The sequence below is a fragment of the Sus scrofa genome, chromosome 2 (assembly GCF_054392235.1).
Source record: "Sus scrofa isolate SSC_HxYL_T2T_F1_AM1 chromosome 2, Sscrofa_HxYL_maternal_Yorkshire_Landrace_v2.0, whole genome shotgun sequence".
Taxonomy (NCBI): domain Eukaryota; kingdom Metazoa; phylum Chordata; class Mammalia; order Artiodactyla; family Suidae; genus Sus; species Sus scrofa.
Genome location: NC_139384.1, coordinates 119,223,412 through 120,376,844, shown reverse-complemented (window position 1 = coordinate 120,376,844; position 1,153,433 = coordinate 119,223,412). Strand labels below are relative to the sequence as shown.

Genomic DNA, 1,153,433 nt, shown 5'->3' with positions numbered 1-1,153,433 from the left:
ATCAATACCAATATCTTTGGAAATATACATTGAGGGGGAAGAATGAACAAAATTAATAATTTATCAATAACAAATTATGTCTTTTAATACTTAAATTTTCCATTCTGTAATAAGTTTTTAAGTTATTAGGATTTTAATTCACCTTGGTGTAAAACTTTTCAATGTTATTTTGTGCTAAAATACTTTTGTGCTAATAAGTATTTGCAGTGGTATTAGCCCCAGTAAATAGTTATTCAGGAAATTTTTTTTATTGTGAGGGAGTATTTCATGCATAGAAGGATATTCACTATCTCTAGACAACTGCCAGTGGTACCCTACAGTTATTGTGATAGCCAGCTAAAAGTGTCCATAAATTTCTATAAAGCTTACTGGCAGGTGTTAGCTGCCTTTTGAGAATGGTGGAGCTAGAGTCTATAAGGGGAGGTGTAACTGAATCCCAGAGGCAACCTACCATCCACTGAACCACACACATTTTTTCATACCAAGTTTCAGCAATGGGAAGAGAGGGCACTGCCATGCAGGTACACAGGTGAGGGAGGAGATAAGATCTAAATCAATTTTGAGTTTAGCATTTTAAACCATATTGACTATCATAACTGAACATGTAAACATATGAAACCTATTAAAATAAGAAATTCCACAAAGCACAATTAAAAGAAATGACTGAAGTATGTTTGTGTGTATGTGTGTGTAATTGCTCACTATATTGAAACTGCTCAAAATTAGTTATACTAGTATAAGCTTAATTATTAAAATAATAGTTTAATAAGAGATTACATGGGAATAGAACTAGATTCATTAGAGTCATTTTAGGCTCTTAATCTTGGGTTACAATAAAATTTTGTATTTTAATCAATTACAGAGAGGACTACTACCAGTATTGAGTTTATCAGGAGTTATAGGTATTTTATCTACTTATCACGCAGCAATTTCAATGAACTCTATCAAGCAGTCTTTACTATTGCTACATTGTAGATTAAAAACTTAGACCTGGAGAGGACATGTACTGTGCTCAGGATGGCATAACTAATAAAAAATTGATTAAGTTTGACATTGAAATTATTGTCTACTTGTCTAAAATGCCTGTCAAGTTGTTTCTCATGGTCAATTCCAAAATTTAAAGATACTTTTGTGTCTCTGAGGGAAATTACTCACATGACTAAAGAAGACTTGACAAAGTATTTCCTTTTTATTTTTATTTATTTTTTTGTCTTTTTGCCTTTTCTGGGGCCGCTTCCCACAGTATATGGAAGTTCCCAGGCTAGGGGTCTAATCAGAGCTATTGCTGCCAGTCTACACCAGAGCCACAGTAACGCAGGATCTGAGCCGTGTCTGTGTGCTACACCACAGCTCACAGCAACACTGGATCCTTAACCCACTGAGCAAGGCCAGGGATTGAACCCTCAAACTCATGGCTCCTAGTCGGATTCATTAACCACTGAGCCACGACGGGAACTCCAACAAAATATTTCCTTTCCTTGTACGCTTTCAACATCTAATTTCAAAAATATAAAGACTAGTCCTAAACTGTTGGTTTGGGGGCCAAAGTTTAAATTTATTCCACTAAGCAATATGTAAATCCCATGTTAAAGCAGCCTACTGAAACAAAATCAGTCTACATGGAAGTAGATGTTGTTAAGAAAAAAATAACCAATACAATAAAGACAATTATGATTCAATCAAGGTGAAATATAATTCAGACACAACATTAATTCATTTTAATTGCCCCACGTGCTCCACGTTAAATGGGTTCAGAGAAGACTATACTCCTACCAGAGGTGAAAGAAACGTATAAAGGCATATGCAATCTTTTATGTGCAAAAATGATTATACAGCATAAATTATTTAATCAGTTTATCTACATAATTAAGGGAGAAGTTATGGCCATGGATATAAAGAGACTTGACTTTAGCACTTACCATATTATTAGATGGCTTTCCATTGAAATAGAAATGTTTTCCTAAAGAAATTACCAATAGTTTTATATGGTACTCTATAAGGAAATTGCATTTGAAGAATGAGAGCACATGAAAAATAAATATAAAATAAATGTGTTTTTTTTCTTGAATAGTAACATTTTTTTCTCATTGGTATTAATGAAGTATTTACTATGGGAAGAAGAAATTCCTACTACATGACTCAAATATTTGTTTTTATTTCAGTCTTCCTATAGTAAGAGAAAATTTCTCTCATCTTTTCAAGCTACAGTTTTCAAAAATTTTCCCTCTAGCTAAGCACAGTGGACCATAAATTTCACAGTAAACTTTTGATGATTTAAAGATGAAGACATGTATTCATGAATGAATTCTGAAACTCAGTGGAGTTTCAAGATACAAAATTAATACACAGAAATCTGTTGCATTCATATACACTAACAATAAAAGATCAAAAAGAGAAATTAAGGAAATAATCCCATTTGCCGTCACATCAGAAAGAAAAAAAATACCTCGGAATAAAGAGACCTAAATAGGTAAAAGAACTATACTCTGAAAACTATGAAATGCCAATAAAAAAATCTATCGAACTATCAAACACCAATAAAAAAAATAGATGGAAAGATTTTCCATGCTCTTGGATTAGAAGGATCAATATTGTCAAAATGACAATACTAGCCAAACCAATCTACATATTCAATGCAGTCTCTATTAAATTACCAAAGGTATTTTTCACAGAACTAGAGCAAAAAAAAAAATTTTTAATTTGTATAGAAACACAAAATATCCCAAATAACCAAAGCAATCATTAGAAAGAAAAACAGTTGAGGAATCAGGCTCCCCTACATCAGGCTACACCAAAAGTCACAGTCATCAAAACAATATGATACTGGCACAAAAACAGAAATACAGATCAGTGGAACAGGCTAGAAAGCCCAGAAGTAAACCCACACACCTATGGTCAAATATTCTATGACAAAGAAAGCAAGAACATACAATGGAGGAAAGACAGTCTCTTCAATAAATAGTACTGGGAAAACGACAGCTACATGCAAAAGAATGAAATTGGAACACTCTAACACCATACACAAAAATAAATTCAAAATGGATTAAAGACATAAATATGTGACTAGACACTATAAAACTCCTAGAAGAAAGAAAACATATGCAAAATACTCTCTGCCATAAATCATAGCATTACCTTTTTATATCCACTACCAAGAGTAATGAAAATAAATTAAAAAATAAACAAATGGAACCTAATTAAACCTAAAAGGAAACCATTAAAAAGAAAAGGAAGCCATTAATAAAAAGATAACCCATAGGATTATCAAAGGATAACCTTTGAAAATGAAGAAAACTGATGAATGATATACATCCAAATATACAAAATGACATACCTCCAAAATATACAAACACCTCATGCAGCTTTATAAAATCAAAAACTAATAACCCAATTTTTTTAAATGGGCAGAATGGAGTTTCCATGGTGGCTCAGAAGTTTAAGAACACAATTTTCTCTTGATGAGGATGCAGGTTCAATCCCTGGACTTGCTCAGTGGGTTAAAGTTCCATCATTGCCACAACTGTTGCAGTTTACAGATGTGCCTCAGATCTGATGTTGCCATCGCTGGAGTGTAGGACCAGGCTGCAGCTCCAATTCAGTTCCTAGCCTAGGAACATTCATATCCAATGGTGCAGCCTTAACAAAATGGGGAGGCAGAATGCCAGATCTAAAGAAGACATATAGGTGGCCAAGAGGCAAATGAAAAATCCTCAGCATCACTATTAGAGAAATGCAAATCAAAACTATCACCTTACACCAGTCAGAATGGCCATCATCAAAAAGCCTACAAACAATAAATGCTGTAGAGGGAGTGGAGAAAAGGGAACCCAATTTCACTGTTGGTGGGAATATAAATTGGTGCATCCACTATGGATAATAGTCTGGAATTTCCTTCAAAAATTAAATATAAGAGGTTGGATTAAGATGGCAGAGGAGTAAGATATGGTGCTCACCTCCCACAAACACATTAAAAAAAAAATCATCTACATTTAGAATGATTTGCAGAGAACATCTATTAAATGTTGGCAGGAGACCTTAACTCTCCAAAAAGGGCAAGAAATATTCCAATAACTGGGTAGAAAAAAGGGGGGAGAAAGAGAGAGAGAGAGAGGAATTAGGTTAGGACTAGCACTCCTGAGAGGGAGCTGAGAAAGAGGAAAGGAACTCACACCATGGGAAGCCACCTAACTGACAGGGAGAGGAACCAAAATGGAGGGACATCAAAGCCTCAGAGAAAAGTGAAGCAGATGGACTGAGGAGAGCAAAGCAGACAGAGAACCACACAGACCATAGGTACAAACTCCCAGGACACCACACATAGCCTGAGACACTCAGAAGGGGGGTTGGGCACTGAGACTCAGGCTCTGGAGGTCAGATCCAGGGAGAGGACTAGGGTTGGCTATGTGGACACAGTCTGAAGGTTTAGGGATCACTGCACCATGGGCTGGGGAGTGGAGCACAATAGGAGGAGATCTGGGCCATAGGAGAAGCAAGCCACTATTGTTTGGGAAGGCAAGAGAAGACTGTCATAGGAATATCTTTCTCTTCACATTCATGGACTCGCCAATGGCAAGGATATGGGTGACAAGGCACTTCTTGCACAGGCTATGGGTAACAGGCCCCATTTGTGCAGGCTATGGGTGTTGACACCTCTTGCACAGGCTAAGCATGACAGCACACCTCTTGCACAGTCTACAGGCAGCAGGGACAAAACACCTCTGTCATCTCAGACTCCAGAGGTGGCAATAGCCTGCCACCACTAGGGTTCCATGAATAGGCACCACCTGTGTCCCAGTCACCTCAGAGGTGGGCACATAGGAGGCCACTGCAACCAAGAACCACCCACTGTTGCCCTCACTCCCCTGGGAATGCACAGTCCCTGCTGCTGCCACTGCCAAACAATCCAGGCACTTCCTACACCTGCCTGAAGGTCACTGATACTTCCCAGGGCCCTGCTACTAGGAGCAGCCTGCGCCATCTTCATGTAGATCCTTGCCACTGTCAGGGTCCCAGTAATCAGCCACTGGCTACTAGACCCACCCATTCCCTCTACCTCCCTGGAAGCACACACAGCACCTTATCAAGGGGATAACAGCCTGCACACCCTGAGGAAAGAGAGAGAAAGCCTTCAAATCAAAATGAGCCCTCATGCCAAAAAAAAACAGTAAGCCTTCACAAAATACCCAGGTGTGTTCTTGCATATAAATAGCCCTCTCAGACTACAGTAGTTGTTTTCCCTAAATTCACAGAATAAGAAAAATATAAGCAAAATCAAGCAGCTCAGGAACCATTCCCAGTTAAAAGAACAGGAGGATTCACCTGAAGGAGCAAACAATGAAACAGAACTCTTCAGTCTAACAGGCACCAAGTTCTAAAAGAAGATAGTGAAAATACTGAAGGAATTAAGAGCAAAAATAAAGAATTAAGAGTAGATATGAACAGTAATGCAGATGACTTTAGAAAACAACTAGAAAATATAAGGAGGAACCAAGAAAAATTAGAAAATTCATTTGCAGAGACATAAGCTGAGTTAAAGGCACTGAAGAGCAGAATGCATAAAGCAGAGGAAGGAATTACTGACTTGGAAGATAGAATAATGAAAATCACAGAAAACCAAATGAAAATAACAAAAAAGCAATATAAAAGACTTATGAGATAACATAAAGTGGGCCAACCTATGCACAATAGGGAGTACAGACGGAAAAGAAAAAGAAAAGGAGATTAAAAATATATTTGAAGAAATTATGGCTGAAAAATTTCCAAATAAAAAGGAAACAGATATCAAGATATAGGAAGCATAGAGGGCCTCAAACAAGTTGAAACCAAACAGGACCACACCAAGACAGACTATAATAAAAATAGCAAAAGTTAAAGAGAGGGTTCTAAAGCCAGCAAGAGAAAAACAAAGAGTTAATCTTAAGGGAACGCCCCATAAGTTTATCAACTGGTTTCTCTACAGAAACACTACAGGCCAGAAGAGAGTAGCACGATATATTCAAAATTCTAAAAGGGAAAAATTTGAAGGCTTGAATACTCTACTCAACAAGGATATCATTTAAAATAGAAGGAGAAACAAAGTTTCTCCAAAAAACAAAAACTAAAAGAATACAGCAATACTAAACCCATTCTAAAAGAAATACTGAAAGGGCCGCTCTAAATAAAAAAAAAGGAAGAAGAAATAGGATGGAATAAATCACAACTGGAAAGTATTCACTTAAATAAGCCAATGTACGGATCTAAAAGGAACAACAACAACAACAACAACAAACTACTGTAAAAGCAACAATAAACACAAGGAACAGCTAAATGATAAAAATGAAGATGATCAAAAGGGACATCAAATCATAAAATGCAGAGAAGGAAAGTAAGAAAATCTAGACTTTTTTTTAAGAATGTGTTTGAGCATATACGACTATCAGGCTAAAGCATGAAGGTATAGGAAGGGCTTAACATACTCGAAAAACAAGGCAACCACAAATAAAAAACAAACAATATATTCACAAAAACTAAAAAGAAGAGGACACAGCATAAAATAAAAGGAAATCATCCAACCAAAAAAGAAAGGAACAAAGGAGAAACATACAATCAACTGAAAAACAAGATTTAAAATGGCAACAAATACATATTTATCAATAATTACCTTAAATGTCACGAGACTGAATGCTCCAATCAAACGACATAAAGTGGCAGACTGGATAAAATAAAAAAAGAGTCTAAATTAAAACATGCTGACTACAAGAGACGCACCTTAGGGCAAAGGACGCATGTAAATTGAAAGTGAGAGGGTGGAAAAAGATATTTCATGTGAATGGTAAAGACAGGAAAGCAGGAGTTGCTATACTCATGTCAGACTAAATAGACTTTATTTTAATAACCCATATGGGGAAATAATCTGAAAAGGAATGGATATATGTATGTATAACTAATTCACTTTGTTGTATACCTGAGACTAGCATAACATTCTAAGTCAACTGTATTCCAGTAAAATAATAAAATACAGATGAAGAGATACTAAATAACTATAGATACTGAATATTAAAATAATTACCATTTCAAAGTTAAGTGATGACAGTCATAACACAGACTATTGAAGAGAAAGTTATCAAAAGAACAATATTCCCAAATAATCATATTTCAAGGGTTAGGCTCATCCATTCCTCCTTTTTTCTACTTTACAATTTTATTCTTCCAATTGTGTCCCTCATTTGCCTCACTGCAGCCCACCTATCTCTCATATTCCCCACTTTAGAATTAAGGCATATTTTGAAGTTAGAAACAGTATCAATGTAAGTTTAATCATCACTGTAAGTTTAATCATCACTGTTTATTTTATGCTCTATAAGGATTGGAGTATCACAGATTTAAAATAGCACGGTTTGAGAAACCCTGATGATGGTTCCTTGATGATCATTTGAAAAAAGAGTTAGAAAAGTCCTCCTCATAGTTATTTAGGCACTGCAAGTACTGGAAAAATATAAAACTACACATTAAACGAGACAAAAGAAAACAGAACAATCAGAAGTGTAGAACTCACAAAGAAAGAGCTCTCTGAGGGAACAATTAGTAAGAAAACAATCCAATTAAAAATTGATTCAAAGACCTTAGAACATGCCTCATCAAAGAAGACATACAGACGACCAATAAGCATGTGAAAAGATGTAACACATCATATATCATCAAACAAATGCAAATTAAAATAACATTGAGATACTACTATATGCTTATTAGAATGGTGTGAAAACTCCAGAACACAGCTAAGACCAAATGTTAGCTAGGATATGTAGCAAAAAAGAAATCTCATTCGTTGCTGGTGGAAATGGAAAATGGTACAGTTGCACTGGAAGACAATTTGGTAGTTACTTACAAAACTAAACAGATTTTTATTATAAGATTCAGCAACTGTTCCCCTTAGTATTTACCCCAAGTAGTTGAAAATATATGGCTAAAAAAAAACCTATGCAAAGTTGTTTATAGTAGCTTTATTCATAATTGCCAAAACTTGTAAGTAACCAAGAGGTACTTCAGTAGGTGAATGGGTAAATAAACTGGACTCCATCCAGACAATGGAATATCATCCAATGCTAAAAAGGAATGATCTATCAAGCCATAAAAAGACAGGAAGGAAGCTTAAGTGCATATTACTAAGTAAAAGAGGATAATCTGAAAAGGCTAACTACTATATGAATTCCACTATATGGCATTCTAGAAAAGCAAAACTATGGAGACAGTTTGCCAAGATTCGGGAGAATGAAAAGAATAGGTGGAAAACAGGATTTTTAGGGTAGTGAAAATATGCTTTATGATAACACAATGATAGATACACATCTTTTCATTTGTCCAAACCCATAAAATTTGCAATACCATGTGTGAACCTTAATGTGAACTATGGATTTTGGGTGATCGTGATGGCTGCAGGTTTATCAGTTGTAGCAAAAATATCACAATAGGGGGGATGTGGATAACGAGGAAGGCTATATATGTGTGGGGGTGTAGAGTATATGGGAAGTGTTTATGTATTACTCTTAATTTTGCTGTGAATTTAAAGCTTCTCTAAAAATTAAGGTCTTAATTAAAAGTATAAATATATGGGAAATATAAAAGAACACTTGTAAAAATATTAAGAAGGAAGAGGAAGCAGAGGAAGAGAAAATGAGGATTAAGAGAAGAAGAGGAGAAGAGTAAGACAGGGGAGGAAGAAAAGAAGGCAAGGAGAAAATGATTAATAAGAAAAGATATTTAATTTCAAAGTTATTAGAAGAAAAACATTAATAAAAATATAGTGCCATAAAAAGGAGAAAGTAAAATGAACAAAGCAATGTTGAGGGGAAAAAAGGCAAAGGACAACTTTGGTTTATCTAATAGAAACAATATTTAGCAGTTCCCATTGTGATTCAGTGGAAACAAACCCAGTTAGTATCCATGAGGATGCAGGTTCAATCCCTGAACTTGCTAAGTGGGTTAAGGATCTGGCATTGCCATGGGCTGTGGTGTGGTTCACAGATGCGTGGGTTGGATCTGGTATTGCTGTGGCTGTGGCTTAGGGTGGCAACTGCAGCTCCAATTCAACCCCTAGCATGGGAAATTTCATATGCCATGGATGGGGCTCTAAAAAATAAAAGAGACAATATTTAAATCCTCTCAAATATAAAAAATTAAATATTGATTTAACCAAACACTAATATAACCCTTATCTTCAGGATACTGAGTGCATAACTGTTCTTTTTCTTTTTGCTAACCTCCTCCCACAAAAGGAAACCACTGCCTCCCATCATCTGCCATCCATTTACCTGATTACTGAAATCCAGTTAAATGTATTGTGAATTGATCAGAATTCATGCCTACAAGTTTTTCACCCTCAGGCTATCCTAAGCCTCCAACAGTTCATCAAAAGTAGCATATAAGTGTTCCTACTAGTTTACAGTTCATTTGGTTTCTGCTTCAGGTAAGTGTCAGATCTCACTGTTTGGATTCAATTTGCACACTAGAATTCAGGGTGGTAGTTTGACTTGTTACTTCAATTCTCTGATGAAAAGTCACCAACTTTCACTTTGCCTAGATTTCTTACGTTAAGGATTGCAGTGATATCCTCCATTGAAGCTTAAACAGGCAGTCCCTTTATTTCTTTTTTTATTCATGAATTAGCTGAGAGTTCCACTATAAAATGTAAATATCTTTCCAATATAAAAATTTATTTTTTGTAAATCAGGTGGATATTTTTATGATAATGTTCTATGAAAACTAACCAAAAAAAACATTAATATTATATTGTTTTGGAGATTAAAAACATTTACTTTTTCTTTCCTTTTCCAATTTTAAAAAACTCAAAGAGAATTTGGGGGTTAAGATGTAGATAGATTTTTTTCTCTCTCTCCCCCATTGTCCTCTTTTTCCTACTATCAGATGCCTCATGAGGCTCACAGAATAATTCATTGCGCTGTTTCTGAACATTCCCTCTTCTCTTCCCTTATGTATTAATCTGTTTTTCTCTGATTTAGAATTGTTTCTTTCTAATTTTTATCTTAGAGTTCTGCCAGAAATCTGTGGATATTCTTAGACCTGCTGTTATTAACAATGGAAATATTTTTATTTGTCAGGTAAAACTTCAACTAGGATAAATGTTAGATGAGTTAAGGAGAACACAGAGAAATAGCAAGATAAGCTAGTGTAGTAAATCCTAAAACATGTAACGTTAGAACTGGATGGAACCTTAGAGATAGTCCAATTCTCTCAGCTTAAATATGAGCCTAGGAAGAATAAATGACTCACTGTTCCCATCATTACATTAAAAACACTTACTTGATCTGTAACTTAACATTCATCATTTTCCTATGAATTTGCATCTGTCTTGAAAATGTTTTTCTTCATCCAAAATAAAAATCATGCAATACAGCTTTAAAAGTATTCCGCATACAGGATAGCTTGAAACAATCTAGTAGGTGTGTTTGGTTGCTTTTGTAGTTCTGCTTGTGAAAATTTAAATATAAAATTGTTGTCAAATAAGATAAGCTGGGTTGCAATTATAAAATACATGTAAGCTATTTTGTTTTTATTTTCACTTCAATGTTTGTTTCCTTTGCATTATTTCCTTAAAAAAAAAAAAGAAGGTGATAAAAGCATATGTGTTGGATTACTTTATCTGAAGTAATGAGACATGTAGCAAGCTTAATAATCAAACATAATCAACGTAAAAAAAAACCTTCTGTTTTCATTTAATGAATTAAAATGGGTATGTTTTACCTAAACTGAAATTAAATTAGATTCTGATCATTCTGTTGTTTATACTTTAATCAAATCATGAAAATTGTTGTTTTTATTCTGTCTATTGAAAGTAAAAAAATATATCGTGGGTCTATTTGAATCTATGGAAATATTTAGATATTGTTTTTGTTGTTCCTCTGTTATTTCAGCTAGAGAAGATCATCCGTTCAAGAATTACAAAACACTCTTGTGTCTAATTATACACATGCTCTCCTGTCCATTAGATCATATTCCACAATGACAGAACCTTACTTTATCCTTTTCTCTTGTAAATGTGTCAGAAACTGCAAAAATAGAGTAATGGTAAATATAAATCACTCAAATGGCTACATTCAATGGGTACCTTTTGAGAGAATTACCAAAACTTCAGACATTTTTTTCCTTACAAGGACAGGGTCTGTGTCTTACCTGTTTTTCACAGGACCTATACACAATGCCATTGAAAGGAGATGTCAAGAAATAATTCCAGAACACATGGGCAAGTAAAGAAACTGGACTATTCTTCAGACTTGAACTAAATAAAAATTGACTCATTACTAGCCATTCCCTAAATATTTCTAATCCCTATGTTAGTAAAGATTATAAAAATTAAAATCAATATACAAAAATCAGTTTTATCATTTGCTTTTTATTTTCTTTTTGGAAAATTTCAGTAATTAGCATAACTTCTAAAGCACAGGTTCACACCTGTGTTAAAAAAAAAAAGGAAAATAAAGAAAAAAAGAAGGAATTTGACTCCTGAACGATCTTCCTGTTTATTTCCAACTTTAAAACTTGAAAATTAATTTCAGTGATTATGCATTCTTTATGTTTTCTAGTCCATGCATTACTATAATTTAATTATCTGATTAAAAATATTTTATACAATTAAAAATTTTACTTACCAAAATAGAGAAGGGGTAAAGAAATGTAGTCTACATTTTTACCCTTGAGAAATAAAAGCACTGAGATAAATATTTTAAAGCAAAAAAAAAGGGTATCATATTTAAATAGCTGTCACAATTTAGGACTTAAGAGGTGCAAGCACCACATGAAGTGGAAATTTGTAAATTGTGGAAATAACTGTGTCTTTTGCCCTAGGATTTTTTGAAAAGGTATATAATAAAAATGTTACACTGTCCTGACCTTTCATTACTAAGATCTGGTTGTATTTCCTCTTCAGTCTCAGGAATGGGACATAAATCACTCTCCATGGTATTTTGCATGGTCTGCCATGCAGGCAGCCAACTTTTACAGATGCCCTTCCTGGCTTCAAAAAGCAGAAGCCTGCGGGTAGCAGAAAATGCCAGGTTTCTTCTCACGCCTGAGAAGGTTCTGTTTGCTGTAGAAGAAACCTGTGCACTGTGATAAATGCCACTGTGCCGAGTCAGCATGGTGGACAGTTTAACTCCATGACCTTCTGCAGGTAGACAGCCTCCCCCGTAGATTGTCTTTGACACAACCTATAACATGGAATGTCAACACCAGTCTAGTAAGTGGGATCTGTATTCATTTTGCTGTGAAACAACAGCTTCTCAGTGTGGCGCTCAGGTGCCACACATTCTCCAAGATTATTTCTTATACTTCATTCTTTCTTTGTTAGTCATGTACGCATGAAAACTTCATCAATGAGTTCTCATTGGCTTAACTTTATTCTGCCATTTACATTTCATATGGGTCAAGATCTAGGACTCAGTTTCTACAATCAGTTTATGAAAAAATATAACTAAGTTTTGTCATTATATTTCCTATCTTCATAGCCACTGGAACAGCTCCTGATCCCATTACTGTGACTTATTTGGTTGGAATAACTTAATCCTACTTATCCAACTCAACTGACATGTGAAGACAAAAAAGAGAAGTCACCCTGTGGGAAGTTATGGGTCAAATTTAGCCCTTGTAAAAAACAGTTTATATTATTTTTCCCTAAGAAACAAATCTACTTGTCTTTGAAGCATTTTTTTTCTTTTTATTTATTTTGCCTGACTTTTTGCTCTTTGAAATGTTCTAGAACATTTTTTTTTCTTAAAATTACAGAAGGTTCTATTCATTTCAGAAAGTTTTAGTATGCAAGGTATTATATTACAAAACACTATTCCCTTTTAATTACTGACTTACATAAGATTGTGGATTTATATACAAAAGCCTAGTCTAAACAAGAAAAATATGTGTTTCAGAATGACCACACAAGAAGCCAATACAGAACCATAAATGTGGAGTTCCCAGTGTGGCTCAGCAGATTAAGAACCCTTTTGTCCCCATGAGGATGAGGGTTTGCTCACTGGCCTCGCTCAGTAGATTAAGGATCCAGCATTGCCATGAGCTGCAGCATAGGTTGCAGATGCAGCTGGGATTCTGTCTTGCTATGTCTGTGGCATAGGGTGGCAGCTGCAACTCCAACTCAACTCCTAGCCTGGGAACTTCCATATGCTGCAGGTGCAGCTGTAAAAAAAAAAAACACACACACACACAAAAAAAAAAAAAAACAAAAAAAACCCACAGAACTAACTAACATGCCACATTTTCTTATCTTACTTTCCTCATTTCTTGCCTTTCACTTACTACATCCCCAGCCCTCTTTATTGTCATCTATAAAGCAAGTTATTGTCTGCATAACAGAGAGGTTACTAGCTCTATGTCCAGTGCTGTGTGGTAGGGGTTGGCAAACTACATTCTATGGTCCAAATTTAATGTGCCACTAATTTAATTAAAGAAAGTGTTACTAGAACAGAGCCATGTTCATTCATTGACAGACTGTCTTTGATTTCTTTAAATCTACAGATTCTTTTCACCTGTTGAATAAATGCAAGAGAGTCTATCCAACCCACAAAACCTAAAAAATGTATTGTCTGGTCCTTCACAGACAAAATCTGCCCATCTTTGATCTAAAGTTCTGCTCTCAATCACTAAGTAGCTGGGTATCCTTGGTGAGCCATTTAGTGTTTCTTGTGCTTTAAAAATAAGAAAGTTGAGGAGTTCTTGCTGTGGCACAACACCATCACTGTCCTCTCTGGAGGGCTAGGACCAGGTTCAATCCCTGGTCCCATACAACATGTTAAGGATCTGGTGTTGCCACTGCTGTGGCATAGGTCACAACTGCCGCTGGGATCTAATCCCTGGTCCAGGAACTCCACATGCCATGGGGCAGCAAAAAAGAAAAAAAAAATAATAATAAGTTTGAACTAACCAGTTTCTCCAAACTAATAGGATTTATTCAAGTTTGCACAATTGGCAAGTACTGTAGTCCAGACTAAATCCAGTCCTGTTTTGTGCTTCTGAGTTGTCTCCAGCATATTGTACACTTATTTATATGTTACAACTTACTTTGTATAATTAATTCCATTGCATTAATTTAGCTCACGGTCATTATCTAGGAATTTGAGATGCTTGGAAGAAAGATAGTTAAGCTGTAGCATGAAGGATAAATAAGAACTAAATATGAAATGATTATGAGGAGAAAAGGGACATGAGCAAAGTCTTTTTCCAGAAAAAAAACATTTTTACCAATTCTGCAAGTGCCTTATCTTTCAAGATGTCTCACGATTTTATGAAATATTAACAAAGATAAAATATAATAATTCAATTGGATAAACCCTTATTGTAAAATGCATGCTGATTTCAGAATCTTGAAAACAGTAATCTGGAAAAAAAAACACTATTAGTGAAATATAATGTTACAGTATATCTGGGAAAACCAATGTGGTTATAGAATAAGGACTAAAAGTATCCTTAATATAGGAAGAGATAAGATGGAGCTCACTTTTTGCAAAATTTTTCTAAGTTTAGGTGATTACAGCAGAGGGACTTATAAGAACATAAACAGAAAAATTGGCTTTAGGTAGGAAGACATTCTTTCTCTTTCCTAATAGGAGTGTTGGAAGAGAGAATATGTTTATGTGTTGGTATGGGTTGAGGGTCAGAGTATGGGCTGGAAGAGAAATTGCTTCCTTATAGTGTATATTTTCTCTGAAGTATGGTGTAATAATATAACGAAAAATTTGATAAAACTGGAAAAGATTTAGAATCTTGTGGCACAGAGTTGGAAATCAAGACAACTAGGGCATTTTATTAGGATATGTGAAGTATTATGGTATCTAGGTGAATTTGGTAATCTGGGAATCTCTTGGTCTAGATATGCTGTGTTGAGTACATGGTACATACACAATGTAACATAACTGCAACACAGGTAGTCTCAATGATTTTTATATCTAAGGATGTTAAATGTGACACTTTCTTTTTCTTAAGGTCTGAGGAATAAAATTTATTACCATGCAGTTCCAGACTCTAGAGACAAACCATGAAGATCTTACAAAAACTGATACAAATTTATTTTAGTAGCATTAGTTCATCAAACAACACTAAAAATAACTACATGAACTTTAAAAAGTAAAAGAAAGAAGAGAAGGAGAGAAAGAAGGAAGGAAGGAAAAAGAAAAGAATGGAAATGAAGAGGAAAAGAGAAAGAAAGAAAAAGGATTTCATTGGGAAATATGGAGATTGAAGGTAATGTCTTCTGTAAGTAAAATGATCAGTGTTTTGCACCCTCCCTCAGGGAGGAGAGGAAAGGACAGTCACTGTCTCTGAAATACAGTCAAGCTGCTTCATGTTAGCTTTTGGAAGCTTTCCATGTACTTTTGTGCTTACAGTGAACCAGATCTCTGGAAAATAGATAAATAAATAGGCCCTGATTTATAGTGTTTGATAATATTTAGTGACAAACCCACCATAAACAATTTCAGGAGACCAACAGGTTGATAATGGGATCACAAAATTCCTAATTATTTAACAACCTCCTCAAGATCCAGTGAGCTGATTCTAGCATACTGCTGCATGTATCCACAATGGTTTGAGAAATAATGGACTACAGTGCCAGGTAATTTGTGTAATACATGAGAATGATCAAGAAAACCTTAGGAGTTACCTGAGATATGATCCAGAGAGGCTATCAGATCACACCAGAAGAACTGGCTCATTTTGCATCCAACTGAGTCCAACTTATTTATTAAAATTATTTACTAACACAACAATTACATTTATTTTGTATAATCAAACTAAATCTCCCATTTACCTAACCCATCACGATCATCAGCAAATTAAATCACAGTCATTGTCATACTTCTCCCCTTCATATTGGTGACACAACATGAGAAAGGCTTTAACTGGTGTGGGTTTTGAGATAAACTGATCAAAGAACTAAGGCCAAGAACTAAGACCATCATTAAAATACTTGGATAACAGAAGTGTATTTTTTCCTAAAGTTGAAATACATCTGGGGCACTGCAAAAATTTATCATTTTCTCCATTGGTATAGTTTATGAAACCATGCTGGCTCTCCATTACTGCCTGGTGGCATCATCGAATAAAATATTCCCTGGAATGTAAGGTGGAGAAGGTAGCTTTTATGAGTTGATATCATATCTTGTCACTGAAGCTTGCTGATTCTATTGCTGTATTTGTACTTTCTTGACCCTAGAGAGGAGTTAGGATTAGATGGGTGAAGAGATTAATATGGAGTATTTTATCTTCACTATTTCTCTTGATTTTCACCCTATTATCAGTGCTTTTATCTAAATTATTTCTTCATTTTTCCAAGAAACAGGAGAAATGAAACAAATAATGGTATTTCTTTTAAGATAATACTTTAAAGATAATGCGGACATTGAATATCACTATGGCTTAGAAGTCAAGAGCCTGGGTTGGGGATATTTAAAGTAACCTTGGTTCAGAATATCCTTATTTAGTTGGCAATTGTCTGTATTACTCAAAATAGTTAAACTCAAGTGAACTAGTCAGTTTCTTCTCTGAAATGTGAAATTGCAAGACCATTGATTAGTTTCTCAGTGTTGCTACATCTATAATACATGAAATGAGAAGTGATACTTCTGTGCATCCATGTAGACTGAGTAGGAGAGAAACTTAATCCAATAAGAAAAAAACCTTATGAAATCTGATAGGAAGAAAAAGGCAACAATATTGAGAGATAATACTCCAGGTTCTCTTTCTCTGTGAAGCTGGCTCTTAATTCTGCTCTTGTCAAACACCTTTCAAACCATATATAAATGTGATGTTTAATTAAAAGAACATCTATCTAAAGTTAAATATAATATTCTACAGCCTCACCACTATATAACAAAGTAAAATTCCTAAATGAATATGAAAGAAACCAAGATCTATCTTATATAAGTATTTATTTCATAATTCATGAACCTGTTTGATTTATTACTTAAGTTTCAAAAATATAGACCCAATACACACCCAGAAATGGTCATAAGGACTTATCTATTAAATTATTACTATTTATATCAGAATTACAAAACTAATTATTATAATAATTAACCATAGTTATGAATCTTCCTGGATGGTGTCCTGAACTTAAAGCAATTCTCAAGTAGGTTTTGAACAATGAAAAATGCATAAAAGTTAAAAAATTTCCTGATTTATTGCAATATATTGGTCCTAAACTTCCCTTCATGTTATTAAAGTATAAACTCAAGAGAACTCTTTCAAGAAAGCATCAATGGAAAAATGGAACTTTGGATTAAAAATAAGGTAATTTAGGAAATCTATGAAATAGAAGAGGGAAGAGATGCTAATTGGGAAAGCAATGGAGGTGAAATAATTTATTTCCCATGAAACTCTTTTCTCTCCCATTTATAAGAAGGTAGAACATTGAGGGCCAAGTACAATCAGAGTAAACGTATGGACAAAGAAGGCTGCTGGGTACCTAGTGTGTTCTAAAGTTTAGGTTCTACAGTATAGTCGTAAAGTGAATTTTTCGAAGAAGACATGAGGATTTTAGAGTAGAAGACTTAACCAACAGTCTTTCAACAAATATTTATGGAGTTAATATTCTAAAGTGGATAGATAAAAATGTTAGAAATGATAAATGTTATGAATGAATAGAAAATGGAAAGTTAGTTTTTTAAGGGAAAAATAGAACTAAGACTGGGTTATACACAGTGGGAAATATCCTCTCATAGGCGATATTCAAGCTAAGACTTAAAGAAAATAAAAGAGATTCTCATGCAGAAAGATAAGAGTTGAATAATAATGTATTAGAGTGAAGTGTAAAGAATAGAAAAGGTATATTTAGAATGGAGCTGCTATAATCAGTGATTTGGGGAGTGCATAAAACATCTTAGACTTCAATAAAGACAAACTATAATGTTTTTATTAGATTATTGTTTCTTTCGAATGTGAAATCATGTTTGAAATCATATTTGACTTGGCCCAGCTTTATTTCTGCTATGTACCAAGTTTCCTAAAACAGATTTTGGCAGATCTATCACAGACTTCTGCACCCCTGCTCTTATCCATTATCACCTTTTACCTGTTTTGATATTTTTTGTTTGTTAAAGTATAGGTATTTGTACTTATCTCAATTAAACTTCATCTTAAGAGATGAAAAGGATGTAATTTCAGTTGATAAAATTCCTTTGATTCTGGTTCCATCATCCAAATTATCAACTAAAAATCATTTTTCATATCCTGTGCAAATTCAATAACATGAAATATAGCTTCTTTCTCCCTAAAAAATTAATGCAATTTTGAATAGATCAAATTATATACATAGCCAGAAGATATATTTCCCTCAAAACTCACTTTCAGAGTGAAATGAAACTAATTATCAGATCACTAGTAAACTACTTCAAATTATTATGAATGTCAGTCACTCATTTTCCCATTTTAATCACAAGAGGATTATATGAAGAGTTAACCAAATGAGTTATAGAGTTCTGAGTATGTTTTTGATGAGGAAAGTCTGTAAAAACTACTGTTACTGAATCCATGATGGCTCCCACTGAGCAGTGTCTCTTTCTGTTTTGAATGTTCCAAAAATAAAACAAGTCCAAATACGTTCTAGCACTGGGGCCAAGAGAGTGGTCTATATTTTAATATATCAATAGTATATCAGCTTTTTTCTTCCCTGAATTTATTTATCTTCCTCATTTTTCTAAGACTTAGCAAATTTGACTAGATGATTTATCAGGGTCTTCTATAAAACTGCGTAATAATACAAGATGAGATTTATCTAATATTTATTTGAGGCACTTAAAAGCTAACTTTAAAAAATGACTTACTTATCTTAGGCATATTTTTGAGTTTTGCATGTTTTAATCTGAAAATCACCTTGAGAGAAAACAGAAGGAAATAGAAAATAGGTATGACTACAAAATAAAAGGTTTAACATTTACAAATACATAATAGATCATTACTGACATAAGTATATAATCTCAGGACATATAGATTCAAAAGGACTGCTTACATTTTATATTATACTATGCTGTCCTATATTATAATATTCAGTGGGAAGCAAAGTGAGAGGTGAGAGTGATCTACTGAGCTATGAATAACAACAGTACAATTCAGGGCATGAAGAAGTACCTAACAAAATGTCTGATCAGAGAAATTTCCTATCTTGCTGGCAAAACATGATTTATAAGGTTATTATTTTCTTTACATTCTGTGAGATAACAAGTATTTCAAGACAAGTTGTATAACAAGTATTTAAATACTTAAGTTGTATATATTATATGCTGGAAAATATGATTTATATCTAAATATCTAAGATATCTATAACTATTGATGCAGAGCAAATTTAATCATAAACATTCTGATTAATGACCTCTTTCAGAAGTCATTATTTGATGCATCTAAAAAATTAAAAATGAAAATTTTTGAATGTTCTTCAGCTGAGCATAAGCATTTTAAAATATCCCACCTTTATGTTGGAAAATCACTTGTACATAAAATGAAACGTGTTTCCCCGAAAGCTACCCTTGCCGTGGGCTTTTCACATAATTGCACTTCTCTTTCCAGCCACGCATCCCTACTCTTGAAGTTCAACAGATAACATACAGGTTGGTGGAAAAAGGAGAGTGGTGATGAAAAAACTAGGTCCTATAGTGCTTCGTGAGACTTCACAGTCATGTGAAAATCAAAGTTCCAAACTGTCTTAGCCTATCTTTGATCTTTAAATAGGCACACTTATCTCGTGTCCTCATGGGACTATAAGATTGTCTATTTTGACTAAATTGGTGATGTTTTGTACCAATTTTTTTTAACTTAGTTGTCTCCACTGGACAGAAAGTGTTGGCTAAAATTACTGTTCTTATTTTTAATGCTTTATTGACATTGCCAGAAAACATAAAAATTTCATACTTTACAACAGTTTTTTAATGCTTTTGTCACTGCTTTTTATTAAGGCAAGCTTTATTTACAATTGCTATAAAACTTCCATTCCAATAAACAAAATTTATATTTAACTGATGATTTTTACTTTCCTTAATAAAATAAATACATAACTCCTTTTGAAAATTTAATTTTGTAAATAGACATTAAATAATTTTTAAGAAGATTCCTGCTTACCAAAATACTTTCAGGTTTAGACTTTTGCAGGTAAAGGCAAAGGGAGATATTAGTCAAGGTATTTTTTCCAAAAAGTTCTTGAATGGAAACATTGTTAGCTTCCTCCTCATCCCATCATAAAAAAAAAAAAAAAAAAAAAAAAAAAAGATCAAAGGATTTTTGGAGCTAAGAATAATGCAACTCACATTTAAGATAACTACTGGTCAGAGGTAGCCTGAAATCCATCTCTGCAGTCTGGAAAATGCTCCATTGTGCATGCACCCAAGGACAGTGATTTGCTTTCATCATACTGGCAGAAAATCATAGTGAAGAGATTAAAGTATGACTATTAAAAAAATAGTTCTGCTTTTTACAGCATATTTTATATATTTTTATGTAGTCATTTACAAATATATAAAGTTTGAGTAATGTGGTAATTTAATCCTCAAAGGAGATAAACACACGAACCCACATCTTTTACAAAGTTCCTTATATTCATCAGTAACTTTATATTCCTTTCCTAAAGGGAATTTAATATTTCTTCTGACATAATTTAAAAACTAAATTTTTTATATTAAACATTTAGTGTATATAATTTAGAAATTACTGATACATAAAAAGAAAAATCTCCCATAAAATCCTAACTTCACCATCCAGAGATGAATAACATTACTATGGTTTAGTTTTTCAAAATGTATACATATAATATATATTATTTTTTAAAAGAAAATTACTATTTTTAACATTATTTGTATATAAAATATATCATGAATATTGTTCTATGTCATCAGATATTATTTTACAATTTTATATGCAGGATTTTGATGTACTTTACAAAGAAGCTTTAACAAATCATTAAGCTTTAAACTTTTGAATAAAATTTATTGTCTGTGAATTAAATCCATAAGATGATATTATAGGGAAGTGATAAAAAGTAAAGCAGTTAGATTTTAATAAATACTATTGTTTCTAATTTTTTCCTAAATACATTAGAATGGTTGATTTAAGAAATATTTTAAAAAGACCAAACTTATAAGCACTTAGGAAATTTACTTTTCATTATAAATATATAATTCTCTTTTGATATAAGTGGTGAAGAGCTTAGAGATATAAAACAAAAGTTTTGGAAATGGAAAACAGCACAATTATTTCAAAAAAAAAAAAGTAGAATAAACTCAGCCTGTTTTTATTTACTGCCTATGTGGGAACTAAATCTGATATCCTTCCTAAAGTATATGTATCTGCTTTAAATAGCTTTTCTTGATTATAACACTATCTGATATCCTGAGAAACTCAGACTCTTCCATTCAAAGTTACTGCCCATTTCATCCAAGAATCTCAAAGTTCAATGAAAGCACTCTCTTGCTTTTTCCCATGGGTTCTTCCAATCCTGTGCAAGTTAAGAATACTGTCAGCAACTATGACATCACTGATACTTTCTCCAGTTTTAGAAGTCAGAGGATCCCCTGGTTAACCTCTTCTATTTTTTCCTGCATTGTCTTTTTCAGTGGTTCCTTTGGAATTTAGCCATGGGCAGACTCTGATCTTTTATCTGTTTATTCTTTATTTCTCCCTCTCTCTTTCACTCTTTGTTCTGTCCACGTCTCTTTTCTCTGTTTTACTTGGATCACAGGCGAAAATATCCTCCTTGGTGTTTCTGCCCAGCCATCTTTTAAGTTCAACTTATTTTAGACACATATAACACTTCTGATGTCCTTATCAAAACTTAGCAGTACTCATTATCTATTTTTCTTTTCTTTCTTCCTTTATTTATTTATTTATTTGTTTCACAGCCATACCCATGCCATATGGAAGTTCCCAGTTCCCAGGTTAGGGGTTGAATTGGAGGTGCAGATACAGGCCTACACCGTAGCCACAGCAACACCAGTTCCATAATCCACTGAGCAAGGCCAGGTATTTAACCAGCATCTTCATGGACTCTATGATGGGTTCTTAACCCTCTCAGCCACTACAGGATCTACTCATTACCTATTTTTTTAAGTTCACACTTCTTTTAGTAGGTATCTTTATAAAAACACAAAATAGAATGCCTCTATGAAAGTTTCCTTTTTTTATAGCTAGTTTTACTTTTTACTTTGTAACTTTTGCTATAAACTGCAGAGAATAATGAATGCTTTATATATTCTTAGATTTAATTTGGCCTGCATTAAATCTAAACCTGCAGACTTTGAACTCTGTTCCTAACTTCAATTGGCTAGAATTCAGGTATTAAAGCTCTTTTACTTTTTGCACAGAGCAACCAAAGGACAGATAAAAATGTTTAAAAAACAGTAAAATTTGGGTTTTCTTGTCACTACTGTTTCACCCTTCAGAATTATAGTTATGGAAACTGACCATTAGTTCTAGCATGATTCTGAATTCTTGCATTACAAATAATTCTCATATAAAACTATATTATTATCCAGATAGGCAAATATCAAATAATATTTTATATTTTCCACAAGGGTGGAAACAAAATGCTATGCATTTTTCAATGGCTATCTTACTTCTGCAAGGGTATGCATCAGGGAAGCCATCTGTATCTCTGGGCTAGATATAAGGTAGGATCACTGCAAATACACACAGAAAAGAAGAGAAGGGAGTCAATTCCTTCTCCTTCATGTCAGATCCAGGCCTTGGCTATCTGATCATAGTGCAGCTTACTGAGATCCCTTATCATATAAAACAGAGTTTGCTATATGGTCTAAAATGTGGGCTCTGAAGTCACACTGGGCTGGATGGACTTACTGACAGCTTCACAAACTTATCCACATCATTGGCCCTCTCTGTGCTTCAGTTTCCATTTTGCTCTGCAAAACTGGAAAAATAATAGCACTCACTTCTTAGCATTGCTCTAAGTAAGAAAGTAAATCTGTGAAATATGCCTACCAAAAACTACTCATGGATGTCAGTATTATTTGCCAGTTCCAAGCAGAGAATGTTTTTCTTAGTCATCTGAATACATAAAACACCAAGTGCTAGAATGGAGGTGATTTTTGTTCCCTTCCTGGGCTTAGCTGCCTCTTTAGTGATCTAAATGTCATCATTTTATTTTGTTTTTCACTTATAAAGTTGAAACTTTGCCATAACTTTTATACATTTTACATTATATAAAATATTTCATATAATAGTAGTCAACTGTATTTTGCTGGTTGCTCATCTCTCTCCATTTCAATCTGTTCCCAAATGTCAGCAAACCTTATGCCTTTCTTCCTCAGGAAATCCCATTTTACTGTCAATATGGTCACACACAATGATATAAATTTAATTTTTTTATCTTTTCTTGTTGTAGTAGGGCCTTACTTAGTTATAGTTAAGATTTCTCCCTGTGTATCAGAACTACCTTGGGAGACTATAAAAACACCTCTACCCTGACCCACTCCCAGACCAATTAAATCAGAATCTATAGGGATGGTGTCTGAAAATTGTTCTTATTTTTATCTCCACAGTTAATCCAAATGTGCTGCCAGAGTTGAGAGTTGCTGATGAAGGGACAGTCAAAAGATTGCCTCTCATTCCAAGGAATGGTCAAAAACCTTCAGCAATTGTTCATTATGCAGAAGTTTTGAGCTTACCAAGATAGACTTTGGGATACTGAAGATTTTGAACAGTCTGGATAACTTTAAAATAAATCAATCCAAAAGATAGACTTTCGAGGTTATTAGAAATTTTAAAAGATTAATACGATTCTACATATTTACTTCACCCATATAACAAATAAAGCAGAAATAGTAAGACAATCTTTTAGTACAGTAAAAAAGAAAAAGAAAAAAAAAAAAACATGCTGCAGAGCACATTCCAGCTTATTCCTCTTTCATGTTTTGCACTGCATTTGGAGCAGGTTCCAATCATATATGTTGCATTTGCATTGTGCATGGTGTATGCCTGGTGTACAACTGCACATCATAAATAATGGAAAAAGGACAAATTGACTTTATAGATAACATAATTACCTACTTTAGGATCAATTAAAGCAGTAAAGATGTTAAATTTACCTGATGTTCCCATTAATTTGGTACGTGGTCCCACACAACTTAATGCCACTGTACAAAAAGATTCAATTTACCATATGTCGCAATTCTAATGTAATTGCCATTGATCACTAAGTCACATTCTCTTTGTTGGATGATTAACAAGTGAAATAACACTCTGTTATTATCCATTCGCTACTGGTTATGTACTCATTTATAAGGTGAGTGGCAATATTTATATATTGCTGAATAAAAAGCATATAACAAATCATTCATTCTGTTGATGATGACTACAAAGTGCATTTTAAAATTGATCCATTTATCTATTAATTTGTTTTCTTTACCAAGAATTCTTTATTCCTATTTCTTTTGCTTAGTAGAAAACAGAATGATATTTCTTGGAATTTTAAGAATCGCTTCTCGGTACAGGTTTAAAAGATATCAGACGTCTTCTCAGAAAAAAGTATTTCATGTCACAGCAATAATAAAATGAAACAACTCATATCCAACTAAATAGTACTCTACTGCATCAAATATACATAGACTGCTAATATGCAGCTAAGCCAATTTAATGGACCTACTGCAGTGTTTGAAAGGTGTGATTCCCTCCAGCCCCCATGTTTCTATAAAGCAGATAGTCTAGGATCAGTTCATACATTTTACAAAGCTTAAAACTGAAACTCAGGAAGTGCTAATACTGTATATACCCTTCCCCTGAAGATTTTTATGCCAGATTGTTGCCATCTGTACAAAACCAGTTAGGAAGACGATCCATCATCTCGAGTGGAAGAAGGGGGAACTAGCAATAGCATGTGCATGTGATCAGGGACACCTTTTGAGCAAGTTCATTCTTTATGTGCTCAATTGAGAATTCTGCAGCTTTCTGTTATTAGAGGTGAAGGAGTCCAAAGAGGCCTGCATCAGGGCAGCTGGCTTCACTCGATCACCCTGTGAAGGTACCATCAGCTAGAAAAAAGAATCCCTGACTTCACCTCTGTTCTGTAGCATTAAAAAGAGTCAGTTTGGATTTTAAAAGTAAAGAAGCAAAGAAATCCAGGAGGCTATTCAGTATCTAACAGGGTGGGGTCACTGAATCCCAGAGTTTGTATCTGCATTTTCAGGTAATGAAACCCAGGTTAGTCATTTCACCCAAGGATGATTCGGAGTTTCAATTCCTTCATTACATGTGGGACCTCAGTTTCAAAATCCTGAGCTATGATAACTCTAATCCTGGCACCCATAATCTTTGACTGAAATTACTGCAATACTTTTTAAACACTGGAACAAGTTCTGTGGTTCCATGTATGTCTCCTCTCCATCTATTTCATACCCCATAATCAGATTCAGCAATCTGAGTTTTAAATCTAATCATGCCATTTGACTTGTTAAAGATTTATGGCCACCAATTTGCCTTTGGTTAAAAGCAAAAGGCATTCTGAAGTTTTATAGTGTTCTCTTAGCCCTTCCCTACACACACCTGTTTGATCTAGAGATACAAACTTTTTCCTGTTCTCTGTGGACACCACATTCTCCCTTTGTGGGCCCTCATGAGTGTTCTCTTTCCTAGTCCTGCTCTCTTTTTTATCTGTAACTCCTACTAATCCCTCTTACCTTCTCAACTGGGAATGGATCTCTTCTCTGGATCAATGTGGTTCTCTTTGTTCCATCTATGCAGTCCCACTGTTCCTTGTGATCTTATTGCAAGGTACATCCCACTTTGATGTAATGATATATTGGCATATTTATCTTTATCAATAATTATAAGCTCTTAGAAGACTGTGTTTCTCAGTAGCATATCCTCATGATCTAGAACAGCCTATAAGTACATAGCAGGTGTTCAGATCTTTGTTGAAAACTCGAAAGAATGAATGAGCAACATGTACTTGATAAGTCAAATGTATAAATGACTCATAAGTTATATTTTTTAAAATTCATACCATTTTAGGCAATTGAAGTTCCAGTTATGTTCTTTAAACCATATATTCTCAAACCAGATATTTCTATAACCAACAAAATATTTTATTCTAATGAATTGTTAAATATAAAATATATTTTATCAAAACAGTTATCATATTGAATATATTCTGCATTTTTAAACTAACATGTACTAATTTTTATTTCAAGCAATTATTTTTGAAAAATAACATAATTAATGCATTCATAATATACTAAAGTGGATATTCCAAATATTATTTTACTCTTTGTCTGTTATTAAAATTTTAGGTCATTTAAAATTTTGTATTAAATATAGTGTCTGGATATTTATTTCTTACTTTAGTAAACAATACCTTTAAAATAATCTAAGCTTTTCTAGAAGATGACATGACCTTTAACTTCAATTACTGTGTAAGGCTGTAGTACACACATTCTGCTTTTAGTCAACAATTGTTTAGCTTTCTAAAATTATACTTTTTGATCAAGAATTTATTCATCTCTATTATGATTTTTTTATGGTTTGACTCCATACATGTTATATGTCATATCACTTCATGTTTCCCTATGTGCCTTCCTACAATTTTTAATTCATTGCTTCTAATCTGCTGAAAATTTAGAAGCCAGAACTCCAGGCTTTCTATCCACAGAGTAAGATACGTGTATTATTTGATTAAAGTACTGGTATGATGCTTAAACTTTTACTCATTACTTTGTGTGTGTGTGTATACCCATATGCATATATTACACAAATACACATTCTCAGAGGTATTTGCATCAATTTTATACATTTCTAAGCATTTCCTTTGAGTTAATTGGAAAAGTTTACAATCGCCATTTAAATGTGCATTAATTATAATTCATGTTTTAGAGCTATAGGCTCCTATAAATATCTGCCTAGTAATTTTAAGAGGGCTTAATAATTTCCCAATTGTAAAGATCTTGTTTTGGAAAGGGTATGGATTACTTCATGACTACTGTTGTATAGCCCTAGAAACACACTTGATATTACTCAAGTAGAATCTGAAAGTTATTCAAAAATCAAATTGTGTTAGATCAACTGAGTTATATTTAAGTCATTTATGAAATCAACATGTCAGTATAGAACCCTGTAGTTGTTAAGAAATCAGGTACGAATTTTCCGTCTTATTTTTAACATCTTGCATCCTTGGGCTTTCATAATGACAAAAGAAAGAAATTGCAGATGAGTAAAGCTTGTGAAAATGTTCTGAGGTAGTCACAGTTCTCAATAGCAACAATCATCTTAATCTGTTCAACTAAACTGCTGTAACATGTAGCATATACTTGAATGGGTAAAATGTACATCTTAAAAAATGCCCTCCCCCCCAAAAAAGTGCCATATATCCTACTAAAGCACTAGACTTTGTTTTCATATAGATCTGAAATGAGAAACATCACCACTTTGTCTTTAGCTTCTATTATTACAAAAAATGCTTGCATTTAATTTTAGTTCAGGATATAGCAGATGAATGTTATACTATCAGATGCTTTGTGTGCCTTTGCTGCCCCCTTAAGACAAATAAACAAAAATAAAAATCTAGTTAGCACCTAACATTTTCTGAATTAGTTCCTTCAAAATTCTGCTTATATACCCTTAAGTGCACACACACACACACACACACACACACACCACAGTCCTACCTAAGTGGAGAATTTGATTGCTTACAGATTATTAGACAATCAAATCAATGTTTTGTTTGACTCTGTTCCATAATCAATGAATATAACAGTTTTGTGTAAGGTCTGAGAAAAACCATATATATTTGTAGTTCTATAAAGCATTAGATTGAGTACCTGCATTTATCGGGTGTATTTTAATGATTTTTCTTGCATTAGGTCACTGAGGAGAATGGCATTTTTTCATTTTTTATGCCTTAATTATAAAATTGAACTCAAGGAGTTCCCCTTGTGGCCCAACTAGTATCCATGAGGATGCAGGTTTGATCCCTGGCCTCTCTTGGTGTGTTAACAATGTGCTGTTGCCATGAGCTGTGGAGTAGGTTGCAGATGTAGCTCAGATCTTACATTGCTGTGGCTGTGGTATAGCCTGGCGGCTGCAGCTCCAATTTGACCCCTAGCCTGGAAATTTCCACATGCCATGGGTACAGCCCTAAAAAGCAAAAAATAAAAAATAAACTAAAAATGAACTCAAAACTTTAATATAAAGTTAGGCCTTACTCAACTAAATAAAAATATATGGTTCATAAGTGTCTTTATAGTATTATATGAAGGAAAGAGACATCATATTTAAGATGATGATGAAATAATAAATTCTTAAGTTAAAAGTACAATTCTGTTAACTGCTTATAAAATTTGAAAGGGCAGATTATAATGTGATGTTTGCTGTTGGCTTTATTCTAATACAACAGACATTAATAATTCTGGATACAATTTATCCTTTAAACTAGGTTTTTCTTTGTAGAATGCATTAATTTTTAATGAGAGCAATATTTTAGTTTTATTTAAGAGAAATCAAAAAATTGCAACTAATAAATGAACAGTGAGGAAAGCATTATGCCCAAAATGAGTTACTGCAATGCATCCTTGTTTTTTATCAGAAACATGAAGTAATTTTGAAGAGAGGCACTCTATAAACACTAGTAAGAGATACTGAAATTTTCCAAACTCTGAAATACATTATTATTATATTGATTAAAAATAAGAAACATTAGTCTCATCTTTTCCTTCAAGATTTTAACCCATTGATCTAAATGGCAGTATTAAATAGCCACCAAAATTCCTTTTTAAAAATTTTTTGATGTGTGTATAGATTAAATATTAATACAATTGAGAAATATTTATTAGAAATCTGTATTACATTATGCTGAGGACTAAATAATGTTCTAAAAATGCATGTTTTATAAATTTGTTTTTTAATTGCAGCAGCAAAATTTAAGCATAAAGGCTACTGCAACTTATGTCTGACAAAACATCTCCTTAGTCATTTCTGTTTTGTTATATAAATAATTTTATCACAAATAAAGAAACCTATGTTTACCAAAGGGGACAGGTAGTGGGGTAGGGGTGGGTGGGAGGGAGGGATGAACTGGCAGTTTGGGATTGTTATATACACACTGAGGTAGATGGAACAGTTGGCCAGTCAGGATCTACTGTATAGCAGAGATAACTCTACCCAGTATTTGGTGAAAATCTATGTGGGAAAACAATCTGACAGAGGATGGATATGTGTGTATGATTCAGTCACTTTGTTGTACAGCAGAAATTATCAGAGCCTTGTAAACTAACTATAATAAAACTTTTAAAAAAGAAATATCCATTATTCATATTTATTATTGAAGCAGAAATGTTTTAAAAATAATTTTCTTTATAATTCCATGCTGAAAACAAATATAGTGGTTTACAAGAAAGGGGTGTTTGTGTGTGCACGTGTATGCGTAGGCATAAGCATCTTGAGGAGTTAGTATAATGAGCAGGGCTGAAAAAAGTAGAGTGAAAGTCCTCAGAATGGAACATGTCATCCTGAAGGAAGACCCTTTCATTCATCAGAGGGATTGGAAGTGAAGGGTCCTAGAAAGCCAGAACAAGCCTGATTCATAGTAGTGATAGGGGTTGATGGTGGAAGTAAAACCAACTTGAATTACATTTGTCCTAAGTTTTTTGACTTTTAGGTTTAGTCCCTGTGGTGAAATCTCTATCTCCTTACTGCTGCCATTGCCTCTCTCTTATCATGTGCAGAAGATTAAAAACACTGTCAGAGCTGGGCATGTCCAATAACCACAGGCAGGCTTTGACTGCAAGCAAAAAGCTATATCAATTCCCCTTTGCATCTGCATCAACTACCAGGGAGCAATCAGATGTATCAGCAGGAAGCCTCTCTTCACTGTGAATAGACTGACCAGTTCAAGCAGGATGATTCCTAGAATGCCTTGCCAGGGTAGAATGTTCAGGGCAACCAACAGGCTTCTCAGTTCTGCTACCAAGCTGACATCCCTCAAAATGACTTGTCAGTCCTTTCAATGGATATGTTTATCCTCTACAAACAAAATTTTAATGATTCAACCATGAAATCAATGTATTATCATGTAAAAAACTAGTATTTTTGACCTACTATTATTCTTATCACTATTAAAATGTATATTCAGGATTGTGGAATATAAAGAGAATTTTAAATACTATCTCATTTATCATTATACTGATCTTATGTATCATGAAGGAAGTTATTATCATTGTTCCAATATTATGAAGAAGAAAGAGCACAAAAGGTTCTAACAATGGAAAAAGAAAATTTATTATAAAAGTCTGAGCTGACAGCCTCCAGAATGAAAACAGCCCCCAGAATGAAAACTGCCTCCAGAATGAAAACTTTAAAACTGCCTCCCTTGGGCTTGACCACTGTATTGGTCAGATTAAGATAAGTTATGCTGTGGTAACAAATGATCCTAAAAACTTTAGTGGGATTTAATAACATAATTTTGCTTTCTCCGTCGTGTAACATATTTATCATCAGTCAGCTGCTTATTTTTCACTCTGGGACCAAGAGCTTTAACATGATCTTAGCTACATCATCGTTGAAAGAAACAAAAATGATGAAAGGAATTGATGACTCTTAAATACCCTGTTCATAAGTGGTACATATGCCTTCTATTCATATTGTACTGGTATAAGCAAGTCACATGGACAACACTGATTATCACTGGAGTGGCCAAGCATTATCCTCACAGGGAAGGGCACCAAAAGCCACATGGTGACATGGCCAGACATGGCCTTAACAGGGTGGAGAGGTAAAATTCTTTTACAGGAGTAACAGAAATATTTGAGAAGAACATTGCAATCTTTCAAAATCATGAAGGTATCAAGATAGCTAGCAAGTAATACCTGTTTAGTACACATGAGGGTAAAATCCTAGATGTGAAGGTAGGCTTAGATTTGGACAGAATCCGAGGAAGAGAACTCCTAAGTTCCTGTCACAGCTCCAAGTTTATCATAGAAATCTTTGATCTCTAAGTTGAATTTGGGTAGCCTTTACATATCTAGGGAACAAGAGGGATATGGTAAGTTACTGTAGTATCTCTATTTTATATATATTTGATTTGTGTCTAGCTTATTTTTTCTTTGCTGTCTTTAATAAAGTCCTCCAGAAGTTTTGGATACCTCCTACTAAACAAAGAGATTGGGGGGTACTACTGGGACAGACGGTTAAAGGGTAAGTCGTGGGTCCCAGGCAAGTATGATTGTTTATGGCAGAGAAAACAAATGAAAAGGTTTCAAGGGAAGATAAAATTCAGAGTGACAGAGATAATGACACTTGTTCTTGCTACTTGGTTTCTAGAAATTCTCCTCCAGTGTTAAACATCTGAAAACATAGGTTTTATTTTATTAGTAGAGGCAGGATCCCCTTCTGTAACCTGAGGGATTAAAATTGACCCTATAAGCATGGGGAGAAATAATTTTAGTTAAAGCTTATTAGGAGATTGTGCATATAATTATGATTATAGACTTAATAAAATGCATTTATATATTGTATTTAAAATACTTATTAGAAATACTAGGATCCTTATAGCATCTTTAATATCTCCTTTCTTTGTATGTAAAACAAAAACTGGGAAGGCAAATGATAAGTATAAATTTAACTGGCCAAATTAAAGCAAATTCAAATAGAAAAGTCCCTTTTTGTAATCTCATCTTTTTTTCCAATTAGAAGTAAACTCAGGTTTTCATCACTTCCAGGCTCAAGGTTTCTAGAAAATCTGATAATCACTTTTATCAGGGCCAAATATTCTCAAGTGTTAAGTGCTCTGAGAGCTCCCTCAGCACAGGTCTGTTCCACTCTTAGTATCTTTCAGTTTTTAATCCTCTTTTGATACAGTAGCTGAACAGAATGGAGCTCATGAAAATGAAACCTGGGAAGGTCTGCATATAACTCACACTGAGGAGTATAATTGAGCTTAGCTTTTCACACTGTTCTAATTATATGTATTCAGTGTTCTTGCTGCTTGGAAAGCTTGGAACTCTGAATTGAAGTTATTTTGCCAGAAAGATGGATATTTCTCAGACATACATATCATGATAAACAACTATATATGAGATATTTGGAAGGACAACAATGTGACCTTTAAAACAAATACAGATATTTCGTATAGGAATGCACTGATCAAATCAGACTTTTAATGACAGAATATGCAAATTTTGTCAAATACGATCAATACCACTTCATAGCACTAAAGAGAATGTTAAAATGTTATTAATTTCGTGTTTGTACTTTCAACTCTTTTGTTCATCTGAGTGTGAACTTGTGATTTTAAAGAGAGATAAATGTCAAGAATTGACAAAAGTGTTATGATTTAAAATTTCCTATCGATTTTGTGGTCAGGGTTTCCTAGCATAAAATGCTAATGTATATTGCACAAGAAAATATTATTGTCAAATTCACTTAGGAAAAAAATGTGTTAAAAGGATATTTTGGAAATACATCTTATAGCATTTATTTTATTAATGCACATCATATTTTCCAAAATGAAGACATTATATGCAGTGTTTCCCAAATTTCTCAAACTTTTTCCTCCAAAGATCTTTTTCTACAGAACAATGTTTGGTAGACACTATTCTGAGAACATACTGTAACATATATTTCACATCTGAGGGTCCTCCACAGCCAGGTCTAGCCTCAGCTCAGAATCTGGAATGATGGAGAGTCTGTGACAAGCCCCCTACCCCAAGGAGCCATGGAGCATTAGAATTGGTTTAAGAATACTGAGAAAGTTTGGATTTCAACCAGAAGGGGATGAATTGGATACCAGACTCTATTCTGAGATAAAGTAATTTCAAACTTTTTTTTTCTTAACCAACCTGCTTATTTCTCTAGAAGCCAACTTGAGCCTTCAGATTCAATGTAATCTTGGCCTAACTGGTCAGAGCTTCAGGATGGAAATAACCTGAAAATAGTGTCAATGAGCAGTCATCCCTCCTTTCCTTTATTTCTGCTGTACCCACTGAGGTCTCCTGTATTTACTCATTTGGACATTTCATATGTAAACTTGTACTAGAATTATATTACTGCAGTCAGGTAGGAGTGTTCTCTAGGTTCACACAGTCTGACCAAGAATCTTAGTTCCATCACTTAACAACTGTTGGTAGATAAATTAACCTCTCTAACCTCAATTTACTCATCTGTGAAACAGATAGGGTGATTCCAATAGAAAGACAAAAAAAAAAAAAAAAGCACAATAGTGCTTATATAGCTCTGGGTTCAAGAACATCTGTAGATATAATAATACAGCTTACATATTTAGAAATAATAAGATAGAATAAAGAAAGCTTCCTTCAGAAATTTGGTTATGCAAAGAGTTGTATTATTAGGTGTTAAAAGGGTAAGATATATTCAGCGAAATAAAACCCAACTTGAACTGACTTAAGCTAAAAAGTACATACATACATATATACCTTATTGGCCAATTAATGTAAACTATAACTCACTGGCAATTCTGGGTTCAAGCATGGTTTGATTTAGGTCTCAATTTGCCCATCTCCATCTCTCAGATCTGCTTTGTCTAGATAGGCAGTGTTCTGTGCTTTTGTGCCACTGCATTCATCCTTAGCTTCAGGTTTTCATGCTTACAACACTACTGTAGTAGAAAAATCAATTCTTCTAGAATATATCCCACCCATATTCTAGGACTCACTCTTTCTTACTGGAACAAATTAGTTCACACTCTTATTAATAAAGAATTACTTACTTCCTTAGACCTGGTCTCATGGCCAGTGAGAACTGAATTTAAATTCACAGAGAGAGGGAGAAAACTGATACCTCCTAAAGAGAAGAAAGAATGTAGATAAGACAGTAAAAACATCCACTCTAGATATGGATAATTCAAACAGTGCAGTTTGCCATCAGAACATTTAATTCTTATTTTTGGCATGATTAGATATTCTCCTATATCTTTTTTTGGGGGGGGCACACCCATGGCACATGGAAGTTAAGAGGATAAGGGGTCTAACAGGAGCTGCAGCTGCCAGCCTACCCTACAGCAACAGCAATGCCAGATCCAAGTGATGTCTAAAACCTACACCAGAGCTCACACCAACACCAGATCCTTAACCCACTAATTGGGGCCAGGGATTAAACCTGCATCCTCACAGATACTAGTTGGGTTCGTTAACCGCTGAGCCATAACAGGAACTCCCAGACAGTATTTTTTTAATGTGAATAAATGACAAGAAAAATGTTTGTTCAGGGTCCTTTTGGAACTAATAAGAGAAGCACTTGAACAATGAAATGATTCCATCATTTCCTGATGAAACTGAGTCATAATGAATAGAGAAAAGGAAACCTTCTTACACCATTGACAGGAATGTTAACTGGGGCAACCATTATGGAAAACTGTATAGAGGTATCTCAAAAAACTGAAGTTGGAACTATCATATGACCTAGCAAATCCATTCCTAGGTATACACCTGAAAAAAAAAGAAAAAAAATAATTCCAAAAGATACATGCACCTCCATGTTCATAGCTCGCTATTTACAACTGCCAAGATATGGAATCAACCAAAGTATCCATCAGCAGATGAACATATAAAGAAAATATGGTATATATTTACAATGGAATGCTTCTCAACCATAAAAAAGAATGAAATTTTGCCATTTGCAACAACATGGATGGACTTGAAGCATATAATGCTAAGTGAAATAAGTCAGACCAAGGGAGACAAAAACTGTAAGATATCACTTACATGTGAAATTTAAAAAAAACATAACACACTAGTGAATATAACAAAAAAGCAGAATCCCAGATATAGAGAACATACTAGTGGTTATCAAAAGGGAGAAAGAAGGGAGGAGGGGAAATATAAATGTAGGAGATTGAGAGGTATAAACTATTAAGTATAGAATGACCTACAAGGATATATTGTACTACACTGGAATATAGCCAAAATTTTACAAATATAAATGGAGTATTACCTTTAAAAATTGTGGATCACTATACTGTATACCTGTAAGTTATATAATACTGTATATCACCTATATGTCAACTTAAAAAAAAAGAATGAATATGAATTCTATAGGACACAAAAAAGGATAAATTAAGTACTAGGGGTAATACAAAGGACAAGGAGCCATATAGTAGCTCACATTATTAGGCAATCTTCAAATGTTTAATATGGCTGAGTCATGAAATGCAAAGAAAAGCATTGAGAGAGGCATGACTGACTGATATAAACAGGAATCAAACCATGAAAATCCTCCTAGCCACTCAAAGGGTTTTATGTTGAAGCTAAAGTAGGCCATTGAGGTTTTTTGGCTGAAGATCATTTATATATGTGAAAGACCATGGTGACAATGGCTTAGTGGCTAAATTAAAAATGAGAGAGTAAAACTAGAGATATGGTTATTTATTATAAAGGTACATAAGTTATTTGAGTGATACATAATTACAGCAGGAACGAAGCCAGTAAATGGAAAATGGGGGGAAAAGAAGGAAAAAAAAATCAAGAAATACTCATAAACAAGAGTTGAATTGTAGGCTAGGAAATAGGGAATGGTTATTTCTAGTCCTCCAATATGACAGAGATCATTTATTCCCTTGTATGGCAATTAAAGAGCAAAAAGTGGGGAGTTCCCATCGTGGTACAGTGGAAACAACTCTGACTAGTATCCATGAGGAGGTGGGTTTGATCCCTGGCTTTGCTCAGTGGGTCGGGGATCTGGCATTGTCGAGAGATATGATGTAGGTTAGACGTGGTTTGGATCCATTGTTGCTGTGGCTGTGGCATTGCAAGCAGCTGTAGCTCCGATTCGACCCTGAGCCTGGAACTTCCATTATGCCATGGGTGCAGCCCTAAAAAGCATTTAAAAAAAATTTTTTTAAGAGCAGAAAGTGTCTTGCATGTAGGAGCTAGGTAGGAACTTAGAGAATATGCATTATTTATGAAAGAACAAGGTTTACTAGTGACCAATTACACTTGAAAGTTTTCTGCCTTCTGACTTAATATTTTGTTAGAAGTATTCACTCATGGCATATTTTTTACTTTTTAAGTGTGATGATCAAAGGTATGACTTTGATAAGTTAAATTCCACAAAATAGTATTAAACAATTTAATATATTTAATCAAAACTAAGTGACCTTGTCCAAGGTGTCTTTCCTTTCATTGATCTATTTAATGTTTAGTTCTTTGCCTTGAAGTCATGCTTCAGATGTGCATACAGGTACTTTGCTTTTTCCTCTGTGGCAATGACAACATTAGGACATGAAAGAAGACAGGTAATAGTTTAAAGCCAATTTTATTTTCAAGTCCTCATTTAGTAGTCATTCTCCCTGACTGTTCCTGAAGCACGGGAAAATGCCCAGGTGTGAGACAGCACCTGTGAAAAATCAAGTGAGGATGAATGAGGGTGTGCTAAGTAGCTATGGAATGCATCTATCCTCAAGTCTGTAGTCAGGGCCATATTAGCAAAATATGAGCTAAGGCTGGTCAGAGGCGCAACAAACATTTTACTTTTAATCTCCAAGACAAGTAATTCTATGTTGAGATTGTTTAAATATGTAGGTTCTCTTCGTGATATTGAGGAAAGATTACAAATTCCATAATAAGTCTGGGTGAAGGTTATTGGATAAGAAAGCACGGTAATACAACTTTACTCTGTTCATTATCCACTGACTATTGAATGAGTGTGCTGATTTCAAAATCAAATACTTGAATAAAACTCTGAGGATCAACTGATTAGTTAGGTAGTTGTGGCAGAATAAGGTTACATCATAGGTCAATCAAGGAAGCAAGCACGAAAACATGGGTATGTGGTGCCAAAGCCATTCTTGGTCATAACAACACACTTATTCAGAGGGTTGTGCTAGAAGTAAGGGAGATGAAGGAAGGTATATGAGAAAAAAAATTAAATATATCAGTAGTTGATCTGTAGTTGATCTGTATCTGTTGTTCATATTAAGAATGTTCCTGGCAGACATGCTTGGTTTGATCAGCTAATGTAGTACTTTGACAAGTGGTAGAAATTTGATTAAGTTAAAGAATTCTGGAGGTGACCCAAAAGACATAAGAATCTGTGTTAAAACAAACTTCGTATGATATCACTTACATGTGGAAACTAAAAAAAAAAAGATACAAATGAACTTATTTGCAGAGCTGAAACAGATTCACAGACTTTGAAAACCTTGTGGTTACCAAAGGGGACAGGTTGGGGGAGTGATGGATTGGGGATTGGGATTGACATAGTCACACCTTGGTGTATGGAATGGTTAGCCAACAGGGACATGCTGTATAGCCCATAGTACTCTACCCAATATTCTGTGATAATCTAAAGGGGAAAATAATCTGAAAGAGAGTTGGATGTGTGTCTATGTATAACTGAATCACTTTGATGCGCAGCAGAAATTGCCCCAACATTGTAAATCAAATATACTTCAATAAAACTTTTTTAAAAAGGAAAAAAAAATTAAAAGAATCTGTGTTAAATGTTGCCTTTGCTCGAAGGAAATATAATATTCAAACTTTTTAGCTCAGTAAATGCCCCATTTATTTTTTTGTATTTAAAGATACTAAATTCTGTAATGACTAATGAGGATTTCTTATTTCTTCCATTCATGAAACTATGCTTATTATTTACACCATACTTGGAGTAGCAAGTTTAATATGATCACATCAGTATGAGTTCTAGATAACATTAATTTTCAGCTGTGAATATGGTTAGATTGCCTACAGCTTCACATCCAGAAAATGTTGCCTCTTGTCTTCTGTAATTAATCTGCTCCATAAGTGGCTGCTCTCAAAGTTCATGATAAGGGGACTCTTTCTTGGATTATATTACCATTTTTCTTAAGAAGAAAGGTATTTAATATTTTTATGTTTTACTCAATAAATAATTGGTAAATAGGACTGCATTTCCAAAAAAAGTTGAATTTGTAATATTTGATATCTAATAAAACTTAAATTTAATTACATAAGACCTTGAATCAAGCTGGGTTTGTGGCTTACCCTATTTTAGTGTTATAAATATATAAGCATCTTTTTCTCATTCAAGAAAACTTTTCATGCTATTGGTACTTTCTGTTATAGAGTTTCACTGTTTCAAATTTAATTTCAATCATGCCATTAAAATGATGGCTAGACACTGGGAAATATTTTTAATGACAAGATAAAAATTTTTCAATAAAACATATTTAGACAAAACAAGATAATTGTTCACACTTTGGATAAACTTACCCTCAGAGAATCCGGCTTTCTATAAAATGTAGTTGTTTATAGACAGAATGAAACAGTTGGTCTCTTTGTTTAACATGTTCAATGACATTATCATGTTTACCATTTTAAGTTATTTAATAGATATCACTGTTCACTTACCAATCGGTAGCCTGTAGTATTTCTGTGATTGTAGCTATTTTGCCTTTTGAAACGTTCCCGACTATCCACATATACACAAAGAATAATTGATTAATCAAAAAAAGAAATGTTCTGAGTAAATAACAGATAATTCCCTTAAATTTCTCATTCACATTTTTTTGATTTTTTTATTACCTTTAAAGGCTTAGACAGGCTCCCTCACTTTGTTTATGTTTTAGGGCTTACTGATGTATTATTCAAATATGAATGAGATAATTGATATTGATCTCTGTGCCTTGCAGATTATCATTGTCTAGGAGGAAGTTATTCTAAGGATGGTATATCTGGAATAAATAGCATTCTTGGCAGAAAAAAAAATCAATATCTAAACCTTAAAAAAAAGCTTTATTTTTGTCTTGTTATTCTTTTAATGGTTAGACTGAGGAGAGCATAAATGGGCTAGTTACAGTATATGAAACTTTCTAAAGAAGTGAAAGTACTTTGGACATGAGACACACTGAAGAGGAAAAATACTTAACTAAATAAATAGTCGTCATTTCAGCAGGTAAGTACTTGACATGGAAAAGAGCTAACCTGAAGTAGCCAGAGACTGAGTAGATCTTCAGAATCATGTTCAGTGAAGAAAGTGGCAAAGGGATTTTACACTTTAGGGATACGAATGAGAACTCTTTTTTCAAAATTTATTGCACATCTGTTTGCTTCAAAGCGTGCCTCTTTATCAGAAAATAATTATTTCTAGATTCTAAATAATTTGTTCATGTTTTTTCTTCCTCCACATACAATGAAGAAAATATTCGCTCAAAAACAAAACATAGTCAAATGTTAAGTAATACTTCTACTTTTATATTTGGACATGGGAAATAAATAGACAACTTAGATAAACAAATAAAAGAGTTAGCCATGCAGTTCTAGGACATGCCAAGTTTGCTGTGAATATAAATATCATGTCATAACCTATAGTAATTGCTGCCAAGATACCACAGATAACCTACATTTCAGATAATTACAACATTTTGGTATGCAAGGGGGTTTAAAAATGTATCTCCCAGTCTTTCCAATTAAACCTTATCAAGGACTGTTTCTTATCACTTGTGTGTGACACATGTTGAGTGCCCTTTGGCAGTTTCCACTCTATTTGGAAAACCACATGATTTGAGAGGTAATACAAGAAGCTAACTTAGAAAGTCACAGCATTTAGATTTCAAAGGGGTGATAGAGATCACCTACCCCCATTTGTTCCAAGAAGGAATCATTTAGGCCTGGATGATGTTCTAATGGTCAAATAGTGTTATAGAAATGCCAGGAGTTACATTTTAATATTAAAAATTAATTTATAATACAGATAGATCATGGAAATATTAACTTTTTCATTTTTCTTGCCCTGGATTCATAGCAGAACAAGAAAAAAATGGAAGTAATATTGTTATTTATATGCACACAAAACCCCCGAAATATACACTGATCTAAGAAATGATACCAAAATACTAACCTGAGGATGGCGTGATGTACGTTAAAGCTATATGTAAATGAAAATAGAAAATAGGAGATCCCAAACTAGTAATAAGACTATCAGGCTTATTATAATATACTACACTCTCCCAACAAACAAAGTATATTTTGACTATAAACTAACTTGACTTCCAAAATTAATTCAATATTTACCTAAACATTTTATACACATAGTAATTTTAATAGTTGATATTATTTTAGTGATTTCTATTATAGAATATTCTCAAAGTGATAAAACGCTAAATTGTCACTGTATATAATAAATTCACAATATTTAGTTCAAATTTTTATTTTGAGATAGTTGCAAATCCACACAAAGTTGTAAAAATATAAAGAGAGATCCCCTTTATCCTTTACTCAGTTTTCCATAATGGCAGTGTCTCACAAAATTAGAGGACATTATCAGTGCCAGGACTTTTATATTATAGTCAAGGTACAGAGGTTCCATCACCACCCAGATTTCGTCTACTGTCCTTTTGTAGCCATACCCATTTTACTGCTCTTTAGCATGGCTCTAATCCCTGGCAAGCACCAATCTCTTCTTCATTTCCATAATTTTTAAAGCCAATTTTAACAAAAGTCACAAGGATAAAAATATGTGCAAGAAAAGCTAAGTTTCTAAAGTAGCATATTGTATTGTAAATCATTATTCTCTAAATTTTATCCTTAAGTTAGTTTTTAGAATATCTATCAATATATATTTATCAATTGGTATTCCATATTTAATAAAACTTCCTTATTGATTATATATTTTGCCTTTTTTTGGCTGCACCCACTAGCATATGGAAGTTCCTGGGCCATGGATTAAATTCGAGCTGCAGTTTCAACCTATGCCACAGCTGCATCAATGTTTGTATTCTTAACCCACTGCCCTGAGCCAGAGATCAAACCTGTAACATCTCAGAGTCAACACTAGATCCTTTACCTGTTGCACCACCAGGGAACTCCTATTGTTTACCTTTTTTTGATAATTTCAATAATTTAAGGGAAAATATGAAGTTAAAAAGCAATAAATTGGAATTTTGAAACTGGATCATGTTATTTCTTAGTGATGTGTCCTTGGAAAAATAAATTATCCTTGAGGCCTATATTTTTTCATGTAAAAAAGTTCAGATGTTCCAATGGTCCTTAAAGCTCACAAAATGCCTGATTCTATTTATAGTAAGACAAAATAGTTTTGGAGAAGGTACTTTAACATTTGCCTCTACAAAGGCAGTGTTCCCCTTTTTTAATATAAAGCAGTGGAGTCATAAAGTACAGCAAAAAAGTAACTATTAAATGTGGTTGAAATGCAGCAGATTTGGTTCACACTCACTAGTCACCACCACTGGAAGTGAGACACATGCCCACACTACCTGGAAGTCCTTTTGGTGTTACCAACACTACTGGTAACCATAGTATGTCACCTTGGATCATATCTGACTTTAGCTAAAGATGCAGTGAATAAGTCCTGAGGTGGTAGACACCCTTTCCACTCTCAGATTTCTGCCTCAGGGTCTTTAGGCTCCTGGAAGATTGCCCAGCCTATTCCTAGAATTTTCAAAGTGTTAACATCCCCAATGCACTCTCTAATCAATGATGGACATGAGTCCATGGATAAATGTCCCAGCCTTGCAGCTTTCAGAAAAACCATTCTGAAGTGCATTCTACATGGCACCTAAGAGGTTTCTCATCATAATAGATTCCTAGTTGCCCAGAGGGGGAGTCAGTTAATAAAGTATCCTCTTCCCTATTTAATCCTTGTTTCCTATCTAGTTCTCCCATTCCTTCATGTTAACTTCCTGAAATTAACTTGTAAAAAATGCTATTGGTTCTATGGAAGGTTAGAATTTCTCCTTAGGGGTAAAGAAAGAGTCAATTAGATACTAGTAGCACATAGATCTATGGAGTATACCCTGAGTCTATCAATGTTCTAGTTTCAAACCATAACAATTTAGAAATCCAAAGAAGTGGTAAAGCAATACTTCTGCTCTTATCAACTTTCAAAGAAGAAAAGACATGTAAACCAGGGGTAAATAAGCAATTATAAAGCAAGGTTGGTAATACTATAGTTAATGAGATCATACTTTTCTCTATAAGTTAGTTATATAACATTTACTGTTGTTCATTAGGTCATATGTTCAACTAACAAAAGTTGCAAATGTTGCCTGAATTTGGAACTGATTGTAAATCATTTGGAATTCACTGAGCATATTTTTATTAAGTAGAGCTTATGTACTAAGAACTAGAAGGAGATAGAAAGTAGTATGATTCCTGTATTTCAGAGATAAAAAATACATGTGAAAATATCAATAAGTAAGCAGTAATATATCATACAAAGTATATAACTAGACACTTGGAGTCAAAATGGGAAAGTTCAGTTCTAATGTTCAAAGAAGGTATGATGAAGAAGGAATCATCTGTGTTGGATGTGTGTTCCTGGAGAGAATAGTGACATGCAAAGTTGCTATAGGCAAGGGAAGTGGTATGAATGAAAGTGCCAAGTTACAACAAATCCTCAGGAAATGCTGAATCAATCAGATTAACTGGAATAATGTAGTTGTTTGGAAATGATTAGAAAAGTGGTCTGGGGAGAAATTGTGAAAATCCCTTAAAAAATATGGATGTTGTGTAACTTTTATCCATAAGCAATGCAAAATCATTAAATAAATGTTGATTAGATTTATTTACCTTTAGATGTGATCTCCACATAGTTAGCTGTAGGGTCAAAAGACAAAATAGTTTGAGATTGGAGGGAATTTATAGTTTTAGAAATCACTGGAGAAACAGTACTGTGTAAAAGCAGGAAATAATGAAAGCCTAGCCTTGGACGGAAATAGAAAAGTACAAAGTAGACCTGTATACGAGTATAGGAGAAAAGACCCACTGTGGAGCCCTGGCAACTTTGCACATTTTCACATAAGCCAGATATGGGCAAGTCTTAACTATAGGCTGATTCGATTCTTGATATATTGTTCCATGACCATTCTTGGAACATGGTGGGAGCAATGTACAATTCACCTTCCTATCCTGCAGAGGCTCTCTATCTTGCGGAAGGCTGCCACATGGCTGTTTCACTTTGACTTCCCTTCCCTTTCTGTCCCATCCCTCTTTGGATATAAAACTGCTTGTCTGGAATCTAAAGTTAACTACTCAATGATAAAATGATCCACTGCTCATGTCATCTGTCATTTTGTCCATATGTCCCCATGTCATCTGTGGGACCAGGAATGCAGAGAGCTGAAAACATGGTGGCCTTGCTTTTTGTATTTGTTTCTTTTGTTATGATTTTTCTTTTTTTCCATTATAGCTGGTTTACAGTGTTCTGTCAATTTTCTACTGTACAGCATAGTGACCTGGTTACACACACATGTATACATTCTTTTTTCTCACATTATCATGCTCCATCATAAGTGACCAGACATAGTTTCCAGTGCTACAAAGCACAATCTCATTGCTAATCAATTCCCAAGGCAATAGTCTGCATCTATTAACCCCAAGCACCCTATCCATTCCACTCCCTCTCCCTCCCCCTCCCCCTCGGCAACCACAAGTCTATTCTCCAAGTCCATGATTTTCTTTTCCATGCAAAGGTTCATTCGTGCCATATATTAGATTCAACATATAAGTGATATCACATTGTATTTGTCTTTCTCTTTCTGACTTACTTCACTCAGTATGAGAGTCTCTGGTTCCATCCATGTTGCTGCAAATGGGATTACTTTGTTCTTTTTATGTCTGAGTGATATTCCATTGTGTATATATACCACCTCTTCCTAATCCAATTATCTGTCGATGGACATTTGGGTTGTTTCATACTGTTTTATTCCATTTTTTTAAAGGAGGTAAGAAAGTCATTTCCAAAGAAATATAAATGATTTAAGAGGAAGAATGCAAAAAGTTGATTCCAGAAATGACTCAAGATTGAGGATTTTCAAACTGTAAAGTACTGAACAATTTAATTTTTGGAGTTATCTGAATGGAACTCCAAAAATATCTACTTATGTCTCCCACTTGGAAAACTGACGTGAAAATCCTTCAGTGTATAGATGTCTAAAAGACTGAATACTGGGGGAGGGGAATCAAATTACTAAAGATTATCTTGGAGATCAAGAAAAATGTAATCACAGTGACAAAGAGGAGAACTTAAATAAAGGAGGTTGGGTATGAACACCCCGAGATGAGAAAAACTAAATGATGAGAAAAACTAAATGATGAGATCCAAGATCCTACTGAACATCTTAATTATCATTTTATCATTTTATCCTGCTGCAAGCTGCAAAGTAGCTGATCAATATATAACTGAGAAATCATATCACAGGCTTTATGAGTCTTTTTTAGTTTATATATTCAAATACTTTCTTAATCCTTGTTTACATTTTATCACCCTATTTCCTAAAACGCAGAAAATTATTGCCTTTTCTGTTATAACAAGTTTTGTGTATTTTGATAGATTCATTAAAAACCTCAGCATGGAAAAATATATGTAATATTATCATGAAATTTTATTCTATTAAAATAAATGCAATGTATAGTAAGTATCTATAATGACCACTATAGGCAGGGATCTTTATGTGATCTTTATTCCTTGTTATTAGTAATATTTTTAATGAGGTTTAGGAAAAATTTTAAACCTATTATTTCAACATTGGTAGATACTGTATGTTCATGAGCACTGCCAATCATTTGCTGAGCAATATTCATTCTTACTACTAGCAAGAGAATATAAACTCTTCAATAGATCTCAGTTACTTTTATGACTCTTTCTTGTTGGTAATTAAAAATTAATGTTTCATAACAAATGTTGATAAGGACGTGGAGAAAAAGGAACCCCTGTATACTGTTGGTGGGCTTGTAAATTAGTGCAACAACTGGGGAAAATCATATAGAAGGTTCTCAAAAATCAAAAAATAGAACTACCATATGACCCAGCAATCTACTCCTGGGTACACATCCAGAAAAAAGAAAGCCAAAAGGAATAACTCAAAAAGATACATTCACCCCAATGTTAAGAGTAACATTATTTGAAATAGCCAAGATATGGAAGCAACCTAAGTGTACGATAGAGGAATGAATAAAGATGGACATATATATATATATATATATATATATATACACACACATATATGTACACACACATATATATACTACAATGGAATTCTACTCAGCCATAAAAAGAATAAAATTTAATTGTTTGTCGATGTTCCTGCTGTGGCTCCGCAGTAACAAACCCCAGTAGGATCCATGAGGGTACAGGTTCAATCCCTGGCCTCACTCAGTGGGTTAAGGATCCAACATTGATGTGAACTGACATCAATGTGTAGGTCACAGACAGACTCAGATCTTGCATTCCTGTGGTTGTGGTGTAGGCTGGCAGCTGCAGCTCCGATTAGACCCCTAGCCTGGGAAGCACTATATGCTGTAGTTGTGGCCCTAAAAAGCAAAAAAAAAAAAAAAAAAAAAAAAAAAAACAAGTCATCATTTGTACAACAGGGATGGACTTGGAAGGTATTATGCTAAGTGAAATAGTCAGATGGAGAAAGACAAAAGCTGTATGATATCACTTATATGTGGGAGCTAAAATAAAATAAATAAAAAACTAGTGAGTATAACAAAAGAGAACCACACAGAGATATAGTGGACAAACTAGTGTTACCGATGGGGAATCAGAAGGGATGATAGGGAAAGAGGGCCTCAGGATTAAGAGGTACAAATACTGTAATAATAAAATAAATAAGCTAAAGTCTATACTACACGACATGGAATATAGCCAGTATTTTATAATAGCTATAAATGGGGTATAACCTTCAACAATCGTGAATCACTGTTATACACCTGAAACTTATATAATATTGTACATCAACTATATCTCAATTTATTAAAAAAAATGTTTCAAATTTCATTTTCATTAAAATATTTAATACATGTTAATTATTACCTTTTAACTTCCAAACATAATACCCTGTATCTAGGCAGCTGATGTCTTTCCAAAGAAGTTTTACATTCAAGTGCTAAAGTGAAAACAAAGACATCAGTAACAATGCCTGAAATGTGATAGTACACTCTGGTGTATGAGAGGATTTCCGAGAAAATAGCACTTCATTCTTTAAATAAGGCAAAATTCGAAAATCAGTTATTCTCACTTGACGGTAGAGCAGTATAATCAATGTAAAGTCCTCTTTGAAGAGTTGTAAGCATGATAAAAAACAAAGTCATATATTTACCATGCTGTAATAGAATATTTTGTAATAATACTCATTTTGAAGCATTGCCAAGGCTTTTGTAAGAAGTAATGGAAAGGCTACATTAGTATGAATAAGAAACAATGATTCTCTCCATGAGTAAAATGAATGATAGCATTCTTTATTACTGTTGCCAGAAAATTTATACTGACAAGTATACCCATATAATTCATGGCATGACATAGAACATTGTACTGTCTTGTCAAATAAGGAAGCATTTTAATTTAAGATAAATTGTACTTTACAAGCTGGTACAGTCTTCATAGATCATTGATCAAAGTTCTAATCATTAAGATTGATTTTTTTAAAAGTTAAAAATGAGTTTTCAAGTACTCTGATTATGAAAAAGAAAGTTTTAACTGTAGCCATGTTGTAAGATTATCATCTGGAGAATTTAAAAACTGAGATTCTTTACAAAAGTTTTCTTTGGTATTGTTAGTTTCTGAAGATTAAGGATGCTCCATGCTTTGCTTAGTTAAAGGAAAAAAAATAATTTTGACATGCTCTGCTTAGCAAGAATTGTACATAAAATTATGGTGTTCATGGAGATGTTTTAATCACTTTTTTTTTTGCCTGAATCATATAATGGATGCTATTACAAATAACTTTTTCAGTGGACTCACTCTGACTCAGTAGGTTTGAATAAGCAAAGTGTGAATTAAAATAATCATAAACCAAAATGGACCAATTTTAATTTTTTCTATTTTTTTAAAAATGGCTTTTATTTTTCCATCATAGCTGGCTTACAGTGTTCTGTCAGTTTTCTACTGTACAGCAAGGTGTCCCAATCACACATACATATATACATTGTTTTTCTAACATTATCATGCTCCATCATAAGTGACCAGATATAGCTCCCAGTGCTATACAGAAGGATCTTATTGCTTATCCATTCCAAAAGCAATAGTTTGCATTGATTAACCCCCAATTCCCAGTCCATCCCACTCCCTCCCTCTCCCCCTTGGCAATCACAAGTCTGTTCTTAAGGTCCATGATTTTCTTTTCTGTAGAAAGGCTTTGTGTATTTTTTTCTGTAAGAACATTTCATTGTCCATGATAAACAGAATTTTACAACTAGCTACGTCTTTGTAGTAAGTTTCATTTTAACATTAAGATATTTTAAATAGGTAGGAGTCAGGAACAAAAATAGCTTAAAGCTTTAAAAACTAAACTTGACAATTGTCCTTATGTCAATGAAAAAAGGGAAAAAATTGATAATATTTTACCTGTTAGGCTACCCATCTTTTACATTAAAATAGAGCAATAGTTTACTTTTAAATTAAAGTTATTAACAAATGTTTATTTTTATAACTTATGTGCACATTTTTTTTTTCCTTTTTGGGCTGACCCACAGCATGTAGAATTCCTGGGCTAGGGATCAAATCCAAGCCAGAGCTGGGACCTATGCCACTGGTGTAGCAAGGCAGGCTTCTTAATCCACTGCTCTGGGCAGTGAATCGAATCTTCTGCAGACACCACTGATCTCATTGCACCGCAGCAGGAAACTCCTTGCTGCCAAAATTTAATGAGACAAATATATATTCAAGATATTAAATAATGAGTTTATGAATTAGAAGACTCAGAATTGTTGAGTGTTGATATTTTGATTCAATACAATCTCAAAGACTCATTAAACTATTCTATAGCTAGATAAAATTAATTTTAAAGCTTTTATGAAAGGCATAATATGTAGCACAGCCAACACAATACTGAAAAAGAAAAAAATTAGAGTTCTAATCCAATTTAAAGTGTAAATATAAAGGTACAGTAATCAGGACAGTGTGATATGTCTAAAAAAGAGACACATAGATCAATGGAGAATATGCAGAAGCTCAGAAAATCATCCACACTAATGTAGTCAACTGATTTTCAACATAGGTGCAAAGGAGAAATGGTAATCTGTACAATGAATTGTGGGGGAATAACTCAACATTCACACATTAAAAAAAAAGAACAAAGATTTTACATGTCTAACAAAAAGTCAATAGATTATAGGCTTGTACGTTAAATGCGAAACAAAAACTTATAGAATAAAACAAGGGAAAGTTGACACAACCTTGTGTTTGGTAGTGAGTTTTAGATACAATAACAAAAGCACAATCATGGTAAAATTATTGACAAGTTTGGACCTTATTAATTTTACTTTCATATTTTTACCTCAGATATGTATTCCTAATCATATTTATTCTCAGTAGGCATAATATAAATTTTATACAGTAGTATCCTTTGTTTCTGCTAATAGTATCTATTTTGCTATATTATTACATAGTTTTTATGGTCATGATGCCATTTTTAAAATGTGTTTACATAATTTAATTACTTTTAAATAAAAATGTAGAAAAATATTTAACAACTTCTAGACCAAAATATGATTAATACACTACATGTAAGTAAGTAAGACTTGGGAGAATTGTAATCATAAAATTGTAGTAATTTTGATATTACTTCCACTAGAAAATTTACAACACATCCCACTCTAATGTTTATAATTAGTTCAAAATTAATGACTGAAAATTCTCTCCTTACTTATCAAATAATGATTAGAAGTACACTTTTCTAAGACAAAGATGACTGAAAAATGTTTCCTTAGAGAACTAAGGTAACTGTGAAATCACAGATGTAAATACAAAAGTGGTTAGATTTTATGCTACTCCGAAGTTTTATCCCAAGAGAAAAATGATGAGACTCCAAACAGTGGTTGGATTTTAGGAATGATTCCAAACATTTCTCCAGTAAGACATTCATTTGAGATAGAGTGGCAGTGGCAGTGACATTCTTTCTGTGCCTCGATTTCCTCATCTTCAAAAAAGGACCTATTATAGTACCTTTTTTCAGTATGATGCTTGAGACAAAAAAAAAAATGTGTGTTTTGTAGATAATAAATATTAATTACTAATTATTAATTATAGCATCTTTATTATCAGAAATATATTATATATGTCTAATACATAATACACACCCAAAGTGCAAATACCTAAATGTAAATTTAAAATAGCCAAATTTTTTTAGTTAATAGTACTAATTTCACACACACACACACACACACACACACACACACACCATTAAAAAGCAAAATATCCTTCACCGTGGAAAACAGTACAGAGATTCCACAGAAAACTAAAAATAGAACTACCATTTGATCCAGCAATCCCACTCCTGGGCATCTATCTATCCAGAGAAAATCATGACTCAAAAAGACACATGTACGCCAATGTTCATTGCAGCACTATATACAATAGCCAAGACATGGAAACAACCTAAATGCCCATTAACAGAGATGTGGATGAAGACGAAGTAGTACATATACACTGTGGAATATTACTCAACCATTATAAGGAAAGAAATAACAGCATTTGCAGCAACATGGATGGACCTAGAAATTATCATGCTAAGTGAAGTCAGTCAGACAATGAGACACCAACATCAAATGCTATCGCTTACATGTGGAATCTAAAAAAAAGGACAGAATTAACTTCTTTTCAGAACAGATACTGACTCACAGACTTTGAAAAAGGGGTGGGGAGATGAAATGAGGGTTTGGGATGGAAATGCTATAAAATTTGGTTGTTATGTTTTTGTTGTACACCTATAAATGTACTAAAATTCATTAATTATAAAAGAGCAAAGTATCCTCAATATGATGTGATTCTAAATAAAATAGCACTTTCCATTACAATTTAATATCTACATACACTATTGATAAAGCTATGTACATAAATTGGCAGATAAGAAGAATAAAGTATTCTCCAGGAATCAATACAATTTTCTAAGATTCTTAGGTTATATTAGCATGTTAGAATTATGGTGACACACTATCTACCACAGAAGAAAATAATTTAAAAAATTTTAAATACTTTAAAAATATATGCATATCCTAATTGTGATAATCATAACTTAAAAAAAATTTAAGACTTCATATTTTTAGTGCAGTTTAAGGTTCATGGCAAAATTGAAACCCTGTCCTCGCATATGCAGAGCATCCTCCATTATCAGTATCCCCCACTAAAGCATAAATTTGTTACAGTTGATGAACCTACACTGACACAAGGTAATGACCCAATGTTCATAGTTTACATTATGGGTCATTTTTGGTTTTGTACATTCTGAGTTTGGACAATGTATATGACATGTATCCATTGTTATGGTATCACAGAGAGTATTTTCACAGCCCTAAAAATCCTCTATATTCTACCTACTCACCCTCTTTTCTCCAATAGAATCTCTAGGAACACCTGATATATATATATATATATATATATTTTTTTTTTTTACTATCTTTACTATCTCTAAATTGTTTTGCCTTCTCCAGAATGTCATATAGCTGGAATCTTACAGTATGTAGTCTTTTCACATTAATTTCTTTCACTTAGTAGTATGTATTTAAGGTTCCTCCAAGCATTTTCATGGCTTTATAGCATATTCATTTTTAATCTGAATAATAGTCTACTGTCTGGATGCACCACAGTTTAACTTCACATACTAAGGTACATTTTGGTAGCTTCTAGGACTTGGCAATTAAAATAAAAATGCTACAAACATCCACGTGGAAATTTTTATGTGGACATAGGTTTTAAACTCCTGTGGGTAAATCTGAAGGAGTATGATGGCTGGATCAGATGGTAAGAGTACCCTTAATTTTGTAAGAAACAACAAACCTTCCAAAGTGGCTCTGTCAGTATATATTTCCCACTAGCCATGAAAGAGTTTCTGTTGCTCTATATCAAAACCAGCCTGTGTGTTTTCAGTGTACAGTTGGTTTTTCTGGGTCTTCTGCCCACAAATAATTTTAAATGTATTATTTACGAAAATATTTCCAGATGAAATATGCAATTATACCACTGCAATAATTTTACACATTATAGCAAAAAAAAAAAAAAATGACAACCCGTTTCAATAGAAATGAACTGCATAGTTACTTATTCTCTCTCTTTTCCTCTGACTTTCACTCTAGTTCTCACTGTAATGCATACCCTCTTTCCCTCCCAGTGGTTTAGGCCCAAGCCGATTTATTAAAACAGGTCAAATAAGGAATTTTTTTTTTTTTTGCCCTTAAATTTAATGCCTAACACTTATCAGAAATGCTGAAACAAGTAAATATTTCTCTGCAGAAAAAGACTAGCTCTCTAGGTGTGTATGTGTGCTCACATACATGTTCACAGTCTGCAAGAAAGGTAGCTCTGTACTTTGCAGATCTCAGTCCAATGCTTGTGTTATGATATTGAGCAACTGAGAAAAAGAGATAAACTCTATCTTAATGTCTGCTCTCTCTCTTTCAATATCTATCTCTCTCTAAAATAGATAGCACATTTTCTCCTTTGTCAGAATGCTTATCAGAGTGTGATTTCATTTAATCACCAAAGATGTTAAATATTATGCAATATTGTATGTTTATGAATGATTAGATAAAGTTATGAGGCAGTAAGGTAATCATATTTTGATAGTGGTTCATCCCGCCTTTACATGACCACTATGTTTTCAAAAATATAACAGTCCTACAAGGTCAAGTCTGAGTTTTAAAGACAAATAAGCCCCATATCAACACAAACGTTGCAAACATTTAATCATGATTTGCTCCTTTATAGTATGCCAAAGATGATATGTAGACTAAAAAACAAATCAAATAGCTTAAATTTCACTTGAGATTTTTATTTTGAGTAAGGCTAATCACCTTTACACAGATTTAAATTGCTTAGAGAAAATCTTGAAATTCTGACTTGACAAAGAGATATTGCCCCAAGAGGTGTGGAGATTAATTCATGTTGCTCATAGAACATTTATGTAACAGATGCCATAGCAGTTTCCAAGGCAGAAGAAAACTTCCAAAAATAATAGACAACTACATATAAAGAGGATAATTAAGAGGGACTTATAGACCTTCAAAATAATGTGGGAATATAAAACTGTCGTGAAAATGTAAATTAAGAAAGAATACAATGTGTCTTTAATGAGCAACATTTTCCTGCCATAAAATGTAGGATTAGTTCCAATAATTGACTAAAATCTCCTTCTGGTAACTACAATTTCCAGGTTGATTTGATTTAACTGTTTACAGGAGGTAAGGAGGGGAAAAGAAATCATTTTTTTTTTCCCATGACAAGGAACCACTAAATAATTTATTGAAAGAAAAAATACGTTATCTGGAAATGCAATTATATTTTTTGTTTTAAAAGAATCTATATAGAATAAAATAGAGAAAGTCCTATAAATTTAAAGCATAGTAATTTTTCCCCAATTGTAAGTGCAGGCATTAAAAATAATTTCTCAGTAACAAAACACTTTATTTTAAAATTCAACTGCAATGGAAATTATTCTAGTCTACATTTTAAATTATGTTCCCACTTTGCTTTAGATGGCCAGTTGTGTTAGAGATAAGATTATCTGCTGTGAAATTTGACTTAGAAGTTATTTTTAAAACCAGGCATTTTTAAATATTATCATGAAAGATTTAAAAACTAATTTAAACAAATGAAAATGTCCTTGCAACTGTTATTACTGCTTCTCAGAGGCCTAATGCATTCTCCTTTCCCTGTATCTGCTCTCCTGTCTTAGCTTTAGGGAATATTCTGTAGGTAACTCAAGTTGATGAGAGATTTGGCTTAAATTTTCACCCAGTGTTTTCTGTGTGCTTGCTGTAAATAATTGATGGGTCTAAGTGATTCTAGATAGGCAACAAGCAATGTGATAGTCACTACCTTAATCTCTTTAGATTAAGAAAAGGACGCCCCATAGGGCATCTGGCCCACAGACACTAAACATAATAATGCACATGAAAATTGCTTAGTCAGTAGTCTCAGAGAGGACTGTGAAAGTTAGCAGCATAATAGACTTAAGAAGTAGGTTATTATTATGACTTTGTTAGAGAGATGACTGACCAAATTTTTAGGGTTATAAAGCAAAATAGAAATTGGAAAGTGAGAGTCTGTTTTCCTTGTATTAATGATGGAGTAAAAATTAAATGTGCAACTGTCATGTCTTTAGAGTTTTTTATTCTGACAGTGGTGAAAGCATAATGTCCTAAGGGATTATTTATGATATTTAGATTTCTTTAAGACTGTCTTAATCCTGCAAATAACAAAAGGGAATAAAGTGAATGCAGTGGAGGAAGAGAATTGAAACTAATGATAGTCTACTGAATAATTGGTCCTGCCCCAACATCATGGAGAGAGCCAGGTGTATTGAAACTACACACTCTACCCCCACACTCTCTGTGTGTGAAGACAGGCGATTTCTGTAAAACATGTTCCTCCTTTGAGCCAGTGCAAAGACTTCTAGAGAGACTATCACAGAGAAGGCTAACATATTAGTGAAAAGTTCAAATGACAGGTTACTTAGAATGAAAGATAATATATTGAGTTTATTTGAAATTATGAATCCTTAATCATGTAAAAGAGAATGCTGAATGGTAAGGGCCACATGGTAGATTGTTTCACATCATTTTACCAGGAGAGGATAGAAGGAAAATTTTTTACTCAGAAATGCAAGAGAAATGAAACATGTAAGAATGCTTCTGGTGGAAACATTTATATAATTGAGGCAGTGATGTAATAATAAGATTTTAGGATATATTAACTATATTTTTAATATTTAATATGATCACACTGAAATGGTATCTATAGAATATTTTGTTTAAACATAGCTTTGTAAAACTGATAACTTATTTATAAACTAAATATACTCTATTACTGTTTGACATGCTTTCAGAAAAATCCATTTTGCTTGAATTGACAAATCCTAAAGACTGTCCTGACCCAAAGTTCAGATATTAAAGAGTTATTAAAGATACTTAGCACCTAGTTGAGTTTTTCTTTCTGATATATCATGAAAATGTAAATACCAATGGAAATGGAAGAATAGTGGATAAAATATTACTTTTAAGTGTCAAAAATTACTACATATTTTTCTATTTAACCCTCCATAGACATTTTCTCTACTAAATATAAAGGGTAACTGGTACCTAAATATTGAGCTAGATTTGTTTTGGAAAATATAGAGTTAAGTAAGATTAGAGTGTGTTAATATCAGTTTTGACCTAGTTTCACATTTGGGTTATTCCACTTATCATAAGCATAGCAAGTTACACCAAAAAAAAAAAAAAAAAAAAAAAAAAAACAAAAAAAACATTTTCCACTACATAAGTATATTGAGAAGTTTCCACATAACAACCATTTCATCAAATAATTTCAACATGTAAATCACTATTGTATATAATCCAGAAAACTTGTGAATGCCCCTCTAAAATAAAGTTTTCACAAATATGAGGTTTCCCAAGGGCACCAGAAAAAATCTGGGGCCATCTGTGGATAACAGAAAATTATCCAGGCAAGCTAAGCTTGCTTGAACTTGCACTGGGAAGCTTTTCCAGTGATAACAACTAAAGTGTAGATCAAAGAAAAGAGATTAATAACCCAAAGCCATGTGAATTATGTTAATCACTTTTTATGCTCTTCTAAAAAAAAAAGGACTGAAATAAATAAATAGGGAAATCATATTTTGCACACAGTAATTATGCATATATCCTGTCCTTACCCATCCCACCTTTCAATTCACGAACACTTAGTAGAGTGTAATTCTAGGTATGCAGTAGAAAAGACTGAATAAATAATTAAAACTGTCATGATAGACTTGATAATTCCATCCTATGGGGGGAAAAAAATGGGCAAACATTTCCACCAGTGAAATAAATACAGAGATGAACTCTTTAAAGAACAAAATTTTTCACATTTGTTTTAAACTCATATATAACTAAACATTAGAGAAACTGAATAGCACCTAGGTTAACTAAGTTTGCTACTGAGAAATAATTCATCTATTTTCTTATCTCCAAGAAAATTTATTTCTACATTATAGGTTTTCATCTGTAAAATTTCATTCCAAAAATTAGAAGAACCAAGGGAAAAAAATAATGATATTTTAAATGAAAGTATTAGCTTCCATTTCTTCCAAATTTGGTGCATGAGACTAAACCCACTTGCTTACAGTCAATTTGGAATATAAATAAAGATTTCCCCTTTCTTTTGCCAAAGTCTGTCATGGTAATTCAGACGCCTTATCACACACTGATGGCCTTCAGTGCACTTCATTACAAATATTTACTTGCTGACATGATTTTAGCTTTCTGGAATAAATGATTTGGTGGTAAGAGGGGTGAAGACTGTTAAAATGAAAAACAGGAGTTCCCGTCGTGGCGCAGTGGTTAACGAATCCGACTAGGAACCATGAGGTTGCGGGTTCCGTCCCTGCCCTTGCTCAGTGGGTCGACGATCCAGCGTTGCCGTGAGCTGTGGTGTAGGTTGCAGACGCGGCTTGGATCCTGCGTTGCTGTGGCTCTGGCGTAGGCCGGTGGCTACAGCTCCGATTCAACCCCTAGCCTGGGAACCTCCATATGCCGCGGGAGCGGCCCAAGAAATAGCAACAACAACAACAACAAAAGACAAAAAAAAAAAAAAAAAAAAAAAGAAAAACAAAAGAAATCATTAACCATTGATTGCAACCATAAATGAATAGATCTTAAAGCTCAAGTTTTAAATCAATGATATATTTTCTTTCTCCTTACAGTTCAGTTGCATTATTCCCACACTCCAGTGGAAAAAAAAAAAAAAAAACCCAACAACCAGTGAAAAGAAAGGAATTTTAAGGGAAACTATTGGAATGCTGAAGACAAGTATTGGCTGAAATGGTATATGTTTGGACAGTCATAACTATGATATTAAAGTAGACAGGCCATGCCTGACCTACTATTGATATAACCATAGGCTGGCAACACATTACTTAAGAGCTGCACAACCTTCCATCATTCAAGATTCTTGGAGAACAGATGTGTTCCATCAGAGTGATAGTATTTTTACACTGTTTTCATTAAACTGTCATTTCTTAAACTGCTTCAATTTCAGGTCCCTTTTATCGCTTTGTTAGTTTTAATGCATCTCTCTGTACCTTGGATGACAAGGAGGTAGCCCTGACTTTAATTGCGTGTATACTTGCCAAAGATTGGGCCCTCCTCACTCCCAGTAGCCCTCTCTGGAATTGTACCTAATTGTGAAGTGAAAGAAATTTTGGAATAAGAAGCAGCATAAAGATCACTAGTTATTCATGGCATGGAGACTGAGAAGTATTATGTATGTATTAAAATGCTTTGAAGTGAAACATTTATGCAACTCACTTTGAAAGAATCAATAACCATGATATATTAGTGCAGTTGAAAATATTGTTCATTTAACACAAAATGGATGTAAGACAGAAATAAAATGGATGTTCAAAAACCCAACAGCTATCTGGCAAACTCAGAAATCATCCTCAGAACAACTGAACTAAATGATCCTTTCTAAACATTCCTCCTTCAATGCTAAACATTAAAGGTATAAGATGACCACCATTTTTATCCTCAATACCAATATTTACTTGAATTTCTTCATTTAGGTGTTTCTTATTTTATGTATTTAAAATTAAAAAAATTATTTTTTATTTGCATGCCTTGTGGGAGACAACAATTAGGACCTTAGTTCAAAGATAAGCTTAAAAGGGTTGATTTATTCTTAAAATATAATTATTAGAAAATTGAGACTGTATCAATGTATAAGAGCCTATTGATGAGAGACACTGTAACACATCAGCCCATTCTAATTCTGTGTTGATTTTCCTCCACACGTGAGAAAGTATTAGGAATAAAGATGCTGAGAGCACTGTTTTAGAATAAAGTGAAAAATTCCCCAAATTTGTGATCTGGCTGTACATATTTTAAAGAATCATAAAAGATCAAAATTAAGAGAAGACAATGCTTAAATGTTAAGAGTTCTGAAATTAATGTAAAGATACTAAATTACACTCTTGAACACTGTGAAGAGTCATTATCCTGGACTTTTTCCTACCGTCATTCCACTTTTCCTTGCAAATCACATTTTCAGGTTATTATCACAAAAATGAGTGTAGTTGTTAATATGGTCTCTGATCTTTCAGTAATAAATTTGTATTCCATTAAAAGGAACAGACGGTAAATTAGAGGTCAGTTAGATATTATCACAGTATGCACTGGGATCTTTGATAGAAATTCATTTCTAGGTTATATTGTGGTTGTATTGCATGTTTGTTTCTGAAAGCAAACAAAATTTTGTGATGTTTGTGTATTTTCTAAATAGGCACTAAACAAATAATCAAGAAATTATCTCTATGAAAAAAGGAGATGCATTGTCTTCCATACATACTAATATACACCTCATAAAATGAAATTTAATTAGCCAAATTCAATAATTCACAAAGCTGGTGAAAGAATGATAATAGACAATCACGGTCTAAGTACAGGGACATGATGTACTGATATATTTCATTAATGGAGTTAATGTAGAATTGTAATTAAATAGATTACTTACTAGCCCACCCCATAATTTCATTAAACTAAATGATAATGGTTCATCACAGAGTATCTAGGAAAGACCCCTCCCAATTGTGGCATACGTTATACAGTTTCACATATTTAAAATAAACCAAGTTTAAAAAAAGTTGATCCTTCTTTTAAACTATGCTTAGCATGTTTTTATGCCAGACAGTTAATAAATCTAAAATAAAAAGTTTCACACAAGAGTATTATTAAAATTGCTCAAAAAATTTTTTTTCCTTTTTAGTCCACACCTGTAGCATATGGAGGTTCTCAGGTTAGGGGTCAAAACAGAGCTGTAGCCCCTGGTCTACACCACAGCCACAGCAGTGTAGGATCTAAGCCCTGTCTGTGTCCTACACCACAATTCAGAGCAATGCCAGATCCTTAACCCACTGAGCGAGGCCAGGGATTGAACCTGCGTCCTCATGGATGCTAGTCAGGTTAGTCTCCACTAAGCTACAACGGGAACTCCAAAATTGCTCCAAATTTTATTCTACAAGTACGTGAAGATTTCAAAAATTATTCTCCTGTGTACTCTCTATCTAAACTTAAAACCATTTTATGTGTGCATTTGAACAAAGACTAGAAAAGCTGATTCCTGCTTTGTGTATTTCCTTCATTTATTATCAAATATTTACTGAGTATCTAATATGCGTCAAGTCTTGCTCTAGATTTAATAAGGGGAATTTACTAAGTAATTAGAAGACAGATAAAATGCTCACTCTCATAGATTTTACTATTTAGGATTCCTAGAAAATTTGAGAAGATCACCAAGTATGTGTGAAATATTACGGTCATGTATTAATTTTATTTTTTCTTTATATTAACTTTGTTGCATTTTCACTCAACTTTACTTCAAAATTTTTATTTTATGCAACTTGCATATATACTTTATGCTCTGGTAATAAATTATACAATCATTTGTGTTGTAAATGCACCTGTTAAAACACACAATACTATACTTCCATAGAACCAAAAATTTTATGCAAAAACTGAGCAATTTTTATGTAATAGACATGTAAAAGTTTAAGTATATATTCTATGTAATATATTCTAGTTACTCATTAATTTAATTTGGTATTGGTCATGAAAATGTAGGGGTCATTTTCTTCAGACACTGTTATTTTGAAATTTTATATCTGAACCATGTAACCTAAGGTAATGGAATTATCCACATAATAAAAATCTATTGCAGTTATCTATTATTTTCTCCTTATAGATATAGCCACTAATAGATATGAAGGCAGATGGAGTGAAAATACAATACAAATGGAACACAAATATTAATAAGTAAAGTAATGAACTATACTATATTTTGACAGTCATAAACATTATGAAAGTTAAATATAAAAATTGGGGATGTAAAAACTAATACTTAATGATTTCTCACAGAAATTAGAGTAATTATATTTAAGGAGTGTTTTAAAATAGTTTCTAAAACTAATAATGGAAAACTGTATTAGTCCTTCTTTACTTTTACTGTGTAGTGATATCAAAATTTAAAAATGCGTAAGAATAATGTAAAGAAAAAATGGGGACTAAAAAGTCAAACAATTAGTTAAGTCTTAACTAGATGTTTTTTCCTTTATTTTCATGTCCCTTTTCTTTATGATAACTATCTACAATTTCACTTTTAAAGCTAAAATAAATAGCTTTAGATAAATGAAAATTTTCATCACTGAGTTCTCTTCTATTTCAAGTGAATTAAAATATGCTTAATAAATTCTAAGAAATTAAATAAATCAATGGATAAATGCTGATTTCCTTCACATAAGCATCAAAATATCAAAATAAATTTTATTACCATTCTTTCAGTTGTAACATAGAAACAAAATACTAGTTTAATTTTCTTAAAAAACTGTCAAAGAAAGGACTATAAAACATTAACATTTTGTGGTTTGCCTTCACGTTTTATAAATAAAATAAGTACATCTTTAAAAATAATTTTATTCTATTCCCTAGGCCTCTCCTTCCTTCTTAGGGATATCTACATCATTATTTTGTATTCATCATTTAATATGTGGTTTCACATATTCACTACATATATAAGCATCAAATATTATATAGCATTGCTTTGTGTTTTGTTTTACATAGATGCTACCTAATTGTCCATATTTTTCTCTCATTTATTGTTGCATAGTATTTCATTTTGATAGAAGCTAATTATTTACTGGACATTTGCAGGCTAATAATCTAGGTATCAACCACTGTGTTGAATACTTCATATGTATTAATTGGTTGTACCCTCACAACAACCCTAAAAAGGAGACTTTGAACTTATATTTTATAATGCATTTTATGTAAAATACAATATACATATTTTATAATATATTTATTTTACAGATGACCCAAAAGGAACACAGAGTAGTTAAGTAACTTTCATAACACTATGTAGATGGTACGCGGTAGAGCTGACATTTGCACTCTGGCTGTCTGAATCCAGAGCCCACATATAAACCACACTTCCCTTGCTCAAAGTCAAAGAATAGACCATCTGCTTATATTTATTTTCCTACTGATGGACAAATTAGCTACTACCACTTTTTACCATTGTGAACAGTGTTGCAATAAATGTCCTTTTATATGTCTTCTGGTTACCATAAAAGATTTTTCAGAGCAGAAGCTCAGGTGGGTTATGTGGAAGTCTCAGGGTACACATGCATCTGACAGTAACCATGCTTGCACTTGCCTCTCTAGATAAATATTGGGGATTTAAAAAACCAAGCTATAAGTGACACTATTTCCTTCTAGCTAAGGACCTGGTTTTTGGTTTTCTATTCTTGGTTCTATCTGGTATTCTTTGCTTACCTTGTGTTAATGCATGCTTCTGCAATAGGAGAAAATCCATGCCTATTTAAGAGACTTCTAATATTCTAATAAGGAATTGCTAGATAAAATACAGGATATTCAGTTAAATTAGAATTTCTGATAAATGATGAAAGTCAGTATATTGTATGGGATATACTGTATCTAAAATTACCTTTCACCTGAACTTCAAATTTAACTCAGTATCCTTATTTTTATTTGCTAAATTTGGTGACTTTACAAATAAGACATTCACTGGATCGCTAATAAACAAAAGAACTACCCCTACTTAGTGGTAGGCCTGTTGAGAGGAGGTCATTGATTCACCACTACATAATCTAGGTCCACATTCAATGAGGCTAGTGTCTCTGTCTTTCAGAAATCATTAGATTTTACAGAAGTAGAGAAAAGATGTATTCATTTTACCCATAATTTTCTTATAAAAAGAATTATCAAAAATCAGAGTTCCCATCATGGCTCAGTGGTTAACGAACCCAACTAGCATCCATGAGGATACAGGTTTCATCCCTGGCCTCACTCAGTGGTTTAAGGATCCAGCATAGCTGCGAGCTGTGGTGTAAGTCGCAGACGCGGCTCGGATTTCGCATTGCTGTGGTGTAGGCAGGCAGCTACAGCTCTGATTCGACCCCTAGCCTGGCAACAGCCATATGCCATGGGTGCAGCCCTATAAAAGACAAAAAGACAAAAAAAAAAAAAAAAAAAAAATCTTCCCACTGTTGTTGAATTATTAAGTGTTGCAAAGCCTTCCTCAACCAGTAATATCTTTCCTCACTTTTTTCCCTTGTATAGTGACATATTAAAGTACATTTTTTAAAATATATTTTTCCTAAGGATATAACTAGAAGGATCATTACCATATGCCAAACTTGTCTATTTTGCCTCTTCAACACCATGCCCACATTCACTTCCTCTCTGTTCTATGCTGTAAAAATACACTCTGGAAGAATAAAACTGGGCGGCAGAACACAAAGGTGCTGTCACTAAGCTAAACTGACATTACATTTAATAATGGGGAATTTGCAAGTGGGAGAACCCTATATGATCCACCTAAGACCTCATTCTGTAATTTAAAAAAAAAGAAGAGGAATTTAATCCAAATTGAATCATCCTTTCTAGAAAATGAGACTCTCTGAATAGGCAGGAACAAAGGACAGCCAGTGGGTCTTAGGTACTGCAGCTGCCAAAGATGAAATTTCTGCTCCAGGGCATATTCATTTCACTAGTTAAGTGCTACTTGAACTAATAGCAATTTCTTAGGTGAAAAGAATTTTGATCCTTTTCTTATTTTTCCATTATGGAGCTTTGGCATTTCATCAATTGGCATATCCTACCACATTGTGCTGAAATGTTTCAAGGGTTTTGCAGAGAATATGGAGGAATGCTTTTGTCTATAAAATAAACCATCAGTTCAGACTGGGACTTTTTTTTCCAAAAGAAGTCAAGTTGATTACTTGGCATTAGTCCTTCATCACAGATACTACTGAAGGAAAAAGGAGTGTAAGAAAAAAAAAAAAAAAAAAAAAAGGACATGAAGCCCATGGGCCCATGGGGAAATAACAAAGTATAAGTGCTGCAGAGAGAAGCCAGAAATGGAAAAACATTTCTTCTGTGAGGACCTCACTAAAAACAACTCATGAGTGATGAGATTTATTGCAAATGGCCAGAGTTCTGTGTGAGAAAAAAAAAAAAAAAAAAAAACCTACACTATGAAGGATAATGTTTCACATGCCCTATCTCCTTCTCTTTCTTCACAGATCATTTTGAGTTCTCTTTTTCATTACTCCTTTTTCCAAACAATGATAAATATTCAGAGAGGGCCAAATATGTGCTGGGGACTAAAACGCAGAGCTATGAAAAAGACATAATGTCTGATCTTAGGAAGATCCAAATTTGATGTGAAAATAAGTAATAAACAACTATGAAGCAAATATATAAACACCAATAATGTTGATATGTGAGGGATCCATAAAAGAGGAGGAAGCAATTTTAACCATGGAGTTGGCTAGGGACACACTCACATAGGAAGTGACATTTATGTATACTGTAATACAGGAGTAGGGTTTTGTCAGGATAGACGTGGGGAAAGGAAATTCCAAATAAATAGGTCAGCCAAGTAATAAATAACACATAATCTGATTGTTAAAAGGATTTGCTGTTTGTAATGCTGAAACTGGAAAAATATATTGTGGAAAGATTCTGGGTAGCCTTGCAGATCTTTCAGAGAATTGTGGATGTTATATGAATATAGGGAGTAAGGAGTAAGCAAATGTGGGCGTATAAGAAGGAAATGCACTGTGAGTCAGTGTGTATTTTCAGTTGGCACTATGAAGAATTGGTAAGAAGGAAAAGAAAAGTTAGAGGTTATTATATCAATAAGTTATTATAATTATTTCCAGGTGAAAGACATGATGAAAATTTAAATAAGACAGTAATATAGACAGAGGATGGAAGGTAGACTCATTTGGGAAGTAGAATTGACAGCATTTGGTGACAGGTTGTTTGAGGCAGGCAATAGAGACTAAGAGTCTGCTCTTGCATGAATGAATATATTCTGATTCCTTAGCAAGAGATTTTGTCAGATGGAGTGGAGATGAATGTTAACTTTTGAATCTAGAAGTGAAGCTTCCAGAATCACATCCAGAATTCTTTACTCCATATATGTTTACCACAAATTAGATCCATAACCTTCATAGAAAGAGGAAAATGAGCTATGACTCAGAAAGACAATTAAGTGGAGTTATCATAGATGTTTTTCTTTCTGTGTTTATAATTTTAGGTTTAAAATCTAGATAGCTTGAAAATGTTTAAATAGTTTCAGATCATAGTTACTGGACCTATGCAGCTAATTAACAGACTTTAGTGCACCAGCTTATCAGTTCTGAACATAACTCAAAAGAGTAGAACATTTAGGGGACAGAATGGATTCTGTCCTTGAATGACTTATTAAACTTTATTAATGACTGAAAACAGCATATGTTACAAAATTTCAAGTCAATTTCAATTAACAAATTGTTAAAGAAATATGTTTCATTATACAAAAAAGAAAACCTAATTCATTTGAATACTTACACAATTTTACATTCAAGTGAGCATAACAGTAATTGACACTTTGAAATTTGTAATATGAAAGTGCTTTTTAAAACATTATTTATTTTAAAATTATTTAATCTCACATGAACCTGGCAGTGTTCTTGCACATAAAGAAACTGAAAATTAAAAATGTTACAGTCTTAGAAGGGTGACTCGGTTTTATCAAAAGTCATATTGCTTTAGGTAATGGACTTAAGACACAACCAAATTCTCTGACTCCAATCCAGTAAATAAGTCTAATAGCAGTTTAAGACAATTCAAAGCTGACACATATTTGTTGAATTCCTATGCTGGTGCTTCTTGCAATGCCACGCGAAGAAATCATATTTTATAAAAATATGATGACTATGGAAGATATTCCTGGCAGAAGAAATAGAATAAAAGCAAGAAATAATGACCATGAAGAAGGAATAGGAAATATGGATTGTATTTATGATATGTATTTCCATTAATCAGAGATTCTATCTATATTCTGTAGTGATAATGAAGAAAAAGTTTTAATATCAGCTTAAGGTGTAGCTAAATTAATACAAGGAGTCAGAGTTTTATTTTATTTTTTTCAGTGTTTATAAAGATAAATCCTACTTTCAAACAAAGTCTTATATGGAGCCTCAAAATATAAGATACATTAAATTAGAAAGACACCTCAGTGGAAGTTGGAGCTACATTAAAACAGATTTTTTATGCTATAAAAATCTCCATAAAGTAAAAATGCTCTCTTAAGGTAAGAAACAAAATTCCAGCAAATATGAGAGATATAGACCCATTTTTAAAAAATATAAAAATGATAAGAATTTATAAGAGAGAAAGAACAACTACCAAAAACATAAATAAAGCACATAACGGGAATTTGTACAGAAAATATACATGTATGAAAAAGCATTCAATATAATTAATGATCTTCAAATTATAGCCATGTTAGAATAAGATTTTCCCTATCAGATGAACAACTACTAAAGAGTTATAATGCACAGTAAAGGCATGAAGAAACAGGTGTTAGCATACACCATAGGAGAGAGAATAAGTCTCTGGCTTGACAGGGCAACTGAGCAAGTAATTAAATTTAAAAGGCATCTGACCTTTGACCTAGTAATTCTTTTTTAAATATTTATCACCATATATGCTTTTATTGATGTAAATATATATGTACAAGTTTAATCATTACATCTTTGTTTACTACTGTAAAATCCTGGAAACGGCGTAACAGGAATTATTTTTATTTAATTATATACATCAAACAATGAAATTGAAGGTTGTCTTTCAAAAGCTAAACTGGTAAGTGCTCCATTTTGGAAAACTCTCAATAACATACATAACCTGAAAAAAAGTAACCACTGTGCATACTCTTACATTTGATTGTTTACCTTTAATTATATAAAAAGCATAAAACACTGCTTATTGCTGTTGCAGTTTTTATACATTGGCTATCAGAACACAGTGAATTTTTATAAACTTACATATTATGTTATACAGAAATAATGAGTTTTAAATAAATAAGTAGAAGCAGAATGGATAGGACATAAAGGATATCGGCTGTTCTCAATTAAGAACAAAAACCCCACAATTGAAATGCAGATGAACTGACTTTAAAACCAAGAAGACTACAGATCTTACCCAGATCTTACGATACAGATCAGAATCTAAAGATTTCCTCTAGTCAAAGTTTCCAGAGCTGGGGGCAGGATGGGTGGAGAGGAGGTAGCAAAGGAGGCAAGTGAGAACCAGAAGAGGGTTTTATGGTTAGAGGATTTTTTGTTTTGCTTTGTTATTTGGTCCCCAACAGTGTTGATCTAAGAAATCACTGAACATGGGAAAAGGCCAAGATCAGTATCTAGGATAGTTCATCATCTTGAATAAATACATAGATTTTTAGCTTTGGGCCCTTGAAGTCTTCCCAGAAATTAGAACAGCAATAGTTTGCTTGTAAATTGACACACACTGTGAAGTACCCTTCAGCTTGCCTAGAATGTTTATAAAGAATTCCATGTATTCCAACAATAATTTCCATTCACCAAGGACTTACTAATAACATCATACTTCAGTGAATACCTGAAGTATTCATTGAATGTGGCCTCAGGCTATGTTGGAAAGAAGCTATAGAAAATTTTATGCTCCCTTTAAAACATTATCTGCCAGAAGAAAGCCAGCCAGAAAAGAAATTAATTTATGTTCTCATTCTTTTCCTTCATTCTCATTGTCTCATCCTCCACCCTCCCACCATCTCTCTTTCTCTCTCATCTCCCTATCAGGTTCTTTTTCTGAAGTGGGGATTCCTATTTCCTTCTCCCAGCTGCTCTCCCTGGCTGGTTACACTGGCATAAGTTCCATCCTTAAAAGGAGTCATAAAACAATTTTGTAAATCAGGAAACTAATTCAGTTCCCCAGATCTTTTTCTGTTCTGAAGTCCATGTGGTTAAAATGGAAAGAAACAGCAGGCTTCCTCCTGGTATAGTAAAGATAAGACGACCTACCCTTGGTTGCATATAAGCTGATATAATCAACTGCTGTATGTGAAATCACTGTATAAATATTAAAGCATTCCCAATGTAATATAGAATTATTTGGCTGCAATGCAGTGACACAGCCTTGTCCTTAGCTCTTCATTCCTTTTTGCACTATGCTGCCCAAATCAAGCCTTGGCTTTATTCCTCCATGGATATGACTTTAACTTTTCTAAACTTCCATCTTTTCTCCAGAAAATGCAGCCAGAACAGCTCAGAGCAGCTAACTTGGGGAAATTAGCTATTAATAAGAGATTAAACTCCACCAGCTCCCTCTCTAATCATTCAAATTTATTTTTATAGTTTCTTTATGGTAGTTTTGGTAATCAAAAAACCTGGAATAACTTCATGTTCAGCAAAAATTTGAAGAACCTCAATCTACTACATGTTCCAGAAAGCAGGGGTAAGTCAATAAGTGAGACCAGCTCATTATGCAGGTGCTAAGAATATCAGACAATGGTTTTCATTTAATTCTCATTTTCCCCCAATCTTACATGTTCAAGATTAATCAAATTATCAAAACTTAGCCCATACTTGAATCTTCTTCCAAAAGGTGCCATTAAGGCAATTAAATTCCATTTTTTTTTCCAAGGACAAAGGCACAAAGATAAAAGGATATAGCCCCCTTTAATAGCACCTTGGAGACTTAGCAAAAGTTATTTAGTTTCATGAACTCCATTGTGTTGAAGAGTTCCCATTGATTACTGGCATAACTAATTCCCAGCATAAGATTGCCAAGCCAACAGGGCTGTCTAAGATCCCCAGCTCAAAAAATGGAGTATTTTTTTTTTTCAAGACAGAAGTTTTGTCCATTTGATGGTTTTACACTACATTGTGTTTATTTTGGAGACAGACATGTGAATTTTCAGACTATTCAAGGAAAATATCCCATGAATCCAACTGATTTTGATAAGTTGACACTCCATCTAGTAACATGAAAAAAAACTAAGGATAAGTTAGAAAAAAAAAAGTAAAACAAAACAGAAATATAAGGTTTAGTTAGAAAAAGAAAATTCCCAGATGCCAAAAAAAAAACCCCCAAAACCCAAAACCCAAAAACCAAAAACTGAGAAAGCAAAATCAGAGCACTCAGGGAAAGGTGACATTTGGGGCCAGTAAAGTTTTCAAATGAAAATGGTGCTAAAGTTTGAGTCCAGTGCCCATTAGGGACAAAAATAATGTTTTAGTCTACATATGTTAGGCACAATCATCCTTCATAGCACCTTAACATCCAGAGATCTTATGCAAAATCCAGAGATACAGCATTAAACATTAGTCTCTTTGGACATTTTGGTGGGAAAAAAAGCACTCGCAGCAGAGAAAACTTTCAACCCTGTGTTCACTGTGAGTGTATGGTCCACATTTATTCTACTTGCATGCTCCAGGAATTGAAATGTGAGATGCTAAATTCATGATTCAGATACCATTAACACAGGAAGTTGATTGAAAAAAGATACAGATGAGAACCTAGTCAGTGAAAATTAAGCTTCCTAAGATTTTTTTTTTCTTTTCTCATGAAGCTTAAACTCCCACAGCCATGACCCAATTATGTCCCCAATTAATCCATTTATACTTGATCCATCTCAAGAGTTTCTCGTCTTTGGAAAGGGCTTGAAATCTCCTGGAATTCAAAATAAATAATCTGTAAAGTCTTTTTTATCCTACTTCCATATTTTTAAAATGTATTCAGGTTACAAATAAGAGAATCAACTCTGAGTACAAGTAAGTATAAAGGAAGTAGTAAATATGTAAAAATCTTTGTGAAACTGAAGGACAGGAATGTGAGCATCCCTTAGAAAAGAATCAATCTTTTAAGTTTATAAGACATTTGAGAAGTACCCTCTCTGTCCATCTGGCTATCTCTCTGTACCTATGCCCTATTTATCGTTTATGCTGTATACACCTTTATTTCCCCCTACCAAACCAGTTCATATGAGAGAAAACCGAGCTAGAACGGAGTTTATAAAATTTTATATCATTTCTACCCCCAAAACAAGCTGGGAGATTCTGGTTTCTTGGCAGCATAAACTCATGATGATTCAAAGGAAAACTGGATAAATTACAAAACCAAAACCCAAAATTACTAATGAAGGACTCTTAAGAGTAAATAACCTGTGGAAGAGAATTCAATGTTGGAAGAGTGAGACAGAGAGGGGCAGAGATTCCTATTTTATTTTTTTCCTTCTTGTGGTTTTACTTTGAATGTAGTCCTAGTCACAGACCATCATGTCTCGTTACAGGGGTAATAGGGACCCTGCGGGCTGTAGAATATACACAGTCACAGAGGGGAGATAACCCAAGAAAGCATTCCCGTAATTTTGCGTATGAACCCTCAGGCCTTAACCACACATGCCCATAAAAGATGGAAAACAAAGTAGCAAAAGCTAAATGTTGTGAATTCTTTAAACCACTATCAAAAACCCACATCTGACAGATACCTAAGAAAGACTCCTACAAGTATGGTAAAGACCTAGAGAATGAAACTCAGATTTGAACCAATGCCTACAGCAGGTGAGCTACAAATTTAAATTCATGATCCAAATCAACGCTCTCCGCGATCCAGAGAAATCATATGACAGTTTTCATAATCCATTCACAGTCCCACACTTCTACTTTCTCCTCTCAGTTCAAATCTCCAACACCTCCTCCCTCACCTCAGTCAATTTGTAGCCTTACTCCATAACTCACGGAGAATATAGAGAAAACCAGAAGAAATTCCACAAGCTCCCAGAGCAGAATTGCTTCCATAACCTATTTGTGTCACCTGCAAAGCTCATTAAAGACTGCCAGGAAATAAAAATTGAACCTGGATAATAAAATAAAGTCTAACCTTTTTTCTTTTCCTTCGTGCTTGGTTGGGTTTCACCTGCTCCTAGGGTGCTATGTGCAGAGGCCTTGCACTGGTGGCTTCAGACCAGAGCTCCTTCTGCGAAATGGATGCCAACACCCAGCTCTGTGGGGCGGGGCTCTGTGCAGAGATGCAGCACCTGGAACTTCAATCTTGCTAGGAGAGCAGCAAATCTATGCCAAGAACTACCTCCATTCCCCTTTCCCCAGGTGAGAACCCTATAAAGCAGCCTCACCTGAGGCCTTTCAGGGAGCACGTGTACTCTGTGAACTTGTGCCTCTCTGTTCTTTGATCTAAGAATAAAGCATTCCTTTGCTTTTTTTTAAAAAAAAATTGTAGTTGATTTACACTGTTGTGTTAATTTCTGCCACATGGCAAAGAGATTCAGTTATACATACATATACTTTTTAAAAATACTTTTCCCAGATTTCCCCCCTGGCTCAGCAGTTAACGAACCTGACTAGCATCCATGAGGATGCGAGTTCGATCCCTGGCCTTGCTCAGTGGGTTAAGGATCTGTCATTTCCATTAGCTGTGGTGTAGGTCGCAGATGCGGCTCAGATTCCTCATTGCTGTGGCTGTGGCCAGGCTGGCAGCTACAGTTCTGATTGGACCCCTAGCCTGAGAACCTCCATATGCCGTGGGTGCAGCCCCCCAAAATAGCAAAAATAAATAAATAAATGAATAAATAAAACAAAAATCCTTTCCCATTATGGTTTATCATAAGACATTGAATATAGTTCTCTGTGCAGACAGTAGGACCTTGTTATTTATCCCATTCAGGTATAATAGCTTACATTTGCTGACCCCACCTGCCACTCCATTACTCCCCCAACTTTCCTTGGCAACAAGTCTGTTCTTGTTCATGAGTCTGTTTCTGTTTTGTAGATAGGTTTATTTGTGTCATATTTTAGACTCCACATATAAGTAATATCATATGGTATTTATCCTTCTCTTTCTGACTCACTTTACATAGTTTGAGGATCTCAAGTTGCATCCGTGTTTTTGGGAATGGCATTATTTTGTTCTTTTTATGACTGAGTAGTATTTCATTGTATATATGTACCAGATCTTCTTTATCCATTCACTTGTTGATGGACATTTAGTTTGTTTCCTTCTCTTGGCTATTGTGAATAATTCTGACAGGAACATAGGGGTGCATGTATCTTTCTAAATTATAGCTTTGTCTAGATATATTCCCAGGAATGGGATTGCTAGATCATGTGGTAAATCTATCCTTAGTTTTCTAAGAAATCTCCATATTTCTCTCTATCTATAGCAGCTGTACCAACTTATATTCCCACCAACAGTGTTGGAGGGTTCCCTTTTCTCCACATTCTCTAGCATTTGTTATTTGTAGATTTTTTATTTCTTTTTAATTTTTAAAGTTTTGTTGAACTATAGTTAATTAATGTTAGATTAGATAATTTCTGCTGTCCATCAAAGTGATTCAGTTATACATGTACACACATCCATTCACTTACAGAAATTTTTCCTACATAGATGATCACAGAATATTGGGTAGAGTTTTCTGCATTACACAGCAGATCCCTGTTGGCTAATCATTTCATATACCTCAATGAGTACATGCCAATCCCAACAACCAAGTCCGTCCCTCTCCAATGCCCACCTGTTACCCTTGGTAACCAAAAGTTTTTTGAAGTCTGTGAACCTATTTCTGTTTTGCAAATAACTTCATTTGTATTCCTTTTTAGATTCTACATATAAGTAATTTCATGTTTGTCAACTGTCTGATTAATTTCACTTAGTATGATAATCTCTGGGTCCATCCATGTCACTACAAATGGCATTATTTCATTCTTCTTTATGGCTGAGTAACATTCCATTTTATATAGGTACCACATCTTCTTTATCTACTCCTCTTTTGATGGACATTTAGGTTGCTTCTATGTCTTGGATATTATAAATAAAATGGAATAAAATCCTAAATATAAAACAGGATACTATAAAACTCTTAGAGGAAAACAGGCTGAATGCTCTCTAACAAACTACAACAAAATTTTTGAATTCACCTTCTAGAGTAATGGTAATAAAAATAAACAAATGGGACCTAATCAAACTTAAATGTTTTTGTAGGTAAAGTAAACAATAAACAAAAATGAGAAGACAACCCACAGAATGGGAGAAAATACTTGCAAATGAAGTGAATAACAAAGGATTAATCTCCAAAATATATAGACACTTCCAGCAGCTCAATACAAAAAATAAATAAATAAAAAATGGGCAGAAAATCTATTGCTTTTGGAATGGACTAACAATGAGATCCCATTGTGTAGCACTGAGAACTATCTCTAGATACTTACAAAGCAGCACGAAAATGGAAGAAAAAATTATGTATACATGTATGTGTAAGTAGGTCCCCATGCTATATAGTGGAAAGGAAAAAAAAAGTGTGTTGGAGGAAATAACAATAAAAAATAAATTTAAAAAATGGGCAGAAAATCTAAATAGACATTTTTCCAAAGAAAACATAGAGATGGCTAAAAAACACATGAAAAGTTGCACAACATTGTTAATTATTAGAGAAACGTAAATTAAAACTATGAGTTACCACCTTATACCAGCCAGAATGGCCATCATCAAAATGTCTATTCTTCTTTCTCTTTATAGTCAGGTCAACATCTTATTTCTCTTAGATGCCAGGAATATTTCTACCTCATGCACTCACCAACTTACACATGATTCATCTTTGTGCATTCTTTTCTCTCCACTGTAGAATGTAAGCTGAATAAGGACAGAGAATTTTGTTTGCTTCATTAACTGTTGTAATCTAGGACCTGGCACATTGCCTGCCTCATAGTACTAAATAAATAGTAGTTGAATGGGGGGTAAGCTCCTTCTCTGATGATTTAATCATCTGTGATGATGGGGATGAACCACAGTGTATTCAGAAAAGCACTCAACCCACAATCAGTGGGCCTTGGTCAACCTGTACTACTCTCAATTTAGGTCACTTATTCTTTCTTAGCCTCAATGTTCTCATGTGCACAGTGCTTTGTTTTGTTTTCTCTCTCTCTCTTTTTTTTTTTTTTTTTTTTGGTCTTTTAGGACCACACCTGTGGTATGGAGGTTCCCAGGCTAGGGGTCCAATTGGAGCTGCAGCTGCCAACCTATGTCACAGCCACGGCAACAGAAGATCTGGGCCTTGTCTGCAACCTACACCACAGCTCAGGGAAATGCCAGATCCTTAACCCACTGAGTGAGGCCAGGAATCAAACCCACAGCCTCACAGGTACTAGTCACATTCTTTCACCTCTGAGCCATGACGGGAACTCCCCTCATGTGTACAGTATTATTTAGTGTGGTTTTGGTTTGTGAGTGTGTGTGTGTGTGTGTGTGTGTGTGTGTGTGTGTGTAACAATTAAGGAAAATGTTATAGAACCTCATCAGTGGATAAAGTATTATATACAAGTAAGCTTATCATTATTTCATCCCCATATTATGATTCCTAATATGTGTTAGGTATAAAAATAATATTGTCATCATTACCCTATATCTAAATGTCTACTTAAAAATATATATTCTATCTACTAAAATATGGGAAATTGAGTCCCACAGTTATTAATCAATAACCCCAATACCTCAGAGTCCTTACCAGAGTGTTTAAAGCAGTATTTATCAAATGCTATTCTTGGACCACTTGGATCAATTTCCATTATTAAAATATATGCTCCTGAGCCCTACTCTAGACTGGTATTTGGAATCTCAGAGATTGAAGACAAAGGACATACATCTTGAACAAACACCTTATGTCAGTCATATATATCCATGTTTAAGAACAACTGGATTAAAGAAAACAAAACAAAACAAAACAAAGGCAGCACTTTTTGAGTAGCACGTCAGACCTTAGGGATGCCAATAATATTAAAAATGTTTGTGCATAGGGGAAATTAGCCATTATATTTTATCTGTAAAAATTATTGTTTCATATGAAGCCTTGAGCAATAACTGTCTTTCATTGCCTATTCCCAAAAAACATGTTTACCTGATTTGGAGATCTATTTTTTAAATCTGTATACTTCTAATTAGCATTCTGTATACTTCTAATTAGCATTCTTTTCCAGTGCTCAAGGAATTTAATCGCAGTTACCAAAATTTATAAATCGGGGTAAGATATCTCTATTGCAGTATTTTAGTGATTCTTACCCCACTTTGTATTCTTCTAGACACTGAAAAAAAAAGCTTAAAATAAGGTGAGTATCTCTTATAGGAGGACTTTGAGGACTAGGCATGTGATGTCATTAAAGTATCACACATATGGTAATTTCCCTTTTTAATATTTACAATTATTCTTTGCAAAGTACATGATTTTAGTATAAGTATTATGTATATTTTCCCTTTGGAAATCAATTCAAATGTGAAATTTTATTATTAATGTCCCCAAAGCTCAGGCATAGAAATGAAAAATCAGTGTAGTTTTAAAAACTGTGTTATATTCAGTGAATGAACCAGAAGGCAATCCTCTCATGTCAAAAGTAATAGCTGCAGTGTTGACTTGCTAACTTATGACATAAGTTTAGAAAACTATTCCAGGGAGCAATAAAATTGTGAATTGGACCATTTTATGTTTATTTGCTCTGTTATTGGCCACTTTCTATTAAGTATTTAGTGTTCAAATTCCAATTTCCATGGCTTTTATGCCTCTCAAAAATTCTGAGGGCTCTAATTTAAGGTTCATTAGACTCATGAGATTTTGTGCCTAGAACTCTACAGAATTTTCACAGTAAGCAATCAATTATTTTATATAAAAATTAAAAAGATACAAATGAAAGTGCACCTCCATGTCAGATGAACAGGAAGTATGTAATAGGACACCCCTGTATATCAAAAATGACACAAAGAGTCTCCAATACTGATTCCTGTATCCTGCTAGGATCACTGACTATGCTGCAATATTGTAAAATACAAGACCTGAACAGAATGTTTGATTTTATCCTATCATCTATTCTAAAATACACTGTTGATGTATTCGTACTTACAGTATGTTTGTATCATAATTTTGTAAAGCAAAAAAAGAAAGGCCACCTAAAATAATAAATCAATGAAGGGATGGATTATTCTAATACAACGTGAAGAAGGGATCATGCTGGGTCATTGGAAGCTGACCCACATGTATATGAAGTATTTTGCCCACAGAGAACATGCAGGTGCAGAGCCAGAAAAAGGCTTTTGGCAGTGTTCCTTATAATTCCTATGGGGGAATTAAAGTAAAAACTGTTATGACAAAGTCTGATTCTGTAAGAAGAACTGAACCTATTTCTGCTTGACAGGGAATGAGGCAGGTGAACCAAAAGATACCCTCAAGATACAGAAGGAACTTCCCTTGTTTGATTGTGATTGTGATTCAGGGTAAAACAGCTAATCTTGCCCTTTCCAGATGAATGAAAAAGAAAATCCATTCACCAAGACAATTTGCAATTCCAGTCATGACCTAGAAGCTGGTATCAGGCTTACTGCCTCAATGTAAAGCAGCAACAACAACAACAGAAAAAAAAAAAAAAAAAAAAAAAAAAAAGGAAAGAAAAAGAAAAACATTTTTCTAAAACTGAGAAAATACATAAAGGAACTCTTCCAATTTAGGGCCACAATCTATGAGAAAAATTAAACTTAGACAGTAAGGCCAACATTCCCACATCTTCTTGAAAGAACTGTTCAAATCATAGTAGTATTGGGAAAGAGAGCCCAAGAAGAGAAAGGAGCTCTCAATGGGCAGAGGAAACAGATCTCAAAAAGAAGCTGCATTTGAAGGGATAGAGTCCTAGAGAGGAGAAGTCCTCAGAGGAACAGGCCCTAGTATCTGCATGCCTTGGAGAACACAGCCACTTGGAAGCCAGAGAAATGCACAATGATTTTAGAGGATATAGAAAGCCAATGGATGAAGTTTGGAATTCAAGCCGAGCCACATGGAGTGACACCTTAATGAAGGTCCTGGACCCTTGGTTGAAATTCCAGGAATACTATGACCTATGAATAAAAGCACACTCAAGGAGTGATATTTTCAACTTAGGGATAAAGAAAAACCTGAAATTATCTTGCCCTGAAAATATTTAATACAGCCTTTAAAGAAAGGTAATCTTTGAGAAATTTTAATTGCATGATAGAAGACAATTTAATATTTTTGGAAAAAATAACAAATCTAGGATTCTATAACATGCAATACATAAATCTTCTAGCCTTAAAGGACTAAATTGCCTTTGTTTGATTCTGTTTCTGAGCTCACAAAAATGACATATTCAAAAGATACTAAAATGCCAAAATCTTTTAAAAAGTTAATAGTTATGCTTATTAGTTAATAGCAGCAGAACCAGAGATGATTCATGTATTGGATGCAGCAGGCAAAGAATTCCAAATAATTTTGGCTAATACATTAACTAAAATGGAATAAATGGGAAAAAACTGAAAGGAGAAATAATTTTAAAATATATTTAGAATCAATAAAAATAAGAATCAAATTTCCATTCTATAAATGAAACATAAAAGTACTTAAGTTAAGGACTTGAGGGATGAGTTCAACAAAAGCCTGTAATCAACATAAGATAGAATTCATGATTTAAAAAGGAGATTAATAGTAAACATCCAAACTGAAGCTTATAAAAAAATGGAAAAAGAGGAAGAACAGAAGATACAGGTGAAACAGCTCAAAATATTTCAAATATATATAATTGGGTTACAACAAGAAGACAAAGAGAATGTTGAAATAAATATTGAGAAAAAATGACAAAAAATTTTCTAAATCTGATGAAAGATCAAAACTCACAGGTTCAAGCAGTTCAGTTAACATGTAGCTGGATAACTACATGGAAAATGACAGATAAATGAATTACAGTAAAATTTCCGAAAAACCAAATTCAGACAGAAAATATGTAAGAGCAGCTGAAGGAATAAAAAGACAAATTACTTTAAAAACTCCACTGAAAGCTGTTTTTTCAAGAAACAATATAAAAGGCAAAATACAATAGAACTATGGGTTTAAGATGTTGAAAGATATAAATGCCAACAAAATATTATTCAAAAACAAAGGAAAAATACAGATTTTACTTAAAAAGAGAAATAAAAGCTGAAACAATTTGTCTTCAGCAGATCTAGTGTTTCTATGAGAAACACTAATAGCAATTATTTGTGCTAAAAGTAAATGATCCCAGATAAAACCATAAAACCCAAAGAAAGACCAAAAATTTCCCCAAATAGTAAATGAATTTATTTATAAATAAATTGATAAATATAATCAATATTGACATTTAAAATAACAATAAGAGGGAGTTCCCTGGTGGTCTAGTGATTAAGGATTTGGCATTGTCAATAATGTGGCTGGAATTACTGCTTTTGCTTGATGCTGATCCCTGGCCTGGGAACGTTTATGATGTAGTCATAAAAAAACAAAATAATAAACAAAATAAAACAAAAACAAAACAAAAAACAAAACAAAAAACCTCCAAGAAAAAATAAAAATTTATTATGTATTTATAAAATATATAAAAGTAAAACATAAAGTAATAGAACAAATGACACATGAAGGATAAACAGAGTCTATCTGTGGCATCAATATAAATTGGCTCAGATATTGGCTTAATGCAATTTTTATTTTTTATTAGTTTTTAAATTTTTTTTGTCTTTTTAGGGCTGCACCTGTGGCATATGGAGTTTCCCAGGCTAGGGATGGAATGGGAGCTGTAGGCACCAGCCTATGTCACAGCCACAGCAATGCCAGATCCAAGCCACACCTGAGACCTGCACCACAGCTTGTTGCAACGCCAGATCCTCAAGCCACGGAGCAAGGCCTGGGATCCAACCCGCATCCTCGTGGATACTTGTTGGGTTCTTAAACCACTGAGCCACAATGGGAAATCCTAATGCAGTTTTTAATAAGTGAAAAAATGAATATTACAATCCCTAGAGTAACAATAAATAGAACAATAAAATAGGTTCAATCAAAAGGTAAAAATGATAAAACATTACGTGATTTTAAAAATGATTAAATAATATAAAAACAAGATTGACAGATCTTCAGATTGGATAAAATTTTATTACTATGTACTATTATAATATGATATATAATTGTAATTTGTATTATACATTATGCCATGTGATAAAGTATATACTATTTCATCCAACACACATACACACATACACACACACACCACCCTGAATGGAGGGCACAATTAAGCTGAAAGCAAATGGATGAAGAAATTATTGACCATGTGAACACTGGAAACAAAAATGGCTGCTACTAATGTTAATATCACTAAAATAAACCTTAAAGCAAGAAGTTCATTGGCTATAAAGAAAATAGTTCATAGCGATAAATGGCTTAATTCAACATAAAGACTTAAAAATACAATTTTGATATGTTCCAGAACATACAGTTTTCAAAACACATAAAGAAAAGAGAGAGAAAGAGATTGATAATCCTGCCTGGATATTTTTAACAAACACCTATCTCTCAGTACCAGAAATGATGCAAATTAAAAAAATCAGTAAGATTGATTTGAACAATATAATTCAAAGCTCACTGATCGATGTTTATAGAACATTACAACTACATTTGTAGAAAAAAAACCTTTTTTTAAAGTACATGTAGAACATACACCAAAGCAGATGTTAACTTCAGCCACAAAGAAACTTGAAGCTAAAAGAAATAATACCATATAATAAAGAATGCACTATTAGAATAACCACTATATCTTTTGATAGGTGTTTGGAAATTAAGGAAACTATTTTCAATGAACCAAAAAAATTAAACAATAGAATTTAGTAAGAAATACTTTGAGACAAAAATAGTGAAAATTCAACATATCAAAACTTGTATAGTGTACCTAGAGCAGTGTTCATATGGACATTTATAACTGCAAAAGCATATATTATAAAAGAAGAAAGGTTAAAAAGAAACTTAACCTAGCTTCCAGATCAAGCAGTTAGAAAAGGAACAGCAAATAAAAGCCAAAGTAAAAAACAGGAAAGAATAATTTTTAACAATGAGGAAATATCAAAGAACAAAAATTGACCTACAATAGATAAAATCAACATAGTCAAATGGTGGGTCCTTGAAAAGAACAATAAAATAGATAAACATCTAGCAGAATATATCAAGAAATGTATGAGAACATACAAATTACCAAGTATTAAGAGTGAAATTAGGGAGTTCCCGTCGTGGCGCAGTGGTTAACGAATCCGACTAGGAACCATGAGGTCGCGGGTTCGGTCCCTGCGCTTGCTCAGTGGGTTAACGATCCGGCACTGCCATGAGCTGTGGTGTAGGTTGCAGACGCGGCTTGGATCCCGCGTTGCTGTGGCTCTGGTGTAGGCCGGTGGCTACAGCTCCGATTTGACCCCTAGCCTGGGAACCTCCATATGCCGCGGGAGCGGCCCAAGAAATAACTAAAAAGACAAAAAAAAAAAAAAAAAAAAAAAAAAAAAAAAAAAAAAAGAGTGAAATTAGGAGTTCCTCCTATGGTTCAGTGGGTTAAGAATCTGACTGCAGCAGTGACTTAGGTCACTTTGGAGTTGCAGGTTTGATACCTGGCCCAGCACAGTGAGTTAAGGATCCATAGTTGCTTCAGCTGTGGCGTAGATCACAACTGTGGCTCAGACTTGATCCATGACCTAAAGTTCTTAGTTCCACAAGCTGTGGGTACAGCGAAAGAAAGAAAGAAAGAAAGAAGGAAGGAAGGAAGGAAGGAAGGAGAAAGAAAGAAAGAAAGAAAGAAAGAAAGAAAGGAAAGGAAGGAAGGAAAAGAAAGAAAATAGAAACATAATATTTATTATAAATACTAAAAACATAATAACATACTACTTATATAGATTATGCCAGTGACTTAAGAATTTTTAATGAAATAGACAAATATCTCACAAATTCAATTTACCAATACAAAATGAATATAAATTCTGAATAATTCTTTATATGTAAATAAAATTTAATTCATATATAAAATCCTTGTTAAAAAAGAAAAGCACTAGGTCAGATGGTTCCACTGATGCATTCTTCAAACTATTTAAGGAACAAATAACATGAATTATTAATATGAACAAATGAACAAATAATATGAAATATTCCCCCAAATGTCCCACAGAATAGAAAATGACCAACACTTCTATCTCATTCTACATAATCAGCATAACGCTTATACTAAAACCTGACAAGGAAACTTCATAAAAAAACAGATGTCCAGCAAAGCCCTGAGCTTCTCCAGTCACCTGCTGTTCCAGCCCCACTCACCATCTGACAACAATTTCAAAGGAGACCTGAAGCCAGACTACTCGGCTAGTGCATCCCCAAATTCCTGACCCTAGACACCATGCTGTGAGAAATCATAAAATGATTATTGTTGCTTTAAACTCTTACATTTTGGAGTCAATTTTTATGCAGCAATAATAGCTAGGCTAGTACTCATCAAAAAAAACACTCAAAGAAATTTTCCACATATTTTTATCATATTCAAGACTTATTTTGGTCCGTATAACATACTAAATGAAAAAATTAAGAAAAACAGATATAATATAAATCCATATGTATGCAGGTGCATGTACATTAGTGTAAAATTTCTATGTAATCTCTAACAATAATTTCTACTCTATGCCTATATTTTAAATTAAAAATTTAAATATATTATCTGTATAATTTAAAATAAACCTATTTTAATAAGAATACCTGTTGGTGCAAACTACCACATAAAGGCTATATAGGAACACCTATGGCAACAAAGAAGGCTCTACAAGGAGAAGCTAAAATGAAATTCCCAACTTAAAGATGTTTCTTCATTGTATGATGGAAGTCAAATAATGAGATATTCAGTTTATTGTTATGACTTTTTCGCTTATAATCAGTATAAATTAGCTAGTTCACATATTTAAGCTAAGCAATAATTTAGGCAATCACAAATAAAATTTTTTCTCTAATTCTCTCATTGATTCTCAGTTCAAAAGCACATGAATAAAAAATTAAAACATTAGTTTATTAGTAAAACTCTATTTTCTTTAGAAATGATCAACAATCTTCAAACTAAAGAAATGTTTAAAAGTTGAAAATAAAAATATAGTATACAGTGGGTTTTGAAGTGCATACCTGCAAGATCTTTTTCCATAAATATTAATTATAGTAATTTACATAATTCATTGTTTTACATTTAATGCATTAATATCACAGTGCTTCAGCATTGTTTTAATAACATTTACACTTTACAAATATTCTTAAAACATAATTTTATAGTGTTTCAATAAAATGTCTATGTTGGTACAGAAACAAAATACAAGGATATTGCCTCCACATGTTGACCAAACCCTGGATTTTTTCTTCATCATTGCTTCTTGCTTTCAGGAAAGAATATAGCAGAGTGGCAGCTCTGGGGGGAAAGGACTTGTAGGAAAATGAGGAGGTAATCCAACAATGGTTCCTCCACTATTAAAAGACAATTTGGGACTGAAGAGGACCTTGACTACCTAAAAGGAAGAAGTAATAAAGATAACAATGAAAATACAAAGCTTTGGAAACATTTTAGGTATGCATCAAAAATACTAGTCACTTGTGGAGCATGATAATGTGAGAAAAAAGACTGTATACACATATGTGTGACTGGATCACCTTGCTATACAGTAGAAAACTGGCAGAACACTGTAAACCAGCTAAAATGGAAAAAATAAAAATCATTATAAAAAATGAGATCAGCTGAATAAACTACCAACATTAGTCATAGTTTGATATCCTCCTCTTTGGACAAATTCCAAACTGTACAAATCAAGATGGAAAACAATAAAATGTCACTTCAAGTTAATTTATGTTCACCTAAATATTTTAATTATTTTATGTCTAACGAGGAATGTCCAGGCTCCCCACTCATAACATCATAGATTTACATTCTCTAGGACAGGGTATTATAAATTTAATCATCATACTCACCACTGCCCTCTCTCCTTCATTCCATTTCATTGGTGGTGCTGACTCTGAAATAGAGTGGACTTCCACTGAATCTGGAAGAGAAAGAAAATTACTTAATAACTGAAGAGAAATCACTACTGAATGGAAAAAAAAAATCCTTTCATTATCCCAAAGGTATTTAAAAGCAAATAAATGAACATATTGTATTATTGTTTGCACATTTTCTCTATATGCAATACACATTTGTGTTGTTAATAAATATTTTCTTAATTTATCAATTAATCAACTTTAAAACAAGGTTCTAGAAAAAGAATGTTCAACACAGTTCTAAAAAGAAAACTTTGATGACAACTAGTAGAAATATACTTAAAAGTGTTATTCAGAACAATTACCTTAAACCTACTCAGCCACCAAAATCAATTTATATTTTACTAATAAGAAAAAAAAGGAGACAAAACAGAAGCACTTTGTTATACCCCTGGCTTTACAAAAGAACTTGAAAACAACTGGGGACTGAAATAAAAGTAATTCCTCTTGATTATTTTTAAAAGTGTGGCTCACCTCCATCCTACTGAGACTTTCTCTTCCCTAACTCTAGTTTTAGTCCCCATGCTTATTTTCTTATATTTTATAAAGCATTACATGAAGTGTCAGAGCTATTAGGACTCAGGACTAGTTTTGAAGACAGGCTCTGCTTGTAAGAAACAACTGTCAGAAGTGACAGGGTACAATTGTGAAAATGTCTGAAATAAAGGCTAAATAAATGCCTACGTATAAAGTGGTATTTTCCTGTTATGTCTAAGCAAAGCACTCTCTCTATATTCATGTTGCTGGACTCATCGTGTCACCTGTCCCATTCTTATTAAAAACGAAGTATTAGTACAATACTGCACATTATCAACAAAATCCTGGGGAAATTATCTATACTACATAAGACCCAGAGCATAATTATTTTATGACTTTAGCACTGCTAAAGAAAAACATAGCAATCATTTTATTGGCTGAACATACTCGGTTTTTTTTAAGGGTAGTGTACTACAATATATTTTCAATAGTTTTGATTCATATTCTTATTTAGTATTTAGGTCTAGTTTAGAGATTTAATATCCCAGTTTGAATACAGAAATGCCAAAATAACATAAGTCGGAAAACGGTTTTCTTTCTTAGAGCCCAAGTGTTAGCAGATTAGGTCCCTGAGAAACATCACTGTAATCATGAAAACAATTACGGATGGAGGACCATCACCAAATTAAAATGAGAGGCAGATTGACAAACCTATCCACATTTCCAGACCAGAGAACAGAGACTGTGTTTCTCAGGGAACACAGCTTCCACACTACAGTTGACAATCATGGTTTCCAAGGAGTATCTAGAGCTGGAGACAACTCCTTCCATTTTCAGTGATGGGAGGGGATGTACCCAGGGTCTTTGTGGGATGGGGCAATGGTTCCTTATGCAGAAGAAATGCAGAAGCGACCAGAGTGACTTCAAGAGTAAGAGGCTCAGTGGTTGACAAACCCGACTAGGATCCATGAGGACATGGGTTTGATCTCTGGCTTTGTTCAGTGGGTTAAGGATTAGGCGTTGCTGTGAGCTGTGGTGTAGGTCACAGACACGGCTCAGATCCTGCGTTGCCGTGGCTGTGACTGTGGCTGTGGTGTAGGTCGGCTGCTATAGCTTCAATTTGACCCCTAGCCTGAGAACTTCCATATCCTGCAGGTACGACCCTAAAAATACAAAAGACAAAAGACAAAAAATAATAATAATAATAGTAATAAAAGAGTAAGAGGTCCTTGAGAAATTGGATGGAAAATTCTCAACACTACCTAGTTAACAACCTCATCATCTTACATCATATCTGTATACTAAGACTGATGAAGTTTGGAGGGATAAGCTACATTCCAAATCTAATTGTGTTTATTTAAACTTCTATTCACTAGCTGAATACTGAATACCATTTTATTTTTCCTTAGAATATTACCTTTTTTTCCCATTCCCTACATGTACAACAATAATTATGCTATAATAAAAACCTTCCATTTTCCATTTTTTGTATATATCAGAAATGGCTATTTTTTACCTTCTAATAAGATGTATAGTTATTTGATTCTTCTATCAATATATTCTGAAAAAAGACTTTACCTGAGCAGTAAAATTTGGAGGAGCCCACGTTGAATGGGACATTTTGATAATGGCACATATATTGGAATTGTACAAGCATTCTTTTTAAAGCAATCCCATGGTATACTACTTAGTAAAACTAATTTTTGAGATAACTTTGACTCACATTTTTTTGAAAACGTGTGTTTCCATGTAGAACAGTGCATTAAATTGGAACATACCTATAGCTAAGTGTATAAAAGGTGGGAACAATGGAAAAAGTACAGAGAAGAGGCTCCTCTTTCTGGGATCATATCCTGGTGCTTTTGCCCCCTGCACCTTCCTACAATATTCCACCTACCATATGAATCTGTGCTTATGATGTTTGTTCTTTAAAAGCTTTCTATGAACAGCTCTTCCTTTTCGTGTTTCATGATAGGACCTTTTACAACCTTTCCAGGAACAGCTAAATAAATGAAAAGTTTTTCATTTCTTCTTTGGTCTACAAAAATAGCTTTTGTTGATGATGAAAAGTGCAACCTCCCAAATTTCTCATTTTTCCATGAAGCAAAGGTTTACTTTCTGAAGGTTTCACAAGTACTATGAATCACTATATTTATCTTCCCTCTGAATGCAGAAAAATGGGTGGCAATTTAAGCCCAGGCCTGGCATATTTCTCAAAATATGGAGCCATGACCACATCTAGATTTACTTATTTTGACCAAGACTCTAATGTTATTTTTATTTTAAAAAAAGCACTCTTAATTGTAGTTACAGCTACATATTCTTCTTGTTAAAGAGTAGAAGACAGGGTTTAGCAAGTCATCCAAAACTAATCTCCAGATATGAAAAACCTAACAGCTGCAACTAAACATGAATCTATTTTTTAAATATGCTAACTATACCTTTGACTTGTTAAAATACTATCTTTTATGTTTAAGACAACTGATGTTCAATAATGTATTCTCAACCAGTGATATAATTACATAATTAACTATAGTTTTTCAAACAGATATTCCCTTTTAAAGTTTCAGGAAAATACCACAAAATAGGTTTGTGTTCCAATTTCACTGATGTACTCAAAATTTTCTGAAATGTCTTTGGAGGTACAGAGCCTCAAAGAGGGAAAATAACAGAGTTAATGTGACTTTTCATTTTGTTACAATAATAAAAACTTTTAAAAGTATTTAATAATATTCTCATTCATTATTAGCTCCTATTATATATCTTTAAAATGATGGGCTATTGTTTAAATTATTGAAATTATCACTTGTTTGTAATAAGCCCTGTACCTATGGAAAAAAGTTTATAATTATTATAAAGTATATATATATTCATAAATCTATTCATAATGGATGTTTTATCACAAGTGCTAAACAAGTATTTTAAAAGTCCATTCTATGTACAAATACATGCACCCTCATAAGTAAGAATAATTAGCACATTAATTCACTACATTGTTTATACTTCAATTATAAAGGCAAATAAAAAGCTGTTCATGTTCTGCTTGAACAGATTTGCAGCTCTATGCAACTACTGTCTGACCTTAGTTTCCTTTTATAAACTGAGAATATTTAAAACTAAAACATTTTGAAAGGCAATTATAAATTCAATTCATTAAGTGGCTAAAGTGAAGAAACTATACATTAGGTAAACTATTAAAAAAAGTTGGTAGAGGGAGTTCACACTGTGGCTCAGTAGTAACAAACCCAACTAGTATCCAGGAGGATGCGGGATCGATCCCTGGCCTCCTTCAGTGGGTTAAGGATCTGGTGTTGCCATGAGCTGTGGTGTACATCATCGATGTGGCTCAGATCCCATGTTGCTGTGGCTGTGGTGTAAGCCAACAGCTGCAGTCCCAATTCAACCCCTAGCTCAGGAACTTCTGTATGTTACAGGTGCGGCCATTAAAAGCAAAGCAAAAAACAATAAAAAAGAGTTAGTCTAAACCCAAAATGTGGATATTAGACCACTTATGTTTGCTAGTGGAAATGAGTCACAATAAGGTTAATTGTAATTAACACACAAATACACAGGTTAGCTGTATATACAAATGTAGTAAGATCTGTGGTCACACAATTACTGCTTTATATTAGGCTAAATATAACATGTTATTCATTTTAAAACAAGATTTTTAAATTAAAGTTATTGGATAACAAATGGGTTATTCATGAATACGTGAATTCAATAACAAGTTCCACTTTCTTTAGCATCCTACTTCCTAAAACAGTTTTGCCCTCAGGGTCTACTTGAAGAGTGAACATCCATATTTGTTGTAATTCACCATGTTAGTGAAGGTGTCAGGCTCCAATATTTTAAGGCACATTAAAATAGTTACTGATTTTAACATGACACCCCAGTGGAGCCAGGCATTATAGTTTCAGGCTTTCAGTCCTTTGTCAAACACACACTCACACACACACACACAAATTAATTCTGTATGATTTTCAGTTCTAGTTAGAGCCTTTGTCCCGAGGGCTTGTTAATCTTGTATCCCATTCGTGCCCTGTTACAATTTAAAGATTGTCACAAGAAGGATAAATTTCATGCCATTTTCTGTTCTCATTACAATCTTCAGATTGTTATGAGAACGGATTAATTTTGCTCAATTTTCTGCCCTCGTTACAGACTGTTATGAGAATGGATTAATTTTATGACATTTTCTTCTTTCATTATAATCTTTGTTATGGGAATGAGAATATGTAATGAGAATGAGAGCATATCAAGCATTAAAAGGTCTGTGAGAGCTCATGACAAAGATTGTAACAAGAAGAGAAAACGGCACCCAATCCATTCTTGTGACAATTTTAAGATTGCCAAGCGAACCCAGAGTGACACTGCATTTATCCACTCTGAAGACAAAGATTGTTGAGAAAATGGGAATGAGAGCAAAATTAATCAGTTCTCCTGACAATCCTGAGATTGTACTTAAGCTTGCAGTACCTTTTTTGCTGTTACATACAATACTTACATGAAAACACGTGCATTGCCATTAAATGTTATTTATTGGAAAATGTCATTTTCATATTTTATTTTTCTACCTCTTCCTCTTTTACCTTCAATTTCTTTCTCTCTCCTTTCTTGCGTTCTCTCTCTCCTTCCTTCTATCCTTTCTTCCTTCCCTTCCTTCTTCTATTTTATCTTCAATGGATAACAAGACCTGAATTTTTAAAATATTATTAAATTTAAATGGAAATAGGTATATTCTAAAATGTCAAGAAAAACAACAGAAAGCAATACCAAAGTATGGAGTTCCTGTCATCGCTCAGCAGAAGCGAATCTGACGCGTATCCATGAGGACACAGGTTTGATTCCTGGCCTTGCTCAATGGGTTATGGAGTGTTGCTGTGAGCTGTGGTGTAGATCGCAGACACAGCTTGGATCTGGCATTGTTATGGCTGTGGTGTAACCTGGAGGCTACAGCTCCGATTCAACACCTAGCCTGGGAACCTCCATATGTTGCGGGTGCTGCCCTAAAATTACAGAAAAAGAAAAAAGAAAACAATACCAAAATAAAGCCACAATAAAATAAGATGCAGGATCTCCATCAATTTCAAGTTATTTATTTGAATCAATTGTCTCCACATGGCCAGAAAGAAACACTAACTTTGCTTTTGTAGAAGTTAGTAGTCAATATAATAAGATCATCCTAGATATACAGATGTATACTATTAAATAGTTTTAATTGTTAGTAAATACTTTATGGCTTTCTAATATGTTTCTCCTAAACTTGAGGGAGGAATATCTATCACTGAATCTGAATAACATCAGTGTTTCCATTTCACAAGGAACAATCCAGTAGGTTAAACAATCTTTTCTTTCCTCTTTATTCTATGAGAAAAGCATCAGATAAATCTTTCTTTTCAAGAAATCGTTGTTCCCACTGTGGCACAGTGGGTTAAGAACCTGACTTCAGCAGCTCTAGTCACTGTGGAGGCTCAGGTTTAATCCCTGGTCTGGCACAGTGGGATAAGGATCCAGGGTTACCACAGCTGTGGCGTAGGTCACTACTGTGGCTTGGATTTCATCCTTGGCCCAGGAATTTCCATATACATAGGCATCACCATAAAAAAAAAAATTGATGTTTACAGAATATCCTTATTTGAAAATACCTACTATTTGAAAAAAACTGCCAAAATCTTGAATATGAATATGTATATATGAGTATACAAACATGTAAGGATAAATGTACATATATTGAGCATGCAAAAATTATTCAGTATGTATCTAGGCATGTGTATATATTTTTCTTGGTATGTATGTCATGTAACATCTTTTTCAATATGGTATATCAGATAAATGACTCTGGAAAAAATTAGCTTGGTATAATCAAATAACTGCCACAAATGATGCCTGCAGTATTACTGAATATTAATTGGATAAAATATTCAAGAATATCACATAATTCACTCTGACACTATTCTGAGATTGTAGGCTTTTTTTTTTTGTTTTGGGGAGCAGTTTTTTTTTTTTTTTTTGTCATGGAGAAGTTTCCAGGCCAGGGACTGAACATACGCCACAGCAATGACCCAAGCCACTGCAGTGACAAAGTTGGTTCCTTAACCCCCTGAGCAACATGGGAACTTCTATGCTTAAATTTAGATATATATATTTCATGTCTTAACTTTTGTGTTAAAACCAGGAGGTAAAGTTGTTAAAGAATCCTAAGATCATTAAGCTATGTCTACTTATTGCAGACCACTCTGCATTGTTACACATCACAAACATCACTTGAAACTAATGCATAGTGAGTGGCTGAAAAAAATGTTTAGCACTGATCAAAATTTGATATCATACCCATGAAAGCTTCCTGACCACATGTTAAAATGACTTATGTTTTTTTGATGAATCTCATTTTCAATATCAGTGCAACATTAATGACTTCCATTAACAACTCACTCCACCCTAATTTTTTTATTCTTTTTTTTTCTAATGACACAAAATTCTTATTCTCTTTCTTCTCCAGTTGAAATATTCATTATTTACAAATGCTTATTTATGTTTGTGTTCATATGTAACATGACTGTAAGCAATGTTCTCTCGAATTCTGAGCAGAGATAGATTCCTGGGGTATATAAAACTGGGAGGGGCTAGAGAGAGACAGTTATTACATAAAGGCCAACCTGGCTCAAATGAAGCATGAGGAGCATCAGCAGGAGATGGTGGACAAAAGCGCTGCAGAAAGGCAGCCAAGGACCCCCCAAAGCAGGGACCACAAAAGTTATACTGAACTGTGTTGTGGAGCTTCCCCCGACCCTCCAGGAGAGCAGACTCCTCAGATGTATCTATTGTGCAGACCACACGAACCTGGCTAGCTAGTCATGCACATCTAAGTGTATATCATCAGTGCCACAATAAATACTATTTTAGGAGTTCCTGTTGTGGCATAGTAGGTGAAGAATCTGAGAGCAGTGGCTCCAGGTGCTGAGGAAGCTCGGGTTCGATCCCCAGCCTGGTGCAGTGGGTAAAGGATCCAGCATTGCTACAGCTGTGGAGGGGGTCACAGCTGCCACCTGGATTCAATTCCTGGCCCAGAAACTTCCACACACTGGGAGCGTGGCCATTAAACAAAGAAAATAAAAATACTATTTCACACACACACCCCTCAGCATCCCCCTGCCCCCGAAAAAAAGAGAAAAATATGGCTTCCATCTTTCTGACTTGAAATTCCCTCATTAAATCAAACATTACCTTGTTAACATTAGTTCACATTTTAGCAGATGTTTCCACATAGTTAACATTCCACTGATTGGCTCTGGTTTTTGCCTCTTCTACATAAACCTTGCTTTTATCTCCTAAATCTGATTTGTAACCAACTGGAGAAAATTAAACATTCTTATCTTCTTTTATTCTTAACATATGCTCCTGAAACCAGCTGTGGCTGCAAAGGATTCAATTTCTGTAATAGTGGAGACAGCGGAAACCCTCCCCATTCTGGAAGTAGTTGTCTTTAACTGCAGCATAGTCCTCCAGCCCAGGCGATTCAGGAATAAATACAGCAATACCAATACACTTCAAGAGACTCAGAAAATTTTTCAAAAGCTCAATTTTCTTGCAGTGGCAATCAATGCATGAAATCCTGGAGGCAGTATGAGGTGAGGTAGTAAAAGCACCTGATGGGTAGGAAAGATCATATGTGCTGTGAGAGAAGGGGTACCTGTAACAGCTCCCTCCAAATCACAGTCCTAACATACTAATTTAACATCTTTATTCCACTCAGGTTCTTGACCTAAATTATCTTCTGCTACAAAGATGAAGGACCTGGCCTAAAATGGTCCCAGAGGCCCATGTAAATGTACCTACTCCACTGTTGCTTAGAATGGTCTATTTAAAATGCAAAGTGTGACTACATCTCTCTGTGTCTTACCAGCCATCTAGCATCCAGAAAACAATGTCGGAGCATTTTAACAGGACATTTAAGGTTCTCAGTGACTGGCCCTTGTGTATCTCTCCAACTCTCATCCTTTGCAGTCTCTGTTTTATGCTATCGGTTGCAGCCCCCACTCTGCCATTTCTCATCTTTGTGCATTTGATCATGCTAATATCCTGTCTTGAACGTACTTCCAAGTCAGAGACCCTGATCCATACCCAACCCCTCAGCCTCTGTGACAGAGCTTGTCATTATTTGTAGAGGAGGGGCTAGGGGCCCAGGTCACTTTGGGTGTGATGTTGCCACAATACCTAATGAAGCTCTCTACTGCTGCATGTGTGTGTACATCACTGTTTACTTTATTGCAAACTTCTTCTTCTACCATGTCTTAATTTAGTCTGTAAACTAAGCACCCAGCACATTGCTGACTCATAGTAGGCATCCAAGAAAATATTTATAAATGAGTGAATAAGGATTAGTTCCTACAGAGAAGTAACATTTAAAGATATTATTTCTTATAAATTATACTTGAACTGCTAGCCTAACAATCACTAATATTTATTGTTCTCCTATTATTGGCTCAAGTAAAGTGATTCACATGCATTATCTAATTATATCCTCACAACAACCCTGTGAGCTAAGTATTATTATAATCCCCATCTGCAGTTAAGGCAATTGAAGATTAACAAGATTATGTATACTTCCTGAAATTATCAGACTTGAAGGTGGACCCAGCTATTGAAGCCATATCTGCTCGATCACTGCATTACCCTTATTTTTAAAGTACATTACCCTTTTTGTTTTTTCAAAGGGAATTTTCATGTAAAGAAGAATATATATTTCAATGCAAAATTCTAGGAAGGGTTTACTATAAACTGTACTTTTCTCTAACATTTTTAAAATTATGAAAACAACAAAAAAAGGAGTTTTTAACTTTTTGAGTTTCTGTTTCCAAAATAATGTTGGAATAATACTGAGACATATATTAACCTTAAGATAGATAATTTGGCAGCTGAAGTAAAAGAATAATTTTGAGGGTTTTAGGGGAAAGCTGGAGGATTTTAACTAGTACAGATTAGTTTACATATATAATTGGTCACATATTCACTTGGTTCCGTAATTCACATTATATGCACATTCACTGTATGTAACTAAATTTCAATATGTGATGACTAATTTGTAGAGGTACCAGTATTAGGGGACAATTTTGTATGAAGAAAAATATGTATTCTGGATTCTGGATGGACTCATTTAACTTCATTTTCAGATATGCAGGGCCATTGAGGAATATCTTAAGGGAAAAATTTAGGTTGTTGGTAATTGTGAGAAAGAGGATGCTACTCCAAAATGGTGGCTGGAGAAAATCTTTGCTGAAATTTTAGTCTCATCATTAGGAGACTATCTAATATAAATGATGTCTTCCTTTTTTTGAAAAAAATCAGTTGACTTAATGAAGCGCTCTGAATTTCTCTGACATGCCTTGAACTATTGATAAATAACACACATAGGCACATACAGGCAAAACACATTCTGTTTTGGGATGGGGGGCAGGCATAGTAACAACAACAAAAAAGACCCATTTCAACAAGCCCTGGCAAAAAGATAAAACTTATTCTGTTTTCTCTCGATCTGATGTCAGATGTAAAATGAATAGGTCTGCTCTGAGGTCAGAATGAGAAGAAAAAGATCAACGTGACCTCTGGGAAATAAAGGTTATTTGACATTTTTGGGATTATCTGCTAAAGGCATTGACCACCTATCAGAGTAAAGGCTTGACAGGCAGGGTAAGACTTCATTTTCCCTGAAGTTAAGTATAAAGCCAGAGGCTAAGCCCACACCTCCCTCGGCTAGAGCTGTTGCTGAAATCAGTAGCCTTGATCGATGATGCATTTTCAAAATCAAAACAAGCATCGGTGTCTACAATCTAATCACATCTCCTAAAGCGGCCGCTTCCTGTGGGAATTTAATTGCTGTGACATTAGATTCCAGACAACAGGCACTTCTCAAGGCTACCCATCAGGGCAGGCACAAAAATCAGTGGGATAGTGTCAAAGCTGTTAGACACAAAACCTGTTAAAGACCCCATGTGTGTAATTTTCTTCCCTCAATTTCAGCAGTAAAATTTAATGGATTCTCTATAACAAGTTTAAAAATGCCCTAGTATTGTACTAACCATAAAAAAGATAAAAAATATTTTCTCCTTGTAAAAACTCAGCTTTATTTTTTCCATGCTCTCAAATGTATTCTGACACGTGAAGTATTATGGCTTTCTTTTTTTTTTTTTTTTTTTTTTGGTGATTTGTTTTTAATTACCATTTCTATAGGAAGACCTGGAAGGAGAAGGTTACTTTTTTTAAACTTTTCAAGATTTGCTTTTTCTGCATATTAACCAGAGTAAGAATCTTCATCACAAAAAAAAAAAAAAGACAAAACCAAAAAAACAAAACCAAATGATTTCAGATCTCATGTTCATTAAATCCTTTTAATACACAGCATTTCCTTTTCCATAATATTCTCAAGGACCCTTCTGGCAAGGAAGTCACTTTTTTTCCTGTGTCATCACAGGAGCTAGAATCCATGTGTTACTTTCTGAGTTATCCTCTTTATGCTACCCTCACTGATAAAATGAACAACAACAACAAAGCGGGAAAACTAAGGCAAATTTAATGGTAGGAGTAAAGCAAACTTTGAAACTTTAAAATAGTAAAATGAAAGCTCCACAATGAAATATAATATGGAGGAGTCTCATAAGGTCTAAAATAATTTTATGGGTTTTCAGTGAACATGAAAGGATATTTCTTGAAATTTTGCAAAGTACTCTAGTGGGCATGGTGAAGCTAGAAGTAGGATTTGTTGCTTTTCTTCCCTATTGGGATAGAAGTCATGGAAACCAGCTGCAACTATCATTTCACTTCTATCTAAACTTCCTCTCCTTAGTAAGTTTCATACTCTAAACAAGCATATTGTTATATTTAAAGTTCAATAACAAGGATAACTGATCTGTTCACTTATGATTGATACAATAACACATTCGTGTATTTCATGTAGTACTTTATGTTCTAAAGATTTTTTTCATATGTATTATCTTTGACAATTCCCCAAATTTATAAGGTACTGGAATTTCCAGTTTATTGATAAGGAAATAAGAATAAGTGATTTGTTAAAAATCCTTCAGCTAGCAAATAAGGATCTAGGGCTTAAAACCAGAATAGTGATTGCAAATCCAATACTTTTTCTACCACACGAAGTACTTAATTTTTTAGACATTTACTTCTGAATACATGCTGACCTTTTGTCATTCATTGCCTCAATTATCTACTGCTACATAATAAATCATCCTGAAACTTGGAGAATTAAAACAGTAACCACCACTAATTCTCTCTCATGATTCTGTGGGTGGACCAAGCTGTTGTTTTTACTTAATGTGGTGTCAGTGAGGGTACAGTAATGGCTGAAATTTCCAAAATGGCCTCATTTACAAGACTGTCAATCTAGAGTAGCTACAGGTAGGGAGATCAGCTGAGACTTTTGGGCTAGAGCCTTTGTTCCCTTTCAAGTGGGCTTCCTAATATGGCTTTTTTAATATTCTTACAGCATGGTGATGAGGACTAAGAAAGAGTGGAGACAGACCTTTTAAAGCCTAGCTTCAGAAGTTACAGATACTTATGCTCTATTCCATTGGTCAAAACATCACAGTGATGGCTAGGGTCATCAACCACTTCTCTTTGCCTGGGACCAAGGTGTTTCCTGGAACAAAGAACTTTCAGTGATAAAACCAGAGCATTCCTGGGCCATTCTGGAAGGCAGATCAACCTAGATAGCTCAAATTCAAATGGAAATAGATTCCACCGTTGATAGGGAAAAAAAAATACACATTACAGAAAAACAGAGATAGTAGATATTGTTGCCTTAGGAAATACAATATTTTGAAATAAAATCTACTACAATCATTGAGCTTTGGGGTAATTTCATTCTTATTAGTTACAATTAGGTTAGTAAATAAATGCATACATACAATCCGACTGAATTGTATATTGAATTATTTACTGCTTCATTGTATAATAGCTTTAAATTTCGAGATTTGCCTGTGAGGATATACAGTCTCACTCCTTTTTATAAACTTCTGCCAAGAAAACCTACAAGCCCAGAGAGACTTCAGAGGGTTAACTTTAGTAGTTAAGAGTTTGATGACTATTAGAGTTAAGTAGACTTTGTGGATTAGATTAAGAATGTAACATACTTCTGTAAACTTTGCTTTTGTCTTTGTAAAAATTTATTCTATATTTTCAGGCATCAGTGTAACTTCCCTTAATATGTGTTGCTTCTTTATTGGAAAATAACCATAAAAATATAAACTAGTGTTTAGGAATGATCAAAGAGCTTAACATAGGAGTGCTTTCAGCTTAAAACTTTCTGCAATAATATTGTCTTACAGAACTTTCTAGAGTGATGGAAATGTTCTATAGTACAGCCTCTAGCCAAATGGGGCTATTGAGCACTTGGAAATTTGGTTATTGTGACTGAGGAAGTGAATTTTTAAACGTATCTAATTTTAATCATTTTAAATTTAAAAAGCCAGATGTTATTAGTGGTCACCATATTGGGTTGTACAGTTTTGACATCATGATTCTCTTTAGTGAAAAATAAAAGGAGAAAATGGCACATATGTAAGATTGTTAAATCGTGTATCAGGATGATCTAAAGCTTAACGACTTTTTTTTTTAGATGTGACAACGTAAAGTCAGTACCTGGATTACTAACTCAACATTTTCTCTATGACTAGGACAACAAGGAGTGTTTTGAAGACAGGTGAACATATATTTACATATATATGTATATACACATATATATATATACACACACACACACACATAAAGAGAGAGAGAATAAAAGAGATTGCTTCATGACTAAGTTTATCCCTAAGTAGCAATATATTGGCTTCTCCCTGACTTCATCTATTTTGGTCTACGTTACATAAAATTTGGAAGTCTCATGTGGTAAACTGAAAGTGATAATAAGGAGTAATTTAGCATAGCAAACTCAGATCCCCATAGATATTTGCCAGGAAAATCATTCCCTAATTCCCCAATAGACTGTGCATTTGTAAAATTCATTTTGTTTTGACAATGTTAAGGTTTTTATTCCTTATCTCTTTGTTTCAGAATCTTCAGTCTCACAGTAACTAAATCCTTAGAATTGACTTTTCAACCAAATAATCAATTATCCACCTAGGTAATTAGGTATTTACATTCCTGAACTTTATTTATTTTGAGGAAAATTAAATAAATTTCTACACAATATTTGCCACCTGAAGCTGCTGAATGCAAACACTTATCTTCTAACTTCCTGTCCTTCTAAAGGAGATAAAAATCATTTATCCTGGCAAGGGACCTCTCCTGAAGAACACTGAACAGACTGAGATTAAAATGTTATCTATTTAAACCCATCTTACCTATTTGTCAAAAGCAAGATTGGCTAGGTGGTGAAATAGCCCCCATGTACTTTTGATACAGAATATAGCAATGATACTTTTAAAATCTGTGGGTCACAAAATACCTTTGCCAGTTGAATTTTTTGAACAGATAATAAGATAATAAACTTAGGAGTTCTCATCATGGCGCAGCGGAAATGAATCCAACTAAGAACCATGAGGTTGCGAATTTGATCCCTGGCCTCTCTCAGTGGGTTAAGGATCTGACGTTGCTGTGAGCTGTAGTGTAGGTTGCAGTTGCAGCTTGGATCTTGGCATTGCTGTGGCTCTGGCGCAGGCCGGCAGCTGTAGCTCTGATTAGACTCCTAGCCTGGGAACCTCCATATACCACGGGTGTGGCCCTAAAAAGACAAAAAAACAAAACAAACAAACAAACAAAAAAAATAATAAACATGAATTTTCTTACTGTATAAATAAAAATAAGTCTACGGTTGATCAAAACAAGAAAGCCCCTTATACATATATTTTTTTTCTTTTAGCTCTAGATTAAGAGAAAAGTGGAGATATTTGTAATATCTGTGCATCACAGAACATGCTGGAATTTGTATTTACCCTAAGAAAGCAATTTCTGTATTAAAATAGTTCTCCACTTGCTCTCAAACTATTGGTCTAAATGTCAAATGAGCCCGAGGAAAGATTTAGACACTTGTCCTTTCTCACATACTTTATTTTTTGGACGTGCTAACCCAGTATTCCATGAATCCACTTCTCAATTTTGCTGTTTAGAAATTAACAATAAGCAAGGCCTATTTTGCACCAAGTTATTTCCACGAAATTTAGTTATATGCATAGCACCAGTACAGTTCTCTGTAGGTGCTGACACAGGATCATACATCTACTCTCATTAAAAAAAAAAAAAAAAAAAAAAAAAAAAATTAAACACACACTAACTTAGAGGAACAACAATACTTCCTCCAAACCCCTGGTTCAAATACTATTGACTTGGGAGAACATTTAATTCATTTCTCTACTTCCTCCTGCCTCCACTTCCTTGACCATCGAGTTTAGATCACATGATCCATCTCTTCAAACACTATTGTATGAACAGCCTAAGTTTCCTAGCCTTTTGGAGAACAAAATCCTCAGAAATGAATTCTTTACTAAAACAATTACTTCCCTACAAATAAGACATTCAAAACCCTAAATAAATTATTTCACATCTTGGAGATATATGTAATCATTTCATGGAGAAGGAAACTGACATCCCCATCTTACTCCTTATTTCCATTTGTCACTGGACACCTTCACATGGATATCACACAAGCATCTCAGATTCTTCACAGTTTAAGACTATTTCCCCTAAACCACTACTTTTATCTTAATTCTCTAAGCACCTAAGAATCCTCCTTGATACCACTACCTCCCACATTTATCATGCCTAATCAATAAATAACATCTATCATGTCTTTAAACTAACCAGCACATAAATATACCCATATTTCTGAAAAAAGAAAACAAAACAAAACTCCTGCTATATTATTAGTCTGCAGCACCATTTGATCTCAGCTAGATGAATTTTACAGTGTTTTAAATCATCTCTTCTACTGAATTTAGCCCATCAAAGCTGTCTTCCACTGAGCAGCCAGCATAATTTTTCTGAAATGCAATTTGATTATGTAAGTATTGAATCTTTTGTTTAGATCATTTCAATGTGTCCTAACTGTCTTACAAACCCTTAGGACCTGGTCATCTTCAATGAGTAATGGAGAACATTTTCCTCTATATTCTCTCACATTCAATCCTTCATATTTTCTGTCCTCTCTGTAATCTTGCACTAAAAGCACCGCCAAACCTCTTTGTCTGCCAAACTCTTTCATTCATTCATCATTTATCCTTGTAAGTTGTTTTGACTTCCTACTATGTGTCAGTTATGTAGTACAATAGGTGCTGAGATATGATAACAATAAAATAAACATCATTTTTTAAATCATAATGGTGATTTTCTACTCTATTTTAAGTCTCAGGTGAAAAAATTAAATGTCCTGTAGACCAGATGAGTTACAGCTATGTTTTCTGATAACACTGTCCTTTTGCCATCATAACACTTATTATTCTTTACGTATGTAATTGTTTATTCCATGCCTTTCTTAAGAATTACAAATCAACTCTATAAAAGTAGAAACTAGAGCTGCATTTTTCATGACTACACGCATAGCATCTGTCACAATTTTCCGGCACATAGTTGGCATTGGGAAATATTTTTTTTAAAATAATAAAATGAAAAGACATATGGATTCCATTGAACAAATGATTCCACAATACATCTATGAGTGATCTGCTCATAACATTGCACCCATCATTACTAACAGTCATAGAAACACTGAACATGCATTAGAAAAACTTCTCCAGGAGTTCCCGTCATGGCGCAGTGGTTAACGAATCCGACTAGGAACTATGAGGTTGCAGGTTCGGTCCCTGCCCTTGCTCAGTGGGTTAAGGATCCAGCGTTGCCATGAGCTGTGATGTAGGTTGCAGACGCGGCTGGGATTCCTCGTTGCTGTGGCTCTGGTGTAGTCCGGTGGCTACGGCTCCGATTAGACCTGGGAATCTCCATATGCCACGGGAGTGGCCCTAGAAAAGACAAAAAAAAAACCTTAGATGTTTCACATATTCACAGAATACAAAAATACAATCTAAGCTTTAAAATAAGTCATTCATATATTTAAATACACTGTGAAAATGGATAGAACAATTTAGCAATTAATGGAAATAATTAAATTTTGGACATGAAATTCTATGCAAATATAAGGTCTTCATCATCTTCGTGAGTACATGCAATTTTCACTGTGAAAATGGGACTAGAAAACATACTTGGTTGAGAGAGAAGAAAAAACTATTCTAGAAAACAATTCAAAGAGATTCTCTGTATCTTTCATTTAAAGTAAATTTACATTTTCACACTGTCTATGTGTGCATGGCTCTGATTTTACATTACAGGTATGAGGTATGAGACTAGATTTACTAGAATTGTTTTTTTACCACATACTTCCAACAATTTAAATCATATATTCTGGAAAAAATTCCAAGGGAGAGATCTGGTGATGCATTCTCTCTTCAATCTACCCAGGAGGTCACTTAAATCTGAAAGACTATACTCTTATAGGATAAAGTGGAAAAGCTCTAGGGAAACAGTGTGGGGAAAAGGAACATAGGAATCCATTCCTGGATAATAACAGGGCATCAGCACCATATTTATTGCACTGTACATAGTGTTATCAGAAAATATACAGTAACTCACTTAGTCTACAGGTCACTTTAAACTTCTTAAACTTTATGAGGTTTTAGGCTGAGACCTAAAGTATGCTATAGTATAATTATTATGTTTAAAGAGTAATATGTGTGATTCAATTTAAAACTCAATTATCCACAGTTCAATATCAAAAAAACAAACACCCCAATCAAAAAATGGGCAGAAGAACTAAAAAGGTATTTCTCTAAAGAAGACATAGAGATGGCCAAAAAGCATATGAAAAGATGCTCAAAATCACTAATTATGAGAGAAATGCAATATAAAAACTACAATGAAATATCACCTCACACTGGTCAGAAGGGCCATCAACAAAAAAGTATACAAATCATAAATGCTAAAAGGTGTGGAAAAAAGGGAATCCTCCTACACTGTTGGTGGAAATGTAAATTGGTACAACCACTATAGCAAATAGTATGGAGGTTCCTTAAAAATTAAAAAAAGAACTACTTCTGGCAATCCCACTCCTGGGCACACGTCTTCAGAAAACCATAATTTGAAAAGATAGATACTGAGTTACCGCATGGTACAGTGGGTTAAGAATCCAACTGCAGCAGGTGGGATCACTGAGGAGGTGCAGGTTCAAACCCCAATCCAGCACAGAGGTTTAAAGAATCCAGCATTGGTGGTGCAGATTCAATCCCTGGCCCTGGATGCAGCCTTAAAAAAATAAAAATAAAAAAATAAATAGGAGTTCCCGTCGTGGCGCAGTGGTTAACGAATCCGACTAGGAACCATGAGGTTGCGGGTTCGGTCCCTGCCCTTGCTCAGTGGGTTAACGATCCGGCGTTGCTGTGAGCTGTGGTGTAGGTTGCAGACACGGCTCGGATCCTGCGTTGCTGTGCCTCTGGCGTAGGTGGCTACAGCTCCGATTCAACCCCTAGCCTGGTAACCTCCATATGCCGCAGGAGCGGCCCAAGAAATAGCAACAACAACAACAACAACAACAACAAAAGACAAAAAGACAAAAGACAAAAAAAATAAATAAATAAAAAATAAAAAGAAAACAATGTTTTCTGCAGTACTATCTATGATACCAAAATAAGGATGCAACCTAAATGTACATTGACAGAGGAATGGATAATGAAAATGTGGTGATATTTTCACTATTGGAATGAAATATTACTCTGCCATAAAAAAGAATGAAATAATGCCATTTGCAGCAACATGGATGGACATAGAGATTATTATACTAAGTGAAGTAAGTCAGACAAAGACAAATACCATATGATATTGTTCTTATGTGGAATCTAAAAAAATGATATTAGTGAACTCATTTACAAAACAGAAACAGACTCACAAACTTCAATTAGAAACTTATCATTACTAAAGGAGAAAGGTGGGGGTAATAACTTCATAGTCTGGGATAAGATATACACACTGCTATATATAAAATAGATAAGTAAAAAGGACATACTCTATAGCACATGCAACTTCACTTAGCATTCTGCAGTAACCTATTTATGGGAAAAGAATCTGATAGAATGGATATACGTATAACTGATTCACTTTGTTATACACCTGAAACTAACACTACACTATACTCCTATGTAAAACAAAAATTAAATTAAAAAACTCAAATATCCAACTTAATGATTGGTTAAAATTAGTTTAGTATATAGATAATTTTTGATTTAGGGAAATAACATTATTTTTGCTCTTAAGAAAGATATTTTCCCACTGTAGATAATTTTACATTGTAAATATAATTCTCATAGTTTTTTTATTATTAGGTTTTAAATTTCTCCACTGCCTAGTCACCACCTAGAGACAGTATTTTGTTGGGTATTTAGAGCATCATTAATTTCCTAACATTAATTTCCATTCTACTACTGTATATTCAATTTTCTCAGTGCGCTATCAGAAGATAACACCTGACACTGGAAAATCAAAGTTATTGTAAAAAGAACAACAGAAATTTGACTTGTGAATGAACTTCTGAAAATGTTTGGATGGATTGAACTCAAGCATTTCTAAGGGCAATTTATCCCAGAACTAGTATTTTAGTTGATTAAAAGAAAGAAGATGGCTGACCAGTGTTTGAAAGTGTGCTTTAACTTAAACATAGTAAGTCAGATTGGTCTTTACAATCCTGAAGACGACTTGTTTTGATTCTTTTTATCCTTTGTTTAACCAATCACCTATGACTATTATTATGCAAGCTGTATCAAGAACCGATTTTCTCTTCCACTAATCATATTTTCATATTGAAAATAAAAAATATTTCAAGCTGTCAAATTCCTAAGAAAAGTTTCATTGTTCAGAAACTATGTTTAAAGGTTCTGTTATGCTTCTATTGGATAAGAGAGATACCTGGCCATCAGCGTCTCAAATGAAGTAAGAAAATAGGAATCAGTGGTTACTAGCTACTCCAATGATATAAGGATGTTCAGACTGTCTATACCCACCGGCCCATTATTTCCACCCTAAGTGAAGTAATAAAGTAATCAGAACAACCCTCTCCATTGGAAGTCTCTATGTCATCCATTTGTCTTAGCAATTCAAGATAAATCAAAGATTCAGTAACTACTCAGACATTATTTTCTAATTCACTTTTCATTAGAGTATAGCTGGTTTACAATGTTGTGTCAATTTCTGCTGTACAGCAAAGTGACCCAGGCATACATACATAAACATTTTTTTTCTCATATTATCTTCCAATATATTCTATCAAAGAGGCTGGATATAGTGCTCTATGCTATGGTAGGACCTCCTGCTTATCCAATCTAAATGTAATAGTTTACATCTACTCACCCCAAATTTCCTATTTGTTATTAATACATCACTACTTCCTTAGCACTTACCTTGTACTCATACTGTTTAAGGCACTAAAGATATATCAGTGAATGGAACAGACAAAACTATCTGCTTTCAAGAGTTCTAAGCAGATCACGGGGATTCTGTGAGCCATTATAAAGATTTTGGCACTTAATCTAAGAAAAAAATGTAAGGCACTATAAGGTCTTGAACAAAAGGCATGATCTAACTTATGTGACAGTTAATGATCTGGTTTTCTGTGTGGAGGAAAAAATGAGAGCAGGGAGACTAGTTAAGAGGGTATGATAACAATCCCAGTGAGAAAACAATAGGAAGATTAGCAGTAAGGAATAAAGATCATAAGGGGTAAATTCTGAAGACATAGCCAACAGTAATTTCTAACACACTACATGAAAGGTGTGTGGGAAGAAAAGAGAGAGGGAGGGAAAGAGAGACAGAAACAGAGAACAAATAAAGTCCTGTGGGTGATATTTAAATGTGGCAGAGCATAGGAAGAAAACGAAAACAATGGAGGAATCAAAATCCTTTGAACTAGTCTTTCTCAGGACTTTAAAATTCTGACTTCATTTTATTTAGAAAAATCAAAGCAAGTCCCAGTGCAGAAACAAGGTTCACTCAAAATCTGTTCAATTTAAAATAAATCATCTCCATAATCACCACAGAGAGCACACTTAAAACCTGAAAGAGAACTATTAGCAACCTTTAGACAGATACTGTACTGGCAGCAAAGTGAAAATGATTGGGTATTTTCATTTCGATTAAGGGAGCTCTTTTGTATTTTGTCTACAAATTCTGAGGTTTCCCAGCATGGACAAACAATTCTCAGGAACCCAACTGGGTGTCCTATAATTTAACTAAATTCCAACACTATTTATTCAGAGATAGCATCAGATTGCACAGGTTAAGGGTTCATTCGTACTAGACTGTTCCCCACCACTGCCATTTCACCTGTGCTTTTGACTGGGTACAGATCCAAGGTTCCCTTGACTCCCTTCTTGGGCTCAACTAATTTGCTAGAGAAGCTCACAGAATTCAGAAAAACAGTTTGCTTACTAGATCACTGGTTTATTATAAAAGGATATAGAAGAGATGCATCTCAGAAATTCCAAGAAAATTATTCTGACACTGCATTTATGTAGCATGTACACTGAATCGATGTTTCCCTACTTCTGTTTAAGTATATCAGTCTCTCCATTTCCAGAATCATAAGAATGCACTATGTTACTTTTGAAATATAGCTTATGCTTAAAAATCTATCATTATTTCTGTGTATAATTACCCAGTGTATAGTCAGTCTGGTCATTTCAACTATAACTTTTGAATAAATTCTGATTATTACTGTAAAACTGTATACACTGATGACTCTCCAGTCATTTAGATAATTCAAAAGTACTTGATACAAGAAGCCAATAAAAATCCAAATATCTTAACTATGTGGCCTCTTTTTAAATAATCTGAGCTAAAGTTTGATTAACTCTGGAAAATGGTGGAACTAAGAGGGGGGTTAGGGAAAATTTATAATCCTACTTTGTCATATAAGTGATAAGTGAATTGAAACCAAAAGTGTTTTGGTATAGACCTGTAGACACTGAATAATTAATAAAATCACAATTACTTGAACTCAGAACTATGTACTCACTGCTAACTTGGAATAATACTTATAAATGTACATGACTGTTTAGCAGAAAGGAAACATATTACCCTGCCCAGCTCATGAAAACACTACAGAAAAATATATGCAGGAGGACCTAAGAGAACCATTCTTCTTTTTCAGTTTCTCTATTTCTTCCCTCACCCCTCCCAATACCTCTCCTTGTCTCAAGAAATGAAGGCACTACTCTGAATGTGAATACAGAAAATGTTAGCTACAGTTAGCCCAATCTCTCTATTTTGATACTCTGATTTCCTCATTCCTAATTACTAAGAAGGTATTAAATACCAGTTTGAATTCAAAGACCTTTTCCTAGCAACTGAGCTTTGATTATGAAGGGACATGTTACCATTACTTCAACCATTCTTCTGTCTCAGGTGGATGATAGTAATAGGGAAACCAAACTCAAAAACATTGTGATTAAAAGAAGTGCTAATCCCTTTTCAAGGCTGCCCATTTGAAAGAAATATTAATGTAATAGATACAAGGTACAATACACTGGGTAATAATCAAATAGCTGATATGCCAGGCCCATGAGAAATGAATAAATGAATTTAAAACTATGCCAGTGTAGGTAAGTCATAAATGTCTGAGATGAATGACTCACAGCACAAGCCTATATTCTTTTGAGTGCTGACAGCCAAAGGCCCCCAGCTAGTGACCCAGGGATGGAGAAAAGTGGAAGAAAACTCCCCATTCCAGTTACACCAGTGTGTGATGTGCAGTTACTTCTTGCAGACCCCTCCACTGCCATTTCACCCACATCAATGGGTGGCCTCATTCTTTCTCATAATATGCCTACTTAACACCCATCAAAAACCCAGATCTTACTCAGCAAAATGACTTTTACTGTCAATGGAAATCAGAATCTTTTTACTGGTTACAGGCCATTGATATCATTTTATACAGCACTTTTTGATTTTAAGATTAAATTTACGATTAAATTTAATCTTAAGATTAAATTTACTTTCTATGCATAGAAATGATTACTTGGATCAAAATGAAAAATATGACTGTTAAGCAAAACCTGGATCATACAGAACCTTGGATAATATGTGATAACAAACAGGCTTGAATACAGTGACTACTAATTCTATATGTTTGTCATTAAATTTATAACCTAATACTATAAATAAATGTGAAATATTATAAAAATAATCATTTCGTTTTGACTCTTGAATTTAGGAGAAGGGGTTGAATAACTAATTCTGAAGTTGCATTGGAAGAGAAAAAAGCCACTTATCCAATATTCAACAAGTTTCCAGTTTTTAATTTGTTCAAATTATTTTTAAATGACATTGTAGAATGCCCATTATACACAGTAAAATATTTTCTATAACTGTGAAATATGGGGAAATAATTATTCACATGTATTAGTATCAGTACAAATCAAATTTGATTACTCTGACCCCTTGGTGTTGTGACTGGGTTAAAGGGTTTATCAGCTCCATTAGTCAGCTATTTCTGAAATAATGTTTAATAAACATTAAACATTAAACAAAGCTAAACTTTCAGTAGCTTTATGACAGCATATAGTTTCTACCCTTTCTCTTGTGCGGTCTGAGCTGACTCATTTTCAAGGTATACATTGGGTTGAGGTCTTCTCTGAATAGATCTCATTCTGAGACCAGGGACTATTTCTTAAGGTAGGTAGCAGAAGCATAATAAGGGTGGTCAAAAACATAAGGTCTTGGAGAAAGAGATTAAAATTCCCGCAGAGTGAAAAAAAAGAAAAAAAATTCACAAAAAAAGAGTATTGATTAATATTTAATCTGATCATAAAGAATAAATATAATAACATTCCAGAAAGAGAGGAAAAGTAATTTAAACCTTTGAGTATATGAAATATCTCACATGGTTAGTTTCTCCTTAACTTTTCAAACAGACATCCAATTTCAACTTCGAGTCACTCATTAATGTATTCTTTCAATTAAGCATGATTTGTTGACAATTGCATGGCAGGTTGTGTGCTAATGACATGAATTATATGGAGAAAAGTAAATAGACGTGGTCCTTATTCTATCGGACAAGAGAGGGAGTAATCAAATAATCACATCAAGGAAGAGCCAATTATAGCCACAGAAAAGCTTCTGAAGGAAATTATCACAGTTCTACGGATGTACGCAATGGACAGTTTGGTGTAGTCTGGGGTCAGCAAGCACAACTTCCCCAAGGAAGTGATACTTCAGACAAGAATATGAAAGAGTTAACCAGAGGAGGAGAGTTTAAAGCTGTTAGGAAATATGTGCAAAAGCCAGGGGACTGAGAAATAACTGGAAATGGCACAAGGGAATAAAGAAAAAGGGGGTTTCTGTTTTATGTTATTTTATACGTTTTATTTCTTTTTTTTCTGTCTTCTCAGTGGTATGCACATGGTCTCTCAACTGGTCAACACAGATGAAGAGTTTAGACAAATCATATGCTGATTAAGCAGGTATTGCCTTTATTTCATAGTTTTCATTAACAACTGATTCTGGAGGATAGCAGAATATAGAATCCTGATTTATTTAGGGTCTTGACACATGCAAATATTTATTATATTTGTGTTTTTCCTTCGCCATAAACATCATGATGTGAATATAATTAATGTCTGAAAAGGAGAGCATTTATTCTTTTGAGCAAGCAGGTGATAGCACTTTTTGTTTTCTGTGCATGATGTTCTTTATTATGTTCCATTTACATGCAATTCATATAAATGAATAATGATGTACTATAATAGACAATATTTAGACCAACAAATGAACAAATGATGAAGTATCATACCTTTGTGAATAATCTTTTCCACAATAAAATGAACTTTCTCAAAATCCTCTACCTTATTTAACTTAGAATTCTGAAATAGAAAACAAGAAATTGCCCTGGGCCATATTAAGAAACCATCTCTGTGTCTGTTACAAAGAACATCTTAATCGTGTGTCTCAATACATATGGCATCTGACATCTGTAGTAGTGAAAATAATATAGCTATATGTATTAATTATATAGGTTCTACCCATGTTATATATAGTAAATATTGTTCATGAATAAACAGTGCTATACAAACATAATGTTGATTCAAATTATTTTTATGTCAATTTTGTTACAGCTATTGTTCAGATATAGTTACCGAACCATGCTGTTTTAAAATTGATTTTTCTAATGTCTAATAATTTAACACATGATTCAGAGGCACTGGTGGGCTTATCTAAAGTTAAGTAGAACTTCAGTGAAAAAAAGAAAAGAAAAGAATCCTGCATAATATAAGTACAACACCCTTAATATTCAAAAATTATTAAATACTTGATTAGAACTTATTTTGATACCAGTCCAAGTCTCCTTAATGAGCCTAGAGCCCAAATTCTAGAATACAGGAGGTTTTAGAAGCCTTTCTGCTCCAATGAGCCCTGAAAGTTAGAATTAAAATTGCAAAGCTACCAGAAAAGCAGGATGGCAAAACAGCTTTGGGAGCAGAAAAACCTTGTTCAAATCCCTGCTCTTCAGCTGGTGCAGCACCTCCTGCGTGGGCTAAGCAGGACATAGTGCTTCTTGCATGGTATGCAGCTGGTGGGGGCAAACCACCACAGTTAACTCTGACTCCAGAGGTAGGAGTGGCCCACCACCACAAAGGGTCCATCAACAGGCACTGTAAGCAGTCCCAATTGCCTGAAGGGTACCATAGAGGAGGGCAATGTGACTGAACACCACTCGTTGTTCCACCTCTGGGAGCACACCGGCACTGTTACTGCCACTGCCAAATGCTCTGGGCAGTGCCCACACACTTGACCTGTCACTTCCCAGGATCATCCAACTAGGAGCAGCTAGTGCTGCACCTCCCATGTGGGCTAAGTGAGACAGGGTGCTTCTCGTGTGGTCTGCAGGTGGCAGGGGCAAACATCTGCAGTTACCACTGACTCCAGAGGTGGTCGTGGTCTGCTACCATTAGGGGTCCCTGAACAGGTACCACTTGCAGGCTCCAATCACCTCAGAGGAGAGAGTGCAGTCAAACACTACCTGTTGTTGCTCTCATCCCTGGGAACTCACACACCCTGCTGCTGCCACGGCCAAATGCTCTAGGCATGTTGTAAATCTGCCTAGGCTCATTACAACTTCTCAGGGCCCTGCAACTAGGAGTAGCCTATACCACCATCATGCAGGTCCTTGGTGCTGTTAAGAATCCAGCATCAGGCACTGACTCCTAGCCCTACCCATTGCCTCCTTCTCCCTGGAAACACACTCAGCACCCTGGGGATAACAGCCTGCTCACACCAAAGAAAGAGACAGCAAATACTCAAACTGCCCTGCCAAAAATAAATAGGAACCACACAACAAAATACAAAGGGGTGCTCTTGCATAAAAGTAGCCCTAAGACTACAGTTTGGCTTCCCTAAACTCACAGAAAAAGAAAAACATAAGAGAGAAGAAGCTCAGGAGCCATTCCAAGTTGAAAGAACAGAATTCACATGAAGCAGCAAACAATGCAACAGACTTCAGCAGTCTGACAGACACTGAATTCAAAAAGGAGGTAGTGAAAATACTGAAGGAATTAAGGCTTCATATCAAGGAATTAAGAGTGGATATGAACAGTAATGCAGATTCCTTTAGAAAGGAACTAGAAAATACAAGGAGGAAAGTATAAAAATTAGAAAATTCATTTGCAGACACACAAACTGAGCTAAAGTCACTAAAAAGCAGAATGAATAATGAAGAGGAATGAATTAGGGATGTGGAAGATAGACTAATGGAAATCACCCAATCAGGACAGCACACAGAAAACCAAATGAAAAAACATGAAATCAATATAAGAGATCTATGGGATAATATAAAGCAGGGCAATCTACACGTAATAGGAATTCCAGAAGGAGAAGAAAAAGAAAAGGGGATTGAAAATATAATTGAAGAAATTATGGCTGAAAACTTTCCAAACCTAAAGGTAACTGATACCCAGATATAGGAAGTACAGAAGGCCCCAAACAAGTTGAACCCAAATAGGACCACACCAAGACATATTATAATAAAAACGGCAAAAGTTAAAGATAAAGAGAGGATTCTAAGGGCAGCAAGAGAAAAGAAAAGCATTAATTATAAGGGAACCCCCATAAGGCTATGAGCTAATTTCTCTACAGAAACACTACAGGCCAGAAGGGAGTGGCAGATATATCTAAAGTGCTGAAGAAAAAAATGTGCAACCTAGAATACTCTATCTGGCAAGAATATCATCTACATATCTTTTTTTTTTTTTTTTTTTTTTTTTGCCATTTCGTGGGCCACTTCCACGACATATGGAGGTTCCCAGGCTAAGGGTCAAATCGGAGCTGTAGCCGTCAGCCTACACCACAGCCACAGCAACTCGGGATCTGAGCCGCGTCTGTGACCTACACCACAGCTCACGGCAACACTGGATCCTTAACCCACTTAGCAAGGCCAGGGATTGAACCCGCAACCTCATGGTTCCTAGTTGGATTCGTTAACCACCGAGCCATGACGGGAACTCCAAGAATATCATTTAAAATAGAAGGAAAATAAATAAGTTCTCCAACAAACAAAAGCTAAAAGAGTACAGCAATACTAAATCCATTCTAAAATAAATACTAAAAGGGCTTCTCTAAATTAAAAAAAAAAAAAGAAGTAAGAAGAAATAGGATGGAAGAAACCACAATCAGAAAGCCATCACTTAAATAAGCTAGCATATGGATCTAAACATGAAGATGTTAAAAAAAATACATCAAAATCATAGAATGTGGGGAAGTAAAGTAAGAAAATATAGATTCTTTTTTGAAATTTTAATGATGTGTTTAAGCCTATATGACTATCAGGCTAAAGCAAGAAGATACAGAGGGGTTTACATATTTAAAAACAGGGCAACCACAAATCGAAACAAAACATTACATTCATAAAAACTGAAAAGAAAAGTACTCAAGCATAAAATAAATGGAAATCATCCAACAAAAAAAAAAAAAAAAAAAGAAAGGAAGAAAAGAGAAACGTAAAATCAACTAGAAAACAAGGTTTAAAATGGCAATAAATACATATCTATCAATAGTTACCTTAAATGTCAATGGACTGAATGCTCCAATCAAAAGGCACAGAGTGGCATATTGGATTAAAAAAAACAAAAAATTATAATCTGCTGTCTAAAAGAGACTCACCTTGGGGCAAAGGACATATATAGATTGAAAGTGAGGGGATGGGAAGAGATATTTCATGCCTATAGACAAGACAGGAAAGCAGGAGTTGCAATTCTCATATCAGGCAAAATAGACTTTAAAATGAAGGCCATAAAGAAAGACAAAGAAGGACACTATTTAATGGTTATAGGATCCATTCAAGAAGAGGATATTACAATCGTCAATATATATGCCCCTAATATAGAAGCACCCAGATACCTCCAACAAATACTAACAGACATAAAAGGAGAAACTGATGGGAATACAATCATAGTAGGGGATTTTAACACCCCACTCACATCAATGGACAGATCCTCTAGACAGAAAATCAATAAGGCAACAGAGATCCTAAAAAACACAATAGAAAAGTTAGACTTAATTAACATTTTCAGGACATTGCATCCAAAAAAAATTAGAATGTACATTCTTCTCAAGTACACATGGAACATTTTAATGAATTGCTCACATACTGGGGCACAAAGCTAACCTCAAAAAATTTAAGAGGAGAGAAATTATTTCAAGTATTTTCTCTGACCACAATGGCATGAAAGAAGAAATCAATCACAGGAAAAAAAAATGAGAAAAAACTAACTACATGGAGACTAAACAACATGCTACTAAAAAACCAATGGGTCAATGAGGAAATCAAGAAGGAAATTAAAAAATACCTCAAGACAAATGATAATGAAGACACAACTACTCAAATCTATGGGATGCTGCAAAGGCAGTGCTCAGAGGGAAATTCATAGCAATACAGGCCTTTCTTCAAAAAGAATAAAAATCTCAAATCGACAACTTAACCCACCACCTAAATAAATTATAAAAAGAAGAACAAACAAAACCTAAAGTCAGCAGAAGGAAGGAAATCATAAAGATCAAAGAGGAAATCAATAAAATAGATTTAAAAAAATAGAAAAAAATCAATCAAACCAAGAGCTGGTTCTGTGAAAAGGTAAACAAAATTGACAAACCTCTGGCCAGACTCACCCAGAAGAAGACTGTACATAGAACTATAATATGACCCAGCAATCCCACTTTCAGGCATATGTCCAGACAGAACTTTCCTTGAAAAAGACACATGCACCCACGTGTTCACTGCAGCACTATTCACAATAGCTAAGACATGGAAACAACCTAAATGTCCACTGACAAGATGATTAGATTAGAAGATGTGGTATATATACACAATGGAATACTACTCAGCCATAAAAAAAGAAAAAAATAATGCCATTTGCAGCAACATGCATGGAACTAGAGACTCTCATACTGAGTGAAGTAAGTCAGAAAGGGAAAGACAAATACCATATGATATCACATATCTGGAATCTAATATAATATATTCATTATAGGCACAAATGAATCTTTCCACAGAGAAGAAAATTGTGGACATGGAGAATAGACTTGTGGTTGTCAAGGGGGAGGGGGAGGGAGTGGGATGGATTGGGAATTTGGGGTTAACAGATGCAAACTATTGCCTTTGGAATGGATAGGCAAAGAGATCCTGCTGTATAGCCCTGGGAACTATGTCTAGTCACTTTTGATGGAGTATGATAATGTGCAAAAAAAGAATGTATACACATTGCTGTACAGCAGAAAAATAACAGAACACTGTAAACCAGCTATAAGGGAAATAATAAAAATCATTATAAAAAAAAATACCCTGCTCTCGTACCTACTAACCTTGACAAAGTACATATCTTAACTTGTCTTAGTGTTAATTTCACAACTTTTACATTGACTATGGTATCACCCTACATAGGAAGTTGTTGTAAAGAATACAAAATGTAATATGTAAAGCATATAACACAGTGTCTGACATTTTATACATGTTCAATAGTAGTAGTTAATATTATAGAGCTACAACAGCAATTCATGTGTCCTCTAGTGTAGGACTAGACTATCCTCAATCTTAATCTTGAGTACTTTGATTTCTCTGGGGAACTTCTGGCTATTGAGGACCCATACATTATGTAAAGTTTACTTTTCAGTAAGAAGATATTTCAAATGCAAATATTATAGATTTTCCTAAAATATCTCTGCAATTACAGCTTAATAGCAACTGCTAGATTCTGGCAAACACAATTGTCAGCCTGGCAACTGACTTCCTTGCCTACAGCCTTCTGGGAGTCTTCTGGCCCTCCTACAATCCACGATACCTGCCTAGACAGGAACATACTGTCACCAGTGGAATCCTGGACTTTCTGGCATGGCAGATGCTCAACAATTACTCCTGCAGTGCCCAAGGCTGTGGCTCCCAAAGCTCCATAAACTGGGAGGGTCTTTTGCCAAGAGCTTGAAAGTTATGGCAGACAGTGAGCCCTGCCTATCAAGAGGCATCTTTAAGGGGCTGTGTGCTGAAGCCTGGCAGGCAGCCACTTCGGAAGTGAGGCCTGATTGTTCTATTACTCCAGAATTAAATAACTATGCATATACTCACTGTTTGAAAACCATTTTATCAGTCATGTTCTTTTTCAAAATATGCTTTGTCATATGGGTTTAGTGATACAAATACCTGAGGCCTAAAAATTGTTTGGTTTTTATAAAGAAAGAGATAGAGAAAAGAAAGGGGGAAAAAAAGAAAAAGAAAAAAAACTAACCTAGTTCTAAATTCAGCTTTCTTTGAGTAAGAAAGAGGAATAAGAACAGAGCCAGAAATATAATTCCTATCTACAAAAATAGCAGTGAAATACTGACACATAACTGTGGACTGAATCAGGGTTATACACCAGATATTTGGCTTTATGTTTCTTTTAAAATAGCATTCCTGTCCATTCTTATTAAGTTTGGATTGCTCCCAAGAGTTCTTTTGTGGCTAATTTAACACCTGTGAAGTCATGATGATATTAAGTGTAAATTCACTGCCTACTGCATGGATAATTTTATTTCACTCCAAAGTTATTGCAATAATTAGTGAAATTTCATAAAAGTTCATATTGGTTTAAATCATGATACTCATTTTTTCCATCAATTAATTAGAGAATAATTTTATGACTTAAAAAAAAACCTCTTTGATTTCATATATTAAAAAGCTAGGTAGGAAACAGAACTTTTAACCATATAACCTAAAAATAATGTCTTGAAGTCAATGAATTCAAATTAAAACATTCTGTGAAGTCAATCAGAAACCTAATGCCTTCTGCCAGGCTTCCTTTTCTACCTTTCACCTTCTTTTACCTTATCAAATGTATTCTGTGAAAAATTGTTAGGATGGTTATTGTAAACATTATATCTTATTAGTTGGATAAACCCATCAGGACACATGAAGCTATGACGATATGGCCTAAAACATATAGACCTGGGTTTTGGTTTTTGTTTTTTGTTGTTTTTGTTTTGTTTTTTTGTAGGCTCTTTTCCATATGTAATATTTTAGCCTTAGAGTAGAAATCAGCAAGACAGAACCTGGTTATAGCCTAATGGAGTAAAATAAAGTTGGGAAAAGCTAAATGCAATAGTTGTTGAAAATGTAAGTTATTCTATTTCATGGAATTTTAAGTACATTCAAAGGATTTAAAAATATGCTCTTATTAAAAGCAAACTAGAGTTAATAACACATTTCTAATGCATATTTAATATGCTGAAGTCTTTAACTGGTAGTAATATTCAGATAAATTAGAAATTATAGTTCAAAAATAAAGTATGTCAAGCACTAAGAATTGTACACTATGGCATAAGCTGTTGTAAATTAAACACACATATCTCTATGCATCTAGAATTCAAGCAGTATTATATTCTACTAGAGCTTATTTAAAAAAATAAATAAAATGTTATTTAGAATTAATACTTTCTTTTTTGGCTTTTTAGGGATGCACCCTCAGCATATGGAAGTTCCCAGGCTACAGGTCAAATTGGAGCTGTAACTGCTGGTCTATGCCACAGCCAAGTGGGATCCGAGCTGTGTCTATGACCTACACCAACACTCACAGCAACCCCGGATCCCTGACTCACTGAATGGGGCCAGGGATCAAACCTGCATCCTCATGGATACTAGTCAGATTTATTTCTGCTGCACCACAACAGCAACTCCCAGAATTAATACTTCTTTTCTGTGCATTTTGTTTCATATATTCTTCTCAGGCCAAAAATATGTATCATCTAAACTGAAATTATTTGATTATATCAAGAATCTCAAACTCTCATATCTACAAGGGCCATAGAAGTAGTGCAAATGAAAGAAGCAGTACTGACATTAAAAAAGTATAAGGACTGGATAGAACTTGTGAGAGTATATTTTCATCTAAAAAAATTAAACCTTGGGAGTTCCCATCGTGGCTCAGTGGTTAACAAATCTGAATAGGAACCATGAGGTTGTGGGTTCGATCCCTGGCCTTGCTCAGTGGGTTAAGGATCTGGCGTTGCTGTGAGCTGTGGTGTAGGTCACAGACGCGGCTCAGATCCCGCATTGCTGTGGCTGTGGCGTAGGCGGGCGGCTACAGCTCTGATTAGACCCCTAGCCTGGGAACCTCCATATACTGTGGGAAGCGGCCCCAGAAAAGGCAAAAAGACAAAAAAGACAAAAAAAAAAAAAAAAATTAAACCTTATAAAAAATATAAATATTGAGTTGATTAAGATCAAAATACTTGAGGCCTACTTTGGTTAAAATGATAGGAAAGAGCTTCTTTTCAGCATTCAAGAAGTAAATTATATGGTTATCATTGCTAATTTGGAAAAGAAAATATAATCATTCATGAAAAATCATTTGCAAGATATGAGGCCAAACTTAGAAATAAAGCAGGGATAACAGATTTAAACATCCTATGTATTTATTCAAAATAACTTTGAGTGACTTCTACTGGCTAGACATGGGACAGAAACAACATATATATGGAAATTCTCAGGCCAGGGACTGAATCTGAGCCACAGCTGTGACCTATGCTGCAACACTGGATCCTTTAACCCACTGTGCTGGGCCAGGGATTGAACCTTTGCCTCCTCAGCTACCAGAACTGCTGCAGTTAGAATCTTAGCCCACTGTGCCAGAGCAGAACTTCTGGCCCTTAATATTTAAAAAAAATACATATTTTTTTGCTTTTTTTTAGGGCTGCACCCATGGCATATGGAAGTTTACAGGCTAGGGGTCAAATCGTAGCTACGGCTGCCAGTCTATACCACAGCCACAGCAATGCCAGATCCAAACTGCAACTGCAACCTATACCAGAGCTCACAGCAACCCCGGATCCTTTAATCCACTGATCGAGGCCAGGGATCAAACCTGCATCCTCATGGATATTAGTGAGCTCATTAATGAGCTGAGCCACAAAAGGAAATTCTGCCCTTAATATTTTAAAGGTAATAGTTAATTGACATGAATGCAAAACAGTGCATGGCATCCTTAAGTAGGGAAATACCTTCCAATGACTCCATGCCATTTCCATGAGCTGAATCAATGGATTAACCATATCCATGCACCAGTGGTTTTCACCTGGGAGGTACCTCAGAAGAGCTTTGGAAATATGTTACTTAGTTATGGTAATGGAAGGACGCATATGGCTCTTAGTATGGAAAGGCCAGGGAAGGTAAATGTTTTTATAATGCACTGGTAAATTAAACACAATGGAGAATTTTCCACCCCAAAATACCAGTGGTGTCCCATTTGAGGATCACTGTTCCAAACCTTGTTATCTCTAATAGAAGTACCATATCCAAAATGTTTATTACAATTCTCCTACTTGATTACAGCTTCCTATTTTTTAGATCATTTTAGCTTATATCCCATCTTTGACCACATCATTAACTAAAGATACCATAATTTTTCCTTTGTCCAGCTTTTCCTGCATGTTCTTATTTCCTCCTTATCTTGATTACTTTCATTTCAATCTTTCCTTTAGATAGACACTTCACTGTCATACCTCTCTTTCTCAAATGCACTCTGTTAGCAAAGGTAATTCTGGTCTAACCAGATTTTTCTGATTCCCTGCCTATACCATAGAGGAGAACATGTAAATAAGATGACTATTTTTACTTTATTTTATGCTTCCCCATCTCAAATTGGTCCTCAAAACTAGCTGGCAATACTAGCAGAGTTTCCCTGGAAATGTTGCATCTAACCAAAATATTTAAAAAATTTCTTTTCACTAAGCTTTCAATACTTCTGTCTACTTGGTCCTCTCAAATGATAACTGTTTCCTAAGTATCTAAGAAAACGAAGGTGATGAAAATATATATACCTTATTTTCCTACCAGGAAGTGTACAACTATGTCCTTCCTTATAATGAATTTTGCTCTGGTTAAAACTCACCAATGGTCCCTCCTAACTCTGTGTCTAAACTCTAACTTGTATGCCGGATTTCACTCCTATTATTCTGAACACAAGGCTCTTTGTTCTAATGATAACTTTTTCCAACTACTAACAATATTCTTACTCTGATGGATCATTTCTATTAACACTGGAGTTCCCATCGTGGCTCATCGGAAACCAATCTGACTAGTATCCATGAGGATGCAGGTTCAATCCCTGGACTCACTCAGTGGGTTAAGGATCTGGCATTGCCATGAGCTGAACTGTAGATCACAGATGTTGCTCGGATCTGGCATTGCTGTTGTTGTGGTGTAGGCCAGCAGATACAGCTCTGATTTGACCCCTAGCCTGGGGAACCTCCACATGCTGCAGGTCTGGCCCTAAAACAAAACAAAACCAAAACAGAACAAAACAAAACAAAACATATACATATAATACTAGTGTTGTCCTCAGTTGTCAACTCAGTTCTCTGCAGCCCTTTACAGCTAATGGAATATATAATACATAATGCTTTCTCAGTCTCACCTCCTATTTTCTCTAAAACACATTCCAATTAGGTATTTTTCTTCAGGATTCTCAAAACAAAACCACTCTGCAAGTTCACCAATACTCAATTTGCCAAGGTCAATGATTCTTGGCCTTCATTTTAAATTTTTAGCTACTTGGCATTGATTGTTATCTTTCTCCTACTTAAAACATGTTTCTTAGTTGTCTTTCAGCATATCACAATCTCTTGGTTTTTCTCATATTTTAAATATTGGAGTGAGTCAGGACTTAGTCTTTGGTCCTCCTTTCTTGTTTATTCCCAAACTCTGCTTGGTTAATTTTATCCAGTCCCTTTGCTCATGACACTCAAATTAATAACTTCAGATCAGAATTCTCCCTTGAGCTTCAGAGACATATATCTAATTTCTTATTGCAGTCTCCTTTCCTATGATAGTTAGGTATCCCAAACTTAATGTCAAATAACTTGCAATCCCTATATCAACCCCACCTTCCAAACCTGTTCCTATTTAACTTACTCATTTCAATTAATAATCTTACCACCTACTCTATTACTCAATCCCGAACCCAAGGATTAGCTTTGATTTCACTTTCACGTCCATATTTGATCCATCAGAGAGCTTTGCAACTCTCCTTTAATTCTCACCTTTTCCATCCTTCATTTAGATCATTTTAAGTATCTCACATACAAATTATTTAAATCTTTGCTCAGAAGTCATTACTTAAAATGACTGTTCACTGTCCTCCCTATTCAATGTATTTCCTGCCATAAGTACTCTGTTTAATTGTCTTTTAATATTTAATACTATTTGAAATTATATTAAACATTTTTTTCACTTATTTGTATATTTTAACCTCTTCTGGTTTAAAGATCCATGAAAAAAAAAAAAATAGCAAAGACCTCGTCTTCTGGCATTAGCAATAAACGAGTAAAGAGCTTTAAATTACCATAAAGGACTAGTTAGAAAATGACTGCAACATGAATCAGAGATCTTAACTACTTTCAAGCTTTATCAATACTTTAAAGGACATAAGCTATCAAGAGACTCATACAAGTGGAAAGGCCTACAATATTCATGGCAGCTCCCCAGATTCTCCATCTCTGCACTGGACATGCACTTTTGGCCCAGTATAGATAAAGTCACTAAAAGAGTTACATAGGTTATTAACCTACATCATGGAGAGAGATTAGTTAAGAAAAAGCTTCATTTTATATTCTAGCTTATATGGCCTTTTCCAGGGAGCATGTATCTTAAAACCATAGATGCTGAGTATTTTAATGACTATAAGCAATGTTTAAACAAGGACATCTTGCTAAGAGCATTTCATGGATAAAAGACCTCTTTCTAAATATTATTTGACCATTTACCTGGAGGTCCAGTAACCATGATGACAAGAAGATTAGACTAGTTTGTCTGTCTTCTTGACCTCCTACTGGCTTTGTACCCTGGGAGAACTAGATCAGAATCCAGCTGCTTTAACTTCCTCTTCAGAATGCACAGCTGGTTTACAGGGGATGACGGTTTAATTAGAGGGTCAAGAGAGGTAAATAATTACCAGATACTGAAGGGCCTTGTATCGCAGGCTAAGGAGCTTAACTTTTATCCACTAAAAGGTTTTGAATAAGGAAATTATTTAATCACATTAGGATTTTATTTTTTCTAAAAAAGATCACTCTTAGAGCCTCCTTGTCTGTTGTTTAGCCTTTAATCTCATCCCTCTGTGTAATGTTACCAAGGTCTCCAGAGCATGCTCAATAAAATTGGGGTCTAAGTGCATTCTCGTCTCAATTGTAATCTCAGGGGAAGATCAGAGAGTAGAATTCTATAAATAATGGTATAGGTATTCTATTATATTCAGAAAATTTTCTTTTACTTCTAGGTTTCTAGGTGCTTTGTTTTATCATAAATGAATATTGAATATTATGAAATGAATTTTCTGTATCTAAAAAATTACATGATTTTTCATCTTAATTTTGTAAATGTTAAGAAAGAATTTTTCAAATGGTAAACTAATATTGTTTTTCAGTAATAAATCTAATTTCATTTGAGGCACTTTTCCAATATCATTGAATTCAAATGGCTATTATTTTCTAAGGCATTTTACACTTGCTTCTTGAAAGAGATTGGCCTATAATCTTTTATTCTTATATATTATTTTTAAAATTCAGGATTAAGGTTATGCTGGACTTAAGAAATTAATTATTAAAAGGTTCCTCTTTTTAAAAAATAAGTATTATTTTTATATGTGACTATATCTGAATTCACTGAAAAATCCATCTGGGTTTAGGCTTATATGCTGGAAACACACCAGTGAAAATCTCATCTTTATTTATGTTAATGTTTTCTATTATGTATTCCATAGCTTTAGTAAGTATATGACTAAATTTTCTATTCCTGATTTTTGTCTGTTTGGGGAAGCAGTGTCTGTCTAAGAGTTTTCTATCTCATCTAAATTTTAGTTAATTGTTAAAATTTTTTTCACAATATCTATTTTTCCTTTATCTATGAGCTCTACAGTGATATCCCCTTTCTCATTCTAGGAGACCTTATTAATTTTTCCAAAAAATACAGCTTTAGGCATTACAGATCTTTCCACATTGTGCATTTGTTTTCTGTTTCATTTATTTCCACACTTATTTTTAATGTTTCCTTCTATTTTGGAGGAAGGTGATGTATTAGCTTTTTTTAAACATATTAAGAAATAAACTTAGATCACTGATTTTCAGCATTTGTTTCCAATAAATCAACTTAACAATACATTTTCTTGAAGTATGGTAGGAATTCATTTTACTAGTTTTGATGTGTTATAATATGTGAATACTACGTTAAACATATATATATATATATACACATACACATATATATATATATAATTCTTATTATTATACATGTTTAGTTCCCATAATTTCTACATTGACTCAGGTTATTTGCAAGTGTATTATTTAATATCTAAATATTTGTGAATTTTCCTCATACCTAGACCTTCTCATGTCTCAGTATCAATGGTTTTTTAGATTTTATTAAGTAGCATACTGTTTTTTTAGATGCCTAACAATATTTGCCTTTGTATTGGTATATTTACATTCGTTGTAATTACAGATTTTACTGTTATCAGTTTACTATTTGCTTCTTGTTTACTCTAGCTATCCTGGGTTCTGTATTATTATATTCTGGCTTCTTTTGGATTTAAAAGAAAATCTTCTCAATCTATTAGAATTTAGTTATATGAAGTTTATTATTCTTTCACTGGTTAGCAAAGAGATTATAACTTACATCCTTTACATATTAACATCTATTCTAAATTAGAACTTTTACCATTTTTAAAACATTGCAAAATTCTTAGATCTATTTTTTTCTTTCTTTTTTTTGTTTTTTGTTTTTTGTTTTTTGCTTTTTAGGGCTGCACTTGTATCACATGGAAGAAGTTCCCAGGCTAGAGGTCAAATCAGAGCTACAACTGCTGGCCTACATGATGGCCACAACAATGTGGGATCTGAGCCTCATCTGCAACCTATACCACAGCTCAACGAAACACCGGATCTCTGACCCACTGAGTGAGGCTGGGGATCAAACCTGCATCCTTGTTGATACTAGTTGGATTTGTTTCAGCTGAGCCACAACAGGAATTCCCTGTTTCAAATTTTTCTTATCTTCCTCTCTTGTTTTTTCAGTCATGTCTTTCCACCTCCTGGTATGTCAGATACTTTTATTTGAATGTTAGACATTGTATATAAAATACTGCAGAAGCTCTGCAGTATTATACCCTCTTCCAGAAAGGAAATGATTTTATTCTATAAGGAAGGTAGAAGACTGATATTGTGATCAGTATTTTCCAGTTCCTCACCTAGAGTCAAGCTTTACCAATATTTTCAAGGGCACACACAATCAAGAGGCTCAATGAAACAGAGAGGTCTGGGATATTGAGGGTGACTCCCTAGACTCTGTCCTCACACTGGCATGCACACTCTGTTTAAATTAATTTTTTTTTAAATTATTGTCTTTTTCCAGAAAAGTTTCTTTTGAGCTACCTAGAAAAGGTCTTCTCTTAAATAGCAGAATTTTTAGCATCGCATTCATTACAACTCTAATGTAACAGATATTTTTTACAATCATTTGTCTTTTCTGCTAGACCTTAAACATCTTTATGGCATGTAGGATTCATTCCTTCCTTAAAGGAGAATTCAACATTATAAATTATATGCAAAATCCATCTGTAAGTAAGATATTCAACGATATTAGCATTTAGAATATAGATATTCAACTACTGGTCTGGATGTCAGCACCAATTAAGACTTTTCCCAGAACTGGAAATTACTTTGAAGCAAGAGAAGATGGACAGACATTGGCAGTAAAAAATGCTCCTGAACAGAAATTTCTCTAGTGAGCAGAAGGCCAAGGATATAAAGGAGAGTATTTAAATGCATGTTGTCTTCACAAAGCTGCGGTGTGGGCAGACAGCTTATTGCTGTCTTAATGGCACCTTGCAGAGATGAAATTAACATTTGATTTACATGAGTGTCCTTGGGCAGAGGCATTGTGACTACTCCTATCCACTGATAGGAGCTGAATTAGTTTTAACCTCTCAAAGAAATAATCTAGAAGTCATAACGAAAAGCTAAATGCAGATGTCCACTTAATACACAGTGGTACTTCAAGCAGTAAGAAAGAGATTGAGGCGTAATACTATTTTATACCTATTAAATAGCTGTCCTTTAAGGAGTCAAATGAATTTATAACATTTTCAAAGGTAATAAGCTAGTTACAAAATGTGAGAGTAATCATGACACAGGAATCACGACACTATAAGACAGAAAACTCTAGGTCCAGAAACTCATATGCCTTCAGGGATCACTAGGTTGTAAATATGAAGTAGTCATTATGACATTTTAAGAAAGCATAAGGACTGTGATTAATTGGAGAGTAAAAATCTTGCATAAAGGCAACCATATTCATTGTTTTAAATTATTCTGCTGGTCATATAAAGATATGAAAATAGATCAATTGACCATAGGCCACTGGTTTTTAATCTGTGACTCTAGTTCAAACTCTTTACTTTATGTATGAATCACACAGTCATTAGGCATGCAGGTGACTTGCTCAAGGTCACACAACAGATTACTAGCAGACTTGAGAATTGTTCTTATGCTTATGATATTATTAAGTTACTGAACATCATTAGTCATTCATTAGTCCAAAATACATTTTTGTATTCCATGACCTTAAGACCTTCAATGTATATGGAAATTATTATCCTCCATGTTAACAAATAGAAACACTAATGCTCTAAAATTAAGTAAATTAACTGGTATATGCCAAGATATAGAGTTAATTAATTAGTTACGCACCACATTTCTTGTGGATTATACCAGCAATAGAGAAAGAACTCTGATAGAAAGCCTGAGTGGGTTGAATAGTGTCCCCTCAAACTTTATGTCTACTCAGAACCTCCGAATGTGATCTTATTTGAAAGTAAGACTGTTGCAAATGTAGTCAATTAAGATGAAGTCCTATTGGATTAGAACAGGCTCTAAATCCAAGGACTAGTGTCCTTATAAGTAGAAGATTGACACATGGAGACAACAGAGAAGGCCATGTGACAATGGAGGCAGAAATTGGAGTGATGGAAGCCAAGAAATGTCAAGGATTGACAGTAGCCCCCAAAAACTAGGAAAGAGTCATGGAACAAATTTTCCTTGAGAGCTTCTAGATTGAACCAACACTGGTGACATCATGATTTCATATTTATGGCCTCCTGGATCATGAAAGAAAACATTTCTATTATTCTAAACCACCAGTTTGTAGTACCTTGTTAGGGTAGTCCAAGGAAAATAATATACTGTAGAAAATTACATTTTATTTCACTGAGAAATACTGAATAAAAATGTTATAACAAATCCCTTACCTAATTCAGGAATCTCAGGAAAACATGTTAGAATGGAAAAGTAACATGACCTAAAGACCACTAATTAATTTTTTCACCATATTAATATTTTTCTCTATATTAAAAGGGATATGTTTTACACTGCTTTCAAACCAGTTTAATTAGCTTTAAGTCTAAAGTATGAATACTATTTTGGGGGGAGTATTTACTAAAATAAAAGAAATATTTGCACTTTAAGCATCTTAAAAATGCTTGCAGTCATGGTCTCAATCCACTGGTATGCAAGCACTGATAAGCTACCAAAAGCAGAACCACATTTTTCCTATACTTTCAAACACTCTAGAGTTACTCTAGTAGGAAGATGAAGATTTCAATGTGAATGACAGCTAATATGGAGTCTTTATCAAGTCAAGTAACAGGATCTTTGATTTTGGAAACTCAGGAATACAAGTTCTGGATGAGCTGGCATTCTTCCTATGTGCATGTCACCTGAAAACTGGGACGTCTGTATGTAAAAACTGAAGTGATCCAGCAAAGGACAACCTGTATTTAAAAATATGTGTAAAAACATTTTCAGTGAAAGAGAAAAGGAAAATAGTTAAACACATATTACAGTGACTGTATACTGAATTTGAATATAAGAAGGGAAAGCTTGATAAATGATCTTATAAATATATCAATTAAAAAGGGAAAAACTACCATTAAATATGTGATTATAATATTAGTATATAAAGTAAATATTAAATTATTAATTATAGTTAGTGGACAAATAGGCCTATTAGGTTTTGTAAATCTACAAACAACTATATAGTATTTGCCAAACCCACATATATAGTATTTTGATTACCATCTATACTATGAAATCACATCTACTCATTTATTAATCTTCACCTTATTTATATTGAAATAATTGATTAAAAATTGAATTTGAAAACTGGATTAATTTTATTTCAGTGATGTGAAATTCCTAATTTAGATGCATATTATCTAGTTTTATAACAAACTTGGATTATAATTTTATGAATTCCTTGAGAGAGGGCTAAATTTTATATATAAAATTATTGCTATCTATTACTGTTAATACTCCAAATATGGAAAGGCTCCACCCCAAGAACAGATTCAAAACATGATTTGTAACTCACTTGGAATTACAAGCATTATTCATAAGACCCATCTTAATCCACAATGTTGCCACACTGCAGAACACAAATGGCATAAAAACTATTCTATTCCAATACCACTTTCTCAGGAAAAAACTACTTTGCATTTTTAGTTGACAAACTTATTTGTTGCCCCAAATTTTGTCCATAGTAGGTACTGCCCCTGGAGGACTTCCTTTCCCATTCTCACTCAAGATAAAATAGCCTCAAGTCTCCTGCTATGGGCAGGGTCTGAGAAAAACTAGAAGTAGGGCTGCTATCAGAATGTGGAATTTGGAGATTTGCTTAATAATAATTACTGTTAATAATAATGGTGATTATTAAACAAATAATTCTCCACACAAATTCTTTTACAGTAAGTTATAATCTGATATTACCAAAGCATTAACCATCAGGGACATTTATATTTTGGCTTTGGCCTAATGCTAGTACTTTCTATAAGATAAAATTCTAATTCTTATATCATGCATCATTACTAGGTGACACTTGAAATGAACATATTGGTTTGTCTACTTTCAGACATGTCCAATAATCCATGTACAAATTCCCTAAATAATCATGTGTTCTATGGGTTTATTCAGGATTTCAACTGGATGTAAAAGGTTCAGTTAGTTGACTGGTAGAGATATTCAAAGAGCTATCTTAGCTAAGAGGACTATTTCAGGGAAAAAAAAAAGTGACTACTTTGTACATATACGTATTTTACAGCTTCCAAGACTTTGCTGTTATCATTTAGCCAAGTCTTGGAAGCTGTAAAATGTGATGATCCAGAATGGAGTACAGTGATCCCCTGCTCATCTGCAGTTTCTTTTTTTTTTTTTCATATAATTTTTTATTTTATCATTGTCTCAGCTTTTACTATTATTATTTTTAGTAGTTATTTCCCCAATACACCTTATTTCTACTGTACAGCATGGTGACCCAGTTACACATACATGTACACATTCTATTTTTGCACATTATCATGCTTCATCATAAGTGACTAGACATAGTTCTCAGTGCTACACAGCAGGATCCTAATTGCTAATCCATTCCAAAGGCAATAGTTTGTATCTATTAACCCCAAGCTCCCCAATCACCCCACTCCCTCCGCCTTCCCCTTGGCAACCACAAGTCTATTCTGCAGTTTCTTTTTTCATAGTTTCCCAGTTATCTGAGGTCAAATGGAGTCTGACAATATTAAATGGAAAATTCTAGAAATAAACAACTCATGTGTTTTAAATTAGATGCCTTAGCATTGTGATGAAATCAAGATTCTTCCAGGCCCAAGATCCCCAACCATCAACATTGTCTGCTTCTGACATCCAACCATCAACATTGTTCTGGCATCATGATCCAGGATCATTGGAAGCAGGCAATTCTCCTTCTGATGTACTATTAGAAGGTTAATAGTAGCCTAATGGTATGTCAGAATGCCTAGTCATTCACCTAACTTTATCTCATTATGTAGGCTTTTAATCATCTCATCTCATCACAAGAAGAATGTTAATTATAGTACCAGAAGATATTTTGAGAGATGATATTCATATAACTTTTATTACAATAAAATGTTATAACTGTTCTATTTTATTATGAACTATCATTATTAGTCTCTTACTGTGCCTTTTTTTTTTTTTTTTTTTTTTTTTGTTGTTGTTGTTGTTGTTGCTATTTCTTGGGCCGCTCCCGCGGCATATGGAGGTTCCCAGGCTAGGGGTTGAATCCGAGCTGTAGCCACCGGCCTACGCCAGAGCCACAGCAACGCGGGATCCGAGCCGCGTCTGCAACCTACACCACAGCTCACGGCAACGCTGGATCCTTAACCCACAACCGAACCCGCAACCTCATGGTTCCTAGTCGGATTCGTTAACCACTGCGCCACGACAGGAACTCCTTACTGTGCCATTTTAATAGATATGTATGTTTAGGAAAAAATTGTATAAAGGGCTCAGGACTATCTGAGGTTTTAGACATCCACTGAAGCTATTGGCACACATCCCTTGTGGGTAAGAGGGGGCTATTGTACATCTTGTTAGTAAAATCCGCATGTATTTAACTTTACTAGTTTAAATTTGAGATAGCCAGGTTTAAAAAAATGCAACCCACTTCTTTGCTCTTCTATCATTCTGAACACATTGCTGTTAAAATCAACTGTCTCTTTTTTCTAAATGTCTTTTTCAGCCATCTTCCTCCATAGACATCCGATACACAATTGAGGGATCAAGTGATTAGAGCAGAATGAAAGGGAGTGAAAATTTTGGTGAAATCTCTAGTGGGGCAATTATTATAGTGTCCTGGGAGAGAACTGTGACATCATGTGATCTCAAATGAATTCTAGGTTAAACTAATAACCAACTGTGACTCTAAGCAAAATCATTATCTAAAATCATTTCCCCCTTTTAGCAGGAAGAATAACACTATCTACTTAGAGATTTGTATGAGAAACAATCAGATGATGCAGGTAAAATATTTAGAACTGTTTCTACTATATATTGCTAACTATTAAAATCATTGATGGGGAGTTCCCGTCGTGGCACAGTGGTTAACAAATCCGACTAGGAACCATGAGGTGGTGGGTTCAGTCCCTGCCCTTGCTCAGTGGGTTAACGATCCAGTGTTGCCGTGAGCTGTGGTGTAGTAGGCTGCAGACACGGCTCGGATCCCGCACTGCTGTGGCTCTGGCGTAGGCCAGTGGCTACAGCTCCAATTAGACCCCTAGCCTGGGAACCTCCATATGTCGCGGGAGCGGCCCAAGAAATAGCAAAAAAAAAAGACCAAAAAAAAAAAAAAAAAATCATTGATGGGGAGTTCCTATTGCTGCGCAATGGAAATGAATCCAACTAGTAGCCATGAGGATGCAGGTTTGATCGATAGCCTTGCTCAGTGAGTCAGGGATCCAGTGTTGCCTCCCTCAGTGAGTCAGGGATCCAGGTGTAGGTTGCAGATGTGGCTCAGATCCCACATTGCTGTGGCTGTGGTGTAGGCCAGCAGCTACAGCTCTGATTCAACCCCTAGCCTAGAACTTCCATATGCCACGGGTGCGGTCCTAAAAGGCAAAAAAAGAAAAAAAAAATTCATTGACGAATGATTTTATACAAGTGGTAAGTAAAAGGTTATTTCAATATTTCAAGCCTTAGAGCCATTAACACAGATATGTAAGTGTAAGAAGATTAGTTTTTTATGTTCTTAATGTATGTTAACAGTGGAGCATGAAAGAAGAATCTATTGAGATACCATTGGGAATTGAAGATTAAAGCTTTGCTGCAAATACAGAAAATCAAGGTTAGCTGAAAATATAGTACAATATTAAACACTTGAGGATAGAAGACTGAGAACTTTACTAGAAATGAGACAATTGCTCTGGTCATATTGGTCATTTATCATTCTTGAACCACAATTTGTTTTCCACTGAAAAAGAAAGTTTATAGACTATATAATCTCTGAGATTTTTCCAAGCTTTAAAATTCTTTGGCAATGTAGATCTCTATGGCCATGTATGAACAATATTCTGTGTTTTGTAGAAATCTTTAAGCTTTTTAATAACTCAGTGAACTATTTTACTTGGCCTAATGGCATAAAATTAACTTTAATATAATAATAGCATAGGTGTGGTTCATTGCAATTATATCTATGAAATTATTGCTTGGGGGATCAAATATTCAAAAAATTAATCTCTGCCAAGAGGGTTAGAATTCAGTTCAAATTATTATTGTTGAACCAAACTCTGTAGAGGCATTATCAAAATTAACTTAATTAAAGAAAAGAAAAAAGATAGTTGGAACAAGTTTTGAGAAATAAATTACATCTGAATTTTAGTATTTTAAATGCAGAGTTATTGATATATTTTGGAAAGTAATTCATTCACATTATTTCATCTTTAATGGGTCCAGGGCCTTGTAAGAAGGTAGCTGCTATCAAAGAAACTACTAGGACAAAGAAACTACCTCAAATTTCTCATACTTAAAATAAAACATAAATTTGTATCTCATCTCACTATGAAGAGGAAATCTTTTTCCTTGTGTTATATAACTTTTTCTTAAAAAGTAAATTATATTATTTATAGTTATAAAAGCTCAAAAATAAAAATGGAGAACAAATCACTTGAGACTATAACTCTTTAATGTGCTATAATAGTAACAACTAGATAATTCAAAGCGAATGTAGATTTAAAGATAATTTATTCAATTTTAGATTTTTTTTTTCTTTTTAGGGTCACAGTTGTGGCATATGGAAGTTCCCAGGCTAGGGGTCAAATCTGAGCTGCAGCTGCTGGCCTACGCCAAGCCATAGCCATACCAGATCCAAGCCGCATCTGCAACCTATGCTGTAGCTTGTGGCAATGCTGGATCCTTGACCCATTGAGAGAGGCCAGGATTGAACCTGCATCCTCACAGACACTATGTCAGGTTTTTAACTAAGCCACAACAGGAACACATAATTTTATATTTTTAAATTCATTTCATCATTTATTCTTAAAATGATTAACTCAATTAATATCAGAGTTCACATACCTTGTGCAATATTTATACTAAGGTTTAGTACAGAGGTGAAGAATCATTGAAAATAAGTGCAAATACTTATAAAATTAAACAATCTTCCAGAACTCCCATCCTGACTCATTGGAAACAAATCTGACTAGCATCCATTAGGACCCAGGTTCAATCCCTGGCCTTGCTTAGCTGGTTAAGGATTCAGCATTACCTTGAGCTGTGGTGTAGGTTGCAGTTTGGATTCCGAGTTGCTATGGCAGCTGCAGCTCCAACTTAACCCCTAGCCTAGGAACTTTCATATGCTGTGGGTGCAGCCCTAAAAAGACAAAATAAAAACAAAAACAAAAAAACAAAAAAACCTTTCGCCATTGTTAAAATATTGTGTATAATGTTCTAAAATCATTTTTAGCAGTCAGGAATAATTTTTATTGTATCCACATACTGCTAGACAGTTGTATAAGACCTCACATCCTTATACATTCATTCACTAACAATTTTGTGAATATGATTTCAAACTCTGGCAAGAAAATTTACATTTAAAATATGTTACTCCAATCATCTGTCGATGCACATTTGGGCTGTTTCCATGTTTTGGCTATTGTGAATAGTGCCGTAATGAACATGCGGGTGCATGTGTCTTTTTTAAGGAAAGTTTTGTCCGGGTATATGCCCAAGAGTGGGATTGCTAGATGTGGTATATATACACAATGGAATACTACTCAGCCATAAAAAAGAACAAAATAATGCCATTTGCAGCAACATGCATGGAACTAGAGACTCTCATACCGAGTGAAGTAAGTCAGAAAGAGAAAGACAAATACCATATGATATCACTTATATCTGGACTCTAATATAGGGCACAAATGAACCTTTGCATGGAAAAGAAAATCATGGACTTGGAGAATAGACTTGCGGGTACCAAGGGGAAGGGGGAGGGAGTGGGGTGGATTGGGAGCCTGGAGTTAATAGATGCAAACTATTGCCTTTGGAATGGATTAGCAATGAGATCCTGCTGTGTAGCACTGGGAACTATGTCTAGTCAATGATGGAGCGTGATAATGTGAGAAAAAAGAATGTATACAAATATGTATAACTGGGTCACCATGCTGTACAGTAGAAAAAAAAATGGATTGGGGAAATAACAATTAATTACAATAGAAATAAATACAATAAAATATAAGCTACTGTGTACAAAAGGCCAGTGGATTTCTGAATCTACTATGAAAGCCTCTGCTCTCTGATTAAGATCATATGATGTATAAAACTGTCTAATTTTTAAATGGTCCTATGCTTCTTTGTTTTCGGCTTATTTTTGTTTTTCCTGTTCATTACAAATACAAACATTCGGAATAAGGAGTCACAGCATCATCACACAATACACACAAAAGGTCAAAAACTCTTTCCTTCCATTTATAATACAGTGAACGGTTTTTACTACCGCCAGTTTAAATCTACTTTTCATATGTTCTAAATAAAAACAAATTGAAAAACATAGCAAAAAAAACAGAGCATAATTTTTCAGAAGAAACAATTCTAATGAAAAAAAGGTAAAAGACATTAAAATTTACATACATATGCCCTTGTTTTAATAAACACTAATATATTTACATGTTGAATTCATTCTATAAATATTTAATGAGTGCTCAGGCGCTGTGATTGGGATTGGGAATATGCGATGTTGAATAGGAGGTGAAACCTGCCTTGTGTAAACTAATACCCTAGCAGGGAAGACAGATGAATAAATTAGACATTATTGACCATTGTGATAAACTCTATGATAAAATCAGACATACAATTAATTGAAGGAAGTCTTTTGGGAGAATAGTTTTAAATTGTCACAATTTATTTTACATTTTCAATGTGGTTAGAACATTTTTACTATGTATTTTTTAAGGTCATTTATAAAAGATATAAAACTCTTGTTTGTTTTTCTTATTGCAATTTCTTTCCTTCCTTCCTCCTTCCCTCCCTCCCCCTCTCTCTCTTTCTGGAAACTATCCTCAGAGAATCCCTTAAAAGATTGCCATGGGAATAAACTCAACATAGCTAAGTCCCCTCCTTCTCATGCTGCTATCATTGTCATGGATCTGTAGGCCACATATTTCATCTCAAGAAAGTCACAAAAATCTCTTTAATAACAAGTTCATCCCATATCTGAGGATTACAGAGTTATAGAAGTTATGAAATATACACAGAAAAATACAAGAATACAACACGTACATCAATTATTTGATCTTATCTGTTGTCATTTTGGATAGTTAGTGATATGACAATGTGATCTCAAAAGATTATTGCATATTCCTACTGAGGTTTTTTTGTTTTGTTTTGTTTTGTTTTCTATGACAAATTCATTTTATAGCTTTTTAATAATAAGGAAGATGAATGTTTAACATATTGTCTAAAAAAAAATGACTACCTTTTTATTAAAATGTGCTGATTTAGAATTTATGGTAATTTAGGTAGAATCTGAAATGTAGGCATTCTATAACTCTTGAAGAAACAATAAGTTTGTATTATTTTAGTGCATATTAAATACTTCTTTTAAGCACAAAACATGTTGATTATTTTGCTTTCAAAATTTAAGTCAACATAAAGAACCTTGAAATAAGTCCACTTTATTAAATAATTTAATAATACCTAATATGAGGTAATAGATCCATTTAGAACTCCTGGCAGAAAGTCTTTATTGACAAAATTTTGCTAGTATTTTGATTAAACCAAGTGATAATGATGCCAGAAAGATGGTACCAGAATCTGGGGTCTTATTCATGGCGGTTGAAGAATGAACTCCGCACACACGGCAGCAAGCAAAGTTTTCATTAAAGGAAAGCAGATAGCTCCCAGGGTTACTGGGAGTGGGGAGAAGAGCCCCCATTTCTCTATTGTCCTATAGGGGTTTTTATTCCTTAAAGTTGGGTGGGGGTACCAATGTGAGGTCCAGAGAGACGTGGTCTTCTCCCACTGGCCTTATTCAGTTACCCATATCAGTCCTTGTCCAATGGGGTCCTAGGGGTAGAAATGTCCTATAAATCTCATAGTTTCTTTGACCTTTTCCTCCTGTAAACTGAGTTACAGGGGATTAGGGATTAATGTCCATCTGGGTGTAGGTACCCTCCCTATAGTAAACAAGGCCTGTGGGGATGTTGGATGTGATTCTCTGGAGCCCTTAAGCCACAAATGTTAATCAATGGCCATATCAAAGAATGCATCAAAGCCCATGCTCCTACACTGACCACCTGAGTTAATATTCTGCCTCAATAGTACTGTTTTTGTAGGTTAAAAATAGTAAAAAAAAATAGTAGCTTTTTGCCTAACATATTGGTAAAACTATCTGATATTTATACTGGATGCTAAAAATGTATGTTTACTGTATATTTATTTAATAAGGACATATGCTGTTTTGATCTGGTATATTCTTTATGTAATATAAGAGATTTTAATATCTGAATATTCTATTGACATCTTAAAAAAATAAAGGATTTAATGTTTGGAGTTCCTGGTATTTGCTTTATTAATAGTAACTCTTGGATGTTTATTCATGGGCTATGACAAGTACAAAATCATATATCTCTAAACCAAAACGTATTTTGACTGTACTGTGAATTATCACATTACATTTAAACAACTATTGTCAACAGTTCAAAGGCATCAAAATTGGATTAACCATTGAACTCCTCACTAATCTCCAATAGCAAGGACAGTATTTCACATTTTATTTAAGAAAATTTATTCAGAGGTCATACAACTGAGAACCTCAGGAGACTGAGGTTGAAAATTATTTTCAAAAGGACAGTCCTCATGCTAACTGCTAAACCTGATGCACAGAGACTATTCAGTCCCCTCATCTAAAGGGAAGAGCACATTATTTCATTGATAGTGGTGATTTAGAAATCTGTTAACAACACAGAAGAAGAAGGTTCTTTCCAGGAGTGGAAGGAAGCTACATCAACAAAATCTGCATTCTGAGAAAGAAAGCACCTTTAAGTAGTTTTAGAGAATCACTAGGGGGATCAAAACAAAGTTACTGAGGAGGAGCCCAGAGGTCTAAGGACAAATGCTCTTGTAGCACCTTCTTTGTTTAACAAAGATACAGTAGCTTGAGAGGTGCTCCATCGCCATTGTCTATGCATCTGCCATCAAACTGCAATGAAAAGTACTTTTTTTTTCAGACACATATCCAGACTGTGATTGCTTGATGCTCTCCAATTTTGATGAAAAGAAGAAATGGAATTTACACAGGATACTAGATGTACTGTACGTTCACTCCTTTATATCAGTCTCCAACACAGAAGACATACTCAAGATGGGAGAGGAGGAAAATGTCAGAATGTCTATTATTTCTATCTTACACTGTTTATTTTATATTCCTGTGCATGAATAATAATGTAAAAACAATTGGTAGAATGATAGATGCATAACAGCTTCTTAAGTTTAACATAAAGTTTAGATAAGGGCTCCACTCTTACCAAAAGAGATAATAGTATAAAAAGAGCTTGAAATCATCTGTTTTAGTACTCTAAAATCTAACCATGGTTTAAACTAGGCAGTTGGGTACTTGAGTATCTGCCAATCCCATTATTTTGTTAATGGACTTTGCTTCTGGGTAATATTTACTATTCATTTATTATTATGAAGAATGCTATATATAAGCATAGCATCTCAGCTCCTAGTGTACTAACTGTGTCCCAGTTTTTTTCCAGAGAGTTTACCCGCCCCCTCAACCCCCACCCCACTGCCCCACCAGAGAGAATTGGTGGGATTGTCCTTCAAATTTCCTTGACTTCTCCTGGCTAAATGGTAGGCACATGACAAATATTAACCAGACTCTCTCTTCCTAGAGGTTATAAATCTAATAATGCCCAAAGATAGCTGCAGTGACCCATCCAGAGAGAAACCTGTTGAAGAGCTTCAACCACTAGTTCTTTCTTTCAATGGATTTGCTCTATATACATGATAAGCTCATTTTACCGATATTTGATAACAAAATTATTTCTATCTGACTTAAGACAGAAAATCAGAATTAAATAGATGCCAATGTTTAAGAAATATATATCACTTCTGTCCACTTGGGCTAAAGGGTGTTTATTTCCATAAATGAGAAAATTGTTGAATTTCTTAGAAGACAGAAATTTCTCAGAAGTATAGATATCCAAATATTTATTATCACTTTGTCAACTAAATAAGTTGACAAACCAATAATCAATAGTAGTGTATATATAGGGCTCTTTCAAATGACATAAGTGTGTATCAGCATTTGGTTAATAATAAAACACACTGACATCTATCACATTATTGCTACCTGTCAAACACAATTTGAAGTTTTCTATGTATAGTAATTTAACTGATCCCTGTAATAAATCTGTGAATTAGTTATAATAATTCCTCATTGAAATTGAAGCAACTAATTATGCTACTTATAAATACCATAAATCTGTGAATTAGTTATAATAATATCCTCATGAAATTGAAGCAACTTTTTATGCTATTTATAAAATAGTTTTATAAATATGCATATATATGTATGTATAAACATACGTGAGGATGATAGTAGAGCATATATATAAACCTAGACACTGTCTATCCAGGATCCGTCCTCTTTTTCCTTCATATTGCCTCTCATATACTACTGAAAGTTACTCCTTTTGGATTTTGTTTACTGGTACAAACAATCTAACTTTGAGTGTATTTTCCTTGTTATTCATCCATCTCTTTGTGGTAAAACAAGTCAAATAAATCAAGATTTACATTGTGTGCAAGAAAGGGCTAAATCAGGAAGCCTGGGTTGTCCAAAACCTGAGTGTTCAAAGGAAAGCTTTGGCCCTTGCCCAGCTCTTGGGCGATCACCTTGAGCTCTTGGAACGCCCTGTGTAAAAAGAGTATTTTTGTTTACCTGAGGCCTTAGGTCTAGTCTATTATAACAATGTGCTTTATCATGGAAACCACAGGCCACAAAACATCAGTTTGAAGTTTGGAGGGGCTGGGAGTTAACTAAAGTCAGCCAGATGGTCAGTTGTGTCTACTGATCAATGCCCAGTAAAGAACCTGGACACTAAGGTTTTAGGTTGACAGGTTGAGCTTTCTGGGTTGGCAATACTTCATGTGTGTTGACACACACTGTTACAGGAGGATTAACCACTGACTACAAAACGCCACTGAGAGAAGACAGGAAGCCTCACCTTCTCTCCTGGACTCTGCCCTATATGCCTTCTACTTCTGCTGATCTCAATCTGACCCTTGCACTGAAATAAACCATATCTATGAGCTTAACAGCTTTCCTGAGTTGGGTGAGTCCTTCTTCCAAGTCACTGAAACTGAGGGTGGTCTTGGGGACTGCCTTCCCCAAATACAACACGACATCCTTTTTTGCTTTTGAAACATAACATTCAAACATGGAAAGAAAAATAAGCACTTTTAAAGGAGATAATGAAGTACTGATAAAAACTTAAAACTAGAATTCTTTGCATCCTCTAGATGATTTAATTAATTCTTGTTTAAAATATTTATCTTTCTTAATCTGATAATATAAACAAGATAGTCATGTTGTTCTGGCTGAAAATGTAGGAAAAAACGAAAAAAAATATGATAAAAACAAAAATCACCTATAATACTGCAATCAGGGAAAAGCAGTATTTAAATATGAGGTACACACTCCTTTCTTCCCTCTTCCCCTTTATGTACTTTATTTAGTACTCATTTTCTACTGGAGCTGAGCTGAAATGAAGTATGCTGGGAGAGGTATGGTAACATGTTCTAGGAGAAGAACAAAAGGAGACAAAAACCACTGTTGCTCTTTTTCTTTTGGGACAGCTCCACCAGGCAAACACACTGATTAGAGTTTTAAGGTCTTTAAATCTTCAAAACACAGCTCCATTGGAGAAGACAGGCTGCCCAGGTTGTAATCTACAAATCCAAAGGTTTTGGAGGAGATGAGTGAAGGAGAGCGTGCTGAGGGCAGTCAATCAGTCAGCGAGGTTTTACTGCAGCAGGTGGCTATGCTGTGCTAATGTCCTTGTGAAGCAGGTGATCACTATTACCAGGAAAAATCAGATTTTTTTTTTCTTTTTATTTTCCCACTGTACAGCAAGGGGGTCAGGTTATCCTTACATGTATACATTACAATTACATTTTTCCCCCCACCCTTTCTTCTGTTGCAACATGAGTATCTAGACATAGTTCTCAATGCTATTCAGCAGGATCTCCTTGTAAATCTATTCTAAGTTATGTCTGATAAGCCCAAGCTCCCCATCCCTCCCACTCCCTCCCCCTCCCATCAGGCAGCCACAAGTCTCTTCTCCAAGTCCATGATTTTCTTTTCTGAGGAGATGTTCATTTGTGCTGGATATTAGATTCCAGTTATAAGTGATATCATATGGTACTTGTCTTTGTCTTTCTGGCTCATTTCACTCAGGATGAGATTCTCTAGTTCCATCCATGTTGCTGCAAATGGCATTATGTCAGTCTTTTTGATGGCTGAGTAGTATTCCATTGTGTATATATACCCCATCTTCCGAATCCAATCATCTGTCGATGGACATTTGGATTGTTTTCATGTCCTGGCTATTGTGAATAGTGCTGCAATGAATATGCGGGTGCATGTGTCTCTTTTAAGTAGAGTTTTGTCCGGATAGATGCCCAAGAGTGGGATTGCAGGGTCATATGGAAGTTCTATGTATAGATTTCTAAGGTATCTCCAAACTGTTCTCCATAGTGGCTGTACCAGTTGACATTCCCACCAACAGTGCAGGAGGGTTCCCTTTTCTCCACAGCCCCTCCAGCACTTGTTATTTGTGGATTTATTAATGATGGCCATTCTGACTGGTGTGAGGTGGTATCTCATGGTAGTTTTGATTTGCATTTCTCTTATAACCAGCGATGTTGAGCATTTTTTCATGTGTTTGTTGGCCATCTAAAAATCAGATTTTAAAATCATTCCTGCAATTAGATCCTCTGGCCAAACTCCACCTCAGGCTTCAGAATCTGTCCCCTCTCCTGTATACAAACTCACACACATACACACACAACTGTTCAAGGCAGCATTCGGATTTGCCAGAGGTTTCTCACAGACAGGTTTGGTTTGGTTTAGTGCTTCAAATCCATGTTTTCTATTGCTATATATTCTCTAATAATGATCATGAGGAAGGCAGTCAGGATTTAAAACTAAATTTAGTTCTCAACATTGTCAGGGACCAGAAATAGCATACAATTTGTAAATATAAATATATTTTTATGTGTATATACATATATATATTTATGACTAGAACTGTGATAATTTTGTACTTTGCTTTTCCTCCAATTAACAATATGTGAAAATTTCTTTATATATCTTTAGCCATTCTAAAATAAAGATTTCTCAGATTCATAACACTGTATGGAATAACTATGATGAACAATTTCCTGTTTTTGGACATTTTTATATTCTCCTTTTTAATAGTTACAAAAATGCTCCAATGAGCATTTCTTCAATTATATATTGAAGCCATTGTTTGCATAAATATTTGGAGTAAATTCCTACAATTAGAATTATGACTGAGTGAATGTGAATAGTTTGTTCTTTCATCAAGTACTTATACGAAATTTTTAGTAGCTTCAAAAGAGTACATTCCATATGCTATTTAACTTTTATAAATGATACTTTCAGAATAGCACTTTACAGAGTCCTTTTTAAGGCATCCATGTAGCTTAATATAAACAAACTTAGAGTAAATTCCTAAAAGTTATATGTTATAAAACCATTAGATATTTCTCAACTTACCCACCAGAAATAATGAATTTGCAATCTCATCAACAAAAATCCAATTCATTCTTAAAGTCTGGTTGACTTGGAAAAGTTGAGAATGGTAATACTTATTCTGTATTGAGCACTTACTTTTTTAGGTCCTGCCACATTTGATCCTTACAACTCTCCAAAGAAATAGGTATTAATTATTCTCATTTTGGAGGTAAGAAAACTGGTTTAGGAGTATTATTTAACTTTCTCAAATTCCCACAGCTAGAAAATAGAATAATATAATAAATTACATTCTGACTTTTCATTTCTTCTGGAGTTTTCTGAATCACTAACAAGATAATATGAGCATATTCGATAACCTAACATTAACACTGTAGGAAAAATAAGTTCAAGTCTAAAATTATCTTTAAAATTGTGGTAAGTATGGGTATACTTATCAAATCACCCTTGGAATCCACTAAGGTAATAATAAAAGGATATAAATTCTGTTTTAAAAGTAGTGCTAGGAGTTCCCATTGTGGCTCAGCAGGTTACAAACACCACTAGTATCCACGAGGATGCAGGTTCGATCCCTGGCCTTGCTCAGTGTGTTAAGGATCTGGTGTTGCTGTGATCCTGCATTGCTATGGCTGCGGGGTAGGCTGGCACCCGACCCCTGACCCCTAGTCTGGGAACTTCCATATGTCACAGGCGTAGCCCTAAAAAGACAAAAAAAATTAGTAATATTTATAAGGAAGTTACTGTAAATAAATAATATTGCAGAACAATTATAAAATATACATTTGCATACAAAAATAAATATAGATTTGACATTTTTCTAACTTTTTTTTTTTTTTTTTCTTGCCTTTTATGGCCACACCCACAGCACGGGGAAGTTCCCAGGCTAGGGGTCAAATTGGAGATGCAGTCTCAGGCCTACACCACAGCCACAGCAACTCAGGATCTGAGCTGGGTCTGAGACCTACACCACAGCTCATGGAAATGCTGAATCAATCCCTGACCCACTGAATGAGGCCAAGGATCGAACCCGCACCCTCATGAATACTAGTTGGATTTATTTCTGCTGCACCAGAATGGGAACTTCCAACATTTTTTGGAACTCTTAATGCTATGTGTTTTAGCCTAGTAACTTTTACTAGTCCTGTATTTATAAACAAAAAAATAATAGTTTTATATTTCCCATTTCACTTTTGCAAGAATTTGTGATTTTTTTAAATTACGTAAAAATTCAAGCATATACAAAAGTAAAGAAAACAGTATAATGAAGTTATGGCCTCTCTTGCTTCATCCATTTTCCTTACCCCTCTACCACTTCCACTAGGCTTTTATGAAGCAAATCCAAGATATCATATTTTTCTATTTTTCTTCTTTCCATGACCACTCCATGACATATGGAAGTTCCCAGGCTAGGGGTTGAATCCAAGCTGCAGCTTTAGGCCTATGCCACAGCCAGGACAACACCAGATCCGAGCCACATCTGCAACCTACACTGTAGTTTGTGGCTGCACCAGATCCTCAATCCACTGTGCGAAGCCAGGGATCAAAGCCACATCCTCATGGACACTATGTTGGGTTCTTAACCTGCTGAGCCTAAACAAGAACTCCAAGAATCTGTTTTGATGATAATGTGGTGTATTTTCTATTATAAATTATTTCTTTTGATTGACAAAAGCAGATTGAGAAAAAAAGAAAAAGTGCTTTGATGTGAAATACTGCTAGTTGGTTCTAGGATGATGAAGTACATTTATACAGATATAGGCCATTAGAAAAACTACAGTAAAAACTGCCCAAAATACCATATAACAACTTTTATTTTATTCGTTTTACATCATGCTGTCTTCCTTCTCACATGAAAGAATTTATAATTCATATGCTTTTTTCAAGTAATACACTTTGAGTTTTACTATGGAAAGGGTATAAAACTAACTTAGAAAACTAATTATAGGCTTATTTCTGCTACTTATTACCTGTGTCATATTAGGGAAACAAATTAGCCTCTTCAGCTTTTGTTCTCCCAAACATAAAGCAAAGTGACGGTTACATTATCTAAATTCCATGTGGTCTTCCCAGGTTCAAAATATCCATGAATATATTACTCAGCTAGTGATTTATCTCTTCTAAATTTTCACTTGATTTTTCTGACTGAGTTGTGAAAAGTTGTGGCAAGAATCAGGCACTTTCAATATAACTTAAACACAAGTAATTGGGGGAATTAACGGCCTTTGGAGTTTGTGGACTAAAAAACCATGACAGTGTTTTGAATCCTCTGCAATCTGCAATTCTACTCAACAGTATTTGTCCTTCATTGTATCACTTCTTTGAGCCTTACAAATGAGCTAATTTAAGACATGTTTAAATCACCACAGGTTAAAAGGTAGAAGAAAGATCATATTTTTGTTTCAGAATGTAATCATACAAATATTTTAAAAAATCATTTTAGAGGTTACCCAGCCTTATAATCCTATTCATCCTGGATACATCAAAATAATCTTTTTCTTAGTGCCCTTCTATGGTTTGATTTTAGACTGGATTTTTTTTTTTTTAATCATGCTGATAGCTATTTATCAAATGCATAAATGAGCAGACACTGGCCTAAATTGTCTCCATGAAATATTTCACTGCTTTTATATCAATCCTAAGAGGTATACAATTTTTTTTCATTCCTATTTCACAAAAAATATAGCAGAGATTTAGAAAACAAAAAGCCAAACTGCCTTATCTAAAGTCACAAAACTAATAAAGAATATAACCAAATCCAAGTCAGTTGGGCCCAAAGCCTAAGCTCTAAAACAGTACATTTTATGTCCTTTGAAAGAATGAAAAAACAAAACAAAACACAGCATGTATCTTAAGAGGTATAAGCTGACCACTTGGTCTTCTCCAGCTTTTAACCCATGCCAGTGTGTTTAGATTCACAGTTGTGACCCTTATAGAAAATAAAAAATAATGTTAAGAACAAAGCAATACTAAAGGTGAGAGTTTTCTTAACATAAGCATTAGACTTGATTTACCCTGAAGTTACCCTGAATGAAATTCCTGGGGCAAATGTGTCAGAACTGGAATTCGCTGAAATTTCAGAAATGTAATAAGGTATGTATACTATTTAGTACATAATACCTTAATGTTTCATCAGCAAAAGTTAGAAACATTCATATTAAGCATGATAAACACAGATGCTAAATAGTTTGTTTTGGTTCAGGTCAGGATTTATAAGTTATGAAAGAGCTTTCCTTTAGAGATCTATACATTTTAGAATCATGGATAAGAAATCATGAGGCTACACTTCTTTTACGTCTTTAAATAAAAAAAAATACAATATGACCTTGAGTTACTAATACTTACTCTATTTTCATTTTGCTTTTTATTTAGTTTTACTCTATTTTGTATGCTGCAATGTGTAGGTTCTCCTCTTGACCATATCCTATGAAAGTAGAAAAAAAGAGAAGTAAAGCCAATAATTTCATAGAAAAAATTATACCAATAAATGCCTTACTTTATATAATTTGGGGTTTTTCTAAAAATTCTGACTTTATATTTATTCTGAGTTTAAGTTGTGTCAATTCTTCCACTAATTTAGATTTTTCCCTCTTTATAGATTCCCAAAGGCCTTATGTCAATTTATATTGTTCCGGATTTGTATTTTCTTATAAGGCCTCCTAAAACTTAAAAAAAAGTCTTAAGAAATGGAAGTATGTTCATTTATTTTATCGCAAAAGGCCCTAAAAAACGTTCGGTATGTTGGAATCCCTTTGCGAAATCACTTATTAGCAAGTTAAAAGGCTTTAAACCTTATGATTGCTTCAGATAATTTAAAACTTTGTATGCAGTCATCTTTATTTTGATGAATTATTTTAAAATGTTATCTAAAAAAATCATTTTTTAAACTTATATTGATCCATAGTTTAAGCAGCATAGAATAACTAAAAAGTAAGGTTGAATTTGAAGACGTATAATTGTTTTCTCCTGAAATTACCTGAATTACCATTTTTTGAACTGTGGCCAAATAATCAAATAACTTTCTTTCAAATCCATTTATAATTATGAAGAAAAATTTGAAATAGAATTCTGCCATATAGTAATTATTACTAATTTACTTGTAGGAAAAAGTTAAGGATGTTTGGTTTAGCTAATAGAGAGGGGATTTTAAGAAAATCTCCAAGTTTATGGTTAATCATCAAACTCTCCCAACATAAATCACATCCACATGCTGTCAAATAATACAAAGTCAAATTCTGCTCCAAGAAGGCAAAAGAATAAGAGAAAGAGGAAATACACCATTTCAGTGGACTCAACCACATAATGCTGGTATTTTAGGTCAATGGATCAGGCCAGCTCCTCATTATGACATATCATACATCAACATTACAAGACAGAAGGAGAGAGCAATATTAGCAAAGCCATTTGATGCTATTTAGGGCTATTGAATAGTTTAAGATCTCATTTTTGACATTTCATAGCTAAAGACATTTCCTTATGCCCCCCCTTTTCAATTTTATTTATTTCAACAGATCTGTAATCCAAAATAGCCACTAAAATCTCAAGAAGGCACTAACATTTCTAGGAGCATCAAAGCCCTAAGACAAAACTGAAGACATCATTTTCTTTAATATCCAAGATAGGTAATTAAACTAGGCTTAAAATTGGCAAAAGGGTAAACAAACACCTCTCAAACATCCATCTATTTAATGGAACTAAAAGGTGACATAATATATTGAAGAAATGCCCCATAAATTTACTTAAGGTATTTAACTGTTGCCCAGAAAATATAAAATATTTAAATATGAAAAAAAATGACAAGTGGATACAAACACATTTTGTGGGATTGTTTGCTATTTGAAGAAGAACTTATGGAAATAGTGTCACCTCAAATAATTACCATAGACAAAAGAAACTACAAATGTGGTTTCTATAAAGAATAAACCTGTGTACTCGGCAAAGACCAGTTTAAGTATTTTTAAATGGTTCACTGTCAGAGCTTAGTTTAACTAATATGAAAACTATATTTACATATCGCCTAAATGTCTTTTAAAAATCTGCAGGATGGTTTTCATAATTGGTATTAAATTTCTTGTAAATAAGAAAGCAATGGTATGAAAATTACAGAAAGAGTCATCATATTACAGGTTCATAAATAATACTGTTCCACACGAGAAATAAGCTTCCCACAGCATTGATTCTATCCCAGCACAAATAACTCATCACAAAATACTACACACTTGCCAGGCCTGTTTTCATAGCCTTTGGAAATAGAGTGCTTAATAACTAGACTCATTAATGCTAATGGTAAATCAGTGAGATTAAATATTTCTATAAATCATTTCATTAATAAAACAGAGGGCCCATTAAAGAACTATTGAACTGTTAAGCTGCAATATTTCAGAATCAGCATTTTATAAACATTTCAATTACCACAGGTTGATAACATGCATAAAAGGTACAGCACACCAATACCACTAGATAGGAAAGTGTGCACTAGCTAAGCAAATTATGAAGAATGGAATTTTCTTTAGAATATTATAATGTACAACAGAAATATATATAAATGTAATGGTGAAGTACTTCAAATATAATGAATTATACATATATGCATATATATATAATTATTCTATATTTCTATATTCTCTCATGCAGCTTTCAACAACCCTTTGAAGGATGGTATGCTATGATATTCACTAGCACACTCTATCATTTTATTATTACTCTTCGATGGATCGTGGATAATATGAATGATATTTGAACAGTTGAGACTGAAGGAGTGAATACTTAAACACAAAAAGAATAATGATAGCTTACTACAGCCCTCAGTAAAAATATTCAACATATATAAGAGCTGAAAAATGAGAACAGAAAGTATGCATTTCAAATAGCACTACAAAGGCACAGTGTGGGAATGACCACAGACCAAGTGATGCATAAAAGTAGGGAATTTTTAGGGTTTCTCACACACAAAAATTTTAGGTTTTATTTAGATTTATTTCCTTTTAAACTAACAGACACACACACACATTTTTTTAAGCCTCCAACTGCACATTTTAGTGAACAGGGGGGACTACTCTGTTGGAAGAGTTAATTTTACCCTCAAGCCACAATCTCTGCTCTAGTCCAGAATGTTTCTAATTTGCCAGGAAGTACATATTCACTTATGGGAGGTGGGAGCCAAAGTTTAAAAAAAAAAAACAACAGAACCCTGGCAGAGGACTGAGGCAAAAAAGAGCCCAGGCTTCAGAGAAGCTGGGTAAATATCTAAATTCAAATCCCTTGTTTACTATAATGTTTTCTGTGTTGGGAAAACAAGTCCATGCAGCTTAGGTCCTGTGTATCAAAGAGAGGAATTCAGGTGACATTTTGCCAGACTAGTGTTTGTACTGGCATTTGAGAATTGAGCTTTTTGAAGCTTTCTCATTAGAGAGTGTATAAGTGAGCCATATGTTAACCAATGCAGCACTGGTTTGAAATAGAGAAAGCAAAACTAAGAAATAAAAAATATTTAAAAAGTGTCTTTTTGGGTGGGGGGATCTGCTTGGGCTGTGGGATGGAAATCCTGTGAAATCAGACTGTTATGATCATTATACAACTACAGATGTGATAAATTCATTTGAGTAATAAAAAAAAATGAAAAAAAAAGTGTCTTTTTAACAACATAGATCTCAAATTAAAGATTACCACAAATCCTTTGATTCCTACAAAGACAGTGGGGGTCTATTTTTCCTTCTCCTCTTAAGTCTGTGCTGGATTGAGACTTCACTGACCAGTGGAATGTGGCATCAGGGACACAATGCCATATGCTGTTTTAGGAATTCAGAGGACTGGCAGATTTTACTTTGGTATCTTGGGGCCTTGAGCCACACTCTAAGAAATCCAAATATTGGATTTCTTAAATCTCAAACCTTGAAGTCTTAGAGGATAATTTAGCTTGCCAAAAATGAGAGAAAAAGACGCTTTAAAGTCAGTTCTTTAGGATCAGACATCTCAATTGAGCTAAAGCATCCAAACAAACCTTTCCAAAGTTTTTGACCCATTAAGTCATTAGCAATGAAATAGTTGTTTTAAATCATGTGGTTTCAGGGAACTTGTTACAAGGCAAAAAAGAGCCAAAACATGATGTGAGCATGAAAATCCTCAGATTTCTACAAATCTGAATTTATAAATAAAATCCAAGGCAATCTTCAGATTCAGTACAATCCTTATCAAACTACAAGTGGAATTTTTGACAGAACTGGAACAAAAAATTTAAAAAATCTGTATGGAAATACAAATGGCCCTGAATAGCTGACACAATCCTGAGAAATAGAAATGGATCTAGAGAAATCCAGCTCCATGACCTCAGACTATCATACAAAGCTACAGTCATCAAAACAGTATGGTTTTGGCACAAAAATAGACATACAGATCAGTGAATAGAATCGAAAGCCCAGAAACAAACCCATGCACCTATGGTCAACTATTCTATAACAAAAGACACAAGAATATACAATGGAGAAAAGACAGTCTCTTCAATAAGTGCTTCTGGAAAAACCAGACAGGTACATGTAAAAGAATGAAATTAGAACACTCTATAATACCACACATAAAAATAAACTTGAAATTGGAGTTCCCGTCGTGGCGCAGTGGTTAACGAATCCGACTAGGAACCATGAGGTTGCGGGTTCGATCCCTGCCCTTGCTCAGTGGGTTAACGATCCGGCATTGCCGTGAGCTGTGGTGTAGGTTGCAGACGCGGCTCGGATCCCACGTTGCTGTGGCTCTGGCGTAGGCCAGCGGCTACAGCTCCGATTCAACCCCTAGCCTGGGAACCTCCATATGCCGCGGGAGCGGCCCAAGAAATAGCAACAACAACAACAACGACAAAAGACAAAAAGAAAATAAATAAATAAAATAAACTTGAAATGTACTAAAGACCTAAATATGAGACTGGATACTTCAAAACTCTTAGAAGAAAACATAGGTAGGACACTCTTTGACATAAACCACAGCAATATCTTTTCTAATCCTCCCTCTAGAGTAATAAAAATAAGAACAAAAAGAAACAAGTGGGGCTTAATAAAACTTAAAAGCAAAGGAAAGGAAGCCATAAACAAAACAAACTTAAAACTTAAAGGCACAGCAAAGCAAACCATAAACAAAACAGAAGATGACCCATAGAATGGGAAAGAACGCACATCATCAAAAAACCTACAAAAAAAATAAATGCTGTAGAGGGAGTGGAGAAAAGGGAATCTTCCTACACTGCTGGTGGGAATATAAATTGGTACAACCACTGTGGAAAACAGTATGGAGGTTCCTCAGAAAACTGAAAATAGAATGAGATTCAGGAGTAGATGCAGCAATCCCACTCGGATACATACACCCCAATGTTCACTGCAGCATTATTTACAATAAGACATGGAAGCACCCTAAATGGCCATTAACAGAGGATTCAATAAAGAAGATGCGATACATACATACAATGGAATATTACTCAGCTATAAAAAGAACAAAATAATGACATTTGCAACAGCATGGATGGTCCAAGAGATGATCACACTAAGTGAAGTCAGACAGAGAAATATCATTTGAGATCACTAATATGTGGAATCTAATAAACATGATAGGAAATTATTCACAAAAGAGAAACAGACCCAAAGATTTTGAAACAAAACTTATGGTTAACAAAGGAGAAGTGTTGGGGGATTAGAATGGGAGGTTGGGATTGGCATATACACACTAGTATAAACAAAATTGATCAGTAATATATTATGTAGCTCAGGGAAATCTATTCAATACTCTGTGATAGCCTACGTGGGGAAAGAATCTGAAAAAGAATGGATATATATGTTCATGTTTGACTGATTCTCTTTGTTGTACACCTGAAACTAACACATTTTAAGTCACCTACACTCCAAAAAAACTTTATAAAAAAAGAAAGAAAACCAATGTATTAAAGTTCTTTTTTTCCCTCCAGACTGATATGTTCTCTTGTTTTTAATAAGAATCATTAATTGTAGCAAGACATCCAAATAGTTTGGTAAACCAAGCAATATTGGCAATTATGTTAGTAAAATATTCCTGGGTGATTAATTTTACCAGCTAGGAAAAATTACTTTGTATATACCTACCTAAGCTTAGAAACATAAGCCTAAAAAATGTGTATCTCAGGAAAGACTTGAAAAAAATATAGTTCTTCTTTAGCTTAGTTTTTTTTTTTTTCTCCATCTATTATAGTGAGTTAATATTTGATGGAGTGGGCTATGTTTAATTGTAACAATTATTTTGTGAAGGGTTATGTTTTGTTCAGTATGGGTATAGGTTTCTTTAAGGATGTTATGAGCATAGGTGATTTTTGGAATATTTATACTCAATGAAATATTTTTTGAAAGGATTGCCCAGTGATGAATTCTTAGTTTGTTACCACACTGATTAATTGTGGATATACTGTATTTATAAATGGATTTAAACATTAGATAAAAAGAAATAAAACTATGGAATAGATCAAGAAGTGTTTTTGTGTTAAGGATTTGCTACCTGAAAATATTAGAGATTTTTTAATTACTGTATGAAAAGAAGAAAAAATGTTTTAGTTGTTTTAGAGGGACATTTGTAAAATTTTAAGTAAAACAGATATAAAAAGATAAAAAGATGAAATGTGTACATGTAATCTTTTTATTTGTAAATCTATATACCTACATTAATCCACTCAATAAATTCTACTAAGGTGTGACCAAGTATAGCAATTTTTCAACTATTATTCATTATTAAAGTTTAATTTTATAAGTTTATTACATATACAATCTCAAAGACAACTAGCAAATATTATTTAAATATTTTATGCAAAAATATGGATGAACAATGGTACATTTTAATCAACACAATGATCTGGATTATTTCATTAAAAAGAGATACTGAGCGATATAAAGATACCATTATTTTAATTAAATTTTCTTGGCTAAGATAGGAAGTACTGAAGTCAGGCTTCCTGGGTTCAAAGACTAATCCTATTACTTCTTGCTTTACGACTGTGAGGAGGTTACTTTACTCAATTGTTCAATAATTTTAATAGTACTTCTTCATAGAGTTACTGTGGGGATTAAACAAGAACCTTCAAAGAACATAAAACAGTTTCTGGAAAAAATAAGACTTCTCTAAATACTACATTATCATCATCTTATAATTACTATTATGATTATGCAAATTACAGTGAGGGCCACTCTTACCCATGGGCAGAGTTGCCACTTGTCTCAGAAGCCTAATTGAAGTAGTCCCACGAAATCTTCTGTTTTAATTCACATTTTTGCCTGAAATTCCATAAGTAACAGTAAATAAGATTTTTGAAGAGATGTTTTCTGATATCTTAGCATTTTAGCTCTAGCCCCCAAAGCTGAAAACAACAGGTGCCAAGTATGTCCCCACATTCAAAAGAAAAAAGGAAGAAAGGTAGGGTTCTGCAAGAGGTGATTCAACTCACTGTAATGACATCAACAGACCCACCCCACACTCTGTATGAGTAGATACTTAGGAAACATGAAGAAGTGTTAGGGCATTCATACACCGTGAGTTCTGACTAAGGGTTTTCTCTCTTGTCTTTTGAGATCTACACAAAATACTGACCCAAAGGGATGAAGTACCTACAGGCAGTGGAGTTAAGCACCTGATAGGGGAAAAAACCTGGGAGAGGGGAATCCCATCAGAAACACTTGTAGAAATTGGGCCTACCTGATAGCAAAAGAGGCCAGTATTGTTTATCTTGTTTTATAGTTAAACCTTGCTGTTATAACCCCTATTCTTACTTGAGCAGGGAGAAGTGAATGAAAGAGAAGTAAACAGTGTTTAGACTGAAAGAACAGTCAGTCTGTAGTGGGGTAGACTTTTCTCTCCCTTGGCTTGGTAAGGCTGTCTGATTTCCCATGGGCCCAGTGGATACTATAAATGACCACTGAAAATGGCTTGCCAGTGGCCTACCAGCACCACTACTGAGTAGGCAAGAAGAACCCGGGTGAAGAGGCTTTGGAACTCCAGAAGAATTTGACGAAAAGGCTTCTAAATGACTCAAAAGTGTGGCACACAATAAAGGCTACCTGTGGATGTCTGAAACTCAAGAAATTTCTCTGAAAGCAGGGGCACAGAAGCAATTAAATAAGGGGTTGGTGTTTATTATTTTTTTCTCCATTAAGTTCAGATAGTTTAATAGATTAGTTAAATTTTATATTTTTAGATGGACTGTATATGAAGCACTTTTACAAAAAGTCTCTTAAAAACACTCCAAACAAATCTAGAGAATTTATACTCTATTTTGCAGAACCAAAAAAAAAAAAAAAAAAAAAAAAAGAGGCTTTATATTTCTTTAAGGAATGAAGGTAAGTTAATGTTACAAATGGATCTTAGGTTTTTAAAGCCATGCTCAGCCACTGATATTTACTAGTTGGTAAATAATGGTGTAGGCCATGGGTAACTTAGATCACCGGGGCAGAAGTTGGGGGGGTTTAGGTCAGATCAGTATTAACAAGAAGAGCAAAACTACTACAGGAACAGAAAACCATTTCCTGAAGGGTGGGAAATTAAGAGTAAAAAGAAGAGCAATAGTCTCCTGAAACATTTACATAAAGGGGTGCTAAATAAGTATGAGATTGGGCAACAAAGATAAAATTAATTCTCCTCCACTTTAATTTGCCTGGGTCCTGGGGTGGTCCTTACCTGTTTCAATACATGAGAATACCTTACTTTTCAATTTCAAATGTACAATTGCTGAAATTAAGGATGCTAAAAATAAGAGCAGTAATTAATGGAGAATTCAAGGAATTCTGGTCCATACTTCTTATTTAACAGCGTAGGAGTGCCTGTGTGGTGCTATTTTATTATAGTTGTAAAAATATAGGATAAAGAAATTACACAGTCTTTGATTCTTGTGGAAAGATGGAAAGATGGGCAATTATGTTCCACGTTTTTAGTTGTTACTTGAGCAACATAAATTAGTCTTGTAAAAATAATCTATGATTTTTATTCTGTCTGTTGTCCATTTGCATATCAATCTTTAAAGGGAAAAAAAGAGAGTCCTAGAAATGTAGTAAGGAAAAATGCAAAGTCAAATAACACACTGACACTGAAATTGATACTATTTACTGTGAAAGGCCAATCTAAAACAGAAAAAATAAATCTCACAAAAAATACTTTTCTTTAACCTATGTTAAATCATATATTATTTATGGGAGAAAGCAATACAAGAGAAAACTGCCATAAAATATAGTAAAAATTCTTATGGATCAGAGAGGGACTAGGGGAAGGCTTTTAAATTCAGAATCTAGAAAAAATTAAGCATCAAAACTAATATAAAATCTAGGTGTTGAAATCGTAGGGGTGGAACTTGCCAATATGGAGGCAAAAAAAAAAAAATGATTCCTTTGAATTTTAATGTACATATTCATGTGAACAGATGAAAACAAGTATTTTCCAATAAGGCTGCTTTCTCAAGGGAATTATATAAAAGGAAGCTTTGGGCTTTTGGCATCCAAATGACAAATGCAATTGAGAAGATGGCAGTTTCAACTTATAAAATGTGCCATTAAACATTCAGTATGAAACCATTAAAATGCATGATGTTATTTAAGAGGAACAGACTAGTCAACTGCAACTGAGTTCTGCTATCACATTCCAAATGCCACATCAGCTGCCACCTGGCTTTAATTCCTTCCCAGCTCTGGGTAGTTGTATCTGATAGTTTTTGTCCTGTAGATTCAGTTTTTCTGCTGACCCACATTTTCTATTCTATCCCTGGGCTCCCTATCCTCATCCTTCCTTTCTAGTCATTCAGTATCCATTAAAATTCTCCATCCAATGTCAACAATATATACTTGCCAACACACAGAATGCAGGTGAACAACTTCAAATGGCTAAATATTCATTAACTGAATGCTCAGGAAATAGGGTACCATCATTGACTGAATGGTATTGTTAGAAAATACTTAAAAAGTGCTTATTATGTGTCAGATATAACTGCAAGGGCTTACTTTAACTTATTAGATCTTAGCAACTACCCTATGAGTTGAGGACAATTATCTAATTTTGTGGATAAAGAAAATGAGACAGAGAAATTAATAATCTATCCAAGGTCATATTCAGTAGAAGGAAGAGGCAGGATGTAAACACAGACAATCTGGATGCAGAAGTTGGGCTCCCCAAGACACAAATTCCACTACCTCTAGTCTCACTAAATGTTGTTCTCAAGTATTTATTTGTTGCTATAGTGACTCAATGAACTGTTTAATTCTATTTAGCTACCTTGATAATCATGCTGTATTTTGAGATCATTATGCTGACAATGAATTCTCATTATAGAATTCAATAAATGCTGGAAAGAAAATATATGCTATTGAACAAACACTTCTTCATGTTCTCAATAAACTTTCAGTTATATCACGTAGGATGATAGGATACAAAATAATAAAAATGAAGTCACTGCCCCTGAAATACATATTTTGTGAATACATACATGTAAATATACCTCTACAATATTAGGATGCAAATGGTGATATAGCATTAAAAAATAAGAGAAAACCAAGAATAAAGCAACAGAATATTAGGGAGCCAATGAGGGAAGGCTCCACAGGAGAGGCATATCTGAGCTCACTATAAAATGATAAATATCTTCAAAAGCTGGCAGAACATATAGGAAAATTTAAAATGAAATCCCAATAAGTTAATCAATAAATAGATATCTGTTAAGAGTCTGCTACTGCAAAGAAATCAAAGGATACCAATAAAGAATGTAAGTATGGAGTTCCCATTGTGGCTCATTGGGTCAAGAACCTGACTAGTATTCATGAGCATGTGGGTTCGATCCCTGGCCTTGCTCAGTGAGTTGAGTATTTGAGGTTTGCCATGAGCTAAGGCATAGGTGGCAGGCATGGCTTAGATATGGTGGCATTGCCATGCTGTGGCATAGGCCAGCAGCTCCAGCTTTTATTTGACCCCTAGCATGGGAATGTCCATATGCTACAGTTATGGCCCTAAAAAGGGGGAAAAAAAAAAGAACATAAGTAATTGTCCCTGGTCTGTAAATGTAGTTTCTTATATTACAAATCATATTGCTGAATCAAAGAAAACTTCTGAAAAGCTAAGCAATATTGTAGGTGCCAAACACATCTTTTTTCTCCTAAAATGCTGAAGATAATTAAACAAATACATATAAAATAACTACTATGACAGCAAAGCTTTACTAGTAAATTTTGGATGGAGAAATAAAGCTTGCTCCATAAGCGCTCATAACCTCATAAAGTAACGGATACAAACACAACTACCGTGATAAAAAAGCAGACTCTGATAAATCCCTTAACAGAGATATGGCAAAAGCATTATGTAAGATTGGGTAAGGAAGAAATTAATTCTACATGGAGATATATATGCGGTGAATTAGGGTGAGATAATTCTAGGCAGAGGGCATAATAATAGCTAAGACTTATAAAGCGATCAAGTTCTAAGAACTTATTTACTGTCCTTAGCAATGCTATGATGTCCAGACTACTGACATACTACTGAAGTCTATATTTTACAGGTGAGGAAACTGAAACACAAAGAAGTTTCAGTAACCTATTCAAACTCCACAAGGCATGGGGGGTGGGGGCACGCACGGATGTTTTCCTATACTGCCTTACTCCTAATTAATTACTAGCTCACTAGTGCAATGAAAACAAAACTAAGAAAATACAGAACAAGTTTGCATTCAGCAGAAACAAAATGACTACACGGTATTTGGTAATAAAGATCAGAAAAGAAATATATAATAGATTATATTTATATTACCACAGTCCATCAATAAACACTGAGTACATTAAATACATTTTCTCAGAAAATTTGTTACTTTATAATAATGTGGGTCTGTGTACTATTCATTCTGTTGGTAAAAATGAAGTGATATTGGGAGGTACAAGCATACTAAAGAGAAAGAGGCTGCTGACAGTTTTTAATTTTTTTTTCTTTTTGGCAGAGGGAGGGAATTTGACCTCTCCAAGTTTTTATTCCTATGATCAGAAGAATGAGGTGAGCTAAGATCTCAGTTGGAATCAGGAGTCTCATCTTTATGTTAATAAGAGCTACACAGTAATGAAGTAACTACTAATTAAGGCCAGACTAGAACTATATTCATCTCAGGTTACTCCCTCTGACCATGAATTCTCAAGTAGAATTTCTGAAGGATTTAGGTGGAGGACATCACTAAAATCATGTGAGGAATGATTGCATGGGGAAGAAAAGGATGAACCAATACTGAACTCTTGAGACATCCCCGGTTCTGCAAATATGTTCTATTTCCTGAAGCTATGGTTAAAAATAATTTCATCTGCTCTATTAGGCAACTTGGAAAGAAACCTTGGACAAAAAAGAAGTTAAATTTTTATGAATGACTGGATTACAGAAAGATTGACCATTCCTATTTGGTTTGATCTTTCATGCCCTCCAGGAAAACTGTCTCAACCCAAAGAAGTTAAAATGACATGGAGTCAAGAAAAGAAAATAGATATGGTACATTGTGTTGGAGTTGTATGTTTCTCACCCCAGGACGCATTCTCTCTTTCATTAACAGTCATCGATTTTCAGTGTCATCCATGCACAGTTGGGAAGACTAAATTTCTGTTTCCTTTCAGTTAGGAATGTTCTTATGCCTGAAGCCTAGCTAATGGAATGGAAGCAGAAATGTCACATGATGGTATGTTATCTTTCATTCTTTCTTCCTTCCCCTGTATTCTACTTAGAACCTAGATACCAATTCTTCAGCTTCATTTTGGAATATGAGGATGAAGGCCACACTTCAGAGATGTCAAAGCCCAGAGCTGGAAAGAGCTCAAGTCCCTAAGGACTCTGTGTAGCAAAGCTGCTACACCATCACCTGATTGCTTGCCTCGAGAATTGTACGTGAAAAATAAGTACAACTTAGTCTTCATCACTATTATTTTGGGTCTCGTTTTCCTTAAATAAGATCTAGCCTTAACTAATATGGTTTTTATATTATGGAAATGTTGGAAAGGTTTATCACTGCCACAGCAGAAAAACCTTTGACAACTAAACTTATGTTTCCATTATTTATGTCCTGGAGAATCATTTCAAAGTCAACCAATAAATGTTTTAGGGTTAATGGTGAGGATCAAGTGGCCAGCCAAGAGGGTACTGAAATAGACCAGGAATAATATAATAAGCATCTAAACTATGATAATGAAATACAAAGAGTGTTGTTTTAAAAATCTCTCTACTCCACATCTACCCCACTCCATGAGCCTTGATTTTAGTTTATTTACTTAAATCATTTTCTTAATCAGTCCAAATATCTAGAAATACTTTCTGAAAAGTAATGAATACATTTTTTTTTTCAAGTAGTAGAATTTTCTCCAGCTTTCTCTTAGACTTTGAATCTCATCCTTTTTTACTCCAAAAACAACCCTAACTCGATCAGATTGCCGGACTGAAGAAGACTGATGAAGATAGTTGTATATTTATGAGCATGATTAGTAAACCTTGGGCAAGCTTAAGGGCTTAATACCCTATTTAAAATTCAAGGTTGGTTTATGTAAGAATAGCTCACAAAGTATAAACAACTAGAGGTTTTGTTTTATTACAACATGTCCCTACAGAACTGTAGTCTTGTTAGTTTATGTTATTTTGAGAATTTCTAAGAGATACCATTATTTAAGAAATCTTTTTCCCCAATTTTTTTCCTTTAAATAATGTCCCTATAACAGGAACATTGTGATTTCCTAAATAGTTAACACATTGCAGATTTTTTTTTAAATTAGGTGACCAAATAAAAATGATTCCAAAAATTTTAGGTGGAACCAAAACATTTTTTCAACTTATAAAGTGCACACATTCTGTGATATCATATCTGTTTTAACCTAATGACTTAACATATATTGGAATACTTAATATGTTTTATATAATTCTATTAAAAGGTACGTTATTGCCCTTTTAACTGAAGTATAGTTGATGTACAATATTATTTAAGTTATAAGTATAAAATACAGTGATTCACAATTCTTAAAGGTTATACTACATTTATAGTTACTATAAAATATTGGCTATATTCCCATGTTGTATAATAAATACTTATAACTTACTGCTTACATAATAGTTCATATTCTTTTTTTTTTTTTTTTTTTTTTTGCTTTTTAGGACCATACCCACAGCATGTGGAAGTTCCCAGGCTAGGGGTCAAATCAGAGCTCTAGCTGCTGGCCTATACTATAGCCACAACAACGCAAGATCTGAGGCACATCTGCGACCTACACCGCAGTTCATGGCAACACCAGATCCTTAATGCACTGAGTGAGGCCAGGGGTTGAACCCGCATCCTCACAGATCCTAGTCAGGTTCATTAACTGCTGAACCATGAAAGGAACTCCAATAGGTTGTACTTATTACTTCTCTACCTATATAATGCCCCTTCCCACTGGTAACCACTATATAGGTAGAGAATTATCTGTAACTGTGAGTCTTATTTTTTGTTTTGTTTTCTTTTTAATGCATGGTATCCACTAGTTGTTGTATTTTTTAGATTTCACATATAAATTGTATCATACAGTATTTGTCTTTCTCTGACTTATTTTACTTAGCATAATGCCCTCTAAGTCCATCTATGTTGCTGTGAATGACAAAACTTCATTCCTTTTTATGGCTGAGTAGTGTTCCATCATATATATACCAAATCTTCTTAATACAATCATGTGTTGATGAGCACTGAGGTTGGCTCCATATCTTAAGTATTGTAAATAATGTTGCTATAAACATTTGGGTGCATCTATCTTTAAAATTAGTGTTTTTGTTTTTGTTTTTTTCTCCAGATATATATCCAAGAGTAGAATTGCTGGGTCATATGGTAGTTCTATGGTAGTTTATTTTTTTATATTAAAATTGTTCCTTCATAGTTTCAGATAAGGAAAGGTCAGTCTTGCACACCAAACTTAGTATTTAAATAATGTACTTTCTTGGCTCTTTAGCAAATGCTTTACTCTGTGCAAGGCCCTGTGTTATGAATCATGAAAAAGGATTAATAAGATGTACCTTCTTCTTCCTAAGGTTTCATAATGTAGAAAGAGAGATCACATAATGGAAGTAGGAATGCTGGGTCAAGTCTTAAGACAGAAGAGAGGGAAATTCTAGGAAAAATTCATAGTTGCTTGCTGATGCCTGAAGCAGAAGTTGTTTTGAAAGTAGAAGAGAAGTTGTTTTGGGAATAGAAAATAAAGCTCAGCATGGCAAGAGTTTTGCCTCAAACTTTTGACTTGTAAAAGAAAGAGAAAGCAAGAAAAATGGCTGCAGTGCGGAGAATGTACTGATAGAGGAGGAGTTAAAAATGAGAGAGAAGAGTCAAGAAGTTATTCCAGCTCTCCATGTGAAAATGATGATCTCCTGAACAAGGGGAGTGGAAGAGTTTGTTTGGGATGAGACAGATGTACAAGATATGAAGGACATAAAATCAAAAGAACTTAAGCTTATCTGAATGTATATGTTGTATACACCAGGAACTGGAGAAATAAACAATACTAAGATTTGTACTTGTGATAAAAGAACAGAAGTTATGTCTTTAATGGAAATGTAAAATTAAAGAAAGGAAGCAATTTTGAAGATTAGTTGGAGGATGGAAATTTAATGAGTTTTTTGATACTCTGAGTTTGAGTTACATGCAAAATATCCACATTTAGATATCTGGTAGGCTGGTGGATATATATGAATCTAAAACTGGAAAAAAAGCTTGTCCTGAGGATATACACATTATGATAGCTTAAAATACTATGGTTCTCCTTCCTAGCTTTGCATGATATTCATTCTATAGCTCTAACTTCTCAGAAACATAAAATTTTATTTCATTATATACTCCCTTAAATATTTGTATGATTTAATATTCTATCCTAGGTTGGAAGTTGGTTCTCTTAGCCACATATTTTTTCTTCAAAACATTTATCATTTTAAAATTATCATCAGAGATAACATCAGCTTGAACTTGCCAATATTCACTATTGTGACCTACAAAAATGGCAATTACACATAGCAGTAATATGTATATAATATATATGCATATTACAGTACTAAACTAGTTATAAACTACATAAATTAGAAACTACAATTATTCATAATCTCACTGATTCAAGATTACAATATTAAGTGTATGGTGATATATTTCAGGGTTTGTCTATTAATACAAATATTTACAAAAATATTTACAAAGTATAATAATACAAAATATATGAACTTACTTTTTCATGTCATATATTATAGCCATATTCTCTCATTAATACCTAGCTTTTAATGTTTGTAAATAATTCCAGTATTTTCTTCCTTCACTGTTATAAAAGTACATCAATGTTATTTTATACATTTATATTTTATGTATCTGTCCAGTTATTTCTCAGGATAAACTCCATTCTCTTAATGAACTTCAGGCAAATTCATCTGCTTTCCAAGCTTCTTAGGTCACTGATTTTCAAATATTTTAACTTTCACACTGAACTGTAAGCATAATAAAATGTGTTTCCTTTCCTTAAACAACTTTAGCCATTAAGAGAGAACACTAAAACAGAAGTAAAAAGAAAAAATAAATCAACACCTTTTTCATCGTTTTTCTGTTTTGGTCTTCTTTCCAGCAATAGATAAAAGTTTCATTTTGAAATTCCTTAACAGCTTCAATTTGGTGATCACTGTCATGCTGAGGGGATAAGGTAATTTTTTCTACAGTTCTCTTATTTCTGTTTATACCTTGACTTAGACATCATTGCCATTCTGATTACAACATTGCAGAAAATCCACCTTTGCTGCTTCTTAGTTTCTACTTCTCCTTCTCTCTCTTTCCTAACATAAACAAATCAATACTAAAAAAAATATAGAACTAGTGGTAGTTAAAGGATTGATGTAGGGAGGGAATAAGGGGGCACATTCTCATATATTTTTTCCACCTCCTGAATGCATGACCTGAGATTCAGTGTCCAGGTTTAAAAATTTAGATAAAAAGCAACTGGCGCTGATAAACAATACAAGTTTCCTACATAATCTTTTCAAATTCAATTTATAGTACTTCTTTAATAGGCTTTTTAATCATAGACTCTTGTTTTTAGATACCAGGCTCAGTAATTCTGATCTGGAAATCTTGCTTAAGTGCATGAATAATATTTAAACTTCCAAAGATACAGTGAAAATAAGAGTTACCAGGAACCATGTTACTTTCATTTTTCATTCTCTCAATATCAGCCATCCTTTTCGTTCTCAGCTACTGTATTTTGACTTAAAAAAAAGAATGTTTCAAAACATAAAGTTCAGAACATGCCAGTTTTTTGCAAATTATTTTGTAAAGAAGCTAATATGTTAATCCAGTCTAAGACACTGCAGGGATTTCTTAGATCTCTTGAAAACCATGACTGACTCAGATCCAAAGGCTTGGGAGCTCACTCATTTGTAGAGGAACTGTTGCTTAGGGTCACTCTGCCTGTAGCATTTTAGTATGGTTTAAAGATCTGGGGGGGAACATTTGATTTTAAATCTGTCCAAGAGAGTTCTACTTGATGATTTAGGTATTTTGAATCTAGTACTGAGTTGATTAGTCACAGATATGGTGAAAAGGAAGGAAGTGAAGAAAAGAGGAACAGAGGAAGGAAAGGAGAAAATTGATTTCTACTGTGTCTCTATTTTACATCTGGTAATAACTATGAGGCAAGTAATCTTTGTCTACATATACAGAGAGACTAAAGCTTCTAAAAACCTCTGAATGGCAGTCTGCTATCCCATCAAAATTTACAGGGCAGGAGAACAGGAACAATCAGATTTCATATCTGGGTGATTACGAACTAGGTCTCTTAAGTAAAACACAGAACAAACTCTTTTTTATAGGACACTGCAGATATTTCTACAATAAACTTTAAAACCTGAAATCCCTCCGCTTTGCCATAGAGTATAACCCTCTCATTGACCCTGATTTCTAATCTACAAAAGAGAGCAATGAGTAAAATCAGCACAAAACAACAGCATCAAAACTCTTTTTTTCTAAAGTGTATTGGTCATCACTTGTACTTTGTCCCAGTTTCTCTCCTCTCACTTTTACCCTAATGATTTAAAATGAAAAAGGCCAAGTCCTCACCTTCAGCTTTTTGAACCATATGCTAAAAATCACAATGTTTCGCAAGATTTATTTTGGTGTGAAAATTTTTATTATGTTGCTCTATGGAGTAAATAAGCCTATTAGTTCCTCAAAAAGAAGGAAAGTCAACTCTGCTACAATAAAAGCTGTGGCAGCTTTTTAAAATTTATTTTGTAAACATTACTGATTATGATTGTTTAGGGCATGTGACATCACGTTGCCCAATCATACTGCAACAGAGAGAATTTGGGAGTCCTTCAAATACTCTTATCCTTTTGCTTTGTTATGTGTGGAATAAATCTTTAAGCAATAGTTTTTCACAGCAGCCCAGTGAAAAATATCCTTTGCTCACAGTACTCTGGGGAAATAACAGAAACTGTCTATTGAACCTAATTAAACTATATACTCATACGCTACTGACATTCAGAAAGGGGTTATATATAAGGCTTTAATTTGATTTTTTTTTATTTCTTTATATAAACAGTTTGTGGAAAATTGTTTTATGTACTGCAATTTAAACCTTGTGTGATCATTTATTCTAGCTTTTAGTTTCTACACATTGGGCTAATTTGCAAACTTTAGGAATAAAACTGTGCCATAGCTATTTTGTTTTTATTCCCATAATCTTATCTAACAGGAAAAATAAGTCTATATTTCAGTATTTTTCTCAGTGTTTATATGTCAGTAGCACTCTGACAAAAGAAGTAAAATAGTAACAAACAGGAATCAGTACTGAGAAGAGACTTATATAAGATACCCTGTGGATAGAAACATTTTTATTTATGCAGAAAATATTCTTTATTAAACTCATGGACAGAGACACAGAAACAATTTAACACTTGATTCAAAATGTATTACATTAAATATGACACATCCTATATTTTATGTTTATCATACAAAGGAGAAATTATGAAAGCAATTCAAATATATGCAGAATTATGAGATAAAATCATTAGTAAACTAATATAATCATTAATATGCTGATACATATCCTTCTATTATTACTTCAGTACTCATAAATTTGTTAACAAAGTTGAAAAACTGAATTTATGTGTATTAAGTTTCTATTTTCAATATCCCAAAATATTCTTCAAAGATCGCCATTTTCATAACTGCATAAGATTCTGTGACAAAGATGTGTCATAATGTATTTACCCATTTGCTTTCTTTTTTTTTTGGCCATATTTTTTATTTATAACTATTATAACTCACATGAAAAGAAATATATATTTAGGTAAATCTGTGCCTCTCTTTCTTCCTTGTTCACTCCCTTGTGGTATTTGTGTTTTATTTGTAGAAATTTAAAGAAAATTGTTCCTGGGATCTTCAAGATTATAAGCTCTTATTTCTAGTTTTCAGTGGCACTGCAGTCTGAAAATATCCTACGTAATTTTCTTTTTCTTTCTTTTCCTTCCTTCCTCTCTCTCTCTTTTTGTCTGTCTGTGGGCATCTGTGACCTACACTGCAGCTTAAGGCAATGCAAGATCCTTAACCCACTTAGCAAGGCCAGGGATTGAACCTGCTTCCTCATGGCTACTAGTCAGGTTCTTAACCTGCTGTGTCACAACAGGAAATCCTCTCTTACATTATTTCATTATGAATATTTCAATAGGAACATGAGAGAGTGAAAACCAGGGGCAGCTAGCCAATGTTCTCATTGGAAATTTGTCTCTGTAAAATCAAACGACCTGTGCTTATTGACTTTGTTCTAGTTATCACCTTTTTCTTGAAGCATATGCCACAAATTCCTACAAAGAGGATGACATACGTATAATTTATAAAATGCTCTCTTGCAGTTTCTAACAGTTGGCGGTCTTTGATACTAGTAACTTTGATAAATGTGACACTGACAATATTAATGCAATAATGTCATCCATATCAGTCATATCTAGCTTGAAGGATCACTTTCAAAGTTAATCACTTAAGGCAAAAAAGACACCAACTATTAATGCTCATAAACAGTAACCATTCAGAAAACTGTGGACTTTCTGTCCGCATACATGACAGTCTACAAACTGTCATGTTTAATCATATTTCAAGTAGTTCTGGAAAATATTTAATACCAGTGTTCCAAAATATTTCCCAAATGAATAAATATGTTTGCACATGCACTTATTACTATTAATTATATGTACTCCAATTCTGAATGTTAATTTGAATCTCTTTAAAAATGTATTACTATGTCTAAAAGTAAAAATAAACATCCTCTTTATATGTAACATACTATAATTTCTGAATAATTGTCAATTTTCAAATAGTAAGTGGTAACTGAAACAAGCTGATATAACTCAGCAGTGCAATAAAAAGCAGTTATACGAAAGACTCATTTTAAAATACAAAGCACCAAAATACTATGGAGAGACCCCCGTCATTGCAACTTATATTCTGTGGAATTAAACTAGTTTTAAGGGTTACTGGTAGGGTTCTATAAACTGGTTTTTACTAAAGCTTTTGGATGAGAATCTGAACATTAGAAATGTGAATGATAGTTTAAAAAAGAAAGCATGAAAATGTGGAAACCAAATTAAATCTACTTAGAAAAATGTTGAAATCCAAGTAATTTGGATCCCAAAATATCAGTGGTTCATATCCTGTTCCAAATGAAAAGTCCTCTTTTCAGCCAATTGCTGCTGCAACATTCAATGAGCTCAGTGTCAGGCCAGCTCTGTGTATTTTTGCCACAACTTAAATAGGTTTAGCTTTCAAGCAAAGATTGAGAAAAAAAAAATCATATGGGGAAAAAAACTTATGAACAACTTCAAAGCATTACAACTCTTATTTTATAGCATAATGATAAAAACTGCCTGGGGCAAAATCCCACACTGCTACTTATTAGCTCTGGGACCTTGCAAAAATTACTTAAATCCTCTGTGCCTCAGGTTTTTCATATGTAAAATGGTGATAACAATAATCATTCAGGGTTGTTAAGATAATTAAATGTCATAATATACAGGAAGTATTTCGAACAGTGTGTGGCACAGAGTGAGTGCTATATTAGTGTTACATGATTATTAGCATGTAGATGGCTTTCCATTATGCTCCATCTACAATCTACTGCCACGTGCCAATTATATCCGACAGGACAGGAGAAAAAATATATGCACCTGAAGCTTATATTATTCACAGTGTCTACCACTGATGTCAATGGGAAAGAAAACAATTGTGAAACTCTCAAGAAGTTGCTGGCATGGAAGAGAAATTTATCATTTTTTGTTCATAATCATTATTTTACTCCTCATTTACTTCCTCTTGTCATGCACTCTTTTGCACCAATTCCCATCCAGAAAATTTCTTATGATGATACTTTCAGAAATGTATGTGCCAAGGTGCTCTGCTTTTATTTACTAAGTACTTTGGTTTTCATTTGCTCTTTTTCTAGTTTCTTAAGGTACAGGTTTACATTATTGGTTTGAGACCCTTCTTCTCTTATAAAAACACTTAATACTACCCTTTTCACTCTCAGCAGTGCTCTCGCTGCTTTCCACAAATTTTGAAATTCTTTATCTTTCATTTCAGTTCAAAATATTTTAAAAATTTTCTTGAGACTTTTTATTTGGCCAATGGGATATTTGCAATTATGCTGTCTAATTTCCCAATACTTAGGGATTTTCTAAATTTATGTTACTGATTTCTAGTTTAATTCTGTTATCTGGGGATATATTTTGAATGATTTCTATTCTTTTAGATTTTTCAATGTTTGCTTTGTTGCCTGGAATATTATACATATAACATATATTATTAAATACCCCATATTTGCTATTCTTAAAGAAGTGTTATATAAACTCAGTTTGGCCTACTTGGTGGGTAATGTTGGCCAATTATTCTATAACATTACTGATTTACCCTTCACTTTCTGAGAGAGCACTATTTAGGTCTCTAACATTTTAGTTTCTATTTTCCTTTGCAATTCTTTTTTCATGTATTTTGAAGCTCACATTAGGACTTCTTAGTGGACTAACACCTTTTTATCATTGTGAAAAGTTCCTTTCTATTACTAGTATTAACTTATTTAAATTAAGAAATCTAGTTTGTCTAATATAAACATAGACACTCTATGAATTACGTAGGTGATCTGGATTCTCCTTGTTAATTTTGGAGCAATACACCTTGTGATCTTTTATATCCTATGTGGAAAAAGAACTTCGAATATTAACTGCTTTTATTAAAGCAGAGTATCTGAAATTGCATTTTCTGGAGAGTCCTCCCAGATTTGGACAATTATCTTATTTTGATGCTGTGAAGCATAATCTTTTCCTGGGTATCCACAAGACTTTTAGTGGATAATGAAGAATTGAATTAGGAGCTATCTCACTTTAAAACAGAAGCCTGACAATTGACTTTTATTCTCATTAGAACCTGATTTTGATGACATAGCTCCATTTCATGAAGCATATTGCCATTTTACATAAGGGATAATGTGAGTCACAAAAGACTGAACATATTAGAATGACCTTTCACACTCAGTTGCACATGAGTACAGCCTTTAAAAAATAAAGGTTATCAAACAGTCTGGCTTTAGATGCTTACAACACTTTAAGCCTACTTAAGTCACAAAATAACATAAACGAAAGAGCATAGAGTAAGAAATGAGAAGACTTATATTTGAGACCTGCTTTCACAACTTACTGATAATCTTAGGCAAGATGTTTAGTTGCAAAAAGCCCCAGCTTCTAAGCAATAAAAGTGGATACTATAAGACCCTCTGACTTAACTACTAAGAGATTTATTATGAGGCACAAATTAAGTATCTAGACTGAGAGGACTATAAAGTGTTACAAAATTATTTGCTTCAACTATTAAGTTGATTTAGTTTTAGGTTCTTTGACAAGGTATAAAGTATCAATTTCACCCATTTAGGCACTAGAGTTTAGAAATCACAATCACATATTGAGGTACATAATTATACCTTAGTTATAGTAATAAGAAGTGTTGGCAATCTCTATTTCTGAATCCATGAATTTAGAAATGTGTTACTTGTTTTCACTTATGAGGATAACATCAAATTCAAGTGTTGATAGAGATTTTCCAAATATCTTCATTTTAATATTTTATAATCCCCTTGTCTCCCTTAGGATGCTATAAATTATAATTTGACATTGATGAGTAGTACTAAGATCAGGAAATAGCATGGTTAGTTTTCTGGCAGCTCCATGCTGTCAGTCTCATCAGTTAATCTCTTTTCTCACATGCCAGCTTAGCACTGAACAGTCATTCGAAAGCTCTATTCAAGAGTCTCCAACCTTCTTTTATTATAAGGAAGTTCCCTAAGTTTCTCTGTTATTACATATTCTTCAATCTGTTCGAAAGTAGCATGACCCACTGCATGGTTTTCCCTTTATTAATGCAAATGTTTCAGACAGTATCTTTAAATGTCGAGAGTTAAATATTTTCTGTCAATTTCAGAAGATGGGGTTCTGTTCTAAAAATGAGAACACTATTACAATCCTTGCTTTAATTGCTGCATTATAATCTCCAGACCTGAAAAGCCCTGGAGACTCTGATATATAAAATGCCTTCCAGCTATGCAGGTGTGGAATTCATTACAAGTGTGTTTTAGGTTGGGAATACATCTTGAACTCACTGAAAGAATATCAATGCCCTTGGAGTATTTGATAACTTGAACTATTATTTAATGAGTAACAATGGTGATATACTTTAAAAAATAAAAACAATAAGAAAAAAATGTAATTGTAATGATGAGGACACACATACAACTTTAAGAGAAATAAACATTATTATCAGATCTTCTTGCAATGAGTGGGGAAAAAATGAAATTTCTCTGGAGGACAAAAATCATTACCAGGAAAATAACGCTATTTTAACATGGTTGATTAATTATAAGGATAAAAGTGAAATCTCTGCTTAGTATAACATTAGTGGTCTGCTTCATTATACACTTAGCGTTTTAAATACATTTTTTAAAATGGGAAAATATAAATGTTGTTTTATAATTCAATCCTACAATATAAGTGAAACTCACTTACATATCAAACATTAAGAAAATTTTCTCCTCAAATTATCTTTGTCACAAACATAAAATTTAACCTTTGTTTTGAAGTATTTATGCATCAAAAAGGATGCATAGAGTGGACATCCTGCATCAATCAACAGATTACAGAAAAAAGTTCACGCATCTCAACAATAACAATAGTCAACATGCAGTATGGTTTTTCTCATCCCACTGAACCATGCTGAAAATAATTTCTGAGGCCAATGCACAGGAAGTCTTAGATTAGGAGATTTCTCTATCCCTTTTTTTCCTAGTCACATATTAAATACTTGTCCTCCAAATTAATTGCATAGGTCAGGATTAAAGAATGAAGAGGGAGCATAATCCATGTCAGTGAGTATATTAATTGGCCTCTGTGCATTTTTTTTTCTTTGATGACTTAATTTAAAACCATTTTTGCTGAGAAATCTTTTGAAAGGGAACATGCAAGTTTCAAAGAAAAGTTGTGAGACAAGCTGATCAAAGTGCCCATCAGCTGAATAACATTTAACTGTGGGTGACCTGAAAATCCTCATAATGGAGCTTAATCACATAAAACGGAAAAACAAAATGAACAGCAAGCTTGAACATGGTGCAAAAGTCCTACATTGCCAATCAAGCAAACAGTGTCTTAATGGTTCAGAGAACGGACACTAATCAGAGTTCTGATGTGATATCCAACTTGGTACTAGCGTTGACCTCCTTATTTCCTGCAGAGAAGAGGTTTGAGAACAAAGTGTAGCCACTAAAATAAAATAACAGTAGATACAGTATCACCAAGATCTCCTTAATGCTTACATTTATGTTGACATACGAGGGCACAAAAAAATAAAAAGATTACATGGAGTATGATTTATAAGTAGAAAGTGGCAAAAGCACACATAACTATTTGAAATGTACAAAAATGGTTATCACTTTAATTTATTTTTACATTACAGAATTTCTAGGAGTTATATTTTAAAATTTACAACTGCAAGATTTTATTCCAGGTGTTCCGCCCTTTGCTTTGTGTTTCTATAGAGGAAGTTTTAACTACAATTATTCTCTATAGAAAATTATTTTGTTTACTTCTGAAGAAGGCACCCAAATAGAAATCCCCATCACAATTATGAAAAAAATATTACTAAGACAAGTCCCTAAACACAGCAAGAGAAGGAATACGTATGTTCCCCTTGGTATGTGCTACACTTACTTGGAAGGCATTAAACGGCTTCTTTGAGAAAACCCTATTAGTATTTTTTTGTCTCAGTGGCAGAATATTGATGGAAAAAACACAGTCACAATACATCTTCCTGACTCAATATGTTCTACATAATGGATCATGCAGAAATTGCATGGAATTCTTTGCTCAAACAAAACATCTCAAGGTTTTTTGTAAACCAAATTTAATAATACTATTTGATTTCTATATAAACAATATTATACAGGCAAGTTGATTTCTGCCTAAAAGTCAGATTTTTTTTTTTTTTTTTTTAAATCAAGAGAAGGTTTTTAACATTTTCCATAGACTCGGATCCACAGGATTCAAGGGACTTGATTAGTTTCCTGAGCAGACACAGGTTTCCTGCCAGGTCATTGCTATGTCTTAGTCAGAGGGCCATGTTAATCACACTGACTGGGTTAGCATAGTCTAGCAGAGAATCAACACCATTACAGATATGGAGATTCAGTAGGTAGAGATTCTAATTAAAACTTTTACTCTATAACAGAACCATAACATAAAGTTAGAAAAAAGAAATACTACTTTCAGTAGTATGATGGTGACTGAGAGTTTCAATTAACTGAGATTTAAGATAACTGAGGTGTTCATATAGGTAAAATAATCCCCTCAGTTTTTATTAATGAATCATCTTAAATTGAGGATATGTTGTAGGATAGGATTTATTTTAAACAGAGTTGAAGTAAGTTAGGATCTCCATACGTTTGCAAAATGGATTTTTTTTTATATAGTTCAAGAAAATATGATCAATAGGAGTAATATTTAAATGCCTCCTCAACAAATGAAAATTTTACTCCTATTCTTTAAGATAAAAAGTATGAACGTACAGAAACAAGTATTGATTGGAGGCATTGTTTGGGGGAAAAGTGGCCTTCTTGCATGTGGCTGCGGGATAGGAGAAGTAAAGTTTCCAAGCCACAATGACTTTTTTAAAGCTGGTTTCCTCTTTTATGAAAAGAGCCTGTTTCATATTTTATCCTCACACACTAGAGAAAGCATGCTTGTGGTAAAGCCATAGCAATGGGAAGTAGTTTATGTTCTGCGCTTACGTGGGAACAACAAATCAAAACCAGACATATGTTTAGTTTCAAAAGTATGGTTTTGTTACAGAAGATTTACTTAACGTTTGAAATATTGAAGTGCTATTAGCCTGGGGTTTGGATAGGAATAAAGAAAAGTTAACAGGTTATATTTTTGCCAAACTATTGATTTACATTCCACTGAAAGCCTCTTGCTTGTTTTATATTTTTTTCTATATTCATGGAAACAGAAATCTGTGCTCAGTATAAATATCAAGATATAGTACAAATGATTAATATAGGGCATTGAAAGTCTGAATTTCTAAGAAAACTTGAACTAGTTCAGCTCTGAAACTAAGATACTTGTAAAACATGTCATATAGGCTCATTCTAGGCATAATTAAAATTGGCAACATCCAGCTTAGTAGTTCTCTCATATCCTCTAGACTAAAATCAAAATGGTGTGGATCCACAGAGTTTCAGAACTAATGTTACTGGATGCCAAGTAAAGCTAAATGCCAGAATAATATTAATTGCTTTGTTTAAAAATAGCGAGAAAGGAGTTTTGGTTGTGGCTCAGTGTAATAAAATCTGACTAGCATCCATGAGAACGCAGGTTCAATCCCTGGCCATGCTCATTGGGTTAAGGATCTGGCGTTGCCATGAGTTGTAGTGTGGGTCACAGACGAGGCTTGGATAGTGCATTGCACTGGCTGTGGCGTAGGCTAGCAGCTACAGTGCCAATTCGATCCCTAGCCTGGGAACCTCCATATGCCATGGGTGCAGCCCTAAAATGACAAAAAAAAAAAAAAAAAATTAAAAAATAGCAAGAAAGGCATAATCCACAGAAAATTCTTTATTCTGTCCTCCTGATGTTAACATCTGCATTATAGATTAGAATTAGTAAAATACCTCTCTCTTTTGCTTGATATTTTACCATTTTTAAATACCTAAATGAATTAAGAATAGCAACAATTTTTAAATTAGTACAAATTCACTATTTTGCTTTCTTTCTGGTGTAAATCCTTCAAATATATTCCACATTTTTCATATATGAAAAACATGTAAGAATCACTTCTCCCTATACTCGTCACTGCATTGTCCATAGTGATATCTGTTGAATACAATATTTATTTTATTTTGATTCAATGAGAAATGTCATAATCATATTTTTTTCCTTGTATGAACAATTTACTGATATGCCACCAGCTTGATTTCATTTTAAAAAAATTAATTGTAATTATTTACAATGTTCTGTCAATTTCTGCTGTACAACAGTGACTCAGTCATACATGTGTATACATTCTTTTTTCACATTATCCTCCATCATGTTCCATCACAAGTGATTAGATACATTGTTCCCTGTACTAAGAGAAGGATCTCATTGCCCATCTACTCCAAATGCAACAGTTTTCATCTACTAACCCCAGACTCCCAATCCATCCCATTCCCGTCCTCCTTGCAAACACAAGTCTGTCCTACATGGCCATGATCTTCTCTGTTTTGGAGCTAGAACATTTGTGACATACTTTAGATTCTACATATAAGTGATAGTGACTGGTGTCTGCGATTCTCTTTCTGACTTACTTCACTCAGTATAAGAGTCTCTAGCTCCATCCATGTTGCTGCAAATGGCATTATTTTGTTCTTTTTTTATGGCTTAGTAGTATCCACTGTGTATATGTACCATATCTTTAGAATCCATTCATCTTTCAATGGGCATTTAGGTTGTTTCCATGTCTTGGCTATTGTGAATAGTGTTGCAGTGAACATATGTGTACATGTATCTTTTCAATGGAAAGTTTTGTCCAGATAAATGCCCAGGAGTGGGATTGCTGGGTCATATGGTAGTGCCATATTTAGTTTTCTGAGGTATTTCCATACTGTTTTCCATAGTGGTTGTACCAATTTACATTCCCGCCAACAGTGAAGGAGGGATCCCTTTTCTCCACATCCTCTCTAGCATTTGTTGTTTGTTGAGTTGTTAATGATGGCCACTCTAAGTGGTGTGAGGTGGTACCTCATGTTTTTTTTGATTTGCATTTCTTTAATTATCAATGATGTGGAGCATTTTTTCATGTGCCTGCTGGCCATCTGCATGTCTTCTTTGGAGAAATGTCTACTTAGATCTTCTACCCATTTTTCAGTTGGGTTGTCTTTTGTTGTTGAGTTATATGAGTTGTTTGTATATTTTGGAGATTAAACTTTTGGTGGTTGAGTAATTTGTAAAAATTTTGTCCCATTCTGTGGGTTGTTTTTTCAATTTTCTAATGGTTTTCTTTGTGGTGCAGAAGTTTTTGAGTTTAATCAGTTTCAATTGGTTTATTTGTGCCTTTACTGTCTTTATTCTAGGAGGTGGATCAAACAAGATATTGCTATGATTTATGTCAAAGAGCATTCTGCCTATGTTTTCCTCTAGGAATTTTATAGTATCTGGCCTTACATTCAGGTATTTAATCTATTTTTAGTTTATTTTTGTGTATGTTGTTAGAAAATGTTCTAATTTCTTTCTCTTACATGCAGTGGTCCAGTTTTCCCAGCACCATTTTTTGGAGACTATCTTTCTTCCACTGTATGTTCTTGCCTCCTTTGTCATAGATTAATTGACCAGAGATGTTTGGGGTCTCATATTGTTGAACTGAAAAAAATAATTTGGAAATGGTTCTTCTCGATCTCCAATTTATTGTGTTTTTCCAATACACTCATCCATCGGTACAGACTCCTTGTGGTACAACTAATTCCCTTTAAATGGATTTTTATGTGGAAATCACCAGATCTATTCTTTAAATGTCTCACCATCCAGACTTTCAATCCTGAGGTGACTCAAAGTCAGCTAATTTGTGATTCATCTTTATTACCATCAGACAGTGCTAATAAATTCGAACTAAAGATAATTGAAACACACTAAATTTTCATTCAACAAATCTTTAAAAGAGAAACAGTTATTTTTAATAATGTACTATAAAAGGAAAAGGCAATTAGATATGAAAATTATGTGGAACTTGAAAATGTTAAGGATAATTAAAATATCTGGAAATATAAAGTCCTTCTTATATATAAAGGTAAAGTGTAGTACAAACAAAAGAATTCTTATAGGCTTTTCTCATATAAAAACTGTACAGACTGAGTTACATTAAATGGGAGAAAAAAATTATTAGGTTTGTTGTGCCAATTCAAAAGAATGCTGCTATTTTGAATGTTTTTAAGGAAATGATTGGCTAGCAAAATGGATTGACAATTTGTGGATTCTGAATTGGCTTATCTTAACTCACTCCTACATAAGTTGCTCAGGATAGTTTGTAAATTATAAGGATTGATACTGTCTCTTCAATAATCAAGTTTACCTCTGGTTATAGGGGAAACATTCAGATTTTATAGCTTCTACTTGCTTTTTTCGTAAGACGTGAATAGTAAACAATGCCAAGAAATATAAAATTAAAAATGGATAATAAAACTTAATATTACTTTAATATATTTTAAGGAAAAAATACAAGGGTAAAACTTAGAAATTAACAGCAGAGGAGAACGTTTACTCAGCCATAACTCAAGTTTTAATTAAAGCCATGATTGATGACAAATGCCATCTTGCAATGTGACCTCTAGAAAGATATACAGCTGTTGAACCAATTGAGAAGATGGTCTCCACTCTTTTCAAAGTAAAACACAAAGAAGATAAAAAATATTTAGAATTATTAATCACATGAACATTATATTAATGATTTGGAAATATGATGACAGGCAAAAAAGTAGTCCTATAAACTGAAGTAAAGGAGCTTTGGGGATGCCTTATTTGGGAAGACATAATTTCCAGATTATTAACCTAATCATTTAAAAAGAACTTTTCACTGCATTAATTCCATTTAAATTTAGGATGGAAACAGTGAATAGAGATGAAGCTCTATTAGCTGCAAAATGTGAATCAAATGGGACTACAGACAGGGCTGGAGATTAAAAAAAAAATTAAAAAAACAGCCTGTAAGTAGACTTACAAAAGACATCATTAGTCAATAAATATTCAGCTAGGAGGGTGTTCGAATTGAAGAACCCCCTTACCCACCAAGAGTGGCTTTATCCATACTCATATTTGATTAAATCTTTAAAAGAAGCAAGTAATTGGATGAGAATCACAAAAAGAAAATAGATTCAAGATAATCGTAGTTTTGACATAGCTGATGAAAACCACAGGGCAGCTGTGGAATTTTTAAAAAGGGATTTAAACAAAAGTCTAGAAAGCCAGCAAAACCAAGGTCAAACTTCTCTAGAATACCTTTATCTGAGCTCATAAATAAAAGAACTCTTATGTTGAGAAGAAAAATAAAAGACAACTATTGTTGAAAATGTGTTTTTAATAAAAGTTAAATGCACATGAATTATATAGCTTGAAGAAGAGACATTTTTAGTGTCCATCTTTAAGTGAGGGAAATTCTGTTATTTAGACATCACTGTGTTCTCAAGAAGCAGAGCAAAAGGCAACAAGCTTAAATAGCATTGAGTGGGATTTATGCTATAAAAAAAAGATGAGATTTCCTGCACTAGGAGTTGTTAAATCCAGGAATAAGAGACAGAAGGAAGCTGTACTTTCTTTTGAAGGGGTGGAGAATTAAGGTAGCTCCTCATCTGTCAGGAAAGTTTAAGGCAGGGTGAATGGATTAGGTGACCTTTCAAAATTACTTCCATCCCAGGATTTATGATGTCAATATAAACCAGCAGCCCCAAATGGAAACCTGGGCAGGAACCACTGACTCCTGTGCTTGTTTGTGATTCTCCTTGAACAGGCATAGTCAGGTAACTTGTGAGAGGAACTTTCAGTCAATAGTGCAAGCTTGGAGTCAGAAAGCCTGGGTTCAAAGACTGTGAGTTTCAGTTTTTCAGCCACAAAGGGAGGGGGTACTATTATACTTGTTTCATTAGATTGCTGAGGAGATTGCATAAAGCAGAGACTATGAAGTAGGAATACAATAAAAATAAGTGTTCTCATTGTACCCTATTCTGCCACTTCCACGAGCCATTATGGTACAAAATGATGCTACTCTGGTGACAGCTCCACCTTTCGTTCTTGTCTATTTCCCCTTATAGCTCCTGATCCTCCACACATCTACTCTCAATAGAAAAGCCCTGTGTCTATAAAGAAAAACTTTTAACTATAAATTTTCAGCACTAAAAATAGGCAACACTGCTGATACATGAGGGGTAGATGAAGTGAACAGCTATACAAATCACTGAAACATTTGAAAATGTGCCAAACACCAATCTATGGCTTATTTTGAATAAAATTTTACATATCTACAAAAATACTTCATAAAAAACATTTAACAGGGGAAACTGTTGTAATATAATAAAAGCAAAGACAATAGAATAAGATATAAAAAATAATATAAAACAGAGAAATCCACATAAAAAACTTCAGATCAAGTACTCCAAAATACCACACTTTATACCTTATATACCTCTTTTTTAAGCCAGCAACTTAAGTTTTCTCCTTTAATTTTTTTCCCCTAGATTTCAGCTTTTATTATTAGAAAAAAGTATATTTTTTGGTTTATTTTGTTTTATAAAGTATGGCTTTTATGCTTCCTCGTTTTTACATTTTACAGTTTTCTCAAAAAGTCATCAGCTATTAGTTCTGATTGTTCTTTTAGAAAAGAATTGGCCCTTGCATTTTATTTTTTACATGTAATTTATTTATTTATTTATTTATTTATTTTGTATTTTTAAGGCCTCACCTGTAGCATATGGAGGTTCCCAGGCTAGGGGTTGAATCAGAGCTATAGCCGCCAGTCTCCTCCACAGCCACAGCAATGCCAGATCCAAGTTGCATGGGTGATGTACACCATAGCTCACAGCAACATTGAATCCTTAACCCATTGAGCAAGGCCAGGGATCAAACCTGTGTCCTCATGGATGCTAGTCAGATTCATTTCCACTGAGCCATGATGGAAACTCCTATTTTTTGTTTTGTTTTGTTTTGTTTTTTCTAGGGCGGCACTTGTGGCACATGGAGGTTCCCAGGCTAGGGGTCTAATTGGAGCTGTAGCCGCTGGCCTATACCAGAGCCACAGCAACACGGGATCTGAGCCATGTCTGCGACCTACACACAGCTCATGGCAAAGCCAGTCCCCAACCCACTGAGCGAGGCTAGGGATCGAACCCTCAACCTCATGGTTCCTAGTCGGATTCATTAACTACTGAGCCACAACAAGAACTCTGGAAACTCCTATTTTTGACATGACTTGTAAGTATACATATTTAATAATTTCTAAATGTTTACAAATATATCTATCCATACATATGCAAGTATCATTTGCAGATGCTAAGATTTTAGTGGTGAAATACACATAATCTGAATTTGATTCTCTTTATCAGGCTTTTAGAATAGCTCCACATAAAAAACAAAACTTCATTTTCTTCTTCATTTTTCTTTTTGATGCGATGTTAGAATTCATTCAGGATTTGCATATAAGTGATATTTTAATAAATTAATCAAATAAATGCATGAATTTATATATAAATCATATATGAAAATTCTGCAATGTTTTGATGGCAATTTTTTCTGAAATGAATAATTGGGAGGCAATTATTCTGAATAAGTTAATTAATTTCCTGTTTATATGTACATTTTCCCCAAAGAATCAACATTTATTTATTGCTTAATATGTAACCCCTTTAAGAATATTGTCTTCTTTGTGTCCACTGAATGTTTTAATAGTGAGTCATAGAAGTTTCTCTATGACCATTTTCTACTGATATCCAGGAATCTTAGAAAAATATAGTCATAATGATAGAATATGAGCAATGATAAGAAAAAGAAAGCAGCAAGCAACACTAAGGGTCTTTTCTCCTTTTTCTTCACCTTGAATACAATACTACTAAATTTATTCACTGCTTTCTTCATTTCGGTACCATGCTGAGGACACAAAGCACAGTACACTGTACTTTTTTTGAAGTATTTCAATATTCTATTATATATAATTACAAATAGAGTATAAGCTACTGGATGGCAAAAGCTTTATTGACTTTTTAATATTTGTATTTCTAGTACCTCACTAGGGACTCACTGAGTGACTTAAGTCAATGAATGGACATTGAACTAAAGAAGTCTATTCCCACAAGAATTGTTTCCTATTTTCATAATAGACATCAAAAGTCTTCAATAAAAACACCGATTTTTTTTATTCCCTATAGGAGTATCAGACCTAATTTTTCTTTAGTCATTGCCTCTAACTATAAAAATTTAGGTAAACATAAAGGAGAGGAACACAATTACCACTTGCTTAGCTTTCATTTATAAGTTAATCATATCTTTTTGGTATTAAGTAACTTTGGAACAAACATCACTTCATTTAAGTTGTCCATAAATTATTTTATTCTTTCTAGTGTTGTGTTTGTTTCCTTGTATAAAAAAAAAAATCCAAGTAAATACCATTCAATCACATACCCATATCTATTGGTCGCTCATTTGTAAAAACACGTTTTTTAATGGAAACAGACAACTCATCAAGTAAATCCTATAGTGGCCCTCTGCTTGTTAATAAATTCCCCAGTTAATTATATCACAAGGAGACATAACATTGTGGAGGAAGGAAGACACATGAATACAACTAACTGATAATAAAAGAACTGATAAAACAAAACAATTCTGTCAGTCACCTTAAGAAATGTCACCCCCAGGAAAATAAAATTGAGCACATAGCGTGAACTGCATATATCTGCTTACATCCCTTGGGCCAAAAAAAAAAGTCTTATTTATGTCTTTCACGGCTCTGGCTTACTGATCTTCTCTGGACCTCTTGACAGTCAATATTTTTGTTTGGGGGGAATATGTTTTCTCTTTCGAAACTGAAAGAAAAATACAAGTTTGTTTTCTCCTTCCCTCTAGGATATAAAAGAAGAAAAACAGCAGTTAAGAAGAAACTCTTTTAAAAAACAACTGACATAAAAATAGGAAGCAGACTCATGGCCTGGGAAGAATTTAAATGCTATTTATTTCATAAAAAAAGTTAATGCCTCAAAATGCTGCCTGCCTCACCAAACCACTTTGCTATATTTGCATAAAAATGAATCCTGTCTGATTAAAAAGGTAAAGGAAACCCCAAGATCTTAAGAGACCGTATTAAATAGAACTATCTCACATATATGTAAGGACTTGTGTCCAGTCTTCAGAAAGATGACAGCAATTTTGATGAGGACTGCTCTAAGAACATCTGTTGATTGACTAGCTATTATCTCCCTTCTCTCCCCTCCAATAATCCAAACCAATTAAGGCTGTGAAATCACCAGTATAATATCTTCAGCAACTGTAAATGCATCACTATATTACAGATTCAGATTCCACATACCAATTCATCTCTAGTTTACACATATGTATATTACTGTAAAATCTCTATCCATTCTACTAATATTCAACTAGCCAAGTTATAAAAATAGAATTTCTGATCATGTTTTTACTCATTTCAAATATGCGAAGTTGGAAAAAATTCCAAATAAATATACATGAATCTGCCACGACAAAAAATAACTGCCTCCATGCTTCCACTGTTTGAAACTGGCATGCTCTGCTAATCAACCAGAATTCCCTGTGTTATACATTTATATATAATATAATTTAGACACCGCTAGATTCAAAATGTTTTTTTTTTCCACTAGTTTCAAAACATCACAAAGCTAGAGAGAAGTTCTGTGATTAAGAACTGAAAAGGTCTGTGAGTGTGCCTTTTCCCTTAATCTGTTGTATTATACGGAATCTTACATATTTCTTACAAGTACCTAAAATGTACAAATAAAGCCAGTTGCATTTGAGGACATTTCCAGCTGATGCACATGTGAACTACTATGAATTAAAAACAAATTACACACTTTAAATTTGAAAACCACACCAGGAAAGATTTTTTAAAATTCTATTTTTTTTTAATCTCACAGTGTACTTGCTAACAAAAGTTAGTCTAAATTCTCATGATAGAAAACATACATGAAAAAGAAAACAAGGAAAGTACAGTAGCACTTTACTGAATATTTTGGTTTTAATGAAGCAAACACAAATATCCTACATTTAGCTCTCCACATCTATTCAAATACTGACTTGGAATTTTTACAGAAAAGTTCAAATCACAGAGGAACGATTACAACTGAATGAACTAGGCTAAAGCTGGAGCCCTGTACCTGCTGAAATTATTGTAGAGTTTAATGGACTGGCAAGAGAAACAGCTTTCATGGTTTAAAAAAAAAAAAAAAATTTGGTCAGGAGTTTAATGAGCTCAATGAGATTCTTACATGCCCAAAAAAGCACACCGAACATCTGGCACTGGCTGTTAAAATGATAATTCAAGGGTTGTTCTGAATGTTATGTAAAAAAAGGAGCAACCTAATAGCGTGTACTTAAACAGATAAGTATATGAGATATTAGAGGTGTGTAGTGAATATAGCCCCAATTTAGGGTCCAGATAATACTCATGCTTTCATTATCTGAAAAAAAAAATATTACTTCTAAACTCTCCAGTTAAGTTCTTTATAGTAATCACAAAAAAAAAAAAAAAAGAAAAAGAAAAAGAAAAAAAGAAAAAGAAAGAGGAAAAGAAAAAAAATGGTAGACAAACCAATCTGATGCTACTTAGCCTCTGGTGACTTACATTTAAATAGACTAGTCATTTAAATAATCATTTATTTAAAAATATCAAGCATGACATTATGAAGCAAGACAATAAAGGTGAAAACATACATGAACAAAATTAGTATTTACTGGTAAATACAAAACACATTTTTAGCACAAATGCAAAATCCATTGGACAAGTAGCCTATATTTAGACTACTTAGTTGTAAAACTGAATAAGGAAAAATAATGTTTCCTCTTGCCATCAGCACTATCATTTTGGCTTTTCTGAATTGGCTGCTAGGTTTACATCTCATTAACCTACTTAGAATCATTAGAACTGATGCTACTGTCTCACAATACTTATTAGAGCAGTCAATACAGCTTTAATGTGCTATAACTTTCAATTGCTATTTAAGGTCAGCCTTTTGACACTGCAATCATAAGTGATGTTGTCAAGTACCAGCTAGTGAGTACGAGTCCAGAAGACCTGTCTGTCTTCTCAAGTTTAGGAGTGTGCTGCAGAGGCCATCGCTATACTTTCCCTTGTTCTTTCAGAAAATATATTTGTAAATATCTCACAATAATAACATGTCATATATAGCACTAATATAAATATATGTCAATATAATGGATTTTTCTATCCAGTGCCTCCATTTCTATAGCCTTGAAGACTGAAAAGCCATTCAGTATTTTTATTGGTATAGTAAATTATTTAATTTTGGGGGAAATGTAGAAGAAAAATTGCTGCTGTATCAGACAAATTTCTTATAGAATATTCGGTGTATTTTAGTTAATAATGTATACTGATGCATCTTTCTATAAAAGTAGGTAAATAAAAGAAGCAAAAATGATGGTGATATCTCATGTACATGGTTGACTATTCAAGCTGAATGATTTAAAACATACCCTTCTTACTGTCAATCTTTGCAAATACAGTGTTAAAATACCTCTAATTTCTTGAAAAATAATTATTAGAAAATTATATTTAGAAGTCAAGCAAAAAATGAATGATATAAACATGTAAAATAATGAAAAATATGTATATGATGTTTGTGAAAAGTTTGTGGTTATGATCATCTATAAAAAGGCTATCAAAGGCCAAAATTTGAAATAAGATTCTGGAATATAGTCAATAATTTTATGGTGAGCAGTAATTTACCTTATTTACTTTACCTTATTTAACTGCAAAATAACTAAAATTATCTTATTATAACGTCTTGTGGTAAATGACAGCATATTTGTGATAATAAACCATAGCCAAGGTACCATACCTTGCATGTACTTATTTATATTTTTTTCCTGTAGCAACACTTAACTTGATCAACAAAATTAGTTTTATACATTTATGTTCATCATGTACATACTCTATTTTTCCAGCAAAAGTTGGGAATTCTCTTTTTGAGAGTCTTATTTTTTGCAGTAATGGGAGTTTCTCATAGTGTTGTTTTTAAAATCTCAGATAAAGTTGCATTTAGTAGATAACGTAAAAACTAAAATAATTAAAATTTCATGGAAAACTTTTGGACAATTTTATTTTTGTTCTAAATGTGAACAAACTGGTTACACTGTAATATCAATAATTCTATGCTCTTTGCTAGTAAACATTTGTAAATTTCAGGGCTGCACCATTAAAACACTGAAACATATTGTTTAACTAAAGCATTTATCAAAACGTACATTTAAATAATATTTATATGGAAAGAGCAATATTGTCTACATAGCTTGAATGAATAGGAAAATCAAGGTAAGTTACTACGATAAATTCAAAACTAAATATTCCAGACAGACATATCCACACAATATAAAGAAACGCCCTTTATATTCCATAAGTACAGACTAAGCAATTATTTTACTCAATGTGTGAAAATAGTTCTATGTTTAAAAGGAGCCCCTGTCTTTGGTCAAAATTACATTTTATATGCAAAGTAGTAAGTAAAACAGTTTGAAAGTTACAGGTTTCCAAGGCTCTGAGTAAATGATGACTAAAACAAAACAAAACAACCTGCTTTAACTTATACACTGGTTCTGGTTCATGATTATCTTATGTTAATACCACCCACCATATCCAGAAAACAAAACAAAACAATATTTATAACAATTCCATGGTATGTAATTCCACTGTATCCTAAGTGAACCAAAAATCATGAAGAACCACTGAAAGATCAAGGGTAGAAAGAATTGGATTATAAAAGGAAGGCTTAGTTCAAACAGAAGCAAGAGAACATTTCTGAAATATGGCAGAGAATGCAAAGGGGGCTCTCTTATCTCTTGCAATAACCATGTTTATCAATCTACAAAATGGTTTACTTTAATATGCATCATGTAAAAAACCTTGATTGAGCACTGATGGGTAGTAGCAGAAGAAAAGGGAGCAGGAAATGCAAGTAAGATATTGAGGGAGGCTTAATATCTTAATTGACACTAGTTATTGATTGAAAAAATTAAATATTGAAAATTACAATTTTTTTAAAATGGCTGCACCCATGGCATATGGAAGTTCCTGGGCCAGTGACTGAATCTGAGCTGCAGCTGTTACCTAGGCTATACCTGTGGCAATGCCAGATCCTTTAACCCACTGTGCTGGGCAGGTGATTGATTCCATGCCTCCACAGTGACCTGAGGTGCTGCAGTTGGAGTCTTAACCCACTGTGCCACAATGGGAACTCCTAATATGTGTTAAAATATAATAATATGAACAATTTTGAACAAAGTTGGAGTAATGGGCTAGTGATTCAGAATAATCATTCCTTAAAAACAAATAGAATATCTTTGTATCATTCATATGTATACACACACACACACACACACACACACATATATCCAAATGTGTGTATGCACTTATACATATATGTAAAGCACATATGTGTGTGCACATACATATGTGAATATACAGGTGAAGGCAATGGACATCTTTAAGGAAGTAAGGAATTATGAGGCAAAGATCTATGAGAGTAAGGAGGTACATATATATACCCAGGATTTGGTACTTCTTTTCCCCAAGAGATATTTGGCCACACATAGCAGGTAGCTGGCATCTTAATAAGCCAAAAATACTTTTGAAGAAAATACAGGGCATTAAGTAGAGGGAGAGATGTGAAAAAAGCCTAACTCATTTTGTAGTCTTTGGCTGGGATGCTGAAATGCTAAATCCTAGGGGTATGGTTAAACAAGAAATAAACTGTTCTTCCCCAAAATAAAAATCCAGCTTCAATTTACCTCAGTCTTTTATTGGACTAAAGTGATCTGGGATTTCTAGTGGCCAATCTCAGCCATGTTCAGAGGAGGATAACTAAGAATCTCAAACTTTAAATTTTTAACTTAAAATTCTGATCATAAGGAAATTAAACTCTGACTGTAAATCATGAAACAAATAAGAACACATAAAGAAACTATGCTGATATAGATAATGAAGATTTTAGCCACAGACTTTAAAATAACATTATATATATTTTAGAAATTTAAGATTGCATTAAGAACTTCATCAGAGCACTATAAATATAAAAAAGAAAGATGAAAATTTGATAAGTGAAAGTATAGTAAATGAACTTGAGAATACACACTGTTTATAGAAGATTAGACACAACTGAAAAGAAATTGGAATTAAAAGGTAAATCAAGAAAAAATATCATCCAAAATTATATACAGAGAAACAACAGGATGAAAAATAAATACAATGACAGAAATACAGGATCAGTGAGAAGTATAAATAGCATTCTGAGAGATAAGAAAGAGAATGAAGAAAAAGCATGCTTGAAAAGATAATAGCAGGGAGAATGGCAAAACCTATCAAAAGTATCAATCCATATATTCAAGTTTTAAAAGTCACAAGAGAAAAACTATAGAACAAAAACCATACCTAAGTCTAAGATAAAGAAAATATAAAGGTTGTGAGAGGGAAGAAAAAGCTTGTCAAAAAAACAACTCAATTGAAAAATGGGCAGAAGACCTAAAAAGACATTTCTCCAAGAAGACATATGGATCACCAGTAGGTACATGAAAAGATGCTCAACATCACTAATTATTAGAGAAAAGCAAATCAAAACTACCATGATTCAGAATGCCCATCATTAGTAAGTATATAAGTAACAAACGCTGAAGAGGGTGTGGAATTCCCTTCACTGTTGGTGGAAATATAAATTGGTACAACCACTATGTAAAATAGTATGGAGGTTCCTCAGAAAACTAAATATAGAACTAGCATATGACCCAGCAATCCCACTCTTGGGCATATATCTGGACAAAACTTTCATTCAAAAAGATACATACACTCGTATGTTCAATGCAGCACTATTCATAACAGCCAAGACATGAAAACAACCTAAATGTCCATCGACAGATGAATGGATTAAAAATATGTGGTACATATACACAATGGAATACTACTCATCCATAAAAGAACAAAATAACGACATCTGCACTAACATGGATGGAAAGAGAAACCATCATACTCAATGAAGTAAGTCAGAAAGAGAAAGACAAATACCATATGATATAACTTGCATGTGAAATCTGAAATATGTCTCAAATGTACAAAACAGAAACAGATTCATGGAATGGAGAACAGACTTGTGGTTGCCAAGAGAGGAGGGAGTGGGAGGGGCCCGGAGTTTAGGGTTAGTAGATATAAACTATTACATTTAGAATAGATAAAAAACAAGTTCCTACTGAATAGCACAGTGAACTATAGCCAATCTCCTAGGATAGACCATAATGAAAAATAATATTAAAAAAGAATGTGTCTATGATACATACATACACACACACGTATATGAATGACTGAGCAACTCTGCTGTACAGAAGAAATTGGGACATTGTAAATGCAATACATTTTAATAAAATATAAAATAAAAACAAAAAAAAGAGCAATAAGACTGAAAGTTGAATTCTCAACAGAACAATAGAAGGCAGAGGATAAGAAAACGACATACTCAATGTGACAAAATAAAGGAATTTACAATGTGAAATTCTATGTCCAATAAGTTGCCAATTTAGAATTCTATATACAGCAAAAATGCCATTCATTCAAAAAAGAAGCTGAAAGTAATTTCAGAAGACTAAAAACTAAGATAATGTATCACCAGCATAACAGCACTAAATACAGCTTTAAAGAGTTTTTCTAAAACAAAACATGAAAGATCTCCAATAGAAACCTGTAGATGCAAGAAGAAATAAAGAGTAACATAAAAATGGAAAGCTATAAAATATTAACTGTCTGAAAGAAAAATGTATTTTTGACCTAGATTGAAAGAGCATGAGAAGTGTACGCTGCAGATATATTAACAAAGGAAAATTTGTTGCCACTATGTGAACATTAGCAAAAGTAAATATTATGGTCCAATGTTTTACTAGAGAAAAACAGGAAAATTAATGAGAAAGATTGAATTAAAAGAAGCAGAATTCAAAGAAGAAAAGACAAATTCAAATCAACTCAAGAAATGTTAGCATATATATATATTTAATAATAAGATAACCAGACCGAAAAATGCACAGTCCTTTCAAGGATACACAAAATTACAATTACCCACACTGTGAGACACAGAGGCAATCTCCCCAAATTCCAAAAGTTTGAATCATAAAATACTACAGAGAAGTTAAGCTATAACTCAGTAAAAAAAAAATTACTCATAAATCACTTCATGCTTGGAAATCAGGAAATCACTGCTTTATTATTCATGGCTCAGAGTATAAGTCAAATGAAAATGGAAAATAATTAGCCAAATACTAACTGTAGTATGATGTATCAAAACTTGTAAGATGCAGCTACAATTGTATTAGGATAAAAATTGATCTAAATGCTTTTAATTAGACAAAAAGTTTCCATTTAATGATATAAGCATATACCTCTATCAGATTAAAAAATGTATATTTTTTAAAACTTTCAAAAGAGACTGTCAATACAAATTATTTTTTGTTTTAGTGTCTTTGTAAAGATCAAAAAGATTGCTAAAACTTTGATGAGGCTAATTTTTTAAAAAAGAATTTGCATACCAATTTCGAAAGGAAACAGTAAAAGGGAACATCATTAAAAAATATATGGCTATTAAAAGAATCTAAGAAGATATTAACTATTTTATACAATACATTTGAAAATTTTAGGTGATATTTTTAAAAATAGCAGAAAAGCTCAATTTCCAAATTACCCAAGATGGAATAGAAAATCTAAATAATGCTTTAAAGTACAAGAGTTGGTAATTAAAATATTCCCCATATAGTAGACTGTACCAGATGTTAAAGCAAAAGATAAGGCAGATACTACACAAACTCTTCCAGAGAAAGGAATAAACGCAGGTATGTCTCTGATGGCCTTGGAGAATTACTCCCAATGAGGAAAATATATATACATAGTTGGATGTACATTGTCTAGTAAAGTAGTATGCAGTCACAAGTGGTTATTTAGGTTTAAATTAACATTAAATTAAATTAAAACAACAATTTATCAGTCATACTAGTCATGTTTCAAGCACTCAATAGTCACTGGAACTATCAGGTACCATACTGGGCAACGAGAATACAGAATATTTCCATTATCACAAAAAGTTCTACTGGACAGGGTTAAATTTTCAAAATGCAGTTTTTAAAATATTTTTCTATATTTATGAGCATTCCAGACAGGCTACTTATTTTTCTGATTTAAAACAACCAATTTTATAAGCCTAACACTTTATAGGAACAATTATATCTTCCTTAGATATGCTTTGAGGTAGGGATTATCACTGTCATTATGATGATGATGATGATTGTTACTATACAGATAAAAATACTGAAGATAAATCCACAGAATCAGTGACATATCTTGGCTGCCTGAGAGTAAGTTGCATATTTTCATTCTACTTTGCAGACTTTCATACAGTAAAGCAAAGATATACACCTACCAAAACCTGATGCTTGCTTTGCAAAATAAAGTTCAAATTGGCACTAATTCTGTTGTACACAAAACAATATTCTCATGTATTTTTTGGAAAAGGACTATTCCATGCAGATATTTGGTGGCCTTATTCAGGGCAAATACTGCTTTCACCTCTCTCCTTCCCCTTCCTATCAGTTTAAAATGTATAACTTAGATAGCTATTATAAATTTCTTACATAGCTGGGAGTTCCTGTAGAGACTGATAGTCCCAGGTAAATGGAAAAAAAAGGAGTTTAGAAACATGCAAATCCAAGGACTTCATCATGGATGTTGGCAACTCACTTAAAATGCATCAAGTTCCCAAGGCCATTCTTGAAAGAACTGATGATGTGTTCAAAGTCAGTGTTACCAATTCTGAGGTCGCATTTTCATAAGGTATCCAGTTAAATATTCCAAGGTGTTCTTTTTAAAGTTCATCTGAGAGTTCTTTTTAAAATGTTCAAATACTGGAAGTATTTTTATCTTCTCCAGGTTAGCGGTTCATCAAAAACACCTTTGTTATTTTCATTTTTATATTTGATTATATAAAGCCCATGAACTCGTTTTGAGTATTCTCCTATGTGTGTGTACAGAACATACAATATATTTTATGTAAGTAATCCTTAGGCCTAGGAGTATGTTGGTAAAAATGAGTAGATTAATAGATGCAACATATGTACATTAGTGTATCACAAATAAAATAATCTGTGGGAATTTAGTAAAATAGTTTATTCTTGGGAGAAAATATTTTTTCAAAAATATTCTTTGTATATCAGAATACTAATATAAAAGATCGTTGTTTATCAAGAAAAAGCAAATTTGATTAGGATCCTCAAAAAGATAAAAGTTAATTGATCTGTGCTTTCTTACAAAGTACTTTAGAAGTAAAGATTTAAAACATTCTAATTACAAAAACATTTTTAGAAAAATGTCCTTTTGAACATTTTCCCAGATATCATTATAGGGGAAAATACCTAGCTGCTTTTGCCACTTGCTATGAAAATTTCAGCTTAAATATAATAAGGACCAAAATAATTATTAAATTATAACTGGTTATGGCAGATGATGAATTTCCATTGACTGTGTGTAACACATAGAAATATAAGAATTGGAATAATATTTAACAGAACTATAAGAATTGGAATAACACTGGGGTCTACAAGGAAAAGTCTGGTTCTTAGGTACATAATAAATACTACTCGAATAAATGGATAATTGAAGGAGCAGTCATTTGACGATCAACAAACTCCTGTAAAAATCTTCTATTTTGATAATTTACAAATAAATTACTAAATAGGTTTATTATTACCACCTTTTAGGACAGAAGTAAATTTGACAGAAAATCATAAAAGTGATAAAAAAAACAGTTTAATTGCTTCTATATTAGGAAATGCAGGGAAAGACGAGAGATTATATATTAAGAGAAATAAAATAAATGACATTTTAAATGTTTTCATTGCAACTTACACTAAGGAAAGTTTAATAAAGTGCGATCATTGCTAGAAAAAAACACTTAATAAAAAGTACTTAATATTTACAATTTAACTACTGGAATAAGGATGTCCTGTCTTCAGATATTTATTTGTCAGTCATAGAAAAGAATAGTCAAGCATGCCATGAAATGAGCAATAATTATTTCAAATTTATCCCTTATATTTTCCTTTTGGAAGCTAAAACAGCAAACTGTTTCAAATAAGAGTATATTCAATAACTTTAAGCAATGCTATTTAAAGTGTTTAAGTGTGGGTTGAAAATATTTTCTCTCTTTTCCTTCTTCGTATTTTGATTTTTTTTTAACGTGGAATTCAAATTCCACATTTTTTTTAATGTGGAATTTTTTAATGAGAAAATACAAATGGAAAACTGCAAATACACAAAATGACTTTAGATATTTTGTTTCCTCTGACATAATTTTCCATTAGTAAAAGCACATTACCTAGTGACTTTTTTTTTTTTTTTTACATTTTATCAATTCTTACTGTAACATCCATTAACGCTTTTGTAATAAGTCCAGGTGTTAAAATTGAATAATGAGTTTAAAGAATGTGTAATCTTTCTACCACACAAAATCTTTTAAATAGAGTTTCAAGTCATCTACAAAATATCAAATCAAAAAGCTAAAGACTTTTTACCAAGGTTAGCATAAGGGAGTTCTAGATATCTAGGGACAGCAAAGTCAAAGAACAGAAAAGTACTAATCTTCCACTTCCCTACTGAAACTGCTCTCTGACCTCTAAGGGGGAGTGGGGCCAGAAGTCCTCTCCACCTACCCTGAATTAGTCCTCTTTGCTTCTGGTTTTTCATTTTTTTCCCCAACCTAACAGAATCGATGTTTACTTACAAGCTGTTTGGCATTTTTTTCCCCCCCGAATTCAGCTAACTTCTGACTGACAGCAGTTTATTCAGTATCTGAACTTGAATGGCACTGAACGCTTCAGATACTCTTTTCTCTTGCCAGGTCTTTTCTCTAAAGAAGACAAGAATCTTTGACTGTTGAGTCTAAGGGAAGTGCTTTCTATGCACATGTGATTTTTACTTATTGAAATGCATGACAAATGTTGAATAAATAATATCCACAGATACAATGTGTGCATTTGTTCAATGTATACAACACTCTGAAACTTCTAATATCGTTATGGTTCTTGAGCATGTTTATGTACAAATGAAGCACACTCAAGTCAATCTCGGAAAACTGTTTATTTAACCTCAAAAGCTTGACTGCAGCCAATAAAGGCAAGATAATTCACAACAAATAGTGAATCTCCATTCTGACACTTCTATTCTTTCTATGGTATTAAACTTTCCTTTTTCATTTTACTTTTTAAAGAAGAGTTATAGAAAGGTTTGCACATTTAAAATTCCCCACAGACAAGAGCTCTGAAATAGTCACAATGCAATAAACAGTCAGGAGGTTTAGGCATACTTCCCTGTAGTGCAGGTAAGTCAGCAAGTAAAAGATAAACATTTAATGTGACAGATCCATATCTGTTTACTGTGCTTTAGAGCAATGGTAGGTTAAATTAGGATTATTTTTTTAGAGCACTTTATGCAGAAACGCCTATGGAATTCACATATTTTAACAAGAAGTAAAAACAGTAACATAGGTTGATATGAAACTTTCTGCCAATTGTGTGCATTTCTTAGAGCACATGGCATCGTGAATATTCACAAAGAACATTAAAGAACATTTTGTGTGCAGCATTCACCAAAATGATCTGAAAAAGGAATAACTTTTGAAAGGAATCAATGGACACTATTATTCGCCCAAACATACTTGGTGAAACAGTGGACTAAGAAATGAAATAAAGGGATTTCATATTGGTCTCCATATGCTTTCCATGTTTTACTTCCAGATTTTAATGCTCCTTCTCTAAGTTTCAATTTCTTGACTAGCGTCACGGAGACGTAGGGGGTAAAAAGGTCTCTGAGATGTCATGCTTGTATTTTTATATTGTGACTTTTAAGTAGTAGTTTGTATTTCTGAATGGATGATTACAAGTATAGCATGTAAAGACTGAACTGTGTTCCCTCAAATCCATATGCTGAAGCTCTGATCCTGAATGTATCTGTATTTGGAGATGTGACCATTAAAGAGGTAATAAAGGAGACCATAAAGGTAGGAACCCAATCCAACAGGTCTTATATTCCAGAAGTGCATTCTCACAGAGAAAAGGCCATGTGAGGACACAGCAGGAAGGTAACTGTCTGAAAGCTAAGAGGCCTCAATAGAAACCAAGGCTGCCAGCCCCTTGATCTCAGAACTTCCAGCATCCAAAACCATGAGAAAATAAATTTGTTATTTAAATCATGCAGTCTTTGGTATTTTGTTATGGCAACCCTACTGAATAATATAACTCCCAAATGGAAAGTAAAGTATATATTAAACATTTTTGCTTCTCTGAATTTGTTTTTAACATTTCGGCTATAGTTGCTCAATTTCATTTATTCCATGAAACTAAATGCTAGAAAGTGCATCCAAACAATACAGAAATTGAGACGATTTTTCAAATGGGAGAAAGGGAGATAAAATTTTTACCCTATTACACTACTTTCTCTAATTTGCTAGTAATGCCCATCCCAGAGTCTCAGAGGTGGTAAACTGCGTTTTTTCCTTCTACTTATAAAACAGTTGTTACTTACATAGCTATTAGGGCTTTAAAAACATCTTGAAAAGAAAATAAAAATCCTTTACTCAATAGCTTTTCCATTTCAGTAACATCTTTAACCTAAATCCATTCTGATAAATTTTACATAATTACTTCATTCAGTTCTTGGTAAAGACAGAGAACAATAGTTCACTAAATTGTATTAAGTTAATCAGCTCTCACCAGATGAAACATTTCCACAAATGCAAATTGCTACAACTCCCCATATATACGTCTGGTGCATACATTAATGGCCTTGGAGGGTGGAGAAGAGACTCCAATTCAATTTGAATTATTTCCAAAACAGAGCAGTTTTCTAACAGTTTACTTAATGGTAGGTCAAACAGTTATTTTCTGATATTTTGAATTTTAATTATTTAAAATTAGCATGTATCTATTGACTTTCAGACGCATACAGGACGTGGGTATCTCTTAGTGAATAAAATAAAAGTACCCCTCCCACCCTCCCATTCTTGATTTTTTCTTTTTCTTTTCTTTTTTCCTTTTCTTTTCAGTGCTGTACTTGCGGCATATGGAAATTCCCAGGCTAGGGGTTGAATCAGAGCTGCAAATGCCTGCCACAGCCACAGCCACAGCAATGGCAGATCTGAGCCACGTCTGTGACCTACACCACAGCTCTTGGCAATGCTGGATCCTTAAACCACTGAACAAGGCCAGGAATCAAACCCACATCCTCATGGATACTAGTCGGGTTTGTAACCCACTGAGCCACAATAGTAACTCCCCCATTCTGGATTTTAGACATATGATTAGCATATACCAAGGAAGCAACTTTCAATGTCAGACTCAGAGATGGGGTGAGGGTGTGGTCTCCCTGATACTTAAAGAAAAATCAACTAGTAAGAAGAAGACTGACACCTGAAAAGACATGAAAGCTGAGGGAAATTCATGCTTGAAAACCCTAACATGGGGAAGAGCTGGTCCTGTTTGAGGAATAGAAAGAATATAGCTGGGCAGCAGCGGACAAAGGGAATAATATTTAACATAAAGAGAGTGATGAGAACAGTCTCAACATGCGGTTCAAAGACTATACAAACAGCTTGGCTATTAACGAGAGGACAAATTTTAAGAACCACATCATCACTGTGGGATGGGGAATGGAAATCTTTTATCTAGAATGTAATAGTGAGAATATCAATAAAAGAGAGGCTAATAAACTATTTTAGTAACTGTTACATATTCTAATATTTTTTAAACAATTGATAGACAATTAGACTTACTATTATTTAGTTTCAGTTGTCCCACATCAGTTGCCCATATGATAAGAAGAGGAGGAAGACGACGAAGAGGAAGGAGAAGGAAAAAGAGGAGGTAAAAGAAGAAATGAAAATAACTGAAGGATTATTTTGTTTCTTAAATTAACCTATCACAAAGCATTAAAGGCAGAGATGATGCCACCATTTTTAAAGACTTCATGCTAGTAAAAACAGCTTTTGCTTTACAGTTTCTATAGTGTAAAAGATCTCTCTAAAATAAATTGCAATTTTCCTAGGAGAGGAAAAGAAATCCTAATGCATGTGCACTGTAGCTTAACATAAAGCACACCATCTGGAGCTTGCTTTTTATTTGGCAATGATCTATAATGACATATTATAACAGATTTTATCTGTTAATTACTAAGTAGCAAAAGTGATTCAGTTCTCAAATTCAACAGAGCAAAATAAAACAGTTATAGTAATGGGAAAATGTTCCTTAAGAACTGAAAAATTACTTCAGAATTCAGAAGTCTATTTTGTACTATATTACTATTACTCACTGGTATACAGATTTATAGCAGAGGTTTAGAAGATTTTTTACTGCCTGCGTTTCCATTTTCTAATTTGTAGACATTTCATGGTGGCAAAGTCCTTACTATGCATTATGGATAAAACACTAAGACACATATATAGCAAAAGAACTAAAAGTTGCTTTATTTTTTAAGTTGATGCAAATCCAATTGCTTAATTAGGATGCATTTCTATACTGAGAACATGGAAAAAAATTGTAAATTTATTTGAGAGTGTGTTTTTCACTCAGATATACCAAGATGTGAAAGAATGTGAAGAATCAAATTAGAAATGGGTAACAGGTGATATCAAGACAGATGATCCAAATGGCCCCTCCTCAGGAACATCTTTAAAGAACTATTTTGATCAAGTAAACCTTCCAGAGCCCTGAAGGTTTTCTGTTTTATCAGAAATAATATATAGTTGGAAATATATTTTCTTCACATGAGGCTGGATGGCTGGAGGAACATTCATAGGAACACAGGTCAACATTTTCACTCTTTTAAAAGACATCGGTGACACTGATGGGTACCCTATCTGCTAAAAGTTGTCACTTGCAGGTTCAAGGAAAAGTAATTTTGTCCCCTTAAACCTTTAAGTTTAAAAGACTGAAAGAGAAATCATAAACTTATATAGACAAGTAGAAGGAGTTTTCAAAGATTATATGTCCAATAAAGCTTAATTTAACACTGGACCTACACTGAATTGTAACAGTAGACTGTACAACACAATTTTAAAATCTTCTAGAGCTGAAAAAGATGAGCACTTTCACTGGACTGTAAAACAAATGGGAAATTCGGTATGATGCTGTTGCTTGTTCTGGAGTTACACAGATACACTTTTAACCTAAATTAACCAAAGCTATCAGATGGTACTTCTACATTATTTGACTCTATTAGCTATTTTATCCTTCGTCACTGAACTCCCAATGATCAGCTTGAATCAAAAATGCTTAGAATGAAAACAGCATTGACTGTTCTCCCTGGGAGCTAGGTGTAGCCATGACATTAAGTCCTACTCGATGCAAAAGAAGCTGGCCCACTTAAGTTACAGAATACAAAATCCTTTCATTCACATTCAGAATATGTCTTATGGGAGTTCTCCTGTGGCACAGTGAAATAAGGATCTGGTATTGTCAATGATGTGATGTGGGTTCGATCCTGGACAGGGAACTTTCACATGCTGCACGGAGAAAAGATAAAGAATATGTCGTGATAAAGAAATAATACAGTACTATAAATATTTTTTTAAATATTGTAAAACCAGTTGACTTAAGTCAAGATGAAGCATAACCACCATTATTTTGATATAAACAATATCATAAATGCACTTTTAAAAATCTGTTGCATTCCCCTAACAAAAGCAAGAGCAATCTAATGTCTGGAATTAGTATACTAGTTCAATTTCATTTCTTAATAAGTAATCAATCATCAAATATTTTAATCACAGGAAAATTGATATTCTATCCTGAGGAAGAGAGCTATGTGATAGACATCCCAATATCTATTCTCCACATATCAATTTTAAAAATACAATCTTTTCAGCTAGGTGTGACCATTACAACACTGGCCTCCAAGACCTAAGTAGAAATAATGTGTCAGCTTGCCCTAAAAACAAACTGCTTTTCCATCCATATCAACCTGCTTCTTCCTGCTACCTGAAAAATGGTAACAACAGAAGCAGCATCTTAAAGATGATATGGAAGCCACATGTTAAACCTGGCAGAACCACTTCACCAACCCTTGACCTTCAATCAGAGGTCAGGAACATAAATTAAATTTTTTTCAAGCCACTGAATTTGTTATACCAATGTCTCTGCACTCTTAAGAAAAGAAGAAAAAAAAAGTAGAAAGAGATAATTTGAAGTCAAACACCTTCTTATTGTAATTTTGTTATTTCAGTTTTTTAGTAACTCTGGAGGAATGCATTCAGGTTGACTTTAGAATTAATTCCAGAACTTCTCCAAACTGCCATAGTCTATTTTTTATACCTGTTCTCCACTGCAAAATTCTTAAGCCAACCAAATAATTAAACATCTGCTGATCTTTAACAGTAAATAATAAATATCAATTAATATTTGAATTATGGAGTAATCTTTTAGTTAATCTTTGATGAAGGTGATATCTTGTTGAATTATATTTGATACTTACTAAAATCTATTTGGATGTAAGAAAATAGTGCACATTAAATTATTCTGAATTTTTATTTCATTTAAATGTATATCGCAGATTAAAGGAAAACAACATAAATCCAATTTGAAAGCCATACCTGCCAAGGCATATAAATGTAAATAAAACAAGAACAAATTAAAAAATCTGTATAGACTATTAGTAGTAGTTATTACTAACAATTAGTATTAATTATTCCTAAAACTAATTATTAAAAACAAGTTTACATATCAACTTTTAACTTCTATTTGATTTTACGTGTCTTACATGTAAGACGCTGTATCCAAAAATTAAATAGAAATATGATCCTGAAGAGAAAGTATTTTTAACATTTTAATAATATATATATATTGACATTTGCAATAGTCACTGGCATTATCAGACACTTCTGGTATATTTCTTTTTTCTTTTCCAATGCTTATTTTCTCCTTGTCATTACCCATTTTGCATATATGTGCTTTCTTTCATGTTGGACTGTATTATCTCCTAAGTTTACCTTTTTTTTTTTTTTTGGCTTTTTAGGACCACACCTGCAACATATGGAGGTTCTGAGGCTAGGGGTCAAATCGGAGCTGAACACTGGCCTATGTCACAGCCATAGCAACATGGGATCCGAGCCACATCTGTTGACTACACCACAGCTCACGGCAATGCTTGATCCTTAACCCACTGAGTGAGGCCAGGGATCAAAACCACAACCTTGTGGTTACTAGTTGGATTCATTTCCGCTGTGCCACAATGGGAACTTATTCTTTATTTCTTAATACTGCTTTTTCATTTAATTTTTCTTAGCTTTGTGAATTAGGAGTAAAACGTATTTTCAGTTTAAAGTGTTTTTTTTGATAAAAGGTCTTAGTATTATGCATTTGCCTGAAATCATATCTTTATTTCCACAATTTCTTATATGTGGTATTTCAGTTATTATTTCTTAGAAATTTTTCATTTTGGTCTTGTACTTCCCCTGACACTAAGAGTTGTTTCAAAGGAGATATTTAATTTCTAGATAAAAACTACTTTTATTGTTTTTTATATTCTGTTGTGTTTTGATCAATGCATTATTTATGTGAAATATTTCTACTCTATGATGCTAAACAATATTTTTTATATAACTTACCATATGACCAAGTTTTTCTAAAGGTCCCATGTGCACTTGAGAAAAACCTGCATTCTATATTATCTGGGTATGAGATATATATAGACAATGAATTATATTAATACAAATTAAATCTGCTCCATTGTTTTGTCTTCTTTAAAAACTCCTATCAGATGTGATTTCTTCTTTTTCATTCATTCTAAGAAATTTCCCTCTGAGTTTATTTCCTTTATATAATTTGAATTAACTTGTTTTTAAATCCTTAATTCTATTCAATAGTTCTTATTTTTTAAGAAGGGACATTTTTGTTTTATAAAAGTTATTAATGGGGAGTTCCCATTGTGGTGCAAGGAAACAAATCCAACTAGTATCCATGAGGATGCGGGTTTGATCCCTAGACTTGCTCAGTGGGTTGGGGATCCAGGGTTGCCATGAGCTGTGGTGTAGGTCGCAGATGTGGCTCGGATCCCGCACTTGCTGTGGCTGTGGTCTAGGCTGGCAATGGCAGCTCTGATTTGTTTTTAGCCTGGGAACTTCCATATGCCACAGGCATGGCCCTAAAAAGCAAAAATAAATAAATAAATAAATAAAGAAAGAAAGAAAGAAAGAAAGAAATAAAAATTATTTACAAATCAGTGAGAAACACAAAAGTTAACCCAACAATAAGATGAAAGAATATATTAACGAATAATTCAAAAAGGAGAAAGGAACTCTTTAAAAATAAAAGTATCAATGGCTTTATATTCTTGAGGAGTATGTCCTATGTAAGACTATTTTACAGCTATGTGAAAGAATACTGTTAAGAGAAGAGAACTTATGACTGGTTAAAGATGGTTAAAGAGTGATATTTAAGAATTAAAAATTTTATGTTTAAAGTTTTCTGTGACTCATAGCTCTTTGATTATCAGTTCTAAAGGACAGTACCCTATGACCTTTTTGTAATATGTATATTTGTATTTTATAATAATTTCACATTTTTGGTAGTAATTTCAAATGTCAAATAATTTTGCAATGACTTTGTATTAGATAATAATTTCAGTTTTGAAAATCACAAAAACAAAAATAGTACAGATAACAACCATGTACCCTGTACCCAGAGTCACCTGTTAACATTTTCCCCTTCTTCTTGATTCCTTTATTTCATTTTTCCTGTTTGTTTCTTTCTTGCCTTTTCTTTGTTCTCTCCTTCTCTCCCTCCTTTCCTTCCTTCTTTCTTTCCTTCCTTCGTCCCTCCCTTCACCCCTCCCTTTCTTTCTTTTCATCTGTCATATATATCTATGGGTCAGCTTATAGTCTCATCCTCCTTTCTGATCAGATTTTATCAATTACTTCATTACTTTCCTTTATTGAATAAATTTTGTTTCTTCCTTTTTTAAATTTTAATTTTTGGGGGGAGGGGGAACATGCCGGAGACTTAACCTACTCCCACATCAGTGACAACACTGGATCCTTACCATACGGAGCCACCAGGGAACTCCTACTGCTTTTATTTTTTAACATTATGTTTTAGATTTAGAATTTATGATTTAAGATTACTTGTTCAATTTCAAGGTTGTTTCCTTTAAGATAAGTAATTCAATTTGGAATGTCATGTTGCTGCTAACCACTAGTTCATTCTCTACATCAGGGTGTCTGTTTCTGTTTTGTTATATGCACTTATGTTATGTTTTAGATTCTACATGTGAATGATAACAGAGTATTTGTCTTTTCTGTATCACAAATTCCACTAAGCAAAAATAACTTGATCCATCCACAATGTTGCATATGATAGAATTTCATTCTTTTTATAGCTAATATTTCATTGCCTATATATATATATATCACATCATTTTTATCCTCTCATCTGTTGATGGACACATGGGTTGCCTCCATTATCTTGGCTACTGTAAATAATGCTGCTATGAACACTGGGATGAATGTTTCTTCTTGAATTAGTGTTTTTGTTTTTATTTGTTTGTTTATGCAAGAATGGAATTGCTGGATAATATGGTAGTTTTTTTTTAAGTTTTATTGAAGTTTAGTTGATTTAAAATAATTTTTGCTATACAACAAAGTGATTCAGTTATATACATATATATATATACACACACACACTCTCATTCTTTTTCAGATTCTTTTCCCATATAGATTATCACTACAGTTCCTTGTGCTGTACAGTAGATCTCCACTGGCCAGTCATTCCATATAGCAGAGTATGCATATGTCAATCCCACTCCCTAGTCCATCCTTCTACCTCACCTTTCTCCTTTGTTAACCATGAGTTTGTTTTCAAAGTCTGTGAGTCAATTTTTACTTTGCAAAAAACTTCACTAGTATTCCTTTCTTAGATTCCATATAAAAGTGAAATCACATGATTTTTGTTTTCTGCTGCCTGAGTGACTTCACTTAGCATGAAAATCTCTGAGTTCCTGTCATGGCTGAGCTGGTTAAGGACCTAATGTTGTCACTATAAGGATGCATGTTTGATTGTTGGCCTTGCTCAGTGGGTTAAGGATCCAGCATTGCTGCAAGCTGTAGCATAGGTTGCAGATAAGGCTCAGATCTGGGGTTGCCATGGCTGTGGTGCAGGCAGGCAGCTGCAGCTCCAATTTGACCCCTAGCAGGAGAATTTCCATATATTGCAGGTTTTTCCATAAAAAGAAAAAAAAAATATGATAATCTCTAGGTCCATCCCAAATGCTGCAATGACATTATTTCATTCTTTTTTATGGCTGAGTAGGATTTTGTTATATATACCACAGCTTGTTTATCCATTACCTCTGTCAATGGACATTTAGGTTGCTTTCATGTGCTGGCTACTGTAAATAGCATTTCAATGAACACTGCAAAGCATGTATCTTTTCAAATTATGCTTTTATCGGATAGATGACCAGGAATGGATTGTGAATCTATGGTAGTTCTATATTTAGCATTTTGAAGAACCTCCCCAAGTGTGTGGGTTTATTTTGGGCTTTCTATCCAATTATATTTATCTATATTTCTGTTGTTGTTCCAGTACTGTACTATTCTGATAACTGTAGCTTTGAAGTATAGTCTGAAGTCCAGGAGCCTGATTCCTTCAGTTCCATTTTTATTTTTCATTGTTGCTTGCCTATTCAGGGTCTTCTGTGTTTCCATATGACTTTTAAAATATTTTATTTTAGTTCTGGAAAGAATGTCTTTGGTAATTGGATAGGGATTGCATTCATTCTGTAGAGTACCTTGGGTAGTATAGTCATTTTGACAATATTGATTCTTCCAATCCAACAGCATGGTACATCTTTCCATCTGTTTTTGTCATCTTTTATTTCTTTCATCAGCATCTTATAGCTTTCACAGTACAGGTCTTTTGTCTTTTTAGGTAGGTTTATTCTTAGGTATTTTATTATTTTTGATGAGTGGAGACACAGGTTGAGAAGTTATAAGAAATGTTTAAAAAGAGCTAGAGAATTTAAAGAATAAGCAAACTAAGATGAATAGCACAATATGATAAATGAAAAATCATTAGAAAGGATCAATATCAGGATAACAAAGACAAAAGAACAAATAAATGAGGTGGAAGACAGAGTGGTGGAAATCACTGCCACAGAAAAGAATAAAGAAAAAATGAAAATAATTTAAGAGAGTCTAAAGATACCTCTGGGAGAGCATTGTAAGTACTGACATTCTCATCATAGGGGTTCCAGAAGGAGAAGACAGAGAGAAAGGGCCAGAGAAAATATTTGAAGAGATTACAGCTGAAAATTTCCCTAATATGGGAAAAGAAACACTTACTCAAGTTGAAAAAGCACAGAGAAAACCATACAGGATAAATCCACGAAAAAGCAAAGAAAAACATATATTAATAAAACTAACAAAAATTAATTACAAAAAAAGCATTAAAAACCACAATAAAAAAGCAGCAAACAACTTATAAGAGAACCCCTATAAGGATCTCAGCACTGCTTTGGCTATTCAGGGTCTTCTGTATTTTCATACAAATTTAATATTTTTTGTTCTGGTTCTGTGAATAATGCCATTGGCAATTTGATAGGGACTGCATTGTATCTGTAGATTGCCTTGTGTTGTATACTCATTTTGACAATACTTATTCTTTCAATCCAAGAGGATGGTATATCTTTACATCTGTTTGTGTCATCTTTATTTCTTTCATTAGCCTCTTACAGTTTTCAGAGTACATGTCTTTTGTCTCTTTAGTTAGGTTTACTCTTAGGCATTTTATTCTTTTTGATGTGATGGTAAATGAGATTTTTTTCCCTCTAATTTTTCCTTCTGATCTTTCATTGTTAGTATATAGAAATTCAATCAATTTCTCTGTATTACTTTGGTATCCTGCAACTTTACCAAATTCACTGATGATCTCTAATGGTTCTCTGGCAGCATCTTTAGGATTTTGTGTGTAATTTCAAGTCAATTGCAAACAGTGATAGTTTTACTTCTGCATTTCCAATACTGATTCCTTTTATTTCTTTTTCTTCTCTGACATAGCTAGGACTTCCATAGCTATATCAAATAAAAGTGGCAAGAGTGAACACTGTTGTCTTGTTCCTGACCTTGATGGGAATTTTTTCAGCTTTTCACTGTTGAGAGTGATGTTAGCTGTGAGTTTTTCACATATGTTCTTTATTATGTTGAGGTAGGTCTCTTCTATACCCACTTTTTAGATGGTTTTCATTATAAATGGATGCTGGATTTTGTCAAAAGCTTTTTGTGCATCTATGAGATGATCATGTGATTTTTATTCTTCAATTTGATAATGTCAAGTAACACACTTATCTGTTGATACTGAAAAATCCTTGGTTTTCCTGGGTAAATCCAAATTGATCATGTTGTATGATTTTTGAGAATAGGTGTTAACTCTTCTTTAAATGTTTGATAGAATTCACCTGTGAGCCATTTGAAATTGGACTTTTGTTTGATGAAAGATTTTTAATCAGAGTTTCAATTTCAGTACTTGTGATGGGTCCATTCATCTTTTCTATTTCTTCTTGGTTCAGTCTTGGAAAATTGTACCTTTCTAAGAATTTGTCTATTTCTTCTAGGTTGTCCATTTTATTGGCTTATGGTTGTTTATAGTAGTCTCTTATAATCCTATTTCTGTGATGTTCATCATAACTATTCCTTTTTCATTCTAATCTTGTTGATTTGAGCCATTTTCTTTTTTTCTTGATGAATCTAAGGGTTCATCAATGTTTTTGATCTTTTCAAAGAACCAGCTTTTAATTTCACTGATATTTCCATTTTCTTTGCTCCTATTTCATTTATTTCTGCCCTGATCTTTATGATTTCTTTCCTTCTTCTCACTTTTGGTTTTCTTTGTTATTTCTCTAGTTGCTTCAGGTGTAAAGTTAGGTTGTTTATTTGAGAATTTCCTTAGGTTTGTATTACTACATACTTCCTACTTAGAACTAATTTTGCTGAATCTCATAGGTTTTGGATCATTATGTTTTCATTTTCATTTGTCTCTAGATATTGTTTAATTTCCTCTTTGATCTCTTCAGTGATCCACTAGTCAGTAGCATATCGTTTAGTCTCTAGGTATTTGTATTTTATGCAGTGTTTTTTTTTTTCTTGTTAATGATTTTTAGTCTTACAACATTGTAGTTAGAAAAGGTGCTTGATATAGTTTCCATTTTTAAAAAAATTACCAAGGCTCAATTTGCAGGCCAAAATCTGATCTATACTAAAGAATGTTGTATGTGCACTTGAGAATAATGTGTATTCTGCTGCTTTTAGATACAATGATCTATGAATATCTATTAAGTCCTTCTGGTATAATGCATCATTTAAGGCCTGTGTTTCCTTGTTGATTTGCAGTCTGGATGATCTGTCCATTGTCGTAAGTGTGGTGTTAGAGTACCCTACTATTACTGTGTTATTGTCAATTTCTCCTTTTATGGCTGTCAGCAGTTGCCTTATATATTGAGGTGCTCCTATGTTGGGTGCACATATATGTACAATTTTTTATATCTTCTTGGATTAATCCTTTTTTTTCTCTCTCTCTCTTTGCTATGGCTGCACTTGCAGCACATGGAGGTTCCCAGGCTAAGGGTCCAATCGGAGCTGTAGCTGCCGGCCTATGTCAGAGCCACAGCAACGTGGGATCTGAGCCATGTCTGCAACCCACACCACAGCTCATGGCAACACCAGATCTTTAACCCACTGAGCAAGGCCGGGGATTGAACCCACAACCTCATGGTTCCTAGTCGGATTCATTAACCACTGAGTCATGATGAGAACTCCATAAGTATCTTGGTTTTAAAATCTTTTTTTGCATTATATGAGTATTGCTGTTCCAGCATTCTTTTGATTCCCATTTGCATGAAATAACTTCCATCCTCTCACTTTCAGTTTGTATGTATCCCTAAAACTGAAGTGGGTCTCTTGTAGACAGCATATATATGGATATTGCTTTTGTGTCTGTTTAGCCAGTCTATGTCTTTTGGTTGGAGCACTAAGTCCATTTACATTTAAGGTAATTTTGATATATATGTTCTTACTGCCTTTTTGTTACATGTTTTGGATATTTGTTATTGTTGTTGTCTTTTTTTTTGGCTCCTTCTTTAGTTTTCCTCTCTCGTGTTTTGATGGCTATTTTTAGTGTTGTGTTTCTAGTGCAGATTTTTGGTTTGTGGTTACCATATGTTTTGAGATATGTGTGTGTGTGTGTGTGTGTGTGTGTGTGTGTGTGTGTGTGTGTGTGTGTGTGTGTGTATGCATGTATACACACACACGGATTGTTTTAAGATGCTTATCTCTTAACTGCAAAAGCATTTCCAGTACCCTGCTTTTGTACCCTCCTCTTTTCATGATTGCTGGTTGATACCATATTTGTGTGTGGATGATTTCCAACCTTAACAATATGTTTGCTTTTACCCATGAGTTTTCTCATTTGTAATTTTATCGTTTCTAGTTGTGGCCCTTTCAGGCTAGAGAAGTTCTTTTAGACTTTTTTGTAAAGCTGGTTTGGTGATGCTGACTTCTCTTAGCATTCATTTGTCTGTAAAGCTTTTGATTTCTCCTTCAAATCTGAAACATAGCCTTGATAGGTATAGTATTCTTGACTAAAGTTTTTCTTTTTTTCTTTCATCACTTTAACTCCCTTCTGGTCTGAAGAGTTTCTTCTGAAAAATCTGTTGATAACCTAATTGGGGTTTCTTTATATGTTATGTTTTGCTTTCTCCTAGGTGTTTTAAATATCTTTTCTTTGTCTTTTATTTTGGTTGATTCATATGTGTCTCAGGGTATTCCTCTTTGGCTTTATTATATATGGAATTTGTTGTGCTTTCTGGATTTAAGTGAGCAGTTCCTTTCCCATGTTAGGGAAATTTTCAATTAACATTTGTTCAAATATTTTCTCTGGCCCTTTCTCTTCTCCTTTTGGCACCCCGATAGAATATTTGTGCCTTTAACATTTTCCCAGAGTTCTCTTAGGCTGTCCTCATTTCTTTTCATTCTTTTACCTTTATTCTGTTCACCATGAGTGATTTCCACCAGTGTGTATTTCACCACCCTCATTCCATCTTCTGTCTCTTCTATTCTGCTATTGACTCCTTCTAGTGAATTTCTCATTTTTGTTATTGTTTCTCATCTCTGCTTATTTAATATGTAAAACTTTTTTCTTTTTAAAATGTTTATTTTAATTTATTGATCTTTACCTCCAATTTTTGTGGTTTTTTTCCCTGAGTTCTTGGATCATCTTTACCGTCATTATGCTAAAGTCCTTTTCATGTAGGTTGCTTATCTCCACTTAGCTCTTCTTCTGAGATTTTGTCTTGTTTCTTCATCTGGCACATATTTCTCTGCCATTTAATTTTGTCTAGCTTTTTGTGTGGTCTTTTTGCAGCCTACAAGGTTGTAGCCTCTCTTGCTTCTGTTGTCTGCCACCTTATGGGTAAAGTTGATACAGGGGCTTGTGGCAGGCTTCCTAATGGGAGAAACTGGTAGCTGCCCACTGATAAGTGGAGCTGAGTTATTTCCTTCTACTAGGTAGGGCTTTGTCTCTGAGTGTGATGAGAAGTGGCTCTGTGCCTGGTAGGACTTTAAGCATACTATTTGCCCATGAGTAGGGCTGTGTACCCACTCTGTTTGTTGTCTGACTTGCGGCTTCTCAGCCCTTATGGGTGTGGGCAGATATTTCCAAAATGGTGGTCTCCATGGAGCTCATGCTTATAGTTATTTCCTGGGACACCACCTCAAATGTCATGCCCCCACAGTGAGCCACAGCTTACCCCTGCTTTCCCAAGAGATCCTCCAAGACCCACAAGTAGATCTGACCTAGATTCTTAAGAAGTCCCTGCTTTGTCTGGGACCCAGAACACATGAAACCCTATCTTATCTCCCTAAGCATGGCGTCTCTGTTTCTCCCAGTCCTTTGGAACTCCTGTGCACAAGCCTCTCTGGCCTTCAACATCAAGTGTTCTGGGGATTCCTCCTTCCAATGCCAGATCCCCTGGCTAGGGAACCAGACATGGCATTCAGAACTCTCACTCCTGTGAGAGAGCCTCTGCAATACAGTTAGTTTCCAGTTTGTAAGTCGCCCACCTAGTGGATATGAGATAGCTTATTTCACAAAGGGACTCCTCCTACCATCTCAATATGGTTTCAGCTTTGTCTCTGAGTGTGGGACATCTTTTTTCATTGCTTCCACTTTACTTTGTGGATGTTTGTTCAGAGGTTAGTTCTCATTTTGGTGTTTTCATGAGAAGGGGGTTAGCTTCAGTCCTTTTACTCCTCTATCTTGTCTCTCCAGGATCCATTTTTTGTTTTGTAAGAACCCCCATGCTGTTTTCCACACTGGCTACACTTTTGGGGGTTTACATTAGTTTAGTTTCAGATTTTTAGAATCCCTGCTACCTGCCCTCTTTCTTTCAGGCAGTTTTTGTCTTCCTCCATTTCCCCTGCATTTCTCAAAGGTTCACTCTAGTGAATCTGTTTGCTTACATACTTGTTTCATTTTTTTCAACCTGTAGACAATCTGAAATTTAGATTACCCTTTAGATATAGATTCATATCCTCATCATAGCTAAAAGGTAATCCAAATTTCAGATTGTATCAGGTATCCTGTCTTTGTTTTTTTTTAATTATTGTGTTATAATGAGAATTTATAATTATTGGTATGTTGTAATTAATATCTATCACTGCCTCAACTACTTCTGCTCCTTGCTACATGTTGTACCTGTGTAAGAAAAACTCTGAAAGCTGGACTTGGAAGCTAGAAAGTGTAAAGATAGACTTAATTTCTTGTCTTTAATTTTTCTTCTCAAATATTCTTTTTGAACTCTAGTGCTTAGATCTAAGGAGATGGATTTTTTCTGACACTGGATTAGGTGTACTTTGGTTCTAGATAGGGGCTTTGTAGTCCAAAAATATGAAAAAGTAAAATATAAATATCTCAACTGATATTAAGCTACAGAAATTATTTCATATATACACATACACACACATTCGTGGGTATATATGAAATATATGCTATTTTAGCTCTCTAGGTCCCACCCTCTATAGTTTATTTTTGAAATATTCTAAAAACAAAAGAAATACTCTTCATAATTCATTTCTTAGATGAAATGTTAAAATAGCTTATAGAATGATTTTAAGTACCCTACTAATGCTTCAAGTCCATAAATAACTTTATTTAGAAGCACATGGCCATTTTCCTTACTCAATGTAAAAATCAAGTAATCACCAGGCAAGAAACATGGCACTTCATAACCAGATGTTTTGAGGAGTTTAAATAGAGACCTATTCATCCATAGGGAGGGATAAGGAGATCTACAAAGGATAATGTAGTACTCTAGGGGATAAGAACAGAAAGTCTTCAAAATATCTAGGCGAATAAGATAGTTTTATGGGGTAAGCTACCTGATACAAACTATAGGTACTTGTAGCAGAGGGAAAAAGCAAAAAACAAAACTAGATAAATCAAAAAATAAAAATAAAGAAACACAAGAAATAAATATCAGCTGTCAGGTAGAGAAACAGGAAGATAATTACTCCAGATCCAGTCTTCTTCCTTCTTTCCTGTCTCCCATCTCCTGCCAGGTCTTCTGATTTGTCAAACCAAACAAGAAACTGGAGGGCCGAATAGTCTATTTATGTAATTAATACAATCAACATCCTGGGGATAAGTAGATTTCAGGTACAAAGGGAAGAGTTACAGTATATTCACACAAGTCTGTATTTTGAAAAGGTTTATATGAATATCACGACAGCAAAGTAAAGGCTCTGGTCAGAAGAAAACTTTGCAATAATGTAAGCATAATGTTTTCACGTTGTACCAATGAATATTGCCATAAGATTTATTTTACACCTTCATTCTTTTCTGTTTTGCAGAACTTCTACCCAATATTCCTTTAAATTTATGACTGAAGACAGCATACTCATTTGCAAGCTAATAGGGCTGGTGATAGGCAATATATGATTAGAACTGGAAAATGAAACTGTACAATAACAGTATACCAAAACCAGTACAAAATTTTCCTTTTCATCTTGAAAAGACTAACTTCCAAAGCATACATATATTTTAAATTTTATTTTGCCAGTCCCTTCACTGTAAAAAGCTTTGATAGTTTCTCAAACAATATTTTATCCACTTTTTAACATATTTTTACACTGAAGATGGAGAACAAGGCATTTTATGACAAGGAATACCCACATAAAAATTCTATGTGATCTGTATCATATGATTTCCAAGTATTTAGAGTAATTTTTAATTCAGCAATGATGAAGTGAAGAATAGAGAAAAAGTTATATTAAGTCTTGGAAAGCTGGTAACAAAAAAAAATGGCTGTTATAACCTAGATTTTGGATACTGTACTTTCTTAATGAATTATCAATCCTAACAATAAATGAACTTACTATATATGCTATAGTTATATCTTGTTCTATTACGTTATTATTGTTTTACTTTATTTCCATCTCTCTCATATTCAGATATGTAAAACTGATTTGCACCAGACAAGTGTGAACCATTTGTCCTCTGCTACACATTCCAAGTTGATAGGTAGATGTTTGACATAGCAAAAATAACTGGACTGACTATGATGACAATGTGCTAATTCAGGAGTTGATAAATAAGAGATAATGCTTTCTATGAAGGTGTAATATAGAGGATACCTAACAGTGCCTATACAAAGAAGTAAAGGCAGATGGCAGGCACATAACAAAATAGTACTGTCCCATCTCCAATCTTCATTGATAAGACATGGGAAAAAAATTTCCATCCATTACTGTGTTTTTGTAGATAACAGAAGCTAGTCAAAGGGTAATTTCAGGGTAAGGCTAGTGGTTCCTATTCTCCGATGCTGTTCTACACTACATTCCATTCAGTAAATCATGTGTGCCTCTTCTATATCACTTAATGAATATTTCATATGAAGAATAAATACAAAAGTCATGGATTATAATGAAGAAGCAGAAGTATAGGTTATTATTTGTCTAGTGAATCCATTTCAACTGTATCATGTCATGAATAATTGTTAAATTATATCAAACAACTGATAGAATTATCTAAGGATAAAAATCCCAGATGTTACTCCATTTAGGTAGTACTTCAGATATATAAATGCTCAAAGACTTTTTATATTAACAGCATAATGCATCCTTTGCAGTGTGTGTGTGTGTGTGTATGTGTGTGTGTGTGTGCACGTGTGAAGTGCACTACTCATAAGGATTTATGAAAACTTCAATTTCCTTTGGAGACTTTAATATACAAAAATAAAGCCATTTACCATTTTACCTTTTATATTTCATTGCAGATATTTATGTCCTTATGGGTTATACAGAGAAACATCTTGACATAACAAAAGTTTCTCTAAGATTTTTTTCCTGTAATTTGGCTATATAATAAAAGAGTAGAAAATGTACTTTTCCCATTTACATAAAAGACAATTATATATATAGATATATATATATATTTTTTTTCCACATACACACAAACACAGACAAGGAGACTAGGAAGAGGAAATCAGATATAATTTTTAGCTAAAAGCAAGACTCAACTACAGTGACCTGAAGGGTTTCTAAAGCATACACTGGCCCAACTATATTTATATTAAAACATGGAAATATGGTCCAGGTGGGACATATGTGTAGTGATGCTCATGGACAGTATGTCGGTGGGGAAATCCATATCTCTGCCTGCTAGCTATCACCATATATCTCATTTGCAGTTCATTTTGGTGCCCAGTGGCTTAGGAATCCTTTTAAGTTTTACATACCATGTCGAAACTTTGATGGGAGGAAAATTCGCTCACCTCAACCAAGCTGGATGAATGAAAGCTGACAGAAAGTATAAGTGAGGCTACAGATGCCCAGTGGATAATTTTTAGTGGCTCTCCAACGCACTACTGGATATATCAGGGCCTGCTGGTGGTGCCATATCAAGATTTGACTTTGCCAAAAGGACGAGAAAAGGAAGATAGAATGAATGACAGGGAAAACAAAATTTGTTTGGCTTATGTTTATAGGACATAGAGGGATGTTGTATAAACAAAAATTTGAACTTTTTAAAAATGTCTGAGGATTGCCTGGTAGTAAAAGGCTGGCATAGCACTTTATAAGCATGGAAGAGAAAGTAAATGCTGTGTGAGATACAGGGATTTTAAGTTTGTTTGTTTGTTTGTTTTCCCCAAAGTATAAAGAGTAAAAATGCAACAGGGCTGAAAATGTGTGGCCTCTGGAGTGGTTGTGTTCAAAAGTAAAGGAATATACATACACAATTTGAAAGGGCAGGATTGGTGAATCCCACAGACCAAGTATGTTAGCCTCTGCCTTTCTTTCTCTCTGTAGGAAGGGATTCAGAACTCCTGTCAAAACCTGTGCAAGATGTTCTGACTAGTGGGAAATGTGAGACATCTAAACTTCAACACATGTCTTCAGGGTTTGAGGAAGGAACAGAGTGAATGGAGGAAAAAGAACTACCTCCTGATTTCTCAATGGATAGCAGCCCCAGAGAGATCATCAGTCAGGTGAAGGAGTTTTTTTGAGGAACCCTGAAACTTCAGTGTCAAATAGTGTTAATTAGGAATTTAAAGAACTGGTAGTTCCCGTCATGGCTCAGCAGAAACAAATCTTACTAGTATCCATGAGAAGGCAGGTTCAATCCCTGGCCTCACTCAGTGGGTTAAGGATCCAGCTTTGCTGTGAGTTTTGGTGTAGGTTGCAGATGCAGCTCAGATTTCACAGTGCTGTGGCTCTGGTGTAGGTGAGGGGCTATACCTCTGATTCGATCCCTAGCCTGGGAACCTCCATATGCCACGAGTGCATCCCTAAAAGACAAAAAAAAAAAAGGAATTTAAAGAACTAATTATTGGTTATGGATTCTACTGGATCTGGGACATGGTCAGTTCAGGGATGCTGACACCATTCAGGAGTCTCAGTCAGTAGAATGTAGCAGTATAAAGTATCAGTAGAATATAAGAGCACCACAGAAATCATGAAAGACTAAAGAAAGGTTACCTATATAAACAAATAGGGGAACTTTTTCACAACAAGAAACAGTGTAATAACAGTTTGAAGACAGTCCCTAATTAACGAGTTTATAAGAATTAATAGGTGGAGAGAATAAGAAAACAGAATTTAAAATCTTTTAAAGTTTGACTAAATAAAAAGAGTAAGGATTTATTCTCGAGGAGAAATAATTCAAGGAAAATTTTAATTTATTATTATTTTTTTCTCTGCACTTTATTATATTTCAATTTAAGAATTAGTCATGATTGAGCATTTCTATGTGAAGAAATGAAAGTTTAACAGAGAGAGAAAAGATACATCCTGATGCCAATATTCTAAATCCTAAATTGCTCATTTAAAGTACTTCTTTCTGGAACACTTCTACACTGTTGGTGTGAATGAATGCAAATTGGTACAACCACTATGGAAAACAGTATGGACGTTCCTCAGAAAAATGAAATCAGAACTACTATATGATCCAGCAAGCCCATTCCTGGGCATATATCCAGAGAAAACCATAATTTGGAAAGATACATACATCACAATGTTCACTGCAGCACTATTTACAATAGCCAAGACATGGAATAAATTAAATGTCCATTGACAGAGAAATGGATAAAGAAGATGGAGTACATATATACAATGGAATATTATTCAGTCATAAAAAAGAATGAAATAATGCCATTTATAGCAATACTGGATGGACATAGAGATTATTATATTAATTCACTAAGGTAGAGAAAGTTAAACATCATATGATATCACTTATATGTGGAATCTAAAAAAAATGATATAAATGAAGTTATTTGCAAAATAGAAACAGGCTCACAGACTTTGAAACAAATTTATGGTTACCAAAGTGGACAAGTGGGAGGGAGGGATGGACAGGGGGTTTGGAATTGGGATATGAACACTGAGGTATATGGAATGACTGGCCAATGAGAGAGGGATCTCTACCCAATAGAGTATATAGCACAGGGTACTCTACCCAATAGTCTGATAACCTATATGAGAAAGAATCTGAAAAAGAATGGATTTGTGTATATATATAACTGAATCAACTCTGTAGCACAGTAGAAATTTATCACAACATTGTAAATCAACTACACTTCAATAAAATGTTAAGAAATAAAAAATTGGAGTTCCCGCCATGGCTCAGTGGTTAACGAATCTGACTAGGAACCATGAGGTTGCGGGTTCGATCCCTGGCCTTGCTCAGTGGGTTAAGGATCCAGCGTTGCCGTGAGCTGTGGTGTAGGTTGCAGACGCGGATCAGATCCCGCATTGCTGTGGCTCTGGCGTAGGCCAGTGGCTACAGCTCCAATTCGACCCCTAGCCTGGGAATCTCCATATGCCAAGGGAGCGGTCCAAGAAATGGCAAAAAGACAAAAAAAATAAAATAGAAAGAAAGAAAGAAAGAAAAAAAAAGAAGGAAAGAAAGAAAGAAAGGAAGAAAGAAAATAATTATGGCTAGAAACAATTAAAAATAAAATAAAATATTTCTTTTTCACTTTGAACATATATGTAGACTCACATTCATTTTCCCAATTCAAACCTCTTATCTAAATGTGGACATTTTTTCTGGTGTGTGGCTTGGGGTGGCAAATGACAGGGGATTTGGGCCTGTGCACTGCTGCTGTGGGCCCATCTCTCCCTGCCACTGAGAGCTGCAGATGCTTAGGAACAAGCATCTGTCCCCAATGGACAGGGTCCTTAGGGGGCAAAATAATCTTTTCTAATTTGCTGTTGCTCAGGAGGGCCCAAATGTTAGGGTCAGCTTCTTCACTCTAATTTCTGGAAAAGTTCACTTAGACCTCACTGAATTGAGATCATTTAAGTCTAAGTCTAGAGGGAAATTTGACAATACTTTTATTTGAGGGAACTGATGATGGTGTAGATAATATATAATATTCATATATGTTGATGTTCACACGTTGAAAATATAAAAGAAAAAATATGTGAATATGGGACACAAGGAGAGATGAGAATTATCTAGTAAATTCAGAGATGTCTAAGAGTGAGGAGTATTTATTCTGCAACAGAAAATGGAAATCAAGTCTGAATTTTCTTAATCAAATTATGAGTCATCAAATTGTCTTTTAAATTTTTTATTTCTCTCTCTATGAAACTATTAAGTATCAGAAAACACTGGAGGAATGCTTGCTGTGGTTCAGTGGGTTAAAGATCTGACTGCAGTGGGCTGAGTCATTGTGGAAGTGAGGGTTTGATTCCTGGCCCAGGGCAGTGAGTGGGTTAAAAGGATCCGGAGTTGCACCAACTGGAGTGCAGGTTATTGTTGCAGTTCAGATCCAATCCTTGGCCTGGGAACATCCATATGACATGGGTGAGGCCATAAAATTTTAAAAAAAGGAAATAAAATAAAACAATGGAGATCAGATGGATTAAAGAATTAAATTTTTTAAAAAAGATCGTGACTGTTTTTGTGACTATGGAATACGAAATCAATTCTTATACTGAATTGAACACTATCCTGCAAAAGTTCATGTCCATCCAGAACCTGTGCATGTGACTTTATTTGGAAATGGTGCCTCTGCAAATGTACTCAATTTAAGATGAGGTCATAGCGGCTTATGATAGGCCTTAAATCCAATATGATTGTTGTTATAAGAAGAGGGAAATCTGAATGAATAGAGAAGGTCATCTAAGAAGGAGTAATAGACTGGAGAGATGCCAAGGAATGTACAAGCCAAGAAATGTCAAGCACTGCTTGCAATCAAAAGAAGCTAGGAGAGATGCAAGGAAACAGAAGTAACCAATTTCCAATACCCTGTTTTGGACTTCTAGTCACCACACCTGTGAGTGATGTATTTGTTATTTATTTATTTATTTAGGCCATGCCCGAGACATGCGGATGTTCCTGGGCCAGGGACTGAACCCATGCCAAAGCAGCAATCCAAGCCGCTGCAGTGACAATGCTGGATCCTTAACCTGCTGTGTCACAGGAGAACTCCACTTCTGTTATTTTAAACTTCCTGCTTTATGGTGATTTGTTACAGTGGTAACAGGCAACTAAATCATTTCCTTTGAAAAGAAAAAGAAAAAGGAAAGGAAAAATACAAACAAAAAGACTGGGTCATTTGACTCAATAAAAATGATAAACATTTGCTTATAAAAAGCCAAAAGTACTGATGGAAATATTTGAAATATTTAGTACAGATACAGGGTTAACAGCCTTATGAAATAATGAGTACATAAAAATAAACAGAATGAACAAACACACATTAGGAAGCTGTACTAAGAAAATAGACAACTTACCAAAGAAGAAACACAGATATACAATATGAAAATGGAACCACCTCTTTAAAAATTGAATGAAAAATGAGAAATTATTTTTACCTAATAGAGATGCAAATAATAGAAAAAATGTAGATGGCATTGCTTTTGATACATTGCATATTACTAACTCTTTTACCCAGCTTTATATGGTAGCATTATTGTAAGGTAATATTATTATCTTCATTCTGTGAATGAGGAAACTGGGCAAAAAAACCTGGCAAGGGTCTATTGAAACAGCCATTATGAAATATACCACAGATTGCAGGGTGATTTGGAAAAAAATGTTTCAAGAATTTTGAAAATAATCACTTCTTTGATGCAAGAATTCCACTTTGAGGAATTTCTTTTAAAAAATGAAACTAGAAAAGCAAAGGAAAAATAGAAAGTAATTTCAAACAGAACTATAAAGAACAGGATGAAAAATTAAACAGAATCATGTATTAGTGACTGTTTAAGCAAATACAATTTTATAAACATAAACTCATCAAAACTGGTTAAAATATTGGCTGCTACTCTAAAATGAAAAAAATATATTTACATGATAATACAACACACACCTACATATATGCACACACACACAAGGAAGAAAAACATCTAATACATTAGGCTCTGAATTTATTTTTGGAAGTATCTAAATCAAATGTTAAAAAGTGCCATCCTATTGTGTAATACATCCCATAGTTGTTGACGTAAACAATGCACAACCTGAATGTTGAGAGTTAAGATTTATTTGGGGTAAAATTAGAATTTAAGCTTGGGAACGGCATTTCAGGTGAGCCCTGAGAAATCTTTCTGAGAGGTGAGAGGGGAGCTAGGCTGTATGAATTTTTGCAACAAAGGGAAGGTAATGGGAACAAAAGACTTACGGAGAAAAATTTACAGAAAACCAGTTTCTAGGAAAGGTGTAAAGGTCTGGGCTTACTGGAATCACTCCTTTGATATTACCTCAGCTGTGGGCCAGTATTCTTTGTTTCTTTTCTGAGTTCCCTCAGGGCTCACCAGCCTACCCCTGGGAGTGAGTGCACTGATTGATGGCCATGACATCTTTCGTTTTGTCCACTTGACTATAGCCCAGGAGGCAGTATTTAAGATAGCTCTGAAATAATGCCCTAAAGAGAAAAGGGGAAATAGCAAGATGTACGTGATAAAGGTGAAGGGGGAGGTGTGTGCAGCCAAGCACACATTTTATAAAGTTTGCTGCTGGTCTCATGAAGGTTTCTCCTAGTCATTGCCATGAAGGGTTTTAGTGTTTTTCTAGACATGAGGAGATGCAAGAAGTGGGCCCATAAAGTATTCTCCTGAAAATATCTAACTATCTGAAGATCTGCTCTTCCACTTTTCCCAGAGCAGAGTGCCTCACACCTGGTCTCTACCTTGAGCTCTGCTCAAGACGTGCTGCAGGTCAGCAGCTGCACTGGCTCACAATTTAATGAATATAGAGGCAGATGACAAGTTCTAAACTCCAGTTCACATAGTTTTTTATTTGGCAAACTTAGTTGGAAATACTTGAGAATTTAAATATAATTAGACTGAGTATGAAATCTCAAGTTATTCATAGGCCCTAACCATTTATCTTGTCTTAGTATATACCCAATTTAAATTGCATCAGCAGGTCCATACAGTTTAGATACTAATATGTAATAAAAATACATTACATTTTAAAATAAATTATTAAAAAATAAGAACTTAATCAGCACAGCAACAGATTAGAAGGATATCTTAAAATGAGATAAATTATTCTAGTTATTTCAAAAGAAACATTAAGATATGAGTATTGGAAAATCAAGGGTATTTAAAAGTGTTCATAAAGTATGAGTCCGGATTTTTCTTTTTCTGAAAATTATTTAGACATTATTAGTAGTAGATCATGAAAATAAACTGAAAATGAATGAATTGTGCAATGTGAAAAATAACTCCACCAAAAAATTCTGTTTTGAGAATATCACCTTTTAAAAGTAAAAGAAGGAATGAATTCAGCTAATGGGAGTGACATACCTAGACTTCAAGCAAGGTTTCCATGCCAATTCTAGTGTAATCCAAGGGACTTCAATAGCTAAATGTCAAAGGCTCCTGAAAGCTCTTCCAGGATTGATATGCCATGAGTTGGCTGCCTCACTCCACCGGTTCTTTGGAGAGAGGTGTTTAACTCATGAAAACCATATCCAGAATGCCATACCAATATCACTTAGAAAAGGTATAGTCTCTTCGTTTAACAATCACATAATAGCATGTATTTAAATGTAATCAATCATAATTGACTAAAAGGTTTGCACTGCTTTTATAAATGAGGAAAAAAATCAAATTATGTACTGGATAAATGACAAATAAAATCAAGAATAACATTTTTATTCTGTTCAGGGACTTTGGCTTATCTCTCTTTGAAAGATCCTTTTCTTTTCCCCAATACTAACTCAGTCTATCTAAACATGGGCCACATGGTAATTACTGTTAAACATGTTATCTGACTGTATGTTGGATGTTGGGTTCAAGACTTTGCCAAGAATATATGAAATGTGTCAGTATTTTATTAGTTATCCCAAATGATGAATAAAATCAGTGAAATAGTAGATACTGGTCAAGAAACTAAAAGAGATTTTCTAAAGTAGAGTTTCTCTGTGATGATGGCAGACTGGTGTCAATTCTGCCACGATATCAAGAAAAAAACTGAAAAGACAACCTATGAAATGGGAGAAAAGAGTCACAAACAATACAACAAAGGAGAGCTTAATATCCAAAATATACAAACAATTCAACAACAACAGTAACAAAATAAAAACCCAACTGAAAAATGGGCAGAAGACCTAAATAGACATTTCTCCAAAGAAGACATAGGGATGACCAGGAGGCATATGAAAAGATGCTCAACATCACTAGTTATTAGAGAAATGCAAATCAAAACTACAATAAAGTACCACCTCATACCAGTCAGAATGGCTGTCTATCATTAATAAGTCTACAAATACCAAATACTAGAGAAAAAAGAACCCTCCTACACTGTTGGTAGAAATGTAAATCAGTACAACCACTATGGAAAACAGATTGGAGGTTCCTCCAAATATTAATATAGAACTACCATATGATCCACCAATCCCACTCCTGATCATCTATCCAGACAACACTTTAATTCAAATAGATACATGTACTCCTATGTTCACTGCAGCACTATTCACAACAGTCAAGACATGGAAACAACCTAAATGTCCATTGACAGATGAATGCATTAAAGAGATGTGGTACATATAAACAATGGAATACTACTCAGCCATGAAAAAGAACAAAATAATGCCATTTGCAGCAACATGGATTCAACCTGAGATTATCATAGGGGGTGAGGTAAAACAGAAAGACAGAGAGAAATACCATATGATATCACTTGTATGTGGAATCTATAATATGGCACAAATGAACCTATCTACAAAACAGAAACAGACTCAGGGACATAGAGAATACACTTGTGGTTGCCAATGGGGACAGGGAGGGATTGGGATGGACTGGGAGTTTGGGATTAGTAGATGCATATTATTACATTTAGAATGAATAAGCAATGAGGTCCTATTGTTTAGCACAGGGCACTGTATCCAATTTCTTGTTATAGATTATGATGGAAGATAATATAAGAAAAGGATGAATGGGTCCCTTTTTTATTATGCAGAAATTGGCAGAACATTGTAAATCAACTACACTTAAATGTTTAAACAGTCTATAATTAAAAAAATTCTTTTTGCATGGCATGTCTAAATAAGTACTCCCTCCAAACACAGGCCGCATGTTTGCTCATTTTCTATACTGCCAGTAAGGTCACTTAATTATTTGATCTATCTTTAGGGTAAATATGGGTAGATATTTTTTCCTCCTTCTCTCTTGAGAGCATAACTGCATAAAAAAGGAATCTACCTGCAATTTATTGCCATAAATTCACGCTGCATGAATTCTAATATTGTGACTATAAACTCCAACTTAAAAATTCAGATGGGGGATTTTAAACTCAATGATTGTTTAGCCCAGCTTCTGGTAACTGCCACTATATTTAAGAAATAATTCAGAAAGTAAGATAGGTTGAAACTATTCTTCTCTGCAACAGTAACAACGAAATATAATAGAAAGTTGCAAGCATACTACCTTCAAGCACATGCCTAAATGTTGAGTCCAATATGAGTACATATTTGCCCTGCAGAGACACTGTTTAAATGATATAGTCACCTGCTTCAAACATCACTGCCTTGCAGACCTTCAAACCTTCTCCAAGGCTGTATACTATTTGTGAAATTATATCTTCCCATCTATTTTTACGTCCTCTCTGTAAATAACCTATAATCATAGATTAATGACCTACTGGATAGATTTCCTAAAACCTACCCCTTAACCCTGAATCTGCTGAGGTACTACAGGTTAGGTAAAATCTAGAAAGCTCGAAAGTTCAATTATTATTAGCATGAAAAAAGTTCTGGTCACAACTACTATTTTTATTTTGTTGGTTTAGACACTGTAGATGAAAATCAAAAGTGTTCTTTGGGAAGAAAATAATATACACACATACTCACTATGAAAACAGAAAAAGAAAACCAATCCTAAATGAACTAGAAAGGCAATGAAATTCCATCTAGTAGTGGCTGATTCTGTCTTCTGTAGTATGTTAGCAAAGTATTCGTATAATTTATACTCCATAGTCTTGGAGACTGGTAGAGAGCTATAAGATTTTAATTAATTGTTTACAAAAATTTGGATATTTTAATTGAATACTTCAAAAAAAGGACTTGTATATACAAAATTAAAATTTAATTCTAGAAGAAGTATATATTTAGTAGGTGTTATGATGCTTAACCAAGAGAATTCTGCATGCCCTAACACTTATGTGTGCTTTCAAATATAATCTGGACCAAAATTTAGCATCAGAAGCCTATATTTTGGAACATAATGAAAAAATCAATTCCGAAATATATTGTCCTACAAATAGGTGGAGAATTAGCTTTCCTATTTGTGCTAAAACTGTTTTTTTTGGGGGGGGTGTTTCTTTTTTTTTTTTTTTTTTTTTTTTGCTTTTTAGGGCCATACCCTCGGTATATGGAAGTTCCCAGGCTCAGTGTTGAATTGGAGCTACAGCTGCCGGCCTACGCCACAGCCACAGCAACGCCAGATCCAAGCCACATATGCAACCTACACCACAGCTTAGGGTAATGACAGATCCTTAATCCTCTGAGCAAGGCCAGGGATTGAACCCGTAACATCATGCTTCCTAGTCAGATTTGTTTCTGCTGTGCCACGAGGGGAATTCCTAAAACTGGTTTTATATTGGTATTAGAAGAACAAATAATAATTTTAAAAAATCTTTGGATTATCTTTATAGACATCTGACTCTCATTTATCTAAGAAGTCCTCTCCTTCATTATGTTTCTCTACTCTTATTCAGAACCACACCAATTAGAAAATTCTTACCAGATGCAGTCAAACTAAATTCAATCTTATTTATTCCTTAACTATCTAAAAGTATCTGTTGCCAAATACTTTGAGTTCTCAGCAAATGAAAATTAAAAGGACAGTCCACCAACAAATTATCCAGAGGAGTGGAAATAAAAATACAAGGAATAGTCATTATAATGTAATAAAATCCATAACAAAATAGGAGTAGGGGAGAAATGTTATTGCTTGGTTTGCAGGTTTTCTCCAACAGAATTGCAAGTGGCATTTGGGTGGGATGATTCTTCCTTATACTCTTTAGATAATGTTCCCTAGACATTGTAAAATTTAGACTGCAGGTAGCATTCTATAATCATTATGATATTCATCTTAATAACTCAAAAAGCCTCACTCAAATTTCCAAATACCACCAGAGAGAGTAGGGCCACCCTCTTTAAGAACCACTGTTACTAGATAGTGTCTACTGACACTGTCAAACATAGCAGTATCAGTTCTGCGAAAGGAAAGAATCTGAAATCCACTTAGGTTTATCTAGATATATATTTATGTATTCATGTGAGGCTATACTGCTTATGGGCATCTGTCTTAAAAGGTAAAGAGTACTGTTGGGATATCTGTAATTCACTTTAAAATATTTCAGCACAGGAGTTCCCGTCGTGGCGCAGTGGTTAACGAATCCGACTAGGAACCATGAGGTTGTGGGTTCGGTCCCTGCCCTTGTTCAGTGGGTTAACGATCCGGCGTTGCCGTGAGCTGTGGTGTAGGTTGCAGACGCGGCTCGGATCCCGCGTTGCTGTGGCTCTGGCGTAGGCCGGTGGCTATAGCTCCGATTCAACCCCTAGCCTGGGAACCTCCATATGCCGCGGGAGCGGCCCAAGAAATAGCAACAACAACAACAACAACAACAACAAAAGACAAAAAAATAAAAAAATAAATAAAATAAAATAAAATAAAATAAAATAAAATAAAATAAAATAAAATATTTCAGCACAGGCCATGTGCTATACATATAAAAACACATAAATGATTTACACTTAATTTTTTTTTTTTTTTTTTTGGTCTTTTTAGGGCTGCATCCATGGCATATAGAGATTCCCAAGCTAGGGGTTGAATCAGAACTATAGCCACTGGCTTACACCACAACCACAGCAATGCAAATCTGAGCTCATTCTGCAGCCTACACCACAGTTCACAGCAACGCCCGATCCTTTACCTACTAAGCTAGGCCAGGGATCAAACCTGGGTCCTCACGGATGCTCATCAGATTCATTTCCACTGAGCCATGACGGCAAGTCTATGATTTAGACTCAAATTAAATCCTAGGTGTAGTCATTTGCATTAATCAAGAATTCATGCAACAAGTTTTTTAAGCTTTATTGAAGTATAGTTAATTTACAAGGTTGTGATAACCTCTGCTGTGCAACAAAGTGATCCTGTCATACATAAACACATATCCATTCTCTCTCAGATTATTTTCCCACATAGATTACCACAGAATACTGGGTAGAGTTCTCTGTGCTATACAACAGGTCCCAGTTGACCAATCATTCCATATATGTCAGTATGCATATGAAATCCCAAACCCCCAGTCCATCCCTCTTATCCACCAACCTGTCCCCTTTGGTAACCATAAGTTTTTCAAAGTCTGTGTCTGTTCTACAAATAAGTTCATTTGTATCCCTTTTTTTAGATTTGATATATTGGTAATAACATTTGATGTTTACCTTTCACTGTCTAACTTCATTTAGTATGATAGTTTCTAGGTCCATCTACGTTGCTGCAAATGGCATTATTCCATTCATTTTTATGGCTAATATTCCTTGTATATATGTACCACATCTTCTTTAACCATTTCTCTGTTGATGGACATTTAGGTTGCTTCCATGTCTTGGCTATGGTAAATACTGCTGCAAAATAGGAATGATCTCTACACCAAACTGAACTGTGCTAATCAGGTCATGCCTCATAAAGACATGGAAGAACTTTAAAGAGGGCAAAGATTTAACTATTTCACCACAACTTCCCAAATGTGCTGTAATGAAAGTATGCTTCAAAGCAAATTCTATCACACATGCAAACATTTGTGAAATGACCACTCCTTGGCAAGCAGACACAAACCATTTATATTTCATCAGATATATTACTTTCCTGTCTCTATCTTTTTTATGTTCTCTGATCAACTCTTTTCATGAAGGATTCTCTAGAGTCAGGTATGACAAGATTCTTTAGGAAGAATTCTATTACATTTTATAGGAAGCATCAAGAAGCCAGAAATTTTTCCACCCCAATAGCAGCATATGCACATATGGGAATCAAACTTTAGGTACTCGATGCTACAAGGTGTGCATAACTTGGTTCTGTGAGGTGGAGGAGTAGTCAATGCACATATCTTGAGTACTCCCTACTTATTCCAACTTACCATGTTAGTCAACAGTCTCACACTCTATGTGATTGTTAAGTGGCCACTATTGGCAACAGGGAAAACCATTTTCTGACATACACCATTTCGTATAAAAAGCACAAAATATTGATAGAGGTAACAAAGGTTCTGAAAATTCCCTCTTATAAAACACAGTACCTGAATAGTACCTGACCATGCATGGAATGTGGGTTAGAAAAACTATATGTATTTATATATATATATATATACACATATATATATATATATATATATGTGTATATATATATATACACACACACATATACTTGTCTGTGTTTAAAGTAAATTACTGAGAGCACAGAAACACTTTAGAATTAATCCGTAATATTCCTGTGCCCACTCATACATGTGAGCAATTCATCTGTCTGATCTGAACTAAAAGAATGCTGATTTTAGAACATTTTTGCATACGTCTTCAGTGAACCTTACATACAAATTGTAATTTAACAGCTTATAAAACAGATAGTTGAAAATTCGCCAAATTTACCAAATAGTTTGGATGACTTTTTTTGTCTAAGCTCACTAATAAATGTTTATATGTGTGGCAGAATGTGATCTTGTTCTTAATAACTTGAGAGTAAGATGGTGGAGAAATAGCTGTCACTTAAATATCTAATTATTGGTACCAACTGCTATCTAACTAAAATAATTTAGATATGCATAATAAATCCTTTAATATTAACCTTCCTATTTTTTTACGTTGACTTAGATTTTCACATCAAAATTTTTTTCCCATGTTCTTGGTCTCTACCTCCATACTCCTTTTCTTAATCTTATAAACAAGACTGAATTTTACTACTGAATAAACTCAGTCTAAATCCTCTATTAAACAATCTGTATTATTTATTTTATTCACATCCAAAATTTGAAAGAGAAGTTTTTACCACTAATCTCCATTCTTTGTCTTCCCTCAAACTTTCCTATGTATCTTAAATAAACAATTCTATTGAAATTTCTCACCAAGTTCTAACTATTAGATTTGATGACCTCCTCTGCGTCTTTATGCAAAAATCTCTCTTCACCTTCCCACACTATTTACCACTCTAGTCTTGAAATGTTAGCCTTTCCCATCTTCCTTTACACAATCTTGTTAATCTCTTCTACAATTCAGGCTAGCATTTTTCATTTTAATTTTTTTTTAACCTTAGAATGTGAGAATTCAAACCTTCTTTTATGTGCTTATTTATTTATGCATTTTTATTGAGGTAACATAGGTTTATAACATTACATAAGTTTCATACGCACATTATAGTTCTACCTCTGCATACACTGCATTGTGCTCACCACAGAAAATTAAGTTTCCATCTCACCTGTTTTTCAATTTTATTCCCCAATTTGTCTTCCTTTTTCCATCCCAAAATCTTAGCATTCCCAAATGCTTTTAAACTCATCAAAATTCTCTATATTTATCTCCTCTTATCTTACCAACAAAATATCAACTAAAATGGTTTTTAACTCTGAACATTACAATGCCTTTTAAAATATCTTCTGCCTCTTGAATTCCAGACGGCATTGTCTCTACTACCAAGTTTTCAAAACTCAAATAAACCAAAGAAAATATATTATTTCTTCACCATATCAGGCTCAGCAGTTGCCCAGAAGCCCATCCCCAATTAATAGGGGAAGTCAAATATCACTGTAAACATAACAAAGATGAGTGTTTCCAGAATTGTATATGATTGGAGGGGATAACGGCTTAAAATGTTTAGGGATTGAGGTAAGACTGCTATTAACGATGCATTTTCAGTCATAGCTGATCTTTGTTAAGTGCCTTCTGAGGTGGATGTGTCCAGTTAACTACAAAATTCATTTTACTCATGTGTAAGCTAAGGCCATACCAGAAGGAATCTTCCCTCTTGACCCTGTCCCAAGACAACACTCAAGGTCTTCTCTAGTTAAAAAGTGTAAAAAAAATTAAAGAATATCCATTTGAAAGGCTACCGAATTAGAATTTTCAGAGTTTTCAGATCTTGCTCTGCTCTTTCCTTTGCCACAAAGCTTTTTTATTTTCTGTTTTAGAAAATGTCATCATATCATTACCACCCGCCAAATCCACCAATATAGAAAACTGCCTTGTCTTCAGCTCTCACTTTCATCATCCCCAATATAATTGTTCAACAACTTTGTTAATTGCACTTAAAATAATTCAAATTTCTTTCCATTTTAATGGGAATTTCCTAAATACTTATCATTGTAATATGATTCACTGTTCTTCCTTCATAGCCTCCTCCCATAGCTACCTGTCATATTTTCATAAATTTTATCCTATTAAAAACATGTGGAATATCTCTACTAAAATGTGCCAATTACAAATTATCTAAAGAACTACATACAAATGTCTTAGCTATTCTCTGTAGCTCCTAACTCCTTGTGTGCAAATAATACCCTTTGTCAAATCTCAGTTTAGGAAGTACTTCCTGGAGTTCCTGTCAGGCTCAGCAGAAATGAATCTGACTAGTATCTGTGAGGACACAGGTTCCATCCCTGGCCTAATTCAGTGGGTTAAGGATCCAGCATTGCTAGGAGCTGTGGTGCAGAGGGCAGATGCAGCTGGCATCTGGCGTTGCTGTGGCTATGGCATAGGCCAGCAGCTGTAGCGCAGATTCGACCTCAGGCCTGGGAACCTCCATATGCTGTGGGTACTGCCCTAAAAGAAAGAAAGAAAGAAAGAAAGAAAGAAAGAAAGAAAGAAAGAAAGAAAGAAAGAAAGAAAGAAAGGAAGGAAGGAAGGAAGGAAGGAAGGAAGGAGGAAGGAAGAAAGAGAAAGAAAGAAAGAAAGAGAAAGAAAGAAAGAAAGAGAAAGAAAGAAAGAAAGAAAAAGAAAGAAAGAAAGAAAGAAAAAGAAAGAAAGTATTTTGTACTTCCTCTACAGACTTATATATGTAGATATCCCAAGCAGATGTTAGGAAATAATCACTCCCTCTTCTAAACTCCTTAGAATTAACTTTTACTTTTCTCATCATGCTTTTCACTTTTAAACTTGTAGTATAACTATTTAGTACTATTCCCATAAGTCAAAATGGTGAGCACCTTTAAGGACTATGTTTTTATTTTCTTTTTTCTGCTTTTTAGGGCCACATCTGCAGTATATAGAAGTTCCCAGTCTAGGGGTCCAATCAGAGCTGCAATTGCGGGCCTACACCACAGCCATAGCAATGTGGGATCCAAACCTTGTCTGCGACCTACACCACAGCTCACAGCAATATCAGATCCCCAACCCACTGAGCAAGGCCAGGGATCAAACCCGCATCCTCATGGATACTAGTCGGATTCATTTCTGCTGCCCCATGATGGGAACACCCTGATTTTCTTTACGTATGTAATAATTTATTGAATGAATAAATCAATGTTTAATTCTTCATTTAGGATATATGTATATAGACTTAGAAACATTACTCTGAGATCAAATTAAGAGGTTTACATGATAAGTAGAAAATTCAGACACAGAGACCAGTTGAGGGGGCTACTAAAACACCTCTGGCAAAAGGTCATGAACAAACATATTGAAAAAAAGTATGAATTGCATCTCATCATCCATATTTTACTGTTCAGCTGCTTAAAAAGAAATATCCTTATCATAAATTGCATCATAAATTCAAAGAACTGAAATCATTATGCTTGGAAAGTTGACTCTAGTAAATTACATAGGTCCTGGCTGTCATTCTAAGATAGGGGTAGGTTCTGAAGAAATACTGTATTTTCTGATGTTATATATCTTGGTAACCAAATGAGGACTGTAGTAGGAAATCATCATCCCTATCTCAAACTCTCTCTGTGAAGCCTGGCTCATCTTTTTTTCATTGCAGAGCAGGTAAGAAAACTGGAAAGCTGGGTTGATAACTATTATATCACACACATTAAGAGGAAATAAGGCAAATTATTCATCAAAGGAATGATAACAGCAACAAAAAAAGAAATTGTTGAGTTTCAAAATGTCTAAAACCAATAGTCCTAGTAGCACAGTCATTCTCTAGTAGCCTCCTCTTAAAATTTCACTTTATATTAAATAGAAAGACCAAGCAGATGGCCACTGGATTGGCAAGAAACCATCTTGTAAGTTGCATGAGCGTGATGTTTCTGAGTTGCATATTTTATATACTCACATGTTTTCATATGAACAGTGTATGACCAGGTCATTCAAGGTGGCTGTTCTCTTGCTCTCTGACATCACCTGCCTGAACAGTGTCTGTTTCACCTACACCTTACTTAAATGACTGACCTTTCTACATACTTGCCTCAGGTCCCAGGTAATGACAGGTCTAAATTTAGCCACCAAGATAGCTTATCAAAGAGGCTGTGAGAGGCATGACCCTCAGCTGGTTTCCATAAAGACCAATGAGCCAGCCAGCATCAATTCTCCTGTAACTGGTAACCTCCCCTGTCCTCGGAAGCAAAGGCTGCTATCATGTCCTGCCTCCCTTCTGTAGAACATGGTGGGTAGGGTGTCACTCCAGGACCTTGCTTCAGGCATGTAAGCTCCTCTTGCCATTAACCATGGATGTCTCTGTGGATGTCTCCAGGCTCTTTCTGGGTTTGAAGGTGGCAAAGTACAAGCCTTATAGATCTGCATGGCACAGCCTAAAAGATAGCATATGTGCATTAAACACCTCTGTTATAATAGTGAAGGCAGCTGGCTCTACTGAACTAGATATACCATACTTAAAATGTTATACAAAAGCATAGATGCAAATAAAAGCTGCCTGAGTACCTAAATAAAACAGTAAACTAGAATCATAAATTTTTATATAAATACTTCCTACTATACATATAGCAATTACTAGTCCAGAGCCAAATATAAAATTTTTCAAGTATCCATTTTAAAATTACACTATATTATATAGTAGATAGTTCTAAAATGTCTGTCAAGTACCTATACCAACTCTATATTTCTCGTATTTCACTGGAATTAAGGAGAGTGTAGAACTATGACCAGACAGAGTAATTTCTCTCTCCCTAATTCCTTCTGCAAAAAAAACTCATACCTTCTGGTTTCAAAGACTGAGCCAGGCTTCCATTAAAAGCTAAAATAGTGCTATGTCATTTTCATATATCCCATTTCAGGATCTTTCTTTTCCCTTTTTCCATGACCTTAATATTTACTGCTATAATTCTGTTTCAACCACCACCCCCCAGGAAACATTCTGCTCGTTGAACCATTTCCTCACTTTTCCTATCAAAATATGGCTACTTATGTTTTGCTTTCTTACCTACAGTGGGGGTCTATTAAATAGATGTAGAAGCTGAAATAATGACCTCTTAAAGGTATAAGATCCCTATCCCTAGGACTTGTAAATCTTATTTTGTAAAGAAAAGCATCTTTGCAGATGGGATTAAAAGAAAGCTCGTGAGATGGGAAGATTATCCTAGTTTTACCTGATGAAAGGCCTTCAACATGCTTAAATTCAAGACCACACACAAATGAAGGCAGAATTTAGAGTGATTCAGCTTAGAGAAAGCAACACCAGCAGCCACCAGAAGCTGAAGAGGCAAAGAATGGATTCTCTTATGTAGCCTCCAACGGATGAAGCCCTGCCAACATCTTGATTTCAGACTTCTAGGGCCTCCGGAACTGTGAAAAAGTAAATTTCTGCTGTTTTACACCCCTGGGCTGTGGTAATTATTACAGCAAGCTCAGGAAATTAATACACTAGCCTAATAAGTAAGTTTCCACTAAAATGGTCAGGACATAGTATGACATAGTATGACAGAGACTTCTTGAGAAAAGTCTTTAACTTAATGGTATATATTTCATATTGTTGGAAGTTTGACTACGTTACTCATCAATGTAAGAATGTTTCTGAACAGGAAGAACTTTACAGATTGAACAAGTAGGTATCACATACTTCTTTATAGAATCAAGTCTGGTGACAGTCCATCTTATAACTGCATCTTAAAATATCTCTACCATTTCAAATGGTTTATCTTTTTTCCCCTGTTATTTACTCTCCCAAACTTTAGATAGAAAACTAAGTTAAAAGGTAACAACTGGAGAAAATATCTTCAACTATTTTAAGGCACAAGATCACTCCAGCAGCATTTAAATAGTCACACACATCAGCTAAATCCTACTTGGTATTAACTCAGAGTGGGTGATGTTTTTTCCAATAAATGGGCAATCTAGCAGAATGAAATCAAGTTTATTAGAACTACCTGGATGTCATAAGAGTTACAGTTACTAAAAATGATTAGTTCTAAGTAAGAGAAAGGAGATGGAAAAGATACTTTGAGGGTATTTTCTTCCAGGAAGCACATTTTTTTTGAAGAGTGAGATACTTTCCATATGCATATTTTTAAATAAGAAAGAAACTTTTTTAACCCTCCTTTCCCTCCCTATTATTCTTTTTCCTAACTATAACTGCCATGCCTTGAATACTTGGCCTTTTATTCCTAATTTTCTAGACCTGTGTTTCTTTGAAAAACCTTCTTTTACCTATTCACTTTCAAAAGGACAACATATAAGAAAAGCAACATTCATTTTACATGTGCTGTTACCAGAATAATAATTTAGTAAGAAGAAAATTAGAAATGTTATAAATCATAATTTTGGTTGCTATTTTATTAACACTTTTTGAAGTATTGTGTTCACTCAGAAAGGTGGACAGGAAATAAAAACTGAGCCCACTTATGACCACAAAGCACATAAATCTGTGTAGCTACCAGCTAAGTCAATCAATAAAATTTGCTCTCTGTTCTGCATCTTATTTCTTTTCTTCTCTGTAAAAATATACTTTCCTGATTTCTAACACCCTAAGGTAGTTCTGTCTGTTTTACACTTTACATAAATGAGATCAGCAAAGTATGTGCTACTTTTACTCCTCTGATGCAACCTTATGGTTATACTAATTCACAATATTGTTGCAGATACAGTTGTTCAATTTTGGTGTTATACAGTATGCCACTGAATGAATTCACCACAATTTATATATCCATTGTATTGCTCATTGGGATTTGGTATCATTATATTTTATAGTTTTATGTTATGAACTTCATTGTGCATGTATGTTGATATATTGCCTGACATTTTGTTGGGTGTATGTCTACCCTGATAACGTGGCTTGGTTCAATGGGTCATAGAGAACGCGTATCATTTTAGTAGATAATATTAACTACTATGCCAAATGTACACTCCCACTCTAAGTCTGATTTTGTTTTGTGAATTTTATATATCATGACAAATGCTATTCACTTATATTAATTTTCAATTGATGAAAAAGCTGAGAAATTTCTCATGTATTTATTAGCCATTAGCCATATGGATATCTCTGTTTGTTATGGTCCTGTTCAAACTGGAAGGCAACAATTTCCTTCAGTTATCTATGTTTTCCTATTGTAGTAATTCTTTATATGTTTGTTGAATAAACTCTCTTGGTAACAAGTATTCCAAATAACCAATCAATGGCTAGCTATTCACTCTTTTAACAGTGTCTTGTTGACAAACAGAGTTCTTACATTTAATGGGGAATAATATTAAGTTTTTCCTTTATATTTATTGTTTTGTATCATGTTCAAGAAAACTTTGCTCACCCAAAGATCATGAGGATAGTCTTTTAGAATACTTTCTGGAAACATGCTATTTTTTACCTTTTAGACCTCACTTTATAACTGCAATCTGCATGACATTTATTTGGAGAATGACATAAGGAAGGCATTGTTTCTTTCTATTAATTGCCATATGGGAATCCACTAATCATAATGTATTTGATTGAGTAAACTAAGTTTTACTCATTGCTCTGTAATGCTACCTTGTCCAAAATCATGAGTGAGTTATACTCTGAACTCTCTCAATTGTGTTTCATTCTCATATGTGTCTGTCCTATGCCATTATACCCTCTTAAGTATTATAGCTTTATAATACATCAAGATATATGGTAGTGTATGTAAACTAATTTTATTCTTCTATTTTTATTATTATTCTTTTCTTTTCATAGCCACACCTGTGATATATAGAAGTTCCCAGGCTAGGGGCTGAATTGGAACTTCAGCTGCTGGCCTATGCCACAGCCATAGCAATGCCAGAGCCAAGCCAAATCTGTGACTTATGCTGCAGCTTGTGACAACACCAGATCCTTAACCCACTGAGCAAGGCCAGGGATCGAAACCATATCCTCATGGACACTATGCCAGGTTCTTAACCCACTAAGCCACAATGGGAACTCCCTATTTTTCTTCTTAAAGAGTGATTCTTGATTCTTTGCATTTCCTTTAATTTAGTCAGTTTGCCAGTTTACACACAGCTAGCTGCACGTTGCTGAGACTTTGATTACATTTAACCTGTAGACAAATTCAAAGAAAACTGACCATGTAACCCACAGGTATATCAGATCCTTTCATTTATTAAGATTTCTGTACAGAATTTTTGCACATATTTAATTAGACATATTTCCACATACTTTATATAACAAATGCTATTGCAAATTATAGAACTTTGAAAAGTTGTATTTCCTATTATATCTGATTATAAATATAAAACTGTCATGTATAATGACTGTAAAATAGCATAGCTGAATTCACATATTCTAATAATTTATAGATTCTCAATTTTCAACATACAGAATTATACTTGCTGAGAATAAGGACAGTTATAATCATTCATTTTAACTGTTATAATATTTCCTTTTATTGTCTTTTATCCCACCTAGATCCTACAGTAAGATATCTAATAGAAAAAGTTGAAATGGGAATTCTGTTTTCTTCTTTAGGAGAGAGAGAGCTTTCAAGATTCTACAAACAAGTACAATGTTTGGCTGCATATTGTTTAACTATGGTTGTTTTTTATAATTAATTTTTATCAGATTAATTTCTATTTCTAGTTTGGTAAATATAAAATTTTTATCATTCTAAAATTATTTTCAGCAATCTCTGAGAGCTTATTAATAACTTCTCAATATTTTATTTTTGGATAAATATATGATTCCACCTTTTAATTTTTTTAAGATTAAATTCATCCTTTTTTAGGCTTTTTTCCTGATTTCTTATATACTCTGACTTTTTCCAAATGACATCCTTACCATATATAGAAATTTTTAATGATAGATTTTAACCCTCAAAAACATCTATAAAAGTTGCTCAATTATCTCCAGGCTTTAATAATTGGGACAGAAAATCTGATGACATTCTTATTTGTGTTTCTAAATAAGAATACTGTCTTTTTTTTTAAACTTCGTGAAACAATTTGCTACTGTTTTGTGGTTTCATTTTGTTCATTTACTTGGTTATATGACTCTGGTGATTTGAATCGTTTACATTTTTTCTTATAGTTAATTTTTGCATGGAAATGAGAAAACTAGTATTTCCTATTTTTTCTGCTATTGTTTTCCCTTCTCATTATTCTAACTCCAACACAGTTGTATTACTGTTTATGATACTCACCCCAGAGATAAAGAAGAAGAATCTCTAATAGTGGACTGAGAACATCATAAAGGAGATGATAAAGTTTCTAAATTTCTAAGATAATACAAGATGAAGGGCATGCCACCTGAACATTACTGGATCTCTGGCACAGAGACAGCCGAAGAGTCAGATGAATTATCTTTTTACTATTCATCCTGACTCATTTACCCTTACTCAATACTTTCAAATAGAGTAAGAAATCTGTGTTTCACTGAGAGAGGCAGGAAATGGGATTAAGAGAAAACAGTAAAACATTCTCTAGTAGACTAGTAGTCATTTTCTAGTAGCATGACCATGTAATTTTACTTAACTTCTCCTTTTAACTGAGGTTACTGATATTATCATCCTATTCCTGTCATACAGTGAATAATAAATAAATATTGGCCATTATTTTTATTACTGTTACTATTCTATTATTATTATTATTCTTTTTATTGTTGTCATCAGCATCAGGACCACTATTTTAAATTTAGGTCTACTACTGAATTTAGCCAAGACATGACTGATAAATTGGTTGTTAAACCCTGTTTTTGTTATGAGTTATTATGAATGGTCTTATTTTATTAGTTTGGAGGTTATTTTTATACTTAGACAAGTCATACTTTCCTAAAATAGAAACTAATTAATATGAAGTTTTTTCTCCAAATTTTTATTATGTTTTTAATCTTATAGCCAGTAGTTTAAACAAATGTCAGTGTCTTTTCCTATAAATATAAAAAGTGAGGTTCACCCTTTGTATCTTCCACTGAGATTGTTTAGAGCCTCATTTTAACTTCAGACACTGTTATATTTCCAGAAGTGTCCTGCAATACCATAAAAACATCACTCATAGACTTACCTATGTAATTTTGAGGGTAGCACAGGGTGACTTTTACCCTTCCAATAACCTTCATCTAGATGAACAGTGGAAAACTGCCTAACCTAGGCTTTCAGCTTCAATTTTCCCCTCTGATTTACAAAGTTATTCCCCCCTCCATCAGCTGCCATCATTCACATCACCACATTTACCTAATTCCAGAACTATGCTGTAACATCCAGTCTGGTCTCCCTACTTCCAGTGTCACTTTATGCAAAGCATTTTTTGTAGTTATACCTCTGTACTTTTCTACAGCAATCTAGATCTTGACTCCCTATATTCTGCAGAGCAAACAATGCCTATCAGGTACATAAAATGCTGTAGATGGCTTACATGCACAGTTTCCTGTATGCATTGCCAGTTAAGTATTATTTTGCACAGAGAAGCAAAAAGAGACAAAATTTGCACAGCTGGTGAGAAAAAAAAAACCAAAAATGAAATCTGGTTCTAACTTCAAAGACAGTACTTTCTTCCATGTTATGAACTTCAAAGACAGTACTTTCTTCCATGTTATGAAGCCATTTCTCATTAAAATTCGGGATACTGAAAGCCCTGAATAGGTTGGCTGCAACCGTTTTTTTTGTTGTTTTTTTTTAGACTTTAATTTCTTTACTTCATATTTTTATCTTTAAGTTGAAATGCATGTTAATCTTGCACAAGCCTTCTTACTTCTTCCTCCATTACTCTACTATCATTATTTAATTCAGCTTTTATTGTCCCTCTTCAGGATGCTTAACTTTTGGAATCTTTCCCACAAGGGGCATTTCAAATACTGTTTCTTCCTTGAAGGAATGACAGCTTCTTCCTTGAAGTAAGTTCTAATGTAATGAGCAATCCGTCATTTTTATCATTCTTTAGTATATTGTGTTAGAGTAATGAATTTATTTATATGCAATTTTCCTTTATCTGTAAAACAACCTATACGTTCATCTAAAGATATAATTGTATGGATGCCTAACTTTTGTAAATAAGAGTGACTTACATGGTACAGGTACTCAATAGGTTAAGTTTTCTTGAAGTACCCAAAGTAAATTATCACATTAGTGCTCTCTGGTACTCCATTTCAGAACTTTTCATGCCAGAGTTTCTTCCCTTTTATGTGACCTGCCTTGAAAATTTATTATTAAATTTTTCTATAAATTTGATGTGAGTAATGTTAAAGACAATTAGTAAAATTGACAAATCTGATGAAATAAACACCATATCACAAAATGTACTTTCCACCTTCATTATTTATCACAGTACTATATTACCTTTTATCTATCTTCAAAAGATAGACAGTAAATACTTGATTATTTGAGAATTAATTATACAGTTTGTAAATTATCCAGGCCATTGACTTCTCCCCCCCTTCTGCTGAATGCCTTTAGCCTATTTTTCCCTTCATTAACACAGTGAAATTCAGAAGAACTAAAAACATGCAATTCAAGCCATTTAATTTTGCTTTTTGCAGTGGAATAAATAATAAAGAACAAATTTCAATTATTTGTCAAAATAATGCTGGGAATTTTAATGTTCCCTTTCTGACATTAATATAGTTAATTGACAGTTGACTCTTAAATATTTGGTATTAAAAAATAAATCAGCATTCTTTTTCACCCCTCCAGTGAATTATTGTTTGTTTTGATGAGTGGCTATTTGCAAGACTAATCCACATGCATGTGCCAAAGACTCCATAAATTACTGTGACATTATTAACTAAATAAAAACTATAAATATGGAAGTTGTATCCAACCACAATACCCTCAGTTACAGTGTTTCACCTTAATAGCTAAAGAGGCTGTCTTACCAGGCATATCTCATAGTAAAATAAATATCACTTAAACCAACATCTCATTGTATTTGCAAGTTTCATTAAGTATGTACTGTGAGTTATATCCTGAGTATCCTAAAGAATATGAAGTGAGCACTGGTAGAGAATGAGAAAATTAATCAGGAGCAATTGAAAGGGCCTCTCAGGTAAGCATTTTATTGTTCACCCATAGGACTTTCAATAGTATATAACGTCAATCCACTGTTCACTAAATAAAGAATGAAAGAAAGAAAAAAGAAGAAACTAAAAGATCTGACATGAAGTGGGCATGGAGACAACTTGAAAGAAGCGCTGTCAGTGGCACCATATCAAGAGAATAAAAAAAATAAATAAAAGAAATAAACTGAAGGATAGACATTTGTCCCTACTATCTGTAGGATCCATTTGATTTTAATAAAAGTAATTCCCCACCAAAAAAAAAAAAAAAAATGGCATTTCTAACCAGTGTTATTATCATAGTGATTCTACTGGAATGTAGGTACCTAATCAATATGCAAAGAAGTAAATAAGATATGGAGAAATGAGCCATTTGGCAAAATATAAATACATAAAAATGAAGAAAGAAAAAGTCTATCAGCAATTAGAATTAAATATAATTTAAACGATATGCAAAAACTGTGGCATAAGTTGGATAGAAAAGGGAAAAAAATGATTTAGTCAAGGAATAAATTGGGGGTAAAATTCAGAATATTCATATACTGGAATATGGCAGCTGTATTTTTGCCTGAACTTCTAACTTTCTTGTCATGTTGACCTACCCCTCCTTCTGGCAGGGTTGCTGATTAAGACTTGTCCTTTTCTGCCAGAGAGAAGTCACCTGACTCATTTTGGCAAATCCAAATACTTCATTTGTGTGACCCCACAAAACCAATCAAAATCCTTTACCTGGAACTGATAATGCATACATTTTTATAGGTATTTTTGAGATGCAGTTGACAAAACATTGTATAAGTTTAAGGTATACAACATGTTGATTTAAAATATATCATATATATTATATAATTATATATATGTTATATATAAATATATTGCAAAATGATTACTACATTAGCTTTAGAACTAATACCTCCCTCATATCACATAATTAAAATTTCTTTTTTATGGTGGGAATATTTAAGATCTACTCTCTTAGCAACTTTCAAGTATATAATACAATATTATTAACTATAGTCATCATGTTGGACATTAGGTCCCCAAACTTATTCATCTTATAACTGGAAATTTGTACTCTGACCAATATATCTCCATCTCCCCCTCCACCACCACCACCATCCTCCTCACCCCCTTGTAACCAGTATTCTATTCTCTGAATGTTTAGCTTCTTTAAAAATTCCAAATATATGTTATATCTTACTGTACTTGCCTTTCTCTGTCTAACTTATTTCACTTAGCATAATGCCCTCAAGATCTATTTGTTGCTGCAAATGGCAGGATTTCCTTCTTTCTCATGGTTGAATAACGTACCATTGTACAATATCCCTTCACCTGTTGACAGACATTTAGGTTGCTCCCATATCTCACATCTTGGCTATTGAAGTACTGCTTCAGTGAACATGGAAGTGCAGATATTCCTTTGAGATTCTATTTTCATTTCCTTTGGACAATACCCAGAAGGGGGACTGCTGGATTCATATGGTGGTCCTATTTTATATTTTTTGAGGAACCACCATCCTATTTTCCATATTGTTTGCACCAATTTACATTACCATCAACAGGGCAAAAGGGCTCCCTTTTCTCTAGATCCTCACCAACATTTGTTATATATATATATTTATATAATAGCTTTCCTAACACATGTGCTGTGGTATCTCATTGTGGCTTTGATTTATATTTCTCTGATGATTAGTGATGTTGTACAATTTTTTTATGTGCCTATTGGCCACTAAAATATTCTTTTTGGGAAAATCCAGCTCCTCTGTCCAGTTTTGAATTGGAATGTTTTATTCCTGTTGTTGTTTGTATTGAGTCATAGGAGTTCTTTATATATTTTATATATTAATCACTTATCAGATCTATAATTGGCAGATATTTTTTACCATTCCACAGGCTACCTTTTAATTTTGTTAACTGTTTCTTTTTCTGTACAGAAACTTCTTAATTTGATGTAGTCCCACTAATTTTTGCTTTTGTTGTCTTTGCTTTTGGTGTCATATGCAAAGAAGTAGTGTCAAGACCAACATCAAAGACTTTTTCCCCCCTCATTTTCTTCCAGGAGCTTTACAGTTTCAAGTCTTATGTTTAAGTCTTAAATCCATATCAAGTGAATTTTGTGACAGGTATAAGGCAGAGGTCCAGTCATTCTTCTGCTTCTGGTTATCTAGTTTTATCAGCATCATTTATTGAAGAGACTATCCTTTCTCCATTCAGTTTTCTTGGATCTCTTATCAAATATTAGTTGAGAGAATTTATTTCTGGGCTCTCTTCTTCATTCCACTGGTCTACTTCTCTGGTTTTATGCCAATATCAGTATTGAAGTATATCTTGAAATCCGGAAGTGTGGTATCTCCTACCTTAATCTGTCTCAGTATTGGTTTGGCTATTTGGAGTCTTTTGTAGTTCCAGACAAATTTTAAGATCTTTTTTTTTTCTTTTTCTGTGAATGCCACTGGAATTTTGATAGAGATTGTACTGAATGTAGTGATGAATATGATCATTTCAACAATATTAATTCTTCCAATCCATGAACGTGGGTATCTTTCCACTTTTTTGTGTCATCATCAAATTCGTTCATTGAAGTCTTACAGTTTTTAATGCACAGATCTTTCACCTTCTTGGTTAAATTTATTCCTAAGTATTTTATTGCTTTTGATATGGCTTTAAATTGGATTATTTTGTTTCTTTTTCAGATATTGCATTTTTAGTGTATAGAAATATAACCAATTTTTACATGTTTTTTTTTTAATCCTGCAGCTTTAACTGAATTTTTTTTTAGTTCTTAACAGTTTTTTTGTTGTTGTTGAGTCTATAGGATTTTCTATATATAAGATCATATTATCTGCAAATGAAGACAATTTTACTTTCCTATCCTATTTGAATGATGTTTATTCTCTTTATCGGCTGATTTCTCTGACTAGGATTTCCAGTACAATGTTGAATAGAAATGGTGAGAGTGGGGACCCTTATCTTGTTCCTAACCTTAAAGGAAGAGTGTTCTACATTTCATGTTTGAATATGATGTTAACTGTAGGCTTGTAATATTGGCCTTTCTTATTTTGAGATATTTTACTTCTATACACAATTCGTTCAGTGTTTTTATCATGAAAAAGTGTTGTGTTTTGTCAAAGGATTTTGTATCTATTAAGATTATCCCATTTTTCCATCTTTCATTCTATTAATGTGACATTTTATTGCTGTGCATCTGTTGAACCATTCTGCATCCATTTATGAGACAAATTCTTCTTGACCATGATGTAAGCTCCTTGTATTCTCTTACTAAATTTGGTTTGTTAATATATATATATTTTTCTTTTTAGGGATGCACCTTAGGCATATGAAGTTCCTGGGCTAGGGCTTGAATTGGAGCTGCAGCTGCTGGCCTATGCCACAGACATAGCAAAGCTGCATCTGACCTGCATCTGTAACCTATGCTGAATCTCGAGGCAATGCAGGATCCTTAACCCACTGAGTGAGGCCAGGGATGGAACCTGAATCCTCAAGGACACTATGTGGGATTCTTAACCTATTGAGCCACAATGGGAGCTCCTGGTTTATTAGTCTTTTGTTGAGAACTTTTGCATATAACTTCATCAGAAATATTTGTCTGTCGTTCTCTTTTCGTGTAAAAAGTGTTCATATCTGGCTTTGGTATCAAGGGAATGCTGGCCTCGTAAAATTATTTCTGATGTGCTACCTCTTTTTAAATTCTTGAAAAGAATGTGAGGAGAAATGACACTAATTCTTTATTAAATGTTTGGTAGAATTCACCAGTGAAATCATTTGGTCTTGGGCTTTTATCTGTTGGGAAGTTTTTGATTACTGATTCAAGCTACATGTTATTGGTCTATTCAGATTTTCTATTTCTTCATAATTCAGCCTTGCTAGGTTGCATGGCTCTAGGATTTTATCTATCACTCTAGGTTACAAAATTTGTTAGCATATAATTGTCATAGGATTTTCTTATGAAACTTGGCACTGCTGTGGTATCAGTTATAATATTTCCTCTCTCATTTCTAGTTTTATTTTATTTGAGTGTCATCTCTCTCTCCCTTTCACCTAGCTAAAGGTTTTTCAATTTTGCTTATCTTTTAAACCCCCCTACTCTTAGTTCTATTGATCTCTTCTATTTTTTTTCCATTCTCTCTTTCATTTTTGTCTAAAAATGCACACAATTTTAACAAAACCTCTTCTTTGGATTTTGAGCCATTAATGCTCATGTGAAAGCCTGAACTTTCAGTGTAATCTTTGCTAGAAAATGGAAAAGACATGCCTACGAATCCAAAGGTATAATTTTCAATATTAGTCTAATTATACTTGAAGAGGTACCATGCCTGTGCTTCAACTTAAAAATTACGAGAGCCCATATCTTTCCTCATTGATTAACCTGCTTTGAGGTGAATATGGTCCTTCTGCAACCAAAGTATAATCATGCACATGCATGCATGAAGAGAAATGGCAAAGTTAGCTAAAGCTGGTAGAATAGCTTATATAAATTAGTGTGTAAAAAAAGCATAACTTACGATCAGATAATCTAAGCAAAAAGCTCTTCAAGAATGAACAGAAAGATTTGGAGAAAATTATGTAGAAGCTGGTAATAAACTGAGTAAAAGTACAACAGACATACTGTTACATATGTTTTTAAAAACATAAGCACATTAAAAAAAAAACCTATAATCTCATTACCTAATGAAACCACTGCTGTCATTCAATATTATATATCCATATTTATCCATTCATATAATTAATTGCATTCCTATCTTAAGGCATTTTCAAACGGTTAAATATAGTTACATATTTACTGGATTATTATCCCCTTTATCATCAGACCTTTTCTTTCTTCTAGATTGTATTTTTTTAACTTGTTTGAAAAATCTCTTAATATACTAGGAGCATTGACTTTTAGCCTATTATATTTTCTACACAGCAATATTTTCACTAAGGTTTCATTTGCCTTCTTATTTATAATTAGTTTTTATGAAGAAGAATTTAAAATTTTGACTTTTCGTATGAGAGTGCATGAGTAAAACTCAGGGCTATAAAGATAAAAATGAAAGAACAAATCTGAACAACCAGAGTGGGGGAGGAAAAAAGGAAGATCCTGTAATGCCTAAAGAGAAAGGGAAAAGTGACTTGAAATAATACCAAGTTAGCTTTGGGCACTAGGTATTGCGACAGGCAGTAGTGGGTGATGAGAAGAAAAAATAAATAAAGCAGCAGATGGCAGTCATAACTATTCTGAAGTAATTATGACTTTGTTTTAATGTGCAGAGATAATAACAAATAAGAGAATATAACTGAATTATTCTTGCAGAAGAAAATGTTCTCTATTCCTTTCCTCTCTACCCCCATACCTCCTCCTTCCTTCTTTCCCTCCCCTACTTCCTCTCATTTCCCTGACTTCTTGCATTCCCTTTCTCCCTCCCTTTTCCTTTTCTATCCCTCCTTCCTCCTATGGGCTTTGTTTGGTATATTATGCATTGCCAGCTTTGAGAATAGGTACTGTATATTAAGATTTTATAAATATGTTTGTTTATGTTCTATCATCTATGCATCTTATATCTGAACTCTTTAACTTCTAAAATACATGAAGGGGAAAACTGAAAAAACAAAACAAAACAAAACTGAGTTTTCTTATACAGGTTCATTTAGATCCATGGCAGCTTTTCTCTTAATTCACTGCTACTATTAAAGACTTGGTCATTCCACCTTCATTCTATTTCAACATTCATTCTTATTTTCTAATTGTCCCAGGCCACTCTAGCAGAAACTTTAAGAATTTATACATTTATAGAAATTCATTCTTTTAATGTCTTTTCTATGAAGAAAAAAATGATTTAAAGATAACATATCTAATTTGATTCTGACATGATTTTAAACATTGCTCACAGGAGGTGAAAGCTTTGGTATGGTTCCAAAGTAAATGTATTAAACACTTCCCTGAAAATTTATATTCCCCTGATTTTGCACACTTCAATTTAGGTCATTTAGAATTGCTCTATATATTTCATTAGTGATACTAATTGATCTCAACACATTATTTATAGAAAACACCTTTAGCCTACCAAGTTTCATTGTAATGACTTACTAAGATGTCGTTTGCATTGTTCATAGCACCTTAGCTGGTATAAACTAAAACAGATATCTAATTTACTTTTCCTCCTAAATCTTTTTTTAACCTCACTTAATTTTTACAAGAGTATTTTAATTCTCCAGGACAGAGATAACTTCCTATACTATTACATACATTCTAGGAATGTTATCTCTAGAGTATTTTAATTCTCCAAGACAGAGACAACTTCCTAGAATATTACGTATATTCTAGGAATGTTATCTCTAAATTATAATAGAAAAGGAGTATTCCTTTTATTCCTTTTCTGTTTTTGTAAATGTTGGGTTGATAGCATTTCTGTCACTATCATTTAAAAACCCTTCAGAGTATAAATGATTTTACTGTCAAAAAATGTTTTTATGGCAACTGACACAAAATGTCTCATTGTCAAAAGAATTGATATACTCTTTCAAAAATCAGGATTTGGCACTAGTCATAAAGACATTTAGATGTAAGCTGTCTGATTCATGATGCGATTGCAGAACTTATTTAGTTCTAAGTTTTCCTGCCAGTAAAAGTTGGAAAGGTGAAGAATAGAATGGTATTCACTGGGAGGAGTAAACAGTTTTAATCCAAAATTAATTCTCAGAGACATAGACACTGGAACTAAGTTTGAATATAGTTCTGCCACTTAATGGTTGTATAACTTTTACAAACTCGTTTTGTGATCTAAGTTCAAGTTTTATTTTTTATAAAATAGCAATAGTGCCTTATATGTCTTAAAGGGAGGTGTTGAGTGCTAAGTATACAATATCCTTTTTCAGTAAGCTCTTTCCCTCTGTAAATTCATTAGCACAAAGTATGGCATACTATAAATTTACAATTTGTTAACAGCTATAATTATTACTTTCATTCTATATCACTTCACTTATAAATGTGAAAAAAATGACAATATCATCAACTACTTTTGTCTGTACTCCTTTAAATAGGAAGTTATTAATGGATAATTGTAACATAATCCAAGCTGTTACTATATCTTTAAGAGCTGTTTAAGATAATAACAAATTCTAAACAGTATAAAAGTAGATTATATTCTGGTATCTCTCTTTTCAAATTCCATGTCATCAACTTAATAAATGATTATTTTATTTGATTACTTGCATTTTATAGAAGCTAAGAACATAAATGTTCTTCTTTACACTTATGTGATTTTATTACCCTAACCTAAACGCAGAATTAAGCAGAAGATAAAACTTGCTGGCTATAGGAACAGTTTATGATGGTTACGTGTAAAACAAAAAATATCAATTTATTTCCTACAGTTAAGTTCATTTAAACACAGTACTCAAGAGAACATTTTAAAGTTCATTCATTTTGGTGGGGACTTCAGGTTGTACCATGCTTAAAAATCACATATTTCTCAGCTAAGTATTAAATTTCTCTAAAACCTAGGTAGACTGCCCAACTTTTAAAATCAAATAGTCTCTTTTGTACTAGACAACACTACTTATTAGGATCTCAAATCATATAAGTTCACAAGCAATTATGAAGTCATTACTAGAAGAAAATATCAAGCCTAATTTTGGATGATCTTAAGGTCACCTCTTTCTTAAAAAAAAAAAAAAAAAAATAGACAATTTGCATGAAGGAAAGACAGAAACCGGATTCCTAAACTTGCACAAGTATCAAGTGGGCCTTCAGTATACATACAACCTGCTTAATCAATGACACACTGAATAATAGCAACACGCTGTTGCCAGTAACTGAACTCAGTCTCAGAATCCTGAGCTGTCTGCTTAAAACATTTGGTTAATAGATAGAGCTACAAATATGTGAACTATTTCCTCTTCCTTTTTCAGTAAGCTCTTTCCCTATGTACATAAGATCCTCAGAAGCAATATTCTTGAAAAATACATATTATTAAAATTCTGATTTTTTATAAAGTGGCATTATTAATAATAAAGCAGGAAAAGGGCACAAAAGTTTTTTAAGTATTCCCTATAAGGAGTTTCTCTGTTGGGCACTGCTATAGACTGAATGTTTGTGCCTCCTCCAAATTCTTACGTTGAAGCCTAATACCCATTGTGACAATATTTGGAGGTGGGGCCTTTGGAAGATGATTGGGCCATGAATGGGACCCTCTTAAATAGTATTAGTGCTTGTATAAAAGGAATTGGAAATCAGCTCCCTCTCCCCTTCCACCAGGTGAGAAGAGAACAGAGGAAAAAGATGGCCACCAGTGAACCAGGAAGTGAGCCAGCATTAGACAAATTGCTGAATCTGCTAGTACTTTAATCTTGAGCTTTCCAGCTCCAGAACTAAGAGAATAAATTTGTATGGTTTAGAAGCCACCCAGTCAGTTTGAGATATTTTGTTAGAGCAGCCTGAAAGGCACCTTTTTGCATAATCTCTCCCTTAACACAACAGCCTGATACCCTGAGGCAGGCATCATTACATTCCTGGTATCATTAAAAGCACTAAGATAGAGACTAATAACTAGCTCAGAGTGAGGTTCTAAGTACTCAGTTTTTTTATCCCTTATCCTGTGATTTTTTAATATATATAATAATATTTTAAGAATCCTTCAAAAGGCTCTTATGAATGTCAATGAGATAGATTGAAATGGGTATAAATATAGAATATTAGTTGTCAAAGGTTTTTTACATATCTATATAAGAACTTTCATAATTTTGCATGTCTCAAAGATTAATTCTACATTTTATAGGTGTTACAGGGAGATTCTTACAAAAATATCATGTGTGCCTTTGACACATTTACATACATATATATGTGAACATTCCAAACATATTTTGAAAATACTGCCAATGTATGTTATGCCTACTGTATCAATCCAAGTCCCAGTAACTAAGACTGAATTTCAGTGTAGTAATCCACTTTTTTTTTTTTTTTTTTCATTTTCAAGGACCTTCTGTTTTCTAGCAAAGTTATTCTCTCAGTTCTCGGTCTTCTCCTGGATGCTCACCATTCACAGTGATTTCTCCATGGTCTGCTTAGACTCCGAGGAATGAAATATTTCCCTTGGCTGTGTTTACCTTCTCTCAGAGGTGACATTTTATAGACTAGGCCATTCCTCTAACTTGGACTTGTAACAGCAGCTGCTAATCAAACACAGTGGAATCAACCTGGAATCAGAATGTGCTCTCCTACATATACTGTGCCTTTTTACATCAGCTTCTAAAATAATGGAGAAAACCAAAAGTGATTATTATTTGATAACTATTTCAAAAGCAATTATTTTCCATTTAATCAAACAATTTTGAAAATAGCTGGAATTATATCCTTGTTGTGAATTTGAAAATTACTGCTTCTCTTTAATCCATTTGCACAGAAATCTCAAGTGTATAGGTATATAACATCTTACTCTAATAAGAATCTCCTACCACATCCAGATAAAAGGCATTTTCTAAAAGTTCCTGCGTTGCATTGCTACAGGTCTACTAAAGAGCAGGAGCACTGTGATTACTTCTACAAGGAAGGAGGTTTTTTCACCACCTAGATACACATGCTAGGAGTATGTTTATAGAACCTTTCCTCTGTAGCCTTTCTTATTTGGATGCAAAAGATTTCCCTACTTCTTACAATAGCTTGGAATAGAATGCAGAGAATAGATCGCTTTACTTATTAGAGAAGCTTTTTTTTTCTGAAAATTAACTAGTTAGGAAAACTGTACTATTCAAGAGACCCTGTGGATATCATTCTTAACATCACCTTTTCTCTGGAAGTTATTCTAGCTCATGAAGGACAGAAAAAGTTCACAACAGTGTAATTTATCATAGAGATATCAGGACTGAAAAATTTTATATGGTTTAGGAAGGTAGTGCTTAAAATCTCAGTTATTCATGACAGACTTCAGTTATACAATTTATTATCAGGTATGAGACAGTAGAGAAGTGTTAAAATTAAGAACCACCACCTAGATGACTAGTAGAGAAATAGGGCAGCATGACTGTACATCAGCAACAACTTTCTTGCCTTCCTGACCCCAATGCTCTCATACAGGTGAGGATAAATCAAGCGATAGTTTCACTCAGGATGGAGAGCATATCACAAAGGATTTCATTGCTGAGGGACTGTCCTTTTTATTTAGCCTTTTTTTTTTTTTTTTGGTATGACAAATGGAGAGTTAGATATGTCCCCAGTTTTACTGTCCTCCTTATTGTTAATTGTTCTTCCTTCTAATTAACAAAATTTTATTGAAGGAAATCACTATAATAGAAAACCACTATATTAAGTGTTCTCTATATAATGGCAAACTAAACATACAGGGCTCTTGGACTTACAAACATTAGAGGATACTCAATTAAAACTACTCAACTGCAATTTACAGTAAGTATAACAAAGAAGGAAAATGAGGCCAACAATAGGGAAAGGGGAAAAGATGCTAATATCAGTCTAAGATGGCCTCTCAAAGAGGGCACATTTCAGCTAAGTCCTGAAGAATAAGAAGGTCCCAGCCAAACCTCATCTGAGACAGTTCACTAGGACCTGTCCCTAAAAGCAGTATGAGCAGTATAAGGCTCTCCAAGCCTGGACTCCCATTTGTTTTACTCAGTTTGGAGCAGCCAAGCTTAACTATTCAACTAACTTATAATTATCTCTATTGAATTTCTCTTTCCTTGGGGTATATAGTATAACACCATGTGCCAAAAGATTAATTCCTTTTGACTTGGGTCTGGGCAAATCTAGACAGTGAGAAGACTTAATAGAGACATTCAGGATCCAGCTCTCTAGGATAGATGATGAATTACTGAATGTGCCAAAGAGTCTTACCACGAATCTTCCTGTCTTTAGTAGTTCAGATTATGTAATTTACTTTGAAACAATCCATTCTCCCCTACTGCAATCTTCCCTTGTCCTCCTTCTCTATATTTTATCATATTCATAAAGGAATATAAAGCTCCTGTCGTAATCTGTTCTTATTTATTCAATCTTCTCTCTTTTGGCCATGATCATGATCAGGGGGATGGCAGCTAATATTTATTGAATATTGACTATATCCCAGGCAGAGATAATGATTTAATAGGTATCTCAATATTCCTCATATAAATCTTATGAAGTTCATCTTGTTATTCCATCTATTTAACAGATGAGGATGCATACTGGGCACTTACACAAAGTGTCAAAGTTACCAAGTAAACAGTGCAAGAATAAGAAGTGTCTATCTGATTCCAGAAGATGCACACTGAAAGGAGAATTGTGACAGATATTCAGGTAATGTTTTCTAATGTTAATTTTAAGTAGGACTGAATGGAATTCTAATCTTCTCATAGGTTATTTTATATTACAGAGAAAAATAATATCATATTGGTAAACTAATTAAGATATCACAACAAAGCTCTCTATCAAGGAAAAAATGAGAAACATTTACTCTTAAAAATTATATAGATAGATAGATAGATATAGATACATCTTACTAGCTCTTAACAATAACAAAAAACAAACAAATAAATAAACAAAAATGATCTGACCAATGGGTTACCTTCTTGGAATAGACAGAGATGGTTTGAGCTTCTTAGGGAATTGATAGTTGATGAAGCAAAAAAGCTCTGAAACCTCTGCCAATCCTGGCACTGAATTCTAGTCTGACAACCCATAAAACGGAGGAGTTACAAGTTGTCTCTTGTTGCAATATTTTGCCAATGTCGAAACAGTCCATTCTGCAAGGCTGCCAATCTTACACAAAGCTTGCCATTCAGTTTAAGAGAAGAACATAGGAACATAGATGGTAATCAAATGTCTTTGATTCAAATGGCATTACAGCTGACACATGAAAAGATTCAGAAGAAAGAAAAAAAATAAACTGATTTTACAAATTACATAGTCTTAACAAGAAAGACCTTTCACTCAAACAAATAAGCATTTCCTATGCCTTGACAGCCAGAATTTGAAATATTCACTTAGAATTTTTGCACAGCCTATTAAAATAAAGGTTCTCTTGCATGCAACTAAAAATGTGAATGTAGGTTCAGTTTTATAGTATTAATCAATAAAGTGCAAAGTATACCATCATAAAAGGCCTCAGCAGACATAAGAAGTCATCCAGAGAGGTTGTACAGCATGGTGGTGAAGGATGTGAATTCTAGAGTCAACTATTTGATTTAAATCCCAGCTGGTTAGGTCTTAATCTCCTGGGACTGCTCAATGATGGGTTTATTTTTAGTATGATACATATTTTTCTCTAATAACACCATGTTCCTGATACATGATCTAACTGAAAGGACTCCATTCTGTGACCAAACTGTCACTTTTTTCCCTCTGAACCTCTTAGATGAATAGAGGGAGATGCAGTAGATTCTGAATAAAAAAGTGTAATTTAGATAGATAGAATATGATACAGAAGATTAGAATTTGGTGCCAATGTGGAGACATAAAAATTTAAAAGTAGAAGCTCTTATTAGTATAGACACTGTTCTATCCTTTCCTCTGGCCTTGTCTCCAGATATATTTTTGAAATACAGATGAATTTTATGATGAAAAAAAAAAAGCTGAATTTCTATGCATTAGCCAGATTCTTATCAATGAACAACCTCCAATAATAAACCTGTTTATGTGTTATAAAATTATCCTTTTTGTGTACAACAAACCATCTGTGACATACATAACTTTAATAATTTTCCAAAAATCTATGATGAAATTACTACTGAAATATTTATCTTTTCTCATGTGAAGTCCTCAGCATTGGCTAAGGAAAGATATTTTATCTAACATTACTTGAATAATCCCATTTTAGCTGAACTAATTTAAAATGAGGCCTTCATTTATATCAGCAGAGAAAGAACTGTGCTGAGAATCTAATGTTATTGATCTATGTGAAAATTACACTGTGAGACTCTCCTTAATTGTGTGTCAAAATCTAGTTGGCTACAGAGGATATTTATTGTCAACTTCCACTACAAGATCATGTTTTATTGCAAACATTAAATTCAAGCTAAATACAGAAGTATATAGCTGTTTTAAAAATGGGCCAATCATAAATAGCAAATATTAATTTATATTTGAATGAATGAAAACATAAAAATTACTTTGACACAGTGTTCACTTTTGAGCCTCTTAGAGACCATTACAATAATTACTTCTGCCACAAAATAATGCAGTTTACTATGTTAACTACAATAACATATGAGGAATAAATATTCCTTTTTATCACAACAAACTTACTGGTGGTGGTATCTAAAGATTCTGTAGTGCTTCTTTAAATAATCCCTAACTCACCCTTAAATTAAAACTTAAATATAAATTTTATCTAACACATATTATAATTTGTCATTTAATTTGAAATATAAATTTATAAAAGTTTCCTATATAAGTTTCTTTTCTAAATGTCATTACTCTCACTTTTTTTGTTATTTATTACTGCCCCCAAGTAGGGCAAGTTTTACATTATTGTGAAACATCCTGCGGTGTTAGCATGACATCACTAAAATGCAATATATGTTATCTCTCTCTATCTGGCACTGTAGTAAGGCTGCTTTAAGAAATGGTATTCAGATATGGCTGTATTCCTTCAGCGATATTTTTCTTAAAATATTAATTACTGAATAAAGCTTTTGAAAAGAAAAATGTAGCACTATATATATTTCCAAACGATCTCATTTGAAAAGAACATCTTTATAATGATAGGTAGGCAACAGATCATATTTCTTAAATAAGTCAGAGACAGTCTCTGTATGTTTTAATTTCTGATGTATATATGACTTGAAACTTTAAACACATGTTTCAGGGATTTTTTATTCTAGCTACTAATTACTTGTTAGTTTTAGATTGAAAACTAAGAAAAAAGGAGAGTCATTTCTGCAACAATTGTAGAAATATTGTAGTGTGCTAAAGGACATGGCAGCAGTATGAAATCAGAATATCTAGAGTCAGACAGGTTCTGAATTCAGTTACTTTTTCCCAAGCTTATTTATCTTTATAATTTATTGGGCACTGGGTATTATTCAGATACATTCTTAAAACTTTAAGAATATAGCAGAGAAATATTTCTGAAAGCTACCCTTTGATACAATACATAATTTTACTAATATTTTTACTTTATAGAGAACATAATACAATTAATGTTGCAGCATCATTCACATTTCAATTGAATTGACATTCACATTTCAACTGAACTGACATAACTTACTTCAGTATTGATCACAACACCTTTCCTCGTTTCCTTCCCTATGCACACTATAATTGGCATTTGAACCAAAACCCAATAGGAGACAAAAGTTAACTGTAGGTGTCTTAGATTGATTTGAGCATCTTAAGTGGCAATAGCCCCATTACTACATGACTCTTTTTTTTCCCTTCAATTCTTTCCAGGATGCATGTTTCAGATGAATAATATATACTTTTATCAATATAGAAGTTTTATTTGTCTTTTTAGGGCTGCACCTGCAGCATATGGAGGTTCCCAGGCTAGGGATCCAATCCAAGCTGTAGCCACTGACCTATGCCAGAGCACCACCAATGCTGGATTCGAGCCACATCTATGACCTACACCATACCTCATGGCAACTCCGGATCCTTAACCCACTGAGCAAGGCCAGGGATGAAACCTCTGTCCTCATCGACGCTAGTCAGTTTTGTTAACCGCTGAGCCACGATGGGAACACCTCAATATGGACTTTTTATATGAATATTGTCAGAGGAGAAGTAATATAGTATAATTTAATCATATGATAACAAAAATGTGAAAGGATACTTAATGGCTTTCAAGTCAGCAGCTTTTGACTATTAGACTCTTCCAATTTCTCACAAAATAATCAAGATATAAATAAGGGATTAAAAACATCAATGACATGAAATTTTTTTAAATTTTAAATTTATTTTTTAATTTTTTATTTTGTATTTTTATATAATGATTTTTATTTTTTTTCCATTATAGCTGGCTTCCAGTGTTCTGTCAACAATGACATAAAATTTAATGCTGACAGACAAGCCACAATTTTGGAGGAACTGAAAAAACTGTTAAGGTTTATTAAGTTTTATTAGAGGAAAAACAACAACAAAACTACTCAAACTTAAAGTCCATGAATCCATGATATCCTCAGTCAACAGAACTAAACTAGCTTATCTAAAAAAAAAAATTGTAAGACATGCCTTCAACCCTTACCTGTTCTCTGATTCAAGAACTACATAAATCAAAAAAAAAAAAAAAAAAAAAAAAAAAAGAACTACATAAATCAAAAATGTAGTCAGCAGTTCTCCTCCCTTGGCAGGCAGCTATTCCATATTTCCATTCCAAGCTATACCCCCAACACATGCATGTGCTAATCCTCACACATATACACACATCATTTTCCTCAAAACATAAAATTAAATTACAGATTATAACGTCATGTAATTAATAGTGGTAGAGTGTTAGTCATCACACTTTACTTTCTGGGAGTGAATTTCTTCATACAAATCCACAATAATATAAGAAAAAGGTAGAAGTTCTAATTTTTCATGTTACTCTATAACTCAGTGCAAGGTATGAGGTGGAGAACAGATAAAAGGTCTAAGAAAAAAGTCTGTTTAAAAACTACACTTGCCTCGGACTGGAGCACATCGATTTGCTTTCCAAATATACACCAAGACATCAATAGTAAGGCCAAAGGCAATCTACTCACTCTTACCTTTGTCAAATACTTGGCCTAGTATTATATCATATTGAATCATGAGGGCCAGGGGGAAAAAACAACATGGAATCAAGACAACACTGAAAAACTAATCATCAAAATAATATGAGGACTATCAAAGGAGGAGCACATTTCAAAAGATGACCTATTGTGACACGCAGAAGAAAATACTCAAGATTATATTATATTCTAAGGATTGTAATAAATTACAGTCTTCATGTATCAAAGTTTTCAACTTAATAAAGCAAAAAAGGAGTGGATGAAAAGTAAGTAAATTAAATAGGAAGAATGAGATAAATACCAAAAAAAAAAAAAAAAAAAAAAATCTCCAATGCTGTTAGTGGGAGGGTAAAATTTAAGAGGAAAAAGAATTTAAAAAATTTTGAAAAACTAGTAGAATTCAAAATGAAACTTACAATTCCCAAAACACTAAAAAATTTAGAAGCATAAAACTATCTTTGAAGCAAGAGAAAGCAAAGAAATAAAGAAAAGAAATATAAATAAAAGAGAACATATTTGAGATAATACTTTCAATTTATGTTTTATTGTAAACTTACACAGTACTTGTAATTTTTTTGTCTTCTTGTTGTTTATCCCACCTAGTCTAAGGAAAAGATAACAGAGCAGAATAAAAACAAACTGGAGTTCTCAGCTTTTGAGGATCAAAATACACTTTTGAATTAAATAAAAGAAAGGGTTTTTGAAACTCAAATGTGAACGTTAATGCCAAAAAATCTATATATATGGAAAAATAGAAAGAAATAAAACAGTCAGTTTTACAGGGAAGGCCTTCCTGCCTCTGAATGAGAAGGGAGAACCAAAGAGAAACATGGTCCTCATATAGCGTTTAATGATGGGTTTCTCTACCACTTCTACTCCCAGGATTGGCTTCAAAAGACAAGGGTGGGAGACAACTCTTCCTCAGAGAAGTTAAGCAAATCTGAAATTAAATAAGATTTTCATTGTTTATCCAGGGTACTGGTGAAATATCCTTATCATCCAAGTGTGGGAATAGCAGAGGAGATGGCTAGATTTGGAGCCAGGAACAAAGACAGCTGATGTCATCCCACCTCCTGTCTCCTGGCTCTGAACTACTATGGGTCAGCTGCATTAGGGAAGAGATTGAAGGCAGACATGTTGGCTGCAGGTAGCTGAAATGATAAGATATTACACCAGTAATAATGATCAAAAAAACAAATTGGCTGGTTTGTAAGAAGCAGTGGAAGGCAACAATTGAGTCCTGAAAAACAAGAAATTATAGTTTTGAAAGAGGCAATTCATTCTAAACCCTAACCAGTTAAAAGATTAAACTGAGAAGTCCTAAGGAAGACAAAAGGTAAAGTCAAAGTAAAATCACAAGCTTTCCTAAAGATCAAATCAAGTCTGTGTTTATCTACACTATCTGAGGCAGACAGGTTGTAAGATAAAGACAAATAATTTCTGTCTCTTGGTACTTACACCTTATGTAATCCCCTTCCCTTGTGTCTGGACAGTGCCTGTGATTTGTATCTAAACAACTGAAAAGGTGATGAGGTGTTACTCAAAAGGTTAGATTACATAAAATAGTAACTACCATCTTCCAGGCTTTATAAGGCAAAGTACCCTGTTTGAAATGCCCATAAGGAGATGAGGATATCCTCTAGCCAAGAGTCTGCAGAGAAATGGGGCCTGTAGTCAAACAGCCCTTAAGAAGCTGAATCCTTTCAGAAACCATGCAAATGAATGTAGAAGTGGATTATTTCCCCGGTCAAGTAGTCAGATGAGACTTCACCACTGGCTGACAACTTGATTTCAGTTTTTATAAAAGACCCTGACACAAGGGACCAACTAAACCAGATTCCTGACACAAAGAAATTGTGAGGCAGTAAAGCAAATGTGTATGGTTTTAATCCACTAAGTTTTGGAGTTAATGAATCTATTTTTCTAATACAAGACTCTCCATTAAAACATGTGAATGAATAAAAGTGTCTTAAAACACTACTAAGGTTATGCTACTTATCATTTCAACTGACAAAAAGCTCAGAAAAAAGAAGATAAATACTCTCCAAGAAAAGTATTAACCTGAGGTAACTGCAAATAAGTGGTTAAATGTGAAAAATGTAGGCTAGACAAATTTGAGAATGCTCATTATTACTATTCTTCATTGAACTGACTAAAATTAAATGGATATGGGGGGGGGGGCGGATATGCCTGTGGCATGCAGAATTTCCCCAGACAGGGATTAAAACCTCCCCACAGCTGTAACCAGTGCCACAACACCAGATCCTTAACCCACTGAGCCACCAGGGAACCCCTCAAGCATACTATATTTTAAGAGAGTTAAATTTCTAAAGAATGAGTTTAGACTCAAAAAGTCTATGATTCTTTGAATATGAAAATGATCCTTAGGTACCAAGTTTATACAGGTAGGAATCAAGCTCAGAAAGACCCAAGGAGGGTCTGTTTTCCAGTGCCCAATTCACATGTGGCCCAAAAAGATAATAAAAGGAAAAATCAAAACAAAATCCCCAGAGATCACAGTAAAGAGACTGGATATCCCTAGAATGGAGAAAAATTCAGTCCCACTTAAGGTACTTTCCTTTTCCTCAATATAGGGGTTCCCATAATCTCTGTCAAGCAGGATTTCACAATTGTAGGACCAGTGACTGCCAGTGTTTCCCATTCTCTCCCTTCAAAATAAGACTATTCAGTCTGGGAGTTCCCATCGTGGCACAGTGGTTAATGAATCCGACTAGGAACCATGAGGTTGCGGGTTCGGTCCCTGCCCCTCTTAGTGGGTTAACGATCCGGCATTGCCGTGAGCAGTGGTGTAGGTTGCAGACACGGCTCGAATCCCGCGTTGCTGTGGCTGTGGCTCTGTGGCTGTGGCTCTGCCGTAGGCCTGTGGCTACAGCTCTGATTCAACCCCTAGCCTGGGAACCTCCATATGCCGCGGTAGCAGCCCAAGAAATAGCAAAAAGACAAAAAAAAAAAAAAAAAAAAGACTATTCAGTCTGGTTTATCATGTTCTGCTACCATTATTTAGACAGGGGTTGGGAGGGGGCAAAGAACTTTCTTTTTAAGTTCACAAGACTTCCTATCAAGGGGATCTACATCAAACCTGACATTGGGGCTACTGTGTATCATACAAAGATACTAAATATTGAGATGAAGCTGTGAATGAATGGGATATTTTGGCTCTGTCTCACAAAAATGAGTGTATTTTGCCTATGGAAAGGTCAGTTGAAAATATTTGCTGTCTATAAGATAAAAGTGGTCATTTATGATCACACCAAATAGTTTTATTCTCCCCTCTTCAGGAATTGGGTACGATTAGACTTTATTAACCCCTGTGAAATTATACATGACTTTCGTCAGCCAATGAAATGTGAAAAAATGGCATGTATTATTCCTAACTAAAGTTCTAAGAATCAGTGAACATTTTATCACACCTCTTCCCACTTCTGTGGTGATCATGGAAGATTATGTAGGAAGGAAGCTTTAAGTCTGGATCTCTTTGTAAATATAGAGAACTCATCTTTCAGGCAACATATTTTGGAGTCTCATGAGCTAATAGGTCAAATCAGTATGATTACTGTATAATGTTTTCACACAGTAAAACCCAGTCTATCCTGAAACATGAAAGCATCCTTGATTTCTTGATCAAATTTGAAGAGCATGATTCCAATTTCTTAGGTCTAATGGGAAAAGTCAGAAGAAAGAGTTTGGACTTTATGATTGAACATACCCCAGCTTTAGTTCTGGCTTAATCATATTCTCTAATTTTCAGAAAACTGTTAAAGCTCTCTGAATTTTCATGTTCTTTTACAAAAGTGATATACAAATACTAACTGAATAAAGTTATTTTAAGGATGAAGTGAAAGAGCTCTGAAAAGGTAGGACCATGAATCATATGCAAACAAGGCATGTGCCCTATAACATCACTTCCCTTCCTGTGAGTCCTACTTACCCCACTATTTATCTGCTCTAAAAATGAAGATTAAATTGAATTAAGGGACAAAATGCCATATGTGTATGTTTGGAAGAAAACTTCTTTAGAGTTTAATGTCTGCATTATAGAAAGATAAATAGAAACTTGGAATTTATTTACCATGATTAAGCCAATTTTGACAGAGTATTACAGGGCATGATTGATAATGATTGATAATAACTCATTAGGATGTCATTCACTGATTCATTATAAACACCAACTTTTATTCACATACAGCTCATGAAAGTTTCTATATCTACTAAATTTTAAATTCCTACAAAATTCATAATTTTAATTATGAGGTCTAAACATTAACCCATAAATTGCTAGCTTTATTATATTGAATACTCTTGGTGATTACTATCCTACCTAGGATTCTATTAAGAAATTATGCTATTTTACTGCTATGCAGTTTTTTAAAAAATTCAGATTCTTCCAAATTTATTTATCAGATACCATGTGTAAACTCTACATCATAAACTGGAGAATTCTATGTCATTTAACAGTTCTACAACAAAAAAAGGAAAAAAGAAAAAAGAAAACAACATAGAGAGAACCTAAAAAATATGCATAAAATATTACAGGATGAAAAAACCCCTCAAATTTATAGCATATTCCTACAGTCATATAAAAGTTTGTCATAAAACTTTTTATTTATTTACTTTGCTCCCCTGGTGCAAATTAAAGTATTACTAAATTGATAACACTTGCTGTCATGTGCTTTTCTTATCAATTAATGTTTATGACTAAACAATTAACTTACACTACATGGGAATCATTAAAAGGGCCCCACAATTTTGAAAGGGCTAGGAACCATGGAACTACTGTGGTGGACTAAAGGGCTTGGCCATGAGAGTCATCATCAAACTTTTTTTTTTTTTTTTTTTTGTCTTTTGTCTTTTGTCTTTTTGTTGCTGTTGTTGTTGTTGTTGTTGCTATTTCTTGGGCCGCTCCCGCGGCATATGGAGGTTCCCAGGCTAGGGGTTGAATCAGAGCTGTAGCCACAGGCCTACGCCAGAGCCACAGCAACATGGGATCCGAGCCGTGTCTGTAACCTACACCACAGCTCACAGCAACGCCGGATCGTTAACCCACTGAGCAAGGGCAGGGACCGAACCCGCAACCTCATGGTTCCTAGTCGGATTCGTTAACCACTGTGCCACGACGGGAACTCCATCATCAAACTTTTTACATGGCAACCATTCTTTTGGAAATATCATACAATTCTTGCCAAGTAGGCAATGAAAATCATTTATTGTTAATGTCAATTCCAAATGATTGTCATATATAGCTGATAACTTATTTATTTGATTTAAAGGATTTTACAAAAATCACAAATAAAAATAAAATATAGCCAAATTTGAAGTAATTCTAAAATTCTCTGTTCAGAGAATGATTTAGGTGTAACGCTTGCCTGACATCACTTTAATTACATACTCTCTTCTGCACACAAGGTGGATCATTTTGAGGGCTAAAATAGTACTTTAGTTTTTATCTTATTTTATTAGTTTCAGCTTTTTTTTCCCAATTTCATATGATTTTTCCCCTAAAGATTTCTACCACGATGAGGTATTATAAGATTTTACAAAAAATAAAAAAATCACCAGCTTCAAATGTTAAAGGATATTCTTAGAATCAAAATATTATACGCTAAATTTGGAAGCAAAAACATGTAAATTCTTAGCCTAGAAAATAGATCAGCCTACCTATATTTGTGTGTTTTCAAACATAAGGCCTATTTGTAAATTTTTTTGGAATTATTCAATACTTCATATGGATAACTTTCTGCCTTCAGATTTAAAGCCACTTACTTATTAAAGAATAAAAAGACATATTAATGATTTGTTATTTCTGAACATATGTTCCTAAAAGGGATGGTACAAATGGATATCACATACTCCCTAGCGGAAAGATGTGTGGCCTGAGTCATCTTATGAGAGTTTTCCTAAACATGTTGAAAGATGTCCTGTAGGAATAAAAATGATTCTAAAACACTAATGGAAAAATAAACTCGGGTAATATAAATTTTAAGGTGCTGAAACTTATAATGTCAAGATTCCCTAATTTCATAAAAATAATGATTTGTGTCTCTGCTTATTTCTTAGAAGATATGTTTTATCTATTATGTTATATATAATATAGCAATATCTTATACAAGATGTCATATACAAAATGTATATCATCTAATATATATATATATATATACACACACACACATATGCACACATACATACATACAAAAGCCATGTTCATATACATAGAAAATACTAGTGGGTTTAGAAATTACGAAAAATGAATACTTAATACAGAGATCTCATGCTTACTATTTTTCTTTCTTTTTATCCACTGCATAACAGAAATACTCTTAGCCAATATTTGAGGACTGACAGAGCATCAAGCCTATGAAACAAAGTCCAACCCAAAGAGGCATAAATGTTTCATAGAAAACTTTTAAAATACTTTATCAACAGTTCTGTGAGTTCCTCTTGTGGCTCAGTGGAAACAAACCTCACAAAGATACATAAGGATGCAGGTTCAATACCTAGCCTTGTTCAGTGGGTTAAGGGTCTGGCATTGCCATGAGCTGTGGTGTAGGTCACAGAAGAGGCTCTAATCCTACATTGCTGTGGCTATGGTTCAAACTGGCAATTACAGCTCTAATTTGACCCCTAGCCTGGGAACTTCCATATGTTGTAGGTGTGGTCCTAAAAAAGCAAAAATCAAAACAACCAAGAACAGTTCTAACCACATTTTATCTTTTTCTTTCCTGCATATAGATTATGTATGCATTTATATCAAGACAAATAATGTGATTCTGAAGCTTATGCAAGTGAGGTTTTTGGATCAGATAGCAATACTAACATCCAACACAACACTACAGAGTTAATCCCCCATGCCCAGCAACCCAACAGAGAAATGAAATGAGAACCAGATGGAAAATATGCCCCACATGAGTTGGAGGTTGACTCTATAGACAACAGATGGAGAAATAGGATTTCCTCCATCTACAGGGCAAAGAGACCATTTTCTCTGCTCCTTTCTAAGAAAGTCTTGGACACTGGATGGAAGCATACTTACTACAATAGGCTAAATAATGGCCTCTCCAAAACATATCCATGACTTAATCTCTGGAACCTGGAAATGTTAACTCCTATGGTAAAATGTGATTTTTGCAGATGTGTTTAAGAATATTTAGACATTTAAATAGGGGAAATATCTGGATTATCTGGGTGGAATCTAAATGCAATCACAAGTGTCCTGACAAGAATGAAATAGATGGTATGACACAGAGAAAAAGTCATGTGAAGGAAGCAAAGGGAAGCAGCATCAGAGAAGATACTACATCAACAGATTTGAAGGTAGAGGGAGAGACCATAAACCAAAGGATGCTCCCCTAGAAGCTGGAAAAGAAGAGGAAACACATTGTCCTCTAGACCTTCCAGTGAAACACAGCTCTAAATAAAACATTTTGGGTTTTTGGCTTCAGGAACCATTGTCATTTGCAGCAAAACAAGGAGGAATTCAAGCCTAGATACACACTCAAAAAGCTGGAAGTCGTGGTTAAAGGCAATTCAAAGGTGTTTCAAGATGCAGGTTAAATGGTATGCCTGAAGTTTGTATGAAAGAACTGGAGAATAAGTCAGCTAAGAGGAACTCAGCTTGGATGAAAACAAATATCAAATACTAACCTCAGACACTATTCCTTCAAAAGACCTATGATTTTATTGGAATAGTCTACAGAGCAGGTTATACTCTAGAGCACTGTTGAAATCCACTAAGCCAATTGGTGGTGCTAGCAATATGGGTGTGGTTGGGTAGGAAAGGAAGAGAGCTCTACCAAAACCACTGCCTGCCTAGGATGATTGTGGGCATAACCAAGGCTGAGCCTCCCTATGGGGTGATTATAGGCTTCAATAAAATAATCCAGCCAATTACTAAACAAATAAAAAAGAAAAGAAAATAACACTAACAAGCAGTAGATACCATGAAGAAACTGTAAAGATAACCCACAGGTTGAAAGAATACATTTGCAAGTCATGAATCTGACAAAGGATTTTTAGCCAGAATGTATAAAGCTCTTATAACTTGATATTAAAAAGTCACCTAATTCAATTTAAAATGGGCAAAGGAGGTGAAGAAACATTTCTTCAAAGAAATATAAATGGCCAGTAAATATTTAAAAAAGATCAACATCATTAGTCACTGTGGAAATACAAATCAAAACCACAAGGAGACAGAGCTTCACACTCATTGGGATGGTAAGAATCAAAAAATCACAGAATATCAAGTGTTGCTGAGGATATGGAGAAATTTGAACCCTCTTACACTATTGTCAGGAATGTAAAATGGTGCAGCCACTTTGGAAAACAGTCTGGCTGTGACCATTTCATACAACAACTCCACTCCTAGGTACATATCCAAGAAAAATGAAAACATATGCCCACACAGAAATTTCTACATGAATGTTTATGGCAGCATTATTTATAATAGCTAAAAGATAGAAATAATCTAAATGTCTACCAGCTGAAAATGAATAAACAAAATGTGCTAAACCCACGTAATGGAATATATTCAGTCATAAAAGTAAATAAAGTATTGATACATTTTTCAATATGGATGAAAATTTTAAACATTATACTAAGTGAAAAAAGCCAGTAACAGAGATCACACAGTCTATGACTCTATTTATTGACATATCCAGAACAGAAAAAATCTGTAAAAACTGGAAGCAGATGAGTGGTTATCTAGGGCTGGGGCTAGGGTGGTGAAATAGGGAGTAGCTGTTAATTGATACAGAGTTTGTTTTTGGAGTGACAAAAAAGTTCTAAATTTGATGGTGGTGATAGGTGAGCATGTCTATGGTTGTACTAAAAGCCACTGAACTGTTGACCTTAAAAGGGCGAATTGCATGTTATGTGAATTATCAATATGCCCATTAATAATTTTATAAGAAATTCAAGAAACTTATTTATTTTTATAATGATTTTTATTTTTCCATTATAGCTGTTTTAGAGTGTTCTGTCAATTTTCTACTGCACAACAAGGTGACCCAGTCACCCATACATGTATACATTCTTTTTTTCTCACATTATCATGCTTCATCACAAGTGACCGCACATAGTTCCCAGTGCTATACAGCAGGATCCCAATGCTTATCCATTCCAAAGGCAATACTTTGCATCTATTAACCCCAAATTCCCAGTCCCTCCCCCTCCCTCTTGGCAACCACAAGTCTATTCTCCATGTCCATGATTTTCTTTTCTGTGGAAAGGTTCATTTGTGCCATATATTAGATTCCAGATATAAGTGAAATCATACTTTATATATGAGTGGGATAAGGATGAATGATGAGGAATTTATACAGGAGATTTCAGAGTAATTGAGAATGTTGTATTTCCAGCTTTGGTGGTAGGCACGTAATTTTTTAAAACTATTTGTTTTACTTTACTCTCATGTTTTATGTACCTATATATTTTTGCAAGTATCAGAGAAAGACAGATACAGAGATAGGTATGTAAAAATCAGTGATTATCAAGAAATTCAAAATTAACAAAAGAACAAATAAATTGGGCACACTAACTTTATTTCTGTTCTTACCAATATTTTCACCATGATTTCTATTGTACCAGACACTACTTCTGAAGTTGTATGTGCCTGGTTTTGGATTAAAGTTGTGGTGTAGGTCACAGACACAGCTTGGATTCAGCATTGTGGTGGCTGTGCTGCAGGCCAGCAGCTGGAGCTCTGATTTGACCCCCTAGCCTGGGAAATTCCACATGCTGCAAGTGCAGCCCTAAAAAAAAAAAAAGTTGTAGTTGATAAGTCATTAATACAAATTTGGCACTGGCTTGTGGTGCAAGCAACATTTCCTCTAACTCAAAATGCAAAACTATTATTGTTTTTAAATGAAGTTTATTTAGGTAGTATATGCAGCATATTATAAATAAATTGTGCAAAAACAAAAAATGTTATGCCTTAAAATGATTCTCAAAATAGTTTATATCAGCTATGAAAAGTTCTTTCCCAAAGTTTACAGGCTTTTCTATATAACTTCATGTAATCAAATAAATTGTTCTAAATTGTGAATTAAACCTTTCTAGTTACATTTATTGTGTTGATGTATGCCAATACAACCATGTAATCTAATAATCACTTACATAATAATAATTCCCTTTGCCTTAGAAATGGGATTAAAGTTGGATGGAAAAAAATTAGAAAAAAACAAAAACCATTGATTTCACAATGTGAGTCTATCTGCATATTCCAACATGGCTGGTGATTCACTTTGCAGAATTATGTGAGAGCAGGGCACAGGTGCATTTGCACAACTGTTTTTAGTCCCATCAAGATCACTTTTCAGCAAGCAAAACATATCTATTGTCACTAGGGGGTGTATGCGTTGGGGGGGAGTGAATAAGCAGATTAGGGAACTAGCACCCATGGGTAGTATAAAGGAGCATGGTTCACATTGTCTGAAATTGCTCATGCCCTGGTTCATCCAGCTGGTAATGAAGCAGTCAGCATCCCATCTCTGGAGTGGAATAGGCAATTATTCTAGCTTGAAACTCTGCCCTTGCAAATTGAGGGTGGCAACAATTCACAGTGGCTGTCATTATAAAGTCCCTCAAAACAGGGTAGCTATCTGTACCAGTTCAGAAAGAAAAAATCAGAGATGTCTAAAAAGTTTACCTTAACTCCATATAGATTATTGTGCGTTGATGATAACAGATATTTAAACTGCTTTCTGGGAAACATTTTTGCTTACTTTTACTCTTCAATCTTACTCCAAATTGTTTCAAACAAATCTAAAATTCTAGTCACATAGAATATTTCTGTAGATTCTCATTAACCAACCTTCTATCTTGCAATACATTTAGAGAATGGAAACATTTCTCATTCTCCTTCTAGTTACATTTTAATGCTGTTACAAGAAATCAACAAGAGAAAAAACTCCCTAGGGAATTTGACTCTTGGATGTACAGGTAAAATACTTTGTAGCTATAGCTCTCAAACAGGTCATGTCTGTATTTTCTGGGGAACTTTCAAAATAATACCTGTACCTGTATTAATTAAATCAGAATTTCTGGGGGTGGGATCTACAATTGGCTAGTTTTAAAAGCAACTCAGATGATTCCAGCATGTTCAAACACTACAAAAATTTATAGGCATACAACTCACATTGAAAAGTATTTAACCTGCAGGTTCCACCTCAGGTGTTCTATGATTGGTACTAAAAATCTGGATTTCTATACATTCCCAGGTAGTGTGGATGTTGCAGATTTATGGACTGCACTGTTAGGTAGCTAGAATCTAGATCAAAGCTTCTGTAGCTTAATCTTGGAGTTTCCAATGGAGTTTTTTAAAATTCCTGTACCCATGATATACTTAAAACTACATCAAAATCTCAAAGGGCGCAATTTAGCCATCAGTTTTTCTATTATTATTTTTTTTTTCCCACTGTACAGCAAGGGGATCAAGTTATCCTTACATGTATACATTACAATTACATTTGTCCAGATACTCATGTTGCAACAGAACAAAGGGTGGGGAAAAAAATGTAATTGTAGTCATCAGTTTTTAAAGCGCCCCAGATGATTCAAATGTGCGGGAAATGTTGAGAACCTCAGTGATCTATGTGTTCTCATCATACACTATTATGTGACCATTTTCCCCTATCTTTTCTCCTTGACTCAATGATATCAAAAATCTTCCATTAAGCAAGTCTTACAAATTTTGATTTCTCCCTTTGCTTCATCCACATATCAGTTGCCATGTTTTAGTCATTAAATAATTGAAATATCTGCTGACATTCATCTTTGCTTTGCATTAGCCAGAACATATTTAAGGCTTTCATTACCCTTTGCCCACAATGACATATAACATTTGTTTCCAATAATTTCTAACTTGAATTATTTAAAAACCTACTGAATATATTTTACCCAAAGTTGTGAAACTAATCTTTTTAAACCATTACTAAAATAGCATCAGTCCCTTGTTTAGAATCTTCATATTTCTCTTTTGTCTATAAAGTCTAAGCAAAACCTCTCAATATAACATTCAGTATTCTCCATGTTCAGATCTCTTCTTAATTTTCACTCAAATTTTCAGTCTAATCTCTCAATATTTATAGAGCTCTCCTGGGGATTTTATTCATGTCTTTTCCCACCTACAACTTGTTCCTCAAACACAGCCTTACTTTCTTGTCTATGACTATCTGTACTGTTTCTTTAGCCCAGAATACTGAACTACATCTTTGCATCTTAAAAGTTTACTCAATCTTAAAAGTTACCTCTAAATATCTTCATAATATACCAAATAAAATAAGAAGTCCCTGCTTGTGCCCCCCTACATTTTGTTATACACTGTAAACAGAAAAATTATGTTGAACTTTTACGCAATGCTTGCCTAATCTCTTTCCCCAGTTTCTCTAGACCTTAGGGTCCTGGAGCACAGAAACAGAGCCTTAATAATATCCCAAAAAATCCTCCCTCAAATAAATGATCAATTAATATTTACTAAATTGAAATGTATAAATATTTTCCTTTTAAGTATTATGTGCTAATTAATTTAAAACATGATTTCTCACCATAAACTTATAGTATATGTAATTTAAATATGTAAAACAAATACCACATAAGTAAGCAGAGTTAATTCTCCAAGTAATCAATGAGATCCAAGGTGAGACTGAATAGTTTGAAACTATAGCACCTACAACTGGTACACAATACTTGATACATAATAGGTTCAAAAAATGGATTCTCATAATTCAAAGAGAGGAATTCTTCTGTCAATATAGGTTTTCAAGAGAAATCCTGCTGTTTGTGAGGTCCATGAAAGAAGCTAAAAAAGGCATGTTAAAAACAAAGCAAGCAGGAAGGCTGAGGGGAGGAAATACAATGGCAGGTTGAAGGGAGAATTACAGGACTGGTGTGATTATGCAGGTGTGTGCTGGTTACTAAACGTTTTGAGATTGATAATGTCTAATAAACAAAAATTTAGAAAAATTTTCATTAATTAGTCTCATGATGGAGAAAAAGACACAACCAATTAAAAAATATTTCAAAAACCATCTAACCATAAGGAAGAACATGGGTGAAAAACAAGTACAGTTTTACTATTTACCTAGAATAATTTAGGACTTGTGTAAAGTGAAACAATTTGTTTACTGGTTGCAGGATTTCTTGCATGGCTGTGCTAGGGTGAAACAATTCAAAACCTTCTGGTTTTATAATTAAATAAATGTTTAATTATACTAATACATTTAGAATTTGTACATATAAAATTATATTATTTAAAATCATGGGAATTATGTTATAAACATAACATCACAATATTTCAAAAAAATAATGGTGATATATAGATCTCTTAACTGCTACCAAAATATATTAGTCTAGTTTTAAAGTTACAAAATTATAAAACTTTCCAGTTCTTTGAGATATAATTCACCATTAGTTTGACATTCCTCAGTCTTCTATTCTTACGCTGGAATTTGTAAATGCAGAATTTTTCTAGTGTCTCTCTTACCAAGTATTTTTTGAATGTTTACTGTTTGCTAGATTCCTTGAGCTCTTAATTTTTCTCTCTCTTGTATCGCTTTCCTTAATTCAGTTATTTTCAAATATTTTCTTTCTATAGTATGTTAGTATGAGGATTCCCTTAAAGACTCATGAATTACCCAAAAAAGATGAAAGTAATTTCAATACTTTTTGATTTCTCACACTTTATCTTTAAATTTCATATAAATTTTAGTATATATACAACATACTGATTTTTAATATAAAATACTGTTCTAAATTGTTTATCCTTGGGTGAAACATTCACTTTAATTACATATGCTATGTTTAAGCTTGATAAATATTACCACATACCTTTGTAGGGAAAGCTTCCTTATCTAATTTTGAAAGAAATAATTTCATTCAAATCCCATCTAATTATGTGTATGCATCATCCTTTTGTTTTCAAATAAGTATGCCATAATTGTCTCTGACAAAGCTTGTACCATTCAATACACTGCCTTTTAAATAGAATACAAATACAACAGATAATTCTGCCTTCAAGAAATCTGAAATTAAAGATGTAAGAAGACATAAATGAGAGAAGCAACATTTCAAAAGCATTTTGTACAATGAATAATAAAGCATTTAAGGTGGGATAAGACCAAACTTTAAAATGAGGACAGACTTAATGGAGTGGCAATATTTAAGCTGGACATTACAAATGAATGAAGTTTTGGCACATAGTTTGGAAACAATAGAGTCTGGAAAGAAGAAAACATTCGAGCAAGACAGAAAATAAAAATGTGCAAGGTCTTTTTCAAAAATAAAATAATAAATTAATTTTAATTGACATAAAGAATATATATAATAGGAGTTAAAAAAAGAAAAGTAGAGACTAGGGTCATAGTACAAAACACCATGGGTTTGAAAGATGTTATTTAGAAAGTTATTCTGATTATGAAATGTGAGGTGTATGACATATGCAATGTAGGAAAGTCACCAAAGAATGTAATAGCTTAAACTGATATATTATGCATTTTTCAATATAGTATGGCTTAAAAATTATTGGCAAAGAGAATTGGGAGGATGTACTTTTTTAAAAAATCTCTTCATGTACCTTTCTAACTATAGAATCAGTTTGATTCATAGCTCTTTCTCAAATGTGTCAGAACACAAATAAACTCAAAGGTAATAAAGTGCAAAGAAAAATCACATTTTTGCTTCTGGTATTGACTATTTATTCAGATTAACCATTCAACTATGAACAACTAACAAAGCAAGAAAAAAATTAATTTTTAAATGTGTCAAATAACAACATAGATAGGAATTACAGAACATATTTCTGGGATGAGAGCGAAATGAGCTCCGGTATTCAAGGATTTTTTTAATGAAATGTGTCTATGGACACATTCCATACTATGATAAGGATGACTATGGGGCTTAAAAAGTTGGGCAGAGCTTTCCAAAGACTCACAGGAGTAAGAAAAAAACATATGTAGTATGAGAGAAATATGTAATCCATTTTGGCAGAAGATAACATGCTCGCATGTCTCAAGTCACCTCTATAAATTTCATGTCATAAAATGTTTGTAATTCATGAATTCACAACCTAATTTGATCAAGAATAGTCAGGAATGGGTGATAACAAAAGCACATTATTCAATATTATAAAAAAGTAACAAAGAGAATATAAACAGCTGACAGCATATTAAATAATGAAGATATAACAGACATAAATTTTACTATTATTATGCCAATAAACTGAAGAAAATAAAAGATTGAAAATTTCAAAAAGACTAAAATAAAAATATTCAAATGTAAATTCTAGAATGAAAGATACAAAAACAAATAAATAATTCAATAGAGAGTTTTAATAGTACATTAGATTCATTTTTGAAAAACAAGTGACTTGGAAAATAGGTAAAAATAAAAGTTCTACAATGAAATGCAGAAAAAGATGGAATATTCACAAAAGATCTTCATAGTTATATAGTAAAAATTTCTAATATACATGTAATTTCTGTATCAGAAATAAAGAGAAAGAATGCACATTTAAACATATTTTTTTCTAAAACTGATGAAAGACATCAAGCTGCAGATTCAAAAGGCACTACAAATCTCAAAGGAGAAAACACACTCATGTAAGTTTTAGTAAAACTATTGAAAACCAAAGACAAAAATTCTTAAAAGTGAAAGAGAAAAAGGGGGTGTAGTAAGAAGACTTAGAGCTCAAAAGGAGCAATATAAGTCAGAAATCAATGAAATTTATATTTCAGTAATGAGTAGAGGCTGTATCTATCATTCTATAGTCCATAGCTCTGAAAATATCTTTCTAAATAAAACTGAGTATTTTATTTTTAACAACCAACATTATCAAATAAGCAAACAAATAAATGAATCAGAAATAATCAGAAAAACTTAAAAACTGGATTTCATATTAGGGAATTGTCATTAATTATGTTAAATATCATAGGATTAGTGGTCATATTTTTTAAAAGAATCCATAAATACACAGAAATATAGATTGCATTTGTTTCCAATTTCTAAAATGATTTAATATACTTCCTGATATAAGTGATTAATAGTTTCTTGGGTGAGAATTCATTACAAGACCCTCTCTTCTAAGTGTTTATATATTTACTCAGTTAATTTAGTAATAATTACTTGTATGCTTAATACTTACTGAGAACTATGTCACACAGTAGAGATTAGAAAAATAAATGAAACAATTCCTTTTCTCCTAGAAGTTACACTTTATCTCAGGGAGACAGTGAGTTAAGCTAAGCATTATGTAACAATATAATGACACAAACTTTGACACAAACTGACTAGTGTCTGATCACTAAAAGGATATGATAAACATATATACAAAATGCTATGAGAATCATGTTGAGAATCATTTAATCACAAAAGGGCTGAAAGGGGGGATTAGGCAATATCTTCTTGATTTCAAAAAATATTTACATATATCACAGCTATTAGTACTAGAAGGGAGATTCAAGAAAATCCTCTAGGTATTTCTATTCACCTTCCTCTTAAACCTAATCAAACTAGTATGTAATCGAAGGGAATTCTACATTTGATAAAATTAGAAAATGGGGAAAACTGAAAATCAAAACTATAAAAAATAGCTGTCAAATATAATGTGTTGGATAAAACTAAACAGAAATTACACAAATAATTCACAAAGCCCCCAGATTTTTTGAACTACCTATATATTTATTCTCATGTACAGTCTCAGATGGCCTAATCAGTGGCCTCAGGCTTGACACTGGACATTCTTGTTACATGAAATCTACAGGAGCACATGTTAGCCTGTGTCACATGATATTGTGTCAAGGCAGGTACACTGAGTAAGAAAACTGAGGATTCTCTGCATGCACTAGATGCAGGGAGCAATAGGAAGTCTGGAGGAGAGTTGGCAGATGGCAGCATTTGCAACTGGTACAAAGAACATGATAATGAAATATCCTAATCCTAAATCATCATGAAAACACATACCCAGAAACATACATACATACACTGAATTCACAAAATGCTGAGTTCACTATGAGTCATGAAAGGGACATCATTAAATGTTTTTACTGGTGTGAGAAATTTCCAGGACAGAAAATACAGTAGATGTGAGAAATGTGAGAAAAAGTTGGTGAGAGTTGGCTCTGCATTAATATCACGGGAGCGTACAAGGAGATAGAACCAGAGCTGAGTCTAGGGGTTCAAATAATCACATCAGGATACTAATCCTTTCTCCACCTCTACACTTTGCTTTCCTCTATACTGTCTTCATTCTTAGGCATAATCTACCTCATAACCGCAAAGGTGGGTACAGATACACTCATTATTCACAATCTCTGCAAAGAGAGCACATGGTTCCTCATGATATCAATAAATATTCAGTGAATAATTCTCACTCTATCTTGGTTCATGCCCCTTATTGAATCAAGTATTGCAGCTAACAAGATAGGGTCATCTATTTGGTCACAAGTGAGTTTTAACTGGAGCTGGAGGTTAAAGTTGGCCTCACCCAAACCATAAGAACTAAATGCAGGGAAGGTTGATTTCCAAAAGGAGAAAAACCAAGTGCAAACAAAAAATGTAAGGTAAGCAAAAAACAGCAATGTCTCTTAAGATTCCTGCTCAGAAAAATTTTAGATGATAAAGTCAATTAAGTTACAAATGTTATGAATAAGCTATGTTGAATGAACTGGTACTGGATGCCAAAGATAACCAAAAACTCAAGAATACATTTAACTATGTTAAAATATGGGAATTACAGTCATTTAAAGAATTTTTATATTATAAATCCTAACAATATGAAATTAGCATGGCAAAATTGGAAAATAAAGTGTAGGACAGAGGGGCAAATTAGGGGAAAAAAATGAAGAAACACAAGCAAAGTGATTTTACCATCTTTCCCTGTAGGGTGCTGAAAGATTAAAAATAGGAAATCAAATTCATTTAGAAAAAAACACATAGCCTTAATAGATTAATTAAGCATTCATCTGAAGAATCTAGAAAAAAAATAAATGTAGGAAAAGCAGGGATAACTTAATTTTAAAAATATTAACAATTGGAGTATAAGAGAAGAGTAAATTGGAAAAAAAAAATAGAGAAACATTTTGAAAAAAAAATTTGCCAGGTAACCTACACATGTTACAGTGCAAAAGAAACAAATATGCTAATTTAAAAGTGAAAAGTGGAAAAATGAGTACACTGGAAATAAAAGAATGATTTAAAAATCCTTGGTTGTTGGGAGTTCCAATCATGGCTCAGTGGTTAATGAATCCGACTAAGAACCATGAGGTTTGGGGTTCAATCCCTGGCCTTGCCCAGTGGGTTAAGGATGTGATGTTGCCATGAGCTGTGGTGTAGGTTGCAGACGCGGCTCAGATCCCACGTTGCTGTGGCTGTGGCGTAGGCCGGTGGCTACAGTTGCAATTCGACCCCTAGCCTGGGAACCTCCATGTGCTGCAGATGTGGCCCAAAAAATGGCAAAAAGACAAAAAAATAAAATAAAAATCCTTGGTTGAAATGTTCTATTAGGTTGCAAATATAGATAAAATAGATTTTTAGGAAAATATAAATTGCCTAAATTAACTCAAAAAACAATTCTAAAATTTAAAAAAAAAAAAAAAACAGACTGGCAACCTCTATGGAGGAAAGTAATGAAATACTTAACAAAATTTTAATTTCACCTATTATGATAATACAAATTCCACTTATACGATTTTATTATAGAAATATAGTCTTATGGTTTATTCAAAAGATATTATATACAAGGATAAACACTGAAACATTTTATGTAATAGCTAAAGGTCAGAATCAACATAAATATTCATCTATAAGGCCTAGGTATGTTCAATTATTATATACTCACTCAAAAGAATTCTAGTTACTGCTTAACTATATATGTGTTGAGATGGCTAGATCTCTGAGTTAACAGTACTTTTTTTTTTTTTTTTTTTTTTTTTTTAGGGCCGTACCTGCAGCATATGGAAGTTCCCAGGCTAGGGGTCCAATTGGAGCTGCAGCTGCCTGCCTACCCAAAGCCACAGCAAGGCTGGAACTGAGTCAGGTCTGCAACCTACAACACAGCTCACTGCAACGCCAGATCCTTAACCCACTGAGCAGGGCCAGGGGTGGAACTGGAATCCTCATGGATACTAGTTGGGTGAGTTTCTGCTGAGCCACGAAGGGAACTCCCCCAGTTATATAATACAAAATTCAGATGAAAAAATATTATAAAGGGAGATACATATCCTCTTTGTAATATATTATTTGTACCTTACATGTACTAAATATGCATAGATTTTTATTTTATTGTCAAAATAATTACAAGTATATATGCATATTTATGTATGAAAACTTTCTTCAAAGACACAAAATATTACTAATGGCTACTATTACTAGTCAGTAGAATGGGACAAGGTGATTACAAGAGTAAAATTTCACTCTTCACTGTCTTTCTATAATATCTATGTTATTTTTTACTTTTATAATAGTAATAATCATAAATAAAAAGTTAATGTTCTCTGCTTAAGATTTTATTTAACACGACTCAGGAAGAAAATTCATTGTACATTTACATTTTTTTCTGATAAGCAATTTTGGGAAAGATAAAAAGAGACAAAACAGTGAGAGTTTTGTAAACTTTTAAGATAATACTGAATTAAAAATTGTGTTATACATCAATACCACGAATAAGCTTTTTTATCTAGTTCATTATGCTAAGTTTTGTGATCAATATAAAAAGAGACACATTTTAAGGTGCCTATTCTCACGTAGGTTAGAATACAGGATGATGTTTTTAAAGTAAATAATTGTACAAGGTAAACTCTAAGTGTCAAATCAACAGATGAAGACTTACTGAAATATTGTATCAAGTTGGTTTTATTTAACTGCTACTTCCTCTATTCACCCTCCTACCACTTTTGATTTTACTAAGTAACCTATTTTCACTTTATTAATTGCATTAAATATATAATACATTTGCATCAAAATATTTTAAAGAATTTTTTTGCTTCAGCCCCACAAAATAAATAACCCATAAATCCTCACATCGAACCCTGAAAATAGGAACTATTTCCCAGAATCTTTACATACATGGAATTATTCCCAGAATGACTTTTGTTATGAAAATAAAGAACTAGTTTAGCCAAACCTGTGAATATTTCACTCAAAGATCAAATGCAAATGTTACACAATAAGTTTTGGCACTGCAAAGTGCAGATAATTAAGGATGATACTTTTATTTCTAAAAAATGAAAAATTCTGCATGGAAATATTTAACCACAAAATAGAGTACTATTGCTAAGTGTTTTGGCTTAAGGTTTTGTGGGAAAGACAAGAGATGGTAGTTTTCATGTCCAAGAGAAATGCTATAACTGAATTCTGATGATTGGAAATGAAGTAACAAACCCTGCAGTAAGATGAGGCACATCCTTCATGATAGCCTTTAGTATTTTACAGTTTTTAGAACTAATCAGAATCAGTCTCAAATATACATTTCTTCATCTTAGTCTTAAAAATGAGAACAGAGTCAGCTTTTTGAGCTCTGGCCAGATGTGATTTTATTGCCTTAACCATATAGGCTAAATGCTAACAGCTCAGGATCTGAGCCTTTCAAAGTTATTTTTAGGACAAATGAGTTAATGAGCAGGTACAAACTTAAACATAAATGAGCAGTAGGGCAGAGGCAGCCAAATGTCAGCGAAAGTCTCAGATGGTAGGAGAAATTGTAATTATTTAATCCAGTTAGTAGACAATGGTGAATAAAAATGAACCATTGCCAACTGCTACCCAGTCAAAGGTTTAATTTTTTATGCATATAAATAGAAAAAGCAGAGAAAATATGAACACACAATGCATGTCAAAGTAACTTACTCCTATTGTCTTTCATGCAAACAGAAAACAGTTTTCCTTTCTAGAACTTCCCTCATACTACCATATTAGCTGTAATACTTGCATTATGTCTGTAATGAATATTACGTCTTTGTTTTGAACCAGCTTATTTGTGATGACAAGGCTTCATGTAATCCTTCAACATGCTGTAGAAAGCTCCAAGAAATCAGCACAGTCATAATTCATTCCCTCCACTACCATCGCACCACCAACTTCGGGGTCTGGCCTCCACCAAAAATTAACAGTCAGCATCAGGAGAGGGCTCAAATAAATCAGTTCATTTGCACTGAGGAAATCACATCAAGTTACCAGCATCTAGAGAATAACTATATCTAAGAACAGAAAAGGCTATTTTTCCAGATATGGTACTGAAGAGCCTAGAAACTTTTTGCTGCTACTCTGGTTTTCAATGAGAAGTGTAAAAACAAGCAGAGGGCCAAAAATCAAGGGGTCAGATGAACTAATTTTATCATTTTTTTTCAAGCATGCCTTACTGCTTACAGATTACTGACCTAGGAAAAGTGATACTGGCCAATAACTTCTTCTAAAAATACTTTTCTTAAAATGTTGTTCCTAATATTAAGTAAATAATGTTCATTAAAATTATGTTCTTCACTGGAGGTGGATCAAGATAGCAGAGGAGTAAGATGCCATACTCACCTTCTCCCACAAACACATCAAAAAATAACACATCTACATGTAAAATGACTTGCACAGAATATTTATTGAATGCTGGCAGAACTTAAACCTCCAAAAAGGGCAAGAAACTCTTGACATAACTGGGTAGAACAAAAAAAAAAAAAAAAAGAAGAGAGAGAGAGAAAGGCAATCAGGACAGGACTAGCATTCCTGAGAGGGAGCTGTGAGGAGAAAAGGAACCCACACCCTGGGAAGCCACCTAACCATCCTGGAGATCAGCCCAAGAGAGAGGGACCTCAAAGTCACTGAGAAAAGGCCAGCAGTTGGACAGAGGAGGGCAAAATAGAGTGAGAGCCACACAGATCATCTGTACCACTGCTCTGAGGGGGCTGGGTGCTGAACTTAGGGTTGGCTGTGTGGGGACAGCCTTAGGGGCTAAGGAGCATGGTGCCACAGGCGGGGGAGTGGAATGCCATGGCAGAGAGAACATGGGAGAAGATCTGGGCCCACAGGAGAAGCAAGGTGCCATTTGTTGGAGAGGGCAAGAGGAGGAGGGGTGGAGCACCATAGGAATCTCCCTGTGCACATGCGTGTAAGCTCTTGGTGGGTAGGGCACCTCTGGTGAAGGCTACTGATGGTGAGAAGCCACTTGTTCTGGCTATGGGAGACCAGGTGCTTCTTGTGCAGGTTATAGGTGGCCAGGAAACTCTTGCATGGGCTAAGGGCAGCAGGGGCTAAGTGCAGTGTGGTGCTTCTTGCATGATCTACAGGCGGCAGGGATTGAGCATGGCAGTTATCTCAGAGGCCAGAGTGAGGCATGGCCTGCCACCACTGGGAGCCTGTGAGTGGGCTCCACCATGGCCCCAAACACCTCAGGGGTGGGAAAAAAAAAAGGGCACTGCAAACTGCACGTTATTGCTCTCACCCCCTGGGAACATACCTGCCCTGCAGCTGCCACTGGGCAGTGCCCAGATGATTCATCACTGTCCCTTTCCAAGACACTACAACTAGGAGCAGCAGGTGTAGCACCTCCTACGTGGGCTAAGTGGGACAGGGTGCTTCCTGCATGGTCTGCAGGGGATGGGAGGAAACCACCACAGTTATCTCTGACAATAGAAGTGGGCATGGCCCACTGACATGTGGGATCCCTGAACAAGAAACACTTGCAGCCCCAACCACCTCAGTGGGCACCATAAAGGAGGACATTGTGTCAGAACACAAACTACTGTTGCTCTCACTCCCCTGGGAGTACATCCGCTCTGCTGCTGCCACAGCAAAATGCTCTGGGCAGTGCCCAGACACTTGATCACTGTCCCTTCCCAAGAACCTACAACTAGGAGCAGCTGGTGCAGAACCTGTTATGGGGGCTAAGCAGGATGAGGTGCTTCTTGCATGGTCTACAGGTGGTGAGGACAAACCACCAGCAGTTATCTCTGACTACAGAGGTGGGCATGGCCGGCCACCACTAGGGGTCTGTGAACAGGAACCACCTGCAGCCCCAGTCACCTCAAGGGTACCACAGAGGAGGTCATTGTGACCAAACACCACTTGTTGTTGCTCCTGCACCCCTGGGAGCACACTGGCCCTGTTGGTGCCGCTGCAGAATGCTCTGGGCAGTGCCCACATACTTCATCTCTGCCACTTCCCAGGATCCTGCAACTAAGACAGCCTATGCAGCACATCCTGTGTTGGCTAAGTGAGACAGTGTGCTTCCTCCATGGTCTGCAGGTGGCAAGGGCAAACCACCATAGTTATGACTGATTCCAGAGGTGGCTGCGGCCAGATACCACTAGGGGTACCTGAATAACATTAGAGGATAGCAGTGCAATCGAACACCTCTTGCTATTGCTCTCACTGCCCTGGGAACTCATACACCCTGCTGCTGCCACTGCCAAATAGTCTGGGCACCTCCTAAATCTTTCTAAGGCTCATTACCACTTCCCAGGGCCCTGCAACAAGGAGTAGCCTATGCCACCTTCCTGCAGGTCCTTGCTACCGTCAAGAGCCCAGCAATCAAGCTCTGACTCCTAGCCCTACCCATTGCCTCCTTCTCCATGGAAACATACTCCGTACCTTCAGGATAACAGCCTGTTCAAGAAAAAAAAAAAAAAAAAAAAAAAAAAAAAACTACTGTAAAAGTGATGATAAACACAAGGAACAGCAAAAGGATGAACAGGAAGATGCTAAAAAGACTTTAAAATCATAGGATGTGAGGAAGGAAAGTAAGAAAACACACATTTTTTTTTTTTTTTTTGTAAATAATGTGTTTGAGCCTATCTATCAGGTTAAAGCAAAAAGCAAGAAGATACAGAAGAGGTTAACATACTTTAAAAACAGGGCAAATAAAAACCAAACATTACATTCACAAAAGCTAAAAAGAAAAGGACTCAAGCATAAAATAAATGGAAATCATCCAACCAAAAAAAAAAAATAAAGATAGAAATAGAGAATCAACTGGAAAACAAGATTTAAAATAGCAATAAATACATATCTATCAATAACTACTTTAAATGTCAATGGACTGAATGCTCCAATCAAAAAACACAGAGTGGCAGAGTAGATGAAAAACACAAAAATCTACAATCTGCTGTCTACAAGAGACTCACCTTAGGGCAAAGGACACATATAGACTGAAAGTGAGGGGACGGGAAAAGATATTTCATGCCAATGGACAAGACAATGGAGAAAAGATGAAAGCCTTCCCACTAAAATCTGGAACAGCACAAGGATGCCCACTCACACCACTTTTATTCAACATAGTATTGGAAGTCCTAGCCACAGCAATGAGACAAACAAAAGAAATAAATCTATCCAAATTAGAAGAGAAGAGGTAAAACTGTCACTGTATGCAGATGACATGATACTATAAATAGAAAATCCTAAGGACTCAACCCAAAAACTACCTGAATTGATCAACAATTTCATCAAAGTAGCAAGATATAAGATTATCATGCAGAAGAGAGTCACATTTCTGTGTACTAAACAATGAAATATTAGAAAAGGAAACAAAAATACAATACCTTTTAAAATCATCCCTCAAAAAATCAAATACATGAGAATAAACCTGACCAAGGAGGAGAAGGACTTATATGGTGAAACATTCAACAAGGAAATTAAAGAAGATGTAAAGAAATGGAAAGATATTCCATGATCCTGGGTTGAAAAAATAATATTCTAAAAATGGCCATACTAGCCAAAGAAATACACAGATTCAATGCAATCCCTATCAAATTACCCATGACATATTTCACAGAACTAGAACAAACAATGCAAAAATTTATATGGAACCATAAAAGACCCAGAATTGCCAAAGCAATCCTGAGGAACAAAAACAAACCAGGAAGCATAACTCTGCCAAACTTCAGGCAATATTACAGATTCACAGTTATCAAGACAGTGTGGTATGGGTACCAAAACAGACAGACAGACCAATGAAACAGAATAGAGAACCCCGACATAAACCCAGACACCTACAGTCAATTAATCTTTGAAAAAGAGGTAAGAATATAAAATAGGAAAAAAGACAGTCCTTTCAGCAAGAGGTGCTAGGAAAACTGAACAGCTGCCTATAAATCAATGAACCTGGAACACACCCTCACACCATGCACAAAAATAAACTCAATATGGCTTAAAGAATTAAATGCAAGACAAGATACCGTCAAACTCCTAGAAGAGAACATAGGCAAAATATTCTCTCATATCACCCTTACAAATGTTTGCTCAGGTCAGTCTCCCAAAACAACAGAAACAAAAGCAAAAATAAAGCAATGGTACCTAATCAAGCTGACAAGATTTGCACAGCAAAGGAAAACATAAAAAAAAAAAAAAGACAACTCACAGAATGGGAGAAAACAGTTTCAGATGATGCAGCTGACAAGGGCTTAGTCTCTAAACCACTTATACAACTCAACAGTAAAAAAGCCAACAACCCATTTGAAACAATGGGCAAAAGACCTGAATAGGCATTTTTGCAAGGAAGATGTACAGATGGCCAACAAGCACATGAAAAACTGCTCCACATCACTGATTATTAGAGAAATGCAAATCAAAACTACCATGAGGTACCACCTCAAGCCAGTCAGAACTGCCATCATTTGTAAGTCCACAAATAACAAATGCTGGAGAGGATGTGGTGATAAGGGGACCCTCCTGCACTGTTGGTGGGAATATAAATTGGTACAGCTACTAAGGAAAACAGTATGGAGGTACCTTAGAATACTATACATAGAACTACCATACGACCCAGCAATCCCGGGCATATATCTGGACAAAACTTTCCTTGAAAAAGACACATATACCTGCATGTTCATTGCAGCACTATTCACAACAGCCAGGACATGGAAACAACCCAAATGTCCATCAACAGACAATGGGATTAGGAAGATGTGGTATATGTACACAATGCAATACTACTCAGCCATAAAAAAGAACAAAATAATGCCATTTGCAGCAACATGGATGGAACTAGAGACTCTCATACTGAGTGGAATAAGTCAGAAAAATAAAGACAAACACCATATGTTATCACTTATATCTGTAACCTAATATATGGCACAAATGAACCTTTCCACAGAAAAGAAAATCATGGACATGGAGAACAGACTTGTGGTTGCCAGGAGGGAGGAGGAGGGAGTGGGATAGCCTGGGAATTGGGGATTAATAGATGCAAATTATTGCCTTTGGAATGGATAAGCAATGAGATCCTGCTGTATAGCACTGGGAACTATATTAGTCACTTATGATGGAGCATGATAATGTGAGAAAAAAGAATATATACATGTATGTGTGACTGGGTCACCTTGCTGTACAGTAGAAAATTGACAGAACACTGTAAACTAGCTATACTGGAAAAAATAAAAATCATTACAGAGATGGAAAAAAGTGAATGCATAAACACTTATAAATAATAAAAAATTTATGTTCTTCAAACAGTTCACCTTCATATAGTCAATGCAATTGATTACATGTATTTTTGTTTTGGTTTGGTTTTGGGTTATCAAGCAACCACTATCACTGTCCTTAACTGCACTCTGTATCTTGGGGAGAAAATTTCTCTCCTATTCTGAACAGTCTCAGGGAGTATTAAAATACATTGCTATGCTCTACCACCAAGGGAAAAAAAAAAATGCAATAAACCCTCTTCCATCAGAACTAGATCAATTTTTTTTTTTTTTTTTTTTTTTTTAAGGGCCACACTTGAGACATATGGAAGTTCCCTGGGCCAGGGGTCGAACTGGAACTACAGCTGCTGGCCTATGACCCAGCCGAAGCAATGGTCAGATTTGAGCTGCAAATGTGATCTATGTGGCAGCTGCGGCTGTGCCAGATCCTTAACCCACTCAGCCAGCAAGGCCAGGATTGAACCTGCATCCTCATGGATACTAGTTGGGCTCTTAACCTGCTGAGACACAATGGAACTCTTAGTTTAATTCTTTTCACTTTCGAGATATAGTAAATGTGGTTAAGTAACCAAACTAAGTTTAGCCAATTAACACTCTCAGAATCTGAATCATGAGAGGAGTGACAACAAAGTTAAAAGACAACCTGTACAGAAGCCTTTTAATTTGACATAGTCCCCATTATTTATTTTTTACTTTGCTGCTTGTGTGTTAGGTGTAATATCCAAAAAATTATTACCAAGACCCTATGTTAAAAATATTTATTCTAATGTTCTCTTTTAGGAGTCTCATGGATTCAAGTCTTCCATTCAAGTCTTTAATCTATTTTCAAGTTAGTTTTTGTGAGTGGCATAAGATAGCATACAGTTGCATTCTTTTACATGTGACCATCCATTATCCCTGGGAGCCATTTATTGAAGAGACTGTATTTTCTCTACTGAATATTCTTGGTTCCCTTGTCAAATATTAGTTGACCATATATGCTTGGGTGTATTTCTGGGCCCTCAATTCTATTCCATTGGTCTTTTCTTTTTATGCCAGTATTATACAGTTTTGACAACTTTATGGTAGAGCCTGAAATGAGGAAGAATGAAGACTCCTGATTTGTTCTTCTTTCTCAGGATCTCTTTACCTACTTGTGGTCTTTTGTGGTTCCACATAAATTTTAAAGAGTGTTTTTTTCTACTTCTGTAAAAACTTCCTTTGGAATCTTCATAGGAATTGCATTGAATCTATAGATGGCTTTGGCAGTTTGAACATTTTAACAATATGTATTCTTCCAATCCATGAACATGATATATCTTTCCATTTATTTATATCTTCTTTGATTTCTTTTATCCTTGTAACAGTTTTTTTGGTTCTTAGGATTTACTACATATAAACCACGTTATCTACAAATAATTTCTATGGATTATTGACTGTTGACAGGTCAATTAACCGACTGTGCTTATCAATCCAAATTTTTCATAAATATAAATGCCACTGACGAAAATGGTGGAGGTGGTTAATAATGGCAACTAATATGTCAAAAGATACAACTCTAGTAATAAAAATGCCAATTTATATATCCCATTGGTACTTTAAAATGTATCCAGTGGGGCCATTGGATGAAAACTTTAAAAAGATCCATTATTTCTTCTAGTAGATAATAAACAATCCTATGTGACCTGGAGTCATAAAACCCATCACAAATGAGACTTTCGGAGGACCAATATAATGCATCAATCAAAACTGTGAGTATGATGACAGTTAAGTCTTCTTCCCTTCCCTGTCTATGGCCAACTTTCAGCAGACTACTTTCTGTTTGGAAGGTTGGTATTATAATCTCTTTTCACAAAGTCTGCTAACAGCTTTGTTGTCTCAGTCATTAGTGTTTTCTGATATTTCTAGCTTTCCACCTGAATGCACATGGTACAACTACATTTCTTGTAATTGAGCGGAAGTGTATCTATAGGTTTGGCCGATAAGCTGCAAGCAGGAAATGGCATGAGATATTTACATGACAGATTATTTAATGGTTGATGCAAAACCTTCCAAGATGTTTCTATCCTTTGGATACCATGAAAGGCCCATTTAAGATGAGTTTCATCTGAGCAGACATGTCTTTCTCACACTCTCATCCCACTAACTAATAAGGAAAATGTAATGGGAGAAAGAAAGAACTCTTCTAAACTACTGAGATTTGGGAGTTAATGGTATACAAGGAAAACCTAACCTCTTCTGACCAGAAATGAAGTGCTGCAATAAGAAAGCACACATAATACACACACGTATCTAAAATATGTGTCTTTGGTTTAGGAGCTAGGTGACAAGCAATACAGAAAAGGATATTTGTCACGAGACATGTTTCTACAATATTTTCTTAGCCTCCTTGCTGAAAGCTCTATCTTGTCTGCTTTACTTTACCCATCTCCCTGCTTGAAAAACAGTCACAGTGCTGGTGAATGACTTAAGCTTAAGCACAAAGACCTAAAGGCATAAATTATTCATAGGGTCAGCTGAATGAGGACATAATGCATTGGTCTAGGCACACGGGACCTGTGCAGATTGGCAAGCCGTTTGCACAGCAAGATATGTCCTCATAAGAATAAAAGAAAGAGGAGCCTCATGGCCCCAAGGGGTTTATGAGGGGTCGTTAGCAGGATACGCATTAGCAAGGAGAACCAAGGTGCAAACCTAGGCAGGCCAGGTTGCCATCTACAGAAGCTCAATGGTGATTCTCTAGATGCTATGCATAGATAGATGACAGCCAAGCTTCCTCAAATGCTAATGATTGTTAAATGCCTAAAGGTCAGAATAAAAGCTTAATCAGCAACCAGCTATGTGACGTTTAAAATAACTTAAAAAAACCTATATCCTGCACTTACAACCCCCTCCTCACTTGACATAATCCTCAAGAGCACAATAAAAGCAGTGTGGTTTCTTGAGGCAGTGCTCTTGGTCCCTGAGACCTTGAGTCCCCCGGTTCCTACTTTTACTTAAGATAAATGTCTCTGTGTCTTGTTTTATGTTAACTTTTTTCCCAAGTTTCACAGCACCTGTTCTTCAGCCCCATCCTGCTGAGCTGGTCTCAGCAGTACTGTACCCTGGAAAATGGCAATTAAGTCAATAACAACTAAAAGGATATTTACTTAATGAATTTGTAGTTTGAAAAGAAGAGATTCAATACTGGAAAATTATCAGTATGTGTTAGTTGCTGATGGGTAGTTTTGGCAAGTTACTATAAGAAAGACGTTTGACAGGAAAGAATTAGTTGGTTTTCAAAAATAAATAGAAGGAATTAAGAGGGTCCTAAATTTGAGAACTTCTAGAGTTGAAAGACACAACTTCTTTTCATCACCCACTAGTAAAAAATTAAACTAAGAAGACTTAGGATTAAAAAAAAAAAAAGTTGATTCAAATTTAGCCTTGTAGCAAGAATAAAATCAAGAGAATAGTCTACATATGCAATGCTAAAACCTCCAGACAAATTTAAATAGTCTTAGAGCAAATACCCAGGTAAAACTGCAGTGCTCAGTTACTATGAATTGGACAACATGGCTCAAAGCTATGTGACCAATGATGTGATATTCCCACAGATGTGTGAAAAGCTTAAGGTACCTGCAAGTAATTCTGGAGAGAGAACAAATAAAGGGTGAGAGAAAGCATAGAAATACAGCAAATCTAAGAGATCTATTTAGAATAGAATGTAAGATGTGCCTATTGCAACATAGCGATTCAAACATTACATTCTCATCTCTATGAGTACATTAAGTTATTCAGAGAATGCTACAGCCTAAAGAACCTTGTCTTAAAAAAAACGTGAATGTACAACACTTTGTCCCCCATTCCTGCACCACCACCGCCACACATGAGTAAGAAGCATGCTGAGAAATCTGTTTAACTCAAATAACATTTTCCATTGCCTATTTCAGTTAGTGTGAAAGGTTAATGGAAAAGGAATAGAGAAAAGATCTAAGAACCAGAGAGCAACAGAGGTACTTGGTCAGGAGGCAGAGGGGACAGAATCAGGGCCTAATACATTCCCCATCATCAGGATAAGAAGGCTTTATAATATCTGCTTTTAAATTTGCCATAGAACATATCTTTTCCAAATGAGATTACATACCACAGTTATTCTATCCATTTTACTTTTGTATTTTGGCAATATGGATAGCAAAGAACTTATCATTTTAGTTCATTGGTCCCCAAGTCAAGAGGAAATACATCAGACCTAAAACAGAGACTATTAGTCATCACCCAGGAATCTTAGACTTGGAATTAAACTCTAAGAATGGATAAGACTTTGGTGTTCTATCTGTTGAGAAGGAGGCAGTATATTTTGACCATGAAACCAAGAATATGTACATTTTTATTTCCAGCTAGAAAGGCAGATTATGGCAGCTGTTAGTGATGCTGATTGAATATTTCTCCCTCTCGGTTTTCAATATATGCAATAGTATGCTCTTTCTGGCATATTGCAATCAGGTAAGCCACCCAATCTAGTTATGGATGAGCTGTGAGTTCAAGTATTGGCCTTTACTTGTTGACATGCAACCCTCCTGAGTTATTTTCTGTACAATTTGCAATATTTGCAAAAGCAAATAGTCCATCAACCTGGTCCATCCTGGTCTCGGCGTTTTCCTAGATGTGGCCCTCCCGGGTGAGCAACTCCACTTCCTTATTCCATTCATGCCTTGCACACTCATTTGCACACTTTAACACCTTGGCAGTAAATTCCTGCTCTTTCCCCAAGTCTTTCCCCTTAACAACTGTGCACAGCAGGCATTTTTGTGAACCGCACGTGAGGCACTCTCGCTCTTTGCCTAACGCTCCTCTGTACACACTCTCCGTGCCCCACTGAGAGTGTTAGCACAGGCGCTTCCAGAGTTGCACGTGACCTGACTGACTACAATAGGCAGTGACTTCCTGCCAACTTGCAAAGAACATGTAATGTAAATGAGAATTTAAATTTTTTGTTTTAAGCCAATGAGATTTAGAATTTGTTAGTTATTGCAATATAAACTTACCTATTCTGATACACACAGTTTCTGACTCCTTGAAACTGGAACAGAGAAAGGGAAGAGAGAAAGGTATATGTGAAGTCTTTACGTGACTATTATCAAACAGGATTCTCTATCATCTGGGAATGGCTAGTATTTAAGAATTTTTTCTCTTGGAAGCATTTTAGTAGATTATTAAGAAATTCTCCTGAAGGATTCCTCTTATCCTAACCCTCTGCTTTTGGTGGCTGCTCTTATACTCACATAAGCTTCAGGTTTTCTCTAGGTCCACCCTTCATGAACTCTCCCTTTTAGGGACTCCTAACAACTCTGGCAGAGGCTATTTTAAACAAAGTTCTTTCTAATACATTCCAACATTTTCACTGTGTGTTGCACAAGTGATTCCAGAGATACTGCACTTTTATACACCATTAATAGTCTGGTCACTTGCTTCTTCATGCAGCAGTAGCTCTCTCTAAACTATGGCTTCAGACTGTGTCAACCTTTAGAAAGTACGTGTTTCAGACAACCCACCCACTGTACCCTCACGTTTCCTGGGGCGCATATCAAGCTTTCAGAGTTGACTTCTTCAAATGAGCACAAACAGGATTAAAATTAGAAGGCTGCACCTCAACCTAGCCCTTAAGGAAGTATGGGTGAGACTCAAAGCTCTGCAGCACTATATCCAAAAACAATCTCCTTTTCCTTGGCCCTTTTATCTTATCCTTGGGAATTTCAGAACTGTCCGAGGACTATTTCCTTATATACTTTGAAAATGGACATTTCAACCCGGTACTTCTTTATGGGATTTTAATCTATTATAATTTGATGTCTAAGTTGAAACTTAAAACTTTTAACATGCTCTCAGATAATGACAGCATATATCATTTATTAATCAACTGGAATGTGCTGACAACTGCACCAAACACTTGAACTTTACATCCACTCTCTTTTTTAAGCTTCACAGGATTTTTATGAAGCTGGCTTATTGTTCCAAATTTTATATGAAGACCCTCAGGCTTGGAGAGGCTTAATATTCAATTATTGAGTGTTTTGTTTTGTTCCCTTTGTTTAAACCAGTACGCTACATTAACTGCCATTAAAATGGTATGCATATTAGCTACCGGAAAGAAGTATAGGAAAACGATATGGCTCATTTCAGTATGGTTTCCTATACATTCTGGCACACTTTGGATATGACTTTAGAGAGAAAAAAATAAGCTTTGCTTTAAATTGTCTAAAGTATTAAGTTTATTTTATAAAATTTTAAACATGAATGCCTTTCAGATGTAGATCTATCTGTATATTTCACCTCCTCCTTTACTTGTAATGCTGCAAAATGGAAGGTATGACATTTATATTGAGGAATATCTATTTCCATAGAAAATGTATCATCTTATTCATAATTTTCTGGCAATAGATATTTTAAAGTTTATCCCAGTATTCTTTATGCTTTCTCAATTATAAGAACAGCTTGAAGTTTCACATTTCAAGAGGGAGTTCTCCTCAGTTTTTTCTCTGACACCATCATCCTTCCCTGGCCTTCTGTCATTCCTTTTGAGTTTGTTCTGTTCATTCTCTTGTTACATTCCTTTGCTGTTAGTCAAGAGGCTGACTTATGGCATCTGTCACCTCAAATCACACTTGAGAGCAGCACAATTAGGAATTTCACAGGATTAAAGTTCTCTCTTGAATGTCTAAATATATCCTCTTCAGTATTAATTGTTTATTTTGCAGTTAGTATGACTGTAGGCTAGCTGGCTTCCTCGCTGAGCTTCTTCATCAAGCAATGCCAACTGACACTTGAAAATGCTCTAAACTTCATAAATGTGAGGCCTTAAGACTTTAGCTGCCACTTATCCCTGCAATAAGGAAACACATCCATTTTTTTATACACATGACTTCAGATGAACCAAGCTGCAGCAGCAAGCACTCTGTTTTTAAGCTAAGAGATAACTGATAAATACGCAGAGTAATAAATATCTTCCATGATCCTTCTTAAAGTTGCTTCAAAATGAGTTTGGTGGGATCTACTGCCCTTTAAATAGAGCTCTTTTTTGTTTAGCTTTTTTAAAATTGATTTTAAGCATTTTAAGAAGAGGAGATTTTTCTGTTCTTTCCTGTGTTATACTTATGATCTATACACTCCAATAACTCACCTTAAAAGAATTTGGTATATTCAAAAACAATGCCTATATTTATTCCATTATAAAAAGTTGAGTTCAGTTAAATGACATTTTTTGGAAAGATCCATGGATATGTGGCATAAAAATCACAAATCACATTTGCATTTCATTTTTAAATTAGTTGTTTCATTTTTTGAAGAGACATTCAAGGTCATAGCCCTAGGAAATGTTTTCAATATGTGATTATGCTTCCATCTGTGCCTTTGAGACCACAGAAAAGGATCTTATCTTAGAATTCAATTTAAATAATATTTTGAGCACCCCACCCTTTCTTGCCTTCACACCAAATACACCTGCCAGTGATGCTAAGGGATGAGTATTTCTCATTAAATTTTAAGTAGATTGCTTTCAAGTTTATAGATGAACTGAGAAAAATTTTAATTCAAATCTCAAAAAAAAAAAAAAAAACCCACAAGGGCAATGTGCAGAATGAGTATGCAAAACACATTCTTAAAATTTATGGTTTTCCATAATGAAAGAAAGGAACTTTTATAGGGTATGTAGAAAGAAACAATTCAAAACTAGAGAGGGCTGATGGACGCTACTGCCAGGAAAAGTCAAATTGAACAAGAAAAAAAAAATTCAGAGCTTCCTTCCCATCCTCAGAGAAGGATGTTATGCATAAAAAATCATTATGAACACTATTTTTGTTATCAAAGCAGGTTGGCTCAACTTAAAAACATGAGCATTTCATGACCTACTAACCTCATTATGTTGTTAAAAGGAACCAATTTTTGTCCTAAAAAAAGAGTTGTTTTTTTCCCTATATGATTACCACATTACCTAGATGGTTTTCTGGATTTCACTGAAATTTTTAAATCTTTGTAAACTTTAAGCCAAGAAATTAACTTAAAAGCTATAGATGCTGCTCCCTCTGTGTTTCTAATTCAGATTCCCTTCCCGCAATAAAGAACACACTCTCTTGGAAAAACTGAATGCTTGTAGAGACATGCCATGAGAGACTTATAAGGATCTATGTTTTAAAGGCAGTGACTCTAAAACATGACAGTGATTTGTATTAGAATAAAAAAGACAAAAGGCCAATGAGAACTCTGGGAGGAAGGAAAAATAGCAGTGATCATTAGCTATAAAATCAGTATAATAATCTAGGCTCCAAAACCCTGGCAAAGTATAGGGATATTTCAAATCATCAACTCCTGTAGGCTTTTGCTAATAACATATTTACCTAGGATCCATCCTTTCAGATCTACAAAGAGAACAGCAATAAAAATAGCATTATTTTTTCTTTATGTTTTATACATGGAGTTGACAGCACAATTTGGTGGTACTGGCTGTTTACATTTTCCTCTTCCAAAAGAAATGTGTGCTGAAGTGCAATGTTTGTCCCTGACCAAATTTTTCAAAACAGTTTTGAACAGAACAATAAGTACCATCTGTCATCACTTCTTACATTTAAAGAACACAGTTTAGCACACTGGATAGGGTAGACTGAAAAGAAAGATGGACCAAAGACAAAACGGCTCTCCAAAGAGTATACAAAATACTTTGAATTTGCATTGTCTATTATTAAGAAATGTTGTGGGCTTATCAGAAAGATACCACATGTGGGATTCATGCATATACTTGGATTTTAGGGATTCTGTGTTCATTACAATAAGTTATTAAGCATCAGCTATAACAAAGCATTCTGTCCCATTGAATCTCTTCCTAAGAGAAAATTGTGATGGTATAAATATTAGCCTAAAAAAAAAAACACTTGCAGTTACTAGAGAAGATTAAGTTCATAAAACATAAAAACATAAATTATGAAAATACAAAATATTATTTATTTATTCAACATATATGCATTGGAGCCTACTCTCAAGGACTATTTCTACGCACTGGGAGGTCAGCAGTGAACAAAGCAGGCAAACGCCTGTTCCCTGAAGGGCTTACAGGTGACTGAAGGAGGGAGACATTAATAGGATAAGTAGGCAAAATACATAAATTTTAAGATAGTGATAAACACTAAGGAGAAGCAGAATAGGAAATGCATTTGGAGAAAAAAATGTTTAAAATGTCAGACAGAGTGGTCTGAGGAGATCTTACTGAGTAAAGACCTGAATGAAGGGAGAATGTGAGTCATGCACTTAAGTAAAGAGGCCAGGTTGGCTGGAACAGAGTGAATAAAGGAGGAGTACTAGGAGGTAAGGTATGAACTTAGAGGTCCTTGTGAGAACATATTTATCAGGCACGATTTTTTTTTTTTTTTTGGTCTTTTTGCTATTTCTTGCGCCGCTCCCACGGCATATGGAGGTCCCCAGGCTAGGGGTCGAATCAGAGCTGTAGCCGCCAGCCTACACCACAGCCACAGCAACGCGGGATCCGAATTGAGTCTGCGACCTACACCACAGCTCACGGCAACGCCGGATCGCTAACCCACTGAGCAAGGGCAGGGATCAAACCCACAATCTCATGGTCCCTAGTTGGATTTGTTAACCACAGCACCACAACGGGAACCCCAGGCACGAATATTTTAAGCAGAGGAGTGACAACTCTGGCTGCAGTGCTAAAACGTAGGTAGTGGGAGGGGAAAGGAAGATGAAAGGGAGACTAGTTGAAAAATGTCCCAAAGAGCTTGCTTTTGTCCTTCTAGTTGTACTCTCCATCCTCTTCACCCTTTCTCTGCCCTAGGAAGCTGACCTGTGTGTACTATATCAGCAGAATTGCCAGGAAAGCCTGGGAGGAGATCAGAGGGAGGAAGAAGAGTGAGGTCACATACACTCTACGCTATGAGTTTACCTATGGCTGGTTATTATTCAATGAAAGGTTGCTGATCCTTTCAAATCTACAAAACTTGCTTAAACTCTAAACTTCTGGGTTCTTACCATTCTCCTCATTTGTATTAGTTTCCTAGAGTTGCCATAAGAAAATACCACAAACTCAGTGTCTTAAATAACAGAATCCATTGTCTCACAGTTCTGAGGCCAAAAGTCTAAAATCAGGGTGCTGTGAAGGAAAACAATGTTTCATAACTTCTCTCTTCATTTCCAGTACACTCAGGTGTTTCTTGGTTTATAGGTGATATTCCCCCATGTATTTACATTATTTTCCTTCTGTACATGTCGACTCTGTGTCCAAATATCGTCTTTTATAAGGTTACCAGTCATATAGGAGTACAGCCCCCCCTAATAATTTCAAGTTAACTTACTAATCTTCAAAGATCCTATTCCCAAATAAGATCACATGCATAGGTACTGGTGTTACAACTTCTATCTTTTGTGGGGAGACACAACTCAAGCCATAACATTATACTTCCAGGCTCAAGAATGAAAATAACCTAGCTGCCACTAGCTCCAGTTTTGGTTAACACTCACACTCTTACAAATGTTTGTTAATTGTAATATTTGAGTATATCATCTGTTAACTGCTGGGAACTTAATTACTTAAAAGTCTATAATAAGAGAAAAAAGGGTAGCTTGCACCAGAATGTTGGCAATAGCAACAATAAAGATGACCTCACCAATCTGGACATAATTTTAAAGATGAGGTGACCAGGTTTGCTAAATAAATGAATATGGGGTATGACAGAATCAGCTAAGTCATTCTTCAGCTAAGTCTGAGTAACTGGAAGAATGGTATTGCCATTTATTGCAATGGAGTAGTAGGATGTGAGAAAAGCAGGTTGGGAGAAGTGAGATCAGAAACTCAGTATAGAATATGTGAAGTCTGAGATTCCCATTAGACAAATAACAGGGTCTCTTGGATATATGTGTTTGGAGTTTAGAAAGAGGTCTATCAGTACACATCTGGGAATCATCAGTGTATGGATAGCGAATTTAAAGCCATCAGGCTTATTGAAAAAATCAGAAAAGGAGTAAATACAGATCAAAAAAAAAAAAAAAAAAAAAGAAAAAGATATCCAAAGGTCTAACTCTTAGAACTCCAAAGTTTATAGAGAAAAGAGTAGCAACCAACCAATAAAGTTGACTAAGAATGAATAGCCATAAAAACAGAAGAAAATCAGGCATTTGGGGGTCAGAAGGGAAAAGGAAAGTTTTTTTAGAGAAGACAGTGTTCAACTGTATCAAATACTGCTGCTAGTAGGTAAGGTGAGTTCTGAGACTGATCAATGGATTAAATTAAAATTTATGGAAATACTTAGGAACTAGAGATAGGATAGTACAGGTATAGTCTTGTGCACTGCTTGGAGCCAAGTTAGACTAGTGGACAATCAAGGAATTAATGTGAGAAATGTGGAAATAACTGTGTCACATGCCATTTGCAGGGATATGTGCTTATTTTAAAACTTAATTATTAACTTTAACTTAGCAGTGGTTTACCCTAAGGAGTGGAATTGGTAGGGAGGGAATTTAATTTTATTTCTTTTTTGAAACTTAATTTTATTGGAGTATAGTTGACTTACAATGTTCTATTATTTGCAGGTGTACAGCAAAATGAATCAGTCATACATAAAAATATATCCATTCTTTTCCCCATATAGATTATTACAAACTATTGAATAGATTTTCCTGTGCTCTACAGTACTTATTTATAATTTTATTTCTTTATAAAGGCCTTTTTGAGATGTTGTATAAGGAATATGTGCTATTTTTGTAATCAAAAATAAAAAGAACACATAACAATGATCAACTTTCAGTATGATAGTATGAGGAGTTCTGCTGACTCATCCCCCAGGGGCACTGGTGAAAATTATTTTTTAAAAACCACCACTTAAAGCCTCTTTGGAAATGGTTCTAAGGGCAAATAGGAAATAAAGAATCATCTTATCAAGGGAATCTGTGAAAATGTGGAAAGAAAGGTGAGACATAGTATTTGAAACAAGACATCTCCCTCCTACCACTCTCCCAACACAGCGAGGCAGGGGCTCCACTCCAAACTGACCACAGCCAAGAATACAGGGCCTCCACTCTCTCAGCTCCCAGTCTACAGAAGAATGAGGCCTCCAGCTTTTCTCACTTTGCTCCCAGATACCTGCTGTTGAGGCTAACTCTAGAGCAACTAGGTAGGAAATAGGATGTTCAAACACATCTTTCTTATGAAAAACAATCAATTTCATTTTAGGGTTATGAAAAAATAATTTTTTTTCTCTGCTCCTTTTTCCAAAAGATAGACTGCTGCATTCTAATAATGGAATTCCTAAGTATAATAGGCTCAGTTAGTAGATGACTTGAACAAGAACATGGTCTCATGTATGAATAATGTACAATTAATGTGGTTCAGAAGCATATATGTTCTACATGAAAATGTTACTATAACTACTTCAGGAATAGTGTAAATGTGAAATCGATTTTTAAAAACACAAAACAGCTTTCCTCCAGAAAATCAATCAGTATAACAGATTTAAGACAAAATTCAAACTACATCTCTGAGCCTTTTTTCCTGTCCTCAAAATACTGCCTAGGCTCTATTATAATCCTCCTATCTGATCCTGATTACTTTTGTCAATATTACAGTATATCAGTAAGGCCTTTCTCTTCAGAATTTTCTTCAGCTTTCATTCACATCTTTCCTCACTGCCTATCTCTTCTTAGCACTTTCCCACTTCACTAAAACATTTACTTTTTATTGTCACATTATTCTTTAAAGATTTTTAATTAATCAAATTTTCAATTCTTTATGGAAATATAGTTGGATAATCAGTGCTAACTATCCTGATTTAAGTAATAAGTGCATTCTTTAGGGTATTTCAATGTGAAAGGGACATACTGGCATATACAGACTACAAGATTGTCACTTAAATATTTCATATTACTTAGAAATATATTATGCCGTGCCTATGAGGTAGATAGAAGATACTAACTCAACAAATACTTATTGAGCATCTACTGTGTTAGGCTATAGGCATATATATTTGAGTAAGATAGGTGTGGTTTCTGCTCTCTTAAATCAGAGTATTGAAAATATTTAATCATTCACATGTATTCAAGTGGGAGGATCAGAGACGATAAATGCATTGTTTATTCAAGGTACTCCATTACTGGCAGTTGAGCTTATACAATTTGACTCACTCCAAATAAGTTTTCAAAGAATTTTTCATGTTACCCAATCCTATTGAATTATATTCTGCACAGACAGATAAACCAGAACAATTTGAAACTAGGAGCTATTGTTCTTAGGGTATGTTAAAAAAAAAAATCAAATAAGGTTAATTACTAACTTGAAGAAATCAAGGATTTGGACTAAAAAAATATATATATATGTATATAGTTTCTGTATGTTTCCCACCAAAAAGCTTTGTAGCATTAAATTATTTACTAACCCTCTCAACTCTGTTTCTTACTCTATATAAAACAGAAGCAATAATACACACTCAACAGATTGCTGTGGGCAACAATATACTGAAAAACTTAAGAGTAAATGTTTAAGGAATATTAGTAAATAAAAATATTAATGGAAGGCTTCAGTCATTTTGTTTTCTCATAATCTAGTTTAATGGAATTGTGGTAAGGAGAGAAACAGACTTACAAAAATGTCCATATCCCAGTCCCTGAAATCTGTGAACATGCTACATTAAATGGCCCAAAGGACTTTGTAGATGTGATTAAGAACCTAGAGGTGCGGAAATTATCCTGGGTGGATTATCCAGATGGGTTTAGTGTAATCCCAAGGGTCCTTATAAGAAGCAGACAAGTCAGAATAAAGGAGTGGATAATGAAAGCTGATGCCTGTTGGAAAATTTGACATGAGCCAAGAAACATGAATCCAGTTTCAGACTTCTGATGACAGAACTGTAAGATAGATAGGAAATCTGTGTTGTTTTAAACCATAGAGTTTATGGTAATTTGTTATAGCACCAAAAGGAAACTAGTATAGGAACCTGTTATTAAAACAAACCAATTCCTGAATATAATCAAAGCCATTTATGATAAACCCACAGCAAATATAATACTCAATGGGGAAAAACGGAAAGCCTTCTCACTCAAATCTGGAACAAGACAGGGATGCCCACTCTCACCACTGCTCTTCAACATCGTTTTGGAAGTCCTAGCCACAGCAATTGGACAAACAAAAGAAATAAAAGGCATCCATATAGGAAGAGAAGAGATAAAACTGTCACTGTATGCAGACAACATGATACTATACATAGAAAACCCTAAGGACTCAACCCCAAAACTCCTTGAACTGATTAATAAATTCAGCAAAGTGGCAGGATATAAGATTAACATTCAGAAGTCAGTGGCATTTCTGTATACCAGCAATGAAATATTAGAAAAGGAATACAGGAGTTCCCGTCGTGGCGCAATGGTTAACAAATCCGACTAGGAACCATGAGGTTGCGGGTTTGGTTCCTGGCCTTGCTCAGTGGGTTAACGATCCGGCGTTGCCGTGAGCTGTGGTGTAGGTTGCAGACGCGGCTCGGATCCCGTGTTGTAGGCCGTGTTGTAGGCCGTGGCGTAGGCCGGTGGCTACGGCTCCGATTCAACCCCTAGCCTAGGGACCTCCATATGCTGCGGGAGCAGCCCAAGAAATAGCAAAAAGACAAAAAAAAAAAAGAAAAAGAAAAAGAAAAGGAATATAAAAATACGATACCTTTTAAAACTGCACCTCACAAAAATCAAATACCTCAGAATACACCTGACCAAGGAGGTAAAGGACCTATATGCCGAGAACTATAAAACTTTAATCAAAGACATCAAAGAAGATGTAAAGAAATGGAAAGATATTCCATGTTCCTGGATTGGGAAAATCAATATTGGAAAAATGGCCATACTACCCAAAGCAATCTACAGATTCAATGCAATCCCTCTCAAATTACCCATGACATTTTTCACAGAACTAGAACAAACAATCCAAACATCTATATGGAACAACAAAAGACCCAGAATCGCCAAAGCAATCCTGAGAAACAAAAACCAAGCAGGAGGCATAACTCTCCCAGACTTCAAGAAATACTACAAAGCCACAGTCATCAAAACAGCATGGTACTTGTATCAAAACAGACAGACAGACCAATGAAACAGAAGAGAGAACCCAGATATAAACCCTGACACCTATGGTCAACTAATCTTTGACAAGGGAGGCAAGAACATAAAATGGGAAAAAGAAAGTCTATTCAGCAAGCATTGCTGGGAAACCTGGACAGCAACATGCAAAGCAATGAAACTAGAACACACCCTCACACCATGCACAAAAATCAACTCCAAATGGCTGAAAGACTTAAATATACGACAGGACACCATCAAACTCCTAGAAGAAAACATAGGCAAAACACTCTCTGACATCAACCTCATGAATATTTTCTCAGGTCAGTCTCCCAAAGCAACAGAAATTAGAGCAAAAATAAACCCATGGGACCTCATCAAACTGAAAAGCTTTTGCACAGCAAAGGAAACCAAAAAGAAAACAAAAAGACAACTTACAGAATGGGAGAAAATAGTTTCAAATGATGCAACTGACAAGGGCTTAATCTCTAGAATATATAAACAACTTATACAACCCAACAGCAAAAAAAGCCAATAACCCAATGGAAAAATGGGCAAAGGACCTGAATAGACTGTTCTCCAAAGAAGATATAGAGATGGCCAGCCAACACATGAAAAAATGCTCAACATCGCTGATTATTAGAGAAATGCAAATCAAAACTACCATGAGATACCACCTCACACCAGTCAGAATGGCCATCATTAATAAATCCACAAATAACTAGTGCTGGAGGGGCTGTGGAGAAAAGGGAACCCTCCTGCACTGTTGGTGGGAATGTCAACTGGTACAGCCACTATGGAGAACAGTTTGGAGATACCTTAGAAATCTATACATAGAACTTCCATATGACCCCACAATCCCACTCTTGGGCATCTATCCGGACAAAACTCTACTTAAAAGAGACATGTGCACCCGCATGTTCATTGCAGCACTATTCACAATAGCCAGGACATGGAAACAACCCAAATGTCCATCAACAGATGATTGGATTCGGAAGAAGTGGTATATATACACAATGGAATACTACTCAGCCATAAAAAAGGATGACATAATGCCATTTGCAGCAACATGGATGGAACTAGAGAATCTCATACTGAGTGAAATGAGCCAGAAAGACAAAGATAAGTACCATATAATATCACTTACAACTGGAATCTAACATCTAGCACAAATGAACATCTCCTCAGAAAAGAAAATCATGGACTTGGAGAAGAGACTTGTGGCTGCCTGATGGGAAGGGGAGGGAGTGGGAGGCATCAGGAGCTTGTGCTTATCAGACACAACCTAGAATAGATTTACAAGGAGATCCTGCTGAATAGCATTGAGAACTTTGTCTAGATACTCATGTTGCAACAGAAGAAAGGGTGGGGGGAAAAATGTAATTGTAATGTATACATGTAAGGATAACTTGATCCCCTTGCTATACAGTAGGAAAATAAAATAAATAAATAAATAAATAAATAAATAAGCGTGTAAACTAAAAAAAAAAAAAAAACAAACAAACCAAATGAAGCTTTAAGAAGAGCAGAGAAAGCAAAAAATGCTATGAAAATGTGAATGGAGCTACTTCCAGGCAAAAATAATCTGAGTTTGTTAACTCTTGATCAAAATTTCTTTTAGCAATCCTCTTAACTTTCATTCCATTGTGCTTGGGTATAGTGAGATCTTACAAATTAAAGGCTTTTTGATAGTTAAAGTTTATATTTAGTGATAGCCTATTTTTGGCACAGGCCTAAATGCAATGACAAATTATATCATTAATTATTACCAATGAGATAAGGCAGTATGAAGCAGATATTATTATTATTATTATTTGATATTTACAGAGGTATAAATTCAGGCAAGAAAAATACCCAATATCATGCAACTAATAAATGACACAGAGAGGATTCAAGCTAATGGATAACCAGACTGGTAAGACATCCTTCTTATACTTAACACTGCAAAACTAAATATAAATCATAACTTAGTGAGAATCAGTGTGTCTAATTACTTTTTAGTTAGCAGCTCCTAGAATAGGATTTTAGCACAGGAAAAATAAATATATTTGATGTGCATAGAGTATGTTAGCTTTGTGTTACTCATAATTTACATGGCTAAGGATGTTGAGTATTTGTGAAAACAGACTTTAAGAAGCAGTTAAAATGGAGCAACTAAACTGAAGGTAAGTATACATTTAAAACGGACTTTCATTTTCCTTTTAAAGTTTCCCAAGATTGGCCAAGCACCCACAAATAGGACACGAAATTCCTCTTTTAAGTCAAATCCAACCTGTTTACTAGCCTCAAATCCCAAGCCTTTATCACCATTACTGTAGATCAGCCACAATTTTATTTTTAGAAAATTGTGACCTGGTCTGAAACCAAGTGATATAACATTTTTTATTAAAAAAAAAAAACTATTCCAAGTTCCAAATAGCCAAGTAAAAAATGAGCTTTTGAATGACAACTAGTTAAGGGCTTCAGGGACTGCATGTGGGATAATTTGCCAAGTGGAACAGAACAAAAAGTTAATCAGATAAAAATACTACTGACTTGGTAAGCCTTGAGCGTTTTCTTTTTTTTTTTTAATTGTCTTAGCCACAATCCTAGGATGAAGCTTAAGCACTTTGTATAACTTCAATCTCAAAATTTGACATACCATTTTTGAATACAGAACTACTGAAATTTTCACAACAGTATGATTCTTTTCTAGACATTCCACAATGAATCACATGGTGGAAAATTTTAACTGAGCCATTTAAACTTAAGTTTACCTTGTAGTGCAAAAAACATGTTTATTAGATATGCTACAATAAGCACTTCATAAAAGCAATTTTCTCTTTTGAATTACTCCAAATTTCAGCTCTACTCCTAAATTTTCTAGGCAGCTACTTCATGTTTTCTTTAAATATATTTTCTCAGAGTTCCCATCATGGCGCAGTGGTTAACAAATCTGACTAGGAATCATGAGGTTGGGGTTCGATCCCGGGCCTCACTCATGGGTTAAGGAGCTGGCATTGCCATGAGCTGTGGTGTAGGTCACAGACTCAACATGGATCCTGCATTGATTAGACCCCTAGCCTGCGAACCCCATATGCCATGGGTATGGCCCCAGAAAAGACAAAATAAATAAATAAATAAAAATAAACTTTCTAGACCACCAGTTTTGATTTTCTTGATACTATCTAAAGATACCAAACTTCTATTTACCAAGTGAGAAATTTTAATTACTAAATATAGAGCAATCATTATCTATAGAACTCAACCCCTATCTTTTGCTTTATGTTTTTTTTTTTTGTCTTTTCAGGGCTGTACCCATGGCACGTGGAGGTTCCCAGGCTAGGGGTCCAATCAGAGCTGTGGCTGCAGGCCTTTGCCACAGCCACAGCAATAGCAACTCTGGATGGAGCCACATCTTTGACCTATACTGCAGCTCACAGCAACACCAGACCCTTAACCCATGAGTGGAGCCAGGGATCAAACCCGTGTCCTCATGGATACTAGTTGGGTTCATTACCACTGAGCCACAATGGGAACTGCAATCCATATCTTTAAAAAAAAACGATTTTACATTTGAACTACTTCCAAGACCACAAAGGTAGCAAATATGTCACACTTTAAAGTAAGATGATAAATGCATTCTTATCATACTTCAGTGTATGTACAGCAGTGTACAGTCTGGTTTGTAACAATGTCTTAGGGCCCATACTTTCCTAATTAATGTTGATTTTCTGAATTATTTATATGTTATATCCAATTATAAGTTATTATGAGACTATGCTCATGTTTCATAGACATTTACTTTGATTGTTTTTATCTCATAATGCTGATGGAGCCCTGCTGTAAAAATTGTTAAACCAATTACACTGTCAGGAATGATGATAGTTAACATTGATCTGGGTCCTATTTGTGCATGGTCCCTCTTGCTGAAAACCAGTTTGACACAAAGCATAATTAAAACCTGTTACTGCATCATAAAGAGAGAAATAAAGTTAATTTTCAAGTAAATATGTTCTCAAGAGAATCAGATGACAATAGTGAAAACAGTAGAGCAAGAGGCTCCAGAAATTCTCTTCTACAAATAACTAATTAGAAATCTATTTTTAAAAAAATGTCAGAATCAATATTTTCAGAACTCCAGAAATCAGCCAAAACTTGCAGTAGTTCCAGGACTGTTTATTCAAGAAAAACAGATTAATCTCAGTAAGAACAGTGGGCTTTGTGACATCTGAACCTATCCTGGTCACAATCCCAACTCTTCATCTTTGTGGTAGCCTTAAAAACTACCAGTTTGAAATCACAATGAAAGCTAACAGTGTGGCAGCTAGCAGAGTTAGCAGAACAGTGTTAGGGCTCCTCCAAAGTTCCATTTCCAGAGAAATGTCAGTATTTGACCCAGCCAGTAATTCTCTAGAAGACCTCACTTGCAAAACTGTCATTATTTGACCTTACTCTGAGCTCACCCAATGCTAAAAGCCTTTCCCCTGGGGTATGTGTGGAAAAAATTATATGTAATTATTTAACTTTGCAGCTCCCTGGTGTAGTGGACAGGAATTGGGGCAAGTAAAATATTAACCAAAAATCTTAAAAGGGAAAAATTATAGAATGATATGTCCACAGGGTCTTTGAAAAGTTATAACAAATTCTTGGGAATCTAGAAAACCATGTGTGTCATAGGCTTGTATACATGCCAAGAATTCTGCACATGCTCAGGAAAGACCTGAGAAGGCCCTAAAGCTTCACCTCTGAATGACCTTGAGGCTATGTTCAAGCAACTGAAGGCTAAGGTGGATACTTTAACTATGTTGAAGACATGCCTCAGTACACATAAGAGTCACTCTTGGCAAAGAGAGACAATTACTGGTTCCAGGTGTTTTATTAAATCTCTTTCTCCAAACTTTAGCTGACTATTAAGCTAAATGATTACAGACTCCAGTGGCTGCAATGGATAAAGAATGCAGACTTTACAGAATTAACTCAGAAAAGTCACTGGAAAACCAGCAAAAACAAAAAACTCTGGCAGCAGGGGTTAACTAGGGGTTTAAATTCCAGAGTTGCCACATTATATTATTTAAAATGTATATTTCCTCAGCTAAAAATTAAATATTGAACAGAAACAAAAAAGATACATTCATTATGCAGCAAGAAAAAAGTAATTATGAGAAATTGTCCCTGAGGAAGCCTGGACATTGTATTTACTAGACAAAGAATATAAATTAACTACTTTACTTTCAAAAAGTAAAGGAAGCCATGTCTAAAGAAATAAAAGACAGTATAATGGCAATGTTTCACAAAAATATCAGTACAGAACTAAAAATTAGAAAAAAAAAGGAATCACATAGAAATTTTGGAGTTAAAAATAAGCTAATTAAAATGAAATAGTCACTGGGTAGGGAGCTAAAAAGAGTCTTAAATTCAGAGAAGAAAAAATCAGCAAACTTGAAGATAGGTCAGATTAGATTATCTGGACTGATGACGAGAAACAAAAAAGAACAAAGAAAAATGAACTGACTCTGAAAGACCTATGAGACAATCAAGCATGCCAATACATGTATAATGGGAGTACCAGAGGAAAGGAGAGGGAAAAAGAAGAAACAAGAATATTTGAAGAAATAATGTCACTAAAGTCCCTAAAACTTAATAAAAACATGAAACCATTAAACAGAAACCAAAACGTTTCTAGTAAGAAAAACCCAGAGAACCATCATGTCAAAAGCCAAAAACAATCAGGGAATCTTGAAGAAAGACAAGACATGTACACCAGATCCTCAGTGAGATTAACAGCTAATCTCTCATCAAAAACCATGGATACCTGAAGGCAATGAGAAGACACACTGAATTGAAAGTGCTGCAGAAAAATAAAAAAACCTGTCAAGAATTATGCATCCAGAAAAGTAATGATTTAAACCTGAATAAAAAATTGAAAATTACAAAATATGTGAAAACTAAGATTTTTTTAAACTATCAGATCAGCACAACAAGAAATTTTAAAGTCCACACTGAAATGAAAGGACACTAGGAGTTCCCTTGTGACACAGTGGGTTAAGGATCTGAGGTTGTCACTGCTGTTGCTGTAGCACTGGTGTGGTGCAAATTTGATCCCTGGCTCCAGAACTTCCACATGTTATGTGCACAGCCAAGAAAAAAAAAGGACACTAGAGAGTAATGCAACTGAAAATGGACTTCTACCTCTCGTTATATACTAAAATTACTCAAAATTATCAAATACCAAGATGTAATACCTAAAATGATCAAACTCTTAGAAGAGGTGCAAGTATCCATGAACTTGGAGTACTCAATAATTTCTTAGACATGTTACCTAAAACACAAGCAGCCAAAATAAACGTTAATTAAACTTTACCAAAATATAAAAGATACCATCAAGAAAATGAAAAGATACAGAAAATGAGAAAATGTTTACAAATCATATATATCAGTAGCTATATCTAGATAAGATATCTAAATGTTATATTTAACTACCTATCATATATCTAATATCACGAATATTTAAAGATTGGGAGATCCTTTCATGGCTCAGAGGTAATGAATCCAATCAGTAACCATGAGGATGTGGGTTTGATCCCTGGCCTTGCTCAGTGCGTTAAGGATCTGGTGTTGCCATGATCTGTGGTGTAGGTCACAGATGTAGCTCAGATCCCACGTTGCTGTGGCTGTGATGTAGGCCAGCGGCTTCAGCTCCAATTAGACCCCTAGCCTGGGAACCTCCATATGCCATGAGTGTGGCCCTCAAAAAGATAAAAAAAAAAAAAGAAGAAGAAGAAGAAGCCTCTTCTGAAAGTTTCCTTTGTAAACAGGTTTTAAGGAGAGTGACGAACAACTTTTGATCATCTCTAAGGCAAAACAAATATCACAGTTTTTTTAAACCTTTTTTTGAATTGAAGTATAGTTCAATTTACAATGTCAAGTTAATTTTAGGTGTACAGCAAAGTAATTCAGTTATATACATACATATACATACATATTCTTTTTCAAATTCTTTTCCCTTATAGGTTATTACTAAATATTAAGTGTAGTTCCCTATGCTATGCAGTAGGTCCTAGTTGTTTATCTATTTATACATATATATATATATATATATATATATATATCCTGAGATATTCTACAGTCATTGTAAAATGATATTTACAATTTTCTTCAAATGGGTCTTAAATAACAATATAATTTAACATTACAGTCAGCTTCTATGGATGTTACCTGAAATTTTACTCCTTTTAAAAGGAAACCTTGAGTGACAGGAAATAATAAATATTGTTTAATTGCTATAGCAGTTATTGCATTTTCTAATAAAAACGATAATGATATTTAAAAGGTGATATGCAAATACTTAAAGTGTCCCCACCCATTTAATATTCACTGGAGAAAAAAAAATGCTCACACCTGGACTTGTGTTTCTTTTCAGGCCATTCTGTGCCTCTAATCAGCTCCTTCCTATCCTCATGATGGATAGGAAAAAAAAATCTAAGTGGTCTGGATAATCTGGAAGGACATGTTTTAACTTATTTATTTGGTTTGTGCGCATACATATACTTTCATTTGTTGCCTCAAAAAAGGAAAAAAGCAATACTTTTCAAATCTACAGTATGTACACTACATTAAGTACTAAAAGTAACTACATCACCTAACATTTACATTGCATGCTTACCATGTGCCAGGATTGCTCTAACTAGGATTAACTCACTTCAATTTCACAATGACCATATGAGTGAAATATTATTGAAATATTATTTTCCCCTTTTTACACCTGCACAATTCTCTTCTGTACTACAAAACCAATTTTCCTCTAGTTATTCTAAAACTTTCTCCTCAGTGACTTTGGTTTCTGCACAACACCTGTAGAAAGTGTGGTATTTCCAGTCAGTTAAATTCTCAGATTATCTCTTTTCACTTATCTATCTCTCTCCTCTCTCCTTCCTGTTTGGTAGAAGAAGCAATGCACTCAGGAAGGAGTAAATCCTGAATATATTTAGATTATTGGCCTATTCATGACAAAGAAGTAACTAAAGACAGATATGGGATTTTTATTCAATAAAAGGAATAACACTTAATTTTAAGTAATTATTAAGAAGTAAGAGAGATGAAGCTGCATTTATACAACAAGCTAGTGAAAATATTCTTTGGTCATCTGAGTTACTTAAAAGTGAAGAGTCAATTGGAAGAGGGGCCAATCCTCCACATGAAGTTAAGACATTGCATGGTCTTCAACCACTGGAGATCTCATTTGTAAAATTAGCTATGGATAGAGTACCACAAACCTCAGAGATGTGGCATTAAAGAGCCATTTCTTTAGGCAAGGCATGGTTAATTAATATATAAGTAGCATTTACTGATTGACAATACTGATGAAATAGTAATCATTTTGGTACTAATTTCACACTAACAGAGACTGTCAATTCATTTAACCTAAAGTCATAAATATTATGAAAAGTTCCACAAGTATGGCAGAGCTAGGAGCATGGGATAGGGAAAGTGGTCAAGAATTTTTAGTACTCAAAACTCACACAATTTATGTTCTATGTTTATTTTAATTATAAAGCAGGTATAGCTTTCAGACTGTTTAAACTACAAAATTACAATTTTGTTCTAATCTTTGCTTGTTGGTCCTCATATATTTCAGCTTATAGTCTGTAGGTAATATTCTGACTTTGTTATCTTGTCAGTTTCCAGCCTCTCGTGTCTATTTTACTTTCAATCTTCATCATGGTGTTCAAAATCATTCAATGTGTGTTTATTCAAGGATAAATTCTCACCCTTATCTGAACCTTTCACTTTTTTCTTTTTTTGCTCATCTATCCCTGTGATCTCAGAAAGGCAAACTCCTTATATCTACAATTCACTCCTCTACTAGAGTGCTTTATTATAGTCTCTTCTAATTCTAAGGAATATTATTTCTAAATAGCTCTTCTTTATCATTTAAGTGGCAATTCTGTATCATTTTCTTCCAATTTTTTCTCATTTTCTTCTATTTCAGATAAGAAGACTTTTTTTAATATTATAAAACATTATATCAAAACACACATGTAAACAAACAATTCTTTGCTGTCATTACTTCATTATTTGTCCTTTCTTTCCCAGTTAAAATTCTTATGTAACAGTATCTAATTGTTGCCCCAGATTTTCCATTTATCTTTTCAAACTTTCATCTACTACTCCACTGAAATTGCTATGTCAACAGAAATCGTCTTGTCACAAAGTTTACTGTCTTCCAGTTCTTCTCTTTCCTTTAGCCCTTCAACAGTTATCAACCTCCTTGACCTTTGTGCTAAAGTCCTGTCTATGACGTCCTTTTCCTGAAGAGTGTTTTCTCCTTTGCCTGTAAAAACAAAGTATTCCTGTATTCGTCCTTTCTTTTCTTATTCCTCCTAGACATTTTCAGTTTCTTTTACCATATTTCCTTTGTGTGTTCATCTCCTTTAACTTAGATTAAGAATTTCTAGAGTTGTTTACCTACATCGATGTTATAGAAATATTCATTTCTTGATTCTAAAGAATCAGAAAGTCAAGGCACAGCCCCTAACAAGAAGTCTACTTCTTTATTTCTTCCAGTGACTACTTCAGAAGCACTCATTTCTTAAAGTCCCTCTAACTTCCTCAGCCCACAAGGTCCTTCTTTAAATCCCTTTGCATCTACAGACTGTCTCATATAGAGCAACACCTGATTCAACAGGTATCTACTCTCTGTTTTGTTATACCTTGTCTGGTTTCACTGCAAATTTTTTTCTGTAAAATTTTTTTTTAAGATACCCCCTTTGTTTTACAGCCACATCCATGGCATGTGGAATTTCCCGGAACAGGGATCAAATATAAACCACAATTTCAACCTATGCCACAGCTCCAGCAACATCACATCCTTTACCCCACTGCACTGGGCCAGAGATTGAACTCATGCCTCTGCAGCAACCTGAGCTGCTGCAGTCAGATTCTTAACTGACCACACTATAGCAGGAACTCTAGGATATCCTTTGTAAATGCCTAAGAAAACATTTAAATTTTATTTCGCTTAAAGCCTCATTAAAAATAAAATAATGTGGTATTTTTTGCTTGTTCTATGTTAACTCATGAAAAGCCTAGAGTAACCTAAAAATTCCATTTAAGGAATCAAAAAAGCACCAAAATTTTCAAATTCAAGAAAATTATTAACTTTTCTTTCAAATACCATCAGTACATTTTTTTTTTAAATTTGGGGATTCTTATCCTATTTTTCCCTTGATAATAAAAGTCAAAAATCTTTTGACCAATTGCTAAATTTCTTCCTAAAACAGTAAAGAGAGAAAATAATTTATTTCAATTCTTTGTGTGAAAGTAATAGTTTTTGTACCATGAGGAGGCTACCATTTTTCCAGTAAGTAAAGATGACCTACACTATGAAGGGTTGCCATTTAAAGAACAACCAGGACGCAATTCAGTGAAGAGGAATTGTTAAGGATAGGTTCCTTGCTGCATTCCAATCATGTTCTTTTCAAAACCAGGCTTCATGGATTTTAAAGAAATCCTGAGGGGGCACTCTTTTCCTTTTGTCCCACTGAAATATCATCATTAAACTCCTCTAAAAATGGTTTCTGATATGATTCTGCTTTCCAGCTGAGGCAACATTTTCTATAAGTAATAACAAAACAGCTGAACTGAGTAAAAGCAAACTGGGCAGATAGGAATATCAATCCTGATGGGACCAAAGGGAGCCCTGTGTTAACTTCTGAAGTACCTGAACTTTTCTGAACCAGTTGGTTTTGACTGAAATTGGAAATGCTCTTTTACTTTCGAATCCCTGCCAGAGGGGGCTGCTATGGTAGACTTCTCTAGCTATTTTTCTTCTTTTTCAGAGGAATTCAAGACGGGAGATGTCAATGTGTGTGCTTAAGCGTAAAAGTGATCATTTTTTAACCACTGGTGGGAAAGTAGTTTGCCAGTAGGGAGCTAAGTGTTGAAATCTGGCATTAATCCAGCAGAGTTGAACCAATAGATCACAGATAACTATACAGTATATGATGGTGAGTTCTCTTGCTTAAATGAAAAAAAAAAAAATGGAGAGTATTGAGAAGTGAGACAGGAAATTTTTCAAAAGGTGCACTACACTGCTCTATTGACTTAAGCCAGCCACAGAGAAATTTAAAAACAATTTAGAGAATGGAGTGCAACTACCTCTATGAAGATCACTCTTCATAACATAGGCGGATAGGGAATATTCCAGTATGAAATACTGTCTGGCATGTGTGTTTACCTTAAGGCTTCAGCAGATACTAAATTGCATTCTAAAAGTTTGCTGAATTTAAGCTGAACAGGCAGTTTACGTCACCCAGAAGCAATAATAATGACACCCTCCCAAAAGTAGAAATGGAAGTAAATAGCCAAGAGTCTGTCTCTTGAGGAAAAGTTAATTCAAACAGAAATGCAATCCCTACACCAGAGTTATGGTGAGCTAGGCTTCTACGTAAATGTGGCTAAAATCTCCAGCTCTCATGCTTTTCATGTCAGGTCACAAATGTAAGCTGCTTGTTATTTAAAAATGATCATCAAAAGTTTTGATTTGAGGAATCATTTTCAAATAAGAAATCTGAAAGGGATTCTGAAATAAATTTTTCCTCATTTCTCAAAATACCACTAAATTAAATTCCACTTCCATACCCTACACATTTCAATTTAGAATAAATTTTTCCCCAAAATATGGTTAATTAAACTTAATATTTAATTAAAGTAGGTAAGAAACCAAAAAGTAACACAATAACTATTTCATGTAAAAGATACATTTCCAAAAGGTCTCTTCAAATAAAAAGAGTAAGAATTATAATTTCTAAAGCCTTATATGACAGGGGCCAAATATTTTCTCCTTCCTATCTCTATAAGATGAAGTCAGATTGTATTTACCTATAAACATTGCTTCTCTTAAGTTTTTATCATATTTTGTTTTGATCCAGGCTTTCTTCTCAAGTATTCAATTATTCACTCAGCATTTGGTCACTACTGTACATGATGTTGAACTTGGTCCTGAGACAAAAAGCACTAACTAGATTACTGTCTATGATCTGGTTTTCAAGAAATCTTGACCATGCAACTACAGGAAATATAAGTATTGTGTAGAGCAATCATGATGTTTTATAGTCTCTCACTAAGAGATTGAGTTTAGAATTTAAAGCCCTGAGCTTATAATTTTCTTTCTCCAATTTTCCAGTGCATTCAGAAGCAGCCAACCACTTCCTTTACATCCCTTATTTCCTAACATTGCTAAGACAGCTACCTCTTGGATACCTAAAACTTCCCTTCTATAGGTGACTACATGTGATTGTTTATTACTTCTCTGTCACAGCATCCCATGAACTAGCAGTGCCACCGTGGCTCACAGATGCCTTTAAATCTAATGAGATAAGAGACCTACTTAACAAATTACCATTTTTGAGGCTCTATTTCCATGGAACCATTTCTGGGGCCAATTTCCATTTTGATTAACTCTACAAAAGCTACCCCAAAACAGTTTAAAACAACTGTTTGAGGAGTTCTCTTGGGGCTCAGCAGGTTAAGGATCCAGCATTGTCACTGCAGTGGCTTGAGTCACTGCTGTGGCATGGGTCTCATCACTGGCCTGGGAACTTTCATATGCTATGAGTGCAGCCAAAAAAAATAAAACTGTTTGACCACCTCTGACAATATGGTGAGTTGAGTAGATTGAACTAAATAACTGTGCTGCTCTTACTTTGAGAATCCCATGTAGTTTCAGTCAGACGGCAGCTAAGATTGGAATTAGATATATATTCAACTAATAGGCTAGCAGAGCTAGGCCTGCTTTCTGTCCATGCAGTCTCAGGGCTTCTCCTAGTGACATGGCCTCTACATGCAGTCTCTAAAGGCAGGTAATCAGCCTTCATCCATGGGGACTTATTAAAATGAGTCTTTCAAAGGCAAAGAAATGAATATTGCCCATCCTTTTAAAGACATGGCCCAGAGCTGGCAGGTTACAATTTCTTCCATATTCTATCAGCTAATACAAATGACAGGATATCAGAGATTTAGAAAGGGAGGGTAATACAAGAGAGTATATGAGATATGGTTCATTATGAACCACTTTTGGAGACCAGGTACCAGAGACAGTTAGGAATTTCTATCTGTAGTTGTCTGGTTAAAGAATTATTTTCTGGGCCTGTAATACATAGCCCATATTTTGAAGATTAATATTTGAGTTGCATCTGAATTATAGGCTCATTTACTGTGTCAATCTTGATAGTTTTGCCTATTATGTGTATTTTGTCATTTATTCTGAAAATTGGAATTGACTGAAAATTAGAGGGATAACTAAATATGGTGTTTATGGTCTGAATAGGTCAGGGATTGAAGACTGTTTTTTATATTGTAGGAAATAAGATAATACATGGTACAAAGAAGATAAAGCTTGCAAATGTGGTAAGTTTGTTAGCTACCACAGGGTCTAATATTTATTTTCAATGATAATGACTATTATCATTAAGTCTTTGCATTTAACTCCATATTATCAGAATATATGAATATAAGATATGCTACAGAAATAGTTTTTTTTCCCTTAATGGACTTGTTTATTCCTGCCTAAAATTTGATAGTTAAGAATTTCAAATTGTGTATTCATTTTTTATGGTCTTACAAATATCATATGTAAATACACTGCTATCTCTAAATGCCTCAATTCTAAAGATCTCAAATAGATTCCTAACTAAAGAGACTGTATTTAAATTTTAGAATTACTGTGACCTTCCATTCCCATGTTTTTGAACAAAAGCTCTACTTTTTGACTTACCAGAATTTCCTTTTATGAAAGATAAAGTACACATCTGACTATATTAAAATTCCTATCCATTTATATTGCCTTCTAATGTTCCCAATGCATTCATTATTATAAGGTAAATCTTTAACAGAAGGCAAAACTGTATCCAGACATTTTAATTAGTTTTGTTTCCCCTTAAAAGAAAAATGTACTAAGCCAAGAGGCAAAATAAAGTTTTATCAAATTAAATTTATGCCTTTAGCAAAAGGACAGTTCTATCTGGTAATCAAATAGTTTAATGCCTGCTTCCGCCCTCCCTCCCTCTCTATCATGTTTTCCCCTAAAACTTTTTCCTTTTCTTTTTCTGTTTTATATAATGAAAGGAGAGCAACAGGAAGGCAAATCCACTATTAATTCATTCTCTCATTCAAAATGACCCTTACTTATCTGTCTATATTGCAATTAAGGTATACCAGCTATGTTAGGTACCTAAAGTAAATTATTTCCAAATGAAATAAATGGTACCCAGAAAGAATTACTTTGGTTTAAAAGCGTGAGGGCTTAATCCCACAGTTTATTTACTCTTATTGGAGTTTCAACTGTTTCAACTGCCCTTCTTATTGGCAAAGAACTTTTTATAATCTTTTTCATTAGTTTTTCTTTACCACAAAATTTCCAGTGAAAAGCTGATTTTACTTTTCCATGTAGATTTTCTTCTACTCTATCTCAGCAAATTCCATTTTGAAATTCATCTCATTAATGAACTGCTAATGTTTAAAACCTAGTAGGGTTTTGGTTTTGGTTGAAGCTAGGAGAAGGAGGACAAGTGGCACAATGGGGAAAATTTTATCAATAAAATATAAATAACTTTATTGTTGGAAAAGAAAGTAAAGTGGATACTCAAAATGCATACCATCACCACAAAATCCAAGGACTCATAACTCCTACAGCCAAGACAGGAGGAAGGATGAGAAAAATAAGTTGAGCAAGTTTTGAAGAGTATAATTTAGAGTCCTGATGATATAAAATAGCTACAATCATTTTCAAAACATGCATAGACAAACACTGCAGCCAGGGATTGTAGTCAGGGTTGCATTTTTCCAGAAACCACAGGGAGGTAATACAAGGGTGATAATGAATTCTTGTATTAAAAAAAAAAAAACTATTCCCTGCTGTTTCTCTACAGGAAGAGGGCAAGAGGAACAAAGGCTGGTTTTAAAAGAAAAAAGAAAAAGTAAAATGTTTTCAATTCAGTAAAGCAATTATTTTTTTTCCTGTTTGGTAACCAACTGAAAATTATTTTTCAAAGTGTGCTCACCAAATTCAACTTGTTTAAGTATTACTTTTTCTTCCCTTAAGAGTGAACAGACATGCCAACATAGGAGAAGAAAATAAAGGATTAGAGAAAAAAGTTTTTCAAAAAGAGAGAATATTTATAATGAGAGCTATTTATCAGTTAAAAATAATTTAGCTGTTTAGGGACCCCAAAACAACCAAAACATTTTATTTAGAACATGTTTTATTGATCAGTTAATTTGTTGTTTAATTGATTTCTACTAACTATATGTTCAGCTTAAATGCTTCTTTAAATGTGACCCCTTTCAAGTTCCCCACAGATATACTACAGACATTTCAACTTTAACATGTCATGAATTATCCTTATGATAAATCCACATTTGTTCATCCTTCTATAGACCCATCAAACCTATAAATCTCTCTATGGATCTGAGAAAAGTGGTCAGCTCCTGTCTCTAATAGAGCCTGCAACCTGTAACTGTGTCCTAGCAACTTCTTTCTATAATAGCTCTTAAATATTCCCATTTTTCTATTCTTTGCACCCCCTCTATTGCCATATCTTAGATATTATTACATCTCTCATAGAATTTAAAAAATCCAAATCACCTTAAATTCTATTACCTCTAAAGAACCTTAACATGTTGCATATTTTTAAATAATGTGTGCATATAAAAATATGCAATATAGAAAATTCTGGAGGCTCAATCAGATTTAGGTTTTGTTTGTTTGCTTGTTTGACAAGAATTCTTTATAAGGTGGTACCTGCATCACATTAAATTTTGAAAGAAGCTGGATAGCCAATAATTCACAGTTCTGCCCTCCAACCAAATCCCCAGAGTGCCAATATTCTGTACTAAAAATGAAGAGCAAGTCAACATCTCATTTACAAAAAGGCAGATGGCACAATTAGGGTCTTTAATACCAATTGAATAGCTGACTGGATCAATCACTTTTCAAATATGTTTATGTGGGAATGAAAATGATATGGTTATATTATCAAACTAAAAGCATATCAGATCTTTTGAGTGTTATAGTGTGCCAGAGACTATGCTAAGTGTATCCAAGCTTTATCTCATTTAACTCTTAACCCAACTCTATAAGATGTGTACTATATCATCATTATCCATTTTGTGAATAAGGAACCTGAAACTTAGAGACGTTAAATCATAGATGAATCAACTGGTAATGTTAAAAACAAAAAATATTTGTTTTTCTTTATAGTCCAGAGCTTTATCATTTAATGGCATTGCCTCTTCATTATCAATAATCTGATTTTGGGGGAGTTCCCTTCATGGCTCAGTGGTTAATGAACCCAGCTAGTATCCATGAAGATGCAGGTACGATCTCTGGCCTCGCTCAGCAGGTTAAGAATCCGGCATTGCTGTGAGCTGGGGTGTACGTCACAGACGTAGCCTGGATCCTGCATCACTGTGGCTGTGGTGTAGGCCAGCAGATACAGCTCTGATTTGACCCCTAGCCTGGGATTTTCCATGTGCCATAGGTACAGCCCTAAAAATACAAAATAATAATAATAATAATAATAATCTGATTTTATTTAATAATTACAAAAATAACAAAATATGTATTTTAACAAATGTATAAAGTTGTGTCCTCTTACAATATTCACTCACTCACTTGACAAATGGAGACAAAATTCTGAACTGTCTTCACTGGGGTAATCAGAAAGTAAAACAACACTCAAAGCTCAATGAAAATTAAAAAAAAAAAAAGTGCAATTATAGTTGTTTCATTCCCAGATTTAATTGTTTCTCTTCTACCATGAGGAATGTATCTGCTCTTTGATGAACCGTTGACAAGTTTGCCACACTGTGGGAGAGCACATATGCTATACTGCAGTGTTGTAAAATGAAAATGTGAGATGGAATTCTGTTGCCTACAGCTGTTAACTTTTTAAAGAGCATTAGAAAATTTTGTCAAATTAATTCTATATGTATTAGAGTAAATAAAAAGAAAAACTTTCTTAAGTTTCCATTAAAAATAATTATATAATGAAAGAGAGAACAAGTAGGACATAAAACCACCATTCCTAAAAAGACTCACATTAGATTTTTATAGAGCATTTCACTTTCAAGTAGCTGAACAGAATGTGAGAGTAAACAAACTGACAATAAATAATTAGGTAGTTAAAATCAGAAGTGTCTCTAATATACATACTTTCCTAAAAGGCACTTAACATTAGATGAGGAAAGTAAAGCTCCGACTTTATGATCTTCAGAAAACCTAAGGGCTTTTCAGTACTACAGCAAAGATACCAAGATTTGTTTTATGACTCCAAAATCTTTCTTTTGTATCTTGCTACCCTATGTTACAAGGTATAAAATGAAATAGATAAAAATCAAAAAAAACTACGAGAAAGTGTTTGATTATTTATTCCTGTTGCTGCATGTTAGCATTAAAAGCTTAAATTGGTGAGAAAGAAAGAAAGAAACTAAGAAAGAAAGAAACAAACAAATCTGTCTAGAAGTTCTGGGCATCTGAGAAGAGGAAGCAACATTCACTACTTTCAAGAATTTTCAAGACAACTGAGTGGCTTTGAAGGCAGAGACTGAGAGATACAGTCCTTCAAAGCCATCTTGTAGCTTAAAGCAGATATATTTGAAAGAAAACAAGTGGGATACAATCCTGTGGGCAATTTCTATTCAGCTGCCACCTTTGCCACACCTGCCACTTGTACCCTCCAACCGTCAGGAGCAATATTCTATCATGTCAGCATACTGCTCTCACTTAGACACTGAAACCTAATGTGCAGGAACAGTGCTGTCGAACCAGAAGTTTTTTTTTGTTTTTTTTTTTAATTTTGTCAGAATCCCTCTCTTCTGATAAAAGCCCAATTTCCCAGATTCAAAGCAAATGTGACCTTTTCTGATCTTTCCTTTTCTTTTTATTCATTATATAAAAAATAATCAATGACATATCTTGAAAGAAAAGGCTCAAGGTAGGAGTTTTCACATGAATTCACTCCTTCGGTATTTCCCAAGAAAGATTCATAAGTCAAACATCAGTTGACCCTCTGACCCATATCCTTATAAGTTCTTTATATCTATGAAATTTCTTTCAGTCACTGATGGCAGTTTGTCTTCCACTATTTTGTAAAACCTTCTGGAGGTACACATGGATAGACAAACACAGTAACTCTCATTGCTTCATTCAAAACTATCAAGAAGTGTAGAAGCTTGACTTTCAGGATGGATAGACACTGATTTCTATCTAAGGAGAAATGTAAATGGAAATCTAAATTAAACACAGTGTAAGAACAAACCAGTGTCTACAGGGCTAAGGATATGAGCCAATATAGCAAGTATGTATTGGTCCAGACCTTACAAAGTTTGTGACCTCTAAAACCATAATAATTCAGATTGTGGTAAATGCTTTTCTTCCACTGATTTATATATTTATTACTTTGGTGGTATAAATCTTTTTCAAATTATAGCTATAGTGACAACTGAATTAAATCCAGCAATTAGAATGTGTTCTCCAGCTTTGGAATTAAATACTTTGGCTTCCCTTCAATGTCCATGTTCTCTGACAACACCAATAATGCTTTGGCACTGAAGCGTCTATGAAGGACCATTTATTCCATTTGCAGGGCTTAACTTCCATTGCTGGGGCCCAAACTTTGCCAATCAGATTGCTGGATGACTGGAGTTCCCGTCATGGCTCAGTGGTTAATGAATCTTACTAACATCCATGAGGACATCCCTGGCCTTGCTCAGAGGCTTAAGGATCCAGTGTTGCCATGAGCTGTTTGGTGTAGGTTGCAGACGCAGCTCATATCCTGTATTGCTGTGGCTGTGGGGTAGGCCAACAACTACAGCTCCAATTTGACCCCTAGCCTAGGAAACTCTCATGTACTGTGGGTGCAACCCTAAAAAGAAAAGAAAAAAAAAAAAAGATTGCTGGATGACTAATCATGTTTATGATGTCAACATTAGATTTCAATTTTTTTTTTTAATCTTCAAAGTATGAATCAGGATGTTTTGAGGATTGACTGGGATTATAAACAAAAAAATCAGAATATTGGTTTCTGAGAATACACACAGGTGCAAACATCGCTTTAACTATCTAAATTTAGTAAGAGTAATTACTTTATTGGAAGTAATAACTAAATGTGCCCATTTTTTGACCATTCACAATTTTTGGCATTTCTTGATATGAGAAGAGATATTTTGCACTAAAATCTGTTAGTGACACAACTGAAGATATCTAATCATGTTTGCTCACATATATTATTTCATTTATGCATCATTTCAACCTGGTCAGGTGGAAAGGAAAGGTATTATAGGCCATTTTACAGGTGAATGAGTTAAGGTGCTACAAACCTAAAAGATTCTTCCAAAGTTACAAAGCTTACAGTAAATAGGTTCCAGAAACAGGACGTGCTGGGGCCAGACTTGAGCACAGTCTTCCAATTTCAATTCTTCCACTAAATGAAATGCCAGAGGCCTGGGTTCCTTCTCCCACACTTGTTAAGGGCTTCCGGAAAGGACAGATGAATTACCTAATTTTCATAGCTTCCACTTCTCAAATGGAAATATTTCAGGTACTTTTATTTATGTAGTGAGAGAGTTATAGTGAAGAGAGGATGGGGGAAAGAAAAGGAAATGTTTATAATGAAACTGCTAATGGTTTTATGACTGGTATAACCTTTGCAGAATTTGTTTTATTTAGTTTGCTTTGATTTTCTTTGTTGTTATTGTGCCTCATTAGAAAGTCCACAAGACTTGAGTACGCAATCTGATTTAGTTATCTAAGTTCCTCTTGACTATAAGTATGGCTGCATTAGAAACTCCATTTTCTTTGTTGTGCACCTCAGAGTTCCACAAGGTGACTGGAACAGAGCGAGGACTCATTAAATTTCCATTGGACTGAACTGAACATTTTCTTCTGCTTCTGAACAAAGAATCAAAATGGTAAAAGCATTCTCATAGGTCTGACTCAGTCCAGCAATTCTGTCATTACAACAAAGAGGATAAAGTCAGGTCAATTTACTAACATAAAACTTTATTCAAATGCTATGTAACTTGTAAAATTATCATCCTCCACAGGTACTGTGTTTACTGTCTGCTCTTTAATTTATGAATCCATGGTACTTGTGTAGGTAATTGAAACTGATTAATAGTTGCTCATTTTTCATAATGGAATTTTATGGCAAAATATATTTCACTCACTTCCAATATTTTACCTTCACTCTGAGATATACATAACTTTCCACATTTTCAAAGCAGGTCAGCACAAATGACAGTTGGAGATATCATAATAAGTGGTAAACGACTACCCCAAACACGACATTTAAAAAATGGGGGTAAATTTCATGCTAAACTCCAAAGCAGTCTGCATTCTGACAGGGTGAGTTTCTGTCAGAAACTCATATTTTCAACCCCTAAGGGATTCTCTAGGTTAAAAACATAAGCTACAGAGCCTACATTCTGGAATCAGCACCACAGAAAAGCACTGCAGTTGATCTATGACATTATTAAAACCCCATGGAAATCTTAATTTTTTTAGTGTCTGGAGCTTTCAAGTTTAGATTTTTTTTTTTTTCTTTTCCCCTCACATTACAATTATTAGTTTTACTAAGGGTGATGAAGTCCTCTGAAACTGGGAAATGAAATTTAACTTGGGAGTATTTTCACTTATTACCTATTAAGAATAGTTACATAATTCTTAAAATATTTGGCTTTGCCTGTCAAACATGAAAAATTGAGAAGTGTGGTTAATGACATCTGTTTCACAGGTATCACACTCTTACGGGAGAAGCAGTTTATGCTTCTGGACATTGTTCTCAGAGTGCCTCTCAACCCTAAATTATAAGCACTATGGACCTTGAGAGGAATAAGAAAGCAATTTATTCTTTTTTACATGCAGCCTAGACTGGTATTCAAAATTAAGGCTGCCAACATAGTGACTGTGTGGTGTTTCTTTAATGAGGGTGTTGCTGGACCAGAAATGCAATTGAGATATTTAGATTTATTTTATGGAAATCCTGAGAAATGGTCTATTCCTAATCAGAATAATTTGCCCAAAAATGACTTCTGACAGAGCTCCACAAAAAAAAAAAAAAAAAAATCTAAAAGTCCCAATCTCTCCAAAGTTTTAAATCTCAAGAAGAGACACATTACCACTGTTCAGTAAGTTTGTAAATAGAAACAAATATTACATAGGTTTAAAGACAATACATTAAACCTTCTCCCTAAAACAATAAATAAAACTGTAATCAGCTTTTGAGTTTGATCTCCTAGTATTAAAGACTTTAATTTTAATTAATGTCCAGAGGTCCAAAAGATGAACATTGTTCAGTCTCTCCAACTAAATTTAAACTATATTTTCTCAGGGCAGAACCTACATTACAAAACTGTTTACATGCCATAAAATTTTAAAATAACTGCAAAGTTAACAAAAATAATTTATTTACTCTGAAAACTTCTGGTAGTCTCTCTGATGTTTGAGCACCCCTTTTGTCAAATTAAAATTGAAGTATTAACTTGTATAACTCAAGAATTCTAGTTTCACATGATTTTGCATTACAGATCAGAAAAACCTGACGGAGAGAGGGGTCTTATGATACCAAAATATACAAGAAAAAGAAATCTCTTTCCCAGAAGGTATGAATTGGGTGGAAAGTGACAAATAGTACATTTTTTTTTCAGTAATTTCTGTTTTTTTTTTTTATTTTTTTTTTTATTTTCCCACTGTACAGCAAGGGGGTCAGGTTATCCTTAGATGTATACATTGCAGTTACAGTTTTTTCAGTAATTTCTAACAGTAAATATTATGATAATAATTATTTACTAGAGTTCTCTAGCTATGAAATTGTTGTCTATGACAGTCTTGTGTCATTTAATTAATTTTCTTTTTAAATAGCATTCTTTTTAAATTTTTCTTTTCATATATTCTATATATGGCATTTTTAAAAATTTGAAAACAAAATTAATTTTAGGTGATCATTTCTCTACCTTTTCTTCAGTAAGAGAAGACTAATCAACAATTTTAGCACATGACCAGACAATGCAATTTTCAACAGACATAATGAACAATGCTATTTTTTTTTTTTTAAAGCGAGAGTTTTTCCAAGGCAGCACTTCACAAAGAACTGACATTTGGCAATGAAGAACCTTTCTAAAGTTCAGGAACTGCATTAAAAAGAGAATTATAAAGGGCATCATTAAAATTTAGGTAGAAAACTGTTACTGAGCACTTCATTTACAGAGCTACATGACTGTCAGTAAGAAATAATAGGCACATATTAGAACTATTGACTATTTCTTTAACATCTATTCAGTTGGCCTGAGGTGTGACTGCCTTGGATACTATCATAAATTCTGTAATGTTCAAATATCTTACTTGTCTGCTCATCACTGCTTTCTCACTATGACCCTTCTAAAGAACTGTTGGTAATGCAAAAATTATTGACCCAAAACATTCACCTTATTAGCCTGATTGCCGTTCTATTTAGCATTTTATCCACATTTTTCTCCACTGGAGATACACATACTTTACTTAAATTTTACACAGTAGTTAGAAGCCAAGAAAATAAGGAATGCTCATTCCATAAAATGTGATACCTCTAATTAGTCTGCTGAGAGTTTTGGAATAAACATAAAACTGTAGATGTATTAAATCACATTTTTATTACTTAGAAATTAATGTTTACCATGTGTATGAAAAGGTGTTAAGGTTTTAAAGTGTAAATTTCAAAAAATATTAATAGTTATTTGTTTCAACAAAATAATTCACAAGTATACTTTTTTCTTTAAAAATCTTATTTTCTATTTTCTTTACAGTGATTTTTAAATTTAATTTACTATTTGTTCCATTACTCAAAAAAATATATACTCTGCTAGTATCTAAATATATATTCTAGTTGAGTAGAGTCTTTCCAGTTTCTTCAAGCAGTTTTAATGAGCTGAGGAAAAAAAAAAAGAAGAGCCTCTGAAAAACCAAGAGGGCCTCACTGAGGCCAACATTGTGTTTAGTTCAGTAACCATAATATAACTTTATGGACTTAAATAGTATTTGGCTGTCACATTTACTCATAAGAACTGACAAATCTGTAATGACTGACAGACAGGAACTGATTTATGAAATTGTGAGAATGGAAGAAAACCAATGGAAATGCTCTTATTAAAAATCTGCAATTTTTTACTCGGACCAGGTTGCCATAATAAATGTGAGAATAGGCTTGATTCCTTGAGAATTAATATAGTTTGAAATTGAAATGAGACTTACTTCCTGCCTCCAGGAGGTCTGCTGACACTTCTAGAATTGTTTCAGAACCTACATGATAAATACAATTCATGTGCATAAATGTGTACCTATGTAAATATTGCATCTTCCAAAAGGACAATAATAAGGTCATGTTTTGTCCCAAGCAGAGAATATTAATTGCAGATTTTTTATGTTAAAAAAACATAAAACTTACAAAATGTCCATTTGGTAAGATTCTGAATAAGCATAGAATATTAATAGCTATTAGTTCTACTTTAGTTGATGAACATAGTTAAGAAGAAATATTTAATAACCAAATAATCTTAAGAGTTCTCTCTTGCACTTCCTCCACCCTCTAAAATCCACTTCTCTCAACACTGAACTTGTTCCTACTTCATAAACTGCCAACATATCATTCATGTTGAAGAGAAAATCAACTCTATTCTACAACAGGGATCACAAAATTTAACAGAATCAAATCTAGTATTACCAATAATATTATAGTCAGGTTCAAACAACTTTAACTTCACCGAGAAAACTCAAACCAAAGGAAGATGTGAAGTTTAGCCCTCTTCAGGTGGGTTTCACTTGGAGAATAAATGTCATCATGCAATTTTGAGAAACATATCTTTGCTAAAGTGAAGTTCCAAAAGTCTCCAAACAATAAGTGCTGGAGAGGGTGTGGAGAAAAAGGAACACTAGTAAACTGTTGGTGGGATTGTAAATTGGTACAACCACTGTGGAAAGCAGCATAGAGATTACTCAAAAAACTAAATATAGAACTACCATTTGATCCAGCAATCCCACTCCTGGGCATCTATCCAGAGAAAACCATGACTCGCAAAGACACATGTACTCCGATGTTCATTGCAGCACTATTTACAATAGCCAAGACATGGAAACAACCTCAATGTCCATTGACAGAGGAGTGGATCCAGACGATGTGGTACATATACACAATGGAATATTAATCAGCCATTAAAAAGAACAAAATATGGCATTTTTAGCAATATGGATGGACCTAGAAATTATCATGCTAAGTGAAGTCAGCCGTACAATGAGACACCAACATCAAATGCTTTCACTGACATGTGGAATCTGAAAAAAGGACAGATAGAACTTCTTTGCAGAACAGATGCTGACTCACAGACATTGAAAAACGTATGGTCTTTGGAGGAGACAGTTTGAGGGGTGGAGGGATGTGCCTGGGCTGTGGGATGGAAATCCTGTGAAATCAGATTGTTATGATCATTATACAACTAGAGATGTGATAAATTCATTTGAGTAATAAAAAAAATGGAAAAAAAAAAAACCAATAAATAAATAAATAAATAAATAAATAAACAAACTGAAGTTCCCTGGCATACATTCTAGAAAGACCAAATCAATCTGAAATGCTATACTTAAAGCAGCTAAAATCAGCCATTATATATAATGTGGCAGTTGAAGTTCTACACTACTTTCTTTTTATTCCCTACCTGCAGTGTCCACGAGGCTTTTATAAAGGTCACTTGGTTTGAATTAAGTCAAATTTCAATTGATAGTCCATTCCAATGACAGATCTTTCAGCAGAAAAAACTTTGGTAACCAATCCATATGGTGACACACATAAATGGCTGAATTCAGGACAACAAGTGTTTACTCTCTGGTGGGAATCATGTTTATGTATGAGATGGATATGGACTATATCTCTTTGATACCTAGATAAGTCAAATTTTAATTGCCTGATAGCCCTTTTATTAGCACTGACTGCCACAAATACAAGAGAAACATGGAGTATATAATACTCTAATGAATGCCCCAAAATTTTGAGGCACCAAAGAGAGCCTAAAATAAAACACTGACACTGTTTAGTAACTAAATAAAGGTATACAATGAAATTGTTTAAGAGAATTTAAGGAAGCATAACAGTATTTTCAAAAACTATGTATTTCTGGTCTCAAAGTGAATTCCAAGGACAATGACTTAAAAAGGAACAGGAAAAAAAAAAGGAAGGAAAAACAAGGCATTTTGAATTAATAATGGTCATCTATAGTGAATGGAGGACATAGAAATTATTCACACAAAATAATAATCAAAGTAATGATTACCTTTTCATGTGGCAAATTAAGGAATTCTCTTGCAGTGAGGTAATTTATGTGATAATTTCTAACAATATGAAAGAAAGCATATGATATTTAATTTAGTATAACGGTGGTCAATTTCTATCAATTATGTGGTTCCATTATTTACAACTATACTTTAGCAAATAATCCACTTTTTAAAAATACTTCTTTGCCATGCAGTTTAGAAGAAAATTCTTTTGGGACCCTAATTACTACGGAAAAAACTGACCCACAAGCAGCAGCTACATGAGTGTTTGACTGAATAACTACTACAAAGAGATGTACAAGAAGGGCCAGAAATCTTGGGGGCCATCTTAAAAATCTGCCTAATATTGTATGTCCTTTGAACCCCAAAGATTCATTTCCCTCCCAAATGCAAAATACATTCACATTTCTAAGCTTCCAAAAAAACTCATCTCATTCAAGTATTGGCAAAAGTCTAAAATTTCATCATCTAAATCTCAATTTCATTATCTAAGTGATCTAAATTAGGGCTGACAAGATTTCTAGTTACAATTCATCCTGAGTAACAATTATTTCCCAGCTGTGAGTAAAGCTAAAGATCAAGTTATGTGCCTAAATTATGTGCACTCACAACTCATAATGGTGAAACTAGCATAGGATAAAATAATGGACATTTTATTTCAAAACAGAGAAAAACTGCAAGGTAAAAAAGGATTCATCGAGCCAAAGCAATTTTGAAATCCAGTCATGCAAAGTCCATTGAAACTGTTTCATCAGGTGTTAAAGCCTGAGAATAATCCTTCTTGGCCCTCAGGTCCACTATCTGGGCTCTTTGTTTCACCTTCAGAATCATCCTTCCAGCCACATAGTTTCATCAACTTATTTCCAACAGTAGAATCTGGGGCATATGACAGCCTTTCTTCATTTAATTTTCTCTCTGCCTACTGCAATCCCAACTGGAAGTCTTTCTGTTAATTTTTTCAAGAAACATCTTCTGTATATCACACCAGGTTTCACTCCATTAGACAAAAAGCCCCCTTTTTTTTTCTCCCCGCTGAGCTTCCTAGAGGTACCCTGGTTTGTTTGAGAAAATCTGTGAGGCACACTCTTAATTGCTTAAAAGATCTTTCTAAGGTTTTAGCAAAAGATTGTATAGCCACGCCCTTGGCTTTTGGAAATAGTATCTTAATTTTATAACCTTTTGCCATATGGATAAGGTCATAATTTTTCAAATAATTAAGTTTTTATTTATTTTTGTTTAACCATTTTTTCCCCTAAATTGTCTTCCCCTCTCATATTATACTTTAAGCAGCAAGAAGAAATCAGGCAGAACCTTTGTTATTTTGCTTGCAAATTCCTTAGCTATACATCTAAGTTCACTACTTTAAAGTTCGAGTTTCTACATAGCTGTGGAATACTATTTTGCTAAGCATACTTGTACTACATTACAAGAATGCCTCTATCTCCAACTTTCAGTGATATTTCATCACTTCCTTCTGAGCCCTCATTATCAATGTCCTTAAAGTTCATATTTTTATTCACAATCCATTCAAGGTTCAATTGTTTAGGCTTTCTCTATCATGCTCTTCATTTTCTTCTAAATCTTCACCATCAATGTCTTTAACATCCATATTTCTTCTAATAGTCTAGGCTTCTTCTACCATACTCCTCAAAATTCTTCTATCGTCTCCCACTGCCCAGATCCAAGTGTGCACTCCCCACATTTTTAGGTATTTATTGTAACAGGACATTACTTCTGATACCAAAATCTGTATTAGTTTTCTATTACTGCAAAACAAATTACCACAGGTTTTGTGGACTAAAGTAAAACATCTATTACCTCATACTTTCTGGAGGTCAGGAGTCAAGGTACAGTTTTGTTAGATCCTCTGCTTAAGGTCTTATAAGGCCAGAATCATGGTTTCAGCTGGGGCTCTGATTCCCATATGAGGTAGAGATTTCCATCTGAGGCTTAGGGTGCTCTTCCAAGCTAACAAGTTGTGGGCAGAATTCATTTCATTGTGACTATATGAATGAGTTTCACAATTTCTGCTAGCTGTCAACCTGTGTACTTCTAGCTACTAGAGACCAACTGTATCCCTTACCAAATGGCCTCCTTCACCACCAAACCAGCAAGGCTACACTGAATCCTCTCATGCTTCAAAGCTCTGATTTTATCTTTCTCTGCCCTCTTGATCCACATTTAAAACTCTCATGTGACTAGGTCAGGCCTATCCAACAATATTCTCATCTTAAGGTCAACTTATTTTGACCTTAGTTATATCTCTCAAATTCTTTTATAGACATGTCTAGATATTACTTTACTAAATAATTGGGAGAAGATAGCTAAATACCAGGGGCTGGAATCTTGAGGGCCAACTTAAAGAATTCTGCTTACCACCGTCCCTACGAGGCTGATGAAACTGTATTTGAGCAAGATTTTCTTTCTTATGCATTTGACCCTTGAACAATGCAGGGGGTACCAATCCTCCACATAACTGAAAATCTGCATACAACTTATAGTCAATGCACAGTATATGCAGTTGCTCTGTATCCATGGTTGTGCATCTACATATTCAACTAACCTCAAATCACATAATACTATACCATGCATTTAGTGAAAGAAATACTCAGATAAGCACACCCAAGCAATTCAAACCCATGTGGTTCAAGGGTCAACTTACATTCTTCCCACTGACATCTGAATATACCCAGTCTCAATCCCTGTACTTGTCATTATTTAGGTGTGTAACCTGGGAGAGTTCCATTAACATCTGTGATAATTTCTTCTTCAAAAATAATACAATAAGATTATTATAACATTTAAATGAATATTCTACCACATAGGGGGTATTCAGTAAAACTTTATTCTTTTATTACTTCCCCTTGAAAGTTTGGCTGAAAATTATTCCCCCAAGGTAGCTTCCAATAAAAAAGAACTCTTTTTTTACATCCTGAATATATTTTTTATAAATGTATTACATAGTGATTCTCAAACTGGGATGCACATGAGAATTATCTTGAGGGCATCAGAACACAGATTTCTTTGCCCTAAGTTCCAGTATATGAATTAGAGTTAACCCTTGAACAACATGGGTTTGAACTATATGGGCACAATTATACATGATTTTTTTCCAATAAATATACTGAAAAATATCTTGGAGATTTGTGGCAATTTGTAATGATTTTTATTTTTTTCCATTATAGCTGGTTTACAGTGTTCTGTCAGTTTTCTATTGTATAACATGGTGACCCAGTTACACACAAATGTATACATTTTTTTTCTAACATTATTATGCTCTAACATAAGTGACCAGACATAGTTCCCAGTGCTACAGAGCAGGATCTCATTGCTAATCCATTCCAAAGGCAATAGTCTGCATCTATTACTGAAAGAACCCCATCCATCCCACTCCCTCCCCCTCCCCCTTGGCAACCACGAGTCTGTTCTCCAAGTCCATGATTTTCTTTTCTGTGGAAGGGGTCATTTGTGCCATATATTAGATTCCACATATAAGTGATATCATATGGTATTTGTCTTTCTCTTTCTGACTTAATTCACTCAGTATGAGAGTCTGTAGTTCCATCCATGTTGCTGCAAATGGCATTTTTTTGCTCTTTACGGCTGAGTAGTATTCCATTGTGTGTGTGTATATATACCACATCTTCCTAACCTACTCATCTGTCAATGGACATGTGGGTTGTTTCCATGTCTTGGCTATTGGGAATAGTGCTGCAATGAATATGTGGGTTGCATGTGTCTATTTTAAGGAAAGTTTTGTTCAGATATATGCCCAAGAGTGGGATTGCTGGGTCATATGGTAGTTCTATATTTAGTTTTCTACAGTACCTTCATACTGTTTTCTGTAGTGGCTGTACCAGCTTACATTCCCACCAACAGTGCAGGAGAGTTCCCTCTTTTTTTAAAAATTACTTTTATTTTTTTCCAGTGTGGCAATTTGAAAAATAACTTGCAAACCATATAGCTTAGAAATATCAAAGAAAATAAACGTTGGGTGTGTTATGAATGCATAAAATATATGCAGACACTAGTCTAGTTAATCATTTACTATCATAAAATATATACAAATCTATTTAAAAGGTTAAATTTATCAAAACTTATACATACACTTACAGACTATAAATGACACCATGGGAAGCTGAAAGGTAAAGAAACGTGAAGATGCAGCATTAAATCATAACGGAATAAAAATAACTACAATACATACTGTATTACTATACTGTTATTTATTAGCCACCTCCTATTACTACTCAGTGAGCTCAAGTGTTGTATCAGCTTAAAATGCCATGTAATACTAATCATCCCCATGTGAGCAGTTTTGTCCAATAAACTGTGCATACAGTAAAAAGTGACCTTTCATGGATCTTGTGAGTCTTCCTCATATTCGGTGATACATTGTAAACTGAATAACACTATGGAACCCACACAAAGTGCCACTAGTGATGCTGGAAGTCTGTCAAGAAGCAAAGTCATGACATTACAAGAAAAGGGTATATTCCTTGATGTGTATGGTAGATTGAGGTTGACAGCTATGGTCACCCACCATTTCAAGATAAATGAATCCAGGATAAATACCAGCGTAAAAAAGGAAAGGAAATTCTTGAAGCTGTGGATGCAATTGGGCCAACAATTGCAAAAATCTTGTACTTTTTGGAAATAACATATTTTTTAAAAAGTACGTTTATATGCATGCAAGATTTCTATAAGAAAGGCATACCTATAGACTTGAATATGATTTGAGAAACAGCAAAGTCATTATATTAAAACTTAAAGCAAAAGGAATAGGATGTAAAGCTGGAGAAATCTTATTGCCATCAAAGGATGTTTTGATAATTTTAGAAAGAGGTTTGACTTAAAACATGTCAAGATAACTTCAGAAGCAGCTTCCGCCGACCAACATACAGCAGACAAGCTTAGAGAAGCCATTAAGAAAATCACCGAGAAAAGATATCTACCTGAACAGGTTTTTAACAGTGATAAGAGTGCCTTGAAGAGAAAAAAGAAACATTAGCTGCCAGTTTTTCAATTGTAAAAGAATGCTTAAACAATGAGAACTCTTTTTCTGGATTGGTTCCACTGATTCAGAAGTCAGGAAGTACCTTGCCAGTAAGAGGCTACCTTCTTTTGATATTGGACAATAACCCTGGTCACCCAGAAATCCAACTCAAAAGGAGTTGAAATGGTCTACTTATGTACAAACACAATGTATCTAATTCAACCTCTAGATGAGGTAGTTATTATAAGGACCCTTAAGGCTCATTATACAGGATAGCCCATGGAGAGGACTGCCAACACTATGGGAAAAAAATTCTTGACAGAACATTGTGAAAGTCTGGAAGCATTATACCATTGAAGATGCCAACACTGTTACAGAAAAAGTTGTGAAAGCCATCAAGCCCAATATAATAAATTGCTACTAGAGAAAACGTGACCAGATGTTGTACATGATTCAAAGGTTTAGTACAGAGCCAAACAAGGAAACCATGAAAAACATTGTGGATACGTTACACGCACATAAAAAAAAAGTGGATGTACCAGCTTACATTCCCACCAACAGCGCAGGACGGTTCCCTCTTCTCTAACCCCCTCCAGCATTTGTTATTTGTGGACTTACTAATGACGGCCATTCTGACTGGTGTGAGGTGGTATCTCATGGTAGTTTTGACTTGCATTTCTCTAATAATCAGTGATGTAGAGCATTTTTTTCATGTGCTTGTTGGCCATCTGTATATCTTCCTTGGAGAAATGTCTATTCAGGTCTTTTGCCCATTTTTCAATTGGGTTGCTGGCTTTTTTGCTGTTGAGTTGTATAAGTTGCTTGTATATTCTAGAGATTAAGCCCTTGTCAGTTGCATCATTTGAGACTATTTTCTCCCATTATGTAAGTTGTCTTTTTGGGTTTCCATTGCTGTGCAAAAGCTTGTCAGTTTGATTAGGTCCCACTGGTTTATTTTTGCTTTTATTTCTGTTGCTTTTGGAGACTGACCTGAGAATATATTCATAAGGTTTATGTCAGAGAATGTTTTGCATATATTCTCTTCTAGGAGTTTGATTGTGTCTTGTCTTATATTTAAGTTCTTAAGCTATTTTGAGTTTATTTTTGTGCACGGTGTGAGGATGTGTTCTAGTTTCACTGATTTGCATGCAGTTGTCCAAGTTTCCCAGCAATACTTGCTGAAAAGAGTGTCTTTTTCCCATTTTATGTTCTTGCTTCCTTTGTCAAAGATTAATTGACCATGGGTGTCTAGGTTTATTTCTGGGTTCTCTGTTCTGTTCCATTGGTCTGCATGTCTGTTTTGGTACCAGTACCACACCGTATGGAGAACAGCATAGAGGTACCTTAGAAATCTATACATAGAACTACCATATGACCCAGCAGTCCCACTCTTGGGCATATATCTGGACAAAACTCTCCTTGAAAAAGACACATGCACCTGCATACTCATTGTAGCACTATCCATAATAGCCAAGACATGGAAACAACCCAAATGTCCATTGACAGATGAGTAGGTTAAGAAGATGTTGTATATATACACAATGGAATACTATGTGGCCATAAAAAAGAACAAAATAATGCCATTTGCAGCAACATGGATGGAACTACAGACTCTCATACTGAGTGAATTAAGTCAGAAAGAAAAAGACAAATTCCATATGATATCACTTATATGTGGAATCTAATATATGGCACAAATGACCCTTTCCACAGAAAATAAAAGTATGGACTTGGAGAACAGACTTGTGGTTGTCAAAGGGGTGGGAGAAGAAGTGGGGTGGACTGGAGGCTTGGGGTTAATAGATGCAAACTATTGCATTTGGAATGAATTGGCAAAGAAATCCTGCTATGTGGCACCAGGAACTATGTCTAGTCACTTATGATGGAGCATGATAACATGGGAAAATAGAATGTGTACATGTTTGTGTAACTGGATCACCATGCTATACAGTAGAAAAAAAAAATGTATTGGAGAAATAACAATTAAAAAAGTTTTAAAATACAAATCTTGGAAAAATTCAGGAGCTAATGGACACCACACTAGAGGAATTGATAAAAGCTAATTTGCTAGAGATGAGTGCTGCCAAACCAATGCCAGATGATAAGGAATAAGACATAGAAGAAGCAGTGTTAGAAAACAAATTGATATTAGACAATCTATCAAAAGTCTTGTGATTTTTTAAGACTACTTTTGATTTCTTTTATGAGCTGGATCCTTCTTTGATAGGGCACTCAAACTAAAGCAAATAGTGGAAGAAGAATTGATACCTCACAGAAACATTTTTAGAGAAATGAAAAACCAAAAAAAGTCAGAAGGAAACTACAATGAATGTCTTTAAAATTACACTGAGTGTGCTTGTCTCTCTTGCCTCCCCTCCAACCTTCTCCAACTCTTCCACCTGGGCCACCTCTGAGATAGCAAGACCAAGCCTTACTCTTCCTCCTCCTCAGCCCAATGAACATGAAGAGAACAAGGATGAAGACTTTTATGATGACCTATTCCCACTTAACGAATAGTAAATAATCATGATGCACAGTTGATATTCTCACCTGGTGTGTGTGTGTTTGAGGTTCTTCATGTGAAAATCTTAAAACTACGGCAGGAACTATCTGAGATGCTACTGTGTCATCATCATCATCATCATCACTGAAGTATTCCCTGCATAGAGCATCTTGTGCAAGACTTGAAGTGAATCGCCTATACTTACATAGGCATAAGATGAGTTATATTTAATATGAAATTAACAATATATTAGTTTCCTTACTGTTTTATAACTTTGCTTTCAAAGAATTACATTGTTGTATAGTATGCCTCTCATGACTGGAAAAAAACTGTATATCAGCCTACCAATAGGTTAAGTGGTTTTTTAAAAATGTAACACTGTTTCCAAAACTATTATGACTAGGACTATAATACTGTATATCACAAGATTTTAAAAGGTTTAATTCATTAGTATAGGCCAAGCAACTGTGAAGCAATTGTATTGATTACACTAGGCTACCATTAAGCAATCATACTGCTGCTTCTTTATTATCAATGCAATAATACCTGTAAATAAATATGAATTTATTTTCACATAATCTCTTCATTTTTGGTATCTAGTGTTAGTAACAGGTATAATACATACAGTGTGTTATATCAAAGAAGATAACATTAATGTAAATACCGACAGATGATTCATCTTATAAAGAGATGATCTAAACTTCTGGTATTGATAAACATAATATATTATTATAGTATTTTTCTCTTCCTTGTGGTTTTCTTCACCACATTTTCTTTGTTCTAGCTTAATTTACTGTAATAATACAGTATATAATATATATACCATACAAAAGACGTGGTAATCAACTGTTTATGTTACAGGTAAGGCTTCCAGTCAACAGTAGGATTATTAGTAAAGTTTTGGGGGCGTCGAAGTCGTATGTGAATTTTTGACTGAGTAGGAGGTTGGTATCCTTAACTCCCATGCTGTTTAAGGATCAACTGTAGTAGGTTTGAGGTGCAACTTGAGAATGTGCATTTCTAATAAGCCCCAAGTGATGCTGACGCTGCTGATCCAAGAAATAAATTTTGAGAACATTTGTATTGCTGGACCTAAACTACTTGCCTTTAAATATGAATGTAAGTATGTACATATTATTTTCCTTAACCACACTGTATTATAAATTTCTAGAGTGCAGGGCTGATTCTTATCCACCATCTTAAATCTCAGTATGTGTAGAAAAGGATTTACATGGAGTAGATGCCTGAATGTTATTAACCAAAACTGAATGATTACCACTGTATTACATGGCTTAATTTAAGGGATACAGTTTTAAACTGACACAAAAGAGTTCTTTTCCAAGCATTTTAAAATGAGTATGTGTTGAATGACTCTGAATTTTTTTCTTATGAACTGGATGACTTTCATCAAATCTATTTAGCTAAATACATTATTTATTTTTTAAATTTTTATATGAGGGATATTTGATAGGTAAAAACTTTCTCATTAAACTTACCAGATAATGTGAAATAGTGGGTAAGAGGCAAATAATGATAAAATAAATAAACCCTATCATGATTATAACAACTAATATCCAAAAAAGTCTTACATGTGTACAGGTACAGCAAAAATGCTCAGGTACAGCATAAATGCTGTACATAAATTTGTACAGGTATAGCATAAATGCTCAGGTGCTGTACATAAATTTGTACAGGTATAGCATAAATGCTCAGGTACAGCATAAAGCTCTGGCATCTGCAATCAAAGGGCAATGGTGCCCTCTGATACAAGCATCCCCATAACATCATCTCAGGTGCTGTGTACGCTCTGCACACACCAAGGGGGAAGTTACAACTGGGATTCATAAGCAGGAGTGATTTATTCTGTTAATTTTATTTGACAGTAGGTACATGGTCTGTATTTCAGCCATTACACATTTTTTTTTCCTTGCTCCTGAACAAGGCTGAATAGCTAAAAACTGAGCACAGCACCTGCACCTGCGAAAGTAATGAAATCAGGGGAATAAATGTCCAAAATTTAGGAAAGCATTAAAATAAAAGGAAAAATCCTTTTAGAGTGTAGCCAAAATAGCCAGGTAGGTATGGTGTTAGTTTTTAATAGATCAAAAGAATGATATATGTAGTTTTTTTTTTTTTTTTTTGCCTTTTTTTTGTCTTTTTGCCATTTCTTGAGCCGCTCCCGTGGCACATGGAGATTCCTAGGCTAGGGGTTGAATCGGAGCTGTAGCCGCCAGCCTATACCACAGCCACAGCAACACTGGATCCTTAACCCACCGAGCAAGGCCGGGGATCGAACCCGCAATCTCATGGTTCCTAGTCAGATTCATTAACCACTGAGCCATGACAGGAACTCCAATTAACAGAAAATTTTTAATAAACCATATGAAGAATCCCTTTACTAAAACCAAGGTGAGTTTTTCAGGATCAAGACAAAGTTTTTAACTACACTCAAGTTATGTCCTAAATATCTTTCTTACATTTCTTTTTTTAAAGGCATACACATGAAAATGTTATTTTCCAAAAAAAAAAAAGAAAAAATTCACAAACCATATTCTCCTATTTAGAGTTTTAGACTCTTTCAGGATCATTAAAATAAGAACCATTCAATTTTATCCTTTAAAAGAAAACCTAAATACTGATTGTTATCTTTTTTTAACACACTTGTAGTCAAACTCATGTTTTCTTTTCTAGTTTGTATAATTTTCTACTGGAGGCAAGCTTCTAAAGACTTTCTATAATTTGAGACAGGCTGGAGATTCAAATTTAGATTTTTTTTCCCCATTCTAAATCCCACCCAAGACCATTCTAACGGTTCCAGCTGTGACAGGATAGTTTCACTTTTAACCACATACAGCTCATGCTCATAGTCAGAGACAAGTGAATCCTTTTATAGCACACATTAATATTGCTGCTCTTTTTGATGTCCTGCTTCTATGGAAGCTATAACCCTTTATAGCCCACAGTCCTTTTCTCTATGCCTTGACTAGTCAAGACTTTTGACAACTTCAAGTGTTTCTATCCTTTCAGCCTAGAGATACTAAAAACAGATGTGATCTCCACTGTTTTAATTATATCTTCCATTCTTTTATGTAATCCAGTTTCTAATACCTATCAACATCCCACGAGTTAATACTGTCTTACTATTAGCCTTCTGAAAGAAAATCCCCATCTTACTCTATTCCATCTCAAACCCTGATGTTGCATTGATTGGATTTTTTACTCTTTATTAAACTGATATGTCGATTTCTAATATTTCCAGAAGTGTAGCTCTAATAGAGGTGTCAAATTCATGTCTCTCTCTCTGCGAAGGCTTTAAAAAAACTGAGAGTTGTAAATTGATTTTGGATAAAGTCCAATCTTCCCAAACTATTTTTTCAACCACATAAACAGCTAAGGCTTAAACCTAGGATGAGTATGATGGCTTGTGACTTCCTATTATATCACTTCTAGCCACATGATGTATGCCCGGCTCCTCACTGCCAGTCTCTCCACACACACTCCAGCCATTAAACTTATGTACTTTGGAGTTCATAGGCTGCCTCCAAATAAATGCTGCTCAGTCCAGTGATGAACAAGGTTAGGAATCAAAAGGAATAAATGTCCCAAGTTATGAGCACTGTTTCAACATGTGTCTCTAGGCAAAAAAAAAAAAAAATGTCCTTTTGCAAAAAAGACAGACATGGCTTTTAGAATCACATAAAACCTAATTCCTATTCCAAAAGGTAAAAGACACTTTCATCATTCAAACCAAAGTAAACCTGACTTGTGGTTCAATTGATTTTTATTTTTTTCTCATGTGATTTTGCATACCAAAAATTAATAAGTGATCTTTAAAAGCTTTTAAAAAGTGTGAGGCTGAAAAAACAAGATGTCAAACTGTATCCAACTTCATTGTATTTATAATCTTCTGCAAACCTCACTCACACTGCAAAGTGTGGATTTGCCTAAGATTAGATTAATCCCTGTTTACACATATCACATAATTCTACCTCTTTTATCCCAAAGGACGACAAAGAGAATTTTTGAGGCATGAGTGAGCATGCTAATTTCAGACAAAATGAAGTGTAAGGAACTAAGAAATGTTCTTTTATCATGATAATAAAATATAGAAAGAACTGAAATACCACTCACCAATTACCTCCTGTTTTCCATCAGACATTCAATTCTACTGAGACTTGGTTTCAGATGTATAGTCTGAGGTAATTTTAATAAGGACATTTTCACCCCATGAGTTCTTGATTATAAAAATATGTGCTTAAATTTATCAGAATTTATAGCACCCCTTCAAGCAAGTAATTTCACTGATGCATGGCAAGTAATAAAATAATACCCCTCAATATAAAGACTTCATATAAATATTGTTAACATTTTCTCTAAATTTAAAATAATAATTAATAAAATATTTAAGAACAATTCAGCAAAAGATAGTTGAGTCCTCTATGAGAGAACTAGAAAGGGAAAGAAGTTAACACCCTAGGTAGTATATTACATTCATAACACAATACTACCATGTTGTTATGCTGTATTTATAACAGATTAAAAAGTATACATTCATAAAGGTAGATACGTTTCATACACAAAAGAGCATGTTGCAAGAAAGATCTAGAAACATGGTTTAAAACCATGTGCCTATGAATCCAATGCTAGTTTTTCTTTTATCATATTTTCCTGTTGTACTTCCTGGAGAATGACAATAACTATAAAGATCTTATATATCTATAGTTTAGATATTGATTAAAGTACAGCTTTTTTCATTAAATTATTTGTGCATGTGAAATAAATATCAAACTGAGAAACTGTTATGTTGGTGTGTATTCACCTAAGTGCAGGTGAATCTAGCTGTAGATTTTTGTTTGTTTGTTTGAGGAAAATATCATTGTTATTGTCTCACGGGATAAAAAAAGAAAAAGAAAAATGGTCCTGAGTTATCACTTGAAAATACCACAAATGACACTAATAGGATTGTACTTGTTTTCTTACATAGAAGATTCACTCAGTGATGATTATTGACGAGCTCATCTACCCTTTACATCTCTTCTCCTTATTGGATATTTGAGACATACATGGAAGTTTTGGAAGGTGGGAGATATTTGACCCTAAACTCTTGTCCATCATATACCATAATATTACATTTTAATCCTTAGAATATTCCTATGCATTTCTAGATATCTGTATAAGCTGTGAGCATTCAGGTAAATTGTCTAGTCACAGCTGTTATTCAGGCAGACAGGAAGTTGACATGTGGCTATTTGATAAAGTATTTGGAAAAGGAATTGAAGAGCATAGCAAACACAACTTTTCCTCCTTTCTACCATATACACAAATCAATACTAGAAACAAAGGAAGGGTAAAGCTCACTAACATGGATGACTTCTACATGCTTAACAAATGTGGAAAAGGAGAGTTGCATATTTCAGGGCCAGTCAGGTTAATGCTACTTTATTGATCAAGGGTATTTTGTATGGTTCAGAGAAATTCTTCAAAGAGTCTTAGGGAAGAGTTCCAGTCGTGGCTCAGTGGTTAACAAATCCGACTAGGAACCATGAGGTTTCAGGTTTGATCCCTGGCCTCGCTCACCAGGTTAAGGATCCGGCGTTGCTGTGAGCTGTGATGTAGGTCACAGAGGCGCCTCAGATCTGGAGTTGCTGTGGCTCTGGCATAGACTGGCAGCTACAGCTCCGATTCAACCTCTAGCCTGACAACCTCCATATGCCATGGGTGCAGCCCTGAAAAAAGACAAAGAGTCTTAGGAAAATCAAGATTTTATTCAAAACTGAACATAGTAGCAAAATTCAGCAGAGTAAAACTGTATGACTCTAGCTTCAGTCCCAAGAGGTAAAATTATTTGTTAACCAAGGAAATTTAACATATAATTTGTCTTTAGGCTTTGATTCTCACATACATATGTTCAATAGCCTCTATGCCACCTAAAGTGAAGAATTACACTGAATTGCTGAGAAGACGGCAATCATTTAAATGCCATAACCATGATTATTTCAGATAGATAGACAGACAGAGACAGACAGACAGACATAAAGGTTTAGGTCTATAAACCTCTCTCCTTTACCATTTTGTCTTCTCTGAACCATACATATCATTTCCAAGGCATTTTTAAGAAGAAAATTCAGTGTTCATATCTGTAAAATTCTCATTTTAGAAATTAAAAACAAATAAGACTCAGAATGTAGGTGACTTATCCAAAGCCTATGAGTATGAAGGAACTAATCCAGAATCTAGGACCTCTACTCTGATTTCTGTGCAATAAATATCCCACACCACAACACAGCTTTCAAATCCAAGCTCTATTTTGTATCTGTTAAAATGTTTACACAGAAGTATACTTAGTAATCCATATTTATACACACTACAGTAAATCTTCTGTTAAACATAATGGAATGCATTATCTGTTGTTTTTTGGCCACCTGATATGTTTCTTCACCCTTCTATTCCTGATTATAAACCTATTCCACAATTCCCTAGTTTCAGGGTACACACTTTGAGGCAAGGATGACCAATAGGAATCAGCACATTTCTCCTGAACACAGGATTGGTATGGGAGAAGATGACACTAATCAGAATTCAGGGTTGATTTAAAGTGATTGGGGAAGAGACAGTGTCTTTTCTGAGAAAATTACTAAGCTGGGAATGGCTAATAATTTGGAGGAAACTGTTCACAAAGTAAAGTTGAGAATAGACACGTAGAAATAAGAAATGGACAGGGAGGAAAGTCCTGGTGAGCTTAAGGTTCCTACACCTCAAGGTGAGCTTGAGGTTCGTACACTTCATGGCAACTTATGCCATGGTGTGGGGAGCCGAGGAGATGCAAGGACTCAAAAAAAGAACCTTGCCTGATGGCAGAAAAACCTGAAGGCAGGTTCCTAACCAAGGAAGGGAGCTCACCTGAACGGTGCATGCCAAAGGTGGGATTCTGGTCAGAATGAAAGCCTGCCTGTATGGTACAAGCCGAGGGCAGGCCTCAGGTTATACAGCTCTCATTTTGATGTTTATGGGGAAGAATTGGGGCTTTCCTGGGAAAACAATTTCTATGTTTGCACTGGAGAACATGGATTGTTTCTTGGGTGACCTAGTCTTTCCTGCTGTTTTATTTGTTATTCAGTTTTTCTCAGTCTTTCCTGATTATTTGCTTATTATTCTCATTTCCCATTCTTATTTTCCTGTGGTGATTTGTGACTTAACAAAATTACATAATAAGAACTTCATTCTAAGGGACTTTCCCCTATTTAAATCCAACTTAATTAAACATAGTGTTTATCTACTAACTAGTTATACAGTAAACTTTAGAGTTAGGATTTTAATGAGGTCTATAGAAGTTAGACATATATTATTCTTGATCAAAAGAAACCCAGCTGTGAGTTTTGTCCTTGACTTTAGAAACTTTTAACAGTAGCTAGCTAAGTTGATTTGTATTTTCTCACACTGTTTCTCTGCCAAGGACACTTTAAAGATAGACACTTTTAAAGATAGGATTTTTTGTGTTTGTAACTTCTTCAGCTTGTGGGAATTAGATGGCCATGAGATGGTTTATGCTGGGTTTCCTCTTTCCCACATGATATGCTGTGTCTGTTTGTCCTTGAATTGTACTCACTAAATCTAGTTAGACTAAAGATTTTAAAACATGACGTATTGCTACTACACCATGAGATCAAAAAACAAAGTCTAATAGTTAACCAATGTACTTTTAACACTGTGATGTAATCTGTAGTGAAAAACTGTCTATATAATTAACCACTTATGCCAATAAAGTTTGAGCAGTCCAGCACCCTGAAAGAAGGGATAAAGAGGCTGTCTCGGTTCTTTCACCTACGCTGTCCATCTCCGATTGGGATGCATACTCCCTGGCCACCAGAGCTGGCCTCCGGGACCATGGTTCCTACACTTTCCATAGACCTTGAATTTTTAAGTGTTCTTGACTTTTTGCTAAAACTAATCAAAATTAAAATAACATTATGACAATGTTTTCCAGATTGTTTCACATATTTTTCCTGATGATAAATAGAATATGATTAGCTTTTTGTACTAAAAGAATACAATACTGTTTAGGAAACAATCTAAAAGAAAATATCATTTCATCTTTTGTCTTACTAGAAAAATCAAATCCCTAATTCTAATTTTGTAAGCAAAATTAATTGCTTAAAGTAAATTACATATTCTTATTTTAACTAAAATTAATGTAATTTTCTGTCCACTTAAAAATTCATGACATCCTTATACAAATGATTTCTGTAATATCCCTTTTCATTTTTTTCTTTAAGATTTTTTGTTTTGTTTATTTCAAACTTAAAGACTTGAATATATAAAGCCTACTCCATGACACCTTACCTAAACATGTACAGCTGTAAAACTTCGATCTAAAATCATTAATATAATTCACTATTGAAGCTTAGCTAGGAGTCTCCAGGAGATAAACAGATATAGACTGACAGATCATCATAGTGTATATATATTTATAGAAGTCAGGGTTCTCCAGAGAAATAGAACCAAGAGGATATATAATACACATTTTATAGATATATCATATATATTATATTACATATATTATATAAGTAGAATTAGAACCACTTTATTGTTTACTTTTGACATTCTTCAATTCTATATAAATCAAGGGAGTAGAACACATGAGGGAATACAGAGTGCTGACAAGTCAAAATTGGGAACAAACACATCAAATTAAGAACAAGTACCACAAAGACAGAAATTAGATCAGTGGAACAGGATAGAAAGCCCAGAATTAAACCCACACACCTGCAGCCAACTAATCTATGACAAAGGAGGCAAGAATATACAATGGAGAAAGGATAGCTTATTCAATAAGTGGTGCTGGGAAAACTGAACAGCCACATGGAAAAGAATGAAATTAGAACACTCCCTAACACCATACAGAAAAATAAACTCAAAATAGATTAAAGACCAAAATATAAGACCAGACACTATAAAACTCTTAGAGGAAAACATAGGCCAAACACTCTCTGACATAAACAACAACATTTTCTCAGATCCACCTCCTAGAGTAATGATAATAAGAACAAAAATAAACAAGTGGGACTTAATTAAACTTAAAATTTTCTGCACAGCAAAGGAAAACCTAAACAACACAAAAAGACAACCCACAGAATGGGAGAAAATCTTTGCAAATGAATCGACTGACAAGGGATTAATTTCCAACATTCACAAACACCTCCTTCAGCTCAATACCAAAAACACAAACAACCCCATCGAAAAATAGGCAGAAGATCTAAACAGACAATTCTCCAAAGAAGACATAAAGATGGCCAAAAAACACATGAAAAGATGTTCAACATCACTCATAATTAGAAAAATGCAAATCAAAACCACTATGAGATACCACCTTACACTGGCGAGAACGGCCATCGTCACAAAGTCTACAAATGATAAAGGCTGGATAGGGTGTAGAGAAAAAGTAATCCTATTACACTGTTGGTGGGAATGTAAATTGGTGCAGCCACTGTGGAAAACAGTATGGATATTCCTTAGAAGACTAAAAATAGAATTACTATTTGATCCAGCAATCCCACTCCTGCGCATAAATCCAGAGGAAACCATGAATCAAAAAGATACATGTACTCTAATGTTCATTGCAGCACTATTTTCAATAGCCAAGACATGGAAACAACCTAAATGTCCATCAACAGAGAAGTGGATAAAGAAGATGTGGTACACATGCACAGTGGAGTATTACTCAGCCATTCAAAGGAAAGAAATAACAATATTAGCAGCAACATGGATGGATCTAGAAATTATCATGGTAAGTGAAGTCAGACATTGAGACACCAATGTCAAATGCTATCACTTACATTTGGAATCTAAAAAAAGAACACAATGAACTTCTCTGCAGAACAGATGCTGACTCACAGACTCTGAAAAATTTATGGTTTCCAAATGAGACAGGCTGGGAGGTAGGGGAATGCACTGGGGGTTTGGGATAAAAATGCTATATAATTGGGTTGTGAAGATTGTTGTATAACTATAAATGTAATAAAATTTATTGAGTAATTTAAAAAATTCAAAAAAAAGTGAGAATAAGTACAATTTACTTTCTAATCTTGCAGAAGGTATGTGATATTCTTTTAAATGCAGAGAATTTTACACTCATTGTGGGGTACTAAAATTGTATACTATTGCAGACATTATAAACACTAACTTCAAACATTACATGAAGGAATGTATAGATAGTTTTCACCCTTTCTATTAATATTTCATTAATGTTCTATTTAATACTTATGTAATCACAACAGCAAACATAGATTTTTGGTTTTATTCTTCCTGTAATAAATGCAACAACCAAGATAAACATATTTTTCCTTAAGTCACCTAAGTATTTTTTATTCTACAGTTCTTGATAGCTAAATAAATATGCACTCTAAAGCACCTCTCCATACCATGTTCCTAATGATGATGGTTCCTAATGACATGCTTAAAACCTACAAATTTTCTTTAATGAGTTTTTCAGATAAGATAAAGACAAATTTTTTAACTACTTCATTTGATTTAACCTAGTTCTATTAGATTACTTTTTATGGTGCCATTTAAAAGCACCTTTTTTATTCATCAAAATTACTTTTTAAAAATGAATTGGAGATAGTCTTAAAAATTTTTTTGAACTAGTACCATTAAGTGAAACATACTTTCCATAAGGAAATGACATTTAATGATATGCCACTAAGATGATAGCTATTAAATTTGTGATACTTATTAAAACTACATAACATATGTTTTCATTGATGTTTAAAAATTGATTCTGCCAGGTGTACCTGCAAAGTAATTAAACTTTTAAATTACATATGTGTTTTTATTAATGTCCTCTATTTGAAGGTTGGAAAAAACAAAGGCCGATCTATAATAAATGAAAAATGACTAGAAGCAAAATTAAGAGTTACTGTTAAAGAAAATTTTGAATAATTGGATTTTTAAAACAATGGACTAGGTTACCCTGCAATATATTGAGCTTTCCACCCCTAAAAGTGCTCAAACATAGAGTGGATGCCCTTTGCCAGACTACTCCATATGCTTCTCATGAATGAGTTAGGAAGGTGTAATAAACTTGAATTTCTCTTTTATAGTGTCAACATTAATATTCTATGATCTATTAAGCAAAAAAAATATATATATATATACACACATACACACACATATATATAGCATAAGGATGGATGTGAAAACATCAGCAGCTTTGAAAAACAGTATGGTTTTGAGTAATAGTGACTTCACACCTTAAGGAACAAGGACCAAGGACCATCAGGGCTTAAGATTTTGTGTTGGGAAGCCCAGAACGCTTAGGACTCCCTCCCTTGTTCTTTCATAGCACATATCACACTGCTCTTTATTTAACTGCTTATGTATCAATCTCTCACTTTATTGTGAAATTCTTCAAGTCAGGGCATATACTTACCTTATTTACTTTTGAATATCAAATATAGTCACCAGTGTTTGAAATAGGTTTTCAGTAGGATTAATGCCTAAAAAAATGGTAAAGTCGGTACAAAATTTCTACCTATTCTGTAGACATAAAGCCCTTAATTATTGGGAAGTACTCAGACTGTAGCAAGTGAATAAACTGTGCTTGCAAATCAAATTTTAGGTAAACAATATAATGAAAGCTTAAAATCTCAAAAGACAAATTTATGGAATCTCAAGTTTCCTGGATTTTATTCATATAAAATTTGCTCTTATTCACTGTCATGTATTTTATTTATTCCTTTCTTATACAGTATATTAGCCACATTTCCTACTTGACATTTTTGATAAACTTACTCTTTCAGAAGAGAATAGATTTACAGAAAAGTTACAAAGATATTACAGATAGCTCCCACATACCCTACTTCTAGTTTCTGTTAATATTTCACATTAGTATAGTACATTTTTGACATTTAGTGAACCATGATTATTAAATATTATCAAATAAAACTCATATTTTATTCAGATTTCCTTAGTTTTCAGCTAATATTCTTTTCTTTTCCAGAATCCCATTCAGGGCATCACAGTACACTTAGTCCTCATGTTTCATTAGGTAGCTCTAGGCTGTGACACTTTCTCAAACTTTCCCTTCTTTTTAATGACGTTGACAACTTTGAAGAGCAACTGGTCAGTAACTACAGAGATGATCTACCAATTTGGATCAATCTGATGTTTCTTCTTATGATTAGACTAGGGTGGTATGTTTGGGTGAAGATGAACACAGAGCTAAAGTGCCACTGTACCATATCATTATAAGGGTACCTTCCCTCAACATGAATTAACACTGTTGATGTTAACCTTGATCATCTGGTTAGTCAAATTCTGTCAGGTTTCTCCACTGTAAAGTCATCCTTCTCTTCCCTCCCATACTATACTCTTTCAGAAGAAAATCACCATGGGCAGCCCATACTTAACCTGGGAAGTTACTGCTCCACCTGTTTGAAACTATTAGAGACTTTTTAAATCTAGCTCCTTCCCCCTAACATTTCAATTAGCAGTAACCTCAGATTAGAAGAATTTGATAAATAATATAGATCTTTTTTGAGTTTATATAAGGAAACTCTGGGGAATCCCTTTAATATCTCCTAAAGGGTTTATATATTAAAGAGAAGTGCTCATTGTACAGACTCTTGAATAAAACTGAACAGGACTGCTATAGGATAGGGACTACTATGACTATTTAAGTCAAGAGCTCACAAGAACATGAGGTGAGATCTATTTCATACAGGTCTTCAAGTTTCCTATTATTATTGTATTTATACAATAAATTTGTTTCATATTACTAGTGTGGGTGTCTGCATGTTTGTGGTGTGTCTATATCTGCTGTCCCAATGTGAAATCCTTTTCTTCTCTGTATATTTTTTCTCTCTTTTTTGACTGTTTGACATGTAGAAACATAGTGTGTGTGTGTTTGGGTATAAAACTTCTAGATTTAATTAATAGCAATTCAAAATACTGATCTAAAAATGTGTTTAAGCCATAATATACATGTAGGTGTATAAATGGGTATGCATGTGTAAAATATTTAATATTTTCTACAAAATGGATTTTGGTTTTCTTTTACTTGCCTAATAAAAGTATTTTCAATTACTTTGAGTCAGTAAATTAATAAAATGTAAAGTTCACAATTTCTGATTCTCTTTAAATGTTAATTCATTCACTTAAGACATATTTGTTGAACCTTATCACATGCCAGACACTGTGATCAATATTGGAGATAAAATAATGATGAAGAATGTTTTGGGTTTTGTTCTCTCCAATACACATATATTAGGCAATTTGTAGTCCCACAGGTGTCTTATGCTTAGTTCTTTCTATTTTTTGTTCCTTTTTCCAACTGAAATTCATTTTGGACAGTCTCTATTACTATGTCTTCAAGTTTACTAACTTTTTTTTCTTCCATATCTAAAATACCATTAAACCAATCCAGTATTTTTCACTCATGTATTTTTTAACCTTGTGTAGCTACATAAAATGTCCAATCTTTCCTGTATCTTTTTGAACATATGGAATAGAGTTATAACTGCTTTAGTCCTTGTAAGCTATTTCTAACACCTGTGTTAGTTTGGGGTAATTTTGCACTGATTTTTTTTTCTCTTCATAATCACATATTCCTGTTTCCTTTTTGCATGTAAATTTTTTTTCATTAAATGATAGATGTTGTGAATTTTTATCTCATTGGATTTTGGCTAAGATATATACACCATTTACCTGTTTCTCTTGCTTCCTCTCTCCATACATATATATAAATACAATGTCTATAAAGATTCTCAGGCTTTATTTTAAGGCACACTTAAATTACTGGAAAATCTGTTAAGTGGGACCACAGCAGTTTTCAGTCTAAGGCTAATTAGTGTTAAGAGACAAGACTTTTCTTCATATTCTTCAGTGCCCTATGAATTACGATGATCAGAGTCGGACTTAGAAACAGGCACTCCTCTTGGCCCCATGTAAGCTCTGAATATTATTTCCTCTGTTGTTTTCAGGTGGTCCTTTCCCTGACTTAGTGTAGTTTTAGCACATGCACTTGTTGATGCATCCACTGAATACTCAAACACTGCAAATGCCAGAGCTGTCTTTCTCTGTTCCTTTCTCTGCCTAGATACTCTGCTCTGAGGATTTTAGCTGTCTTGTTCTTTCCAGAACGCACACTCTGTTTCCTCAAATAAAGGAGTCTGCTGAACTCCACATAAGTTCCCCACCCTGCCCTGACCCAGCACTGTAACCTGAAAATTGTTTTAAGGCAGTAAACTGGGCAATCACAAGTTCACTTCATTAGTTTCCCATCTCTCAAATAACACTGTACAGGTTTGTCTGATATCCAAAGGTTTCATAATTTCATGTATTTAATTCAGTTTTTTACTGTTTCAGTAAGGATTTGGAAACATCATTAACCAGTTTAACAGTTACAAAACAATATACTGAACTCAACAAGTTATCTACTCCTGCAAAACAAATTACACGCTCACAGGCTTAAAACAACACATATATATTATTGCACAGTTTCTGTGTATTCAAAACCTGGGTGCAGCTAAACTGGGTCCTCTGTTTCCAGGACTCTTATAAGGAATAATCAAGGTGCTAATCCTCATTCTGGTATCATGTGAAGGCTCGACTCTTGAGTAATCTGTTTCTAAACTCATGATGTGGTTTTTTTCAGTTCCTTATTGACTATTAGCCAGAGGCTACCCCAGACTCTTATCAAGTGGCAGCTTCCTTCATCAAAGTACGTAAAACAAGGCATTAAAGATAGAATGCCAAAAAGAAAAAAAAGTATCAGTCTTTTAACCTAATCACAGACGTGCCATCACATCATCTGTGTCACATACCATATACTATCGATTATAAGCAAATTACTAGGTTCAGTTCACGCTTCACTAAAGCGGGTTATATAAGTGCATGAATACCATGAAAAAAATCCAAAGTTCCAACAAGAGGAGAATAACTTACAAATTTTACTGTACTTATAGAATCAAATACACAGAAAATGAGAAGAAAAAGAGTACACACCAAAGCATGGATTTTACAAATACTGAGACGAAAAGAAATTTAACACAAAATAGAATTTACTATACAAGTCAATATATATTAATTATTTTTTCTTTTTGGCTGCACCCATGGCATATTGAAGTTCCTGGCCCAGGGATTGAAACTACACTGTAAGAGTGAACAGAGGAGTTCCCGTCGTGGCGCAGTGGTTAACGAATCCGACTAGGAACCATGAGGTTGCGGGTTCGGTCCCTGCCCTTGCTCAGTGGGTTAACGATCCGGTGTTGCCGTGAGCTGGGGTGTAGGTTGCAGACGCGGCTCGGATCCCACGCTGCTGTGGCTCTGGCGTAGGCCGGTGGCTATAGCTCCGATTCGACCCCTAGCCTGGGAACCTCCATATGCCGCGGGAGCGGCCCAAGAAATAGCAACAACAACAACAACAACAACAACAACAACAACAAAAGACAAAAAAAAAAAAAAAAAAAAAAAAGAGTGAACAGAGCCACAGCAGTGACAAAGCCAAAACCATAACCTTCTGAGGTACAAGGGAACTCCTATACATATTAATTTTAAGAATAGGAAAAACTACCTGTTGATGAAAAATATTAATAATAGTAATTGCTTGGGAGGAGTTGATTATTGATTTGAAGACTCACAGGGTGCAAAAATCTTCAATAAAATATTAGCAATCCAAACTCAAGTATACATAAAAAGGATCATAAACTATGATCAAGTGGAATTTATTCTAGGGATACAGCAATGATTCAATACCTGCATATCAATCAGTATGATACACCACATTAACAAAAGAAGGATGAAAATAACATGATCATCTCAATATACGAAGAAAAGCATTTGGTAAAACCAACATCCATATATCTCAACATAATAAAGGCCATTTATGGCAAACCAGCAACTAACATCATACTCAACAGTGGAAATCTAAAAGCCTTTCCTCTAAAATCAGGAGTAAGACAAGGAGGCTGACTCTCACCACTTCTATTAAACATAGTTTTGGAAGTAAGTCTTAGATACAACAATTAGGCAAGAAAAAGAAATAAAAGTTATCCAAATTGGAAGGGAAGAAGTAAAACTCACTATTTGCAAATACCATGATTAATACAGAAAATCCTAAAGTCTCTATCAAAAAAATTAGAATAAATAAATTCAGTAGAGCTGCAGGATACAAGATTAATATACAGAAATCTGTGGCCTTTCTATACACTGGTAATGAACTATCAGAAAGAAAAATCAAGAAAACAATATCATTTAAAATGTAGCATCAAAAAAATAAAATACCTAGGAATAAACTTAACCAAGGAGGTAAAAGACCTATTTGTGAAAACTATAAAACACTGATAAATAACTGAAAATGATATAAAAAAATGGAAAGATATCCCATGTTAATGGATTGGAAAAATTAATATTGTTAAAATGTCCATACTACTAAAGCTACATACAGATTTAATGCAATTGCTATCAAGATACACATAACATTTTTTCACAGAATAAGAACAAATGATTCTAAAATTCATATGGAACCACAAAAGATCCCAAATTATCAAAGTGATCTTTTTTTTAACTCAGTGAGTTTTATTACATTTATAGCTGCACAGCGATCATCACAACCCAATTTTACAGCATTTCCATCCCAAACCCCCAGCTCATCTCTCCTCCCCTAAATCTGTCTCCTTTGGAAACCTTAAGTTTTTCAAAGTCTGTGAGTTAGTATTTGTTCTGCAAAGATGTTAATTGTATCCTTTTTTTAAGAGTCCACACATAAGTGGTAGCATATGACACTGGTGTGTCAGCCAAAGTGATCTTGAGGGGGAAAAAATAAAGCTGGAAGTATCATGCTCCCTGACTTCAGACTATACAATAACATCACATTAATCAAAACAGCACAGTACTGGCACATATACAGACACATAAGACCAATGGAACAGAGAGCCCAGAAATGAACTTACGCCTCTATGGTAAATTAATCTACATTAAAGAAGGCAAGAATATATGATGGAGAAAGGGCAGTTTCTTCAGTAAGTGGCACTGGGAAATAGGAAAGCTACATGTAAAACAATGAGATTAGAACATTTCTTCATACTATATACTAAATAAACTTAAAATGGATTAAAGACCTAAATGTAAGACCTGAAATCATAAACCTCCTAGAAGAGACACAGGCATAGAACACTCTTTGACATAAGTCAGAGTAATATTTTTTTGGATCTGTTTCTCAAGGTAAAAGAAACAGAAGTGAAAATAAACAATGGAACTATTTAAACTTAAAAGCTTTTTGCACAGCAAAGACTACTGAAGGAGCTCCTGTTGTGGCTCAATGGTAATGAACCTGACTAGTATCCATGAAGTTGCGGGTTTACTCCCTGGCCCCTCTTGGTGGGTTAAGGATCCAGCATTGCCACACGCTGTGGTGTAGGTCGCCAATTCAGCTCAAATCTGGCATTGCTGTTTCTGTGGCATAGCCTGGCAGCTGTAGCTCTGATTCAACTCTAGCTTGGGAATCTACATATGCCACAGGTACAGCCCTAAATTAAAAAAAAAAGAACAAAACTACTGAGAAAATGAAGACAACCTACTGGATGGGAAAATATTTACAAATGACTCATAATAATGGGTTAACATTCAAACTATATGAACAGGTCATACGACTCAATATCAAAACAAACAACCTGATTAAAAAAATAAGCAAAAGATCTGAATAGACAATTTTCCACAGAAGATATACGGATGGCCAAAAGACATGAAAATATCCTCAATATCACTAATCATCAGAGAAATGCAAATCAAAACCACAGTGTGACATCAACTCACACCTGTCAAAATGGTTATCAAAAAAATCTACAGTTTCTTGGTGGCCTAGTGGTTAAGGATTCAGCCTTGTCACTGCTATGGTTTGGGTTTGTTCGGTCCCTGATCTGGGAACTTCAACATGCCATGGGCATAGACAAAAAAAACAAAAAAAAAAACTGGAGTTCTTGCTGTGGTGTAGCAGCTTGAGTTGATGCAGAGCAACAGGTTCAATCCCCAGCCTGGCACAGTGGGTAAAGGATCCACTGTTGCCATAACTGTGGCATGAATTGCAATTGCAGCTCAGATGCAATCCCTGGCCTGGGAACTTCATAAGCTGCAGATGCAGACAAAAAAAAAAAAAAAAAAAAAAAACTGCAAATAACAAATTTTGGTGAGGATGTAGAGAAAAGGGTACCCCCAGTATACTGTTTGTGGGACTATCAATTGGTGCAACCACAATATTAAACACTGTAGAAGTTCTTTAAAAAACCAAAAATGGAACTACCACATGATCCAGCAATTCCACTCTTGAAAACACTTATTCGAAAAGGTATATGCATGCCAATGTTGACTGCAGCATGATCTAAAATAGACAAGATATGGAAGAAAGCTAATAGTCCATCAAAAGATGAATGGATAAAGAATATGGGAGACAGATATATATAATGGAATATTACTCAACCATGAAAAAGAAAATCTGCCATTTGCAACAACAGGGGTTGCAATATTAATACTATTTCACTAAGCATAATACCTAAAGGGTATTATGGTTAGTGAAATATGTCAGATATGCTCAGTGAAATAAGTCAGACAGAGAAAGACAAATACTCTATGTTGTCACTTATATGTGGAATCAAAAAAATTAAATGAATGTATATAACAAAACAGAAACAGACTCACAGATATAAATAACAAATTAGTGGGAGTTCCCGTTGTGGCACAGTGGAAATGAATCCAACCAGGAACAATGAGGTTGCGGGTTCGATCCCTGGCCTCACTCAGTGGGTTAAAAGATCCAGCATTTCCATGAGCTGTAGTGTAGATCACAGACATGGCTCGGATCTGGTGTTGCTGTGGCTGTGGCACAGGCCAGCAGCTGTAGCTCCAATTGGACCCCCAGCCTGGGAACCTTCATATGCCATGGGTGCGGCCCTAAAAAGAAAAACAAAAAACAAAAACCAAAAAAGAACAAATTAGTGGCTACCAATAACAAGAGGAAAAGAGGAAGGGGCAAGATGGAGTAGGGGATTAAGAAGTCCAAATTACTATATATAAAATAAACAAGATATATTGTACAGCATGGGAAAATACATCCATTATTTTGTAATAAATTTAAATGGAGTATACTTTATAGAAATACTGAATCATATGTTATACACCTAAAACAAACAGAATATCATAAATCAACTATACTTTAATTTTTAAAAAAGAAGAATCACAAGGAACATTCTGGACTAGAGAAAAAATAATGATTCAACTTAGTATGCAAAAATATATACACAAAATTCATTCAAGATTAGTGCAGTTTCATGTTTATATATCTCAATAAGTACTTATATTAATTGAGTTAATAATAAATTAAAATAAAGCTCCCAAGTGAATATTATAGTTGTTCACAAAATTAAGAACCACTACTTTAAATATACGGCTCTCAAATGCAAATCAAAACTACAATCAGGTGCCACCTCACACTGGTCAGAACGTCCAACATTAATAAGTCTATAAATAACAATGCTGGAGAGGGTATGGAGAAAAGGGAACCCTCCTACACTGTTGGGAATGTAAACTGGTACGACCATATGGAAAACAGTATGGAGGTTCCTCAGAAAACTGAATATAGAACTATCGTATGATCCAGCAATCCTACTCCTAGACATATCTGGACAAAACTAAAATTCAAAGATACATACACCCCTATGTTCATTGAAGCACTATTCACAATAGCCAAGACATGAAAGGAACTTAAATGTTTATCAAAAGATGAATGGATTATGAAGATGTGGTACATAGATACAATAGAATACTACTCATCCATAAAAAAGAACAAAATAATGCCATTTGCAGCAACATGGATGCAACTAGAGATTCTCATACTAAGTAAGTCAGAAAAATAGACAAATACCATATGATATCACTTATATGTGAAGTCTAAAATGTGGCACAAATGAGCCTATCTACCAAAGAGAAACAGACTCACAGACATGAAGAACAGGCTTGTGGTTGCCAATGTGGAGGGAGAGGGAGTGCCATGAATTGGAAGTTAGCAGTTAGTAGAGGCAAACAATTACATTTAGAATGGATAGGAAATGAGGTCCTACTATATCCAATCTCTTATGACAGACTATGATGGAGGATAATATGAGAAAAACAATGTGTGACTGATCACTTTGCTGTAAAGTGTGACTATGTAGGCTTGGATTAGAGCTACTGCAAACTCAAGAACGATTAACAGGATAAGGATAATAAATGTATCAGAAATTGACACATTGTAAATCAACTATACTTTAATAAAAAATTAATATGAAAAATAAAGATATTCTAATAAATAAATAAATGGCTCTCAAGCACAGCTACATATTGGAATTGCCATGTGGAGGTTTTAGAAACATCTGAGCTTCACACAAATCAATTTAATCAGAATCCCAGGGTACAGAGCCCAGGCACTGGAATTTTATAAACATTCCCATATGACTCTAAGTGGGGCCAGGACTGAAAACCATTTCACTTAATAGATAACCACCAGTGCCCAACAGTATTCTTGGCTTATAGTATTCATAGAATAACTATTTGTTGGGGAAACAAATGTCTTAACAAGTCAATAATTAAATGATTTTGGTTACTTTGACTATGTAATCAATAAGCAATCTTTTTTTTTTTTGTATAGGCATTGTTTTGGCAGAAAGAAATACAACCTTTAGTTAAATTTCTGAAGTTAGGGTAAGTTTCACAGGCTTGGCAGGATTTAATACTAAATTTGAATTCATTCTAAATAAATTCAAAACAAAACTGAACAGTAGGAGAATCTACATGAAACAAATTGAGGAAAATATATTACTAGATTTTAATATGGATATATATTAATAGATAACTTCAGTAGAATATAAAACTTCTTTATGTAAGTTATCAGTTTTCTACACATTTCTATAAACATGCTCTCCGATAAGCCAACACAAAAATAACATGTACCATTTAATGACATTCCAGACACAGTGATAAGTGTTTTCTAGACATTATTTCATTTAATCCTCACATATATTCAAAAAATCTACAATGTAAAATTAATATCAAGGTTTTAGGATGAGAGAATGAAAGCTTCATAGTATTTAAGGCATTTTGTCAAGGTCGCCCACCTATAAGGTGTCCAAGATAGGATCATCCAGTTCAACCTAACTCTGAAAGCCTGCTTAACTTGGTTAAGCAAGAGTTCTTGCCTCTGTTTAAACCAAGTCCCTGCACTCCTGTGATATTACTGTTATGATGCATTTGTCTCTTTTAAAAAGTATCTTTACAAGTGCCCTCAAATTCTTCAAGTTTAACCAAAAAACAGATGAACTCAGTGTGACACTGCTAATTTGGAAAATTTTCTTACATATTAAAATATGTAACTGCCAATTCTTATAGCTAGCTTACTCCTGTTAACACATCAATACCACTTCCTTCTTGCTCTTTAGTTTGCAAAATATCATTTCAATTAAAAATAGTGGCTAGCTGCCAGATTCAAACACAGTAATTGCTTGTCTTGCAAATTGAATACATATATCAAGAAAGATCTGAGAAGACATTTAGCCTCCTTTAATCTTTGTTTTATAAGAATAACTTCGCCCCCACCAAACTGAAATTCAGTGGCTTTCATAGCCAACAAATAAATTCCTTGAAATTAATCAAATCATACATTGCAAAATTTAATAAATAAAATACATAAATTTTTCTTAATTCCAGGCTGTTTTTTTCCTAATTAAAAGTTCTAGATAAATATAGAGTTAGTGCAGAATTTTATATAATTTTTAAATTATGTACTTTTGTAAGAGGGAAGAACAATCTAACTCCATACTGGATCTGTTCCTTTTACTTTAAACTTTGTATTTCATTGCTTTCAATAAAAGCTAATCACTAAAGGGATACTGCCTACAGTTTATACTGTACATAATGGCTTATCACCTGGAATCTTGCCTCGCTTAGCATTCAGCTAAAACACCTTCATTTAAGCTCACAGAAAACATCTTGACCAGGCCCACTTATGAATAACTGGAGGAAGGAAGAAATTAACACATCCCCTCCAGAGGCTAGCTGGATCCAGGAAATATCTGCAACAACTTATTGTCTTTTTACCTACCTCCCCCAGCATGCTCTATAAAAGAAACTCTATCCTAAGAAAACCATAATTCAAAAAAAATACATGTACCACAAGGCACCACAATGTTCACTGCCACACTGTTTACAATTGTCAAGACATGGAAGCAACCTAAATGTTCATTGACAGTGGAATGGATAAAGAAGATGTGGTACATTTATACAATGGATTATTACTCAGCCATAAAGAAGAATGAAATAATGCCATTTGCAACAACATGGATGGACCCAGAGATTATCAAACTAAGTGAAGTTAGTCAGACAGTGAAAGACAAATAATCATATGATATCACTTATATATATGGAATCTAAAAACAGGATACAAATGAACTTACCTGCAGAACAAAAACAGACTCAAAGTCTTTAAAAACAAACTTATGGTTACTAAAGGAGACAGGTAGGGGGAAAGATGGACTTGGGGTTTGGCGCTGGCATATGCACACTGTGGTACATGGAACACCTGGCCCACAGGGACCTGCTTTATAGCACAAGGAACTCTATCCAATGTTCTGTGATGGGAAAAGAATCTGAAAAAGAATGGATGTCTATATATGTATAACTGAATCACTTTGTTATCTGGCAGAAAAAAAACATAACACTGTAAATCAACTTTATACATCAATAAAACTCTTAAAAATGAAAAATAAAAATAAAAAGAGAAACTAGCATCCAAATTCAAGCAAGATAGATGGTGGGACAGTAGTTCAACATCTTCTGGATCTGCTGGCTTTCTAAATGACGTAATTATTCCTTGTTCTGACACCTTGACTCTCGTCTGATAAGCCTGTTGTGAAGCAAGTGGTACTCTGGACTCAGTAACCCTTTCAGTATCATTTCTTGGATGTAATCAGTGAGTATATATAATCATAGCTAAACTTAGACAATAGCCTATTTTCAATTTGGTTGTGAAGCATGGGAATCAGGGAAAAGGGCCAAATTTTGTCAAGATCATTAAAAAACAGAAGATATTTGAGGTTGATGATTGAAGGTTTACTCCATCAGATTAGGTTTATCTCTGCATCTCAGCACAAAAGAAAGAACATTAGAGTAACTACTAATTCAATATTAATTAATTATAGTTAATTAATGGATAAACAAATGTATGGAGTTACTGAGGGTCAAATCCTCAGCTATACAAGCTGAGATCATCAAGATAATTTGTTGGCTGTTTCTTTGTTTTAATTTTGTTCTTTTTTTAGGTTTTTCAATTCCTGAATATTAAATTTCTTGGGAAGTGTAACACATAAGAAAACTTTAAAAAGATATATTAAAGCTAAACTTAAATTTAATATCTACATGCATTTGTACACAACACTTCCTCCTGGTATGTAGGTTCATCATAAAAACCAAATTATATAAGAGAAGCTGCCCATTAATCAAAAAATAATAAGAAATTTTGCTATTGCTTGAAAGATAGTTCCATCAGCTTAGTATTTTATTCTTTATATCTTCAGAGACACATATACCTAGACTATAATCAATATGTGTCACTGGAAGCTTGCAGATGTCTTCTTTCAGCACTGCTAGAAAGATATTGATAACATTTTTGGTACCAAGTGCTTCTTTTTCAACATCCCTAAGTAGGCAGTAAAGGATTTTTCTAATCACAGTATTTTCTTAACAATTGCTATATTATAATCATCTAGACAACAGTTCATATGGTATCAGTTACAATTTCAGTTAAGATTTTAGAAACAAGAGGCATATTTACAAATCCTCTCCCAGGATGAAGCCCATCTGTCAGTTCAGTAATTAATTCAAGAAATATTTTATAGTGGACGGTTGTGATTCCTTCCATAGTTGAAATTCCTGGGTTTCTAATAGTCCTCAGTTTCCATACTAGGAGCCATATGGTTCTAGAAAACCTTACTATAGTGGTGAGCCACACACATGAGCTAGGCAGCAAATCAAGTAGCCTATCACCTAGGAATATGACTATGTAAGCCACGCCTGACTAACTGGTAAGAATTTTTTTGCTATAGAGTATGTATTATATGGTAAAAGACATGGAACTCCTGTAGCTATTTGCTTTCATGTAAGACAGTCAAAGGATGGAAGCAATGCATGAAGGAAGACAGAGTGAAAACACAGAGAAAATCGCAGGAAAGTAAAACAAGACCATGACATTATAAACCTCTGGATCTAAGGGCACCTAAACTTAAACCACTTCTGAGATTACAACTGCTCCATGGTCACACCATTGCACAGTTGCACAGGATCCCATTCTCAAAAGGGACGCTTTACCTTTGGTGTAATACTCTTTGGTTTGCCTTCTTGAAATCTGTAATAATTTGGAGTTCCCATCATGGCGCAGTGGAAACAAATCCAACTTGGAACCATGAGGTTTCAGGTTCGATCCCTTGCCTCGCTCAGTGGGTTAAGGATCCAGCGTTGCCATGAGCTGCAGTGTAGGTCGCAGACATAGCTTGGATCTGGCATTGCTGTTGCTGTGGTGTAGCTGCAGCTGTAGCTCTGATTAGACCCCTAGACTGGGAACTTCTATGTGTTGCAGGTACGGCCCTGAAAAGCAAAAAAAAAAAAAAATTGTAATAATTTTATCTTAAGACTCATGTTCTTAAATGAAGTCCTATGAAATAATGGAGTGGACCTACAAGAAAAGAAGATATACATAGCAATAACTAGCATGTGTGGGGCAGTCCAGGGCTCCTGGGACTCTGAGAGAAAACCACAGCCAGGACCTGATACAGATCTGGAGAAGCAACAGCCAGGGCAACATTGGCTATGGCCCAGCAGAGAGGAGAGACTCCTGGCAGAAGGTCCATGGGGGCTGGCTTGCCTGTCCTTATACCCATCCCACTGGTATCAACACCACTATCAACTCTGGGAAACGTCAGAACTGCTGACACAAAGTTACAAATAAATAAAAGAATATACTTGAACATTACAACAAAACATATTAAGGAATTACTAAAAATCCTTCAAAGAGTTTAGAAATTCTGGTTTTCAAAAGTACTGCAACATTGCTAATCAAGTATCCACAGGCTTAGAAATTAAAAGATAATCATGTCACTGTACCATTAAGTGTCAGTAGTTGTTTCCACATGGTGGTTAAGAAACAAGGCGTTTTTCCATCCTGTGCTCCACTGTTTTCCCAAGTCCTCTTCCGGATGGTCTGCAACTACATGAGAGAATAGGGAAGAAAAGGACATGGAAGATTTCATGAGATTTTAGAGGCCATATCTGGCAGTGCTGCTCATAATTTCTGGTCAAATTTTGCAGATCAGAACCCAGTAATATAGCCCCAACAAAGGCAAGGTAATGGGGAATGCAGGACAATAGCGCTGTAAGTTAAAAGAAAGGAATTCAGATAATGGTGAGCACCACCACTTTCCTTGCAAGATGCTTATGCAAAATTAAACTTTTCCCTTTTCCGGGAGGGTGCAGATGGTGGATCATTATCATCCCCATTACTATCAGTCTGATCTGGTGACTATCTCCTATTCCTCTTTCTTTATACCTGTAGTCTCTATTCATCCCCCTGTAATTTGACTTCTATTTCTACTATTTTAATGAAAACATTTTACCAAAATCACAAACAACAATTTTTTATTTCTTTTTTAACACATCTTTTCTCCCACCAGCTGGCCCAAATCCTCTGGACTGGACTCTGGACTTTTCCCAGCCACTGGCCAGCGTTTCTCAAGACAAAAGACTCCTGCCTTCATTTCCATACTCTCCGGGCTTCCCTGCCTCACACCGGCTAGGAAGGCCCCTCGGCCTAAGAACACCGCCCTCAGCCTAAGACCACCGCCCTCTAAAGGTCCTCTCACAAGCCTCTGACGCTGCGGGCCCCATCTCCTCAGCTCCCTGCCTGCATATCCCCAAGCCGACTCCTTTGACTCGGCTTTGGCCCTTCGGTTTTGTCCCCAAAACACCAACCCAAGATGTCCCTCAGGCAGCCTTCGTGCGTCTCCCGTCACCTTTCGGCGTCCCGCACCCAGTCTACTCCTCTGGAGAAGCGTGGCTCAGCCGCTGCAGCTGGGCCTCCGGCGGGAGCAGGCGGATTTCCGGGCGGAGAACAGCGCCGCCTGGTGTCCAAGCCTCCGGGCTCGCGCTGGGGTCTCAAGCAGCCTACCCACCAGAAGGTGCTGCTGCTATGTCACAAATGACCTCTTAATTACGGTCATTAAGTTGCAACTTTCAGCATTTAATTGAAATGACAGTACGTTTTAGCTGACATTCCCCGTTAAATTCAGTTGCATTTTCATCTGTGGTACTTCTACCTCTTTTAGTCATCACCGTTATGGAACTTAACACAATGTGTTTTAAATATATATATGTGTAGATAAAATTGACAGTACTATGTTTTAAATATATATATATATGTGTAGATAAAATTGACAGTACTATATATACATACATATATATGTATATAATCTTATGTAGACTTCTAAAGGGCAATTCATTTTCAATTGTGTAATTCTGATCCCTATTGCATTGTCTGGAATATAGTGCCTCAGTAAATCCTGATTCACAAACAAATAAGTGAACCATTAGCCATGTTTACTGCAAAGTATATATATGACATCCAGCTGAGGATGTCTATAGATTGTTGGTTATGTAAATAGGAGATAATCTAGGAGATATGTCTCCCATAATGATAGCCACAAATATGCAAAGTTAAAATGCACATGTATATGTCTGGGGTCTACTTTGCTCTTGGAATTTGTGAGTTACAAAGGGGACAGATGGAATGGGGGTTGGGACTGGCATATGCACACTGAGGTACATGGAATAACTGGCCAATGGGAACCTGTGGTATAGCACAAAGAACTCTACCCAATATTCTCTGATAATATATTTGGGAAAAGAATCTGAAAGAAAAAAATAATAATTTGTGAGTTAATGATTTTCATTGTATTAGGAACTTTTTTGGTGATAATTTCTATAAATAAATTTTCTATTTTTCACTCTCTTTTAAGAATTCCAGTTAAACATATAATGAGCCACTTGAAGAGTTGTTTCACAGGTGTACACATTTTTGTTTTTAGTTTTTTTCTCCCTTTTTTAATTTTGGAGCTTTTTATCGCTTCAAATTTATCAATATTAGCCTCTGTAATACTTAATCTATTAATTCTTTCAGTGATTTTTCTTTCTCAGATATTGTGGTTTTCATAATTCTAGAAGTTCCATTTGGATCTTGTTTATATTTTCCATTTATCTACTCAACATAGTCAGTGTCTCTTCTACCTCTTATAATACATGGAATACAGTTAACATAAGAAATTGGAAGCTGTGTCAGAGTGGTACAAAGGACATTCACATCTAAAAGAGCTAGCTGACTAGCTAGCTCTACTGTGTGACCTTAGGTGTGGGTTACTGCTGAGGTGGAATGGAGATGCTTTCACTATGAAAATCACATTGCAATGAGGCTGGCTTCATCAAGCAAATAGCCTTAGAGTTTTGTAGTAAAAGTTGAGAGGCCCGATGTAATGAGGAAGACTGTGGGTTATTTGCCAAATTTTGAAAAGAATTTATGGAAAGTGTTGGCTAGAGTGGGTTGGATGTGCCAAAACAATATCCTGAGCATGCAAGGAGGAGGTCTTTAGGTCACCAGTGGAAGATTTATTCCTATCCTCACTCTTAGTATGAACTCTGAGGGGGATGAGACAATAAGCGGATTTCTCTAAAAAGGAAAGTTATAGAAACCACAATCTTGAGATCTTTCCACTTAATTTAACATATTTTATATGTATTCCTAATTGTTTCAATTTCAGAAAGTACTCTCTGACTTTGTCTCTGAATTCCAGGGAGCACCTTATTTAATTAAATCACACAGAGAACCCTAATGGGCTATCTACAGAAACAGGAGGAAAAACATTTAGTCACACTGGTCAATGAGAAAGTGGGAAAGCAGTCAGGAAAATCAGCCAGCAACAAACATAAATCTCCTATGGGTAGATACGAAAAGCAGCATTAAACTGGCCAGGAAGCCAGGTCATTATCAAGCCAGCATACAGCTCCAAAGAGGGTCTATCCTAAAGGATCCTCATTCAGAAGATACTACCTGATTCATAAATAAAATTAAAAAAAAAAAAAACAGGAATACCATCATCCCAACACTTCCTGGGAGGCACATCCTAAACACTAGAAATAATCTGCTCAGATGCCCAAGAGTACAGGTTTTACTCCCCAAGCCCTTTGGGCCAGTGCTGTCTTCATCAGCTTCCGACGGGAGCAGGTGCAGAGGGTTCTGCAGCGAACCAAGTCCTGGTACTCACAGTTTAATGTGACTTGGGTTTCTGTCTTGAAATTCTTAATAGTTTTATCTTTGAATGTGTCTTACACCAGAGACACAGAACCTCTGCTCACTGCTGTCCCATCTCCCTCTGCCTCCTCTGGACCAATTCTCGGCCTTGCTTTCCCCTCCCCTACCCAGCAGCTGCTTCTGCCCTCCATCACCAGTCAGGGACTGGTCATGAGTTCCCAGAAGGTGAAGCTCATTCCTGATAAGACCCAGTGATGATTATTCCTCTCCAGATGGGCAGTGAGAGTCAGGCATATTACGCTGGAGACACATAGGAGCATACCTCTCATCTACCCCATCTACCCAGCTGATGCCTCCTAGGGCAGAGGTCACAATGCCCTTGGGGTTGTCAGTTCACTTTGGTTTGAACCTGCTTGACTTCCTTGTTCTTTATGAGCTTCAGCATGTTGGCCTGGTGCCTGATTGGAGGTGGGGCTCAGCAGCTGATGGGCCATGCAAGCACAAGCAGTCTCAGAGACAGAGCCCCCAGGGGCCTCTGAATGTCTGCAATGGCCCTCCAGATAGCCCACTCCCAAAGAGCAGACCATTAAATAGTAAATTTTAAATATACATATTCCAGGTTGAGAAAGAGGGAGAAGGACCACAGAAAGAAAGGAATTTTAAATACCTTTACTAGCACTTGTCTCCTGCTAGTTGAATAAAGGGGTCCTATATTTTCATTTTGCATTGAGCCTGGAAAATTATTTAGCTGATCTTGCTCCTAGCTCTCAGCAACAGGAGATGATATGAAGAGGTAAAACCCCTCACATGTATTTGACAGATTCTGCAGAAGATTCATAAGAACATTCCAGTTTTCTTCCATAGACAAATGTCCCTTTCCTTCTCTTCCCATGGATATAGTTCTATGTCTCTGCCTATCTATGACATCATAAGTGCTGAATCTGGAAACGACATAAGATGCAATGCTTATGAACAGAGTAACTTTTCCTAACTACCCTAACTTCATAGTTTTCATAGTTTATTTCATAGTTTGTTTCAAAATCTTATAAAATTAGTCCTAGGCAAATAATTCTCATAGGCACATAAAATCCCCCTTCCCTTAATCTGAGTTTCAATCCAGCAATACAACTCAACAAACACCACTGTAAATGATGAGTTCACTATTTCCTTGAAATTTCCTATTGATAAGCTTATGTTGATAAGATAAATGTTTATTTCAGATTCTGTGCTCTAATGCACAATCTCTTTTAGCCATAAAAATCCATTTAGGGTAGGAATTATCATTATTCCTATTCTACACATGAGGAAACTGCCTGGATAGGGTTATGTAATGTCACCAGCAACACAGTGGGGTATAGTTGGCAACTGCATCATGGCTGATATATGGCGAAATAACAATATACAGACTGGAATGTTAGATTTGTCCTAAAACACAGAAAAAATTTGCAAATCATACTGAAATTTAAAACTCCTATATGATTTTTAGTTCATAAATGCGACTTCAAAAATAATAAAAAAAAAATGATCTTAAAAAAAAACACTTTAACCAGTTTAAATCAGAAGACTTCTCTTGCCACTCCATTATTAATTAATAGAACGTATTCTGATATACTGGATAAAGCTTTTACACCTCTCTATTTTAATTATCAACTAACTTTCAAAGAATTCAGATTTTTAAATAACAGGATATTGCAACACAAATTGTATTATAAAGGGATTTTTGCTTACACTAGATGTAAAGAATTGCATTTTAGATATTCTTTCCTCTCATACAGTGTTCTGTGTTATCATATTGTGAAAATCTATGAAATGCAAAATATATTTTAAATAATGAATTTCGGAGTTCCCGTCGTGGCGCAGTGGTTAACGAATCTGACTAGGAACCATGAGGTTGTGGGTTCGGTCCCTGCCCTTGCTCAGTGGGTTAACGATCCGGCGTTGCCGTGAGCTGTGGTGTAGGTTGCAGACGCGGCTTGGATCCCGCGTTGCTGTGGCTCTGGCGTAGGCCGGTGGCTACAGCTCCGATTCGACCCCTAGCCTGAGAACCTCCATATGCCGCGGGAGCGGCCCAAGAAATAGCAACAACAACAAAAAAGACAAAAGACAAAAAAAAAAAAAAAAAAAAAAAAAAAAGAATGTCTTTAAAAATATTATATTTAAAATTCATTCATTAAACCTTACCACAAAATATTTTTCAAAACAAAAAATATAGCTTTTTTTATTCACAGATTATCAAAAATTACATTAATTTTTCAATAAATTGAATTTTTATTATTATTTTGGGTTTGGGGAAATGTAATTGTTTTCTTGATATTTTCATCACAAATCCTCAATATTTCATGCAGATGAAAGAAACAACCCTACTGTGTTATCAGTAAGTATGGTGAAACAGAAGAAAAATAAACTTCTATAGATTTAAGAGAAAAAATAATTCATATATCTTTGAAAGAGAATTTTGTTTCTAGAATTACTATTGGTTCAGACTAGAATGTAGGTTCCCAAGACAAGAAATGAGAAAAACTTAAGAGGTAATTGCTGATGCAGAGAGCCCATTTAGATCAAAGAGATATTGTTTAAAGGACTAAAGATAAAATATGTTTTTATTGTAGCTTTTAGCTTGCTTCAAGATCTATTGCCTTCAAGGTTGAAAAAACACTCCAAAGGGGGCAATAATGATTCCAGATACAGACATTATACTCTACTGATGATGTCCTTCCCTATCCTCCTGTAAGTGGTTTTCTATTACTGATGTATGCCAGAGCAAATTGTGTACCTTGCTCTATAAATAATGAAAGCAAGCATAAGCACAAGAAATATAAGGGGACTGCTGTAAACAGATACTTCTGTTTCATTACCACTGTTTTATTAACAAATTACTGCCATTAAAGAGATTATGAGGTTGCAAAAAGCAATCCAAAATGAAATAGTCCAGACCTAACTCTCATTTTGTTATGAATTGAAGAGATTTGCCTGCAGTTGGTTTAGTTCCTTATTGTTTCTGTGACTGCACTACTCTATTTTGTATCTTGAATTGTGAATGTGCTCTCCCTAGCCAGGCTTTTTGAATCATCTTTTCTAAGTGAAAAAGATGTTTCCAATTAAGTCAAGATATACACCTCTCAGCTCCTAATGCAAAGGGTGATAGGTTACATATAATATAGCTCACAATGGAACAATATACTCAAAAAAGTCCCATATTTCTTACTGTAGTTATTCTATAAACCAACAGGTTATGACAAACTATAAGATTTTTAAGCAGTAATGACGCCAACCTTTACTATTAGTATATTTTTTATGTTAAACCAGTATTTCACTTTGGAATACTGAAATTTTAACCCTCTAACTTTCTGGGGAGATTCTTAAAGTGTCCTATTTTGAACTTTTTTCAGTGATGGAAACCAAATGTGGAAAATTGCTCTTGTCTCTCAGAGCCTACAGTTATTTGGGATTATTCAGGCATATATAGTAATTCATTTAAGAAGATGAAAAGAGATATTACTCATACCTTTGTTTTACTTTTTGGAGACTGAGAAACCAAAATGGTAGGAATATTCTGCCAGTTCCAAAACTGATTAGAAATGGGCCTCATCGTTGGAAACCAGCAGTCTGGTCATCACAGTTGCTAAAGAAAACTAGCCAGCAGTATCCTCAAGTATGGAGATTCAGGAAATAAGGGGATTAATTAGAATTGGTTTCCTATGGAATGAGTGCTAGATAAAGAATAAATTTTGATTTTATAAAACTTTGAGGTTAAACTTTCCTCTGTCCCTCAAAATTTCCCACATCAGCATACTCTTGTGTTTAAACTTTCTTTATATCATATATTAATAAACTGCATAAACAAATCAGTCATATTTTACATGCAAACTTAAAACAATATGGCAAATGCAAATAACTATTTTTTTTAATCCTTATATGATTGAGGGTTTTTTGTGTGTTTCAAAAACAATGCAGGTTTTTTGTTGTGCAAAGCAGCAACTATTCTAAAAAAGACATATAAAAAATAGAGAAAATTTTAAAACTAATATAACCATTAAAGCCCATTAATTTACACATTAATTGAGTTCCCATCATGGTGCAGTGGTAACGAACCCAACTAGTATCAGTGAGGACGCAGGTTTGATCCCTGGCCCAGCTCAGTGGATTAAGGATCCGGCATTACCATGAGCTGTGGTGTAGGTCGTAGACGCAGATCAGATCCCACATTGCTGTGGCTGTGGTGCAGGCAGGCGACTGCAGCTCGATTCGGCCTCTAGCCTGGGAACTTCCACATACTGTAGGTGTGACCCTAAAAAGAAAAAAATAGTAATAATTAATTTACAATTATTTTCTAAGCATTTATTTGCTTTAGAAAATGGGGATTTTACCATTTAGATGGTTGTCTGTCTTTTCCCCAGAAATGTATCATTTCAGAAAAAGAATTCTAAGTAACAAAGCAGGATTCCAAAATATAGATCTCTCAGTACTAGATAAAATGGAAAAGACAGAACTAACCAAACAGAAATCTCAACAGCTACAAGCAAACCAAGTTACATGTAAAATTTCATACCATAATCTTTGAAAAATCTTGACAAAGGAAAGAATTCTGCTGCAGTTAAAACACCTAGAAGTCATTTCAGGAAAGAACATAAATCAAGAAACTCTCCAAAACTCTCACCAGAACCCACCAATTGAAAGACAGATAAATGTGATGAATAGGCCATCTAGAAAACAACAGGTTCAAACCCTAAGACTAAAGGCCCCTCACCTTTTTCAAGTGCTGCATAATGAACAGGAAGGAATGGTTTGAGGCACCCACATCTGCTGCCAAGGGACTAAGATATCCCTGGTAGCTAAGTAGTGGGTACCCTGCTTCACACCATTTCATGTAAGCTAAAAAATGTAAAAAATGTCCAGGATACCCAGGAAAAGCTACATATAGTTCCAAAAAAGCTCTTTCTCCAAAATGGACCAAAGTGTTATATTTCAAGTTACGAATATATTTGGAGAGGAGAAGGAAGATAGGTTTCTGATAGAGTATTCATGGAGCCAAAGAGAATTAATTCATATGATATAATGAAAAATAAAGATTTTGGCCAAGCAAGATGACAAGGAAATGCATGGCAAGTAAGCAAGCATACCATAGAAACAGATAAAAGAAATGTGTAGCATATTTTTTAAAATGTCAAAGCACCCAGTCTAAAAGGGAAACCAATGCAAGAAAAGTAAAGAAAAAAAGTTCACAACAATTTTTGAGAATGCCTCATGATCAAGAAATTTCAGGAATATTATAGTCAGAAAGACCAAAATAAATCTTATAGAAATATAAAATAAATTTAAAATATTGTAGAATAGACTAGCCATGCCTAAAAATCATAGTGTTGATGTAAATGAGGATTCCACTGGGAAATAAGCAGATAATCCAACAAATGAAACAAACATTGAAATAAATAAGTCAATAATAAAAATATTAAAATAGAAAACTATAATTAAACATAATAAAGATTAAAAAGAAAATAAAATAGAACACTGTATTTTTAAAAACCTAGCATAGAATAAGAAACAGTGACATACATTGTAATCACATCATTGAACTTGAAAAACAAAAATTCTTTAGAATTCTTTAAGAAAATAAGTCACCAATGAGAGTTAAGGGTGGATGTAATCATACTGGTTCCAGATTTTTCCAAAACAAATTTCAGACACCAGGAAACAAATTATCTATAGATCTGAGAGGACTACATTGTGACATAGAATACTATAAACAGCCATGTTTTGTTGTTTATATGTAATGGCAATACAGAAATATTCCTGAAAGTTAAAAAACTCAAGGAATCTCTATATGTATAATATACATGTATAAAATATATAACCAATACTCATTTATGTAAATAAATGTATATACACATATATAGAGAAAAATACAGACAAATGATATTTTCCTAATGTGTGATTTCTGGATAGAGAAATATTTTTGCTGTTTTTCTTGATTCTGGTGCTTGATTCTTAAAATATTTTTAGCTATGTTTGCATAAAATAATTAAATGATTATTCTAAAAAGTTTAAAACATAATTTTAATTATTGCCTAATATCCATTTTATGTATATCCTGTAATTTACTGAATTTATAATAGCTTTTATTCCCTTTATTTCTAATTTTTACTACTGTCTATATATTATGACATATTTTATCCATAAAACTTTGTATCACTGATTATTTCTAGGCACCGATTCTAAGAATTACCACTTCAAAGAATGACAACGGTTTTACAATTTCTTTAGATATTAATAAATTGCTTTTCAGGGATACTGTCTTCATTTTTACCCTTTCATCAAAAGTGAAAATAATGTTTATCTAATTATACCTTTTGCTCAACTTAGCCTTTAAATTTTTTGGTCATTTTATTTATTTATTTAAATTTTTTTCAGAAGTATTGTTTACTGAATTTAAAAAAAATTATTATAGTTCATTGGCAATGTTCTGTCAATTTTTGCTGTACAGCAAAGTGACACAGTTTTATATGTGTATATATATATATATATATATATATTTAATTTCTCACATTATCCTCCATCATGTTCCATCACAAGTGATTATGGTTCCCTGTGCTGCATAGTTAGAAATCATTGTTTATCTACTCCAAAGGCAATAGTTTGCATCTACTAATCCCAAACTCCCAGTCCAACACAATTCCATCCCCTTCCCCCTTGGCAACCACATGTCTGATCTCCATGTCCTTGAGTTTGTTTCTTTTCTGTAGATAGGTTCATTTGTGCCATATATTAGATTCTAGATATAAGCTATACATGGTATTTGTCTTTCTCTTTCTGAGTTACTTCACTTACTATTAGAGTCTCTATTTCCAACCATGTTGCTGCAAATGGCATTATTTCTTTCTTTTTTATGGCTGAGTAGTATTCCACTGTGTATATGTACCACATCTTCTTAATCCATCCATCCGTTGATGGACATTTAGGTTGTTTCTATGTCTTAGCTATTGTGAATCGTGCTACAATGAACATAGGGGTGTGGGTGCATGTATTTTTTTGAATGAAAGTTTTGTTTGGACATATGCTGAGAAGTGGGAGTCTAAATATTTTTAATTTTTATTTTCTAGTAATGTTTCCTATGTTACTTGTCTTCACATTCACTATTACCGGAAAGCCTTCTTGTGTATTGAAGATATTAGTTCACATTTCCTTTTTTTGAACTTCACATAAAAGTCATCATATTGCATGTGGTTTCCATTCAATACTATCATAATGAGATCACCTATGTTATTGCTACAGCTATAATTAATTTTTACTGATGCAAAATATTCCATTTTGTGATTTAATAAAATTTCCTATTTATCTTATTTATAGGATTTATAATGTTTCAGTTTTTGCCCATTACAAAACACGATTTTTGAACCTTAATGTACATGTTTTCTGATGCACTTTTGAAAGAGTTTCTCTTGGATAAACAATTAGGATTTGAACTGTTGATTATAGGGGAAACAAAAATTCACTTTTACAAGACAATGCCAAATTGTTTTCTATACTTATTATCCATGTTATGCTCCTGCCAGCATAACTGAACCCACTGATCCACATCATCTGTAAAACTCAGTATAGTCATTAACTTCTGCCTAATGAATGAGTCTAATACAGTGTCTCATAGCTATCTTGATTTGTATTTTTGTGATTACTAATGAAGTTCAGCACATCTTCACACCTTTTTCAGTCATTTATATTGCTGTTCTTGCAAAACATCTATTTGTGACTGAATAATTTTTCAATTCTCTTGTTTATTGAGTCTTCTGTAAGAGTTCTCATATATTTGAAAATTAATATTTTATTGTCCACATATATTACAAATATCTAATGTCAGTTTGTGTTCTATGTTTTTGCTTTCTCTGAAACATTTTCACAAGCTAAAGTTCTTAATTTGTATACAATCAAATTTGACAGCTTTTTACATATCATTGTTTTTTGTTCAGGAAATCTATATTTTCCAAGCTCACTTATGTAACAGTCACTCCTTTGCTCAAAAACCTGCCATGCCTCATCTGTCATAAAGCAAAATTTCTCTTAAGGGTCTTTTTTTTAACAATCCTCTACTCTCTTTTATTTGCAATTATTTATCCCTGAACCACCCACACAAAGTCCTAATATTTTCATTTTATACTCAGCTTTCAATCTGCTTCCCTTTTTAATTTTCTTTTACTGGTAAGGCTTGACTATTTTTGGTCCTTTGTACTTTTATATAAGTTTTAGAACCAATTTATTCACTTAAGAAGCTTATTTGAGCAACGCTGAATCTAGATGTAGGTAGCATTGATACATTTAAAATATCAACTGCTCCTATACATGAACATTATTTAAATATCTCTTCAATTATGTCTTCATGTAAGAGTTACTCCCCATGATAATTTTTTGCTTGCTAAAGGATATCCTTGTTTAAAGTTTTTATTAGTTCACAGGGGTTTTCTTTGGCTACACCTACAGCAAGTAAAAGTTCCCGGGCCAGGGATCAAACCAAAGCCACAGCAGCAACACAGGCTGCTGCAGTGACAATGCTGGAATCTGCCGTCCACAAGGGAACCCCTACAGTTATTTTTAACGTGTTTAAAACAAACATATTATATTTAAATTTTGGAATTTACTGATATTTTATCTATGCCATTTTTGATGACATGCAGATTTTTTCCTTTAAAATGTATCTCTACAGGTATTTGTAATACATGATATATAGTTTTATGCTATATATGAATATAAAACAACGTTTAAATATATTATGAGAAGGCATATATCCACAAAATATATATAAATTTACATATCCCAAAATTACATATATTACTCAAATAATGAATATGTGTCCTCATTTTTAATTCATTTAATTTTCAAACATTGCTAATGTTGTTTCAAAGAATGTCAGTATTCTTTGTTCATATTTCATTTTGTCCCTAACATCTTTATGTGTCACAAACCTATCTTGTTTAGAGGAAAATGTTAATATTTGTTGAGCTTTACCAAATATTGTAGTCAGTTTTACTGATACAAAGTAAAAATTTTTGTATGTTTGTTTAACACTTTTCTGCTTTGAATTTTTCTTCAAGAATATTATCACCACTCTGCTTTCCAATTTTTCTTGTGGTAACTCTTTATCTCTGAGTAGATTTTTATTTATTTTTATTATTATTATTTTTTAGGGCTACACTCACAGCATATGGAAGTTCCTGAGTTAAGGGTAAAATCAGAGCTGCAGCTGCCAGCCTACACCACAGTCACAGCAACCCCAGATCTGAGCAGCATCTGTGATCTACACCACAGCTCCAGGCAATGCCAGATCTTTAATCCACTGAGAGAGGCCAAGGATCGAACCTGCATCCTCAGGGATACAATCTGATGAGCTTTTTATTTTAACTATTTCAGATGTATCTCAGCAAACAGCATGTAATTAGGTTATTATTAATTACATATTTTAGGTTTATATCTGTATTGTTATTTTCTTGGGAGGAAGAACTGGGCCTTACAAGTCTTTATACCCCATGAGCAGTCTTCACATTGTACTGGACATGAGAGAAGCCCTAAGGGAATCTGATCTATTCATTTTTAAGTAATGCTGTTTAGTAACTGTCAATATGAATGGCTATAGTTGAAAAATCTGAAGACCCTTTGTCTTAGATATTAGTTTGCTATCATGATGTCATTTAGCCTCTCTTAACTACAGAAAATTATGTTTATTCTTCGGAAAAACTGTTAGAAATGTCCAGAATAAAAGGCTCTTAGAGAAAAGCTTGGTAACTTTATCATGTCGTTTATAAAAATCAGCCCAGGTGCTACTGGTTTTTCACAGAGTAAATTCCCAGAGCCTAGACACTACTTATTCACCGTAAAGTTCACAGTTTAAACTTCTGCTGAGATGCCATGAAAGCTCCCTATGATTCAAGTCTAGCCAGGAACCAAAGAACTGAACTAATTGGTTAAGTCTGCTCAAGGTGACAAGCTGCCGGCTGGCAGACAAAACATTTAGAAACCAAGCTGAAAATGCTACATCTAATTTTACTTAGGATGTAAGAAGAGATCCAGAAGACTAGTCTGTTTACTGGCAATGAAACATTATCCCCACGCTATTCTCAGATCACCTGGAAGGAAGTGTGCTCTTGGAGAAAGAGGGTAGTTTGTCTCCATGGGTCTTTACCTAACTATTATAAAAATATGTTTATGGCAGATCATAATGTTTGACACAGAATGATCATGTTTTTGTTATAAATGTAGTTTGTGATTTAAAGGCTCTACTTATCCTAATATAAAAATTAATATAATATAAAAACAAAGCAAGTAAATATTCAGCATTCTATAATACAATTTTTTCTCTATTCAATTTTCTAATAGATAATTCAGAAGGTTCAAAAGTATATTTCTTTCAAGATTCTGTGTGCTGTGGACACATATATTCTCTCTGTGTGTATGTGTGTGTGTAAGGGGTGTGCAACATTATAATATGCTGCAGTTAGAGGAAATAAAAAGTGCACAAGTGTCAATGGCTTCACAAGGGCCATAGAAACCCTTTGAAGGAAAATTTCTGAAGATAAAATCATGGCGTGAAGACAGTGGTAATCTTTCCACTTAACTTTCTATTTTCTTTGATGCTATGATTAGCAGATCAGGTAATCATTCATTTATTTTTGGAGTTGTGTGGCCTCTAGTGGTGTCTGGAAAAAATATACAATGAAAACATTTCAAGACTTAACACATCTATATATCTACCAAAACTGAAAACTCTAAAAGGAATGCTGAATATTACTCCAATTTAAGAAAATTACATATCTATTACTTTGACTTATACAATGCTTTTATGTGAAACTTTCAGATTTTGGTTCCACTTGTTTCAAAGCTACTGTTTTTAGATATATATTCATAGGAAAATGATATGGAAATAATAATTCTATTTTTCATCAAGTTGTTTCTTATATTTTCCCCTGAAGTATGTTTCAACATTTATAATTTATAAGAAAATATTTCCCCAAATTAATAACAATTTTTTCAAATAATCTAATAATCTTTTTCAATATAATCAAATGCTAATATTTTGCTTAGGAATGTTATAGGCATTTTACCTTTAACTCAAAATTAATTTTTAATTAATTTAAAATGTGTATTTTTTAGATTACCATGTTTTTTCTAAAATTCTGAAACATTTATAAACCATAACACTATATCAGGGAGAATCAATAAGCTGATAGAGAGATAGCAAAATGAATGTCACTATCCTTCATTAAGTATGAAAAACTACCGTTTGCATCTTGGTGAGAGTCACTGTATGTTGAAAAATCTTAAATGAAAACAGTAATTAAGCTTATGAATCCATTTACTAATGTGCTCTTCAAGAAATACTGAACTTAATTAGTTCATATTTTCAAAACATAATACCATTTCAATTACATTCTACATTTTAATCAATTGGACAAAGAAAAGACAGTACTGATTTGAAAGGGACCCCAAGGGAAAAAAAATGTACAACCTGCCACAACAGGCAATTTGGCATTAGTGTCTTTCTACAGAGGGTACTATATGCAGATCAGAAATTACCTTTAGGATTGCCAGATTTCTTCTAATACATTCCTTTTTCTATTTTAAAACTTTACAATTCACAAGCTTACAGCTGAAAGCAGAAGGTAATATGCTCCAGAAAGTATTTACAAATTTATTACAAAGTATGTGCCTGTTGCTGGAATTATTTACCAGACTTCAGATTTTAAAGAATTTTCCAACTCATCATGTTTACCAGCACAATTCCCTCAGATTATAATGAAAGAGTTTATACCTATAGATTAGAAGATAAAGACAATGCTGTACTTAGTGAGAAAGAGTGATAAGGAAATACAAACTAGGTGTCTACTGATGCCCTTTGCAAAAGAAGATTATTCTGCAACTTTATCACATTTACACTTTATAGGATAGCTGAAGAAAATGAAGCATAGGAATATGTGAGCTATGTACTGGCAGTTATTGGAAATGGGTTTTTGATTTAGTTGCCAACTGAGAATTCAGAAACAAAATAAAAACCTTTCATGGCCATCAGAAAATATGACTTTCTAAATAAGAATAATGAATATTGTCTACATAAATGATTCCCATGTTAATTCATCCAACATCTTTCAGAGCCAGAATAGCACTATTTAATAGAATTCTGATGGTGAATGTCTACCACTGAAAAGTCACTTGCATACACACAGAGAATCATATTATATAAAACTCTGAGAAACACTATTCCCATGATGACATTGACAAGGCAAAAGTAAATACCCTTTGAAAGAGCAAAATTCTTGACAGTTGCTAGTCTCCCTTAATGCTATTCCACGGTGTTTACTGGGAGATGAAATTCAGCTCTGGTTGGCTGGAGTAAGTTTCTGGGTCCAAGCAAGTGGTAAGAAGGCTGTGCATTGAGGAAATGTTTATGTTTGCAGCATATATTTGGGGTATATTTTTAAATCAGTAGAATCAGATGGCATGTTTGAGTTCCTACTTACTTTTACTCTGGTGTCAATCAATATTTATTAACCATGTTAATGTCTTACTTTTTTAATGTTTTATTATCGATATTTTCAAATATGGGTAAAGTACATAAATTACTATAATGAATACTCATATATGTAAGATCCAGCTTCACTCATGTCAATGCTTTGTTTTCTCTATGTTTTCTTTATTAGGATTAAGTTGCAACAAGTTTGGTTAAATAGATGCAATATGAGACCAGCATTCAAAATATTTAAGCCTTGTGGAGTTCCCGTCGTGGCGCAGTGGTTAACGAATCCGACTAGGAACCATGAGGTTGCAGGTTCGGTCCCTGCACTTGCTCAGTGGGTTAATGATCCGGTGTTGCCGTGAGCTGTGGTGTAGGTTGCAGACGCGGCTCGGATCCCGCGTTGCTGTGGCTCTGGCTTAGGCTGGTGGCTACAGCTCCGATTCGACCCCTAGCCTGGGAACCTCCATATGCCACGGGAGTGGCCCAAAGAAATAGCAAAAAGACAAAAAAAAAAAAAAAATTTAAGCCTTGTAAGGAGAGTGTTTAGCAGTCACCCTTCTCTTTCCCTGAACTAAAACTGATAAAACACTCAAATATTGATCCTAATCTTTTCATTTGGGTGTGTTAAAACTGAAAGGCTGGATAATTAACAACTTACTAAAAATTAGGTACCAGAAATGTTGTCCTGATTTGACTGCTGCTATATACCATCACTTATGCTTTTTTTGCACATTTAAAAAATGTGTAAATCACAAGTGACATGCATATATACACACACGTGTGTGTTGATAAGGTGAATTTACACACATATAAATGCCAACTATATATTGTCTATTTACATGGATACAAGTATCATACAGTTGGTAAAATTTTTGAAAATAAAATCTTCTGAATAACAGACAATTTTCATTTAGGTTTCAAGCACCATAGCTGAATTTCCAACCAGCCACTACCCTCCTAAGAAGTCCTGAAACTCATGACTGTACTCAAAGGCCTTTAGAAAAGAGAAAAAAGGACTACCAATGCTAAGAGGTTCCCTCTGAAGCTGAGATAAATGGTTTAAATTTAATAAATAGTCTAGGTCAATACCTCCTCAAAGATATTTATGTATTAAGTAAATTGAAATAAATTCAATTAAAAGTGACCTGAAATAACTACCAAGTTGGAGGTAATGTTGCTAAGAATTTAGAGAAATGTTTTCCCCATTTCAACATACGGGCATCACAAGTAGATCTGATTTTCTTATTAAGAGCTCAGGTATCATTATGTTTCCTCCAAAGAATGAGGAATAACATGAGGAAGAATAAAGGACAAGACCTTCATTACAATTGGCCTAATCTGCTACCTCTCCCATAGGAGAAATTAGAAGATGAAACTTGAACTTGGTGCTTTTGGTACTATGTAGAACCTTGAAGTTAATTTCTTTTTTCCCCTAGATCTTTCTTCTTTGACAAACTTCAGCTTGACTTTCTAAATAAGATTAATGCTTATGGTCGACACAGATTATTCTAATGTCAGTCAAGGCACCGCTCTTTCCTGGGTTACTAAAACAATATTGGTACTGGCAGGTATAAAACATGCTTTCCAGCATAGGCAGACAAGTGAGTTCAGTTTGGAATCTAAATCCAAATTAGTTCCCATATTAATTGCAAATGGTAAAAACCTTTGCTTTAGTTTTCTAATTAAGATTAATGATAGTGGTTTGAAGAGCTGATACCAAGACCCTGGCATTAACAGCAATCATTTTTCAACTGTGGCAAACATGCTTTTCTTTTGAAGTACTTTCTAGTCCAAAATAAGTGTTGGCAAGAAGGTCGTGTTGAGAGAGGCAGAGGACTCAATAGAAGCATTTCTTAAGACTAAACCACAAATATATTGAACCAACAAAAACTCAGGAAAAAACTTTGTTTGAGGCAGCACATACCCTTCCAAAACCTGCTCTCCAGAAAAAGAGCCCAGCTTTATGAAAAACGAAGGGCTCCACATTCTTGAATGAGATTCCATTGAAAGTTATAAATAACTGTTAAAATAAATGTTTCCAATTAAAGTGCTTCTGGATATCTGTTGATTGTGAGTGAGATGATTTACAAAGAGAGCACAGCCAGAGCACAGGCACACCATCTGGAATTACTAACCGAGAAACCCATAAACTCATCGATGTATTACATGACTTACTGTCAGGCCTCCATGGAGTAGGTATCATCAGATTCTAAAACTTTGAATTTATACCACATTAGAAATCGCTTAAGACAGAGCATGTTTCATTCAGAAAAAGTCTCCCTTTTTGGATTGTGTTATGTATGTTCTGAACGCAAATTCCTCAGAGAGAGAGAGATGAAAGAAAATCTGGGGAAATAGCAACCAGAAGTTTTTCTCTCCCAGCTGTTTTGTCAGTTTTAGATAACCACAGAAATTATGCAGTGGATTTTGTTCCACAATCAGTAATGCATGTAATGTCTGAAAATACAGACCTCTTTGGAAGGATGACTGCTTGGTGCCCTTAGGATTTTGAAGTGGGTTTTTAACTTTTTTTACAATTACATGAACACAAGAGAGCTTTTGTGTACCAAGACATACATGTTCTTTAAGTAAACAAAAGTAGAAAATTTTAGCACATTCTGCATTAATAGAAACAAAATTGAATTTGCCCGAGTTCTGTTTATGAGTGGCATTATTTATACAGCTGTGAATTGTATTGAAACACGACAATGTGGGAAAAAATCTACATTCACTGAATTATCCAGCTGACTTCTGTTTTTCAATGCATGCTGATCATAAAATCTAAAGCATAATTTTTTGAAAACATTGTATGCTTTTAGAAGTTTTAAAATTATTTTTCTTCTAGTACAACTGCTTTTCAAATTGAGTTATGACCTGTTGAAATGAATTATACACGGGAATATATTTTATTAACATATCTTTTCCTTTCCTTACTTCAAATGTGAAGACCTTCTTGTTCTCTGGCCCTAAAAGAAGGAAAAAAATCCCATCCTCTAATGTTATAGTTATAGTCTCTCCTGAAATTGATAGGCTATAGAGAACCTATGGGTCACCATCTGACAATCAATTCCTAGAGGATATCAAGATTCTAGCAGTTGTTCCTTCTGACATGGGTAAACAAGGTGTTGGAAAATTTTATTTCTTTTCAAAAGTAGAAGTAAATTCATGATATTTTTTGAGAAATCAAAAATGGTAGGATCAAATGGTGTGATCAAAATCAAAATGTTCATAATCATTGCCAATACTAACTTCAGTTTCATTTCTGGGAATGGTAGACCAAATGGGACTGTTTGCTCCTAGCAATGGCAATTAAGAAATGTATACAGGTATGCTATGCAATAGTTAAGAAGAACACTTAGAGGGAGCATGAGAGGGTGTCTTTTGAGTGATTTCATGTGGCAGCAGTGAGCTTTGCTGAGCTGTAAACTTTAAGTTCTTTCTCTCTTATCTCCATCACTGTTATATCTCACAGAAGCCAAAAATATAGGTATTCTTGAGACTCTGAATAATAAACAAACTTTCTATGCATATGCTATTGACTTTTGATGTAGTAACTAATTGGCAGAACTGACCATTAACCTATTGACTTGCTTTTTTTTTTTTTCCAGTTTTTTTTTTTTTTTTTTTTTCTACCAGTATAGAGTCTTTCTTGACAGGCACTTGCCCTTATCAACTTTGTTCCAAGACAGCTGGGATTTTCTGTTGTATTTTATTTCTTTATTCAAAACTTCCAATTTCATGTTCTCTAAATCCATCTTGGTATAAGCTTTCTGTTGCATTTTTAACATTTTCCCACAAACTTCTAAACTTAAAATATAAATTTATCATCTATGATTCCATAAGTCTAACATGGGTCTTACCAAGCTAAAGTCAAGATTTTGGCAGGATTGTATTTTCTTCTATTGGCTCTAGAAAAGAATCTATTCCCTTGCCTTTTCCAATTTCTAGATGCATCCCACATTCCTTGGCTGGTGGTCATACTTCTCCATCATCAAACCAGAAGTCTCATGTGTCTTCTACATTTTCTTTTTTTGTCTCATCCCTTTCTCCAAAGCCAGGTAAGTTTTTCTGTTTTTAAGAGACTCATGTGAATACAAGATAATCTAGATAATCTCCCAATCTCAAGTTTCTAAGCTTAAATCAAAACTGCAAAGTCCCTTTGCTATGTAAAGCAGCATATTCATAGGTTTGGGGGATTACCATATAGACATTTTTGGAGATTACCATTCTTCTTATCATATCACCTGAATAGTTCTCCTGAACCTCATTTGCTATAACATTCTTATCCTCAGATTATCATTACAAAATTAAGGATTCAGACTTAGTTGAAAAACTGGAAGATATTTGGGGGAAGATCAGCATATATACTTCTAAAACTCATTACCTTTAAAGGACAGAGAAATTCAATGTTTTCATCTGCCAATAAAAGGAAGATGTTGCTTTATCTTCAATACCCCATTATCTCAGTTTAGCTATGTGCTTCTGATCAACAGCTCTATTTAATAGCATAAAAAATTTAATGCTAATAATTACTTAAAAGCACAGTTTCTGTGTGACTCAGCAGGTTACAAACCCGACTAACATCCATGCAGATACAGGTTCAATCCCTGGCCTACTCACTGGGTTACGGATCCAGTGCTGCCCTGAGCTGAAGTGTAGGTCACAGACATGGCTTGGATCCCACGTTGCTGCGGCTGTGGCACAGGCTGGCTGCTGCAGCTCTGATTCAACCCCTAGCCTGGGAAAATCCATATGCTGCAGGTGGGGCCCTAAAAAGCAAAGAAATAAATACTTAAAAGCAACTATTTAGCATATAGTTATGAATATATAAATATTGTCTCCATTCCTACAATTATTCAGGTAAATGGGGAATAAAGTAACTGCCTTTCCTATGAAGTTCCTCCTATTCATTGATGCCATGTCTGCTTTACTTCATGTTTTGCCCTGATCTTTTAATTCTTATTTTCTGATGGTTTCCTAGAATATTACTTCTGCTTATTTTCTCTAATCTTTAATTTCTGTTCTCCAAGGAACTGTTGCTCTGCCTAGCTGAGTGTTCTCAACTTTAATATCTGAATATTGTCCTCCAGGAAATATCCAGGATGCACCCTCCACTTAATACTGCATATATTGCTACAGCCTCCAGCTCTATTATTGTTCCCTAAATTAGTGTTCCCAAAAGGAAACATATGTCATTCTCATATGAGTGTTTACTAAAGAGACTGTTTACAAAGTTTCAGAACATCATAAGAGACTGTAGGATAAGGATAAGCTACGAAAAATCGTAATTGCTATAAGCCCTAGAAGAGCCAAAGGAACAAAAGAGAGAAATGGTCACCAGAATACATAAGGCGAAAGTCAGTGGAAAAGGCTGTTATTGAAGAGTAGTGAACTTCCTGGAGGGATCTAGACACCATAAGGTAATCTTGCAAAAAGGAAGTCAGGAGAAGAAGTAGTCTTTCCATAGGCTGAACCCCACTGGAATCCAGAAAGCCCACTGTTGTGATCCACATGGATGGGACACTGGCTTTGAGAGCAGAGTGATAAAACTGAGAGGGACAAATGGAAACTATCTAACAATCCCTCCTTCCCCACAAATTTGAATTATGACCCATCTATTCCCATTCTAATAACATGAGATATATTGATTGACATGTCTTAATACCTATCTCTTTTAATTTTGTGTTTCCATTACTATTATGGTAGACTAAAGACAAAAAGTATTCCAGCCTATGAATCAGGAGTAATGTATTCATGAATTTTTCTTAGGTTTATGCATTAGATTTAGAGGTGGATTGTTTATATACTTAAATATAATTTAAGTCTTATGAGAACTCTGATCATACAATTTTGAATGGAGTTGATTGTCTCCTATAAAAATGAAAGAGTGAAGTAACAGTGAAAATTAGAAACAACTGAGTATAATAAAAGACATCCTTACCTTGCCATCAGTATGGAAACATTAAGCTTAAAATAATTAGATTCCAGAAACATCAAGAGAAGATACATATTAATGTACTGATTATTGTCATTTGCCATAGCAATAACTATGTTTCATTCACCTTTGAATCTCTAATATCCAAGCTGGTCAGTGCCTGGCATATAGAAAATATTCTATAAATTTATTCGACGAGCAAGTTTTGTCTTGCTCATGTAGCATATACATATGTAAAAGTTATTTTTTCTATTAGCCATATACATTAATTTCATATGTCTGTTAATGTATATGTGCTTCCATATTTAACCAAACTCTATATGTGCTTCCATATTTAACCAAACTCATTTATTATACAGTTATCACAATCTCTGTTTTCTAATCCATAAAATACACTGTCTTCTTATACTAAGTAAAGCTCTATGATCTACTCTTCTAACTGTTTTCACCACTCCCATCTTCTCCCATTCCAATCGCTCCAAGATCTGATTTACAGCTCCAAACATGGCACCATCTCTGCTGAAAAACACTCTTTGATTAGTTGCGCACTGTCTCCTGAATTAGGAATAGTTTCCTTCCAGGAACATTCAAGATCCTCTATATGTGGCCTTAATTTATCTTTCTAGATCAGTTCCCCATTACCTTCTTATAGAAAACCACCCTAGCCTTTGGACACATCTGTGCAAATATAAAGACAGGAGGTCTGGGAAGATGAAAGTCTGAAGGTACAAATTTAGGCTAGAGTACATGATTGCCTTTGTGAGAAGAAAAATCTTTTTATTTGGACAAGCACACTGCACATACCAGGGCACATGCCTCCTCTAGAAGAGCATGATAGGACATCATAAAGTTCAACACCCCTGGGTCTGCACACTTAAAATGGATCATTTGTTATTTTCCAGAGTAATCCCTATTATTCCCTACTTTGGGTTCTGACTCATGTTCCTCCTCTCCATTTATACATTTGGATGCTTTCTTAAATTTTCCTAAACTTCTACCACATTTGGTCAGGCACTCAACTTTTATTTTGTGTTTGCCTACATAACAGGTCCTATGACTGATATTGGGGATGCACAAAAATGCAGATTTCTTATTCATGAGACTTCCTCTCATCGCCAGAACTCAATATTATTATTCCTTTCCCTAACCACCTCACTGCCCAATACATACAATACTTTATCTGCACTTCTCTTGGGAATTTGCATTTGCTGCTGTCTCTAGAAATGTTTTGATAAATACATCTTTTCTTTGCCATTACATTCAATGCCACAGATTTACAAATCTTGGTAGCCAGAACAGTGCCTAGCTTTGTAACTTGAGGAAAAGAATTAAACAAATTATTCATCACCTACACTGTAACTGCCACATTATGACTGTAACTCAGCCCATGTCTAACAGGTCAGTAAAGCAGAGTGCATTTTCTGTTACATTGCACCATGAGTTACTTAAAAATTACATTCTTTTGCTAGAGTTCTCAACCAGCATTTAGTGGCATCTTTCAGACATGCAGCACTTGTACAGCTGGAGACAGAATGGTAGAATCACATAGCTCTTTAAAATTTTTTTATTCTTTTTTTTTTTTTGGCAGCTTTTCACCTAATAGTGAAGACTATTTTTTACACACTCTAGCTTTCTTCTTCTGCTAAATTCTCCATCAACACATGACCCAGATAGATATAGCTGTCAACATCTTCAACTTCTTCTTTCCATTTATCTTGACAGATCCCTTGGTGCAGTATTAATTTTATCTGCTTTACCAAGGAGGTGATTATTTCAACTCATTTTTATGCTACTTTTCTATATTCACTACAAACCCAGATATGATTGGTGTGTGGAAATTGAAGTTATACTCTTAATGAACATAAAATTTACTTATTTAATGATGCTTATTTAAGTATTTTTAAATAAACTATTTTTATGCTTAAATATCTGGAACTCCCAGAGAAAAGCATTGAATTTTCCCAGTTCAAATGTAAAATAACTCAACCTTCCATGAATGGTACAGTAAGGACATAAACTAGATTAGAACTGGTTGAGGAGAAAATAAAAAATAAAAACACAAAAGTAATAATTTTAACAGTTCTTTTGATAAATTTTTCTGGAAAAAAGAAGGAAAATAATGAGTTAGTTACAAGACATGGGTGTGAGATGAAGAAAGGACTTAATGGGAACCAATAGAGTATATTTTATGCGGATGAGGGTTATTAATAACAATGTGGATACATGTAGAACTAATTTTGAAAGAAAGCTGGGATGAAATTCAAAGAACAATTCTCTGTCCTTATCTCATCTGACCTATCAGTGCATTCCATAGTTTTGACTTCTACTTCCCGCATTCATTTCCTCTCTTGATATTTCTGATACCACCTGTTCCAAGTTGTTTTATCTATTTCAATCATTATACCATTCCTGTCTTCTTTGTTTATTATGACACAACGTTTTACAGTAGAACTTCTTATAGAAACTCAGATTAAAATACCCAAGTCTGGAAATTCTGTAATTCTAGTAAGATTCCAAATGATTCTGATACAGTAGGTCCATGGAGCACAGTTTGAGTAACAAGGATTCACAGAATCTTTAAATGCTAGTGTGTTTCATGGCCTAGGTCTGATATATTCTTCTTTCCACTCCTAGATATTCTCATATTGTTCTGTGGCTATAAATAACACAGATCTCCAGTAGAGTTAACTACTAGAAAATCTGGACCAAACAAAAGAACAACTTGACATTTTTTTGGATGTCAAATTTCAAAATAGTGGTTATAACTCCCAAATCTATTTTTCTTCTAGGTGTTTCTATCTTAGAAGATGATACTACTATCTATCCATTGCTTAAGCCAAATGTCTATGGAACATCTCTTACTTTAAATATTTTTCTTATACAAGCAGCCCACCAGTACTTGCCCAGGTCTCTTCATATTCACTGCTTTACATCTCCACCTCTAATACCATCTTCCTAGTACTGGCCACAATAATGCCACCCAGATTTCTGCTAGAACATCACATCCTTCGCTATGGTCTTCATAGATTCCATTTTTCCCATAAGACCCAGAGCTTACCTTTATAAAGGTAAATTAGACCATGTAAATTTACTATATAACAGCTTTTCATGGGCCATACTTTGAGTAGCAAGATCTAAGTAAGGTTCCTGCCTATGTCTACAGACTCCTTTTATAGCAGTTCACTATCTAGCAGTTCACAATAAACTGACTCCCCTTTCTCATCCTCAAACTTAGGATGCCAGCCTCTTTCCCATTTGAGGTCCTTTGCATTTGGGCCTAACAGCCACCACTCTACCCTCCACCCTAGGATGTTCTTCCTCCACTTTTAACATCTCTAATTCCTTCCTTATCCCTCTAGAGTCAATTCAAATTTAAAGTCCTCAAAGAAATTGTCTTAGGCAACTGGAATAAAAAAAGCCATCCACCTCCTCCTTCACCTTAGTTACTCCATAATACCCCATGTTGTTTTCTTTGTAATACTTATTACAGTTTAAAATGACCATATTTATATTTTAATGTGTGTGATGTCTGGCTCCATGTGATTGAATATAGCTTCCATGAAGTTAAGGATGCTTACTGCCAGTGAATCTCCATTGCCTAAACCAAAGTAACCAAGAAAATAATCCATGATTTTTTTTTACATAATGTTTTTTATTTTTTTCATTATAGCTGGTTTGCTATTTTAAAATAGTCAAGAAACTATGTAGGGAGTTCCCATCGTGGCTCAGCAGTAATGAACTGACTAGTATCCATGAGGGAGCAGGTTCAATCCCTGGCCCTGCTCAGTGGGTTAAGGATCCAGCATTGCTGTGAGCTGTGGTGTAGGTCACAGCTGCAGCTCCAATTCAACTCCTAGCCTAAGAATTTCCATATTCCATGAATGCAGCCCTAAAAAAAAAAAAGAAAGAGAGAGAGAGAGAGAGAAACTATTTGTAACATTTTAATAGAACCAAATGTAGTGTTTACAATTCAGTAAATCTTTATTCTTTTGTTGTGCAGTGACTACTCCCACTTAAAACTTTGTTTACCAGAAAAATGAGTAACCGAATTCTCCCACCTAATTTGATCTCAGGATGATAAGCTCTTTACTAACCTAATTTTAGAACTTGCTCTAGGACAAGCAATGAGATCCTGCTATATAGCACAGGGAACTATATCTAATCATTTGTGATGGAACATGATGCAGTATAATATGAAAAAAAAGAATGTTTTATATATATATATGTATAACTGGGTCACTTTGATGTACAGCAGAAATGGGCAGAATATTCTAAATCAACTATAGTATAAAGAAACTTTTTAAAAAAGAAATTGCTCTCAGGAGGTTCCCTCAAATTATTTATACTATATACTTGAAGCCTAGATTCTCCAGAGTTCAGAAAGTTGTTACTTCTCATAACTTCTCTTATTCTGAAGTTACTTTCCATTGGTGTCTTCTACAGTGCACTGGCACATTGCGTTCTAGATTTCTGAGAGACTTAGTGGGTTTTGAAATTGTAAGGGAACACAGTTTTCTCTCTGAACCAGTCATTGCTCCACTCTAGGATCAAGATCCACTCAAACGAAACATTTCATTACTTTCTTCTTTCATTCATCCAATCACTTTCATGAAATTTTTACTGGGCATATTACTATATATATGCCAACCTCTATGGCATGTACCAGAGATAGAGGCAGAGGTAAAAAAATTGACAGATGGTTACTATCCTCATGGAGTCCATTGTGGGAGACAGATATTAAGGATGTAATTATCCAAATGATTATTTAATCATGTGGAATGTGCATGTGGAGTAAACCTCTATTTAATTCGAGATCCTGAAAAAATCTAAATATTAAGATAAAAATAATGGTGTACATAAATAGTGTATATTATATATGTTGTATAAATATATAATATATATGAGAATACATTCAGTGTATAGTATAAATATGTTACATAAATATGTATTATATCATAAATATATATTTTATATAAGGAGAGGAAGTGAGCGAATACAAGCAGATGGGGATGAAGATTAAGGGGAGAAAAAGGATGGAAAGATGAGAGTTCTCTTGCTAAAGATATAATAAATATGAATTCTCAATCAACTCTTTCCTTAGTCCATTTACAAATTCATTACCAGAGTATAATCAGACCAACAGAACAATAATCCCTCATTAGGAATCTATGCAATTTTTTTCCTAGTGTCTGTTCTCATTCTTTTTCTTGCAGTAACACCTTTGGGAAGAAGAGGGCTCCCAATTCTCCAGTTTCAAATCCTTTTGGGAAGTTACTAGGATAGAAGCTATAAATAAATCATAGCAACTTAATCCCTCTTTTTTTTTTCAATCACCTTCTTAGCTTAACTACTCCCACTGTGGCTTTTCCATATTCAATTGGCTTAAATGAGCCCTGCTTCCCTCACCCATCTCTGCTTCTCTACACATCAGTTTTGATCCTTGGTATTATTTATAGAGCCTGTAGAAAAGTGCTACATATTGACCTGGGATTGCAGAAAATTATTTAACATCTGTGCTTCATTTTCTACTTCCCCATCTGTAAAACTTGATGTCATAATATTTATCCAATACCGCACAGAAGTGATATGAGAATTTATTCATGTTAGTAAGGAACATTGAGACATAGGGCACAGCAGAAGTATAAAATGCTGTTATTATTCTCTGACAGGCTGGTCAAGCTCTATAAATAATATGATCAGGCCTTGAGAAACATTTTGGTCCATAATGACTTGCAGGTGGGCCACAGTCAGAAGACTTGAAGCTCTCATTCTAAAGTGTCATGTCATTGAAGCTGTGTAAATGTCATCATGCACACTTTGTGGTGGTGGCCTTTCAACTCCATAACTCTAAAAATTAAGATTTTACTTTTCCAATGCCAATGTGAAAGTACTGTGGTAAGGATATACACTCCATTTTATAGGTAAGATCTGATTCAGTGGTTTTAGAGGTTACAGTTTAAACTATTTTCTAGTGTGCTATCATTAGAAAAGGAAGAAAGCAACCACATAGGAAGGTAATGTTTTAAAAGGGCAAAGTAGGACCACAGCTAGTGAAAATACTCTAATGAAAATGTGCAAGTCTATGGAGAAAATGAAGAATAAGATTAATAATCCCAAACACTTTTAAAATAAAAGAATAATGTCTAATAAATTTCATGGTCACAAAGGAACCCACACTTGCCCCTTTCTCTCTGCTTTCCTCTTTATCTTTCTACACATTTATGTGATTCAACTGCTTTTTCCTAACCTCACACCTCTATACATACCCCAACCATCTGTCTATTCTCATCAAACTAAGAATAGCTAGTCGATTGACAAGGATAGCAATGTAAATGTTATGCAAAACATACACTTTTATAAACATTAGGGATGACTGTGCAAATGTGCAACTTGTATTAATTACTAAATCCTTAGGTTTAATCAACTGTACTTGAGTTGAGGAATACCTAAGTCTGTAAATTTGCACAGTCTCGAGACTACTAAATTACATCACTTTAAGTGAGTTGATTATTTTATGTACAAAAAGGTTTTTGTCCTCATAAAACTAGACTAGGCAGAGATAAGATTGGGTTTGTGAGCAGTAGCAAGAAATTTTAATCGAACCCAGAGTACATAGAAACCAATAGGTGAATTTGGACATACAAGGAGAAATAAAAATGTTCATAGTGATTATTTACATATGCTTACCTTGTCTTAAAATTATCCTTTGTCTTGGAACATACTGGCTTATTAAAGTGCATTTAAAACAAGAGAAAAAATTAGGAAATCAAAGAAAATTATGAGTAGTATAGGAAAATCATGTTTTATGAATAATGTTGAATGATATGGAAACCAGAGTAGCCACCATGGTTACCTCACAGAGAGATTCATTGCATATTGGTGACATTACCTGGGGAAGATAAAGTCCTCCTGCATTCTCCATTGGTGCCCAAGTTTAATATGGCAAGTGTCTTTTCTTCAATTATATGTCAAGATACAGTTTCAAAAAGAGATAGCTTCAAGAAATCCTCTAATAAAATCCCAAGTCTCCTCCAACATAAAAAAAATGGATAACTTCTAGGGTCTAAAAAGAAAGAGTATTTTTAATAAGCACAAAATAATAGAGATAAAGAAACAACAATTTCCTCCAAAATAGATAATCATGATGAATTTTACATATCAAAAAAAATAGGTACAAATTGCAAAAGGTGGTCAAGGAAATCTAGCTTTACTGTGTTGAAGTTTAAAGAGAAGAAAATAAGAAAAGTGGAATAAATAATGCCTGTTCACCACATTGAGTAAAATAAAGAAATATGACAGACCATGAAGATTAATATCTAGGTCTGAATATAATCACATGGGATCTTAGCCAAGCAGGGATGTTATTTTCACAAACTTCTTTTCTCATTTTCCTTTGCTCTAGAAATAAATCTAAATATATTTTCATATTCATTTTTCTCCTTTTTTCTCACTCATTAAAAACTCCTCTCCTGACCTTTATTTCATCCTAACATGTATCCTTTCTTTACCTTCATTCCCATTATAGATATAGACTCTGAGGAAACTAGCTTAAAACACAATGTGTGAGGGTTAGGTAAACCAATGGGAATAATTTCTTTCCAGATAGATCTATTAAGTACCAAGAGAACTGGAAATCCTGGAATCTCTTCTCTGGGCATCTTTTTATTTTCAGAGATTATTTAAAATATTGCATTTTCAATGGGAAGAACATCTTCCTGTTGTCTCTCTAACAAATGAGCCATCTTTATCCTCCAATTTTTTTTTCTTTTGCTTTTTAGGGCCACACCCACAGCATATGAAAGTTCCCAGGCTAGGGGTGTAATTGGAGCTATAGCTGCCAGCCTACACCACAGCCACAGCAACACAGGATCTGAGCCATGTCTACAACCTACATCACAGCTCACGGCAATGCTGGATCCCCAACCCACTGAGCGAGGCCAGGGAGTGAACCTGCATCCTCATGGACTCTAGTCCATTAACTGCTGAGTCATGGAGCTTCCCCAATTTTTTACATTAACTAAAATATGAGCTCTGAAAAGGGCTATGTTTTATCCACTGCTATATTCTCACAATTTAAAACAGTACATAAAAAAGCATTCAATAAATGTGTTGAAGGAATTAATGAACCTTTAGGATGATGCTTTTCCATTAAGTCTATCTTGACTTTCTCAAACCCTATGGTATGTTCATCTTCCACTGTTCCTACTCCATCAGGCTGACAGACCCCTCTTCCCCCACAAACCCACATAAACACACACCATGAAGCAAGAAGAAATGTATAAATTCTACTAATTCTACAGCATGTCAGCAACATTCTTAACTGACATATTTGCTTTGGGGTTACTGGTCTGAATTTGGATCTCGAGTGGTCAATTCTCTCTTTTGTAAGTTTACCCCCTAATGATCATGTGCATTTTATCCATTCAATAAGCCATTACTGAGTTTTGGCGATGGACCAGCAGTTGTGCTTGTTCAGTAGACACAAATTTAAATAAATTACATTCCTATTCCAATGGATGTTTTTATACTTGATATGAGGAGAGACAATTAAATAAATAATGACAATTCAGTATGTCATATTCTATAATAAAGGAATGTCAAAATGTGTATTTAATGGACAATGAATGATAAAGATGTATAGTTTTAATTATGACTCTCAACATTACTGGTGCTTAATAAACATTTATCAGTCAAACAAATATTAATAGGACATTTATTCTAAAATTTATGGACCTATGTATAATAATACAATTTAAACTTCAAAGTGAATCATCTACTTAAAAACAACATCTACTTTGTAGATAGCATTTAATTTATTTTCTAAGTGAAATAACATGAAATGAGCAAAAAGTTTCAACACTATCAAGTTTTTTAGTTTTTATGTGTACATTATTCCATTTATTTCTAGTCCTTAATTCTAGAAGATAGATTTATTGTGAAAACTTCTTTTATAAAACAAAAATATAAAGTAAGGCAAAGTTTAACCTTTCACTTAAATCACACAATAAGTTAGTAATGACCTTATGGTGAGATCTGCATTAATTAGAATTGATTTCTTTGTCTAGTTCTCTAGATTTGAAGAAATAATCATCATTGCTACACATTTAATAACAGGGAGATTACAGAGGTAAATTTTCCTTCACTATATATTGGCACCAGGGACTGAATTAAAACTGCAAAGTTACAGGGGAATAATCACAAAATGTAAAGTTATAGAAAATATGAGGAAAGAAAATTTTGATGACTGATAAAAACATTTTGTTATGTTTTAAATTTCTTTTATAAAAGCATCTTACACTGTTAGTCATTGTCTTGATGACTGAATAATTTCCAATACTGAACTGGAAAAACTTCTACACATTGCCAAGTAAAAACTACCATTACGTCACAGAAAAGCACAACACAAATTATTTTTCAAATGTGTTTGGTACCTTTCAAAGGAGGGTCTAGATTACACACTACACCTTGGGGCTAAATAAACTAAGTATCGGAGACCTTCTACATATTTTTTAGATGCTGTAACATGTAGTTATTACACCGTTTGCCTTCAACATGGAAGTAGAGAGGCTTAGGAGGAGTTGTGAATCATGTAATTATAGGAGTTATGTGCCACTTACTTTGCAGGTCAGCAAAGCAATGTGAAGTGTCTTCTACTTTCCAGAAGATCAGAGGTCATTTGGTGTTTTCATAATTCTAGCTAAAATTAAAGTACCTGCCATTTGAATCAGAGTTTATACTTTTTGATTCACTGGCAAACAATAGGCTAAAATATGTGTGAACATTTATTAAATTGAGCATGATCTCAGAGTCACCCCCTTTAAAGAGATTTTCTTCAAGGCATTTATTACAGAGGTCATTATTAGATTACCTGTGACTCAGGGTTTTATATCAATATTCTACTTCTGGAAAATTCGGATAACTTGGGAGCAGAGGTTGTGTCCTCCATGTGCTCATTAAACAAAGCTCAGTGACCTCTCTGACTACCCTCTTGGCACATAACTGCACCATTTCCTCTTGCCTCTCCTTCAGTGAGCTGCAACAAACACCGTAATGCTGGAGGGGCCAGTGAGCCAAAAATGAACCCTCTCACTATGGAAAAATGAAAAAAAAACCACAAAGTTTGATTGGCTTGCCTATATCAAAATATTTTTCACTAGTAGTTAAACTGTAAAATAGCATGGGTATCTGCATCTCACTTGAGGCTTTTCCAACTGGGTCAAAGAGAAAAAAAATCTCCTCCCATTAGCTTCATCCCACCACCAAAGTACACACACACACACACACACACACACACACACTCATATGCACACCGTTAACTCCTGCTACTCCCCTATTTTTGAGTGATCTTTTACTTGCTCCCAGATCAGTTTCATTCCCTCCATTATTCCTATAAAAAAGGAAAAATTCTCTGATGAACTAATTCAGGAGAAAAAGATCTTAACAATGCTTTGTTATTCATATTTGCATTTGAAAAAGTTTTTCAATTTCAATTTCAAAAAAAAAACATTTTACATGTTATTAAAATATATGAAATATATGAAATATCTTAGGCATTGAGAATTTTCTTCAAAAAATTTTATCAAATGCCCACTATGTCCAAATATTGGAAAATATTGAGGATACAGAGTCAGCTAAAAGTACACACTGGCTGCCCCCACATAGTTTATAGTCTAAAATGGGACATGGAAATTTATCACAAAACTATTTACTACAAATAAAACAAGAGCTACAAAATAGAATGGTTCTGATGCTATGGGACTGACACAGGTAAAATCTGGAAGCTTACCCTAAAATGAAGGTAATTTATGCTGAAGTCCAGAATAAGGAAGAGCTGTGTCCATGATGAAATCAGAGACTCAATCATACAGTACCTCCATAGGTAGGGCGGCCCTGTAGATTCATCAAGCAAACCAAGGCATTTTTAAAGTGAAATGGGGTTACATTAGGCATAGTTGGGTTACCAGAAGTTACTAATTGAGTGGAGACCTACAGCCATCTTATTCATAGGCAATCCTAAAGTAGTGGATTCTAAAAATGAAGATACCCTGAAATTTTTAGCAGAAAGGAAACAGAGCTGAACTTATATGATACTATGCCTGCACTGTGGAGAAAAGGTAGGCAGGGGACCATTGCACTCAGCACATAAGATACAGTGGCTAAGTCTAGAGTAATGGAATTCGAGGAGTGGTAGTGTGAGAGAAAAAAAGTAGAAAGGATAACTCATAGGCTCCTGTCTCACAACTGAATAGATTGTAATAACATTCATTAAATAAGATACAGGAAAGAAGCAGCTTTAGGGCATGGGTGGGTGGAAAGAGGGTGTGACTAGCTCTGCTTGTGGTACTAGAGAGTTTAGAATGTATTTGAAAGAAGATGAGTTAAAAATAAAAGATGAGAAATCAGAGTTAGAGATATAAATCTTTGGGTCCTTTGCATTTCAATGGAAATTAAGGCATGCACATGTATATTGCCTAGAATGAGTTTAAACTGAGGAGGATAAGAGAGGAAAGATGAAAACTTAACGTACTCCAGCTTGAGAATGGATGGTATAGGAGAAGGAAGCTGCAAAGCTGAAAAAGAGTTGCCTAAGTGGTACAGGAGAGCTAGGAGAGGATGATGCTGTGGAAGCAGAAGAAAAAAAGGAGCTGAGAGAAACAAAGTGATGACAAATGGCATTGATCATATAACATCAGCACTGAGATGTTATCGGATTTATCAAAAGGGACTTTAATGGTATTGATTTGGTAGCAGATTACCCCAGTTAGAATCCCACTTTCTTCATTTACCGGCTAGGTATCCCAGAGTAAGCCACCTAAACTCACTCTGCTTCAGTTTTCTTATTCGTAAAATGGGGATGTTTTGAATAGTGCTTACTAATGTGTGCTTTGTGGACATGATGGGATTCCAGAGACACTTTCAGGAGATTTCTGAGGTCAAAACTACTTTCATAATAATGTTAAGCATCATTTGCCTTTTTTTTTTTTTTTATTTTCCCACTGTACAGCAAGGGGGTCAGGTTATCCTTACATGTATACATTGCAGTTACAGTTTTTTCCCCCACCCTTTCTTCTGTTGCGACATGAGTATCTAGACATAGTTCTCAATGCTATTCAGCAGGATCTCCTTGTAAATCTATTCTAGGTTGTGTCTGATAAGCCCAAGCTCCCGATCCCTCCCACTCCCTCCCCCTCCCATCAGGCAACCACAAGTCTCTTCTGGAGAACAGTTTGGAGATACCTTAGAAATCTACACATAGAACTTCCATATGACCCTGCAATCCCACTCTTGGGCATCTATCCGGACAAAGCTCTACTTAAAAGAGACACATCCACCCGCATGTTCATTGCAGTACTATTCACAATAGCCAGGACGTGGAAACAACCCAAATGTCCATCGACAGATGACTGGATTCGGAAGATGTGGTATATATACACAATGGAATACTACTCAGCCATAAAAAAGGATGACATCATGCCATTTGCAGCAACATGGATGGAACTAGAGAATCTCATCCTGAGCGAAATGAGCCAGAAAGACAAAGACAAATACCATATGATATCACTTATAACTGGAATCTAATATCCAGCACAAATGAACATCTCCTCAGAAAAGAAAATCATGGACTCATTTGCCTTTTTGACTGAGTTGACTTGCAAAGCCAAGGAGATAGCACCAAAAAAAATTATCATTTTAATTTTCTCCACAGTCCACTTGTAGTTAAAAGAAAAAAGTCAATTTCTTATAAGAATATTATTGATAATGGAGTTCCCCTTGTGGCTCAGTGTAAACGAATATAACTAGTATTCATGAGGACACAGGTTCAATCCCTGGCCTTGCTCAGTGCGTGAAGGATCTGGCATTGCTATGAGCTGCAGTGTAAGTCACAGACATGGCTCGGATCCCACATTGCTGTTGCTGTAGTGTAGGCCAGCAGCAATAGCTCCAATTCGAACCCTAGCCTGGGAACCTCCATATGCCGCAGGTGTGGCTCTAATAAGAAAAAAAAAGAATATTATTGATGAACCAATGAAAATATTAATTTTACTACATTCTGATCTTTCATATTATATAATGAAATGTGTAAATACTGCCAAAACCTGCATATCTCAGAAAACCAATGTCTTCCAAAAGACTAATGTCTAATGTTCTGAAATTATACATGAATAAAAATATCCACTCCATGTGCAAAATACTCCGGTGGATTCAAATGTAACAGACTATGAAAAATGTATTGACATGATTTTGGATTCAACATTGAAATAACCTTTAGGTTATTAAAATCATCTTCCATTTTCCAGCTAGATAACTAAGTGAGGATAGAATTTCTCCATATGCTTCCTATAAAACATCATTTCACAACAGATTGAAAGCAAAAGAAGATATGAGTCTGTCCTTTATTAATAGTCATTTCAAATATTTGAAAAATATTAAAGTACCACTTTTTTCTCACTACATTATTTTTGTTAAAAATATTTTTATTTTCATTAAAAATTATTTATGTTACCTTGTGGTGGTTTTATCATTGTTGTTGTTAAACTAATTACTAAATATTTCAAGTTGTCTCAATTTTATTCTAGAACATGAAGTGTCACACATAAAACCTACATAAACAAATGCTCTTTAAGATCCTTAATAATTTTAAGAGTATTAAGTGTCTTTGAGCCAAAAAATGTTTAAGAATCACAGGTTTTTGAGGATAAAGTGAGATAATTCTTATAAAATATGAGTTAATTCTTACAAGTACCCAGAACACAGTCTCAAAATTCTTTGTGTTGATAAATAGAAATAGACAGATAGATTCTAGAAAAATATATGAGTTAGATAAATACGTAGATGACAGATAGACAATAGATTAAAAATACAGTTACAAGGGATGTAGATAATAGATAGGCAGGTAGAGAGACATATATACAATAACTGATTAAATTAATTGACCTGTTCTGGGTGAATACTGAGGCTGGAAATTGGAATGAAAATACATAAAGGAACGAGAGACATTTTGGAAACAAAACATCACTTATAGGCAAAGTTATTTTCTGCCTCCTCTAGCACTATATCCTATATGAAAAGACTGGTGTGTTGCTCCATATATCATGTAGATGTGCCCTGATGCCTTTTATAAGGAGAAACAGGAGGGAAAAAAATCAATGAAAGAAAAACTAAAGGCTTGATAGAGCAGTGTGATAGAGACAGAAACTTCAATGACAATTCCATTAAACAAGTTAGTACTTCAGAGAAAGGAAAACACTGTGCAAAACAGAACACAGATACTTCATTTTAGAATAAAGACTCCCAATCTGATTTTAACTGAGGGAAATATGCATCTTCTCTTTATCCTAAAAGAGTCCTTGAATATGCCTGCTGCTTATAGCTAAAAAGCAAGTCACCTAGACAAAAAGCCTCTCTCATTTTTATGAATCAAAGGTTGATCTGAAGATCCATTGGAGTATCTTAAAGAAATGTGAAAACCTTTGAAAAGAAGATGGCTCATAGTACATGATAAATGCCTTTATGGGGGCAGTAGGTTATACATTTACTATGTATTTGGCAGCTTGGAACTTTAATACCCCCATGTCTTCAAGAAGTAGCAGTGAGGAAAAGGAAAAGAAAAGTGGTCGATAATTTTTTTTCTGGGAAGGGAAGTCATTATTCCATTATGTGACAGATATGGACACTCATTCCAGAAAAAGGTACATGGACCCAGTTACCTAACATATAATCAGAGGACTATACACCCTGCCAAAGGATCATCCATGAACTTTCCATGATGATGAAAAAGATGATGGATTCCAACTTAGGAAATTCTAGAATCAAGGAAAGGAATTTGGAAGTAAAAGTGACACTTTCTGAAATCATTTTTCATTAGGTTGCTCTAGATTTTTAACACACCAAAAGCAATTTTCTGAGTGTCTGCCATATAAATGAGGCTTAATAAGGGAATGAAATTGTATTCATGGAGAGATGCACTTGGCCCAGCTTCCTTACCTTATAGAAGTGGAAACTAAAATCTAGAGACATTAAAAGTCTTGCTCAGAGTTACATAATCAATCAGAGAACTAACTGACCCTTCTCACATTCTAATCGTTTTCTCCCAACTCTTCTGGAAAGAGTTACATTTCCTCAAAGTTACAAAAGATCTGTGTCCATATACTTTCAGACTCCAAATCTAAAAACATACATTATCAAAACTGGGAGACTATGTAGTAAGTTAAGGGAGAGGTTTTATGACAGGAAACCAAAAACACAATTATGGAAGGAAAATTGATGAGACACAATTAAATAGCGTCAGCTGCATCTACAAATTGTACAAAATATCTTAGGGCTATCATATGTGGTAAATATGCATATGGGTTGAATCAGTTGTTCACAACCGTAATCATATAATTACAAAATACCTTGTATCTGCCAAAGTCATGGAAGGAAGGAGAAAGGGTAAGGAAGGAGCATTAAGGGGCTACTTACAAACTGTGGATAGTGTTAATGAAAACCAAGAAGAAATGGTTCCATATAAATTTTTGTATTGTTTGTTCTAGTTCTGTGAAAAACGCCATGGGTAATTTGATAGGGATTGCATTGAATCTGTTCATTTCCTTGTGTGGTATGGCCATTTGTACAATATTAATTTTTCTAACCCTGGAGCATGGAATATATTTCCATTTCTTTACATATTCTTTAATTTCCTCGATGAATGTGTTATAGTTCTCAGCATATAAGTCTTTTACCTCCTTGGTCAGGTGTATTCCCAGGTATTTGATTTATTGGGGTGCAATTTTAAAAGGTATTGTATTTTTGTATTCCTTTCCTAATATTTCACTGTTAGTATACAGAAATGTGACTGATTTCTGGATGTTAATCTTATATCCTGCAACTTTGCTGAAGTTGTTGATCAGTTCAAGTAGTTTTGGGGTTGAGTCTTTAGGGTTTTCTATGTACAGTAACATGTCATCTGCATACAGTGACAGTTTTACCTCTTCTTTTCCTATTTGGATGCCTTTTATTTCTTTTATTTGTCTGATTGCTGTTCTAGCACTTCCAGTACTATGCTGAATAATGTTGGTGAGAGTGGGCATCCTTGTCTTGATCCAGATTTTAGTGGGAATGCTTTCAGCTTTTCTAGATTGAGTATTATATTTGCTGTGGGTTTGTCATAAACAACATCTATTATGTTAAGGTATGTCCCCTCTATACCCACTTTGGTAAGAGTTTTTATCATGAATGGATGTTGGACATTGTCAAATGCTTTTTCTGCATGTATTGAGATGATCATGTGGTTTTTGACTTTCCTTTTGTTAATGTGGTATATGATTGATTTGTGTATGCTGAACCATCCTTGTGAACATGGGATGAATCAAAGCAATTCTGAGGAACAAAAACCAAGCAGGAGGCATAACTCTCCCAGACTTCAGGCAATATTACAAAGCCACAGACATCAAGACAGTTGGTACTGGTTTCAAAACAGACATTCAGACCAATGGAACAGAATAAAGAACCCAGAAATAAACCTAGACACCCATGGTCAATTAATCTTTGACAAAGGAGGCAAGAACATAAAATGGGAAAAGGACACTCTTTTCAGTAAGTATTGCTGGGAAACTTGGACAGCTGCATGCAAATCAATGAAACTAGAACACACCCTCACACCATGTACCAAAATAAATTCAAAATGGCTTAAAGACTTGAATATAAGACAAGGCACCATCAAACTCCTAGAAAAGAACATAGGCAAAACATTCTCTGACATCAACCTCATGAATATTTTCTCAGGTCAGTCTCCCAAAGCAACAGAAATAAAAGCAAAAATAAACAAATGGGACCTAATCAAACTGACAAGATTTTGCACAGTAAAGGAAACCAAAAAGAAAACAAAAAGACAAGTTACAGAATGGGAGAAAATAGTTTCAAATGATGCAACTGATAAGGGCTTGATCTCTAAAAATACACAACTCAACAGCAAAAAAGCCAACAACCCAATGGAAAAATGGGCAAAAGACCTGAATAGGCATTTCTCCAAGGAAGATATACAGATGGTCAACGAGTACATGAAAAAATGCTCAACATCCCTGATTATAAGAGAAATGCAAATGAAAATTACCATGAGATACCACCTCATACCAATCAGAATAGCCATCATTAATAAGTCCACAAATAACAAATGCTGGAGGGGGTGTGGATAAAAAGGAACCCTCCTGCACTGTTGGTGGGAATGTAAGCTGGTACAACCACTATGGAGAAGAGTATGGAGGTACCTTAGAAAATTATCCATAGAACTACCATATGACCCAGCAATCCCACTCATGAGCATCTATCCAGACAAAACTCTTCTTAAAAAAGACACATGCACCTGCATGTACATTGCAGCACTATTCATAATAGCCAAGACATGGAAACAACCCAAATGTCCATTGCCAGATGATTGGATTCGGAAGAAGTGGTACATATACACAATGGAATACTACTCAGCTATAAAAAAGAACAAAATAATGCCATTTGCAGCAACATGGATGGAACTAGAGACTCTCATACTGAGTCAAGTCAGAAAGAGAAAGACAAATACCATATGATATCACTTATATGTGGAATCTAATATATGGCACAAATGAAACTTTCCACAGAAAAGGAAATCATAGGCTTGGAGAATAGATTTGTGGTTGCCAAGAGGGAAGGGAAGGGAGTGGTAAGGACTGGGTGCTTGGGGTTAATAAATGCAGACTATTGCCTTTGGAATGGATTAGCAACGAGATCCTTCTGTGTAGCATTGGGAACTATGTCTAGTCACTTAGGATGGAGCATGATAATATGAGAAAAAAGCATGGATACATGTATGTGTAACTTGATAACTATGCTGTACAGTAGGAAAAAATGTATTAGGGAAATAAAAAAATTAAAAAAAAAAGATATGGTGCGTAATACCAGAGCTGGCCGTGTGGAAAGCCATTACACCCTGTAGGATGGAAGTAGCAGCCACAGTCAAGGTGGGCCCTCTGGATGAATGTCCCAGCATCCCTCTCCTCTCACCGCTCAGTCTTCTACCAGTGACTTACATGGGCAAACCATAAGCCAGAGGGCAAGGGTACCTATTGATGCAGTTCAAAATGATAACCTCCCAAGCCACAGAAGAAGGTGAAAATTGATGACCTGAAGGGATAAATAAAGAATATCTGGAAAATCCATGTAACATACTGTTGGTTTCTCACAAAGTGTAGGAAACTCAGAGCCATTCTTTGAGCACTCACCAACCTCTGTGCACAAAACTGAACAGAGGGAGCAGCTGACTCCCATATTCAATATATACTAATGCAGTCAGTATTATAAATCAGATTTAACTATGGGCTATGGAAGAAATACAAAGATCTCATGCTTGTTTCAAAATCTAACCTCAACAGGCAATCCTAGGAAATAAGAAAAAAAAATGCTTCCTAAGGATTAATGTTTGCTACTTCTTGCTACTTCCAAAAGGGAGTCACCTGGTTATTGGAATAGCTTCCTGCTGAGGATGCTGGGAGCTCAAGACAAATAGGAAAGACTTTGGAAGCAGGTGACAGAACTATAATATTCGGCTCTGATAATGAGAAAAAAGTTTTCCTAAAGTGTACCCAAATGCCAAGGCAGCCAACAATGCCTGAAATAAAAGATGTGAGGCAAGGAGCCATCTGGTTCTGTACTGGGGCTAAGAAAGGCTTTAAGCCCATGGGTCACTGCACAAGTCCCTGTCTCTCCTACTTCTTGCGCATTCTTGGGGCACACAATAATTTGGACTAGGGATGTTGTCTTTACTGTGTGAATATCTCTGGAAAGAGGACAAATGCTACCCAACTGTTTCTTTGGACAAAGGGGAAAAAGATTAGCCTGTCAGTGATTGCAAAACCAAATGGATACTGAAGTCAATCTTGAGCTTGCCAGTAGTAAGAGGTACATGAAAGAGGTTTATATTTCATTTCACTTTGTAGTCCTGACCTTAGTCAAAATAAATTTAGATATTCAAAATGAAGCATAATCCCTCACTGCCATTTTTACTCTAAACTTGAATAACCTCAGTAAATTGTGCAGACAGGTGCTTAATGAAGCCTATACTTATAAAACAATATTTTTCTTCACAGAGCTATGGACTCTAATACATCTCTTGTAATTGGAATCAAGTTTCCTGATCAGAGCTCCTCTGGCCTTTCCTAAGCCATATGTTCAGGGTATATGGAATCAAGCCACCATACCAGCTGTGTTCTCATTATGTAAAATGCACTATAGCTTGGATAGCATGGCTGAACACAGATTATCCCATTTTGGCAGAAGTATGCCAACAAACAAGTGTATGTAAACATTTAAGGTGAAATCGAAGACTAGGAGAGCCTGCCTAGGATGGGGCTATTCAAATGAGTGAATTTTCAGAACAAAAACTGTTTCTCATTGTAAATATAGTTACGTCCAAAAACTGTAATGGGAATGTTGTTTTAAAGTGATTTGATCGTCAAAGGAAAACACTAGTAATCTTGGAAATGTATACACATTTTTACATAGCACAAATTTTCCTATGTTTAAGATAAAGCAAAAACCAAAGGAAAATATTCTCTGAGATTAACAATTTTTTAAAACTCCATGAGTCAAATTTTTGAAGATTATTTAAGTAGATCTTATTAATGTTTAAATTTATTACTCTACCTCCTTCTAAAATTACTTTGCACCCCTCCTCCCCTGCCATCAAGTTGTAACATGTGACTTCTCTTTACTTCCTTGTCTGGCAGAATCCAGTCATGGACATGGTGATTTGTTTAGGTGCAATGTCATTTCTGAACAAAACTTCAAGAACCAGCTTATGAGTTGCCAACTCTCTTCTCTCTGGAACAATCAGAGTGTGATGTTCTAGATAGAGGCCAATTCATCAGACTGTGTTCCAGAGTAAATAGATTAGAAGAGAACACTAACTGACCAGGGATGGATGCATTGCACAAGGTAGAAATATGTTTTGTTATAAATCACTTAGATTTTCAGGTTGTTGCCTCAGCATAATCTAAACTACCCTATCTGATGTAATAATGCTTTGAAAAATTCACATTAATAATCTCAACTTTTTAACTCTTTCCCCCCTTCTTGACCAGATTTTAAATAGTTTTTGCTCTTTATTGTGCTTAAAAACTAGAGGATGAATCCAGTCAAAAAGTCTAAAAGAAATTATACCCTCACACTAAAGAGATTTAAAATTATTCAACCTAGGAAAATTACATTAAATTGGCTATGACTTTTGTTGTTTATGCTCCTTATACCCGAAAGCAATTTCTTATGGAGCAGTTGCAAACATTTATAAAATAGTTAAGTATAAGAATATGACAGGCATCCTTCATGTCACTTAGCACTAGAAGTCTAAAGATTACATAAAGGTCAAAGTCAAATAAATGTTAAGGAGCCACAGATTTAAATTCAGCGTTGAATTTTGGCCAGTAATTAGACCCCACTTTTGAGGAGAATTGAGCTATACAAAGTTGGGATTATTTACTCTACTGCTGTAGAACTAAAATATCCAAATTAAATTCAGATAGAAAAAAAAAAAGCCATTTGGAACTCAAGGTTTAATCACACGAACATGATTACACTAGTCTCCACCTATCTGTGAAGAGATGATCCAAGATACCCACAGGATGCCTGAAACCTCTAATGATACCAAACCCCATAAATAACATGTTTTTTCTACACATAAATACTTATATGATAAAATTTAATTTATAAATCAGGCAAAGTAAGAGATTAAAAACAACTAATAAAAAATAGAATAATTATAAAAATATGTTATATTAAAAGTTATGTGGATGCAGTTTCTCTCATCCTTCTATGATGTTATGAGATGACAAATGACTACATGACAATATTAAGTGAGGTAAATGATGTAGGAATTGTGATGCAGCATTAGGCAACTAGTCTCCTGACTTTAATCTACTTCAGGGGATTCTGAATCATCTAGCCATAATGATGCAAATGGCTGGATATTAGGAGCAGAAGCGTTGATGGTTGGGAAGCAGTGAGACAGTGCAAGATTTCATCACACTATTCAAAATGGCACACAATTTAAAACATGAATTGTTTATTTCTGGAATTTTCCATTTAATATTTTTAGACTATGGTTGACTGCAAGTAACTGAAATGGAAGAAAGAAACCTCAGAAAAGGAGGACTTACTGTACATATATTGTTCAAGTCTTCCTCTCAGACATGTCAAAGATAAAGTCATGTGGAAGCATAAAGAATATGAACACTGAAGTCAGATACCAATGGGCCTAAATGCCATCTTGACCTCTTACAAACCATGTGACTTGAAATAAGTTACTTAATTTCTCTATTTCCTCTTCAATGAAAGGAGAATGATAGCTGCTCTTAAGTTTGGTATGAATATTAAACCGTATATGAAACGCATCTGTGAAAGAAATAAATATGGTATTACATGAGCTCATTTAATATAGATTTATATTTTATTTATGTATATACAGCTATATTTTAATTAATATTTACTAAATACTTTTATATAATGTAATATTTATGTATTTGTTCTCTTTATGCCAGGTTCTGTCCTAGGTACTTAGGATATATAAGTAAACAAAACAACAAAATTTCCCTGTCCATGTGCAGCATGAATTACAGTGGGAAAAAATAGCACTAATAATAAAAAAGGTATAGGAGTTCCCACTGTGGCACAGTGGGTTGAGAATCTGACCGCAGTGGCACAAGTCTCTGTGGAAGCATAGATTTGATCCCCGACCCTGTGCAGTGGGTTAAAGGATCCTGCATCACCACAGCTATGACATAGGCCATGGCTGAGGCTCAGATTCAATCCCTGGCCAAGGAACTTCCATGTGCTGTAGGTGTGGCTGTAGAAAGAAAAAAAAAAAAAAAAACATATAGTATGTTAGGTCGTAAGAAATGCCATGAGAAAAAAATAAAGCAAGGTTAAGAATAAAGAGTGGGGTGTGGCACCTGTTACAAATTTAAATAAGATAGGCAGGGAGGCCTCACTGAGAAGATGGCCTTTAAGCAAAAATTTGAAAAGATAACAGGTAAACACAGAAATAAAATACCTTCTAGAATGAAGGCTCAATACAGTGCATTATTTAGCATTTGTAGGAGGCTAAATATTGATTCATAAATGGAATGGAGAATATGTGCTCATCTAGCATCAAAAATTTTCTTTCACAGGGGTAAGCTGCAAAAAATACTGAGCAGCAGTCTGTAGACTTACTTCATGGCAGCCTAGAGAGAAGAAATGACATGCTCAGTTAATCTTTAATATATAATTTCCGTACTGCAGGGAGACAGCAGAATGTAGTAAATAGTCCCAGAGAAGTACACTCTGGAGCATACTGCCTTTTTAGGAGGATGCATGGTGTCAGTTTATTTGAAGTAATATATGAAGAAGGAATTGTGTGACTGTGTAGAATAGACTCCTACATCTCTAATATTATGAGTCCAAAAATCCCTAAAACAACATACATATGAGGGAAAAAAATAAAAGTAAACATAGGTCTGAACTTCACTAGGCAGCTTTCCTTCCGTCTTCAGTAGTCAGTCATGATAAACCACAGTGGGTCCCAGGGTGAATTTTAAAGTTTCTGTACACCAGGAGTTGATCTAGACCCAAGAGGGGGGGAAACACATTAAGTGGATCCCAGCGAAGGTTCTCAAAACCTCCACAGCCGACCTATACCTTACACTTCTCCCAGGGCTGCAATAGCCAAGTACTTTGTTCCATCCATTCCGTCTCTTTCACCACTTCAAAAAATAAAATGGCTGAAGGCTTTGGTGACCCTTAGGTGAGGAAGAAATTCACAGGCTGCATATTTGCATTCTTTCATCTTGAATATCTGGCTCAACATAACCAGAGAGAAGTCAGTTAAGGTAGTACTTCAGAGGCTAAAAGGAACAGGCAGTGTAACACTCAAAATTGATTTGCCCCCTGGGGATCTAACTCTTCTGCAATGCTCATTAAAACTTAACTTAAATTTTTAAAAGGTTTAGAAAACCCTTTTAAAAACATTTTCCAGTGTGACCTCACTCCAACTGACTGTCCTGCTTGGTTAAGCTTACTAAGGAGGGAATGGAATTTTCTCCTGGGTTGCAAATGATTGTACAGACAAAGGGAATAGTTAAAATGCTTTTACTTGTGATAAAATTGATTAACTAGCATAGAGGTTCCAAATCTCCCTAATTAAGCTCTGAAATAGCTTCTGCATTCTTTTTTAAAACCAGGAGGGAATTCTGATGAAATGAACAAATATTTCATATGGCTAAGAATTCATTAAAATAAGCAATAGGCAATGACTACAGTATCCAATATCAAGAGGAAAACTGTAAAATGGAAAAAGGTAAATAAATTAATAACCTAGGCTTTTGGCATGCTGACCAAATCGTCACCTGTTGTTCTTGTTTTTATAATTATGCTTCCTGTAATTTACTCAGCTGTGCCTGTAATTCTCAAGTATGTGCAAAGTTAATGTAGGAGTTAAAGTTGGTAAGGTCAGGCTAACTTTATTTTTCTTACAACTGTTTGAATAAAAGATAATACGTATTTCCTTTTTATAAGAAATTTCAAAGAATAAGAGACCTAGCAGTTTCTAAAAAATTAAAAATACCCAAGCAACTGATTTGTATACTATGTAAAGTAATACTTAGTATTTTGCTCTCTTTTTTTTTTTTTCCAGATCCAAAAGTGTTAATTCAGCATAGTAATTCAATTTAAATTCCAGGAATTACTTGCTGATATTAACTCATAGTTTTTTTTAAGATTCTTAAAGCAAATTAAAACAAAGCTTTGTCTAAAAAGAATGTTTTACATACAATTTACTCTAACTAGACATTTACTTGTTTAATAGTCACCTAATTCACAAAGATAAAGTTATTTTGCAATGTAAAACTTAGATATAAATAGCCATTAAATACTGAAAAATTCATACTAAGACATTTCCAATATATCAACTGAAGTATCCTTTACACTGCATTTCCTCATCAAATACAGTACACACACACACACACATTCACTCATACACTTTGGAGGGGTCTGACTATTAAAACAACAAACGTGTGGCACAGTGGTGGTACACAGGAATGGTACAAAAGATCACATTTAATAAGCATTATTTACTCTCAATGAAAATAGAATCCTCCTATTTATATCCAATCATGTGTTCCAGGACCAAAATCACCTAATTCTCAAACTAAAGCCATCTCTTTGGGATGAAAAGTTCTTATTTGCTATACATCATGCTCTTAACATTCCATTTCATAATTTTCTACATACTATTTCACCAAGTTTGTTCCCAGGAGTCATGGTCACACCTGACAGCAGTCATCAACTAACCAATAATTTAAAAGTTAGGAATTTAAAGGAAGGTTTTACTTTTAGGGGTACAATTTTCAACAAGAAGGGCAGAGAGAAAAACTGAAAGTTTGAAAGCTGTGTACAACAAAGAACACATCACTTTCGAAAAGTTCTGTCATAATACCTGTTGGAAACAAAACTAAATCTAGTTCCAGTTCTCTCAAAAAGAGTATACAGAAGATAAAGACCTATGTCAAATAAAGTGGCTTGTCCAGCAGGAAGTATTTGAACAGGGACAAAACTATATTCTTAGCAATCTTCTTAGTTATATATTTTAAAGACACACAAAATATCATCTCTAGGAAGAAAATACCACATTTCAATTCCTCATATAAGTAAACAAAAAAGATCTCTATACATGGGTTTCAAAAGCATGATAATTTGTTCTCTGGCTCTTGTCCCTCTAGTGGTACAAAGAATAAGGAGCAGTTTAATTTCAATTTATTTGAACTTTTGATAAATATAGACTACTTAAACGTGAGCAGTATTTGTTCACGGAGATACATGATGTTAACATGTGCTAAATCAGAAGACAAATGAATGTGGAAACTTGCAATAACTGGGTTGATCTGACCATTAGGCAGCCCTCTGACAATACAGACACACTTTTGGTGTTAGCTTTTGTCCCATGAGCTAGGGCACTAATTTTACATGCAGGTTATGTGGCAGAGACTATTCTGGATAGTAACGACCAAGACTTACTGGGTCAGAGAGAAGAGTGTCAGCCCTACTGTTGCCACTCCCAGAGAAAATTAATGTATGGAAATTAAGAGACGTTGGCTTGTCTGCATACTGGGTTAGAATGCCAATGGATAGAAAAAAGAATGACCTTCAAAAAGGGGAGATCAAGGTGGTGGGTGCATGGAAATAATGATTCACACTTATTTGCTATTCCAAAAAAAAGGAAAATATTAAATCATTTTCAGAAATAAATTTTTAAAAACATTCTATATCAAATTTCAGCTTTCCATTTATTATAAGGGAACACAAATACTGTGTTTCTCATCAGATAGTTTGACAAAGGCCATAGTCAATTATATCTCAAAAATATTACTAAAATACTGTGGATCCTATAATATATTCTTCTTCTTATATATCATGGATAGAGTTCTAAACCCTTTAAGGTTAATGATACTCTATTGTTGATTACTTTTTCTTCCTGTTTTTTTAAATGACTCACAAATAAGATGTAACTATAATTAATAACAGAGAAATGAGGGGAGTTCCCTAATTAAGCTCTAAAACAGCAGCTCAGAGCTTAATTAGGCTCAGTGGAAACAAATCTCACTATCATCCATGAGGATGCAGGTTCAATCCCTGGCCTTGCTCAGTGAGTTAAGGATTAGGTGTTGCCATGAGCTGTAGTGTAAGTCATAGAGGAAGCTAGGATCACAAGTTGTTGTGGCTGTGGCGTAGGCTGGGAGCTATAGCTCCAATGCGACCCCTAGCCTGGGAACCTCCATATGCTACAGATGTGGCCTTAAAAAATAAATAAATAAATAAAACAGAGAAATGTTAAGCATGGAAAACAATTATTTCTAGTTTATCAGAGAAATGTAAATACCACACAAGTAATTCACTATCTGCCATATTTTGTATGGTATTCATCCATATTACAGAAAACATGTGACATAAGACAGGTAAACAAAACAAACGAAAGTCCTTACATTAAACTGCACTGTGGTATTCCCGTCATGGCTCAGTGGTTAATGAACCCAACTAGCATCCATGAGGACTTGGGTTAATCCCCGACCTCGCTCACTCAGTGGGTTAAGGATCCAGATTTGCCCTGAGCTGTGGTGTAGGTTGTAGACACAGCTTGGATCTGGCATTGCTGTGGCTCTGGCTTAGGCCAGCGGCTATAGCTCTGATTCCACCCCTAGCCTGGGAACCTCCATATGCCATGGATGAGGCCCTAAAAAGATTAAATAAATAAAGTGCACCATAAAAATGCATTGTTTCAACACACTTGGTGTGTAACTGAGTGTCAATAGGCATATTATAATCAAATGTGTGTATGCAATTTTCTCTCTAGTGCCCTTAGTCAAACTATATAGCCTTAACTGTTCTACTAGTTATAGAATGGCTTGCTTCATCCTGCATTTCAAAAAAAGTTACAGTTAGTAACAAGGGAATAATGTTAATAAATTAAAATTTGCTACTGCTAGTTACATTTTTATCCATTACTTAGAAATGAAGGGATTGTGGGGGAAGAATGAAGGGATGGATAGTTAAAAATAAGACAGAAAAATAGGAAACAAAGTCATTCAGGTTACTTACCATAGCACCTCTGATTCTCAGACTTGATTTTATTTACTTTTGGAGAATAAATGTCTCATCATCAAATATATGTTCATCTGCTAATATTTGTGAGTACTCTGTCTGTCTAATTCAGAAATATCATTTCTAGGCTCAATCCCCTTTGGGTGCCAGGGCAGTCTGCTTACTTGGAATTTTTCAATTAAGCATCTTAATTGGACATACAAGGGCAATGGAATGTAGAATATGAAAGCAATGAGCCATTTGGGAATAAAAATCTCAAAATAACATTTGACTTAATTATTATCCATATTTCATTTTGAAAGTTACATTCAGGAGATTACTGCATCAATCTGCATGGATTATGAAAACACACTTTAGGTATGTCTACAAGGCTCTTTATCCTTTAAAGTGTCATTTCAGGGTTTTCCATATCCCTGGAGACAATGGATGCCAATCCAATTCCCTAAAAAAAATGCATAGGAAACAACCCCTTTTCACATGAGTTCATGGGTGAGTCTAAATGTCATAGGCTGATTTCCCCATTGATCAATTAAAGTGCTGCACTTGACCCATTTTAAAAATAGATATGCATAATGTTAATTTTCCAATAAAATTTACATAATAAATACATTGCAAAACTTTAATTTTTATCTACTTTTAATATTCTGCACGAATGACATCGCTTACCAGTTTACCTCAGAGCAAATATCTGTTGAAATATTTCTCAGGCTAATTTTCCTTCACTTGTGAGAAACTCCTGTCCATATGCTCATGTAACAATGTATTATAGCCCAAATATAATTTTTACAACTCATTATACTCTACCTTTTCTCCAAAATTAATAAAATAACGAATATTTAATATAATAATTTCTCATTCATTTTTCCTGTCTGATTTTAAAAATCATAATTTACAGTCCCTTAAATTTTAAGCACTTCTTATTTTATGCTTGACATTGATAGAAAAAGCAGAACAAATGGAAAGGAGGAAAAAGTTTCCCTTAACCATTTTAGAACACCCGTGTCTGAAAATTAAACTGACAAGGACAAATTAACAGAAGAAAAGCATACAAACATATTCAATATAAGTTTTATGTGACATGGGAAGCTTCACAAAGAAATGAGGATCCACGAAACTCATCTGAGTATTTTTATATTAGGTTTGATGAAGAGTGGACAATCATGGATAAATTCGACAGGTCAGGGAGTGTGAGGCAAGTGTAGCGAACTGGAGGAAAGTTAGCATGGCCTGTTTGTTAGGCATCCTTTTGTCTTCAAACATAAGGACACTCCATTCCTCCTTGAGTAGAGAGGACACCTCTCATATAAGGGTGTTCTGATGTGTTTCAGGGGAGAAGAGCAGGAGAAAGGTAAAAGTCCCCTTCCTGCCTTTGCTGTTTTCTCAAATTCCTTCAGCTTAAAATATCCAAAATGATAAGGTAGCAGATTTGGGAGGTATGTGTCCTGAATGCCAACACAGATCACAGCTCAGATTATAATCACAGTAAGATTAATTTCATATAGAAAAGTATTCTAAAATCATCTAGACTTTTTGAACTAGTTATACACACAGGTATGAACTAGACTGACCATACAATCTACTTTCTATCCCAGGCTATTCTGCAGTTAAAATGGGTGCTAATAATAGTTACAGTGCTAGTAAAGTTGTAAAGCAGGAAGGAAACACAGTCACTCTGGGATGAGCAAATGTTGAATGTGAGGCAAAATATGTGTTTGGTACAAGCAGAAACAGTCCAAGTGGGATCAGCTTTTCAAGGGAACTTAATGAATAGAGAAAAACTAGAAAGTGACAAATCATTGTTTTTTTCAGCTTTTAGGATTTATGACAGAGACAAAATTAGAGCACTGTGTAAAATGATGTAGGCAATCATACCATCTCTCATTACTTAGTAAGTTCATAACATATTCTCATTTTGAAACTATTTTAGGGTAGGAAAGAAATCTTCACCCAATTGTTTCATCCTCTCATTTTTGCAATTTTGTGGGTGACACTGAGGGATATATGAAATCATCACAAACATTTTGATTCCATAATGGAGCTACTATTTATTCACAGATATTATGTATAGATAATGAAAGACAATTTTCTTGGGAATCATAATTGTCATAATATAAATTAATAATTATTTTGAACTTTAAACCATTCTGTTCTTGGGGGAAAAAAATAAGTCACGATTAGTAGGAAAGTGTCATTATTTCCAAAGCAAATAATACAAGTTCATAATAATCTTCCTTATGTCTTCTATGCTAGACTGTATAAAGCAGTGACCAAAACACTGTAAATAAAATTATTTGCTTTAAAAACCATAGTAGGGGTTCTTGCAGCGGCACAGTGGGTTAAGAATCCAACTGCAGCAGCTCAGGTCACTGCGGAGGCACAGGTACAATCCCCAGCCCTGCCCCATGGGTTAAAGGATCCGGCTCAAACACAATCCCTGGCCCAGGAACTTCCATATGCTATGGGTTCAGTCATTTAAAAAAAAATCCTTTATACATCAAATACAACTAACAAACAATGGATTTCCTATAAATTCAAGTATCTTTTGGTAAAAGATTTCTATCTATTCATGAAAATCTAGAAAAATAAGTGTAATATTCAATTTAAAATATTACACACAAACAGAGGTCTTCAGTATTTTTCTGAAAAGGAATTTCACTACACCTGGTCATGTTATCTAAAAAACCATCACATTATGTGTTAATGCACAAAACCTATAGAAATGTGAACTGACACAGTGGTACAACCTTGCATGTCATCCTGTGATTATTGGTAGCAGCAAGTCTGTACCATGCAATGCAACAGACTTTTTGTCAGGCACATGGTTTAGTAATAATCTGATTCCTCTCCCCTGTAGGCTGGCGAATGAAAACAAAACTCATAATTTCTATTATAAAGAACAAAGATCAATAGGGGGGTGAGGAGTTGTACAACTTTCAAACTGTCCACTCTGTTATAAGAATTGATGACTTATGGTGGAGAAGTGAAATGAAAGCAAGAGTAGGTTTTAGTCTCTGCTTAATTATACTCAAATGCGATAAATGGAAAACTAGCAAATTAAGTAGTTCTCATAATGAGCATAGTGAACTGCAGATGCTATACTTGTGACTCTAGCCCGATAGTCATAATGACTTCCTTCTGGGTATCTAAAGGTGAAAATATGATTTTTGACAAATTACATATTTTTGAATTCCTACTTTGAATAGCTAATTTTAAGAGCAGTTATTTCTGAAGGAAAATACATCTAATATCCACTACGGCATGGTTTTCCCAAAGAATATAGTTATGCTTGCTTGAAGGAAATCAGTCATGCATTGCCAACAAAAGTTAGCACTCCCATTGTGTCTGAAGATATTCCCATTTGCGGCATCTTCTAGCTCTTATATTTATAGGAATTTAGCTTTTTAATTTGGGGATTCCCTTTCTTGGGAAGTTTATTTTCCAATTCTATAAAAAAAAATGTACAGCATGTATAGTGCTTTTTCTTTAAGTCTGACCAATTTTTTAAAGGAAAATATGATGTTCTTTGCAACAAGTTTCATTTCCTAAGCACCAAGGAAAATACAGGTAAGTGTATTCCATGTCATGAAAACATAAGAGTAGTTTGTGAAAAACAAAGCATAGAGATACTGCAGTGTTCTATATTTCCTAAATATATTCTGGTCTGTCTACTAAATTGGGTACTTCAGGGTACCTCCGGACTATAATTTAATCATTTTCAGTAAATGAGTACCACTTACAGTAAATGTGATCATACTCTGCTCTTAAGGATTTCTGAAATCTTTTTATTTGCTGTCAACTACTTTTGAAAATAAATTTCCCACCATAGTCCTACCCTTAAAGTTACAATGATGCTTTGCAGGGTTCTCCGTGAAAGAAAACATAAGCTAAATCAAATATGTGAAGTGATAGCTCATAACATACAACAATAAGCACCTGAAATCTTTTGGCTCACTTCTATGTAGTAACTAATTGAGTATATATTTTTATAAATCACACAATTTTTTGAAGTGATTGAAGGAATTGCTACTATTCTTTTATTTTTTTACTCTCAACTTTTTAAAATTTCAATATGCAAAAAGAGAGCAAAAATAGAATAAACCTGCATATCCCTATTCCATATTGTCCATTATTTTCAATCATGGCCAATCTGACATCTTCTATACCCTTACCCACTTGTCCTATTACCTATTATTTTGAAGGAAATCCTGAACATCAAATAATTTAGCAAATTGTTTTTCTTGTTTAAGGATCCAAATAAAATCCAAACAATTGTTACTGGCTGATATGTGTTTAAGCATCTCTCTCTTTTTTTTAAAGAAAGTATATTAATGTTAATTATTACTGGTGGCTTAAATTTATTAAATCTCATACTTTTTTAAAACCACTTTGTGGAAGTAGGATTGGCATACAAAAAGCTTTATATATTTAACGTATATAACTTGAAGAGTTTGGAGTTATGTATACACCAGAGAAACCATCACTACAATCGATGTCATAAACATATCCATCACCACCAAAAGTTTCCTCTTTCCCTACTTATTTAAATTTATTTATTCATGTGTATGTAATAAGAACACTTAACCTAAGATCTCTTCTCTTAGCAGATTTTTAACTATACAATACAGTGCTGTTTTAAGGAACTTCCATATAACTAATATATTATCCTGCAATCCCACTCCTCGGCATATATATCCAGAGAAAATCATAATTCAAAGATATAAATGCATCCCAGTGTTCACTGCAACACTATTTATGATGGTCAAGACATGGAAGCAATCGGAACGTCCACTGACAGCTAAATGGATTTTTTTTTTTAAATGTGGTATATTTATACAATGGAATACTACTCAGCCATAAAAAAGAATGAAATAATGCCTTTTGCAGCAACATGGATGGACCTAGAGACTATTACACTAAGTGAAATACATCAGAGAAAGACAAATATTATATGATATCCCTTATATATAGAATCTGAAAAAAAAAGATACAAGTGAATTTACATACAAAGCAGAAAGAGACTTATGGACAAAGAAAACAAACTTACAGTTACCAAAGGGGAAAGAAAAGGGGAGGGACAAATTAGGAGCTTGGGATTAACATATACATATCCACTACTATAGATAAAACAGATAATCAACAAGGACCTACTACACTGCATAGGGAACTATACTCAATATTTTATAATAACCTATAAGGGAAAAGAATCTGAAAAAAATAGATACATATGTATGCATAACTGAATCACTTTGCTGTACACCTAAAATTAAGAAAACATTGAAAATGAACTATATTTCAATTAAAACAAAATCAAAATTTTAAATACAAAATAAGGAGTTCTTGTTATGGCTCAGCAGGTTAAAAACCTGACTAGTATCCATGAGGATGAGGGTTCAGTCCCTGGCCTGGCTCAGTGTGTTAAGGATCTAGCATTGCCATGAGTGGCAGTATAGGTTGCAAATGTGGCTCGGATTTGGCATTGCTGTGGCTGTGGTATAGGCTGGCAGCTGCAGCTCCAATTCAACCCCTAGCTTGGGAACTTCCATATGGCACAGGTGTGGTCCTAAAAACAGACAAAAACAAACAAAAAACCAAAATAAAATTAATAAAAATATCTGTTAAAAAACATAGTACTCTTATCTATAGGCTCAATGATGTACAGCAGACCTCTCACATTTATTCATTTTGTATAACTGAAACTCTGTACCCTTTTACTAATACCTCCTTGTTTCTCCCTCCTCTCAGTGCCTGGGTTTGACTATTTAGATTCTTCATATATGTAGTATCATCTTGTATTTATCCTTCTGTGTCTGGCTTATTTCACTTAGTAAAATGTTTTCCAGTTACATCTATGTTGTTGCAAATCACAGAATTTCCTGCCATCTTTTTAAAGGATGAATAATATTTCACTGTATATGTATACTAAATTTTCTTTATCCATTCATCCAATAATAGACATTTAGCTAGTTTCTACCTCTTGACTATTGTGAACAATGATGCAATAAATATAGGAGTGCATATTTTACATGTATGTGAAATCTCCTCTCACATGTATATTCTTTCTTCTTTGCAATTTGTTAAAGAGACTAGATTCCTTGTACTATCCAGTTTCCTACAGTCTGGATTTTTCTGACAGTATCATTGTGTTTCCTTAATACTTTTCTCTAGCTCATGTTTAATATTTTCGTCAAGAATACTCCATAAGTACTGTGGTGAAGTATTCTTTTTTTTTTTTTTTTTTTTTTTTTTGTCTTTTTGCCATTTCTTGGGCCACTCCAATGGCATGTGGAGGTTCCCAGGCTAGGGGTCAAATTGGAGCCATGGCCACCAACCTACACCAGAGCCACAGTAACATGGGATCCGAGACGCATCTGCGACCTACACCACAGCTCACAGCAACGCTGTATCGTTAACCCACTGAGAAAGACCAGGGATCGAACCTGGAACCTCATGGTTCCTAGTCAGATTCGTTAACCACTGAGCCACGACAGAGACACCAAATATTCTTTAACAGTAGAAATACATTTGACAGTGGCAGAGTTGTGGTTATAAAAGCATGGGTTTTAGAGACTAAATGTGTGGAAACTAATCTTGGCTTTGTTTTGTGGTGGTAAAAACTTGGGTAAATGAATGAATCAGTACCTCCCTTCCTCTACTTTTATAATGGGAATAAGAAACATAACTGACCAGATTTGTCAAGACTAGATGAATTAACTCAGATAAAGCACTTCAAATAATTCTTGGTACATAGTAGGCATTCAATATATATTAGATATTACTACCAAATACTGAACTTAATTATAAGGAGGAATATGCAGAAACTGTTTGCAACAATGTTTATCTATAAAGCAGCTAAGTTGACATGGCTAGTAAGAATAGTTTTTTAGGAGTTTCCTTCATGGCTCGGTGGTTAATGAACCTGACCAGGATCCATGAGGATGCAGGTTCCATGCCTGGCCTTGCTCAGTGGGTTAAGGATCTGGTGTTGTTGTGAGCTGTGGTGTAGGTCGCAGATGTGGCTTGGATCCTATGTTGCTGTGGCTGTGGAGTAGGCTGGCAGTTGTAACTCCAATTTGACCCCCAACCTGAGAACCTTCATATGCTGCAAGTGTGGCCCTAAAATAGCAAAAAAAAAAAAAAAAAAGAATAGCATTTTTTAATACCTAACACAAAAGTTTAAATGTGAGTAGACTAAAAGGCCCAAATACATCAGGGAACTGGTAGTGAAAGATTTGCTCTTTTACTGGTAGGTCAGTGATTGAACAACACACAGGTTACTAGTGATTGAAAGAAACTGCAGCTCTCCAGTTCTGTTAAATGCATTGTTTTCCATACATACCACACTTCACTCAACTTCAGAAAATCACCCACGAGCATGATCAATTCATACTTTATTACTTCTTAATGATACTTTGACAATATCAAGCTAAGCAAAACAATGCCCTTACCTAGGCAGAAAAAATGGGCTCATCTCTTGCTATCCAGAGCAATAGTTTGTGAATGGAGTTTATCTTTTAGATATAGGGCATAAATGTTTCACACATTCAATCAGCGGTTTACAGAATTTTGAAGGGATCAAAATCACTTAATATGCATTTTTTAAAATCAAAATCTTATGAATGGCTCTTAACTAAGGATTTAGCAAACATTAAGTTATAAAACCCATAAGATTGGAAAATGGTAAAGATCTGAAGTCAGAGCAATGGAAAACTTAGGCTGGGCATTTATGAAACCTGCCTATTAGCAGGAACTATTAGATAATGGAATGGCACTTTTCTTAAGCTCCATAAATTTCAAAAGTAAATTGGAAAACATATTGGAAGAAAATGTTCCACCTTACCAAGGGAATAAATGAAATGGTCTTTTCATCTCATGTGTCTATAAGCTGGTCTGCAAATTAGATGTATAAAATTTATCTACCCAAACTATGAACATGCTAAGTCCAAGATTAGGCTTAGTTCAAATTTTACTGCAAAAAGTCTCATTTCCAGATCCTCAGCCAAAAGCTGAATAATACCAATATGGAAATTTGGACAAAAATCAATTGCTAGAGTCAAATTATGAGATTTTAACTGCCATTCTAAAACTACTTATGCAGCCTTTCTATGTTACTTCCTCTTGCCAGATCAACACCCAAGAGTCATTTTGACATTTAAAAAAAAAAAAAAAAAAAAAAAACCAATTACATATCCAAGTGCTGATTTACAAAGCAAAAGGCAACCTGTGATTTTGGCTTTAAAACCAAGTTTGCCTTAGGGATAGATGAATGAAAGAAATTTTAGCCTACTGTTTAAGGGCTAATATTCCCACATTTCCACATCCCATTTTTTGGGGGGGAGCAGATTTTAGCACTTCAGCTTCAGCTGTATCACTTTATGTAAGGTGCTTGAGTGGAGAAGGCAGCAGGCAGGAATAGGAAAACAAATAGTAGAGAAGCAAAGAGGCTGCTCCTGCAGGTAGCTTCCTATGCCAACTGCCCAAGGAAAATGGCTGTGAAAAGTAAATATTTTTTTTTCCATGAGCAATGGATGAGAATTTAATAGTAAAAGAGTAAATTGAGTGTCTTTTTTACCTCTTACTAGAATTTTTTTGTTGTCCTTTGCATGGGGAAGGTTAACGGCTCAACTTAATTCTTCACTCCAAGGAACTTTACAGGCTGTCATTTGGTTAAGGGCTAATGGGCCTTCTGAGATTTGATACCTGAAGGCTGTGCTCACTGGAGCAGGCTGCTCCACAGAGAGCCTGGAAAGGAATGTTTGAGTTGGAGAGAAGGTGCTGCTCCAACTGCTTTTCCACCTGCAAAAACAGAACCTTTGGGGACAGTAGCAATGCAGTTAACAGGGGATCCCAGGAATGAGAAAGGTGTTAAAGTAGCCAGTTGTTCGTGTTGCCAAGGATTTTCCGACCTTGTTGCTTTTGGCGAAATTTTGAAATATCCCACTTCTCTCACCCTGTGCCTTTCCATTCCCATTTCTCAGGATGGCTGTGAGGACTGGGATGACTAGTTCAAACAGAGAGACAGAATTTTAAGAAGATGTGACAGTCACATTCCTGGGTTCCCCACATGCCCCTTACTGGCACTCAGAGGCTGTGGTGAGTTGGTGGGGCTGGAAGAGGGGCTGGTGGGAGCAGGTGGGGAACAGCAATAAAAGAATCAGGTTGCCAACCATTTCAATCAACCTCTCCTCCACACTGCAGAGGGACACTCCTAAAGTCTCTGCTGACTACATCAGATGGAAAATTTCAACACATTACCAAACCAAAACACCAGAGATTTCACTCAGCAGACTCTGAAAGTCAAGTTCATATTTAACCATATTGAATTGAGTACAACATTTCTAATGAGAGGACCTTACGAATTATTTCTTTTCTAAAATTTGCAATAAAAAACCTCAATCATCTGCACTAGTCTATTATGACATAGTGACACAGTCCTTTGCCCCAAATCTACCAATTCAAGACGTTACTTCTGATTATGAAATACATATGATTTAACTTATGTTTCTTTTTAAATTTTTTGTTATAATAAAATACAGAGAGCATAAAATGTCACCATTGTAACTATTTTTAAGTCTCCAAATCATTCACATCATTGTAAAACCATCATCACTATTTACAACATCTTTCATCATTCCAAAGAGAAACACTGTTAAAAAAAGTTTTTAAAGAATGGTTTTTGCTCATGACTGTTAAAAGTTGTGGTCAAAACAGCCTTGAAATAATTAAGATTAGCAGTTACATATATATTTTCTAAAAGGAAATGAAGTAGTTTGAAATAATTATTTAGTTAGTTTTTTTACGGCCACATCTGCGGCATATGGAGCTTCCCAGGTTAGGGGTTGAATCGGAGCTTTAGCTGCCATCCTACACCACAGCCACAGCAATGCCAGATCCAAGCTGCATCTGTAACATACACCACAGCTCAAACACCTCTGAGCACGGCCAGGGATCCAACCTGAGGCCTCATGGATCCTAGTCAGATTCCGACAGGAACTCCTAAAATAATTATTAGAAAAGTGTAGAGCCACAGTCAAATTGATCACTAAATATGCATAGTCTGTTAGTCCATACTGTAGTTTTGATAAATTCAATCTAATCAGACATTTCTGTATAATATAAAATTTCAACAGTTAAGATTGGCAACCTACATTATCATACTAATGATTGAAAAGAATTGTTTAAACAATAAAAATAAACAAAAGCAGACATGATATTGAAGGCTAAAAATATGAAACTACAAAGATGAATTTGTAAGACCGAAAAATTAAAGCAAGATTAAAATCTACAACTTTAACATATTATTTTAGAAAAACATTTCCAAATTAATAACTGGATTTTGAGGAAAATTCAGATGAGCTTTTGGAATGGCTTTAAGTAATGATACAAAAATATAAGTTTGGGGGTTCATATATATTGTTATCTTACCCACTGATCAAATTGTCCTGTCTCTCAAAAGACAAAAGTAAAATATGAAATATAGATTTACCACTTTTAGGCACAGCTTCTCATTTCTTGCTCATTGATTAGTAAATCCAATCAATGGCAATGACAATTTGAGAAGTAAATCCCTCCATCAAATCTTAAATCTTTCACATTGCATCTTTGAAGTTCACCCTTTCCTTTCATCACCACAAATTTCAATGCCCTGTGAGGTAAGTGCATCATTTATTTTAATCCTGTTGAAATGAATGGATGAACTTAAATAACAATGCAAGCCTTTTTCCATATACTGCTGTAATTCTCTTTGAAGTGATAGTGCTTTTAGGATTAAGATGTATACTTTTTGGTTCTTTGACTAGTTGTCCTTTCTTCGTGTACTATATTAGTAAGAATTTAAATCAAGACTAAGTAATATTTGTCTTCTAATACAAGTTTTAGCATTCTAAACAAAATTCTTTAAGAGCAGCCAATCCAGATGAAAAACTATTTTGATGGGAATAAAACTATCATTTAGTAACTACAGACTATAGTTTTCTATTTAATCACTTGTGTTAGAGTGACCATCGATAAAAACAGTCTTGAAAATATTTTCATTTATTATCACATTGTCAGGATTAAAATGAAAAAGTTTAAAATACTATTGCAAAAGAAATAAATAATTTCATTCTTAACCTGATGCTTACTGCATGAAGTAATGAATTCATCCACCATTTAAAACAATTTTATGAGATGTTCAAAACAGATATTGTCAGAAAGATATGCATAAGAAGAAATATGCTAGTTATTTATTCAGAAGATATGGTAAGTAACAATATAATAAAGCCTTTGGAAAACTATTTCTAGAAACAGTTATACATAAAAACTATATTATGCAATACTTTGTTATTAACACGTTGACTTTTTGAAGTAAAATTTAAATGTCTCCATTTATAGATCTTGTTCAAAAGAAAATGTCAAAAGACGGAAGTCTTCTAATATGTCACTACCTGATGATAATCATTCTTAGTATTTCAGAACATTTCTTCCCATATTTTCCTTCTATAATATATATTATTAATTTTCCTAATTTAAAAATAATAAATACCACATTATAAAAATTTGTATCATTCACTGACACATCTTAAAATAATAGTAATAATAATGATGATAATAAAATAACATTTATAACATTCATATATTTCAGCCATGTAAAAAGGTAATAAATTTAAGTAAATTGTCATATGTCCTTGGAGTTCATTTTTTTTGGCCATGCCAGCAGTATATGAATGGAGATCCTGAGACAGGGATCAAACCCACCCCACAGCAGCAATCCAAGCCACTGCAATGCCAGATCCTTAACGCACTGTTCAATGAGGGAACTCCCGAGTTCATATTTTGAGTGTTTATACCTTTTTCTTCATTTTTAACAGTAATAGTTTTTTTTTCTGCACAATTAAAAAATGACTAAGAGCTTAATGCAAAAAAAAAAAAAAACATGACTGGGAGAGAGAAAAAAAGGATGTAATAAAATCATTGATAACCTTAGCAAACAAATATGTACTGATAATCTTATACATCTAATATCAATATATTTCCATTATCCATAAGCAGATACTAACCTTTTTAATATGATTCAGAATATCTCAAAGCAGTATCTAAGGGTTAAGTTAAGGGAAAAAATTAGCAATATTCTCCACTACTGTCAGGGCAAGACACTCATTTTTAGCTCTTGAGGCCCTCCCATGTCCCAGTAGCCATTCTGACAAACTATTTCCTACCCTCTCCCTCTATCTGCTTTCAGCTAGTCAGTTCCCTCATTTGTCCTTCGTTTCTTCTTTGCTGGTTTCGTTTATGCTATTCTCCATTCCTGTAGTACTGCCTTTTTGTTGCCATAGATGTTGCTGTGTGTGTCTTTAACCAATCCAATATTTAGTCTTTCTAGAGGCCTGTGTCAAAGCTTCCCCTAAGTGGTATGAACATTTCTCCAGGACCGAGAGTACTCCCTGACAGATATTTGAAGCAGGGACTTGGACCTAGGGAAACAAGAAAGAGACTCAGTTATCAGAATAGGCCAGGCGACAGCGAGAAAGAGGAGAAAGGTACACAATTCCTGGAACTTGACTCCATACAAGATCAAAAAAGGATCCATAACATGACTGACTTTTGCAGAGAGAATGAGCTACTGCTTTTAAGCTTTGGCTGGGAACAGGACTAATTTCTAACCAGGCCTGATATTTATCTAAGAGATGACTAAATATCCCCAGCAATAAAAACAATATGTGCTGAAAGATGAAACCAAGCAAGGCATTACACTGAATGACTTAAGTCAGTGGAAAATGTGATAATTAGGGATGGATCCATATTTTGTGAGACTTAAAGTCTGTATAATTTGTGGGGCTCTCTAAGAAAAAGAACACAAAATTGCAAACATAAAATCAGATTATGAAATTGATCATTGCTTTAGAATGAGAAAAAATGTCAACAAAACATTTAAGACCTGGAGATTCATATGCATCTATATTTTTAGATCTCTTTAGAAAATTTACAAATATCACATAGACATGCTTCTTGATTAGTAGCTGATCTCCATTCTCTACCTAGAACATTCTACAACTCCCAGAACTCACAGGGGCCTGCTGAAGTAGAAGGCACTGAAGCTGCAACTTCATTAGCTTCATAGTAAATTCACTTCTGGTTTTAAGTGTGAAACTTCAGGCACTGAGATAGGCAGATGGCGAGATCACATTAGCAGGCAAGCAGTCCTTTCTAATTTCCTTGAAAGTGCACCAAACAGAATTCTCACCGAGTGCACTACTGAGGTATAAACAAAGCACAGTACTATGAGAGTACTCTGGTTGAGCAGAGGAAGGAGCTGAAATGGAGTCAGAGGGACAAGGGTGAGGGTTTCAGAGGTTTCTCAGAGCTGAGCCCTTAACAGTGCCTTGGATTTCCACAGAGGCAGAAAGCACTCAACACAGGAACAAAAACAAGAATGAGACAAAAGGGAAGCCCAAAGAAAAGCAAGAATTTCAAGTGGAGTTTGACTTATGATATGTGGGGATTTGGAGTAAGAAAAATGAGTGTAGTCATAGACTGCCTCAGGATTTCAGAGGGTCTTGAGATCTGTGTTAAGAAGTGTGCAATGAATTCAGATGACATTTAGAACAACAGAGAATAAAAACAAGTTTTGTTTTATTTTGTTTTTTGTAAAGAAAATGAGAAATATTTAATGATATGCTTAGGTCATCCAGCACATCATCAATGGAGCAACCGCAAATTTGTTAGAGTTGTATTATTTTAACACCTTAGATCACAGCAGAGGAAATTTTATACTTGTGGGAGTGAAGATGGGAGTACTGGTTAAAGAAGAGGAAAATAAGTGGGTTTCTTTCCAGAGCGAAAAATGTTCTAAATTCACAAAGCATGTAAACTGAAGACACTTGCTAATGATGAATCTAAGGTGTTAACAGAAGAGTTCTACTCAGAGTAGATAAAAAGACGAATCCTAGAGTTAGATTTCCAGGTGTAAATCTTAGCTCCATCACTTAGCGTGATTTTGGGTACATTGCTCAGTTCTGTGCTTCAGTTTTATTATCAATAAAATGGAGTTGGTAACATCTACCTCATTGCTGTATTGAGAATCCACAGGCCGTGGGTTCTAGGAAAGGACTTAGGAGTGCCTGGTTTGGTCAACGTGGGGTATAATCCTAGTTGTAGTTATCATTATTCCTATCTGTGGTACTAGTGTCAGTGGAATACTGAGATATCTTTTCTTCAACTCGAAACTGGATCACCCAGGAGTTCCCTGGTGGCCTAGCAGTTGGGTATCAGGCGTTGTCAATGCTGTGACTCAGGTTCAATTCCTGGCGTGCGTACCATGGGTTTTGCCAAAAAAAATTTTTTTTAGTGGATCACCTAGGTTGAATCTTGCTCTTTTCAATTCAATCTCTAAATCAGTCAGTCACCTTTCTGAAATTCCAGTGTGATCATATATCTGACACAAACTAAAGACAAATCTCAAATTTCTTACACAGTTTGGTTTTTTGTCTTTCCGGGTCATTTACACCTTACATTTTAAGATCCAGTCCTCTTGAATTCCAGACAATTCAATTGCCGGCCTCCAGGGTTCAGTAGAAGTAGTTACCTTTGTGGTTCCTCTGTAGTTCCTTTATGTGAGTAATTTCCCCCCATCTTTTAGCTCTTGGTTTAGTCGTCCCTTTCACTGGAGTGCCTTACCTAATGTCTGTGCTGGATTTAACTGCCCATCCTAGGAGCTTCCAGAGTGCTGTCCTTCTAATCATAGCTGTTAGCACTAAGCATTAACACTCCGTTACAGAGCTAGATTTTCCACAATAAATTCCTTGGAGGCAGGGACTAGGTTATTCACGTCTAGCAACCGCACAGCAGTTAACACAATAAAGCCTCAGTAAATAAATAAATGAGAGTAAGAGTGGTGATTATCTCTGGGGAGGGAATGAGTACTGACTGGAAAGAAGTAGGAGGAAACCTTCTGGTTTGATAGAAATCTAGATCTTGATCTGAATGATGGTTATGTAAGTATATACATGTGTAAACATTATTGAGCTGAATTCTTTAAACTTCTGTCCTTTTTTTTTGCTTCACTAAGAATGTTTTATTCCTCATTTTTAAAAATGAAAAAAAAAAAAAAAGAGTGCATAGAAAAGGCAAAACTCATCTACACTATTAGAAGTCAGGATCCTAGTTAACCCTTGTGGTGAACTTGTGACTGGAAAGGAACAAGAGTAGGCATCTAGAAAGTCAGTAATTGTAATTTTGTCTCATTTAATGTAAGTCCTAGTTACCTCAGTATTTTTAGTTTGTGAAGATCCATCAAGCTGTACATATATGCACATTTATGTGGGTATATTACACTTGACAGGTTAAAAGAGTGAGAATGAGTAAATAACAAATGTACATGCACATATATACACACATAAATATATAAAATATATACACACATATATTTATATATGTACAAAGACATATGTGTATACATATATATATATGACATAAAGACCTATTTGTAGTGAAACAAAAAATCTGTTTCTTCAAACCTTAGTCCCACATAAGAATCAGCTAAAATAAAATTTCAAAACCCACTTTTTATTTCTATCACATGGCCCATCTGTGTCGATGGATATTTGAAAGGACAGATTTGTATTATGTATACATGGTAATAGTACATATATTAGTAACTTTTGCACAACTGCAAATCTCTGCAACACAACTCTTTCAGATGTTAGTTTTAACTATGGGTTTTAAGAACAATTAGCTAGAATTAAGATGTTAGTTTTAACTCATGGGTTTTAAGAACAATTAGCTAGAATTAAGTTTGGTGTAAAGTGTCCTTTCAATTATTTTCTTTCACAGATCTCTTCAGAGTGACAAAAATCTTTACACGTGCCTCTTGCCTCAGATGAACTATTGTCTAAAACCAGACTTAAATAGAAATGTAATTTAGATGTTTCTACTAAAGATGTTCTTAAAACATTCCCAGGAATTTAAAAAAAAAAAAGAGTTTCACAGATTTTTGTCCAATTCCCCTGTAAAGCATTTATGTATGATTTGGACTCTATTTGCTATACCTATGCTAACAGCAGGAACTCTTAATATAGGTATACATTTAGCAGCCACATTGTGAACAGCATGAATAAAGGAATAAACATGACCTCCAATCACAAAATCAGCACAATGCCCTTAGCACCCAAAAGCATGGAGGGAATTTTCAGCTCCAGGGTCCCTGAACAGTACTCAGCAATATTTCAGTCAACTAATTGCAGTCAAGTCTGTGTCGAACAGCAAACCAAAGGGATAAACAGGTTCCAAGCCACAAGGCAGAAGCAAGAAGTTGGGACCCAAACCACACACCCTACTCCACATCATTTCAATGAATGTTTGAAAATATAAAACTGTAATGTTTTTAAATAGAATAATACTTACCGCAAATCTTTTTATAGTATGGTAGACTTCAAAGTGCCAAGAATGCATTTTATTTAAGAAAAAAACCTTATCATTACATTTTTCCAAATTCCCTTTTCCACATATGACTGATTTTCTAAATACATATTTCAACAACCTTCTAGTACTATGTTTGGAGAGGGATTTGGGGGCAGCTTTCCTCTCCACAGAAGGCAAGATCTAGAAATACATCAGTCATTCATGTCAATTTGTGGAAGTTCAACTTGCCAAAGGTATCTGATAAACTTTAATCACTGTCACAACTCTAAAGGTTACTGAGCAACTCCAACACAAATTACAACAGTATTGCACAAATGTGAGAGTGAATGCATGTGTATGTGTGTGTGCCCTTGACAGTTAAATCTTTTGGTATATCAGCATTAATTTCAGCTACATATAACAACAATAACAATAATAGCACCAACAAAAGATGACAAATAAGATGAACATTTGTTCCCGTTCAGTAACAGATTTAGGCAGCCCAGGGCTGTTTTTTAGCTTCCTGATAAAACGTCCATCTTTATTGTGCTGTCTCATTTCACAAGACGGATGCTTATGCTCTAGTCATCATGTTCACATCCCAGAAAAAAAAATTAAAGAGATTAAGAATGGAAATCTCAGTCCCTTTGAGAATACTTCCTGAAAGCTGCACATAACACTGTTTTTCATTGATCCAAATTTATCCATAAGGCCACAACCAATAGAAGGGAAAATCAGTTTTTAGAGGAGCAGCAAGGTAGTCAGCTAAAATTTGGAGATCTTATAAATAAGAAAAAGAGGAGAATTGATATTTAGAGCAGACAGCGGTTTTTCTCTTACTTAAAAATATTAAAACAGCCTCCTAGATGATTCAATTAAATAATTAAAATGAAAACAATCAGACTATTATTTACCATAGTGTAAACAAAGGTAATTAAATTTTGTTTTTAAACTTAAACACTTAAATTTAAATATTTTTAAAATATTTCACTGACTCATAAATATAAGTAAAGAAATATTTCCATGTATCAGAGTATACAAAACTTTAAAAATTGTATATATTTTATTGGTAGGGAGGAGTAGAAGAGGGGGCTGATTAATTTCTTTTAAACGAGAAAAGTTAACTTAGAAATAATTTCATCCCACTCCTAAATCAGAATTAATGTTCTGCGTTGGGAGTTAGGCTGTCATATTTGAGAACCACTGATTTGAACATACTATTTCTGGAAATGATTTCTTTTAGTAATTACTAACAGTTTATGAAAAGATCTGCAATTTTATTTTTCCAAGTGTTCAAGTAATCTTAACTCATCAAAATGCTAAAATCTTTTGTATCAGAGTTGTCTGAGACTTACGCATGTAAATGGCCTGCCTGTTCCCTGACAGCTGGAACCTCTTAGCATGGATATGCAGCCTCAGCCCCATCCTAAGCACTGGGACTCACCTGGCCTCTAAGTAAGACTCAATCCACAGCTCACTGCTCAACTTGCACTGACCTGGCAACCAAGTTTTAGTAGCAGAGCCTCTAAACTTTGCTACTGCCAGGCTTTTCTCATATCAGGCTCTCCAAGAACCCTTCCACAGCATAGTAGACAGCACCTATCAAGACTGTGAAGGAATTTTCCAATAATAAGAAGCCACTACCTCATGAGTAGCCATTTATACTGTTTATTTGAACACTCATACATGTATTTAGTAAACCAATACTGAAAACTGACTACAAACCAGGCATGCTGCCAGACACTGGTAATAAAAACATCAAACACTCAGTTGCCTACCCTCTAGCAGGAGAGACAGCTGTAATTGTTAAAATGATATTCCTACTATAGAGTTAGATTTAGTCTCCTAGGAATTTTCATCCATTGTTCTTAAGTCTGCAGTATATTCACATGGAAAAGATTCTACTCAGACTTCCACAGAATTACCCTCAATCTGGAATATTTCAAATAAGATTATATTCCTTTTAACATTCCCAAAACTTCATTGCATTTCCTGTTTCTTACAAATAACCTTCATTCAAAATCATACACTCATTCTTTTCTCCACCAGGCTCTTAAAATCCTAGCACTGTAACTCTTAAATGAAACAGTTTTTAGTTTCTTCATTCTCTTTTAAGATAAGTCTCAGTTTGAAAATATGTTTTAAAATGAAGCACTGAGAAAAGAATACAGAACAAGAAAATACCTAGTATATCTTATCTCTACTTAATACTTAGTTATTTCACTGAGGAGAACATGTATAATTCTTGGCCAAAAAAAAAAAAAAAAGCTGCAAACAAATTTAAGGACCTTTTCAGATCACTTTTGAGCTGACGGTGACTTTAAATTCTGAAAGTTCTTGTTCTCTTTCGCTTGGAGCCTTCCTTTAGTTGGTTCCCACAGTAAGGCTGACTAGCATCATAGTTACTGTGGTGTCATAACTGGTTCACATACTGTTCGTCACTATTATAAACTTGAGAAAATTACTTTAAGGTTCTGAACCTTAATTATTGTAAAATCATGAAAAGGTGGTTGCTTTCAGAGCTCCTGCTGTGGCACAACAGGATCAGTACTGTCCTGGGAGTGCTGGGACACAGGTTCGATCTCCACCTGTGGGTCAGATCTGATCCCTGGTCCGGGAGCTCCATATGCCAGAGGGAGGCCAAAAATGGAAAAAAAAAAAAAAAAAAAAAAAAAAAAAAAAAAAAAGCTTTCTTTCTTTCTCCTTAAGATTTGTGAAGGTGGTATTAGCCAATATATATAAAGAACACTGACTGCAGCCAAGTAAAGAAAGACTTGACATATGTGAAAGATCAGAATTGTATTTTTTTCTAACTGTGAATGATTCACATACAGCTTGGAAATCATTAATCAAAAATAAACTTTAAGGAGTTCCTGTTGTGGTTCAGCAAATTAAGAATTTGACATAGAGTCCATGAGGATGCTGGTTTGATCCCTGGCTTTGCTCAGAGGGCTAAGGATCCAGCATTGGTGCAAGTTGTGTGTGGGTTACAGATGAGGTATGGATCCAGCATTGCTGGGGCTATGGGGTAAGGCTGGCAGCTGGGGCTCCAATTCAACCTCCAGCCTGGGTACTTCCATATGCTGTGGGTGTGGACAAAAAAAGGAAAAAAATATACTTTAAGAGATCATAAAACTATCTGGTATAGACCTGTCATTCAATTTAAGAGCCCTTCATTAACCACCTAATGTGTGTTCTGTTTTGTGCTAGGTTCTGGTGATTCAAAAATGAATTAAATTGACTTAACTTTAAGAAACTCATAGTCTAGTGGAAACGTTGACATCTACAGAAAAATGTTATTCAACTGTTGCACAGATAGGGCCGATAGGGCAATACTCCTGCCATCACATGGCGCCATAGTCCATTCTAGAATATAATGCCCTTCAAAGTATGCAATAAACACTCAGTAAATGTTGGCTGGTGTTCTATACTGAAGTATTTCAGAAAAAAATAGTAATACTGACTTGTGCATGTAGTTCTTTGGTTTGGAGCTTTATAAATTAACTTATTTTCAGCCTGGAGTAGACTTAAACACATGGGTGCTCCCCATTTCTTGGGATTTAAGGGATGGTGAAAGATACCACTACCATCTCCCAGAAGAAATCTCTAGAAGGTCGATGACATGAGGCTAAATATGTATTTACATAATATTATGCAAACTTTTAAAAGCATCTTGGGTGGGAAAAGTGGTTTGAGAAATATACACCAAATTTTAAATAATGATTATCTCTGGATGGTGAGCTCACGAGAGACTCTGTTAATATCCTTATAGTTCTAAACGTTTCACATCCCACTGAGTGTGCCTATAAAAGAGATACATCTAGAAGGAACTCTAATAGGAGAAAGGAAACAGGTGAGTGAAAGGGGCCAAGGAATATAGATGATAAGAAATTAAGAAGCATGGAGTTCCCATTGTGGCTCAGTGGAAATGAGTCTGACTAGAATCGTTTGATCCGTGGCCTTGCTCAGTGGTTTAAGGATCCAGCGTTGCCATGAGCTGTGGTGTAGCTTGCAGATATGGCTAGGATCTGACATTGCTGTGGCTGTGGTGTAGGCTGGCAGGTGTAGCTCCCATTCGACCCCTAGCCTGGGAACCTCCATATGCTGTAGGTGTGGCCCTAAAAGGCAGAAAAAAAAAATTAAGAAGCAGCAGTATAGGGATCCTAGTTATACGAGGGTTACAGCTAAAGAATAAGAGCAACAGGGAATAGTAGTAAGGGAATAGAATGATACAAAAATGTAGTCTTACTACTATTATAGTATCTAGTTTCTTTCCATTTAGGGCAAGTCATATCTCCAATTTTGTTACCGAGAAAGCCCACTAGCCAATGGAATGACTGAGGTATAATGATTTTAGCCAATGTGGACAAACTTAGGATAAAACATGGAAATTAATCTTGTTGCAACTTTTTTACAAAATACGTGTGGGTTTTCCATAGACACACTAGTCTTAGTAGTGTTTCACAACAGGAAAAAACAAACTAAATTAGTCTATGAACCATACATACATAGCCTTAATTTATTAACAAAGGAATGATATTCTAAATCCAAGACCTTTGTTTTTAAATATAGGAATCAGGAAAAATACTTACAAAATTAATGAAACAAATTCATCTTTTTTTACTGCTGTTGTTACCTTAAATCTATCTCTCTGGAAAAATTTGATAGACAATAGAGAGACAGATATAGATAGACAAATTGGAAGAACTACATCATTTTTAAGCATTCTTTGATTTCCTCTAATGGATGCAAAGTTTTTTTCCTCTGAATTCCCAAAATATAAAATCAATATTTTAATCATGTAACTTTCACATCCTCTTCTGTAGTATATATATTTATATAGATATTTTATTATACTTCTAGGACTGTTAGTTCTGTCAATTCATTATTTGTGTCTTATTTTATATCTCTTAAAACAGAATTAAATTATTTTAAGACTGTCATTATAAAAGTATAATAAATTAAAGAGTTCCCTCAAAGTTCTGAGAATATTTTGTGGACTCAATCAACATTTATTATTTTAATAAAAAAATTTTGCATATTGTGAAACTAGATTGTGGAAACTGCCCAAATGCATTTCAAAGCGACTTCTCATAAGAGTGGCTGTCAATCTTTTGTATATTCTCAATCTTTCCTTATGATTACTATGCCTTTTTCCATGCACATTTGATTTCGTTCATCATCCTTCTGCACATTCAGGATGGGGGGGTAGAAGCTTCATGGAGAGGGTCTCTTTTTTCTGAACACTCACCACACTGATGAGTTCTATAGTGAAGACTCTTTGTTCTTAGATTTTGTTGAATTGTAGTTTTCTTTTTAATAATGACACAGCCAATCCATCAAAATAATGTTACACCAAGTCTGATTTCATGTATTTTTTTCTGCTTTAAGTAGAAAACTCTCAAGTTGCTTAGTGAAGTGCTAAATGCTTTATATTGACAGACTACCGCTGTTCAGCAATCTATATTTGCAGCCTGCCAAAACGAAAGCCATAGTTGGATCTTCTTTGTTGTTCACAGTATTTTAAATTACAAATGATGTTGATTTTAATCATCTTTGCTCAATTCACTCACAAAGCTGGATGCTGCACAAGTCAGCTCTCAGATTCAGTATAAAATACGTTTTATTGGGCTTAGCACTTGCATAACACTTTATACCTTCAAAATACTTTGTAAACATTAACTAGTCAATTCTCACAAAGAAAAAAAAAAAGAAAAAAGAACCTGATGTACTGAGAGGTATGTATAAAACAAGTCTTAGGAAGAGTTTTCCTATAAATTAAATCTGAAGACAAGATGTTTATCTAGCTATTTATTTTCAGCTAATAGAGTATATTTCAGGAAGTTATTATCAGTTCTTCACTTCTCATTGTAACAAAGTACACAATGTCAGTTTTAGTAATCATATGAATTAAATATTAATATCATTAATTACCAATAGAATTTATGCCCCATGAGGAAGTCTTAACCTATTGATTGCTATTTTACATAGTATCCAAGTAAATGTTTTTTGTAGTAAGTCCATAATACTCAACTAGTCTCAGAGAACTGACATATATAAGTTACTACATCTCCTTCGTCCTATATGTAGCAGCTACTTCATTTGATACAGAGGAAGGTAAGACTAACTTGGTCCAAATATAAATGAGTCCCCAAGTTCACATTAAATATATGAAAATACAGTGCAGCAGGAGTCAAACTAATATTTTATTTAGTTTTATTTAGTTTCTGGCTTTCTGAGTAAAATACAGCTTCTGCCTTCTTTGGCTCTGCTTTTCTCCCATTCTTCCTTTAAGATTCTCTCATTTAAATTTTGTATTTTCCTCTTGAAAAATCATGTACTTACTGTGATCATAAAGAAAACTCAATGAAGAACCTAAGATGTTATTAATACTATATGGTGTTTTGGGAGTTAGTTAAGGTTTTTTTAATCGTACAATAATACAAAGGAAAACATTTGTCACTATTTCTTTTTAAATATTTGGAAACTGAAAAGGAAAGGATCATGTCAAGAAAAAATTTCAAGGCCAGAAGTGATAAGACGATTTGATACCGAAATAGCTATAACCATAGATCAGAAACTGAAAGTTGTACATGAAATACATGTTAAAGAATGCCTGCACTGTATTTTCAACAATGAAACAATCAAATGCAACATATTATAGTCATAATTAAAAGCTAAATGTCTAAAACTTTGGAATTCAATTAGGAAACACTGCAAACTTACTGATTTATTGAGATACATGTTTCTAAATTATTTGATGGTTTTTCATCAAGGACAGAAAAGTTAGAGACTAAAACTTGTAATAAACTAATGAGTATTTCAATTTAAAAGCTAGGGATAGGAATTCCTGCTGTGGCTAAGTGGGTTAAGAACCCAACACAGTGTCCTTGAGAATGCAGTTTTGATCCCTGCCCTTGCTCAGTAAGATAGGGATCCAGCATTGCCACAGCTGTGGCATAGGACAGCAGCTGCAGCTCTGATTCAACAGCCAGCCCAGGAACTTCCTATACCACAAGTGCAGCCCTAAAAAAAGAAAAGAAAAATAAATAAATAAATAAAAGCTATGGATAAACAAAATTGATCTCACGATGTTCAAGCTCCTTTCTTCTGTATAAGAACCATAATGTTGAATTTGATAAACCAATGGTAATATTATGCAAATCCACCAGAGTTTATTAACATACTTAGGATAATCTTCAACAATAAAAAACAAACCTCTTAACCACATAATCATCAGAATTTTTACACTGGATTTATATCTAATTGAAACTTTCAATATTTTTAGCAACATCTTAATCTTGCTCAGGTACCATTGCAAAAATATTGATTTCGAAGTGGGGGGATTCTCTGTGTGGTGCAGCAGAAATGAATCTGACTAGAATCCATGAGGATTCAGGTTCCATCCCTGGCCTCGCTCAGCAGTTTGGGGATCTGGTATGGCCATGAGCCATGGGTGTAGGTTGCAGACTCCCACAGTTGCTGTGGCTGTGGCATAGGCTGGCAGCTATAGCTTGGATTTGACCTCTAGCCTGGGAACTTTCACATGCTGTGGATACAGCCCTAAAAAAACAAAATGGAGGTCTTAGATCAAGCACACACTCATAACACGGATGTTTCAAGTATAAAAAAGGAGATCTAATAAAATTTAACATTGAAGTTCAAGAGAACAGTATTAGCATTCTGGAAATTAATGTTTTTATATAAATTTATTATATGACCTCTAAAGACAAATATTTAAAAATCCTTTTAAACAATATTTCATATACACATTTCAATTCCTAAATCATTTTTTTAAACTCTCCTTCCCAAAAGTCATTCCATATCACATGCCAAGTCTTTATCATGTACTCCAAAAAGAGGTTAAACAGGTCTGGTAAGAAATTTGAAAATAAGAAAGAAACAAATGACCACTGAGGATGTGATTCCTGTAGCTCCAAGAAGAACTTAGACTAAAAAGAGTAAGATATGCTTCCCCTATTCTTAAGGCCTATTAACTATTTGGTTAAGTAAATATTCTTAGAAAAAAACAATACTTTAAGCTGCGAAATTCTAAAGCCATCAAACAACATCTTTTACTCAGCAAATTCTACCTGGTATTGGCCTAGTGATTGTCTAAACTACAGACAAAAATTGACCACAAATATAGGCTACATACTCAAAGCCTACCATATCTCATATAACTGGTTATGTTACGGCATGATTTCTATTTTATAACTTCCACATATACCTAGATGGGAGACTGGCTTTGACATAATAAAACATAAAACAGAGAGTTCCCGTCATGGCGCAGTGGTTAACGAATCCGACTAGGAACCATGAGGTTGCAGGTTCAATCCCTGGCCTTGCTCAGTGGGTTAACGATCCAGCATTGCCGTGAGCTGTGGTGCAGGTTGCAGACGTGGCTTGGATCCTGCGTTGCTGTGGCTCTGGTGTAGGCCAGTGGCTACAGCTCAGATTAGACCCCTAACCTGGGAACCTCCATATGCCGCAAGAACGGCCCAAAAAACGGCAAAAAGACCAAAAAAAAGAAAAAAAAAAAGTAAAACAGCAGGAAAATATTATAAGCCAAAGTAGTAGCCTATTTTATCAACTCACACTCTAGAAAATTTTCCTCGCATTAAATCTAAATCTCTCATCAACAGCTAAATACATTTAAGGCCATTCTCAGTTGTTCTAGGGTTGGACTGACTTCCTTTTTCTTATGGTTAGGGCTTTATACGTTCAAAGTGCTTTTCAACCACATTTACTAGTTTTTTCTCAAAAACATGCCTGAAGATTAATAATTTTTCCCACTCTTGCACATATCCTGATATTGAAGCACAGAGATATTTAAGAGGCATGTTCAAGGTTATACAGCAGGGGATGGGCTGTATAACAGAACACCTGAGTTTCAAGACTGCTGCTTCTCCAACTGATCCATGGAGACTCTCCTGGCACAAAGAATTAAGCAAGAGAAAGACACTTAAAGTAGACAATAAAATAATAAAAAAATACTAAAATTGTTGTTTCTTTTTTCATAGATAAAGACCCCATGATATAATATTTGCCATCAAGCTTCTACGTAAATGTACAGACTGATTAATCCATTCCTGTCTGCCTTCACACTTTCTCATTCATTTACATCAAGACATAAAACATTTGGCTGTAGGTCCTATACCTGATGGCTGAAATGAGCATATTCTGTTGCCTAATCTCTGAGGACCATGAATGTGGAATATTTTCAGAAGACTGTTTGAGCTACTCGTTCAACTTCTCTTTGCCAGTTCTGTCCTTCCCATCAATTCTTAAGAAGGAGATCAGGGAAAGCGGAAAAACAATTAAATACTTGAAATTTGAGTTTTGAACATAAAAGCAATGAATCTGAAGATCAAGAGCTCTTGAACTTGTACCTAAACACTAATTGGAATGGACGCTTACAGTCATTGGGATAGAGAGTAGGATGAGTGAGTAAAATAGGAAAGATCTCAGTAACTCACGCATAAAGATGTATCTATGCTTAAGAAATACAATCTGAGATACTTCAGAAATCCAAAGATCCCTCAGTCAACAAGCACTTCTTAAAGCACTTAAAGTGTCAAGATACGTGCTAGATGATAGGGAAAATCCATGAAAAGTACTATTTGGGAGCAATAACCTAATTCTGTCTTGGGTATCAGAAGAGTTTTCACAGAAGAAATGCTATTCGAAGACTTGAAAGATGAGTAAGAGTTAGCCGTACTGAAGAGGTTGAGGAAAAGAGATTCCAGGCACAGGAAACAGTACATACGAAGACCCTAAGGCAGAAAGAGGCATGAGATACTGGAGGAACTGCAAAAGATCAATAAAGTTGCAGAAGAAGACAAAAAACATCAAGTGAAGTTTGAGATCTAGGCAGGGACTGGATCATGCTAGGCTTTGAAGGTGAAGCTATTTCCTCACCTTTATTTTAATTGCCACTAGAAGCCTTAATATATTTTAAGATGTATCCATCTGTTATCCATGTTCACCTGCAGGTATTTTGGCTCTTACTATTTTGGCTCTTACGCTTTAAGATGTAAGCCTTAATACATTTTAAGATGTTTTCATCTGTTATGCATGTTCACCTGTAGGTATTTTGGCTCTTACTATATACAAATCTTCCCTTGTGAGGAAGATGTGGCTGTTAGAAAAGTAAAGTAATTGAATGATGTCAATTTCCTTGAGTTTCCATAAGTTACTATAAATTTAGCCTGCAACTGAAATAAACTAACTAGTATGCTCATGAAACTCAAAATTATGCTATCATCAGCCAAGCTGAATGAAAAGAAATTAGTCATGGAAGTAATAGGCAGCCCATTTTAAAATGGTATCATTTATAGAAAAAATCATATGCGACAATTAAAGGGAGATTTATTTGAATGTGCACTTTCTTTTTTTTTTTGTCTTTTTGCTATTTCTTTGGGCCGCTCCCGTGGCATATGGAGGTTCCCAGGCTAGGGGTCTAATCTGAGCTGTAGCCACTGGCCTATACCAGCAACGCGGGATCTGAGCCGCGTCTGCAACCTACACCACAGCTGACGGCAACGCTGGATCGTTAACCCACTGAGCAAGGGCAAGGACCGAACCCGCAACCTCATGGTTCCTAGTCAGATTCATTAACCACTGCGCCACGACAGGAACTCCTGAATGTGCATTTTTAAAACACAGTTCAACAAAAGCAAAATCCTATCAAAAGTACAAAAGAGTTAAGATTATATTCAGAATGAGACTAAAACCTAAATAATAAACCATGAGATAAAATTCAGAAAAATGAAGCACAGTTAGTATCCAATTGATAGTCAAGCCCACTAAAATACTAACATTAATAAGATACTACCTTAAATAACTTGTCATCAGAATTATATATTATCTTATATCATGCTTTCTTAGTTACATCACAGTAACCAACATATAAGTAGGCACTGAACATTTAATTACAAGTAACTGGTAACTCTTTCAGGCAGTGTGTGAGAAAGGTATTATTATTTTTGTTGTTTTTTATTTAAATTTCACTTAAATTCCCAATCTTTTATCAAATATGTCAAGCCCTTAATTTGATTTTATATAGATTGCTTTATAACATTTGCCAGGACTAAATAAAAATTTCCTACCTTGAGAAAGGTTTCTTTTAAGCAAAAAAAAATAAAAAAATAAAAAAAAATGGTGAAATAGCAATTCCCTATGAAAAAAATGATTTATGTTGAGGCCTTTAAAAATGTTTCATAGTATTAGAATCCAAGCGAGATGATAATATACCTTAATAGTCACTTAGTGGCAATATAAGGGCCAGAATTGACTTCTGATATCTAGCTCCTAAATTTAGATCAAAACGATTTCATTACTGTACTGATTTCCTAACTGATTCTAATCAGGAATAGCCATTAATCAAAAAAGTCCAAAAATCATTAAGGTCATTTGCAAATGATGTGACTGACGAGGGGTTAATGTCTAAAACATACAAATAGCTCATACAACTCAATATTCTAAGCAAAATCAAACAACCCAATCAAAAAAAAAATGGATAAAAACAGACATTTCTCCGAAGAAGACATACAGATGGCTAACAAGCACATGAAAAGACACTTGACATAGCTAATTATTACAGCAATGAGATATCACCTCACACCTGTTAGAAGAGCTATCATCAAAAAGTCTACAAATAACAAATGTTGGAGAGGATGTGGAGAAAAGAGAACCCTCATACACTCTTGGTGGGAATGTAAATTGCTATGTCCACCATGGAAAACAATACGGAGGTTCTTTACAAAACTAAAAGTAGAACTACCATATGATCCAGAAATTCCATTCCTGGGTATACATCCAGAAAAAATGAACATACTAAATCAAAAAGATACATGCACCCCAATGGTCACAGCAACACTATTTACAATAGCCAAGACATGAAAGCAAGCCAAGTTTCCATCAACAGATGACTGAATACAACAATATATTACTCAGTCATATAAAAGAATTAAATACTTTTATTTTCAGCAGCATGGATAGATCCAGAAAATATTGTACTTAGTGAAATAAGTCAGAGAAAGACAAATAGTGTTATTATATCACTTATATGTGGAATCTAAAAAATGTACAACAATGTACGTGCAAAACAGAAACAGACTTAACAAACATGAAAAACTAACTTGTGGTTGCTAAAGAAGAGAGAGAAGTGGGAGAGACAAATTAGAGGTAAGGGATTAACAGACACAAACTACCTCAAATAAAATAGATAAGCCATAAGAATATACTGTATAGACAGGGAATTACACTCCTTTTCTTGTAATAACTGATAATGGAGTATTATATGCAAAAGTATTGAATCACCCTACTATATACCAGAAACTAACATAATATTGTATATCAGCCATATACCTCAATAAAAATTATAAAAACTACTAAGGTTTACATAGATTTTCAGGTACCAGACTTTGTTTAAACATTAACAAAGAAAGGACAGAGATTCTAATTCTAGACATTAGAGATGTACTAATTTTAGCAGGTTTCAATTTTAAAGACCCTACATTAGAACCATGGTTTAAATAAAATGTTTCCCTATTACATACTGCTGCTGATATGTACTTGAAATGAAAGAATATGCTTTGAAAAGTATAAAATGATGTGTAAATAAAACATCTTAAAATCATATTCCATAAATTCAATCAAGAAATTATTAAATTTTCTATAACAATCACTTTCAAAAATGATCTAATTAGAGAATAATTCAATTTTTTTCTTTTGAGCTCATACTCCTCCTTCTGGTAGAACTTAATTTTAGGCAATCACCATCATCTCTCCATTTCACCACTCACCACCTCCAGAATGTGTTCACAGATTAGAAAAACTAAGTGCTGGAGTGAAGGAGCATTTTGTCTCTGAGCATCCACTTATGTACCTCTATTCACATCTGACCTTCAATTTTGGTTCACACAAGTCACACCAAACCATTCTCTTTCCAATACATCAAGTCAATTCAGCTTTTGTACCCTAGTCATCCTTCTTGAGTTAACAGATCCATTCTCTCTCTAAAAAAGAATTCTCGGGACAAGATGGCAGAGGAGTAGGGGGACACGCTCGCCCTCTCCCACAAACACAACAAAAAAAGCACATCTACAGAATAAATGACTTGCACAGAACAGCAACCAATTGCTGGCAGAGGAACCTAAACTCCAATAACGGCAAGAAATTCGTGACATTATTGGGCAGAACGGGAGAAAAGAGGAGAGTGAGAGAAGGTGAATCCGAGCGGGATGGGCGCTCCCGAAAGGGAACTGCGGAGGAGAAAGGGATCCCACACCCTGGAAAGTCACCTACCGGGCGAAAGATCAAACGAACGGGAGGAATCTCCAGATGCAGAGAAGAGTGTAGCAGTAAGTTGGAGTACGGAAAAGCCAATCAAGAACCCAACGGACCATCTGAACTACGGGCACAGTCACCAAAAATTGAGATGCCTGGGTGGGGGCTGGGCACCAAGACCTCGGCTCCAGAGGTTAGTCCCCGAGAGGGGGCCGGGGGACGCCTGGGTGGGGGCTGGGCACCGAGACCTCGCCTCCGAAGGTTAGTCCCCGAGAGGGGGCCAGGGGACGCCTGCGGGGGGGGGCTGGGTACCGAGACCTCGGCTCTGAAGGTTAGTCCCCGGGCCAGGGGGGTGGGGCAGAGCAGAAACTGCTTGGGAGGTCTAGAAACCATTTGAGGGGGCAGAGACTGCCCGGGAGACTAGAAAACAAAGCTGTCGCAGAGGAAGGGAGCAATACTCCAGGGGCGGGGAAGTGGAAAGCCACATCAGAGGGAACCTGGGAGAAGAGCCTGGTCTGCGCCCGTGCTAGGGAGGGGAGAAAAGAAGGGGTGGGTCCCCATAGAATACCCCCCACGCCACAGCAAGCTTACAGGCCCGCTAGCTAGCTGAAAGCTGTGCTTCCCAGTGCATCCCCTCCCCCCACCCCCGCCACGCCCTATGCTATCGCCAAACCTGGGGCTGCCTGCCACCCAGGAGGGCTGGCCTCAACAATTGCCTGAAGCCTACCACCGCAGGGGCTGTCCCTGCACAGGCCTGCTTGCCCTTTGGAGGGGCTACACTTCTGCAGAGCAGCACCAAACACCACCAGCCCCCGAGAAAAGGCCTGCAGACCAGAAAAGCTAGAACAAGCTTAGCCAGGCTGTGAATAGATTGGCCTAATTCTCGGACGGTTTTTCTGAGTCGGGTTGCCCCGGGGAGGAGCCTCTTCAGTTTCCAACGGCCCTGCTACCCGCCCAAGCCCCCAGGGGGTGCCCCACTCCCGTGAAATAACTGCTCAGCACCACCAGCCCCCTGGAAGAGCCCCTGCAGCCCAGAAAAGCTGCAACAAGCTCGGCCAGACTGTGAAAAGATCCGCCTACATTCTCAGGCTGTCCTTCTGAGTTGGGCTACCCTAGGGAAGAGCCTCTTAGGTTCTCAGTGACCCAGATAGCTGCTCCAGCCCCCAGGGGGTGATGCACCCCTGAAGAGCAGCTGCCCAACACCGCCAACCCCCTGCAAGAACCCCACAGCCTAAAAACACCAGAGCAAGCTCTGCATGGCCAAGTGAAATCTGCTACCATCGCGGTGTGGACCTCTCAGTCCTGTCTGCCCTCAGGAAGTCCTCCTTTGCTTCAAAGAAACACTGTTAGCCCCATCAACACTCCAGAAAAGCCACACTGCCTCAAAAAAGATTCACCAACAATGCCAGCCCTCAGGAAATATTCCACAGCAGTGACAAGGCAAACACTGCCCGATAACGGAGAGTACAACTCCCTCAGGAGAAAGAAAACAACAAGCAAGATGGAGAAGCTGAGAAACCACCCCCAGTCAAACCAACAGGAGAACTCACCTAAAACAGTCAACAATGAAACAGATCTCTGCAGTCAGACAGACCTGGAGTTCAAAAGAGAAATACTGAAAATACTGAAGGAATTAAGAGAAGATATGAACAGGAATGCAGATACCCTCAGAAAGGAACTAGAAAATATAAGGAGGAGCCAAGAAAAACTAGAACATTCATTTGCAGAGATGCAAACTGAACTAGGGGCAGTAAAAACCAGAATGAATAATGCAGAAGAACGAATCAGTGATATGGAAGATAGAATAATGGAAATCACTCAATCTGGTCAACAGACAGAAAACCGAATCAAAAAACTGGAAAGCAATATAAGAGACCTATGGGATACTATAAAGCGGGCCAATCTACGCATAATAGGAATTCCAGAAGGAGTAGAAAAAGATAAGGGAATGGAAAATATATTTGAAGAAATTATTGCTGGAAACTTCCCAAATCTAAAGGATACTGGGTTCAAGATACAAGAAGCACAGAGGGCCCCAAACAAACTGAACCCAAACAGACCCACACCAAGACACATCATAATAAAATTGGCAGAAGTTAGTGATAAAGAGAGGATCCTAAAGGCAGCAAGGGAAAAGCAGAATGTTACCTACAAGGGAACCCCCATAAGATTATCAGCTGATTTCTCTACAGAAACACTACAGGCCAGGAGGGAATGGCAAGAGATATTTAAAGTGCTAAAAGGAAAAAATATGCAACCTAGAATACTCTATCCAGCAAGAATATCATTTAAAATAGAAGGGGAAATAAAAATTTTTCCCAACAAACAAAAACTTAAAGAATACAGCAACACAAAACCCAGGTTAAAGGAAATACTGAAAGGGCTTCTCTAAACCAAAAAGAAAGGAAGGAAAGGGAAGAAAAAAGAAAAGAAAAAAAAAAAAAAGAAGAAGAAGAGGAAGAACTAGGACTGAGGAAACTGCAATCAGAGAACAGTCACTCAAATAAGCCAGCATACAGATTTAATCATGAACATGCTTCAAACAAAATAAAATTAAAAAGAAAAAAATAAAAAAGAGTCATCAAAACCATAAAATGTGGGCAAGGGATGTCAGGAGGTAAATAACCCTTTTTGTTTATATGTATGTCTCTCTTCTTAATTTTAATATAGTAATGAAGTGTTTGAACTTACAGGACCATCAGGCTAAAACACACATTTATGGGAAGGGGTTAGCATACTTAAAAAACAGGGCAACCACAAGCCAAAACCAAATATTGCATTTGCAAAAAATGAAAAAAAAAATACACTCAAGCAGATAATAACAGGATAACAGGAGACCATCCAACCAAAAAAAAAAAAAAAAAAAAGAAAGGAAGAATGGAGAACCATAGAATCAACTGGAACACGAGGTTCAAATGGCAATAAATAATCATCTATCAATTATCACCTTAAATGTCAATGGACTGAATGCCCCAATCAAAAGACACAGGGTGGCTGAGTGGATAAAAAGGCAAAAACCTTCAATATGCTGCCTACAAGAAACTCACCTTAGGACAAAAGATACATATAGATTGAAAGTGAAAGGGTGGGGAAAAATATTTCACGCCAATAGATATGACAGAAAAGCAGGAGTCACAACACTCATATCAGACAAAATAGACTTTAAAACAAAAGACATAAAGAAAGACAAAGAAGGACACTATTTAATGATTAAGGGATCCATCCAAGGAGAGGATGTTACTATCGTCAACATATATGCCCCAAATATAGGAGCGCCCAGATACATACAACAAATATAACAGACATAAAGGGAGATATTGATGAGAATACAATCATACTAGGAGACCTAAATACCCCCCTCACATCAATGGACAGATCCTCTAGACAGAAAACCAATAAAGCAACAGAGATCCTAAAGGAAACAATAGAAAAGTTAGACTTAATTGATATCTTCAGGACACTACATCCAAAAAAATCAGAATACACATTCTTCTCAAATGCTCATGGAACATTCTCAAGAATCGACCACATATTGGGACACAAAGCGAATCTCAATAAATTTAGGAGCGTAGAAATTATCTCAAGTATCTTCTCTGACCACAATGCCATGAAATTAGAAATCAACCATGGGAAAAGGAAAGAGAAAAAACCTACTCCATGGAGACTAAACAACATGTTACTAAAAAACCAATGGGTCAATGAGGAAATCAAGAAGGAAATTAAAAAATACCTTGAAACAAATGATAATGAAGACACAACCTCTCAAAATCTATGGGATGCTGCGAAAGCAGTGCTCAGAGGGAAATTTATAGCAATCCAGGCCTTTCTCAAAAAAGAAGAAAGATCCCAAATGGACAACTTAACCCTCCACCTAAACGAATTAGAAAAAGAAGAACAAAAAAGTCCTAAAGTCAGCAGAAGGAAGGAAATTATAAAGATCAAAGAAGAAATCAATAAAATAGAGACTCAAAAAACAATAGAGAAAATTAATAAAACCAAGAGCTGGTTCTTTCAAAAGGTAAACAAAATTGACAAACCCCTAGCCAGACTCACTAAAAAGAGGAGAGAAAGAACCCAAATAACCAAAATTATAAATGAAAAAGGAGAAATCACAACGGATACAGCAGAAATGCAAAAGACCATAAGAGAATACTATGAACAACTGTATGGCAACAAGTTTGACAATCTGGAAGAAATGGACAATTTTCTAGAATCTTACAGCCTGCCAAAACGGAATCAAGCAGAAACAGACCAACTGAACAGACCGATCACTAGAAATGAAATTGAAGAGGTCATAAAATCACTCCCTACAAATAAAAGTCCAGGACCAGATGGCTTCACAGGTGAATTCTCTCAAACATATAAAGAGGAATTGGTGCCCATCCTCCTTAAACTCTTTCAAAAGGTTGAAGAAGAAGGAATACTCCCAAAGACATTCTATGAGGCCACCATCACCCTCATTCCAAAACCAGACAGAGATACCACCAAAAAAGAAAACTATCAGCCAATATCATTGATGAATATAGATGCAAAAATTCTCAACAAAATCTTAGCCAACCGAATCCAACAACATATCAAAAAAATTATACACCATGACCAGGTTGGGTTCATCCCAGGTTCACAAGGATGGTTCAACATACGCAAATCAATCAGCATCATACACCACATTAACAAAAAAAAGGTCAAAAATCATATGATCATCTCAATAGATGCAGAAAAAGTATTTGACAAAGTTCAACATCCATTCATGATCATGACCCTCGCCAAAGTGGGTATAGAAGGAACATTCCTGAATATAATCAAAGCCATTTATGATAAACCCACAGCAAATATAATACTCAATGGGGAAAAACGGAAAGCCTTCTCACTCAAATCTGGAACAAAACAGGGATGCCCACTCTCACCACTGCTCTTCAACATAGTTTTGGAAGTCCTGGCCACAGCAATTAGACAAACAAAAGAAATCAAAGGCATCCATATAGGAAGAGAAGAGATCAAACTGTCACTGTATGCAGATGACATGATACTATACCTAGAAAACCCTAAGGACTCAACCCCAAAACTCCTTGAACTGATTAATAAATTCAGCAAAGTGGCAGGATATAAGATTAACACTCAGAAGTCAGTTGCATTTCTGTATACCAGCAATGAAACATTAGAAAAAGAATACAAAAAAATGATACCTTTTAAAATTGTACTTCACAAAATCAAATACCTCGGAATACACCTGACCAAAGAGGTAAAGGACCTATATGCCGAGAACTGTAAAATTTTAATCAAAGAAATCAAAGAAGATGTAAAGAAATGGAAAGATATTCCATGTTCCTGGATTGGGAAAATCAATATTGTGAAAATGGCCATACTACCCAAAGCAATCTACAGATTCAATGCAATACCCATCAAATTACCCATGACATTTTTCACAGAACTAGAACAAACAATCCAAACATTTATATGGAACCACAAAAGACCCAGAATCACCAAAGCAATCCTGAGAAACAAAAACCAAGCAGGAGGCATCACTCTCCCAGACTTCAAGAAATACTACAAAGCCACAGTCATCAAAACAGTGTGGTACTGGTATCAAAACAGACATACAGACCAATGGAACAGAATAGAGAATTCGGAAATAAACCCTGACACCTATGGTCAATTAATCTTTGACAAGGGAGGCAAGAACATAAAATGGGAAAAGGAAAGTCTATTCAGCAAGCATTGCTGGGAAACCTGGACAGCTGCATGCAAAGCAATGAAACTAGAACACACCCTCACACCATGCACAAAAATAAACTCCAAATGGCTGAAAGACTTAAATATACGACAGGACACCATCAAACTCCTAGAAGAAAACATAGGCAAAACACTCTCTGACATCAACCTCATGAATATTTTCTCAGGGCAGTCTCCCAAAGCAATAGAAATTAGAGCAAAAATAAACCCATGGGACCTCATCAAACTGAAAAGCTTTTGCACAGCAAAGGAAACCCAAAAGAAAACAAAAAGACAACTTACAGAATGGGAGAAAATAGTTTCAAATGATGCAACTGACAGGGGCTTAATCTCTAGGATATATAAGCAACTTATACAACCCAACAGCAAAAAACCAATCAATCAATGGAAAAATGGGCAAAAGACCTGAACAGACATTTCTCCAAAGAAGATATAGAGATGGCCAGCCAACACATGAAAAAATGCTCAACATCGCTGATTATAAGAGAAATGCAAATCAAAACTACCATGAGATACCACCTCACACCAGTCAGAATGGCCATCATTAATAAATCCACAAATAACAAGTGCTGGAGGGGCTGTGGAGAAAAGGGAACCCTCCTGCACTGCTGGTGGGAATGTAAACTGGTACAGCCACTATGGAGAACAGTTTGGAGATACCTTAGAAATCTACACATAGAACTTCCATATGACCCTGCAATCCCACTCTTGGGCATCTATCCGGACAAAGCTCTACTTAAAAGTGACACATCCACCCGCATGTTCATTGCAGCACTATTCACAATAGCCAGGACGTGGAAACAACCCAAATGTCCATCGACAGATGACTGGATTCGGAAGAAGTGGTATATATACACAATGGAATACTACTCAGCCATAAAAAGGGATGACATAATGCCATTTGCAGCAACATGGATGGAACTAGAGAATCTCATCCTGAGTGAAATGAGCCAGAAAGACCAAGACAAATACCATATGATATCACTTATAACTGGAATCTAATATCCAGCACAAATGAACATCTCCTCAGAAAAGAAAATCATGGACTTGGAGAAGAGACTTGTGGTTGCCTGATGGGAGGGGGAGGGAGTGGGAGGGATCGGGAGCTTGGGCTTATCAGACACAACCTAGAATAGATTTACAAGGAGATCCTGCTGAATAGCATTGAGAACTATGTCTAGATACTCATGTCGCAACAGAAGAAAGGGTGGGGGAAAAAACTGTAACTGCAATGTATACATCTAAGGATGACCTGACCCCCTTGCTGTACAGTGGGAAAATAAAAAAAATAAATAAATAAATAAAAAAGAATTCTCATTAAAGAAAGTTTTCCGTGAAACCCTCTGGTTCTATTTCCCTATCATGTATGCATTTTCTGCCCCTTCTGTGTGACTCCATGCACCCAGAAACTCTACAAAGTTTTTTTTAAGACTTCTTCACGCAGACCCTGTCTCCTGATGTCATGCTTGCCACTTCACTAGCATTACTCTAAAATGAGAAAAAATAGGTCCCAGGAGCACTTGCATGCCCCTCCTACTTGGGTTTTCTGGCACAGTTCACTCAGGCTCACCTGCAACATGCAGAGCAGATCTCCCTTCACCATGCTAAGAAATCTGTCTCAGTCTCAGAGACTGAAAGCCTTGCTCCCATAACAGGTAAAGCCTTAATCTGCTGAATCTACATTATCAAAAAACATCTATGAATTAATCCCCATCCCACAGAGTATAAGAAGCATAATTCGAATCAACTTAGGCTTCTTACTATACCAAGCGTTCTGTTAGGTTTAAGGGGCTTCATTCTCCCAGGGCATGCAGATTCACTGCTGCCAGAAATGGGCCTGGCTCTGAATGCCCTTTCTTCAGGGATCTGCCCTACGTACATATCCACATATTCATTTACCTGTTTATGACACAATTATTTCTTTCCCAATTCAGGTTTTCTTGTTGGAGTAGAGGTTGTAAACAATATAACTGTAATTCTGGGCTATTAATTTGAATTGGCATCTGAGGATCAAAACTCCAGAATTCATATGCTTATTTTCTCTGCTTTCTGCGGTTTCATCACATTCCAGAAGCAAAGACACTGAATGCTTAGTTGTCTGAATAAAATATATATATATATTAGGAGAAAGAAATTAAAAATATATAGAGAGGTAATATTATTTCATCACATCACTGTTCTCATCACTCCATGAGGTTTTTTTCTTTTTTCTTTTGATGGCCACACCTGTGGCATATGGAAGCTCCCTGGCTAGTGGTCAATCAGAGCTGCAGATGCCAGCCTATGCCACAGCCACAACACCAAATCTGAGCTGCCTCTTCAACCTACACCACAGCCTGTAGCAATGCTGGATCCTTAATGCACTGAAGAAGGCCAGTGATCAAACCTACATCCTCATGGATACTAGTCAAGTTCTTAACCTGCTGAGCCACAACAGGAACTCCCCATGTCGGTTTTATGTTCCCGCATTCAAAAAAAAAAAAAAAATTACCTATTTGAATTGACTAGTCCTTTTATTTTCCTTATGGTTACCAGCTTCGGATCAATAGCCTGGTTTATAGGAAACAGTATGAAATAGATTGGGAATGCTAAATTGTATTAGATAATCTGTCTTACTTTTAGTCCTTAAATATAAAGGAATAAAATGCATGACACAAACAATAAAGACCATACTAAGAAGATGGTGAATGTGAAAGGTTTTCTAAATTGTAAGGTCATAGATAAAGCTCAAAATACTGGAAGCAGTAACAGCAGGCTTTTGATGCTCAGCTTATCCCTGTAAAAAAAATAAATAATATCATTAGAAGTGCATAGTGCACTTAACTTTCCATAAGTATCATTTATCTACCAGCCAACTGCTAATCCTCAATAAATGCAGAGAAATTGGGATGGCCTTAGCCTAAATTCTCCTCTTTAACAAGACCTAACTAGCAAAACTCGCCAGGCAACTAACTGGATTTTGAAGTTAGTAGTCAAATTACAGTGAAATATATGGAAATGCCAACATATTTCTATGAAATATGTTTACCAAATTGATAAAAAAAAGATTAATATTATTGTGATCTAAGCTATATAAGATCCATCCACATTATGTAAGAATACATTTGAATTTCATCCCAACTCTTGTTCATTTTTTAGGTTACCATTTTTCCTATTAAAAAAATGAAAACTCAAACTTTCTCTTTTTTTTCTTTTTAGGAAGTAAGACATCAAAATCTAACCCAAAGCTGTTGTTCTTATGGAAGACCAGTAAACTCTTCCTTTCCGTTAAATCAAGCAATCTGGTCCTCTAAGTCTTTTTTTAAAGCACTTGAAGAGTAGCGAACATTCTTCAAATGTCAAAAAGAAGAAAAGATAATTTTGAAAGCTTCTAAGGTATAAATAATATCCCAGAAACACTAGAATTATGCTAGGATGACTTCTGCCTTTGGAAAAGATAATTGAAATTCACTGTTGTGATAGAGCTTAAACCAGTATTTCTCATCATATTTTAATATTTAATGTCATTTTTCATCATTATAAACAAACAGATCCTTCTGCAGCAAAATCATTCTATTTGACACTACCCTTCTTTTCTTCACAATTTGGTATACACCCACAAGTGGAGAGTTATTAAACAAACGTTTATACCAAAATGTACAAAGAGTTAGCATATAAGGAAACAATGAAATATATTTTCATAGATTTTATAACTCCACGCTGGCCTCAACATATTCAGCAAAGTGTCAGAAATAGAAACATTCAATCTTTCTACTTGTTCATTCTTATTAACACATACATAAAAAGAAAAAAGCTACTCTAAACCTGATACATATGTAATATGTTTCCTGTTGTTGATGGTCAGTCATAACAACATACTTGGTTATGTAACTTAATGTGCTACATATCTGGCAATGTTGCTGCACTGTCAAATGAGCTTTAAATCTCATGGTAATTTTATTCCAGGTTTAGTCATATGATGCTTTCCTATAAGAATAAGTTCTATCACAGGAGCAAATTATTCAAATCTAATTTAACAGATTCAGTAATTCTCCTCAGTTTTATCTTGGGCATTCTGTATTCCTTTCCATATACCTAGTGGCTATGTAACAATTCAATTACTAAAGTTCTTCATCCAGAAAGTATAGTTGATTTCCAGTAATTCTTATTCTGTTTGATTTCTTTTTTCCTCCTAGTTTAACACATGCCATTTGGTGTTGACTGAGTTAAAAATCTTGAAATAAGCCTGGCACTGTGTCAGTATGTAGGTTAAGAAATGAGAAAAAAATTTTAATAAAATACATACTAGAAATGGAAAATAAGATTAGCAGTGACATTTCTTGTCATGAGGGCATTTTTCTTCTATACACACAAAATAAAACAAGCTCAATGCACTGAAAAAAAGAGGTATGAGAGAAATGATATAAGTTGAAAAATAAAAAGGCAGAGGGTGCGTATAAAGAATCATGTTGAGAGCACATAGTCAGCTGGTAAGAAGAAGCTGCTCCAAGAACTTCAGAAGGTAAAACTCCAATTAGCAGATCAAGGGGGTAAGAAGCAAGCTTTAGAACAAAAAAGCAATAGCATAAGCAACTTCAAGGAAGATTAAAAGAGCAAGGTGATAAAAGTATGAAAGAGTCTTTGGAGATTATTATGAGTTTTAGGGAATTACAATAATAAGAAAAGTGTAAGAAAAAAAAGTCTTTACATAGTCTTTCATAAAAGGAAATCACCTGTCAAAATCTGTCTGCTTGGATACGAGAATTATATTCTTGTCCTTCAAAAACAAGGTATGTCTTATGATCAGATTTGGCTTCATCTTTCCTCTGTTTCTCTAAATAATCTTTCTCTAATGGATGAAATATGAAAATAAACTTATATGCCTATATATAAACATTGGAACTCAAAATTCAAAGAGAGTCAAAGAAAAGAGACAGTGTTGGGATTTCATAAAATGTATTGGTAGAGTGACACAGTTTAGCAATTAAATGTGAAATTAATGTCCATAAATCTACCATCTACATATACAAACAATAAATTTATTAGAGATCCACAAGTATCTGATTAAACCATTCAATATAAGAAGTAAATTTAAATGAATCAGATACATATTTGAAGAGGAGCACTAAAAACTCCCTTTGTCCGTACTGACTGAATGAATCAAGTAATGAGATTCTACTTAATATTTGACAAGTGCCCACAGACCCTCTTGAAGAACCCCTCTAAGGATCAGCAAGTTAGGTAATAGAAATACATACAATAAACATTTTGGGAACTTGCATACCCTATTTTGTACTCTTTAGTTCCATAAAGAGACTTAATAGACTGCTTCAGAAAGAGCACTATAGAGAGGGATACAAGATGGTGAAGTAGAAGGACTCGAGTTCACCCCATCTCACAAAAACACCAAAATCATAACTAACTGCAGAACAACCACTGACATAATAGAATGGAAGTTACCAAAAAAGATAGTTTACACCCAAAGGCAAAGAAGAAGTCACAAAGAGACAGTAGGAGGGGTGTTTTTGCCGTATAAGCAATTCCATACCTGCTGGGTAGGTGACACAGAGATGGGAAAATAACATATCACAGACGTTCTTCCACAGGAGTGAGAGTCCAAATCCCAAGTTAGATTCCCCAGCCTCGGTGTCTGGCAATCAAAAGAGGAACCCCTAGAGCATTTGGCATTGAAGGCCAGTGGGGCTTGAGTGTATGAGCACCACAGAATAGGGGCAATAAAGACTCTACTATTGGACTGCACACACACAGAAGTTTTCATGTACACATGGTCCCAGGGCAAAGAAGAGACTCCATAAGAATCCAGGCCAGACCTACCAAAACCCTCTACATCTTGGAGGGTCTCCTGGAGAGGCAGAGGTTGGCTGTGATTCACTGTGGGGGCAGGACACTGGAGGCAGCTATCCCAAGGAATATTTATCAGTATGAGCTCCCCTTGAGGCTGTTATTTTGGAAGAATTTGGCCCCAACCAACGGTGTGCCTGCACCACTGAAGAGAAGCACCAGGCCAAACAACAAATAAGGTGGGGAACACAGACCAACCCATCAGCAGACAGGCTCACCTTAGGTCCTCCCGCACAACCACATCTAATCACACCCAGTGACATGGTCCCGCCTACCAAAGGGACAAGACTAAGTTCCTCCTACCAATGGGAAGGCATCAGTCCCTCCCACCAAGAAGCCTAAGAAAGCCCCTATATCAGCTGCACCAACCAGGAGTAGAAATGAGAAGCAAGAGAGGCTATGACCCTGCAGATCACAGAAAGGAGACCACAAACACAGAAATGAAACAGCAGAGAACATGCTCCAGATGAAGAAACAAGACAAAAAAAATCCCAGAAGAACAACTAAGTGAAGGGGAGATAAGCAACCTATATGAAAATGACTTTAAAGCAATGATGGTATGGATGATTGAAAACAGAAAAAAAAAAAAAAACACAAAAAAACAAAAAACTGGAGGCAAAGATTGATAAATTATAAGTAATGTTTAACAAAGAAACAGAAGATCTAAAAAACAGAGATAAACAATGGTATAACTGAAATGAAAAATACACTAGAAGGAATCAATAGGAAAATCCATGAGAATAAATAAGCAAGATGAAAGACAATTTGGTGGAAATCACTGATGTGGAACAGAATAAAGAAAAAATGTGCAGAGTTACCATTGTCAAGCAGTGAGTTAAGAATAAGACTACAGTGACTCAGGTCACTGTGAAGGTGTGGGTTTGATATCTGGCCTGGCACAGTGAGTTAAAGGATCTGGCATTGCCACAGATGTGGCATAGGTCAGAGATGCAATGCAGATTCAATCCATGGCCAAGGAATTTCCATATGCTGAAGATGGAGCCATTAAAAAAAAAGAAAGAAAAAAAGAAAAAAATTGAAATGAGGGCAGTCTAGGAGAATTCTGGGACAACATTAAACACACGAACATTTGCATTATAAGGCTGTCAGAAAAAGAAAAGAGAGAGAGGGAGTGGGCCAGGGAAAATCCAAAGGGATAATAGATGAAAACTTTCTTAACATGAGAAAGGAATCACTCAATAAAGTCCAAGAAGCACAATGACTACATATAGAATAACCCAAAAAAGGAATACTCTGAGACACATATTAATCAAACTAACCAAAATTAAAGACAAAGAGAACACATGGAAAGCAACTAGAGAAAAGCAAAAAATAAGACACAAAGAAACCCTGATAAGGTTATCAGTTGATTTTTCAGCAGAAACTCTGCAGGCCAGAAGGGAGTGGAACAATATATTTAAAGTGATGAAAGGAAAACACCTACTACCAAGAATACTCTACCTTGCAAGGTTCTCATTCAGATTTGATGGAAAAACCTAAAGTATATAGACAAGCAAAAGCTGAGAAAATTTAGCACCATTTTACCAGTTTTACAACAAATGCTAAAGTGATTTCTCTAGGCAGAAAAGAATAGGCAACAATTAGAAACAAAAAAATTATAAAGGAGGAGGTACATTGGTAAAGGCAAACATACAGTAAATATATGAAATCATCCATACACAAATATGATGTCAAAACCAGCAATTGAGAGAAGAGGAGGGTACAAATACAGGATACTACAAATGCATATGCAATTAAGAGACCAGCAAATTAAAACAATCCCACATCTGTATCAAAACTTCATGGTAATCACAAACAAAAAACCTACAATAGATACACACACAAATAAGAAAAAGCAACCCAAACATAACACAAAAATAGTTATCAAACCTCAAGAGAAGGGAAGAAAAAAAGACTAACAAAAGAAATCCAAAACAAATATATATCAATAATTACCTTAAATGTAAATGAATTAAATGCTCCAACCAATAAATATAGACTGGCTGAATGGATACAAAAACAAGACCCATATATATGCTGTCTACAAGAGACACATGTCAGTTCTAGGGTCACAAACAGACTGAAAGTGAGAGGATGGAAAAAGATATGCCAGGCAAATGGAAATCAAAAGAAAGCTGGAATAGCAATACTTATATAGAAAAAAATAGACTTTAAAATAAAGACAGTTACAAAAGACAAAGAAGGACATTACATAGCAATCAAACAATCAATCCAAGAAGAAGATAAAACAATTATAAATATATATGCACCCAAAATAGGAGCACTTCAATATATAAGGCAACTGCTAATAGTCTTAAAAGTAGAAATCAATAAAACACAATAATAGTGAGGGACTTTAACACCCCACTTACAGCAGTGGACAGAACATCCAGACAGAAAATCAACAAGGAAACACAGGTCTTAAATGACACATTAGACCAGATGAACTTAATTGATATTTACAGAATATTCCATTTAAAAGCAGTATGATACACATTCCTCTCAAGAACATATGGAACATTTTCCAGGATAGATCACTTTCTGGGCCATAAAACAAGCCTTGGTAAATTTAAGAAAACTGAAATCATATCAAGCATATTTTCTCACAACAATGCTATAAGACTAGAAATCAACGGCTAGAAAAAAATGGCAAAAAACACAAACACACAAAGAAAAAACAGTATGCTACTAAACAACCAGTGGATCATTGCAGAACTCAAAGAAGAAACCAAATAATACCTAAAGACAAATGAAAAGGAAAACACAACTATCCAAAACCTATGGGATGCAGCAAAAGCAGTTTAAAAGGAAGTTTATAGCAATACATGCCTACCTCAGCAACTTAACTTTACACCTAAAGCAACCAGAGAAAGAACAAACAAAATCCAAAGTTATAAGGAGAGAAATCATAAAAATAAGAGCAGAAATAAATGAAATAGAAATGAAGAAAATAATAGAAAAGATCAGTGAAACTAAAAGCTGTTTCTTTGAAAAGATCAGCAAAATTGACAAACTCTTAGTGAGACTCATCAAGAAAACAAGGCACAGGGCTCAAATCAATAAAATTAGCAATAAAAAAGGAGACATTCCAACAGTTATCACAGAAATACAAAGGATCGTAAGATACTACTACAAGCAACTATATGTCAAAAAAATGGACAACCTATAAAAAATGGACAGAGTCTTACAAAGGTACAATTTTCCCAGACTGAACCAGAAAGAAACAGACAACATTAACAGATCAATCACAAGTAGTGAAATTGAAACTGTGATTTAAAAACTTCCAACAAAGAAGAGTCCAGGACCAGAAGGCTTCACAGGTAAATTCTGTCGAATATTTAGAGAAGAGTTAACACCTATCCTTCCAAAATTCTCCCAAAAACTTGCAGGGGAAGGAATGCTCCCAAACTCATTCTAAGAGGCCCACATCATTTTGATACCAAAATTAGAAAAAGATGCCACAAAATATTAAATTATAGGTCACTATCAATGATGAATATACACACAAAAATCTTCAACAAAATATAGCAAATTCTACCCAACAATATGTGAAAAGGATCATACACCATGATCAAGCAGGATTTATCCCAGGACTTAAAGGATTATTCAACATCTACAAATCAATCAGTGTGATACAGTACTGAATTAACAAACTGAAGAATAAAAACCACATGATCATCTCAACAGATGCAGAAAAAGCTTTTGACAAAATCCAATACCCATTTATGATTTAAAAAAAAAAAAGCCTCCAAAAAGTAAGCATAGGGGGAACCTACCTCAACTTAGTAAAGGCCATACATGACAAACCCACAGCTAACATCATTCTCAATGCTGAAAAACCTAAAGAATTCCTGTTAAGATAGGGAACAAGACAAGGATGTCCACTCTCACCACTTTTATTCAACATAAGTTTGGTAGTTCTAGCCATGGAAATCAGAGAAGAAAGAAATAAAAGGAATTCACATTGGAAAGGAAGAAGTAAAGCAATCGCTGTTTGCAGATGACATGATAGTATACATAGAAAATCCTAAAGATGCTACAAGAAAAACACTAGAGCTGGTCAATGAATTTGATAAAGTTGCAGGATACAAAATTACTATATATAAATCTAAGGAGTGCTCAGTGTGGCTCAGTTGGTAACAAACTCAACTATCGTCCATGAAGATGCAGCTCTGAGCCCTGGTCTCACTCAGCAGATTAAGGATCCAGCATTGCCAAGAGCTGTGGTGTAGGTTGCAAATGCAGCTCAGATCTGGCATTGTTGAGGCTGGGGGATGGGAGATGCAGCTCCAGTTTGACCCCTAGCCTGGGAACTTCAATATGCCACATGCACAGCCCTAAAATAAAGAAACAAACAAATAAACAAACAAAAAAGACAAAAAAACCCCAGAAACCTACTGCATTTCTTTATACTATCAATGAAAGTTAGAAAGAGACATTAGGGAATAATATACATATCAATAAACCTACCCAGAGACAAAAGACCTGTACTCTTAAAACTGTAAGATGCTGATTCAAGAAATCAAAAATGACACAAATAGATGGAAAGATACACTGTGTTCTTGGATTGGAAGAATCAATATTGACAAAATGACTATACTGCCTAAGGCAATCTACAGATTCAACACATTCCCTATTAAATTTGTAATAGCATTTTTCACTGAAATAGAACAAAAAATTTTTAAATATGTATGAAAACACAAAAGACCTCAAATAGCCAAAGCAATCCTGAGAAAGAAAAAATGGAGCTGGAGGAATCTGGTTTCCTGATTTCAGACTATACTACAAGGCTACAATAATCATAACAGTATGGTGCTGGTGCAGAAGCAGAAATATGAATCAGTGGAACAAGACAAAGCTCAGAAGTAAACCCATGCACCTATAGTCAACTAATCTATAACAAAGGAGGCAAGAATATGAACAGAGAAAAGAGGATCTCTTAAATAAGCAGTGCTGGGAAAACTGGACAGCTACATATAAAAGAATGACATTCAAACACTCTGATACCATACCCAAAAATAAATTCAAAATGGATTAAAGAATTAAACATAAGTTGGAATGCTATAAAATTCTTGAGAAAAAATGTAGACTGAACACTTCTGACATAAACTGCAGCAATATCTTCTCAGAATCACCTCCAAAAGTAATAAAAATAAAAAAAATAAACAAATGTGACATAATTAAACTGAAAAGCTTTTGCACAGCCAAGGAAATCATAAACAAAACAAAAAGGCAACCCACAGAACGGGAGAAAATCTTTGCAAATGAAGCAAGCAACCAAGGAATTTATCTCCAAAATATGCATTCAGCTAATATTTAAAAAAATCAAACAACCTACTCAAAAAAAGGGGAAGAGTTAGATACTTAGATAGTAGACATTTCTCCAAAGAAAACATACAGATGGAAAAACACATGAAAAGATGTTCAACATCATTAATTATTAATGAAATGCAAATCAAAACTACAGTGTCACCTTATACAGTCAATATGGCCATCATCAAAAAGTCTATAATAAACGATGGTGAGAGTGCAGAGAAAAGGGAACCCTCTTAAACTGTTGGTGGGAGTATACATTTGTGCAATTACTATGAAAAATGGCATGGACGTTCCTCAAAAAACTAAAAATAGAACTACTATATGATCCAGAAATCCCACTCCTGGCATCTATGGGGAGAAAACTCAAATTCAAAAAGATACACACACCCCCATGTTCACTGCAGCACTATTTACAACAGCCAAGACTTGGAAGAAAACTAAAATGGTCATCAAAAGAGGAATGAATAGAGATATTTTTATATACATAATAAAATTAAATATATATAAAATGGAATATTACTCATCCATAAAAAGAATGAAATAATGCCATTTGCAACAATATGGATGGACCTAAAGATTGTCAAACTAAGTTAATCAGACAGTGAAAGAAAAACATCATATCACTTATACGTTGAATCTAAAAAAGGATACAAATGAACTTATTTGTACAACAGAGACTTGGAAAGCAAACTTATGGTTGCCAAAGGGGAGAAGTTGGGGGAAGGGAAGGATTGAGGGTCTGAGACTGGCATATGCCACTGTGGTATACAGAATGACTGGCCAGCAGAGAGTTGCTAGATGGCCCAGGGAACTCTACCCAACATTCTGTGATAATCCAAATGGGAAAAGAATCTGAAAAAGAATGGATGTGTGTATATATATATAACTGAATAACTCTGTTGTACAGAAGAAATTATCACAACATAGTAAATCAACTATACTTCTAAAAAACTTAAAAACAATCACTGTAGACTTAGATACATAGTCAAAGAATGTTAATAAAAATAATGAACAACTATTCAGCCCTTACTGTGAGGAATGTGCCTTAGTATCCCCATTTTGCAGACGGCACAACATAGGACTGGGAAGTTACCTCACTCTTCTGTCTTCTTTATGTTTAGATTTCAACTAGATTACATGAAGTACTTCTACATACCAAAAAGGAAAGAAACTTTATAGAAAAACTGTCAAGTCTCAGGGATAGGCAATTCCCAGGGAAAAAATAAACACTTGAATAGCTGATCAGCACTATTAGCAGTCAAGGCAAGGAAATTAAAATTAAAATGATGTTGTAATAATTTGTAGAAAATAACTATAATTTACTATATCTGATTGGTGCTGGTAGGGACAAATGGTCACATATGTTGCTGACAGGGAGGTAGTATGGCAGGATGTATCAAGCTCAAAAGTGAGCATGATGGTGAACCATTAATTCTGTTTCTATAAATATCTTTTATATATATCTGTGAATTCAGATATATGAAAAAGAAGCTCATAATGAGCACAGTTTAACAGCAAAAATATGGACAAATTGCTCAAAATGAGGGAACTGTAAATAAAATTTTATCACATTGCTACTGTGGAAGACTTCTAAATTTAGAACAAGATAGATCATATGCAAAGAACTCTAAGACACATTTTAAGAAAAGAAAAAAAAATCAATACTGATAAAGAGATAAGGAAACTGCATTGTTACATCAGCAAAAGGAAACAGAATATGCTGCTGAAAGTGTAACAGTGGCTATCCTGGAGTTCATACAATGGCGCAATGGGATCAGCGGTGACTCTGCAGGGCCAGGACACAGGTTTGATCCCCAGCCTGGCACAGGCGGTTAAAAGGATCGTCTTGTCACAGCTGTGGTGTAGGTTGCAACTGCAGGTCAGATCTCTTGGTAACTTCATATGCTATAGGGCGGCCAAAAAAGGAAAAAAAAAAAAAAAAAAAAAAAAAAAAAAGGTAGACTATATCCTGTCTTGATTTGTATATTTCTGAGTTTTGAAATAACTTATAAAATGTTTTCATATTACTTTTGTAATCAAAAAGACATACAAATATGAAATTCTTTATGGGTCTTATATTTCTCTCAAGCATTTATTAGACTCAAGTTTACATATAAAATGGTAAACTTCATACCCTACTTTGAAGACATGTTTTAAAATGGCTCAACAAAATTTAAAATTCTCCCAAAACATAAACCCTTCTATTTTGGCAAGAATATCACACTTAGAATCATAGAACTTTGTACTTATTCTTCATACAAACTAGTATAAAAATCCCTTGAAATCTGAACCCCAGTGTTCCTTATTGAAAATTACATCCATCCTGCTTGACTTCTTATCTCCATAATCATATCCACCCTAACTCAACTTATAGAGTTATGCCATATGGAAAAGAGTTCTATAAAATTCACTTTGCAAACAGTACAGCATTTTATACACTGATAGATGCAGATGTGGGTATTTAGTTGAGCTGAGAGTATTGGGAAAAATATATAACAGCTACAATTTTTAAATTTTTACTATAATTCACTAAGTAATTATATTAAAATCTACAAAGAAAACTCGATTCAGGTACTTAATCTTTTCCATCTCAAAAATAATATCATCATAAAAAGTTTATAAACTGAAAATGTCATTGGAATTGTTTTAGAAGTCCATATTGAAGTTTCACTGTAAGACTATAATCAAAAAAGACTTTGTAAGACTAAAAGAAGAAGAATATTTAAAAGTTTTTCTTACGAAAATATTAGATTTTCTTAGAAGTTTTTTGCAATTTTTGTATGAATGTTTTAAGACAAATTAATTATAATAAACAGAAACCATATTTCTGTATTATTTTGAAAAAGCCTATTACAATCATTTGTAAAACTGAATAAATGTTTTTGACTTAGGTAAAAATTGCTTAGGTAAAAAAATCATGTTAAATAATTAAGATAGATATAACACAGAGATATGATAAACATGAATAGATAAAATTAAAGACATAAAGATGTTTTTAAATTACATTGAATTCATCAAAAAAATCATGTATATTTCTATCTCTAATAACAGCCAGAATTTTTAACAGAAAATAACCTAAGTAATAACTAATATGTAACTTAATGGCTTGAAATTCAATGTACACAAACAGTTTGATGGTAGAATATGAAATATTTACTTTAGAAAGTGATGGTTAGCTCACAAAGAAGAAAAAAGAGGAAGAGAGAAGACATAGTACGAAAATGATTTAGATTGAAGGTTATAGCAGCTGTGCAAATAAAGAAAATGGTGCAATCAACAGTTCACATCCTTTTGATGGATCACTGAAAAAGCTCTATGTAAATAGTTTTGACGTTCAAGCTCCTGTAGAAAGTAAATACAGTAAAAAATAATGTAAGCAAGAAGCTATAAAGCATAAAGAATCTTGCAGTCACTTTTCCTCCAGCAGATACAGGCCACTGATCAGCTGATTTATATATTAAAATAATAACACTCAGGAGTAATGATTTTTTTTATGTGACAAAGAACTACAACCTTTGGTGCAAAACTTAGTAAAGGTTGTAAGAGCAACACGCTCTACTGGTTCATAAATACTTGGCAAATGACAACACAATGGCCCAGACTTCAGCCTCAATGCTAACTCAAGTCTCCACATGCAGAAACTTCTCTCACCGTTAAGATTTTTTAATAAAATAAAGTAACAAAAGTTAATGGCCTGCCAGATGTACACCACAGGGAGTTTGCTTCACGGAAATTGAAGGAGGAACTTAATTTTGAATTTATGGGAACCCCCCCCCCATTTTCCCTTGTTTGTCCCACATTGCTTTTCATCTTTGTTGACCAATGCTAGTAGTACCACAATGGGACTCTTTCAGTGCTATTCATCTCTGCATTAAAACAAGATGTATTTAACTCCCCCCAATGTTTTTGTCCTCACCAGGGTACAGCTAGAGGTAGCAATAAAATTATCCTAAAACTAACAATTGCTCTGACAATTTTTGATCAGCTCAACAGAAAATGAATCAAATGAATCAATGAAAATATCTTAAAGCATAGTCAGATATTCAAGCTATAGCATTCTGTGAAACAAGGCATTTTATTTTTCAGCTTCCACATTTGGAGCCTGTAGATGTGTTTTTTTCACTACTTAAACATTTTCGAAAATGAAGTGGTATTTAGGTAATCTCCAAGATCACATTATGATATAAGATTGGAGCAGTTAGCTTTGTCGAAGTAGTCTTAGCATAAAGATTTGGGGACCTATGAGGGTTTGCCTTGGGAAGGGGTTGAAGCAATACGGAAAAAGGGGAAAAAAAGGAAGGAAGTTAAGAATGAAGAAGAATGAAAGAAATCTTCTATTCCTCAAAGTAGAGACCTGTACTTATTAATAATTTAAGGAGTGTGTTTAACATCCATCCACATGTGGAATCCTGCATAAACACCAGACTTAGTCCCTACACTCTTTTGAGTGGCTCCCAATTTTTAAAATACAAATGGGAATCACCTAAAAATTTGTTAAAAGTATGGACTCCCTGGCCCTACCCCTAGAGAACTTACATTTTGTAAGACATCATAAGAAACCCTTTTTCGGAAGGTTTAGGACCCACACCAGTCAGAATGACCATCATTAACAAGTCAACAAATAACAAATGCTGGAGAGGGTGTGGAGAAAAAGGTACCCTCCACTGTTGGTGGGAATGTCAATTGGTACAACCACTATGGAAAACAGTATGGAGGTAACTCAGGAAAGTAAATATCGAGCTACCATATGATCCAGCAATTCCACTACTGGACATATATTCAGACAAAACTTTCATTGAAAAAGATATATGCACCCCTATGTTCATAGCAGCACCATTCACAATAGCCAAGACATAAAAACAATCTAAATAATCCATCGACAGATGAATGGATTAAGAAAACATGGTGTGTGTGTATATATATAAAATGGAATATTACTCATCCATAAAAAAGACAAACTAATGCCCTTTGCAACAACATGGATGGATCTAGAGACTCTCATATTAAGTGAAGTAAGCCAGAAAGAAAAAGACAAATACCATATATTAGTTTTATTTGTGGAATCTAAAATATGAAACAGATGGTCCTATCTAAAAATACCAAAAAAACAAACAGAAACAGATCATGGACAAGATCAGACTTGGGCTTACCAAGGGGGAAAGGGAAAGGAATGGGATGGATGATCATTTTGGGGGTTTGGGAGATGCAAACTGTTATATTTGGAATGGATGGGCAATGGGATCCTACTGTACAGCACAGGCAAATATGTGTGATTGGGTCACTTTGTTGTACAACAGAACTAAATGAAACATTGTAAATCAATTATACTTTAATTAAAAAAAAGAACCTACTATATAGCACAGGGAAACCTACTCAATAGTGTAATAATCTATATGGGAAAAAAGAATGGAGATATATATACAGACATACATCCATATATACATATATGCATATATGTTTGCATAACTGATTCACTTTGCTGTACACGTGAAACTAATACATTGTAAATTTTTAAATAAATCAAAAAAACTAAGATAATTTTTTAACTGTGATTAGCTCTTTTCCTTGATATCAATAAGAAACAAATTAGCATATTTTAAAATAAATATTATAATAAGCATTTTATAGTTAACTGAAAGAGAAGATAGAAACCTAGTAAATATTTGTTGAATGTACAAATGATAAAATAAGTGTGTTAACAGATTTACCCAACATGTGTTCTCTGGGTACTCCAATTTTCTAACTTGGAATAAGAACCCCTGGAATAAGAACTTCTAATCCAGAAGTTAAAAGCGATTAACTTCTTCACAGTGTACAATTTAATACCAATTCTTATGTTACTTTAAAACAAGGTAAACAAAATGATATATTAGTAGACAGTACATATATAGTTGCTTATGCTTTCTCAATTGGAAGATATTAATCTGATGCATTCACTCTTGTTCATTGGTGGTGAAAGCAAAAAAATGCTCAGTATTCATTACTGAAATCAGATAAACAGAATGTAAAAAGACATAATTCACCTAATTTTCCTTTTAAAGGCAGTGTTTCCCAAAGTTCAGTTATTTGTATAATATATTCATAATTTTGGCCGTATCCTTGTAAAATGGCAATGTATCATGAAAAAGAAAGCAGGTATTTGCTGTAGACACTATTTATTTCACATTTACTCTGTTTATCTCCTGAAATCTCATTTATTTTGTTAGCTCTATTTCCCTACCTTACATTTAAATTAAAAATTTTAGCTATTAAAGTTAAAAAATGTTTATTCTTTTACCTAAAATTAGCTCATGTCCTAACAGTATTTTATTCTCAGCATTTGAAGAAACCATTCAGAATCCCAATCCCAGAAGCCCCTCACACTCACCTATGAATGAAAGACTGCTCCAAATTTTCCCATGTATAGAAAAGTCTTTTAAATGTTTAAATATTTCAACCTTAAAGAACTAAGCACCTAATCCCAATGATTTTTGACAAGGAGGTATGAAAGTACTAACTTTAAATATCTGAATTTCCCCTCCACGGCCGCATATCCAAAATTAATGCTAAGTTGAAGAAGTTCTCGGAAAATCTCCAGGACCACCCTCCATGTCATATAGGCAAAAATCTTAAAATATACACATGAGGTGGATGTTATTTTAAAGTACTGATATATTCATCTCTATCCATAGATTTATCTAAGGGAATTGGCCTTAGTACAATGGGTCACAATTTCTAAATGGTTTAAAAGTCTACCTTGTTTATGGTTTGTTTTATTGTATTAAGTTTTACCTATTTCTACTTCATGTCTGGTTTGGGGCTTAGAAGAAAACAGATAATTGGCTTAAGTGTCATCAAGTATATAAGAAGGCTATGTGTGTTGCTATTTTGTATTACAAAGAAACTCAGGAATAAGGAAAAAAGAATTGCCCTCAATCTTCAGAATATTTCTGAAATTTATCTTTCCATTGAAAATAATACCTGCATCTGCAGGCATTTGAGAAGCAAAATTTAATAGGGCAGGATTTTTGTTTCAAACTAATTTTTATCTAATGTCAAAATAATAAATCAGGCACTGAGGAAAATGAATAGTGTTTAATTATTATCAATATTTTGCCTGTGAAATAATACGTTGAATCAGGAAATGTTTAATTGGACCATGATTCATTTGAAAGTTCTGTTTGTTTGTTTCCTTAGGGCCTTTCCTGTGGCATATGGAGGTTCCCAGGGCAAGGGTCTAATTGGAGCTGCAGCTGCTGGCCTACGCCACAGCAGTGCCAGATCTGAGCCACATGTGCAACCTATACCACAGCTCACGGCAACGCCAGATCATTAACCCACTGAGCAAGGTGTAGGATCAAACCCGCAACCTCATGCTTCCTAGTCTGATTTGTTTCTGCTGCGACATGACGAGAACTCCAGAAAGTTCTGTATTTTTTATTCAATTAAATGGGAATTTCTAATTTCATAAGTGATCAAGCCCTTCCATTTGTTTTTCAGAATTACCAAATGTTCTGTTCTGTCCATATAAACCATGAAATAGAGGTATTTGTAGAATCGAGCTTTATATTCTCACTAAAACTTATTACTTTTATGCGATTAAACCTCAATACTAATAATTTTATCAAGTTAATAAAGTAAGTTATCTACCAAGATGGAAATATACAAATAAAATTTGTGATTAACAATATTTTAATTTTAGGTTTAGTTATGATTATCTATAAAACTATAGATATCTATCCACTTAGTGTGCGCTAAGAGATCCATTCTCAGAACAAGTATTCAGGAAGTCCAGAGTGTCCTTGGAATAATAAAGACAACCAAATTATTAAATCACAATAACAAAGAAATGTATGCAGTAATGGAGGAAAGAGCACAAGGTTGACACAGTAGTGAAGAGAAAAAAACAACTGTCCAACTTATGAGAAGTCTTAGAAAGACGTTTTAAAATTCACAATATCAAACAGATTATTTTCTCTTAAGAGCAGCATATAATGCTAATAGCAGCTATGATTATAGGTGACCATATATGAACCACTAATACTATAACAGGCCCTTAGTAAGTATTTTATACAAATTTCATCTTTCCTACAATTCTATGAAGTGAGTATTATGATTCCCTCAATTTAAAGACAGTGAAGCTAAGGTTAAGAAAAATTAAGGAAGCTACCCAAGTCTCCCAGACAATTAATAATGGGGTCACAACTCAAACCATATTGATCTGATTCCAGCATCTGAAGTGTTAGCCACTAAGCTGCACATCACTTTGTAAGCAAGCTTTCCATGAATCATGAGGAGAGTATAAAGCTGCTTGCATCAAACCTGAAATCTCTTTAAAATTTTGAACTTCGTCACTTAAATTCCTGTGAATGCTGTCTTTACTCAAAAACAGCAAGAGTAATTTTTAATGTTAAAGCTTTGGAAATCTCCCCCAAAATTGGAGTAACATTTTCACACATTCCATGAAAATGGTGACATTTATCTTCTGGCTTTATGTGCCTCTATAGTTTGGGAATGTCAGTTAAATAATATATGAGAATAACAAAAACACATATTAAAAAGTAAAGTTTTAAATGAAGATGATAAATTCAAAATAGGGAAAAGTAAAGGTGGAAAACATTTGAAATCACGAATGAATGACATTAGTATAATATTGTCTTATCAACTGTGGCTTGGCAATCATATTATTTTGCTATAGAATGGTTATCTATATCTTCATACAAATTTTAAAACTGCATGCATATATTTCTACATAGAATAGGTCCAATCCCTGTAAGCAAAACAATCTACCAAAATTATTAATTCCCCACTTTTCTGGACAACTTACATGAGTCTAGGGGATGCTTCAATAAAAGGCATCTATTTAAACCCCATGCTCTCATGTGAATAGAAAAGTAGAAATGCATGCCCTTCAGGATCTTCATAATTTGTGAACATGCCAAGTAGTTATTCAAGCATTTGCCTGAGACTTACTAAAAATGCAAAAAAAGATATTTCTTTTCTCTTAGTCTAGTCAACCACAGTTTTGCCACACACTGTATTGTAGTAATTTAAAATCTATGGTTGGCAATGGATCATGATGCAAAAAAAATATATGCCAGGATGACACAGTCTAATGAGTAGATGTGGTACATGGATTTGGACCCATGATTTTTAAATGCCATAGATTACATGATTCATAGCATCCAGGAGATAATAATAAACCAGTGACAGGGCATTCTTTCTCTTCCATACTTGATTTCTCTTCTCAGGCTCAAAGTGTCTAGAGTCATCTCTGACGTCTCCCTCCTTCAGGTCCCATATTTAATAATCAAGTCCCGTAGTACTATTGTCATGGATCTTTCAAATCAATTTCTTCCTTTCTATTCTCATTGCCACCACCATATTTCAGACTTGCATTATCACAATCTGTTCTGTCACAATACAGGCTTCATGCTAATCAATCCTGAAAATGCCATCAGGTTAATCTTCATAAAACGCAATTCTGGACATGTCACTCACCTGCTCAAAAATTTTCAACAGCTCCCCAATGCCTCAAGAATAAACCCTGTACTTCTTAGTTTAAAATTCCAAGTGTTCCCTATATTAAAATTACTGGTGGATGTTTATTTCCTTCTTATGGGTGGGTGGGACGGACCAGTTCTTCCTTTGTACATGTAAAGTAACCAGCACAGAAATTTACACATAGAAACATGTATTCAATCTTATAGATTCTATTATGACTCACCTACCTTTCTCAATTCCATATAACATTTAATTATCATGATTATACTCTATTTTTAATTTCCTCTGGACAATAATATTCATCACTTCAGAATTTTTTCTAATACAGTTTTTCAGAATTAAGTATCAGATACAGTTTCTCAAAAGTAGATTTCACTGTTTTTTCTGCATTTTTTATATGAGACAAAGAAAAAAAGACCTTCCATTGCTTATTTGCGGAGCATAAAATCCTTGAGGGCAGAGATTGACCCTAATCTTCAGTCATCCTCAATCTACCTGTACTTCCTTCTTCAATATCTCAGCAAGTTTGTCTGAGTCTAACAAATGTGTTTACTAACTTGTGAATGTCCCACTATGGAGAAATCAGGTAAGAGTAGAAAGTGTCAAATGTTATTTTCAAAGGCTCTATTTGTCTGAACTAATCACTTTAGTTTGCTGTGGGTTAGATTACACTGCTGCATAAAGAGTCCACCTGCTCTGGGGTTGCTTATCAGAGCTGCCTCTCTCTGCACAGAGAATGATTACAGGTGATCTCCACATGGATAATTTGGATGGGAGATCACTTATCAGACCACTTGTGTTCAATTCAGAACTAAAAATACTATCAGGGCCCCAGAGATGTTAAACAGCACTAAGAATAATAATAACTAACCTCTTCTTAGTACATGTGCTCCTGAGTACACACACTTGAGTTTTTTCCAATTACAATTCAAGAACATTTCAGTTCCCTTTATTCAGGACCATTATTCAGTCTCTTCTGGAAATGTTTTATTCAGGTTGCACATCTCTTCTCCACAATCTTTGATTTAGAATTCAGCTCTCTAATAATGAGTGAAAATAGGGATCTGAAAGAGAAAAACATCACTTTCTTAAATGATTACTGCTACAGGAACACATTGCCTTAATCTGAAAAAAAAAAAAAAATGAAACCTTTAAACATTTTCCTAATCTGCTAAAGTGCTTGAATTTTGAAAACAAAGAAAAAAATTTAAATGATAATAAAATTCAATTACATTTTTATAATATCTATGATCACATCTTTGACACTATAGCCTGCAAACTGGTTTGAAAAGATTTTAGTGATAATTTTCTAGGCAAATGTGTGACCTGACTAGACATGCATTGTGGGTATAAGTAAAAAATAGAAAATACCTTTTTCTTTTTGTGGTGGTAGTTGCTGTTATTATTGTTGCTACTGATAATAAAGAAAAAAGCCTGATCTCTCTAAGAAAGCTGTGCTCAACCCTTTCCCCAGGGCTGTGGTTTACTCTTCTATTCACACCTGAGGACACTGGGGCAGCCTCTTAAGCACTGTAATGAGATCTGAGTGAAAAAGCTTTCAAAATAAACTAGACCTGTTTATCCCCAGCTCAGAGAATTGGGGCAAATCATTGTGAGACTTTCCAGTTTTTAACTGTGGAGTAGGCTGTTTTCCTTTGACTTCTTTGTAAACCTAAGTCTAACACATATCTACTTGGCCATTCTCAAAAAAAGAAATAAAAAATACCCAGTCCTGGAGCATCTGCATCCTATAAGTTTGGAGAGCTTTCAGGGCCCAGCTGAGGCAACAGAGAACTCACAGCTGAACAACTGCTTGCTAGTGGAGGAGTGAAAGGACAAGATGGACAAAGAAGCAATGTTGGACAAGTGTCTCCGTGGGGAAATCTGCCAACCCAATGATGCCTTGCCCAGGAAATAGGGATACATTTAGAACCACCCTATTTTTAAATGACCACCATGACAAGAGCTGTTAGCTATTAAACAGGTGCGTGCTATCCGTGATTACATTTGGATCTCCCAACTTAGTGGTGTCAGTAGAACTAATGACTGAGACAGATAAGGTGGCATACTTCCTGCATGGATTAAGACTCTGTATGAGAGCCAAAATAAAGGGCTGTACACCTGCCACATTTGAGAAAACACAGTCATAATTCCCAAGATTCTTATCTAAACTTTCTGGTCTTAAATTCTCAAATGGACCAGCTGAAAAGATTTCAGATATTTGTGAGCTAGAGAAAATCACAAAAATGTCGTGGGCATATATCAGTTTCAAATCTCTTACTCAAGCTAGCTTCAAAATTACATTTACTCTGACTCTTACATGTGTGATCTGATATCACTGACATATATTAATTACTGTAAAACTAAACAAAACAATGACTTTGAATAAAACTGATTTTTTTAAAATCCTCAGTTCTAATGCTTCACATTTGAATTTGTTAAATTCTAAAACATACACATAAACACTATTTGGCAGGTGAAATAAAACTTGCAAAATATTTTGAAATTTCTTCACAGAATTTCAAGCTAATTTATAAACATTATCTTTTCTTCCTTTTTTCTTCAGTATAAGTAAGACTGTAATTGAGCTTTTTCTGAAAACATCTCAGTTCAGTAATTCAAAAAATTGTCTATTCTAGTCAAGATGTTTGGCTATGCATTATACAGTGTAAGATGATAAGTAAGATATTAGTCCATATCACCAAAAAAACTTTTGAGTGGAGATTGCACCTTCAGGAAAAAAAAATATATATGTATATACATATATAATATAAAAAGAGTTAACTGCCAGAAAGATATAAAATAATTGGAGGAATTATAAATTTCAATTAAAAATTATGCTTTCAAAAAGTGAAGGCAATACTGAGACATACCTCAGACAGATGAATTTCAAACGAAATAAAATGTAAGGCCTTTTTGGAGAAAGAATATTTTTAAGTAATAATAAAATATATCTAATAAAATTATCTTTGTAGATAGATTAGTGGCTCAGATTGCTTGGAACAAAGGGTACATAAAGAGAATACAGTTCACTAAAATGGAAAGGACACGAAGACAACAAAGGAGGTAAGCAATATTTTCTTGGATCTGACCTCAAAGGCAATGGCAACAAAACCAAAAATAAATAGCAATTCCCATTGTGGTGCAGCAGGTTAAGAATCTGGTGTCCTTGTGACAGAGCAGGTTTGATCCCGGCCTGGTGCACTGGGTTAAGGATCCAGTGTTGCCACAGCTGTGGTGTAGGTCACAGGTGTAGCTTGGATTCAGTCTCTGGCAAGCAACTTCCATATGCCACAAGGTGCAACCAAAAAAAATTTTTTAAAAACGAAAAATAAACAAATGGGTCTACATCAAACTAAAAAGCTTCCACACAGCACAGGAAATCATCAACAAAATAAAAAGGCAACTTATTAAATGGAAGAAGATATTTACAAATAATAGGTTGGTTAACATGAAAATTATATAAAGAACTCACACAACTCAATACCAAAAAAAGAATTAGATTTTTAAAAGTGGGCAAAGGATTTGAACCAACATTTTTGAAAGAAGACATACATATGATTAACAGGTACATGAAAAGATCCTCAACGTCACTAATCATCAGGGATGTAAATCAAATCCACAGTGAAATATCACCTCACACCTATCAGAATGGCTATTATCAAAAGAACAGGAAATAATAACTACAGACAAGGATGTGAAGAAAAGGGAACCCTCAATACACTGTTCGTGGGAATGTAAATTGCTACAGCTATTATGGAAAACATTATGGAGGTTCCTCAAAAAATTAAAAATAACTTCCATATGATCCAGCAATTCCCCTCCCGGGCACTTATTCAAACAAAATGAAAACACTAATTTTAAAAGATACAAGCACCCTTGTATTTATCAAAGCATCATTTACAATTGGTAAGATTTGGAAGCAACCTAAGTATCCATTGATAAACAGATGAATGGATAAAGTTATGTAATACATATAATATATATAAAATATTATTATGGAATATTTGGAATATTATTCAGCCATAAGAAGAATGAGATCTTGCCATTTTTTGGTAACATGGATGCACCTAGAAGGCATTATGCTAAATGAAATAATTCAGACAGAGAAAAACAAATATATAACTTCACTTCTATGTGGAATCTAAAAAAAAAAGTAATGAACAAACATAACAAAAGAGAAATAGACTTACAGAAACAGAGAACAAATAAGTGGTTGCCATGGGGTGGGGGTGGAGAGGTAAAGTAAAACAGGTAAAGGAGATTGAGGAGTACAAACCTCCAGTTACAAAATAAATGAGTCATGGGGATAAAATATACACAAATATTCATGGTGATCTTTTGTTATATAGAGAAATATCTAATTGCTATGTTGTAAACCAGGAACAAACATGGTGTTGCAGGTCAATTATATTTCAATTAAAAATGTATTTGTATTCTAATTTCATTCTTTTACATGAAGCTGTCCAGTTTTCCCAGCACCCCATACTGAATAGACTCTTTTCTCCATTGTATAATTCTTGTCTCCTTTGTTGTAGATTAGCTGACCACAGATGAGTGGGTTTATTTCTGGGCTTTCTATCCTGTTCCATTGATCTTTATTTCTATTTTGCAGTCACACTCTTTGACAATTTAGCTTTGTAGTGTAGTATCAAGTCAGAGAGCCTGATTCCTTTAGCTTCATTTTTCCTCCTCAGGATTGCTTTGTTTATTCAGAGTCTTTTGTGTTCCCATACAAATTTAACATTTTTTTTTGTTCTAGTGCTTTCAAATTCATTGGTAATTTGATAGGGATTGCACTGAATCTACAGACTGCTGTAGGTAGTATAGTCATTTTGACAATACTGATTCTTCCAATCCAAGAGTGTGGTATATCTTTCCATCTGTTTATGTGATCTTCAATTTCTTTCATCAGCATCTTATAGCTTTTACATTTCAGATCTTTGTCTCTTTATGTAGGGATTAAGGACCTAAATATATGAATGGATACAATAAAACCTAAGAGGAAAACCTAGCCCAAACACTCTCTGACATAAACCACAGCAATATCTTTTCAGATCCATCTCCTAGAACAATAAAACTAAAACCAAAAATAAACAAATGGGACCTAATTAAAGTTTTTGCACAGAGAAGAAAACCATAAACAAAATGAAAAGAAAACCCACAGAATGGGAGAAAATATCTGCAGGTGAAATGACTGACAAGGGATTAATCTCCAAAATATACAAACACCTCGTGTAGCTCAATATCAAAAAAAAAAAACCAATCAAAAAATGGGCAGAAGATCTAGAGATTGCTCCAAAGAATACATACAGATTGCCAAAAACATATGAAAATATGCACAGCACCACTAATTATTAGGGAAATACAAATCCAAACTACTATGAGGTATCACCTTACACCAGTCATAATGACCACCATCAAAAAGTCTACAAACAAGAAATGCTGAGAAGGGTTCAGAGAAAAAGAGAATCCTCTTACACTGTTGGTGGGAATGTAAATTGGTACAACAACTATGAAAAATAGTATTGAGGTTCCTCAAAAAACTAAAAATAGAACTACCATATGATCCAGCAATTCCATTCTTGGGCATATATCTGGAGAAAACTCAAATTCAAAAAGATACATGCACCCAGGTGTTCACTGAAGCACTATTTACGATAGCCAAGACATGGAAGCAACCTAAAGGTCCATCAGGAGAGAAATGGATAAAGAAGATGTGGTATATATATAGAATGGAATATTACTCAGCTATAAGAAATAATGAAATAATGCCATTTGCAGCCACATGGATGGATCCAGAGTTTATCATACTAAATAAAGTTAGACAGAGAAACACAAACGATATGATGTTACACATGGAATTGTAAAAAGAGGATACAAATGAACTTATTTGCAGAACAGAAACAAACTCATAGACTTTGAAAACTTACATTTACCAAAGGGGACAGGTGGAGGCAAGGCTGAACTGGGGACTCATGATTGACAGAGGCAAACTATCGTAAACGGAATGAATGGTTACAGGGAACTATACCCAGTGTTCTGTGATAATCTACGTGGGAAAATAATCTGAACGAGAATGATTTTGTGTACATGTATAACTGAATTACTTTATTGTACTGCAGAAATTATCACAGCACTATAAATCAACTATACTTCAATTAAATTTTAAAAAATGAAAAAATAAATATGCAGACATTGGAAGGAAATGCATCAAAATGCTAATGCTGGTTATCTCTAAAAGTAGGGGTTATGAGTGTTAATTTTTAACTTCTGCTTTTATGTATTTCTAGTTGACTGCAATGAAAATGTATCACATAAAATCTGAAAGAAAACAATAAATCTCATTGCAAATAAAAAAAGAAAAAAGGATGATTGTTTATAATGAAAGCTGAATTCACATTTTTGCATTTGCATTAAAAATCAAGTATTTATTTTTTTAAGTTTACCCTCTCCATTTATTATACATGTTTTTGGGGGAATATAATAACATCAAACATCTCAATTATGCAATCTAATCATTTCACAATGTATAAGTATGTCAAACAATCATGTTGTACACCTTAAAAAATAGTTTTTACAATTGTACCTGAATAAAGTTTGAAAAGTAAATATTGCAAAAAAGAAAATATATATATATATACCTCTGTAATTACTGCAGTATTATTTACAATAGCCAAGATATAGGCACAACCTGTGTCCATCTATGGATGAATGGATAAAGAAGATACACATACAAGTACAATAGACTATTAGTTCACCATAAAAAGGAAATCTTGCCATATGTGATAATATGGATGGACCTTGAGAGTCTTAAGTAAAACATGTCAGCCAGAGAAAGATAAATACCACTTATATGTGGAATCTAAGAAAACAAAAAAATTGAAAAAAGGAAACAAAATGCATAGATATAGAGAACAGATTGGTGGTTGCCAAAGTGGAGAGGGATTGAAGACTGGGTTAAGTTGGTGAAAACGATACAGAGATACCAACTTCCAGCTATTAAAAAAAAAAAAAAAAAAACAGATCATGAGGATGTAACATACAGCATGTTGACTATAGTCAATAATACTGTATTGCAAATACGAAAGTTGCAAGAAAGTCAATCTTAAAGGTTATCATCACAAATAAAGAAATTTATAACTTTGTATGGTAAAAGATGGTGTGATAATATTGCAATGGATAAATGCTGAATTATTATGTTGTATATTTGAAACTCATTTATGCCAATTACATGTCAATTCCAAAAATGCAAAGGAAAATGGGAATAAGAGCACAGAAGCCTTGAGCCATATGAATGAATCCAAAACGTGTTCCGTAAGCTGTGGAGATTTTTTTTTTTTTTTCTTTTTAGGGCTGCACCTGGACCATATGGAAGTTCCCAGGCTAATGGTCGAATCAGAGCTACAGCTGCCTGCCTCGCCCACAGCCACAGCAATGTGGGATCCAAGCTGCGTCTGCAACCTACACCACAGCTCATGGCAACACAGGATACTTAACCCACTGAGCAGGGCCAAGGATCGAACCCACATCTTTATGGATACTAGCCAGATTCGCTTCTGCTGAGCCATAACGGGAACTCCCTGGAAAATTATTAACATGATTTTTTTACTAATTCATTTTATTATTTTACTTGACAAGTAATACATAATAATGTAATATAATATAATATTAGAAAACATCATAAATACTAGCTGGTATCTCACCATAGTTAACATTTTAGTGCATATCATTTAAAAAGAAAAATTTATAAAATAAGACCATACTAAGCATCAGGCTACTTGCTTTTTAAATTATATGTGTATATATATTTAATATATAATGAAAGTCCATAATACCTTTAAATAACTTTATACCTTTAAATAACTGCATAAAACTTTATTGAATGTACCCTAGTATATGTAATCATCTTTATATTGTTATATAGATTGCTTTTTATGATTATTACAAACAAGTACAACAAAGTAAGTATTTATTAAATAGCTACCATGTCCCAGACTCTGTTCTAGATAATTTGCATAAAGTATAATACAACAGATACTTCCATGCGCCCATGGAACTTAATATTTTTGAGGTATAATAATATCTTCATATATCTATCTTTAGTATCAGTTTTTTGTAGCTTTACAATAAATTCTGGATGCAGATTTCAATACCAAAATAATTAAATGTTTTTAAGGGTACTGATGCATAACCACGAGGTGTGTATGAGTATATTTCTCCCCACACTTCTTATAACATGGAGTATTACCAAACTTTTTGGCCTTTATCAAAAAGAATGTAAATTACATGTTATGTATTATAGTGTATGTCTTCACTTTGCTAGTGATTTTGAACATTTTCACTTCTGCTGTTATAGGTTATTCTTTTGCATGTATGAAACACCTATGTATCCCTTTGACATAAAGATTTTCATTTTTATTTCCTATTTATTTGTAACATTTCATTATAAATGAAGAAAATCCTTTGTTAGGCATATATTTTTCAAATGTTTTCCCCAATTTTTCACACACATATATATGTGTATACATATATATTTTGGTATACATGTATTTTTTAAAACACTTTGTGGCAAATTTTGCTATAGATATTTACGATGATTTTGGCTTTTGGTGTTATTTTTAAATGATTTTATGATGTCAATAGTTAAACAATATTATCAATATTGTCCTCTAGTACCACAAGATATTTTTCACATTTAAATCATCAAGTTTATGCTCAGTTATGTAAGAGTCAACAAAATTGCTTTTCCATGAGGCAAGCCCTCTTTTTCCATACCAGCAATTTACTAATCTATCATTTTTCCTCAATGATTTACTATGAAATAGGCAAGTACTTCTTGATAAAGTCATTCTCTCTCTATGATACAGGGTGCAATTTTTTTTTAAATAGTTCATTAAAAACCACTTTCCCCTTATGCTTCCCTGAATACTTTAGGAAATCCTGTCTAGGATGAAAATTGATTTAAGATAAATCTGAAGCTCCCTCCTATGTAGTCTCTAAAAGCTACTATTTGTTGATTCTAAAACCCACTGCTTTTTGTTAACTTTGAAACATCTTAATAATACCCACAATTTATTTCTTTTTCTAAATATAAATACATCGGCGAATCTTTTAATGGACTATAGCTAGAACAGACAGTAGCTGCTTAGCAATAAGATTTCCACCTATAGTTTAAAATTCATGGTATGTGGGTGAACCTTGGGATTTAACAAATACCTACATATACTAATTAAACAGAAATTTTAGCAGGGGTATAGTACAGGTAAGCCACACTCTTAAAGGAGCCATGCACACTTAGTACCCTCAAATTTCACAATAATGGTAAGTAAAAGAATCCCAGGTGAGAAATGATACTATTAAAAGTTGGGGAAATGAAGGCCAAGTAATTGGTTAGCCATTTTCTCCTTCTCTCTCTCTCTCTCTTTTTTTTTTTTTTTAAATATTCTAAAGATAAGGTCTTTTGTTTTCCTCCCAAGGTTTTGGTGTAAGGATTTTCAAACTGTATTAAAATTATAGCTAATTTAGGAAGAACCCGAATATCCATGCTTAAATAACTGAATTTAATCCAGAAGCATCATTGCAGCAAGGGAACATAATACAGTTAACTTGGGAGTTTTCCAACTAAATACAGCCCCCAACACACAGTTTAAACAATGGAAATTTTTGGCTGCCTCTCATTTGCCATAAAAATGACTACAAAGTAAACCATTGCTTCTGATGGACGTGGATTAGATTTCTAGGGGTGTTGAGAATTACTTATGTAATAACTAAGAAATTGAGAAACAGGTTTACATTAACTAAATTTAATTATGCAATAAACATTTTCTGAGCAACTACCTATTTAGCACCTAGCCTCTAAGAATACAACACTGTGAAAAATAGCCAAAGTATTAAATAAGCCAGAAAGTTCAGCATGGAAAACAGACATGGCATTAAATAAACCAGCAAGATTAGCATGGAGAGTCCAATGACAGAACATTATGGGATTATGCAGAAAGAATATTAATCCAGTCCTGATGAGTCAGGGGAAAATGTCCAGTGGAACTTGTATCTATGTGGAAATGTAAATGATTTAGCCCAAAACAAGAGAATAATGTCCCCAAGAGAGGCAATATCTATTTTAATTCTCAGAAGTCAGAAATTATATATTTCAAGAACTCAAGAAATTCAGAATAACTAGACTACAGAATTTAAGCGGAAGAAAGGGAAAGGAGATAGAGAGAGGTTCAGAGATAAAAGATGAGACTAGAGAGGTAAAGAGGGGTTAGATCAAGGGCTCACTATGCCATGTAAAGATGTTTGAATTCTACCAAGAAAATACAAAAGAACAAATGAGTATTTTAAGCAGGAGAGAGACCTAAGTTTTTCCTTCAGAAGAAAACTGACTGCAATGTACAGAATATATGAGCAGGGGAAGTTCTAAAATCATGAAAATAACTTCATATTCAAATGTGTTTTATGTTTACTTCTGAATAAAAGTTCAAGCAACTATTAAACAATCAGAATTCTCTGGCTAACCATTGATTACTCTGTGAATTATCTAGTTAAAACAGTGTCTTAATTGTTAAACTTAATAATTGCACTGTTTATAATCTAAGTTGTTTACTACCTAAGGTTTAACACTCAGAGAATTAGAGAATTGATTAAATTGGGTAACTCCTCTCTTGGATGGAAGCAGTAACCTTCAATGGAATGCTAACTACCTCTGAGAATTATGTTTAACTCAGGCTTTCTTCGCCATAGGCAGAAGAAATTGATTTTAGGCTGGGTGAACTGTTTCTTAATATATATGCCCACAGGGAGAATGTCATTTTAATAAGATGCTTCTATAAGCCACATCCCACTTAAAACAGAAAGTTTCCCCTTTGTCTTCATAAGTAAAAACTGAAGGAGGCCCTGTTTGTCCTTAAATTTATTCTAAATAACTGGGAAGTAAGGCAATACTGAGTCAGCAGCCTGCAAAGCATCTCTGCGCCAGTTCACCTATCTATGTTTTGCTTCTGTTATCTATAGCTTTCCTAGAAAAGTACATCTATGTTTAACCTTTTTGAATACCACTAATTAGACCTAATTCTGCTTGTATTGGTCCTTCAGCTGTTTTTCTCTTGATTTCATGATTCACTGTTTGCTCTACTACCACTATGACACGACTTAAAAAAAAGTATTCATATAATTGGAAACTGTAGAGGGGAGATAATAAAATAAACAACTTCATCTCAGAGATCAATGAAAAAATTATTTTAAAAATATGAAATCACTGATTCATCTAAATAGTCAATGCTGATGTTGATTTACAGATTTGAGTCAATGGAGTATAAACACTAAGGATTGGTCAAGATTATCAACTGAATTGTGGGGAAAATTATCATACATCTATGTCTATTCATGTTTATATACCATCCTTTAAAAGTTTAATTTTAGGAGATTCCACTGTGGCATAGTGGGTTAAGAATATGGCTGCAGTAGCTTGGGTTGCTGCAGAGGCCCGGATTTGTTTCCTGGACTGACACAGGGGGTTAAAGGATCCAGCACTGCTGCAGCTGTGGCTCAGATTCAATTCCCTGGTCTGGGAACTTCCATATGCCATGGGTATGCCCCTAAAAAAGACAAAAAAGAAAAAGATAAAAAGGTTTTAATTTTAGTGTATGTTTTCTTCCTCACAAAATTATATTAATATTATATATTGTGTTAAATTTATTTATTAATACATAGGTATTCATCTAGTTAGGCCTAAATTACTAATATAGTAATGTTAAAATCATATAATCAAATTTACCAAGCATTGTTCTTACTATGTAGTATCTAGTTCACAAAACCCCACAGAGAGCCTATTTTTAAAGGCATTTATAAAATTAAACACTTAGTTAAAACTAGTTACTTTATGAGTTCCCATTGTTGCTCAGCAGTTAGTGAACCCAGCTAGCATCCATGAGGATGCAGGTTCAATCCCTGGCCTCGCCTAGTGGGTTGGGGATCCAGCATTGTTGTGAGCTGCGGTTTAGGTCACAGATGCAGTTTGGATCCCAAGTTGCTATGGTTCTGGCATAGGCTGGTGGCCACGGTTCCAATTGTATCCCCAGCCTGGGACCCTCCATGTGCCACGGGTGCAGCCCTAAAACAAAAAGACAAAAAAAAAAGTTACTTTAAACTTATCAAGTTGTGGCTGGTATTATAATCCCTTAAAAATAATTTCCACAGACAGGAGAGAATATGGCAGAGTAGTAAGATATGAATCTCACCTACTTCCACAAATACATTCAGAATTCACCTACATGTGGAACTATTCACACAGAAAATTTATTGAATGCTGACAAAAGACCTCAGGATTCTGATAGAATAAGAAAAACTTTGCCAAACCAGGTAAGACAAAAGAAAGAAGAAAGACAGAAGATATGAAAGGAAGCGGGACAGTACCTACACTTCTAGCAGGGATCAGGAAAGAGGAAAAGCTCCTACACCCTGGAAAGTACCCCCACCCAGCAAGGAAATCAGCTGGGACAGAGAAGGAACTTTAGAGTATTGGAGGAAAACACAGCAACTGATGTGAAGCATTTAAAACAGAAACAATCCTCCACAAATGGTCAGTACTGTTCCCCTACACTCCCCAACCATATACTGGTCAGGAACTGAAACTCCAACTTTGGAGATCAGACTCAGAGAGAGACCTGGGATTTCTACATGGGAAAAAGAAACTTGGGTTGGTTGGGTAGAAACAGCCTGGAGAAACTGGAGTCTATGGCAAACATATACGAGGGCATAAGCTCAGAAAACCCAGTCAGTTTTGGAAACTAGTTATCGTCTTTTGGGAGTGATGAAGGGAAGAGGTGGGATCTATCACTAGAGCCTTGTTCCCCACACCTGCTTTCAGATTGCAAGACACTGACTCTTCCAGCTCTGGAAGCCACCTAGATCATCTACTACCAAGCAGCCCCTGCCCAAAGGGCTATAAAACAGGCAGAGTGACTGCAGGAATAGCACAAGCTCCATGGCACCTGCCAGTGGCCCAGCAGGGGACTATGAGAGCAGTGAACATTGCAGGCTGGACAAAGGGTTATGAGAGACCTGCCAACATACTTTTCATGGCTGGTTGTGGGAGCCATAAATGTTCTGGTGGGTAAGTGGAGTGATCACGGAAATAGCATAAGCTCTGTGGCTGCTATAGAGAGCACTCCTGCCAGCAGGCCAGCAGGGAAAGGGACCACAGGAACTGCACAAGTCCCACAGCTATAGAGCCTTTTAGCAACAGTTAGTGAGCAGCCCCCACCCTTGGGGCTACAGAGTGCTCCCTAGCATGGCTAAACAAAGGGAGTGACTACAGAACAATGCCTGCTGCTGCAGCTACAGAGAAAATAGTCCCGAGAGCCTCCCTGGCAAAGGGAGGGAATTCAGGAGCAGCTGCTAATGATGCCAGATATAAGAAAGGGTCATGAGAGGTGCCTGGTAGAGTTTAGGATTGCTGAAGCCACTTTGGCACCCCACCCTCTACAAAAGCTATCCCATGAACAAGTGTGATCTCCTTCATGGACCCCATCTCCAGCAGCCACCTGGCTCCAGGAGAGGTAGTGTGATGCTGCTGGTCCCATCACACACTCTGGGTACATGTGAGCTGCTACCACCCCTGAGAACTCCAGTACTTGGCACCTGCTGTTGCATCAGTATACCTGCTGTCAAGGGGATGATAAACATAGTAAGTTAGACAATATAAGACAACTGTCAAAGTGATGACAGTAAAGATGATACAAGGTATTGGAAAAAGAATGGAGACACTGATTGAGAAGTTATAAGAAATGTTTAACAAAGAGCTAGAGGATCTAAAAAGCACAAAGTAAGATGAATAGCACAATATCTGGAATGAAAAATATACTAGAAGGAATCAATATCAGGATAATGGAGGCAGAATAATGAATTAGTGAAGTGGAAGACTGAGTGGCGGAAATCACTAACACAGAAAAAAAGAAAAAAGAATAAAAAGAACTGAGGAGAGTCTGAAAGTCCTCTGGGACAACATTAAACATAAAACATTCACATCACAGGGGTTCCAGAAGGAGAAGAGAGAGAAAGGGCCAGAGGAAATATCTAAAGAGATTAGTCAAAAACTTCCATAATCTGGGAAATGAAACACTCACCCAAGTTGAGGAAGCACAGAGAATCACATACAGGATAAATCCAAGGAGAAACACAGTGAGACAAATACTAATCAAACTGATAAAAATTAAATACATAAAAGAAAACATTAAACACCACAAAAAAAAAGCAACAAATAACATATAAGAGCATCCCCAAAGGACAAGAGCTGAATTTTTTTCAGCAGAAACTCTGCAAGGTAGAAGGGAGTGGCAAGATATTTTTAAGGTAATAAAGGGGATGAATCTAGAACAAAGGCTCTCATTCAGGTTTGATGGAAAGATCAAAAGCTTGTAAGACAAGCAAAAGCTAAGAGAACTCAGCACCTCCAAAGCAGCTCCACAACAACTAAAGGAACTTCTCTCGGCAGAAAAGAAAAAGCCACAATTAGAAATAAGAAAATTACAAATGAGAAAGTTTACTAGTAAAGGCAAAGATAATACAAAAGTAGGAAATCATTGACAAATATGATATCAAAACTAGCAAGCATGATATGAAAGGACAAATGCAGAACATTGAAAATGCATTTGAAATTAAGAGACCAGCAACCAAAAACAATTTTGTACACATATAGATGTTTATCTCAAAATCTAATGGGAACCACAAACCAAAAATAAACTATAATGGACACCCACAGAAGAAAGAAAAAGCAATCCAAATGCAATACTAAATACAGTCAGCAAATAACAAGAGAAGACAACAAAAGAGGAAGGGAAGAAAAAACACCCAAAATAACAATACAAAACAATTAATGGCAAGAAGTGCATACTTACCCATAATCACATTGAATGTAAATGGATTAAATGCTCCAAACAAAAGATATAGACTAGCTGAATGGATACAAAACAAGACCCATATATACTGTTTACAGGAAACCCACTTTAGACTTAAGGACACATACAAAGTGAAAGTGAGAAGATAGAAGAAGGTTTTACATGCAAATGGAAATCAAAGGAAAGCAGGAGTAGCAAAACTCATATCAGAAAAAAAAAAAAAGAATTTAAAATAAAGGTCACAAGATACAACGAAGGACACTACATAATGATCAGAGGATCAATTCAAGAAGATGTAACAATTGTAAATATATATGCACCCAACACAGGAGCACCACAATATATAATGCAACTGCTAACAGCCATTAAAGGAGAAATCAACAGTACACAATAATAGCGGGAGACTTTAACACCCAACATACCTCAGTGGACAGATCATCCAGACAGAAAATCAACAAAGAAACACAGACCTTAAATGACACTCTAGAGGAAGCAGACTTAACTGAAACTTATAGAACATTCAATCCCAAAGCAGCAGAATATACATTCTTCTCAAGTGCACATGAAACATTCTCTAGGATAGATCACATCTTGGCCACAGATCATGCCTTTGCAAATTTTTAAAAAATTGAAATTATTTCAAGCATTTTCTCTGACCACAATGCTAAGAGACTAAGAAAAACAATAGCAAAATAACACAAACTGCTGGAAGCTTCTTCCTGAGAAGAAATCAAAGAGGAAATCAAAAGATACTAAACAAATGAAAACAAAGATATAACAATCCAAAACCTATGGGACACAGCAAAAGCAGTTCTGAGAGGGAAGTTGATAGCAATGTCATTATAAATCAGGAAATAAGAAAAAGCTCAAATAAACAACCTAATCTTACACCTAAAACATCCAGGGAAGGAAGAACAGACAAAGCCCAAATTAGCAGAAGGAAAGAAATCATAGAGATCAGAGCACAAATAAATGAAATAGAGACAAATACAACAAGAGAAGACCAATAAAACCAAAAGTTTGTTCTTTGAAAAGATGAATAAAAGTGACAAATCTTTAGCCAGACTCATCAAGAAAAAAAGAGGGATACGGAGTTCCCGTCGTGGCGCAGTGGTTAACGAATCTGACTAGGAACCATGAGGTTGCAGGTTCGGTCCCTGCCCTTGCTCAGTGGGTTGAACGATCCAGCATTGCCGTGAGCTGTGGTGTAGGTTACAGATGCGGCTCGGATCCCGCGTTGCTGTGGCTCTGGCGTAGGCCGGTGGCTACAGCTCCGATTCGACCCCTAGCCTGGGAACCTCCATATGCTGCAGGAGCGGCCCTAGAAATGGCAAAAAAAGCCAAAAAGAAAAAAAAAAGAAAGAAAGAAAAAAGAGGGACAGGTTTCAAATCAATAAAATTAGAAATGAAAAAGAAATTACAACTGACACCACGGAAATACAAAGGATTGTAAAAGACTGTTTGTAAGCAACTATATGCCAATAAAATGGACAACCTAGAAGAAATGGACAGATTCTTACTAAGGTACAACCTACCAAGACTGAACCAGGAAGAAAAAGAAAATATGAATAGACCAATCACAAGTACTGAAATTGAAAATGTGATCTTAAAAATTCCAAAAAACAAAAGACCAGGCCCTAATGGCTTAACAGGTAAATTCTACCAAACATTCAGAGGAGAATTAACACCTATTCTTCTGAAACTCTTCCAAAAAATTGCAGAGGAAGGACACCCCCAAACTCATTCTAGCAGGACTTCATCACCCTATACCAAAATAAGACAAAGAAATCACAAAAAAAAAGAGAAAATTACAGGCCAATATCACTAATGAACATAGATGCAAAAATACTCAACACAATATTATCAAACCAAAACCAACTATATATTCAAAGGATCATACACCATGATGAAGCAGGATTTATCCCAGGGAGGTACCACCTGACACTGGTCAGATGGCTATAATTAATAAGTCTACAAATAACAAATGCTAAAGAGGGTGGAGAAAAGGGGACCCTCCTACCCTGTTGGTGGGAATTAAAGTGGTACAACCACTATGGAAATATGGAGTTACCTCAGAAAACTAAATATAGAAATATCATATGATCCAGCAATCCCACTCCTGGGCATCTATCCAGACCAAACTTTCATTCAAAAAGACACATCAACACCCATTTCTGATTAAAAAAAAAAATAACAACTCTCCAGAAAGTGGGCATAGAGGGAACCTACCTCAACATATAAAAGCCATATATGAAAATCCCACAGCTAATATCATTCTCAATGGTGAAAAACTGAAAGCAGTTCTGCTAAGATCAGGAACAAGATAAGGATGTCCACTTTGACCACCATTATTCATCAGATTTTTGGAAATCCTAGCCATGGCAATCAGAGAATAAAAAGAAATAAAAGGAATCCAAATTGGAGAAGAAGTAAAACTATCACTGTTTGCCTCTGACATGATACTATATTTAGAAAATCCAAAAGAAATTACCAGAAAACTGTTAGAGTTCATCAATGAATTTGGGAAAGTTACAGGATACAAAAATTAATGCACAGAAATCAATTATATTTCTATATATACTAATAGTGAAAGATCAGAAAGAGAAATTAGAGAAACCATCATATCAAAAAGAATAAATACCTAGGAATAAACCTACCTAAAGAGACAAAAGACCTGTACTCTGAAAACAAGAGGCTGAATGAAAGAAATCAAATATTACACAAACAGATGGAAAGATATACCATTCTCTTAGATTAGAAGAATCAACACTGTCAAAATGACTATATTACCCAAGGCAGTCTACAGATTCAATGCAATCCCTGTCAAATTACCAATGACATTCTTACAGAACTAGAACAAAATATTTTAAAATTTGTATGGAAACACAATAGACCCCAAATAGCCAAAGCAATATTGAAAAAGAAAAACAGAACTGGAGGAATCAAGGTCCCTGACTTCAAATTACACTGCAATGCTACAGTATTCAAAAGAGTATGGTACAGGCACAGAAATAGACATATGAATCAGTTGACGAAGGTAGAAAGCCCAGAAATAAACCCAAGCACCTATGCTCAGTGATCTATGACAAAGGAGGTAAGAATATACAGTAGAGGAAAGACAGTCTATTCAATAAGTGGCGCTGGGAAAACTGAACAGCTACATGTAAAAGAATGATATTAGAACATTCTCTAACACCACACACAAACTCAAATGGATTAATGACATAAATGTGAGGCCAGATACTATATAAAACTCCTAGATGAAAACACAGGCAAAATGCTATTTAACACAAATCATAGCAACATCTTGTTTGATCCACCTCCTAAAATAATGAAAATAAGAACAAAAATAAACCCATTGGACCAATTAGACTCAACAGCCTTTGTACGCAAAGGAAACCATTTTAAAAAGAAAAAGAAAACCTAGAGAGTGGGAGAAAAATCTTTTCAAATGATGCAACTGACAAGGACCTAATCTCCAAAAATATAGGAACAACATACCACTCAACAACAACAAAAAACAAACAGCCCAATCAAAAAATGAGCAGAAGACCTAAATAGACACATGAAAAAATGCCCAACATCACCAATTATTAGATAAATGCAAATCAAAACTACAATGAGGTACCACCTCACATTGGTCAGAATGGCCACCATTTGCAAGTCTACAAATAACAAATGCTGGAAAGGGTACGGAGAAAAGGGAATTCTCCTACACTGTTCGTGGGAATGTAAATTGGCACAACTATGTATAACACTATGGAGATTCCTTGGGAAACTATATAGACCTACCACATGATCCAGAAATCCCACTCCTGGGCATCTATGCAGACAAAACTTTCATTCAAAAAGATACATGCGGGAGTTCCCATCGTGGCGCAGTGGTTAACGAATCCGACTAGGAACCATGAGGTCGCGGGTTCGGTCCCTGCCCTTGCTCAGTGGGTTAACGTTCCGGCGTTGCCGTGAGCTGTGGTGTAGGTTGCAGACGCGGCTCGGATCCCGCGTTGCTGTGGCTCTGGCGTAGGCCGGTGGCTACAGCTCCGATTCGACCCCTAGCCTGGGAACCTCCATATGCCGCGGAAGCGGCCCAAGAGATAGCAACAACAACAGCGAAAGACAAAAGACAAAAAGACAAAAAAAAAAAAAAAAAAAAAAAGATACCTGCACTCATATATTCATTGCAGCCCTATTCACAACAGCCAAGAAATGGAAACAACCTAAATTGTTTCATCATTAACAAATGAATGCATTAAAAAGATGTGGCACATATATACAATGGAATACTACTCAGCCATAAAAAAGAATGAAATAATGCTATTTGCAGCAACATGGATGGAATTAGAGATTCTCATACTAAGTGAATTAAGTCAAAAAGAAAATGGCAAGAGCCATATGATATCATTGGTATCTGGAATTAAAATATGGCATATATAAGGAGTTTCCATCATGGCACAGCAGAAATGAATCTGACTAGGAACCATGAGGTTGTGAGTTCGATCCCTGGTCCCACTCAGTGGGTTGAGGATCCGGTGTTGCCATGAGCTGTGGTGTAGGTTGCAGATTCGGCTTGGATCTGGCACTGCTGTGGCTCTGGCATAGGCCAGAAGCTGTAGCTCTGATGTGACCCCTAGCCTAGAAACCTCCATATGCCACTGGTGTGGCCCTAAAAAGAAAAAAGACAAAAAAAATAATATAAAATATGGCACATTTAAAGCTATCAACAAAAAGGAAACAGACTCAGGGACTTGGAGAAGAGACTTGTGGTTGCCAAGAGGGAGTGGGGAGTAGGCGGGATGGATAGGACATTGGGGTTTATGATACAAACTATTACATTTAGAATGGATAAGCAATAAGGTCCCACTGTACAGCACAGGGAACTATATCCAATTTCTTGGGATAGAACATGATGGAAGACAGTATGAGAAAAAGAATGTATATGTGTGTATTGCTGGGTCACTATGCTGTACAGCAGAAACTGACACAACACTGTAAATCAACTATATTCTAAGATAAATGAATGAATGAATGAATGAATGAGTGAATAAATAGAAAATAATTTCCACAAATTTAAATTTCTCTCAAAAAGCTGATGAGAACTTGGCATATTTTACACGGTACGCAAATGAATATATGAAATTTTGTATTTAGGCTTTATTTTAATGACAGTTGGAAAAATAGAGCTAGCACAGAAACTCAATGGACAATCAGGTGCTGGGCACAAGGACTTGCCTGCCATCCCCATGGACAAGGCCATCTTGAACATGGAAAGGCCTTATTTCACAATCTACAAGCCCCAATTTACCCATTCCCTCCTGGAACATGTAAAGTTTCCCAGAAACCAGGAGCTTTCTGTCACTCAAATATACAACTCCCAACCCTCACCTCCATCACCCTGGAGGTGTGGATAAAGAGCTGAATCCCTGGAACCATCTCTCAAATTTCATTTCCAAGAATCAGCCTGTAACTTGACATCATCCCAAGGCTACCTGACCAGATTCCAATATCTATAAGAAGTCACTGATCTATAAGCAGAGAAAGTTCATGGGAGGCAGCCCTCAGAGCAAGTCTTTCACTGAGGACCTCATCACTGAGTCATCCAAGTTCCCTGTAGCTCAGCTGCCTGACCACCAGGCGGCCAAGATTGAAAATGACTACTGATCTGCCTCCTATGACTCTTCATTACAGATACAGAATGTAGAAAGCAGAAGGCAGACTCCAGAGAAGAAATGGAGGTTCACAAGGAAGTATCAGAGAGAAAAATTCAGTCAGGTGATGTCCAACTTGGGAAATACGGTTTTGAAAGAAGAGATGGAAACATCATTGCCTATCCAGAGGGAACCTGGTCTCTACTGGACCAGAGACTCTTTCAAAATTCCTTGTACCATGGAAGGTCTAAGGGTTCTCTCTTTTCCTACAGCAGGATCACTCTGAGATCTACAGACTTCAGTCCATGGAGATTGGGGATGGAAGCCCAGACCTGAAGATGTGTCCCTATGAAACAGTGGTAATGACCAGTAAGGGGCAAACGAGGTATCTTCCAGACTTGAAAAGCATTTATCAGCCCAGGACTTCACAAAATTATTTTCCATGTCTCCCCAAGAGTTTATCAAATGGGCTTTGGGGAAGTAGAACAAACTCAAAAGCGGTGTCTCTCTTCTGATTGCCCTCACCCTCTCCACAACTCACTCCTAGCTTTGCTGCTTCAGGGCTCTAGAGATAGAGTTAACTTGACCTTAAAGTAAGCTCTTCTGCTGGTGGGATTGGATTGGGGTTATCATCTCCTTAGGGGACCAGAAAGTTGGGGTGGGTGTGGAGGTGGCTCTCTTCCCCAGATGTATGGGAAGCCAAGACTTCTACAGTTCTGGGGTTGTGGAGCATAGACTTTCTTCCCCATAATGAGAGGTCAGTGCTACTTCTCTCATCCCTGGTCCTCAGTGCACAGGGAAAACCAAATATGGATTCAAGCATACAGAGTTAATGTTTGGGACCTCTCTCTGCCTCTACCCCCACGTGAAATTTCCCAGAAGAGATTAAGGAAAAATGCATATGGCACATGGTCTTCTCAGCTGTCTTGAAAAATGGATGGGTAGAAGCCTCAGCTCTGGTAGGATGAGGGTGAAGGTGGGAAGCAGCCAAGCATGAAAGGAAAGCTCCAGGACCTGCGTGCACCCAAGCACTGCTCCTCACCTCACTATAAAAAGTTTTCCCATCACCTGAACCTCCAGCTTCTTTGCCTCTAGCAAGAGTAGGCTCCAGCTCAGGGAGTTCTCCAACAGGAAGGCTGCTCTGTCCTCTAGCTCACCTTGTCCTCTACTTGTAACTCCCAAGTTTCAAAGATGCTTGCTTCAAACCTGTGGCTTCCCCTGAAATGTTACCTTAGAGTGAAAATGTCACCAAAACAAAACCCCTGCCCCCAATCAGCCTCCAGGGAAAGTCAGCTGATACTCTACCTTCTAGTACCAGTCCAAATCCTGGGCAGAACCCAGGCCTTCAAACCCTTGGATAAGATCAAAAGGCCAGGGTACAGGAGCATTTTTAAGTGTCCTGGACAGCAGGTTCTGCGCATACCCAACCCTAAAGAACGTAATTTATTGGGCACTACCATCTCACACTTCATTTCTCACCTAACTCTCTGCCCTATCTTAATCACACTCCCAGCTTTTCCTCTCTAATGATAGATGATACATAGATAGATAGATAGATAGATAGATAGATAGATAGATAGATAGATAGATAAATTTATCTGTCTCTTTCTGGGTCTAGGTTTGTTGCCCATGATAATGCATATGATAATGCTGGGGAGAGGGACTGTGCTTAGGATTAAAGGTTGTATCCCATATATATATATATACATATATAATCATTACATAACAGTCTATTATTGTCAATATTAAAAGTAAAAGAGTCACTGAAAAGTAGATTTGAAACATGTGTGTGTGTGTGTGTGTGTGTGTGTGAGACAACAGAGAGGGAGAGAGAGAGAATCCATGTACAAATGATTCCAAGATAAGGCAAAAACATGAAGGTAGCTCTTTTTTACTGCCTTCAGACTTGAGCCTGCTGGTCTTTGGACTGGAACTGCATACTACCAGCTCTCTGGGGTCTTAAGCTTGCTGAATCACCCAACAGATCTTGGGACTTGTTAGCGTCCACATGGTGAGCCCATTCCTTAACTGTTTATAATAAGTATCTTTCTAGATAGATAGATAGATAAGGAAAATTGTTGGAAATAAATATTTTATTGTACCGTGCCACTACGTGTATGCACACACATACACAGGCACAAATATATATTCTGTTTCTCTGTAGTACCCTGATTAAGACTGTTGTATAAAGGGCACTGAGGACAGCATTTGCATCCTAACATTAGGACCAAGAGATCAGATCATGCTCATAAGTTATCTAGTGATGGAAACAACATTAAAAAAAGTATTTTCCAGCACAACATGACTTTGATAACACCTGCACACTTTTATAAAATGCTTTACCTGAAAAAAATAATTAACATTATTGAGGCAGCCAAAGGGTAAATGAGTCTCATTAATAATTATATTTTTAATTTTCTCCTCACCAAGTGATTTTTTCATGTGCTTCTAATCATGAGAATGCACTTTAATAAAGCTATAGAGTGTAGTGTTAAAGGGATGGCACATTTAACATTGTGCAGTAACATAAAATCAATGGTAGCTAGTCATACAGGCATTTTCAATTTCCATCATACATGGTACGCATGCAGCCCTTGGTTCAGTGGATAATCCAATTGTAAACAGTGACTCACTGTTAACAACTCTAGGAAATAGGATTAGCAATTTCTAATTTCAAAGTAAACTTATTTCACTTTTGTCCTGCAAATAAAAACAATGTGTTCAGAGATTTAGGTTTTCGGCTTTCAGAGCAGGCCAGAAAGAACAATGTTAGAAACAAAATTTTGTTGTACTAATGCCATTATTGGAAGCCATTGAATATATGTTCATAATAGATTTTTAACAGTATGGTACCAAAATAATGATGATAGTGATGATGATGATGATGATGATGATGATGATGAGACTGAAGTTCATCCAGATAGAACTTAAAATTTGAGTTGAAAAAAAAAGTAATAGAATCTCCGAAAACTAAAAATCTTTGACGTATCCACTACCCAATGTAATTAGGAGAAAAATTTAAAGTTTATGTAATGTTGGAAAGCTTTGTTTCCAAAACAAAAGGTTTAGGTGAGATTTTAGGAATTGTGTTTGTCTTGGAACACAGTTAAATTTAATCAGTAATCTTGTAATTTTTGTGAATTGTTTATTGTACCATTCTAAAATCTATTTTCCTCTACCTTACCTGTGAATTCCTTTAGTAGAACACTGCCTCGATCGAAACCTATATCTCTACACTGAGTTATAGACTCTTCTCAATTCCCTATTCCAAAGAATAGAGGATGGTGGCATTATTCCGCTTTTGGAATACAAAAGTGTCACTGTGTAAGGCCATAGGGTCTCCTATCAATAATACTCATCCCTGGCTTTTAAAAAATATTTGTGCTTGAACTCTCCACCCAGGGATTTCTCTAATTGGTCTGGTTTGGAAACTGCTAATCTGTATTTTTTCAGCCCTCCAGATATTTATAGTATACAGCTATAGTGGGAAAAACAAGCCTGGATTAACCAAGGAAGGGTTACTCCAAAAGGAAGCCTGAGGCTATGTAACTGGGAATTAGAACCATGATATTTATTGTTCAAGCTTGTAGCAAGAAAACTGTACTGAATCCAAAGGGCAAATAAGATCAATCAAGAGATAGAATAAAGTTAGTAGACAGAAAAATCAATATTGCAGACTGGAGGAGTTTTGTGGAACAGTTTTTATGACTTGTGATCATTAGCAGAAAGTAGATTCAAGAGATAACTCAAATAAACCATTCTAAGCTAAGAAAACTGAGAATAAATATCTTCCTAGCTCCTTCTGTGGGAAACTTGACTACCTGTCCAGACAAAGAAATTATACTATCCTACATTGTAAGTTACATTTTTTTCCACTGAAGTCATTAGTCATCAACAAACTTGTTCACATCATTTTGATATGGGTAAATATTCTCTAATGGTAAGATTAGAGAAGATCTCTGTAATTTATAAGTTTATGGTAGAGAGTAGTTAAACATTAGAGCTCCATGTCTACAACCGACCCATTCTACTCACCTTTACAGTTCCATTCAGCTTATAAACTTGTAAAGTATCTTTATAGATCTGTACTCTTGTTGAATTTTGGAAGCCACTGGAATTAACTTATTTATCAATCTTTTATTCTGTAGTAGCTATATCTGGTAGGCACCATGAAGGCACTAGGCACTCAGAAAAAGATACAGTCCTTGTCCCCAAAGATTTCACATTCTTATGAACTAGAAATTTTCCTAACTATTAAAATATATTTTTAATACTGCATAATTAGTGTCTGCTGGAAGATAAGAACAAAGTAGAAAGAGGAGGAAAGGCATAAAGGAATTTAACAATTGTGGCTGAAAGTGGATTGCCAAGGCCCATCAAAAAGCTTTCAAAGGGAGTTTATATTTATAATAATTCTTAAAAAGCCACAGGAATTTCAAAGAACATGCATTATGGTATACTCCAAACAGGCATGTAAGGAATGATATGGGTAAAATAGGACAAGACAAAAAGATGGTCTTTGCTTTTACATCCAAATGCTAATCTGAGTTCTATCTGAAGGTACTGAAGAACAATTTGAATATTTCACACAAGAATATGATCAGATATTTAAGAATTGTAAGACACTAAATAAGAGGCATGAGCATTAGGTATAAGACTATTAAAATAATAATAGTCGAGAATTATGCTAGACAGAGCTAAGATAGCTATGATAGCATCTGGAGTATGGGGAGAACAGAATTCACTGAAGAGGCATTTAGAAAGTGATAGGATTTAGTGAAAAGCTGGAAAGAGAAGGGCTAGAAAAATACATATTGACTCCCAATTCTTAGCTTATGAAACCAAATCAAACTGAAGTGCCATTTACTAAGGGGACAAAATGAAAAAACTGATTTAGGACATAGAAATTAAGAATTCAGTCTTGTACAAGTTGAAGTTGATGTGCCACTCAGAAGCCAACATGAGCTGTCTTAGAACTGTTGGAAGTATACCATGATGCCTGGGACCAAAGTTGTGCTTCAAATCTGGAGTGTAGAGGCATCAAATTTATACTATTTTTTTGGTAAAGCCATGGTCTTCTCAGAAACACAGTTTATATCTTATCCTTTCTGATTCAGGGAGACCACAGAAGCAGTTGATGGCAGTGTTAAGGTGATAGAACATTTGGCAAAATTCATACCTTTGTCATCCAATATAGTTTTGAGAAAATGGTAGGGCTTCAGATGAAATCATGAAAAAAAACAGAAATATCAAGGATAGTGGAGGATAAAGGTACGAAAAGGAGGCTAAGAATGATAGCTCAAAAAAGTACATGGAAAACAAAGAAGCAAAGAGAGAAAAGCTTTTTAATGAGAAGAAAATAGTCAATCCTACTATCAAATATTACTCAGAAATTAATTATATGAGGAGTTCCCCTTGTGGCTCAGCAATAATGAACCCAACTAGTATCCACAAGGATGCAGGTTCGATCCCTGTCCTCACTTGTCTGTTAAGTATCCGGCATTGCTGTGAGCTGTGGTTTAGGCTATAGATGCAACTCAGATCCCACATTGCTGTGGCTGTGGTGTAGGCCAGCAGCTGCAGCCCCAATTTGACCCCTCGCCTGGGAACCTCCATATGCCACATATGTGGCCCTAAAAAGCAAAAAAAAAAGAGAGAGAGAGAAATTACTATGAGAAAACCATAAGTTACTCATTCAATTTTGCAACTAGAAGTTTTGGGCAACTCTGGCAAAAGTAATTCTATTCATTGCTAGGTGTGAGATTCTAATTACAGTAAGCTACATATAAGAGGCATGAATAAGAAGTAGGAGTATTCTTTCAATAAGTTTGCTTGTTAATGGACAGAATAATATGGTATGATGCCTGAAAGAATAAACAGGATTGAGTTCTGGATTTATTAATTATGTTAGGTTGGAGAGATGGAAATTTGTTTAAAGGAGTCAGTTTAGAAAGAAACAATCATGTTATGACATTTAACCATGACACTTGATGAACTGAAGTGCCTGAGGAAATGGAGATGATGTGGGATCTATGGCAAAGCAGAATGGATTTTTTTAAGAAAAAAAAATGACTTTCTTATGAGAAGACAGAAAAAAAGGCAGAGTACATACACATATGTTGCAGGTGAAAGGTTGAGAAACTAGAAAAATCTTAGTATAATCTAGTCTGTTTTCTCGAATAATTCCAAGGCACAGTCTACTTCTGGGAGTTAAAGAATAGGAGTAGCTTAGGGAATTTGAGAAGAGTTGTGGGAGCTTAGAATAATAATGCATGGACGAGGAACTGATGAAAAGCTTAAAAGATTTCCAGGAAGATTTAAGTACCCAAGTGAAGCTAGAAGCTGTAAATCTGCTCTCTCCAATACTCCCATAGTTATGTGATTCACTTGTCTGGACAGAGGAAACACATAACTGGACCTCAAAATGCAGGTCAAGAAAAAGATGTGAAGACAGAGCTATTGAGGTTACTGGTGAAAGAGGGACAAAAAGAAGGTTTCATGGTTTCAAGATTAAATGCAGAGGAAAATGAAGTCAGGATAAAGAATTGAAAACTGAAGAATCAAGGAACTAAAAGTTATCTTGAATTTAATGCACAGATATAGTGAAGAAAAGGGAATGAAAGTTGGATGGTATATTTAGTAAGTGGGCTATTATAACTTACTACTGCATAGTATAGGAATTATTTTGTTTTATACCCTCATCATCTACTACCATGCACGGCACTCAATAAATGTTCTGTCAAAATAACTTATTCTGAGATAAATGGAAAAATCATTTTTTTAATTGAGATAAAGCATACAGTGTTCTATGCTATAAAATACTCTCCTCATATACACAGAACATAAATGTCCTATATCTGAGCCAGAAAACTATTCAAAAGCAATAGCAAGCACTAAGCCTTCAATTTCAAGTTAAAATTCAGAGGATGTGATTCAACTACCACGTTTTGGCTGGTAAGATCTAATTTTAAAACTAGGTGAGTCATCCTGTTCAGGGCATATTTTAAGGAAAAACTGCACTGCATGATGAAGAGACTCCCTATTAGAGCCTTAAAACTAATACAGGGGAAATACAGCAAATTATACCCAATTTTCATTGTTGGCTTTTTTCCATAGAAAAGTAGATTTATTACTTGAATTTGACTTCCTTCTGCTTAAGAAACTGATCCTAGGAATGCATATGTTGACAATCAGTTGGAACAATATCTACTGTTCTCATTTTAAAGGCAAATTGTCCTTAGATATCACTTAATCCAAGTATTTCATTATACAACATAAAGAACAAGTCCTGAAAAGGTTGAGTGATAAGTTTTCAATGTCATATAGAGAGCAAGCAGCTGCACTGTAACCAAGCCCAAACTCTTCCACTATAGTGACAGTCACTGGAATGGTAAGGAATCTCCCTAGCTTATTTTTATAAGTATGTATATCAGGAAACTTGAGTAAAATGGCCATGATTTCAATAGAAGGGATTGATTTCCATATACTCTTTACAAAAGTACTGTGGGCTACAAATCCCTCTCATGCAATCTTTGTGTGTGTGTCAAATGAACAACAGAAAAGTTCAAACAGGCCATAAGACACACACACACACACACACACACACACACACACACACACACACACAGACAGATGAAAATAGAGAAGAGTAACAAAGAAGGGAAGAAGACAGATGAAAATGTATCATTCACAAACAGAAGTTTATCTCCCTGGATAATGAGAAACAGACCATATTTGCCTACCTTTTTTTATAAAGTCCCAGGTGAGTTTGACTAAAATGGTAATTAGCTATTATTTTCCATTTTAGTTGAGACATATTGTATATCACGTGTAGTGTAGTTCTGGTCTCAAGAGGGAAATGGATAATCAGGGGAATATTTTTCAATGTCTCCTCTCTGTAAAGATTTACTGAGTTGTCTCTAATGTACACTGACAGCTTCTGCATTAAAATTAGAGGAAAGTAGACATTGATATTGTCAAGCCAAAAAAAAAAAAAAAAAAGCCACCTCTCTCCTTCTCCTTTCATTTTCATGCTACTAAAATAAATCAGGTCCATATCTTTTAATATTTTATTAGAATTGTTCATTTCTGAAGGTCAAGAGCAAAAGGATTTTCAAAGTTTAAAAAAGAGTCAAAAAAGGTGGCAGCTAATTGATAGCTTCCAGACACCAACAAAGGTCTCAATGAGCAGCTTAAAAGGCATATTAATTTCCTTGCTAAAGCTGCTGGTGTTACTTACCAATGTAACTTAACTTCGGTGTATTAGAGTTATTTGTTTGCAAACAACAGAAACCTATTCCAGATACCTTAAATAAAAATAAATTTATTAGAAGGATAGCAGGCTGTTACTAAATAGATTGTGTTCCAATTCTAGAAAAACCAGGACTAGAATCAAAGCAAGAACCCACTGGAACTGCTTTTCTGAAAGCAAAAGGGAAAGGGAAAAACTGCTGGAATAATTGAGCTCTAGCTATCTCTTCTATCCTGCTTCATTCCACTAGAGATTTAAAATTTTAGAAGAGTGACTCTAATTGGATAAACTTAAGTTTCACATGTACGCCTTGATTGTACCTGAGTATTGAGCCATGGGGACACCTTCTGGTTCAGTAAGTTAAAAAAAAAGAGACAATATGATTAATGCAACCTTCCATACTACATACAGTGACAGAGTTCAAAAGAAAATCAGGGCACTGAGAAACAAAAATTGATACTGCGCAAACTATAAAAACTATCCATCTCAAGCCAAAGTCAAATTTTTTGGAGGGGGGTTGCATCCACAGCATATGGAAGCTCCCAGGCTAGGGGCCAAATCAGAGTTGTAACCGCTGGCCTACACCATAACCACAGCAATGCAGGATTCAAGTCGTGTCTGCAACCTATACCACAGGTTGCAACGCCAGATCCTTAACCCACTGGCAAGGCCAGGGATAGAATCTGCATCCTCATGGATGCCAGTCAGATTTGTTTCCACTGAACCATGATGGGAACTCCTCAAGCCAAATTTCTAAGTGTTGATTTTGAAGGAAACAAAAAATATATTATTGTTGGTGGTGCTGTTGATGTTCTTGCTGCTTTTATGATTAGAAGTGCTACGCTTTAATGCAAATATACCCATTAACATATAAGAAAATGTATACATTACTAAAATGTCCCAATATCTAGATAGCAGAGGACACACTGAAAATCTGGAACAAGTGTTCCCTTCAAGTGCTAGTGTTTATAAATATATTTGCTTACTAGCAGGAGCCTGAATGCCAGTGGGACCAATAATGTATTTATTTTTTCTATAGTCACAAAATCAAGCTTACATTTATAGATCTTGTGAATCACCATTGAGGATAACAATGGAGATAGTCGTTCAGGTCTGCCCCAATGAAAAGAAGAGGAATCACCTCAGAAATTATTTAATACATGCTTCAAACTAGCATATACATTCTGAAAATCATCCCTGACTACATGAATACCTCAGAGAAATTTGTATTTGATAGTTTCAGTCTGACAATCATAAAATTATACCCTAATAACATGTAATGTTCCAGAAGTTTCAGATATCTGCATTCATAAAGCACCACCTGTTCTGAGCAAAAATACACCACCAAAAGGAGATTCAAATGGTTTCAACTTAATGTGATGACTAATGAAACAATGCTTAACACTAAGTAAAAGTCTATATTTCACTTCAGTAGTTCCAACAACTTCTACATTTCCTAAATTAATAATTATCTAAATGCAAGAAAAGTATATAATATGAGCATCTTCAATGCTTATTGTGTGTTGCTTAATAAATATATTCTTATATAGTGAAAAATCAATGAACAAGTTTAAATAAATCCAAAAAAATTTAAATCATTTTATTTATGAACTAAGACTACATTTTAATACTATTTCTAAAGCATGTTATATAGAAATATGAGACATATGTCTTAGAAGGTAACCAAGAAGATTTTAGTCCAAATTTTATTTCATGAGGTTATCAATATTCTAATAATGAATATTTCATAGTTAAGACAAGTCAACACAGAACATGGGATTCATTCTGGACAATATCCAGCATGCTCCTGAATATCAGAAAGATATAGTTCCAAAAAATGATATGAAAGCTGAAACACTGTCTACTTCTGAGATTTAACTTGGGGGCCAGAAAAAAAAAAAAAACTGTCACCCTAAACAGTTAACGTGTGCTCTTTCTTCCCACAGTATCTAATTTTCAAACTTCTAGGGGAAAATGTACTGTTCTGTACTGGATCGCAAATACCTTTACAGACAGTCTTCATTTTCCTTCCTTACCACAGGTCTAAATGGAGAGCAAACAAGCAGCTCAGTACTAGAGTATCTAAAATAGTTTTGCAAAGAAGTATGGCAACATATTCTCACAAGCTGGGATTGCTGTGAGGATAAGAGGTTTTCATACAGGATCATCTTAGACATACTTATATAGAGCAAATCATATTATTTATTCTATTTTGTTAGCAAAACACCCCCACACACACCCACACACAGACACAGAATCAAACTATTAGGATTAGAAGGAAGTGAACATATAAACTAGACTGTTGTTTCCTAAATGTAGTAAGATTATTTTAGGTTGGAGAATATAATTTTAATGGGCATATTATTTACATATTAAAAAGTATGAATGGGAGTTCCCGTCATGGCTCAGTGGTTAATGAATCTGACTAGTATCCATAAGAATGCTGGTTTGATCCCAAGATCCCCAAGGGGGTTAACCACAGGACACCTGTGATCCAAAGCTTTCTGAAGGCCCAAGAAGGCATGGTACTGGGTACACTTCCTGACCAACTGAGAAAAGAATTTTCAGATCCCTGAGACCTCTCTCTTTAGTTCTATTTTACAGATTCAGAAATTGAGTTTCAAAAGAGGGGAAAGGACTCAGAACATTCTTATTTTTGTCCTCTAATTTTTATATCTTATTTTCTACTCCAATATATTGTTTGTTTTGATAACTTTAAAATCATGACTGAGAGTCTATAGCTTAAACTATAGTTATCTGAACAAATGTAGTTTCTTTTGTATGTATTAGGAGTCTTTTGTGTGTAGTAGGCATTCAATGAATTTGCTGATTTGTATACTTTAATAGAAAGAAACTGGGAAGAAGTATCTTCATACTGTTTTAGAGAATCCATGAGTCCTACTGATACAAAGGATTAAAATCAAAGAGCTATCCAAAAAGCAAGGCAAGAGAATAAATGCCACAGGTAGGAAGAGAGAGTCTGTTAAGGATAAGACACCTCAGACTATGAAATTTAGGGTCCTGATGGATAGAGGAAGTGGATTTTAGAAGATGTGAAAGCGAATGTGCCTATCCAGCTGCTGATTAGAAAATGACAGATGGATTCACTGAGAAAGTTGAAAAGGCACACCAGAAGAAGAAAACAATACTATTATTTAAGAAAATGGAAACATTCTTCGCAGATTGTTTCTGAAAAAAACAGCAGGCAAGTTTATCCCGATTGAGGCACTGAATACTTTTCCGTCAAAGCACAATGAGTTGACCTAATAAAAGTTTTCAGAGCAAAAGTAAAGAAAAATAGAATACACTGTAGGCAGCAAGCATTTTACTTTTACACAGTTGACAGCGCGGTTGAGCAATCACATTAGCCAGCTTAAGGCAGTGTTTCTCCAAGTGTCCTTTCAGGGGTTCTCTGAGGTCAAACTTTTTTTGTAATAGTACTACAATGCTATTTGCCTTTACTACCTTTATTCTCTCATGGGTATACAATGAATCATTTCCTGAGACTACATAAAGTGTGATATGATAACAAATTGAATGCAGAAGCAAACACATTAATGTAGCTGTCTTCTATTTAGTAAAGATACTAAAGAGACTTCCAAAAATACAAAACAGTGGCATTCCTCTATTTTTTTATTTGGAAATGTTATTTTTCCACTAAAATATTATGTTAACATATGATGGGTTTATTACTTTTCTCTTAAAATGAATTAATAAGTATATTTTTAATTCTCGCTTTAATTTTAAATGTTGATAGATAAAATCAACATCAAAAATAGCTATTACAGCCCTCAGTGGTTTATAAGACTTTAGAGAGATCCTAAAGCTGCAAAGTTTAAGAACCTCTGTCTTTAGGGATATGAGAATGTTTCTTCCAAAAATTGCCTGTGTATGACAGAGACTGTAAATGATTATGCCATGTCTAATTTTCGTCTCCTTTTGGAAGCATAGGAGGAGTATACCTCCTCATAGCCCTATGATAGAGCAAACCTATGTGACTAGTTATAGCGATGCATTGTGGGTAGCAGTGACATGTGTCACAACATTTGAGGGCTGATAAGCTATTCTTAAGAACTCTGTTTTTCTGCTATTGTGACCATGGAGGCATGTATTGACATAAAGATGCCAAAGGTTAAAGCGATCTAGAATACTGAGCCAGCCATGGGAGGAGAGCCCCTCTGGAGAACCATCTGAACTGGCAGTAGACCTGGCATGAGCTAGAGAAAAATATTATTAGTGGTAAATCCCTGAGACTTGAGGCTATTTACTACTCTTGCATAAACTAGCCTATCCTGACAAATACCTAATTTTCATTGGAAAACCAGCATGGACAGACAATTTCAGGGGATAATTATGCTGATGGATAAGGGGAAGTCCTCATACTATTAGAAATAAAAAGTGGCTCAGAGTGAGTTTTTTTTTATGTCATTTATTATTTTTGATGCTCTAGAAGTAATTATTTTAAAATGACAGGCTCTGTGTATCTGATGTACCTAATATGGATAATACATAGGTCCTTACTCTTAAATATGTGTCCTAAAAGCTGTTCTTTTGTTTTAGGTGCTTTGAGGAACTCATAGTTCAAAAGTAATAATCATCTACATCTATAGAAAGTAAGATTTCCCTATGTATTTATTAACTAATTGAATAATAATTATTAAATGATCACTGCACAGTATGTAATTTGCTGGGAATTGATATAGTGACAAAGACAGTCTTCGATGTCACCAGTTAACTTATGGGCGAGAAATTGAGGAAAGGCAAAGTTTGCGTGCCAACTGAGCTGGTACATTTCATGGGCTTCCCAGGAAGTCCCTCTAAGGACTTAGGCTTACATCTTGTTGAGCTCCCTGAGCTACAAGGAAGACTGGAAGTCATAGGTTTTTTTGGCTGGGCACACTGACACCTGAAGAAAATCAGTTCTTATTAATAAAGCGTAAAAGTAGACAGCTGCACACGTCTTCTGCACTGATCTTTGGTCCTTTTGAGGGTCTTTCCACCCAGCTCTACCAAGAAATATGGACTCACATGTGCTGCCAAGGCATGAACTCCCCAGTCCCCACTGCTCCAGAATATCACTGGCTGCTTCAGGTCCAGAGACAATGGACTTCTCATGTGTTACTTTTGGGGTAAGGACATCTTTGAAAACTGCCTAGAGATCCATATGCAGAAATGTACCATGCAGTTATTCCCCCCAGACCCTGCTCTGGGAGACAAGCCTCATTCCTCTTTGCTCTTGGATCCACAGACCTTTGTTCTCTTCCCCTTCCCTGCCCCTGTGACAGAATAGGTTCTTTCTAAAAGTGGAAGGAAGGAAATCTATTTTCCTTCATGATGCAAATCTAGTCATTTTGCCTACACCTATAAATCCTCTCTATCCTTTGGAAGCAGAAGGATTCATGGACTGATTTTTCTTTCTATTCTGATGCATCTCTCCCTAAAGCAATATTTACATCACCAGCTACCTATCTGAATTACAGGGAGGGAGAAGAAAATATAAGGTAATATCATAAAGTATCATTCTATCATATAAGTGACTGGGTTTTCAGTATAATATCATAAGGTTTCTCATATGCATCAGCTACAGAAAGACCTAGGAATCAGTTCTAGAGTCTCAGGATTACCTGTAAAAACTGGTGTCTAAACTGAAAAATTAGTATAATTTATTCAATTGAAAATAAAAGAGGGAAGAAGGAAAAAGAGAGGAAGGGAGAGAATGAGAAATACTCTATTTCTAGAGAAAGGAAACAGAACATGTATAAAAAAGAAAAGTTTGAAGAGGTCCAGGAATTGTCAGTGGTTCGGTATATGGCTTGAAAGTACAATGTGACATAGAGAGTGATGGTGATGGAGAAGGGGTGAGAGAGGAAAGTAACCTGTTTGTATTTTATCCAGAGGAAACCTGAGCAGCCCTAATGATTATGCATTGGTAGATCTCTCTAGCTGCGGTATGAAAAATGGATTCAAGCTGTGCAAGGCTGGAGCTAGGGAGACCTTTTAGAGGGCTGTTGTAATTATTTTGGCAAAAGATAATGTCAGATTGGCAGTGGGAAGGAAATAATTGAATGAATTTCAGAGTTATTACGGGTATAGAATAATTGCAACATAGAAAATCAACCTTTGTTTTTGGATTGGCAGTTTAGTGTCTTGGTGACATTCTGAGATAAAAAACACAGGAAGCGGATCAGACTTCTTTATCCAAAACTCTTCCTCATTTCCTGCTCTTTGTTTTTAGAATTTATCATTATCTGATACATTTTATTTTTCTCTACCTCATACATACTCACTAGAACATAAACTCCTTGTGGTAAGACATTTCTGAGAGTTTTTCTCTATCCCCAGTTTCTGGAACAATACCAAACACATAGTGGCTACTGAATAAAAATGTTGGGTAAACAATTCATGACTGACTGATAGCCTAAATGATTAAGAATGGGCCAGCAGTAAAACAAATAAAACTAGTATATGGCCCTGCTAAGTGTGAGCTGCCTTTTGGCATCCCTTTGGGATGCCCAGTAGATTTCATAGATGTATGTATGGGGTTCAGGTGAAATATCTGATGTAGAGATTCAACTTTTTTGGGAGGCCCTCAAAATATATGTAGCCTTTGAAATAGAGTGAATGAGATGTTCAGTTAAAGAAAATATGCTATCAGTAGATAGTCTTTGCAGCTACTGTTGCTCCTGATAGAAGTTTCCTTTATTCATCAATGAGAACATGAAAGATTTATCTTTGCTGTCACCTTCCCTACACTTCACTCATTCCAGTCTCTTCCTTACCAGGAATATAGTCCTTTCATTGAAATGTTACAGTTCTTGCGCTTCATTTTGTATCTTACAAGTCATTTTCTCTCTCATGACTTTAGCTACTGAGGTACCTCTAGAACCTTAAAAGATTTGATGATTGGTAATTAAGAAGTTTCCAGAAGCAAAGGATGCATATCTTGTACTTTTTGTAGCCTTACATAGATGCCCTTGAAATAAGTTATATAGATTATGGATGCCCTTGAAAAAAGTTATACTAAGTATTTTTCTAACACCTCCCATTTTTCCTTCTTTCTAATTATTTCTCTTTACATTTTTATTTATTTATTTATTTGTCTTTTTTAGGGCCGCAATAGCGGCATATGGAGGTTCCCAGGCTAGGGATCCAGTCGGAGCTACAGCTGCCGGCCTACTCCAGAGCCGCAGCAATGCCAGATCTGAGTTGCGTTTGCGCCCCACACTACAGCTCACAGCAACGCCAGATCCTTAACCCACCGAGCGAGGCCAGGGATCAAACCCGCTACCTCATGGTTCCCAGTTGGATTCATTTCCACTGTGCCGCAATGGGAATGCCTCTTTACATTTTTAAAGTGACCCCCTCCTAAATAATTTTTCTCAGGAGAAATAATTTAAGATATCAGACAAATATTTGCTTATTTTCCCTTTTTATTTTGTAGCTGGCCTCTAATTTACCATAGTTGTAATAGTAGAGAATTCAAACAATTACCCACCAAATTTTGTGAATGAGTGCTATAAGGTGGAGTTCAGTGGCAGCTCTCTGTAGCAGTTGCTTTAGGAATGGCTTAATTTTTTTCTTCTTTAGAATAAATATGAAAGAAGTCCTCATATATGGGGAAGTGGTGGCATGCAGCTGAGAAACTGATTAGGATCAGGGAATCACTAGTGTGTTATTTTCATCCCAGGCAATGAAGTGTACCATAGGGGTCTTAGAAAGCTCAGGGCAGGAATATGAGGTGGGGATACTAAATTAACTGATTTTAGTAACTAGAAGAAATATTTCCAGGTTTTATATGATAATTAATTATTTTCTGTTAATTCAGATCTAATTTTATATAATAGTTTAAAAGAGCTTGAGGTTGGGGATGTGAAAAGGGAGCTATCTTTTAGAATTAACTTTCTCAAAAAACTATGTCAGATTTTATTGAGATTCCTTAAAAGTGATCCAGACTTTTGTGGCAGGCTTCTGTTCAGTTAGGGTGAGAGATGGCTGTAAGGCTGTTAGAAAACTGTCTGTGGTCAGTTTGTAAATGACTTGGGAAACACGAACAAAACCATTGAAGACTTGGTTTTACCATATCAATCATAACTTTTAAGACGTAAGGGACTATGCATTCTTTAAAAAATACTATTCGTACACATAAAACATACCTACTAATCATTCATCCATTAATTACACAAATAATTTAAAATCATCTTTAATACATAACTATTTTGTAGAAACTTAGCACTTATTATATGTAACGTGTTCATTTTTAGATTTAATTACCTAACTTCTAAGTTTCATAAGTAAAAAACTGAGATACAGAGTAATTCACTCAGAGAAGTATCACTTGAGTTTTAAATAGAATCAAGGACTTCATACCTTTAGTCTCTGCATTACGTAACAGAAATGATTCTTAAATTGCTTACTCCTTGGGGATAGAAAACATTGTTTTACCTTTAAAGAATTTTCTTCAACTGTTGAAGGAATGGTTTTCTTCTTATCTCTCAAAAATTCATAGAGATGAGCAGCTTTTCATTAAGAGAAAGTCTTGGGGGTGGAACACTGATCTACCTGTTATAGCATAGTTCCTAGTAGTTCTTTGAAGCTCTGAGCAGGGGTCTCAGTACTTCACATCTTATCCTCATCCATTCACAATCATAAGAAATTCTGACATAGTTAAAGAAGATTTTAAAGAAATAATTTAATATTTTCATACTTTTGGCAGAGATAATGATAAAGTAATTACTGTAGAGAGAAACAATGCCAGCATTTCATTGAAAATCCAGTAACAAATTGCAAATGGAGCCTAATAAACATCATTTATTTCCTTCCAGTTTAAAAGTCCTATAAGTTCCAAAAGCCAATTGTCTTTTAATCCTTATTTCAAAAACATATATTTTGTAATTCTTAGTACCAATCCCTACATTGGTGAATAACATGATTTTAGATTTGAGCCCATTTCCTACCTCAGGCTTAACATTGAAAGTCACATTTTTTTAATAGAATAATTCATTTTAGAGTAGTAGGCAGTCAAGCAATCATGTTAGCTACTGCTATTTATTAATAATAAATGTAAAATACCAAGAGAAAATACACATTCTTAAGTTAATCAGACAATGTGGCTTCAGGAATTACAACACAAAATCTTTCAGCTGTTTCTTGAAAACACTGGAGCATCAAGTTCAATATTGATTGAAAAATCTGTAAGCACAGTCATGGAATACACAATGAATCTCTTTGTAGAGTCTACACAGTGAATGCATTTTATGTCAATGTATGTACACGTATAGCACAAGGAATCTGTATCAAGGAAAATGGGACTTGTGGTAAGGACTTGCTCAAGTGAGCTAAATTCCTTTCAAGTACCTGGCTCTCAATAATGCTGTGTGATTTAATGTTGCTCCTCTTGATCCATTCACTTCTATGTGACAGAAACTTCTAAGGAAGGTCAGTGGTATATCTAAGAGATTATGACAGCTGAGTTATGGTTTCAAACAAGTTTGGCTTTTACATTAGCTTAGAAAATGAAATAGCTTTTGATTTATAGTCATCTTACATTAATATGCATTTCTTTCTTGTATTTCACTTGAAATTAGGCAGGCCAGGTTTATACATTCCACATTACTTCTTAAGGTGCCTACTGAATTACATATTTTAAACAAATCATTCTGACTCAGCTGACATCAGGTACAAACAATGAGAGAGAATGAGTATGAGGCTCTGAATTTCCCTAGCTATTAATAGCAACATTAAAGGCATGGAGGCCTCTGTATGAGAGGCAAGTCTAGGTGTATTTCTCTGTTAATAATCTTGTAGCCAACAAAAATTTTAAAAGGTACCACATTAGAGATTCTATAATATCAGTCATGAGATTTATTTTCTAAGTTATGATTAATTTGAAATATAAATTTTCAGATTTCTGGGTCTTCATGAAAACAAATCCCATATTTCAATAAAATGTAGTCTTTCCATTTCTGGATGGTCTTATAATTTTTCCTTATTTCCCAAGTTTTTCATGGTGTACTGGGTAGAAACTTCACAACTCTCTGCACCCTCTTTCACTCTGGATTATTTTCAAGGGCACTCTTAACACAGGATTTGGAGGGATGAGAAGAGTGTCAACTGATAGTCTTTCCATTATGGTTGACTGCAACTTTTGAGCTTGCAGAGATATACTACTATGGAGTCTCTGAAGTCTAGGTTTTTGTGTGAAAAAAAGAATGTGCTTTATAACACAGGGAGACTAACCTACATTTACTTCACCTCACTCTATTTACTCTATAGAAGATTATATCTAAGGTCATTAATTCATTGATTTAGTTAACAAATAAATATTTGTAATGTGCCTATTGTTCTAGGCCAGAAATTGTCCCAGAAGTTGGGGGATACAGAAGTGATTACAACAATGTCCATGCCTTCACAGTGCTAGCTTTTTACCACCAAATTAAGATGTTATTAGTATTATATATGGAAATAGACTCCAAACACTTAAATTTCTATTACCTGGTGAAATCCCACAATTTCCTTCTCATAAAAGGAAGAGAACATTAGGAGAGAAGGAATAGTTCTATGTATGAATAATGGTAGCTGAAAGGAAGGGAAAATGTCCACAGGCAGCAGTGATGCTGTAGCACTAGCCTGTGCTTTATTCATCATGAATGTCCCTTGGTGCAGGGACATTTTCTTATATTTTAGTTCAGATAGTGACTCATTTCTCAAAAAACCAGATGCTTCCTGCATGCCTAAAATATATTTATTTGAATAACATGGAATAAAGCATTTCTTTATAGTATTCAGAATGCTTGGTCTAAAGAAACTATTTTAAAGACAGAATTATGTGGTTTTACAGAGGAAAGAGAAAGGAGACTCTATAATAATAAGAAAAAAATGACCAGTAATAAAATCAGATCTATTTTAAAAATTTCATGAAGATATTCTCACAACCACCTGAAAATATTTAAGTGCAACTGAGTTCTTTATTAATGAGAAGTTTCAGTTAATGTTGTAGCATTAGAAATGACTTAACTAGAAGCTGTGACCCCCTCTGCAGGAAAAAGAAACTTTCTCTTTGTTATTGTAGATTTACACCTGAATACTCAGCATTTGTGCTGATGATCCTCCCACTATTCTTGTCTCTTTAGTCAAGCCTTATTTAAAGATCAGGTCTATTCAGGCCTCCGTGCATTGTTAATCCAATCCTGACTGATCTTCCAGCTCAATATGTATTTCTCTATGTGTTTCTGTCTTCATCATGGTCATTGATATTTATGATTACATTTCATGTTTCTATAAACATTGCTCTGTGCCTGCCATGTGTTTGAATTAACAAGCTGTAAGCAAATGAATAAGAAAAGCACTTTGCCATTGAAGAGTTTACAGTTTAGTGCAGTTACTCTTAACTGTATATAAGCATTTGGCTCAAATAAGGACTTTTGAAAAAACAGATTCTAATCCCTCACTTAGTCTGGGTAGAAAGTATATCAAGACCTTAAACAATTTCTCCATGGACTTTTATTGCATCTTTGCAGTTGATACCCTTGAAAGTGGAATGTCTGGCCTCAACAACAAGTTTAAAATAATGCAAAAAATATCACTGTCTGGTTACCACATATAGTGGGGTTACAGATGGGAGAGTGCCTGGCTTTGTGTGGACAGGTCATCTGGCTGAGGAAAGGATGTTTGAGCTTAAAGATGATTGGAATTAGATGGTTAGAGCAGGTAGAGAAAGTCAAAGTATGCAAAATGCATAGAGGCATGAAGTAACTAATATTTTAACTTTTCTAGTATATAAAATTTCAATAGTAGTATATGAATGCATATATCACATTCTCTTATATTAGAAAATTATTAGCATTTGAAAATGTTAGCCTTTTTAAAAAAATAAAATAAAGCAAAACTCAAAGCCAAACCAAGTCAGACCAAACCAACCAATGACAAACCTTTAGCTTCTGGGAAATAAGGTGGTTGATTTCCATTCATACATTTTTCGTTTGTTTGTTTTGTCTTTTGTCTTTTCAGGGTGGCACCCATAGCATATGGAGGTACCCCGGGAAAAGGAGCCTGGGATTTTAGGAATTCATACAATCTCTGCCTTATGTGAGCCTACAGAATAGGAGAAGCTCTGAGCCTGGTGCCTGACCTGGAATGGCATGGACCATGTAGGGACCTGGGCTAACCCCTGGTAGAGGAATGGGACTCAGTGTGGAGGAGAAACTTGGACCTGTCTGAATAGAGCTTCAGCAAGCATGCACAAAATAGTCTTGGACTGGCAGCCCCAGCCAGTAGTTTCACAGAAGCAGCACAAACTACTGGATAGGGTTGGGGAGGAGTGATATGTGCCTAGGCTGCTTACCGTACAACTACAGGGACACCATGTAAGATCATTCTCAAGGGACAACTCTTATCCAACCTCTGCCTAAAAGACCCAGACAGAGCCCTGTGGAAGGATGAGTATGACCAGGCCTCCCCTGTGGCCTCTCTGGGGCCATCCAAATCCCTTGGGCTACATAGAAGGATAGGATATGGATTCCAACATCCTGAGTTCAAATCATGGCCCCCTCCCTGATCAGCTCTGTGAAGAAACAAGTTTGTACCTTGGCTCTGATATCAATAATTATTCCTTTAGACTTCATTATCCTCAATCAAAAGAAGACTATTTTACTGTTCATACTCATTGACTTCTATCATCTTGTGATAACCAGTCAGGGTCTGATTAACCTGTGTGTATATTAGCAAATCTCTTGACATACATTCCTTTTTCACTATCTTTGCTATCTACTTAGTGGAAATCCTATAAATATTAATTATTATTTAATTGTCAATCATCTGAAATTCAGAACAAACTCAAGCCAGTATCATAAAAAGGCTCCCTAAGAAAAAGAGCAAAGTAACCAGGATCTCAAGAGACAGCTGTTCACAATTATTCCTTTCAAGTGGTAGAAATACACCGAACAGTTAAATTGTTAGTTAAGATATTTAAAATAGCAATAACTATGTAAAATATGACTGAAACTTGAGAACTAGAAGTTCTCTAATTGCTATCTCCAAATACCATGGATTATTAAGAGACAGTTTCTTAGTATGAGGGTAGTGCTTGAATTTTAAAATTCATGAATGTTGAGTCTTTTAAATTTTCAGTTTCAACTAAAGTATTTCTTCTATTAAATCATATAAAATGCAACTGAAGAGGAAGAAAACCCTGGGTTCACAATCTAAGAGTTTGAAAGAACCTCTTCAGCATTATAGGTAGGAAAAGCAAACATGAAAGAAACTAATCCAATAATTCAGTGGATCCTCACCTTTCAATTGGAAAGAACCAAATTTGACATCCACACTGTCATTTTCAGAGGTTTAACAATAGGCAAGTTATCCTATCTTGCTGGGCATCAGTGTCCCCATCTCTATGACTGAAATGACACAGTGCTTGTACCTGGCATATTTTAGGAATTCAAAATAATTGTTTGACAATATCATCCTTTTCACTAAATTATAAGGTTGATATGAATTTGAGGTCAAAATTATATGATTAGGCAATTTTAAAATACCCAAACTTTCTGGAATATATATTTACCTTGGCATATTCATTTTTAAGTGATTCATTGTCATCACTAAAGAGAAAGCCGGATCATTCAAATAAAGATAAATCTAAGAAGAGAATCAAAGCTCTGACTTTATTACTTTTCTGAACTGGTTTCATGTAAAGGAAAAGGGACCTTGAAGCACTTTTGCTAAAGTATTAATCACAAGATTTAGGAGTTCCCATTGCAGCTCAGTGGTTAATGAACCTGATTAGCATCCATGAGGATGCAGGTTCGATCCCTTGCCTCAGTCAGTGGATTAAGGATTCGGCATTGCCATGAGCTGTGGTGTAGGTCACAGATGCAGCTTGGATCCCGCATTGCTGTGGCTGTGGTGTAGGCCGGTGGCTACGGCTCCAATTGGACCTCCATATGTCACGGGTGCAGCCCTAAAAAGACAGACCAAAAAAAAAAAAAAAAAAACCCAAGATTTAGAAACATAATTTTTAAAGGATAAAGTTAACATAAATTAAATATAATTTTAAACAGCTTTACAAATTAAAGAAAAAAACACAACTAAATATCTGCAACATTGATATCGATAGCAACAATATTTTTGCCGATAAAGACATGTATAGCCTCAACAAAACAGTACTGCTCTACAGTCTTAAGTTTATGTTGAAGAAGCAAAGCACGCTGCTAATAATTCAAAGCCAGAAGGAAGGATTTGACATGTAAATAGAATGTAGTGCCTTTTGAGTCTTTTTGATAGATAAAATTGAATAAGGACTGACGGCTTTCATGAAAATAACTAAAAATTATTACAGAAGAATTGAAAGAAAAGGTACAACTATCCATAGCTTTAAAAATGGCTCATATGGGCAGGTGGTAAGTGTGTATAAGGCTGGCATGACCCAAAGGAATGTCTTCAAATGAGTTGTCAAAATGCTCAAAGTATAGCTTTATACTGGAAACAATCTCATATATGAATGGAAAATAAATCTAAGTGAATAAATATATTAAGTGGCCCAAAAAACAAATCTAACCTTTCAAATGTGTGAAAACTAGGATAATCAGCACATGAAAAATAAAATAGAGAGAGTTCCCATTGTGATACAGCAGAAACAAGTCCGACTAGTGTCCATAAGGATGGGAGTTTATTCCCTGGCCTCACTCACTGGTTAAGGATCCAGCATTGCCAGGAGCTTGCTGTAAGTCACAGACAGAGCTCAGATCCCACATTGCTGTGGCTGTGGTGTAGGCTGGCAGCTATGGCTCCAATTTAACCCCTAGCCTGGAAAATTCCATATGCCACAAGTGTAGCCCTAAAAAGAAAAAATAAGTAATAAAATAAAATAGATTTGAATATTCCCCTGTACATAATTAACTCTACCTAATAAAATGCAATAACCAATGTCTTACAAACAGTTACAATAAAATCCTTACTGTGATAATTTCCCTGAGTAAATATTTCCATAATCACAACATTTCTCTAAGTCTATATTTACAGATACCCAGATACAGAATTATTCTGGTAATATCTCTATTTGACAGTACATGTATGCTGTTTTCAAGCTATCACATAGGATTTGTCTTTAAACACTTCCACATTCACATTTATGGCAGTAGAAATTATTTTTTAATATCTATATTTGGTAAATATTTCTGTCATTTTCCATTTTTAAATATATCTTGCAAATGAAACAATGCCCAGGAAAGCTTTCTGAACTTATTACATTTTGTCCATGAAGGTGCCCCCCCAGAAAAAAAGTCATTTAGGAAGTGGTGACAAGGTGTGACTGTGCTCGTTTGACTTAAATCAAATCATTTCTGACACAGTTCAAATCCTTAGGAACCTATCTATGGCCAATTCAAACAAATAAACACTCAAATAAGAAAAGTAGAATGAAGTCCTGCTGTCATACATTTCACTTAATAGTTGCTTTCCTGATGTATCCAAGAGGAGTGTTTGAAAGGACAGTATGTATTTTACTGTGATGTCAAAATGTCAATTCAAAATCCATCTGTTTTAGGAAAAAAATAATACTTTGTCATAAATGCGAGCTAACAGCCACTATTCTATCTGGCACCCAGAGGAGACTGAGAAAATCCTCTATTGTCCTAGCACAATATTAGTTATTATTTATAAGGTCTTACAGAAAAAAATAGTTGTCTGACATTCACATAGTTTTCTTAGGAGAAATATTCCCTTCCCTCACTGTTTAAAATATACTTGGGCAGTCAGAGCTATGGTTATTTACCTTGATATTGAATTATTTTTTCTAAAGCTTGTAGTTTTAAAGAAGAGATGCTAAATATTGATAAGGTTTTGTTTGGTTCCACAGCTTCCACACTAAGCATAGCAAAAACCAGGAATAAAATGAAACTTTTCTCCCACTGTGCTGTAAATACATTTCATTCAAACCTGGTGTGAATGCCCCTCAAGTCTACAGTCTAGAATTTAAAGACGCGAAGCATATCAAAGACAAGATTGCCAAATTAGTACCAATTTAGTGCAATTTAAAATTGTGTAATCTTGTATAAGAGAATACAAGCTGGGACTCATTTATCTAGTGACATTTTTGGCTATATCATTGGTCTTTACTGCTTCACTATTATAGGTATAGCTAACATCTTTTCAAAATCTCAAATGACTTTCTGGTTAATATGGGGGAAAACACCTATGGAGGCAGATTGTTAGTCTGGTGCGTATTCATCTTTGGGAAAATGAGAAAACCTAATCAGTTAGCCAAAGAGACCAGTTTGCCTTTAATAAATATAATAGTGTGACATTCTAACCATAATGTTTTATCTGAGATACAATTAAAGTGCAACCAATGATTCTTTTTAAGAACAGATTTCACAAATGAATATTATACATATGAAAAAGGCTGGGGCCACTAGTGGATAAAGTAATTAATGATTTCTTAAACTAGCTGATATTCTTGAATATGCTTTTAGCATCTTTGAATTTTTCTTCCTTCCCTCTCCCCAAGGTATATTAAAACACCTTTTATTATAGTTAAGCAACTGCAAAACTCAGTGTAATCAGACCCTACATATTCTTAAATAAAATGAGAGTATCAGATCATACCATTCATTCATTCACTTTGCATGTTCCCTGAGTATTAATGAGTACAACATATCAGACCTATGCTATACAGTGGGGCTACATCAGCAAATAAGACAGAAATGGTCTCCCAACCACTGAAGCCTAGTGCCTATGAAGGAAGACTGACATAATCTACATGACAACAAAATTCTACTTCAATTGTGATAAATACTATAAAAGAGCAGAAAAGAGTAATATGGGAGCATTTGGCATGGAAGTGTGACCTATGGTTTGGAAGGGAGAGCCTTTCAAGCAGAGAGAATATCATCAGAAAATGCCTTGAGGTGGGAAGGTACAGGTCAAGTTTAAGAAACCAAAAAGAATATCTGGTTGGAACAAAGATAGCTAGGAGGCAAACAGAACAAGATGGGGTTGCAGAGCTGGCAGGAAGCAAGACATGGTGGGTCTCTCAGGCGCTATGAAGGGTTTAGGGCTTTATTCTGAGAACAAGAAAAACTGTTCAAAGATTATAAGAAGGGGAATGACATGACTTAATTATCCCTGAAGTTAATACATACTCTAAAATTTCTATAGGAATTTTTTCCTACTATTTAAAGTTGAAGTAAGCAGGGCTGGCATTATTATCATCATCAATCATCTTACTCTAGAGATTAAAAATTGACATAGGCACAGAACTCAGGTTGATAAATTGTAACTTTATTATTACATTGTTAAACTTAATTTACCTCATGAGCCTCAATTCCTCTATTCCCAAGATAAAAGGATAATTCGGTCTTTGCAATTCAAGTTAAGCAAGTCACTTTTACTTTAAACCTTGATCTCTATTTGGTACAACTCAGTCAATTGCTGTCACTCCCTAGGATTCTTCCACTACTCCAATGCCCACCTAACTTCCCTTTCCTTTCTTATTGGAGGTAATCTATGTTTTCAAGGGCTGTTTGTATCCTTGGACATCTTGCCCAGAACTCCTTACTCTCCACATTGTATGTAAACTCATCTCATCTAGTCTCCTTCATAAGATGTTAATATTTTTGCTGATAGTCTCAACCCTACTTTTACTGAGTCCAAACATGTATCTACTCCTCACCCTGACCCAGGCTGTAAGATCTCCCACTCCAGTTTAAGAGGACAGGATTTTAAGAGAATCCATCAGGCTGAGTGTCAGAGGTACTCCTCTCAACTTTTGCTGCTCTCTCTCCGACAACACACTAGGTCCAGGTGTTTCTAAAGAAGTTTGTAATCACACCAAACTGTATTCTGTAAGGCAGAGCATGTGTCTCTTCTTTTCCCACCTTCTCCTGAACATATCTGTGTTTTATATACTCTCCAGTCCCACTCCCAACTCCTACCACCCAGATCATGAATCTAGGCAGCCTCTAAGTTCTAATTACAACCCCTCTGATCTTCTTTACCCAACCACTGATCAAAGCTGGCTCCATATGAGTGGGCACAATGCTTTTATGTCATTCATAGAGTGGATTATTGTGTAAACTCTGTGCCCTGACTCCTCCAGGTTTTGCTCTTGATATTCAGAGCCCACTTTTTGGAATTCAAACAAAACAAAATACAACTATTCTCTGTGAATAAAATTCTACCCATTCCAACTCAAAAGAGCTTTGGCTTTCAGACTGTTGACTTTGCAGTAGATTTTTAAAAGTCTACCCAAGAGTTCAGAAGACAAGAATTTGACTCTATTCCCTTTAGATTATTCTTGTACTTCTTTCAATGGGCAATATGCTTTCGCTTCTCAAACTAGTTCTATTGAGAGAAAAGTCCCAGGATGTAAAGAAAAAGCAGGTATATAAAAAGCAAGCTGTATCTGATATTCTTTCAAAATTTTAACCCAATACATAATAAATGAGGCACTAAAATAAGATAATAGGTTGTAAGATCCAAGATTGAAAACAGCCTTTGATGATAACTTTGAAAGGAAAAGAAATAAAACATTTCAGATTTTATTTCCAGAATGAGGCTCCTCTTCTAATAAGCCATCTTCATAAATTTACAACAAAAACAGAAATGTGGCTTCACTATGACATAGGTTGGGAATCTGAACGAACTTTCACATAAAACAAGAGGCATCCTGGAATATAAAATTTGCCATCATAGGTTCATAAAAGAAGATTAGAATGTCTTTACAGTTCCGGGACTCAAAGCAACTAAATCCCAATAATAACTAAGGCATATTTTCTCCTAGATTTAAGGTATTTCCATCAAAAAAGAAGTCATGCCAATGTGTTAGCTTAGGTTTTGCTGCTGAAAACATGGGGCATGAACTACATACAAAAGCAACAACTGGGAGTTGTCAGAAATGCAACTTTTCCAGGTCCCTTCCCAAACCTAATGAATCAGAATCTGCATCTGAACATAATGAATCCCCCTAAAGTAGCTATGAAATCTGAGGAGTGAATTCCCCCTTCCCTCCCCCAACCAAGGGTATTACTCTGTTGGTTTCTCTTCTACAAAAGAAAAAATGAGAAGTTCTATTAAAGACAGACATAACCATGTAGTAATTAAGAGCTCCTTTCTGAAAATAAAAGGTAATTTTAATGTTGTTTGCATAGCATTCAATGTTGAAATATGTAGAGTTACCTAATAAGGTACGCTAATGTTCCTAATGAGCCAAGCATAATATATGAGTCCACACTTTCCATTCTTAATCTGTTCTTTCCATGCTAACATGAATTATTACATCAAGTCCACTGGCAAGAAAGTTTAGAGTCTTGGTGCAAATGGAGAACTCATTAGTATCCAATCTGTCTGCTCTAAAGCAGGCTGCTGTAGCTTGAAATAAAGTTTGAATCTTTAAACATTTTTCTGCAAAAATTCTCTATGGGGTGTGTGTGTGTGTGTGTGTGTGTGTGTGTCTGTGTGTGTGTGTGTGAGTGTGTGTGAGAGAGAAAGAGAGAAAGAGAGAGGGGGAATGTGGTTGTAAAGCTATCACAAAATTGAACAGCGTAAGATGATAAAAGAAAAAGCATCAAAAAAAGCACTATTTTCAAGTCTTTTAAAATATTTCATTAGAACAACTAATACATTAAATAAAGCCATGTTGATAAATATAACATATTTGAACATGTATTTTCAGTTCCTCCAACAAAAATTGAAACTATTTGTGGCATACTTTTCAGTAGTCATGATAAAATCTTACTGTGATCATTTCCCACCATGAATACTCCCTTATGCATCAATGCATGACCTTGTCTCCAGAACCAAAATGAAACTTAGAGGTAAGCAATCATTCAGTAATTTCTAGTGCCAGGTATGGTCTTGGCCCTGGTGGATACTTATAAATGTTTATTGATGATGATGTCTTATAAGTCTGCCACTATTTACTATGAATTACTCAGATTGCCTTTTGGAATGGTAAATGTTCTCTAAATAACTCTGTGCTTCATTTTGATTCTCCAATTCTGGCATGTATGTCTACCCTGAATAAATTCTTCCAAACTGTCCTGGAATACCAAATTTTGAAGCCTTAATGTGCCATTCCTCTTACGGTCTTCTAATTCTGTCTATTAAAATGATAGAGTATAATGAATTGTGAAGACTGAACCTCAAAATTCACTGTAAATTATTTCTCAGGCAGAGGGAGTGGCTTGTTCCAGGCCATCTATAATCTCTTCACTCTTGTGGCTCACAGCACATAATGGTGAGGCAGCTGGTTGGGTTATAATAGAAGTCAGTTCTACCACCACCATCCTTTTCATGAAGTTCACTGATCTAGAAAGAATTACAATAATGTCTGCTGGCTATTCATGGTTTAGTGTATTTCAAGTAATGCATAGGTGCTTTTCATGCTTTATTTCATTTAATCTTAAAAATATTTTATGAGATCTGTGCCATTATCACCATTATTCACATTTCAGAGAAAAGAAACTAGGGACTAAAGCCAAACAGCTAGTAATTAGTATAAAAAGGATTCAAAACCAAGCTGTCCTATTCCAAAGCCCTCCTCTCCTCTGTCTTTCATTACCATGGCATTCACCAAATATAGTTCTCTGACCTAGGCTATCCCACACAAACTTAAATAACACCATTCAGTTGAATAGGATTAATCTTTATAGTCTTAAAATAGAAGCCCATGAACACAAACATACTCACAAATAGAGGTTTAAAAATGGAGTTGTTTCTGAGTCATGAGTGCTACACATGAAGGGACACAAACCTGGTACAAAACTATAAAATGAAAATGAAATAATAAATACTATGCCATTTCTATTGGATAATATCTAATCTCATGGACACCTATGCAAATAACCAAATGTGCATGAAAGTGAGAATTTGCATTCCCTAAATAGACCGTATGTGTGTCTTCCAATTTCCCCACACAAATGGACCTTCACATATGGACTTCCACTGTTAAGACACACAAACAAAGGACCATTTTTACCTAAGAAAATCCTCAGAACCCACTGGATTCAGAAGTCTAACTCAGAAATTTGTTCATTCCATGTGCGTGGACATCATTACAGGCTGAAAGCTCATTAACTGTAATCAAGAAGGTCCTTTTGGAATTATCTTCCTTAGCCTACTTCCAAGGGAAATCATTTGTAGGTTTCTTCAGGGTAATGATTACAACCAAGTGCTCAGGCTCATCTTCAAATATTCCAGACCAAATTTACTCTAATAGTGATAACTGCTCTTTCAGTATCCTGATCTTTTTAACTGCTGTACATCTTTCCATCTATTTCCATTTCCCTTAGGTAGAGTAAGACCCATTTTTCAATTCTATACATCATCAGAAACAATTTTGATAATCACATTATTAGTGTGTATAACCCCATTCTTCAGAACTCTGCCAAAAGAGTTGCCTAAATATCCTGCTCTTATTCATAGGCTCTACGTATATCTACAAATGTCAAAAATTCTAAATGAAGTGTATGAGCCTTGACTGACAAAGAGTGATGGCTCTCATTTTGTGGCAAGTAAAAAAAAAAGTTAATCAAATCATAGCACCTGCTTAAAATTAATCTTTAAGTTTCTTTAAAATTGTTCTTTAGTTAATTCAGATGACACACATTTCTATCCTGGTTCAGGAACAGTTTTTTAATGCATGATTATTTGGAAGAGAATATTAGATTTATTGCCTTTGCTAATGAACACTTGGATGAAAGTGGTATTCTCAAGATGAGTATTCTCAAGAGGTGAACTCTGATTACCATATATTAATTTTCATTTCAGTTCAGAATTATATAAAGAGTGAACCTGGTGGCTTTTACATATAGAAAATGGGACCTCTTCAAAGTATACTGTGCAATAATTCTCAAGTGTCCCCTGTCACTTTTTTAATGTCACATATCAGTAGAACCAGAATTCATCATGAAAGCAATTTCAGAGGTTTAAAAATGCAGCGGATATCCTTAAAAATATGTGTGTTAGCCCTGTTTCTGTAGGATTGAGGGGTCTGACTTTCAAAACGGTCAGTTAATTGGTTGAGATGTACCTTCCCATATATTCTGCATCCAAGAGAGTGCCTTACTTACATCCTCCTTTTTCATAGCAGCATTTAACAAAGAGTCAAAAGCAACAAAGAATGCAATTCTTTAATAAATGCAAGATGCATCTGCATCTCCAACATGTGAGATAATGCCACAACTTTTCAGTACCAAATAGTGCCTCTAGGGCCACAGAACTCACATTCTCTAGAGGATTTGTCCTTCTCCTGAGGAATCTTAGGCAAGTAGATACATCATGAAGCTGGAATAGCCACAGTTTTAAGGAAAATTATTCAATCTTCTACCTAGCTATAATTGAGCAGGGAAAAAAAACTAACTGCCTTCATGAATTCTAAGAACTAGAGGTGCCCTGAACCATCATATACTGTGATAATTTATGCCAAGATATTTTGTATTCTGGTGAACCTAGGACATATTAACTTATTGTGCAACATTTGCTAGAACAGAAACGGTACATCTACATGATTAATTAGCCTGTTTACACTTAATATTTTTTATCCTGTGTATCTTTTTTGTTAAAATATCTTTTCAAATGGCTAATTGTTTTAGTGATAGATGATCAAAACTAGCAGTAAGCATCTTAACTTTTATGGTAATATAACAGACATACAGAAAAATTCACAAAAGTACAGAGCTCAGGGAATTGTTACAAAGGAAACACACTAATGTAAGCAATACTCAGTTCAGAAATAGAGGATCCTACAAGTCACTCACACCATATTCCCTTCCAGTAACTACTTTCTTCCTTCTCTCCACAGGTATATTACATTTTAAAAATATGTCTGTGAATTCTTTGATAATCCTACCTTTAAAAGGTAGAGCCCAGGGTTCCTGCCATGGCACAATGAGTTAATAATCTGACTGCAGTGGCTCCGGTTACTGTGGAGGAATGAAGACCTTTAGGCAAAGCCAGTGAGGAATGAAGGGTTCTTAACAAATTCATGTGAGTTATCCATTTCAAAGTGTATTTACCAGCCCCAGTCAAGTCTTCAGATGACTGAAGCTCTGGCCATTTAGACCAACAATTCATACAAGACGCTGAACCAGGATCTTGCTGCTCCAGAACTCTAGACTCACAGACACTGTGAGATAATAAATGTCTGTTATTTTAGGGTACCAAGTTTTTAAGTATTTTGTTTTGCAGCATTAAAATTAATGCAAAAAAGAATCATTTACCTGTTAACACTGTAGTTCATTTTGCATGTTCTTTAATAGTCTTAATCATTATTATTTATTTGTGTTCGTTTCACCTAATTTTGTTTGTTAGATTCATCCATATCATTACATGCTGCTGTGCTGTAGTTCATTTATTTTCATTGAATGTGCCAATGTACAAATATACAACACTTTATTGTTTTTACTGATGACATTTGGTCTGTTTTCAGTTTTTATTATTACAAATACTATTTCTATAAACATTTATATATATATGTATGTATGTATCTCTTTTGGTGCATAAGCAAGCATATATTTATTGAGTGTATATCTAAGACTAGAATGCTAGGTCATATGGCTTTTAAATAGTCAAATTTCATTCCTAATAATAAATATATTTCCAAAGTGGTTGAAAAAATTTACACTTCTATTAATTGTATGTGAGGATTTCTGCTACTCTATATTCTTGACAGTAACTGGTATCATCCAGGGTAAATATTTCATCAGTTTTTCAACTTAAAATTGATCCCATAAAGATATATGCATGATTCTACATACTTACAGTATAGATATACAAACATATGTTCATGAGAAAAAGTAGATGTAACCATTCATTGTGCATTTATTTATAATTTTCCAAAACTAGAAAAAATAATTCTAAACATCTATCACAAGAGAATGGATAAATAAATTGTGCTTTATACATGCAGTGAAATAGTACTCAACTGTAAAAATGGCCATTTTACAAATATGCACAACATAGATGAAACTTAACAGTTTATATTGAGTAAATGAAGCCAAATACAAAGGAGTATTATTTCACTTATGTGATATTCAATAACAGACAAAATTATTCAGTGATAATAGTATGAGTTTGCCAGGGCTACCAAATATTACAGACTTAGACAATTAAATAATGGAAATTTATTTTCTCACATTTTTGGAAGATAGAAGTCCAAGATCAAGATGTCAGAAGGTTTGGTTTCTTCTGCAGTCTCTCTCCTTGGCTTGCAGATGGGCACCTTATTGTGTCTTCATATGGTCTTCCCTCTGTACTACATATTGGGATATAAATACAAAAGGCAGTTTCAATAAGCCTTGCATATTTTAACTTGAAGGATTTGGAAGAACTCCAGAAAAACTTATTTCCATTTTTTTTTCATCCAAATCCAACTACTCTAACCTCTTGAGAATAATACAAGTTCATCAAACAGAAAATATTATTTATTTTAATAAATTTAAATCATTCTAAAAGATTGTGTTCCCCAAATAAGAAGAAAAATATGACATACAACTTTTCTTCCTAAATCATATACTTATTTGTTTATATAATAAGATAATTTCACATACCCAGGCTTGAAAGAAATAATGTTATGTTTGAACCTTGCTTTGGAATCTATGTAATTAGTGGTGTGCACACAAGTTCTTATTCTAATAGTGGATGAAAGGATCCCCAAATCTAGACTTTGCTTGCAGTTAATTATCCTTTATCAAGTTTCAACATAGGAGGCTCAATAAAGTTCTGATAAATTATAACAAATAAATAAATAAGGTATAATAAAGTCTTTTAAAAATGCTCATCCACCCATGTATTTCTGTTTCAAAGGCACATGACAAGCCTCACAGACTCGTCATGTCTAACATCATTGCAAATAGGAAAGGTGACATAACTGAGGTATATAATGCATTATCTCAATATATCTTATATAAAAACACAGGTCTCTAGAAAAAATTGTATATTAACATGAGTGTGAACTCCAGGACTTCACGATCTATAACTTAGGCAGACTCTACCTCTGCTCAGGAAATATTACTTCACCAAAAGAAGAAAAAGTATTCACCTTTAACAGAAAAACAGATGACTAATTAATGATTGCAAATAATCTCCCAAATATATGTTTTTTTTCTTCTACTTATTGATGTCTCTTATTGCACCCAACATAGAAAAAGAGCTAAAGGCAAGTCACACACACACAGAAACAGAAAAGAAAAAAAGAAAAAATGAGAAAAGGAGGAATTAATAGCAGCACTCAGAATGGGTAACAATACTTTTAGTTAAAATACTTATATCAGGGAGTTCCCACTGTGGCTTAGTGTGTTAAGACTCCAACTAGTGTCCATGAAGATTCAGGTTTGATTCCTGGCCTCAGCATTGCTGCAAGCTGCAGTGAAGGTTGAAGATGCAGCTCACATCTGGCATTTCTGCGGCTGTGGTGTAGGACTGCAGCTGCAGCTCCAATTCGAGTCAACCCCTAGTCTGGGAACTTTCATGTGCTGCAGGTACAGACCTAAAAATAAAAAATAAAATATCCATATCAGGAAAATAAATGTTAGAAAATAATTTTCAGGCACTGCTATTTCAAATTTCATCCCACACTAGAATTTAGTTTAAAAACTGCCATTACAGGAGTTCCCAAGGTGGCACCATGGGTTCAAGGATCCAGCATTGCTCAGATTCAATCCCTGGCCCAGGGAACTTCCATATGCCATTGGTTAAGGCATACAATTAAAAAAAAAAAAAAAAAGCCTTTACAGACTTTTATTCATCATGTATTTATTGAGAACTCATTATGTTCCAATGAGCATTCTACATACTGTGGGTACAGAAGATAATGAAACAAAGTTCCGGCATTCATGGAGGTTGCATGCATGTGTAATAAATGCTGACAGGATAGGATGGGATAGGATATAGCATATATATGGGTAAGAGGATAGTGAAAAGTGAGGGGAGAGGAGGCAATTTTAGATGGCAATGCAGGAAAAGTGGTCAGGCAAGTTTTCTTTGAGAAGACAAAATTTGAGTTGCAACCCATGGGGAGAAAATGAAGAATTAAGCTGAGCTATGACAAGACCTCAGGGAAGAGCATTTCAGGCAGAAGAAAGAGCAAGTGATGAGACTCAGAAGAGTAAATGTGCTTATTGCTTTTGAGGAACTGCCAGGAAGGCATATGATTGGAGCAGAGATGATAAATGAGAAAACAATGAAGGTGGTGAGAGATTCAAGGGTCGAATTATGAAGGGCCTTTTATGTCATATTAAAAAATCTGGAATTTATTCTCAAGGTGATGGGACATCACTAGGGTTTCTTACCAAATCTAACTAAATGTTTTTAAAACATCACTATTTATAGTGAGTAGAATAGAATAAGGGGAGGAGAACTGAAGCCCCAAGAAGAGTCAGTAGATTATCACAGAAGAGGTGATGGTAGCTTCATGAGAGTAGTAGTGGCAGTGGAAGGAAAGGGATACAGGATACACAGTGAATATGGAGCCAAACAGATTTGAAGTGTGAGCAAAGACTACCAAGAATGACTCCAAAAAAAATAAATAAATAAAGGAGTTCCTGTCATGGCTCAGCAGAAACAAATCTGACTAGGAACCATGAGGTTGCAGGTTCCATTCCTGGCCACACTCAGTGGGTTAAAGATCCAGCATTGCTGTGAGCTGCAGTATTGGTTGCAGACATGGCTCAGATCCCATGTTGCTGTGGCTGTGGCATAGGCCAGCAGCTATAGCTCTGATACAACCCCTAGCCTGGGAACCTGCATATGCCATGGGTACAGATGTAAAAAGCAATAATAAAAAAAAAAAAGAATGACTCCATAGCTTATCCATTCCAAATGCAATAGTTTGCATCTATTAAGCCCAGATTTCCAGTCCATCCCACTCCCTCCCCTTGGCAACCACAGTCTGTTTTCCAAGTCCATGAGTTTCTTTTCTGTAGAAATGTTCATTTGTGCCACATATTAGATTCCAGATATAGGTGATATCATATGGTATTTGTCTTTCTCTTTCTGACTTACTTAACTTAGTAAGAGAGTCTACACTTCCATCCATATTGCTGCAAATGGCATTATTTTGTCCTGCTGTGTAGCACTGGGAACTATATCTAGTCACTTATTACGGAGGATAATGTGAGAAAAAGAATATATACATGTATGTGTGACTGGGTCAACTTGCTGTACAGTAGAAAATTGACAGAACAGTGTAAACCAACTATAATGTAAAAAATAATTTAAAAAAATTTTAATTAAAAAAAAAAGAATGACTCCAAAATTTTTGTGCTGAGTAACTGGGTAAATTTTCACTCACAGGAAAGAATAGAAGGGGAAAATAGTGGCCAAGGGATGGAAATCAAGAGTTTAATTTGAGAAATGTTAAGTTGTAAGAGCCTATTAGACATCAAAGTAGAAGTGTTGAGTAGGAAACTGTATGCACAAAAAAAGGGGGGGACCAAGAGGAGTATCTCACACTGGAGATACAGAGGAAGATATGGATATATAGATACATAAACATAATTGATTATTTTACATTATATAAAAATATAGTCACTAGTGTTTTATTAAAGTCCCAGGACTAAGTGAAATTACCTAGATACTGAGTATAGCATGCATATTCCTTTTAGTAAATCACATGTCTACCATTTTAGGCCATGCAGTTGGGGTGGTATTGAGCCCAAATAGAAATTCCTTGGCTTAAGCATATCAGAAATTCCATCTGCTTGGCTAAACAATGACTTCAGACTTGGATCAGGTTCAATTTTGGCTATGAAAAAAGATGAGCTTCAAGGAAAAAGTTTTTCCTGATCTCCCAGGAAAGCTATCAAAAAAGAAGAAATCTTTAAAGGAAAGGGAAAGTCTCAATTAAGAGAATCACACTGCAGAATGAAAGTATAGAAATAGCAAGAACTTAGCTACTCGGGGTGTTCTGATCAAGTATCATCTGAAGCCAGAATACCTCTGAAACTTTAAGAAATCCAATAAGCATCTTAACTCAAGCAGATGTTGTAGTAGTTTTTATTGATTTTAATAAGCATCTGAGAATATATATATATATATATATATATATATATATATATATATAAAGGTAAAAAGGAAGCAAGAGAGGGAGGGAGCAAAGAGAAACAAAAGGAGGATGCTAAGGAAGGACATGGAAGAAGGAATGAAGGGAGGGAAGGAAAGTAAAAAAAGATTATTCTTCAGGTTGAGCAATAAAAAAGAAAAATGAGCCAGAGAAATTCATCCTTTCACTTCTTAGAGGAGCTTTTGCATCAGATTTTTAGAGTAAGACTGAACTTTCTGAGATTTGGTCCTTTTAGGTGGTTAAGATACCTGCTAGAAAGGACATTACACCTCTGTTTTACAAATGGAAATTGATGCCAGTGCAAGTTGGGTGCTTGGTCAATGTTACATTATCATACTGTTATTAGGTACTATACTGTTCAAAAGATATTACTCTTGCTCCTGAAATTTGCTCCTTCACTGTACTCTGAAGAGTGATTAAAGAATCCTGATGCTTGATCATCACTGTATTCTAAAATTTCAGTGGAGAAGACCAAGGTTTTGTTATGTTTGTTTTTAGGGCAGTGTACTTAGCTATTAGTTTCAAGAGATCAATAATAATACCATTTAAAGTATTTTTAAAATCTATTTTCAACTAAATCATAAGAGACATTTCCTAGCGCCTGGATTTTCAAGAAATACTCAAAAAAAGAAACCATTTCAATTAACATGGCATTAATTCTGCTTTGAACAAATGGGGAAGGGTTTGCAGGGTTCCTTTTCCCCTCTACTCTCCGTACTTTTCACCTGGACTTGGCCTGAGTGCTTGGCAGATGCAGGGAGAATAATTGAGGATTATGTTTATCCTTTCCATTGACATCTGGAAAAAACCCCAAGCAAAAGTCAGAAGCTGTTAATTCAAATAAGTACAGTTCCTTTAACAATGCAATTGAACATCTCTCCTTTTAAAGATATAAAGACTTTCTAACCCATAATATTTTTACCACATCTAAGCTTTGCCACATAACTTATATGTTGGGAAGTTACTCAAATACTTCTTGAATTTCTATTAAAGATGTAGTTATAAAAGAATAATATTTTCCAACAGCCTGTTTTAGGTAGCTTCTATACTAGAAACACCTGCCAGCTACCTCTACAGACACCTTTCTTCCTAACATTGTACACCCTAGATATTCATATGTACTATTCATAAAGTATTCCTAATTGATATTTGTTATTCAGATGAAATGAAAAGCTATGGATCTTCCCATCCTTAAAAAGCATGTAATCTGGCTTATATAAGATTAGAATCAAATTCAAATATTTCCTTACTTTCTATTTTCTTAGTTTTGCCAAGTAATGTTCATTTGTATTTGTGACTGGCAAATTACAGCTTCCTAAAAGGTTTCCTCTCCCCTTAACTCTCTGTGCTATTCACTTGCCTTCTGAAAAGGCCAAAAAAGATTCTGGCCACCAAAGATGTCAGAATCATATTCAAAGTGCTTTTGACAAAATTCTTGCAACTCAACTGCCTGCTGTGTGAAAGACCAGAGTATTCAAAGCATATGAGAGAGAGAGAATAAAATACAGATAAAATAATTGTTACAGCAGTTATATAACTGCATTTGATAAGTTACATTTTTCCAGAATTATCCAAACACTATTTAAAGTCCTAATTTCTTTGCCTTAAGATGTTATATTCCAGTCATTTTTGACAAAATATGTTTATAATTGGTCAAATATACACTGCTTCCATGGTATGGATATTGCTGAGAGATCTGATAACGCCCCTCATGGCAATGTACTGCAAAATGGCTGCACTCTCTCAGCACACTGGTGAAGTCTCAGGTGACATAATTAAACGCCTTGACCAAGATTCCTTGAGACATCCCTGATTGATAAACTCAGTCTCACAGAAAAATGTTTCTTATACACCATCCCTAAATCCTAAATCACAATTGAGAAAACTATCCTCAGCTTTCTAGAAGTGCTTCACTCACTGTTCTAGTGTAAATATTCACTCATTTCATTTTATACACAGATGTGTCTATATATATGAGTATATACATACATATATGGATATTCACATATGTGTGTGTGTGTGTGCACGCGCATGTGTGTAAATTCAGTAATTATACCCTAATACCTGAATTTTAAAAAGTTATCTTGAAGTTTCCACTGTGGTGCAGTGGGTTATTGATCCAGTTTGTCTCTATGGAGACATCAGTTTGATCCCTGGCCCAGTGCAGTGTGTTAAGGATCTGCCATTGTTGCAGCTGTGACTTAGGTTGCAGCTCCAGCCTGGATTTGATCCCTGGACCACAAACTTCTATATGCTGCGGATGTAGCCAAAAAAAGAGGGGAAAAGTTCTTTTGAAATGTTCCTAAATAGATATATTGGCAGGTGACTAAATCAAACTGTTTTCTCATTTCCTCTTCATTGTTATTTTGTCATAGCTGAGTATCTTCCTATTATAAAGTAGGCTTTTTTTAAAAAAATGTCAATACTCAGTAGTCTATCACACCACAACAAAGTCATTTTTTTTTTCATAAGCAGAAAGGGAAATGACTTGTAGGGTTAAAAAAAAAAATAGCACCATATTATAATCATAGTTTGATACCAACTCTGTTGAATTTATATAATCACCAAACCTTATTGTTAGGAGTCCTCAGTTACCTAAAGGGCCCTCATTAACCAGCACCATCAGACAGGCCAACACAGTAGCAAACAATATAATATAGCACTTTTCCATGTTCTTCTCGTCACTGATAAAGGCACTGCATTCTGACACAGAAGAAAATAAAATGGAAATGGAATTTCAAATATAGAACAGTAACAAAACATAACGATAATAAGGCTTCATTTACAAAGTTCACATGAACAAAACTAAATGCCTTCTATTAATTTAAAAGCAAATTCATACAAGAAGGGATGATATTTAATTTTAGGCCACACATTGAAGTAATGCAAGATATTTTCTTCAGAAGAGTTGTTATGAAAAAAATTTACTTAAAGGACATTGATACCAAAGCACTATGTATAGAATTTAGCGAATTATCTTGGCCTGACTTATTTTGGTCTTATTTCTTCAAAAATGTTGACATTATATTTTATGCTACATTTATTTATTTATTTATTTAGCTGCACCTGTGGCATGTGAAAGTTCCTGGGCCAGGGATCAAACCCTCACCACAGCTATAACCAGAGTCACAGCCTTGACAATGCTGGATCCTTAACGTGCTATGAGGGAACTCCTATACTATATTTAAAATACCATGATACCTATTTTTTAAAATAATACATCTTTTTTTCTCTCTCCTTTGAAAGTTATTATTTATTTATTTATTTATTTATTTTTGGTCTTTTTGTCTTTGTTGTTGTTGTTGCTATTTCTTGGGCCGCTCCCGCAGCATATGGAGGTTCCCAGGCTGGGGGTTGAATCGGAGCTGTAGCCACCAACCTACGCCAGAGCCGCAGCAACTCAGGATCCGAGCTGTGTCTGCAACCTACACCACAGCTCACAGCAACGCCGGATCCTTAACCCACTGAGCAAGGTCAGGAATTGAACCTGAAACCTCATGGTTCCTAGTCAGATTCGTTAACCACTGAGCCATGATGGGAACTCCATGAAGGTTATTATTTTTCTAGAAGATTTGGACAACATAGCTATAGACTTAGATTTAGATTTGTCAGATTTAAAGAATGTTGTATTTAATTCCTAGAGGGAAGTGTCATGTGAAGAACAGGACTGGGAATATTAGACCTACTCTCAGATCCACCTTTGGAGTTAGCAAGGCCTGAATGGAATGACGTATTTTTTTGTTCAGTGATTTACTCTGTCTCAGGTTAAAATCGGATTAACCATTTTACAGCTGATCCTACTACTTTGTTTTATTTATTTATTTATTTATTTATCTGTTTCTCTAGGGCCGTACCCGCAGCATATGGAGGTTCCCGGGCTAGGGGTCTAATCAGAGCTATAGGTGCCGGCCTACCCCAGAGCCACAGCAGCGCAGTTTCCGAGCCACATTTGCGACCTACACCACAGCTCATGGCAATGCCAGATCCTTAACCCACTGAGCAAGGCCAGGGATCGAACCAGCAACGTCATGGTTCCTAGTCGGTTTCGTTAACCACTGAGCCACGATGGGAATTCCTACTTTGTTATTTTTTAAATGGGCAAATAATCTTAAGGGAAAGTTGTATTACACACAAACACACAAATGTGGCAAACGAATCTATTATTTAGGGCTAGTTCTTACATCATCCACCTTCATCCACAAAAAACTTGTAACTGTTTATAATATTATCATATACAAAACCAAATACATGTACACATTTTTAACAATTTGACTCTGAAAGGTTGCCCAAATTCAAATTCCACTTCTCATAGTTATTGTATGGTGACATTGAGCAAATTACTTAATTTCCTGCACCTTCACTTCCTTATATGAGAAAAATCGATCTCCCTTATATTATAATTTGTTTTAATTATAAGCATTGTCAGAGTTCCCATTGTAGCTCAGCCATAACGAACCCAATTTAGTATCCATGAGGATGCAGATTCAATCCCTGGCCTCTCTCAGTGGGTTAAGGATCCATCATTGCCATGATCTGTGGTGTGTGGTCATGGATGTGGCTTGGATGCTGTGTTGCTATGGCTGCAGAGTAGGTGGGCAGCTGTGGCTCTGATTTGACCCCTTGCCTGGGAACTTCCATATGCTGCATATTCTGCCCTTAAAAAAAAAAAAAGCACCATGGTAATATATTTGAAAGTACTTAGAACAGTGCCCAACCCACAGCAAACACAAAGTATAAATTACAGCTATAATATGATTATCATTGTACTGATATATATGGAAGAAGTTAGTCATACCACTAGAATATAAACCCACATAATCAGGCAATCAAAATGAAGAACAGAACAGAAATTTTAAAATTTTAAAAATAAGATTTTATGCTTTACTCAGTAAAAGAAATCAGTATGCAAATTCCTATTTATTATTTTTATTAGACATATATCTTCCATAAATGCTCTAAAATCCGTCAAATTGTATCATGCCATGCATTCCTTACCATTTTGCTTCAAACAAGTTCCCTTCCCCCACAAAAAAATTAAGGAAAATGAACTGTTAAGAAGCTTAATCATTATTACCTAAATGGTTTCTATACCTGAGAACAGTTGCCAAGGGAAGACCAATGACCAACTACCTCATGCTTAAAAACTATAAGAGTTAGATTAAATCCAGCTTTTTTTTTTTTTTTTTTTTTTTTTTTTTTTTAGTCTTTTCTAGGGCCGCTCCCGCGGCACAGGGAGGTTCCCAGGCTAGGGGTCCAATCAGAGCCGTAGCCGCTGGCCTACGCCAGAGCCACAACAACGCTGGATCTGAGCCTCCTCCGCAACCCACACCACAGCTCATGGCAACTCCGGATCCCCAACCCACTGAGCAAGGCCAGGGACCAAACCCGCAACCCCATGGCTCCTAGTCGGATTCGTTAACCACCGAGCCACGATGGGAACTCCTAAATCCAGTCCGTTTATATAGTACATGTTTAGACCTTTCAACAGAGTACCTTTCAGAATTTTGTTTTATATCCTATCCACAGTTCTACAAATGTGCTTATTGGATTTTTAGAACTTCTCCAGGAAGCTCTTCTCAGCAAGCTTGTGAATTTTGTGTGATTATTATTATCTGGGACCAAAGCCTAGATACGCAAGAAGTATGTAAAGGTAAGACTAATATTTGTTTTCCTAAATGAAGTTATAAGAAACTTATTTCAGAGATTTTTAAGAATGATAGCATTTAGTTTTAAATTTAAATTGGTTTTTTTTGTTGTTGTTGATGTATATATCGGAATGAAAATGCTCATTTATTTGTTTAGTTGACTTTAAAAGTCAGAAATTTATTAAGCACTTTTTTTAGTTATATAAATCATGTCTTTTTTACATTTTCTATCATATGTTTACATCTAAAGAGTACAGCTATTTTTCTTAATAAATTTTATTTATGTTCATCACTATCATGTATCTTTTCACTAAGCACTCAGTACCAAGAAAATACACACCCACAGCTTTCTGCTACCAGTTAATTCGCTCCAAAGGGGTGTACTATATGTTGAAAATTTACCTGGTATTCTGCCCAGCAAATTTCTCTAGAAGACACAATGCCAGATGTACAATAATATGACCTCTAGAATATAAACTATTAAGGTATGAAAAATCCAGATTTTCTGAAATCATAAACAGAAGCTTGACTTTATGCCTAAACACTTTTTGATTATATTATCTTCTCCATGATAGAATTCAATTTCAATATCATCTTCCAGTCCAGAGTCACAATAATAAATATCAAAAAACTTAGATTAATATCCAGCCTTTCATCTGAGTAGCTCAAAAAATTCCCATATTTATAACTATTTCATGTCTTTATAAATTTTCTTCTGGAAAAAATATGTTCCTCAAGGTCAATGTAGTAAACAGGATACTCTTAAAATACTGTTTATAATCCTTATTGTCTTTCTTTTATAATGCTTTTTATTTTTTCCATTATAGCTGATTTACAGTGTTCTGTCAACTTTCTACTATACAGCAAGGTGACCCAGCCACCCATACATGTATACATTCTTTTTTCTCACATTATCATGTTCCATCATAAGTGACTAGATATAGTTGTCAGTGCTATACAGCAGGATCTCATTGTTTATCCATTCCAAAGGCAATAGTTTGCATCTATTAACCCCAAATTCCCAGTCCATCCCCCTTCCTCCCCCTCCCCCTTGGCAACCACAAGTCTGTTCTCCATGTCTATGATTTTCTTTTCTGTGGAAAAGTTTGTTATTGTCTTTGCCATACTTTTTAATTTGTATAGTCACCTTAGGCTAGTCACATGTTAATAGATGCAAACTATTGGATTTGGAATGGATAAGCAGTGAGATCATGCTACATAGTACAGGGAACTATATCTATTTACTTGTGATGGAAGATGATGGAGGATAATGTGAGAAAAAGAATGTATATACATATACGTATGACTGGGTCACTTTGCTATAGAGCAGAAATTGACAGAACCGTGTAACAACTATAATAGAAATAAAAATCTCAAAAAAAGTGATTATGAAAATAAGAACATATTTAACACAAAAAAAAGTTGGACAGGAATGTTCATAGAAGCATTATTCATATTTAGCCAAAAAGTAGAAACTACTCAAATATCCATCAACTGATGAATGAATAAACAAAATGTAGCATATCTGTACGGAAAGGAGTAACGTACTAATATATTCTACAACATGGATGAACATTGAAAAAAATTTTGCTAGGTGAAAGAAGCCAGTCACAAAAGACCATATATTGCAGGATTCTATTTATATGAAATGTCCAAAATAAGCAAAAAATAAAAATAAAAATAGCTAATATGGTCACCCAGGGATGGTAATGAAGGGAAGGGTTACTAGAAAATGGGTAGTTTTCTAAAATCAATTGTGTGGATGACTGCATAAGTCTATGATTATATGAAAAATATCAAATTATATAATTTAAGTGGGTGAATTGCATATGTGGATTATATTTTAACAAAGTCATTTTAATTTTTTATTATTTATTTTTGCTTTTTAGGGCCACACCCTCATCATAAGGGAGTTCCCAGGCTAAGGGTCAAATCAGAGCTATAGCTGCAACCTAAACTACAGCTCACTGCAAGACCAGATCCTTAACCCATTCAGCAAGGCCACGGATCACACCCAAATCCTCATGGATCCTAGTTGGGTTCATTATGCTGAGCCACAATGGGAACTCCTAACAAAGCTGTTTTTAAAAAGATAACACCCAGAGTTCCCATCATGGCTCAGTGGTTAATGAACCCGACTAGGACCCATAAGGATGTGGGTTCGATCCCTGGCCTTGCCCAGTGGGTTAAGGATCCAGTGTTGCCGTGAACTGTGGTGTAGGTTGCAGACGGGGCTTAGATCCTGCTTTGCTGTGGCTGTGGTGTAGGCCGGAGGCTACGGCTCTGATTCAACCCCTAGCCTGGGGAACCTCCATTTGCTGTGGCTGTGGCCCTAAAAAGACAAAGACAAAAATAAATAAATTAATTAATTAAATAAAAAGGTATTGCCTAAATGTCCAATGACAGATGAATGGATTAAGAAGATGTGGTACATACATAAAATGTGGTACATAAATACAATATACTCAGCCATAAAAAAAAGACAAACTAATACCATTTGCAGCAACATGGATGGATCTAGAGATTCTCATACTAAGTAAGCCAGAAAGAAAAAGACAAATACCATACAATATCACTTATTTGTGGAGTCTAAAATATGGAACAGATGATCCTTCTAAAAATAAAAAACAAACAAACCAAAAAAAAAAAAAAACCTCAGAAACAGATCATGGCCAAGAAAAGCAGACCTGGGTTTCTGGGGTGGGACAAGAGTAGGATGGATGGGCATTTTGGGGATTTGGGGGATGCAAACTGTTTGTTATATTTGGAACGGATGGGCAATGAATCCTACTGTACAGCACAAGGAAAGGTGTGTGACTGGGTCACTTTGTTGTATAACAGAACTTGACTAAACACTAAATCAACTATACTTTAATAATAATAAAATAAAAAAAAATAAAATTCTTTATAAAAAAAAAAGTAATAGCGAACTTTAATAGCACTTCTATATTTACAACCTGTCTCACCTACATTTAGAAGACATTCTTTTGTATAAAGTTTTCTAACCAAATAAAGTTAATGATCCTCTTGCTCTTCCCCCTTAGAGATGGCTCAAAGAGATGTGAGACTTCATGATTATACAGCTAGGTAGTAACAACTAGAAACCAAATATTCCCTCCTCTTATCACGTTTTTGTCAACACAAGGAAAGTTTCTTATTTGCTTCTTTACAAGATGGTTTTGCACCTACTGTTAAGGAATTCTCTGACAGAACTTTTGTTATATTGTGACCAGCTTCTTTCTAAAGTATGTATTACTTCTTTTTAAAATACTTTGTCTCAATATATAAACTGATTAGCCTTTTTCTTTTTAAATGGAATAGTCTTACCGTCTGTGGTAGTCAGGTCTTGTGGACTTGAAATCCAACAATTTTTAAATTGAGATAACTTTAAAAAGTTTAATATCTTTGTAACAATTGAAAGATGTCTAGAAATGATTTAATTTATAAATAGGTATAAATTCCTTCCTTCCTTTCTTTCTTTGCTTAAAAATAGTCCTTAAGGTAATTGGTGCTTTAAAATTTTTTCCAGGTATCAATTTGGAAGAAATAATTCATGTAATTTTGACTAAACCTATAGTTTTTACATTTGTTATTTGAATCACTGAAAACCCCAAGGTCATCCTCATGACTTCATAATCAAGGCTTTAAAATATAATACCCATGTAGGAATTTCAGATATCTTAATGGTTATGTCCTGATTGATTCTCAATTGAAAGATAGGATTTGTACTCCACTTCTAAGAAACTCTAAGTTTTCACTTTCCTCTTTAATTCTTCTGAGGACAGCTTTTATTCTGACCTCTTTCTCTGTCTATACCATCCCTTTGTTTTAAGCACTTTACTTCTCTTATTTCCCTCCCACCATTTCCTTAACAATTTTTAATGGACTTCTTTTTCCATGTGAACTATTACTCATCTTAACTTTTACTCAAAAGGTGTCACAATTTTCTCTCTGAGATATTGAGGAATAACTGTATCCCACATTTAGAAATAAAGTAACAGACACAAAAATCATTAACAGTGTTACTATGATTAGTTAACATTAGGTCTAAAACATAGAGTCCAGTTCTTACTTGAGATCTGCTGTGGACATTCAAGTTACATCAGTTAATACAAAGAAGAAACTAGGCTCAGATTTCACCAAATCTGACAGAAACACTGAAAAGCAAGTGAATACATCATCATAGTCTCTAAAACCTATATAATAGTGCATGCTGTGTACAATATTTTCTCTCTGTTAAGCTTACCTGTAATTAAGATGTATGCATTTTAAATATTTATTGAACGTATGGCCAATAACCCTTTCTTAATTTGCAAAATCATCTCAGGTGGAAAATATACCTTCTTCCTTTGACACCATAGTATGTTATCTATCATAGAACCTAGCTTTTTTTAGCCTCATATTCTATGTATGTTTTGTCTATTTTACTAAAAAAAAATTTCTTGAGAGCCAGATCCCCATCTGAGTCATCTTTCTCCAACAAATGATATTAGACAATTCATTTTCTCCCAAGAAAGCTCAGTATTTGTTGTAGGAGGATATATCCCTATCCTCTTCATAGCCTATGGAGCTGCTACAGAGCTATGCAGTACATTTCAAAGTTGTCACTATTTTTTAAGCTATAAAAATCTGAATTATGTTCCCTCTTAACTAAACTAGATAAGAATAACTTTTCTTGTCAGAATTAAGGGAAAAACCTTCTCTTTGCAAATTTTAGATACAACCAAATTATTACAGGGGAGACATTTTAAAAATCCAGAAATATTGCTACACTAATCATTTTTTCAATGTTTTCCATATCAAACTTGTCCTTGAGAGACCACATTGAACAAAATGGATTCATGAATTTCCCCTGAAAGACAGACAGGAAGCATCAAAGTAAAAGGTGGACAATCTGTCTGATAGAAGCTCCATCACTTATTTATAGGAAATTCAGACTCCTGAGGAACTCAGAAATCCATGAGAAAATAAATAAATAAATAAATAAATAAATAACTCTGCCAACATAATACTAACCGTCCTTTAAGGAAAGATTTTTGCTTAGGAACTTCACCAACGTTTCATACCATGTAGTTCCAATGAAAATGTGTGAGACAAGACAGTGTAAGGGCCTGACCCAACATGAAAAGAGTAAATACATATTTAAAACAAATAACTCGACAAAGGTCATTTTTTATAATTTTTTACAGAAACGTGTTTAAATACATTTAATAATTAGGATATTACTTGTTCTAATTCTTCCAAACAAATCTGATTAATAAGATAACGGGATGTATACTGTAATAGCACACTGAACTCTAAGATCAAACGTGCATTTGAATTCACACCTGACTACTTACCAACTGTAAGGCATTGGGCAAGTTAGGCAACCTCTTTTTTTATTTTTCTCTTCTGAAAAATGCAAAAAAGGAGTTTCCTTTGTGGCTCAGTAGTTACAGAACCCAACCAGAATCCATGGGGATGCAGGTTTGATCCCTGACCCCGCTCAGTGGGTTAAGGATCCGGTGTTGCTATGAGCTGTGGTGTAGGTCGCAGATGCAGTTTGGATCCTGAATTGCTGTGGCTGTGGCATAAGCCAGTGGCTACAGCTCCAGTTTGACCACTAGCCTGGGAACCTCCATATGCTGTGGGTTTGGCTCCAAAATAGCAAAAAAAAAAAAAAAAAAAAAAAAAAAAAAAAAAACTGCAATAAATACTTCTGCCTACCTAGTAAAGATATGTAGCTTAAAAGAGATACTACTTACAAAAGGTTTAGTAGAGTACCTGTACATAATTAAAAGACACAGATATTTTTATTTTTTATTTTTATTTTTTCTTGTCCATTTAGGGCCACACTCATGGTATATGGAGGTTCCCAGGCTAGGGGTCTAATCGGAGCTATAGCCACCAGCCTACACCAGAGCCACAGCAATGCCAGACCTGAGCCACGTCTGTAACCTACACCACAGCTCACAGCAACGCTGGATCCTTAACCCACTGAGCAAGGCCAGGGGTGGAACCCGCAACCTCATGGTTCCTAGTTGGATTCATTTCTGCTGAGCCACGGTGGGAACTCCCTCCAGATATTTTTAAAACAGAAATATCATAAGATAGCATGGATAACTTAAGTTATGAAGTTTCCTTTATTTAAATTTCCTTTTGACATTTCAAAAACAAAAATAATTAACTAAAATAATCTCAAAATGTTACTATTTTAGAAAATAGTATCTCATTATAAGCCACATATTAAAGTTTTAATTTTTAGGAAATATGACTCACTCAAATAAGACCCCAAGTTTTACTCTTAGGAAATGGGGCTACTTCCATAGCCTCATGCAAAGAACAAACCCTTATATCAAAGAATGTTATCTTCATCTTTTTTTCTATTAAATAGGTTGGTGGAGAGAATAGGGTAAGGAGTGGTTAAAGAAAAGTAAAGGTCAATCTTGCAGGCAGCCAATTAACACATGAAACCCTTGTATTGGTCTGGTTACCAAAGAGCAGCCATATTGCCCTTTCCATTTGAATATGTGCATAGAATATATATTTTAACCACCAGAATATTCAGATGATTATCAGCAACTGGAAGGCAGAGAATTTTGTCAGAAGGTGGCAAGGATTCAGTTATCAAAATCAAGTTGAGAAGTAAAAGTCTCTGGAGAGTAAAGGAAAAAACGAGAATGAAATCTCCAAGAATCCAATTCTTCAGGAGCACTGCATAAGGTCCAAGGCAGAAATGCAGGCATGGATGAAACACAGAATTAGAGTAAGGACTAGGTTTGCTGTAATACCCTATAAGATCATTTGATTCTAAGTTTCAGATATTGAACCTTCTCAAATTCCTCCTGCCCAAGATAAGGAATAGTTCAAAGAAAGCAACCAAGCCTAAGGATGGAAGACAAAAGGCTCCAATTCCAGACAGACTTCAATGTCTGATGACTTTCACCCTGGAAAAGAAGTCTTCTTTGCATAATACTGAGAAATGAAAAGAATACTAGCAGCATCTAGTGGCCTAGTTATGCAAATACTCCGAGAACTAGGTCCTAAGACAGAAAAACTGGGAAACCTGGTGAACCATTGATAGATTTTAATAAGAACCACTGTTAGTTCTTATTTCTGGGAGACTAACAATGGAAAGAGGGCAGCTGTCTAGACTACCATGTTCAAAGCATCATGGGGAACATAAAGAAGCATAAGATGGTCCAAAGAGTTTAGTATAATTGTAGTCTTCTGGCACAGGCTACCCAGTTAGACCAAAATCAGTAAAGCATGGCTGAATGCATAGATCTTTTCAAATTCTTGATCAATCAACATATGGAGTATTAAAGTAACGAGAAATTAATTTTGAGAAAGTAACATATGATGTATTTCCTGTTCTCAAAGTGGATATGGTTAATGAGCCTTCTTAGATTCTATTCTTATATCTACCCTTGGCATTTTTAACCACCTTCTTGCAGGAACAGTTTTATACTGTAACATTAAATGGAAGAATTTTTCACTGTTTGTTATTTACCCACTTGTATAAATCATTTACCCTGTGTCTTTGGTGCTCAAACATAGTTTATTCTAAACAGTTCTGAAGATGAGTTGAAATAAATCATTTGGAAGAATTATTCTACCACAGAGACAACTCTATTGACAACTTTGCCAAATATCTGTGCATAAAAGGACATTCATATATTTTTTCAAGGGAATGCACACTTAACAAAACTGTCAAAATGGTCTTAAACAGATGGAAGCAGCTTCTAGAAAAAAAAGCATCTGATAACTGAAAAAAAAATTAAACTCCCCTTTAAAGATAGAAAAGAAATGGACATTACCTGAATTCTCATTCACTTGGCTGCTTTTAAAGTATTAAGAAGGAGTTAGTTGAATCTTGCCTCTAACTGCTATATTAGAATTTAGCTTTGATAACTAAGAATCATTCCTTTTCTGAATGCATCAGAGTTGCAAGTTTCTCTTTAAAGCCTTTTTAGAAGGCAATTCTTTTTATTCACAGCTCACTTCTCTTCTTTTCTTAATTAGTAGCTTGAATGTGATTTTCCTTTTTTTAAATTGAGCAGGCTGTGTAGCTAAATGGTGTTTTTGACATTCCTGCACTGGGGACAGATTCAAAACGAAGGCAGAAGACAATAGAGATTGACTACATACTTCATGGCCCCAAATGGAGGGAAATGCTAGTAATTACAGGAATTCGGCAACACTTTGTCTCTTGGCATCTGTACTTGGAAAAACAATGAAATAATCATGGACAAATATGATGTAAAATGTGTTTATGGAGCAGCATGTTTTATTAACACTGAGCACAGCAGAGAGATAAGCACCACTTGCTAATTTTAAAATTTCTATGAACTGTGGCAATTAAGCCTAATAATTATTTAAAGACTATAACAAAATGAGTCCATTTTGTATTGCATTTTAGAGGGAAAAAAATAAGTAGGGTGCTAAAGTTCAGTTTGGATGGTGTACCACCTATGCAATTTTGTACTTTGCCTACCTGGTATGCTTTGAAACTAGAAACATCTCCTAACACATTACCCTCAAACTTAGGGATTTCCTTGGTTCACATTTCACTTCTTTGCTAATTTTTTTCTTGTTTTTGTTGTCGCGGAAAGGATTACTTGGGGGTCTTTCATGCCTTAGATGTTAATTTTATAGTGTTACTGAACACCATGGGTGGCCCTCAGGAAACAGTAGGTCTAATTGAATAAAGCATTGAATATATTAATTGTTGCTTCCAGAATAGTCATTTTTCCCATTACACATTCTTCTTGATAACAACAAAAAAGCCACTGATTGCTTTTAATCCTTTGATGGAAAACTAGGGAAGGGAGGTTTGTTAGAGCTCCAGGCAGAGCAAAACCATGTCTCCAATGCCTTAGCCCAATGATAACAGATTCAGATTGTTTAGCAAAACCACCAGAACTTGCATTGATGATTAAAAGCGTAAAGAGATGACACTGAATTATTATAAAATACACTGAATCATTAATAAAAGTTCATGTTAAGGAAAAAATTTATTTTAGTTTGCTCCCTATGGGGAAACAAGAAATTTCAATTAATTAATAAAAAAGAATGTATCCTCTTTCTTCTCCCCTCCCTTCCTATTCTTGTACTATCTTTTGCAATTCATTGTCATTTCCCCAGTAATTTTAAAAGATAAACTTGTATATGTTACTTTGTAACAAGAGAATAAAACACAATGAATAGCTATTCTCTGAGTATAAGCCAGAGAACGCCAAGCTTCATTCATCTCTGTTCTTTCCTCACAAAGCAAGTTTATTATGGCATTTACACTAAAAAATATATATACATATATATATAAATATATGTAATTGATTGTATTTGATAGAGAAAAGAGATGTTGTCAATAATTATTTCTGAGCTAGAATTCTGTCAGCAGGAATGGAATATGATTTCCTCCTCCATCCACAACAAAAAACTTGGATCACTTGATTTGCAACATTCAGTCCACTGCTTGTATTCTTCTTGCATTTTCAGCAAGATTATTCCAAACACTGGTACGTATTCCATAGTTTCAGAGGCAATTTCTCATTAGACCTGTAACTTGATAGAGAACCACATTGCAAAGGAATATGGAAATGTAGATTGTGCCAAAAGCATATTTTCAGTGCTTCTCTTTTTTATTTGCATCCACATAGCTGAAGAGAAACAGAACTGGCACTAGGCAAAAAGATGAAGTTGGAAATCTAAGCCCATTTTCTTTCTATGGTCTCTCATCCTCTTCAGTTGTGAATTCTCCCAGGATTCCAAAACCCCACCCCACCCCCACACATATATACACACATACCTCAGATTCTCTTTCCTCTTTGTTTCAGGTGTAAGACTGATGGCAATTTTTAATTCCAAAAACACAAATGGTTCTAATTTAAAGAATTGACTTTCCCTGAGATATTTACATTTTAATCTAAACTTCTGTTTGTGAAGTATAAAAAAACACCTTCAGGGAGTTTCCACTATGGAGCAGTGCGTTAATGATCCAACTTGTCTCTGAGGAGGTGCAGGTTCGATACCCAACCAGGCACAGTGGGTTAAGGATCTAGCATTGCTGCAGCTGTGGAGTAAGTCACAGCTCCAGCTCAGATTCAATCCCTGGCCCAGGAACTTCCATATGCTGTGGGCATGGCTGAAAAAGAAAAAAAGAAAAAAACAAAACAACAAAAAACAACAACAACAAAAACACTCCCAGTTAGAAGCAGGGAAAGGTAAAAAATACTGCTCAAGGAACAAAGATAAAGCTGAGAGGGGGAACAAGATGAATTTTTGGAAGAAGGTCAAGTAGACCTTTTTGTTTTGCCAAAAAATTGTACCAGCCTCCTCTCAGAATCAGTTCTGAAACCAAGTGGATTCAGCTGTATCAGAGAAAATGGAAGCAAACTGTGTATAGAAGTAGTCACCATCAGGAAGGCTCACACACTTACTGTCAAGTTTCCACAAACTTATGCAGCTGCTTACATTTAAAAAGAAAAGAAAAGGCAGGAAGGAATGGAAGGTGAGAAGGAAGAAGGGAGGGAGAAAAAAAGCATTTCCCACTAGGGACTCTGGACCTAAGGAAACAACATACTAGCATCATCTGTTTCTTTTAATCCTAGTGGACTCTAATTCCTACATTCTACTCAGAATTTAGGTTCTGAAGTAACCTTGGTGAAAATCATGTAAACTCAACCATCAACGATTCTGATACTTTACTAAGTTCAGCTCTGACACAGGATTGTTCTGTTCCCTGTAGCCTTAAAGACAGATTGCTGCCCACTGTGAGAGGCATGCAGCAACTGATTCTGAGAGAAAGTAAAGCCCTGTCTCAGATTATGTTGTGTGCAACATTACTGGGTGGAATGACTGACAATTGCTCACTTTTATACCCAAGGTTTCTGGAAGCCCTGCTAAGAACTGGTTTGTCACTCCCAATCTAGCATGATGATCTCACTACTGCCCCAACAGAAGCACCTATCAGCTCTTTTTTGTTGTTGTTGTTGGTGGTGGTGGTGGTGGTTTTTTGGTCTTTTTAGGGCCTTACCCGCAGCATATGGAATTCCCAGGCTAGGGTTTGAATTGGAGCTGTAGCCACTGGCCTATGCCACAGCCATAGCAAGATCCGAGCTGCATCTGTGACCTACACCACAGCTCAGGGCAACACTGGATCCATAACCCACTGAGCGAGGTCAGGGACTGAGCCTCCATCCTCATGGATACCAGTCAGATTCATTTCCACTGAACCACAATGGGAACTCCCTCGTTGTTCTTGATACAGAGTCTCTGCTTCTTTAAGTCAGTTCTAAACCTCCATCCTCTAGAACTGGAACTTCTGGGAAAGGAACCCCTGGTTATGTTCTTAAAAGAATCTCTGAGATGAAAAGCAGCATAGCAGAGAATAAATGAGACTAGCAAGAAGAGAAGAGCATAAAGCTATGGCAATAGGCTTTAGCCAAAGCATGGTAGACAAATACATTCGGATTTGGGGTATGGTGAAGGTCAAATGTAGGATTTTTCTTTTAAAATGTGTTCACATCGCTGAGCGTGAAAACATGATGATTAGATAGCGAGTGGTATTAGGCGGAACTGTGAACATTAACATAATTTTAAGCATTAGTGAAGTGATAAACAGAAAAGAAACTACAAATTTGATTTCACTGTGAAAAAGAAATGCTAGTTACAAAAACTCATAAATTCCATAGCATTGATGGCCTTTTGATGTGTAGAATAAAAGGTATTACAAAATGTATGCTAGATTACCCCTGCTTTGTTTGACTTAATGCATTCTTGCATACTTAGTATGTGATCTTCTGCATGCTCTGCTCCTATTGTTTTTTAGTCCAAATAACTTGAAATGTAATTTGTTTTGTTTGCCATTACAAAATATTATTTAGCAAGAATGCAAATTTATATTTCAGCATTACTGATAGTATTAATATGAGTGCTTTATCAAATAACTACAAGAGGCCTCTTCAAAATAAATATTTATGCCAAACTTAATTTTCTTTTTTATAAAAAAATAACATCTATGTGCATATGTATTAGTGTTCAGAAATTAACACCTTATTACATTTATTGAGAAAAATAGTGTAAATATTATTTGGAGTCATACTAGCATATCCCCAAATGCCATTAGCTTTTGCAATTCAATGCCAATATTCCTGTGCAGAGAGCAGCTTTCTTCCATGTAGTAATTCAGGGACCCAGGATCCATCTAACTTGTAGGTCTTATACCCTCTAGGCCTTCACAGTACTCTGAACCTAGTCAGTAGAAAAAGAAAGAACATGGAAAGGGCATATCTTTCTTAAAAAGACTTTCCTTAGAAGTCACACATTATTTCCACCACTATTCTATTGCATTTTTCTAGACTATCAACACCTAAGTATTTGCTGCCTTCACTTTTTTCTCCCTCCTAGTTCATAACAGTTATTCTTTTATCCCATTTCCAATCAGGAAATTAAGAACACAGGTACCACAGACAAAGCAGGACAGTAAGGAAAAGGTAAATGGAGGTCACTTGTTGATTATAGGAATCAAGTCATTGACGATCTAACATTAGTACAATAGAGTAAAAAAGACTGAGTTAGGAACCACTGGCCCCACATCTTTATTCCATCGGCATCTCTGTCCCTAACTTGTCGGATAAACTTGGGAAAATAGTTGTGCTCTTTGAGCCTGTGTTTATGCAGCTATAAAATGAGGGAACTGCACTAGAGACAACCTCATAAATTGTATTTGAGATTAAATTACTATATAAGCCTGCATTAATTAATAACTTAATGGTCTTGCCAATGGTAAATACATGGTTTCATTTATTCTTCTTGAAATATTAAAAATAGCTCTTATAGGACCACTGCCACAACAACTATTATTACTACAATTTGAATTAAACTGACTCTTTATTGAGTGCTTACTATAGTTCATACATTTAGCTAAGTGAAATACATATCAAGCTCAATCGCCCATAAGTAGCACAACTGAGAAACATCTTGAGCCATCTTTGAAACCATAACTTTCTCATGGATGTATTTTACTAGACTCATAGACCACTGGAGGGAACCACTGGTTACAAATAATTATCACTAAGTGGTTCTACCATGTCTATGCATCTGTGAACTCAGACTGAAAAGTAAAAAATCACTCTGGCCCATGATCCCACCAAGTGCCCTTCTTCAGTCTGAATACTTTGTCTCAGTTTCCTTTTTTAAAAAAATGAAATTTATATAGCTTACCCTACCTCCCTCAAATGCCTTAGGTACCCATTAAGCCATTGCTCCAAAGCAATAAAAGCCCAACTTCTGAGAGTTAACTATATGAACATAAGGTAATGAAGCCAACTCAATTATCCATGGTAAGAGATTACAAGGAAAAGCAAGGCTAAATTAAATACAGGTGTCCCCAAACCACATTTTTGCCATTCATCTGAGCTCTTAACCAGTGCTAATAATCTGCAAAATAGATAGATTAGAATTTTATCACTTTACCTCTCCACCCCATACTCTCTTTTGGGTTAAGTGCTAATGGGCAGTCAACTATCCTTTAAAGACAGGAAAAGCAGAGGCTGGACTGTGCAATCAATAGACTGGATAATTAGCCCCTGAGTAATTGAGAGTTAACTGTCTTATATTAACTTCACACCATTACTCCCAGAATATGAACAAGCCAGAGGAAGGTTGGACATGAATATGAGGGAGCAAAAGAAAAAAGAAAGGTGGAAAAAGGACAGAGTTATTTACCTTGGGGTTATTATATGATGTGAAATCTAATGACACAAAGCAAAATGACAAAGGCAGCCTTGCAAGGTAACTCGAAACATGACAAAATGGTCCACAAGAGCTGTAAGGGAGTTGTTTCCCCTCAGTACCAAATTATTTCTCTCTTTTCTTCCTACAACAAAAGATTCACTCCAGGCTTTGGCTGTGTTCCCAAAAGATTGGGTAATTAAGCAGGTAAGATTTCCAAGGAGAAATAAATATTTTTCCAGTTACTAGACACTGTCATTGGGCTTTGATTCAAATGTGTATAATTTTTGAACAGGAAACATAATGAAAGAAATGTTTCACAAATTAATATAAAGCCCAAAGGCATACCTGGCAGTCTCTTACATGAAATCATTGTCTTTCATAAACCAGGAATGTCGATTGAGTACTCAGCTTGGAAAATGCTTTTCTCCTTGTAGTATTAGCACTGGTTTTACAGAAGGAAAATGTAACTTGAAGAAAAATGCTTATAAAATACTACTACCTAAGCCTACTGTTTCTAGGTGTAAAGATATTTTAAAAAGAATGATATTGGTTTCAGTACAATCAGTGAAAATGATTAAAATTATTCAGAGGTTGAGAGATACAGAGAAGGATTAAATGGCACGCATATTTCACAGAGTGACTAAATCAGATTTGAAGTTTGGCTGTAAATGCTGGACTCTAGGACCAAAATGCCAAACTACTATTCTCTAAAAATAGTATGAAATTCTGAAAAGTAAAATGACTTAAGAACTGTAAACACCCTTCCAAATATAATTTTAACCATGAGAGTGAGTGAAACACAGGTTGAATGAATGACAATTTTAGGATGCTGGAAAATGACTGAGTCATCATTGGGAAGACTGAACAAATTTTTTTACCTTATAGTGGCAATAGGTTTAGATTGATCATTACTATACTCTGTCCCTTCTCCCTAGAGCAAAAAAATAAAATAATAGTTTTAACAAAGCAATGAGAATATACTTAGTGAGATAACAGTTTATATGAAATTGACCTAGGAAACTTGAAATAATGTGATAAAAATATATTTATAAATCTCATTTTATGCAAAACAGAAAATAATGTGAATATCAAAAATTAAATTCATCAAGAATTGCTTAAGTTCTAAGATGATGAGTTGGCTGAATTTTAAATTCATTTGAATTGGTAAATACTCCTATTATTTGGCAACATATTTTTATGTTTTATATATGATTTGGGGTATATAGTATGCCATCATATTAATGTTCACCATCATTGTGACTTAGAATATATCTCTTTACTTTTCAAGTGATTAACTGGCCATAATGGCAGTTACTCCTGGAGGAGAGGAGAATCCTGAAATCAATAATTTGGTTGTAAAATTTTGAGGCAATAAAATACTGACATAAAGTCTATGCCTTTCATATACATATTGCCTATTGCCTTCAAATACATCCTTCACTGCCTGCTCAATAAAAAGCAAAAAGACCTTTTAAGTATTTTTTCCATTGCTAGGTGGCATAATGTTAAGCTTTGTCAAGAAGGTGCAGGAAGGACACTGCATGAAAAAAGGGCTTTCCTCCTTGGTCTCAGCGTACTACTAGGCAGGTTCCTACAGCACAGTCAGCTTTTCCAAGACCACATAGTTGCACACCAGCACAGGAGCTTCCATAGCACCTACTACCAAACATGTACATTCCTGGCATGTACATGTATGGTAGTAGCTGCTTCCAGGAATAGAAGCCTCCTCAGTCATCTGCCTCATGCAGTTTTGTAACTGAGGACCTCATGGTGAGAGATTTCCCCAGCACCCTCAGAGATAGATTTCTGACAAGTTCTAAAGGGCAGATTGCTAGAAAATTCCACTAGAGGTGCAACACAATGATTTATCTGCCATCTAGTGAGCTACAGCTATACTATATTTTTCAAGATCTGCATCTCAGCGTTGGAGAGGCAAGTCTTCCTTGGGTGCTTCATCTCATTCTTAAGGGAAAGGGCTTCTCTTTATATCAAATGACCCTATATTTTCTAGAATTTTCTACTATTAGCCAACCCCTAGAAACTAAAATTCCCTGTCATACTTAACGATTCTTGATTATAAGTTTCCTTGTTCAGGAGTTCCAATGGTAGTGCAGTGGTAATAACACCAACTAGTATCCATGAGGATGTGGGTTCAATCCCTGGCCTTGCTCAGGTGCTGCCGTGAACTGTGGTATAATTTGCAGATGCAGTTTGGATCCCGCGTTGCTGTGGCTGTGGTGTAGGCCAGTTCTGATTTGACCTCTGGCCTGAGAACTTCCATATGCCTCAAGCGCAGCCCTAAAAAAACAAACAAACCAAAAAACCCAATCTTTTCCTTTTTCAAATCACTCTGTGGAGTGACAGAACCACTGTGATTCTCCATAATGTTAATATAAGAGAGATCATTATAAATATCTTAGAGAACATTCTGAGAAAAGAAAAATAACTTAAAATATGCTAGAAACTTGAATATTTTGCAATACTGAAGGAGGCATCCACTGTTTATATTTATTCTAAGAAAATTCTCTTGAATTATTACAATTTTTAATTATGCTAGGTCTTTAGAAGCTCATCTCTTACATATGGCTGTTCCATGCACACACTAAGCTTTCTAAAATGTTGAAGTCTTACATCGGCCACAGTCTCACTAAGTATTGAGTCTGAAATTTACATATAAATATAATACTTTATAACTATAAATATAACGCCATACACTAACCACAATTACAGAATGCTTAAAAATATTATGAGGAGTTCCCGTTGTGGCTCAGCAGAAATGTATCTGACTAGTATCCATGAAGATGCAGGTTTGATCCCTGGCCTCGCTCAGTTGGCTAAGGATCTGGCATTGCTGTGAGCTATAGTGTAGGTCAAAGATGTCGCTAGGATCTGGCGTTGCTGTGGCTGTGGCGTAGGCCAGCGTTACAGCTCCAATATGACTCCTTTCCTAGGAACCTCGATATGGCACATGTGCGGCCCTAAAAAGACAAAAAATGAAATTGAAATGAGATATGACTTTACTCTCAAAGCAACATTCTTTTATGCATCCCTTACTGGCACCTGCATTAGACTGATCCTGACTGATCAGTCAAGTATCTTTTTCCTTCCTGAAAAGGAGTCACAGGGGGAATAAACTACTAGGCAGAATGGATCAGCATCCAGCTTGCAGAACATTGTGAATATTTATAGAGCATTTGAGTATTATTAGCCAAGCATTTTTCTCAAAGCACTGTTTTTAATATGTGATCATGATATTATCTGAGAAAAGAGAACTCTGTATGTGTGTGCACATGGACATGTACAAACACATGCTCACATTCATGTAACTTGCCCAATGGTATTTTTCTCATGGTATTTTCGGTCTCCTTAGACCCAGTTCTGTCTTTCATCTCCCATTTTAAGCATCTTAAAAAATCTAGAATTAGAACTTCTTTTGCCTAAGACATGAGAAATGGATGCAGAGTTCACTTTTGGAGAGCAAGGCAGGCCTCTTCAAGAGAAATCAAGAAATACAGGAGTTCCCATTGTGGCTCAGTGGGGTACCAACCCAGCTAGTATCCAGGAGGATACGAGTTCAACCCGTGGCCTTGCTCAATGGGTTAAGGATCCAGCGTTGACGGAGTTCCCATCATGGCACAGAGGAAACGAATCCGCCTAGGAACCATGAGGTTGCGGGTTCGATCCCTGATCTCAAAGTGGGTTAAGGATCTGGCATTGCTGTGGCTCTGGCATAGGCCAGCAGCTACAGCTCCGATTAGACCTCCTGGCCTGGGTACCTCCATATGCCATGGGTTTGGCCCTAAAAAGCAAGGCAGCTCTAGCTCCAATTGGACCCCTAGCCTGGGAACTTCCATATTCCTTGGGTGCAGCATTAGAAAGCAAAAAAAAAAAAAAAAAATACAGATAAGCAAAAGTCTATACCTAATACCCATAATTCCTCTTACTTATCCAGAATCAGTTTCTATTATAACCTGTATACACATGTACATGAATGAACATTTACATACACATTACATTTTTCAGGTTATTTTTCTTCATATGCAATATTTGCATTTACTGTTTTTCTAATACATCTTTCCAAATAGTCAGCTTGTACTGTATTTTATATTTCAGTACCATAACATTTAGTATTGAAAAGAACACAGATAAAATTAAATAACTAAAAGAGAAATATGAAATACAAAAGTCTTTTTTTAAGTCTGAAAAAACCTAGGAACTAGGAATATTTATTTTCTAACAAACCATTGTGTTGACCAAATTGATTTTGGCTAGGTCCCTTTCTTTTGGAGGAAAACATCACCATTATTAATAGTTAGAATTATTGAAATGCAGCAAAAAAATGCATGAAGTATTTACAGATATATCAGAAATAGTGGTCAGATCAAAAGTTTAAAGTTCAAAAGACTGGGATCCAGAATAGAAAACATCAGGAGTTCCCATTGTGGCTTAGCAGTAAAGAAGCCTACTAGTATCCATGAGGATTTGGGTTGGATCCCTAACCTCACTCAGAGGGTCCAGCTGTGGCATAAGCACGCTGTGATGTAGGTTGCAGATACAGCTCAGATCTGGTATTGCTATGGCTGTGGCTTAGGCTGGCAGCTGCAGCTCCAATTCTACCCCTAGCCTGAGAACATCCATATGCCTCAGGTCCATCCCTATAAAGCAAAAATAAATAAATAAAATTAGACTAGACAATACCAAAGCAGGTCAGGCTACTTGGTTCTTACTAAATTTTATATTTTATTTCCATATTCCCCACAAAAAAAAGGTTGATTTTGCTATCTGTGAGTCAGGAAAAACTCACTCTCTTTCACACAGATTAGTCATAATGAACTTCAAAAATCAAGTAACTTAGTGAATTAAAAGTTTGCCATAGGATCAATACATACTTCAATACATCAATAAGACTGTGTGTGTGTGTGTGTGTGTGTGTGTGTGTGCGCGCGTGCATGTCTGTATCTAACTTGTAGGGAAAAAGGCACTGTCTGAAATATCTCAAGTAAAGTATATTCATTGTTATACAATTTTATCTTAGAAAAGCAACTTCATAACATTTAGATTTTAGAACAATTTTTTTTTCTTCTGCCAAGAAAACTAAAAAAATCAGATTTGTATCACCATTACCTAAGAATGAAATGACATCCTGCATTGTTCCAACTTAAGAGCATAAAGAATTTCCTAGTATAAGGGGAAATAATTTGAAAAATAACATATATGTACAATATACATGTATACATTTAACTGAATCACTTAAGATTATAGACTTAACAGTAGTAAATAAATTTACTTCACTAAAACTTTAGCCATAAATAGAAAACACATTTTTCATAATTTTCACATATAAGAAATTATAATATTCCTAAAAGATTTCAAAATAAAATTTCTTCAGCTTATTTTTCAGTATTAATATATTGCTAATGGTCTTATTTCCAACATAAGAAGATAGCCTAAAGAATCACATATTGGGAAGTTCAATTCTTTAAAGATAAATCTTAAAAATTTCCCAGATAACATATCTTCATATTACATTGTATATAATTCAGAGGTTTATAATGATCAAAGAGGCAAAAAAGAATTGGTAATTAAACTTATTCCCCATGGACAGATTGTTCACCTAGGGAAATCGCTATATAAGGTTACCACCACCTGGCTGCTTTAGAAGGCATGAGGTCATTAGAATTAATCTCATAATATCCTGACATTTAAGCTCTGCAATTCCAAATACCCTACCAAAATACCCACCATCATGATTTAGTAAATCATCTAAATTATTAGAAAAGTAGAGTTTTACTTTGGCAATGCCTACTACATAAAAATTCAAACATGCACAAAATAAGATCTCTACCCACTGGGAATTAAAATGTAATTAGGAGAAGGCAAATGTGAAAAATTACAAAAAGAAGCTTGTTTTAAGATACACCATTCAAACAATAAACTTTCACCCAAGAATGTTCAGTAAGCTATGATTTCAACCCTAGTGATAAATGTATTCCTAAGTTATTACGTCCAAAGTGCTTCATAATGTTTGAAACTTATCAATATCCAAGTAAACTATTTTGCTGTTTTAAATAAAAATGGTCATCAGTAATTTCAGGCTGCTTTCCTCTGATAACAAAATACTGACAATGAGAATATCAAAACCTCAGAGGCAATATCTCCTCAATCTTAATTATAAACTATTGTTGGGATAAAAGTATTAAACAAGATGAACACTACAGATGATCAAACACTTAATTGTGAATAACTGAAACTGTGAATCCTGTAAACAAAACTGAAAACTTGGGCAATAAGGTTATCAAGGAAGGGAAAATTTCCCTCTACCCATCTTGAGTTTGTAGCTAGACTAATAATAAAACTGACACAAGACAAATAGAAGATAAAAAAATTTTAATTTGTATGCAAAATTTAATGCACACAAAGATCTCATAGAAACAGGAGATAAAATGTGGCTAAAGCAGTTTTTAGATTTTTAGACAGAGAAAATAAATTTATGAGCAACTGACAGGACAAAAAACTTAGGCATTAAAATGAAAATAATTAATAATTGGTGAAGAATCTAAACAGAGTTTGGACTTCGGGTAATAAATTTTTAAAAGTAACAGTATTTGTTCATACAGGCTTCTCAGCCCAAATGCCCACTCTGTGGCCATAAGAGGGTCCTACCTGGTACAGACAAAGCATCTCTCATAGATTTATTTTCTGGTTTCAAAAGTGTTCCTCTTGCACCAGCTGTTTTCTTCAGTAATTTTGATTCAAAATAATTAACATGTATTGAGAAATATTTTGGGGTGGGCTTCCCTAGGCCCCAACAAGGTTAAATATCTGATGTATAAACTCAAGAGGATAGCCTCAGGAAATAATTACAGCCTATATTCAGAAAGATAAAGTATATAAAAAATAGAGGACTTATAAATCTTTCAGAGATATTTTAGATGGTGGAGAGATAGATAACCTCATTTTTGCATTTCACAAACACACACAAAAAATAACAGTAAGAGTCACAGTGATCTCAAAAGGACCATTGAAGATAAATACACTGTTGATTTAGGGTTAAATATTGCTATTTCTTCAACATACAGTAACTTAAACTTTTTTCAGGGTAGACAAGAGTTCAGAAAAGAAGTTTCACACTAATATTGGCTCTAAAAGGTGGAAACAACAGTTTAGAACTACCTTCAAATTTTGGTTTATACATATAAAAAGTTGGATTCCAAACTTCCCTGATCTGGGAGAAATTGCTACTTGATTCTTAAGTGTCCTGAGGGCCTACCTTCATTGATTCTCAAAGAAAAGTACCAGACTTTTCCCACTTCAGAACGCTGACTTTCCCATGATACATTTTGAATTGAACCATCGTTGACAGTTTTATTACAAATATGTTGCACATGTAATTGTTACGCCATAGAATGTGATTGAAAAAATTTGCAAAGTTATAAAATTGGACTTTAGTTCTACAGAGAATGAAGAAATAAATGTTAGCTTTAAAAATAATATCCTCAGAGATGTATATATCAAGACGAAAAGATTCCAATTTGATTTATTATTCACTTTGGGTATAGCACTTTTTGATCTAGGAAAAAAAAAAAAAAACTGTCTGAAATTATTCCACTTTACATAAGTGGTGACAAATCACTACTTGTAGAGTTCTTTCCAAAAGTCTCACTGTCCATGACATAAAAATTGCTTGAAAGGGTTCTGTGTTGCTTTTTAACATATCCTACCACACTATACAAATGCCAGTCTGACCACTTGCCTTTAGGGCTTTCACAAAGCAGCTTTCTTTAAAGGTTACAGGTGATGTTATGTCTTCTAAGAATGTCAGCTCTCTTGACAGTCCTTCATGATGTCAACATGGTTGACACTAAAATTTAGGTAAACATTTAATTTGGGAGAGGATTCTATTCTCATTTACTAATTGTTTAATATATTAGTTTTATTTTTAACAGAAGCCATCCTGCTTCATATGCATAGCTTTCGCTTTAATTACTTTAGGCTTTTCATCAGGTAAAATACCTTTAAACCTTTGGACTCTTAAACCCTCGAGGACAGATGTTTTATTTAGAAAGAATATTCAGTCCTACCTGGGTAATGGAGACTTTGTCATCCTCTTCAATTAGAAATTCTCGTCAACAAAAGAGCAAGATGCAAAATTCCAATAACATACCATTAGTTAGAAAAGACTGAATATTGTAATATTTAAAAATTATTTTTGTGTTATTTCAATTTTTAAAAACTAAAAAGTATACTGTAAGTTTTAATATATCCTTATAAAACTCAAAAATTAATTCATTAAGAAAAATAAGTGTGGCAAGCCTTTGCATTATCAGCTCAGCAAATTATTCTGCTTTTCTGAATTAAAACAAAAGTTCTACAGAAATGCAGTTTGCAATAAGGTAAGTTCTAATGTACGTATGCAAGATTTTATTTTATCCTGGTGTTTGGAAAGATTTAATTTGAACACCTGAGTAACAGCCCACAGACTAAGTTGATCAGTGTTCTAAGTTACATTAAAATAGTCAATTACAAATTAGGCATTTTTAAACTTTTTCTGTTAAAACAAACACCGGTTTTTATTGGTGGTTTTGTTCTGTTTGTTGGTTTGTTTTAGTAAGAATTGGGTTGGAAGTTTGGTAATGTTTTGACAATGATTTCATGACAAACAAAATATACCATAAAAACTCAAAATGAATCCTATAAAGATATAGAAAAAATACGTAATTGAGTTAACAAAGATTAAGAGACAAAGTGGTGGAGTAGAAGGATTTGAGCTTACCTCCTCTCATGAAAACACCAAAATTAAAACTAACTGCTGAACAACAATCAGTAGAATAGACTGAAAGCTAAAAAAAAAAAAAAAAAAAAAAAAAAAGATTTCCTAAACCCAAAGACAAAGAAGAAGCCAGACCAACAGACCAAGATGGTAGGGGCTACTTTGCTACTTTCATGATATAAATAATCTTATACCTGCTGTGTGGGCAACACATACATACTGGAAAATAACTATATTGCAAAAGCTCTCCCACCGGAGTGAGAGTTCTGAACCTGACATCAGGCTCCCCAGTCTTGAAGTCCTGTCACTGAGAGGAGGAGCCCCAGGAGAATCTGGTGTTGAAGGACAGCAGGACAAGAGGGTAGGAGCTCTGAAGGACTGGGAGAAACAGAGACTCTACTCTTGGTTTCATCCACACATGGTTTCATGTACACTGGGTCCCAGGTAAAGCAGGGAATCTATGAGAATCTGGGTCAGATATACATGGAAGATTTGGAAGGTCTCTTGAGAAAGCAGGGGGTAGCTATGGCTCATTGTGGGCAGAACATTGGAGGCAGAGGTCCCAGGAAAAAATCATTAGTGTGAGCTCCCTTGGAGGCTACCATGTGGAAAAATCTGACCCACCTATCCAGGCTGAGAAGCCCAGGCCAAACAACAAACCAGGTGAGAACAAAGGCCCACCCATCAGCAAACAGACTGCCTAAAGTCCTTCTACACACACAGTTGCCCCTAATCACACTGAGAGACAAAGTCCCACCCACCAGAGGGATGAGACTCAACTCTACCCACCAGTGGGAAACACCAGTCTCTCCTATCAGGAAGCCTGCCACAAATCCCTGTATCAACTTCACCCACAAGCGGGTAGACACCAGAAGCAAGATAGACTAAAACCTTGTAGTCTGCCAAAAGGAGAACACACAGCAAGCTAGACAAAATTAAATAAAAAATAAAGGCAAAATGAAAAGAAAGTTAGGGAAAATGAAAAGACAAAAACCCCAGAAAAATATCTAAGTGAAATGGAGATAAGTAAACTACATGAAAAAGACTTTAAAGGAATGATAGCAGGGACCTATATAAGATCTCAGGGTGGGGAGGAACCCTAGAGGCAAAGAGCAAGACATTACATGGAATATTTAACAAAGAAATAGAAGATTTAAAGGACAAACAAGCATAGATGCACAACACAATCACCAAAGTGAAAAATTCAACAGAAGGAAAAAAATAGGAGAGTATAGGACACAGAAGAACAATAATACGAGGTTAAAGACAGACTGGTGGAAATCAGTGGTGTGGAACAGAAATTTAAAAATGAAAAGAAAGGAGGACAGTCTAAGAGAAATATTGGACAACAGTAAATGCGCCAAAACTTGCAATACAGGGGTGCCGGGAGAAGAGATAGAGAAAGAGCCAGAGAAAATATTTAAACAGATAATAGCCAACTAGAGAAAGGAAAAACAAAAAAAACCTGAAGTTAGTAGGAGGAAAGAAATCATGAAGATCAATGCAGAAATAAAAGAAACAGATTTAAAAAAAAAAAAAAAAGCAGAAATGATCAATGAAACTAAAAGCTCTTTTTTTTTTTTTTTTTTTTTTTTTTTTTTTGCTGTTTAGGGCTGCATCCATGGCATATAGAGGTTCCTAGGCTAGGGGTCCAATTGGAGCTACAGCTGCCAGCCTATACCACAGCCACAGCCATGCAGGATCCAAGCTGTGTCTGTAACCTATACCATGGCTGATGGCAACACTGGATCCTTAACCCACGGAGCAATGCCAGGGATTGAACATGCAACCTCATGGTTCCTAGTCAGATTCATTTCAGCTGCTCCATGACAGGAACGCCTAAAAGCTGGTTCTTTGAAAAGATGAATAAAATTGATAAACCCTCAGCCAAACTCAATAAGTAGAGATAGTGCCATAAAAATAAAAGCAAAAAAGAAAGAAGAGAGGGTACTACCAACACCAGAGAAATACAAAGGATCATAGGAGGCTACTACAAGCAACTATACAACAATAAATTGGACAACCTAGAAGAAATGTACACATTCTTACAAAGGTGCAAACTCCAAAGACTGAACCAGGAAGAAATAGAAAATATGAACAGACCAATTACAAGTATTGAAATTGAATCAGTAATTTAAAAACTCCCAACAACCAAAGGTCCACATTAACAAACTAAAGAATAAAAACAATATGATCATCTCAGAGATGCAGAAAAAGCTTTTGAAAAAATCCAACACCCATTTCTGATAAAAGCCTTCCAGAAAGTGGGCATAGAGGGAATCTACCTCAATGTAAGGAAGGCCATATATGACAAGTCCACAGCTAACATCATTATCAATGGTGAAAAGCTGAAAGAATTTTCTCTAAGATCAGGAACAAAACAAGGATGTTCACTCTCAGCACTTTTATTCAACAGAGTTTTGGAAACCTAGCCAAGACAATCAGAGAAGAAAAATAAATAAAAGGAATCCAAATTGAAAAGGAAGAAATAAAACTATTACTGCAGATGACACAATAGTATACATAGAAAATCCTAAAGATGCTATCAGAAAACAACTAGAGCTCATCAATTAATTGATAAAGTTGCAGGATACAAAATTAATACAGAGAAATTGATTGCATTTCTATATACCAACAATGAAAGATCAGAATGAGAAATTAGGGAAACAACCCCATTTACCATCACATCCAAAAGAATAAAAGACCTAGAAATAAATCTACCTACAGACACAAAGGGGAGTTCCCTTTGTGGCTCAGTGGTAACAAATGCGAATGGTATCCATGAGGACTTGAGTTTGATCCCTGACCCTGCTCCATGGGGTTAAGGATACAGCATTGACATGAGCTATGGTGTAGGTCACAGACACAGTTCGGATCTGGCATTGCTGTGGCTGTGGTATTGGCAAGTAGCTGTAGCTCCGATTCAACCCCTAGCCTGGGAACTTCCATATGCCACACTAAAAAGCAAAATAAAAAAAGAGAGAGAGAGAGACAAAGACCTGTACTCTGAAAACTATAAGACCCTGATAAAAGAAAGCAAAGATGACACAAACAGATGGAAATATACCATGCTATTGGTGTAGAAGAATCAATATTGTCAAAATGACTATACTACCTGAGGCAATCTATAGATCTAATGAAATGTCTATCAAATTACCAATGGCATTTTACACAGAACTGTAAAGCAAATTTTTAAGTTATATAGAAACACAAAATACCCAAAAGAGCCAAAGCAATCCTGAGAAAGAAAAAATGGAACTGGAGGAATCAGCTTCCCTAACCTCAGAATATATTACAAAACTACAATCATCAAAACAGTATGATACTGGCACAAAAACAGACATATAGGTCAATGAGACAGGATAGAAAGCCCATAATCCCATGCACCTATGGTCAACTAATCTATGACAAAGGAGGCAAGAATATACAATGAAGAAAAGACAGTCTCTTTAATAAGTGGTGCTGTGAAAACTTATTCACTACACGTAAATTAAAAAAAAAATTGAAATTACAACACTTTCTAATACCATACTCAAAATGGATTAAAAACCTAAATATAAGACCAGATGATATAAAAATCTAAGAGGAAAACATAGGCAGAACACTCTCTGACATAAACCACAGCAATATCTTTTAGATTCAACACCTAGCATAATGACAATAAAAACAAAAATAAACAAATGGGATCTAATTTAACTTACTTAAGTTTTTACACAGCAATGAAATCATAAAGTGAAAAGATGGTCCACAGAATGGAGAAAATTATGTGCAAATGCAGTGCTGACAAGGGATTAATCTCCAAAATATACAAACAACTCAAGCAGCTCAATATAAAAAAAAAAAAAAAAAAAACCAAACAACTCAATCAAAAAAATGGGAAGATCTAAATAGACATTTCTCCAAAGAAGACATACAGATGGCCAAAAAAATATATAAAAAGATACTCAACATCACTAATTATTAAAGAAATGCAAATCAAAACTACTATGTGATACCACCTTATACCAGGCAGAATGAGGCCACTATCAAAAAAGTCTACAGGAGTTCCTTTTGTGACTCAGTGGGTTAGGAACACAACTAGTATCCATAAGGATGCAGATTTCATCCCCGGCCTTGCTCAGGGAGTTAAGGATCTGGCATTGCTGCAAGCTGTGGTGTAGGTCACAGATGCAGTTCAGATCTAACATTGCTGTGTCTGTGGCATAGGCCAATGGCTGTAGCTCATGTTCAACCCCAAGCCTAGGAACTTCCATATGCTGCAGGTGTGGCCCTAAAAAGACCCAAAAAAAAAGGTCTACAAACAATAATTGCTGGAGAAGGTTTGAAGAAAAGGGAACCCTCTTTACACTGTTGGTGGGAATGTAAATTAGTACAATTATGGAAAACAGTATGGAGGTTCTTCAAAAAATTAAAAAATAGAACTACCATATGATCCAACAATCCCACTCCCGGTCATCTATGGGGAGAAAATCAAATTCAAAAAGACACATGCACTCCAATGTTCACTGCAGCACTATTTACAACAGCCAATATATGGAAGTAACCTAAATGTACATTAACAGAGAAATGAACAAAGAAGATGCTTACCTACTTATAATAGATTATTACTCAGCCATAAAAAAATAAAATAATGCTATTTTCAGCAACATGGACATATTTAGAATTTCTCAATAAGTGAAGTTTTTCAGACAGTGAAAGACAAACATCATATGACACCACTTATATGTGGAATCTAAGAAAGGGTACAAATGAACTCATTTGCAGAAGAGAAACAGACTCAAAGACTTTGAAAACAAACTTATGGTTACCAAAGGGGACAGGTCGGGCAGTGATGGACTGAGGGTTTGGGATTGTCATGCACACTGTGGTATATGGAACAACTGGCCAATGGGGATCTCCTATATAGCATGGGGAACTCTGTCTAATATTCTGTGATAACCTATTGGAAAAAAATCTGAAAAAGAATGGATCTAAGTATATGTAAAAATGAATCACTATGCTGTACAGCAGAAATTATAATACTGTAAATCAACTATACTTTAATAAAACTTTAAAAAACAAAAAAATAAAAATAAATAAATATATGTAACCAATTGCAGGTTAAAAAAAATCCTTGGATTCAAACGCCAATTGTACCACTTAATAACTGTGATTATGAGGAAGTATTTTTTTAAACTCCACTAAAATTTAATTATTTAATAATTAAATAATTAAATTAATTAACTTTATTTCATGTGAGAATCAATGATAAAATTACATATACGATTGACCCTTGAACAATGCAGGGGTTAGAAGCACTGGCCCCCACACACTTGAAAATCCAAGTATAACTTTTTAAGTATAACCTGCCCCACCCTTATTGAAGTTCTACAACCACAAATTCAATCAACCACAGATGGTATAGTATTATAGTACATATTTATTGAAAAAGAACAAAACCACCTATAAATGAACTCACATAGTTCAAACCCATGTTGTTCAAGGGTCAACCCTAATTCTTTTAAGGATTAAATGAGCTGTAAGTGTAAATTAGAATATATGGATCAAAGAGGGTTTCAGTAAATGGTAATAAATTTCATTAAAACCTGTTTTTGTTTCAAAAAAAAAGTTAATCTTGCTGAAAATACATATCTAAGCTAACTAATATTAACATTACCAAAAAGGAAAACTGAAAGATCCCATGCCAATGTTCACCTGGAGAAAACTGCAAGCAAAGTAATAATATACCAAGGTTTTGAAAATTTACAGAACCATAACTGAAATAAAAGCATCATTTAGGTTTATCATACCATTGCACAAACTCTGCACCTATTTACCCATCTGGTTCGCAAGAACCAAGAAGCAACGTTTCATTGTTACTATCCAACACTACTGTAGGATAGTCACTTCACTGCCCTCCCCACATTCTAGGCTTACCACTGTCCGTCATGCTGGAGAATTCTTAAAGCATTTTTAAAGCATTCTGGAAGCCATTCATCTCTGCCACTGGGCAAAATTAAAAAAAAAAAAAAATGGGTTCTCAGAGTCGCTTTTTACATGAAAGCTTATATTAGTGTAGGACTGTTATCAAACCACTTCCCCAGTACTTATGACTTTCCATCCTTATGACTTATGACCTGTCCTATTTGTACAGACATCTCTGCCAAAGGATATAAGCGGCACACTGCCACCTCACATGCTACCATCAACTCTAAGTTTACCATGAATAAATAATAGTCTCTAAATTGTGTATTTCTACTTAGGGATTTGGTTTTGTTTTTTCTCTTTGTTTCATTTTGTTTTATGGCCACACCCACAGCATATGGAAGTTCCTGAGCTAGGAGCTGAATCTGAGCCACAACTGTGACCCACGCCACAGCTACAGCACTACCGGATCCTTTAACCCACTGCGCCAGGCCAGGTATCAAACCTGTACCTCTGGAGCAACCTGAGCCAGTGCAGTTGGATTCTTAACCCTCTGTGCCAGAGCAGGAATTCTAGGAATTTGGTTTATCTTCCTCTCCTGAGTACCAGGATTCTATCCTAGTTGGTCACCCACTCTTATTGTAGGTGTACAGTCCTCTACTTAGCAGCCATACAAGTGACTTTTTTCCACCCTCACATCCCCACCTACAGCTGTCTATGACCAAGTTCCAAATCATGTTATTTTTTTACTGGTTCACCAAACTTGCAGCAGGTTCAATAAAACTTCATAAATTTAATCTTTAAAATTTTAATACTAAAGGAAGCATATACCCTTTTTTGCAGGTCTATATCAGCCCAATACCCATACATACTGAAAAGAAAGGGAGATAGAAGGGAGGGAAAGAGATGAGGAAGAAAAAAAAGGAAGGAAGGAGGGAGGGAGAGGAGAGAATGAGGGAAAGGAAGGAAGAAAGGAAAGAAGAAGGAAGAAGGGAAGGAGGGAGGGAAGGAGACAGGAAGGAAAGAAGGAAAAATTCTTCCTTTCACTAGCTGGTTATGATGGGAAGAAAATTCACCTGCCTGGGAATCTTTTTTTTTTTTTTTTTTCCCCAATTGTAACATGTAAATCACTGTTTCCTACAACTTTATATTTGCAACCATATAAATTGTATCTGAAGCCTAAGTCCAATATAGTAAACAAAGGCTTGGCTGTTCAGTTCTCTACTCTATCTCTCTCCGAATATAGTATGATGATCCATTGGATAAGAAAATAATTACTATATGTAATGAGACCTTACTACATGTCAGGCATTCTGCTATCACAGTCACATACACTATTCATTTTTCTAGCAAAACAAACTATTAATATGGACAGGGAGCAATATGAAGTGCCTCTTTAGTGGCTAGGATGCAGGGTCAGTCTACTGGGGTTAGAATGTCAAGGCTAACCCTATTTCATTTGAACAAATTACTTAAATTGCCTGGGCCTCAGTTTTTTCATCTGTAAGATGGAAAGAATATTGCTTTCCTTATGGGGTCAGGGGTTTAAATAAGAAAAAGTATCTATACACCTAATAAATTCTCAAAGCATACCAACTATTCCTATTAAATACAATTTACAGGTTAGAAAAGTAGGGCTCAGAGAATTTAAGCAACAATTCTAAATCACATAGCAATCAAAGGTCATAACTAAAAAATCAACCCTGTTTCCAGTCCCTAAATCATGCTTTTATCCACTAGACTAGACACTTTCTTAGATCCTCACCTTGGGAATGTTCACAGTTCTGTGATATACTCACTCAGAGTCAATTTATCACACTATTATCTTTTTAATTGGCTTATGTTTCTAACAAACTAATTCTTAATAATTTAAGAATACAAAATCTAGCTACTTTGGTGTTGCTATTATCATTTTTAATTATTGTTATGCCTATATGAAAATAAAAACCTTTTAAATAAGTTCATAGTATTACATGATATCTCATCATCAGTTTCACTTTCTAATGATTCTTGGTCATTAGATTTTTGTTTCAGATTTGAGGGGGGTGTTTTGTTTGTTTTATTTTGTTACTAAGACCAAACTGAAATAAATATTCATTTATAAAAATCTTTGTGTACTGACATGACTCTATACGAATTTCTAACATTGATGACATTGATATCACTATGTTAAAAAGTGTGTGCTTTTTATACTGTTACATACCGTCATTTTGCACTTCAAAATTATACCATTTCACATGCTCATGTATCTATTTCTTCTCTCTTTTGATATATTTTTTTAAAGTAACAACATAAATTAAGTAATTATACTGGTTGGTTTTTAATTTATTATTTACTGGTACTCTACCATATTTTTTAAAAGATTTAAGGTAGCTTAAACTTTAACATATATATAAGTGAGACTGTTCAACTATTAATACCTACCAATAAAAAAGGGCAAATATATTGGAAAATTTGGAAAGATTTAGTCCTGAATGCCTGGTACTTCTAGGCAAGAGAGATAAAGTAGAGTAAGACAGACACATACAGCTTATATTTTAGTAGAATAAATAAATTAACACACAAATAAATGTTATTTCAGCTAGTGATTAAGGCTACTAATAAATCATTATAAAAATGGGTATGGTTAATTTAAATAGATCAACTTTGAGAGATAATATAATTAAACTCAAGCGGAAGCAATCAGTAAGGTTTTAATCACCAATTGAAAGAAAAACACTATTAGAACAGAGAGGAACCACTTGGTGGATCCATGCCTTTAGTTATAAGGGAAAACAGGCAGAGGAATACAGGTAGCTGTAATCAATCATTACATTAAAAAAAAAAAAAATGTTCTCACTTCCAGATGATATCTTTGTCCTGTCATTCATGGAAATCATTGATTCCTAATCATTTAGTTTATGCTATGGGGAGACAGAGAGAATTAAATCTCACATCCAATGATGGCCAAAACAAAGAATGCCAAAAGAGTAGAAAACAACCAGGCATGCCTCACTCCCATAACTAGCTAATACAAAGATTTCCCCTATCTTTCAGTGACATTGTTTTCAGGCTTCTCAGAAGACCTCCAAGTTTTCATTTCAAAGTAAAGATATGAAAGTTAAGTATGATTTCCTGAAAGTCAGGAATGAGGCGAGACAACTAGAGTATTTATGAGTCTCTTACACTGTCATGCTTGAAACTGTAGAATGTTAAGCAGACTACTGATTCACTAGAGAAATACTTCGAGTCACCTTAGGTTTGTTTATAACAACAGACAAAGGAGAGACATAGCTCATAGATCAGCATGTCATAAAATAGAGACAGCTCACTGCCAAGGGCAAATTTAGAACTCTGAATGAAGAAAAGATACGTGCCCACACAGCACCCAGACAGAAATCCAAGTGAGATAATAAGGGTGTCAAAATTATAACCGCCATATATAGCGCAAGAAAGCTCATAAAAGGAAACTTAATTCTACTGTTGTAATTAGAAATTAATGGAAAAATCTTAACAAAACCTTCAGAGTGAAAACACAGCCCAGGGGGATCCACCTGAAATAATTTACCAAATTAATGACTAACTGTCAAAGGACCTATACAAGCAAAAATGGAGAGGATTTTTAATTATGTATGTACAATTCTATAATGATAATCTGAAGCATCAATGAGATGTATTCCTTTCTGGGGAGATAGTTATGTGTAGTTCAAGTAGAAGGAGAAAACATGAAGAAATCAAAAAAAAAAAAAGCATTGTGGGGGGAAAGAAATCACAAAATGTCTCATAGGAGAAGGGAATTTCCCCTCTTAGCTCTTTTGGCTGGCAATTAAAATGACATAAGGAAGATTAACAAGAGAAAAAACTTAATTTTGGATACATGAGGAATAACAAAGTGAGGCAAGATGAGGTATATTTATTCTTCTGGACTAAGGAAAAGAAGGACTAAAAAGAAGACTTCAGAGGGAAGTAAAGTAATTCATGGGAAGATGAAAATAGTTAACGTTTGGTAAACAAATGTTTGTTGGGCCATCTAGAGACAATAGGACACAAGAGAGGACTTTGATCAAATGGGCCTTACAAGGTTACCACACCTAGTTCATACTTTGCTACAGTTATCTAAGGTGACAGCTCCTTCCTGGAATAGGCTTGGTTTTTCTTTTTTTTTTTACAACTGTACCTGTGGCTTATGGAAGTTCCTGGGCTAGAGCTTGAATTGGGCTGCAGGTCTACACCACAGCCACAGCAACACAGGATCTAAGCCACATCTGCAATCTGCGCTGCAGTTTCTGATAACAGTGGATGCTTACTTAACCCACTGAGAAAAACCAGGGATCGAATCCTCATCCTCATAGAGACTATGTCAGGTTCTTAATTTGCTGAGCCATAATGGGAATTCCTGGAACAGGCTTTGTATCTTAAATTCTTTGAGGCAGCAAGGCTGAAGTTCAAAGGTTCTTCCTAAGTCTTTTGGGCCCTGCTTATTGTCATTTGTAAATAATCAACACGCCAGAGCAGCATATCTTGGAGTGGCTTAGCCACTGAACCCCATCAATCTCAAAACAAAGTTCTACCAGAAACTTCTTTCACATTTGCAAGGAACAGATAATTGATATAAACATCATTTTAAAAATGCAGAAAAGTGCAATTTTGGAATGGGAGGATCTTAGGAGAGTTTACTGATGGAATGATATAACTTTCTTATAAAGATCAGTGTCCTTATTCCAAACCCAACTGTGAAGGAACACCTTTCCTTAAGACTTTATTAGCAGCAATATTGCCTTTTACTTGGTTCCCTCTCAATCCCTTTCTAATCAGAATAGATATTAACCAAAGTGATGATGGGAGGAGAAGTTTTGCTGTTATGTTTTGGCCTTGCTCTTTGATGTACCAGGATATATACCAAGAGTATCAAGTCCCTGATACTAACTTTGAAGAGCCTTATTTACTGTAATGCTACCAGCAGGAGGAATTTGGTGGGGGGGGGGGGGCTTTCTAAAGTAATTAGTTTGGTACAACTCAAAGAAGAAAGGAACAACAGGAAAGCCATTATGCAAATGTGTGACTTTTCAAAACTATACTGCCTAAAGAAAAGCATGGTCAGATGCCCAGGAGAGAATGGCACAAGGAGAATCTGAAAATGTTCTGCTGTTCTATATCCACTTACAGTTCTGTTTTAATATTTAGCTTCCATTTAGTTAATATTACACATTTGACACATAAAAATAGTTTTAGAGGAAAGTTACTTTTGAATATAGATATGAATATTTCTAAATAAGATGTAAGCAAATGAGTTCCCATTGTGGCTCAGTGGTAATGAACCTGACTAGTATACATGAGGACCAGGATTTGATCCCTGGCTCTACTCAGTGGGTTAAAGATCCAGCATTGCCATGAGCTGTGGTGTAGGTCGCAGATACAGCTCAAATCTGGTGTTGCAGTATGTGTGGCGTAGGCCTGCAGCTGCAACTCAGATTCGACCCCTAGCCTGGGAGCTTCCATGTGTTGCAGGTGAGGCCCTAAAAATAGTTTAAAAAAATGTAAGCAAATGAAACTCAACAGTATCAACAATATAGCTATCATGATCAAGTTGGTTTTAATTTAGGAATACAAAGATTTTAATAATCATAGGAAAACTCTTTTAATCACAATGTGCTCAAATAAGGGAACACTTTTGGCAATCTCAATAGACTCCAAAAGAACATGTGATAATATTCAATACTTATTCCTGATGCATATTTTATGACACAAGTAATTCACCACTTTGTATCTTAAAATAGTGTTTTTAGCAATTAAATTCTAAAGGTTTTAGTAATGAGGTTAGAATACTGCTTTCCCAATATTATTTAACACTTTTCTAAATGTTCTAATACACAAAGTTGTGAAATAGGAAGAAAAATATAGCAATTAGAAAGGAGGAAACAGGAAGCAGAGAGGGAGTGAAATGGACTGGGAGTTTGGGGTTAGTAGATGCAAACTATTACCTTTAGAATGGATAAGCAGTGAGGTCCTACTATATATAGCACAGGGAACTATGTCCAGTCTCTTGAGATGGACCACGATGGAAGATAATACAAGAAAGAGAATTTACATATGTGTGTGACTGGGTCACTTTGCTGTACAGTAGTAAATGAAACATTATAAATCAACTATACTTTAATTTTTAAAAAAAGAAGTTTTAAAAAAAAGAAAGGAGGAAATAATATCTTCACTGGCATAATTCTATATTGAGAGCACTCTAAAAATGTAGTATTAAATTAATTATAATTAATAATCAAATTGAGTAGGGTACCCTTATAAGAAAAAAAGTAATAAAAGTGCATGACACAAACTAGTTACTATTGTTAGGGAGGAAGAAATTCTCTTCCACTAGATTTTTCTGGCTTATCTAAGAATTAAACTGTCATGAAACAGATTAAGAGGAGAAAATCAAATAAAAATTTAATAATATATACATAGGAGAGACCCAAGAAAACTGAGTAACTCACTAAAAGGACTAAAGACCGCACCTTAAATACTACCCTCAGCTAAAGACAAGAGGATGCTGAGGGTGGAGAGAGTTAGTTATAGGAAGTTACCCAGAAAAGTATAGTCAACAGGGTGACTGTGAAGGCAGTCAAAGCCTTCTCCACTTTTTAGAGATTTGGCCAGCCTCCTCTTCCTACTTCAAAGAGGGAGACACCGTTACTAATGGAAATTTCTCTTATAAATGTAAATGTACCTTACAAAAGGGTAATGAAACAGGACCCAGTGGGGCTCCTGGGCAAGGAAGCCTTTCTTTGCCCCCTCTTTCCTGTTGTAGCCAATAGGGTCAACCTCCATGATCTTCCCTGAGTTGAAAAGAACAGATTGGAATAGTCACTAATCGGGAAAGGGAGGAGATGCAGAGACAAGGGAGGAGCAGCCAAGAAACAACAGTGTAGCTTTGAGGTAGGGTCTTTGATTCTCCCTCAAGGGATACACATAAAATCTCTGAGCTTTTCTGCAGAACTGAAACCCTCAACAAAAGGAAGATGTTAAATATTTGATGAGGCATTCTTCATTCCAGAGAGAAGGTCACAGTTTGATAACCTCCAGAACCCCAGGAGCTCATCAGGATGTTAGGTTTCAAGTTCCCTTCCAGGAGGTTAAACACAAAGCCGCTGGTCAAGACAAGAATTACCAGACCCTTATCATCTTATCATCGTCCCACCTGCCTCATTATAATGCTCCTTCCCCCACCTTAAGCAACTTGGCCTGCTCCTTCCTACTCCCTATTAGGAAAGGTATGTGGCCCACTCCTCACCCCACCTCTGTATATCCTGTTCCCCATACAAATAAGGCATCCTACACTAAACCAATTGGAGGGTCCAAACATGCCCCCATACAGAGATCTATCAACATCCAGGCCTTACCAAGTGTGAAAGGGGCCTGAACAGGAGAAATCAGCAGGTTTGGGGTGGGAGAATCAGATCCCCGCTCAGGTCTGCAGCATGTGGATATAAGAAAAAGTCAATTGTAAAGTGAGGCCAATCCCTATTCCCGGGCAGCCATTCTCTGTCTGGGTGTAAATAAATCTGCTACACACTTCTGTTTCTGTGAACTTGATTCAACTCAGTTGCGGTCTCCAAGGCAACCTGCGGCGGTTTTTCTTTCCTTTCAGTGGAGGCAGATGGAATAATGCCCTCTTAGAGCACCCCAACTTGTGATGCTGTTGCTTTAAGGGGGTTCCCTTTGGCTCTGACCAGCTGCTTGGATCCCAATGCAGAGCTCCCACCTAGAGAGCCTGCCTGCATCTCTAATGCTCTCCATCTCCAATTCCTTGTTGAGAAGCAGGAGGTGAATAACACAGAGCCTTAAAAAGGAGATCCCCTGAGGCCAGATTAGAGGGAGAGAAGCCCTGCACATACCTTGATCCTTATCAGGAATTTCACCCTTAAACCATTGATACAAAACTCTGACTCACCCAACCACCCAGGTTGGGGCAACATAGTTTTGGAGGGCATTAGCCTGCTGTGTTCCTTTGCCAGACAAAGCAGTAGGGCTATCTTCCTCCACCCAAAGCTCTGTCTCTGAGATTCAGTTCAGTGTTGGTGCACAGAGGCCAAGTTTCACCAACAGTAACTCCTACTTGGTTTTCAGAGTTTCCCCTACACCTGCTATTTCCTAGAAAATAATCAACTAAAATAAATAATATGCCAGAGACATGTTTTGGAGGAGCAAATGTTGTTCCCTTATAATTACATATCTACATTATAAGATAATGTGATATTGGCAGGTAAAAAACAGACCTTTATACAAAAAAGCATTTAATATATGATGTAAAGGAATATGGAGACCTATAAGAAAGGGATAAATTATTCAAGAGAAGATGAGAAAAAACTGATTATTAAAAAACATCATATTGACACTACATAGCATACTGTAATACAAATGTCAGACGAATTTGACTTTAAAAAAGCATATCAGAAAAATACTTATATAATTGATTTCAGAAAGGGCAGGAACTTAAAAAGTAGTAAATAACTCAGAAAGGACATACATCTATGAGTATGCATTTGTACATGTGTATAAAAGTTTTAACAGCTTGCATGTCAAAAAAATGGAAATTAATTAAAAAGCAAAATAAATTTTGAAAAATGTTGTCACATTTAGTAATCTTGAATGATTTAAGACATCAAACCTGTGTCTTTGAAACAGGGCTCTTCATGTCCAAGGAAAAGAACAAAATCACGAGTCAGTTTTTTTTGTTTTTGTTTTTTGCCATTGTAAGCAGATAGAGTAGGGGGTCCCCAGAGGAAGAGAACCAGACATTACTTTCTTAACATAAAAGAAGCCATTTTAGGCCTAAGCCATTCTGAGATCTAAACCTGGCCACAATGCTTGCCCTTGAAGAAGAATTGGGCCTAGTAGTTAACGATTTTAAGGGAACAAAAGAAGGTAAAAACAAACTGCTATTAGCAGACCAAGGAGACAATTTAACAATAGCAAAGATAATAAATCAGTTGTAAAGACTCCCAATTCTGTTTCAAAGGTAAAGATTAGCCTGAAGCACATTCTTGAAGAATTTAAACTCTCCAGATAGCTCAGCCACCAGATCGACTGGAACTTAAGAAATGATGATGTTGAACTTCTCTGACTCTTATGACTTCAACTAGAGCCTGGACTCTATCAACCCTTGCCCCAATTCTATGCTGAATTCTCCTTTGCTCAAGCACCTTCATGAATATGCATGTACCCTTAGCTTAAAATTTCAGATTTTGTGTTTTAGGGAGGCACTGCTTTAGGCAAGACCCCTGTGTTCTCCTTACTTGCTGCCAGTAACAAATCCTTCCTCTTCTACTTTTTGGCTTGATTGTGTCTTTTGGCTCTATACCCACCAAGAGGCAAACCAGTTTTCCGGTAACACCATTATGCTTAGAAGTGTAAGAAACAAGCCAGACCTTAGAAACACATTATCATTACACTCAACTATGTGAATTCCTGATGTGACCCATTTCATATTTACATACCTCCTGTGCACAAACATTTTTTCAGAGGAACACTTAAAGGGGCAACAAATAAGCAAAATGAAGGGCAGTAAAAAATGTAAACAAAAGGGATTACTTTTATTAATGATGTCGTTTAGGTTATTATTCTGTTTTTAAGCTAAGTAAGGAAAGCAAATCAATGTGGTGATGAAAGAAAGGGTGGGAGGAAGGAAGGGAGGAAGGGAGAAAAGAAGGGAGGAAGGGAAGGAAAGGCTTTGAATTTCAGATATAATGAGAGAAAAAAATATTGATGGAGAGGAAAAGTAATTTTTCGTCTACCCTTCTAGACTCTTGGTTGAAAACCCTTTGTAATAAAAGGTTAACATGAGAAAAACAGATGTTTAATAATACATAGACCTCCTATATACATCAGAGATAACTAGGAAAACTGAGTAAATCCTTCAAATGGCTAGAACCTTAAATACTATCTCCCACTAAAGACAAAAGAGATATTGTGAGGTGGGGGAAACTGCTATAGGAGGTTAAAAAGCAAAATACAGTAGGAGTTCCCATTGTAGCTCAGCAGTAACAAACCCAAATAGTATCCATGAGGATGTGGGTTCAATCCCTGGCCTCACTCAGGCGGTTAAGGATCCGGTGTTGCTGGGAGCTGCAGGGTGAGCTATGGCATAGACCAGCAGCTACAGCTCCAATCTGACCTCTACCCTGGGAAGTTCCACATGGATGGTACCCTAAAAAGACAAAAAGCAGGAAGGCAGGCAGGAAGGAAGGAAGGGAAGAAAAGGACAGTAAACAAGGATATGGTTGGTTATGCGGATTTAAGTTAGTGGCCTTTTCCATTGATATCAGTTTCCAGAGGTTTGTCTGTCTATCCTCCTCCTCCTGTTACAACTAGGGAGACACCCTTGTAAATAGAGATTTTCTTACAAGTGAAAATTTCTCTTACAAAAGATAACCTCCACTCAGTTTTCAGAACTTCCCTTATGTATGCAGTTTCTTAAAAATAATGAGCTCAAGATAAGCCCTATTCTGAAGAGACTTATTTTGGGATAGCAAACTCTGCTCCCCTTCAATATTAAAGATAGATGATGTAAATGAACTGTGTAAGTCTACTTAGATGTGGATTTTTTCAATAAATACTAAAGTACTATACAGTCCACTGTTGTTTGAATCCTCACATGTGGAACTATGAATCTGAAGGTGGGTGGACTGTAAATTTATATGGGGATTTTCAACTTCTCAGAGGGTCAGTGTCTCTATCCCCTGCATTGTTCAGAAGTCAAGGATATACAGTTTTTCTGTTAAAAATTTTGTTTGATTTTCCTCTGTTAATCTGTCTCATGTTAATATAATTCAAAGAACAGCCAGAAGAACCTACAAAGGTAAAGGAAAATTCCTTCCTTCCTAACAATGACTAATAGCAAAGGAGATTATTTAAGGCTAAAAATAATTTTTCAGAGTTGAGTCTCCTGAATTCTATTCCCAACTTCCATGATATCATCTCTCAGGTCATATAAGCACTACCCTTAAGCTACACACTCCAGTTACTATCCCCTCGTCTTTCTTTCATCAACGCATTGTCTCTTGTCTCCTATTCACTCAAGTACTTGCTCATAAGTGGCTATCTTATGTAATAAACTAATTTCTCCCTAATGCATAATGAGACATCATAGGTCTCCTTACCCCGCCTCAGAGAATAAAACCTAACTGTGACTTTACCACCTGTATACACTGAAAATGTGGTCACCAAAAATATCTTCATAAATAAATGTTCTCTTAAGCGCGCGCGCGCGTGTGTGTGTGTGTGTGTGTGTGTGCGCATGTACATTTTAGTTGTTCCTGGACACATATGAAAGGAAGCAGAATTAGTCACCCCAAAATATGCCTCTTTGGCATAAGGATCATTTTAGGCTTATTATTTTTAAGAAACAGCAGACACAGAAGAAGTTCTGAAAATTGAGGAGAAGCAAAACTGAGCAGGACACAGTGGGACCTTCCTGGGTATAAATCCCTTTCATGTTCCCCATTTCCTGTTAGTAGGAAGTAGGCTCCATTTAGCCTCCTTGACCTTCGTTGAATTCCAAAGGGCATATTCAAACAGTTAGTATCAGGGAAGGGAAGGAAGTACAGAAACAAAGGAGGAGCAATCAAGAAACAATAGTGCAGTGATTAGCAGTTCCTCCTCATGGGATACACATAACAATTATCTTTGAGTTCTTCTGTAGGAAATAAGAACTCCACCAGCACCACCAAGGTGGAGGAGGGTAACTTTAGGCTGAGCAGGATGGCCAAAACACCACCCTGGTACTTCACCATCAACCAATCAGAAGAAAGTCTGTACACAGTGGAAGAAAACAAAAGACAATGACCCTCTCTCCAAATGATTAACTTCACTCTCTCATTTTAAAAATGTTCATGTTGAACAGAATCTTCAGAGATGGTTCTTGGACATGAGTCCACCTTCTCCACAGGTTGTCAGCCACCTGAATAAAGCAAACTTTCCTTTCTAACCAAAACTCATCTCTCCAGTATTGAACCTGAGTTCAGTAACAGTTCCAGTTCCACTAGTTCTTCCTATTATGATACACTCAACAATATCCACTTGAGCTCTTTTACTATTCTCTGATAAAGGTCCTAGCAAGCTCCTCATTCTCCTTTCTTTTTTTTTTTTTTTTTTTTTTTTTTTTTAACAGCTATACCTGTAGCATATGGAAGTTCCTGGGCCAGCAGTCGAATCAGAGCTGCAGCTGGGCCTACACCACAACCACAGCAGCACAGGATCCAAGCCACATCTGCAACCTGCACCACAACTTGCAGCAAAGCCAGATCCATAACCTACTGAGTGAGGCCAAGGATCCTCTGCATCCTTACAGAGACAACACTGGGCCCTTAACATACTGAGCCAGAACAGAAACTCTGAGCTCCTTATTCTTCATCACGTACTCACGGACATCCATTTTTCTTTTTACTGCACCATCCCTATCAGCTAAACCTGAATTTGATAAGAGAGGATACCCTTTTGTAAAAAAAAAGTTGCATTTATAAGGAAAATCTCTAGCTATAATGGTTCCTACCTCTCCTTACCAGGAAGAGGAGAATGAATAAATCTCTAGAAACTTCAATGGAGAAAGCAACTTCAATCTGTATAAATAACCCCATAATCTTGTGTATTATGCTTTCTCCAGTAATCGCTCATAACTGGCTTCCAGTTTCTACTGCCTATCCCCCGGCACCCCACATCTTCTGTTTTTAGCTAGAGATGATATTTACAGTGGTAACATGGGCCATTTCTATAAGAAGGTATACATGTTATTAAACATTTGTTTATTTTTATCTTGTTAATTTGTCTTTTATTATGGGAGGTGGGTGTCTCAGCCAAGAACCTAAAAGGGTAGAGAGAAAATTATTTTTCCCCTCCAAAACACAACATGTGAAATAATTCATTTTGGGATAATGCATGCCACAGTCACAGACAACTTTAAATTTCTGTGGTTAAGCGAAGTTTCAAAAACTCTGTCCAAGTCTGATCTAAAGGGCTTACTGATCTATGTCCTTTGAGAAGTAAAACTTTTCAAAAATACAAAGTAGGAAATTGTGATCACTAAGCTACAGTTACCACTGTGATGTTCCCTGTGTATGGCTTATTCAGAGACTTACAAAAAAGAACACAAGGTAAGCTGGGGGCCTCTGAAGCTTTAGCCCTATGCTTCTTCAAGGCTGCAATCCTGTGAGCTATTCTTGCAATGGCCTTTGATGTAAAATAGTGAAAACATTGGATTATCCTAAGAATACCATTTTCAAAGGAGGAATTTCTGGGATTGCTTTTTTTCTATTGCTGACCCAGAAAGACCTACCAATCCATGGGAAAGCAAACTGAGACTATGACAAGACCATCAGAGATTGCTCAGTTATGGTGAAGGACCTAGAGCCACCACATTCCACAGCAGGGATAAATTATAGTTCCTGTTTCCCTAAGGCAGTGATCCATGAGAAAAGGGGAGCTGGATGTGGGAGCAATTCTAGAATCAATTCACTATTACAAAACTCCTGGTTTGCCTTTTAAACTAATGAACAGGGAAAGAATTCTTTCTACTGCCACCACTGATAAGTACCCATAAAAGATGTAATTGTCCATAAATACCATTTTTGAAATATAGACATTCTGATCAAAGGTGTTCTGGCCTACATTTGCTCAATTAACTTACATTTGTGTTCTCTTCTAGCACTGTGGGCAATGTGATGTCTTAGTCATTGCTCCTGAAAGTTTTCCAATTTAATCTCACTCAGTTACATTCACTGCCTTGACTATTCGTTGTAATGCACTTTGAATTTAGTTCACAGTGCTCCCAGTCACCCGGTCCCCATTCACCCATAAAATGCCTGTTTCATTACTCCAACAATCATCTCCTGGACTTTTCTGTAATAGTCACTGCAAGCAATGTAGGAACTGAGTTTGGCATTCTGTCCACCCTTGGGATGTGACCACAGAATGCTCTTTCACATCTCTAGGAGGCAACCAACCTGCTTGAAATGATTTTTCAAGTCAGCCCTTTGCCCCATGAGGTCTATTTTGATTCTATCAGCTTATGACAAGGACATAGGATACATGTCCTTGAGTGAACACCCAATACCAATTTGAGTCGATTTTCCTCTCCTGTTTTAGCCAAGCGTGGCCCCTGCATCTAAACTCTCATTGCCTTCCCTTCTGCCACCACAGCTGGTGGCTGTCCTAGAGTTTTATCTCCCCCACTGACTAAAGTACAGGATTGATTTCTGCACTGGGAGGAAAAAATTTAATTGGCGAATAACAGTCACTTTTGTTTCCTTGCATTCAGTGAATTTACAAGCTATCTCAGTATTTCAAAAAATAGGGCCTTCAGGCAGGAGTAGCATTTGAATCTAAGCATTAGCCATCTATCCACTCCAAGCACTCAGTGCCCATTGAAGATAGGTTGTTACTTTGAAAGCCTTAATAGGCACCATGGGACCCTAACACATTCCTCTCTCACACACATAAGCAGTCTGTCAACTTCTAAGAGAACAAAGACCCAATATAGTAGCTCTCCACTTTCCTTTCAAGCTCTGTTCCTATTCACTTAATTTTTTGTATATCTCAAATTGAATTATTTAAGGTATTTTCCCCATTAAAACTACAACGAAAAAAAATTTTACAGAAAATATAAATATTCGTCAGTCTTTCTCAGAAATACAAGAATCAAATTAAATAATCAATACTTTTAGAAGAATAATTGCTGTGTGGGCTATTGCATACCAAGATTTAAATAACAAGCCCAGCCCCTATACTAAGGGGCACAGCGTGCACCCCTAAAGGACTTGCTTCTCTGTAAGAATATCCATAAGTTGTGTGTCAGGTCATTCTGTATGTCTGCTTCAGCCACAGGGCCACGTCAGGTCTATGCTAGACAACCCAACTATATCAAACTGCCCTGAATGCTGGTACTCAACAAAGCCATCTGTAAATACTAACATATGGAAATACAGTATCATAGAACATGGAATCAGTGAATAAAGTAACAGAAGGATTTATTTTGTTCATGGGGTAGAGGGAGTAAACCAATACTGAAAATCTAATAGGTAAAGTGAGAAGTATGACTGTGAACTAAACTAAATGGAAATCTGTAAATCCACAAATGGAAATCAGGGAATAGTTAATATTTTTGGAAACCTAAAAGGTCTCATTCCCAAACCTCACTTCCACCTTCACTCCCATACATACATAACTGAAAATAATTAAGAATTTGGTATGTGGAATTATCTAGAGATAAATTGTTCCCATAACTACTTGTATCATTTTTCAAAATTTCAAGTAACAATTTTTCTCTAAAATATTCTTCTGCTGGTGTGCAAAGCACATGTTAAAAATGCCAGTAAGATATTTGCTCTTTCCACACCAACAGAAACATGACTAAGAGTATATGAGGATAAGAAGGAAGTCACACAACTAGTAATGTTTATTTTTGTTCACTTGTATTTTTTCTTTTTGAGATGTTAAGAATTAAGTAGTAAACCAGCTTTTCCCCCCATTGGAAGACACTAGTGATATTCTTAAAAGATGCATATGAGACTTTTGTAAATATCTCATAATTAATCAACTATAACTTATAACTGTGCTATAATGGCCAAGCAAAGTGTTAGAGGACAACAGAAAATAGATTAGTGCTTCATTTAGGTAAGGAGGAAAGGTATAAGGGGAAAGCTTGGAAACAAGGTTACATTTGAACTAGGTCTTCAATGTTGAGTGGAAATTTGACAATTGAGTGGTGAGAGTGGGTAAACAGAGCCAGTGTTATATGCAAATAAAATTAGTAAAGGCTACACCTGTTTGCTATTAATGTTAAAGCAACAATTAAGTTCCTTTTTTCTTTTTTTTTTTTGCTTATATCATAAGCTTCTGATCTGTATTTTATTCTTATTTTATTTCTATTTTTTCACTATAGACTAGCCAATGAAGTAATACATTGAGGTGATATTTTCTAATAGGGATAATAAAATTGAACCAAAGGACAACCATAATAGCACTGAGCAACTTCAAATATTCTGACACAAGCCCAAGCCTTTATCTACTGACAATGGAACTTCATAAAATTTGGACAGATTTACAAATAATTTTATCTCTTGTTAAGCAGAAAGCCAAAACAAAAACTATCATTCTAAATTTTATGATTTAATTCTGACCAACAGAACTGACCAAATAGTAAGGAAAAAAAGACTTTTAAGAAGATGTGGCTTGGAGTCTGTCAGTTAAAAAATACAAAACTAGGCAAATTTTGTAAATCAAAGTTTTACTATCCATATAATAAAATTAAAATGATCTGTTTTCTATATAGATATATATATGGCAGTATTTTTTAGTTCAGAGTAGATATTAAATACCATTGATATTAACATAGCTATTGAATATGAAATGTTGTTAAGCCACCTAAAGTTCCTAATAAACAACCAAAGGTTTGACATAGCCTAAACTTCAGAAAAACATTTCAAAACTTTCAGAGAAAAAAATGCCTATGTCTTCAGAGCCATAGATTCTGAAAGGAAATAAACACTAAGAGAAATAGCAAATTGCAAAAAAATTAAAATGTAACTCTATGATCTTGATTCAATTTGGTCCATATGCCCATGTTATTTCCTTTGGCTGAAATTTTGTTTTGTAAGACCAAATTATATTATTTAACAAATCAGACAAGAATGGCTTCCATATGGGTAATCTAATTTTTGCTCTCTTGCCTCATATGTAAACATAGTTCCTTTTATTCATTCTTACATTATACTTCTTTCCTATTTTTTTCTTTTGTATTACTAGAAACGCCCATGGTTAGCTGGATCATTAGAGAAACCACAGAATACCAGCAATTAATATTACCCCCTGTACCTTACAGAAACCTCATTATTATAGGTGTTTCTGGGCCACTGAAAGAAAGATGAGTGAGGGTAAGAAAAATGCATCATAAATTACCTAATTTGAGTTTCTGCACTCCAACTAATGTTAACACTAAGACCTGCAATTCATGAAGCTATATCACCAGTACTTCTCTTTGACCTTGGGACAAGGACCAAAATATTGATTATTGAGGCAAGAAGTTAATGTCCATTAGCACTTTAGCTCTCTTAATCTATCTAAAAAATAAATACATAAAGAACTATACAGTATGTACCCTACTTTTCTGATTGGCACCTTTTCATGAATTATCTCCAGGCAAAAATATAATGAGTAAAATAAAAATGCACAAAAACGAACTATAGTAGATAATAAAATGGCACAAAATACAGGCTTAAGCTATCGATCTACCAGTAAAGTCTATTTAAAAAAGTGATCTATCATTATCCTTAAAGATTAAATTATGACATATTCTAGAAGCATGACTATTCTAGAAAATAAAGTTGCAAACCAAAGTATGTATTCTCTGCTTTCAGTTTTGTAAAGTACAAATTTAGAGTGGGTTAACAGAAATATACCAACTGATTCCAATATTCATAACAATGCAAAAGAATCTTTTCTAAAAGATGGCCCATGTCATGAGAGCATTGATTTTATTCTTTCTTAAAATTAATGTATGTGTATGTGTGTGCACATGAAAGAGAAAATGAATGTGCAGAGGGGAATAAAGAAAACAGCAATAAGCAAATGTTAAAGTTTGTAGAATAGATCTGTATTTGAAAAGAGAAAAAGGTAAAGAGAAAAGGTTCTGTTCTTAGAAAATCATTGACCCCTTTACCCTCCCACATATGCTCTGATTAGCTCAATAGCTGCCTTTATCTCATCCAAAGCCTTCAACCTTGAAAAAGCACTCATCTCTATGCAAAGCAATTAGGAAAAAAGTGTGCCCTGAACAAAGTAGGTTCTCAATAATGATGCTTTGGCCGTCAGGAACAACATGGAAAGGGGACATGCACTAATGAGTCAGGTCTCCTGGAAGTAGAACATATTTTATAAATAAAAGCCTTTGCTAGAAAGGGCACAATTCCATCTATGAAGGTCACAAAGTACTCCATGTTCATATCTTTTCCGGATATTGTGTCCTGAAATTAGAATAGTCCTCCTAAGCTTGGTTAGCATCTGCTGAAGCAGGTCAGCAAAATGAAACCAATTTTAACACAATTTGAAATTCTAATTATTTCAAAACAGTCATTACTTCTGGGGAAATTATTGCAGGAGCATATACTTATTTAAATATGCCCCATTTAATTTCGGTTTTTTGCGTTCAAGCATGTGAGCAATGCTGGGGCAACTTACCAAGAAAAACTAAAAAAATTCCACTTCATCCCAAAAAATAACAATAAAGCTAAAATAGCAGTATCTGAAATATATTTAGACTCCCAAGCCAAATCTAAGTACTATAATTCATGTTAAATTTTATAATCCTAAACTATAGTTTAAGTTGAAATTTCAAGACATGCACTGCACTGTTTTCTAAAAATGGCCATAGTAAGATTTATGGTCCCACATGCTCTCCCAGTTCCTTGCCACTCTTCCACCAAGAGGTATAGTCTATTTCCCCTCCCAGTGAAATTGAGTAGGACACTGTGATTACCTTGACAAACAACACAAGAAGAGATGCAGTATGACTTCTGAGACTAGGTCATGAAAGACAAATCGAGCTTTCGCTGGCTTTTTTCTCTCTTTCTGGGCATGAGCCTTGGGAGCACTCTGCCAATTTGTAAGATCTCCAGCTACCCTGAAGTCTTACCATCAATCTGGCAAGTTCACATAGAGAGACTACAGAGACAGAGGGAGATGCCCAGAAAAACCTTCAAAAAATTCCAGCCCCAGTTTCAAGTCTTCCAGCTGAGGCAATAGATACTGTGGAACAGAGACAACCCTACAGAATCTATGAACATAATAAATGATATTCTGTAATATTAAGTTTTGAGATGGTTTGTTATACAACAATAGTAACTGAAAGACTCACATACAAGAAATAATGAATAAACTTGTAGAAAATGTTCCATTTAATGAATATGACTTCTTGCCGTCATTTCTACTGTCTTTTAGGAATGGTATAAATCATCCATATCAGATTAGATTTTTTTTAATGAAATAAGAGAACTTCATATCCAAACAAACACATAAATGATATACTGGCTATTAAATATTTTGAGCTGTCATTAAGCTCAAATGAAGAATAAAATTTTCCCAAATTTCCCAGTTCCAAAGATCTGTCCTTTGTGCACTTCTCTTGGAACACTCTCATTCCCACACCACTCAAATACATACACATCATTTCTAATACTGGCAAAGGGTAAACAAATAACAAACTATATGTGTCTCTCTTATTCTTCATCTCTTACCTCTATGTCCTTGAGAGTCAAAGTCCAAGCAAGAGAAATTAGTAATTTGAGGGGATTGTCAGAGGAAATTGTTCACCCTCAATGAAAAATCTCTACACAGAGAGAAAGAGTAATTTTTAAATGAAAAATATGCTCAGTACCTAACTTCCAATAAAAATTAAAGGCTGACATCCAATTAAATGTGAAAAATTTTGCTATTTGTACATACTTGCCACCATTATCATAGTAACAGTGGTATTTTGGCATTTGTTTGTGTTGTTCATATTTTTAAGGATCTATTAAGCACAAAAATTCTTAAAAGGAATTCAGGGAATAAGAAAAACAATTTCTCTTTCAGAAAGAGAAATTAAGAAAACAATCCCATATCCTTTAGCATCAAAAAGAGTAAACCAAGAAAGTTAAAGATCTATACACTGAAAAGTAAAATATATTGATGACAGAAATCAAATAGACACACATAAATGGAAAGGCAGTCCATGCTCATGGATTAAAATAATTAATATTATTGAAATATCCATACTATGCAAAATATCTACAGATTCAATATCCATACTATGAAATATCCATACTATGCAAAATATCTACAGATTCAATTCAACTCCTATCAAAATCCTAATGATACTTTTCACAGACAGAGACTACACAATCCTAAAATTTGTAAGGAACCATAAAGGACCCTGAAGAGTCAAAGCAATCTTGAGAAAGAAGAAGAAAGCTGAAGAAATCACACTGTATGAAATCCTGACTTCAAACTATATTACAAAGCTATAGTAATCAAAACTATGGTACTGGCATTAAACAGACACGTAGACCAATGGAAGAGAATACAGAACTCAGAAACAAACCCACATATGTATGGTCAATTAATTTATGACAAAGAAGCCACGAATATACAATGAGGAGAGGATAGCCTCTTTAAAAATATGATGTTGGGAAAACTGGATTATCACACATAGAAGAATGGAAATGAACCCCTATCTTATACTACACATAAAAATCAACTCAAAATAGATTAAATATTTGAATGTAAGACCTGAAACCATAAAACTCTTAGAAGAAAACATAGAGGTTAGCCTCTTGGGCACTGGTCTTGAAGATTTTTTTTTTTTTTTAATTTGATGCCAGAATCAGAGTCAACGAAAGCAAAAATAAATAAGTTGGATAAAATCAAACTAAAAAGCTTCTGCTCAGCAAAGGAAACCATCAACAAAATGAAAAGGCAACCTATGGATTGAGAGAATTACCTGCAAACCAATCTAATAAGAGGTTAATACCCAAAACATACAAGGAGCTACCACAATCCAATAGCAAAGAAGCAAATAACCAAATTAATAAAACGGCAAATGACCTGAATAGACATTTTTCCAAAGAAGACATACAAATGGCAACAAGTACATGAAAAAGTACACAACATCATTAATCATCAAGGAAACACAAGTTAAAGCCATCATGAGATAATAAGATGATAATCTTACACCTTTTGGGATAGCTATCATGATAAAGGCAAGAGATAAATATTGGCAAGAATGTGCAGAAAGGGGGATTTAATTACACCGGTGGTGGGAATGCAAACTAGTATAGCTACTGTGGAAAAGAGTACAGAGGTTCATCAGAAACTTAAGAGAACAACCAGTGAGCTAGGTGGCAGTGTATGAGAACAAAGGTGAAGAGATAAGTCAGGGAGGCTCTGAATAAACTCCAGAGAAAGATGATGAGAGTGGAAATAAGATGAGACTTGTCTTACTGATATAAAAAGTAAAATTATCCAGGTAAAAGATGTTAAACTGTATTTTTTACTGAAAAGTAGAGATTATAAAACCTTTAGATGTTATTCCACATGTATTGCTCTCAGTAAATCATCCTACAATTTTCCAGTTTATAAAAGGAGAATTTATGGACTTCTTAGTAACTAAATTACCAGCATAGAAAATTAAGTGGGAAATACATACACTCCATTTAAAACAACATAAAATCTTAACCTTTTTCTTATTTCATGAAATTTATTTTAACCCTGAATAATGAAAATGTTATGCTCTAACATTTACAGTAGAGTAATACCAAAAAACCAGTATTACAAAGAGGTTTTAAAATATTCAAACTATCCTATCAATAGAGTAAACATCTCCCTTGTATTCATCTCAATCTTCATAAAAATGACTACCAAATAAAAGGATAAAATGCTTCCTGCTCTTTCTTTCTCCTAAATCTTAAAACAATTCATAAAATTTCCATCAACACTTTGGACTTGTATATACAGATCTAATTTTAAAAGCCTAGAAGTGCATGCTAAGCTAAGCCTCAAGCATTTGTAATTGATAAAAAACCATTAAGAAATTAACATGGTAAATTATAATTGGTATTGAAGATCTTCACCAATGCATAAAACGCTTCCAAATGATGGCAGTTTCTCCCAGGGCTACAAGGAAACAAAATAGTGCTGTCATATGTCTGTTTCCCCATGAAATATTCTCCCTTCCTACTTAGTAACTGCCCTGTGCCTTATTACAAATGGATAAAACAATTTGTAAACATAAAATCACACCAAAGAGAAACAGGCTCAAATGAATATACTTGAGCACCAAGAACTCCCAGGGCAGATTAAATGCCCAAGATTTCTGCACAGAAGATTCCTAGGCAAAAGTTTCAAGAGCTACATGACTAGGAAAAGATCTAAAATAATTAAAATGTTGCTGAACTTTAACTGATATGGAATCACCTTCTCTGCTTAATAATTCTGCAAAGCTACTCTCACAAGCAAATGTCAGGGGGAACATTTCATATTTAAGTCAACAATAAAACAAGAACAACTGCATATGTCTGGCAAACTGGAGATTCTGAGACAACTTAGAAGCAGGGTTTGTGAAGTAAGGTCAGAACCCACCTAGGTGTTCTTGAAAAGTATTCTATCAAAGTCCTAGGAGAAAAGGAAAAGAATGTTTATGCCCAGGAAAATAAATGTGTTCACGCTGGCACTCATGTGAGCTTAATTCTATGACACTCAGAGCTCTCAAAGATCTTCGATCTTTCCCAGATGTTACTTTATAAGTAGGAAATACCTAACCTGGATATGCTGAATGGGCCCTTCTGCCTATAATAAGACCACCAACTGTACTCAAGGAAGTACTGCAAATAATGAGGGAGAGAAGTGCCATCAGCTTTTCTTCCCTTATTGTAAGAGTATCATAGTTACTTCAACATGCAGATATTATTTAAACAAAAACAAAACAAAACAAAAAAACACACCTCATTGAACATGGCTGAAAATACTCTTCTGCCCACAGAAAAGTATGCTGATTGGAACTCAACTGGCTTAATCTTTTTAGTGTTTTCATTTTAAGGGTCTTTATTCATCTCAGCCTTTCCCATCAGGAAAGATGTTCTTGTATGATCTCCTTTCATCAACTAATTTGCTTCACTTGGAAGTCACTAAATCTCTGTGCAAGTTCACTTATTTTCAAGACATTAAAGGAATTATAAAATATATTACGAAACTGCTGAAAAAATATTTTAAAAACTTCATTCTAAGACTGTGGACAGAGATATTATTTATTTTTTAATTCCCATTAACTTTCAATATATTCATCACATTCTTTCCCAAATACATGTCAAATAGGGAGCTAAGCTCCATGCCCTCAGAATCAAGAAAGACTGTGGACTTTCCTCCTGAATCTCCTGTGCAGGATGTTGGTGGTTTTCAATTATACTTTGGCCTTGATATACTGCCTTATATGCTATTAATAAACATGAGCTCTTCAAAAAGGAATACATTTGCAGGGCGAAATGCCAACTACTTTGAATAGCAGGGCAACTGTAATGTTTACATACCACATAGCTCTGCAAGTTGGCAGGGCACAGACATCTGTCAATATTGATGCTGTATCAATCCCCCAATGTTTCAAGTATTTCTATTCAACAATGACTGGTATAGCTTCAGCACCAGCTCTTCCTAACCACATCGCCCACCCCCTTTATCTATGTCACAAGTAGAAGGCTGATAGTAGCTGGCCTCAGAAGCAGTTCATGATTATGAATATCAAACATTAGGAGGAAAAAAAATCAATGTGTTACAGGTAAGTCAGATCTTACAACTTCCCAGATGAAAATATTCTAGTGAATTCCCATAGTTTGTAGAGAAAAAACTCAGCTCCCTATAATGGTTCTCAAGCCTTGAGTGGTCTGACTCTCATGCCCCTCTTTGACATCAGCTTTATCTATACAGTAGCCGCCCCTTATCCATGGAGTGTATGTCTGAGACTCCCAATAGATGCCTGAAACTGCAAGTAGTACCAAACCCTGTGTGTGTGTGTGTGTGTGTATACACAAATATGTATATACGCCATGTTTTTTTTTCCAATACTTACAGGCAGGTAGCGTATAAGGCATGGACACAATGAACAAAGGAATGATTCACAGCCCCAGTGGGACAGAATGGGACAATGCAAGATTTCATCACATTACTTAGAACCTCTCTAAATTTAAAACTTATGAATTACTTATTTCTGCAATTTTCATTTACTATTTTTCTGACCAAGGTTTACTATAGGTAATTGAAACCATAGGAAGCAAAACTGAAGATAAGAGAGGATGAATGTAATCCTACTTTCTCATTCTGCTTTGGCTACACCAGCCTTCCTCCTGCACCTGTTGGGGAAACTAGTAAAGTAGTCATGTTCAGCCTTCAGAGGTGACACTAGGCCTCTCTCTAATTGCTCAGTGACCCTAAAGTGGGCTATGTGCCAAACTGCTGAACCACATACAGGCCTGCAAGGGTGGCACCAACAAACACTACAAGTTGTAATTCATTAGATTAGATAGGGAGTAAGGCGGAAGCTTCTTTGAGCCTTGAGGGCCTGGTTAGCCCCCAGGGATCAAGAACCTTCTAAGACTTACCCGTTAAGACCAAGGCATTTCTCACAATAACCAGAGCTGCAGATTTACATATAGGCTGACTGTTACCAGCCTTTGCTCTAGTGCTAAAAACTGGACTCCTTCAAGTATCAAACTGAAGGCTCATCCATGGGGTGGATGCACCACTCGGGGTACCATTTCCTGACTGGGACTCAAGATGGCTGTTCATGTGACTTCTCAGGGCTGCCTGGATATGGATGTAGCTGTTTCCTCAATTCAGAGATGTATAAATCTCTATCTTTCATTATTCTTTCTTAATTACTATACTGTAGTCTTTTGTTAATTCAATAAACTCTCTAATTCTTATTTAACTAAATGCAGAGTAGTTATTTTGCCAGGGAATCCTACAAACCTTGAAACTGAAAGAAGGCTTTTGGCAAAACAGCACCTCCAGCAGCCAACATGTTGTGCGCTAAGAATACGCTCTGCTTAAGTATAAATCTCACGCTGGCTCTCCTACTTCTCAGTTGTGTGATGTTAGCTAACTTAACTTCTCTCTGTGCAATGAAAGAAAGTTCCTTCATTTATAACTTAGGAACAAAACCACAGCTACTTCAAAAGGGTGCTGTGAGGATTAATATGAGTTCATCTTCATAAATGACTTGGTAGTATGTCTGACACATACTACGTGTTTCAATAATTACCCCCCACCCCGCTTCTAGGTTTGTATAATTTCTGTCCCCTCTATTAGGAATGTTATCATGCCAGTTCTCAGATCAAATGTCCAGTCCTAACAGCAGCTTTTTCCAAACATCTCAGCCAAAGAAGCAAAAACCACCCATTTTGACAGGTTATGCTTTCTCTAGGTGTCCTCACTGCTCTCTGTCATTATCTCATTCTCATGTTTGTTTGTTTGTTTTTGTCTTTTTTAGGGCCACACCCGAGGCATTGGAGGTTCCCAGGCTAGGGGTCAAATCAGAGCTACAGCTGCTGGCCTACACCAGAGCAACAGCAATGCCAGATCCAAGCCACATTTGCAATCTATGCCACAGCTCACAGCAATGCCAGATCCTTAACCCACCTGGCAAGGCCAGGAATCAAACCTACGTCCTCATAAATACTAGTCAGAGTCATTTCTGCTGAGCCACAACAGGAACTCCCTCATTCTCATGTTTCTTTTTTTCATTCTGTGTTATCTCATTAGGACACAAATGCCATGAGGTCAGAGAACTTGCTTCCTCTTGAATCCCTAGCACTTGACACAGAACTTGAATGTATATTGGGTATTTGTCAAAATATGTGTTCAATTAATTAGTTATTGGCATCAGGGGATCTGGCTTCCAATCTCATTATTTGGAATTATTTAATTTCTCAGAATTTCAATAATATAATTTGTAATTGAAGATAATTACAACCTATCTACCTCTGCCGCAGTGTAAAGTGCAAATTTCAAAATCTACATGAAAGCGCTACAGAAACTGATAAATATTACCCAAATATTAGTTGTTATTTGGAGATTAAATATTAGACTAAGAATCAAAAACTTAAATGCAACTCCCTTCAAGTCCTCATTGTGAGACTCTGGGTATATACCTACGTCCCGAAGCATCTCATTCTTCATTACAAAATGGTGGTGACACCACTTTATGAGGATTACATGACACAGGCAGACAATTGTAAAAGTCATGTGTGAACATGGACAAAAAGTTATTTATAAAGGAGTGGAATCAGGCCAAGACAACCTTAATGTTCCCCTCAACTTGACTAAATAGGGTCAATACATAGGGGTCTTCCTGACCATACGTCCAATTTCCCTTTTCTTAGGGTGTTTACTTTAGAAATCTTGCAATAGTAAGTTCTTCCTCCATCCCTTTGAAAAATAAATCTTCTCTGAGCCTCCTGCAATCCAAGAATGTTTTCCTCTAGGACCTACCCTTTTGCTATGTAATAATCAAGAAAGATAGTACCTTATCTCCAAGTTTTTGTGGGAAGGCAGAAATTGAATTTTGATAAGTAACATTTTCAAACAGGGATGATCTAATCACATTTACCAATATCCTCCACTACTTTTCCACTAATATACCCCAATGCTTAAAAACTCTTCCATTTTTGTTTTAGCAGAATTGAATTCAATCTCTCCCCCACTGACAACCCAATAGATTAACAACCTCAACAATCTCTCTCAAATTTTTCTATCTTCATATTTTTTTAAAGGACCATATTTTAAAGTAGTTTTAGGTTTACAACAAAAATGAAGACAGAGAAGATTTCCCATATGGTCTCTGCTCCCCAAAGGAGAGGTACATTTGTTAAAACTGATGAACCTACACTGATACATCAAAATAACTAAAAGTCTATAGTTTACCTTAGGACTCACTCTTGTTATTGTACACTGTATGAGTTTGAACAAATGTATAATGACATATATCGATTAGTATAGCAGCATACAGAGTATTTTCACTGCACTAAAAATTCTCTGTGTTCTGTCTATTCATTCCCCCTTCCTCCATGCTACTCATGTACCCACAAGCCCCTGGCAACCTGGGTTTCACTGTCTCCATAGTTTTGTCTTTTCCAGAATGTCATATAATTGGAGTCATACAGTATATAGCCTGTTGAGATTTTTTTCACTTAGTAATATTCATATAAGATTCCTCCATGTCTTTTCATGGCTGATAGTTCACTATTTTTTAGTGCTAAATAACATTCCATTGTACCAGAATTTGTTTATCCATTCACCTACTGAAGGGCTCATGGTTGCTTGTGTGTTTTGGCAATTATGAATTAAGTTGCTATACATATTTCGGTGTATGTTTTAGGATAGACATAAGTTTTCAGTTCTTTTGGGGAAATGTCAAAGAGTGCAACTGATGGATCATCACATCATCAGCAATTAATGAGAGTTTCTGTTGTCCCACATCTTCTCCAGTATTTGGTATCATTAGTGTTTCCAAATTTGGGGCATCCTAATATCATAGTGGTATATCATTGTTGTTTTAATTTGCATTTTTTGATGACATATGATGTGGAGTATCTATTCACATGCTTATTTGCCAACTTTCCCCTGTCTTTATCTTCTCATTTCTTCTCTTTTCTATGTCAACTATATTTGAAAAGATCATTGATTTCAAGTTTCTCCTTATAACTGATGTTCACAAGTAAATAATCTGATGACAGTGACTGCTTATCTGGTTTGACTGTACAATCTTTATAACACCTTGCATTGTTGTGATTCAACATAAGTCACTTCAAGGACTCAGTCTCTGCTTCTGTGAAATAAGTAGGATCAAACAATCTCTTTCAAACCCTGTTATTTGCTGAATTTAAAATGCTTTAATCAAAGAGGAAATAAAAAAAAATACCCAGAGACAAGTGAAAACAAAAACATGAAAATCCAAAACTGCAACAAAAGTGGTTCTAAGAGGGAAGCTTATAGCAATACAACCTTATTCAGAAATAAGAAAAAGCTCAAGTAGATAACCTTACCTTATACCTAAGCTAGAGAAAGATCAACAAACAAAACCCAAAGTTAGTAAAAAGAAAGAAATCATGAAGACCAGAGCAGAAATAAATGAAACAGAGACTAAAAAACAATAGAAAAGATCAATGAAACTAAAAGCTAGTTCTTTGAAAAGATCAACAAAATTGATAAACCCTCAGTTAAAGTCATAGAGAAAAGAAGAAGACAGGCCAAAACAATAATATCAGAAGTGAAAAAAGAGAAGGTACTACCAACATTATGGAAATACAAAGGATCATAAGAGGCTACTACAAGCAACTATACACCAATAAATTGGACAACCTAGAAGAAACAGACAAATTTTTACAAAGGTACACTCTCCTAAGATTGGACCAGGAAGAAACAGAAAATATGAAGAGACCAATTATCAGTACTGAAATTGAATCAGTAATTTAACAACTCCCAACAAACAAAAGTCCAGAATCAGATGGCTTCACAGGAAGATTCTACCAAACATTGAGAGATAAGTTAACATCTGTCCTTCTGAAATTGTTACAAAAAACTTTAAAGGAAGGAATACTTTCTTCCTCTAAATACATTCTATGAGGCCACCATCACACTGACACCAAAACCAGACAAAGACTTCACATTGAAAGAATATTACAGGCCAATAACATTGATTAACATTGATGCAAAAATCCTCAACAAAATACTAACAAAATGAATCCAACAATACATCAAAAAGACCATACACCATGATCAAGTGGGATTTATCCAAAAGATTCAAGAATTTTTCAGTATCTGTAAATCAATCAATGTGATACACCACACTAACAAACTGAAGAATAAAAACCATATGATTACCTCAATAGATGCATAAAAAGTTTTCAACAAAATCCAACACCCATTTCTGATTAAAAAAAAAAAAACCCTCCAGAAAGTGGGCATAGAAGGAACCTATTTCAACATAATAAATTCCATATATGACAAACATACAGCTAACATCATTCTCAACAGTATAAAGATGAAAGATTTCCCACAAGATCAGGAATAAGAAAAGGATGTCCACTCATGCCACTTTTATTAAACAGAGTTTTGGAAGTCCTAGCCCATGGAGTTAGGGAAGAAAAAGAAATAAAAAGAATACAAATTGAAAAAGAAGATGTAAAACTGTCACTGTTTGCAGATGACATGATACTATACATAGAAAATACTAAAGACACCACCAGAAAACTACTAGGGCTCATCAATGAGTTCAGTAAAGTTGCAGGATACAAAATTAATATACAGAAATCTTCTGCATTTCTATGTACTAACAATGAAAGCAGAGAAAGAGAAATTAGGAAAATAATCCCATTTATCATCATATCAAAAAGAATAAAATACACAAGTATTTCATCTACCTAAGGAGGCAAAAGACATGAACTTTGAAAATTACTACATGCTGATGAAAGAAACTGAAGATGACAAAATCAGAGAGAAAGATGTTCTTCTTGAATTGGAAGAATCAATATTGCTAAAATGACTATATTACTCATGACAATCTACAGACTCAGTGCAATCTCTATCAAATTACCGATGGCATTTTTCATAGAACTAGAACAAATAATTTTAAATTTGTATAGAAACACAAAGATGCAGAATAGCCAAGAAAATCTTGAGAAAGGAAAACAGCTGGAGGAATCTTGCTCCCTGACTTCAGACTATACCACAAAGCTACAGTCTTTAAAACTGTACAATAATTGCACAAAAGCAGAAATATAGATCAATGGAACAGGATATAAAGCCCAGAAATAAACCCACACCCTTATGGTCAACTAATCTACAACAAAGGAGGCAAGAATATACAATGGAGAAAAGACAGTCTCTTCAATAGGTGGTGCTGAGAAAACTGGGCAGCTACATGTAAAAGAATGAAATTAGAACATTTTATAATACCATATACCAAAAATACACTCAAAATGAATTAAAGACCTAAATGTAAGGATGGATAGTATAAAATTCCTAGAGAAAAACATAAACAGAATACTCTTTGACATTACTGTAACAGCCTTTTTTTTTATTCATCTCCTAAAGTAATGGAAATAAAACAAAAATAAATGGGACCTAATTAAACTTTTGCACAGCAAAGTAAATCATCAACAACAAAAAAAGACAACCTACCAACTGGGAGAAAATATGTGCAAATAATGCTACTGACAAGGGCTTAATTTCTAAAATACAGAAACAGCTCATACACTTCAATATCAAAAAATAAACAACCAAAAACTTGGCAGAAGATCTAGATGGACATTTCTGAAAAAAAAAAAAAAAAAAAAAAAAAGACAGATGGCCAAAAGACTCATGAAAAGATGCTAAACATCACTAATTATTAAAGAAATGTAAATCAAAACTACAGTGCAAATTATCTTCCACTGGTCAGAATGGCCATCATCAAAAAGTCTACAAATGTGGAGTTCTTGCTGTGGTGCAGTGGGTTAAGGACGTGGCATTGCTGAAGGTGTGTCAAAGGTTGCAGCTTTGGCTCAGATTTGATCCCTAGTGCAGGAACTTCCATATGCCATGAGTGGAACCAAAAAAAAACAAAAAACAAACAAACAAAAAAAAAACAACAATAACTTCTGAAGAGAGGGTGGAGAAAAGGGAATCTTCCTACACTGTTGGTAGGAATATAAATTGATACAGCCACTATGGAGAATAGTATGGAGGTTCCTTAAAAAACTAAAATAGAGTTATCATATGATCCAGCATTTCTACTCCTGAAAAAGATGAAAACTTTTCTATATCTGAAAAAGATGAAAACTCAAAGTCAAAAAGATACACGCAACCCAATGTTCACAGCAGTACTATTTACAACAACCAAGATAGGGAAGCAAACTAAAAGTCCATTGACAGCTGAATGGATAAAGATGATGTGGTATACACATACACACAGACAAACACATACATACACAATGGAATATTACTCAACCATAAAAGGAATGAAACAATATTATTTGCAGCAACATGAATCAGCAACATGAATTGATCTAGAGATTATCACAGTAAGTAAAATAAGTCAGACAGCCAAAGACGAATGTCAAATGATATCACTTACAAGTGGAATCTAAAAAAAATAGTACAAATGAACTGATTTATAAAACAGAAATAGATGACAGACATGGAAAACAAACTTATGGTTACCAAAAAGAGGGAAATGGAGGGATAAATTAGGAGTTTGGGATTAACAGATACACAACACTATACATAAAATAGATAAGCAACAAGGACCTACTGTGTAGCACAGGGACTATACTCAATATTTTTAAACAACCTATAATATTATGTTATATAATACATGTACATAACTGAATTACTTTGCTGTACACCTGAAATTAATACAACATTGTAAATAAACTGTACTTCAATAAAAAAATCATGTGAGAAAAAAATAAAATAAAAAATGCTTTTCAGAGACCTTTATATGTTAATACTGTATTTACTATCCTTTCAGACATTTAAGGGAAGATACAGAAATGAAAAACTCTCTATCCAGAAAATAGATAAATTTTATTTATCTGTGCCACAATATATCTGTGCCACATAATTTGTGTAAGTTTGAAATGTATGGGTTTTTATAATTTTCTTTCCATTATCACTACTGCACTAACACTAGATTTACCACAATTTACTTAAACCTCCATGGGATAAATTCAGCTCTAAATGACACATGGTAAAACCAATTTTAGATACCCAATGTAAAAATTAAATTGACATTTATTTAGCAGAAAATTATGACATAATACTTTAAATATCCAAAGATTATCTTAGTCTTGTTGCTCTTTTTAGAACTTAGCAGTCCTATGAAAATAGTATATTACTGAGAAAAATTTTCCTGGGTACATTTACATTTATTTATTTATTTCATAACTTTCCCTGTGGGTTTCACTAGTTGCTGAACATTCATGCTCAGAATATCCCTAAATTCAGAACCATTAAAGTATCTGCCTTCAGTAGATACATTTGGAATTTCCAGACATAAAGATGCCCATGAAAATCAAATCGAAGGTCAATATTATAGTAAATTAGATTTATACTTGACTCAGTGATCGATTTTCATTTGATCAACTGCCTGTTTTCTTTATTATCCTCTTGCAGGTTGGTCACTATTAAATGTCATGATTACTTTATTCAAAACAAATTGGAAATTTGGTATTATCAATCTGTAGACAAAAATTCAAATTTAGTAAGAATTTACTTGAAAACCTATGATAAAATCTTTGCTTTTCAAAGAACTAATCAGTGTAAATGGAACAAAACGAATGCTCTCCATGTTTAATTTGGTTTTCCATTTTGCTACCATTTGAAAGTGACTATGTTGTTGATAACATAAACAGGCAGGAGATGAGTACAGCAAAAAAGTTATTTTTTATAAATAAAAATTATATATTAAAATTTCTTCAAATAAATGTAATATAAGAATTTTATTTATTTATTTATTTATTTATTTGCATTTTAGGACCGCACCCTCCAGCATATAGAAGTTCTCAGGCTAGGCGATGAATCAGAGCTGTAGCTGCCAGCCTAAGCCACAGCCACATCAACCCCAGATCTGAGCCGTATTTGGGACCTACAACACAGCTCACAGCAGCACTGGATCCTTAACCCACTAAGCAAGGCCAGGGATTGAAACTGCATCCTCATGTTACTAGTCAGGTTCATTACCACCAAGCCACGATGGGAACTCCCTATTTTTAAATTTATTATTATTATTATTATTAGCCAACCCCATGGCACATGGAGCTGCCATGCTAGGGATCAGCTCCAAGTCATAGCCATGAACTAAGCCGTAGCTGCTGCAATGACAGATCCTTAACCCACTGTGCCAGGCTGTGGATCCAACCTGCATCCCAGCACTCCCAAGACACCGCCTATTTCATTGCACCACAAGGGAGCTCCAGGAATTTTAAAGAAACAAACTACAATGAGTTCCAAAGGAAGGAAACATTTGATGTTGAACCACAGTAGAAATAACATTTAAACTGCCTCAAAATGACTCTTAATTCCTTTTATCCAAATAATTCTACCTAATGTTTTAGCTAATAAAGATATTTTCCAAAACATCCTAATAATTACCTCCACTTATTGACTGGGACTCATAATAGAAAAGTTAGAGCCGGATTTGGAATCAGTTCTATTTAAATCAAATCTCCTACTCCCCCACTCCCATTATTCTATACTATCTCTGGCATTAAAACATGTTTTGGAGAAGTGAGGCAAGGTTAAAAAAAATAGCCAATCTTGATGATACATGTGCTCTGTCCTTCAATCCCAGCAAAACAGCTGCACTGAAGTAAAGCATAGGTTTAATTTAAAATATTTGCTGTAGTAATTCATTAGACAGGGGAACTATGAAGCAGTATAGTACATAGTTTCTCAGAAAAAGAATTTGAGGGCCTTAATGGAAGGTAACAACGTCTCATTCCAATTTTCACTAATTTCAGGCAGCATTGGAAGTTTCACTTTAAGATCATTGGATTTGAGAGAGGTAAACTTAGAACATTCCTTTAAGAAAAACAACCAGGTAATATAGTAGGTCTCTCTTCTAGGTGTATGGACAAAGTGACAATTACATTTCATAAATATAGATAGAAAGAAATTTGTATGACATCTGTAATTAAAGAATTATCTGTGGCCTTGAAGTCTAGTTATAGTTTTGTAAAGTTCTAAGAAAAAAAAACTATGTCAGGAATATGTGCTGCTCACTATGTGTGCATGGAGGTGTTTGATTTCTCACTATTGTATCTTTAATCTATTGTAAAATGTTTTAGAGCAGAGTTACTTCCATATCTCAGAATTCACTGTCTACAACTCTATTACAAGGACTCTGGTCCAGCAAATGGAGGTTAACAGCTACCCTCTAAATCCTATCCATCCTTGAATTTGATGCAATTCTCCTGCCTGAAATGTTCATTTCTAACTCCAACACCACCACCAGTACCACCTAAAGAATCCTGAGGTTATCTTTTACCACTTGAAAGTAAGAGAAAATCCATCTAACACTAAGTTAAACAGCAAAGGCCTTAAATATTACAACATTTAAAAAAAATTCTACAAATACAGAAGAACTCTATGCCACGTTCTGGTTAATTTTCTATCACAAAAAAATTCAAGAAGATAATGTTTTCCTTCTTTCAGATCAATCAGCTACTCTCTTGGTAATTATGCAATTATATAGCATAATATCAAGACTACAGCTATTGGAATTAGACTGAGTTCAAAATCTACTTTCTGTGACCTTCAGAATGTGTATAAGTTCTCTGAGCTTTAGTTTTTCATGTATAACAGAGATAAAAATAGGATCTAGGATTTAATGACTTAATATATATAAAGTGAGGACTTAATATTCTAACATGAAAAACTAAAATAGTACCTGGCAAACAGAATTATATAAATATTTTCTACTATTTTTATGCTCATGGGGAAAATTTGTTTCTCGCTCCCTCTTACTCTTCTTCTCCCCCTCTCTTCATCCTCTCTGATAATCAGGAAGGAAAGATCTAGGAAGCCACTCAACACCTCATTGCCCAAGACTATATCACATGTCTATGCCTAACTGCAAGGAAAGTTGGGAAAGTGAGCTCCTGGTCTGGGAGTCAGGATTCTGCCAGCAAAGAAGTGAGGAAGGGTTAGAGTGAAGAGAGGAATAACTGCTGCATATTCAACAAAAGGTACCTGCCAAAATCACTCTCTGTGATTCAAAAAATCACTAGTTCTTCAAGGGTCCCTGTCAAACACTCCCCTTTCGTGAGGTCCTTCCTGACTTACAAACCAGGAATTTTTTTTTTTCTTTTTCAGGATACTCTGAAAAGTGGAAAGTAATAAACTAGATTATGTGTTATACATTTAAAATGCTTAAGATCAGAGAATTCAAGCCTGAATGAGGCTATAAACATAAACTTGTTCAAGGAGACTTGTGATAATCAAATTACTTCTACAACGACAACAAAAACAATAAAAAAAAATAGTTACCATCTGAGAGTTTATCTTGTGTCAGGTGTGATAATGGATGATTCACCTACGTATTTTATTTACTTTGCCCAACAGTGTTACAACACTGAAGCTGCAATTAGATTTAGTTCAGAACATATTCCCCTCAAACCTCCTCTCCCTTAACCCCTTAAAAATGTAGCTATTCCACTATTCAATTGAATACTCACAGTAAAGGCAATCTATAAGCATAAGCACATCATTAAAAAGACATAATATGGAGAAAATCCTTTAAGTGAACAAAAATTTAGTAATTCTCTAACTACCCATTTTTCACCAGGGATTAACAGTCATTTAAAAAAATAAAATGACTGAATGCCCAGGCATTTGTTTACAGGCTCAAATCAATCTTTTAATCCTTTTATCTAGACCAGTTTAATGATTATTAAATGTTAGTGTATAAGAAGCACTGTCTAATTATATATATACAAAATTGGGAGGGAAGGATCAAGAAGGAGGAGGAGTAAGATGTCGCATTCATTTTCTCTCATAAAAACATCAAAAAAACCACACCTACATGTAAAACGATTCGCACAGAACATCTACTGAACCCTGGCAGAAGAAATTAAACCTCCAGAAAGGGCAAGAAACATTTGACATAGCTGGGTAGAACAAATGAAGAAAGAGAGAGAGAGAGAGAAAGAATCAGGATGGTACTAGCATTCCTGAGAGGGAGCTGTGAAAGAGAAAAGGAACCCACACCCTGGAAAGCACCTAACACACAGGGAGATCAGCTGAGATGGAGAGACCTCAAAGTTGCTAAGAAAAGAGCAGCCGCTGGACTGAGGACAGCAGAGCAGAGTGAGAGCTGCACAGATCTTCTCACCACCTTCCCACAACACAGTCTGAGATGTTTGGGAAGGGGCTGGGTGCTGAGACTCAGTCTCCAGAGGTCAGTTCCAGGTAGAGGACTATGGCTAGCTGTGTGGGAACGGCCTAAGGGTCTAAGGAGCCATGTGGCATGGGCAAGGTAGCAGTGTGCTATAAGCAGGGGAGTGGAATGCCACAGCAGAGGGAACACAGGAGGAGGGCTGGGCCCACAGGAGAAGCAAGGCACCATTGTTGGGGAGGGTGAGAAGAGGAAGGGCAGACCACCATAGGAATCTCCCTGCACACACACACAGGGAAGGGCAACTCTAGTATAGGCTATGGGTGGAGAGAAGCCACTATCTCAAGCTACGGGAGACTGGGTGCTTCTTATACGGGTGGCTGGGAACTTCTTGTGTTGGCTAAGGGCAGTGGGGGGCTAAGTGCAACGTGGTGCCTCTTACATGAACTACAGGCAACAGGGATGGATCACGGTAGTCTTGGAGGCCAGAGGGAGGCGTGCCTGCCACTGCTGGGGGCCTGACTGGCTCCACCTATTGCTCCAGTCACTTCACAGGTCAGTAGAAAAAAGAGGGCCCTGTAACTGGGCACCAACCGTTGTTGGTCTCACTCTCCCAGGAACACACCTGCTTTGCTGCTGCCACTGCCAAATGCTCTGGGCAGTGCCCAGACGCTTGATCACTGTCCCTTCCCAAGACCCTGCTAGCAGGAACAGCTGGTACAGTACCACCTGTATGGCCTAAGGGGGATAAGGTGCTTCTTACATGGTCTACATGTGATGGGGGCAAACCACAGCAGTTATCTCTGACTCCAGAGGTGGCCATGGCCCACTTTCACTAGGGGTCCCTGAACAGGAACCACTTGCAACCCCAGTCACCTCAGAGGGCACCACAGAGAAGGACATTGTGACAGAACACCACCTGTTGTTGCTCTCATTCACTGGGGAACACAACTGTCCTGCTGCTGCCACTGCCAAATGCTCTCAGAAGTCCCCAAAGGATTGATCACTCCCTTTCTGGGAACCTACAACTAGGAGCAGCCTTAGCAGCACCTCCTGTGGGGGCTAAGTGGGATGGGGTGTTTCTTGCATGGACTACAGTGGCAGGGGCAAAGGACTGCAGTTATCTCTAACTCCAGAGGTAGGCGTGGCCCAACAACACTAGGGGTCCCTAAACAGGCACCACATGCGGCCCCAGTCACCTCAGAGGAGAGGACTGTGATCAAACACTACCTGTTGTTGCTCTCACTCCCCTGGGAACTCACTACCCTGCTGCTGCCACTGCCAAATGCTCTGAGAACCTTCTAAATCTGCCTAAGGCTCATTACCACTTCCCAGGGGCCTGCAACAGAGTGGCACAGGCTGCAGGTCCTTGCTACAGTTAAAAGCCCAACTAGTGGCCCTACCCATTGCCTCCTTCTCCCTGGAAACACTCAGCACCCTGGGGATAACAGCCTAATCACACCGAAGAAAGTGACAACAAATATCCAAACTCCCATGCCAAAATAAATAGGAACTCCCCACAAAAATCAAAGGGATGCTCTTGCATAGAAGCAGCCCTTCAAGACTACAGTTTGCCTTCAATAAACTCACACTAAGAGAAAAACATTAGCAAGCTGAAGAAGTTCATAACCATTCCCAGTTAAAAGAACAGAAGAATTCACCTGAAGCAGCAAACAATGAAACAGAACTCTGCAGTCTGACAGACACTGAGTTAAAAAGGGAGGTAGTAAAAATACTGAAGGAATTAAGGCTTCATATCATGGAATTAAGAGTGGATTATGAACAATAATGCAGATTCCTTTAGAAAGGAACTAGAAAATATAAGGAAGAAAGTGGAAAAATTATAAAATTCATTTGCAGAGATGCAAACTGAGCTGAAAGAAATAAAGAGCAGAATGAATAATGCAGAGGAACGAATCAGTGACTAGGAAGATAGAATAATTGACACCCAATCAGGACAGCAAACAGAAAACCAAATGAAAAAAACATGAAAGCAATATAGGAGATCTATGGGATAATATAAATCAGGGCAATCTATGCATAATAGGAATTCCAGAAGGAGAAGAAACAGAAAACGGGATTGAAAATATATTTGAAGAAATTATGGCTGAAAACTTTCCAAATGTAAAGGAAACTGATATCAAGGTACAGGAAGCACGGAGGGCCCCAAACAAGTTGAATCCAAATAGGACCACACCAAGACATATGATAATAAAAATGGCAAAAGTTAGAGACAAGGAGAGAATACTAAAGACAGCAAGAGAAAAACAAAGCATTAATTATAAGAGAACCCCCATAAGGCTATCAGCTGATTTCTCTACAGAAACACTATAGGCCAGAAGAGAGTGGAAAGATATATTCAAATTCTTAAAGGAAAAAATTTGCAGCCTAGAACGCTTTATCTAGCAAGATAGCAAGAATATCATTGAAAATAAAAGGGGAAATAAAGAATTTCTCCAACAAACAAAAGCTAAAAGAGTACAGCAATACTAAACCCATTCTAAAAGAAATACTCAAAAGGGCTTCACTAAATAAAAAAAGAAGTAAGAAGAAATAGGATGGAGGAAACCACAATCGGAAAGCAATCACTTAAATAAGCCAGCATACAGACCTAACAGAGGAAAAAAAAAAAAAAAAAACCTACTGTAAAACTGATGAAAAGAACAAGGAACAGCAAAAGGACAAACATGAAGATGTTAAAAAAAGAACTTCAAAATCATAGATTGTGGGGAAGGAAAGTAAGAAAAAAAATATAGACTCCTTTTTTTTTTTTTAAATAATGTGTTTGAGCCTATATGACTATCAGGCTAAAGCAAGCAGATACAGGAAGGGGTTAACATACTTAAAAACAGGGCAACCACAAATCAAAAGCAAACATTACATACACAAAAACTAAAAAGAAAAGTACACAAGCATAAAATAAATAGAAATCATCCAACCAAAAAAAGAAAGGAAGACAGGAAGAGAAAAATAGAATCAAATAGAAAAAAAAGTTTAAAATGGCAATAAACACATATTTATCAATAATTACTTTAAATGTCAAAGGACACATATAGATTGATAGTGAGGGGATGGGAAAAGATATTTGATGCCAATGGACAAGACAGGAAAGCAGGAGTTGCAATACTTATATCAGACAAAATAGACTTTAAAATGAAGGCCATAAAGAAAGACAAAGAAGGATACTATTTAATGGTAAAAGGATCCATTCAAGAAGATGATATTACAGTTGTTAATAAAGAAGCACCCAGATACCTAAAACAAACACTAACAGACATAAAATGAGAAATTGATGGGAATACAATCATAGCAGGTAAATTTAACACCCCACTCACATCAATGGACAGATTCCCTGGACAGAAAATCACTAAGGCAAGAGAGATCCTAAATGACACAATAGAAAAGTTAGACTTAATCGACATCTTCAGGACATTACATGCAAAAAAATCACAATATACATTCTTCTCAAGTGCACTTGGAACATTCTCAAGGATAGATCACATACTGGGGCACAAATCTAACTTCAACATATTTAAGAGTATAGAAATTATTTCAAGTATCTTTTCTGACCACAATAGCATGAAAGTATAAATCAATCACAGGAAAAGAAATGAGAAAAAACTAACTACATGGAGACTGAAAAACATGCTACTAAAAAACCAATGGGTCAATGAGGAAATCAAGAAGGAAATTAAAAAATACCTCAAGACAAATGATAATGAAGATACAACCACTCCAAATCTATGAGATGCAGCAAAAGCAGTGCTCAGAGAGAAATTCACAGCAATATAGGCCTTCCTCAAAAATGAAGAAAAATCTGAAATTGACAACTTAACCCATCACCTAAATGAATTATAAAAAGAACAAAATGTCAAGTCAACAGAAGGAAGGAAATCTTAAAGATCAGAGAGGAAATCAATAAAATAGAGATTCAAAAAACAATAGAAAAAAATCAATAAAACCAAGAGCTAGTTCTTTGAAAAGGCAAACAAAATTGACAAACCTCTGGCCAGACTCACCAAGAAGAGGTGAGAAAAAACCCAAATAAACAAAATAAGAAATGAAAAAGGAGAGATAACCATGGATACTGAAGAAATACCAAAAAATGATTAGAGAATACTACAAACAATTATATGCCAACAAATTTGACAACCTAGAAGAAATGGACAACTTTCTAGAGACTTACAGCCTGCCAAAACTGAATCAGGAAGAAACAGATAGCTGAAGAGACCGATCACTAGAAATGAAATTGAATATGTCATAAAAACACTGCCTACAAATAAAATTCCAGGACTAGATGGCTTCACAGACAAATTCTATGAAACATACAAAGAACTTATACCCATCCTTCTTAAACTTTTCCAAAAGTTGAAGAAAATGAACACTCCCAAAGATATTCTATGAAGCCACCATCACCCTAAGACCAAAACCAGAAAAAGATAACAGCAAAAATGAAAACTGCAGGCCAATATCTTTGATAAACAGAGAAGCAAAAATTATCAAGAAAATTTTAGCCAACTGAATCCAACAACATATAAAAAAGATCATACACCACGACCAAGTGGGATTCATCCTAGGTTCACAAAGATGGTACAACATACACAAATCAAGCAACGTCATACACCACATTAGCAAAAGAAAAGTCAAAAACCACATGATTATCTCAATAGATGCAGAGAAAGCATTTGACAAAGTCCAACATCCATTCATGATAAAAATTCTTACCATAGTGGCTATAGAGGGAACATGCCTTAGCATAATAAAAGCCATTTACGACAAACCCATGGCAAATATAACACTCAATGGAGAAAAGCTGAAAGCTTTTTTTCCATCACTTAGCTGCAAAATATCTTGTACCTCTTAGCAATCACTCATAACTTCTCCCATTTTCTCACTACTGCTCATCTACTTTCTTTGTGTATTTGCCTAGTCGGGATATCTCATATGAATGAAAGTATATAATGTGACCTGTTGGGTCTGGCCTTTTTCACATAGCATAATGTATTCAAGCTTCATCCATGTTGTAACATGAATCAGTACTTTTATTATTTTTTTATTTTTGAAAAACAGTCCATTGTGGGAATATACCATATTTGTTTATCCATTAATCTATTAAGTATCATTGGGTTGTTTTCACTTTCTTGGCTATTATGAATAATACTGCAATGAATGTTAGTGTACAAATTTTTGTGTGAATTTATGGTTTTGAGCCTCTTGGATATATACCTAAGAGTACAAAAATACCTTTTAAAATTGACCCCTAAAAATCAAATACCTGGGAATAAACCTTACCAAGGAGGTAAAAGACTTATATGCTGAGAACTATAAAACATTCATCAAGGAAATTAAAGAGAATACAAAGAAATAGAAAGATATTCCATGCTCCTGGGTTGGAAAAATTAATATTGTAAAAATGGCCATACTACCCAAAGCAATCTACAGATTCAATACAATCCCTATCAAATTACCCACGACATATTTCACAGAACTAGAAGGAACAATCCAAAAATTTATATGGAACCACGAAAGACCCATACTTGCCAAAGCAATCCTGAGGAACAAAAACCAACCAGGAGACATAATTCTCCCAAACTTCAGGCAATAATACAGTGCCACAGTAATCAACACAGTGTGGTACTGGTACCAAATCAGACATACAGACCAATGAAACAAAATAGAGCCCAGAAGTAGACCCAGAAACCCAAAGTCAATTAATCTTCCACAAAGGAAGCAAATATAAACTGGGAAAAAAAGACAGTCTTTCAGCAAGTGGTGCTGGGAACCTGGACAATCTCATTTAAGTCAATGAAACTGGAACACACCCTCACACCATGCACAAAAATAAACTCAAAATCGCTTAAAGACTTAAATGTAAGGCACACCATCAAACTCCTGGAAGAGAACATAGGCAAAGCATTCTCTGATGTTCTCAGGTCCGCCTCCCAAGGCAACAGAGATGAAAGCAAAAATAAACCAATGTGACCTAATCAAACTGACAAGCTTTTGCAAAGCAAAGGAAACCATAAAAAAAAATTAAAAAAAAAAAAAGCACAAAAAGACAGTTTATAGGATGGGAGAAAATAGTTTCAAATGATGCACCTGACAAGGGCTTAATCTCTAAAATATACAAACAACTTATACAACTCAACAGCAAAAAAGCCGATAACCCAATGGAAAAATGGGCAAAAGACCTGAACAGACATTTCTCCAAAGAAGACATATGGATGGCCAACAAGCACATGAAAAAAATGCTCCATATCATCGATGATTAGAGAAATGCAAACCAAAACTACTGTGAGGTACCACCTCACACCAGTCAGAATGGCCATCATTAACAAGTCCACAAATAACAAATGCTAGAGAGGGTGTACAGAAAAGGGTACCCTCCTGCACTGTTGGTGGGAATGTCAATTGGTGCGACCAGTATGGAAAACAGTATGGAGGTACCTCAGAAAACTATACATAGGACTACCATGTGACCCAGCAATCCCACTCTTGGGCATATATCCGGACAAAACTTCCCTTGAAAAAGACACATGCACCCACATATTCATTGCAGCCCTATTCACAATAGCCAAGACATGGAAACAACCTAAATGTCCATCAACAGATGAATGGATTAAGAAGATGTGGTATATATACACAATGGAATACTACTCAGCCATCCAAAAGAACAAAGTAATGCCACTTGCAGCAACATGGATGGAACTAGAGACTCTCATACTAAGTGAAGTAAGTCAGAAAGAGAAAGACACCATGTGATATCACTTATATGTGAAATCTAATACAGGGCACAAATGAACCTTTCCACAGAAAAAAAAAAATCATGGACTTGGAGAACAGACTTGTGGTTGCCAAGTGGGACGGGGTGGGAGTGGGATGGACTACGAATTTGGTGTTAATAGATGGAAAGTATTGCCTTTGGAATGGATAAGCAATGAGATCCTGCTGTATAGCACTGGAAACTATATCTAGTCACTTATGATGGAGCATGATAATGTGAGAAAAAGGAATGTACATGAGGATGTGTGACCATGTCACCCTTCCGTACAGTAGAAAAAGGACAAAACGCTGTGAACCAGCTATAATGGAAAAAAATAAAAAGGATTAAATAAGAAAAATTGTATGTAAAGTGTTTTATAAGTGATGAGCTATTTTCAAGTGTAACATTGAATATATGAGATTATTTTTTATTACAATGTAGTTGACAATGTTTTGCCATTTTCTGCTATAAAACAAAGTGACATAGTGATTACATGAGAGTATTACTCTACCTTTTACTTTAAAAGTAACTCAGTGTAACATGTGAGTCCATTATATTGTTACCATTGTGAACTGGAGACTGGCACTTGCCACTCGCCTCTACATGGATTAAATTATGAGCCACTGCAGCTTCGACCTGCACCACCCCCTGAGCAGAGATCAGGAGTGAGGCACTCTTGCTCTAGGAAAACTGGAAGAACAGGTATTCAGATAGCTAGACATTTTTAGGAGATTTTATAAGCCCTATTTCCCCAATTAATACCTTACGAAACTCCAGCATAATATAACAGCGAGACTATTAATAATGATATGATATAGTCAAGATACAGAGTAATTCCACTCTACAAAGAACTCTCCTGTTGTCCTTTTACAGCCACACTCACTTTTCACACACACCCATTCTTAACTCCTACAATCTATTCCCCATTACTATAATTTTGTCACTTTAAGAATGTTATATCAAAAGGGAGTTCTCTGATGGCCTAGTGGGTTGAAGCTCCTGCGTTCTCACTGTTGTGGCTCTAGTTGCTGCTGTGCAGCATAGGTTCAATCCCTGGTCCAGGAATTCCCACATACTGCCCTTGTGGCAAACAAACAAACAAACAAAGAGAGAACCTGAAAGAAACATTGCAAGTCTCATTAAAAAAAAAAAAAAAAAAAAAGAATGTTATATAAAGGGAATTATACAACTTTTGGTCCTGGCTCTTTTTATTCAGCATAATTTTATGGATATTCATCCAAATTGCTGCATGTATCACACTTGTTCTTTTTTACTGCTCAGTGGTATTCCTTGGTATGAAAGTTATTCTATATTTTTCTTTTTTTTTTTTCCTTTTTAACTCTCTTTGATTTTGGTATTCAAGTACTACTAGTGTTATGAATTGAATTAGGAGATGTTCTTCCTTTTCTGTTTTCTGAAAGAGACTGCATAAAAAATGGCATTAACTTTTTAAATTTTTGGTAGTATTCTCCAGTGAAAACACTGGGCCTGGGTATTCTATTTCAGAGGTTTTTAAGTTAAATTTTTAATTTTCTTTATATTTATAGGGCTATTCAAATGTTCTATTTCATATTGGGTGAGTTGAGGAAGTTTGTGCTTTTTGAGGAATTTAAATCATCTAAACTGTCAAATTCTTACATACGCAATCTTAGTATTCCTTCATTATCTTTTTGACATCTGAAGTGTCTAGAGTGACAGCACCTATTTTATGCCTGATAGTGGTAATGTTTTGTCTTAATCTCTTTTTCTTTTGTCAGTCTTGCTAGAGATCTGTCAATTTTATCTATCTTCTCAGAGCTAGCTTTTGTGGGGGAAGGGTGTGGCCACACCTCTGATATGTGGAAGTTACCAGGCCAGGAACTGAACCTGCACCACAGCAGCAACCCAAGACACTGCAGTGATAAGGCTGGATCTTTAACGCACTGCACCACAGAATTCAAAAGAGGTAGCTCTTTGTTTCATTGATATTCTCCAGTGTTTTTCTGTTTTCAATTTTCTTGATTTCTGCTCTTTATTATTTTTTTCTTCATGCTTTGGGTTTAATTTGGTCTTCTTAATCTAGGTACTTGACATGAGTTCTTAGATTACTGATTTGAGATTTTCTGCTTATCTAATTTAAGCATTTAGTGTTACAAATGTTCTCAGAGCTGCTTTAAGTGTGTCTCACAAATTTGTTGGTTATTTTTAATAGTTATTTAATTCAATGTTTTTTTAAATTTCCCTTGAGACTATTTGCTTGGCCTATAAATTATCTAAAAGTATGTTGTTTAAAACAGTATATGTTTCCAAATGTTTAAAGAATAGTGTTAAATGTTTAAGAGAATAAATTTTGTATAATTTAAATCCTTCTAAATTTGTTGAGGTTTGTTTTATAATCAGAAAATGGTCTATCTTGGTATATATTCCATGGATATTTGAAAGGAATGTGTATTCTGCTGTTGTTTGATGTTATGCTCCAAAGATGTTAATTATATCTTATTGGTTGATGCTGTTGTTATTTCACTCTTGATAATTTTTTATTTCATTGGTCAGTTGCTGCTGACAGTTGCTAATTATAAGAGTTGTAATATGTTAAATGATGGCCTCAAAAAAGATATCTTCACCCAGAAGTGGAAAATGTGACTTTATTTTTAAAAATGAAGGAAGTGTCTCTGAAGATGCAATTAAATTAAGGATCTTGAGATCATCCTGAATTCAGGATGGGTCCTAAATTCAATGATAGGTGTCCTTATTAGAGAAAGGCACAGAGAGATTTGAGAGACAGAGCAGAAGGCTATGTGTAAACAAGAGCAAAGGATGAAGTGTCTATAAGTTTAGGAATGCCAAGAATTTATGGCAACCACCGGAAGCTAGATGAGCACCAGAGAACACATTCTTCTTTAGAGCTTCCAGAAGAAAACAGTTCTACCAACAATTTGATTTCAGACTTCTGGATTCCAGAACTGAAAGACAACAAATTTCTACTGTTTTAAGCTACTAAGCCTGGGATATTTTGTTATGGAATCTTTGGGAAACTAATACAAGGATGCTGAAGTCTCCAATTAAAATCATGGATTTGTCTATTTCTTCCTTAAGTTAAATCAGTTTTTGTTTCACACTTTGTAGCTCAGTTTTTGGTTCAAACACTTAGGATTATAATATATCAGCTATTAATATAGTATTGTATGCATAATCTATAAATATTAACCAAACTTTTTTGTTATAGTTTTTTGTTTTGTTTTGTTTTGTTTTTGTTTTTGTTTTTTGTCTTTTTGCCATTTCTTGGGCCATGCCCATGGCATATGGAGGTTCCCAGGCTTGGGGTTGAATTGGAGCTGTAGCCACAGGCCTACGCCAGAGCCACAGTAAAGCAGGATCGGAGCCACATCTGCTACCTACACCACAGCTCACAGCAACGCCAGATCCTTAACCCGCTGAGCGAGGCCAGGGATCGAACCCCCGACCTCATGATTCCTAGTCGGACTTGTTAACCACTGAGCCACAACAGGAACTCCTGTAGTTTTTTTTAATAGTTACATGTATTACATTATATATAAATAACTAATCACAGTCGACTGGTGTTAACATTTTATCAGTTTGTGTAAAATGTGGGAACGTTGTCTCCCTTTTCATCCCTTTACTTTCCCTACTTTATAATATAATTGCTTTAAATATTTCTTGTTCATACCTGAACATTATAGCATTGCCTGATAGAACTGTATCAGGCAATGCTACAATCTTAGCTTTAACCATAAAGATCATTTAGAAACCTTGAAAGGAGAAGGAAAATTTACAGTATTCACCCATAATTTTGCTCTTGTTATGTTGTTTATTCCTTTTTGAGTTTCCAAGATTTCCTTCTTTTATCATTTGTTTTCTATCTAGTTTTAGCCAGTCTTTCGGAGCAGGTCTGCTGAGAAAAATTATCCTAATTTTCTTTCATCCAAGAATGTGTGATTTCCCCTTCTTTCTCAAGAATATTTTCCCTCAGATAATGAATTCTAGATTGAAATCCCTTTTCTTTTAGATTTTGAAAAATGTGTGCTATACCCTTCTGGCCCCCAAGGTTTCTGATAAGAAATACATTTTCATTTGAATTGTTTGTTCCTATTCGCCTTTTTCTCATTGCTTTCAAGTTTTGGTTTTTTTTTTTTCTTCTTTAATTTTCAAAGGTTTGACTACAGTATGACAGCATAGATTCTGGAGGGGTTGGGGTTTTTAAAAACTTTTTTTTTTTTTAAGGGCCACACCTGTGGCATATGGAAGTTCCTGGGCTAGGGGTTGAATTAGAGCCATAGTGCCAGCCTAAGCCACAGCCACAGCAACGCTAGGTCCAAGCCTCATCTGCAACCTACACCATAGCTCACAGCAAAGCCAGATTCTTGACCCAATGAGTGAGGCCAGGGATCAAACCCACATCCTCATGGATATAAGTGGAATTTGTTTTTGCTATGCCTCAATGGGCATTCCCTTAAAAAACTTCTTGATTGACTTTTATCATCTTTAAAATAGGAAGCATTTAGTCATTATCTGCTTGACTATTTTTCCAGGCCCACCCTCTTTCTCCTCTCCTTCTGAAGGAACTCCAATGACCCTTCTGTTCTGTGTTAGAATTCTCCCATTGAGTTTTTTTTGTTTGTTTGTTTTTTCTTTTTAGGGCCATGCCTGTGGCATATGGAAGTTCCTGGGCTAGGGGTCAATTGGAACAGCAGGTGGAGCCTACACCACAGCCACACCAGTGCCAGATTCAAGCCTCATCTACAATCTACACAACAGCCATTACTGGATCCTACCCACTGAGCAAGGCCAATTATGGAACCCACATCTTCAGGGACACTATGTTAGATTCTTAACCTGCTGAGCCACAACCAGAACTCCTCCCACCAAGTTTTTTTTATATCAGTTATTCTGCTGCTTAGTCCTAAAAACAGTCCACTTAGTCCATTTAGTTCTTCTTTATATCTTCCACTTCTTGGCTGAGAATTTCTGCTTCAATGATGAGACTTTCTATATTCCAGTTGTTTCAACTCTGTTTGTAATTGCCCAAAGCATCTTTATGATGACTCCTTTAATATCTTTGTCAGATAATTCTAAAATTTTGTCATCTGGAAGATGGCATCTATTGATTGTTTTGTTTTTTTTTTTTTAATTCACATTTTGGAAACTAGAAAATTTCATTAGGACATTCTGAGATTCTGAATGTTATTTTAACTCTCTATTCTTAGCTGGCTTTTTCTAGACACAGCTCCAGCAAATGAAGTGGGGTATACCACCTCATTACATAAGGTGAAAGAAGAAGTACAGGTTCTCCACTTGACGTCTTTAAGAACTCCGCTTAAGGGCTGGAGCGGCTTCTGGATACTGCTGACAAGGATGGGATTTCTGGCTCTCCACTAGGCCTCTACTAATACTACCCTGACTGAGAGGAGTGGGAGTGCATGGGACACCATGGATTGGTGAGGGATGGCCTTGTTACATCTGGCCACTGGTGAAAGTCCCAAATATTCACTAAGCCTCCTCTGACACCACCCCTGCAGGGAGGAGGGATACCTTATCACCATGGAATAGGGGTCTAGGATTCCCATAGAGTCTCCACAGATAGTAGGGGGATGGAAGTGGGTACCCACCACTTACAGGCAGGGATCAAAGTCCTGGCTCCCTACTCAGTCTTCTCTGACACCACTCAAGCAGGAAGGTTAGGGTGCCTCATTACAGCCTCTGAGAGTTCCCTACTTGGTCTTTGCTGGCAGGATTACAAGTTGGACTATTTTTTTTCTGTATGTTTGTCTGGAGTATACTAGTTATTGTCTAAAACTATTCTTTCTTGCTAGGCCTCCCCTTTCCTGATGTTTTGGCTAGAGATGTCAGGCTTGTTGTTGATGTTATTTTCATTTTTTTTTTTCTTTTTTACAGCCACACTGTGGCATAGGAAAGTTCCCAGAAAAGGGGCTGAATTGGAACTTCAGTTGCCGGCCTATACCACAACCACAGCAACACTGGATCTGAGCTGCATTTGCAACCTATGCCACAGCTTGCAGCAACACCAGATCCTTAACCCACTGACCCAGGCCAGGAATCCAATCCACATGCTCACAGACATTATATTGGGTTCTTAACCGGCTTAGCCACAATGGGAACTCCAAAAGTAAAACTGAAGGAACCCATCGGAGTGTTATTTCTTGGGTACCAAGGACCTTAGTTGGTCTTCCTTTTTCATTCTGTTTTTCAGGGCAGGAGGAACATTAAAAAGTACATCTACTCCTGCCTCCTGGAAATAGAAGTCTCCAAACTCCATATAATTTTTATTTGTCATGAAGTACTACTCATTTTTAATTTTTTTCTATCATAAAAGAGTATAAAACCCCTCTTAGCAGGCAAGCCAAACAAAAACAGGTGAGAACTGGATGTGGCTCATGACCATCATTTGCTAATCCATGAAACAGATCAAGATTTCAGAACAATGATTCCTTCTGCTGCCTTGACACAACAGCATCCCATAAAAGGGGAGGTAGGTAAGGCAGACACTGAAAGCAAAAATAGCTTTTCTCTTTTATAATATCTAGGAATTTGGGAAGAAGAGGAAAAAAAATGGTTGGAAAAATGCAGGAGCAAGAACAGATTAAAATTATAAAAGATCCTACAAGTCAGAAGGAACTTTATGGTCCCCTTCAGATATCATTCTAAATAAAAACAGGAGTTCTCATGCAGCTCAGCGGTAATGAACTCCACCAGTATCCATGAGGATCTGGATCAATCCCTGGCCTCACTCAGTAGATTAAGGATCTGGCATTGCTGTGAGCTGTGGTATAGGTTGCACATGTGGCTTGGAACCTGCGTTGCTGTAGCTGTGGTGTAGGCCAGCAACTGAAGTTCCGAGCTGCAGCTCTGATTCGACCCCTAGGCTAGGAACTTCCATATGCTGCAGGTGCAGCCTTAAAAAGCAAAAATAAAATAAAATTTAATTTTAAAAAAAGGGGGTTCCCGTCACAACTCAGCAGAAATGAATCTGACTAGTATCCATGAAGATGCAGCTTCCATCCCTGGCCAGCTGCTGTGGCTGTGGTGTAGGCTGGGGGTTATAGCTCCAATTCAACCCCTAGCCTGGGAACCTCCATATGCTGTGTGTATGGCCCTAAATAGACAAAAAATAAAAAATTAAAAAATTAAAAAATACCAGGTCATAGCATAAGAATAACATAAGTTTTCCTAACTACGACCACTTTTATGTTTAATAGTGAAACATCCATGACTTCAAATAAAATTTTCAATGATTTCTCTTGTTTTTGCTATAAGCATATCTCTCATCTGCCTGTGAAATACTCCAAGTTGACAAATTAATACATAAATGCAGTAATTTCCCCTTATATGCAAATATTAGTTGAATTAAAGAGGTAGCAGAATACCTTCAAGCAAATGATAGTCAATATAGTAAAATATATAAGAGAGGTCATAAATAGGAGTGATAGCTTTAAAGTAACTAATAAATACTGTTAAGACAAAATGAGAAAAATATTAAACCCTTAAGGAAACTGAAAAATATTGGGGAAAGTAACTGTTTCAAGTACCCATGATAAAACTTACTTTAGAGAAGTTCAGAAAAATCTTACAATGGGAAACTCATACAGCTGCAAAACATTTCCAGTGTAGACTAGGCAGGAGGTGGGGTGGGGGAAACAATGTTGAACTCATATGGCAAATGAATACCCTGCAACATCCTATTGTTCAGCTGAGCCAGCCTGAAAATTCATGCAAAGTGTGGAGCTGGTATACATAATTTTATTGTAAAGCTTTCTTCCTTGAATTGCCATTAAATTTTAAATAAACTGAGACATGAGCATTTACTAAAGCCATTATGATTCCATTAACCATGGCACACAGACACTTTTTCCACTGAATTCTGGTTTTTAAAGTTTCTCTTCTGACTTTCTATTTATTTAGTTTACAAATCTTCAGTAAGAAACACCCAGTGTCATCTGAAAGGACACATATTGCAAAAAAAGAAAAAAAAAAAAAAACTAATTTCCTCCCTTACTGGAACTATGTGATGTGTGACTTCCCATTGAGTACAACTGCCAACAAGGCACAGGTGTGCACCACATGAGGAGGTGAAAATGTGATTATAGGAAGAGAAATGTTGTGATTCTGTCCATATATCCATAATGAAATCAACCCCAAATGAGTTCCTGCTTTTTTTTTTTCTCATAGTTAACACCAAGCCTGCGAAGCAAGAAAACCAAAAACTTTTGCCATATCGAGATTCATACTTACTGTTATTAGATTTAGAACTAAGAAGAAGAAAAGCTTTTTTTCTCCTCTTCATTCTTTTGGTTTACTACAGAAAACTCTCCTGGAAATCTCTTGTCTTCTAATTTTTTCATGCTACATTAGTTTAATTTGTAAAATCAAATAAAAATCAAATGGGTTTTCCTTATTGGTAAATTTAACTAAATCAACAATTTAACACTTCATTCTTCAAAAGTTAGTTCAGAAAAAGTATAAATTCCATTTTTTTGTAACAAAAGTTTTTAAATTAGAAATGCTTATAAATTTGATTTAGTAAGTAGAAAACTGAACTTACCTAAATTAAATAAGGCAAGATAACATACATCAAATATTGATCCAACAGCTACGTATTTCAACTCAGATGAGTGAAACTAACTTACATACAGGATTATTAACAAAGGATTGTTTTCATTAGTATGTCTCAGAAAAAAACTAAATATCTATTAATAGGGGACTAGTTAAATAAATCATGATATATTTATACATTGCATCCACAGTAAAAGGAAAACCAGGATCTTTTTGTACTAATATTAAAAAATGATCTCTGATACATATGACTATAATAGTCTACCCTTCGCTTTTTAAAAAATAAATAAGGATGTGTGTATTCATGTGCTTATCTATATTGGCATGTAATATTTCTGCGAGGATACAAAGAAAGGGATAGCTTTGGTTGCCTGTTTGGAGAAAAATTAGGTGGCTGAGAAACACTGGTTTAAGGGTAATTTTCACTGCTCTCATTTTACAGTCTTTGAAAGTTTGAGCCATGTAAGTGATTCCCCATTCAAAATATATTAAATTTTAAATTTTTAAAAATAGTTATTGAGTTTTTGGTATGTTACAATGGGATACATACAATCAATAACTATATTTTACTCCACAGATTATCACTAATTTTGGAGTGAATGCATAATGCATCATATTTATATTAAACCAATTAAAACCTCATGAGATAAACATGATCGGGTTCAGTTAACCCAGATGAGATCCTAACACTGAATTCAACAATAGAACTGATTTTACTTGTGGGAAAAATAGGCAGAAAAGATGTATCATGATGTGGGAGACATTATATACATCGATATAACCAAATTTACCTCTTCTACCTTTAGGTCATGCTTTCTGAAATTCTCCCTATTGGTAAGACACAGGAAGAATTATTTGGAGAGTACTTAAAATATTCTGGCTAGTTTACATGTTAACATAAATTAGATCACACAATTTCACAAAATCTATTGTAGCTAGGTTCATGGAACTAAAGGAAGATAGTACAGGAAAGATTTATTCTTACAGAAAGGAAAACTTTGAAACCATCTAGAATCTGCCAGATCTTACTGGATACAAGAAATGAACACCCCTAGTACCTGGTTACTAAGTTGTTAAATATTCAAAAGAATGATTTAAATGGAGGCTAGAAGCATTAAAGAAAACTTCATTTAATTTTTAAATTCTGCAGTTCCCACTGCTGCATAATGAGATCAGTGGGTATCTTGGGAGTACTGAGTTGCTGGTTCCATCCCCAGCCCAGCACAGTTGGTTAAGGATCTGGAGTTGCTATAGCTGCAGCTTAGGTAGTGACTGCGGCTGAAATCTGATTCTTGGCCTGGAAACTCCATATGCTGAGCGGCAGTCAAAACATGAAAAAAAAAAAAAATTAAATTCTGAATAAGACCAGATCTCTGCAATGGAAATAGAAGTTTTATTAAATATAGGTAAGTAACCATTTACACTAAGGAAGTGAGAAATTCAAAGTAGTCTCTGATTATAAATAAGTCTGTGATTGAATTGTTTATATTATTATAGATCACAATATCCTAAGAATGCTTTACTTAGAAAATGTTTTACCTAGAAAACATTTACTTAAATTGGTACCAAAAGAAGTCAAATTTAAAAAAAACCAATAATGTCAAGGGAAAACCGTAATTAAAATCCACCATACAGTAATTAAAATGATAAATAGAGTAAGACTAAGGTTAGTGACCATCATTATATTCAAATCATTCTTGGGTATGCCCCTTTCAAATGTTTTCTTTTCCATTAGCTTGTTGATATAGGAAGCAGACCCCCTAAAGACTTTAATTTGAGATTTTACAATTACTCTTAAGTATATACATTAAGTCTGAGGGAAGGATGCCAGTTTAAGAATTATTATTTTTAAGTACCAAATAAGAAATTCATAAAAAGGAGCTAGCTTTAGGTAAAATTATCCCAAATGGTTGGCCCAAAAGAGGTGAAGCAGGTACAATAAAATTTTAATGCTGGAAATATTTTTAAAATTTTATTTGTCATTATATATTTTGAAATGCATTTTCTTCCTAATGAAAATAAACCAGAGAGAAAAATTAGGTCATGGGATCAGTAGTAAAGACAAATCTGTTAACAGGAATATGAGAAAAGTTTAGAAATAAGTATTATAATTAAAGTTAGAAGAAGTTCAGTAATTAGAAACACAGTTTGTAAACTACCCAAGGTTATTTTAGGGTCCCAAAAATATAGGGCTAGAGTTCCTGCCATGGTACAGTAGGTTAAGAATCTAACAGCAGCAGCTTGAGTGGCTGCAGAAGTGCAATTCAAGCCTGGTACAGTAGATTAAAGGATCCACTGTTGCTAAAGCTGAGTCTTGGATTTAATTCCTGGCCTGGGAACTTCAATATGCTATGAGTGCAGACTTAAAAAAAAAAAAAAAAAGAGTAGGGTTTTCTCTCTTACAGTAAAGTAATTATTATAATTCAACCAAATAAATTTTTCTTGAGAAACATAGCATTTAACATATTCCTCAAGACTGAAACAAGGCAAATAGCCAGGCTAATCCTATCCATACTTTCTAGTGCACACAACTTTTCAATTCTGTAATAATCAAATGAAAAGCAAGAGGGTAAAAAATAATTAAAATGACAAAGCAATACTGGTCCATTATAAGGGAAAACTGCAATTTCTTCATATTTTAATTTTGGTTTAAATAAAAGTAAGGGAGTATCACAAACATAGTACATTGTAATTCTGGTAACATTTTGTTTGTGTATCATGCAAGTTTATTCAAAAATTAATTTAAATCAGCCTCCATAAAATATTATAATATGGAATAAAAACCATTTCGAGGGCTATCAGAAGAAAAGGAAATAATCATGAAAATAGAACCCACTAGGAAGCAATTAAAGGAATGGAAATGAATCTGTCTCATTTAACATTATCAGTAATGGTTTGGAAGAAATATTATAAAATTTTCAGTTCATGATAAATTTGATGGTGTTACAAATTCCGGTAAGGACAGAGACACTAGACAAATGGACCTAAGTGAAAAGAAATATGGGTAAGAAATAAAATAAGATTCAGTTTAGAAAAATTAAATTTAATATTGTACATTATCAGAAACGTAAATCATCAGTGGGAAATGTAAGAAAGAAATGTCAAGCTGAACCACTAGAATTAGATAAAAATTTGAGATGTTAGAAAGATGTGTCTAATAAAAGCCAAATATAGTTTCAAATTTACAGTCATGCGTTTCTGCAGAATATACGTTTTCACTCGAAATACTTTCTTTTGTTTTGGCCATGCCCACAGCCTGAGGTAGTTGCCAGGCCAAGGATCAAACCCAGGCCATAGCAGTGACCTGAGCCACTACAGTGACAACACTGGATTCTTAACCCAATGTGCTGCAAGGGAATTCTCAATCAAATTAATGTTTTATGTGCATACTGACTGCTGTTTGTCAGAATAAAAGTAGGACCGAAGTGATGAAATACAATTTTTGGTCTGAGATATCAAATTTTGGTCTAAGAATTATACTGGTATACCCGTACCCACTTTATAAGCTATTACATTAAGGCTTTTTAATTGCTTTAGCTCTGGATTATAAGTGTTATACTTTTGAAAGAAGGCAGGAAAGAATAAAGGAAAGATAGAAGGAAGGGAAGAAGGGAGGGGAAAAGAAATGTTGGGAAATGGGAAAGAAAAATATTTAATATCCCCCAACTGGCCATTTATTTGACTGCATGTTTCTTTTTTTCTTTCTACTTCCCCAAATACCTCTAGAAAGCACTACACTGATCAGACAGAAAATTCTTATTTATAATCTCCATACTTGTTTACAAGACTCAAACAAATACTTAAGGTTATCACAAAGTCAAATGAGTAAAATAAAGATGACAAGAAGAGATAGCACATGGCTGAGTACATTCTATATGACAGGTTGTATATGTTATCAACTTTAATAATGACACTAAAAAATTTATCATTTTTAAGCAGTCACTGAAAAATAAAAAGAAGAAACTAGGCAAAGGTCAAAGAACTAGTAGGTGGCAGAAAATTAATGAAAAGCCAAGTTTGTCTGACTCCAAACCTTATAACTGTACCACATGTTCCCCAAACTATATTAAGCACTTTAAAATAGAAAACATATGGAACTCTATCACTGGGTTAGCAGACAAATGAAATAGAGGAAGAAAAAGAAAAAGAAAAAGAAAAAGGAGAAGGAAGAAAAAACAAAGGAAGAAGAGACGGTGCCCCCTAGTTACTTAAAATCCTGTTGAGGAATGAAATAACTACTTCTACTACTTATAGAAGAAATTTCTCAGTATAATTCTGACAAAGAATGATTCCTGGAGAAGAAAATCTGAGGATTTTCTTATGGGTAAGAGTTGAATAAGAAAATCAGAGAGAGAAGAATTCCAAGCAGAGAAGCAGCACAATTTCTGGAAGGAAATGATGAACAACACAGAAGAAGAAAGAATCAAGTCCAGATATTTTCTGGAATGCCACATCTGCTTATATCCCTAAGTGAACTTTCATTTTCAACATCTCTTTATACTCTAACCAGCTAAGTTTTGCTCTCTCTCTGCCTCTCTCTCTCTCTTAATTTTTTATTTTTTATTTTTTTGGATTATTTACTAGACTTTAAAATTCACAGGAGTTTGCAATATTTAACTTTTTGAGATGAAATCATATCTCATAATCTAAAAATCATTCAAGTGAGGCCAAATGTTCCATCTGACCAATTATTCCTAAAGAGCTGACATTACTTGTTGCATTTTAAATTCTCATCCTTAAATTCCCCCTGATTGAGCAATGATTTCCCTTTTGTGGCAATAGCTCTTTCTAATAAGTGGTCATATTATTTATTTCCTCAACAGAAAGTCTGAAAGGGACCCATCACCAGGAGCTAGTTTCCCCTGGGACTTATAGTGAAAAAATTGCTAAGTCTTCCAAATACTCCATTATCAAGGTATTAACCCATTGATATCTAGCAGCTAAACAATAGCTGTACTGTTGAACAATGGAAGTGAATAGCTTAGCCCAGCATCAGGAATAAAGAAAACCTATTACTCCTACTCACTTTTGTTACCTAACATTACTCTTCAAAAGGATGTCTTTCTCCTTAGAAACCATTTTTATCTTCTACTTTTTCTTGCTTATTTGGAAAATAGGCAATATCTATTTAGACAGAGCTAAATTATCGTAAGGGGAAAACAGGTAGAAACATGAAACATTTCAGGTAAAATAACTGTAACATGTTTATAAATCACAAGAATGGACTTTGGTCTTTCATTTTTATATCTGCCTCAAAGACCCATGAATCATAATCAAGGGCAATCTCATTGTCAATAAATATCCCTAGGAGTAGAGATGAGGCTGTGAAGAAGGCTCTTAAACCTCAAAGCTCTACCCTTTATGTATTTAGTCAGTCATTCACTCAAATTTACCTAGCACTTAGATCAAGTGATGTTCTAAGTACTGAAGAAACTGCAGTAATCAAAGCCTCTGCTCTAAAGGAACTCACATAAGGAAATGCACATAAATAAATACATCTCTAGGTACATAGTAAGTTAGGTGAGAAGTGCTGTGGAGGAAATCAAAGCAAAGTAACACAGTAGGGAATGCTGGAGGCAGTGGTGAGAGAGGTTGCCAATCTACATAGGATGACCATCAGGCTAGTATTATGGACACTCCAGAGGAAAGTGAGGATCATTCTGAGTGTAAAGAAACAGTATGGATACAGAGACAAACACTGAGACCATGTCTGGATAGTAATGGCACTAGCATGGCATCAAGGAACTCAAAGCTGGTAGCCATCCAGCCAGAGCCCCAAGAGATTAACTAAATTGTAAGTTGCTGAAGTTCCAGAGTCACAATAGTTCAATTTGATATAAAAGAGTCAGGTCACACCAGAATAAAGACATTTGGCAAGAAATGGAACTTTAGAAAGTCAAAAGACCTACAATTAAATGTGGTATTGGAAGTGTAAACAGCAGTGACACTTCATGATGCCTAAAAGGAAAGAAAATTCAAAACTAATGATTGACTTTATGGTCCTAACACTTTATCACAGGAGCTGCTGTGACCTGTCCTTAATTTCTCAGAGAAATAAAGAGATTACATGATCTTTCTATCGATAACAAACCCTCCAAGCCTAAAAGTGTATAATGGTGAGGCCTGGTAGTCTGGAGTTACAAGACATCTAAATGAAAGCCTTGAACCCACCCCAAATTTTCATCATAACCTGGGCCCTAGATATACCAACTGTCCATGTATCACAAAACAGATGAAGAGAGTAGAAATTACGAGATAGATTACAAAGTATAAATATAGGTTAAATCATGTAATAGTAGTATACAGACGGGAAGAGAGTAACACGGCATTTATATTCTTTCTTTCCAATGGTCAAGAATGACTTACAATATGTAACTTCTGGGAAAATGTTAATATGTCTACATAATACCTCTTACTACTCTCCTACAATCATCTAATCTAGATACTTCCATTAACATCATTTTAAGGTGATTATCTATACACTTTCTCTACCATAAAAAAAAAAAGAAGGCAGGAGTTTCCTTGTGGTGCAGTAGGTTAAGAATCCAGCATTGTCACTGTGGTGGCTTGGGTTGCTGCTGTGAGATGAGTTCTATCCTTGGCCTGGTAACTTCCACATGCCTGGGGCATGGCCAAAGCAAAACAAAAATTTTGATTGAAAAAGTATATTCTTCAGAAGCTCATGACTTTAAATTTGAAACTATATTTGGCTCTTATTAGGCACATCTTTCTAGCATCCTTAAACTCTAATCTCTTGCAGCAGTAGATGAGAGATTGTTACAAAAAAATAGCAGCAATTTGATTATTATATATTGTTTAATAAAAATTCCTTAAAACTATTTGCTATTATGATATAAAACTTTGGTCATATTTAAGTTTCAGTCATAGGTACAAAATTTGGAGTTTTGATCAGTTAAATTCTAGACATTGAAGAAGTCATCCACGTATATTCTTCAGGTTGACTTCCACCAGGAAAGGTGAGCCACTGAGGGTCCATGGAAATGTTCCAAACCATGATGAATCAAGGCAATTTCATTTTTGTTGACCATTGTTTCAGGTCATTGTAATTTAATGAAGTGTAATTCTATTTTAAAATATGTTCCAGGCAGCAAGGTGCCTTCTGGGAAAAAGTGGCTATGCATGAACAGATCAATATGCCTTGTACGCTTTCAACCATTCAATAATCGATTCACCCTTGTTATAAGAAAATAAATGTCAAAGTTCCCAAAGTTAATTTCTGAAGAAAGCACTTACAAGGCTATCACATTATTAAAAGTTTCCATGGGTTACCTTTCCTTTATTTGTTATTAAAATTTCTGTGCTGCATCTCACAATATCCCATTTGAAAACTGTAAGAGAATCCTAAAAGTAAATTCCAGCGGGAAGATTGGCTGCATTTCCTTACTATCACCAAAGTGTTAAAGGCTTACTTGAACTAAAACATCTTATAGACACAACTCTTTTTTTTCCATTCTAGTTGTACTTTTAAATATACCAGCTGCATTTAATAAGCTATCAAATAAGGCTTTCAGCAGGCTTAACTATATGATGTCAGATCTTCTGCTTCATGTGTTATTCAGTAATATTCAATTTCTCAAAATTTGTGCATCAAAAGAAGATAACATATTCTTTAAACTAGTCAGAATTTTCAAAAGTCTTAGTTATATGCTATGGGCTTTCAACATCTCCCTGTTGCCATAGAAATAGGTTCATGAAGGACTGAATCTGTGCAGCATAATCACAAACATTAAATTGGCATATAAAAGCATTCCAACTTAGCATCTCTACTGTCTATGCTAATGGTTTTGCCGCTTTTATAGCAGTATCTTACCAGGCTATAATTCATTCAGGAAGCCTTAAACACTATCTTTCATTGAACTGGATTTCAGAGGAGTGTCTTATACATTGTGTACCATTTTTCTTTTAGCTAACTGAACTCTCAGCACATCATATAGCCACATCAACAAGTTCTCTGGATTAGAAATCAAACCACAGAGTTATATACATCAGAGTGCCAAAAGCAGTGCATGAGTCTTACTCATTTGACTTTAATTAGTAGGATGAGTGGTAAATGAGATCTACCTCCTTGGATTCCAATTACACTGTCATTTAACAGAAACTGATTAAAAGTTCACTTCAGGAGTTCCCACTGTGGTACCATGAGTTAAGGATCACGCATTGTCTCTGTGGAAGTGTGGGTTCAATCCCCGGCCTGGCACAATAGGTTAAGGATCCAGCCTTGTCACAGCTGTGGCATAAGTTACAGTTGTGGCTTGGTTTGATCCCTGGCCCAGGAACTCCAGTATGTCACAGGTGAGGTCAAAAAAAAAAAGTCCACTTCAGTGAGTAAATAGATTTGGTCACCTAAGTTTCTAAATTTGACTTCCTCATATATTTTTCTCTCTAAGAAGGTTACTCATAATTTTAAATGACATGGCACTTATACATAAATCTGAACATATTTACGGTTTTACCTGATTAATAACAAACCTACTCAGCCATTAAGCCAGTCCAAAAAACCTCAAGCTAGTCATCTAGGTAGCTTTGGAAAAGTAATAGTCTTGCATTTGTTCATCTGCTATACAAAGTTCGGTCAGAATTCCCAACCCTTCTATTTTAATGGCTCCAAACTTTTATTTTAAGTCCCTCCAGATAAAGAAAACAGATGTTCTCTTCTGCTATCTACTTAAACTGAAGTTAATTAAATTCTTTCCTGTAACAAAAACTAGGAAGAATCTGAAATTAACAGCTACTTTAATTCTTCTGTGTGTCATCTTTCAATGTAAGCTGCCTTTGGAATGGGCACTGTTCAGCAAGTTTTTACTTGATTATAGAGAACCAGTTTCATTTGAGCTGATGTCACTAGTGTTACTTTTATTCTTACAAAGGTCAAGTCACTTCTATAATCCTCAAATGAAACACTAAACTCAACTCATCGCAAACTGATAAAGAGAGTGCCCAGTGCCATTTCTCCAAATAAATTATGACTGTTTTCCTTACATTTTGGTTGTAAAGTCAAGTCAAGAAAAATGAGAATTTGAAATTATTTGTTGGTTCTGCAGTCTATCACTTACCCCTGTTTCCTGTGATAACAACATCCCCATTCTTACTCAATATGGATCTAGTGAGGCTGAATCTATCCCCACAAATGAAATGCACAACTTAAACTTAACATTCTCCACTAGGAATTTTCCACTTAAATTTTCACCAATAGCCATTAAAAAAAAAAAAAAAAAAAGACAGCTTACAGAATGGGGGAAAATAGTTTCAAATGATGCACCTGACAAGGGCTTAATCTCTAAAATATACAAACAACTTATACAACTCAACAGCAAAAAAGCCGATAACCCAATGGAAAAATGGGCAAAAGACCTGAATAGACATTTCTCCAAAGAAGACATATGGATGGCCAACAAGCACATGAAAAAAATGCTCCATATCATCAATGATTAGAGAAATGCAAACCAAAACTACTGTGAGGTACCACCTCACACCAGTCAGAATGGCCATCATTAACAAGTCCACAAATAACAAATGCTAGAGAGGGTGTGCAGAAAAGGGAACCCTCCTGCACTGTTGGTGGGAATGTCAATTGGTGCGACCAGTATGGAAAACAGTATGGAGGTACCTCAGAAAACTATACATAGGACTACCATGTGACCCAGCAATCCCACTCTTGGGCATATATCCGGACAAAACTTCCCTTGAAAAAGACACATGCACCCACATGTTCATTGCAGCCCTATTCACAATAGCCAAGACATGGAAACGACCCAAATGTCCATCAACAGATGAATGGATTAAGAAGATGTGGTATATATACACAATGGAATACTACTCAGCCATCCAAAAGAACAAAGTAATGCCACTTGCAGCAACATGGATGGAACTAGAGACTCTCATGCTGAGTGAAGTAAGTGACAAAGAGAAAGACAAATACCATATGATAACGCTTATATCTGGACTCTGATATAGGGCACAAATGAATGCTTCCACAGAAAAGAAAATCATGGACATGGAGAACATACTTGTGGTTTCCTAGGGGGAAAAGGGGGAGTAGGATGGACTGGGAATTTGGGGTTAATAGATGCAAAGTACTGCTTTTAGAATGGATAAGCAATGAGATCCTGCTGTATAGCACTGGGAACTATATCTAGTCACTTTTTTGGAGCATGATAATGTGAGAAAAAATAATGTCTACATGTACATGTGACAGGGTAACCCTGCTGTACAGTAGAAAATTGACAAAACGCTGTGAACCAGCTATAACGGAAAAAATAAAAACCACTATTAAAAAAAATATTTTCACCAATAGGTTGGTTTGAGTAGGGAACAAGATCCACATTAAACCAGTTATAGCAGCAGATCTCAAATCTAGAAAGCAAACTATTCCCTGAAACTGACTTGGTGATCATATCAATTTGATGCTCTTAGAGGAATAAAAGCCAACAAAAGTAGAAAGCAGAACTAAGATATGGGAGAAACTAGAATTCTAATAATGATTTCTGACTACAAATTCAGCTGTACACTAGGACTTTTTTGTAGCTGAGCCAGTTTGCTTCAAGCCAAATGGGTCAGATTCTCTGTTATTTAAAGGAAAAAAAAAAACCACATTTGGGCTACACAATTTGAAAACAAAGGCTCTTGTAATCTACTCTATTCCACTGAAAGATATATCTACTCTATCGAGAGACATCACCTATCAAATGCAAAACATCACTTTTAATACAAGAAAGAAATAAAATATTATAATATTCATTTTAAAAAGAGAAAAGAAAAATTACAAATAGATGTCTGAGCAAGTTAACTGCCTTTCTTATCTTTGAGCAATTCTTTTTATTTTTCTCTCAAAATCTAAACATTTTCTGAAGTATCAATTGTAACTTAAACTTTGCCTGATGACTGCCATAAAAATTTAATATATAGATTATTTAATTAAATAGAGTCAGGAGCTCAGAAAGGGGGAGCCCTTATGTCTTGTAACAACAGCAGGGCCCAAATGGAAGACGAAAGACTCCTCTCCTTTCCTGGCAACATGTCAGCCACTGAAAAGCCCTTCCAGCTTCCTTTTCCCCTTCATTAAAGCTTCATTAAAGTTCTCCTTCCCCTGCCATGGCTGCAGACCCTGAATTGAAATTCTCCACTAATCCTGAATAAATGCATCTTTGCTGGAGAAATATCTGGCAGTCTGTTTGGGGCCACACTTCATATACTTATTTATCATAAATTATGGATCTACTATGTTCTCTATTTGGGAATGAAGAGTTGATGAGACATATCACCAGTATTCAAAGGGATTATATTCAAATAGGAGATAAAGCAAAGAATAAAACAGAAGACATTCTATTCATGGTTCTTGATTGTTTTAAAATAAACTTGATAGGCATAACACAAAGTGAAAAAATAGTATCAGAGTTTTATAATTAACTAGTGAAGCAGATTCTCCCACCTTTTTTTTTGTTCCATTTGCAAGCCCTGATAATATAATTAAGGTTGGGCAAAAACATGTTTTGCTTCATTTGGGCCAATATGATGGCTACTACAGTGAATTGCTTAGATCATTCATCAATTTCTTCTAGCAAAGTAGCAGGGTCATGGTCATGACTCATATTTTTATTAGGACCAAAAGTAGAACCAACATAGGTTAGGGTCACAACTTGAATTAATATCAAAATTTCCTTTTAAATGTATAACAAAATGCCAATATTAGCATGAAGCAAGAAAAGTCACAACTTTGAACCCATGTAAAATCTCTCTCTTTTAGTACTAGCACACCAGGAAACATGTAAAATATCTCTTTAAAATGTCTACCCAGGTAATAATTACAAATGATATAGACAAACTTTTAACGCAGAGTTCTCTGTTTATCTTCTTTAACCTTGAGAGTATTTCATCCCTTCCCCCTAAAAAACCTGTCTTAACTATGTGCATATCACACATAAGCTATTTGTACTAATGAGAATGAAGTATAATACAATACTCAGAACTTTTAAATTCAATTAGATGTATTCACTTCTCAAAGATGGGCAAATTAATCGATCTTACTGAAGCTCAATTTTTTCATCCATGAGGAGAGTATAATAATAAGTGACCTGATTGGCTGGGGAAAAGAAGTGAAATATGTAAAGCATTTATTAGCAAAGTACTCACATACCATAAGCCCCGACAAAATGGTGGCTAAAAAGTAAAATACCAAACCAACACACAATCTTAGAAGAGGGAAACTTTAGCCTAATAATTGAAAATCCTTTGTGTTACATGAATTGTACACGTCTGTATTGGTTTCCTATTGTTGCTGAAGAAACTTACCAGAAGCGTGATGTTATAAAACAATACAAATTTATTATCTTTAAGTTCTGAAGGTTAGAAGTCCAAAAAGGGTCTCACTGAGCTAAAACCAAGACACTGACAGGGCTGCATTCCTTTAAGAGGCTCTAGGGGAGAATCATTTCCTTTCCTTTTCTAGTTTTTAATAGGCTACCTTCATTCCTTGACAAAACAGCTTTTCATGCCACAGCCACAGCAACCCTGGATCCAAGCCCAATCTGAGACCTACACCGCAGCTCGTGGCAATGACAGATCCTTAACCTACTGAGTGAGGCCAGGGATCGAAGCCCCACATTTGAGGATACTATGTCGGGTTCTTAACCACCTGAGCCACAGCCAGAACTCCTTGACTAGATTTTTATAAGCTTTTGTTTCATGTATTAGTTCCCTGACTCTCTGCATAAAGCAAACCTAAAAAGTATTTGGAATATAAAATCTGAGTGTCAGACAACAAACCTGTAGGTAATAATAGCATGTATCTGTGAGGATGTGAGGGGTAAAGGTGAGAGAAGAGACATTCTCAAAGAGAGTGTGATTTGTGCTTCTTAATATTTTAGAAAACTTGACTCAAATTATGGTTTTAAATGATATGAATAGTTTGGGTGAACTAAAACATAGATATAATTTTAAAAAAATCAATTCAATTCTGCGTAAGAAGAGAGTGGGGTAAATACATTGGGTTTGAAAGCCAAAAGCCAGCAGAAAAGCCAAGTGCCAAAAATGTTAGAATTTGGAGAATAGATTAAAGCCCTCTTTCTTGCTCACCTGAGTATGTCTGTGTATAGCTTAGCACAGATTATAATTAATTTTGGGAGGCCATGAACCTATTTTTCAGACACAAAATTCTACATGATGTCTGAAAACCCAAAGTTGCAATTCTGCATAATTTTCAAGTGATTCAAGGGGCCCAGGGAAATCCATAAAACTTTGGTTATAATATTTTGTCAAATGTTTAAAAAAATTCTCATAATATTAACACTTTGAAATAGACATATTTATCAAAATGTCCCTTTATGCTCGATGTTTTTAATGTCTTAAGAAATATTTTCATACAAAATAGTATAAAAATATGCTTCTGCAGTCTAATTGCTTTAAAATTTTATGTTTTCCATTAGTTCTATTGTTACGGCAGATATCCAGCAGCCCTGCACTGCAGCGTATCAGCTCTGGCGACAGCCCCGTGGCTGTAGTGTACCAGCTCTGGCAGCTCTGTGGCTGCAGTGGATCAGCTCTTTTACCCGACGAGAAACCAAGCGAGCACTCGGAGAGTTGGAGAACTCAGGTTTATTACTCCTGCGGGCTCAGACGAGATCGGTCTCCAGAGTCTGAGCCCAGAAGAAGGGTTTCACAAGGCTTTTATGGGCTACGTCTTCCGGGTCCATGCTTGGCTAGTTGGACGGGAGTGACGTCAGGCAAGGTAGTAGATGGGAAACAAATTTACAGGAGCAGATGTGTGGGGGAGGGGTGGTCGGGACAGTTGGCTGGACTTTGCTTAGTCATCATGGCCGGGGTCTCTCCTTTCTACATTTTTATTGGGACATTTTCTCCTACACTATAACTTCCATAATTTATTTTTGTAGAGGGTTACACTGTTTCTTTTTCACATGAAAGGCAACTGCATTAACAACATTTATTGAATAATCTGCCGTTCCTCCCATACGGTACATCAAATACATCAAGTTAACATTTAAGAATGAATTTGCTTCTGAGCTCTTAGTCTGTTTTATCCACCAATCTTCATATTATTTTATTTTTTATTGAACTATTGGACCATTACTCTTTCACATGAATTTTAAAATCAGTTGGTAAAATTGCTACAAAAATTATTTTTGTATTATAATTGGAACTGCACTGAATGTACAAGAGTGATTTGAAGGAAAATTGTCACCTTCATAAAATTCACAATCTAATCAATAAACGTAATACATTTCTCCATTTTCCAAGTTTCCTTTTATGCCTTTTTATAACTTTCTTCCATTTTTTTCAAATGTTGATATTATACCCAGCAGCTTTGGGGAATTCTCTTAATGTTTCTGACATCTTATATATTTTTCCTGATTTTGCATTTAAGTGGTTATATTATCCACACATAAGAAAAGACCTTTGTCATTTTTTTTCAGTTCCTTAAACTAAATTTCATTTTTTTTAGATCTCTTAGTGCACTGTCAGGTTCTCCAATAAAAGTACTGAATAGCGGGTGTAATGTGGTAATGACTATCTTATCCCTGAGCTTAATAAAGGGATAGCTTTATCTTTCACCCCTCACATTTCCATAGATTTCAGGTTTACAACACTATGTGGTTACTGTCACTACTTTATCAAACTGATGAATTTAGAAGGAACTGAGTTTGCTCTAATCAAGTACCTCTGGGATACTTTTCCTCGAAACCACTTTTATTTTGTAATCCTGGGTTCTATGCTCATCTATGTGATACTCAAATTGAGACAAGGAGAGGATGGTCCCTATTTAGGCAGAAAGGTTAATACAGAAGGAAAAAATTAGAAAGCCAATGCAACTGCATATACAAATATGTTCTCTAAGAAACTCTGCCAGTAATAAAGCTACTATATTTTATTCCTTCTGCCTCTTGTGTCAACTTACCATTTTTTTCAAAACTAGGAAGAAATAAAGGGGTTGCCTTCATGTCCCCAAAGTAACACTGTACTATTTACCACTAATTATATTAATTTCTCAAAAATCAAATGAAAGACTCTTAAAATTATACAGTGCTTTACAGTTTTCAAAAGTTTCATACCCATGAGTTCAAACAATCCCACAATGACTCCTTTTTCCCCCCAGCCTTATATTGCCCCTCCCCATTTTCCTTCTCTCACTGGTAACCACTAGTTTGTCCTCTATAACCATGAATCTGTTTATTTTTTGTTTTATTAATTAATTTATTGTATTTTAAATGTCTACATTGATTAAATTATCCATTTGTTATATCGTACTCTGTATAGGAAATCACAAAGATATACTGGATCAATTCTTGCACTCCTGGTATTAACTGCATAAAACTGCATGTCAATAGCAGGAATAATTTAAGATGAAATTTACTGTTCTTTGAGCTTCTAAATAAAATTATTTATAAAAATGTTTGGGCTCGCATCTTTTTCAGGTGTTTGATTTCTACTACCAATTCATTGATTATATATTTACATTGACTACATATTCATATAATGTTATATAAATTCATTAATATCTAGAAAACCTTACATTCCATGTTAGTTTTTATCTTTGTCTTTTTTTTTTTTAAGCACTGCACCCAGGGGATATGGAGGTTCCCAGGCCAGGGATTGACTCAGAACTGCAGCTATAGGCTTGCACCACAGCACACAGCAATGCCAGATCCTCAACCCACTGAGCGAGGCCGGGGATAGAACCTGTGCCCTTATGGATACTAGTCATTTCCATGGAGCCACGATGGGAACTGCTCATGTTAATTTTTGATATACAAAGCTTCATTGTATTGTATCTTTACTTATATCTATTATTTATTGAAAACATTTTATTTAAAAAAAGGTTTTTTTGTCTTGCCACAATTACAGTTATTTTACTAATCTTTCAAAGAACACACTCTAGTTGCATTGGCTCATTTTTTCATTTGGTTGATTGTTTTATGTTTTACTGAATCTTGAAAACTCAATTATTTAATGAAAAGACTCTACATTTATACTAGATATATACATGTTTAAGTAATAAATTTCCTTCAAATCACTCATTAAATGTAATGCAATTTCAATTCCAATTCCAAAAAGACTTTTCTGTAGAATAAAACTAAAGTTTACAACAGAATAATAAATGAATACTAAGAAGACTTATGTTAGAAGCAATTAAGATTCAGTCAAATGATCTAGATAACAGTCTCTCCTTGAACTAAGATAAGCAACAAGTAGAGGGATTGAGATTAATATATCATATTCAAAATGAGTAAATAAAAAAAGAAATAACCAATTATTTAGAATAGCATACATACAGAATTTGACCTAAAGTCAATCTTTCCCTATCCAGATCTCTATCAAAAAGATATATGTTCTACCAATATGACTGAAGCATGCATCAGACTTCATTACTGTGTTCACAGATTGACACTCCTCTTTGAAAGAAAAGGATGTGGAATTAAAAGCACTACGTTTTAATAGAGATTGTCAACAGGCCTTGGTATTTTGAGTTAAATTTTACTTCCTACTATATACATACTTTTTTCCTGCTGATTGGATTGACCACAATGAATATGGGACTGCTTTATAATAAAAAGTAAAAATACATTTCAGCTATGAGCTATAAACTCTTGTTGTTTGTTTTTTACCTTTTCCTCCTAGATTTAAAATTATGTTGTTCTGATCCAAATTACATTTGTGTGAAAATCTTCAGTCCATTTGGTAGACAGAATTGATATTCACATCTTAATCCTCCAAAATTGTGACTATGTTACCTTGCACTACGAAAGGGATTTTCAAAATACGATCAAGTCAAGGATCTTGAGTTGGGGAGATTATTCAGCATTATCCAGGTGCACCCAATGTAATCACAAGGGTTTTTAATAAGGGAAGGAGAGAAACAAAAAACTCAGAAAAGGAGATGTGACAATATATTGAAGATTAGAGAAAAAGGGATAGAAATAGAAGGGGGCACTAAGGGAGAGAAATTTAATGATACTACCCTGCTAGCTCTAAAGATGAAGAAACGGTCTAGGAAGCAAGGAATGCAGGCCACCGTTCGAAGCTAAAAAGTCAAGGAAACAGATTCTCCCCTGGAGCCTCCAGAGGACTGCAACCCTGCTGACACCTTGATGTTAGGACTTCTTCCCTCATGAGTGTAAATAATAGATTTGTATTGATTTTAGCCACCAATTTTCTGGTCATTTGTTATAGCAGCAATAGAACACTAATACAGTCCATAATACCAGATGCATAAAGATTATCAAGTTTCTTCACATTCTACAGAAATTAATTTTGACTACAAATATATCACTCAGCTAGGTTATCATGAAATTCAACATTTGTCTTACTCTCTCTGACCTCCTTCCCCATACAATGGTGCCCTATTGGAATAGTGACACCACCAAATGCTGGTGAGGATATGGAGAAACTCTCATACATTGTTAGTGAGAATGCAAAATGGCACAGCCACTTTGGAAGACAATTTGGCAATTTCTTACAAAACTAATCACACACTTACTATTTAATCCAGGAGTCATACTCCTTAGTATCTCTCCAAAAGAGTTGAAAACTTACATCCATACTAAAACATGAATGCAAATGTGGGATGGATTGGGAATTTGGGGTTAATAGATGCAAAGTATTGCCTTTGGAATGGATAAGCAATGAGATTCTGCTGTACAGCACCAGAAACTATGTCTAGTCACTTATGGAGCATGATAATATGGAAAAAAGAATTTATACATGTATGTGTAACTGGGTCACCTTGCTGTACAGTAGAAAACTGACAGAACACCGAAAACCAGCTATAATGGAAAAAATAAAAATCATTTTAAATGAAATAAAGAAACCAAATGTTTATAGCAGCTTTACTCATAACTGTCAAATATGCAAGCAACCATGAGTCCTTCATTAGGTGAATGGATAAACAAAATGTGTACATCCAGACAATGGATAACTACTTAGTGCTAAAAAGAAATGAGCTATCAAGCCAAGTAAAGACTTGAGGAGGGTCAAACACATATTACCAAGTGAAAGAATCTAGTTTTTAGGGTTACAAAACTGTATGATTCCAAATATATAATACAGAAAAAGAAACAGTAAAAAGATCAGTGGTTGCCAGGAGTTTGGATGGGGAAGGATGAATAGATGAGGCACATAGGATTTTTTGGGCAGTGAACATACTCTGTATATAAACATATAGATATTTTCAATAGGGCAATTTCTTTGATACATAACATTCTATTAGAGAATTTCCTATCGCTTCTCGGCCTTTTGGCTAAGATCAAGTGTGGAGAATTTCCTGTTCAAAACGGTAGATTTTACACATGTATTTATGCTTACTTCCTTACAAAAATGATGTTAAGATAATAAAGAGTTTTAAACCACAAGGAATATAAAATGAGGAAACAACAGTGGGCTTTATATGTCAACAAATGTTAGGATATGGAAAGGAAGTGAATGAGTTGTAATAGAGTTAAAAGTCTGGAGAAAACGAAAATGTCAGCATATGTAGTGGGGCATACTGTTAGATAAACCCAGCTTATGCAGAAGAATTCTGGATGGCCTTAGGAAAGCCTCTCCAAGTGGAGAATTTGATGAGTGGTGGGCTAAAAGCAGAAGTATATATCAGAACAATCCTCCCCCCAGACAATCTGTGTCCTCAGGCCTGGACCCCCTACTTTAGACAACCGGGCAACTACTCCTCTGGGAAGAGATGGAGAGCTTCAGTCTTTAAAGAAATTAATCAGAGAAGATTAAAAACATGGGGGAGGCAGGGTTGAGGAGAATAATGTCAATTTCTATTTACTGAACAATGAGGGTTTTCAGCCCTTTCCCCCACTTAAACTCTCATTATGCCAGCAGCCAGATCCTCTAGCAGTAGAGTGAATAGATTTCTGGAGAAAATTATCAGAGAAAAGGCTGACAAGACATTCAGAGGGCCCAGAATGAATCTTCTGGATCTCTGTTAGACCCACTTTATATAAATAACACCTACTCCTCACGCATGCACACACACACAAGCACACACACACACACACAGAGACACACACACACCCTAACATTTCCCATCAATTTTTTAGTGTTAATGCCTAAATTTGAAAGCTTGCCAAGAACCAAAAGAGATTTGAAAAGAGCCTTCAACATGCAAAAGAGACAGCAGATTAAAGGAACTTGGCAAAAACAGAGAAAATATAATTACATAAAAAACATTATCTGAAAGATAAAAGAAGCTATTTCATCCTCAAAACAAAAAAAAAAGTGCATTTTTTTAATGGAGTATACAAAAAAAGAAAAAGCACATGGAAATGTTAAAACAGAATAGCTAAAATATAAGTTTTATCAGAAAGTTTAGAAGACCTGATTGAGTCTATCTTACAGAAAGATTTTTTTCTTTTTTGGGCCAACCCTCAGCACATAGAGGTTCCCAGGCTAGGGGTCCAACCAGAGCTGTAGCTGCCCGGCCTACGCCAGAGCCACAGCAACACAGATCCGAGCCATGTCTGCGACCTACACCACAGCTCACAGCAATGCCAGATTCTTGAGGCAAATATGTGCAAAGAATCAAGATACATCATAGCACTGGGATTCTCAGGCAAATATGTGCAAAGAATCAAGATACATCATAGCACTGGGATTCTCAGCATCAACCAGGAGAAGTGCTACAGAAGTCCGAGGGAAATATCCCAAACTATCATTTTATAACCAACCAAACTATCAAGCAAGTCTGAGAATAGAATGAAAATACTGTTAAATGTGCAAGCTTTACATTCTTTGCATGATTCCCTAAAATATCCACTAAAATGATGTAGATAACCAAGAATAAGGAAAGCCTAAAATTGAGTAAACAGGAAACAAACAGAGATAAAGGGAATATTCACAATATTGGTAAAGAGAAGACTGAGGACAAATTGTGCATCAGGCCTGAAGAATGATGTGAAACAAGTAATGAGATGTACAAAGGAGTTTAGGGTTACTGCAACATACAACCTGGTTGGAGTAGTTGGAGTAGTCATAGTCTGCATAAACATACACCTAGGTGTGCACAGCATAAGTCACTCTGTGCATACAGTGAGACTGGGAGGGCTCCAAGTAAGATGTCTTTTGGGAAGGAAGGAAGGAAGGAAGGAGCAAGCAAGCAATAAGATTATGTGATATGTTTTACCACGTAGAAAGAGGTACCAAGAGTACCTTCCACAGTTTCATGGAAGTGCTTGTAAGAAATTATTGATAATTAGAAAATTTTAAAAGTGAGGCAATTTTCAACTTCAGGAAAACCAAAAAAATCTACATTAATGGAAAGGTAAGCAGATGTATGAGTATGATCCTTGACAAATTAGTTTACAGTATTCATATAATCATTTATATAAAGACTGAACATTAGCTTAATCAAATATTACAATTTAAGTTTATTGGGACAATATTAAAAGAAAAAGAGCATACGCATATGAACTCATTTAATTTAGAAACATGAGGTGAATATCAGGAATAAAACACCTCAAAGAATTGAATGTAGTTCCTCCAGAAACAAGATCTGGGATATGGTACAGGAGAAAACTCATTCTATACTTAATATTATAAATGCTTTTAAATTTTTTAGCAAGTAGATATCACTATTACTTTGATTTTAAAAAATACATTTGCAAAATATGAGTGTCAGACATCAAATGCCAACTGTACCCGTTTTGATTGCAGATTGTGCAAGTATTATTTTAATCTGTTGATACTGCTTTCATTATGTGATCTATGGCATGGTAGAAATTTGACCTAGTAGAGATTCATAATGAGGAAGCTACTTTTCTCAAATCCTAAATGCATCTTTTATTTTATCTTTGTCAGTTTCTTTTAGAAAAAAAGTCAAAAATAAATAGGGCTGATTACAGTTTATTAAGAACAGATGGATAATGTTCTCTTTAGGGGACAGATCAAATATACATGATTGTTTCTCTCTTTTTCTGTCCATCATCTGCAGTGGAGTCTAGAATTGGCAAATATGTATATTCATAATATATAGATTGAAAAATCAAACATTCCTAGACTACAGGTTCAAAATCAAAATGAAGGAATTTTATTTTCCTTCCAGGAACAATAGACAAAATCTTCATAGTTCTTAATGAGATCCCAAGATAATCATAATGGTGTCAAAAGTGAAAAGTTGAATATCTGAATTTACAATAAATGTTTTTCCTAGACCCTTCCAGTTGTTTCTAACAAAGAATGTTGCATCAGAATACTGGGCAAGAGAGGAACAATGCATTTTTGCATTCGTGGGAACATCAAGATTTATTATCAGGATTCCATCACTGATTAATGACATCATAGTGAATACCAAAAGGAAGGAAGGAGAGATTTGTCACTTATTAAAAAGTGTAGTCACATTTGTTTTAGTTTCTTGCTGAAGGTCCAAGGAACCAAAGTCATTACTTTATGAATGAAATATTGTATGCCAGATATTAATAATAGGGCATCTGGAGCTCCCCAGTTCCCCTGGATTATCATCTATGCATACAATTTTGGAAGAGAAATGAGTGAATTGTTTAGGGCTTTGGAATACTTGAGAGTGACAGGATTGCCTAGGGCAAGACACTGGCCTCTTCGGGCCACAAGGTAATTGTGTAGCAGTAAAATTCCCTTGTCTCTAACCTGAATTCCTCTCGATTCCAGAATTATTTTGCTCCCTGCTGTCAATGAGCCAATGGGTAATTTTGGTATGAATATGTATTAATTTTTGCCTTCCATGTGACTCATTTTTGGATGTATTAAATTATATATCTAAATTTCATCAATTAATTTTATTTACCAGAATGTTTCACTGAATACCAAAGACATTGAATTAGTCATATCTAACTACAAATTATAGACACAGCTAATGACTAAGCTTAAGGAAGATGGTTGCGCTCCTTCATCCAATAGCTGGTGCTAATAACATGAGTCATTTTAAGTGTCTGATATATGTAGCTTTGTTAGATAAGAACTTGGAATGAAATGTAATTTTGTTGGGTTAACAGATATAACTGTGCTTCTGGACCACATACCTTCAAATGGGGTTTTTATTAAGTTTTTAGGTCATTCTTATTTCACTTTATAGATGGTTAACCTATTACATTTTGTTTCTCTCTCTCTCTCTCTCTCTCTCTGTCTCATTTTGATTTTATCATTCTGCTAATCTCAGATGACAAAGTACTATGTGCAAACATATGAACACGCCCAGCCATCTGGACAGCCAACTTCCAGTTCTGCAGAGCCCATCCAATTGGTTGCGTATTTGTTATGAGGTAGTAGGATGCTAAGTGGTACTTCACCCTCTTGCTCTTGTTTATTACTAATTAGATGATGAAACAGGCCTCTATAAGAGAGTCATACTTACCAAGTAGAATAGTGACAGCCCATATGGTGGAATGTGAAGGGCACCATAATTTGTGAGGGAACTAATACCTGCTGAAAAATAACTCACAGAATACCAGAACAAGAAGAAACCTTAAATTTAATCTGGTCAAACCTACCATCTGATAGTTTAATTCCTTCTGGAATTCCCTATCAGTAGTTGTTTACCATCTTCTTAAAAGTCTCTCATAAATTTGTGGGGTCAAAATTGAAATACAGCAAGTTTAAGATTAATGAGAAGTATAGAAGTTGAGAAGATAAATTTTATAGTAAAAGGAAAAAAAGAGAAAAAGTAATTAAAGGTGGAAAGACCAAGAAGTTCACTAGCTTCTGAGGGAGGCCTTATTCTCTGAAGATTTTAGTTGCTAGTTCAATTTGATCTCTTTGCTGCTTCATTCTATACACATTACCAAATACCTAGCATTTGCTAGGATTTGGGGATACAGAAACAATCAATACAATGTTTCTTTCTCCTTTAATGGGCTTAGACTCCGGTTGAGACAAATGCCGCATAAAAAAATCATCTTGCAATGTGAGTAATAAGTGCTAAAACTAAGTACTTACTCTTTTTTTTTTTTTTCAATTTTTGGCTGCCCCATAAATTGAGGCATGGAGCTCCCAGGCAGGGATCAGATCCACACCTCAGTCTCGACCTAAGCTGAAGCTGTGACAACTCCAGATCCTTAACCCGCTGTGCTGGGTCAGGGATCAAACCCTCAGGAGATCCACCAAGTACTTAACTCTTATAGGAGTAAGACTAAAGGAATTCCCAGCTTGGATGATTTTATGGAGTAGGTGAAAATATGATCTGGAATATTGGAGACATACTTGGCTAATGGACAAAACAGATGGATTAGGTGGGTGGAAGGCTGACTGAATCCTATTGTGATCAGAAGCAAAAAATCTACAACATGATGAGTAAGTAGTCCAAAGTGAGATGTGGCTATAACTTCAGTATCTGGGGAAAAGATGGGGGATGATGCTGGGAAGGTAGTAGAAGCTCCAGTCAGAAGGATATATATATCCATCTACTGTGGAGATTTGAGGATTCCAAGGTTAAAGCAGCAGCATAAGAGATACTTGGACCAAAGCATTTACAGTAGAGAGAGCCTTACATTAATTACCTAGAACAGGATTGGTCAGGTAACTGAAAAAGGAAATTAAGGAAAACATACATACTAACTTAAATGTTTCACTTTTTGTGACAAAACACAGTAATTATCCAATTTTTTGATGTAGAACAAGGTCTTTTCTTAAAATAAGAATCTGATTTTAATTCCCCATTTTCCTACTTTTCACTAGCTATACAACAAAATTATAATATTCCTACTGTCTTTTAAGTAAGAATTTTTAAATGCCAGCAAAAAAACTCTACGTTTTACTCCAGTTGTTTATATTTGGCTTGCTCACACCTAATTTGACAGCAAACATGGTATGTTTAGCAAATCACCTTTATCAAGACTTTCCGGAGCATTCTAATTAGTTACATGGAAACAACTCTCTTTTCACACTCACACTACATTAACTCATATATTATCAAGCAAATTAAATAATCATAATAATAACTGACACAACTGGTTTGGGAATACACTGTGGTAAGAATGTAGCCAATTGATAGTAGAACTGTGCAAACATACCAGACAAGTAGAGAAGGTTAGCAACCTGTTAGCCCTGTGTGTTCAGCTGGTCCTAGGCAGAGGATGGCATTTCTGTGAATAGAATAGAGAAGGTTAGCTATTTGTAGGAGTTGGTTAGGTGCACAATGAACAATTCAGTATCTGCCTTGAAAACCATTTTCTTATCTCCCCTCCATATACTATACATTTAGGCATTTCAAAGACTGGACCAGCCTTTTCAACCACGCATTTACATAATGTTCCTATCAGGAGAAATAGTAATTTCAAAGATATTTTCCTTTAGGGATTTTTCAGACATACTAGCAATGCCTCATTAGATCCCTAAACATATAAGAAATGACATTTGGGTTCAGATCAGAGACCTTGTTGTCCAAAGCAGTTCCGTATCAAGGGAGAATGACTCTCAGTTAAAAATTTAAAAAAGCATTTACATAGGATGCAAGGAAGGCAATCAGATTTCTAGTGAGTCAGAGCCACTTGGGAAAGAGTCACTACTGTGGTACATAAAGGTTTTCTTTGCCTCGCTCCTGTGCCAAACTATCTTTGAAGTCAAATATACACCTCAGAGGACCACAGAATGATAAAGAATGCATAACTACTGAAACTTTAGACTTTTGATAAAGGCCACAAAGTTCACATGTGTTCCAAATCCAACCACAATGATAATTCTTCACAATCTTAGAATGGATACTAGTGGAAGATTTTGGTGGCAGATATGCCCTCATTACCCCCACAAATATGCTCACTAGGTAAGGGGTAAACCATGAGGAAGCTTTGTGACCTGTACATTGGTACACAGCACTCTCAAAATTGTATGAAATAAGAAGAACCTGTATTTTAGATTCTTTAGGATCTATAATGTAACCCTTCAACCACTGTTCATTTCTGAGTCAGTATGGAAAATGTTTCAAAATAGTGTTATAAAATAGGCCAAGATTTTTAAATTATTCTGCAGGCAGACATAGTTCATTTAAAACTAACCTTGACAACTGTTAAAGAGTAATGTAAAAGAAAGCAAATTATAAACACATATATATTTAAAATATAATACATAAAACAGATATTTTCATTCTTTCATATAAAGAATGCAAGAAAATTTAGGACAGCTAATTTGCAGTATATAAAATATGATTGTATCAAAACAGCATTTTAAATCATTTGAATTCACCAGATAAATTAATAATGATTCTTCACAAAGAAGTATAACTGAATTTTAAAATAAAAAAATTAAATTTGTCTTGCTACTCACTGCAGTTATTTTTGTGATGGTTGTAAACTATACAATACATGGAGACCCATAAATGACAGTATATACACATTTTAAACTGAGGTATGAAAACTCTGGCATTTATAACTAATGCCCAATGTCTGGCACACACACCGTGAGTGTTCCTGTTTCACTGTGGATATGATGTCCTGATGTAATATTACATATTTATCCTACCATAACAACTGAAACTAATAGTTAAAGAAATAGATTAACTGTGTATTTAGGTAAAAATACTTCATTCGAAGGATCCTACGTTTGTACTTCCATCAGGTAATAAATACATATCTAACATATTTTTTCTTTTTTTTTTTTTTTTGTCTTTTTGCTATTTTTGGGGCCACTCCCACGGCATATGGAGGTTCCCAGGCTAGGGGTCCAATCAGAGCTGTAGCTGCCAGCCTACGCCAGAGCCACAGCAACGCGGGATCCAAGCCACGTCTGTAACCTACACCACAGCTCACGGCAACACCGGATGGTTAACCCACTGAGCAAGGGCAGGGACCAAACCCGCAACCTCATGGTTCCTAGTCGGACTCGTTAACCACTGCGCCACGACGGGATCTCCTAACATATTTTTTCTATAGCATATATGATTCTCTTATCAAAAAACCTTCAAATAGGAATGGATATGATTTTGATTTAGTAAGCTAGTAAGTCATAAAGTAATTATAAACTCACAAACCTGGATTTTTCCATATTCTAGAACTGGATAAGAAGCAATACATCATGGAAAATAATTACATGTCACATGCTTAGCCAAAAGTGTCACTGATTTTTGTTAAAAAAAATAAAAGAGCTTGCCATAATTTTAAGAATACTAATAAAATATCTACTTAGCACCCATGAGTAGGAGTATTTTAATTATTTTTTAAAGTAACCTATCCAAATTGGTTAAAGCTTTCAGATACTTGATGCTCTAATGCTTATCCTAACTGTGAGATGCTCTGGAGCAGACTGACTGCTTTTTCATTAAAGGAATCCCTAAGCCTAGCTCAGTTCTGACACACTTTAAATATTCAATAGAGCAGACTGGCCACATCTCATCTGAAAGTTAATGAATATTATCTTTCCCCCTTTAAATGAAGGAAATTTTTCAAAACAAGCAGGAATGATTTAATATTTCTGTTCATCAGAGATGCTTGGAAATTTTCATAAAATCTTTGTGGTAGCTTCTAAGAGTATCTTTCCCCAGTTATAGAAATTTTAGATGATTAAAAGGAATTCTAACCATGGGAACTATTTGAGCAAAGTGAGCAAATTAACTGGCGGGAGCACAGGATCCCTGTTGGGATAGGGTTAGGTAAGCTAAGGTAGGTGAGGGAGGTAGGCCAGGCCAAGATTGCTACCACTGATTGCCAGTCTTGATCATAATGTTTAGACCTTACTCCAGTTTTCAAGCATCACAGTGCCATAATACTGTAGTATTGTAAAAGATGACTCTCCCAGCAGTATATAAGGTCCCCAAGCAAATGTAGGGTAAAAATAAAGTAGGCATGAGAATGGGGAGTTGAAGGAAGAATGTAGTGTGAAGAAAAATGATTTTCTCAGGATGCTGTAGCAAAAGGAGAAAGAATTTTAATGACAAGAAAGCAAACAAATCCAAATGTTCAGAGAGCAAAAGTGAAGAAAAACTTGCAGGATTTGGCAGTTAGGATCCTATCATGAATTAAGGAAAGAGTTTCAGCAGACTCAAGATAACAGAGCTAAATAAACAGTAGCTTAGCATACATAATTATGAAGAGGCAATGGTTGTAAATTATAAATCCAAAGCTTTGTCAATTGTGAAAGGATGCAAGACCCTTGTATATTTGTACATTTGTGGTTATAGGGAAGAAAAGTTTGGAGGTGGAAAGACTGAAGATGCTGTAGGTCAAGAAGAGAATGAATGAGCAAATGGTTTGTCACTAGTCCTAAAAAGAAAACACAGCACATTTTTCTCAAACAGGAAAAGAAAGGAAGAAAGATGAATATCAACAAATGGTACTTGTGAAAGCAAAGAGGGTGGACGGGCGAAGCTGTAACTAAAGTGGTGGCCTCTATCCTTTTTGTGAAAGAGAGGGTAAGATTATCTGAGGAAATTCAATCAATTAAAAATGAGATTAAAAGATTGAAGCAATAGGAATTGAGAAAGACTATTACCATGAAATTGAAACATATAACAAGTCTTGCTACTCACAGTGAGTTAAAAAGCAATTAGAATGGAGGCTCCTTAAAAAAACTAGAGTTACCATATGATCCTTTATCCCACTTCTAGGCATACATCTGGAGAAAATTCTAATTCAAAAAGACACATGCACCCCAATGTTCACAGCAGCACTATTTACAATAGCCAAAACATGGAAGCAACCTAAACATCCATCAGCAGAGGAATGGATAAAGATGCGGTACATTTATACAATGAATTCTTACACAACCATAAAAAAGAATGAAATGACAGCATTTACAGCAAAATAGACCTATAGATTATCGTACTAAGTAAAGTAAGTCACAGAGGAAGATAAATACCATAAGATATCACTTGCATGTAAAATCTTTTAAAAATGGTACAGATGAACTTATTTACAAATCAGAAAAAGACCCAAAGAAATAGAAAACAAACTTATGGTTACCAAAGGGGGGGGGGTGAAATGGGGATAAATTAGGAGTTTGGGATTAACATACACACAGTACTATATATAAAGTAGATAGGCAACAAAGACCTACTGTATAGCACAGGGAACTAAACTCAATATCTTATAATTAGCTATAATGGGAAAGAATCTGAAAAATTTTTTATATATGTATGTATAACTAAATCACCTTTACACTTGAAATTAACACAACATTGTAAATTAACTCTACTTCAGTTTTTAAAAAGTAAGTTAGAGGCCACAGGAAATCAAATCAACACCTCTATAGATATTCAATACACTGAGAGCATACAAAAGGAAATATTGGCCAGAGGTTGATCCAGACACAGCATATCTGACTATACACTTAAGGTACAAAGCAATCTAGGTATTAGGAATGTATAGAGATGAATGATGAAAATTCTAACCTAACTCAGGATTCAAGTGCAGGTAGACTGAATATTGACTAAGAAATAAGAAGCTAGGCCATTAGAGGTCTCCTTAGGCTCTGTAGGACAGAACCCAGTCAATGAACATGGGAGAGGATCTGAAATAGAGAACAGGAATATTATAATGTAAAGGTATGGCTGCCTTTTTATTCCTAAATAATCTCCCAAGAGTCTCAAATACTTCACAAAAGGAACTTGTACTGAAAGATAGACAATTGCTTACCACCATTTGCAGTCGCTCTGTTCAGCTCTCAGAGCATTTGTAAAAAGATCTAACCTCACTAAAAAGAAAAGACATGTCTGTGACTACCTTCTAAGTAGCAGCAAGTGATTAGGAGGCATCATCAAAATTAACTATATGTTGAAGGTAAGATTAATAAATTTGCTCTCTCCTTGTCTAATCTGCTCTCTGGGCATAAATCAAGCAGCTTTGAATGAGCATTAATTTTCTTAGAACCCTAGAATGTTATTTTAATAAGGTTAAGTTATTATTATTTCAGTAAACAGTTTCTGAATGTCTACTATGTGCTAATACACCAAATTCAAATATACCTAGTCCACAAAACCCCTTCCATACACATATCTCCTGGAAGATGCTTTAAAATTAGGGCAGGGAAAAAGAAAAAGGAGAAAGGGCATCAGCAAAGGAGCAACTGTGACAAAGGGGTAAGTTAAGGGTTATTATTGAGGAATATGGCAGATATATGAGAAAGGAAAGGGAAGTTAAAAAAAAAACAGCAAAAACAGAAACTCAGTTGTTAAAAAAAGAGAGATAAGAGGGAATAAAATATTCTAGCCACAGTTACATCATGAATTAAGAGGTGAACCATAAACTGAGCATGAAAGAATAGTACCAGTTTCAATAATAAAGAGGCTACAGGTAACTAGGATAATAAGCTAACTACACTGGTTTAAGAGGACAAGATTGTTAGTATTCAATCTGAAGAAAGTAATTATTTTTATTCAATATAATTTATATTATGGTTATTAAATATGTAATCAGTATTCATGGTGCTAGGGAGTTTGTGGATAAGAAAGGGAATGAGCTAGAGGAAAATTTTATTGCATTTTATGTACCTGTGACAAATAGATAAGTAAAGAATTAATTACTGGAATGTGTATATTCCCACAAGTCACTTCTGTGGCAGTCAGTATGTTTTGCTTGCAATGTAAAGAAAGTCAAAGAAAAAAACTAAAGCAAATAAAAAAAGGGAGAGGTATTAATTTGCTGTTTTCTATAACTGAAAATTTGAGAAAATGTTAGTTTCAGACACAGGTGGACCCAGAGCCTCAAATAACATGATCAGTAGTCCATCATTTCCTACCTCTTGGCTCAGTTTTGCTTTGAGATGGCTGTAATGTAAGCATGACTATTGACATTTTCAGCCTTGCATTATCCTAACAATATAATCCCACAAAAACAAACAAACAAATAAATAAAGCTTCTTCATTCTAAGTCCATGCCAAAGTTCTCCCTGAAACTGAATCTTATGCACCTATTTTCTTCATATACCAATCTCTAAACTGCAACTAGGAATTAAAAAAAAATCCATGTGAGCCACTCTTGACTTCTTAGGTTAGATTGGAATCAGCTCAACTAAACTGCATGGACTAAAAGTGGCGGCTCCCCAAAGAAAAACTAACTCATTGCTTTCAGAGTCACATTCTAAATTAGTGTTTCTCTAGATAGGTTGGAGGAGTGTATTGGAATTTGGGGAATTGAAGGAAGAATTTTATGACTGTAAATAGAGAACATGAACAAAATAGGAAGCATGGACTGAATGAAACTGAGAACTACAACTCAAAATATATGCTTGTCTATGATAAGGATATAATCCACCTTATTTTAAAATCTAAATGTGCAACACAAATATTCTAAATCCAATATGTATATGTTTTTCTCAGATTCAGCTTTACCAAAAATGCTAGGAAATTTCTGATGCACTATCAACATATTTCCTCCTAAAAATTCCTAAAATAAAAAAAAAGAAACTGACTCTGATTATTCCCTACTCTGTCTAGCCTTTATTAGAGATGCACCTGATAAACATGTTCAGTACAAATAAATCACTTGTCATAAAATAAGTAGCATGAGACAGTGGGATTTGTATACCTTTGGGTGTAAATATTTTTGTTTTACCACTTTGACAACTCCCAAACTTCAAATACCTGTTTTCAAATTTCAGGTACTATTTAGGATATCATTAACTATGTCTAAATTTCTCTCAAAAGTAATAACTCAAGTCCATTTACCATAAAATAAATTCTGGGCTTAAGACATTTAGAAACAAACTATAGACTTTATAAATCTTTATTGCACTGTTTTATACACAAAAAACTATATCACATAAGAATCACAATGTTTATGCAATAATTTACTTAAGATATAACTATATAATGTCATAAGTTATTTAGAAAATATATTAAACTATGCTTTTATGACTTTGGCCTATTTATGAAGATAAATCAGCACAATTCAAATCGAGAACATTAAAAACCAGTAGTCTCTACCAAAACATAGTGTATAAAGTAAAAGCAAATTGCAAAGCAGTGAGGAAAAGATATAAAATATGAAACAAAGGTTGTACAAATGTCATCCTACAACATTGTTTAAAAAAATGAAACATGCAATTACCTAGAAGAGCGGACTTTAAATTTTCTATATTCCATTCTGGAACACTAAATCACTTTTAAAATTTATTATTTAAATTATTGTTATGAAAAAGATGCACGGAAAACTTTTTAAAAATCTTTGAGGAAGTGTGAATACTTGGGAATTTTAACACTGTCCCTTTGTGTGTTCTAATTCAGCCATTAGTTGATATTTATTTGAACATTTGGCTAGGGTCTTTTTTCAGTTCTAGTTAACTTCATCAATTAAACCATCAGAAATAGAACTAAATTAACTTTTCATAAGCTTGAATGTTATAAATTCATGTATGTATTTCAGTTTAAGGTTTATCATTCTTATATCTCTTTGTTTCTCTCATATTCTTTATTTCTGTCAGGTAATCTCCAGCCACATTTCTCCCAAGCCAGGCTTTTTTCCAATCATATACATATTGTTAATTTTTGATTAATATATTTCCAAGCAGTCACTTCCTGTTGACCTAATTATAGCTTTTGTGGGCTATTTTTCTAATTTTTCATGATCTGTTTAATACATTTGTCATCTCAGTTATTAACAATCATGTGCAACTGGATTTATGTCAACTAAATTCATCTAATAAGTAACTGGTTAATTTTAAACTGCTAAAAATCAATTATGTCAAAGAAGATTAGCCCTACTTTTGAAACTCAGATAATACACTTTATTTATATGGATTTTCTGGTCAAAAAGAGACCTGCCCACACTATGGAGCCCAACACCTGATAGGGTACATCAGGTCCTTTCAGCTGACCTGCATTCAGCAATCTCCTCTTCCTTTTCTTTTAATAAATTTTTGAAATAGCAAAAATGAGGTGATCAGAAAATAACCTATCAGATTTCTAATAATCCAATAATAGAAACTTAAACAATTGCTATAAAAGAATCGAAGAAACTTTCCCACAAATATGGTTCATGAATTTTAGTACATGAGCATATATGTTGGCGACATACAAGCCTTATTTTTTTCACTTTTTGTTTCTCCACGGAGATCCACACAGAGGAGGTACAAAGGTCATTCAGTTACCTCCTTGATAAGAGAGGGAATAACTAATTGTTTGCTTTGGTCCCCAATATCCTCCAAATTTTGTACATAAGACCTTTTCTGTAGTCCTAACTGGATTCCATCCATGCACAAAAAGGCATCACTAAACAGAAAAACTTCTAAAACAATGAAATCTATCTCCTCTTATATTGGAGTTGTCTTAAGCAGAAGTGTTGCTCTAGTTAATTCATATTAACCCATCTGAATCAACAAAGAAATATTCTGCTCTCTTGAATCAAGTAGATGGTAGATAAAGTCATGGAGAGCCAAACTTAGAGAATAATTTTTTTCTCCACATTGATATAATGGCTCGGAATTCTAAAATATTGAAAGCAATTATTAAGAAACATCAGTATCAGGAGTTTTCAGGCTGTTCTAACATCAAGCCCAGAAAGTTTTTTTCCTTTGATGTCTTTGAAAAGGCTCTAATCTCTCAAGTATCACTAAATCCCACATACACATCACACACACACACAAACTAGGTATTTAATGAGTAGCCATGATAAAGAAAGATCTCGCAAACAAAATAGAAAACACCTTGTTTTTGGAGTTCCCATCGTGGCTCAGTGGTAATGAACTGGACTAGTATCCATGAGGACATGATTCCATCCTTGGCCTTGCTCAGTGGGTTAAGGATCTGGCATTTTCATGAGCTGTGGTGTAGGTCACAGATGCAGCTAGGATCTGGTGTTGCTGTGCAGCTGTGGTGTAGGCTGGCAGCTGCAGCTCTGATTTGAACCCTAGCCTGGTAACTTCCATATGCTGCAGGTGCGTATCTAATAAAAAAAACATTCTAGGAACTATGTATCAAATACAAGAAAAACTGAGACAAAATACTCAAGTTGATACCATAATATTTTGTGAATATGGAGAAATGGAAACATTCATATGTAGTAGGTAAAACAGAACTAAATCTTTAACTCTTCTAAAGAAAATTCAATAAATAATGTTGTAAACTGAAGTACAATACATAGATGTTCTTGAATGATATGAAGACAGATACCAAAGCAATAAGCTTGAGTCATTTTGAACTGAACAAGACAAAACTGTGTGAGAATGTGAATTAATGGTCAGTGTTGGTCTGACAGAGAAAAATCTAGTTAGATGATTTTTTTCTTGTATCTACAAATAATAACAATCATAAAGCCATTTTACAGTAGTTCATGAATCCAAATCACCAATATAAAGAAGAATTTTGCAGGAAAACTTAACTTCTCCACTGGGTTCATAAAACCCAGAAACAGAAGTTCTTTGCAAGTGAAATATAGCATTTCTTGCTTAACTTCGCTAAATAAAAGGCCTTTTTGTCAAATTCAAAGTAGTAATTCATACCACTCAGTAGTTTTATTTCATTTCACACCACAGGTATAATTTTATAAAGGATCAAGCTCTTATTTGTCATTTAAATAGATCCTGGACAGGGGAGCCAGTAGTCACATATGAGTCATGATCATATGTGAGTCACAGTGAGAAAGTGGATATGCAGATCATGTGACAGTCCCTCTGGGCATACTAAGGACAGTATTAGTGTAGGTACAAGACCAATAAATACTGACTGAACATTCTTCTCCTTTCCCTTGTTTCAAATGCTTCACTAGGAGTTCCCTTTGTGGCTCAGCAGTTAACGAACCTGACTAGGATTCATGAGAATGTGGGAACAATCTATGGCCTCATTCAGTGGGTTAAGGATCCAGCATTGCAAGGAGCTGTAGTGTAGGTTGCAGACAGGGCTAGGATCCTGCATTGCTGTGGCTGTGGCGTAGGCCTGCATCTGTAGCTCCAATTCAACCCCTAACCTGGGAACTTCCTTATGCGGCAGGTGCAGCCCTAAAAAAAAAAAAAAAAATGGAATGCTTCACTAACATCCTCAGAGCATATTTTTGCCAGTGTTCACCAAATATATTATTTCTCATCTTCCAAAAGGCCAATCCTCCACATTATCCCCTAGCTTTCTGCTCCCATTTAAGTGTTATCTTACACTACCTCCAACACTATGATCATTTATAACCTAGAATCACATCTTTCATCAGATTTTCTATTTTTTCATTAATTTTTTTTTTCTTTCTGTGGTCACATTTGTGGCATATGGAAGTTCCTGGGCTAGGGTCGAATTGGAACTGCATCTGCAAACTATGTCACAGCTTGCAGCAATGCCAGATCCTTAACACACTGAGCTAGGCCAGGGATCAAACCTGCATTCTTACAGAGACAACATTGGGTCCTTAACCCACTGAGCCATAACAGGAATTCCAGACTTTATATTCCTATGAGCAGTCTATTTTGACTTCTCTGAAACCCTTTAGACTTTTCCACTTTTTTGGCCCCTTTTCTAAAAGCCAAATCACCTCTTTTGAGCTCCACTGCCTGTGAGAGGTTAGGGTCTAAAGACAATTGAGGCTTCAAGGTATGGGAATGCTAAGTGAGAACCTTGTCAAAGGAGAAAGACCATTCAGAAGCTAGATGAAATCTTTTTAGGAGACTAAGAGGAAAAAGAGGGAGGTGAGAGAAAGAAGGTCTAAGTCATAACTATGATAATAAAGGTCAAGAGAAAAGTTGAAATATTGATGTTCTCTACATTGGTTTCAGAAACGGCTTTTACATCCATCTAAAATGGCTGTATTTTCCTACTAATGTTATCTGGGTGACCTACATATTCATTGACAGTCATGTGATTTCTATTTATGAGGAAACTTTTTGACCTTGCAAGAACTGGAACTTTATAATCTGAGTTTATTTTGTCCTCCAGCAGGAAAAAGAACACATTACCACAACAGACCTCTTGAGTCTCATTTTCAAACTAATGCATTCAATTTCTAACAAAGAGCAAAGGATAAACAATTAAACATTACATGTTACAGAACTCTTACCCACCTGCCAACAATTAAACCCAGTAATTAAAAATTGTAGGAGAATACACATAAGCATATTCTCAGCAGCACTCATATCACGGTCAAAGAGGGGAAAAAAAATCTTTCCTAATAAGTCCCTTTCCTATTTCCCTGGCTGCTTTTCTTGACATTAAACAGACATAAGACTCTGTCAACTGTGTTTCAATTTTTTTAAAAAGAGGGAAATCCCATTCTGTATCCCCTGGGAGGATTATTATGAACAGATGAATGTATTTTGTTATTTAGTTTAATAAATGTAGTGTTCAGAACAGATGTTAAAGTTTGAAATTATCCAGAAAAAGGAGCAGCTCAGGTGGCAATAACGCAGCCTTCCCACCTGCTGTGCTTTCTTCTTAGTCTTGGGAAGCGCTACTTTCACAGGTGAAAAAGTATTACAATATTTATAACCACTCAAGTCCCTACCACTAGACTGAAGCTGACAAACAAACAGGGTGCTAATTAGTACCAGGAGTGGAGCTGGTGATGGTGTTCTTATGATACAGTCACCTGGCCAGTAAATTGAACAAAGAAACAGCACCCATACAGAAGCACTGCGAATTCTGCCGTGCAACGAGTAAGGGGTGATTGTGAGGACCTTTTTTTAAAGAAAAGAAAAAAGGACGAATTTTCTCAAAACCATCCTATTTGGCCTTTCCAAGACTACGCTCTTCAGTGGATTTTCTAATACACTAGCTACTTATATCATCATAATCCAAAAGGATTTCTTTAGATTATACCTGTGAATAATGGTACGCATGGCATAGAGGAAAGATATTATTTCGTAAGAGTGAATATTTGTCCTCTGAGTGTTACAGTTTGTAAAACAACAAATCTCAATGTAAGTAATGGTCAAGCTATTGTTTTTCAAGCTAGGAAGCAGTAAAACAGAAAAAATCCAATCAGATAATTGTTTTTGAGCATTATTAATAAAATTCACTATATAATTTATTATTGCATAAATTTTATAATGCTTTATTTAGTTTAACTAAAACAAATCTATAATTCATTTATACTGTCTTCATTGATTTGGGGTCTATAGTAGCTGTGACAGAAAGAATGATATAATAGGGAAAAACGAATTCATTATTAGGAAAGTTGCACTCAAGCTCCAGAGCATGCTAGTGTGTGTTAAGAACAAGAACTTTCAATTCCAATGGATTTGAAGCCAAACTCATACACTTATTGTACCACTCGTAGTGTGGTCTTCAGCCAATTACTCAGGTAATTGCTCTAAGTTTTACTTTCCCCATTCAAAATACCTACTTTTAGGGGTTGCTGTGAAATTAAAGGAGATAATACATAAACCAATCAGCAGAGTTCCTGATGCATTACAAATTTATTAAATGATAGAAATAATTAAAACTATGAACTGCTGTAAGAAAATCAGTATGCTTTCTTCATTGTTAAATCTTTCAATTGTAGAGTTTTAAGTTTATCCTTGGTTATTTGAAGTTTAAATATGATATTAAACATAAAATAGGCAGTCATTTAAAATTATAAAAAGCTACATATACACTACTTCTGGGGAACATAAGTGTATTATTTTCTACTGAAAAACTTATTTTTTCATTACTTTAAAGTTTTACTGAAGTATAGCTGATTTATAATGTTGTGATAATCTCTGCCATATGTCAAAGTGATTCAGTTATACATATATGCACATCTATTGCTTTTCATATTCTTTACCTATATAGGTTATCACAGAATACTGGGTAGAATTCCCTGCACTATATAGCAGGTCCCTATTGACCATCTATTCTATATACACTTGTGTGCATATGCCAATCCAAAATCCCCAATTCATCCCTACCCTCCACCTGTGCCCTTCCCCAACCATAAGTTTGTTTTCAAAGTCTATGAGTCTATTTCTGCTCTGCAAGTTCATTTGTATCATTTTTTAGATTTTACATATAAGTGATACAATGTTTGTCTTTATCTGTCTGACTGACTTTACTTAGTATGATAATCTCTAGGTCCATCCATGTTGCTGCAAATGGCATTATTTCATTCTTCTTTATGGCCGAGTAATATTCCAACATACACATGTACTGCATCTTCTTTATTCATTCCTCTTGTCCCATTCAGGATGATTCCCTGTCTTGGCTACTGAACAGAGTGCTGCAATGAACAATGAGGTGCATGTACCTTTTTGAATTATAGTTTTCTCCAGGTATATGCCCAGGAGTAAGACTGCTGGATCATATGATAGTTCTATCGAAAATCTGGTTTTTAAAGATAAGCTTTCCAAAAATAGTTTTTGCTGTCATTTTCATTCACATCGCAAACATTTAATTCTCCCAAATCATATTTCACAACAAAGGCAAAATTTTTTCCATAGTAACATATTCATATCCTGGCAACAGGAAATTCAAGTGCAAAATGACTTGTATTGTGAGGAGCAGGATGGTGGTCATTTTAAGGAATTTGCCCAGTTCATGAATATAAATTGATTAATACATCAAGTTCAATGCTTTAAAACTACATCTCTGAGAGGTGTTGTCATGTGAAATAGAAAAGAGAACAGAGGGAGGACTCAGTTCTCAGTGGGTATGTTTCTTCATGCTCCAAAAAGTACTAGATGGTCACAGCAGGTATTAAAAGAAAAAAAAAACAAGCTGCTATTGTAAAATATGTCACACATTTCTATCATACAAAAAGAAATAGAGCAACAGAGTAAAAACTGGGTAGACTTGGGGAATTTACTCATTCAATAGATATTAACACCCAAATGTGTGTCAGACACTGTGCTAGGACACTGGAAGAAGGGACAAAAGTGAGCTAAACAAACAGAATTAGATTCAAAGTTTTAAGCAAAACATAATTATCCTTAAGAAATTACAACTGAAAATAAGACTAACATAACAGATTATTCACTCTAATGTTTTAAACATTGAAATTAGCAAATAACCTATACATGATTATAGAATCCAATAGCATGTAAACTGTCTAAATTATCACAAAAATGCAACGCAATCATTTACAACCTCATTTTTGAATAAGTCAACAAAATCTATAAAATCGAATACAAGGGGAAAAAACATTGAAATGTTAATCAGTTTGTCAAAATCAAAACTGAAATTGTTGCTCAAAATTGATTTACTAGCTTTCCTTTAAAGCAGAGCTTTTCCAAGGAATTACTCTAACCCAAACTAGGGAGCAGAATGGTGCCCTGTTACAATTTCCTTATTTCCTTCAACCTGGCATTGAAACTCTGTGCAAAATCCTTACCTGTGACAGAGCTTGTTTACTCTGTACTGGATACAACATTAATTCCTAGTCTATGCTTTAGTAAAAAAGAAAACTGCAAGGTGACTTTTTAACCTTGGAGTTGAACATCTTGCTGGTTTTGTTCATACCAGCAGTCACCTTGCTAGTATGACCAAAACTGCAGCATATGTGATGACTGTTAAATCTAAGAGTACATTAAAATTACTGATGGAGATTTTTTAATATATTCATCTCTGCTCCCTACCCTTAGCTTTTCTAACTTATTAAATGTAGGATGGAGCCTAGGCATTTGGATTTTAAAAGCCCAATAAATTATTCTGATACACATCCAGAATTAAGAATCTCTATAAAACAACTAAAGGAAAAAGGTTTTAAAAATCTTATTCTCTCTGACTACTTTCCCTGAAAAAAGAGCATACATATGGAAAAAGCTGCATACCCTACGCTGATCAATAATACTAATTTATATACTAAAAAGATACATAGTTTAAGCATTGAACTGGGATGGTAGAGGTAAACTGAAGCCAAATTACGTGACAAAATCTTTTATGGACTATCACATCTATCATATCCTGCCTTTACAGATAGTCAGATGATTCATTACTTTCTATAAAAAAGAATATTTCAATGTTATCATTAGTGATGTTCATAAGAATAGCATCCACCCACACCCAACCATACACACACCCCCCCACACACACCCCTAATTCAGAAAATTAAATTATTTACTTTTCCTGATATTCAATCCAAGAATCGTCTTACAAATCTGAGAACTAATTACTTTGAATACTTTCTGAATTTAAAAAAGAGAATCAATTCCATGTTTTGGTAGATTACACTTCTCAGCACAGAAACTTGCATATTGCTTTGCTTATCAGGTACAATGAAAATAGCTACAGAACTGCATCATGAGGGAATATATATGATTTTCTGGGCATGTTATAGAGTATATGGAGTAAGTGCTGCCACAGTGATTGATAACACAATCATCTGAGATCTACTTAAAGTAGAACAAGGCTGAAAAGAGAAAACAAAAGGCACTGGAGTGAGCTAGGAAGTCTGACCTGTGACTCTACCACAACGAGGAGTTTACTTTCATTAATCAACTGACCTTAAAGGAGAGTAGTGAAGTCAATTGAGTCATCTGGCCCGATCCTATGGGATATAAAGTTTTTGAAAATCAGGTGCTAGAAAATTAAGCACTTGATAACTAATTAGTTTAAAACTTCATTCATAAAAAGGGGTATTTTTTAAATATTGTGACACCCACAAGAAAGAGGTTGGCGGTCTCATGTCATTTTTCAGTCAAATTTTTTTTCTTAAAAAAGCCATGTTAGTCTATCTTTTGCCAGTTATGTTAGGAAATAATTAGAAAGCAACAACAGGGTTGAGAGGGAGGGATATATTTAGAATTTGGAATTAACAGATACACTACTATATGTAAAACACATAAACAAGGACCTACTATACAGCACTGAGAAGTATATTCAATATCTTTTAATAACCTATAATGGAAAATAATCTGAAAAAGGATATATATATTCAGTTACATATATGTAACTGAATCATTTTGCTATACACTGAAACTAACACAACACGGTAAATCAGCTATACTTCAAAAAAGAAAAACACAATAAACTGTACTGAGCACTTGTGCATCAAGCACTGTGCTAAACAATTTACATGAAATGATATCACTTAATCATCACAATCATATGACATGAGTACTCTTACCAGTCCCATTTTTACAGAGGAGGGAACTGAGACTTAAGACTATTAACATGTCCAAGATCACAAAACTCATAAGTGGTGAGGCTTGAATTTGCACCCAGGTATGCTGAGCTAGAGTCTATAAACTGCATTTTACCTAGGAATGTAACTCAAGGATGATATATGTACCACAGAGACTGACTTCAACATATCAAGGGAAAAAATGGAAAACGTATCAAAAACAAACAAATGCAAAGGAAATTGTCATCTTCATAAATTAAAAAAAAAAAAAGCTTCCTAAGTACAAGTAAACATCAAAGCTATGACTGTTTTCTACCCATAATTCCATCACAAGGTGCAGGCAAATTCAAATGTATAAATTACATTCTTCCTAATAAGGCCTTGAATGTGTTTCTTTATGATAAGAATATCTCTTCGCACACTTTGAAGTTGGGTAAAGAGCAACTTAAAAGTCAAATTGGACTAAATTATAACACTCATGATTGTGGAATGCCCTTGGGGTGAATTTATTTTTTATTTTTTTAAATTTTTTATGATGGATTTAAACTCTTCTGTCAATTTCTGCTGTATAGTAAAGTGACCCAGTCCTACATATACATATATTCTTTTTCTCACATTATCCTCCATCATGTTTCATCACAAGTGATAGGATATATAATTCCCTGTGCTATACAGCAGGATCTCATTGTCCATCCACTCCAAATGCAACAGTTTTCATCTACTAACCCCAGACTCCCACGCCATCCCAATCCTTCCCCCTCCCCCTGGCAAACACGAGTCTGTCCTACATGTCCACGATCTCTTCTCTTCTGTAGATAGATCATTTGTGCCATATTTTAGACTCCACATATAAGTGATATGGTCTCTGCCTTTCTCTTTCTGACTTAACTTGCTCAGTATGAGAGTTTCTAGTTCCATCCATGTTGCTACAAATGGCATTATTTTGTCCTTTTATAGCTGAGTAGTATTCCATTGCATATATGTACCACATCTACAAAATCCATTCATCTGTCAATGGATATTTAGTTTATTACCATGTCTTGGCTATTGTGAATAGCGCTGCAATGAATATATGGGTGCATGCATCCTTTTCAATGAAAGTATTGTCTGGATATATGCCCAGGAGTAGGATTGCTTGGTCATATGGTAGCTCTATATTTAGTTTTCTGAGGTATTTCCATACTGTTTTCCATAGTGGTTGTACTTCAATTCCCACTAACAGTGTAGGAGGGTTCCCTTTTCTCCAAATCCTCTCCAGCATTTGTTGTTTGTTGACTTACTAATGATGGCCACTCTAACTGATGTGAGGTGACACCTCACTGTAGTTTTGAATTGCATTTCTCTAATAATTAGTGTGATATTGAGCATTTTTTCATGTGCCTGTTGGCCAACTGTATGTCTTCTTTGGAGAAATGTCTATTTAGGTCTTCTGTCCATTTTTCAATTTGGTTGTTTGGTTTTTTTGTTGTTGTTGAGTTATAAGAGTTGTTCGCATATTTTGGAGATTAAACCTTTGTCAGTTGAGTCATTTGCAAAAGTTTTCTCCCATTCTGTGGGGTGTATTTTCATTTTTTAATGGTTTCCTTTGCTGTGCAGAATATTTTGAGTTTAATTACATCCCACTGGTTTATCTGTGTCTTTATCGTCTTTATTCTAGGAGGTGAGTCAAACAAGATGTTGCTGTGATTTATGTCAAAGAACATTCTATGTTTTCCTCTAGGAGTTTTGCAGTATCTGGCCTTACATTTAGGTCGTTTGTCAATTTTGTTTACTTTTAGGTATGGTGTTAGAAAATGTTCTAATTTAATTCTCTTATATGCAGTTGTCCAGTTTTCCAAGCACCATTTATTGAAGAGTCTGTCTTTCCTCGACTGTATGTTCTTGTCATAGATTAATTGACCATAGGTGTTTGGGTTTATTTCTGGGCTTTCTATTCTGTTCCATTGATCTGTATTTCTGTTTCTGTGCCAGTACCATACTGTTTTGAGGATTGTAGATTTGTACTAGAGTCTGAAGTCAGAGAGCTTGATTCCTACAGTTCTGTTTTTTCTTTTCAATATTGCTTTGGCTATTCAACATCTTTTGTGTTTCCATACAAATTTTTAATTTTTTATTTTTTGGATGTAAATACTTTTATTTTTTTATTATTCAATGAATTTATTACATTTATAGTTGCATAATGATCACCACAATCCAGTTTTATAGTATTTCCTATATATATAGTATTATAGTATTATACAATTTTGTAGTATATATAGTATTATATATATTTATAGTTTTTAAAATATATACAAATTTTAAAATATTTTGTTCTACTTCTGTGAAGAACGTCATTGGTAATTTGATAGGGACTGCAATGAATCTGTAGATTGCCTAAGGTAGTATTGTCATTTTGACTATACTGATTCTTCCAATCTAAGAGCATGGTGTATTATTCCATCTATTTGTGTCATCTTTGATTTCTTTCATCAGTGTCTTAGAGTTTTCAGAGTACAAGCCTTTTGTCTCTTTGGGTAGGTTTAGTCCTAGTTATTTTATTCTTTTTGATGTGATAATAAATGGAATTGTTTCCCTAACTTCTTGTTCTGATATTTCATTGTTAGTGTATAGAAATGCCATCAATTTCTATGTATTAATTTTGTATCCTGCAACTTGACCAAATTAATTCATGAGCTCTAATGGTTTTCTGGTAGTGTCTTTAGGATTTTCTAGGTATAGAATCATGTCATCTGCAAACACTGGTAGTTTTACTTTTTCAATTTGGATTGCTTTTTTTTCTTTTTCTTCTCTGAATGCCATGGCTAGGATTTCCAAGACTATGTTGAATTAACATTGGTGAAAGAGAACAGCTTTCTCTTGCTCCAAATCTTAGTCGAAATGCTTTCAGTTTTTCACTGACAAGCTGTGGGTTTGTTATAAATGAGTTTTATTATATTGAGGTAGTTCCCTTCTATGCCCCCTCTCTGGAGTTTTTTTTTTTTAAATCAGGAATGGGTGTTGAATTTTGGCAAAAGCTTTCTCTGCATCTACTGAGATGATCATATGGTTTTTATTTTTCAGATTGCTGATGTGGTGTATCACACTGATAGATTTGCAGATATTAAAGAATCCCTGTATCCCTGCGAGAAATCCCACTTGATCATGGTGTAAGATCTTTTTAATGTATATTTGTATGCACTTTGCTGATACTTTGTTGAGGATTTTTGCATCATGTTCATCAGTGATAGTGGCCTGTAATTTTCTTTTTTTGTAGTAACTTTGGTTTTTGTATCAGGGTAATGGTGGCTTCATAGAATGAGTTTCAGAGTGTTCCTTCCTCTGCAATTTTCTGGAAAAGTTTTAGAAGAAGAGGTATTAACTCGTCTCTGTTTGGTAGAACGTGGCTCTGAAGCCATAAGGTCCTGGACTTTTGTTTTTTGGAAGTTTTTAAATCACATTTTCAATTTCAGTACTTGTAATTGGTCTATTCATATTGCCTATTCCTGGTTCAGTCTTGGTATCTTGTACCTTTGTTAAGAATCTGTCCATTTTTTTCTCGGTTGTCCATTTTATTGGCTTATAATTGCTCAAATAGTCTCTCAATGATCCTTTGTATTTCTGTGGTGCCAGTTGTAACTTTTTTTTTCATTTATAATTTTATTGACTTGAACACTCCCCCTTTTTTCCTTGGTGAGTCTGGCTAAAAAACATCAATTTTGTTGATTTTTTTCAAATAACAAACTTTTGGTTTCATTGATCTCAACTGCTTTGTCTCTATGTTGTTAATTTCCGCTCTAATCTTTATGATTTCTTTCCTTCTACCAATTTTGGGCTTTGTCTGTTCTTCCTTCTCGAGATGTTTAAGGTGTAATATTAGGTTGTTTATTTGCATTTTTTCTTCTTTCCTGAAGTAAGATTGTATTGCTATCAGAACTGCTTTTGCTTTGTCCCATGGGTTGTGGATTGTTGTATCTTATTGTCATTTGTCTCTACATATCTTTTAATTTCCTCTTTGATTTCTTCAGTGATCCACTAGTTGTTTAGTAGCATATTGTTTAGCTTCCAAGAGTTTTTTTTTTTTTTGCTGTTTTTTTCTTGTAGTTTATGTCTAGTCTCATAGCATTATGATCATAGAAAATGCCTGAAATAAATTCAATTTTTAAAAAATTTATCAAGGCTTGATCTGTGGCCCAAGATATGATCCTGGAGAATGTTCCATGTGCATTTGAGAATAAAGTATATTCTGCTGCTTTGAGGTGACAAGTTCTATAGCTATCAGTTAAGTCTATTTGGTCTCATGTATCACTTAAGGCCTGTGTTTCCTTATTGATTTTCAGGTGGGATGATCTGTCCGTTGCTGTAAGTAGGGTGAAGTCCAACACTATTACTGTGTTAGTGTCAATTTCCCCTTTTTATAACTGCTGGTAGTTGCCTTATATATTGTGCTGCTCCTATATTGGGTGTATATATATTTAGAATTGTTATTTCTTCTTCTTGTATTGATCCTTTGATCATTATGTAATGTCCTTCTGGCTTAGCTCAAAATATTTATTTCAAAATCTATTTTATCTGAGTATTGATACTCCTGCTTTTCTATAATTTATATTTGCATGTAATATTCCCTTCCATTCTCTCACTTTAAGTCTGTATGTGTCCTTAGATCTGAAGTGGGTCTCCTGTCGACAGCACATATACAGGTCTTGCTTTTGAATCCATTCAGCTCGTCTTTTTTTTTTAGTTGGAAAATTTAAACCATTTACATTCAATGTAATTACAGAAAAGTATGTACTTACTGTCATTTACTTAAATTATTTTTTTGGATTGCTATTTTGGGCCTTTTTTCTTCCCTTTCTCTTTTTGTTGTCTTTTCCTGTGAATTTCTGACCATGTTTAATGTTATTTTTGGCTTGGTTTTTCTTTTTTATGTGTGTGGCCATAGTAGTTATTTGACCAGTGGTTCCCATTATATTTTGATATCTCCACCTCTATGTGTGCAAAATTGTTTCTGCTTTCTGGTCTCCTAAATTTCAAATGCATTCGCCACATTCTGCATTTTGTCCTCTAATCTTAGCATGCTTGCTAGTTTAGATATCATATTTGGCAATATGTCAATACAGCTATTTCTTACTTTTAAATTATCTTTGCCTTTACCAAATAGCCTTTTCATTTTTTTAATATTTATGTTGCCAACTATGGCTCTTCCTTTTCTGCTCAGAGAAGTTCCTTTACTAGTTGATGTAGAGCTGATTTGGAGGTGCTGAATTCTTTTAGCTTTTACTTGTCTGTGAAGCTTTTGATGTCTCCATCAAATCTGAATGAGAGCTTTGCTGGGTAGAGTATTCTTGGTTCCAGGTTCTTCCTCTTCATCACCTCAATTATATTTTGCCACTCCCTTCTGGCTTGTAGAATTTCTGCTGAGAGATCAGGTGTTATCCCTATAGGAATTCCCTTATATGTGATTTGATGCTTTTATGATGTGGCTCTTAATATTTATTCTTTGACATTAATTTTTTTCAGTTTGATTAGTATGTGTCTTGTTATATTTCTTCTGGGATTTATTTTGTATGGAATTCTCTATGTTTCTTCCACATGAGTGAACATTTCTTTTCCCATATTTGGGAGATTTTCAGTTAAAATTTCTTCAAATATTTTCTCTGGATCTTTCTCTCTTCTCCTGGAACCCCTTCTATTCAAAGGTTGATATGTTTAATGTTGTCGGAGACATCTCTTAGACTCAGTTTTCTTTCATTCTTTTTTTTTTTTTTTTTTTTTTTTTTTTTTTTTTTTTTTTTTTGCTTTTTAGGGCCGCAACCACGGCACATGGAGGTTCCAAGGCTAGGGATCCAATCAGAGCTACAGCTGCCAGCCTACACCACAGCCACAGCAACATCAGACCCAAGTCATGTCTGTGACCTACACTACAGATCAGGGCAAGGCCAGATCCTTAACCCACTGAGCAAGGCCAGGTATCGAACCCACATCATGGTTCCTAGTTGGATTCGTTTTTGCTGCACCACCACAGGAACTCCTCCTTATTATTTTCTGTAGCACTTATTTCTACCGCTCTGTCTTCCACCTCACTTATCATTATTCTGCCTCTGTTAACCTGCTATTGGTTCATTCTAGGTTGTCATTTCAGTTATTGTATTATCCATTTTTCTCTTTAAATCCTCTATATCTTTGTTAAACATTTAAGTTCTTGATCTGTGCCTCCACTGTTTTTCCAAGATCTTAGATCATCTTTACTACCATCACTCTGAACTCTTTTTCAGGTAAATTGTCTAACTTGTCATCATTTAGTGGGTTTTTTGTGTTTTTGTCTTGTTCCTTTGAAAGCTGCATCTTTGTCATCTCATATAGTGTCTACCTTTCTGTTTATCATTGCCTTGACAGTTGGTAAGGAGATGTTGAAGCATGTGCCCTGTCCTGGAGTTCTCAGGGATGGAAGTGGTTCACATGTACCCAGCGCATGTGTTGGGAATAATGATATCACACTTCTTCTCCTGTAGCTGTGTGTCTCCTAGGGATAGGGATAGGGCCTGTGAGGCAGGTAACAGTATTCACCATTCACAGGATTGCTTTTGTAGCTCACAGGGACAGCAGTGTCTCTTATAGGCCCTCCCGCTAGCAGGTAGTTTTGAGGACTATTTTTCATAGCTTGCAATGCCAGCAGTTTCTCCTGCCACTTCTCTCTTTGCTGGGTAGGCTCTAGGGACTGCTCTCTGTAGATATAAGAGCAGGTGCCACTGTTCTGCCAGCTCCCCTGGCTTGGCCACTTTAGGGATCTCTCTCTAAAGCTTCAGGGGTGAAAGGCTCCTCAGTAACTGTTGCTCACAGGCTCTCTGTATAGCTTCAGTATGTGTGTTTATAGCCACTCTCCCCCCCCTGCCTTGCTGCTGGTAGGGGTTTTTTCTATAGCCCTGCAGATCAAAATGTTGGTTAATGGGCCCTCTCCTGGCTCCCTTGGTGTGGAACGAGTGCCACTGATGTGAGCCTTCACAGGGCCACTGGCAGGGAACCTCTATCTTGTGCTTTTCCCTGGGTGGGAAGCCCACAGCTCCATCAGAAAGCAGGCACTGGAATTCCTCTCAAAGAAATGGATGATGCTACCAGTAGCTCTTCTGGTGCTGGCCCACTGGCTCAGGCCTCTACAGATTCTCTGGGCAAAGCTGAGATGCCTGTGCTTTCCCTGCTCAAGCAGTTCACTGCTTTTGCAGGGAGTGGGTGCTGCCTTCAGCAGCTTTTCTGGCACTGCCCCACTGGTACAAGCCTCTGCAGATTCTCTGGGTGGAGCTGAGATGCCTGTGTTTTTCCTGTTCAAGCAGGTCACTGCTTTGGCAGGGAGTGGGTGGGTGCTTCTGCCAAGCAGCTTTTCTGGTGCTGCCTTGCTGGCATGAGACTCTGCAGATTATCTGGGCAGAGGCAAGGTGCCTGTGTTTTCCCTGATCGACAGGGAATGGGCACCAGCAGCCCTCCTGTGGGAATGGGCGCTGCTGCACTGGCTTGAGCCTCTGCAAATTCTCTGGGCAGAGATGAGATGCCTGTGTTTGCCTGTGTTTTCCCTGCTCAAGCACATCACTGCTTGTGTAGGAAGTGGGTGCTGCTGCCAGCAGTTTTTCTGGTGCTGCCACTCTGGTGCAAGCTTCTTCTCCAATAGCGTGGGGTAGGGCCCCCCCCCGAATGATCGGGAACTTGTGTTATTCCCCCAGACAGTTACTCCAGCTGCTCCAAGAAGCCTGTAGCCTGCTTCCCAGCCACTGCTAGACAGCCACTACCACCATGTGGTTCCCAAGCTGAGGCAGGCAGTGTCCTACAGCTTGAGAAAGCAGGCACAGGGAAAAAGGCTGCAGTGGTGGATCCTGCCCCTTATGTCCAGCACCCCCAAACAATGGTGTCTAGTCTCCAAGCCCGACTGGATTGCCTCTGCTTAGCTGCTCTCCATTGTGGTCACCCTAGACTGTAGTCTGTCCAAGCAGCCTCCAAACTGCTGACTCTGTTTTTCCCCCCTATAGCCAGCCCCAGATCCTTATTTAGATCTGATATCTAAGGCCAAAGTTTTAGTTCCCAACACCTACTTGCACCCACCTACAGTTGCCCATTGCCCGTAGAATTGACTGTTTGTGGAGAGCTGTTTCCTTTTTAACTATTTCATGCCATTTGTCTAGAGTTCCTCCTCTGTTTTTGGCTGATCTCGTCACTGGGTCGCTGGTGGGGAAAATACCTGGGGTACAGGAGTTATTCTTTCCAGCTCTCTCCCGGGAGAACAGGTCCCATCTTGTTACCTTTCGCTTCTTTTCTCTTGTTCTTATTTCTTCCTTAAATTCTGTCTGGTTTTGTAGGTTTTTTTTTTATTCTACCATACTCTTGAGATCTTTTGTCAGATTGTTGCAAATTTTCTGTGCAAATGGCTCCATATGCAGTTGTATTTTCACTGTATTTGTGGGAGTAAATGAGCCTTATATCCTGCTACCCCACCATCTTAGACATCCCCCCTTGTGGTGATTTTAATTTTTTTTTAATCATGACTTTTATTTTTTCCATTATAGGCGATTTACACTGTTCTGCAATTTTCAGTTGCACAGCAAGGTGACCCAGTCACACGTACATGTATACATTCTTTTTTCTCACAGTATCATGCTCCAAAAAAGTGACTAGATATAGTTCCCAGTGCTATACAGCAGGATCTCAATGCTTACCCATTCCAATGGCAATCTCTTAACACCAAATTCCCAGTCCATCCTACTTCCCCCTTACCCCCTAGGCAACCACAAGTATGTTCTCCATGTCCATGATTTTCTTTTCTGTGGAAACATTCATTTGTGCCCTATATTAGAGTCCAGATATAAGTGATATCATATGGTATTTGTCTTTCTCTTTCCGACTTACTTCACTCAGCATAAGAGACACTAGTTCCATCCATGTTGTTGCAAATGGCATTATTTTGTTCTTTTGGATGGCTGAGTAGTATTCCATTGTGTATATGTACCACTTCTTCGTAGCCTAATCATCTGTTGATGGACATTTAGGTTGTTTCCATGTCTTGGCTATTGTGAATAGGGCTGCAATGAGCATGTGGGTGTATGTGTCTTTTTCAAGGGAAGTTTTGTCCAGATATATGCCCAAGAGTGGGATTGCTGGGTCATATGGTAGTCCTATGTATAGTTTTCTGAGGTACCTCCATACTGTTTTCCATAGTGGTCACACCAATTGACATTCCCACCAAAAGTGCAGGAGGGTACCCTTTTCTGTACACCCTCTCTAGCATTTGTTATTTGTGCACTTATTAATGATGGCCATTCTGTCTGGTGGTACCTCATAGTAGTATTGATTTTCATTTCTCTAATAATCAGTGGTGTGGAGCATTTTTTCATGTGCTTGTTGCCTATCTGTATATCTTCTTTGGAGAAATGTCTATTCATGTCTTTGGCCCATTTTTCTACTGGGTTATTGGCTTTTTTGCTGTTCAGGTTGTATAAGTTAGGTTTGTATATTATTTTTTTCCATTTTTTTATTACTCAAATGAATTTATTTAGTTGTATAATGATCATAACAATCTGATTTCACAGGATTTCCATCCCACAGACCAGGCACATCCCCCCACCCCCCAAACTGTCTCCTCCGGAGACCATAAGGTTTTCAATGTCTGTGAGTCAGCATCTGTTCTGCAAAGAAGTTCCACCTGTCCTTTTTTCAGATTCCACATGTCAGTGAAAGCATTGGATGTTGGTGTCTCATTGTATGCCTGACTTCAATTAGCATGATAGTTTCTAGGTCCATCCATGTTGCAAAAAATGCTGGTATTTCATTCTTTTTAGTGGCTGAGTAATATTCCATTGTGTATATGTACCACTTCTTCTGGATCCACTACTCTGTTGATGGACCTTTAGGTTGTTTCCATGTCTTGGCTATTGGAAATAGTGCTGCAATGAACACTGGAGTACATGTGTCTTTGCAAGTCGTGGTTTTCTCTGGATAGATGCCCAGGAGAGGGATTGTTGGATCAAATGGTGTTTAGTTTTCTGAGGAATCTCCATACTTCTTTCCACAGTGGTTACACCAATTTACAATCCCACTAACAGTGTACTAATGTTCCTTTTTCTCCACACCCTCTCCAGCACTTATTGTTTGTAGACTTTTGGATGATGGCCATTCTGGCTGGTGTAAGGTGGTACCTCACAGTGGTTTTGATTTGCATTTCTCTAATAATGAGTGATGTTGAACATCTTTTCATGTGTTTCTTGGCCATCTGTATGTCTCCTTTGGAGAATTGTCTGTTTAGATCTTCTGCCCATTTTTTGATAGGCTTGTTTGTTTTTTTGGTATAGAGCTGCAGAAGTAGTTTCTAAATTTTGGAGATTACTCCCTTGTCAGTCGATTCACTTGCAAAGATTTTCTCCCATTCTGTGGGTTGTCTTTTCATGTTGTTTAGGGTTTCCTTTGCTGTGCAGAAACTTTGAAGTTTGATTAGGTCCCATTTGTTTATTTTTCTTTTTATTGTCAATACTCTGATAGGTGGATCTGAGAGTATCCTAAAGACTCTACCAGAAAACTGTTAAAGCTCATCCACGAATTTGGCAAAGTCACAGGATACAAAATCAATACACAGAAATCAACAGCGTTTCTATATACTAACAATGAAAAAGCAGAAAAGGAAATTAGGGAAGCAATCCCATTTACCATTGCATCCAAAAGAATAAAATACCTAGGAGTAAACCTACCTAAAGAAACAAAAGACCTATACTCTGAAAACTATAAGACACTGATGAAAGGAATCAAAGATGACACAAATAGATGGAAAGATGTACCATGCTCGTCGATTGGAAGAGTTAATATTATCAAAATGACTATACTCCCTAAGGCCATGTACAGATTTAATGCAATCCCTATCAAAATACCAAGGACATTTTTCACAGAATTCAAACAAAATATTTTAAAGTTTGTTTGGAAGCACAAAAGACCCAGAATAGTCAAAGACATCCTGAAAAAGAAAAATGGAGCTGGAGGAATCAGACTCCCGGACTTCAGACTATACTACAAAGCAACAGTCATCAAAATCATATGATACTGGCACAAAGGCAGAAATATAGATCAGTGGAACAGGATAGAAAGCCCAGAATTAAACCCACACACCTACAGCCAACTCATCTATGACAAAGGAGGCAAGAATATACAATGGAGAAAGGACAGCTTGTTCAATAAGTGGTGCTGGGAAAACTGGACAGCCACATGGAAAAGAATGAAATTAGAACACTCCCTAACACCATACACAAAAATAAACTCCAAATGGGTTAAAGGCCTAGATATAAGACCAGACACTATCAAACTCCTAGAGGAAAACATAGGCCAAACACTCTCTGACATAAATGATAGGTTTGTATATTTTAGAGATTAAGCCCTTGTTGGTTGAATCATTTGAAACTATTTTCTCCCATTCCATAAGTTGTCTTTTTGGTTTTTGTTTTTTTTTTTTTTTTTAAGGTTTCTTTTGCTGTGCAAAAGCTTAACAGTTTGATTAGGTCCCATTGGTTTATTTTTGCTTTCATTCCTGTTGCCGTGGGAGACAGACCAGAGAAAACATTCGTTAAGGCTGATTTCAGAGAATGTTCTGTTTATGTTCTCTTCTAGGAGTTTGATGGTGTCTTGACTTGCATTTAAGTCTTTAAGCAATTCTGAGTTTATTTTTGTGCATGGTGTGAGGGTGGGTTCCAGGTTCATTGATTTACATGTGGCTGTCTCGTTTTCCTAGCACCAGCAAAGACTGTCTTTTTCCCATTCTATATTCTTGCCTCCTTTGTCAAAAATTAATTAACCATAGGTGTCTGGGTTTATTTCTGCTGTCTCTATTCTGTTCCATTGGTCTATATGTCTGTTTTGGTACTAGTACCACACTGTCTTGATGACTGTGGCTCTGTAATATTGCCTGAAGTCTGGGAGAGTTATGCCTCCTGCTTCATTTTTGTTCTTCGGAATTGCTTTAGCAAGTCTGGGTCTTTTGTGGTTCCATATAAATTTTTGGATTGTTTGTTCCTATTCTGGTAATTTGATAGGGATTGTACTGAATCTGTAGATTGCTTTGGGTAGTATGGCCATTTTTACAATATTAATTTTTCCAAGCCAGGAACATGGAATAGCTTTCCATTTCTTTGCATCCTCTTTAATTTCCTTGATCATTGTTTTATAGTTCTCGGCATGTAAGTCCTTCTCCTCCTTGGTCAGGTGTATTCCCAGGCATTTGATTTTTTAGGGTGCAATTGTAAAAGGTATTTTTGTTTTCCTTTTCTAATATTTCATTGTTAGTATATAGAAATATGACTGATTTCTCAATATTAATCTTACATCCTGCTACTTTGCTGAATTCATTGATCAGTTCAAGTAGTTTTGGGGTTGAATCCTTAGGGTTTTCTATATACAGTATCATGTCAACTGCATACAGTGTCAGTTTAACCTCTTCCTATTTGGATGCCTGTTATTTCTTTTGTTTGTCTGAGTGCTGTGGCTAGGACTTCCAGTACTATGTTGAATAACAGTGGTGAGAGTGGGCATCCTTAACTTGTTCCGGATTTTACTGGGAAGGCTTTTAGCTTTTTTTCACTGAGTATTATACTGGCTGTGGGTTTGTCATAAATGGCTTTTATTATGTTAAGGTATGTTCCCTCTATAACTACTTTGGTAAGAGTTTTGATCATGAATGGATGTTCGACATTGTCAAATGCTTTTTCAGCATCTATTGAGATGGTCATGTGGTTTTTGACTTTTCTTTTAATGTGGTGTATGACATTGATTGATTTGCATATGTTGAACCATCCTTGAGAACCTGCGATGAATGCCACTTGGTCGTGGTGTATGGTCTTTTTTATATGTTGTTGGATTCAGTTGGCTAAAGTTTCATTGAGAATTTTTGCTTCTATATTCATCAGAGATGTTGGCCTATAGTTTTCTGATTTTAAAAGATGCCTACACATTGACATTGCCCCCTTTAAAAGGTAGAGGTTTATATTCAATATCTTGTAATAACCTATACCAGAAAATAATCTGAAAATAAATATATAATACCTGAATCACTTTTGAAACTGACACAATATTATAAATCAATGCACTTCAATTTTTAAATAGGTAGAAGCTAACTACCCTGCTCTTAAATATGAACTGGTCTTAGAGACTGACTTCAAACCAATAAAATGAAATTAGCAAATTAACAAATAAATATGGCAGAAATGACAGATTATAACTTCCAAGACCAGGGCATAAGAGGTCTTTCTTTGGGAGTTCCTATTGTGGATCAGCAGGTTAAAAACCCAACTAGTATCCATGAGTATTCGGGTTTGACCCCTGGCCTTGCTCAGTGGGTTAAGGATCCAGTGTTTCCACGAGCTGCGGTGTAGGTTGCAGATGTGCCTCAAACCTGGCATTGCTATGGCTTGGCGTAGGCCAGCAGCTACAGTTCTAATTTGACCACTAGCCTCGGAACTTACATATGCTGCCGGTGGGGCCCTAAAAAGCAAAAAAAAAAAAAAAAAAAGAGGTCTTTCCTCCTCTCTCTCTCTCCCTTCCTTCCCTTTTTCCTTCTACCTCTTCCTCTCCTTCTCCCTCTCCTCATCCTTTTTAAATGCCAACCACCATGTAAGGAGGAAACAACTGAGACAGCTCCGTAGAAAGGTCCGTATGTTAAAGAACTGACACCTCTCCTGCCAGGTTCCAGAAAAACCTTGCCCAGCCTGCAACTCCCCAAGGATGCAAACTCATCAGTCCCAATCAAGCCTTCAGGTGACTATAGACCAAGCCTACATCATAGGCTTGCAATTTGTTGGAAAACCCTTAGCCAGAGCCACCTAGCTAAGTTGCTGCCATGTCTCTGACTAACGGAAACTATGTAGGTCATTGATTTTAGCTGCTAAGTTTGTTATGAAGTAACCTATAATTATTACAATGATATTGTCCACATAACCAGTGTTCGTATAGTATCACAGCAGGTGTCTTCTGTATACATTGGTGTTCCTCATCACACCTTAGTTCCTTCACCTGTAAAATGAAGAAAATAGATATACCTCCCAGAGTAGTTGTACATATTCAATAAGATAATGTACAAATATTTACTAGCGAAGTTCCCAACTGAGTAAGCCATAAATAAAACTTAGCCATAATTACTATTTTTTTTTTTTGTCTTTTGTCTTTTTGCCATTTCTTGGGCCGCTCCCGCGGCATATGGAGGTTCTCAGGCTAGGGGTCTAATCAGAGCTGTAGCTGCCAGCCTACGCCAGAGCCACAGCAATACAGGATCCGAGCCGCGTCTGCCACCTACACCACAGCTCACAGCAACGCCGGAACCTTAACCCACTGAGCAAGGGCAGGGATCGAACCCGCAACCTCATGGTTCCTAGTCGGATTCGTTAACCACTGCGCCACGACGGGAACTCTGTCTTTTGTCTTTTTAGAGCTACACTCATGGCATATGGAAATTCCCACACTAGGAGGCGAATCAGAGCTGTAGCTGCGGGCCTACGCCACTGCCATAGCAACACAAGATTTGAGCTGCAGCTATGACCTACATCATAGCTCATGACAACACTGGATCTTTAACCCACTGAGCAAGGCCACATCCTCATGGATACTGCTTGGGTTTGTTAACCACTGAGAAATGACAGGAACTCCCATAATTACTATTGTTGACATAACATTTCTCTCTTGTCCTTAGAGTTTAAATGGGACAACTGCATCATGGAAGAAAGCAAAGTTGAACTATCTACCTATTAGTCTTGGCTCTGCTTCTTGACTTCACTCCCTTCTTTCATCTCCACAACTCCTGTTTCTCATCTTTACATGAGAGGTGGTAAAAGAATACTAAGTGATTATGACACTTCTATTTCATGTTACTTCTTAAAACTTTTCCAATTTGGCTGCTAAACACTTGGCATATATGTGAAGTGTGGGAGAGAGAAGAACATAGAATAAACTTTGAAGTGTCACAAACCTAAGGTATAGGAGGCTTCAAGGGTAGAAAGAATATAGAAGGTAAATATAAAGCTTTCTATTAAGAGGAGAAGCAAAGATAGTTTACACATTGATGTGTCCCTAAGAAAGTTGTGTGTGCACTAACTATGCCCCTTAATTTGGATCAGATAGACAGGATGGGAAAAAACAATTTCAAAGAGTTGTGGGGAAGTCCAGATTACAGAGGAACTACCTCACTTCCCAGTAGAGCCCAGAGAGATGGAAAGACCTTAGAATTTCCTTGAATACCAGACATGACACAGGAGTACAGGCTGCATGGTGGGTTTAGGACAACTAGCCTCAGGCAATCTTGTAGTTTCTTCTGCCTACCAGGATGATGGAGGAAGAGAAAAAAAATAGAATGGGGACTCAGAAGACCCTAAGAGGCCTATTAGCCAAAATCAAGACATGGCCCAGGAACAGCAATGAGCTGCAACAACAACAAAAAAAAAGCAAAAATCAAGGGCTCAATGAGATAATGTACAGCTCAGAAGATATTAAGCACCAAAGGGCATGCCAATCTCAATACACTGCCTGAACTCTTCAAAGTCCCCTAGAACTCAGACTCACTTCAGGGAGGAGATGAAAACTGCACTGGCTTAGACTTTTTATTACCCAGTTTAAAAAAAAAAAAAAAGAGGCTTGGAATAGGTCAAAATAATAAATATCAAAGTTACATTTCCAGCACACCTGATTTTGTAGACTGCGATTTACACCAATACAGAGTAGATGGCATAAAATGATTTCTAGTCTCCATTTAAACACTTCTATCCTCGCACACATCTCAGAATATATGTGAAGTTGCATTCTTTTGTTAGTTTTTATCCTACCTACTCAAAGTTCAGATTCCCTCAAATTCTCTGAAATTACACAGTCTTCTAAATCACTTCTCCAGTTAAATCCCCTCCTTAACAAGCCTTTTTTTAAAAAAAATGCTGATTTGAAGAGCCTTTTTGCTACTACTGCTACCACCTTGCAGTCATGTTTCTATGAAGTAAAATTCTGATGTGTTATTTGTAGGGTCCAGGAACACCATTTGTATGGAGGGTGGTAGATTATTACAGAAGAACAGAGATGAGTTTTTATATTTTCATTTGTCCACAAGGGACCTAGCATGGTACCAGGCTCTACCACTTACTGTGTAATTTAAGGCAAATTAGTAATCTCTCTGAACATCTGTGATTTCCTCTGTAAAATGAGGGCAATGAACTGGCTCTTGTGACAATCCAACGAGATAATGTATGTAAAAATATCATATGGTGTCCAATTTAGTTATTTAATAAATGGAAGCTATTTCTGAACTAAAGCAAAGGTTTATATTGTCAAATCAGACCCACAAGAATCAGAGATCTCACCTAGAATCAAGAGGCAAAGGTGAAGCAGGGACAGCTCTGGAATATCCCACATGGCTCTACAAGCCCTTCCTTTCTATATCCCACAAACTTTCTGGCCCACAGTCATAGCTGAGATGCCAGAGAGGATGTCTCATAAATCCACAGACTCTATATTCATTTACCTTTGGCAATCCTAAAACAAGGACATCAAACTACTAGCATTCCATAGAAAAGGACTCTCCTCCAAGCAATATTAGGAGAGTTATTAGCATTTTTACAATGATGTTGAAGTTGGTCACCAGCCTCATTTCACACTGGGAGGGAATCAACTAGTCTGGTAGTCTGGTAATTAATTTTAGAAGAAAAATGGATCACAAGCCATTGTTTTACTCCTTTCCATTTTGTACTGTCCTGTTCAACCATTACTGAATCAATATTGAACTAATGGTGAAACCTGAGGTAATCATAAGGTGATCTGTTACTGGGGCCACCAACTCTTCCTCCAAATGAATCCTTTTTCATATCTGAAGTCCTTCTACCTTTCTTTCTCTGAATAAGAAATAATTACTCAGGTTTCTGATTTTTTTCCTCTAAAAATATGTTGAGGAAAATAGTTTTAGCAATCTCAAACACAATGATTTGCCTTCTGAGCTGTTAATGATATATGTTACTGTATATTAATCAATATTCATTCTTTTATTGTGTCATATCTAAATCCAGTTTCATAGTATAAATGCAACAAATATGCTAAGTTATAAAAGTATATAGTTAACTACTTACTTAGGGTGAAAGAGTGAGAGGGGAACCCACGCAAAGAAATTCACAGGTGAGACAATATTTGAAATTTTGTTTTATGCTAATAAAGCATAAAAGATCTAATTTTTAACAAGATTTCCCTTAGAGTAGAGAGACTTGTTCACTTTATTCAGCTCAAGTCTGTTCCTTTTTGTAGTTGGAGTGGCTCTGATGATCCTTTACTGTTCACATAATGACGCCAGAGAAGAGCCTGTCTCTGAAAATGAGCACATTTCCACCCAAGGACTTTTAAAGTACCTTAAAAAAATATGTTCACAAGTACTTTTTAAAAAGTTTTAATGAATTTTCATTAAAGTTTTATTTTCCCTTGGAATAGTCTTTTTTAATAAACTATGCTAATTTCTCTTCCCTAAATGAAGTCACCCAATTATATAGTTAGGTATTTGTCCAAAATACAACAACAAAAATTCCTGGATATAGAACAGTATTATAAATCATCTTAGCTTCTCTTTTGTCTTCAGGCATCAAAAGCACAAATAGGGGAATACTCACTAGTTCACAGACATTTTTTGCAATATATTGTCAAATAATGGGGTAAAGAATATGGTTAAATAGCCATAGGGTTTGCAAATTCAAGCATTCTCCAAACATATTCTCACATGAAAATAGAAGTACCAAAAGAACTCCTCCATATCTGGAACATTTTCTAAACAATTCTGATTTTCATTCATGGTCCTGAATTTCACCCATGTCTTCTTTACTGCTAGTAAAGAAAATTTTAATGCCCCCCCAATCTGGCATTTATTTTTATTCTCTGTACTCCGATTTCATCTCTTCTCTGCTTTCACTTTAAATTATGTCTATCTAAGAATCCAAGGACACACTTTGAATTTCCTTTTTTTTTTTTCTTTAAGAACTGATTCTCAACTATGACAGATAGCTAGGCTGAAACACATTTTCCACATCTGTACAAATGTGTGTGCTCTAAGATAGTGTACGCTTCTCTCGTCTTTAGCAAGGTGTATATTTTTCCTGACTTTCTAGGCTCTGAAACCACTTAGAGATAGGCTATGCAAGTAATTACAGGTAAATGCATCCCAAAGGTTCTTTATCAGTCTTAACTACATGTCATCTATTAAAAGAATAAAAACATATAATAAATCTTAATTGCTTATGCAGATTATCTTTGGCTATGAAACCTAATATAAATTAACTATTTAAAAACATTTGTTTGAAACTGTGCACAATTTGAAAGTGTCTAAGTACAAGGAGTAGAAGCCAGCTATAGTATGAGAACAATGAACAGGAAAACAAGGGTTTTTTTTTTTTTTTGTCTTTTTAGGGCATATGGAAGTTCCCAGGCTGGGGGTCAAATCAAGAGTTGTAGCTATGGATCTACACCACAGCCACAGCAATGCAGGATCCAAGCTCCATGTGCAACCTACACCACAGCTCACAGAAGGCCAGATCCCCAACATAGTGAGCAAGGCCAAGGCCTGAACTGGCCTCCTCATATATAATAGGTTCGTTACCACTGAGTCATGATGGGAACTCCAAAAACAAGAAGTTTTATAGAAAAATCTACAGGAGAAAGAGAGTATTTAGACAAATTTAAAATACCATATACATTATCACTGCGCAAAACTTTAAAAAATCTAACTGTTGACAAGGTGCCTTATTTGGGCCGGCAGTTTTTATTAGACTTTCTATCCTCCCTAGTATAATAGTAGTGTGTCTAATGGTACTTATATCAGTAGAACAAAATACAGCTTAAATATTGATGGGCTAAATTCTGAGTTTGTTCTTAATTTACTTTTCTACATACTGTTTGCTTTTTTTTTTAATTCAATGAATTTTATTATATTTACAATTGTGCAGCCATCATCACAACCTAATTTTAGAACATTTCCAAGCCAAACTCCCAAACTGTCTTCTTTGGTAACCATAAATTTTTTAAAGTCTGTGAGTCTGTTTCAGTTCTGCAAAAAAGATCATTGTATCCTTTTAATTTTAGATTTCCACGTTTAAGTGATAGCATATGCTGTTTGTGTTTCACTGTCTGATTAACTTCACTTAGCATGATAATTTCTAGGTCCATCTATGTTGCTGAAAATGCCATTATTTCATTCATTTTCATGGCTGAGTAATATTCTACTGTATATATGTCCATCTTCTTTATCCACTCCTCTGTCAATGGACATCTAAGTTGCTACTATGTCTTGGTTATTATAAATAGTGCTGCAATGAACACTTCAGTGCATGTATCTTTTCTAATTGGATTTTCTCCCCTTAGATGCCCAGGAGTGGGATTGCTGGATCATATGGTGGCTCTATTTTTAGGTTTTTGAGGAAGCTCCATACTGTTTACATTCCCACCAACACTGTAAAAGAGTTCCCTTTTCTCCACACCTTCTACATCATTTATTGTTTGCAGATATTTTGATGATGGCTATTCTGGCTGGTGTAAAGTGGTACTTCACAGGTGGTATTTTTTTTAATAATTAGTGATGTTGAAAATCTTTTCACGTGCTTTTTGGTTATGTATATGTCTTCTTTGGAGAACTGTCTGTTTAGATCTTCTGCCCATTTTTTAAATTTTTTAATTTTTTTTTTTTTTTTTGGTATTGAGATGAAGGAGGTATTTATATATTCTGGAGATTAATCCCGTGTCAATTGCTTCATTTGCAAGTATTTTCTCCTATTGTGTGAGTTGTCTTTTCATTTTGTTTAGGGCTTCCTTTGCTGTGCAAAACTTTTCAGTTTAAATAGGTTCCATTTGTTTATTTTTGTTTCTATTATCATTACGCTAGGAAGTGAATCTGAGAAGATATTGCTATAGTTTATGTCAGAGAATGTTCAGCCTTGTTTTCCTCTAAGAGTTTCATAGTATCTGGTCTTATATTTAGATCTTTAGTCCATTTTGAGTTTATTTTTGTGTATGGTGTTAAAGAATGTTCTAATTTCTTTAACATGTAGCTGTCCAGTTTTTGCAGCACCACTTTTTTTTTTTTTTTTTGAATGGCATTTGGAAGGTCTATTTATTGTTTCAAACAGAATTGATACTTAGTTACATTTTGAGTATTGTGCAAGCTGGTCCAAAACTTTAAAAATAGAACTTCAAAATAGGAAAATCTGCTCTGCAATAAAATAGCTTAGAGATCTGAGATAGTAGTATTCATGACACTCTGAAGAACTCCATTACAATGAACAGATTTAACAAGCCCTTAAAAAGCACAGCCTTAAATATTGTTTATAGCAATGTAGGCATACCTCTGAGATACTGTCCTAGAGTCAGGACTGTCCTGTCTATGGTTGCACCTCCATCCTCTGCAGTCTTGGTTGTATTTGAGGTCTATCTTGCAGGCATTGACAACATAGATGTTGCTCTGCAGGTTCATGGAGTTCTGCCTCTGAAGACCTAGGCCCTTGTAGGGCTTTTACTGATTTTGTGGTCCTCTGGGATTTAGCAGCACCCTTCATCTGACCCTCAGCTATAGATGCCCAGACTGCAAACTTTGTTCAACTGTGGAATCCCTTTGCATCAAACTAGAGTAACCCTTTAGGCTCATGGAATCTCAACTCGTAACTTTTAAGTTCTACAGTTACAGTCTTGAGAATTTCTCTTATTTCTTCCATCACAAGATAGCTAGTTATCTTTAGCTAGAACCACTTGGCTGACTTTCTACCTAACTGCAGCTGACCTGTTTGATGAAGGGTAACCAGCAAAGTTATTTTCTTCTCAACTTCCAGAGTCACCAGTAAGAGTTACTGAATACTTGGGGGAGTTTCTGTCACCCCACTCTCTAGTTTCAACCCCAAATTTCAGGGAATAGAGCCACTATACTGTCTGTACTCTTTTTGTTCTCCTTTTCCTATCTCTTTCTCCTTTTCTAGTCCAGAAAGATTTTTATTTTTATCACCTTGCTGTTTTGCGGGAAACTACTCCAATGGCATCTTATTTTTTTTCCTCACCCTCTCTATGGCCTAAACCCTCACTCCAGGTTCTCCAGGATTTGACACATGATACTTAAATCCAAGCTTTTGAATTGTTTTCCTCTCCAGCTACTAGTACTTGCAATGCAAAGCCATGGTTTTAAAAGACTTCTGCACTTACAAAGGTCAAATTAATTGTTCAAAGGCCAAAACTGTGATTCTTTGTTCTCTCTGAATCAACTATACCCTGAGGCATAGAGAAAGTCCATCTTTGCTACTTAAATACTGTAGAAAAGTATAACTAAAGAAATTGAAACTTAATTTAATAGCAAAATACCCCACTACAGAAGGAAATCCACAATGGAATAGAAGATAGGTGTGCTGTATTCATCTATGTTTACCTGCTTACCAGCACCACTTATTGAATGAAGGGACTGTCTTCTCCATTGTATATTCTTGCCTCTTTCACCATAGATTAGTTGACCATAGGTGCATGGGTTTATTTATGGGCTTTCTATCTTGTTCCACTGATATATTTCTGTTTTTGTGCCAGTACCATACTGTTGCAATGAATGTAGCTTTTAGTCTGAAGTCAGGGAGCCTGATTACTCCAGCCCTATTTTTCTTTCTTAGCATTGTTTTTTCTATTATGGGTCTTTTATGCTTCCAAACAAACTTTAAAATATTTTGTTCTAGTTCAGTGAAAAATACCATTGGTGATTTTATAGTGATGGCATTGAATCTGTAGATTGCCTTGAGTAGTATAGATATTTTGACAAGATTATTCTTCAAATCCAAAAGCATGGTATATCTTTCCATCGGCTTGTGTCATCTTTGATTTCTTTCATCAGTGTCCTATAGTTTTCAGATTATAGGTCTTTTGTATCTTCAGGAAGGTTTATTTCTAGGGTTTTTTTTTTTTTTGATGCAATGGTAAATGAGATTGTTTCCCTGATTTCTCTTTCTGATCTTACATTTGTAATATGTAGAAATGCAGTTGAATTCTGTGCATTAATTTTGTGTCCTACAACAAATTCTAAAAGTTTTCTGGTAGTGGTTTTAGGATTTTCTAGGTATGGTATCATGTCATCTGCAAACAGTGATAGTTTTACTTCTTTACAATTTGGATTCCTTTTATTTTTCTTCTCTGATTGGCATGGCTAGGACTTCCAAAACTATGTTAAATAGTAGTGGTGAGAGTGGACATCCTTGTCTTGTTCCTGACCTTTGTGGGAATTCTTTCAGTTTTTCACTGTTGAGAAGATGTTAGCTGTGGGTTTGTCATATATGGTCTTTATTATGTTGAGGTAGGTTTCCTCTATGCCCATTTTCTGAAGAGTTTTTAGCAGAAATGGGTATTGGACTTTGTCAAAAGCTTTTTTTGCATCTATTGAGCGAATCATGTGGTTTTTAGTCTTCAGTTTGTTAATGTTTTATATCACACTGATTAATTTGCAGATACGGAAAAATCCTTGAATCCCTGGGATAAATCCCACTTGATCATGGTGTGTGATCCTTTTAATGTATTGCTAGATTTGGTTTGTTAGTATTTTAGTGAGGATTTTTGCATCTATGTTTATCAATGATGTTGACTTCTAATTTTCTTTTCTTGTGGTACCTTTGTCTGGTTTTGATAGCAGGGTGATGGTGACCTCATAGAAAGAATGTGGAATATTCCTTCCTCTGAAAATTTTTGGAATAGTTTCAGAAAGAAAGGTGTTAACTCGTCCCTAAATTTTTCATAGAATTCAACTGTGAAGCCACCTGATCCTGGATTTTTGTTTCTTGGAAGTTTTTTGATCACGGTTTCAATTTTAGTACTTGCGATTGGCCTGTTCATCTTTTCTATTTAGTCCTGGTTTAGTCTTGGAAGATTATACTTTTCTAAGAATTTTTCTTCCCTTCTTTCTAAGTGGCCTGTTTTATTGGCATACAGTTGCTTGTAGCAGTCTCTTAAGATCCTTTATGTTTCTGTGATGTCCATTGGAATATCTTTTTCATTTCTAATTTTACTGACTTGATTCCTCTTTTTTCTTGATGAGTCTGGCTAAGGGTTTATCAATTTTGTTGATCTTTTCAAAGAACCAGCTATGATTTTCTTTGCTCTGATTTTTATGATTTCTTTACTTCTGCTAACTTTGGTTTTGTCTGTTCTTCTTCCTCTAGTTGCTTTAGGTGTAAAGTTAGGTTGTTTGAGACTTTTCTTACTTCCTGAGGTAGGTTGTATTGCTATAAACTTCCCTCTTAGAACTGCTTTTGCTGTATCCCATAGGTTTTCTATTGTTGTGTCTCTGTCATCATTTACTTCAAGGTATTATTTAATTTCCTCTTTCATTTCTTCAGTGATCCATGTTGTTTAGTCTCCACATGTTTGTGTTTTCTGCAGTTTTTTTCCTTGTTGATTTCTAGTCTTTTGGCAGCATGGTTGGAAAGATGCTCGATATGATTTTGATTTTCTTAAATTTACCAAGGCTTTATTTGTGGCCCAGAATGTGATGTATCCTAGAGAATATTCCATGCACACTTGAGAAGAATGTGTACTTTGCTGTTTAGGGATGGAATATTCTATAAATATCTATTAAGTTCATCTGGTCTAATGCATTATTTAAGGCCTATGTTTCCTTGTTGATTATCCATCTGGATGATCGGTCCATTGCTATAAGTCCCCAGCTATTATTGTGTTGTCAATTTCTCCTTTTAAGGCTGTTAGAAGTTGCCTTATATATTGAGGTGATCCCATGTAGGGTGCATATATATTGACAACTGTTGTATCTTCTTCTTAGACTGATCCTCTGATCATTATGTAATGTACTTGTCTCTTATTCTTTATTTTAAGGTCTATTTTGCCTAATATGACTATTGCTACTCCAGCTTACTTTTGATTTCTATTTGCATAGAATATTTCCTTCCATCCTCTCACGTTGTTTGTATGTGTCCCTAGAACTGAAGTGGGTCTCTTGAAGACAGCAAATATATGGGTCCTGTTTCTATATCCATTCAGCCAGTCTATGTCTTGGTTGGTGCATTTAGTCCATTTACATTCCAAGTAATTATTGATATTATGTTCCTATTGCCATTTTGTTGTTTTGGATTTGTTTTTGTTGGTCTTTCCCCCTCCCTTCTCTTATTCTCTTCTCTGTGGTTTGATAACTATCTTTAGTGTTGTGTTTGCATTGCTTTTTCTTATTTGTGTGTATCTACTATAGATTTTTAGTTTGCAGTTACCATGAAGTTTTGATATAGGAGTCTATCTATATAAAAGATTGTTTTAAGTTGTTGGTCTCTTAATTGCAAATGCATCTCCAGTATCCTGCATCTGTACCCTTGTCTTATGATTTTTGGTTTTGGTAGCTTATTTGTGTCTGGATGACTTCCTACCTTTACTATGTGTATACCTTTATCCGTGACCCTTGTCATTTGCGGTATTTTTGTTTCTAGTTATGATCTTTTCTTTTCCCCCTAGAGACATCTCCTTAGTATTTGTTGTCTCAGCCTTTCTTAGCTTTTGCTTGTCTGTAAAGCTTTCAAGTTCTCCTTCAAATCTGAATGAGCTCCTTGCTGGGTAGTATAATCTTGGTTGGAGGTTTTTTCCCTTTCATCACTTTAAGTATATTGTGCCACTTCTTTCTAGCCTGCAGGCTTGCCCCTGAAAATCAGCTGATACCATTACCAGGGTTCCCTTGTATGTTATTTGTTTCTTTTCCCTAGCTGCTTTCAATTTTTTCTCTTTGTCTTTAATTTTGGTCAATCTGATTAATATGCGTCTCAGAGTTTTTTCGCTTGGGTTTATTTTATATGGTATTTGTTGTGCCCCCTGGATTTGAATGAGTGATTCCTTTCCCATGTTGGAGAAGTTTCTAGATATTATATCTTCAAATCTTTTCTCTGGTCCTCTCTCTCTCTCTCTCTCCTCCTTCTGGCACCCCTATATACAGAGGTTGGTGTGTTTAAAGATGTCCCAGAGTTCTTTTAGACTACCTTTATTTGTTTTCAATCTTTTTTCTCTTTTCTGTTCCAGGTTAGTGATTTCCACCATCTGCCTTCTACCACACTTATTCGTTCTTCTGCTTCCTATATTCTGCTGTTAGCTCCTTCTACTGAACTTTTCATTTCAGTTATTGTACTTTGTATCTCTGCTTGCTTAACCTTTAAATCTTCTATTTCTTTGTTCAATGTTTCTTGTAATTTATCAGTCTTTCCCTCCAGCTTATTTCCAAGATCTTTCCTCTCATTAGTTTAAAGTCTTTTTCATGGAGGATGGTAATCTCCAGATCACTTAGCTATTTTCTGGGGTTTTTTTCCTTGTTACTTTTTCTGAGTCACAATTCTCTGACTTTTCATTTTGTATAGATTTTTTGTTTTGTCTCCTTTTTGTAGGCATTAGGGTTGTAGCCTCTCTTGCTTCTGATGTACACTCCCTTGAGGCTGAAGTTGGTATGGGGTCTTGCTGTAGGCTTCCTGATGGAAGGGACTGGTGCCAGCCCACTGGTAAGTGGAGCTGATTCTTATTCTTCTGGTGGGTAGGGCTTTGTCTTTGGGTGTGATTAGAGACAGCTGGGTGCCAAGGAGTCTCTAGGTAACCTATTTCCTGATGGGGCTATGTTCCCACCCTGTTTGCTGTTTGGCCTGGGGCTTCTCAGCCTTGATGGATGGGGCCAGATGTTTCCAAAATGGCCACCTCCAGGGTGTTCACACTGATTATTCCTGAGACATTTGCCTCTAATGTCCTTACCCCACAATGAGCCACAGTTACCCTATTTTCCCAGGAAATCCTCCAAGATCCACAGGCAGGTCTGACCCAGAGTCCTATGGAGTCTCTGCTTTTCCCTGGAACCTAGTGCACATGAAAGCCTGTGCATACCTTTCAAGCATGGAGTCTCCATTTCTCCCAGTCTTGTGCAGCTCCTGTGAACAAACACCACTGGCCCTCAATGCCAAATACTCCAGGGGATCCTCCTCCCAGTGCCAGACCCCCAGGTGTGGGAACCTGACATGGGGCTCAGAATTCTCATCCCTTTAGGTGAGATTCTGCAATATAGTTACTTCCCAGTCTATGGGCTGCCCACCTGACAGGTATGGTTACTTACATCGCACAATCACCCCTTCTACCATCTCAATGTGGTCTCCTACTGTCTTTTCATGTAGGATATCTTTATTGGTAGTTTTGAGTCTATTTCGTTAATGGTTATTAAGAAGTTGGCTGTAATTTTGTTGCTTTCATGATAAGCTGAACTCCAGTCCTTCTACTCCACCATCTTAATCCATCTCCTCCACACACTGTTTAATTACAGGTCAGGCAAATTTCTTCCCAAATCTAGATTGAGGGCCTTTTAGCCTGTAAAAATGTATTAAATAAATGAATGCATTAAATGTTTCATATAGTTCACTTTTACTGGACAATTTAAACTACAGATAAGGCACTATTTTTATTATTTGTTCGTGTATATTTTTCTTCTTTGCTACTCAACTGTTAATTTTTAAACATGCACTTATTATGGTAACATACTGAAAACATTTCCAAAAAGTGAGTTTTGACAAGAGATTTGGAAAAGAACAGGTGGTCTTCTTGCTAGATTACACGTGAAAAGAATAAGAAGGGACAAAGTCCGAGTCAAGGGAACTAGGAGGCAGGTATGAGAGACAGAATAGCAGCAAAAAGTTCGCTGGAAGGAAATGGATAGATATGGGAATAAAAAAAGGAAGCAGGCAACAAGAGAAAGCAGTCAGTATAAGGGAGTCCCTGCTGGGAGACATCTGCAGAAAACAGCTGTAGACACTTCTCTATGACCGGCAGGAAGGAGGATCCCTGCCACAGACACACACAAAAAGGCTTAACTATCTGTGGTATTTGGTTGAAGGGTATACACAATGCTCAGTACACCAGCCCCTAATTACTCTATGACAACCTCAGCTCCACCCTCCCAGTGGAAAACATATGCCAAAGTATTTTGTATTGATTGAAACATAATGAAATTCTTTGATTCATCTCTTTTCCCACAATAAGCCTGCGTTATTTCACCCTCGTTTGTCTGAGAAAAAAAGGATAAAATTTCTTTCAAAAGGGAGATAGGAAATGGCTCTGATTCACTTATAAGAAACTGTTTTGCTTTGCTTTCATACCTGAGGTTAGAAAAATTCTGCTAACACTGCCCTGTCACACTGGCATTGAATGGAACAGTAGGTATGAAAAAGTACTAGCAGCTGGAATGGTACACTATCTAAAGAGTTAGCATTGATGATGGCATCAGTTACCTGGAAGACTGAACAAGTCATTAGAAGATCAAATGTGAAAAGGATAGTCCTCCCCACCTTGTCCCCCTTGAACATCTTATCCTCCTGGTGCTATACATTATCCCATTTACAGATCATTCAGTGCTAATGTAGCAGAGAGCAAATGTGGGGAAGTCTGAGACAGAGAGAGAAATCTTGCAAATGAAAAAAAAAAAAAATTTTTTCCTGACAAGCGGAGTTCAGTTTTGAAAAAGAAAAATATGGCATATATATCTCTGTACATATTACTACCTCTGGACCATTCAAGTCATTCAATCAGATAAAATTGCCCCTCACAGAGTGAGCACATTTTGTGGGTCAATCACAAGCATGTCTGTGGATGGGTTGCTTTGTAGAGCCAGGGTCTCCAGGTCAATGATGAGCCAGATACTGCCAATGGTGCCACTACTGGGTTACTGCTTCTAAGAGCTGGTGCTTTTGAAGTGAGGCCAGCTCAAAGAAACAAGCAACCACAGAAAATATAATGAAGCCCATAAGAGGCCTGGCAGAAATTGCACATACACAATTGTCTGATTGTTAAGCTTTATATCCAGTTTCAGAAGTCTGCATTATCTTGACAGTGACTTGCTGGGCTGTGCTGGAAAGTCACTAAACTTTCTATCCTACTCAGTTTTTCAATCTATGAAATAACCCAATAAAAGCAATTTGATATAGAATAGTGTTCCATATAAACAGGTGTCCTTGAAACCATTCACTTTATTTAAGAGATCAAATAGATTAGCTGCCTATTGACAGCTTCACATGCTAACACAGAAAGTATCTATAAAGGACAATAGTCAATTGCCTAGGGCATTCAGAAAAACAAAATTTACAGTTAGTTGGAATTTGAGGAAGTCTCTTCTTTTCCCTTGCTCAGGCCCTCAAATTATGAGTCAATGATTCTAAGCAAAAGAATCAAATATTAGCAAAAGAATCAAATTTCCCTTCCAATATATGAGTATGAAGTGAATCCACTGTGACTAAGAATTAAGTCAAGAATTGATGCCGATAGAGAAGAAAAATTAAAATGTTGCCCCATAGGCAATTCAACCATATACTTCCTCCACTCAAACCACTTTGGGTTCAACACGTAAGTATCTTGGAAATATAAGAAAAAAAGAAAAATTGAAAGAAAAGAAAAGGAGAAAGGAGAAATAAGCTCAAGAAGAAAGGGTGGAAAAGGGAATAAAAATATTTTGAATAGTTATAGTTTATGGAACACAAATATTCATTCTCATTCCTCCCTGTCTCTCTAATTAGGTCACATTTCTTACCTCAAAATACTATATTCATAAGAACAATAACTATTATTATTTCTTATGAACATTGCCCCATTTGAACCACCATCTTCTCACTCCAACATAACATTTATGAAGCATCATGCAGACACTGTAGATGATTCATAAATGTTATCTGATTATAAGTCTAATCATTTGAATGCTGCAATTACTCTTGGAAAGAACTATCAATTTTTCTTACTTTAGTTTTATATAATTCAACAATAGAGATTGAGAGAAGTACAGCTCTTGGATCATACAGAAACATAACAATTTTTATCTCTTCATGCATGAAATTTAAAAAATCTTATTCAAAACTTATACTTACATACAAATAATTTTATACAATGAAATTTCACTTGCAAATAGATTTATACAACTTATGTAAGTTCTATCACCTTTATCGGTAGGTAAATTTCATCAAAACAGACTTAAACTGTAATTTACCTTCAACTGCCAATAATTGCTGATTGATAAAGAGATAGATATTTTAGAGCAAGTCTGTTAAAATAGTTCATCTCTTACCATTGCTGATTTTATAGTCCTGTTTTTAGTCTTTTTTATTTGCTTTTGTTAATATGAACCATCTGTGCCTTTCATTCTGTGTTTTTAAATAAGCTGCCTAATTGTAGGATTTAAAATTTTTACATTTTACCCTCAAGCCTGCTGTTGATCATTTTTGTCAAAATTGAATGCCTGCTCTTTAAAAGGTCACTTCTAAGGTTTAAACCTGTTGGTTTATGTTATTACAGCAAATCTCACACCAGAATGTTTGGTGTTGTACAATAACAACCATCCACTGCTGTGTGGAATGAATGCCTAAATCAAAAGCCACTATTTCTTCTTAGCTGTAAAGATGAACTTTTAAATATATACACATTTTGTGGTTTGCTTTTTCACATTTTTCAAACATCTAGCAAGTAATATTCCAAAGAAAGCAATCCCATTTTAGGCAATTTTTTGAAACATAATATTGCTACATGGCAAGACAATGATAAATTTCACAAATATACACAATAAATTACTTCCCTAGTCATAATTTTTTCTTGGCCTCATAGATTTAAATAACTAAATTATCCTTTATTTTACTTAATGCAAGATAGTTCTATATTACTTAGTGGAAAGAGAATATATATGCTTTCAAAAGAGAAATGAAGACAGTCTAAATTATAAACATATTACCAAAAAATGCATATGTGAGTACAAAAAAATTTTTTGTTTTACCAAGAATAAGGACTAGTTGTAATAAACCTGTACTAAATTTGACCACTGCCAGTGGTAAAAGGTTGTCAGGAGGAACTACTGTGTTGTCTAATTTAGACTTAACCATTCATGAAACACATGGCACTGTCTTTTTCGTGATAATTGCAGAGTTAACAGGGGTCCCAAAAATGAATACTGGAATTATCTTCTGATATCAGTAACCATGTCCTAATGGGATCAAGTGCTACAGCATTCAAGCAATGAAGAAGTCCAATAGCTCTCAATATTATTACCAAAAGAGTCTCTAATTTTGGAAACTAATAAAAATACTAACACTAATGATGTTAGAAACAAGTAACTAGTATATTTTTCTACATATTGTAAGAAAACTGAATACATATTTAAGGATCCTGAAAGACAACCATCTCAAGATGAAAGTCAGGTATATTTCGGTCACTATAGTTTTTTTTTAGTATATTCTCTAAAGAGAGTGAAACTAAAAAATAATTCAACTATTTGTTTCATTTTTGATACTCTAGAAATTACCGATAAAAGTGTGTTGTTCTCTTTAATTATCTTGGACAGTTAAAATGTAAACAGTGCTCTAAATATTGATAAAGCCTTAATTACCTTTAGAACTAGTTTATAAGAACAGAGCTCTTAGAGTTTACTAAATTCATGGTGTTCCATAAACAACCTTCTCATTTTTGTTAGAGATGTAATGGCAACATTATGAATTTGAAAGCCAGACAAATCTGATATTAAAATCTAAGTCCACTATGCATTGTCTTACCTAGGTCACATTACTTAACTACATGGCACCTCTATTTCATAGTCTGCACATAAAAGGTAATAAAATTGACCTTGAAGACTTTTGTCCAGGTAAAATTTATGTACAAGGTGCTATTTGCAAGCAGCATCTTGTATACAATTGCTGCTTAAGAAATATTCATAAGCAACATTACTACACTAACATAAAATGCAACAGTTGAATCACTTCTGAGTTTAATTCTAGGGATTATTTTAATAACATTGCTAGTGATAAAGCTAATACTAGTGGCAAGGAAAAGTTTTATTTTTTATCACTATCATCAAAGAAATTTTACTTTATTTTATAATTTCCTTGGATTCTCTCTACTCCAATTTCAGCTTTATCCATTTACAATTAAACACCATCCTTTTGCTATAACACAATAATTAATGAGGGGGATGTGGCAAGAAAAGTAAACTAATATGACTCGATACCAACAAAAGCCTGCCCTCCTAAAAGAAAATCCAGCTACAACTTAAACCAAATACCTTCAGCAAATCAGCATATTTGGAAACTGTGGCATGTGAATATACTTCAAAAATTAACCTTTTTTAGTTTTCTGAGGAATCTCCATATGGTTTTCCACAGCAGTTGCATCAATTTACATTCCCACCAACAGTGTAATAAGGTTCTTTTTTCTCCACACCCTCTCCAGTATTTATCATTTGTAGACTTTTTGATGATGTCCATTTTGGCTGGTGTAAGGTGGTACTTGACAGTGGTTATGATTTGCATTTCTCTAATAATTAGTGTTGTTGAACATCGTTTCAAGTGTTTTTTGGCCATCTGTATGTCTTCTTTGGAGAATTGTCTGTTTAGATCTTCTGCCCATTTTTTGATGGGGTCTTTTTTTTTTTTTTTGGTGTTGAGCTGCAGAAGGTGTTTATAAATTTTGGAGATTAATCCCTTGCCAGTCGCTTCATTTGCAAATATTTTCTCCCATTCTGTGGGTTGTCTTTTCGTTTTGTTTAGGGTTTCCTTTGCTGTGCAGAAACGTTTAAGTTTAATTAAGTCCCATTTGTTTATTTTTGTTTTTATCACCATTACTCTAAGATATGGATCTGAGAAGATGTTGCTGTCGTTTATGTCAGAGAGTGTTTGGCTTATGTTTTCCTCTAAGAGTTTTAAAGTGTCTGGTCTTATATTTGGGTCTTTAATCCACTTTGAGTTCATTTTTGCGTATGGTGTTAGGGAGTGTTCTAATTTCATTCTTTCACATGTGGCTGTCCAGTTTGCCCAGCACCACTTATCGAGGGGATTGTCTTTTCTCCATTGTCATAGATTAGTGGGCTGTAGTTGCGTGGGTTTAATTCTAGGCTCTCTACCCTGTACCACTGATCTATATTTCTGTCTTTGCGCCAGTATCATACAGTTTTGAGGTCTACAGCTTTGAACTATAGTCTGAAATCAGGGAGCCTGATTCCTCCAGCTGCATTTTTCTTTTTCAGGTTATCTTCGGCTATTCTGGGTATTTTGTGCTTCCAAATAAACTTTAGGATATTTTGTTCTAGTTCTGTTAAACATGTCCTTGGTACTTTGATAGGGATTGCACTGAATCTGTAGATTGCCTTGGGTAGTATACTCGTTTTGATAATACTGATTCTTCCAATCCAAGAGCAGTATATGTCTTTCCATCGTGTTTGTATCATCTTTGATTTATTTCAATAGCATCTTATAGTTTTCAGAGTATAGGTCTTTGTCTCTTTAGGTAGGTTTATTCCTAAGTATTTTATTCTTATTGATGTGATGGTAAATGGGATTGTTACCCTAATTTCTCTTTTTTATCTTTCATTGTTAGTATATAGAAATGCAGTCAATTTCTGTACATTAATTTTGGATCCTACAACTTTGCCAAATTCATTGATGAGCTCTAACAGTTTTCTGGTAGTGTCTTTAGGATTTTCTATGTATAGCACCACGTCATCTGAAAATACTGATAGTTTTACTTTTTCCTTTCCAATTTGGATTCCGTTTATTTCTTTTACTTCTCTGATTGCCATGCCTAGGACTTTCACAACTATGTTGAATGGTAGCAATGAGAGGGGATATCCTTGTCTTGTTCCCGATCTCAGTGGGAATTCTTTCAGTTTTCAACACTGTGAATGATGTTAGCTGTGGATTTGTCATATATGGCCTTTATTATGTTGAGATAAGTTCCCTCTGAGCCCACTTTCTGAAGGATTTGTATAAGAAATGGGTGTTGGATTTTTCCAAAGGCTTTTTCTGCATCTATTGAGAGGATCATATGGTTTTCATTCTTCAGTTTGTTAATGTGGTGTATCACACTGATTGATTTGTGGATATTGAAGAATCTTTGCATCCCTGGGATAAATCCCACTTGATCATAATGCACAATCCTTTTAAATGTATTGTTGGATTTGGCTTGCTAGTATTTTGTTGAGGATTTTTGCATCACCAATGTTGTGCATTTATCCAGAGAAAAATATGACTCAAAAAGATATACATACTCTGATGTTCACTGCAGCACTATATACAACATCCAAGACATGGAAACAACCTAAATGCCCATTAACAGAGGAGTGGATAAAGATGTGGTACATATACACAATGGAATATTACTCAGCCATTAAAAGGAAAGAAATAACAGCATTTGCAGCAACATGGATAGACCTAGAAATTATCACGCTAAGTGAAGTTAGTCAAACAGTGAGACACCATCATCATATGCTATCCTTACATGTGGAATCTAAAAAAAGGACATAATGAACTTTTTTGCCTAACAGATACTGATTCACAGACTTTGAAAAATTTATGGTTTCCAAAGGAGACAGGTTGAGGGGTGGAGGGATGGGCTGGGGGTTTGGGTCGGAAATGCTATAAAATTGGGTCATGATGATCACTGTGCAACTATAAATGTAATAAAATTCATAGAGTAATTTAAAAAATAAATTAAAAAATTAACCTTTTAACTCTTTATTCATATTACTAAATGACTCCCAACAAACACTATAATCATGAATTTTACTTTCAAAGACATGGTAAAAGTAAAAAATAAAGTGAATATAAGATATAACCTTGTATTCAGATTTAATAGTGCTTCTCTACTTTTACACATTAAAAAAACTCTCATAAATTTATCCTGCTTTATTTAGTGAAAACATATAGCTCCTCTTCCAAAAGTAAGATTAAAAAAAAGAAAGTTTTGCTATTAGGATCTAATAGATAAAAGACCACTCTGTGAACAACTTAGTATTATTGGCATGTAAGAACTGTGTCAGTCAGTAATTCTCACAGACACTTTTTATTTTTAAGGAACAGAGAGTTCCAACTCTGGCCCAACAGGTTAAGGATCCAGCATTGGTGCAAGATGCAGAGTAGATCACAGATGTGGCTCAGATCTGGTGTTGCCATGGCTGTAGCATAGGGCTCAGCTGCAAGCTCAGATTCAACCCCTAGCCTGGGAACTTCAATATGCCACTGGTGAGGCCCTAAAGAGAAAAAAAATAAAATGAAGGAACAGAAAGCACTATATATTAACAGTAATAATTTCATATGAGCTTATGGCAATTTAAATGTCTGAAACATAAATGCAGATATAAACTCTTTACCTAAATATAATTATCAAAAATGGGGGTGGGATCAAGATGGCAGAGGAGTAATATGTGATGCTCACCTTCTCTGACAAACACATCATAAAAACCATCTACATGTAGAAAGATTCACACAAAAAATCTACTCAAAGCTGGCAGAAGGCCTTAAACCTTCAAAAACGGAAAGAAACCCTCCACATAACTGGGTACAACAAAAGGGGAAAAAAAAGAGAGAGATGGAAAAAGAAAAGGAATCAGAATGGGACCAGAAATCCTGAGAGAGAGCTGTGAAAGAGGAAAGGAACCCACACCCTGAGAAGCCAACTGACAGGGAGAACAGCCAAGATGGAGGGACCTCAAAGCCTCAGAGAAGAGTGCAGCAGCTAGACTGAGGAGGGCAAAGCAGAGAGAGAGAGCTGCAGAAAACATCAATACTACCACCCTGGAAACCACAGCCTGAGATGTTCAGGCAGGGGCTGGGTGCTAATATGACTCAGGCTCTGGTGGTCAGTTCCAGGGAGAGGACTAGGGTTGGCTGGGTGGAGAAAAAACTAAGGGGCTAGGGAGTGGTGGACCATGGACTGGGAAGTGGAATGTCAGAGCTGAGAGAACCTAGGAGGAGACCTGGATCCACAGAATCAAGGCACGACAGATAAGGAGGTCCAGAGGAGGACGGGCAGACCACCATAAGGATATTTTTATGTGGGTACATAAAGGATATTTTTATGTGGGGATATCTGCACATGTGTGGGCTCCTCTTACACAGGGTCTGGCAGTGGGGCAGCCAGGTGTCTCTTGTGAGGGTTAAGGGCAACAGGACAGTGTCTTGCACAGGCTACAGGTGGCAGGGCGCCTCTTGTGTGGGTTACAGGTGGCAGGGGTAAACCACCACAGCCATCTCAGACTCCAGAGGTGGGCACAGCCCACCACCACTAGGGGGACCATGAACAGGAACCACCTGTGGCCCCAAACACCTTAGGGGTCAGTGCAGAGGAGGGCACTGCAACCGACCACCCCCCACTATTGCTCTCACTAACCTGGGAATGCATATGCCCTGCTGTTGCCACTGCCAAAGGCTCTGGACACTACCTATAGGGCCACTGCCACTTCCAAGGACCCTGCTACCAGGAGCAGCCTGTGCCATCTTCCCACAGGTCCTCACCCCTGTTAAGGGCCAGCAAACTGGCACTGGGCATTAGACCTGTCCAAGCCTCCATCTCCCTGGAAGTACATGGAGGCCACATACTAGCATGTGTATAACAGCTTACATATACTGAAGAAAGAGAGAGCAAGCATCCAAACCAACAGCAGTGCTCATACAAAAAAAAAAAAAAAAATTAAGCCCTCATAAAATACCCAGGGGCGCTCTCACAAGTAAATAGCCCTCCATGACTATTATAGATAGTTGTGTACCTTAAACACACAGAATAAGAAAAATAAAAACAAAATGAATAGGCTCAGGAACCATTCCTAGTTAAAAGAATAGAATTCTCCTGAAGAAAAAAACAATGAAACAGACCTCTGCAGTCTAACAGACACTGAGTTCAAAAAGGATACAGTGAAAATAATGAAGGAATTAAGAGAAAATATGAAGGAATTAAGAACATATATGAACAGTAATGCAAATTACTTTAGAAAGGAACTATATAAGGAGAAGCCAAGAAATATTAGAAAAATCATTTGCAGAGACACAAGCTCAGTTAAAGGCACTGAAGAGCAGAATGAATAATGCAAAGTAATGAATAAGTGAATTGGAAGACAGAATAATGGAAATCACCTATTCAGGACAGCAGACATAAAACAAAAACAAACAAACAAACAAACAAACAAACACCATGAAAGTAATATAAGAGATGTATGAGATAATAAAAAGGGGGCAAAACTACACATAATAGGGATTCCGAAAAGAAAAGAAAAAGAAAAGCAAATTGAAAATATATTTGAAGAAATGATAGCTGAAAACTTTCCAAATATAAAGGAAACAGCTATCAAGATACAGGAATGGAGGGCACCAAACAAGCTGAACCCAAACAGCCCCACACCAAGACATATAAAAATTGCAAAAATTAAAGATAAGGAGAGGATTCTAAAGGCAATAAGAGAAAAACAAAGACAATTATGAGGAAACACCCGTAAGGCTATCAGCTGATTTCTCTATGGAAACACTACAGGCCAGAAGATAGTGGCAAGATATATTCAAAGTTCTAAAAGGAAAAAAAAAAATGCAGCCTAAAGTACTCTACCCAGAAAGAATGTCACTCAAAATAGAAGGAGAAATATTTTGCCTATGTTCTCTTCTAGGAGTTTGATGGTGTCTTGCCTTGCATTAAGTTTTAAGTCATTTGAGTTTATTTTTGTGCATGGTGTGAGGGTGGGTTCCAGGTTCATTGATTTACATGCAGCCGTCCAGTTTTCCCAGCAACACTTACTGAAAAGACTGTCTTTTTCCCATTCTATATTCTTGCCTCCTTTGTCAAAAATTAATTGACCAAAGGTGTCTGGATTTATTTCTGGGTTCTCTTTTCTGTTCCATTTGTCTATATGTCTGTTTTGGTACCAGTACCACACTGTCTTGATGACTGTGGCTTTGTAATATTGCATGAAGTCTGGTAGAGTTATGCCTCCTGCTTGGTTTTTGTTCCTCAGGATTGCTTTGGCAATTCTGGGTCTTTTGTGGTTCCATATAAATTTATTATTTCTTCTAGTTCTGTGAAAAATGTCATGGGTAATTTGATAGGGATTGCATTGAATCTGTAGATTGCTTTAGGTAGTATGCTTTAGGTAGTATGACCATTTTTATAATATTAATTTTTCCAAGCCAGGAGTATGGAGTATCTTTCCATTTCTTCGAATCTTCTTTAATTTCCTTGATTGATGTTTTATAGTTTTCAGCGTATAAGTCTTTCACCTCCTTGATAAGGTTTATTCCCAGGTATTTGATTTTTGTGGGTGCAGTTTTAAAAGACACTGAAAAATAGCTATAATGGAAAAATAAAAATCATTATAAAATAAAAAGTTGGAAAAAAATAGAAGGAGAAATAAAGAATTTCTCCAACACACAAAACCTAAAGGGTTGCAGCAATACTAAACCAATTTTAAAAATAATCCTAAAGGTCTCTTCTAAATAGGAAATAAGTAAGAAGATACATGATGGAGCTAATTGCAATTAGAAAGTAATCATCTATATAAGCCAGTACACAGATCTGAAAGGAAAAAAAAAAGTAAAAATGATGATAAACATAAGGAGTAGCAAAAGGATAAACATGAAGATGTTAAAAAAGAACATCAAAATCATACAATGTGTGGAAGGAAAGTAAGAAAACATAGACTCTTTTTTTTTTAAGAATGTGTTTGAGCCTATATGACTATCAGGCTAAAGCAAGCAGATATAGGAAGGGGTTAACACACTTGAAAAACAGGGCAACCACAAATCAAAACCAAATAATACATTCACAAAAACTAAAAAGAATAGTCCACAAGCATAAAATAAAAGGAAAACATTCAATCATCCAAAAAAGAAAGAAAGAAATTAGGAAATAAGAAAGAAAGAAAGAAAGAAAGAAAGGAGGGAAGGAGGGAAGAAAGGAGGGAGGGAGGGAGGGAAGAAAGGAGGGAGGGAGGGAGGGAAGAAAGGAAGGACAAATATAGAATTAAATGGAAAACAAGGTTGAAAATGGCAATAAATACATACTTATCAATAATGACCTTAAATGTCAATGGACAGAATGCTCCAATAAAAAGACATAGAGTGGCAAACTGAATTAAAAAACAAGACCTTTTCAATAAGCTGCCCACAAGAGATTCACCTTAGGGCAAAGGACAAATATAAACTGAAAGTAAGGGAATGGCAAAAGTTACTTCATGCAAATGGAAAAGGCAGGAAAGTAGGAGCTGCAATACCCCTATCGGTCAGAATAGACTTTAAAACAAAGGCCATAAAGAAAGACAAAGAAGGATACTATTTAACAATAAAAGGATAGATTCAAGAAGAGGATATTACTCTCATCAATATCTATCCCTATAATTCAGGAGCACCTAAATAGATACAACAAATACTAACAGACATAAAAGGAGAAATTGATGGGAATACAATAATAGTATAAGATTTTAATAACCTACTCACATCAATGCACAGATGCTCTAGACAGAAAATCAATAAGGCAACAGATACCCTAAATGATACAATAGAAAAGTTAGTCTTAATTGATATTTTCAGGACATTACATCCAAAAAAATCAGAATACACATTCTTTTCAAGTGCACATGAAACATTCTCAAGGACTGACCACATACTGTGGCACAAAACTAACAACGAATTTAATTTATTTCAAGCATCTTCTCTGAGCATAATGGCATGAAATTAAAAATCAACCACAGGAAATAAAATGAGAAAAAAACTGACTACATGGAGACTAAACAACATGCTACTAAAAAAAACAATGGGTCCAGAAGAAATCAAAAGTGAAATTAAAAAATACCTAGAGACAAACAGTAATGAAGACACAACCATTCAAAATCTACGGGATGCCGCAAAAGCAGTTCTTAAACGGAGGTTCATAGAAATACAGGTCTTCCTTAGAAAAGAAGAAAAACGGCAAATCAACAACCTAACCTACCAACTAAAAGAATTAGAAAAAGAAGAACAAACAAAACCTACATCAGCAGAAGGAAGGAAATCATAAAGATCAGAGAGGAAAGCAACAAAAATAGAGATTCAAAAAAAAAAAAAAAAAGAAAGAAAAGAAAAAAATCAATCAAACCGAGAGCTGCTTCTGTGAAAGGATAAACAAAATTGACAAGCCTCTGGCCAGACTCACCAAGAGAAAAAAAACTCAAATAAATAAAATAAGAAATGAAAAAAGATAAACATCAATGAATACTGCAAAAATACCCAAAAAACCACTAGAGAATATTATAAACAATTATAGGCCAACAAATCTGACAATCTAGCAGAAACTGACAACTTTCTAGAGACATACAATCTGCAAAAACTGAATCTAGAAGAAACAGATCAAGTGAACAGACCAAACACTAGAAATGAAATAGAATATGTAATAAAAATACTCCCTACAAACAAAAGTCTAGGACCAGATGGCTTCATAGACAAACTCTACCAAACATACAAACAACTCATACCCATTCTTCTTAAAGTTTTCCAAAACATTGAAGAAAAACTCCCAAAAACATTGTATGAAGCCACCATCACTCTAATAGCAAAACCAAAGCTACTACCAAAAAAAAAAAAAAAAAATTCTAGGCCAATGTCTTTGATGAATATATGCAGAAGTTCTCAACAAAATTTTACCCAAGTGAATACAACAACATATAAAAAGGATCATACAACACAACCAAGTGGGATTCATCTCAATTTCACAAGAATGGTTCAACATATGCAAAATACTCAATGTCATAGAGCACACTAACCAAAGAAAAGTCCAAAACCACATGATCCTTCAATAGATGCAGAAAAAGCACCTGCAAAAAAAGTCCAAAACCACATGATCCTTCAATAGATGCAGAAAAAGCACCTGCAAAGTCCATTCATGATAAAAACTCTTACCAAAGTGGGTATAGAGGGAACATATCTTAACAAAATCAAAGCCATTAATGACAAACCCACAGCCAATATAATACTCAACAGAGAAAAGCTGAAAGCCTTCCCACTAAAATGTGGAACAAGACAAGGATGCCCACTGTCGCCACTTTTATTCAACTAGTACTGAAGTCCTAGCCACAACAATAAAACAAAAGAGAAAAAAAAAAGGTATCCAAACTGGAAGAGAAGAGGTACAATTATCACTCTATATTCGGATGACATGATAATATATACAGAAACCCCTTAGGACTCCACCCCAGAACTACTCGAACTTATCAATGAATTCAGCAAAGTAGCTGGATACAAGATTCACATTCAGAATCCAGTTGCATTTCTGTATACTAACAATGAAATATTAGAAAAGGAATACAAAAATACAATACCCTTCAAGCCACACCCCCAAAAATTAAATACCTAGGAATAAACTTGACCAAGGACATGAAAGACTTATATGCTGAGAACTATAAAACACTAATCAAAGAAATGAAAGAAGATTCAAAAAATGGAAAGATATTCCCTACCCTGCACTGGAGTAACTAATACTGTAAAAATGGCCATACTACCGAAAGCAATCTACAGATTTAATGCAATTCCTATCAAATTACCCATGACATTTTTCACAGAACTAGAACAATCCAAAAATTTATATGGAACCACAAAAGACAGAATTGCCAAAGCAATCCTGATGGGAAAAAAAAAAATGCAGAAGGCATAACTCTTCCAAACTTCAGACAATATTACAAAGCTACAGTAATCAAGACAGCATGTTACTGGTACCAAAACAGACAAACAGACCAAGGAAACAGAAGAGAGATCCCAGAAATAAATCCAGATACCCATGGTCAGTTAATCTTCGACAAAGGAGGCAAGAAGATAAAATGGGAAAAAGACAGTCTTTTCAGCAACTGTTGCTGGGAAAACCAGACAGCTGCATGTAAATCAGTGAAACTAGAGAACACCTTCAAGCCATACACCAAAATAAACTCAAATGGCTTAAAGACTTAAACATAAGATAAGACCTCATAAAACTTCTAGAACATTCTCTGATATCAACCATGCAAATGTTTTCTTATGTCAATCTCCCAAGGCTACAGAAATAAAAACAAAAATAAACCCATGGGACCTAATAAAACCTTCAGGCTTCTTCACAGCAAAGGAAACCATTAAAAAAAAAAAAAAACAATTTATGGAATAGGAGAAAATTGTTGCAAACAATGCACAGGACTAGGGCTTTGTCTCCAAACTATATTAACAACACATACAACTCAACCACAAAAAAAAACACAGTCCAGTTGAAAATTGGACAGAAGACCTGAATAGACATTTTTCCAAGGAAGACATACAGATGACCAACAGGCATGTGACAAAATGCTCAATATCACCAATTATTAGATAAATGCAAATCAAAACTGCTATGAGGTACCACTTCAAACTGGTCAGAAAGGCTAACATTAATAAGTCTACAAATAACAATTGCTGGAAATGGTGTGGAGAAAAGGGAACTTCCCACACTGCTGGTGGGAATGTAAATTGATACAACCACTATTGGAAAGCAGTATGGAGGTACCTCAGAAAACTATACATAGGACTACCATATGACCCAGCAATCACACTCCTGACCATCTATCCAGACAAAACTTTCATTCAAAAAGATACATGCACCCCTATGTTCACTGAAGCACTATGCACAATAGCCAAGACATGGAAACAACCTAAATATCCATTGACAGATGAATGGATTAAGAAGATGTGGTATATACATACAATGGAATACTACTCAATCATAAAAACAACAAAATAATGTTATTTGCAGCAATATGGATGGAACTAGAGATTATCATACCACGTGAAGTAAGTCAGAAAGAGAAAGACAAATACCATACGATATCACTTATATGTGGAATGCAATATATGGCACAAATGAACCTATCTACAGAAAAGAAACAAATTCATGTTCATGAGGAACAGACTTGTTATTTCCAAGAGGGAGGGGGAGGAAGTGGGATGGACTGGAATTTTGAAGTTGGCAAATGCAAACTATTGCATTGGAGTGGATAAGCAATGAGATCCTGCTGTATAGTACAGGTAACTCTATCCAATCAGTTGTAATGAAATATGATGGAGGATAATATGAGGAAAAAAGAATCTATATATATATATATATACACACATATATATGTGTGTGACAAAACATTGTAAAAGCATAATAAAAAATTTTTAATAAAAGATGAATTATGATCAAAGCTATAAAAGTGATAAATTAAAATTAATATTAATTTAATGTAATGTCTGATGATGCTTTGCTTTAATCAAATTACCAAATCTAACATTACTGGCAGCTTGAACATAGTTTCTCTTGCAATTGCTTTATGTAATGACTTCATATTCCTAGTGCTTAAATGAGATGCCTACTAGCCACACAAAGGGCATCGTTGATAGGCAATTGGACAGAGGAGTCCAGAGTTCAGGGAAGCAGTTTAGGCTGGAGATGCCAAGTTTATAGCTGAAGACAACTTCATGATTTTTTGAGATCATGGAAGGAATTAGAGTAGTTCAAGAAGTCTCATAGCCCAAGAATCATAATGATTTAAACCTAAGAGAAATAAATGCCTGAATGTGCCTAGGTCTCCCTGTTCCTTTACCACTTATTTATGATAAACAAAACAAAATAAAAAACAAGAAACAACAAAAAAATAGGGTAAATAACCTGTTTACCTGCATCTTACTTCAGATTAGTAAAGTTTAAACTGTAGGAAGAGGGGACTAGAATCTATAGAACCGTCTTAGCGGTGACAATGGGGAACTAGGAGAACAAAAGGAACAGCATGACAGTCACATTAACTCCCTATCATTGCCTCAAGTGTACAGGACTTCATTTGCTTTAAAATATCAGGGAGCTAAAAAGTATTACACTTAAAAAAATTGCTTCTGCTGCTAGAAAAAAAAATTCTCATTATATATTAAGAAACAGAGACAAATTTGAGTTATCTTACATAACAAGAAGTTTGCTGTGAAGACACATACATGGCTGCAGAAACCCAGGACGGTGTGGTGCCCAGAGGATAAAAACTATGTAACATTGCAGAATCTTTACTCCAGTACTCTGGCATTACCTTAACTGGGCTATCTATTGCTATTCATACAACTAAAGACAGATCTGCTATCCTTTCTTTTCTTGTACTTTTGTTTGTTCACAGTTCTGCCTCCTCAGAACTTTGGCTTGTGCTCATCTCTTGAGGTTCTAATTCTATACTATGACATCTTTCAACTTTTGCTACCCTTCTTAACCACTATTTCCGTATTTCCCAACCAGTCAAACCAAGGCGGTAGAATTTCATTACATTCACAGGTCAGATTCTTTAGCAATGGTTCTGGGTGGGTAATATTGACCTGAGAAGTATCACAGTTTGTTATGCACCAAGAGTGACATCTATAACAATGAGCACAATTTATTTAACATATACCTTCAATAAGAATAAATATAAAAATTTATATTTTAAATAATTTACCAAGGAACAATTATTCATGGCACAGTATAAGAGAATCACTATGACAAGAACTACCATTCTCTTGTGGTGCAGCAGGTTAAGGATTTAGTGTTGTCACTGCATCAGCTCAGGTCACTGCTGTGGTATGGGTTCCACATGCTGTGGGAGTGGCCAAAAAATAAAAAATAACCACTAGCAAAATGTATTAATTTTATCCCAATATAACCTATCTCAGTGACATTTATATGTCACATTGCTCGATATAATTTGGGAAGCAATTTATAAAAATCGATACAGTGTACAGATGACTTCTTAATGAGTCCTGATATATTTTCTACCTCAACCTGAGGAGATTTAAGGACCTCAGATCACAATCAAATGGGATCACTAAGTCATATTCAAATAACCAGAAAAATCACAGCTGCCAAAAAAATAGTGAATGCGCTACATGAATTTCACAAAACCACTTCATATTCATTCCTTTTCATAAGACTGGTTGAGTACAAACAAAAATAAATCAACTTTTTGGCCACGCTAAAAATCAATTTTTAACAAACATAAATGCTCTAGTTTAGAAATGCCAGCTGAGGAATCAAGTGTGGGAGCTTTTAACTTAGATTTAATAAACACAAAAACTTCCATCCCTATTGCTTCCAGAAACTCTAAAAATCTCCTAATCCTGTATATAGCAAAAAAATAACTCCAGAAAAGGATTAAGTTTTTTAACATTTCAATCTCAAACCAGTTTGGGGCAGCATTTCTTTAAAAATTCTATTTTCTATGAATGGTCATTAAATATCTAGAATGTACAAATGGAGGGCATCAAATAGTCTCTAAATAGTAAAAAAAAAAACGAAAACAAAAACAAAACCTCTCAAACACTTGAGAACTCCATATCTAATGAAAACCAGATTGTTTCAATTCATTGTGAAAATTGAGGCTTAGTGTCAGAAGCATTTCGATTCTCTTCTCTTTCCCCAAGTTAGGTCATATTTGTTAGCCATTGAATTCTGTGTATACAATCAATAAGAGACTTCTATTTGATATACATTTGTTCTATTCACTTAGATAAGATCGACATATAACATTTGGCATAATTAGCCAAGCACCCCAAAAGAGAAACAAACACTTTTCAAAAGGAAAAATCAGAATGCCTTTTGAGTGTGGCTGGGGAACCTGTACCTTGAGAAAGCATCATTTTTTGATAAGTGATACCACGTTGGTGTGATGTTGTTGCTATTTTTTTCATCATTGCAATGTATAACAGCAATATCACTATATCCATTTCATTATACTTTTAGAGATTTAATGAGTTTTTTTAAATATGCAAAGAAATTATGAATGGGTGTCATAGTCCCACCTATGAGGACAAATTATGTAAATATTTTTATGTTTGTGGTTCATTTTTAAAATCCATATTTGGGAACAAATAAAACAAGTACTTTATTACCTGTTGATTACAGAACACATGGCACTCATTATCCTGAAAATGTTATTCAAATTGAAACTCTGGAAAAGTGTAAGAGCTTAGATGGATGCACAGATTGACCCCATTACAAGTTATTCAAAAGGTAATATTCTTGAGCTAGAGAAGAATGTTACAAAGACAGTATAGATCATCAACTCTTTCTAAAACATAGTTTGAGTGCTATTGCCATAAACCTAGAAACATTACATCTTAAAGTTTATAGGAATGTTACTGACTGTCATTCTTAACTTTCATATTTTACCAATGGGAAAAAATAGCTTTTAAAAGCTTAAATGATTTTCTCAGTGTCAAATAAATGGTTGTGAAGCCTGCCTAGGAATTCTTGAGTATTCATCTAACTGCAATTTAAAATCTAGATGGACTGTATTACTAATTCAGCAAATGTCTCAAAACAAAATAAAAATCAGACAGTCTAGAAAATTTTTGTAGAGGTAATGGTATCTTGATGAACAGGTATCAATTTAAATGATGGTAAAAAAATGTATTCTGCATTCCTTCTGTCTTTTAAACTTTATATCAAAATGGGATTTATTTGCACTTTAATGTTTCTACTGTTTTTAAATTAAATTTTATTGGAGTATAGTTGACTATATATACAATGTTGTGTTAGCTTCAGGTGTACAACAAAGTACTTATACATATACATATATTCATTCCTTTCCCAGATAAGTTACACAGCATTGAGGAGATTTTCTTGTACTATATAGTGCGTCCTTGTTACTTATCTATTTTGTGCATAGTAGTGTATATATATTAATTCCAAACTTCTAATTTATCCCTCCCCACTACATTTCCCCTATGGTAACCATAAGTTTGGCTCTGAAATCTTTGAGTCTGTTTCTGTTTTGTGAATAAATTCTCTTGTAACATTTTTATTAGATTCCATATATTTAGTGACCTAATATATGGTTTTCTCTGACTTACTAAACTTAGTATGATAATCTCTAGATCCAGCCATGTTGCTTCAAATGGCATTATTTAGTTCTTTTTATGGCTGAGGAATATTCCACCGTATATAAGTAATACATCTTTATCCATTCCTCTGTCAATGGAGATTTTAGGTTGCTTCTATGTCTTGGATATTGTAAATAGTGTTCAGGGAACACTGGAGTGCATATATCTTTTGCACAATTATGCTTTTTTCCCCCCAGATATATGCCCAGGAGTGGGACTACTGGATAATATGGTAGTTCTATATTGAGTTGTTTTTTTTTTTTAAGAAAATCGCCATATGGCTCTCCAGAGTGGTTGCACCAATTTACATTCCCCCAAGAGTGTAGGAGGGTTCTCTTTTCTCTAAACCCTCTCCAGCATTCGTTATTTGTAGATTTGTTAATTATGGGCATTCTGACTCAATCTAGTTTGTTTGTTTTTGCTTTTTAGGGCTGCACTGGCAGTATATGGAGGTTCCCAGACTAGGGGTCCAACAGAAGCTACAGCTGCGGGCCTACGCCACATCCACAGCAATGCCAGATCCAAGCAGCGTCTATAACCTACACCATGGCTCATGGCGACACCAGATCCTTAACTCACTGAGCGAGGCCAGGGATCACACCTGCAACCTCATGGTTCCTAGTCAGTTTCATTTCCACTGCACCATGACAGGAAATCCTGACTCAATCTAGTTTTGATTTGCATGTCCTTAAAGAGTAATGTTGAGCATCTTTTCATGTGCAATTTGGCCATCTGTCTGTCTTTGCAGAAATGTCTAGCTAGATCTTCACACCATTTTTTAATTGGATTGTTTTTTTTTAATACAAAGCTATATGTTATAGATGATTTTTACACTTTGTAGATTAATATATTGTTGATCACTTCATTTGCAAAGATTTTCTCCCATTCTGTGGGCTGTCTTTTTTATTTGCATTGGTTATATTTTCATTTTTTTATGGTTTCCTTTGTTGTGCAAAAGCTTTTAGGTTAAATTAGGTCCCTTTTTTTTCGGTTTTTAATTACAGAACTATTTTATAATGCTTTAAATTAAAGCAAATTTGAACATAAACAGTCTTCTGTACTTAGATAATGTGGTGTTATTATCACTATATATAAATGACCCTAGGATATCATTAGTCCTGCTACCTACACAGTACAAAAAAGAAGAGGTAAACAATACTTGCAATAACATAAAATGAAACAAGAAATTATTATATTTGGCAAAAGTTCACCACTTTTATACCAGAAATTGCAAACTATAACCTTAGCTGTGGACTCTGGCCTTCAATCTTGATTGTCTGGCACACTCATGTTTTATATCTTATAAACTGAATTAATAGTAAACATTCAAAATTGACAGATTTCAAAGAAAAATACAAATTTTCAGATTCTCTCAAAAATTATATATAAAAAAAGCTAACAGTGCTTGTATTGCATTTTTAAATGGCAACAATTCATTGGAGCTGAATGGCTGCCCCTTTAGGAAGATTATACCTTCTTCAGGTGTTCTAAAGCTCCCATCACTCCTTATTGTTCACTCTAATATTTTATTAACTGCCTGTACCTTGTATTCTTAATAGGTTGCGATCTGATTTGGTAATCAATATCTAATAATTATACATGGAAGGTCACATTGTTCAACTCCTTAGAGACACTGGCTGTGGTTAACATCCATTAGTACATTTTCAGTAGCAAATAAAATTAATATCTAACTATAATTGATTAAAAAATATGGATTTTATTATCCTACACGTAAAGAAGTTTTAAACTCTTAGGTTTACTAATTCAGCTGCTCAACAATGTCTCATATAGCCTTGATTTCTTTGGCAACCTTCTCCTCTCATTCTAAGTTAACCAGCACTGGTCCTGGTGTGACACCAGCCAATGAAGTCCAGAGTGATTAAAGAAAGTATCTCCTCTCTCAAACCTCCTTTTATCAATGAGGAAATGTTTCTCAAAATGTTTCCAGCAGAATTCCTACAGCATTTAATTTTCACATCATGAATGAAAGGAAGACCAACCTCCCCTGACATACACAGACACAGCATTAGTTAAAGTTCTCCAGAGAAACAGTACCATTAAAACAGAGATTTATTTTAAAGAACTGTTCACATTATTATGGAGACTGGCAATTCCAAAATCTGCAAAGTGGGCTGGAAGGCCAGAGATCCAGGAAGAGCTGATGTTGAAGTTCAACTCCAAAGGCTGTCTCCTGCCAGAATTCTCTTTTGATGGAGTAAGGTAACTCTTTGTTCTATTCAGGAACAATGTTGATCTCAACCAAATATACCCTTATAGAAATATCCAGAAAAATGTTTGATCATGTGTCTGAGCACCACAGCCCAACCAAGATGACACATAAAATTAACTATCACACTATACAAAACTTCAACAATCAAGAAGGAAAGGTGAAGATGGAGGGATGGCTACAGGAGGCCAAAGGTGATTTATCCTGAAAGATAGATATATCCATTGGTTGTACTGCTTAAAGTAGAAGTTTCAAGAAAAATAATCAAAGTGAAAAAAAGATGTAAATGCTACTTTCTTTCTTTCTTTTTTTTTTTTAGGACCACACAAACAGCATATGGAGGTTCCCAGGCTAGGGGTCAAATAGGACATGTAGCCACTGGCCTACACTACAGCTACAGCAATGCCAGATCCAAGCTGCATCTGCACCACAGTTCATGGCAACACCAGATCCTTAACCCACCGAGCAAGGCCAGGGATAAAACCCTCAACCTCATGGTTCCTGGTCAATTTCATTTCTGCTGCACCACAACAGCAACTCCAAGCAAGTGCTACTTTCTTAAATAAACTTTGGATCAATCAAAATTTGCACTCAAATGAGCCTCCTGATGAAAAAGTGATTTGGGCTATATGCCCAAGTGGAAAGCTAAAAGTGGCATCAAATACAACTCTGTGAATCTCCTTTTATCGTATGGAGGCTGATTCATGGCCACTTCATAAATACATTGTTACACAATTAAAATTAAATGACTTAGCGTATTTCATCTTCTGCAAGTACCACCATGAAACTTAGACTCAGCTTTATATCCAATCACTTCCACTCTAATAGTTGTCTTCTACTAACAGCATTTAAGAAGCAGGATGGCACAGTAGTTAAAAGTACAGATTCTGAAACCAAATTACTTGGAATTGGATTACAATTTGCACTTAACAAATGTGTGACCTTAAAGTTACTTAACCTCTCTGTTTCAATATTTTCGTGGAAAAAGTTTTTATTAATGTAAAATAAGTTAATGTGTAAGCACTTAAAACAGAGCCTGAGATAACAATCTGGTCTCTATTTTATTAGCTCCATTATAAAATTCATTATAATACTTAAACTTCGTAACTGTGCTATCCTTATCTTTTAAAGCAATATCAAAGTCTTTTAGAAGGAGAAAAATATTATGTAGTCTCTCCAAAGACTGATCATTCATTTTTCTTTGAGTATAGGAATAGAGAACCATTTTAAGAGGAAAAGGGAGAAGAAAGTAGAATATGAAATAACTGTCTTTAGCAAGCAAAAGGAGCATGTTTGTGAGAGGAGGAAGATATGTAGGCAATTTGATGTGGAAAAAAGAATTCTTGGGTCCCAAAGATAAATTAAAAATAAAGAACAGTTTTAGGGCCAAAACAACAGAGAAACTGAAGATTTCTCCTTACATTTTCCCATTAGTTGTCTATTCCTGCACAACAATATTACCACAAATTTAGTGCATTTAACAAGATATATTACTAATACCCTTTCTTCTTTCCAACAATTCTAATCACATAAGAGGGAGTTCCCATCATGGTGCACCAGAAACAAATGCGACTAGGAACCATGAGGTTGTGGGTTCAATCCCTGGCCTTGCTCAGTGGGTTGGAGATCCAGCGTTGCCATGAGCTGTGGTGTGGGTAGCAGACAAGGCTTGGATCTGGCATTGCTGTGGCTGTGGCATAGGCCAGCGGCCACAGGTCTGATTAAACCCCTGGCCTGAGAACCTCTATATGCCATGGGTGTGGCCCTCAAAAAGACAAAAGACAAAACAAACAAAAACAACTAATCACATAAGAATCATATTGCTCTTTCTTTTTAGCCACCAAGAGATCCAAGGCTAAAATTCTGACTTAGCTTTAGTAACTTTGTAAGGCCAAATGGTCTATGTATCTGCAGTGTAAATATCTTTCCCCTTGCATTGACCATTCCTATAAATAGATGTTTACTGTTGCCATTAATTTCTATTTCTTTCATTCACTTTATTTTTTTAATATGTTACTGCAATTTCTGCAAATCAATTCTAGAATAAGACATGAAATCAACAATTATACCATAAGGACATTGTTACAAAGAGTAACTCAGTTTTGAAAAGTTGTGAAGTTACAAATGCTGCATCAGCTTCTCTAGCTTTCTCTACTGGTGCTGCAGACATCCCATAGGCAAAAATATATTCTATCCCTCACCTTGATGCCATCACTGGTCTCCCTAATTATAGCATAAGTCATTCCATTTAGCTGCTATATTTAGTACAACTTTCACTTGATTAACAGAAATGTCCTTTTCCATTTGACTTGTGCAAGCTCTCTCCTAAAACCTACGTTAAGAGAAACAATGCAAGAAACATAATTGCATCAGAGATCAGAATTATTAAGAAAAATACTTCAGTTTATAATATGCATTATGTGAATATGTGCACAATTCAAAGCAGCAGGGCAGCAGAGGGGGAAGGGAAGGGCTAGGGAAAATGACACTGTTACAGAAAAGTTTTGAATTGACTTCCATGATATATGAAACATCTTAAAAGACTTTATTTTTTATAAATATTAGGATATGGTTTTTAAAGCATTTTTGCATTAACTTTACCAAGCATATTTCTATCTCATGTTCTTCAGGTTTTTTATCCAAATGACAGGACTAAAACACCATAAGAATTAATATCTTTGAAGTCACTTACTTTTTATGTCAGCTCTTTTCAGCAGTTTTTGTTTCCTAATGAATAAGAATTTCATGCAATGAGAAAAATTTTAAAGTATGCTTTCATCTTATATTTTTCTCACCTTTCTATAAAAATAAGTGCACTAATCCTTTTCTGGTTATAACTTTACTCACTCTTAGAATTAAATGACACTCCTTGACATTCAGTTCAAGCAATAGCTATGTTTGATAATGATGATTACAATCTTCTCTGAGGAGATTCAATCAGTTGTGTGAGTTGCTTCACCTCACTTTACACAGAGGCAGATTAAAAAGGATCTAAATTTTTCTCCTTTTTGGTAAACCACAGTTTCTTAATCATCAATATAGCTAAGTTCCTATCATCATAGCTTCCCAGAGTAATGTAAGCCTCCTGAGTTATATAATAGGGCAAGTCTGGTCGAGCACTCAACAAAATTCAATGTTCTTTAGAGTGTCCCTGTGATTTTTAAGAGGTAAGAGTTGTGTGAATGTTGATTCTAGATGTCTGTTAAAGAGGAAAAAGGACACCACAAAGCTGTTTCAGATGGCTGGGGTCATGTGGAGGGAAGGAAGGGTGATACACTATAAACCTAAACATGTCTGCTTTGGAAAGTTAATCTTGCTGCCTGCACTTCACATAGGACTATTTGTCAGCAGATTGCTCTCTGTTCATTACAACTCTCATATTCAGTAAGAAGGAGAATTATTGGCCAAACCAGTAATATAAATGCATTGTCTGCTCTACCCTCCCTCTTTATGATTAATTCTACCAGTGGTACAAATTTGCATGAATGAATGTCAGTGTGTTTTCTGCCCCGAACATTTCCTGCTGGCTTCAGTTCAGCCCTGCTGACATTTATTACAAATAATAGCTAAATATTCCTGATTTAATAGCTGCAGTGGCCCCACATCTGAAGGTGATGTCTGTAATAAAAGCAGACAAGAAGAGCTTATAACAAATACTAATCAGATTGTGTTTGCACATATAATGGATAAGCCTCATAGATACACTCAAAAAATGTAATAGTTGTTTTTTAAATGCAGCTGCTAGAAGTCACAGTTCAAGAACATATTGGTTGCTTTATTTCTTTTTCATTTCCCTTCTTCTTCCATCTCTTTAAAGTGCCAAAAGCCTCTGTGCACAATCAAGATTGAATATTATCCCCTGTTTTATCTGGAAAAATGGGACACTAAACACAGAAGACTCGTTGTGTCCTTTTATTCATCTCTTGTTGCTCCTTCTAAACAAAGGGCATTGTCCCCTGATAAATTCCATTTGCTGCCTCTTATTCAAAGGTAGTTTACAGACTAGCTACACTGATTCTCACACAATGCACTGACTGGCAAAGATACAAATAACTTTCAAAGTTCTTTCAACCTGTTGACCCAGGTGTCCCTTCTGAAAGATATAAACTAGACTTCTACATCTCTCACAATTGATAATGGAGACTATAAAACCTGAGATTACAAAGAGAAGACACTGAGTGTCTACAAAAGTCAGATTCTAAAAGCCTTCAGGAATAAAAGGTACATTTCTCTTTATCCTACTCAAACTTCACAAGCTTCCATATGAAAATTGAAGGAGGTCAAGTTAGCATTGTCTTTTACATGACATTTAAACACAAGAATTTCGCTCACCTGGCTTAACTATGTGAATAATTTTCTGAAAATACACCTTTTTTCTATTTTTGTAACATTCTTTCCAGAGTAGATTTTGCAGTAAATTGTAATGAAAGGTGATTAAACCACCAGAATTAAAAAAAAAAAAATCCATTGAGATACATTATTTGATTGGCAGACATTCCCTGCAATGCATAACCATGTGACACTTGGAAGCCGAAGCCTCAAACATAAATTGTTTCAAGATCTTCCACAGTGACGAACACTAAAAATATACAACTTGAAGTTTAAGCATCATGGACTCAGACCCAAGCTAGCAGTGGGACATTTTTGTTGAAGGCTCAATAGCATGCCCTATTCTACAGAGCCACCTTTAGATGACCCCAGTCATAGCTTCTAATTCTCACCCTCGTCTGACTCCTCCAGCAGTCCAGTGGTCAAAAAGGTAGTTAACATAGTCTGGGACCACCAGTGCTTCTTCTCAAACTCTGCACCTCCAGCACTACTACCTTAGTGAGCAACAATGGTTCTGAGTGCATCAAGATATGGAAGATATATTCACCAAAAATTTTACTATCTTGATACACGGAAAAAACATTTATATTTTTTACCTCACCACATTGGTTAGCACAGTTTCCAAAGGGAAATTTGTTTGTTTGCTGTGATCTTCAAAAGTATTAGAAAATTAGACAAAATGTATCCACACTGGCCAAGAATAGACACTGTTCTCCTTGGAAAGAGGAGGAAAGCCCAGAAAGTTACAGTGACTTGCCAAGGTCACAGAGTGAATTAGGACAGGATATGTATAGGCATCCATGTCTTCAGTCATGAGTCAGTGCTTCCTTCATTACACTACTCTCTAGTCACCCCCATCTCACCGTGTTCTCTCCTGGTTAACGAGAACCAATCACTTACTTGTTTTATCTGTCCTGAGCTGCAAAATTTGATCAATAAGTTTTCCAGATTCTCAATTTATTAGATCCATTTGGCTGAACAAATGACCAATATGTTATTTTGTCTATGAGCTATTGTAGCTGCTGATTACTTGATGGTGCCAGTGATTTCTAATACATATATCCTTTTTCCCTCTAGCTGGGAAATCTTGCTCAGACTGACAAAGAAAGATTTCATGTATATTCCTTTGCTAGGTGTGACCTTTTCATGGCCAGCCTTCAAAAGTCAGGCATTCAGGCACAAAGTTGTGTTATACCCTACAGCACTTCTCCCTACTACACTATTTTTCTCCAATTTTTGTCACTAACAATTATGTTCCTTCCAGAAATTCAGTTCAAATGCTTAGCACATTGTGTTCAAATTCTTCTGCCTCCCACCATTTGCCTTCACACATTTGTTCAGCTTCACGTAAATGTCCATTATGGTTCTGTGTACATCTTAGATAAATCTGTTTTAACGTCTGTGTCCTTGCTATATCCTGGGCTGGGAATACCATTTCCCTATCTCATTTAGGTTCTATTCAGATACTGCCTCTTCTTTGAGCCTTTTACTGAATAACAGCCAGATGTGACTTCTTTCTACTCTGAGCACCTAATGCCCTTCTTGTCATTTCTATTTTCATAGCACTTACATACCGGCCTACCTATATTTCAGTTATATACACTAGGAACTCTAAGCTTTATATGTCATAATTCGTCCTTATACTGCATAGCACACAGCATAGGCCCTTACTCTTCACTGGAAAAAAATTACATATATATGTATATTATTTATATATCCAAATATTTCTTAAATATGTATTATACAAAAGTCACAGCCATATACTTCAATCCTTAGCAAAAAAAAAAAAAGTTCTCTTTTATCATGAAAACAATACATCTTTGTAACTCTATCTCAAACTAAAATGAAGCATATGCTACTTCCACATTCTAAGAGCTATATGAGAACTGAAGAGAAAACAAAATCAATTTTATAATCTTGCATCCTGTATCTAGCAAAAGCTATCTATGCACCAGAGACCTGAAGTAGGAATTATAGGCAGGCCATCAAAGAATTCACCCACCAAGAGTGGGAGGGAGGGAAGTGGTTCTAATTAGTGGAAAACCCAATCTGAATCCAAAGCCACATGAACCAGAAGCTGATGTCTAACGTCCAAGGGCAGAAGGGAATGGATGTCTCGGCTCAAACAGAGAAAACTAATTCACCCTTCCTCTGTCTTTTTGTTATACTGGGGCTCTCACCAGATCGGATGATGCCCACCCACACTGGGGAGGGCCATCTGCTTTACTCTGTGTTCTGATTCAAATTCTAATCTCTTCCAGAAACACATCCACAGACATACCCAAAAATAATATTTCACTGGCTATCTGACAAACCCTTAGTCCAGTAAAATTGGCACATAAAATTAGCCATCACAGTAGTGCAGGTAATCAGACGTATTCAGTCTAGTATCCATACCCAGGGTCAGAATTCTAAAAAAAAAAAAAAAAAAAAAAAAAAATCTAAGAAGCTGAGAATATGCCAGGAAAAGGAATTAAAAAGGAAAAAATTCCCTGGAGGTGATTTCTAAGGTCTAGTAAATAAAAGTATAACCTGGAAGCAGAGATCAACTTCTGATAGGCAAGTGGCAAAGAGAGAGGAAAGAACATTGTCATTAGACAAAAAACTGTTGTGCAACCACTATGGAAAACAGTACGGCAGTACCTCACAAAACTTAATATAGAACTACCACATGACCCAACAACCCCACTCCTGGGCATATGTACAAACAAAACTTTCCTTGAAAAAGGCACATGCACCTGAATGTTCATTGCAGCACTATTCACAATAACCAAGACATGGAAACAACCTAAATGTCCATCAACAGATGATTGGATTAAGATGAATGGAATACTACTCAGCCATAAAAAAGAACAAAATAATGCCACTTGCAGCAACATAGATAGAACTAGAGACTCTCATACTAAGTGAAGTAAGTCAGAAAGAGAAAGATACCATATGATATCACTTTTATCTGGAATCTAATATATGGCACAAATAAACCTTTCCACAGAAAAGAAACTTATGGCCTTGGAGAATAGATGTATGGTTGCCAAGGTGGAGGGGGAGGGAGTGGGATGGACTGAGAATTTGGGGTTAGTAGATACAAACTACTGCATTTAGAGTGAATGAGTAATGAGATCCGGCTGTATAGCAATGGGAACTATATCTAGTTACTTATGATGGAGCATGATGGGGGATAATGTAAGAAAAAGAATATATATATATATGTATATACATATATATATATATACACACACACACATATATATACACACACACACACACACACACACACAGATATATATATATATCTGTGTGTGACCGGGTCACTTTGCTTTACGGTAGAAAATTAACAGAACACCGTAAACAAACCAACCAACTATAATGGAAAAAATAAAAATCATTTTAACACGGTGTGGGGGGGGCTAGAAACTAACAAGTACTCATGCTGCATACTAGCTCCTAGCTCAAACACTGATTGGGAAAAACCTATACAATAGCTAAATCAGAGTCTAAAACACAGTATAGGAACGTTTTATTTGTTTTTTGCTTTTTTGCTTTTTAGGGCCGCACCTACGGCATATGGACATTCCCAGCCTAGGGGTCTAATCGGAGCTGTAGCAGCTGTAGCCGCCGGCCTATACCACAGCCACAGCAATGCCAGATCCGAGCCACGTCCACAACCTACATCACAGCTCACCGCAACATCGGATCCTTAACCCACTGAGCAAGGCCACAGATTGAAACTGCAACCTCATGATTCCTAGTTGGATTCATTTCTGCTGCGCCATGACAGGAACTCACAGTACAGGAATATTTTAAAATCACAACCTAATGCTTAAATTAAGTAGTGCGCATACATAACTTATACAGAGACTGCATAATTTGTTATATTATCTGTAATAACATGTTATGTTATTTCAGGCCTCAGAATATATGTTGTTACATTTCCTTGCCAACATATAACAAAAAATTTGCAGCACTTGTTTTCCATATTTATCTCTCGCCTCTGTCTGCTTATATTCCTTTTAATAGATTCTAAATGAGAAATGTTCACTTCACAGATTTTAATTACCTGAAATCCTTTTTTCCTTATTGATTACCAAGAGCAAAGTAGCTTTTTGCGTTAACCTTTCAAAATGTCCAATTTAATTTATGAATACAATATTTTTTCAGCTCAGCGTGTATAGATGATGCATACTGTTTCATACTGTCATTATAAAAAGACTGTTTTAATTACCCACAGAAATGTGCCTGGGATGGAAAATTGTGAGAGTTCATGAACAGAACTGCCCAACAATTTATTGGAAGAACACCCCGCATCAACAAAGCAATTGTATCTGTGGTAGATAAAGCATTCTCTCAACTACTGGGGAAATTTGTTTTGACATCACATTAGGATTAAATCAGTTATGCAATATTCCATAATGGCTGCCTTTATTTTGTATTTTTGAAAACAAAAGCCTGATTTTCTGGATTCCTGCTAACAGTCTAAACATTGGCATAAAGCCTGGAGACATATCAGTAGGAGGAAGGGGACTGCTGGTGATGAGGTCATCCTGAGGCATTTGAATCCAGGGCTTCCATTATTCCAAATGTAGTAGCTATTCTGGGAAGCTTCAAGGTCACAAAACCAACACTGCTTGATTGCAGTCACTTCTCTGATGCCTTCAGCAAGTGTTTGCTCCTTTTTACATTTTTTGAGCTTTGAAATTCACATAGCAAATTTATCCCCCCAACCCAATCAGAAGGCTTTCATGTGAGCCATTCTGCAAAACACAAAATCAGGAGGAAAAGAAGCTAAATCAAACTCAAATAAAAAGCAGTGATAGAAGGCTTCAACAAAGTCCACACAGGGAATCAAACCTGCTTTTTAACAAAAATATTGACATAGCAATTTAAAATAAATACCAGCTTCCTATGCTGAACACTTTATTATTGGCTCACAGGACTGCAAATGTAAGGAACACATTCTTCTCTGAAACACTGCCAAAGGCAAACCTCTTAAAAACCAAACATTGTGACATGTTCTTAAGTAGCTTGCCATCATGTCGATTGTTGCATTTGGTATAACATAACGCCTGCGTGTTCATTAAGCCCACATTTTGCAATTAAGGTACATATGTTTTGCTTCTCCAAATGTCTGAAAGCCAGGTGGAACGAGACAATTGCTCTGGTGACATTGAGCATTTCTACACAATGCTGAATTCTAGCTCAGTATTTTGCATAGTATGCCTATTATATAGAAAACAGAATTGCCAATATGTCCTTTTGTATAAAGCTGTAAAAGCTCAGAAGATCTTAGTAAGTACTGGCTATGTCGCTGCTAAGGTACATGAAGCAGATGTCTACAATTACCCTGTTAAAAAGTTTCACTGTAAAAGACCCTTCAAATAAAGCAATGCTGCCAGTAATTGTACATTAATTGGCATCATTCCCCTCTGAAGGTCTAGCAGAGCATGGACGGCCCTGTGATTTGCTGCCTTCCAATGCACACTGTATGCTAAAAATATTGAGGGGTTCTTGCTCTTTCATTGCCTTTTAATCTTTAAGTAATGTGCCTATAGCAGTAAGTACAGTGATTTCTGTCCTTACATTCAATATTTCTTCAAATTTTTAAAGAGCAAAATAAAAATGGATTTCATTATGACTTGGAACTGGTAATATGTAAGGATAAGAGGCAGAAACAGAAAAAAGAGGCTGACCTAAAGTTAAAATAGTTAAGTTTCAGTTCACTGGAACCTTGAAATTGTGAGCACTTGGGCAACTGAAATGTTAGGTGTCAAATAGCTAAACGAAACATGGTTTTTACAAAATAAATCCCGGAAAGGCTAGAGTTGTGTGACCTCCCCCAGTGTACCTCTCTAGGTAGAACACTGTATAACTCTTATTGAGATGTCAGGAAGAGCTAATTAGCTGAAAGCCTCATCTGGGGTGAAAGGGCAATAGGAAGGCAAACCAAGGATTGCTTCAAAATTGCTCTCACTGAGTGTCTACAGCAGAGGGGTTTGGGAAGATTGCATAAAGTGCAAAAGCTTTTTCTGATATTTCTGACAGTTAAAGTACCCCAAATTGGAATGTATTCCTATATAACAGAAAAAGGAAGCAAACAATTGCTAGAGAGTGTTGATGGTTATGAGATTGTTACTCTTTGCAAAAACCCATGCAACTTGTGAAGCTTTTGTTTTGTTTTGTTTTTAAAAAAAAAAAAAAAAAAAAAACTTTGCAAACATTAGATAAACATGATGTGTGAAATCTTTTATGTTTAATCACTCACTACTCACTATTACCCAGTCTCCCACACCCAGCACAATAGCATGGTTTACTGTTTGTCTTTTCATTGTTTCAAGGAACATCTTTAGAGAGACCTGGTTACTTTTGATTTATTCTAGACAAAGGAAAGGGCAGGAATAGGGATGGAAAGGTGTGAACATCTGAACAAATTATGATATACTTCCAGGACAGTTAAATTGAACAAGAACTGGAATAGGAGTCTGAGGATCACTAACAAGTCACTAAGAAGTGTGCATGTTGGACAACTCACTTTTTCTTTGCCTTCATTTCCTCATATGTAAAAAGAAAATACGTCTACAACCAGTTTTAAATCCCTATGATGTTACAAGATTCCCACTTCTGCATTTCCTTCAATGTTCTTAAATATCAGAATTTTCTTGTTTCCACTGTAGTGGTTCATCATTGACAAAAAGGGATTTACTTACCTACATCTCCCTTTGATACCCTTTATTCATAAATTTTCATCTATAAGCTTATGAGTAATACTCAATAAAAAATAAATGTTGGCATTTAAATAAATCTAAAAAATGAAAAGGAAATGAATAGGATATTTATAACTGTCAAAAGCATCTCAGATTCTGAAGGGAGTTCCTGTAACATAATGTCTACAAAGATGGTCAAAGTTTGGGAAGATTTTGAAAGAGCTGAGAACATCCAGAGGGATTCCAGAGGAATTCACATCAGAGCCATACAGGTGAGGCCTATTTCATGGTAAAACCCCTTAACCTTTATCTCAAGTAAAACATACATAAAGATTTTAAAAAACAAATATTAAGCATCCAGGGTAGAAAGCACTGCCCGGGAGTTCCCATAGTGGCTCAGCGGAAACGAATACAACTAGTACACATGAGGATGTGGGTTCGATCCCTAGCCTTGCTTAGTGGGTAGGGGATCCAGCATTGCCATGAGCTGTGGTGAAGGTCACAGACGCGGCTCAGATCCCATGTTGCTGTGGCTGTGGAGTAGCCCAGCAGCTGCAGCTTTGATTCCACCCCTAGCCTGAAAACTTCCATATGTCCTCCATATGTCCTGGCCCTAAAAAGCAACAAAAAAAAAAAAAAAAAAAAAAAGAAGAAGAAGAAGAAGAAGAAAGAAAGCTCTGTCCAAGATGCTCAAAGGAAAACAAATACAATGTGGATCCTGCCAGTGAGAGATGACTGTTTTGTAAAAATAGCAAAAACAAAACAAAAAAACCCTCTAGCCTTTGAACTGCATGTACACCATAGACACCTTGAGGCAATTAGTTATAGACTACAATGATGCAGGCAAAATAAACTCAGTTAATCAAATCAGCTTACTGAAAGGACTAAACTGGATAGTCTTGAGTGGAAAACCATCAACCCAGTTCAGACTAAAATCAGACAATTTGGTCAATATGTGAAAGCAAACCATTGTTCACTTAATTTAACAGACACTTCACTTTGAACCAGGTGTCTGGCTGACACTAAGCTTCATCCAGAAAGAGGAGTCTGGCTTATTTCATTGTATTTATTCTAAAATAATAAGAGCAAGATCAGACAGATGGGAAAACAAAAATAAAAGCAAATGATGAAGCGGAACATAGAAATCACAGAAAATATAAAAAGAAAGGAGAGAAAAGGAAAATAAAAGGTTGTTTCTAATGCCTCTTTCAGTTCTTAAAAATAAAAACTCCTTTAATTATATATCAAAGATGAGAAATTAAAGAAAATTAAATCAGATGATCCAAGCACCACAAATAACTCCAGGATTATATATGAAATAATATTTCAAAATACATTCACCCAAAGTCCTATTTAAATATTTCCATTCAAAAATTTTATGAGCTTATTAAGTGCTGAAATCAGTGTCATGTTTGAAGATGAATAAGATACAAGTAATAGATGAAGAATATATGCTTACTTCCACAAATGACATTTCTCTTGTGATCATTTAGGTCACTGCACTAAAAATAGCCCAGGATCACAAGCGATCATGATGGTGGATAATGTGAGAAAAGGAATGTATATATATATGGCTGGGTCACTTTACTGTACAGTAGAAATTGACAGAACATTATAAATCGACTCTAATAAAAATTTAAAAAATACTCCAAACATAAATGGTGCTCGTCAGTCAGTTATATAATTATAACATTTTGACATCTGAGAAATAGATGACATTATATCAGATCCACATACTCAACCCCAAATTTCCAATTTCTCTTATATAGCATGTTGCAGGTCAGGGGGGAGGAAGAATTGCTCTAAGAAATACAAATTGAAGCACACTGTGTTTGCATCATTATTAAGTTTCCATGTTTAAAGTTGAATTATCTCTAAATATCTCTAGATATTTTCCCTTATGTCTCAGCCTTATATTTAACTGAGACAGCATCAGTCAATTCTAGAAATGTCTATAGTAATTTGGAAAGATTGCAGTTAAAGTGCTTCATTTCCTGGATGCCAAAACTGCACTACTTATGGGCATATTAGGAACCATGACTAGTGGGTAAAACTGCAAAAATTTTTTAAATTAAACTAAAACCTGATTTAGGCAAATTATATTAATTGAAGCTAGCATGAGTTTTCTAAAGCAAGATATCACTACTATTTCTATATGCTGCTTGTATATACTTACCATGTTGCACTCAGCACACAATGTAAAAATGTTTTGAGTGATATATAAATCCCAGAACCTTTAGAAGAAAATTTATATTAAGGATATTCAGATTCTTCAAAAACATACACTAAAAACAATGTTTTATTATCTTACATATAAAATCTTACTATTGCCTTTATTGTAAAGACCACATATAACATACTAGCCATTCCCAATTGTAGAACTTTAGAACTGAAAAATATCTTAGTGATTATAAAGTCCAGGACGGCAAAGATACAACATATATGCTGCCATTCATCTTGTCTAAACCCAAGGCAGACAGTACCAATCACTATCAGGTTTCATTTTTGATGAGCATAGGTGTGGTCTCTAACGCTTATCCACAAGTTCTCTACTGTTGCCCCTACCAACTGATCACAGCTGGCACAGAAGATGAGCTATATTCACCAACTCAACTCTAGTCTAGAATCCTCAATATACAAATAAAGAAACTGAAGAAATTCCCCATTTTGCTATTTCATTAGTTTTACAGTAGAGCTAAGATTAAAACAGATTTCAATCTTTCATAGCTATATCTCCTTGCCTTGGAGAACTTTTTTAATAGAGACAGAAGGTTTGAAATTAGAATATTTTTAATTTTAAAATACAATCACCTTATTTTAGTTGCATTGCAGCTGCTGATTTTGATATACATAATGTGTTATTTTTTTTCTGCTGCCTTTCTTTGTAAGCCAAAAACACTTCTTAAAAAAAGAACATTAGTCTCCATCTTTAAAAAATATATTCATGGAGTTCCCGTTGTGGTGCAGTGGAAACAATCCAACCAGGAACCATGAGGTTGAGGGTTTGATCCCCAGCCTTGCTCAGTGGGTTAAGGATCTGATGTCGTGGTGAGCTCTGGTGTAAGTTGCAGACACAGCTCAGATCTGCGTTGTTATGGCTGTGGTGTAGGCCGGCAGCTGTAGCTCTGATTAGACCCCTAGCCCAGGAACCTCCATATACTGCAGGTGCAGCAATAAAAAGCAAAATATATATATATATATATATATATATATATATATATATATATATATATATATTTTATACACACATATATTCTTTAAGTTACAGTTTATGACAAAGAGACTTCAAGAATTCACAGGACCAATCAGTCCTGGAAATAGTTTCTCCTACCTAGCACATCTCAGGTTTGCTTTACTATTGACCAAAACATTCTGGAGTTGTCCAACTTTACATAAGGATATCCTAATTGGATACTCTAATGCCTAACAGAGTCTATCATCCATCTTTATGCTATATGAATCACTTCATTATCAATCAGAGCCAGAATTTCCTTCCAAGGATTTTTGGTTTGGTGCCAAACAGCTGACGTTTGGGCTCTGGTCCCCATTCTCTTCCCATATATACTTCCTTCCTTACTTCCAATGTCCTTCTCTTATTTCCAGTGTGCCACCCAAACACGACACGAGTTCAGTCCTTAGAACTTTTAAACAAATAAATGCTTGTTTCCTTTACCATCCAATTATCTACCCATTCAATGAATATTTACTCAATACCTATTATGTGACAGGTGCTGATCTAGGAGGTAGGACTCAGCCATCAACAAAGTAAAAATCCTGACTCAGTGAGTTTGCATTCTCATTTAAATTTTAACAAGTAAATATACGCCATGTCAGCTGTTGATTAGGGTTGAGAAAAAAAATAAAGGGGGGGGTCAGGGGTATAGGGAGTGATGGGGATGGCTCTCCTATACAAGCTGGTCAGAGACTTCACTGAAAACCAGTATTTGGTCAGAGATCTTAAGAAAGTAAAAACAAAAAACAAAAAACAAAACAACAACAACAAAAAAACCCCACAAAAAAACCCTATATATACGTTATAGGCTTCAAGTCCTCTTCAAGGAGATTAGCCCAAAAGCCTCTGGCCAAGACAACAAGTACCAGACCCTTATCATTGTCCCACCTGCCTCATTGTAATGCCCTTCCCCCACCTTGAGCAACTTGGCCTGCTCCTTCCCATTTCCTACTGGGAAAGGTATGCGGCCCATTCCTCACCCCATCTCTTTATCACCTGTTCCCCATGCAGATGAAGCATCCTGCCCAAAACCAATTAGAGGATTGAAATGCACTCCTATACAGAGATCAATCAATGCTCATTCTTTATGCATGCAGCAGGAGGCTGGGGCATGAGAAATTAGTGGGCCTGGGGCAGGAGAAATCAGGTCCCCACTCAAGTCCACAGCATGTGCATAAAAGGGAAACCTAGTCTCTATTATCTGGGCAGACTTCTCTCTCAGAGACTATGAACAAATCTGCTGTGTACTCTGTTCCAGCAAACTTGATTCAACTAGATTGCTATCTCCAAAGCAACTCACAGTGGCAGTATTTTTGTTCCAGCAGAGGCAGACCAAGGGATGGGGCCCCTTAAGGCACTCCAACAAGAGCTGTAACTTTCAACCCTAGATGCTGTCACTCTAAGGGAATTCACTTAGGCTCCAAGTGACTGCTGTTCCAACAAGAGAGCCTGCCTGCCTGTCTGCATTCCTAAGGCCCCTATAAGGGGGTTCCTGACTTAAGAGGCCTGACCTGACCGCTGCCTCTATCCTGGCACTGTTGCAGCACTTCCCAGCTGGGAAAGAATTTGTTTACATCCCAATGCCCACAGCTCCAATTCCTTGCTGTGCATGGCAAAGAACCAAAAGGAATAACACAGAGAGCTGTAATGGGGATATATATATATATATATAGCACTTTCAGACAAAAAAAAAAGTCCTCAGCATAGAGTATTTCAAGCCACAAAAAATGAGAAAAACCACAGGAAAAAAACTGTACTCCAAACTTTAAAGGTCAAGGCAGTGAGGCAGTACTAAGGAGGAACCTCTAGCAATATAGAAGATCAAGATACAGTGGCATCCTAGATTTTGGCTAAAGAAAGTGTTTTAGTAATGAGGAAGTGTTTAACAATGTAAAATGATGTAGAGAGGCTGAGTAATACAAGGTTTGGGAACTGACCACTCTAGCCACATGTCAGGTATTCTTTATAAGAACTGTTTCAAGGTCAACAAGTGGGCTCAAGGACAAATGGAGTCAAAGGATATACAGTATGTACAGAACAGCCCTTTCTAGGAGTTTTACTCTAAAGAAAAGAAAAGAATGAAGGGATTTTTTTTTTTTTTTTTTGAGTTTTATTATTGTTGTTATCTGCTTTTGAGGTAGGAGAAAGCTTATGTGTTTATTCATTAGGATGATCTGATAAAAAGCAAAATAAATAAATAAAGCAAGAAAGAAAAGATTAGCTAGCTCAAAGTCCTTGATTAGGACATGGCAGATAGGGTCTTAAGAGCAAATGGTGGGAATGTAGTGGGAGGAGGAGATGTGGAGGGTGTTACCATAGCAAGTAACAGGTTTCATCCATAGTGAAAGATAAAAGGTAAAATTTTTGTGTATGGATGTAGGAGGTTGAATACTGTGAGGACAGGAAGATAGACAAATTCTCTTCTGATTACTTCTGTGAAATATGATGTCCCTTCTGCGGGATAAGAAACAAAGTAATAGCTTAAAATAAGAAGGAAGGAAGAAGTGTTGAAAGTTTGAGGAGAAAGGACACTCTCTCTTTCTCCTCTGTCTACTAAACAGCCTGAACCAACCACTCCCTTGCACAGAGTAATAAAAAAGTGTAGGGAACTATCCACTCTTTGCTAATTATCCACACCACTGCTTCCTTAATAATCAAGAGTTGACTGTATGTTCCAGAAAGACTGGCAAAGAGTTGGCTTATTCCTTTCACCTTGAAGATGGTTTTCAAAAGTCATTTAGCTCAAAAGTATGTTATATACTCTCTCCCTCCCCATCTCTAATTATTTCGTATTTATAACCACATCATTTTGGTGTTTTCTCTGACTTCATTCAGGACATAAATATCTTTCTAAAACAAAAACAAAGTTCTTCACAAATACATTCACTTGGGAATCAAAAGAAAGAAAAATTATTCACTGTCCTTTAGTCCTCCAACCAATTTTCTTTAAATCTCATCTTTATCTCTTTAGTCCCTTAATCCTTACTTATTTTAAGTTGCAGTCTGTTAACTCTGCCAGAGAACTTTAATGTCTGGAAATATATTGGAAAATGTAAATGATACCATAACATAAAATCTGCTATAGTAACATAAGTAACTTATTTTCATGGTATCACATTGAAACATAAATGTAAAGCAATTCAAATCTCCAACTGCTTCTCACACACAACTGTTTATCTGGGGAAGAGGTGTGAAAGAACAAGGAGGACTGAGGGAGCTGTACCAGGATGTTTCTGGAACCTCTAAACTCTCTTTCCCCAAAAGGTAAAATATTTGGCCTAAATATTATGGGAAATCTCCTCTGACCCGTGTATCCCTGGAATAGAAACCTGTTGCAGTAGCAAGTCACACTTTGCTTAGGGCAAGACAGTCCCCTCAAAGGAAATAATAAAACAATAATTCTGTTAACTGAAAGCCTGGGCTGGAAGGTCTTTGAGAATCAGAGGGCTCTCTTCCCTCAACCTTTCTTAGGAAGAGCCTTACATATCTTTGATTTATTTGGCATTCACTACTGCGAATGACTCAAACTGATTTCCTAAAATCTAGCTGAATATTATGCAAAGGGTGGAAGCGAGCATTCAGAGGATGGCAGAGGGGAAAGTGAAGGGCACTGTAGGGGAGAGCTGGCAGCATTTGTGATCTCTGGTGTCAAGACTTGCGGAAATACGTGCAAAGAAAAAAGTCAAACGAGTAGAAGGAAACAAAGAAAAGGAATAAAGGAAGATACAAGAAGAGAAAATGTAAAGAAAAAAAGAAGATGGTATTTTAATAACAACAACAACAACAAAAATAGCTTAAACCTTCCCCTCACATTAAATGTCAAAATGTTTAAATGACAAAAAATTAGAAAAAAATATTTTAATATCTCTATGATGTACCACATTTTGAATGTAAAATGATAAGAAATCACCAAAAAATACTGACCAATTAATTTACTTAAAGAAAATATAAAATTTTCTGACATCAGAACACAGCATAAAATAAAAAGACAAATAGTTTCTTTTCTATATCCTTCTCCCCCTCCTTTGCTTTCCTGCAGAATTCAGTCCAAAACTAACAGGGCCAAGCAAAGGAGTATTGGAATGGGGGCACAGGTGCTCTGCTGAGCCAGTAAGAAGCTAGAGCATTTATGAGTGAGAAGGGCTTCCTCCAGGAAGTAAGAAGGGAACAGCAGCAGATGGTAAAGCTATGTGAGCTCAACTGGAAAGAGAAGACCATGTCCACATGAGGGAGCAGCCTAGCACAAGGTGTTGAAGGCTGAGTAGAGTTAGGAAGACAGCTTGGCAAACGGGAGAGAAAGCCTGGTAAGAGGGGAGATAGGTTGTGGAGAGAAGGATCAAACAGGTAAATAGGAGGACAAAAAGAACCAGGTTTCTCACTATGCAGAAAAAGGAGGGAGATAAAGGTTTGGGAGCCTATTGCACGGAGTCTATCGCTTTTACAGGCCTCCTTGTTCTTGCTTTCCCTACTGTCACAGCTAGATAGCAAATAAATAAATAAATAAATAAATAAATCCATTTTTCCAGCTTTCTTTGGAGCTAAATGTGGCCATATGTCAGAGTTCAAGCCATAAGAAATAGGTAGAACTCCCTAGAGATTCATGAATTCAAAGTCTCTTAGGAACTAGCCTACTAGTTCTTTTGCTCTCTCGATTCTTCCTGCCTGGAAGACATATCCTCATGTAGGTTCAGCAGCCACCTTGTGACCATAAGTTAATAAACATGAATACAAAGTCCTGCACACTAAAGAGAACAGGCTGGGAAGATGGAAAGCAACCAGATTCTGTCAAGAATCTGGACCTCCTTGAGCTTCTGGGTCAGCTCAAAACTCCTCACCCTCAAGTGATTAAATTGCTATTTATAGAAGAATGCATTCCTAAATGATACATATATTTAAATATAGAATGAAGGAGAGTTACAGAAAAAGAAAAGAAAAAGAAAAGAGAAGGTGTGAACAACGATATCACATGGCCTTCATGGCTAGGTGCAGCATAACAGTACTATCATTCCAGAATTACAAATATGCCATGTGCCTAAAAACAAAAAGAGCACAGTTTTCTAAAAGCCATTTCTTCCTTTGAGTGAGAGCTACCTGTGTCCTAAAATATGCCATTTAATTCGATTACTCATGCAGCTCATCTCTTACAAACAGTAATTTTCTGATATCTATTAAATGTCATTATTTATACTAGATTCTATAATACTCCTGAGACTATGAAGTGCATTAGGAAATATTACAGATCTAGCCTTGTTTATTGCTTCTTGAATCTTCCTAGTTTTAACTTCAAGGTTAGGACACTTGAGACCAGGACAGGGCTGGAGAATAAGGCACCTATATCCTTAAGTGGTAGTGGAGCAAATACGTAAGTAAGCTTTCACCTTTTGAAGCATAACACAAAGTGACCTCTTGTGAGAGAAATTTCACTCAAGCCTTATGCTTATGTATTAGCCAAAAGTGTGTGTATTCAACACAAGGTGTAAGAGAAGATATTTGTAATACAGATATGTGGCAAAAGGCTGGTATCCAGAATATACAATGTACTGCTACAAACCTGTAAGAAAAAATAAAATATAAAACCCAGCAAAAAGGCAGACAAAAAATGAACACTTAACCAAAAACAGTATCTAGATTATAAGACAAATATTTAAAATTATGAAAATGTTTCACTTAGGAAATGCAAATTAAAATTATAATCAAGTATCACTTCATGCATACCCATTGGAATGACTAAAATTAAAAGGATGGAAAATTCTGTCAAGAATCTGGAGAAACTAAAACTCTCATGTACTGCTAATATGAACATAAATCGCACAATCACTTTGGAAAACTGTATCATTTTCTTATTTTTTTTTTTTAATGGCTGTACCCAAGGAATATGGAAGTTCCCAGGGCAGGGGCTGAATTGAGCCATGGCTGTGAAGATGCCAGATCCAAGCCATTGCACTGAGCCAGGGATCAAACCCACACCTCCACAGAGATCTGAGCTGCTGCAGTCAAATTTTTAACCCACTGTGCCACAGCAGGAACTCCTAAAAAACTATATCTTTTGAAGTTAAGCATATACAAGCTTATGACCCAGAAATTTAGCTCATAGAAATACATATATATGCTCATGAAAAGACAAAGTTTTATGTCATATCATAGCTATTTGTAACAATCAAATTTGTAAAATGCCCATCAAGAACAAGAGGTATAAACAAAATACAGTATATTTGCACAATGAACATGATATAAAAAGACTGAACAATATACAACCATACACAGAAAATATTGTTGACTCTCCCAAGCACAATATTGAGTGAAAGAGGCCAGATCCAAAAGAGTACTATTCTGTGGTTCGAAGTCATTCTGAAACAGGTAGAACTATCTGTGCTGTCCGAAGTCAAGAAAGGATTTACTCTCTGTGGAAGGAGGCAGAGACTGGAAAGGCACACAGTGTGGTTTGGGGGTGATGTTCATGTTCTATTTCTTAATACGTTATTAGTTGTAATCAGCGAAAATTTACCATCTCTACACTTAGGTTCACTTTTCTCTATGTATATTATATATAAAAGTGAAAATGTATATACTCTTTGTACTCTTCTTTGTACTAATTTATCTGCTTAGTATTTTTAAATTCAGGGTTTTTTCCTCTGGATAATCAAGAAAAAGTTGGTGTTATAGAGAGGACAGGCTTATATATCGGCCTTTGTACCACTTAGAAACAACCACATATTCTCTGAAATATCTATTCTTCAATTTGAAGAACATGGAAAGAAGTTCCCTTTCCTTGCCATGAGATCAAAAGCCATTTGGTAGCACACACATTCTGTTCTCTTCGGCCTTATTTTCCAATAAACTTACAGTTAATATTCTATCCACATCAAATATTTGCTATTTTCTAACTATGTCCCAATGTGTAATTCCCCAAAATATTTACTTCTTGGGAACCTAAGATATAGTGACTATTCAATAACAATATTTATTAAAATAATAAAAAATATGGTATTCAAGTTGAATATATAATTCAACTATATAATGACCACCCAACACAGAAGTTTCCAGTGGCCATCTTTGGGGATCTGGCTTACCACAAACTCCCAACATTTTTCTGCAATAAGCAGAAAGTATGAACCATGAACTATGATGTTAGCAGTTCATGTGACACTTTAATAAACTAAGACAAACAGCTTAGTGGGTTATTCTCCAGTCATTACCCACACATTCTGCACACCTCCCAAACCTTCACACACACACCCCACCAAAAGTACTGGTTTTTTAATTAAAAAGGGACTCAGCATATATGAAAGAGCAGAATAGACAACTTGTAAAGTGTGCATTTTGCAGTCAGACAAATCTAGGATCACTCACTGGTTCTGCCTTTCTACCCCAGAATATAAATTCTTTGACTCCAGTAATTTTTGTCTTCTGTTTTCACTGCTATATTGCCAGCACCTAGACTAGGTTGGGGAACATAATTGGCATTTAAATGACTATTTGTTGACAATATAGAAGATTGGCAGCATCAAAAACTGATAGTCACACTTCTCTTCCATATACACAGCAATTCAGACTTCTTATGAGGAGAGAACATGTGAAAAAATACAGCTCTATGTCGCCAACAAAATTAACTGCAGTCAGTGACTATAAACTTCTATACACTGTACAACCTCCAGGTTAAAAAATGAAGAACTATGCAATAAATTATGAGATTTGGTTTTCAGAATAACCATTACAAATTTACTAGAACTGAAAACAACAAGGATTATGGTTTTTTTTTTTTTTTCACCAGAAATCTCACTTGGAGAGAATAACAAAATGAAACTAATTAAAATATTTATCTAGTAACGCATATGCAGGTGCAGTACTGTTGGGCTTGGAGTCAGATGGACCTAAATTTTAATCTAACTCTGGCACTTTTTTCCTTTTTCTTTTTCGGCTGCCCTGTGGCATATGGTAATTCCTGGGCCAGGGATTGAACCTGAGCCAGAGCTGTGACCAGCAGCAACACTGTATCCTTAACCCACTGCACTGGGCAGAGAAATGAACCAGTGTTTCCACAGAGACATGCTGGATCATTAACCCACTGCACTACAGCAGGAACTCCTAAACTGCAACACTTATTACTAGTATGAATGACTGTTGAAAAGTTTCACCTGCAAAAAGAAGAGAATTATATACTTCATGAGATTTTTATGGGAGTAAAAGAGATAATGCATTAAAGTTTTAGCACATAGGCTGGCACAGACCAAGTTCTTAATAAATGTTAGATCTTGTTATTAGAGTGTCTTCTTGATAATAATTATGTTGGATATTTCACTTTTTTAATTTTTTTTAGAGAAAATTCAGCAGCATACATACTTCCAGGAGATTCTGAACCTGCTGATATTAAAAAAAAAAAAATCAGAAGCTTATTTCACTCATGAGGTCAAACTTGCATATGAGATCATCATCCAATCTTTCTCTATTATGTTGAGCAAAATTATTTTTCCAAAGTGATCCACCTTTAATCCAGTCATAAAGAGTTGCAGTTCCCAATTTTAATTGACAAATCTAATTACTGTGATGAGTTTATTTATAGTCACTATTCAATATCTATTGATAGTTTCTTGACCTTGAAGAATATCATCCAATTAACATGGCAATATGTGTTAATGGATTTTTAAATTACTTCACACTGAATAAAAGGTAAAAGAAAAAGGGGAAGTTCATGTTCAGAAAGAAGAATTACAATTTATGAAAACAAGCCTTATATACAGCACTGAATATGGAACACTACAGGTTTCCTTTGCATTCATTTGAGATGGTGTCATAGACAGGTTTTACTGACAGGGTGGTACCTGTTTTGGGAATTTTTTCAGGGTCTCAGTTCCTAAATTCAGGCAACAAAATGTTCACTCCAGTCCAAGAAAAAGAGGGGTTTTGTTTGTTTTTAGATTTCATTAAATTTTAGTTAATTCTTTCAGAATGTAAAAAGATGATGGGTAACTGATTACAAAAAGTCACCAACTCCCTGAAATAATGGGAGAAAAGGAACCTTTCTTAGACAACTGAAGGGCAATGACTGCAGTCTTACCAGTGATCCCTGGAGAGGAGCAGTTACCATTCAGTAGCTACCTTTCAAAACTATAACAAACTATAAGAAAATAAAATTTTCTTGTTAAAAATAACCCAATCTGAGAGTTCTTATCATGGCTCAGTGGTTAACAAACCCAACTAGCATCCATGAGGACGCAGGTTCGATCCCTGGCCTTGCTCAGGGGGTTAAGGATCTGCCGTTGCCATGAGCTATGGTGTAGGTCACAGATGCAGCTCAGATCCCACGTTGCTGTGGCTCTGGTGTAGGCCAGCGGCTACAACTCCGATTCAACCCCTAGCCTGGGAACCTCCATATGCCGGGGGTGCGGCCCTAAAAGATAAAAAAATAATATAAAATAAAATAAAATAAAGTAAAATAAAATAAAACAAAATAACCCAATCTGTAATATTTTTTATGATAGCTCTGGTAGACTAATACTAGGAGTTTGTATTCCAGCACTTGGTTACACTAACTGGCACAGAGTAGGTGTTCAATTCTCAAAGAAAGGAAGGAACAGATGAAGTAAGAAATGAAAGAGGGAGGAAGAAATAAAAGAAGGGAGTCCTTACAGATGGAAATTAGTGTTCACAGGCCCCAAACTAAAATGTCTAGCCTCTTCCACTGGAGTGAATGTTATGACACCTTTCAGTTCTGGTAGGCACTTCTCAGTTCTAAACTCTGGTATGTGCCTTGCATGTAGTTTTAACCTTTCACATTTATTCACCATTATGCACCTGCAGGACTGTAATTTTATCATGCATGGGTCCCAAATCTACATGTTTGAAATCAGTAGTTACATCTAAAGAGAGAAAAATAAACTTAACACCTGTGAAATTCATATTTTGCTTCAAGCAGTTTATTAAGAAATATTTTATGTATTGAACATAAGCAGGTTAGCCAGGCTACATCTTAAGACCTTGCACAGTTAGCACAAATTATTTTGTGTTGTTACCTAATCTTTAAAAGACAGGGATAGAGAGAGGAGAAAAGGAGATTTAAATATTTTCGTTTTGTTAGGATAAAAAGATATTTATTCTAAATAAAAAGTGATATTTTTTTCAAGACAGAATACATAAGAAAGGAAATAGTCCCTCTGGAATTTAGGATATACTCATTTTCTTGGCATAAGATAAACTGAAATGGACTAGTACATTGAGAAATACCTCTAATAGTGAAGTATAGAAAACTCATGCTCAGTGAGGCTCATTGTACATGAAGATGTTTCAGTCAAATGCACTTAAGCACAGTTTTGGAATTGTTCTTTATTATTCTGAAAGAAGCCAGGTAATAACTTAGCATACTGTTGTACATGGAATAGATGGTCAACGGTGACCTGCTGTATTGCTGAGCGATATCTACTCAATATTACGTGATAACCTATATGGGAACAGATATGTGTATATGTATAACTGTATCATTTGCTGTACAGAAATTAACACATTGAAAATCAACTATACTTCAATAAAACTTTTTTAAAAAGATCTGCTGAATCAGGGAATTTAATTTTTTTTCTTTTAATACTTTATTTTTTCCATCTGCAACAAGTTTGGAAGGTGGCATTTAAGACTAGTAGAGATAAGATGACAAGAGTAAACCTCCTCAGGTAGTTTAGAAAGCCAGACCTTAACTGGATGGCAACTGCATGGACATGGTAACCTGTTCATTCTATCTGTAAGACATTCATGGTCCACGGCTTAGTCCCTACTAATTCTGTGACTCAGTGGATTCCATAGGTATCTGTCTGAAGGAAATAATATCTCTAATTTATTACCTAAATCTTTTGACACAATTATGGCCTAGTAATTCATTTACTTTGGCAGGTATATCAACATTGTTTTACCCTGTCATCTAAAGCCACTGAACAATTCAAAGGGAAAAACAGTGGATATACATGTATATGTGTGAGTATGCATGTGTGTAGGCATATTTGTAAATTTGTGCGTGTGTGAGTGCTTATATCTGATTTGTGTGTGTGTGTATGTGTTTGTCTGTCTCAGAAACAAGGGGCAAAGAGAGAAAAGATATGACTGGTTTTTTCATGAAAACATTCTCAGGTTTGTTTATGCAGTACATTCATTTCAACCTCAAAAGTCACCAAACCCCTTCATAAATTACTCTAGTCAAAAACTGGTTATACTTTTTTTTTGCTACTAAATCTATTTTTATACAAACTGCAGTTTAATTTTTATTCATTTAACCTTCCTATCTTCCCTAACATACTTTGATCTACCTACAAAACTGCTATACACTAAGATGTAGGTAAATTCCTTTTTTATTTCTATCAGAGATTTCCTATCCATGTGACCCTTGTGTTACAGTCTACGTAATTTGCAGTTTCATGTATACAAACTTGGCAAGTAACATGAGCGAGTAAGTGTCAACACTTCATATCTGTGTATGTTTGTCATTTTGCTCATACCTAAAATAGACAGTACCAAAAAAAAAAAAAATCCTCCTAACTCCACAAGAAAAAAATACTATGGAGGCAGGATGATATATGACAGCTGACACACAACATTCATGTGAGAAATAAAAGGGAATGGTGGAGACTATGGCAAACTGAAGAGTAATACCACTTCTTAAGTGAACAGCAGCTACTCAGCTATAGACGATGCTTCCCCATAAGAATATGGGCAGAGGATACCAAATCTTCTAAATTCAGGAAAAGTCAAAATCTGAATATTTATGCAAAACTGCTCAGTTTTAAGTGCTGTCAATTAATTAAAAATTCTCTTAAATACACAGAAAATTTTCTAAGCAATATGCAGGCAAAAGAGAGTGCTCCAAACACTTAAGGGATAGGTTTAGCCCAAGCCATCATTTGCCACCTCTGGAATATACATCCCTTAACACATAATTCCTTAGGTCATTTCTTGCTATCATCTAAAACAATAGGATTATGGAGTATACATGCTTTGCAGTCTAGCTCTCTGGGTTTGATTTCTGTTTCACCATTCACATGCTGTGTTGCCTTAGGCAAACTACCTAACCTCTCTGTGCCTCAGCTTCCTTCTCTGTAAAATGCAGATAATAGTAAGTTTTTTAAAAAGATTAAATGAAATCCTATTGGTAGAGCAATTAGAATACTTTATAAGGCACATGGTAATTATCCACTATAAATTGTTGCTATTGTATCTTATACTGAATTATAATTTGCTGTATTCTTTGACACCTTCTCCCCCACTAAATTGCACATGCCTTGAAAGTATACATTTTATACAATGCAACACTTAACATAGGTTCTTTTTAGAGAAGTATCTCAGTATTTTTTAAGCCCAAAATGTAGTAAAAATTTTTTTAAAAAGATATTTAAAGAAAATGACTGGAAATCAAGGTCACTCCACTGCTTGTCCTTGCTTTTGTTCAATATATTTAAATTTACTGTAAAGCCAGAACATTACACTAGTCCATGTCAATTTGTTCTATGATCAGTTATAATGAATGTTTTCGAAATCTCAGATGTATAATTTCCTCTTTGATATATTCTATCCAGTCTGCAGTACAACAGACAGGAACTATTCATGTCCTTTTCTTTTCTCCTTTTGAAAAGACTAGGAGAGAGTTAGGGTTAGACAGAACAGTAGGGACATGTAGGGCAGCCTTGTGTGGCTGGAGCCCCTGGGTCTTTCTCACCTGCCTTTACTTAAATTGACAGAGGTTACATCACAAAAACCTGACAGGGGGCTTGTAAAAATGGAGCCATTATTATCCTCATTCTTTTCTTCCACTATAATCCTTGTTCTCTTTGAAAATAAAGAGTAGGTTCTAGAAAGGGACTGTTACAAAATGGAACCCCCATATTTCACAGCATGAAATTCAGAATTCTGAGACAGGTAACACAAACAGAGTTTTACACTACAGACTAGGATAATGACTGTATCTCAGAACTTTGGGAGGTAGGCTCTAAGCATATAAAGTTAAAGCCTATCTAAATCCAATCTAAACTTCTCTCTTTCCCAAATTATATTTATCAAAAAACATTTTTCTAATTCTTAGTGGAGGGAAAGTAACACAATGGAATGGGTCCAGAGAAACTGAAAGCATGAAGTGGTTTAAAATGTGCTGATATTAATATCAAGTTTTTTTTTAGAGGAGACTGTTAAAATGATAGTCATGAATTCTGAGCCAACTTTTTGTGTAGGGCACAGGGATCAGATGTGGGTTTACATAGAAGAGGCTGAAGGAAAGAATGTGGAAAGGAAGGAGTTAAGATGGAACTTGGCGTTTTGGAAGAAGCCAAATAAATCGTGAAAACTTAATGAAGAATTACGCACAGCATGGAGAGAAATCTCTCTTGAAAATCTGACTTAAGCAAAGGTAAAATTTGAGGGAAATGAACCATACCAGAATTTACAGTACTCGTTAGTTTCTTCAAATAAATATTCACTGATTGCCTCTGTTCCAGGCACTGGGTTTGATTTTGGAGAGAACAATGCAAATGAGACATGGTATCTGTCCTTGAGGAGCCACTGAAACTAATGCGTGTGTACCTGCATGTTGTGACTGAGCTTACCAAAAAATGGGAGGGGAGTAGAGAGAGAGAGGAAGAGTGGGGGGGGGATGGGAAAGGAAGGAGGAGGAGAAACAAAGAAAAGAAAAGGGACAGAAAGAGAGAAAGAATGAAAGAAAAAAGGAAGGAAGGAAGAGAAAGAAAGAAAGAACAAGAAAGAAAGAAAGGGTATCACTTCATAAAATAAAATAAAATCATAGAGGTGCCACAAATCCCTCCCTCACAATGAGCATTCAGTCCCTTACCTGGGTCCTTACTATCCTTACCTATACACTAGACTTCAGCAAACACAGGTTAAAGAGAATACAAAACACTACCCCTCCAATAAAAATAGACATTGATCATAATAAATACTGAATATGACCTGAAAAAAAATCTGCATTTATTGAGATACTTGTATTGTAAAGATCACGCTTCTCCACTCCCCAGCCTTATCAGTGGGTAGTGGAACAGATATTGGAAAAAATTAAATGGTACATGTTTGTATGTTGCGGCATTAAGACTATTCATTGCACTGCTTTTATTTCAGAGGTGTATGTGAAGGAGCCTAGAAAGAGAAACAGTTATGAATGGAGCAGAATAAAAAACTGAAGCTAGTCAGCCATTGCTGAACTGAGTAAACTTCATCCAACAGATTTATCTAGTACTTGGGCACCTTCCAATTCCAATGACACAAACCCCCCCCCCCAAAAAAAAAAATCTAAGAAAATGTTTCTGTGGATCCTGCATAAATCTCTTGTTCAATGTCCTTCCTAGAAAAAAATTTATTATACCTGAACCTTGTATCTATTCCAGTAGAATCCTCAAAACATTTAAGCAGAACTCTGGTGATTTTTATCTAAGAGCTACTCAAATCTCAATTGGCAGTGTTGCTTATCCTAATGCACTGCTAGTAATAATCATTACTTTAATAACAGCAATAATTGGAGTTCCCGTCATGGCGCAGTGGAAACGAATCCGCAATAACTGGAGTTCCCATCATGGAGCAGTGGAAATGAATCCAACTAGGAACCATGAGGTTGCAGATTTGATCCCTGGCCTCGCTCAGCAGGTTACGGATCTGGCGTTGCCGTGAGCTGTGGTGTAGGTCATAGACACAGCTAGGATCCTGCATTGCTGTGGCTGTGGCATAGGCCTGCGGCTGTAGCTCCAATTAGACCCCTAGCCTGGGAACCTCCATATGCCGAGGGTGCAGGCCTAGAAAAGACAGAAAAGAAAAAAATAGCAATAATTTCCAGTACACAATAAGTCTTTTCTCAGAGAAACTCAAAACAACTTCACATTCACCATGTTATTTGTTCACAGGCATCCCTCTGAGAACTGGAAAAGAACACAAAGTGTATTGATTGTGCTATATAGAAAAGATTCACTGAGGTTAAGTATTAGACCAAGGTCATAGAACTAGTCTGTGGCATACCCATGATAGATATGGCTAAAGGCAACTACATAAACCAGAGTTGAGCTAAACCCAGTTATAACAGATGTGATTAAAGCCCACATCTCTGAAACAGAGGGACTGGACCTCCTCAGCAGAGTCATGAAGTCTTTGCCCTGGGAAGACCTCAATCTCTCTCTCTAAAGGAGCCTTAAATCGGCCCATTACACTCTGTACCATTTTACTTCCTTCAAATTGTTAGGGTTGTGGTGCCTGTCTTATCTGCACCAGGCTAAATGTTTTGGCCAAGACAATGGTCAATTTCACTCCCCAGTCTCACTACAAGCAGCTGCCTGAAAATGAAGTATTACTTCAATTGAAGAAAATTATTTTTTATCACAATATTTGAAGATCTCCAAATTTCCCTAATGTGTAACCACTGTAAAATAACTGTTAATACTATTTTAATAAAAAATATACTACCAAGTTGAATTCTAATTGGATAATATTTTTGTCTTTTTTATTTGACCGAACTTGTTTTCATATCTCTATGTACACTTGACAAATAGACACTATCTTAGGCTAAAGTTGTTGGTGACTTGGTGCTATTACCAAGACCTCCTTCAACAACTCTTTACCTCTGGTTTTTGTCCATTATATACAAAAATCCATCCTTTTTTTTTTTTTTTTTTTTTTTTTTTTTTAGGGCTGCACCCATGCCATATGGAAGTTCCCAGCTTAGGGGTCAAATTGGAGCTACAGCTGTCAGCCTACACCACAGCCATAGCAACGCATGATCCAAGCCACATCTGCAATCTACACCACAGCTCATGGCAACACCAGATCTCTGACCCAGTGAGCAAGGCCAGGAATCAAACCTGCATCCTCATGGATACTAGTCAGATTCATTTCCACTGAGCCACAATGGGAACTCCAAAATCTATACTTTAAACTCAAGCGTTTTGCCATTTTCCTCAATCTTATTTCTATAATTAAACATGGAAAATTTTGGCCAAGAGGTATATTTTCTAAAACATATAATAGATTATTTAATTATAAACTTTATCAAGAATTTGAGCAGGTTGGCAAGCTGGTAGAATGGATTTTTTAAAAATTACCTTAGCTTTATTTACTAAAAGAACAAATTCTTTTAAATCTTTGCCAAGACACTCAATGGGCTTCCTCTACTAAAAATAAAAAAGTTTCTCAAGTTTTCCTGAAAGTTTATAAAGCACTCTCTACTAATATCTGCCCTCCCTCCAAGGTGGCATCAGTATAGATTATAGGGAGAAGTGAAGTCTACGAAGCACCCCCCCATCTCATAGTGACAAGAAAGAAAACTTAGGGGCCAGCAACAAAGCCCTGTGCCACATTTATCAGTTGCACTAATCAGGAATTTAATTATCTGCAGTGAGGTTATCAACCAAGTCATATGTGGTAATGTAAAACAGTCAAGGAACATTGAGCTTACCCTATGAAGAGCAGATTTTATCTCCTTATATTCTATTCCCTATGAAATCTCCTCAACATATTCTTCTCCTGAAGCATACAGGGAAGATTTCAGAGTTCCATGTTTTAGTTCTAGAGCTATAAGAATAAAATAAAATGATGCAAAAGTACACAACATACCACGAAGAAGCACCAAAACAATTTACATATATCGCACCGTTGTTTTGTTTTTTTTTTTCCCCAACACATTAAGAGTAGATGTACTCTCTTTGCTCAAGGAGTGAACAGCACTTTTCAAACCCTAATAAATGTCAAGGTTATAAAGGTACAACACCATTTGTAAAGTTCAGCTTAAAGGTAAACAGCGTAGCTTATTAGCATCCACAAGAACAGCAAGTTAATTTTAACCTAATAAATACCCTGAAAATACCCATAAGAAGATGGCCTATCATGTCAAAGAAACATATCCTTTAAATTAATGCCATACACTAATGGTTTCTTGGATATACTGCTGGTTTACTCTTTTTGCAGAATTTTATGATGTTACTATCTCTAGTGATAAAAGTCTATCTGATATAATAGCAAGCTGTGAAGTCATACAGCCTGGAGTCAAATCCTTTCTCCCCACATTCTATGACTTTGGTCAAAACACATAGCCTCTCCATGCCTCAGTTTCTTTAACTGTGAGATTGAGAAAAAAAAAATGATAATGCCTGCTTCATAAGAGTGTTATGCAGATTAAACAAAATAATGAACACAAAACACAGGAGAGTATCTGATACACAGTAACATGACATAAATGCAAGCTATTAACACTGGTTTGTTTGGGGTTTTTTTGGTTTTTTTTTTTTTTTTTTTTTTGGTCTTTTTTTAGGGACACACCCAAAGCATGTAGAAGTTTCCGGGCTAGGGGTCAAATCAGAGTTGTAGCCATCCAGCCTACGCTACAGCCATATCAACGCCCAGATTGGAGCCGCATCTGTAACCTACACCACAGCTCACACCAATGCCAGATCCTTAACCCACTGCGTGAAGCCAGGTTTCAAACCACATCCTCATGGATACTAGTCAGATTCATTACTGCTGAGCCACAACAGGAACTCCCAAGCTATTAATATTATTAATAATGATGATTATAATGGCTAATGATTATTATATATTATTAGAACATTTTTGTACACTAGGAATCTTCATAATCGCTTTGATATTGAACTACCTAATGTATAAGCACCAGCTCTTCTAGATGGGTGCAAGATATTTCAGTGCAGGAAAATGTTAACAGGACAATTTCCCATCACCCATTTTCATTAAATAGGCTTAAGTTAGTTACAATCATTTCCTAAGTGTCTTTTTTTCTTTCAGTTGTCAGTTAAACCATCCAATGTGGCATAATTCTCAGAAACTGATTTTGAGGTACTCCACATAAACAAGAAAGGTATAAGAGATACTAAAAAAATTTTTAAGAGAGCCAGGAGTTGGAAACATTAATAGCCATACATAACAAGTCACAGGCTTTTGAGCATAATGCCTCCATTCTAAGTTACAAGTGACAACTGTCTCAATGCAGGCAAAAGAAGGCATCAGTTTTTCCTGATTTACAGATTTATGTGAAAATATGGTATCTCTTCCTAGGGGCAATATTTCCACACACATTAACACACATCAGGTGGAAAAAAATAAACAAATAAAGAACCAGTATGTATGGAGATTAATATCCTGCCCCTTCTTCAGAAAATAAAAAGGAACAAAAGTTGGGAGTTTCCCATTGTGGCTCAGCGGAAATGAGCCCGACTAGTATACATGAAGATGTAGGTTTGATCCCTGGCCTCACTCAGTGGAAACAAGCCCTGCTACTATCCATGAGGATATAGGTTCAATTCCTGGCCTCACTCAGTGAGTCGGGGATCTGGCGTTGCCATGACCTGTGGTATAGGTCACAGATGTGGCTCAGATCCCCCCTTGATGTGGCTGTGGTGTAAGCCATAAGCTTGTAAATCTATTCTAAGTTGTGTCTGATAAGCCCAAGCTCCCGATCCCTCCCACTCCCTCCCCCTCCCATCAGGCGGCCACAAGTCTCTTCTCCAAGTCCATGATTTTCTTTTCTGAGGAGATGTTCATTTGTGCTGGATATTAGATTCCAGTTATAAGTGATATCATATGGTATTTGTCTTGGTCTTTCTGGCTCATTTCACTCAGGATGAGATTCTCTAGTTCCATCCATGTTGCTGCAAATGGCATTATGTCATCCTTTTTTATGGCTGAGTAGTATTCCATTGTGTATATATACCACTTCTTCCGAATCCAATCATCTGTCGAGGGACATTTGGGTTGTTTCAATGTCCTGGCTATTGTGAATAGTGCTGCAATGCACATGTGGGTGCACGTGTCTCTTTTAAGTAGAGTTTTGTCTGGATAGATGCCCAAGAGTGGGATTGCGGGGTCATATGAAGTTCTATGTATAGATTTCTAAGGTATCTCCAAACTGTTCTCCACAGTGGCTGTACCAGTTTACATTCCCACCAACAGTGCAGGAGGGTTCCCTTTTCTCCACAGCCCCTCCAGCACTTGTTATTTGTGGATTTATTAATGATGGCCATTCTGACAGGAAAATTTAAAAAATTATTTAAAAAAATTAAAAAATAAATAAATAAATAAATAAAATAAAATAAATAAATTACAACACAATCAACATAAAAAAAAAAAAAAGCCATAAGCTGTAGCTCCAATTCAGCCCTAGCCTGGGAACTTCTATATGCCACAGCCGTGACCCTAAAGAGCAAAACAAAACAAAACAAAAAACTGTTTCCTAAATGTCTAGGTTCTGAAATGTACTCATTTGTGAAAAATAACATTATACTAAATAGGCAGAAAAAAGTTTGTAGGAGGCATTTTTCAACAATTCTGAACTTCTCCAACCCCTGAAAAACCTTTTCCTCTTTTTTTGTAAGATTTTTTTTTTTTATATTATAGTTGATATACAATGTTCTGTCAATTTCTGCTGTACAGGAAAGTGCCCAGTCTCACACACACACACACACACATGCACACACACAAATTCTTTTTCTCACATTATCTTACATCATGTTCCTTCACTAGTGACTAGATATAGTTCCCTGTGCTATACAGCAGGGTATCATTGCTTATCCACTCCAAATGCAATAGTTTGCATCTACTAACCCCAAACTTTGAGTCCATCCCACTCCTTCCCTCTCCCTCTGGCAACCACAAGTCTGTTCTCCAAGTCCATGAGTTTGTTTCTTTTCTGTAGAAAAGTTCATTTGTGCCATACTTTAGATTCCAGATATAAGTGACAGCATATCATACTTGCCTTTCTCTTTCTGACTTGCTTCACTTGGTATAAGAGTCTCTAGTTCCATCCATGTTGCTACAAATGGCATTATTTGGTTCTTTTTTATGGCTGAGTAGTATTTTACTGTATAGATAGATAGATAGATGGATGGATGGATGGATGGATGGATGGATGGATAGATAGATAGATAGATAGATAGAGATAGAAATATATATATACCACATCTTAAACCATTTATCTGTCGATGGACATTTAGGTTGTTTCCATGTTTTGGCTATTGTGAATAATGCTTCAATGAACACAGGGGTGCATGTATGTTTTTGTTTTTTTAAGAAATTGATCGAATCTTTAATCAAAAGAAAACATTAAATCCAGATGGCCCTAGAAGTATGTCTACATTTTCTTTTTTTTAATTTTATATTATTCAATGAATTTATTACATTTATTGTTGTACAATGGTCATCACAACCCAATTTAAAAGTTTTGTCCAGATAAATGCCCAAGAGTTCAATTGCTGGGTCATATGGTAGTTCTATATGTAGTTTTCTAAGGTACCTCTATACTGTTTTCCATAGTGGTCATACCAATTTACATTCCCACCAACAGTGCAGTAGGGTTCCCTTTCCTCCACACCTTCTCCAGCATTTGTTATTTGTTGACTTGTTAATGATGGCCACTCTGACTGGTGTGAGGTATTACCTCATGGCAGTTTTGATTTGCATTTCTCTAATCATCGGTGATGTTGAACATTTTTTCATGCGCTTGTTAGCCATCAGTATATCTTAGGAGAAATATCTTTTCAGGTCTTCTGCTTCTTTTTTTTTTTTTTTTTGCTATTGAGTTGTATAAAGTTGTTTGTACATTTTAGAGATTAAATCCTTGTCAGTTGCATCATTTGAAACTATTTACTCCCATTCCGTAGATTGTCTTTTTGTTTTTTTAATGGTTTCCATTGCTGTGCAAAGGCTTGTAAGTTCAATTAAGTCCCATTGGTTTATTTTTGTTTTTATTTCTATTGCCTCGGGAGACTGACCTAGGAAACATTTGTATGGGTGAAGTTAGAGAATGTTTTGCCTTGCTCCCTCTACATAACATTTATCTATCCTCTTCCAACTCCTACTTTTCCTCAGTTAACTTCTCTTCGTCTTTGACTTCTTAGCTTAAATGTCACTTCCACCAGCAAAACGTCTCAGACAAACCACATCTTGATGAGATGACCTTGCTAAATATTCACAAGCCTTGTATTTCACCTAAGATGCTCATTTTCACATTTTATATTACTTACCCACTTATTTAACTATATCCCTCACCAGACAGTAAGCTCAATGAAGGCGGAACAGGAGTCATGTTCATACTGTAATCATTGCATCCTAAGCACTTAACACGTGCCTGACACTTTGTAGGTTACTGTTTATTTTTAGGTTTTTTTAGGTTCCTGTAATACTTGCTGAAAAAAAATTTAATGCTCTCATATTTTAACAACATTTCAAATTACATCTAGGCAAATACAGCTATTATATGCTTTTTAAATAATCTCACTGTTTTCTTTTTCAAATGAATATAAAATATACCACATTGTGTGGTATGGTCTTCATTTTTGTTTTATATTTTTCAATGTCAACAACCCAGAATCCATTTAGTAAATATTTTAAAACAAGCAACCAGACTTAACTTCATTGTTCTCTTTGCCAGGGAAATAAACTCTAAAGACTTAAAAGAGCACTTCAGCCATTTTTGCATTCTCAGATACCAAGGGAGCCACTTACTCTGGATTTAAGTCAGAAAATGCATGATGTAAAGGAAGGGTCAACGGAACCAAGAGGCAGACAAATGTCCTGACCTGGCTTCCTGGTCTTAGCAAACTATGTAAACAGATAGCCACTTAACTTCTCCAAAATTGTCATACGTAAAATGAATGACTGAGTCAAGAAATTTGTATGCCATTAAAACAGAAAGAACACAGTCAATTACTCAAAAACTTTTTCAAGAATCTGATTACTGGGAGTTCCCACTGTGGCTCAGCAGGTTAAGAACCTAACATTGTTTCCATAGGATGCAGAGTCGATCCCTGGCTTTGATCAGTGGGTAAACGATCCAGTGTTGCTACAAGCATAGGTTGCAGACAAGTCCTGGATCTGACATTGCTGTGGCTGTGCTGCAGGCCTTCAGCTAAAGCTTCTATTGAACCCCTAGCCTAAGAATTACCATATGCCATAGGTGCAGCCAGAAAAACAAAATGTTGTTGCTGAAATCTAGACAAAAATAGGGAAACAGGCCACAAAAAAATATACTGAGGAGAAAAGCCTGACTGGAGGGATCTCAAGCATAACATGGTATGGAAGATTACTTTGGTCCTTGCCAGAGCAATGCACCTGAGGAATGGGAGACCCCAATAGTGAGGTTTGCCTACCCGGATACTTACAACCCTGGATGGTCAGTTTTATCCCCTATTCATTTGATATGATCTAAGTTTTCTTCCATTCACTTGGCCTGAGTTTTAAAAGATTATGTTTGATCTGTTAATTTAATCAAAGTTTAATAGATAAAAAAGTTTTAGCTCAAGGGGGGAAAAAAACCCACACTGATTAATAAGTTTGTTAACTATACTACTGTTCAACAGGATGCAATAACTGATTCAGGCCCCTTGGGTTCTTCTGGATTGATGACTTCTGAATTCAGTGCACAAAGGTGAATTCTGCATGAAACCTGTAGAATTCAGCTTACAATGTTATTATGCCAAGATTCTTTCATCACTTTAGTTTGATTTTGTTGATGGGTTATTATTATAATACAAAGCTAAAAGGAATATAAAGAGTAGATCTTTGTTGATGACTGCTTTGGACTGGCTTTTCCAGCAATCATTACCACGGATCTTTTCCTGTTCAGTGATATTCCATGATAAATGTGAGAATTCTTATGTGTGAAGGGGGGTAGTGATGTGAGTTAGGACAAAAATGGAGCATCTGGCCCTCTCCTCAAAGAGACATCAGCTATCTTGGAATACCCTTATAGTTCAAAGCAATTTACCTATTTGGAGGCAATTTTGGAAGGAATGAAACTATAGGAAGTTAGGATATGTGATCTGGGAGGATACTTGAAAAATATCCCCTCGTCAAAAACCTGATCTGCAAGCCTGCCACAGGGACTAAAATACCACCATAGTAGAGTTAGACTGATGAATTAAAGGTCTTAATTTCTAATGAGCGTTCATAGTCTGAAAACATTTAAATAGTGGAACATGCTTTAGCCAGTTCTAGCCATTAATATAACAACATAAATATCAGATAAGTCATTCACTTAGCAAGATTCTATTGACTAGTGCACCAAATAAATTAAGTTTAGAATGAGAGGGAGATAAAAAGAGAGGAAAAAATACTTCCAGGATAGAGCTGCCAACTAAAAAAAGTCAAGGTAGCAATATCTGAAAGGGGAGTAAGAGTTAACAGAGATAATGAGTACTGAAAAGGGGAAATGTTTACTTTCCAATTTTAATAATGTTGGAAGAAATAGTCCTGGCCTTAAAGTAGCATTCAGTGTATTCATTCATTTAACAATTTACTAAGTACCTAATATATGCCAGATACTGTTTTAGGCACTTGGAATACCAGCACTCACAAGAAATTTTTTTTTTTAATTTTTTTTTGGCCATGCCCACAGAATATGGAAGTTCCTAGGATAGGGACTGAATCCAAGCCACAGACATAACCAGAGCCACTGCAATGACAATGTCAGATCCTTAACGCACTGTACCACAAAAGAATTCCCATGAGAAACTTAATAGGGAGACAGTGTACGACTTATGGAAAAGAAGCACATACAAAATACAAAGGTAGCCTAGAGGAGGTGATAGCCAAATCCATACAGAGTTTGAGGGAGGTGGCGAGGAGAGCCTGTTTGAAAGAAGTGACATCTCATCTGAGTGATGAGAAACAAAACCAAACTAAACCCTTGTATAAGAGCCCTTCAGAACTTTCTCTCAATGAAGAACTGGATTGCAAATGATCTATTGACCTCACCCTGTGTTTCAGAAGCCTAGCATCAACAGAGCTGAGAATGAGAGCAGAAAAGACATTAGAAATTGAAAGGATATAACATATTTGAAGCCTTCAGAAGAGAGAGAAAATAGGAGTTCACGTTGTGGCTCAGCAGAAATGAATCCAATTAGGAACCATGAGGTTGAGGGTTCAATCCCTGGCCTCACTCAGTGGGTTAAGGATCTGGCATTGCCATGAGCTGTGATGTAGGTCACAGACCAGGCTCAGATCTGGCATTGCTGTGGCTGTGGTGTAGGCTGGCAGCTGTAATTCCAAATAGACCCCTAGACTGGGAACTTCCACATACCATGGGTGTGGCCCCTAAAAGCCCAAAAAAAAAAAAAAAAAAAAAAAAAAAAAAGAGAGAGAGAGAGAAAACAAATTAAAAACAAAATCCAATTAAGTTTTCAGATTCCAAAGTTAATAGAGTCCTAATGTGATCATTGAGGATAATATTCTTTTGTTTCACAGGCTTTGGGTTGCGTAAAGATTGAACAAAATTATATTCTAGAATGTTCAATTTAATAAGAATGAAGATATATATAATATGGTGATAATAAAGAAAATTCTTCTTTAGAGTATTTGCAATGTTCCTGAAAAATACACCTGTGAACACATGATGTCCAAACATTTACCTATTTTTTGTCAAGACATTTTCCTTTAAATCAGTTGATTAAAGTATATCTTAATTTATAAATAAGAAAAAACATTTCAATAGTTTTAGTAGCCTGAATTTAGGCAAAAATGCTTTTTTATTATTTACTACAGTATGATTTGGTTAGTGATGCAATTCAAAATGATTAGTTTATTTTGTTCATGAATCTCCCAGCCTTTCAGTGCCTGGCCTCTCTCAAAAAGAGCCCCAACTATGCCCAGTTAGCATCACAAAATGACACCTGCTCTGGTCCTCTCTCAAGGGCACCATAAGATAACAAAATATGAACACACTTCTATTCTGTGTATTTGTTCCTAGTGAAACCTGCTGATGGAACTACTTCGTTCTCAAGAACTGAAGAGCACCACACTGCTCTCCTGCCAGGGCAATGGCTTCTTCATCTGCATGTGGAGTGATGAAATTTTGCCCTTTCTATTCCTTCTTCTCCCTTTTAAGGTCTAAGTGTGTATGTGGTTGGGAAGGGAAGGTGACAAATTTTTTTTTTTTTTTTTTTACTTTACCAGTTTTCTCTGAAAGGCTCAGTCATGAAAAGAGAACTGTGCTCTTGATGTGTACTTTCGAAACTGAGAAATACTTTTTTTTTTTTTAGCCAGAATAAACTTTAGAAAAAAGAAGAATGCTACATCAACTGATTTTTTGTGTGTTTGTTCCCTTAGTCTTGTCTGTCAAGCTCAACTGGAGGCCCTAGAACATGGCAGGGCAACTGGGCGGAAGGCATATGAAGTAGTTAAGTCCATTTGAGCAACACAGCAGCGGAACAGGCTGAAATGAGATGACTAATGGGTAACCTTCTAAAAGCAGTAGTTAACATATCTAAGACAGTCCTAGCTCATACTGATTTATAAATTAGTACCTATTCTCACCAATATGTTACAAGTAAGAATGTTTTCTCCCTACTCCTGACACCTTCTGTTGCTCACAGACACAGAGTGAATTCTCTGAAATCACTTTTTTTTTTTTTTTTTTTTTTGTATTTTTAGGGCCACACTCGTGGTATATGGAGGTTTGCAGGCTAGAGGTCAAATTGGAGCTGTAGCCTCCGGCCTATGCTACAGCCACAGCAACTCAGGATCCAAGCCGCATCTGCAACCTACACCGCAGCTCACAGCAACACCGGATCCTTAACCCACCGAGCGAGAATACAGATCACACTCATGTCCTCCTGGGTACTAGTCAGGTTCATTAACCACTGAGCTACAGTGAGAACTCCCTGAAATCACTAAATTTGCAAAGAATAAACCAGAATGGGCTTAAAGTAATATGGCCTAAGGTGATCTCAGTAGAAAACCAAAGCAACATTTCAACAGAGAAAAGGCCCAGTAACAGGGAAAATAATAAACTCTCCACAGAAACTGTCTTAAGCCCTTGGGGAAGAAATTAGAATTGTGAAATTTGGGCACGGTTCAGATATTATATGGAAGGTGAACCTATAAAACTGTAGAATTTGGGACTAAGCTATATGGTCCATGTGTGTGACAAATGGGTGTGTACCAAGTACTAATTTAGTGCTTCTTAGCTCCAAACCCACCCTTCCTTCTCTACTGTAAGATACTGAAGCCAGGACATTATAATGGATCTCCTTTGCCAGCTAGTCAATAGGGAGAGCTTAGAGGCCTGCAAATCAAAGAATCAGCAAATGACTTTGTTCTTTCTTTTTTTTTTTTTTTTTTTTTTTCTTTTTTTTCCTGTTTACAGGTGGCAAAGAGAAGACTGAGATAATGTAGGGGTAGAGGGATCCCCACAGCAATCACTGAAGCATTCACCACCTCCAGGCCAGCCTCAAGGTTCTGTGAGGAGGTTCCAGAGTTCTTCACCCCAGCAGCAGAAAATGTTGTGAGGAGTGATGCCCTCCTGACTGAGGTCATAACCTCAGCCTTATGGAGGTCCTCCTCTAAATTCCTAAATTCCTTCCTGATTCACTTACCCTACAATCATAGGGATAGTAGCTATCTTCTATGGTTGCTACCTCCGTTACACCCTCACTTTTTCTTTTATCATTTTTACCACCTACTTAATACTCATTATATCTTCCCTATTCAAAATATTAGTGTGGATTTTGTCTTCTGACTGGAAGACACATTTATAATAAGAGTACCAATTTTCTAATAGTTTTTCATCAACTATCCAATTCCTACAAAATATCCAAATCCTACCAAGTCTAACACCAACACAACTGGATACTTCTAAGGGCCTACAAAATGTCTTATACAGACTTACAAAAAGTTTATTCCCAGTGGCACCTCTTTGTCATCAACAGACACGAAGAGTATCAAACCACAGGGAATCACATTTTCCTGTGGGACCACCACAGGCCCTTCATACAATCAAAGCTTTAGGGAATTCTATGACAAAACACAGTAGGAGTTCTGTTTTGTCCTATTAGGGGAAAAGATTCACAAAGCAATGATGCTAGAGACCTAAAGTTTTATGAAGATTTTAGGGAAACTGCTTTGTGAATTTTTTTTTTTTTTTTTTTTTTTTACATCTCTCTCACCCATGTGTCCATAGGATTCTCTCTCACTCATGTGTCTGTAGGATTTAGGCATGTGCCCAACAGGGAGCTGAACAAGTGGTGGGCATACTGAACTCGAGGTTGGCTTTGTCCTTCTGCGGCCAAGGCTCACTTTTTACAACATATTCATTCTTCCTGTTCCCTTGGGACAGGTTCTAAAAGTTCTGTCAATGCACAGGAAAAGTGCTCACCCTATAAGTTTTCTGGACAAATTACATTATGTTTGCATCTCACTTAGAACCTCTCCCTACTTGTAAAAATATACAGACATATATATAGTATGGCTTAATAGTTCAGTATAATTGGAATATAAAATGATAGAAGATAGAGAAGGGAAGAAGTAGCAGGAGAGGAAGTGATTTAACTAATCGGACTTGTTTATGAGTTATACAGCTTACACTTATCTTGAAGATAACAAGAAGTGGAGTTCCCATTGTGGTACAGCAGAAATGAATCCAATTAAGAACCATGAGGTTGCAGGTTCAAACCTTGGCCTCACTCAGTCTGTTAAGGATTTGGCGTTGCCATGAGCTGTGGTGTAGTTCACAGATGCGGCTCAGATCCTGCATTGCTGTGGCTGTGGTGTAGCTCCAATTCGACCCCTAGCCTGAGAACCTCCATATGCCATGGGTACAACCCTGGGGAAAAAAAAAAAAGATAACAAGAAGTAATTTATATTGTTTATAAATAGATTTGAATTCAGAGGATAGATTGGGATGGGGCAAAGGAGGAGATTAATCTAATAGAAGAGTGCCCCTCACCTTACACCTGTCTCTCTAAAGGACAGAAACTACCAACCAACAAAATCAGGGCCAATATTAATAAAATACATTAAATTCCTCTTAGAAAAAAATGTACTCTGACACAAAGCAAGATAGAGAAAGCAGTCTTTTTCACTCAATCTGCTTTTTTAAATACAACATGAACATAATCTCTATTATGGTAAAGAAGGAGTCTTATTTTCAATTGATGCAATTTCTCACCAAATTTTTAAAAAATTAGCTATACTTTCCAAAGATGATATATGATAATTTAATATAGGAAGAAACATCAAAATAGTAAGTGTTGTTAAACATAAATGGTTAAATTACTTTCTAGGAGGAGAATGAAATAATCTTTCTATATATGTTACTTCCTAAAATGCATTTAGGTGACTGAGAGCTGTTTTGTAACAGTCACATCACTTAAACTCTTAAGTGTAGATTACTATTTAATTTTTAAAAATTCACTCATCTATTAGCTGAGTATTTACATCTTACGTATATTTCCAATAAAACATTTGTAACAAGAGCATTCTGCCTATGTTTTCCTCTAGGAGTTCTACAGTATCTGGCTCATATTTAGGTCTTTAATCCATTTTGAGTTTATTTCATGTATGGTGTTAGAGAATGTTCTGATTTTATTCTTTTACATGTAGCTGTCCCATTTTCCCAGAACCACTCACGAAGAGATTATCTTTCCCCCTCTGTATGTTCTTGCCTCCTTTGTCATAGATTAGTTGACCATAGGTTCTTGGGCTTATTTCTAGGCTTTTTATCCTGTTCTAGCAATCTATATTTCTTTTTTTGTGCCAGCACCATACTGTTTTGTTTACTGCAACTTTTGTATTATAGTCTGAAGTCATGGAGCTTGATTCCTAGAGTTCTGTTTTTTCCTTTCAATATTGCTTTGGATATTCAGGGTCTTTTGTGTTTCCATACAAATTTTAAAATATTTTGTTCTACATCTGTGAAGAATGTCACTGGTAATTTGATAAGGATTGCACTCAATCTGTAGATTGCCTTAAGTGGTATAGTTGTTTTGACAATATTGATTCTTTCAATCCAAAAGCATGGAATATCTTTCCATTCATTGTAGAAATCTTTTCATCTATGTTTCCATTTATTTGTGTTATCTTTGATTTCTTTCACCAGTGCCTTAGAGTTTTCAGAGGATAAGTCTTTTGCCTCTTTAGGTAGGTTTATTCCTAGGTATTCTATCCTTTTTGATGTGACAGTAAATGGGATGGTTTCCCTAATTTCTCTTTCTGATATTTCAGTGTTAGTACATAGAAGTGCACTCGATTTCTGTGTATTAATTTTGTATCCTGCAACTTTACCAAATCATTAATGAGCTCTAACAGCTTTCTGCCGGTGTACTAGAGGAAAACATAAGCAGAACACTCTTTGACATCCATTACAGCAACATCTTGTTTGACCCACCTCCTAGAATAATGACAATAAAGACAAAAATAAACCAGTGGGGCCTAATTAAACTCAAAAGTTTTGGCACAGCAAAGGAAACCATTAAAAAAAAGAAAAGAAAACATACAGAATGGGAGAAAATCTTTGCAAATGATGCAACCAACATAGGCTTAATCTCCAAATTATACAAATAACTCATAGAACTCAACAACAACAAAAAAACAACCCAACTGAAAAATGGAAGAAGACCTAAATAGTCATTTCTCCAAAGAAGACACACAGAAGTCTAGCAGATACGTGAAAAAATACTCAACATCATTAATTACTAGAGAAATGCAAATCAAAACTACAATGAGTTACCACTTCACACCAGTTAGCATGACCATCATTAACAAGTCAACAAACAACAAATACCATATGATATAACTTACATACAGAGTCTAAAATATGGTACAGATGATCTACAAAACAGAAACAAATCACAGACGTGAAGATCAGACTTGAGTTTACCAGAAGGGAGGGAGACAGAAGGGGATAGCAGGGGGTTTGGGGTTGGTAGATGTAAACTATTACATTTAGAAAGGTAAGTAATGGGGTCCTACTGTACAGCACAGGGAACTGTGTCCAGGCTCTTTGGTTAGAACATGATGGAAAAAAGTACAAAAAAAAAGAATGTATGTATATGTGTGCCTGGGTCACTATGCTGTACAGCAGAAATTGAAGGAACATTGTAAATCAACTAGACTTTGATAAAAAAAAATTCTGTAACAACTTAAGAAGCAAAAACATACTTTAGTTAGTTCATTTAAGTAATTTTTTGGAGGGGGGCTGCCCTGAGGCATATGGATTTCCTGAGCCAGGGCTCAGATCCAAGCCACAAGTGCAGCAACACCAGATCCTTTAACACGCTGTGCTGTGCCAGGGATCAAACCTACATTCGGGAGCTTCAGAGACACCGCTGATCCTGTTATGCCACTGTGGGAACTCCTAAGTGAATATTTTTTAAAAATACATTGTTAAAGAACAACAAAAAAAAAATCTTTACATACTCAGGTAAACTGTAGTATCAACAGATCGTATCCAAGACAAATAAAATTCGGGAGTTCCTGCTGTGGTGCAGTGGGTTAAGAATTCAACTGCAGCAGCTTGGGTTGCTGTGGAGACACAGGTTCAATTCCTGGCCTGGCACAGTGGGTTGAAAGGATCCAGCATTGCCACAGCTGTGGTTTAAGTCATAGGTTGCAACTACAGCTCGGATTCAATCCCTGGCACAGGAACTCCATATGCCATTGGTGTGGCCATAAAAACATCAAAAAAAAAAAAAGAAATTAAAAAAAATAAAATTCACAATCTCCTTTTGTAATGATACACTTTTGAGTCAATATGTAAGAAAAAAAGATAGATTTTAGGTGATTACTCACATGGCAAAAACACAGTTTTACCTTCTTAAAGAGTTGAAAGGGTTCAAAATCATTTTTAACTACCTCTTCTTAACTGATTGTATAACTGTCCTTGTGATCCTTGCCAGTTTTCTAATTCACAACCAAAGGGTTGTAAAACTCTGTCCTTTAACCATTCCCCACACCCCATGCACAGAAAAAAAAAAAAATAACAATATCAGAAAGAATGCTATAGGAAGAGGAAGGAACCTGTATGAATTGTCTGTTTCATGAATACAGGATTCGGGATCCTTGGATTCCAACAACTGCAGATTTAACCAACTGCAGATCAAAAAATTTCAGAAAAGTTCCAAAAAGCAAAATGCAAATTTACCACATGGGTTAGAACTATTTGCATCACATTTACATTGTATTAATTAATCTAGAGGTGATTTAAAGTATACTGGACAATGTGCATAGGATCCATGTAAGGAACTTGAGCATCTGCAGATTTTGGTATTCACAGAAGTCACAGAACCAATCTCTCTTGAATATTAAAGGACAACATCATAAATTTCTGATTTTGCTCTGTCTTCAAACTTTTTTCTTCACTTTCTCCCCCTCACCCCCCACTGCCACTTCCTTTATGTAGTTTCTGGTCATCATTTTTTGCTACGATAAAGTGTGTGCTGCTGATAACATCAGAAAATGTTTGTGATAAAGTGAGTGTATTAGATTTCTGTGACTGCCGTAACAAATTACCAAAAACTGGGTAAATAAAAACAACATTTCTGAGGACCAGAAGCCACTCTTTTTCTAAAGGCTTTAGGGGAGATTGCATTCTTTGCCTCTTCCAACTTATGGTGGCTATTGGCATTCCTTGTCTTATGTACCTATCATTCCTCCTCCATGGTCTGCCGCCCCAATCAGCCTCTGGGGTCACACTGTCTTCTCCTCTTCTCTCTGTCGCCTCTGTGTGTCTCCTGATATTGGATGATGTAGGGCCTACCTGGAAAACTGAGGATGCCCTCCTTAACTCAAAATTCTCAATTACAGTGGCAAAAAAACATTTTCCAAATACAATTTGGAAATTTCATAAATTTCAGGATGTGCACTTATCTTTGGGGAGGCCATCTTTCAACCCACTACAAATGGCAGGATAAGTAAGTGAAAAACAGTTGACAGAAACTATGTATTTGCACATGACAAGTGTTAGTAGATAAAGTCATCATTACTTATAGAGTCAATGGAAACTTAATGGATCCAGAAGATAATAAAATAAACATATACTAAATAGCTACTACATACCAAGCAGAGATGATATCCAGGTTTTATATAGCATGGATACGTATTTTTAAGAAAATAACATGAGATTATGAATACAAAAGTAGATGTGAAAGTGGGTATATATTTAGAATAAGGAAAGGATTCATAATATATTATAATGTTTTAAAAAGCTGATAAATACCATAAACATAATAAAAATCCAGGAAAATAGCATGGTACATTCACTATAATTATTACTATTTCTAGAATACCTCTGTAATAATTTTTGCTTACATTTTGGGGTTATCTATGATTGCTTCATTATGCAATGACTTGAATATCATTTCGAATAAAAAGATCATGCAGCCTTTCTTTTAACACGATTGATGGGAACTCATTTTGTTTTATTGAGCGCTTAGAAGGGTATTTCTTAAAGCTTTGGCATAAGAAGTTTTGGGGGGATTTTTGTTTGCTTTTTGCCTGTGCCCTCAGCATGTGTAAATTCTTGGGCCAGAAAAAAAACCCACACCACAGGAGCGACCCAAGCTGCTGCAGTGACAATGTTGGATACTTAACCTGCTGCATCACAAGAGAACTCCATGTTTATGTCTATTATGAAACCACAATTTTATGGTGTTTCATGCTTGCTGTGGACGAACACTTTTTTTTTTTTTTTTTTGTCTTTTCTTCTTTTTAAACATGTGGCCACACCTACAGCATATGGAAGTTCCTGGGCCAGGAATAGAACCAGAGCCACTGCAGAGACAATGCCAAGTAGTTATGTCCTAAGCCACAGGGGAAGTCCCAAACTCTTGAAGAATCTCAGCACTATGATCTCAAAAGATCTGCCTCACCCCATGGACTTGGCTAGGTTCTCCTGGTTTCTTGTGAGATTGTCCTGGTTTGGGGAAGGGACAAGTGGCCACAAATCAAGATGTTAGAGAGACCACCAATCCAGCAAGAAGAGAATAGCATTTGTTCAGATTTTCTCCCTGTTAAGTCAAAGGTAAGGGCCAGATAAATAATGAAATCCACGAAAGTCAGGTTTGCAGCAGGGAAGTGAGTAGGCATGGGGATCCTGGTGACTCAGAACCACCCACAGTCTCAGAACCACCACATACAAGATGATCTGTGTTTCCTCTCCACATCCAGAGAGTAGAACATGCTGAGACTGAAAGTGACCTGGGCAGGTGGGGGTCCTGACACTTAAGCTTCATGGGTTTCACCTTAAATTCACTTCGGGAATCAGATATTACATTTAAGAATTACTTTAAAAGTTTAAAATGGTTATTTAAATTAATCATTATTTGAGATATAGGATTATAAACTCCAAAGAGCTATTATAAATATTACTTTCATGTTAGACCTTCGTAAAGTTTTTTTCTTTTTTTTTTCTTTATTTCTTTTTATGGCCACACTTGTGGCATACGGAAGTTCCCAGACTAAGGGTCAAACTGGAACTTTGTAAAGTTTGAATCACACATGTTGTTAAGAAAAAGAATATATCATTAGATTTGGCATTAACCTGTGAAATCTCCAAAAGAAATAACTAAGATCACTTCGCTTACTAATAAATAATGGACAATGTTCACACCACAATATGCATGTATGTGCATATATGCATTAAATGTAGCACTAGTTTTATTTAACACTGAATAAAATCAATCAAAATACCTGAGTGAGTACCAAACAGGGAAATGTTCATTTTCATATAATCTTTTCCCATTTTCCAAAAATAAAAATTATCTAGCCTATGTACCATGAGTCTGATCACATGGTAAGAAAAAAAGGACTGAGAATAACAAAATAGCATTTAAAATGCTGTCTTACAATAGTTCACTTAAGCATGCAAGGTATACAATGCAGTTCCTAAGAATAAACTAGTAGAATAATCTATTTTATGTTAAAAAAAAAAGGAAATGGCATTCTAAGATACAGCTGCATCAACTATACGATGAATATTCAACATATGAGAAACTGACAAATTTATCTTCACTCCATCATCAAGCATTTTTGTGACAAGCTGGTATTCATCCCATTAGGGACCATTTTTGTGTGTATTCTTTTTGTTTAATGCTTGCTCATGCCCTTTCCTGACATCCTGCAAGACTAGACTTTTCTTTTCCAAATTTCTGATTACTCATATTGTTAGAAACTCATATTCACAGAACTCTTTTCAAAGATAGGAAGGCAAAACCTTCCTCAAAACTCACTCCATCACCATAAGCCTGATCTAATATTTTTTTCCCTCAGGCAATATATATTTTTTTCCAGAAATAAATAAAAGTTCTTCATTGGGAAATATATATTCTTGATTATTTTTGCTCACTAGAGTTCCACTTCCTTTATACTTTCAGATTACACTTAATTCAAAGAATTATTTTATACCAAAGAATTTATTTTATACCAGAGCCTATACCATTTCAAAGATTTCAACTTCTCAAAGTAAATTACTCTTTCCATACATCTTTTATTGCTACATATAAGGCAGGGGCAGGGGGAGGTGCTGAGCGTCATCCAGTTTTATATCACATATTGAAATGACATGCATCTAATAGTTCATTGAAATCAATGTCCAAAATGGATTCCTAGTGTTAAGCTGGGAAATAACACAGGCATAGACTAAACTTTGATCTCTATAATCCCTACCACACCACACTCAATGAGAAGCTTGCTATCAGATTTTTCCGTAAACTGCTGAATTTGACAAAGCTGTGCACTAGATTTCACAGCTCCTTTTCCAAAATTTGACAAAAGAACAGTGTCCATGTAAAAAAAAGAAAAAAAAGTGTATGAAAGTATAATATCAATGTAACATCAGAGCTGTGGTTCCTTTGTTTATTATGTATTCAAGGCTTTATGTATTTCACCACCTCTGAGTTCATGATCAAACATCAATTCATGTTAACACATTTTCAATATTTACAAGCTAAGAGCTTAGATGCAAGTGTTATCAATAGTGGTCCCACTACTCCAATCACATTTCCCAGCATCTCAATAATACTGCCTACCAAGAGGTATCCTCGGGAATTGACGCAGGCTTAAAAAATCAAATTTAAGTCTGCCTTAGGGGTAGGATGGCCAAAGGTTTCACTCCCTTAAAATACTTAACTCTAAAAAAAGGTTTCTTGGATACATTACAAAATGTTTAAACAAGTGGCTGACCTCAATTATACTTGCATAGTGTTCATACCAAAGTTAAAGAGGAAATTGTGTTGCCTACTAATATAAACAGCAGTGACTGGTAAATATGATAGCTAAATGACAGAAATGTATGTTTATCTAAAATATGATCATGAAATGGCACATGTTTACCATCAATATCCAGCAATAAAACTGCCTGTTTCACTGAGCACCAAATAGAATCCCCTTATTTTGTTAAAACAAATGTGATAATCTAAGTAAAATGGATTTTCAAATGACACTGATTTCCCATTAATAATGCACATATATAAAAACAGACTAATATAAAAATCTTTCTAATTATATAGCAAATATATATCAAACACATTTTTGTAAGTATGTCTACTCAGAACTTGATTTTTAAGAATCTAAAGGTACAAACCAGCCTGCGGATTCTGAAGTAAAGTTTTCTCCCTTAAAATTACTGCTACAACAAGAATTCAACTAACAATACTATACCAAAAATGGAAGAATAAAACCTGGTAACCTGAGAGTTTCCTAGAAAGCATTTTTAAAAAAAATATTGATGTGTTATTGAATAATATTTCAGAAACACTAGGCTGTTTTATTATTTTACTATTGAAACATATCTGACACATCTGATTTGTGTTCTAATGTATTGATTTCTAATTAATTAAGGTTTTACCACCTGAAATCTAAAATGAACACTTGAATTCAAGTATGTTTATGCTCCAAATGAAAGGTTACTCTGCTTTGAAAGTGTGATTTCAATTATTTAATAATAATATATTGCTATGATGACAAGTTATCAGCAAGCATCTCCCAAATATTTTTTTAGTTTTATAGAAATTTAACTGAATATTGGAATCAGAAGAATCACAGCTCCAATGGGATGTTTCTATGCTTTATTTCACATTACATTCATCCACATACATCCTGCTACCTATTCCAAACTACACATAATCTCTAAATACAAGAAAGGTAGTGAACATGTCTTAAACAAAGATGAAAGCAAGAGCGCCACATACCTGACAATGGTGCTCAAAATTGTGATTCAGATTAGTAGTGAACTATGCTAGAATGAGTACCAAATGAGTTTTAAGTCACCTCTTTTAATAAATTCTTTGCTTAGCAAGTTGGTTTCTCCCCCAAGTGTCTCTCTCTCTCTCTCTCTCTCTCTCTCTCTCTCGCTCTCTCTCTCTCTCTCACACACACACACACACACACACACACAGACATAAACACACAGAATGTGACTATCAGGTGCTTGACAAATACAGGGTACATTCATTACTCACAATATTTTGATAGTTGACCTAATACTAATAGGGGCATTTCTTAGAAATAGTCAAATATTTCAATATCACACTTGCCCAACAAGTTCAAATCCCTATAACCCTTGTAGGAATCAGGAAATAACGTTTTTTAAAGAGTTCAAGGAAGTAGAAACAGAGATCAGAAGCTGTGTACAAAATCTGTGTTTTTAAATATCACCCAATGACTACTTATTCTAACTATAGGTAGAATTATGTTAAGTATAGATATGACTTTTCTAGTCCACAGCAGATTTACTTTTTTTTTTCCCTCAGCAGCACCCATATGCAAGTTCCTGGCCAGGAAACAAACACAAGCCACAGGTGTGACCTATGCCACAGCTGTGGGAATGCTGGATTCCTTAAGCCACAGCTCTGGGCCGGGGATAGAACCCATGGAACCACAGAAACAATGCCAGATCCTGAACCTGCTGTGCTACAGTGGGAAGTTCAAGTCCATGGTAGTTTAAAAGTAGAAAATTAGAGAAGAGGAAAAGCATATGTTTAAAACACAGAAAAGTCAGCTGACTAAAGGTAATTAATATATGTAAGATATATATAATGTGATATCAAAAAATCACTATATATATTTCAAATGCAATAACAAAGAATCTCAGTGGTCATTTAATCTAAGGAAATAATGATCCAATGACCAAAAAGCAGTATCTATTGTACAGTATACATTGATAATGTTTCACCACCTACAAGTGATTTAATTTGGTTAATTACACTTGCTATAGAGAAGTGAGTGATTTTGAGAGAAAAATTCTCTGTAGAAAATGGTTTGAAAATATACTCTGATAATAAAGCCAAATTTGTGTTGTTATAAAATTTATTTATGAATAGCACTGTATTCATCTGTAAGTATTAATTAATCACTGTATAACTTAATGTTTTTTATATCACACATTTTAATGCACAAGTACATACGATCTCATGTACCTACTTCGCATCATGGACTATTCTCTGAAAAATAAGAAAACAAAAATATTTCTACTTTTGGGCCTATGTAGAAAAATAGGAAATGGATTCATGTCAAGCAAATAGTGTCTGATTAATGAGCCCCAACCCAATGAGGTTGCATTATTTCTGAAGTAAAAAAATAGAAAAGGAAACTAATTGAAAAAAGAAGGAAAAAAAAGTGTGGAATAACTTGCCTCGAAGTGTGGTCGAAAAAAGGCAATAATATATTACAGAAAAGGAAGATCCACATCACATGAAATTCATACTACACAAAAGAAGATAACAGAAGGAAAAATGGAAAGAAGGGAGTAAGGTCCGGTATCTTAGGATGGAAGGAAACAATCCAGAATTAGGCCCTTCTTAAATGAATGGCTACAGGGCTACAGGAAATCTAACCTTTGAAGAAAGGACGATTATCACTGTGACCCAAAGGTCAGCATTCAGACCTCCTCTGAGAAACAGAAAATTACTACCTATGAATACTCGAGCCAAAAAATAAAACTTTCAGCATTTCTCTTGTAAAGTACATAACCATAAGTCTCACTACTTTGGCTTTAGGAACAATCGAAAAAATTCAACTATTGTGAAATGATGGACTCATAAATAACCTTGTCCTAACTATCAGAAATTGACTTGTAAAACGGGAAGATGATTAAAGTATTTTCCTTAATCTCTCTCCCAGCTCTAAAAATTTCTTTTCTTTTCTTTTGTCCTTTGTGTGGAGGACAAAGCCTGTCAAGATTCATGCCTGCAACACAAACACAACCATCTTCCCTCCAGGTCCCAACCCAACTGTAAATCCATCATTTCAAATGACAATTCCATAGGAAATCAATATCTTGAAAGGAAGACTGCTTCAACTATTACAGCCGTGGACTGTGGGTACAGGCAGTGAATTCAAGAAAGGAGACCCATTTGCAGTTGCTGCTCATTCTAGCAGGATTGATTGCAGGGAACTTTCTCAGAGGGGAAGTGGTAGAGTTATTCATTTCTCCTTTTTTCAAATAACTCCTCAATTCTGGATCTAATAACAGTTCTACATTACAAACAGCAGCAGGAGATAAACACCCTGGCCCACTCAAAATGCTAAACAGTAAATCTACCTGTAGTCTAAATGCTCATGTCCTTTCCATCTAACATCTTATTTTTTCACATTGCACATTACTAACAGTAGCTGTGAATCACTGATGTTACATCTCAGGATAGTCCATCAAAAAACTGTGCTAATGCCCTAACTCATGAAGCTTATTTCAACACTAATCAAACACAACCTAAAAACCTTAAAAGCCAGGAGTTCCCATCATGGCTCAGTGGTTAACAAATCCAACTAGTATCCAGAGGACGTGGGTTTGATCCTTGGCCTTGTTCAGTGGGTGAGGGATCCAGCATTGCTGGATGGAATTGTCATTTGAAATGATGGACCTGTGGTGTAGGTCGCAGACACAGCTCTGATACCACATTGCTGTGGCTATGGCATAGGCTGGCAGCTACAGCTCTGATTCAACCCCTAGCCTGGGAACCTCCATATGCCACGGGTGCAGCCCTAAAAGGACAAAAAATAAAACAAAATAAAAATAAATTAATTAATTAAACAACCCTTAAAACCTGAGATGTTTCTTTCTGCTTCCAATACTTTAAACCAGTATTACATATTTGTAAATACTTCTTTTAAATTTTTTATTTTTTCTGAGTATGTGTAATACATGATAATTTAAGAAAAAAATTAAGACTCAGAAGGGAAAAAGAAAAATGTATGTAAGTACATTTCCTCGAGATGATTATTAGATTTTTGTCTATATACTGACTGTATATTATAACTTAATTATATCTTGATTTATATTATTTTATCTTGGTTATTATATTGTTCTAATATTTTTCTATACTATTGTTTTTACACAGCTCATCTCATACTGAGAGCAATTTTATGTCTTTTTTTTTTTTTTTTTTTTTTTGTCTTTTTGCCATTTCTTGGGCCACTCCCGCAGCATATGGGAGGTTCCCAGGCTAGGGGTCTAATTGGAGCTGTAGCTGCCAGCCTACACCAGAGCCACAGCAATGCAGATAAAACCTTTCAAAACACAAATATTCCCCATAATCATGGATACATCATCAAAATCATATTTCAGAGTTGTATAATAATTTATTTTGCAAAATCTATTCTGTATAATTTCATTTAAAAAAGCATTAATACTATAATCTACTTAATCATCTTACTGCTGATATTTAAGAATACAGAATTTTGTCATTAGACATAATTCTGAGATAAATATTGGCATGTATTTCAAAGGTCTTTGACAAATATTAATAATCACTTTCTAAAAGAGTTGTTGGTATGCTTTCTTTAGATACATATTTTTTCAATAAGCTTCTTTTTGCTGATCTCTGATGCAGACCATCAGAGCTGTCAAGATATCTTTATGTGAAATATTTTTTCTCAAAGAAGAGTTGAAATGGAGAGTGGTTCTATATTACTGACTAAAGCCAAAGAGCAAACTGATGATCAGTTTAATCCCGCAAAGTTTGTCTTAAGGCACATGAGATGTCAGACTTCCTAATACCAAGGTTTAATAGTGACCTCACAAAAGTAAATGCAGTATTCGTCACTCTTCCCTCAAGCAGCCTAAGTATGAAGGAAAAGAAGAAAAAAAATATAGAAAATTGGGAACTGCATCAGACACACTAAACACTTCAACCTCAGACACATGAAAGTCAGGAAGAGAAAAAAGTGCTAACAATTATTTAGTACATGGTGAGAATGAGTTCCCACTCTGTTAGTACTTCATATGTACTTTCATTTGACCAATTTTCTAACTTTAAGAAGAGAAAAAATAGTGTTAAGTAGAAAGAATGGTGACATGAGAGCCAAAACCCAGGGGTTCGAGTTTTGGCTCTAACAAGTTCTGTGGCCTTGACAAGCCAGATGATCCCACTGAATATTAGCGTCTTTGAGAACTGCTTGGTTGGGAAAATTAATCTATGTTTCTGTGGCATTTTAAAATCCTGTGGTTCAATGTTCTTATTTATATGTATTAGGATAAAATCTGTAAATTTATTTTCCCCTCACTTTTCTTACTGTTCTCTGCCCATATACCCAGAGATACTCACTGTCAAAGGTGAATAGAATAGGATACAGATCAAAACAAATAATTTAAATGGATTTTTTAAACAGATACCATAGATATCAGTCTAAAGGTCAAAGTTCTCTCCATTTTCAAGACCCAAACACTTGAAAAGAGACACTGTCTACTAGAATTCTAAAAAAAATTGCTTGGCTTTGCTTATCAGGAGCAAAGAGTGACTCAAAGCAAAGGTTTCTGGCACTGCTTTTCAAACTGCTAGTCAAGACTCATAAGTAGGTCATGAAATCAGTTTCTTGAGTCTAGACTAGCATTGTTTTTATGTTTGTTTTTGTTTTTCCCCCTAATAAAATGGAATTGAGTGTACTGCAATTCATCAGAGTAAGATAAATTTGTGATATCTGAGTTTGACAAGAAAATGTTTTTCTTACAAAGGGTTTCCATCAAAAAAATTTTTTAAATACCAGTTTATATTATAAACCACATTGGGGTGGGAAGAGCAATATACTTATGTGTTGTCCAGAACCTTTGTGTGTGCCTGTGTGAGATGGGAACGAGAGCCTGGAGAGGCTTAGGGGAGGGAAGCTACATGCGAGTGTTGAACTACTGTCCCTGTCTCTACCTTTCTTACTGAAGGCTTGAAATCCAGAGAAGTGGAATCTATGGAGACCACCAAACTTTTATGAGAATATGAAGGCAGAAAAAGCTCTACTTCTTGTATGGATTCTGGAGAGACAGCCTAGCAGAGTGATGCTTAACATAGAGCTGTTGCTTTTGAATATAAACTACAGCAGGGTATGTCTAGACAGAGAAATATCTTGAAATTCACGTCCAATCCTCCACCCTTCCTTGAATTCTGTGGGATATGGAGAGTATCCAAAAAGACTCTCCTGCCCAAGTAAGGCATGGAGGTAAGATAAAAATTAAGATACAGAATCCCTGAAGGTTAAGATGATGAGGAAGTGGGTGGAGGGGACTAACAACACAGAATAAGCTTTCCATAATAATCACTGCACTTTGCCGATACTGAAGGAATAGATGGTAACTGTAGCAGAGAACATAGCTGATCAGAACTCCATACAATATACTCTCCCTGCAATGTCAGGAAGATATGGAAACACCCAAGACCTAGATCATCGTAGGGAAGAAATACAGGAAAGGAGCCCTGAAATTGCCTGAACTGTTCCAGAAAACAGAACATAAACTGAAAGCTACCTTTAATTTGGCAAGACTGTTTTCTATCACAGTGGAAATGAGGGCTTGGAATACATGTTGAGTTCATTTACTCAGAAGTAAAAATTTGAGTTTGTAACTTTTTGTCATATATACCTCTTATGTTAGATTTTAAACACTTTTAAAAGCATAAAATGTCTTGTTTGTTTTAAAACCACTTTTAGCTCTGAGGTCACTATCTTTCACATAACTGTTGCTCAAAAATGCTGCTTCCAGAATTTCCCTACCATTTACTGGCATGGCATATATGAAAATTGGTATTTACTTTGTGTGCTGGGTAAAGTGAAAGAGGATGACTGACCCAAAGTCTGGGGCCACCACTAGTCCCACTGAAAAATCTGAACATTGAAGAAATCAATCAATGATTACACATGCAATCATGTCAAAGCACAAGGTCTACAGCATTCCTAAATACAATTTGCATAGTGGATTAAAGTTCTTTGTGTGATACTTCCATTGTACCGTGTGTGTGTGTGTTTGTGTGTGTGTGTGTGTGTGTGTTATATCACATTTACTAAAGCACACATAAATATTGTTAAGTGTTTCTGGTTTCCTCTTTAGGGCAATCAAATCGTTCAACATCTTGTAAACAGTAAACTTCAATTTACAAGTTTCTATAGCGATCCCTGTATATCAGCACATCAGGCTGATAATGCTATACAGCATGCAAGTACTTAAGAGATTAATTCAGAATTTATGCCAAGTATCAACCATTATTTCTTAAATGTTTCCTAAATAATCAACAACACTTCCCTGCTTACCAATGGCTCCATGAACAAGTACACAGAAATGTCAGAGGTCCTGTTGTAATCAATTACAAATAGGTTATATATTATTTTTTTATTTTCTTCTAAATGCCATGATGATTCTTCCTATTTAGAAGTATGCTTTTATTGCATTCAGGGTTGTTTTATTATTCTAGAAAGCCATTTGAGTCATTTTTAAATCCAAAAGTTTATTTTACTGAACAAGCACAATGACTCTTTTGATCTCTGGTGAATAAATAATGCCCCTTTTTAATGATATATTATTTTTCCAGAATATAATGAAAAATTTTAAAATAACTCTCTTCCTGGAACTCAGGTCAATAAACTACAAAGAAATATACAATGTAGAATTTTGACTAAACATAATAAAATATTTCATAATGAATTAGATAATAGAATACTTTTCTTATAGAAGTTGCTACGACCAGGTGCAATGGTAGGAGATAGGATCAAAGAGGGCATGATTTCTTGGAATAATTAGTCATGAATCCTGCCATCTGTTAAAAAGATGGGGTACATACACACAATGAAATACTACTCAGCCTTAAAAAAAGAACAAAGTAATGCCATTTGCAGCAACATGGATAGAACTAGAGATTATCATACTAAGTGAAATACATCAGAAAGAAAAAGACAAATGCCATGATATTTGGTATCATGGTACCATCATATATGGTATCTAATATATAACAGATTACATCTGGAATCTAATATATGGCACAAATGAACTTATCTATAGAAAAGAAACAAACTCATGGACATGGAGAACAGACTTGTGGTTGCCAAGGGGGGGAGGGGAGTGGGATGGACTGGGAATTTAGGGTTAGTAGATGCAAACTATTGCATTTGGAGTGGATAAGCAATGAGATCCTGCTGTATAGCACAAGGAACTATATCCAGTCACTTATCATGGACGATGGAGGATAATGTGAGAAAAAGAATGTATATACCTGTATAACTAGGTCACTTTGCTGTACAGTAGAAATTGACAGAACATTGTAAATCAATTATAATAAAAATTTTTTAATAAATAAATAAAAGTAAGCTGGTGAAAAAAAAATCCAGCCATCTGGATTTATTGATTTCAACTAAATGTTCAAAATACTGTGAAAAATAAATTTAATCCATTTTGAGTTTATTTTTGTGTATGGTGTTAGGGAGTGAGCTAATTTCATTTTTTCACATGTGGCTGTCCAATTTTCCCAGCACCACTTACTGAACAGGCTAACTTTTCTCCATTGTGTATTCTTGCCTCCTTTGTTATAGTTCACTCTAGGTGCATGGGTTTAATTCTGGGCTTTCTATCCTATTCCACTGATCTATATTTCTGTCTTTGTGCCAGTACCATATGGTTTTGATGACTATTGCTTTGTAGTATAGTCTGAAGTCAGGGAGCCTGATTCCCCCAGCTCCATTTTTCTTTTTCAGGATGTCTTTGGCTATTCTGAGGAAAGACCTAGATATAAGACCAGATACTATAAAACTCTTAGAGGAAAACATAGGCCAAACACTCTCCAACATAAATGACAGCAACATCTTCTCAGATCCACTTCTTAAAGTAATGACAGTAAAAACAAAAATAAACAAAAGGGGCTTAATTAAACTTAAAAGTTTCTCCACAGCAAAGGAAACCCTAAACAAAATGAAAAGACAACCCACAGAATGGGAGAAAATCTTTGGAAATGAATTGACTGACAAGGGATAAATCTCCAAAATTTATAAACACCTCCTACATCTCAATGCCAAAAAAACAAACAACCCCATCAAAAAATGGGCAGAAGATCCAAAGAAAACATACAGATGGCCAAAAAACACATGAAAAGATGTTCAACATTACTCATTATTAGAGAAATGCAAATCAAAACCACTATGAGGTACCACTTTACACCAGCCAGAATGGCCATCATCAAAAAGTCAACAAACAGGAGTTGCCATTGTGGCACAGCAGAAACAAATATGACTAGGAACCATGAGGTTGCAAGCTCGATCCCTGGCCTTGCCCAGTGGGTTAAGGATATGGCATTGCCATGAGCTGTGGTGTAGGTTGCAGACTTGGCTCGGATCTCACGTTGCTGTGGCATAGGCCGGCAACTACAGCTCTGATTAGACACCTAGCCTGAGAACCTCCACATGCTACAGGTGTGGCCCTAAAAAAGAAAAAGAAAAAAAAAAGTCTACAAACAATAAGTGCTGGAGAGGGTGTGGAGAAAAAGGAACACTAGTACACTGTTGGTGGGATTGTAAATTGGTGCAAACACAATGGAAAACAGTATGGAGATCCCTCAAAAAACTAAAAATAGAATTACCATTTGATCCAGCAATCCCACTCCTGGGCATCTATCCAGAGAAAACCATGACTCGCAAAGACACATGTACTCCGATGTTCATTGCAGCACTATATGTGATAGCCAAGACATGGAAACAACCTCAATGTCCATTGACAGAGGAGTGGATCCAGAAGATGTGGTACATATACACAATGGAATATTACTCAGCCGTTAAAAGGAAAGAAAGAATGGCATTTGCAGCAACATGGATGGACCTAGAAATTACCATGCTAAATGAAGTCAGTCAAACAATGACACACCAACATCAAATGCTATCACTTGCATGTGGAATCTAAAAAAAAGGACACAATGAACTTCTTTGCAGAATAATGACTCACAGACTTTGAAAAACTTATGGTTTCCAAACAAGACAGGTTGGGGGGTAGGGAGTGCACTGAGGGTTTGGTATGGAAATGCTATAAAATTTGGTTGTGATGACTGTTGTACACCTATAAATGTAATAGAATTCATTAAGTATAAAAATAAATAAATAAATAAATAAATGTAATTACCTTTGTGAAGGTGACTTTTTAACCTGAACTATAGTTTAGTACATTACAAGCAAATTAATTTAATAAAGGTATCACTATTTGTTTCAATGTACTCTGGACACAAGTAACTTACAAGGCCCCATTCCAGCACCACCTCCTTCACAAAGCCCACCCTGATCCTCCAACTCAGAAAATGACTCCTCCCTCTTCTCGACTCCAACAGAACATAGCATCTGGACTACTCATATACCACCCATGACATGTGTCCTTACAAAATTCTTCAAGAAAAAAGAGTATCAATTTCAAAACCAGGTATCAAGATATCTTAAATTATTCAATAAAAGTCATGGCGCATATTTAGGAATCTTTTATATGATTTGTATTTTAAAAATCTGCTCCAAAGAAAACCTAAAAGCTGAATATTGTTAGAACTAATTTAAGTAGCAAAGTGCTTTAGCCATCCTGGTGTTAAATCTCTCATTTTAAGGCTTCAGTTCATGAGTATTTTATTTATTAATGTATATGCCAAAGAAGTAATCTACATATGCATGTGTGAATTCATACCAATGTGGCTTGTTCTCTGGTGCAAAGTAGACTTGTACTTTACTTGTCAACATTAAAATGTCTGTACTAAACAATAAAATTTGTAATGAAAAGTATATTTTTCCAAAACAAGAAATGCATTGGCAATGCTTGACAGCATGTTTATAACCCTTCAGAAAAAAACATTAGTTCCACATAACATTATTTATTTTCATATTTCCTTCTCTCTCTTTGTCATAACAATGAGCTAAATTTTCATAGCAACCAATGTACAAGACTGGATAATCCCAGCGCACAAATTATAAAATGCATACTAAGGGTTCAGCACAATGGCTAGCTCCCTCTAAGGGCCCAATAAAAGGCTGCTCTAATACAAGTCTTACTTTGGTTGCACATGTCAGAAAATCTACTTAGAACTGCCTAAAGGGGCAAAAATAGACTTTCCAAAGAACATTACTTTGTCTCATGAAATCCAAAGAATAATCGGACTACAACATTGTGGGAAAAATAAAGAAGCATCTGGATCTTAAAGGGAAAAAAATGAGACCAAGAACTTAAAACCATTAGATTACTCAGCTCTTTCTCTCTCCTCAAATCAGCGCCATTCTTTATAGTTAAAGATGCCTTTCTCAGCATACACTACCATATCAACCAGCAATTCCACTCCTATCTATTTACTCAGGTGAAATAAAAACTTAGTTCACACAAAAACCTCATACACAAATTATTACCACAGGTTTATACCTAATTACCTAAAACTAGAAAAAATCCAAATGCCTTCAAGTGAGGAATGAAAAAGCAAACTGTGGTAATGGTACTGCTACACCCACATGCTCGAACATTACTCAACAATTAGCAATCAAAGGACAAACTTTGATCAAAGTTCTCTTGCAGTGCAACAGGTTAAGAAACTGGTATTATCACTGCAGTGGCCTGAGTTGCTGCTGTGGTGTGGGTCTACTCCCTGGACTGGGAACTTCCACATCCTTTGAGCATGGCAAAAAAAAAAGAAAAAAAAAAAAAGCCAAACTATGATAAACTCAACAACACGTATGCGTCTTAAATATATGTCATTAAGTTAAATAAGTCAGACTCAAAATACTATATACTATATGATTCCACTTATATGACATTCTTGTAAACATAAAACTATAGAAACAGAAAATAAATCAGTGGTTGCCAGAGATTAGGTGGGGGAAAATCCTCAACTACAGAGGAATACAGAGGAATTTGGAGGATGGGAGTGCTAGAACTGTTTCCTTATCTTGATTATGGTGATATTTACAAGATGCATGCATTTTTTTTTTTAAATGCACAGGAATATACATAGGTAAATTTTACTTTATGTAAATTACACATTAGAAATTTTTGAAAAATTAAAGATAAAAACAGCTTAGAGAAAAAGGAAATGACAAACATATCAAATAAATAAAATATTGAAGATGTTGCCCTGGAAAGCCAATCCAAGATATAGTTACTACACTCAAGATAAAGAGTCCCTAAAATAAAAAACCAAAAAGCAAAAGAACAGCACAAATACTAAAAACTAATAGTTAAGAAAAAATTATTGAATTGTAGATGTGAAACTGCGTATTAAAAGAGCAAATATATTCTTGACTTTTTAGATCCAGAACTACCATCACTAAGGTACAATCTAGTAAAATTATTGGACTTTAAAGGAAAAAAAAACTCTGAGCATTTTTTTTAATATTTATTTTACAAAGAAAATAAAATTAGACGTTCCCATCATGGCTCAGCGGAAACGAATCTGACTAGTATGCATGGGGACACAGATATGATCCCTGGCTTTGCTCAGTGGGTTAAGCATCTGGCATTGCCATGAGCTGTGGTGTAGGTTGTAGATGTGGCTTGGATCCTGCATTGCTGTGGTTGAGGTGTAGGCTGGCAGCTGTAGCTCCAATTCAACCCCTAGCCTGGGAACTTCTATATGCTATGGGTGCAGTCCTAAAAAGGACAGAAAGAAAAGGAAAGGAAAAAAATAAAGAAAATTAGATTATCATCAGACTTTGATGGCAATGCTTTATGCCAGAAGAAAATAGAATATATTTGACAATATCTCAATGACAGAATTTGTGTATCAAGGATTTCATACCCAGCAAACCTGACTTTCAAATAGAAAGGGCATAAGACAAACTATAATCAACATTTAAGAATTCAGGAATGATCTCATAAGCACTTCCCCAAGAAGCTACTAGGGGAAGAATTGTGACAACCAAAAATGACCAGAGAAATATCAGCATAAGCACTGATGGTGAGCATTATGTTTATAATTACATTTAAAATCAAAACTAAATGAATTAAGTTAAAAGGAAAAAATACAATATGTAATTGTTATATACTCAAACTTTATAGATATAGTTCAACCACTAAAAAAAATAAGTAAGGAATAAGGATAGCATATGCAAAAATCACATATAACTGTGTTTCATAATCACATTGATATTGGTCATATCATTATCACTCTAAGACCATTATATGTATAGTTTAGGATAAATAAAATAAGAAAATGTAGTATAATTCTAATTCTATCATCCCCCATGTCCTTGAGAAGAGGTTAAGTAAAAACTCTTTAGTACTAAAACTGATTTAAAAATATTAACATAAACCCATGAAGTGTATGATCTTTGCATATGTACATATTCAAAGACATATATTTTGGTATGTTTCTCACCTCTGCCTAAGTAAGTAACTTTATTAAAATGCCTAGACACAATGACCAGGACAAGATAAATAAACATTCCTGATACCCAGACTTTAATCCTGAAATTCAACTTTCCACTAAATAATCCAGTTTGATGTATTAGGAAAAGGCTGATTCTAGGATTGAGACAGGAAATACATAAGATAAGCCCAGAAAATCTTGTCAAACCACACAGTAAAATCGAAAGGAAACAATAAAAAATCAGTACAATCCTGTAAAAACACTCATAAGCCAAATGGAAGGGGCTCCTAGTGGCCAAAAATGAGACAACTCAACTTTAATAAGCCACTAAGGCCAACAGAATGAAACACATCAACACACATTTAAATCTACGAGTTTATAAAAATAGAAGAAAAAAGCCAGTGGGTCTCCAGAAAATGAGTGGAAATCAATTCACTATCCTGGAAACTGATAAATCAATAAAAATTATTAAGCATCTATATTGCCTTCCTTATAGGAACTGTACTACTGGGTAATTACCATAACAGATGAGGGATGGCAACTCTTCATAAAATTATTCCATCTGATAAATGAAAATAACATACTAAAAATCAGAATATCACCATTTCCCAAGGCATTACCATGAATGGTGGCTAATATTATAACAAAAGAGATACAGAGAGAGAGAAAGTGTGAGTGAGAGAGGGTAGAGGGGTGGAATTGAGAAAACCAGACAGGTGTCTCCTGATGAAAAATCACCACCACCAATAGGTTTGCAAAATCTAATCCATCAAGTGTTTGGAACCAGCTGCCAATCTGCAGGAAATCACAGGGCAGAGGAATATGCTGAATAGCATAACACTAAGTATGAAATTACCAGTCCAGACTGGGAAACTCTGTAGGTCAAAATGAACTGAGGTTCTTGGAGTTCCTGTTGTGGCTCAGTGGGTTAAGAACCTGACTAGTATCCTTGCAGATGTAGGTTCCATCCCTGGCCTCAAATGGTGAGTTAAGGATCCGGTGTTACTGTGAGCTGTGGTGTAGGTCACAGATGCACCAGTCTCATCCCCTGTTGCTGTGGCTGTAGTATAGGCCACAGCCATATTTTAAATTAAATAATTTGACTCTGAGGACACTGCTTTTAGAGAAAGGCTCCAACTTAATCAATTTATCATGCATATTAATTGTTCTGGAAGTATAATAGCAAAATAACATTAACTTGGATAAATTAAATACTGTTTGTCATATATGTATACCAAACATAAAACAATATAATTTTAAATGAACTTGCCTTAATATATACCAATAAGATAATCTCCCATTTTTATGGTGATCTTAAAAACAGTACCTCCATATAGCACTCTGTACTTTTCATCAGAGCCTCATTATAACCCTAAGAGCTAGGCAGAATAAATACTACACTCACTTCAAAGATCGGGAAACTGAATCCTAGAAATGTTAAGTGATTAACAGTACCTGAATACATGTTTTTGGACTCATTTCTTTCTGAAGAAGCAAGAAAATAAACAAAAAGCAAGTATTTGAAGTCAGAAGTGGATCTCTACTCTGACTCTTTGATTACTAGCTGTGGAAACATTAACCACTGAATTATCTACTCTAAGCCTCAATGCAACATCTTTCTATTTGTCATTATGCAGAAAAGGATGAGGAAACAGCCATGTATCAAAGGAAATCTATTATCTAATAATCTATACATTGAAAATATTCTAAGGTTTGTTATTTACATTGTTGATTCATAGGATTTTACTGAAACATGACACTGTTCTCTATCTTCCTTCTGTTAGGAAGATGCCTCTAGGTCTAAGAATTCATCATTACATAATTTATCCCTCTGCTGCCACCAAAGAGGACCACTAAACCTGGGCCAGCCACTTGGCACTGTGCTATGAAATTCCTGAGAGTAAAACTCTGTTGTTCTATCTGTATTATATTTCCTCTTTTAAATGCATCAGTGGCCAATGGTAGAACTTTCATATCAATCCTATTCTACCTACATGCCCTACCTCTAGTTCCCAAGTCCTCATTTTTGGCAGTTGTATAAAGATTAATCTTGGAGTTCCCGTCGTGGCGCAGTGGTTAACAAATCCGACTAGGAACCATGAGGTTGCGGGTTCGGTCCCTGCCCTTGCTCAGTGGGTTAACGATCCGGCGTTGCCGTGAGCTGTGGTGTAGGTTGCAGACGCGGCTCGGATCCCGCATTGCTGTGGCTCTGGCGTAGGCCGGTGGCTACAGCTCCGATTGGACCCCTAGCCTGGGAACCTCCATATGCCGCGGGAGCGGCCCAAGAAATAGCAACAACAACAACAAAAGACAAAAGACAAAAAAAAAAAAAAAAAAAAAAAAAAAAAGATTAATCTTGATAAAGAATTAGCTAGGTCACAAAGTTCCTTTCTTCCTCTCTTCTGTCCTTTTGGGCTAGTAGACTCCTTAACATTCTGTCATTCCTGAAGGAACACTGACTCTGATCAGTTTGACAAACATTTCTTCAGTGCCCTTTAGACTGGCAACATAAGGTGCTAGGAATAGGGAGATATATAGAGCACAATCTCAATCCTTAAGGAGATTTTAGTTTATTAGAAGAGAGAGGTAATTAAAGAGATCGTACTGCTATAATTCAATAAATACAATGGTTAAAGATAAGCTTAAGATTTTATGGAAACAGGAGTAAAAACTAACCACTGTAAGGGTGGGAATGATGTTAATAAAGCCTACAGGAGAAATGAAATTTGCCCTTGTAACATGAGTAGGGATAAGAAGGTAAAGAAGTATGTTACAGGTGTTAAATTAACATGAATAATTGCGTAGAAGCATAATGCCAAAGGTTTTGTTCAGGTTACAAGCATTTGGCTATTTCTAGAGCATAAAATGTGCTTAAATTTTAGACCTGTGCATTCAAGGTGCCTTGGGATGCTTAAGTAGAAATGTTTATCAAGAATTTTAGAAGAAAAGTTAAGGCTAAACATTTAGTAGCCACCAACAGTATAACAAGATGAAATTAAGCACAATGAAGAAAAATCAAATAAGGCATGGAGAAGAGAATGTACTGTTACTTTATACAGCATGGTCAGGATGTGCTTCACTTTTCAGGTGATTTTTGAGCACAGATTTAAAATGAGAAAGTAAGTTGTATAAATATCTCAGCATAGAGCTTTCCAGGATTAAGAAAGAGCAAATGCAAAGGCCTTGAGTTAAGAGTACGCCTGGATTACTTGAGGAACAGGAATCAGATCATACAGAACCCTAACAGTTACTATATGAGACTTCGCTATAATCTAGATTAGAAAAGTAATATGATTTTTGTTTTCATAAAATTACTCTGGGTATTATCAATCTACCAAGGGGCAAGGAGCAAAAGCAGAGTTATTTTTTCTGTGCTTTTTTTAGGAATCTGTACCATTAACTCATAAAAGAATGATGGTAGTTTAGAGTGGTAATAAGAAATGGTAGGATTCTGGCTATTTTTTAAAAGTAAAGCTCCCAGGATCTTCTGAGTTTGAGCATGTGAGAAAGGACAAAATTAAGGTTCAAAAGATAATGGAGGGAGCTCCCATCACGGCTCAGTGGTAACGAATCCAACTAATAGTATCCATGAGGATGTGGTTCAATCCCTGGACTCACTCAGTGGGGTTAAGGATCCGTCAGTGCTGTGAGCTGCGGTGTAGGTCGCAAATGTGGTTCAGATCTAGTAATGGCCAGCAGCTGCAGCTCCAATTCAGCCTGGGAACTTCTATATGCCATGGGTACAGCTCTAAAAAGCAAAAAAAAAAAAAAAAAAAAAAAAAAAAAAATTATGGAAAGTCTCTAATAAGAAAGATCAGACGTGAGAAAGGAAAATAAGGTAAGAATGATGATGCAGAGCAAAGGTTTAAAGTTTGGAGAAGGAAAATACAACAATATTGTCTAAAGCAGTAGAATTTAATAAAGGATAAAAATATCTGTTGGACTTAACAACTGTGAAGATGTTATGCTTTGCCAAAGCAGTTTCATTAAAGTGGCCAGGGAGAAATCAGATTGCAGTGGGTTAGAAGATGAAAGAGACCTAAGGAATGAGAGATAGCACTAAATGTTATTTCAAAATTCAACAGAAAGGAAAGAAAATATTTATGGTTGGAGTTCCCATCATGGCTCAGTGGTAACGAATCCGTTAGTATCCATGAGGACTCTGATTCGATCCCTAGCCTTGCTTAGTGGGTTAAAGATCTGCGTTGCCATGAGCTGTAGTGTAGGTCACAGATGAGGCTTGGATCTGGCCTTGCTGTGGCTGTGGCATAGGCTGGTAGCTACAGCTCTGATTCTACCTCTAGCCTGGGAACTTCCATATGCCATGGGTGTGGCCCTAACAAAAGACCAAAAAAAAAAAAAAAGACAGAAAGAAAAAGTTAAAGTTGGATATTTGGAATAAAAAGATTTAATCAGTCATGAGATGTGATTCAGAACCAGGAAAGACCCATGGTAATCTCTTTTATTCCAAGGTTTCAAAAACAACCCAAGGAAATAGGTCATTTCCTCTTTGCATTCATCAAGATTTAAATGTCAATTTTCCTTGAAAACTGAGTCAAGGAGAGAAAGCCAGAAGAACAACTCAACAATTTAGCAATTATCCAAAAAGTAGGATAATGGATCCAAAGAAGGCACTAAAACATTACCTAAACTATTTTTTGGGAAAATGCTATATCCATTAAACTTGCATGACATTTTACTCAGTTGTACTAATTATCTGGTTTAGTAACTTCACCTAATAAATCATCGTTTAGCTCCAGCTTTTGCTAAGGAGATAAAAATGTTAAATTCCATAAAATAAGCCTGCACCTTACTTATTTAAATGACATTTACATAGATTAAGAAATTATTTAATTATAATGGTCTCAATAAGACCTTAATATTTTTCAACTTTCAGTCAAATATAATCTATCATATATAGATTATATAATATTTATATTACCTCCTAAATGTTTATATTAACTTGCATTTTTGGGTTTTGTTTTTTGGCTTTTTAGGGCTGCATCCATAGCATATGGAAGTTCCCAGTCTAGGGGTTGAATTGGAGCTTCAGCTGCCAGCCTACACCACAGCCCCAACAATGCAGGATCTGAGCGGTATCTGTGACCTACACCAGAGCTCATTTCAAAGCCACATCCTTAACACACTGAGCAAGGCCAGGGATTGAAACTGCATCCTCATGGATCCTAGTCAGGCTCGTTAATCACTAAGCCATGAAGGAAACTCCTTAACTTGCATTTTTACAATACTCTTGCATTAAGAACAAAAAAATAATAGTTATAAAGTTTTAAATTGAAAGGAGTTTTAAAGACATATCCAAATACCTTCATATTTATAAATGAGGAAACAAGCTCAGGAAATCTTGGGCAAGCTAAAGTAATATAAATACCAATAGACACAAGATGAAAATCTAGATTCCTGAATTTTACAGTTTTCTTTCCACTACTGCAATTAGTAATTTTTTCCCTTTTGCAATCTGTAACTCTTTTAAGTTACCTTTGAAAAAAGTACTAATATCATCACCAAAATTAAATATCTAAAAGGTACTGACTCCCTTCCTATATTTGGCTCTAGGCACTGTTCATAGCAACTCTAAGAGACAGGTTCTATTATTACCCCAATTTACAGGTGGAGAAACCAAGCCTTAAAGAAACATTAACTTTTCCAAGGCCACTGAAATAGCAAGCGGTAAAACTGGAATGCCATCTCAGGCTCTTGGCAGCCTGCTCATTTTCTAATTCAAACTAAGCAGCTCTCAAGATTTAATTCAAAAAGCATTAACTGAAAGACCACTACCAGTAAGAAACTGTCCGGGGAATTAAAAAAGATATGTAAGATACAGAGCTTGAAAACTTATCAGAAAAGACAGATGCGTATACCACTAACTCTAATACAGAGCAAAATGGCTAAAGAGTGTTTGGGGAGGAAAAAAAAAAGTGAAGCAAAGTGCATGGAAAAGACATCAATCTCAGAGCTGGGGGTGAACATAAACATAGTCAATAGTACCTTACAAACTGTTGAAATCGGCTTTGAACCAATCTGTTACCAGTAGAGCCCAATGGATAGAGATATTTTAATACTTTTATATCCTCATCATCCAATTCGCTCCATACCACACTCAACATAGCTACTTCTAGATTTAGTTAACACTCAACGTATTTTTTTAATGCCTATGGTGCAAAGAGTAAAAAGTGTGCAATAAATAAATCAGCTGCAAAAGCTCTCCTAATATATCAAAGGATTTGTACAGAAAGTTATTAGAGTCCTCAAAGTCTCCATAAAATAGTCCCTTTACATTCACTGTCCACTTTAGTGGCAACCTCTAAATTTATGAGATAGCTACTTGCTGAAACATCATATAACTTGCTAAGTGTTAATTTCTTAGATGACCCTGTTCCTATAAGAAAGGTAAAAACAAGAGTTAGATAAGGAAACCAATACATCTCACTGCTGCACTCTTAGATACCAGCCCAGAACACTCAAGAATTACTGGGCCATCAATGGAATTTTTTGACAAATGCTTATGCTATGATACATTTAAAATTAAAGAATATATCTACAGTTTTTCTTCAAGCCCCTAAATTTTGAATATATTTTTTTTCAATTGTTACCAACTATGTTTTATTTAAATACCTAACAGGTAAAATAAACTGCATATGTTTTTTTAAAAAGTCAATAGAAAAGCCAGCATTTTCTCCATTTTCTTACTATGAACGTTATTACTGCAAGGTAATTTGTACTAGGTATGAAGGTCCAGGGGTGAAAATAGTATTAAGTTTCATTTTTACTTCAAGAATGGACTATCCAAGTTTCCACTTCAACTATTTGATTCTTTTCCCTAGTGGTGAAGAAGGGGAATTCTGCATTACTTCTCAGTATAGAGAGTTCTGACCGCTAGGAAGGGAGAAAGAACTACACAGGAAAGCTTTGGCCTATGCTGCTTGGCCAAATATCTCCAGAAATTCTCATAAATAAAAGAGAACCTGAAACATCTCTACACCAATATTGGCCAAACTATCCTCATTTTCATACTGTTATCGTGACTTGTATCTTTTCTTCATAACACCTTGATTCATACTCAATATTTTAAATAGTATCATTATTTTAACTTAAATACATTTAAAAAAAAAAAAAACTTTCTACCCCTACTGTAAATGAAAAGTCAGTATCACATGTCATCAAAAAATGCTTACCAAGGCCCACTTTCCATTATTAAACAGAGAGACCAGCCAAGTGTTACTGAGCTATTTAAGACACGTTAGTGCCACACTGAGGTTTTAGGTTTTTTTCTCCTTTTTCTAATTAGGAAAAATACTGCAAAGAGTGTTTCTCTTTCTAAGATGTGGCTCAGTGTTTTTTTAATGTTGTGTCCATGTACCTTCCAAAATCAAGTCGAGTACCTCTAAGCAGCCAAGTAGCACTCTGAGAACACTGTTGTAAACTATCCAGAACTTTAAAAGCCCAAACCCTGTCACTTCTAATTGATCCATTATTCAGAGCACTGTCATCTACAATCTTAACTCATCTCTCCTTTCCCTCTCCTTACCCACTCTGTTTCTACTGAGTTTTTCTCAGAGCAAGATTAGCCTGGTTATTTAGGTACTCCTTCCCACCATTTCTACCATGAACCAACATAACCCTTCCCTAGCTAGCAGCTTTCTAGCTCAATCCTCATAGCAAAAAAAAATAATGGTGGGCCTCATATCTATCTTCATACTATCTCTAGATTTACTTTTTCATTTCACTGTTCCGCTTTCAAAGGTTTAGATATTTATCACAAATAGTGACATGCCAAAAAGCCTATCTTCCTTGAATTTCTGTTGACCTGAACTCTGTCATTTTAACATGAATTAGTTTTGTTCATTCTCCTTGTTAATAACTCTACATTCCACTTGGAAATGAAGTTCATACCCTCAGCCCTGTAATAACTATATTACTCATTCTAATTTCTACAAACTCTAACTTTGGATATGTGATTTTTTTATCCATAATAATCTTAAAATACAAATTTACAAAAATTCAATACCTTTTAAAATCTCACCCTCAAAAATTAAATACCTGGGAACAAACCTGACCAAGGAGGTGAAAGACTTACATGCTGAGAACTATAAAACATTATTAATCAAGGAAATTAAAGATGATTCAAAGAAATGTAAAGATAATCCATGCCCCTAGGTTGGAAAAAATAATAATATAAAAATGGCCATACTACCCAAAGCAATCTACAGATGCAATGCAATTCATATCAAATTACACAGGACATTTTTCACAAAATTAGAACAGTCCAAAAATTTATACAGAGTTCCTGTCGTGGTGCAGCAGAAACAAAACCAACTAGGAACCATGAGGTTGCAGATTCGATCCTTGAACTCTCTCAATGGCTTAAGGATCCGACATTGCCACGAGCTGTGGTGCAGGTCACAGACGTGGCTTGGATCTGGCATTGCTGTGGCTCTTGCATAGGCCGGCAGCAACAGCTCTGATTAGACACCTAGCCAGTTCTGATTAGACCCCTAACCTGGGAATTTCCATATGCCACAGGTACAGCCACAAAAAGACAAAAAAAAAAAAAAAAGAAAGCAAAAATTTATATGGTACCACAAAAGATGCAGAATTGCCAAAGCATTCCTGAGGAACAAAAACCAACCAGGAGGCATAACTCTCCCAGACTTCAGGCAATATTACAAAGCCACAGTAATAAAGACAGTATGGAACTGGTAGCAAAATGACATACAATGGACCAATGGAACAGAATAGAGAACCCAGAAACAAACCCAGACACCTACCGTCAATTTATCTTCGACAAAGGAGGCAAGAATATAAAATGGGAATAGGACAGTCTTTTCAGCAAGTGGTGCTGGGAAAACTGGACAGCCACATGTAAATCAATGAAACTTGAACACACCTTCACAACATGCACAAAAATAAACTCAAAATCGCTTAAAGACTTAAATGTAAGGCAAAACACCATCTCCTAGAAGAGAACATAGGCAAAACATTCTCTGACATCAACCTTACAAGTGTTTTCTCAGGTCTGTCTCCCAAAGCAATAGGAATAAAAGCAAAAATAAACCAACAGAACCTAATCAAACTGACAAACTCTTGCACAGCAAAGGAAACCATAAGAACAAAAAACAAAAGGATATCTAAGAAATGGGAGAAAATAGTTTCAAATGATGCACCTGACAAGGGTTTAATCTCTAAAATATATAAACAACTTATACAACTCAACAGCAAAAAAGCCAATAACCGAATGGAAAAATGGGCAAAAGACCCGAGTAGACATTTCTCCAAAGAAGATATACAGATGGCCAACAAGCACATGAAAAAATGTTCAACATAACCAATGATTAGAGAAATGCAAACCAAAACTACTATGAGGTACCACCTCACACCAGTCAGAATGGCCATCATTAATAAATTCACAAATAACAAATGCTGGAGAGGGTGTGGAGAAGAGGGAACCCTCCTGCACTGTTGGTGGGAATGTAAATTGGTACAACCACTATGGAAAACAGTATGGGGGTACCTCAGAAAATGACATATAGAACTACCATATGACCCAGCAATCCCACTCTTGGGCATATATCCAGACAAATCTTTCCTTGAAAGAGACACATGCACCTGCATGTTCACTGCAGCACTATTCACAATAGCCAAGACATGGAAACAACCTAAATGCCCATCAACAGATGAATGGATTAAGAAGATGTTGTATATATACACAATGAAATACTACTCAGCCATAAAAAAGAATGAAATAATGCCATTTGCAGCAACATAGATGAAACTAGAGACTCTCACACTGAGTCAAGTCAGAAAGACAAAGACAAATACCATATGATATCACTTATATGTGGAATCTAACATATGGCACAAATGAACCTTTCCACAGAAAAGAAAATTATGGACTTGGAGAACAGACTTGTGGTTGCCAAGGTGGAGGGGGAAGAAATGGGATGGACTGGTAATTTGGGGTTAATAGACACAAACTATTGCCTTTGGAATGGGTAAGCAATGAGATCCTGCTGTGTAGCACTGGGAACTCTATCTAGTCACTTATGATGGAACATGATGGAGAATGAGAAAAAGAATGTATATATGTATGTGTGACTGGGTCACTTTGCTGTACAGTAGAAAATCGACAGAACACTATAATCCAACTACAATGGAAGAAACAAAAATCATTAAAAAAAAGTACAAATTTCCCACATGGTATATTTTCTGCCAGAAAAAAGTCAAACAAGGCCAGCATGATACATACTTTCTTTTTGAAACTACAGGTAGAGCTGTGTGACCTGATAAAGAAATGTTAGCAAGCAAATGAAGATGTTGTATACCATCTTTATTGTAATCCACTTCCCAAATATCTTTGTTTAAAAAAATCATACTTTTATTTGTAGGGAGTGTTTTTATGACATCTTCAATTTCATTTCTAGTTATTGGTCTGTTCAGTCAGTCTGTTTCTTCTTGATTCAGTTTTGGCAGGCTGTAAGATTCTAGAAAATTGTCCATTTCTTTCAGATTGTCAAATTTGTTGCCATACAGTTGCTCATAGTATTCTCTTATGGTTTTTTGTACTTCTGCTGTATCCGTTGTGATTTCTCCTTTTTCATTTATAATTTTGGTTATTTGGGTTCTTTCTCTCCTCTTTTTAGTGAGTCTGGCCAGGGGTTTGTCAATTTTGTTTACCTTTTCAAAGAACCAGCTCTTGGTTTTATTAATTTTCTCTATTGTTTTTTGAATCTCTATTTTATTGATTTCTTCTTTGATCTTTATAATTTCCTTCCTTCTGCTGACTTTAGGCCTTTTTTGTTCTTCTTTTTCTAATTCGTTTAGGTGGAGGGTTAAGTTGTCAATTTGGGATCTTTCTTCTTTTCTGAGAAAGGCCTGGATTGCTATAAATTTCCCTCTGATCACTGCTTTTGCAGCATCCCATAGATTTTGAGAGGTTGTATCTTCATTATCATTTGTTTCAAGGTAGTTTTTAATTTTCTTCTTGATTTCCTCATTGACCCACTGGTTTTTTAGTAGCATGTTGTTTAGTCTCCATGTAGTAGGTTTTTTCTCATTTCTTTTCCCATGGTTGATTTCTAATTTCATGGCATTGTAGTCAGAGAAGATACTTGAGATAATTTCTATGCTCCTAAATTTATTGAGATTCGCTTTGTGTCCCAATATGTGGTCGATTCTTGAGAATGTTCCATGAGCATTTGAGAAGAATGTGTATTCTGATTTTTTTGGATGTAGTGTCCTGAAGATATCTATTAAGTCTAACTTTTCCATTGTTTCCTTCAAGATCTCTGTTGCTTTATTGGTTTTCTGTCTAGAGGATCTGTCCATTGGTGTGTGGGGGGGTATTAAAGTCTAGTACTATGATTGTATTCTCATCAATATCTCCCTTTATGTCTGTTAGTATTTGTTGTATGTATCTGGGTGCTCCTATATTCAGGGCATATGTTGACGACAGTAACATCCTCTCCTTGGATGGATCCCTTAATCATTAAGTAGTGTCCTTCTTTGTCATTCTTTATGTCTTTGGTTTCAAAGTCTATTTTGTCTGATATGAGTGTTGCGACTCCTGCTTTTCTGTCATGTCTATTGGCATGAAATATTTTTCCCCACCCTTTCACTTTCAATCTATATGTATCCTTTGTCCTAAGGTGAGTTTCTTGTAGGCAGCATATTGAAGGTTTTTGCCTTTTTATCCACTCAGCCACTGTGTGTCTTTTGATTGGGGCATTCAGTCCATTGACATTTAAGGTGATAATTGATAGATGATTATTTATTGCCATTTTGAACCTCGTGTTCCAGTTGATTCTATGGTTCTCCATTCTTCCTTTCTTTCTTTTTTTTTTTTTGGTTGGATGGTCTCCTGTTATTATCTGCTTGAGTGTTTTTTTTTTCTTTCATTTTTTGCGAATGCAATATTTGGTTTTGGCTTGTGGTTGCCCGAAGAAGAAGGAATACTACCAAAGACATTCTATGATGCCACCATCACCCTCATTCCAAAACCAGACAGAGGTAACACCAAAAAAGAAAACTATCACCCAATATCATTGATGAATATAGATGCAAAAATTCTCGACAAAATCTTAGCCAACCGAATCCAACAACATATCAAAAAAATTATACACCATGACCAGGTAGGGTTCATCCTGGCTTCACAAGGATGGTTCAACATACACAAATCAATCAACATCATACACCACATTAACAAAAGTCAAAAATCATATGATCATCTCAATAGACGCAGAAAAAGCATTTGACAAAGTCCAACATCCATTCATGATCAAGACCCTCGCCAACGTGGGTATAGAGGGAATATTCCTGAACATAATCAAAGCCATTTATGATAAACCCACAGCAAATATAATACTCAATGGGAAAAAACTGAAAGCCTTCTCACTCAAATCTGGAACAAGACAGGGATGCCCACTCTCACCACTGCTCTTCAACATAGTTTTGGAAGTCTTAGCCACAGCAATTAGACAAACAAAAGAAATAAAAGGCATCCATATAGGAAGAGAAGAGATAAAACTGTCACTGTATGCAGATGACATGATACTATCCATAGAAAACCCTAAGGACTCAACCCCAAAACTCCTTGAACTGATTAATAAATTCAGCAAAGTGGCAGGATATAAGATTAACATTCAGAAGTCAGTTGTATTTCTGTATACCAGCAATGAAATATTAGAAAAGGAATACAAAAACACGATACCTTTTAAAATTGCACCTTACAAAATCAAATACCTCGGAATACACCTGACCAAGGAGGTAAAGGACCTATATGCCGAGAACTATAAAACTTTAATCAAAGACATCAAAGAAGATGTAAAGAAATGGAAAGATATTCCATGTTCATGGATTGGAAAAATCAATATTGTAAAAATGGCCATACTACCCAAAGCAACCTACAGATTCAATGCAATACCCATCAAATTACCCATGACATTTTTCACAGAACTAGAACAAACAATCCAAACATTTATATGGAACCACAAAAGACCCAGAATCGCCAAAGCAATCCTGAGAAACAAACACCAAGCAGGAGGCATAACTCTCCCAGACTTCAAGAAACATTATAAAGCCACAGTCATCAAAACAGTGTGGTACTGGTATCAAAACAGAGAGACAGACCGACCAATGGAACAGAATAGAGAATCCGGAAATCAACCCTGACACCTATGGTCAATTAATCTTTGACAAGGGAGGCAAGAACATAAAATGGGAAAAAGAAAGTCTATTCAGCAAGCATTGCTGGGAAACCTGGACAGCTGCATGCAAAGCAATGAAATGAGAACACACCCTCACACCACACACAAAAATAAACTCCAAATGGCTGAAAGACTTAAATATACGACAGGACACCATCAAACTCCTAGAAGAAAACATAGGCAAAACACTCTCTGACATCAACATCATGAATATTTTCTCAGGTCAGTCTCCCAAAGCAATCGAAATTAGAGCAAAAATAAACCCATGGGACCTAATCAAACTGACAAGCTTTTGCACAACAAAGGAAACAAAAAGACAACTTACAGAATGGGAGAAAAGAGTTTCAAATGATGCAATCGACAAGGGCTTAATCTCCAGAATATATAAACAACTTATACAATCCAACAGCAAAAAAAGCCAATAACCCAATGGAAAAATGGGCAAAGGACTTGAATAGACATTTCTCCAAGGAAGATATACAGATGGCCAGCAAACACATGGGAAAATGCTCAACATCACTGATCATAAGAGAAATGCAAATCAAAACAACTAAGAGATACCACCTCACACCAGTCAGAATGGCCATCATTAATAAATCCACAAATAACAAGTGCTGGAAGGGCTGTGGAGAAAAGGGAACTCTCCTGCACTGCTGGTGGGAATGTAAACTGGTACAGCCACTATGGAGAATAGTTTGGAGATACCTTAGAAATCTATACACAGAACTTCCATATGACCCCACAATCCCACTCTTGGGCATATATCTGGACAAAACTCTACTTAAAAGAGACATGTGTCCCGCATGTTCATTGCAGCACTATTCACAACAGCCAAGACATGGAAACAACCCAAATGTCCATCAACAGATGATTGGATTCGGAAGATGTGGTATATATACACAATGGAATACTACTCAGCCATAAAAAAGAATGACATAATGGCATTTGCAGCAACATGGATGGAACTAGAGAATCTCATACTGAGTGAAATGAGTCAGAAAGCAAAGACAAATACCATATGATATCACTTATAACTGGAATCTAACATCCAGCACAAATGAACATCTCCACAGAAAAGAAAATCATGTACTTGGAAAATAGACTTGTGGCTGCTGGATGGGAGAGGGAGGGAGTGGGAGGGATCAGGAGCTTGGGCTTATCAGACACAATTTAGAATAGATTTACAAGGAGATCCTGCTGAGTAGCATTGAGAACTATGTCTAGATACTCATGTTGCAACAGAACAAAGGGTGGGGGGGAAAATGTAATGTATACATGTAAGGATAACTTCATCCCCTTGCTGTACAGTGTGAAAATAAAATAAAATTTTAAAAAAATCATACTTAACATTGTTGAAAACTAGAAATTCTCAGCATTGATATAAAATAGGAGTCAATGGGCAGGATTAGTTGTAGTGTATGTACTCATCATTTTTCACACAACCAAACTTCTGCCACAATGTTTCCTAAACATTACATGTGATTAAATGGTTTTTCACCCATGTTATGAGCTTTTAAAGGCTCACCATGATTTCACTCACAGCCATCATTTCTAATATAGTTGAGCAGTGACCTGATGACCCGTCAGATCATTCCGAATACAAAACAAAGGACACATACTGGTCAACTGCTAGCTGGCAAGTCCCTCAGTGACCAGGTCATGAGTAACCTGAAAGCCCTCAGCAAGTATACGGGAAAAGATTAATGAGAAAAGGAAGAAAATCTCCAGCTAATGTCACAGTAAAACTAGCTGTTCTACAGAGACATTAAACAAAATTCAGCCACACTGGTACAGAACTCTACAGTGGAGAGTTAACCACTTTTAGATGACTTAAGCTTTCTTTCTCTAATTAATAAATGGTTCCTATGTTTAACAGAGCCAATGATTTGAACTGAACGTTAAATACATATTGCATTGAGATGACCCAAATATCAATACTTCATTAAAATTACCTCAAACTGAGGGGTTGTTGTTTTTTTGTTTGTTTTTTTGTTTTTTGTTTTTGTTTTTGTTCTACATGGGGTTAAAAATGTAAGAAAGGCAATTAGATGACAGATAAGGTATTACTGTGGTGAGCTATTGCAGGAGCTCATCATATTTACCCAGGTATCTCTTTAAGGTCTTATTTGTGAAAGGTTGTGATAAAATGGAATAGAACTTTAAATTCATTTGGCTTTTGAGATTATCACTCTATTTAACCTTGAAAGCTTTTGCATTTTCTCATGCCTTTGTTTGCTTTCAGGAATTTATCTTCATTTTAACTTTAATCCATTTTATATCTCCTGCCTTGTCTTTGATCCACAAGGTTCAACCTTTTTTTTTTTTTAATCTGCAGTATCTACAGTGTAGGTGTGGGTAGGGAGGGCTTCCAGCTCCTTTTTATAAAGATGTATAATATGGCCATGTTAAAAAGGTTATATATACCTTTTTAACATGTACCTGTGAGATTAAGGGTCATTTTATCCCTTAGGTTGAAAAACTGGCATCTGAGTAATACTCATTCCGTATTAAGAAGCAGTTTCACTTGGGATTTACAACACTGATTCTGTCAGTTACACTATTCTCAAGGTAACAGAATTTTGTCTCGAGAGGCCCAAGCATTTCAACATTGCTTCTTACAAAAGTAGAAGAAAACACTTATCAACTTTGCCATAAAAACTTTGTAAGTCACTTTGTAATGGCTATCTCAGACCACTGTATAGAACTGCAATAGTTTAGATGAGCTTTTCACAGTCAGGGGAATTTTTTACATTAGCTATTTCAAACACAAAAACCTAAGATCTATGAGCTTTCCAAGTCTCCTTTCCACCCATAATATAAAAATTAAAAAATATATATATTCAAATAACATCCATAAAATAAATCATTTATTCTTTTAAAATAAAATTATCAAAAAATCAATTTAATGTAATGCATTCAAATAAGTGTACTAGAACTAGGATTTGATATAATAAGGAACAGGGTCTGCCAAAGTAAGCATGTCTGGGACATATGCTGTGATCACTATAAATCACTAAAGATATTCCTTCATATATAAGCAAGGCAGTAATTACAGACTATAAAACACTGAGAATGTCCTAAAGCAACAAAAAAAAATATGTATTAGAACTAGTTGTCAGCTAGAAATTACTTCCTCATAGACATTAAATCAGATAAATTGGGATTTCCCTAAGATCTTACTCAGTGAAAAGAAAATTCCAGAAGCCTAGGGTCTTCTTACAATAGGTCTTATTCTTATCTCATTCCTGCAAACAATAAGTAAAACAGCTATACTCCAAGATATTTAAATACAGTTTATACTGTCTCAAAGTTACTATGTATATTAATACATCTATGATATTTTTTTTCTTTTGCCAACAATTTAAATGTGCCAAAGATACACCACAGTGGAGACACTGAGGTAATGTTCCCATATACTAGCAACTGTTCCATATTTATTTTATTTAACCACTTGGAGTGTCTAACAGTGACCCCCCCCCCCCAATACATTTCTTACCTGAGAAAAATCAGGGCAGATAATTCTCAGTAGAATGCCATGGGCTTTTAAGGATTAGACTAATAAACTATCTTATAGCAAACCACCACATCCTATTACAGTTCCACACCTTGTTGAAGGCCCAATATAAATTTGGACTCAGAATCAAGCACCCCAGGGTTACAAGCTAGCCTGTTTTTTCACAATAACAATTCCATGGAGAGAAACTGCTCTCACTTTCTAACAGGTTTGAGACACTGAAATGTAACTGCTTCTCTTCAGTAATTTTCCATCACATGTGCAAGCTACATCTTGACAGTGAAACACTGTTTCTTATTTACCTCTTCAACAAGATTGAAAATATTCCTTCATATAACAGGCATTCATTTTACTTAAATAAAACCAGGATTTATCTCTGTGGCTTTGTTTCTTTTTCCAAATATTTACTCATAAAAAACACTGACTTCTTAGCTCACAGGACTAGGTGGAGAAATTGCTTTTTAACATGCTACCTATATCTGAAAATGATATGCTGACCTACCATTGCTAAAACATGCTATTTGAGTTGTACCAACGCAGTCACAGTTAGTGGCTAGCTTTCTTGGTGACCACTGATTTAGTTGCTGAGAATATAAGGTACAGTAATGGACACAATTTAAAGCCATGGACTGAGCATATGGATTAGCGAGTTTATGCATATGAAGCCTTTTGGTGACTAAAAGTTTTTAATTAAAGTAGAACACTTCCAGTAATAGAAATGAAAATGAATAATTTTGAAAGTTAAAATAATAGTAATAGTGATAAATTACGTCACAAATTATCAAAACTGTGGCTATCACCATCCCCATCAGAGGATTTACTCTGGTGCATTATGAAAGGAAAGCTCAACCCACTTATTAATCAATCAGAAGCAGTATTAGGGATAAAGTTCATTCTGAACAGCAAGTCTCTGTACAGGAATTTATCTTTGTCAAACAACTAGCAGTTCTATTCTCCCCAGATGCTAATACCCTGGTCCAGCACAATAGTAGGTTGGATGAGAAATAATAAAACACATTTAATCCTTAAGGCTAACACATTATAAACCTCAGTTAATTATAAATGAAACTAATGGCCTGAAATCTTCCCAAATTTCCAGAGAAAAGGGTAAAAAAAAGAATACAACAAGTTTATCAAGGTTTACATATGTAAAATAAAAATCTAGATTTTATCATACACAAGATAAATTTCACTACCTAGAATCGGATAAAAATAAGTACCATATGAAAGAGTGAAAGATTATAATTATTATTTATATAGAAAGAAATGTTAATACTTTCAAACTACAAAGGTACTGAAATGACACGACTGGCCGGTGCTTAGGAACCATGAGATCCTAGCTCTCTCACTTAATTTTAGTTACTTAAATCCCCTGTACCTCAGGTTCTTTGTCTACAAAATGGGACAGGACTAAAGGAGACAACAGTTAAGGGAATTTTGCACAGTACATCCTGAAATACTGTGAGTGTTCATAAATACTCATTAGCTTTGTATCTCACAATAATTAAACAAGATTAACAAAATATTTTCAATTACTACTTGGCAATTCTGCTTCAAAATAAAATATATTTTATATAATAAAGTTGTTTTGCTTTGGGGATGTCAGTTTTATGTGACTAAACTCTTCCAGAGGTCTAGAAAATGGCTTGTTGTATAAGTAGGTTAAATAAATTTTTCCCTGGTAACCTATTTATTCTTTTCATCTAGTTAGCAGAAACCACAAACAAAACAAACTAAAGTCTTCATTTTTATCAAAATTTCTCAATTCATCACGGCATAGTAAAAAAAAGGATGGGCTTTGGAGTTAGAAATAGCTGTCTTTAGGAGTTCCCATCTTGGCTCAGTGGAAATGAATCTGACTAGGATCCATGAGGATGCAGGTTCTATCCCTGGCCTTGCTCAGGGGATTAAGGATCTGGCATCGCCATGAGCTATGGTGTAGGTCTCAGATGTGGCTCGGATCTGGTGTGGCTGTGGCTGTGGTATAGGTCAGAGGCTACAACTCAGATTGCACCCCTAGCCTGGGAACTTCCATATGCCCTGGGTATGGCTCTAAGACCAAAAAAAAAAAAAGACAAAGATGAAACAAACAGCTGTCTTTAAATCCTAGTTCTGCATTATAAACATGTTTAAGTTGTTTAAGAGGCTTGACCTTCAATTTCCTCTTCTGTCAAACTGGAGTAATACTGCTTTGCAAAGTAGAAGGAAGAAAAAAATATCAGGTCAGTGTGTATGTCTGTGTGTGCATGAAATTATATATACTTAAATTAAACATATAGGTATATATAAATCTGGCAAGGTGGCTCAAAGATAACTCAAGTTTATCCACAATACCTCGATCTGGACTTCTGTACCTTTAAAGGCTTCTCATCTATAAAGCCATGTTCAGAATTTGTGTGGTTAGATAAGATGATATCTCTGCTCCTCACCTAACTGCTAAAGAGTGCAATGGAAGAACTGTAATTGTAACTGCTACTAGGATTCTTAATTTTCAGGATGACTAATACAAAGGACCAAATCAGGAGTGGTCCTTTGTCTTTTTTTTTTTTTTTTTGCTTTTTAGGGCCCAATGCAGGGCATAAGAAAAGTTCCCAGGCTAGGGGTCAAATCAGAGCTACAGCTGCCAGCCTATGCCACGGCCACGACAACACAGGATCCAAGCCGCGTCTGTGACTTATGCCACAGTTCAGGATAATGCCAGATCCTCAACCCACTGAGCAGGGCCAGGGATCAAACCCTCATCCTCATGGATAACAGTCAGATTCATTTCCACTGCACCACAAGAGGAATTCCCAACAGTGGTCTTTATTCCTACCTTGAGTTATTATGCAGATTAGATTTTCTAAGCAGTGCTCTCACTTGCCACTGATTTTTTTCTTCTAGTAAATAAAAAGGGTATAAATATAAGAACAATATTAATCATTTATTTGTCTTTTTATGGTTGAGAAAGCATCTTTGTTTTCAGAATTAAGGGCTATGTTTTAGAGAGAGAGCTGTGGAACTGCCAGGTAATGAGATTTATTTAATGGCTCATGGACTTTTTGTTAAAGATGTCTTATGTGGACATCTCTATAGAGTCAACATGATGAAATAGCCAATATGTTTTTTTCCATGCATAGCCTTGTTCCTTCTACCCATCTGTTGATTTGCTGTGTTTGTTTCTCTGCACTTGAAACATTTGAATCCCTAGATGTTCACATGCCATTGTCCTTGCATTCAGTTTTTAAATGTCTCCGTCTCAGAGATGCTTTCTCTGACCAATCTGCCCAAGTTACCACCTGACTCCGACCTCATCATTTTTTATCCCATTACCTTGTCTTGTTTTCTTTTAAAAATTATCATTATCTTATCTATGTCTGATTTATTTGTTTAATAAACTTGTTTAGCTTGGAATCCTGGCAGCTTCTTTACCACTGTACTGCTAACATCTACACTATTATCTGGCCTATATCAAACCCTAATTATTAACTAAAAAGATGAATCTAATTACATATAGTAGGCTAAGCACTTTCAAAAGCAAACTGCCTATCTAGCCATTCTTCATCAAGGTATGATTCCACCTTCTTTACAAACTGTATTTGCCTTTTAAAGAACGCAGGTCTAATGTGGTACTTTCTTTAGCCCAATACACCTTAGGTCATAAGTGAAAGTAAATCGAGACACTTTTCCAGAAAGATTAAAAACAAAAAGTGTTCCCATTAGGATCAAAAAAACATGTAGCCTCATAAAGTGAAATTCTCAAAGAACAATGCCAGACAATATATCTATGTTTTCTCAAAGCTAACAGAGATTTCTTCACTAGGGGGAAAAAAATTGCATGACAAGCTTCTTTTAGATTGTAAAAGTAGACAATGTCATCATGTAGGTCTTAGTGATCTACCACGATGCACAGATTAGAGTGTCCACCCCTCCTGAATTAATTAAAACAAGAGAGAGAGAAAAAACGTTTGACACTAAGGTACAGTCTGCACTTCAGGAATTGCTTTCTTTATACAGATAAGTAACTTTTTATTTATTGTGTACCCAAATAACCATAACATCCCCCAATATTTCTGAGTTATTTCTAAGTTTCCATCTGTCACAGCCTCTTTACATGCATCTAGAATATTGCCCATGAATATTTCCTAGAGGTACACAGAAACCTGGGCAAAGCTATACAACTCTGACTTTCAGAATTAACCCCCTTCTCTATCATCACCGTTTTTCTAGTTTTCTAACCCCTGGTTGTCTACTTAAACTTTCTTCAAGCCTTCCCTTTATTTACATCTGCACTTTCTTTGGATGCCATTTTACTTTCTCATATTTAGTATGTCTGGCTCTCTCCCACAAAAAAAGACTTTCCTTGGAGTTCCTGCTATAGCACAGTGGTTCAGTATCCAGCTTTGTCTCTGTGGTGGCATGGGTTCCATCATCAGCCAGCGCAGTGGGTTAAGGATCCAGCCCTGCCACAGCTGTGGCATAGGTCATAGCTTTGGCCCAGGTTCATTCCGTTGATGAGGAACTTACATGTGCTGGGGGTACAGCTAAAAAAACCCAAAAACCAAAATACCAGACTTTCCTGGTTTCTCATACACTGGAAGAGAAGGAGAGCTCATACTTCTTCAACAGGTATGAATACTATAGCAATATCCTGGGTATTATGAATATACATGTGCATGTATCTTTTTGAATTATAGTTCTGTCCAGATAAATACTCAGGAGTGGAATTGCTGGATCATATAATAGGTCTATACTTAGTTTCCTAAGGAAACTCCATACTGTTTTCCATAGTGGCTGCACCAATTTACATTCCCACAATGTGGGGAAAAGTGTTCCCTTTTCACCCTAAATATCCATCAACAGATGACTGGATTAAGAAAATGTGGTACATATACACAATGGAATACTACTTAGCCATAAAAAGGAATAAAATAATGCCATTTGAGGTAGCATGGAAGGAACTAGAGTCTCTCATACTAAGTTAAGTAAGTCAGAAAGAGAAAAACAAATACCATGTGATATCACTTATATGTGGAACCTAAAATGTGGCATAAATGAACTAGAAAGTGACTCACAGACATGGAAAACAGACTTGTGGTTGCCAAGGGGAAGAGGGGAGGGAGTGGGATGGACTGGGAGTTTGGAGTTAATAAATGCAAACTATTTCATTTAGAATGTATGGGCTATGGGCTCCCAATATGTAGCACAGGGAACTGTGTCCAGTCTCTTGGGATAGAACATGATAGAAGATAATATTAGACAAAGAACATATGTATAAGTATGACTAGGTCACTCTGCTGTACAGCAGAAATTGGCACAACATTGTAAATCAACTATAACAAAAAAAGAATATTGTAAATTATTCAATGGGTTTTAGGTATCAGGTATGTAACACTGCATTCTTTATTCTTTGGCCATTGATAAGCCTTTTTATGATGACTGTAATAATTCTCAGTTAACTTGAGAATTTCCTTTAGTGACACTATTCTGCTATGTTTTATCCCACTTCATACTTACCAGCTCTTTAAGGAAAAGGACAATATTTTACAGTGCATGAAAGCCTTTGCACACTTAATACAGTACTTTTTAAAAAAGTTTTCAAATTACCTTAGTTGAATTAAATTCTGGACAAATGGGCATTTATTATAAAATTTTAATGTCAAATTTTAATTTCTAACACACCTATTTTATAGGTGTTTTGTTCTGAATAGCCAAATAATGCTGACTACCTGGAAAAACCAGACTCAAACACAAATACATGCAAAACAGTATAAAAAAATGTTTCATACAAGTTTATCCAAGTGGCACATATTAGAATAAGGAAGATTAGAAAAAGTGATAGGGTCTAATCCCAGACCTACTGAATTAGAATCTCAACTGTCTTGGACATATATCCCTAGAAAAGTTGGGATTCTATACTGATAGAAGTATCAGTAATTACAAAAGAGTTCAGGAAGTGAAGATACTTTATAGAGAAACATTGTGAAAATCAAATAAACTTTGTTTTCAGAAAGGGCTGTAAAATGTTAATGACCATTCTCATCAGCATCATCACTTCCAGTAGAGACTTTCTGTTAGCTACTTGAGGATAAAGTTTTTGAGCTCAGCTTCCAGAAATGCACCATATCTGAGATGGGCTATATATATATATATATATATACATACATATATATATATATATATATATATATATAAAACACCAGATATGTATATATATAAAACACCAGATCCTTAACCCACCGAGCAAGGCCAGGGATTGAACCCACATCCTCATGGATACTAGTTGGGTTCGCTGCTGCTGAGCCACGATAGGACGCTGGCCACATTTTTTTTTTTTAATTTTTTTAAAATTTGACTCGAGTATAATTGACTTACAATGTTATATTAAGTTTCAGGTGTATAGCAAAGTGAATCAGTTATACATACGTATGTATCCATTCTTTTTCAGATTCTTTTCCCCTACAGGTCACCACAGAGTATTGAATAGATATCCCTGTGCTACATAGTAGGTCCTTGTTACTTAAAATATCCCATGAACCTTGAATTCCTCTCTCTGAACTATTTTCTTTCTTTTCTTTTCTTTTTACAGTCACACCTGTGGCATATGGAAGTTCTGGGGCTAGGGGTCATATTGGAGACGCAGCTGCAGACATACACCATAGCCAGGGCAACACTGGATCCACTTCGCATCTGTGACCTACACCACAGCTTGTGGCAATGCCAGATCAAACTGAGCAAGGCCAGGAATTGAACCTGTATTCTCATGGACACTACGTAGGGTTCCTAACCCCCTGAACCATAATGTGGGTTCCACTACCTTCAATTGTCTACCAACTTTTTCAACTCAATCCAATTTTTAAAAATCACACTCTTGACCTGATTTGTAAAATTTTCATCTTTAAATCTTACTCCAATTTTAGATACCTCCAACTGCTTCTAACTCAGTGAATTATTATTGTTAATTCTTAAATTTCCTAAAAATGGCAGTTTCCATAGTGGCTTAGTGGATTAAAAACATGATGTTGTCTCTGTGAGGATGAGGGTTTGTTCCCTGGCTTCGCTCTGTGGGTTAAGGATCTGGCTTTGCCACAGGTGCAGAGTAGGTCACAGATGTGGTTCAGATCTGATGTTCCCTTGGCTGTGGCACAGGCCTTAGCTGTAGCTTCAACTCAACCCCTAGCCTAGGAATGTCCATATGCCATTGATGCAGCCATTTAAAAGAAAGCAAACAAACAAAAAACCTAAAAAGGCACATATTCATCTGTTAGACCATCCAAATTGTAAACTAATGTGTGATATGATATGACTCAAGCCGTTGGAGTACAATAAATACTATCACTCACAACTTGATCTGAAAATTTAACAGTTTATTGTACTCAAAATACTTCGATAACTGTTTTGTTGCAATATGACACTTCACTAGATTCTACTTGGCTTTGTGCCATGATTCTTAATTAATACTCTTAGTTTCCATGACATGGCTCAAAAAAAAAATGGTAAATCATTATGTTACAGACAGTGATTTCTGAATTAATTTCAATACCAGCAGCAATTCTACTATTACAACCTGCACTTAGATCATAAATTATTCTGTGGGCCCTGTGGCCTATGCCAAACAAACACAATGTTACTAGTATGTGTGAAGACGGCAATGTGGCAAATGATATTTAGAATATAAAGAGAAAAATCATTACCTCCTCTTGGTCAGGACCCTCTTGTAGCTAAAAATGGCAATGAAAAACTAGCTAAATAGTCCCTGAAACACATTTGTTGAAAACTTGCTTCAACTTCAGCAAACACCTGAGAAGAAAGTAGTTAGCAGCTTGACAGATTCAAGATAGGGACAAACACTGTTTCTTGCCACTATTTAAAACTGCTACCTGAGAGGGGAATTGGTAAAACCGGGGTGAGGGGAAAAAAAGGAATAACCACTTGTTAGAAAAGAAAAGGGGGACAACTGAGAATGCTAAAAGAAAATGCTATACTTCCCAAATATATATTAAAATAAATCTTTAGTGAATTCATATACTTAAGGAAATCATTTAGGAAAAAATTAGACATAGAAAATAAAAATATGTTTCTAGAAATCAAAATAAAGCATTATTTATAAAAGTGATATTAAGCTTCAGGAATATGTTGAAGAATTACCTTGATCTCTAACTCAAGATACTGCAAGAGTTTTAACAGGTTCACAGGAAACAGGAAAATATTTTCTGAATATTGGCTTGATGTAAAATAGCTGTATACATGGTAGACACTGTGAAAGCAACTCCATACTACAGGGATCAGCAAACACCTCCTGTAAAGGGCCAGGTAGCACACGTTTTAAGATCTGTAGGCCATAAAGTCTGTCAGAACCATTCAATTCTGCAATTGGTAGTGCAAAAGCAGCCACAGTCAATATGTAAACAACTAGGCACGGTTGCATTCCAAGCAGCCTAGGAGTTCCCACCATGGGGCAGTGGGTTTAGAATCCAGCTGTAGTGGCTCGGGTTGCTGCAGAGGTACAGGTTTGATTTGATCCCTGCCCTGCAGCACAGTGGGTTGATGCAGCTACAGCACAGGTTGCAGCAGTGGCTCGGATTCATTCCCTGGCCATGGAATGTCCATATGCCATGGGTGTGGCCATAAAAAACAAAAACAAACAAACAGAAAAACAAGCAACCTATTAGAATGGCCAACATCCAGAACACTGACATCATCAATTGCTGATGAGGATGTGGAGCAAGAAGAATTCTCACTCATTGCTGGTGGGAATGTAAAATAATACAGCCACCATGGAAGACAGTTTGCAGGTTCTTACAAAACTAACCATACACTTACCATAGAATTCAGCAATCATACTCCTTGGTATTTACCCAAAGCAGTTGAAAACATGTCTACACAAAAACCTGGACATAGATGTTTATAGCAGCTTTATTCATACCTGCCATAACTGAGAAGCAATAGGCTGCTTCTCAGTAGCGAATGGATAAATAAACTGTGGCACATCCAGATAATGGACTATTCTGTGCTAAAAAGAAATGAGCTATCAAGCCATAAAAAGATATGGAAACATCTTAAGTGCATATTACTAACTAAAAGAAATCAATTTGAAAAAGCTACATAATGTATCATTCCAACCAGATGACATTCTGAAAAATGCAGAACTATAGAGACAGTAAAAAGATTAGTGGTTACCAGGGGTTGGGGAATGAAGGGATGAATAAGCAGAACACAAAGGATTTTTAAGGCACTGTATGACTAGGGCACTAGAGTGGTGGATGTATGTCATTATGCAGTTGACAAAACCCACAGAATGTACAACACCAAGAATGAACCCTAATGTAAACCATGGACTCTAGGTGAAAATGATGTGTCAGTGTAGGCTAATTGATTGTAACAAATGTATCTCTCTGGTAATGATGCTGATAAGGGAAGAGACTGTGCTTGTTTCAGGGCAGGAGATAAATGGAAAATCTCTGTACCTTACCTTATGTTCAATATTGTTTTAAACCTAAAACTGCTCTAAAAAATAAAGTCTGTTAACCAAAAAAATAAATAAATAAGATATAACAACCACAGAAAACAGGCAGTCCACAAGTCCTGCGTTCCCATTTATAAAGTGTTTAGTAAATTCTCTAACATACAGGAGATATTAAATAAATTTAAGCTATTGTTTTTACATTTATGTTGTTCCAAAAAGCTTCTCTGAGGAAGCACCTGATCTTTTACCAGCACCAAGGGAAAAGGAAGAAAACACAAGGAGAGAAAAACATAAAAACTCAAAAGATTATCTTGCCACACAGACTTGTCCTGGTATGGCACTGACTGGGATGGTAACCAGAATGTGATCTCCTTAAGGTATTATTTTTTGACTTACTGTAACATAAGGTCAAATATACATCATCTCCAAGCAATTCATCAAAACTCTCACATCTGCCTATGGACTGAGAGAGGGCAATATGGACACAATGTGGAGAGGCTTGATAATAAGGAAATAATACTAGCCACCACAACATCTTTAGGGAGCAGGCTGGGAGTCAACACAACTTTCTACTCACTACCAGAAGAAAAGAGCTGAATACAAAAAGAAAAGGTGAGTGAATATAACTTTGATTATCACCTACTCCAGGTAATAAAGAGCCATACAGCTGGGGACCAAATCCCACCCAAAGAGGTGGGGGCAATGAGTCCTTCTTGAAACAAATGTCTATTCCAATACAAAACTAGCAGATACTGAATCTGACTTCTCCTATTTGATCAATTGAAAAGCAAATCCTATTTTCCTGGCCTAGGAAATCAAGTATGTGGGGTTATATATTACAAACTTACTCATCAGGTGCACTTTGAAAATAATGACACTCATGGTCAATACTTACTCAGAGTTGGCAGCTCTAGGCACAAAGTTCATGTTCTGTCTCTTTAACCCTTGGCTTTGTAAAATTTACTTTTAAGTTACTATTAATTATATGGCTTGTATTACAAATAACATTCAAATAATATATTTAGTTTGTAATTCAAGATGTCTTTATGTGTGCAATCCACATCCCAAAACTGGCCTACATATTAAGAGCAAGTAGAAATTATGAAAATAAAATTCATGTTCAGATTATTACCAAAATATAATCAAATTTAACACAATGAATAACTTAAGATTGTTTTAATCATCTTTTAAATGCCCAAATTAAACCTTTCTGCCTATTCATTCCTTTATTTTATCAACAAAGTATTCTGCAGGTACTTATGGTGTAACAATGGTGAAAATATCTGCTCTCTCCCTTTCCAGCATCATGCAAATTTTTAGTATTTGGGACATTAAATTTTTAACATAAGTTCTGTCTTACAGCAGATGTGGGAATCAATTTTGTGCCATAAACTCACAGGCTCAAAGTTTATCATCAAGTCAGCCTAGAGATGGCTGTTCTTAGTAGTACTTAGACACTTTCTTTTTCACCTAACATCTATAGTAACTGGTTTTCTGAACCCCAAATATAATAATTGGTTCATGGGTGTTCCCATCATGGCTCAGTGGTTAACAAACCCGACTAGTATCCATGAGGATGCAAGTGCGATACCTGGCCTCACTCAGTGGGTTAAGGATCTGGTTTTGCTGTGGCTGTGGCGTAAGATAGCAGCTGCAGCTCCAACTGGTCCCCTAGCCTGAGAACTTCGACATGCCACGAGCGTAGTCTTAAAAAGACAAAAAACAAAAACAAAAAAAACTGGTTCTTCACCTTTGCTTCAGACACCTAAAAGGTATTGATTCTCTGCTGGGAATTCTTTCCTCCTGTCCTGTCCACTTCACTATCAAAGATTTCTGGTTCATGGGGAACTCAGCTTCATGCCTCCCACTAAGATCTTCTACTTCACCTGTTCAGGGCTGTAGAGCTTTTTCTTCTTTGGGTCCTATCATTTCCTATTTGATACATCTGCTCTCACCTAAGCCTCAGCTCTGATAAGCTGCAGGATATAGGTCAGATGTTAGCATAAGTCTTAAAAATTTCCACAGCCAGGTAAACAAGGGCTATATTGATCTGTTTAAATTTACATCATCAGGAATAAATATTGAAGTAAAATGCTTCAACATTCATAATATTGAAAGAATGAAAATGTCTTTGAATTTTCTCAAATTTGCAAGACATAAACTTTCACATAAACTAGCCCAAATTATAGTCAATTCTCAATTAGCTTAAATGCATATGGTCTTCATTTAATTCATCTAAGGAAACTGTCAAAATTGTTAATGACGCCTATAATATCTATATTATTTCCTTCCAATAATAGCCATCACTTACCCTCCTCAGTTTCAAGTGATGCACTGATCTATTTATATTCCCCAAGGGAAGTCCTAAAATAACACAGGCAGTAACAAATTAGAATGGAGGTTAGACATAACTTTGGAACACAATAGAAAACTTTTTCTTTCTAAACCATCCAGCTGAGTGTTATATGGACATCCTTCTACACTAAGACGCAGAAAGTCAGATTCCTTCCTCTTAGTGGTTTCTCTTGATCATGTGTACCCATCTAGGAGATGAGGAAAGAAAGCAAAACTACAAGAAAGGAATATCTATTCTTAACCACCTTGGCCTGAGGGTGATACACATTACTTCTACACACACATTTCATTAGCAAGAGTGAGTTAAATGTCCAAACTAAATTCAAGAAGCCCAAGAGGTACAGCCTAGAAGTATACTAGAAGAAGCACAGAAGTGAGTACAAACCACTGTCCCATTGCTTTCAAAACATAAGGTAAAAGAAAAAGAAGTAAGGGGCATTTGCAGTGCTGGGAAAGGGGTGACGAATTTAAACAACTTATTCCAGAGTAGGATTCACTGCACAGGTAAAAAATGAGCAGAGGCTTGAAGGGAACTACAGGTGGATCCATACATGTATCTGAAGGAAGAGCATTTCAGGAAGAACAAAGTCAGTTCAAAGGCTGTTATGTGGAACTGAGCTTGATAGGCTCAAGAAAAAGATGGTTATCAAAGTTAGAGCAGAACATTGCAGGGAAGGCCTGAGAACTAAAGGGGGCCAGTAGATTTTTATAACTTGCTACAGTCTAAATGTTTGTATCAAAATTCATATGTTGAAACCCTAACCTCACTCTAATGATGTTTGGAGGTGGGGTCTTTGAGAGGTGATTAGGTTTAGATGAAGTCATGAAAGTAGAGCCCCTATGATGGAACTAGTGCTTTTGTGTTAGGTAGGAGAGGACAGGGACTCAGACCTGGATGATTCAAAACAGACAGTTTATTGTTACCAGAAACAGGAGGCCTGCAATGAAACAATGAAGATACATGCAGGTACCAAAAAATACTCTTCCAAGCACTTCCCTACAACTTTTTCCTACACAAATAAGGCATCCCTGCCCATAACAAATCAGAGGATCAAAACGTGCCCCTCACACAGAGATCAAAACAACACAACACACGGTGCAGGGGGGTTGGGACAGGAAATTAGTAGGCATGAGGCAAGAGAATAGGGTCCGCAAACAGGTCTGCAACATAGGGATATAAGGAAAGACCCAGCAGTAACCAGGGCCAGTCCCTACCCCAGGGCGGCCAGCTTTCTCTGAGGGCATAAATAAAACTTGCTGTACACTGCCACCTAACTCTCAATTGTGACGACCTCTGAGGCAACCAGCAGGAGTATTTTTCGCTAGGTGCAACGGGGTGACAGAGCAGAATGGCTCTTTAAAAGAATCCAGATCAGAGTTGTGACACTGTGGGGTCGGTTTGAGGGGAAATTCCCTTCTACCCAAAAGTTCTCCAGTCCTGAGCCGATGACTCCTGCCTGGAGAGACCGCCTGCCTCCATTCCTGTGCAGCAAGACCACTGGGTCTACCCCTGTGCTGCAGCACCTCCTGGCCGGAACAACCTCCAGCCAAACCGCCTGCCTCCATCCTTGCATGACAAAGCCTGCAGGCTCTATCCCATCGCCACTACAGTGCTTCTCAGCCTGTACCTCCAAATCCTTGTTGTGTACAAGCAAGGATCTAGAGAGATAGCACAGAGCAGATGAACCTGACACTTAAACATAGCGGGAAAGACACCAGAGCAGCTTTTTTCTGCCATGAGAGGATATAGCAAGAAGGCAGCAGTCTGAAAGCTTGGAAGAGAGCCCACATCAAGAGCCATATTTGCCGGCACCATAATCTTGGATTTCTTGGCCTCCAGATATATGAGAAATAAACATCTGCTGTTTAAACCAAGTCTATGGTATTTTGTTATAGTAGCCAAACTAATACAAAATATGTTGTGAGGACTTCTGACTCTGAGAACAGAAGGCCCTTTGTGGGTTTTCAGAAGAAGGGTGATATGATCTGGGTTATATTTTAACAAGATTCAGACTGTTATTTACACACTGAAGTAGGGCAGGTATAGCACATGAAGATCAGTTAGGAAACTATTGCCGCAACCCCAGTGAGGGAAGCTGGTAGGTTGGACCCAGTTAGGAGCAAAGGAGGTTGTGAGCAGCGGCAAAATTCTGGATTTAATTTTAAAGTAGAGTCAATACATATTCTGACAGACTGGCTAAAAGCTAATAGTGAATGAAGGGTCAAAGATGACTAAAGGTTTTGGAGCTGAGCAATGAGAAAGAGGCAGTTGTCATTAACTGATAGGAGAGATGGTGAATGAAGCAAATTTGGGGGAGGACGAGAGTAGAAATCCTTTTCTGGACATGTTTATTTTGAAATATCTATTCTAAATGAAGTTGTCCAATAGCTGGATATATTATTCTGGAATGGGGGAGCAGTGTGGGTCAAAAATATAAATTTGGGAATTGTCAACACATGGATGAGATTTAAACTCCAAGGCAGGTAAGACTGCCAACATAACAAGGAGAGAAAGAGAGGAGGTCCAAGGTCTGAGCCCTGGGTCAAAGTAACATTAAAAGGTCAAGATAAACAAGATATAGCAAAAAGAAGATAGTGAAGACAAAGTAGGAATGCAGAAAAAAGTCTAGGAAAGTGGGGTATCCTGGGAGCTAAGTGAAGAAATACTTGTTAGGAAAAAAAGGCAGAAAAAAGGAATTATCAACTGTGTAAAATTCTGCTAACAGGTCGAGAAAGATGAGGACTGAAAAATGAATTTAGTGGCCTCATAGTCTTTGTTGACTTTGATGAGAACAATTTGGTGTGAAGCAGAGTGTCAAAAGCTTGAGAATAAGAGAGGTGGGGACTAGAAGTGCAGATAACTCTTTTAAGGGCTTCTGCTGCAAAGTGAAACAAAGAAACCAGGCTAAAATGGAGTTTTGTTAAGAGGTAAATTTTTAAGATGAGTTAATACCACCTTGTTTTCAATAGGTATAAATGGTAAGCTGCTTGTACCTCAAATATAATCATAAACAGAATCCGATTTATACATTTCTTTAGAAGCTAGTGATAATGACACAATTTTCAGTTCTATTCTTGGTAAAAAACATAATTATTTTGGTTTCCCTTCCATGATTAATATAGAAAAATGCTTATTTGGTCCTGCTAACAATTTCTTACTTTTTAAACACATTCTATCAACTAACGCCCTCTCCCAGTTCAACTTAAAGTTAGCGCAACTGCCTTATTGGGAAAAATGTGAATGGTGTGTACTTAACCTTTTCTTTCCTACTAAAACATGACACACACATGTGCCTTTCTCTTTTCAATGTAAATCATCAAATTGTTTATCTCTTCCAGTTCTTTTGCTGAAAAGCAAGAAAAGACGTATCTTCCCAAAATTAGAAGAAATGAACACCTGTCTATAGGAGATGAATCTAAATCTAAAATCTCAGGTCACCCTTTACAGGACATCAGTCTCACCATCAGCATCTCCTCTTGAAAATTTAAGATAACGGAGGACCATTTGCTTCTTTAGGAGCAAGATGATCCTCAAAAAAAACTTGGCTGTTCCATAGTCTTTCACCCTTAAGAGTTCATGTGGCAACATTGCAATGTACTGTTGACAAGCTTCCACTGAACAGCATAGGGTTGAAGTATTCAAGATCTGATATTAGTAGAACCAGGGGGAAAGGCTAGAAATCTATTAATATTTACATGTTTTCCTACAGCAAGCAAAGTTTAACTTTCTGAGTGATCTCTTGGATCTAGCAGAGTTTAGAGACTGGAAATACATAATACAAACTTTTATATAGCCCTTTAAATAAACATCAAACACATAAAATAACTCCTCTGGTAAGAAAGAGTAGTGAGGTGCTACTCAATACTACTTTTTATTATTTCAGTAAGTGGTTACAAAGTTGAAACAGAACAGGAAGTAATACAGTGCTTTCAACTGATCAGACATTTAAAGAGCCTATAATGTGCCAGGTTCTGTGCTACGAATATGAGGATGAAAAAAGATATTTTTCTCGCCTTTGAAGAGCTCTCATTCTAAAAGGAGAGACAAAAATTTAGACAATGAAAATATAATGTGTAAAGTGCTATAATAAAATATTAGAGATAGGCACAAAAAGATATAGAAGCACAGAATGATTAATTTTACTAGTTTCAGTAGGGAGACAGAACTACATCTAAGGGCCATGAACAGTTACCAGAGAGAAGTCCTTTACTTTAGCTTTTCCTACAGCTTCACTGCAGGCTGAATAAAGTCTCCCCTACTTGTTGTCATTCAATATTTCCCATGCAACTTTCTTGCTACTATTTCCCTGGTACCTTGATGCTAGGAAAATAGTTGAGCTAGAACAAGCATTCCAGTCACCAGAAAGGGTGTGACTGTCTGCAGTCCTTTGTAAGACTGCATCACAGCCTAACTTCTCCCTCTGCCTAGTCAGCTTCCTTTACTTCTCCTCCCCAGGTGCTGATCTCAATATACTTCACTTCCTATATGCTAATCTCTAGCTCACAGTTTGCATCCCTGTAAACCCAATCTCCAACCTCTATCTTTAAGCACAGTAGGATCCAGGTGTTCAAAGAATGTCACAATCTGCGTCTATCTCTCAGCTCTGCATTAAATTCATTTTTAACAAGTTACTTCTCTGTAGTAGAAAGAGGACTCTATGTCATTTCACCAAAAGTCTTTTTTCTAAAATCAGTTCTATAAAAATAAATTTATCTAATGACAACTGTGTAAACAATTGCTAGGAAAAAAGTAAGCATTTGGCCATCTGAGAAAATGGTACAAGAAAGCTGAAAATACCTAAAAGTAGAGAGACTATGACATTAAAAAAATGATTCAAAAGAAATGAAAAGTTATTCTGTTTTCTCACAATAAACAATTAGATACCTGAACTTGAAAATAATTTGCTAAGAGACTGGACTTAAAACAATGAAATTATTCAAAGCAATGTTAGGATGACCAGAAGCAATAATTATTATTAGTGTAATAAACTATATGATTACTGTGTCACATTTGTCATAAATGAGATAAAAAATAGAAAAATTTAAAGGATCAAAATAGAAATTGGCTAAACTCCCAAAAAATAATACAATTAAAGTATAAAGTTAACTAGAAAACAAGGAGAAAAATCACACCAAATATTAAATTTTACTACCACTTTTTAGAAACAATATAAGACTTAAATGCAACGTGGAAATTAGCATACAAATATTAACAATGCTAAAATGTTGTTGATATTTAAAAAATCAAAATAATTGAGTAAAGAAAAAAATTTTAATTTTTTATTATGCTTGATTTACAATGTTCTGTAAATTTCTGCTATACTGCAAAGTGACCCAGTTATACATATATATATATATACACATACATTGTTTTTCCACATTATCTTCCACCATGAAAAATTTTTTTAAATTCTCATGAAATGCTATTGGTTATTGATGAAAAAAATAATGTTTTCTAAACATGAAATGTATATATTTTAAGAAAAATAAATCTTTTATCCTTAGAGTTCACCAACTATAACATTCTTGAACATACTCACATAAAGAAAAATAAAAACCAAGTATCTTCAAAAGCTTCTAAAAGTACTCCCAAATATAAGCTGTGGAATATTACTCAGCCATAAAAAGTGAACTAACACCATCTGCAGCAATATGGATGGTCCTAGAGATTATCATACTAAGGAAGTAAGCCAGATGAAGACAAATATATGATATCACTTATATACGGAATCTAGAAAAAAATGATATGAATCAACTTATATACAAAATAGAAATAGACCCATAGACACAGAGAACAAATTTATGGTTACCAGAAGGGAAAGGCATGAAGAGGGGCAAATTAGAAAGAGGACTTCCTAATATCAAAATCCGCAATTAGACAGAACTGCCAACCCCACTACAGTCAGTAACAGGTTGGGGAACTGCAGGCTCATCACAGTGTTAGACCCCTCTCACAGAAGCATAGCTCAGAGCAGAGGTAACTCATACTTGCTACAGGCAGCCAGATCATAAGGAGGACAAGGTAAATGCTCTCAATTTTCCCTTTCAATCACCCAAATGGATAAAGTCACATCTCTACTGAACAGTGTATGAGAGGACAGAGAAAGGACACATATATTATTAAAGCCTCTCTACATGGAAGGAAACAAGAGGATGGGAATAAGAAAGATCTTCCTGGGAGTTCCCATCGTGGCGCAGTGGTTAACGAATCCGACTAGGAACCATGAGGTTGCGGGTTCGGTCCCTGCCCTTGCTCAGTGGGTTGACGATCCGGCGTTGCTGTGAGCTGTGGTGTAGGTTGCAGACGCGGCTTGGATCCCGCGTTGCTGTGGCTCTGGCGTAGGCCGGTGGCTACAGCTCCGATTCAACCCCTAGCCTGGGAACCTCCATATGTCGTGGGAGCGGCCCAAGAAATAGCAACAACAACAACAACAAAAAAAGAAAGATCTTCCTGAACATGTGTTTTTCTTTAGTCACATTTTGCTGCTCAGGTGCAGGTGCAAAGTACGTAGGCAGCGAGTTAGCTGGTTTTAACCAGAGACACAGCCTAATTAATACTACAGAAAGCAGAGGTGGGGAAGGAGGAAGGCAGGAGGGTGTTGAGAGTGTCTAGAAGGAATTAACTATAGAAAAGTATAACAGAATATAAATTGGATAATGAGAAAACTGTGTCCATTAAGACAGTAATAGAGTACAGTAAATAGAGTAGATCCAAATGTAATCAAAGAATATTTGAGACAGGGAATCAGTAAGTGACTTGGAAATATAAAACAGTTGATTTGGTAGGGAATGATGGCTCACTAAAGATGTCCACATCCTAATCCCCTGAACCTCTGAATATATTATCTCATAATGGAAAAAGGGACTGTGGAGATGAGATTAAGCTAAAGATCTTAAAGTGGATAATCTCTTGGACTATCCAAGTAGGCTCAATATAATCATAAGGATTCTTATAAGGGGAAGCCAGAAGAATCAGAGAGGAGAAAGGAGATGTGATGATAGAAACCGAGGGTCAAAGTCAGAAAGAGATTTGAAGATGTTATTTTTCTGGCTTTGAAGAGGAAGGAAGGGGTCACGAGCCAAGAAAAACAGCTGGCCTCTAGAAGCTGGAGGAAGTAAGGAAAGATATTCCCCCAAAAGTCTCCAAAAGGAATACTGTTCCGCGTATACTTTGGTTTAGCTTGTAAGACCCATTTTACACCTTTTACCTCAAGAACTGTTATATAAAACAATTGTGTTGTTTGGGTCATCAAGAACACATAACTGGGAGGCTTTACCAAAAAAGTTCATGGAACCTCAGGCTTCCTTTTTAAATTCCAAAAAGTAGATTATGGTTGAAGCAGAGGCAGTGAAGCTGTGAAACTTTTACCAATCTGCTGTGGAGTTATTTGGGGTCAGTGAAGAAAGGGACATATAAGAGAAATCAGCATTATTATAGAAGGCTTTTCTTAGGTCTACACACCTTTTATTTCCATGAATTCAGGTATCTTAGCAATAATATAATTCTTTTTAGATATAATCTCCATCAAAGAAAGAATTTATAAGAAAAATTGAATAGGTTAAAGGAATTAAAACAGTGAAACTGAAAAAGACAAAAAACTGCAAATGAGCAACAGTACAGATTGAAAAAGCTTTCACAAACACAGAATGAGAACTGCTTTTTACAACCTTCAAGTGTCAAACTCAAACCTTTGATAGAAAAATCCCATCACAGTAGATAAAAAATACATTCATCAAATTTATTCTAAAAGTTAATTGTTTCTTTACACCCATTTTCCCCAGGCAGGAAGATAGTGCAAATTTTTAGGTTTTTTTGCACATAGATTTTAGTTACTGTTGAAAGAATGTTGTTAGTACTTTATTCCATGTGGTACAAACAATTACACAGAAAATGCTCACTCTTTAGGGCAGAGGTCCTTTGTACAGCTTCAGAGTGCCCATGAAATCAGTGAAAATTTATTTAATTATGTCAGTAAATATATAAGGTGAGAGTCCTTGGTTTACTTCAAAGCCTCAAAAATGATTCCTTATGTTTTAAAATGTGAAAAACTAATGGCTAAAATCCAATATGGCTGTGGCAGAGTAGGTTAATGACTCAGCTTGGCTCTGTGGCATTGCCAGTTGGATCCCTGGCCTGGCACAGTGGGTTATAAGTATCTAGTGTTGCTGCAGCTATGGGTTAGGCTGGTTGCAGCTGCAGCTCAGATTCAATCCCTGGCCCAGGAACTTCCATAAGCCATGGGTGTGGCCAATAAAGGAAGGAAGGAAGGGAGGGTGGGGGGGAAATAAATAAATAAAGACTTTCATTCTCAGATTAGCATATACAGAGCAATGTGAGATCAGTTATTGCCAGTGAGCAGGGGCAGAGAGGGATAAATTATCATAGTAGGGAGGATTTTCAGGGCAGTGATACTATTCTGTATGATATTCTAATAGTGGATATAAGTCACTATACACTAACCAAAATCAATTACTGCACAAAACAAAGAGTGATCCCTAATACAAACTATGGATTTTAGTTAGTAATAATGTATCAATTATGACTCATCAATTATAACAAATGGGGCACAAAAACACAAGATGTCAATAATAGGGGAAACTGTTGGGGCCAGCAAAGTGTATGGGGACTCTCTATAGTTTCCACTTAAATTTTTTTATAAACCTAAAACTGTTTTTAGAAATAAATCTGTTGATTATTTCTAAAAAGATGATGTCGATGACTGTGCATAAAACAAACTGGAGTACAGCTAGAATTGAAGTAGGGACCCAATTAGGAGACTTCTGTAATCAAGTCAAGAGATGGTGGTAGATTGGACTACAGTAGATATAAATTAAAAGATCAGAATCAAAATATATTTAGGGATTGATAAGAGAATTGGTGATGATTTGAATAGGGCTAAAGAGGGAGAAGCATGTACCAATAAATAGCATCAATTTGGGGCTGTTTAATAGAAAATCAGCAAAGTGCCCAAGTCCAGATTTTGAGGGATGAATACTTTTTGAAGCCACCAGGATGGGTTCGTGGCAGGAAAAGATTTAACGTAGCTAGAAGATTCAACAGTACATTTTATAAAAGAAAGTAATGGAGTAATATTTTACATCTTAGAATCATTTTAATATTCCCATCCTGTCTTAGTCAACTCAGACTGCTATAACAAAAGACCACGAATTGGGTGGCTTAAACAAGAGACATTTACTTATCAAATTCTAGAGACTAAGAAGTAAAAAATCAAGTTGCTGGAAAATTTGGTTCCTAATGAGAGCACTCTTTCTGGCTTGTAGAAGGCTGCTTTCTCACTGAGTTTTTGACACGGCAAAGAGAAAGAGCTCTGGTCCCTCTTCTTCTTACAAGACACTAATGCCATCATGAGGCCTTCATCCTCATGACCTCATCTAAACGTAATTACTTCCTAAAGGCCCCACCTCCAAATACAAACACATTCAGGGCTAGGGCATCAGTGCATAAATTCTGAGGGGACACAAACACTATAACACACCTCTAGCCCTAGGCCAGAACTGATTTATTTATGAAATAAATTTAACTTCATATAACTTAAGTACAAGATTTTACATGCAAAAAAAAATATTTGGGATTTGAAAGCAATCATTTTAAATAATTTAAATATTTAAGATTTTGAAGTAAAACTTCTTTTCTCAAAGGAAGTCCAATAACAATAGATGGTGTTTTACAATACAATATTTTCAAGTTCACCCTGTCCTTTCTTCCACTAAAACCAGATAACTTCCTAAGCAAGGATTCATGCACCTAAAACAAGTTTTATTCTCCAACTAACATCAATGTAGTCTGAAAACTTTTAGCAAGAACTGCCAGAAGTCTGAAATTATAATGTATCACATTAGGAGGAAATAAAGTAACCAAAATACAGATAATTTTGGGCTTTACAGCCTGTAGCCAACACCTTAAATTTCATCTGAAATCAGAAATCACAGAACACTGATATAATATCCAATGGAAACATTATCACAGCTTGATTATGAAGTATTATGATGCATTTCTCATGTTGCTTTCATTAAAATAGCATCATATCCACAAAATTTTTGAATAGACCATCTCTGGAGAGAATAGTCCAAAATTATCATCTTATTAAAATGTAACTCCTGCTTTGGTTGCTTTCTCTTGTTTATTCTTTAAAGTTCCAAACAGTGGTATATGGCCAGGCAAACAGACTATCGCCAACAGAGCTGGGCCTTAATGGTACAAAAAGTCTATTTTTCAGGCTTCTTCTTCGAAATATAAACTCTTCACCTACTACCTATCTAACCTAATCCTGGAGCATCAGCTTCCAAGTTAGGTCTGAGATAAACACTTCAGATTTTAGGACTAGCCCAGCCTCATTCACTTTAAGTCAGCCTTTTTTTTTTTTTAATCTTCTCCTTCCTGTCACATAGTCTCAGAGAGTTCTATACTTGAATGTCATGACTTGTCATGACCTAAGCTTGTGTTCACTGACAGGAGATTGTGAGAAAATGAGCTGGGAGAAATAGATGTAACCAAAGGAAAGGCAAAAAGAAAGCTATAATTTTTAAGTGGAAGAAGAGGATATTCAGGAGTTTCCCTGAACCTCTCATTTTCCCAAAATTTCTGCATTGCCTGACAGCTGTTCTTGATCTCCTTTCATTTAAGAGTCACAGAATCAAGATGATTTTAGAACACAGGGCACAGTTAAGGCTCTGAGAGGTCACTCGTCTTCTCCATAGAGGAAGAGGAAAAAGTGTGCACTCCCCTCATTCCCAGAGTAACTCACTGTAAATGATGATTTTTATGGCAAACTGGAATTTTCATCATTCTTTCTTGTATAAATGTATGAATGTATGAGGCTTCTACACACTAATATGGGTCACCAAGGTAGCTTATAGATTTTCCTTCCCTTGAGATCTTTAAAGAAGATAAATATCAAACTATCTTTTAAAGAGGGCATGAAGTTCTTTCCACGTGTTGAAGAATGAATTAAAAAACCTTTGCTATCCCTACTGTCTTAAGAGTAAAGAATAAAAACAAAAGATTAGCTATACTCGCAATATAAAACAATCCTTTTTAAACACTCTTTATTTCCAATGTGGTAATTCCTCTTTTTTAAACATAACTCTCTACCACCCTGACATTAAATGTCAAAGTAGCACCAATTCAATCCAGTTAAGCTACAAAATTCATTGACTACTTGTGAAGAATATCAATTTAGGATAATGAGCCACAGAAGACCAATATCAAGAATAAATAAGAAGATATAATTGTCTTTCATAACTGAGTAATACCCTAGCCTATAATGTCCAGAAATTACTGCAGAGTGAATCAAATGTTTATTAAAAGTACTATGATATCTCATGTCTTCGGAGTATACAAAGAATCTAAGGGAAAGATAATTTCTCTTTAGAATTTCAACTACTGGAGTTCCTGTCATGGCTCAGTGGAAACGAATCTGACTAGCATCCATAAGGATACAGTTTCGGTTCCTGGCCTCACTCAGTGGGTTGGGGATCCGGCATTGCTTCTGTGAGCTGTGGTGTAGGCCGCAGATGTAGCTCTGATCTGACATTGCAGTGGCTGTGGTATAGGCCAGTGGCTATAGCTCTGACTGGACCCTTAGCCTGGGAACCTACATATGCTATGGATGTGGCCCTAAAAAGATACAAAAATAAAATAAAATATAAATAGGATTCCAAGTACTAAGAATTGATTGGTCTTTTTTATTATTATTACTCAATGAATTTAATTACATTTATAATTGTTCAACAATCATCACAACCAAATTTTATAGCATTTCCATACCAAACCCTCAGTATATCCCCCCATCCCCCAAACTGTCTCATTTGGAAACCAGAAGTTTTTCAAAGTCTATGAGTTAGTATCTGTTCTGCAAAGAAGTTCAGTCTGTCCTTTTTTCAGATTCCACATGTCAGTGAAAGCATTTGATGTTGGTGTCTCACTGTATGGCTGACTTCACTTAGTGAAGTGCTAATTTCTAGGTCCATCCATGTTGCTGCATGCAAATGCCGCTATTTCATTCCTTTTAATGGCTGAGTAATATTCCATTGTGTGTATGTACCATATCTTCTTGATCCACTCCTCTGTCAATGGACATTGAGGTTGTTTCCATGTCTTGGCTATTGCAAATAGTGCTGCAGTGAACATCGGACTACATGTGTCTTTGCGAATCATGGTTTTCTCTGGATAGATGCCCAGGAGTGGGATTGCTGGATCAAATGGTAGTTCTGTGTTTAGTTTTCTGAGGCTTCTCCATACTGTTTTCCACAGTGGTTGCACCAATTTACATTCCCACCAACAGTGTACTGGGGTTCCTTTTTCTCCACACCCTCTCCAGCACTTATTGTTCATAGACTTTTTGATGATGGCCATTCTGGCTGGTGTGAGGTGGTACCTCATAGTGGTTTTGATTTGCATTTCTCTAATCATGAGTGATACTGAGCACCTTTTCATATGTATTTTTGGCCATCTGTATGTCTTCTTTGGAGAACTGTCTGTTTAGATCTTCTGCCCATTTTTTGATGGGGTTGTTTGTTTTTTTGGTATTGTAGCTGCAGAAGTTGTTTATAAATTTTGGAGATTAACCCCTTGTCAGTTGATTCACTTGCAAATACTTTCTCCCATTCTGTGGGTTGTCTTTTCATTTTGTTTAGGGTTTCCTTTGCTGTGCAGAAACGTTTAAGTTTGATTAGGTCCCATTTGTTTATTTTTGTTTTTATTGCCATTACTCTAAGAGATGGATCTGAGAAGATGTTGCTGTCGTTTATGTCAGAGAGTGTTTGGCTGATGTTTTCCTCTAAGAGTTTTAAAGTGTCTGGTCTTATATTTGGGTCTTTAATCCATTTTGAGTTTATTTTTGCGTATGGTGTTAGGAAGTGTTCTAATTTCATTCTTTTACATGTGGCTGTCCAGTTTTCCCAGCACCACTTATTGAAGGGGCTGTCTTTTCTCCATTGTATAAAGAATTGATTGGTCTCAACAACAGGCTGACCAACACCTGGTTCACAGTAACTGAATACTGAGTGAATAAACAAGAGCTAAAATATTTATTTCTTCTGCCCCTTCAGTCATTTTGAAATGACTAGTTACTGCCCCTCACAATACTGTCAGACTTCTCTCCTTCAGGCATGACATCTGAATAAATATATCTTTGTTTTCTTTTTTATTCAAAGTATAATTGCCTATGTCTAGAATCCTATTGGCTTATTATATTTACACAGTTGAGGTTTACTTTATCTTTTGTTAATTGTTGAGACTGGTATATATCTTTTTCTGTCTTTTTAGTGCCGCACCCATGGCATATGGAGGTTTCCAGGCTAGGGGTCGAATCTACACCACAGCCACAGCAACACCAGATTGAAGCTGTGTCTGCAACCTACACCACAGCTCATGGCAACATTGGATCCTTAACCCACAAAGCAAGGCCAGGGATCGAACCTGTGTCCTTCTGGATCCTAGTCATATTCATTTCCACTGAGCCATGGCGGGAACTCAGAGACTGGTATAAATCTTAATGTATCCTTCCAATCATTGCTGAAATGCATTTTTTAGAGTTCAGCAAGAGTATTAATTTTCTTCTCTATATTACCACCTTTCCCATCTCAACTAGAAATTAGAAGACTGGAGTATTAGCTGGATTAGCCCCAAAACTTCAATTATAATTTCTAGGATTCACACATGAATCCATGATATGCAATCATTATTACTTTATCACCCAAATAATTCTTCACAACAATTTGCAGAGGTATAAACAGAGATGCTGTTACTATTAGATATGTAGGACTATAATCTAGGTATTTATCTAAATGTGCAAGTTTCAAGAATCTGATACTGGAGTTCCTGTCGTGGCGCAGTGGTTAAGGAATCTGACTACGAACCATGGGGTTGCGGGTTCGGTCCCTGCCCTTGCTTAGTGGGTTAACGATCCAGCGTTGCCATGAGCTATGGTGTAGGTTGCAGACACAGCTCGGATCCTGCGTTGCTGTGGCTCTGGCGAAGGCTGGCGGCTACAGCTCTGATTCGACCCCTAGCCTGGGAACCTCCATATGCTGCGGGAGTGGCCCAAAGAAATAGCAAAAAGACAAAAAAAAAAAAAAATACATTTAAAAAAAAAAAAAAGAATCTGATTCCTAAATACATAGCAATATAAAGAATCATATTACTAGATATTCCCTTAATTCAGTTCTTGTGGAAGATGGGCACCAAAAAGACAGGAAGAAGGCAATTTTTAGGGGCTTCCTGTGGCTCTAAGATTTTTATGATTAAAAAATGAGTAATGCTGCAAGCTTTGGGACATTTCTTAGTCAATAACATCGTACAACAATAAAAATACCTCCCTTGACGCAACATCTCCTGTGAGATTTAATTTCGAAAGTTTATTTTATTTTTAAAAGCTAACATGAAATCACCAAATAGATTACTTCTTAAAACCATTCTTTCAGATATACCCGTGAAACTAAACGTCCAACAATCATTTATTTTTATTTCCTCTCACTTATAACTAATAGGGAATACAATTCTCAATTTCTTCTAAGATTGTCACAAAAGATATTATTTTGAAAAAATTCTAATCTCATCTAAATGTCCAACTAAGACAATGCAACGAAACTTTACAAAAACAATTGCTCCCTGAGAGGCACCTTGCTTGTTCCCTCTGTTAATCAATCTATTAATATTTAAAGTTACTTTCAGCTAAGCTGTTTTGTTTAGTTGGGTTTCTTTCTTAAAATTTGCAAAGGACCAAATAATTTCTGTCTACAGATGTTTCCCAAATTACATTATCTAAAATAGAAAATAATTCTAAGACCCAAATTAACACATTAAAAACTCCGTGTTTTGTATTTAGAAGACATTTTATGGCATTTTTGTCTTTCTCAAATTTTTCCAAAGCCTTTTGGTCTAACAATTAATTTCCTCTCCCTAATCAAAAGTAATCCATGTTAACAGATAAAGTATAAAACTCAGGATCTATATTTCTCTAAAATGATAATCTATGACTTAAAAAAACCCTAGATTCAGTTGTTTCAACAGGAGCAACTGTAATTACATCCCACTTTTAACACTGCTTTCACTGATTTGATTCTATTTAAGCCTTTCAAGAACCAACATAGTGACAACTTTTGTTCATTTGGAAGAAATCAAGAAAAGTAAGAATTATACTCAGATGAACATATACTGATGTCATGTTCACTGAAATGCTCTGGAAGCTTTAAATGTTTCCTGAAATGTTAAATATTTTATGGTCACAAAGGCACTTTTTTTCAGGAGCTTCTCATTCTAAGAACTGGGTTTGTTTATTTCTACAATGCCTTTGCACCCTCTCATGGTCATTTTAGGATTTGCTTTATTGGGAGTAATTTAGTCAAGGCTATTCAAAGGTTTCTTCATTCTGCCAATTTGAATTTTTATTAGAATAATGATATTTACACACTTTACACCTTTAAATCTGTAATTTTATAATCACAAATATTAACTGAAGCTCACATTTCTTCACACTGTTGGCAAAAGACGAGTATACAGAGTTGAGGTTACCAGGACAATAATTCGGAAACATTCCATACATTCCACTTATGTCTGACACATTAACAAACTAATAAAAATTTAAGATTCTGCATCCTAGGCACAAAGCAATTCAACAGTAAGGCCATCATTAGGTATCCCAGTTCTTATTTTCTTATACTGACATGATGAAATCAACTTAAAATCTGTTTGCCCTGTTTATAGAAAACATGAATATGACTTCAAACTTAGTGCAATGTCCTAAAAAGAACAACATAAATGTGGCTGTCCTTCAGTAAGAAGTATCAATAACAAGAGTAAATACAAACAAGTAAACACACTTTATAGCCCAATTGATTCATGTTTTCTTGAAAACACTTAAATTCCTTTATCCTAGAGACCTCAAAAAAAACTAAGGGCCAATTGTTACCTTTCTACTATATTTAATTTGATAACCATAATTAAAACAAAGACTGCTTATTCCTTTCCTGACTTAAAATCTCCTTCTATTCATTATAGTTTCATGTTTAGAAACATTTAGGAAAAATGTGAAAAGTATTAATACCAAGCTTTATTTCTGAGATCATACTGCTGCCAGTGATAAGGACACCTGCTTTGTGGTGAAAAGAAACAACTGTTCTAACTGTACACATGGCAGACGAACTACTCTTCAAAGTGTTTATGACAAGAGTTGTTACACTGTCATATTCTTTTTCCAAGGTAACAGCTACACACTTTAAGATATTTTCCAACTTGAAGAGAAGTATAACTTGAGCACTCTGGATTTTAAATTCCAAACTTATATTCATATTTTTGTTTAAAAAAATGTCAGAACCTATACATATATCTATAAATCAATAAATTTGGTTTCAAAATACAACTACTGTTATTAAGGCATAAAACAGTACTAACCAAAAGTGCAAGAAATCCTATAACTGAATAACATTTGAGGAAACAGAAAATATATCTTTGCCAGGCTGAAGTTAGACACCATATGGGATGATGCTCCAAATATTTAAAGCCTCTATCAATTCCCAAATTACAAATGAAATTTATAAATAGAATAGGTGGTCCATCTAAAACTGTAATTATCTTTCACAGTAGATAACAGCACTTACAAACTCTTCAAGGTATTAATCCATAGTTTTCCTCTGTGTAATTCAATCACTGTACCAGATGTACTGACAGTAAATACATACTTCAGAACATTAAGCTTACTGCCAGTTGTAAAAGTATTCTTTATCTACGAATATACTTTCAAAGACTCTAAAATCCACACATCATCTCTCTTATAATGCAACCATGTATGTCACTTAAAAAATAAACATTAAAAAATACAAAATTGGGAGTTACCGTTGTGGCGCAGTGGTTAACGAATCCGACTAGGAACCATGAGGTTGCGGGTTTGGTCCCTGCCCTTGCTCAGTGGGTTAACGATCCGGTGTTGCCGTGAGCTGTGGTGTAGGTTGCAGACTCGGCTCGGATCCCGCGTTGCCGTGGCTCTGGCGTAGGCTGGTGGCTACAGCTCCTATTAGACCCCCCAGCCTGGGGACCTCCATATGCCGTGGCAGAGGCCCAAGAAATGGCAAAAAACGACAAAAAAAAAAAAAAAATTTGAAAGTGTACACTATCATACCTCTTCTGTGCAATCTTTCACCATAACAATCATTGACAACTGGAATCTACTTTATCTTTTTAAGAAAACTGAATATGCTTTGTTAATGGGCATTTAAAATACTTGTGTTCAAATGTACTCTGTCCTACAAAGTCTGATAATTTAATTCTAGGTTCAAAGATATGAAACAATTAAATTCACTAGCATCAACAACCACTTAGGAAACTAGTAATGAAGGTTGTTTGAAAGCAGAGTAAGCCAGAGGTCCTAAACTACTTAATATAAAATTCCAGGCCCTTCAAAATCAGCCACAGGATGCTACTCTTCAATTCTTCAGCATTACAGCTTTTCACATTTCAATGATTACACCTTTATCTCCTTTTATGAGAAATAATTCCCCCTCTTGAAACTTTAATTCAAAACAGATACATGCATCCCAATGTTCACAGAAGGACTATTTACAATAGCCAAGACATGGAAGCAATCTAAATGTCTACTGACAGATGAATGGATAAAAAGGATGTGGTACACATTTATGTGTGTGGGGTGTGTACAAAATGGAATATTACTCAACCATAAAAAAAGAATGAAATAATGCCATTTGCAGCAACGTGGATGGACCTAGAGACTATCATATTAAGTGAAGTAAGCCTAACAAATATAAAATGATATTACTTATAGTGGAATCTCAAATATGACACAAATGAACTTATCTACAAAACAGAAACAGATTCACCAATATAGAAAACTTATAGCTACCAAAGGGGAAACAAGGGAGGGAACAAATGAGGAATTGGGGATTATCAGATAGAAATTACTATTACTACATATAAAACAGGTAAAATAACAAGGTCCTACTGTAAAGCATAGGGAACTATATTCAGTATCACCTATAATGGAAAAGAATATAAAAAGGAACACACACACACACACACACATATATATATATACACATAAATATATATCTGAATCCCTTTGCTGTACCAAGAAACTAACACAACATTGTAAATCAATAAAATAATATTATTAAATAAAAATAAATACATAAATAAGAAATAATTCCTTCTCTTACTGTAGACCATCATTATATATTGGGATTTATCATATGGTAATGACATTTATTTGAATGTCTGTCTCTGCCAGTCAACCACCATACGAATTCCTTGAAGACAAGAAGTGACTTCATTGACTGATTCATTTTTTTATACTCCCAGTACCTGAAAACTAGTAGGTGATGAAGCAACATAACACTTTTGGAGTCTAAACATCATTATGGAAAATTGTATCTTATCCTAAACTCAATCGCTTAACTTTGCAGTTTCCTTATTTGTAAGTGAAGAATAAAATACATATCAGGATTGTTGGGAAAGTGAAAGATCTATAAAGTAACAAACCCAGAAAGATAGCTATATAGTGACTTACACAGTGCCTGGCACACAAAAGGCACTGTTATACGTGCTCAGTAAATGCTAATTTAATTGATCTTTCCTTAGAGCTCTTTCCACTTACAGATTTACTTAAAATATTTCCAGATTTCAGAGCTCCCACTGTGGCTCAGTGGGTTAAGAACCGGACATACTATCTGTGAGGATATGGATTCAATCCCTAGCCTCGCTCAGTGGGTTAAGGATCTGGTGTTGCCACAAGCTGTGGTGTAGGTCACAGATGCAGCTCTGATACCACTTTGCTGTGGCTGCAGCAGAAGCCAATAGCTACAGCTCCAATTTGACCCCTACCCTGGGAACTTCCACATGCTGCAGGTGGGGGTCAAAAAAAAAGACTATACTACAAAGCAAAAGTCATCAAAACCATATGATACTGGCACAAAGACAGAAATACAGATCAGTGGAACAGGATAGAAAGCCCAGAATTAGACTCACACACCTATAGCCAACTAATCTATGACCAAGGAGGCGAGAATACACAATGGAGAAAAGACAGCCCCTTCAATAAGTGGTGCTGGGAAAACTGGACAGCCACATGTAAAAGAATGAAATTAGAACACTTCCTAACACCATACGCAAAAATAAACTCAAAATGGATTAAAGACCCAAATATAAGACCAGACACTTTAAAACTCTTAGAGGAAAACATCGGCCAAACACTCTCTGACATAAACGACAGCAACATCTTCTCAGATCCATCTCTTAGAGTAATGGCAATAAAAACAAAAATAAACAAATGGGACCTAATCAAACTTAAACGTTTCTGCACAGCAAAGGAAACCCTAAACAAAATGAAAAGACAACCCACAGAATGGGAGAAAGTATTTGCAAGTGAATCAACTGACAAGGGGTTAATCTCCAAAATTTATAAACAACTTCTGCAGCTACAATACCAAAAAAACAAACAACCCCATCAAAAAATGGGCAGAAGATCTAAACAGACAGTTCTCCAAAGAAGACATACAGATGGCCAAAAATACATATGAAAAGGTGCTCAGTATCACTCATGATTAGAGAAATGCAAATCAAAACCACTATGAGGTACCACCTCACACCAGCCAGAATGGCCATCATCAAAAAGTCTATGAACAATAAGTGCTGGAGAGGGTGTGGAGAAAAAGGAACCCCAGTACACTGTTGGTGGGAATGTAAATTGGTGCAACCACTGTGGAAAACAGTATGGAGAAGCCTCAGAAAACTAAACACAGAACTACCATTTGATCCAGCAATCCCACTCCTGGGCATCTATCCAGAGAAAACCATGATTCGCAAAGACACATGTAGTCCGATGTTCACTGCAGCACTATTTGCAATAGCCAAGACATGGAAACAACCTCAATGTCCATTGACAGAGGAGTGGATCAAGAAGATATGGTACATACACACAATGGAATATTACTCAGCCATTAAAAGGAATGAAATAGCGGCATTTGCATGCAGCAACATGGATGGACCTAGAAATTAGCACTTCACTAGGTGAAGTCAGCCATACAGTGAGACACCAACATCAAATGCTTTCACTGACATGTGGAATCTGAAAAAAGGACACGGAGTTCCCATCGTGGTGCAGTGGTTAACGAATCCGACTAGGAACCATGAGGTTGCGGGTTCGATCCCTGGCCTTGCTCAGTGGGTTAACGATCCAGCGTTGCCGTGAGCTGTGGTGTAGGTTGCAGACGCGGCTCGGATCCCGAGTTGCTGTGACTCTGGCATAGGCTGGCAGCTACAGCTCCGATTAGACCCCTAGCCTGGAAAACTCCATATGCCGCGGGAGTGGCCCAAGAAATAGCAAAAAGACAAAAAATAAATAAATAAATAAAGGACAGACTGAACTTCTTTGCAGAACAGGTGCTGACTCACAGACACTGAAAAACTTATGGTCTCTGGAGGAGACAGTTTGGGGGGTGGGGGGATGTGCTTGTGTTATGGGATGGAAATCCTATGAAATTGGTTTTTTATGATCATTATACAACTACAGATGTGATAAATTCATTTGAGTAAAAAAAAAAGTTAAAATAAAAAAAATTAAACTAGTAATGTTCCTTTTTACTCTTTCTTATATATCAGAATTTAAATAGCTGTAAAAATACAGAATTTTACTGTGTATTCATGCAATCCAGGCATTTGAGGGCAGTAAGTTCAATTTTTTTTCCAGAAATAAAATATCCTAAGAAATGGGAACTAAAGTTCAGGGCACTCAGCTTTATTGTCTCTTCTATTTCTCAACAAAAGAGAAAAATGCTTCAATATTTATAAGACTAGAATAATGGATGTGCATAACTTTGCCTTAACATATATTTCTGCCTTTTAAGCCCAATTTAAACTCAGTGAAAAGCCTAGAACATAGGCTTAATTATGCAAGGGGGGGTAAGATGCTTTAACTGCAGTGCACATTCAATAGACAAAATCCAAAGAAAGCAGTCCTGCCTGAAACGTTTACAAATCAATTCATTATATTGATTTGGAATGAGTTGTGCTGTAATTTTAAACATAGATTACCACAGGCCAAACTTTATAAAATTCTATTTTTAAGGCACTTTCACTAGGCTATGCACGACCTGAGGATTTTCAAGAAAAAAAGCTACTGTATATAAATACTAGCTTTTAAAAGAGTAATTCTTAAGATTTAATCATAATGAAATTTCAAGAGTACAAAAATTGTGTGTTTGAAATATCTAATAACTTCAATAAATCACTGATATTTTATTAAGAACAGGCAATGTGTTTCTATTTCAAAATGATTTATCCCACACATAATATATTGAATGTTTCCATCTCACTTCCTAGTTCTAATGTAATGCTGGAAGAAAAAAAAATTTTTTTTTCTGTCCTTTTAGGGCCGCACCTGTGGCACATGGAGGTTTCCAGGCTAGGGGTCTAATTGGAGTTGCAGCCACCAGCCACAGCAACGCCAGATCCGAGCTGTGTCTGCAACCTACACCATAGCTCATGGCAACCCCAAATCCTTAACCCACTGAGCGAGGCCAGGGATCGAACCCTCAACCTCATGGTTCCCAGTTGGATTCATTTCCTCTAACCCACAACAGGAACTCCTGGAAGAAAAATTTTTAATTTGATTCTTTTTTTTTTTTCCCCGTTGGTCTTTTTAGGGCTGCACCTGTGGCATATGGAAGTTTCCAGGCTAGGGATCGAATCAGAGCTGTAACTGCTGGCCTAAGCCACAACCACAGCAACGCAGGATCCAAGTCACATGTGCAACCTACACCAGAGCTCACAGCAATGCTGGATTCCTAACCCATTGAGCAAGGCCAGGGATCGAACCTGAGTCCTCATGGATGCTAGCTGGGTTGGTTAACCACAGAGCCATGACAGCAACTCCCTGGTTCTAATTTTTTTTTTTTTTTTTTTTCATGGAAAAGGCTGCTCCTTGGGAAACCAATGATTATGCCTAAGAGTCCTTTTGTCCTACTCAAATCTCCTGATGACTTACTCGTTGTCTTAATGCAAATTAAATATGCTGTCATTTTTTTCTCATTTGTCTTAAAATGTAGTGATAATAATAGCTGTCACTATAGAGGGTATAGCTCAAAAAGCACTGAAACTAAAGTTCAGAAAGACTCATCTCATTTTAATCATACATCAAGCAAATGGGGACATGAAGTCAACTATTCAGTTAATTAAGTGGCTAAAATAAGTGCTTCTTGGAGGGGCAAAATCATTTTCTTCTTAATAAAATAAAGGACCTAGTGAACCGCCCCCACTCTCCTGCTCTCTTAAACTGAGGGTACCAAATACAAACTGCAGCTACTTAAAAGGGCTTTTTAAATAGCCTGCTTATCTTCATCTTAGTGTTTTTCAAAATGTAGTCTGAACACCACAAATTAGAATCACCCAGACATCATTTGTCAGATTCCTCTGGGCATCACATCTGGCCATGCGTGCCTCTGCAAAAAAGTGCAGGAGTTGGGAAGAATCTAAGTAAATAAAATAATTAGCAAATGAGTCATTCCTGAGTCTTTCTAAGAAGTAAGAACCAATATAACAAGATCTCTGAACACCATTAAGTCTACTTCAGTGAAATCTCTCTTGGGTTTCAGTTTCTTCCCCTGAGCCATGATCCGTTTCGACTACATGATTTCTCAATTCTATTCTAATTTTAAGTGTTCTAAAATCTTACTAAGTTAGATTACGACAAAAATAAACTAAATTTCTGTTAGCTAATGTCTAGATGACACACAGATATATAAACATATAAATGTTTAAGCAATATGGAAGTTATTCATACACACATTATAGATCTATTAAAATCCAAGAAACAGTAAACAGTTTTGAATATATCATTCTCAAAACTCTTCGCTGTTTCTAGTAAAATGACACAAAAACAGTGAAAAACCAAACAGAATACCTCAATGAAAACAAAAATTACTTTTCTTTACAGGTTCCTTTTCTTTAAAATCAAGGAAGAGAAATGTAACAAAATGATAGTCTATGAAACATACCATAATCAAAGAAAATATTTTAAATTATTTTCACAAATTTCCAGAGCAATTTGAGCTTTCTAAAATTTTTTACCCTGTTGAACCAGAGTACTTTAGCTCTATAAAATCTTTCATGAAGTTTGCCACAAAATTTCAAAATAACTACAGTTTCTTCAATAGAAATAAGAGGTGTTACTGTGACATTTTTTCCTGAGAACTTTAACAGGATTCAAATTATCTAATCTTTCTACTGTAAATAAACTTTTTTCTTGTTTCTAAAAGCAAAAATCAAGGAAAAAATAAGCTGGCTTTTCTCATTTATTTGGTCCCACAATCAAAACAAAATTTAGCCTCAAAATTATTTTTAAACACATTCATCCTTATAATTTTTAAGTGATTCCTAAAATATTTCTTGAAATAAAATTAATTGGCAATAAATGCAGGTCTCTATTTAAAGATTCCTTACTAGTTGTATTACCCCCATAGATCTGAAAGATACATTCCTTTCCAAGCTGATGATACCAAAAGTTACAACCTTTGCTATTACTGCCACCTGCTGTTGACTCTAAATCATTTTCCAGCACATAAAATTGAAATAAAAATAAATGGAATAGCATGGACAAATTGGTCTGGAAAACGAGCATCAAAACAGCTTTTAAAGACAATGTGTGTGCAAGCCACTAATAAAGCTTTTTCTGACAACCAAGTTATATCTACAATGTAATAAGCCTCTTATTATAAAAGAGGATCATAATAGTTAAAAAGGCATCTGAACACTTTTTGGTCACATTTGATTTAGGTATATTTATTTTTAAATTTTTATTATAGTGTATTTGACATGTTACATTATCTTCAAGTGTACAACATAGTGATTCAATATTTATATATAGTACGAACTGATCACTGTAGGTCTAGTAACCACCTGTGAAACTGAAATATATTTTATTTTGTGTGTGTGTGTGTGTGTGTGTTTAGGGCTGCACCCAGAGCACACGAAAGTCCCAGGCTAGGGGTCTAATCAGAGCTGCAGCTGCTGGCCTACACCACAGCCACAGCAATGCCAGATTCGAGCTACGCCTGCAACCTACACGACAGCTCACGGCAATGCTGGATCCTTAACCCACTGAGTGAGGCTTGGGATTGAACCCACATCCTCATGGATCCTAGCGGAATTCGTTACCAGTGAGCCACACGGGAACTCCTGAGGTCTATCTTCTACCAAAGCAATAACTATGTGATAAACATAGAATACAGTACAAAAAAATGAAAGTAATAAAGTTCTTCCAGAAAGAATTTAATGATTTCCTTTCAACTGAGTAATTATATCTAACAAATGAAGGAATAAGCATACATGTACAAAGATCTAAGCAACTGTGGCAAAAATTGGTGAATCTAGTTGAAGAATATATGGTATATCACTTTTCTATCCTTTCTTCCTTTCTTAGGTTTACAAAGTTTCTAAATGAAAAGTTAGAGAAAAAAATATAATGTTGTCAAGGATTACTCCCTTTCTCTTGTTCTGTGTTTTCTTCTCTTCTTTTAAAAATTTATACATGGAGTTCCCATCGTGGCGCAGTGGTTAACGAATCCGACTAGGAACCATGAGATTGCGGGTTCAATCCCTGGCCTTGCTCAGTGGGTTAAGGATCTGGTGTTGCCGTGAGCTGTGGTGTAGGTCACAGACGCAGTTCGGATCCAGCATTGCTGTGGCTCTGGTGTAGGTTGGCAGCTACAGCTCTGATTAGACCCCTAGCCTGGGAACCTCCATATGCCGCGGGAGCGGCCCAAGAAATGGCAAAAAGACAAAAATAAAAATTAAAAAAAAATTTTTTTAAATAAAAATCTATACATACTTTTTATTTTATTTTTGTACATGGGTATTTCTCTCTGCTTTTCCAAGCATTAAAAATATAATATTTTTAATCTGTTTTACCACTGCAGCTTAAACTTTATGGAATTTAAGGAAACAATGAACTTATATTAAAAAATGTAATATGTATTTTAAAGTCTGAGAAAGGCTGAAATACTTTTTTGTTTAAAGAATATTGAATCTTTTTTTCCCCTTATTCTAGAGAAACATGATTTACAGCTACCTTGGTCTTAAGGGAGATGGCAAGTCATACAACTGGAGCAGTGACCTAACACTGCCTCTTGGGTAAAACAGGAACAAAGTGTATAAAAGAAAAAGAGCATACCAATACTTTTTTCTTTTACAGTTTAACAGCTTCAAAACTGTCATGTTAGTTGATTTTAAAGCTTTATCAGTGTACTTCCATTTTCCCTATCAAATATTTAAAAAAACAAAACAGAACTAATTTAAAACATATGCATGAAGGTTTTTATTATTAAAAATTACGAAAATTTATTTTAAAGCTGCTTATTTTTTACCGAGAAATCTAACATTTGCACAATAGACAGCTATTGGGTTGTCTGTTGAACTCTCTGTGGATATCCCCAGACGTTTGACTCATCCATAGCGATTTAAAAACCATGACCCAAAAGTTCCCACTGTGGCTTAGAGGGTTACGAATCAGACTAGTATCCATGAGGATGTGGGTTCAATTCCTAGCCTTGCTCAGTGGGTTGAAGATTTGGCATTGTCATGAGCAGTTGTGTGGGTTGCAGAGGTCTCCAATCTGGCATTGCTGCGGCTGTGGCATAGGCCGGCAGCTGTATTATTTATTCAAAATATTGACTCATCTTCATAAATTCCCTCGCTAATGACTCTACCTATGTAAGAATATAATTTCTGCCACCACAGTCTTAGGCTTGGCCATGCAACTTGCTTTGGCCAATCCAAAGTAAGTCCAAGGAACTTGATTCTGCTTGAAGAATGAGAAATTTTAATCTGTGAATTAGATTGTGTCCTTGGTAATGAAAAGATAAAGTTGGAAAAGTTAAGATCAAGAACAAATAAAAGGACAGTAGCTATAACACTAAAAATAATAGCTATTACATCCAGAATAGATCTTTGATACAGCAGAGTACTCCACAAGAATTCACCCCAAATTGTATATGTAGCACATATTTATTGTATCTTCTTAAGAATGAATATGTAAAAATGACAATGTAAAAGAAAAAGTTCCAAGCAATGACCTGTGCAAATGTATAACAACTACGCAAATACCAGTGAAAGAAACACACCTTAGATTGAGATTTGAATGCTAATGATAATTTCTTGCATGCCATTACTTGTATAAAGAAGAAATGTCATTTAAACAGAGAAATTTGAACTCGTGATTTGAGAAACCATTTACTAGCTGGAAAAAAGTATTTTTCCAAATTTAAATTATATTCAAAATCTTCAAGAAAGAATTGAATCACAAGATTCAGTTTAATTTAAATAATTTAAATTTGACATATTCAAATAACTCAGAGCTTTTAAATTTAAAGAAATAAAAAAGAAAATAACCCTATTCCCAATAGCAGAGAAAGGTGACAAAAATCCATTACTTTCAGGAGAAAAGAGTTAACCTTTCCAAGGAGACTATTTGACTCTTTAGAAAAACTAATTTGCCAAAAGTGAGCCAGGATTTTATGACTGGGTCCACTATGAAAAAGCAGGTCTTATGCATTTTATTCCACTTTTTTAAATGAGAAAATTCAGACAGGTTAAATATAGAAAAAGACCCCCTATACATTTATATCTAAATTTGCTGAAACACAAGTTTTCAACAGAATAGAAAGTTGGTTTTATCAATGTGTCACAGAAAAATGATTACTCAAAACAAACTTTCCTTGGCACTGTAAACTTCATAAAATAAACAGCAACTAGGAAATTACTACATTTTAGCTTTCGAGAAGGCTAGTCAGGATCACGTACTTTTTTTTCAGAATATATCTGTTTATTTTCTAACAATATCAGTAAGCCCAAGAGAGCATCTACACACATTTCCAAGTTTCAGTAACAGTCAAAGTATTAAATAACTAATCCAGTATAATGCACTATTCCAAAACAGAGTCTTTGGCCAATATACCTCTTCAAAGAGATATTGTAATTGCTTCACTCCACTTTCAATGAACGATCTATAATGAAAGTTGCTTTTTAGGCTTAACCTAGAGCTGTGCCCTGTGGGAAATGATAGGTTTTTGTAAAATGTGTTACAGTTTACTAATAAGGATGCAGAAGAAGCACAACTGATGAACCAGCAAATCTGCTCTGACTTATTTGGTCTTTGCTGAATGAATTTGAATATCATCAAAATACATTATCCTTATCCATAACCTGCTTCCTATAATTCATTATATTCCCACACTCATTTCAAAAAGAACTTTAGGCACTTCAGTATTTCACATACCTGTGCTAGTCCTATGACATTACTTAAAAAAAAACACTTTTTTCTAAATGACAGAAATGAAGCTTTCGATAGAAAAAAATGTTATCAGGTGACTATTTAGGACCTGGAGAAAAACAGAGAGCATTTACATAGAAATATTTATATTTTATACAAATACATAATAAACAGAATTTCTCACCTAAAATAATGTAAAATTACTTTCCCTGAATACTTGAAATAATGAAGTAGATTAAAATTCTCATTTTACCAGTAATAGAATATTTTATCTTAAACACACCTGTTAATTCTTCCCTCTGTCCCTCCCCCACTCTCCCTCTCTTCCTTCCTTTCTTCTCTCTTTCCTTCCAGATTCATTCACAAATTCACTTAACTTATACTGAGAGTATATCACATGCTGGCATTCCGACTGCCTCTAAGGGCGCAAAGATGAAGAAAACAGTTGTTGCCCCAAAGGAGCTCCTAATCTTTTTTGAGTGTTTTAAAAAAATAAAAAGAACTATCTATACTATAAAACATTATGAAAAAGGTTTATTCAGAGTGCTCTGAAGCCAGACAAGGGGATATAATTTATAATTAGGTTGCCATGAGATGGCATAAGAACTTAGTTTTGACAATCAGGTAGGAATTACTCAAGAAGAGGCTGTATGAGTGAAGGGACTGTGAGGCAGGTGTTTCTAACAGAAGAAATAGAAAGAACTGACATGACACTGCCTCTGTAATTATTTACGTATGGGTGCAGCATATGTAGCAAATAGGGGAATAGTGGATTTCTCCAAAGTTGGATATATAAGACAAATACAAGAGTACAGGAAGAAAAAATTAGAACTTCTTTTAACAATTATTCTTACCACCTCATTTTTTCAAAATTCTGTTTTTTTTTTTTTTACATATGTACTGTACACAATACTTTATGAAATCCTATACATATGTATGATTTATAAAGAGATAAATATATATATACCAGATAAATTTCCCCCCCAAAAAATGTAATTAATGGTATTGCAATTAAATAAGAAGAACCTCATATTCTATATTGTCCTGAAAGTGATGCATAGTAAAAAACAGTACTTTAAACAAATGAAGAAAACTAGATTTTAAAAGATCACTCTTTTAGGTGTATTCTCGGAGGTAAATTAGAAGAGATTTGAGACATGAAAAGCAATTGTGAAGCCTCTGTAGTAATCCCAATGAGAAGATTTTAAACAATAAGGGTAGCACAGTGAGAATGCCAAGGAGGAGGAAGAAGCTGCTTATAAGGGAAAAAAACAAAAAAAAAGATTATGAACTATAAATCAGATTGACTTACATCATTCATTAAATTTTGGTGCTTCCCAATTACGGGAAAATAATTTATACATTCTTCCAGAAGTAGGCTTACACATCAAGTTATAACATGCTATTATCTTATTCGAGGTCATTAAAACTCAAAGACAAAATTATATTCTCATTTCATGACTAGGGCCAATATTTGAAAAGCAATATAATCACTGTCCTAGATATATCACTCCAGTTTTTCTCATGTAAGCTAAATTAAAATCTTGGTTACAAAAGATGGAGGGAAGGAAGGGAGGTCAGGGTTGGCAAGGGTGAGGGTGAAAGACACTGGCTGACATTAAGCTGAGATACTAAGATCAGGGACTGATTATCCTATTAGTGACAGAATAAAGATGGCATTGTGTTTCTTTTTTCTTTTCTTTCTTTCTTTTTTTTTTTTTTTTTTTTTTTTTTTCGTCTTTTTAGGGCTGCACTCACAGCACACGGAGGTTTCCAGACTAGGGGTTTAATCAGAGCTGTAGCTGCTGGCCTACACCACAGCCACAGCAACACCAGACCAAGCCTTGTCTGTGACCTACACCACAGCTCCTGGCAATGCTGGATCCTTGACACACTGAGTGGGGCCAGGGATTGAACCTGCATCCTCATGGATACTAGTCAGATTCTTTTCCACTGAGCCACGACAGAAACTCTAGCATTGTGTTTCTGTTTTCCCTCTCTGTTTGACCAGATTCCATTGAGCAGGGACTTTTAAATAAATCTGCATCCAAATATATCACAGATTTCATTTGATAAGAAGAAACCAAGCAAAAGAGAATGAATGTATTTTAACAGTTATGTTTTATCCATTACAGTTTAAAGTTGTATTAACAAAATTAGCTTTATTTGAGTAATTGATCTTCATTAAGTACTATTCTCCATCAACATTTTAAGAACTTAGGAATTCCTATTGTGGCTCAGTGGTAATGAACCCAACTAGTATCCATGAAGATGCAGGTTTGATCTCTGGCCTCGCTCAGTGGGTTAAGAATCTGGAATTGCAGTGAGCTGTAGCGTAGGCTGCAGACGCAGCTTGGATACCCAGAACCCACGTTGCAGACCCACCTAAGAAGTTATCACATCGATGGTCCTGTTGCCAGTAAAGTTCCCTGTGATTTAAATTGGAAACATTTCCACTCATGGCAGATAATTTTTTAACTAGGACACAATGGAAAATTAGAAGATTATCACCAATGGCATTTTGTAATAGTTCCTTATCCTGGATTTCTATCTATTTCACATGGCCTTCAGTGACATAGCTTCTCTCTTAAATTACTAAAGCTTTCCCATGATTTGTCAATCATACTCATACTGGAACTTGCTAGACTAGATGGTGGCAATAAGTGGATTTTCCAGGATTTTTCAGAAGAAATTAAAATATATATTTTCATATGAATGCTAAAAATCACCAATTAATATTGAAAGTCAGTTTTCTTTCTTAAAAATATATAAATGCTTTTTGGAATAAAAATTCTGGAAGTTTACTAGATTAAAATTGACAGTTCAATTCAGAGAATAAAAACAAATGACATCCTACAGATTCAAAAACTGTTTACTAATCATTTGAAATTTCATTCCTCTTTTTAATGTATTCTGAGAATACTGAAGCAATCAGCATTAACTTATTGTAAGGATAGCTTAGGAGGCAACAGAAATCCTCTTTGGAAGACTGAAATCAGACAAGGTGGGAACAGCTGACAGAGCACTACTGGCACACTTTGTTTATAGAAATAACAGGTAAGGTGCCCTCTAATCAGAGTAAAGTCATCCCAGTTTTTCATTCCAAAATTCCAGATTTACTTCCGAACTAACCCTATATGGGGCTGAAAAACTGGATATATCCACCTCCAGCAGTAAATTACCTGACATGTGAACATATAACATGTGCCTTTAAATATAGCACTAAATTACCCATCTTCCATAGAGATAGAATGGACTCTGATTCACAGAGCAGGTAACAAACCTAGGGCTCTCAATCATGGCTGAAGGAATTTACGTGCACTGCAGACATTAACTCTCTGTAGAAGGTCATCGCTTCACAGCCTGGGAAATAATCCCTGCCAGCTGATTTGCAAAGTGCCTGAGGCATCGCTCCTGAGAGGCATAACTCCTCTTCTTTCAAGGCTAGAGGTCAGAGCCATGATCACAGCTCAGTCAAATTTAAAGGAAAAAGTATCTGGGGTCAAAAATATCCTAAGGAAAAATAGAAGACTAAAACTAAAAAAAATATATTGTGTTCCCCTGGGCTTTAGAATGATGATGGAAAAACCTGTTGCAGAATATTAAACTTAGATTTTTTTCATCTGATAGCTTCAAAATAACTAAACTAAACTGAATACAGAATCTGATGAATGTCATGCTGCAATCAGTTTTGAGGACATTTTTAAATGCTACAAATCCATTTAAATCCTCATCAGCCTAGACATTCTAAAAAGTAAAATAAAATCAAGTTTAAGTGACTTAAACATGAAATGTGAGCAGCGGCTCAATGATTAAATTACTGCATCAATTAACTTGAGTACACAGAAAGAAGGCTGCTCTTTCAAGCAATGTTAATTCTGCCTCTGATCAGACAAGACTCCTCCTCACATCATGGTTGCTGCTTCATAAAACACAACTCATGCAGCAAAAAGGGAAAGATGATTTGTAAATAAGAAAAGACTACTGTATGAGAATTCTTTACAAAATACATAAACTAAATTGATGTTTATGTGAAAAATAGTCATTTCCATATACTTCTAACAATGGAAAACTCTAAAAATTGTTTTTGAAAATCATAAGACAAATGAAATCACCATTAAACTCAACGAGAGTGACTTGGTACCCATAAAAATCATAAATGAGCACATTTAAAGATTAAAGCCATTTTTGGATGTACACATCACAAAGGGTAAAGTGTTTTATTTTGGTCATCTCTTCCAACTGCTATTACATGCTGTCATTTTCAGTAAGAGAAATGTATTTGCAAAAGCAGAGTGAGCACAAGAGGCCTTAAATCAGACAAGCTGGGGACCGTTGATGGAGCACTGACTGCACACTGCCTACCAAGGCCCTTGAATATCAGGATTTTATGCTGTGTTTTTCTGACTTATCTGACACATAGTGGATTCTTAAATACCTCCTTAAAATCTGGACTACTAACCTACTTTTACCTCTAAGTTTGCTCCTGCTCTTTTAAGGGTCTAAGTTCTTCCCAGAAAAGGAGGAAAGGAAGAAGCCCTGACAAACATATTCTGTCCTTCCATTGTTCCTGGCCCTTTAAAACCCAGTTCAGAAGTCACCTCATCACTGTTTTCTGTATTATTCAGAACAGATTTGTTATGGTAAGGTAGCTATTTAACTTCGAAATCTCAGGGGCTCACACCAAAAAAAAATTTATTGCTTGCTTATACGAAGTCCACTGCAAATCTGGCAGCTCTCCACACACAGTAGCTCCCTCCCTACTGTTAATGCCAGTCCTATATCCTAGTGAATTAGGCATCTTAACAAGCCACACCCATGTTTCCAAGTTTCTTCTTTCTTTTTTTTCTGCTTTTTGGGGCTTATGGAAGTTCCCATGCTAGGGGTTGAATCTGAGCCACAGCAACACAGGATACAAGCCACATCTACATGCCAATCAAAATTTCAGGCACTGAACTGCAATAACAATGATTCTAACATACACAACAAAAAAACAGCATGTTCTAAAATGAGTGACAATGGTGATTTATTTAATGATGGTTAATGATTTTTCTCAAGTTATACAAAGGAAGCTATATACCATACAATATAAGTTATGAATTGAAAGGGGGAAGAAAATCCTTGCCATAGTTTAGCTTTGTCCAGAAGCAAACCCTGTGCAAGGATTCACATGCAATTGGTTATCTAGGAGGAAACAATGATAGGTGAGGGAGGAAATGAGACAGGGAAGGAAAGGCAGGCAAAAAAGGGCAGGTTATTAATTAAGTGTAAACTGTGGGTAAAAAGAACCAAATTCCACTGGAGGAATCTGGCAGCCAGTCTAGATAGTGTAGTCAGTGTATTCAAAGAGTGAGAAAGGCTGAGGTATTTATACATTCACTACATCAGTCATTAGCTGAAAGGGTTGCTCCCAGGCAGTACTACTTATCTGGCATTGCTGATTTGTGGAGCAGGATGACAAGGAGGGCTCTGGTGGCCAGAAATAGCCCTCAGGCAAAGAAATACAGCTGCTCAAAATTGGAAGAAGGGCAAGCATACACTTAAGTGGCAAGAACAATGAATGCTGGTGGTAAAAAAATAATCATATGGTCAGAAATGTCCTAGAAGAATCACAAGAAGAGGGACTTGAGCTAGGATTTCAGAAACGGGTTGGATTGGGTTAAGGAATAACATTTAAGTTAGGAAAAGTGGCATGAGCAAAAGTACTGAGGTAAGAAAGAATAAGAGGTATCCTATGTCAGTTATAAGCCAGTTTCAAAGGATTAGAGAGATATTTTACACAGAATATTCTTGGGAAAATATGGCAAATATATATATATATATTGGGTCTATATTAGGGATGGTATCTAATGTTAGGCTAAAGAATTCTTTTTCTCTTAAGTTTTGAGTAACCTCTAAGTTTCTGCATGGAGAAACAATAAAATGAAAATATTATGGCATTAATATCTTTGTTGGCACCATTACTGTCCTTGGACTATGAATCCCTATTGGATAGGATCTGTATATATTCAAATTCCCTAAAAAAAGGTTTACATTCAGGAGTTCCCATTGCAGCTCAGTGGAAATGAATATGACAAGTATCCATGAGGATGCAGGTTGGGTCCCTGGCCTTGCTAAGTGGGTCAAGGATCCTGCGTTGCAGCGAGCTGTGGTATAGGGCACAGATGTGACCTGGATCCCATGTTGCTGTGGCTGTGGCTTAGGTCAGCAGCTGTAGCTCTGATTCAACCCCTAGTCTGGGAACTTCCATATGCTGCAGGAGCAGCCATAAAAAAGCAAAAAAAAAAAAAAGTAAAATATGCAGAAAAATAGTAAGCACCCCATTAGCAATGAGCACCCAAAGTACAAAGGCTATGGTATCTAAATACCATTTCCTATTAAAAGGAACCACTGCTCCTTGGAGAAAGGGCTGATCCCAAGTCTGTGCAGAATATTTACAACATGAGTCTAAAATATTTTGTTACGCCATAAAGGAAGTAAATTATCAAATGTTATAGTGGCCTCATCAATAGAAGTCAGGAGCCCATTTTAGAGAGTTCCCACTGGCCAAAGAAAAAATTTGAGCATTAAAATGAATATTATATAAATATATTAAAATGTTAACACCCATGAATCCATTAATATATATGAAAGATATGAAGAAACTAACTCATTCTGAAAACTAGGGAAAAAAGGGGGAAAAACACACATTTATCCTACTCTTCCTATAAAAACTGTAGAAATAAATGAGGTATTGTTTTATTATAAAAGAATTTTTGTTAGTAAATGAAGAATGAATGATCAAATAAGAATAGTACCATTTTGCAACTCCTAGTGAAATACTGGACATAGGTTGTAATCACCAATGGCTACTAAAACTATTAGATGAGAAGGAAAATTTGTTATAATAAATTTGATCAAGTTGACAACATCTGAACCCAGTAACTAATCATAAATGACAGAAAGATAACCAGATAGTGTATTGCTCTTCAGGTCATACAATAGGAAGTAAACAGTAATAGCTATGAAGTCTTTTCAGGGAAAAAACAAAAAATTCTTAATTTGAATAATCCTGAATATTTAACTACTAGTCACAAAAAAAAAAAAAAGAGGAAAGGACATCATAGATTATAGGTATCCAATAGGTATCCAAAAACTTGCAAAATTCTACAGAATCACTATTTTTTAACAAACTGCAATGAAAAAATTAAAGGGGAACCTACAGACTGAAAAAAATCAAATGTAATGTAGAAACAGTGTTTAGGTCTTGATTTGAGCAAATCAACTGTAAATCAGAATAAAGCTTAAGACAATTAAATTTGATATTGAATGCCCTTTATGATATTACAGTATTGTTAAAATATTAGGTGTATTAATCATGTTGCAGTTATGTTCGTTTTAAAATCCCTTTTATATTTGATATTCATAATTCCAGAAAGCTTATTCTTAAATATATATCGATAAAATAGTATTGTGCCTGCCTGGAGCTTTCTTCAAAAACCTCCGAAAGACTAGGAGGAAGACTATATATTAACCACTGTCTAGTCTACACTAGTTGATTAATACAGGTGAGTTCATTAATATATTTTAAGATACGTTTGAATACAAAGATTGGGTATTCCAAGTTAACCATACTTAGTGTTTCTGACCTCCTTCTCATCGCCGAAATCATTAAAGAATGAAGACAACTACTCACGGAAAGAAGCACAGAACAAAGTTGGAAAAAATACTTATGAAAGTACAATGTCGGCAGGTACATAATGTCACTTCGAAAATACGAAATTTATTTCCGACGCTTAAAATGAGGCCAAGAAGCAGTGGCCAACCTTTAAACTCCTTAACTGTCACTGAATGACAAGGGTGCAGTTTAGTAAATAAAAAAATCCCTGGTCTGACGGGTAGAAGACCACCAACACCGAACTTTCTAACTAGGGACTCTATAGGTGTGGGGGCATAAAAGCGCGGAAAATTAAATAATAAAAAACAGCAATAATAATAATTGCGTTGTGTGTACTAGCTGTCGATTTCGCATTGTTCTAAGGGCTTTGCATACATTATCCTATTCAAAGTTCGTAACAACCCAAGGAAGTGTGGGCAATTGATAAATACCTTTTAAAGGACTCCTGAAAGAGGTAGGCATCCGCACATGTTATCATTTCTCAGATGAGGAGACTGAGGTTCAGAGACCAACAACTTGTTTAAGGTCATATACTGGAATGACTTGGTCCGGCCGATATTCTCTACTTACTTAACACTGAAGAATGCTTTGAATACTCCAACGCGTTGACCTATATCCACGATTAGCCTGGTGGGTGTGAAATTTTGGAGAATTTGAAACCGTTTCCACAGACCTATAGTTTTTCACCGCTCTACACACCTCGGTCTCATTCTGATAAAAACCAAATCAAAACAGCCCTTCACTCACCGCCAGGAAGCGGGTCCTCCCAACTGGGAGCTCCAGCCCCAGGGTTCCCCACCGCCACCACCCCGGAGCCTCGCGCCTTCTGGAATCTTGGAGTCTGCGACCTGCAAACTACATCTCCCATAAAGTCGTGCGGGGACACCGGTGGCGGAGGGAGGGGTCGCCGGAAGTTCCAGAAGCTCCATCCGGCGCCAGGGAGAGTGAGTGTGTATTTTCCCGGTCTTTCGACTACATCAAGTTTTTTTCTACCCTGGTCGCATTTGGGTTAGTAACAGCTTCGGCGAGTTAGCCACTTCCAGTGCCCCTTCCGGAGCCGGTAACCAGTTCCCCGGTGCGCTTGGATCTCCGCGCTGTCTGGCCGGCTCTGCTGGATGGTGTGGCGCAGCCGCGCGCTGGGGTGCGGGTGCAGGCGCCACGGACTTTGCAGCCCAGGCTCACAGGAGGCGGCTGGAGACGCAGCCGATCCTGCGCAGTCTTTGAGGTGGGAAAAAAGAAGGGCTTCTCCTGGAGTTCTCTTGTGGCGGGTTGTCACTGCAGTGGCTTATGTTGCTGTTGTGGCGCGGGTTCGATCCCTGACCCAGGAACTTCCACGTACTGGGAGCAACAAAGTGCTGCTTCTTTGTGGTTTCATTTTATTTTTTAAAAAAATGTAATTTCACAGTAGTGGCAAGAAGATAAACTCTCAAGGCATTCGAATGTCTAGGAGAGATTGGAGAGACCATGCATGGGTGGTGCTTGGTCACACTTGGTCCATTAGACGGCCTCTTGAATGCCCAAGGACTAATAGTAGGTTATGTCAGGACAAAGCAGTATTTGAGGACTGCTCCGTCTCTTGAGCCATAACTCCATCATGAGCCCAGGTTATGCATTGGTAAATATGGATGTTGATTTGGTTAAAATCTAAGACCTTTAAAACCTAAGATTCTTTAAAATGACTTCTCAGAATAATCCATGTTCTTATCAGAAAGCAAGGGCAGCATTTAGCTCACTGAATTACTCATCCTGCCTTCAATTCCTTACCTTCAGGAGAACCAATGAGAAATGAAAAAAGTAAATCAAGAAGTAGAGCTGGACTTTAGACTGTTGTGTGCTCTTCTGGAATGAGTAAAGGTTCTATTTCTCAATGGCTTTTCTGCTGAGGAAGTGTTATGTTTTCCACTTCTTTTTCTCCTGCAAATACTGTATGTATAAGCATTGCAATGGGGTACTTTAGTGAATAATATAATGTTTTTAGAGGCCAGTTTTCCCTCACCCTGGAGTGAGTGTCCTGTGGAAAAGGTGAGGAAGTGACCATGACTTAAATATTTCTTAAAGTGAACCTAACTGAAGAACCTATATAATATGATTTCATTTCCACAGTTGAAGGACGAGGCATCTTCAAAAAGAAATCATACATGAGTCAGTATACAGCAGTGCAAAATAAAGTCCTGAAAAGTTGTAGCTTTTATTGTTCATAATATTTTTAAAGCATTTAGAAATCTTAATATGAACAGTGAGGTAAATTCTAAAGTAAATTAAAAGAAATAAAAAATTGTTTTCTTTACTCCAAATTAATTTGTGTATAGGTTTTCAATATTTTGTTTCCATTCCTGTAAGTAGTTCTGACTTATCTATAGGTAGCAGAAAGATATAAACAGGAAAGGTGAAAAGACACAAAATAAGAAAGTTAATCTCTAGCCCATTTTTTTTCTTTAACTTTTGTCATGCTACTCCTACTACAAAATTGATCAACCATATTGCAGTGTCAGAACCCTAGAGACAACTGCTGTCAAAAATTATGGATTATAACCTTTCTTTTTTTTAGCCTCAGTATCTTGGGCTCAGAATAGTAGAAGCCTAGTTAGAATTCCCAAATCTTTTCTTAATAGCTTTTCATGGGAAAAAAAATCATACCTTAAAAAAGTACTTTGAGAAGTTTATAGACAACTGAAATATGAACCATTTCCTCAAAAAAAAAAAAAAAAGCACCTCACTTTATGCCCTACAAATTTAATACACGATTGGGCAACATTAATTAAAAAACGTAGAGTAATTATTTTGTATACTTCTCCTTACTAAAGCAACAGTGGCAAAGCAGACAAAGGTAATGATTTAAAAAGCTTCTGCAATTCAAGGATAGACAAAGAGTCTCACAGAAGAATGTCCAAAAATAGAACCAAAATGTACGTTAATCTAATTTATGACAAGAATAATAATGCAAGGCAATGGGACAGAAATGGTAATTTCAACAATGATGCTTAGTCAAATGGATTACCTATTGGGATAAAAAAAAAGTATCCTGACCCCTACCTCACACCAGAATCAAAAATCAATCCCTGATGTATTGCAGAATTAGTTGTGCAAGGTAAAACAATAAATTGTTTTCATGTGAAACTCAGCTTTTGAATAATTAGCTATAGGATGATAATTTCCCTTAGAGGACAGACCTGTTTCTGATACCAAAGAATCTAAGAGAAGACTACTCGTCGTCTGTTAAAAACATCTGCCTTTATTTCCGTCTACTTTAACTCCCCTCAAGCCCTGATCCACACTGAAGTCCCTATGATCTATCTCAAATACCCCTTTGTCTTTGTAGTATCTGTTACCTGACTCCTTTTCAATGATTTTGCACCCTTCGACTGTATTACCAAAGTTCTTTATACATTATTTAATACACTCCCACGTGTTGAGTTATATTTAAAATTCTCAACAGATAACAATTTGAAATGTATGCTATGATGAGAGCTGACTACTAATTAACTTTTAAAACTTTTTTAAGGAGTATATTGTTTTAGGAATTCCCTCATGGCTCTGAGGGTTAAGGATCCAGCATTGTCACTGCTGTGGCTCTGATTACAGCTGTGAAACAGGTTTGATTCCTGGCCTAGGAGCTTCTATATATGGAGGGTGCAGCCAGAAAAAAAGAAGTACATTGTTTGAGAAACCATAACTAATGTTTTAATTATATTAGCATTGTAGTAATGTTGAATCTTTGAGAAAAAAATAAAAAACAATTTCAAATGAGTTTTTTTCCTGTTTTTAAGGAAGAAATGTCTTTTGTAAAAAGGAGTCCAAACCAAGAAATAATTTCCCAATTTCACCATTCAGCAGCAGAAGGGGATATTGCCAGATTAACATTAATACTCAGTCATTCTCCATCTCTTCTCAATGAAACTTCTGAAAATGGATGGACTGCTTTAATGTATGCTGCAAGGAATGGGCACCCAGATGCTGTCCAATTTCTACTCGAGAAAGGGTAAACATTTTAGGCTACTGGTTTAATTTCTGGATACATATTTTCTTTTAAATTTTTCTTATAGTCATAATTTTAACATTGGGCTTGTAAATACCTCATTGAATAGTCTTATTATATAGTAACAGCATAATTTCTAATTAAAAACTTAATTTTTATTGGGGAATTAGTTCTTCATATTTAATAGCAAAGAAACTTATGAGTTAATCTAATTTTTTCTCCAAAAAAGTAAATCTACCCATTATGACCACTAAAAACTCCTTGTAAAAATGTATTATCTCCTTATAGCACATAAAACTTACACTTTTTATTTTATAACCTTCCAGAAATTTTAAATACCCACTATCTCTAACTTTTAATCATTTATGATTATTTCTTTTAAACTTTCCATGAGTATGTTATGTGCTAAATGAAAAAATACATGTAATTATTAGAGGGGCTATCATGTACATCTTAAAATATCTTATTATAATAAATACTAAAGAAAATATTTCTCTCCTATTTTATTTTTTGCTTCCATCCATAGGTGTGACAGATCGATTGTAAATAAATCAAGACAGACTGCACTGGATATTGCTAAATTTTGGGGTTATAAGCATATAGCTAACTTACTAGCTAATGCTAAAGGTGGGAAGAAGCCTTGGTTCCTAACCAGTGAAGTGGAAGAATGTGAAAATTATTTTAGCAGGACACTACTAGACCGGAAAAGTGAAAAAAGAAATAATTCTAACTGGTTATTAGCAAAAGAAAGCCATCCAGCCACAGTTTATATCCTTTTCTCAGATTTAAATCCCTTGGTTACTCTAGGTGGCAATAAAGAAAGTTTCCAACAGCCAGAAGTCAGGCTTTGTCAGCTCAACTACACGGATATAAAGGATTATTTGGCTCAGCCTGAGAAGATCACCTTGATTTTCCTTGGAGTAGAACTCGAAATGAGAAAAGAGTTATTTAATTATGCTGGGGAAATCTCAAGAGAAGAAGAAGATGGGTTGGTTGCCTGGTTTGCTTTAGGTATAGATCCTGTTGCTGCTGAAGAATTTAAGCAAAGACATGAAAATTGTTATTTTCTTCATCCTCCAATGCCAGCTCTTCTGCAATTAAAAGAAAAAGAAGCTGGTAAGAAGAACACTGTTTACCTGTACTGGTAACAAACTGGCTTTTGGAACTGGATTAGAAGTGCATGTGTCCACAATTTCTAAGAGACACACTTTTTCTAGAAACTTCTAAAGGTTTTACCTTAGGGGACTACATTTCTGGGCAGTTATAGCAGTTTCAATCAGTTAGGATTAGTTTCCCCAGAATTAACCCTAGTGCATACTGGTGTCATTTGATTTTTTCGGTGAATGATTATTGACCACCTCCTATACATTGAGCATAATGCAAAGACCTTGACTGTTTCGCTTTGTTGTGTGCTTCTGGTTATGCCAGTTCATGTAGGGTCTTATATACCATGGTAAGAAATGAGGGGGTTTATTATAAATTCCATTTAAATGTTATAACTTGGCCTACATTTAAAAAAACAAAACTCATTTTGGCTTCTTTGTAGATCATGAATTGTAGGTAATTAAGTGTGGAAGTCAGGAGTCTTGTTAAGAGGAGATTAGAGATTTCAACAGCCTAAATAAGAGAGTACAGTAGCTTGGATTAGTCAGGTAGGGAGAAAGGGAGAGTTTGAGATGTTCTGAAGGTAGAACTGATAGGGCTTAATCATTAGGTTTAGACTCCTATTAGTAAGAGAGAGATGATAGTAACCTTGACTATAGCCTGAGTTGTTGGGTGATAACAGGAGAGATGGAGGAAAAGAGGTACATTCAAGATACATTCTGGAGAGAAAATCAGCAGTGCTTGCTAATGGGATAAGTGTGGGTATATAATAATGAAGGAAAAGGTCAAAAATGGCTGCTAGGTTTGAGACTTTGGTGATTTGGTAGATAATTATACCATTTCTTGATTAAATAATGTATTGTGATGGGTAGAGCAAGGGTAGCAGGACAGACTTGAAGTATGTAAATCAAGATCTTAGTTTGGGGCATGTTAAGTTTCAGAAAAGGATAACAGATTCTGAAGAAAGAGGAGAAGAACCGAAACATTACCCATATGGGAGTCATCAACACAAAGGCAATATTTAAATCCTGGGTAACTAGTGAGATTACATAGAGAGTTGAGAGCAGGCACGAAAGAGAACCTCAGAATTGTATCTGAATCCCCCTAAATTTAGAGGTCAGATAGAAGGAGAGGAACCATAAAAGATGATACTGACAATGTGGCTATAACATAAGAAAAAAGGAAGGTAGGCTCATGGAAACCAAGAGAGGAAAGGATTTCTTGGAAGTAGTAGTAAAATCTGTTGAATGCTGCTGAGAATTTGAGTAGGAAGAAGACAAAGATTTTTTTTAAAGGATATTGGTTTGATTACATGAATATGTTGATGAATTTGAGAAGAGAAGTATCAGAGGAGTAGAAGGAATAGAAGGTGTAGCGTGGTAGACTGAAGAGTTAACGGGAAGTGAGGGAGGGGTCACTGGCCTGTGTCCACCTTCCCGTAAGTGACGTTGTAGGCTCTCCCAGAGACTGCTTAGACACTCTTCCCCAAATCTGGAATGGTATGTTTTATCCTCCACATCTATGGGGAAAAATTACACTTTTTAGAAGAAGAAGATATTTTCTTCTCTTTGAAGCTGTATAGTTAAATTTCTTTTTTTCTTTTTAGGGCCGCTCCTGTGGCATATGGAAGTTCCCACGCTAGGGGTCAAATGAGAATTGCAGCTGCCGGCCTATATATACCACAGCCACAACATGAGATCTGAGCCGCATCTGCAGTCTACACCAGAGCTCACAGCAATGCCGGATCCTTAACCTGCACGAGGCCAGGGATTAAAATCACCTTCTCATTGATACTAGTTGGGTTCTTAACCCACTGAGCCACAATGGGAAATCCTGTAAATTTAATTTTAAGATCAAAAGGATCTTTTTTTTTTTTAACTAGTAAGGAAACAGACCCTTTTACTCAACTGCTCTGTAACCTTACACAGATACTTAACCTCTGTCTGCCTCGGTTTCCTCCTCCCAAAAATGAGGATAATTAAAAGTATACCTATGTTAAAGGGTTGCTCTAAACATTAAATAAGATGATATATGTAAAGATTTTTGTATGGCATTTGGCACATACTGAGTACTCAGTAAATGTTAGCTTTTCTTATTGTGATGATACTGAAATAATGGAGATACCATAAGGTAAATTATATATTACAGTATAACATAGCAGGCAAATATTTAATCTGGCCACGTTCATTGAATTTTAGTGTTACATTTGTTATTTAAGGTGTATTAGTTCCATTCCCCCAGTTTAAAAGATTGTTATTGATGGTTATGATTATTTTTTTATTTCAAAATCCTTAGACCAAATAATGCATTTTAGGGGAGAGCAGGTTTGAGCAGGTTTAAGAAAGAGCAGGCATTTGAAATATAGCATTTCTACTCTTATTGCCCCAATTGTAATATTTTTGGTAACACCATATTAATTCTTTTTTGAAGTATCAGGGTAAAGGCTATGGACAAAGTAAATATTCTAAGATTCTATTAGACATTTTTGTCATATAGTTAATCTTGAAAGTTGTAAATAATTTTTTTTAATATTCTGTGTAGTTTCTAGTTAAAAACAGGATAAGTTCCATAGTGACAGGAACCAGTCTTGTCATAGTCACCAAGGAAAGCACAGGTGGGCCTAGAGTTTCCTAGTAATATTTCCTTTATGGTTCAAATCTAGGTTAGGAACTATCTTCATAGTTTATTTTGATAAATGTCACTACTTTAAAGTCACTATACACTGGAATCATGTATACCCAAAATTTACACATCACCTCTAGTAAAAGTGTAAGCTAATACAGTGTATATGGATGTTAGTATATGTATCTTATATGAGAGTTGTATTTTATTAGTCCAAATTGTCACTTGTAAAATTAAATCTTTAAAATACAGGTCATAAAAATAGGAATACTAAAATCCTTGACTGCACAGCTATTCAGAAAATACAGTGTACTTCTTCATTATGACTTAAGAATGTTTTACCTATATATTAATTTGTTTACAGTTTGTCACAGAATTAAAACTTTTTCTTTGCTTGTCTTATAGGAGTTGTAGCTCAAGCAAGATCTGTTCTTGCCTGGCACAGTCGATACAAGTTCTGCCCAACCTGTGGAAGCGCAACTAAAATTGAAGAAGGTGGCTATAAAAGAGTATGCTTAAAAGAAGACTGTCCTAGCCACCATGGTATTCACAATACATCATACCCAAGAGTTGGTAAGCCTTTTCTTTTACAGTGAAATCTAAACTATATGAAAATCTTAGGGAATAAGACATTCTGGAAAGACAAGATTTTGAGCTGCTGAGGAGTTTACTTTTTTATTAAAAGCATGTTTAATTTAACCATTGACTATAAGTATTACAGTATTACATCCTTTGAGCACTTTTAAGTAAAAGGACATTGTACATAACTATCCACTTCTTAACTCTGAGTCAATCAGTATGAATTTGATGTCTAGAGATACATGATTTTAAAAGCCTACTCTCTGGGTCCACTTGGTCAAGAGAAAAAAGAAGCCCTGATAGTCCAGTGCCTGTATGTGGCATCATCAAAGCAGTACAGCCTGGCGCTAGCTTCCCATTACTGCTAGGATCTGCTAATCCTTTCTTTCCTGCAAAATTGCTGCTTTCATTTGGCTGTGGCTTTGGAAATCTGATAAACCAGCCCTTTAAAACTGTGTGAAAAAAAGATAGACTTAGCAACACCTGATAAGGGTAAACTGTTTTCCCTGCTTAGGAGCCTTTTACATTTGATTACTGGTTCTCATTCATGATCTAGTAAGGCAAATTCACAAATTAGTGACTTTGGGAGAGATGAACTATGATTTAAATTAACGTTTACTTTTTTAATGGCTTAAACTTATCATGGAGCCATACTAACTTTTAAAAACATTTTGTTAAGGATTGGGATGGAAGGAAGAGGGAAATGTACTACATTTACCATGGTAAAATTTGAATTTTCTCCATACCACTCTATTACCTACTCAATCTTTTTTCTAATTAAAAATTAAGAATAAGCCAAGCATACCATAAATACGTAAGAAATGTTGCTGTATGTTGCTATTAAGATGAGAGAGAAGACAAAAATGATTTTTCTTTAGCTTCCATACATATGGTATTCAATTTCCCTGAAATACTCTGTCTTCAGGCAGAAAGAAGCCATCTCTTCTAAGTAGGTAAAAGTCTTGTTCTTATAGGAGGTACATGTTTTTATTATCCTACTAGGCAGTGACTCTTCATGATGAGTCTTAATTATTTTCTCCTGTCATTCATACATCTGACTTTATTTTTCAACAGATCCAGTAGTAATCATGCAAGTTATTCATCCAGATGGGACCAAATGTCTTTTAGGCAGGCAGAAAAGATTTCCCCCTGGCATGTTTACCTGTCTTGCTGGATTTATTGAACCTGGTAAGCCTTTTCTTAATAATTTTATAGTACCTTTCAATAACTTATAATTCCCAAGTAAAAACTGTGACATTTTGAGAAATAATCTTTGATAAATCACTTTACAAAACTAGGATATTTTTAAATTTTTTTTTCTTTTTTGTCCACCCCCACGGCATATGGAGGTTCTAGGGATTGAATCCAGAACTGCAGCAATGCCAGATCTTTAACCCACTGTGCCAGGCTGGGGATCCAACCAGCATCTTCACAGAGACAAGCCAGGTCATTAACCCACTGTGCCACAGAGGGAACTCCTTTTTGTGTATTTCAAATGGCATAATTTTTGTTTTTATTAGAATAATTTTGTCTGATTTAAAAATTCATTATTTGCTCTTTCCTGTAGCTTTCATATATTGCTCTTACCCTCATATATGCATGATTTATACCTCACTTCCTTTTGTACTAGATTCAGTTTTCACCTTTTCAAAGAGGGCTTCCCTGGTAGCCCCAAGTACATTAGTTAGCCCCATACCCCGCATTCACAGTCCCTGTTGTTCAGCCTGGTTTTTCCCTATGGCAACTGATCACCACCTAACATGGTATATATGTATTTATCTATATACCTACCTCTTTATTTATTATTTGCTGGTAACTAAAAGTAAATTCTGTAACGGCAACGACTTTATTTATTGCTGTATCCCAAACCCTTAGAGCATATGCCTTATATGTCATAGGAGTTCAGTAAATAAATATTTGTGGAGTAAATGAATGAATATATCCATTTAACACATGTTTAATCTCAACTTCTAATACTAACCTACATTGATAGATAATACTACTGCTAAACATACGTAGTGCCATACTCTGTTCCTAAGGCTTTCCATTTATTAAATCATATAATCCTCATACGACCTTATAAATTAGGTACTATTTCAGCAGTTTTATAGATGGGGGCGCTAAGGCACAGGGGCTAAATAACTTGCCCAAGATCAAACAGCCAGTAAATGATAGAGCAGAGATTCAAACCTGGGCAGTTTGGCTCTGAGTCCACAGTCTTAATAACTATGCTGCCTTTAGTAGTTCTAGGTCTTTTTTTTTAACTGCTGTGTAGCCTTCCAGTTATGAATATTCTGCAATTCATTTATCCATTCTAGTATTGGACATTTAGTTTATTTCAAAGCTCTTGCTATTACAAACAACACTGCAGTGAATATTCTTAAACTATTCCATGTACACATTTACAAAGAGTAATATCAGAATAATAATAGGGTATGTATCTGAGAGTAGGACTGCTCACTCATAGAATTTGAGCATCTTACCCTTTTCCACATAGAGCCTAATTGTTCTCTGAAGTGTTCCTGCCAACTTACACTCCCTCTGGAAGTACATGAAATGTTCTTTTATTCCATATATTCACCAAGTTAGGAATTTCAGGATTTTTATTTGCCATTCTAATGGATAAGAAATGGTATGTCATTGTAGTTTTAATTTTTATTGCACTGTTGATGGAGTATCTTTTTCAAATGTGTATTAGGCATCCACTATTTTTTCTCTGAAATTTACATGTTTATGTTCTTTGCCTGTTTTTGTTTTGGTTTTTTATCTTTCTTTTACAGATTTTAGGATTTTTAAAATATGTATTATATGCTTGTCTTTATTTAGTTATAGTCTTGAACATATTTTATGCCAGTCTACGAGTTGTCTTTTCACTGTATTTTTAATGAATAACTTTAACTTTAATATAAGAAATTACCAATCTATTTGAAATAGAAAGCTATATTTAAATAGCAAAATAGGAGTTTCTGTCGTGGCTCAGTGATTAACTGAGGTTGAGGGTTCGATCCCTGGCCTTGCTCAGTGGGTTAAGGATCTGGTGTTGCCCTGAGCTGTGGTATAGGTCGCAGACGCGGCTCGGATCTGGCATTGCTGTGGCTCTAGCGTAGGCGGGCAGCCACAGCTCCGATTAAACCCCTAGCCTGGGAACCTCCATATGCCGTGGGTGTAGCCCTAGAAAAGGCAAAAAGACAAAAATAAATAAATAAATAATAAATAAATAGCAAAATATTTTTAAACTTCCACATAAACTTAGAAACTATTCCCTTTATTCTAATTCTCAATTTCAACAAATCAGATTCCACATAATCTTAGAAACTATTCCCTTTATTCTAATTCTCAATTTCAACAAATCAGAAATATAAGGCAAATTTGTAGGTATCACTTATTTTATCTTAGTTGGGTCAACAGTTATCTAGAGAAAAATTACCATTAGAAAGAAAAAAATGTTCCTTCATCTTATGGTATTTGGGATCCAAGCCACGTCTGCGACCTACACCACAGTTCACAGCAACATCGGATCCCCGACCCACTGAGTGAGGCCAGGGATCAAACCTGCATCCTCATGGATACTGGTCAGATTTGTTTCCACTGCATCACAACAGGAACTCTCAGTTTTTAACTCTTTGGAAAAGAGTTATCTGCAATAATTATTTGACAACATAAAAAAAATCTCAAAATTTTAATGAGAAAAAGGTTAGATACATAAATAGTATAATCTATAAAATGCAGTGTTTAGCTAATAGTAAGTACATGCTGGATAGTTATAGATGTTATAATTCTTAAAATGACAAATTCAGACCTTTAAGAAATGAAAAGTTTCCTGGTGTTTTGATTCTGCATGTGGTCATATACTTTAGAAAATAATGTTTTTTGAATTCAAATCTAGTTTCAGGTTTCTGCTTTCTGATTCTTGGAATTGGATTTCTGTCCAAAGTGATTTCCAAATGTTTGAACCATTCAGAGCACAAAATGTCCAAGGTGTGTTCATCAGCTCCTTGTTCTTTTGCCCCATTTGATTAGGGGAGACAATAGAAGATGCTGTTCGGAGAGAAGTAGAAGAGGAAAGTGGAGTCAAAGTTGGCCATGTTCAGTATGTCTCTTGTCAACCATGGCCAATGCCCTCCTCCTTAATGATTGGTTGCTTAGCTGTGGCAGTGTCTACAGAAATTAAAGTTGACAAGAATGAAATAGAGGATGCCCGCTGGTTCACTAGAGAACAGGTAAAGTTCAATTTAATTTCCTTCTTCTATTGATTGTTCTCTGACTGTATTGGTTTGGGCATGTAGCAAGGATACATGTTTTCAGCAAGTTGAATGAACGGCTATGGCCCCCCTCATCATTCAGGTATTACAGTGTAATTTATAGCATTAAAACAAGTAGCTCAAAAAAAAAATCAGTAAAAATGCTTAAAAGTTTTGAAAATTTTTTGTTCATTTTAAATGTACTTAACAAGACTGACAGAATTGTATAGCAAAGCTACACTCACAGAACTTTTTAAAACTCATCCTTCAGTAATATAATGAAAGATAAATTACTTGTCTGTGTTTTGCATAACCCAAAGTCTTTGTATAGGAAAGAGATAGGTACACTGTAATGGTGAAGACTTAAAATCCTTTATGACTTTGTCTACACACAATTTTATGTTCAACCTCAAAAAGTAGAAATTAGATTTTTTTTTAGGATTTTACAGAAATGATAAAAGAGAACTTTTTTCAAAAGTCAATTTTCACTTTAAAAATAAGTATGTAGCAAATGCTTTGCTTTTTCACGACCTTGTTTTTGTCAGGTAAAATGCCTTTCTGGAATATTTTAAATATTGATCACTAACTCATTGAAGCAACTAAGAATACTGTATTAAATTTTGCATGATGAATGTGGATATTGTTGCTTTCCACTACTGTTATTTACTGTAAAAGTCATTCCATTTTAGTTGAATTGTATATATATAAAAAAGGGTATTTAAGTATGACAGTTTTGAAATCCTAATACATTTTATTATGGTGTATTTTAGGTTGTGGATGTTCTGACCAAAGGGAAGCAACAGGCATTCTTTGTGCCACCAAGCCGAGCTATTGCACATCAATTAATCAAACACTGGATTGGAATGAACCCCAATCTCTAAATCAGATAATTAAACTTTGACTATGTCTAATTGATTTCTAATCCCACTTATTCCTCAAGTGAGATTATAAATGTTTAGTGCTCTTTAGAATGTCACAACACAGATACCATATTGGGTTTTTAAACTGTACCATCTATCTTAACTACAAAATTTATATTTTTATAAATTAAAACATTGCCTCAGATTTTGTAAAATCTGACCATTCTCTGAACATTTTTTTTCGTTGTGCTCCACAATTTTATCTCACAAAACCATATTTCTAATACGAGAAAGCATACTGTAAAGAAATATGTTCAAAAAAAAAAAAAAAAACGTAAATCTAAACTCCAGCACCTCATGCAGGCATTAGACCATTCACTAAAATTCTTTTTTTTTTTTTTTTTTTTGAGAATGAGATAAAATATTTTGCTGAATTTTGAGCTTGATTTTTGGTATTTTTGACATCATAAAGGTCCTTTTGGTTGTCAGTAGCTGATTTTTACTCATCTTCTCATTGTAATCCACTTTTTCTCCTTTTTCCACTGTTCTATCAGTGCTCCGTTACAGTGTTGCTACTAATCTGTTTTGATCAATATTAAGAATTTTCTTTTTTAACACTTTTCTTAGTCATCAGTATAACCATACCCTCAGGAAAGGAAAACTTCAGTAAGAGCATGTCATTGTGTTTGGTACCCCCTTCTTAAACATAAAATTAATTAACATAATCTATTTGTTAACTGTACAAAGTTGTTCTTAAGATAAATCAGGATTCTCTGCTTTTTCACTGAAATTAAACATATTTGAAAAAATACTTTACAAAGGTCAGGTGTTAAATAAAATCCCAGAGAGATTTACTTATTTAATAAAAACAATGGCTTATGTCATTTTGTAATAAGGCATGTGTCTTCATTTGCAGAAAATTATATAATCATTACTAATAACTATTAAACTCAAATACAAATCCTAGTTTGGACCTTATTTCAACATATTCTGTGAAGCATTTATATAATAACTATATCTTAAAAATGAATCAGTAAAATTTTAGAGAAAGTAAATTGTAATTGTTCAAAACTTTGCAACATAGAACTGTCATTCTTGACAAGGCTGTTTTGAAATTGTTTAAAAGTTAATTTATAAATGTATAAATTTATGTACTTTGGCTCTTTACTATTATATGTTAGAACTGGAAGAGACCTTAAGGACAATATATGCAGTTCAATGCCCTTTTTTTAATAGATAAGGAAAATGAAATCCTGAAAGGTGAATTTAATTAATTTATCTATTAAAGATGAATCAATTAATTACTTGGTGAAAGTTACACAGTGACAGTTACTTATAATTGCTGATATGATTAATTGTAATAAAATAACAAAACAGTGTTTACTGTAGAAACTAGTACAGGATTCTCCCTCTAATAGGAAGTAGAAAGTATTACTGAAAGTATATCCAAAATAGGAGTTCCCCCTTTTGTACAGTGGATTAAGAATCTGACTACAGCTGCTGGGGTCTCTGAAGAGAGACCATCCCCAGCCAGCACAGCCAGTTAAAGGATCTGGCATTGTCACACACAACTATGACATAGGTCACATCTGCAGCTCAGATTCAGTTCCTGGTCTGGGAACTTTCATATGCCATGTGTGCAGCTTTAAAAAAAAAAAAAAAAAAAGAGTATATGCAATATAAATTAAAACAGGGTGATATGAAGAATAAATTTACTTTACCAAATACTGCTAATTAAAATTTTAGATACTAAAATTCATTTAATAAGTTAATTTTTGTGGACAAAACTTTATTTTACTAATGAACAATGATTTTCTTAGTAATTGATGAAGGCTTATTGATGTCAGGACTTTAGACAAAATTAAATCTTACATAGGACATTTAGATACATAATCAGATTTGAACTACATACGTATACAGAAAATGAAGTGCCTTGATTAGTATGAAATATAATGACTCAATGTCCAATTTTATCCCAGATGTAATTTTAATACTTACAGACTCTAAGATTACATCAGAAAATTACAGGTTTTCACAATATTAGGTTGGTCAAGTAAAATGTAAACTTTCAACAAAATGTTGTTATAAATTTAGTTTTGGATATTTAATCCTGTACTCAGGGAAAATCAATATCTAAGTAAATTATTGTTTTAATAATTATTCTTAAATTGCTAAGAATAGTTACATGTAAATATAAGGAATAGCCAAGAAATGGTAGAGGTTCAAGTGCCATGACTGTATTCTAATGAAAATGAAGGTAATAATACATTAAAATATTTATCTGTTTTCTCTGTTGTGTGTTATGTGTGGTTTTTTAATATGTTTTAATAAGTAGCTTCCAAAAAATGGAAAAAGCCAAATCCAGTCATCTTCTCCTGTTAGAATTAATGATGTGTAAACAAAATATACAAAAGTCTTTTTAAAAGTTGCCATATTTGGAAGGCTTAAAGTTTTTGTTTAAATATTTTTTAACTTTCTAATCTTACAGCTTGGGGTCATATATATTTGTATATATACAGACACATGAAGCCATATGTATGTTTTTTATATATACACACAGACTTAATATATACACAAATATATAGAGTTCAATAATTTTTATCTTTAGATTTAAAGTTATATATCTAGTATAATGTCTATTTTTATTACTTGCCTAATATTACCAGTCTTTGCATTTTTAATTTTTCACTTGTTTACTATTTATGGAAGGACTAGAAAAATTAGAAGCACTCATATTTTATTTAGTTGGAAAAAAAATTGAGTAACTTTTTCAAAGATAAGGTTAGAAACAGATAAAGACAGAAAAGAATGGAGCAACCGAGGGTGAGACCATGAGAAGGAACGAGAAAGTTTAAGTACATTAATAAGCCAAATAAATTTAATTTAATCTCACATAACCATAGACATCTGGTCCTAGAACAGTGTAGCTAATATGTATGTAGAAAAATACTAGATAGGGAAATCAATCAACATCACACACCACATTAACAACAGAAAAGTCAAAAACCACATGATCATCTCAATAGATGCATAAAAAGTATTTGACAAAAGTCCAACACCCATTCATGATAAAATCTCACCAAAATGGATATAGAAGGAACATACCTTAACATAATAAAAGCCATTTATGACAAACCCACAGCAAATATAATACTCAATGGAGAAAAGCTGAAAGACTTCCCACTAAAATCTGGAATAAAACAAGGGTACCTACTCTCACCACTGTTATTCAACATAGTATTGGAAGTTCTAGCCACAGCAATCAGACAAACAAAAGAAATAAAAGGCATCCAAATTGGAAGAGAAGAGGTAAAATTAACACTGTATGGAGATGACATGATACTATATATAGAAAACCCTAAGGACTCAACCCAAAAACTACTTGAACTCATCAATGAATTCAGCAAAGTAGCAAGATATAAGATTAACATTCAGAAATCAGTTGCATTTCTGTATACTAACAATGAAATAATAGAAAAAGAATATAAAAATACAATACCTTTTATAATTGCACCAAAAAAAATCATATACCCGGGAATAAACCTGACCAAGGAGGTGAAAGACTTATATGCTGAGAACTATAAAACATTAATCAAAGAAATCAAAGAAGATGTAAAGAAAGGGAAAGATATTCCATGTTCATGGATTGGAAAAATCAATATTGTAAAAATGGCCATACTACCCAAAGCAATCTACAGATTCAATGCAATCCCTATTAAATTACCCATGACATTTTTCACAGAACTAGAACAAATAATCCAAAAATTTATATGGAAACAAAAAAGACCCAGAATTGCCAAAGCAATCCTGAAGAACAAAAACCAACCAGGAGTCATAACTCTCTCAGACTTCAAGGCAATATTGCAAAATCAAAACAGATATACAGACCGATGGAACAAAATAGAGAACCCAGAAATAAACTCAGATACCTACAGTCAATTAATCCTCGACAAAGGAAGCAAGAATATAAACTGGGAAAAAAGACAGTCTTTTCAGCAAGTCGTGCTGGGAACTTAGACAGCTTCATGTAAGTCAATGAAACTGGAACACACCTTCACACCATGCACAAAAATAAACTCAAAATCGCTTAAAGACTTAAATGTAAGGCAAAACATCATCAAACTCCTGGAAGAGAACATAGGCAAAACATTCTCTGACATCAACCTTACAAATGTTATCTCAGGTCAGTCTCCCAAAGCATCAGAAATACAAGCATGGAGTTCCTGTGGTGGTGCAGTGGTTAACGAATCCAACTAGGAACCATGAGGCTGTGGGTTCGATCCCTGGCCTTGCTCAGTGGGTTAAGGATCTGGTGTTGCCGTGAGCTGTGGTGTAGGTTGCAGATGCGGTTCGGATCCCGAGTTGCTGTGGCTCTGGCGGAGGCCGGTGGCCACAGCTCCAATTAAACCCCTAGCCTTATACAACTCAACAGCAAAAAAGCCAATAACCCAATGGAAAAATGGGCAAAAGACCTGAATAGACATTTCTCCAAAGAAGATATACTGATGGCCAACAAGCACATGCAAAAAGGTTCAACATCACTGATGATTAGAAAAATGCAAACCAAAACTACTATGAGGTACCACCTCACACAAGTCAGAATGGCCATCATTAATAAATTCACAAATAACAAATGCTGGAGAGGGTGTGAAGAAAAGGGAACCCTCCTGCACTGTTGGTGGGAATGTAAATTCATACAACCACTGTGGGAAACGGTATGGAGGTACCTCAGAAAACTATACATAGAACTACCATATGACCCAGCAACCCCACTCTTGGTATCCAGACAACTTTCCTTGAAAAAGACATGCACCCGCATTTCATTGCAGCACTATTCACAATAGCCAAGACATGGAAACAAGCTAATTGTCCATCAACAGATGAATGGATTAAGAAGATGTATATATACACAATGGAATACTACTCAGCCATCAAAAAGAACAAAATAATGCCATTTGCAGCAACGTGGATGGAACTAGAGACTCTCATACTAAATGAAGTAAGTCAGAAAGAGAAAGAGAAATACCGTATGGTATCACTTATTTCTGCAATCTATACAGCACCAATGAACTTTTCCACAGAGAAGAAAATCATGGACTTGGAGAACAGACTCGTGATTGCCAAGGGGGAGGGTGTGGGATAGACTGGGAATCTGGAGTTAATAGATGCAAACTATTGCCTTTGGAATGGATAAGCAATGAGATCCTGCTGTATAGCACTGGGAACTATATCTAGTAACTTATGATGGAGCGTGATAATGTCAGAAAAAGCAATGTATAAATGTATGTGCGACTGGGTCACCTTTTCTGTACAGCAGAAAATTTGACAGAACACTAAACCAGCTATAATGGGAAAAAAATATAAAAAAATACTAGATGAAACTGATCTATAAAACAAATCCATTATTTAGAATAGAATTTTCACAATGCAAATATAACTAGGAATAACAACCAGTTGTTAGGTTCTGAGTGAGTGTGTGTGTGCACATGTGTTTGTGTGCCCACGCACATGAATAATTTGGGTGTGGTGGGTGATAAGCGTTTTGTGTGCTGCACTTAAAGGGGCCAGTTTTCTCTAGCAGAAGAAAATAACTAGGAAAAAGTAATCCAAAGTGCAAAAATAAGGAGTGTCTGTCTACGAATGTAAAAATCTGGGTCTTGAAGCAAAACAGAAGCACTAGCAGAGGGGTTGGAAAGGGAAGGCCAAAGAGTTTGACTTCAGTGCAGAGAGTGCTTCTCGATAAGAGAGCCACATACTTAGGAGCTTTGATACCAGAAGAGAGGCACAGAGACAGGATGTATTTTGAGGAGACAGGAATAATAATGTTGCCAAGAGCCTGCATCTTGGTAAAGAATCATCAGTCAGGAGAGAAATGGAAAGGAATTGCTTGTGAAAATAAACTTAGTCCTAGAAATGATTTATCTTTCCCTACACTACACCTTGTCCTTTTTCTTCCTCAGACACTCTGGTAGGATTCAAAACAGCTTCTGAAAGGGGGAACTTAGTTTATTCTTACATACAATAGATTTTCAAATAATTCCCCTTATTTGCCCAAAGTAGAAACTGTCAAAAGGAAAGTTGTTTGAGTAATAAGATGACATGGAAAAGAATGGGTAATCAGCAGCTTGAATTCTTCTATTTGGGAAAATTTTTTCAACCATAAAATGAACATTTCGTCATGTCAGTTGAAATAGCAGACAAATTTTATTTTCATTGAAGGATATCCACATATAATTGTACTGAAAGGTGGAAGTAGCACTTTTTGTTTTGTTTTATTTTGTGCTTTCAGCATATGGAAGTTCCCAGGCTAGGAATCGAATCTAAACTGCAGCTGCCGGCCTACACCACAGCCACAGCAACATGGGATCCAAACTGCATCTGCAAACTATATCATAGCTCATGGCATCACTGGATCCTAAACCTACTGAGTGAGGCCAGGTATCAATCCCATGTGCTCATGGATACTAGTCAGGTTTGTTACCACTGAGCCACAACGGTAACTCCCAAAGTAGCACTTTTAGCTTATCTTTATTCCTTCAAGAATACTACATTTCTCTTATTGCTAAGCAGACAACACCATATATTGGACAATAGATATTTCTCCTTTTCACAATTCCCATTATAATGATGCTCTATAGAATAACGAGGGTGGCTGTGGAATTTTAAAACAAATCTTAAGTTTAAAAAAAAAAGTTTTAAAAACAACAAGGGGTGTGTGTTTGTAACTGAGTCACCTTGCTGTACAGCAGAATTGGCACAACATTGTACATTACAGTTAGGAAAAAAACATTTAAAAAGCCCTTTTCCTGGAGTTCTCACTGTGGCACAACGAATCAGCAGTGTCTCTGAGCACCAGGACACAGGTTCGATTCCCAACCCCAGCACAGGGGTTAAAGGATCCATCGTTGCAACAGTGTAGGTCATACCTGTGAATAGGATCTCATCCCTGACTGGGGACCTCCATATGCTGTGGGGCAGGCAAAAAACTTTAAAAAAACTTTTTCCTAAAGAATACATTTTTCTTTCTAACTGAAAGTCTGATAAGAAACAAACTACAGCATAAAGAATGAAAAAAATATCCTGGTTTTCCATTTCTTGGCTCATGGAAACTATATCAGACCAATATTTTGTCTCATCCCTGGTGGATTAAGAGCATTCTTCTAACCACTTAACTTGTGAGGTAATTTTGTTTTTAGTAATATGGAAGTCCCACTCAGCAATAAAACTGAAAATGGTACTCATATTTTAGAAAAAGTGGACAAGTGTCCTAGTTTATTTTGCTTACTTTTTATCCTGGCCATTTTACTCTAGACTGAAATGGTACTCTGTTTGAAGCAGTGTGATGTTTGGAACACCCTCTGTAGAGTAACTTATAAATATTTATTACTTCTTTAGATAGCAGTGAGCTGAAGTTATTTCCATCAGTGGGGTTAAAAAAGATTTAAAATGCCATTTATCCACTGGCTTTGCTGCTAGGAGTTACATGTTACTTTGCTTTTTGGTTGAGTTTACTTGTGTTTGTGAAACAAGTTTAGATACTCTAGTGCTAAACAGTTTGGGAGGATTTGGAACTCCAAAGAAAAGATGCCTGAACAACGTGTGCAAATTCAAATCCCAGGGGCCCTACTGGTACTGAACATTATCTGCTCTGCATTGTCATGGTGAGGGTCTCAGTGGGAATCTAGCCTTGAGTGGGAGCCAGTGGGAACTCCGTTTGTTCTGAGAGGCACTGTTAAGATGACAGAAGAAAATACAGACATATCTGTGTGAACCTCAAAGTTTCCATGTAGAGGCATTTAATAATGATTATTTTTGAAAAATACTTATAAAAATTACTAGATTTGTCATACTGACCTTTTATTTCCCAGCCATCTTTTACATCCTCCTGAATAATAAGCATATTTTTCATTCCATTATGATGATATGTTTATCACATAAATGCTTTGTTTTGTTTTACACCATGAAAAAGGCACATAATTCTCCTTCACTATATTTACCAGTAGAAATAAATTGTAAATCTAATTTAAATTCAGATTTCTGGACTTTGTAAAAGTTATTTTTGGCCTGTTCTTTCCAATAAATTTCTAGGAATTACTTATGGATCCCTATTTACAACAATTTCCTAAGAAAACAACTCTTTGGTTAGTGTATTCTCATGATACTAATATTACAGAGGACTTTTATATATAAAATACTGACAATTATTTCATTTTACCCTCAACTCTATGAATACATATTAATGTCATTTTCCCCATTTTACAGCTGGCTTAGAAAGGTTAAATATCTCAAAGTTACATTGTTAATAAATAAGAGAGCCAAAGATTGAATCCAAGTATTTCACTCCAAATCCTTTCATTTTCCCATTTACTAGAGAATTATCTTAATAATTGCATTGGCAAAAGCACATCCAGTCTTTATTTCCTCTTTCATTATTCAAATTTTGATCATTTTTCAGGTTGGGCCTTCTATTCTTGTTACTGTGTGCATTTCTGCAGGACCTTCACGACTGATATGGTTCCCAAATTTTTTATCTCCAACTGTCTATCAGACATACCTACTTGGGCTTCTCAGAGCCTCCCAAATACTACATATATAAAATTAAATTATCTTTTCTCCCAAGTATGTTCCTGCTTCTGTATCCCTGTTTCAATAGCCTTACAATTACTCATCATGGAACTTTGGGTATCGTTACCCTGAATTTGTCTACTTTATCCCTCACCCTACCCTACTCTACAGCCAATCTCCAGACACTATCTATTTTACTTCTCTCCATACTTCAGATTTTACTCCCTATCAATTCTTCACACTACAACTAAGGAGATCTTGTTAAGAGCAATCTTTTCTAGCTTTCCCTTACTTAAACTTCTTGAAAAAGTCTCCCCTTTGGACAAAGCATAGAGTCATATTTTCTTAGCATAGAAATTTATCTCTGCAGTTGCAATTCTCATCACTTCCCTTCTTCCAGCCTTATATATACCATAATTTATGTTCTTGCAAAAAGCCACAAGACAAACCTAAATTTTCATTAGGCATTAGTAAACATTCATTAAAGATCACTTGAATAATTATGATCAATGTCATACACTACTACTTTAAACAGAAATGTTTCATTTATTTAAAGATTCTAAGGAAATCAAAGAGGAAATTAAAAAATACCTTGAGATAAAGATTCTAGAAAGCTTTCATTTATTTAAATATTCTAGACTATGTAGTAATTAGTATATTTCATAGAATTTCAAAAATTTTAAATCAGGGATTATATTTTCTATCCCAGTTTTACCAATAAGTACATTGAGCCTAAGAGAATTCAGATGACTTTGCCAAGGTCAACACAGGATATGAAAATGACTGAAATTTAAATCTTCTTAATCAAAATCTACAACCTTCACCATACCATATACTACACTGCTTCTGCCCCTGCATCTGCCATACAAAGATAAATGAATTACTTGGAAATTCACTCCACCCATGTAAAGAGTCCAACTAGAACATTTTCATTTTCATTTTTGTTTGAGTTTCTTTTACTTCATCTGCACTGTGTTGTGTTGAGTGCCACAAGTGTGTTTCACATGTGCCCCTATCCAATCTCTAAAGCCACAAAAGTACACAGGGCAGCACTGTTCACTAAAAGTATATTTGAAAATAGACTGTTAGGAATGCTTAAGACTGATAATAATAGACTGATTAAAGGATGGTTCCTGACACTGCATAAGCTTAAGTATGCTAATCAGATTTTGGATTTAGACAACCCAGATAAATCCCAAGTAGAACAAGACAAGGTACTCAAATCTTTACTTCATATTCTTGCCTTTCAAAATATTTATTGCATTTTTATCTCTGTCTCTAGAGCTGAGGAATTTATGAAGGCTTTGCCGAGGTGAGTTGATTTTATGTTCTTTTTACTTCTCTTTTCTTTTTTTGTTTTTTTGCCATTTTGAATGAAGTTTTCCCTATTTAAATTCTTGCTATCCTAAATTAGTTGCTTAGCAAAGGATGAAAGCAAAAGGAAAATTATTTGAGCATTTTGTATGAAGATAATTCAACATATTTCTTTCCAGTCACAAAAAAAAAAAAATCCAACAGCTGTTGGTAACCTATTTGTTACCAAATAGAGAAGATGGTTACACCTTCCCCCCAAAATTCTAAATAATCAATGTGTTTAGGCCTCTTTTATTTATACACATTTGAATATCCACCATCCATATCCTAATTTGGTTATTTGAAATAAATTGTGCATTTGGAAAGCAAGGAAAATGTAATTGAGAAGCTAAGCTGCTAAACATAATTGAAATTCATTCTGAATTCAATGAGGGCCACTTTATTTTAAAAGCATCTCTGGTTCTTGTTTTGAATTCCTATATTCTGCTTTGTTTCATCTGGAGTATTAAATTTACTAGTCACAAAAAATGATTTTCTCATCTGGTTTGGATAGTAGAATTTTTCTTGATTAATTTTATACTTAATTTTTCTATTGTATAAATGTTTATATTTAATTGTTTTGAAATAAATATACCAATTACCCGAAACATTGTGATTTGATATTAAGAAAGAAGACATTAAAAATCAAAATTTTTCCTAGGAGTTCCCGTCGTGGCGCAGTGGTTAACGAATCCGACTAGGAACCATGAGGTTGCGGGTTCGGTCCCTGCCCTTGCTCAGTGGGTTAAGGATCTGGCGTTGCCATGAGCTGTGGTGTAGGTTGCAGACGCAGCTCGGATCCCGTGTTGCTGTGGCTCTGGTGTAGACCTGTGGCTACAGCTCCGATTGGACCCCTAGCCTGGGAACCTCCATATGCCGCAGGAGCGGCCCAAGAAATGGCAAAAAGACAAAAAAAAAAAAAAATTTTCTATAACAACAATAGCATCTACTCTGAGATTTAGACCAATTTCATAGGCAAATATTGTGGCTGCTATCTTTTGCATAAGGAATCCCAAATTACTTTGCAAAATAATGTATTTGAAACTTCACTGTCAGGTGTTCTTTAGGTAATATGTTCCAAGATTTTGATGGTAATGTATATTTACAGTTGAAGGTTCTTCTCTGGATCAAGAATTCAACCAGTTCTTCTTACCTTCCTCACTTACTCAGAATTTAAGTATTAAGTTTTCATCTTTTCTTCTCTCAGAATTTAAACATTAGTTTTTTTATTCTAGTGTCAGATTACCATAATGTTGACTAAGTATCCTAAAATTATTTATTTGTAAAAGTAAACTAAAAAATAGTTTTATTACTGTCATTTTATTATTATTACTTTTATTTATTCCCTCACTTGGGAGCAGTTCATTTTTTCCTTAAATGTTATGTGAACTCTAACTTTTCAAAGAAATCTGAGTAACCATAAGATGAAATCACAGTCAGGACATTCATAAAATAGTCTTGGTGTCTTCTTTTCAGGGGTAAAATCATCCCATAACCAAGTTTTCAAATAAGTTTTTAAAATGACACATCAGAAATTTTAACTACGATGGGTGAAATTCTCAACTGTCTCGTCACCTATGAGGCCTCTTTCATCGACTGTACCTGATTATTTTTGCAAAAAGCAAAATAAAAATTCTGAATGTGATCTGACTTATGAAGATAAAAACTGACTGCACAAAATGCACTGATACTTTACTCTTATCTCATGAGAATGTCTGGACCTCAGTGAATTTGAGAGATGGGATGGAATGTTAGCACTGATTATCTGCCCAATATAAACCCAATCATAAAGTGATTAAATTAACCTGGCAGATTAATTCTAAACACAATTTCTCATTCCCTTATCATCAGCCAGACTGCAATTTACACATTTTTTATGGCAGTGCTGAAACTATAGCTTAGTCAGTAGATCAAGCTATTTAAAAGGAAGGTCAGCAAAAAAATGTCAAGCATAGAACATTCTAAAATAAATGCCTTTTTATTGTTTTCAAAAAATGCATTAGTTTAGATGAAGCCTCAGAAATGTATTTACTGAATAAGTAAAATGAGCATAGAAAATGTTGATTCTAAACTTACTGGAGAAAGTATATCCTCTAAATATTTTGGTTAAAACTTCTATGAAGACCTTATATCTTCTATACAGTAATATTCTCCCCCACCCCCTTTTTCTTAGGCCCTCATGTGCATCATATGGAAGTTCTCAGGCTAGGGGTGGAATCGCAGCTACAGCTGCTGGCCATGGCTATGGCCACAGCCACAGCAATGCAGGATACAAGCTACGCCTACGACCTACACCACAGCTCACAGCAATGCCAGATACTTAATCTACTGAGTGAGGACAGAGGTCAAACACTCATCCTCATGGATACCAGTAGGATTCATTACTGCTGAGCAAAAATGGGAACTCCTTTTAGTCATATTCTTATTAAATTGCTTTTTCAGAGGTAACACACGTAATTTCTAAACCCTTGATGAGGCTTAATGTTGCCTAAAGTACCTTAAATATTGCTAAAATAAAAAGTTGTCTCTTAGTAAATAGCTGATGATGATAGCATTTCCAGTGAAACACTTTTCTTTTCTCCTTGTAAATCTATTCTAGGTTGTATCTGATAACCCCAAGCTCCCAATCCCTCCCACTCCCTCCCCCTCCCATTGGGCAGCCACAAGTATATTTTCCAAGTACATGATTTTCTTTTCTGTGGAGATGTTCATTTGTGCTGGATATTAGATTCCAGTTATAAGTGATATCATATGGTATTTGTCTTTGTCTTTCTGGCTCATTTCACTCAGTATGAGTGTCTCTAGTTCCATCCATGTTGCTGCAAATGGCACTATGTCATTCTTTTTTATGGCTGAGTAGTATTCCATTGTGTATATATATACCACCTCTTCCAAATCCAATCATCTGTTGATGAACATTTAGGTTGTTTCCATGTCTTGGCTATTGTGAATAGTGCTGCAATGAACATGCGGGTGCACGTGTCTCTTTTAAGTAGAGTTTTGTCTGGATATATGCCCAAGAGTGGGATTGTGGGGTCATATGGAAGTTCTATGTATCGATTTCTAAGGTATCTCCAAACTGTTCTCCATAGTGGCTGTACCAGTTTACATTCCCACCAACAGTGCAGGAGGGTTCCCTTTTCTCCACAGCCCCTCCAGCACTTGTTATTTGTGGATTTATTAATGATAGCCATTCTGACTGGTGTGAGGTGGCATCTCATGGTAGTTTTGATCCAGTGAAACATTTGAAAGAACATTGTTCATTACTTTTTTCCGAAGGACTTGAAGAAATAGAATTAACCTGCAGCCATTTTTATTTTACTTGAAATTCTTACTCTTTAGAATTTAACAATGTGTTTACATATGGGTTTACCCTGGTTCTTGGCTGGAAAGGAATGATGATATTTTACATTGTAAAATAAATGTAATGTATTCCTTACATTTTCTGTTTTAAGAAATTAAAAACACTCTAGTGCCACAGACTCAATGAGATTTGCCCCTGAGGAGTAAGACACAACTTGACTGAAAGAATCCTAGGGATTTCACGTTGGGGGGAAACTATACACTGAGGTTTCTGCGTGGAGATTAAGACATAGTTAGTATACTTAAACACTACTTCAAACTGAGTTTTAAGGCTGAGTGCTTCTGAATTAAGAAGGTGTTACTTAAACCCACCAAAAATTGGTAATTCAGCAATTATTAAGTCTTCAGAGAAACACAGCTCATCAGGAATATAGTTACTGAAGTAGTATGAATAAGTGAAAAAGGAGATAGCAATCCTCTTTAGAAAGCTCAAAGGCATTCTTCATTTAATCAATAGGTAGAGGAATGTCTTTAGCAGAAAAAATAGAAAAATAATCCCTGAAACTATTCAATTAGCCTTTGGTGCCTATTCTTTTTTTTCCCCCCTTTTAGGGCCACACCTGCAGCATATGGAGGTTCCCAGGCTAGGAGTCAAGTCAGAGTTACAGCTGCTGGCCTATACCACAGCTACAGCAACACAGGATCCGAGCCTCGACTGCAAACTACTCCACAGCTCATGACAATGCTGGATCCTTAACCCACTGAGTGACGCCAGGGATTGAACCTGTAACCTCATGGCTCTTAGTCGGATTCGTTTCTGCTGAGCCACAAGGGGAACTCCTGGTGCTTATTCTTTTACTAACTTTTGCAAAGTATCTAATGATAATTTTAAGTACACATGTGCTTTATTTTTCCTTGTTCTTAATATTAATGGAAACACACGTGTTTAGTAAACTCTTTATTATTTTAAATATGTGTTCAAATGAAGTTGTTACCTTTTGTCTGGTTCAGACAGTATAATTAGCCAAAAAGGAATAATGTGAAATGTCACATGGGACTGAGTAAATGGAATGAGTTTCTTAAAATAGATTCTGGAAGTCCCTGTGCTGGTCAAGGTCAGAGTACAAAAAAACTGTAATTATAGATTTCTCAAATCTAGCAATTGAAAAACATTTAGAGTAGGTAAAGTTCTAATCGTAGTTGAATAGGGTGATTCTTCTTTGTGCCATTGAATTTAATTCATGCATCATTTTATATGTAGGATTAGTTAAACTTGTACTCTAACGGTCATTCTAAAGCCAAAAAGAAAATGAAACAAAAAATATATATATTTCCAGGGATGTCTAGAATAATATTGTCACGATAATAGCACACAGAGTATAACTATACCTTCTAAAGTGGAGGACACATAACAATGCTGACATGAAAAATGGTACAGGGTGCTACAAGATTTAAAAAAAAATTTTTTTTTGGTTATTTGTTTTTGTTTTAATGTGTATTAGCTACAACCCAGAATTTCACATACTAATATATCACATGTCACATTTCACATGTCTAACATGAAGCTAAAGTTAAAAACTTAATCAGGAGTTCCCGTCGTGGCACAGTGGTTAGCGAATCTGACTAGGAACCATGAGGTTGCGGGTTCCGTCCCTGCCCTTGCTCAGTGGGTTAATGATCCGGCGTTGCCGTGAGCTGTGGTGTAGGTTACAGATGCGGCTCGGATCCCGCGTTGCTGTGGCTCTGGCGTAGGCCGGTGGCTACAGCTCCGACTGGACCCCTAGCCTGGGAACCTCCATATGCCTCGGGAGCGGCCCAAGAAATAGCAACAACAACAACAACAACAACAAAAAAAAGACAAAAAAAATAAAAAAATATTTTAAAAAATTAAAAAAAAAACTTAATCAAAAATTATTAAGCAAATAACACAGAGATATTTCACGGCAGTAGTAAAAATCAAAAAGGTATTTTTGATTTCAATAACCAAGTTATTGAAGTTGGTAAACAACAGAACAAGTTGTACTCATACATTCATCCAACAAATATTTATTAACTATTATGTTTTTCCACATATATGGGATAGGAATATATTAAAGGATAAGATCTTGTGGGTCCTATATTTTGGTTCACATCTCCAGTGATTCCTCAGGAGATTAGGATAATCTAAGGCTGTTTACATAGGGCTGTTTCATCTACCTATGCTGGGCCCAAAAGTAAATTTCCTCTGAAGCTCTGTTGGCTCCAGTCAGGTTAACTATAGAGCAGCCAAGAGTCTGGTTCAATCCCAGGAAGATATTCTCACTAATGGTGCTTCATAAGAAGAAGATGAGAGGAGTTTCCATCGTGGCTCAGCAGAAACGAATCTGACTAGTATCCATGAGGACACAGGTTCGATCCCTGGCCTTGCTCAGTGGGTTAAAGATCTGGTGGTACCATGAGCTGTGGTGTAAGTCACAGATGCAGCTTGGATCTGGCATTGCTGTGGCTATGACATAGGCTGGCAGCTACAACTCTGATTCGACCCTTCACCTGGGAACCTCCATACGCTGCAGGTACAGCCCTAAAAAGACAAAAAAAAAAAAAAATAGATGAGCTTATGGGTACTCCATCATAACTAGGAAAATCAACATCTAGTTGCCTTATTCACCGTGCTAAGCGCCCTCCTTCTGAACACATCCACTTCACTGTATTCTCCTGTGTACTTGCCAACCACTTCAGCTCTTACAGGCAAAGTTAAACCAAAAATATAGAAACATTTGACTCTGAGAAACCAAATAAGAACACAGGGGAGACAAGCAATTAAAAATACAACATGACATCTTCTTACTCTGGTAGCCCTGGCCCACTAATCTGACTTGCTAGATTTTTTTATCACAAATCATGGTTAGCACAAGATGAAAGTAGGATATTGGGGATTAAAACCTATGATTGATTTAGGTCACCATTTGGATAGAGCCACTTTACACTGAGCTGAGAAATATTTAAAAAGTGATCTCTCAAGGTGTTTTCTTCCTAGAAGCTTGTTGATATAGAAAGAAAAATAATTTGTGCTTAAATCAAAAAGAAAACATTTTAAAAATTAAGCCTTAATGTGTACCAATTGGGAGAAGAGAAAAATGAAGTGGAACGAAAAGAAACAATTCATTGCAAGTTTCCTCAGGAGTGCCCTAGTTTAAATCTTTAGGTTATTAAAATTTTTATTTTTCTTTTGTCTTTTTAAGGCTGCACCTGTGGCATATGGAAGTTCCCAGGCTAGGGGTCGAATTGGAACTGCAGCTGCCAGCCTACACCACAGCTATAGCAACGCAGGATCCAAGCTGCATCTGCAACCCACCATAGCTCACAGCAATAATATATCCTTAAGTCACTAAGTGGGGCCAGGGATTGAACCCTCATGGATACTAGTTGGGTTCATTACCACTGAGCCACAATGGGAACTCCAAGATTTTCTGAATTTAGGTTCTATTGTACCTATCCAATTGTATCTGCTCCAATGGCATGTCTGAATCAGAAGTACTTGGTATGTGTGTAATGTCATTGCAAGGGTGGGTGAGTGCTTATTAAAAATACATATTGTGGAGTTACCATCATGGCTCAGGGGAAATGAATCTGAGTAGTATCCATGAGGATGCAGGTTTAATACCTGACCTTGTTCAGTGGCCTATGGATCCGGCATTGCCATGAGCTGTGGTGCAGGTCGAAGACTTGGCCTGGATACAGCGTTGCTATGGCTCTGGTGTAGGATGGCAGCCACAGTTCCAATTCGACCCCTAGCCTGGGAACTTCCGTATGTCTCAGGTGGCCCTAAAAAGCCAAATATATATATCAGCTAGGCTCTACCTCAGAATCCAACTTTCTAAAGAGGCCCCAAATCTACATTTTTTAGGAGGTTACTCAGTTGATCCTTAAGCTCTCTTTAATTTGAGAATTCTTGTTCTAAACTCTAAACTTGAAGTTTACGTTTTATTTACACTAAGTCCAGCTCAGAACCTTGAACCCATGGCCCCGAGTGCAAAGTTCTTCAGTCTACCTCTATGGGAAGTACACTGGACTTCCCCAATTGTAGTCCAATTTCATTCTATAAGCAAGTAAGAGAGGAAAGAGAAAGTTCCTAAAGAGTGTCAGGAAGAGCCTCTACATTTAACACAATAAATCAATAAAAATCTTTCAAAAATCTTAAGTAAAAATATTTACTTTTAGAGTCTTGCCATGGTGAAGAGAGAAGTGAAGCAGCATCTCAACACTATGTTTCCTTCAGCAGTTCACTGCATCTCTCCCTTTCCTCTGATAAGAAATGAGGGAGTTGAGTAAATACTTCACACCTATCTCTTCTCCAAGGGTAGACACTTTTTTTTTTTTTTTTTTTTTTGTCTTTTGTCTTTTTAGAGCCACACCCAGGGCATATGGAGGTTGCCAGGCTAGGGGTCAAATCAGAGCTACAGCTGCCAGCCTACACCACAGCCCCAGCAATGTGGGATCCAAGCTGTGTCCTCAGCCTACACCACAGCTCACGGCAATGCTAGATCCTTAACCCACTGAGCAAGGCCAGGAATCGAACCCACATCCTCATGGATACTAATCATGTTCATTAACCACTGAACCATGACAGTAACTCCATGATAGACTTTTGAAAGTGTAGGGGATTTTCATTTTTAGTTCATCCTTCCCTTCCTTTATGGTATTACTTAATGCATCAAACTTTATTAAACAGTGAGCTCAATTTTCTTTTGGTTCACTAATATAAATTTTTCCTTACCCAGTTTTTAAAACATTAACAATAAGAGTAATAATAATACTAATAAATTCCATGCTCTGCCACTAACCGCAGAGCTTTTTTCTAACTGCATTTTACTGCAAAAATTCTGATTTAACTTGTACAGGGTGGGTTTCTTGCTCTCCAACGACTGCCCTCATCCACTAAGTTATATTTGATCAATTATGGGTCAAACAGGGTGATGGCATTCCAACAAAGCTTACGTTTAAAGATAATTATTTTGGTAATGAGGGTTTTTTAATATCTATTCTTTTGAACTCAGGACTTTAACATATTTATGCACCAAAGATCACCGAGTCTCTTTTGCAGATAGACATAAATACTATGAGCTTCAACAACCTACTCCATGTATGGTGCCTGGGGAAAGCAAAAGTTGGTTTTATCGAAAGTGGGATTTAGAGGTTTCTAATAGTTTTTAATATTTTCTCCATATGAATGAATATAGATATACATTTACTCACCAATGCTTTCTGCAGGGGGAAGAAAGCAAAGGTGTGAAGAACAACTATTACTCAGTAATAGCACTAAGAGACACCCTTAAATGATCTTAAGATGTTTAGTTTCAAGACATGAGGAAACTACAGCATTTATTAAGAATTACTTCCCAGGAGTTCCCCTCATGGCGCAGCGGAAAAGTGTCCGACTAGGAACCATGAGGTTGTGGGTTCAATCCCTGGCCTCACTCAGTGGGTTAAGGATCCGGTACTGCTGTGAGCTGTGGTGTAGGTCGCAGACATGGCTCAGATCTGGCATTGCTATGGCTGTGGCTGTGGTGTAGACCTGTATCTGTAGTTCCAATTAGACCCCTAGCCTGAGAACCTCCATATGCCTCAGGAGTGGCCCTAAAAAAAAAGCTAAAAAAAAAAAAAAAAAGAATTACTTCCCAGCAATCAAGTTTGCAAAGTTTCATTTTGGTAGACCCATAGAAGTTGAGTGCAAGTCTGAATTAATATATGGACATTACTGGAACAGCTGTTTTCCAATATAACTCCTCTCTTATCCCTATACATATATATTTTTTAAATTTAAGAACAAAAGAATATACTCTAAAATCCAGGCTATTCAAAATCAGGAATGATAGCAGAAGACAAGTTTGTATACTTTCAACACACTTTCAAAAGTAAATGAAATTTTAGGAGTTCCCGTCGTGGCGCAGTGGTTAAAGAATCCGACTAGAAACCATGAGGTTGCGGGTTCGGTCCCTGCCCTTGCTCAGTGGGTTAATGATCCGGCGTTGCTGTGAGCTGCGGTGTAGGTTGCAGACGCGGCTCGGATCCTGCGTTGCTGTGGCTCTGGCGTAGGCCAATATCTGCAGCTCCGATTCGACCCCTAGCCTGGGAACCTCCATACGCCGCGGGAGCGGCCCAAAGAAACAGCAAAAAAAAAAGACAAAAAAAGAAAAAAAAAAGTAAATGAAACTTTAGAATTTTTTTCTTTAAATATTTTTAACTTCAAGCCTTCATAATTTGTTTTCCATATAGAAGTTTCTTTTAAATATTTAGTAGAGGCAACATACGCTTTTTGTTAAAACCAAAAAATGAAGTTATGATATACATTAAGATTTCTTTCAAATTCTACACAAAACTAGAGCATTAAAAAGATTACTCAGTGGCATGTGAGAAGTTAAACATTTAACCTTCTAAATTTATTTCGCAGTCTTCTTCTAGAATTTTAATAGTTATCATTATCTACCTTTTTATGGATCTTTCTTTTCTTATTGGCAATAGAACATTCCCTTTGAATGTTACAAGGAAAACTCTCCAGCTTTAGCAATATAATATAGAATTTTAAAGTAATGTGTCAAGAAAGTGGAACCAGTAAAAATTTTCTCACAATACCTTAAAAAAAAAACTTTACCACTAACAATTCTCTGAGAATAATGGTGTCACTTTGTAATTCTGCAGTAGAAAGATATTGTTTGTATTTCCTGTTTACATTTTTCCTCATTCTTCTGTGAAATATAGTAATGAGTCAAAGCCCAGTTTTTAAAAAAATCTATAAAATCCAATATAACAGTCTCAAATGTGATAGGATTTGGCTGATATATAATAGCAATCATGGTAACTTTCCTGAGCTTTATTACCAATTTTGCCCAGAACAAATAAACATTTATGAAAAATATAAATCCAGGAAATCTGTAGTGGAAATCCCAAGGTCGAGTGGCGATAATATTTCACTTGTGGATAAAATTACATCTCATGAGTGTATGTAAAAAAACAAACAAACAAAAAAACTAAAGTGCATAGAATTTTTTCAAAGTGATGAATAAGAGGCCATTAGAGTGTTTTAACTTGGGGTCGGGAGGAGAAAGGGATGACATAATTTTTATATTTTAAAAATCTGGCTGCTATGTAAATAATCAAGGAATTTTAATATAAAAGTAAGAAAACCAAATAAAATGCTATTGCAGTCATCCAAATTTTTAAAGGCATATATTATATATAAACATTCATAATATGCATGTGATATACATTTAAAATATGGTATATACACATGTATAATAGAATATATATAATAAATTTTATTATCATAAACAAATTAAGAGAGTAAAAGGAAAGAATACATTTAGAAATACAGGAGGGCACATTATTAAAAATGTAATTAGATGCAGATTGGAGCTCTCCATCTAAGTCATTTCTTCTTGCATGTGTATTAAGTACGCATTATGTATCATGCTTTGTGACAGATACTAGATGTTCTAGCTCAAAGTTTATGGCTGGATCAACTTTCCCCAAGCACTCACTTACAGCTCTGATGTAGCAGATAGTCTCCCAATGTCAGGTACTGTTTAACTCTAATTATTTGTGTATTCTAATAGACATGTATATATATTCTAAAATAAGGTTAAGAATAATACAAGCTATCTACTGGAAACATTTATAACATTTTCATTTATGTTTCCTCAAGACAACTCTACAAGGTGAAATTTGTTACCATTTTCATTTTAGAGGTGAAAGAAACAGCCTCACAGAGATTACATGCCCTGTAGAGTAAACAGCAGAGTCAGACCACAATCCAGGTCTTCCTCTAAACACAGTGCAGCAGACTACACTTTGTGTTCAAACTATATGGGATCAGAGAGAAATAATCAACAACCTAGTCAAGTGCTTTTGAAGCATATTTAAAATTAGAGAATCCAATATGAGTAAGACATGGGGCTAAAAAAAAAGAAAGATATTAATTCCATGTTTGTAATCCTCTCCCCACCCCCACCCCTACATTGGCCTTCTAAGAAAGGATTATTGCTTGCTTAGTCAGCCATAGGAACTTAATTGTACTTACTGGGGAGAGATAAAATAAGGATAATTGGAAGACACCAAATGAGTGTCAACTGCTCTGTGTAAGAAAAGTAGCCTAAAGAAAAAGAATTTTCACAAAGTTATGAGACTGAGAGTTCATGGAAGGAAAAGTATTTGAAATCAACATGTACTATGATGGACAGGATTTTGAGGTAAGAAATAAGTTAAGAATTTAAATTTATTGCCAAAACTGGCCACAAAGAGGCCCCATTTTATTTGAGTTACAGATAAAACAGATAAAAAATGAGCTTCTTTGCTGAGGTGTCCAAAGGCACAGCCTGCCCAAATACACTCAAAACAAACTGCTTCAGTGGGAAGCAATTTCTCTTTGCATCTCTGCAGACAGTTTAATCCTCAAAAAGTAAAGCAATTGAATAGGGCTTAGCTCTAAGCACAGGCAGATGCTTACCTGGGATGTTAACAGGCTGCTTTTCCCCTAGATATCTCACCAATACTTTCTATTAGTTAAGCTATCAACAGGGAAAATAATCCTTTATTTCATAATGAAGGTAAATAATCAATTTTACCTTCTTCCAAGAGTTGATTCTTCTACAAAGAATATATAATATACATTAAATCTTATAATGTTTTCATATATCATAATGAAGGCAAACCATCTCTCTATCCCACTTAATTTAGCAGGATTATAAACTTGATGACATTGAATTAATTTGTAAAATTTGGCACTTCTAATAGGCTAAGAAAAATTGGAATGTAAAATCATCAGTTACATAGAGTATGACTCTATAACTTCTATCTTAAATGTTTACATGCATGAAAAGAATACATTTTTGAGTGTTTGCATAATATATTATAATGCACTAAATAGTTGGGGTGGAATTAAACAGGAAAGGAGAGTGTAATGACGATAATAAAATGGTTCAAAGGCCAACACTATGGGTACCAGAGAATGATACTATGTTATCAAGGTGGCAAATGAGTTGAGTTGGTAATTTCATCAAACCTAAATTCTGAATGGAAAATAATGTCAAATGTAATGCTTCCAAAGGACAGTGAAAGCTGCAGACCCTTAGCTTTCCAAAACAAGGAGGAAAAGAAGAAAAGTCTATACAAAATGGAAAATCTTGAATCCCACAGTATGTAAGTCCAATTCACTGGTTTTATAAGTACATACAAAATGAACAACACAGGTTATATAGTTTGTTCTTTATCATAGGAATATCTATAAAAGTAGGAAGATAAATGCATATAAATATTATAAAATTATCTAGAAATGTCAATTGTTATCATGTATACATTTCTGCATTGTCAATTATATAAATTACAAATGATAAAAATGTAAATAAAATATTTACATAATCAAACAAAGGCTATTAAAGCCTCTATTCTTAGTGCAGTATTATGGAACTCAGTCCTAGCTTTCTACATACAGAAACTGAAAGAGGCTATAAGCTATAAATTATAAAACTGAAAATGGCTATCATGAACTGTTCTTGTAATGAGGGTGTTCTTTTAAAAATAACTTGTAATCCACAATTCCGGAAGGCAAGCTATCAGTCTATAAACCACTACTGTGTACATGCTATATTGTAAATAGAGACCTAGATCTCTAGGTCTTTTCTCCCTCAACTTCCACATTATAGCTATCAGATTGTAACCAGGTCTACTAGAAACTGTTTCAGTACCTGCTGTAAGAAAAGCCATTCCCTCAGAATAGAACCTATGTGTCAAATCAGACATCAGTATACCTCTCCTGAAGGTGGAAGTTAATAATTCTTTGATTTTGACAGCAATTATTTTTCTGCACCCCAAACTTTAAGCCACTGCTAGCTAAATTTTGGTAGGGTGTTTTTCTTCCTCTGATTGAAGAATTTATTTATGTACTCTTTATATAAGTATATATGTATTTTATATTAAAAATATATAAGTATATATAAAAATAACATTTAAATTAAGAACATTTAGGGAATTCCTATTGTGGCTAAGTGATAATGAACCAAACTAGAATCCATGAGGAGGCGGGTTCAATCCCTGGCCCTACTTAGTGGGTTAAGGACTCAGCAATGCTGTGAGCTGTGGTGTAAGTTGCAGATACAGCTCAGATATGACATTGCGGTGGCTGTGGCAGAGGCTGGCAGCTGCAGCTCCGATTCATCCCCTAGCCTGGGAACTTCCATGTGCTGCAGGCACAGACCTAAAAATAAACAAATAATAAATTAAGAACATTTAAAATCATTATAAGTAATCCTTTTCAAATTTTTAGCTTAATCGACTTATTAAAAATATCTTTGTGGACACCTGATTCATAGATTTCCATGATATTATTTGTTCTTAAATTTTAATAATGTTTTATTTTCTCCCGTATTTCTAAAATATTTCAAGTAATCAGTACAAAAATTATTGATGAGATGCTTTGCCTCTTTTTAGGAACTCATTTAATTTTTAAAAAAAATTATTTTAGTTGATTTACAATGTTCTGTCAATTTCTGCTGTAGAGCAAAGTGGCCCAGTTATGCATGCATATGCATTCTTTTTCTCATATTATCTTCCATCATATTCTATACAAAGAGACTGGATATAGTTCCCTATGCTATACAACAGGATCTCATTGCTTAATCTCTCCAAATGTTTGCATCTACTAACCCTAAACTCTCCCTCCCCCTCCTCCTTGGCAACCACAAGTCTGCTCTCCATGTCTGTGAGTCTGTTTCCATTCTGTAGATAGGGTGATCTATGCCATATTTTAGATTCCACAACCTTGGATTTTATTTATTTTTATCTTTGTAATAATTATTTTTATTTTTTCCATTATAGGTGGTTTACAGTATTCTGTCATTTTTCTACTGTACACACATACATATATACATTCTTTTTTCTCACTTTATCATGCTCCATCATAAGTGACTAGATATAGTTCTCAGTGCTACACAGCAGGAGCTCATTGCTAATCCATTCCAAAGGCAATAGTTTCCATCTATTAATCCCAAATTCCCAATCCATCCCACTCCCCCCTCCTTGGGAATCACAAGTCTGTTCTCCAAGTCCATGAGTTTCTTTTCTGTGGAAAGGTTCACTGTCCCAGATATTAGACTCCAGATATAGGTGATATCATATAGCATCTGTCTTTCTCTTTCTGACTTACTTCACTTAGTATGAGAGTCTCTAGTTCCATCCATGGCATTATTTTGTTCTTTATTATGGTCGAGTAGTATTCCATTGCGTATATGTACCACATCTTCTTAATCCATTCATCTGTCAATGGACATTTAGGTGGTTTCCATGTCTTGGCTATTGTGAATAGTGCTTCAATGAACACAGAGGTGCATGTATCTTTCTGAATCAACATTTTGTCCAGATAGATGCCCAGGAGTGGGATTGCTGGATCATGTGGTAATTCTATATTTAGTTGTCTGAAGAACCTCCATACTGTTTTCCATAGTGGTTGTACCAATTTACATTCCTACTCATAGTGTAGGAGGGTTCCCTTTTTTCCACACCCTCTGCAGCATTAGTTGTTTGCTGACTTATTAATGATGGCCATTCTGACTGGTGTGAGGTGGTACCTTGCAGTTTTTATTTACATTTCTCTAATTAGTGATGTTGAGCATTTATTTCATGTTCCTGTTGGCCATCCATTTATCTTCCTTAGAGAAATGTCTATTTAGGTCTTCTGCCCGTTTGTCAATTGGGTTGTTAGTTTTCTCTCTGTTGAGTTGTAGGAGTTGTTTGTATAGTTTGGAGATTAACCCTTGTTAGTTGCATCGTTTGCAACTGTTTTCTCCCATTCCATCAGTTCTATATTTTTATGGTTTTATTTTCTGTGCAAAAGCTTTTTGATTTTATTTGGTCCCACTGGTTTATTTTTGGTTTTATTTACATTGCCTTGAGAAACTGACTTATGAAAATGGTCACCCATACTGACCATTTGTATGCGTGATATCAGAGAATGTTTTGCCTATGTTCTCTTCCAGGAGTTTTATGGGGTCTTATCTCATGTTTAAGTCTTTAAGCCATTTTGAGTGAATGTTGTGAGGATGTTTTGTAGTATCATTGATTTACATGCAGCTATCCAGTTTTCCTAGCATCACTTGCTGTCTTCTTCTCATTTTATATTCTCGCCTCCTGTGTGGGAAGATTAATTGGCCATAGGGTCTGGGTTTATTCCTGGGTTCTCCATTCTGTTTCTTGGTCTGGATGTCTGTTTTTATACCAGAACCACACTGTCTTGATTACTGTAGCTTTATAATATCTTCTGAAAACTTGGAGAGTTATGCCTCCTGCTTGGTTTTTGTTCCTCAGGATTGCTTTGGCAATTCTAGGTCTTTATGGTTCCATATAAATTTTAAGATTGTTTGTTTTAGTTCTGTGGAAAATGTCCTGGGTAATTCGATAGGTATTGCATTGAATCTGTAAATTGCTTTGGGTAGTATGGCCATTTTAATGGTATTAATTCTTCCAACCAGGAACATGGGATACTTTTCCATTTCTTTGAATCCTCTTTAGTTTCCTTGAATAATGTTTTATATTTCTCAACATATAGGTCTTTCACCTTCTTAGATTTATTCCTAGGTATTCAATTTTTGAGGGTGCAATTTTAAAAGGTATTGTATTTTTGTATTCCTTTTCTAATATTTTGCTGTTAGTATACAAAAATGCAATTGATTTCTGAATCATAATCTTGTATCCTGCTACTTTGCTGAATTCATTGATCAGTTCCACCAGTTTTTGTGTGGAGTCCTTTAGGGTTTCATGTCATCTTCATAGTTACAATTTTACATCTTTTCTTCTAATCTGCATACTTTTTATTTCTTTTATTTCTCTAATTGCTGTGGATAGAACTTTCTTTTTTCCTTTTTTGTTTTTTTCTTTTTAGGCCCGCACCCATGGCATATTGAACTTTCCAGGCTAGGGGTCGAATCAGAGCTACAGCTGCCATCCTACATCACAGCCACAGCAACAGAGATCTGAGCCACGTCTGTGACCTACACCACAGCTCATGGAATGCCAGATCCTTAACCCACCGAGTGAGGCCAGAGATTGAACCCTCAACCTCATGGTTCCTAGCCACCTTCATTTCCTCTGCGCCACGATGGGAACTCCAAGGACTTTCAATACTAATTGAATAAAAGTGGTGAGAGTGGGCATCCTTGCCTTGTTTCAGATTTTGCGGGAAAGCTTCCAGCTTTTCTCAGTTATATTGCCTGTGAGTTTGTCATAATAGCTTTGATTATGTTAAGGCATGTTCCCTCTGTACCCACAAATTGGTAAGAGTTTTTTTTTATCATGAATGGATGTTGGATTTTGTCAAGTGCTTTTTCTGCATCTATTGAGATGATCATGTGGTTTTGGACTTTTCTTTTGTTAATGTGGTGTATGACATTGATTGATTTGCATATGTTGAACCATCCTTGTGATCTTGGGATGAATCCCACTTGGTCATGGTATATGATATTTTTTATATGTTGGATTCAGTTGGCTAAAATTTTGTTGAGGATTTTTGTGTCTATATTCATCAAAGATATAGGCCTATAATTTTCTTTTTTGGTAGTATTTTTGCCTGGTTTTGATATTAGGGTGATGGTGGCTTCATGGAATGTCTTTGAGAGCATCCCTTCTTCTTCAATCTTTTGTCAAAGTTTAAGAAGATAATGGGTATAAGTACTTCTTTGTATGTTTGGTAGAATTCACCTGTGAAGCCATCCGGTCCTGGACTTTTGTTTGTGGGGAGTGTTTTTGTTAAATATTCAATTTCATTTCAAGTGATTGGTCTGTTCAAACAACCTATTTCTTCTTGATTCAGTTTTGGCCTGTTGTATGTCTCTAGAAAGTTATCCATTTCTTCTAGGTTGTCAGATTTGTTGGCATAAAATTGTTCATAGTATTGCCTTATGGATTTTGTATTTCTTCATTATCTGTTGAGATTTCTCCTTTTTCATTTCTTACTTTATTTGGGTTGTCTCTCCCTTCTTTGTGAGTCTGGCCAGAGGCTTGTCAATTTTGTCTACCCTTTCAAAGAACCAGCTCTTGGTTTGACTGATTTTTTTGTCTATTGTTTTTTGAATCTCTATTTTATTGATCTCCTCTCTGATCTTTATATTTCCTTCCTTCTGCTAACATTAGGTTTTGTATATTCTTCTTTTTCTAATTCTTTTAGGTGGTAGGTTAAGTTGTTGATTTGACATTTTTCTTCTGTTTTGACAAAAGCCTATATTGCTATGAACTTCCTCCTAAGAACTGCTTTTCTGGCATCTCATAGAACTTGAATGGTTGTGTTTTCTTTGTCATTTGTCTCTAGGTATTTTTTAATTTCATTTTGATTTCCTCATTCACCCACTGGTTTTTTAGTAGCATATTTTTAGTCTCCATGTAGTCAGTTTTTCCTCATTTTCCCCCCTGTGGTTGATTTCTAGTTTCATGACATTGTGGTCAGAGAAAGTGCCTGAAATAATTTTATATTCTTAAATTTGTTGGGGTTAGTTTTGTGCCCCAGTATGTGGTCAATCCTAGAGAATGTTCCGTGTGCACTTGAAAAGAATGTGTATTCTGATTTTTTTTGGATGTATTGTCCTGTAACTACCAATTAAATCTAACAGTTTAATAGTGTCATTTAGGATTTCTCTTGACTTAATGATTTTCTGCCTAGAGGATCTGTCCATTGATGTGAGTGGGGTGTTAAAATTTACTATTATTATATTCCCATCAATTTCTCCTTTTATGTTGGTTAGTATTTGTTGTATTAGGGTGCACCTATATTAGGGGCATATATATTGACAAGTGTAATATCCTCTTCTTGAACTGATCTTTTTATCATTAAATAATGTCCTTCTTTGTCTTTATTTATGGCCTTTGTTTTAAAGTCTATTTTGTCTGACATGAGTATTGCAACTCCCTCTTTCCTGTCTTTTCCATTTGCATGAAATATCTTTCTCCATTCCCTCACTTTCAGTTTATGTTTTTGCCCTAAGGGGAACCTCTTGAAACAGCATATTATAAGGTCTTTTTTTTTTTTTTTTTTTTTGTAGTCAAGTCTGCCACTCTATGTATTTTTTTTTTTTTTTTTTTGTCTTTTTGTTTTTTCTAGGGCCTCACCCATGGCATATGGAGATTCCCAGTCTAGGGGTCTAATCGGAGCTGAAGCTGCTGGCCTAAGCTAGAGCCACAGCAATGCGGGATCCGAGCTGCGTCTGTGACCTACACCGCAGCTCACAGCAATGCTGGATCCTTAACCCGCTGAGCGAGACCAGCGATCGAACCTGCAACTTCATGGTTCCTAGTCAGATTCATTAACCACTGAGCCACAACAGGAACTTCTCTGTGTCTTTTGACTTGGAGCATTCTTCAAATATATTTTCAATCCCCTTTTATTTTTCTTCTCTTTCTGGAACCCTATTATGTGTAGAATGGTCTGCTTTATATTATCCCATAGATCTCTTATACTGCTGTCACTTTTTTTTATTTATTTCATTTCCTGTCTGCTGTCCTGAGTGGGTGATTACCATTATTCTATCTTCCAAGTCATGTATTCATTCCTCTGCATTATTCATTCTGCTGCTCTTCAATGCATTTAACTGAACTTGTGTCTCTGCAAATGAATTTTCTAATTTTTTTTTGCTCCTCCTTATAGTTTCTGTTTCATTTCTAAAGCAATCTGTATTACTGTTCAGACCTGCTCATAATTTCTCCAGTATTTCCAGTGTCTCCTTTTGAACTCAGTGTCTGTTAGATTGCTGAGGTCTGTTGCATTGTTTGTTCCTTCAGGAGAATTCTCCTGTTCTTTTAAATGAGTATAGTCCCTGAGCTTCTTCATTTTGTTTATATTTTTCTTATTCTGTGAGTTTAGGGAAAACAACTATCTACTCTAGTCATTGAGGGCTATTTATATGCGAGAGTGTCCCTGGGTATTTTGTGAGGGTTTACTTTTCTTTCTTTTTTCATTTGTGTGTGTGTTTGTTAGGGCTTCTTTTGCTTTGGGTGTTTGCTCTCTCTTTCTTCAGTGTGTGTAGGCTGTTATCGCCTTGATAAGAGGTATGCCAGTGTACGGCCTGTGCACAATTCCAAGGAGATGGAGGCATGGGCATTGCCTATACTAGTGCCTAGCTGATGGGCCCCTGACAGTGGAAAGGACCCAAGGGGAGGTGGCACAGGGTGTTCCTGGTTGCAGGGCTCTGGGAAGTGGCAGTGACACTCATGAAAGTGTAGGTGGTGCCCAGAGTCTTTGGCAGTGGCAGCAGCAAGGCATTTGTGTTCCAAGGGGAGTGAGAGCAACAATGGGTGGCACCCAGTTGCAGTGCCCTCCTCTGAAGTGACCCCTGAGATTACTGGGGCTACAGGTGGCACCTGTTCATGGATCCCTAGTGGTGGTGGGCTGTGTCCACCTCTAAAGTATGAGATGGCTACAGTGGTTTTCCCTGGTGCCTGAGAGCCCACACAGTGTGCAGAGAAAGATATTCCTATGGCACTCCCATTCCTCCCCTTCTCACTCTCCCCAACAATGGTGGCTGGCTTCTTCTGCTGGCCCAGGCCTCCTCCCATGCTCTTTCAGCTATGGCACTCTGTTTCTCAGCCCATGATGCACTGTTCCATAGCCCCTCAGGTTGTCTCCACACAGCCAGTTCTAGTCCTCTCCCTGGAACCGAACTCAGAAACCTAAATCTAGTGCCTAGTTCCCACCCAACCAACTCAGGCTGTAGTGTCCTGGGCAGTGCTACCAATGGTCTGTGTGGCACACTCTCTGCATTGCCCTCCTCAGTCCAGCTGCTGTGCTTTTATCCAAGGCTCTGCCATTTCACTTCCAACCCAGCTGATCTCCCCATCTGTCAGGTGGCCTCCCAAGGTGAGGATTCCTTTTCTCTTTCACAGCTCCCTCTCAGGAGTACTGTTCAGGTCCTCATTCCTTTTTTTTCCTCTTCTTTCTCTTTTTCTCCCCCTTTTGTTCTACCCAGTTATGCGGAAGCTTTCTTGCCTTTTTTGGAGGTTTAAGGTCTTCTGTCAGCATTCCATAGATGTTCTTTGCCAATCCTTCTATATGCAGATGGTTTCTTTTTTTTTTTTTGATGTGTTTGTGGGAAAAGGTGAGTACCATGTCTTACTCCTATGCCATCTTGATCCCATCTTCTTAAATCATTATTTATTTTTTGCCCATTCTTTTTTCTATTTCTTTTAAAACACTCTTTCAGATGCAGCTTAAAACATAATTTGAGATCTCTGTATTTTGTCCACTTTTTTTTTTTTTTTTTTTTTTTTTTTATGGCTGCACTCATAGCATATGGAAGTTCCCAGGCTAGGGGTGGAGTTAGAGCTGCAGCTGCCAGCCTACACCACAGCCACAACAACACCAGATCTGAGCCATATCTGTGACCTACACCACAGCTCACGCAATGCTGGATCCTTAACCCACTGAGCAGGGCCAGGGATCAAACATGCTTCCTCCTGGTTACTAGTCAGATTTGTTTCCACTGAGCCACAATGGGAACTCCTGTCCACTGTTTTTCACACAAGATCTGGTACCTCCTGCTCAAGTTCAAAAATCTCTCAAGCACAATATTCTAACATTAAAAAGCAGAGGAGTAAAGTTTACAAGGTGACAGTTCTTGGACCAAATATCTGATCACAGCAATGTGCTCTTTATCAAGAAGTCTCCTAAAATTTATTTGCATAAATTTGCTCTGAAGTTTTCATTTCCCCTAATTTGGAAGTCTCTGTTTTAGAGTAATACTTAATTAGATTCTTACTTCCTAAAACTACCAGGTGATATTCTGCATTCTAAGTTAATTGCTTTAAAATGAGATATTAGAAATGAATTTTTGTGTAAAATACTAGAATACTAGAAATGAATGAAAAATGTCACTTTTAATATCTACAAAGGATGTATTTTTATTTTCATTCTAAAATTCAGAACATCTGCTCTCTAAATACATACAAAAACCTGTTTTAAAATTTTTTCTGGCTTCTTCTTTAGGTGAACCTCAGCCCACTAATGAAGCAAGCTGAAAATATATAGAAGATCTTAAAAGAGAAGTTAAAGCAGACACCTCAGGAGCTTTGCTTCATCAGATTAGGACATTAGGGAAATCTAGGGGAAAAGGAGATGAGAATACATGTGCTTCTATGAATAGAAACCAGGAACCCCCTTTTCTCCCTGAAGATAAGAAACAACCTCCAACTGACAGCAAAACAAGTAGGAAGAAGGAAAATGATGATCCTCCTTCATCCATTTCTCATCACCTAGAGAAAGTCTTAGCAGTGGTCATGTTTAATGACTGTGAAGAATCATTATCAGGAAAAATTACACTGCAGGGTTTTCCAAACACATTAGAAGGCTTTAAACCAGCAAAAGGCAAAATTATTACAGAAGTGAAATGCGGGACTATCAGTGTACAAGTAGAAATCAAGAAGGGATTTTTCTGTAAAACAGGAATACAGTTCCAAACAAAAAAGAGATGTTCAAAGTGTCACCAGTATTATTCCATCAGATACATTCAGAGATGCTGCACCTCTAGAAGCTGCTCTTCTAAATATAAGAATATGTCGGTGGAAGAAATAAAACGTAAGACACCATCTAAATCTGGAAGAGACATTGCCAGAACTGAAAGCCTCTCACTGAAAGTCAGCATTGTAGGAAAAGGAATTAAGGTTAAATACATGAGTAAGAAACAGAATATATTAATAAGTATAACTCCTCCTAAAAGAAGTGGAAAACTAGCTAAATACAGAAATATTTCCTCCAATCACACTACTAAAGAATGTTCCAAGTCTTTTGCACAGGCTGATAACAGGTGCTCTGAAAAGTGGCAGCCTGAAAACAAGAATCAGAGTTCAGACTGTTGGCGTGTCTCTCCTATTGTGTCTGTTGGCCAGAAGGAAGAGAATTTTGATACGACTGTGGTTTCTCTGTGCTCAACCCCTGAGAGGGAGAATAAGCCTGATGCACTATCTTCAGTATTAAAGGACTACGAGGTAGAATCTGCCACATTTCAGCAGAAGGACTTTATAACTAGTAAGAATAACTCCCAAAAGAAACATTTCTCTGAGGCTGAGACGCTTTTCAGAAACATTCTTCCTGTTTTGCATGATACCCTAAAGACCACAAGTTTAAGTGATACAGACTTGAGTACAATGCCTTTTAAGGATCCCAAAGATACACACAGAGAGAGAAAGATCATCCTTGATAAACTAGAAAATATCACATCAGGTTCACATATACAGCATAGCACAGACAGAATAAATTATTTGCCAAGTATCATTACTGACATTTTTCCAGTTCAAGATGACTTTCACTTTTGTTCTTTGTCGTCTCTGAGTGAGCAGCTCACAGGAGAAAAGGCAGACAATATTCACTGCAAAGACAGCAAAATTCCACCTGCAGATTGCTATGAGAACTCAAATTCTTTATCTTTCCCTTCTATTCAAAATGCTCTGAAATCCTCCACCTCTTTCAGCCTATTACACTGGGCCACCAAACACTCAGGACCTAAAGAAACCCCTGGGGATACATTTTCCTTTAATGACTATGCTGGACTTTCAAAAGACTATGAGGAAGAGCGTGTTAATACGACTGACAGAAACTTTAACCGAACCACTTTATGTACTGACTCTCATACAAAAACACAGAAGCTATTGGAAATGAAGAGTACACAGCATCCAACTCTTAGCCCAGCAATCTCCAGCAGCCTCTCTGCTGGCAGTCCACACAACAGCAGTATCCAAAGCACTTTAGACTGGGGTCAGAAAGAGTCCCAGTCAAGTAACCCAGAGAAAGAAGTCCTCAGCAAAACAAAAGTGCCAGTTATGACCTTAATAACAGATAAGTTAGACCAAAGATTAATTATTCAAAATGATAAAGAAGGCCCAGTTTATTCTAATTATCTCACAGATATGAAAAACCCTATAGAGTCACCCAGCACTCTGGGAAATGCTGAAAAAGACAAATTCCAGATAATTATGCCTGCAGTAAATAATGTGAGCTACAGAGATTCTGAAGACCTTTCAAAAAAGAACCATGATGAAGTCTGTTTTCAAACACATTTTCCAAACAGTGTTGAGTTCAACTGTGCAGTGTGTGCTACAGATAATCTGCTTCTTATTGAGAAAATACTGACCAGTGATACAGACCAACATGATAACCATGATGAAAAGAGCCTTGGACTAACCAGACTTAAACAGGAGCTAACAGAGTGCCAGAAGATTATATCAACAGAGCCAAATTCTGAAGATAAAAATGACCCCAAGGAAACCTACTACCACCAAACAGATATACTGCTATCCCCTCAGAAGCAGAAAGCTTTGGAAGGTACAGTGGGCTATACAGAGTCTAACTTTCATTATTTCTATAGTTTGAGCTTTGGGAAGCCTTTTTATTGTGTGGAATTTTTTCTTTATTGCTAAAGATATATTAAGTATTTTAGAGTTAGATGAGTACAGGCAAGCATATATCAGCCTGCTTCTTCCCATCACCACTTACCCCACCCATAAAAATGCATATCAAAAATCACCAAGGCTGCAGTTTAAAGTTTTAAAAAAATCAATTTCTCTTTAAAAAGCTGATGTATTGCCAAATCAATTTTGTAAGAAAGGTTAGCCTTTTGCACTCTTAAATAATCTACCATTTCTTTTCTTCTTGCAAGCTAAGCATGTTGAGAAGAATATGTTTTAAATCTTGCTACGTTGTTGCAGAAGCACGGCATACATGTTTCAGGGGACCATGTGGAACAGTAATTAAAGCAAAGGACAAAAAACAGAAACAGACATAGCTAATCCTGACTGAGCCATCCATTGGGCCTCTGACCTCAAGCAGACCTCTGACCTCCCTTGTGGATTGGCTGGCCCTGCTCAAACCATTGATAGAACCCAGAAGCTCTCCAGACCTGGAGAGGGCTAAGATAAAAGCTCTTTCCTAACTACATAATACTGTCTGTCTGCTTTCAATTTTGGATCCACATTATATCATTCGAGGCATTTCCTAGAAGGGCCTTCTTGTTTTTCTTCAATAAGCCCTAAATCTTTTATATTTAAGGTTACCATTATTCCACATTATATATTTAAATACATCTTAAACAGGTAAAAACGTTCTTCTGAACTTCCAATAACATTCTTAAGATGTCCAGAAATGATATTTGGTACGATAAAAATTAATCCAGAAGCTATCTTCTCTTTGTTGTTATTCTATCCCTAGTTTTTAAAAATAGAATTAATAAAATTTGGAAGTAGAAATAAAACCACATAAGTGTTGGCATGAAATATGAAATTAACCTTATAGAGAATTAAATGTCTGGAGTTCCCGCTGTGGTGCAACAGAAACGAATTCGACTAGGAACCATGAGGTTGCAGGTTCAATCCCTGGCCTTGTTCAGTGGGTTAAGGATCCAGCATTGCCGTGAGGTGTGGTGTAAGTTTCAGACACAGCTCAGATTCTGTGTTGCTGTGGCCTGTGGTGTAGGCTGGCAACTGTAGCTCCAATTAGACCCCTAGCTGGGGAACCTCCATATGCCGTGGGAGTGGCCCTAAAAAGAAAATAATAAAAAAAAATTTAAATAAGAGAATTAAAAGCCATCCAGTCACATGCTTAATATGAACACCCTATAGCAAAGACCCATCAGTCACAGTGACTGCTTCCCAGTGCCAAAACAGCCCTAGATACCAGGATCAATGGCATTAGTCATAACATTGATTCAGTCATACTTATTTAAGTCTACAAGAGGCAGTCTGGCAATAAAAACACTTGTGTCTCCCAAAGCAGATGCTATCCCTGCCAGGCTAACTCTCCTTCCCCTATGGACATGCCCCTCTCTGGACTACATCTCTAGCAAGGGTTATTTCCTTAGAAAATCAATGACTCAAGTTGGAATTCCCCAAAAGTGGACGCTGTGCTTTAACAGACATTGAAATTGTGCCATTTGGTGCAATTACGTTTACCAGTATCCTATGTTACTGCGGTTCATTAAAAGGCAGTTCCTACAACTCTCTCCCTTGCCCCTTTATTCCTCTCCCCCACATCACCCTGTTCCAGTCACACTGGCCTCCTTGAGTTGCTGGAACCTGTTAAGCAAGACAACACATCAGGTCCTTGCTTGGGCTCCTCCCTGTATCTGGACTACTTCTTCCAAATGTCCACATGGTTCGTGCTTGTCCTTCTATTTTTTTTTCACCTAGTACCTTATCAATGAAGCCTTCTCAGGCCACTCGACTTAAAATTGCAATTTGAGCTCTGTCCATTCCAACCTAGGCCTACTCTATTCCTTATCCATGTCTTATTTCTACACTTAGCATTTTCACCTTCTCATCTGCTGTATATTTTACTAGTTTATTTATTCTGTCTTCTCCCACTAGACTGTAGTCATGAGGGCATGGATTTTTTTTGTTTTGATCTTTGCTGTATCTAAAACATCTGAACAGTGCCTTCCTGTAGAGCAGACACTCAATGAATATTTGTTAAAGAAAGAAGTCAGGGAAGTTATATCAGGTTGCTTTGTGCAAAACTCTATGTTCACATACAAAACCAAAACAAATAGGAAAACAGCTCAGAAATTACAATTTTGTATTAGAAGATATCTGAATCTAAAATATTTGCATGGATTTGACTCTCCTAGAGTTTTGAATATTTTTATACTTTATTCAATACTGTTATTATATTATTGATACTTTGAGCCAAGATTATGTAATATTTTTTCAGGGAACAGATTATTTAAGGAACTGAGACATCTTTGTACTATTTTTCCAGAAAACTTTCAATTTGACATAGGCACAAATTTCTGCCTTTATTTTCAAAGGGGTCCTCCAACTCCTCAAAATTTATCCATACACCTCAGATTAAGAACACCTGTCAGAGCGCTGACGGCATTCATGTAGTTCGTTGCACCATGTATGTGCTTGGGAGTTAATTAGATTAAAGGTCAAGATCTAAAGAGGCCAGGTAGATAATGTAACTGAATAAAGCAGGCTACTTGTAAGAAATAACGGAATTTTGGTGCACTAGATGGAGCGCTGTCCTTGGGGAATGAGAATCCTGGCCCTGAATAGCCAGGTCTTCTAGTTTTTCAAGATTGCTGGAGATTTGGAGTTTTTATTTATACAAATCTCTAGACTATATAACTTTTAAAACACAGTAAAGAATGAACAATCTACCACCTCTGAACTCAGTAAATAAGAAGTGGCAGGGATGGGCATGTGGCAAGAGTTAAAGAGCCAGTGATATAAAGGAAGGCATACAAGTCTGAACTCTTAAGACAAAATTCTGGATTCTGGTCTGCACATTCTCAAGTAAAGAAGTTTCTTGGGGCCTCATTTCTTCAGCTATAAATTGACTGAAATATATATTTAAGATCTCTGCCAAAGAACCAGAAATTCTATATCATAAAACATTTTGATGAGGAAACCAAGTCTAGGCTATGCTGACAGAATGACAGATAATGAGAAGGATTAAATGATATTTTACATGGCATAGAAATATTTATAATTAAACAGCCCTTTATATGTAATATGACACAAAACCTCCATGTAATGTATGAGATATTTTATTTCTCTGTGCCCCTAAGGAAAGGGTGATTTCGAAAGCCTGCACCAAGACAAAAGGTGTAGAGAACGGCAGCTCCGACAAAGTTTGTGGTCCTGAGGTTTGTACCAAGAACGAAGATGAATAAAACAGTTACTCCTTTTCTTGTAGCAAGATACAACTCTAGGGATAATTTGCAACAAGCTGAATTTTTATAAAATTGGGAACTTTCCACACTCATGGGCATTTCAATGTTTCTCGGTAAATAAGCAAGTCTAGGGTCCAGGATCCAGCTGCAATATCCTGTTTTCTTTCACAAAGGCTCTACCCAGATCTGCATCTTTCTCTCCTTGGTTTATAATCCACTTTCCAGGCTTCCTCTTGGCTTTCGAGGTGGTAACTTTCTATATTTGGTAAAACATTAGTATGTTTTTTAATAGATTAACCTATTACCCCTACAAAGGAACAGTGTGTATTTTAATAGAGTCCTTCCAGATACCTGAGTGTCCTCATTCTAGCACCAAGCAAAAAACTGCCTTGTTCCTGGAAAGGGTCAATAAACATCTATCGGTTATTCACAGAACGAGGAAGAGGCTTACTTACATGTGAACAAAGGTTACTATGATAGAGGTTCAAATCACCAAGTAAAAACTTTCTATCAGCTTGAATGATTATGCTGATTCAGGTAGTAAACAGGTAGTAAATTTGAGTCTGGGAAGTGTTCAAGCTTGGATTGAATGACTACTTGGTAGAAATCTTGGTTGAACAAAATTACCTTCTGTATTTTTGCAAACCTGAGAATCTGTGAATACCAAGCAAGACAAGGGGACCTTTGCTCTCAGTGCACATTACAGTGATTCTCAAATCACTCTTCAAAACACAGTGTAGGGCACATACCTTCTCCTTACTGAGTGTTTAAGTTCTAGAGGAAAACTTTTCTATGCCAGAGGGCCATATTTCCATCATACACACTTTCCTAGGGCCATAGGACTTCCTTTTTCTCCAGCAATTTCAGAAAAGAGTTTCTTTAAATGTGAAATATTTGACATCAGAAAATTTTCCTTCTCATAGTTGCCTTCAGAGTCAGCCTGGACTCCCAATCTCAACAAACAGTGGAACTACAGGGAGCACTGAAGAAAATTGCTAGAGACTAGCTCTGCAGCATTTTTAAAAGTTTCACCACTCTGTAAAATTCCAGAGGGCAATAAGTCATTTTGTTCATTGCTGTAGTCCTGGAAACCAGTGCAGTAGAAATTAGTACATTGTATATTATATATACATACATATTAGCATAGAAAGTGAACAGTAAATATTATAGAATGAGGTCATTTTTTCTGTCACCCTCTTAATCCCTAGGGAAAAGGTAGGAGTCAACAGCAGAGTTATGGAAAATAAGAGGAATTGGATAATGACCATTCTCCATTCCCATGTCTTTGGCCCTGACAAGTGAAATTTAAATTGTTATGTAAGTGGGTTAACAAATACAAATAAAGAAGAGAATGTATGCATGGATATATCCCATTTATTAAATAGTTCTGAGAACAAACTTTGATACTGATAAATTAGGTTTTAATTTATAAAGACCAAATTTTTAAAACTCATTTGCTTCTGGGAATAGAATAAAAATAAAGTTTAAAATTTGGTTTCTTTTTAATTGATGTTCCTTGCCTTTTTTATAGTATCCAAAAGTGAAAGCAATAAAATTCCTTATTAATTCTAGCCTCCCAAACTACTTTCTAGGTATTGTGTACTCTGCTATTTGAATTTTTATTTTACTTTGTCAGTTATTTTTTTAAAGTTTGCTTGTATTGCAGTTTATTTGAAATTTTCTTACTTCTAATTAATATACAGTCTCATGGCTTGTGATGACAGAAAGCAGCATTTCGGAAGTATATAAAGTATTTCAAATAGTTATTTATCCAAACATAACATTATCAAAGCCTTCATGCAGTTTGGCCTTTTTTGTTTTGTTTTTTCATTTTCTTCATTTTGAACCAACACATGCACCAAGAAAAGTATCATGAAATTAGCCTTATCATTAATAGAGGTCAAACCATAAAGGACTTGAATTCAATAGTAAACTCATTACCATAGATTGTAATTTAACTAATTCAGGTAATAACACCTTGTCTTATTGAAATTTCATGGGACATAATTAACAATTTATTTGCTCCATGATCCTCCAAAACAACTAATATAATGTTTCAGGCATACTGCTTGTGCCAAGGAGTATCTACTGAATTGAATCTCACTAAAGAAAGGCATGGTCATCCCCCCTTTCTTATGTAAACCTATTTTCAATTTATACGTTTTTCTTTCCTTTTACAGCCACATCTGCAGCATATGGAAGTTCCCGAGCTAGGAAATAATTAAGTCAGAGCTGCAACTGCCGGCCACAGCCACACAGGATCCAAGATCTGCTACCTACCCCACAGCTTGCAGCAATGCTGGATCCTTAACCCAGTGAGTGAGGCCAGGGATCAAACCTACATCCCCATACACTATGTTGGGTTCTTAACCCACTGAGCCACAAGAGTAAGTCCCTTCCTTCCGTCTTTCCTTCCTCCCTCCCTCTCCCTTTCCTTTATTTTTTAGTAATAAAATTTTAGAAAATGAACCATGAAGGAGTGAAATGATTCTAGTTCTAGTCTACAGCGATTCTATTTCAAAGACTGGAATATCTGAAATCCTATCTTGAAATGATGTCTCACTTTCATACTTAATGTGGTTTCATCTAGATTGGAATTTGGAAATAAATAGCCACCGAAAGTTATCCCAAGAATTGGCTCCAAGAGGTGCACAGGTCAGCGATGGCTCCCAGGAAGAAGCAGTAGACCAGTGGGCAAGAAGGAGGCAGCAATTCAAAGACGGTAAACGATGCAGCTCAGCTGGGGGAAGTTCCTTTGCCAGCACCATCACTGAAGGATCTAGTGAGTAGACAATTGCCTTCTTTTCCCAAACCAGAGCAAAGGCAACAACTTATCGAAGCTTAACCAGAACCTCTCCCTCTTACCTTCAGAATATAAACTCTGTTGTTTGATTGTGGCAATGTAGTGATTATATGCTTTTATATGATAGATATTTTTAGAATAAGCAACTCTTTATTACCCGCTAAGGAATACCAACTTGGTAAATTACCTCCTTCAAAACACAACTGCCTACTAAGGCTAATATCCTCTTCAGAAACTGAAATAACTAACTACAGGGTTCTTTACTAAATTAAATGTGTTCTAGTTCAAAGAATTTGAGTTGGCTTACAAAAATACATATACTGCAAAAAGATAATATTAATATGTTTGATTATAAGAAACAAATTTCTTCTTGTTTGAACACATTTAAAATGAGGAAGTATCTTTAAGTAGATGTGTTCTTTACTGAGATAGTGTTGTTTTTCTTGCTGTTGAAAAGATGTTATTAAATCAGCATCATATCTCTATTAGGGAGGAAGAAACCCTTCCTCTACCCTTCTAGGTTCTTTTGGCTGGCTTAAGATTTACAGTGACATGAGGCAAATTAATTGAAAAAAATCAAATTTAATTTCATAGGTATGGAAACCCCACACACATGAGAAGGGCAGAGACAGAAAGGTAAAAAAAAAAGAAGAAGAAAAGCCATCCTGAGCTACGGAATGGGACAGGGGCATGGGACTTTCAAGGACAGGAAGGTCATTCCTAGGATAAGAAGAACAGATGATTGGTAATTAGATGTTTGCCCCATCAGGTAGATGGGGCTACTTAGATAAAATATGTCTTTGGCAATAACTTTTTCTGGGAAAAAAAAAAATCCTCAATTTAAGTTATTTTAGGTAGTTAAGAAAAGGATCATATTCTCTTAAGTCCAGAGGGCTCCACTGCCTTTACCTGAAAGAAATCCGCAGGCCAACGTGGCACATCTTGGGGAGGTCTGCTCTGAATCCCTACACCTCAGTCCCATAATCAATGGCAAACTGAGAAAAATGAGAGGTAAGTCAGTCATCAGTGAGGAAATTTAACTAAAGGGAAATATGGGTTTAAAAAACAGAGGAGGAACATTAATACATACTGCATTTAGCATATAAACTGAACATTTTTAAATGGGCAACATTAGAGCTTGAGCTTCAATTTTATTTGGAGACCTTACTAAGTACTATAGTCTGGAAGACTACCTCTCAGATAGTTCTGAGGAAATGCTCCAAAGAGGCAGGGAAGGAGCCAATATATATATGAATTTTTCTGGCTGGGAAATACATGTAGTCAAGCATACATCTTGGTAAAAGATTAATGCTCATCACACACACACACACACACACACACACACAAACTCAACCTCCCCCTCTCCTCCCCCCCAGATATCTCAAGTTTCTGGATCTGAAGTCATTTTTTTAATTGATATTTTATTGAAATAATTCTATGTTCACATACAGTTCTAAGAAAGAACACAGAGAACCCAGTTTCCACCAATGATATTTTTTAATTGACATATAGTTGACATACTATATTAGTTTCAGGTGTACTAGTGATTTGTCATTTGTGTACATTTTGAAATAATCACTATAAGTCTATTCCCTTACGAAGTTATTACAGTGTTTGACCATATTCCTTTATTCCTTATGATGTGTATTCTATTCCTCTAGCTTATTTATGTCATAACTATAAGTTTGTAATTCTTTTTTTAAATTTTTATTTTTTGCTTTTTTATAGCAGCACTCACACTACATGGAGATTCCCAGGCTACGGGTCAAATTGGAGCTACAGCTGCAGGCCTATCAAGAGCCACAGCAGCATGAGGATCCAAGCCATGTCTGCAATCTACACCATAGCTCATGGCAATGCCAGATCCCTGACCCACTGAGTAAGGCCAGGGACCAATCCCACATCCTCATGAATACTAGTCAGATTCATTTCTGCTGTGCCACAACAGGAACTCCAGGTTTGTATTTCTTAATCTCCTTCATCAATTTGTTAAATTTTTATTCTCACATGTACTACTGTATAGGGCTGTTTTATTATCAGTCCTCTGTTCATAGCCTCTTGAAATACCACCTGAAGAATACATTTCTTCTATCAGACTTCCAATAAAACATTCCTCCTGCTACACATTTTGCTATAATGTTCATTTCCTTTCACTCCTATTTCCCCTTCTCCTAATAAATTTCTGTATTGATATATTCTAGAATTTGATTCAGATTTTTAAAAATCAGTACTTAACATAGTTCATTAATATTTCTTCATCACTGCTTTTTTGCACCAATCAGTTCCAACCAGGCTTATTTTTTCTTCCTACTATAGTAATCCTCTAATTTTTTAAAAATAATTCTTTGGTATAAAATGAGTTATTCTATGCCTAAAAATCTACTCACTTCCTCTTAATTCTGAATGATAGTTTGATATAGAATTCTAAGTTCAAAGTATTGAAGAAACTGATTTTCTATCTCCCAGTAATGTAGTGGTGCTGATGAGAAGTCTGAATCTAATGTCATCCTCACAACTTTTGTCATTAATCAAACTTTTGTCTCTGTTAGTTCTTAGGGTTTTTTTCTTTATTCTAGGTATTCTAAATTTTTCTAGCATGTATCTCAATGAGTATATTTTAAATATACTTTCATATTTTACATCCCATAAGCTATGACATACTGATGATTCATATCTTCCTACAAGGCTCATAAATTCTCAGGTACAATTTCTCCGAATACTGATTTCCTTTCTCTTTTCTATTGCCTCTTGCTGGTACCCCTTTTAGAGTGACATTTAAATTGTTGGATCTGGAATTCCCATCATGGCTCAGTGGTTAACGAATCCGACTAGGAACCATGAGGTTGCAGGTTCAATCCCTGGCCTCACTCGGGGGGGTAAGAATCCAGCATTGCCGTGAGCTGTGGTGTAGGTCGCAGATGTGGCTTGGAAACCAAGTTGCTGTGGCTGTGGTGTAAGCTGGTGGCTAAAGCTCTGATTAGACCCCTAGCCTGGGAACCTCCATATTCTGCTGGTGCGGCCATAGAAAAGACAAAAGACAAATAAATAAATAAATAAATTGTTGGATCTATCTTCCACATGTCTTAAATTTGCTTTTCTACTTTGCATCTCTTCATCAATTTGTGCCTCATTCTGAAAGAATTCCTTAGCTCTGCCTTCCAGCTCGACAATTAACCATGAATCCAAATCCTTTCTTCCCTTTAGTCTTTTTAAAAATGTTTTTATTTCAACAACTCTATTTTTAATTTTAAAGGCTCTCTAGATGGCTCTATTTTATTTAACTATTTTTGGTTTTTGTACCTCTGAGAACATTAACTATATTATATAAAGTTTTAACCTAATTGCTCTATTAACTGTTTCCTTGGTTCATATATCACATTTGCTGAGTTTCTTATTTTTCTTTCATAGTGTTGACTTTTCCCAAATGTGCTATGATTTTCAACTGGGTGCTTATTCTTTGCTTCAAATTTTCTGTTCATTTGATGTCTCCAACTGAGCACCTGGGTAGGTAGTGAAGGATCCACTGTGGTTTTTGCTGTATTCAGTGTAAGAATGCTTCAGGTTACAATAAATGACTTACCTCTGCATAGGATATTCTATATCCCGCCTGGGTGTCCTCTGTCTTCAGTCTTCACTTTTTGACACATTCATTTTTTTTCTTGGCCCAAGGCTAATATACTCTGCTCCTACTTGACTCATAGTGGAGTTTCTAAGTGAGGGATGTGCAGACATCAAACTACCTGCTGTTTCTTTCTGCCAGTGTGCTCCAATTGATTGCCCTGTTTTTTTCACCTGGGGCCTCTGTAGCTCTGGGTTCTCACTCATGGTCATGCTCCCAGCATTCTATATCAAAATTTCCTCTTAGATAAATCAGATAGACAAGTATTATAAGATATCACTTATATGTGGAATCTAAAAAAAGCCAAACTTGGGAGTTCCCATTGTGGCTCAGCAGGTGAACCTGACTAGCATCCATGAGGATGCAGGTTTGATTCCCAGGCCTTGATCAGTGGGTTAAGGATTTGGCATTGCCATGAGCTGTGGCATAAGTTGCAGATACGGCTTGGATCCCACATTGCTGTGGCTGGTCATAGGCTGGGAGCTGCATCTCCAACTCAACCCCTAGTCTGGGAACTTTGATATCCTGCCGGCGCAGCCCTAAAAAGCAAAGCAAAACAACAATGACAAAAACAAAAACACAAAAGCCAAATTTGTAAAAACAGAGAGTAAAATCCCCAACTAGGGATGGGAATCAGGGATAGGACAGATGTTGTTTAAATGTAAAAACTTGCAGAAAGTAGTAAATAAATCTTAGAGGTAAAATGCACAGTTTAGTGAATAGAGACAACAGTATTGAATTATAATCTTCAAATTTGCTAGGAGACTAGAACCTAATTATTCCTACCACTAAAAAGACAGGTTAATTATGTAATGATTAGAGGTACAAACTGTTACTTCAATGACAATCATACTACAATGTATAAATGTATCAATTAAAATATGTACACCTGAAATTTATACAATGTTATATGTCAAATATATTTCAACAGGAAAAAAAGCAACTTTCTCACATATATGCTCTGCTGTGATTTCATCCCGTGGTTTACAGGTTGATTCTAGATTAGATTTCCTAGTTATTAGTGTACTGAGAATTCTCTTCTTGCTTTCAAACGCATCTATGGATCTTAAAACATATACTATACACTACATATACACACATCCTCCATTCCTTCCTGATTTTTTCTCTGGACTTTGAAATACCTCAATTCTTTATTATGCAGAAAAATTCAGCCATAACCCTTGCTTATACATATGTGTAATCAAACTTATCTAAGTATTCACACAATAAAAGAACTTGCAGGAATTAGGACCTATCCACAAACGTATTTTCTAGCATTCCTGTCAAAATGGGCTACTGGAATTGTGCTTACTCCACTCTCTTGAATCCACGGCTGCAATTAAAGTCCATTTGCCTCTCTACCTTCCTTTTCCACTCTTCTCCACCTTACTCTTGGCCTGGGAGTCTCATTTCTATGGACTTTAACAAGGGACTTATTTGGCCGCTTGCTTCCTATGTGTTTGGCCAATAGGGAATATCAACAGAAGCCTGGATGGAGTGAAGAGAGTGAGTTTCCAGCATTATTACCCCAGATCATTATTTCCCGTAGTGTACCAAAGGCTAATTGTGTCCCTAAAGCCATACTCCTATAAACATGTCCTCTCCACACTAACTTCTATGGCTCTGGGATCTGGTAACTGTTACCTACTTCCCCTGTTACTGCTTCAATCTTAGACTGGTCTTACTCCCAGACTGTTGCACCTGACTTCCTTAAGTTGTGTAAAGTTTGTAAGCAGTGTTTTGATTACGATATCCTCAAGTTACTCATTTGAGTATATCATCTATCTTATGCCACAGCCTTATGACACACCCATGTTCTGTTTTCATATTGCAGCAAAAATCAAATATCTCTACACTACATATTGATAAGACAAAGGTATCTATTGCCTACAGAGATAAGGTAGGATACTCTCTTGACAAATGTTTGGAATTGTCTCAGAGAGAGAAAGACAAAGTTTGATTTCACTGAGGATAAGAAATTTGATTTAAGGCAGGTCTTTTAATGTGAAATCTTGATTATGACTGGGTTAGGATCATGATTAAAAAGATTAGGACTTGGAGAAATGGCAAGGTGAGGATTTTGAGGGTTTCAAAAAGACTAAAGAAATCAATTATCTGTTGGTTCAGTCTGTTGAAGAGTTGGTAGTTTGGGGAGAAGTTCTTTTAATGAAAAATAAAGGTATTTGCTTGATCAAGAGTCTTCTGGAGAGTAAAATGTGTTAATAAAACAGAGGAATAAGATCATGTTAATTTTGACAATAAGATATGTGGGGACAGTGGTTTTGCTTTTGTCCAGGCAGTTATAGAGGCTAGAGGTTTTGTGCTCAGTATATTTGAATCTCCTCTTGTCTTAAGATGAATAAATAGCCAAAATGTCACGAATGTGGATTCTCCCAAATTGGATTTCTTAGAAAGCATTATTCTTGAGCTGCCATCCATATTTTTCTTGGCCTGCCATCCATATTTTTCTTGGTCTTTTAACTTACAATCTTTGAAAATTTCATTTCTTTTCACCAAATAGTACAAATCTTATATTATGCATGTAAATCAGATATAATTGCCATTGACCCTCCTCTTCCAGGTTCCCCCCACCCCATATATACTCATACAAAAGCAATATGGTCAGCCCTCTGTATCCTGAAAGGAATGTTTCCAGGACTCCATCCCTATGGATACCAAAGTGCTTGGATGCTCAAGTCCCCTATATAAAAGGGCATAGTACTAGGAAGAAAGAAAGAATTTTATGAAGGCATTAAAGGAGAGACAGAGGGAAGGGCTTCTGTCATGTGGTCGTCAGCAAATAATTTGAAACCTCCTCTAGATACTACTCTACTTTGAAGACCCCTGTGCTGCCCTGTAGTGACTCAGTGAGAACCCATTATGATGCTACTTCTCTCATATAATACTCATATTCACTGAGTTCTGTTTTCTCCTTTCAGGGTTTTCCCTTGGACCCTTGAAATCCCTCTTTTTCACAGCAGAAAATTCAATTACAGTTCATCCCTCTAAAGCAGTATAACCAAAATTATCAAGGTGTTCAACAATCAACTAACACTATAGTAATAACAATCTAATCATTTTCAAAGCAAAAAGCAAGAAACTGATGGAAGAATAATTTGGTTATAAATAAGAAAAACAGGAAAACTTTACATGTAGTAATAAAAAATTGTTACATATAGCAATAGCTTCCACTAATAGCTGGAACAATTTATGCTTACTAAAAAATTACAATGAATGGAAACTTTGTTTAGTTTGATTAACTACAAGTGATTTTTTGAGCCATAGAGAAATGAACCATTTTCTCTGGTTTTCAGTTCCTTCTAAAATAGAAGGTCAAGTTTCTTCTAGGTCACTGTGTTTTTTAGCTTTCTAGATCCTTCCATGTCTATTTCATCCTGTTTTATGGACATACCTTCCACTACCAGTGCTCTTTCACATTCATGTCTGCTCGGCATTTCTTGAGAAAAAGGAGCAATTCTAGGTACGTTGGAATCAGGTCACAGTGGTTCATGAGGGCAACTGTGTACATTTATTTTTTCTAACATTGCAATTTAGTAACATCAGGTTGGTAACTTGAAACTGGCCATGATGGACGTATTTATACAATGGAAACTGGCCAACACTACAAATCAGGGCTTTTTTTTTTTTTTTTTTAACTTTTGGAGAGTCACTTTTTAAACATTTACCAGTATCCACTTGAAATAACACAGGAATCACTATACAACTTGTACAAATTCAAATTCAAGCCAAATAATAATCATTTTAATTAAAACAATGATTGTTTCCTTTGGGGTGAATTCTGTTTTGAATGAAAACTTATACTAACAATTTATTTCAGATTAGACAGGAGGGAACTGAACTGTCACTTTAGTTTTCAGTTTATCCAAGCCACAGACACTCAGAAGGGATGTTGTATTTCCTTGGAAACTTTTCAGTAGAGACCACAATTCACTAAGAGCTGCTGGAGCTAGCATTTTTTAATGTGTGGTTTAAATTTTATCTCATTTATAAAGTCAGGATATGCTACTAATCCATGAACTTAAAATCTGACAGCTTTATCGAGCATTATTACAGCTGGTGTTTCTCAGTCTGTTAACCTCACTCATCTTTGACTTCCTACATAATAACTGGAAAAGACATTAGGAAAGACATATTTATGTATGTGGACACAGTTGATCAATCCATCTAGACTATGGGGAATGCTGACTAAGGCACACCAGGTAAATAACTTGAAGGCTGTAAACTGAAGTCAGAAGGGTCCACAAAATGAAGCTCTGATTTTTATAATCTCCAATGGCTCCCATATTACAAACAGATGTGGCAAAAATTTGGGTCTAAATTGTGTGAGGATACTTGGTAGCACTTTCCTTATTTTATTCAGTTATAAGAATTATTATGGAAATGTACTTCCATAATAAAAGAACTCCAATTTCTAATAATAAGCACTAACAATTACATTGTGCTCACTATGCCAAGCTTTACAGTATAAATGAATTAAGCATTATAGTTTCATCCTGGCTTTACCAAATTAGGAATCTGAGTCATGGAGAAGAAAATTGACTTTCTCAATGTCACTCAGTTATTATTAGAGATGGGACTGAATTTCAAACCAAGAGTGCATGTTCCTGAAAACTACAACTCACTGCCTTTGGTTGGATCATTCATATCCGACATGGTGTCTCTATGGAAATGTCCATACAGGGTCCTACTTCATCAGTTACCACATTTTTTTAATCTTCAAGTAATACAGCAGAATGAAAGAGATATGAAAATGTCTGAAGACACCTAGAACTGAGCTGAGTATTTTATCTTTTTTTTTTTTTTGTCTTTTCTAGGGCCGCACCCGTGGCACATGGAGGTTCCCAGGCTAGGGGTCTAATCACAGCTATAGCCACCAGCCCACGCCAGAGCCACAGCAACGCAGTCTCCGAGCTGCATCTGCAACCTACACCACAGCTCAAGGCAATGCCAGATCATTAACCCACTGAGCAAGGCCAGAGATCGAACCCACAACCTCATGGTTCCTAGTCGGATTCGTTAACCACTGAGCCATGACCGGAACTCCTATTTTATCTTTTTGACTCTTAGGTTCAAAAAAAATTTTTAAGAGCAAAGAAGTACACATGCAATTTCTATCATACTAAGCATATTTAACAGGTCATTCTGTTTTAAAATTTCATTTATTGAAAGGCTCATCTAGTAAGCCAAATTTTGGTGACAGAAACATTTGGATTTGTTTTCCCTTTGGCTCAAAGTTCCAAAATGGCAATTGTTGAGAAATCTAGCAGCTCAAAGCTGCAGCAGGTGTGTGGCTTGCTGCTTCATTGGGTTTTAACACAAATTTTATGTCTCAGTTTATGTAAGAATATGTTGATTAGCTCTGTCTTGGTAAAGGAATGAACAGAGAACTGCTCATCCACATAATCAAATCTGTTTATAAACAAGTGGCTGTTTTAATACTCTCATGCAGGCTGATAAAAACAAAGATGATTATAATTTAAAGGCCCACCCTCAGACTTTTATATGATAGGGGATGATTACTTATCCAACACAGACAGCTACTCCTCTGGGAAAAAAAAAAAAAAAAAGAAAAAAGAAAGAAACCAAAAATACCTAGAGATAATTCCTTGGGCTCAGGAGTCTACATATGTTATATTCACAATTATTAAAATGTAAGTGAATATTTAAGGCCAAGAACATAGGAGTTAAATCAAATAATGGAAGATGTTTTAAAACTTTAAAATCCTTTAGGGCTTCTATAACTTTAGCAAGAATGTAGGAAAAATCCTTGATTTAGGCTTAAAGCTCAGAAAAATAGGTTGATGAATAATTAGAAATTTTTGGTTAACTTTTCCTACCATTTAAAGTCAAATATAATACCCAGATTTATACAAAAAATTGAGTGCAAACCTACCTAAGGGATATTAAAGTATGATATGTGGAAGAAAGTTTTCTATATCCTAAGTTAATACAGTCTATTCTACAGTTTTCATGATTTTTAGTTCAATAAACAAGAAGTCCCATAACATTCTCATACATTTACATTCCAACTTCATCATTACATAATATTCCCCATATCATCCCCTTTTTTTTAAATTCTTACCTAATGAATTTTATTACATTTATAGGTGTACAACGATCATCGCAACCAAATTTTACAGCATTTCCATCCCAAACCCTCAGTGCATCCCCCAACCTGTCTCATTTGGAAACCATATGTTTTCCAAAGTCTGTGAGTCAGTATCTGTTCTGCAAAGAAATTTATCCCCTTTATTTTTATATACCAAAATTGTATTTATTCAGGCAACATAGTCTATATTTTCAGTATTCTCTTCTCTACTGCAGGGAAGTAAGGACAAGGAACTTGTCCATATCACATTTATCCATTATCCCATCATCCCACTCCTCAAGGTACAGTCTAATGATGGTCTTCCTTAAACCTTCCATTCCCTACAGCCACAATCTCCTTAGTCTGAAATCTTATTTTCATTATGAGTCCCATATCTTACTTATCTTCCTATCCCCATTATGCCTAAAAGTGTACCTTGCTCACAAGAGAGAAAAAATTATTTTAAATAAATTCAACTCAATAAATGAGTAATAAATGGATAAATGCACCTAAAACCATTTGAACCATTGGAGATTAATATCAAGTGACTAATGAAATTTTATTTTGTATATAAAATAAAAACTACAAGAATAAGCATTAAAGATATTTGAGGTTTGTTCTTGACTGTCAGCAAGAGACTACTATTGCATGCTTTGTCAGTATACCTCCCCTGACCATTTCTACACGAGTTTTCTATCTATTTGAGCTACACACTTACTGCTGCCTTTATCTGTGTATCAGGATAACTAACATTTACACTCTTCAGTCCAGTACTAGGAGAACAGAGGTAGAAATGTAGGGTCAAGAGCAAAAACCATTAGGAATCAATCTCCAGTGAAAATCAGTGAGAAAAAAAGACCATTTCTCCCCAGGGTATTTATATCACTGACTTTCAGCAGAAATCCAGCTGGTTACTGCTGAACATGGGGTGGGGACAGTAAGGAAAAGATTTTATGTATAATTTTTAAGAGAAACACATGGGAACAACCATAGTTTGTGAAAAGAAATTAAAAGAGAGGTGTGTTGTTGTTTTTGTTGTTGTGTAAGAATCATTCTGTGGTCTTCAAACCCTACCCTCTTTATGATAATTGAGAAATGCAAATAAAGGGCCTATGGTTTTCCTGAAAGTATATTTTGGTCATGAAATGGTGCTTCTTAATTCTGTACCCTTGAAAGACTGAAAGACTTGGAGCACAACTTTATTTGGGTTTCAATTACCTAAACAGGGCCACAAAGACATACTTAGAAACTAAAACATAAGTGCACTCTCTCATTTCCTTAACTGGCACAGCCTTCCATATCATTCAAGAGACTCCCAAGTCTTTTTCATTCATAAACTGCTATGAATGAAACTGTCCAATGAAACTTTACTTGATCCCTATATGCTTTATTCTACATGGAAGAGCACAGAGTTTTCCAGGAATGTATGTTTTTGCAGTACCTTCTTTGAAGTACAAAGAGAATAGTGATTTTCTCCCCTGTGCTTGGAATTTTTAACGGGACTCTAAAGCTACTTCCCAGTCTTATGACCCCCACATACCAATACATAAGTCTCAAATTCAATTATTTTTTCTATACTTCTCCTCCAAAGAAGGATTCATAATGCTATCTTTAGTTTATTGACTCCCACAGCTTAGTCCCTCAAGCAACACCTATTTTATTTATGATTATTTTGGGACTATGTAAGTTCTTCCTGAGAGAACTAACAAATGTAGCTATTTGTTTTCAAGGATGACATTCTGCCTTTAGTATTGACTTAGCCCCCTGCACACATTCAGGTTCCTTCTCACCTTGGCCATCAATATGTGTACATCTTTCTTCCCAGGCCATAATTCATGTTATCACCTTTTCTCCCCCTCAGTCACCTCAGAGGATGGCTGTTCTGTGGATCTCGGCTTTCGAGTTGGTATTAAAGAAAAAGGATTCTACACAGAGAATTTCCATTCATCAGCATGGGTTTTTCAAGGGGACGATGGGAATCCTGAGGACAGTCCAAGATGTCTTAGTAAAAAACCCCGACCAGTAGCTGGTAAGGATCCTACAATTACGGTAAAATGAGTGTGTCTTGGAGAACTGGTAACAAGGCCAGTCTCTGAGGTTAGCAAACTTGTACAGTAGGTGGAGCATTTGAAGAGAAGTATGCGTGTGTGTGTGTGTATTTATATACAGTACTTTTAATATTTGAAAGAATCCGAAGCTATTTAAATAAAAACTATCTTAACTGCTCATTCAAAAATAGCATAGTTAATTCTAAAGTTGGAGTAAAGATTAATATAACAAGTCTTTTTCATTCTACAAGTAAAAAAATACTATTTCTAAAAATGTACTGGAGAGTATAAACAAGTAACAAATTATCATTTATTCTTCCAATACTGAAATATGATCAATTTTGTTTCTGAATTGTCTATTTTATATATTGGTCTAGTCCTGTTTTTATGTGCATATGAAATATGCCTTTCATATATTTGTGTATATAATTTGATATATAAGACTATATGGTCTGCTTTACATTTAGTAATATAATTACTTAATAATTATACTCTCATTTAATAACAAATATTTTCATGTGTTTTTAGAGATGTAATTAATATTCTAATAGTTTCGTGATTTTTTTTAAGAGATTAAAATTTGGTTTACTAAAACCATATATAGTTCCCTAATGCAATAACTGCATAATAATTTTTTTTAATTTATACTTGAATTACAACTTTCACCATGTAAAATTATGACTGCAGTCCAACCTTTGCTAAAAAATTTAAGGTGTAGAGGTTTTATAAATTTGGTTGATTATAAATAAATAACTTTGATTAAGAGTAAAAAATTTAACTTAAGCAAGCAAAGATTCAGGTTAAAAGTGATGTTTTAAATTAATCATACAATCATGCACTCAACAAACACCATGCCTACTGTGGTCCAGGCATTGGAGGAAGTTGCTAAAGATACACAGGGAGAAGTGACAGGTATAAGTATGATAGATTCTACAAAAAGGTACTTAACATTTTCAGTACAGAAATCAAAATGTGCTTAGTCTTTTCTTAATCGCATTTATGCAGACAACATTAATTGTTGTTATATAAGCTCATCATTTGTTTTATCTGTAAAGTAAAACAGAGCTTTCCTTAATTTTTTCTTATAAATATGAAATTCAGCATTGGAGGATTTTAATGATGAAAAGCTGTAAATCAAAATGAGTTCCTATGCACATGCATAAGACAATAAAATGCTTGTATGTTGCATATTTAGAATATCTATACTCATTTCATAATATGAATTAATTGAGGTTAATAATTTACTGAGGAGAAAGCATGAGACTCTAAGTCTAAAACATAAGGAATTCAGAGTGGAATTTTTGAAAATTAAAATAGATCCTGAGAAGCCACATGTAAATAAATGAAGTTAGAATACTTTACACAAAAATAAACTCAAAATGGCTTAACGACTTAAATAAGACATGATGTGATAAAACTTCTAGAAGAGACCATAGGCAAAACATTTCCTAACCTAAATTGTAGCAATGTTTTCTTAGATGAGACTCCAAAAGCAAAAGAAATAAAAACAAAAATTAAAAAATGGAACCTAGGAGTTCATTTCGTGGCTCGGTGGTTAACAAATCCAACTAGGAACCAAGAGGTTGCGGGTTGGATCCCTGGCCTTGCTCAGTGGGTTAAGGATCCAGCGTTGCCATGAGCTGTGGTGTAAGTCATATATGCTGTGGCGTAGGCCGGTGGCTACAGCTCCGATTGGACCCCTAGCCTGGGAACCTCCATGTGCCGCGGGAGCGGCCTTAGAAAAGGCAAAAAGACAAAATATATATATAAATAATAATAATAAATAAAAAATGGAACCTAGTCAAACGTATAAACTTTTGACAGCAAAGGAAGCCATAAAACAAAAAGACAGGAGTTCCCGTCGTGGCGCAGTGGTTAACGAATCTGACTAGGAACCATGAGGTTGCGGGTTCGGTCCCTGCCCTTGTTCAGTGGGTTAACGATCCGGCGTTGCTGTGAGCTGTGGTGTAGGTTGCAGACGCGGCTCGGATCCTGCGTTGCTGTGGCTCTGGCGTAGGCCAGTGGCTACAGCTCCGATTGGACCCCTAGCCTGGGAACCTCCATATGCCGTGGGAGCGGCCCAAGAAATAGCAAAAAAAAACAAAAAACAAAAAGACAATATAGGATGGGAGAAAAGATTTGCAAATGATGCAAACACCAAGTGCTTAATTTCCAAAATATACAAACAAATCATACAACTAAATATCGAAAAACAAATGCAATCAAAAAATGGGCAGAAAACCTAAAGCGACATTTCTCCAAAGAAGATAAATAGACGGCCAAAAGGCACATGAAAAAATGCTCAATACCACTAATTATTAAAGAAATGCAAATTGAAATTACACTGAGATATTATATCATATCAGTCAGAATGGCTTTCATCAAAAAGTCTACAAATAGTAAATGCTGGAAAGGGTATGAAGAAAAGGGAACCCTCCTACACTAAATTTGTGCAGCCACTATGGAAAATAGTAAGAAAGGTCCTTAAAAAACTAAAAACAGAATTACCATATGATCCAGCAATCCCAAGCCTGGCCATATGCCCAGAGAAAACCATAGTTTAAAGAGCCATATGTACCCCAATGTTCACTGTAGCACTATTTACAATAGCTAACACATGGAAACAAACTAAATGTCCATGGATAGAGGAAGGGATAAAAAAGAAGAGATAAACATATGCAATGAAATATTACTCAGTCATAAAAAAGAATGAAATAATACCATTTGCAGCAACATGGATGGACCTAGAGATTATCATACTGAGTGAAGAAAGTCAGACAAAAACAAATGATATCACTTACATGTTACACTTTCCAAAGGGGAAAGAATAATTTAGGAGTTAGGATTAGCAGATAAAAACAACTATATATAAAATAGATAAACAGCAAGGTCCTCCTGTATAGCACTGGGAACTATATTCAATAATTACAGTGGAAAAAATCTGGAAAATAATATATATTCACATATACTATGAATTCAAATATATTCATATATATCTGAATCACTTTTGTGTATAGCAGAAACTAACACAACATCATAAATCAACTATGAAGAAATAGACGTTGAGGAGTTAGGAATAAACTTTTTTAATAAAAGAAACAAAGTTTTCTATAGTTGACTTTTATTTGAGTACTAGGATGACATATGAAAAAGACATCAGGCTGAAAATAAGGTATTCAGAGTTAAGATATCTATTTGTTCACTTATGTATTTCTTGTAAGCACCAAGGAGAGTGCTTGGTGCTTACAATAAATAAAATGAAGCAGACTGCTTCATTTTAGGAAGCCAATACATATTTTTTGAATGAATGCATAAAAAGGCATGGAACTCAGTACTGCTCAGTAATTTATCAGCTATGTGACCTTAGAAAAGCCATTCATTTACTGTTATTATCTCTTTGCTCATATGTTATTGACAAATGAAATAAGACCACATATGTAAAAAATTATAATGGGCTATTTCCATTCATCTTGACTATTTCTGTCTCCTACCCTTACTTTTCTTAATTTTTATGAGAATTTTAACTAAATATTAAATATACATTCACATATGTCTGTGTATTTATATATTTTTATATAAATTATAAACAATTGCCATTCCACATTATACATACTAAATTGACCAATATTTACTGACTGTGACAGGCAGCTGGAGAAGATGAGTAAATACAATTTGTACCTCACAGTATCTTGGCTAGCACCTGATGTAAGAAAGTACAATTATTACCATTTCTACAACTGTTTATTGACTATCATTTGATCTAGTTTAAAAAAAAGAATTTGCAGAGTTGTTGTGGTGCAGAGCAAACGAATCCAACTATTATCCATGAGGTTGAGGGTTCAAACCCTAGCCTCACTCAATGGGTTAAGGATCTGGTGTTGCCATGAGGTGTGGTGTAGGCTGCAGATGTGGCTTAGATCCTGCATTGCTGTGGCCGTGGTGTAGGCCAGCAGCTGTAGCTCAGATTTAACCCATAGCCTGGGAACCTCCATATACCACAAGTGCGGCCCTAAAAAGCAAAAAAATAAAAATAAAAATGAGAGAGAGAGGGAATTTGCTTAATTTTGCCAAAAAAAATTTGTGTGTGTTTACATATACATATATGCACACATACACACACAAAAAAAACAAAGAAAATGTGTTTAAATGTGGCAAGTGAGTTTCATAAAACTATTTATTGGACTGAAACTCACTTCAAGAGTGTGCTAGTTTTTTTCTTACTAAGACCTGAAATGTTCCATATATCAGATACACATTTTTAACTACATGATTTTGAGTACTCAACAGAAGATGGAGATTGGGAAGAAATGTGAGTTGGAGGCAAATGAGTAATTTTAAAACTGAAAGATATCTTTATTAACCTAATGGCATGTTAAAGATATTGCAGTACCAATTTATATTTACCAGCATGTATTTTGTGAGAACAAGTTTTACACTTAAAAAAAGTTTGGTCCTTAATCACCTAGAAAGTGCTCTTTTATAAATTGGAGAAATAGATAAACAAAGATTTTCATCACTACAAAAGTGTATTGCTGGAACTACAAGAAAATTTTAGGGTCTTTTCCATAAATGAGTAATGTTGTATTTATGGAAATATGTACCCTTCATTTGAAATTTTACATCTAACATGATGATTCCAAGGAAGTGTTATCTGGAGGGATAAAATAATTGAAAATGTGCCCACACAGTCTCTGAAAAGACAATGACATTCATTTGTGGCTTTTCACAGCAGCTGTGTGGCACTCATAGATTATCCACCAGACAGCAGCAAGGGAACTGAAGACTATAAATCTTAAAATATGAGAAAATTGTCTTCAGAATGGGAGGGGAACATGTTGCAAAACATTTTGATTGTCTCTTCTCCCACAGGAGAGCACTACAGTTGAGCTTACCATTTAAAGACTTTATTGAATTGTTTATACTTTCACATACATTGATGCAACTCAATTTGCCTGATTGAGAAAAAACAAAAACCAAAAAAAAACAAAAACACCACCACTATAGCCTTGAAAGCAATAGCTATCTTAACACTCTCATGTAATATAAAAACAAAACAACAAACATGATTTGATTTGAATGAACCCAGTAAAAATACTCCATTCAACAAATACCTGTTGGGTAATCAATCTGTCAAAAGCAGAAGCTAGTATCAAGAGTGTAACCTACAGGGAGCAAGAAGTTTTAACAAGCAGGGTTGTTAGAAATGATTTCTATAGAGGTCACAAACACGATTTCTGATTTTCTTTCTACCCTGATTACCTACCAGCCTGTTGCAGACTGCTAAAATATTCATTTCTGTGTCCTTGAATTTCCCAGTTCTGTCCCTTAAATTATACTGAGACCCAGTAAGTGGCAGTCCAAACATTCATGCAAAATGACTACCAAATGGGAATCGTATTAAGAAATGACAGATCCTCCCAGGAGCATAGAGCAGAGCACAGAATTTTAGGGCTGGAATACACTAATACCTACACAGCAACTTCGACATGCTTTTCCTAATTATGTCTTAACCAGAAAAAACCATTTTCTTCAGACATTTTGGGATGACAAATATTTATTTCTTCAGGAATTCATATAAAGAGACTTTATGCTTTCTCTCTTTGGATGTTGGCAAACTTGGTAGCCAGTGTCTAGGATGTAACCTCCATGAGAAAAAAATCTCTTGTTTGTCTTCACCACTAGTGCTAATACCATAGGAAAACACCTGGGCATACAGTAGATACTCAGTAAAGGTTTGTGAATGAATAACTTCTGATATTAGGATATACTGGATTATTAAGGACAGAGATTCTTGACTCCTGGTTTTTAGCAGATATTTTTGTTCTAGTTGGCCAAGGAGATGGTCACATCCAAGAACACTGAGAGAGACCGTCTAACTTTTTACTTCTTATAAGAAATTTGGAGTTCCAATCATGGCTCAGTGGTTATCGAATCTGACTAGGGACCATGAGGTTGTGGGTTTGATCCCTAGCCTCGCTCAGTGGGTTAAGGATCTGGCATTGCCATGAGCTGTGGTGTAGGTTACAGACTCGGCTCGGATCCTGCGTTGCTGCAGCTCTGCTGTAGGCCGGCAACTACAGCTCTGATTAGACCCCTAGCTTGGGAGCCTCTATATGCCGTGGGTGCATCCCTAGAAAAGACAAAAAGACAAAAAAAAAAAAAAGAAAGAAAGAAAGAAATTTAATTTTAGGAGTTCCCGTCGTGGCGCAGTGGTTAACGAATCCGACTAGGAACCATGAGGTTGCAGGTTCGGTCCCTGCCCTTGCTCAGTGGGTTAAAGATCCGGCGTTGCCGTGAGCTGTGGTGTAGGTTGCAGACGCGGCTCAGATCCTGCGTTGCTGTGGCTCTGGCGTAGGCTGGGGGCTACAGCTCGGATTCCACCCCGAGCCTGGGAACCTCCATATGCCACGGGAGCAGCCCAAAGAAATAGCAAAAAGACAAAAAAAGAAGAAAAAAAAAAGGAAAAAAAAAGAAATTTAATTTTAAAAAAGATTCATCTCAGAAGATCTGGAAGAAAATTTAACAAAATAATGACAAATCTTTTTACAAATTCTGCAAAATATAAAGTTAATTTATAAAAATATCTCTCCAAATATCTGGGACTCACCTACCCAGACCATCTGTCAGTGATGGCAAAGAAAGAGATTGCTCCTCAAGGGGGAAGCTGGACTAGGGTCCTTTCCCACTCAAAATACAACTGTTAATAGTTTCTTTGAACATTTTATTGCTTCTAATTTTATCCATATTTTGCCTACAATAGACAGTTTTAAAAAAATATGAAGCTAGAGGATATAACCCTCTAAAGAAGAAATGTCCTTGATCCCCAACCTAGAGGAAGATCTAAATTATTTCTGAGAAATGAGAAGTGAAATACAAAAATACAAAAGAAGGGTTGAAAAGAAGCCACAAAATATATTACCCATAAATTTTAATGTATTACTATTTTTTAATGAAAGGGGATTCTATTATACTATAATTTTAAGGTATTAATTTGCCCTGCCCTTATTAATACATGAGTATTCTTATTTTATAATTAATTACCTTTTCCCCAAAACCTAATAATAGGCCTATTATTAATAATTCTCTTCTGGAGCTTAGGAAGTTTATCATTATATTTTATTATGATTTATTCTTTATCATTTTAAGATATTAATTAACATATAAAAGAAAAAACTCAATGAAATATGCCAATACAATTGTTGGGGACAGATCATAATTCTCCCAGCATTGCATGAATACTTCTCTCTGATGAACTTACCCTTAAACACAACCAAATACTTAATATTTTGAAGACTTTTGTTGTAATTCTTCACTGAATTACATTTTCAGCATTTAGAAAGGGACTCTTCTGAGATCACTCAAGACCTTGAGATGTTTTATTTCAGTTTTGTACTCTAGGGTGATTCAGGTATGTATTTTTTTCTAAATACAAAACAAGATGCAAAATTTTGTAGAAGACAAAATGCCTACCACGGCCACATCTACCTTTATGGAACAGTCTTGCAGAGCCATGTTTGCTGCCTTGAAATTCTGCTTTGTCTTCATTTTTGAAGAGTAACTGATCAAAGAGTTACGTGTTTCATCCTGTGAGATTCTCTTTTTTGGGAATTCAGCCTGGGAAAATGCCTTTAGAAAGTCTAAGATAAAAGTTAAAATGTCCTGAGGTACAGAAAAGTCAGGAGGGCCCAAGAGTGAGATAAAGTTATTAACTTGTTAGCAGTCAGAAGCTATGAGGAAGAAATACACACACACACCCCAACACACAGAAGAGAAAGACAGCAGGAAGAAAAGGGAAAAGCAGACTCAGAAATAGCTGGACCACATTAATTAAAGATTATTAGACTAATGTAAAAATTCATGAATTTTTACTGCAAAGTCTCTAGAACTCTCCACTTTCAATACACCATAACCTTACAGTTATAATTTCTGCAAGGTCCAGCTATTTCTGTTTTTTTTTTCTGAGAAGCTCAGTTGTTCAGGCTTTCCTGGACTCCTGGAAGACCTAAAGGCTGAGGATTCTGTTTTCTTTTTTCCGTGTATGTTATAACCTTGTAATAGATGTTCCATTGGTTATGGATCTGAGTGCCTCAGACTTGCCCTTTGGGAGCACTGCCCTTTGTGCTGCCTCAGAGGGGTAAGCACTGTCCCCTACTCACCACGTGACTCAGGTGAGTTGTTTAACCTCTTTGTGCCTCAGTTTCCTCCTCTCCAAAAATAATCATAAGCAGATGTAAAGACTAAATTAGATAGTACTTGCAAAGTATTTAGAATGTTTTTATTAGGCCTAGCATGTAATAAACAAGCAATAAATACTAGCTACATTTGTAATCATATTTGCAGTATGTAAAGATTAACTCAAAAGAATGCCCCTTTTGCTTCCTCTTTAGTTCGTGAGCGAACCGTGAAGCTAGTCAAAGGAACTGGCAATTATCCCTGGGGATTCCGAATTCAATTCTCCAAACCAATCGTGGTAACTGAAGTGGATGCTAGTAAGTTATCTCACTATAGCAGCTTTAATTCAGACTGGGGAAAACCATTTCAAGCTTCACACAACATACTAATAGCCTCCAATTTCATAGTCTTGTAACACACGCATGTGCAATAGAAGCCATTTCTTAATCTCACTCCAGCAAAAAGTCATGATGATTGGAAAGTGACCAGATCACGATCAATTATTTTTTAAAAGACCATACTTTCCTGATGGAATGGACACTCTGGTATATAAGGCCTTTCGACCAAAGAGCCCTACTGTACCTATGCAAAGAAGGCTTGATTTCTGGAGATAAAAAGGGTCTTATAGTAGGCAGCTACCAATTTATTACAACTTAATAGTTTCCAGGAGTTCCATTCCCCCTAAATTATTTCCTTTATGGCTTCTTAGATTTATTTCCTGATATACAAATTAGGAATTAGTAGATGCCCAGTATAAATAGATCTGATCTATATAACATGAGAGTAATTTAAAATCAATGGTTTGAAAAAAATCAGAGCCAGAACATTAAGGTTAGTAGGAATATAAGTGAAATATACCCACACCCAGCATGGTGCATTAGGGGAGTGCTAATGAGGTTATCACAGAGGGAAACCCAGGGCCACGTGGAACTTCTGATTTACTTTATAGTCGCCATCTGGATTGCGAGTTTTCCAAGGCCAGAAACTGTACCTTGTCCATTATTTTAATCCTCAGTTCTTAGTGCAATGCCCAAAAGGCAACAGAGCAGATGCCCCCCAAAAAGCTTAAGTCACTATGAAAGCCCTAGGGTAGGTACCCTAATCCCTCCTCTGGTGCCATTATCATCCAGGGCCACATCTCATTTTTCTTTGCCTATTAGCATTTGGATGTTTCCTCTGTTACTGTAACTCTGTGATTCCTTTGGGAAATTGCTCTCCTATCTGTAAAGAAGTAGATGACTATTCAGCCCTGGTAAAGGCCAGAGGGGTGAAAGCGGTAACAGATGAAACTATTGCCTCTTATTCCAGTGTTCCAGTTAGAGGTGACACCAGATGGAAGGAAAGAGTGTGCACAGACAACCACCTATTTCTTTATAAGAACAGAATTTTCTGATGCATGCTCAGTGCGCAGGAATAGAGGAAGGAAATATTGAGTATCTCGATAGAATGTGAGATATTCCTGGTGCAGCATGAAAGTTAAGTTTTACAGTTTTAGGTGCTATCATAAGGAGACAACTTCTCACAGATTATCACTTATGCCAGGTGATCAATGGCACAGATTCTGCACAATGTAGAGGCTTAGTCGCCTTTAAATTAAGCATGAAGAGAATGTATGAGTACTTAATAACCTAGATATACACTTCACACTCATTGGTATTTGCAAGGAAAGAAATTTACTTATTTATATCAAAGTAGAAATTAAATTTACATTAAATATAAAAACCATGTGATGCTGCAGAGAAGGAAGACACTTGCATTCACTGGATACCTAGTATGAGCAGGGCATGTTATGTATGTTCTCTCATGTAATCTATACAACAGAAGTTAAAACTTGATATTATCACTTCCATTTAATAGATGAATATATGAAGCCTTAAACTGGTCAAACAACTCACCTAAGGTTATATAGCTGTATCATGGCAACTCCAGGATTCAGATCTCGGAATATCTACCTCTGGAATCAGAGTTCTTCCCCTATGACTTCTATCAGTTAGGGCTCTCTGTAACAACTAGCAAGAAATTTGTCTCAAAGTGGATTGATGGACCCACAAAATTTGAAGTTTCCGAGGTAGCACAGGTGGGTTGATTTGTTTCGTGGCTCAGTTATTTAATCAAGGCACAATTCTTTCAGCCTCTTAATCCAGACTTCCTTAGTGTTACGAGCTTCTCATTTGGATCCGAATCTTAGCAATTCTAGTTTTCCCATTGCACATCAGAGTCATTAAGAAAGACGGGACTAGCTTCAATTCTCATATATACTCTTGTTTTCATGTCCCTGTGGATGACTGTGAGTTGTTCCACCTAAGCCAAATGCAAGGGGAATGGCAGTGTCCTCGCTGAGTTGCAAGGAAACCAGGGTCCACCAGACTATAGCTGGAGTACTGCTTATTTACCTTCCCAAAGGTGGCAATAATAACAGAAAAGAGATGGACAATATATGAAACGACCTCAAGGAGCTTTACCACCTCTCAGCCTCAAGTCATACTGACTCAATGACACTCTGCACCCAATAAGTGAAAACAACAGTCACGTAACGCTAGTGTACACCTGGCATTTTGTCTCTTCTTGATGTAATATTACTTTCATCTTATCCTGTTCTTTAAAATCCTCTTATCAAAGAATTGTCTGAATTTTTCATGACTTGATTTTAACCTACTTTATTCTCAACTGTTAAAAAAATATTCAATATGTTAAAAAGCATATCAACTCTTCTTAGCTATATAGTTGAACTAACATTGTCTCAAATGTCTGACTATGAGTGAGTAGGATTCAGTCAGCACACTATACGATATAAATTTTCTGTAATACTCTCCATTAAGCTTACCCTGCAGACCCATTCTTCCCTGCTCTGGTTCAGTTCTGGGATGGACTCTAATTTTTGTAGTCTCTCTTAGATAGTAAAATCACAGTTGTTTTGTCATTAAAAGTTCAGTGCAGTCATAGAACTATAGGTCAGTCTAGTGAAATAATAAAAATTTCTGAATTATTATCCAATCTTGGGTTTTTCTCCTCCCCCACCTTAAGCCTCAGGCTTGCAAGAATGGATTATCTTCTTCACTACTTTCCACCTCTATTTTCTATTAGACATCCCACCTCTACACCTTCAAATGCACTCTAATTTTTACCTGTTTCTCCTTTCCTCCTTCTCAAAGTGAAAGCCAGTCCTTATACCTTCTCATGACTTACAAAACTATTAGTAAATTAGGAACTGATGCATATTTCTTTGGTAATAAAATAAATTCATTTTTCTCAGTTCCTGTAGTCTGAGAAAGAGACACCAGTGTGAAAGCAGATGTCCAGAAGATTGGAGGAAATCACTATGACAGACAAAAAGAGAGCATAAGCATGTGGAAGAGCTTTCAGACCGCAATAAGAAGGTCTGGAACTTGTGAAAGGAGAGAGAGAAGGAAGCAGGATTACATAGGAAGAACCTTGAACTACAGTGTAGCTCTGAGAAATTCTGGGCAGCCCCACAGCAAAAAGTGCTCATGAGAGAAATTCCTACATTAGCCAGAAACAGCCTGGCTCTAGTACCCCCTCCAAATGCAGTCAGTAGTTGGAAGTGACTTCTTGGGGGGAGAATATTGCCTTAGTGTGAGGTAGGATGACCAGAAATTGTGGCAGATGAAGACTTTCACACAATTAAAATCCTCAGTTTCTCTTGAAGATATGTCTGGGCAGTGTAAGACTCTCATGTAGCCTTCAGGAAGAGAAGAGAGGAGGAAAATTGAAAGGAGTAATTTTCATAAAGGTGTGTCAAATATTACTTTGAAAATAACAAAATACAAAAGAAAATTAAAATCACCTAAATTAAGGGCAAGAAAAAAAAGTACCATTCAAAACCTTAATATTTAAAGTGTCAGTTCTTCCTTACATTGATCTACAGATATAACCCCAATTAAAATTCTAGTAGAGCAGCTGTTTTTGTTTTTGATTTTGTTTTTCCTGATAAAACTTTTTTTGGTTAGATTCTTAGGTATTTATAGAAAAGCAAAGGGCCAAGTTATTAACTTTGATGTGAATGAATTTCCTTTACTTTTTTTCTTTTTAGGTCTGCACCTGCAGCATATACAAATTCCTGGGCTAGGGGTAGAATTAGAGCTGCAGCTGAGGCCTATTCCACAGCCAGGGCAACTTGGTATCTAAACCACATCTGCAACCCATGCTGCAGCTCAGGGTAATGCTGAATCCTCAACCCCCTGAGCGAGGCCAGGGATTGAATCTGCATCATCACAGACACTATGTCAGGTCTTCAATCCACTGAGTCACAACAGGAACTCCAACGAGAATGAATTTTAATTAAAATTTCATCAGCTAATCAAACGTTTAAGTTACTATTCAGCAGATAATCCCCTCAATGATTGGGGAAGGAGAGAGTTTACACAAACGTTGGTGGTATTTGGGGGTGGAAGGGTGGCCCCCAGAAAAACAGGGGAAAAGTAGAAAAGGAACATGGCCAGAGAACTCAGGTGAAAAAAGATAAACACCGGAAATTTGGTCCAGGGTAAATCTCACTCTACCTCTTAATGCCCTTCAAATTAACAAGAACAAAAAACAATTGTGGCTTTAATTCTTTCTGCATAGACACAAAGACAAGTGGCTTTATTATCAAGTGGCTTCTAAAAGTCTGCAATGCTTTTAAAGGGCAAATGGCTTTAAGAAAATAAATGTTTATTCATGGAGAATGTATTCAGGGATGTTTCCCACCCTCCCATTCCATTTCCTCCTCCCCGCCCCTCCATCTTCTCTCCCTCTCTCTCTCTTTCTCTCTTGTCCTCTTTCCATCCTCCCTTCTCTCCTCTATCTCTGACTTTGCAAGGTTAGTCTTAAAGAAATAATTTATAAGGAAAATAAAAATGACTACCCCTTAAAACTCAAAGAGTTCCAACTTTATATGTTTAGCAAATTTTTGCAAAACATCCAAAACCTTGACAGACTTTTCACACCTGTCTTTCTAGATAATATAACTAAATGCAGTTTAATCAACTGTTAGTATTTCTTTAATTTCTGATACCTTTACAGCTGTTCAACTGAGAGAGTTAACTCTATCTCATCCATTCAGATGTGAAACAAATCAAAATTTTTGCATTGTAAATGGCATATTTAGGAGGCCTGAGGTTTCGTAATAGAAAAAGCTGAAGCATTTCTACTATAGCAAAAACAGTACAATACATAGTTAACCTAGGATTTTATTCAGCATCAGAAAGCACTGCCCTGGAAGGAATTCATGTATGCTGAGTCTACTTCTCTTTTTTTAAAATGTATTCCTCAATGCTGAAAAGCAACCTCTGAAATCCATTGTCTAGTCAAATCTACTAAATGAAGGGTTGAGGGACTTTAAAATTATACATATTTTCAGCACTTCTGAGAATCTCATTCATAGCACAAAACATTGTTCTGGCTGCACCAGCGAGGCTTAATTACACACTGATGATAAAAAGATAAAGCAGGGAGACCTGTAGGTGGGATAGAAATGATTACCCATAAGTATACAGAGAGGGAGCCTGCTTGTAGCTTACATAACTAATTGCCCACACCCAGCTGGCATTTGCATGAATATTTTCTATGAAAGCCTAAATGCTTGTGAGATCTGTTGGCATAAACAAAAGAAACAGATGTTCCAACTTTGATACCAAGCAAACTTGAAAAGAAAACTATACATTTAGGGATGGGCAAACCATAGAGGAAATGGACAGGCCCATCTTTCTGGAAGCTATAGAATTTAAAATGCTACTATTATAGTACAATTTTTAAAATGAAAAGCACAAGCCCCCTTTTTAATTATAAGGTTTTCAGATTCTGTATTATATGTAAATATGCATGAAAGGATGGAGTAGCTCAGCATTTAACTCTTTCTAACAGATACAGAACTATGTAGTTAAGAATCCTATTGAGGAAAAAAACTTAGAAAAGCATGGTCTTGTTTTGTTACCTCCTTGATCCTTTCTGTGCAATATAGGATATATGCTTCCATCTACTCCCAAGACACACCTCAAGTAGGGCAACTGTCTGTGTGGTGTATTAGAGTTATCTTAAAATATCTCCCTTCCACAAGAAGTTATAATGCCTCAAACTGTCACCATAATTAGTAGATAAAAGGAAAATTTGTAAGTTACATTCAAATTAAAGGAACATAGTCAATACCCTCTATAATTTAAGCTAAAAGCAATCAAATGAACTACCAAGATGGGTTACACTACAGAAGTAATTCCTTTACAAACAAGAATGATTTTCACTTTTAGAAGTCAATAATACAAAGATAAATAACACAGTTTTTAAATGAGCAAAGGATTTGCGTAGATATTTCTCCAGAGAAGATAAACAAATAGCCAATAAGCACATACAAAATATCAGCATCAGTAGCCATCAAGGAAAGTACACGAAAACCACAATGAAACTCTACTCCATACTCATTAAAATGGCTATCATCAAAAAGTCAAAAGAGCAAATATTACCAAGAAAGTGGAGAAATCCAGAACACTTATACAGTGTGTAAATGAATGAAAAGTGGTACAGCCACTTTGGAAAACAGTCTGACCATTCCTCAAAATGTTAAATAAACACAGAATTACCACTTGGTCCAGTAATTTTACTCCTAGATATATGTTTGAGACAAATAAAAACATATGTCCACAAAAAAATTTGTATACCAATTTTCATAGATGTATTATTTATCTAAAAAAATGGAAAAACAAATTATTATCCACTAATGAGTGGATAAACGAAATGTGCTGTATCCTTACAATAAAATATTTATTCAGCAATGAAAAAAATGTAACACATGCCCCAATGTGAATAAAAATAGTTTGCTGCAAGAATGTCACCAAACACAAAAGATGTGATATATGATTTCATTTATATGAAATGTACACAATAGGCAAGTCCATAGAAACCAAAAAATAGACTGCTGGTGGCCTATGGCTAAAAGGTTGGGGGAAATGTGACTGCTCTTGGTTATTGGGTATTTTTGGGGGGTAACAAAAATGTTCTAAAATTAGATCATGGTGATGATTGTACAACTTTGTGAATATACTAAAAAACATTTCATTATAGACATTAAAAATGGGTTATTTTTTTAAATGGGTGAAATTATATGGTATGTGATTTTTAACTCAATAAACCTCTTAAAAATCAAATTATTTCCCTATAATTTGGGGAATTACAGGATCTTGATGGATCTTTTACATCAAAAATTGTTGCTTAAAGGCAAAGTTTACTCAGGGAGAAGACCTGTTATCAAACACTCACACCTTTGATTATAGTAGTTTATGACTTTGTCTATTCAATCATTTAGCATATCTTTATTAGCCAAAGAGCTCAACTATTTGTCTTTCACTTCCATCATACTCTAAATTCTTTAGTTATCATTTACTTTTCCTACTCCAGATTTAATCACTTTTCCTCCATCCTTGTTCATCTTGACTTTTGGACAGACAAGGATTTAGAATGCTATGTAATTTCTCCACCTTGAAATTCTTCCTTTTCCTTCATGGACCTTATACTCTTTCTTTATGTTTATACTCCTTCTTTGTGTTCCTCTTTCGCTCCCCATTTCCTCTCTCTCCTTAAAGGGAATTATTCTTCTTCAAGATTTTGTTCTTCTCTATCTATACTTGTCCCTTTGGTTATCAATTCTGAGTCCATTTGTCAAGCAAACTTTATAACCTATGTTTCAAAGATTTTTGTATTTGTCCACTGAACATTTTCAATTTTCTCTTCCACAGTTACCATAGTGCGTGTATATATATATATATACCAAACACAAAGATTTAGCCAACTTTCAAATGTCCCTACCATGTGCCAGAGATTATACAGGCATGGGAAATATCTAAATAAATAAGAAATTTTACTTGCTCATGAGATGCTTATAATCTACTAGAAGTGGAAAGGCAGATATGGAGTTCCTGTCATGGCTTAGCAGAAACAAATCTGACTAGGAGTCATGAGGTTGAAGGTTCAATCCCTGGCCTTGCTCAATGGGTTGAGGATCTAGCGTTGCCGTGAGCTGTGGTGTAGGTCACGTTGGTGTAGGGCATTGCTGTGGCTGTGTTGTAGCTCCAATTAGACCCCTAGCCTGGGAACCTCCACACACCGCAGGTACAGCCCTAAAAAGCGGGAAAAAAAAAAAGAAAGAAATGCAGATATGCAAATGAATGCAATGAAGTATTTTAGGTACTAAGACAGCATTTTATACCTTCCATTCACTTCTAGTTTCTGTTTCCAGATTCTGTTTTGCAGACCTGTATTGATTCTGGTAATACCTTTGCTGAGATGCTTAACTTCATCTCTCCCAGTTCTAAATTAATCTGACAACTATTGCATATGTATTATCTGCTCACAAACTTTTAATGGCTCTCTATTGCTGAAGGATCAGGTACAAATTCATCATCTTCACAATCAGAATCCTTTACATACTGGCTATCTTTCCAGTCTTAACCTCCAACTATATCCTCCAACAACCTCTGCGCCAATTGATCTGAATCACTAATTTTTGGCATGTCTTAAAACATTCTGCTTGTGAACCTTTGCTCAGAAGATTTTCTTTCTTGGCCTGCTGATTGAGATTATGTAACAAAAATATATGAATGGCTTAAGACAATAAAAGCTTATTAGTCACTCAGGGTGAGAGTACCACATGCATGTTCTTGGTTGGGAGGTAGCTTTACCCCACATAATGTTTCAAGATCCAGATTTATCTTTTCTTTAGTATATCATGCTATGGGATCTTAAAGCAGTCTGCATCTGGCAGGCCGATGGGAAAAGAATAGGAAAGGTGATCCATGGGATTTCTTATGGACCAAGCCTAGAAGTAGTACACATCACTTCTATCTATGTTTGAATGGCTAGAACGCAAGCATATTGCTTAAAAACTTAAAGAGAGTCCAAGAAAAGCCATCCAAATGTGAGCCCAGATAGAAGAGGAATAGAGTAGTAACACCCAGCCATCTTTCTCACCCTGCCTTCCTGAAGTATCAGGAGAACCTGTTTATTCATCAGGTCAGAACAAATTCCACTTCTCTGGAAAGCCTTTCTTAAGCACTCCAAATAGGAATGAGAATTCTCTTTTCTAAAGTCTCACAATACCTATTATCTTTGCTTTTTTACACTTGCCACACAGTGTATTTCAATGTTACTTTTCTTTTTGATTGTGCGTGGCTTTTTCTCTCCAGTAGAATTCTAAACTCCTTGAAGGTATAATTTTTAAATCTGTTCAACATGCATTTATTGGAAGACTACTGTATATAAGACATAATATTTGGTAGCATATGGAATATGTTCAACAATTATTTATTGGAAGACTACTATATATAAAACATAATATTTGGTAGCATATGGAACACAAAAGTTGATAAAAAGTTGTTTCTGGTCCTGTATAATCATTTAATGACTTAGAAGGCATTACTATAATCAAGCTCTTTGATTCCTTAAAGACACTGGAGGAAATTTTTTCAAATGATCAACCATACCATAATACTTTAATTCATCAAAAGGATGATATTATGGAAATGAATGGATATATCAAATATTACCCTTCATTTAACCTTCCTACATTGATTGACCATTATCCATCCAGGCAGAGATCTTCCCAACTATAATAAACAGATTTAAGCAAAGGATGGTTATTACTAAAAATATTCAAAGTCATGTTACCTCATCAGTTGAGTCATATTTTAAGATTAAAATTATTTGAGGAGGTTTATGACATTCTAGATAATGATAGCATGATATTGCTGCATAATTATTCTGCAAGTTCATAAACATGCAGCTAGCACTAAGATGGAAACAAAAAGAAATGGGCTTAAACTGAAGTAAAAAGAAAAAAAAATAGATTCAAATTGATGCAGAAAGAATCTTAGTCAAATAAGTAGGAGATCTTATTTAAAATGAATTAAACTTGAAATGGCTTATTACATCCTTTTTTTACTCCTAGAGAATATTAGGCATGTTACAGTAAATGCAGGTGCCCAAAACTAAGAAATAAAATAAATAGCCTCTGGAGAGGGCCTCCTCACCTTCCAAAACCCAAATCCTAGGGCTTAAGGCTATTTTTGGTTTTCTTTCTGAGATGGCTCAGAAAGGAGCCTGTACAATGAAAGTAAAAGCAGCTCTTTATTTCTTTTTTCTCTGACTACTCCAAGATCTGTTTTTGCCACAACTTCACAAGTATTTCAATTACTTGTTCCCTCAACAATCCTGCAGAGAAGCTCTGCCCCCACCTCCCTTTTTATAGATGAAGATATTGAGGTTAAGTGATTTTCTCAGGGTTACAAAGAGATCTAGCAGCAATGAAGGAATGAGAACTAGCAGTTCAACCTTCTGGTGGATGAATAGATTGAGTTTCTGAGCAGCCTTGCCATTATATTGCAAAGAGGCCACGCAGATGCCTGGCTGAATGTGCAAAGAAACGGTGTCCTGGAAATGAAAGGAGGCTGCGAGGACAGCATTTTCCTTCTTATTAATGACACTAGCAATTGTCTAAAGTTGGAAAGAAAGGCCCTTTAGAGAAAGAGCCTTTTTTACAAAGAGGACAGACAGTGGGGCACTCAATTTGGGACCCCTCCTCAATGAGATCCTTGTTGTCTGTCTACTTTTAGACAGCGCCGCTGAGGAGGCTGGGCTCCAGATCGGAGATGTGGTGCTGGCTGTCAATGGCACCGAGGTCACTAGTTTGGAGCATGCAGAAGCTGTGCACCTTGCAAGGAAAGGTAAGTGGTTTACAGAGTCCAGAGTTAATCTGAATAAGCACTGAGCTGAAATACAGCAGAGAATGCCAACGTGAGGAGGAGGGAGCTGACCCTCTCCTGAGGCTCCCATTAATTCCTTGGCATCAACTTGATTTCTCATTGAAATTAAATCACATTTCTGCCCCACATTCCTTCTATATTGATGGCCAGCCACAAAGGTGAAATCAGAAAAATGGCAATAAAATGTATTCTATTTATTATTATTTCCTTAAACTCCTTGCCATGAAAACTATCATTGTGATGATACTCTCATTGCAAGAAATCACTTACTATGACTCTTTTTCCTTCTTCCTTTCCTTTCTCCCTCCCTGTCTCTATTGCTTCTTCCTTCCATTCTCCTTCCTTTTCTTTCTTCCTTCTTGTATTCTTTTCTTTCTTTCCATTAATTTTTAGAATTAAGGCCCCCCAGGGTTTTAATATTTAAAAAGGGAGAGAGAAGGAAATAAAGAAATCACAGACCTAAAGCTTCTACAGATTCTCCTGGGCCACTTGAGTCTGGCCTTAAAGCAATCTGACACAGATGGAACCACCAAGAGAACAATCATAACACATGCCCCACACCATTGTATCTACTCACATTAAACTTTGTTGAAAGGTTAATATCACCTTCCCCTCTGCAAAACAAGTTACTTTCTTTGGCACTATTTTACAAATCCTCATGTCCCTAAAGACCTAAAAACATACAGCTGGTAACAGCTGTGTTCCTTCAAGGGGTTATTTGGTGAGGTGTCCTATTCCTGGCTTCCCAAAGGCTCATGCATACCTCTGTGCTTCTGAAGTATATTATCAAGCAATGAAGTATTAAAATGTGTGTGTTTGGGATAGGCCATATGTGCATAACTTGCTGAGCAGTAAGCACTGCTTGCTATTTCTCATGACCCCATCACACTTGGGTTAGCAACAGCAAGAAACTTTCCTGGTGCAGACCAGCACAAGAAAAATCACGAACAAATGTTGAGTCCTGATAAGCATTCTGGACCTTCTTCAGGTAGAAATTAGCTTAATATCTGGCTGCTTGTCAAGTATTTGGTGCACCAAGAATTGAAGAACACTGTCAGCATGTGCAACAACTTATCATAAGTCCTACACAAATATTTATCCAAATGCAGTACAGATAAAAAAAATCGAGATAATATGGTAACTGTTATACTAATGAATTGGTAGTATCCCATTCAATAAGGGAATATTGCCATTGCTACTTTATTTAGCTGTCCCTAGGTTATTTCTTACAAATTAATATTCTAATTTTTGAGTTAAATAAAATCCAATTTTAGTAATATTTCCACTCAGTACTTCTCTTTTCTCCAAGAAGTTTAATGTTCTTCGTAATACTGAATCATTCAGCCTTGGTTAATGGAAGGAAGAAAACATATCTAAAACTTGAATGGAGGATCTTTGTATTTCTAAAAGATGATGAACTAACACTGATACTGGGAGAAGACCTAAATTCAACATCTTAGCTTGTGCTGTCCCTGGCAGTTATTTGCAGAATGGAATAATCCACTGTTATAGTCCAGGTTCTATACTCCTTATTTGCCAGCATGGAGGTTCCTATCAGGGAACCTCCCTGTGTCTTTGCCATCTGCTCTTAATCCCAGCAGTGGAGCCACTGCAGAAGCAGAAAAGTGAATTATAAATCGGAGATGCTAAAGACAGTAAGAGACTTTTAGGGACAAAGGTTGTTTGATACCTGTGAATGTTTGGAGAGGTAGGAACTATAGCCAAAGGCAAAATAGAGGTGAACACCTCATATAGATAATGGTTGAGGGACTGTTTCTTAATGTTTTTCTCCCCGGGAAGGCTGTAGGTTGCTAATTCCCCACTCCACTGAAAGCAGGACAGGTGGCAGCACTTGTTATGGATAGTCAGGGAAGCCCTTGGACAGCTGGGCTAGGGAGTCCATCATTCCTTCCTCAGGCTTAATCTCCTGCATATCTCTGAGACTAACTGATTATAACACAGCTTAATTGAGAAATAATAAAAAATTAAAATATGCAAATAAAATGGAAAGTAAAAAAGGAGTAAAAAGGAAAACAAAGTTTTTTGTAAAGAAAATACTACTTTGAACACTGTATAACAATAAATTTGAAAACTAGATAAATTACATTTTCCAAAAGCATTTAAAGTGCCAAAATCAGTGTAAGAATAGAAAGAAAATTTGTGTAGACTATAACAAGATATTTATAGAGTAAACAAAGAGACCACTCACCTCTCCCCCACTTCCATTCCTACTCCATTCCCCATTCAAAAGCCCTAAGATAGGAGTTTCCCCTGTGGCTCAGTGGTATAACAAATCTGACTAGTATACATGCAGATGAGGGTTCAATCCCTGAGCTCACTCATAGGTTAAGGATCCAGCATTGTGGAACTGTGGTGTAGGTTGCAGATGAGGCTTGGATCCCATGCTGCTGTGGCTGTGCTGTAGGCCAGCCACTGCAGCTGATTCAACCTCTAGTCTGGGAACTTCCATATGCCACATGTGCAGCCCTAAAAAGAAAAAAAAAAGTCCAAGATAACAATCACTTTTATAGATGAAACTTATCCAACTTTCAAAGAACAAATAATCCCTATTCTATAGATTTTTTCCAGAAAATAGCAAAGGGTGAACCCATCTCAGCTCATTTTATAACTTCTATAAACTATAAGCTACTATAAACTTGATTCCAGAACCAGATTAGTATGAAAAATAAAATAATATTTTCATTTTACTTGATATGTAGATGCACAAATCCTAAGGGAAAAAAGAGTAGATATCTGAATCAAACTGTTTATCCAAATTACATATAATTCAACATAATCAAGGAGGATTTATTCCTAAATAAGGATGGCTGTTTAACACAATTCATCACTTTAATGGATTAAAGGGGGAAAAAAAATCACATGACTATATTGATAGAAGAAAATCATGCATTAAGTTGTATATAATATACCTACGTATACACACATATAATTCTTTAAATAGTAGGAATAGAAGTTTCTTTTCATAACTTGATAAAGGCTATCAACATTCTAACTATGAAAAGAGAAAACTATATAAAAGTATACACACAACAATAACAAAACATTTAATGGAGAAACTTTGGACACATTTCTCTCAAGATTGAGAAGAATAACGACAATTCAAAAATCTCTGCATACGTAATACAAAAAGTCCTGACTTATCCAATAAAATAAGAAGGACAAATAAAGGTATGTGTACTGGAAAGAAGAGACAAAACCATTATTATTTGAAGATTATATGATTATTACAAAATCAATCAACCAATGGTTAGAACTAATTAAAGAAAGATTGACCAAACCAAGATCTCCTTGTAAAAATTAGTAATGTTCTCCAACACCAGTAATAACCAAAAGGAAAATAAAAGGAAACTAATATATGATTAACAACAGCAACAAAGTACAAGGTAGAAAAGAATCTAACAGAGAATGCACAAGAACTTCATGAAAAAAAGAAAAAGTTTATAACTCAACCAATGAACATAAGACCTAAATAACTAGATTTATAGTATCTGTAGGTGTGGAAAAACTTTGTAAAGGTCTTAATTCTCGCAATTAATTTAAAAATTCAATAAATTTTCAAGAGAATTGTATTTTAAATGTTCGAGTAGCTTGTCAAACTTATCCTCAAATATATGTAGAAAAATAAATGTCTATAAATAGCTATATCATTTATGAGCAATGTCAAAGGAACTTATACTAGATATTAAGGTGTATTACAAATCCACAATAATAATAAATAAAAAATGTAGCACTGTCACAGAAATAGACTAGTGAGATGGGATGAATCAGAAAGTTCATAAATACACTAAAAAATCGTTAAAACTCGAAATATGATAAGGCAGTGCCACAAAACAATGGGAAAAGGACATTTTTTAAATGATTTTTATGTTTTCCATCATAATTACAGTGTTCTGTCAATTTTCTTCTGTACAGCAAGGTGACCCAGCCACATATACATGTATACATTCTTTTTTCTCACATTATGCTCCATCATAAGTGACTAGATACAGTTCCCAGTGCTATACAGCAGGATCTCAATGCTTATCCATTCCAAAGACAATAGTTTGCATCTATTAATCCAAAATTCCCAATCCATCCCATTACCACCCCCTCCTGCTAGGCAACCACAAGTCTGTTCTCCAAATCCATGATTTTCTTTTCTGTGGAAAGGTTCATTTGTGCCCTATATTAGATTCCACATATAAGTGATATCATATGGTATTTGTCTTTCTCTTTCTGACTCACTTCACTTAGAGTCTCTAGTTCCATCCATGTTTCTGCAAATGGCATTATTTTGTTCTTTTTTATGGCTAAATAGTATTCCACTGTGTATATATACCACACCTTCTTAATCCAATCATCTGTCGATGGACATTTAGGTTGTTTCCATGTCTTGGCTATTGTGAATAGTGCAACAATGAACATGTGGGTGCATTGTGGGGAGCCAAGGAGATGCAGGGACTTGAGGAAAGGACCTTGCCTGACGGCAAAAAAACCTGAAGGCAGGTTCCTAACCAAGGAAGAGAGCTCACCTGAGTGGTGCAAGCCAAAGGTGGGCTTCTGGTCAGGATAAAAGCCTGCCTGTATGGTGAAAAACTGGGGGCAGGCTGAAGGCTGCCTGTGCAGTACAATCCAAGGGCAGACCTTAGATTACACAGCTCTCATGTTGATGTTGATGGGGAAGAGATTTGCACCAGAGAACATGGATTATTTCCCAGGTGACCTAGTTTTTCCTGTTGTTTTACTTGCTATTCAGTTTTTCCTCAGTCTTTTCTGTTATTTGCTTATTATTCTTATTTTCCATTCTTATTTTCCTGTGGTGATTTGTGATTTAACAAAATTACAACAATAATATAAAAATTTCATCCTGATGGACTTTCCCCTATTCAAATCCAATTTAATTAAAAACACAGTGTTTATCTACTAACTGGTTATACTGTAAGCTTTAGAAGTTGGAATGTACTACAGACTTAGATAAAGTTAGACATATATTATTCATGGTCCAAGAAACCTAGCTATGAGAGTTGTCCTTGATTTTAGAAACTTTTAAGTGATAGCTAACTCAAATTGATCTTCTCATACTGTTCTCCTCCCATGGCGCTTTGAAGATAAGCACTAATCTAAAAACAAAACTTGTGAATGCCAAATCCTTATGTCTGTAGCCTTTTTATCTGTTAGCTAACCACAAGATGCTTTGTACTGTATCTTCTTATTTTCACATGATGTTTTGTACTCATGATGTTTGGTGCTTATTGATCTTAGTTTTAACATGTGACTACTGTACCATGTGGTCAGGAAGCATAATCTGGGAGTTAACCTTTAGAACCTGACCTTCGGGTGTACTTTTAACATTGTGGTGTAATTGAAAACTGTCTATATAAACAATCATCTATGCCAATAAAATTTGAGCAGTCCAGCACTCTGAGAAAGAGACAAAGAGGCTGTCTCCGTGTGCATTCGCCAACACTGTCCATCCCCGACAGGGTGTGCATCCCTGGCTGCTGGAGCTGGACTCCAGCAGTGCATGTGTCTTTTTCAAGGGAAGTTCTGTCTGGATATACGCCCAGGAGTGGGATTGCTGGGTCATATTGTAGTTCCATATATAGTTTTCTGAGGTACTTCCATACTGTTTTCCATAGTGGTCGTACCAATTTACATTCCCACCAACAGTGCAGGAGGGTTCCCTTTTCTCCATACCCTCTCCAGCATTTGTTATTTGTGGACTTATTAATGATGGCCATTCTGACTGGTGTGAGGTGGTACCTCATAGTAGTTTGGATTTGCCTTTCTCTAATAATCAGTGATGTTGAGCATTTTTTCATGTGCCTGTTGGCCATCTGTATAGCTTCTTTTAATATATCATTTTTACTTTTTTTTTTGTCTTTTTAGGTCACACCTGTGGCATATTGAGGTTCCCAGGCTAAGAGCCAAATTGGAGCTGTAGCTGCTGGCCTATGCCACAGTTCACAGCAACACCAGATCCTTAACCCACTGAGTGAGGACAGAGGTCAAACTTGCATCCTCATGGATATTAGATTCATTTCCATTGAGCCACGATGGGAACACCCTAATATGTCATTTTTATACAGAACTATAATTTGGATGGATTCATACCATTATATATTATGCCTTATACTTTATACCAAGGTTGACTTCAGATATACTTATGACCTCAATTTTGTTTTCTTTTTATGGCTGTACCTGTGGCATATGGAAGTTTCCAGGACAGGGGTGGAATCAGAGCTGCAGCTGAGCTCCTACACCACAGCCATAGCTACACTGGATCTAAGCCACATATGTGACCCATATAGCAGCTTGTGGCAACGCCAGATCCTCAACTCACCGAGAAAGGTCAAGGATCAAACTCGCATCTTCACAGAGACAACATCAGGCCCTAAATCCACTGAGCCACAGTGAGAACTTCAGTGACCTCAATTTTTGATTCAAGAGTATAATGTCAATAAAAGAAATTATTGGAGAGTAACTATTAGTCATCAGAGAAACACAAATTAATTACAAGATGACACCTTAGATCCACCAGATTAGAACAAAATTAGAAATCAGATTATAGCTAGTTTAGAGGGTATGGCTCAGTGGCAGAGCATTTGGTTGCATATTATAGACAGCTTTGAGAAATGATAATCTTCATGTACTCCCGTTGGGCTACAGACATTTCAGAGAGCATTGGCAACAACCAGTGAAGTGCGGGTAGAGCCTTGTCCTACCAATTGCACTTCTGAGCATCTAAGCCCAAAAAAACTGCTGTGAAAACACGTGCAACAATGTTCATTGCAGTGTTATCTGTGGCAGGTAGTAGTTAGAGGCAGTCTGGATGACCATCATTACAGGAATGAGTAAGTAGACAATATGGATGCATACTCTAGGCTTCCATGCTTTCTTTGAAACAATGTACATTTAACCAGCACCATGGATAGATCCTTAAAAACCATGGTTTTGAATTTGAGGAAGGAAAAAAAAAAAAAAAAGACAGTAAGAGAATGAAGTGTTAGTAAACTACCATTTATGTAAAATAAAAAGATGAACAAAAGAGAGTGCTCACAGTCCTATATCGAACAGGTTCTCTGAGTCCCTATTGTGGGGAGCAGAATGTTTGAGGATAATCAGGAATGGAAGGAAAAAATAATGTAAAATAAAAAACAGAAGAGGGCTGCACTCTAAAGACAATTGTATGCAATGACCCAAGTGTAAAAATGGGCTCTGCTGTCTGGACCTGAGTTCAAGAACAGCAGATGAAAGACTGCTTAGCTCCACCCAAGTTCTAAAATTTACGGGTGGTAGCAGTGAAGGAAGGCAGAACCAAAAACAAATCAGGATTACTGAGAGGCAGTGAATCTATTAGAAGCATATACATGACCAATAAACTAAAAAGAGGAGGGGAAAGGGAAAGAAATAATAGGAATAATTCAATTTTTATGCACTGTTTTAATGCTTGATTTTGTTAGCAAGCCTATAAATTGGTGAAAGTAAAATCCTATTAGTGATTTTAACAAAGTTTCAAATACATGGGAGTGAAACTGTACAGAGATATATAGCAATCAGAAAGACATCAGCAAGACTTTTAAGAAGTTTATGCAAAGAGGGAGTTCCCGTCGTGGCTCAGTGGTTAACGAATCTGACTAGGAACTATGAGGTTGTGGGTTGGATCCCTGGCCTTGCTCAGTGGGTTAAGGTTCCGGCGTTGCTGTGAGCTGTGGTGTAGGTGGCAGACGCAGCTCGGATCCTGCGTTGCTGTGGCTCTGGCGTAGGCTGGCAGCTACAGCTCTGATTAGACTCCTAGCCTGGGAAGCTCCACATGCCGCAGGAAACAGCCCTAGAAAAGGCAAAAAGACAAAAAAAAAAAAAAAAAGTTATGCAAAGAGATACAAGAGTCAAGTGGAAACACAGATTTGTAAACAAAACTTTTTATAGATACCTAGTAAATACATATTTCAAGACCTCTGCGTGTTACATGAATTTAACAAAAGGCTCTTTTTTTTTTTCACAATTATTGCTTTCTTCAGATAAGCTGGTGACTTCCTCTCCCAAAGAGAACCTCCAAAATCTTGTTTCTTATATATTTCTATATATTCCAGAAATACTTTCACCAATTTATAGGCTTGATAGATTTAGATACTCTATATATTTCTATATATTCCAGAAATACTTTCACCAATTTATAGGCTTGATAGATTTAGATACAGAAGCATCAGATCACTTTTCCCAAACACTTAAATCTTAAATCTAACTGTATATCAGCCTCAACCCAGAAACTCTTAAATACAGAATTCATGGTGGTGGCCTGTGCATGTGTAATTTTAATCAAGTTTCCCCGGTGGTCTTTCATAGCCAGCCCAGCATCAGTACACAGCCCAGCATTTTAGAGGCAAAAGTCTATCTTGTTATCTTCCAGTGCAGGAGTTATCATATCTCTCCAGACTAGCATTATGAAGAGGATGTGGGATTCCCCTGTGGTGCAGTAGGTTAAGGACCCAGCATTGTCAGTGCAGTGGCTCAGGTCGCTGCTGTGGCACAGGTTCAGTCCCTGGCTGGGGACATTCCACATGCCACAGGTGTGGCCACAAAAAATAAAAATTAAAAAACTAAAAAAATAAATAAAAGGTCAAGTTTTTCATAATTCTATTGAAATTATAATTCTATTCAAAAATACTAATCACACACACACTTAGACAAATTACCACAATTTTGCTGATGGTAATACCAAAATAGGAGATTTAAGAAAGCATTCAATATCATACTGGGAATGACAAGAGCTCCATGTGAATTTTTATTTAATTCAGTCCCTCATACTTTCTAGTTTGGCTTTTATAGGGTTTGGTTACTCAAAGAATCAAATAGAACATTTAATCACCAAGGAAAAGTGATGAAAAGAAAAGAAAGGAAAACAATGAAGCTTAATCAACCTGCAAGTCCTTTGGATCTGTTAGGACTCCTTTGTTGCCCTAAGAGCAGGCTTTACTAAAAATAAGCACAGAAGTGCCTGTGGAGTCTGGGACCTCAAAGCTGAATGCAGTGCCAGCCCACTGCGCACCAGCCCTGGGGGACAGCACTTGTCTGGCACATTGCTTTTCCACGCCTGCGAGGGTGGTGGAGTTTGTCTGACAGCAGAGGTGTGACTGTGACACAGTTTAAGATTGGTGGCATAATAAGAAGACAGTGATCCAAGGGGAAAGTGTGAATTAGAAAAAGAAATCATTTTTCTCTCTCCTGTAGCTGTAAATAACTTTACCCACAAATCCTTACTTCCAAAACTATAGGCCAAAGTGCTAGGGAAGAAGAGCTTGCTGGAAAGCTTTTCTTTTTAAGGATATCATCAATAAAGAGCTGTATCTGCTAAAGACATGGGTTTTTCAAAGATTTTACCTCATGAAACAAACAGTTCTCTTAATGCTTTCACCTCAGGCCATTCGTCTTCCCATATCCTTCCTCCCACTCGTTCCCAAAAGCAAGGGAAACTTCTGGGGTGTTCCATAAGAAGAAGGCAATGATTATGTGTTTCATTTCTCCAGGGTGGGGAAATACTTAGAGAAAGGGGGGAAGAGTTGGAGAGACTAATGATTTTGAGGGTTTTTGGATTTTGTTTATTTTTTTTAGGGACACACCCATAACATATGGAAGTTTCCAGGCTATGGGTCAAATCAGAGTTATAGCTGCCAGCCTACACCATACAACCACAGCAATGCCAGATCCAAGCTCCATCTGCAACCTATATACCACAGCTCACGGCAATGCCGAATCCTTAACCTACTGTGCGAGGTCAGGGATAAAACCTATGTCCTCATGGATGTCAGTCAGATTTGTTTCTGCTGCGCCATGACAGGAACTCTTGATTTTGTTGTTGCAAAATATTTTGGATGAAAATGAAAGCATTACAGGGGAAACTAAATCAGAGCCAAGGAAAAAAAGAAGTGTGGTTGGTGACAAAGGCTCTATGCTCATAAGCAGAGCCGCCCAGCAACTGAGAGTTACCTGAGGACTTGCCACTTAAACTGTGGTCTAATATCACCTGAGAGCTCCTTACAAATACATAATCCCAGGCATCATCTCAGACCTACTGAATGAGGATTTGCGCTTTAATAACTCCTGGGTAATTCACATCTACATTTAGTTTGAGAAGCACTGGGCTAGAATATTTGCGCATTTTTAGGCTCTCAGTAAATTAAGAGATAAATAGTAACAGAACCTGAAAGGTTTAATTGTTTGTAGTTAATATTTATTTCTTTTAACACACACACACACTACAATAACTATATAAAGAATCTAATATGGAGATAATACCCAAAGTCTAATGTGTCTATAAATGTCAGGTCCTCCTGGTTTCTGATAGGATGTGCAAAGAGTATAAAACCACTGCCACCCAACAGCTGTTTGGAACTCAGCAACTCCCCATGCATCAGGATCATGTCCTAACTCTGAATGTGAGAAACTTCCCTTTAATATGTTGACACCATGGTGTAGCAAGACCATCTGTATTCCTGTCCCAGAGAGTATTTTTTGGTGAACCAAGTTATGTTTATGGCCAGCTGAAACTCAAGTTTAGCTTGATCAGTATCAGAGAAACCCATATGCAGTCTTTGTAAGCAACAGGAAAATGACCTCAAGGGGCAGCCCACTGCAGCAGTACATAAATAAGTTGGCAGATGTGTCAGCTATGCATATTAGTCCAGGAGAACAGTTCTTTGGGGACTAAAGTCCAAAGACAAAGACATTTGTGGGTTGCCGGTCAATCTGGAACATTTCTTTTAATTTTTCTGGATGTGTTTTTGACAGGAGCTTAAGGGCAGTTCAATAAATTAAAATGTATTTACATGGCAATGAAGAATTATCTTGACACACAGAGTTATTTAATTACCAAGGTGCTTTGCGTGCTGCTAAAGTTAAGACTGTGTCAGCCTTTCTGGGACAAATCTTTATATTCAGGGCCATGTGGCTCGGCCAGGAATGATCCCCTGGGTTGGAGCTTGTCATTTATATAAGAGAAGTCTCCTCCCTGACCCCCATTTCCATAGACAGCTCTAAACAGATCAGTAATCTCAATGTCAGACATCATGATGAAGTCAGTGCTGCCAAGGCCAAATGTCCCCCTTCAGGGATCTGGCCTCAGTCTCAGAGGAATTGTAAATGAAGTCATACCCCATTTGCAGTCTTCAAAGCATGTCAGGGTTGCTGTCTGTCTGAGTGACATTCAGAGAATTTTCTTGAGGCATCAAGAGGTAGGCATATGATGAAAGTCTGTGTTCATGCTGGCAGTATCAAAGTTTAGTTGGTAAACAGTGACCTCGTGTTATCAGGGATAGTGACAATTTTCCCAAGCCGTACACTGTATCATTTCTATAGGAAAGGGGGCACCACCAAAGTCTAGGCCCCAGGAAAATCCAGACACTCTAAGAAAGAGAGGACACATGCCTGGAATCTCAGGGTCAAATCCTTAGCACTAAGTTGGATGGGGGGGGGGGGAAGAAAAACATTTGTGCCTCAACTCTCTTAGAATTTATGTATACTTCAAGGTCAAAGATTCTTAGTTGATTTTGATCAGAGACAATATTCGTGTCTTATATTAAGAGTGGTTTAGAACCTCCCTTTAGCTATCACAGGTCAAGCTAATTATCTTGAATGAAAGTGACACAGAAGAGAGAAATATCACCTTTCTTCCTTCTTTGGATGTAAAACAAAATATGTTAAAGATTTAGCTTGGTGTTATTACAGATAAAATGAGCATACTTGAGTTATCCATGATCAGAACCAACTAGGCCATGTGGCTGAATAGAAAGAGTTCTAACTCAGAAGTCAGGACACCTGGGTCTCACATCTGATTCAACCCTTTATGAGCTATGAGTACTCAGTGAAGTCACGTTACCTCCCCCGTTTTCACTTTCCTCTTCAACATGAGGGGTTGAATTACTAAAGAACTCTGATTCATTCCAGTTGCAGAATTCTATTTCATTCATTCCATTTATGGTAACTATAACCTCTTTTTCAGCCCTTTCTTCTGAAAAGCAACAATTCTTCCAGTTGATTGTAAGATTTTCAGCCACTAACTATGTCAAATTCATTTCTCTAGGTCCAGACATCTTGACTCTGGTGGTGGGATCTGACATCAGCCGCTGTCCCAATACCCCTTGGCCTACCTGCCGTGGCTACTTACATAAGAGGACTCACTCCGGGTTCATCAAGGGTTGGAGGAAGCGGTGGTTTGTGCTGAAGCATGACAGCTGCCTCCACTATTACAGACATAAGAAGGTAAACTAAGGGGAAAGGAAAGGGCTGGAGTGGGTAAGAACAATAAACCTTGGGAGATGCAGCAAGTCCGTTACCAAAGTATTGTCTTTATAAGGTACCATGTATGTTGTAGGATTCTAGAAACAGTTTTCTTTCCTATGACTTTTAAAGAACTCTTCCTTCTTCAGAGGTTCAGAGAATTGTAATTTATTTTCTCTGCTGCTGCATAAATCAATGCTGACATAAGTTTCTATCTCATTTACTCTTATTTTCAGATCCTCTGTGAAAACTTCCTTACCAAAGCCAAGGAAATAAGAACCAAGTTGTATATCTAGTACCCTAGAGAAATAATGTTGGGCTAAGGCAAAGCATAGCTAACATCTTGCCAGACCATGGGGCCTGAGCACTGTTCCCCAGGTTACAGGGATTGATGTTAGCAAGGCTTTTGAAGCAGAGCATCCCAGAAGCCACATGGAATACTTTGTTTCATTTCCCAGATTTCATTAGAGCTGTGATTTCTAAATATTGGTGAAAGTTGGAATCTTCTGGTGAATGTTCTCAAAATATGAGACCAGTCCTTCTCCTAGAAGTTTCTTATCAAGTCTGGGATGGGGCCTGGGCCTATGCACCTAGAGAAAGCACTCCAGGTGATTCTTGTGTGCAGTTCAGACAATCAATCTGAAGGCTATGTCTTGTCAGCAGAAGTACTTTCTTAGTCCAATACAATACAGTATTTAGTTTTTTTAAAAAAAAAAATCATATTCAAACACCGTAAATATCAGATTTTACATAGAAATCCCAATTTCAAACTTCTCATGAAAAATCCTCTAGCAGCAGTTGGTAGGAGCTGAGTCATGACTCCTTCCTTTAGGAAGCATAAGAGCTGTCCAGTTCAAAACAAAGTCCACTACCTCCTGTGTCCTCTGCCTGTTGGCTTCTCTCCAAACTGCCTGTGACCCATCTCTAATAAGTGTGGAAAACAAGAATTTGGGTTATTTACCTTATTCATGACACAATCTTATTTGTCTTATCTTTATTTTATATTGCCCTGGTTTCTGAATTTTAAGCTTTTTTATGTATGTATTTTATATTTTTAATATATATATATCAATAAACAAATATATTTTTTAAATGAGGAGTAATTTTGCATATTGACTCATTGTGAAGACTCCGTATTCCTAGACTGTGAATTACATTTGTGACATAGACCAGGAGGTGCCTGCCTTTCATAGCAATGTAAGCCATACAGCTACTCTGAAAAAACTTTGTCTCCCTCCAGTGCAGGAAAATAGGATTCTCTGTAATCAGGATGAGAAATGATGGTCTATCCTTGTTTTCTGTATTTGAGTAATAAAGTGGAACAGACAAAAAGGTTCCAACCTGGGTATGCTTCAGAAACCCCTGAAGAGTTTTCCAAAGTACACATCCCCCTGAGTAGGGTCCTAGAAACTGTATGTTCTCTTGCGAGTTTTCAAGGTAATTCTGGAAGAACTGATTTGTAACCTAGATGAGTCCTGAAGCAAAGATTATTCTTACCTCAGTCAGAAGACAAAAATAAAGACAATAAGGCAAGCTTACCAAATTTTCTTTCATGGAATAGACAGTTCTTTACCCTGAAATTGTGTCCTTCCTACCTCTCAGTGATTTTTTTTATCCTCTTGTGAAAGAGTGACAGTAGTGGTTACTAGTTTTTCTTTAATGGCCTTCCTCAGCAAAACAAACATATAAAGAAACCTTATGTTGAGCATCCCAAATTTTAAAATTCCTGGTTCTTGAAATTCAGAATATTTCCTGAAGGAGTGTCTTTAAGTGTGGGCTTGCCAGGGGGCAATCATGGAAGTGGTGCTGCCTCCAGATGTTGTATTTGGCTTGCACGACGTTTTCATAAATTTTAAAATGAAATGCATTCAGGTGAAGCACGTGCTGTCCAATCTGCCATAACCCCTACTATTCCTTATTTCCTTATACTGAAGCCAGTCATTTAAATAACTCAGGAGGCCCTGTAGGGACTTCAGTGTATGAATCTGGGGGTAGAATTTAGGTGAAAATTTTGAAATGTGGTAGTAGAGTGATTAAAATTAAAGTGGATTAAAAAAAAAACTGTTTCTAGTCCTCTTGGAAAAGAAATGTGTATTTTTAGTAAGTATGGACACAGCTAAGAAAAAACCATCCTGAGTGACTGCAGTTGGTGAGCACCACTGCCACAACAGGTTTTACATGGAGACAGTAGAATATAAAAATACAGCTTTGTTTATAAAGAGCCAAAATCTGATCCCTTGTAGTACTACAAATTCCAGAATATTAGTTTTGATCTTTAGAAGAGATAGCAATGACAGAGGGTCATAATAAAAACAATAAATTAGGAGTTCCCGTCGTGGCGCAGTGGTTAACGAATCTGACTAGGAACCATGAGGTTGCGGGTTCGGTCCCTGCCGTTGCTCAGTGGGTTAACGATCCGGCGTTGCCGTTAGCTGTGGTGTAGGTTGCAGACGCAGCTTGGATCCCGCGTTGCTGTGGCTCTGGCATAGGCTGGTGGCTACAGCTCCGATTAGACCCCTAGCCTGGGAACCTCCACATGCCGAGGGAGCGGCCCAAAGAAATCGCAAAAAAAAAAAGACAAAAAAAAAAAAAAAAAGAAGAATAAATTAGCCAAAAATGAACTCAGTTATACAGTACTCACTTATAAAACAAATACTTACTGAGTGCTTTTTATGAGCCAGGCATTATACTAAGCACTGGGAATCAAAACAAAAACAAAAACAAACCAGACATGGTATCTGCCTCTTTATACTTATAATTCCATAGAAGAGACTGATGTTAAGAAATAGATTCACAAATAAATATGCAATTGTGATTGGCACTATAAGTAAAATTATGGGGTGGGAAAAGAGAATTGTAGCAATCTGGATCCTACTCAAGAGATACAATCACACAGCAATATAAACAAGTTATGTTTAATGTAACTATTAAATTATGATAAAAGATGGAGTTCTCATTGAGGCTCAGCAGAAACGAAGCTGACTAGCATCCATGAGGACGCAGGTTCAATCCCTGACCTCACTCAGTGAGTTAAGGATCTGGCATTGCTGTGAGCTGCGGGGTAGGTCACAAACGTGGCTTGGATCTGGCATTGCTGTGGTGCAGACCAGAGGCTACAGCTCCAATTCAACCCCTAGCCTGAGAACCTCCATATGCTGTGGGTGCAGCCCTAAAAGAGAAAAAAACAAAACAAAAAAATACATTATGATAAAAGAATAACTATAACTCTATATGCTCCTAAGGGAGAGTATCCAAGGAAGACAAACTTAGGAGGATCCCTCTCCAAGGCTGGGGATTCCTATCTCTTTAGGAAACGTAGTTGAATCCACTAGATGTCAGAGCAGCTCACTGGTTTGCTGGCCCAGAGCTATTATGCAGTCAGAGGGCAAAGAGGAAGCAACCTTTTGGAGCACAGATGGAACAGGTAAATTGAAGATGGTAGCTGGTGCATGACTGGGGTGCATGCCATTGTGGCAGGAAGCCTGAAGTATGAGGTAACCCCGTTGAAGAGACTGTCTGGAGGGTGGTGATGTCGGGAAGATTGAAAGAGACAAAGCTATAGGAGAGGGGAAGTAAGTAGAGGGAATCAGGGCACCAGAGTGGGAAGAACACCTGGGGCATAGGACATCCATTAAGGGGAGGGTCACAGGAAGGTTATTGCCAGGCCACACTGGGGCTGCAAGGTCTCCAGGGACAGTGTGTTTTGGGTGGATGGCTAAGATAGAACACCCCCAGATGTCCACATTCACACTGAAACATCACCCCTTCCTCCTGCAATGTTCCCAGAGCGCCCTCTACTGAGAAAACAACATGCTTGCTGTAAAAGAGAACTATAGAAAGGAATTCCATCCGCTATGGCAGAGCCAATATTGAGGGGTAAATTTGGACCTGAGAAGTATAAATTCTCAGCTAGCACAAGAGTAAACTGAAGGGTTTAGGAGAGATTAAGAGGAAGGGGAGCATGTAACAAATTCCTCTTTGAGGATGTAATATTTTAGCTGAGGCCTGAGGACTGAATAAAAGCTAGCCACAAGAGGGCTGGGATGAGCTTTCTCCAGACAAAAGCAACAGTATGTATAAAGTCCCTGAGCTGGAAAAAAAAAAGTTTGGCAATTTTGAGGAACTCTGAGAAAGCCCAGAGAGGCTGTAGAGTAGGAAAAGGGAGGGCAGGGAAGGCAAGAGATTAGGCCAAAGAGGTAGGCAGGAGGCTGAGTCAATGACAGGGATATTTGGATGTTCTTCTAACTACAATAGAAAGCCACCAAAATTCTGTTAGGCAAGGGAATTTTCAAAGATCATTCTGAATGTTCTGTGGAGGATATATTGGGGAGGTGGTGGGAAGAATGGAATGGAAATACTATTTAGGAAGCTAGCACCACAGTCAAAGCAAGAGGAGCGTCTAAGTCAAGTAACTCTTGACCAGGTAGGAGTAATGAAGCATAGAGATCTCTAGAAATACCTAAAAGCTAAAATCAAAAGGATTCAGTGATGGATTAAATGTGGCAGAGAAAGGATCGATAAGGGACAATCAAGGATGACTTTGAAGTTTCTGACCAAAGTAACTGGTTGGATAAGGTATCATTTACTGAAAAAGGAACAGTTTACAAGGATAAGGTGAGATCAGTAGTTCAATTTGAACTACATTTAGAGTATGTATATACTATATGTTATAATATATGATATGTATTTAAAGCCATGGAAATTAATAAGTTGCTAAGGGGGAGAATATAAAGTGAGGTGAAAAGAGAGCCATCGACTTTAACCCTCAGAGTGGACAGAGTAGGAGGAAATAGAAAAGAAGAGAGACTGAAAGGGGTGGCCAAAGACGCAGAAACAAAACCCAATAAAATGTGTGTCACGGAGCCAAGAACGAAAATAAGTTTCAAGAAGGAGGATTTCCTGGTGTTTCCTGGTATTGCTAAAAGGCCACACTATGATGATGACTAGAAGCATCTACTGGGTTGGCATTATGCAAGCCCTTGGAAACTCTGGCAAGAGAAGTCTGGGTAATATAGAATGAGCTGAGAAAGAAACAATTCATTATGTTAATTAGAAAAGAGTAAACAGCACTTGCAGACCAGTCTATTGAAAATCTTGCCTATGAAAGACACTAGAGAAATAGTGTGATAACTGAAGAGTATTTAGTCCATTTATAGTTAATTTAATTACTGATGTAATCTATTTAATTTTTGCTTTCATTTTGTCTCTAGTCTATGTTTTTATTCCTCACCTTTCTTGCCACCTTTCAGTTAATTAGTTTTTATAATCCCGTTTAACTTGGTAATTATTATTTTACAGGTTTTTTTAGTGATTACCAAAAATACTACATCATGCATTTATACTTACTAAAGCCAAGTATAAATGAATACTTATATTATTTTATGGATATTACAGCATCTAATTTAACCATGTATTAGGTAATATGTGCTATCACATGTTTTAATTCTATATAGATTGCAAATCCTGAGATATTATTAATATTATTTTATACAATCAATAATCTTTTGTATTTATCCAAACATCTGCCTTTCAAGGTATTCACTTGTTCCTATATCTTCAAACATTTAACCTGACAACATTTTCCATCTTCCTAAAGAATGCCATTTGGTTAGAGGTCTGCTGGTGATGAATTTTTCAGCTATCATTGGCAAATATCTTTATCCCTCCTTAATACTTTAAGACTACTTTTATTAGACATAGAATTCTAGATTGGGTAGTTTTCTTTCAGAACATTGAATACGTCTTTTCATTTGTTTTTGGCTCTCACTGTAACAATAAGACTTCTCAGAAGTTGTTTCTTTGTACTTTATCCTGTATATATTCTTCTGAAATATTCCAACTAATATTAACAGCAAAAAAATTCCAAAAACTTTTTAATTTCATTAATTATATTCTCAGTTCTAGTGTCCATTTGATTATGTATTTATAGTTCCCTGTTAATGCTAAAATGCTTACACTTATCTTTTATTATTTGATCATGTTAATCCTAGTCACTAAAGTACATCCTTTGTCAGAATCCCCTTTAGATGTCTGTTTCTATCATCTGCCATGTTTGCAATTTTTGTTTCTGTTAGAAGGATAACGGCACTAATCCTAGGTCATCTTAATGCATTCAGTGCTAAAAAGACTGTAAGACAACCTTTAGTTATTGTGAAGATTGGTCCTTTTGTCATTCATCCTAATTCCCAAGGTTCTCAAGATTCCAACTCAGAGCCTGATTTATCAGGACGTCCTCCTGATGAGGTCTGAACTCTATGAGTTTTATTGAAATCTCTGTTCAGCTTCTTAGCACCTTCAGATGGAAGTGACCCCAGTGCTGGGCTCATCTGCTGGATTTTAGCCCCATTATTCTTCACTGTCTTACAAAGTCTCTGATCTGTTCAAAGAGGGATTTATATATACTTCAGCTGTTCTATTTTTTCTCAGTAATAGAGTTGGTACTAATGAGCTAGTCAGTCACTACCAAACGGACAACTCCAATGACAGCTGGAAAGGAAAGTGATATGAGGGAAGAGTTTTGTTATTATTTTTAAGGTTTGAGATACTGGTTTAAGTGTGAGCACTGGTTAAAGGTAGACTCAAGCAGGGAAAACAAAAGTTGAAGATATAGAAAAAGAGGAGTGCCTTATATGCCATCTATCCTAAAAGTTAGGTATATCTAGTTCATAGGTACTAGTGGAGAAATTGAAGTGTACAAAGGATAAGACTGAATGCTCAAAGCTTTTTTGGTTTTTGTTTTTTAAAAGAAGCCTTCTCTGTACATTGTTGCAGAATAAACCAGTTTTTGTTCCCTTCTGTGAATCTATGTATGCAAGAACCCAAATGTGGGTGTATGCGGGGGCAGGGGGACTGGGAGACACTTCACACACTGGGCTTTACAGATCTCAAGAAGAAAGCAGTGTTATGCTTTAAATACTTGTCTCTATTTCAGGAGTTCTGATTGTCACAGCATATTTATTTTGCTGTGTTGGAGGAGGAGTCCAAGGGGCTAAATGTCACACAGTAGTGGGAGGGACTTCATTTTGAACAAAGAGTAAAATTTGGAGCATGAAATAAGATTCATTATTTTAGTCATATGTCCTGAATTGATTTTGTAAATGAAATGTGTTCATCTTTGACTTCCTTTTTTGAAAGGAAAGTGAATGTTATTCCCTTCCAAAGTTGCCAAGATGTAAACAATGCCCTTTTAAAGGCTGTTAAGTTCTAAAACTAAGGGGGCGGTCTGAAGTACAGGAGAGTGTAGGTTTTGAAGTTCAGTCTCGCTCAACAGACCCCAATCTTAGAATAATTTTATAACTTCTAGTAAACTGTTATCACAAAATGGGTAACTCTTGGACTCACTCTAGAATTGGCTCAAGATGCACAGGAAAACCAGGACCACAGAATGGGTTTGAATAAGAAAAAAATATAGCTGATTTCTGATTGCACCTTATGGTGCTGCTTGTTACCAAAATGGTTCTATGCCTGTAGATATCCAGGTGACCTTATGGAGGAGACAGAGTGCTGAATCTCTGGGGCGAGATCTGGCAAGAAATTCAGCTGCATTATTAAACCATTTGCATACAGAGCTGGCACTATATGCCATGAGGTCACCAAGGAAGAAGGTAGATCATAAGAGAAGATAGTTGAGGTTAAAGTTCCTGGGATGAGAACAGAGCCAGTCAGAAGTCTGGTGCCAGGGGGAGCATCCAGCAGTAGAGGCTGAATAGGAACAGACTACAAGGCAAAAAGAAAACCAAAAGGAGTTTTATGCTTCCAGAGTCCAGAGATAAATGTGTTTCAAAAGGGTAGGAGCAGTCAATGGAGTCATATACTGCAGTGAAGTAATTGCTTCCTAGATATAAGCCTCTTGGTGGGAGAGTGGACCTCCCTTGCTATGACTGGGATTTGCTTGCTTTTGATCTCACTTTTTCCCCAATTTAAAAGCATATTTGTCTCTGATATCCTGACAAGGTAGAAGAAAATCCCTTCAATGTACTTTTTCATGATTAATTTTATTCTCTTTTTCTAAAGCAAATTCTTGGGTAGAGTTGTCTAACACTATCTTCCTCCATGTTCTTTCCTAACCCACTGTAATCAGGTGTCTGCTTCTGCGATACACGTGGTTACTGAAATCATGATCATGCCCAGAGTATCCAGGAAGAGAGCATAGAATGAGAAAAAGCAAAGAACCACCAACTTTTAGTGGGACGTGATAATGTCTACCTGATAAAGCTCCTATGTGGATTAAATTAAGTATCATATATAAACCAATAATTAGAGGGTGTGGGACATCATTTCAAATACTAGATTCCATCCCCTTGAGCACTTTTACCTTAATCAAAGTAATTTGCTTGTGGTCATGTAGATAAGTGAGTACAGATTCAAACTCAGGTCTGCTTGGCTAAACAGGATATTCCTATCTTTCTACTACTTCAAATTTCCTCCCCAGTGCCTTCATCCCCAATTTTGTGCCTACCTATAAACTACGTGCCCCTGGAAACCTGCAGTACTTGACCCATTTCCAAGGATCACATGAAATTGCACGAATTTCCAGATTAGCTGGAACCTTCTTCTATTCCACAAGATAATTTTAGATAATACATATACGGATTTGAGAGTGACTGGTGGGAGGCATTGAGGTGGGAGGCTATTCTCAAGGAACTGTCAAGGAATTAGCCTTTCCTGGCTGCCCAACCCACTTTTGCCCAGAGCCTGTGTCAGCTCCTAGAGAATGGTGCCAGACAAAAACAAAAACAAAAACAACAACAACAACAACAAAAACCCAACAAAACAGTGAATGTAAGAATTATTAAGATTTATCAGCATCATTTGCTAAATTCATAGGAATGGAGAAAATAAATACCTCATAAATGGAAGAATGTTGTGACATTCAGAAATTAGGACTCCATCAATACATGTGGTCAGTATAATAGAGAATTTGCAGGTTTCCAGCAAGACTGCCAAAAAGTTCAACTCCCAGTTTCAGTACCTCATTGGAAACTTACTTTGTAATTTAAGAGATGCCCAGTAGGTGGAGTACCTTACTCACAGATGGTTTTCCAGAGCAGCCTATGGAGAGTAGGTTTGAATCAAAATTCTTGTTAATACAGGAAGAAACTGAAAAATAAATTAGGGAGTTCCCGTCATGGTGCAGCGGAAATGAATCCGACTAGGAACCATGAGGTTGCGGGTTCGATCCCTGGCCTCGTTCAGTGGGTTAAGGACCTGGCGTTGCCATGAGTTGTGTAGGTCACAGACATGGCTTGGATCTGGCGGCTGTGGCTGTGGCACAGGTTGGCAGATTCGACTCCTAGCTTGGGAACCTACATATGCTGCAGATGCAGCCCTAAAAGGACAAAAAGACAGAATAAATAAATGAATACATTAGACCAACTTCTGTCTTTAATATGACAATGAGGATTAAAGATTATATAATTTATAAGGGAAGAGCCAGCACTTAAACCAGTGGTTAATATTCACTTGAAATCCTTTTTTTTTTTTACTAGCTACCAGCCTCCATCTTTGGGTAACCTCCCCTCAGAAGGCTATGCAATGACAGCTAGTTCTGGGTTCAGAAAGTAGAAGGATACACAGGAGGCATCTGCCATGAGACGACCACATTCCTAAGATGATACCCTGTTTGGGCTATTAAGTATTAGGAAGTTCCAATTAAAAAGGACATTAAAAATGAGAATAAATCCACCTGTTACACTTCCCTCTCTCCCACCATTTTCTGCTTTTTCTCCTACAAGAAAATCCCACTTGCCAAGTGTATTTTCAGACTATAAACTAGAGGAAAGTCAGCTTCCTAAAATGACTTCTTTCTCAGGTTGCCCCAATACTTGGAATTCCTCAGGATAAAGGCAAGGCTAGGTCTACTTCTAAAAGATATTCCTGGGAAAAATTCATATGCATTCAGTCATTGGCAAAGTAGTTACTGAAAACTTAGTTTATGCCAGAGATAGAGCTGTAAAAAATAATAGACCAAGCTATCAGCTCTCCTGGGGTTTGCTTTACTATAGGAAGAGATAGAAAAGAAGCAAGATAATTTTAGATAATACATATTTGGATTTGAGAGTGACTGGTGGGAGAGGTCGAGGTGGGAGGCTATTTTCAAGGAATTGTCAAGGAAACTGGTCTGAGTTGACGGCATTTAAGATAAAACAAAGATCTGGGAGAAAGATTTTGGCAGAGGAAACTGCTGGTAGAAAGGACCTAAGAAAGGAGCATTAAACTATTCTCAATCACTATATTCTTAATAAGCATCAGGTAGTTCATCTTGTTGGTTCTTAAGAGGTTGCTACCTTGTGTAAAGAAAAATACTGAAGGGCACTGAGGTTTAAACGAGGGAAAGGAGAGGATCATCCTGGAACACTTCAGGTGTGTCTCCTTTTCCTAGGGTGGAGGTCACAGAAGTTGAATCCAGCAGTATGGCACTGGTCTGCAGGGAAGCCCAGGAGAACGCCGGCATCACAAGGAAGAAGAAAAGACTAAAGGGACCAACTGAAGGTCCCAAATACAAATTGCAGCTACTTAAGAGGACTTTTAAAATATTCTGCTTATCTCTAGCTCAGTGTTTTTCAAAATGTGGTCTGAAAACCACAAATTAGAATGACCCGGGCTTTTGTCAGATACTTCTGGGCACCACATCTGGTCTTCCAAGTCTGAATATATGGGATGGGGCTTGGGAATATGGATTATAAGAAACACACACACACACACACACACACACACAAACACACACACTCAAATGCATACAGTGAATGTTATACACACTAAAATGGAGAACTGAGGCTCTGCAGAATTTGCATTTTACCAGTGCCTCAGCTCTTCAAATAGTATGGCCATTTATGAAGCATCAACTGCATACAGAATGCCTAGTTAGGAAATACTGTGAAATAGAGTATTTGAGTAGTTCCCTAAAATAATGAAGAATAATGCTACTTCACTTTTATATACAACTTTAGAATATGTAACAGATCTTGACATAATAATAATAATGCATAAGTAGATCCTACTTAATGAGCAGGAAATATTTCTACATACCTCATTAAATAAGTCATTAAGAACATCATCTCATTTGATTATTATAACAACTATGTGATATAGTAAGCAAGAGTATTATCAGCACTCTTCTACAGCTGAGAAACATAGACTCTCAGGAAAGTTAAGTAACATTGTCCAGATTCAGTAAATGATGCAGCCTGGGAATTCAGTCAGGCCTTCTAACTCATGGTTCCCTGTGTGTATATGTGTGTGTGTGGGGGGGACAATATCTGTGAGCATTTAAGTCAAATGAGGCTAACTCTTGTCTCACGAACCTGTGTATTGACCAATTCAATAATAATAAGCTACTATTGGAGGAGGAACTAGGAATATAAAAATATAAAACTTTGATGTGTGATGTTTGAATTTTCATAGAGATTCTGCTTTGAAAGTTTATGTTCTTGCTTGTGAATACAATGTTGAAAGGTACTGCACTGTAAAATTAAACTGAGAGCTTAATAAATAAGTGGTTCTCTGTAGATAGGCATGTCCAACAGTAATTAGGATACAGCATTAGGATGGCATCATTTGATCTCAGATGTTTTCAACTGAAATCTTCCTGCTGGGACAACAGTGCTTTTTAATGATATTTAGCTTGTGCAATTATATATCTCAAATGTCAGGTTTTTTCCGTCAGAAAATCAAAATATGCAAATAAAAATTAGATGCCTAAAAAAAAAAAAATGTATGGCCTCCTACTTTCTCCTAGCATAGGCTGTTTTTCAAAATAGGAAGGAACTAAAATACCTCTAAGAGAAAAAGATAAGATTAATGCATGGGGAAAAGAAAAAAAAAGACCTTGTGAAACATTAGGGTGTTAGAGAGATCTTTAATAGATCCCTTTATTAAAAAGACAGAGGTCTTTGGTAATTTGTGATATTCAATCTGTAATATATAAAGGAGCACATTTCTTCCTGGATTTGAATAAACAAAGGACATTAGGCTTTTTTCAAGGGTATAGTCTTAGTTTTCCTGTGGATGGTGTAATTTTGTGGGCAATCTCAAGAGCATTGAACTCTCACCTCATCCTGTTCTCAGGGACACAAGGGGAAGAAAGTTCCATTAGTGAAATTGTGGTCTGGGAGGATGCAATTTCAACTCCTGCAGCACACAACAATGAGGACCCAGCAAATGCATTTGGAATTGTGAAGAAAATAGGCGTGTCCCTCATGTCCACCTGTATTTTGTATTTGATTTAGAAAACGATGGCCAAAAACAAAAACAAGATAAATCTGGACTTCTTACCCACCCCCTGCCATCTGTAATTAGGAACTGAGTTGTGTTTGGGTTTGTTTGTTTTTTACAAATCCTTCTACTGACCCAACTCCAGTCAAAAAACAAAAAGAGCAGGGTTATCTGGTTGCCTAATATAGGCCGATGCATTTAATGCTTGATTTCTTTCCTATGTTTCATCATCAAAAATTTGAAGAGAAAGCCTATGACTTATTTCTTCCACAGATTTTTCAAGCAGGCCATCTATATGCCTAATAGTAGCAGCAGCAGCAGCAGTTGTAGCAGTGGGGCCTTTGGCAAGATGTTTCATAAGCCTGACAATGTTTGCTTAAAGACTGTCCAACCTCTGTTCATATGCTTTAAAGCTTTCACCAAAATATCAGAGACTATTAACAGCATGGGAATTATTTTATGGCTCTATACTATGTTAGTTTTCCTTGGCAGAGACTTACCTCCTTACTTCAGTAAAATGTCTGCTAAATCAGCAAAAAGAGAATCAGCCAACATTTATTTGTTTTTCACATGGAATTCTTGGGTACAACTTTAAGAATGGACAAGTAAGGCAGATAATTCCTGAAGTATATAGACCTTTCACAGTTCCCCCTTTGGGATACATTTGTCATCATCCTTTGCATGGAGGGCATTTGCTTGCAGATCTTCCCTTTTACCTCAGAACTAAGATAATGTTCCCATTTCAACTGAATCATCTTATCCTAAATACTGCATAGTGGCACAGACAGCCATCTCCTGTTTCCTTGGACAAAACATGATGACAAAGCAAACTGGACTATGGTCCCCAGATCTCTTTGTCCTCACTGCCATTTTGTGTGGTGATCAGATGTGTTTGTTATATTGCAAGGAATTACAATAGTGAATGAGTTGCACAAAATTCTACCCAAGAAATTCTAAAATAAAAAGCTTGCAAATGGAGTGCCTGCTCCAGCTATGAAAAATGTGTTCTGAAAGCACAGAAGGAACGTTTGCAACTTGCAACTTTTCATCAGAATTTGAGAGAACTCAAGGTCAGTTTAATATTAATTCTCCCCCAGCTCTTTCATCTAACAGATATCAAGTTGCATTTGAATCTGGTAAAGAGATATGAATTTAGGTCAGTTTAGCCTTCAAAGGACACATTTCTTGAGAAATATTCTGTATCTATCTCTTTAGTTTTGAGTGTCATTAGGTTATTTTAAGATGAAAATGACCAAAACTTGCCTTTTTCATAGAAAGGGAAATTCATTTCTGGTAAGTTGAAATTGCTTTTGAATAATTTATAGGGAACAGAGAATTTATCAGATCTGATATCATCAGCAGCCATGAGATTGCCTTGTTCTATAATGGGTGCTATGGGAGCTAGAAAACTGGAGTTTGTTAGCATGAGAATTCCTATCCAGAATCTCATATAGGTTAAATGCAGGCAACCTTTAAGAAATGGAAAGCCTGAGTCAAAACCATATAAGAAGGAATCTTTTTTAAAATAGCCTTAATGTAAAGGACACTCTCTAGGCCTCCTTCGTAAGCTTTGTAGAGATCATTCCACTGCAATTCCCAGCCAATAAGTAGGGTCTCATATTATCAGCATTCTCTCCTCCTTTTCATTGGTGGAGAGATGATGGTAACAGGAGCAAAATAAAGTAATATAGCCAAGCAAAATCAAAACAGAATAATCCAAATAAAGTGAGTTAAGACCTTGAACCGATTACTGATCAATTTCCTATTTCTTCCATTCAGATGTTAGAATTCTTTCTCCTACTCTGTTATACCTGCTGCTAAATCACTCTACCTTGAACCCCTTCCAAAATTTTAAAATTTATAATCTTAGACTTCTTCAATATCCCATGTTTAGTCTTCTTGTTCATTAATTTTAAATGCTCTTAAGTAATCATCTTTATGTGTGCAAGGGACACAGCTAATCATTAGTTAAGAAACCAAGTTGAATAAAACAATGTTCCTACTCTCATAATAGGTAGTGGTTGAACATAAATTGTTAGCATGGGTAACATTTCTACACATATAATGTGGGAAAGAAATTTAAGATGGAAACAGTCTGAAGAAAGGCTGTTCAGGAATGTATTGAAATCCAACCAAGGAACCATAGTAGATCAATATGATTGCATCATGGGGTATATGGAGGAGGCTAATGGAGATTTAAACTGTAAGAAAGACCAACCAAAGCCAAATACTAACAAACCTTAAATTCATAATAAAGAGCTGTACCCTCTTTGGGTGTCAGTGAAGAACCACTGAGTGGTTTTGAACCCCTGAAGCATAAGTGAAAGATAAATGAAGCTATTCCTTAGGACTGCAGGGAGGTTGTAGGGTGAGCTAGGAACCCTTGCATTAATTAAGGCAAGAGATAGGAGGCTGAATTTGAATGATGACACTAAGAATCAGGGAGAAATAATGGATTTCAAAAATATCTTAGATACTCAACTGCAACTCCAAACTTTTTCCTGTTGTCCTACACAATTTTCACCAGTTTGATATCCTCTATCCCACTTCAGACACCATACTCTCCTTTACCAACCTTGACAAACCTCTCCAGCCCCTAGCTATCGAAGTTCTTAATTTGGAATTCAAGAACTCCCAAGAATATAATATTAAAAGGTTCTTGTATGTGGATGGGAAAAAAAGCTGTACCTTTATTTTCACTAACCTAACTGAAACTTAAAACTTTCTCCTCAATTATAAAATAGGGAACAAACTACCATAAAATTAACTATTTGTTAATTTTGAAGGACAGAAATTACAGATCTTTTGTGCCATATTACAGTTATTATTTATACATAAAAATATAGCTCTCATTCATCACTTTTCAAAATTAAGGTAGCCATTAGTCCCAATTCTATTATTTAATATATTATTAAAAAAGAAGTTGCTATCGTATCACAAATTTTCTTTAATATTTTGAAAAGCGTATTTCAATATAATTGGTTTTCACTGTAATATTGAGTATTTTCATTTATGCACGTGAAAATGTTACTCTAAAAGAATATACACAAATTTTATCAGAGTGCCAAACATCAAGAAGTTTTGTAGAGATCCAGGTCATCATTTGAGGTCATGGCCTGACACAATTTTCTGACCATCTCCAAGTTCTTGCTATACTCTTGATAGAAAATATTTCATCTGTCATTCCTAACGGCAGCCTTGCCTTTTGTTCATCACCTATAGACAAGCGAAGGAAAGATGTCCCCCCAGTTGCCACTCATTGCTGATTTCACCTCTTTCCCACCCAACTCCCCATTTTGTTTTTCCGTTTTCTCCTATTTTATGAACCTTCTTTTGACACACCTTCAGAATATTTATGCTCTGTAACCAATCAATCTCAATCTCTGTACTTTTTTTTCCCCCTAGAGAACTCTTTCCATATGAAATAAAATAAAATGTCCTAGGTGTAGTCAGTTTATTGCTGCTGCATACCAGAAGCCAACAACTTTGAAACTCTGAAAAGTGAATGCATTGATTCACTTCCTTCTAAGTGGAAGCAGGAGGTGGAAGAGGAACTTCCTGCTGGGAAATTAATGCTGTGTGGGGAACTTCAAAAAGCCTGCTGACCATACAGTGATGTGGGGAGAGAGGGCAGGAAGGAAATTATTGACTAAAGAATGGAAAGAGGGTATTTTTAGGGACAGAGAGTGCACCAAATATGAATTCTGTCTATGGTTGACCCTGACTGCTCCCACTGAATGATCTCGTGTGTTGAAAATCTTGGCATGTGTGTAAATTGATAACCTCTGTTGTATAACTTTTCAAAGGGGCACAGGCTTAGGCCGCACTCTAAAAATGAAAGCACAATAAATATTCTTTGTTGACATTGTGATGAGACTAGAATAATTTTAACAGATATTTCTTTCAATTTCTTTCAAAGTTTCTTTCAATTTACCTCATTTCCTATGACTATGAGATGGCACTGGTGATAAAGAGAAAATACCATGCATTCTGTAGAATTGTGAAGAGATTTCAGTATATTTTTGTTTTGTTGGGTCTTCTATTTTTCTTTTAACATACACATCAAGTAACTATTGAAAAAATAATTAGTTGGGAAACTATATACCAAATGGTCATCAATACTCTCTCCCACTATTGAAAGTAAATAATGAGGTTCTAGGGGTTGTTTCTGAAAATCTGTAGCCTGACTTTTTCAATAAAAATCAAGAAATGAGAATAGAAAGTTTGATCAGTAAGATTAGAACCAAAGATGCAAGGATATCTAGTACCACAAAAGCTAGGCTTAGAATTCAAATGATACTTATAACATGAAGAAGTAGTTGGTGGGTAGGGACAAGTATACACTCAGAGAAGAGGACTCAAATATATGTTTGTATGAGACTAAAAATGTTAGGGGGTTAGAGTGGGCCATAAGCATCCAGAAAGCAAAACTAAAAATGGTAAATGCAAAAATGCTCATTCTCTGGCCACTGTGAAGTTATTTCAGTAAAGGCAGCAGCACCAGGGGTGCTTGACGTGAGCCCTCTGCCCAGGAACACATGAAGAAGAAGGATACCTGTCACAAGAAAGGTCAAAATTCATATAGTAAAAAAATAAAAGAAGAATTTAAAAGTACAGGGGACATGACATATTTGGAAAAAAGAGGACTGTGATAATTATGGTGTTAGGGTGTGCAGACCAGTACTGCCCCATGGTGGTATTCAGAATCCACAGCAAAAAAATTTTTAAAGGACAATCTATTAAGTTGTTCATACATAAATTTTCCCCAATCTAATGGTTTATCCTTTCTTCTGCAATTATATCCCTCCTAATTTTCTAGAATCAAACTGTCTTTTCTATCTTTTAAAAACAAATAATAGGTGGTAGATTTTTCTCAAACACTCCTCTTTGGGAAAAACTTTTTTTAAAAAAGAAGCGGAGGGGTTCCCTTCATGGCTCAGTAGTTAATGAACCTGACTAGGATCCATGATGAAGTGGGTTCAATCCCTGGCCTCGCTCAGTGGGTTAAGGACCCAGCATTGCCATGAGCTGTGATGTAGGTTGCAAATGTGTCTCAGATCCTGTACTGCTGTGGCTGTGGTGTAGGCCGGCAGCTACAGCTCTGATTTGACCCCTGGCCTGGGAACCTCTATATGCCATCGGTGTGGCCCTAAAAAGACAAAAATAAAAAATAAAAAAATAAAAAGAAGTGAAAAGTATATCTGATCTCTTTAACTTAATTTTCTATGCTTCAGTGCAGATTAATGTCCTCTGAACTTGTTTATTAGGTAAATCTTTCAGAAAAAATTTTAACATACATCCTTAGTATGTGGGATTTTATTTATAAGTCACATTCATATGCTGCTCTGATAATGTATTTTGATACTATTAAATTTACACAAAAGATCTACATTTAAAAGAATGAAATTAAAAATAAGCATCAACATTTCATTTATTAAAGATTCAAAAGACCATTATGTTTTCCCTCATCTCAAATATACTGTTAAGACCAACTTATTTAATATACTTGATTTTTTTTTTCTTCTTTTTACAGCCGCATCCAGGGCATATGGGAGTTCCTGGGGTCTAATCGGAGCTGCAGCTGCTGGTCTACGCCACAGCCACAGCAACACAGGATCTGAGCCACATCTACAACCTACACTGCAGCTTGCCACAATGCTGGACCCTTAACCCACTGAGTGAGGCCAGGAATCAAAACTGCATCTTCACGGACACTATGACACTATGTCAGGATCTTAACCCACTGGGCCAGAATGGGAACTCCTATACCTGATTTTTCTTAAATCATGGTTTAACATTTTGTGAGAGAGGAATTCAAAGGTCTAGCTCAGAATTCTGTTTATTCTGTTTATTTTCATAGTTTTAGTGACTGTCACAATTTAAATGGACATTTTACAAAGATAGAAGAGATCCAAGTGGAAGAAGTGCCTTATTGGCTGCACTTCTTAAGTCATGGTGGTCAGTTTTCAGTCCTATCCACCAATTATGTAAAAATTCTTCCTTTAAATTTGGCTAATAAATTTCCATTTTTCCCTGATGTCAGTCACTCGTCCATGCAAACTAACTGGCCAGTGTTGCATTTTAGTATTTTTAGCAAATGGATTCAGAACATCTTATTTGGAAAAATTTAAAATTCCATGTTCCTTAAATGTGGAGATAAAAGAGTTTTTATAGGTGAAACCCATTGTTTATGGTAACTAAATCATTAATGAGAGAAACATTTCCCAAATGCTTTTTTCATAACATGAGTTTCTTTCAAAAGCATTTCCTTTCTCATCCATTATTAAAAAGTGACCTTTACCTTGAAGGGGCAAATCAAGTTTGCTTATTTTTTGAAATATCTGCTAGATAACACACTACTGATAGCTACTTGTCATCACAAAAAGGTCAGCAAACCTGGCAAGTGACAGTTTTTTTTTTAAATAAAGACAACAATGTACAATTAATCTTAAATTTGACATGTTTACTTTCTATAGCATAACTAACAAAACTTTGAGTTGTACAGATTTTCAAGATCATTGCTCCCTACATCATTAGGAAGTATAATAAGGATTTTTAAAAACAGAAGATAATATAATTTCTGAATCCCCTTACCCACATACTAACTTACCAATGCAGCATGGTGAAAATGAACACATGGCCATGGTGGGCAGTCAGTGCCTCTGCGTATGGAACTCATATTCTGCCCTGGGGAGGTGGAGGTTCCTAACTTGTAACTGTCTGAAATATAGGCTACATGATGATGCCAGAGACAGGCTATATGTTCATATTTATAAAGCTTAATTTACTATATTTTTAGCTAAAGCTCTAAAAATAGAAGTTCTATTATTTTCTTCCTGCATCTCAGTCTCTGAGCTGTACATATACCATGGATCTCAAGGTCTTAATCAATTTAGATAATGGTTTTTTTATTTTTCTAATTGACTGTGAAAGGCCAATAGTTTAAATGACAACGTTTATTAAGCAACATTTCAATTGTCTTTATATGGAGTGTAGTGTCCACAAATTCCTTATACTTTCCAAGAACAAATTACAAGCAAAAGGACATAAAGCCTAGAAAATAATCAAGGATAAATCAAAATAGAGAATTTTTTTCAAGGAACATTATTAAAATAAGAACAAATTCTGAAAGAAAAAAATTTTTCTCCATAGATCTGTTCTAAAACATTAAACTACCTGAGATGAAAGGAAATCTATATTACAACATGGTGTTGGAGACAGACTTCCCTGTTGATTTATGAACACACAGCCTTTGAGCTTTCATGTCTGAGTTTTCAAAAGAAGAACCTAGGCACAGACTTTCTTGGTTCACTAAAAATATCATTCTCCCTAGAATTAAAAGGTGCATTTGATTTCTATTAATACCACAATGATCACATTATCCTGTGATCATTACTCAAAAAAATTCAGTCAATTGAATTTAAATACAAACAAATATGTAATTGAAGATTCCTGATACTCATAAACAGTCTGAAATAAGCAGCTAAGGAATAAAATACTAAAAACACTAGTCTTTGACATTTTGTTTTGACATTTCACAAATTGAAGGTATAAAATTAGGGGACACTAACAAAGGGCTATAAAAGTATAAGTAAATGAAATGATTTCAATTGAGCCATATAAAATTACCAAGAAATATCAAATTTCCAGAAATTTAAAACAATATTTATATATCTAAAAAGGAGCATATAGTTTGTGTTTACTGATTAAACAACACACCACCTATTACACATTGCTATGAAGATGAATTTCAAAAATACTGTCAGTTTTTATTAGTCTCTATATTTATGTTCTTTGAAGTCACTGAAAACACTGAATTAGTGAATACTGAACCACTGCTCCTAAGGGAAACGTGGGGTTAGGTTCCTACAGGCCTCTGGTAACAACACTTTCATCAACAATTCAATATATAATCTTGTTTTATGTGGGTTTCTATTTAAATATACCTTATTTAATACATATTGTTGAGTCATTAACAATGAACTAAAAACCTACAAGACTATAATTTACGCATGAAAGAAACTTAACACAGATACAGCATGCCTTGGAGATATCATGGGTTTGGTTCCAAACTACTGCAATAAAGTGAATATCCCAATGAAGCAAGTCACATGAATTTTCAGAAAATGTTTATACCATCCTGTAGTCTATTAAGTGCGCAACAGCATTATATCTAAAAAAAGGTACATACCTTAATTAAAAATGCTTTATTGCTAAAAATTGCTAACCATCATCTGAGCCTTTAGTGAGTCATGGTATTTTTGCTGGTGAAAGATCTTGCCTGTATGATAATGCCTGCTGACTGATCATGGTGGTGGTTGCTGAAGGCTGGGGTGGCTGTGACAATATCTTAAAATAAGACAACAGTGAAATCTGCTGCATCAACTGACTCGTTCACGAACAATTTCTCTGTAGCATGCAATGCTATTGATAACATTTTACCCACAGTAGAACTTCTTTCAAAATTGGAGTCAGTTGTTTCAAACTCTGCCACTGCTTTATCAAATAAGTTTGTGTAATATTTTAAATCTCTGGTCATCTTTACCACGAGTAAATTGCATCTCAAGAAAACACTGTCTTTGCTCATGCACAAGAAGCAACTCTTCATCTGTGAATGTTTTATCATGAGATCTCTAGTGATTCAGTCACATCTTCGAGCTCCACTTCTAATTCTAGTTTTCTTGCTATTTCCACCCCATCTGCAGTTACTTCCTATACTGAAGTCCTGAACCCCTCAAAGGCATTTATGAGTGTTGGAATCAACTTCTTCCAAACTCCTGTTAATGTTGATATTTTGACCTCTTCCCATGAATCATGAATGTTCTCAATGGCATTAAGAATGGTGAATCCTTGGAGTTCCTGTCGTGGCTCACTGGAAATAAATCTGACTGGTATCCATGAGAACACAGGTTCGATCCCTGGCCTTGATCAGTGGGTTAATGATCCAGTGTTGCTGTGAAGTGTAGTGTAGGCTGCAGATGCAGCTTGGATCTGGCATTGCTGTGGCTGTGGCACAGGTCAGTGGCTACAGCTCCAATTTGACCCGTAGCCTGGGAACCTCCATATGCAGTGGGCATGGCCCTAAAAAGACACACCCCCCGCCGCCAAAAAAAGAATGGTGAATCCTTTCCAGAAGGTTTTCGATTGACTTTGCTCAGATGCATTAGAGAAATCACTATCTGTATCAGAGATAGTCTTATGAAATGTATTTCTTAAATAGTAAGACTTGAAAGTCTAAATTACTCTGATTCAACAGAATCAGAATGGATCATGTTAGCAGGCATGAAAAAAACATCAATTTCAATGTTATCTCCATCAGCGCTCTTGGGTAACCTGGTGCACTGTCAATGAGCAGTAAATATTTTGAAAGCAATCTTTCTGAAAAGTGGGTCTCAAAATATTCAATAAATCATGTTGTCAGCAGATATGCTGTTATCCAGGCTTTGTTATCCATTCATATAGCACAGGCAGAATAGATTTAGCATAATTCTTAAGTGTCCTAGGATTTTCAGATAATAAATGAGCATGGGCTTCAATTTCAAGTCATCGGCTGCCTTAAGAGCCTAACAAGAGAGTCAACTTATCCTTTGAAGCTGGAAGCCAAACACTGACTTCTCCTCTTTAGCTATGAAAGTCCTAGATGACATCTTCTTCCAATAGAAAGCTGTTTCACACTGAAAAATCTATAGTGTAGCCAACTTCGTTAATGATCTTAGGTAGATCCTCTGGATAACTTCCTACAACTTCTACATCAGCACCTGCTACTTCACCTTGTCTTTTTATGTTATGGAGATGGCTTCTTTCCTTTAACTGCATGAACCAACCTCTGCTAGCTTCAAACTTTTCTCCTGAAGCTTCCTCATATCTATCTCTCTGCCTTCAAAGAACTGAAGAGAGGTAGGGCCTTTCTCTAGATTAGACTTTGCCATAAGGCAATGTTGTGTCTGGTTTGATCTATTCAGACCACTAAAACTTTCTCCGTATCAGCATAAGACTGTTTCACTTTCTTATCATTCATGTGTTCATTGGAGTAGCAGTTTTTATTTCCTTTAAGAACATTTTCTTTGTAGTCGCAACTTGGCTATTTGGCACAAGAAGCCTAGCTTTTGGCCTATCTTGGTTTTCAATGTGCCTTCCTCATTAAGCTGAATCATTTCTAGCTTTTGGTTTAAAATAAGAAATATGTGACTCTTCCTTTCAGTTGAACACATAGAAGCCATTGAAGGGTTGTTAGGTGGCCTAATTTCAATATTGCTGTGTCTCAGGGAATAGGGACGCCCCAGAAGAGGGAGAGAGATGGGGGAGGAGGGGAACAGCTGTTGGTGGAGCAGTCTGAACATACCGAATATTTATTCACTAAGTTCATCATCTTATATGGACACAGTTTATGGAGCCCCTAAGCAATTGTAATAGTAATATCAAAGATTCCTGATCACAGAGCACCATGACAAATATATAATAATAACAAAGTTTGAAATTTTATGTGAATTACCAAAATGTGACACAGAGACATGAGGTAAACAAATGCTTTTGGCAAATGAGGCTGATAGACTTGCTTAACACAGGATTGCCACAAATCTTCACCTTGTAAGAAATGCAGAATCTGTGAAACACAATAAAGTGAAGGGCAGTAAGATGAGATATGTACATATTTTCTCCATGAGGCACATCACAGCCTTCCTGCATTTAGGAACACTAACCAGAAATTCAGCACTGCCAGTGAAGGAAGTTTGAAAAGCAAAATTACCAAGAAAAAGCCTCATAAAAAGACAGAAATGTGGCACTAAATGGACTAAAAAAAGGACACTAAAGAATAAGAACTGAAACAAGAAGACAGAGTACTACTTTGTTCAGCCTCAGCTGGGAATATAGACTAGACAACTCAAATTTTTGCAACTTTAAGCATATCCATGAATGATCATCAAAGTGCTACATTGATTTTGGTTTTATGAATCAATTTTAGAAAGTAGGTTAATTTGCAAGTAGGGAATTTATGAATAGTGAAGACCAACTGTTACTTATAAAACTTATAATACTAAATTAAGAGAAGAGAGAAGTGAGATATGAGAGATGGTTCTTTTTTTTTTTTTTTCTTCTTTTTTTTTGGCTGTTCCTGTGGCATGTGGAAGTTCCTGAGCCAGAATCAAACCTGCACCAAAGGAGTGACCTAGGCCACTGCAATGACAATACTGGATCCTTAACCCACTGTGTCACAAGGGAACTCTGAAAGATGATTCTTTTCTATTGTCAAATTTTATTAAAAATGGGAAGAAAGTATTACAGTAAAAACAGCAAATATTTATTAAGGACTTATTATGAACAAAATAGGACTCTGTTAAGCACTTAACGGAATTTTAATTTCAACAATCCACTGAGGTGGTTAACATTATTATGCCCATTTTCAAAAAGTGAAGTAAAGTTAATTTACAATATTGTGTTAGTTTCAAGTATACATCATGGTGACTCAGTTATATATATATATTCTCTATCAGATTCTTTCCCATTATACTTTGCTACAAGATATTGAGTATAATTCCCTGTGCTATAAAGCAGAACCTTGTGGTTGACCTATTTTATATATAGTAGTGTGTATATGTTAATCCCAGGCTCCTAATTCATCTCTCCCCTTCACTGCCTGCTATCCCTTTTGGTACCTATAAGTTTGTTTCCTATGTCTGTGAGTCTATTTCTGTTCTGTAAATAAGTTCATTTGTAGCATTTTTTTTTAGATTCCACAGATAAGTTATATCATATGATATCTGACTTTGTCTGATTTACTTCACTCAGTATGATAATCTCTAGGTCCATCCATGTTGCTATGAATGGTATCATTTCATTCTTGTTATGGCTGAGTAGTATTACACTGTATATATGTACCACATCTTTATTCATTCCTCTGTCCATGTACATTAAGGTTGCTTCCATGTTTTAGCTATTGTAAATAGTGCTGCTATGTACATTAGGGTGCATGTATCTTTTTGAATTAGAGTTTTCTCCAGATATATGCCCAGGAATGGAATTGCTAGATCATATGGTAGTTTATATATTTAGTTTTTTAAGGAACCTCCATACTGTTCTCCATAATGGCTGGACCAGTTTATGTTCCCACCAATAGTGTAGAAGGGTTCAGTTTTCTTCACATCCTCTCCAACATTTATTATTTGTAGACTTTTTGATGATGGCCATTCTGACCAGTGTGAACTGACAGCTCATTGTAGCTTTGATCTGCATTTCTCTAATAACTGGTGATGGTGAGTATCTTTTCACGTGCCTTTTTAGCCATGTGTAGTCTTCTTTGGAGAAATGTCTACTTAGGACCCTTCTGCCCATTTTTTGATTGGGATGTTTGCTTTTGATAGTGAAATATGGGAGCTATTCATATATTTTGGAAATTAAGCCCTTGTTAGTAGCATCATTTAAATATTTTCTCCCAGTCCATAGGTTGTTTTTTCATTTTGTTTATGGTTTCCTTTGCTGTATAAAAGCTTTTAAGTTTAATTAGGTCCCATTTGTTAAGTTTTTATTTCCATTACCCTGGGAGACAGATCCAGAAAAATATTGTTGTAATTTATGTCAAAGAGTGTTCTGTTTATGCTTTCCTCTGGGAGTTTTATAGCATCCAGTCTGACATTTATTGTATATAGTGTTAGAGAATGTTCAGTTACATGCAGCTGTCCAGTTTCCCCAGCACATCTTATTGAAAAGACTCTCTTTTCTCCATTGTATATTCTTACCTTCTTTGTCAGATTAATTGACCATATGTGTGTAGGTTTATTTCTGGGTTCCTACCCTGTTCCATTGATCTATATGTCTGTTTTTGTGCCAGTACCATACTGCTTTAATGACGCAGTTTTGTAGCATAATCTGAAATCAGGTAGCGAGATTCCTCCAATTCTGTTGTTCTTTCACAACACTGATTTGGCTATTCATGGTCTTTTTTTGTTTGTTTGTTTACATACAAATTTAAAAATTTTTTGTTCTAGTTCTGTGAAAAGTATCATTGGTAATTTGATAGATATTGTATTGAATCTCTAGACTGCTTTGGGGAATATTGTCATTTTAACAGTATTGATTCTTCCAATCCATGAATATGATATATCTTTTCATCTATTTGTTATTATGACCCCTTAAAGATGAGAAAACTGAAGTTTAGAAGGGAAAGAATATTTTCTAAGCTCTCTCAGCTACAAATTGGCTGAGCTAGAACTCAGTGTACACTCAAAAGATTGGAGTGCTCCTGCAACTCAATGAAATACAACTTTCCTAAATGTAATCCTGGTCACTAATTTTGAAATCAACTGATAAATTTACCACAATGTCACTTTTTTGGCTAGAACTCAGCTGCATTTTCCAAAAAGTTTTTCCTTCGTTCAATTTCTTGTAAACTTTCCATATAAATTATTAATCTTAATCATGCAGAAATAGTCTGTTGACATTCTTGTAAACTCTAGAACACGAAAGAGTAAAATGTAGTCTTTCAGATAACACAGTCTTTTCTTTTTTTCCTTATATTTGTTGAGGGACCCATTTTTTTTAGTTTATAGTACTTTCTCAAAAAGAAATCAGGATATGTGTTCTTCCAGGAATACACATGGTAACTATTTGTTCTACCTTAAACATGTAGCTAACTCTTCTTTTTTTATTACAAGTTATGGGAACTTTTGCCACTTCTCTGTTGGAAAGGTTTCAGCAATTGCTACTATACATAGAGCAAAGTCAAACTCCTCAACCTGGCATTAAGAGTCTCCACAATATGAGTCCAACTTCTGGACTTAACCCTCATAAACCATAGTACTCCTCAGTGCTTACTCTGCTCTATTCAGCCCCTTCCATGTGTTCCTACCCCAGAACACTCTTTCCCTCTAACTCCCAGGCCACTTTTCACACCATTTCCTCCACTTGGCTCTCTCACCTACCAATATACAAATGTCCAAAATATAGCCTCCTACATAAGACTTCTTCAGTTATCTCTGTGTGATAATTAATTTATTCTATCTCCATTGTCCTATGTGTATTTGTCTTTAAGAAAATACCTACACACCAGGGTGCCCTATAAATGTTAGTTAACTGAAATGAAGAATCATAAATATCTTAGACTCACACATATCTCTTAGGACATCCTCTACACAGAAAAACTGAGATATCACTGCTGACTCATTCAAATATGACTGAGCTTTTTTGGGATAGACTAGCTATTTGGTAGTCCACCAATAAACTGACATTTAAAATACAGGTTTTGAAGCTCTTTGTTTTTGTTGGCATTCTGTACACCATCCTAGTACCTGCAAAGAGATTTACTACCCAAAGATTTGGTCAATCCAAATTTGGGGCTGGTTAGATCTTAATCACCTTAGAAAATATCTTCTGATCTAAAAAGGACCAGATTTCATTCATGGTGCTGGTATGACCTAAAACATGCCCATGTCCTTGCATTTAACTCCCAATATGAGAGTGAAAAGTGACTAATAGCACCTTTTCCATGAAGTGGAGGGTGTACTGAGGCAGTGGTAATAGTATGGGAAAGAGTTCCAAGAAGTGGAGCTCTCAAAAGTAGGTTGGAATGATACGGTAGAGGGACTTAATGAACAGTCAAAGATGTTTTGGGCTTTATCCTGAAAGAATTCGTTGGAGGCCTTAAGCAAGGGTATGACATACTCATATTAACATTTTTTAACAGATTTATCTTTTAAACATGGCAACATGAAGCGTTATCGGGAAAAAACTGTTAGCAGGAAAGCTTAAGTTATAAGATTTATTAACCCTCCTGGTGGGATAGGAAAAGTGTAGCTTTTCAAAACATACTCCACTAGGGAGACAATCTTATGAGGAAGCAAAGCTGCTGGATCTCAGGACATTTTCTCTAACACAACTGGAAGATTTTGTCCCAATGTCCCAAATGAGCTGTTGTCCCCAAATAACAGCATTTCAGTACTGAAAATATTTTCCCTCTTTCTTGAAGATGTTAAGTGAGTTAGAAAATATTCAGTATTGATAGGGAAATGTGTTTCAGTGAATCTGAGCTTGGGAACATGTGTGACAGGAAGAAATGGTGATGAAAATATGGCTGACTATTGACTAGGGGCATTTTTTTAAGTTTCTCACTCAAGCTTCTCTTCAATCAGAGGGAGGCAAAGAAGCAAAAATGCCTCTAAGTAGAGTTAGAGTAGGTATCCATTAATAATATTTTATATTTCCCATGTGTTAAGTATTTACTTTACTTCTAGGCATTTTGCTGGCTACTTGGCATATCTTATTCCATTTACTCTTATAACAATATGTACTACAGAAGTTGAGTTTCACCAAGACCAAGGCACTTACTCAAAGTTACATACACAATTACTGAGGGGCCTCAGAATTTAAGACTAGGCCCACAGTCTAAGTTCATTTCTATTGGCTACACTGTCTGTAACATGCAGGTATGTACAACATTAATGAAACTAGATTTGAAAATGGTGTCAGACAAAACAATAAACTCTACATTTGTTCATATTCCTCTCTACTACTCATTAGTCTTGGGCCAACAGTTTCCACTCTACTAGTCACTAGCCTTGTAAATTTAGAGAAGTCATTTAACATTAGCTTCAGTTTCTTCTGCTAAGTGGGACCCAGAATGCTTGACACACAGGTGGCATCTAAGTATTAAGCAACAAAAGGTCCTAGCTCAATTACCAATAGTCACACAATATTAGATTCATTCCTTAAAATAAACAGTGGATTCCATAACTGGAAAATCTTTTGCTATATACTTGCCAATCTTAGACAATTACAATACTTATAAATCAAATTTGAATGGAAAAGGCAATAGCATATAAAGAGGAGAGAGATGCTTTGTTCTGACCTTCTCCCTAAGAAGCTCATGTGATCTACTGCAACGAAGATAGTTGTATGATGCCAGTTATTTGCCAAGCATCATGGTAGGCACTGGTGATATTGTTGATAAACAAAACAAATGGTGCCTCCTCCTATTGAGCTTACATTTTAGTGAAAGAGATGAAAATTACATAAACGATCTTACCACAGTCTGTATGTATTATGAAGTTCTGGGATATAAGTGACCAGAGTGAAGGCACCTTCAAACAGGATTTCCCAGCAAAGTTCTTTCAGAGGGTGTGACATTTGGTCAAAGACCCAAAGTAAGGGAACATATAGCTAGGTAAGGAGTTGGGAAAAGAACAACCTAGCCAGAGAGAGCAACCGCCACTAAGAACTTTAAAAGGGCCTGAAGTGTTAAGAGGAACAGGCATAGGCCAATGCAACAGGAGAAGAGGGCCAGGAAAAGGCAGGTTCAAGAAATGGCTGGAGAAGGGGGCAGGGTCTTACAAGCCATGTGCTGGAGTGTGGATTTTATTTTATAGGTAATGGGAAGTCACAGATGGATCTTAGCCTGCTGAGTGGCATGATGCCTATATTAGGCAGAACAATGCCCTCCCCTACAGATGTCCACATCTGAAATCCCAGAACCTGTGAATTCATTACCTCACATTGCAAAAGGGATGTTATGGATGTAATTAAATTAAAGATCATGAGGTAGTGAAAGTATCCTGGATTATCCAGCTGGGCCCAATGTCATCACAAGGATCCCTAGAAGAGGGATACAGGAGAATCAGACTCAGAAAACAAGATGTGACGAAGGAAGCAAAGGTTAAAGAGATGTGTGGCCATAAGCATAGGAATGCAAGTAGCTTCTAGAGCTGGAAATGGCAAAGACACAGATTTTCCACTAGAGTCTCTAGAGGGCATACAGCCCTACCAGCACACTGATTTTAGCCCATTGAAAATGATTTCTGACTTCTGACTTACATAATTTGAAGAAAATAAATTTATGTTAGGTTAAGCTACTACATTTGTGGCAATTTGCTGTAGCAGCAAAAGAAAAGTAATGCAATGCCAAGATGGCTTCTAAGTGGAGAATGGCTTGGAGGGGAATCAGGGGTAGAACTGTGAGGCCAGGTAGGGTGCTACTGCAGCAATCCAGACATAGTAGGTCTGTCCAAGAGTAATGAAGGCTGAGATAAGGAGACATACTGGAGACAAATTTTGAAGGGAGAGCTCGTGGGATTTGCCAAATGCCCTTAGCTCCCTAAACCATTCTTTGTTTTGGCAGGAGCTAGAACCACTGGGTACTATTGGCACACTAAAGTCATCAGTCTGAGAAAGCAAGTGCTGCTTTACTGGGTGACTGATTTGACAAATAAATAATTTACTCACCAACCAATGGAAAAATCCAACTCAGAGCCCAGACTGAACAAGTCTAGAGGCAAACTCTTTTGTTCTGTACTGTCATAAAGAATGGAAAAGCAAGGTCAAAGAGGGCAGCAGGCACCTAAATGAATGCCTTAGAGCATATAAATGTGCTTGTGTTCTAATTTTAGGCTCCACAGAATTTCCTCTTCCAAGAAGTAAGAAGAATGATGTTCTCTATGGTGGAAAAGAGAATGAAAGTAATAGCTTTTCTGCCCCAGCACCATTTGTCAGACCCCTCTGAGCACCATTCTCCACTTCACACAGCCTGCAGGCCAGAGGCCCCACTTGGTTGATTACAGTGAGGCATTGTATACACGAGATTTACAGCTGTGGCTTCTGTCATAGCTCTCTCACTGCAGCGCAGAGTTGTTTAAATTGCCAACTTGAGGACTGAAGACCCAGAGAAGGTGAAAGTCCCACAGGAGACCAACAAAGCTGTACCATCCCACAACAGGCATTTCCTTTCCAAGGAAAAGACCAAAATAAGCCTTCATTCCACCAAGCTTTTTAGGACCTCCTCTGCAGGATTTCACTAAAATCACCTCCTCAACCCCCACTCCACAACCCCAGCTCCACTACCCTGTATCATCACACCTTTCTCCATCAGCACCAACAGCCAATCTCAGTTTCCCCAGGAGGAATCTGATCCCAGCCCACAGGTCTTAGGAGCTATAGTATGATTCCCACTTATCCCACAATTTTCATAGTTATGTTTTTCTGTGTGTGTCACACACTATCCCGCTCTTCTAAAGATCCCTCTGTGAAATCCTAACTCTCCCCAGGAATGAAACCACTTGTCCTCTCATCACAGAGTCTCCCCATCACAGGGGTTCTGCACAGGGGAGAGAGGAAGGACATCCTCATTGTCACCATTAACAGCAGGCGTGCTAGTGGGGAGCCCTGAGGCTCCAGAGAGGAGCTTTTCTTTGGGGTAAGGGAAGAGGAAATTGTACAAATGAGCCTCAGAACACTGCATATCCTCTTTCTGCCTGGCCTCCAAATCCTGTGGCCTTGTGCATAACTGCTCTGTTCTCCAGTGTTGGATAGTCGTCTGCAGTTCCAAACTTTTCTCACAGAGCTTAAAAAGCCTCATCTCTGCCTAGCTAAGCTGGTCAGTAAGCCTTGTGTTCTTGCGTAAAACAACCAAAATAGATCAATCTTCTGCTTCTGTATGTACACCATTTTGATTTAATGCTCCCCAATGCTGCCCCAAATCTGTCACTCTCTAGATCAATGCTGCACCTTACTTTCTTCACACCCTCTAGATCCCGAGATCCCCCAAATAATTTGTGAGTACCTCCATTTTTATTAATAATGAAAAACAAAGTGCTTTGCTAAAAGAATAGCACAGATGCCCGATGCTGGTAAAGAAGGTGCCCTCTAGCTTCGATTCCCTTCCATCAGAGCTAGACTTCATTCCTGGTCTCTATTTTCGGAAGCTTTTCATCCCATAGGCCACAAAGGCAACCAACTGCCTGAAAAGAATGGCACTGTGATAAACAAAGAGGTCATTCTGGATACTATGTGCTGTTTAGTTGATTACACACTTTCCCAAGGCCGTCCTTGGTACAGATGCAGTGAATGTTAAATGGCATGTGCTTCTTGTTCCAGAAATTAGTTCTGAACTCTCTGGCTTAATACTGTGTCCAGTTGTGAAAGAGAAAAGAAATGCTCTGCCTCTGCACCATTTATTTTTATATATGCATTCAATGAAAACTTACTGAAGGCTAGGTCTCTCTTAGGCATTGTGAGGGATAAGAATGAATCATTTCCCACCCCATGAAGCTAATGATATAGAAGAGGAGAGAAAACATGTAGGAGAAATGTACAATACATACCAGTGTTTGGAAGAGGGAGAAGAGAAGAACCCTTTATTTATTCAATGAATGTGTGCTAGGCAAGGGTTAAGGCATGAAGATACAAAAGTGACAAAAGGCAAAGAGGTACCTACTTTCATGGGGAGAGATGATCATAACAGGAGTTAAAAAAAGTTAAATATACGAAGTTAATTTTTAAAGTGGTCAATGCCATTAGTAGAATAGGAATGGGATGGGGTTAAGGTTAGCTTAGAGCAGCTATTTAGGCAGACCCTCCAGAGAGGTGACCTCTCTGAATGAAGAGATGGCTCTAACTGTACAAGACCTAGAGAAAGAACAATATAGGCAGAGGAAACAAGTGAAAAGGCTGTGAGGTGGGCACAGGGTGGGAGCCTTAGGAGAGAAGTGATAGTTTAGCTTCAAAGAATGGGTAAAATGGCATTTCTAAAAAATAAAATGGCATAAGTAAAGGCACAGAGCTGGGAAAGCATGAAATGCCTTGAGCTGGAAGCAAGCATGGATTTCAATCAAGGTCTGGTGAGACCTGAAATTTAACAGATAAGATGATTATTTATGGAGAACTCAGGACTAGGATATGGCTTTGGAATGAATGGTATGAGCAGGGAGCACTACAGACTTGAGAGCTGTCCCTGACTTGATAAAAATGTGCTTTAGGAAGATCTCTCTGGCATTAGTGGGAACCATTTTTGCCTCTGACAAACAAATATTCTTCTGTGCTTTGGTCAAAGCTTCCTAATTACTGATAAATATTCATCTTCATGTCTAGGTTTTTTTCTAAGAATCTGGGCTATAAAATATCTTAAGGATGGCAATAAAATCTGTGCAGCCCTATGCAAAATGAAAATTTGAGGCCCTTTATTCAAAATGCAATTTAAAAGCTTTTCTCTTTCTTCAGCTGTCTCTGTCTTGACCTCTCATGGTGTTCCATATTTGGTATTTAGCAAAAATAACTTCCTCAAGCATGAGGATACCTGCCAGATGAGTGCAGACCCTCACAGGTACCAGATGCCTACCCCCTAGCCCAATAACCAGGCACCCACACCCAGCACCCAGCAAAGGGGAATGAAGCAGTGGTCCCTGGGTGGGAGCAGGTGACGAGGCAGACAACACTCTGTCCCACGGAGGCAGGGAGGTGGAATAACACATGAGTGGAGGCTCTAAGCCTCTAGTGCACGCTCCACTCTTTCTTCTACTTCACTTACAAAATGTAAATTCAAAGATAAAATCACTAAGAATTTCAATATGCTGTTTGTAGGGCTTTGTACAAAGGCATAGGTGAAATACCCATGAAGCCTGCTCCAGGTTGAGGCCTGAGGAGAAAGCCTCAATATAGAAATTTTCCTTGGAACTTAAACTCAGTGAGCTACTGCCCTTTAAAACCACATTGTTACTACAGTTTTATAAGATGTTTCCATTGTGGGGAACTGAGGGAAAGGTACATGTTTGCATTATTTTTTCGCCTTCCTGTAACTGTGCAGTTATTTGAAAATAAAATAAAATAAAATAAAAGCCATCACACATTATGTCATTTTTCTGAAGAAAGGAAGGGATCGGGGATGGTGTGGGAAGGAAACCAAGAACGAGACTGGGAGGATGAAATGAAAGACACTTAGTGGTATTCAGTTGGGCACCACAAGTTATCTTGTAACCTCAGCTGGAAATGCAAACCTTGTCCATGAGACAAGAAGGTGATTCCAAAGATAAAGGACAAGTCAGCTTGTTTCTGTGTTTTCTAAAACCACAGTCCTGTTTTAGCTTGTTCAAATCCACTTACTGATCACTTTCTGGTTGTTCACTATATACAGAGAATGCACTGCCCTGCCCTTTGCCCACTGGGATTACAATACAAGACAATTGCATTTTATGTAAGGAATGCATTCCCAAGAGTTAGTGGAATCCAAGACCAATCCTGAAAAAGAATGGTAGATACTTCCAGTTGCCAGCTAAAGGAGTACTACCTTGTGGCCATAGAGCAAACAGTTCTCCTGGCCCATGTGTTTTGAAATTCTTGTTTTTTTTTTTTTTTTTTTTCTAATTTCATTTGAGAGTATTGACCTTATTTCTAATGTTGTGCCTAATGTTTACATAATACAGTTCCAAATTTGCACAGTTGAAAGTGGCATTAAAAGAGCTACACAGATTTTAAGGGATATTGCTGGAATTAAGTAAACATATGTAAAGCATCTAGCACATTCCTTGTAACAAAACAGGCAGAAAATTAAAGGAAGCCATTCTTATTGGTGTTATATTCCATAATATTTCCAATAAATTACAGTCTCCAATCCCCCAAAATAGTATCTCCAAGTTACAAAGTTGGGTGGGTTCCATTAAAAAATCTATGTGAACAGAATAAAAGCAGAGCTCATAGAGTTAAAACATTTCATAAGAAAATACCATTTAGCACTAAGGTTCTAAGTATTTTTCCAAAGAAAGGAAAATTAATACCTAGTCAATTTTTCTGTTTCTATGCAAATGTGGGACAGAGAAACAAATTAAACCTACATTTCATTGCAAAGCTTTGTTCTAGGCAGTGATTAGAAGGCCTCTTCCATTATTTTATTTTTCCTTGCTCACATCATGTGGGAAAGACTAGTAATCAATGAGATCTCCGAATCAAAAGCAAACAGTATAGAAGCACCTCTGGATGGTCATTCACTGAATGGATAGAAGTAGCTCGTAGTGTTCTTCCACTTCTGGGTAACAGCTAGTGAGTGAGGGACAGTTAGGAGCTGAGCAGGGCCAGGGCACCAGAGTTCAGAGCTCCCAGCACATCTTCACAGTCTAGAGTGAAGCTTCCCTTTGGGTCTGGCCACTGTCACCACTGTCATCTATCCTAAATACCACGTCCTCCAAAGCCAGTCTTGTATTGTGGTGAGGCCTCAAGGATTGAAAGAGGGCCAAAGCTGCCTGATACATGCCCTTCACATAATTCCAGGAGAGAGAAATATTTCTGATACCAGAACTAGTGAGACTTTACTCTGGAGAGGTTATGTCAGAGCTGTGAAGAACCACAACAGAACACCAGAAACATATTCCAGAAGATACTTTTATGCTAGATACCAGGACCACAGGCTCCTTAAGAGTTGTCCACCTGGATCATTGTGTATTTAGTTGAGCATTCCCTCTGGACCCAGCACTGTCTTACCTACTATCTGGGGAAAAATAATGTCTTCTTGGAAGAAGCTGGTATCTACCTTGGTCTGTAACACCCACATGAAGTAGTTCAACTAATGAGAGATGAAGAGCACCAGCTTTGGATCCAGGCCTCAATGCTGCTAAATTTCTGCCTAAGTAGAACTGGGCAATTCAGGGAGCACTTCCAAGGCTTCCTGCTGAATTATAAGATGAGGATAATAACATTCCTGACCTCCCAAGGTGTATGTGAGCATGGCATGTAGGAAATCTGGCCTTTATGAATTAATCTCATTTCATGGAGACAATCCCATGTGTGGTTAGCTAAGCTAAGGCTCCAAGTTTCACATTCTGGCTTTACCACCTATTAGCTGCATTTCCTTGGTCAAATTACTTGTCCTCACTTGCCCCCATTCCTTGTTTGTAGAATGCAGATAATGTAACCCTCACAGTGAGATGGTTTTGCAATCTCGCCCAAGTCAACAAAAAGTATTAAGACAAACCTTTCCGGATGTAAAGAGACAGGGTCAGTTTGCAACCGTTTAATCTTCACTCCAGACAAGGTCAAATAGCATTCAGATATCACCTACACTATTTTTAGTGGTATTCTTGAAATCTCTTTTCCCTTTTTTAAAGGTCTAAGCCATTCAGAAGATTTCCTGAGGTTGAACGGAAAGGGTTTTGCTAGAAACTCCCAGTCAACTCTACAGACATAAAAAAGCAACTACTGCAAAGAGCAGGTGGTGTTCTGACCCTTTTTATTACCTCCCTAGGGTTTCACAGTGCATCATAGGATGAGCTATCTTACTGGAGGCAGGTTCATTGAGAAGGCTTCTATTATTTACTAGATATACTAAACCAGCAGGCCACCATAATTTTCAGATACACAGAGAATTCTCACAGGAATCTGACACATATTACATCTTCTCTACCTCTGTTTATAAACTTTTCATCTTCTGAAAAGAGGTATTCTGATCTTGTATTATTTAAGAACAATAGACCACAGTCTTGATTTGTGAATCTCATTTGGTTCCCCAGAGAAAGACGAAAATTTTTAATTATATTGGGACTCTTAGGAGAACATATAAGCCCATACACAGAGTATGTATCTGATGGAGACTCTCCAAAATGAGATGATTAAATGACTAAACGTGTACCTCACAGTGCCTGGTGTATGATAAGAACTCAATCTCAATAAATATTTCCAAAAAAGAACCATGAGAGGCACTATATAATTCAGTGCTCAATTATGTGGCAAAGCATGCTTTGTAGGAAGAGAAAGAATGGTGATGGCTATAAGAAGCAAACGTTACTTCACAGAGGAAGGGGAATTTGAGCTAGACCTAGAAGGATGGCTGGAATATGAATGAGAGGAAAGGAGATGAGAGGGCATGAATAGTGAGGGAAACTAAAGTACAGAGAAGGAATAAGGGCTATGTTCCTGGGATATGGAGGACTACTAATGAAATTTGATAGAAATGGTGAGGCCAGTTTTTAGAGAGGACTGGTTATCAGCAAGAGGGCCGATCATAGAGATATTTTGACATGTTCAGAGTCTTATCAATCTGGTTCATTCAGGAGAGAGAGATCACATAGTCAGAATACTGCTGCACAGTATTTGCATTGCAGCAGCTACACAAACATATGTTCATAATATTGCTGAGCTGGGGCTGGTGCTTGGACAGATAGAGAGAGTTAAGTACACAGAGGGTGCCACTGTGTGTGCTTCTGGTACTGGAATCTGGAGAGGCTTCCCTCTGTAAGAACCTAGTGTACTTGGGTACCTCAGGCCAAAGGGTCTAGTTCCCCCTATGTCTAGCCACATAGCTCTGAGGAGAAGGTGTGTAGAGCAGAAACCTGGGCTAAAGCACAGGCTTCACTGTCTGGGGTTCCCCTTCTGTGACACTGATGCCCAAATGGAGAGCTGAAGAACCACAGGGAAGCTGCATCCTGTAAGCACTTAGCATTGGAGGGAAACTTCAAGGGTTGAAGAATAGAGAAAAGTAAAGCACTCTCTAGTTCCCTTGGAACTATCTACAGGGACCCAAAGAAACTTTCTTCCTGTGATCTTTCTCCAGTTGCTCTGAATTGGCGAAGTTGAACTTCATGCCAGCTGGCAAAGGAAAAATATCTAAAGGTCCAAGATCCATTTTCAGAAACCGGGCAATGAAAGCTAAGTTAGGAGCTGAGAGGCAATAAATTGGTAACTGTTACCACAGGCATTTCAATGGAAGCAGATGGTGGAGGCGGGGGAGCCTCGATGTCAGGCAGTTTGTATTACTCTATCAAGATAGTGATAGCATCAGAGAAGCTCAGCCAGAAGGCCTGAGATGACAAGGCCTTGGACCAAAATGATACTAGTAGAAATGAAACAGAGAGGCAGGGTAAGATTCATCAAAGGCAAGGCAGAATTCTTCTCCAGGTTATCATGTTGCCTTAGTCCATGCGGGATACTTAACAAAAATACCACAGACATGGTGGCTTGAATAACAAACATTTATTTCTCACAGTTAGAGACTGGCAGGTTCAAGATCAAGGCTCTAGTAGATGTGGTGTCTGATGCAAATCCACCTCCTGGTTCATGGATGGCTGTCTTTTCCATGTGTCTTCACATGGTAGAACAGAGGAGAGAACTCTCTGGAGTCTTTTTTTATAAGAGTACTAATCATATTCATGAGGACTCATCCTTAAGACCTAATCACCTCCCAAAGGTCTTATCTCCAAGTACCACTGCATTGAGGGATAGGATTTTAACATGTGAATTTTCAGAGGACAAAAATATTCAGTTCATAATAAACCCCTATTTTCCAAAAGCAAAAAAATGAGGGATCTTCAAAGAGATTAGAAAGAGCCATCTTTCCTCATCTCAGTAGTGCCGAGTAGCTATCACATGTATAGATAAATATCTGATTCCACTGAGACCAGAATATTCTCTCTCGGGAGACCTGGGTTACTTCTTTCATAATGAGGGGAAGAATGGGCCAGGAAAAGGATCATGAGTAAAAATAGATATGTTGGATTTGGAAAATTCCAGAGTCTAAGAACATGGCCAGAAAAGGGGCCAAGGAATTGTCAAGAATGAGAGAGGCTGAAGACTAGGAAATCCACCTAAGGCTAGAGCCCATGTAGGTTCTCAGTGCCAGCACAACATCTAGCAGAAGACACAGACACACTCAGTAAGTACTGGTGGAAGGAGGGAGGAGGAGAGGATGGTAAAAAGGGAGAAATCCTTTAAAAGGAAGGATATTAATCCAGGAGGGGCAGGGTTTGGCAAAGGTCCCCAAAGCAGCCTCTCAGGATGTGATCACAAAGAGAGGAAGAGCCAGCAGTAAGTGTCTGGCTCTTGGCAGCTGTCAGCCTCTACCTGTGGGCTATGGGAGATGCCATACAGTCCAAGAGCAACCAGAAGTACTCTCTGAGTAAGGGGTAGAGAGCATTTAGTGAGTTTTGTTACTTAAACAACAAGAATCCAGGCATAGGAAATGACCACTCAGATCATCACAACTCCTTCCCAAGATGTGCCAGTGAAGTGGCTCAGGCTCTCTGCTGCCCTTCCTATGCCACATTCCCAACCCCAGCCCCAGCAGGCCCAGCCCAGCCCTCCTCGAAGTAATACTACCAGTGGTTCTGGAGCAGACTTTTCTCACACAGCTTCCCTGAGTCCTAGTGATTTAACAGTCATGCTTCATTTGCACTTAAACTAAAAGTGGACCCTGGATGTGAAAAAGAAAAAAACTTCACTGAACAGCTGTCATGCACTTCCCAGGAAAGGTGCTCTTACCCCCATTTTACAAAGGAGGACACCAAGATTCTGAGGGAGTAAGTTCTTCCTCTTGTTCATGTAGCCTGTAAATCTTGGCAGAAAAAAAAAAATAGATAGATAGATAGATAGATAGATAGATAGATAGATATAGAGATATATATATAAAATAATATATATATATATATATATATATAGAGAGAGAGAGAGAGAAACTCACTTTAAATAAAGTTACCCTATCAGCCACATTAAAGCTTCTTGGTTAACTAATGTTCTAGGTTCTTACTCTTTTCTTTCATCATATTCTACATAATAATGAAAACTAACATGTATAGATCATTTACAAAGTGTTAGGCAGTGTGTTGAACACTACACATATATTAATGTGATCCTTATACAGCCCTATCTTACAGATTAAAGAAACAGAGGCACAGAAGTTAAGTAACTTGCCCATAGTCATCTAAGTGACCTAATAAGCGGTACAGCGAGGATTCAAACCCTGCTGGTCTGGTTCTAGAATCCATCTGCAAAGCAACAACACACTGAGTTCACAGAGAAACTTCACAGGACAAACATTCAGATGCAGAACTTAGATGTAGAATGTCTTGATTTTATAGTTAACCTGGTAACTTTTTGACAGTTCTGAACAGGACCATGACTATGACTCAGATTCACTACTTCACAGTCTTTCTGTTGCAACGAAACTGCTGAGCAATAGTTTGTTATATGCTAAAGGATAGTTTAGAAGCCAAGGAAAATGTTGACAAATGAGACGTGTGATCCAAAAGTGTATTCAAATCTGTCTAGCACGGGCAGCCAGGATCCCCACATCATTAGCATCCTTCACTTGGCTAGCTTTCCAGCAAGAAGCCTGTCTGTCTGGGTACAGCATAATGTGTTGGTCCATGTGTAGATGAACTCCATCAGCCCCCTAAGCTGCCTGTGTTTCCTGGAGCCCAGAGTCTCCCTGGTGCCAGGAAACAACAGGGTGTTGCCAGCATGTATTTATCACTCCTAAAATATGGTTCGCCACTCCATGCAAACTGAAAAGAAAAGCACAAAATTCTGAGTATGCAGCCAGTTAACTCTGCTAACATCACAAATAAGCTAGGCTGAGTTACAAAAGCAGAGAAAGAACAGTTACCATACTTTTCTTCAGACTAAAGAGTTGTGGCAACTTGGCGTGGGGGTGGGCACTGAACTTGTCATCATCTCAATTTCTTGATAAAAGCAAAAAAGAGAAATATTAAATTCATGAAGCTTTGACATGGAACCCAGAACACCTACAAACAAGTGTCTGGCCTACATACTTGCTTTACTTTTTATTCTGTTCTTTGTCCATCTACCCTTGCCGGCCTGGAAGGAGAGAGGAAAGCAAAAGCAAATATATATATATATACATGCAATAGTATAATAATCTTGAATTGTGTAGTTAGGGGCTTGAGTCCTTAGATTAAATAGAGTCAAGACATCTATTTCATCACAGGACAAAGACAGAAAAGATCACTACAGTGAAAGCATTCTTGCACCTTCCTTCTTGCCTTTGCAGGCTTTGCTGCTCTCCTAATCCTATCAGGTAGGACATGGACAGAGGCCATCATTTCATAGCTATCAAGGAGTGATGGTTTTCAGTCACCAGCAGGGAGGGTGTGCCTCCAGACTGCTGTGTAGAGATAAAGGGCTCTCAGCATCATTAACAATGCCCTGAGAGACACTCATTCTTCAATTCTGCTTCAACTTGCTAGCTTTAAATACAGCACTGCAGATGTATATTTTCATGTACCCTTTCATGTGGTACGTTGCTTTAGGACATGACTTCTTTTCTCCTAAATGTATTTTGGCTCTGTTTTCCCCACCAAGCATTAGCTCTTTTTCATGGCTAAAGATGACTTTTTCCTTCTCCTTTAGCTTGTGGGTTTCACGGCTGTGCCTGCTGATAAAATAGACCACAATGATACAGTGTCCCAGCCTTTTCTCTTCTCTTAGACAAAGAAGTCTAGCAACAACAATTAAAAAAAAAAAAGTTCTAACATCTTCAAACCAAAATTTTGACCAAAACAACCCCAAAACATCTGTACATAATTTTATCTTACCAGAGTCCAAGTTGCAGACAGACACAAATGTCCTTGTCTGTATTTTTCTTTATAGAAATAATTGAATTTAGAAGTGGACTCACTCTGGGTTGGGTTTTTCATTATTATTTTTTTTTTTTTACTATGTTTCTTTTCTAAGCAGTCTGACCTTTGGGATTATTGTTGTAGAAATCTTATTTCCATGATAGACAATGTCAACATGATCCAAGGCCATCTGGCACAAACAGCCCAAGTTCCTTTATTCTCAGTCAATAGCTTCTGGACCTCACTAAACAATTCCTTGATAAATTCCTTCAACATCCCTGCTATTTTAATCAATCCTGCACACATGAAGTAGCTGGATTTCTGCTTCATGATTTGGCTCAAGAACAGCTTTTCCATGTCTTGGAAAGGAGAATATAAAGTTGTGGGGAATCAAAGTTTTAAAGAACTCTTCATTGTTTCTTGTACCAACTTAAGTGAGACTTTTGGCAGAATCAGAAGGAAGGAATCAGACAGAACCTATTTAAGAATTACAGCCAAATGAAGGACTGAGTTTTGCTTAAGGGAAGAGGTAAAAGCCCCAGGGAATGGCGGTAAGACAGAAAAGAGACTTCAGGTGTCCTTTATCTCTAGGAAACATTTGATTGGGGAATATGGAACCACAGTCCAAGAAGCATTAGGATTAGACTGAGTGGAGAGCCTTTTCTAACCCTTATATCTTCATGAGAATGGAACTAAAAGGTTCTTGGGCTGGTGAAACTAAGGGTAAGATAAGTAAGCACAGCTGCAAGAGGACCCACACCTGCTACACAAGCTCTGTGACCATGGTTTTATTGCAGCTGTCCCCAGGGCCACAGTGGGCTCATCATCATGGGCAATGAGGCAGCAGCTGAGATTAGTAAAAATGGAATCTGGGCCATAATGGAGACCACGTAAGAGACTGTAGGCCTCATTTTAATCTATTATTAAATCATTCATTGTCCTCACACACATGCAACTTGAACAGAGGCAAAAAGACTCTTAAGTAACTTCAGGTACTATTATTAATTGTGTGTCATAGGTTATATGTGTACTCCTTTGCATTGTCTGTCCTATAGCAAAAGATATGGGAGAACACTGGTAGTTTCAGACTGACCTAATAGTGCAGATACTGAGAGACTAACATATCATCTTATCTGCATAATGGGTCCAAAGAAAAGCTGACCCACTAAGGATTTGCTTTTAGAAAATGAGCACATCTGTCACTATCAGATAAGTCTTCAGGCTTTATGTTTCTCCATTTCTTTTTGTAGTTTAATAGGTTCCTGGGAAAATAATACAAATAATTAGTTACTCTTTATCAGCATGCAAAGTCTTTATCCTTATTGAAGCAAATAAAATATATCCTGGTTTCTAATGTCATGTTATTGGCCACATACAATTATTATAAGATGTGCTATCTTGCTTATATTTATAAAAACATAGCAAAAATTTTAGTTCTCTGTCTCTACTCCAGGAAAGGTCATGGTTTCAGGAAATATTCTGTCCCTGAAAATGTAAATACTACAGCTTCCCACTGCCGACTCTTAAGAGCCAACCCAAACTACAGTGGCCCAAAGAGCCAAGCAAGTGAGAGAAGAAGTGTGCAAGACAGAGCTAGAAAACCAGGGCTTGAGTTCTGTTTTTGTCTGTCTTGAGGCATCTCACTGAAACTCAGTTTCTTCTTCCAGAAAATGGAGATAACATTAGCTTCCTACTTTATAGAATGGTTGTGAAGAGTAAAAAAAACAGGGTCCATGAAAATGTTTTATAAACTCAAGTGCCATACAACTATGGGATGTTACTTGTTAATCAAAGAATATCTTTGTATCCAACCACTCACGAGTTGCAAATTTTTTTTGCATACGTGTATAAATGCACATGTACATATTTCCATATTTTGGGGATGAGGTCTGCCTATAGTTTGTATCAGCCTTTCAAACGAAGTCATTACCTAAAATTGGTTAAAGAATCTCTGAACTAGTTGGTGTTCCACATTATCAGTCACTAGAAAGATACAATTTAAAAGCATTAGAAAATACCACTCATACCCAGCAGGGTGGTTATTATCAAAAAGACAAGAAAGAAAGGGTATTGGTGAGGGTGTGGAGAATCTGTAACACTCATACACTGCTAGTGGAAATGTAATATGTTACAGCCACTTTGGAAAACAATTTGGCAATTTCTTGCAAAGTTAAAGATAACTTACTAGGGAGGCTCAGCAGAAACAAACCCAACTAGTATCCATGAAGACATGGGTTTGATCCCTGGCCTCGCTTAGTAGGTTAAGGATCTGGTGTTGCTGTGAGCTGTGGTGTAGGTCGCAGACGTGGCTCAGATCCTGTGTTGCTGTGGCTATGGCACAGGCCAGCAACTGCAGCTCTGATTTGACCCCTGACCTGGAAACTTCCATATGCTGCAGGTGCAGCCCTAAAAAGAAAAAAAAAAAAAAGGAAAAAGAAAAAAAGATAAACTTACTTACTATATGGCCCAGCAATTTCACTCTCGGTCAGCTACCAAAGGGAATGAAAACACAAAGACCTTTACACAGATTTTCATAGCAGCATTATTCAAAATAGCACCAAAGTAGAAAGAAAACTCTCCATCGGCTTGTGAATGGATAAACTAAATGAGGCATATCCATATAATAGAATCTAGATCAGCAATAAAAAGAAATGAAATGCTAATAAGTGCCGTAACATGGATGAAACTTGAAAACACTACTTGAAGTGAAAGAAGATCATATAGTATATGATTCTACTTATATGAAATGTCTAGAAATGGCAACTTTATAGGGACAGAAAACATATCTGTGATTGCCTATAATTGGAGGGGGCAAGGGTGGCAACTGATGCAAACTGACTCAAAGGAAATCTAAAGGTTGACGGAAAAGTTCTAAACCTGATCGTGACAATGGTTTCACAACGCTATAAATGTACTGCAAGTCACTGAATTGTACATGTACAATAAGCGAATTTTTGGCATATAAATTATACCTCAATGCACCTGTCTTTAGAAAAGACATGATTCATGGACAGGATATTTTGAGATATAAATACAAATAGTAGAATATTTACCTATAAACTGATTTTAGTTTTACATACATGTTTCAAACTACTGTCATTTAAAGAAAAGTGTTCTTTAGTCTACCTATGCTGCATTTTCCTGATTTGTAAAAAAAAAAAGATAGTAAAAGTAATTACTTCATAAGCATTTGTGTAGAAAAAGTAATTAGTAGATGTAAAGAATTTAGAAAAGGCCCTGACAATAAGTATGGAATACATGTTATAGACACTAGAGATCTCATGTCACTACCAACCACATATATTTCATAATATTAATTTCTTTTAATGTTTTTTTTCTGAAGGGAAAAATGGGCATAATAACTAATGATACTTTCCAAAGTTGACATAAATAAAATGCATATTAATAGAGGCTATTCAAAAGGGATGTAGGAAAAATATCATAGCTGGAAATTTGGAATTTAATGTAATATATCACACAGAGCATAAATTACAAAAAGTAATTTTGGTTTATTTTCACTTCAGAACAAACTAACAACGGATTCAAAAAAAAAAACAAAACTTTAGTCCTCCTTTCCTCTCTCATTTTCTCCCTTATCTGCTTAGTTGCAATGCCCATGCTGAACCTCTTCCTTATCAATTACAGGATGAAGGAAAATGCCCACCTCTAGAAGTAATAAAATTAGAAGGTGCAGAAGTTTACACTGATAGCAGCTTGGGAAAACCATTTGTGTTTAACTGTGTGCCTCAGTCTGGAAACAGAACTTTTTGCCTCTGTGCAACCTCAAACCAAGAAATGAAAAGGTAAATGATTATTCTTTTATCTTATACTTTCACCTGAGGCAGGGGAATGCTTCTTCAACAGCAGTTCTACAAATTCTTGGGAATGGAAGTAGGGAAGCAAAAAGAAAATCAGAGCATGAATGAATAAACTGTCTTTTCCTTATGCATGAGAAGTTCGGTTTTTCATTATTCTGCCAGTTTTTTCCTAACATAATTTTCAAAGAAGAATCTTTTTCAAATTTTTCAAATTTTCAAAGAAGTATCTCCTCCTAATTCATTTATCTTAGGTCTCTACATTTTCTAAAAAAGCTCACTACTATCAAAGTTCACATCAAGTTTCTCCAAAAATTAAGTGCAATCTCTATATATATGTTTGTGTATATATGTGTATATATATATATGCTAATTGGATGGAGAGTCTGAGGTATAAAATAATGTAATAGGTTTACAATTTAACACACTACAGTGAAATGAGCATCATCATCATCACAATGCAGCTTTGAGGGGAATTAATCCAGTTGATATTTTGTAAGAGTCCAACTCAGTTGGAAGGTAGAAGTGGGAAGGCATTCTAAAAGGGTAGCCTACAAACTCAAAGCATTCACCAACTTATGATCATAATTCAGTGCGTCATCCTGAGGAAATGGAGATCATTGGTCAATTTCAGTGAATCAGAACTGTTAAATAAGTACTGATACTTTAGGGTGAGGAGTGGCAAGGAATTGGGGAGAGGGTGACAACAACCAAAAAAAAAAAAAAGAAGGGAAAATTGGGTCAACAGTGTTGAGAAGAATGCCATATCTCTTTAAGAGAATTTGGACTCAGCTTCAATTTTAAAGAGAGCCCTAGGTCTGAAACCTCTTAGTCAAACAATACACTGTCCCTATTTGTGCATGTTTCTTTAAAGTGGCATAGGAGTTGATGGTGGGGAGAGGTCTTGGGATGTGGAAATGAGGGAGGCATTTACGAAGTGTGTGACATAGCATCGGATATGGACATAAAAAAAGAACCAGAACAGAGAAGGGCAGAGGGATTAAATCAAGATTTGGTGAAAAAAAGCATACAGTACAGCTTGATTGGAAGTTATGGAGTTTAAAAGAAACTTGGAAAAGATTGGCAAGATAGAGTGGGGCAGATAGGCTGTTACTGGCTAAGGAGACAAAACTAAGCAAGTTTCAGTCCTCAAGTAGAGATACTAATAGGGCACTCATGGTGCCACTTTGTTGAAAGAACACTTAGGGGGGAGGGGATGGCTTAGGACAGTGGCTATTTTCCAGTCTTTTCATATATTAATAGCCTTATAGTAAGAGACCAGACCTGCCAAGATTAATAAGTCCACATTATTTGGTAAAATAGTGAACAAATTTCCCCTTAAGCAATAATTAAACTATAGTAAAGGAGAAGGATAACAATCATTTATTTTATTTTTTATTTTTATTTATTTTTTGCCTTTTTTTTTTTTTTTAAGGGCCGCACCTGTGGCACATGGAGGTTCCCAGGCTAGGGAGCTACAACTGCTGGCCTATGCCACAGCCACAGCAATGCCAGATCCGAGCTGCATATGTGAACTACACCACAGCTCATGTCAACGCCAGATCCTTAACCCACTGAGTGAGGCCAGGGATTGAAGTTCAACTTCATGGTTCCTAGTTGGATTCCTTTCTGCTGCGCCATGACGGGAACTCCAACAATCATTTATTTTAAATATGGCTGGTGGTGGGCATGGGATTTTTGCCACCTGTTAACATTGATTTTTGCAAGAATGTGTTGCTCTTCAACCATGAATTTAGAACCATGAAATATATCTGAGCCTCAGGACTCTTCTGTCTGAAGGATGGGTTTCAAGGAGAAAAACAAGGCTCACCAAGGAAAGCACCTCTCATCTTACTATCTTTCAGGTGGCTTGAGGCAATGGACAAAGCAGCCCATCCTGTCCACCAGGTAAAGTATCCTTGATATTCATCTCTGCCTTCCTTCTGCTTTTTACCTCAAAGGCAGAAAGGATTAAGTTGGATGTCATGTAGTCCACCCTGGGACTTCTTAGATCTGCTCTAAAAGCTGGGAAAGAGGATTTTTAAATCAATAGGATTTCCCACTGAGATTTTATAGGGGTGCTTGCATTCCTGCTGTTCTTTTTGTTTTCAGGGGACTATAGGATATTCCTCTCAGGAAGCTCAGTGGCTAGTTCCAACTGGGGTAAATTCCTATTTTACTCAGGACAGTCCCATGGTTCCCCATGAGGTTAAATCACTGCTACTGTTTTCTTTTCACTCCCTAAGAACAAAGGCTCAGGGCTATCTTGGCATAGTGCTGTTTTTCAGGCAGCTTTTTAGAAAATGAGTGTCTTATGTTCAGAAACGCAGTGCTTTATGTTCTCATATCCTTGTTCTGAAGATATATTGGACCAGCTATCACAGTTCCTGCCTATTCATGTTTCCTAGCCTTAACGTAATGTTTTTTTAATTTAGATTTGATCTGTAAATTTATAGATAACTTCATAACATCAACAGGTGAGCCATCACTTCAGCTCCTACGGCATTTGATACCCTTCCTTCTGAGCTATGACCTGGTCAGAGGGGAGAAACTGTTTTGATATTCAGTTGTTTCATTTTTATGCTGTAGATATGTTTCTAGTAAGATTACAGACATTCTTTAAATATGCTCATTTACTCACAAAATGGCATACAAGAAAAAGCTATTTACTATCATTTATCATCCCTACATATTTTGTCTCTTGTACATTCAGGAAAATTTGGGTTGTTTGAGCCTAAACATACTACCCCATGCCCTGTAATTGTCCTTTCGGAATAATCACCAGCATCATCATGTGACAAACAGCAGGACTTGTGTTTCATTTTACCTCGAACACAATGCTCAATACACTCAACCATCTCTCCAATGCATCATCATAATGAGCCTCGATATTTTTAAGAGGGATCTATTCTGCTAATGCACTCAGTGTATATTCAGCAGAGTGAAAAAAGAATACTCAAACTCCCAGCAGGCTCCCACTTCACAGCAAAAAATTCATCCAGCTCTGCATTCTAAAATCTTTTGCACTGCCTTGTTAAAACTAAAAAGCAAAAATGAAACTAAATAAAGAAACTGGCCAGCGCTCAGCACGGTTTTCTGATAAAGGGATAAAGCACCACGCCCTCTGCCTCAGGTCAAGTTCCCAAGAACACCCTGGCACTCTCTCAGGACTATGGACTGAGGGCTGCCCTCCAGGGTGAGGATCTTGATTTATCATGGGCCTTCCACACCACTGACCGTAAGAGCCTAGGGCCTGATCTGGCCTGGGGCATTTAACTTGTTCCTTTGCACAAATGGGAGTGCTAGGTAAAGTAAAGCATGAACAAGAGGCTGCTATTAGTCATGGTGGACATACTGGGAACTCAGGGCTAGAGGACAATCCCAGTGTTGAGTAAAACAGCACACTGGGGCCAGCACTTATAGACAGGGCCTTTAAAAAATAGTTTTTGCTGAGGTGCCCATTTCTATTCCCTTTTTATACGTCATTGATATTCTTTTGATTCCTTACAACTGAATAGAAGCCAAAGAGAAGGGATAACTATGGACATGAAAAGGGTTAAATTCTCTAGAGCCAATGCATTACTTCAGATTATCTGGCTTCTTGCTCAATTATTCAGATTGCCTTAGCGATAGAATCCTGAGGACAGTGGCTTCTCTGAAGTCAGCCTTGGTGCTGATGTCATTGGCTCTAGGAGTTGATGACTGCTGGTACAGGATGGCTACTCAGATGATTCCTTTGTGCCATACTTGCAGAACCATGTCTGGGAAGATGTTACTCTGCACAACAGTAGCCTCCCACCCCTGGCTATCAAGCACCCAGAATGTCTGGGCCTTCTGCACCAACTGGACAGAAGCACAGACACGTGGATCCAGCACTACTGTATTCTAAAGGATGGCTGCTTGTACTTCTATGCTAGCATTCGCTCCACCCAGGCCTCAGGTATGGACTCAACTTTCACCTGAAATAATAGTAATTACAATTATAATAGTAATGACACCTTAGCTTTACACAGCCTTTACCAAACTTTATACTATGTAAATTGGTTCATTTGTGCTCTGGAGAAAAGATACTATTATTATTTCCATTTTGCACATGGGAAAACCATCTGGAAAGCCTACACAACTTGACAAGATCACATGTAGTAAGTAATGAAGCTGAGATCTAAACACAGCCAATTTAATTCCAGAGCCAGAACCCCTAACCCCACACTGTCACTGCCTGGAAAAACAAAAACTAAACTCACTATTTGGTCACAGATGACATTCAGAATCAATGCCAGGAGTTTTCTTGTGTGGTCATGCCACCTTTTTCTCATAGTATCTCTAATCTTGAACAAGTAAGTACCAAAAATAACACTAATTGTCAATTTTCTTTAGGCAAATGACTTAACTTTCTAAAACTTAGGTTCCCCACTAATAAAATGGAAACAGCTATCTATTTAAAAAAACTACTGTGAAAATTAAATGAAGTAATTGCCATTACAATTACTTAAGCTCTACATATAAAGCACTCTATACAAAATGCTCTCTCTATATAAAATATTATATTTATTAATTTATATTATTATACATATATATTTTAATAGATTACATGCTATATGTATAAAATAGTATATAAGCAATATAACAATGAAATAATTATGCATTTCTATAAGAAAGATTATTTACCTTCTCATAATTTTTTTTAACCTTCTTGTAATTTTTGATAAAAGAGACTACTGCTGTTTTATTTGTAGGTGGACTTTTTCCCAAATAAATAATCCTTAAGCAATTATCAGTAGTGAAGATCCTAGAATCTTAGTCATTTAATTTCCTTCTTTAGCATAAATGCCTATGTTTAATTAAGCTAGACATTCATGCCAAATGAGAAGGAGGTATCTAGTGACCATTTCAACCTTCCTGGAAGGATACAAAAGAGGTACAAACTGAGCATCACAGTATGGTTTTTCTCATCACTCAGCATGGACAGTACAATGATTCTCTTTTACTTACTCACTCTTCCACTTTGAGAGTATTAAAATATGACCCAGAATATTATTCAGCTATTAGGAAATAGTCAGCATTCCTCAGCACTTACAGAACAGACTGTTACTATTTAACCCAAATCCAAGGCTTTAAGCACCTGATAGCAGGATGAGAATGAAGGTAAATAAAACAAACTTCTAAAGAAGTAATTTCCTGGGGCCTTTATTATAAAATATCACTGCAAAAATCTGAACCATTTTAATTAACAAATCAATGAAGTTCAGTTTAAGAGAATGGTTCCATAGATAGAAAGGGAACATTTAGAACTGAATGTTTAGATTACTCCCAACTAGAATATTAACCAAGTGCGTTCAAACCCCCAGTGCCCAGAGACTGCTGCTGAATTTAAAATGGTAATGAGAGCCACTAGGTGGGCGTCCCTTGTTTTGAAAGGCCGATTTGTGGTTGCCTAGGCTGAGGGGGAGGGAGTAGGATGGACTGGGAGTTTGGGGTTAGCAGATGCAAACTATTGTGTGTGGAGTGGATAAGCAATGAGATCCTGCTATATAGCACAGAGAACTATATCTAATCACTTGTGATAGAACATGATGGAGGATAATCTGAGAAAAAATGTATATATGTATGTGTAACTGGGTCACTATGCTGTATAGCAGAAATTGACAGAACAATGTAAATCAACTGTAATAAAAAATTTAAAAAAGAAAATATTTAGTTGAAGAGCTGGGAAACAGCTACTGATAAAATGGCCTAAAACAGTAACAGTAAAAGCAGAGTTATCTTTTAGTGAGTACAGGTTTTGTAATGGTCACTCTACTAAGTGTTTTTACTTATTATTTCATTTAATTTCTATAACAATCCTATAAATAGGCTATCATCCCACCTGCAAGTTCAGAAACTGATGCTTAGGAAAGTTAAGCATTTGCCCAAGTTCCCTAGCTAGTAAATGGTAAAGACAGAATTTGAACCCAGGCAGCCTATGTTACACCAACCAAAATAAAAAATACTCAAGAAGGAAAATGTGATGGTTTCTTATGTTCAGTTCTTATTATTTCACACATCTCTCCAGAACCTTCCACCATCCTTTGTTGCATCCAGAGCACTCTAGGGCCTTATACTTTGTTCCCAAATGCTTCTTTCTGGCTCTCTCTTCTACACCTGTGTTAAAGCCCTGCGCTCTATCTAAACATGCACATTCTGTTTGCTCAGCACACTCTACCTCTTGAACATTTTTCCAACTCCATGTCTTTGCTTGTGTTACTTCCTTCCCCTGAAACATTCTCTACCTACTGATTTCTCAACACAAGCTGTCCAGATGCTACCTGTCCTTCAAATGCTTATTCAAATGCAAGACATCTCTGCTAGAAAGCAATCCCAGATGGTTGTGGATAAACAAAGCATCTCCCTTCTGAGTTCCCTTCTGAACTTCCACACTTACCTATCTTGTGACACTTATCACCCTCTACTTTGTATTTTGTCTCCAGTTGGCCATTTTATCTCTTCTAAGGGAAATGACTCTATCGTGCGTGCTTAATGAACAAATGAATGAATGAACAAAGAGACTAAACTACCATAATCCCCATGAAGGGTGAGCTGTTTGTCATCCCCTCATTTAATAGTCAAGAAAGATTAGAAGATTCCAAGGCCAATTCAAAGGCAAAACCAAAACTCACACCTCCAGATGCCTAGGCTTTCTGCCATATCGCACTCTTTCTAGCTGTAAGAAGTTATCTAATTTCTATCTATGTTTTAAATTTCTCTCTTGAAAATATATTATTTTGTGACTAATGAAAATATATAACCCAATGCTATTCATTCTTTCTCAGTCTTACTTCTTGCATATCTATCTTCCTGGGTCCTTAGTTTCTAGCCCAAATTATTTCAAATATGAATTAAAAGAACATATTCCATACTGAAAGTCCAATAGAAATTTTATATCTAGGCCAGGTTTTAAATAGAAGCCTGTGATTTTTGTTTTTACATGACTCTACTCTTTCTTGAGTAAAAGATAGTGTTTGCCTGAGCATGCACATTGTTCCAAAAGGTGTATTTCCCTGCCACTCCTCCCCACTCCCACTCTGACAGCTGGAAGCTCTGCCCGGTTAATCATCTGCTAACCCTTCTTTAGCATTAAGGTGGCTGTGCAGGAATTCTTCTGAAGTTCTTTACCCTTCCCGAGATTTGAAATTTAAATTGAGGTTTACATCCTTTTTCTAAGAGTCCTTTTCAATGACCTATGGCTCACAGCCATTGATCCTGCACAATGAAACTCAAAATAGGGTCAAGGCATATCCAAATTTCCTGTGAGAAATTCCCCAAATAAATATGCCCATCTCCACTGTCCATGAAAAGTCACTGCCCTGGTGAGCTACATTTTTTTTTTTTTTCAGAGCACTGGATCATACTGCTCAAGTGTTTTGGGATTGGAAAGTTAGGATGTATTATTGAATATTTCCTATGTATCCAGCAATCAGATAAGCACTTTATGTTCATTATCTAAAACAAGTATTTGTGAAACATTCGCTGTTATTGTCCCATTCATTACAAGTGAGAAACTAAGGCTTGGAGATGCTAACTAATATGCCATTGGTCAAACAGCTATTAAGTGACAGAGACAAAATGTGAACAAATGCTACCTAAATCCTATGCCCAAACTCTTGGTCACAATGCTCTGTGTAGCACTCCCTGACATAAATTAGTCTTCATAAACTAGTACTCAGTCTGTAATGCTATGTGTCTCGTCTCTGCACTGCGGACATCAGCACACTGACTGCAAACAGCCAGGGTCCACCAGATTCAACTATTTATCACAAAACAACAGGAGCTGTGAGGACAGCAAAGAAATTTATTGAGAATGGCCAAAATCATGCTGTATGGTGAACACTATTTAGTTTAACTTCATCATTTTATATGCATGGAATATGAATCATTTTCATATTCATAAAGATTATACTCATAAAGATTATACAGAGTTCTAATACTTTCTGTTCTTCTAGGTGACACTAAGTGAATGACCTTTGTGTTGGTCTGATTTATAATTCCTTCCCTACTTGTATTCTCCAGGCTCTGCTTGGCTTTTGCACATCCCACCCTGGTTTGGTTCCTAGTTCTCTGGCCCTGGGAAGGTCATAACCTTGAAGCAGCCCTCATTACCTTTTGTAACAGTATTTATCAAACTTCAGGTTTTGACCCCATTACTGAGTCATTCAATCAGTGTAGTAAGTTGTGACCAGTATTTTAAAAACAAGAGAATTTAATTGAATAGAAAATATCATGATTCCTCACAGTGTTTCACAAAATCTTTAGTTCAATTGTATTAAACCAAGCAGAGGTCTGAATTTATCACATCTCTTTTAATTTTAAAATCTTTTACTGAAATATAGTTGATTTAAAAAGTTTTTTAAACATAATTTTTACTATACAACAAAGTGATTCAGTTATATGCACACATCCATTCTTTTTCAGACTCTTTTCCCATTTAAAGTTTCTTCCCTTTCTATTACCTTTGTAATATGTCTGTTATATTATTTGCTTTGTTATTAAGACTCAGCCTTATGTGGTCACCGCTTCATAGAGGCATGATCTCCTGGCTATAGTATCTCGGTTACTTTATTCTTTCATTTTCATTTATTTTACTTTATTATGAATTTTATTCCATTGATTTATGTTCTTTATTAGAGATCTGGGAGACTTCATCTGGTATTTCTCATTTCAGAAGGTATCTGTAGTACTTGGGGCCTGACTTAGTTCTTATAACAGTCACCTGAGATACTGAGATAATACTGAGGACAACAAAGAGAAGGAAGGGGGCAGAAAACAGTGACATGAGAGGAAAGAGCAATACATGAGAAGCAGCACAGCCCTGAATTCCTATAAAAATCCTAGTCACACATTTTACTTTCAGCTAAGTATGCCTCTAATGTATATTGTGGGAGTTGGAGAAATAGCACCAGTCAGTTCCCTGAAGTCTTTTCTCACTGTCAAGTGCTAGTACTTTAAAAATAGGTATCACTGTCAGGCCCATGCCTGCCAATATTAAAAAGCCACTGTATTTCAGAAGGCTTTTAGTCAAGTGCCTCTTCACAGACCTGAAGCCCCTTGTCAGTCACAGTATACTTGATAATTGTTTTCCTTTTATCTCTCTCCAGCAAGAGCTGGAAGTAACAAATCAAGACTTTGACTATTATTCTTTAAAAAAAGTCACATTAAGGTCTGTATGCACTTAATGTAAAATAATACATTTTACATTATTGCAACAAACAGAACATGTAATGTTTGCATAGTTCTTGTGAGAAATCTCTGTCCATACATTGTGCCAGCTTGCTATTTATTGCCACCTAATGACAGACAGAGACCAGTCCAATGAGATCATCTCAAATGAGGTAACAGGGTTATAACTGGATGACCTTACTGCTAGTTATTTCTACCCTATAACTGGTTAAGAAAGAGGTCAGAAACATTCCTATCTGTAGCAGACACCTTTTGGAAATAATCTTTTGTCTATTCTCAAAATGGGTAGGAATGGAGGAAGGTATTCATATCTGCTCAGATAAATGAGAAAAGAAAGGAAATATTCACAAACAGGAAGAAGTCAGAAACTAGTATGCAATATAAATGCTGCATACTATTGTTTGGAACAGAGAAATGAGACAGCAAAATAATACTCAGTTATGTCTTTAGGTATCTTACAGTCCAGAAATATCTAGCACAGCGCTTATTCTACTTCCAGTATATACCCTCAAAACCCATCAATGCAAAAACTTGCACGTGGATATTTGTAACACTATTCATGATAGCCAAAAAATTTTTAAAAACTTTAAATGTCCAAACTAACAAATGGATAAATAAAATGTGGTATATCTGTACAATGAAATATCATTCAACAATAAAAAGGCAGTACTGATTTATGATACAACATGAATGAACCTTGAAACTTAGTATTAATAAAAGAAGCTAGTCTTCTTCACTTAGCACAAAAGACGACATATTACATAATTCCACTTATATTAAGACCACATACTGTATAACTCCACTTATACAAGAGTATAAGAAAGACCACATATTGTGTAATTCCACTTAGGTTAAGTATTCCAGGAAAAATAAATCTATAGAGACAGAAAGTTGGTTAGGAATACCTAGGTTCAGAATGGGGCAGCAGATAGGGAGTGATTGCTAATAGGTATGGAGTGTCTTTTTGAGGGGATGAAAATCTTCCAAAATTAGATTATGGTGATGGTTGTACAATGTTACAAACAGACTGAAAATCAACGACAGTACACTTTAAGTGGATGAATATTATGGTGTAAATAACATCTCAATAAAGTTGTTTTATACCTAGAAAGATGTCACTCTCTGCTTTTCATAAGCAGTATTTTTACTGGGCTGTGCTGAAGGAGAAACTCTAGCCATTTCTAAAATGAATGCTTTCCTAGAAGTTCTAAAATTGACTTTTTAAATGAAAAATTTAAAAGAATTTAATATTGCATCTAAACCCCATCTACAAAGTAAATGATTTTTAAAGTCCAAAAGACGCTCATTCTGTTTAAAAAGAAAAATTTATGACTTCCTGAAAGTATACGCTGGAACCAAGTGTAACTAAAAGGGAAACAAAAATGAATCATATTCAAAGGGGCCAAATTTTCTTTTCACAGGCCCTTATTATCATATTGGCATAAAATAGTTATCCAGTAGAGTAGCAAAAATCCAAGTCATATTTTGACATTTTCTTTGTTAGTACAGTACATTAAAGTGTCTCCTGGAGGGGGAAGAGGAGGATGAAAATACGAGTCAACAAGTGCAAGAAAGAGATTTAAACCCTATTCATCACTATTAAAATGTTACCTAGAGTATCTGCATGAGATTCAGGTTACCTCAGAGCATCAAGACACCATAAAACACACAGAAGTGTTTTGATTTTTCAGCACCTTGTCCTAGATTGATATCCTCTGCCACCCACCCCAAATAATGTCAACAAAATTCTGGTCAAGCACTATTTAACCACTAATATAGATTCAAAGGACCCCGAGGAAAATATCTTTTAAAGCTAGTCATTTATTATCATTTTAATTCAAGTTGACTCCCTCATATCACCCTGTGGGTTCATATTTTAAATGTGCTTTGCATATGCACAGAAAAGGTGAGAATCTATTTTGGTTATAGAAACTGCTGGCAATCTGCATTACTCCTCAGGATGTCTTAATGGTTCTGCCCAAGCAAATACTACATAATTTTTCTTCTAACTTAATATTGTAGGTGTCACTTTTTTGATACTGAAAAACTCATTTCAAAACGTGTCCTCCAGGTAAAAAAGCTACTTTAGGCTCACAATGCAAAATAATGAACATGTAATGAGAAGACCGCAAAAATGAAAACCAGGAAATACAAAGTTTGTTCCCAGTCTTGCCATTAATCATTAGTGAATGACGTGAAATTATATACTTTTTTTGGAGCCTCAGATTCTTCGTCTGTAAAATGAAACACTTGGACTAGAGTTTCCTTCAGATACAAAATTTTCCTTCATTTTCTAGATTTTTTTTTCTCCATCTTACTGTTTCCCTATATGTCTCACTTGCTTTTTCTTTCACCCTGTGTAGGTGGCCTCTATCTACAAGGATATAGGGTGAATGAGCAGACCTTTAGCTATAAGCAATCAGTAATTGAACTTAAGCCTCCATCTGAAGAACTGAAGACTTTTTATTTCTGTGCAGAAAATGAGACAGAAAATCAACGGTGAGTCAAGATCTACGTATTTTTTCTTCTTTATCAGTCTTGAAAAGAGCCTTCTAAGCAAACTCTTTTTTTTTCCAACTTCAATTCCACATCTTCAGTTAAATATCTCCTTTTCTTTGCATAGTCCCTGTAGTTAACGTTCCCCAGGAGTTCCTTTCCTTTCAGTGCATAAAAGGTAACTCTTCTGGAAGATTTTTTCTTTTTTTCCAAATAAAAAAGGAATCCATAGTTCTTCCCAAGGTAGTGGCTGGCTCAGACTTCAATGTAAAAATCCACTAACATTATAACCTGTAAGTATTATAATTTATTAACTCACAGATTTGCTATTCCACTAATTTTCACATAGTAACTTTTATTGGTCAGTTGTTTGGCTTTGTTATAAGCAAATGAAGGGCATATGACTTATCCATCTAAATTGATCTGTTCAGTATCCAACTTGGCATGCACAAATAGGCACTTGTTTCCTACAATTCTGAAAAAAAAAAAAAAATGCCAGCATTTAAGCTAACAGAGACAAAACCATGAAGCAGAGGAAGTACCTAGAGGATCCTCCTGTATCTCTCAAGTCTCCCTGACCTAATTTCAATCCCCAAGACAACGTCCTGCATCTCCCATTCCTATCCTCAACTGCTTGGTGACCATCCAACTGTCTGGATAGAAAGGACCTAATAACGAAATTCGCAATGATTTATTAAAACAAAGGACATGGAGTTCCCGTCGTGCCTCAGTGGTTAATGAATCCAACTAGGAACCATGAGGTTGCGGGTTCAGTCCCTGGCCTTGCTCTGTGGGTTAAGGATCCAGCGTTGCCATGAGCTGTGGTGTAGGTTGCAGACACGGCTCAGATCCCACGCTGCTGTTGCTCTGGCGTAGGCCAGCGGCTACAGCTCCGACTGGACCCCTAGCCTGGGAACTTCCATATGCTGTGGTAGCAGCTCAAGAAACAGCAAAAAAAGACAAAAAAAAAAAAAAAAAAAGACATGGTAAACCTTCCAGGGTCATTTTCAAGAACAAGATTCACTGTTTCAACCTAAAGAAATAAAACTCCAAATGCAGAATTTCAGGAATCTCCAGCAAGTGACCATTTGGAAAAAGGAAAAAGGATCTCCCTAAGCCTTTCCCCATTAAGTAATCTTCCCTGTTCCACTCATTCCCGAGCATGGGCTAGAGTAGGAGGATAATGAATACACAATGGCTAGGTATTTGCCATGAGCTTCTTTCTGACAATGATGAGCCTTGAAGGTAAGCCTCCAGATGGTATATTAGAAAAAGGGTCAATGAAAGAGACCTAACTCCTATGTGATAAAATTTACTGGCTTCTCTATTAGAAAAAGTTGAATAGTTGGATCTCACTGCCAAATGAGACCGATACTATCAATAGGAAACAATATTAAGTCATTAGAGAAATATTTCAAAGTATCAGACCAAGAGTTTCACAAAGTATAGTTTATGGAACTCTGGTTCCACAAGATATCCTACTCCCAAAAATAAATTTAGGGAATGGTACAAATCATGGTCGCCTCTCAGAAAATCTCAAAGCACATGAACTCAGTATTCCAAGACACACCGCCAGAAGGAATTCCATAACTCCCAGGACCTAAACTTATCTGACCCAAACTTTTTTTGTTGTTTTAAATAACACCTATTAACTATGCTTACAATGTCTTTAATGACCTGTCCTGTGCTGTTATTTCTGCAGCTGGATTACAGCTCTGAAAATGTCTATCAAAAAATGGCTTCCTTTGCATCAGGCTATTCAAGACTTCATGAATCGACCTCTAGAGGAGACCAGAATGTAACAGAAATCCTAATCTTATGAGAAAGGAACCACAAAATTGCCATCAGGAGGTTGTGGGAAGAAACAAAAATATTTACCTTTATGTAGTTTTTCAAATGAATGTTCCTCCAATACATTAAAATTTTGTAATAAGATTATAATTTTTATTTTGAAACCAAAACTTTAACATGTCATTCAGGTAACTTACATTAACATCATTAAGACCTCCAGGTTTTTCCCCCTTAGGGTGTACATGTTAGCATCAAAATATAGTATGCTTCATACCCTTGGCTTTTTAAAAGCATACACACAATAAAAGTCATTGATTTTATTTTTCCTTTTATATACTTTGATAAATGTTCCATTCTGCTTTGTACACTTCCTAGAATGTCTACAAGTCATAATGCGGGAAGCTGATATTTGGGAAGTTTAAGATTATGGAAATGCCATGGCTTAGAAGTGATGAGTAAATAATTCAACTAAACAAAGATCATTCATCTCACAATCAACTGGCCCAAGTGCCTCCCAGAACTTTCAAGATGAAAGAAAATAATAACAATTTTGTTTTAAAAGAAAACAAGGAATTACTTAGACTGAGTTTAGGGATAGAAAACTCAGAGGCATGAGTCTTGCTATTACCTGATTATCTGAATATCAAACACATTGCATAGGAAAAACACAAAATAAATAAAGAATGCACAAAATTCAGAGAAATTCAGAAGTGAATTGCAAGCATTGACTTCATTTCTCAGTGGAACAATTCCAATGTGTATCCAAGATGTTTGAAGCACTTAGAAGTCCCTTGCACTCACTAATGGAACATGGAACACAGATTTCAGAGAGTTCAACCATCAGATTTAAGGGCTCTGGAGAAACTCATGACAATAATAGAAACTCAAATACTTGTGTTCTCATAAAATAATTATATTTCAGAACTCACAAGGACCTTACAGCTCAACCTCTCTTTGTGGCTGAGGCTCAGGTAGGTAATTGCCTCTTGAAGATCACTAAGATTGATAATGGCAGAACTGGAACTGAATCCAGGTCTTTGTGCCTCCATCCAACATTGTTTTCACTACTAAAGCCCCTCAACTGTGTCCAAAGATGTGATGTGGTTTCACAGAGATAATGCAACCACCCACTCCAAACTTGTTCAACACTTCTAATCTTTGGCTGACAATTGGAAAACATTGATTCCAGCAATAAATCATGTTTCTATTTATACAGTCCCTAGAGAATCTTAAATGTAAAAAAGATATCAAAATTCATGCCATTTTTCCTATATTCTTCACCTCCATGCCGCCACCAAAAAGACTGGACTCTTCAAGTAGATGGCTACAGTTTGCAGCTGTCATTCACCACAACTCAGATAAAGGAAGCTTGTGCGTGTGTGAGCATGTACAACTTAGTTCCCATATTAAGAGAAGCTACCTAAATGAACTCATGCCCTAAAAGGTATGCTGCATACTGTGACCAACTTAATACCATAATCAAGAATATTCAATTACAAATAGCAGATAACCCTCTGTTCTGACAATGGTGCCTTTGTTATCCCAGCATTTGTCATGATGATAATGAGGACTTTCGGCAGGGCATCATCAGTAATGTCCATGTCAGAAACCTGGAGCTCACACATCCGCTCCCCAGCAGAACACTGCCTTTCTGGAGCCCTGCCATGGAATGCACAAACTGTGCCGTTACCAGGCAGCCAGCTAGTGACCAGAGCCAACTGTAACACTGACACAGAGCTTTCCCCTGAAGGAGAAAAACTAAAGCAACTACCTCAGTAAAATGTGAATACAATTTTCTCTAAATTAACCACTCACTTAACTTACTTGAAAGTGAAAAGTATCAGTATTCAAAATTCAGAGCAATCCTTTAAAACTGCAATTGTTATCCTTGGAAAATTTTAGGGAATTTAAACAATCACAGACTTATTAAATAAAAATTTTGTGTGAGCACTTTCATGTGGAGAGGTTCTGAACTTCTATATGATTTTTAAGGTTATGTGACCCCAAAAGAACTTTTCAGTTTCCTAAGGTCCACAACGTTTCCATCTCCAATAGGAATACTAGGGAGGGAAACGTGCAAGGCCAGCTTCTACATATATCCTATCTGACTGCACGTTTTAGGGTCAGCCCACCTTTTAACAAATCAAGGAAAGCTCGGTTAATCAATAAATGTTCTGTGAGTACCTACTATGGGTGAAGCACTGGCTGTCGCTAGTCTGCTACCATTGAGGGAGGAAGAAAAAATTGTTCAAAGCATGCACTTTGCAGTCAGAAGGCCTGAGTTCAAATTTTACTCTGTCACATCCTGGCTGTGACTTTGGGCAGGGTTCTTTAACTCTCCATGCTTTAGTTCCTTATCTATAAATAGAGATAATTACAGTGTCTGTCATATGTGTTTATGAGAATTAAATGAATGATTCATTATGAAAAGCACTATAACAGGGAGAAGGCCCAGTGAACTCTCAATATGATTTTTCAATATCATTAGCAAGCACTGTCAGCTTGTTATATACAGATCTCCTATCTCTGTGGAAAGCTTCAGAAAAAATACATCTTGTCTCCTTCACCTCACTATCTGAAGGTGGAGAGGGTGGAAGAGAGTTCCATCAGGGCTTCATTCTTATGTGACTTTAATAGAAAAGGCCAAATACAGCTTCAGGCTTTCTGGATCATATGCAGCATAATACTGCCTACATAGAATCCCAAAGACTAGTCTTCAGGTATCAAAACTCTGCTAGCCCATCTCCTTAGTAAACTTGGAGTATTTCCAATCAGCATTCCTAGAAGCCCTAAACTTGGCCCAAATTATTCTCAGAAGGTCCCTGCAGAGCCTAAAATGAGCTGGTCGATCTCCAATTCTTCTGCCTCATCTGTTGACTAATGTGTATACCATAAAGAAAACCCCTGGACTGTTCTATACTTGGGAATTACATTTAGAGAAGTTAAATTAATAAATATCAAAGAACATAATGCTTTGTTCCCTTAAGAATGACTGAAATCATAAAGATCAGAGCAGAAATAAATGAAATAGAGACAAAGAAAACAATAGAAAAGACCAATGAAACCAAAAGTTGGTTCTTGGAAAAGCTCAACAAAATTGATAAACTTTTAGCCAGACTCATCAAGAAAAAAAGGGAGAGAGCTCAAATCAATAAAACCAAAAATGAAAAAGGAGAAATCACAACTGACTTGACAGAAATACAAGGGATCATAAGAGATTACTATAAGCAACTATATGCCAATAAAATGGACAACCCAGAAGAAATGGACAGATTCTTACAAAGGTACAACCTACCCACACTAAACCAGGAAGAAAATGAAAATATGAAGAGACCAATCCCAAGTACTGACATTGAAAATTTGATTAAAAGCTGCCAAAAAACAAAAGCCCAGGACCCAGTGGCTACATAGCCAAACTCTATCAAACATCCAGAAAAGAGTTAACACCTATTCTTCTGAAACTCAACCAAAAAACAGCAGAGGAAGGACTACTCCCAAGCTCATTCTGTGAGGCCACCATCACCCTGATACCAAAAAACAGACAAAGCTACCACAAAAAAAGAAAATTACAGGCCAATATCACTGATGAACATGGATGCAAAAATCCTCAACAAAATATCAGCAAACTGAATACAAATATATACGAAAAGGATCATACACCATGATCAAGTGGGATTTATCCCAGGGATGCAAGAATTTTTCAATATCCACAAATCAATCGGTGTGATACACCACATCAACAATTTCATCCTTCTCAATGGTGAAAAACTAAAAGAATTCCCACTAAGATCAGGAACAAGACAAGGATTCTGCTGTCACCACTACTATTCAATATAGTTTTGAAATCCTAGTAATAGAAATCAGAGAAGAAAAAGAAATAAAATGAATCCAAATTGGAAAAGAAGAGGTAAAACTACCACTGTTTGCAGATGACATTATACAATACTTGAAGAACCCTAAAGACCCTACCAGAAAACTGTTAGAACTCATCAATGAATTTGGTAAAGTTGCAGGATACAAAATTGATACACAGAAATTGACTGCATTTCTACAGACTTAACAATGAAAGATCAAAAATAAACATCAGAGAAACCATCCCATTTATCATTGCATCAAAAAAAAAATAAAATAAAATACCTAGGAATAAACCTATCTAAAGAGACAAAAGATCTATACTCTGAAAACTGTAAGACACTGATGAAAGAAATCAAAGATGACACAAACAAATGGAAAGATAGACCATGCTCTTGGATTGGAAGGATCAACATTGTCAAAGTGACTATACTACCCCAAGCAATCTACAGATTCAATGCAATCCCTATCAAATTACCAAGGATATTCTTCACAGAGCTAGAACAGCATATTTTAAAATTTATAAGGAAACACAAAGACCCCAAATAGCTAAAGCAATACTGAAAAAGAAAAACAAAAATAGAATAATCAGGCTCCCAAACTTCAGACAATACTACAAAGCTATAGTTAGCAAAACAATATGGTACTAGCACAGAAACAGAAATATAGATTAATGGAACAGGATAGAAAGCCCAGAAATAACCCAAGCATCTATGGTCAACTAATCTATGACAAAGGAGGCAAGAACATACAGTGGAAGAAAGATAGTCTCTTCAATAAGTCATGCTGGGAAAACTGGACAACTACATGTAAAAAAATGAAATTAAAACACTCTCTAACACCATACACAAAAATAAACTCAAAACAGATTAAAGACCTAAATATAAGACCAGATACTATAAAACTCCTAGAGGAAAACACAGGCAGACCTAAATCTCTGACCTAAATCACAGCAACATCTTGTTTGATCTACCTTCTAGAATAATGACAATAAAAACAAACCCATGGGACCTAATTAACTCAAAAGCTTTTGCACAGCAAAGGAAACCATTTTAAAAAATGAAAATACAACCTATGGAATGGAAGAAAATCTTTGAAAACAATGCCACAGACAAAGGCCTAATCTCTAAAATATATAAACAACTCATACAACTCAATGACAACAACAAAACAACCTACTTGAAAAATGGGCAGAAGTCCTCAATAGACATTTCTCCAAAGGAAAGACTACTGGCCAAAAGGCACATGAAAAACTGTTCAAAATCACTAATTATTATAGAAATGTGAATCAAAACTGCAGTGAGGTACCACCTCACACTTGTCAGAAAGGCCATCATTAACAAGTCAACAAATAACAAACGCTGGAGAGAGTATGGAAAAAAGGGAACACTTCTACACTGATGGTGGGAATGTAAATTGATACATGCACTATTGAAAATATGGAGATTCCTCAGAAAACTAAATATAGAACTACCACATGATCCACACTATGAATACCTAGAATGCTTAAACAAAGTTCTGAATATACTACTAGATTATTTGATCAATCATTTGAAGCAGAATGGGAAGGATCTCACATCTGTAATTATTGTATAATGACTTCAGGGAGGTAGAAATATGTCTCTTTTACTTACTGTCTTCCCTAAAGCTAGAACAATGTCTAACATACATTAAGCACTCAATATTCATATAGTAGAAGCATAAATAAATGAATCGCAGTTACTGACCTGATCACATATGAAAATTAAATCTGCTGATTTTGAGTTTAGATTCTGAATTCCATTAGAACTTAATAGATTTTGGAGAGAACTTAAGCATAAAGATATTATAATTACGAAGAAACTGTGACATCTTATAGAACCCAAAGGCAAAAATGCACTTCAGAGGCAGTCGCAATGGGGATTTAAGCATAAGAAACCCAAGGTATCTTCTCTCTCTGCTCTGCTGCTTGTTGTGCCACTTCATTCTTCTTTCTCCTTGCAAGTTGATGTAGAGAACCAGTGCATGAATTCTAAGTCAATATCCTCCTAACAGGATCCACACATGGAGGTTGCCTAACTTTTTTTTTTTTAATTTCCCCAATACATTATTTTTTTTCTACTGTACAAATGAAACTTTCCACAGAAAAGAAAATCATGGACTTGCCTAACCTCTAAATTCATAAAGTCTACAGCAAGAGGATGGGTAGATAAGTCTATGTAGCAATCATAGCTAGCGTCAACATGTTAAGGTGAGCTACTCGGCATATCACCAGTAACAGCAAGAGTCTGCACAGCAACACTTATAGAAGACCAAAATTCAAAAAAGAAACTTCCTCCTTATCAAAGATGAGATCTAGGAAAGGGGCCTTCCTAGTTTAAAGGTACTTATTCCTACACAGAGGAAAAAGCTGTGTCTTTACTCTCCAAATGCTTTTAAGTTGCATCTCTTACCTTGAATGATATCTAGGCATTTGCTGTTCAAATTAAGTGTCTATCTTTGCCTTCAGAGTCTTGAGTGATTAGGGTGACCATATAATTCAGCTTCCAAATCAGGACATTTTGAAAGAAGACACTATTAATAATCATACTGAGACAAAGAATGTAAGCAGGGAATGTCTCAGGCAAAGTGAGACATATGTCATCTTATGAATAATGTACAAATTGGTATTCTCTGTATCCTCATCCATGTGGAGGAACATGATTTTAGCTGACGGCTTCAAGTTTGTATATCTCAGTCCAGTCTCTGTCAGAAAATAACTCCTACCTTTCCATACAATTTCCAACAAACTGAAGGAGACCAATTACTCACGACCAAGGAAGTAGGATCACATTATAACAAAACATCTACAGACCTAATTCTGTGTTAGTTCCAGCCTCACCAACTGGCTATACTGCCTGTAATAAGACATTTGGCTTTCCAGATATTTAGTCTCCTTACCTTTATTTTGTGCTATGCAGATGCTAAAATATTTTTGTTTTTGTTTTTTGTCTGTTTAGGGCCATAACCACGGTACATGGAAGTTCCCAGGCCAGGGGTCAAATTGGAGTAGACCTACACCACAGCCTCAGAAATGCTGCATCCAAGCCATGTCTGTGACCCACACCAAGCTCTTGGCAACACCGGATCCTTAACCTACTAACCAAGGCCAGGTATCAAACGTGCGTCCTCACGGACACTAGTTGGTTGGGTTCATTACCACTGAGCCATGAAGGGAACTCCAGACCCTAAAATAGTTTTGAAGTGCTTTACTTAAACAACAGTTGAGAAATTATTGTTTTTCCTGAGCTCATAAGAAAACAGTGGAATCAATTACCCCATGCTTTTAAAAGGTTAATATGTTATACAATAAATTACTATATAGTTTATTATAAGTAAGGTATAATTCTGTGTAATTTAAGATTATAAATAGAAAACAAGAGACTTTTTTTTCGTGGACACTGTCCAAACATAACTGGGATCAAAAGTGACCATTTATAGAGCTCCACTTTGTGTTGATTTAGCAGCAAAGCAATCAAGTGCTATGTTGTGAATGTGAGTTTGAAACAGGAACTCTCTTGGGTGAATGCCACTGAACCACACCAAATCCTTTCATTTTGCTAAAATCCCCCTTCAGACTTTCCAACTGATTATACATATTTGTCCTTTATGCTTCATCAGTTTCTCAACTTGTAGATAAAAATAAAGTATTTTGCTCAGTGAATCTGTTCAATTGTAGTCACTGTAATTATGACTTTATTTTTAAATGATCCATGCTGTAGTTTTTGTGCTGTAAAATAAATTAGAATTTTGTTTTTGGGAATTTCACTCTATTCTTTGCATCCACATAAGGTAATAATTACGCTCTACTTTCAAATACAGTTTTCATTCTAGCTTCTCTCATTTTTCTCTGGAGTGTTAATTACATGTGAAATCTCATACTAATTGGACCAATAGTTATACATAGCCTGACTTCTTTCAGCATTATTGTATTTACTGTGAATTATTTAATTATAGATTTCCACAAAAATATACTGATGTTTTCAGGATGTTTCCCCCTTCAGTCTCATGAGAACATCATCCTGATCTTTTGAAAGGAATTCGTGTGTGTGTTTATCACCCTTTTTTAAAAAAAACTTTCTTAGACATCTCTCATCCATGAAGATATACATTTTTTATTTTACGACAGGATTTTTTAATTGAACAAAATGTCCCTTAAAATAAAGTAGCAAAAAATAGAGGTTCTCCTTCCACTATAGTTGTGGAAAGAATAAGAAGTATCATTAAAAACTGGAGGTTTTTCTTTTCTCCTACAACATCTATTTTTCTGTTCATAACTGTGACATTTTTACTTTAGGAACAGCTTATACCTCATTCCAAATATAGTAGCAGCTCAGAATTGTGTACACATCAGTTTCAGCTAAAGAAATCTTAGGTGCTCATCCATGCATTACTAGAGAGGTAAAATTTCCAAATTTTTACTGAGAATGTATAAACATACCATGTCAAATAAGACTGCTCCATCACATCCTGCTACAAAGTCTAAATGCTTCAGAAACCAAGTAAATTGAATGTGGCCACCTAACAAACCTGTATGGGATCTACTTATTTTCTCATGCATGTTTGTAAAAGCAACAACAAGCCATGATCCAATGATAAATACACATTTATCACAGTAAAAAAAATTATGACTATAGCATCAGTATATATAGTCAAAAGCTAAAATTAGTTTTTTAAGCATTTTCAAAATTTTATCTTCTGTGATGATTCGTTCATTCATTCATTCACTCATTCCCAGTATGTGCCAGACCCTGGAGAATACTGGCCTGACAGACAAAGTCTCTGTCCTCATCGACGAGCTGACCTTGTAGGGTAGGAATCTAGCAGTAAACTAGCAATGCACTAAATCAACAAATTAAACAAGTACACAAGGTGATGAGTGCAAGGATGAAAATAACCACCTTATTCTGAGAGAGAAGTAAAATCATGATGTCAATCAGACGGGATGGGCAGGAAAGGTCTCTCTATTAAACCGAGACCCAGAAGATAAGAGCAAATCCCTTTGGAAATAGGTTAATTTCTGCTGGAGCATGTAAAACAAGTGAGCAATTATAAAAGAGGTTGTTGATGAAAAGAGTTTGCTGATGGTGGAGCAGGAGCTGCTGGGACACAAGTGACCAAGGGAGTGTAAATCAGATTGGCAAATGTATCTAAGGAGATGAGGTGATAATAGATAACTGGGGGGACCAGGCTTCTTACCATCACTGGAGTGAACTAGGAGGAGAGGTATAATTGAATCAATTGTAATAAATTTTTGGTTAAAAGTAAGCATTGCTCTTGCATTAAAGGCTTCAAATATTTTGCTAGGTGGCATTAGCATCCTAAATCAACTGACTAGCTATTAAAGCAGAACTGCTCAAATGTGTGATGACATAAATTTTTCCTCATGATTTTCAACTAATTATAATAGTTTAAAAATAAAATGTGATAAATTGCATGACATATTTTTGACACTACCTAATCCCTGTACCTCTTGGTAGGCTGCCCATTCAGTGAGAATTGAACTAGGTGCTAATGGATTTTGACTCTCTACCACTCCAGGAACTTTTACCATTGATAAACACACTGTCATACAATGGTGTTAAGATAACAAAGTATTGTGTGCTAAATTACTTTTTATTTACCATGCAACTATTGGGCTCATTTGATTATTGCCAATGCTGATGGTTAACAACTGAGTTAGCGTTTCTCTCTCCCAAGGTTTCAAGTTGTACCTTTACAATAGCCAGTTTTCTCACAAATTCATATTGGTTGTTGTTCAATTATCTGTCATTACGAAATTAACTCAGAGAAAAAACCCTAAAATCAAAGGTCAATTGTGTCACATGTAAAGGTATTCAGTACATTCATTGTCATATCATAAAATCCTTGCTTCATACCAAAACAAACAAAAATTCAAAAAATAGCTAGCAGTTATTAATTGTCATTAATTGCTTTCTAGGTGCCAATCATTGTGCTAATCCTTTTTATGTATTGGTTTATTAATCCTCACCAAAAACCTATGAAACAGATGTCATTTTTGTGTATATTTTATAGCTGAAGGGACAGATATGAGACTGAGCTTCAAGGAGCAACTCACAAATCTTCATGGCAAAACTGGGCTGCCAAGGACCTGTGAGCTGCTTGGTCAAAATCAGGAGCAAATTTATTTTTTTTTATTTTAAATAATCTCAAATGTATAAAAAAGTTATGAGTATTGTACAAAGAGACTTATTCCTGAATCATCTGAGAAAAAGTTGCTGACATAATACGCCAGCACACTTGTTAATGTGCAAATCTGACAAACAAGGACATTTTGCTACATAACCACAACACAATCATCAAAAGAAGTTAATAATGATACAGTACCACCAACTAATCCTCAGACCCCACTGGCATTTCACCAATTGTTCTAATAATGTCTTTTATTAAGATTCACTTCAAAATCATACAGTGTATCTGGTTGTCACATCTCTCAGTCTCCTCCCATCTGCAACAGTTCCTTAACATTCATGAAGTGAGCATTTATGAGTTTATAGGTCATTTATTTTGTAGCATTACCCTTGATTTTGGTTATTGTGATATTTTCTCATGATTATATTAAAAATAACACATTGGAGTTCCCATTGTGACACAGTGGAAATGAACCTGACTAGTATCCACAAGGATGTGGGTTCAATCCCTGGCCTTGGTCAGTGGGTTAAGGATCGAGTGTTGCCACAAGCTGCAGTGTAGGTCATGGTCATGGATTGGATCTGGTGTGTTGTGGTGTTGCAGTGGCTGTGGCATAGGCTGGCAGCTGTAGCTCCAATTCCACCCCTAGCCTCAGAACTTCCATATGCCACAGGTAAAGCCCTAAAAAATAAATAAATAAATAAATAAATAAATAACACAGATGAGAAGCTGGATTCTTCTCATCTCATCCTATTAATCAATAGTCAAAAAATCTATTTGCACCATTACTATTAATTTTACTTCGATCATTTCATTAAGGTGATGTCTGCCAGGTTTCTCCCCTGCAACATTATTCTTTAACCCCTATAATTAATAAAGTAGTTGTGGAGAGGCATTTTTAAACTATGTAACTATCTCTTCCATCATCAAAATTTTAATTTATATACTTATTTATATCAGTATAGATTCATGGTTTCTGATTTTATTCAATAGGTTATAATCCATTATTTTCATTACTTGTTTTGCTATTTTGAATTGCCTCAGATTTGGTCAGTAGGAGTTCCTTCAAACTGGTTCTGTGTCAGGCTGATACTGTCCACATCATTCTTAGACCACTTTTTTATTTTCTTGCACAAAAAGATGTTATCAGTTTATACTGTACTTTCCCCGCTCCGGCCTCGAAGCAGACATTTCTCCAGGAAGCCCTTATTTCTTTTGGTAGAAATAGGAGTACTGTCAGTTGTCAGCCACTTCAGGGGGTGTCTACAGTAGTCACCTTGCCCAATATTACAGAGCCTGGGCAGCCAAGTGAGGCAGGTACGAGAGTATGGAAAACCCAAACTGCAACTGCAACCCAGAGTCACTAGTTGTATTCATTGACATTGGGATATTGCTTTCCCCAGGCCCACTCGGTGGGCAGACATATTGTGTGTATATATAAATATAAACACTTTTACACGTGTATTTATTTATACATCTGTGGTAAGCTTAAATATGGCCCCCAAAAGATATTCACGGACTAATCCTGGAACATGTGAATGCTACCTTACACTGTGGGGGCAGGGAAAGAAGAAGGAGAGCCTTTGTAGATATAAATTAAAAATATTGAGATAAGGAAGTTATTCTGGATAACTGGGCTTAACCTAATCACAAGGGTTCCTATAAAAGAAAGGCAGAAACACTATGGAGAACAGTATGGAGGTTGCTAAAAAAAACTAAAACAAGAACTACAATATGATTCTCTAATCCCACTCTTGGACATATCTGGAAAAAAACATAATTTGATAAGACATATGTACACCTGATCTTCACAGCAGCACTACTCACAATAGCCAAGTCATGGAAGCAAACTAAATGTTCATCAGCAAAAGAATGGATAAAGACATGGTATAAATATACAATGGACTATCAGCCATAAAAAGAATGAAATAATGCCATTTGCAGCAACATGGATTGACCTAGAGATTGTCATACTGAGTGAATTAAGTCAGATAAAGAAATACAAATATCATATGATATCATTTATATGTGGAATCTAAAATATGGTACAAATGAACTTATTTACAAACTTTGAAAAATTGAAACAGACTCACAGACATAAAAAACAAACTTATGGTTATCAAAAGGGTAAAGAGGGGAGGAATAAATTAGGAGTTTGGAATTAAAATACATATACTACTATATATCAATAGGCAATAAAGACATACTGTATAATATATGGAACTATATTTAATGTCTTATAATAACCTACACTGAAAAAGAATGTATATATGTATAATTGAATCACTTTGCTATACAATGAAAAACAACATTGTAAATCAACGATGCATCAATAAAAATTTCTTTAGAAAGAGAGAAAGGCAGGAGCATCAGAATCAGACAAGGAGATATGATGATGGAAGCAAAGGCTGGGGTGAGGCAGGATCAACAGCCAAGGAATGTTGGAAGCTTGCAGAAGCTAGAAAAAGCAAGGAAATAGGTTCTTTCTCATAGCTTTCAGAAGGAATATAGTTCTGCCAAAACCTTGACTTCAGCCCTGTGAGACTTATTCCAGATTTCTACCCCTCAGAACTGTGAGAAAAAAAATTTCTGTTGTTTTTAAGTCACCAAGTTTTTGGTAATTTTTACATTAGCCATGGGAAATTAATCCACACTCTACTATCCCCTGGAAGCCTTTCTTACCCAGCTCAGACTCTGATATCCCATATCACACCACCACCCTCCTTACCATGCTGGGCTCCACCCTGTAGCAAAAAGCCCCCATGCGAGAACAACCTTCTCACTCTGCTCAGACATGGAGACCTCATTCATGTTGGGCCACTCTATACAGATGCTCTCCACAGCCCATTGAGGTTCCAATTCTGCAGGCCCCAGAGCAGGCTGCCTTTTGGTACAGAGGTCTTCCTCCTTTTATTGCACCCCTATAACCATTCCAATCTGTTCTTCCATGGGCACATCTTTCTCCCACTGTTTGCAATGAAGTAACCACCTTCCCTCCTCCCCTCAGAGGAGTCCAAACATTCATTCTCAGAGAAATTAAACCAGAGTCTCCAGACTGGAGAATACCAGGTACCTGAGGTAAAGATTAACAGAGTCTCCTCTTCTGCACACTTCTCCAAAAACGCTGGCAGCCAAACTTACACTCAACCAGAAAGGAGCTCAGGGAAGCCTCCTCTGGAGAGAATGAGTAGCCTCCAAGAGTAGATCAATAGGTAACTGATATTTGGAGCCACTCTCCCAAAAAACAGGGCGTTTGTTCCACTGTTTATAGATCAACAAATACCACGAAGGCACACAGGTTCTGATAAGGGTCTTCATACATAACATTTGATTTATTGCACAGCAAAATATCATAAGATCATTCAGGGAATCCAAAATGAAGCATTTTTTTTTTAAAGTAAGAAGACAAAAGAATCCAGAAAAAATAGTGCAGGGAATAGCAGAAGAAATTTTAAATACATTATTCTCAGAAAACTAAACGAAAAAGAGAAATCTATAAAAGACAAATAGACACAAGAAGAGATCTTAGAAATGAAAATAAAATTGATTAAATTTTAAAATTGAGGAAAAAATGGTAACTATGCTAAATTATGGATGAATTAATTAACCTGATTGTGGTAATAATTTCACAAAGTATACATATATCAACATGTTGTACACCTTAAATATATATACATTATTTTGTCAATTATACCTCAATAATGCTGGAGAAAACATTTTTAATAAATAAAAATTCAATAGAAAAGTTGAAAGTTAAAATTGAGGCTTTCTTTCACAAAGAAGCATAAAAAGACAGAGGAAATATAAAATTAGAAAAAAGTGAGGAAAAAGAAGATCATTCCAGGCTCTATTACATCCAACTGATGGAATTATAAAAAGGAAAATAGAGAAAATTATAAAAAATATAATACAAATTTATCAGAGATCAAGGGCATAAATCTCAAGATTGATCCTCAATAAATAAAAGCAAAAAACAATACTGACATGAAGATTCGTAATAATGAAATTATGACAGGATAAGTAGAAGACCCTAAAATCTTCAGAGAAAAGCTAGGTTACATCCAAAGGGATAGGGTTAGAATAGATTATCTCTATAACCTAGAATTATATATTCAGCCACTCTGTTAATCAAATGTGATGGTGGAATAATGATTTTTCAGATCAGAACGGCTCAAAAATGTATTTCCTGTGAACCCTTTTCTATCAGTCAGAAGAGGCCAGCTTATAAGCAATATCAAAATTGCATTTGCTAATATAGCAACGCTTTTCTTTCTTGTCATTCTTGGTATTTATGTGACTTCAGGAGATTCTCCAGGTCAACCATGGCAATTTAGCGATCCACGCTTAGTTTTGGTATTACGACCGTTGCTACACAAGGCATGGGCATCTTCTTCCATGGGGAAAGAGAATGCTTTTGCCTAAACTGGTATGTCACTTCTACTACAGACCACTGGCCAGGACTAGATAATGACCTAGGAGGCAGTTAAGTGTCATCCTCCCATTCATCCAGGAAGGGAGGAAAACTGATCACAGAGAGGTACTGTGTCTACCATACCTGTTTCAAGAGGCCACTGTGGGATGTGCTCAACCAAACATAGGAATTATTCAAGAAAAGGCAAAATATGAGATTCAGAAAATAGGGATTCCACATCATCAGGCCTAGAAAGCAATTAGTTCAGATTCAAGCAAGAGGATCCAAGGTTCTGGTAAAGAAGTCATGAAGGGAGGAGTAAAAAAATGGAACTGAGAGACTATCATTTATGTGTGGGGCGTTAGAAAAAAAAGATCATAGTCAACTATAATGGGAACTTTCCTGGAAAACAGAGGTCCCATTGTGGCTCAGAGGATAAAGAACCTGCATCGTGAGGATGCAGGTTTGATACTTGGCCTTGCTCAATGGGTTAAGGATTCAGTGTTGTTGCAAGCTGCAGCACAGCTCTCAGATGAGGCTCAGAGGCAGAGTTGCTGTGGCTGTGGCATAGGCTGGAAACCGCAGCTCCAATTCGTCTCTTAGCCTAGGAACTTCCATATACTGCAGGTACACCCCTAAAAAAAAAACAAAAGAAGAAAAAAAAGTTGTTAATAAACAATGGAAATAAAAACATAGTAACTAAGGGAAATGAAAGTGCTGTAAGAAAACAATGAAATTATATTCACTACTTGGCTTAGCAATAACATAATTTACCTGGGCATAATAATTGACTATTACCTTGAAACAGAAATTGTTATATAACTATACTGGAGTGGAATGAAAAGATAGGGAGTGAAAGAATTAAATACTCATGAGCCCACATCAAGAAGTCAATATTAAATGTCTGAACTAGGCATATCCAGGAATAAACATAGTACATGTACGTTGCTCTTACTATCTCCTCTCTGAAGGTGCTCTCTATCCTGGGCTGAGCCATCACCCCCACCTCCATCACCTTTGGTAAGCTCCCCAGATGGCTGGAGTTAAGGTGAAGTCCAGCACCTGGATGGCCCACATCCCCTGCATGCTGAACCTGGCCATACTATGTCACTTCTACACTCCTGGACTTCAATGGAATGAAATACCACAGGGTGTGGGATAGGTACCTGGGGAGGCCACCAAGGGCCATGTATCATGATCCTGAGCAACAGAAGAGTTAGCTCTCCATGGAGTCAACCCTAACCAAAGGGAAAGAGAGATAAGAGCCAATCAGATGAATTTCCATCCGTTTGGTATCTGGGAGTAGCGTTACTCATCACAGCCCAGTGCAGACAAATACACATACTGAACTGACTTCCATCATGTAGTGTATGACCTGGCACTGCTTTGCAGCTTTTCTTGACTCACTTCCCTCTTCTCCTACCTTCACCCACCTGGGCTTATACCTCCCAAATAAAGCATTAAAACATTAACCCCTGAGTCAACCTGTTTTTAGAGGATCTAGGCTAAGACAGCTTATTATATCTAAATACAGAGATATGTACATGAAGAAGTGGCTGTCTCTGAGGAGGAGAATTACAGTACAGGGAGGGTGAGGCAAAATTTTATTAACATATTTTACATAGTTTTGATATTACTGATTTTTAAAACTATCTTCATTTACTGTTTTCATAAATAAAAATTAATTTAGAAAGAAAATGTATGATGACTACCATTACATATGTTTAAAGTTGCTCATATACCTTTTATACATTTTCCCCATAGACCAGAGGAACAAGCTAACAATTATTTTAGTAGCAGCATAATAATGTTTTGGCTTAAACCTCTGCAGTCATACACATTTTATAGATTTTTCTAAAAAAACCCTCTTATGAAAAGTGAAGGAAGATGTCACCTTAAGATCAATACCTCCTTGTATCCTGCTTCAAGTGCTATATTCTTGAAATGGCAGCTGTGCTTTATGGCAGAGTAGCAATAAGTCAATCTATAGACTCATCTTAATGAATTATAGAGGAAAGAGAAGCAGCTAAAAAAAGAAATCATTTTATTTTTACATTGACTGTCTTTTGAAAAATGGAATAGAGGTTGAATTAATGATTTAATTAAACCACTTAATGTTTTATTAAAGTCAATATGGCCTAGTGTTCTGGTGCAACTGTCAGCTTGTCAATAAAACCTCCTATTTGTTCTTGCCAATGAATTCATATTTTTTATTAGATGTGCCTATATTACAGAACTTGTAATTGTTTTCAGGAAGTCATGTATACTCTTATAAAACCTTTCCATCAGGGAATCACAAAATTCTACTGAAAAAAAAAAATCAGGTCAGGTTCTCAAGGCATGATTTATTCAGCTGGGTTTACTACTCACCATGAGCAGCTCCATTTCTGCTCTATTCAGCAGAATATCTGTTCAGTTTTTACAGCAAAGGAGGGACTCAAGGTCACCGGAGCAAAACCCACCTGAGGCCGATGTACTCAGCAGGAAGCACTAAAGCACCAAAGATGATTTTCTCCCTAGAACCTGTCAGTTCTCCTCTTTCTTTGGAGTTGTCTTTACTCATTCCAAACTCCCCCATTCCTGCATCTAACATAAATTACTGAAAGTCAATGGCCAGTTAAGGAAAGAGAAAAATGGGTAGCAAGAGGCCTCCAAGATAATTTACAAATGCGAACCAGTCTATTCCATTTGAAGCACTGAGATTAGATGGGAACAATCTTGGCAAAGAGGAAGAGGGTGGAAATGCAAATACAAAGAATAAAATGTGATGCAACATGTATGCATTCCCGGCCACCCTGACTTTCCCTTTAGGTGGCTTCATTTACATACCTTCACTCACAAGACCTAGGACAGTGTGAGACTATAGATCAATAATCAGACAGAGGCCATGTCCTCATGCCCACACCAGTCCTATTAGTATTTTTGCTTTGCTCTATGTATTGCTAGAGGGGCACTTTCCAGACAAAAGCTGCCTTTTAACTAGAAGGGAGTATTTGTCCCTACAATGCTAACCTCTATGTACACAGATCAAAGCCTCTGTGGGCGGGTCATGTTCCCACACTCTCTTAGGACAAGTGTCTTCTCAGGCCCCTCATTTAACAGAAACACAGACACACAGAAGAACTGTTTTCCTAACAATGGTCACAAATGCTTCATGTCTACCCAATGTCACAGATTCATTTTCTCCACACTTTAGCTAATGGATTTTTACGACACTTGTGGCTCAAATTAAAAATTTTTAAATTCTCATGTTTCACATTATTTGTTTCTCAAGATACTGACCAACCAGCATAAATGACTCTAAAATATAATTGTCTTGCTTTGTTTTATATATATGCTTTGGACTTTCCCACAATACTCTCTTTGTTTATATCCTTTCCCCCTTCATCTTCTCCTCCACCATTTGTCCTTTATGTGTTCTTTTTCCTTACCTGCAATCCTCTGCCCCAAGTGTTTCCATCTTCTTATTCTTGCCCTTATTATGGAATATGAAATAGGAATTGGATTCTTTTTCTCATTCTTTTCTTCTCCTGGGTTGTTTCTAAGAAATACCTGGTAGGGAAATAGGAGATCAGGGTTAATACTGGCATTTTAATACACTGAACATGATATAGATGCAAACATCCTCAGTAAATGCTATTTTTTTCTCTAAAAACACAGAAGTTGCACATATATTCCTACCATCCATTCCCAAAATTATTTGTTTTCAATACTGAATTAATTTCTCCATTATTTTTTCTGTGTAGGTAATTTTAAATAAAACTGCACAAGCAATTTATGCTTCATTCTTTTAGGGAAAGAAAGGATGGAGGGGAGGAGGGTGGGACTAAAGTTCTCTCACAACTATCACACTCATTTCTCCTCCTTATTCTTTGCCTCACAGTTAACTGTCTTATACCAGACAATCAGCAAAATATACATATTTAAAATTTTTTCATACTTATATATGCATCCAGAAATATCTCACTGTACATATGTTCTGCCACTTGCTTTTTCACTCAACATTAAGTTTTTGATCTCTATCCCTAATGATTTATATAGACATAGGGCACTATCATTTATATCTCTGTCAAAAGTCCCCTCACTATTTGCTAAGTATATGGGGACAGCTCAGCCCCTATTCACATTAAATCTCCTCAAAAATACATTCACCATAACTGATAAGTAGAGGTTACTTTGGCAAATTCATAGAAGGACAACTTTATGGTAACATTCAGGTTTAAAACCAAATAAAAACTTTCCTTTTGAAAGTTTAAATAATTTTATGCTGGAAAAAAGCATTTCTCCATCTGGCTAAATTAAGGCACTACTAAAGTTCAGTCTAAGAATACTCCTTAGCTTTGAATTTGTTGCCTTTTCTTGTGGTTGGAAATCAGATACATTTTTTTCCCCAAAGTTCTTGCCAATGCATACTTTATTCTAAAAGAGTTAAATAAATGTCAATAGGCAAGCCATTTCCCTTAATAATATTTCCTTTACTCAGATGATTTATTTTGGTTGATGTTTTGCATATAGAGATGCTCTCACTCTTGGCACATTTCCAGAAAACATGCAAATAAGGCTCATATTCTTCTAAATCATTTTGCTCCACTGATGTTCAGTGTGTAGCATTCCTTCTCCCCAGTGCCCTGAAGCCTTCCTGTCTCTTTATTTCGATGCTCTCAGAAAAGGCAAGAAACTTTTAAGTTCTTCCTTTTCATCCCTAGGCCTCATCTTACTAGCAATTGCTTTAGCAACTGTTTTCGGAGAGTATTTATCTGGTTTTTCACTTATTTTGCTTTTTTAAACTCTCCTTCTGGACCCCAGTGGTCCTTACCCTTTAGAATTTTGATGGAAGTGCCCAGGAAAGGCACACGGATGCACAGCGATTCCAACCTTGTACATATGCGCATCAGAAGGATAGGGGCTCTATAGATAATCATAATTTTCCTATCTGCTGCTGATTTGTTTGTTTTGTTTGTTTTTGTCTTTTTAGGGCCTCATCCATGGAAGTCCCCAGGCTAAGAGTCGAATCAGAGATACAGCTGCTGGCCTACACCACAGCCACAGCAATGCAGGATCTGAGCCCGTGTTTGCAACCTACACCACAGCTCATGGCAATGCTGGATGCTTAACCCACTGAGCAAGGCCAGGGATCAAACCCACAACCTCATGGTTCCTAGTCGGATTTGTTAACCACTGTGCCAAGATGGGAACTCCTGTAGGTATTAATCTTATTGCTTACCCTACAGAGTTTCCAGAATGAGTGTTTTTAGTATCAAAAATGAAAAAAAGATGTATGCTATCAAATCCTGCTTCACATAATCCTACCTCTGTGTCAGAGAGAGTAAGTTATGCTAAGTCTTTGATAGTCCAGATTGTATAGCTTCATACTGGGGTGAGAAAACTGAACTCAACCTGCTCGACACCAAACTCATCATTTTTCAAACACAATGTCTCATGTAACTCACTACCCTCTCCTATTCCTCATAAATCTGCCAGCAAATCTGATCACATAGTCTTAAACACTTTAATTGAAGTGGACATCTTGTTCTTTTGTCTTTGCCCTCATCTAGATGCATATGGTTTTATTTTCTATTAGATTAGCATCCTCCTTCACTGTCTTCCTAATCCTATCCATTCTCTACCTGACTACTGAGAAGTCTTCTAAGAACGCTACTTCTTTCATGTCAGGACCCCTTCCTGAAATCTCTGCTCCCCAGCAGTGGTAGGTAGTATGTCTCCCAAAGTTGTCCACATCAGATATCCATGACATGTTATATTATATGACAAAAAAGAATATGCATACATAATTAAGGCTACTGGTTTTAAAATAAGGAGATTATTATGGATTATCTTGGCAGGTCTAATCTAATCACATGAGCCCTTAAAAAAAGAACTTTCTGGAGTTCCCGTCATGGCGCAGTGGTTAACGAATCCGACTAGGAACCATGAGGTTGCGGGTTCGGTCCCTGCCCTTGCTCAGTGGGTTAACGATCCGTCGTTGCCGTGAGCTGTGGTGTAGGTTGCAGACGCGGCTCGGATCCTGCGTTGCTGTGGCTCTGGCGTAGGCCGGTGGCTACAGCTCTGATTCGACCCCTAGCCCGGGAACCTCCATGTGCCGCGGGAGCGGCCCAAGAAATAGCAACAACAACAACAACAACAAAAGACAAAAAAGACAAAAGATAAAAAAAAAAAAAAAAAAAAGAACTTTCTTAGGCTAGAAGCAGAAGAACTGCAGCAGAAGAGAAGTCAGATTCAAAATGTGAAAACTCAACACATCACTGCTAGTTCAAAAAAGAAGATAAAGATATCAAGGAATGCAGGTAGCCTGAAGGAGCTAAGAGAGGATAGCCATCAGGGATGTATCCTCAGCACTATGACCACAAGAAGCTGAATTCTGCCAATAATCTGAATGAGCTTGGGAAGAGAGTCTTCCCCAAGGTATCTGGCTAACAGCCTAGCTCAACCAACTCCTTGATTTCAGCTCTGGGACACCCAGAACAGAGAAACCAGGTTTCTAACCTATAGAACCATAAGATTAAAAAAAAAATCGTGCTATTTTAAGCTACTAACTGTGTGGTCATTTGTTATGGCAGCAAGAAAACCTACTGCACCAGAGTCAATCCAAATTCTCCTTCTACTTTTCAAGACTTATCAAAGTCTAGGCTTACTTAACTAAACCCAACTAATTTCCCTCTACTCATACACATTGACTTTTTATTTCTACCAGGCCAGGCTTGGCTTTGTACACAGAGCTTTTATTTTTTGGAGAAGAAAAAAAAATCAGTAGAGAAATGACTGAATAGTATAAACTCAGGGAGTGTGTGGTGGATGCAGAGCTGTGCTGTCTAGATCCCCCTCACGGAAGGACTTTGAATCCAGCTGTGGAAGTACAGTCAGCAGGCAGCCCCGGGTGTCAACTCTTTGAGGAACCACTTGAACTTTCTCAAGATCATACTCTTCCCAAGAAAGTTTGCATTTGCTGGCTGATGGGGAAGAGGGGACACAGGCTGTGCCATGTGAGCTTAACTTGGGACATTCTGAATGCTCTTCCTGAAGCTCTATCAGGCCCACTTTGCAGTCTGACTTCTTCCTGTGCCCAATCCTGATCCCCACTTTCTTCGCAGGTTAATTCCTAATAAACAACTTGAACCCCAAATTCCATCTCAGTTTCTGCTTCTGTGACAGAATGCTAAGTACTAATAAGAAAATAAGGCAGTCGAAAGAGACAGTATCTGGGTAACAACCCAGAGGGACAGATTAGCATAAAAATCATGCTACAAAGACTCAGAAAAGTCATACAGAAAATACTTTTTTTAAAAATTATAGCTAAGTATTAAGAGATATTCCAAAATGCAAGAAACAAAGGTGAAACTGAAAATCAAAATAGTCAAAGTGTAAGCTAACATGGAATGGTGTATGGAAAGTAACTGGACCTGGAAACAGGACTTAACAGCCAGGAGCTTTTTTTTAAAAAAAAAATTAAGTATAGTTGATTTACTATTGTGTTAGTTTCAGGTATACAGAATAGTGATTTGGGTTTGTTCTTTTTTTTTTTTTTAATATTATATCCCATTACAAGTTACTACAAGATAATGGGTATAATTCCCTGTGCTATACAGTAAATTCTTGCTGCTTATCTACTTTACATGGAATATAAAAAATAATACAAATGAATTGACATACAAAAGAGAAACAGACTCACAGACATAGAAAATAAACTTACAGTTATTGAAGTAGGAGGGTGGTAGTGGGGTGGGACAAATTAGAAGTAGAGGATTAACGGAAAGAAACTACTACATGGAAGCTCTGGTCTGAATTCACATAGAGGCAGAAAAACTTAGGCCCGTGGCAAAGAGAAATTGGAGCTGAGTTCTTGCATAAACATTGGACACTAAATTAGCTGCATCTTGACTAGAAGAAAGACTGGAAAAATTAAACTCATCTGCCAGTTAAAACTACAGGGAAGCTTGTACTACCATGGCTCAGCCATGAGTAGAAAAAAGAAACATCTCATAAGAAACCAAATGCCCAAGACTGTAATACCCATGTGTTTGGAACTCCATTTGGGGGGGAATAAGAATTTCCAGGCTGATAATTAAGGTAAGTATAACATAGGCCCAAAACATCTCTGGATAATCAGGCAGCGGAAAATCAGTCTTCCCTGAATTCCTTCAGAAAAGAACAAAATCAGCACAGTTTGAGTTCATGAATTACGACATATCAGAGAACTAACCAGGATGAGTGAGAGGCAGGCAGAATAGATTATAAAATAAGCATAGTTCAAATAATGTAAGAGATAAAAAGGTACAGAACCTATGAGGAAAGAGTAAGACACTCAAAACAAAAAGAAAACTAGACAGATTGAAAAAAAAAAAAAAAAACCCAGAACCTGTAAGAGTGAAAATTTGTATCGACTGAAAGTAAAAATTCAATAATTCAATAGGTAGGTTAAACATCAGACCAAACAGAACTGAAGAGAAAATTAACAAAGTAGAAAATGGATCTTGGAACATTTGTGCAAAATTGTAGAGGTCATAGAGGAGTGCCACTCAGATGTCCCTTTAAGATATTCTGTTGGGAGCTCTTGTCATGGCTCAGTGGTTAACGAATCCGACTAGGAACCATGAGGTTGCGGGTTCAATCCCTGCCCTTGCTCAGTGGGTTAAGGATCCAGCATTGCCGTGAGCTGTTGTGTAGGTCACATATGCGGCTCAGATCCCACGTTGCTGTGGTTCTGGCGTAGGCCAGCAGCTACAGCTCTGATTAGACCCCTAGCCTGGGAACCTCCATATGCCACGGGAGCAGCTCAAGAAAAGGCAAAGACAAAAACAAAAAACAAAAAAACTCCAGATATTCTGTTGAAGAGAGCATAGTTGACCAATAGCCCCAGCTACTGAACTTTTGGCTTCACCGCTTTGTTCACTTTGAGGCCTAGTCTCAGGGATACTAGAACCAGGTGTTCCTCTTCAACATGAAATTCTTCTAATGGGTAACCTTTACTCAGAAACTCCCCACTGCCCTCACCAAAACCACTCCAGATCTACACTGAAGTCTAAGGCTGTACTTACTACATTCTCCTTTCTATCTCTCCTTTCACAGTCATCAGCCATGCATGATGGTCTTCAGTCTTTCCTGACCTCTTCCTGTTCCTTCCCTCTCTACCTTTAATGTATTTCAATAAATTTCTTGTGTATCTAATCCTGCCTTGACATCTGTTTCTTAGAGAAGCCAAACTTAATCAAAAATAGAATTAAAAGGAGTTCCTATTGTGGCTCAGTGGGTTAAGAACCTGACTAGTATCCATGATTGTGGGTTCAATCCCCGGCCTTGTTCAGTGAGTTAAAGGATCCTCCACTGCTGCAAGCTTTAGTGTAGGTCACAGATGTGGCTCTGATCTGGCACTGCTGTGGCTGTGGTATGGGCCAGCAGCTATGGCTCCAATTCAATCCCTGGCCAGGGAACTTCCACATGCTGTGGGTGTAGCCCTTAAAAAAAAAAAAGAAAAAGAAAAAGAAAAAAAAGAAAGTAGTAACTTTGTATCAGAACTAGTGGGATATAGTTTAGCTTCTGTCATACTTGAGAGTAATTTGCAACCTTAAACTCATGTATCAGAGAAAAACTGAAAAATAATGAGTTAAGCATTCAACTCAAAAATTCAGTGTAAAATATAAAAAATAAATCCAAATAAACCAAAAGTAAATAATAGAGAAAAGATAGTAAATGGGTACAATGGAAGTAAGGGTTAGTTTAGATAAGATGGTAAGAAATGGTTTCTCTAAAAAGATGACTTTTGGAGGGAAATATGCAAAAGGAAAATTTAAGATATTAATAACATATTTTCTGAAAATAACAAAGTGCACATTTTGCTTTCTGATCCGCCATGAAAAAAGATAGAAAACTGGCTTGCCAGTCTGCAGTTTGTAGCAGGTGTATATATGAGTGGAAAAATCATACATATCTTGCCTCATGAATACTCCCTCAGGAGTAAAGCTGCAAGTGCTATGAGAATAGATCCCCTGAGGAGAGGATGATGACAGAGTATGTGAAGGGAATCCAAACACCTGAAAATTGGAAAGTCTCCCAGTTCCATCATCCAGTTGCCCCAGTGAAAGTCATCATTTTCACCTTGTATCCCAGCTACACAACACTGCACCTCTATGGAAAGAAGTTCACCCTTTTCTCTTACCAGTAAGTGAGACTCTGCTTGTAATACCACAGAACTACAGTGCCACTTGGAGGCTTGTGCTCCCAATCCTAAGGTACCTTTTGCTTATTCCTGTTTCCTTTTAAAATGGTCACCTTGCTGTACATCAGAAAACTGACAAGAACACTGTAAACCAGCTATAATGGTAAAAATAAAAATCCTTTAAAATAAAAAAATAACCTCCCTCCAAATAAATAAATAAATAAATATCCTGTTGATCATGCCATCCAGATTAAGTTGATTACTCATGTACTCCTAGCAGATGATTCCTTCATCACAGTCATGTCACTGTCACCAATGCAGGTCATCCATCACCACTGAGACTTTCACCCCCCACTGTTCTGTAACTCCACTACTTGGATCCAACTTTTCACATCTGCCAGACTTCAGAAAGGCTGATGATTTTCTTGCTTATTTATTTGTTTCCTTTATGTCTCCCCCCAACATCATGAGAATGTAATCTCCATGAGACAGGGACCTTCTGTATTGTTCACTACCACATACTAGCTTCCAGCAGTACCTAGCACATTGTGGGGACTTAATATTTTTTTATCCAAAGACGAATTAAGTAATGAATGAAAGTATATATTTCTCTCTCTCTCCAAGGAATATATATATATGTATATATATACACATACACATACACACACACACACACATATATATATACACATACACACACACACACATATATATACACATACACACACACACATATATATATCCATCCCCAGGGAATCGTCTCCCCATATGAAGGTGAGAGGGGAAAACATTAGTACTAACCTCCGTTCTTTAGTAAAATGCTGCCATTTTATAGTTTGTAAGCAACTGTAGAGATAATGTTGTGCAGTCCCCTCAGGTCAGTCTTTCTCTGCCACATGAGAATTATGCTCCTGCTATGCTGGCCCAATGCCCAGATTCAAAGCACTGTATTACATCGATTTTAGATGGGGCAATATGCCAGCCAAGGACCATTTGGGAAGAATTTCCCACAGTAGGCAAAAAGTGACACCTCAGCTGCAAGCTTTACTTTTCTCAGCAGCAAGTGATGCTAAACAGGCTCCATTTGAGACTGTGATGTGGGAGAGCACACCTGGACATTCGGGAACATGATATCAACAGCCAAAACTGCTTCCTGTTTAAACTCCAACCCTGGCAAACATTGGAAATCCACTCGCAGAGCAAAAACCTATTGAACCTTGTTAATCGTGAACAGTTTGCAGCCCATAATTAATCTCTGCCTCCTTGAAGGGTTTTCTCTTTGGCGTTTCCTTATTTTAAAGTTGCCTAAAAGTTCAACAATTGGCAACACTCACGTCACAGTAACATTATTTTTTCATTTTCAGCGAAAGTGTGTGAAGAGCCAAAAATAAAATGGCAACTGGGAAAAGACAGCCATAAAATGGAAATATTATCTTAATCAACCAACAACTTCCCTGCCAAATATTCATACTGTAGCAGAGAACTATCCTAACACTTAACAAATAATTTCATAGAAATTACTAAAGATTAAATTTTAATGGGTAAATTATTAGAATTGCAACCAATTCAGCTAATTTTCACTGAGTATCATAGGCCAATCATAGTAAGGTAGAATTGGCTAAATTTCTAGGCTTTCCAAAACCACCTTAAATTTTGTTTTCTTCTGTTCTCAAGAATCTTCTCTGATCCTTCCAAGATTAAGTTGTGCTCCTGATATTTGTCTCATGGAATCTTTTACTAACTCCTGCTAATTTTTATGAACACTTGTTCAACAAAATATAAGCTCCTTAAAAATGAGGACCTTGTCTTGCTTTCCCATTGTGTTTCTAGGGTTTAGCACATGACCTCAGATAGAATGGGTGCCAAAAAATGCATTTGGTTGAATATAGGGATGGACAAATGGACTGATGAGTGAACCAGAGTGAGCATTATCACAGACTCCTTAAGTACCCCGTATCACAGTGCCCTCTCATTCCAGGGCAACTGCAGCAGACAATATGTGAAAGCTCAGGCTAAATCATTTCACAGCATTCTGCTTCAAACATAATCTGCATGTCTTTCCACTTTCTGCTCAGGACCCTCTCTGACCTCACTGGTACCCATTAAGCCCATGCCCAGGCATAGTCTGCTCCATAAGCACAGAAGAGTTAACACTGCCAGGGAAATCCTCACCAGTGAGGGGCAAGAGCCAGTGGGTAGATGTCCTGACCGCCTACCCTTAAGGCGGACAAGTCTTAGAAGCATTCTATACATGTCTTATCAAGTCTCAGCCAACTTAAGCCCCTACTGCCTATAGCAATGCCCTCAATACTACTTCTTTATGCTTATTTCACTGCACCTCCTTATTTCATTCCACTTACTCCTTCACACCTGCTCCCTGGAATCATCTCCCAAACAAAATGCCTGCATCCAAGTCCTGTCTCAGGTTTTACTTTCATGGAAACACAAGGAAATGTGTCATAATGACTCTAATGTGAGACGTTCAACCTGATAAAGATGTTCAAAGACCTAAATTACCCAAGACAGGACAGCCTCAGAAAACATATGTGAGAAAATATCCCATCACATATGGCCCACCATAACAAAACGAAAGACAAAGCAATGAACACAGTCCCTAGTAAGAGCAAATGCTTGGTAAATTGTTCCTTCTTCCTTTTGTGGTTACTTCCCTTTGTTTGTGCATTACTTCTTCTTGTGCAGGCTATGCAGGCCCCCCCCCCCAAAAGACATCAGTCTCTAAGGTACTTCTACCACCATCAGCCAGACATTAGCATCTAAGCTGCTCTGGTTTTCCATATGCATCTGCAGGTTCCTGTTATTAATAAACCTATATGGGGTTATACCTATTGCCACTTAAAATGAAAAATACAATTTTTTAAAAATTATCAGCTATTTCACTTTAGAATGTCTCTGTGGAATAATTAAACTCTAGGCTCTAAGCTTTTGTGAAGGCTGATATAAAATGGCTACAAGAAATCACCTTTATAGAAAATGCAATAAACCCAATACTCATTGAGATTCAAACTCTCAAGAAATTGAATTTTTTTTTTTTTTTGGTCTTTTTTCTATTTCTTTGGGCCGCTCCCGTGGCATATGGAGGTTCCCAGTCTAGGGGTTTAATTGGAGCTGTAGCCGCCAGCCTACACCACAGCCACAGCAACACGGAATACGAGTCGCGTCTGCAACCTACACCACAGCTCACGGCAACGCCGGATTGTTAACCCACTGAGCAAGGGCAGGGATCGAACCCACAACCTCATGGTTCCTAGTCGGATTCGTTAACCACTGCACCACGACGGGAACTCCAAGAAATTGAATTTTGAACTGAAATGCACAGAGGTCAAGCAAGTCATAGATGAATCATTTGTATGGCCATGCAGACCAAAAGAGACTGACCCTGTATTCCCTCTGCCAACATTCTCTGAGGTGCCCTGGTTTCTCCACATCCCAATACCTTAAGTGTACATCCTCTCCAGTGTCATGTATCATCTCTCCAGAATTCATTTTTTAATGTCTCCCTTTTACTGGCTTAAGCTACTGAGTCAGCATTCATTTTCCTATAAATAAAAATTGCTAACTGACAAAACCTCATTATTAGAAATTACGTTTTCACTCCAGTAAAAGTGTGGGGAACTTCCCAGAGCAGCACCCCTGGCCACTCTCTACCCCCACTAGATTGTCCTCCTAAAGTAACTCACCTTACTGGTGAGTCTAGAACAGACTAAGGCCATCCAGTTCGGACCTTCTTTGCCCCACTTTCCTTCAGCCAGACAATCTAAAGTAAGCCCTATTTAAAAGAGAACCGTGTTTGCCCCACTCTACCACTCACCATTTCTTAATCCCTCTAATTTAGCATCAGTAAGCACATTTGGCTATCATACAAGTATGGCACTCCTGTCCACCTGGTATCTGCAAACAAATATGACTCTTTGATCTTCGTTTATATGATCTCTCTGTTTCTGACTGTCTGTCTGATTCTCTTGGTTTTGATGTGGGTGGGAAAGAGCAACAATTTTTATTACACCTCATCAAGCCCAAACAGAAAGCAGTGGCCATTTTTAACATCTAAAAGGATATTGGAAATGAGTGGAAAAGTTTAGAAATGAATAACGATGGATTGGGAAGTATACTTAATATGTTCATATAATGATCCTAAAGTCAGTGGTTAGGGATCTGGGCAGGAAAAATATGACAAGTGGAGGATAGGAGCTCCCGCTGTGACACAGTGGAAATAAATATGACTAGTATCCATGAGAATGCGAGTTTGAACCCTGGCCTCACTCAGCGGATCCAGTATTGCCATGAGCTGTGGTGTAGGTCAAAGATGTGGCTCGGATCCTATGTTGCTGTGGCTGTGGTGTAGGCCGGCAGCTATATCTCCAATTAGACCCCTATCCTGGGAACCTCCATATGCCACAAGGGCAACCCTAAAATAAATAAATAAATATATATTTATTAAAGGACAGCTGATTTACAACTCACTGAGCGAGGCCAGAGATCAAACCCACATTCTCATCGTACTTAGGTTCTTAACCCACTGAGCCACAACAGGAACTCCCAAGTAAAAATTTTTTGAAGTGGTAGTGACCAACAAAAATGGTAAAGTTGATGTTTAGTGTAAAAAAATACAAATTGTACTCTAGGGCTCTATTTAGATCTTCTAGAATGTTAACTGATTAATATTATTGGTTGACTAAGTGAACGAAATCAGTAACAATATTACAAGTACTGAAGTATAGCCTGTGCTGTCAATCATTCTTGCCTATACAAAGCTTAGCTGCTTATTACATAAATATAGATGTAACTCCCAGGAGAGGTGCATATAGAAAAGTCTTATAAATGTGAATTTGCTAAATAAGTGTAGATATAGTAACTTCTCCTGTGAGATATCTTGGGGTTTCAGTCATTGTGGGTGGCTGACCAGATGAAGAGGTTTTGGAGACAAAGTGACCTCAAGACAAATCACACAGTCCACCTAAATGCAAGATCAAACCTTATTTCCTGCCCCCTTTGAAATGTTGACAGTATCTTTCATTAAAAACAACAACAGCAACAATAATATTACTGTCTCTTCAACACAGAGTTAGAGAACTCTTGGATTACTCAAACATCCAAACTTAAAGTGAGCAAACATCACAGATACTGCAAACATACTGCAACTCAGGGGAAAAAAAAAAATCACAGTACGTGCGTAACTCTGATATCACATTTGCAGTTTCTCAACCACTTTTTCAAACACCTTGCTTCTGCAAAAAGAAAAATCATCCCAGCTCTAGGAATTAGTGGTGACTGAAGTTGGCAATATTTGAATTCCTCACATGCCTAATCTTCACACTAGATTTTAAACAAATTCAACTTAAAACAGAAACCCTAAATATATCTTGACAGAATTTATCCAAGTGGTGACTAAAATGAATTGCAGCCCCTCCTCCAACTCTTATCAATACACTAAAGCTACCAGTAATCACATTGGTTAAGTAATAAAATTGGGCTTGCTATACAAATGTAGCTTTAAGAGGAGCCTTGTATTTTCATCAGCTTCAAAGTCATCCCCAGTAAGTATGCAGTTTGGGTAAAAACAAGGGGCTTGCTCTGCAATCCTAATGTCAAAAGGAAATCTATCTCTTCCTTCTAAACAGATTGCTATTCTAAACCTGCTCAAAAAGACACTCTGGGCCCACTACTTATCATCGTGTTTTCTAAATTTTATAAGTGAGCTGCAAAGTACAATACTTAGCCAAAGATATGTTTATGGTATTACTTTTAGTACTTTATTTTCTATTATCATTAGAAAAAATTATCCAAGAAATTATTTGACCCTTTACAGAACACAAGTTTTAATTAAAATATGTAAAGAAATCTGTTGTCAAAATTAACAATTTAATATCATTGGATTTGATGAGAGATGCATATTTTTTACAATTTCAGTGCTGGTTTCCCCACTCCAGCAAGAAAAAAATAAACAGAGATTTTCATCTGTGTTGGGTGCTCTGCTAACCCAACACCCTAGGAAGACTAAACTTTCCATCTTCCCATTTACAAATGAGAAGCCTTGGGTCAGAGTTGTTCAATAGCTTGCTCAAGATCACAGTGGCAAAGGCAGAACATAGATGAGAGGGTGCAAATCTCTTGCTAATACTTGCTGCTAATGATAAAGAGTTAATTGTATCAAACTGTAGGTCTCTCTCTCACCTCACTGGAAGTCTAGGAAGAGAATGCTAGGATGCAAATCTCTTGCTAATACTTGCTGCTGATGATAGAGTTAATTGTTCAAACTGTAGGTCTCTCTCTCACCTCACTGGAATACTAGGAAGAGAATGCTAGGATGCTGTGTCTAGTGTGTAATGTATGTTGTTAGAAGATGCTCTGAGGGTTCAATAGAAAAGTTCTTTGAATTCATAAGCTAGAAATTATTTAAGCTACTAAAAAATCAGATCATCGCCCAATTGAGGAATAATAAGATCTAGCAGTGAAAACAGACATATAGAATTTGCACCACTATAACCTTTGGCAGAAAATGGTAGAGTATTCAGCTAACAGCAGGGATGGGGAGGGGGTGGTCTGTGTGTGGACAAGAGTAGGAATTCAGAAGCTAGGTCTTGCCAGACAGTTGTTTAGCTCAAGCCTGTTAGTAAGTTTCAAGCAATCATTTAGGAAAGAAAAGTGAAAATCATCTTTAAATTCTTCAGTAATGCACTTGGCACAAATCACAATGCAAAGCTAAAGTGAAATCTGGGTTTGAAAAGTAGAAATAAGCTTAGTTACTTTGATAGTTGTTTCAAGGAACAGCTGCTCCAAGCGTCAAGTTTTCATTAACAAATAAGGACAATGACTACAACCAGTGGTCATCTCTCTTTAAAGTCAAAAGAAGCATGAAGGGCACTAGGAGAAGTACTCATGAGCAAGAGTCAGCTGTCTTCTCGGGCAACGCACCTTCATGGACTCGTGGCAAAGTCAGTGCCAAGAAAGAGCAAAGGAATGGCACCAGAAAAGGGATGTTTATGTCCTGTTTCTGTTTGCTTTGTCAGTCTTCCTACTTGAGGAAAATACATTATCTAGAAAAACCAAAGTACTAAGGTGGCCTGAGGACAAGGTTCAATGAGACAGAGGTTTTCTCTTGGGGCTGGAGGGAATGGGGAGTGGATAAGATGCAAAGTCCTTATTCCTCAAGGCTGAAATCTTAACGAAAGTAACCCCAAACCCAGGCACATACCCACTGGAACCAAGAGCACTGTGATCCTAGGTTTGCTGTAAACAAGCTGCATCTCAGAGGTTAATATTCCTCAGCCTTTTCAGCCTTCCAGTCTCTTTCACCCAGGAGTTAATTTTAGTTCTGTATTAATTATACATTACAATTACACATAGACATGGGCTCACACACACACTGTAATGATTATGCTGCTATTGCAGGATTGCTCAGGAACTTATTCAGGTCACCTCAGTCCCTGTGGGACATGATGTTGTTTACTGTCTAGTACCTCTCACTCCACTTTCCCTGGAGATGGCTGCCCGGAAACAAGCTTCTTCCAAAGTGGAAACTCTTTGCCGAGGCTTTTCAGAGGGAAGAGATAAGAAATCTCTACCGATACTATGTAATGACAAAATGTGTACATGGTGACAAAAATCAAAAACTTCCAATCAGACACCTTAGGCAAGTGTGGCTTGATATGCTTATAGGGCCACACACAGGTGATCTGATACAGAAATGTGGATTTTGACCAAAAAAAAAAAAAAAAAAAAAAAAAAAGGAGTTCCTGTTGTGGCTCAGTGATAACAAACCTAACTAGTATCCATGAGAACACAGGTTCAATCCCTGGCCCTGCTCAGTGGGTTAAGGATCCAATCCAGCATTGCTGTGAGCTGGGGTGTTAGGTCTCAGATGCAGCTTGGATCTTGCATTGCTGTGGCTGTGGTGTAGGCCAGCGGCTGCAGTGCTGATTAGACCCCTGGCCTGAAAACTTCCAAATGCCATGGGTGCAGCCCTAAAAAATACACACACACTAAAAAAATGTGGGTTTGGGGTTTGTATGGAAAATGGACGTTGAAGGCTTTTCCTGTCATTGCTGCACTTCTGGTGATTACAAGATGGGCTGGGGAATAAAAGGCTCAGCAGAAATATCCCTGCATTTCCCCCATGCCCAGCTGCTTGCCCTTGACATCTTGAAACTGGCACTTCAATGAGCTCTTAGCCTCTGAGAGCAATGCATGAAATGTAAGACCAGAAGCATCTATTTATTAAGCTTGGTCACTAAATTAATCTTTCCCCTTGGCCAGCTATGAAGTAGAATTAATAAGGGTGAAGCAGAAGCTGAGCTAGGACATATTTAGCTATGGGCTGTACCTCAAGGCCTCACTCCCTGGCAAAAGAATTAGGACAGCTCCCTCCTGACATCAAAAGGGCATGAAGGGGACCTACAGGCAGAGAATTCAGCCAACTTTTACTCCCCACGCCCTCCCTTATCTGGTACTGAAAGCCTAGCCCTGTGGTTTCTCCAACATTATGTCTGTCCAACAGGATTGCAGCTTTCTCACAAGAATTAGACTTTTTCATTTGTAAATCAGTCACATGTTTATTGTGACCTTCCCATGTCTGAGCAGTGTGCTATGTGCTGAAGATAACAGCTGTGAACAAAGCAAAGTGCCCTCTCTCGGATACCTCACAATGCAGTGGGAGTAACCAGCAGTGACCCAAGCAAACATATGTTTTCTGCGTGTGTTATTACCTTAATGCAGCATGGCATGCCTGAGTAACAACCCCAGATATGGTGGTTAGGAAAAGCTACTCTTACAAAGTGCCATGTCGGCTGAGACCTGCCAGGCCCCAGGATGGAGACCCAAGCATGCCCTCCACAGAACACGGAGGAGGAGATATGTACAGGGGGTTAAATACATCTCTGCTTTGATAAATGTTCTTGCATTTTATCTCCCCAATAACGTACTGTGAAGTATTTATTATTAGGGACATGGCTGTGTAATGGATTCAACAGTTTGGGCACTGACATCCCAGGGAGGCCACATGATATATAAAAAGACAGATACAGGTCCAAATTCCTAGCACCCCAATGAGTACAACACTGAGCATGCTATTTAACTTCTATGAGCCTCAGTTTTCTCTTTGGGAAGCATGGGTTGATGTGGTGATTAAACTATGCCAAAGTTCTCTGGCATAGTTCTTGGCAGACAGTAAGGTGCTCAAGGAGTATTCAGTGTCAATAACTGTGTGTGTGGGAGTTCCCGTCGTGGCGCAGTGGTTAACGAATCCGACTAGGAACCATGAGGTTGCGGGTTCGGTCCCTGCCCTTGCTCAGTGGGTTAACGATCCGGCGTTGCCGTGAGCTGTGGTGTAGGTTGCAGACACGGCTCGGATCCCGCGTTGCTGTGGCTCTGGCGTAGGCCAGTGGCTACAGCTCCGATTTGACCCCTAGCCTGGGAACCTCCATATGCCATGGGTGTGGCCTTAGAAATAGCAAAAAGACACAAACAAACAAACAAACAAACAAAAAAAAACCTTGGGTGTGGTAGTGGTTTCTTAAATATGACACCAAAAAGCATAAGCAACAAAAGAAAAAATAAATAAATAAATAAATAAATAAATAACTGTGTGTGTGCCAGGTGTGACGTTAAGCCCTACACAGACTTTTAAAAATGTAATTCTCCCAATAAAATAGATAGTATGGTTATCACCATTTTAAACATGAGCAAAGAGGAGTTTCCGTCGTGGTGCAGTGGTTAACGAATCCGACTAGGAACCATGAGGTTGCGGGTTCGGTCCCTGCCCTTGCTCAGTGGGTTAACAATCCGGTGTTGCCGTGAGCTGTGGTGTAGGTTGCAGACGCGGCTCGGATCCCGCGTTGCTGTGGCTCTGGCGTAGGCCGGTGGCTACAGCTCCGATTTGACCCCTAGCCTGGGAACCTCCATATGCCGAGGGAGCAGCCCAAGAAATAGCAACAACAACAACAAAAAAAGACCAAAAAAAAAAGACAAAAAATAAAAAATAAATATGAGCAAAGAGAAGTCAAGAGGACCTAAGTAAATTGCTTCATTTATAAAGCTGGTCAGCGAGAGAATTGGTGCTCAACCCTGGTTTGGATCCAGGGCCAAGCAATTACCTCGTGTCCCTAGCACAACAGAGGCATTTTGGGAGTTCTAACTCTAAGCCAAGTCGTGCCTCCCCAGGTGGAATCAGAAACCACCCCTTTAATAGTCCCCTACCATCTCATCATCCTTAGAGAGGATCACCATTTTGACCTTCTCTTTCTGGTTCTTCTAAACTAAAATGGCACAAGACTAAAAGCTCTTTTGCTTCACTCTATTAAGAAAATAAGTTAGGAGTTCCCTTGGCACATAGCAGGTTAAGGATCTGGTATTGTCACTGCAGTGGCTTGGGTGGCTGCTGTGACATGGCTTGGATCTCTGGCCCAGGAACTCCCACCTGATGTGGGCACAGTCAAAAAGAAAAAAAAAAGTAGGCTGGGGTGGGCATAGCTGGAGTGAGATTCCTATTGCTCTATACAGTGAATGGTTATCACACACAAACACACTGTGATGGAATAGGTCCAGGGTTAGAAGCAACCCGTGAGCAGCATACCACACTGCCACTATCTCCAAAGAAAAGCTGTCTCTATAAAGATGATGAACACTTTGACAAATCAACAAAGTAATTCTAATTCCATTACAATTTAACATGAATTAGACAGTTGGCAGCATATAAACAAAAGGGGGGATAAACCAAGAAATAGTTATTATAGTAATAATGACTATGATATTTCTATTATAGGACAGTAGTAAGAATACAAAAATAAAGTATATGAAAAAGTTTTGAAAATTGTAAGATATTTCCTTCATTTGGTCCACAAGAATTTATCAAGTGCATACTATATATTCAATGGAGACATAGCAATAAACAAAAATAAAGACACATACAAGTGAAACAATAGTAACCATAAGTACCTACTATTACAGAAAGTACTCTATTTGGATGAATAGCAATTACACGAATATTCGTCATTTTTGTTTCCTTAGCTTTGAGGGTGACTCTACTTATTTATTTATTTGATAACACCTATGGCATGTGGAAGTTCCTGGGCCAGGGAACAAACCCATGCCTGAGCAGTGACCTGAACTGTTACAGTGACAACACCGGATCCTTAACCTACTGTGCCATAAGGGAACTCTGAGGCTCTTTTTTAAATATGAACATCTTAAAGCATGCCCCCTCAATTAAATATCTGTCAAGTGAACCTTACCCCTCGACCAGTTTCCAAAGCATTCACTTTGATAAGAGAAGGGGTAAATAAAAAGGAACATGTAGTGTGAAGGCAGTAGGAATCTGTGCCAGGTGAGGGTGTAGGGCAGGCAAAGAAAAAGGAGAACAGGAGTTCCCGTCGTGGCTCAGTGGTTAACGAATCCGACGAGGAACCATGAGGGTTGCAGGTTCGGTCCCTGCCCTTGCTCAGTGGGTTAACGATCCGGCGTTGCCGTGAGCTGCGGTGTAGGTTGCAGACGCGGCTCAGATCCCTCGGAGGCTACAGCTCTGATTCGACCCCTAGCCTGGGAAACTCCATATGCTGAGGGAGCAGCCCTAGAAATGGCAAAAAGACAAAAAGACCAAAAAAAAAAAAAAAAAAAAAGAAAAGAAAAAGGAGAACAGTACCTCTCACAAGTTTGCCTACCAAAAACACAGGCAATGTAAACGTAATTTCACTTATTCTAAGTAAACCACCTGCTCCCTCTTTCAAAAATAAAGATCACATAACATATTTCAAAATCAGAAACAATGTGTATAGTCTGAATTACTATTCCCTCCATTAGCATGGATAACCAAGAATTTACTGTGTGTGTTCAATTCCAGCTAGCCCCAAGCAGGTCCTAAAGTATAGCAATTACATGGTTTCCTCCCACTCTTGCCCTGCATAATGGATCCTGAAGGAGAAAGAGTGTTCAAACAGGCTGAAGCATAATTCTTAGTGCGTGGGTAAATCTGAAAAAAAAAAAAAAAAAAAAAAGTGCAGCATTTTAAAATAGGTAGAGGAAGGAGCATTGGGTGTGTCCTTCTTTGAAACATCAAGAATAGTCCCTTTTTGGAGGAAAGAAGATGAGGCCAGAGTGACAAAATAAGATCTGATTGGTTGGTTACTCTCAACTTTCAAAAGATGATTCCGGAAGATTGAGACTAGAGGCCTATCAAAAAAGTAGTTAGCAAAAAGAAGAGAATGATTGAGTGTGAGAGAGAGAATGTATAAGTGAGAGAGAAGGGAGGGGAGAGAGAGAAAGAAACAGGCTCTGGGGATTGTCAGATCTGTGATAAGCAATGGCACCATTATGCTTGCATTTTCAGAAGTGGCCCTCCTCTTATCCTAGTTTCAAAAGAAGCCCCTCTATTCACCTTCTCATTAAAACAGTCTCTCCAGAAAAAATGCTGAGACCACACAAAGCAGGACATTCATCACTAGGGCAACCCATGTGCTCAATGAAAGCTGGCAAGCACAAAAGGGCTTGCTTAAGGCTTTGCAGGGAAGCTGGTTCTCTTTGCCTCAGACCATATTTCAGATTTAACACTGGATTCAGACAGAAAACAAATCCTATTTTTCGTTTTTTGCACTAGGAGTACTTACGAAGAATGAAATCATCCTTTTAATTTAATTTTTTAAAGCAGGCAAGTTTTTGGGTAGCATTAAGCACCAAATTTTTCTTTAGCAAGACACTAACACCAGCTGCATTCCATCCCATTTTATACCACCCCATTTATACCATCTAAATTCAATGCAACTAATTGTCTCCCAGGGTGTCCCAGATACTAAATGTGCAAGGACCATTCAGATATATTTCTCCCTAGCTTTGCCTGTACCTGCCCCCCCCAACTGCCTTTCACCCATATTCCCTGTCAAAGACCACACACACACACACACACACACACACACACACACACACACACACACCCCTCAGGGCCAGCAGAAGCTTACGCAGCTATAGCCCAAATATAATGTGTGAAACGATGCCAGAATTTGGCTACAGCACTATTCACACATATAAGGCAATTTACTGCAAGTCATTTTTGACTTATGAATTCTTTTAAAGGTTTTGAGGTATTATAGCTACAAAAAAAAAAAACCCTCTGTTATGTGAAGACAAGGAGGGCGGAGTATCTTTAAGTAAAACCATGTTAAATAACTCAGTGTGCCTACCTAACCAACCCTACTTATTAATTTCTGGGAATCCTCTCTTTTTTCCTGAAGATAGAATAAAACCACTACATTTGGCAATAATAATAATATTTTATCTTGGTTTTAATTTGCTATTGACAAACTTTTTCTCAATTTCAAAGTAGCATCTCCTGGGAAATCATTTTTAGCATATTAGAATCTTAAGCAGAAGTTCCAGTGAGGACACCTGAGGCAACTTTCTCAGCTACAGGACGGACTTCAGCTGGAGTGTGAAATTTGATTGTGTGTATACGTGTGTTTCATGTATTACAAGAAATGGGATAAACTGATTTAGTACTCCTGTTTCATAAACTATTCTTTAATTTTGTTTACAATCTATGCAAAGCACCTAAAAAAATGCAGCTCAGATACTTCCTCTTTCACATTTACCAACAAAGAGAAGGATCAGGGACATAACTAGACAGTTAATTATCAAAAAAAGTACCAACTTCTGGGTTGGTTACTAGGATTTCAGATTAATAGGACAAAAATTCTGCTCTTGTGGTGTTTATTCTAGGTAAAAATAAAGGAGGACAGAGTATTTACCCACATAAAAAGAAAAGTTAAGGAGTTCCCATCCAGGCCCAGCAGAAATGAATCCGACTAGGGACCATGAGGTTGCAGGTTTGATCTCTGGCCTCGCTCAGTGGGTTAAGGATCCAGCAATGCCATGAGCTGTGGTGTAACAGGTCGAAGATGTGGCTCGGATCTGGCATTGCTGTGGCTCTGGCATAGGCTGGCAGCAACAGCTCAGGTTGGACCCTTAGCCTGGGAACTTTCATATGCTGTGGGTGTGGCCCTAAAAAGTCAGAAAAAAAAAAAGAAAGAAAAAGAAAAGTTAAGCAGCTAAGAATAGGTAATACCTTGTAGCTAACCACCTAAACAAGAGCTGTTTGAGCTCTTCTCAATAATTCAGTAATTTTCAAGATTCTAAAAATGGTCCCGAGATCAAAATATTTGAAATTTGCTATTCTAGCAGACTGAGTAGGAAGTGAGGAAATGGAGACAGAGTAGAAGCAATGCTTTCAGGGAGTGTAGCTATGAGAAAGACAAAGGATTTCTTAGAAGGGAACTTTGGCATCAAAGATTGTGTGTGTGTGTGTGTGTGTGTGTGTGTGTGTGTGTTAGACAGTATTTAAACTTGAACATGTTTATTTATTTCTTTATTTATTTGGCCACGCCTGCAGAATATGAAAGTTCCCAGCCCAGGGTTTAAATCTGGGCCATAGCTGTGACAATGCCAGATCCTTAATCCACTGTGCCATAGTGGGAACTCCCTTGAACATATTTAAATACTAAGGATAAGGGCCCATTAAAGAGGCTGTATAGGTGGGAAATGGGGTAAAGAGAACAAAATCCCTTAGAAGAAATAGAGGATTAATCTTAGATTGGAGGATAGCTTAGTCCTTTTAACAGGAGAAAATTAGAAAATGATTTTTTTTCAGGGCCACACCTGAGGCACATGGAAGTTCCCAGGCTAGGGGTCGAATCAGAGGTGCAGCTGTTGGCCTAAACCACAGCCACAGCAATGCGGGATCCTTAGCCCACTGAGCAAGGCCAGGGATAGAACCTGCATCCTCATGGGTACTAGTCAGGTTCTTAACCCCCTGACCCCCAACAGGAACTTCAGGATTGATTCTAATGTTGAGAAAACTTTAGGGTTTGCGGTAGGAAATTGAGGGAGCTCTCATCTTACGGCTGCTATATAATCCATGAATTTGGAGGTAAGGTTATGTGTTGAAAAGGAGAAAGCTTGGAATCAGGGATCAGAGTAGGAGCCTGGAGAATGTTTGAAAGCATTCCTATGGAGAATGTGAAGGACAGGACTATGGAAACAATGTAGGATTACCAGGAAGTGTTGAAAATATTGTTGACTAAATACTGAAGACCATAAATTTAGGTAGGCTAAATCACTGGATTAATTTTTTAAACATTACTGTGAAATATAATGTATATACAAAAAAGTTCATAAAATATACATTTTGGATTTTTTTTTTTTTTTTTTTTTTTGGTCTTCTCAAGGTCGCACCCACAATATATGGAATTTCCCAGGCTAGGGGTTCTATTGGAGCTGTAGCCACTGGCCTGCACCACAGCCACAGCAATGTGGGATCCAAGCCATGTCGGCAACCTACACCCCAGCTCATAGGCAATACCAGAGCCTTAACCCACTGAGAGAAGCCAAATCCTGAACCCACTGATGGAAACTGCATCCTCATGGATACCAGTCAGGTTCATTACTGCTGAGCCACAATGGGAACTCCAAAATACACATTTTTAATTACACAAATATTTCTAAAGTTAATCAACACCTTTACCCTCCTATCAGATAAAAAGAACTGGTGAATGCCTTTACTGAATTTACTCACCCAACACATCATTATTATCATATATTTAACACTATTTTAAGTCAATAATACATTACCATTTTATATAGCAGATATTCATTTATATTTACTCATATATTTATCATTTTCTTTACTCTCCATTCCTTCTTTCACTTTAGACCTTTCATTTGGGCTTACCTTCCTTTAGAATTTCCTTCGGTGATGGTATACTGATGCGAACACGCCTTATTTTTATCTGAAAATGATCTTATTTCGCCTTTAGTTTTTTAAAGATTTTTCTTAGAGTTTAAAACTCTAACTTAATATGTGTTTTCTTTCAGTAATTTGGGCATATCATTCCACTGGCTTTTGGCTTTCATTGCTAGGACTGATATGTCAATAGTCAACCTAACTGTTGCTTCTTTTAAAGTATCCCAACATTTTTCTCTAGTTGATTTCAATATTTTCTTCTTTCTCTCTCTTCTTCTTTTTTGGTACTATCCAGTTTCATTGTAAAATATTTATGTATGAATTCGTATTTACTCTGCTTAAGATTGTATTAGTTTTTCAATCGGATTGGTGTGTTTCATCAGTTCTGCAAAATTTTCAGCCATAATTTCTTAAGTATTGATTGCCTCTGCCTCTATTTTCTCTCTCCTCAAGCTAAATGTTTTATTTCCCTCTATGATTTTAACCCTTCTTAAAAATATTGCCTCTTTATGATTTATTCTGTATTTATATTTCTCATCTGTATTTCTATTCACTTTCCCATTAGTTCTGGAGATAATTTGCTGTTAAGTCCACACATTGAGTGTAACTGGAATTACATTGGTTTTTCATTTCTAGAAGATAGGCTTGGCCCTTTTTCGAGTCTGGTAGGTCAAATTTTAGAACTTCCTGGGATGGCCAGTTACTTACTCTTCTTTATGGAGAGTAAGCAAAAATGTTTACAATTTTTGACCAGTGAATCCAAATTTTGAGGTCTTTGTAGATCTGTTTCTTTGATCTGTTATTACTAATTTCTCCTCTTCATGATATTGTGTTACATTGTGTGCTTGATTTTATTTTTGACTGTATAGTTTTCATTTTCTCTGAAAAGTACATGTGGGGAAACCTGAAGCTTAGCATCAAATTACCTACTTCCAAATGGGATCTAAATTTACTTCTGCCTGGAAACCAAGGGCACTACCAGTCTAGAACCATCTTAAAACAAATTTTTGACTTGAGGTTTTCTTACACCCCTTCAGAATATGTGAACTTAGTCTGTAAATCTGCACAAAGTTTGGCCTGTGGCCACAGCTTTTCGAGAAGTAGTTTTTCCTTCCTTTTCCAACAGTTTCTTTCTGATTCACCCTGAAAGCCTAGCCCTTTGTGATTATGGCTTAATGTGAGGAAAGTCTCTTATAAGATCTCCACTTACATTAGCCATGAGCCTTAAATTATGATTCCTTAGCCTATAAGATGCCCCAAAAAAGTCCAATTTTTCTAATGCTATAAAAATGCTTCTGGGCCAAGTGGCTTCAGTGTTCAGGTTGCTTCTTTGATTTCAGTTTTTCTTACTTTTGGACTGATAATTTCTTAATGACCTAAAAATGCTGCTGCTTCTTTTTTTTTTTTTTTTTTTTTTTTTTGGTTTTTATGGCCACATCTGTGGTATATGGAAGTTCCTAGGCTAGGGGTCAAATCAGAGCTGCAGCTACCAGCCTGCACCACAGCCACAGCAATGCAGGATCCGAGATGCATCTGTGACCTATACCATAGCTCACAGCAAAGTCGGATTCTTAACCCACTGAGTGAGGCTGGGATCAAACCCTCATCCTCGTGGACACTAGTCGGATTCTTAACCTGCTGAGCCACAAATGGAAATCCTTCAATGTTTTAAAAGATATATTTTTAATATTATATCAGCATTTAAAAATAGTTTCGGAAGGAATTTGTCCAAATAATCAAATCAACCACTACTAAAGTGAACGTCATGATACTTCTTCAAGAACATGCGTAGCTCATATATGGGCACAGAGAAGTGCATTTTGTTTCATCCAGGACTGGGGTTTTTGCCAAGTAAGAATAGAAAGAGGATGTGCTAAGTCACCTTAAGGAATTAGTACATAAGCATCTGAAGTCTGTTTGTTTGCTTTGGCCATGCCTATGGCATGCAGAAATTCCTGGGCCAGGGATCAAACGCACACTACAGCAGCAACTGGGGCCACAGCAGTGACAATGCAAGATCCTTAACCCACTGAATCACAAGGGAACTCCTTGTAGCCTTGAATTATAAATATGAGCTGGATTTAAAAAATAGGAAATATCTGAAACACTGAAAGTAGATGATAAACAGATGTCTCACTGAGGCCAAAGAATTGATATATTAGCAACAACTTAGTAAGTGATCTAAATAGACAGAAAATTACAAAAATAGGAATATGATTTCAAAGACGGGGAAGTTTATTGTGACTACGGAAGTGGACAACTTAAGTACTGTGGTTGAGAAGGTTATTTGGAAGATGAAGTCCAAAATCTTGAGATTTTGCAGTCAGTCAAGAAGCAGTCAGAACTAGAAACCAAATAAAAAACAAGTGGCAGACCCAGAGTCTTCAGTGAGTGAATGGGTATGATTATTACAAGAGTAGATTTCAGGAATAAGGTGAAATAGAAGGTGGTAATACTTTATTTTATTTTCTCTAGAAAGTAGGGTGATTTTCACAAAAGGACAGGAATAGTCACCTGAAATAGCTTTTGGAAGTAAAGTGATGACGATTTTACATACAATTCTGAGGACTGTCAGAAGTAGGAGAATTATGACAAGGCAGATTTGAAAAACAACCAAATAGGCCTTCAAAGTATGAAATGGTTCTTAGCTTTTATCCTATCACTGAGAGGTAATCCAGTGAGAAATTAATATTCATTTTCCTCTTTCCAGGGATCAAATCAAAAGCAAGAGGAGAGTCCAGGAAATGGTAGGAAATTTAACACCAGAGAATTGGCTTTATTAGTGGTCCAGGCAGGTGCTTAACAAACTGAGACATTTGCAGATCTCTAGTACAGCTGTTATGAATAATATGTTTTAGAAAAACTCTCTGGCAGTATGGTATGCTATATGCTTTTCTCTCTCTGTGTGTGTGTGTGTGTGTGTGTGTGTGTGTGTGTGTGTGTGTGAGTGTGTGTGAGTGTGTGTGTGTGTCTTTTTAGGGCCACACCCATGGCATAGGGAAGTTCCCAGGCTAGGAGTCGAATTGGAGGTGTAGCCTCTGGCCTACCCCACAGCCACAGCAAGGCAAGATCCAAGCTGCATCTGCGACCTACACCACAGCTCACAGCAATGCCGGATCCTTAAACCACTGAGCAGGGCCAGAGATCGAACCCATGTCCTCTTGGTTACTAGTTGGGTTCATTACCATTGAGCCACAATTGGAAGTCCCCTATATACTCTAAACAAAAAATAAAAATGTTTGAATTTCCACAGAAAAATGCAAGAAACCTGATCATTTGAAACAGTCATAGAACTTGACTTGTAAGTCATAGAACTTGTTAAGTAAATAAGCACCTGTGGAACCACTGAGGATAAAAGAGCAGAATCAAACCTACAACATCTTCATGTACCAGAATTAGCAATATAGAATTTAAACTAATTATGCTTGATGTTCCTATAGAAATAAAAGATGAGATGTAAAATATGAACATGCCCAAATATATTTGAGAAAGAAGCAAACACGACATCTAGATCTTTAAAAAAAGTAATAATGAAATTAAAAATTCAAATAGGTTTAACAGCTGATTAGATATAACTGAGGAATTAGTAAATGATAGATTCAGAGAATTATCCAGAATACAGCATGAAGATCCTAAGAGATGGAGATAAATGAAGAAGAGAATGACAAATTCTAACTTAAAACTAATCAGGGTTTCAAAAGCAGAGAAGAGAGGAGGGGAGAAAATTTTCAGAGACTTTATGGCTAAGCATTGGTTAAAGTACAGCAAATGCAAAGCAGGAAAAAAATTCACACTTTTTAGCAGCTAGAACACCAAAGATCAGATGACCTACAACGAATTACAGCAGGATTACGCAAATATTTTTTTCTGTACAGACCAAATAGCAAATATTTTAGACTTCAAGGGTTCACAATCTCTACGGCAACTATTCAACTCTGCTGTTTTTACACAAAAACATCCACATACAACATGTAAATAAATGACCATGGTTGTGTTTCAATAAACTTATTAAAACAGGCAGCAAGACGTATTTTGTTCATGAATCATAGTTTACCAATCCCTGACCTACAGAATGTCCATTGACTTCTCGACAGAAACAAAAGCTTCCAAAGAAAAGGGCTGAGTTGTCTCTCACTCCCTCCCCAAGGCTCTCATTGCTTACCCAACCTAACACAGTTGAGCCTGAGAAATTGGAGCAGAGAGTGGTCCTACTTAGTTGATCAGGTTCTGTCAACCAGAAAACTACTCTCCACACCTCCAAAAATATCCCCCCCAAAGCTACCCAATGAAACCAAATTAAGCAAAAGGAGCTCACAGCAGGTTATCTAGAATCTGCTTTTAACATCCCCCAGTCCTTACACTCCCTCCATCTCCAGGCCAAAGATGGCAAGGTCCACGGATACATAGGCATTGACCAATCATTTTCACAATGGCTACCAATACCATTACATTCAAGAAGCTAAATAACAGACCAGTTTATGGAAGAAGGATTATGGTCACACATTCTGTGAATATCCCACAACAGTAATGTCATAAAGGTGAATATACCTCTGAAAGTGCTACTGGGGATAGTATATGAGATGACCAGAGGCAGAAAAAGGTGTTCCTAAGGATGTGCTTTTATGTCAATGCTCAAAAACAAGGCCAAAAGACACTAACAAGGACCCTGATCAAAAGTGCATCAGGCTGCAGAAGCAAAGCAAAAAGCAATGTTGCAAACACCAACACACCCTGAAGAGCACATTTCGGCAGGGTTCCCAGAAGTTTAGGTTAGCATTAATCATTGCTCCTAATTGCTGTCAGTTAACTCTCCCGAGCCTCCTCCAGACCAAGCCATCATCCCATGAAACATGTTGTCTTCCCTCATAATGCATTTTCTGTCTTGCCAGTAACAGAATCTGTGGCTTTGGTGTTCTTTTACAAGAACACTGATCGAATTACCCTAAGACCTTTTTGTGTGTTCTGAGTTACTGGGCAGAATTCCAGAAACAAATGCTTACATTATCCTCAAACGGAGGATCTAACTTTCCAGGACTGCTCAGAAGTACATGTTTCTCAGTCATTTCAGGTTTGGCCACTAATAAAGGCACACTGTTCTTGACATCCTACGCTTTGTATGCTAGGTTACACAGGCCACATGTAATCTCATAACCTCTAAAACAGTTGCAGTAAAGGCCCTTTATTGCTATAGCACCCTATGCTTTCCACTGTAAATACAAAGAAACCAAGTTTCTTTTAATCTAGTCCCTGCATACTGCAGGCTCGTTTTCCAACCTCATCAGTCTCATTGTGATTTCCATTCCATTAAATATATTCACTTAAGAAACTTCCGCCTATATTATCATCTAAGTGCTTGGAAAAAAACAAACATAAAACCCTCTTGTCTTTTCCTCTTTCCCCTAGTATGTTTCAATATTTTGCAACATTTTGAAGTTCTTTCTAATGGTACCCAGAAAACCTATCACTTAGAATAAGAGTAAAGACTACAATTATGTAGTTCATTCTATTTGACAAGTGTAGAAACCAAGACCTCCTATAGTTTAAATGCTATGTCCAAGATAAACAGTATCAGAATCAAGTACACTATTCACTGCAGTGATTTTCCTATCACATGACACAGATCTTCCAATCTGAATTTTTTATTTGCCCTATGATTCCAGGACTAACGTTTCCTTTTTCTACAAACACTGCTGTTTATTTCCTATGTATTTATATGTAATATATACTTTTAATGTATGGGATTAACACAAGCTAATGATTGTCTATTCATCATGTCAACTTGACCTTCATTTGACCTTGAAGTGTCAGTGTTATTTAACGTGAAGATATCAAGATGATAGCACAGCAGATACTGTCAAATGAAAAATTTGCTGCAATGAGCTTTTTATGAAATAGTGAGACTAAGCAGAGAAGCAGTTCCTCTGACAAAAATACTCTCAGTCACTCCCCTCACTAAATCACAGTGTGGAGGCTGCAGGCATTCTGGGTTTTCCATTGCAGCAGTGACATTCTGAATATGTTTAGCTGGGAAACATCCAAGATCAAGAGATGACCTTTTTATTGCAGATTGTGAGATCATCTTCATTCCCATAGGTTTATATGCAAAACAAAGGTTTTGTTTTTGAGTTTTTAAAATTCCATACAAATTGTTATTTGTGTAAAGGTTAAAAAAAATACCTCACATTGAGCAGCAAAGAAAATGGCAAACTCTACTTGCAGCAGCATGAGTGGCAGTCAGATCTGGGAAGCACACTGCATTCTCTCGTCTCTATGGCCATCCTACTTGACCTTCATCATCAGAAAACCTAACATCACACACTCCAACAGGAACACAGTTTATTATGTAATTGACACCTCTGACCATTCAGTGTGGTCAGCCTCAGTTTAGAGGAAGAAATGTCTTAACTAGAGTTGCTGCAAATGGGACAAGGGTTTGCCATGCATAAGGAGCATGATGGGGAAAACCACCTTTCAGCTTTCTTATGTCACCTGTCTGGGCCTCTACATATCAGATGACATTTACTGAACACCCAGAAGGGGCTGAAAGTACATTCATTGTTTTGCTCAACAGTGTTACTCGAGGCTAAGCAGCTTTTACAGGGATAGGTTTAGGAGATAAGGGGTATGCTGCAGTCCTCAGTGGATAACAAGAACCCAAAGCTTCTCCATTCAGTGGGACAGAGCAGTAGCCAGCATGGAATGAAGCACACGGTCCAGCGACAGTTTAACAACACTCCCTGACAACACCATGGTAACCTTTAGTTTCACTGACTGCAATGGCCTCACTGTTCTATTCCTGGCACAATGCTCAGAGCTGGCCAGGATTCATTTCTCTCTATTCAGCTCAAGTTGTAGCCACATAATAAAATGCACAGTGACAAGATTCCCTGAGGCTTTCAGGTGCATTCACCCTGGCAAGTTGTGGGCTGCTACATTTCCAATTCCAATGGTGACATGAAGGCCACTATTGCTTTCAGACTTCAGCCAAGAGGCAGCTAAGAATCATTTGAGGAGTTCCCGTCGTGGCTCAGTGGTTAATGAATCTGACTAGCATCCGTGAGGACACAGGTTCGATACCTGGCCTTGCTCAGTGGGTTAAGGATCTGGCACAGGTCGCAGGCATAACTCAGATCCTGCATTGCTATGACTGTGGCATAGGCCGGTGGCTACAGCTCCAATTTGACCCCTAGCCTGGGAACCTCCATATGCCACAGGTTTGCCCTAAAAAGACAAAAAAAATTCATTTGAGTCATTTATGCAGCAAAATATTTTTACAATACCAACTACATCATAGGCATTATGATCAGCCCTAGTTGACATAAATATAAATAAGACAACTGAGAGGAGCTCACAGTTAAGTAAAAAAGAGAATTGCACATGCAATACGATATGGTGAATACAAGTTAGAGATAAGTAAGGGTCCTCAGAGGAACAGCATCTAACCCACTCTGAAATGGATGAAAAGACTTTCTTAAGACTAGCAAAAAAAGGGGAGGGGGATTCAAGGATAGGGATCCCAAGCCAAAAAAAAAAAAAAAAAAAAACAAGGAAAGGTAAAGGAGGTTGAAGCAGAAGGCTATGTACATGCATTCCACCATTGCCAGAGCATACAAAGTGTGTGAATGAGAGGGATGGTGGCCCGTCAGTAGTTAGGAATCCAGGTAGAGGTCAGGTCAAGGAAATATTTATGTCCTATGTAAGGACCTTCATTCTATAGGAACTGGGGAGCCACTAAAGGCTTTGAGCAGGGGAGGTACACAGTCAATTTGCACTTCTGAAACATAACTCTAGCAACATTGTGGAGGAAAGGGCACAGGGGATGAGAACGAAGAAAAAGAGAACAGTAAGGAATTTATTTCAAAAGGCGAGGTAAGTAATGGTAAGGGCCTATCTCCTATAGTTGACCACCAAATCTGGAAAATATGTATCCACAGTGCACAGTCAACAACGACCACACTGCAACAAAGCTACTGTGTGAAGGGTACCAGACTTAACACTAGAATTCCTCCAAAAGCAGATGGAAGCCAGGGGAGAAGAAGCTGAAAAATGCCATTCACATCCTATTCACTGCCTATCTCTTTCCCAGTTGCCTAGGCATGCTTCTAACCCTCTTCTTGAGTGCTGAGACCTACCTATATCTAGATGTACCCCGACTTGCTTCTCTGGCCCAGGATGGCTCTGCCACATCTATGATCATTGCTCATCTTCCCTGCCTCTGCTAACTTCTGAAGATTTACTTCTCATCTGTTTTATGGTCATTGTTATTTCTGTCTCTTTCTAAATAAACCTTCAGAGTTGGCCTCTCCTTGACAGCTCAATACTGTGGTTGCTCAAATTCAATGCAGTATAATGCTTGATAGGGTAAATAGTAAATCCCAGGCCATTACAGAAGGAAATGCACTGTTTTCTTCCTTCTGGTAATATAACAGCAGGCATTCAGCCCCACAGGGAGAATGTCTTTCAGTCTTGAGCACTGACTGGTTGATCTAGTCTCCTTTTTAGTCCATCTAAGACAAAGCATCATCCTCTCTTCACACCTTGTGAGGTGCTTTCATTCAAACTTTTCAAACAGTGAACACTACTCAGTCTTCAGTCATCCCTGCACTGTGGAGCAGAGCCTGTGCCAAAGATCTCAGCTCCTTGCCTAAACTTGATGAACAGAAGGTCTTCCTGGGCTGCAGGCTCTCCCTCTTCCTTGCTACATGACAGTCATTGTTCTGCTGCCAGCACCGCTACTTTCCCTGGTGATGATAAAAACCTCTATTCTCCATTTCTTCCTTTAGTTAAAAAGCAAAGAGAAAGAAAGCATGCGTAGGTACATTCTTGTACACTTTCAGTTCTCTTCTCCCTTCTCAACTTTAAATGAAAATAAGGGTCACCTCCTTCCCAATCTCCCCTAAAGTGCTTCAGCATAGCTTTTTGGATGCCAGCATAGGGAACAGAGGCTAAAATAGGCAACCTGTGCTTTCCCTCCTTGTCACAGTGTGACATTATATTACTGCTTTCCTTCTGTTTCTTTCCCTAGTTTACAACTCTGGGGAAAAAAAAAACCTGTGATTATTTCCCCACTGTCTTCAGTCCTAGGAGGTGTCTGGGTCTGCAGGTGTCCAATTTATGTTGGCTGAATAAATACAAGGGGGCTACCTCCAATTGCATGGAGCAAGTAACCATTCATTTAGGCCTACAACACATGGAGCAAATAACCATTCAATTAGGCCTCTAACACACCACAAGGCATTCACAGAGTTGAACCTCTGGAATACCTGTGTCCTACAGGGCTATTATTTGCATGATTTTAAGGTTAACAGTTTTCTTTCCAGGTCATGACCCTAGGTGTTTATGAAACTAATCAAAAAAAGAGAAAATCCTGCACAGCTAGTGGAAAGTAAGAACAAGGAAACATGTACCTTGAATAAGTCAGTGCACACACTGGAGAGGTGGCATCCATGGTGATTTTAAGTGACAACACTTGGGCTAGTGCTGGACAAAATTGCAAATGGAAGTTTGCTCTCATGCCCTCTCTTCTCCCTGCTAGCATCACTTCCCACTCCATTTGCTGCCCAAGGGCTCATGACATTGGAAAGCAGTCATAACAAGATGGAACTTGTGGGAAGTCAGGACTGTCAGGTGATGTCAGGCCTGGTATGAGGCTCAGAATCTAGACCTGGAACTAGGTAGACTATCCCAGATATTCCCAGATAGACCCCATGGTACCCAAGTGCACAATTAACTTCAGGCAGGATTTAGACAATAATTGGCATCAACTCAAGTCTAGTGTGGGGGAGATTGACTTCTGGCATGGCAGAGTGTGGAGCTCTGCTGATCCACTTCCCAGTGAAACTACTGAAAATTACTAAAACAAAACAAAACAAAACAAAGCTTTAAGTCTCTGGAAATGGTCCTAAGAGCAAACAGCAAATGAAATATCTATTCAAGAAAACCTGTGAAAGTTTGTAGAGAAAAGTAAGGATCCGTGAAATTTGAACTTAAGCCCTCTCCTTCCCTCCTGTTCTCAGGTCAGTAAGGTGGCTGCAACCTAGAGCAAAGGGTTCCCTCTTTCCCTAGCTCCTAGAGGACTTTCTTCCCTGGAGGAGTATTTCAGCATTTCTCAACCTGCTCTAGCCACCTATTGCTGAGGCTAAATCCCAGGTGAGTGTAGTTGAGAGGGGGAGGCTCCCTTCTTCCACCAGTCCCTACCTATAGAACAGAAGCTGTACTTTGGGTACTGCAGACCAAGAACAAGGGAATCCTGGTTGCTCTTGCCTTGGCTCAAGCAGCAGTGGTTCCATGCCAGAAAAGGCAAGCCGAGAAGACCTCAGACTGTTTCCTCTACCCTCCACTGAGCATGGAACTCTTAGAACAGGGTGTCACACAGAAAGAAGCTTGCTGTCACCCCCACCTCCATAGTTGAGCCAAGGCAAGAGCAACCATGAATTGGTAAACTTCAAGAGCAATAGAAATCATGCAAGTCAAAGAACAAAGAGAAAAAAAGATAGAAGAAAAATTAACAGAGCCTCAAGAAATGTTGCACATTATCAAAAGTACTAATTTATACTTAATAGGAGTACCAGAAGAAAAGAGAAAGGAACAGAAAAAATATTCAAAGAAAAGTGGCTGAAAGATTCTCAAATTTGAAAATCAGTCACCTACACATCCAAGAAGCTCAAAGAACTCCAAGTAAAATAAATGCAAAGAGATCTGTAAACAGACACAGAAATAGTAAAAGGCTGAAAGTCAAAGACAAGGAGAAGATATTAAAAGCACCAAGAGAAAAATGGCTGGCTGGCCTTTACAAGGGAACCTCAATAATATTTAACAGCTGACCTCAGAAGAAATAATGTAAACCAGAAGGAAATGGGAAAATATAATCAAAGTGCTTAAAGAAAAAAACCTGTCAGCGAAGAACTCTGTATCCAGCAAAGATATTTTTCAAAACTAAAGGCAAAATACTTTCTTAGATGAACAAAAACTGAGAGAATTTATTGCTAGCAGACCCATCTTGCAAGAAATCCTAAACAAAGTTCTTCATACTGAAAGCAAGTGACCTAGGATAGTAATTCAAATACACACACAACAAATGCAGTAAGAGAATAAACAGCATAAGTTCACATTTATCTTGTTTCTAAGTGATTTTTTAAAATAACTGTATAACATATACGTAATGTAATGTTGTGCCTATACATATAGAAATGTAATGTGTGTGTAATATATTTGATGAAAACAACAAAAGGAGGTAGATAGAGGCAAAGCTGTATTGGGTATAGGAAATGACCACAGATTGGGTTGATAAATATGTCTAATAATAACATAAAAAGAGGGACGAGAATAGAGATATATAATTTTCCTATTTTTTTACTGGAATTAAGCTAATATAAATTCAAAGATGAGTCTTAAGATGTGTAAGGTAAACTCTAGAATAACCACCACAAAAAATTTATAGTGAAAAACAACCATTAAGGAAATTAAATCACTACAAGTGTAGCATAGAATCATAGGTATAGAGTTAGTCTCAGAATCAGGTGGGCTATTGGGCAACATGCCTAAGGAATCTTGCCAAAAACATTTCTATCAGGTCCAGGGGTCTGGGGAAATGAACAGACATGCAGACCTGGGGCAGTATGAAATAGGCAGGGAGGAAAACAGAACACACACATGCATGCATTTAAAAGACTTGCTTGCCTAGAGGATGAACAGAGTGTTCATCAAGACTTACCCTTGCCATTTTTCCAGTAGAGTCATAAAAGAGTGTACAACAAAGATGAACTCAGAGACACAGATCCAAGCCGAAGTTATCACACTTCAGCACAACGCTGAATCCACTGGAGGGCTTGTTCAAACACAGGTAGCTGGCCCCGCCTCCTAAGCTTTGATTTGATAGACCTGTTGTGGGGCCCAAGAATTTGCATCCCTAAGTTTCCAGGTGATACTGATGGTGTTAGTCCAGGCTTTACAATTTGTGAACCATAGGCTGCCCTAAAGTGTGAATTCCATAATGGAGAAACAAAAATAAAGCAGATAGAGATTACAGGTCACAGCTAAAATACAAGAACCCGCTTCCAAATGAATTGGTGTGGTGGGCACCATAGAAGAATAAACAGCAGGTATAGTGAACATCTTTAATCATTTTGCTACCCCGAATCAATTTACCCTTCTCTGGTAACCGAACCCCAGTTTTCCTCTGGGAAACACTTTCTTCTCTCACTTTCAGTCCTCGTGACTTGAAAGGACTTGATGCTCTACCTCTGACTCAAGGAAAGGAACATGACTCAGGTCTAATCAATCAAGGCTTCATGGTTTCCAACCTCCAGTGATTAGTTCGGAGATAGGTAATTACATAATTAAGATTTAAGGAGACTTTTTTCTGAGACACCTAAGAGAAGACAAAGAGATGCTTTCTGTTAGATTCGAATCTGGAAAGCCTTAGGTCTGGAGTTGCCACTGTACCATCATTGAAGCCTAAAAGTAAAGCTGATTTTGAGGTAAGCCAAGAGTTCAAGAACAAGTGTATTTTGGAGTTGTCATCTGAACCCTGGGTCAAACACACTTGTATTGCCCTTGTGACCCAATTAAATCCCTATATCCTTTAAGCCAGTTGAGTTGGGCTTCTTCATTTGAAATTTTAAAAAGGGAGGGGGCTAGTATGACAATTTAGCAACCAAGGGAACAGACGAAGCAGAACAAGTGGGATGGGATTTCATAGGTGACAATGGGCATTTCTATGGAGAATTATAAAGGGAGGCATTCTATATGCTAACAGGGCAGGCTTCTGAAAGGCATAGTACCAAGACTGTCAGGACTTAGCAAATATGACCACATAAGTACAAAAACAGAAATAGAGGTGTGAAGATTCAGGAAAAGTTGATGTTCAGAGGAATGTGTGAGGCAAGTAAGAAGGCAGGTACTTGGAACAGACAAGAGACCCTAGGGATAGCTTAGGGTCCCTTGATTGACATCAAGCTGACTCGTAGATCAACTTCCATATCTGCCCTCTGCCTTCCTCCTTTGTTAACTCTCTGACCTCAGCCCTACCTCTCAATGTTGTTTATTATTATCATGGAAATACTGTATAATGGTGAGCTACTAAGAATGTCTTCCCAGCTACACATTCAATGATGTCACATTGGAGGCCTGGAATCTGCTCTGGTGAAAGTATTTACACCTTGGAAATCAGTAAATTGCTACAAATCAGGGCTTAATGTATTGTTTTGTTGATTGTGAAGACTTAAGAGATGGAGAGAGTGCTAGTAATGTTGATTAAAATAAAAACTTGGAGTTCCCGTCATGGCTCAGTGGTTAATAAATACGACAAGGAACCATGAGGTTGCAGGTTCAATCCCTCGCCTTGCTCAGTGGGTTAAGGATCCGGCATTGCCATGAGCTGTGGTGTAGGCTGAAGACTCGGCTCGGATCCCGCATTGCTGTGGCTCTGGAGTAGGCCAGCAGCTATAGCTCTGATTAGACCCCTAGCCTGGAAAACTCAACATGCTGCAGGAACGGCCCTCAAAAGGCAAAAAGACAAAAAAAAAAAAAAAAAAAAAAAGGGAAAATAAAAACTTTGTCATGTCTTCAACTATCACATTGTGAAGACCCAAAATGTACTTCTAGCATTTGAAAACTATTACCTGAGTCAGCAAAAAATAGCTTACATAACTGAAGAATGAATGGTTTCAAAATATATCTTTGTTTTGGAGTTCACATTGTCTCAGCAGGTTAAGAAGCCTACTAGTATCCATGAGGATTCAGGTTCCATCCCTGGCCTTGCTCAGTGGGTCCGGCATTGCTGCAAGCTACAGAGTAGGTTGAAGATGTGGTTCGGATCTGGCACTGCTATACCTGTGGTGTAGGCCAGCAGCTGCAGCTCTGATTTGACCCCTAGGCTGGGAATTTCCATATCCATCAGGTGCAGCCCTAAAAAAAGAAAAGGAAAGAAAGATACAGATAGATAGATACAGATAGCTTTTTTTCACCATATTCATGTCATAATATGACATTCATGTCAGCTGTATCTGATCATCAATTATGGTCACAGTTGATGATACAAATGTTTTGCAGAAGTCAATGAAAGCATTCCGAATAATATAAAGGATTGTACATTTTAGTTCATTACTTGTAAATAGTGTGCTAAACACCAATTTTTAGATAAGAAAAATTGATAAGCTAATGTATATACAAATTGGCATACTTTTTTCCCAGCAAGCTGTTTGTTAAATATTTCCAGCACACTACCGCTTACTTTCCTCAACTTACCTATATTATACCATGTAAATTAACTCAATTTGTGCGACATAATAAGAAATAGATATTCAGTCTCTATGCTGAATTCCTGGCACAGAGCTCCTAAAACCTTTGTAATTTCCTGACTGATAGGAGTAAATAACAGAATCATCTTTTGTTTTATAATATTTTCTCCTCATCCCAAGTTCCTGACAGAGCTTCTAAGATCTCTGGAATCTCTGGAGTGGCAAGAGTGTCTTTTTTGTCTGTTAATAGGATGATTGGTGGCTGGGGTCCCTAGGCAGCTTCAGGCTGAACAGCATAAAAACCAAGGCATGGTTAGAGAGTTGGAATTTTCAGCCCTACCTGCTGGCCTCTAGAAAACGGGAGAGTAGCTTAAGACTGACTTGATCACCAACAGCCAAGGATTTACCCAATAATGACAACATAATGAACCCTCCATAAAAATTCTAAAAAAAAAAATGGAATTTGGAGAGTTTCTAGGTTGGTGAACATATGCACATACCAGGAGAGTGATACACAGTCACACTCTAAGACACGGAAGCTCCCAATATTTTATTTTCATGTAATAATTGTCTTATTTTGTGACAGAAAAGATTAGTGTTCACCAAAAATTCATATGCTCCTTTACATTTCTCAGCCTTTCTTTCAAGTTAGCTTGGGCTGTGTGAATAGAGCTATCCAGTAAAATACATGCAGACGTGACATGTGATCTTACAGTCCAAGGCACTCAAGAACTGATGTGGCGTCTTCCTTTCTCTTCCCCTGCCTGCTCAACTCTGGAGGACACCTGTTCCCGCTGGCATAGTTACAAGATGAAAGCAGCCCAAGTGCTAAGTCATCTTTTGGATAAGAGTGACACAGGAATGTCATCTAAGCCACATCAAACTTTGAGTATGAAGTAAACTTTTATTAGGTCAAGCTACTGATATTTTGCATGTTCGTTACATAGCATATGGTGCACCTTATGCTATGTTTATATCAATATGAAATAATATGAGAAATAATAAGCAATTGAAACATAATGTAAATTTATATACATAATGTAGCATAATGAAGGTTTGGAAACAGACTACTTAATTCACCACCAATTCTACTAGGATTAGAGCTTGGACACCTGACTTACCTTGGATGAGTTAATTAACTACTCTGTGTTTCTCGTGTGTAAAATAGGGGTTATTATAATAGGATGGTTGTGATTATCAAATGAGTAAATATAACTCAATCTGTATGTTGGCATATACTGTGTTATACAAAAGGAGCTGTGTATGTGAATAATTTAATTTTCCAATGTAAAAGAAGTTTTTACTACAATTCAGTCAAGTTTACTAAATAAACAACAAACATATTCAATGAAACCATATGGCCAACACTAAACTAGATTCTAGGCATACAAACATGAATGAAACATGGCTCTATGTGTATAGTGTCCACGACTTAGTGTAGCCAGTCATAATAATGTGATTAATAACAACCATAGAGAACCATGTTCTGGGTTGCACAACTATGTCTTGTTCAAAAATTATTTCATTTCCAGTGTCTTGTGGAATGCAATTTGAGAATTTTGATATGAATAACCTAGCCTATATTGCTGATGTGAGAAAAAGAACATCAGTCTCCCAATTTGCATTCTGGATTCAGCTTCTCCACTTCCACAAATTTTCTAGGCTGCATCTTAGGACACAGATCTGATTTAAATTATTCTACACTTAAAAATCTTTAATACATCTCCACTTCCTACATAATAAAATATTACAGAGTATCAAGACTTAGCAGCAGCCCCAAACAAGCATCCTCTCATGTAGGAGAATGGGTGACATACATTATAAATAGAACTGGACTAGAAACTCTGAATACAGATCTAAAGTCTACCTCTTATTTTTTTTTATAACCTTGGGTGAGAAACTTCTCTGTTTCATCATCAATACAAATGAGATGTTATTTGTATCTAACATGGTTGCTATAAGAGTTAGATGACATCATAAGTGTGAATGCAGTTTATGATTTATAAAGTATAGAGCAATATTTATGTGCATACATACACACATACACATATACACACACATATATATACATATAGACAATGCTTCTGAAATGGAAGATGTGGTATATATACACAATGGAATACTACTCAGCCATAAAAGAGAATGACATAATGCCATTTGCAGCAACATGGATGGAACTAGAGAATCTCATACTGAATGAAATGAGCCAGAAAGACAAAGACAAATACCATATGATATCACTTATAACTGGAATCTAATATCCAGCACAAATGAACATCTCCTCAGAAAAGAAAATCAGGGACTTGGAGAAAAGACTTGTGGCTGCCTGATGGGAGGGGGAGGGAGTGGGAGGGATCGGGAGCTTGGACTTATCAGACACAACCTAGAATAGATATACAAGGAGATCCTGCTGAATAGCATTGAGAACTTTGTCTAGATACTCATGTTGCAACAGAACAAAGGGTGGGGGGAAAAATGTAATTGTAATGTATATATGTAAGGATAACCTGACCCCCTTGCTGTACAGTGGGGAAATAAAAAATTTTTTTTTAAATAAAATTAAAAAAAATTCCTCTGAGGATGTTGTTAAATATATATTCATCCAAGCCCCATCCCCAAGAATCCTGCAGTAAGTCCAGGGTAGAGATAGGTACTCTGACTTCCTGTCAGGCACTCCAGGTGATTCTGATACAGGTGATCCATGGACCACACTTTGAAAACACTGATATGAAGTATCATAAATTCCAGAAGGAAGAGCCCTGACCAATGTAAACATTACCTGACCCATCAAAAATATATCTTTATCAATATCTACTTTCCTATTTTTATCAATATTCACAAAAATGGAAACTGTTGTCAGACTTTTAGCAAAATGGAAATGACATTTATTAAGAAACTCAAAAACATTTATTGACACACCCATAAAATTTCATCTAATTTTAGTCTTTTCACTTTAGTCCTTAAGAAAAAAAATTAACATATACTCCCAATGTAAGTAAATACTCCCAAATTAGTGATAAGGAGACTGAGGCTCAGATGTCATAGAAACAAATTTCAAACTTCTGCTGTCATCCAGAATTGAATTTGAGAACATTTAAAGCCTGACTATAAAACCATGGCCTTTCCATTTCTCATGGCTGCCTCCTAGATGGAGCCAGAATTGGCCAGAAGCCAGACTTGGTAGAAGCTCTTGAAGTATAAAGGTGGCCTATTATTGAATTCACAAATCAATATTTTTCCATTACCGGCTCTGCCTCCAGACGTTTTTGTATCTGAAACACTGAAAATATTACCTCTACTGTAGTTATTTCTCTTCTGTATTGACCACGTGGCCCAAGGTACCTCATGTGTGGTAGAATGGAGGCTGTAGCTGTCCCTTATAAGAGATTCATAGGGGACTGATAGTGATAATTCCTGAAGTCACTTTTTTTGGTAGAAATTCCAAATAAAACTCCATTCTACCTAGAGAGTGAGAAATGTAAATAAGGAGCTGAATCTATATATATAGCATTTACTAAAAGCCCTTTGGCAAAAACAAAATTAAGCTATCTAAAAGTCTTGCACTTTTGCCATCCAATCAACTTATCCTTTGTTTTGTTTTTGGTTTTAAACTACCGATTAAATAAATGTGAAAGGACCGTATACTTTCCTGACCAAAGTACACAGAGGTCTTTATAAAAGAAATAACTTAACTCTCAGACCTAGTTTATCTTAATATGGAAATTAATAGTTGTAATTAAGCACCCTGAAATTCAAAGGTACATGATTATACAGAAAAAATCATTTTCACATATAAAAATAATAATGCCAAGATATTTTAAAATCCAAATAAATCTTTATTTTAATAAAGGGAAGCATTCATATTTTTATTTACTCCTAGGTGTCTGCTTGATGCTAAGTGGTTACATTGTATTAACAGAAAAGCTTTCAAGAAATGAGGCAAAGAAATAAAAGAAAAAAAGAAAATAGAGAAAAATATCTTAAATATGGGGGAAAAATTCCATGTGCCATCCTGTAACTCACTATCCACAAATTAAAAAAAAAAAAACTACAGCAGATGTGTAGCAGAAATTGAGGGAAATTTTTACTTGTGCTAATCTGAGCTAACAGCTGTTATTAGGGCTGACTCTGTGATACTTCTGTCATCACTTCTAAAAATTAGCTTTTCAAATGTGGAAAGGGGAATTTGCAAATAGAGAGGGAAACTTTAGGAATATAAACTTGTCTCTTATCAGTACTGAAGTTCATCACCCTTTAAACTCACAATCAATATTTTTCCATTACCAGCTCTGCCTCCAGACATTTTTATATGGAAGCACTGAAAATATCACTTCTATTGTGGTTATTCCTCTTCACTATATTGACCATATTTTTGAAGGAGCTCATATAGAATTTTGAAATTCTTACACTGCAGATAAACTTCAAATGAATATGTCTCAACATGTAAATATTCTGGTGACTCAACCAAAGGGTTCTATAATGAAGTGATAAATACCTAGCACAGGTTTTACAGTCAAATAGCCCAGATTTAAATACACCCTTAGCACTCTGTGATACTAGATAAAATATTAAAGTTCTTTGAGCCTCTATTTCTTTCTTTGCAAAATGGGATAATAATAGCATCTACCAATATCAATGATGTTTTGAGGATTAAAAATCTATGTGTGTATATGTATGTATATGTGAGGTATATGTATGTGTCTGCGTGTATAGGTGTGCGTGTGTGTGTATGCATGTAGCTTAAATGTACATCACAGGCGTTCTTTTAAGTGTTAGATACTGATGCTGTTATTTACCATTAGTGTCATTACAAAACTACCATACAACTTAGTCTATAGATCAGACTGACACTGATTAATTTAAAATCTGTGTCTCTGTAAAACTTGACTCATGGGAGAACTCCAACTAAACATATTTCTGTTTTTCTTTTTTCACTGAACTTTGTTCTGAGCAAGTTAAATTTACTGAATGGACTGACTGGTGCTCTGTACATGCACAGAGAATAGTAGTGATCATGATTCATCTTGAAGCTGTTTTTATCAAATTCAGGTCACCATCATGAATCAGAGGACTTCATAGATTTCTACAATTTCACATTCAGTTTGTGGCAACCAGGGGGATTTGGTTGGGTTAATTATTTTAATGATTTATTTCAATGTGTGCTTCTCCAGTATTTAAGCAGAAGGTAGGATTCTGTTTTGCATTCTTTGATGAAAGTTTTACTTGGGCTGGGACCAAGTTTTTTAAATTTGTAAACTGAATTGACAGCAAGGAGGTATAAGGTATGGTTTTCTAAGGGAGATAAAGAGATTACGTTTTTAACCAATTTTTCTAGAAACTAAAGAGCCATATTCTTTTACTTTAGTAATGTAATTTCATTTTTTTGAAGTTGCTAACAAATATACAGTTGTATAGGAAGGAAACATAGCTACAGGATCATTATTCTTCTTTTCACTGTATATATTCCAACTCTTCTTTTTCTGGCATACTACTCTTTTCCGAACAGCTCTTCTCACTCTGCCCTTTTTCATCTCTCAGACATTGATTTTTTTTTTTTCAGCATTTAATGGAATGAAAATTATGTGGATCATATTGTATAAAATAAAATCACCTTACAGCTTGTTATTTTGATAAAATATGTTTTCAGACACCAACATAACCAAGGGTGTCAGCTCTAGCTTGGAAAGAAATATGATTTTTCATTACCTTCATCTAAGTCCATAGGGGAAGAACTAAGTGTGAGCTTTTACAGAGACTACCAAATATATGGATTCTTGTATTGCTTTTTACATTTCTCAGAAGATCAGTAGTAAACTTTTCTATATTTTTAAATTCAGCATGGTCTTGAGGCTAAAATCCTAACCCTTGTTCTTTATCTGCCTTGTCACTTGAGATATCTTTTAAAAATGCTTTAGTTTTAGTTGGTTCACAAAAAGTAACTGAAATGAACACAATAATAGAATAATAAGGCAACTGATGGCACTCTTCCTGCCAGATAAACATGCCTCACAGAAGGCTTAACTGTCACATACCTACAGTTTCAGCTGTTTGAGAGAATTTTGATAATAGCCTGAAATGTCAAAATTCAGCTGCCAACACTAAGCTGTCAGCTTTCAAAATGCTCTATGGAGTGCTTGTCCCTTAGGGCATAAATTCCAAGGAGCAACTGAGCTGCCCTACAACTTGACAGCTTATCCTACTTTTGGGAGAGCCATGTATCTGTGCAAATCTGGTAACTGCAGCTTTAAAACAAGGAGCTGTGGTTGGAGCACAACATCTCACAAAATATCACAGAGGTCATTTGGGTGCTAGACAGTCTCTGGAAATGAAGCTGATTCAGCTACACTGGTTGGATCATAGCTGGGCAAAAAGCGCTCAGGCACTACTTTGACCAAGATTCTCAAGGTGGAAAATGATATCCTGGGATCACTCCTTTCCTCACTGGTGACCCTGCTAAAGTAGAAGCTATTTCACCAATTACAACTGCAATTTCTCATCAGGCATTACATAACCAATATCATTTCATCTTCCTAAAATAAATTATTCACATCGATTGGGAATTCATCCGGGAGCTGCAGATCAAATGCCCCATTTGTTGCTAAATTACTGTTAACATTTTTTTCTTTTTTTTCTGATTTATTAGTTGTTTACACAGAGTATTGCTTGGATATAACACATCTTCAGTGCAGCTTGTTTTGCGTAAAAAAACAAAGTGCTTCTTTATTTTCTTTTGAATATTCAAGGACAAGTGAAGTATGGCATCAATCTTAAAAAGGTTAAGTACCACCCTCAAAAAATTTCTATCATATACAAAAAACTTGTCAACTGATACTGATCCCATCAAGGTCTGGAATACATAAAATTCTTTTATACAAAGACAGAACTGTGTGACGGAAAGTAATCTGACTGTGAAGTTTGCATCCCAGTTCCTCCACTTTCTAACCATTTGACGAGAGGCAAATTATTTTCTTTCCTTGGCCTAACTGGCTTCATCTCTAAAATGAACATGTTGTTAGTACCAATTTTAGTAACCACTATAAAAAAAATGAAATTAACTAATACATACAGTGTTCGCACCAGCACTAGACATTTGGTAAATTCTTGTAAATATTAACTATTATTTTTACATATTTAAAATAATTATCACATTATCCTGATTTGATTGTTCCAGGAATTCATTATTTTAAACAAATGACATAGAAAGTGAGTCTGCAAACACTGTAATTATGTTACTTATAGAATGTGTGATACTAGTATAGCTATGAACCTAACCATTAATCTATCAAGGATTGGTAAATTAGAAGCCCATGCATGTGCCTAGGAAAGGGAGAAGCTGCCAGTTTATAGGGAAGCATAAATAGAAATTACAGAGTGCAAGTTCTTACCTACACAACTAAATATCCTCTGAGGCCCGTCCCAACTAGCCTATCATTGTCATTCTGTTATACCACCTTGTTTATTTCCTTCATAGATATATAAGTATCTGAAATTACCACTTGTATTTGCTTTTTCTAATTATATGTATATGTGATTTATGATATTCTACTAGTTATAAATGTACAGCATAGAGATTCCGTATTTTCACAGATTATATTCCATTAAAAGCTCTTACAAGATAATGGCTAGAATTCTCTGTGCTATGTAGTATATCCCTATTGCTTATCAATTTTATACATAGTTTATATTTCTAAATCCCATACCTTTAACTTGTCCCTCTATTCTTCCTCTTCCCCACTGGTAACTGCTGGTTTGTTATCTTTATCTGTGAGGCTGTTTTACTACATTCATTCATTTGTTTCATTTTTTAGCTTCCACATATAGGTGATATCATATAATATTTATTTTTCTCTGTCTGCTGTACTTCACTAAGCATAATGTTCTCTAGGTCCATCCATGCTGCTGCAAATGGCAAAATTAAGTGCTTTTTTTGTGACTAACATTACACTGGGTAATGTAATGTAATATATGTATACATATATATGTATATATGTGTGTATACACACACACACAAAAAATGTATCTATTTTTAGTTTTTTGAGCAATCTCCCTATTCTACAGTGGCTGCTCCAATTTACATTCCTAATAGGGTTCCATTTTCTCCACATCTTTGCCAGCATTTGTTATTTGTAGACTTTTTGATGATAGCTATTCTGACAGATGTGAGATGAAATCTCATTACTGTTTTGATTTAGATTTCACCAATAATTAGTGATGTTGAGCATCATTTCATGGGCTTGTTAGCCATCTATATATCTTCCTTGAAAAATGTCTATTAAGATCTTCTGCCCATTTTTTGGATTAGGTTGCTCAGTTTTTTGATATTAAGTTGTATGAGTTGTTTACATATTTTTGGATATTAACCCTTTGTTAGTCATGTCATTTGCTAGTACTTTCTACCATTCCATAGGGTGTCTTTTTGTTTTGTCAATGGTTTCCTTTGCTGTGTAAAACCCTTTATGTTTCATTAGTTCCCATTTGTTTATTACTGCCTTTATTTCTTCAGCCTTAGGAGAGAAATTTAAAAAAAAAAATTGCTGTGATATATGTCAGAGAGTGTTCTGCCTGTATTCTCTTCTAGAAATGTTATGGTTCCCAGTCTTACATTTAGATCTTTAATCCATTTTGAGCTTACTTTTTAATGTAGTGTGAGAAAGTGTTCTGATCTCATAGTTTTACATGTAGCTAATTTTCCTAGCACTGCTTATTGAAGAGACTGTCTTTTCTCCATCGTATATTCTTGCTTCCTTTGTCATAGCTTAACTGACCATAGACGCATGGGTTTATTTTTGGACTCTCCCTTGTTTTCCATTGATCTATGTATCTTTTTTTGTGCTAGTTCCATGCTGTTTTTATTATTGTCACTTTGAGATAGAATCTGACATCTGGGAAGGTGGTATCTATAGCTTTGTGTTTTTGTTTTTGTTTTTTCAAGACTGCTTTGGCAATTAGGGGCTTTTTGTGGTTACATATAAATTTTAGGATTATTTGTTCTGGTTCAATAAGAAATGTCATTCATATTTTGATAGGATTTTATTAAATCTGTAGATTACTTTGGGTAATACAGCCACTTTAGGAGTTCCTGTTGTGGCGCAGTGGAAACGAATCTGACTAGAACCATGAGGTTGCGAGTTCGATGCTGGCCTTGCTCAGTGAGTTAAGGATCTGGCATTGCCATGAGCTGTGGTGTAGGTCGCAGATATAGCTTGAATCTGACACTGCTCTTGCTGTGGCGTAGGTCAGCAGCTGTAGCTCCCATCAGACCCCTAGCCTGGGAAGCTCCATATGCTGCAGTGCAGTCCTTAAAAAACAAAAACAAACAAAAGAAACCCAGCCATTTTAGCAATATTAACTCTTTTAACGTGAGACCACAGGCTACCTTTCCATTTCTTTGTATCATCTTCAATTTCCTTGATCAACATTTTAAGGTTTTCATAATATAGATATTTCACCTCCTTGGTTAAGTTCATTTCTAGGTGTTTTTTTATGTGATTTTAAGCAGGGTTTTTGGTTTGTTTTTTGTTTTTTTTTTTTACTTTTTCTTATAGTTCATTATTAGTGTACAGAAAGGCAATGAAATTCTGTATGTTAACCTGAAGCATAGCTGAACTCGTTTATTGGTTCTAATAATTCTGGTGTGGAGACTTCAGGGTTTTCTGTATAAAGTATCATGTTATCTGCATATAGTGATGGTTTTGCTTCTTCCCTTCCAATCTGGATGCCTTCTATTTATTTTGTCTGTTTTCTGTGGTTCAGAACTTCTAATACCATGTTAAATAGAAATGATAAGAGTGAGCATCCTTGTCCTACTCCTAAATTTAGAGGAAAGGCTTTCAGATTTTCACCATCGAGTATGATGTTAGCTGTTAGTTCATCATAAGTGCCCTTTATTATACTGAAATATCTTCCCTGTATAACCACTTTCTGGAGAGTTTTCAATCATGAATGGATGTTGAATTTTTCAAATACGCTTTTTCATTTTCTTTTTTTTGGCTGTGCCTACAACATATGGAATTTTTCTTGACTAGGGATCAAGTTATAACCCAAGCTGTAACCCAAGCCGCAGCAGTGACAACATGGAGTCTCTAATAATTAGGCCACCAAGGAACTCCTCAAATGCTTTTTCTGTGTATATTGAGAAGATCATATGATTTTTACCCATCATTTTGTTAATGTGCTGTATCACATTAATTGACTTAAGAATATTGAGAACATACAAGTGGAAAGATAGGTATAAGAACAACCTCTTATCATTTGTTCTCAGGGCATTATTTTAGGAATAAAAACATACACTCCATTATACCATGGGTATGGCTGAAAAAGGAAACTGCATTATTTTGATATTCAATTGGTTTATTCATCTTTAATTAATTAACAGAATTTAAAGACAAAAGAGTAAATATTGGCCATTAAATACAAGGATCTCAATTTAAAGCATTTGGTGACTTCCCTGCATATATGGGTGCCTTGTATTTTCTATCTGCTATGAGATCACTTTCTTTCTTCTGATACTAGGGAAGAGAAGGACAGAAAATATAAGAGATAATCTTTGGCCTTGGATTCAGACACACAATTATTCCATGACATCCATGACAATCAAAATGAGATCTCCTTTGTTGGTCTGCACAGAGAATTTTCATACTTGAGGACAGATACACTCACGGGCAGCTCTATATATTGAAATTACTGATATACTAATATATTTTTTTAGCTTTCATTTACAACAGACCAAATGTAGAAAATATTTCTACAAGCATCACCTTCATATGAGGTCACTTGGGAGTGTTCAATTGGCCAATGGAAAATCTCAAATGGATTCACTTACATTCCTATGCCTTGACAAGGATGCCTGAAAGGGAACTGTTGACCCAATCACTTCTCCATGGCCTCTACAGCATGGCAGTCTTAGAGTAGTAGACTTCTGACATGACAGCTCAGGGCTCCTAGAGGGAGTATATCTAAAGACGTGAGTGGAAGCTGCTGATACTTTAATATTGAAGCTCCAAATAACATCACTTCTGTTATTTTATATTGGACAAAGCAGACAGAAGGCCCTCCAAAATTCAAAGGAAAGGGACATCAACTCAAGAACCCTACCTCTCAATAGAAAGAGAATTTGTGACTGTCCTTAATCTCCCAAACAATCATTCCATGGTTTAAAAAAAACCAGCTATACAGCATCCACTTGTGAATCAGTGAAATGTACTTCCTTTACCATACATAATTACATACTTTATTAATAATCAAAAATATGCCTATGATAAAATATATGTATTTTAAAAACAAAGTTAAATGAAAACATGATGCAAGTTATTTTTCTGTTAATAAGTAGAAATTAAATTTTTTAAGCAGATTGGTTTTTGTGATTGTTATAGGCTGAATTCTGTTCTCCCAAATTCTTATGTTGAAATCCTAACCCTCAGTACCTCAGAATATGACTCTATTTGGAAACAGGGCCAAATAGTTAAAATGAGGTCATTAGGGTTGACCCTAATTCAATATGACCGGGGTCCTTATAAGAAAGGAAGGCTAGGACAAATCCCTGTACAGAGGGAAGACCATGTGAAGACTGGTGACCTACAAGCCAAGGAAAGAGGCTCAGAAGAAACCAACTCTACTGCTATTGTCCTTGGACTTCTAGCCTCCAGAATTGTGAGAAAATAAATTTGTATTATTAAAATCACTCAGTGTGCAGTATTCTGTTATGGAAGCCCTAACAAACTAGTACAGTGGTGACTGGATTTAGTGAATGCATTAGTAAATTTTACAATTTTTCTTTTTTTCTCTACTACTGAAGCAGGTATGCTGAACAGTGCTAAAGCTAAAATTTGTTGTCCCCATGGCATACTTTAAATAGTTTTTCATTAATTTTAAGATACAGTAGAAATTGGCAGAAACAAGATTATTAAGAAATTTTGCTTCAGAAATATCTGAACTCATATCCTAATATTTACAAAACATTATCTGCATAAATTTGCAGGTGGTTTCCTTTTTTGTTTCACTTTTTAATCAATAAATAAAATTGTAATTGTTTTGCTAATTTATTTTCATAGGTCACTTTCAAATTTCATTAACATTTTCTATGTTTCTTTTCATAATGGATTTTTCATCTATTTTAATTAATTGGATTGGAATAAAAAATCTAAATAAGTCAGCACCCCTATTTAGTCCTTGAAATCTTAATTCTAGCTGAAATTTATTTCTCTCTCTCAGTTCATTCTTCCATTTGGTCTCAAATTCCACCCTGTCCTAGTTTTCTTTTTGTCTTTCTAGTTGTTTGTTTTTAGAAAAGTGGGTTTGTTTTTTGTTTGTTTGTTTTAGCTGCTCCCACAGCATGAAGTTCCCAGGCCAGGAATCGAACCCAAGGCACAGCAGTGACAACACCTGCTCTTTAACACGCTGAGTCACCAGGGACCTCCAGAAAAGTGTTTTACATATTCCTCTTCAAATGACCATACTTTAACAATCAGTGACAATCAGACTGCGCCTCACAAATCGTAACTGGTACTCTTTATCTTTTCCCTTCAAACATTCCCTGGATGATCTTATTCATCCTCAAGATTTTGGCTATCCTCTATGTGCCAAAGGCCCCCCAAAATTTATTTTCAGCCCAGCTATTCCATGTTCTCCAGACCCTTACATCCAAATGCTAACTGGAATCTTTCTGTCAGTATTTCACTGGCCCCACAAAGTCAACAAGTTCAAAGATTCATTCATCATCAGTCTCCTAAGGCCTGTTCCTCCATCTTGTTCATTAATATTGTGAATGATCAATTATACAACCAATTACCCAAGCAGAAAATTTGAAATCATCCTTGACTCCTTCCTTTTTCACCCCACACAATCAGTCCTCAGAGCACAAATCCTCTTCCTTCTTAATATCTTTGAATCTATTTCTTTTATGCATACATTTTATGCATACATTTCTTTTATGCACCATTCCCGTTCTAGTGCTTGAGTTCTGGCTCTTATAATTTACTACCGAAGTTATTTTAACTGCCTCCTAAGACATATCCTTTCCCCCTGGCTTCACCGTACTCCTAATTCATCGTCCACACTGTCATTCTTTAAAAAAAAAAAAAAAAAAAAAGTGCTCCTTCTAAAAAGGAAATCAGATCAAACCCCCTTATGGGTTAGAATTGTTTAATGGTGCCACGTGGAACCATACTCAGTTCTGGATAAAGTCCAAATTCCTTAGTATGTCATTCAAGGTTTTGGTCCCCATTTTTTTCTCTTGAATAATTCCAACTCCTTTCTGCCAAACATACTTTGGATATCACATTACCCAAATACTTCCTGACCCTCTTCATACTCTGACTTCCCACCTCCCACCAATTTTTGTCCTTTGTTGTTTTGTGCCTACTTCCACCATAGCACTTTTGCAAACTTTTATTATCACACATATATTCATCTCTCACCAAGGAAGTTGAGAGCTCCAAGAGAGCAGCAATTGGACCTTACTTGGTATCCTAAGCACATAGTTGTCATTCAACATATATTTTCTAAGTAAATGAGTGAATATAGTTGTCATATTTGATAAAATTTCCAATGGAACTGTCAACTAAGGTTTAAGAATGAACAACAGTGTGTGTTAATGCTCTGAAATAAAAACCTGGAAGCACAGGAAGCACTCCCCAGTGGGAATTCTGTCCATGTTAAGTAGAAGACCCACTCATTTTGAGAGCAGTCCTTGAAAGTCCTGTTCATTTGCTGACTCTTGAAGAAAACCTGTCTGGAAGATGACTGGGTGGTGGCAATTTAAAAAGCCATTACCTGTGCATAGCTCTGGAAACATTTCCGGCTGGTGTGAGGGAGAAACACAAGGATGCTCTTTAAAAAAAAGACACTGAGCTGGCAGCAAATGACCAAACACACAAGAAGACAATTAACCCTAGGGATTACAATTCTAATATTGAGTGCAATAACCAAGCATAGAATCACTGGATGTATTTTATAAACTTAAGAGTTAAGGGATAAAAATAAAATAATACCTTGAAAACACAAAATGACTGTACTTAATAGAATATATTTTTAACTTCTTAAAATAAATATATTCTTTGACAATACAATGGGCATGGGGATCTCAGTCCACAATTCTATGTGTATTAAAAAAAAAAAAAAAAAAGCTACTTTCCATAGTAATTTCTGACTCAAAGCACCATTTCACTGAGACTGTGGAAAACTTAATATTAGCTCTCTTTGGGCTCCCTGATCCTTTTAATTGCATTCTATTAAAGTTCTAGGATCTTCTACCCAGCCAAGGCATTGGGGAAAAGGTGGAGAGTGGCATATCCTGTCCTTAATTACCATTCATAGGTTTCCTGTGAAGTTTCTGATACCCTTTCAACAGGTCCCTCAAGGTCTGTAAGTCTTTGGTGTTTCTGAGGGTGAGCTTTCTATGGTTCTCTCTGTCTAGATTCAATAGGTATTTTTTTCCCCCAGAGGACACCAAAAGTAAAACATAGGTCCTCTTTCAATCCCAGTAACTCTGGACTTTCCTCTCATCAGACTGGGAACATGTATTTATTAGCTATGAAGCATTCCCCAAAAAGCATTTTACCTAAACCTATGAACCCTCTGCCCGAACTGAGGATTTCTTAGTAGTAGAAATGACTTACAATGGACATTCTTGTTTAAGATGACTTATTATGATCCCTTTCCACCTGTGGGAAATCAAGCCCTTTATGACTGTCTAGTCAATTAAGTCCAGGTTACCAGGATGCTTGCTCCTTTGTAATGAGTCTATAAAGGCTGGCACATGCCTTCAACTATGACTGACAAGATAATCAGTGTAACCTGCTGGGTGGAGAACATGGGATCAGTCTAAAGTGGGTGCTAGCCCTCACTTTAGATCCATGGTTAGATCATCCAGTTTTCATGAGATACTGAAAATATGGGTTTTTGTGTGAAAGCTCTTGGATTTTTAAAAGGCATATCCATTGTAACACACTATGTTTATACATAATATAGGCTAAGCAAAATGCACCCAGAGGTAGAGAGATGTGGGCCAAGAGGTACCAATTTGCATAATCTAGATATAAATATATCTTTTGGTCAAAGAACCAGTGTTACTGTACCCAGTACTATGCAGGAAAGATTTCTTTTCTTTTATTTTTTTTTTCTTTGTCCTTTTGCTATTTCTTTGGTCCGCTCCCACGGCATATGGAGGTTCCCAGGCTAGGAGTCTAATCAGAGCTGCAGCCACTGGCCTACGCTAGAGCCACAGCAACGCAGGATCCGAGCCGCGTCTGCAACCTACACCACAGCTCACGGCAACGCCGGATCCTTAACCCACTGAGCAAGGGCAGGGACCAAACCCGCAACCTCATGGTTCCTAGTCGGATTCGTTAACCACTGCGCCACGATGGGAACTCCGAAAGATTTCTTTTAATCAGTGATTTGTGAAAATCCATCAGCTCTTTTTTTCAATTTTGTAATTCTGCTACTACAAATTATAAAGGAAAGATGTGAGATTTCCTCTCTATTGTTAGAAAAGGTATCTCTGGCTCTTTGTACATCATAGACTCAAGCAAAACCAAAAAGTTAAGGTATCTGTTTTCTTGGACTTCTCCCCATTCTAAATACTGACACTTTCTGAACATTTTGGAGCACCATGAGCACAACAGAGACCCTACTCAGCCAACAGAGCGCCATTCCATCCAGCCCTTTCAGGAGATGTTAGTAACTGCAATGATCCACAAACTCATTTAGAATCAGACCAGAGTACAAAATTGCATCTTTCTGAGCACATCCTGACAGTCACTAAACTGATGATAGTCTCTTCCCAGAAGCCAAGAATTCATATACATATTAATTTTCTCATTACATAGACTAGTTAAGGTACTATTTGCCATTTTATTTTACTTAGGAGTAATTTTCAAGTAAAGTGCCAGCTTACTTTCTAGCATGGAACAGCACTCCTCATTTGCGTTTTCTTCATTGGTTAAATACAGAAGAGGAAATCTCCAAAACTCATCATGAAAACTTATCAGTATTTGCAAACTTCATTAATATCATAAAATAAACCTCATTGAATTTAGTCATCTATCCAGTTGAAGTATAAAAATTTCAAAGGCTTTCAGTATTTTGGTCAAGTTATATTAGGTATCTATTGTTACATAACAAACTATGCAAAGCTTAATGGCTTAAAACAACAATAACTTAGTATTTATCCTGATTCTGTGGCTTGGCTGGGCAGTCCTGTATGGTTTTTTCTGGACTCATTCATGTAAGTTTGTTGAGCTCTAGAGGTTGAGAATCCATATGGCCTTACCCATCTATCTGGTAGGTGCTGTCCATCAACTAGGATGCCTCGATTCTGTCCCACATAGCCTTCATTCTCTAGTAGGCTAGATTAACTAGACTCCTTCCATGCTGATGTCAGTGGGGAGGGTAAAAGCAGAAGCTTCAAGAGCAGAATTTGAAAATTTTCACTTCCATTTCATTTTATTGGTCAAAGGAAGTCACAAGGCTACCTCTAGTAGTATAGCTCCTCTTGGTTTAGAGACCTTATATACTAAAAGGAAAAAGTTACCTTCCAGTCTATATTCAAGATGGCAGAGAAAGAGACTCCAGCTCTGAATGGAAAGTATATACCTAGCAGGATGAAAAGAATTTGCAGCCACATTTTGTAATCCACCCCACATGTTGACTCACTCAAAATTTTTGCAAATGTTATTCTATATGTATAGAGGAACACAGATTCTAGATAGCCTCTGTCCAAAATTTTTCTGAATAAGCACCTAACCAAGGGTATCAGTTACCTCCTAAATGACACAGTAAGTCCTCTCACTCTTACTTTTCTCTTGTTTAAGCTGAAGCTTCTGTCAACTTTGCATGGCTCCAACCTGCTTCACAGAGGGGGGCTCCCCCTAGGGTGTGTAGAGTCCTGGGCAAATGTTTTTAGCAAAGCCCCTATCTATATAAACAATGTGAGTCAGCACCATTCTGGAAACCCAAACTCACAACTATCCTACAAAAGAAATACTCTTCTGACTATCTGCCTTCATGCTTCCCTGTTTCTTGAGGATCTAATAATCTATGGTTCATTAATCTCTTTGGCTCATCTGTGGTGTGCAGTTGTACTCAAGATCAAATTCACATTGACTTTGCAAATCTCTGCTTTTTAAGCTAGGAACCTTCTACAAAATCCCAGATATAAGCACTCAGTCCATATATAAGCACTGCCCATAAAAAGAAGATAGTTATAGCTCCCAGGGGCCAACTCTCAATAAATGGGTGATAGAAGGCACTGAGTAAATGCTCCAGCATCCCATCTTCTCAATGGATAATTCTGACGTATTCTGTACATTTCTCAGAATTTCTAGTAAAACGGAGCTCATATTGCTTACAGCAGGGACTACAATCATGCATTCCTGTGTTGTCTTTTTCTCCTTCCTTCTTTTCCCAACTTCCTCATTTCTACTTCCTGGGATCCCTGTCCAAATAAACTACATTAACCCCAAGCCCTTATTTAAGCTCTGTTTTCAGAGCAAAGCAAACTAAGATATCATGGGACTGCTTTTTGTTTGTTTTGTTTTGTTGCCAACACATGTACAATCCAAGAATGTGAAAGAAAGGAGTTAAACTATGGAGTAAAACCGCTGTGAATGGGAGAATCAGTCAGCCAATAAAGACTTACTGCCACATCTCCCCCACAGACTCTTCTTAAAAGTAATTCTTTAAATGCTCTCTTCAAGAGCCCCCAGAAAGTGGACAGTCAAGTAAGCTCAATACCAGGCAGTGGCCACTTTGATAACACATCTTCATATTGGTTCTACCTTCATCTCATTCCCTTTTCCTCATCCCTCCTGCTCTCTGTGATTGAACTCCTTAATAAAATAATAGCACATTAGCCTTTAACACAGACTCTGCTTCCTGAATAGCCCAAGCTAAGACACCACATACACAGACTCTAAGTCAACCAATAGTTAGTGGGAAAACATGGGGCCTTATTAAGAGTTCAGACAGATTTCTTTTATGGACCAGCATGTAAAATGCTCAGCAGTCACAAGTCCAACCTAATAAATAAAAAGCTAAACAAACTGAAAAATCACAACTCTTCTTAGATCCCTTAAAGATATGAGATCACAGGACAAACTGCTGCCTCCTAAATTGGAGAGACAGAGAATGACAACTTACCAGAGTAGAAATTGGTGAGGCAACCAAAACTGAGTTAGGAAAATTTCAACTGTAATTGACAAATTGCTGGATAGTCACTATGGAAAATTCTGATAGTAAAAAAAAAAAAAAAAAAAAAAAAAAAATCTCCAGGGGGACCCAGTCATAGAGGGGTTATCCACACTTTTGTGAGTTTTACCTAATACTCTACCAAATACTCTACCAAATACTCACAGAGAAAAATCAGAGAATAGCAGTGAATTCCAGAAGAGGAAGAAGAGATGGAACCAACTTAAAATACATTAGAGTATACTGTTCTTACCACAAGGCTTGCCCTCAGGAGAAATTATTTTACCACAGCTTAATATGATATGGTTTCACTGAAGCCTATCCCACCTGGAGAAAGAGAAATACTCAACTCCAGCCCTCTCTAGCCACCCTATTGGAGTCAGGGGAAGGTGAATTAAGCAGCACTGGTCAAGTTCACAGCTCAGGGGCATAGATTCACCAAAAGACTGAGACCTGATCACAGAACTACAGTATGCTTCCTCTCCCCTATACCTTACCGATACATTACTAAAGGTCTAGTTGCCACAGTTCCTTTTACCCAGCTCATCACATTCACTTTTCAACAAAAAATTACAAGACATACTAAGAGGCAAAAAATACAGTTTAAAGAACTGAAACAAACATTAGAATCAAAGTCTAATATGGCAAAAACATTATCAGATCAAAGATTTTAAAATCTGTGATTAGTATGCCAAGAGCTTTAATGGGAAAAGTAGACAACATGCAAAAAAAGATAGACAGTGCAAACAGAGGAGCTCCCGTCATGGCTCAGTGGTTAGCGAATCCGACTAGGAACCATGAGGTTGCAGGTTCAATCCCTGGCCTTGCTCAGTGGGTTAAGGATCCAGCGTTGCCGTAGGCTGTGGTGTAGGTTGCAGATGTGGCTCCGATCCTGAGTTGCTGTGGCTGTGGCGTAGGCCGGAAGCTACAGCTCTGATTGGACCCCTAGCCTAGGAACCTCCATATGCCGCGGGAAGTGGCCCTAGAAAAAAGAAAAGAAAAGAAAAGAAAATGCAAACAGAGAAATGGAAATTCTAGGAAAACCCAAAAGGAAATGCTAGAGATCAAAAACACCTTAACAGAAATGAGGAATGCTTATGACAGGCTCATTAGGAGATTAAATACAGTTGAGGAAAGAATCACTGAGCTTGAGAATATGACAATAGAACTTCCTAAACTGAAAGCCAAAAAGAAAAGACTAGAAAAAATTAAAATGGAGTAACTAAGAACCAAGGAACAAATATAAAAGTTGTAACATATTTGTAATGCAAATACCAGAAGGAGAGAGAGAAAGGAAGAGAAGCAATGTTTGAGGCAATAACAACAAAGAATTTCTCCAAATTAATATCAAACATCAAACCACAAATTCAGGATACTTAAAGAACATCAAGCAAGACAAACACACACACACAAAAAAAAAGCCATACTCCTGAATGTTTTCACTTTCAAACATCAGAGATAAAGAAAAACTCTGAAGAAAGCCAGAGAGGAAAAAACACCTTACCTATAGAGGATCAAAAATAAGAACTACAGCAGTCCCCTAGTGGCTCAGCAGGTTAAGGATCCTGCCTTGTCTCTGCTCAGTTCAATCAGTGACCTAGGAACTTCTGCATGCCACAGGAATGGCCAAAAAAAAAGAAAAGAATTACATCTGACTTCTCCTCAAAGTAAGAAGTAAGAGTGAAGTAAAATATTTAAAGTGTTAAGTGAAAAAGCCTACCAACAAATCAGAGTTCTGTATCCTGTGAAATTATCCTTCAAAAATGAAGGATAAATAAAAATTTTTCCAGGCAAAAACTGAAAAAATCTGTTACAAGTTGACCTATTAAAAAAATATTCCTTAGGGAGAAGGAAAATAACAGGTCAGAAACTTCAATCTACATAAAGAAAGGAAGAGCATACTGGAGCAGGAATAAGTGGTGGTAAAATAAAAGCTTTTATCTTTCTTATTCTTAATTGATCTAAGAGATAACAGTTTGTTAAAAATAATAACAGCAACAAGATATTCTGTTACATATGCTAATATGTATATATGTATGCATGTGTGTGTATATATGCTTATGTGTAAGTGAAATAAATGACAGCAGTGATACAAAGGACAAGATGGAGAAAATAAGAATGTTTTGTTATTACAAGGTATTCATACTATCTGTGAAGTGTTACTTGACTGTGGACTTGGATTAGTTGTAAATGTATATTGCAAACTCTCAGCAACCACTAACCAAGATAAAGAAGTGTAGCTGATATGCTAAGAAAGGCAAGAAGACGGAATTATATAACATGTTCAATTAAAACCACAGAAGACCAATTTGTTTATTTTTGTTTTTGTTGTCATTACTCTAAGAGGTGGATCTGAGAAGATGTTGCTGTCGTTTATGTCAGAGAGTGTTTGGCCTGTGTTTTCTTCTAGGAGTTTTATAGTGCCTGGTCTTATATCTAGGTTTTTAATCCATTTGGAGTTTATTTTTGTGTATGGTGTTAGGGAGTGTTCTTTCATTCTTTTCCATGTGGCTGTCCAGTTTTCCCAGCACCACTTATTGAACAAGCTGTATATTCTTGCCTCCTTTGTCATAGATTAGTTGGCTGTAGGTGCGTGGGTTTAACTCTGGGCTTTCTATCCTGTTCCAGTGATCTATATTTCTGTCTTTGTGCCAGTACCATGCGGTTTTGATGATTGTTGCTTTGTAGTATAGTCTGAAGTCTGGAAGCCTGATGCCTCCAGCTCCATTTTTCTTTTTCAGGATGTCAGAGTATTGACAACACAAACAAAAATAAACAAATGGGACCTAATCAAACTTCAAAGTTTCTGCACAGCAAAGGAAACCCTAAACAACATGAAAAGACAACCCACAGAATGGGAGAAAATCTTTGCAAGTGAATCAACTGACAAGGGATTCATTTCCAAAATTTATAAACACCTTCTGCAGCTCCATACCAAAAAAACAAACAACCCCATCCAATCATGGGCAGAAGATCTAAACAGACAGTTCTCCAAAGAACACATACAGACGGCCAAGAAACACTTGAAAAGATGTTCAACATTACGCATTATTAGAGGGATGAAAATCAAAACCACGATTAGGTACCACCTTACACCAGCCAGAATGGCCATCATCCAAAAGTCTACAAACAATAAGCGCTGGAGAGGGTGTGGAGAAAAAGGAACACTAGTACACTGTTGGTGGGAATGTAAATTGGTGTGACCACTGTGGAAAGCAGTATGGAGACTCCTCACAAAACTAAACATAGAACTACCATTTCATCCAGCAATCCCACTCCTGGGCATCTATCCAGAGAAAACCACCACGCACAAAGACACATGTACTCCGATGTTCACTGCAGCACTATTTACAATAGCCAAGACGTGGAAACAACCTCAATGTCCATTGACAGAGGAGTGGATCCAGAAGATGTGGTACATATACACAATGGAATATTACTCAGCCATTAAAAAGAACGAAATACCGGCATTTTTTGCAACATGGATGGACCTAGAAACTATCATGCTAAGTGAAGTCGGCCGTACAATGAGACACCAACATCCAATGCTTTCACTGGCATGTGCAATCTGAAAAAAGGACAGACTGAACTTCTTTGCAGAACAGGTGCTGACTCACAGGCATTGAAAACCTTATGGTCTCCGGAGGAGACAGTTTGGGGGGTGGGGGGATGTGCTTGGGCTGTGGGATGGAAATCCTGTGAAATCATATTTTTATGATCATTATACAACTACAGATGTGATAAATTCATTTGAGTAATAAAAAATTAAAAAAAAAAAAAAAACACAGAAGGCCAAAAAAATGGGTCGAAGACAGAAATAGGAGCAAAGAACAAGAGCAACAAATAAAACACAGTAATAGAAATATGGGATTAATCTAACCATATAAATGATCATTTTGAGTGTCAATGGTATAAATAAGCCACTTGCAAGACAGAGATGGTCAAAGTGGATCAAAAACCAAAACACAGCTGTATGTTTTCCAAAAGAAACGCAGTATATATAAAAACACACATATAGATTAAAAGTAAAGGACTAGAGAAAATATACCACATTAACACTAATCAAAAGAAAACAGAAGTAGCAATAATAATTTCAGACTATATGACTTCAGAACAGGAGTTCCTGTCGTGGCACAGTGGTTAACAAATCCGACTAGGAACCATGAGGTTGCAGGTTCAATTCCTGGCCTTGCTCAGTGGGTTAAGGACCCAGTGTAGCCGTGAGCTGTGGTGTAGGTTGCAGACGTGGCTCAGATCCCGTGTTGCTGTGGCTCTGGTGTAGGCCGGAAGCTACAGCTCTGATTAGTCCCCTAGCCTAGGAAATTCCATATGCCACGAATGCAGCTCTAGAAAAGACAAAAAAAAAAAAAAAAAAAAAAGGCTTCAGAACAAGGAAATTTATCACAAATAAAGAGGAGCATACATAATGATAAGGGGTTAATACCCCCGAGAATATATAGCAATCCTTAACGTGTATGTGCCTAATAACAGAACATCAAATTATATTAGACAATAACTGATAGAATTTAAAGGAAAAATAGATGAATCCACTTTTATAATTGTAACATTAACACCCCTCTATCAGAAGTGGACAGATCCAGCAACCAGAAAATTATGAGGACAATTTTGAACTCAACCACACTGTCAACCAACTGGATAATGACATCTGTAGACTACTTTGATCTAACAACAGCAGAACATATATTTTTCTGAAGCTCATATGGAATATTCACTATGATAAACCATGTTCTGGGCCATAAAAGACACCATAACAAGTTTAAAAGAATATAAGACATTTTATAATGCATAATTTCAGAACACAATAGAATTAAACTAGAAATCAGTAAAAGAGAAATATCTGGAAACCACCCAGCCCTACCCCCACACACATATATACAGAGAGAGATTGAGAGACTGAGATTCTAAATAACACATGGGTCAAAGAAGAAATCTCAAGAGAAGTTTAAAAACATTTTGAAGTGAATGAAAAGTAAGATACCACTTATCAAAATTTATGGGATCCAGTAAAAGTAGTGCTTAGACAGAAGTTTAGAGCATTGAATGCATATATTACAGGAAAAAAAGAACAGAAATTAATAGATAAAATAAGCAAAACCAAAAGTTGGTTTGATAAGCCTCTAGCCAGGTTAACTAAAAAAAAAAGGAGAGAAAACACAAATTACTAATATCAGAAATGAAATAGGGAACATCATTATTCTATGGACATTAAAAGGATAATACAGGAATATGGTTATAACTCTATGATTACAAATTTGATAACTTAGATGAAATAAAACAATTCCTTGAAAGACACAACTTGTCAAACAAGAAGAAATAGCCAACTTGGATAGGCCTACATAAATTAAATAAAATTAATTAACCTTTATAAACAGAAAGTACCAGGCCTGGATAGTTCTACTAGTGATTTCTACCACGTGTTTAAGGAAGAAATTGTGACAATTCTCTACAACCACTTCTAGAAGGCCAGTATTACTCTAATACCAAAACCAGAAAAAGATATTACTAGAAAAGAGAACTAGAGGTCAATATCTAACATGAACAACAATGTAAAAATCCTCAACAATATATTAGTGAGTTGAATTCAATAGCAGAGTATGAAAAGAATTGTACCCTATGACCAAGTGAGATTTATCCCAGGTCCAATATTCAAAAATCAGTTAAGGAATCTGCAGGTTCAACATTCAAAAATCAATTAAGGAATTCCTGTTTTGGCTCAGCGGAAACCAGTTTGACTAGCATGAGGACACAGGTTCAATCCCTGGCCTCACTCAGTGGATTAAGGATCTGGCCTGGCCGTGGGCTGTGGCATAGATCGCAGATGCGGTTCAGATCCCACGTGGCTGTGGCTGTGGCTGTGTCTGTGGCCAGTGGCTACAGCTCTGATTCAACCTCTAGCCTGGGAACCTCCATATGCCACAGGTGTGGCCCTAAAAAGACAAAGGAAAAAAAAATTAATATAATCCAGCACATCAACAGGCTAAGAAAAAAAAAAATCACATGACATATTAATAGATGCTGAAAAGCATTTGGCAAAATTCCATACCCATTCATTATAAAACTCTTAGTGAACCAGGAATAGAGTAAAATTTCCTCAACTTGATAAAGAGTATCTACAAAAACCCTACAGTTAGCATCATACTTAATGAGTAACTCAAGCTTTCCTAAGCTTCCAGATAAGATTAGGAAAAAGGCAAGTATTTTCCTTCACTACTGCTTTTTAACGTCATACTGGAAGTTCTGGTTAATGCTAAAGAAAAGCAAATAAAAGGTATACAGATCAGGAAGGAAGAAATAAAAGTCTTTGTTCAGATTGCATGATCATCTATGTAGTAAAGTTTTTAAAATTGACTAAAACAACTTCTGAAACTAATAAATGAGTATACCAAAGCTGCAAAATACAAGGTTAATATAGAAAAATCAATCACTTTCCTACATGCCAATAATTAACAAGTAGAATTTAAAATTTAAAGCACAATATTTTTTACACTAGCACCCCAAAAAGGAAATGCTTAAGTAAATATCTAACAAAATATGCACAAGTGCTATATGAGAAAAACTATAAAACATTTATTAAAGATATCAAAGAACTATGTTTATGGATAAGAAGATTCAATATTGTCCAGAGGTCAGTTCTTTCCAATTTAGTCGATAGATTCAACACAATCCAAATCAAATTCCAGTAAGTTATTTTTGTGGAAATTGATAAATTGATTATAAAGAGTATATAGAGAGGTAAAAGCCCAAGAAGAGTCAATTAAACGTCAAAGAAGAACAAAATTGTAAAACTGACACCATCTGACTTCAAGACAACTTACTATAAAAGCTACAATAATTAAGATAGTATGTTTATGGTAAAAGAATAGATACATAGAACAATGGAACAAAATAGCCCCAAAATACATGCACGTAATTATAACAAACTGATATTTGACAAAGGCACAAAAGTAATACAATGGAGCAAAGAGTGTCTTTTCAACAAATAGTGCTGGAACAACTTGAATGAATGTAGACACAGACTTTACATCCTTCACAAAAATTAAGTCAAAATGAATCACAGATCTAAAATGTGAAGTTAAAAAACTTTCAAAAGATAGCATAAAAGAAAACACAGATGTCCTTGAGTGTGGTGCTTAAATTTTAGATACAACACCAAAGTCATGATTCATGAAAGAAATAAATGATAAACTGAACTTCATTAAAGTTAAAAACTTCTGCTCTGCAAAAGATAATGTCAAAAAAACACAAAGATGAGCCACAGACTGGGAGAAAATATTTGCCAAAGACATGCATAGTAAAGAACTGTTATCCAAAATACACAACAAACTCTTAAAACTCAATAAAAAGAATTATACTTCAATTTTTAAAAAATGAGCAGAAAGAAAACAAGCAACCGTATTTTAAAATGTGCCAAAGACACCAGAAAAATTATACATATGGCAAATAAGCATATGAAAAGATGATTAACATCATACCACCTTAGGGAACTAGAAATTAAAACAATGAGATGCCATTACATACCTATTAGAATGAGCCAAATTTGAAACACTGATGATACCAAATGCTAGAGAGGATGTGAAACAAGAACTTGCATCCACTGTGGTGGGAATGCAAAGTCAATGTACCTTTTGGAAGACAGTTTGATGATTTCTTACAAAACTAAAAACACTCTTACCATATGATCCAGCAACAGTACTCCTTGGTACTTAACCAAAGGTGTTGAAAACTTATATATCCACACAAAAACCTGCACATGAATGTTTACAGCAGTGTAATTAGTAACTGCCAAAATTGCCAAAACTTGGAAGCAATCGAGATGTCCCTCAGTAGGTAAATGGATAAACTGTAATACAACCAGACAATGGGATATTATTCAGCACTAAAAAGAAATGAGCTATCTAGCCATGAAAAGATATATACGAATCTTAAATGCATATTACTAAGTGAAAGAAGTCAATCTGAAAAGACTATATACTGTATGATTCCAACCATAAGACATTCTGGAAGAGTTCAATCACAGATGAATTCTGGCTTGAACATTTAACTAGCTGTTTGCCTCTAGCCAAACGATTTAATGTCTCTTTCCCTTAAATTACTCATCCATGAAACAGAAGAATGCTTCCCTTGTGGGGTTGTTCTGAGAATTAAAGAAAAAAAAATGCATCTAAATTGATTAGCACACTGCCAGGCAGAAAACTAGCTCCTGCCAACCATCTCATGTATGAGAAGCATCCTCTAGCATACTCTGGAAGACATAAAGAAGATAAACATAATGAATGCTCTCTAGGAGTTCATAATCTAGTAGAAACTATGGAAATACATTGACATTAGTTCATAATAAATTTTCTCACAATGAGATATGTGATTTAATCAGAAGTTAAAGGCCTTAACTTGTGATCTATTGTAAAAATAGAAATCCTTGGGCACAATGACAAGTACAAAGACTGTCTCAGATATTCTGCAACCATATAGTCCTACACAGAGCTCAAATCCTAGTTTTAGTCAGTTTTACAGCTTTGATGAACATCACAAACAGGAAGCCATGAAATGCTTCATCAGTGCTTTATTTCGTATTGGTTTAGCCCTTACTTAGAGAACACTATTCCATATTGATCCTTTTACCTCAGAAATGATATAACTACCCTTGGAGGAGTGAAATTATATAGAGCTATTCAAAGTAAGCTTAGCTCCGGGATTTATGTCTGCAAGGTATGAAATGCTAAATAGGCAAGGAGGTTCAAGAACATACTTTCATCAAAAGGGCCTAGAGACTTGTAGTTTCTGCTCTACAAATAACTCCGTAACCACACTGCAAATATAAACACCAAAAAAGAGGCAATGTATTAGAGTGTTAATATAATTAAAAACATAGACACACTTGACCCAAAGCCCACTGAAACCTCCTAGAAGCTTCAATGGACATAGAAGAAATTAGTACATGGGAGATTATTAATGTGAACACTTTCCCTTCATCCCATACCAACTACCATAATTACACTTTTAACAATAATGAAGTCTTTTTTGTGACTCTAAGGATGATTTACAGTGAGGTTCTGACTTAGTTATACAGAGTAATTTTAAGCATCACATGATAGAAACACATTAAAGACAGAATTTTACTGAATTCAATGAGTGAACCAGTTGTCAAAGAGTTGCTATCGAGACTTCTAAAGCACTACAATTTAACACAGTGTCTAATCAGACCTTTTGGATCAAGCCAAAAATTCCAATTTTATGAAAATTAACACAGTTTAAAAAAGTATTTAAATGACATCTATGATACCCTTTCTAGCATTTTATTTATGCTAAATCATTTTTAAAAGCAAATCAGAGAATAATGGAATATTTATCTCCCACCAAAATTCAAATAAATGTAATTTTGGCAAATTTCTAATTTCCATTTTTGCATAAAATCCATTTATACAGAATACCTAGGATCCCAAAACATTCTTTAAAACATTGTTTTTAGGAGTTCCCGTCGTGGTGCAGCAGAAACAAATCCAACTAGGAACTATGAGGTTGAGGGTTCGATTCTTGGCCTTCCTCAGTGGGTTGGGGATTCCGCATTGCTGTGGCTGTGGTGTAGGCTGGGAGCAACAGCTCCAATTAGACCCCTAGCCTGGGAACCTCCATATGCCATGGGTGTGGCCCTAAAAAGGACAAAAGACAAACAAAAAACATTGTTTTTAGGTTTTCAACATTAGAATCAATGTCTGGACAAACACAGAAGACACATTTGTGGTTGCAGAATGGAATGTAAATGTTAACCTTGACAATGTAAAAGCAAAAGTATAGCTGATAGGAGGATATAGAAATAGGCACAGAAAAATGTGAAAAAAAGCAGGGGTCCTACTGCTTAAATGTATTCATTTTACAAAGCATGGAATCAAAAAATTCTGCCAAAAGGTGTTTTATAATATTATTTTAAAATTACAAAGGTTTAGAAAAACTAAAAATATTACTAATATCGAATTTTAACATGGGAGATGGGGATGGGAGAGTAATGTGAGTTATCACCTCAAGTTTTTCAATAGGAAGTCTATGGTTGTGGTTTATTGATTTATGGAAGAGTACAGTAATAAGCACATTCTCTAAAGTCATCATGCTAACCTTAAAAAGAAATTTAAAAATTATCAGCATGATTTTGCTTTTGTGGAGAATAATTGGGGACAGAGAATTTCGGTTGATAAACTTACTTTTCAACATAAATTCATCTGTATAATTTTATTATTTACCATATCATGTCTTATTTTGGAAAAAAATTTTAACAAAATATCACTACATGTGCATATTGGCATTACTTAATAAACATTTAGAGATAAACATTTCAATGCAATAATAGGTAACTTTAAAAGAAAACACAGAATGCTTTCATCATAAATCACCATAAAATAAAAAATCTTTATTAGTATTTTCCAACTTACTAATATTTTCCCAATAAAATAGGTCTATGAAAGAAAACCCTACTCCTGTTTAATATCTAACAACCTACTCAGTCGTGTAAAAGAAAGAGGAACAAAGAAGAAACTACACTTCCGGGCATCACCAGGATCATCCCTGTGATATTGGGAAGGTCATGTCATTTAATCTATTGGGGCCTGAATTTTCTCTTCCACTAAATCAGGCAAAAAGACCCTGAAAGTTGCTTCAGGCCCAATGTTATATGATCTTCACCCAAGTGGTTTATTTCATGTAATTAGAATAAAAAATTTCAAAACTGAAAATTATCTTAAAAGCCAGTTAGTCATGGAGTTCCCGTCGTGGCCCAGTGGTTAACGAATCCGACTAGGAACCATGAGGTTGCAGGTTCGACCCCTGGCCTTGTTCAGTGGGTTAAGGATCCAGTGTTGCCATGAGCTGTGGTGTGGGTCACAGACGCAGCTCAGATCCCGCATTGCTGTGGCTCTGGCATAGGCCAGTGGCTACAGCTCCAATTAGACCCCTAGCCTGGGAACCTTCATATGCTGCAGGAGCGGCTCAAGGAAGGGCAAAAAGACAGGGAAAAAAAAAAAAAAAAAGCCAGTTAGTCTTACTCCTTCATTCTACAAAGAAGAAAATAAGTCTTATGAAACTTCTGGAGCCAAAGAACTAAGGGTACTAGAATCTCAAGTAGAACTCAGAACACGGACTCCCATGCTGCCAAAGACATCTTCTGTCTTAGGTTGCCGTAACAAAATACCACAGACTGGGTGGCTCAAACAACGAAAATTTATTTTCTCAGAGCTCTGGAAACTAGTAGTTTGAAGCCAGGGTGTCAGCATGGTTGGTTCTAGTAAGGGCTAATTTCTTGGCCTGCAGAAGGCAGCTTTCTCACTGTGTGTACATATGGCCTCTCCTTGGTGTGTATGTATAGAAAGAATTTTTGTCTCTTCCTCTTCTTATAAGGCTACCAATTCTATCATATTAGGACCCCCCTTTTGTGACCTCATTTAACCTTAATTACCTCCTAAAAGCCCTTTCTCCAGAAACAGTCACATTGGGGGTTAGGGTCTCATCGTATAAATTAGGGGAAACACAATTCAGTCCACAGTACCTTCTTTCCAAAAAATGGGTAACACAACTTTTCCACATCTCTCCTCCCTGCCAACAAAACACAACTCTTGTTTCTATATTTCAACATGAAGGAAGTAATACTTGGATATTAAAAAGGAAAATATTCTACAGCTTGACACTGTTTCTCATTTCTCAGTGATTAACTGCATAAAGATTTGCATGTGATACATTTCTCACTTTCTCCACATCAAAGTGTAAACTCAAAAACACAAATGTAATGGCGTTCAGTTATCCTATGGTAACTTTCCACAGGCACTTATTATTAGTTTCTCTAATCAACATGGTCTGCTTGTGTGTATTCTCTCAACAAATGTCTCAAAAATTAAAAACTAGACTCATAGCTATTAAAGCTAATGGATCTCTAGAAAGAAAATGTTTGGTTCTTGGTTAAACATTCCTCTTGCAGTCTAGTTTCACAAAACAGTACCCTAACCTTCCTTTTAAATTGAGAGAAGCAAATAATACATTCAGTATCTAGGTGAGGTTAAGGGTTATATTTTTAGTTTGGGGTTAAGGAAAAGAGCTTGTTTGCCAAAGGCAAACAAAGCATATACAGTAACTTCAATTCAGAAATAAGGACCTGAGAATGGGAAACTCGGTTTTAGAGGAAACTGCTCCTTAATTACAACATATCTAGAAAGAGAGACATATAAAACCCATGAAATTGCAGACTCTAACTTGTTTAGTAAAAAGAAAACATAAAAACATACATAAGAGAAAAAGATGCACACTGTAAATCAAGTGGAAAATACTTTAGTAGAAGTTTTAGACAAGGATATTTATTTGACTCACAGATCCCACAGGATTATATGAGAGGAGAGTGTGCAACCATCCAATAATTCCTCCCTTCCTCAGCCTCCTCTACCCTCAATCTCCCTTGGCTGAGTCAGTCAGCCCCTCCTTGGCTCCCAGAGCATGCAGGATAAATACCTTTATTGTAATCCTTAGACTTGCATTGTTTTTCCAAGTATGGTTCTCACACCATCTGCATAGACTCACCTCCACCATTCTCCAGACCAACCATCTTTAAATGCTTTTTAAAAATGCAGATTCTTTTGCAGCTCTGTAGAAAACATCTCCCCAAGGATGGGCCCAGGAACCTGCATTTTATCTAGACGTTCAACTAATTATTCTATACACTACAATTGGCAAGTTGCTGCTAAATGTTAACTATCGGTCTGTCTCTTACCAAACTTGAAGGTGTCTCTGATGGCAAGCACTGTGATTTATCCACCTCTTTATCACCAGTGACAAGCTACAGTAGGTTCTCGATAAATGTGTGTTGACTGGGACCCTGAGGAGCACTTCTGAGTAAGCAGAAGACATGGGAAGTGGAACTCACCAATGAATGATCACAACTTAAGATTTAAATAACATTAAATCTTCAAAATCAAGATGAAATAAATTGAGTTCAGATTCAGAATTAACTCTATTTCACAAGCTATTTCTCAAACATTTATTAATGTTATTCTGTGAGTTACTTAGCCAAGTAAGGGTTGATTGAGACTTGAAGAATTTGGTCACTTGAGTGCAATGACTTAGGGAAGATACAGCAGTGGTACTTAAGGATGCCACCAGGAGCAGCCAGGGAGATGCAGTTCCTGAAACGGAGATGCAGCTAAAATTGAGGTTGAGATGAAAACCACGTGAAAAGAAAGGTGTCAAAATAAAGCCTCTAGGACTCACATCAGAAACCACACATGACTCCAACATTTAGTTGACTCCCACCCTACAACCACATTTGGGGAAGCAGAGATTAGGATTGGAGGTCATTTTTCCAGAAAGAAGAACAGGATGCCACTTGGTCATTGGAAAACTAAAATGTCAACAGTGCGATCTTGATTTAAAGCTATGAAATCTTGCCTTCCACCTGAATATGTAAGGTCTAGGGAATAGGGTTAGACTTGGCAACTTCTGACTTGCCTTAAAGAGCATCCAGGCTTGCAGAAGCAGAATATGTTACCTTCCCAAAGAGATAAGCTGTAATATATAATATAAATACTAGACTATGTCCAGCTTTCGTGGTCATGTCGGTGTGTGGGTCAATTGAATTCTGATACCAACATTATTAAGGATATTCCAGGAGTTCCCATTGTGGCTCAGTGGGGTAAAAGACCCAGCATAGTCTCCACGAGAATTCAAGTTCCACCTCTGGCCTCTCTCAGTAGGTTAAGGATCCGGTATTGCCACAGAGGTGACTCAGATCTGGTCTTGCTGTGGCTGGGTCATAGGCCTCAGCTGCAGCTCCAGTTTGACTCCTAGCCTGGGAACATCCATACGCCATGGGTGCAGCTGTAAAAAGAAAAAGAAAAAAGGATACTTCACATTAGGTTGAGGGATTTAATCTCATTTTTTGTACTTTATTTTTTGTAAATTGTACAGGTGGATGACATTTAGCACTTTATAAAAGAAAAGGGATTCTCTTCAGATATCTATGATGAGGCTTAAATCCAAAACAGCAGGCAGCTGAGCACTGAGAAGCAGTTCAGAATGGAAATGGCTAGAGAGACACCTCTTCTATATAATAAGCTAAAAGACCCTGAAAGAAACTATCCAACCTTGCCTTCTGGTGGCCTGGCATTCCTTTCTGGGTCTCTATTCTGCTCCTGCTCACAACTCCATAACAGTTATTCCAAACCATCTTTAAATACTGAGTCCATCACTGTCTCAATCACTTCTACCCAGTGACCTCATATTTATGCTCCACAGAGACAATAAATACAGATTCTTACCTTTCTGCTTGCCCTCACACCCAGCCCCAAAAAGCAACATATTCACACCCATCCTCACCTCCTCCTTTCCCTCATCAAAATGGAAGAACAGGTAGGTCTCCCTACCTGCATCCTGGTCTAGACTCTCTACCTGGCCCTTGGATTCCTTCCCCTCACAGCCATTCAGGCACTTGGCTCAATTATTACAAATTTCTCTTCTGTTTATTTAAACTATATTTCAGATTATTTTCCCCCTTAGCCATAATGAGTCATGCTATTACTTTTTGTAAATTATCTCAATCCATTACAGCCAGACTTCTTTAAGAACAATCTATACTTGCTGTATCCAGATTCTAACCTCATATTGCTCCTTAATTCTTTATTGTGCTATAATCCAGCTTCTGAATCCACCTCTTCACTGAAACTACTCTCGCCATGGTTTCTAATCACTTAGGACCACCATATCCAGGAGTTTTCTCCTTAGCCTTGACCTCAGGGAACCACTTGAACTCGATAGCCATTCATTCCTTCTGACTTACTCTTTCCTCTCAGATATGTGTATTCTCTCTCTCCCTCCTCCTCCTCTCCTTTCTCTCTCTCTCTCTCCCACCTCCACCATCACCCTTCTCCCCTGCCCTCTCTCCTCCTGCTCCCCTCCCCTTACTCCCCAGGCTTTCTCTTTCTCCTGCATTTTCCTCCCACCTTTCTGTATATGCTTTCCAATTCTTCTAGGAAAATTCAACTTCCTTGTTCCTTCAAATATTCTTTAGAATTCTAATCTTGGTCATATTTTCTTAAACTCTACCCATCTTCCCAGGAGCTCATCTATGTGACTCTCTGACTATATTCCAAAGACTCCTCCTCTCTAGCACAGAACTGTCCTCTGAGTTCAAAAACCATTATGTCCAGTTATCTGTGGCATTCAGACCCAGTATGTCCAAACTGAAAATAATTCTCTCTGCCTGTGTCCCCTAACCCCAAATCTACTCTTATCTCAGATTCTCTACTTTGCTTACAGCAGATAGTCACATAGATGAGCTCCTAGGAAGGTGGGTAGAGTTTAAGAAAATATGACCAACATGGCAACAACCATGGCCCTTGTCACACAATGAATCAGGAAGTTCTTTGTGTGTTTTTTAAAAACACTTTATTTCCCTCCTTTCACACACAGAACCCAAAGTCAATTATACTAGATTCTAAATGGAATAACATATTCTGGAGTAAGCAATATTTTATAATGTTATCTATTAATGCCTAGAGCAATGCATGACTTTTCCAGTTATTTGCCTGTCACTCTACTAGCTATTATGAGTTGGGGTGGACATATGACTCACACATATGTGTGGAAATGCTATATACTATAGAAGCACTGTATATGATGGGGCTTTCAAGTTACTAGGTGTGGTCTTGGTAACTCCAATTACGTTGTGATTTTCTTACATAATAAATAACATTATAACTTCTGTACATTATGTAAAGTAATAGGAGCAACATTTTCCCACTATATTTTATTCTGAAAATTACTGATCTTCTAGAAAAAACTGAAGGAACTGTACTGTGAATATTCACATACCTAGATTCTACTCTTATCATTTGTATTATATTTGCTTTACCACATATCAACCCATTTATCCTTTCATTAATCTATCTTACTTCAAATCTATAGACATCATACACTTCACCCCTAAATACTTGAGCATGCCTATTACTAAGAACAGTTATTTTGAGGAATTTCATATATTGAAATGCACAAATCTTCAGTGTACCATTCAAAGAGCTACTCACTCCTGACTCTTCCTTTTTCTTCCCCACTCCTCTCACATCTTATCACCTCATTGCTCAACTCCCTCTCCTCTCTTCCACTCCCACAGCTTTAGTTCATTCCTTTAATATTTCTCATCTGAATTCCTGGAAAGTCATCCGGTTTCTTCCATCTTAACTGAATTCATTCCCACAGATCTGTGAAAGTGATTTCTCTAAACCACAAACCTGACGTCATTTCTTATTTAAATTCCTTCTCTGGTTCTGCCCTCAAACACTTAAGAGAAGCTTTAGGATAAAACCTAATTTCTTCAGCATGGTACACAAGGACCTGAAACTATTTCTCTGGCCTCATTTCTTTTTTCCTTCTTTTTTTTTTTTTTTTTACTTTTTAGGGCCACATCCATGGCATATGGAGGTCCCAGGCTAGGGGTCCAATTGGGAGCTACAGCTGCCAGCCTATGCCACAGCCACAGCAACACCAGATCTGAGCCACGTCTGTGACCTACACTACAGCTCATGGCAATGCTGGATCCTTAACCCACTAAGTGAGGCCAGGGATCAAACCCACAACCTCATGGTTCCTAGTCAGATTTGTTTCCACTGTGCCATGACAGGAACTCCTCTGGCCTCATCTCTTGCCATTTTGCCACCTTCTCTAACTTCTCAACCCTTTCTCACACAAACCCAAGGCACCAAAGATAAAAAATTCTTGAAGAAAAGAAACGTAGGGAGTTCCCATTGTGGCACAGCAAAAACAAATCCTACTAGTATCCCATGAGGATGGGGGTTCAATCCCTGGCCTCATTCAGTGTGTCAGGGAACCAATGTTGCCATTAGCCGTGGCATAGGTCACACATGCAGTTCAGATCTGGCGTTGCTGTGGCTGCCACATAGGCCAGCAGCTGTAGCTGCAATTTGACCCCTAACCTGGGAACTTCCATATACCGCAGTTGCAGCCCTAAAAAGCAAAAAAAGAAAAAACAAAAAGAAATGAAAAAACCTGCATGCTTTGCACCTTTGTAGCTGTTCCTCTGTCTGTAATGCCCTGCTCTTCATTCTTCATCTAGCTACTCACTCTTCCTGACTTACTCCTACTCACTCTTACCCCTACTCACTCTTCCTGACTTACTCCTCTGGTAGGTCATGTCCACCCTCTACCCCCACTACAGACTTAGCTGGATGCCCCTTCTATGATTTCCTAAACATCATGTACACACATCTGTCTTGGAATTTTTGCCTTTGCTTGTCAGTCATCCCAACTAGTCTGTAGCTCCTTGAGGGCAAAAAGCAAATCCTGCTTCTCATCGCTCTGGTTCCAGATACATAAATGTTCATAGAAGGAAACAAGACAGGATGAAGGCAGGGGTATTCATGGTATGTCTGAGAATATTTAACATTCAAGGTAAATAATAAGATAGTGTTAACTCAAGAAAATATTTAATATAAATTTAAAACCAAAGGGATCATTTTGGCCTACCTAGGCACTTACCTCTGGCCTCAGGAAAGTCTTAAGTAAGAATATGATCATAAGCCACTTTTTAATTTTTCTTAAAGTATAGTAAATGTAACATAAAATTTACCATCTTAACCATTTTTAAGTGTATAGTTCAATAGTGTTCATTGTATTCAGACTGCTGTTTGTACTCCCCTTTTAACTATATAAGCACAAGGTTATATCTTCCTTTTGTAAAAAGGACAAATAAAGGTCTTAAGGAAGCTCTGGCTTAAGGAGGCTAGATTCTTGCCTAAAGTGTATGTAGCAGATATGCAGGGGCTGCCCTCAAGATGCACCCCTAATTACATGACATCTGCTTCTAAAGCCAGAGGCAAAACTTCAAATCACAGTAATCAGAGGGTGTTTTCTTCCAAAACACAAGTGCATCAGACAATATTTCTGGTGTTTAAAATCCCATGGGCTTTGGGCTTGACAGCGATAGCCAGTCTACTTTAGACCTGGCCCTGATTATCTAACCTACTCTACACCTAGTGATTTTAGAGAAGCAACAGAGGTTCAAAATTAATTAAACAACACATCATCCCACATGTTACCCAGGAGAATGAATCTTCATCTAGCCCTAAATTTCTCCGGGCTAGACTACTTGGCAATCCTCCATAGCATCTTAGTAAAAAAGGAGGTAAGAAATCTGAAATATGTTGACAGTATCTGAATTAAGGTAGTTGATACAATCATTGTACCAATTCTTACATAGTCATTTTACAGCATAAAACAAGTCAATACCCATGCAGAAGTCATGGTAGATTGTACAAATAACACAATGCTTTGCACCATATGAAGGACTTAGAAATCAAAATGAACCAGTCCACAGCTATTTGTTGAGGCTTTAATATGGGCCATCAGTGTGTTAAATACTATAGTATTAAAATTATCATGCTTGGCTCCTATATTTCAAAAATAAAACTTTCAAACTATAGAAAATCTGATCATAAATCATATAAACTAGGAGGTAAAAATGACCATATTTCTTCCTCAAACCTTGGAGAGAGTATAAATTGACAGAAAAAAAAAATGCAACTGACTACAAAAGCAAAGTTTTAAAAAGAAAGAAACTGAAAGATTTGGGTTGGTTATTCAGAATTGGATGGTGATGACTTTCACAATTAATTATTATTTTTCTTGATTTGGGATACAGAATCTTTCTCAACCTCCAGGCAAATAATAGCATTTACTAGAAATATAAATGGATATTTTATTCAACCCATTGGGCAAGAAATACACCTGATCCTCGTGAAAAAAAAAAAAAGGAAACAAGAAACAGGGAATTAGAAACTGGTTACTTTCACCATTGCCCTGAACAGTAAGATGCTCCCATTCTACTTCTCCTGGTTTGTCTCCTTTGTTTTTCTCCTTCTTTGCAGATTTCTCTGCCTTGTGATGCACACTACCCAAATATAACAGCCCCAAAAAACCCTGTTTTTCTACCCCTCATATCCAATAGGGATAAACTAAAGCCTCTGAGACCCAATTCCAAATTCTTAAATGGAGAAACTGAAAAGGACTGCATAATCGAATATCCACTTCCCGGTGTCTGCTACCTTTGATTTTTCCAGAATATTCTAATACCTAAGCCTCCAGATATGAAACTGTATTTTGATGTTCTAACCATAGGACTGAAAAATGTTCCCATACCTACACAGCATTTTGAGTCATCCAGTATCCAAGTGAAGTTATGGAAATGTGAAGTAAGAACACTCAGTGCCAAATTCTTAAATTACCAGATCAATATTATTGGTCTTCATCCCCACCCAACAAAAAGCACATGCCCATTTTTTTTTTTTTAAGCAAAGCATTTAAAGCACATACCTGGGGTATTCAATTTCTACTCTGCTTTTTTTTTCCCCCACAAGACGTAAACTCATCTTTATTTACTCAAAAAAGCAGTCTATGCAATTATTCTCATCATCAATGTGGGAGCCTCTCTCTGGAAGGCTAAGCATTTACTGACTTCTAAGACTGTGGCAACATGGGGACAGGGAGCATAAACCACCATTTCTCACCACAGATGCTCTGTCTTAAAGAATAGGCACTGTTCTTGGTAACAAATGCCGGAAGGCTCTAAAGTACCAATTACTAACTATTTAAGGACAATGCCATCTCCAGAAGGGAATAAAGCTCACAAATGATGAAAAAGTTGATTCTGCTGCAGGAGTCAAGTATTTACACACTCTCTTTAGCAAGCTTTTATAATCTGTATTAATCACAAGTTTCTTTGGGGATTCTTGTCTAGGGATAAGCTTAAACCATTAATTAAGTCACTGCATATGTGATGCTGAAGTTGTTCTTGCTTGTTTATAATACATACTTGTCTACTGGTCTGAATGTGGAAAATAGGATGCAGATGCCCAAGCTGCCTGCCTCTGCAGAATCAGACTGTGGGGTGCTACTTTGTTATGGGCTGAATTGTGTCCCCTCAAAACTTCCATATTGAAGTCCTAACCCCCAGGATTTCCGAGTGTGACAGTATCTGAAGATACACCCTTAAAGAACTGATTAAATTAAAGTGAGATCACTTAGGATGAGCCCTAATCAAATCTGACTGGTGTCCTTATAAGAAGGGAAAATTTGGTCACAGAAGAAAGTTTTAGTCCAGGAATGCTTAAGTACAGAAAAAAGATCAATGAGAACACAGTGAGAAGACGGCCATCTGCAAACTAAGGACAGAGGCCTCAGAAGAAACCAAACTGCAAACACCTTGATCTTAGACTTCTAGTCTTCAGAACTGCAAAATAATAATTTCTGCCAGTTATGTCACCTAGTTTGTGGTATTTTACTAGGCAGCCCTAGGAAGCTAATTTGGTCCTCCATGAAAGATTTTAATATCAGAGGATTCCCTAATTCTTTTCTTCAGAGTAACCCATCCAGAAGTTTAACTGTATGTAACCCCAACTTAGTCTGTTTCTTTTTCTTTCTTTTTTTTCTTTTCACGAACATATCTATGCACATGGAATCTCTCAGGCCAGAGGTAGAATTGGAGCTACAGATGCCAGCCTATGCCACAGCCGTACCAACACCACATCCAAGCCATGTCTGTGACCTACCTACCCTATGCCACAGCTTGCAGCAACACCAGATCCCCACTAATGAGGCCATGGATGGAACCCATATCTTCAGTCTTAACTCACTGAGCTACAATGGGAACTCCTAGTCTGTTTCTTATAGAGATATGGATAGAAACTGTAAGAAAGATCCCTAAAAACACAGAGGTCTCACTCCCTTGGGCTAACAAATGACAGGGATAGGTGGTAGCTGCCTCTTGTATATGAGATATACTTGCCAGTTTCATATAGTCCTCCATATTCCCTATGGTTTATACCTAAATGCATCACCCATTTATATCTTTCCAACCTTTGTAAGCATTTGAGCCCCTGAGATGGTCTGCTCTGAACCAGGCTGCTAAAATTACAGGGTTCCTATCACCGTTGCAGAGACATTGATCAAACATCCCAGGGAGACTTGACAGCAGAAGGCCCATTAAAAACATTTCCTCTAAATCCAGTTGACATTGATTTTGGGGAATACACCTCTGAGGACAAACACCATTATAAAATCAAAGAAGCAATCACTCTTCTCTGGCTATTGCAATTACTGAAGCAGAGTCACCTTGCATACATATCAGATAACAAAAAGTGGGGACAGCCTCCCTGTTTCCACTTATTTGGATAAAAAATAACAATCTAAGGAAAGAAGATTATTATGTTTCCAAAGGGGGATATTGTGGTTTTCTATGAATCATGGGATTGGGTTGTTGCAGGGCTTCTTAGTGAAGAGTTGAAAAGATTTTGTTTCCAATAAAATTGGTTAAAAGGTTGTTCTTTGCAAATTTGTAACACAACCCAGCACCACATCAGTTAGTCTGAGGCTAATTTGTAGAAGTTGCAAATAATCCAAGAGTTACCTCCAGAAATAGTTTGCTAGGCCTAGAACAAAGACTACTCCCATGGTCAAGGAGAATTCCCACAGAGAAAAAGCTGAGACTGTGCTAGGGATGTCAGAGTTGCATAAAGTACAGCAGGGGAGGTATCTCTAGTTTTCTGTCTCCCCCCAACCCTCTCTCCTCTCCCTCTCACCTTCTTTCCCTCTCGCTCTATTCTCATTCATTCACTCTCTTCCTAAAGCAGACTGAAATATTTTCAATTGGATGGGGGAGGGGGGCATTCCCCAACAATCAGACATCAAGGGTGGCTTTTGAAGGAGGCTCAGGACTTCCTCAAGACTTGCTATAGCATCTCACTGGCACAGACACTGGTTAGCAATAAAGACTAAAGCAAAGAGCCATCTCAACACTGATCTCTGCTTCCCAATAAACTAAGGATACCAAAGGTTCATTTATTCAAATGGCCAAATATTAATTCAGTGACCTGCCCCGACAAATGCTAAACCCAAACCCATACTTCCCATCAAATACACATTCAGCAATAACAACAGCTCCTCCCACATATACTTAACAAGCATTCTCACACATCAAGCATACACACTATCAACTACCATACACTCACATATCAGTCACCACTCATACACACAACAGACACCACCACACACAATACTATTCCCTGCACAAATACACTTCACAATAGCCACATTACAAAAACCTTTTACAAAAATGCAACCCTTGTAAGCAAGTTGAAAGAATGTGAAGAACAAGAAAATCACTGAAATCATCTCTATTCTTCTCTCAGAATCTTCACCTCTGATATTCACTAACCCAGATTTTAACATTGACTTTTGTAGAGAAATGTTTCATACATTTGATGGTAACCATTTCTTCTACCTTTTCCCTAATTGTTTGGCTGGGGTCTCCTAAGTCAGTTTAGGGAAGAAGCATCTGTTGTAATATTCTTTGCTTGGTGTATATTCAAGAAATGAAGGCACAGTTGCATTTTATAACTAAACATCAGCCCACATTCTCTCATCTTGTGTGCAATGAAAGCTTCTTTACTAATGGAAAAATTCAGAATAAGGTAATCAGGCCACTTTGGAAGGGCATGAATTATGCACATTATGGGCTGTAAGGGGGGTTCAGTTTTTTCAGAAATAAAAATTGGACACATTGCCCTCATCTAATTTGGAAAGAGATTATCCAAAAGCAGTCAACTCATGATTATACTAAACCTAATGCACAAGCTGACGACCTTGAGCCCCTTATCTCCCTCTGCTGCCTACTCTTTCTGTTTCATTGCTCATTAACTTCATCAGTGTGTAGAACGAAAGGTCATGGTGATGTATAAGTCAATCCCTTTTATTTTACCTTTGTAGCTCTGCAAAAATTTGGAGGAATAAGCCGAAACACATATGAGACCTAAGGATCACCCAAGAATTTTAATTAGCTCTGTGTTCACTGTCCCCTAAATTGTACAGTTAATTTAGAGTTGGTTATATAAGCCTTTGCATGAGATAAATTTGTCTTTATTTCTCCTTCCTTGGTTCAACACAAGAAATGTTCCAACAAGAAACTTGGCAAATGAAAGTGATCAACAAGAGCCACTAAAAGGGCTTGCTAACCCAAACATGATCTGTACCATATTCTTCTGCCAAGTTTTAAGTCATTGAACTTAAAACCAAAGTTCTCAAAGCTCAGTGTCTCTGGTAAGGTTTGACATAAAAAAGAATTGATTTTGGGAGTTCCCGTCGTGGCGCAGTGGTTAACGAATCTGACTAGGAACCATGAGGTTGCGGGTTCGGTCCCTGCCCTTGCTCAGTGGGTTAACGATCCGGCGTTGCCGTGAGCTGTGGTGTAGGTTGCAGACACGGCTCGGATCCAGCGTTGCTGTGGCTCTGGCGTAGGCCGGTGGCTACAGCTCCGATTCAACCCCTAGCCTGGGAACCTCCATATGCCATGGGAGCGGCCCAAGAAATAGCAACAACAACAAAAGAAAGACAAAAGACAAAAAAAAAAAAAAAGAATTGATTTTGAATTAGATGTACGATTCTGTGATGCCACAATTGCACAGAAAACTTCTCATCTCTGACCACTGATAAACTCTATTTGACTTTAAAGTCACCTAAATTTTATGAACTTCAGTAAAAATATCTACAATAGATTCACTGCCCAACTTCAGAGTGACATGATTGTGGGTTTTTCAAACTGTTCAAGGAGAATTTTTAAATTTTACTGTTTGAGAGTGATTAATGATTAATTAATAATTGATGCTATAGTACAATTTATTAGTGATAATACAATATTACACACTGTATATGGTGCAAATGGGCTGAAGGGGTATTAATGTTATTCAAGGATACTGTACATTCATGCAGTTAGGTATTTCATTGTTAGGTTCATAATCAATAGGCTGTACTGCATAGAAGGTACTGACTGCCAATTAACTTCAATGATACTTATTCCATTGCTCAAATACAAAGCATTTAATCACTGCAGAATTTCCTGAGGCTATGTTCTTTGTTTCAATCAATATTTGCCTTCTTTATATTGCAATACTTTGGAAATTATATCAAGCTTGACCAAGACTATTGACTCTAATTCACCTATAGTTAAAAAAAATTAAATGTTATAATTTCCTTAATTTTGAGGCCGCTATGTTGTCACTCATTTATGAGTATTTGTTGTTGCTTGTGGTATAATGGCTTCATTCTAAACAACATGGGGAAAACAGTATTTTTTTTTCCTGTCTTCAGATATCATCAGAGTAAAAATGCATAATGGCTGGGGAGTTCAGGGTTTAAAGACATGTGGAAGGCAGCTTGCTATCCTGTGCTTTTTCTAAGAATATGTCCTGATTTTAGATAAAAATTGGGTCAGGAAAGTTGACAGCTTTAAATGAATACATCTCCTCCATGTACTAGGTCAACATCTAGTCAGATTTTTATCCACTCACAGTAATGATTTTTTTTTACAGTAATGACTTAATACGTATTAACAGCAATGGTAAGATTTATTGAGAAGTAATGCTAATGAACCAGTGAACAGTTTTATGCAAATAAAAAATCTCAAATTCATCTTTTACAGTGTAGAATACCATTGGTAATACCTTATTAATGAGGAAAAAATAATAAAAACAACAAACATTAGTTGAAACTCTCCAAGTCCTATATTACACTATTACAAGTATTTTATATGAAGTAATCTGTTGAATCCTCAAAAACCTCTATGTTGCAAAACTGAGACATAAAGAGCTTGAATAGCATTTTCAAAGTCACACAGTATTAAGGGTCAGAGATTGGATCTAAACTGGAGTGTCCTTACTTCAGATTGCCTATTTTAAACTTGGTTGCTATATAGCCTGTAAACTGAATTATAAAGCACATCTCTATATAGCCATGCCTGAAACTTTTGGATTAGCTCCAAAGGGACAAACTCTTATGATGTTACCAGTTTTCTTTCCCTCCACTCTTCAATATTCAAAAAACATGGGTTATGTGTAATCACCTTCCAAAATTTCCTAAGTATTCACACAACTAGAAATTTCTTTATTTTTCAATGTTAATTAGGAAACAATAGTATATACCTCATACAAGTCAAGTCATCTTGGGAATTAAAGTTAATTATTCCTTGGTCAAGGAAAATAAAAAGGAAAACGGAGTTAGGACATTTACAGTCTTATTTTTTTTCCACTCAGATTACTCACGTCACCTCATCCTTATCTAAGACATCCCTGTACACACCCCATTCTGTATCACCATTAAACATTTTGCAATGAAATACCAAGGATCTACAACAAATTCTCCCTCAAAACCCAAAGAGCCATTCCTTGCCATTAATCTCAAATCTTCAAAAGTGTCATTTCCCCCATAAATTCATTAAAAATTGATTATTGGAGAGCTAAGTTTCAGCTACTCTTCACCCTGAATATTGGAGTTCTAACCAACTTGTCTCTATTAACATATACACTCCTCAAATGCCCTCATATATCCTCAAATTTATGCTATTTATAAATTATCTAACCTTTCTATTAGATTTCCATATAGTCCAATATAAATTAATAATCACCTTCTCATGTAATAGCTACTAATAAGTCATGTTACTTTGAGAGTGGGGAATCTTCAATTCTCTCTAAATAAAAATACACTATTTTATGTATATTAAAAATATATTTAAAATATTTAACATCTTTGATTGAGAAGCACATAGACTGATGAGTTAAATGTGTTGAATATTTTGAAATACACTTTTTTATTTGTTGGAAATTGGTTAACTATAACACAGTATTGATTTTGTTTGTGAGTGTGAAAGTAACACATATACACACACACATTTTCTTCATACTAGACTGCCCATTTTCAGTTAATAGCAGTTTCTTTTGTACAGACTAGCTAACTGAATGGCAATGTGATAGTTTTAATAATAACACCAAGTAAAAACACCATTGATGGGCATTGGATTTCTTTGCCACTAGCTACTTTGTTGCTACTTAATAAGGAAAATAACATAGATAACAAGCATTTCTGGCTCTAAATCTGATTTTATTTGTTCTTCCTTATAAGAGTCTTAAATAGGTACCATGTACCTCTTACACAAAATATAATTTGTCATGTGGCATGTTGCTTTTTAATGCAACAAATATTCTTTGAGTATATGACCAGGCAATAAGAAGCTTATAGTCTCGTAGGTTAAAAAAAAAGCAACAACTGATGATACATGAAATACTAACTAGTAAGACAAGATGTCATGTGAACAAAAAAATGTAATTTCTGAGGCCAGCAAGAGGGATCAGAAAATGGCATCAGGATAGATATGTTAAGAACATTAGGAAATGATCCTAAAATGGATGAACAGATAATAGGAACTTACTGACTCACAGGCCTCAAAGGCCTAGAGCCTAACCAGGCACAATAGTTCATGATAGCATCAAGACTAGATGCAATTCTTTACAATATTCTCAGTTCTCAGTTCTATCTACTGGTCCTCAGGATCATTTCCTCCTGTAAACAAAAACGGCTGGAGTCACTGAGTCTACTCCCCCGCCCCCACACACCACACACGAGCATCTTGTCCCTGCATTACCAGAAAAAAGTCCTAAATTCATTCTGACTGGACAAGATCAGGTCACCTGTGAACCAATTTCTGCATTTGGGGAAAACAGTTTACTGACTGGATCAGATCAAGCATGATTTATACCCCCTTGCTGTGGTGTCACCTTTCTAGGTCCACATGACTCCCACCCAGAAATCAGGGCTGTTGGCTCGCACAAAGGGGAGAAGCTGACAGGCAACCAATAGGTAACTATAGGAACTTGTTTTCCTCTGGGATTATTCTGATTGTAAAATTAATTCCATTCAGCTAAATTTATATACCACTTCTTTGTTCTCATATACAAAATAAATCTAATGTGATACCCATCTAAGGAAGCCACTGATAAACTAAGAGATGGTGATAGATTGGTCAAAAAAAAGTCCTAAATCTACATGTAATTGATGCCGGAAAGATGTTACCAGAATCCGGGTTCTTGTCACACAGTTGAAGAATGAGCTCCATGAACACACAGGCAGCAGGCAAGCAAAGTCTTTATTAAAGGAAAGCAAATAACTCCCAGGACTGCTGGGAGGGGGGAAAAGACTCCCTGCTCTCTATTGTCCTATATGGGTATTTAATCCCTTAAAGATGGGGATGGGGTACCAGAGGGGTCCAAAAAGATGTGGTTTTTCTACCATTGGCCTTGCCCAGTTACCTATATCAGTCCTTGTCCAATAGGAGTTTCAGGGGTGGAAATGTCCTGTAGGTCTCATGGTTTCTTTGCCCTTCTCTTCCCGTAAACTGAGTCACAGGGGATTAGAGATTAATGTCCATCTGGGCATAGGTACACTCCCTACAGTAAACAAGGTCTGTGGGGATGTTACTCCCCGGAGCCCTTAAGCCACAAATGCTAATCAATAGTCAAATCAAAGAATGCCTCGAAGCCCATGTTCCTACACTGACTACCTGAGTTATTATTCTGCCTCACAATGATGGCATTTCAAAGCCAAATAAAACTGGTTTCATTCTCAGGTCTACCACTGTATAACCCCAAAGAAGCCACAGCTCATTGTACACCTCAGTTTCTTCATTTGTAAACTGAATATAAATGACTTACCTTAGAGTATTGTTGCAGAAATGTATGACAAAGGGAAAGCACCTGCCAGTGAAGATGTGCAAAGAAGCTCTTATTACTGCTGTTGCTGTGATTACCCTCATCATCACAATCTACATTATAATGCCAACCCTGAACAGACAACGGAAACAGAGTCATGGAGGGACAGAGTTTTAGGGTAAGAAGGATGCCTTAGAAATCAAATAATCAACAGAGGCCTGTAGTAGAAGTTGATTGCCTTTTGGACTTTTCAGTATAGAACCAAGGTTCTCCCTTTTAAATGCCTCTTGGAAAGGGATTTCATAGTTCTACAATTAATTAGCTGTGCAATCTAAGGCAAGTTATTTAGCCTCTCCAAAATTAGATTCCTCATCGAAGAATGGAGATAATTAAAATGCCCACTTCAAAGGGTTAAATGAATTAATGTATATAAGGGCATATTCCATAAAAAATACCTAGCCATTATCATTACATTTATTACAAAGATATCCCATTGATAACTAGAGGAAATATTAGTCTCCAAACTGAAAATGATTCCCTGATATTGTTTTGTTAACCTTTTGTTGTTTAAAGATTTTGTACATCCTTGACTTATTCCATTCTCACTGAGACCTAGTTTAGAAAGAAGACACAGAAAAGCCACTTACAACAGTTTTCACTTGTATGTTCAGGAAACTGAGTATGTGAGCTACACACTATCACTCATCTATTGTGTCTTTGTGCCTCACCATGAAATAAACATGCTCTAATGCATTTCTTCCTACCTCTTAAGCAAAGGGTATAATAATGGGCCAGTGCTGTAAGAATGCATGAAGGCAAGGACATCATATTAAGAACATAATGAAATTCTATTTAAGAGACAATTCCTTCAGCTCAAAAATTTGAATGAGAAAACATTTACCAAATAATTCTGGCTAGTTGAAGCTAAGAAAATGAAAAAGTCCCACAAAATAACATATTCTTGGGCATTAATTTTTATTTACATCTGTTAAATTTTCATTCACTGTTAGCCACTGCCTCCGAGTTTTAAATTTTTTTTTTTTTTTTTTTTGGTCACTCCCACAGCATACAGAAGTTTCCAGGCCAGAGATCAAATTCGTGCCACAGCAGTACCAAGCTGCTGCAGTAACAATGCCGGATCTTTAACCTGCTGCACCACAAAAGAACTTTTGTAGTTTTTTTTTATCTCCAAGTTTTAAATTCTAAGATAGCTGATATAAAAACAAATGCATGTGACTGACAGATAGCACAAACTAGGGGAGAGCAAACAATGGGGAGAGAGAAGGGGGAAGGGCAATATAGGACTAGGGAATTAAGAGGTACAAATTATAAAGTATAAAATAAGCTACAAGGATATGTTGTATAACATGGGAAGTGTATCCAGTGTTTTATAATAACTATATGTGGAAAATAATATTTAAAAATTATAAATCAGTACATTATACACCTGTAACATATAATATTATACAGCAATTATAATTCAATAAAAAATAAGAGAAATTTTTTAAATAAATGCCTTTGATTCAAAGGACACTATCTAGAAAGTGAAAAGACAATTCACAGAATGGAAGATAATATTTCAAAATTATATCTGATAATGGACTAGTATAAGGAATATATGAAGAACTCATATGACTCAACAATAAAAAGACATATAAGTAACGAGGTCCTATTGTATAGCACAGGGAACTATGTCTAATCTCTTGAAATGAACATGATAAGAGACAGTAAAAGAAAAGGAATGTATATATATGTATGACTAGGTCAATTTGCTGTATAGCAAAAGTGGGCACAACATTGAAAATCAACACTAGGGAGTTCCCGTCGTGGCGCAGTGGTTAACGAATCCGACTAGGAACCATGAGGTTGCGGGTTCGGTCCCTGCCCTTGCTCAGTGGGTTAAGGATCCGGCGTTGCCGTGAGCTGTGGTGTAGGTCGCAGACACGGCTCGGATCCCGTGTTGCTGTGGCTCTGGCGTAGGCCGGTGGCTACAGCTCTGACTCGACCCCTAGCCTGGGAACCTCCATATGCCGCGGGAGCGGCCCAAGAAATAGCAACAACAACAACAAAAGACAAAAGACAAAAAAAAAAAAAAAGAAAGAAAGAAAGCCCAGAGTTAAACCCACACACCCACAGCCAACTAATCTATGACCAAGGAGGCAAGAATATACAATGGAGAAAGGAGAGCTTGTTCAACAAGTGGTGCTGGGAAAACTGGACAGCCACATGGAAAAGAATGAAATTAGAACACTCCCTAACACCATACACAAAAATAAACTCCAAATGGATTAAAGACCTAGATATAAGACCAGATACTATCAAACTCCTAGAGGAAAACATAGGCCAAACACTCTCTGACATAAACGACAGCAACATCTTCTCTCAGAGCAATGACAATAAAAACAAAAATAAACAAATGGGACCTAATCAAACTTCAAAGTTTCTGCACAGCAAAGGAAACCCTAAACAACATGAAAAGACAACCCACAGAATGGGAGAAAATCTTTGCAAGTGAATCAACTGACAAGGGATTCATTTCCAAAATTTATAAACACCTTCTGCAGCTCCATACCAAAAAAACAAACAACCCCATCCAATCATGGGCAGAAGATCTAAACAGACAGTTCTCCAAAGAACACATACAGATGGCCAAGAAACACTCGAAAAGATGTTCAACATTACGCATTATTAGAGGGATGAAAATCAAAACCACGATTAGGTACCACCTTATACCAGCCAGAATGGCCATCATCCAAAAGTCTACAAACAATAAGCGCTGGAGAGGGTGTGGAGAAAAAGGAACACTAGTACACTGTTGGTGGGAATGTAAATTGGTGTGACCACTGTGGAAAGCAGTATGGAGATTCCTCACAAAACTAAACATAGAACTACCATTTCATCCAGCAATCCCACTCCTGGGCATCTATCCAGAGAAAACCACCACGCACAAAGACACATGTACTCCGATGTTCATTGCAGCACTATTTACAATAGCCAAGACGTGGAAACAACCTCAATGTCCATTGACAGAGGAGTGGATCCAGAAGATGTGGTACATATACACAATGGAATATTACTCAGCCATTAAAAAGAACGAAATACCGGCATTTTTTGCAACATGGATGGACCTAGAAACTATCATGCTAAGTGAAGTCGGCCGTACAATGAGACACCAACATCCAATGCTTTCACTGGCATGTGCAATCTGAAAAAAGGACAGACTGAACTTCTTTGCAGAACAGGTGCTGATTCACAGGCATTGAAAACCTTATGGTCTCCGGAGGAGACAGTTTGGGGGGTGGGGGGATGTGCTTGGGCTGTGGGATGGAAATCCTGTGAAATCATATTTTTATGATCATTATACAACTACAGATGTGATAAATTCATTTGAGTAATAAAAATTAATTAATTAATTAATTTTTTAAAAAACCATAATAGGATAACATTTCTTATCCACCGAGATAGGTAGATTCAAAACACAGAGTCCCCATGGTGGCACAGTGGATACAAATCTGACTAGTACCCATGTGAATACGGGTTCAATCCCAGGCCTCTCTCAATGGGTTAAGGATCAGTATTGCTGTGAGCTGTGGTGTAGGTCACAGATGTGGCTCAGATCAGGTACTGCTGTGAATGTGGTGTAGGTCGGCAGCTGCAGCTCAGATTCGACCCGTAGCCTGGGAACTGTCATGGGTGCAATTCTAAAAAGCAAAAAAAAAAAAAAAAAAAGAGAGAGAGAGAGAGGAAGTAAATGTTGGCAAGGATATAGAAAAACTGGAACCCTCTTACATTGCTGTTAGGAATGCAGAAACGTGCAGCCACTTTGGTAAGCAGTTTGGCAATGTGTCATATAGTTAAAAATAGAGTTACCACGTGATCCAGGAACTCCATTCCTAGGCATATACCAAAGAGAACTGAAATATGACTACACAAAAACTTTTAAGAGTGTTCACAGCAGCATTACTCATAATTGTCAAAAATGTAAATGACCCAAATGTCCATTAACTTATAAAGGGTAAATTAAATTTGGTATATCCATACTATTGAATATTATTCAGCCATAAAAAGGAATGAACTATTAATACTTGCTATAACACAGATGAATCTTGAAAACATTATAAGTGGAAGAAGTCAGACACATAAGGACAAGTACTTTATGATTCCATTTCTATAAAATGTCCAGAAGAGGCAAATCCACAGAAAGAGAGCAACAGTTTCAAGTCTAGGAGCAGAAGGAATTGGGAGTGAATGACAATGGACATGGGGTTCCTTTCCAGGGTGATGAAAATTTCTGAAATAAGATTTTAGTTACAGTTATATAACTTTGTTAATATACTAAAGACCACTGAATCATGGACTTTAAAAAAATCTGTTTTCTGGCATGTAAAAATTTTTAAAAACCAAAATTTTAAATGTAAGCTTGATACTAATACTCTTCACTTAAGGTAAAAAACTCAAATAACTGAATGATCTGTTCATTAGTGAAACATTTTATTAAATGACTATCAAAGAAATGTTGGAATTTAACAACATCATTTTGCATATTCATACATCAACCTGCCTTTCCAATGTACTGCCCCTTTCATTTTGAATTAACTACATTTTTAAGAGGCCTTTTAGAACCTATGCTTTGACCATCCATAAAAATCCAGTAACTGTAGTTTCTAGTTGCTTTAGGAGATGATCTTCATAGCTGAAGCCTTGGGTCCCCTCCATGGATGGCCATGTTAACTGTGACTCTGCTGTTTGCTGTGATGGTGAGTGCTTTAATTACTGTTGCCTTACCATTTTTTCCAAACTTCTCCAAGGCCACTTGCTGGGCACCTGTGCATCTATCTGGAAGGCCTTGATAGACTCTTGAGGAAGAGGATAGGCAAGTTCAATAAGAATTTAGGAAGGTCTCCATACAATTACATGCCTATTTCCACACTTGTTTATCCTAAATAAGCCCGTGAAGTTTGTTCCTATTCTATTATCAAAACAATCTAACTCTAAAAAATTATAGTAAGTTTATAAAATTTTACATAAATATATAAAATTTATAGTAAAATTATAGTACTATTTATATATAGTACATTTGAATACAGTAAATAAAGTTTTAAAATATAATTCACTCCAGAACTTATGATAATTTTTAAATGCTAATGTGAGGTGCACATGTCCAAGGGAATCATACAACATTAATAGAACATCTATTAACATTTGTTGGAACACAGTTTGGGAAATGCTACTCTAAGGTTTTGCTCTTAGGTGGGACCTCACCTGACCAAAAAAACGCAAAAGTAGAGAAAGCACTTGGTTTTGCTCTGAGTATGGGAACTAAGATTTTATATTTTATTAGGAAATGTTTAGATTCTCTGTGTAACAAGTTGCACACCCTCACCAGGATAGGGCAAGGGAAAGAAGGTAGAATATTGATTCAACGATTCTTTACATCTTGGTTTGCTAGACTAGATGATCTTTAAGTCCCTACTACAAGTAAGATTCAGTTTGAATCTCTGACCCTAATACTAATATATCACATATGTGGAATAACTTGATGCTAAGAAATTTCCTCCAATTGAATATCATCCTCATAAATATTTTAAAAACAATAATGCATCTTCTGGAGTTCCTGCTGTGACACAGTGGGTGAAGAATCCAACTGAAGCAGCTCAGGCCCCTGCGGAGGTGTAGGTTTGATTCCCCAGACCAGTGCAGTGGGTTAAAGGATCCAGCGTTGCCACAGAGGTCACAGGTGCAGCTCGGATTCAATCCCTGTCCTGAGAACGTCCATATGCTACAGGTGAGGCCATTAAAAAAATACAATAATGCATCTTCTTTTTTTCCCTAAATATGCCAATAAGAACAGATTATGCCCTTTTTTCTTTCAGAAGTAGCCACTGAGAGCCAGGCGGGGAGAAGAGCAACTTGTTCGTAAGCCAACAAAACACCCAGGCAGGTAGTTACCTAGAGACAATTGTTTCAGAAAACAGGATATAAAATCTCAAATGAATTTTAGAAACTGAGAAAATATTTACTGTTGTTTCAATTCTACTTAAACTTTTTAATCTATCAAAAATTTTTTGTTCTTCACTATTTACTCCTTTTTCTCTAGACTTCCTTTCACTCATATAGCAGTTAAAAATACTGACTGGAATTGAAAGCAAAATGAGGATGTCTATTGGTTTTATACATATTTTGTGATTATAAAAGCAAGATATACATATTATAGAAACATTAAAAAATACTGAAAAGTATAGAAAAGTCCTTCTTATCACCTATAACTACTCCTTATCTGAAGTTACTTATTCAAGAACTCCACTTTTTGGACAAAACTTCTACATGTGGAACTTGCTTATTCAACTACTCATTGATATTCAACCTTTTTGGAAACACAAGTCCATGGAACCATCTGTTTAGTGTTAGTACATCAGGAGCATGTTTGGAATCTTCTCTTTTCTTCATGTATCCAGCTTAGGGTTCTTGGTCCATCATTACAGAAAAACTCCTGACAATATTCTAAACTCTCTTGTTCCCCATCTCTGTATGTCACAAGTGTGGCAAGATCCCACTCCTGGATTTCCTTCTCCATTCCTGCCTGAGCACCAGAGAAAGCCCACAGCCAGGGCAGACTAACATCACTATGAATTCATAGTATCAACTTTAAATGAGTCCTACTTGACCACCTTCTACCCGACTACCACAATAGTACTCAGAACCTCGTGCTCACCTTCGAAAATGACTACTTAAAGTGCACTCGTTCTTCACAAACCTCCAACTTTCCCAAATTATCCTGTCTTTCTTCCAGGAGATGATGTGTCCTTCTGCTTCACTGAGGAAACAGAGGTCATCCTACTCACCATGTCAGCTTACTTCTATATCCTTCCTATTCACCTGTCAGAAGAAAGAAGCTGCTCATCTCCTGAGAACTAACCCTGTTCCTCAGCTTTTATTTATTATCCTCGAAAATATTCCTTCAGACTGTGATAGCACTGAATTTCATCTCCTCTGGCTTTCACAAAAAAAATCGTATAATAGATTATTTCTTATCTTTTATTTTCAAATCAAATACACACACACACACACACACACACACACAACCTTAATTCACCTTTCCCAATGGAATTTAATCAAAGTCAAATCCCTGGCAATCAGTCACCTCCTTGATCCCCACATCACTGCTGAGATATCATTCTTATTCCCTTCTCTCTTACCTCCCACTCACTCTTTTTCACAATAGCTCTTGCTAAGTTCACCAAAAGCATTCACTGTCTAAACCCAAAAGGTATTTTTTTTTCTTTTTACAGATGCACCCCCAGTACACGGACGTTCCCAGGCTAGGGGTTGAACCGAAGCTGCAGCTGCTGGCCTATATCACAGCTACAGCCATGCCAGATTTGAGCTGCAACTGTGTGACCTGTGCCTAACTTGCAGCAATGCTGGATCCTTAACCCACTGAGCAAGGCCAGGGATTGAACCAGTATCCTCACAGACACTATGTCAGGTTCTTAACCCACTGAGCTACAAATGGAACTTCTACAAAGGGCATTTTTAGTCCTCACCATACATGACTTGTCAGCAGTGTTAATACGGTGGACCTCTCCCTCCTAGTTTGCAAGATAGCATCTCATCTAGTTTTCTTGCAACCTATTTCTCTGTGTTCTTTCCCCTCTTTCAAAGTCATTAAGTGGACGGTTTTCCATGTTATGTTTTGTTTTGTTTTTTCCCTATGTCATCTTTTCTCCTCATTCTATATTCTGCTCTTAGGAATTTTACTCAGTAGGATTTCAGTTATCAATCATAAGCCAATGCCTCAAGTGAATTTATTTCTCCAGCCCACTCATTCATTCTATAAATATTTATTAAATACATACAATATTCTAGTCATTAGAGATAAAAGAGTGAATGAATTCAGACTTTTCTGAGTTGAAACCTATATATACAACTGCCTGCTATTATCTCCACGTGGATGTTTCAAAGGCCTATTAAAATGTCTTAAACCAAATACATAATCTCCCTCACTAACTGGTACCACCTTCCAATAGTTGCTCAAACTAGAAACCTAGGAGTCCTCTTCAGTTTTCCCTGATCCTTCACCTCCATATATAGTCCATCATCAAGCCCATTTCATTGTTAAATATATTTTGGAAGTCCAATGTGCTATCCATTGCATGACAGAGCCTGATCCTCCTAAATGTATTTTGATTCCATCCATTTGACTCTCTGTCTCCACCTTCATCTCTTTAATCCAATGTACCATTATCACTTACCTGTACTACTGCTACAATCCTCCAGCTAGGATCCCTGATTCTGCCTCTCCTCCTTCTAATCTCTCTTCTATACTACAGAAGAGAATGAAATTTTAAAAATACAAATTTTACATTATGCTCCCTAAACCCTCTTCCTGCACTGTTTACTCAGCCCCCTTCCTCTTCAAATGCTCCATCTTATTACAGGGATTCTGCAATACATTGGTTCCTTTGCAAAGGAGTGCTCTCCCAATCCTCCTTCTCCATGCACCTGCTTAAATACTCTATCCACACAGGAGGTTTTTGTACATCTGTTCTTCAATGAACTAAACTTCAAATTATGCTACGGTTGTAATTTTACATTTAGTTGTATCATTTTTAAAAAATTAATATGTCTCCACTACATTAGAAGCATAGTGATGACAGAGGCTATTTTAGTTTGCTCACCACTGAATGCACAGCTCTCTGGTATAGTGCTTAACACAGGTTTAAAATAAAGGCTTATTAATTAAAACAAAATTAATTTTCTTCAAGGAAGAAAACAAATCATTCAAAATCCCGTTGCCCCAAAATAATGCAGTTATATTTTGATGTATTTCCTTCCAATAATTTTAATGCAAACATATTTTGATATTTTATAATCTGGATAGATATTATATATATAAAATTTTAATTATAATCCTTAATCAAACTTGAAGAACTTTTTGAAATTAACTATTCTTTTAAAATTCCATTTTAATGGCTGCATATTATTCCAATTTATGAGTCTAGCCTAATGTATTTAAGCATTCTGCTATTCTTAGATAGTAAGGATTTTTCTGATAGTTTCATTGTTATAAATAATGTTACAGGGGCCATTTTTGTACATTTTATGCATTTAATTTTATGGCTACTTATATGCGAAAAATTTCTAAAATAGGGTAAATTACAGAGTTAAGATGCATAAGTTTTGTTAAGACTTCAGAAATACCTGGATACTAAGAATATGAGAGCAATGAATAGTATTGCAGCATTTACATATTTCTATGTTGAAAGAGATCACTCCGATTTAGATGACAAGGCAGGGATAGCCTAATCAGTTTATTGCAAGCATTTACTCAACTTTCAAAGCTGTACTTTCATGCACCCACATGTTCAATAGCCAAGACATGGAAACAACGCAAATGTCCATTGACAGATAACTGGATTAGGAAGATGTGGTTTATGTACATGGTAGAATACTACTCAGCCATAAAAAAGAACAAAATAATGCCATCTGCAGCAACATGGATGAACTAGAGACTCTCATACTAAGTGAAGTAAGTCAGATAGAGAAAGACAAATACCATAAGATATCACTTATATCTGGAATCTCATATATGGCACAAATGAACCTTTCCACAGAAAAGAAAATCATGGACTTGGAGAAGAGACTCATGGTTGCCAAGGGGGAGGGGGAGGGAGCAGAATGGATTGGGAACGTGCAGTTAATAGATGCAAACTATTGCCTTTGGAATGGATTAGCAAAGAGATCCTGCTATGCAGCACTGAGAACTGTATACAGTCACTTATGATGGAGCATGATAATATGAGAAAAAAGAATCTATACATGTATCCGTAACTGGGTCACGAAGCTATACAGTAGAAAATTGACAGAACACTGTAAACCAGCTATAATCAAAAAAATAAAAATCATTATATAAAAAACTAAAGTTCAATCAATCAATGGAAAAATGGGCAAAAGACCTGAATAGATATTTCTCCAAAGAAGATATACAGATGGCCAACAAACACATGAAAAAATGCTCAACATCCCTGATTATAAGAGAAATGCAAATCAAAACTACCATGAGATACCACCTCACACCAGTCAGAATGGCCATCATTAATAAATCCACAAATAACAAGTGCTGGAGGGGCTGTGGAGAAAAGGGAACCCTCCTGCACTGCTGGTGGGAATGTAAACTGGTACAGCCACTATGGAGAACAGTATGGAGATACCTTAGAAATCTATACATAGAACTTCCATATGACCCTGCAATCCCACTCTTGGGCATCTATCCGGACAAAGCTCTACTTAAAAGAGACACATGCACCCGCATGTTCATTGCAGCACTATTCACAATAGCCAGGACATGGAAACAATCCAAATGTCCATCGACAGAGGATTGGATTCGGAAGATGTGGTATATATGCACAATGGAATACTACTCAGCCATAAAAAAGGATGACATCATGCCATCTGCGACAACATGGATGGAACTAGAGAATCTCATACTGAGTGAAATGAGCCAGAAAGACAAAGACAAATACCATATGATATCACTTATAACTGGAATCTAATATCCAGCACAAATGAACATCTCCTCAGAAAAGAAATCATGGACTTGGAAAAGAGACTTGTGGTTGCCTGATGGGAGGGGGAGGGAGTGGGAGGGATAGGGAGCTTGGGCTTATCAGACACAACCTAGAATAGATTTACAAGGAGATCCCGCTGAATAGCATTGAGAACTATGTCTAGATACTCATGGTGCAACAGAAGAAATGGTGGGGGAAAAACTGTAATTGTAATGTATACATGTAAGGATAACCTGACCCCCTTGCTGTACAGTGGGAAAATAAAATAAATAAATAAATTTAAAAAAAAAAAAAACTAAAGTTATATTTTGTGCATAGGTTACTCCGGGGCAAGACTGACAAAATATTTTGCAGGCTGGACTTATTTTCCAGCACTCTGCCCTACTGTCCTGAAAAGAACTCTTTTGAGAAAATATGTTCCCAGTTTGCGGTTTATTTTCCTGCTTTACAAACCTGGTAACACTATTGATAGTTCAATAGGGTTCTTTTTAAATTTTTTTTTCATTTTTTAAAGTTTTATTGTAGTTGATTTATAATGTTGTGATAATTTCTGTTGTACAACAAAGTAATTCATTTATACATATACACAAATCCATTCTTATGTGTGGAATCTTAAAAAAAGATACAAATGAACTTATATGCAGAACAAAAACAGACTGACAGACTTTGAAAACAAACATCATTATCAAAGAGGACAGGCCAGGGAGAGGGAAAGACTGGGGATTTAGGATGACTGGCCAATGGGGGCCTGCTGTATAGCACAGGGAACTCAACCCAAAATTATGTGATAATCTATTTGGGAGGAGAATCAATAGGGTTCTTCACATTATGTTCCAGGAATAGTTATTTGACACTATAGAATGAACATAAATACATCCTAAAGACTCTGCTAATAGTATATGCTTAAAAGCTGTTCAAAATATTTCTCTGGGAGTTCCCGTCATGGCGCAGTGGTTAATGAATCCGACTAGGAACCATGAGGTTGTGGGTTCGGTCCCTGCCTCTGCTCAGTGGGTTAAGGATCCAGCGTTGCCATGAGCTGTGGTGTAGGTTGCAGATGCGGCTCGGATCCTGAGTTGCTGTGGCTCTGGCGTAGGCCGGCGGCTACAGCTCTGATTCGACCCCTAGCCTGGGAACCTCCATATGCCGCAGGAGCGGCCCAAAGAAATAGCAAAAAGACCAAAAAAAAAAAAAAAAAATTCTCTGGATAGGTAAAATCAAGAGTCAATGTCCTGGGGTAGGGTAAGAGATCAATTAAAACATTATGGGCTAAGGCTTGAGGAAGGTGAAATTATCTGGCATGCTGCAAACTCCCTCCTTGCTTTCACCAATTATAGGATTTCCCTTGGAGGTTTCTACACAAGAGTCTCAATTAGAAGAGTGTAATAACAAAAACAAAGCCTTCTAGAGAAGTGCTTTTTACAAGAATACTACATTCAAAACAATTGCAGCAATACTTTCAATAAATGCTTATACTACTGTTGTTTGATATAAATATTAGACTCTTTCAATTTTTATTCTGAGAAGATTCAATTTTCAGTCTACTATGGAAGCACACATCAAGCTATGAAAAGAAATCTATGCACAGCATGACCTACTTTTGATGTACTGAATATTTTCTCAAAAAGAATTAAAAATTGTCATTAAAAACCCAGACAGAACTGCATTAATACAATGGATGTAAAAGCATATTTCAACACAATAAAAATGAATTGTGTTTTCCATGAGGTTCTACAACAATAACTTTTAGGTGTATTTTGCTGTTATATACACTAATACAAATCCTCTCAGTTCTCAGAATATATTTAAATTCATAGTTATATCCCCAGTTGCCTATTTGGTACATGATTCTTTTTGTAAAGAAAAAGAGCAGTCTTTATTAAGCTAGATCAAATTTTGGTACTATGACTATTCATATTTTTATCATACTGTTATGTTTCTTATTTAGCCCTTGCTTCTACAGCAGAATTTTATTTTTATTACCTAATTCTTCTGCTTTTGTTGTTATAAATGCATATAGGTTTTTAAATTTTCTAACATTTATAATTCCATGACATATGCATATATACCCATTTTAAAGATAAAGATATCAAAGCTCATAAATACTAAATATTCTGCCTAGAGTTCACTAACTAGAAAAGGGTAAAAGCAGGATTTTAGAATTCTAAGTTCTTTCGGGCTCTAAACCTCATCTCTCTCCACTACATCAGGTAACAAATTGTACAACTCCGCTACATTGTAGTTATAGGCATCACTGATGATAAAATTTTTGACCTGGGTTTTTTGGGTTTTTTTGTTTTTTTGTTTTTGGTTTTTTTTTTTTTTTTTTTTGGCCTTTAGTAAATGACACTTACTTAATGTCATCATCATAATTTTTTACTAGATATGAGCCTGTCTTTGTCAGAAAAACACCCTATCAAATCATGTTTAATCAAAGCGTATTCTTTTCTTTGCCTATGCCTCCTCTCTCTTACCCTAGACAATCTGCTGCATGAATGGAGTTATCATTCCATATTTTCTCCTCCACATACACAAGTTAAGGAGGAGAGGAGTACAGCAGAAAGAACACAAGCTTTTGAGTTAGCTAGACCTGCATGTGACTCCAACATTACCACTTAACAGCTAAAAAACTGTGGACAAGTTACTTGACATCTCTGAGACGATCTTTTTATCTGTTAAGAGAATAAAGATGCCAATCTTAAAGTGCTTATAGATTAGAAACAATTGCATGTACATAGTAATAAGTACTCAGTAAATAATGCTCTCAATACCCTGTGCTGTAGTTAAGTCAAACCATATGACCATACTGTCTGTGCTTTGCCACACCATTAGTCTGTAATTCTCTCCCTATCCCATTATCATCTAATTCATTTTTCAATCCTGTTTCAAGTCACTTCCATTAAGCTTTCTCAATTCGTACTTATCAGAAGACAGCTCTCCTTTACCTAAACTGCTGTAGCACTTGGAACTTGCTTATTAGACCAACTGTATCTTATATCATAATGTTTATTTTTGTCTAACTATGCCACTAAACCATAAGACCTCTGATGACATGGACAACGACCTAATCTGTTTTCTCCAAAGCACCTAGTGGCTCCAGATAGCAGAGGGAAGATCATGTGACTTAGCCTTCATACTCATGTTGCTGGCACTCAATAAATGGATGAATAAATCAAATATATAACATTTTAATGAAACCCATAGTCTCTCTTTAATAGTCTCAAAATCAATTTAAAATGTGCAGGAACTCTTGAGTTAGCAGTTTTAGAGATATGACCCATTTTTAAAATGACTAAACCAAAAATTCTACTCTTTGACCCTTCTCTAGAGGACATCTTTTCAAGGATGGATGTGAATAAATTGGAATTTCCAGAGGAATCTTAAGAGCCTTGAGTTACACTATAGAAATGTAGCCTGAAACAAAAATAATGGGAAGATTGCAACACTGTGGTCTGAAAAGGAGAAGTGATGTGGAATATTAGATGGGAAAAAAAAGTTATTCTAACCAGAATGAAACTTTTTTAGTCAATAAAACCTTAATATATTTGTGAGAAATCAATGTTATTCACTATTGACTCTTGTATTAGTCAGAGTTCCCCAGAGAAACAGACCTGTGTGTGTGTAAAGTCAGGAATTGACCGGCATGGGTATGGAGTCTCAGAAGTCCCATGATCTGCCATCTGCAAGCTGGAGAGCCTATGGTGTAGTTCCAGTCTAAGTCTGAAGGCCTAAGAACCAGGAGCCCCAGTGGTGTAATCTTATTCTAAGAGCAGAAGAAGGTCAATGTCACAGCTCAAGTAGTTAAGGAGAGAGGGAGGCCAGCAGGGAGGGAAGGAATGAGGGAGGGAAGGGGGAGAGAGAGGGAGATTGATTGAGAGAATTCTCCCCTTCTCCACCTTTCTGTTCTAATCAAGTGCTTCAAGGGATTGGATGACGTCCACCTACAGCATTCACTGGGAAGGAAGGTATGCTTTACTCAGTCTACTGATTCAAATGCTAATCTCATCTAGAAACACAATCACAGACACACATAAAAATAATGCTTAGCCAAATATCTGGGTGTCCTGTGATGCAGTAAAGTTGACAAAATTAACTATCACAGCCCTCAAGGCTAAAAGGATGTAATTTCGGCAAATATAAGGAAATTAGCAATCCAAACAAGAGTAGCTAATAACTCATTAGCTTATTGCTGAACACAGCCACAAGTCTAAAGAGGAATCACTGAAGAAAGGCCCTGGGCCCAGCCGAGGGACAAAGTAGGCGCTGAAACCTAGCAGAGGCTCCGCCTGCCAACCCCGAACCAAGTTGGCCTGGGGCTGCCCACACTCAGAGGAAGGGTGCCTTTCTAAAATTTCCTGAGTAGCTAAAACCTGAAGGCTTATAACAGGGAACCTGAAAAGTTGTTCCAAGTTGTCTCCTATGGTCAACAACAGCCCGCCGAAAAGCCTCCTGGCATTCTGATAAAAGGACACTTCTTTTCCCTAGTAGGTAAGTGTTCCTTAAAACTGCCTGCTTGTGAACGAGGGCTGTCAATGCCAAAAGGTTCAAAAATATTCACTGTGGCAAGACATCACCTGTGTTTTCATGATATATAAAGTACTTCAGGGCAAGAAAAACACCTTAAAGCATTCAACGTAAATAACTGTTTGATGAATCTTGGAAAATAGACATGCTTTCAATCTATTGTTTTACTTAAGAATAAAAGAGTCGGAGTTCCCGTCGTGGCACAGTGATTAACGAATCCGACTAGGAACCATGAGGTTGCGGGTTCAGTCCCTGCCCTTGCTCAGTGGGTTAACGATCCGGCGTTGCCATGAGCTGTGGTGTAGGTTGCAGATGCGGCTCGGATCCGTGTTGCTGTGGCTCTGGCGTAGGCCGGTGGCTACAGCTCCGATTGGACCCCTAGCCTGGGAACCTCCATATGCCGCGGGAGCGGCCCAAGAAATAACAACAACAACAACAACAACAACAACAACAAAGAATAAAAGAGTCTTAAGTGGGAATCCCACTGTTTATTCATAAGACATCAGATAAAAACTTGTCACGTGTGTTCCTGAGAAGGAAACTTGCCCCTACTCCTCCCACTTCTAAAGAAAAGCTCTCTCAACCTTGTTGTTGTTTTGTTTTGGTTTTTGGTTTTTAAGCTTTAGAAAGTAGGGGGGAAGAGAAAAGGATGACAATGTCATTTCACGGGACAGGCACAGCATACAATGAAAACTCCTCTGCCACTCACCTAAGTGTATTACACTCCACTGAGAAAAGTTATTATTCTCTGCAATTTTGACCTCAAACCACTAATAAAAGCATCACAATTTGAACCTGCATCCCGGTGTGCTTACAGTCTCCCTTCCACACAGGCTGTGTGGAAAAAAGCAGCAGTATCAGGAAGCCTGAGGGTAGGAGCACTTTTTGTAAGAGAGTGGGAAAATGGAGAGCAAGAGGCTGAAAGTAGAGTCTATGTTCTAGGGCTTCACAGAACCCTGGGGAGCAGCTGGGGGGGAGCCTCCCCTCCCTTAAAGGCTGGAACAATGTGGAGACAATTATACAGGTGAGAACACTGGACAAAAATAGGCCAGGAAAGGCACTAAGCAGTTCCTGCTACCTGGAGTGCCCTGCTCCTCACCTTACTCTGATGGGACTTCTATCCACACTGAAGGACCAGGTTAATAACTGCCTTGCCAGGAAGCCTTTCCTAATCTGCCTCTTCTCTCCTCCTTCTCCCTCTCCTCCCCTAGTACATACTCAGAATTCAGCTTGGCATCCTCAGTAACATCAACTTATATTGCACTCACTCCTCTTCAGCAGTATTTAAGTATGTCTTCTTCACTGTAGTTGGATCATTCTGTGTTTATCTCCCATATAAACCGTAGATGACTTGAGGGTGGAACCAGACTCTGTTCATTTCTATGTAGACCCACAACGAGGCACAGGGCCTATGTAGAGTATAGGCAGGGCCCTCCCAATGGGCTGCTCCACTGGCCCAGAGAATGCTTCCCTATTCTTAACCCACCCACCCGCCCCTTAACCTGGTTTACTACCACTGTTAAGAGGGAACCATTTATCACCCCACTCCTTATACATCCATTTGTAAGGAACACCCATAGTGACACTTATGGCCTTTGGTCCCACTCTTTTTCCATCCTAGGACAAGAGGTGCCACTTGGAGTACTTATGAGAAGGGAATGAGTACATCCTGTCCTGCCTTACTCCCTGTTCTTACTCTTCCTCCCTGTTCTGTCCGTCTTACTCCCTGTTTCAGCTTTCACGAGCTTGTATTCTGGTCTGTAACCTTCCCTGTAGTCTTTGAGCAAAAATTCAATTCAGAGGAGTAGCAGCAGGCTTACTTGACTACATCTATAAGCCATTTCCTAAACTGAATCAGTAACAAGCTGACATTTTGATTTCTATCTGTCTGACTTGTCTTTCTCTCTATTGTTTCTAAACAGAAGGGAGTATTATGTACTGTCCAATGAATATCTCAATGCCTAACTAGTCATATTTCAGGTTATAATAAATATTTCATTTCCTCAGAAACTCCTCCCTGACCATTGAAACTTGACTGGGTCCTCCTGTACTAAATACACTTTTTTTTTTCCTTCATGGCACTTACTAACACATATTTGTCTATAGAACTTCTTTCTTAAACTTTTAGTTCTAGAACATTTCAAACATATACAGAAGCAGAAAGAAGAGTATTTTAGATCCCCACACACCCATCTATCAGCTTCATCAATTATCTGCTCAATTTCATTTCATCTAAATTCCCATCCTCCGCCATAAACCCAGACAACTTTGAAGAAAATATCCCAGACATTATATCATTTTGTCTATAAATATTCCAGTATATATCTCTAATAGATAAACACTAACATCTGTTTGTTCTTTGTACTTAAGCCATTTGTGGAATCATTTATTTTAAAGATTGTTTCTACGCACACCCAATCCCTCCATAGGATTACAAACTCTATACGTCAGAGACATTGTTTTATCCCGTTTATCTGGTACATGGAAGGTGCTCCATAAATGAAATAAAAAGGAAGAAATTTTAAAAAGGAATACAGAAAACCATTTGCAACTTGGAGACCAGCCAGCATCTATTCCCTTCCTTTTAGTAACGATACCCAGAATCTCCCTCAGCTCTCATTCCCTGTGATTTACAAAGTATTGGCTACCACCCCCAGCTCCAGGGGTATGGTACACAGCTCAGGTGTGACAAAGAAAACAATGCAACCTCTTGGCCAACAAAACTGGTTTAGTGATGAGCACAGGATCCAGTCAAAAACAACACAATGCCAGGAACTTGCTGGGAAGCCAGGAGAGAAGCAAGTACTTTCCCCTACTGGACATGAATGAGAGGTTAATTTCACTGCAAAGAATGAATCTGAAATGGGTCTGATGTTGAGGAAAGAAAACAAGAGATGGAGGGAGAAATCAGGTCCTGGCAAGAGCAATCAAGTACCTGAGTTAAACCTCATGAGAGTCAAACCTACCTGTGGATTTTTAAAGTTTCTCTGTTCAATAAATATCCTGTTGATTTAAACAAGTTTCAGTTTCGTCTTTCTGTAACTCAACTGAATGTTTCTAATTACAAGAGGAAAGGGAAAAGATAAAGAACAAAGAGAAACACCAAAGCTACTTGAATGATAGTCTTTTTCAGTCTAGTACTCATATATCCTGAGTCCTCATGGCAGATCAAGCCTCTAGGCCTTGGATTCCTCATTTATAAAATAAGGGGAACTAAGTGGTCTCTAAATCTGCTTTGAGAAATTTTGTTAGTCTAGTGGGGAAAGCCTGGAAAACATATGAGGGCTCTGAATTTCCTTGCTGGAGACAACATCTGTTTACTGGCATATTTTTTTAAACAAATTTTAAAGCATTTTATATCTTCCAAGAAAAAAAAAAAAATCAAAATGAAAAAGACCCCTGCTCAGCACTTCTCTGTTAGGCAGTACATACTCTGTTGAAAAATAAGTCTTTCCTCATTTTCTGTGGCCTAAGATTATAATGTCAGCATCATGAAAACACATTCAGTTATTGGGCATGATCAAGAGGCAGCCAGAGATATGCATTTAAAGTTTTTCACCAGCAGAGCCTTTTCCTTCTGCAAAGAATAAACTTGCCTTAGCTACCATGGAAATCACTTGTTTCCTCTTAAACATGTGTGTCTTTATTTTAGCCTCCTCTTTTGGGAACAGTATGAAAAATACTTACCTGGTTGAGTGCCAACTCTCAGATCAATACTTAAAGGAAAACAAAAATTTGGCTATACTTAGGAGTCTTAGCTTTAAAGTATGACATAGTTCTTAAACTCTGTTAGGTGAAAATACAATTATGAAATTGTAGCTAGGAATTTACTTTTATTGAAGTCGGTCAAAATAAACTGTGGTGGGGGAAAAAAAAATACCTCAGGAAGCACAGCAACAGATCCTTGGCTATAGATGTCCCATATGCTACCTACTCTCTCACTGGGTCAGAAGGAAAGATAGCTAGACAATGAGAGAATCTGCTTGCCCTTCATGTTCTCCTCCACAAGAGGATTCATGAGCTGGAAAGACTGGGCATTTGAAAGACACCTCCCTTGACTTTGCTGAGCCTGTATGTAGAGATTCATACAGTCTTTCTAGGGGGCAGTTTGACCTTGAAAGTAGGCATACCCTATGCGGCATCTAAAATGGCTCCAAATGGTCCTTGTTTTATGTATTTAATCCTTTGTGTAGTTCCCTCCCACCTTGAAGTGTGGGTGTGAGTCTGAATTAGCATCCTATGGCTACTATAATAAATTACTACAAATTGAGTGGCTTACAACAGGCCCAAGTTATTATCCTAGAGTTCTGGAGGTCAGAAGTTCAAAATAGAGCACAATGGGCTAATATCAAGGTATTGATAGGGGTGCATTTTGCTGAAGGTTTCAAGGGAAAACTTTTTCCTTATCTTTTTCACCTTCTAGAGCCTACATTTCTTGGCTTGTGGCCTCCTTCTAGATGGCAATCATATCATGCCATCTTCGGTTTCTGTAGTCACAACTCTTCTGACTCTAATTCTCCTGAGTCCCTGTTTTAATTATAAGGATCCTTGTGATTACACTGGACCCACCTGGATAATCCAGGATAATCTATTTGTCTCAAAATCCTAACTTAATGATATCTGCAAATTCTCTTTGGTAATAAAAGGTAATATATTCACAAGTTCCATTGTTTTAGGACATCTTTGAAGGAATATTGTTCTGCTTACCATAGTGATCAATAGAAAATGGCAGAAGTAACAGTGTGTCATTTCCTTTATGAAAGAAAGGCACTACAACTTCTGTCTTGCTTTCAGGAATATTTTTTTTCTGTGAAAGTCAGCTACCACATGTGAAGACACTCTAGCCCTGTGGAGAGGTTTATGTAGAAAAGACGTAAACCTTCCCACCTACAACAGCACCAATTTACCAGCCATGTGTTTTGAGCCACCATGCAGTGGGTCCTCCAGACTTGGTCAAGCATTTAGGTAACTGCAGCCCAGCTAACATCTGACTGCAACCTCAGAAAAGACACCCACCTAGTCACTCCTGAATCCATGATCTAATAATAAAGGACTATTTTCATTTTATATCTTTAAGTTTGGGGGTGACTTATTATACAGCATTATAATTAACACATTATACACAACTATTAATGCCATTTAATCCAATGGTTTCATTCCTAGGAATGGAGTCAGTTGTACATGGAAAGAATTTTGAGGAGTAAGTTAGTTATACTGTACAAAGAAGTTATAGGCACAAACAATTCTGAATAGAGAAGCTCATCTAAGTTGTTTATTGGCGAAACATTAAAAATAGGCTATGTGTTCAGCTATGGGAGATTGGTTAAATAAAACACCAAACATACAAAGAGAAACTTATACCCATCCTCCTTAAACTTTATTCAAAAGGTTGAAGAAGAAGGAACACTCTCAAAGACATTCTATGAAGCTATCATCACCCTAATAACAAAGCAAGACAAAGATACTACCAAAAAAGAAAATTATAGGCTGATATCTTTGATTAATATAGACTCAAAAATTCTCAACAAAATTTTAGCCAACTGAATCCAACAACATATAAAAAAAACACATACACCACAACCAAGTGGGATTCATCCCAGATTCATGAGGATGTTTCAACATATGCAAATCAATCAACATCATATACCACATTAACAAAAGAAAAGTTAAAAAACACATGATCTACTCAATAGATGCAAAAAAGCATTTGACAATGTCCAACATCCATTTATGATCAAAACTCCTACCAAGTTGGGTAGAGAGGGACCATAACTTAGCATAATAAAAGCCATTTATGGCAAACCCACAACAAATATAATACTCAATGGAGAAAAGCTGAAAGCCTTTCCACTAAAATCTGGAACAAGACAAGGATGCCCACTCTCACCACTGTTACTCAACGTAATATTGGAGGTCCTAGCCACAGCAATGAGACAAACAAAAGAAATAAAGGTATCCAAATGGAAAAAGAAGAGGTAAAATTGACACTGTATGCAGATGACATAATACTATTTACAGAAAACCCTAAGGACTCAACACAAAAACTGGTTAAACTGATCAACAAATTCAGCAAAGTAGCCAGATATGAGTAACATTCAGAAATCGGTTGCATTTCTGTATACTAACAATGAAATATTAGAAAAGGAATACAAAAATACAATACCTTAACATCACACCCAAAAAATTAAATAGCTGGGAATAAACCTGACCAAGGAGGTGAAAGACTTATATGCTGAAAACTATAAAACATTAATAAAGGAAATTAAAAGGATTCAAATAAATGGAAAGACATCCCATGCTCCTGAGTAGGAAAAATTAAGATCATTAAAATGGCCATACTATCCAGCGCAACCAAGAGATTCAATGCAATCCCTATCAAATTACCCATGACATTTTCCACAGAACTAGAACAAACAATCCAAAAATTTATATGGAACCACAAAAGACCCAGAACTGCTAAAGCAATCCGGAGGAACAAAAACCAAGCAAAAGGCAAAACTCTCCCAGATTTCAGGCAATATTACAGACCACAGTAACCAAGACAGTGTGGTACTGGTACCAAAACAGACATACAGATCAATGGAACAGAATAGAGAACCCAGAAATAAACCCAGACACTTACGGTCAATTAATCTTCAACAAAGCAGGCAAGAATATAAAATATGAAAAAGACACTCTTTTCAGTAAGTGGTGCTGGGAAACCTGGACAGCCGCATGTAAATCAATGAACCTGGAACACACCCTCACACCATGCACAAAAATAAACTCAAAATCGCTTAAAGACTTAAATATAAGACAAGGCACCATCAAACTCCTGGAAGAGAACATAGGCAAAAAATTCTCTAACATCAACCTTACAAATGTTTTCTCAGGTCAGTCTTCCAAAGCAACAGAAATAAAAGCAAAAATAAACCAATGGGACCTCATCAAACTGACAAGCTTTTCCACAGCAAAGGAAACCATGAAAAAAACAAAAAGACAAATACAGAATGGGAGGAAATAGTTTCAAACTACAAGGGTTTAATCTTTAAAATGTACAAACAACTTACACGACTCAACAGAAAAAAAGCCAACATTCCAATGGAAAAATGGGCAAAAGACCTGAACGGACATTTTCCAAAGAAGATATACAGATGGCCAACAAGCACATGAAAAAATGTTCAACATCACTGATTATTAGAGAAATGCAAACCAAAACTACTATGAGGTACCACCTCACACCAGTCAGAATGGCCGTCATTAATAAGTCCACAAATAACAAATGCTGGAGAAGGTGTGAAGCAAAGGGAACCCTCCTACACTGTTGGTGGGAATTTAAATTAGTACAACCACTATGGAAAACAGTATGGAGTTACCTCAGAAAACTTAATATAGAACTACCATAGGACCAGAAATCCCACTCTTGGTTCTATATCTAGACAAAACTTTCCTTAAAAAGACACATGCACCTGTATGTTCATTGCAGCACTATTCACAATAGCCAGGATGTGGAAACAACCTAAATATCCATAGACAAATGAATGGATTAAGAAGTTGTGGTATATATACACAATGGAATACTACTCAGCCATCAAAAAGAACAAAATAATGCCATTTGCAGCAACCTGGATGGAACTAGAGACTCTCATACTGAGTGAAGTAAGTCACAAAGAGAAAGACAAGTACCATAAGATATCACTTATATCTGTAATCTAATATATGGCACAAATGAACCTTTCCATAGAAAAGAAACTCATAGACTTGGAAAACAGAACTCTGGTTGCCAAGGGGGAGGGAGTGGGATGGACTGGGAATCTGGGATCAATAAATGCACTATTGCCTTTGTAACAGATAAGCAATGAGATCGTGATGTACAGCACTGGGAACTATATCTAGTCACTTATGATGGAGCATGATGGAGAATAATGTGGGAAAAAGAATGTATATATCTATCTTTGACTGGGTCTGGGTCTGTGTGCTGTATGGTAGAAAAATGACAGAACATTGTAAACCAGCTATAATGAAAAAAATAAAAATCATTTAAAAAATAAAAATAAATAAATAAGTAAATAAATAAAAGTAAAACATATCCATATAATCAATAGCATGTATCACGTTGCAGGAAACTATAAACCAGCTATAAAGGAAAAAATAAAAATCATTTAAAAAATTAAATAAAATAAAAATAAATAAATAAAAGTAAAACATATCCATATAATGAAAATCATGTTGTAAAACAACTGTTTTCAAATTCTTTCTAGGTAGAACCTCTTATTTAAGTGAAAATGTTGAGAAGCTTATACAATAAAAGCTGTATCTTTCTTGTTGATGCTCAGGTTAAGGCAGGTCAGCTTCTCAGAGCCAGAGCCTGGCTCATGATGGGATTAGTGTCCTTAAAAGAAGAAGAGATCAGAGCTCTTTCTTTCTGTTTTGGCCCTGCAAGGATACAGTGAGATGATGACTGCCTGAAAGCCAGGAAAAGAAATCTTACCAGGAGACAAATCTACTGGCACCTTTATTTTGGACTTTCTAGAAATATAAGAAATAAATGTCTACTGATTAAGACAGCCAGTCCATGATATTTTGTTATAGAACAGCCGGAGGTGACTAAAACAGGGGCCCATCCTAATGATGTCATTTAACCTTAATTACCTCTTTAAAGGTCCTATCTCCAAATATAGTCACATTCTGAGGTACTAGGGTCAAGGTTTCAACATAAGAACCTGGGAGGGGTGATAAAATTCAGCCCATAATACCATTAAATACCTATTCCAACTAAAAAAGAAAATGAGCTAAAAAATAATACAGTTGGTGGTCCTAATGTGGCTAATGGGTTAAGAACATGATGTACTCTCCATAAGGATAGGAGTTATATCCCTGGCCCTACTTAGTGGGTTAAGGATCTAGTGCAGCGTGTAGACTGAAGATACGGCTCAGACCCAGTATTGCTGTGGCCACGGCTGCAGCTCAGATCAACCCCTAGCCTGGGAATTTCCATCCATATGCCACAGGTGCCGTCATAAAAAGGAAAAAAACAAAAACAGGAGTTCCCGTCGTGGCGCAGTGGTTAACGAATCCGACTAGGAACCATGAGGTTGCGGGTTCGATCTGGCTCTGGCGTAGGCCGGTGGCTACAGCTCCAATTCGACCCCTAGCCTGGGAACCTCCATATGCCGCAGGAGCGGCCCAAGAAATAGCAAAAAGACAAAAAAAAAAAAAAAAAAAAAAAAAAAACACAAGGATGCCATAACTGTGACATTCAGCAATGTCATTGCATGCTATTACATGTTCATACTGGTTATAACAGACTTTTTTTTTTTTTTGGTCTTTTTTAGGGCTGCACCCATGACCTATGCAAGTTCCCAGGCTAGGATTCAAATCAGAGCTGTAGCTGCCAGCCTACAACACAGCCACAGCAATGCAGGATCCAAGCCACGTCTGTGACCTACACCACAGCTCAGGGCAACACCAGATCCTTAACCCACTGAGCAAGGCCAGGGATCAAATCTGCATCCTCATGGATACTAGTCAGGTTCCTTACCACTGAGCCATGATGAGAACTCCCCAGACTTTTTAACACAAGTAAAAATACAGCTCTCTTAAGAGTGCCTCTCAGCCCTTCACAAATTTAACTCAAGATTAATCAAAGTCATTCTGTAAAACTCAAAACTATAAAACGCCTAGAAAATAACAAAGGAGGAAACCTAGCTGTCCTTGAGTAGAGCAATAATTTTTTTAGATACAATACCCTTCCCTTCATTTTTACTGTGAAGCTAAAACTGCTCTACACAAATTGTCCTGAATAAAAAACTTTAAAAGTGTCTATCAGCTGAATCTAAGGTAGAACATCTTAAATTCCCAGAAAATAAGAAAGTACTATAAAAACCAAAACACATGTATAACAAAAAAGGTTGAGGTTATGACAAAAGAACACAGAAAGCCACATGAAAGAGTTCCCAACTGCCAAAGGAGAAAATTTTGAGCAACAAAATAAAGCAATATTGGATAATAATCCATTATATAAAATAAATATACATGAATTCATACATATAAATTATTAAATAGGTAGAAGAAGCAATTTTCCTTACAGAATTCCAAGTAGTATATGAAGATACATGCCCTCTTCAAGAAGTGAAATTTAATCCCCATCTTGCCTCCTTGAGTGTTGGCAGGACTTTGAGACTCCTTTCTGAAGAAAGGACTAGAGAAAGGAAAAGAAGTGTCTTTAAAGTTGTTGAGCCTGGAAGACCTCACCTTGACCAAGTAATGAAGGTTTATACCACCAGCAATGGCATGTGAATATCATTTCCCCTGATATGATATGATGAAAAGGGCACTTTGCCTCTAAGATATTCTTTCCAGAAATGCAGAACTACAGTATAAGCATGAAAAAAAAAAAAAAAAAAAACAAAAACAGAGAAATCCAGATTTAAGGATATCTGCCCAGTGTTCCTCAAAACTATCAAGGTCTTGGGGCGGGGGGGGGGGGGAGTGAGCACTGAGAAACAGTCCAAGATCAGCCGAAACTAGGGAGAGAGGATGATGTAATGCAATGTGGTTCCCTGTACTGGATCTTAGAGCAGAAAGATGACATTAATGGAGAGATTGGTAAAATCCAAATAAAATCTAGAGTTTAGTTTTAAGAGAAAAAAAAAAGAAATCCCTCTCAAGAATAAAAATTATATGATATATAACTCAGGGGGAAAAGGCCTTTACAATTTATTAGAAGCAGATAATTCATATTCTCAACACAGGAATGGCAAATGAGGCAATAACTTCATCAAGTCCACAGAGGAAGTCTCAATTGCAATTCAAAGTTAGAGCCCTTCTTTGTGCAAAGTGTCCCTTAAATCCAGTGATTTTGTGGCTGTATTTGGGTGCCTTTATAGAAAGTCTACAGATTGATAATCATTTTTATTTGGATTATTTTCATTCCTTTAAACATATAATTTCACCACCATGGAATGCACTTCATTCAATGTGAGATGAGATGGGAAATATATACTAAAAAGACCCGTTGTTTTATGGAATTTGTTCACAAGGAAGCCAGGGTTTAGTAGATGATGGCCTTGGTTATAGCAATGAACTTGGGAAAAAAAGTGGACCCCATCAATTCAGACACAATGCCCTTCAGAGTTAAATGACTACCTCATAGAGAGCTTTATATCTTTAGAATGACTTCTGTTGTCAATACTGATGCAAAATCACACCCAACACCTCATATTTATGTGGTGCTTTACTTTCTCAAAGCAATATTTCATTCCATAAACATGTGATGTGATCTCACAGTAATTGGATATAAAGGGGAAAAGGCATTGGAAAAATATACACTGTAGTGGTGAAGATAAACATGTAAGTAGGCTAAAGTAGGACACCATAAGATATTCTAGTAAATAATTTTAAAAGGAAAGATGAAGAGGAAAGATGAGGATGCTACTAACTTTGTTATCTTATGCGAGCCCTCTCGTAATTCCTAGAGATAAGTAAGAAAAGCACTGCATCTGATGGATGAAGAAATAGCCTCTCTGTTGGGTGCAGGGCTTTGCTTGAGGTCACATAGCTACTTGTTGGCATAGCTAGGGTCCTCTGATCCCTCAGTTGGGGCTCTTTGTACTCTGCAGCACTGACCCAAATCACAACCTCCTATTCTGGCAGAGAACTGCTCTGCTTCCTTGTTGATATACAGTTGGTACAAAGAAGATGTTAACTGACAAAAGTTGTCCTGTTATGAGCTTTCACTGATGTGAATTCAAATCACATTTTGAAGGGCACATTTCAGATGGTCTCTAAATAAGGTATCTATGGGTTCTTGCATTTTCATTTAAAAGGGACTACAAAGAGTAACTTGTTGGAAAATTTGGCTGTCATTCTGTGTGCATTAGAATCCTCTTAATAATTCTTATATAAGATATATTAAAAAACAATACATTCCTTTCCATTCTCTCTTACACATACTGCAAATGGAATGCCAATTCAGTTTGAAACTATATTAAGAAAGCATATTATTTACTTAAAAAAAGCTTCAAGTTGAATTAATGGAAATCTAAAACCATTCACATAATATGCCCAATGCTAATACAGCTTTAATCCCTTTAAGTAAGATTTTCAAGAGATACAAAACTCCCAAGAAAAAAATGAGTTAATGATCAACGAAAAGAAAAAAGTCATATATAATCTTGTATAAGCATATCAGGAGATGAATTCTTACGTATTTAAACTAATAAGCAGAATAACATTCTTTCATTTCAGTAGTACTATAAAAAGCTGCCAAATTTAGAAACTTTTCAAGGACTCTTTCAGGAACGGAGCTACTAAAAAAAAAGATGTGAGTACATTGTCTTTTGCTCAGATAATCCTTTATGTTATTCAAGCTGCTGCCCTCTTTTTCTGGCTTTTTCTTTTCTAAATCCTTAAATCTATCTTTCTCCTCCATCTAAAATTCGAGAGCATAATTAGAGGGCATGTGGCTCCACCTTTTATGGAAATATCTATACTCCTTATTTGCATGTGTTTGGACCCATTACCAGCTGTCCATAAAACAGCAGAGTGACCATTCCTCTGTGTTATCCAGGCAGATTCAGTTCAAAGCCAAAGATTAGAACAGTGAAAATGGTAGAAAATAGCTTTTTTCTCTGAAAAATACAAAAGCAGTTTAAAGTGAATAGAAATTAGTGGATCACTGAACTGGAAGGAAACGTTATTGCCTCTGAAATAGCCTTGCTCCCACTCAACTTTGCATAACAATATTCAGTTTGCTATTATGCAGCAGGACTTCCAGCCTGTTTCCCAGCCCAAATCAGGAAAAGTTCTACTCTGCCCTTAAATTGGTGGGAATGAAATGCACAATACAACAGAACATAGTTAAACCTTTTTAAAGAGGACTTTTTTTTTCTCTCAGCAATTATTTCTGCCATTAACAGGTGTAAAATGTCTTCCTTTTTTTTTTTTTTTTTTTTTGGCTCGTAAGAAGAAAGTGCAAAACAGCAAATGTGCTTTTGAAATATGCAGCACAAGTTGCATATAAATAAGACATTCTAGGAGTCTATCTGCTTCAATTTCATAAAGCAGATGTCTGCTGTCCTAAGCAAATAGTTCAAGTTGTTTCCAAAATATGGAGGCAAAAAGCAGAAGAGGTACCATTTACACACTCATTAGTAAGAGAGGAAATGCATCTGCTTTGGAAAATTGCTGCTCACTAAAAAGCAAGTTTCCCTAGCAACGGGTACATCACGCAACTCTTAGACCACTTCTAAGCTACAAGAGAAATGATGGGAAAATATATTAAAAGATTTTTATCAACTATTTTTTATCTTTGCCATGGGAACATTTTTTTTTCCCCTAAACTTAGATATGCCCAGGGAACTTAAAACTTGCCACACATTAAAAAAAAGGGGTGGGGGGAAGGAAAAGGATGTATCTAGAATTATCACTCCTTTGGTAAGGGCCAAATCAAAGGTCAAAGAGAAGGAAAGTCATTCTATATCATCAGAGGAGAGAGAGAAAGAGAGAGGAGAACAAAGGGAAATGTATGGGAAGGGGATTCCTCACTGTGGGATCATCTCAGTATGAAGTATGGTTGGTTTGGTGACCTCTGACTCCATTCTTTTCTTTGTAGCTTTTCTTATTTCCTTCATTAGCCAAAGAATTGCTACATATCAAAGAACTTCTAATTGGATGATAATAGGGTCAATAGGTAGAGGTTTTAATCCCATAATTCTATTGATAGATACTTCATCTCTCTCCCTCCCTCAACTTCACCAGTAGCTGCCAGAGGTACATCAACAGATGAGGTGGGCATCTGTTTTGTCATTCCTCTGCCTAAGTGTTCATTACTCAAAAAGGCATGTAGAAGTCTCTCAAAGTTCATAAAAATCCAATAGGGAATATCTAAATTTTTCTAGGAAAAAAAACTATAAAATATGTCTTTTTGCCATGAGTATTAAAATACGTCTGAAAATAAAATGGAACATCTAGATTTGCCAGCATTTGATACGTATGTGTTGTTTTAACTGAAATATTACTTGGGAATATAGTATATTTTCTCTCAATGAATTATTTCCTTGTAATGCCATATTTGAATGTATTTACTTGGGGATACCTGTTTTAACACCATAGATGATGTCTGAAAAGTCTTTTTTTTTTTCTTTTTAGGGTTGCACCTGTGGCACATGGAAATTGTTGGGCTAGGAGTCAAATCGGAGCTGCAGCTGCCACAGTCACAGGCACAGCAATGTCTGATCTGAGCCGCATCTGCAACCTATACTGCAGCTTGCAGCAATGCTGGATCCTTAACCCACTAAGCAAGGCCAGGGATTAAACCCGCATCCTCAAGGACACTATGTTGGGTTCTTAACCCACTAAGCCACAACCGGGAATTCCTGAAATGTCTTTTAATTGCACCAAGTTAACTGTTAATACAGTTAATCTCTTTGTAAAGGATCATGTTCAGTCCTAGATATGAGCAAGCCAAAAGAGAAGGCGCAGTCTTCAACCCACCCATTTCATGGTACTCTGAGATAGAAACAAAGAAATAAAGCAACAAGTACAATTTAAAATCATGTGCACCATCCTGCAAAAGACCAAGATTGCAGCAAGAGAAAAAATGCAGCTGAGATCTTCTCAGTACCTGCCCCGTGCTATGCATTATACCTATATTCTCACTTTGGTCCTTACATCAGCACTTTAAATGCATGTTTCAGATGAGGGTTTTGAAACAGAGATGAGGTAATTCAGCAAGCATCACACAGGATAGTAGAAGAACTGAGATTCAAACCCAAGTTCATCTAAAGCCAAATCTTGTGCTCTTTCTGTGCATTTCTCTTTGCCCCTCTAGTAGCAGGAGTTATATTAGCCAGCTGTTCATTTTTTCATTTGGACTTCTCCTTGGAAGGGGTCACAAATTGTTGAGGCTTTGTTCTCTTTAGAACAGTTTTATCTAGAAATGTGAATTAACTGCCGAATTTAAAGCCCTAAACTTAGATATGCCTAGGGAACTTAAAACTTTCATATAAAGATGTCATATAAAAATGTATGGCTTCTCTTTAAAAATGAAAGCATGAAAAGATATGACAGCACCAGGATTCCCTCATGGCAAATGACAACTAGAGTTGAGGAATGACTGTGTGCTCTTTTTTCAGGATTGACTGTCTCCAGGTGATCCCAGCCTGGCACACAGTTAAGTGCCTAGTTCCAATGAGCATTGGAGCTTGCCATCTCTGGAAGAATGGTGTCAAGCACAGTCACCTAATATTCACTGAACAGCACCTACAAGCAAGGCCAGTGCCTTACAACTTGGAAACAAGTGCAAAGGGTACAGCAGAGAGCTTTAGGGCAGAATGAAAGAAATGGGACTGAAGAGCAAGATTGAACCTGCGAATTTGTTTAGATTTGTTCATTTTGATCAACAGAGATAGTGGGTCAAGATGCTTGAAAATTAGTCATAAAGACATTAAACACCTATCCTCAGCTGAATAATCATCTTCCCTAAATTTTAACTAAGACTATTAAAAAGAGCAGGGGTCCAAGAATCCAAAAACTAGAATTCTCATCTTTACTCAGTTACTAACTCACTTTTAGATCTGTAAGCAGCCCTAAGCATTGACTGGCTTCAGGTCCCATATCTATACATGGAGATAACCAGACTGTAACGTGAGCAGCAGCTATGTAGGTAAATAAAGTAGAAAGGAAGACAGTGGGAGGGACTGAGTCTAAGCCTAGGACACTAAAGAAAAGGGCAGCTGCTGTTCTACTCTAAACCATTGGCACCTGGAGAGTCTTGGCTTACAGACTGTCCCACTTTGCCAGAGTTAGTCAGAAACATGTGCAAGTCTGTGTGTATGTTGGAATTTGAAATGTCTAAATTTCAAAAATATTACTAATTCAAAATTTAAAAAACACCACATTAGCCAGCCTTGGACAATCAAACAAAATATCTCTGAACCCACTAATGCATAAGCCCTCAGTTTTCTTCCTTTGGACTAAAATTTTTTTTTTTTTTTTTTTTTTTTTTTGGTCTGCCCCTGCATCATGTGGAAGTTTCTGGATTAGGGATAGAACCTGCAACACAGCAGCCACCCGAGCTGCTGCAGTGACAATAGTGGATCCTTAACCTGCTATGCCATAATGGAACTCCAGGACTAAATTCTATTTAGCATTAGGATTCTGTGATTTTAAGTACTGAGGACATCTGATCATTTTTAGGAAGATGAACGGGGTGTAGGTGGATGTTTTCACTGGAGAAGCTCAAAAAGATGAAATGTGTGGCATTCGCTAAGTGGCACATTTTCCCATCCTCCTCTGAATCTCACTTATCATGAGCACAAAGCAAGAGAAGTGGGCAGATGCACTGTGTGAGCACCACTCAACATAGACTGAGCAAGGAGATGCTGTTGGAGAGGACAAAAGGAAGCAGAAGAAGGTGGAAATTACACTCCAGGGAAGTATAAGAATTATACTCATTTTGAGAAAGCCAAAAAGGAAGTAGGTAAGAACATTTTAAAAACATGTACTATGCGCTAGGGGCTTCATATATCTCATTTAGTCCATAAATCTTTTAAGGTAGTAATACCCATCATTATAGAGACAACAACGTACTGTGCATTTTTCATGCACCAGGCACAGCACAAAGTGATTAAATTTAGGTCTTACCAGCACTGTAAGAGAGATTCTTTTACGGCCAATATACAGATGAGAAAACTAAGACTCAGAGAGACTCAGCATTTTGATCCCAAATCCTTAGCTAACTAATTAGCAGTGGGATTTAAACTGAGTTCTCTGTCTATACAGCAGTCAATTACCACACTTTTCTGTATCTCTAAAAACTCAGGGGACTTATTCAAGATCCCAGTACCAGAAATCAGTAGCAGAGTCTATATTCCATCACCATCCTGGAATCCTCAGAGGCTCTGGTGGCTCATCCTCCTTTCTATCCTCCAATAGCACCATGCTAGACTACACACTCCCCAGGGATAACACACTTGAAAACTATCCCCCCAAAATTTTAATGAATTCACAAATTTCTATCCTATAGTTTTCATTTCTAGAACATAGTGTACATAATCCCTAACTCCCCAAGATAGTGAAGGTAACACAGGGCTAAGACAATTAGACGACATTTAATTATCATTGTTTCTCCTCCCCAAAAAGGCAAAAATATTGGAGAGTGTGAATGACACATACTTAATTTTAAAAAACAAACAAATGTCAAGCATCTGCAAAAGAGTGCTAATGCAATGAATATATTTTCTATTCAGTTTGCCACTTGTTTCCAATGTGAGAAAAAATATTATAGACATTATTTCCAAATACAAACAAACAAAATGCACAAAAAAAAAAAAAAGCTAAGCATAGCAACTGTTTTGAGCTAGGTAAATCACACACCAACACCAGTGAGCACATACCACATGCCAGGCACTATCCCAAGCACTTTACTTGTATTATCTCATTTCATCCTCACCACAGCCCAGCTTTCAGATGCACACTCTAATATATAAATAGGATAAACAAACAACAAAAGACCCAGAATCGCCAAAGCAATCCTGAGAAACAAAAACCAAGCAGGAGGCATCACTCTCCCAGACTTCAAGAAATACTACAAAGCCACAGTCATCAAAACAGTGTGGTACTGGTATCAAAACAGACAGACAGACCAATGGAACAGAATAGAGAATCCGGAAATTAACCCTGACACCTATGGTCAATTAATCTTTGACAAGGGAGGCAAGAACATCAAATGGGAAAAGGAAAGTCTATTCAGCAAGCATTGCTGGGAAACCTGGACAGCAACATGCAAAGCAATGAAACTAGAACACACCCTCACACCATGCACAAAAATAAACTCAAAATGGCTGAAAGACTTAAATATACGACAGGACACCATCAAACTCCTAGAAGAAAACATAGGCAAAAACTCTCTGACATCAACCTCATGAATATTTTCTCAGGTCAGTCTCCCAAAGCAATCGAAATTAGAGCAAAAATAAACCCATGGGACCTCATCAAACTGAAAAGCTTTTGCACAGCAAAGGAAACCCAAAAGAAAACAAAAAGACAACTTACAGAATGGGAGAAAATAGTTTCAAATGATGCAACTGACAAGGGCTTAATCTCTAGAATATATAAGCAACTTATCCAACTCAACAGCAAAAAAACCAATCAATCAATGGAAAAATGGGCAAAAGACCTGAATAGACATTTCTCCAAAGAAGATACACAGATGGCCAGCAAACACATGAAAAAATGCTCAACATCGCTGATTATAAGAGAAATGCAAATCAAAACTACCATGAGATACCACCTCACACCAGTCAGAATGGCCATCATTAATAAATCCACAAATAACAAGTGCTGGAGGGGCTGTGGAGAAAAGGGAACCCTCCTGCACTGCTGGTGGGAATGTAAACTGGTACAGCCACTATGGAGAACAGTATGGAGATACCTTAGAAATCTATACATAGAACTTCCATATGACCCTGCAATCCCACTCTTGGGCATCTATCCGGACAAAGCTCTACTTAAAAGAGACACATGCACCCGCATGTTCATTGCAGCACTATTCACAATAGCCAGGACATGGAAACAATCCAAATGTCCATCGACAGAGGATTGGATTCGGAAGAAGTGGTATATATGCACAATGGAATACTACTCAGCCATAAAAAAGGATGACATCATGCCATTTGCAGCAACATGGATGGAATTAGAGAATCTCATCCTGAGTGAAATGAGCCAGAAAGACAAAGACAAATACCATAGGATATCACTTATAACTGGAATCTAATATCCAGCACAAATGAACATCTCCTCAGAAGAGAAAATCATGGACTTGGAAAAGAGACTTGTGGTTGCCTGATGGGAGGGGGAGGGAGTGGGAGGGATAGGCAGCTTGGGCTTATCAGACACAACCTAGAATAGATTTACAAGGAGATCCCGCTGAATAGCATTGAGAACTATGTCTAGATACTCATGTTGCAACAGAAGAAATGGTGGGGGAAAAACTGTAATTGTAATGTATACATGTAAGGATAACCTGACCCCCTTGCTGTACAGTGGGAAAATAAAATAAAATAAAATAAAATAAAAATAGGATAAACAACATGCCCAGAAGTAACATAGTGAGTAAGTGGTGGAACCAGCTTTCAAGCTCAGGCATGGGCTCCCAACAACTTAACAGCCTCTCAAAATTGTCAAGTAACAGAAAGCATGGTCTCATTTGGCCAAGTACAGCATGATTTGTAGGATTTGAAGGTTTTTCTCTCTTTTGGTCTTTTCCCATTCTCTAAAAGCATGTGAATGACTTAAACAAATATACTCTTAGTACTTAAATGACACCTGTAGGAATCTTTTTGCTGTGTGTTAATTCACATAGATTGGTAGGACCCCTGAACACAGATTCCTTGGACATGAGGGTGCTTGGAACTGCACACTTAATAAAATATTACCTACATGGATATACTCACAAATCAAGATAGTACCTATATGAGGCACAGTCACACAGTGTCTGCTTAATATATGTATGATAAACAAATAAATGAACATTGTATCTTTTAAAATATATTCATTGAACCAGTATTTATGTGGTGCCAACTATGTGCCAGGCACTGTTCTAGGCAATGGAGAAATAGAAACAACCAAAACTGACAAAATCCCTACCCTCATGGATTTTTACAATCTGATAGAAACAGAAAATAAACAGGATAAGTTAGATATTTAATATGTTAGATAAACATAAAAATTGAGAGAAAAAATAAATAAATGTGGGACAGTTGGGAGTTGTTTTGCAATTTTAGATAGGATGGCAAAGGAAGGCGTCCCTGCTATGAGTCAGTGCTTTTAAAATACTGATTTTGTAATATTTTAAAACTCACTATTAAGCATTAAAATGTTTAGTTCCCCTAAATGTGTGCAAATTCAGCCTAACAATACATTTGATTGATATTGACGGGTAATTTTTATGTTAGGTATGAGAGGTGTGATTCTTCTGGACTCTTCTGGAATAAACTGTAGAAAATCATCACACATGATAGAAAAATGGGATATAGCTTGCAAATTACTAGAGACAGATCCAGATCATTGCTTTGTTTGCTTATATTAATACCTGATGCATCAATACTGGATGTATTTCCAAATGCAATCTAAAGTAAGTAAATTCCATCTGGAAACTTCCTGAAAACAATCCACTCTTACAGAATCCTGCTGTCCTTGTGTTACCTCTATGCAGTCAGAGTAGCATTTGAGGCAGAGACTGTGTGACGTGGTCTGTCAACCACATAGCAAAGCAAATTATGATGCAAAGCACTTATGGCTACCAAGCAGATAAAGTAGTTCTGATTTTTTTTTCCCTCTCTCTCTCTAAAATGTGAAGACTCACTAATGAAAAACCATTTAGTTCTAAATCAAAATAATTTCACATCATCAGGGTCTTGAAAGTGGCTATCATGGAACTGTAGTTAAACCAGGGCTGTGATTATTACTCAAGACACAGCCGTCTATATGAATGATGAGAAAAAGCCCTGTTCATGTTTGGGTCCACTACCCTTATCAGGTTTTTTTGTTTGTTTTTTGTTTTTGTTTTGTTTTTGCTTTTTATTTTTCAGTTCTTAGTAGTGTGAAATCGCCCATTGGGCTTGGAAAATATGTTTAAAAGACTTTATTTTTTCCATTTTTACTATAATTTTATTAGTCCACAGAAAAACTTTCATCAGACTTTCAGTCCATGAACTTGTCTTCATTTGTTCATTGCTTCCTACAGTGTGTGTCCACTTCAAAAATAAACAAACATTTGAAATACTTGTTTTTAAAATCTACTAAGCATTAGTCAATAGTTTCCCCCTTTGTCACATTTCAGGTATCTTTCTGATTTTAAATTCATTTCACACACAATATATGGCTGCATTCTAATAACTGAAATGCATACTTCAGATTTTTAAAAATATAGCCCAAATTTACCTGAACAATAAGCCTTCTAAATACATTTGAATAAAGACTGTATATTTACCACCTAAGAAATCTACAAATTCTTAAGTTATAATTAAGCACAGGGAGAACTACCCCAATGCATTAGAAGTGAAACCATTCAAGTATTTAGCCCATCCCTTCAGCTCTACTCAAGATATTTCACTCCAGTTTCTCACAGCAAAATGTCACAGTTCTGTGCCAAACAGATCAAGGACTTTTCTGGCATCAGTGTGCCTACTTTAGAATGAGCAATATTTCAGCCATCAGAATTAACCATCCACTAAATTCAATTTAATAAGCTTGCATCATTCTCAGTGCTTCACCTTCATGCACAATTTATCATAACTTCATAGGGAAAGCTAAAAGTTCAGCACACACACATGCTATCTTATTCCTGAAAAGAAATAAGTTTTAGACCCTAAAACTCAATTGATAGCAATTCAGACTGTAATTGGGTGTTTTCTCAGAGCAAGTGACAGAGTTCATGTAGAAAGAGATTAAAGACAAAATGTCTGGGTTTTCCAATTGTGAGAAACCACTGCATTTTCCTTTAGCCCTTCAGCATTGCCAAGATGAGAAGCCTCCAGCAAGGACTCTCTGGGTCTTTCTGAAAGCAGATACAGTCCCTGGTTTTCCTCAGGGGCTCCCTGCATACACCTGGGAGTAAGGGAAGACATGAACTGCCTCATGTGATTTCACAGTGAGCCTGGAAATGCACCTAATATGCATGTATGTCTTTTCTTAACTTTTATTTTTTATTATTTTATTCTGTCTTACAAGAAGGGAAAACAACAGACACTGGTAGGGCACATAAAAATTGAGAAATTATTTTAAGAAGTAAAGTAGGGTGTACCTATTAGTCCCATCTTCCTAATTTTTCCTTCCCTACTCCCTCTCCCCTTTGGTAACCATGAGTTGGTTTTCTAAGTTTGTGAGTCTGTTTCTGTTTTGTGTACAGATAAATAAAATAAATTACAAGGATTTATTGCATAGCACAGGGAATTATACCTAATATCTTGTAATAACCCATAATGGAATATTTTCTTCAAAAACCCCAAATCACTATGCTATATACCTGAAGCTAACATAATATTGTAAATCATCTATACTTCAACTTTAAAAAGAGGAAAGAAAGAAGTAAACTGTAAGTAGGGACTGTCACGAAAAAAATCTATATTAGAAACATTAACAAGGATGTAATATCACTTTGCTGGCCTCTAGGTAAAATGCTGTATCTCAGGTTATTTTAAATTCAAGATAAAGGCTATCTTGAGACTTCATAAGAAGGTGCTAATTAGATGTAGGTGATACAGATACAAAACTCCCACATTTAAAAAACAGGAACTTGGGCATTCCCATCATGGCTGAGTGGAAATGAATCTGACTAGTATCCATGAGGACACAGGTTCGATCCCTGGCCTCATTCAGTGGGTTAAGGATCTGGCATTGCCATGAGCTGTGGTGTAGATTGCAGAGGAGGCTCGGATCTGGCATTGCTGTGGCTGTGGAGTAGGCCAGCAGCTACAGCTCCAATTCGACCCCCAGCGTGGGAACCTCCACATGCCACGGGTGCAACCCTGAAAAAACAAACAACAACAGCAACAACAACATACCCCAAACCAAAAAAACAGGAACTCCAAAGATGGGTGAAGGGAACTGAATATTTTCCATGCTGGCCTAATTCATTAGGCTGTTCACTTGTTACCAAATAGATATGCTGGCTGTGTGCTCATCTTTTTAAAAAGCTGTTTTCCACTGGGAAAGCAGAAACCAATCACAAGAGTCTTGTTTTCCCAGCAGTACCAGTATACAAACAGGTATCTGCAGTGGGCAAGGCAGCAGGCACCAGAGCAGGCCAGAGGTTTCCAGCAGGGTCGATGCACTATTGTGGTACTCTTCTTAGTTTTACACATTGAACAATAACTCAAATCCATCACAAGATCACTTGTCAGTCCTCCTCAGTTAAATGGGTCTTTATTTTTAGAGAACAATGGGAATTATAGGAAACTGGAGGCCTTACATCACAGAACTATAAATAGTTGCTGTTAAATGTAGCCTCATTTTTGTTTTTCAATTTTAAAATGAAGTTGATATTTGAGAGGGGTTATTCATCTGCTGGACAGTTTATGATGTCCCAGTGACGTCATCTTATCTAGGTGATTAAGGACATATTTAGTTTTTCAATCAGACAAATCACTAGCTCTCAACAGGAATTTTAATCAGAAGGATTGCTTGCTGTGCTGAGACTGTCCCCAGCAAAGAGAACATTGCTGACCTTTCCTCTGCAGGATATGTAAATTTCTATCATTTGGCTGGTTAGGATTTTTGCCATTTCCCTGTGGATCAAGATTAGAGATGAACTTTCAGGTTCAGTCCTACATTAAAAACACCGACACACAAGCTGTGAAAAGCCAGAAGCAGAATGATGTCTCTCCTCTGATGCAAAGGTCACCAGTGTTTTTTTTTCTCATTCATTCCAGCTGACCTCAGGCTTCTACACTTACTGCCCCCATTTAGGAAACTCAAATTGGAAAATAGCCACACTTATGGGTCCTCAGTATGTTCACTGTGTCAAGATTACCTACTACATTTAACTTTGCTTTTTCATTTGTACATTAAAAGAAAAATTATGTTACAGTGACAAACTAGACCTAATAGGACATTTTTTAAAATGTGTAAATGAGATTATATTTATTAGAATAATTCTGTTTTAGTCTAGAAAGTTCCTTTCCTTGTACCACTAATGGGAAAAGAAACAATTCCCAAGTAAATATTCCCTAGAGAAACTTGCTACTCTCAAAATAAGCAATTTCAGGGCACAAACTCATAAAACTGCTCTGTCATTAAGTTATTAATTAAGTAGTTTAGGGAATCACACAGAAAATAGATCCCCCTACCCCAACAAAGTTAATAAAAAGCAACTTAGGAAAGTTAATTGCCATGTTCTCCAGTTTTAACTTTGCAATTGTTTTCATATTTCCTAAAATGAATTCATACATTTATATCATTATGAAATACCACAGTCTTTAGGACCCTACACAACACTTATTTAATGACTTAGGGGTAAGAGAGAAAATACTGAAAAATCTTACCCTAGAATTATACCAAAAATAAGCAGATTTAACAACCAAAAAGAGGGACTCAGGACTAAAGATTTACTATATCTTATTTAAAAGTTAATGTTGTTTGAAAGCAAAGTAAGATACATTTATTTCCAACTCAAAACTTAGACTCTAAATAAATGTTCAATTTAATCTGTTTAGCTACATTACAGTATCTGATTCTAAGAGGATATCCATCTAATTATCACTACTATCAGAAAACATTAAGAAAATATTTAAGAAGTCTAACCCACTCTAACTAACCCATAAGTCTAGGCTTGGAAACAATTTAGAAAAAAATTTTTAAATGTTTATCTATAAATTATGCTATTCCATTAATTTTGCAATCAGTGTAAAGGATGCTTTGTGGCTTAGTCATGGAAGGGTGGGTATTTTTCTTCTTTGTTCTTAAAGAAACTGAAATTCATGGGCTAGAGACTTTTATCTTGATAAACAGGTTTGATTATGCATTGTTTTTATGAGCTGCCCTCACCAATAAAATGAAACACATAAATGAGAAAGAGGAAAATCATTTCAGCAATCAACTAGAGCAATGCACAATTGCTTGACACTCTTCCTGGAAACTTGATTCAGAGTTGACATCAGCCATATCACTTCTATTGCATAATATCAAACATAAGATACTTTGAGAGAATAATTTCTTCATAGCAGAAGAAAATGCCCATAATTGTTTTAAACCAAGTTTTTATGGTCTGTGACATGCTTTAATATTATTTTAATAATGAGAATAAGAGAAAATTAATAAAAGAAAAATCAATAAAAATGAACGATGAGAAGGTGGCTCTGTGGTGCAATGGGATCATGGCATCTCTATAGCACCAGGATGCAGGTTCAATCCCTGGCTCAGTACAGTGGGTTAAAGGATCTGGCATTGTCACAGCTGTGGCACAGGTCACAACTGTGGTTCAGATCTGATCTCTGGCCTGGGAACTTCATATGCTGTGGGGCAATAACAAAAGAAAAGAAAAAATGGGAGTTCCCATCATGGCTCAGCAGAAAACTGACTAATATCCATGAGGATGCAGGTTCGATCCCTGGCCTCGCTCATTGGGTTAAGGATCTGGTGTTGCTGTGAGCTGTGGTGCAGGTCTAAGATGTGGCTCAGATCCCACATTGCTGTGGCAGTGGCGTAGGCTGGCAGCTACAGCTCTGATTTGACCCCTAGCTTGGGAACCTCCATCTGCCACAGGTGCAGCCTTAAAAAGACAAAAAAAAAAAAAAAGGAATCAATGAAACTAGAACACACACTCACACCATGCACAAAAATAAACTCAAAATATCTGAAAGACTTAAATATAAGACAAGACACCATCAAACTCCTGGAAGAGAACATAGGCAAAACAGAGAACATAGGCAAAACATTCTCTGACATCAACCATACAAATGTTTTCTCAGGTCAGTCTTCCAACGCAACAGAAATAAAAGCAAAAATAAACCAATGGGACCTCATCAAACTGACAAGCTTTTCCACAGCAAAGGAAACCAAAAAGAAAACAAAAAGACAACTTACAGAATGGGAGAAAATAGTTTCAAATAATGTAACTGACAAGGGCTTAATCTCTAGAATATACAAGCAACTTACACAACTCAACAGCAAAAAAAAGCCAACAATCCAATGGAAAAATGGGCAAAAGACCTGAATAGACATTTTCCCAAAGAAGATATACAGATGGCCAACAAGCACATGAAAAAATGCTCAACATCCCTGATTATTAGAGAAAAGCAAATCAAAACTACCATGCGATACCACCTCACACCAGTAAGAATGGCCATCATTAATAAGTCCACAAGTAACAAATGTTTAGGGGGTATGGAGAAAAGGGAACTGTTGGTGGGAATGTAAGCTGCACTGTTGGTGGGAATGTAAGCTGTTGCAGCCACTATGGAGAACAGTATGAGAGATACCTTAGAAATCTATACATAGAACTACCATATGATCCATCAATCCCACTCTTGGCCATATATCCGGACAAAACTTTCATTCATTGCAGCTCTATTTACAATAGCCAAGACATGGGAACAACCCAAATGTCCATCGACAGACGACTGGATTAGGAAGATGCGGTATATATACACAATGGAATACTAATCAGTCATAAAAAAGAGTGAAATAATGTCATTTGTAGCAACATGGATGGAACTAGAGACTCTCATACTGAGTGAAGTAAGTCAGAAAGAGAAAAACAAATTCCATATGATATCACTCATATCTGGTATCTAATATACAACACAAATGAACCTTTCCACAGAAAAGAAAATCATGGACTTGGAGAATAGACTTGTGGTTGCCTGGGGGGAGGGGAGGGTGTGGGAGGGATTGGGAGCTTGGGGTCAACAGATGCTAACTATTGCTCATGGAATGGATTTACAATGAGATCCTGCTGTGAGGCACTGAAAACTGTATCTAGATACTTATAACGCAGCATGACAATGGGAGAAAAAATTAAGTATGTATGTATGTGTGACTGGGTCCCCATGCTATACAGTGGGGGGAAAAAAAGTGTGTTGGGGAAATAACAATAAAAAATAAATTAAAAAAAAACAACAACACAGAAGTGCCACACAGCACTGGGCCCTTTCCTAAGGCATGTATATAAAGCCCAATTGTCCTCTCTCTGTGCTGCCAAAATTTTGTTAGTTAAACTTGGTAAATAAACATAGAAAATGTGTGTGTGCAAAAAAAAAAAAAATCTCATTATAAGAAAAAAAATTGTAACTGTGTTGTGATGGATGTTAATACACTTACTGTGATACATGTTACACAATACACATAAATATCAAATCATTATGTTGTATACCTGAAGCTAATACAATAACATAATGTCATGTGTCAATTATATTTCAATTAAATAAATAAATAAAAATGCAGAGAGAATTAAGGAAAAAAAAAAAAGAATGATGCAAACATCCTTAATTATATTCCAAAGCTGAATAGATAGCTGTTTCTTTATCGTAAGTAAGCGGGGGGGGGGGGGGGGTAACTATTACACCAGACACAATGCTAAGCCATTACCTATAAACTTGGTTCATATCTTCCACAATAAATTTTTTAAAATTGAGTCGCAAAAACAGCAGCTCCAGATCATATAGCTTAAAGTGTCTGAACCAGGGTTCAAGCACATAATTCAAATTCAAGTTTTGCCTGATTTCAAGGCCCATGTTCCTTCCATTGCATATTCTGCTGGTTGATTTCAGATAGACCTGGCTCCTTGCAATCATGCAGCTTTCCATACTATGACTGACCTTATTACTACACCATAGCTAAACCATATGCAGAACAAAGATAAATGCTTCCCCAAATTCACCTTGCTCTTTCCTGGGAGGTTTCTTCCCACCACCCTACCCTGGTAATTCTGGGTAGGATGCTCTGGCCCCTCTCTAAGTGATTATGAAAAGTGCCCAAGCTAAACGATGCATGCAAAGAGATTTTAAAATCATTCTGGCATGATTATCCTAATCAACAAAAACCAACCACAGCTCAAACTTCTGAGAAGGAAAAATTGTGTGAGAGTTAAATATACTAAAGCATAAGGCCAGGCTTTTATAAGGTGCCGCAGATTCCATCACCTTGCCCTAATTCTTGCTATTCCAGCAGTCACATTTTTTTGCGACTTCACAGAAATAACAAGTCATTAAAAAAATCCCAAAATGGTTACAAAGGTACTGTTAACATACACTGTGCATTCACATATAGCCCAAGGCACTGAGAATACTGGAATAAACTTGGAAGTTTGCAATTGAAAAATTATTTTTAAATCTAAACCAGGTGAAAATAAAAAAGGGGGATGGGCAGGGGAGGAGGTGAGTTTAACTGCACCAACTTAGATTTTTTTCTGTGTCCTATTATTTGCATTGCTCCTTTCATTTCTGATACTATCAGTGTCTTAAGGGTTTGAACAAACCTAGAGCAATAACCCTTACAAATGGTCTGACTTGAACATTCTGAGCCCTTTTCACATAATTCTTCAAACACTATGTGAAATTATTTACTTGCAAAGATTTTTTATCTTTTTAGAAAAGTAATTTCAAAGTTTCTTAAACAGCACATCAATGATATCATGTGACTTCACAGAAATAACAAGCTAAACGATGCATGCAAAGAGATTTTAAAATCATTCTGGCATGATTATCCTAATCATCAAGTTGTAAAAAATGATGATAAAACTATCATGACAACCCAACTCCATGATACCTTTGGTTATATGTACACAAAACAAAGAGAATGGAGTATTAAAGAAAATTCATATTCTGAACATTAACTGTATCATTAAGAGCCACCTACTACCTAATTTGATTCAGAGTCAAAGCACTGTGTGTACATGTTATGCTAGATTCTCAAAACATAGCCTGCATAAACCTAAGCACTCTTTATCTAGGAAGTGGTCAGAGGAAATACATGTACTAACCCTATAAACACTGACTGATTTCAAAACAAAACACTGATAGAATATGTATGGACACAGCAAGTATAAGGCAAATCTTGAGAAGGGGCAACAAGACTTCCCAGGTATGCTGAATGCAGTCTGTGAATGGGGAGTTATTCATTAATCAGCCCACATAATAAGGCTTGTTAGTACAAATTTTTGATGATGCAACCAATTGCATAGAGGGTTGTTATAAACTCTGATTATGAATCTAAATTTGTATGAATGGGATACTGCTTTGAAAAGCCTTTAGGTACAAAATGTTTTGAGAATTTCTATAATTTCTAAAAGGTCCAATCATACACTCAATAGAGCTCTCCTCCACTCCAATTTTCCATTGCTTCAGCTTTTTTTTATTAAAACTAGCAGCTACAGAGGAATACTGAGTGCAAATTTAAGCCTAATAGACTATTTTGCCTTTTCCTTTTGCAACCAAATAAAATTTGATTTTTTTAATTTTTTGCTGTTTTGTCCATTTTTCAAATATATTACAGTCTTAAAGGTAAGAATTAGTATCATTTTGAGGCATTTTCATGAACAATTAGAATGAACAATTCCACAGTTGAGCATTAAAAAAAAAGACAATTAAAAAAAAATTTCAGACTGTATGAAAAAGCTGCACCAGTCACAAGATTTTTGGAAAGAAGACCAAAAAATAGCTAACACATTTCTATAGGAAAAACAAAGACAAGCTGAATTCTAAACAGTCCTTGTCAAAGTCAGTTTGCACAGTGGCTGCTAGACAACAAATAAGGGCATTGTTAGCAACTCAGGAAAACTGAGCAGAAATAATTGAAAATCTCCCCTCTGGGTTCTCAGTTTACCATAGGCAAAACAGAAACAACTGGAAAAACAAAAATACACACTAGAAACAGGAACAGGCATGCTATGCAGCCAAACAAGTCTAACGGAGAGATGTAAACATGCAGATTATTATACATCAAACATTTTCTTCCTTATAAGGATAATAAAGAAACAATGACAATTGATCTCCTTTCTTATTAAGTAGAAGTAATACACGTGTCTTACAGGAAGTTAACTTGGTTGTATCTAACTGTAGCAAAGTTAACTATAGCAAATACAGTAGCCCTCGCTAACTGGGCTGTATCTAACTGTAGCGAAGTTCTCCATGGCAAACACAGTAGTCCTCACTTACTCGTGGAAGGAGGAATAAGTTTCAAAGCCACCCGCACAGATGCCTGAAAACTTGGATACCACCAGACTCTACATATTTTTTTCCTATACGTACAAACCTATGATAAAGTCTGTTTACAAATTAGGCACAGAATGAGATCAACAATAATAAAATGGAACAATTAGAACAATATACTGTAAAAAAAAGTTATGTGACTATGTTCTCTCAAAATATCTTATTGTACAAATTTATTGTCTTCCCATCTTAACTAAGCACTTACCACACAAATGTAACTTTTGCAGTGTGAGGTGTGACAGCAAACCCAGCAAGTTTCTTTTTCCTTCCTCACAATTGTTTCGTTCTTACCGTAGATTTCAGCAGCCTCGGTATATGATTTTTTTTTCTCCTTTACTAAGTTGAGAACTTTTAGCTTTTCACTTAACGGAAGCACTTATGACTCCTCTTTGGCAGATCCGAATTGCCAGCATCACTACACTTGCACTTTGAGGACTTTATTAAGTAAAATATGTTACCTGAACTCAAGCGCTGCAGCAGCGATACCTCCACCGTGGACCTGATAACCAAGATGGCGGCTAAGCGCTTAACAGGAGGGTGGAGCGAGACGGCGCAAGACCTCATCCCGCTTCTCAGAACAGCTGTGCCAGTGTAAACCTGTGAGTTGTTTATTTCTAGAATTTTCCATGTCGTATTTTTGAGCCTCAGCGGACCACCGGTAACTGAAACTGCAGAGAGCAAAACCATGTTTAAGAGAGAACGACTGCAACTGTTCCTGAGGTACCTTACACTGTGTGTGTGGTTTAACAGAGCCTGTTGGAGGTAAAGATAGAACAGTGTGGGTTACCTGGAAGAAGTGCCTCGGACCACGTCTAACTCAGTGCTTTAAGCTGGAGCAGCCTGGGCCTAGAGAGAGTGGGCATTAACTCCTGCCCTTAGGAGTTGCAGCAGCATGAGGGAAAAGAGGGTGAGGAATAGGAGAAGAGGGAAAGGAAGATGCCATTTTCTGTCACTGTTACTTATCTCTTTGTTGCCAAAGTTCCTGACAGCAAAGTGCATCGGAACAGAGTCTCTGGCTTTACTTTTTTTTCTTTTTCCAGAATAGAATTAGAGAGCACATGAATCATATCAACAATAAAGATCTTCAAATTATCAGAGAACGCTGCCTGAAAGAATTATGGGAGAAGCAGAAAGTTCTGCAGGGTAAAGTAGCATCAAGTTCTTAAAAGACATGACTAAAAGCCATTACTAAGAACACAACGTCACTCAAGGCACAAATAATGGATCCTGCAGATGGGATATTCAGCAAATATTTCACTGCATGGTTTTAAAGTCCCTAACCAAAAATATAATGTGTGCACAAGCAAATGATCGCAGATAAAACCTTCAGAAACCTACTGAGACAGGTGGGTTCTCTTCTTTGATGACTCAGATTAGAAACTAGAAAGCAAACTCAAGAAATTGAATAACTACTGCAGTGGATAGAAAATTACTAGCCAAAAAATGAGGAATAAGAATCAAAACAATACTGTCCATAAATGCTTTTTTTAAAATTTTTATTTATTTATTTTTTTGTCTTTTTGCCATTTCTAGGGCCGCTCCTGTGGCATATGGAGGTTCCCAGGCCTAGGGGTCGAATCGGAGCTGTATCCTCTGGCCTAGGCCACAGCCACAGCAACGCGAGATCCGAACCCCGTCTGCAACCTACACCATAGCTCATGGCAATGCCGGATCGTTAACCCACTGAGCAAGGGCAGGGACTGAACCCACAACCTCATGGTTCCTAGTCGGATTCGTTAACCACTGCGCCACGATGGGAACTCCCCATAAATACTTTTAAATGATCCTTATTTTTTTTTAATCTTGCTAAATCTCAAGCCCGTGTTCAAACAGTCTAAGGAAAAATTCCAAGAAAGTATATTGGCATCAACGAGAATTTTCAGTATACAATGGATGAGGCCATTTAGTTCAGTGATTTTCAAACTCTTATGGTCATGAGTTTAAAAAGTTTAAAAAAAAACTGAGTTCATATCTCTAATATATGTACTTATTCATACATTTTATGCATTTACTATTACAATGGCAAACTATATAAATGATGTATAAAACAAATAAATAATTTTAAAAAATAAGGTAAAAAATATTTTAAAAGCAGGTCATCTTTTATTTTCTTCCCACACTCATGTGGATCATGTTCATACCACTTGGTATGTCAACAGTTCAGAAAACACAAGTTTATGCATTAATTGGATGTGAGGGGCAACATACATTCACCCATAACTTACACACAGACACAGACACACACACACACACACACACACATATTTAAGATTTTGCAATATTAAATTATCCAAAATACTTAAATTTAAAAAGCAGTACTTTTATTTTAGTATATAGAAACTTTTTAAAGCAGTTGTGGGATGAATAAAGATATGGCAAATCAGGGTTTCAAAGACTTTTTATTACTGCTAATGGCTGCACTTTATTCAGCAACTACTATGTGAGAGGCCATTTTATATTACATATATTGTATCTCACAACAACTATGAAAGTTATTTTTCCCATTTCATCTTTTTTAAATGAAATTAGGCGTTCTCGCCATGGCACAGTGGGTTAAGGACCCAGTGCTGTCTCTGCAGCGGCTTGGGTTGCTGCTGAAGCAGAGGTTTGATCCCTGGTCCAGCACAGTGGGTTAGGGATCTGGCATTGCTACAGCTGTGGCATAGGCTGCAGCTGGGGCTTGTATTCAATCCCTGACCCAGGAACTTCCATATGCCATGGGTGTGGTCTTAAGAAAAAAAAAAATTAAGGCTTGTGATCAACCACATCCTCCAAATAAGTGGTAGAGTCAGGGTGGGTCCCTATAAAACTACAAAATCAAGATGGTCACAATTATAGGACATTATGTAAATGGCCAAGCATTTTAACTATTTCAACTTTTTTTGTTTGTTTGTTTACAGCAGGACAAGGAGAGAGGAACTGAGAAATAAGCTGTTAATTATTAAAAATTCTTTAAATTAAAAAAAAAACAAAAAACAAAAAACAAAAAACAGCTCCAAGACAATTCCATCTGCTTCTCTTCCCTCTCCTTCAGCAAAAAGTACTTTTAAATCCTAGAAAGAGGCCTGCAGGAGAGAATTCTGGGAGTGGTTACAGTGGCTAAACAAACTCAGTCCAGCCTAAATTTCTACTGAAGGAGTTGCCGGAAACCTCAGAGTCTCAGGAATATTGTTTTACCAAACAACATCCTTTAATCTTAAAAAAGAATGGGTTAAGTTTTGGATCTTGCAGAGGAGGGGATTCATTCTCTTCTGTACTGAGGAACAGTTAAAGCTGGAGAGAGAAAGCAAGCTAGAGTCCCTCCCCACTCTCCTGTGCAGCTAATTATCTGTGAAATCTCTGGACTGCCAGAGTCCCACAGAAGATGAGATAGTCCTTGAGACTAGGGAAGATAATTTAAGGTAAAAAGTTTGTTGAATTAAAAGAAATGCTAATTGTAAAATTTTATGTAGCAGTTTAAGGACCAAGATTTGAAATTTCACCGCTAAATTCTTCCCCAGAAAACATGGGCCTAAACTACAGGAGTGATTTCCTTTGCTGGAGATTTTGAGAGGCATAGGACTTCTGTCCAGAATTCTCTTCTGCCTGGGAGGCCCTCACCTCTGCCACCCACCTGGCAAATTCCCCTTCACCTTCAATGTCCAAGCATGGCTTCCTTGGTGAAGATTTCCCCACACTTAAGGTGAAATTAGTGACTTAGTCATTCATGTGCTCAAAAAAAATCTTAAATCTATGATTATTAAAACCATTCATTTGAAACTGCAACTATTTGTTCTTGACTATGGCTTTTGTGTTTACTCACCTTGTATTCCCATTACTTTTGTGCCTGGCACATATCACAATATTTGGTGGATGAAGAAATAAAGGTGGAATCACAAATTTGAAGGAGCATTAAATCCAACAGACAAACTATAATACTTTAGTCTCAATGGCTCTGTTTCAAACAAGGTTTTGTTTGCTTTTATACACCTTATAAAATCTATCATAGTTCTCTGAATATTCTGTTTGTAGCCTTATAAGATCACTACATCTGGTTGTCAATATACCAAGGAATTTCCTTTCATTACCAGTCACACCAAGTCTGGCCATGAGAAAGCTCTTCCAACTTTTCTATTCATAAATTAGGAACCATTACTATTTGCAGCATTTCCTATAATTTTTAAACAGAGTGACCTAGCCCAGTGGGAAAAGTCTTGTTTTCAATTGCTTATTATCTGCTATCTCTGTTCTAGTCAAAAGATTTCTCAAAAAACAACAAACAAAAACAACGAAAAAAAAAATTTTTTTAAGGGCCGCACTTGCGGCATAGGGAAGTTCCCAGGCTAGGGGTTGAATTGGAGCTACAGCTGCTGGCCTACGCCACAGCCACAGCAACGCAGGATCCAAGCTGCATCTGCAAACTACACCACAGCTCACGCCAACACAGGATCCCTGACCCACTGAGCGAGGTCAGGTATCAAACCCACATTCTAATGGATACTACTTGTATTCATTTCTGCTGTGCCACAAGGGGAACTCCCAAGGAAAATTTTAAAGAAAATCTGAAGGAAAAAAAAAAATCCATAATACCCAAATATTTATTTTGAGGGCTTGATGAGCAAGCGTTTAAGAAATGAATTTTTGGTGAAAACCAAAGTAGTTAGACAATGTTATACCAAATATAAATGTGGCCTTTTCCCCTTAAAAAAAATCAATCTGTCATGTTTAGTGAACATCCTTCTGACCTATGAGTGGATTACCTGATGTAGCCTACCAGAAAACAATATTCACAACAATAAATACCTAACCCTTTAAACATCTTCCCCTATAATTACATTAATTTCTCATTAGATGAGCATGTCACTAAAAATATAACATCAACGGAATAACAAAACACACTTTATAAATATTAGAAAGTAAAATAGAGAAAGCTACCAACAAATGCAGGGTTCTTGTTGGTTATTTCAGCAGATGATCTGTATTAGGAAATTTCTTAAGCAAGACACTTACCATATAGTAGTTTCATTTCTTATATAAATAATGGCAAGAATACACATTTTGAAATGTACTTCAGACCCTAAACAATTAAGGCAAATCTCTCAGTCATTCCCACCCCACATCATCCCAGGATAAAGGGCAATGCAAGAGAAAACAGATCACTGAAATATCCATCTATTTATCCCTCATAGCTCTCATCTCCCCTGCCCCCAACTCCAGAATTTCAGTGCTTTAACTACCACACCACCTTAAGTCTTCTATCCTAGAAAATGAGTCAGTCCATCTTAAAAGACCATCAAGGAAAAAGACGGCAGTGGCAACTGAATTATTGGCATGAACTGATGTTTCTCAGATTCAGTTCTTTGAAGATTCTGCCTCTCATGTATTTTTGACCTCTCCATATTTCCCCATAAAGTCACCTTCTTTCACCTTCTACACAGATCAGCAATGTTAAGTGAGCACATTCAACATGTAAGCCAAGCTGCTGACAGAAAAATGAACAAAATAGTTCTTCCCCAGATTTCAGTCCCATAGGATAACAGGTATGTCCTTGAAGGTGAATTCTATCTTAATCCTTTTTGTCCCCAGAATGTCTGCATAGTCTCATAGTCTTGGAGGCACCTTGTGAGTGAATTCTCCTCTGTTCTCTTGTGAGAAGACAGGGCCCAGAATGGTTTCCTCAAAAACATTCAGAACATTTTAAAATTCACACTATAAGACACTGCAGAGGGTGTAGTAGGCAAACATGTTTTATCTCCATTATAACATCCATCAATTCAACGGCAGCTGCCTAAAGTGCTGGGTTAAGAAAGATAATGAGGTCACATCTGGACTCAGAGAACATACGCTGATACTGATGGATTAGTGATGTCTGCCACATGCGTGGATGAGGAGCAAGGCGATATGCATGCTCAGTATTTGCCATCTCAACTCTAAGCCCTGAGCCAAAATCTGAATTTCAGCAAATTCAAGAACTTCTTAGGGGCAAAACATGGGCAGTAAGAAGTTCTTAGGCTTAACCTAACTGAAGCATTAGACCATAGACAGAGCATTCAAAGTCTTCCAAATATATATTTCCATGTATGATCCTTTCACATAAAAATTTGGTGATGAATACTCTTCCTGGTAAATTAAAGGTCAACATCAGGGACTCTCTGTTCCCCTTCTCTTTCCACTGGCACACAGTAAGAATCCTTTCTCAAGAGCATTCAGTAGCAACTTTTAAAGTGCCGCTAAACTTTTCCACAAAAGCCAAAACTTCAAAGCTCTTTGTCCCAGAAGCAACCCCAACCAGGATCACTGAAGGATTCCTAAGTCTGTGTAGCTACTCTCTTTCATTCCAGTAGATGCCGTGTTCTTCTGAGCTCCCTTTCCTCATCCTGTGTTCTCTCATAAATCTCTACATCAAAGACAACCCCAAGATCATGGGGACAACTTTTAGGACATTTGGTTTCACCCTTTTCCTCTGAAATCATTTAATAGAACCTAATAAAGTCATTTCACAATGATGAGATTACAAATTCAACATTTCCCTCCCACTAGGGTAAAGAAGTGATCCAAAAGCCCAGCCAACTCAAAATAAATCACACCATTCTTCTTTCAATTTGTTTCTAGCAGTGGTCTCCTCAGTAGAAAAATGCTTAATTTTTTCTACTGTAAAATGTCAAAAGATCCATCTGATAAATCTAAAGCAACAACAAAATAGAAGGTACATCATTAAGTGCTGACAAGCTCCACTTTTAGCTTTACGATCATACTTATTATAATTCCAAGGCAATCTTCCTCATTAAATTCCATTTCCCTAATCAAATCATATTGTTTAAAAAGGCAATCTTACTGGACACTTGCTGTCCTCTCTGCATTACAGTAACATAACATACAGTAACATCCTTGCTCTCTCTCCACCCCAACACTTCTAGAGCATTTATGCCATTTATAAACTGCCTGACAATGTCACCACCTCTTTTTTGTGATTGAGAATAAACCACTTAGGCCAGAGTCATTTCAAAGTTCCCTTAAAAAAATTTTAATGGTTATAATGGAATAAAACCTTTTCCAAGACAAAAGTATGTTAGAATGAGAAATTAAATAAAAATAAGTTGCTTTTCTCAAGATCTCAAGTAATAGTCTTTCTTCAGTGCTAGGCTGATTCATCTTGAGAAGTTAATAACTTAGGGTCTTCTTAAAGCTCCTCAAACTGAAATCCTGGAATGATTTAAATAAAAGGCTCAGGGAAGGAAAAGACATCATGAGCCATGCATGGGCATTAAAGGGCATAAGGAGAAATGGAGAGGACTCAGTGGGCCTCAGAGTGGTCTAGTGAGCCGGAGTCAGGAAGATGTGGGGGTTCTGAACAGGTTTATACTTATTCCATTCTTTTAGAGTCTTTTCTTTCCTGGCTTCAGGAGCCGTGGAACCTGAGGTACACATGCAGCCAGATGGAAGTTGAAGAGCAAAAAAGCTCATCTGAGAGTAAGACAAGGGCTGAAATTCTATTACTACTTTAATGATCAGCTGAGCCTCTAAAACATGGTATTTTTGCAAAAAAAAAAAAAAAAAAGATAATTTTTAAAAATACAGTTACGTGATAGTGCAGTGTCAAAAAGCCCTGTTTAGTATATAGATACTCAAATGAGCGAAAATGGAGGGAAAAAATAATTTAGAAATAGAAACTGTTAAAAGGCTAAACCTTTCTCTTGATAGGATACCACCACCTACTACAGGAGCATAAGCACAAAGTGCAGGGAAAGCAAGATTGAGGGAGTGACAGCATTCTGTGAACATATTTTGAAAACCATTGACCCCAAGTTTCAGAACTTTCTTTCTAGGAAACCAACCTTTAACTTGTACATCTTTACTAATGAAATAAGAGCAAACATGCCACCTCTTAAATATGCCTCATCATTTTTGCTGCAGCGTTTCACACCTGTCTTTAAGTAAAAACAAAACAAAACAAAAGAGCTACATACTTTTATTTAGCTGAAGAAATTATGTAGGCTCATGGGCAGAGACAGATCTCACAGTCATACAGTTGTTGACTGAACACGTATCATTGCCATGAATACATCCTTTACCCTAAAAAGTGATTGAGCACCAAAAGCAAAATTATTTTATTTTCCTTAACAAAAATGGAGTGTCAAAATAAGTGCTTAGGCAAATCCTAGAACAGAAACTGGCCTGTTGATGGTGGACCTCGTTAAAGCACAACACAACAATGTGTGTTTACACCACCCTTTTATTTCATAGTTAGAAATAATACAGTTCCACAGGGTAAATCATCAATAAATAATGGTGTTTAATCATTAAACGTAAAAATCCCAACTCTTTGGCATCTGACAGGATTCTATTTCTTGTCAAACTAATGACTGTAGAGATATAGTTAATCTTAGTGATCATTCGTCAATACAATATGTTACAAAGGTGCAATTTACTTTAAAATGTACAACAGCTGAAAATTTCCAGCCCACCAAGAAATATGATCAACTCAGTAAGATATGGGCCAACTTTCCCAAGGCTCTTTCACATGATTTGCCTCAGTGAAAGTATAATAAACATTGATTAAGAGTTCCTAGGGTTTTCTAATACTTATTCTGTTCTAAATAGAGTTTGTCATTCATTCCGGCTAAAGAAAAGTCACAACTGCACCAGGAATGAGCCACTAATTTAATTAAAAGGTGTTCTTATTTTATAAGTAAGATTGCTAACACCGTAGAAACTCACAGCCCCCGAAATAAAAACTAAAATAAGCAGGTCTAGGCTGCCAGAAATGCCAATTCAGTAATAAATTGCACCTTCAAGAGTCAAAAAAGAAAAAAAAAAGAAATAGAAACTTTTACAAAAGGTAAGTTACATACATTTTTTTTCAAAATATATTCAAGAATAGTTGAGCTGTATTTGTTACTAAAGCCAGGGCATTATTTCTTTAGCAACAAATTAAACCAGTGCAATTGACATAAATTGTTAAGTAATCCAGGATTAACCCATTAAAACTGTAGAAGCACTTTAGGCTCCAGCACTAATCCTAGAAACTGGAATTTCAATGCATGCCTGCCTGTGCTGCACAGAACTAAAACTGGAATGACCCGATGCCATGCTGAATGGTATCACTTCATACTTAGTTTAAGCATTCGATAGTAGAAATCATGAATTCCTCTATTAAAGTTCCATTCACTTACAGAACATTTAGATGCAAACAGTATTATGCCTATAATCCACAATTTAAAGAATCCTTTCCATTTTAAAGTTCCAGGTGAACTTTAAATTAGAAAATAAGCACTAAGGAAACTTTTTCAACTTATGAAAACTTCATATTGGAAACTTTTCGGAAAAGCTTCCCCCCCCCCGCCCACTGTAAAATAAATACTTTGTATCCCAAATTTAATTTTATTAAGACACACTTTAATAACGCTATAAAGAAATATTTTACAGCCATAGAGATCAATAACTTTCCATGCGGAAATAAAAAAATTCATTGCTCAATAATATTATTGAGGCAAGTGAAGAAAGATTATTCTCTTGTCAATCTGAAATGTTAATTTTTTTCAGTGCAAAACCAGTTATAAAATATTTAAACTCAATATTTAAAAATAAAAAGTGGTCCAATTTAGCAATGTTCAAGTTCTAAATTTCATAAAACAAATCATTACATACATTTTATAGTAAAATACAGAGATTAAAGAAGTACTTGAGTACTTAAGATATAAATTTCTAATGAATCATACCAAGTCAGCAACAACCAAGCAGATAACATTCCCAATTTGAGTATCAGAATCTTAAAGATGATATTACTGCACCAAAGCCTTTTTTTCCTAGCTAAAAAGCTATACAAACTAATGGTCAACATTCTGTTTTCCTTGCAGTTGCGTGCTCTAGAATGATTACCCCTCAAGTACCTGTTATTTCATTCCTGTATTCAAAATTTGATCCAAACAATGTTTATGTTCCAGGAATACCTAACTGATAGAACCATCTATAATGTAAAGAGTCCTGTACAGAGTACAACAGTGAAATTTTCTAGCCAAGTGTAAACTGATTTACACTCTCTGCAAGTCACTCATGTGTTATTCCTAGCAAACACACGGTCCCCTCTGAGGGTGAGGTGTTGAAGCTGGTACTGTAGCACTTCTGTGTCAGCTGGCTCCTTGATGTTCATTTTATCTAGATTGAGGTAGTCCAGAGATTTGGAGTGAGCCCTCTTACCTTTAAGAAGACAAAGAGGCAGAGGCCCATGGAGGGCCTTATAAGGTTCATAAGGTAAGGATTTAGTGCACTTGTCTCCTGAGCTAGGCATCCGCCTTCGCCTCCTGCCATTGACAGCTGGAATCTCGTATGGCTGGTAGTACCTACTTCTGGTTTTATACAAACGAGAGGAACGTGCAAGTCCTGCATCCAGCTGTTTGGAGCGCAAAGAAGGCACAGCTTCTCCCTTACTCTCTTCACCGCCTGTGCACTTCTGGGCTAACTTCAAGAGTTCCTCACCGGTTGTGAAGCCCACCAAATAGTTAGAGTCCATGTGGAGGATCTGGTAGCCTGACACAGTCCGGCGCATGGGCGAGCACGGCGTGCTGGAGCAGCGGGGCTTTTCCGCCTCTGCCTTTCCCGGGGAGCTTGCCTCGGCCACGGGCAAGGGCAGGCTGGTCAGGGTGCTTCTGGACTCTCCATTAACATCTACTTCCATCTTAGGCACCAGGCTGCACGCTCCTAAAAGCAGACAGACTCAGATTAGAAGAGTATAACACGCAGAACCTTGGGCCAAGCTGGATCGTTTACGGAGGCTCAGAGAGCATGAAATAACCCTGGCCTGAAAAACAGCCAGTGTACAATTGACAGATTTTTATCTATGTCCATTAAATGTTCCACAGCAGGCATGAAATGACTATTACTTCAAGGACTCAAAGGCAGGTTGAATTGAAGTCTGAAGGACCACTAAAAGGTTCAGACGGAGAAGCAAACAGAAAACAACAGTACTTTTCTAAATACAGTGCTCCATTCAATCACAGCTTATTCCTTGATGTGATTATTAAGCAAATCAAATACAGATCTCAAATGAAAAGCAATTAAAAATAACCATAGAGGAGTTTCCATCGTGGCTCAGTGGTTAACGAATCCAACTAGGAACCACAAGGTTGCGGTTTGATCCCTGGCCTTGCTCAGTGGGTTGAAGATCTGGCATTGCCATAAGCTGTGGTGTAGGTCACAGACGCAGCTCGGATCCCGTGTTGCTGTGGCTCTGGCGTAGGCCGGAGGCTACAGCTCTGATTAGACCCCTAGCCTGGGAATCTCCATATGCCACGGGTATGGCCATAGAAAAGACAAAAAAAAAAAAAATTCATGAGAATCCACAAAATATTTCCAACTTGAAAACTAAAATCTTTACATTTTCCACTATTTAATTTAAAATAAGTGCTCAGCTCTTCATACCTGCAGTTCTTTTCAGCTGTTTGAGGGGCATATGATAAAACATAAAAGCCAATCAATTTCTCCCAAAAATCCAATTTAGACCTAAATCTTGAGGGAAGATTCCCCTAAATCTTGTAAATGTTCCCCCTTCCATACCGCCAATCAATTATTTAAAAAAAAACACTTTGTAGTTTAAAAGTTAATCCTAAATCCAGTATGTCACGCCATATTTAATATTTAACATATATAAAAATGAGATATTATTTGACTAATTTTAAAATGTCACTGAATGACAGTTATTTTATTCTGCAATAACTTAGACATTGCACTTTTGAATAGTTTAGTAAATGGCAGAATAATTCACAATAGTAATATTATTTATTTTAATGATCATATTGCATAATGTGAAAAACCACAGTGACAAGAAGTACCACAGACAATGGCCAGGTTCCTAAAAAGTTGTAGATAAATCAAATTTCGGAAACTAAAATACTAAAGGAAACTGAGTGACAATGTCACTTCTGATAAACTTTATTTGATCTTCAATTAGAATTAGATAGCCCAGGGGTTTTTTTGTTGTTGTTGTTGTTTCTTTTGGCTACATCAAAGGTATGTGGAAATTCCTGGGCCAGGGGTCCCACAGCAGTGGCAATGCTGGCTCCTTAACTGCTAGGCCACCAGGGAACTCCAATAGTACAGTTTAAATGTCTCAGATCACTATTCAAAATGAAGTCAAATAATATGTCAAAAAATAACATGAGTTTAAGATTAAATACTGAAAAAGGCCACTATGTTAAATAATTCTTATGTATCCTTTTGTAAAACAAATAACTTTTTCCTAATTGAAGCATTTTTTAAAGTCTAGATATTCATTTAAAACTTAAGCAATCAGAAAGCTAAAAAAAGGGAGTTCCCTTGGTGACACAGTGGAAACGAATCTGACTAGTATCTATGTGGATGTGATTTCAATCCTTGGCCTCAATCAGTGAGTTAAAGATCTGGCGTTGCTGTGAGCTATGGTATAGATCACAGAAGTGGCTCTGATCCTGCATGGCTGTGGCTGTGGTGTAGGCCAGCAGCTGTAGCTCTGATTTGACCCCTAGCCTACCATATGCCTCGAGGGCAGCCCTAAATAGCCAAAAAAAAAAAAAAAAAAAAGGTTAAAAAAAGCCACAACTTTACTCCCTCATTTGCATGCTGTACTTTCTTTTCCTTCATTAGAAAAGAAATAAACAAGACTGTGAAGAAGTTACCAGATGCCACCCTGTCCTCACTAGGGTCCATACATCTATGGCACAACTGAAAACTAACATCGATAATGTATCCTGAGATAAAGCCAATGCCAAAGGGATCCAGAGAGTTTTGCTTACTTACTTTTTATTATAAATGTTAGATTATTTCTAATTTTTTTTCTTCTTCTTTTTTTTTTTTTTCTTTCTAATGGCCACACCTATGGCATATGGAAGTTCCCAGGCCAGGAATTGAATCTGAGCTAGAGATGGAACCTATGCCACAGCTACAGCAACATCAGGATCCTTAACCCACTGCACTGGGCTGGGCCAGGGATCAAACCGGCACCTCCACGGAAACAAGCCGAATCATTAACCCACTGCAGCACAGTGGGAACTCCAGACTATTTCCAATTTTATTTAACCAAAATACCCTAGTCCCTCAACACATCTATATTTAAAGTAATCGGCTTTATCCTATTTTATTAATGTGAAAATAAATTTATATTTGATTGTGTAATTTATTACCCTATTGGGAGTATGGAAAGAGTAGGTGACTACCACTTACACGGATATACATACAAAAAGATTTCTGAAGATTTCTCATCTAATTAATTTTAGAGAGCCATATGAAGCCTCATCAGATTTTATGCCGAACAAACAAAGGTTTAAGCCAAATGACAAGTTAATCTTTCCTTTCTCACTAATTCTATAGTCCAGAAAGGGCACAAGAGGACAGATCTAAGGCCTTCAACATACCTAACCTGACAGGCAGCTACAGGTGGGAAGTGTTTTTCTGATACTTCATTCTGAAAGAGAAGGAGAGGAGGGTCAGTGAGGCCTAAATGATCACGGCTGTGGAGGAAATAGAGCACACACAAAACAGGCACCCCACCCAAGGAGTTATCCAGGTGGTGACACTCAAGCAATCAGTTCACGGGAAGTGACACAGTGGTCTAGGTAGGTTTCTTCCAAATCCTGCAGTCCATGACAGACCATGGCTTTCTACCAGCTATCTTACTGTATTCTCATTTGGTATATTATAAACATCCTAAAATCCAGGAAATCACACCTCACCCATTCTGAACTGGGTGATAATTCAATTAGGAGCTATGCTGAAAGTCCTCTTATTTGCCTGTCAGTATAAAAATTGCTAAGCAAGCTAACAGGGTACAAAGTCACAGGAAAAAAGAGTGGGCACTGGCTTCTCTGGTCAATAGGATCATCAAAAGTCTGTTCTCTCACTAAGCCAACCCTGCTACATCAAGGAATTCTTAGCATCTCTGCAAGTTGAGGATAATGGGTGACTGGACACAAAAGTTTGAGGGAAAAAGTCAGAAACGATTTATCATCTAGAAAATAAGTACCTAGAAAATTAGAAAAGTGAGGAAAGTAGGTGAGGCAATTTATAAAAGTCAAGATTGATGTGATGTGAAATAGACCCTATTTTAGATGAGTTACCATCACTGGTTAAGTTTCCAGCAGCCAGTAACACCATAAAAAATATCACCTGGCATGGACAAAACTATTCAAAAGGATCTTCAAACATCTACCTGATAGATAATGATTTAACCTAGATTAAGTAAAAGATACAGTTTAAGAACCCTGGAAATTTCAACCAAGCAACCTACCCTACTTTAAGAAAACCTACTATGCTTTACTGAGATAAACAACACACTTTTTGTAGAAAACACTACTTAACCAGAAAGTTTAAGAATAAGCATTTCTAATATTCTCTAATAAAAATCTTCAAACTAATAGCTATGGTCAATACGCTATATAAAATTTCTGAATGAGAGTCTTACTGTACTAGAACATGAAAATGCTTTTTTTAAATATTACAGGAGTTTCCATTGTGGCGCAGTGGTTAACGAATCTGACTACGAACCATAAGGTTTCGGGTTCAATCCCTGGCCTTGCTCAGTGGGTTAAGGATCCGGCATTGCCGTGAGCTGTGGTGTAGGTCACAGACGCAGCTCGGATCCCGGGTTGCTGTGGCTCTGGCGTAGGCTGGAGGCTACAGCTCTCATTAGACCCCTAGCCTGGGAACCTCCATATGCCACGGGAAGTGGCCCTAGAAAAGGCAAAAAGACAAAAAAATTTAAAAATAAAATAAATAAATAAATATTACATACATAACAGCTGCTACCTGCTGGACTTAAGCTGAGTAACTCTAGGGCTGGAAAACTGTACTTTTTAACTATAAAACATCAGTACTTCTGCTCCAAACAATTGCATATTCTCAAAACTAAGAGCTCTTTGAGGTGGTTTCATAGTCTCTACAGTGTGCTGTCCTATGTACAAGAATATCTTCAGATCTTGACTCATGCAGGAATGTGAATGGTGCAACCAGGACTCTGCAGATCCCTTACAGATTTTTTAAAAATGATCCTTTGTACTTATATTTTGCTCTTTAAGAACATCTACTGTGCGGCACTAAGAAAGCTATGTGGAGGCTAGCTGATTGACAAGTAAATATTTCATTTTTAGCTGGATAGAGTGCTGCCTAAGTAGCATAACCTTCCATTCTTCAATGTGACAAAAAAAAAAAAAAAAAACTTTTTATGATCTTAAATTGCCAAGAATTTTCTGACAGGATTTACACACTGGAGCAAGATCCCAAGAACAGCTGTACCATCAACATTTAGTTATCTTTTAAATAGGCAGAAGTGGTGAAGAGGAAGTCTAGGTACCCAATTCCAAAAAAGCAGGGATGGAGTTCCCGTCATAGTGCAGCAGAAACAAATCGGATTAGGAACCATGAGGTTGTAGGTTCAATCCCTGGCCTGGCTCAGTGGGTTAAGGATCTGGTGTTGCCTCAGCTGTGGTGTAGGTTGCAGATGCGGCTCAGATCTGATGTTGCTGTGGCGGTGGTGTAGGCTGGCAGCTATAGCTGCAATGGGAGCCCTAGCCTGGGAAGCTCCACAGGTGCAGACCTAAAAAACAAATAAAATAAAATAAAATATTTTTTTAAAAAGTGGGGTGATGCAAAAGACAATAATGATTGAAAGGTCTCAAAGTCAGCATACCTTGATTTATAGATATCCAATAATTTGCACTGCAGAAATTCTTATTAAAAGGCATCCAGCTGGAAACTTAGCTGCCCAGACTACATCCACACAGCCTATGGAAACTCAGCTGCCCTGACTACATCCAGAGACAGCCTGTGTTAGTCATCTATTCCTATTTTACCGTGAAAACTCTGCTTAGGGTTTGCTATTTTTAACAATATTCATAACTAAGCATTTTGTTTTATATTTTAAAATACATCTCATATCAAAAAAGCATACAGCAAAGATAAACAATTACAAAGCACTCTTGAAAGTCTGTGCAACAGGCAGCACTGCCACCAAATCTATAAGAATAAATATGAACTGAGAAATCAGGTCCAAAGCTAACTTCTGCACTGCAGAGCACCTCAAGTCAGAGACTAACAATATGTACCCTTACTGCTTCCACTAATGTTTTTTTGTATATAGTTGAAAGCAAAAATAAAAACTAGAAACAGAAAACAGAAAGTATTATTAACAGAAGCAGCAGTATTTGTGAAATAGAGACTCTAGAACAGAAAATGCAACAAGCATTAAAAAAATTAATGTGTAATTGAACAATCCTTTTAAAACTGAGTTTCATAAACAAGCACCAGGAACAACTATAATTTCTTTAAATGACACCTACGGATCTTCAACATCAAATTCCCTCACAATCCTATCAGGAAAAATGGCACTTAAATATATTTATACAGCATATGAAAGACCTGGCAATGCTGGTAGGTCCCACCCTATTTCTTTGAAATGTATGAGAATTCAAAACTGTACAAACCTAGACAAGGAAACACTTTAGCATTTAGTAAAAAAATGCACACAGTGTACATTCTAAAAACATCAGGTACAGCCTGCAATTGTGAAGTTTGGCTGAAACTAAAGTAAACAGTCTAAACCACAACACACAAGTAGGCAAACCTGGTGCACCAAGAGCACATTCAGAAGACTGTGACTATATGGAATCTACTCAGATCTGAACACCCTCCAAGAGACCAAACTTCCTATACACTTGGCACCAGAACCAACATTTTGAAAATATAACCTAGATGCCTCAGCTCCTTAAACCAGCTCTGAAAATAGCTGGTAAGTTTCACAACTGCTATAGAAAGAATTCTTTTTGAGAAGTACTGCATTCTGGGAATTTTTTTTTTAATCAGGCTTATCAAAAAATTCACCAAACAGCTCCATATGCTTCAACTGCTTTTAGCAACACACAGCAACACCCCTTAAGATAAAACAGATATAACTGTCTTAAATATACTGAACAAAAAATGTCATCATGTGAATAAAATCCTTTTCAAGAGGTACCTGAAAAGAACCATTCAGAATAGAGTCATTCCCTGAAAAATGGAGTCTTTCCTAAGTATGACTATTATCTAGAACCATCTAGTTTTAATGTCAGAATCCGCTAGGAGTTCACCTACCCAGAACCTTCAGTCAGAGAAGAGGACACTTAGCTGCGAAGGAGGGGGCCTGCCCAGAGCCAGGCCTGCAGTTCCAGGCCTCCCTGCTCTAAGCCCAGGGCTCCGTCAGTGTCATCATGCTGTGTTTCTAGCACATGGTTCTCAACTTGCCTGAACACTAACACATTTGAGGAGCTTCAAAAAAGACTGATGTCCCAGATTTGTGATTTAAATCAACAAGGGGGTACTCTTGGCTCTGAGACTGTTAAAAGATTCCCCCAGTGATTATAATATGTAGACATGTTTGAGAACTTGTCAGATAAAACTTATCAGACAGAAGAATTTCACTCCTGTAAGTTCTTGCGGTCTTTTTCTTAATCAGTAATTAAAGTCACATTAGTGAATACAACTTCTGGCAGCTTCCAGTCGCTAACAACCCATCCCTAAGGCCTTTTAATCTACTGTTTCTAATCCACTATGGGCTTAAAAAGCATCTGCTAACCAAACACGTTAAAGCTAGATATAAAATAAAAATAAATCTGCACTGAATGAGAACTGGGCCCCTTCATCTGCACACACTTTGGTAGAGTTAGCTTCTTAGAAGCCTCAGTCAGGTGCAGCCACTTTGGAAAGTGGATTGACAATTTCTTATAAAGTTAAATAAAACATTTACTAAACAACCTACCTACCCTACCTGTGATTATTTACCTTAAAAAAATGAAAATGTATGTTCACACACAGACCTGAACATGAATGTTTATTAACAGTTTCATTCATAATCAGCAAAAACTGGAAATGATCCAAACACCCATCAACAGAGTAATGGATGAAGAGACTGTGGTCCATCCATAAAATAGAATATCAGCAATGCGGAGGTGCAAACTAGGATTATGAGAAGTGAAAGAAGCAGGTGGAAAATGTTATATATTGTATGATTCCATTTATATGACATTCTGGAAAAGGTATAACTACTGGAACAGAAAACAAGCAATAATGGTTGCCAAGGGCTGAGATCGGGAGGAGGGGGCAGACTACAAAGGGCACAAGGGAATTTGGGGCCAGGGTGAAAATATTCTATACATTGACTACACTGGTCATTATATAAATGGATACATTTGTCAAAATTCAGGGAATGATACACCTTAAGAGGGTGAATTTTACTGTATATAAATTATACTTCAATAAACCTGATTTTAAAAATAAAAGAAGCCTGTCACATATTTTCAAATTCTTGATGGTCTCACAAGTTTAAAAGTTCTTTTAAAATTCTGATACTGACTAATCTCAGAATCAGAAGGAATCTTAATGGTTGTCCAATCTATATTTGAACATCTTAAATAATAGGTAACTCACTACCTCTCAAGTTGGTTCATTTCTCCTTTTGAAGCTCTGCTAGGATGTCTTTTTTTTTTTTTTTTTTTTTGTCTTCTGTCTTTTTTCTTTTGAGGGCCGCGCCCACAGCATATGCAGGTTCCCAGGTTAGGGGTCAAATCGGAGCTGTAGCAGCTGGCCTACACCACAGCCATGCCAGATCAGAGCCATGTCTGCAACAGCTCACGGCAATGCTGGATCCTCAACCCACTGAGCAAGGCCAGGGACTGAACCTGCGTCCTCATGGATACTAGTCAGATTCATTTCCATTGAGACACGAGGATAACTCCTAGGACGTCTCTCTCTCTCTCTCTCTCTTTTTTTTTTTTTTTTTTTTTTTTTTGTCTTTTTGCCATTTCTTTGGGCCGTACCTGCAGTACATGGGAGTTCCCAGTCTAGGGGTTGAATCGCTGTAGCCGCCGGCCTACACCAGAGCCACAGCAACGCAGGATCTGAGCCACTTCTGTGACCTACACCACAGCTCACGGCAATGCTGGATCCTTAACCCACTGAGCAAGGCCAGGGATCGAACAACCTCATGGTTCCTAGTCAGATTCGGTAACCACTGAGCCATGGTGGGAACTCCCGGATGTCTTTTTGATTTATATATATAACTACATCTATAACTATAATATGGAGAGAGAGATACAGAGACATACTCCTGTAGCTTCCACGCATTGCTCCTAGTTTCGTGCTTTCAGTTGAATGAGTGAATGACTCAGCCACATCATTTCTTAACCAATATCCTCTAAAAGTACTTTGTATTTAGAGTTCTCAAATTTCTTGGTTTTTTTTTTCCCTCAAAACTGAAAGTTTTCATTATGCTACCATTTTTTTAATGTCTTAAAATACATTTTCATAAATTTGACAGGCTAGATCTGCTAAATGAAGCAACAGTGTTTGTTTTCCCCATCATTCTTCTCAATCATTCTGCTACTAACTAACTTGGAAATTATTTATTATGAAACTGCTTTTTCAAAAAATTATGACCATTCTACGCAATTCAAAACAAGGACCTACAAAGATATTAGCCAAGTAGAATAACATACCAAAGCATCAACTCACACTAAGATAAATTTTTTAAATGCGGAAAATATCATCATTAAATGTTTCCCCTTCAAAGACTTGGAGCCACACAGCCAACTGTGTCAGCCCAGATACAGAGACACACTGAAAAAAGACAACTAAAAGGAAGACAGCATTGCCTATTTTTAACAGTTTAAATTCATGGTGTGATAAAAGGAATGTCACACCTGCTGTGAACTGCCAAGACTAAGCGAAAACGATGTTCCTTTCAGTCACCTGTTTGCTATTCTTTACGTATGATAATACAAAATGAGACTTTTTGAAACTATTTCACCAACCTTTGGAGATTAACATTTTTACTGAAATTTCTCTGAAATTAGAGCAACTACCACTTCCCTACTGTCTTTCAAAACATTATTCCATAAAACATCCTTTATCTCATAAGAATAAAAAAAGAATCTACCCAATCAAAAAGTCAGACATTTCAAACATTAGCAACATATACAACATCAACATTTTGTAACAATAATTTCAGTCTCACCATTAAAACTTTCATAAGCATAGTATACATATTTATAAAAATGTGCCGACATTTTGTATTCATCTACTTAGATAGTACTTAAAACACTTTATATTATATACTACGTTCATACAACTAGTTAACAAACAGAAAAAGCAAAATACAACTTACCAGACTAAATCCCAGATGTCACTGTACAATTTCCAGTGAGTCCCAGGGGAACATAGGCATAATAATTTCTCTGCTCTACTCCAGATACTAAACATGAAATATAAAAATAAACCTTTAACAAGTAACACAACTTACAAAGCAATTATATCAATTCTAGCTGCCAAACAGGATGAAACTAGCAGGAGGTACTAAAGTTATATAGGATACAATATTAACTAATTAAAGCAATTTTGAATTTGTTTCAGCTAAGCAAAACCTCACACATTTTATCATGCTTGTTCCTCTGTGTTCTGTTGCCTAAACTCTACTTGGAGACTAACTAGCTTACTGGGCTAAATAAAGAGCTAAGAAAAAAAAAGGGGGGTTTAAATATTGGTTCCACCATCCTAATCTTATTCATGTGTTCAACAGACTCACAGTATCCTTTGAAAAAAATAATGCTGAGCCCAGGGTGAAAAAGAACAGGTCCTAGTCCTTGCCTTGCTAAGAACTCTGCCTCTTGACCTTGCATAAGCCATAATTTTTAAAACGAGGACAACCATCCTCCCTCCTTCACAAAGCTATTAATGTGGATCAAATGAAAAGTAGGTGAACATGTTTTGCATACTGCAAAGTCCTTCACAAATATGTGATATTATTATCACACAATTAATTTTTGGTGTTTACTCTTTTTAGCCATAAAATAGCAAAAATCCTTCATAAGCCTGCTCTCAGAGTAGAAGGTTCATGGAAAGCATTTTTTAAAGAGAACAACTTGAAAAAGACTTCTTTATAGTTATTACATTGCTTACAGTTTCTAACATCTCTTCTGTGCCTTTCACCTCTTAACTGAGGAGGAAATGCATAAGAAAACATATCTTTATCTCCTACCTCCCAAGTTAATTGGGGTAATTTCTTGAGGCCAAGAAAATGCCTCAAAGTTTTTTTCACCTGTAAAGGTTTCGTTAGTTGTTGGGTTTTCTGTTGTTCTCTTTCTGTGTTCTGTTTCTTCACTTGTTGGGGATGGGTGGTAGCTCAAAGGAGTTGAATAGATTCATTTTACTCATGAAGGTGCACGAAGCCTGAAGAAGTGGCAACAGTTCAATATGGTCCCCCAAAAATATTTGTTACTTTATTATTTTCCTTACTAGCACAGAAGGGTTTTATCCAAAAGAAATGGATTATTACATAATTAATAAAGATATTTGCTTGAGACCCTGGAAGGAGCTAATAGACCAAGAACTATCATTCCAAGAAAACAACATGCTTATCAACCTGGGGACCATCTTTAGATTTAATTCACAGACACCTTTCCTTTCACATCTTTCTCCGCAAACTGTTTTCAAGTTGGGTAACCAAGAAAGCTAGATAATTAAGTCATCTCTACCAACAAAGCCTCTGGTTTTAAAATAAAATGAGTTATAATGCAACAAAAATTGTTACCTAACAATAATTTTTATTTAATATAATTACCCCCAAGGAATCTCCCCAATACTCATGTAATCAAGTTCAAGTTGATTTCTTATTACAGCAAATGGATTTTTAACAAGTTAACGGAAATTTTTTAAATTATTTTATTTTCAGCACCTTCTACAAGCCAAAAGCTGTATGCAATTTATATCATTTAATATGAGCATCTATATACTCCATTAGGAAAGTATTATCCCCATTTAAAAATATTTCATCATGTACTACTACCTAAGGGTCAGAACAAGAATCTGAACCCTAATCCCTCTGGCTCCAAAGCCCACTGACATCACTTTACCCATAAGGCTCTGTACAGAGATAAGCCCAGGTGTACAGCTTGCTATAGAATAATCATGTTCCTGAAAAATGCATATTAATTAACTTCTTTAAATGGATTAAAATTTAAATGTGAGAAGGCACTCTATTTTTAATTTTTTTTAATTTATTTATTTAAATATGGCCACACCCACAGCATATGGAAGCTCCTGGGCCAGGGAGTGAACCTGTACCTCTGGCAGTGACCCAGGCTGCGGCAGTCAGGTTCTTAACCCACTGTGCCACAGTGGGAACTCTAGGAGGCACTCTATTTCAAAGCTCTATTGTCTCATTTGTAAAATGGTTGGCAGGAGGTAAGTTTTAATTACTAACAAGTTATTTTCAACTTGAAAAATATTAGGATTCTAAGGCAGTTAGTGGAGAATCTTATACAATATCATTCTAAATCATGGACCCTTTCTCCAAAGAGCTTATGAAAATTTTTAAAATCAAATTATAAGACAGGAAAAAAATGTACCAGCCAATATCTGCAGGTCATGTGGGTAGCTGCCAAATACAGAACAAAATCTCCAATTAATTTTTCAGGGTTATGTCCATCACAAGGTGAGATTCCATTTAGACCTTTATAAATCTAGACTGAAAACTTAGAAACAAGAATATTAAAAAAAACCTCCATACTGTTCTCCATAGTGGTTGCTAGCAATGAGATCCTGCTGTGTAGCACTGGAAACTATGTCTAGTCACTTATGACGGAGGATGGTAATGTGAGAAAAAAGAATGTATACATGTATGTGTAAGCAGGTCACCATGCTGTAGAGTAGGAAAAAAAAATAATGTACTGGGGAAATAAAAAAAAAAAAAAAAAAACAACAAGAAAACTAAATCTTTCAATTTTAAATAAAGAAGTTTTATAAAGCTACCTAAAAATCTCAAACTTTCATATAATTTGCATCAGGTATTTGGTGATATGTTCTTCTTTTCAAGCTTTTAAATGCACTGGAAAAATATTTCCATTATCTTTTCAACACCACAAGGAAAATAAATCTAAAACTTCATTCTGGATTTGAAGGCATAGGAGCTTAAAGTAATATCCAACTCTTGCACTAGAGGTGATGTGGAAGTCTAGGAAATGGTTGGTAATTTCATAGTAAACAAAGTGTAGTAACTGATTATCCCTATTATGCCAGTGCCAAGCCAAAAATAGAACACAAACAAGAGTCCAAGGGAGCAACACAGGGTGAAACCGAGGTGCAGGAAGTTTGTTCCAGTTCTCATTTTTTTACTCATTTCTAACTCTGCTTACTGTCTGGTGTGTAATTGCATGCTATCCATGCACAGGTAGTAAGAGGATGATGATGATGAAGATGGTGAAAAAGAGAAAAGCATTTTAAATAAAAAGAACAAGGTAGGAGTTCCTGCTGTGGCACAGTGGATTAAGGATCCAGGGTTGCTGCAGCTGTGGCTCAGATTCTATCCCTGGCTAGGAAACTTCCATATGCCACAGGAGTGGCCAAAAAAAAGAAAAAAGAAAGAAGAACAAGGTCAGGATTTAGTATGAGAATATGGCTTCTTTAAGAGATTGCCTAGTTTTTCCCTCGTGGTGCAGTGGATTAAAGATCCAATACTGTTACTGCACTCGCTCAGGTCACTGCTGTGTCACAGGTTTAATCCCTGGCCAGGAACTCCCACATGCCACAGGTGCAGCCAAAGAGAGAAAGAAAGCCTGCAAAGGAATCCAGCAAAAATTATAATAAGGATTTTACTGTCATCTTCCATTAGAAACAATTAAAAAGACTTCAATTCAAAAGTTCCTCCAAATATATGCCTTCCAAATAACACATTTAGAGTACTTTAAAATCCACAAATCTCTAATATTTGTAACTGATTTTGGCCAATGTTTCGAACTTGAAAACTTGGCAAGGTATCAATGGATTTCCTTCCCAAAACAGTCAGCCAGAGGGAAAAGAACTCACATGAAATCCTTACAAAAAGGACAAAATACTTATAAAAAACAGAAGTAAACAGAGCAAAGGCTAGAGTATATAATGCTTCTAGCCACAAGCAGCTGAAACAAACAGAAAGCCCTATGACATTATCCTGAAAGCAATGAAAACAGGAAAAATTAGGCATGGCCAAGAGCTGCCCAAAGACCTCTGCATAGGGAAGCAGTGGGTGACTAAGCAAAAGACACCAAACATTTGACTGCAAATGAAGCTTCTACAAACAGAAAAGTGCAAACATTAACTAGTAACTGTGTCAATTTTCTCAGGCAGCGTGGTAGATATCATCTTCAATAAATAAAGAAGAATGTCCCTCAAAAGTAGGGTGACTGTATGTCTCAGTTCACAGCCAGTGAATAATTATTTACAGCACCCCTTTTATCTCTCAAAGGTGTCCCAATTTGGTGGTTATATCGTTATCCTACTTAAAAGTAATATATAACAATGGAAAGGCCAATTAACTAAAAAAGAAAGCCCCTTCTGATTGCATAGTGGTTTTCCATACAGTTCCAAGGAGTATTTCTTTAGGTGTATCTACCCAGCCATTCAATCATTCATTTACTCATTCAATAATATTTCTTGATTGTGTCCCAGCATTGTGCAGGCACTGGTACAAATACAAAAAATGAAGACAAGATGGGAAGACAGACAGACATGGAAATACCTAAATCTAACACATATAACAGTAAATCTAAATGACCATGGAAACCTAAAGAAGGGAATGTTTTTCCCAAAAATATAGAAGGCCCATATGGAAATTTTCAGGCCCACACAAAATCCCTACACACAAAAACCCCACAAATCTCTGGCTACATTATAGATCCACTACAAAATACCAATAATAAAAAATTTAACAAAATATCATTTCCACAAACCACAAGGCTACAAATATGATCAGCATATAATCCTTGAGAATTCCAGTAAATAAATCTCATGAATCATTAAAGATTATATTATGAAAAGCAAGATAAATTTTAGGCAAAGAAAACTGGTAGATTAGATGTTACAGGTTCTAACTCTTGTTCCTAAAACAAGACAAAAAAAAAAAAAAAATGGAAGCAAGTAGTTTCCTCTGAGTGGCTACTTGAAGAGAGACCAATAATGAAAAAGCACTTGGAAAAAAAAAAGAGCAATTTTAAAAAGTTCCATTCAGATAATGAAAACATTTTGCCACCAATAGTCTCCAAGATTACCCTATTAATAAAAAAAAAAGGACTAAAAGATCTCTAAGTAACACAACACTGAGCAGAAATAAAATGGTTTAACTGCCAAAGTTCAACTCACAATGAAAACAAATTGCTTAGCTATACCGACGTGCTCATTTTAAAAGTTACTTTAAAATAATCCTACTTTTCCATTTGCATCTCATAAAAACTAAATAATCAATCATATTTTAGAAGGGTTAGGTAGGGTGTGCCTTTTCTGAAACCATCCTTGCTTGACCCTACAAACAAATTATTAACCACACCAACCTGGAAACAAAATCTAAAATTGATTCAGAAAGAAGAAATGTGTTTTTCTAATATTAGTTCTTTTAATAGTAAATTCCTTAAAGTGCAGCATTCATTTTTTTTCTATTTTTATTATAAGAAACTAAAGATAGATTACTAAGGTCTTATTATGTGAAATCATCCTACTTTCAGAAGAAAATTCAGTTTCACTACAAATATGACTAACAGTAACTGGAACTGCAAGTCTACATGAAGTCTTTACAAGAAATTTGCCTCTTAGGAAAGGTAACTGAAATGGGGCAAGTGTACACAGTGGAATTGGCTAACCTTCCTGATGAAAGCTTAAAACCAAGAACTTATTTTGATAGGCTGGTAACAAAATCAGAGCTCTCTCTGGAGGAAAAGAGCTGATTTTCCCCTAGAGAATATAAATCAGCCAAAAAAAAAAAAAAATTAAATCCTGTATATAAGATTTTTATTACTCCCATCACAGTAAATCTTTTAGGGTTAATGTGTACACTAGCTCTCTAATGTATACAAAATAAACAAATTCACTGAGCATTATGTAAGGTCCATAAATACCCTTTATCGTATATCCTGGAATAGTTACTACTAAACAGTCTTATTTGCAATTATATAAAATGTTGGTAGAAGCAAAATCTAAACACCAGTTCTTATCAAATCAAGAGGTCTCCAGGCTCATTAATCCTGGTATTTCATCCCGGTCATTTTATTAAGTTTATAATGCATTCACAGTTACATAATAAAAGCACTGAAATATCTGTGAAACACTCATTAAGTATAATTGTGTAAGCATAAATCGTGGTCTTAAATTAAAAAGTACCAAATCTTCGGTGATAATAACCAATACTGTATTTTGAAATGACTGGGAAAATAAACTTTGGGAAGAGGTCATTTCTATCTTTCTACTGTCTAATCTGCTCTATAGGGTTCGGGGGGGGGGGAAGGCAACTTACAACTCTAAATTGTAGCGTAGCTCATCTAAGAAAAACAATGTGAAATGAAGAGTCCAGAAAGTGAGAAATGTGCAAGAAGTGTCCTTTCGGCTAGGCGCAGCAAGCTATAAAATGCTACTGACTCCATTCTTCCTCTTTCCTCGAATGATTAAAAAGTTCCCAGCCCAGTTTTACCTGTGCACCACAGCCATAAACATACACACTCATCGTCCTGGCCCAACACAAATGAGTAAACCTTCCCGGGTGCAAAGAGGCGTAGGTCAAGAAGCAGGGAGATGTGGAACACTTGCAAGAGGAAGGGACAGGGCCATCATTCCTTTCGTGTTCTCATCTCCTTTCTGGCAGAGATTTGCAGATTCCACCACTAGAGAGAGTTTGGCAGCTTCACAATGGGGCCGCCTTCTCAAGGTCTGACTTGACTGCCGCCCGCCTGGAAATCCCTTTCCTCCACTTCCCACCCGGCCCAAAGTCCACCCGCGACAGGTGGGGCGAGGGCGGAGATGCCCAACGACATCTGTCGCTTTCGCTTCTGGCCAGGACCCGGCCCCAAACCACGCGCGCGGTCCCAAACACCGCCGGTCCATCCGCCCCCACGACAACAGCAGACGCGCTGCGGGCGCTGGCTGTGGGCTCCCGGGCGGTCTTGCCCCCCAGTTTCCTGCGCAGACTAGAAGGGCGGGCGAGATAAGGCCGTCAGGGCTCGCCCCGAGGCGCTATCTGGCCGGGGCAGTCGTACCCAGCGCGGGGCCCGGGCGGACAGTCAGAGGCGTAGCAGGCCCGGGTAGGAGCTACTTTCAATGGGGCCTCCAGGCCCGCTGCCCCGCGGTGCGGGCACCGCGGCGGCGAGGCCAGCATGCCCGCCAACACGCCCCGACTTCCGCACCGCCACACCAGGGGAGAGGCACTTGGGGTCGCCGAGTCCCGCACCTCCCCGGCGAGCGCACGCCGCGCGCTCACGGGGGCGCACGCCCCTGCACCCTCACTCACACGCGCTGCACACTCACGGCGTCTCCGACCCCACCCCTGGTCCAAGGAACTGCGGGCTCGCGGCACTCCGCCAGAGCCCCACCCAGTTCACCAGACCCCAGCCCTCTGCTCGGGCACTGGGGGACAAGACTGTCGAGGCCTGGGGCGGCTGAGGCCGCACGCCGTTCATCCTGGGAGGCCCGCCCGGCCGGGGTTCCCCAGCACCGCGCGGGCACTGCGTGCCCGGCCTCGACACGAGGCAAGAAGGAAGGGGCGGCGCCGTGACTGGGGTTGGCACCCGGGATCGGTGACTGAGGCAAATCACCCCCCCACCAACAACCCACCCACCCATCACTACCACCCTTTCTGCAGCACAAAAGGCTGAAGAAGGAAACGCCGTCCCCGTGCAACCTACCAGTGGCCCACAGCTCCGCCGCCTTTGCTGTGCCTGGGGCCGCGGAGCCGTAGACAAGAGAGGGAGAAGCGCAGGGCTGCGGCACCGAGATCCGGGCTGAGGCCGCCAGCAGAGCCAGCCGGGTACCCTCTCAGCTCCCACCGCGTACGGCGCCAGCTACCGCCCGGCGTAGTCCCCGCCTCCGCCGCCTCCGCGCCCGCCTTCCCGCCCTCCCTGCAGAGGCGCAGCCCGTCAGCGATGAGCCCGCCTCCTGCGCCTAGCTCACACACCCGGAGGAAAAGAGGACCTGAGTGAGAAGGGAAGCAAGAAGCCTGAAGAAGGGGGCGGGACCCGAGGGCAAGGGGGGTGGAGCTGCTGACTGGGACTGTGGTGGGAAGAGAGGTCGGAGCACCCTCTGTGAGGTCCAAACCCCAAACAACAATTCTAGAGCTTCCACTCAAAGGGCTGGCAATGCTCAGGTTGCCCCAGTTAAGTGGCGATGTTTGTCATTGGTGAGTCTCTGCTTTAAGGACGCAACCTTGAGAAATAGAGAAGACTAGAAGCTGATGAAATAATAAATTATGGGGTCAATCTTAGAAAAATGCTAGATATCTAGTGAATGTGGGGAGAAGGGTAAAATTCAGATTCTGATTTGATTAGCCCCATGTTTGAATCTTCAGACTTGATCTTTTCCATTCTTGTAAGAAATTCCTTCCTTTGATCATTCTTTTCTACTCTAGATTCTTGTATCTCTCTCTGTCAAACCGGTTAACAAACTTCAGAGATAAGAACTGTTACTGACAAGGATAGAAAGCCCAGATAGAAACCCAAGTAACTATGGTCAACTAATCTATGACAAAAAAGGACAGAATATACAGTGGAAGAAAGATAGCCTCTTCAATAAATGGTGCTGGGAAACTGGAAAGCTACAGGTAAAACAATGAAAGTAGAATACTATCTAACACCATATACAAAAATAAACTCAAAATGGATTAAAGACCTAAATATAAGCCCAGACACTATAAACCTCCTAGAAGAAAACATAGGCAGAACCACTCTTTGACATAAATCCAGCAACACATTGTTTGATCCACCTCCTAGAATAATGACAATAAAGAGACAAATAAACCAATGGGACCTTATCAAATTCAAGTTTTTGCACAGCAAAGGAAACCATTAAAAAAAAAAAAAGAAAAGAAAAGACAACACACAGAATGGGAGAAAATCTTAGCCAATGATGCAAAAGACAAGGGCCTAATCTCCAAAATATACAAACAACCCATGCAATTCAACATCAAAAAAAAAAAAACAAAAACAAACAAACAACCCAACTGAAAAATGGGCAGAAGATCTAATAGACATTTCTCCAAAGAGGACATAAGGATAGCCAACAGGCATATGAAAAAATGCTCAATATCAGTATTTATTAGAGAAACACAAATCAAAACTCCAATGAGGTATCACCTCACGCCAGTCAGAATGGCCATCATTAACAAGGCGACAAATAATAAATGCTAGAGAGGGTGTAGAGAAAAAGGTACCCTCCTCCACTGTTGGTGGAAATGTAAATTGACAACCACTCTGGAAAACAGTATGGAAAATACTTCATAAAACCCAATATAGAGCTACCATATGATCCAGCAATTCCACAGCTGGACATATATGCAAACAAAACTTTCATTGAAAAAGACACATGCACCCATATGTTCACTGCAGCACTATTCACAATAGCCAAGACATGAAAACAACCTAAACGTCCATCAACAGATGAATGGATTAAGAAGATGTGGTACATATATACAATGGAATATTACTCGGCCATAAAAAAGGACAAACTAATGCCATTTGCAGCAACATGGATGGATCTAGAGACTCTCAAACTAAGTGAAGTAAGCCCGAAAGAAAAGGACAAATACCATATGATATCACTTATTTGTGGAATCTAAAATATGGAACAGATGATCCTATCTAAAAGTAACGAACAAACAAACAAAAAACAATCGTGGACAAGAAGAGCAAAGTTGGGATTCATTCCCATTCCTTCCAGGGGAAGGAATGGGGATGAATGGGCATTTGGGGCATTTTGGGGATGCAAACTGTTATACTTGGAATGGTTGGGCAATGGGATTCTACCGTACAGCACTGTGGGAATGTGTGTGATTGGGTTAGTTTGTTGTACAACAGAACTTGACAAAACATTGTAAATCAACTATACTTTAATAATGATAATAAATTTTAAAAAGAAATTTTAAAAATAATTGTTTCTGACATTGATTTAGCTCTCACTATGTGCCAGGCCTTTTTAAATACATTTTCTAATTTACACTCCTCAACAATTTTATAAGAGAGTGACCAACTATGGTCTACATTTTAACAATGCAGAAGGTGTAAGTAATTTCCTGGAGGTCAGACAGAGAGTGGCTGAGCTGGGTTTAATCCCAGGCAATGGAACCCCAGAATTGTTTATAAATGTTGCTAATTTGTGTTTCATTCTCAATCCAAGAGACTTTTTGTTGTTTTCGTTGTTCTTTTTTGGTTTGTTTTTAACAAAATGCTTTATCTGAACATGAAAGGCATAATCTTGTTGTAAATTAACCCAAATTTAAGCAAATGTTGATTCGTACTTGTTCCAAAATCCATATATGTCCCTGATAATATAAAGACAAGTTGGAGTTCCCATCATGGCTCAACAGCGGAAACGAATCTGACAAGCATCCATGAGGACGCAGGTTCCATCCCTGGCCTCACTCAGTGCGTTGAGAATCCAGCATTGCTGTGAGCTGTGGTGTAGGTTGCAGACATGGCTTGGATCTGGTGTTAATGTGGCTGTGGTGTAGGCTGGCAGCTACAGCTCTGATTGGACTCCTAGCCTGGGAACCTCCATATCCCAAGGGGGGTGCCCTAAAATAAAAATAAACAAACAAACAAACAAAAAAAACAAGTAAATCTGACACATCTATTTCAACAGAGTAATATCTGGAGACTCCTGAGCTAGAAGACATTCTATACTACATTATGTGTCCTAAAATACCTATGGGAGTATTATAGACCAATTTTAGAAAACATAAATTACTTTATTTCTAACACAGTTATGTGTAACTTCTCAAATATAGAACCTGGCACAACATAATATGCGTCGAATAAATAAACGAATGTACTTCTCTTTCATCAGTACTTTAGGAAAAAACACTGAAAGTTATTTCAGATTATAATCTGTTTGATACAGTAGTGTATTGTTCTGATGATCATTCTCATAAAACCACTTCCAAAACATTGAATATTTTATAGTCAGAAACTTACTATCATTCTTTTCTGTCTGAAGTCTTGTAACCTTTTCAGAAGAATGCCTTGTACTTGCCCTTCGCTCTGAAAGTTTAGCAATGATCTTTGGCCAAAAGCTGTAAAGTTCTGATTTGCCCTTAAATTTATTAGGCTCAAGACTAGTCCTCTTTCAGGGCATTGTGTCCAAATTCGCTCCATCCCTGGGTGGTGCCTTTTTCTCCCATTCTAGCCCTGACTCTTCACCCAATCAGTATCACAAAACACCCAATAAACCAATTCACCAAGCAGTTAATGACTGATAATAGCTTTATGTGTGGCCCCTCCTGAGGTGTCTATGTCACCTAAAGACTCTGACTGGGTACTGTCTTAATTCAGATCAGTTGTAGCTTGCAAAGGCTGTGGCTGAGGGGAGTACGGCCCAGGTGGAGGATGAGGTAGATATGCAGAAGCCCTTCTCAGAGCTTTACTATATTACATGAAGATCTGTTCAATCTACAAAGAAAAATGACATGCTTATAAAGAATTAGGCACAAATGTAAACTGAAAGGCCTTGTGATCTGAAAGGCCTTCTGAACCTGAGGAGTCAGACACTTCATCTCAAATGCCTCTTGTGTAAGTTACATCTTTGCCTCAAGGCACCTTCCCAGGAAAATCACTTTAAAATGATGGATGTCTGGGAAAGATTATATACACTGATGTAAATAGCATCGCCTAGCAAATAGTCAGTTTGAGAGAACAGGATAGGAAGATTTGATAACAACGTGGTGGATTTAAAACAGAAACTACAAAGTCAGGTGTGCAAGAAATACCACATCTTTTTCTGAATCCACTTGCTTCCAGCAGGAGCTGACTGGGAAAATAGAGACTACTTGAGATATTCACACAAGTAGGATGTGATCCTACTTGATGCAAGGAAATGGCAACAAAGGCAATGGAAGAACACAGAAACTAAAAAGGGGTTGATGAGGTAATCCAGAAATTAGCAAGCACAGACTTTAACTGGAGAAACAAAGGGGTCAGGGTTACTGGAGCCCAGAGGCCACTCCGGTGGAAGCTGTAGCCACAGAAGAGAGAAAGAGTTTTGCCAAAGAAGCTTTGGTTATGAAAATGTTCTGTATCCTGGTTGTGATAGTGTACTATAGTATAGTACTATATAGTGCTCTACTGTACATTATCACTGGGAAAAACTGGGTAAAGGGTATATGGGATCTCTCTGTATTATTTCCTATAACTGCATGTGAATATACAAGTACCTCAAAATAAAATTTTTTTTTAAACTGAAGGGGTTTAAAAGCAACACAACTGCATATTTAGAATATATCTCTAGAATATGGCCAGGAAGTGAAAAAATTAGTTGCCACCAGGGAGGAAATGTTGGTGGCTGGGGAACAGAAGTAGAAGCTCAACATTTACTATATATTCTTTTATACACTGAATTTTTAACTATGCAAAATTAATGCCTATTCAAAATATAAAATTTTCAATATCATTTCTTAAATTCCTCAATCAAATCTTGATGCTTTCCAGTTGTTAGCAGTCTTGATCACACTGTTAATTTTCTATTCAGAAATTGTATAAAGTGTACTTTAACTTTCTAATCATTAACCTACTGCATTATTGCAGCTTCTTGTTATTCTCAAATACTTAACCAATATCCTTATCTTTTTTTAATTATGAAGCTTTACCTCCATATACTCAATCTTTTCTAGAACAAAAAGCAGTTTAAGGAAAAATCATTTTTCCTATCTGTTGCTGTTGTTATTTCTATGAACTATTTGCATGTTTATGGGTCAATTGACATCCTACTCTGTCATTGTATTACTTTACAAGATACAATGTGATAAAATCAAGACAGCCAGGACTTTGAATCAGTCCAGGATTTCTAACCATGTGACCTTGTTAAAATTATTTAAACTACATAAGGCTATTTGTTTTCTCATCTAGAAAACAAACATAGTAATACCCATTTTTCCTGATTGGTCTGAGTATTAATATAAGCCATATACAGGGCCTGAGACATGGTTGTGACTTAGAGCTAAAATTATTGAATGCAAAACATTCAGTTACAAAAAAACAGAGGTCCACAAAAATAACCAAGTGTGGGAATATTTTATAAACACATATCTGAGAAAACAAGGGCAGGAAACAAAGTACAGCCAAAGTTGCTGAAACTTAAAAGTTAGCAGATGCTTAGAAGTCTTTTTTTTTTTTTTTTTTTTTTTGTATTTTTAGGCCCATGGTATATGGAGGTTCCCAGACTAGGGATCTAATTGAAGCTGTAGCTCCCAGCCTACACCACAGCCACAGCAACTCAGGATCCAAGCCGCATCTGTGACCTATACTACAGCTCGCTGCACCTCCTGATCCTTAACCCACTGAGTGAGGCCAGAGTTTGAACCTGCATCCTCATGGTTTGTTTCCGCTGAGCCACTATAGGAAGTCCCAGAAGTCTCTTCTTCTATCAGAGGCCTCATGGTCTGTGTCTCTGTTATATTCAACTTCTCCTCCAAGGACAATATTGGGGGATAGAGGCTCTTGCAACAAGGAAGCATCAGATGCTATGATGTCTGTGGGAGGGCACCTAACCTCACCTTCATGAAGCCACTTTTTAAGTAACACCATGAAGATATATGTCTTATAGAGAGAAGTCATCTTTAGAATATTTGAGATATGAAGGTCACTTTTTCTGTTATAATCCAGTAGATACATATTTTTGTGTAGATCCTTGTTCTTCTATTTACAGTCACTGCTGATTCTTACAGAAGTTCTTTTCACTGGTACCTATAAATATATGATTTCCTTGGGCACAATATTTAAAACTGCAGTTCACGGACATCTCCAGCAAGTCCATATTCACCTTTCTTGCTCTGTTGGTCTTGAAAGTATTTATGGCATTTCAACCCATTCATTTAAGTGATCTTATTTAACATCTGTTTCTACCTCTAAAATGAAAGCTCTATGAGGGCAGAGATTTTTTTTATTCCTTTTATTTACTACTATATTTCCTAATACCTTAAATATTCCTGGCACATATTCAGCACCTGACAAATATTTGTCAAGTGCATAAAAGAATTCCTGTTGAGTAGACAAAAGGATTCCTCCATTTCTCATTCATCATAAACACAGATCTCTTAATTGTTTAGATATATCTGTCCTTCAGAAATCTTATAATGTATTACATTAATTCTAGATTTACTTCTCAAATTTCCTTTCAGAGATATTCCTCTGTACTCTTCAAGCTGTTTTTTCATTTAATTTATTTAACTCAGGCTATCCGATGAAAAATCACTTCTACATCTTTAGACTACAAATCACACTTTTTCTGATTTAATGACTATGCAGTTATTAAGCCTTTGAGTCTCAGCTCCACACTCAGCCTTCTTTACTGTTCCATTATTCCTGGACTCCACAGACATTTCTGCTTTGCTTGCTGAGCTCTGCCAGGACTTTCTGCTGAAGTCCCCTTGTTATTGTCCCAGATCAAATATGTCATACAAAATATATGCTTGAAGATGATTTCATTTTCTGGATCATACTCTTTGGAAAACAAGGATGTAAACTACGGCAAAACAATGTCTTGTGGGGTGGGCAATAGAATTTTACTAAAAAGGGAAGGAGTGGACATTGAAGGCATGGAAAAAGAAGGCAGAAGAACAGGACAGAAATGGTGTGTACCCTTAAATGACCCCTTCTGAGGGGAAGAACTTGTCTTTTTTCTTGTCGTGGACAGAGAAAGAGACGTATTTGGGATATAATATTAAAAGGGTTTTTTCCTCTGTTGTAATTAATTTTCTTTAATTACTCCCAATTCTTCAGGGAAAACTGTCTCACCCATATAGGCTTCACTGCTGGTGCTCTGGGGGAATTTGACTACAAGTAATAAAACTAAGTGTGGAATTTTCACATCACAGCAATGTGGAGTCCAGCCCAGTACCCTAGCATGGAGCATGGAATGCTAGACAGAAGCAGCCAGCGGTGAAACTGGGAGTGGTGAAGAGGATGTAGTGCGGAGAAGTGGTTGCCAAAATGAGGCCCCAGGGGTGGATGTGAAATAAACCTTCTCCTTTGCAAATCTCATAAAGAAAGAACAGAGTTTGTGAAATGAGACGAGGTTGCCACATAGATCACACTGGGTAAACACAAAATGCCCCTACTCACAACATGAAAATCACTCTTTTCTTTTCTTTTTTTCTTTTTTTTTTTTTTTTTTTTGGCCACACCCGCAGCATGTGAAATTTCCTGGGCAAGGGATCAAATTTGAGGCACAGATGCGACCTGTGCCACAGATGCTGCAGCAACACTGGATCCTTAACCTGCTACACCATAGTGGGAACTCCAAAAATAACCCTTAACAAAAGCAACCTCAGTTCACACATTTGCCTTTCCCCTTCTTATCTTGGATACTTTCTTTCATTACATCCAAACTCCCAATGTCAGAAAATTGTCAGGTGTGTAGCCACCTAAACAAATAAGACAACAAATCAATCTGAGCCCATTTTAGCAGGTTAATTTCTATTAAACAAACAGATTAACACTGGTAATATGCTGTATCTACAGGAGCATCTATCCTAATTGAGGATGGAACCAAGAGAGCTACAACTCCATAAGACATTAAACAAGTGTACATCAAGTCAATTATATGAATACTTAAGTGACATTTCCTTGATTGTTTCTGTATTTTCATATTGCTTCAATAGCCATACATGTTAGATCTGTTTCTAAATGTTGGAGGTAAATAACACTTTTTTTTTTTTTTTTTTTTTTTTTTTTTGGCTTTTTAGGGCCGCACCTGCAGCTTATGGAGGTTTCCAGGCTAGGGGTCTAATCAGAGCTACAGCTGCCAGCCTACACCACAGCCATGAAGAATCTGAGCCACGTCTGCAACCTACGCCACAGTTCACAGCAACGCCGGATCCTTAACCCACTGAGCGAGGTCAGGGATCAAACCCACAACCTCATTGCTCCTAGTCGGATTCATTTCCACTGTGCCATTACAGGAACTCCCAACGCATTTTTGATATACGCCCTTTACCATAAGTCTTCAGTTGCTATTTTGAAGTTCCCACAATAACATTCTAATATCCACTTCCCGAAGTATTCTGCCCTGAATGTTGTGCAATTTGCATGAACTCAGTTCTTGTTCAAACTATGATTTAGTCAAAAGGACAGTCAAATCACAGAACTTTCATACACTTATTTCAATAATAGTACAGATATGTTAATATGTACCACATAGGTGATTACCATTTCTTAGACTTCTTTTAACTCTAAGAGATTTTTATATTGAAGTAATGATTCTACCTAAATATTCAGCAGAATTCATGAGTAGAAGGCTCTCAGAGACAGAATGGTGTAGATCTCAATGCTCACTCATCTCAGTGTCACTATATTCACTTGTGGAAAAGATTGCCTCGTTACAAAACTAGACTCTCCTTCTGTTGCACATGACAAAGGCTCTGATGTTGTCGAGAGGTATGTAGTTATGAAGGATAAACTGGTACTCAAAAAGTATTGTGCAATATCTTTTCTCTCAGACTATGTTACTGTTTGCGATTTTATAAATGTTAAAATCAACTTATCCATTCCCTGGTAAAATTCACTACCCAAAGTCATACAAGACAAATATGGAGTTGAAAGTTCACTAATCACTTCTGAAAGGAAATATTTCTTCCTGGTAGAGAAAAACCAATTTGACATTAGGAACCTTCTTATTTAGGACTTGGATAAGTACTGAATATATAGGTTTAGACAGATTATCATGTCCCCCTTGCACCTCTTTCCTGGGAAAATCTGAAGCGCCCGAAATTATTCTCCAGCCCCTAGATTCCATTTCTCCCAGCTACCCTTTCTGTTCTCTGAATGTCTAACTACTTACCTGAAAAGACCTCTGACTGTCTTACAGGGACAGCCTCTCTGTATTAACCGCTTTCATAATATCTGACAGTTTCTGGTCTTTTAAGGAAGTGCTACATCCACCTATCCTCAATTTTGTGAGTTTAATCAACATGCTATCACATTAAGTACCATTAGCAAATGGTAGGATGACTGTGACTCCCTTATAAGGCATTGTGATTTTTGCACTATCACTTTATTGATTATTTTTTAAATTTAAACCCATCCTTAGTGACTCATCATGAAGAAACCATAAATCTGCTCTTTGGTTTCTGTGCATCTTATTAGCATAGCAATCTCAGAGACACTACATTTTTAACCCTATCATAGTCACCAGGCAAATGCAAGTCTTTGTTTCTCTAAAATAAATTACCAGAGTCAAATAGAAAGAATTGGTTCTTAAAATCTCAGTGTGTGTTTAAGCTTGGTCAATAAGTCAAATGTGTGTGTGTGTGTGTAAGAAGATGGGGGGAGATGGAGAGAGAAAGAAACCTAGCTTACCTTTATCATATCTCTATAGTCACATTTCCCCCCTATTTTTCTATTGCTATAAATACTGGACTAGCAACATTCTTTGTTCCTTCATTTGGGAACACATCTGTGATATACAGTCAATATCTCTTTGGTCCAGATTTTCTGCTTCCTCTAATCTCCTAACTCCCAGGATATTTAGCACAGGACAGTCAAGTGTGGAACAACTGCTCACCAATCCTTGAGGTCTTGCTGAAGTCAGGGATCATAGGGTTGTTTTTCCTCCTCTTTTATCACCAAGATCATTCAGTGCTGGTACATAGTGAGTGCTCAATAAATGTTGAGGAAAGGAAAGAAGGAAGAAGGGAAGGATGGAACATTTTGCAAATGATTTGGCAACCATCCCCCAAAAAACTGGGCATCTATGTTTTAAGGCATGGTATGTGGAGGGTGGTAGCAAGGAAATCCCAATATTTTCACAATCATAAAAAAGCCTCTGCCATGTTATATGTGTTTAGGGAAAAGGAAAAGGCTGGGAATAATAACACCCATGAGGATGGTGATGATAAAGATGCTAATGATGAAGATGATGGTGATGATGATGATGGCAATGACAATTCTTACCTAAAACTCTGATTTTTAGCTGGAGGTTGAAAAAAATGAGAACAAAAATTTTGATTGAGTATAAAATATTATTCACAATTGCTTACAGGAACTGCTGCCTGTCTAAGCCAGGTTAGTTTGCAACATGATAATGATGATAAATGCTATTAAGTGGATATGATTACTTTTATTATCATTTTATCTTATTAAAGTATTTATATATACTTCATAGTTGTCACATAGTATACTGACATGTTCATTCATGCCTACTGACTAGGCATTCATGTTGCATGCTTAGGATTTGAATAAAAAATTATTGCATATTTCCAAGGAAAATTATATTTTTCCTAGATCTTGTTAAATAAGTTGTTCTGCTCTTATATTAATTATTCATGTCCTCAAACCAGGTTTGATTATCTTCATCATCAGCTTTGGTGAACAAGTGCTATTTTGTTTCAGTTAATAGACAAACAGCTTAGAAGAGTAACAGTTTTGGATGAATAATATATCACTTTTATATTGCTTAACTTTTCTTTTTATATTTTCTACATTATTATCCTTTCCTGTTTCCTTCTGGGAGAGTGCCTCAATCAAATTTTCCAATCTATCAATCAATTGCTTAGCTGTAACAATTCTAATTTTTCCCTCACCTATTGTGTTACATCAACTACCACATTTACTACATGTAATATTTCTACTTGCTTCCTCTTTTTTCTTCTTCTTCTTTGATTATTTCATATTGCTAATGTCTTTCTTTAACTGTTTGACTATATTTAAAAAGCTTTTTTGAATATTTGTCCCATCAGTTATAAAACATTTTTTTAATGGACTCTGCAATCCATTTTGCTATTTTCTTTTTTTTTTTTTTTTTTGTCTTTTGTCTTTTTGTTGTTGTTGTTGCTATTTCTTGGGCCGCTCCTGTGGCATACGGAGGTTCCCAGGCTAGGGGTTGAATCGAAGCTGTAGCCACCGGCCTACGCCAGAGCCACAGCAACGCGGGATCCGAGCCGCGTCTGCAACCTACACCACAGCTCACGGCAACGCCGGATCGTTAACCCACTGAGCAAGGGCAGGGACCGAACCCGCAACCTCATGGTTCCTAGTCGGATTCGTTAACCACTGCGCCACGACGGGAACTCCGCTATTTTCTTTTAAAAGAACTGTGCTTCCCAACTATTTCTTATTTTAACTTGTCCATTTACATCCTTCTTGGGGTATTCATTGCTCTGTCCAACAATATACATGGAGGAAAGCCCAGGGTCAAACTTCAGTCTGGCTCAGATCTGATGTTTGTAGGGCAGTTGGGAGGTGTGGGTACCAGAAAACCATCCTAGTTTTATCACCTATCCTGGACATTTGGGTGAGGAGGCAGGGGAAGAGAAATGACTCTCCAAAGCTTATCAATCCTCACTTGCTTTTTGAAGCTCCTAACCAGAATTTGTGCTGCCAAGATTTAACTCCTATGACACCTGCATTTACTTGGGTTACGGCCCAATTGATGGCCCGGAGGCAAGGTAGAGAATAATGGCAGCCAGAACAAAACACCCTCAACTAGGACCACCTTCCTCTCACACAGTTTAAAACAGCCTCCATCTTCCCTGGAATTGCTGCTAGTTTCATGTCTCTAGATGATTATCTGTTCCCACTGGAGCAGAACTTGAGGGAGCAACCATGAGGTACTTAAGAGTACAATGTCTTGGAGTTCCCGTCGTGGCGCAGTGGTTAACGAATCCGACTAGGAACCATGAGGTTGCGGGTTCGGTCCCTGCCCTTGCTCAGTGGGTTAACGATCCGGCGTTGCCGTGAGCTGTGGTGTAGGTTGCAGACGCGGCTCGGATCCCGCGTTGCTGTGGCTCTGGCGTAGGCCAGTGGCTACAGCTCCGATTCGACCCCTAGCCTGGGAACCTCCATATGCCGCGAGAGCGGCCCAAGAAATAGCAACAACAAGAACAACAACAACTGAAGACAAAAAGACAAAAAAAAAAAAAAAAAAAAAAAAAAAGAGTACAATGTCTTGACTGGAAGGGGTGATTAAAACCTACCTTACTTGAATTCTGTAGAAAATCATTTTTTAGGAGTTCCCATTGTGGCTCAGTGGTTAATGAACCGGACCAGTATCCATGAGGACATGGGTTCGATCCCTAGCCTCGCTCAGCAGGGCTAAGGATCTGTAGGTCACAGATGTGGCTCAGATCCAACATTGCTGTGGCTGTAGTGTAGGCCAGCAGCTGCATCTCTGATTCATCCCTAGCCTGGAAAACTCCATGCCACAGCTGCAGCCCTAAAAAGACAAAAAAAAAAAAAAAAAAGAAAACCATTTTTTAGTTCTCCAACTATTTCATGAAAATTGTTAAATTTTATAGCGCCCACAATGGTAAGATGCCTACCACAATATGCTGATAATTACAATGTGGAATTTTTACGTATGTAAATTGTGCTCCACGATAAAATATAATAAGGATGTGAGATTGGACATGGTAAATCAATACACCTCACGAAAAAATGTTGCTATGTGTTGTTTTATCTTATCTATCTAAGCCACATGATTACGTTGTTTTTTCCAATCTAGACAGTGAAAACCCTTTTAGATAGCATCATATATATTTGTAAGCCACCACAGGGCCCGCCCAAATCTCGCAAAATTTGTTCTGGCTGCTTTGACTGATAGCAATGCTAATCCCTTGCTTCCTTTTTAGTCAAGACAGCTAAACTTACGCCTTGAAAACAATCAACCTCAAATCTCAGTCGTTTAGTACCACACTAGTTAATTTCTCCCTCATGTTATACGTCCCAATAAAATGCTCTGATTCATGCAGTCCTTCAAGGACACAAGCCAAAGGAAATCTTCAGCCTTCTACCTCCTCTGTCTCTTATTTCTTACCTCTCCACCTTTTTTCACCTTAGCACCTTAACTTTATTATTGAAAAAAGTGTTAACTCTACAGTGAGCTCTGTCCTTTGATAGAGTTTGTAAGTAATGACAGCAAAAGGACATTCAAATTATGAAAAACTAGACAAGAAAAGATAGTATTATTTTTCACTTCCTGATATTAAACCACTGAATGACTATCTTCCTTTTTAATTGTTTCTAATTATTGTTATACAAATAATGCTACACTCAATGCCAAAACAATTTTGGAAACAGTATTATTTTTATTTAGTATCTTCATTTAAGAGCTATTTGAGGGTGGTGTTTTTCATAAATAGTAGCACTTTTAGGTATACAGGACTAAAACAAACTTACTTTTTTTTTTTTTTTTTGTCTTTGTCTTTTTTAGGGCCTCACCTGCAGCATATGAGGGTTCCCAGGCTAGAGGTCCAATCGGAGCTGTAGCCACTGGGCCTACACCACCGCCCCAGCAACACCAGATCCAAGCCGCATCTGAGACCTACACCACAACTCATGGCAATGCCAGATCCTTAACCCACTGAGCAAGGCCAGGGATCGAATCCGAAACCTCATGGTTCCTAGTCAGATTCGTTTCCGCTGTGCAACAACGGGAACTCCCAAACTTACTTTTCAAATATTGGAAGTTATGGCCAACAAGCACATGAAAAAATGCTCAACATCACTGATTATTAGAGAAATCAAATCAAATCAAAACCACTATGAGGAACCACCTCACATCTATTAGAATGGCCGTCATTAACAAGGCAACAAATAACAAATGCTGGAGACGGTATGGAGAAAAGGGTACCCTCCTCCACTGTTGGTGGGAATGTAAATTGGTAAAACCACTATGGAAACAGAATGGAGGTACCTCAGAAAACCATACATAGAACTACCATATGACCCAGCAATCCCACTCTTGGGCATATATCTGGACAAAACTTTCCTTAAAAAAGGCACATGCAGCTGCATGTTCATTGCAGCACTATTCACAATAGCCAAGTCATGGAAACAACCTGAACGTCCATCGACAGAGAATGGATTAGGAAGATGTGGCATATATATACCATGGAATGCTACCCTACTGTAAAAGCCATGTAAAAGAACAAAATAATGCCATGTGGAGCAACATGGATGGAACTAGAGACTCTCTTACTAAGTGAAGTAAGTCAGAAGGAGAAAGACAAATACCATATAATAGCACATATCTGGAATCTAATATATGGCACAAATGAACATTTCCAAAGAAAAGAAACTCATGGACTTGGAGAATAGCCTTATGGTTGCCAAAAGGAAGGGGAAGGGAGTGGGATGGATGGAGAATCTGCAGTTAATAGATACAAACTATTGCATTTGGAGTGGATAAGCAATGAAATCTTGCTGTATAGCACAGGAAACTATATCCAGTCACCTGTGATGGAACATGATGGAGGATAATGTGAGAAAAAGATGTATGTATATATATGACTAGGTCACTTTTCTGTGCAGTAGAAATTGACAGAACACTGCAAATCAACTATAATGGAAAAAATAAAAAAATAATTTAAATCCCAAAAAAATGTAATCAAAATGGTACAATCTTTCCACTCAAAAAACAAAAATAAAAAACCTCAAGTCCCCCCCAAAATTGGAAGTTATTTTCACTAAAATTCTTTTACATGAATATGAAAATAATTTGAGAAACGAGATTGTTCATTGATGTGGGATCTCAGTTCCCAGACTAGGGATTGAACCCAAGATGCAGTGGTGAAGGCTCCAAGTCCTAACCACTAGAGCACTAGGGAATTCTTCCACTGATTCATTTTAAAAAGTATTTATTGGGGTTCCTATCATGGCTCAGCAGAAAGGAAACTGACTAGCATCCATGAGGATGCAGGTTTGATTCATGACCTCGCTCAGTGGGTTAAATATCCAGTGTTGCCCTGAGCTGTGGTATAGGTCGCAGACGTGGCTCAGATCTGTCATTGCTGTGGTTGTGGCATAGGCCAGCGGCTACAGCTCTGATTTGACCCCTAGCCTGGGGTCAAATCAGAGCTGCATGCCATAAGTGTGGGCTTAAAAAGACAAAAAATAAAGTTAAAATAAAATAAAATATATATATTAAACACCAATTGTGCCTAGACATCTCATTAATGACTTTGCAATCATGGTATCCACATACCAATGAATAGACTTCCTAAAAACCTATTTAATTCCTTTATATTGGTTTAAATTTGTACATTTCTCTGTGTGTTATATGTCTACATGGATATATGTACACACACGTATATATACATATATATATATATATATGTGTGTCTATATCTATATTTAGCAAGTGAGACAGATGATTGTGGCCACTGTTCTTGCTGTTCTGTCATTGAGTTTCAGGAGCTAGGGAATTTTTATTATTATTTATTCTATTTTTATTTATTTGTTTAGTCCAAAAATGTATCAAAGGGAAATAACGATTCTATATGGAATTAGAGATACATTTTTTTTACTCTATGCCAAACATTTTTCATAGAAAATAAGATATTTTCAACTAACATATATGACTGCCTATTATAAATGCCTACTGTGGTGTTAAATGCTTTTATATTTATTTTATAAAGAGCCAGAAAACAGTACCTGATATACAAAAACATACTAAATAAGTATCTGCTTTTACACACTTTTACAGATTTATTGAAGTGTAATTAAAATACCAGAGACTGCACTTATTTAAAAGGTACAATTTGGGAAGTTCCTGTCATGGCACAGCGGTTAACGAATCTGACTAGGAACCATGAGGTTGCAGGTTTGATCCCTGGCCTTGCTCAGTGGGTTAAGGAGCCAGCGTTGCCGTGAGCTGTGGTGTAGGTGGCAGACGCGGCTCAGATCCCATGTTGCTGTGGCTGTGGCATAGGCTGGCGGCCACAGCTCCAATTAGACCCCTAGCCTGGGAACCTCCATATTCCAAGGGAGCGGCCCTAGAAAAGGCAAAAAGACAAAAAAATTAAAAAAATAAATAAAAGGTACAATTTGATAAGTATTAATACATGTACACACTTGTAAAGCCATCTCAACAATCAAGATAGCGAAGATAGCTGTGAGCACCAAAAGTTGCCTTGTGCCTCTGTCATCCTTTTCTCTGACATCTTTCTGCACTACCATCCCACCCCTATGCTTTTTTTTGTGACTTGGCTTCTTACTCTCATAATTATCATAATTATATGGAAACCCATTCACATTGCTGCATGTATCTATAGTTTCTTCTATTGTAATGCTAACTTGTATTCTGTGGTATGGATATATCTTTTCACCTATTTATAGATATTACAAATAAAGCTGCTATAAACACTTAAGTATTTGTTGCATATGTTTTCATTTATCTTGGGTGGATATCCAGGAGTGGACTGACTGGGTCATATGATAGACAAATGTTTAATTTTTCAGGACATTGCCAAAATCTTTTCCCAAACTGGTCATTCCAGTTTACATTCCCACGATTAGTTTACGGGAGTTTCAGTTGTCCCTTTTTCCTTGCCAACACTTAGTCTAATCAGTACTTTTAATTTTACTCATTCTAACAAAGGTATAGTAGTATCTCATTGTGGGTTTAATTTACAATTCCCTAATAATGACTGATGATGTTATGTGTTTTTCATATGCTTATTTAAAGTCTATATGTCTCTTTGGTGAAGTAAATATTAAAATACTTTGCAAATCTGGGTGAAGGTTGTAGGAGTGTTTGTTATTTATACCATTTTTGTTTTTACAGTATTTTAAAAGTCTGAAATTATTTCTGAATGAAAAGGTAAACAAGAAAAATTATAGTCACAAGAATTATTACAAATGTTAAAAAATCATTTTTATGTATATAAAATACTATTATATAGTTTAAACCCAAAAATGGTAAATGAAGAAATAGAAACATAGAAAACTTTTCATCCATATAAGTTGGGCTGAGTCAAAGAAGTGCATTTCAATTTTGACTTGCATAATTAGAGACCTATTTGTTCAATGCAAATATAAACAAGAAGTGAAAACTACACAAATCACTATAGAAGACAAAGGCAAAAGAACCATATTCCTTATATTAAAAGACAAAGAAAACAGAACATGGCACCAAAAGAAAAATAAACATCTTAAAATAAGATAACAGACAACAGGAGTTCCCGTCATGGCTCAGTGGAAACAAACCAACTAGTATGCATGAAGATGCAGGTTCGATCCCTGGCCTTGCTCAGTGGGTTAAGGATCTGGTGTTGCTCTGAGCTGTGGTTTGGCCAGAGACACAGCTCAGATTCTGCATTGTTGTGGCTGTGTTGTAGGCTGGCAGCTGCCGCTCTGATTCGACCTCTAGCCTGGGAGGGAACTTCCATATGTTGCACATGCACCCTTAAAAAAAACAAACAAACAAACAAAAAAGATAACAGACAACAAATAGTACAATTGTGCAAGATTCTTTTGAGACATGGGAGAATGTCTACAACGGGAAAATGTCTACAACATAACGTTAAGTAAAATGTGTAAGATGTATTCAGAATGACTTCAATTACATAAAATACACACATATATTAAACAAAAAAAATGGAAGTAAACACATCAAAGTAATTGCTTGGGGACAGTAAAATTGTACACAATTTTTATTTTCTTTATTATAATCTATGTTTTTCCAAAATGGTCTGTAGTGAGCATGAATTACTTTTATACCAAAAATGAGTTATATTTTTTAAAAAGAAAAATATAGCCTCCCAAATCCCCCAGTCTCTTGAGCTAAATCTGATTAAATGGTGCATGAAATGACATCAAAACCTTCTGCCTAACATTTTTCATGAAAAACGTAAGTCTGCCCCCTCAGGCAACATTGCTGAGGTAACAAGTTTTATCACTTAAGTTGTTTTACCGGGAATGCTATCCCTCACATCAATTTTAGTTTCATCTTGGGTATATTAAAGGTCATATCAAGAAGTTACAGAAATAAACACTAATGTCAGTCAGTTTTGATTCAAGTGGAGAACTTTGTCCCATTTCGGAGGACCTAGAAGAGGCGGAGTTTTTCCTTAATGTTTGCAGTTGTTTGTACTATTAAATGATTTGGGATCACCCCCAGCAGCATCCTGTTCTACTTTGTGGGTTCACAAAGGCTGCACAGAGCACAGATTAACAGCATGGAGTCTGGAGACAGATGATCTAGACTTGAGTCCTGGCCCTTGAGCAAGTTAGTAAATACTTATGTGTCCTAGTTCCCTCATTTGTAAAGTGGGGATGAAACTACCTTACAGCTATGTTGAGAATTTAATGAATTGATATTTGGAATCTGCTCTGACCAGTGCCTGGTACATAGTGAGTGCTATAGAAGTCTTAATTAAATAGATAAAATTTACTGTACCTAAATTATAGGCTATGGCACTTTGATCTGCCAGTCTTTTGCTCCCTGTAGTAACACGAAATACTACTTCTGTATCTTGTCACACTCAGAATTGTGAAATACGTTGCATTTCTCCATTGGGCTGCTGCTCCCTTTTGGCCTCCTAATCTAGACAGTGACTTTCAACCCTTTCTTGATCCTTCATCACCTCATCAAAAGCTACCTCTGCCTAAGGATCCTGCTTCCTTGAAGCCTTGCTCTCTACTTTCCAGAATCTAGACTAGGGAAAATATCCATGCTAACTCATTTACATTGGTGTTCCTTTGAACCAGGCCTTTCTGGAGAGAATGCCTCAATCCTATGTATCCAGAATGGTGTGAATAGAACATTGGTCAGAGGGATGTGAGCATGTGTGCTGAAAGAAAAGTGTTCTGAGCTCCTACAACGTCAGTAAATATGCTGAGTTTAGCAAAATCAACCTATGCAATTTTGAAGACTCTATCATATGCTAAAGTATATGTCCTAGTAGTGAGGACAAAGAGTGCAGAATTTCCCAAACATTTGACTGGTAGAAACTTTTATTTTCTATCTTCTTATTAACTCCTGGCAGAGTAAGCAGAACACCACTTTGAAAAATGCTGCCTTTGCTAAAAGGAGGGATGCTCTGTGGTGAAAAAAAATCCCACAGTTGTGCAGGAAAGAAATGTTTCTGACAGCACCATTCAAATTACACTCTTTTACTTTGGTGGCCAGAACTGGATTACCACCAAAATCCCAGAAGTAACTCAATCCCCCTCATCCTGCCACAGACCTTCATGGAAGTACTCAATCTACAGATACTTTGGGGGTGCCCACTATATGCCAGAACTCTTCTGGATGAATATGCCTGCATTTGTTTCCTTGGTCATGGATACATATCTCATCCAACAGTTCACAAGGACTATGTGCCAAAGATCAGAAAATATGAATTTGAAATTCATGTAAGAGGCTTTGTACTTCTTTTGGAACCTTAAAAAGCAGAGCCAGCATCTAGGCGTGGCTGGATAGTGAAGGAACTAAAGAGTAGCGTGAGTTCTGCCTGATCCACTCTTCACTAGGTGCTATTACGGCAACTTTCATTCAGTCTTCAGTTTAAGAGCTGGACAACGGATAGTCCAACAGATTATAAGGGTTAATCACAGAACAATGAAGAAAATAGAAAATATTTACCATGTTAAGCACTTGATATATGTTAAATCAATTTTCACTCTATTTGGAGGGCTAAGTATTCCCTGTCCCCGGCTGAAATCTCAGGCAGGTGCAATAATAATTTTTAGAATACACATATATATATATATATATTTTTTTTTTGGGCCATACCTGTGGCATGCAGAAGCTCCTGGGCCAGGGATGGAACCTGTACCATGGCAGTGACCCAAGCCACAGCAGTGACAATACCAGATCCTAAACTACTAGGCCACCAGGAAACTCCTAGAATTAATAATAACATGAATCCTCTAATCCCTTCTAGGCACAAGAATGTTCTCACTTTAATAATTAAACTGTTTAGTGCAGTGTAGTTTTTAATATTCCATACTTTCTTCAGAGCGAGTGTTCCTTCCTTAGTATAGGCAACTCCTCATGCCCTGAGAATTGGAATGAGGTTGGGAAGATTAGATTAAGGGACAGAAAAGCTGTACTTGGCTGGCACAGACATAACCTCTAGGGCTTTTAGGTGTGGATGGATCCCCAGGACTGATTCTTTCTCTAGTGCTGCTTCTCAAAAACACTGCTGCCGGGGCCTTCACACTGTGATGCTGACAATGCCTGGTCCTAGCTGTTCATCATGATTTCTCCTTCAGGTCCTGGGCAACTACCTGGCAATCCATCTCCTTTGTAGTGCTAAAGTAATTAAACAAAGATGCCATGAGATCAGGTGGCTTTAACACCATGGTAGCCTACATAAGCAAACTGAAACCTAAGCCAAAGTCAATTCTATAAACGCACTTGTACAGAGAAAAGTCACAAAGAGCCAACTAGGTTCTCTGAAATAAGGCAACCACTTAAGCCAATCAAGTAATTTCCTTGCTTTGCCTCCATGTGTGCTCTATAAAAAACAGCCTTTCCCTGAGCTCCTGTCAGACGTGCCTAACCACTCTGTTGACCTGAAACAAACAGACTGCCAATATTTCTCCAGGGAAGATGAGTTCACTCATGCTAAGCAGAGAATTGCAATTTGGGGTCTACAACCATGGCCAGCCATGTGTAAGTCCCCACTTGGCAGGGGAAGAACTCTTTTACAGAGAGGAAAGTGAAGATGGAAGGGTCATAGTAAACAGAGTCCATGGCTTTTCATTTGCTGTGTCCTGGTCAGGAAAGAGGAGTCTTCTCTTGGGCTTTGCTATTTTTACAGGGCACAAGAGCTCCCCCTTCTGGTATCCTAACTATTTAATTGATGTTTCTGTTATTAATTTTTTCACAACTTCCTGTGCAGCACTGCCTGGGTTCAATTGATGTTTGCTCAACTAACCTCTTGGACATTTTATTACCCCTCTTTCTTTTTTAGTGCGGCACCCACAGTATATGGAAGTTCCTGGGCTAGGGGTAGAATCAGAGCTGCAGCTGCTGGCCTACATCACAGCCATAGCAACACAAGATCTGAGCCATGTCTGGAACCTACATCATGGCATACGGCAACTCGGGATACTTGACCCACTGAGTGAGACCAGGGATTGAACCCTTGTCCTCATGGATACTAGTCACATTCATTACCACTGAGCCACGACAGGAACTCCATGCCTCAGTTTATATTTTAACAGAGGATAACACATTGTCCTTCCAGATAGGGACCCTTCACAATGCACATCTGACTCTTGAGAAGCATCTGTGCCTTTTTGCTAGTGGGCTACAGCAATGAACTTTGCTCCTAGTGCAGCTCTCTTCTTTCAGCTCTGTCACCTCAGACCTCAGCAACCATCGCCCTTTACCTGGTCTTTTTATACCTCAACTCCAGAGGACTCAGGTCAGCCCTCCCAGTGACTCTCTTGGAAATCCCTTTCTCATTTAGATGAGAAAGAATATTTCCTAGGCTTCACTATGGTGATGTGATGGAGATGTGCAGTCCTCCAACAACTTTCTCCAAACAAATTATCTTTAAAAAAAATCCTTACTTTCCAAGCTCTCTTATATGACTGAGGCAGGCACTAAACTGAAGTTAGCAGTTGTTAACCATCCCCATGCAGGTTCTTTATCAATGCTATGTCGAATACCTTGTTACAAAATATAGGGCTACTTTAAACCTACTGTTTTGTTCTGTATCTTTGGGAATTCAGTGAAAACTGAGTTAGAGTCTCACTTCAACATCCTGGTAAACAACCAGTATCTGACTTTAAATAATAGAGGTTCTTTGGTTATTCACTAGAGTCTAGTGACTTAAGAGTATAGGCATCATTAAGGCAAGGATTTCTTTTCCTTTTTAAGCGTTAAGTCCCCAACACTTGGAACAATGCCTAATGTAAGGTAGGAGTTCAACAACATTTTGTTACATGCATAGATTATTTTACAGATAAGAAAACTGAGGCCTGGAATAGGTAAATAGGAGATCCCCTTGTGGCTCAGCAGCAACGAACTCAACATGTATCCATGAAGATGTGGGTTTGATCCCTGGCCTCGTTCAGTGGGTTAGGCACCTGGTTGCCATGAGCTGTAGTGTAGGCAGAGGCAGCTCAGATCCTGGGTTGCTGTAGCTGTGGAGTAGGCTGGTAGCTACAGCTCCAGTTTGACCCCTAGCCTGGGAACTTCATGTGCCACAGGTGTGGCCCTAAAAAGACACAAAAAAAGGATAGCTGACTTGTCCAAACTTACTCAGCTAGAAAACCATGGAGCCAAGATTTGAGTAATTAGTGACAGAAATCAACTAATGATAATCAGATGTGTATTACTTAAGTGTTTCCTTTCTTTAAAAAAAAAAGTATTTTGTGGATATTTCTGTGACCTTATATAGAATTTTTGCAGAGATTTTAAAAGCATCTTAGTTTCATTTTGGTTACCCGCTGTTTCAGATACTCATGCTGACTCACCCATCTGACTGTATAGAGAGGCAACTTAACCTTGGATGGCCACACTGCCATCTGGTGTTGGATACATGAATTGCAAATTCAGTGTATGTATTATACATCTTTACATTCATTAATTCATTTAATCTTCACAAAAGCCCTACTATTGGTATTAGTTACGTACCTATTTTATAGATGATTTATTCAGTGGCAGGACCAAGACTTGATGATCCCAGGCTATCTAGCTCCAAACCTCACTGCTTATTATATTCTACTGTTTTTCTAATTAGTATCATTCAAAACTTTCAGATTTAGGAACCCACCTCTGAGTAAGCCACATAAACTTTATTTTTTATTAGATAAAAATCATATATAAGAGTAGATAACTAAAACATGAAACACATACAAGCCTACATAAGAGTTATCAATATATTTTTCTTTCTTTTTTTTTTTTTTTGGTCTTTCCAAGATCAAGGTAATGGCAGGTTTGGTTTATTCTAAGGCCTCTGTCCATGGCTTACAGAGGTTATCTTCTCACTATGTACACAGACGGTCTCCACTAGGTCTCTCTCTTAATCTTCTCTCTTGGGCCACTCCCATGACATATGGAGGTTCCCAGGCTACGGGTCGAATTGGAGATGTAGCCGCCAGCCTACGCCACAGCCATAGCAACTTGGGATCCGAGCTGCGTCTGCAACCTACACCACAGCTCATGGCAATGCCAGACCCTTAACCCACTGAGCAAGGCTAGGGATCGAACCTGCAACCTCACAGTTCCTAGTCGGATTCATTAACCACTGCGCCACTACGGGAACTCCTTAATCTTCTCTTCTTACAAAGACATCTGTCATATTGGACTAGGACCCACCCATATATCTGACCTTATTTTATCATTCTTAGCTGTTCAAAGACACTATCTCTGGAGTGAAGTTAAGGATCTGGCACTGTCACTGCAGCAGCTCAGGGATGCTGCTATGGCATGGATTTGTTCCTGGTCCACAAACTTCCACATGCCATGGGTGTGGTCAAAAAATAATAATAAAGACCCTGTCTCCAAATACAGCTATATTCTGAGGCACTGTGCATTAGGACTTCAAAATGTGAATTGAGAGGGGACACTATTCAGCCCATAACAATTATATTTCATTCTAAGGGAATATTATCAACCAAGTGAGGAATGCTAAATGTCTTAAAATCTCTGCTTCCTCACTTCTCTACAAGCTGCTTGTCATTTTATGGGGTTATTAATATCTCCACCAGCCATCTAGTTGATGCTAGGAGGATGTAACTCAAAATCATTTTATTATTTACTCAGATACGTTTTCTTCCTCATTTATAAGTATTGTAAAGTTAATACAAGTGAGAAAAAAATTTGTCTGGTATTTCACCAACCGTAATGAAGTATACTCTAACATTTATAATTGCTAGTTCAGTTAAGTACTATGTAAGAATTCACAGGTGATATTGTTATAAAATAATGAACCAGATGGAAACGTTTGCCTCATTACTTCTTGGTTATTTCCCATAAAGTTAATACTTCACTACCTGAATGGTTTGGAAGAGAACAACTCTTCCTTTGCTGAATCAGGGAATCTGATTATCACACATCATTAATCTAATGACAAAGAGCCTTTTTTAAAAAAATGAGTAGGTCAAACAGTCTTAGTGAGATCAACTTTTAATGCTGTACCCATTATTTTCACGACACGTATATTTTTAAAATGCCTTCAAATTTACAGAGCATTTTCCCATAGTTTTCCAAAAAATTTTCACAAGTATAAATTAAATGTGTTCTCATTCTCATTTACAGACAAGGAAACTGAGGCTCAGAGGTTTTTTTGTGTGACATGTCCAGGGATATAGTTAATAAATAGCACAGCTAGGACTAGAACTGTCTGATTCTAACCCAGAGCTGACCTATTTTTTAATATCCATACTAATGTCAATTTCTAAATGATCTCTCCCAAAATATGCCTTCATGAGAAAAGGATTTCACGGTCAAATACATTTGGAGAAAACTGTCTGCTAAATTCCTCATTGGTAGAATCACAGACTTGTTACTTTTAAAGGCTGTGAGGACTACTGAATTAATGAAGTCCATTTAACATTGTTTAATCTAAACTTATTCCCAGGTTTAATTAATCATTGAAATTTTTCCCCATGTAATTGCTACTAACATCCAGAGTACCTGCATTAATAACTGTTCTAAATGAACAACTTTTTATCAACTATGTTAAAAGGCCTAGGTGCTACAAAAGGCCATATTTCAGAGGAGAGTTTAGGAAAATTAGAGCAGGAAAGTGTCCTGAAAAGAACAAAGGAAGTGTTTGCTTTTATTTTTTAGTTTGTAGCCAAAAGAATTTGCTACGCTATAAATGCCATAAAAGTAAGAACTACCTCTACACTTTTTATGAGACATGTAGTACAATCCACAATTAAAAATATATGTTTAACGGAGAAAAATGACATGAATTTCTCATCAGTACTAATCAGCCATAAACAATTTTTTATCAGAAAACAGAAAAAAACT

General features: G+C 35.9%; 4 protein-coding genes, 1 long non-coding RNA gene and 1 pseudogene across 23 annotated transcripts; 3 read left to right on the top strand and 3 right to left on the bottom strand.

Annotated features, from left to right (window-relative positions):
• Positions 1-78,500: 78,500 nt before the first annotated feature.
• On the bottom strand, positions 78,501-85,835 carry LOC110259432 (uncharacterized). Its single transcript, XR_014838461.1, has 3 exons — positions 85,731-85,835; positions 80,596-80,666; positions 78,501-80,138 (listed from the first exon to the last, which is right to left on the bottom strand). It is a non-coding gene; the product is annotated as an uncharacterized LOC110259432 (long non-coding RNA).
• A 252,061-nt stretch (positions 85,836-337,896) lies between these two features.
• On the bottom strand, positions 337,897-1,128,583 carry MACIR (macrophage immunometabolism regulator). 14 transcript variants are annotated; one of them, XR_014838456.1, is made up of 12 exons: positions 1,128,419-1,128,583; positions 1,114,112-1,114,161; positions 1,110,924-1,111,424; positions 973,477-973,597; positions 612,190-612,261; positions 499,465-499,583; positions 498,180-498,252; positions 374,653-374,756; positions 370,756-370,929; positions 343,110-344,044; positions 342,246-342,348; positions 337,897-341,729 (listed from the first exon to the last, which is right to left on the bottom strand). XR_014838456.1 is itself a non-coding variant. In XM_085014198.1 (4 exons), exons 3-4 carry the CDS (start codon positions 1,111,399-1,111,401, stop codon positions 1,108,795-1,108,797), a joined length of 483 nt encoding a protein of 160 aa, XP_084870324.1. In that variant the 5' UTR covers positions 1,111,402-1,111,424; positions 1,114,112-1,114,161; positions 1,128,419-1,128,583; the 3' UTR covers positions 1,108,731-1,108,794. The 14 variants fall into 14 exon arrangements, 9 of the variants coding, with proteins under 9 accessions (XP_084870324.1, XP_084870325.1, XP_013850456.1 ...); XR_014838457.1 differs by lacking the exons at positions 370,756-370,929; positions 374,653-374,756; positions 1,114,112-1,114,161 and having other exon boundaries at positions 338,079-339,736; XR_014838459.1 differs by lacking the exons at positions 337,897-341,729; positions 342,246-342,348; positions 343,110-344,044; ... (4 more) ...; positions 612,190-612,261; positions 1,114,112-1,114,161 and adding exons at positions 661,854-665,136; positions 706,586-706,701.
• LOC146405663 (dematin-like) lies at positions 345,812-467,421 on the top strand (annotated as a pseudogene).
• Positions 802,867-817,619, top strand: NUDT12 (nudix hydrolase 12). Of its 5 annotated transcripts, none has more exons than XM_021084593.2 (7): positions 802,867-802,956; positions 805,720-805,927; positions 806,451-807,040; positions 810,056-810,223; positions 811,304-811,417; positions 814,250-814,449; positions 815,241-817,619. In XM_021084593.2, exons 2-7 carry the CDS (start codon positions 805,722-805,724, stop codon positions 815,349-815,351), a joined length of 1,389 nt encoding a protein of 462 aa, XP_020940252.1. In that variant the 5' UTR covers positions 802,867-802,956; positions 805,720-805,721; the 3' UTR covers positions 815,352-817,619. The 5 variants fall into 5 exon arrangements, with proteins under 5 accessions (XP_020940252.1, XP_020940250.1, XP_084870323.1 ...); XM_021084591.2 differs by having other exon boundaries at positions 805,716-805,927; XM_085014197.1 differs by having other exon boundaries at positions 802,867-803,173; positions 805,780-805,927.
• Positions 825,176-958,782, top strand: LOC102165335 (uncharacterized). 2 transcript variants are annotated; one of them, XM_085014195.1, is made up of 11 exons: positions 846,555-848,874; positions 854,811-855,002; positions 866,613-866,780; positions 875,187-875,288; positions 885,567-885,677; positions 897,796-897,974; positions 941,942-942,099; positions 943,977-944,019; positions 945,865-946,051; positions 953,688-953,823; positions 955,523-958,782. In XM_085014195.1, the coding sequence occupies exons 1-11, from the start codon at positions 846,693-846,695 to the stop codon at positions 955,620-955,622; spliced, it is 3,558 nt and encodes a 1,185-aa protein (XP_084870321.1). In that variant the 5' UTR covers positions 846,555-846,692; the 3' UTR covers positions 955,623-958,782. The 2 variants fall into 2 exon arrangements, with proteins under 2 accessions (XP_084870322.1, XP_084870321.1); XM_085014196.1 differs by lacking the exons at positions 941,942-942,099; positions 943,977-944,019; positions 945,865-946,051; positions 953,688-953,823; positions 955,523-958,782 and adding exons at positions 825,176-825,207; positions 898,229-898,709 and having other exon boundaries at positions 846,544-848,874.
• Positions 1,121,872-1,134,331, bottom strand: LOC146405662 (uncharacterized). The gene is made up of 5 exons (XM_085011724.1): positions 1,134,271-1,134,331; positions 1,128,504-1,128,704; positions 1,128,025-1,128,451; positions 1,123,127-1,123,155; positions 1,121,872-1,121,948 (listed from the first exon to the last, which is right to left on the bottom strand). The coding sequence occupies exons 1-5, from the start codon at positions 1,134,329-1,134,331 to the stop codon at positions 1,121,926-1,121,928; spliced, it is 741 nt and encodes a 246-aa protein (XP_084867850.1). The 3' UTR covers positions 1,121,872-1,121,925.
• Positions 1,134,332-1,153,433: the final 19,102 nt, after the last annotated feature.

What these genes read in the sequence shown, in the direction of transcription:
- MACIR (XM_013995002.3), bottom strand. Translation starts at nt 1,111,401, where the DNA reads ATGGAAGTAGATGTTAATGGAGAGTCCAGAAGCACCCTGACCAGCCTG.
- LOC146405662 (XM_085011724.1), bottom strand. Translation starts at nt 1,134,331, where the DNA reads ATGACTTCTCTCTATAAGACATATATCTTCATGGTGTTACTTAAAAAG. An exon ending in CGGCCTCAGCCCGGATCTCG is followed by an intron (nt 1,128,452 to 1,128,503) that starts GTGCCGCAGCCC and finishes CCGCGGCCCCAG; the next exon opens with GCACAGCAAAGGCGGCGGAG. An exon ending in GCCGTGAGTGTGCAGCGCGT is followed by an intron (nt 1,123,156 to 1,128,024) that starts GTGAGTGAGGGT and finishes TGTATTTGGCAG; the next exon opens with CTACCCACATGACCTGCAGA.
- LOC102165335 (XM_085014195.1), top strand. Translation starts at nt 846,693, where the DNA reads ATGAATAGAAACCAGGAACCCCCTTTTCTCCCTGAAGATAAGAAACAA. An exon ending in CACCATCACTGAAGGATCTA is followed by an intron (nt 855,003 to 866,612) that starts GTGAGTAGACAA and finishes TCTCCCCCTCAG; the next exon opens with TCACCTCAGAGGATGGCTGT. An exon ending in GGTAACTGAAGTGGATGCTA is followed by an intron (nt 875,289 to 885,566) that starts GTAAGTTATCTC and finishes GTCTACTTTTAG; the next exon opens with ACAGCGCCGCTGAGGAGGCT.
- NUDT12 (XM_021084593.2), top strand. Translation starts at nt 805,722, where the DNA reads ATGTCTTTTGTAAAAAGGAGTCCAAACCAAGAAATAATTTCCCAATTT. An exon ending in CAATTTCTACTCGAGAAAGG is followed by an intron (nt 805,928 to 806,450) that starts GTAAACATTTTA and finishes TTCCATCCATAG; the next exon opens with GTGTGACAGATCGATTGTAA. An exon ending in TACATCATACCCAAGAGTTG is followed by an intron (nt 810,224 to 811,303) that starts GTAAGCCTTTTC and finishes ATTTTTCAACAG; the next exon opens with ATCCAGTAGTAATCATGCAA.